The 1,064,088-nt window shown below is 45.1% G+C and overlaps 3 protein-coding genes, 5 long non-coding RNA genes, 1 other non-coding gene and 1 pseudogene across 12 annotated transcripts; 6 read left to right on the top strand and 4 right to left on the bottom strand.

The window, feature by feature from the left end:
- The first annotated feature begins 5,489 nt into the window (after positions 1-5,489).
- APOA5 (apolipoprotein A5) lies at positions 5,490-8,405 on the top strand. Its single transcript, XM_019035743.4, has 3 exons — positions 5,490-5,955; positions 6,070-6,181; positions 6,703-8,405. The coding sequence occupies exons 1-3, from the start codon at positions 5,907-5,909 to the stop codon at positions 7,640-7,642; spliced, it is 1,101 nt and encodes a 366-aa protein (XP_018891288.3). The 5' UTR covers positions 5,490-5,906; the 3' UTR covers positions 7,643-8,405.
- A 1,324-nt stretch (positions 8,406-9,729) lies between these two features.
- Positions 9,730-19,226, top strand: ZPR1 (ZPR1 zinc finger). 2 transcript variants are annotated; one of them, XM_004052176.5, is made up of 14 exons: positions 9,730-9,962; positions 10,138-10,299; positions 10,722-10,812; positions 11,200-11,270; positions 11,899-11,985; positions 12,145-12,267; positions 12,635-12,682; positions 12,860-12,926; positions 13,333-13,403; positions 14,157-14,246; positions 14,747-14,857; positions 15,531-15,617; positions 17,946-18,011; positions 18,724-19,226. In XM_004052176.5, exons 1-14 carry the CDS (start codon positions 9,792-9,794, stop codon positions 18,856-18,858), a joined length of 1,380 nt encoding a protein of 459 aa, XP_004052224.1. In that variant the 5' UTR covers positions 9,730-9,791; the 3' UTR covers positions 18,859-19,226. The 2 variants fall into 2 exon arrangements, with proteins under 2 accessions (XP_004052224.1, XP_055210944.1); XM_055354969.2 differs by lacking the exon at positions 10,138-10,299 and having other exon boundaries at positions 9,750-9,962.
- A 5,496-nt stretch (positions 19,227-24,722) lies between these two features.
- Positions 24,723-49,638, top strand: BUD13 (BUD13 homolog). Of its 2 annotated transcripts, XM_055354968.2 has the most exons (11): positions 24,726-24,964; positions 27,567-27,660; positions 32,325-32,409; positions 34,511-35,224; positions 36,831-37,048; positions 38,604-38,709; positions 39,374-39,512; positions 39,831-40,015; positions 40,551-40,632; positions 41,432-41,547; positions 49,233-49,638. In XM_055354968.2, the coding sequence occupies exons 1-11, from the start codon at positions 24,822-24,824 to the stop codon at positions 49,361-49,363; spliced, it is 2,013 nt and encodes a 670-aa protein (XP_055210943.2). In that variant the 5' UTR covers positions 24,726-24,821; the 3' UTR covers positions 49,364-49,638. The 2 variants fall into 2 exon arrangements, with proteins under 2 accessions (XP_030872309.3, XP_055210943.2); XM_031016449.3 differs by lacking the exon at positions 41,432-41,547 and having other exon boundaries at positions 24,723-24,964.
- A 90,545-nt stretch (positions 49,639-140,183) lies between these two features.
- LOC134759300 (uncharacterized) lies at positions 140,184-159,555 on the bottom strand. Its single transcript, XR_010135407.1, has 3 exons — positions 159,443-159,555; positions 145,401-145,556; positions 140,184-140,494 (listed from the first exon to the last, which is right to left on the bottom strand). It is a non-coding gene; the product is annotated as an uncharacterized lncRNA (long non-coding RNA).
- Positions 159,556-347,187: 187,632 nt separating this feature from the next.
- On the top strand, positions 347,188-912,260 carry LOC129525561 (uncharacterized). Of its 2 annotated transcripts, none has more exons than XR_010129200.1 (4): positions 347,188-347,652; positions 472,485-472,707; positions 726,486-726,571; positions 911,227-912,260. It is a non-coding gene; the product is annotated as an uncharacterized lncRNA (long non-coding RNA). The 2 variants fall into 2 exon arrangements; XR_008669950.2 differs by lacking the exon at positions 911,227-912,260 and adding an exon at positions 760,629-760,786.
- Positions 472,479-472,580, bottom strand: LOC115936404 (small nucleolar RNA U13). The gene has a single exon (XR_004071894.2). It is a non-coding gene; the product is annotated as a small nucleolar RNA U13 (small nucleolar RNA).
- On the bottom strand, positions 792,019-795,664 carry LOC129525562 (uncharacterized). Its single transcript, XR_008669951.2, has 2 exons — positions 795,288-795,664; positions 792,019-792,525 (listed from the first exon to the last, which is right to left on the bottom strand). It is a non-coding gene; the product is annotated as an uncharacterized lncRNA (long non-coding RNA).
- Positions 815,997-876,713, bottom strand: LOC109028797 (uncharacterized). The gene is made up of 9 exons (XR_002007769.3): positions 875,297-876,713; positions 871,278-871,335; positions 871,116-871,203; positions 865,545-865,615; positions 863,575-863,631; positions 861,903-862,083; positions 860,516-860,618; positions 853,146-853,315; positions 815,997-816,093 (listed from the first exon to the last, which is right to left on the bottom strand). It is a non-coding gene; the product is annotated as an uncharacterized lncRNA (long non-coding RNA).
- LOC101134878 (large ribosomal subunit protein eL15-like) lies at positions 844,095-844,706 on the top strand (annotated as a pseudogene).
- Positions 912,261-1,061,188: 148,928 nt separating the features above from the next.
- On the top strand, positions 1,061,189-1,063,983 carry LOC101133110 (uncharacterized). The gene is made up of 2 exons (XR_175861.4): positions 1,061,189-1,062,390; positions 1,062,750-1,063,983. It is a non-coding gene; the product is annotated as an uncharacterized lncRNA (long non-coding RNA).
- Positions 1,063,984-1,064,088: the final 105 nt, after the last annotated feature.

Below are 1,064,088 nucleotides of genomic sequence, written 5' to 3'. Positions count from 1 at the left end.
GGGGGGATGGCTCACACCTGTAATCCCAGCACTTTGGGAGGCCTAGGTGGGCGGATCACTTGGGGTCAGGAGTTTGAGATCAGCCTGGCCAACATGGTGAAACTCCATCTCTATTAAAAATACAAAAATTAGCTGGGTGTGGTGGTGTGCACTCCCAGCTACTTGGGAGGCTGAGGGATGAGAATCGCTTGAACCCGGGAGGTGGTAGTTGCAGTGAGCCGAGATCACACCACTGTATGGCCTGGTGACAGAGCAAGGCTCTGTCTCAAAAAAAAAAAAAAGAGTAGAGATAGAAAAGCATTGAAAACACAGCCTCAGCTCAGCTCAGTCTGCCATGCTGGGAAGCCATTAATTCTTCACTCTTGAAACCTTTTCGTCCTTGGTGTGGCAGAGGCTGCAAGTCTCCTCTGCAACTTTATTCTTCCCTTCTTTCTCAGTTATAAAATCCCTGATTTTAGAAATATCTTTATTGAGATATAATTCACATACCATAACATTCACTACAATTGAATGGTTTTTAGTATATTCACAGATTTGTACAACTATCACCACAAACTAAGTTTAGAACTTTTTTCATCATCCCACAAAGAAACCCCACACCCATTAGCAGTTATTCACTATTTCTCCCCAGTCAACCTCCCCTCCCCTCAATAGCCCTAGGCAGCCACCAGTCTACTTTCTGTCTCTACCTATTTGTCTTTTCTGGACATTTTATACAAATGAGATTTTACAACATGTAGTCTTTTGTGACTGGCTTTTTCCCCCAGCATAATGTTTTCCAGGTTCATCTGTGTTGTAGCAGGTATCGGTACTTCAATGCTTTTTATTGCCAAATAATATTCCATTATATGGATAGGTAACGTTTTGTTTATCCATTCATCAATTGATGGATATTTGGGTTGTTTCCATTTTCTTGACTATTATGAATAATGTTGCCATGAACGTTAATGCACAAGTTTTTGTGCAGATGTGTATTTTCATGTGTCTTGGTTTTATACCTAGGAGTAGAATTGCTAAGTCATAGGAGAACTCCTCCATGTTTAACCATTAATGAACTGCCAAACTGTTTTCCAAAGAAATTGCACCATTGTACAATCCCACCAGCAATGTATGAGGGTAGAATCCGTGATTTTTAACTGATCATTGAGCTCAGGCCCATTCAAAACAAAGATGACATTTCCTAACCTTCCTTACAAGTAGTTCTGACCAGTGGGATGGGAGAAGAAGTTAGGTTTTGTCCTTAAAAGAAAGGAGAGTGGCCGGGCGCAGTGGCTCACGCCTGAAATCCCAGCACTTTGGGAGGCCGAGGTGGGTGGATCACCTGAGGCCGGGAGTTCAAGACTAGCCTGACCAACATGGAGAAACCTCGTCTCTACTAAAAATACAAAATTAGCTGGGCATGGTGGCACATGCCTGTAATCCCAGCTACTCAGGAGGCTGAGGCAGGAGAATCGCTTGAACCTGGGAGGCGGAGGTTGTGATGAGCCGAGATTGTGCCATTGCACTCTAGCCTGGGCAAGAAGAGCGAAACTCCATCTCAAAAAAAAAAAGAAAGAAAGGAGAGTACATTCTACACTCTCCTCTCCTCCACCCTGCCCCCTTTGCAGTGGCTGGATGTGGACATGGTGGTAAGCTATCTTAGATCATGTGGACAAGGGAAACACATAGGGATATTAGAACCTCCAGACAGAAGGAACTTAGGACCCTGGACAGCTTTGTGGAGTAGTGCTCCCATACCAGCGTGAAGTTTTGTATGGGAGAAAATATACATTTCTAGCTTTTGTAAGCCACTGTTATTTTGGGTCTCTCTCAGAGCAGCCAAATATATAATTTAACTAATATATTTTCTTTCTGTGATTCTTCTTTATTTTGATTATACTTCTACTTCTCTGCCCCTCTTTTAGGTGGGAGGTGCTGCTCCAAGCACTAACTCAGAATATAGACCCTCTCCCTCTTGTAATAGTGCCAGCTTGGAGATCTTTGCTTCCACTGTAGGGGAAGGAAGGAAAAAATATGGAGAACTCACATCCACTCTTCATTGTCCTCAAACAGAAGTAACCCATTTTGTTCTGCTCACAGCCCATTGGCCAGAACTAACTGTATGGCCCCAATCTAATTGCAAAGGAGTCTGGGAAGTACAGCACAGCACATGGATCTTTGGAAAGCGTTAATTTTCTCTGCCAAAGGCTTCCTTTGTTGTTGTTGTTGTTTGAAATGGAGTCTCGCTCCGTCACCCGGGCTGGAGTGCAGTGGCCCTATCTCAGCTCACTGCAACCTCCACCTCCCAGGTTCAAGCACTCCTCCAGCCTTGGCCTCCCAAGTAGCTAAGATTACAGGCATGTGCCATCATACCTGGCTAATTTTTTTGTATTTTTAGTAGAGACAGGGTTTTACCATGTTGGCCAGGCTGGTCTCAAACTCTTGGCTTCACGTGATCCGCCTGCTTCGGTCTCCCAAAGTGTTGGGATTACAGGCGTGAGCCACTGTACCCGGCCAATACTGGTGTTTTCTGACCTCAGCGTTTTTCTTTTCTCCTGCCATGTACTCTCCCTAGAGATTTCATCTACTCCCAAGTCTTCCACTGCTCCTATCTGCTGATGACTCCCAAAACTCAGTCTCCAGCCGAGACTTCTCTCCTGGGCTTGAGACATATGTATCCAACTGCCGGAACATCTCCAGTGGACAGCCTTTGGGCACAAGGCAACATTAGCTTGTGGGTACAAGTAATCACCCAAAGTCAATTTCAGTGGCTCTCCACTCCCATATTTTTTCAACCCCTGGAAATGTTCCCCTCCCAAATACTCTGAGTCTCTCTTCTCCTTTGATGACTGTGGTTTTGTGACTGGACGGTAGCTCCTGTTGCTTTTTTTCCTTTCAAATGAATTTTCTCTTAGGAGGCTTCTTAGCCATTAAGCAAATAGACCTCAACTGGGCTTTCCCTATGCCTATCTGAAACCCAGCTTAGGTTTGAGTTAGGACTTCTGTTAATCTGAGCTCTCACTTCCTGCCCCAACCTGCTTATTTTTTTTTGGTGAAAGAAAATATCATCCCCCTAGTTGCTCAGAAACCTGGGAATCATTGGGATTTTTTCCTCTCCTTCACCTTCCTCATCCAATCAGTCACCAAGTGCTATCAACTCTGCTGCCTTAGTAGCCCTCAATATATACTTACCTATCAACCATCACTGCCATGCCATACTTCAGGCCTTCATTTCTCACTTGGATTACTAAAATATCCCTAAATAGTTCCTCTGCCTTCTCTCTGGCCACCCTCCTGAGTGATCTCTCCATCATGTACCTTTCAGTGACTGCTTGCACAAGCCCCTTTGTGACTTGGTCATAGTCTGCTCTCTTGAACCACCAGAGCCAAGCACCTGGGTTCTGATTCTGGTTGCAACTCTTACTGCGTGATGATGGACAGGCCACTTGATCTCCTCAAACCTGTTCCTAAATCAAATGAATGATTGAATTCAGTCACTTAACTTTGTATGGAGTAGGCACTGTGCAAAACATACTAGTGGATATAGAGATTAATTAGAAAAAGCCCCTGCACTCAAAGAGCTCTCGGATTCATCAACAAATTATTGTGCAGTTAGATAGTAAGTGCTATAATCCAGGAATATACAGTGTTGTGTGAATAATGTGGAATCAGTTTATCTCCAGAGCAGAAAAAGGTGAAGGCAGAAGAAGGCATTCAGAGTGATACTGGAGCTGTGTAGCAGGGGCTACTACTGTTCCCTCAAATCCTTTCTTCTCTTCTTCCTGAGTAATAGAGTCCTTTTTCAGCTAGGCATACAGCCATCCAAAATAAAAACTATATTTCCCAGCCTCCTTTTCAGCTAAGTGTAGCCATGTGACTAAGTTGTGGCCAATGGGATGTCAGTACAAGTGGTAATGGCAATATCTGGGATGTGTCTTTAAAAGGAAGGAACATGTCCTTCTCCTTTTCCTCCTTCCTGTTCCCTGGGAGGTGAACTTGGTAGCTGGAGGTGAAGCAGCTGGAACTTGGATATGAGCATCTTGTTGATGATAATAGTGCAACAAGATAGAAGCGGCCCAAGCTGGCCTACATTTACATGAGAAGGAAATAAGACTCCATTTTGTTTAAGCTATTCTCTTGCATATATATATATACACATATATATCAGCTAAGTGTAGCCGTGTGACTAACTTGTGGCCAATGGGATGTCAGTATGAGTGGTAAGAGCAGTATCTTGTATATATATATGTATATTTATACACACACACATATATATACATATATGTATGCAAGAATATAAAATATGTGTGTGTGTGTATATATATACACATATATATATGTCCCTTGCAGCCAAGTCTAATTCTAACTAATACAAACTAACTCTAAAAAATGAATATATATTCACCAGGGGATAGGCTATTTCAAGCAGAGGGAAGCCTGTATAAAGGCTCAGGGAATGCTGTGGTTTTATGTGGCAGCAGATGAGACTGGAAATGAGTCAGGATGAGCCACAATGGAGGATGAATTAAATGGGCAGGAGTGTGGTAGAAAGACCTGTTGAAGGCTATGAATGCAATCAAGGTGACAGACAACTGGTGCAATGATAGTAGTGGAAATGGAGGAGAGGGGATTGATTCAAGATGCATTTAGGACCAAGAATCGGGAGCTTGTGAACGTGTGTGTATGAGGACTGTAGACGGAGTGGGTGTGTCATCAGAGAAGATCTGAGCATTTGGGCTTGCTCTCCTCAGAGGCCATGCGAGTGGAGTTCAGCTTTTCCTCATGGGGCAAATCCTACTTTTGCTCCAGTTCCTGGGGCTCAGAGTCCCTGGCCCAGATGCCTCTTGCCATCTCATCTTCACCCTGCCTGGCTTCCCTTGCTTGTTCCAGGATTGTTTCATAAAGAGGGATGTGGTTGGGTCTTTAACCCTATGAATGCTGGCTGAGGATGCCTGCGGAGCCTGTAGTGAAGCTGTCAGGGGCTGCTCAGGTTCTGGCTGGTAGGTGAACACTGTCCATCTTGCCGGCTGGGACACAGTGACTCTCGGTAGTTGTGTAAGAGAGGGGCCCTTGGCAGACAAACAGGTTCTTCTCTGTTGGTGGGCCAGCCAGCAGGTCAGTGGGAAGGTTAAAGGTCATGGGGTTTGGGAGAAACTGGGTGAGGAGTTCAGCCCCATCTCCCGTAAAGCTCCTGGGGAGCACTTCTCTACTGGGGCAGCCGCTGATACCAGGGCACTCATTAACCCTCTGGATGCCAGGGAAAGGGCAGGAGGTGAGTGCTGGGAGGCAGCTGAGGTCAACTTCTTTTGAACTTCCACGTGGTATTTACTCAGAGCAATTGGTGCCAGAGGCTCAGGGCCCGGGAGTATAAAGCAGAATGTCTGCTCTCTGTGCCCAGACGTGAGCAGGTGAGCAGCTGGGGCAGAGGGATGGGGGTCACAGTCGTAAGGGAGGGCATTGCAGGTGGCCTCAGGGGAGAGCCTGGGGTGGCCCCTAAGACGTCCTCTTGGAACATTTTGGCAGAGTTGCCTCTTCGCCCTCGTTAAGGCTCAGTTTTTCCACCATGAAATGGGAGGGAGGGAGACAGGTGGGCAGGGGAGAGGTGGTAGAAGTGGCCCAGAGAACTGTTCCTGGGGTCTGGGACCTTTACGAAGGGGTTAGAGCACCACGCTCCCTGCTATGTGACTGAGGTAGCAAGAGCACGCCCTCTTCCCATGTCTGAGGAAGACACCCTAGCCTCCTTGACTCACCTAGGTCAGTCCTCTTGAGCCCCAACAGCTCTGTGCTCCCCAGCCCAAGGAAGGGGTAACAGGGTTTCGGGCAGTTGCCCCTGCAGAGGCCCCCTGGGGAAGTCCCCTGCGCCATGTCCCTTCCTCTCCTTCTTCCCCTAACCAGGCCTCCCTCCACCTGTCTTCTCAGAGCAGATAATGGCAAGCATGGCTGCCGTGCTCACCTGGGCTCTGGCTCTTCTTTCAGGTGGGTCTCCGACCCTGACTTCAACGTGGGGGTGTGGGTGGAGGCTGGCCAGAGGGCCCTGTCCACCCTGGGGGAGGAGAGCCCAGGCCCTGATTACCTAGTCCCTCTCCGCAGCGTTTTCGGCCACCCAGGCACGGAAAGGCTTCTGGGACTACTTCAGCCAGACCAGCGGAGACAAAGGCAGGGTGGAGCAGATCCATCAGCAGAAGATGGCTCGCGAGCCCGCGTGAGTGCCCAGGGGAAGGGGTGTAGGCGAAGGGAGGAGACAGCTGGGCCATGCCATGATGCCCTGCCTCTGCTGCCTCAACCTCTGTGGCCGCTGCTGGGACAGAGGAAAGGAGCGGTGCTAGCTCTGTCTGCAGATCTCGGCCATCCTGGGCTCTTTAGCGCCCTCTGTCTGCAGCCCCCGCCTTGACAACTCTGTAGCTGTTGTCCCCTTGCTCACTGAGGCGCGGGACCTGGGATCAATCGGGAGGACGCCCGCTGCAGTCCCCAGAATCAAAGGATGATGTGGCGCATCTATGTTTCTTTGGAGAGTGTTGTAGGTCTGGATTTGTATGGGCAATGTGTTTGTGCTTCGTGCGTGAGGAGTTGTTACTGGCCAGGGCTAGGACAAGAGCCCTCGACCCTGGGGCCAACGCCCTGCGTCCTTGGTTCCCCCAGAGGATCAGTGCGCGATGACTTGGGGACAAAGGAGATGATGGGGGCTAGCAGTCTGACGGCCTGGATATCTGTCCCCTTCTCCAGGACCCTGAAAGACAGCCTTGAGCAAGACCTCAACAATATGAACAAGTTCCTGGAAAAGCTGAGGCCTCTGAGTGGGAGCGAGGCTCCTCGGCTCCCACAGGACCCGGTGGGCATGCGGCAGCAGCTGCAGGAGGAGTTGGAGGAGGTGAAGGCTCGCCTCCAGCCCTACATGGCAGAGGCGCACGAGCTGGTGGGCTGGAATTTGGAGGGCTTGCGGCAGCAACTGAAGCCCTACACGATGGATCTGATGGAGCAGGTGGCCCTGCGCGTGCAGGAGCTGCAGGAGCAGTTGCGCGTGGTGGGAGAAGACACCAAGGCCCAGCTGCTGGGGGGCGTGGACGAGGCGCGGGCTTTGCTGCAGGGACTGCAGAGCCGCGTGGTGCACCACACCGGCCGCTTCAAAGAGCTCTTCCACCCATACGCCGAGACCCTGGTGAGCGGCATCGGGCGCCACGTGCAGGAGCTGCACCGCAGTGTGACTCCGCACGCCCCCGCCAGCCCCGCGCGCCTCAGTCGCTGCGTGCAGGTGCTCTCCCGGAAGCTCACGCTCAAGGCCAAGGCCCTGCACGCACGCATCCAGCAGAACCTGGACCAGCTGCGCGAAGAGCTCAGCAGAGCCTTTGCAGGCACTGGGACTGAGGAAGGGGCCGGCCTGGACCCCCAGGTGCTCTCCGAGGAGGTGCGCCAGCGACTTCAGGCTTTCCGCCAGGACACCTACCTGCAGATAGCTGCCTTCACTCGCGCCATCGACCAGGAGACTGAGGAGGTCCAGCAGCAGCTGGCGCCACCTCCACCAGGCCACAGTGCCTTCGCCCCAGAGTTTCAACAAACGGACAGTGGCAAGGTTCTGAGCAAGCTGCAGGCCCGTCTGGATGACCTGTGGGAAGACATCACTCACAGCCTTCATGACCAGGGCCACAGCCATCTGGGGGACCCCTGAGGGTCTACCTGCCCAGGCCCATTCCCAGCTCCTTGTCTGGGGAGCCTTGGCTCTGAGCCTCTAGCATGGTTCAGTCCTTGAAAGTGGCCTGTTGGGTGGAGGGCGGAAGGTCCTGTGCAGGACAGGGAGGCCACCAAAGGGGCTGCTGTCTCCTGCATATCCAGCCTCCTGCGACTCCCCAATCTGGATGCATTACATTCACCAGGCTTTGCAAACCCAGCCTCCCAGTGCTCATTTGGGAATGCTCATGAGTTACTCCATTCAAGGGTGAGGGAGTAGGGAGGGAGAGAGGCACCATGCATGTGGGTGATTATCTGCAAGCCTGTTTGCCGTGATGCTGGAAGCCTGTGCCACTACATCCTGGAGTTTGGCTCTGGTCACTTCTGGCTGCCTGGTGGCCACTGCTACAGCTGGTCCACAGAGAGGAGCACTTGTCTCCCCAGGGCTGCCATGGCAGCTATCAGGGGAATAGAAGGGAGAAAGAGAATATCGTGGGGAGAACATGTGATGGTGTGTGAATATCGCTGCTGGCTCTGATGCTGGTGGGTACGAAAGGTGTGGGCTGTGATAGGAGAGGGCAGAGCCCATGTTTCCTGACATAGCTCTACACCTAAATAAGGGACTGAACCCTCCCAACTGTGGGAGCTCCTTAAACCCTCTGGGGAGCATACTGTGTGCTCTCCCCATCTCCAGCCCCTCCCTCTGGGTTCCCAAGTTGAAGCCTAGACTTCTGGCTCAAATGAAATAGATGTTTATGATAGAAGTTTGCCTGGCGTGACTCTCATTTGGACCATGTCTGAAAGCAGTGGCCTCACCACTATCCCCAAAGCACACCCATCACCCACTCCATTCCCTTGCTGCTCTTTCTCATCCACCCCCTCCCAGTCCAGGTCTGTCAAAGGGGGTCTGGCTGGGCTCTGCTTCAGGGATCCTGGCTAGACAACGGCTGCCTGTCACACCTGGCAGGAGGGCCTGGGTTATGGGCCCTTCCTCTGCACCTGCACTGTTCACTAGCCTGCTCCCCACAGGACACTGTGCATGGAATGCAGGCTGTGTCTGGAAGAGCTGTGGCCCTGGTGGACCTAAGATTCCTGAGGTGGGCTGCCTCCTTTTTTCCTGCTGTTCTAGAGTTTGAATGGCCTCTTTTTATGCCGGACTCTCTTCTTGGGACTCCCCTCACTCAGGGGCACCAATGCTCCCTATAGATCCCCTGGGAACTGAAACTGGGGTGTGGTGAAGGACGTGGAAAGGGTAAACACAGCCCCTTGTCTTTGGACTGCCCTGTCCGGCCCCCTTTACTCCCAGCTCAGCCTACTGTTCCCGGGTTCTCAGCACCTGCCTGCTCCCCAACCCCATAGCACAGACCCCACACATATGTAGGCTCATCATGCCTGCAGGCTGGTCTTCCCTGACACCGTGGATTTTGACAATGTTGGCAACAGAACTGGGTTGTGGACCCAGCACCTGGAGAGAGGAAGTGCTAGAAAGGTAGAAATAATAAAAGGTGCGTTTGTTTTTGTTAGGAAACTGGAAAAGCATAGGTCAAGGGCTATGATGGGGATGAGGAGATAGGAGTGAAAATGAGGGCTGTGTACTTGAGGCTGGGATTGGGGAAGGTAGTGATGAGGACAGAATAGGGAGTGGGAAGAACAGAAAGGGACAGAGGGATTCAGGGATTGTGAGACAGGGGAAGAGGCTGAGCCACCCGGAGGGGCGACCTAGCACGCAAGCAGCATGTGGCCCAACACTGGAACCAAGCAGCCCGGCTCCGGGCGCACCTTCTCAGGGATTCCTCAGGGACAAGTCCAGCCCCTTGCCGTCAGGCTCTTGTAGATCGACGTAGGGACCAATAGAACCCCGTGCGGTGGAGCTATTGTGAAGGAGCAAAAAACTGCCCTGGTTCTAAGAGGACGTCTTAGGGGAAGTGACGGCTGAGTTGAGGTGGATCCGGCTGGCGATGGAAGGTTCGAGCCATATAAACCCGGGAACCGGGAGCCCTTGACGATATTGTTCCCCGAGTGCCCGGAGTCTGCGGCCTCTTTAAGAAGGGAGGCGGGGGTGGTGGCAGCTGGCGGAAGTGACGGGAGAGGGGTGGGGCCGCGAGAGCGGCGGAAGTAGGAAGCCGAGGTCTGAATTGCGCGTGGTGGCTATGGCGGCCAGCGGGGCTGTGGAACCAGGGCCCCCGGGGGCTGCCGTCGCCCCGTCGCCCGCCCCGGCCCCGCCGCCTGCCCCTGATCACCTGTTCCGGCCCATCAGCGCCGAGGACGAGGAGCAGCAGCCCACCGAGATCGAGTCGCTATGCATGAACTGTTACTGCAATGTGAGGCGGGGGCGCGGCCGCGAGCGGCGGGTGGGTAGGGCTTGTGCCGGGACGAGCCGGGGGTCAGACCCAGCCAGGTGGGCCAGGCCGGGGACCCCGAGGCGCGCCCGGAGATAGTAGGGCGGGGAAAAGGAGTTTCATTGATTTTTTCCTTAGCTACTTTCTACTTCACCAGGGCATGACGCGCCTCCTGCTCACCAAGATTCCCTTCTTCAGAGAAATAATAGTGAGCTCCTTTTCCTGCGAGCACTGTGGCTGGAACAACACGGAGATCCAGTCGGCAGGCAGGATCCAGGACCAGGGAGTGCGCTACACTTTGTCTGTCAGGGCTCTGGAGGTGAGAGGACCTCAGAGCAGGTGCCTCAGTATTCTAGAGAGAGATTCGGTACTGGGGTCAGAGCTCTGGTCCAGGCGGTCGGATCTTAAATAAATCCCCCTATGTCTCCTAGCCTTAGTTTCTTTTGTAAAATGGTACTGGTGTTGTCATCAGCTCAAGTGAGATAAGATTTGTGAAAATGCTTTGTAAATGTTGTCTGAGGGTATGAAATGAGCAGTAGTTGTTATGAATAGTATTCTCACCATTTGGACAGCCTGGCTCACACCACCTGTACTATTCGAAAGCAGCAGTCTGGACCCTGTGGAGTGGCGAGAGGGAGAGACAGCTGGGCTGCGGTCTGATGGAAGGGGACGGTCTGGTTATTACTTGAGGAGAAGCTGTTCTGCAGTCTCTTTGTACTGAACGTATTCCTTTCTTCCCAGGACATGAACAGAGAAGTCGTGAAGACTGACTCTGCTGCCACAAGGATTCCTGAGCTAGATTTTGAAATTCCTGCCTTTAGCCAGAAAGGAGGTAAGTTTAAGATCAGAGTATTTGGGCTGTTCGCATGTAGCTAGAATCTTACCCTCTTTCTTGCAAAACCCCCTGGTGCCAGGTCTAATGGTTTGTGTATGGGTTCTACCATGTAATCATTGTGATCTTCATTAGTTAATCATGAGTGGAAAGCTTAGGTAAAACAGCTCGAGATGGTAGAAAGTAATGGTAATACCATAGTGTGTTTATTGTAGAATTTTAGCATCACTATCATCAGACATGAATGGAACCTTGCACCTGGCCTTCTCATTTTACAGATGAGGAAATTAAGACCCAGAGAGTTCAAGTGAATTGCCCAGGGTCATACAGGGACTTGATGGCACAGCTAAGGCTAAGTCACACTTGTCTTTTGTTCTTGTTCACAAGCTCTGACCACTGTTGAAGGATTGATCACCCGTGCTATCTCTGGCCTGGAGCAGGACCAGCCTGCACGAAGGGTAAGCTGGGGTTTTCTGATTGTAGCAGCTCAAGGAATAATTGCTTATATAGAGTGTCCCATGTGTCTGAAGAGTCTCTGACTAAGTGTTGGAAACTTTCTGGGTAAGCATATGGTGGTGCTGGAGCTGCTAGGATGTTGCATATGTTATAATTATTGTCTTTTCCACTTCCCTCCCTCAGTATATATTCAGGCCTCATCAGACAATATAACATTACCTCTGAAGAGCCTTTCCTAATCCCCTTGGGTTATCTGTGTTTCCTGAGTATTCCACTGCATCTTATATTTATTATGACAGAAGTAATATATTATAACTGCATCTTTAGTTATTTGTCTCCTTAATTGGCTGGGGAGTCCCATGAGAGGACTGATATATTTACTATTATATCTCTAACGTGGCATGAGTGCCTGGGCTAAATGGTTGAATGAGTGAGAAAAATGAGGCTCACCTGTCACCACCCGTCAACTTCAGGCTTGTTTGCTACATCTCATTGTGAAGCCTGAGTCACTCTGTTTCCACTCACACTGAGATAGGTGGTGACTTCCTAATGGAAGTAACATGGGCATGACAAGGGGCAGGGCATAAGGTACACCACCAGGGCTGATGCTTTACTCTCTGTTCATGGCAGGCAAACAAAGATGCTACAGCTGAAAGAATTGATGAGTTCATTGTCAAACTGAAGGAGCTAAAGCAAGTAGCCTCTCCTTTCACTCTGGTGAGTATTGAGAGACTGGAGTTGCCCTTGATTAGGGGAGGAGGGACCATTAAGACTGCTGGGATTTTCCACTGTGATGCCTGCGTGGTCTGATAGTAAGTGATGTAGGATTGTTTATGATTTCCTTTTGCAATGACTCCCTCTTCTCCCATTTGTTAGATCATTGATGATCCCTCAGGGAACAGTTTTGTGGAAAACCCACATGCTCCTCAGAAAGATGATGCCCTGGTGATCACACACTACAACCGGACCCGACAGCAGGAAGAGATGCTGGGGCTCCAAGTAAGTGGACTGAAGGATCCAGAAGAATGCTCTGGAATTATCGCGCACTCTGGATTGCTTGGAGTCAGTGGAACTTATTTTGCTGCTGCTGCTCTGTGTGCCCTATCTCAGCATGTTTGTGCTTCTCATCTTGCTTATGTCCAGGACTTGGGTAAACTTCACAGAAAGGATGGCAGTGGCTGTGATCCTATCTTAAGTCCTGTTCTTCCTTTGGTTGGGGCTTTACTTTGTGGTTTCTCTAACTGATGAGGTGGCACCTGACATAACTGATGAGGTGGCACCTGAGCATTTCTCCCACTCCAGGGCAGGGTGTTGGGGACGCGGAGGTATACCTGCCAACTTGCGACATGCATCTTTGCTATTTTAGGAAGAAGCACCAGCAGAGAAGCCAGAAGAGGAAGATCTCAGAAATGAAGTGAGTCACATTGGCTACTGGTGAGGAAGGAGCAGAGTTGTGGGCTGAGACTGATGCTGTTCAGCATCTGTCTTCCTTGTCACCAACATAGATGACCACCAGCATACCAACTGAGTGTCTTTAGCCTGAACATCCCATCTGGGAGGGCTCACCCTTTGTCCCCATGTTGTGTTCCAGGTGCTCCAGTTCAACACAAACTGCCCAGAATGCAATGCCCCCGCTCAGACCAACATGAAGCTAGTACGTATCTTTTGCCAAGCAGTTGGGTTGCTCTTCATCTGACTCAGGCATGAAGATTATAATCAGGCTGGGAGCATCCCTTTCAAGGAAAGCACATGCTTTATACCCAGTGATAAGGAAGATATTATCTTTGATTAGACTGTGTACCTTGGGTTTTGTGTTCAAAGAGAAAATTAGGCCATGGTCACTAGACTGTGTGTGTGTGACCTCAGCCATGCCTTCAAATGTGTGAACAGGGATCGCCATGGGTTGGGAACTTGCCCTCTTCTGGAGGACTCTGTGGGCTGCCTCTTGTGAATATTTCCTGCGGTTCTGGGACCAGCATATGTTTGTGTGGGGTTTGGTTTTGTTTTTCCCCAGATGGTGGTCTTGTTCGCCTGGAAGTAGATTTCCTTAACTCCGTTTTCCAGAAATCCCTCACTTTAAGGAGGTTATCATCATGGCTACCAACTGCGAGAACTGTGGGCATCGGACCAATGAGGTGGGTGGGCGCCATTATTTGGGAAGAAGACTAGCTTAAGGGTAACCCCCTTTTAACTATCATTCTTCCTAAGTACTTCAGTACTCGGGGGCAGGGAGTGTAGAGTAGCTTGGGTCTTTTTCTTAGGTCTAGTGTAGGATGATGAGCCCTTGAAGGAATGGGAATTAGCCTAGAGAAGAAAAGTTAGAGATTCTATAACTTGTTTAAGACATATTAAAGGTTGATGATATGGAAGAGAGAAGTCTTTTGACCCACTCCTCAGAGGTATGGAAGTTCAGGGAGGCAGACTTTGACTTCACAATGAAGAACTCAATAGAGCTGTCTGAAAATAGAATGAGCTGCCTTGGAGAATTATAAATTCCCTTCCCCTGAGTGTATCTGAGTATAAGCTAATTAAATTCTTTAACCAGAATATTATAAAGGAGACCCACACATTGGATGCAGTGGATGAAAGGACTGCAATAAATGCTTAAAAGTCTCTTTCAACCCCAAGAGTCTTTTTTTTTTTTTTTTTTAAGGTAAATTCAGAGTTTATTGGCAATTTGGGATAAGTTTTGGCATGTTACCAGGGTTGGGCACTGTTCCTGGCCAGCTCTTGGTGTTTTTGGTTTGGGCGACTGCTGTTTAGAAGGCTCTTTCTTTGGTAGCTATTAATGGGCCTAACTGATTGGATGTCCAAGCCTACACTCCAGGTCTCCTGGGTACCAAGTGAGGCTCAGGTCTCTCTGTTGCTCCTGACTGTTATCGATGCAGGTGAAATCTGGAGGAGCAGTAGAACCCTTGGGCACCAGGATCACCCTCCACATCACAGATGCCTCAGATATGACCAGAGACCTCCTCAAGGTAACAGTCTGCTTGGGAAAGTCACTGTCGTCCTCATAAGTTAGATAAACTGTCTCTATCTAGGGGAAGTTGTCTTTTAGAAATAATGTTCAGGGACATGAGGTATCTCCTACTTCCCTGGCTTTGAGGACCCCTGAGCAGAGGGAGTTAATCTAAGATTGGAATCGCAGGTTTAGAAGGCGACCCTTTTAGCTCTTTCTGATGACCTGGTAGCTTTTTGGCCTCCAGTGTCTATCTGGGTCCTCTTCTCTGTCTGTCCCCTAGTGACAGGATACCTGACAGCTCAAAGCTATGACTGAGTTTCCCTTTATTAAGTTGGATCTATTCCCGTGGTTCAGATGGACAGGAGTGAGTCTCAAGCTTTAACAAGGGAGTCAGAGAAAACTGAGACAGCTGCCCTTGTCCACAGTCTATCACTGCTGGTATTAATTGGGCAGGAGGCCTCTGGTTGGCTTTCTTTGCTTCTGACTTAAAGCTTAAACTGACCTCTCATCTCACAGTCTGAGACTTGCAGTGTGGAAATCCCAGAGCTAGAATTTGAACTGGGAATGGCCGTCCTCGGGGGCAAGTTCACCACACTGGAAGGGCTGCTGAAAGACATCCGGGAACTGGTGAGTCACCTGAGTAGTGTGTAAACCACCTTTGAGCAATTTGGCTGTGTGAAGAGGGACTGGAAGACTTCAGACATCCTAATTTTCGGTGCTGGTAACTGTGGGTTTCTTTGCCTTAAAGCTGGTTTAAGAGACTTAAATATTACTTTGGATTGTGAAGACAAGTTTATGGGAAATGTTGAATGGAAATTCCAGGCCTAACTTTGGGACTTTATAGTTATTTTGTGGTCTTGGATAAGTCATTTATTTTACTGTAAAGTTAGGGGATGAGGGTCCTTCTAGCACCTAAAACTTCCAACATAAAAAACATACATGTATGGGTTGACTTAGCCCAAATATTTATCTCCTTGATGAATGATTTCACTTGATTCTCTGTTGGGCATTTTGTATTTGTAAATTGTACTTTTTCTTTGCATTTCTTCTCCAAATTAGTATCAGAGGTCATATTCTAAGAACATGTTTCGATTTTGTTTTACATTGCCAGTTTTGTTATCTTGGCACATTATCCCATAGACTCCTAGGAGTGACTGCCTTGGTCAGAAAGGTGGTGTGGGCTAAATGGAAACCAAGTTTCCCTGACACGGCACCCACTGTCACCCCCTGCCTAGTTTATGGTCAGGCCTAACAAATATAAAGCCAGTATTCACACAGTTTGGATTATCATTTATTGCAGGTGACCAAAAATCCTTTCACACTGGGCGACAGTTCCAATCCTGGACAGACGGAGAGACTACAGGAGTTTAGCCAGAAGATGGACCAGGTAAGAGGTCACTGGCCAGTCAGTACTTAGAATTCTGGGGCTCCAGTGAACAAGAGGCTGCATGCTCATGTCTTGCCACTTTTTGAACATCTAACCATCATGTTGGAGATTCTTCTTCTAGTTTTTTTTTTTGGAGACAGAGTCTCGTTCTGTTGCCCAGGCTGGAGTGCAGTGGCGTGATCTCGGCTCACTGCAACCTCTGCTTCCCGGGTTCATGCGATTCTGCTGCCTCAGCCTCCCGAGTAGCTGGGATTACAGGCGCACACCACTACGCCTGGCTAATTTTTTGTATTTTTAGTAGAGACAGGGTTTCACTACGTTGGCCAGACTGGTCTCGAACTCCTGACCTCGTGATCTGCCTGCCTGGGCCTCCCAAAGTGCTGGGATTACAGGCGTGAGCCACCGCGCCCGGCCCTCTTCTGGTTTTCTATATTCCATGTCTTCTTTCTTGTTTTTCTCCCTTATTTTGTTAGAGCATCTTCTCCAGTAGCTTCCTGGGAAAAAGTGCATGGGAAATAAAATTTCTGGGACCTTCCACATCTGAACATGTCTTTATTCTGTTATCACACTAGAGTGATTATTGGCTGGGAATACGATTCTAGGATAGAAATAATTTTTTATCAGAATTTCGAAGACTGCACTATGGTCTTCCAATTTGGCAAAGACATTGCACTACAGTCTTCCACTTTGGCTATTGAGAAGTCTGAAGCCATTTGATTCCTGGTCTTTTATATGTGACCTAGTCTTGTGATCTCTTCGTTTCCTTTGATGTGAAATTTCAGGGTGTGCCTTGGTGTGGGTAAACTTTCACCCACTGGGCTAAGCACTTGGTAGATGTACCTTTTCAGTCTGGAAAACTCATGTGGTTCAGTTCTAGGAAGCTTTCATGAATTATTCTATTGAAGATTATCTTTTTTCTGATTTTTTTTTTCTGTTCTTTCTGAAAACTCCTGGGTTTTAGATATTAGACTTACTTGTCTGGTCTTCTATAGTTTACTCTTTTTTTTGGTCCTATTTTTGGTTTCTTCGTTTTTTTGTTCTTCTTTGGGAGATTCTCTCAACTTTATTTTCCAACCCTTCAATTGAGGTTTTCATTTCCACTAAAACTTTTATTTTCCAAGGAGCTTTTTAAAAAATAGCATCCTGTCTTAAGGATGTAGTTTTTTTCTTCTTGAGGATTATTATTTTTAAAATTTTTTCAGCATGCAGTTTATATAGCACTTATTGATACTGATGTTGGATCTTTTTTGACATTTTATTCTCCTTGCATCCTTTTTTTCCCCATTTGATTTCCCATCTTTCAGTGTTAAGGGCTTTGCTCAGATGTCTGATAATCATTGATTGTCTTCTTACAAGTAGCGGGCTAAAGACATGAGTAGGGGGTGAGCCTTGTTGACATGGGGCTTATTACAGGGGAATTTAACTTAGCTGTTTTGCTGAGGTGGCCTCCAATGCCAGAATTGTTAGGTCTTTCCTCTTGGGCTAGTCAGACAAAGAGGCTGGGCTAGTCAGACAAAGAGGCTACGCCTGCCAGACAAGAACCAACCCAATTTATATTACAGAATCCTCCAAAGTTTTAAGAATTGGTGAAATTAGGTAGCTCTGAAAGTAGAGGGGAAAGGATCTAAAATAAGGACTGTTAGAAAAGCCAACATCAGCAAGCTATGGACCAGGGGGTGCTGGCCCAGTTGAAGGTAGAGGGAAAGGACTCAAGAACAAGGAGGTTAAATGACTGTGCCTGTTCCATTTCCTGGCCTGAGGGTAAAGGCTTGGCTGGCAGTGTTCTGAGAGCTGTGGGAAGGGGGCTGGGGTGTGTATGTATTCTGTTTCCCATAAGCTTAAATTCATTTAACCTACTTGTTCTTGATTCCTTTCCCTCTACCTTCAACTGGGCCAGCACCCCCTAGTCCACAGCTTGCTGATGTTGGCTTTTCTAACAGTCCTTATTTTAGAACCTTTCCCCTCTACTTTCAGAGCTACCTAATTTCACCAATTCTTAAAACTTTTGGGGATTCTGTAATATAAATTGGGTTGGTTCTTGTCTGGCAGGCATAGCCTCTTTTTTTAAAAAATTTTCTTTACTTTCATTTATTTCATTTCTTTTTTTATTTATATATATATTTATTATACTTAAGTTTAGGGTACATGTGCACAATGTGCAGGTTTGTTACATATGTATACATGTGCCATGTTGGTGTGCTGTACCCATTAACTAGTCATTTACATTAGGTATATCTTCTAATGCTATCCCTCCCCCCTCCCCCGACATAGCCTCTTTTTACCAGGGGTTATGTAAAATTTACTTGCTGTGTTCTCTCTCTCCTTTAGATCATCGAAGGTAACATGAAGGCCCACTTTATTATGGATGATCCAGCGGGAAACAGTTACTTGCAGGTATAGTAGACCTTCTCTGATGTTTCATAGAGATACATTTTCTGATCTTCCTTAAATATGTATCATTTCCCTAGAAACTGAAAGACTTGATTCTAAATGGACTGCTTTTTACCAAGGAGGCAGAAGTTAGAAGATACATAAGGAAGAAAAGAGGGGGGTGTGGGAGAGGATTTTTTTTTTTAAGTGTATGTAAAGAAGGAAAAAAAAAGGATACTCTGAGGCCCCTTTTTTTCTGTAGTCAAGCTCTTGTCCCAGTTCTGGAGTTTTCATTTTGCAAATCTGATGATGGATTGAGGAGAAATGGTACCTTGTCCGGAGGCCAAGATAGGAAACTGATAGGCTTTAAGTTGACTGAGGAGAGAGTCTGGTGATTGATGTACCTTTACCATTTATTGGATACTTACCATGGGTCAGGCAAAACTCTTCTAAGTTCTTTCCAAGATTAAGACCATTTGTCATACTTTTCATAAGAAGGTGCAGATATAACAAAATAGGTGGATTGTTCCCTGATTCTGGGGCTGGGGTCTTCTACCCCTGGCCCATGTGGGCTCTGTTGCTACACACTAGTTCAGTCTAGCCATGGGAAATTGGAGGCCAATAAAAAGAAAAAAACCCAAAACTCATTCTGTTCTTGGGAAAGTGGGAATTGGAAGCTGCCTGCAGAGAGGGGGAGTGGCACGGCGGCACTGATTGTCTCTCCTTGACCTTGCAGAATGTGTATGCGCCTGAAGATGATCCTGAGATGAAGGTGGAGCGTTACAAGCGCACCTTTGACCAAAATGAGGAGCTAGGGCTCAATGACATGAAGACAGAGGGCTATGAGGCAGGCCTGGCTCCGCAACGGTAGCAGTGGGTGGCTCAAGGGCCAGCCTCCAGCGCTGCTCTTTCTGTAGGTTATTTATTAGTATTGGAAGAAGGCGAAGGCTGGGAGTGTCTTTCCCACCAGCCCTTGCCCATGGTGGGGAGGACATCTGGTCTGAGCCAGAGATCTATGCACACTTTCTAAACAGCTTGTGATGCAAGTGTGAGCCTATTGTGTTACTTGACCTTATTTTGGAAGTTTTGAATTGGCCTAGGAGGAAACCCAGAAATGAACCAGGGGTATGTCATTATCACTTTTTTTATATCAAGTCCTTACCCTCCTTCCACATAATGCTCTGTCCTCTAAGGTTGGAACTCTGAAGTTGGAGAAGGTGGAATAAAGTTACACCTGGAGTTTGTTGTTGGTTTTGAGTATATAAAATACTGACTTTGAACAGGAAAGGAGTCTCCTGAGGGGAGACCGAGTCCAGCACAAGTGAAGGAGTTACCATTGAAATGATGACTTTCAAACAGCACTGGCCTCTGTATTGACCCTATCCTTGTTCGATATCATGCTGTTAGAATTCAGCCTCCTAAAGAAAATTTTCCCGTGTATCTACTGTAATTTGGGGATTGCAGCTGGCATTTAATTCATTCCTTCAGCAGATGCTTGCTTATCTACTTTATGCCAAGCACACCACAGAACAGAGGACAAAATAAATCTCTTTCATGGAACTTGAAGTCTAGTGGGGAAAAATGACAATAAACAGATGAGGAAAACAGTACATCAGATGGTGATTAGTGTCATGGAGGAATGTAAAGCAGGGAAGGGGGCTGGGTTGTGCAAGGAAACGGGGAGTAGGGAAGATCTTCTGAACAAGAAGGTGATAATTTGACATTTGGGCAAAGCTGAGGAGGAGGTCAGGGAGTGAGCTGTGTGGGTATCTGGGGGAAGAGATTTCCTGGCAGAGGGAACTGCAAATGCTAGAGCTGTGAGGTTACAGCCAGTGGGGGTACCTGATCAGTTAGCCCTACTCTCAGTTAGAAATGTTGAAACACATTCATCCAGAGAGACAGGAGGCTATCTGCAGTTCTTCTGAAAGTTAAGGACCAGTGAACACTCTGCTGCTTGGGCCCTGGACTTCCCAGCCAGTGTTCTTTGCACTGTAGTTTCCTGCATCTCATAAACAAAAGGTGATTCCTGTGGTGCAGACTGCAGGGTATTTGTTCAATAAAGACCAGTTCATTGATTAAGATGTTATCACAAACCTTATTGCTTTGTGTTGCAAACTTTTTTTTTTTTTTTTGTAGAGACAGAGTCTCGTGCTCTTGCCCAGGCTGGAGTGCAGTGGTGTGATCTTGGCTTATTGCAACCTTTGCCTCCCGGGTTTAAGCAATTCTGCCTCAGCCTCCCGAGTAGCGGGGACTACAGGCGCACGCCGCCACACCCAGCTAATTTCTTTTGTATTTTAGTAGAGACGGGGTTTCACTGTGTTGCCCAGGCTGGTCTCGAACTCCTGAGCTCAGGCAATCCGCCCGCCTTGGCCTCCCAAAGTGCTAGAATTACAGGCGTGAGCTACCGCGTCCGGCCTGTGTTGCAAACTTAACTCTGAAGAATGAGTTAGAGATGATTTAGCAATCAGACATCTACTCTCATTGCTCTGTTAAACTACTCTCAAAGGTCACAAGTGATTTTCCACTTGGAAAGTGTTATCTATTTCTGTCACATTTGATAGTGGACCATCTCTTCTTAACCCTTCTTTTGGCTCTCAAGATACTGTACCCTTGGTTTTCCCTTCACTTTGAATCTTTCTTATTTGGACACTTTGCCTCCTCCCCCTCTTATTAAATTTGTTTCTGAGAGTTCTGCTTTCAGACATCTCTCCATATCAGATTCTTTGGCATCTTACTATCATGTGGGACTAACTTCCATGCCTGTATCTCTAATTTCTGTAAGTGAGGGCGAGAGTAAGGTGTTTGGAGACTCAGGTTAGCAAATGACTCATTCAAACTATAAAGCTTCAGTACTTTGGGCAAACTTCTCACAGGCAACTATTCTACCCTAAGAGATTATCTCTAGGTATGTTTCCAGCTGACTTGGGAATCTAAGTTTACCAGACAACCCTCCGATCTATCATTTGGTCTCTTAAGTAGACTTCCCCATAGTGTAGGTGTGCTCTGTTAAGATAAACTGCAGTATCAGGTTCATTTTCCATTGTGAAGGGAAAAAAATGGCACTCTGGCTATTACTGAATCTCTTGTGAGTTTGGTTGGTGTGAGGCAATCTCCCAGAATCCACCCAGTTCCTAGGAAATGATGACCTGAGTTTCTGAACTTGAAGACTGAGGACCAGGTGCCAGGACTGGGATAACCCAGCTAAGGTACTTCCTGCCCTTTGATGACAAGGCATTCTTCAGTTTCATACCCTTCTCTTGAAGTATCTCTCAGCTCCTTTCTCATTTCATAAAGTGTGTCAGGATGGGAGCTTACATATAGTTAACTGAGTCTTGCTCCACAGCCCCTAGCATATGACACATGGTTAATAAAATCTGTTAAAATCCTCCATCCTAGATTAAACCCTATTAGGACACTAGGGATAACGTCTATAGGTAAAAAGATAGGGAAAGGGTATCGCTTTAAGGCCAGGGTAGGTGAGTCAAAGTGCCAGGAACATGTGGATTCAGTTTCACAGCCATGAGTAACATTTAAGTGGAAAAGGTTTGTGATTGTGTTAAAAAAAGAAAGTGGTTCATGCATGAGGGCACGCCTCCTGCTTTCATGGGTCAAGTATGTGAAATGCAGCCATGTTCAGTCATTAGACGTGTGGACGAACATACAGGTAGGTACTGAATGTACATCTGTGTCGTGATGAGTGAGTGGAGGAGGGGAGGTGAGTGTTGGCAGCAAGTATGAAGGGCAGTTGACTTGGCCAACTGAAAACTTTAATGATGGCAACACTTTCATTCTAACATCAGTATATTTCCTTCTTTGTACACCTGTGGTATGTGCCTGATGCACACTGCAGAAAATGGTGCCTCTGCTTACATTTAGGGCAGTGGTGGTTAAGACTACTTGGCTTTATTCCTATTAAAAAATGTTTTTTACACACTTCTTTTTAAGGCAAATGGCAGTGTTTCCAACTGTGAAGAGAAAAAGCTGCTTATTTTGTGTGTTTGCCTCAGTTTAGTATTGGCACTTCCAGTGCTTGTTTTCCTAGTCTGTAAAATGGGGATAATTAGGATAAACAAAATTATCCCCATTTTACAGGTGACAAAACAGCCTCAGAGAGGTTACTTCCAGAAGGAAGCAGAGCTTTTTTTTTTTTTTTTTTTTTTTGAGACGGAGTCTCACTCTATTGCCCAGACTGGAGTGCAATGGCGTGATCTTGGCTCACCACAACCTCTGCCTCCCAGGTTCAAGCGATTCTCTTGCCTCAGCCTTCTGAGTAGCTGGGACTACAGGTGCACGCCACCATGCCTGGCTAATTTTTTTTTTTTTTTTGGAGACAGTCTTGCTCTGTCACCCAGGATGGAGTGCAGTGGCACGATCTTGGCTCACTGCAGCCTCCACCTCCTGGGTTCAAGCAATTCTCCTGCCTCAGCCTCCTGAGTAGCTGGGATTACAGACGCCCACCACTGCACCCAGCAAATTTTTGTATTTTTAGTAGAGATGGGGTTTCACCATGTTGGTCAGGCTGGTCTTGAACCCCTGACCTCGTGATCCACCTGTCTCGGCCTCCCAAAGTGCAGGGATTACAGGTGTGAGCCACCGTGCCTGGCCAGAAGTAGAGCTTCTAAGAGGCAGGTGTCAAACCCAGGCCAGTCAGACTCTGAAACCTGAGGTCTGAATATTTTAAGCTCAACTCCACAATTACTGTATTTGTTCTATTAGATACAACTGCAGAGAGAGGCCAAAGCTCAGAGCAGGCCATTGGCAAGGCATCTGATCCTGCTTAAGTGCCCTGCAGCATAGGGTGGAGACACTTGGGTCTTGTGAGGCTAAGGGGTGGGGGTAGGATGGGTAGCAGTGGAATTGAAGACAAAGAAAACAAATGGGCAGAAGATGGGTGGGTGGAAGTTGAGAGGGCTATCCTGGCAGTGTTCACTGGAGCAGAAGTGTGAGGCTTTCTGAATGCCTGCTGACACCAGGGTGGAGCAGGGCTGTGTAGTGTGAGATGCACCAAATTGGACGAGAAGCCAAGGCAGGGTTGTGTATGGGGTACCCCTGGGGCCCTCCGCCTAGTGAAGCCCTATCTTCTCAGCCCAGTGTCCTCGTCTCACAAGCCCTCAGAGCCCCAGCCTGCTTTCCTTTCTGGGCCTGTGCTGCAACCCCCTCAACATGGCCCACTGGGTAAAAATTCATGCTTCAAGACTGATCCCCAAGCCTGTTGTGTATTATATGAGTAAATAATTTTTTAAACACTTATCCCCAGATAATGTGTATTTATTTATAAAGTATAGCCCTGTCTGCTTGACTAATATATTAAAACAGTGACCTTTTTGACTCCTGGTCCAAGAAACTATTGTCTGCACTTTTGTGTAGTTGTGTATAGCATCCTGCAAATTCTGTCAGAAGTCTGTGATTTCAGTAACACTAACACTTCTCTCTCAAATGGTACAAATTTTCAGTTTTAAGACAAGTTCTGGGGATCTAACGTACAACATGTTGACTATAGCTAATGATTCTGTATTGTTTACTTGAAGTTTGCTAAGACAAATTTGCTTAAGTGCCCCCCCACCGAACTACTACATAAATTAGTGAAGGATGTTTTAATTAATTTGATTTTGGTAATCATTACACAATGTATAATTATATCCAGTCATCACATTGTACACCTTGAATATATATAATTTTTTTGTCAAACAATAAAGCTGGGAAGAAAACGATAAAACTGACAATCTAACATATATGATGAGGTAAAAAGATCTGGTATTTCAAGAAATTTGGATGACCTCTTGCACCCCACTTCGCTAGCCTCTACTCCCTAGAGTCATGTTCTGGCTATGTGAAGTTGAGCAACTTCCTTAATCTTGCCACGCTTCAGTTCTTATCTGTAAAATATGACAGTGAAACTATTTGAGAATTGTGAGAGTTAAATGAGATAATTCAGGTAAAGCTCTAAACCCCCTGCAAAGAATAAAGTCTTTTCTTTCCCCCCAAAACTTGACTGTTAGAATTCATTCTCTCTGGTTTCTCTCTTTTACTATGCTAAAAAATGATCCAGGTCCGTCCTTCTCATTGGCAAGATTGTTTTACAGTTTCCTTCAAGAGATAACTGGGGGCTACTTGTAATAGAACACTAGAAGAGTTACACAGGTCTTAGAAACTACGTTTTTCATAGTAATTATGTTGGTTTGCACTTCCTGGCTTCCTTTCTTGGACGGTAGGTACCTGGAAGCCTAGTGGAGCAGATTCCCCCCACTTAAAGATACTTATAAAAATAACGAACATAGTTCCGATGACCATGTGCCCAACACCGCTCTGCGCACTTCACACATTAATATCATCTCAGCCCGTGACCATTCCGAGCTAGGGGTCGGGATTCTCCCTGTTTTGTGATAACTTGCCCGAGGTCGTACAGCTAGCCAGCTATGGAACCAGTATTCAAACTCGGCTACGCTGCAGCCCGTGGCCCTTCACTTTCTTGCTAGTGCTCTGGAGTTTAGGCGGCCGCTGGGAGCGGGGTCCTTTGGGTCAGGTTGTGGCCTAATAGAACAGCGCTTGCTGCGGTTGGATGGATGGATGGATGGATGGATGGATGGGTGGGTGGGTGAATGAAGAGAAGAAACCTGGTGGCGTCGTCCCAGGGCTGTGTAGCGCCCCGAAGGTGTGCACGTCCCTGGCTAGGCTGCGAGCGCGTCCCCGGTGGCCGCACCTGCCAGTCGCGCGGTTCTTAGCACTCTCCGCCACTTCCGGCCGTGGCCCCGCCCCGTCGGGTGGCTGGCGTCCGTTACGCGTTGAGGCATTTTGTCCCCAGCTTCGACCCGTCTCTCTGACCTCGCCGCTGCTATGGCGGCAGCTCCGCCGCTTTCCAAGGCCGAGTATCTGAAGCGTTACTTGTCCGGGGCAGATGCCGGCGTCGACCGGGGATCTGAGTCCGGTCGCAAGCGTCGCAAAAAGCGGCCGAAGCCTGGCGGGGCCGGCGGCAAGGGGTGAGTTGGTACCGGCCGGGGCGGGGCCTGCGACGACTCGCCACCCCTTCCGAACTCCGCCCTCGGCCGCCCGGCGGTTCCTTCCCTCTTGGCGGGTCTCCTGGCTTCTCCGCCGACCCCTGCTCATGCTCAGGGCCCCACTCACATCGCTTGAGGCCCTCCGCCTTGCCTCTGCCGCCCCGCTTACATCTCGAGCCTCTGAGCAGTAGCGTCAGTGCGTTAAAGCCGGGGTGTAACTTTGATTACTCTTTTCCCGCCTTGGTAGACTTCCGTCCTCTCCCATAGAGAATGAATATTGTGTCTCGAGAATAATGGAGCGGATTCAAAGCCTCTGTGCTTGGATCTTTAGGGCCCGGTACCTGCCTGTGGGGATTCCCAGATCCCAAGGACTTGGTTCTGAATCAGAGACCTTTGATCACCTCCTGTTACTCTTAGTAATAGTCCTAACGAGAGAAGCTAACATTTATATAGTTATACTTTTCTTGCCAGGCACCATTATAAGAAATTTAAACATATATAAGTTTATTTAAGCCTCACCACACTACCATGAAGTGGGTATTATTTTCATATGGGACAACTTTGTGGCCCAGTGTAGTGGGCCCTACCAAATCGTTTTCCACCCAGAACCACAGAATGTGACATTTAGAAATAGGGTCTTTGGAGATGTAATCAGTTAAGATGAGGTCATACTTGATTAAGGTGGGTGCCAAATCCAAGATGACTGTTTGCCTTTTAAAAAGAGGGAAGTATGGATACAGACACAGCAACAAAGGAAAAACGACCATGTCTAGATGAAGGCTGAGATTGGATTGGATTTATGTTGCCAAAAGCCAAGGTATGCCTGGGGCTACCAGAAGCTGGGAGAGGCAAGGAAAGATTCTCTGCTAGAGACTTTCCAGGGAGGATGGCCTTGCAGACACCTGGATTTCAGATTGCTAGCTTCCAGAACTGTGAGAGAGTTTCTGTTGTTTTATGCCATGCAATTTGTGGTACTTTGTTACAGTAACCCTAAGGCACTGAGATACCCAGTGAATTCACATTGTTCTAAAGAACTAGTCCAAGTTCTTTTCTGGTTTGGTGCTTGCCTTATTATTGTCTTCGTCTTTCTGCCTCGCTGACTTGTGTGGATCCTTTGGAGGCAGTGCCATGTGATGAAAGTAGCTTGAGTGTTGGAGCGGCACTGGTCAGAGTTCGAATCCTAGCTGTGCCACTTTATAGGCTGTGTACCCTTGGGCAAGGTGTTTCATCTCACTGAGCTGCAGTTTCCTTATCTTTAAAATGAGAATAATACTGAATAATAATGGTTTTATTAAGTGGTGGTTGTGATTAGAGGGATTGCATTAAGTGACCTTGGCTTTTTGAATAACTTCACATCATGGCAGTCATTGTTATTATTTGGGCTCAGCTATATAGTTTATCCATGTAACAAACATTTATTGAATATTTCGTATTCCAGTTACTGTAGGGTGTTGAGGATGCCTCTGTGAACAAAAAAAACATAGTCCCTGTTCTTGTGGAGCTTATAGATTAATGGGAATACAGGCTTTAAGCAACTAATTACACAACTAATCGATATATTTTCTTTACGATAAATGCAATGAAAGTATTCCAAGAGTTTTCTTAGTCTTGAGTGAGTGTGGGATGGTGAGGGAATTGGGTGAAGCAGTCAAGAAAAGTTTGCCAAAGGAAGTTAAATTTGTGTTAGGACCTGAAGAATGAGGAAGAGTTTCCTGGAATGAGAAAGAGTTTCCTAGCACTTTGGGAGGCCAAGGCGGGTGGATTGCTTGCATCTAGGAGTTTGAGACGAGTCTGGGCAACATGGTGAAACCCTGTTTCTACAAAAAATACAAAAAAGTAGTCAGGCACAGTGGCATATGCCTGTAGTCCCAGCTACTTGGGAGACTGAGTAGGGAGAATAACTTAACCCCGGGAAGCCGGGAAGTCAAGGCTGCAGGGAGCCATGATGGTGTCCCTGCACTCCAGCCTGGGCAACAGTGTGAGACCCTGTCTCAAAAAAGAAAAAGACTAGGGCCGGGCGCGGTGGCTCACGCCTATAATCCCAGCACTTTGGGAGGCCAAGGCGGGCGGATCACGAGGTCAGGAGATCGAGACCATCCTGGCTAACACGGTGAAACCCCGTCTCTACTAAAAATACAAAAAATTAGCCAGGCGTGGTAGTGGTCGCCTGTAGTCCCAGCTACTCAGGAGGCTGAGGCAGGAGAATGGTGTGAACCCGGGAGGCAGAGCTTGCAGTGAGCCGAGATTGTGCCACTGCACTCCAGCCTGGGCAACAGAGTGAGACTCCGTCTCAAAAAAAAAAAAAAGAAAAAGATTGAAAAGAATAGATCAGGCAGAGGGAAGGAACTGCATATGTGAAAACTGATGTGATAGGAACTTGGCTCCTTTCTAAGCACCAAAGGATGACCAGGGAGGTGTTCAACCAAGGAAGTAGCAGTAGGAGATGAAGTTGACCACCTTGTAGACAAAGACTGGACCATGCAGGATCCTGTAGGATTTTGAACTTTATTTTAAAACCAATATATAAGTGTTTTTATGCTGGTATCCTAGAATGACTCTTTTTGATCTTCTTATTCCCATTTAGAATGCGGATTGTGGATGATGATGTGAGCTGGACAGCTATCTCCACAACCAAACTAGAAAAGGAGGAAGAGGAAGATGATGGAGATTTGCCTGTGGTATGTATCTTTGGGGCTGTCAGGATTTTGAAATGAAGCAAGCTTCTCAATTTCTTTTTTTTGAGACGGAGTCTCGCTCTGTCACCCAAGCTGGAGTGCAATGGCATGATCTTGGCTCACTGCAACCTCCGCCTCCCGGGTTCAGGTGATTCTCCTGCCTCAGCCTCCTGAGTAGCTGGGATTACAGGCACCCGCCATCATGCCTGGCTAATTTTTTTTTTTTTAATTTTTGTAGAAATGGGGTTTCACCATGTTGGCCAGGCTGGTCTTGAACTCATGACCTCAGGTGATCCACCTGCCTTGGCCTCCCAAAGTGCTGGGATTACAGGCGTGAGCCATTGTGCCAGGCCAAGCTTCTCAAATTTATTTTTCCAGCTCAGGGTAGACTTGTAGGGGGGTTAGTTGAGAACAGAAAAGAGGTGACAGTTTCCAAAGAGCTGTTTAAAATAGTTTTCTTTGCTGATGCCTATACACCAACTTGTCTCTTTATGGAGGGTCCATCAGCCTAGAAATGAGATGGATCACGGAGAGAGGACTTCTCGACATCAGTGTTAGAGTAATGATGAGACTTAGCTGTGGTTCATTTTGTTGGAATCTTCCTTAAAAACAATGCTGAGGTTCAGTTATAGGGAACTTTTTATTTGCCCCTTTTTTCAGTGATTTAACTAAGCTTTCAAATTGTATATTCTTGCCTAAGTACTGGAGATATGTAGATTAATAGAACATAGCTGTATTTTAGAGTTTATACCCTAGAATGAAAAACTGAATTTCAGATAAATTTCAACAGTATGGTAAATGTTGGGGATGTTTCACATACGTACCAAGTACCATTAGAGTCCGGGGAGGTAGCATACTTTGTATTCTGTTGGGAGATATCCTGAAAGATGTAAATACCGAGTTTTGAAGGGTAAGTAAGAGCCAGGTGGACAAAATCATAGGCAAATGACCTCCCAGTGGTTCATGAAACCATTGCTGAGAATTTCTGAGAAACAAAGTGGAAAGGAGAGCTGTAGATAGGCTGAATTCCACTAAAGTTGGTAAAGATGGATTCCAGTGAGTATTTAATATTAATTCCCAGCAAAATTCTTTTTTTTTTTTTTTTTTATGAGACGGAGTCTCACTGTGTTGCCCAGGCTTGAGTGCAGTGGTGCGATCTCGGCTCACTGCAAGCTCTGCCTCCTGGGTTCACACCATTCTCAGGAGCCTCAGCCTCCTGAGTAGCTGGGACTACAGGGGCCCACCAACACGCCCGGCTAATTTTTTGGGTTTTTTTTGTATTTTTAGTAGAGACAGGGTTTCATCATGTTAGCCAGGTTGGTCTTGATCTCCTGACCTCGTGATCCACCCGCCTCGACCTCCTGAAGGGCTGGGATTACATGCGTGAGCCACTGCACCTGGCCAATTCCCAGCAAAATTCTAAAATAGATTATTTAAAAGAGGGCTTGCTAGTAATTAGAAGGGAAATAGTGATCTTAGGGAGCCAATTTAGTTTTGGTCAGAAGAAATAAATATTAACAATGTTTGTTGTTATTTTTAAATTTTATAAAAGCAATGCATATTTATTACAGAATATTTGGGAATTAAAAAAAGTTTAAAGTTTTTAAAAGAATAAACACTTGCATTGTTACCATCCAAAGATAACTGCTAATACTTTGATGCATATCTCTTCAGGTTTTTCTCTTTAGAGATTATACACGCTTGTACTTTATTTTTTTGAACATAATTGGGATCATACTGTACATAGGGTTTTGGAGTCTACTCTTCTGCTAAATAATATGTTGTGGATACTCTGGTAAGACCTTAAAATATTCTTTGAGTGTATGATTTTTAATGGTTATGTAGTAGTTCAATATATATATTTTATCTGTTCTATTACTGGATACATGGATTGCTTCCACTTATAAAATATCATACATCGTTGTACATAAATCATTTGTAGAAATCAGTTTATTTCTTTATTCCCATAAAATGAAATGAGTGGATCAAAGGGTATGGTTCGTTTTAGTTATATTCCCATGTCGCTTTCCAAAAGGTGCTACCAATTTACACTCCCACTAGAGGTGATGAGAATGCCAGTTTGCCTACGTCGTCAATATTAGAGCACTATTATTATTATTATTATTATTTTTGAGACAGGGTCTTGCTCTGTTGCCCAGGCTGAAATACAGTGGTGTGATCATGCCCCATTGTAGCCTCTACCTTCCAGGTGCAAGCAATCCTCCTACCTTAGTCCTGCAAGTAGCTGGTACCACAGGTGCGCACCTCCATGCCTGGCTAATTTTGTGTATTTTTTGTAGAGATGAGGTCTCTGTGTTGCCCAGTCTGGTCTTGACCTCCTGGGCTCAAGTGATCCTCATGCCTAGGCCTCCTAAAGTGTTGGGATTACAGGCGTTAGCCACATGCCCCACCAATATTGAAGGATTATTAACAAAACAAAACCAATAGCAAACCTATGCCGATTTAGCAAGTGAGTAATGGTATCCAGTTTCTTTTTTTTTTTTTTTTTTTTTGGTGGAGTCTCACTCTGTTGCCCAGGCTGGAGTGCAGTGGCGTGATCTCGGATCACTGCAAGCTCCGCCTCCCGGGTTCACGCCATTCTCCTGCCTCAGCCTCCCGAGTAGCTGGGACTACAGGCACCTGCCACCATGCCTGGCTAATTTTTTGTATTTTTAATAGAGATGAAGTTTCACTGTGTTAGCCAGGATGATCTTGATCTCCTAACTTCATGATCTGCCTGCCTCGGCCTCCCAAAGTGCTGGGATTACAGGCGTGAGCCACCGTGCCTGGCCCAGTTTCTTTGAACACTAGTGAAATGAATCATTTTTTATATGTTCATTAGGCTTATGTTGTGGGTGTATTTTATCATTTGCCTTTTCACTTAGTTCATAATTGTTTTTATTATTTTATTTTTTTTTTTTTGAGACATATTCTCACACTGTCACCAACGCTGGAGTGCAGTGGCTCAATCTTGGCTCACTGCAGCCTCTGCCTCCCAGGTTCAAGTGAACCTCCTGCCTCAGCCTCCCGAATAGCTGGGATTACAGGCGCCTGCCACCATGCCCAGCTAATTTTTGTGTTTTTGGTAGAGACGGGGTTTCACCGTGTTGCCCAGGCTGGTCATGAACTCCTGCGCTCAAGCAATCCACCCGCCTCAGCCTCCCAAAGTGCTAGGATTACAGGAATGAGCCACCGCACCTGGCCATTTTCTTTTATAATATTGTCTTGCTTTTATGATGGCCCAAAAACCTAAACAAAGGAGGCTTTAGTGCCACTGCTCTCTGCATTGGTTAAAACAGATCTTGATTACTGAATTCATTTTTGTAACTGCAAGATCACCACCACCACCACCACCAGTAATAATGGTAAAACGATTATGATGATTACGATAGCAGTGGCAGCACAGGAATAATTAATAGGTGTAATTTATTGAGCATTTATCATGTACCAAGCATGGCTAAGCTTACATGAATTATCTCATTCAATCCTTATAGCAATCCTTTCCACTTTTACAAATGAGGAAATTGAGGCTTAGAATAATTTACCAAAGGTTACACAAATGCTAAGTGGCAGAGCTGGGGTTTAGATCTTAATTCATCTTGCCCAAAACCTGTGCTTTTAACGCTCAGTGAGAGAGCTCAAAACTGGGTTATATGAAGAATGATGGTAGGATTTTGGGAGAAGTAGAGGGCTATTATGACCTGGATTTAAATTCCAGTTCTGCCACTTGTGACATTGAGAAAGTTACTGAACTTCTCTGAATCAGTTTGCTATTCAGTAGTGTGGAGCCTTTCTTTACAGGGTTATTGTGAGAATCGAGTTAGATTATATGAGTACACCACAAAACACAGTACCTTGCACATAGTTGCTACTCTGTAACTAGGATTTATTATGCCAGCAATCTTGAAAGTTTGTCATGTGGAAAGGGGATCACTTACATCACAGGTCAGAACTAGAATGAATTCAAAGAAGTTATAGGAAGGCAGATATGGTACTAGTAAAACTAAGAACTTTCTAACATTTTTGAAAAATGCAGTGGACTGTGTTGTAAGATAATGAGTTCCTTGTCAGGAAGGGATTGGGCGAGTGACCACTTATTAGGAATACTATAGAGAAGATTCTGATTTGTTCAGAAGTTTAGAAGATATGAAATGTGGTTTTAGCTCTTAAAGATTAATGATTCTGTGTACATCTCAGTGGCTCTTTTTGGTTATATTCAAGAAAACCTATCACTGTGACTACCTACAACAAGAAAGGTTTCATAGAAACCCAAAGTCCTTGATTAGTGCTAGGCATGATGGGGGGAGCCACCTATGTTTCCGCTGTTAATGTAGAAGTAAAAGTTTAAAAGGAATTTAGTTGTTAGTTTACAAGTGGCTGTTGTGTACCTAGCAGGTTAATAAAAAGGTTTGTAATGAAAAAAATTAACCTTTGCAGGGAAATTGATTAATTAGAGAAGGATCTACAATTAAACCAATACAGTGACAATCAGATGTTTATGGAGCAAACATAACTGAAGACCCCTACTTACTTCTTCATGACCATTTTGGATATATATACGCCCTTGTGTTAGGAATCGGAATGGTTGTAACTTCAGGTTCTTGAGACAGTGCTTCTTGGCTGGATCCTGTGGATTTCCTAAGCATAGGAAATCTTTACTCTCACAGGTGGCAGAGTTTGTGGATGAGCGGCCAGAAGAGGTAAAGCAGATGGAGGCCTTTCGTTCCAGTGCCAAATGGAAGCTTCTGGGAGGTGAGTTCCAACAATAGATAAATCTAAATTTCCATTAGTAGGGGAGATCTTTTTTCCTTTTCTATACTTTTCTTCAGAGGAATGCATAGTTTGTTTTAGCATGTCATTGATCCTGAAAAATAAAGCAGGAAAAAGGAAGTTGGACTTCTTCAGAGGTAGTAAGACATAGGAACTTATAGACCAGATATTCCTCTTTCTCTTATATTTTGGCATTAGGATTACTGAGGTCGGTGACTAATTTGGAGGCCTTTGAGCACCCATTCCTTTTTGACTCAGAATAGGAGAGCACTTGGTGTATAGGCAAGACTTTGGGAGGAGTTTACAAGAAACAGGAACAGAATTTGGGGACTTTAGCTACCACTATCCTCTTCCACAATGAAGCAACTCATTTCTGGGGGGTCAAGGACCAGTGTATTTTGTTCTGTTTGTGTTAGTAAATTTCTCTCTTCTTTCCTTAAGTATTGGTGTTTTATAGTGCATTACCCTCCACTTGCCCACTTTGGACTCTTCCTAAGCTAATAATCTTAATTTAACTCTCTTTAAAAAAATTTGAGTCCTTGAGAATTGGATAAAAAGCATTTGTTTGTCACATCTGTTTGAGCATAGACTAGTCTTATTTGCCATGATATTCCCCTATCTAGCACAAGGAGCTACCTTTAATAAATATTTGTAGAATTGTTTAATTGCTAGTAGGTATTTGATTTTTGTAGCCTAATAAGAATTCTTTTCCAAAGAGAATCTTTTGGTCTCCATGTCTGTTTGTCTAGGAAGACACACAGACACACACACACACACAGTACCTTTTCTTGTGTATCTGAATGTTTAGAAGGTCAGTCACACACACACACACACTCACACTCACACTCACACTCACTCACTCCTTTTCTTCTGCCTTGCTTTCACTGCCCCATCCCAATTTGTTATTGGAAGTACGCTTACCAATCTCTGACCCTTGCTTCCTTCAGATTTACTGTTAGGCCCCCCACAGACATCATACTTTTCTCTGTGGAGTGGATTCCAATCAGATAGGGCTGTTCCCCAAAGTAAAGGAGTTGACTTGGTTTAATTCATCCATTTAACAAGTATTCATCAGTTCCTACCCAGCTTTTATTTGTATTTGGGCTATGGAGCTCAATGACAAGAAATAGAGGTAGAGGAAGAACTGGATTTTGAAACTGTTCCAGTTGCTATAGATATTTCATTCTGTGGTGCCTTTGAATATGGAAGGTCTCAAACTATGTATTTTAACTTTAAAACTACATATTTTAAAGATTGCACATGGACTCTGGAGTCAAATAGAGCTGGATTTAAATATTCCTCTACCACTTATTAGCAATATGACTTTGGCAAGTTAATCTTTCTGAGTATCAACTTCCTCATGTATAAATGAAATGACAATATTTATGTCCTAGGCTTGTTGTGAGAATTGAATCAGGTAATCTCTATGAAACATTGGCACACAGTAGGTGATTGGTAATTACTTGCTCCTTTCTTTTTTATGATGATTTTTCCCCTCTCTAAGAAAGAGCACAGTGAAATGGATTAAATAGTTAACAGCATTTTATTTCGATATTCACCGTTTTAGTCAATTTACCTTTTGAAACAAGAGTGAGTACAAACTATAAAGTATCTAGGCAAAATATCGGTAGGAGCCACTAGCTGGGAACTCTGCACAAATGAGGTTTTAGAAAGAACATTGGACTGGGAGTTAGAAGACTTGGATTCTAGCCTGTGTCTTCATTTTAGGAGCTGTGACCTTAGGTAAGAAATCACTCAGCTCCTCAGCTGAAAACAGAGGCTGTGGCCTCTGTTTTCATGCTGTAATACAAGGGTACCTGCCCTGCTTACCTTAAAGGATATAATATGAAAAATGTGCTGAAAATGCTTTGCAAATTTATGACTTGGTAGGCGGAGGGGTTATTCTTAAGATATTCATGAGTGGTGGTTTGCTGCCTCTAAGCAAGAAAACTGTGCAGGCCTTTTGGGCTTTCTGAGCAGTTCTGAGGTATGTGCTGCTGGAGCATCTTTTGAAACTGGGTGTGGGGGTGGACAGAGGGACAGAGCATTTGTGGGAATCTGACTCTTTGTTATTTGTATTTAGGCCACAATGAAGACCTACCCTCAAACAGACATTTTCGTCACGATACCCCGGATTTGTCTCCTAGGAGGGTCCGTCATGGTACCCCAGATCCATCTCCTAGGAGGGACCGTCATGACACCCCGGACCCATCTCCTAGGAGGGCCCGTCATGACACCCCAGATCCTTCTCCCCTCAGAGGGGCTCGTCACGACTCAGACACATCTCCTCCCGGGAGGATCCGTCATGACTCCTCAGACACTTCACCCCCAAGGAGGGCCCATCATGATTCTCCAGATCCTTCTCCCCCAAGGAGGCCTCAGCATAATTCTTCAGGTGCATCTCCTAGGAGAGTCCGTCGTGATTCACCAGATCCCTCTCCTCCTAGGCGAGCCCATCATGGTTCCTCAGATATCTCTTCCCCCAGAAGGGTCCATAACAACTCCCCTGACACATCTAGGAGGACTCTTGGCTCTTCAGACACACAGCAACTCAGAAGGGCCCGTCATGACTCCCCTGATTTGGCTCCTAATGTCACTCATTCCCTACCCAGAACCAAAAGTGGTAAAGCCCCAGAAAGAGCCTCTAGCAAGACTTCTCCACATTGGAAGGAGTCAGGAGCCTCCCATTTGTCATTCCCAAAGAACAGCAAATATGAGTATGACCCTGACATCTCTCCTCCACGAAAAAAGCAAGCAAAATCCCATTTTGGAGACAAGAAGCAGCTTGATTCCAAAGGTGAGCATATGACTGTCCATGAGAGGGATGTATGTATCCCTGGGAGCTTTCTTTTGGCCGTTTACTTGATTTATTAGGTATAAGAATGGAATTTCTTTGGGAAAGTTTTGAAAAGTGAGAGGCTGGGTTTGGGAGAGTTTAACAATTATGGTGGCAGGGAGGAAGGTTTTCATATGTCTTTTTATGTACTCGCTCCACCCCATATAAAAGTACAATTTATTTGTTGCAGAAGCTTTGGAATGTACAGAAGTATATAAAGATAAAATGTGACACAAAATTCTGTCATTCAGAGGCAATTATTGTTAGTGTTGTAGCCAGGGTCATCTTAGTCTTTTTTGGTTTGCATTTTTTATATAGTTGAGCTCTGGCTGTGTAGAACATTTGTATTGCATGTGCAATCTTGCCTGCTCTCCTTTCTTAACGTAGTCTTCCTCAGGCCATAAAAACATCTTTATGTTAGTATAATTTTTAATAGTGTTTCATTACATAAATTTAACCATTTTCCTAATAATGAATGTTTTTGGTTATTTCTAAGTTTTTTCTTCTGTCATTCTATAATGAACATCCTTGTACATAAACTGTTGTCCCCATTTTGGATTATTTCCTTATCTACTTCTAGATAGATTTCCTGGAAATTCAACTACTTCTATATAAGTTTCCTAGAAAGCTGAGAAGTTGATGTACTGGGTCAGAAGATGTGGGCGTTTTAAAGACTGTTGATACATATTGCAGAATGCCCTTTGGGAGGTGACTTGTGATGCTTGTACAGTCGCTAGAACTTAGGCCTGTGCAGTGAAATTTTTTACTCCCTCTTTTGTTCCTAGGAACTATTTTAATTTTAAAATTAAAGTACTTTGTTATCCTTTAGTCCAAGGATATCAGAATATATTCCAGGTATTTCTGACTTTTGCCACACTATGGAGAGCTGACTACAAGTTATTTTGTCTTTCCATGGGTGGGGTTACTGACATAGAGGAGTGTGTGGAGATTTTACACACCAGTTACAGTCAGTGGTCACTTGGGAATAGAATGCCATATTCTACCTGTTGGTCTTAAAAGTTGTTTCTGACTTTGCTCTTCTCCTGTGCCATCCATACTTATGTTTAAGGTTAATGATAATTCTTCATAGGAAAACTAAATAAATATTGTACATTAGCTTGGTAAGTTATTTTTTTAGATTCTTCCAAGGGGATTAAAGAACTCTTTGGCCAGGCATGGTGGCTCAAGCTTATAATCCCAGCACTTTGGAGGCTGAGGCAGGCAGATCACCTCAGGTCAGGAGTTCAAGACCAGCCTGGCCAACATGGCAAAACCCCATCTCTACTAAAAACACAAAAATTAGCTGGGCGTGGTGGCGCACACCTGTAATTCCAGCTACTTGGGAGGCTGAGGCACAATAATTGCTTGAACCCAGGAGGCGGAGGTTGCAGTGAGCTGAGATCATGCCACTGCACTCCAGCCTGAGACTGTCTCAAAAAAAAAAAAAAATAATAATAATATAAGGAATTCTTTAATTTCTAGGTTCTTCTCCCAGCCATAGGAGATTTCATGTAAGTTCTTCACCTAGGGGACGTCAGAGTCACACAGATTCTTTGCTCCTATCCAGGTGACTGCCAGAAAGCAACTGATTCAGACCTTTCTTCTCCACGGCATAAACAAAGTCCAGGGCACCAGGATTCTGATTCAGATCTGTCACCTCCACGGAATAGACCTAGACACCGGAGCTCTGATTCTGACCTCTCTCCACCAAGGAGGAGACAGAGGACCAAATCTTCTGATTCTGACCTGTCCCCGCCTCGAAGGAGTCAGCCTCCTGGAAAGAAGGTCAGGATTTTCAGGAGCCATGGCCTTCTTTTCGTGTGACTCCTCTCTCTCAGCTTTATATATGTCCTAGAGAATCAAGCCAAGAAGAAGGATGTAGCTCTTAGAAGTGTAGTAAATCTTAGTTAAAAGGACCTTTGGAAGTCTTTCCTTCTGAAGGCAAACTGGCTATAACCCATCCCAGATGGACTTACAGATACCAGATTTCCCAAGTAGCTTCTGCGTTTATAGCCTCTTAATTCTACAATCTCATTTTAACAGGTCTAGAAAAACTTCCTATTTTTTTAGGAATAAACTGAGGACTGTAATTTGCAGAGTGAAGTTTGGAGCACAAGCATTGTGTCAAACGGATCACATACAGAAATTCTCCTTCTGCCACTTACTGTCTGTGAGATTTGGGCAAGATGCTTAATATCTCTAAACCTCAGTTTCTTTATCTGTAAATTGTGGATAATAGTAGTACCTATTGTGTAAGGTTGTTATGATAATTAAGCCAGTGTAAGTAAAACTGTTAGCACAGTGTTTGGGACAAAGTAAGCATCTAGTGTTAGTGATTTACTAGTATAAATTGGACTATAGGTCTCTGTATCCAGAGCTTAAGGAGAGGCACTTAAAATATGAAACCACTTTTAGAAATCATGTTGTCTGAGAAGTCAATGTTTTGTTTTAAATTCATGATAAAGCTTGATGAATTAGCCAAAAAACCCCAAAATCCATATGAACCTTGAGTAATTATATTGTAAAGAACATTGGTAGTAGTAAAGGAATCTTATTTGTAAGTGGTTAAGAAACAGGATGATAGAGCCTGTGATGTGCATTTTTCTCCCCAGTGCAGACTTATCAGGTAAATCTTGTCCGTAGAAGACTCTGAGAAGACTGGTCCTGGCAGGGTAGACCAGCCTGTTCTTTACCCAGGAAGTGAGATTCTTCTTTTTTAGGGAAAAAAGAGGTCTCTGTTTCAGCTGGACCCCTTGGCATTTTATATATCCATTTAGTTCATGGACAACTTAATATTATTCCAATTTCGTTGCTTAAGGATATCAAGATATACTGTGTGCTTCATTCGTGGGCTGATTTGCTATCTTGATACTAAGTGGAAATTAGCAAAAAGTTTTCATTTGTTAGATCTTCTGTTATTACCATGAAATATATCCACAATTTAAGGATCTTAGGTTTGCTTGAGTTTGTACTGTAAATGGAATATTTTATCAGTATGGGTCTCTAATGGAAGGCTTAGTGCTTTATACTGGTTTCTGATCAGATGACCTGAGATAATCCTCATGTGTGCAGTTTATATACTGAAAAGTCAGAAATACAAATGCGTAGCCCTCCATTTAATATATTGTTAGTGTTTCTGCTTACTCTTAAACTTGATGGTTTTGATGATGGTTTTCTTTTAGAGTTTTTGAATCCTGTGGTAATTATTGAGAATATAAAGCTAGAATTTTAGGTTTAATTATTGCTGGTCATTAGACACAAATGCAACTAACTGTGTACCGATGGAGCCTACTGTCACATCATCTCATTAATGTTGGATGCTCCCTTTTCCGTTGCATAGGCTGCACACATGTATTCTGGGGCTAAAACTGGGTTGGTGTTAACTGACATACAGCGAGAACAGCAGGAGCTCAAGGAACAGGATCAAGAAACCATGGCATTTGAAGGTAAAAATATGAAAGTGCAGAGACCAATTTAGGCTCATACTGGTTTTTTTTTTTAAATTTAGCTTATTGTACCTGATATTTTGAACTTTTAATTGCTATCAAATTTCAGCTCTGGTTTTATGCATTGTTGTAATTTCTCAGTGAATCCCAGTGCTTCTTTCCTTCTTGAAAAATGCCATTTCGCCCAGGCGCGGTGGCTCATGCTTGTAATCCCAGCACTTTGGTAGGCCGAGGTGGGTGGATCAGCTGAGGTCTGTAGTTCAAGACCAGCCTGGCTAACATGATGAAACCCTGTCTCTACTAAAAATACAAAAAAAAACTAGCCAGGCATGGTGTTGCATGCCTGTAATCCCAGCTACTCAGGAGGCTGAGACAGGAGAATCGCTTGAACCTGGGAGGTGGAGGTTGCAGTGAGCCAAGATCGTGCCACTGCACTCCAACCTGGGCAACAGAGCGAGACTCCATCTCAAAAAAAAAAAAAAAAAAAAGGAAAATGCCATTTCTTGGGCCCAGTGCCAATATGCACCAAGATGTTGGTAGGAACTACTTTGGTCTGGCTGCAGAAGTTCTTATCTAGCATTAGAATCCCAAGCGGTTGATTTGATCTCTTAGAATGTTATTTCTGATTTTGATCCTGATATTTGAGTATAATTTTCCTTTGCAGCTGAATTTCAATATGCTGAAACCGTATTTCGAGATAAGTCTGGTCGTAAGAGGAATTTGAAACTCGAACGTTTAGAGCAAAGGAGGAAAGCAGAAAAGGACTCAGAGAGAGATGAGCTGTATGCCCAGTGGGGAAAAGGGTAAGGGAACCACTGAAAGGGTAAACAAGATGGCAGTGACTGGAACAAGTCATTTCTCTGCTCTTCTGATCACTTACTTTCTTATTATGCCTTCAGAGCTGTTATCAGTAATGGGAAATTTGGTGCGCTGAATCTTCTTCCTAGGATATTGGTATATTCCACACTTCTAGTGGGTATTCTGGGAATTTTACCCTGCTCAGTATTTGCCCTAGGGTACTAGAAAGAGGAGATTCTCCAAACTTATCAGTATGGTCCATCTCGTGTAGAAGTGAAAATGTCATACAGGATAGCAAACACTCTTGGTTCTTTTTTGCCCAGGCTTGCCCAGAGCCGGCAACAGCAACAAAATGTGGAGGATGCAATGAAGGAGATGCAAAAGCCTCTGGCCCGCTATATTGATGACGAAGATCTGGATAGGATGCTAAGAGAACAGGAAAGAGAGGGGGACCCTATGGCCAACTTCATCAAGAAGAATAAGGCCAAGGAGAACAAGAATAAAAAAGGTGGGACTTCTGGGAATCATCAGTTGGAGGTGACTTGTGAAGAGAGAATCATTAGGATGCTGATACATAGCTATATGCAAGGAAGGATTTCCCAAATAATTTAAATTCATTGTATTTGTGAGTTTAGATTTAACTCAATTGGTCTTTCTATATAAAAATTTTTCCAGGCCAGGCGCAGTGGCTCATGTTTGTAATCCTAGCACTTTGGGAGGCCGAGGTGGGTGGATCACCTTAGAGTTCGAGACCAGCCTGGCCAACATGGTGAAACCCCATCTCTACTAAAAATACAAAAAAAAAAAAATAGCCGGGCATGGTGGTGCACGCCTGTAATCCCGGCTAGTTGGGAGGCTAAGGCACAAGAATTGCTTGAACCCAGGAGGCAGAGGTTGCAGTGAGCTGAGATCGTGCCACTGTACTCCAGCCTGGGCAACAGAGTGAGACTCTACTAAAAAAAAAGGAAAATTCCACATTGCCATCCAGCTCTGAATTAAACTATGTCATTAACTGAATACTTTTTTCTTACTCCTCTCATTAGTGAGACCTCGCTACAGTGGTCCAGCACCTCCTCCCAACAGATTTAATATCTGGCCTGGATATCGCTGGGACGGAGTGGACAGGTAAGCCTGGGTATTTCTTACATTTTCTACCTGACTGTAACCTTCCCTAACCACTCGTAAGTTGCTCCACACTTTATTTCATTCTCTGCTTTAATCACAAGGTGAAAAATATGCACTTTGCTTGCTTCTATTTCTGAGGTCCACAAATCCTATTTCTCATGCTTGGAACACTCCTCCTTCTGTTTCCTTTTCATAATACTTTTTAAAGCTCTGGACAAACACCTCAGGTGGTTCAGATAAGACACCCTTTGTTTTGGACATTGGTTACTTTTAATGATATTTTGTAAGGTTTAGAGGGGTTGAGTGATGAGTTGTAGTCTGGAGCCTTCTATGTGATATATCTTTAAAAGGTAGCCTCTGAATCTTTATTCACTTTATGGTTTTAGGAGGCAGTCACTTTTAATGTCTTCCAGTCCTCTACCACCTCATCTGTCTACCTACCAACATCTGTACCCACGTACTCTAACTTCCTGTTATGATGGATGAATATTTGCTTCCATCCAAAGTCAGTTTGTGTACTCATATATTAGATCCCATCTCCTCTTGCCTACTAAAGGACATTGTTTTAGTATCTAGCACAATAATTCTTAAACTTTTTAATCTCAGGACCCTTTTACAGTCTTTTTTTTTTGAGATGGAGCCTCGCCCTGTCGCCCAGGCTGGAGTGCAGTGGCGCAGTCTTGGCTCACTGCAACCTCTGCCTCCTGGGTTCAAGCGATTCTCCTGCCCTAGCCTCCCGAGTAGCTGGGATTACCGGCGCCCACTGCCACACCCAGCTAATTTTTTGTATCTTTAATAGAGACGGAGTTTCACCGTGTTGCCAGGCTGGTCTCGAACTCCTGACCTCAGGTGATCCACCCACCTCAGCCTCCCAAAGTGCTGGTATTACAGGCTTACAGGATTACAGGATTACAGGTGAGCCACCATGCCCAACCACTCTTATTTTTTTTTGAGGCAGAGTCTTGCTCTGTTGCTCAGGCTGGAGTGCAGTGGTGCGATCTCCACTTCCCGGGTTCAAGCAATTCTCATGCTTCAGTGGCCTGAGTAGCTGGGATTACAGGCATGTGTCACCATATCCAGCTAATTTTTGTATTTTTAGTAGAGACGAGGTTTTGCCACATTGGCCAGGCTGGTCTTGAATTCCTGGGTTCATATGATTGTCTGCCTCGATTTCCCAAAGTGCTGGGATTACAGGCTTGAGCCACCGTGCCTGGCCTACACTCTTAAAAATTACTGATGACCTCAAAAAGCTTTTGTTGATGTGGATTATATATATTGATATTTACCACATTATAAATTAAAACTCAGACATTTAAAAAGTGTTTATTCATTCAAAAAAAAATAAACTAATTATGTTAACATAATTACTGTATATTTAAATGAAAAATAATTACATTTTCCAAGTGAAAAAACAGAAGGATGGCATTGATTTACATTTTTGCAAATCTCATTAATGTCTGACTTAATAATAGGTAACTTGACTCTGTATTTGTCTGTTGTGATTTGTTCAGTTGGAGTATAGAAAGAAAATTTAGCCTCACACATAGGTAGTTAGAAAGAGAAGGCATATTATATTTCTTAATGTTACACAAAAACTCAACAAGTGCTGGTTTCTTAAAGGTGAGCTATGTGGAACCTGAAACCAGATCAAAGAACTTTCATTACTGTTATATTAATTTTTTTAATACTTTGAGTGGATCTTTTACCCATGCATGATTTTATAACATCATGCATTGGTCATTTGTAAAATATTGGTTTGCTGAGTTTTTCAGACCTTCCAAATGTTGACATATTTCCACTATACAATATCAGAAAATCACTTTTGTTAACATCACTTCCGGTCTTATCACAAAACTCTTTAAATAATGGAAAGTTAAAGAGTTCACAGTTTTTCAGAATTCTAATTTACACTTGAAAGTTTAAATGTTATCACTGGCATTTCCATTGCTTGAGCTATTTCCATTTAATAGCTTAATTTCTCTGCTGAGATTTCCCATCTGTTCATTATGAGATATTTTCCTCTTCTTGAAAATATTTATGATATGTGATTGGTGCTTTGAAGTCCTTCCTCTCTGTTAATTGCAACATTGGATTCACCACAGGATTGGTTTCTGTATTGGCAGCTTTTTCTTCAGTGTGTATTACATTTTCCTGTTTATTTACCTGTCTGGTCACTTTTTTAAATTGTTACTAGACATCATGAATGATACACTGTAGAGACTTTGAGTTCTGTTACACTGTATTGTCAGTTGTTTTCCTTCAGGTAAAGCTCACTTTGTACAATAGCTTTTTATAGATTCCATCAGATTTTGTACCTAGTGGGTCTTCCATCTTTGCATACAGTTTAATTTCTTACTTTACAATCTAGATGCTTTTTGTTTCTTTTCCTTGCCCTGTTGCATTAGCTAGCACTTCAGTGCAGATGTTGAATAGAAGTAGTGAGAGCAGACATCTTTGCTTTGTTCCTAATCTCAGGAAGAAAACATGTAGTTTTTACAACACATTTATTAAATGTGTTGTAAGCTGTATAGGTTTTTTGTAGATATCCTTTATGGAGTTAAAGTTCCCTTCTATTCCTGTTTTGCTGAGAGTTTTGTTTTCAGGAATGTATGTTGGATTTTGTTCAAAATATTTTCTAATTATCCTTTTGGTTTATTCTTTGCTCCATGGGTTATTTAGGAGTGCATTAATTCCAAATATTTGGACTTTTCTAGATATCTTACTGCTATTTACTTATAATTTCATTCCATTTTGGTCAGATAATATACTTTAATATTTTGATCTTTTGAAATTTATTGGCCAGGCATGGTGGCTCATGCCTGTAATCCCAACATTTTGGGAGCCCAAGGCAGACGGATTGCTTGAGCCTAGGAGTTTGAGACCAGCCTGGGCAACATGGCAAAACTCTGTCTCTACAAAAAAACACAAAAATTAGTCGGGCATGGTGGCACACGCCTATAGTCCCAGCTACTGTGGAGGCTGAGGTGGGAGGATCACTGAGCCCAGGGAGGTCGAGGCTGCAATGTGCTGTGATTGCACCACTGCACTCCAGCCTGGATGACAGAGTGAGACCCTGTATCAAAAAACAATAATAAAAATGAAATTTGTTAAGATGTGTTTTATGGCCCAGTGCATAGTCTATCTTCTGAATGTTTCATTTGCACTTGAAGAGAACGTATATTCTGTAGCTATATAAGGTAGTGTTTTATAAAAGTCAGTGAGGTCAAGGTGTTTAGATCTTAGATCGCCTGTATTCTGGGTTTTTTGTGTTTGTATTTTTCTATCAGTTACTATCAATTGTGGATTTTTTGTTTTAGCTGGTTTATTTTGTTTTTCAACTCTAAAATTTCCATTTAATAGCTTACATTTCTCTGCTGAGATTTCCCATCTGTTCATTATGAGACATTTTCCTCTTCTTGAAAATATTTATGATATGTAATTAGTGCTTTGAAGTCCTGTCTGCTAATTGCAACATTGGATTCACCACAGGATTGGTTTCTATTGACAGCTTTTTCTTCAGTGTGTATTACATTTTCCTGTTTATTTACCTGTCTGGTCACTTTTTAAAATTGTTACTACGCATCATGAATGATACACTGTAGAGACTTTGAGTTCTGTTATACTGTACTCCTCTTAAGTGTGTTAGTTTTTATTCTAGCAGGTAGTTAACATAGCTGAACTCCAAACTGTCTCCTTTGCAGTGGACCGCAGCTACAATCTTTGCTCAGTTCTTTTAGTTTCTAGCTGCCATTTTTTTAATTGGCCTGATGGTATTTTCTCTGCGCATGTGTCATGTAACAGTTAGCCAAGGATTTGACTAGGGTTTGTATGTAGATTTTGAGGTTTATCTCTTTTGTAGTTCCTTCTCTTCCAAGATTTCCCCCCTAATTTCCTAGCTGTTCTGCCCACTTTGCACTAATTCCTCAAGCCAGTAAGCCTGTGGCTTTCTGCCTTCATGAGCCATGCTGTTTGGGAAGTTGCCCTCCAGCAAATCTCTCTTCACATACAGACTTCATCCAGTTCATACTTACTTTTGGTCACTCTTCCACACCTTCAAATACCTATTTTTTTTGTTTTGTCTAGGTTTTATAGTTGCTAATTGAGGATAGGTTAGTCTGTTCGGGTTACTCTGCAATGTCTAGAATCTGTCTCCCCACCTTATATGGGCCTAAGGCGTTGTCTTCTGTCCCTCGGGGTGCCGTCAAAATCCAGCAGCCAGGTGTGGTGGCATGTGTCTGTAGTACCAGCTATTTGGGAGGCTGAGGCAGGAAGATCGCTTGAACCCAGGAGTTTAAGTCCAGGCTAGGCAACATAGTGAGACCCCAACTCCACAATAAAAAAATTTAAGGCTCTTCTTTCTGATATTGGCAGATATCTATAAGTTGACTGTAGTTCCTCATCTTGGCAGATATCTTTAGGGTAGCTGTGGTTACAGGCTAGCTTACTAGTTCCGTTTGCAGTTCACTGTATGTAGGCTTTTTGGTAGAAGGAGGATTTTTCAGAACACTCATTTGCCATACATACAGCCAGAAGTAGATCTTTTTATAGCACAACCCTACAGATGTTCCCTGCTACCGAGTTTTTGTTTTTTGTTTTTTAATTTTTGGACCCAAAACTTAGAATTCTCCCTGACCTAGTTTTTTTTACTAGTGTTTAATTTGTCTTCATCTTTCTCAGTTGCTTTTTTCCACTTCTTGTTCTGATTTTATCCTAGATTTCTTCCCTTATTTCCCTTTGTCACCCTTGCTTTCTTTTTGTTATTCATCTTTCATCATCTTTTCTAGTTTTGTCTCTTTTCGGCCTGCTGCAAGGGAATATTTCCGGAACAGATATATAGTTTGTTACAGTTGGAAAAACCCATAAGATAGTTACCCAGCCTCTCTTAATTGAAAGAGAAACGGGGCCGGGTGCGGTGGCTCATGCCTATAATCTCAGCACTTTGGGAGGCTGAGGCGGGTGGATCACGAGGTCAGGACATCGAGACCATCCTGGCTAACATGGTGAAACCCCGTCTCTACTAAAAAAAATACAAAAAATTAGCTGCGTGTGGTGGCGGGCGCCTGTAGTCCCAGCTACTCGAAAGGCTGAGGCAGGAGAGTGGCGTGAACCCGGGAAGCGGAGCTTGCAGTGAGCCGAGATCGTGCCACTGCACTCCAGCCTGGGCAACAGAGCGAGACTCCCGTCTCAAAAAAAAAAAAAAAAAAAAAGAGAAACTGAGGCCCAATAAATAAGCAGTTTGCCTAGAGTCATGCAATTTCCCTGAGAAAGCTGGAATTAGAACTCTGTGTTCCTGATTCTCTGGTCCAAAGCTCTTTCCACTGTGAGTTCTCCTGCAATTTGTTTTCTGATTCTGCTTAGGATTTGGTGTTTGTTATTCATATGTCCTTTGTATTATCATATTAGTGTAACTCTCTTAAGACCTTATTTCCAAGGTAAAAAACAGTGGTTTCCTTGGTGCTTTGGAATACCATCCATGCTTCTAAGGTTGGAGAGGATGCCATTTATAATAAGCTTCCCTTCTTTTTTTTTTTTTTTTTTGAGACGGAATTTCGCTCTTGTTGCTCAGGCTGGAGTGCAAAATGGCACAATCTTGGCTCACTGGAACCTCCGCCTCCTAGGTTCAAGCAATTCTCCTGCCTCAGCCTCCCGAGTAGCTGGGATTACAGGTGTGAGCACCACGCCCAGCTAATTTTTGTATTTTTAGTAGAGACAGGGTTTCACCATGTTGGCCAGGCTGGTCTCGAACTTCTCATCTCAGGTGATTCACCTGCCTCGGCCTCCCAAAGTGCTGGGATTACAGGCGTGAGCCACCATGTCCAGCCAAGCTTCCCTTCTTAAAGCCCTCTGTTACTCACTCCACTCATGCCTTAAGGGAAAGTCTTAGCGTACATGTTATAAGTGTAAGCAGCTAGGTAGTAGGTACTAGGGATTCCATGATTAATGAGAGATAGCCCCTGAGCCCAGGAGCTCACTTTCAATCTAGAATAGAAGACAGACAGTTTCAACGCTGTTTGGTTAGTGTTACTATAGAAGATTTTCAAGATGTTTTGGGAGCACAAAGGAAGAGTAAGTTGAGCCTTAGGAGGATGTGATCAGGAAGTGCTTCCTAACGGATGAAATGTGGGAGCTGAGTTTTAAGGGATGTGGGTAACCAGCCAAGATAAGAAGGAAAGGAAGGATATTAAAGGAAGAGGGTCCTATATGTGCAGAGTCATAAGGCTATGAGACACCATGGTGTTACCAGGTGGTGGGGGTCCCTAAGTAATTTGCTGTTGTTGGATAGCATAAAGCGTGAGATGGATGAGAGAGGTTGGCAGACCGTGATCACAGAAGGCCCTGGAAGCCTATCTGAGGAGCTTGGTCTTCACCCTAGAGGTAAAGGGGAGACGTGGAAGGATTAAAAACAGCTCTGCATTTTAGATAGACAAATCCATTATGGCAGTAATATGAAGGATTTGAAAGGTACAAGATTGGAAGTAGAACAGATACAAGGCTTTTGCAGTAGCTCAGGCTGAAAGTAATGAGTGTCTGAACTACGACTTCCAGGCAGTGGTAGTAAGGATGGTTAATAAGAGAATAGGAAGTGGGGATGTGGTCAGGGGTGAGCTGGTGGGACCTGTTTGCTGATTTGGGGAAGAGGAAGGAGGAGTCATTGGATTTGGCAACAAGGAATGTCAGTGATGACCTGAAAGGGCTAGTTCCTTTGCGTAGTGAAACAATGGCCAGGTTCTAATGTATTAAGGAGTGAATGAAAAGTGAGGAAACAAATAGTGAATACAGGCATTTTAAGAAGTTTAGATAAGAAGACCAAGAGAATGCATGGTAATTAAAGGGATTTGAGGTCCACTCACTACCTCCTTGAAATTCACTCCTGTATTGTTTTCCATGACACCCTACTCCTGGTTCTTTTCTCTGATCATTCTTGGCCACCTTTGCAAACTCCTCTTCCTCTGTGCACCTCTTAAGTCTTTCCCAGGGCTCCATCCGTAATTTTTAGCTGTTCTCACTCTATGTACTCCCTCTGGCTGATTCTTACCTAGTCATGTTTTCAACTATGACCTATATGTACATGATTTCCAAATCAGTATTTGCATCTTGGTCTGGTGTATTTAGCTGTTTGTTGGATTTCTCTATTGATTTAGACTTGAGAGATTTCAAATGCATTGTATTCAAAGCTGAACTCATCAGCTTCTACTGTAAGCCTGCTCCTACTCTTGTGCTCTCTAACTTGCCTCCTCCTTCTTTGTCCTTGTGTACCTAATCAGTTAGTGCTACTACTTAGTCTTACTAATTTTGCCTCCTGTGTCTTCTCTCTTCCGTCCCTCTTTATCATTGCCTTCATCATCTGTTGCCTGGACCATTGCAGTGATTTTCCTGCCCCAGATCCCCTCCAGAGTGATCTCTTTGAAATGCAGTTTAAGTTCTTGCTTTAAACCCATCGTTTCTGGATGAAATCTAAGCTTTTTACCATGGCCTACGCAGCTCATTATGCATTGGCCTCTGCCTACCTTTCCAACTTTGACTCATGGCTGTTCCCTTTGTCATACTTCAGGTTCCAGCCATACCAGTTTGCCTTTGGTTTGCTGCACATACCAGGCCACTTCTTATTTCCGTGCCTTTGTTCTTGTTGCTCATTCTGTTCTGAAATGACCTCCAGACCCTTCTGGCCCTTCCATCCCCAGTGCTGTAGTTAACACAGAGCCTTTACTGATCATTCTTGCCCAACCCTCATGTCACCTTTTTATCATACCTCCCCCAAGCTGATTAAGATACCCATTCTGTTTCCATGACACCCCATGCGTATTTCTACCAGAGTTTATGCTGTTCTTTTAATTTATTTGTTTAAATGTCTCTCTCTTCCACTAGTCTGGGAGTTCATCAGGACAGGTGCTGTGTCATACTCATTTTCATGTAGTGTCTACCATGGTACCTAGTATATAATGAAAATTCAATAAATGTTTGTGTAATGAATGGATAAAATATAAGATGTGGACATGAGCTGAGAGAGAACCAGGCTTTTAGAGAGTGGCAAACGTTTGAAATAGCTGTCAGAGTGGGGGAAGGGTGTGAACAAGGACTAAGAAAAGGATGAATGATATATTTTGTCCCTTTGATTCTATTGCATATGCCTTAAATATTTTCTTTTCTTTTTTGTTTCTTTCTTTCTTTTCTTTTCTTTTTTTTTTTTTTTGAGACAGAGTCTCACTCTGTCACCCAGGCTGGAGTGCAGTGGCACGATCTCCGCTCACTGCAACCTCTGCTGCCCAGGTTCAAGCGATTCTCCTGCGTCAGCCTCCCGAATAGCTGGATTACAGGCACCTGCCACTGCACCTGGCTAATTTTTGTATTGTTAGTAGAGACAGGGTTTCACCATATTGGGCAGGCTGGTCTTGAATGCCTGACCTCGTGATCCACCCGCCTTGGCCTCCCAAAGTGCTGGGATTACAGGCGTGAGCCACCGTGCCCGGCTATGCCTAAAATATTTTCATATGACTCCTTACTTTCCCCCCTTTTCATTATATTGTAAACTCTTCCCTTTCTTTTGAAACAAATGCCCCTTTCAGGGTTCTAGCTGAATAGTATGTCTCTTTTGATTGCAGATCCAATGGATTTGAACAGAAGCGCTTTGCCAGGCTTGCCAGCAAGAAGGCAGTGGAGGAACTTGCCTACAAATGGAGTGTTGAGGATATGTAACTTTCCTGAGGCTATGGGGGTGGCTGGGCTGTGGTAGTGGGCATAGGCAGCGAGATATCCAGTGGTAACAGTTGTCTGTGCTAATAATTGGAGCCCACACAGACCAGCAGCTTGTTGAATGCCAGTTTTGACCACAGAAGAATATTCGAGACCTGATGTTTGGACTGAGGTACCTGTACTTCTTGGGTGTGACAGCACCGGCTGTTGCTGGCTTTCAGAGGAAGCATTGATTTCTCATTGACCAGGGTTTGTTCTTGGTAGGGTTTTTCTTTTTCTTTTTTAAATAAACATGTATTTATTTTTTTAAAATTATCTTCTTAACTGGGTATTCTGTTTTGGGAAGAATACAGGCTAATATTGAACCCGTGGGGATTTGGGGGGTGGTGGTTGAATTTTTCACTAATCTAGAAAGCAGTGTGAGTAAAAACTTTCTTAGTGATAGATCCTTCCTCTGAGAAAACAGGAATTAGTACTAAACTAGACTCAGTAATAGACACACAGATATTTGGAGACATGGTGTATGATAAAGGTAGTGTCACAAGTTAGTAGGGAAGAGATGGATAATAGTGCTCAGAAAATTGGCTTATTATATGGACAAAAATAAAGTTGAACCCTCATACCATATAAAAGAAAAATCCCAAAGTGATTAAAGACCTAAATGAAAGATAACGTGATATACAGCTAGTAGGAACAAATGGCAAATGTTTTTGTGCCTCGGGGTAAAGATAAATTTCTTAAATAAGATCCCAAAGCACAATGCATAAGATTTGATAGCTTTGATTACGTTGTAATTAAAGGTTTCTATTTAGCAAAGCATCCGATAGTCAAAGCTAAAGATGGATATGGATTAGGAGAAAATATTTGCAGTGTCTAAAACTGACAAGGATTGCATATACAAGGGATAGAATATAGAAAGAGCTTCTGCAAATCATGAAGAAAAAGACAAATGAAATAAAAATATGCAAAAATATGAATAGGTAAAATCTAAAGAGAAAACCAGAGTGGCTCATAAGTATATTACCTCACTAGTAATTAGAGATATGCTAATTAAAACACTGAGTTTCTACCTTACATCTTAGTTTGGCAAAAATAAGCAAGAGACTGATCTGATGGGGAATCAGAACTCATGGAATATTTTCTCTTCTTTTCTTTCCTTTTCTCTTTTCCTTTCTTTTTTTTTTAAAGACAGAGTCTTACTCTGTCGTCCAGGCTGGAGTGCAGTGGTGCCTCTGCCTCCCAGGTTCAAGCAATCCTCCCACCTCAGCCTCCTGAGTAGCCGGGACTGTAGGCATGCGCTACCCAATTTTTGTTTTTTTAGTAGAGATGGGGTTTCACCATGTTGGCCAGGCTGATCTCGTACTCCTGACCTCAGGTGATCCGCCCACCTTGTCCTCCCAAAGTGCTGGGATTACAGGCATGAACCACTGTGCCCGGCTACGTGGAATATTTCAGCTGGTGTATTCATTTTGGAGAACAAATGAATGAAACTTACTGAAATCAAGTAATACCTAGGGAGTGATATTGCAGTTTTTAATAGTGTGGCTCTGGAGCTATACTGCCTGAATTTGAATCCCAGCTATGTCGTTTGCTAGCTGTGTAACCTTTGGTAAGCCAGTTAACTTCTCTATGCCTTAGTTTTTTCGTCTGTGAAATAGATATAATAGTACCTACCTCATAGGTTTATTGTAAGCTTAGAACAATGCCTGGCACACAGTAGTGTCACAGAATTATTAGCTGTTATTATTATTATCATTGTCATCATTATCATCAAGTAGGGCAGCCAGCTTCCACGATGGCCCCTAATGATCTCTGCCCTCTGGTATATAAACTCTTGTATAGTCCCCTCTCACAATAAATAAGGTTGACCTGTGTAACCAATAGGATGTACTAGAAATGTGTGACTTACGAAGGTAGGTCATAAAAGGTATTAAAACATCTGCCTTGTGCTATCTTGGATCCTTGCTCTGGAGGATGCCAGCTTCCATATCATGAGGACACTCAAGCAGCCCTCTGGAGAGGCCCAGGTAGAGAAGCTCTGAGGCCTCTCACCAACAGCCAGCACCAAATTGCCTTCTGTAGGAGTGAATCACCTTGGAAGTGCATCCGCCAGCTCTACTCAAGCCCTCCCTCAGGCTTGCAGCCCTGATCGACCTCGTGAGAGATCCTGACCCAGAACACCCAGCTCCAGATTCTTGAACCAAAGAAACTCTGAGATAATAAATGTTTAGTATTTATTTATTTATTTGAGGTGGAGTCTTACTCTGTTTCCCAGGCTGGAGTGCAGTGGTGTGATCTTGGCTCACCACAACCTCTGCCTCCCGGGTTCAAGCAATTCTCCTGCCTCAGCCTCCCGAGTAGCTGGGACTACAGGTGCCCATGCCCAGCTAATTTTTGTACTTTTAGTAGAGGTGGGGTTTCACTATGTTGGCCAGGCTGGTCTTGAACTCCTGACCTCGTGATCTGCCCACCTCGGCCTCCCAAAGTGCTGGGATTACAGGCATGAGCCACTGCGCCCGGCCATGTTTAGTATTTTTTAAGAACTGCTTTATTGAGATATAATTTACATACTACACAATTCACCCACTTAAGGTGTATGATTCAGTGGCTTGTAATATATCACAGAGTTATGCAACCATCACCACAATTAATTTTAAAACATTTTTATCATCTTGTGGGTACAAGAAACCTTGTACCCATTAGCAGTCACTCCCCACTTTCCCCTAACTTCTCCAGCCTTAGGCGAACACTAATCTACTTTCTGCCTGAATAGTTTGCCCGTTCTGGACTTTCATATATTAATAAGATATGAGTGAGACTGTCATATAATATTTGGCCTTTTGTGTCTGGCTTTTTGTGCTTAGCATAATGTTTTCAAGGTTCATCCATGTTGTAATATGTATCAGCCCTACATTCCTTTTTAAGGCTGAATAATATTCCCTTGTGCGGATATACCACATTTTATTTATGCATCATTTGATGGACATTCGAGTTTTTTCCACTTTTTGGGTATTATGAATAATGCTGCTGTGAACAATTCATGTATAAGTTTTTGTATGGATGTATATTTTCTTTTTTATATTCCTAGGGGTGGATATATTCCTAGGAGTGAAATTGCTGGGTCATATGTAACTCCATGTTTAACTTTTTGAGGAACTGCCAAACTTATTCCAAAGAAATGTATGCGCGTTCCAATTTCTCCACATGCTTGCCAACACTTATTATTTGTCTTTTTGATTATAGCCATCCTGATGGGTGGGAGGTGGTATATCATTATGGTTTTGATTTGCATTTTCCTGGTGGCTAGTGATGTTGAGCATCTTTATATATCTTTTGGAGAAATCTTTATTCAAATCCTTTGCCCATTTTTCATTTGGGTTATTGGTTATATATACACATACACAGGCACTCTCTTACGTAAAGGGTTCTTTATATATATCTTGGTTATAAGTTCTTTACTAGATATATGATTTGCAAATACTTTTCTCATTCTATGGGTTGTTATTGTTTTAAGCTGCTCAAGCATTTAGGGAAGGAAGTTTGCATTTAGGGTAGGTAAGCAACAGCAGTTAACAGTTATAACCATAACAATTGTTATACAGCAACAGATAACTAATACTTTAAATACGTACATACTTCAAAGTAGTTCCACTCCTGGCTATATGCTTCAGAGAAATTTGCATAAATCCTTGAGGAGTAGATACAAGGATGTTTTTCTATGTATAGTTTGGGTGGCAAGAATTTGGAAAAAACTTAGATGTCCATCACTAAGGAAATTGATAAGTAAAATGTGGTATATGCACATAATGGAGTTTTTTTTTTAAGTCAAATGCAAGCTGTTAGGAATTTAGTGAAATGGTAGACTTCAAGTGAAAAAATAAGGAACAATGAAATTTAAAGCAAAAATCAGCTATATAAATTAAACACATGAAGTGATAGTATTTTATAAGAAGGATATACACCTTAATCAGTAGAATAGGTTTGTGGGAGGGAACAGAATGAGACTAGAATGGAGAATGAAGTGGGGAAAGGGAAGCAAAGAGGGCTTTGCATGGATGAAAGTGATCGTGTATCATGAACTCAGGCCTGTGATAACTCAGTTCTGTGCACCTGAAGCCCTAAGTGCAGCTCCAGAAGCAAAGTCTGGTTTCATGGAATTGACATTTAGTACCCATATTAGTTAGGGTAGACTAAACTGCTAAAGCAGACTCCAAATAGACATGTGTTTCCCCCCTGCTCACTCATATAACATGCAGGTCGTTTCAGGTTGAGAAAGTAGGAGTGAGATACTCTATGAAGTTGTTTAGGGATCAGGCTGATGCCAGCTTCACTATGGCTTCCAAGGTTGTGTTGGGCATTACCATTTTAGTGAGTTGAGCAGAACGTGAAGGATTGCTTGGCAGATGTTACCGGCTAGCTCTAGAAGCGGCACACACTTCTACTCATATTCTGTTGGTAAGAACCTAGTCACAAGGCTCCCTTTTAATGCAAAGGAGCCCGAGGCATATAATATGCATCAGGAAGAAGGGATAAATGGATGTTGTTGGACACATAACATATTATCTTTGCCACATTATATACTTCTCAGACTCGTAAAGAAAGGCTGTCCATCCCCCAGCCATTTGAGACATACATAGATTTTTAAATAGTTTTGAGACCTGAAAATCCCGAAGGGAGTATCAGTTGGGGTCACTACCAAGTTAGGGATGTCTCTTCCCTAACTCTGGCCAGTGATTGTCAGAGAAGGGCTTAGGTAGGGAGATAAAAGGTAAACTGGAATTGTGTCAAGAATCAGCATTTATGAGATGGAAGTACTTTATTTATTTTTACAGCTCAGGTTTTGCTGTGTTGCCCAGGCTGGAGTGCTATGGCATGCTTATTGCAACCTGAAACTTGTGGGCTGTGATCCTACTGTCTCGCCTTCCCAAGGTGGCAGAGGAGGCATTCAACTCCTAGCTCATTGTCACACCCCTTCTGCACAGCTAGGTTTTGTTTCTGTATGGGTTCGGGTTTTAACTTCATTTTTGTGGGACCCTCACGCTGTTTCTTAGGAATACCTCACTCTAAGAGGCTCAGAGGCTTTAGAAATCTTAAATCACTTTTTTTCCCTTAACAAAGGAATGTATTATTTATTTATTTATTTATTCATTTTTTATTTTTTTGAGACGGAGTCTCGCTCTGTCGCTCAGGCTGGAGTGCAGTGGCACGATCTCGGCTCACTGCGACCTCCACCTCCTGGGTTCAAGCAATTCTGCCTCAGTCTTCCGAGTAGCTGAGATTACAGGCATGCGCAGGAATGTATTATTTATTTTTAAGCAGAGATTAAGGTGTAGGGAAAGCAGTTAGATTCTGTTTCAGGTGAGCTCTATGTTTATTTAGTAGGCATTAGTGAACATTTAAAAACTCCACCCCCTCCAATTTCTCTGCCTGTGTGAGAACACAGCACATCTTGTAGGGCAGAGATCCCAAGCCTGTCCAGCCCCTAGCTGACTGTCATTTCCTAGGCTGTCTACTAGAGGGCAGTGTGATATGCCTTTTCTAGACTGGCGAAAGCAGGGCCCTGGGTCTATACACACTTCATAATAGTAGGCCTTAGATCTAGAACATAATCCTGTTTCCAATATGGAAAAGATTTTCAAGAGAGAGACCTAGTATTTAGGTTTTGATCAGAATCTCCCTTACTTGGGCTTTGGAAACCTTTCTCTACGTGGAAGATTTTTTTTTTCCTTTTAATCAAATCAGACCCTTTTACTCTCCTTTCTTGCGCCTCCTCCACTTTCAAGTTTAGACTTAAGAAGCCATGAGCAATGTGAAAAACCTCTGAATTGTACACTTTAAAAGGGTGAACTTTATGGTACGATAATTATATATGAATTTAAAAATATTAAAACAGGCCGGGAATGGTAGTGCATTCCTGTAATTCCAGCTACTCAAGAGGTCAAGGTGGGAGGATCACTTAACCACAGGAGTTCAGGACCAGCCTGGACGATGAGACCCTATCTCAATGAAATAAATAAAATTTTAAAAATGTAAAAACAACAAAAAAGAAGAATCACTGAGCAGACACTCTGGCTCAGATAGAATATAATAGTAGTAATAGACTGGAATGACTCAGTCTCTCCTTTATCTCTCCTGAATGATTCAAACTTGATGGTGTTGATCTTGGCCTTATACAGCTTCACCCTTTCAGAAAACAAGGGCATGTGGGCGATCTTGGTGGTAGGTTGATACTCAGGTGGTACCTGTGAGCCCACCCCCTTGGGAGGGGACAGAGAGCAGTCAGCTGAAAAAGGAGTCAGTCTTTCCCTCTGCATATCACATCCAGCGCCCTCTGTCAGCTAAGGAATTACAAAGTGTGTGACTTTATCCTGTCACACGTAAAAATGCAATCTCTAGTGCTTAGTAAACAGGGCCTGTTTTCTTTATTTTCCTTTTAGTAGGAGAGGAAGCAATTGTGCAGAGAGGTTAACTTGCTCAAAATCGCTCTGAGTTGGGAAAGAGTCAGAATTTAAACAACAGATTCCTCTCCCTGCAGTTGTCACTCCCACCTATCTTCACTGCAGTAGCAAGGTAAGAGGTGAGGGGGCAGTCCAAGAGACTGTTTCCTGTCCAGAGCAGTTCTTACCAGGGGTTCTCATAGCCTCTGCAAGGAAGTCCATAGTGTACTTGAAGCTGAGTTCCCCAGTCCTGGAAGAACTGCTTGCTGGTAGTTTCAGTTTGGAACTCGGCTTTGAAGATCCTAACCAAGTGTGTTAGAGGGGCACTTGCCCTTGACTCGTGTGTGTGTGTGTGTGTGTGTGTGTTTTGAGACAGTTTCATTCTGTCACCCAGGCTGGAGTACAGTGGCGCGATCTCAGCTCACTGTAACCTCTGCCTCCTGGGTTCAGGCAATTCTTCTGCCTCAGCCTCCCCACTAGCTGGGATTACAGATGTGCGCCACCACATCCAGCTAATTTTTGTATTTTCAGTAGAGACCGGGTTTCACCATGTTGGTCAGGCTGGTCTCAAACTCCTGATCTCAGGTGATCCACCCACCTTGCCTCCCAAAGTGTTGGGATTATAGGCGTGAGCCACTGCGCCCGGCCCCTTGTCTCTTTTTGCCAGGGGCTTGGGAGGTGGTAGACAAGACCTCTGGGAAGAGAGGAATGCCTGTCTGGGAAAAAAATTATTGTTTTAATTGCTCTCTTTCATTAAGTACTTACTGTGTGTCAAACGTGTATGTTCAGTGCGTACTTACATTACCTCTGTTGTCAGGGAGAGATCAGTCTGTGAATGGTTGCAGATTAGGGAGAGCCACGTTTCTGGGTCTCCCAAGAAAAGGGGGGTTGGGATATCCCAGCAGGATAAACTCTTCCTTGTTTTCCCCCATACATCCTGAAGTAATAGGACCTTCATGCTGATTACTTGTTGACAGAGAGCTTGGGCACTTTACCCTGGTCACTGTGTCCCCATCAAATTTGACAGTGCTGTTGCCACCCAGGATGGCCGTCTCCTGCTTTGGCCAGCTCAGCTCTTCATGCAGATTAAGTAGTGGGCTGCCAGCTGGGGGCAGTTTCCTTCTGCACACGCTGGATATGTTTGTTGCCCGGGGTAAAAATAATGCTGCAGGATGGAGCCATGCCAAGGGGCTTCAGGTGGTATTTAACATCACCTGGGGCTATTTCCTCCTGGGCTTCCAACTGCTGAAAAGCAGCTCCCTTCTGCTGCTCCCCCTAGTGGGAAGTTCAGTTTGTGGGGGGGTCAAGGGGGGGCGAGGAGGGGTCCTTCTGACCTTCCCTTCATTAATTGGGCTTAGTAGGGGAAGTCAGTGGTGGTCAGTCTCCTAGAGTGAGAGGCCATCAAAAAGTAGTCCGTGTTACCTCCTATCAAGTGACTTAACTTCTCTGAGCCACAGTTTCCTTATTTATTTATTTATTTTTGGGTTTTTTTTGATACAAAGTCTCGCTCTTGTCCCTCAGGCTGGAGTGCAGGGGCGCAATCTCGGCTCACTGCAACCTCCGCCTCCCGGGTTCGAGTGATTCTCCTGCCTCAGCCTCCTGAGTAGCTGGGATTACAGGCTCCTGCCACCATGCCCGGCTAATTTTTGTATTTTTAATAGAGACGGGGTTTCACCATGTTGGCCAGGCTGGTCTCGAACTCCTGACCTCAGGTGATCCGCCCACCTTGGCCTCCCAAAGTGCTGGGATTACAGGCGTGAGCCACTGCACCTGGCCACACAATTTCCTAATTTGTAAAATCAGGGTGATACATCCCTTTCTGGTTATTGAGAGGATCTGAAATAAAGTTATCTAGCATGGTGTCTGGCATGTAGTAGGTGCTTAATAAATAGTTTCTTAAAATAGAGACTTAAAGAGCATGTCTGCTGCCTCAGTGGCACATGTCCCAGTCTCTGTTGATCCTTCTCTTGTCTCATTCCTGGCTTTACCTGAACACCAGGGTCACAGTTCTCTGGCTGTGTTTGGAGAGCCAGTGTCTCTTGCTGGGTGGGATTGAGGGATGTACTATTTGAAGAAGAGTAGTTAAACAGGTGGGGATCTTCTGTCCCCTGGAGAGGGGGTGTTTAGAGGCAGGGGAGAAGTGATTGGCTTGTTCCAGTGATTCTTGCCTGTCTCATGGTAGCCTTCTATTACCCATTGCCCCTTGTCAGGGGAGAGGTGGGTGCTGGTGGTGGTGTCCAGACAGGACCCAGTTTGAATTTATTTGAAGCTGGGGACATAAGAACTAGTGGTGGGGGTGGGGAGGGGTGAGGAGTTCTCTGCATTTAACGTTTAAGGGCATGTGGAATTTCAAAAGCAGTTTTCACCAGCATTTCATGTTTGTTTGGTTGTTTCTTTTGCCTTTGAGCATAGTGCTGGTTGGGGGCACGGTGGCTTACGATGAAGATAGTTAATGGTGGACTCCTGCATAGGTGGGTGGAACTCCATATAGGAAAACACATTACCGCTGGGATTAGTGCGGTTGCCACGGTGTCTGTGTCTCCTAAGGGGCAGGAAAAAGAACAGTCTCTAGGAGCAAAAGAGGAAGAGAATTGAGTCAGGGGTTTTGTTTTCTCTCTGCTTCCAAAGCTGCAAGGCTGTGTCCATGAGACCTTGAGGAAGCCCCTCCAGTTCCTCAGTGGGAGGGAAGAAGGTTGGCCTCTGCACTGGCTGTGTTTGACAGAAGTAAAACTCTTGACTCAGCCTTCAAAGTTCAAGGGTGGGATATTGGGAGAGGATGAGCAGCTTTTTGGCTTGTTAAGAAAGTCACGTTTTTGGCCAGTATGAAGTGGAGGAGGCAGAGTGGGGTGAGGTGTGTGGGAGTCCTGTGGGATGGAGAAAGCAGTCTGCCAAGGGCCATGTTACCTGTGGGTGATGCGGAGAGGCTGTGGTCGTAATGGGGAGCAGGTAGTGAGAACTCTGTGGGGAGGGCTGTGTTTGAACCACTGAGGTCTGAGCAGGGCCCAGGGCAGGAAGCATCCTGTGTTCTCTGCCTATCCACCCTGCATTAGAGGGAGGGAAGCAGAGAGCAGGAGCTCTGGGGACAGGGAGGGGAGTGAGAGGGGGATGCCAGGTAGTGGGTGACTAGAGGACTCTTATCCACAGTCTCAGAGCACACAGAGATGGCTGAAGGATGCCACTTTAAGTGATACCTTCTGGTCATGCTGGCAGTAGCGTCTGTGCTCAGCCCCATCTTCTGTCCCCCAGCTTTTGAGGGGGCACCTGTGCTTTGGCAAATGGACTGTGGTTCTGAGGTTTGGTGTCTTAGGTTGCCTCAAGCCTGCACTGGTTTTGGGAGAGGAGGTAGAGGCAGCTGTGTCCCCAACAATAGATGACTGTGGCCAGCAGCTAAGGGAAGGGTCCAACTCTGGATCTCCACTGTGTGTGTGTGTGTGTGTGTGTGTGTGTGTGTGCGCGCGTGCGCCCGCGCGCCCGCGCACGTGCCCAAGCTCTGGCCCTGCAGATGTCTATCTTTTCCTGCCCTCATCTCTGCTTCCCACACCCACCCCCCACCCACGTGCACACACCAGGTGTTGTCCTGAGACCTGAGACAGAGGGGTGAGCTGCATCTTGTCAGCTGTGTAGATCTGCCAGTAGCTCTACAGTGGCTCCCTTTCAGAATCTGGAATCACAAAATAAGAATCTCAGAGTTGGAAGATACCTTAAAGGGCTTCTAGTTATTCCACCTTCCCCATACCAATTAGTGTGAAAGTATTTCCATCAGTTCACTAGCTCAACTGCTATTCCCCTCTAGTACCATGGAAATGCAGTGTTAATTCGATTAATCCTAGAATCAAAGTTGGAAAGAGCCTTCGACAAGAGCTAATCCTCACACTCACCCCAGTGCCAGGATCCCCTGGCAAAACACATTTATGTGATGTGCCGTTCCACTCACATTTGAACATACGTATTCCATTCCTGAGCAACTCTAGCTTTTTTCCAGTTGTCTTTCCCCATGGCTTCACCATTTGTCTGAATTATCCAACTTGGGGCTTATAAAAAAAAAAAAAGACTAACTCCTTTCTATCTGACACAATTTTAGATGCGTTGGGATAAATTTTTCTCCCTGTGCCCTACCTGTTTCCCTTCCTGGGCCCACAGCATTAAGCTAATAGGAGGAGAGTCTTGCATTAAAACTTATACAGGAAAGGAAGCAGACAATCTTTTACATAATAAGGTAGTAGGAAATTAATCTTCATACACGGAGTTTTATTTTTGAAATTATTCTTATTTGTATAAATGTATGGAATAGAGGTGCAATTTTGTTCCATGCACAGCTTGTGTAGTGGTGAATTCAGGGCTTTTAGGATATCCATCACTTGAATAATGTACATAAGGCCCATGAAGTAATTTCTCATCATTCACCCCCCTTCCACCCTCTCACCCTTCCAAGTCTCCATTGTCTATCATTCCATGCTCTTATGTCCATGTGTACACATTATTATTTTTTTTTGAGACAGAGTCCCACTTAGTCACCCAGGCTGGAGTGCAGTAGTGTGATCTCAGTTCACTGCACCCTCCACCTCCTGGGTTCAAGCGATTCTCTTGCCTCAGCCTCCCGAGTAGCTGGGATTACAAGCAAACGCTACCATGCCTGGCTAATTTTTTTTTAAAAAATACTTTTATTAGAGACAGGGTTTTGTGTTGTTGGCCTGGCTGGTCTTGAACTCCTGACCTCAGGTGACCTACCTGCCTCAGCCTCCCAAAGTGTTGGGATTACAGGTATGAGCCACCGTGCCCAGGGTGTCTGCATTATTTAGCCCCCACTTACAAGAGAGGACATGCAATATATGTCTTTCTGTGTCTGATTTTGTTTCACTTAAGATAATGGCTTCCAGTTCCATCCATGTTGCTGCAAAAGACCATGATTTCATTCTTTTTTTATGGCCGAATAGTATTCCATTGTGTATATATACTACAGTTTCTTTATCCAATCATCCATTGATGGCCACTTAGATTGAGGTTGATTCTATATTTTTGCTATTGTGAACAGTGCCGTGATAGACATATGAGCACACACAGAAGGTTTAATGGTGTTCATGGACACCTCCCCTAGAGGGCCTCATCCTTCTCCTCTACCCTCAGTTCAACAGCAGAACCAAGCGTGACAGCCTGTGCCAGAGGCTGACACCAGAGGGAGAGGCAGGAGGAAAAGGATGCAGGACCCTAGGAGAGCCATAATGTTGCCATTAGAAGAAAGCTGCTGGGCCCATCTGACTTTTTTTTTTCCCCCAGTTTCTTCAACCATCCTTTTTAATGCATGATTTCGAGTCTCACACTGACTTCTCTGAACTCATTCCAGTTGGAGTGAGCTGGGCCATAATGTTCAAAGTGTGCTGATCAGAGTACAATAGATATCACTTCCCTCAGTGTAGACATTATGCGTGTGTGTATGTGTGTGTATATATGTATAGTGTAACCTCAAACTCCTGGGCTCAAGAGATGCTTCTTGCCTCAGCCTCCTGAATAGCTGAGACTATAGGTGTGCACCACCATGCCTGGCTAAATTTTAAATATTTTGTAGAGATGGGGGTCACGCTATGTTGCCCAGGCTGGTCTTGAACTCCTGGGCTCCCTCTCACCTCAGCCTCCCAAAATGTTGGGATTACAGGCATGAGCCACCACACTGAGCTAGATATTCTATTTAATTAATTAATTAATTAATTTTTTTAGTGGGTTAAGGAGTGGAACGTTTAATAGACAGAAGAAAGCAGAGAGGAGAGCAGTTCCTTGCGAAGGAGAGAGAGATGTCTGAAAAAAGCCTAGATAGATATTCTATTTTAATCAGTGTATTTAAGATTGGATTAGCTTTCTTTTTTTTTTTTTTTTTTTTTTTTTTGAGATGGAGTCTCACTCTTGTTGCCCAGGCTGGAGTGCAATGGCACAATCTCAGCTCACTGCAACCTCTGCCTCCCAGGTTCAAGCCATTATCTTGGCTCAGCCTCCTGTGTAGCTGGGATTACAGGCACCTACCACCACGCCTGGCTAATTTTTATATTTTTTAGTAGAGATGGGGTTTCACCATGTTGGCCAGGCTGGTTTCAAACTCCTGACCTCAGGTGATCCACCCACCTCGGCTTCCCAAAGTGCTGGGATTACAGGTGTGAGCTACCATGGCCGGCCTGGATTAGCTTTCATGGTGACCACATCACACCACGGATTCCCACTGCACTATTGTCAGAAGCTCCCGTGTCTCCTTTACACATATCGTGAGAAAGGAGATGGAGCCATGTTGCATCCATCTCTTTATTTGTGCAGTTGGTGTTTTGGACTCAGTATAGTTACCTTTAGCCTCTAGAAATCCTACTTTCTTGTTCTGTGCTTTCTCAGCATGAAAGTGGTAGGATGCTAAGCTTCGTTCTGGTTTTTCTTGGTGCAGGAGAGGAGGAGGCCGGAATGGGGGTTACAACTTAGGCCTGGTTATACTCCTGAGGCTCAGATGAGCCCGGCCAACATGGCCTCATGCTGAAGAGGACTTAGCTTCTGAGTCAATTTGAAAAGTCTTTTGATATGAATTAAAGAGAAAGTGTGGGCTGGGGGCAGTGGCTCATGCCTGTGATCCTAGTGCTTTGGGAGGCTGAGGTGGGTAGGGTGCTTGAGCCCAGGAGTTTGAGACCAGCCTGGGCAACATAGTGAGACCTTGTCTCTACAATAAGTTAAAAAATTAGCTGGGCATGGTGGCACCCACCTGTAGCCCCAGCTACTTGAGAGGCTGGGGTGGAAGGATCACTTGAGTCTGGGAGGTTGAGGCTGCAGTGAGCTGTGATTGAGCCACTGCACTCCAGCCAGGGTGACAGAGTAAGACTCTGTCTCAAAAAAAAAAGTTGTTGGCAAAGACAAAACTACTATTCAAGCACTCATCTGAGGTGCTAGGAGACCCCCAGGCTTTGTGGCAGGGGCTAGAAGGGCCCTGTCTGCCCAGTTATACTTAGGAACTCAGAATTTGAACTCTTGCTACTGCTCCCAGGACAGGATCTGCTTACCAATTCAGCCATTTTCTGAGTTTTCATGGCACTTTGAGGACAGCATTTATCATACTATTTTGTGCGTTGGGAGTTCCTACGGCCAGAAACTATTTCTTATTCATTTTCAAATCCCTAGCTCCTAAGCCAAGGTATTACACCCCAGAACTAATAGCTATCATTTATTAAGTACTAACTTAGGCACTAAAAATAGGTACTCTCCATATATTAATCTCACAACAACCCAACAAGGTTAATGCTAATATTTCCATTTTGTAGGTGAAGAAACTGAGGCTAAAGACCACAGCTCTACCAAAGCCTCTGCTCTTTCTTCAAATGAATGAGTGAGTCTGGGGTGGTTGCTCTGAGTGAGAGTGGGCCAGAGTGGGTTCAGGGCATTCAGGAGCCACCACAGCTCATTCGTGGAGGTGTCTAATCAGCTATGCTAATTGATTGTCGTGTCTGCAATATCAGATGCATGCTTAATTAGTACATGAACTCTCCTGTCAGATATTCCTGGAGGGGCTCTGCCAGCCAACCTAGGCCCAGCCACAGGAGCCTGCTGCTTTCATGGAAACAGGGTGGGGAAGCATGATGATCCCAGTATTGACACGGATCCTGAGAACAGGAAGGTCCACTGCTTTGTCGTGTGGGAAGCAGATTCAGGATGAAGCCCTGTCTACAAGATGTGTCCAGTCTCCTCTGCCTCAAGGCCCTTGGTTCATCGACCTCTTCCCTACAGCCTTTGGACTTTGCACCACTCTTTGAGGCCTCTGTGCTTTTTTCCAAGCTCCTGCTTCTGCCCTGGTCTTCCTCTCCCTGGCAAATCTTTATTCACCCTTAAGGGTCCAGCTCAAATGTCACTTCCTTTGTGGAGTTCCCCCTGGCCCCCTTGCTACCCGCAGAGTGGCAGAATCAAATGCTTCCTCTTCAGACTTGCTCCTATTGTACTTGTACCTACCTGACTCTAATGTGAGTCTCTTCAAATTACAGTGTTTTTGATGTGTTTTTCTCCCCCGGCCAGACTTAGGGCTTATTCAAGGCAGAGACCACAGTCTTCAGCATCCGGCACAAAGCCCGGCCTGTACAAGACACTCAGTACATTTAATTTGTTGAATTAAACTGAATGCTAGGTTGAGGTTCCACTGCAGGTAAGAACTGGGCAAGTGTAAACTTCCAGAACTCAGCAGCTATTTATTAGTGATATGCAGATGTAGGTAGGGCATCTTTGAAATCTTCCCAAGGATTCTGCGATCCTTATTTTTCCTTTTCACAATAATCCTCTCCTACTTGGGAAAAGGGGGGATAAAATCGCACTTTGGCCCCAGCCTGGGGAGAATCTTGGCATTAGGCTGGAGGGCCATGGTGGGAGGAGGCATGGGACTGAGGCCTAAAGGCCATCAACCAGACTGCAAGCTGCCTGAGTGCAGGATGTGACTTCCCCTGCCTCCCACACATATGGCCATTGCTTCACCTGGAGTGACTTGGGACTGGGGAATCAGGGGTGGGCAGCAGTGCAGGAAAACCCATCTGCACCAGCCTGGGGCTCCCTCTTCTCACTACCTCATGAGGCCCTGTGGAGTGTGGACTTTTGCTGCTGTCCTGATCCCCCAAATGCCACAACTGCTGAGTTCTGATGTAAATAGTGTACATTTGTTTTTTACTTTGCAGCTAATTCGCATTAATTTCTCTGAATGACAGACATATAGAAATTCCCTGATTTCTATGACCTCACTTCCACACCACAAAAAACCACAGTGGTCCCTATACCTCTGTACTCAGGGACTCCCAACCCAGGTGGGCAGATAAAAGGGGGTTTCTGAGGAGCCCTGCGTCAAGCAGGCACCAGCCCAGGAGGAGGCGATCCAGGAATCCCACTACCCCGGAGCCCACTGCTCTGGCGTCTCTTTCTTGTCTCTCGGGGTTGTGCGGGGTGAGGGCATGGGGGTTTGTGAAACGTCTTCGTGATTTTGTAATTCAGGCTAGGGAGTCATTCGGAGAAAAGCGAATGAAAAGTAGGGTAAAGGGGAAAGAGGGGCTTTGTGACTTAGGTGGGCTTTGCAGAAGGACAGGAAGCCACACCCCGAGCCTTACAAGGCAAGCTGGATGGGACTGCCCAGCTGCAATGGGGATGGACCGATACAGACCGCTCAGTGTAGCCACCTGCTGGACACATGGAGTCATAGCGTTCTGCTCCCTTCATGCTTCCTACCCTCCAGCTGCGCCTGCTCTTTTTTCTTCCTTCTTTCTCCTCCTTCCGCCTAGTTCCACCCCGGCCCGCATACCTGCTTTCCCTCTTCCCTCAGGTGTGACTACCCAGATGCATCTGTCTTGGCCCAGGGCTGGGGACTCTGAATTTCCTCCTTTGGTGATGACTGAAAGGGAGCAGCCATCCCTGGTTGAGGCCAGAGAGAAGGCTTTTCATCTCCATGTTCAGTCTCTCCACCTTCTCGCTTGGCTTGCTGGGATCCTGTGCTTGGCTGCAATTAGAGACCACTGAATTTATTGTCCAAACTGGGATGCTTCTGAGAGTGAAGGGTGTGTGTGCTTGCTATTAGTAATTATGCAGAGACAACAGCTGTAGACCAGAATTGTCCCGGGCCAGCTGGGACTCATGGTAAGCATAGTTCCGAGGGTCCGCCGGCCTTTTCGGCCGTGCGTCAGGTGTGGAAGGCTAAGGCGGCCAGCAGAGGCTGCTGCGGCACTTGTTATGTGCCTCACTATCTAAAAAGCTCCTTTTGCCATGCTGGGACTGTGGTGGGTGAAGTTGGTTGTCGTACAGGGCTAAGGTCCCCTGAGTAGTGATTGTACCAGATTTGCTCACCTGGGCCTGGTGCACAATGGGATAAGAAAGCTGCCTGCTTTCTCTAGTCTGGGTGGGAGACACAGCCCAAAGTCCCAGGGCCTACCTTCTCAGAAACTCCCCATCATCCTGGATTGGACTGTGCCTTTCCTGAATTCTGACACTTCTTGTTCCTGCCCCTTCAGGCAAAGACTGGGCAAGCAGTTTCCTAGCACTGCCAGCTCTGAGGCTGGTGCCTTTCTGGGTGGATTATTGGCCTTCCTGGATACATTGGCAGGAGGACTCATGGGTCGGCCCCAGGATGCCCTGGCCAGAGGGGACCCAAGGAATGCCTGACAGTTTCTCTGCCTGACTTGCAGGGGGGAATTCAGACCAGCCTTGGAGTCCTGTGAAGGGGAAGGGCTCCTGGAATCTTCTAGCCCTCCTTCCTCTCACCCAGTTCTAACTCTGGCAGAAGGACCTCATTTCCTCTTCCCCATGTGGGAGACTTTCCCTCCCTTGACCCCTCTTGCAGTTGGGAGACCTTGATCCTTGTGGGAGGAAGGGGTTGCTGTACCAGGATGGGGTCCCTCCGCTCCCCTGGCCAGGGGAAGCATGACCTGCTGAGCTGGAGTCTGGCCCTGCAAGCTGTCGTGGCCTGACCTGTAGTTGCTTGCCCAGTACCAGCCCCTCTCTCCCATCTTCTCTCCCTGCTCACCTGAAGGGAGAGGCCAGTATCAGGCTTTCCAGGCTACGTGCTGGTGATCATACCATGGCAAAGGGCGGTGTCTCACACAGGCTGCGGGAGAGCTGCCCTGCTTAAGCAGAGAATTCTGGAGCAGCAGTGGGTATCCCGGGCAGCCACAGGGATTGCCATGGCAACACGCGAGGCAGCAGCAGCGGGAGACGGGATGGAGCAGGGCCTTTTCTAGGCTGGAGCTGAATTCCTGGGGTGGTCAGGAGAGGGCTGGAGGGCAAGAAAGAGATCCATAAACCCACAGCTGCCCCGACAGAGGGCAGTCTGCCTTTGCTCCTGGCCCCTTGTCAATGGAAATCCCACACTCCCTGGTACATGTCTGTTAGGCGTCCAGCCTGGGCAGAGGGCCTTGTTGGTGTGTGGAGAGGGGGAAGGGGAATCAAACTTAACTGCAGAGATTTGTTTTCTCAGTACATCTGAAGAATAGAAATGGGTTTTAGGCTGTGCCAGCCTGCGTTTTTCTACCTGGGGGACTCTGAGCCATCAAAGTTAACCTAGACTAGTAACCGGGGATCAATTACAGACCTGTAATATGCTTTCCAACTTCCCATTGTAAAAAGCAGCCTATTTGGAAAAAAAATAAATGAAAGTGCTTTTCTTGGTCTCTGGTGCCACCGAGCCAGTGTGATTCCCTCCCTCCCCAGTTGCCTTTGCCCACTCCTCACTCATTACCTCTACTCAATTAGCCAAGGCTGGGTTAACCCCTCAAGAGCCAGGATTTGGGTGAGAGGGGATTGCTGTCACCTTCTACAGGCACGCCCTCCTCCTAGCACAGTTCTCGGGAGCGCAGAGCGGGCCAAGTCCAGAGCCTGCCAACCTCCTCCCCACCCTCTCTCTCGCTGCCAAATCTGACTTTGATTAGCGTGTGGAGGGGGAAGAAAGAAGGAAAATAGAATATTAAAATCTTAATTCAATTTAAAACACTGTCATTCACAGGCATGCCAAACAGTGAGATGACTAATTATTATGCAAATGAGGCAGATAGAAAAGTGATTAATAATTGCACAAATTAAAAATTATTGTAAACATCCTGTGACGAGTGATAAGTCCGATGGAGAGGCGAGAGCGGTGGGCCGGGGAGGCCATGGCGGAGCTGGCTCCTGCATCCTTATTTCCTCATTAGGGGGATTTAATTAGCGCCTGATGATGGGGCTCCGTGCTGCCAGGGGTGGAGGAGTTGGTGGCCAGGGCCTGGGCGGTCTGTGCTGGATCCTTGGTTTTTCTCCAGTTCCTCCTCATTGCTCTGTGGCTGGGGCTGGAGCTGGCTGCACAGGAGGAGGGGTGGGTTGGGGTTGGGGAAAGGCTGGCCACCATAGAGGAGCAGGTGCTGTGCAAAGCTTCTCTGCCGCCTTCCACTGGCCTTTTGCCCGCTGCTACCTCTGTCATTTAAGTCCTCAGGTGTGGGTCAGGGGTGTTGGTGAGGAGGCCCCTGGGTGAGGAACTGTGGGCACATCCTGATTCAGCCAGGCATATTCCTCAGGGTTTAGTGAAGCGACACACGGGGCACGTCCCCAGTGCTGAAAGGTCCCAGGGAGGATAGACAGGTACATGATGCTGCCTGGGGCCTCAGGGTTGCCTTGGGTCCAAGTTTCCCTGACTCTGCCGGGCACACAGAAACTAAGTCAGTGTCCTGAGCCAAGTGACTTGCCCTTAGCCATGTTCAACCTGCATCCAAGCGCCCCGCAGCAGGGAATGCTTAGGAGTCACTTTGGCTTGGGTGGGCATGGCTGCTGCAAGGCAGGGGACAGAGGAGGCCGAGCTCCTTGGGCCCAGCAGCACCAGGTGCTTTCCAGGACATGCAGCCCTCCTGGATTCCTCCTGCCCAAATAGGGCAGCAGCTGACATGTTCTTGACAAAACATACCAGCCAGCCACAGTACAGCTTCCCCCTGCCAGTCCCCGAGCCCTGAACTCTGAGCAGGAGGGGATGGGACTGGGTCTAGGCTCAGGGAAAGGTGGCTGATGATGGGAAATCCATCTCCCTGCTCCACCCCCAGTCACCATGGACCTTAGGGAGATGGTCTTCCTTGTCCAGAGAAGACCACAGAATAAGCCGGGAGGTCAAGAGCCTGGTGAAGAGCTTTTGCTCTTCAGAGGAGCAGTGGATGCTGGAAATTCTGGCAGTTGGGAAGGCTTCTGGACAGGGCTAAGGTGGGAATCTGGCCTTTGAAAGATGTAGAGGACTCAGAAAAGAGGGTTGGAGGTGAGAAATAGAGAGAATAGCGTTATCCAAGCCTTTACCTTCTCCCTAAGAGCCCAGATTTTCCTAATGGGGCTAAGAAGCTGAGGTTTTCACAGGCCAAAGGCCCAGCCTGTGTGTCCCTAAATTTCTCTTCCTGAGACTGTGGTGTATAATTAATTTTTTTTTCCTGGTGAGGGTTTGGAGGTGAGAAAGGTTTATTTCTGTTTCAGGACTCACGCAGTTATCCCAGGGTTAATAACCTGCACACAGCCTTGTCACCACGGCCACTAGTGCCCCTCTTCCCAACCCCTCTCCGCCAGCCTCATGGCTTCACTCTGGTTCCTGGGTTTCTCTAGTCCCTTGCTGATTCCTGGAGGAGGAAAGTTCTTTCCTTTTGGGGCTGCAAGTCCACCCCTCTGACTTCTGGCTGAAGCTTCCTGGACTCTGAAGGCTCTCCCTTCACTGTGAACTGTTTAGCCATAGCTGCGAACCTTTAACAAACTCCCTTCTCCATCTCTTCTCTTTGCCCACTCCTGACTCCTGCCCTATGCTACCCTGAGCCCCTCCTGGGTTCTTATTCTGTTTTTCTTTTGTTTTGGTTTCTCTGGGGCTCTGCTGAGGCAGCAAAGGGTGATGGGGTATGGTACTGATTCTATATTTACCTTGGACAAGTTATATCACCTCTCTGTTTCCTCATTGTTATAACTGGGAAAATGCTACAACCTCATGGAATCTTTCACTTTCCCATCTTCATCAGTTCATTTATTCCATCAAGACTTCACTTCTACGCGTCAAGTGCTGGGGATGCAAAGCTGCAGATGGTCTCAAGGAACACGAGCCCTGTTGGGAGGCAGATAAAGGAACAGCACGCGCAGAGGCCCGGAGGAGGGAGGAGAATAGAAGTGTGGAGACTGGCAAGGGATTTGGGATGGCAGGAGGACAGGTTGCACTGGGGAGTTGGTAGAGTTGGAGGCCTTTTGTTCCCTGGAATTTCAATACGATTTTGTGGGCTCTGAGCAGGTAAGAAAGGACTTTGTTGGAGTGGCAGGTAGGACTAACACTGTGTTTTAGAAAGACCGTTTTGGCAGCAGTGTGGAGATGGGCAAGGCTGGAGGCAGGGTCCCCACCCAGAGGCAGCTGCTGCTGTCTGTATGAAAGACGATGAACTGCAGCCATCAGGTGTGGCTCAAGAGTCACGGGAAGAGGAGAGAGCTTTGTCATGAGTCAGAAAAGGCAGGATGCAGCATCTCGTGACTGTGAGGGTGACCGAGGGGGCGTCTTGGGTGACACCTGGGTTTCTGGCATGGAGCAATGCTCTTCTTTGAGAAGAGGGATCTAGGGAAGAAGGAGAGATGATGATGGTGTTGCTTTGGGAATCCTGGGAATGACCACCCTGGGTTTAGTTGCCCGGGACGGAGTGGGAATTGAATATCTGCTATTGAATATTTGATATTGAACATGCTGAATTTGGCGCTTCATCTGCCCTGCCTGTTTTATTTCTCACTCTGACCATACCTAGATCTTGAAAGGGGGCTTAACCCTATCCTGAAGCTTGACCCTGACCTTCTACCTTTCAACATTTTGGTTAGCGGGCGCCTGCTTGCGGACTTTCTGAGATGCACTTCTCAGTTATTCAGCTGTGTCTACATTCATTCCCACAGGCTCTGGGTAGGTTGGAAGAACCCACATTTGACCCTATGGCATTGGACTTGGGTTGTTGCTACCTCTATTCTGTGCCATGGGGAAGAAGGCTCTTCTCTGCTGAGTCCTAACAGGCAGATACTGGCTGTAAATCCTTTCTAGATCCCTCCCTGGTGCCCACGCTCTGAGGCTACTCGGAGGGCGGTGTGTTGTTGCTGAGACCCCTGAGTCTCACTACTTCAGGCTGTCCCCTCACCTCGGGGGTGGAGATAAGGCCTGGGGTCTGAGTTTGAGGGGACTGATGCCAGGCAGCGCTCCCAGCAGTAAGGTGGAACTGCTTCCCTCCTCAGAGCGATTTTCTAAACCAGCTTCCCATTCCTCTGAGGCTGCCGCCACCCCTGGGAAGCACACATTTGTGGCTGCCGAACAGTTGAAGGGCAGTGGCTCTTTCTTCCAGGGCAGTGTGGGCCTGCCTCTGGCTTCCCCGGGAGGGCTGCACCCCCACCCACCTGTGCCCCTCATTAAGAGTAAGCAGCCCAGAGTGCAGCACTTGGTGGGACCCATGAAGACCCCACCAGGAGCCTCTAGTGGTCCCCAGTGTCTCCATTATGCCCTCTGCAGTTCTCACAGTGCCCTAGGAAAGTCCATGTGCTTTTGCTCTCCAGAGAGCTCCTGGTCACTTTCTAATATGTTTCCAGCAACTCAGCATTATCAGTATTGCCCCAATATCTCTTTGGTGGAATCCCTGTCAGGCTTCTGGCATTCATAGCTACTTCCCACAGAATCCCAGGAACACTCCAGTAATTCCCAGTGAGCTTCCAGTAGTGCCAGGTTGCTCCCATACCTCACAGTGGGCTTCTAGTGATATCACATTGTGTACCCAGGAGCACCTGGTGTTCCAAGAACGGTCCAGCATGTTCCCAAGAATGCGCCAACACATGGCATCAACATTCCACTATTCCTGCAAGATTTCCAGTAGATGCCATTACTTCTCAAGTTATCTCCACCAATGCCACCGATGTGCTTAGAGGAGAATCTGCTGTCCTGCCCACCAGGAATGAAGAGAGGTTCTCTGCCTACTCCTCCTGCAAGACACCTGGGCTTTCCTGCTTTGGGAGGCTGGTAGGGAAGGCAAAGGAGTGGAAATAACATTTGTTGAGTAATAGCCGTGGCTTAGGCATTTATTTGTGCAATAAACTGCAAGGTGGGTGGTATCCCTATTTTATAGACTCAGAAACTGTTACCCAGAGAGTGGAGTAATTTTTTTCCAAAGGCAGTAAGTGGCAGGGAGTGATCAGAAGGCAGCTCTGTCAGGTCTGACATCCCTGCTTGTCCGGAGCCTGCAGAGACCCAGAGAAGGCAAATCCCAGGGCCAGAGATGCACAGGGTAGGGGCGGGGGAGGGTGGGCAGCAGGCTCTAGGATCCTTCCTTCCCTCCCTACTTTGTTTTCTCCTTTGGATTGCAGGCGTATTCGTTCCTGAGAAAGAAAGTAAAGGGGTTAGGACTGGTTGAGCTGTCCTGGTTTCTTTGGAGAGAAGCTGTGGTTCCCGGAACGTCTTGGCTCTCTGGGGACTGCAGGGGTCAGATCCATCTCCTCCAGTTTCACATGCCTACTCAGCTTCCACATTCCACATCCAGTGGCTCACCAGACCCACCCACCGGCCCAGATGACCCAGTTCCAGGGCCGGCCTCAGGGTTCTGGGCTCCCTCCTGGGCCTGCCCTCAGCCCTGGGCACAACCTCAAACTCCAGGTCCTGGGTTGTACATCCACCTTTCTGCCCCTTTCCCACACTCACTGCTGCTCTCCCACTGGCTGCCTTCCCTGGCATGAGTGACCTTGCTAGTGCCAGGGGACTCTGAACAGCGCTGACTCAGCAGGTGGGGCGATGGAGCCACTTTGCAGGTGGGGAAACAGGGGAGCAAGGCTGGTTCTTTCCTTTCCCTGACCCAGCGGGGTCCCTTTGCCCTTGGGAGTGTGGACGGAAGGGCAGGGAGCTGGACAGGGAGGATGAGGTCCAGCGCCCTGGGTGAGGGCCCTGGTCGGGGAGACGGTGCCCGGTGGCTTGGCCTCCCCTGCAAGGACTCTGCCCCTTGTTCCTCAGCCTGGCAGGGAGAAGAGGAAGGGCTCTCTCTGGTGCTGTGTCGAGCAGCAGCCTCCCACACGGAGTGGGGAGGGGAAAGTTGAAAGGCGCCTTGACTCCTGACCATCTCCTCCCCACCCTCACCCCCACCCCCACCATGGCAGACATTGTTGGAAGGCATATTAATGGAGGGGTTAGGCAGTTTGGAGACAGACTGCCTAGGTTCATGTCCTTCTCTATCTCATTCTTGGACATATCACTTAGGGTCTCTGAACCCTGATTTCTCCATTTATAAAATGTGGCTAATAATGTTACTTACCTGTCACATGGTAAATGCTCAATTGAAAAGGCTAACATGAGAATGCCATTTTCTGTATGTACATGATGCTTCATACAATCACACTGGCGCACATATGCGATTATGTGTGGGCTTTCTGTGCGCTCTGCCCTTCCCCAGCTTTGCTCTCTGTCCTTGTTGCTTCCAGAAGGTTGAGAGGGAGGTGAGGGGTCTGCTCCTGACAATGCTGACTACTGAGGGCCTGAGTGCTGCCCAGGAAACTAGGTAGCAGAGGAGAGAGGACTTGGCCTAAGCGAGGGAGCCAGGGCCTTACAGATGAAAGGAAAAGGGGGCAGGGGGAAGGAGGACAGGGAGGGTGGCTGGGTATGGCAGGAGTCAGGGCATCTCAGAGGCATGAAGGAGCTGGGGGTGCTGCCTTCCTACTCGGGCTCACCCGTCCAGCCCCCACACTGCCCTCCACACCAGACACCCAGCAGTGCTGCTAAGGCCACTGGCCAGGGGGTGTGGGCCGCCTGCACCTACTGCTTGCCTTTGGGGGAGATTTTTTTTGGGGGGATTCTTGGCTCTCTTGGGTTATGCTCCTCCTTCTGGTGTACCCTAGGCAGGGAAGAGTTTGGGGAGAATGGGAGGCTGCTGTGAGGGTTATAGGTGGGTTACTTCACGGACTCCGTGAGTCTGGGGCTCCTTCTGTGAAGTCTCAGTGACAGGACACAAACCCAAGAACTGTTGGCATGTGGCATCCTTGCCTCAGGAGCTCTTCAGCAAGTGCTGGAGTTCACATGGCCAGCCTGATGGAGGGGCCTTCTGTGTTCTCTCTGCACCCCTTCCCCTCCCTGCAGCCCAGTGTCCTCAGGGCAGGGGTGGGTGGCAGTGGGGAGGAGGGAGGGGAGATGGTCCGTGATCTCTGGTTGCAGTGAATTTGGGACTAAACATCATTAATGCTGACAGATGCCAGCCATACTTACTTGTAGAATAACAGGACAATCTAGGGGAAAAAAAATCACTAAAAATATTGACTAAAGGCTTCAGATTTGTGCCTCCTCCCTGCACACCCCAATATGAGATAAATCTCTCTGCATTTATGGACTCCAAGTGTGTCTCAGCATCCCTGAAGTGCCTGCGGGGCGGGTGGCTTGCTCTCCTTGGGTCTCGTTCCCTCTCCTCAATATCCCTGTGAAGTAGGGGCAGGTGGAGGAACATGGAGAAAGAAAGGACAATGGTGTGTGCAGGGCCCTATTGTGGGGAGGGGGCCGGGGTCACCGCCACCACCCCAGGGATGGTGAAAAGAAAGGGTTGGGTTTATGAGCTTCTCTTCTCTTTTTCTTTTCAATTACAATGATACCTCAGGTAATTAACTGCTAATAACCTTGTTAATTTAAAATGGATGCTCTCCCTTCTGGCTCTCTCAAGGAAGGCTAAAGCCACCAGGGGTCAGCAGGTTTGGGGGAGCAGGAGAGGGTGGGCAGGAGAGGAGAGGATGCTGGGTGGGAGGCCCTTGTGGTGGGCAGGCAGGGCTGTGGCTGGCTGTGTGGCATGCTCTAAGGGGCCCGGCTGCTGTGGAAGTCCGGAGGTACTGGGATCCCTTCAGCCCCTCCATATTCCTGGACAACAACTGGATGGGTCACCTGGGCCCCCCACCTGGGGAAGAGAGCCTGTGGCTCTCTCCAGCACTGCAAGCCTTTGCCATGGAGCAGCAGCAGCTGCTCAGCCTGAGGCACCTCCTTGTTAGGAACTACCCGGGGCCTTTGGGCTCACGATCCTAGAAACTCACCCTGCTGAGCGTCACGTCTCCCATCCCCACCGCTTCCCAATTGCAGGGATTGGAGATACAGTCAGGAAGGGAATAAACGTCTCGTTCTGAACAGTTTAGACATTTGTCAAGAGTCAGGCATCTAGACGAGGTATCTGTGATCTTTTTAGTTCAAATATGTATTCGTTAGACAGACTTTTAAAGTCTAGCCCAGGTCTTAGTGATACAAAGCTGAAGAAAGATAACGGTTCCTGCCTTCAAGGAGCTCATTGTCTCAGTGAAGTAAACAAATAATTACAACACAAACTGTGCAGAGCGTAGGGGAAAAAAAATACCTAATCTTGTAGGGTGTGGGCAGTCAGGGCAGGTTTTCCAGAGGAGGGGTATTTAAACTGGGCACTGATGGAACAGGAGGAGCTCCCTAGGCTGCTAAGATGGAGTGTAAGAAGGCCCTTTCAGCAGGAGGGACGGCAGGAAGCATGAGAGGCCGTGGCTGCCGGGGAATGGGCAGTGCCTTGATAGGGATGAAACACAGGGAGAATGAGGAGGCAGCTGGAAAGAGAAGCGGAGCCAGGTCATGAAGGGTTGATAGGATTTCTTCCAAGAGGTGACCTCCCTTGCCCATGGGATCTTAGCCCAGGCAACTGGGGGGCCACTCCCTATGGCCTGGTGCCCAAGGAGGCTCCTTCCTTGTGGGATTAACTCCTAGAAGGCGTGGCAAGGAGATCCCTGTTCCCCTGCCCTTTTTCTTAGAGGACAGGGGATTTTAGAGTGAAAGAGTGGGTGTTGGGGTGGGAAGGGGAGGAGAACTGGAGATTTAGAGATAAATAGAGCCCTGCTTTGGTTTTTCCAAGTGGCTTCTTTCTGTCCCACAGTGCTTTGAGACCATTTTGGAGCCTGAGCGCATGAGTCTTGGAGTGTGTCTAGGGTGTCTGCACCCTCCCTGGGCAAAGCCACTGTTCAAAGCTAGGGATTTCTGTTCCCAGTGAGCTCCCACTCTGCTGCTGTGGGTCCCTGAGCTCCGCCTGGCAGTGCCCACCATCCTTCCCCAAACCTCAGCTCCTGGAGGAGGCCTGGATGGAGGTGCCAGGAGGGACAACAGGAGCTCCAGAAAGCCCACATGTAAGATTTGGGGGCTGAAGCCACCCTCGCCACCCTCAGTGGTTAGAATCGTTCGCTTCTGAGTTAGGTCCAGGTGGTTGGAACCTCCATTCTCTTGTCCCATTTCTGTTGTTTCTATTTTTTTTCAAGACAAACAGCCGCACAGCTCCATCTCTTAATGAAACTGTTTGATGTTAATTAATTATGCAGTAGCCTCATTTGCATTCACAGGCTGTGGCTTCCCAGCTTCTCGCCCACTCTCCTCTGCCAGGAGCCCTGTATGTGCCTCAGGCAAAACAGAGACTTGATAGTGCTAGTGTCTGCCCACTCGCAGGCAACCCTCCCAGTCATTCTGCCACATCTGGAGCAGGACACAGAGGCTGGCCCCAAGGCTGGCCGCTACACTGGGGGCATGTTTTGAACCCTTGAATCAACCAAAGAAGCCAGGGCACTTGAGTATTATCTAGTTCCTCCCCTTTACTTACCAGCTGCTGGTAAGTTAGACAGACATTAACCTTTACCAGGCTTCAGTTGCCTCTTCTGTACAACAGGAATAACACTAATTTCATCTCAGCGGACCATGCCTTGTCTATCTTTGTGTCTCCGGTGTTAGGTACATGGAAGGGACTAAGGAAGTGACTTTTTTGAATCAGATGACCTCTTTGGATCTCTTTCAGAGGTTAACACCAGGATTCTGCAGCATCCCCACTTTTACCAGGGTCCCCAGTTCCATCTGCTGTAACCATAGGCCCTCTGTGATGGTTAATACTGAGTGTCAACTTGATTGGCTTGAAGGATACAAAGTATTGATCCTGCGTGTGTTTGTAACTGTGTTGCCAAAGGAGATTAACATTTGAGTCAGTGGGCTGGGAAAGGCAGACCCACCCTTCATCTGGGTGGGCACCATCTAATCAGCTGCCAGTGCAACTAGAATATAAGCAGGCAGAAAAATGTGAAAAGAGAGACTGGCCTAGCCCCCTGGCCTACATCTTTCTGCCGTGCTGGATGCTTCCTGCCCTCGAACACTGGACTCCACATTCTTCAGTTTTGGAACTCGGACTGGCTCTCCTTGCTCCTCAGCCTTAAGACGGCCTATTGTGGGACCTTGTGATCGTGTGAGTTAATATGTTAATACTCAAACTCTCCTTTATATATATATCTATTCCATTAGGTCTGTCTCTCTAGAGAACCCTGACTAATACACCCTCTAACCTCTAAGTGGCCACAGTATTGATGCAGCATCCACTGTGTACAGAATCTAGTTCTCATCAAGGATACCCACTAGGACCTTGCAGGGCACACCGCGGAAGGCTCTGCTTTGGAGGAGACATGGTGGGAAGCATGGTGGCAGCTCATGGCTTGAATACTAAGCACGTGGTGGAGCAATAAGGCCATGTCCTGTGCTGAGGACCACAGTCGGGGGAAGGGACAGTGGTGTTGAGGTGATTTAAGTGGCAGAGACTTATGCCCTTGAAATCCACATAGGTGTCAGGCCAGGTGGGAGGAATCATGTTAACAGGGCACCTGAAAGGGCAAAATTCACACTGAGTTACAGTGGATGGAACCTGAGCTGTCCTTCATGGCAGAGTGGAAGGTGGGAGGGGGTCTCCAGGCAGTGAATCTCAAGCTTTCTAGGGAGGTGCCCTCTAGCTACAGATCCCTTTCCTGGAAAATGTGCAGGTGCACCTTCAAACCCCAATGCAATGAGGCCTGCTTTGGGCTCCTGGGCCTGAGGTAGAGGATTGTTGCCTGGTCCAGGCAAAGACATGTGGGCTTTAGAAAAACCAGACAGGAAGAGAGGGCAACAGGGACAGTGGGAGTCAGATGGCCTGCCCAGGGTCTATGTGGGAAATCCGAGGGGGCCTCCTAGGAAGACAGAACCCTCTGTGGGAGAGGTTTTGTCTGGAAACGGAGGACTGATCCTGGGACCGTGAAGGTAAGCAGGCTGCTGCCTCAGAACACAACAGGAGCCAAAGGGGAGAGGGCCCTGACGTGGCACTGGGGGCAGAGGTAGGAACAGAACCAGGCACGAAGAACTTCCAGCCCTTAGGGTGGTGGGCGGGGTCAGGAGGTGGGGCAGGGAGGCTGCTGTGAGAAAATCACCAGACTCGGTCGTGAAAGGACCCATCACCTCCTCGAATTCAACCTTCAGAGGAATGTGTGTGAGAGCCGTCATGACTCCATGCTATCAATAAGGAGACTGGGCTTGGAGAAGTTGGGAGGGAGGGGCATGGAGGTGGAGGAAAGAAGGGAAGACGTTGCAGAGGCAGGTGCTTGTGGAAGGGCAAGTGCTGGGGCTTTGAACTGGCATCTGTGTGATTCCTAGTGCTGTGCTGCTCACACAGGGCCGTCGGTGCCAGCTCTTCCATGGGCACTTGCACTCTGGCTGCCACTGTCTACCTTTACCTCACCAGTTGGCAGCCAGATTCTTCCAGACCAGTGATCAGAAAGGGCCTCTGTGTCTCTAGTCCCTGGTCACTAGGCTCTCGGGATCCTGCTCTTTTTATGGGAGCCGAGTTGGCAGGAGCTTGGCTTCTGACCAGCTGCTGGAAGAAGGATGGGAATCAGATCTTCAGAAGGGTGGACCTTTCTTGGTGGATTGTGTTCAAGAAATCAAAGAAGAGAGACAGTTTGAGTATTGCGAGCAGGCCCGATGGGGAGGCTGTGAACTGGGACTGGGTGCTGCTCTGTCACTCGCTGTCTGATTAGTCTTGGATAAGTCACTTTTTCTCTCTGGTCCTTAGTTTCTTAATTTGTAAAATGGGATAATTTATCCTTCATCCACCTGCCTTTCTGTCCATCCATTATTCCATCTATCCATCCTTCCATCCATCCACCCACCCACCCAGCAACTATTTATTGAACGTCACCTCTATGCTGGGCACGGTATGTGGCACTGAGGATACACAGCGTGACAAGGTTGACATGATCCCTGCCCTTTGTGGATCTTAGATTGACCAAGGAAGAAAGACATTAAGTAATAATAACAATAATAATGATAATATAATGATAATGCCTGTCTTCTATGGCTGTTTGGGGACTAAACTAATGAGACAGTGTAGGAGAGGGGTTTTACAAGCACTTTCTTGCTAGGAGTTCTTATTATCAGAAGTCCTGCCCAAGCAGGAGCTAGAGAAACCTTCAGCTCTTTAAGCCTATGACAATGTTTAGTCCAAACAAAGTCCATTCCCTCTCTATTATCCACTTCAGCCAACTCCTGGAGCTGCTTCTCCTTCCTCTTGCCCCCGGCCTCTAGCTTCCTGCTGTGTCTTCCCTGCAGGAGAGAAAGGAAACCTCAGTGATCAGTCACGTCCCTGCCCTGGCGGAGGGGCCGGATGGGGGAGCTGAGCTAACTGCTGCTAATTAGCACCACTGAACCTTGGCCAAGCTGGAGAGGCAGATAAAGGGAGGTGGCAGAACGGGGGCGGTACATGTATGGTCCTGTTGAGGGTGTCCTAGGCCCAAGCTTCTCTAGGACAGGCCCTGAGATAACCCCTCTTCCATGCCATCCCTTGGCTGTGCCCAGCTAACATCACCCATGAACACACAGTGGAGAGGGTAGAGCTATATGGTAGTGGAGGAGGAAGCGGATGGCCCAGAAGAGAGGACCCTTCCAACTGCTGCCTTCCTTCTCCAGATTCAGGGGAGGTAGTCTCCCCGCCTTCTTAGTATTCTCATCTCCAGATCTCAGTGTGGGCTGTTGCCTCTGTGGAATGCCCTACCTTCTTCATCACCACATTTCACCTGTCCTTCCAGACCAGAGAAGAAGCCTCCTCCACCAAATCTGCCCTATCCACTAGCTGGAAGCAATACCTTCTTTCCCTAAATGCCCACAGCACTTGGTTCATGCCTCGCTTATGCATGTATCCCGCTCTCTTTTGCATCATGCATGTTGGGCATGGGTCTTTTCTCCCCGCCATTCTTAGGGAGACCTCCACCTAAATCCTCACTTCACACACACTGCCTTACACAGTGCCTGATACTTAGTAAGTGCTCAGTGAAGTGAATCAGACAATGTAAGAGTGTCTCTGGGCCTCTTGGGTGTTCACGGGCCAGTTATGAAGGTGCATGGAGGTACATTCCCATTTTACAGATGAAGGAATTGAGGGTCAGGGAGGCCAACTAGTTTTTCTCAAAGCCAAATAGCCAGTAAGAAGTGGAGACAACAGCCTGGGCAACATGGCGAAAACTTGTCTCCACTAAAAATACAACAATTAGAGGCTGGGTACAGTGGCTCACGCCTATAATATCAGCACTTTGGGAGGCCGAGGCGGGCAGATCATGAGGTCAGGAGTTCGAGACTAGCCTGGCCAATATGGTGAAACCCCATCTGTACTAAAAAAATCCAAAAATTAGCCAGGCGTGGTGGCGTGCACATGTAGTCCTAGCTACTCGGGGTGCTGAGGCAGGAGAATCGCTTGAACTTGGGAGGCGGAGGTTGCAGTGAGCCGAGATAGCGTCACTGTACTCCAGCCTGGGTGACAGAGCAAGACTCTGTCTCAAAAAACAAACAAACGTACAAACAAACAAAACCCAAAAGTTAGCCGGGCATGGTGGTGTGCACCTGTAATCTTAGCTACTCGGGACTCCGGCCTGGGCGACAGAGCGAGACTCCGTCTCAAAAACAAACAAACAAAGAAACAAAAAAATAAAACCCAAAAATTAGCTGGGCATGGTGGTGCGCACCTATAGTCTTAGCTACTCGGGAGGCTGAGATGAAAGGACCACTTGAGCCTAGGAAGTCGAGGCTGCAGTGAGCTGTGATCAGGCCACTGCGCTCCGTCTTAAAAAAAAAAAATAGAGACAGACTTCAAAGTCAGGCCTATGGGGGCAGTTTATTAATTGGGGAGACTTATGCAGGTAACAGGTTCAAACTACTAAATAATAATAAATGATAGAAACAACCAAACCAGCACCCCTTAAGAGAAGGATGTTCTGAGCATACTTCTGATCTATTGATTGGATGAGCCATAGGCATGCTGACTCTGTGGGACCATGGGGAGGTCATTTTGCCCAAGGGCTCAGTATTCTGGAAATATTGTCTTGACTGGATTTCCATGAGGTCTTTGGGCCCCTGGAACATTTCCTCTCTAGAGAAATTGCTCTCCACCGCTCTGCTTACTCTCATCGCACTATGGCTATGAACGTCTTCTAGATCGACACTTTGGTTTTCTGTGCAGAATAATCTGGAATGGGTTGGAGGAATCACCAATATGTTCTGCTGTCACAGACAGGCCCTCTGATATTCAGCTCAACTAGTGAGTTTGCTGAGAACTTACCACTGGCACCTCATTGCTTTGGTTAGTGTAATGTAACTTTCTTCTATGTGAATCCTGGGAGATTTGCATGGGCAAAATAGTCTCTGACATTTCATGGTGGCTCAGTGTTTGATCCAGGAGCTCCCAAGACTTTCTTCTTCTTATTTTAATTTTCTGGGTATAGTGGATGTCTGTGGTCTTTGTCTGCCCGGGATCCCTTACCCCTGTTTTTCAATGACCATATTCCTGCTTCCTCTAGAGCACTGACTGTTGCCCTATTCTAGTGGGGCAGAAGGGCAGAGCTGTTACCTTGTCTCAGGAGTAATCCTATGACTCAGATCTGGCCAACATGCCAATCCCACAGTGATTGGCCTTAGAATGTATATATGGCCCAAGGTGAGACCGTCGGAGCCCTGCCCTGAACTTTTCCATGGGTGTGGAGGGAGAACAAAGCTCTCTCTTCTCTGAGATCTTAAGCAGTGAAATGTACCCCAGAGCAGCCTTTGGCCATGCTAGCCTGCCCGAGGGAGGAAGCTCAAATTTAGTAAGACAGAAGAAGGACAATGCAAAGAGAGCTGGAGAAGGGGAGAGAGGCCTGACAACACCATCTGACTTCTGCTTTTCCCATGTTCTTTCTAGTTATGTGAACCAATACATGTCCAATTTTACAATATAATTTTAAATCCATTCCCTGCAGCTGAATGAGTCCTGAGTAATAAGGTAAGGTTATATATACACCTTACACACACACACACACACACACACACACGTATATGTATGGATATAAAACCACAAACAAAATAGGAAGGACAGTTTCAGAATTAAGAACATCTATATACTATCACAATGCTCTCTAAGTACACAAAAGAACATCTAGGCCGGGTGCGTTGGCTCACCTGTAATCCCAGCATTTTGGGAGGCCGAGGTGGGCGGATCACTTGAGGTCAGGAGTCTAAGACCAGCCTGGCCAACATGGTGAAACCCCATCTCTACTAAAAATACAAAAATTAGCCTGGCATGGTGGTGCACGCCTGTAATCCCAGCTACTCAGGAGGCTGAGGCAGGAGAATCACTTGAACCCGTGAGGCGGAGGTTGCAGTGAGCCGAGACTGCGCCTTTGCACTCCAGCCTGGGCAACAGAGTGAAACGCCATCTTAAAAAAAAAGAAAAGAAAAAAGAAAAAGAACATCTATAAAATTGAGTACATTTAGCTTTGTGAAAAATGTACTACATTGCCCTTCTTTTTACTAGTGGAAACTTTATCAAGGGCAGCCCCTGGTTGTGTACCTGTGTTTGGGAACCACAGATTTAGTTAACCCTTTCCAGAGGGCAGGTTCACAAGGGGGAAGGGCTCAAGAGAAAATTGGGAAGGTTGGACCTCCCAGGCAAACCTGGCTTTATACTTTGTTTCATGGAGCTATCTCTGCCCTAGCGACTACACCGGTGTGTGTGTGTGTGTGTGTGTGTGTGTGTGTGTGTGTGTGTGTGTGTGTGTGTGTGTGTGTAGACAGAGAGAGAGAGAGAGAGAGAGGTCTAAGATCTTCCACCCCAGGCCCAGCCCCTGTCCCACCCACCCTCAGTGTTTGTCTCCTGCCTGCAGGCCTCCTGATTCCTGGGATGCTCAGAAGAGCGCCCCCTGGACAATGGGCGTGCGGCCCTGGGAGCAAGGAACCTGCAGGAAGTTGATTCGGCTCAGCCTGGAGGGAGCCATGGGGGCTTTATCTTGCCATTAATGGTTTTCTAAATTGGTGGCAGTGGAGCACAAAACCCAATTTGCGCCTGGAGCACGCATGATTACTATTGTAATAACCTCAGCTAATAAGAATATGATGTGGGGCTAGGCTGGGAGAGAAAACACATTTCTCATTAGCTTTTGATTAATTACTCTACATAATTTCTTAGTTGTGGTGGCCAGGGGGGTGGGGTGTTGCCATCTTCTCACCTCACCTTAACCCTGGTGGGCTAGGAGTCATCTAGGGATTGTGGTATTTCCACGGTGGCTGTCAAGGGAGAAATCCCCACCTCTCCTCTCCTCCCCACACCCTTTCTCTGTCTTCTCTCACCCTCCCGCTCCAGCCCTCCCTTTCCCTGCCTTCTTAATCTCTTCTCTCTTTGCTCCCCCACCCCCGCTTAGCCTTGCCCTCATCCTCATGGGTGTCTGTCGCTTTGTGTGAGAGCCCACATTGTCCCTCTCACTGCCAGATACGTAGGCTGATCCGCCCTGCTCCCTGAGCCCAGCTTGCCTATTTCCATCGGCTTCTGTCCGCTCCTGCTCTGAACTTCTTGTGTCTGACCTGGATGTGCTCTCGGCCCAGTGCTCCTGGCTCAGGTTGGTTTCTGGCCTGGTTCAGAGGCCCCTTATCCTTCTCAGGGAGCTGCTATGTGGTTTGAAATTGTTCCTGCCCCTTTCCCCCTCTCCACACTCAGTGGAGCCTCCTGGCCTGAGGCCTCTGCCTTCTCTCCTGGCCTCTGTCAGCCAGGCCCTGGCCGGATGGGGGCCCTCAGATTGTCACATCTAGGACCCAGTGCTGCACAGGGCACTGGCTGGAAGCAGGTTCATTTTATTTGTAGCTCAACCCCTTTCTGTTGCTCTCCTGCCCCTGCTCTGTATCCAGAACTGTGCTAGACATTGTGGAGGACATAAGAGAAGTGAAAGCTGTGGATCTTGCTATTAGGTTGTCTTGAGGAGAAGCAGAATCTAACACAAAGCTGTGTGCACCGAGAGCTAAGTGGGTGAGGCAGCGAGACCAGAGGGGAGAGAGGCCTCTGGAGGCTGGAGGGCTCAGGGGGGATTCTGGGAGGAGGGGGCTCACAGGAGGCTTTAACAGAGGGCAGATTTGGATTGATGGAGAGGTTGGGGGAGGGGGTGGGAAGGAGAAGGAATTCCAGATGAGAGCATAGCATGAGCACAGACCTGGAGGTGGGACGCTGGAGGCAATTCTGGAGGATGTGAAGGTGGCCAGTGCATTTTAAGTGGCGGTTTCTGGGGCAGATGAGCTAAAAAGAAAATCTGGAGGCTGACTCCCTTGAACGCCAGGCTGAGGGTTTGGGGCATACATGGTATGCAGCTGGGAGTTCTGACAGGTCCGGGGGTGCAAGGTGATCTTATAGCAGCAGTTTGCGGAATGGATGATGGTAAGGTGTATTAGTGTTATGGTCTGAGTATGGGTGTCCCCAAAGTTCATATGTTGGAACTTAACTCCCAAAGTGATGGTATGAAGAGGTGGGGCCTTTGGGAGATGATTAGCTCAGGAGGGCTCTGCCACCATAAATGGGATTAGTGCCCTTAGAAAAAGGCCTGATGTATCCTGTTTGCCCTTTGCCCCTTCTGCCACGTGAGGACACAGAGAAGGTGCCATCTATGAGGAACAGGCCTTCATCAGACACCAGATCTGTTGGTGCCTTGATCTTCAATTTCCTAGCCTCCAAGACTGTGAGCAATACATTTCTGTTGTTTATAAATGACCCAGTCTGTAATGGAGGAATTGGTAAAAAAAAAAAAAAAAAAAAAAAATTAGCCCAAGGCATTTTTGTTACAGTAGCAGGAATGAACAAAGACAATTCGTGTTCTATTGCTGCTGCAACAAATTACCACAAAATTAGCAGATGAGAATAACACAAATGTACTATCTTAACAGTTCTGCAGGTCAGAAGTCCAGGTTGGCTTGACTGGTTTCTCCACTCTAGGTTATACAGGACTGAAATCAGGATGTCAGCTGGCTGGGCTCTTATGAGAAGGCTTTGGGAAGAATCTGCTTCCAAATTCATTCAGATTCCTTGTGGTTGTAGGACTGAGATCCCATTTTCTTGCTGGCTGCAAGCTGGAGCCACCCTTATTGCCTAGAGGCGTCTTCTACTTCTTGCACATGGGCCCCTACATCTCAGAGCCAGCATCAGTGCATCAAATTCTTCTCGTGCTTGCAAGCTCTCTGGCTTTCCCTTCTGCCACATTTCTTTCTTTCTTTCCTTTTTTTTTTGAGATGGAGTTTTAGTCTTGTTGCCCAGGCCAGAGTGCAATGGCGCGATCTCAGCTCATCGCAACCTCCGCCTCCAGAGTTCAAATGATTCTCCTGCCTCAGCCTCCTGAGTAGCTGTGATTACAGGCATGCGCCACCATACCCAGCTAATTTTTGTATTTTTAGTAGAGATGGGGTTTCTCCATGTTGGTCAGGCTGATCTCGAACTTCTGACCTCAGGTGATCCACCCACCTCGGCCTCCTGAAGTGCTGGGATTACAGGTGTGAGCTACCGTGCCCGGCCTCTGCCACATTTCCTTTGGCACTTTGTCTTTTGCTTCATCTCTGACTTCAGCTGGAGAAAATTCTCTGCCTTTAAGGGCTCATGTGATTAGATGTTCCCACCTGGATAATCCAGGCTAAGCTCTGTATTTTAAGGTTGGTAACCTTAATTACATCTGCAAAACCCTCTTTGCTATGTCATGTAACGTATTCATAGGTTCCAGGATTAGGGCATGGACTTTTGTGGGAGAGGCAGTATTGCCTACCGTATGAGGCAGGGCAGATTAGGCAGCACCTGCCATAGTCCTGATGAATGGAAATAAGGGCTAGAACCTGGGGTGTAATGAGAATGGAATGGCTTGTGCAGGTGCTGAGTCATTTCAAAGACAACTAGAGGATGATGATTGGTTGCATGGGTGCGTTGGTGAGGGGCAGGAGAGCTGGGGGAAAGGAGGAGTAAACCTAGGATCCGGTGAGGAAACAAGAGAAAAAACCTCACTGGTCACTCTAGGAGGAGGAGCTGGTTATTTATTTATTTATTTATTTTTATTATTTTTTGAGATGGAGTCTCGCTCTGTCACCCAGGCTGGAGTGCAGTGGCGCGATCTCGGCTCACTGCAACCTCCACCTCCCGGGTTCAAACGATTCTCCTGTCTCAACCTCCCAAGTAGCTGGGATTACAGGTGCCCGCCACCATGTCCAGCTAATTATTTTATATTTTTAGTAGAGATGAGGTTTCACTACATTGGCCAGGCTGGTTTCGAACTCCTGACCTCAAGTGATCTGCCCGCCTTGGCCTCCCAAAGTGTTAGCATTATAGGCATGAGCCACTGCGCCCAGCCAAGGAGCTGGTTATTGAGGGTAGATGATGCATTTGTTGCAGACAGGATGACTTAGGGATAACAGGAGAGTTCCTGCCAACCTGGAACTATCTTAGGAGCAGTTGAGGACACCAGAAATGTCACACCTGGTGATACAAATGTGTGAGCCATTCACATGGCAGCAATGTTTTGAGGCTTGGGGAGAGAGGGTAGAAAGAAAATTGGGCAAGAGCCATAGGGGATGACCAAAGAAAAGGTAGAAAGAGGAAGAAGAGTAAAGAGAGAGAGAGCAGGCCCAGGAGGAGAGGAGCCAGGCGAGGTCCCATCTGTGAGGCCAGGGAGAGCTGAAGAGCAGAGGCCCGGCAGGAGGGTGTACAAAGGCCATGAGCTGATGATGGGATGGTTGGTGGTGATGGGAATGTGCATTTCTGAGTGCAGGGGCCAAGGAAGGAGGGAGAGAAGGACTAAGAACACATAAAAGGCTCAACAGGGCCCACAGGAACTGTGTGTCAGCATGTAGGGAGAGAAGGGGCGGGCGTGGGGCATTGGAAAGCAGGGTAGAGGAAGAGACTGGCACAGCTGGAAGGAGAGAGAGGTGATACAATTTCAGGGATGAGGCTCTCACAGGGGAAGGGGCTGATGAGGCTGAGAATGGAACTGGAAGGTTCAGGGGGAAGAGACCAAGGGTGGGTACATGATCATTGCTGGATAGTGCTGAGCCCATGGAGGACCTGCTGGTCTGGCTGGGAGGTGGAGGTTTGTACCCTGGCCCAATGCTACTTCCTGGCTGGAAGTCTGCCCCCAGGGCTTGGGTACTTGGGCAGAACTGGCTGGGTCTGGACCTCTGGGCATCTTGGAAACAGAACCCTCTGGAGGTGGAGGCCGGCCTGTGGGGAAGGGGCAGGGACAGAGCCGGGCAGGGACAAAGCCAGGCCGGGCAGCAGATGTAGTCACTGTGCGGTCATTCCTATCCTGGGACTATCTTCTCTTCCCTGATTATCTTGGGGGGCTGGGCCTCACAGCACAGAGCTTCCTGGAGTGAGGGGATTTTTTCAAGGGGACTTGGGAAAAGGAAGCATAAGGGTATCCAGCCTGCCAGAGGGCTCTTTGGGGAGCAGGAAAGCATCAGCTCCATGGCTTTTGGCTCCATCGGCACATGGTCATCCCTGTGCCCTTCCATGTGCTCCTCCATATGCCCAAGGCCTCAGTGAATTGCAGCCTTCCCGCCACTTCTGACATTTGCGGGCCATTGTCTGGGGCCTAATTGCCTGCCAGAGCGCCCTGCTTGGCACCCCCGCCAGCCATTTCTCCTCTGGCACAGCTCAGAGCTGGCTCCTACTGTTTGCAGCGGCTCCACAGGTAGGTCCAGGATGAACCTGGGGCAGTGGGCAGGCCCTGCCAATCTTTGTGGGCACATGGTGGGGACCCTCCAGTGTGCACGTTTGTGTGTGTCCACGCCCAACACTTGTCCACAGCTCAGCCCAGCCCTTGGCCTCCTCAGGGGACTTCAGGCTTGGGGGTCACAGAGATGGCTGGGGCCTTTGGGTGGGTGGCGGGGGGGGCGCAGAGGGGCCACTGCAGTGATAGAGGCTCAGGGATGCCGGTCCCATTGCTCAGCAGAAGGGCCGAGGGAGGATGCTGCAGGTGGAGGAAGCCCAGGACTGCACCAGCCCCTCCCTGACCCCCCCATGCCCCGTGTCCCCATGGCTACCACTGCTGCTAGCCCCTGGGCTCCCTCAAAGGCCTCCTACCCTGTGAGGGAAGAGGAAATCTCGCCAGAGATCCATGTAAAAATAGATGTATCTCTGGATAAGCAGCGAGCCTGAAAAACAGCTGAGCCGGAGTCTGCTCCGCTGACAGAAGATCTATGTACCAAATTCCTCTTCAAAATCTATTTCTCCAGAGATTTATTCTTGCAGGGCTCTGCCAAGCTGGGGGAAGTTTGCAGCATCGGGCAGCTGGGAAGCCCTGTGGGACTGCCCCCACCCTTTCCCTGGTGACGATCTCCCAGCGTGAGCCGTGGTCAAATTGGGCAGGGCTGAGGGGTGCTGGCCGGAGCAGAAGAGTCAGTGCTGAAATGCAAGAGGGATTTGAATGGCAAAAAGGACATTCTCATGCATTAGCCTGGCTGGGTGGGAAGCGGAGTGATGCAGCAGGACACCCATCCTGGCGGCCGGGAGAATAAGTGATGGCTATATTTATGTTTCCATCTAAATGCATGGATCAAAGCAGACACTTTAATCTATTCAACAACAGCCCGAGGATTAAAAAGTTGCAGGCAAATCACACTCTTAAATTGGTAATATATTTTTGCTTGTCACTTGACAAATCATTTTAGAGAGTGACTCCAGGCCAGGTGGGGGACCTGGAAGCTTGAACCTGGCTCCCTAACCTGGGAGGTGCCCCAGCCCCATAGGGTGCAGCATGAATCTCCTCATTTGCTCTAGCTCCTGTGAGCCAGTTGGGAGGGGAAGTGGGAGCTAATGTGGAGTACCAGTCCTGAGGTCACGCAGACATGCGTCCTAGCCTCCAAAACAGCCTGGAAGGTGACACTATAATAATCCCCATTTCACAGACCAGGAGACTGAGACATGTGGCTTGCCTGGGTCACACAATAGTAAATGCTACAGTGGGGGCCAGGCGTGCCTATAATAATAAATGGCACAGTGGGGGCCAGGCGCCTATAATCCCAGCACTTTGGGAGGCCGAGGTAGGCAGATTATTTGAGGTCAGGAGTTCGAGACTAGCCCGACCAACATGGTGAAACCCCATCTCTTCTAAAATACAAAAATTAGCCCAGCTTGGTGGTGGGAACCTGTAATCTCAGCTACTCGGGAAGCTGAGGCAGGCGAATCACTCGAATCCAAGAGATGGAGGTTGCAGTGAGCTGAGATTGTTCCACTGGACGCCAGCCTGGGTGACAGAGTGAGACGCTGTCTCAAAAAATAAATAAATAAATAATAATAAAATAAATAGAAATAAATTGCACAGTGGAGTGCAAAGCCAGATGTTTTGACTCCAAGCACAGTGGCCTTGTCCTTCAATGGAACTGCTGGGAGAGAGAACAGCTCTCCTTGGGGGTCACAAGGCACAGCGGGCAGAAGCAGCATCGGCTCTGCTGCTTGCTGTGTAACTCCTACTAAGTTCTTCCACTTCTCAGCCTCCTCATCTGTAAAATGGGGCTAACGGTAGTGTTCGCCTCTGGAGGTGGTTGTCAGGAGGCCGTGCACTGAGCACACTGCCTGACACATGGTCAAAACCCAGGTTTGTGCTGAGCTCTGAAGGACATGAGCAGACAGAGAAAGGAACTCGCAAGCATGGCTTCTGAGGAACGGGTGAAGGAAGGCCCTTGGTTGGGAAGAGACAGAGCTGCCTCCGAACACAGGCTGGATGGTGCAGAAAAAGGCAGAGTGGATTTGTTGTGTGGCTCCAATAGGGACGACTGGGTCCTTCAGGAGACTGATGGATTTCAGCGAAAGAGAAGCAAGGAGTTTCTAATTGCCAGCATAGGTGATTACAGGCTGCAAAGAGGACATAGCAGCTTGACTCAGGGGTGACATTTAGACAGCAGAAGTCCCTTCCCTTTCGAGCAGGAGAACCTAAAATTCCATGAGCAGTAGGGTCAGCTCCCCACGATTCTTGGGGAACAAGAAGAGTTGGGTAGTTCAATGGAACTGAAGAATCTACTTTTAAAAAAAGGTGTTCTTTTGCCGGGCGCGATGGCTCATGCCTGTAATCCCAGCACTTTGGGAGGCTGAGGGGGGCGGATCACGAGGTCAGGAGATGGGGACCATCCTGGCTAACACAGTGAAACGCCGTCTCTACTAAAAATACAAAAAATTAGCCGGGCGTGGTGGCAGGCGCCTGCAGTCCCAGCTGCTCGGGAGGCTGAGGCAGGAGAATGGCGTGAATCCGTGAGGCGTAGCTTGCAGTGAGCCGAGATCGCGCCACGGCACTCCAGCGTGGGCGACAGAGCGAGACTCCGTCTCAAAAAAAAAAAAAAACAAAAAAAAAAAACCAAAACTGTTCTTTGTGTGTATGTCGTGATTTAATCCTACAGGTTTATGCTTGGCTCAGATCCCCACTAACCTTAGGGTATGTGAGATGGGCGTGGTGTTTGGGAGGAGGCTGGGTGGCACAGGAGTGGCAAGGCCAGGGGGTGGAAGGAGGCAAAGCCAGCCCTGGGCAAAAGGAAGAATTCCACCCCTGCCCAAGACGAGTTAGCTGGTCTGTGCGGTGAGAGCAGTGCCAGCCCGGGGAGGAATGGTGGACCCGGAGTTAGAGACTTGGGCTTCCCTCCGCCCCATCACTTAATATGTGTGTGTCCATCCTCAGGCCACCTCCTCTCTCTGAGCCCCAGTCTCTCCAAGTGGAACGCAGGGAGCTAATACCTGCTCCCTGCTCTCCTTTCAGAGGGTTTTTAAGGATCCAGGAGAAGCTGGCCTTATTCCCTTGGACTTGAGAGGGGTGCCTTGGGCATCCCATGGCCTGGTCCCAGCGCCCCTTTCCCCTCGCGCGGGTTCCTGCCGGCTGCAGTCGCAGCGTCCCGGACCAGCCTGCACACCGACACCTGGCGCGAGCGCTGTCACGGCAAGGCTGCCGCGGGTGGGGTGCGGGAGGGTGCGGCGCGGCCAGATTGCACCATCTGCCCGTGCGGAAGTGGAGCGCAGGTGTTGTGTTCGGGGCGCAGGTAATTGCTGACGGCTGAGCCAGCTCTCCTGGCTTACGGTCTCCAGCGGGCGCGGGAGGTGGCAGCCCGAGTGGCTCCCTGCCTGGACAGCGCTCTGTGCCTTTCTCACGGCTTCAGCCTCTAGTGAGACTCACCCCTGCTAAGCAAGGGCGGTCAGGGCGGTATCAGATTCATTTTGCCAGAGAGGAAATCGAGAAGCCGAGAGGTTAAATCCCCGGCTCAAGGTCCTGGAGCCAGTCAATAGTGCGCCGGAACCAGCCCTCCGGGTCAGCGGACTCTTAATTCCATTTTCCTCGCGTGACCCAGCAACGCAGGGCAGTTCAGCAGACATTTATGGAGAACCTTCTACGGGTCAGGGCCTGAGCCAGGTGTAGGGGTTTGGACGGGGGCTCTGGCTTTGTTCCTGAGAGGGTGCAATCTTAAATCTCCCGTGTGGACCTGAGGCTCCCAGCTGTACCCCACATCACCATGCCCACCACCAGGGCGGAGAAGCAAGAAGTTTCTAATCACCAGCGTTGGGAAAAGAGGACACAGCAGCCTGACCCAGGAGTGACATTTAGACAGAAAAAGTCCCTTCCCTTTCTTTTTTTCTTTTCTTTTCTTTTCTTTCTTCTTCTTCTTCTTCTTTTTTTTTTTTTTGTTTGAGACGGAGTTTCGCTTTTGTTGCCCAGGCTGGAGTGCAGTGGCACAATCTCGGCTCACTGCAACCTCCGCCTCCCGGGTTCAAGCGATTCCCCTGCCTCAGCCTCCCGAGTAGCTGGGATTTCAGGTGCCTGCCACCATGCCCGACTAATTTTTTGTATTATTAGTAGAGATGGGGTTTCACTATGTTGGCCAGGCTGGTCTGGAACTCCTGACCTTAGGTGAACTACCTGCCTCGGCCTCCCAAAGTGCTGGGATTATAGTCATGAGCCACTGCGCCTGGCCGTCCCTACCCTTTCAAGCAGGGAAATCTAAAATTCCATGAGCAGTAGGGTCAGATACCCACAAGTCGTGGTAGGGACAAGAAGAGTTGGGTAGTTCTATGGGATCAAAGAATCTAGTTTTTAAAAAAAGATGTTCTCTGTGTGTATGTCATGATTTAATCCTACTGGTTTATGCTTGGGTTAAATCCCCACTAACCTTAGGGTATGTGAGGTGTTTCTCTGGAGCACAAGACTGGCTGGTTCAAACACTTGGTCCTTCGCTGGGGCCAGATGCTTTGGCTTCTGGTGTGAGGCCTTTCCGAATCCCGCCTCAGTCTACCTTCACAGCTTTATTTCCCCCTGCTCCTGCCCCAGCCCCTCAAGTCAGGCTACCTAGGCCCGCCAACTTCTGTTCTGCAGCTGTGCCTGGGACCGCAGTGCCCTTTTCCAGCCCATAACTTGGCTTGCCTCAATCTACTTATGCTTCTAGGCCTGGCTCCAGTGGGACTTCTTCCGTGAAGCTTTCTTTGATTATCCAACCCTTCCTGATTCTTCCCGAGCAACGAATGACTCCCTTTCGTGTGCTTCACTGCCTTTGGCAGGTCCTTTGTGACAACCTGAGGCCTCATGGTATGGTTTCAAAGCTGCTCCTGGAACCCTTCCTCACTAGCTTGTGAGCTCTCGAAGGCCTGGGTCTGGGACTTACTCATCTATGACCTGCTCCCTCCCCCAGCATCATTCCCTCACCCAGGAGCTGCTCCAGGATTGAAAGGAGATAGTGTACGTGAAATTGTTTTGTAAAATACAGCACAATGCAGTATTGCTACCGCTAAAACTGAAAAGAGTTTATTGAATCAAAACCCTAGGAAATAAAAGAAGCTCATCTTAACAACCCCCTACTTCTACATTATTTTCATTAACCATGTAAAATTACAATAATAACAATAGCTAACATGTATTGACCTTTTGTGCCCAATAAATATTGTCATTATTATAATAAGCATACAGACATGTGTACATGCTACATACACCTTTCAATTTCTGCACATTAAGAAGTGATCGGCTGGGCACAGTGGCTCATGCCTGTAATCCCAGCACTTTGGGAGGCCGAGGTGGGCAGACCACCTGAGGTCAGGAGTTCGAGACCAGCCTGGCTAGTGTGGTGAAACCCCTTCTCTACTAAAAATACAAAAATGAGCTGGGCATGGTGGTGGGTGCCTGCAATCCCAGCTACTCGGGAGGCTGAGGCAGGAGAATCACTTGAGCTGGAGAGATGGAGGTTGCAATGAGCCGAGATTGCACCACTGCACTCCAGCCTGGGTGACAAGAGCGAGACTCCATCTCAAAAAAAAAAAAAGTGATTATTAAGACAATATTGAAAATAATGTCACGAATCTTCAAATGTGCTTCAAGAGATTCTCAACCAAATGTCCTCCACAAGTGTCTCTGTGACCTCCTGTTCTCAAGGGCCTATGTGGATGGAGTCTGTGGCTGTGAGGTGTCCCGGCCAGGTTAGGAGCTGACCCCCGGCCTAGCAAGATACTCCGTGCTTCTTACAACATTTCCTGCCTTCCTAGAGCAGTACCCAGCAGGCCTCTTGTCCTTGTCTTGTGGGGTGGTGGGTGGTGCACCTCGTGGGGCATGCTCAGTGGTGGGCACCACACATGGGCGTCTTAAAGAGGAGCGTGTGTCTCTGTGAGGCTATCATCAGCATTTTTATTTCAAGTCTGAGTGACACATTTTTGTCCTTTTGGCATTTATGGAGGACAGAAAAAACTGCTCTGAGTAAATAAACAGAGAAGAAGAAAGGCCTCCCTCCATGATGGGCCTGGTTTACGAGGCAACAAGCCTGGGGGGTCTTTGTTAGGGTTTAGTGATTTGGTTCCAGCACTGAATGGAAGCACAATCTTGTTTTTGAGTCGTTTCAGAAAGCTTGGGCTCCTCAGCTTCCGAGTTGTAACATTTGGAGGTTGTGATCTGCATTTTGGGTATGAGTCTGGGGGTGTCCCTGTGAGTACACAGGTGGGCATAGGTGTGTCAGGGAGATATGGGTCTGTGCATGCATGCGGTGAATGGAGTACATGCCCCACCTGCGCAGTGTCTGTACAGTAGGGGGGTGCGTATAGATGAGGTGATTGGGGTGAATGTGGATCTTTCTGGGTGTCAATCTTATATACTATGTGCGAATAAGCATTTATATGCAGGAGTGTTTTTTTTTTTTTGAGACAGAGTCTGGCTCTGTCGCCCAGGCTGGAGTGCCATGGCGCAATCTCAGCTCACTGCAACCTCCACCTCTCAGGTTCAAGCAATTCTACTGCCTCAGCCTCTCGAGTAGCTGGGAGTACAGGCTCAAGCCATCACGCCCAGATAATTTTTGTAATTTTAGTAGAGACGGGGTTTCACTATGTTGGCCAGGCTGGTCTGGAACTCCTGACCTCAAGTGATCCCCCCACCTCAGCCTCCCAAATTGCTGGGATTACAGGCATGAGCCACCGCGCCCAGCCCCAGGGATCTGTATTTTTGTCATCGAATGTTGTTAGTGCCTTGGAAGCTCCCTGTGCCACCCCAACCCCCAACTATGACCCTTCCTTCATTGCCCCTGAGTTAACCACTCTCCTAACTTTTGTGTGAATCATTCCTCTCCTTTGTGTTATGGCTGTGCCACTTTCATGTGTCTCCTTGATGAAAATGGGTCCAGATGTGAAGCTGGGATGTATTTGGTGTGAACGCCGATCTGAGTTGTGTTCACAGTGGAGCCTGGATGTGCTCTGCTCAGCGCGTGCCTCTGTTTGGGTGGATGGGTGGCAGAGGGTTGGGGAAGAGCTGTTGGGCTCTTCAGACAGGTCCCCGTGAACTTTGCATACCCAGCTCCTGTGGCTCCTTCTGGCTCGGTTGCCACCTCTGGTCCCTGGTGGTTCTGCCTTGCTGGTCTGCAGAGAGATCAACACCCTTCAAACCAGCTGCCTTGTTGGCTGCGGCGCACTCCCGCGGTTACCATGGAAACCAAAGTAGGTCTGCTTCTGCCTGCCATCGGGTCCCTGGGCTAGGGCAGCTGTGGGCCAAAGCCACCGTGGTGCAAGCTGGCTGTGGGGGAAGGGAAGAGGGGCCTGGGGGACCCTCTGAGCCTGTTTCTCCTCACACGCTCCTGGGGGCTCTTTTCTGCCTCCAAACACAAGGGCAGGTCCCCGTTGTCAGACAACTGGGATCAAAACAAACCGTTTGGAAAGGGCCTGAGCAGGTGACTTTTCCACACACATACAAAATCTCTTCCTGAAAAAAAATCCAAGACATATGCTAATTCCACATTACTGTGCATGTCATTTGTATATCATTAATTCAGTGCCTAAAATAAAGTGGCTTTTAGGAGAGAGCGCGTGAGATCTGATGGGAGGACTCTGTACATGTGTTTGTGGCCTGGTTTTATAACAGGCATCTGCTCAGAGTTCACTGCGCTGGGAAGACTTAAACGTAACAGTGTTAAGCACTGCAGCGATCACAGATCCTGTGTGGTTTTGAAAAACAGAATAGCAAGCACAAACCTAGCTGTGTAAGCAAAAGGTGATACATTGTTAGGGAGACACATAAAAGTGGCACAGCCATAAAGCAAAGCAAGGGAATGATTCACACAAAAGTTAGGAGAGTGGTTAACTCCAGGGCAATGCAGGAGGGGCACAGCGGGGGAGCAAGGGCACACTGGGAGCTTCCCAGGCACCAGTAACACTGCATGTCTTAACCAGGTGGTGGAGACACAGATAGGTGGCTGATTGTTTTCCTTTTTGTTTGTTTGTTTGTTTTTTTGAGAGGGAGTCTCGTTCTGTGGCCTAGGCTGGAGTGCAATGACATGATCTCGGCTCACTGCAACCTCCACCTCATGGGTTTAAGGCATTCTCCTGGCTCAGCCTCCCAAGTAGCTGGGATTACAGGCACCTGCCACCATGCCTGGCTAATTTTTGTATTTTTAGTAGAGATGGGGGTCTCACCATGTTGGCCAGGCTAGTCTCGAACTCCTGACCTCAGGTGATCCGCCTGCCTCAGCCTCCCAGAGTGCTGGGATTACAGGCATGAGCCACCGCACCTGACCCTGATTGTTGTCCTTTTAACTGTACTTATATATGTATATCTTCTTCTGTATGTGTGATACATATGGCAATTAAAAAATCACTGATCCTGAGCTTGTGGCCTCTGGCTCGATGCAGGTAGTAAGAGGAGTTATGGGGTCAGGGAAAGAAGACAGGGTGGGATCACAATTGTTATGAGTTTTGGAGCTGCCTCTGGCACTGACTAGCTATGGGACCTCGGGGAAGCCACTCAGCTTCTTCCAGCTGCAGTTTCCTCATCTGTAACATAATGAGTATGTTGGAGTTATTTATTCAATTAAAAACTAATTTTGAGCTTTCTTTGTGGCAGGCACTGGGCTAGGAAAAAGACATTTACAAATGTCACAGCACACACTAGAAAGTGATGTGTGGGTCTGGAGGGGCCAGAGGCTCTGGGCTGGGAGAGAGACTGCCCACAGGGACAGTGGAGGAGGCCAGCTTTGAAATGGGTCTTAAAAGATGGGCCGCATTTCAACGGGCTGAGACAGGGCAGGAGGAAATGACAGAAGAGAAGGCACAATGTTGTCAAAAAGTAAGCTAATTGGGAACAGCAAAAATCTCATTATGGCTGGAGGACTTGAAGAACAAGTCTGGCTTAATCACTGAAGAGGCTCCTTTCAACTCTAACAGGAGAAACTTCCCCCAGCCTGGGCTAGGGAGGAGGACAACTGACTCTGCTGGGGGCAGGGTTGGGGAGAAGAAGAGGGGAGGTGTCAGGGTGTCATTGCACCCCCTTGTCCTGGGTGCAGGAGACAACTTGCTCCCCAGGGCTCTGATGCTGAAGCCTCTGGGCCCCTCCAGACAAGCTGGGCTGTTCCCACCCTCCTGGCTTCTACGCTGGCCTGGCTGTAGAAATGGGACCCTTCCTTCAGACAAAGACCCCGTGGGCCTGGGTGCATGAGGACCCCCCAAGCCCACAGCAGATCCAGACAAGCCCAAAGCCAGTCAGCTGCCAGAATGGGTGTGTAGGGAAGCAACATTCTGTTGCAATTTCCTTGAAGTTAAGACAACCCTGCCAGGGTGCCTTGGTGGCTGCTATGCTATTACTTGACATCAGGCCTGGCCCCACCCTGCTCTACCCCAGCACCCGCGCTGACCTGACCCTGTCACATTGAGCATGTCGTGATAGGAGAAGGAGCCCTTCACCTGGGAAGGGGCCCTTGACATGGGACCAGAAAAGCGGGTCCATGTCCCAGCTCCATCTCTTAGGAGGTGGGATGAGTCTCTAACCTTCTCTGACAGGTCTCAGGTGTCCTTGTTTGCAAAGTGAGAGGGTAGACCAGTAATCACTTAGGAACTTTCAGAAAGTAGAATCATTCGCCCCTTTCAGGTGGAATGATGTGTTCATCTCTGACCCATGCCTGCTGGACACTTCCGTTAGGACACCATGCTGCTTTGCTTGGAGGAGACGGTGTTTCTTGCTGTTGAAGTGTGTGAAGTGGTTTATGTTGCAAGAGTGTAGTGTTAGGGCCCCACAACACCTTCTTCAAGGGGAACTCTTGAGTGATGGCTTGTCAGAGAGCTCTCCAGGAAGCAAGGTAACTTGTGTTTGATTGTTCTTAGAGCAAAAGACTCGTTGGGCAGGTCAGCTCTGCAAGCAAGCTGAGAACTGCAGGCCACCTTAGCCCATGGCCAGGAAAACCAAAGGAGAGAGGGTTTCCCTAGACTGATGCACACACCGCAGCATTAGAGATGGAAGGACTGCTGTCAGCACCACAGACCCCAGGCAAAGGCGACGTCTACCACAAGGACCATGACTACTCCAAGACAAGGATCTGATGGCCACCATTTACACATCCACTGAACACATAGTTGGTGCTCAGGATTTATTGAATGAATGTCTTTGGGGCAAGTGCAAATTCAATGTCATGGAAATTCTTGAATGTGGTGCTTCGTGAAGACCTTAAAAGCTGTCCTGGTGGGAGTCAGAGGTCCACCATCACTCTTAGAGGTAGACGGCATGGGTTTTGGAAACAGTTAATGGTCTGAGTCTGGTATATACCGGTTGTGTAACCTTGAGCCTCTCTCATCCTAGTTTCTTTGTCTCTAAAATTGGTGCAATCTTCTTTCTTTCTTTATTTATTTGGAGACGGAGTTTCACTCTTGTTGCCCAGGCTGGAGTACAATGGTGCCATCTCAGCTCACTGCAACCTCCGCCTCCCAGATACAAGCGATTCTCCTGTCTCAGCCTCCCAAGTAGCTTGGATTACAGGCATGCGCCACCACACCTGGCTAATTTTTTTGTGTGTGTTTAGTAAAGACAGGGTTTCGCCATGTTAGTCAGGCTGGTTGCAAACTCCTGACCTCAGGTGATCCACCCGCCTCGGCTTCCCAAAGTGCTGGGATGACAGGCGTGCACCACCACACCCAGCCTATTTTTTATTTTTTATTTTTTTTGAGGTGGAATTTCACTCTTGTTGCCCAGCCTAGAGTGCAATGGTGCAATCTTGGCTCACTGCAGCCTCCGCCTCCTGAGTTCAAGCGATTTTCCTGCCTCAGCCTCCCAAGTAGCTGGGAATACAGGCACCCTCCATCACACCCGGCTAATTTTTTGTATTTAGTAGAGATGGGGTTTCACCATGTTGGTCAAGCTGGTCTTGAATTCCTGACCTAAGGTGATCCACCCACCTCTGCCTCCCAAATGCTGGGATTACAGGTGTGAGCCACAGCACCTGGCCAATGGGTGCAAGGTTAGTACCTGCGTACAGCACTGTGAAGATTGCATGAGGTGATTCCCATAGAGTGCTTAGCACCCTTTGTAGATTCCACAAAAAGAGTGTTTCCTCTGTGCCTGGTATCTAGCAGGGGCAGTTGTCATTGAGGATGGCAGCAAGTGCTGGTATGGTTGGTGTGGTCAGCAGGGTGAAGGGTGTATGATGCAGAGTGGAGGGGGTGAGAAAGGAATCTGCAAAGGAAGGAGGGTGGGTTTGAGGTGGGGCTTGTTTGTAAGTCATACTGAGGGCAGCAGGGAGTCCTGTGGCCTCATCAGGTTGGAGATGTATAGAGCTGAAAATGAGAGAAATGAGCTTTGGTGAAGGGGAGAGCCACGTTTAGCACCAAGCAGGGCAGGTATTCTTTCCATTCATCCCCCATTTTTTTATTTTTTATTTTTGAGATGGAGTCTGGCTCTGTTGCTCAGGCTGGAGTGTGGTGGCACCATCTCGGCTCACTGCAGCCTCCACCTCCTGGGTTCAAGTGATTCTCATGCCTCAGCCTCCCAAGTAGCTGGGACCACATGTGCACGCCACCATGCCCAGCTAATTTTTGTATTTTTAGTAGAGTTGGGGTTTCACCATGTTGGCCAGGCTGGTCTTGAACTCCTGACCTCAAGTGATCTGCCTGTCTCGGCTTCCCAAAGTGTTGGGATTACATGTGTGAGCCACTGGAACTGGCTGCATCCATTCCTTCTTTATCATTATTCATTCAGCAAAGATGTATTGAGCATCTACGATGTGGCAGGCACTTTTCTAGGCATCAGGGATACAGATGCATACAAAAAGTCAAAACTCCTGCCTCCAAGAACTTACTCTAGTGAAATCTCGTGGAATAATTGTATCATTCGACAAATGTGTTGGGATACCTGTCCATTGATTTTGCATTTATGTGCCCTTTGTTTTTTTTTTGTTTGTTTTTTTTTTGAGATGGAGTCTTGCTCTGTCGCCCAGGCTGGAGTGCAGTGGCACGATCTCAGCTCACTGCAAGCTCCACCTCCTGGGTTCACGCCATTCTCCTGCCTCAGCCTCCCGAGTAGCTGGGACTACAGGTGCCCGCCACCATGCCCGGCTAATTTTTTATATTTTTAGTAGAGACGGGGTTTCACGGTGTTAGCCAGGATGGTCTCGATCTCCCGTCCTCGTGATCCACCCGCCTCGATCTCCCAAAGTGCTAGGATTACAGGCATGAGCCACGACGCCTGGCTGGTTTGTTTTTTTTTTTTTTAAATAAAACTGATTTGCAGAATGTTTTAACCTCACCTGAGCAGGCTATGAAGAAAAGGGAAGATCTGTCCATATCTAGATGAGGAGATGGGAGTATAGGGACAGCCATATCATGAGACTGGAAAGAGGGGACTTCAGAGGTTGATGCTAATGAGAAATTCAGACCAGGAATTTAGCTGAGCAAGGGAATCCCTTCCTCCTCCAGACTCTACCCCACTGGGAGCCCGTGTCTTATGGCCAACACAGTTATGGTGTGGCTTACTCCAGAGATTTTGTCCAGTTCTTGACTGTCACTAAACTTCCCCCCAGCCTGTGGCCCCTGCCTTGAGCCTTCTGCCTAAACCATCCTTACTTAGAAAAGAGCAGTAACATCAGAACCAGAGAGAGCCACACACAGCCTCTTGGAGATGGTCCCTCTCTCAAGGCTCAATAATTAATCAAGGAAAGAGGGAAAGGAAGGGAAGACAGAAGGAAGGAGAAAAGAAAGGCAGGCAGGCCAGTAGAATTGGCAATCATGATGCCGTGGTTCAGTGTGATATTCTGGTGCATTCTTGGTTCTTGTCTGCAAGGATGCTTTACTGTGTGGCTCAGGAGATCCTCCCAAGTTGTGGTACATTGGTCATTGACCCCCTGAGTGTGAAGCCCTGTCCTGGGGCTGCTGGAGGCTGCTGGAGACATCTCAGCCTCACCTCTAGCCTGGCTGGTGGCCTGGTTGCTGGAACTCACTCAATTTATTCTCACATCTGGGCCTTGTCCCTCCACCCTGCCTTCTCTGGGGATCTTCCTTGTTCTCAGCCTTGCCAAATCCTACCTGCAGGAGCCCTACCTTGGAAAGAACACAGGCTGGCTGGGCATGGTGGCTTATGCCTGTAATCCCAGCACTTTGGGAGGCTGAGGCGGGCAGATCACGAGGTCAGGAGATCAAGACCATCCTGGCCAACATGGTGAAACCCTGTCTCTACTAAAAATACACAAATTAGCTGGGCATGGTGGCGGGCGTCTGTAGTCCCAGCTACTCAGGAGGCTGAGGCAGGAAAACTGCTTGAACCCGGGAGGCGGAGGCTGCAGTGAGCCGAGATCACACTACTGCACTCCAGCCTGGGCAACACAGTGAGACTCTGGGTGACAGAGTGATATTTTTGTCTCAAAACAAAACAAAACAAAACAAACAAAACAAAACAAAACAAACAAAACAAAACAAAACAAACAAAACAAAACAAAACATAGGCTTTGGAGTCAGATGGACCCAGGTGTAAATCCCAGCTCCGCCCTTTTCTAGCTATACGGGTTTGAGGGAGTCACTTACCTCCCTACCTCCCACTCAGCCTCTCTGTGCCTCTCACCTCCTCTACAAGTGAGAGAACCTTGCAGGTTGATGAGGTAAGGATCATAGGCCATGTGGGTCGTGCCTCCAGCACCTGGTAAGGTACTCAGCACATAGCAGGATTCAGCTGCTTTGTTTCCTTTTAGGAAAAAGGCAGGATATGCAACTTTATTTTAAATGTGGCTACTGAAAGACCACCTCCTCCATGAAGTCTCCTGGCCCTCATCTGCCTCCATCCTCTCTAGCCCTGTGCTCTTTCTTAGGCCCCAGGGCCTTGGCCCACATCTTCCTGGAAGGTCAAGTCCTGGAGGGGTTTACTCCAGTCCTGGAGCAGGTGCTTGGGAAATGTGTGCCGATTGGTGGGTGGGGGCAGAGGTTGTGTGGGGGCGTGGAGGGTGAGGGCGGATCTTGGGCAGTGGGCAGTCAGGATGGAATCCAGGCTGGCTGCAAGGCGGGGATGGTGCGGGTCCTGCTGCTGCCTTCCTGACTCGTCCTCCCCCAGCCCATCTCATCTGGGGCTCCCACCCCTTCTCTCTGACCTTGTTTCTCGTTGGCTCAGCCCTGTCCTGTTAATGAGCTGAGCCAGCTTGGCGCCCGCCTCTCTGATGTGCTGACTCAGTCCTGTGGCTCCCGCTTCCTCTGCCCTTGTTTGAAAATGCCAAGTTAATTGCTCTCCAGCTTTAGGCTACATTGGCACACCCCCTTTTTCCTCTCCCCTTCCTCATACCTTGGGAGGGGCTAGGCCAGCACCCTGCAGCCTCCTCCAGCCCTGGGGCCTGCCCTCCACGGACAGGGCAGCCAACCAAGAGGGTTGGGGAGAGGGACAGGGGAGGCAGAGAGGGGAATGGGCTATCAGTGTCCATTAGGGAGCAGTGGAGGGGACGGGGAGGTGGGGGATAAGCTGGCCCTCTTGGAGCCTGGTCTCCATATTTCCTGGCCCTCAGGATCCGGGAGATGGCTCTGTGTGGGAGGGAGGGAGACTGTGGGCACTGACAGGTGGTCTCTCAGATCTGTGCCCAGAGCTGAGGGTCTGGAGAGGGTAAGGTAGCTAAGAGGGAGACCCTGGGCCTCAAACAAGAAGGAAGGAGGGAAGGGAGGAAGGGAAACAAAGAAGGAGGGAGATAAGGAGGGAGGGGAGGAAGAGGATGGAAGGGAGGAAGGGAGGAAGGGAAGCAGGGAAAGGAGGGAAGGAGGGAGAGAAAGAAGGGAGGAAGGGAAGCAGGGAAAGGAGGGAAGGAGGGAGAGAAAGAAGGGAGGAAGGGAAGCAGGGAAAGGAGGGAAGGAGGGAGAGAAAGAAGGGAGGAAGGGAAGGAGAGAGAAAAGGAAGGGAGGAAGGGAAGGGAAGGAGGGAGAGAAAGAAGGAAGGGAGGAAGGGAAGAAGGGAGAGAAGGAGGAAGAGAAGGAGGGAAGGAGGGAGAGAAAGAAGGAAGGGAAGAAGGCAAGGAAAGAAGGAGAGAAGGAGGGAAGGGAGGAGGGGAAGGAGGGAAGGAGGAAGAGAAGGGGGAAAGAATGAAGGTAGAAGGGAAAGAGGGAGAGAGGGAAAGTAGAAAGAAAAGAGGGAAAGAAGGAAAGAAGGAGAGAAAGAGGTAAAGAAAGAGGGAGGGAAGGAAGCAAAGAAGAAAGGAATGGAAAAGACAAGGATGGAAGGAGAGAAGGAAGGAGGGGAAGAGGGAGTGAAGGAAGGAGAGAAAGGAGGAAAGGAAGGGAGGAGGGGAAGAGGGCAGGAAGGAGGAAAGGAAGGGAGGAAGCCAATGCTGACTGTTGCACAGAGAAGCTCTCATTTAATTCCTGCAGGATGGGCTACAGATATGCCATCCAGGGGTGAGAGTCAAAATCTTTAACAGCACTGTGGTGCCAGCACTGGCTCATCAGGATGGACACCAGGCATGGAGCTGGGCAGGGTCCTAGAAGCCCCCTGAGCTGTGACAGGGGTTCACCTTTAGGTGCTGGGCCGTGGGGAGGTAGGGGCGAGAAGTGCTGGGTGGGATAGGTGTTTAGCAATCGGCGTGGAAGTATTTCAGCATTCTAACAATATCAGCTCCACAGCGGCAGGGCTCCTCATCTGTTGTCTTCATAGGCATGTCCCCAGTGCCAAGAATGAGCCTGGTGCATACTAGGGGCTCCATCCTTTGTTGAATGAATGGGTACAGGAGGATGCTGAATGCCAACTTGGAGCCAATCCAGGTGAGGGAGTCACTGTCAGTGGTGTGTGGTGGAACACAGAGCTGAGTGATGGTTCTGTGAGTCAGATGCCACACCGAGGCCCTGGGGGTGAGGGTGCAGCTGGGAAGATGCCCATCCCGGCCTGCAGGATGGGAAGCATGAGGGCAGGGTCTGGAGGTGGCTCCTGAGGAGGCTTATTGGGGACCCTTCCTTCAAGACCATGATTTTGGGGTTCCCCTTCTGGGGACTGGTCCCTGGCTGTACCCAGGCTAGCTGGAGGCTTGGGGTGCAGGGGCTGAGGGACAGGCCGAACTCCTGCCGGGAGGGTGCACACGAACTCAAGGTTTCTTATTGCAAGGCAGAGAAGGGGTTAGAAAGGAAGCCCTCATCCCGTGGGTGATCACTAAGGCAGAGACAGATGAGGAGTCTTCTCTGGTGAGGGGGTGAGGGGGTGAGGGGTTGGGCGTGAGGGGGTGGGCCCCGCCCCTCTGCACATCTGTGGCAGGTGGAGACTCCTGCAGGCACTCTGTGTTTCCAGGAGGGTTTTCTGCCTTCAGCGTCTTTGAAATGACCTGGGCAAGGCGAATGGGCCCTCCTGCCTTCTTTCTTTCTCTCTCCCATTCTGCCTAGGAGATTGGGGTATGGGAGTGTGGGGGGAGGGAGATGGTGGGGGAGCATAGTGGGGCATAGATGAGGAGAAGATAGCCCAGGTAGGAGTTGCTCTCTTGGCTCTGCCCTCTTGGAGCTGCCCTCTTGGTGGGGCATAGATGAGGAGAAGATGGCCCAGGTAGGAGCTGCCCTCTTGGATCTGCCCTCTTGGAGCTGCGCTCTTGGCAGGGCATAGATGAGAAGAAGATGGCCCAGGTAGGAGCTGCCCTCTTGGCTCTGTTCTGCCTGAAGAGCAGCTTCTGTTGACCTCTCCAGAAGGGGTGGTGTTTTCTGATCACCTTTCGGCTTCTCAAACTGGGTGGCTTTGCACAGACGGTGCAGCAGGAAGGAAGGAAGAGTGGATGAGAGAAGGAGCACACAAGAGAACAGTGAAATTCCTAAACAGGTGAGAAGCCTCCTGTGAATTCCAGACCCAAAAGTTCCCTGGAGGAGCACTGGGAGGCGGGGAGCCCTGCTGGGCAGGGCCCATTTCAGTGCCTTCCAGGGCCCTGGTGTTCCCGCCTGTGGGTCCCTTGGAGGCCGGAGGGCCACAGCAACTGCCTGAGTGGCTGCCCCGTTGCGTGCACCTCCTCTCTCCTCCCTCCCTCCCTGGGTCTCCAGCCAGCCCGCTGGCTTGATGAATTAGCCCCATAGATATTCCGTTGGGAAAGCAAACACATATCATATATATCTTTGACAAGTTATTATTCTCCCTTATCAGGATTCGGGTGCATCCCTCGCCTGCCATTACTCACGCTGCACACCCGCCCTACCTGGGACTGGGCACTAAGCTCACCAAGGTAGCACCTGGCCAGGCTGGCTGCGTGCCCTGCCCTGCATCTGGGTTGGGCCGTGAGTGTCTGTGTGTGTGCATGTGTGTGCATGCGTGTGTGCATGTGGTTCCAGGCTGGAGCCAGAACAGGAACCACCCTGGCCCTGCTTTGGCCCACTAGACTGACCAAATATTTCTCCAGGCAGGGACTGGTGTGGCTCAAGATGAAACTGATAGTGTTCTGGGCCTTTCGCTCTCTCACTGGAGCCAGGAGTGGAAGTTTTGTTCCAGGGAATGCTCTGGTTTGGGCCTCACCCATATCCACTTACTGGGCTACCCCTTGCTGCTGGGCCCTCCCCCAGCCTCCTGGCAGGACAGATCCCCCTGCCACCACCCACCAATGCCTGCGCTTCTTGGAGCCCACAGTGGCTCCTCCAGGGCTGCCCCCTTGGCCCATGTGGTAGGAGGCTCAGGGGCTGATGAATGAGATGTAGGTGAGTATCAGCGCTCTCAGCCGGGCTGTTGGGCTGTGATTTGTCATCTCTCACCCAGCACATTCCCACTTCCCCAGAGGCAGGCTCCATATTAACAAGTCCTCTACTTAGGAATATAAATGGGGCACTTGGAATTGCTCCTGACAGCCGGAAGATGCGAATGCATTCAGGCCTTGGAGATGGGAGCCAGGAGGGGAGCAGGGGGAGGGCTTCATGCCGAGGTGCCCTCAGACCAGCTGGGAGGGCAGCATCCCATCAGCCTGATTCTGAGGTGGGGACCTCAGAGGAAGGGAGGTCCCTGCTGCCTGGTCTGGGGCTGGGCCGGGGGTGGCTGCTCCTCAGGGCTGATGGGCCTGTCCCCCTGTTCTTTCAGGTGGGACCTTCCACCAGAGAGACTTCGCTGTGCCCTGAGAGGCTGCTCCCGCAGCAGGAGTTTTCGTGCCGTCACAGCGACTGCTGATGGGTCACTTCTACCAGTCCTGTTAGCTCTCCCCTGTCTCCAGCTCAGGCTGTGCATTCCTGGGAACCTTCCCTTCCCTCCCTTGGGCCACCTGCCTGGACCCTCACGGTGCCTTGGATCAAACAGCAGTGCTGGGAGAAGAGAGGCAGCCTTGCTGGGCCGGCGTTGCTCTGGCCTCCAAGGCTGAGTCCTCAGGTGGACTTGCTGCAGCCAGTTGAGCAGGTTCCGGTGCCCTGGCCTGGGGGACACTCTGAGGGGGTGGGCACCAGAGATATTTATGGTGCAATCCCTGCCTTCAGAGGCTCCAGTTCACTGGGGGGACGGCTGGGGAGGGGAGAACCGATGGTCCTGAAAGGTGTGCTGGGCGCTGAGAGGTGACCTTGGTACTCCTGGCAGGAGATCAGGGAAGGGAGAGACTGGACTGAGCGCCGTGGTGTGGAGGGAGGGCTCAGCGAAGGCTTCCTGGAGAGGCAGAGTGCTGGGGTGTGCAGGATGGAGAGGAGTGGGGGAGAGCCTTGGAGGGAGGCCACAGGCCAAGTGTGGGGAAGTGTTCTGGACATTCATTCAGAGTTCTGGTTATTGTCCCAGGGCCAGAATCCTGCTTCTTGGGGTCAGCTTCCTCCTGACTTCTAATGCCCCCTTCAGCTGGGGGGATGGATGGGAGGCAGATGAGGTGAAAAGGATGAGATGGAGTCGGGTATGGTTTGGTCTTTTGGGGCCGCAGCTTTCAGTCCCCTCAATTCCAGTACCTGGATAAAGTCTCCAAGCCTAGGGGCCTGCTGCCGTCTCAGTGGGTGTGGGTGTGCCCATTGGGCGTAGGTTCCCACTTCACCTGGGGCTCAGACCCCGGGCACCCGGCTGGCCTGGGTGGGTGTGGAGGTGTCTGGTGCAGTTAGCTTCATGGCCACTAGAGGGGAGTCCAGGCCCGTGTTTCTCTCCTTCCAGCGACGGTGGGCCTAGGCAGGGAAGAGATCGGGGTGCGGGGTGCTGGTGCTGGTGTCCATGTTGGCGTTCTTTGTGCTGGGAATGAGGGTGCCTGTTCTGCTTCCTATTAATGCCTGAGCTCTTCAGTTCCAAGTTAGGGATGAAAAATCTCTGGAAATCTGGGAGCCCTGGAAAAAAGGCATTATTTAGACATTTAATGTCTATAATACTTTTCTTCTTCTTTTAGATACAAGGTCTTGCTCTGTCATTCAGGCTGGAGTGCAGCAGCGCGATTATAGCACACTGCAACCTGGAACTCCTGGGTTCAAGCCATCCTCCTGCCTCAGCCTCCCAAGTAGCTGGGACTACAGGCACGTGCAACCACACCCAGCTAATTTTGTTTATGTTTTTGCTGTTTTTTTTTTCCTTGTAGAGATGGGGTTTTGCTATGTTACCCAGGCTGGTCTTGAACTCCTGGGCTCAAGCAATCCTCCCACCTTAGCCTCCCCATAGCCCTGGGATTACAGGTGTGAGCCACTGTGCCTGGTGACAATTCTTATTTTAGTCCCTTTTACAAAAATGGGTTATGAATGTAGAGGACCCTGTAGTCGGTGGTCAAAGGCACAGCCTTTGGTGTAATGTAGACTGCCTGGGTGGGATTCCGGCTTCACTGCCTAGTGGCTGGGTAACCTTGGGCAGGTCAAATAACATCTCTAAGCCTTGGTTGCTCCCACTGTAAAATGTGGGTTATAATGCCTAGGCATAACCACATAGGCATAGGCATAAACCACAAGGGTCATTTAGCACATGCCTGCCATATAGTAAGGATTCCAGTGTAGCTTTTTAGTTTTCCTGATAAGCAATCACATTTGATTAAGATGTGATATGGTTTGGCTGAGTCCCCACCTAAATCTCATCTTGAATTGTAGTTCCCATAATCCCCATGTGTCGTGGGAGGGACCAGGTGGAGATAATTGAATCATGGGGCCTGTTTCCCTCCTCCTGTTCTCGTGATAGTGAGATAGTTCTCACGAGATCGGATGGTTTTATAAGGGGCTTTCCCCGCTTCTCTGGGCCCTCATTCTTCTCCTTCCTGCCACCGTGTGAGGGGAGATGTGTTTGCTTTCCCTTCTGCCATGACCGTAAGTTTTCTCCCAGCCCTGTGGAACTGTGAGTCGATTCAACCTCTTTTCTTTATAAATTACGCAGTCTTGGGCAGTTCCTTTTTTCTTTTTTTGAGATGGGGCCTTGTTCTGTTGTCCAGGCTGGAGTGCAGTGGTAAAATCTCAGCTCACTGCAACCTCTGCTTCCCGTGTTCAAGCGATTCTTATGCCTCAGCCTCCCAAGTAGCTGGGATTACAGGCATGCACCATCACGCCTAATTTTTAGTAGAGATGGGGTTTCACATGTGGCCAGGCCGGTCTGGAACTCCTGACCTCCAGTGATCCGCCAGCCTCAGCCTCCCAAAGTGCTGGGATTATAGGCGTGAGCCACCATGCTTGGGCAGTTCTTTATAGCAGCATGAGAACAAGCTAATACAAGATGAAAGAGTAAAGGCCCAAATTTAAAGAAAAACACTGTTTTCCCTGCCATTAGCATTTTAAAGATACCTCCCCCACCCACCAGCCCCGGCCATGAAGAAATTAGAAAAACTTCCTTCAACCCTGATATTTTCTAGGCCTTAATACAAAAATGAATGACTGCCAATTTGCACCTTCATTTACGTCTCACATTTCCTGAGGTGTGATTGCCTGCTGGGCACCCCAGGCCCCTCTGCAACTGAGTGGGGACACTCAGGCCGCTAGGATGCTGGCACCAGGGAGTCCTCTAGCTCCAGCTCTCCTCCCCAGCTACACATTAGTATCATCTGGGCGCTGTAGAAAAGACCAGTGCCTGAGCCCCACCCCCAGAGGTGCTTATTCACTTGGTCTGGGGTGGGGCCCAGGTGCTGGACTGATTCGAAGCTGCCTGGGTGATTCACGGAGCATCCAAGGTTCAGGACCTTTGCCTGGAAGTTTTCCTCTGGTGGAGGGAGATGTCCCAGCGTCTCCTCGCTGTGGGCTCACAGAATTCTGTACACATTCAGGAGGAGACATTTGGCTTGGTGTAGGCAAGCCCATTGGGTCGTTCGTAAGGGGGCCTTGGTTCTGGTCTTGGCTTAGTTGTTGACTCTGGAGAGCCTCTTGGTAAGCACCCTGCCCCCTGGGCCTCAGTGTCCTCATCTGTCAAAGGGGATGAATGGCACCTGTTGCGCCTAAGGGTCATGTGGCCTGGGGATCAGACGCAGCAATGTGTATGCCTCCGAAGGTTGTGAAGCTGAGATCCCCGCAGGCGGTTTCTCTCACCTGCCCTTTCAGAGAGTGGGGATGAGTTCGTTTGCAAGGCTGCTATAACAGACCCCTCCGCACGGGGTGGCTTAAACAACAGAAATGCACGGCCTCATCGTTCTGGAGCCTAGAATCCAAGATTTCGGAATCAAGGCAGAGTTAGTGTCTTCTCTGGGTAGTGAGGGGAGGATCGGGTCCAGGCGCCTCTGCTTGGCTGTGGATGGCTGTCTTCTTCCCCAGGCCTCTCTGCTTGGCTGTGGATGGCTGTCTTCTTCCCCAGGCCCCTCTGCTTGGCTGTGGATGCTCTTCCCTTGGGGCATATCTCTGTGTCCACATTTCCCCTTTCTATAAGGATGCCAGTCATGTTGGATTAGGGCTCACCCTAACGACCTTTTTAACTCATGACCTGAGTTTTAATAACCAGATTTTTGTTTTGTTTTGTTCTTAAGACAGCATCTCGCTGTCACCCTGGCTGGAATGCAGTGGCACAGTCACGGCTCACTACAGCCCCCACTTCCCACCTCGGCCTCCCAAGTAGCTGGGACTACAGACTACAGGCATGTGCCACCACACTTGGCTAATATATATATATATATATATTTTTTTTTTTTTTTTTTTTTTTGTAGAGATGGGGTTTTGCCTTCTTGCTCAGACTGATTTTGAACTCCTGGGCTTAAGTAATCCACTTACCTTGGCCTCCCAAAGTGCTGGGATTACACGCATGAGCCACTGCGCCCAGCCTTAATGACCTGATTTTGATTTGGTTACCTCTGTAATCAAGGATCTGTCTCCAGTAAGATCTGAGACCACATTCCTGAGGTGCTGGGGGTTGGGACTTCTGTGCAGCAATTTTAGAGAACACAATTCAACCCATTGCAGGGAGCAGGAGAGTGCCTGAGTGCCTAGTTCAGAAAAGAGCAATGCAAACAACCCGCAAAAGACACTGCTGGGGGTCAGCGTAGAAGGGTGGGCAGGGACTTGGCCCAGCTTCCCTCTCTCTCAGAGAAACCCTCCCTCACCACTCCATCTCCTCACTTGGGCCTCCCGGACTGATTTGCCTTCTAAGTATTGGGAGGGTGAAGGGTCAAAGTGTCACGTGACCCTGCTGCAGGGGCACTAGGCACCTCCTAGTCTAACTGGGTGGCACTGCCTGAGTATCACTCCTGCACCACGTGGCGGTCTGTGGAGGGGCAGTCCTGACGAGAGAGAGTGGGATCTGCATGGTGGTGCCCTCAGTTACAAAGCAGGTGGCCTGCTGGAGTCTGGGCAAGCTCCCGTCCTCCACCCTATGGTGGGTGGAGAAGAGGAGGGGCAGGAGCACCGGAGAGAAAAGACCTCATGGAATACCCAGGCCAGGTGGGTGGAGCCTTGTTCCTGTAATTGACAAGAGCAGGGGCTGCCTCCCTCCTGCCCCTGCCCATGCCCAGGGATCCACCAGGTAGAGTGGCTGTGTGTGTGTGTGAGAGAATGTGTCTGAGTGTGAGTGAATGTGTCTGAGTGTTAATGAATGTGTCTGAGTGTGTGGGTGTATGTGCATGTGAGTGTATGAGAGTGTGTGTGTTAGTGTATGAGAGTGTGAGTGTATGAGAGTGTGTGTGTGCACGCTTGTATGTGTGTGTGTGGGGGCAAGGGGTTCAGACCTGCTGCTGGCCAGGTGTGCATCCATCTTTATCAGGGGAGAGTCCCTGGAAAGCAGCCGGATGCTGAGCACGTGAGGCAATCTGCTTGGACCAGCTGCTCTGTTCCTGGCCAGCCACTGGGAGGAGGAGATTTGGGATGTCAGCCTAAACAGTGGTACCCTGGTCTGTAATGTTTGCTGATTTCTGAGGTGTAAATACCTCTACCATGGCTGAGTTCAAGCTACCAACATGAAGCTAACAGGAATTTCAGGAATTCCTGAAATTCCACACGGTGGCCCATCCCCCTTGGTGTAGGGAAGAAACTGGCCCAGAGGTGGAAGGGCCCGTGGTCACATAGCGGGTTGATGAGGGGCTCAGCTGGATGATGTTGCCAGACTGCACTGGAGTGTCTGTCTGTCTTCCTGGTGTCACCATTGATAATGGGTGCTCTATGACATGGGGCAGGATGATGAGGGGTCACTGTGGGTGCCATCCAGCCTGTGCCAATAATGACCCAAGGACACCACAGAGCACCGGGTAGTTTAGCAAGTGCTTTCTTACCTGCTCTTTCTAAATAAAATTTTCACAGCCACACAGCAGAGCATCTATTGTTACATTTTGTAGATGAGGAGACTGAGGTTCAGAGCGATGATATGATTTCCCCAGGGTCATATGACCAGTACATGGCTGTGCATTCACCCAAACCTAGGTCTTCTGAGGCCAGTCCTGGTTCTTACCACTGGCCCAGGATGCTGAGGTCACGATGCCTTCCCCTCAGTGTGGCCTCTCCAGGGGCCTGATGACCCTCCATCTATAAGACCTAGAGGTGGAGGTGGGGTGTGCATGCCCTGTGCCTTCCACTCTATCAGGCATGGGAGGGTCTCATAAGCACCTGCTATTGGGTAATCTGACCCTTGGGAAATGGGCAGGTGGCTCAGCTTTGGCTTCCGCTTCTCCCCGAGGACGGGGCCAATCCCGTCCACCTGTTTTCTTCTCAGCCAGAGACCCCCGCCCCCCAACCGGCTGTCCCCACCACTCAGCCTTAACCCTTCCACCCCCACAACCTCCCAAGCCTTTTTTCCAACTGCCCCTGGACCACACAGGTCCCTCACAGGCTGGCCTGTGACAGGTGAGGAAGATGTGTATGCATGTGGGGGTGGTGTAGTGTGTGCGTGTGTGTGTGTGGTTTTTTAAATTTTATTTTATTAAAAAAAATTTTTTTTTTAACTGTAGCTCCATTCCTGGAACAAGATCTCTTCTGGATCCAGGATGAGATACACATGGAGGTCTCAGAAGTGTCTGAGTCTCCCAGGCATGGCCCAGCGTGTGGAAGGGGACTGCAGCTGGTTTGGGAGACAGGCCAACAGACAGACCGACAGAGGGTAGAAAAGAAAGACAGTGAGGAAGAGAGACATCAAGATAGAATATGTTAGAGAAATAGAAAAAAGTAGATAACCAGAGCTCATATGTGCCAGATATTGTGCCGAGTCCTTACTCTATAACCCTCTGAGGTATGCACTACTTTACCTCCATTTTACAGTTGATCCAGAGAAGTTAAGTATCTTGCCCAAGGTCACACAGCTAGTGGGTGGTTAGAGTATAATTCAAACCCATTATGTCTGTTCTCACCCATTACACTACCAGGCCTCGCTGCTAAGGAGAGGGAAGCCAGGAGACAAGGAGATGGAGAGGCGGGAGGTTGAGAAGCCGGGTGTCCATTCCAGCACTCTTATATGCCTGGGGGGCAGTTTGGGGTGCCCTGCTTGAGAGGCAGTGCAATGTACCAAGGAGGAAAAGCACCTGGCAAGGAGTAGGATAGTTCTTGCCAGCTGTGTGACCTTGGGCAAATCACTGTACCTCTCTGGGTCTTGGATTCTTCAGCTGAAAAACAGAATAATAATTCTGCCCTGTCTTTCTCTCAGGCTGGTCCTAATGGTAATAAGAAGTGATGGATGTGATTATACAGTTGTTTATCTAATAAAATATACTGAGCATCCACCACTTGTCAGGCACGGGGAATAAGAATGAGAACAGGTCAAACACTGTCCCAGTTCTTTGTGGGGCTTCCAGTCTGGAGGGTGATACAGGTCCCTGCAATAGAGAGGGGTACGTGCAAAGTCCAGGAAGTGACAGGAGTTGAAAGAGGGGCACTTAACCCAGTTTAGGGGGTCAGGAAATGCTTCCTGGAGGAAGTGACACTGAAGCTGAGACAGGATGATAAGTAGGAGTTGGTTATGGCAAAGGTTTGGTTGGGGAACAAGGAGGGTGTTCCAGGAGAGAGCAGAGAGGATGGTAAAGGAATTGGATTCAGCTGTATAATGAAGCGCCTCCTTTTATTTGCCTAAAACACACCTTGGTCAAATTTTAAAGGTGGTCTTGAGCTCTAGTATTTGGATTTGTGTCCAAAGACTTCTTAGCCTAACTGAAGGTGGTCAAAGTTTTTTTCTTCTTCTAGAAGTTTAGAGTTTTAGCTCTTACATGTAGGTCTATGATTCATTTCAAGTTAACTTTTGTATAAGGTGTAAGATCTATGTTGAGGTTCTTTTTTCTTTCCTTTTCTTTTTGTATGTAAATGTCAAATTGTCCATCACAGTTTGTTAAAAAGACTTTCCTTTCCCATTGAATTACCTTGGTACCTTTGTCAAAAATCAGTTGACCATATACGTTGGGTATATTTCTGGACTCTTCTGTTTCATCGATCTATATGTCTATCCTCACCCCGATACCACACTGACATGATTACTGTGGCTTTATAGTAAGTCTTGAAATTAAGTAGTACAAGGCTTCCAACTGTCTTCTCCTTATTCTAAGTCTTTGTATTTCCTTTAGAATTAGATTGCCGATTTCTAAAAAACTAACAAAACCCAGTCTACTGGTCTTTTGATTATGTATGCATTGACTCTATAGACGATTTTGGGGAGAATTAGCATCTTAACAATATTGAATATTCTGATCCATGAATGTGTTACATCTCTCTATTTATTGAGGCTTTCTTTTTCTCAGCAATGTTTCCTAGTTGTCAGTGTACAGATTTTACAGAAATTTTCTTAAATTTATGCTTGATTTTTAAAGTAGTATTTAAAACATTTTATTTCCAATTTTTTGTTGCTAGTACATAGAAATACAGTTTTTAAAAAATTGACCTTATATCCTGTATCTTGATTAATCTCGTTTATTTATTCTAGTAGTTTTTTTTTTTTTTGTAGATTGTTTGGGCTATTTTTTACAGAGATCATCTCATTGTGTGGTAAAGACAGTTTTACCTACAACAAACCCCCAAGACACAAGTTTAGCTATGTAATAAACCTGAACATGTACCCCTGAACTTAAAAGTTAAAAAAAGAAAACTTGAAAAAAAGACAGTGTTACCATCTCTTTCAAATCTATTTCTTTTTCTTGCCTTATTTCACTGGCTAAGGTTACCTATACTATATTAAATAGAAGTGATGAGAGCAGATGTCCTTACTTAGTTCCCAATTTAAGTGAAAAGCATTCAGTCTTTCACCATTAAGTATGATGTTAGCTGCAGGGTTTTAAAAATGCTCTTTATGGATTTAAGAATGTTCTCTTCTATTCCTAGTTTGCTGAGAGTTTTTTTTATATCACACGTAGGTGTTAAATTTTTTCAAATGATTTTTCTGTATCTATTGAGATGATTATATGTTGTATTTGTTTTTAGTTTGTTAATGATATGGTTTGGCTATGTGCCCACCCAAATCTGGTCTTCAATTCACCCACATGTTGTGGGAGGGACCTGGTGGGAGGTAATTGAATCATGAGGGCAGGTCTTGCCCATGCTGTTCTTGTGATAGTCTCATGAGATCTGATGATTATAAGGTGGGGGTTGGGGTGGAGGGGAGCGGGGGCGGAGTTTTCCTGCACAAGCTTTTTTTTGCTTGCTGCCATCCATGTAAGATGTTGCTTCTCCTTGCCTTCTGCCATGATTGTGAGGCTTTCCCAGACACGTGGAACTGTAAGTCCAATTAAAACTCTTTCTTTTGTAAATTGCCCCATCGTGGGTATGTCTTTATCAGCAGCATGAAAACAAACCATCAGGAAACCACTTATTAGGTGCACACACATTTATGATTATGTTTCCTTGAGTAATTTCCTCTTTATGAAATGTCCCTCTTTATCCAGGTAATATTCCTTATCCTGCAAACTACACTTTGTCTGATATTAATATATCAGTGCTTTCTTTTGAACAATGCTTACTTGGTATGTTTTCCATCATTTTACTTATAATCTAGCTGTGCCTTTTTCTTCCAAGTGTTGAGTCTTGCTTTTTAATCCAGTTTAATCTGTCTTTTAATTTGGGTGTTTAGATCATTTATGTTTAGTGTAATTATGTACATAGCTGGGCTTAAATTTACCTCCTTGTTCTGTTTTTTTTGGCCATATCTGTTATTTGTTCTTAGTTTTCTGTTGTCTTTTAGATTGAATTTTTAAAAATTTCATTCATTTTATCTATCTGCACTACTAAAAGCTAGTACTTTTAATTTCTGTCCCTCTCTCTCTTATTAAGACCTTCTAACAGAGCTTTAGGGGATGAAGTGGGCTGCCTGGGGATATGGTAAAGAAAATAATACTTTAAAATATGTCTCAACTCTTGAGATAAATAGCTACCTTCTGGACTCAAATGCCTGGCACAATTTATATAGCTCCTTCCTCTGTCTTCCTCTTTTCTGAGGTGTATCGCCACCTCAGCTTCTGGGAATATTTAGAATGGCATAAGCCGTGTCACTAAAGCCAGAGAAAGAGACCTAAATGTAAGATTTCTAGAGCTCTTGGTCCCTCCCTTTCATTCTGAGCAACAAATATCTTTTACAGTGATTGCCAGGGAAGTGGGCTATAGCATAGCGAAAAGATTCACCCTCTTTTCTTTGAAACAGGGTGTAATTCTATCACCCAAGCTGGAGTGCAGTGGTGTGATCACAGCTCACTGCAGCTTCAGTCTCCTGGGCTCAAGTGATCCTCCCACCTCAGCCTCCTGAATAGCTAGGACTACAGGTGCACACCATCTCACTTGGCTAATTTTTGAATTTTTCGTAGAGACAGGGTCTCCCTATGTTGTCTAGATTGGACTTGAACTCCTGGGCTCATGCAATTCTCTGCCTTAGCCTCCCAGGGTTCTGGGATTACAGGCATGAGCCACTGCACCCAGCCAGGACTCACCCTGTTGATAGCCACCCACTACTGGAGAATTATGAGACATTCATTATTGCCCCCATTACTTTCATCCCTGGAAGTAGAATGGGCCAGTACAGTCTCACAGTATCTCTGTACTTTTACTATGCAATGTTTATAACTGATATAAGAATTAGGACTATGAAGAAATAGGAGATGAAATTTCATGTAGTGAATTCTCTATTGCGGCGATAGTCAAGTCATAGTTGGACAACTACTTATCAGTGAATGTTGCAGAGGAGTTTCTAATAATGGATGGGAATGTGAACTGGCCTAGGAGTTCCTAAATTTGAGCATCAGAATCACTTAGGAAATTTTTTTGTTTTGATTTTATTTTCTTGAAGGTATTATATGCATATGGTTTTAAAAAATCAAATAATGCCAAAAGGCTTATAACAAAATACAGGGGTTTTCTGTCTCAGCACTCCTCTCTCCCCAATCTTCCTCCTCAGAGGAAATATCTTTGACTCTTTATCCTAATATTTATACACATTTCTATTTTTTTTTTTTTTTTTTTTTGAGATGGAGTCTCACTCTGTCACCTAGGCTGGAGTGCAATGGTACAGTCTTGGCTCACTGCAACCTCCGCCTCCCGGGTTCAAGCGATTCTCCTGCCTCAGCCTTCTGAGTAGCTGGGACTACAGGTGCATGCCACCACACCCGACTAATTTTTATATTTTAGTAGAGACGGGGTTTTGCTATGTTGGCCAGGCTGATCTCGAACTCCTGACCTCGTGATTCACCCGTCTCAGCCTCCCAAAGTGCTGGGATTACAGGCGTGAGCCAGTGTGCCCAGCCACATTTTTCTAAATAAATATTGATCCCTTTTGATTCATAATTTCAAGATATCCATTGACTTCTGTTTATTATAGATAAATAAATTTAGTTATAAGCCCCAATATAGCTATATTACCATTTACAATATACCAATATTCAGTATTTACATTGTTATGCAAATATTAATAACTGAACATTGTAGTATACTTTATTTTTTTATTTCTCCTGAAGTTAATAATTGCCCTGATTGTTAATTTGCTTAGTTTTGTGTGTACCCATTTCCAATTCTTCCTATATCTCCTAGCAGGCTCTCAGTATGATTTACCACAAGGCCAGTCTCTCAGATAATCTGTTAGCTGCATTATGTAAAAAATTAGAGCCATCCCTCCTGAAGACCTCCATTTATTTTCAACCTGTGTTAATTACTCTGAAGGCTTGTTGCACCCCTATCATCTGGGTCTTTTCTTTGCTGTCAGTCTTGGGTTTCCCTCACCTCTCTCCTGGGTTGAATTTCTTGTTTCCAAATCTCATGTCTTTGTCTATCTTATCAGATTAATGGTATAAATGCAAAGGTATGGTGGTGATATTCGTATCTCTTGAGTCATAGTGCTCCAATATGAGTTGATTGTCTTTCCTGAGTTGTGAACAATTGTCACTCTGGAGTCTTTTTTCACCCTTGTCCAGGGGATTTCCTTTGCTTCTCTCTATGCCTTCCCCTTTCTTGGCTTACTCTTTTGTTTTGGTAAGAGACAAGCTCTGTAGCTTCATGACAATTACGGAAGAGAGAAATCTTTTGAGATCTTGCAAAATTGAAAAGTCTAATTATTCTACTTTATAGTAGGTGATAGTTTGTATAGGTATAGCATTTATGATAGCATTTAGTATTATTCACCAATATTTCTAGTTTTTCCTTTTCTGAACACATGACAGGATTGTATACCCTCAGTTTCTTGAAGTTAGGCATCGTGATGTGATTTTCTTTAGACAAAATGTGAGTAAAAGTGAAAGGTATTACTTGACTTCAAGAGATGATGTGTAATTCATCATGTTTCCTCTCCGCTACTAACATTTGAGATGCTGGAGGCTCTGTCAGCCTGGGTTCCTGAGTGAGAATAACTTGGGACATTTTTCTCCCCACCAAGTAGCTGAGCAAGAAACTTTCATTATTTTAAAGCATTAAGACAGGGGTTATTTGTTGTCACAGCATAATCTAATTCATTCTGACAGATATTAAGATATACTCCCAGGCTGGGCACAGTGGCTTACACCTGTAATCCCAGCACTTTGGGAGGCCAACGTGGATCCCTTGAGCCTGGGAGGAGGAGGTTGCAGTGAACTGAGATTGTGCCACTGCACTCCAGCCGGAAGGACAGATGGAGGCCCTGTCTTAAAAAAAGAGAAAAAGATAGACTCCTAGAAATGGAATACAGTACTGATGAAACAGAAAGCTTAAAATAGATGATCTGTCCTAGGGGCTGTGTAGTGAACTGCAAGAAAATTTTATTGGAGGTTAGAAGATGGAAATTTATATTATGCAGTGGGAAATATTTATTACAATTGTATGGATGTCAGATCACATTTTGAGAAAATTGTAACTGAAGATGAAGATACGGGAAAACAGTGTGTTACCAAATGTTTAGTTATTATTGACTGTGCTCGGCAAAGTATTACAGTAATAAAGAATGTGCTCAGAAAAGAATTGGCCAATATGGAAGCAGAAATGAAAGTGAATAGAAAGTTTCCGAAATCCGGAGGCCTTGAAATATTTGGGAGAGCCATAATTTTGGATTCCAAATAGTAGAAGATAAAATTGAGAAAAGTTTTGAATGAAAAATTTATTACTGTGGCAAGGATCAAAATAAGGGCATGGCCACTCTTAAAATCTTTGAATTTATTAATATGTTTCAGAGTATCTTTCAAGGATATGGCAGCTAGTTATTCCTTTAAATTGGACAGATGTCTCAACGAAAAGAGACTAAGGCTGTGGATATCTACATAATCCTGATAGGTTCAAGGTACACTGATCTTTAGATGGAGAGAGATTTGGAGATGAGAAATCAAAGGCATAACTCTGGAATCTGTGTCTCTAAAAGAAATACGGTTATGGCTACTGGATTCTATTGCTGTCAGAATCAAATAGGTAAGAAATTATTGAGATAGTTGCATGGCCAAAAGAACCACCAGTCCGGACTTAGAAAGACTATTCAAGACCTAAAATGACCCTATGTATCAGTAGCAGATGATCTGAGAAAGAGGCTCAGCCCTTAAGAAGAGCATATTCCCTTACATTCACTTCCAATATGGCCAAGGAGAATAATGGAAAATAATTCCCTAGAGGAAGGAGTCAGGAGAAATGGAGTATAATGAATGAAGGAGCTCCTCTTAGAGTCCATTTGCATTGCTATAAAGGAATACCTGAGGATGGGTAATTTATAAAGAAAAAAGGTTTATTTGGCTCATAGTTCTGCAGGTTGTATAAGAAGCATGGTGCCAGCATCTGCTTCTGTTGAAGACTTCAGGAAGCTCCCATTCATGGCAGAAGAGGAGCAGGAGCAGCCATCGCATGGCAAGAGAGGATGAAAGGGGAGGAAGGTGCCAGGTTCTTTTTCACAATCAGTTATCATGGGAACTAATAGACCAAGAACCACTCATTACTGTGAGAATGACACCAAACCATTCATGAGAGATCCGCCTCCATGACGCAAACACCTCCCACTAGGCCCCACCTCCAACACTGGGGATGAAACCTCAGCATGAGATTTGGAAAGGACAAGCATCCAAACTGTATCATTGCTATACCCAGGTAGTATAACGGTAGCCAAACCCAGAAATATCCCTGCTCCCAGGGGTTGTCCCTCAAGATGTCTGCCCAGCAAGATTTCAGAATTGCTATGAGTCAGTGTCTTCTGTGTCTTTCCATTCTTCCCTTACTGAATGGGACTGGCTATTGTGGTTATCCTATCCCTGTTCCAACATTGTATCTTGGGTGTGTGGAGCAGAAAATTTATTTTTAGCTTATAGGTCTCCAGATTAAGAGGAGAGTCACATCTGGATCTAGTGTATACACCATAACACATCAGTCAGGGGTCCTGAACTTTTGCGTTAGTTGCTATGACTAGATGGAACTTTTGGGTTGTTTTCCTAGGGGAGAGGGTGAGTGCGTGTTGCTTGGTGAGGTGAGTGAGCCAAATATTTGGTGGCCAGAGGATGAAATGGTCATTCATTCATTCATTCATTCTCTCTCTCTCTCATATCAATCATCTACCTATATCTAATTCTCTCTCTGGGTACATGGTGGAGCTACTCTTCTCTGATTCCTTGAAGTTACGTAAGTCTGTACAACTGACTATGGCCAGGGAAATGTGAGAAGAAATGATGTGTGCCACTTCCTGTCAGAATTTTTTAAAATGGGTACATAATGTACTTATTTTGGGGGTACATGTGATATTTTGATACATGAATACAATGTATAATGATCAAATCAGGGTAATTGGGATATTCATCACCTCAAATATTTATCTTTTATTTGGGAACATTCAAATTCTTCAGTTATTTTGAACTATACATTATTGTTAATGATAGTCACTTTATTGTACTATTGAATACTAGATCTTATTCCTTCAATCTAGCTGTATATTTTTTAAGCCAATAATCAACCTCTCTTCAATTCTCCCTCTCTCCTCCCCTTCCCAGCCGCTGGTAACCACCATCAACTCTCTACCTCCATAGATCCACTTTTGCTTACCCTTATGAGTGAGAACATGTATTTGTCTTTCTGTGGCTGGCTTATTTCACTTAACGTAATGACCTCCAGTTCTATTCATGTTGTTGCAAATGACAGGATTTCATTTTTTAAGTCTAATATTCCATTGTGTATATATACCACATCTTAATCCATTCATCTACTGATGGATGCTTAGGTTGATTCCATATCTTCACTATTGTGAGTAGTGCTGTGATAAACATGGGAGTGCAGATATTTCTTTGATATACTTATTTTCTTTTGGATGTATACCCAGCAGTGGGACTGCTAGATCATGTGGTAGTTCTATTTTTATTTTTTTGAGAAACCTCCATATTGTTTTCCATAATGGCTGTATTAAGTGACATTCCCACCAACAGTATATCTGTTCCCCTTTCTCCAGTCTTTGCCAGCATTCTTATTTCCTACCTCCTATTTGATAATAACCATCCTCTCTGGAATGAGATGATACCTCATTGTGGTTTCGATTTGCATTTCCCTGGTGATTAGTGATGTCGAGCACTTTTTTCATATTTTTTTGTCATTTGTATGTCGTCATTTGAGAAATGTCTGTTCAAATATTTTGCCCATTTTAAAATCATACTGTTTTTCGCCATTGAGTTGTTTGAGCTCCTTATATATTCTGGATATTTATCCATTGTCAGTTGGGTAGTTTACACACATTTTCTCCTATTCTTTGGGTTGTCTTTTCACTTTGTTGTTTCCTTTGCTGTGCGAAGTTTTTAGCTTGATATAATCCCATTTGTCTATTTTTGCTTTGGTTTTCTGTGCTTTTGAGTGTTTTTTTTTGTTGGGGTTTTTTTTTTTTTTTTTTTTTACACGGAGTCTCGCTCTGTCACCCAGGCTGGAGTGCAGTGGTGCGATCTCGGCTCACTGCAACCTCCACCTCCCAGGTTTAAGCGATTCTCCTGCCTCAGCCTCCTGAGTAGCTGGGATTACAGGCACCTGCCATCACACCCAGCTAAATTTTTTTGGTATTTTTGGTAGAGACAAGGTTTCACCATGTTGGCTGGGCTGGTCTTGAACTCCTGACCTCAAGTGATCTGCCTGCCTCGGCCTCCCAAAGTGCTGGGATTACAGGCGTGAGCCACCGCGCCCAGCCCATGCTTTTGAGGTTTTACACAAAAAAAATCTTTATCCAGACCAATGTCCTAGAGCATTTCCCCAACGTTTTCTTCTAGTAGTTTTATCGTTTCAGATCTTAGATTTAAGACTTTAATCTATTTTGATTTGATTTTTGTGTATGGTGCGCAGTAGACATCTAGTTTAATTCTTCTGCATATACTTACTTCCCAGTACCATTTATTGAAGAGACTGTCCTTTCCCTAATGTATGTTCCTGGTGCATTTGTTGAAGATGAGTTGGATGTAAATACATAGACTTATATCTGAGTTCTCTACTTTGTTCCATTGGTCTGTGTGTCTGTTTTTATGTCAGTACCGTGCTGATTTGGTTACTATAGCTTTGTAGTAAATTTTGAATTCAGGTAGTGTAATGTTTCCAGTTTTGTTCTTTTTGCTCAGGGTTGCTTTGGCTATTTGGGGTCTTTTGTGGTTCCATATAAATTTTATAATTTTTTTTCTATTTCTGTGAGGAATGTCATTGGTATTTTGATATGGATTGCATTGAATCTGTAAATTGCTTTGGGTAGTATCATCACTTTAGCATAGTAATTCTTCCAATCTATGACCATGGAATATCTTCCTATTTTTTTGTGTCATTTTCTATTTCTTTCATCAGAGTTTTATAGTTTTTTTGGTATAGATCTTTCATTTCTTTGGTTAGATTGATTCCTAGATATTTTATATGTTTTCGTAGCTATTGTAAATGGGGTTGTTTCCTTGATTTATCTTTCAGATTGTTTGCTGTTGGTATACATAAATACTACTGATTTTGTACGTTGATTTTTGTATGCTGCAACTTTACTAAATTTGTTTATCCATTCTAACAATTTTTTTTGGTGGAGTCTAGGTTTTTCTAAGTATAAGATCCTGTCAAACCATATACAAGTCTAATTTGATTTCTTCTTTCCCGATTTGGATGCCTTTATGTCTTTCTCTTGCTTAATTTCCCTAGCCTGGACTTGCAGTATTACACTGAATAATAGTGGTGAAAGTGGGCATCCTTGTCTTGTTATCTTAGCCAAAAGGCCTTCAGTTTTTCTCTTTTCAGTGTTAGCTGTGGGTTTGTCATATATGGCCTTTATTATTTTGAGATATGTTCCTTCTATACCCAGTTTGATGAGGGTGTAAAATTCTAAAGGGATGTTGAATTTTACCAAATGCTTTTTAGGCATCTGGTGAAATAATCGTATGGCTTTTGTTCTTGGTTCTGTTAATGTGATGTGTCACATTTATTGATTTGTGTAGGTTGAACCATCCTTGCATCTCTGGGGTGAATTCCACTTGATTATGTTGAATGATCTTCAAATGTTGTTGAATTCAGTTTGCTAGCATTTTGTTGAGAATTTTTGCATCTACATTCATCAGATACATTAGCCTGCAGTTTTTTTTTCATTGTTTCCTTGTCTGGTTTTTGTATCAGGGTTATACTGGCCTCCTAGAAAGAATTTGGAAGTATTCCCTCCTTCTCAATTTGTTTTGAAGAGTTTGAGTAGAATTGGTATTGGTTTTTTAAATGTTTCGTAGAATTGAGCAGTGAAATCAACAAGTCCTGGGCTTCACTTTGCTGGGAGACTTTCAGCTTCAATTTCATTACTTACTATTGGTTTATTGAGATTTTCAATTTCTTCATGGTTTAATCTTGGTAGGTTTTATGTGTCTAGGAGCTTAACAGTTTCTTCTAGGTTTTTGATTTTGTTTTATAGCTGTTCATAATGGTCTCTGATTCTTTGTATTTCTATGGTATTGGTTGTAATGTTTCATTTTTCATTTCTGATTTTATTTATTTGGGTCTTCTCTTTTATTCTTAGTCTAGCTAAAGCTTTGTTGATTTTGTTTCTCTTTTCAAAAAACTAATTTCATTTTTTGTATTTTTTTGTATTTAAGTATCAATTTCATTTAGTTCTCTGCTCTTTATTTTTTTTCTTCTGCTAGTTGTGAGTTTGGTTTGTTAATGCTTTTCTAGTTTCTTTAGGTACATCATTAGGTTATTTATTTGAAGACTTTCTACTTTTTTGATATAGGCATTTATTGCTATAAACTTTCCTCTTAGTACTGCCTTTGCTCTATCCCATAGATTTTGGCAAGTTTTGTATATACTTGTTTCAATAAAATTTTAAATTTCCTTCTTAATTGTCTTTTATTTGCAAGTTTTATTTTTAGTTCCGGGGATACAAGTGCAGGCTTGTTACACTGGTAAATTGCATGTCTCTGAGATTTGGCATATGAATGATTCTGTTACCCAGGTAGTGAACATAGTACTTGATAGGTAGTTTTTTCAGTGCTTACACACTCCCCACCTTCTCCTTCTTAATTTCTTAATTGACTTATTGACCTTTCAGGATCATGTCGTTTAATTTCTTTGTCTTTGTATAGTTTTCAAAATTCTTGTTATTGATACCTGGTTTTATTCCATTGTGGTCAGAAAAGATGCTTGATATGATTTTGACTTTTTTGAATTTGTTGATACTTGTTTTGTGGCCTAACATGTGGTCTATCCTTGAGAATTTTCTATGTGCTGATGAGAAGAATGTGTATTCTGCAGCTGTTGGATGAAATGTTCTGTAAATACCAGTTAGGTCCATTTGGTATAGAGTGTAGTTTAGCACTGATGTTTCTTTGTTGATTTTCTATCTGATGATCGTTTAATTACTGAGTGGGATGTTGAAGTCCCCAACTATTATATTGCAGTCTATTTTTCTTTTTATATATATATGTATATAAATATATAAAAAATATATAAAAATATATATAAATATATAAACATATATAAATATATGTGAATATATAAACATATAAACATATATAAATATATGTAAACATATAACAATATATAAAATATATAAATATATAAATACATATAAATATATATAAATATATAAATATATAAATATATATAAATATAGAAATATATATACATATATATAAATATATAAATATATATAAATATATATATAAATATATAAATATATATAAATATATATAAATATATGTATAAATATATAAATATATAAAAATATATATAAATATATAAATATATATAAATATATAAATATATATAAATATATATAAATATATATAAATATATATATAAATATATAAATATATATAAATATATATATAAATATATATATATAAATATATAAATATATATAAATATATATATAAATATATATATATAAATATATATAAATATATATAAATATATATAAATATATAAATATATATAAATATATATAAATATATAAATATATATAAATATATATATAAATATATAAATATATATAAATATATATAAATATATAAATATAAATATAAATATAAATATATATATAAATATATATATATAAATATATATAAATATATATATAAATATATAAATATATATAAATATATATATAAATATATAAATATATATAAATATATATATAAATATATAAATATATATAAATATATATATAAATATATAAATATATATAAATATATATAAATATATATAAATATATAAATATATAAAAATATAAAAATATATAAATAAATATATAAATATATAAATATATATATAAATATATAAAAATATATAAATATATAAATATATATAAATATGTATAAATATATATGAATATAAATATTTATAAATATATAAAGATATATAAATATATATAAATATATAAAGATATATATAAATATATATAAATATATGTCTATAAATATATATAAACATGTCTATAAATATATATAAACATATATCTACAAATTTATATAAATATATATCTATAAATATATATAAATATATATCTATAAATATATAAAATATAAAATATATATAAAATATAAATATATAAATATGTATAAATATATAAAATATATAAATATATACATATATATAGAAATATATATAAGCATATATAAATATGTATAAATATATATACATATATAAATATGTATAAATATATAAAAATATATATACACATATATAAATATATAGATATATACACATATATAAATATGTATAAATATATATATACACATATATAAATATATACATATATAAACATATGTAAATATATAAATATATATAAAAATATATAAATATATAAATATATAAAAATATGTAAATATATATAAATAAATATATATAAATACATAGAAATATATAAATATATATAAATACATATGTTAATGTTTACTTTATATATTTGGATGCCCTGGTGTTGGGTGCATTTGTATTTATAATTGTTATATTCTCTTGCTGAATTTACCCCTTTTTTATTATATAATGACCTTCTTTTACTTTTTAAATGTTTTTTGACTTGAAGTCTATTTTATCTGAAATAAGTATAGTTGCTCCTGCTCTTTTGTAGTTTCCATCGTATGGAATAACTTTTCCCATACCTTCACTTTCAGCCTATGGGTGTCTTTATAGATAAAGTGAGTTTAAGGTCTTACCTATTTTTTTTTAACCCATTCAGCCACTCTGTGTCTTTATTGGAGAATCTAGCCTATTTACATTAAATGTTATTGATAGGTAAGGACTTACTACTGCCATTTTGTTACTTGTTTTCTGGTAGTTTTAACTCCTCTTTTTCTTCTTCCTTACTGTCTTCTTTTGTAGTTAAGTGATTTTCTCTGGTAGTATGACTTATTTTTTTTTTATTATACTTTAAGTTCTAGGGTACATGTGCACAACGTGCAGGTTTGTTACATATGTATACATGTGCCATGTTGGTGTGCTGCACCCATTAACTTGTCATTTACATTAGGCATTTCTCCTAATGCTATTCCTCCCCACTTCCCTCACCCCACGACAGGCCCCAGTGTGTGATGTTCCCTGCCCTGTGTCCAAGTGTTCTCACTGTTCAGTTGCCACCTATGAGTAAGAACATGGGGTGTTTGATTTTCTGTCCTTGTGATAGTTTGCTCAGAATGATGGTTTCCAGCTTCATCCATGTCCCTACAAAGGACATGAAGTCATCCTTTTTTATGGCTGCATAGTATTCCATGGTGTATATGTGCCACAGTTTCTTAATCTAGTCTATCATTGATGGACATTTGGGTTAGTTCCAAGTCTTTGCTGTTGTGAATACTGCCACAATAAACATACACGTGCACGTGTCTTTACAGCAGCATGATTTACAATCCTTTGGGTATATACCCAGTAATGGGATGGCTGGGTCAAATGGTATTTCTAGTTCTAGATCCTTGAGGAATCACCACACTGTCTTCCACAATGGCTGAACTAGTTTATACTCCCACCAACAGTGTAAAACTGTTCCTATTTCTCCACATCCTCTCCAGCACCTGTTGTTTCCTGACTTTTTAATGATCGCCATTCTAACTGGCGTGAGATGGTATCTCATTGTGGTTTTGATTTGAATTTCTCTGATGACCAGTGACGATGAGCATTTTTTCATGTGTCTGTTGGCTGCATAAATGTCTTCTTTTGAGAAGTGTCTGTTATATCTTTTGCCCACTTTTTGATGGGGTTGTTTGATTTTTTTCTTGTATATTTGTTTAAGTTCTTTTTAGATTCTGGATATTAGCCCTTTGTCAGATGGGTGGATTGCAAAAATTTTCTCCTGTTCTGTAGGTGCCTCTTCACTGTGATGGTAGTTTCTTTTGCCATGTGGAAGCTCTTTAGTTTAATTATATCCCATTTGGCTATTCTGGCTTTTGTTGCCATTGCTTTTGGTGTTTTAGTCATGAAGTCCTTGCCCATGCCTATGTCCTGAATGGTATTGCCTAGGTTTTCTTCTAGGGTTTTTATAGTTTTACATCTAACATTTAAGTCTTTAATCCATCTTGAATTAATTTTTGTATAAGGTGTAAGGAAGGGATCCAGTTTCAGCTTTCTACATATGGCTAGCCAGTTTTCCTGGCACCATTTGTTAAATATGGAATCCTTTCTCCATTTCTTATTTTTGTCGGGTTTGTCAAAGATCAGATGGTTGTAGATGTGTGGTGTTATTTCTGAGGCCTCTGTTCTGTTCCAGTGATCTATATCTCTGTTTTGGTACCAGTACCATGCTGTTTTGGTTACTGTAGCTTTGTAGTATAGTTTGAAGTCAGGTAGTATGATGCCTCCAGCTTTGTTCTTTTTGCTTAGGACCGTCTTGGCAATGCAGGCTCTTTTTTGGTTCCATATGAACTTTAAAGTAGTTTTTTCCAATTCTGTGAAGAAAGTCATTGGTAGCTTGATGGGGATGGCATTGAATCTATAAATTACCTTAGGCAGTATGGCCATTTTCATGATACTGATTCTTCCTATGCATGAGCATGGAATGTTCTTCCATCTGTTTGTGTCCTCTTTTATTTCGTTGAGCAGTGGTTTGTAGTTCTTCTTGAAGAGGTCCTTCATATCCCTTGTAAGTTGGATTCCTAGGTACTTTATTCTCTTTGAAGCAGTTGTGAATGGGAGTTCACTCATGATTTGGCTCTCTGTTATTGTCTGTTATTTGTGTATAGGAATGCTTGTGATTTTTGCACATTGATTTTGTATCCTGAGACTGCTGAAGTTGCTTATCAGCTTAGGGAGATTTTGGGCTGAGACATGGAGTTTTCTAAATATACAATCTGTCATCTGCAAACAGGGACAATTTGACTTCCTCTTTTCCTAATTGAATACTCTTTGTTTCTTTCTCTTGCCTGATTGTCCTGGCCAGAACTTCCAACACTATGTTGAATAGGAGTGGTGAGAGAGGGCATCCCTCTCTTGTACCAGTTTTCAAAGGGAATGCTTCCAGTTTTTGCCCATTCAGTATGATACTGGTTGTGGGTTTGCCATAGATAGCTCTTATTACTTTGAGATACATTCCATCAGTATCTAGTTTGAGAGTTTTAGCATGCAGGGCTGTTGAATTTTGTCAAAGGCCTTTTCTGAATCTGTTGAGATAATGGTGGTTTTTGTCGTTGGTCCTGTTTATGTGATGGTTTATGTGTATTGATTTGCTTATGTTGAACCAGCCTTGCATCCCAGGGATGAAGCCAACTTGATCTTGGTGGATAAGCTTTTTGATGTGCTGCTGGGTTCGGTTTGCCAGTATTTTATTGAGGATTTTTGCATGGATGTTCATCAGGGATATTGGACTAAAATTCTCTTTTTTTGCTGTGTCTCTGCCAGGCTTTGGTATCAGGATGATGCTGGCCTCATAAAATGAGTTAGGGAGGATTCCCTATTTTTCTATTGATTGGAATAGTTTCAGAAGGAGTGGTACCAGCTCCTCTTTGTACCTCTGGTAGAATTTTGCTGTGAATCCGTCTGATCCTGGACTTTTTTTGGTTGGTAGGCTATTAATTATTGCCTCAATTTCAGAGCGTGTTATTGGTCTATTCAGGGATTCAACTTTTTCCTGGTTTAGTCTTGGGAGGTTGTATGTGTCCAGGAATTTATCCATTTCTTCTAGATTTTCTAGTTATTTGCGTAGAGTTGTTTATAGTATTCTCTGACGGTAGCTTGTATCTTTGTGGGATCGGTGGTGATATCCCCCTTAACATTTTTTATTATGTCCGTTTGATTCTTCTTTCTTTTCTTATTAGTTTTGCTAGCAGTCTATCAATTTTGTTGATCTTTTCAAAAAACCAGCTCCTGGAGTCATTGATTTTTTTTGAAGGGTTTTTTATGTCTCTATCCCCTTCAGTTCTGCTCTGATTTCTTGCCTTCTGCTAGCTTTTGAATGTGTTTGCTCTTGCTTCTCTAGTTCTTTTAATTGTGATGTTAGGGTGTCAATTTTAGATCTTTCCTGCTTTTTCTTGTGGGCATTATTTAGTGCTATAAATTTCCCTCTACACACTGCTTTAAATGTGTCCCAGAGATTCTGGTATGTTGTGTCTTTGTTCTCATTGGTTTTAAAGAACTTCTTTATTTCTGCCTTCATTTCGTTATTTACCCAGTAGTCATTCAGGAGCAGGTTGTTCGGTTTCCATGTAGTTGTGCGGTTTTGAGTGAGTTTGTTAATCCTGAGTTCTAATTTGATTGCACTGTGGTCTGAGAGACAGTTTGTTGTGATTTCTGTTCTTTTACATTTTCTGAGGAGTGCTTTACTTCCAACTATGTGGTCAATTTTGGAATAAGTGCAATGTGGTGCTGAGAAGAATGTATATTCTGTTGATTTGGGGTGGAGAGTTCTGTAGATGTCTATTAGGTCTGCTTGGTGCAGAGCTGAGTTGAAGTCCTGGATATCCTTGTTAACCTTCTGTCTTGTTGATCTGTCTTATATTGACAGTGGGGTGTTAAAGTCTCCCACTATTGTGTGGGAGTCTAAGTCTCTTTGTAGGTCTCTAAGAACTTGCTTTATGAATCTGGGTGCTCCTGTATTGGGTGCATATATATTTAGGGTAGTTAGCTCTTCTTGTTGAGTTGATCCCTTTACCATTATGTAATGGCCTTCTTTGTCCCTTTTGATCTTTATTGGTTTAAAGTCTGTTTTATCAGAGACTAGGATTGCAACAACGCCTGCTTTTTTTGTTTTCCATTTGCTTGGTAGGTCTTCCTCCATCCCTTTATTTTGAGCCTATGTGTGTGTCTGCACATGGGATGGGTCTCCTGAATACAGCACACTGATGGGTCTTGACTCTTCATCTAATTTGCCAGTCTGTGTCTTTTAATTGGGGCATTTAGCCCATTTACATTTAAGGTTAATATTGTTATGTGTGAATTTGATCCTGTCATTATGATGTTAGCTGGTTATTTTTCCCATTAGTTGATGCAGTTTCTTCCTAGCATCAATGGTCTTTACAATTTGGCATGTTTTTGCAGTGGCTGGTACCAGTTGTTCCTTTCCATGTTTAGTGCTTCCTTCAGGAGCTCTTGTAAGGCAGGGCTGGTGGTGACAAAATCTCTCAGCATTTGCTGGTCTATAAAGGATTTTATTTCTCCTTATGAAGCTTTGTTTGGCTGGATATGAAATTCTGGGTTGAAAATTCTTTAAGAATGTTGAATATTGGTGCCCACTCTCTTCTAACTTGTAGAGTTTCTGTTGAGAGATCCACTGTTAGTCTGATGGGCTTCCCTTTGTGGCTAACTCGACCTTTCTCTCTGGCTGCCATTAACATTTTTTCCTTCATTCAACCTTGGTGAATCTGACAATTATGTGTCTTGGGGTTGCTCCTCTCAAGGAGCATCTTGGTAGTGTTCTCTGTATTTCCTGAGTTTGAATGTTGGCCTGCCTTGCTAGGTTGAGGAAGTTCTCCTGGATAATATCCTGAAGAGTGTTTTCAAACTTGGTTCCATTCTCCCCGTCACTTTCAGGTACACCAATCAAACGTAGATTTGGTGTTTTCACATAGTCCCATATTTCTTGGAGGCTTTGTTCATTTCTTTTTACTCCTTTTTCTCTAAACTTCTCTTCTCACTTCATTTCATTAATTTGATCTTCAATCACTGATACCCTTTCTTTCAGTTGATTGCTTCAACTACTGAAGCTTGTGCATGTGTCATGTAGTTCTCATCCCATGGTTTTCAGCTTCAGCAGGTCATTTAAGGTCTTCTCTACACTGTTTATTCTAGTTAGCCTTTCATCTAATCTTTTTTCAAGGTTTTTAGCTTCCTTGTGATGGGTTCGAACATCTTCCCTTAGCTCAGAGAAGTTTGTTATTACCAACCTTCTGAAGCCTACTTCTGTCAGCTCATCAAAGTCATTCTCCGTCCAGCTTTATTCCGTTGCTGGCAAGGAGCTGCAATCCTTTGCAGGAGAAGGGGTGCTGTGGTTTTTAGAATTTTCAGCTTTTCTGCTCTGGTTTCTCCCCATCTTTGTGGTTTTATCTACCTTTGGTCTTTGATGATGGTAACCTACAGATGGGGTTTTGGTGTGGATGTCCTTTTTGTTGATGTTGATGCTATTCCTTTCTGTTTGTTAGTTTTCCTTCTGACTGTCAGGTCCCTCAGCTGCAGATCTGTTGGAGTTTGCTGGAGGTCCACTCCAGACTCTGTTTACCTGGGTATCAGCAGCAGAGGCTGCAGAATAGCAAATATTGCAGAATAGCAAATATTGCAGAATAGCAAATATTGCAGAATAGCAAATATTGCAGAACAGCAAATATTACTGCCTGATCCTTCCCCTGAAAGCTTCATCTCAGAGGGGCACCCAGCTCTGTGAGGTGTCATTCGGCCCCTACTGGGAGATGTCTCCCAGTTAGGCTACACAGGGGTCAGGGACACACTTGAGGAGGCAGTCTGTCCATTCTCAGAGCTCAAACTCCATGCTAGGAGAACCACTGCTCTCTTCAGAGCTGTCAGATAGGGACGTTTAAGTCTGCAGAAGTTTCTGCTGCCTTTTGTTCAGCTATGCCCTGCTCCCAGAGGTGGAGTCTACAGAGTCAGGCAGGCCTCCTTGAGCTGTGGTGGGCTCCACCCAGTTCGAGCTTCCTGGCCGCTTTGTTTACCTACTCAAGCTTCAGCAATGGCGGACGCCCCTCCCCCAGCCAGACTTCTGCCTTGCAGTTTGATCTTGGACTGCTGCACTAGTAGTGAGCAAGGCTCTGTGGGCGTGGGACCCGCTGAGCCAGGCACGGGGCATAATCTCCTGGTGTGCCATTTGCTAAGACCGTTGGAAAAGTGTAGTGTTAGGGCGGGAGTGTCCCAATTTTCCAGGTACAGTCTGTCATGGCTTCCCTTGGCTAGGAAAGGGAAATCCCCCGACCCCTTGTGCTTCCCAGGTGAGGTGATGCCCTGCACTGCTTTGGCTCATGCTCCACGGGCTGTACCTACTGTCCAACAAGTCCCAGTGAGTTGAACCAGGTACCTGAATTGGAAATGCAGAAATCACCTGTCTTCTGTGTTGATCACGCTGGGAGCTGCATACCGGAGCTGTTCCTATTCGGCCATCTTGGAATGGACTTCCTCTGGTAGTATGTTTTAATTGATTGCTTTTTATTTGTAGTGTATTTATAGATTTTTGCTTTGTGGTTACTATGAGGCTTACAAGTTATTCTAAACAGACAGCAACTTAAATTTGATCACAAAAATAAGAAACAAAGGAAAAACTAAACAAAACTCTACACTTTAACTCCACCCCTTGCTACATTTTGACTTTTGTTGTCTCAGTTTACATCTTTTTATTTTGCCTATCTCTTAACAGGTTACTGTAGTTATTATTTCTGATAGTTTTGTCTTTTAGTCTTCATACTAGAGATATGAGTGGATTACACACCACAGTTACAGTGTTAGAGTATTCTGAATTTGTTCACTTACTTTTACTAGTAAGTTTTATAACTTCAAATGCTTGCTTTTTGCATCCTTTCTTTCAGATTGAAGAACTCTCTTTAGCATTTCTTGTATGACGAGTCTAGTGATGAATTCCCTCAGCTTTTGTTAGTCTGGGAAAGACTTTCTCTTTCCTTCATGTTTGAAGGAAAGCTTTGCCAGGTACAATGTACTCAGCAGTTTTCTTTAAAAACACTTTAAACATGTTGTACTCCTCCCTCCTGGCCTCTGTTTCTGGTGAGAAGTACGTTGCTAGACAAATTGGAGCTCTTTTATGTACTATTTGCTGCTTTTCTCTTGCTGTTTTCAGGATCCTCTATCTTTGACCTTTGAGAGTCTGATTATTATATGCCTTGGGGTAGTCTTATTTGGGTTGAATCTGTTTGGTGGTCCCTGAACCTGGATATTTACATCTTTCTTTAGGTTTGGAAAATTTTCTTATTGTTTCTTTGAACAAACTTCTTACTCTTGCTGTTTCTCAACTCCCTCCTGAATGCCAATGACATACATTTGCTTTTTGGCAATTATTTTCTATATCTTGTAGGCATTTTAAATTCCTTTTCATTTTTTTCTGTGTATTTTCCAGTAAACTGTCTTTGAGCTCACTGATTCTTCTGCTTGATCTTCATTCTGCTGTTGAGACTCTCTAATGTATTTTTCAGTTCAGTAAATGCATTTCTCAGTTCCAGGACTTTTGTTTGATTTTTTAAAAAATTATTTCAATCTTTTTGTGAAATTTCTGTTAATTTTCTGAATTGATTTTCTATATTACCTTGGAATTCACTGCGTTTCCTTAGAATTGCTATTTTGAATTCTGTATCTGAGAGTTCACACATCATCATCTTGTTAGGGTTGATCACTGGCTCTTTGCTTTGTCCATCTGGGGAGGTCATGATTCCCTGTTTGCTGTTGTTTCTTGTGTATGTACATTTATGGATTTTCATTGAAAGATTAGTTACTTATTCTAGTCATCACTGTCTCACATGTTCTGGTCTTTCTAGGGTATATTTGCTTAAAGGTTCTTTGTAGCTGCCTGCAAGTCTCCTTAATCCTATATTATTGCCTCTCTTTTTTGGCACTAGGTAGTGCTTTAAGCTCAGGTTTGCCTCAGCTCTCACGAAAGTTCAGAGCACTGTCCATCCAAATGTTCAGAGCACTGCCCATCCAAATGTTCAGAGCACTGCTTGTCTTGAATGGGGGATATTCTGGCTATATGGGAAGGCTGGCAAGGAGTGTATGCCCAGTAGGCCCATGGAGCGTGCCTTCTATAGCATGCTGTTAAACAGCTACTCTGATTTGGCATCTCCTTTGGCTGAGATAAAAAGCAGAGTTTTGTGGGCTGGGGTTTCCAGTCCTGCCTCCCCTGTTTGTCTCTAGGTACCCTCAGGGTTTTCTCTCCCTGTAGGCACTTGTGGTGCTTCTGGTGGGCTGAGGCAGGAACAGTTTTTGTGCAAGGGAACCCAAGAAAGTGAGGAAGCTGGCTGTCTGCCTTGCTTTCACTTCTTCCAGTGTAGAAAATGTGAATCTGGAAGAAATGATCCATGAGTGGTGCCTGGCAGATTGAAGGAGGGGCACTGTGGATAGAGAAGCCTGTTTCTCTTACCATCTACTCAGAGTGTTTTACTTCTCTGTCATTCCGGGGATTGTCTCAGCCTCAGAATTGAGTTCTGGGATAGTGCTGGTGATAATCTTGGTACTGGATTTTATTTTATTTACTTATTTTTTGTGGGAGAGAATAAAGCCAGGTTGCTTTGACTGTACCAATTTGGTGATATCACCTTGACAGAATTTTTAAGAGAGCCATTTGTCATGTTTCCTTTTCTACTATGGAAATAGATGAAAACTCCAACAGCCTGGGTCCCTGCTGAACTGAGATGAATGTGTAACAGCTGAGATTTTGGAGTTGTCTGTTATTGTAGTATAACCAAGCCCATTCTGACTGATACAGAATTCTAATTTGTAAATTGTTTTTCTTCAGAATGTTAAACATATCACTCCTTTGCCTTCTTTAGTATGGCTGTTGAAAAGTTTAAAACCATTCTAATTCTTGATTCTTTAATTGTGACCTTCCCATTTTTTTTCTATTTGAATTTTATCTTTAACCTTAGTGTTCTGAAACTTCACAATGATGTGTCTTAGTGTTCACTTATTTTCATCAATTGTGCTTAACATATGGTGCCCTTTCAGCTTGGAAATTCATGTTCTTTTGTTTTTGGGAAATCTCATGAGTTATTTTATCGATTTATTTTTCTCTATTTTTTGTTTTTATTTTGTTATTGATGTTGAATTTCCTGAACTAGTGTTCTAAGTTTTTTACTTTTTTTTTTTTTAAGAGGTGGGGTCTCTCATGTTGTCCAGGCTAAAGTGCAGTGGCTATTCACAGGCGTGATCATAGTGCAACGCAGCCTTGAACTCCTGGGCTCAGGTGATCCTCCTGCCTCAGCCTACCAAGCAGCTCATACTACAGGCACATGCTACTGCACCTGTGGCACACTTTTGGCTGCCGTAAAAATATACTGGCTACATTTCCTCTTATTTTCCACCTTTTTGCTCTGTTTTCTAGGGTATTTCCCCAAATTTATCTTCTTTCCTATTGCATTTTTTGTTTTTGCTATCAGAAATTTCCAAGAGCTCTTTGCTGTTCTTTCAGTGTTCTTCTCTTATAGTATTCCATTCTTATTTTGTGGATGCAGTATCTTCTTTTATCTCTCTGAGGACATTAATTTTAACTTCTAAATTTTCTTTCCTCTGTCTAGTTTTCTCCTCCAAGTTATTTTTTTTTCTGTTTATTTGCTTTGGCTTCTATCTCTTGTATTAGAAGCTTTCTTCCCTCAAGTATCTGATAATCCATGGCTGTCAGCTCACAAGTCACTCAGCAGGCTGAAGAGCTGATTATAAGCTCTGAACTTGAGGGGTGCTTGCCAACTTCATTGGGCTGTTTGTTGGAGAACAATGTCGGTGTCTTGGGTCCCTCTTCTTGGACTGGCTGTATTTCCCAGATGGTGCTTTACCAAACTCCTGCCTGAAGGATAAAGGTCTGATTGCCAGCATTCTTGAACCAAGTAGACGATCAGGGCTGGAAGTCTCTGGCTCCCATGTTTAGTGTTACATGCTAACTGGTTTCCGTCGTTTACGGTCTGGTACTCACCCCCTCATTTGTGCTGTTTGGCCTGTAGAGACCCTTTCTAGAGAATAAACTTCCAGTGTTCTGCAGTGGGTTGGGTGGGGGGCAGTTGCCCAGCAGCATGGAATGGGGGAGGGAAGAATCAGCGAAGGAGACCAAGAAGGAGAGGCCAGTGAAGGAGAGGGACAGACAGGACAGAGTAGTGTCCCTGAAGCAAGTGATGCAGAGGTTTCGGGAAAGAGGGAGTGATCACCTGTGCCCAACAGCCTGATGAGTAAGATGGGGATGGAGAAGTAACCCTTGGGCCTGGCAGCACAGAGGTCATTGGTCACCTCAGTGAATGATGTCTCCTGGAGCTGTGGGAATGAAAGCCTGATCAGAATGAGTTCTAGAGAAAATGGTAGGAGAGGAAGCTATGGCAGATATTGGGGAGAACTTTTTCCATTTGACTTATTTCTGTTTCAAAATAACCCTGTGAAACGGGCAATCATCCCCATTTTATAGATTTATAGTTGAAGAAACAGTCTCAGAGAGGTTTAAGTGAATGGCCTCATTGCTAGCTGCTTCTCAAAAAGGCTTTCCTCTAGTCCTTTCTGTTTTCGCCACCTCCTCCCCAGCCTTTGTTCCAGAGGTGTCTGGAACTGTCAGTTCCTGAGGCTTTTGTGGATTTTTACAGTGTAAATTGGACTAATTCTCAGCTTTTCCTGTTGCTAGCTGTGGATTCAGCATTCTTAGGTCCACAAAGTCATTTATCACTTGTCTCGTCCCTTAGCTTTTCAGCTTCCATAATTTTGTGATTATTGTCTGAGCTGCCAAGAGTGATTTCAGGCCCCGGGAAGCTCTCCTGGACTTCAGACCCCCCTTCTTAACTCCTCTGCTGATTCTTGCTCATCTCTTCAAATTCTGAGGGCTCGGTCCTTGTACTTCTTCTCTTCTCTCTCTTCCTGGACAATTTCTTCCAGTCCCATGGCTTTAAATACCTCCAAGTCTGCAGGACCCCAAAGTCTCTGCTCCTCACCACGTGGCCCTGCTGCCGGCCTTGACAATGTTTGCCTAGTCCAGGCTACAAAATAGGCCACCTGTCCCCCTCCCATTTTCTATCAGCCTCCACTGACATTCCCCTGCCCTGCCCCAGACCCCCTCATCCTCTCCACTTCCTTTTCCTTGGGGCCAGGAAGGAAGAGTGTCTGCACAGAAAGCCTGTTGTCTGCTCATTCTCAGGCCTGCTCTGATCACCTCCCTGGGGAAGCCTTCCAGGATGGCAAAGGCGCATTCCTGTGTGCATGCTTGCTGGGGTTCCTCACACACCTGCCTCCCTGGCATCTGGTCAGGTTTGTGCCTGTGTGAGCTACCGCTTGGCCCTCCCCCTGGGGACAAACCCCATACAGTGTCATTGACAGTCCCCTCTTTTTCCCTCTAGTTCCTTGGACTCTTACCCCTATGGGTATTTGATAACAGGCATGGATTCTCTCCCCAGAAAAGTGTTTATAAACTCATTTTGCATCTAATTTCTGGGGGTTCAAGGACTCTCTGAAACCCCTGCATAAACCCCCTCATGATCTCTGGGTAAGAACCCCCAAGCTAAGTGAGACAAGCGTGGATCATGAGCACGTATGCTCCATTCCCAGTGCTTGCCAGGACTTGACTTGCAATAGGTGTTCAGTCGGTAAAGGCGTATCCTGCATCTACTATGTGGCAGGTGCTGCTCTACATACTGTGAGGACTCTACATAGCAGTGAGGACTGCAATGTTTTTGCCCAGGGAGCTGGCATTCTATGGGGAGACCAACATAAATGCACATGTATGTATGTTACAGTGTCAGGAGTGCTAAGATGTGGGCAGAAGCCAGATCACCTAGGAACTTCTAGCTCACAGTAAGGACTTCAGACTTTGTCCGCAGCGTGATAGGACACTATTGAGCAGGGAGTGATAAGATCAGATTTTGAAAGACCATTCTGGCTGCTGTGTGCAGAGTGGGCTGTGGGGAATGGTGGAACTGCTGCAGTGGTGAATATTCAGAAGTCAGGCTGACTCACCTGGCTCAAAGGCTGGGCACAGGCTGCCCTACACACCCTGGGCCTTTGAGCAGCAGGGCAGTCAGGGGGAGGGGGCCTCCTGGCTCTGCTATAGCTCCCAGAATCCCCTATCACCTTCTCTCCCCTTACCAGCCTCCTCCCTTCTCAGGCAAATGTTGCCAGGGTACCCAGACTGTTCTCCTGCTTCCTCTCCCCACAATTTTCTTCCTGCTTTGGGTCTTGCTGTCCTGCCTTGGGCCTGTACTGTGTGGATCTAGATCTATGCCAGGAATGCAGCAAGGGCCCAATCTGTAGTACTTCTTGATTGAATGGAGCGTGAGGAGGAAAGTGAACTGGAAGCAATGGCTTTGGCCCCAGGCAAGTGGCCAGATGGCATTTATTCCCATATACATATCTGCCTCAGTACATGCTGTCTATACCTATGGGGTTGTATCTGTACTGGATACGTGTGTGTGTGTAGGGACAATACTATGCACCTGCATGGCTCTGGTGAGTTCACCTTGGTGGATCCCTAAGCTTCCCTGCCCTCAGGTTAGGAAGGGGACACCCCCATCCCCCTGGCTGGGTGCAGGCTCTGGACTCCCTTGCAGTGGGAAGGCGGTCTGAGAATCCCACTGTAGGTGGTGGTGGGACTGACTTTGAGTCTAGGCTGCCACTGCACCCTGGGGAGACATTCCCAGAACCTGGTGGCACAGTGATCATTACAGATGCTGATAAGCAGTTCTGAGGGAAGGCGTGGATCAGCAGGCAAAGGGGAAGGATTTCTTGTTTGCCACTGGCCCCTTCTCATCATCTCCCAGGAGGAGGAGGATGCTGTATAGGCCATCTGCCTCTCCTGCCCCCTCGGCCCCCTCATCAGCATGCAGGGCCTGCTGCCTCAGAGAGGGTTCTTGCCGGCTTTGTGCCTTCAAGGCTATAGGCAAGTCAGCTTTGGCAGAGAAGCAGAGAGGGGTGTTGGCCACGTCCCTGCAGACTTTCTGGGGAGAGTGTCAGGGTGGAAACGTGGGCCTCCCAGCGCCTCCCAGTATGTGTGCCTCTCCGCAGTACCCTGGCCTGAGGAGGGGCGGGGAGGAGGACCTAGTGTTCTTCTATAGACCTCATGTGCCTTTACAAGTGCCAGCCCCCACGCTAGGCCCCCCAAAGCTCACCATCCAGTAGGAGAGTTAGACCAGAAATAAATGAGTGGGACAAGGGAGAGTGGCTTCGAGGAAGAAAAAGTACTGGGGGCCAAGAGGCAGGGGCACTTTGCCCTTGCTTCCTCAGGAGGCAGGGGAAGGGGAGAAGGATTGTTTCTGGGGAAGATGGATAGGATTTTTCCAGGTAAAAAGAGAATTTCACCTGCACTGACCCAGAGGTGTGAATGCAGGTATGGGGCTCAGGGCTAAGAAAGTCTTGGGCTTGGTGGTGCTGGGGCAGGCTATGGTGGAGGATGCAGTTAGAACGGGAGGAGCAGGTGGGGTGAGTTAGAGTGAAGGGCTTGTCCAGGTGGTGACATGCATTTCCTGACAAACTAGGTAGTTTGGCCTTTCTCTTGAGGACCCCACATCTCGCATGTTTGGAAGGAGTGATGTGGTGAAATTTGTGTTTTTAGGAAGAGCGTGTTGGCTTCTTTGGGGAGAGGAGACTATAGAGGGGTATAATTGGAGGAAAGGAGACCAGGAGAAATGTCTCTTGGGTGGTCTGGGTAAGAGATGGTGGGGGACAGGGTGGAGGTCGAGCTACTGAAGGAATAGCGCCCAAACAAACCAGGGAGCTGGATGTGGCATGGCTTGTCGCCACCGTGCTTTGGGCTAGACAGAGCTGGACTCTAGGGGCCTTCTGGGACTGTCCCTGGGTGACGAGGTGGAGGGTGGACTTATTCACTAAGAGGGAGGATGAGAGATTCCAGGAAGATGACGGTGAGCCCAGCTTTGGACAAGATAAATGGAAACATGCAGGTGCTGTGACCAGCAGGCAGTTGGCAATGTCCAGACCTAAGGGAGAGGTCTGCGGCTGTGGTGAAAGGGGCATCTGAGGTAGGGTGCAGATGAGAGTCCCAGGGAGGCAGAGGGTGGAGATGAGAAGAGAGAAGCAGAGGGTGGAAGTGGCCGCCTGGGAAACAGCATCATTAGGAGTAAGGAAAGGAGCCCTCACAGGGGGTGGAGGAGGTAAAGTCGGAAACAGGAGGGAAGCCTGGGGAGCGCCAGGTCATGCGGCCTGGAGAGCGACCTTGAGAAAGTGTCACTGCCGTCCAACACCTCAGAAAGACTAAATGAGAAAGACCCAAATGAAGTCATTGTTTCTGGCGACCTGTGGTCCTTGGCGACCTCTAGAATTTTGCAGTGTTTGGGCTGTGGGAGACTGATGGGGATATTGTATTTGGTTCTTTTCCGCAGGTGGTTTTAGAAGCCACTGTATTCCAGTGTGCTGTTGTGTCCTTGGCTGATAACACCCCTCACCCCCACGCCTACAACCGGGATGTGTCTCTGGGCTCCAGAGACACATAAAATAAATATAAAATAAAAATAAAAAGGGTGGTGAGAAAGAGCCACTTCATAAGAAACTCTGTATGGCATTGGGGTGTGAGGTTGCACAATTGAGAGGCCTCCAAGAGGTCACCCAGTAAGTGGGGAGAGAAGAGGGGATAGAACCTGATGTTGTTGCCCAGAGCAACATGGCCTCCTCTCTTCCCTGGCTGCACACACTGGAATACACTTCCCAGCCTTCCTTGCAGTTAGATGTGGCCATGTGACTGAGTCCTGGCCAGTGGGATGTGAGCAGATGCTGTGGACCCTTTCAAATACGGCCTTGTATAAGGAACCTCCCTTGTGCAATTCTAGCTCTTCCTCCATTTGCCAGCAGAACAGAGAGGATTCTGGGGTCTTGGAGAGGGGTGGAGCCACAAGATAGAAGGAGACTGGGTTTACGAATGACTGTGTGGAGCTGACTCCCCACTGGGCAGTGCTGTGAGCACCAGATAAACTTTTATTGTGTTCAGCCAAGTGAGATTTAGGTGTTTATCCATACAGCAACTAGTGTCACCTGAAGGGATACAGAGATTTTTCTCCCTTTTGCTGGCAGCTGCCATGCAGATGTGAGACTTCAAGGCTTAAGAGCAGTGCTGACCCTGTAGGGGTGGAGGAGACTGGAGGGGAGGTATCCCAGAGAAGTATTAGCACCACCAGCAGATGGGGTGGTAGCTGATGCCTATACTTGAGCATCTGTGGCATCTTTCCTGCGTATGGCCAGAAATACCACAATCTTCTAGGGATGATCCTGCAGTTACAGTGGGGCAGAAATGTGGGTTATTACTTTGTGCAATCCCTTTGCATTTAATGTGTAATGTAATAGTGCCTGGTGCATAGTGAATGCCTATTCAGTGATATTTACGGCTCTGAGGCTGGTTGAACGAGCGAACAGGTTACACTGGATGAAGTTCTGCTGAGTTTGTACCTTCTTTTTCCCTGTCTGCCTTTCTCTCTCAACTGTGGTTCAGGACACACTGTAGAACTATAAAATGGAAGCTGGATGCAACCTTACAGGTGACCTGATTTCTCTTACATGTTGTATGTAGATCGGGAAGTTGACACAAGTGATATTAATGACTCCAGATCTGGCTTTGGAGTTAGGACAGGAGATGGCATTGTATCAGTGTCACTGCTAGGGCACAACCCAGGTCTTCTGCCTCTCTAGCCAGAGTTTTCAAAATCAGAAAACTAACAAAATAATGATTTTTTAAAAAGAAAAGCCAGGCACGGTGGCTCACACCTGTAATCCCAGCACTTTAGAAGGCAGAGGTGGGCGGATCGTGAGGTCAGGAGTTTGAGACCAGCCTGGCCAACATAATGAAACCTGGTCTCTACTAAAAATAAAAATAAAAAAAATTGGCCCGGTGTGGTGGTGGGCATCTGTAATTCCCAGCTACTCAGGAGGCTGAGGCAGGAGAATTGCTTGAACCTGGGAGGCAGAGGTTGCAGTGAGCGGAGATCACACCACTGAACTCCAGCCAGGAGTTCCAGAGCGAGACTCCGTCTCCCAAAAAAAAAAAAAAAAAAAAAAAAAGAGATATCAGTTATATTCCCAATGCCTACAGAGACCGCCATTGTTAACATTTTAGTTTATATCCTTCCAGTCTTTTTTTCTTATGTGTGAACGCACATAACACATTACATATCTAGAGTAATGTATATGCAATATTTATACTACATGTAGACTATACAATATATTCTGCATATTCCATATGCATTATAAATATAGAATATACTACCTATAAAATGACAATATTCGGTAGATACATGTAGTATACTACATAAATATATATACTACATGTGTACATATTAATAGTATATAATATTAATAGTATACTACATAAATAATATATAATACTACATGTAGCATATGATATATTCTGTGTACACACATAAAATAGAAAAATAAACTCATGCTGTATATATTGCATTATAACCTGCTTTTTCCATTAAGATCATAAAATTATTTTCCACATTATTAAATACTATTGTATAGTGTTTTATATGGCTGTATCATTTAATCCTTGTTGTTGAACCATAAATGTTTCCCTGTTCTTGCTGTTATAAAGAGTGCAATAGTAAATGTTTGCTATTGCACATTGATTTTTTTTTTTTTTTTTTGCAGGGGGCTAAAGTCCTATGTGTGGAATTTTTGGATCCAAAAGTAAGAAAGATGCTAACACTGTTGATGTGCATAGACAAACCGATCTCTGCTAAGGCTGTGCTGATTTAAGCTCCCATCAGTGGTGAAGGAGGTGGCCCATTTCCTCATACCCTTGGCCAGGACTGGGTGGTGTCATTTTTCCAAGGGCGCATCTCATTCCTGAGTGGTACCAGGGGAAAGGAAGCAAGCTTTGTTCTGGGCCTTCATGTCTGTGCCTCCCTGGGGTGGGCAAGCATTGGTGGGAGGCCCAGGCTCAGCTGGAGGGCTGGCAGAGGAAGTGGAAAGTAAAGATGGGGAAGATGGTGCTCAGAAGAAGGTGGGCTGGGAAGTCTCCCTGGGCATCTGGCCACCCTACTGGAGTTCTGGCTGTGGAGCCCAGTGATGTGGCCACATGAGCCTTGCTCTGGGCAGATGGGTTGGGCCAACAGAGTGCCAGAGATGGGACTGGGAGAAAAGGTGGATGAGCATGGAGAAAGACGGACACCACCAGTCGTTGGCTCCAGGAGCTGTAACAAAAGCAAATATTTGGAGGCTAGGATTGCTTAGCTTTCTCCTTGGAATCAGCAGACTCTTGGAGGCTGGGATTAATTTGAAGAAATTTACTAGCAGAGTTTGTGGCAGATAAAACAGTTTGCTTATTTCACACTTGTATGGCCACCTGCTAGGAACTGTTTGTTCAGTTTCGAATTCTTTAATTAAAATCAACATAAAACAGATTGAAAACATCCCAAGAAGGGGATGCTTGATTTGCTGGAGGATATTGCAGAAAGATGGAGCAAAGTGGCTCAAAAAGTGCTTCATCACCAAGCAAGCAGGCGGCAGGGAAGTGCAGCCTGGCTAACTTTGGGATTCAAGTGTGTTAGTGTGTGTGCCAGAGGCTGGCAGGAAATGCAGAGAACTCACATGAGTTTTCGTCCCACTTTGGGCATTTTTCATGATAGTGGTGGGCTGAGGTGGAAAAGTGAGAGGTTTTTTTTGCTTCTACCCCTTAGAAAAGGCCACTTCCACATTCAATTCTTCACTAAATAGTCATTGAATTCCTCTATGTCAGAAATTGTGAATAACATGCAACCCTTGACCTCAAGAAGCTCAGGATGGGTGAGGGAGACAGGAAAGTGAGACAGGAAAGTGAAATAGCAATTTTAACCCAGTACATGCTATGTGCTGCAGTAAGAGTTAATTCTGGGTGCCATGGGAGCCCCCAGTGCTGACCTGTGGAAGAGGCGAGGAGCTCAGGTTAGATTTCTAAGAAGATATGACATCTACCTCAGCTGAGATCCAATGAGTGGATAGAATTTACTCAAGTTAAAATGATGTATCAGTTAGCTACTGCTACAATATGTTGTGTAACAAACACCTACCATCTCTCAGTGGCAAATAACAAAACCATTTATCTGGTTCATGTGTCTATGTGTTGGTTGGGGGTCTGCTGATCTTGGCTGGGCCTGATCAGGCAACTCTGCTCCATAAGGCTCTTATCCTCCTCTGGGACCACCAGCCTAGCCTGGCATGATTCTCTAATGGTGACAGAAAAAGGAGAAGAGAGAAAGCCCAATCACACTTCTTCTAACATTCCACTGGCCAAAGCAAGTCATATGTCTGCACCCAAGGTTAAGAGGCAGGGAAACATATTCCATATATTCCACCTCTTTAGTGGGATAACACACACATACCCAGCTCTTTGGAATGGTGGCCATTAATGCAACCCATCACACATAGGATGGATGTAGTGGTAGTGGTGGGATGTTATAGGATGAGGGACAGCATAAGCAGTATGAGGCTGGGCATGCTGGGCACTGTCTGTAGGAGCGTGCATATGAGGAGGGGCTTGCAAGACTCCCGGAAGGGCATGCAGGAGAAAAAGAGAAAGGTCTTATGTGTCAGCACAGTCTTTGGATTTTGTCCCCAGAGCAGTGAGGAAGCACTGGTGGGTTTTAAATGGGGAGTGACATGGTCAGATTTTGCCATAGAGTCATCTCTCTGGCTAGCTTTCAGAGTGGAGAACAGAGTGGGTAGGACAGAGGTTCAGGGTTAGAAGACCAGTTGGGAGCCTTTCAGTAACCCAGGCTTCCACGGGACCTGATTTCATGATCAGGAGACTCAGGTTGTGACATCTTGTTTTTATAAAGCATTTTTCCTGGATGCTTGTTAAACTTTAACTCATGGTATGCCAGCTCATAGCAAAAAGCCCTGCTGCTGTTATAGCAAATGGAATCAGTGGAGATGGTTAAGGAGTAGGAGGCTTGCTGGTCCTAACACATCCCATTCACTTTGGCCTTGACTCAGTAACTGGTCCCCTGAACCTCTCCATCACCTTTTCTCAGGCCCCACAGCTCTTGAGCAGGCAGAAGCTAGAGGCTGGTATCCTGGGTAGAAATTGCTCCACTCGGCCGGGCGTGGTGGCTGTTGCCTATAATCCCAGCACTTTGGGAGGCCGAGGCAGGTGGACCACTTGAGGTCAGGAGACCAGCCTGGCCAATATGACGAAACCCCATCTCTACTAAAAATACAAAAAACTAGCCAGACATGGTGGCACACATCTGTAATCCCAGCTACTTGGGAGGCTGAGGCAGGAGAATTTCTTGAACCCAGAAGGCAGAGGTTGTAGTGAGCCAAGATCGCACCACTGCACTCCAGCCTGGGCAATGGAGCGAGACTCCACAAAAAAAAAAAAAAAAAAAAAGAGAAAAAGAAATTTCTCCCTCCCTTCCCCAAGCCCCACTCCCTTTGGGTCCAAGTGTTGCAGACGGTCTGCATACACTGCTGGGCACAGGGACTGCCTGTTGGAGATCTTGGGCCCTGGTGCCTGTGGGGAAGGCCAGCGCTGCAGGCTCTACCCAGTGCCCATTTCCTGACACCTGCTTTTAACGCCTGATTTTGAGCTAGCCACTTTACATTTTGCATCCATCCCCTACTGGCTTGGCATAGTGGGAAAGACACTGTAGTCAAAGACCTGGGTTTGGATGCCACTTCAGCTCTCTGCAGATCCTGGGATCTTGAACAAGTCACCAGAGCTCTCTGGGCCTCGATTTCCTCGTTGTTGGTTGATCTCAGCTGGTAAAGTCGCCAAATGTGGCCATGGGTGTGAAAGATCCTGGAGACCCTCTCACTCCTCAATTCCCTGCCCAGACACCCCCACGCATCCTGGAAATGGCAGCTGAAACCTACCTTCTCTTCCTGGAGGGCCCAAGCAGACCTCTGCCAAAGCTCCCCTGGCTTTAGACAGCTCCCACAGAAATGAAAGCCTCTCATCCATGTGTTCTTGTATCTCTGAGCCCGCAAGCCCTGGCACAGAACTGGCAGCTCACAGGTAAATACATGTTGAATATGGAATGTAAACTCTTTCTAGCCTAATCTGGACTGGCAAATTCGCCCACTCCTTCTCCTTTCTCTTCTGAAGACACTTCCTTCCTATGCCTGGTGCTCAGGACTGGGATTCACTCTGCAGGTGCTGGGCAGGCCTGTGTTTAGATTTCCCCTTCCTCCTAACCTGCAAGGACCTTTGTAAAGCACTGGACAATGGGAACACAGAGGACTGGTTACGGCTTTGCAGCTGAGGCCCAGGATTCAAGACATCTTGACATTGCTGCTCACTGGCTGTGGCCGGGGTAGCTCACTGAAATCCTCTGAGCTCCAGTATATGCATCTAGAAAACAGGGATGCTAATGATTTTATGGCTATTGTTAACTGTCTGTTTTGAGCAGTTCTTGTGTGCTGGGTATGAAAACCATCACCACCACCACCATTATCACAGTGCTGGGGCTGCCAGTTCTTGAGAGTTTGTTATGGTCCTGGCAGAGTTGACTGTATGAAGAATAGCTCATTAACCCACACAAACTCCCCCAAGACCCCCTTTCTTGTTTTAGGGTGCCTACCTGTCTGCTTTGGTAGTTGCTGTGAGGAGCAAAGGAAATGACGTGTGTGTGTGTGTGTGTGTGTGTGTGTGTGTGTGTGTGTGTGTGTGTGTGAAGGTAAAGGGATGGGAAGTGGGGAGATAGGCATGAGGGGTCTGGATGGGCCCTCCTACCTTGTTTTAGGAGAAGCAGCTCAAGTAAGAGAAAACTGTTTGGATTCTGGAGTTGAAGAGAGCAGGGTTTGAATCCCAGCTCTGCCACTTTCTACTGTGAAGTTTTGAGCCAGACACTTAGGCACTTTGAGCCTCAGTTTCCCTATATGCAAAATGGGCTAAGATTCCCCACCTTGAAGATGAACTAAATGAGGACAATTACAAAGCAGTCAGCAGAAGGCAGGAAGCACATCAGATGCACTACACTAAGCCACTTGTAAAGTGGTTAGCAGGTAGCGTAGTTCATAGGACATACTCAGAAATGAAACTCACTTTCTGTGCTTTTGTTTTTATTTGATCATCATCAAATGGCTTTTGAGGATAGGTAAAGAGGATTACGGTCATCCAGAGGAGAAACTGAGGCTCAGCAATGTCAAGTGACTTGCCCAAGGCCACACAGTGAGCAAATTACCAGGTAGATCCTGACTCCAGGCTTGTCTGACACTGGGTCCTGCCCACCTCCAGTCTTGCTGGCTTTCCTGACCCAGCCACCTGCCTCCCTGACATCTTCGTGCCTGCCTCTGGGCCTGAGGCAGTGGCTGGGAGCCTGTGGTGTCCAGTGGCTAGCCTGGATCCTCTGTCCTTGCCCGGCCCTCTGCACCCCATGCCCCCCATCACCAGCTCCCCAGACTCTGCTCCTCGGCCGAGGGGCACACTGCAGTGAATCAGCCTCCTTTGTGGTGTTGATTAGAGGCCTCCTACAAACATCAAAGCTTCAATTAACATGGGCCGCTTGCAACCCTCTTGCAAAACTCTGATAAGAATAGAATTTTCTCTTGGAAAATGGATTTTTATTTAGTTGTGTGTACTGTTGGTTAAATGACCTACTCTATACACTGGCGCTGAGATTCTGGGGACAATTAGGGGGCTCGTCAGGAGCTGGTTATCTGAAGGAAACAGGCGCTGGGCTGTTTAGCTGTCTAATATCCTGACGGGCGGGGGGCAGAGGCAAATTAAAAAAAAAAAGGCTTCACTCCTCTAGACATGGGGAGTGGAGGGTGGTGTGCTGAGTAGGGGCTTTGTGGGGCAGGAAGGTGGCCCCTGCTCTCCTGGGAGTGTGGCTGGGTTGGTGGGCCCCAGCCTTGCTCTGCTGGGTGTGAGTGTGTGTGTGTGTGTGAGAGTGTGTGTGTGTATATGTAGGGTGTGCAGCAGTCTCAGATGCTGCTCAGAGCATATGCTGGCCTCAAAGAGGATCTGGGGAGCTGGCTGGCTGGGTGTAGAGGGGGCACGATTCAAGAACACAGCCAAGCTGGGCGCACCTGAGCAGGAGGCATGGGAGGCTAAGGCTGGTAGGCCCCTGACATTTTTCATAATCACTCCTCTTATTAAACTTGGCCTTCTTCTAGAGTGGGATGGATTAATGTTCAGAAAATGCTGTCTCCTCAATCTCATTGCTTCTAGTGGAGGGAAAGAAGCACTCTTCCCCTGTCCAGGATTCCTGAGAGGCCACTGACTTAGGCCCCCATCAGTCTGCAATCTTCTTGGTTCCAAAGACCCTTCCAAAAAGGGAAGCCCTCAATTCCTTCCAACTCCCCTTCAGCTTCCATTCACCGACAGAAAAATTCTTCCTATTGTCTAACCATATTTCCCCAGCTGCACTTTAAGTCTGTCCTGAATGCAGACACATTGGACAGAGTGAGAAACTTAGGGTTAGGGGAGTGGCCTGCTTGGGAGAGGGAGAGTTTGGGGTGGGCACAAGGGTGGACTGCTGGCTCGGGAAGGCAGAGTGCAGAAGAGCTGGTCGGCAAACTGCTCTTCTTCCTTGAGTTGGGGAAGTCTGGTGTAGCATGACTGTATTGATTCAATTATTCCCTACAATGTAATACTCTGCATCTGTGTGATAGCAACAAACAGAGTTGAAAGACATACAAAAATAAATGATCTGAAAGTTAATATGGCTGAATGGGCATCTATGAATTCGAGGAGAGAGGTTTTGTTTTACATTGTAAAATCAATAGCGTGCAGAACAATGTCCTAACTTCCCCTGGGGACCCCAGCGAAACCCGCCTGTATCGATTGCCATGCAAATTAATTGAATTCATGAAATCCACATTGCTGGGTAATTGATGCTTCTTATAATTACCTCCAAGTTATGAGCTTTTAGGGGATTGCATTGATTCCTGGGCCATGGGGAGGGTGAGGGGAAGAGGCAGCTTCCTGAAACTGCAGCCAGTGGCTGTCCAGGTGGGCAGTGGGCAGGTGGAGGTTGACCAAGGCTTGAATCAGGGTCATTTGCCTGATGGTGGTGAGAGGCAGGGGCGGGTGGGATCCTCATCTCACAGTTTGCTCACCCAGCCCAGGTGAAGCTGGGAGTTTGAGGAGACATGAGCAGGTACCCCTGGACATTTGAAAGGCCCCCTGGTAGGAAGGCTTCCCTGGCATCTGGGGCTCCTTGAGGGTGCCAAGACTGTCTTCAGGGAGTAATAATAGCAAACATTTATTCAGCATTTATTATGTGCCAAGCATTGTTCCAAATACGTTGCAAACTCATTAAATCCTACAAACAACCATGAGGCATGTACTATTGTTCCCTTTGGTTGTTGAAGAAATGAGGCACAGAGAGTTAGGTAAGTTGTCCTAGTGACAGAGCTGGAAACCTTGACCACAGGCTAATCCATGAATGGGCTTCAGGAGCCAACCCCCTCATATCACATGAGCAGTCTGCACTTTGACGCATGTGTGTTTCTCAGAGGGAGAGTCTGTAACTTTTATCAGATAATCACTGATTCAAATATCTGTTATATAAACATTGTTTCTATTAATTCCTTATATTTTATACAGTGATGAGTGTTTTAATTCATTCTTGCAGGACATACTGTGTGACCTTGGAAAAATCACCTAACTTATCTGAGCCTCTTCTACAACTGCAAAAGCCGGAGGTTGGGATGGTTGTTGTCCAGGTCTCTTTGCAGCTCTGGCATCTACGGGTGATGCAGGGCATTTGCTCATATGGACCTCCCAAGAAGCCCTGAGCCAAGGAGGATGCTGGGCAGATGAGGAACCATAGACACATTGGGGCTAGGTCTCTTAGGGGGAAGCTCATGCAACAGGTTAGTGGCAGGGACATGAGGGCAGGTGAAGCCGGTCTCCAAGCCAGGTGTACCTCAGGCCTCTGTTTCTTGTCTTCCTAGAGACCCTCCCATGGGAGTCAGCCAAACCCGAGGAGGAGTCTGGTGCTGGGTCCTGGAGCCTGCACTGCCATCCCTCTACCTTGGAGCCACAGGGCAGCACAGCTGGGAAGAGCTCTCTTCTCTCTATTGCTGCTGTTTGGGAAAGTTGTCTCCTCTTCCTGGGCTCATTGCTTTTACTTGCAGAATGAGTTGACTTTGGGAGCTGTGGCTGGAGCCAGGGGCCAGGGATGTTCTTGGCCACAGGGTGGGCAGGCTGGGTTGGAACCCAGAGGGAAGCAAAGGCTCCTAACAGGTACTGTCTCCAGGAAAGTACTTGTGTAATGCTGGCCCTCTTCTTCCCTGGGCTTGGCAGAAGGTGAGGGCTGGCCATTCATGTCACCCTTCCCTCTTCCCAGGCTCAGCTTTGGAGCAGTTGAGGCTGAGCTCCAGAGAGACATGTCTCCTGATTGATGGAGTCTGGCCTGGTGGAGCTGAAGCACCATGAATTACCATCCACACTAGGGACCTGGCCTGGTTCCATGTCCTTGCCAGCGCAGCCTGGGCTGGCCAGGTGGCACTCACAGCAAGGAGACTGTGGCTTAGAGTTCAAGGTGGAGGCTGGAGCACAGGGTAGGAAGCTTGGTTCTGCCTGTGGCTGGAGCTTCTACCTGGCTCTGGAGGACTTGGTGCAGGGTGGATGTGGCCATGAGCCCCTCACTGGGCACTAGGCAGTGGTTCTGGCTCTCCATCTCCTGGAAGATTTGGGACTAGAAATGTACTGACTCCCTACAGGGCAGGTACCTCTGCAGAGGGGAAGTTGTGTGGCATGCTCAGAGGTTTCTGGCACTGCTACAGCCTCCTTGCCAACCCCAGCCCATGGTGTGAAGGCTCCAGGCTCTGCTAGGGTGTCCTTCCTGGCAACAGTCACAGTCTTGAGAGGGAGGACCTGGGAGGCTTCCCTGACTCATCCAGGCCAACAGGTGGCCAGCTAATAGGCAGAATTCTCCTGCCTTGATCTCCGTGTCCAGATCAGGGATTCCTGAATGACCTTGATGCTGATCTTCTGGACCCAATGACTCTTTAGAGATGGTAGGGATCTTACAAGATTATCTAATCTAACCTCCTCACCAAAATGAGGTTCAAAGAGGTCATTTGGCTTGTCCAAGTTCTCATGGTCAGTAGGAATCAGAGCTGAATCTTCAGTCCAAGCCTTCTGACTTAAGTGCAGGACTCTTTCCATGACATCAAAATAATTGCCCAGCCACCTCTCTGGGCATCTCTGGTGTGGGGTGTTGGTGTGGGTGGAGGGAGGGTCCTCTCTATCCTCCTCCTAGAGAATCGTAAGACTTCACAGGGGTCAGGACATGGTAGAAGGCTCCTGCCTTGCTGGCTGTGTCTTTGCTCCTGGCTGCTGGACCCCCTGAACCCTGAAGAACACAGGCTTCTAGACCTAGCTAGGACACCTCTCTCCCTCTCTTCTGGGGAGAACAGCCCATTTTCCCTCTGCACACCCTAGGGCAGAGACGGTGCTACAGCAGCCTTAATAGGGGAAGTTGATGAATGCATCAGAAATGTGTATAATTAAGATTGAAAACTAATTGTGGGATGGTTGATGTTTCTCTCTCTCTCCTCTCTCCCTGCAGGAGAGGAATTCTCTCTGTATATACTGAGCCCCAAGGAAGGAATAGGGTGAGGTCTGGCATGGGGCCTGGAGTGAAGGAGAGCTGAAATCTTCCTTCCTTCCTTCCTTCTTCAACTCACTCACCCACCCATCCACTTACTCACCCATCTGTTCACCCATCCATCTATCCACATCCACTTATCTACTCACACATCCATCCACACACTCAGGCACCCACTTATCTACCCGTCTATCCATCTACTAACCCGTCCGTCCATCCATCCATCCCATAGGTTCTTCACCTACATGCAGCGGGCAGTGATGTGGGAGGTGTACTAGTGGGTACAGAGGTGAACACTGGACAGAATGATGCAGCAAGTGATCAGGGAGGAAGACAGACTCTTGCCTCATGTCAGAATTTCCTGGGGTTTCCAACAGTTAGTTATTCAAGGAGAAGTCCTCAAAAAGAGCATAGACTTCTTCTATAAAAGAAGTCAGGATCCCCATGTTGTTTACATTTTGTGCTACAAGAGTGTATTTAGTGTTGCAGGCCCTGGTGAAATTTTCATTGCCATAGTTATCCTAAGCATTTGAGGAGAGCCTACTAGGCCCATTCCCCTGAGACTTCATTTAACCCAACCCAACCCAACAACCAAATGGATCCAGGAGAGTTGCTAGCACCGTTTCACAGATGAGGAGACTGAGGCTTAGGTAAGCAAAGCAAACATGCCTCAGTGAGCTACCAGGGTTGTCATGAGAATGGAATGAGGTCAAGGCCAAGTTTTAGTCTGCAAACAAGTTGGAAGATTGATATGAATCAGAAATAACCAAGGTGCTTTTAGAAATATTTCCTCTTAAGCTTCGGTACAAATTGATTCTGCCCTTAGGGATATGGGCCACGTGGGAGTCAGAAGGCAAAGAAAAACAGACCCACAGCTAAACCTGTTCTCTTGGCTCCAAGGGCTGGGTGGTGCCAAAGCTTAAGGGGCTCCGACTTGGTGTGATGCTGCATATTTATTTCATCATCTGATTTTCGTGTAACGAGGCTCTACCACACCGTGAGAGTATTACCCCGCAAAGTAGGGTTTATTATCACCATTTCACAGATGAGAAACTGAGGCAAAGAGAGTCAAGGTCACTCCTGTAGGATAACCCAGATAATAAGTGGGAGATAGGAGTTTGAGACCAGGTGAGGTAAATGCCTCCTTGTGCTTACTTCTACCCTGACCTGCCTGCTGCCCTAGATGAGCCACATAGCTGTATCTATGGGGGTAGAGCCAGGAACAAGGATGACCAATTCCATCTCACTGCCTTTCCTGGAAATACTGAACAACCCAGAACCTGCCCATGCCCTACACAGCCAGGCCTGCTCTGAGTGTCATTCGGAGCTCCAGCTATGGCAGGACCTGTTGATGCCCTGCCTGGGTCCCTATGTCTCATCTCCTCACCCCACTCACTGCTGTGAGCACTGACTGGGCCACCGCTGTGGATTTGATGCCCTATTGGGGGTTGTGGCTCCAGATTTAGTCACAGGCCCCGGTATTAGCTATCCCCTGTAAAAAATGATCCCAGAACTCAGCAGTTTAACAGAACAATAAACATGGATGATCTGATCCAGTTTCTGCAGATCAGGAACTTGACAGTGGCTTAGCTAGATGTTTTTGGCATGAAGTCTTTTGTGAAGTTGCAGTCAAGATGTTGGCTGGGGCTCCCATCTCATCTGAAGGCTTGACTGTGGCTGTGGGATCCACTTCCAAGATGATTGACTTGCATGGCTCACAAGGCCTCCTGGCTACTGGCAGGAAGCCACTGTTCCTTGCCCTGTGGACCTCTCCATAGGACTGCTTGAGTGTCTCCAGGGCATGGCTTTCCCTAGAATGAGTGATCTGAGAGAGAGAGAGACAGAGCCCAAGAAGAAAAGGAGCACTGTCTTTTATGGCCTAGTTTCAGAAGTCACTCTGTAACTTCTAACACATTCTTTTTACTAGAAGTGAGTCACTAAGTCTGGCCACATTCAGGTGGAGGGGAATTAGGGTTTGCTTTTTGTTTGTTTTATTTTTTTTTGGAAGGAACACTAAAGAAAATTGTGGACACATTTTAAAACCAGTATACTCTCAACTGTTCTTTTTGGCTGGTAATGGTAAGCTACCCAGCTCTTAACCAGACACCAATCAGAGCTCCACCAAAGGTTCTTTGGGGATAGTTCCTCCTGACTGTGGCTCACAGCTGCTTCTGATCGTGGGAGGTGAGGGTGTCTTAAAACCCCCCTTCCAGTCCATTTCTAGCCACTTCCTTTTATTCTAGCTCACTGTTTTCTATTTATTCTTAATAACAATGATAGCTACCCTTAACTGAGTACCTGCCATGTGCCAGGCACTATACAGATATTATCCATAATCCTTAAATTCTGCAAGGTGGGGAAAGGCAGGTTCAGAAAAGTTAGGTGACTTGTCCCGGGCCACACACTAGTCCCTGGCAGACCCAGGGTCACCCTGGGCTTCCCTGGCCTGCCTGCTGCGGGCTCCTGCTGCCCCCTACCTGATGAGCCTTCCCCTTGTCTCAGCCCTGCCCTGTCTTCAGGACCTGGCTCAGGCATGGCCTGTCGGGGAGGCTCCCTCTGATGGGCTCCTGGCTGGCAGTGAGTGATCTGGGAGTCCCTCCATGTCACCATCTTCTCGTTGTTTGTGTACACACCTTGTTTCCCTCACTAACCCATGAGTGTCTTCAGGGTACATGTTTGTCAATGGTCCTTGTGTCCCCCAGAGTGCCCAGCAAAGCACCTGGCACATAGCAGTACTCAGGATTTGGGACACAAGTGATTGGAATGGTCCCCCCGGCCAGACAGCTGAGATTCATCACCTTTAGCAGGTCTCAGGGAAAGGGTCAGAAACCCAGGCTCCCTGCACCAGTCTGCCGTGACTTTTTCCTGCCTGTGCCCTGCTGTCCAGAGCCAATGGCCCGGCCCCCCTCACTTCAACACGGTCATGTGGGCTGGCTACTCCTGGCTGCATTGCTGCTGCCCGCCCCGCTTCACCCCGCTTTCTCTTATCATAGCTCCCAACTCCCTGTTCTTTCTTCCCTAAATTGATTCTCAGCAAAATCCCTCTTTATTCTGACTTCTCAGACCTCTTTAGGGTTGTTCCTGGAATCTTTTGTCCCTCTCCCTCTCCCAGCTCATCCGGGTCACTCTTCTTGGCCCCTGTCCCCACCCGCCCCTCCCTGGATGGTAGGACCTGTTGCTGCTCTCCTCCTCCTGTGTCCCCACCCCCTGCCATGCCCCTCCCTGTGCCCATCTCCCCACGCCCATCTCCTTGGCTCTCGTCTCCAAGGTTACGTAGCGAGTTTGCCTATCTCTGCTCCCTCTTCTCGCCTCCCATGTCTGAGTGGTTCCTCCAGGGAGGGTTGTGGGGGGTCCTGGGGGTGGGCAGTGGGGAAAGATAGTCTTCCGCCTTCCCCCTTTTCCCTGGCCCTGTAACTGCTGGTCCATCCTTTGTCCCTCTCTCCTCCCCTCCCTGCTTTGTAAGCTTCTCTCGGTTTTTCTGCTTGTCTCTTTTTCTCCTCTTGTCTCTTTTCCCCATCTTTCTTTTTTTCTCTCCTCTCTCTCTCAATTTCCACCTCTCTCTGTTTCTGAGTCTCTCTCTCTGACATGCTCGCCATCATTCTGTCTTTGCCCTCTTCCTCTCTGAATTCTTGTTTCACACTCACAATAAAGAATTATCCCAGCTCCAATTCCCTGGGTGGGCCCTCATCAACATCCCATCCCGGTCTCTTTAGGTGTTGGTGCCAAACGGTTTTGCAGGAGGACATTGAAAGTCTGAAGCCCAGTGCGGGGCTGAGTTCTATTTAGGGCCGGTCATGAAGTGCTTTGGGAAGGGGAGAGGTATGCAAGCATGTGCACCCCACTTTCCAAATATATGCCAGGCCAAAGGCAGACTGGAACCCCACCCACCTTCTGTGTGGCCACGCAAGCCTGCGCAGGCAGAGGCTGAGGCTGAGAGACACCCCCAGGTGTCAGGGAGAATGCCGTCAGCCCACCGGAGGCTCCTGCGGGCTGCCTGTGCTTGCAGTCTACAGGTGGACCTATTTCCGTCACACCAGACAATGCTCACAAAGAGCCCAGCCCGGAGCCTGGCATACAGCAGGTGCTCAGTAATTGCATGTCTCCTTTCTGATTGGGGTCAGAGGGAGGTGCACAGGGCTTCTGGCCTCCTTGTCAGACATGATGCACCATTCTGGGATAAATAAACCTTTTTTTCCAAGAACATTTTGAGGGACTTTTCCAGAAAAATTAAGAGAAGAATTTTTTTTCCTTTCAGAAATGTTCATTCCCCCCTGCTGAAATTTTCCATTTTTCTGACTTTCATATCTGTACCTAAACATAGTAAATGGCTTCCATATTTTAACATGATCATTACATCTTAATGCATCTTTATGTTCCTAAAGTAATAGTGATCTTATAAAAGACCCTAGAAACAAGACTGTGCATACATTTGGACCCCCTCACATTTTCCCCTTGGCCTCATGTTTCTGCCCCTCCCCCCACTCCCCCTGCTTTATGTCTCTAGAGCCCTGGGAGATCAGGCTGACATGACAGGTACTAGAGTCTCCTAAATATGGGAGTAAGAAGGGGGTTCTCAGCTCAGACCCAGCCCAGTCAGGCCCCATCTGTCCACCCAGGATGGTCAGGTCCAACCAGGCCCAGCCAGACCTTGTCAGATCCAGTTGGGCTGATGGAAGCTTCAGCTCTTAGTGTCTTTCCTGGCCCTGTAGAGGGATTCTTTTTGGCTTCTTCCCAAATTCTCAGGACAAGGTAAGGAATCAGGGTCAGGGATGGGTTCCTAGCTCAGGTTCCTACAGGAATAGAAGGACAGTCTGTACTACTCTGCCATTCTCCCCTCCCCTACAAATATTTGGGAACATATCTTTACTGTGTGCTAGGTCTAGGCCATCCTCCAGCCCCTAGGAATGCTTCTCATCTTCTCTGTTGATCTGTTACAAGTGCCTTTTCAAAAATGGATGTATAACTCACCTCTTCCTGGAAGCCTTCCCTGATTAACTCCATGCATCCATTCAACATGCATTTATGGAGTGTCTGCCACATACCCTGGACTATAATGGACACAGGGAATACCTTAGTGAACAAGATAGATAAAGTTCCTGCCCCAATGAAGCTTGCATGGGAGAGACAGGGAGTAAACAGAAAAACAGCTACCATGGGTGACAAATAGGGGATCTTACCCTAGCTAGAGGGTCAGGGAAAGGCCCAGCTCACTCTCAAAGGAAAAAGACCTTGTCTTGAGAGGGAAGTTCTAGTCCATCTTGGCCACAAACTAGTGGTGTGACCTTGGGCAAGTCACCTATCTCTGAGCTTATTTTCCTCAACTGTGAAAGAAAGGGTCCCTTTCTGCTCTAGAATTACGTGTTTACTTAAAAGCAAATTTACTTTCAGACAAGTTTATAAACAAATTATTTCTTGAGACTTTGGCATTGTAGAAAAATGTGAAATTCTAGTTAAGCATAAAGAAAAAATAATAATCACAACGAAACAGTCAACCTAACAAAATCATTCCCATCACCCACAATTCCACCTCTCAGAGACAACTGCTCCTGGCATCTTGGGAATCTCAGCTCATGCGGAAGCAGGTAGCAAACTGTCTGCTGAGGTCCCTGGAGGTGTGCCCTCTCCCACTCACCCGCCTCCTTTGTCTCTGCTCTGCCTCCTTGCACACACCGCGGGATGGAGTGGGGGACCCCAGCCTGCCCTGGGCCCCTTGGGGCCATGGCCCACGGTTTTTTCCCAAAGGCATAAGGCGTCTCTTTGGCTGCAGGGCTGCTCTGACATCTTGGGCCACATTTGATGGACAGTCCGCCCTGCCAGAGCTTGCTGGGTAGACCCTCTCCAGGCTCAGAGACACTGTAGCACCGGAGAATGGGCAGCTGGAGCACCTGGGGCCCTGTCCACCCAACCGGGCAGGTGGGGATGCAGTGCAGCGTGTGGACAAAAGATGGCAGCACTGCACTACCTCAGGCCCAAGCTACAGCGGGCAGCAGGAGGGTTCCGCCAGGCAGGTGTATGTGCCAGGGTGTATGCCTCATAAGCAACCCCAGACGGTCACGGGGTTGGCCCTTTGTCCTCCAAGGCTCTGAGTGGGAACGACCAATTTGGCTGGGCCTCCTGGAAGTCGGCGCTTGAGTGGCCTTACCCAGAGCAACAGGCAGATCGCTGCATTCCAGAGGCCTCAGGCCCTGGCCCCCACCTACCACTGAATTGTTCCCTAAGCCCCTAGTGTCATTTGCTGTTTCAGTGTGGAACGATCTGGGAGGGGGAGATGAAGACCCTGCCTCATCTTGGGCCAGCCCCTCCTGCTTCTTCCCCAGCAGATCTTCTTTTGTGATACTCGACTGGGCTGGAAGGGGAGGGGGGAGAGGGAGAAGGGGCAAGGATGGCCGAGATCTCATGCTGCAGTCTCACTTGCTGGGCTTCCAAGCCAAGTTCCACTACTTGCTTGCTGGGCTACCTCGAGCAAGTGACTTAACATCTCTGAGTTATCTCTAAAAGGGGGTACGATGAAAATAATATTAGGCTTTTTTATTATTAGCTATTTTATTGACAGTTCTAAAAGACCTAACTTCCCCTAGTATATTAGGTGGATCCAGAAGCATTTCTCAGTGGTCTTATTTTCTAATAGTCCCTGTGCTTGTCCTGTGTCCTCCTCTTAGGACCCCCACCCTCTGCCCACCTCCATTTCATAATAACTCAGTGATACCCACCATTTATCAGGCGTGGACACCATGCTTGGCACTATGCTTGCCTTCCAAGGAACCCTTTGAGGTACCACCTTTTACAGGTGGGGAGCTGGGGTTTGGAAAGATGGAGTATCTTACTCAAGGCCACACAGTAGAGCTAGGATCCAACCAGGTGTCCCAGTCCTGGATTCTCTTCCTTCAGACCCCTTGGTCCCTACTCTGACAAGCCAGGCTGTTTTCTCCTGTTCGGACACCAGTCAGGGCCCTGAGCCCCCTTCTCTGGGCTTCTGATCCTGCTGTAAACCTTGGGCGCTGTTGGTGTAGCCGCTAAGCTCCTGAGTGTGTGGGGGCAGAGGCGGGTCGGCGCCTCGGCTGCCCTTGGGTGTGTGTCCTCCATGTGGGGCAGGAGGGGGATGGAATAACTCACAGGAGGCTGGTGCCCAGCCCTGCCTGGTGCTCTCCCACCCCCCGGCTAGTGCTGACTTGTTAGGCCGAGGGAGCTGACACCCTAACAGTGCCTGTCAGACTCCAATGAGTTGATGATGTGGAAACTGGTTATTAAGTGTAATAACAGTGGTTTGGTTTTTCCACGGTTCTGCCTGTAAGTGCCTAAGTGACAGCTGGCTTGTGCCATGGTGCTGCATGCTAAGTGGCCTGAGGATGGGGTACAGGGGAGGCTGTGAGGGGCTCTTCTAAGGTTTTGTTTGGAGGGAGGCCAGGAGGTGCTGTTGCCGGTGCCTCTTCTGTGGGTGAGGCCTTTCAGCCCATATGGGACAATGGGCCCTGGCTTCTTGGCCCGGGTCTGGGCTGGATGGAATGTGTGGATTCGGGACAGCAAACTAGGTGGTGACGTGTCCCCAAACCTAACGGGTCCTCGTATACACAGTCCCCCTCACTGACCTTGTCCCTGGATCAACAAGAACTGGATTGGAAATCCAGAAACTTGGAGTTTAAGCTTTGTCCCTCGTTGCTTGTAACCTTAGGGACATGGCTTAACTCTTCCAGTTGCCCAGTCTTCACAATGAAGGGTTTGAACAGGGTTAATTTATTCATTTAACTACAAGTGTCAAACCAATGAACAATGGATAGAAACTTTCTGTTAGATGAATGGATAAAGAAAACATAGTAAATACATACAGTGGAATATTATTTAGCCTTGAAAAAGAGGGAAATCCTGTCATTTGCAACAACACAATGGAGGACATTATGCTAAGTGAAATATGCTAAGTGAAATAAGCCAGTCACATGTATATGACGTATCAGAAATTGTCAAACTAATAGCAGCAGAGAAAACAGTTGGCTGCACCAACAGCACCCAGGGCTTGGAGCAAATTGTCAGGGGCTAGGGGAAGAGGCAAATGGGGAATTGTTATTCCATGCATATAGAGTTTCGGTTCTGCGGGGTGAATAAGTTCTAGAGATCTGCTGTACAACATAGTGCTTATAATTAAGAATCTGGTATTGTGTACTTCAGAATTCCTTAAGATCTCATGTTAAGTGTTTTTACCACACACACACACACTCAAAGGAATATGAGAAACTTTGGGAAGTGTTGGATATGCCTATTACCTTGATTGTGGCGATGGTATCATGGGTGTTTGCATATGTCCAACTTCACCAAATTGTACATATTAAATATGTACAGTTATTTGTATATCAACTATACCTCAACAAAGCTGTTAAAGGAAACTTGCTCTTAGACATATTTTGTTTGGCCTATACAGTGCTTTAAATTTAAGCGCCCACATTTAATATTCTAGAATTTCTGATAGAGAGCCAAACTTCTGACCTTCTTTTAAAACTGTAAGAATTGGTAACACTGGACCTGCATGTCCACATGGCAACAATTGGCTGCAATCTTTCTCCCTTCACACGGGGTTTACACTCTCCTAACTTGCCACGGTCCCCACCACTCCCTATTGTATCCCCCACACAGGGGCTGAGTGCCAATGGCTATTGACTTATTGTACCTGATCCTCCTCACTCACCTGCATTCAGTGCCTGGCCCTGCATCGGATAGTCACTGAGGGCCAATTTTGTCCATGGCATCATGCTCTTTACATCAGAAATTATGATAAAGAGCTTAGAAGAGGGCACTGGGACCTGGGTATAATGAGATCATAGACATCTCCAACATCATTTTCAGCTGAGAATTCTAGAGTTCTGTAATGTAAGAAGTCTCTGCCCCTCTCTCCCTGAACTGTAAAAATGAACATTTTCACTCAGGGTGATCTCCATCTCCATCTCCATGCTCAGGTCGGGAAGGGAGATGGTTCCCTTCCCACTGTCTGCATGCCTCATCCTGACCCTACAAATAATTTAACCCCCTGGATGTGTGGGTGGGGAGCTCTCATAAGCTAGCCATATACTTTCTCTCTCTCTCTCTCTGTTAGTTTCCTCATCTGGAAAAAACACCACTAGGTTGTTGAAAAATTTGGAGTTTGGGGCTTGAGTTTTCCAGGCTACATACGCTGACTGACCTCGGACAAGTCATTTCACCTCTCTGAGTCTCCTCATCTGCAACATGGGAATAAATACTATCATTCCTGTATAAGAAAATGTGCTCGGGAAATGGGAAAGTACTGTACAAATGAACAATTGTTATTAATTTTATACATATAAATAGCAGAAGATATTTTCTCCTCCTTTGTATCAAGGGGATGGCAGAAGAATAAAGTGAAGTGATAGGCATGTCACTGCCTTGGAAGGGAAATTGTTCCAGTCCACAAGGGATTCTTGTATTGTGATTATTAATATAGTTCACCAAATGGTCTTGGCTGGGAGCCTGAAGGTGTAGCAGCTGCAGGGACTCGAAGCTCTCCACCGCTGTGGCTCCTGCCTGCCTGCCTTCTCAAGACAGGTTTTCCCCTTCTCTAGGCTGGCGTTCCTCTGTCTCCCAGAACCCAGCTCTGACCGTCCTTTTCCCACAAGTTCTCCTGGATGAACCCCGCTCTTCCTGCACCCTATGCCACCCTTACTTTCTGGGTGCAGATGTCAAGGACTATTGAGTGCCATCCTGGAGGAGTTTTAATGATCACCTCATGATTCTGCTGGTGGACATACTATTTTTTTTTGAGCCCCCATCATGTGCCACGTACTGAATTGGTGTGAAAGAGATGAATAAGACATATGAAGCTCTTGATCTTGTGGAGATGACAGTGGGGAGGAGACAGAGATAACACACAAGGGAACAAGTGAGTACAAATGCAGAGATAATTAAGACAGTGGTAAGTTCCATAAAGAAAATAAAAGAGAGACGATGTGCTCCAGAGTGCTTGGGTGGTGGGGAGTGGTGGTAACAGAGGGTGGTTATCTCTTCTTGGAGGAGCTGACGTGAGCTGAGATGTGAAAGATGGAAAGGAGCAGCCACGGAGAAACAGAAGGAGATGCATTCCAGGTAGAGGGAATGAGGTTGGCTTGTCCAGGCTTCTTAATTAACCGATGAAGACAGAGCAGGGAAGTGTCTTGCACGAGGCTGCACAGCTAGTCATCAGCAGCAGAGCAGGACTAAAATCCTGTTCTCTGGGCATCCAGGCCCGTGGTATGCTAATGCAACCCTTATTTCTTCTTTGCAAGCAGGGCCTCTATGGAGCTCCTCACCTGTCAGTCAGCTTTCCACACCCTAGCCAGGGTCCTCCCTGTGCCCCACCCTCTGTCCAGGGTAGCTTCAAGCCTGCTCTTCCCCTGCTCTCCAGAGGTAAATGGGACAAGACAGGAGCAGAGAGAAAGCAGAGTGGCTGAGTGGTTTCCGCCATTCACTGCTAAGCACAATAAACCCAGTGGAATCCCAGCCTTAGAATGGCCTTGTTTAATTAATGCTAAATGACTGTGGGACCCGTATGGATTTATACATTAGATCCACATTAACACCAAATCGTTTGATCTCGAATAACTGTTAAAATAATGAACACAGGCGCTTTACAACTAGATTAGAAAGATGGAACTCAGCCTCCTGCCCAGCCTAGGGGGTCAAAGCACCCTTCCCAGGATTCTGCCTCCTTTTCCTCCCTCTTGTTTGATAAGCTGTGATTTCCAAAGGGCATTTATTGAGCTGTCCCCATGCCCAGTGCTGTGTGATGGGGGTGGGATGGGGCACAAAACTTTCCCTCTGGAGCTTGCAGTGTCGGTGAGGAGGTGAGCTGTACACTTGAAAATGAAGCATATTACTAGAGAAGTATGTTCTGGGAATTTACAAATATCTCATTTAATCCCCTCCGTATTGGGAGGTAGGTACTATAATCAGGTCTCAATTGGCAGATGAAAGACCTATGTTTGTTACAGATGAGGACCTTGCCCCAGGCCACCCACTTAGAGGAGGCGTAACTGGAAATAAAATCTACACTTAGCCTCCCCACCCCTTGTTAATTCCACCTGCATAGCCTTGCTTCCTATGACAATGGACTAGAAAGTGTGGTCCTCGCCCTTGGGTAGACCTCTGGCTTTTTTGGCTGGGGCAGGTGGGGAGGGCGGGTGGAGGAGGAGGGCTTTGAAGGGTGCCTGTAGGCATGTGGTAGGAGTAGGGGGTGGTGGATGGAAAGAGGAAAGGGGGTTTCTTCCATCCCCCTGCCTCACGCAGCCCCCTCTGTCCCTCTTACTCTCTGTGCTCAAACTTTGTCCCCACAGAGTATCCAAGTCCTTCTGAGTGGCTTCTCTGACACTCCTTCCTGAGAATCAGGTTATTCAGTTTGGCTCATGGGAGAAGGATGCGCCCCAGCCCCAGTGAGCGTGGTGCGTGCACAGTCTCATGCCCCCACTGCCAGCCCCGCTGTTTACTCCATCACGCATGCATCCCAGGCTTCAGCAGGAGCAGGCAGCAGTGGGTGAAGGATGGCAAGTCTCGCAGGAAGGAGGCAGGATCAACCCCTCGCTGGGCATTTCCGCAGAGGGAGGAGTGGAGCCCAGCTGCCCCGCTCATTTCTCTGGCTTCTCCAATCTCTAGAAACCTCACTTCCTACTGTTTCACCTGCCGTGATTTTCCCCACAGGGCTCCTACCTGGACAAGGATGTTAGGAATGTCCCTGGGAAGGTTTGACAGCGGTCCATAGGGAGCTGTTGGAGCCAACTGGAAATGCTGCCCGGTTGGGGAAGGCAGAGCAAAGATTGCCACCCCTGTCCCGAAGTTTTGGAAATGAGGTCATGGCTTGGAGGACACACAGGCCGGGTCCTGGGGTTTTGAGCTCCAGGAGGTGCTTGATAATCTGTCATGTTTATTCCTGCCTCTATCCTTTGGCACAAGCTTTTCCATTTTTTTGCAGCTTGGTTAGGCTGTTATTTATCCCTTAAGGCCCACGTCAGTCACCTCCTCCAAGAAGCCTCCATACTTCACTCTAAAGAATCAGTCCCTTTTCTGCATCTTTCTGGCACTTTGTCCTAGCAGAGCACAAATCTTGTGTTGCCTTCATACACATCTGCCTTCATACACACCTGCTTTCATGCACACCTGCCTTCATGCACACCTGCCTTCATGCACACCCACCTTCATATACACCCGCCTTCATACACACCCACCTTCATGCACACCCGCCTTCATGCACACCCGCATTCATACACACCCGCATTCATACACACCCACATTCATACACACCTGCCTTCATACACACCTGTATTCATGCACACCTGCCTTCATGCACACCCGCCTTCCCCACCTGCCTTTTGGGTGGCTGTGTGTTGCTGCTTACCTAGATGGAGAGGAAGGACATCTCTTCTGGAGTCTCTCTGAACAGAGATCCCTGCCTGTGCCAGCTCTGGCAAAGCCCAGACATTACCATTTGGGTGAAAAGGTGCTGGGAAAGAAAGAAGAAAAACTAAGGACTAGGAAGATTTTTCCATTCGTAACTCATGAACTGTTAGGTACGTGTGTGTGTGTGTGTGTGTGTGTGTGTGTGTGTCTTGGACTCAGAAAGCCCTGGGGGCCTCCAAGGGGCATTGGGTTGGCATTTCCATGGGTTCACAGTCTGGGCTTTGTCCTCTTGGCTGGGCTGACCTGCCTGGCCACCTGCCAAATCCAGCTGCCTCCAGCAGGTGCCAGAGGAGCTGAGAGGACCAGGCCAGTTGGCAGGCGAGAGGTGACCCTGTTTAACCAACCACAGCTTGAACAAATGGGTACAATATTTTTGGTTCTTTTTCCCTTGGCCGGGGTATAAATCAGTTCTCTGGAGTGGGATCGGATCAGTGTTTTGTAATTGGATTCCAAAAAATGGAGATGAGCCCCGGGGAGCCTGAGGACTGACCACCTTCATAGGGGCTTGGCCCTGGTGGACCTGAGAGTGACGTGACCACCACAGGTGACCATGCTGTCTCCAGCACAGTGCGGCTTGTTTCAGTCTGCCTCTGCTTAGCTTATTTTAGAACCTAGGCTGAACATTTTAGAATTGATTCCCTAGGAAACAGGACCATTGTAGGATAAGACTAGATTATGGAGGGTCTGGGTACACAGTTTAGATTTACTTAAGGCAAATACCTGACATGCGTATCACTGTTGTCCTCTTTGCTGCTATAGGCTGCATGTTTATGTCCCCTCACTCTTCCTATGTTGAAATCCAAACCTTCAAGGTGATGGTAGTAGAGAGTGGGGACTTGGGGAGGAAATTAGGTCATGAGGGTGGAGCCCTTATGAATGGGATTAGTGCCCTTAGAAAAGAGGCCCTGGAGAACTTCCTTGCCCCTTCCACCATGTGAAGTCACGGCAAGAAAGCACTGTCTGTGAACCGGGAAGTGAGCCCTCACCTGACACCAAATCTACATGTGCTATGATCTAGGACTTCCCAGCTTCTGGAACTGTGGGAAATAACCATTGTTTAAGTCATCTAGTAGTCTGTGTTAGTTTGTTATAGCAGTTATATAGTTTGTTTTGAGACAGGGTCTCTGTTGCCCAGGCTGGAGTGCAGTGGTGCAGTCTCAGCTCACTGCACCCTCCACCTCCTGGGTTCAAGCAATTCTCCTGCCTCAACTTCCTGAGTAGCTGGGAGTATAGGCGTGTGCCACCACATCCGGCTAACTTTTGTATTTTTAGTAGAGACAGGGTTTCACCATGTTGGCCAGGCTGGTCTTGAACTCCTGACCTCAAGTGATCCACCTGCCTCAGCTTCCCAAAGTGCTGGAATCACAGGTGTGAGCCACCGTACATGGTCGATACCTTTGTACAGTGAATCTGTACTTATCCTTAGAGGCCTATGTCAACCCAGGGCTTGAGATAGCTGTTATAACTGCCTGGAGTTGGCACTTGAAGGAAACCTCTGGGTCCAGGTTTCTCACCATCCTTATAGAGAAACTGAGGTGAAGGGAGATGTGTGTCCACCCCAGGGCTATCCTTAATTTAATAGGCAGATGGGACACTAGTAAATCCTTGGGCAGGGGAGGGCCATGACAGAAGCAAGAAGAATAATTTGGCAACATGGAGCCACGTGTGCTGGAGGGAAAAGTGGGAAGCTGAGGGCAGGCTGGGACTAGGCTGAGGCAGGGAAAATTTAAAGAAGCATCACTGTCGGACTGATCCTGAATTTACAAGATCCTGAGGGTGATGATTCCTTACATTTTGCCCCCTAGGTGCCGTACTTTCCTCACCCTAGTCCTGGCCCTGGCTGAAAGACCAATTAGATGCTAACTTTTGCTGAATTCAGGCATCAAATGGAGCAGTGACAGCAGAAACACAGGAAACTGGTCAGAGCTGACAGGGGTTGTGCAGGAAGAGTCATCAGGACTTGGTGACATACTGGCCATCAAGGATAAGGGCAAGGGACAGCTTTGAGCCATGAGGTGACCATGAGGATGGTGACGCCCTGACAGGAACAAGGTTAGGGCTTATCACTTGGGTTATGATTTTGGCTTTTGGTTGAGAGTGCAATGTTGGCCTACTCTTACTTTTTCATTAAATATTTTTTTATTGGAGTCTAACGTATATATAGAAAAGTGTACAGATTGTACAATTGCACATTTCTGATTTCCAGAAGGTAAACTGAGTCACATAACTTCTACCCAGATGCGAAAACAGAACATCACTAGAATCTCCTATTATGTCCCTTCTAGTCACTACCCCACCTCCCAAGAGTAACTGCTGTCCTGAGTTTTAACATCGTAAATTAGTTCTGCACTTTGTATAAATAGAATCTTATAGTATATAAGGCCAGGCACAATGGCTCATGCTTGTAATCCCAGCACTTTGGGAGGCTGAGGCAGGAGGATGGCTCAAACCCAGGAGTTTGAGACCAACCTGAGCAACATGATGAAATTTGTCTCTACAAAATAATGATAATAAAAAAAATAGCTGGACATGTTGGGGCATCCCTGTAGTCCCAGCTACTTGGGAGGCTGAGGTGGGAGGATTGCTTGAGCCTGGGGAGGTAGAGGCTGCAGTGAGCCGAGATTGAGCCACTGCATTCCAGCTGGGTAACAGAGTGAGACCCTGCCTCAAAAAAAAAAAAAGAAGAAAGAATCTGACAGTATATATTCTTTTGCATCTGGTATATTTCACTCAGTGTTTGTGAGATTCATTCATATTCTTGTAATTGTAGATTGTTCATTGTCTTTGCTGTATAACATTCTATTGTGTGAAAAACTACCATGTAGCTACTCATTCAACCATTGATAGGCCTTTGAGTAATTTCCAGTTTGGGGCTATTATGAATAGTGGTGCTCTGTAAGTTATTGTCCTTTTGGGTTTTTTTTTTTTTTTTTTTTTTTTTGAGACAGGGTCTTGCTTTGTCACTCAAGTTGGAGTGCAGTGGCGTGATCTTGGCTCATTGCAACCTCCACCTCCCAGGTTCAAGCGATCCTCCCACCTCAGCCCCCTGAGTAGCTGGGACCATAGGCACTCCCCACCACGCCCGGATAATTTTTGTGTTTTTAGTAGAGATGGGGTTTCGTCATGTTGCCCAGGCTAGTCTTGAACTCTTAGGTCAAGCAATCCACCAGCCTTGGCATCCCAAAATGCTGGGATTACAGGTGTGAGCCACCGTGCCTGTCCTGTCCTTATCTTTTGTAACAACATGTGTGCATTTCTGTTGAATATATATATAGGAATGGAGTTGCTGGGTCCTGGGAATGTGTGTGCCCAGCTTTAGCATGAGCTGTGCTGGCTGACTCCTGAGTGTCATGAGGTATATTAGAGCGGGACATCCAAGAAGGAGAGGCCAAGCTGGGCTTAGAGGCACAAGAGCTTCACTGAGGGAAGGATATCTGAAAAGGACAAAGGGAACGGGGCAGGAGAAAGCAGGGATAGCCTCAGACCTCAACACCGGTCTGACCCTGAGAAAGGACAAAGGAAGAAAGGAGAATGGGATAGGAGGAATCTCAGGCCCAGTGCAGGTCTCAGGTGTTGGCCAGGCTGATGGGGAGTGTCAAGACAAAGTTGCCACTAGAAGAGGCCTGAACTAGTACCAGCCGTGCTTAGTCCTTGGCTGAGAGCAGCCTGAGGGAAGCGTGGCCCTAGCACTAACGTGGTGGTGGATCTAGAAGAATGATAACCACGCTCCCTGCAGCAGGAGATCTCAGCTGTGCACATGCATGCCTGCCATGTGAGAACTGTGAACTCTGTGGGAGATTGACAGAGTACAATGAAGTGTGAGGGTCTGGGATTTTGAATCAACCAGGCTGGGGTCAAGTCTCAGATCAATCATTTGTTAGCTGTGTGATCTCCATTGGTTGCCTAACTCTTCTGAGCCTCAGTCTCCAAGTCAGTATAATGGAATTAATAATGACTACCTCATATGGTTGTAAGAATCAAATGAAATAGTACAACTAAAGCACTCAATGTATAATAATCAATAAAGAGTAGGACTTCATTATTCATTCAGCACATTTATTGAGCACCTTATTTCATTGAGTTCTTTGCTCAAATGTCACTTTTATAAGGAACAGTTCTAGGCTTGGAGGATGCTGCAGTGAGCAAAACTGAGTGTACATTCTAGTAGAGGAAGATAGACAATAAACAGACAAGCAAAATCTAAAATGTTCCGGAGAATTATAACTGTGATGGAGAAAAACCAGGAAAAGAGGGAAGATTCTATCCTATGTTACTAGAGTGATTAATGAAGACTCCTTAAAAAGGTGGCATCTGAGCAGAGAACTCAATGAAATAAGAGACCAAGCCATTCAGATGAATGGAGTATGCATTCCAGGCAGAGGAAACTGCAAGTGCTGAAGCCCTAGGGTCAAAGTATGCTTGCCCTGTTAGAGGAACAGCGCAGAAGCTGGTGGGCTGCAACAGAGACAGGGAGGCAGAGGGTGGCTGGAGATGAGGTTGGAGCTGTAGTGGGACCAGGAATTGCAGACTCTTGTGGGTTAGAGTATAGACATTGGATTTACACTGAGCAAGAGGAGAAGTCAGTGTAGCTTATGTAGGGTTTCCATTTCTATACATTGTTCTAACACATGTGTTATCTGACTTAATTTTTCATGCTAATGTTATGGGCATAAAGTAGGATTTCCTTGTTTTAATTTGGATTTCTCTTATGAAGTGAGGCCAAATAACTCCTTATAAAAGTTTTATTCATTTGGGTTTCTGCTTCCACGGATTGCCTATTCATCTCCTTTGCCTACTTTTCTGTAGGATTTCCCGTCTTGTTGATTTGTGTTTCTTGCATGTTATATATTGTAATCCTTAATGATTTTAGACTTTGAAATATTTTCTATCAGTTGTCACTTGTTTGTTAATTTTGTCCATAGTATCTGTAGTAGGTTAAATAGTGTCTCCCAAGAATTCATGTCCACCTGGAACCTCAGAATGTGACCTAATTTGTAAATAAGGTCCTTGCAAATGTAACTAATTAAGGATCTCAAGATGATGTCCTCCTAGATGTAGGGTGAACCCTAAATCCCATGACTGGTGTCCATATAAGAGGAGGAGAAAACGCAGAGAGACAAACAAGAAGGCCATGTGAAGACGGTGGCAGAGATTGAAGTTATGATGCCATAAGCCAGGGAATGCCTTGGGCCCTCAGAAGCTGAAAGAGGCAAGGAAGGATTCCTTCTTGGATGCTTCAGGGGGAGCATGGACCTGCTGACACTTCGATTTCAGTCTTCTAGCCTCCAGAATTGTGAGAGGATACATTTCTGTTGTTCTAAGCCACCCAGTTTGTGGTACTTTGATGTGGCAGCCCTAGGAAATGAATACAAGCTTTGTTACTGGGAAGTGGGTGCTGCTGTAATACATACTTTTGAATTTCATGATAGAAACAGCCTGGTAGCGTTGAAGAAGAGACTGTTGCTAGAAATATGGATGTTAAAAGCAATTCTAGTGAGGGCTCAGATGGAAGTGATGAGAATGGTTGAGAAAGCTTCTATAATCTTAGAGAATATATATAATCATATATATAGAAAGAATGTTGCTAGAAATAGGAACATTAAAGGTACTTCTGGTGAGACCGTAGAAAGAAATGAGGAATATATTACTGGAAACTGAGCAAAGGTGATTCTTATAAGGCATCAGAGAACTTGGCTGCTGTTGGGCCAAAAGCAGAATTCAACTTGGATATTTAGCTGAGGAGATTTCTAAGCAAAATGTGGAGGGTGCAGCCTGGTTTCTCCTTACTGCTTACAGTGAAGTGCAAGAGGAAAGAGAGAAATTGAGGAAGGAATTGTTAAGCACAAAGGAACCAGTACTTTATGATTTGGGAGGTTCTTGGTTTCTCTGTTGAGAAAGCACACTGTGGAGAGAGCTCCAAAGCTGTGGCTGGACAACATTTTGCAAAGAGATTAGGTATGTGACTCATGATTCCAATCAGCCATCACAGTAGAAGCCAGGAATAGGGGTGGGGTTAATCAGGAAGTATCTATGGAGAATGCTTCTGTCTAATGACGTGTATCCCCTTGGCATACGCAGGAGACCCACAAAATTTTTGAGAATATTATACCAATAGGAACATGGCCAGCCTGGACTGACAGAGACTATGAAATGAAGAAAAGCTATCAGACTTCTGGGATTCTATAGACAGGAAACTAGTTGATAGAGCTGCTCAGCTGTAAACACGTGCTGCTGTTAAAGGAAAAGATGAATGACTGAGGACAGACCCACAGATGTGGAGTTAGAGGCCAGAGAGGCAGGCACAGAGGCAGGAGCTGTCACTGCAGGCCCAGATAACAACATAGAAGATTATCCTCAGACCTTGAACCTATTGACATTTTTGCTGCTGGGTTTTGGACTTGGCTGGGAATGGTGACCCCTTTATTTCTTTCAATTCCTCCCTTTTGGGATGGGAATATCCATGCCATGCCTGTCCACCATTGTATTTTGGAAGCAGATAACTTATTTTCTAGTTTCACAGGTCCACAGATGGAAGGGAATTTTTCCCCCGGGATGGATCATATTCAGAGTCTCACCCATACCTGATTTAGATAATTTGGTTTATGAGATTTGAGACTCATTCAGTTGATAATATTTAAATGCCATTTTAGACTTGGAATTGTTGCTTGATTGGGTTAAGAATTTTGTGAATGTTGGGATGAGGTGAATGTGTTTTGCACATGGAAAGGATGTAAACTCTGAGGGGCCAGAGGGCTGATTGTAGTGGGTTGAGTGCTGTCTCCCAATAACTTATGTTCACTTGGAACCACAGAATATGGCCTTATTTGGAAATATGGTTTACAGATGTGATTAGTAAAGGATCCTAATATAGTTTGGATGTTTGTCCCCTCGAAGTCTCATGTCAAAATGTGATCCCTAATTTTGGAGGTAGGGCCTGATGGGAGGTGTTTTGGTCATGGGGGAAGATCCCTCGCAAATGGCTTAGTGCCCTTCCTGAGGTAATGAGTGAGTTCTTGCTCTTAGTTCATGTGAAAGCTGGTTGTTTAAAAGAGCCTGGCATCTTCTTGCTCCTGCTCTGGCCATGTGGCACACCTGCTCCCCCTTCACCTTCTGCCATGATTGTAAGCTCCCTGAGGCCTCACTAGAAGCTGAGCAGATGCTGGTGCCATGCTTATACAGCCTGCAGAATGATGAGCCAGATAAACCCCTTTTCCTTATAAATTACCCACTCTTGGTATTGCTTAATAGCAATGCAAAACAGATCAAACCATATCCATAACATGGTGATATGGTTTGGCTGTGTCCCCACCCAAATCTCATCTTGAATTGTAGCTCCCATAATTCCCACATGTTATGGGAGGGACCCAGTGGGAGATAATTGAATCATGGGGGCAGTTTCCCCCATACTGTTCTTGTGGCAGTGAATAAGTCTTACAAGATCTGATGGTTTTATAATGGGAAACCCCTTTCACTTGGTTCTCATTTCTCTCTTGCCTGCCACCATGTAAGACATGCCTTTTGGCTTCTGCCGTGATTGTGAGGCCTCCCCAACCATGTGGAACTATGAGTCCATTAAACCTCTTTTTCTTTATAAATTACCCAGTCTCGGGCATATCTTTATCAGCAGCATGAAAACAGACTAATATACATGGATCCCAAGATGAAATCAGGTGGACCCTAAATCAAATCCTGGTATCCTTATAGGAAGAGAAGAGGACAGAAAGAGAACACAAAGAAAAGGAGGCCATGTAAAGATGAAGGCAGAAATTGAAGTTATGCTGCCTGTTAGGGGTTGAATATCCCTCCATAGGGTATTTTGAAGTCCTAACCCCTGGTACCTTTGAATGTGACTTTACTTGGGAATGTAGATGGTCTTTGTAGATGTAATCAAGTTAAAATGTTGTCTTTAAGGTGGGCCCTAATCCAATATGACTGATGTCCTTAAAGAAGGGCAGAGGCACAGGGAGAAGAGAGCCATGCAGTGATGGAGGCAGAGACAGGAGCAATGAACCTGGAAACCAAGCAAAGCCAAGGGTCAGGAGCAGACACCAGAGGCTGGAAGAGGTGAGGAAGGGTTCCTCCTTAGAGGTTTCTGAGACAGCCTGGTGGTCGGCGGCAAACACCAGAGGCTGGAAGAGGTGAGGAAGGGTTCCTCCTTACAGGTTTCTGAGACAACGTGGCCTTGCTGGCACCTGGATTTCAGACTTCTAGCCTCCGGAACTGTGAGACCATAAGTTTCTGCTCTTTTAAGCCACCAGTTTGTGGTACTTTGTTACAAAAGCCCTAGAAAACGAATACAGCATCCTTTCAATTAATAGGAATCTTTATTTTTGATATAGTCAAATTAGTCAATTTTTATCTGTGGTTTTGGCTATTTTTGTTTTGTTTTTGAAGTCCGTCCCTGCCCAAGAGCATGAGGAGAGCTTTATTCATTTTCATTCAATGAGGTCTAGCATTTTACCTTTCAGTTTTAGGTCTTTAATCTATCTGGAATTCACTTTTGTATATGGTATGAGGTGGAGATTTAATACTTTTTTTGGTGAACTCTCAACAAAATAAATTATCCTTCCTCCACTAATTTGTGACATCTTAATCATATGTCAAATTCCTACATATACACAGGTCTATTTATATATTTTAAGTTCTGTTCCATTGGATTTATATGTCTGTTCTTGAGTTAATACCAAACTTTATAAAATCATATAGTTCTGCAGTATGTTTTAATATCTGATATAGCAAATCATCCTAGTTTGTTCTTTTTAAAAAATTGCTTTAGCTATTTGTGAACTTTGAAACTTCATTTTTCCATATATTAATTTTAGAATCAATTTATCAACTTTCTAAAAAATGTCTGCTAGAATTTTGATGAACTTTCACTGAACTTAGAGATAAGTGAAATTTCGTTGAATTATGTGCAAATTTACAATTGGCTTGACCAAATTTGGTATCTAAACCTATACCTACCTGTCTATCTAGATTGATAGAAATATAGATATACAATTTTGACAAGACTATCTCATAAGTGGGTTATATTTATCCTTCAAGAGGAGTATAATGACAATGTCTGATTGGCTCTCCTTTAATGATTTTAGTAGCCATTGATGATCAATGTCTAGATTAATTAATTATTAGGAGTTGCAAAAGGTGATTTTAATTTAATGTGCTTTGATTATTGATTTTATTGATTTCTACCCCTTCTTCTTTTCTGTGATCTTTTTTCCAAATTCCTAAGTCAAATACTTAGCTCCCTTCCCCCATCTTTGTTGCCTTTTATATGTATATATATATATATATATATATATATATATATATATATATAACTATAGTTAAAGCCATTAATTTTCCTTAAGTCTTGCTTTAGCTGTATCCCACGTATTTTGACATGTGGTGTTTTTACTGTCATTCAGTACTAAGTATTTTGTAATTTTCCCTATTATTTCCTCTTTAACACAAGTGTTATTAAGTAGCTTGGTTTTTCAGTTTTTCTACCTCCGGTATTAAGAAAAACCTGTCTTTTTGTTATTGATTCCCATTTTTATTACAGCGTTCAGAAATGGTTGAATAATCATCCTTTGTAACCTTGTTCATGGAGGATTTTTTTGAATGTTTCAGGTGAGTTAAAAAATAACATACTCCTCATGTCTTAAGTCTAGTCCTTTATTACATTTCAGTTTAAGGTTATTAGTAGTATTGCTTAAATCTTCTATTTTAGCTCATTTTTGTCTCCTTGATCTATTAGTCTCTGAGAGGGGTATGCTAAATTCCATAACTATGGTTTTTTATGTATCTCTTTCCCCCCATAATACTGTCAGCTGTTGCTTTATAGTCTTTGAGGCCATATTATTAAACACATAAATATTCATGATCCTTATATCTGCCTGATCTATAGTTCTTTTACAGTTTATGACATCCTTCTTTGTCCCTTGTAGTTTTCTTCTTGGCCTGGAATTCTACCTGGCCTGATAACAAAATTGTAGTTTGATTTTTGCAAGGAATATCTTTTTCTTTTTGTACTAGTAAAGTTTGGATTCAATTTCAGTCAAAGAAAACCCAAATACCAATTTCCCAAATATGGTGGAAATTATTTCATAGAAGTCCAGAAGAAACCTAGCATTCATGCAGCTTTAACATGACTGATAAAAGTTTATTTCTTAATGAAATACAGGCAGGCAAGAGCTGTTATGGTGGCCCCATAAAGTCCTTAGGGATCCAGGGTCCTTCCACCTTATCCTTCCACAGTCTCAAGGTTATGTCTCTTGTCCTCATGATTTAGGGAGAAGGAAGGAAGAAGGGGACATAGAAGAGCATGCCCCCTTTAAGAACAGTATCTGGAAGTTTAATAAAGTCATTACTGGCTGGGCACGGTGGCTCACGCCTGTAATCCCAGCACTTTGGTAGGCCGAGGCAAGTGGAACACCTGAGGTCAGGAGTTCGAGACCAGCCTGGCCAACATGGTGAAACCCCATCTCTACTAAAAATACAAAAATTAGCCAGGCGTGGTGGCAGGTGCCTGTAATCTCAGCTACTTGGGAGGCTGAGGCAGGAGAATTGCTTGAACCTGGGAGGTGGAGGTTGCAGTGAGCCGAGATCGCGCCATTGCACTCCAGCCTGGGGGACAAGAGCGAGACTTCATCTCAAAAAACATAAAAATAAAAAGTAGAGTAATTATCACTTCCATTGCTTAGAGCTTAGTCATAGGCCACTCCTAGCTGCAAAGAAGGATGGGAAATGTAATGTTTAATCCAGGAAGCCATGTGCCCAGCTAAAAATTATGTTCTATGGGAGAAGGGAAGAATGAGTATGTTAATAATTGACAATTATCCATCTCTGCCATATCATCCCTTTATTTTTAAACTTTCCTGTAGATTTGTTTTTTTATTGAAATTTTTATTAATGTAACTGTACATTCACATACATTGTAAGAAATAATATGGGGAGATCCCATGTACACTTGAACCAGTTTCCCCAGTAGCAACATTTTTACAAAACTCTAATATAATGTCAAAATCAAAATATTGACATTGAGAGAACACATCAATCTTATTCCTTACCCAGATTTCCTCATAGTAATCTCTATGTGTGCGCATTTAGGTTTTTTTTTTTTTTTTTTTTTTTAAGACAGAGTCTCGCTCTGTTGCCCAGGCTGGAGTGCAGTGTTGCAATTTCGGATCACTGCAAGCTCTGCCTCCTGGGTTCAAGGGATTCTTGTGCCTCAGCCTCCCAAGTAGCTGAGATTACAAGCGCTCACCACCATTTTCATTTTTAGTAGAGACGGGTTTCGCCATGTTGGTCTCAAACTCCTGACCTCAAGTGATCTGCCCACCTTGGCCTCCCAACACATTTAGTTCTTTATGATTTTGTCACATGTATAAGTTTGTGTATCCCACAACAGTCAAGACTTTGAATATTTGCATTACCACAAGGATCCTGTTCCACTCCCGTGGCCACACTCCTCACTTTCTTTTTCCTTTTCTTTCTTTCTTTCTTTTTTTTTTTTTGAGACAGAGTCTTGCTCTGTCGCCAGGCTGGAGTGCAATGGTGCAATCTCGACTCACTGCAACCTCCGCCTACCGAGTTCAAGAGATTCTCCTGCCTCAGCCTCCTGAGTAGCTGGGACTACAGGTGTATGCCACCACGCCTGGCTAATTTCTGTATTTTTATCAGGGACAGGGTTTCACCATGTTGGCCAGGCTGGTCTCAAACTCCTGACCTCAAGTGATCCACCTGTCTCGGCCTCCCAAAGTGCTGGGATTACAGGCGTGAGCCACCATGCCCACCCTCGAGTTAATTTTTTATGGTCAAGTTTCAGTTTTTGGCTTGTAGATGTCCAATTGCTCCAGTAGCATTTGTTGAGATGACTATTCCTCCTCCATTGAATTGTTTTTCACCTTTGTCAAAAATCAGTTGAGCATATTTGTGTATGTCTATTTCTGGGATCTCATTGATCTATGTCTTTATTCTTATGCCAATACTACATTGTCTTGATTACTACAGCTGTACTTGTATACAAAGCCTTAATATCAGATAGTGATTTCTCCTACTTTATTCTTCTTTGTCATAATTGTTTTAGCTATTGAAGGGCCTGTACCTTTCTGTATAATTTTTATAATAGACTTGTCTATTGTGATGGTTAATTTCTACGTCTCAAATTGACTGGGCCATGGGGTGCCCACATATTTGGTTAAAAATAATTCTGGGTATGTCTGTGAGGGTTTTTCTGGATGAAATTGACTTTTGAGTCAGTAGGCTGATTGTCTTCACCAGTATGGGTGGACATCATCTGACCCACCGAGGGCCTGAATAGAACAAAAAAGCTTAGTGAGGGAGAATTTGCTCTCTCTGGCCAACTGTCTTCAAGCTGGGACATCAGTCTTCTCCTGCCTTCAGATTCAGACTCGGATTCAGATTGGAACTTACATTATCAGCTTTCCCGATTCTCAGGCCTTCAGATTCAAACTGGAATTTATAGCACTGGCTCTCATTCTCAGGCCTTTGGAGTAGGACTGGAACAATAGTTTTGGCGTTCCTGGGTCTCTAGCTTGCTGACTGCAGATCTTGGTACTTCTCAACCTCCATAATCATATCAGCCAATTCTTTATAATAAATATCTGGTTTATTATAACTAGAGATTATATTAGCTCTGTTGCTCTGGAGAATTCTAATTAATACGTCTATATTTAGAAAAACCTTGATGGGATTTTGATAGGAATTGCATTAAGCTTATAGATCAATTTTGGAAGAATTGACATCTTTACTATGTTGCATCCCCCAACCCACGAACACAGTATGTCTCTCCAGTTATTTAGGTCATCTTTGATTTACTTCATCAGCATTTTGTAATTCTCAGCATACAGATTCTATACATAAGCTTACACATAATTATTTCATTTTCTTTGGAGTGATTATAAATGGTATTGTGCTTTTAATTTGTTTCTGCATGTTTATTGTTAGTATATAGAAATATGATTGATTTTGTGAGTTTTATCTTTTTATTTTTTTGGAGACGGAATTTCTCCCTTGTCACCCAGGCTGGAGTGCAATGGCTTGATCTCGGCTCAGTGCAACCTCCACCTCCCGGGTTCAAGCAATTCTCCTGCCTCGGCTTCCCAAGTAGCTGGGATTACAGGCGCTTGTCACCATGCCCAGCTAATTTTTGTATTTTTGGTAGAGATGGGGTTTCACCATGTTGGCCAGGCTGGTCTCAAACTCCTGACCTCAGGTGATCTGCCTGCCTTGGCCTCCCAAAGTGCTGGGATTATAGGCATGAGCCACCATGCCTGACTGTGTGTTTTATCTTTTATCAGTTTTGCTGAACTCACTTATTAGTTGTAGAAATTTTTCTTCTGTAGATTCCTTGGGATTTTCTACATAAACAATCATGTCTTCTGTAAATAGAGATAAAGTTTTATTTCTTCCATTTAAATCTGTATGCCATTTTTTTTCTCTTGCCTAATTGCAATGGTTAGAATTTCCAGTATTATGTTGAGTAAGCATGATGATAGCGGACATCTTTGTCTTGTTTTGCTCTTAGGGGAAAAGCATTCAGTCATTCTCCATTAAGGATGGTGTCAGCTGTAGGTGTTTTGTAGATGCTTGTTATCAAGTTGAGTAATTGCCCTCTACTTCTAACTTGCTGAGCGTTTTTATGTTAAATGGGTGTTGGATTTTGTTGAATGCTTTTTCAGCATCAATTGATGTGATCAAATGTTTTTTCCTTTAGCTTATTAATATGGTGGGCTACACTGGTTGATTTTTGAATGTTGGACCATCCTTATATAGCTGGAATAAATCCCATTAAGTCATGACATATAATTCTTTATATACATTGCTGAATTCAGTTTGCTATTTTATTGGGCATTTTTTCAACTAATTTCATGAGAGATACTGGTCTGAAGTTTTCTTTTTTTGTACCATCTTTAGTTATGTTATAGGATAATACTAGCCTCATAAAAATGAGTTGGGAAATTTTTCCTTCTCTTCTGTTTTTAGAAGATATTGTGTAAAAGAAGTGTTAATTATTCCTTAAATGTTTGAATAAATTTTCCAAATTTTGGGTGTTTGAATATTAGATGATGTTATGATTTTTTGTTTCAATCATCAATTATGACATAAGGCTCATGAAGAAAAGAATAGTCTTTTTGTATGTACTAATATTTCTGTCCTTTTGATTGTTCTTCCTTCCTGATGCTCTAAGATTATTTTATCATTTCCTTTCCATTGAAAGACCTTCTTCAGTCAATATCTAAGTGTAGGTCTGGGGTCTGGTAGCAACAAATTATTTTAGTTTTCCTTTGTCTGAGAATGTCTTCATTTCACCTTCATTTCTGAAGCATATTTTCACTGGATATAGAATTTGCAGTTGATAGTTCATTTCTTTCAGCACTTCAAAAATGTCGTGCACATTCTTCCAGCCTCCACGATTTCACATGAAAAATCCACTGTAATCTGGAATTGGTTTTCTCTTATTGGTAATGCATTGTTTCCCTCTGGCTGCTTTCAAGATTTTTTCTTTGTCTTTGATTTTCATAAGTTTAATTATGATGTTTCTTGACATGGATTTCTTTGTGTTTGTCCTGTTTTGGGCTTGCTTGGATTCCTGAATCTGTAGGTTTGCGTCTTTGACCACATTTGAAGAGTTTTTAGTGTTATTTCTTTGAATGCCTTTTCAGCTTCACTCTCCTCCTCCTCCTATTCTGCAGTTCTGATGATGTGAATATTAGACCTTTTGTTATTGGCTCCCAGATTCCTGAGGTTCTGTTCATTTTTATTTTCAGTCTATTTTCTCTGTGTCATTTAGATTGGGTGGGTGAAATTTACTTATCTGTCCTCACATCTACTGATTTTATCTTCTGTTATCTCCACTCTATTTATTGTTGAGCTCATCTGGGGAGTTTTTTAAAAATCCTGTTCTTATATTTTTTAAATCCTCAATGTTATAGTCTGTATTATTATATTTTTAAGTTCTATAATGTCCACTGGTTCTTTTAATATATATATATATACATATCTATAAATATATTTATCGTAAAGCTTCAATCTTTGCTAAGAGTCTCTATTTTTTCATTTGTTTCAAGAAAATTTGAGGCTGGGCACAGTGGCTCACACCTGTAATCCCAGCACTTTGAGAGACAAAAGGGGGCAGATCACCTGAGGTCAGGAGTTTGAGACCAGCCTGACTTACATGGTGAAACCCCATCTCTACTAAAAATCCAAAAATTAGCCAGGAGTGGTGGTGCATGCCTGTAATCCCAGCTACTCAGGAGGCTGAGGCAGGAAAATCACTTGAACCCATGAGGCGGGGGTTGTAGTGAGCTGAGATTGCACCATTGTACTCCAGCCTGGGCGACAGAGGGAGACTCCATCTCAAAAAAAAAAAAAAAAAAAAATATGCGTAATGGATTGTTGAAGTATTTTACAAAAACTGTTTTGTCAGGAAATCAACTCAAGATGGATCAAAGACTTAAACATAAGAACTAGGACCATAAAAATCCTAGAAGAAAACCTGGGCAATACCATTCAGAACATAGGCATGGGCAAAGACTTCATGTCTAAAACACCAAAAGCAATGGCAACAAAAGCCAAAATTGACAAATGGAATCTAATTAAACTAAAGAACTTCTGCATAGCAAGAACAGGCAACCTGCAGAATGGGAGAAAATTTTTGCAATCTACCCATCTGACAAAGGGCTAATATCCAGAATCTACAAAGAACTTAAACAAATTTACAAGAAAAAAGTAAACAATCCCATCAAAAAATGGGCAAACGGTATGAACAGACACTTCTCAAAAGAAGACGTTTATGCAGCCAACAGACATATGAAAAAATGCTCATCATAACTGGCCATCAGAGAAATGTAAATCAAAACCACAATGAGATACCATCTCACGCCAGTTAGAATGGTGATCATTAAAAAGTCAGGAAACAACAGATGCTGGAGAGGTTGTGGAAAAATAGGAACGATTTTACACTGTTGGTGGCAGTGTAAATTAGTTCAACCATTGTGGAAGACAGTGTGGCGATTCCTCCAGGATCTAGAACTAGAAATACCATTTGACCCAGCAATCCCATTACTGGCCATATACCCAAAGGATTATAAATCACTCTATGATAAAGACACATGCACATGTATGTTTATTGCGGCACTATTCACAATAGCAAAGACTTGGAACCAACCCAAATGTCCATCAATGATAGACTGGATTAAGAAAATGTGGCACATATACACCATGGAATACTATGCAACCATAAAAAATGATGAGTTCATGTCCTTTGTAGGGACATGGATGAAGCTGGAAACCATCATTCTCAGCAAACTATCACAAGATCAGAAAACCAAACACCACATGTTCTCACTCGTAAGTGGGAGTTGAACAATAAGAACACATGGACACAGGGAGGGGAACATCACACACCAGGGCCTGTGGGGGTGGGGGACTAGGGGAGGGATAACATTATGCAGCAAACCACCATGGCACGTGTATACCTATGTAACAAAACTGCACATTCTGCACATGTAACCCAGAACGTAAAGTATAATAATAATAAAATGTTTTGTCAGATATTCCCAACATCTGATTCATCTCAGGGTTGGTATTGTGGATTGCCTTTTGTCATTTGAGTTATGATTTTTCTTGATATGAAGGGTAATTTTTAAATAATTGTAACCTGGAATTGTAGGAGACTCAGGGTCTTATTTAAACTTTTTCATTTTAGCAGGTGGTCACTCTGTTTAGGTTTCTCACACCGGTCTTGGCCTCTATCTGTGGGTGATCATTCCAATGACAGGTAGATTTTCAGCACTTTCCTTGTGTTGTTTTAGTCCATTTGGTTTATCTGGTGCTGCTGGGGATTCCGCTTGTCCCTGCTCATGCTGCCTGAGGGGTAGAAGGAATTTTGCAGGGCTGGGTCACAGGAGGGCTCTCCAGGGAGAAGGGGAGCCTCAGGCCTAGGAGGGAAGGAGAGCGCTTTCCCAGGGGTGTGTCTGTGGCACCCATCAATCACAAATTGGTGTCGAGCTTACCTGTTGTTGTCAGAGGAATTCTGTTTGATGTTGGGGAGGAATGAGCCTACTTCCCTTTTTTGCTAGGTTGGGGTTTGAGAAATGGTGGGTCTGGTAACCTTCTCTTAGATGGGGGAACATGAGATACCCTTCTACTTGTGATCTCCAGTCCTAGGTCACAGACCAATTTGCCTTCTCACCCCCTTTCAGAGTTCTCTTTTGGTTGCTTCTGGCATCATTTCCAAGGTTTATAGTTATATTTGGTGGGGACGAGCAAGGAAACAGTTCTACATCATGTTCTCCAGACTGAAGTCTAGATTTTGTTTTAAATATGACTCTTACAGAAAATATATTGCTGGGTTTTGCTTTTTAAGATAATTATATATACATATGATTTCCCATCTTTGCTATAATTTTGATTTATTTTAGTACTCATTTCTGTCATCTTATTTCATGTCTCATAATTTTTTACCCATTATCTTTTATGACTTTCATTAATTAGAGTCTGTTTTCTTTTTCTGGTTTCAAGAATGTTCCATCCTCCCCGCAGGAGGATGACACGATCCTGCCTATTTTCCTGTGACTTGCAGCACTTCCCTGTGGGTTGATGATACTTTCCTACCTCAGTAATGTCATGCATGGCTTAAGATTGGCTTGGCAGGCGGGGCGTGGTGGCTCACGCCTGTAATCCCAGCACTTTGGGAGGCCGAGGCAGGCGGATCACGAGGTCAGGAGATCAAGACCATCCTGGCTAACACGGTGAAACCCTGTCTCTACCAAAAATACAAAAAAATTAGCTGGGCATGGTGGCGGGCGCCTGTAGTCCCAGCTGCTTGGGAGGCTGAGGCAGGAGAATGGCGTGAGCCCGGGAGGCGAAGCTTGCAGTGAGCGGAGCGGAGATTGCACCGCTGCACTCCAGCTTGGGCCACAGAGCGAGACTTCAACTCAAAAAAAAAAAAAAAAAAAAAGAAAAGGAAAAGAAAAAAAAAAGATTGGCTTGGCAAGTGGAAGACGAATTAAAAAGATCCATCCATGACGCCTGAGTAGCCTTGAGTTCCATCATGTGGTTCCTGCATTGCGCTTGTCCCTCTGCCATCAGACTGAGACAAGGCCTGTTCCTTTAACTGGGTCCTAGAATGAGAAGAAACATGGGACACATGTATCCTGCAGCCAACATCTCAGTGAGAAATAGACCTTTGCCATTGCAAGCTACTGAGATGAGGCAGCTTGTTACTGTAGCATGACTTCACAAAAGCTGACTGGTCAAAAGTAATTCATTCTGTTTTTAATTTTTCTGGTGGCTGCCCTATAAAGACCTCTAATTATATTTATTTTTCTTGTTAAGTTCTGAAGTAACTTTCTCCCCCTGAATGAGGCAGGGACCTGTCACCTTCATGATGACTCTCACCTTGTCCCACCATGTTAGATTTGTTTAAAATCTTAGTTCTAGGTTGTTGTGGATTTACTTTTGTTTTTGATGCTTACATTTTTCTGGTTTGCCTATATATTTCCCAGCACAATCCTTAATTTATTTATCTTCTTGCCAGAGTACTTCCTTCAAGGCTTTTTCAAAGAGAATATTTTGAGATCTCATCTGCCTGATACTATCCATTATTTTCGGTCTTATTTTTAAAATGTAAGCTACTTGGATTAAAAAAATCCTAGGCTTAAAGTTTTTTGCCTTGCAACACTGAAAATGTTACTCTATTTCCTTTTATTTTTGTATTCAGGATCACTGTTGAAAAGTCTGATGTAGATTTGCCTCTCGTTCATATGTAGTTTATTTGCTTTTTTGGGGGCAGGACAGAGTCTCACTGTGTTGCCCAGGCTGATCTTGAACTCCTGGGCTCAAGTGATCCTCCTGCCTTAGCTTTCCAAAGTGCTGGGATTACAGGCATGAGCCACCGTGCCTGGTGAATCTGCCATTTCTTTTGGAAGTTTTAAAAATGTTACTTCTTGCTTTTGATCTTAAGTTATTTTATAATACAGTTTTAAAAAATTCATCCTGTTTGGTACATTTGAACATTTTCAATCTGAGGCCTTTCAACTTTCTTTCAAGGATGTACTGCCCATCACTGAGACATTGTCACTCATTATTCCTTAAAATATTTCCTTCCCTCTGTTTATTTTTCTCTCCTTCTAGGACTCTTACTAAACACATATTGATATTTTTACTTCTATGCATCATATCTCAACTTTTCTATTTTACAACTCTTTATCCTCTTAAAATACTGTTTAGCATCAACCTCATCTTCCACTTAACCTGTTTGTTCTTTAGCTGTGTCTATTCTGCTATTCAACCCATCTGCAGAATTCTTTATTCTAACAGCGATGTTTTCCATACTGGAATTTCCAATTGCTTCTGCTTTATAACTACGTGTTCCCACTGTAGGCCACCAATATCCTCCCTTACCTCTGATAATAAGTATTATAAAGTTATTTTAAATTCTTGTTCTGTTTAGTTTTTTACTTCCTCTTTTTTGCTATAGTTTCTTAGGATGGTTTTTTTTTTTTTTTTTTTTTTAAGAATTGCCCTTCTCAAATACTCAAATAGTTCATTAATTCCCCTGTGCATGCATGTTTCCCAGAGTTGTCTGCCACTTTGGCTGTTGCAGATACTAAAGGGCATTAAATGGACCCTGGGACCCTGCTTGTGCCTCTCCAGGTGACTTTAGGGTATATGGGTTGGGGTGGAGTGGTTAAATACACCTCAGTGTGCAGAACTGTGTAGTGTCCAGTCATTGACCATGAACCACTGTCATCCCCTTCCCCCTGCTAGGTGACCCTAGCCCCCAGGGGCACTGCCTTCAGTTTTAATCCTAGTCTTTATGGGTGTGTGTGTGTGTGTGTGTGTGTGTGTGTGTGTGTGTGTGTGTGTGTTTTGGGTTGGAGGGGGCACTCAAGTTCTGACTTATCTGCTGTACCCATTGTCAACTGCTTCCCCCTCTACCTGGGCTCCAGTACCACCTGCCTGTGACTCTACTGACTTGGCCTACCTGGGGCTTGAGCTGCTGTTTTCTGCCCTGTGGTGATGATAGCGTGAGTAGAGGTCTCCTTCCCAAGGTGATGTGGGTTTCTACTGCAGCCGTTTCTACCCGTTCTCGTGTCCTTGCTTTCACATTCTTGCCTGCACTTCTCTCTCTTGCTTCTGCAGTGACCACAAGGCTGGGCATGGGGAGGGAGCTGCTGGCCCCTGACATTCACTCCCTTTCTGCAGATGGGAAGTTGGCCTCTGACTTTGCACTCCATCCCTGCTCAGCTGTGATTTTCAAGGGCTCCTTTGCCTCAAGTGGGATCTCCTTTCACAGGTGTGAGCAAAATCTTGGTGTGGACACACTCTGAATCCAGAGTGCCCCAAGTGGAGGAGTGGGGCACTTCCCGCTGCAAGTGGAGCAGGAAGGGGGCTGTGTATTGTTGCCAGGCTAGGGCATCTCTGAGGACTAGAACAAACACTGCGAGCATGAGCCATCTTCCTGTTTAAATGTCCAGTCACTCAGCCCTGAGGGAGTGGGACTCTGGACACCCCGTGCTTTTCTACACTGGTGGGTGAGGCATGGGAGGAAGTGGTTCTGAGGAGGGCAGGGGGCTGAGAAGACAGGTACAGCTTCAAGGCTGGACCCACTTGACCCCCACCCCCACTCCTGCTTTACACTCAGTTTGGACAGGGTCATGGAGGCAGCCTTAGTGATGCCGAGGAGGTAAGAGGGCAGGAAGGAGCCTCCAAGACCCCAAAGGCAGGTGACACACACAACGAGGTGGTTCTGGACATTCAATTCATTTATCTACTCACTGATAGGCTTGTTTGATCAATATTTATTGAGTGCCCACTAGGCAATGTTTTTGATTCAGGGATACTGCTATGAAGAGGTCACTGCAAGACCCTGCCCAGTGGAACCGGCAGTCTGTGAGCGGGGGTGGGGTCCTGCAGTGTTGGGGGACTGAGGAGCAGGATCCTATTCCTCAGGGAGAGGCTGGCAAGAATCCTGATGGGGTGCTGAAGTCCTGGGAAGGGTGATGCCTTGAACTGTTTGATAAGGGCAGGGTGTGTGTCTGGCCGGTTTGTCTGCACCTCACCGTATGACAGCTGTTCGGACATGGAACCCTGACTGGCCGACCAAACCCTGAGGCAGAAGTACCTTAGTCTCGACTGAGAGAGCAGGAAGCCGTAGGCTTGGTGGGCACATGGAGGCGCCAGATCTCATCAGCACCTCCCCACCCTGGTCTGTCTCTGCTCAGGAACTGGACAGCACAGAGCCGTCAAAGAAGGGCATCACGGGTTCCGACCTGGAGAGGAGGGGGCCCCAAGAAGGCAGAGCCTGACCCCCAGCCCTACTCCTCATGAGACCAGAGGGTCTGCTTGGGTTCCAGCCCTACCCAGATACTTCTCTGGCAGAGAGCCTCTGTGTGTCCTTGGAAAGTCTTTTAACCTCTTTCACCCTCAGTTTTCTCCTTAAGTCTCAAACTGGATGATCCATGTATGATGCCCCATCCCTGAGATTCCCAAGTACAGTGAGGGACCCCCATCCTCATTCCCTCTCCCTCCTCTCCCCATGTTGGAGCCCCAGATGAAGCTGTATCACACTTTGTGGTGACAAATGATGGGCAGTGCAGTGTGAAGCCTCAGCTTTCCCATGCATCCTTCCTGCTGTTGATTTGCAGCTTGGAGTCGGTTGGCTGCCAAGTCAAGTAACCAGAAGGTAATAGCCTAGTATCAGATGAATCCCCAGAGCTGGCAGCCAGGGCTGGAAAACCCCATTCCCATGCCACCTGCACCATTCACAACCAGCAACATAATCGTGTAAAGCAGGCTCGGATCAAACCCAGCCTGACATGGTGCAGTGTAAGAATAGCCGGCACTCTAGTCTGACGTGGTTATTAGTGTCTTGCTTGGGGGCAAGGTTGCCCAGAGTGGCCGGCGTGCTGCGATTCACTTGCCTGTGCAGATCCAGCGCCGTTCTTGAACCTGCGGGGACATCTCTATCCCGCTTCCTTGCCCAGCACCCCCTGGTTTCCCTCTGGTTCTACCTCATCGCCTGCTCCACTGCCTCTTGCCTTCTCCCGCCTGTCCATCGTTGCTGAAATTCTCGCAAAGTGCTGATTTTATTGAGTGCGACAAGTGGCAGTTCATTAAAAAGTGGGAGCAGATGGGGAACGGATTGTGGAAGAAGATTAATGATGCACACAGACCACTAAATAGGGCCAGGTTTGGGAGTAAACACAATCACTCCGGCTCCCTCCGAGTGGGTAATCCTGCTCTGTCAGATCCGTTCTCGTTAGCTTGCTAACGTCGCAACGCCCAGGAGAGTTAAGGAGGAGTGTGCCAGCCTGCTCTGGTGGAGGGACTGTGCTCTGGGCCAGGACGGGGTAGGGAAGAGGTGCAGAGAAGCTCCGTGAAGTCGAGGAGCAGCGCCCTTTGGGCTGAGGGCCCTGGCTGCGTATCTGTTATGAGAGATGAGGGGGAAAACTGGCCATCTCTTTTAATGGCTCTGTCAGGCCTGTACCTGGGCATAGGTGTACCCCACAAGTCAGGATTTTCTTATGAACCCCCAAGATTTGCCTGACTCCATCTAGAGGTTCAGGGAACAGAGGCCTATCACTACCCTTGCTGTGAAAATCCCTCTTGTCCTCAGTTGTCCGCCAGCTTGGCATGGAAATCTGGCCCAAGAGATCAGAGCCTTGGTTGCAGGAAGGAAACCTCCCAGAGAGGCAAAGGTGAGCTGCCTACCAAGAATCCTGTACTTAGAGTTCAAAAATTCCTTCTGGAGATTATACTGTCTAGACACTTGCCTGTGTGGTTTGGGACAGAACAATATGTCACCATTCTATTCTAGGATGGGGAGAGATAGTTACAGAGAGAGGACAACACTTCCTTCGAATGGCCTCCTGGAGCTTGTGCGTTAATATAATAGACACTTTTTGAGTACATATTGTCTGCTAAACCAGGGATGGCAATTAGCTGATGTCTGTTTCACTGTCCTTCCACGCTTTCCCATGGCAGTCATCACAAATTGATTATAATGTTCTTTTCCATACAGGCAAGAGGAGTCCTCAGAATCCTTCTCAACTCAGCATTTAATAAGAATGAGAATTGAAGAAGGGTGACCTTCATGACACTCATTAGTACACAAGGTAAACACACTTGCTAGAAGATGTTCAACCCCTGGACCCCTCAACCTTTGCTGGAGGTGAGGGTGGGGAGAGGAGATTGGGAACAGCTACTCAGGCCTTGCCTTCCCTGTCTCTAGCTCTCCCCACAGGGATGGCACTTGTAGTATGGCTAAGGCCAGAAGCCGAGCTGGGAAGTCCTGCTTGATGTCCTGGGGCAGGAGAATTTGTCCCATCTGCTCTCTTTTCAGCCAGGGAAGCCCCTGCAGTGTCCTCCAGGGAAGGCTTCCTGGAGGTAGTGTGGAGATGTCTGACCTCAGCCTCGTATTCTCTGCACCCATCAGTGACTCTGGGCCCAGGGTCCCATTTGCCTGGTCTCTTCCTATTGCCGGGTGTCTCCTGATGTGCGGTGTCAGCCTGTGCCACCCTTCACTCCTCCACGTATGTGATAGGCAGAGCCTGTACTCTTCCCCTCTCAGCCCTGGCTAAGGGGTTCTGGTCTCCAAGTCCTCTTTCCCATTTCCTCATTCCACTCACCCTCCAGAGCTGGGGGTTATCTCCAAAGCTTGACTCCAATACAGCGGGAGGTGGGATTCCCTGGCTGTTGGAGGGGCAGGGTCCCCAGCAGCAGATGTCTTTCTGTAGTTTTAGAACCAGGCTTCATCTTTACCTCCAAACCTCCTCTTTCATTGGACTTCCTGAATTTTGCTCCTGGACTATTTATTGGCTCAGGCCCCTGCACTCAGTCTCAGAATTATCTCTGATTCCCTGTGCTAGAGACTACTAGCTCCTCTCCAATACCCATCCCTCCTTTCTCCTTAGTAACACATCCTGAATGTACTCAGGGCATGGCGGGTGTATCCAAAAGACTACGTTTCCTACCCTCCCTTGCAGCCAGTGCTGGCCATGTGCCTAAATTCTGGTCAGTGAGATGTAAGAGGGAATGTTCCAAGAGAAAGTGTGAGGGTTCCTTAAATGGAGCTGAGTCAGAGGGAGACTTTTGCCTCCTGCCCCCTTTCTTCTTCCTGCTGCCTAAGATGTAGAAATGATGGCAGGAGGTCCAGCAGCTTTTTTGGTCCATGAAGCGACCTTGGGAATGGAAGCCATACACTGGCGTGGTAGAACAGAAAGTAAAAGAACCAGGGTCCATGTTAAATCTGGACCCATCGTATCAGTCCTGGCCTGGCTTCCTCCAGACTTCTTTTAGGCATGAGACGCTATCTTGGGTTTCTGTTATGTTCAACCGTACCTAAGTCCAGCTGATATGCTCCTCTTTCTGCTTCGTGCACCCCTGTCTAGAGAGTAGTAAAGCCCAGTGGTCTCTTTCTCCAACACACCTCGTGCACTCTCCTGGCCATTCCCTCAGTTTTTATCATGTCATTACCCAAATCAAATACCTTTCCTAGAGCCCCATTATCTCCTAAATATCAAGTTACTTCCCCTGGCAACCAAGACCTTCCATCACTGGGTCTCAGCTTATCTTTCTAGTCGTATCTCCTACATCCTGTAGCTCAGCCAAGTGGATTTCTAACACCCCAGACACCCTCTGCTTTTCTACCTCTCCTCCTCTGCTCTGTTCCCCAGCTTGGGATGCCCACTTCCTCAGTCTTGCCTGTCAAAATTCTACCCATAGTTCAATGCTTATCTTAAAGTTTCTTTTTCCATGAAGCCTTCCCAGAGCCTCTGGGCCAGGAGTGATTATTCTCCCCTCTGAACTCCCATAGTAAATTATTTCTAGCCCTCAGGATCTACCTGACATTATTGTCTCTGTGGCTATTTTGACGTTTTACCAGACTGGATCCCCTGTAGGGCTGTGTTGAGTCTTGTTCATTTCCATATTACCCAGAGAGCCTGGCCCTGGGCCCACATGTGGTAGATCTTTGATAAATTTTGGTCAACCGAAGTGATACTTACTTCCTACCTCTGGCCTCCGTCATGGGCAACTGTGCAGAAGTCCCCTCCTGAGGTGGTGGGGCTGGCCCAACCCCAGCTGCCGCTCTCCTCTGCTCACCCTTCACTGTCACCAGGTGGCTGTTTGGCACTGGCTGCCAGGAAGGGGGTGGGGGGTAGGACCTGGGCCGGCAGACAGACAGGTACTGCTGCCAGGGAAAACAGAGATGTCAGGTTGATGTGGGGGAGCTGGGCTGCTTATGAGATCTGGTAAGCTTCTGTCACAGGCTTGTTCCCCTGCGGTGACAGGCCTCACCTCTCCCCACCTGGGCCCTATGTGCACATGCCGCCCCTGCCCCATCTCCTGACAGCACTGACTTATCTGGTTGCTTCTTTCACTCACTAACCCAAAGGCCACTGAGTATCAGGGCCATCTCCACGGATTACAAGGCCATTTGTCTTTTAGGAGGGACGGCTCCTCCCTGGTAGGACAGCTTGTGGCTTTTTGTCACTCTGTGGCTGCATTTGCGGTTGGAGGAGCCAGGAGAGAGATTACTGGCTTGTGCCAACCTTGGCCCTGGATTCCAGGGGTTTGGACCCCCTCGTGTTTGCAGCAATGAGTTATACCTAAGTGAAGTCTCAATTAAAACAATAAATCATTACCAGGATAAAGTGTAGTGGGGCCACAGAGGGTTGAATCCAAGTTTGAATATGATAGGCCTATAAATTACAGCGATGAACAAAGCTGCTCATCAGGGCTGTGGGGACTAATGAGCATGCACATGGACAGGGGTTTGTGTGGCCACATTTGGAGGCTGGAACTTTTCTACTCTAAGAGTACAGTAATATGGCAGTTAAAGCACAGCCTTTGAAGTCGAACTGTCAGGGTTCAAATACCTGCTGGGCTAAGCAATAACTGTACTTGGGCTTCCTTAACCTTTCTGGATCTCAGTTTTCTTTTCTTTTCTTTTTTTTTTTTTTTTTTGAGATGGAGTCTCGCTCTGTTGCCCAGGATGGAGTGCAGTAGTGCGATCTCAGCTTACTGCAGGCTCCACCTCCCAGGTTCACGCCATTCTCCTGCCTCCACCTCCCTAGTATCTGGGACTACAGGCACCCACCACCGCGCCCAGCTAATTTTTTGTATTTTTAGTAGAGATGGGGTTTCACCGTGTTAGCCAAGATGGTCTTGATCTCCTGATCTCGTGATCCACCCGCCTTGGCCTCCCAAAGTGCTGGGATTACAGGTGTGAGCCACTGTGCCCGGCTGGATCTCAGTTTTCTTATCTGTAAAATGAGCATTCACAGATTTCTTGTGCAGATTGTATAATACAGGTAAAGACCTTAGCAGAGTTTCCAGTGCATGGCAAATGCTTAATAAGCTGTGATTATCCACTGGAATGTAAGCTCCCAGAAGACAGGGATCTCATCCATACTGATCATCTCAACATCCCCAGTACAACAAGTGGGCCTACCACCTGGGAGAGTCAATTACTAGTTATGAGATGAGTAAATGTGCATCTGGAGTGTCAGCTTTGCAAGGAATGGACAATATTTTTTTCTTGTCTCCAATCTCCCTTAATATCTGCTATAGCACCTGCACACAATGGATGCTTCATAATTAGTGATAAATTTAAGTACAAGTATCCTTGCAATTTTGGAAGGTATCTTATCTATAATAAAGAGTAACAAAAGATATCAACCAAATGCTGCCCCATGAGGATTTCTCGATCTTCCCGAGTTTCTTCTAGGTCTACAGCTTTCTTCTAGGTCTACGGCTAAGTCACCAGATGGTATCATGGGAAGGGTCCAGGACTGGATATTGGGAGATCCGGATCCTGTTCCCAGATCTTTAATTGTTTTACCATTTGACCCTGGGCAAGCTGCTCCCAACTCTGAGCCTTGGTTTCCACATCTGTAATGGGAGGGGGTTTGTCTGGATACTTTTCCAGGTTTCTTTCAGTTTCAGCCTTATGGGATTCTCATTTTAAGCTGGCAGGCTCCCGTCAGACCTAACCCTGGGCCATGTTTGTTTCTGTTCATGCTTTCTCTGGAACTGTGACCCAGGAGTGTCCTTTTACTTTGTGTCTCTCAGGGATAAACCAACTGTGCCCGTTGGACAGGTACTATGGAGGCGGGGCCTGGCTCCTCCTGAGTGGGATCTGGGGGAGAGAGCTGCCATGGCGGGGCTGAAGGGGCACTGTTGGTGGTGATGGTGGATTGTAGTGAGGGTCTCATGTTTCTGAACCACTTAGACCTGATCCCTGGGGCACCAGGGTAGGAAATCCACAGCCAGACCTGTTGCCCCCTCCTTACTCCCAGTGCTAGGGCACAGAGGGTGCATGTGTGTAGTGGAGGGCAGGGGGAAGAAATCAAGAGCCAGCATTGTCATCATGTTCGCCCCAGCCATCAGGACTGTTTTCTGTGCAGAAGTCTCATTGGAAAGTATCTAGACTGGGCCCACTGAAAATCCCTCCTCTGTACCAACACGGCTCAACACACTATTCATGTTGCATGCTATCCTTTAGCCAGCTCTGACCTTACTCTGTCACTAGAGTCTGCAAACCCAAGGGCACTCTCTTTGTGGAGTCCAGGGTTTTGTGGCCTGTGAATTCTACAGAAAGGATGTCTTATTTTCTCAAGTCTCATGGAATCACCTGTCCAAACTCAGTTATGCATGCCAGAGGATGGGTGTGTGGCTGCCTCTCAACCCTCTCAGTTCCTGGAGATTTTGTGTGCCATGTGATGGAGCAGCTGTGAGCCTGGATGGGGCAGGGAGTGACAGAGAACACCCTGAATGTCCAGGATCAAGCTGTGGCTCTGCTGTGTGACTTTGGGCAAGTCACCTGCTCCCTAAGCTTCTGTTTTACAATTGATAAAATAGGCATAGTGATAGATGCTTTGTAGTATCCTCTTAAGAGCAGATGAGATAACGAGGATGAAAAGGATGTTGCAAGCTGTAAAGTGCTGGGCATGCATTAGAGGTGGCATGGGGCTGACATAAACTAGGGTCCTGCCTCCTGGGGATGGGCAGCCCCCTTTGGAGCGATCAGCTCATTCCCACAGAGCTTGCTGTCCCCCAGGCAGATCATTCCCCTCCCCTAGAGCTCTCTGTTACATTTTAATCCACCTAATTGAAAGAATGCTGGATCAGGCAAGGAACTTATCAAAGGGAAAGAGAGAAGAGCCTGGTGCCATTTGGCTCCTTGCACATTTGTCCTTTCAAATCCTTATAGATAATTCCATTTGTGTGTTAGGATCAAGACTAGAAATTTGGATGAGAGGGAGAGGGAGGGACAGGAGAAGGAAAAGGGGGAGGAAGGGATGGAGGCCAGAGACTAGCAGAGGCCATCAAGGCTTATGAGTGTGCTGGTTTGGGGCTGTTGGGTAGAGGGGCACTGGCAATGCAGGAAGTAGTGGGGGTGTAAGCAGGAAGCCTGCAGGGCATTGCTTAGCCCGCATGGGACCTTGCTGAGAAGGCAAGTGGCGGTGACACCAGGCAACTGAAGCTCCTCTGCCTCCCAGAGATGAGGAGGCTCACACTGCCCTGGAGCCAGCTTTCAGACATGCTACTTCCTGCACAGAAGTCAGTGTAACACTAGGCACCTGCCAGGTTCTATGTATGTGCCCCCCTCAAATTTATGTGTCATATGTTGACACTTAAGCTCCAGTGTGATGGTATTAATAGGCAAGGTCTTTGAGAGGTGATTAGGACATGAGGGTCCCACCTTCATGAATGGATTGGTGCATTTATAAAAGAAGCCTGACGGAGCTTGTTCACTGATTTTCCCTTGCCACTTCTGCCACATAAAGACACAACAAGAAGGCACCATTTATGAGGACTGCATCTACTGGTGTCTTGATCTTGGACTTCTCAGCCTCCAGAACTATCACCAATACATTTCTGTTGTGTATGAATGACCCAGCATAAGGCATTTTATTATAGCAGCAGGAAGGAACTAAGACTCTGCCACATTCGTGGGGGAAGAGAAGGGCATGGTGGCAGAGACCTAACAAGGAAATCCTCTAGAAGGACCCAGCCCAGCCTCACACAGTGAATGCAGAGTGTCTGCCTTCACTGGGAAAGGAGTGACGGGTATGGGCATTGGGAGAGGAACAGGATGGAGGGGAAATGGCAGGGAGGGAAAAGGTGGGGTCATACCAGAATATGGTGGAGGCTATTCATAAAATAGAAAATCCCATCCCCAAGCAACCCCAAGATAATGTTATTATTATATTTTGTGATGGAAGAAACTATGACGTGGAGAAATTTAGTACAAGCAAGTGGGGGTAGGCTGAGCCTTTGAGGGTGGGAGATGAGTGGGCCCAGCACAGACAGACTGGGGCAGCCAGGGGCAGGGTGGGTGGAGTAGGACAGAGAGACAGTGGGGCTGGATGGGAAATTCTTCCCCTAAATTCTGGGAGGCTGGACTCCTGTGTCTATGCATCCCTTATGCATCTGGAGGAACAGGCATGCAGGAAACAGGGCACAGCACTTTGCCTGGGGATCTTGCAGTCCAGGGAGAAAGGCAGATGTGCACTCTGATAAATAGAATGTAGTGTGTGAGTTAGTGCTGGAAGGGGACGCATGAGTACGCACTGGGTGAATCCCAGGGGAAGCTATTGATTAGTTTCCTGATGAGGGGTCAGGGCCAGGAAAGGTTTCACAGAGGAGGTGGCACTGCTTGTATTGAGAATGAAGAGATTGGTCCTTAGGGTGTTGATACAGGTCAGTGATTTTCTAGGAGGAAGGTGTGTCTGCCCTGTGATTCAATATTTTATCACATATGATTCTCACAACAGCCAAGTCTTTATCCTTACCTCCACTTCACAGGGAAATATTGAGATTGAAGTGATGTAATGTGGTTTATGTCTTTCCCACCTTAATCCACTGACTGGGAGGGCTCCGTGTGAATGGGCCCTCTTGTAGGGGCATTGGTGCCCTCTAGGGGACTGTGGCAAACAAGAAAAGCATCAGCACCTTGGACAGGGCCCAGGGGCTGGGGAAGGTCCAAGTCTCAGGTAAGACGTTGGAATCCAGGGCGATGATCAGTGAAGCTCCTTTCCAAAACCCAGGGCCCCTGGAGTGGACACCATTATTTGTAAGATGATATAATTTGGGGTGCAAATGAACGTGAGCTGACAGACCACTGGGCTGATCTGTGACTGCTGTATTTGGAGATAGGTCTGTAGCACAGGGGATTAGTTAATGTGCTACTGTGTATGTGTGTGGGGGGCGGGGGGGGGGGGGGGGGGGAAGGGTGGGGGGAGGTGCATTTTGTCCCCATGCTCCCAAAGTCGTATTACATTTGAGGGGCTGGGACAAGCTTAAAAGCCCCTGTAACATGCAAATATGTTAGCTGAGAGGAGATGTAGCACAGGTCAGTATGTTTTGATGGAGGGTTGATGAAAGGTCTGGATCAAGGGCCACTGTCCAGGGGGAGTGGGCTAGGGGGTGTACCAGAGTAAGCGGCCCCGTGGTATCCAAGGAACAGCAAGAAGGGGCCAAGAGTGGGTGAGGGTGGAGGATTCACTGAAGACAAACATGATAATGTTGCTTCCATGGTCTATGCTAGAGGTCAGGGTGGGATGGAAATCTTGGTCAATGAATTCTGCATTCCTGAAAAATTTATAAATGAGAGAGGTCACACAAATACACATACATCTGAGGAGACCCCAGGAGAGAGGAAGGAATGCACAGCTACATACATATCACTAACTACACAGGAATGAATGAGAGGCCTGCTTGCGCTGTTATCTGCACATGTGCTGTTGACCGGACATCACAGGGTGGCATCCGAAGCTTGAGAATGATGATGATGATGAGGATGATGAGGATGCTGGTTTTCAGCTTCCTAAGTCTTCTGTACTCTCATTTAATACCTCCAAAAATCATGTTAAGTAGAAAATATTCTTTCCATTTCTCAAGTGAGAAAACAGAAGCACAGTGTAGATTAAATAACTTGCCTCAGGTCATACTGTAAAGCAGGATCAGAGCTCCTGCTTGAAAACCCCAGGTCTTCCAATTTCAGGTCAAGAGCTACTTTTACTGGACCTCAGAAAGAGCCAAGAATCTCAACAACTCCTGTTTCTATGGCCCAGAACCACTTATCCAGGGCACATGGAGAGTCTGCAAATGCATTTGGGAGGGTTCCTCTAAGGACACAGACGTTGGAGAAGGCTAAACCTGGGTTTGAATTTTGGCCCCTCCTCTCATCGCTGTGTATCTTGAGTGAACTAGTCAGTTTCTCTGAGCCTATATTTCATTAGCTGCAAAATGGGGAGAGCAAAATTGATACTGCAAATTGTGTAGAATAAAAGAGGAGATGACATATGAATGACTGACAGTGCATAGAGTTACAGAGAATTCTATTTACTCTGAATGTCCAGAATCTGCCCCATTCCAGTGGGAAGCGGTTGACCTGGCAGTGGAGTGTCCTTCTTTGGAAGAATGCCACTGGAGGGGAGGTGGCAAGGGGAATCTGGCAGGGCTTTCCTGACCTCGGAGCCCGACCTCTTTCTGACCCAGGGGACCTCAACCCTGGAGATGCAAAGCAGGGCCTTATGGAGACATCCCATCCAGGCTGAGGCCAACTCCCATGGGCAGCAGCCAGGGCCTTCAGGAGGCAGTCTGATGAGGTTTTGTGCCTAGAACCCCAGGGTGGGGGAACAGCCCCTCCCCACCCTCCAGGTTCTGCGTGGGGCTCTGCCTGCAGTTCCCGGTTGTCAGCAGGCAAGACACGGGGCAGCCGTGTGGGCACCAGTGCATGCGAGGTGATTGCCCCTTTAATGTTTAATGTGCTGAAAAACGATTAGACCCCGAAATGGACAAGTTCTTGGTTGGTAACATTAATTATTGTTAAGACTCGGTCACGCCTGCTTATTAGCAATTATGCATGGCATCTCCCAGGGTGCTCTGGGCCTTCTTCCCCTTCTTCCTTCACCTGGGGACAGCAGGTTTATGGACCACTGCCTTCAGGAGGCTGGAAAGGCAGTGCCAAGCACACAGGTGGTTGCCATCACTCCCCTCTGTAGCTTGGGCTTACTTAGGGCCAAAGAGGACCATTAGCATCTTCTGAGAGGGGAGGAGAAAGACCTTCCCATGCAAATTGGGAGGGTCAGAGGGATCATTGGATAGCATGATGCCCTTCACAAAGTATTTTGCTTCCATTATGTCATTCCTTCTATCACCCCACTTTTTTTTTTAAAGACAGTCTTGCTCTGTTGCCCAGGCTGGAGTGCAGTGGTATGAACTCAGCTCACTGCAACCTCTGCCTCCCAGGTTCGAGCGATTTTCCTGCCTCAGTGTCCCAAGTAGCTGGGATTACAGGTGCCCGCCACCACGCCTAGCACATTTTTATATTTTTAGTAGAGATAGGTTTTCACTATGTTGGCCAGGCTGGTCTCAAACTCTTGACCTCAAGTGATCCACCCACCTTGGCCTCCCAAAATGCTGGGATTACAGGCATGATCCACTGCGCCCAGCCAATACCACCCCAATTTTATATATAAGGAAACCGAGCCTTAGACACTTAAGTCATAGCAGTGACCTCTTAGAGTACCTGCCTTGCCTACACCTTGTTCTTGGACAACTGGCCACTGAAGCCTTGGGTCTAACTACCATGAAAATTCTACTTGATTTCAAATCCTCGCCTCCCCTCACTCTATTTTCGTAGCTCCCTGGACCAGGAATGGAGCTGGCCAGAGCTGGCCACTTAGAGGCTCTTTCCTGGAAATAGGGAGTTGGGATGCTGTCTTTTGGATGGTAGACCTGGGAGAGGATGTAGAAAAAGGAACACATCTGAGATCAATGCACAGAGGAAGAAAAAGAGAGGCTAGGGAATGGGGAGGGGTGGAGAGAAAGAGACAGAGAGAATGTGAAAGCCCAGAAGGACACAGAAAGCAGCCTTGGATCCCAACTCTCCACTCCCTTGTAAGCGCTGGCTGTACTCCCTACTCTCGGGTTCCAAGAGATAATCCCTTATCCTCCTGATAACCCCCCCACTCCCTTGCTTGAGATACTTTCCTATCTCAAGTCCCGTAGTAGGGCTCAGACCTAACGATGCTGAGGCCAGCCCTGGTGGTCAGCTGGAGATTAGTGGGCTTTGGTGTCCCCTTAGACTTCAGGGACCAGCTGGGTCCCAGGAGAACAGTGGGCGCAGATCTAGGATTGCAGTCTGAAAAAGGGGCAAGATGGAGGCAGCCCCTCACCACAGACCACTGGCAATGTCTGCATTCTGCAGAATCTTCCCGAAGGACCACCTCTCTCCTACCACCCCTCGCTCAATCCCTGACACCCTAACACTGGGTTGTGTGCAGGTGAACTGCGGAGAAATGCCATGTGCTGGCAGCCTGTCTCTGGCCCTGATTTTTAAGGAGGGGAGGAGAAAGAAAAGCAGAAAGAAAAAAGTGAACATGAGTAATGGGCCTGGAATGAGGCATGCGAGATAACACTGAATAATAACGCGTCAAAAACTACAAGATGTATTTTTTTTATTTCCCAGTGGAGTTTCCATTGCGCTAATCCATCACTGTAGAGAAGGCAAGATTATGTGTCCCCAAAAAAACTCTGGGAGATAAATGTGAGTAAATTAGGGTTTATTATATTATTTGGGGTGATATAATTTCCAAGCGAGCCCTTATTAAATTACTTCCTCTGGTGCTGACACCTCCTGCCTCATGGTCTCTGCACCTCCGCTCTACTTTTCCTGTCTGAAGCTGCTTTGTATTTTAATGTCTCTCATCGTTTTTTGGTGGGGGTGAGTTGCCAGGGGAGAGAGCTGGGAGGAAGTGCTGAGTCACTGCTGTCAGGCTGAGTTTCTTCCTTGCCAGCTTCTCTATGGTCACAGAGCCACGGGCTCACACATCCATGCTGGTAAAACATGGAGCTACCCAGTCTACACCCTCATAGATGGGGAAACTGAGGCTAAAGGGAGAAATGTGGCTTAGGTCATGCAACCGGGTAGACTCAAAGAGTCGAGACTGGTACTCACGTGCTAACTTCCAGGCCTGTGCTCCATCTCTGTGTGGGATCTTGTTTTGTCTGTCAGCCTTGGCTTCAGAGCCACTTCAAGTCTAACAGCAGAGGCCCATGGAATTTTGGGGTCTTAGTCATCTATGAAATATGCCCAGTGACCCAAAGAGAGAGATGAGAGAAGACCTCATATAGTCTAGGTTTGGCTCGATCAGAAAAGGCTGTACAACTTTACGCAAAGGACTTGACCTCTCTGAGCCTTTATAGTAGGTACACCACATTACAGTAAAAGGGCTTGGAGCAGATGAGCGATTTGCAGACATGTTTTTAGCAGTGGAACCTCTTAAAAATGAAATTTTATGAAATGAACCCTAACATATAAAATATTTAAATAAGGAGTTACCCTGATTGAAGAAGGGGACTGTGGGGTGGGGAGGGGGCCCTGATCCATCCCAACCCTCAGGATTCCTGCTTGCTTCTTACCCAGTTTGAAGTTACAGGGCCCAGTTTCAGCATCTGACCCTGATTTCACTGTGCAATGCCCTCCTTGCATCCTCACCGAGACTGTGCAGTTTCTAGAGATGAGCCACCAGCATCTCTTCCAGCCCTGTCTCAGCAAATGCCATGTGAGGCAAATTCCACGTGACGCATCCACATAGCCCTGTTCTCTTGATTTCAGGAAGTGCAATCCAATTGAGCTGAACAGTGGTTAAGGACATAGTTTTGCCATTTATTAGCCGAGTGACCTTGGGCCAGTTGTTGTTGTTATTATTTTAGATGGAATCTCACCCTGTTGCCCAGGCTGGTGTGCAGTCCCACAATCTTGGCTCACTGCAGCCTCTGCTGGGTTCAAGGGATTCTCCTGCCTCAGCCTCCTAGAAGCTGGGATTACAGGTGCCCGTTATCATGCCCAGCTAATTTTTGTGTTTTTAGTAGAGATGGAGTTTCACCATGTTGGCCGGGCTAATCTTGAACTACTGACCTCAAGTGATCCACCTGCCTCAGTCTCTTAAAGTGCTGGGATTATAGGCATGAGCCACCATTCCTGGCCAAGTTATTATTAGTTTTAATCTCCCTGAGTGTCTTAGTTTTAAAATGGGATAATCACAACTTTGACTTCATAAAATAGGCTTAAATGAGAAAATACATATGAACAGGTAGCATGGTACCACACATACTGTAAGTTATAGTTATTATCTTCATGAATTCTACCACATAGGTATTTTTTCGTGAGGCTCGTATGAGATAAAGGCTTTTCAGTACCCAATAGATGCTTAACAAATTACTTTTCTATTGCTGCACAACTTACTATAAACCTACCAGTTTAAAACAATACATACAAATTCATAGACACAGAAAGTAGAATGGTGGTTGCCAGGGACTGAGGAGAGGGAGACATGAAGAGTCGTTTAATGGGTACAGGGTTTCCATTTGTAAGACAAAAAGTGCTCTGGGGACAGATGGTGAGGGTTGCACAGCAGTGTGAAGACACTGAACACTGTTGAACAGCGTATTTAAAAATGGTAAAGATGGTAAATTTTAGTTAGGTATATTTTACCACAGTTAAAAAATTTTAAGGAGGACAAAATGAAAACAGCAACAGCATCAACAAAAAGCTGCATGCCAATGTATGATGTCCCAGTTCTGTAACTTAGAGGTGTGGTATGGCTGAGAGTGTCCATGAGGCTGAACTCAAGGTGTGGGGCTGAGTTTCCATTTGCAGGCTCTGGAAAATAATCCACTTCTAAGCTCATTTATGGTGTTAGAAGTCGTAGGACTGAAGTCCCCATTTCCTTGCTGGCTGTTGGCTGGTTGTCACTTTGAACTCCCAGAGGCCACTCCAGGTCCTCTCCATGCAACTCCATCCACCTTCACGCCAGCAAGGTGTGTTGAATCCTTCTCATGCCTCCTGTCTCTCTGGCTTCCCTTCTGTGGCCAGCAGAATAAGCTCTGCATTCATTGATTCATTGATTCATTCATTTATTGAGACAAAATCTCACTCTGTCGCCCAGGGTGGAGTGCAGTGGTACAATCTTGGTTCACTGCAACCTCCACCTCCCAGCTCCAAGCAATTCTTGTGCCTCAGCCTCCTGAGTAGCTGAGATTACAGGCACGTGCCACCACACCTGGTGAATTTTTGTATTTTTAGTAGAGACAGGGTTTCACCATATTGGCTGGGCTGGTCTCGAACTCCTGACCTTAAGTGATCCACCCACCTCAGCCTCCCAAAGTGCTGAGATTACAGGCATGAGCCACCGTGCTGGCCAAGCTCTGCTTTTAAGGGTCTCAGTGATTGGTCAGTCCCCCCTGGACAATCCCTTTCTCTTAAGGTCAACTGATTTGGGAAGTTTTATCTGCAAAATTCCTTACTGCAGCTCTGAGGTTCATGTTTGATGATATACCCAGGGTTGAGGAATCTTGGGGGCTGGCCTGGGTGTTTGTGGGGTGGGTATGCTGTGTGAGCGGGAGCAGAGCTGATGGACGTGGAAGATGCTGGAGCTCCCCACTGAGGGAGGGGCTGCTGAAGGTGTATAGGGACAGGAGTGGCCTCTTGGGGTAGTTGAGGAAGAGAGGGAATAGGAGCACTTTGGACCAGAGTAGTCTGAGAAAAACAGAAATATACTTCTCCTTTTGCCTGGAAAAGAGGAGCATGGTTCCTTTCTCCCTTCACTCCGTTACTCTTCATAGTAGATATTGTGGAGTGCCTACAATGAGCCAGGGCTTCACTGGATTCCGAGGACAGAGTGGTGAACAACATGGATGGGACCCATCTCCTCTTCCTGCTGAGAGTTTTCCCGAGGGGAGAGATGAAGCAGAGGAGCTTCCTACACAGAGGGGAATGCAGTGATAGGGGAGGCATTGGGTGCTATGGGAGCCCTGGGGAGGGTCCCGACCCCAGGTCCTGGTTTCAAGTCGATGAAGCAGGAGCTCCTCATCCCCTCTCAGGTGGCTGGAAGGTGGAGGAGTGGCAGAAGTCCTGTGAAGGGCTTCCAGGGGGCTCTCACCCAGGCCCCTTCTCCCTTTCATGCAGGAGGAAGGCTGGGCTGGTGCTGGGAGGAACTCAAGATGGCCCAAAGATCACAATTCTGGGAGCATGGGAGCAGGGGCGGCAGAAGGAAGTACAAAACTGTGATCCTCAGAGTCTGGCCCCTGGTGAAGAGCTAAGTGTCTTTTTGCTGACAGCTGCAGCAAAAGGTACAATCATTAGAAGGTGGCATTTTGCATTAAAATTGTCCCCATCAGCCAGTGACATTTTCTTGTTCCTTCTGGTCAGGAGACCTTTCAGTGCCACAGATTCAAATGACTCAGACGTCAGAATTTCTTCCCTTCTGGGAGAGAAACCCAGTGTAGTCACCCTGGGGTGGATGTATGCATTAGCCAAGGTTAAAAAAGCAGGTGAACTGGTGAGCGCAGCAAGGACCACAGGCTGTATGTGAGAGCGTGGAAGGAAGCATCAGCGCACATCTGTGTTTTGTGAAGCTGAGCCATTTGTGCCTATAAGGATGACAAGCCTGGGGTATCAGGCCCGGCAGGCATGTGCCCTGCCAGTGCATTCATTCTGTGGAAAGAAGGACACACACACAGAGGCTCACATGTGAGTATGTGTGCCAAAGAGAGAAATGAGCAAGTGTGCACAAGAGCGTGCACACATGCGAGTACAAGTGGGCACCCACTAGTGTCTGGGCACATGTAAGCTGCCCAGCTCACAGCAGTGGTTAGGTGGTCCACCTGAAGGGCAGTGGCTGTCTACCCCTGTCCTTCCCTACTTCCATATCCTTCCCTGTCTCAGCAAGGGGCACCACACACACCCAGTTTTCAAGAGAAACCCAGGAATCCTCCTTCCTTTCTTTCATCTAAAGTTCAAATGTCTCCTCTCCAGATAGGCCTTCTCTGCCCATAGCAATGAAAATAGCTCCCCGTCCCGTCTGTATTTCCCATCACTGCACAAGCTTACTTTCCTGGACGCATTATCTCTATGGAGAATTATCTTGCTCTGTGGGTGTGTGTGTGTTCATATCCTCCTGCCCCCTCCAGAATGCAACTCCCTGAGAGCAGGGCTGTCTTTCCTGTTCACTTCTGTACACTCAGTACTAGCCTGACTCATTGCCTTGTGTTGCCCCAGGGCTGACTTAGGGGGGTGGGCTAAGTATCCTTTGGTGCTACGGATGCCATGACACAGAACAAATTGGCCTATGAGAGAGTGAGCTCCTTGTCACAGAAAGCATTCAAATAGAGACAGAATAAACACCGTTACTTCTCACACCTACAGTGCCATATTGTGGGATACAATGATTGTCAAGACTGGTCCCATTTGGCCTCTCCAGCCTCACTGTTTTCTGATTGTGTCCTGTTCATTCACGCCTCCCTGTCTGCTTGTGCTGTTATTATGCCTGGAAGGCCTTCCCTTTATCCCTTGCTTGGAAACTCATTCTCACCTGTATTTGAAAAGTCATGCTCTATGAGGTCGTCTTCTACCCATCAGACAGAACCAAGTCCTCCTTTGTCCTGCTCTTGGGTTTCTTTTGGTGTGCCTGGTTGTAGCTCTAACCACTGTGGATATGTTTCCTTGTGTGTTGCTGGCAATAGGCCCAAATCTTCTATGGCCAAGGCCATTAGCTCAGCATCCCCAGGCCTGGCACGGGGCTGCCATGGTACCCAAGGGATGCTTGGCAGTTGTTTGCAGCAGACGCATGAAGGGAGTTTTGGCAGGCAGGTAAGATATACAGCTCCCCTAGGAGACTCTTCTGCTCCTGGCGCATGCCTCTCAGCTCCTCTGATTTTGCAGTCACCTGTTGGTCCTTTCTGCTGACTCTGGGCTCAGCTTGAGAGCCTCTCAACCGTCTCCCCAGAAAAGATGTTGAACAGGTTACTGTCCAGATCCCAGATGAGGCCGGGTCCCAGCTCAGGCTATTGACTGAGAGCCAGCGCCTGGTGGGGAGCCCCAAGCCCGAGTGCCCCTTACAGGGCCCAGATGGATTGTTCTGCGGAGACCCCCACAAAGAGATAACATCTTTTGAGAGGCTAGGGCTGGCTGAGGATGAAAAAGGTGAGCCCTAAAGATCCTCACTCTCAGTCTACACCAGAGATACAGAGGACAGAAGCAGGAGCAAGTCGGGGAAGGTTAGGGAGGAGTGTTCTAGGGGTGAGTCAGCCTAGGCTCATCCATGCTGAGCGTTTAGGGGAGCTTGGGCCACCTGAGGCAGAGTGCCAGTGTTGGGGCAGGCTGGGTTCACAGGGTGCATGTCTGCAGTAGAGAACACTGGAGGAACACTATGAAACAGCACCCTGAACCTGCAGTCGGAGCCACGGGTTCCAGTCTGGCTCTGCCACTTCCTAAGCACATAGCCTTGGGCAAGAGTCTCAAATTCATCCCAGCCTCAGTTTTCTCATCTGCGAAAGAGGATCCTAGGAATTTAGCACTGTGTTGTGCACTAATGATTTAATCTTCATGACATCTCTGTGAGGTAAGTAGTATTATATTTCCCAGATGAGGAAACTGAGGCTTAGGCCACCTCATCTGCACCGAGCCACACAGTTGCCCAGTGCTGGGATTTGAACCTGAACCCTGTCTAACTGTGAAGCCCAGTTTTCAGCCACTGCTCCACATTGCCTTGCAATGCCTGTGGGGCCTTGCTCCCAGGGTTGCTGTGACCATCTGAAGAGATGATAGCTGATTACGGCTGAGGGGCCCAGCATAGTTCAGGTGCAGGACCCCTACAGTGTGGCCTCGGGCTCAGGACACCCACTTCTCCCTGACACTGCTCCCCTCCTCCTCCCAGCTCATGCTGGGCTGCCCCTGGGGGCAGGTGCAGGCTGGTGCCCTCTCTGCCTGCTTCTGCTGCTGCTAAACTTTACACTGGGCTCTGTCATTAGCCCGACAACAAGCTCCCTGTTTGACTAGCCCTGTCCAAATTTGCTCGGTGCGAGCAGGAGCCCATGGTAAGTAAACGGTTTTCTGTTGATATTTGAGCACTAATGAAGAGGCAGCGAGCGGGGCCCATTAATAACTGAGGAGATGATTGTGTTTGCAGAAGGCCCGTATACAGGGTGTCAGCCTGCCAGGCAGGGCCCGCCTCCTTATTGATTTCCCAATAAGCCCAAGTGGAGCTCTTGTTCTCATCCCAGGCGGGAGGTATCCTCTGTGCAGCCCCTGGGTTGGATCTTCTTTCCCTGGGTGCTGGAATCCTGGAGAGGCACTCAGCCTGGGTTTCAGGTAAGAGTAGGGTTTTCATTCATTCGTTCGTTCATTCATTCAACATGCATGGATTGAGTATCTTTTATGTTTGGCCACTTTACCAATAGACAAGTCCCTATCCTTACCTAGAAACACAGCCTGCCTTTGACCTCAGTGGGGGGCTTCGTCCTTGATACCTCTGGACAGACACGTAGGCAAAAACTGAGTCCTTGTCTGTTTGGACTTTGGATCACGCACCAGGTGGTACCTGTCATCATATGCTGCCCATCAGGGTCCCCTGCAATCATTTTGAACTGACCAACTCCCTTGTCTGTGACAGGAGATGGCCCTCTGAATGGCCCTACAGGATGGCATCTTCTCCATGTTGTCCTTTAACCTTGAGATCCAGCAGGCTCAGCTTGGGAATTTCTGGCTTTAGGTTGGGAGAAGGGCTGCTGGGCAGAGCGGAGGCCCGTTTGTCCTCCTCCCCATTGGGAAACTTCCAGGTCCTGAGCTCTCCAGGGAGATGCCACAGCAGGTCCAGGTCCAGGGTTCCAGGAGGGCTGCCAGGACCCCCAACCTGAGCCTGGTTGGGTGGGTAATTTCTGGTCTGTCTTGCAGAGGACACCAGGACGATCAAGGCCAATATCCTAGCTGATGAGCTCGTAGTCTGATAGAGGAGGCTGACCTGTAAGCAAACGATTGGAGAAAAAAATATGTTGAGAGGCATGAATCCAGGGATGTGGGAGCAGAGAGGGTGGAAGAAGGCAGGAAAGACTTCCCAGAGGAGGGACATTTGAGCAGGTCCTTTAAGGCTGGCTGGAGGCTTATAGAAGCCACAGTGACTGCTCCCATTGGTGGAGGAGGAACAGGATAGTCTGCCATTGGCTGCAGTCTTGCAGCAAAGAGACCTAGACTTGTGTCTCCTGGCCCGGGTAGGTTTGTTGGGTAGGTTTTTTAACCCTGAGATTCAACAGGCTCAGCTTGGGAATTTCTGGCTTTAGGTTGAGAGAAGGGCTGCTGGGCAGAGCAGAGGCCCACTTGTCCTCCCCATTGGGAAACTTCCAGGTCCTGAGCTCTCCAGGGAGATGCCACAGCAGGTCCAGGTCCAGGGCTCTTTCCTGTCTTCTACCACGCTCTCTGCTCCCACAGCCCTGGATTCATGCCTCTCAACATATGATTTTTTTTCTCCAATCATTTGCTTACAGGTCAGCCTCCTCTATCAGACTATGAGCTCATCAGGTAGGATATTGGCCTTGATCATCCTGGTGTCCTCTGCAAGGAGACTTGTGTCTTCCAGCCAGGGTAGGTTTTTTCCTAAGAAAGTCCTCTCAGAAGGTTCTTGAGTTGGGATTGGGGTCTCGGGGTTGAGGCTGGGGTGAGATACTGCTGGAAACAAATCCTCCTGGACTGGGTGTTAGTGTTTACATCTCTTCCCCCATTAGAGTACACATATGAAAAGATGAAGGAAGGTGTGGGGTAGAAGTCAGTAGACTCAGATGTGCATCCTAGTCCTGCCATTAGCTGGGAGAGTGACTCCCTTCTTGAAGACTCCGTTTCCTTGTCTGTAGAATGGAGCTGATAATACCTACCTCAAGGCATTCTGGGGAGAACCGACTGGAGTAATAAGTGATAAAGAAAAGCCGTGCTGCTCTAAGAGGCTGTCAGTGCACTGAGAAACGCAACCCGAGCATCTGTATTTAACTTTGGTCCCTAAATAGAGACACATACATTCCACACACACTGTACCAATCCCCCCTTGCTACAGCCTTGGGCTCAGGGTGCATCACTAGATAACAGAAGGGACTGTACTACTGGAGCCCAGGGCCAGAATATAATGCTGGGGTCCAAGGAAATGAGTGAGGAGGACTGAGGCAGATGCTGAGCTAGTCCTAAGGAAGCCCAGCTCGCATGGCATCCTCTCTCATGGGACACAGAGGCAAGGCTGCTGGCTGAAGTATCCTCTACCAGAGGGACCCTAGTGCTTGGGACCAAGGGGGCAATCCAGAGCCTCCTTGGGGACCTAAAAGAATTTTGAGAATAAGCGTCTATACTGGGCCAGCTCCCTCAGCCTTTTCTTCTAGCCCAGAAACTGCCTACTATTTTTCTTACCATTTTCAAGTTCCAGGAAGTCCAGCCAAGGGCTGCGGAGAGGCAGGCCTTCTGCTGGGCTGAAATCTCCAGATCAATGGGTGTCTCTTTGGCCTATTTATTCTGAGGTAGAAGATGGGGTCCTGGCAGTAGAGACCTCCTTTCTACCATCCTTACGGCCACACTGCTTTGCACGCACTACTTACTGTTTGTTACTGAGAGATGAAAAGCACCAACCCCAGTGTCCCCATCAATTCCTATCCCCCAGGCCCAGGAGAGTAAGGAAGTTTGAAATGGAAGGCTGCTCAATTATGCATCTGGGCCCCCTTCCCAGGGTGGGGACCTGTCTCTCTCCTGGGGATCTGGTCTATACCCAGCAGAAGGACATCTTTGGTAAGACAGAAAAAGTGACATTCAGTTATACCTGTGGTTCCCAACCCTGACTGTACTTTAGAATCACCTGGAGATTGCAGGTGATGCCGGGACCCCACTCCAGACCAATTGAATCAGTGTCTGTGGGGTGGAGTCCAGGCATCTTTATCCTAAAAAGTGACCTGCAGCTGGGAATGATGACTCATGCCTGTAATTCCAGCACTTTGGGAGGCCAAGGTGGGAGGATCACTTGAGCCTGGGAGTTCAAGACCAGCCTGGGCAACATAGTGGAACTCCATTTCTACAAAAAATCAAAAGTCAGTCAGGTGTGGTGGTGCGTGCCTGTAATCCCAGCTACTCAGCAGGCTGAGTTGGGAGGATTGCTTGAGTCCGGGAGGTAGAGACTTCAGTGAGTTATGATTGTGCCACTGCGCTTCAGCCTGGGTGACAGTGAGACTCTGTCTCAAAAAAAAAAAAAAAAAAAAAATTCTGCCTAAATGGTTTTGATGCATAGTGAGGGCAGAGAACTTCTGACTTGGAGAAGGTTTATCTTCTGGGTATTGTCTCTCCCGTCCTGCACGTAGGACTTACAGTATCTGAAGTCTCCTTTGATTTCCATCAAGGGGAAAAAGGGATGAAACTTACTGCCTGAGTGCCTGAGACAGAGGTCAGGAGGAAGAAGCACCTGGACCCTGGGAGGGAAGAAGAGAGGACCCAAGATCTAAGAGGGGATGAGGGAGCAGAAGGATGAACCCCCAGATATCAGTCGAGGAGACTTGGTAGGGAGGGAGGTAGAGAGCTGCTTTGTACTCTCTTCTGGTCTATGTGCATGCTTGACTGTCTGATGAGAAGATTTATTTCTGAGAATGGGCTGACCTTCTTGTGCTTCCAGCTGCTAAGAGCACAGTTAGGGGTACATTTGGGGAGTTACCCTTTGGAATTTTGGATCTAACATCCAGGGCCCTGCTGCACTGAAGATGAACACTATTTGTACTGAGATTCTGTTTTCACACTGTCTAATTGCTGGACTCGGGGTACAGAGATGGAGGGAGAGTCAGTATGAGCTGTGGAATGCCACCAGAAAGCCCTAGGGATATGGAGACAACCACACTGAGATGGGAATTGTAATTTGAGAAAGAATTTCCAGGTGAAGAGCCAGAGGACACTCAGAGCACTGGGAAAAAAAAGGACTAACAAATTCCTGTGTGAAATTTTCAGCTGGAAATTTTTTTTAAAAATGTAGCCTTAATGGACAAATGGACATCTAATTCCTGAAGACATTCTTTTGTTTGTTTGTTTGTTTGTTTTTTTTAAGGCTAGAGGAGGTCAGGGCAGAAATGCAGGAACTTATTTATTCCTGGCTTTTGTCCTGCACCATCATCTGAGGCCGGAACCCCTGGGGTTCTGGCTGCTGATGAGGAACTGGATATTGAGGGTCAAGTCAGCTCTGGAATCACTGGTACTAACTGCCAGTTGGTGAGAACCAATAGTTCTTCCAGAAACTGGAGGATGGTACTAGGAATATGCTGCTGAGAATGAAAGAAAAAAGGTTTGAGTCATAGTAGAATCTGCGTAGAAATGGCACAGGGTGGCCAAGCTTGTGTGTAGGGAGATGCCGCTGTTCAGGGCACACAGAGAGTAATTAATATGCCCCCTCACAGGAGCTGTTCGTGGACCCAGGGGCATGCAGACTCACGTGTCTGCGCAGTGCTGGCCCCCTGCCCTGGAATGAACACATGGCCATGTGGGAGGAATGGCTTTCTCCTCCCTCAGCATTTTACCTTGGCCCATATAGAGGAACTCCAGCCCTTTTGGAAACAGTGATCAGAGCTGCTTCTGCTTATCCCTCCGTGCTCTCAGTTGCTCTCTCTCTCTCTCTCCAAGTGGGTAATGTGATAAGAAATGGGGCCTGCACAGGGGTGGCACAGGCACCCTTCCTTGCTCTGCTGTCAGGGCCGCCCTGCCTTCAGGGAGCCTGCATTCCACCCGCCCTCACTGGAACAAGGTCTACCCCCGCACAGAAAAGACGTGCAGTTCTGAGTGCAGGTGAAAGTATCAAGAGCCCAGCTGTGGATGTAGACCCAAGCTATGCTTGCCAACCCAGCCTTCTGGGTAACAAAGCCGATGATGGCTCCTGTTCCCATGAAAGGGACAGATATTTCAGCCAAGCAGCAAAGAATTGCTCACTTGGGTTAGGGGAGAGAAAGCGTTGAAGGAAAGGAAGGTGGCATGAGTGAAGTGGTGGAGGTGCCCAGAGAAGGGAACTAGCAAACAAGGTGGAAGGAGAAGGCAGGAGGCTGGCCACCATGGGCCTTGAGTGCCACGCTGAGAAGTTCAAGCTTATTGGACAGACATATGAGAGCCACGGAAGTTTGTTTATGACAAAAATCAGAATCTAAGATTCTGATAACTTGGCCACTGACTAGAAGGAAGGAGTAAGAGAGGTCATGGGGGGGTGAGAGGTCATGGGGAAGTCTGGGGTTTCAAGTGTGGTGGTGTGAAAGCTGCAGATGGCATCTGAGAAGCTAGGGGGTGAGGAGGAGGAGGGTGGGGAAAAGACAATGACCTTGGTGGCAGACATTTTGGGACTGAGCTGGTGTAGGACAGCTAGAGAGGAATGTCCAGCAGAAGCCTTGGGAGGGAGGCTGGAGCCCTCTCAGGAGGTGCGAAGGCCTGGAGTTTAGATAGGAGAGCCATCATTATGTGAGAATGGAGCCGTGGAGGGAGAGAGGGCATGGTGGGAGGGGGCATCTGGAGATATGGCTATGAGAACACACACACATGGGGCTCAAAGACAGAAAGAGGTGGTGAAAGGGGCAGACAGGGATGGCCAGAGGGGCAGAAAGTGGTAAAGCAGCCATGGAGTACTGCCCAGATCAAGGCCTGGGAGGGCTCCAGACTCTGAGTTGAACTTAAGAAGAATGCTGTCCAAAGTGAGAAATGCCACTCAGAAGTCAGAGAGGATGGGGTCTCAGATGGCTCTTAGAGGTGGTCACTGGGGGGTCATTAGTGTCCTCACCTGTATCAATAGCCAGACTGCAGGGGCTTGAGGGACCAACAGGTGGGGAGGAAGTAGAGGGGCCAGGTCAGACCCCACTTGGAAGTTGGTAAGGGTAGGGGAGAGGGAACCAGAGCTTAGTAGTTCAAGGGAGAAGCAGGTGTATGTGTAGAAGAGTCTGGGAATGGAAGGATGTGTATGTCATGGTTTCCTCATTGGACTCCCTCTTGGGAACTGGATGTTTCCCTTCCTCCTGGCAGGGGATGAGACAACAGCCACCTTAACAGGGCTGGATGGCCAGGCTGCTGATTGCACAGTGAGTGTGGGGACGACGAGATTCACCAGGAAGCGGTTGGGCCTGCTCCAGGCCTGCTTCTCTTTATGCCCATGGCTGGTGGCTTCATTCTGAGCTCCTGGGAGGGGACCGGGTTCATTCCCTTCTATCTACGTACCTCTGTCCTTGCTACCTGGCCCACAGGGAGGCAGCAGTCCCAGCTCCTTACCTGTTGCTGCTGCTGCAGACACCACCTGTGGCTCTGAGAGTGCTCAGGAAACCTGGTGGGGCCATGAGTTAGTTTGAGAGGCACATAGCAGTGCTCCTAATTAGAAGTACTCCAAATGACTCCCACACTGTCCTCAAAATCATCCTTCAACAAACGAGACTCCCCTGTTTCTCACTGACTAAGGTTCAAGCTCCGTAGCACAGCCAATGAGGGCCGGCACCATGTTAGCCCTGCGATTTTTTCAGCCAGACTTGGATTTCTTAGGTGCCTTGTGTCCCCAACTCTCCAGTCCTGCCAAATGTCTCCTGGTCCTTTGAACATCTTGCTATGCTTTTTCAGATGCTGAGCCCAGTGCCTGGGATCACCTTCTCCCTCTTGTCTCACAGATAACTCCTGCCCATTTTTAAAGACTGATATGGTTTGACTGTGTCCTCGGCCAAATCTCATCTTGGATTGCTCCCATAATTCCCATATGTTGTGGGAGGGACCCAGTGGGAGATAATTGAATCACGGGGGCAGTTTCCCCCATACTGTTCTCGTGGTAGTGAGTAAGTCTCATGAGATCTGATGGTTTTAAAAGGGGAAACCCCTTTCACTTGGCTTGCTTTCTCTCTTGTTTGCCACCATGTAAGACATGTCTTTTGGCTTCCACCATGATTGTGAGGCCTCCCCAGCCACGTGGAACTGTGAGTCCATTAAACCTTTTTATCTTTATAAATTACCTAGTCTTGGGTATGTCTTTATCAGCAATGTGAGACCAGACTAATACAAAGACCCAGCTCATAGGCCACCTCCTCTGGAGAGCTTTCCTGTTGCCTCCCTTTCCTTTGGAGATCCTATCATGGATATTGTTGATAGTTTACCAAGTTCCAATTTCTTTTTTTTTTCTTTTTTTTTTTTCTGTAGAGATGGGGTCTCACTATGTTGCCTAAATTGGTCTTGAACTCCAGGCTCAAGCAATCCTCCCACCTTGGCCTCCCAAAGTATTGGGATTACAGACATGAGCCACTGTGCCCAGCCCCCATTTCTACTTCTAAAAATTCACAACAAACCCTGATTTTGTTTGGGTGCTCTCCACTCTCCCACATAGCCAGTGGCTTTAGGGGAACGTAGACTCCCTATGACTCCCGAGCTTCAGGGTTGAGTCTTATTAGTCCAAAATAAACCCAGTCCCCATGCCAGTGACTGGTTCAGGAATTGGGACTGTATCCCATATTTGGGCCAATAAGATGCACAAAATGTAGACTAGGGAGCTTTATGAAAAAAATCTTATTGCTTCTAGAAGAGAGCTATGGGAAGAGAAAAATTAACCTTCTTCTTTTATGCTGTACACCGTTAGGTCTGGAAGGCATGCCTCACCAAACTGGAGTTGAAGCCAAAACCTGGAGGAAGGATAGAGAAAAGACAGAGGCCGGGTACAGTGGCTCACACCTGTAATCCCAGCACTTTGGGAGGCCATGGTGGGTGGATCACGAGGTCAGGAGTTCAAGGCCAGCCTGGCCGACAGGGTGAAACCCCATCTCTACTAAAGATACAAAAAATTAGCCAGACATGGTGGCATGGGCCTGTAATCCCAGCTACGCGGGAGGCTGAGGCAGGAGAATTGCTTGAACCTGGGAGGCGGAGGTTGCAGTGAGCCGACATCACACTGTTGCACTTCAGCCTGGGCGACAGGGCGAGACTCCATCTCAAAAAAAAAAAAAAAAAAAAAAGAGAACTGGGGTTTCCAGTCTTACTGTCAAGCCCATGAATCAGCCACTCCTGCATCCTGTCTGACCCCTGGACTTCCTACTACATTAAATAACACATTGTCCTTATTATTTAAGTCAGTTTTGTTTTTTGTTACTTGCAACCAAATGCTTGCTAACTGATAGAGTTCCAGTAGTCGTTTTTTTTTTTTTTTTTTTGAGATGGAGTTTTGCTCTTGTTTCCCAGGCTGGAGTGCAATGGCGTGATCTCAGCTCACCACAACCTCCACCTCCCAGGTTCAAGCGATTCTCCTGCCTCAGCCTCCCGAGTAGCTGGGATTACAGGCACCTGCCACCGTACCTGGCTAATTTTTGTATTTTTAGTAGAGACGAGGTTTCTCCATGTTGGTCAGGCTGGTCTCGAACTCCTGACCTCAGGTGATCTGCCTGCCTGGGCCTCCCAAAGTGCTGGGATTACAGGTGTGAGCCACCATGCCCGGTCCCCAGTAGTAGTTTTTACATGCTCAGTGAGATCATGTCATATTCCAGACTGGGAGATTCTCACCTGGTCACATTCATGTCTCTGTCCCTGGATCTTGGAATGCAGGTAAAATGTGGATTGAATAAGTGAATGGATGGGCTCAGGCATTAGGTCGTTCTGCCCTGAGTCCGCGGTAGCACCAGTTCCCTCCCTCTTCGAGAAGTTTCAAAGCCTTCACCAGCATTCTGTCCTTGCTCCCTTCTTGGTATGGCTGGCCTGAGATAGAGAAAAACCAGGCTTCAGGGACTTTCTTGATGCCATGCTGTGGGCTGGCATCCGAGCTGGGGCCACAGTTCGGGGTTTTTGGGTCCTGGACTGACACTTAGAATGTGCCAGGAACTGTGCTAAGGAGGTAGAGATAAATGGCATACAGTCCCTGCTTCACATATTCAGTCTCCAGTCAAACAAGTCAGTAAGGAAACACAGAGGCATGATACAATTGCGACTGGTGTGAACCACTGCACAAACCTGCAGCAAAAGTGTTGCCTGCAAGCCCACCTTCCTGATGAGCAGCTAGCCTGGGATCTCCCTCTTGAGGCTCCCTCCCCCCGTCCTCTTGAACTCTTCATTGACCCTGGTAGCATACTTGGTCCAAATGGGGTTGCCTTCTTCCAAAGCCAAGTGCAGTGTTGCATCAGCCTAATGGCCCAGCATGACTGGGACTTGCTGCAGTGCTCTGCACAGCCCGCGGGCTCCAGTTCTCAGACCCTAAGGCCTCTGCCAGACCACAGTGGGGCGCCAGGGGCTTCAAACCTTCAGCACACATGGATCTCACTCATACCCTCAGCGGTTATTTCCAAAGTACAAACTCCATCTAGTGGTCTCTGGGCGTGGAGGATCTTCTGCACCACACACATGGTTTGCCCAAACCAGTATTCTCCCATGAACTTCTATGGCCCTCTTTCAGGCCCAGATCACTCACCTGGACATCCTTTTTCCTTAAGATAACTTAGAGTCCTGAATTTTACAGGACATTCGTTCAGCAGCAGGTCTCCCTGACCTGTTGAGTCTTAGAGAGCTCAGGAAGTTAGGCCATTCATTTCTTTCCTCCCAAAAGTCTCTGGGCTTTTTATGTAAATCGGGCTTCTGCCCCAGCCATAAAAAGGTAAGGTAAATTTTGTTAAACCACTTAAAAAAACAAAAAACAAAAACAACAATAGAATATTCAAAGCACAGATTTGGTTACATCTTGATCGTTTGAACAATGAACGCCTTCTAGCCTCATCTTTGTGTACGTAAGAGGGTTCCTCAGTTGACACTTGGCAGGACAAAGAAGATCAGCTTCACAAGGCAAGAGCCCATATAAGTGACCACTTATTATATGGAAGTGAGAGGTGAATTGTTTCCAAGATTGGCATGTAGAGTGAGGGGAAGGCAAAGGAGAAAGGCTTCAGAAAAGTGAGGCTGTAACAAGAACCCCCATTCCCCAACATTTTATTATGAAAATTCTCAAGCATACAGAGAAGTTGAAAGAATTTTTCCATGAACACTCAACCCACTGCTTAGGTTCTACTATTATCATTGTATGATACTTAATTCATCACATCTATCCCCATCTGTCAATTAGCTTTACTGATTAACGGCTTTACTGCTAATTTTATTCATACCATAAAATTCACCCATTGTAAGTATACAGTTCAATGATTTTTAGTAAGTTTATACCTTTATGCAACTATCACCACAATCGAGTTGTAGAATACTTATTAATACTTCCATCACTCCCAAAGACCTCCTTCATGCCTGTATGCTGTCAATTACTACTCCTACTCCAGGCTCAAGGCAACCACTGACCTGCCTCCAACCTCTATGTGTTTAACTTTTCTGGAAATGTCATGTAAATGGAATATGTAATACAGCGGTCCCCAACCTTTTTGGCACCAGGGACCGGTTTTGTGGAAGACACTTTTTCTACAGACCAGGGTGGGGATGGTTTCGGGATGATGCAAGCACATTACACTTACTGTGCGCTTTATTATTACATTGTAATATATAATAATTCTACAGCTCACCATAATGTAGAATCAGTGGGAGCTCTGAGCTTGTTTTCCTGTAACTAGGCAGTCTCATCTGGGGGTGATGGGAGACAGTGACAGTGTTAGATCAACAGGGCATTAGATTCTTATAAGGAACATGCAACCTAGATCCCTTGCATGCACAGTTCACAATAGGGTTCGCGCTCCTACGAGAATCTGATGCCCTACCGACCTAACAAGCAGGCAGAGCTCAGGTGGCAATGTGAGCCATGGGGAGTGGCTGTAAATACGGATGAAGCTTCACTCACCTGCCAGCCCCTCACCTCCTGCTGTGTAGCCAGTTTCCTAACAGGCCACGGACCAGTAGGGGACCCCCGATATAATACATAATCTTGTGTGTCTGTCTTCTTTGACTTAGCATAATGTGTTTGTGGTCCATTTTTGTTGTTGCATGTAACAGTAGTTCGTTTCTTCTGGTTGCTGAGTTCTATTCCATTGTATGGCTGTACCACAGTTTCTTTATCCATTCACCAGGTAAATGGGCATTTGGATTGTTTCCAGTTTGGGACTAGTATGAATCATGGTGCCGTGCACCTTCCTGTAAAAGTTTTTGTGTGGACATATGTTTTCTTTGCAAGGTTTTAAAGGCTAAGTAGGACCAGGTTTGTTAAAACCAGAGGGAAGCATTCCTGGTGGGATGCATGTGCAAAGACTCAGAAAATTAAATCCCTTTTTGTTTGCAGGGGATGGCAGGAGTTCAGTGTCACAGAGGAGTGGGATAAAGAGGTAGCAGGGGCTGGACCACAAAGCCTGGGGCACCGTGCTCAGGGGAGGCAGATGTGGATTATATCTTAAAGGCTCTAAGGAACCTTGAGGAGTTTTATAGGAACCAACATGGTCAGAAGTGCTCTGTAGAAAGATCATTGAGTTGTGGCTTAGAGAATGGGCCAGTTAGAAAAGTATTGTAACTGTTAGGTGAGAGACACAAGGTTCTAAACCTGGTCCTGGGTTGGGGGCATGGGGGTTGGTGGGTGGATTTGATAGATTGAGACTGTGTGTATGCATGGGTCATCAGGGAGGGGAAGACATGAAGTGTCGCGGGGGCAGCTGAGTGATCCAGCCTTGCTCAGTTCCACGAACACCCCTTCTCCAGCAAGGAGGCAGCCCCAGCTCTCTTCTCACCAACCTGTGTGTGGCTCTCAAGGTTAGCGCCATGGGGGTCAGTGCTGTTTAAATGTTGATTACAGAGACGGTGGGAGCTCCTCAGATTTCTAATTAAGATTAAAGAATGTACCCGGCTTATAAATGGTTCTAGAAATGTATAATTTGATTAGCCTGTTTTCTCCGGGCGCTTTAATTTCTGGATTAGTCAACGTGGCCTCTGACTGTGGTAGGGCTGCTTATCCACCACACGCAAAGTTTGGGGCCTTACAGGGCACTGGGAGTTGGGTGAAGATGGGGAGAGGGTAGGGTAAGATGAAAAGAGTGAGCTCTGGGGAAATAGGCCAGGCCAGAGTGGTACTTCTTTTTCTTCTCCTCTTTTTCCCCACTTATAGAGAAGAATGAAGGATGTGCAATTTCAGATCAAAAAGGACCCAAAATATTTACTATAAAATAAATGTGCTCACCTGGACCTCACTTACATTCATTTACTGCTTCCCAAAGGCACATAGGCCAGGTCCTCCCACTCCTGCATCCAGTCCTCTTTCTTCCCCCTTTCTCATTTTGAGCCCAGCCTGCCAACATTCCCTGCAGGACCCAGCCTGTAGGGCAGAGGTCATTTTAGGGATCATTGCTGGCATTCACAGGATGCTCCATTGTCAATCATAATTGCCATGACAACTCTAGGGCCCATTCAGCAGCTGCCCCTTTCCAATGGACCCTGGGCACTGCCAGTGAGGGGCCTGGTTGACACCAAGCTCTGGTTGCCATGGGAAGTCATATCTGCCCTGTGGGAAGCCTCCTAGGTGTCAGGGCAGTCACCTGCCACCCTCCTCACATCCCTTGTCCTCCTGCCCCAGGCCATTTTATGACTTTTGTGGCCCCTTAGGCACTTTGGCTTTCATGGGTTCCTTTCTCCATTAAAAAAAAACTCACTATGACTGTATTAGTAGACAGATGAATAAGTTAATATTGTATATTAAAATACTTCATTCTCTCTGAAAGCTCATTTATTTTCTTCTGATGTTAAAAGAAATCAAAACATTTCCATAGGCTCCTAAAAGTGTTGTGAGCCCTCGGCCCTGAGCCTCCTGCAACTAGTGGATAAGGGGGTCTTGTGTACCTCAAAGCTCCTGACAGGCAGCACACCTGTCTGCCCACTGACCCAGTGACAGGTGGCACAACCTCTGGGGCTGGCAAGCCACGTGCGGCCCCTCCCTGCAGAAGTCCTCAGAGGAAGGCTGTCCGAGCTCTGCCCTCGGGCTGTCCCAGCGGAAGAGCAGGGGGCTTGCAGCGCCACACAGAGTGGGCCATAGGCTCCCTAGCCTCTCTTCACCCACACTCTGAGACCAAGGCACTCCTGTAGAGAGGACCAAACATTCCCCACCCTCCACCAGGCCTGCCAGATGGCCCTGCCTCCCTGGGATCTGCCTGCACTTTTACCTGGCTGACTGCTGAGAGTTTCTGTGCAATGCTCAGCTCTTGGTGGGCAGGGGTTCTCAAGGAGGGTTTGGAGGAATGCCCGTAATCTAGACTGCCTGAGGAGTGTGTGTGTGTGTGTGTGTGTGTGTGTGTGTGTGTGTGAGTGAAGTGTTTAAAGCAGATTCCAGGGGCTCTAACCCAGACTGTTATATCAGAATCTCTGGCTGGGCCATAAATCTGCCCTTTAAGGGACTCCCCCAGTGATTTCTAGCCCTCTTGGGCTCAGGGAAGGTTGAGAAGCCTGGCGTCCCTGGCGTCGGCAAAGGGCATGAACTCAGCCTCCTGGCGTCTGCTTCCTTCTTGGAGGCCTCCACTACTTGCTTCTCCAGTTCACCTCGGCCTGGAGTTCAGCACACACTATTCAACAGCATGTTAGGAATTACAGGGGTGAAAGGGGTTGGTGGGGTCCAACCCCGTGCTTTGTAGAGCTTATGAACTCTTTTCCCAGGAGGTGGGGAGTAACCTCCCCCCAACTCCACTCTGCCTCATTCAAGAGGCTGGTCTTTGCATGCCCCTGAGGACGATGTCTGGGCACACAGCTCTGCCCACCAGCTTCTAAAGACAACAGGAAATGTCCCTGGGTATGCTTGTTGTTGGATAAATGCCCCATTTCAGGAAAGTGGTGGTGAGCAACAGAGTATGGGAGGATTACATGTGTGCAAAGAATTACAGCTGCAGCCTCTCTCAGAAAAGTGGGCTTGGAGACATCACAAGGAGTCTGGGGACAGCAAACCCAGGCTCTAGCCCTAGTCCTGCTAACATCTCTGAGCCTCAGTTGCTCATTAGGACCTAATCGGATGATGCATATAAATGCACTTTGTAGATTGTCAATTCCATATCATTCATGGTTGTTTTTCACTGGGATGTGTTCTAAGTGTTGCTGGAGTTATTCGAAGGGTATGTCCCCCCAGCACTGAAGGAGGAGCTGGATACCAATTGGGCTCTGCTTCCCACTGGCAGTGGTGTGGGGGCCCCTCGGGGTCTGGGCTGTGTATTCATCATCCCTAATAAAGGCGGGAGAAGGGAATACTATCTTGGTTTTACAACTTCTAGGGCAGTCTTACTCTGAGGGCAAGGCCAAGATCTGCCAGAAGTACAGCCTGGCACAGCCAGAACAAACTCTGAGCTCGGGTGTCTGTCTCCAAAGTCCTTCAGCCCTGGCCCGGGCCTTATAAGAGATCTGGATTGGGCAATAGTGTCTTTAGTCGATGGGGGCGAGCTTCTGGAGTCTGCCTGGGGAAAACCCTGAGAGATTTAGGAAGACACGGTGCTTAGGGAAGTCCACGCCCCGGAAGACTCGCCCCAGGTAGCTGCGTGGACTCCGACTCCTTCCCCAACACTGGGGGCCCTCCTGAGTGAGGCCTTCCCGGGCGTCCCCTCTCTCTTACCCGGAGGGGGACGGATACACCTGAAGTTAGCTGTGTCTCGTGCCCCGCTGCTCTCCCTACCCCTTTCTGCCCTGGTGTCCCAATTTTCGGAGGGCCTGGGAAAGGGATCTGAGCCAGCAGGGGTGGGGGGCGCGGTCTGGCTGCGGTCCCCGCGCTCCACCCGGCCGCCTGTTGGCTAGGGGACACTCCTGGCTCTCCGCACCGCTCGGGAAGCGTGTTGGGACGGGGCTAATGATGATTAACACTTGGGGCGCGTTTTGTCTTCCAAGTGCTTTACAAACACGACCTAATTAGCCTGCGGGGAGGAGCGGCGCCACTGAAACGCTGTCTTTATTATTCAATTCCGTGCCGTCTGGAGCGGGCGGCCGGGCGCGTGAGGGCTGGCGGGGAGGAGGCGCTTGAGGAAGGCTCCGCGGGATTGAGACTCGCCTTGCAGTTCGGCCCATTCTTACGCATCCCATTAAATCTTTGCCGCACTGGAGAATAGCTTGAATCCGGGAGGCGGAGGTTGCAGTGAGCCGAGATCGCGCCACTGCACTCCAGCCTGGGCGACAGAGCGAGACTCCCTCAAAAAAAAAAAAAAAAAAAAAATCTTTGCCGCAATCTAGACAGATGGCTAGGCCCTGGTGCTCAAAGAGATTAAGTGACAGGTCCAAGACCACACAGCTGATACGGGTGTGCGGCCACTCCAACCCGGGCCGCGAACCGCAAAGCTCCAGGCCGGGCGCCTCGCGGGCCCTGCGCAGGGAGGCTCGGGGCAAACGCCCGGCTCGTGGCCTCCGGGCGCAGGGACGAAGGCGGGCGGCGGAGCGCGCGCTCCCGGGCGGGCGGAAACTGTTGCGAGCGCAAAGCTCCCCTCTACACCTGAGCGGGGGACAGATGTGCATCAATATTTATTCGGAACTCCCAGGAAACCTGGATGAAGTGTAATTATCTCAGCTCAATCAGCTTGGATTAGCATAACATCAAGTCACCCATCAGACGGAGGGTTTGATTTCGGGGATCAAAGCGACGGCTGTAGCCGCTGATTAATCGGGGAGAAGGGAGCGGCGAGAAGAAAGCGGCGCCGGCTCTGCTAGCCACAGCTGAACCGCTTTGAAGCGCCGGTGGTGCCAAGTTAACTTTCCCGGCCGCCCCTGCCGCTCCTCGGACCCGCTGCGCCCGCCGGGTCCGCGGGTTTTAGCGCCGCTCCCTGGGCTGCGAGTCGCCGGCTCTAAAATAAACCGTGCCCCCTGCCCACCCGGGGCTGTGTTGGGGGACTGTTTTTCCTCGGTCTAGGATCTGCTCCGAGGTGGAGGGGCGCTGCGGGGCTTGCCCGGCCCGGGACCTGGGCTGGAAGCTCATGAGAAAGGACGCTCCTCGGAGGTGTGCACTGAAGGCTGCCTAAGGCTGGAGCGGAGGAGTGAAATGATGGAGCGCAAGGCCTTTCCCAAGCTGGTCTCAGCTGGCGTTTCCTGCCTCACCTGCCCCATCCCCTCACACCACACACAAATTACTTATTTTCTTAACTCATCAGGCTTTATTGGTTCTGTACCTTTGTACAATCCGTTTTCCCCAACTGGGGTGCACTTCTGTCTCCTTCTGTTCCCTAAACCACTCTGACATCCGTAATAATCAACCCTGGTAAATTTTACCATTTTACCCAGTGGCATTTTACCCAGGGTCCCCGCAACCCTGGTTGGGCCCTGGAGAAAAGCACTTTCTGGGGGTTGGGGGTGGTGAGGAAGGGCAGCTGGTTAAGTTTGCGTTGTAATCAGTGTGGCTGTCCCGCTGACTTCCAGCTCTCCCTCCTAATTTGTGCTGGCTGGGCCGAGGGCGGGAACCCCTCTTGCTTATGTTTGAGTCACCTTGGATACGGTCCTTGGCACGAGGTGCATGTGGATTCCAACTCTTGGCCTCTGCTAACTCTGTTCACCAGGCCAAGGCACTGGACCTCCCAGGAACTCAGGCTGATGCTTTGCAAAGGTCTTTGTGGCTGCTCAGTTAAGTTGCTCCCAGGGGAGAGTGCCCCATCGATGTCAGAGATTCCTAGAACCTTAGGGTAAAAGGGAAGCTCACGGACCCCTTCCGCATTCACCTGATAACCCATCTCCATCCTCTGCTTAAGGGGCTGCAGCTGGCCCACTTGAGAGCTTGCCCAGAATGGCAGGCACAGGAGGACTGTGAAGAGTGGCCACATGGCCACTCTCCAAGGCTTTCTCTGGCTGATGGGATGACGGCACCAGAGTCCCCTTGCCAGCCCTTCTCATCCTCCTGCCTCACTCGGGAAACCAGACAATTGAATGTCCACGCAGATGTGTAATTGACACAGTAACAGCAATTCACAGTGCTCCTGCCCAAGAACTTGACCTGGCCAAAATATAAACAAAAATAAATTTGAATTTCAAAGCTTCTGCTTTGCAGATGATTTTTTCAATTTCACATCTCAAGTTTTCTGTAAATTGCTATAAAAGTGTCTACCCCTATAACTTCAGTGATCTTTATCACTGCCCCTTGAGGTACTGTAAAATGACTACATACATGTGTACGGCGTGGGACTATTACAGAGCCTCTCCCAGCCATTGTCTTGTCTGATCCTCCCAGCAACCTTTGAGAGCTAGAGCAATGTGCCCAAGTCCACAGAGCCAGGTGAAGCCAGGAGAGAATGGGTCTTCTGGTGGCTCAGGCTGGGATTCTTTCCATGATGCTGTGGAGCTGAGTAGTTTTTGTTTTAGAGAAGATTGAACAAGGCCCCAAGAGGTGAAGCGACTCATCCAGGGTCTCAGACAAGTCACTGCCCATTTGGGTGTAGGATGGTGTTCTGCCAGTTCCTTCTCTCCTCCATGCCATGGCATTGCCTTGTGGGGCTGGGGGGCAGGACCTCAAAGCTGAGGCATGTGTATCCATTGCTATTTTTCTTTGGAATGTAATCTCCTTGAGGTCAGGGACCATTTCTATTTTGTTCCTTACCTGTCCCAGAGTCAAAGCTGAATGCCTGGGACACAATAGGTTCTCAATAAATAGATGTAGAATAAATGTAAGAAGGAGGTAATGAAAGATGAAGGAAAGAAGAAATGGAGGGAGGGAGGGAGGGAGGGAGACAGTGAGGGAGGAAAGGAAGGAAGGACGGAGGGAGGGAAGATTAAAGGATTGCCAGCCCTGGCAGGGTGCTGTGTCTTGAGAATGGGTGGGCATGTGCCCAGTATACTGGCAGAAAGATGATTTATCTCCATTCCAAATCTCAGCTCTGCAACATCGTGGGTTTTTCTCTCCCCTTTAATTAAGAACTAAATATAGATCTTAATTAAGACACTGATGAATTTAATTTAGAGTGGCATTAGGGCCCTAACTTGCAGAGCTCAATGCCGTGTTTGTATAATGTTGGATATAAGCTAAATGAGTGCTTGCTTGGTACCACCATAAATAATTCCCTGGCAAATCCCTTTTGAAGCATGGCTGACGTGAACCTGCTCCCGTCTAGAGGATGTTCTTGGATTCCCACTGCCTAGCCCCTTTTCATGTGTCCACATCACAAGTGGTCCTGTCTTACCCCATATGCTCTGACTAATCTAGAACCTCCTTCCCCCATCATAGCTGCTTTGCTCACCTCTGCGTCTTTGTTCACACAAGTTCCTCCCTTGGGAAGTCCTTTTTCTGCACTTCTCATTCCAAACCTGTCAGGAGAACTTTTCCCCTTCCTTTCAGTTTCAGCCCAAGTGCCTGGGTTTGGTGAGACCCTCTCTCCTCTTTCCCTGCCTCCTGATCTCTAAGCATGCAAGGCATGAGCTCTAAATTGCCCCACTTGTGTGGTTTCCGGCACTCCCTCTGCCACATGCTGATAGTATTTATACCTGTCTTTTCTCCTGGGCGCTAATTGGGGAGTGAGTGCCAAGCATAGGGCCTGAACAGAGTAGGTGATCAGGAAGAGGCTGTCATTTTGGCTTCTATCCATGGAGCTCAAGGAGCCAAACTTCTCATTTCAGTTCACTTCAAAAAATGTGTGTTGAGCACCTGCTGTATGCCAGACACTGTGGTAGAGCCTGAGAGACCCTTACAATTTATGCAGCAGGTCAGGGGATGAGTGAAAACACATGGCAAGGGCAGGCAGGCTGTCTAATCATGCTGTGTGGAGGGGCAGAGCATGGTGTGGGCCTCTCTCATCCATTTGCCCACTCTCCCATCTGATGCCAAGATAGCAAGCACACCATGGTGGTTAAGAGCTGGTGCTCTAGATTCTGGCAGTCTGGGGCTAGCCATGGTTACTTGGGAAAGAGGGTTGTTATGAGGCTAAATGAGATTTTGCCCTCAGTGCAGTACCTGACACATAGTAAGTGCTCAATAAACAGTAGTGATGTTGATGATGGCATCTTGTTGACATGCTGACCTATTGGAGGTTGGGCAACTTTCCATCAGATGGAGGAGCAGACTGTGTCATTCATGCTTTGTACAAAACCGGGGTCCAGAGAGTGGCCTCTCCAGGAGCTCCATGCTTTTGATCCACGTTGTCTCTGGCTCTGGGCCCTTCCTCCACCCTCTGTGCTTCTCACTTGTGAAAAGACAGTGATTTCACCCCTTCCCTTTGTCATCTCAGGTGACTCAGCCCCCTGGCACCTCCTCCTCTCTTTCCTAATCTTGCATTGGTGCAATTTCACCACAAATGTCTCCAGAGTGGGGACTGTTTTTCAAGCACCTCCCCCTGCCCTCTGCAGTGCTGGCACATAGCTCTTTCATGTGGCAAATGGTAACTATCTGTGATTTCTGTCTAGGAGGCTGTAGACCAGAGTTTTTCAACCTCAGCACTGTTAACTTCTGGGGCTGGATAATTCTTTGCTGGGAAGCATTCTGCACACTGTAGGATGCTTAGCAGCTTCCCTGGCCTCTATGCACTAGATCCCAGTAGCACCCACCCCCCATTTGTGAAATCTGGGCATTCGCCTCACCTTCTTAGCCTCAGTTTCTTGCCTTCAATATGTCGATGATCATAACTCTTAGGGTTATTGTCAAGTTCTTAACACAGTGCTTGACACTTGGTAAATATTCAATAAGTATTAGCAAATACTCTTTTGTACATGCACGTTCAAACTCAACAAACATTTTTGCCTGCTTGCTATGTACCGTTAATAATTATTGAGTACTTACTATGTGCCAGGCACCGTTTCAATGTATTGACTCATTTATTTGACCCTAATAGGAATCCATGTGGTAAATACTATTCTTGTTATCCAGATGAGGAACAGAAGCACAGAGGGTTAACACATTTGCTGGCAACTTGGATTCGAACCCCAGACCATGTGGCTCCAGAGCCCATGCTCATAGCTGCTGTCCAGTGCTGTGACACCAAGCTGTTAGAAGCTTTCATGTTCATTTCATTTACAAGTTGCCAGCCCCCTCTTCAGAGACGCCTTTTTGTAGAACTATGCTGTCCAGTTTGGTAGCTACCAGTTACATGTGGTTATTTAATTGGAAATTAACTAAAATTAAAAAATTCAGTTCCTTAGTCACACTAGCCACACTTCAGGTTTTCAACAGCCCTGTGTTCTTAGTGGCCAGGTATTGGACAGAGCAGATATAGGACATTCCCCTCATCACAGAGTTCTACTGGACAGCTCTGTTCTGCAGGTTGTGGGAAATGAATTTCCTTCTCCTAAGAGTGTTTTGATGTCCCTTTAGATAATTGGTGTCAGCCAGTCAACGTTGTGCCCAGAGTTGTATAGCCAGCCACCAGAGTGTTCTGTTCATTTAACATTTATTAAGTCCCAACTATGTGTCTGGAACAGTATTTGGGACTGAAGAAATAAAGATAGATAAATGCGGTCCCTGCTCATAAATGTAGTTTATAATAGCATTAGGGCATTAACTCGCAGAGCTCAAGCCGCGTTTGTGTCATGTGGCCTAGGGACTAAGTGAATGTGATAGGTGCTAAATTTGTGCGAGAGCACAGATGTCATGGTAGCCAAGGCAGGGGGCAATTAATTCAGAGTTGGGCCAGGGCTTTGCTGAAGGAGGGACCCGGGAGCGCTGCCTTGAAGGATGTGTGGCAATCCTTGGGCCGTCAGAGATTGGGCAACATCTTCGTGGTCCTAGAGATACTCAAACTCTCATTGCCTGGAATTTCTGCTGTAGCAATTGCAGGAAAGAGAGTTGAGATATTAGAGCAGGTCAGCATTATTTAAAGGAGAGCAATTGGTAAAGAAGTTACATCCCAGCTGAACCCAGCGTTGAGCCCAATGAGTGGGGCAGGAAGCCCAGAGACAGGAAATATCAGGGTATCACCTCTGCTGACAACTCTGGAGACTCCAGTATCCTTCTTTCCTAATCCCAAGCTAAGCCCTTCCTCCCTCGCTCCCTGAAGCTCTCCAGACCCACTTGTATCAGCTGACCCTGCCCGATTGCCCATCTTCCTGCTCCAATTCCACACTCCCCTAGCTCAGAAATTGCTTGGCAATATTGGGAACAATGAGGCCTGACTCTGTTAGTTCAGAGCAAAATGGCTTTTTTTAAAAAAAGGGTATTGCATTCCTTGTGATGTATGGACAACTCAGGAGAGCAGAGAAGGGCAAGGGCAGGAGGGGAAGGTGAGGAGTTGGACTCCAGGGTAGCTGGATCCTTGTCAGGCAGGGAAGGTGGCTCATTCTGCTGACTCTTGGACTCTTGGTCCCGCAGAGCCGGGCCCAGGCTGAACTGGGCTAGAGAAAAAGCCCTGGGTGCTTGTCGGCTGGGAGGGGTAAGTCACCAGCACTGCCAGTGAACCAGGGGCTGTGGAGAGCTTATTCTTTCTAGGGAGGCAAGAAAGGTGTGGAATTTAGCTTCTGTCTTGTCCTATTGGACAAGAGTGAGGCAGTGAGATGGGCTGGAGTGAGAAGGTTTCCCTGGGAGCCACATTCAGGCCCAGAAACTGCAAGTGATTTGCCTAGGATCATACAGCACATCAGTGAGTGGCTCTGTTACTAGAACCCAGGAGTGTGTGTGTTTGTGTGAATGGTGTGAATGGTTCACTCATTTTTATTGCTGAGTAGTAGTCCACGCTATACCTGTAACACAATTTAGTTTAAACATTCACTGGTTGGAGGGCATTTGGGTTGTTTCTAAGTTTTGGCTATAAATATTTGTTTGTTTTAATTAACAGATTTTATTATTATTATTTGAAATGGAGTCTCACTCTCTCACCCAGACTGGAGTGCAGTGGTGTGATCTTGGCTCACTGCAGCTTCCGCCTCCTGGGTTCAAGCAATTCTCACGCCTCAGCCTCCTGAGTAGCTGGGATTACAGGCATGCACCACCACACCTGGCAAATTTTTGTATTTTTAGTAGAGACAGGGTTTCACCATGTTGGCCAGGCTGGCCTTGAACGCTTGACCTTAAGTGATCTAGCTGCCTCGGCCTCCCAAAGTGCTGGGATTACAGGTGTGAGTCACTGCGCCCCATCGACAGACTTTTTTTTTTTTTTTTTAGAGCAGTTTTAGGTTTACAGTACAGCTGAGTGAAAAGGACAGAGTTCCCATATGAATATGACTCCCTCCTGTCCTGCTCACAGGGCACAATCATTTTACTGCGCTGAACGTCCCCTGTGCTCCATCCCTCCCTCCCTCCCTCCAGAACCCCTGACAACCACAGATCTTTTTACTGTCTCTACAGTTTTGCCAGAGCTTTTTTTGTTCGTGTCTCTTTAGAATTTTCTGAGGGTTCCCTCTTGGATCTCTAGGCCTAACCATGCCTTACTACAGAGCCTCCTTGGAACGCAGGCCCCATGGGGAGTTAGTTGCAGGGGTGTGTGAGCAGCTTGCAGATGAACTCGAATTGCTTTCTTTCTAGGACCGACTATTGCTGGAATAGGCTGACTCAGCCCCATTCCACTGGTTGAGCTGTGGCCTCAAGAGGGCTCGGTGCTCCAGGCCCTTTTTGGGGGTGAAGGAGAGCAGAGGAGAGGAAGAGTGGCCCTGTCAACTGAGAGCTCAGCTCTGGGGGCCTTTTCCAACCCCGAGGCCCTGGGAGACCCCAAGCACTCAGCTCCTTTACAACCCAGCTCCGAAGCCAGCTGCCTGGTCTTCTCCCTCCCGGTGCCTCTGGCTCAGCCTGGGGCTGCCTCCTGGCCTGCAGGCTCCCCTCTGAGTCCCACTTTCATTTCTAAGCAGACATGAAAATAAGCAATTGGTTTTTGGATATTACATAAGCCGGCGAGAGAAACTTTAATAAGGAAAAAAGCAGAGGGAGGGGTCTGAAGCTCTTAAATGGAAAACTACAAAAAGCCCACCATTTCCAACTCAAACGGAGACAGCTGCAAATCTGCTATGATCAGCAAGATAGTGCAGGTGGCCCCAGGCCTTTGGGAGAAGACTGGCGCAGCCAGCCAGGACTCTGCCATGTCCCACTGCAGGGCTGAGACCAGGCAGGGTTCTTCTCCTTCCCTCCCACCCTGGCTTCTGCGGACATCCTCTTTGTTCACAGACTTTTCTGCACCTCCACATTCACACTCATGTGATTCTCAAACAACCTTGGAGGCAGGGCAGGCTGGGACTTCAGACTATCAGGGGGCACACAGGATGTAGGGTGGGAGGGACTGCAGAGGGGAAAGTCAACTACCTCCTTTTACAGATAAAGGAACTTGGGGTGAAACTTGCTGTTTATGCAGAACAGGGGCCGCAGCTCAGTTTCGCAGTGCCCAGGGCAGTGCCCCCTCTTCTGGTCCTCAGGGAGATGATTATACATAGTGTTTTGCAGGGTGTCCGGGTGAGGAAACTGGGATTTGGAGAAGGGGCTCTCCCTTGTCCAGGCCTTTGGACTCCCGGTTTGGCGTTTTTGACTGTTCCGTGTTTTCTTTATGGTTCTAGCCTATTTCAGGTTGAGTAGACTGTCCAGATGAGGCCATTGGTGTTGAGTAGACTGTCCAGATGAGGCCATTGGTGTGTGTGTGTGTGTGTGCGTGTGTGTGTGTGTGTGCGCGGGCGCCTGGTGTTTTTAGGGTGGGGAAAGACAGGGGTTGTGGGGATGGATGGCAGGAAGGAATAACTGTGACTTGGCAGGAGGAGGTGGAAGGTTAGGGAGGGCCTCATGGATCCTGCCATATGCTTGATCATGTACCAGCTGCCCAGGCTTAGAAGATTCTCATTCAGAACATATGGCCCTGAGCAGCCACGTGGGTGCTGGTGTAACCTCTGTCCTGCCTTTTCTTAGCCCCCTTCAGCTCTAGAATCCAAGGAATGCTGGCAGACAGGCCCATGAATCCCCCATCTCCCCACAAACCTGGTATCCTATGAACAGGAACCCCAGAGGGCTGAGAAAGGAAGATGGGTGACCCTATCTCTATGACCAATTGCTGACCTGCTTTGAGGTCCGTGGTGGGGTTGGGACTTGAAGCCAGCAACTGAGAGGTACTCCCCCTCCCACCGACCACAGTGAGGGGACATCTGTCCTACATCTGATGGCACTGTACTTTTCCCAGTGACTAACTCCTGACCCAGTCTCTTGGATTATCTTTAAGAAAATATTGGGAAATGTGAGAAAGCAGGAAAGGCTTGAGGTTATGGACAGAATGTTTGTGTCCCCCAAAATTCATGTGTTGAAGCCCTACCCCTCCACCCCCACACCCCCAGTGTAAAGGTATTTGGAGATGGGGCCTTTCTTTGGGGGGTAATTAGGTTTAGATGGGGTCATGAGGGTGGGGCCCCCATGATGGGATTAGTGTCCTTATAAGAAGAGGAGAGACCAGAGCTCTCTCTTTCTCCACTATTTGAAGATATAGTGAGAAAGCTGCCATCTGTAAGCCAAGAAGAGGGCTTTTACCAAGAACTGAATCTTTTGACACCTGGAGTGTGCAGTTCCCAGTCTCTAGAAATATGAGGAATAAATGTTGGTTGTTGACACCATCCAGTCTGTGGTATTTTGTCATAGCATCCCAAGCTGACTAAGACACTTGGTGACCTCCTTTTGCTGGATTGTGGAGATACAGGACAGTCCTTGTCCCAGTTGTTTACACTCATAGAGGGGCATATGCAAGTGCATAGGAAGGCCGTGTGAAAAGAAGCAGGTCATGGTTCAACACCCTAAGGGAGGTACCAAGAGGAGCATGGGTTCAGGGGTGAGAGCAACCTTCTCTTGGCGTGGACCTGAGTGGGGGCAGTTTGTGTCTGAGCCCAATCTCAAACTATGGGCAAGAAATTGATAAATGGCAGTGGCAGGAAAGACTGTTCCAGGTGGCAAGAATGGCATGAGGAAGGCCACCAGACAAGAAATGGTGTTGTATCTGGGAACTGGGTGAGGTATCAGTGTATTTGATGCATGGAGTGTAGGTGGAAGAGGGATGATAGAGAAACCTTGGGCAGAGCTTGCGCCATGTCATGGAGGACCTGGAAGTCCAAGTCTGGGCTTTGCTGAATTATCAGTGAGGCGCTGCGGATGGATTTTGAGCTGGAGATGGCATGATGAGAGTGCTGCTTGAGGACAATTATTGAGCAGAGTTGCACAGGATGGACTGGAGCAGCATAGCGTGATGGTGGTAGTCTGGGCAGAGGTGGGTGGCCTTGTGAAGAGGTGCGGGCTGTGTGCTGGGGAATCTTAGGGAAGAGAAAGGCTCCCTACCATCAGCCTGGCCAGAGACATGTGACCAACAACGTATATGAAAAATGGGGAAAAGGTATAAGAAAAGTATGTAATGAACTGCCAGATGGGATACGGTCAAGTGCCAAAATACATGTTTTGGGCTGATAGAAAAGGATGAATCAACAGTGGCTGGAGAGAAGAAACGGGCCTCTTGGACCAGGTGGGACTTGAGCTGATTCTTGAACATGGGAGGATTTGAGAGTAAAATGAGTATTGGTAAAGGAGAGAGGGAGAGGCTCTGGCAGGGAACAGTGTGGCGGGGGTAAGCGTACGTGATTAGACCCTGAAGGCCAGACTAGGCTGAGCTAATCATATTATTCCTGGATACAGTGTATTATTAAACTCGGGACTCTTGGGGCTTGAAGGTTGGGGTCGTTAGGAAGGCCCAGGTGAGGGTCTCCAGCTCCTGCCCTCTGCAAAGCTCCAGATCTCTATGCCCACCCAGCCAGGACCTCCACAAAGTCTTGAATAGGCTAGCATCATCTCTTCTGGCCTGTCAGAAGCCAGAATTCTCACCTCAACCTCTGTGCTAAGAGCGGGCCTTTCTGTGGGAAGCACAGAAGAGAGCCAGGGAAGGAACGCGGCCCGGGAGGCAGGTCCTGAGAAAGCAGCCTGGGCTGTAGGAGTCAACAAAAAAGTCACACTTTTGAGATCTTGTCTGATGCCCTCACCTGGTCCTAGGTCTCCTGGGTGCCCTCAGGGGCCCCTAGATTCCTATGAGGAAATCTATATTTTGAGATCCAAAGGTGCAGTTATCCCTGGCACCCTGTCTTCCCTCCACTCTGCCCTTGGTGGCTTCACCAGGAGACTTTTTTTTTTTTTTGGAGACGGAGTCTTGCTCTGTCGCCCAGGCTGGAGTGCAGTGGCGTGAGAGACTTCTTTAACGTTCCCTTTGGTTGTTTCTGAAATGGGTCTTTGTAGAGGGGAGACAAAAACTCAGGTCATGGCTGCAGTCCTGGCCTGATTCTGAAGTGCTGGGTGCAGGGGCAGGAGAGATGATGGGGAGCCATCCCCGCTGGGGGCACATCTATCCTGCACCCTGCCCTGTCTGAGGCAGCGGGGAGCCCATGGTAATTATCATTCCACCTGCCTGGGGGGCAGCCCAGGCTGGCCCCATCTCCTCATCCTGGCCCATCTAACTCTAGACTGCTGGAGATGTATCCAACTCTAGACTGCTGGAGATGTGTATGGATGGCTCCAGTTTTGATCTTGTGGGAGGGTCAAAGCTGTGGGGAAATGATCCAAGACAGGCAAAGGGATAAGGAGTATTTGGGGGTCTGGTAATTTGACCCTGTATCTGTCCTCTCCCTCAACCCTGGCATTTGTTCAGGTGACTGAAGGCTAAGTTTCTGGTTGGTACCTCTTGGCAGGGGCACTTGAGTGACTAAAGAGGAACTTGCAGCCTGGGAGGGAAGAAGTGCAATGTCACGGCTCCATACGCATGTCCCATGATATGTGGCACCATTAGAAGGACCTGTGCCTCCCGACCCCCTGCCACGCAGCCCACAGAATCAGGGCTGCACAAACACTGAGCGGGTTCCCGTGTTGGCTTTAGAGTGGGCACGTATCTTGACATCATTTCAGGAGGATCCTTTCTCCCTCTGCCTTTGCAAAGGCTTTGCTGCTGCCTTCAGTCCAAAGCTCATTCTTGGGTGACTCACATGCTATTTACAGAATAGTCAGGTCTGGCCACTCACTGCTTGTAAAGAGCTGGCACTTGGGCTTCGACATGCTGGGATGAAATCACAGCTCCACTGTCACTTAGAAGCAGGGATGGGGCATCGGTGGGTGGAGTGGTGGCTCCCCAGGGTGGGGGTCAGAGCCCCCACCCTGCTCTGGCAGTGGTGTACAGGGGGACATGCTCTGGAAGTGGGGTAATTCCAGTGGGCACAGTCTTGTGAGGGTTGGGCCCTGGAGCATACAGCATGAGGGCTCCCACAGACCCAGGACTGAGAGCCTGCTGTTGGCATCTTGGACACCAGCCCAGCGTTTCTGCATTCTTCACACAACCTGGGAGATGAAAGAGCGAACAAACAGCCAACCCTCTGGCCCTAGGGCCTCTGAACTGAGGAAATGGCTGAATAATGAATGAGACCAGAGAACTTCAGAGAGGTGGCCCTGGGGACTGCGTGGGCAGCAGGAGAGGCATGGACAGGTTGGGGGAGTGGCTGACATGTGCAGAGACGCTGGGAGCCCGAAGAGGTCGTGGCTGTGGCTTCCGCTGCAGGTTAGGGCTATTGACTTGCATGGAGGAACATGGCCCACGGATTGTGTTGCAAACCCTCAGTCTATTGCACATCTGACCCCCTGGTACTGTTCCTATTGTACTTCATACCTTGAGAATTTGTGGAGCTGGATTTATGCTGGATGCAGGGAGCCCCTCCTAGGATGAGGGCTGCAGAACTGGAAACTACTCCAGGGCATCTGGGTGGTGGTATGTACATGTGACTTCCATCAGGTGTTGGACAAGGGCAGCTTGCATGGCAGTACCCAGAGGGAATTGAGGGTCCTTGGGGCATCCCTGCCAGATACTTGCTTGCTTTTGGTGATGAGACACTCTCTCCTCCTGAGGCTGCCCTTTTCATTAAGCAGTTCAATATGAGGGTATTCAAACCTGTGACCTGGGAGTCCCTGTGCCTCTTGTTTTGTCTGTTGTTTTTATGCTTTTGGCATGGCCTAAAAGGGGTAGCATCTCCTACAACTCAGCCAGCAGAAATAAGGGAACACACCTGTGTTGTGTGCTTGCTATGTGTCCGGTAGTTTTCTTGTTGAATTTGTATGATAGTTTGCATAAGTCCTGGTATCACCCCTTTTGAAGAGGAGTAGACTGAAGTATAGAGAGGCTGTGTAACTTGACCTGAATCACACAGCTAACAGTGGGTGAGCTGGATCCAGATTTATGTGGTTGAGCTAAGATTTGAATCCTGGTCCCTTTTCCTGCCAATCTGCAGCTTGGGGAGGTTCTCAGCCTTCTTTTTTTTTTTTTTTCCTGAGACGGAGTCTTGCTCTGTCACCCAGGCTGGAGTGCAGTGGTGCAATCTGGGCTCACTGCAAGCTCTGCCTCCTGGGTTCACGCCATTCTCCTGCCTCAGCCTCCCGAGTAGCTGGGACTACAGGCACCCACCACCACGCCCGGCTAATTTTTTTTTTTTGTATTTTTAGTAGAGACGGGGTTTCACCGTGTTAGCCAGGATGATCTCGATCTTCTGACCTTGTGATCCACCTGCCTCGGCCTCCCAAAGTGCTGGGATTACAGGCATGAGCCACTGCGCCCGGCCAGTTCTCAGCCTTCTATTGGGCATTTTGAGGGCCTTTAAGTCAGGTTCACTGTTGGGGCAGCTTCTCAGGGCTTACCACTCCAGTCCCCCAGCTCTCTCAAGCCCTTCAGGGCATAAAGCAGGTACTACAGCATGTGCTGGACCAGGGAGACAGCCTGGTCCTGGATCCCCTTCACAGGAATTCCTTCTCCCCTTTCTTTGCAAAGGCTGGTTGGTGCATGGGGAGGTTCTGTATTTGCCAACTTGTTCCCAACCACCTTATAGCCCTTGTGTCTGGTCCTACGCAGGGGCACTTTCCTGGGCTTTCTCGCTCTGCCAACATCAAGCATGCCACCGTAGCAAGCAGGAGATCCTTTCCACCTCCTCTCAGCTCAAAGCATTGAAGACAATGTCCCTAGGCTCTGATTGGCCCAGGGCTCTCCTGTACACGTTCTTCTAGGTGGCAATCAACCCTGCCACATAAACAGAGTTCTCCCAGGCCTGCCTTGGCTGGTTGTAATAAATACTGGCCAGATCAAAGCCCAGCCAAAGCCCCTTTGCATAGGGTCCCTTGCCCCACCTGCTCTGCCAGGCACCTGCATCCCTAACTTGAAGAGCTGGAGTCAGGAGTGCCAACTCTGGCCCTGGAAAGATGGTTTGGAGAAAAGGTTTGCAGCTTTAGTGTGAGCTAGCCTGGATCAACAGGGGGCTGGGAAAGTCCTGGGAAATACTTCCGTGCACACACTGCATAGGAACCTGGAGGTAGAGGGAGGATGGGGCAGGCAGGGGGTAGACCCCTCCTCGAGGGAGCTTTGCTGAAAGTTTGAGGCCACCCTGGCCCCGCTCAGGGGCCTTTCCAGAAATGTAGTTCTCCCCTGTTGCCCAGCCAGGCCCCTCTTCAGAGCTCCTTCTCCAGGCTGGTCCCTTGGGCTCCTTGCCTCCATCAGTTCTGACATCCTGCCTCCCTCAGGCCGGGCTGGGCTCCAAGCTGGACGGCACAGAGCAGAGACACCTCTGGGCAAGGCCACGTTAGAACAACTCTCTAAGCCTGGAGATTCCCTTAAACCCAAATGCGCATGTCATTGCATCTCACAACAAATTTCACTGTCGTTCATGTTTTATTAGCATAAGTGCCTTAAAAGCAGATCAGAGATTCAACTAATTTGCTCATTAGTAAAAGGAAATTAGCCATTTGAGATCTGTTCTAATAAAATTAGCTTGGTGACAAATGCTTTGTTGCTGTGTTTATTAGATTACCATACTCCCTGCATTTTAAAGGCCAGAGCAGTCGTCAGCAACTCTTTAGGGTATTCTCCTAGTTTCTCTCTTCCTCTTTTTGTTCTTCCTTTCAGGCCTGCGGAGATTGTTTTTCCCTTTCAAGGCTAATTGGGAAGGCCTGACCCAAATCTGTGCCCTATTCACACAATCCCAGGAGCCCCAGGAGTGCCTGCTCCCTCCCCTCCCCCTCTGCACCCCCTTCCCAGCCTCTCCCTGCCTCAGCCCCAGCCCCATCCTTTTAGGCTTTCCATGTTGCTGGCCCTTTAAATGAAGCCAGCACCTCTTGCCATCCGTCATCTCCCAGGCCAGTGACAGACCCTCAGCAGCAGCCCTCCCCACTCCTCTGGGTCTCCTTTCCCCATGGAACCTTCTGGATTATCTTCCAGGTGAAGAGCACCCTCTGAATTCATGCTTTGGCTTCACCCATTTGCTTGTTTCCATCCCCTGGAAGTGGCCCGCTGTCAGTGCGGTCAGATTCCGCATTTGCCTCCACCTTGCACATGTGTGCTGGCGTCTGGACCTTGACTGGCATGGCCAGGAAGCTCCATGAGGCATCCATCATGCAGCGAGCTGCCTGGGGTCCCGCCTGTGTCTGAGGCTGGGCAAGGAATGTGTGATCACGGGAAGCTCCTAGTGAACCCAGGAGTATAAGATTAGCAGCATGTGCTGTCTATATCACTATGGAGATGATGGCTGGCACCTCTTTGTGGAAGCATTTCATCCCACCTGATGTATCCTCTTCACACCTACCATGGGTATTTACTTTGTGCCAGGCACTGAGGGTGGCCACACTTTATTTGCCCTCCTTCGTGGAATCTTCTGGATGATAATAGAAACATGTTGTTCTCTTTTTTTTTTTTTTGAGACGGAGTCTTGCTCTCGCCCAGGCTGGAGTGCAGTGGCATGATCTCGGCTCACTGCAAGCTCCGTCTCCCAGGTTCACACCATTTTCCTGCCTCAGCCTCCCAAGTAGCTGGGACTACAGTCTCCCGCTACAATGGCCATCTAATTTTTTTGTATTTTTTAGTAGAGACGGGGTTTCACCATGTTAGCCAGGATGGTCTCGATCTCCTGACCTCGTGATCCGCCCACCTCGGCCTCCCAAAGTGCTGGGATTACAGGTGTGAGCCACCGTGCCTGGCGTTCTCATTTTAAAGAGACAGGACTGACATTTGCAAAGTTCCCCAAGGTTACCCTGCTTGTAAGCTGCAGAGTAAGTTTTTTTTGGGGGGGGGGGGTGGGGAGGGACGTAGTCTTGCTCTCGCACAGGCTGGAGTGCAGTGGCATGATCTCCACTCACTGCAGCCTCTGCCTCCCGGGTTCAAGGGATTCTCCCACTTCAGCCTCCTGAGTAGCTGGGATTATGGGTGCACGCCACCATGCCCAGCTAATTTTGTATTTTTATTTTTATAGAGACAGGGGCTTTGCCATACTGGCCAGGCTGGCCTTGAGCTCCTGACCTCAGGTGATCCACCCTCCTCGGCCTCCCAAAGTGCTGGGATTAAAGGCATGAGCCACTGCACCCAGCCTGCAGAGTAAGAATTTGAACCCAGGCTGTGTGTCTTCAAAGTCCCTGACTTTCACCACTAGGCTACATGCTGTGCCTGGATGAATGTCTGCTGCCTGCCCTCACTGGCATGTGACATGGGAGCTTCCTGAACGTGGGTCTCTGCCTCATCATCTCTGTATTCCTCACAGTGCCTAGCACCAATGTGGCATGTGGTGAGTGCTCAGAAACATCTACTGAGTGAAGGTAGCTTGGGGAGAGATGATCAGACAGCCCAAACTAATCCGGGGTTGGAGGCTTGTTGCAGGGCATCCAGGATGATCCAGTAGAACCTGGGTGCTCTTCCTTCTCTCCCTTAGCTGTCAGCAGCCCCCCGCCTTAGCCCCAGTCCCTCTTTGCCCCTTCTAGATTCCTTCTAGCCTGATACAAATCGCTGGCTCAGACAACAGCGATGTGTTTATCCCACAGGATGTGACTCTCAATATTAGGATGTCAGAAGTGGCTGCCTTCACAATAAGTTGCTGTCAGAGAGGAAATAAAGGGGGAGTTGCAGTTATTTAATTTGGAGCATGCTGGTGACAGGCTGGGCCTGAGGATGCACTGCTATTTCCCCGGCAGCTGGGGCACCTGCCCTGACTCTCATCCTCCCTCGGGCCTGGGTGGGGACTGGTCACACCTCCCTCCAGCCCCTGGGTCCTAAGTAGGTTCCTGGCAAGATCGCCCCTCCCTTCAGGGCTCTGCCCCTCCTCCGCCTCTGTAACCCTAATTTGCCTTGGTGGCTTCAAGTCTTTCTCAGCCCTTCCAGTCCTCAGTGTGCCCTGTGCTGTCACTCCTGCTCTTTGTCCTCCACCCCCCTGCCCAACCTCCTATCTCCTGGCTCCCTTACGATATTTCCTCACTCATTTATCCCTACCACTCCTGTGAGGTTCTTAAAGAACAAGGAAGCGAGGGCTCAGAAAGGCTGGGCATCCGGGTCTTCTGATTCCATAGGACGAGACGCTAAAGGAGGCCAGGAAGAAGGGTTCAACTGTCCCTGAGTGCCTCCTGTGGGCTAAACTTTGGGCTAGCAAGATGAGTGAGATGTATGGTTCATGCCCTGAGTTGGGGTGGGGTGGGGAGTGTGCTCTTGCTCACAGGGGTGGGGTGGGATTGGGGCGGCCAAAGAAGGGATGGGCACTGGCCAGAGGAGGCTGTAGATGGGGTCTTTCTGAGTGGTAAATACTTGGGATCTGAATCTCCTTTCCTCTAATGGCAGGTGAGTCTCCTTTCTTTGGTTTCGGCCTCAGGGTGCTCTGGGGCGCGGCATAGGCAGAGGGCACTGGAGTGAGAAAGGATAGTCAGGCTGAGACTCGGAAGCTGCTTTTCTTGATGGAGACAGCATCCCTCTTTACAGTGCTGGACCTTGGGGTATGAACCATGTGTGCTGCTGGTCCCAGCCTTCCCAGGAGAGGAGTCTGGGTGACTATTCAGACCAAGTTGCCCCAGAGAGATAGAGAGAAATAGACTTTGGAGTCCATCACATTAGGACACAAATCCAGGCTCCTCAGGTGCATGGCCTCAGGCTGGTTGCACAGCCTGCCCAGGCCTCAGATTCCTCATCTGGTGTCCACGTGTCAGGAGAGTTGTGAGGGTGAATGGAAACCGGGAGTGATGTATCCGAGGAGTGGCCCTGTAGCTGGGAGGCAAGGCCCAGATGGACTTTCAGCCAGGTATAGGCAGGAGGTTGCTGGAGCTGGAGCCTGCAGGGTCCATTTAGCTGAAGCTCTTGGGCATCCTGAGTCGGCCCAGAATCAGCTTCTGTTCAACCCCAGCCCCTGCCTGGTGAATCAGCCCTCTGGAGAAAGGGCATGTCTCCTTTTCTCTCTCCCTGGGAGTGGGGCAGCCCATGCTGGTGAGAGGCCTTAGCTCTCTGTGGAAAGAGGAGAGGCACTTGCAGGCTGCTAGCTCTGTGTTCACCCTGTTTCCTGCTCTACTCCTTCCTGAGCCCCAGACTCCCACTCAGCACTGCTCTCTGCCCAGAGTTACACCTCCAGGTGTCCTTACCTGATCCAGGGCTCCGAGGAGAACTCCACTGCTGGGTCTCCCATGGCATAAGAGTGTGAGCTGCTGAGAGGCATCAGAGTGTTGGGGGAAAGGCATGAAGAAGAGGGACCTTGGTTCTAGTCCCAGATGGGCCGCTTGCCAGCTTTGTGAGCTGGGCAGTTGCTTTACCTCTTAGAGCCTGCATCTTGGGAAGGTGGCTATAGAACAGCTCACAGACTACTGTGGGGGCCAATAGGCTGATTTAAGTATTGGCATGGTGCCCAGCACACAGTAGGTGTAGTTTCTCCTCCTTGAGCACAGAGTTGAAGCTTGCAGGGGCTCTCACCACAAATGCAGCAGCCCCTGACCTTCCTCACCCCACTCTCCCAAATCCATAGTGTAGAGGTGAAGGGGACTTCAAGTAGGAAGGTGTCTTGATTCTTCTAACATTTTTTTCTGCCCCTTTCTCTTCCTTCTCTCCTCTGGGTCTCCCATTGTAGGTATATTGGCACGATTGACATCATCCCACCAGTCTCTCAGACTGTTCATTTTCCTTCAGTAATTTTTTCTTTTTGTTCACCAAATTGGATAATTTCTACTGAGTTATCTTGTTATCATGCATTCCTTTAGCTCTTTAAGTGTGGCTTTCTTTAATCTTTAAATGCATTTCTAGCAGTTGCTTTTGAAGATTTTGTCTGCTAACTCTAATATATGGGTCTGCTTAGAGTTGGTTTATATTAATTTGTTTTTTTCTGAATATGGGTTATCTTCCTGTTTTTTTTACATGTTGTAACATTTTTGTTGAAAACTGGATATTTTAGATAATATGTTGTACAAACTTTGGATTCTGATATTTCCCCCCTTGAGAGTTGTTGTTGGTTTTTTGTTTTGTTTTGTTTTATAGCAACATATTTGAACTTAATCTGGGGAATCTCTCTCCCTAGTGTTGCATAGCTGCTAATGTCTCTACTCAGTTTTTTAAAAATCTTTTTATTTTTATCCTGACTTAAAATTTGTCTCTATGTCTGATTAACTTGGTGGTCATCCAGCAATTGGTCAGAGATGTGTGCAAATATATTGAGCCATAAATGTCCCATCCTCTGACTGGGGGAGCACCTTAAAAATTCGGGCAGTTTTCGAGTCTTCCTTCCTTTTACTTCCCACCAGGCCATTTCAGGTCTTCCCTGTGTGTCAACCTTCCAGCTTGTCAGGAAGAGATACTTCTTCAGCTGCTCTGTGGCTCTCTCTTCCAGGAGCTACCTGCTAAATTTCTGGCTGTTGTTGTTGTTTTTTTCTCTGCTGTTTGTCCCAGTTAGGACTGTAACCTCAGTCCAGCAGAGCTATGGGCCCTGCCCATTTGCTTTCCTGCTGAGCCAGAAGATTTTACTGTCTACCCCTGGACACCTACAAGCTTGAGGCCTTCTGCTCCAAATCAAGTCAGCCTTCCTGCTGTCAAGATGCCCCCTGCCCTTTTTTTTTTCTTTTTTTTCCCCCAGTGGTTAGCCCCACCCAAGAAGAGCCACAAAAAGACGGGGGTGGGGATGGGAAGAGCAACAGGCTAGAACTTTGTGGACTCCTACTTTTCTTATCCAAAGTTCAATTTTTTATGAACAAAATGAACAAATGCTTCTTGACGTGTTGCTTTGCCTTTGGTTGATTTCTGGATCCTCAAATTTTTTATGTTTTTTATTCTTTTCTATTCTGTCCAGTTTTGTTTTGTTTTAAACGGAGTCTTGCTCTGTCACCTAGGCTAGAGTGCAGTGGCATGATCTCGGCTCACTGCAACCCCCGCCTCCTGGATTCAAGTGATTCTTCTGCCTCAGCCTGCCGAGTAGCTGAGATCACAGGTGTGTACCACCACGTCCAGCTAATTTTTGTATTTTTAGTAGAGACAGGGTTTCACCATGTTGGCCAGGCTGGTCTTGAATGCATGACCTCAGGTAATCCACCTGCCTCGGCCTCCTAAAGGGCTGGGATTACAGGGGTGAGCCACCGCACCTGGCCTATTCTGTCCAGTTTTATAGTTGATTTTGAGAAGAAGATTTGCTGACCTTTTCATTCCACCATTGCTGGAAATCCTGCTTTGATTCTTGAGACCTGGGTTTATAAACATGTAACTTGAGTTTTATTTGCAAGTGATGAAGAACCCTCTCTACCTGTTCAGGGCCTCACAGGCTTCTTGAAGCTTTTGATGACCTGACCTTTCCTCAAGGCAAAACTAATGGAGAGTTGCCTGTTGTCTTGAGTCCTGAGTGCTTCACCTGAGGACCTCTCCACCTCTGCCCCTTCCAGAGGGGGAACCAGGCCCTGCACCCCATTCTAAGACCTAGAAACCCTCCCCACTAAGTCTGTCTATTTACCCATCAGCCCTACTTGGTCCATGCCACTGATTGAAATGGAGGGGAGTGGTTTCTATCCAGGACCCCTGAAAATGTGACCTTATGCAGCTTATCTCATGAGCTTTTCCTTTGGAAGAAGGATGCCAGTCCAACCCCTCCCTAGTGGAGGGGATGCTGCTTTCTGAGGAATCTCTTGTCCTCACTGCCGCCAGGACTCTGTAGTCTTTGGCGCAGCAGGCTTAGTTCTCCCTATCCTTCTTTCTAACATGGATTTAACTTCTCACTTTCTTGCTTATCATCCCTCTTTGCTCAGCTCTTGCTATTGGATAGCATCTAAACCTTCTAGCTTGGCATTCAAAAGCCTCATCATGTGGCCCAGTTTACTTTCTAGCTGCAGCTCCCTTCACTACTCACATTGCTTCAGCCCAGCAGAATTGCTTGCTGTTCTTTGGACTCACCATGCTTTCATACCTCTGCACTTTTGCATATGCTGTTCCCTCTTCCTGGAATGCCTTTGTCTCCTCCCCATCTGGTAAACTCCTCCCTTCATGGACCACCCTAGTTTTCGCCTCATCTGCTAAGCTCCCTTTGATTCCCCGGAACAGAGATGCTATTCCCTCCTTCGTCCTTCTATTGTACTTTGCTTTGGTCTGGGCGATCGCATTGCACAGCCATCACCTGTTTACATGTCTGCTTCTCCCTCTTGTCTGCGAGGAATTTGGGGATGTGGCTGCCAATGTCTGACCTAGTGCTTGACACATAGTAGGCTCCTCCTAAATGTGTGCTGAATGCCAGAATGACTGTCTATAACCTTTCCTGCCAGAAGTAAGTTCTCTCGATGGCTCTCTGTAGGCTTTGAAGTCTTTGGAGTATGATTTATAATCTGATTATATTCAAATGTAGGATCTACATGACAACATTCAATTAAATTCAACTTTTAAAAACCATTTTGAGTGGCTTTTGACTTATGTATTATTCATTGTCAGTAGCATTGGAAGTCCCCCGCAGGCCCCCCTACCTGACTGTATATTCAGGCTCTAGAATTGCTTAATTTAGTTTTGTCCTCCTGTTGTGAATATCTGTCTTTGGCACCTAAAGAAACAACTTCTCCACCTTGACTCCCACCTGTGCCCTTTGAGGCAGGGGTCCTGGTGCTCATTGCTGCCACCATGAGTTTTCTGGGGCAGCTGACAGGCGTGTGCATGTGCATGCACATGTGTGTAAGAATGTTTGTGTTTGGGAGGGGAGAACCTCATCAAATGGTATGGGATCGGTTTGTTATTTTATTATTTCTTCTTTTTAATAAGCAAATTACTGATGCTGGCAAGTATTAAAGATTAATCCTGTAAATTCCTCCCTGAGCCGTAGAGATCCCTCAAACAGGCCCATTCCTTGATGGAATACATTCCAGGAAAGAGGCTCCAGAATGGATTCTGCCCTGGCTAGGGACACCTGTGACTTTGAACTCTTAAGCTGACACCTGCCCTGTCTGGTAGCTGAAGGGTGACACCCTGGGAGGGAGTGGTGGGATATTGGTTGGGACCCTGTTCCCCTCCCCCTCCTCAAAGCCACTGACCCCCAAGAGAAATGATGAAGCTGCTGCTGACCAAAGCTATGACCTGAAGGTAAGAAAGCCAAGGGGATGCTCACTGACTTGGGTGGGGGACTCCTGGGATTATAGCTCCATGAGAGCTCAGATACGTCATCCAGGCCACCCCCAACTTCCAGACAGGTCTAAATCCAGAGTTCCTAACTGAGAAAATTTATCTCTAGGTGTATGAATGGCTTAAATAGAAGACATCTTACCTGGTTCCCAGTTCTCAGAGAGAGCTGGACGGTACCACGGTGCCCAGCGATAACCCATGCCATGACACCTCCAGTGCTATATCTGGTTCCTACTTGATTGTGAGCTCCTTAGGGCCAGAACTGCGTCTTATTTATTTTTATATTTTAGAACCTAGCACTGTGCCTGGAATGTAGAGTAGGTTCACTGGAGATTTACTGAATGGAAGAAAGAATGTGTGGGTTGGGGGAGACAGTTCTGGTTGGAGGTAGGGACCAGACAAGAAGACTTTGACTCTATAACACAAGTGGGTTATGTGCATGGTGACCATTTCGCTTATGAGGGCACCAGGTATGCACCCTAAAGCCCCTCAAACACTGCTCCTCAGCAGGGTCCCATCATCTTCACAGCAGGTTAGAGCTGAAAACAGGGTCCCTGACTGGTCTAGAACAAGAAGCAGGCCCAGTCAGGGTCCCAGCAGGAAGCAGATGGCCCACTCCAAAGACTAATTAAAGGGTTCTGATGGCGATTATTCACAGAGGTGTAGGCAGGGCTAAGGAAAACCAGAGAGGATGGTAAAGCACCCCAGGGCATAGCAGTGGGGTACAGGCAGTAGGGAATATTATCCCCCAGGCCTGAAAGGCACAGGGAGAGAGCAGTGACCTCCAGGTGATGGCTGCAGCTATAGGGGTTATGGCCTTAGGGGAAGGTCTGGGGGAGAGAAGGGGAAGGATAGCCCTGCCTCTCTCTCTTTCCTCCCTCCAGTCTCTTACTGTGTCTCCCCTGGTGAACTCACATGAATGCCTGGGAGCAAGGGATCTAGGGTGCTGCCATCCATTGAGGTGGGCACCTGGGACACACAGCAGGGTGAAGAGGGTGCAGGTGGGATGGGAAGGGAACTGATAATATCTAGCCCACAAAACATGGTACCAGTTGAGAGCATCCAGCTCAGAGAGTGTGTGTGAATCCACAGGCCTCATCTCACCTAGTGGCTGAGCTAGGGTGAAGGTGGGCAGGTGTGACCCTTGAATCTGTCTCAGAAATGCAGAACAACAAATGCAACTCATCCACCACCCAGCTCACCCCTCACCAGCCTTCCTGGTCTCTGATCCCACAACCCACTAGACATTTGCCCTTCCTTTTCTGTCTTATTAAAGACCATCTACCCCAGGCAAGAGAGCCAGCTGGCTGCCGGTGAAACACCAATAGCCTCCTACTCTCCTAATCAATATTGGAGTGGAGAGGAAAACAATTAGTGGCTTTTTATCTTCTAAGAAGTGGGCTGTCTTTAGTGCAGGGCAGAGGTAGAGAGCATCCGGCGAGGGACACCAAAGTGCTTCATAAATCAAAAGCTAGTGATTTCTGGGTCTTGTGGGATTCCAGGCCAGGGGTATTGATGGACATTTGCATGGCTATCTGGGTTTGATTGGAGTTAAGGAGTGGGACAGGAGATGATCTGAGGTCCTTGTTCTAAGGGAGTGAATTAAGAGAGGGAGAGAGGTGTTGGGTTCCCGGGACTGGCCTCACAGTTCCTGAGGGTGGCTTTTCTTGGCCCACCCTAGGCTTGGCCACAAGCTCCCAAATCTTAGAGTGTAGGCTCTTGGGCTTGAAGAATCTTAGAGATCTTACGGCCAAACTACCTCATTTTACAGTGGGAAACACTGGGGCTTCATGAATGCAATGACTTTCCCAAGGTCACATAGGGTGTCCGTCACAACATCACACACTCTCTAATGAAATCCTTTTCATAAGCCTGTGAGGTGGGCTCTATCCATCCTTTTCTGTGGCTGAAGAGGTAGAGACTCAGAGAAGCCAAGTAACCGGCTCAGGGCCACACAGCCAATTCATGGAGAAGCCCAGGTCTGCCTGGCTCTACAGTCCATGCCCTTCTACCAGACATGCTGAGATAGTCCTGTAGGGCCAACCTGGGGCCATCCTCTCATCTCACACCCTCTGAGCAGAGCATGGATGCTTTGTTTTGACAACATCCAAATCCCATGGCACTAATTGCTGTTGTCTGCCTGCCTGAAGTGGCATAGCTATCTGTTTGGGTTGATGCATGAGGGTCAGCCTAGTGGGATCCATTCTCCTTTCTGCTGCTCAGTTGAACTCAATTTGGGTAATTTGCATTAGTCCAGCTGGAGGCCTTATCCCATGGAGGGGTGGGAGGCTAATAGGGTAGTTGTATGGCGGGGTCACCTGGATCTCCCACAGCAGGGCAAGTGGGCTCATGTAGGTCATCCTTATGAGGGGCTGGCTAAGGCCGACGTCTCCTGCTCTCCAAGGAGCAGAAGGAGCACCCTGATGACTCCTGCTCTGTGCACACACATGAGTGTGCAGCAGCTGTGCCTATCCCCTCTGGTCCTCTCTGGAGGCCTAGAATCTTGGAAGTTCTGAGATGAAAGAGATCAACTTGCTTTCTATTATTGAACCTTTTCTGCAGCTGTCTTTCTCCCCCAAACCCTAACCCAGTCTTTACTTGCACACCTCCAGGGACAGGACACTCACAACTCCTACCCCAGAGCGTCTCTGGTATGCTCCCAGGTGCATTTCATGAATTCTTCCCAGCCTTAGAACTGCCATGTCAGGGGGTCAATGTCCCATTGCTGGTAACCTATGGCTGTGGGCAGCTTCCTCTGTTCCCTTTCCCCAGTGGGCTGCACGGACTGGATCAACTTCTGTGTGAGCCATGATGTGAAAATTATCAGGGAGCACTGCTGTATATCTTTCAGCCCCATCTTCTACGTCCTCACACAAGGCCCAAATCATTTTTTTTTCTACAGTTTCCAACAATCTGAATGGCAGCCTTTAAGGGCAAAATGGTAAAGTCCATCCCACAGCAGCTCTTTAAATATTGAATTGTTGGTTCTTGTAAGTTTTCTACAGGCTAGATAAGCCCAATTCTTTCTTTCTTTCTTTCTTTTTTTTTTTTTTTTTGAGATGAAGTCTTGCTCTGTCGCCCAGGCTAGAGTGCAGTGGCGCGATCTCGGCTCACTGCAAGCTCCGCCTCCTGGGTTCATGCCATTCTCCTGTCTCAGCCTTCCGAGTAGCTGGGACTACAGGTACCCACAACCAGACCAACTAATTTTTTGTATTTTTAGTACAGACGGGGTTTCACCGTATTAGCCAGGATGGTCTCGATCTCCTGACCTCATGATCCGCCCATCTCGGCCTCCCAAAGTGCTGGGATTACAGGCATGAGCCACCGCGCCCGGCCGATAAGCCCAATTCTTTAACACTTCTCCTAAGACATGATTTGAAGTCCATCCCAACCTGCTCACTCGCCTCTGTCAAAATTTCTCTAAAGCCAACACTCAACACTAAACCCCATTCCTGGGAGGGAGGGAGGAAGGAAAAAAGAGAAAAAAATAAACTCCATTCCCACAGAGTCAGACAGGACTGTCACCATCTTCATTTTGGACCTTCTATCTCCATGAAAGCAGCCCACGCTCTGTTAGCTTGGCTGGCAACCTCTTCACAATGGTAACTTAATGCTGTCTGGAGCCCCTAAGTCCTTTTCTCAAGGACCAGATGAGACCTTAGCCCAGGACCATAACCCGTGGCCTTGGAGATACCTGTCAGGGGCTGTTACCACCCTCCATTCTGTGCTCTTAGTTCAGAAAAGCCAACTGGCAAAACTTTTCTGAGTGGTCCTCAGCCTTTTGCATCTGCTCCCAAGAAGAGAGAGGTGACACAAGGGCACTGTGGTCATGTCATATCCTGCAAGAACAGAGCTGTCTCCCCTGGCTCCTGGTCTCTTGGTCTGTCCTTCCTTCCCCTTGCTCTTGCTGGGGTCCTGTCCTCTGCCTCTGCAGGTTCATGCTCACTCTCCTTCCTGCTTCACTCCTGCTGGATGGATTCGTGCTTAGCCTTGGTGATGCAGGGTTGAAGAGTTGGGGTGGGGGTGGGGAGGATGCTAAGGTCTATCTACCCAGTGCTTGTCCTCTATCCTCGAGGCAGGTCAAGTTGTCCAGCCTCCCACCTCCAGTTGGGGTGAATTGGTTCCTCCCAAGCTGGTAGTCAGATGCTAGGGAGATCGAGCCATCCTTACCAGCCTTCAGTGGATGCTCATGGCCCTGGTCAGGTGCTCTGCTGGAGCTGATGGCTCTATGCCAGGTGCTCCCCATCAGCTCATTATAATTGTAATACCAGGGGCTGGAGTCAGACAGACCTGGGGTGTAACCCAGGCTCCATGCTTGTTAGCTGTGTGTCCTTGGCAAAGCTACTTAACATGCCCGAGCCTCAGTGTTAAAATCTGTAATTTGGGATGTAATTTTCATCCGCCAGAGTTGATGTTAAACTTTAAAGAACTTGTCATGTGGTCCAGTGCTCACACAGGGCCATGCATGCTGTAAAGACTCAATTGTTTTTGTATTGAAATTTTTCTACTAATAGTGAAATTAGCACTTTCCAGAGTAAAGAGTTTGAGCAAAGGGGGGACGACTTGGGAGGTGGGATGGTTGAAGCATGGTGTCCCCAGGGCTGTCTCTCTCTGAGAGCCAGCTCCCTTCCAGGGCCAGGCTTCCAGGGCTGCTGCTGCTACTGCTGCCAGAGCTTCAGGTCCTGCAGGAGCTGTCGACTCTGCCCCTGGCTCTAGTGACACTGCAAGTAAACAGCAGTTGTCAGAGTCGATTTAACGTTGATATTTTTATCACATATCAGGGCCTGGCGCCATGGCAAGGAATGACAGAAGCAGAATGCTAAATAATTTTGCTAAATAATGTACACGCCCCGGGCTGCCTGAATGGAGCAGCTGACGGAGAGTGGAGACTCTGGTTTGGTGTGCAGAATTTGTGCAAGGGACACATTTAGTCTCTCATCCCTGGTGTCCTGTGCTGACAGCCTCCTGTGTGCTGGGTCCTGGGTGAGTGGAGCTTACCACAAAGCAGCAGATGAGACATAGCCAGGGGTGTGCAGAGAAGGAGAGAGACAGAAATAGAGAGATAGATAGAGAGGCTCAGGCTCAATAAGTACTTGTTGATTTGATTTGAAAGGAGGGAGGAGGGAAGCAAGGGAAGACAAAGAAGCAGAGGAAGCAGCTGAATTAAAGACAGAGGCAGGAGGGAGAAAAGAGGGAGGCACAGGTGGAGGGAGGTGAAAGGAGCAGGGAAACCAGGGGAAAGAGAACGAGAGAGGGGAAATGGAGAAGACAGAGACCGACAGGGGGACCCATGGGACAGTAGTGAAAGGGGCTTGGCCAGGGACCCAGGGAGAGAGGGAGGGGGTGGGCAGAGATGAAGCAGAAGGGCAGGTTGGGGACCCCAGAGGGCTACAGCAGCAGTGTCAGGCCAGGCCAGGCCAGGTCCCACAGGGTGAAAACCTTGTTATTTTCAAACCTCCACTTTGCTCCCTATCTCTGCTGATCTGTAGCCTCCTTCTGGGTACAGAGTTATTCCTCTGGGCTTTGGGAGAGAGGGAGGTCAAGGCTGTGCAGCTTCAAAGCCCTCCCAGCTAGAGTGGTCTCAGTCCACCTGGGAGCCAGGGAACAGAAGTCCCACCTCTTCTCACCCTTACCCTGCCTGGGAGGGACCAGAGAAGGGGAGAGTGCCCCAAGGTAGGGCCCCACTGACTGCTGAGAACTCCAGGCCAACACAGGCCCGAGCCTGAGAGCACTAGCAGCATGACTTCCAAAGACATTGCATGTCACCAAGATACTTTCAGTCCTCAGTCTTCCTCTGGAGAGTTGCATCAGTCTCTGGACAGGGAGAGTGTCTTAGTCGTCTCTGATTTCAGCACCTAGTGAGGTCCCTGGATTGCAGTAGGCGGTCAATGCGTGTTCATGGAATGAGTGGAGGTGTAAATGAACCGTCTTTGGGTGAAAGAAAGGAGACATCAGAGACATAGAGAGGTTGAATGACCTAGTCCCACAGCACATTGGTGACAGGCACAGGACTCATAATCCCTCAGACTGGGGAGAAGGTCTTCCAGCGTCTCCATAACTACCTCTGGAGGCTGGAGGAGACTTGGACCCCATCCCCTGTTATAAATGAGGTATATGAAGTTGGGGCCCTGATCAATCCAAGGTGTGGCTGAGCCCTTCTAGAAAGGTCTGAGTCTTTCTACCTTCCCACTTTTTCTTTCTTCTCTCAACCATTTTCCCACATCTTCCTCTGCCAACCCAATCTACCAAGGAAATATTGTGACTGATTCTCACGGAAATCTTCGGCCAGGTCATTGCCATCACAGTGCTCCTTCATGCCATCCTTGGCCACCACACAGGCCAGGCTATGCTGCAGTGACAAGCAATCCTCAAATCCCAGTGGCTTAGCACAGCCAAGGGGGATTTCTTGTTGCATCACATTCTGCTGCAGGTTGGGGTGGCTCTTCTTGGATAAACTTCTTCAAAGGATGAATGATGCAGGGATCCTCGTCCCTTCTGTTTTCTGATGCTGCCATATTAACATGTGCTCTCTAAAGGAGCCTTTGAAGGGGAAGAGAGAGTAAAAACAAGCATACGTGGGGACTTATGCCAAGCTAGGAAGTGGCCTACCACTTCTGTTCACATGCCATTTGCCAGGACTCTGTCAGATATCCCTTGTGTAGGTACAAGGAAGGCTCGGAAATGTAGCTTTCCTGAGTGCCCAGAAACAAGCAGATGACGTGGAATCTGGTGAACACATTGTACAGCTGACCCTTGAATAATGCAGGGGTTGGAAGCCTCAATCACCCCTGCATAGTCGAAAGTCTGTGTATAACTTTTGACTCCCCCAAAACTTAACTACCAATAGCCTACTGTTGATTGAAAGCTTTACTGATAACACAGTTAACAGATATTTTGTATGCATATGTATTATATACTGTATTCTTTCAAGAAAGTAAGCTAAAGGAAATAAAATATTATTAAAGCCTGTAATCCCAGCACTTTCGGAGGACGAGGAGGGCGGATTGCTTGAGACCAGCCTGGGCAACATAGTGAAACCCCGTCTCTACAAAAAATAACAAACAAACAAACAAAATTAGCTGGGTGTGGTGGCATGCACCTGTAGTCCCACCTACTTGGGAGGCTAGGGTGGGAGGATTGATCGAGCCCAGGGGGTCAAGGCTGCAGTGAGCTGTTATAGCGCCACTGCGCTCCAGCCTGGGTGAAAGAGCAAGACCCTGTCTCAAAAATTCAGCTCAATCAATTCAATTTAATTTAAAAAATGTATTAAGAAAAATCACAAGGAAGAGAAAACATATCTCCTATTCATTAAGTGGAAGTGGATCCTCATAAGGGTCTTCTCCTTGTCGTCTTCACATAGAGTAGGCTGAGGAAGAGGTGGATTGGGTATTGCTGCCTCAGGGATGGTGGCTCATCTGCAAGTTTTTTTCAAATGGTCACAAATCTCCAAAGTTTTTTTTTTTTTGAGATGGCATCTTGGTTTGTTGCCCAGGCTGGAGTGCAGTGGCACGATCAACCTCCACCTCCCGGGTTCAAGCGATTTTCCTGCCTCAGCCTCCCGAGTAGCTGGGACTACAGGCGCGTGCCACCGTGACCTGCTAATTTTTGTATTTTTAGTAGAGATGGGGTTTCAGTATGTTGGCCAGGCTGGTCTCCAACTTCTGACCTTGTGATCCTCCTGCCTTGGCCTCCCAAAGTGCTGGGATTACAGGTGTGAACCACTGCACCCAGCCCAGAGTTTTTAAATATAGTTATTGAAAAAAATCTGTACAAGTGGACCCACACAGTTCAAATCCATGTCTTTCAAAGATCAATGGTATTGTCTCTGCCATCCTACCTGAGACATCATCTCTGCCGCCATCTTTCCTCTCCCCTACCTGACCTATACGTCTCTGTGGGACCTCTCCCTGAACTCCTCCCTCTTCTCCCCTGCCTCCCTAACCATTCCCTCTGTCCTCTGGTATCCCACTCCATGGTCCATAAATCCTCCTGTCTCCTTGACATTTCCTCTGAAAGTTCCCTCCACCTCCTGGTCCTAACTGGAAACTGGCTCTTCCGAGGACACTGTGTTTCATATTCATATGCCTCGGGGTTGAGAAGTGGGGTTGGTGTCCCCCTCACATGCCAAAGCCAGATCTGGGCCTTTACTCTCTCATAAGAAACTCGGCTCCAGAAGGCTGGTGTCATCTCTTCTGGCTTTCTCTTTCCCTCTTACTGTGGTTGCCCACTGGCCTCTCGGTCACTCCCTCGCTCACAGAACACGTGGCATCTGCTCAGTCTTCTCCATGTGCCAAGGCCTTCCTAGGTCCCAGGATTTCAATGCCCACATAGAGGATTCACCCAAATCCTGGCGAATTTGTCCTCATCTCTTCACAGATACATTGGTCTCTCCCTTTTCTCTACTTCAGGCAGCCACTTCCACAGTGACATCTGGATTGCATGGTCCAGAACTGCTTCCCCCTCTGAGATCCTACATTGGAACATCCTGCGCTTTGGCCACAATTTCCTATCAACCAAGTTCTCTTGCTCAGTTTCTTCACCTAAGTGTGTTTCTCACTATCATGGAACGTGCCTTGATTTCTTTACCTTCCCTGTCTTTACTACTTTTCCCATCCAGTTTAAGTTCTCTGGCCCATCATTTAGCCACTGTATTAGAGTTCTCCAGAACAAAACTAATATATATTAATGTGTGTGAGTGTGTGTGTGTGTGTGTGTGTGTAATATACATATTCCTTATATATATCGTAAGGAATGGGCTCACACAATTATAGAGGCTGAGAAGTCCCCAGATCTGTAGCTGGCAAGCTGGAGACCCAAGGGAGCTGATGAGGTAGTTCCAGACTGAAAGCTGGCAGCCTCAGCTCCCCGAAAGAGTCAGTGTTTCAATTTGAGTCCAAAAGCGAGAAAGAACCGATGTCTCAGTTTGAAGGCCATCCATCAGGCAAGAATTTTCCTCTACTCATGGGAAGATTGCTTTTTTTGTTCTTTTCAGACTTTCAATTGATTGAATGGGGTCTGCCGGCATTAGAGAGGACAATGTGCCTTACTCAGCCTACCCACTCAAATGTTAATCTCATTCAGAAATGCCCTCACAGACATACCCAGGATAGTGTTTGACCAAGTATCTTGGCACCCAATAGCCCACTCAAGTTGAGACATAAAATTAACCATCACTGCCACCTTCTTGCAATATCCTCAGACACTTTGCTCCGTTGCTTCTCTCTTATGACCTGGAAAAACTCTAAACTCTGGATCAATTTAACGGTCTACTTTTTCTGCTTCTCAGTTTGGACTGTTGAGTGCTGCTAGAGATACACATGTGCACATGGGTGTGTGTGTGTGCACACACACACACACCCCACACTGTTGAGTAGACTGGCTTCCTCAAATTCATGGCCTCTGGCTTCTCCTGAGCCTTTGATGCTCTAGTAGTTTTTCTTTGATTCCCTAGGTAGCCATTTCTGCAAGAAGTGATCTTAAACTTTCTTTATTCTCCTTGAACTTTCTCAACACTCCATCCCCTTCCCCATCTCACCCCATCACTGGGATCTTTGAGACAATAGCAGCCTTAGACAAAAATGCCTTAAACATACTTCCCCCTACACCAGTTTCCCTGCATCTGTACCAGGACTTCTCCTGCTTCTTTCCTGTCCCAGTGGTCTCCTGCCTGAGACTGAGTTTTCTGATCCTTGCTCAGGGACTTTACCTCACACGTCAATGAACTCATTCCTCTGCTGAAACTTCAAGCACTCCCTCCTCTTTCTGAATCCATCCACACATTGTTTAAACATGATGTATATGCCTGTACATCTCCCATGCCATAGCCAAATGCACACCGTTCTCTGACTTTACACCCCGCCCCCGGTTATTGCCTCATCTCTCTTTGCTCCTTTACAGCCAGACCTGTTGAAACGTTGTCATAATTTTCTACTTTTCTTTGCATTGAAATAATCTTCTTTCACACACTACTCTGTTGAGGTCACTGTGACCTGCACATGTCACCTGCCTATTGCATTTAGTGATGGGTACAGGTCACAGGTGACCTCAACAGAGTGGTGTGTGAAAGATGATTCCAATGCTCTTGTCCTGCTTGACTTCTCTAGATCTGGTCAACCACCCCTTCTGGAAATGTTCTCTTTTCCTTGGTTTTCATGATGCAGTTTTCTTCATTTTTTTCTTCCTACCTCTCCCGGACTGCTTCTTCATGGTGTCTATTGTAGGCCCCTTCTCCTCTCCCTTTCCTTACCTTTTTGATATTTCTTAGTGTTTAGTTCTCTGCCTCCTTCACATTTACTCTGTGTTTGAATCTAATCCTGTGGATTTGACGATGATCTGTCAGCTGATGGCGCTGGCATCTTTCCTCTCCCCAGACCTCCTGCGTGTCCTACTCTTTGCTGCATATCTCCAAAACTTATCGTTCCCCTACCTCTCAATAAAGCTGTCCCTCCTGTGTTCCTTCCCTTGGTGAATTCATTCATTCGACACATACATACTGCATGCCTGCTGCATGCCAGGTGGTGAGCTAGGCTGTGGAACCCTCTACCTGGCTGCCAAGCCAGAAACTCTGAAGTCAGCTTGGACTCCTCTTTCTTTTTTCTTTTCTTTTTTTGAGAAGGAGTCTTGCTCTATCACCCAGGCTGGAGTGCAATGGCACGATCTTGGCTCACTGCAACCTCCACTCCTGTGCTCAAGCAATTCTCCTACCTCAGCCTGCTGAGTAGCTGGGACTACAGGTGTGCACCACCATGCCTGGCTAATTTTTTGTACATTTATTAGAGACAAGGTTTCGTCATGTTGGCCAGGCTGGTCTCAAACTCCTGACCTCAAGTGATCTGCTCACCTCAGTCTCCCAAAGTGCTGGGATTACAGGCATGAGCCACTGTGCCCAGCTGGACTCTTCTTTCACTCTCCATCTTCTAAAAACACCAAATCCTGCCAGAGTTACCTCTGCAGCATCTTTTAAGTTCTTCCCTGTCTCTCTACTTTTACTGCCTTCTGGACTACTATCTTAATTCCCCAATTTGTCTCCCTGTTTCCAGTTTCATCCCCTCCTGTCTCTTATCTCTGCTAAGTCCAGATGATCTCATCGTTTTCCTGTCTATAATCTTTAGTAAATCTCCATTGCTCTGGGCTCCCAGGTACCTACACACTCACCTGCCTTTGTAGGACTTCACCTCTGCTGTTTCTCCAGCCTCATTTCTCATGGTTTGTCCCTATCATGGTCTATTCAACATCCGGGATGAGATATTTGGAGTCTTAGGCATGCCATGCTGTCCCCTCTGCCTGGAATTCCCTACCTTCCTCTCTTTGCCTGGCAAAACTTTTATAGCTCAGATAACATCTTAGAGGTCTCTTTCCTCAAGAAGCCTTTCATCTTTTAAGACCAGCCCAGGTATTCTGACCTAAGTCCTCTGAAGCAACCTATGCTTGCTTTGTCATGGAAACCACCACAATGTAATTTCACATCTGCTTTACTCACAGTTTCCCACCCCCACCATGAAGTTCCTTCTAGAAAGGCACTGTGTGTTGTTCACCATTTGCATTCCCAGCACTTCACATAGTGCCTGGTACCTAGCAGGTGTTCAGTATATGTATGTTAAGTGAAAGAGTGAGCGAGACCATAAGAGAGGCAATGCACTAATTGACCCAGAGCCCAGGCGGGACCATAATAGACAAGGGCATCTATGGATAAAGAAGGACTCTGAGGGCATGGCATGCAAATAAGACCATCACCACAATAGATGACCGCCTGGTGCTTGTTGAGCATTACTGATGGTAGTGGAAGTCGTGCTGAGCTCCAGGTTGGAGAACCTGGAGTTATGTTTCTGCCATTTCTTAGCTACTAATGACTCATGGCAATTCCATTAATGTTTCCAAGCCCTTGATTTTCTCATTCATTAAATGGAGACATTAATGCCAACTTAATAATATTATTGTCAGAATTAAATGGGGTGAGAGTTGGGGGGAGGTTCTATATATTCTGCAAGTGTGATGAAGGTGTCTTGGGCATCTGTTAGAGACTTGAGCAAGCAGTAACCTTACACTTGGCTTGGTCAGACACAGAAAGGAAGCAGCTACCTCAGGGCAGCTGCTCTCTGGGGCCTGGGGATTGAGTCTCAGCAGGACAGAGAGTGTCAGCTGCTCTGAAGCTCCTGGGAGCACCATAGCAGGAAAAGGGGCACCCTGGACTCAACCCCAGCCCAGACCCAGGCCTCCTGCCTGGGAATGTGCCCCAGGGTGTATCCCTGGGGAACAGGACAGCCAGGTCCAGGTCCAGATGGGAGGTCCTACCCCTCTGGGCCTGGCAGGCTCCCAAACCCCTCCCCTGTGCTGCTCCTTCCTTCTTCCTGGGACCACATCTGTCTTTCCTTGATAATGTGCCCAGGACCCCAATGAGACCACCTCTGGGCCTAGAGAAGTACCCGAGCCTGGGCTGAGAGGTAGCTGGACGTGGCAGGAAGGCTGTGAAGAAGTGAAAAGACTTGGGTACCTGTCCCAGCTCTGCTACATGTCAGCTTTGTGGCCTGGGAAGTTGCTTCTGGGCCTTTTCTCCATCTCAAGAATGAGGGTTATAAGCCTACCACACAGGCAGTTGTGAGGGCCAGTGGGGTACCAGGTCTGTAACGACTCCATGGATCATAAATGCTATGCAAAGAGTAAGGATGATCAGACAGATCAGGCTTTGTAAAGGCCTTCATGGAATTAGTGCTCTCATCCAAAGATGAGTCCTGCTCATCATGTTTCATCCTCAGCCTTGTACTGGGATGTGTGTGATGGGGGTTTCATGAGAAAGGATTTAGAAAAAGGGAACTTTCCTATGTGTCCTCCAGTGTTGGGAATTCCTGAGCTGTGCCTGTAGAGGAAGAGGGGTTGCTGCCTGGCCTCAGGATGGGGGTGAGGAAGGGTGAAGCCAGAGGAGAGGGTAGCTATGATCAAGGGGAGCCCAGGAGGGTGAGAGGATTGGGGACCCTGTGAAACTGGCCAGGCTGATGCCAGGGCTCAGCTGTGCCAGAGCTTTAAACTGGTTGCTTATAGTTGAGTGTTTAAAGCAGTTTACTCATAGTGCCAACTGTTCTTGGATGATTTTCCCTAAATGTTTTATGTTTTGTACTTGTGCCCAGAGGCAATTTTATCTGGTGGGGGCACTTCTGTCAATCTGTCACCATGAATGATTAGAAGAAAGGAGGAAAGAGTGGGCAGAGAACAAGGGGAGGAGGAGCCCATGTCCTCCTGGGGGCCTGGGGGACGTCTGTGCACACAGTCATGCAGATTGGCCATTGGTCAGTCCACCTGCTGGACTAAGAGTCCTTAAACTCCTTGATTGTGGCTGGATGAGAGTGCCCCAGAAACTGGGGCTAGAGTATTTGCCCTCAGGGCACTTGGGATTAAGTGATGCATATATACACACACACAAACACACACACCCACACACACACACACCAAGAAGCTTGGGTACAAGCTAGCCTTACCAGTGATTTCCTAAAGGGCATGATTTAGAGCAGTCTGGAAGATGCTCCATCAAGAAATCACTCTTCCATTCTATTACCTGGAATTCCTTTTTCTGCAAGGAGCCACTTTGACTTTGCTTGTATCTTAGTCAGGGAATGTACTGACAGAGCAAGCTGCCTAGTTTGGGAGGTGGACTGCCTACCAGCCTGGCTTCTTTCTCTTTGGTTCCTGACATAGCTGCTTAGATGCCAAGTGGTGGCCACTCGGGGCTCAGAGCCAGGCCCAGCACAGCCTCTGGGCCAACTGGAGGACCTGCCATTAAAGGCTGGAACACAAGCTCCCGGAGGCACAGGTTCATGTCGAGTTTGTTTAGTGCCTAGAACCATGTCCAGCACATCATTGACACTTTGTGAATATTTGTTGGATGAATAAATGAATGAATGAAGATCTTTCAGAACTCCTGAGTCAAGGTTTTACTTTATGAATGGGCTCTTTTAAAATGCAGATGCCTGGGTGAGAGGCAGGGCACTAAGTTGTCCAAAGTCATGAGAAGTGGCCAGGCTTTGGGTCAGACAGATCCGGGTTAGAATCTTAACTTAGTTAACCACAAAGTGTGTGACCTCAATTTCTTCATCTGCAAAATGGGATAATGACGTGTACCTCTTAGAATTGTGGCATAGATTAAATGTGTAGGAACGTGTAAGCTGAGAGTGAGAGGAGAAGGCACACAAGAAGCTCAAGCAGAAGGGAGACTAAAGAGAAGAAGCTTAATTTTGGGAAACTCTTGCTGCAAGCTGGTTTGGCAGGGAATCCCTGAAGTGAAGTGAAAGGACACTCACATTCTTGGCTGGCTTGGGGAGCCAAATCCAGCTCCTGTGTTCCAATCCTGAAGTAGTGGGAAGAGGTGGGGGGATCTGGTCCTCACCAGGCAGCGAGGGCAGAATGGACCAGCAACTCCTTAATCGGGACTGTTTATTCCTCCCCGTTATGAGTCAGTTCCACCTTACTGTGGATGAGTTTGCGAGAGCCTGCTTTTTCTTTCTGACTAAAGGAATACAAGTTTTGATAAAGTAATGAGGACAACAGAGGATTATTTTGGGGCTGGGAGGTGAAGCCTAAGAAGGCTTAACCAGGGTGCCTCAAACCTGGGGAAAAGCATAGAAAGCAGATCATTGAGGATCTATTTTTCGCTAGACACACTTGCTTGGGAACTAGAAAATCAAAACTTAATAACTCTGCAAAAAGCCCTTTGTAAACCTACACTATTTAATCTAATTACTACAAAACTCAGAGAGATTTTCATGGAAGACATCATTTTCCCAATTTGAAGATGACAAGACTGCAGACCAGAGAATGGAGGTAGATAGGGATACAAGCTTGCTTTGAGGACTCTCCAATCCTTGGAAAGCTTGCTTTCAGGGCTCTCCAGTCCTTGGAAAATACATTTCTTGGCTGATGTGACTGTTAAAGCTAGAAGAACCAAATGGTCATTTCGGAGCTTTGGTCACTGAGATCCTTTCAAGATTGGTAAGGTTAAAAAGCTTGTAAACAGTGGGGACAGGTTCACCTCCAACTCTGCCAGCCACAGTGGAGGCAGCAAGAGATTGCGGTGGGGCAGAAGCTGGATCCTGGAAGACACGGACAGGGGCTGGAGCCAGATACTCCAGTGCTGTTACCAGGTCCGACTGTCCCCATGCTTGGGATGGCCTTGTGACTGTGTTACCTGCGATGGCAGGGTTGTCATTCAGACTCTGGGGTTCACGACCCGGGATAAAGTCTGCGTGCTACTACCTGTTGCTGCACAGCCTTAGGGCACAGGCATCTGGGTCCTCACAGCAAGATGATGAACTCTCTGGGTGAGTTTGTGTCAGGAAGTGAAGCTGGACAGGCAGAAAGGGCCAGACCAGAAAGGGCCTCTTCTGATCACAAAGATGTGTGGATGTTAGCTTGTAAGTGAACAGCCCGGGGTGTGCACCATGTCATACAGGTGCATGTGGAATTGAAGTGTGTAATACCCTGGACAGGAACAGCTGCATAATTTGTCCATTCCTCTAGTGCAAAATGAAAATGCAGGACCTCTTGTTCAGGAAGTGTTAAGAATTTCAATACAGTGATAGTGGACCATTAAACAAAATGCAGCACTCTCTGAGTGTGTGCCCAGAGTGACTATCCAGGTTAGACACCCATGAAGCCAGACCTGATCCTAGGGACGAGGGCTACTGGGGCTAGGGAGGCTTCTGTCATGGCAGGCTTGGATTTGCCTGCAAGCCTTTAGTTTGTTCTGGGGCTACAGAAGGCTAGAAAACATCTTCTTGCAGACTTCCTTCCCTGAAAGGTCTGGGGTCTGGAGTGCGGGCAGAGGAACGTGGGTGTTGGGGCACGAGGGCTGCCTCTGACAGAGCAGGCACAGAGGGAAGTCTCCCCACCTCCCACCCAGCACCGTTTCCTCCCCACCCCAAAGCCAGAGCAAGGTAATAGTTTTCGACACATTTCATTGAAATATAATAAAATATTTGCATGACGTTATTAGATAAATAAGGGTTGACTTGAGGCAGCGCTTATTGGGAAGTGCGATATGAAAATTCATTTAATATGAAAGAACGTGGAAGCTTAAGGTTATGGTAATGGATTGATTGCAGATAGTATCTAATAACTCCATACGAATATGTTTCAATCACAATATCTGTCGGGTTGGTCCTTGGCTCCAGAGGCATAAGGGGGTGATTGTATCCTCGACCTCTCTTCCAGGCCAGATTAGAATTAATTAATTGCTAATATTGTGACATTACTTTTGTAATTAAGAAGCCCCACCATTTCCAGTGGCAGTGAGAATGAAAAGTGTTTATTATTGTCTCAGATGAGGCAGTGGGGAGGAAGACAAGCAGAAAAGTCATAGAGAGAGGGGAATCCAGGAAGGGAGAAGGTATTATTTCACTCTCTGGGTCTTGAGGTTTTCTGTTTTGCCTGCAGAGTGGAGCCCTGGATAAGAGGCAGGGTCTCAGGGCTGGGCCACAGGCAGAGCTTCAGGCACCCGCACAGAAGGTCAAAGGCGACGCCTCTTGCAGATGTGCTGATCCCAGGAGGCCTGGCCCAGGAGCCAGCTGAGTGAGGGGGCTTGGGCAGGTGGGAAACTGTGGCTATGACCAGGGTGGGGAAAGCAGAGACCATAGGTGGGTCACGGCTGATGAGCCAGTGACATGCCCCTTCCTCCCTTGATAAACTGTGACATCCATTTGTCCTTGGGTGAGATGAGCTGGGTGAGGTGGTTGCTGTCACTTCTGGGTATCTGCAGAGGGGCTGGAGGAGGAGGAGGACAGTTGCCTGTCCAAGGCCCCCATATGCTGGCCGGTCTCCCAATGCATGACCCTGGGAGTTTGCTTGTCTTTCTGCCTTTTCCCTTCCTGGGGAGAAAATGGAAATAATTTCCTTTGAAACGTGACATTTCCTAATCCAGTGCCCAGCTTGGCTGACAGCAGGATTAGCGCGCACAGGCTGCCAAGCCTGGCTGGCCATATGCAGGCGCCTCCCATGGGGCTGCGGTGGCCAGCGCCAGCCCCTCCCCTAGCTCTTCTCCCATCCCAGTCTGGTCTCAGGAGCCCCCTCTGTCTGTGCATTGGGAACTGGTGGGCTGCAAGCCACTCAGGCCCTTTCCTGAGACTTGGATAGGGTACAGGTTGTGGTGGGCTCTTTTACCCACCAGAAGCTGTCAGTGTTGTTAGCTCAAGGGAAAGGGAGGAAGGCAGGAACCTGGAGAGCGTGTTCAAGACTTGTTTCTGTGTAGACCATCTGTGTGACCTGAGGCTATTCACACCCTCTCTGGGTGTTAGTCTTCTTATCTTCCAAATGAGAGTTTTGCGGTAGATCGTTGCTACCCCATTGGTTCCCAGCAGTCTCTGATTCTAGAGTCTTCCTCAAAGCACTTTTAGGAATAAGGGCCAACCCAAATAATAAGAAACCAGTAGCTATTCGTGGGGGAGGCATTCTTCTGGCTCTGCTCTCCTTCTCTGTTCCTGTCTCCTCAGGTGCCCGGGACTGGGGGCTTTTCCCATGTGGTCTCTCCATCCATGTACCCGACAGACAGCACTTCAAACCCTCTTGCCATCAGGTTCCTAGCTGATTAGAGTGCATGATGTTGAAACCCCACAACAGTGTGACAGGTAGATGGTCTTTTCCTGCTTTTTACAGAGGAAGAAACTGAGCATCGGAGAAGTTAGGTGACTTTCTCCAGTGATTAGCTCAAGCGAATTTGAACCCAGAGTGGCCCAGCTCCAAATCCCCTGCGCTTGCAGGCTGCATCTCATGTGTATGAACCATCCTCCCACAATCCCCACCCAAGGCCAAGTCCATGAAATCTGGGAGTTGGGCTATCAGCCCTAGGCTATCCTGGCTGTGTGTGTAATTTTTATTTTTATTTTTGTAGTGGGGATTGGGGTACTTCCTGTGGGGCATGCTAGCGTGCCCCTCAGCACCATAGCTGGTATCCGGCACTGTGATCTCCAAGACTGGGACCTTCGGAGGTGTCCCCAGATGCAGAATGCCTGAGCCCCAGGCTGTGTCCACAGATGGAAATGAGGGCTGAAAATTCAGATTGGACAGCTCGTCAGGGAGAACGCTACAAGATCTGAATAGTTTTGCTGTGGTGGAATTTTCTGGAGCAGATGCTCATCTCTTTTCTGACCTTGGGGACCAAGAGAAGGACCCGAGGGAGCCCAGGCTTTCGGTGATGAATAAGTGAGAGGAGGAGAATCTGTGAGCTCTGGCCAGGACAGCAGGACCCTGGGAGGTCCTGGCCACCAGGGACATGGAATTTCTTCCTTCCTCTGGCCTCAGTTTCTAATCTGTCCATCAGAGACTTGGCTTGGCTCTGAGAGTCTAGGGTCTTTCTGAAGCACTTCAAGGCCAGTGGAGGCCAGGGAGGTGAGGAGATTCTGCTCCCGCCCCTTCCCATTCCTCCTTACCCTGCCTTCTTTGCTGTGTGCCAATGTTGTAACGTGACTTAAAAGTTGAAGAACGTTTTCTTTAGGGGGCTGGAGTGTTTGTGGTGGAAATGAGGGAGGGGAGTTGAAGGGTAATTGTTGCTTTAATGGCAGGAGGAAAGAAGTGTACACAGCAAAGGGAAGCTCAGCCCGCCCTTCCCGATCTCTAACGCAAACAGCCCACAATTAAGCTCCTTCACTGCATTCAGAGTTACAGATGGGAGAGAATGCTTCTCGCGCACGGCCCCGTGGTGGAAGGAAGACAGTTTGGTCATAGAATGCTTGTCTTGGGAAAAAAAAAAAAAAAAAAAAAAAAGGTCCAAACCCTGTGGGCTGCGAGAACTGGGCCCACCTGTGTGAGGTAGGTGTGGTCCACTAGGAACACCCATCCTTTCTCCTGAGGTGGATGTTTACCTGGCCTGCCTCTTTTGGAGGCCAGGGGCCTTTGTCCCACTCCACAATCCTGTCTCTTTCACATTTGTCTGTCTCTCACCTTGTCCTTTCCTCTGTGTTGGTATCTCTTTCTTGGTGTCCCTACCCCTCCCGTTTTCCTCTCTCATTCTCTCCCTCCCCATCATCGATCTACCGATCTCCCGACCTCTACATTAGCATTCACAACCTCCGACACCAGCCACTTAGGCCAGAAAGACAGCTCCTTGGAAACACAATTGAAATATTTTTATAAATGACCAGAGGAGTTTGAGTGACATGCCCTTCTCAGGCTAAATAAAATTAAAGTTAAACCTTCTAAAAAATACATGAGCCAAACATCCTCTGCACATTTCATTATGCAAATGCAGCTGTCCAGCCCTGCACAAATTAGCCCTCCTTTTGAAATTCGCTGCTGCTCCTTCCCTTCCCTTTGCTTTCCTCTTTTTTTTCCCCTCTCTCTCTGGGTTTTGAGCGAAAAGGCTTTGTGATTTTAGGCCGGCAGCTGAAGTCTGGGGGAGAAGCAGGAGGCTGGAGGGTGGGAGGACCAATGAACTCCTTCTGATTTTCTCTTTGTCCCCTTTCTTCCCTCTCTTTGAAAGGAAGGCGATAGAAAAACAATGAGCACAGAATGATGCCAGCCTCACCCTTTCTCTTTCCAAACTGCTTTGCGGGGTCTGGCCGGGAGAGGTCAGTCTGGGGTTGGGAATAGGGGCTCCCAGGAGTGGGGGCTCTGCCCTCCCTCAGTCTGGGGGCCCTGGTTGCCGGCAGCCCTGAGGGAATGGAAGGATGAACAGACCACAGACCCACCTCCACCCCAGGTCCAGGCGCTCGGGCCCCAGGGTCTGCATAATAAAGCAAGTCTTTTCTCTATGGCCTGAATCCCAATGGCAATTGGAAAATTGAGCCATGTTTCACTTGTGTCCTTTCCTCTGTGCCCAGGCTGCAGTGTCAGGGAGAATTTGGCTTTCTTGCAGAATTTGGCTTTCATGAGAGAGTCACAGCCCTTGTCAGGGAACTGTGGAAAGGGAGGTATGATTGGGATAAACTGGAGACAGCTACCCTCCCCAGGCCAGCGGACCACATCATTGAGGGAGGACTGTGGTCCTTGTAACCTTTCCTGCACATGAGCTGCCACAGAGTGAATTATCTCCATGAGAATAACTTACTGGCTCCCAACCCCTTAACGAGGAAAATACATCAGGGAAAGGAACCAAAACAAGTTACATGAAAGTATAAATTACCTCCTAGAATCTCAGCATTTAGATGTGTTTTAGAGGGTTTTTGGTTTCACATTATTGGTATAGGGGCCAAGATCAAAGTTGATATGGTAACTTGGCCAAGGTCACAGGCCCGATGAGAACAGGCTCCTGGTTTAATGCTGTCTGAGTTCCTTCAGGCTGGTATCACAGGACACCATAGACGAGATGATGTCTAAACAACAGAATTGTATTTCTCACAATTCTGGAGGCTAGAAAGTACAAGGTCAAGATGCTGACAGATTCAGTGTCTGACAAGGGCCCCTTTCTGGTTCTGCTTTCTGTGTCTTCAGATGGTGAAAGGGGCTAGCTAGCTCTCTGGGGTCTCTATTATAAAGAAACAAATCCCATTCGTAAGGATGGAGCCCTCATGACCTCATCGCCTCCCACAGACCCCATTCCTAATACCATCCCCCTGGGAATTCCGACATATGAAACTTGGGGTGGGGAAACACAAACATTCCATCTGTTGCACATTCTCTTCTTTAAGCAGAAGCACCAAGGGCCAGGCACAGAGAGAAGAAGGTTGCGGGGGCAGAATGAGCTTCTGGGACAAATGTCAACTGACCTTCCCCCATCCCCAGATATAGTCCTGCCCTTCCTCCCATATGTGTGGCCTTGCTTGCATCCAACTTGTTCTTCACCCATTCCTGGTTATCCACTCTGAACCTCCAGGACTGAGTGTTGATTTCAGATGATTCCTCCCCCATCACATCTCCCAACGATTCCAGGTGAGTCTATGGAGTCTCGGTTGGTCTTGCTGTTGCTGTCCTACTGCTTGCCTCCTCTTCCTGAGCTCTGTCCACCTAGAGGATCGGGCGTGGGGAAGGGACGGGGGCAGAGAGAGTGGTAGATGGAAGTAACTCAGTTTACTAAGTGTGTCACAACGTGGGGAGACTGACAGCAGCCTTCCTTCCCGTTCCAGCCTTCCTAGTCCAGACCCTCCTTTTACATAAGCTTCCTTTACTCCCCTTCTGAGCCACTCTATCCTGTTGCTGGGGAGATTCCTCTTCTGGCTCTCTGATTCTTATCAGCACCTTCTTACTCAAGAGTCTTAAATGTTCAGCCTGGCATCAACACATATTTACTGAGTCTCTACTATATGCTAGGCATTAGGCCAGGCAGAGGGAGCACAACTGATTCCTGTCCTTGTGTAGTTTATAATCTAGTAGGGAAGAGGGATACACGGTCATGTGGAAGGAGACAGTGTCAGGGATGGAAGCCTCTTGGGAAGTGGGGATGTGACAGTGTGGCCGACATTGGCTAGTTGTGTCAAAACCTTTCTTCTTCCTGGGACAGATCAGACTACATGTCCCAGTCTCCCTTGCAGTGAGGTATGATTTTGTGACTGAGGTCTAATTCTGTGCTGGTTAAGGTATTGTTCTGAGGACAGCAGCATCAGTATTGCCGGGAGCTTGCTAGGAGCGCAAAGTCTCAGGCTCCATGTCAGACCCACTGAATCGGAATCTCTGGGAGTAGGGCCCAGGAATCTGTAGGCAAAAGTACGAGAAGCTGTTTTAGCCAATGGAATAGGAGTAGAATTGGGACTCAGGTGGCCCAGTGGTTCTGAGGGGTTGTATTCTTTTTCCTTCTGCTTATTGGACAGCAGGTGCATAGAATTGAGCTAATCATTCCTGGTAGTACTTGGAAACTGTCATCATTCCTCTATGAAAGTCCCTATTTGTTTTATTTTGTTTCATTATTTCTCTCCATTTCACTCCCACCCCTATCTCCAACTCCATCTCCATCTCCGTCTCTTGTAAGAAACAGACATCTACATGTATATATATTTTGGTCTGTTTCTTACCTTTTTCACTCCACCCTATTTTAAGTACTAATTCATGCTGCAGTACAGACATCTATTTCACTGCTTCTGGCTTGCTACATAGTATTTCAGCCTATGCACCCACTAAATACTGCTTTCGATTCCTCTCAGTTCTGACAGACACCCAGGTTGCCTCAAATTCCTGGCAGTGATGAACAATTTTAAGCATGTTCTTTTATGAATCTCGTGGAAGTTTATTTGAGGTTTGTCTCCAGGAGAGGGCTTGCTGGGCTGTGCTCAGTTTCCCTTAGAACTGCCAACAGCCCTTTCAGTGGACTCTCCCAGCCCCCAACTGCCTGTGCCTGTTTCCCCACATTTTTTTCCAACACTTAGTGTGATCTGGCTTTCTAACTGTTGCCAGGCTGATGGGTTTAAAGGGGTACTTCACTGTTTTTTAAAATTTATTTGATTACTATGTGGTTGTATATCTCTTCACATACCTGTTGTAGGGAAGGACTTTTTCAGATTTTACCATATGTGAATTGTCTGGTCATACTTTTGCCATTCGTCAGTTGTCTATTTCTTGTAGATTTGAAGGAGTTCCTAACATATGCTAGCTATGCACATATTCTTTGTCTTAGTTGTTGCAATAATTTTTCCTAGTTGGTCACCTGCCTCTCTATAGTACTGTTAACTCTATAGTACCCTTCAGTGAACAGAAATCCTCAGTTTTATTCTTGTCAAATGCATTATTTCTTTTTTGCCTTATGGTTTGTACCTCTTGGGGTCTTATTACAGAAATCTTCCCACACCAAGGTCACAAAGATATTCTTTTTACTTTTTCCTCCATTAGCTTTAGAGTTTTACATATCACATTTAGGGTCTTCATCTTCTGGGGTTAGTTTAGGTTTTTATATAACAGAAAGAGAGATGTAAAGTTTTTTTATTTTATTTATATGTTAAGCCAGTCTTCTCAACACTACACACTAAGCAAAGCCTTTTCCTCCAGGGCTTTGTGATTTCACCTATGTCATATACTTGATCTAAACACACACACACACACACACACACACACACACACACACACACACACCACCTATATGTTTTAGTCCTAGGTTCTCTCTTCTGTTCTATTGGTTTGTCAGTTCACAGTTTCTGTGATCATTCTGTAGTTTTCTTTTAAAAAAATTACTGTGGTAGTTATTAGAACGGTTCACAAACAGTTTAATTCTTCTGTCTTTCGGGAAAATGGTAGGTTTGCACTTTCCTGTTCACTTGGAGTTAGATGTAACTATGTGACTTGATTTGGACAATGAAATGTGAGCCTGTGACACATATCGCTTCTGGGAGGAAGCTTTTAGAGCCAGTGTGTAATTCTCCATGTCCCCTTCCCCTGCTGTGACAAACTCCATGCTCCAGGTCGGGCAGGTGCCGTTGGCCTGGATTGTGGAGTGAGGAGAAGCAGAGCAGATCCTTCAGGCAACCCACTGTGGACGTGCAACAAGAGCAAGGAACAAATCTTTGCTTTTTGAAATGATTGTGCTTGGAGGTTTTTGTTTCTGCACCATCTAGCCTGTCCTGACTGAAACAATTGCCATGGTTTGTACTATTAGCTGAGAGGGAACATCACTCTTCCTTGTTCTTCTTTTAAAAATTACTTCTTTGTGACTTTTTTTCTTCCATTTTGTCAATCTTCTAAGAAATTCCAGCTGAAAAAAATCCACCCATCCAAGCAGTTTTGAGCAAGAGTGTGACAGAGGTGGGAGGGGTTTATATTGCTGAAATACAGACAGATTTCGTCTTCACAACAAGCATTACCTTTTAAAGTACATATGAGGTGCCACATCCCCAATGTCTTCACTGCCGTTGATTTATTCCAGCCTCCTACTGCTTTTCTGGCTCATGTTCCCCGTCTTCCCTTCTTGATTATGATTCCCTCTCACACTTCCTTTCATGTGAATGATAAATTCCTCCTAGGTCTCTTGCAGGGAGCCCTTCCCCTTCATCCAAAGTTTGGTGCTTTTGGTGGGGTGGAGATGGGGTGGGTGAGTGGGTGGGCTTCACCTTTTATCCCACATTTATCAAGAGAACCTTCCAAACAGTGACAGTTCTTCCCTAAGAGGAATTCTGATGCCAGCTGTTAAAATAATACAAAATTATCCACTTTGTTACAAATAAAAGATGCAGGGAAAAATTACATAGCTATTAGGGGTGGGGAGAGGGGAAGGAAGACATACATTCAGATAACATATAAAAGAATACACTTCATATGGATAAAGAAGTTAACTTTAAAAGGAATGACGCGTGCAAACTATGTATTTTAGTTACACAATTTTATGTACCTAAAAATGAAGTCATAGAAAAAATAGAAGAAATATCTAACCCATTTCTTTTTTTTTTTCTTTTCTTTTTTAAATTTTTTTTTTTGAGATGGAATATCACTCTGTAACCCAGGCTGGAGTGCAGTGGTGTGACCTTGGCTCACTGCAACTTCCGCCTCCCGGGTTCAAGAAGTTCTCCTGCTTCAACCTCCTGAGTAGCAGGGCCTACAGGCATGTGCCAGCATGCCCAGCTAATTTTTGTATTTTTAGTTGAGATGGGGTTTCGCCATGTTGGTCAGGCCTGTCTTGAACACCTGGCCTCAGGTGATCTACCTGCCTCTGCCTCCCAAAGTGCCGGGAGTACAGGTGTGAGTCACTGCGCCCAACCCTAGCCCATTTCTAATCTTAAAAATAACGGTAGAAATCATATACAAGAGAATGGACAGGCTTTTTTTTTTTTTTTTTTTTTTTGAGACAGAGTCTTGCTCTGCCACCCAGGCTGGAGTGCAGTTGTTATAGGATCTCTGGGGTGTCGATTTTTCTGGCCAGGTACCTCTGTGGCTGTGGTGCCAGTTGCCTAAGTTCTTGTCCTGTGTCCAGGAAGAATGAGTTATGTAGACAAGTGAAGGGTGAAGAAGAAGAATTTTATTTAGTGTTAGAACAGCTCAGAGGAGTGAGTAGCTCCTCTCTATAGTGAGGTCATCCAGTGCAGTGTTCGGGTGTCTGCAGAGAGGAGGCCCTAGAGACGATAGCTCCTCTCTGCAGACAGGTCCTTCAGACATTTCTACAGATCTCTGAAGCTCTCAGTGGAGAGGGTAGCTCCTCTCTGCAGGCAAGTCGTCTCTGCAGCTGGTCTTCCCATTCTCTCTCTGCCCTCTTCATCCTCTGGTTGTCCTCTGCTCTGCTCTGGCTGAGCCCATGGCTTTTATGGACCTCAGAGGGGAGGGAGTGATTGCTGATTGGTCCATGGGCGGCCAGGGACTGCCTGGAAAAGGCATCACAAGTCCCCTACACTGGTGGCAGGACTGGCAGCCTGGCCCCCAGCCTTCAGGCCCTTACTGGCCTGAAGGTGGGGCCTTACTGGGGACTCATTCTCTTCCATCCAGGAATCAATCTGCCACCTGCTGTCATTCATGGCCCCGGGGGTGCCCCCACTCCCAGATTGGAGCAGGTCCCAGGAGCAGAAAGAGGCCAGGCAGTGGGAGCAAACATCCCTGAACCTATAGGGACGGGGCATTGTGGGGGGTGTAGAGGTCCTTCCTGGGGCCCCTGAGGGTGCGGGCTGCAGAGACACCTGGCTCCTGTGCCTGGGAGCGTGGGAAGGCAAATCTTGCCTGCTTGTGGCTCTCCCCAAAGAGCACAGGGAGGCTCCGATCCACAGCTGCAGTTTGGGTGTCTGTAGCCCTGCTCAGAAGGGTGGGGCTCCTGCCTACTCCGTAGAGCAGGAGGCCTGGGTCTGCAGGTGTGGTTTTGGAGGCTGCAGTGGTGTAGGGAGCTCCTGTTCCAACTCAGAAGGGGCAGGGCTCCCACTGGCTCTATGGAGTGTGCAGCCCCAGCCGCGCTTCCCACTGTGTCCTGAGATCACACTGGTGTGATCATGGCTCACAGCAGTCTCAACCTCCCAGGCTTAAGTGGTCCTCCCACTTTGGCCTCCCGAGTAGCTGGGACTACAGGCATGCACCACCATGCCCAGCTAATTTTTAATTTTTTTGTAGAGATGAGGTCCTCCTATGTTGCCCAGGCTGGTCTTGAACTCCCGGGCTCAAGTGATCCTCCCACTTTGGCCTCCCAAAGTGTTGGGATTATAGATGTGAGCCAGTACACCCAGCCTGGACAGGCTTAACTAAAAAGGTAAAACTTCTAAATGTCCAAACAGTATAAGCAGGATTTAAGGGCAATCAATAAACTTGGAGACTTTTTTTTTTAATAAACATGACATGAAAAATTCTGTATCTTTAATAAATAAAGCATTCATCAAATCAAGAAAACCCAGTAACGCTCTTCAGAAAAAAGCAGTCAGATGAATAGGTAATTCCCCAAGGAGGAAATGGAATAATTAAATAACTAACATACAGGAAAAATATTCAGATTCATTCGTAATAAACAAAAAACTCATTTTAGAAGTCCTGCTGGAATTTTGTTTGAAATTGTATTGAGTGTATAGATTAATTTGGGGATAATTTTCTCTATTAATTTGGGTCTTCTGTTTTACCGTTTGATAGTGTGTAATTTTTCTTCATAAAGGTTCTTTGCATGTTTAAGTAGGTTAATTTAAGATACTTTATATTTTCTGTTGGTCTGCACTGTGACTAACACCTCATTTCTAGTTGAATATTGAAGTAGGGGGGTCCAGCTGTTGGCCTTGGGGGGGAAGATGAGCTTGGTGTCTTTTTGTTTTCTAGTTCACCACCTCCTGGCTACCACAGGCTCTCGCTGACCACTTTGGTGCTGGAGTACCAGGAGGGGAGAGAAGAAGAGAGAAAGTTCTTATCTGAACAATGCTGTCAAAGGATGGCCTTGGTGATTTTGTGCTGTATCAGCTTAGCTAGAATTAAGTTGCCCAGAATTTCTTTCCCTGGCTGATTCCCTGCAATCCCCCACCTGGGCACCTGGGAGGGCACCAGTGAGTTCAGCCAGCCCCTGTTTCATGGGGCTGGGGTGGGGCTGGGGCTGGGGCTGGAGCTAAGCAGTTGGGCATCTGGGCCAGGGAGGGGGCGTCAGCTCCTCACCCTGCAGCAGGTGGGCTGCTTTGCTCCTGGTTTGCAGGTGTGCCCACTGCATGTAGCTATGAGGTTCAAGCCCCTGCACTCTCCTCTTCACCCCACCAGTGGGCCAGACTGGGCTGAGGCTTGCTGGGAAGGCTAAGCCTGGTCTTGCCTGGATGTCAGGGTGCTGGGTTTCTGTCCCTCTCAGGCATAGGTGGGTCTCTGAGATATAGCAGTTTCCTTCTCCAGCTTGCAGAGGAAGAAAGGTCTCTTCCCAGAGAGCAGAGCCTCTGAACAACCTTGGCTGTGGATAGAACATTCTGTTGGAGTCAACAGGGGTTGTGGTGCTTGACCACACTGTGAGGAGCATCAGTTTCTCCTGTGCTAGTTTACATAGCTCATTCTTTCTAATTCTGTGAACAATCCTAAGAGATAGTGCTATTGAGACTCAGGGTAAGAAACTTGTCCAGGGTCTAATATCCAGCTAGTAAGTAATAAACCCATGGAAGTCATATCAAATCACATGCCCACCAGCAAAAAGAAATCCTGGGTCTCCATACTTTTGCCTACAGAGGAGTATTGAACTTACTGACTCTTGATCGTCTGTTAGGTGTAAAGTGGTGTCATAATGTTCACATTTGTCTTATTACAGGAGATGTCCAGCATCTCTTCTGGTGTTGAAGAGCAATCTCCTTTTAGGTGAAGGTCTGTTTGTACCCTTTGTCCAATCTCTCATTGATTTATAGATGTTGTTTCTTCTTTCAGAAAAATTAACTCTTTGTGATACAGTTTTCAAAAGATATTCTTCTATTTTGTCATTTCTTTTTTGGTTTTATTTATGCTTTTGACCACCTCATTCATCAGCCCCCAACTAGGCAAATTCGATTTTCATGTGGGCAAACTAATACACTTTTTTTTTTTCCTGGCTCTGGGTTTTGGATCAGAATCAGAAAGGTCTACCTCATTCCAACATTATATTTGTAAAGTGATCTCATTTTTCTAGAATTTTATGGTTTTATTTTTATAAAAATGTATATCTTTGATTCTTAAGTTGATTTTGGTATAAATTGTGTGGCAGGGATCCAACTTTACGTTTGTGCCTTCCCCTCAGATGGCTACCCACTTGTCTGAATGCTATTTATGAAAAAATTCTGTCTTCTACTCTTTTGAAACTATGTGTCTTCAGGTCTCTTCTGTTTTATCAGTTTGTTCCTCCAATCATGTCATGTAGTGTTTTAAATATAGCTCTGTCACTTTATAATATGCTTTACTATCTGGTAAGACTAGTCTTGATTCTACCAACTGTTAATTTTCTTCAAAAATATTTTTCTAGTAATTCTTGCTTATTTATTTCTAGAGGTTATCATTTATTTCAGAATCATCTTTTTAGTTCTCTTCCCAAAACATCCAAGCAAACAAAAACAAATAAATTCTTTTAAAAATCATACTCTTGTTGGTATTGGGGAGGCAGTACTACATAAAATCTATATACTAACATAAGGGGAGTTTGATATATTTTTGATGTTGAATCTTCATAGGCAAGTGTTCTATTGGTGCTTAGTTGTGTTTTCAGTTTTTTTCCCTCGTAGGTTTTCTGTGTTTCTTGGCTTGATCTTATGTTATCTTTCCTGTTTCTGTCGCTATTCTAAATGTATCTTTTTCTTCCTTTGTATCTCCTAACTGCTTGTTGTTTATATATATATTTCAGTATGTTAATTTTATAACCAGCCAACTTAATAAACGTTCTTATTGTTTGTAACTTTTTTAGTTGATTATCTTGACTTCTCCAAGTAAGCAATGATGTCACCTTAAAATGATGAAAATTTTTACCTTCTCCTTTCCGATTTTCAAACCACTGGAACAATGTTAAATAATAGTGGCAGTTTTGTACATCCTGATCTTGTTTCTGGCTTTAATGAGAATGTTCACAGTGTTTCCCCATTAAACATTATTGTGATTATTGCACAAACTTATCTTTTATCATATTTTAATTTTACTATATTTTTATTGTTTTTTTTTATTTTTGTAGAGACAGGGTCTCACTATGTTGCTCAGGCTGAACTTGAACTCTGGGGCTCAAGTGATCCTCCTGGCTTGGCTTCCCAAAATCTTTTATCATATTAAGGAAGTATCCCTTCTTTACTGTTTTATGAGGCCTAACAAAATCAAGCATGGGTGTGAATTTTTCAAGTGTTTTTCCAGCATCTATGAGGATAATCTATGTGGTCTTTCTTTCTTGATCTATTAATAAACTGAATTTACAAAATATTTTTTCAGTATGCAATCATTCTTTAATTCCTAGAATAGTCTATTTGGCCATTATTTTTTTAATGTGCCACTGATTTCTGTTTTCTAATATCTTAGTTTTTTGTTGTTGTGATATTATATCACACTTATGAAGTGTGTGCTTTTTGTGCTTTGTTACTTTTTGATGTCACTGTTATGCTGTTTCATAAAAAATAATTGTAAGTTTTTCTTTCTTTCTTTCTTTCTTTCTTTTCTTTTCTTTCTTTTCTTTTCTTTTCTTTTCTTTCTTTTTTTTGAGATGGACATTCGCTCCTGTTGTCCAGGCTGGAGTGCAGCGGCACAATCTTGGCTCATGCAACCTCTGCCTCCCAGGTTCAAGCAATTCTCCTGCCCCAGCCTCCTGAGTAGCTGGGATTACAAGTGCCTGCCACCACGCCTGGCTAATTTTTGTATTTTTAGTAGAGATGGGGTTTCACCATGTTGGCCAGGCTGGTCTCGAACTCCTGACCTCAGGTGATCCGCTCACCTTGGCCTCCCAAAGTGCTGGAATTACAGGCGTAAGCCACCACCCTCAGCCATAAGTTTTTTTATCTTTGTGTACTCTGAAGGAGCTTACACAGCATCAGGATGATTGTCCTTAGTTTTCCATAGAAATTAATCTGTTAGATTGTTTAACTTTGCTATAGTTTTGGCAATTTACATTTTTCTGTAAATATTTCCTTTTATCCAGGTTCTCAAATTATTTTGCATATAAGTAAGCAAAGTAATGTCACATTATGTTTTAAATGTTATCAGTTTCTATGGTTACTTTTTCATTAAAATTCTTTATTTCGGTTGTTTCTGTTTTCTGTATTTAGCTTGATAAGGTTACCTAATGATTTATCTATTTTATTAGTTTTAAAAAATAGAATCAGCTTTGGGATTCATATATTCTTCAGTTCTTTAATTCATTTTATTTTGCTTTCAAATAATGCCTTCTTTCTGCTTTCCTTAGCTTGACTTCGTTGTCTGTTTCTCTAACCTCTCGAGTTGGATGCTTAATTATTTTCATTTACTTCATGCTTATTTTTATTTTTACTCTTCTGACATAAATATTTTCATTAGGATTATTTTAAAGGTATTTTTCAACTTTAGTTTTGACCTCCTCTTTGTTCCAAGTACTATTTGAGAGACAAAATAAAAATTTCTGAGTAAAAATGATTTTACTTTAAAATTCTAATTTTATTACATTATAATCCCAGAGTATTATTTGTATAGTTTCTACTTTCCAGAGTTTATTGAGGTAGTCTTTTCAGCTAAAGATTTTCAGGGTTTTAATTTTCCGTTTTCAGGGTATTGAGCTGAATATATGTCAGAATGACCTAATGAATTAGATTATTTGCTCCTCTGTATCTTTAATTATTTTGTGTTTACTTCTTCTGTCATGGAATGGGTGGTCAACAGTAACCTCTGACTACTTATGTGCTTCTAATTCTTTTATTTCCTATGGTTTTACTTTAAGGAAGTTGATGTGATGGTATTTGAATACATATTCTTGACTGTTAGATGCTCATTGGAGATGGCACTCATCATTATCAAGTTTTCATTTTTCTAATTTAATGCTCCTCTGCATCCTCACTTCCTCCCCCAAGTTCCATCTTGTCAGCTACTAAAATTGGCTCCTTGCTTTCTTTTTGTGTTTGCATGTTGTATCTTTGCCCAGTCTTCTGTTGTCAACTTAAGTAATTGTGTTGCAAAATATAGAAATGTGGGCTTTATTTTCTGATCTAGTCTGAGAGCAAATATTTTTAGTAGGTAAAATGATTCCATTCACATAAATTAATATGACAGAGATGCCTGGTCTTAGCTATTTTTTATTTTAAATCAAGTTTTATGTTATACTTTCTGGTTTTACTGCTGCTTTGTTTTTTTTTTTTTTTTTTTGGTAATCTTTTACCTCATATTCTGTTTTTATTTGGTAGATTTTTATGTATGTATTTCTTCCAATAATTTGGAAGGCTTGCATTCCCCCTCCCCAGTGGTTATGATATCTATCTCTATATTTATATCCACATCTATCTATATGAAGATATAAATATATCTTTTTCCTCAATATCTGTTGACTACTTTCTATGAGAATGAATTACTGTATTTCTACTTACTCTAATCTCCCCACCACCACTTTTAGCTTATATTATTGCCATTTTTCTTAAAGTTTCCCTTTTATATCTCTAAATACACATGTATGTCTATCAATTTATTAGCTTTAAGTGAGCTCTTTAACAGCTATAAACAGAAAAGTTATCAGCACATTGATACTACTTTCTACCTCCTCTTTTCTTCTCCCATTCAAATTTTGTGAGTTACAGAATTTTTACATTATTGAGGTTTCTTATTTATTTATTTATTTATTTATTTATTTATTTATTTATTTTTTCTGAGATGGAGGCTCACTCTGTCGCCCAGGCTGGAGTGCAGTGGCACGATCTCAGCTCACTGCAACCTCCGCCTCTTGGGTTCAAGCGATTCTCCTGCCTCAGCCTCCCAAGTAGCTGGGACTACAGGCATGTACCACCAGGCCTGGCTAATTTTTTGTATTTTTAGTAGAGATGGGGTTTCACCGTGTTAGCTAGGATGGTCTCAATCTCCTGACCTCGTGATCTGCCCGCTTTGGCCTCCCAAAGTGCTGGGATTACAGGCGTAAGCCCCCGGTGCTCGGCCTATTGAGGTTTCTAACCTTTACATTTGGTTCTGTAAGTATAATCTCCGCACGGCTTTAGTCTTGGTCTTACTCTCAGTTAAATGGATTCAATGTCATCCTCATTTCTTTTGTTGTAGTTTCTTCCATTCATCTTTTTTTTTTTTTATTCAGAGTTTCATTCCTGTTGTCCAGGCTGGAGTGCAATGGCTCAATCTTGGCTCACTGCAACCTCCGCCTCCTGGGTTCAAGCGATTCTCCTGCCCCAGCCTCCCAAGTAGCTGGGATTACAGGCATGTGCCATCATGCCTGGCTAATTTTTTTTGTATTTAGTAGAGAGGGGTTCACCGTGTTGGTGAGGCTGGTCTTGAACTCCTGACCTCAGGCAATTCACCCACCTCGGCCTCCCAAAGTGCTGGGATTACAGGTGTGAGCCACCACGCCTGGCCTTCCATTCATCTTTTGATGACCTTGAAATTATTCTCTTCTTTCTTCAAGCTCATGAGATGAGTGTTTTATGTTTTTGCACGTTCATTAATGCTGCCTTTATACTTAATTGATAGTTTGCCTAGATACAGCATTCTTAGATTACACTTTTTATTTCTTTGCATTAAATAATATGGAGACATCTGAGGTTACCTTGGTTTTTTCTTTCACTTAAAGGCAACTTGATCTTTTGGGCTGGATGCTCCAAAGGCTTCTTTGTCTTTGAAGTCCAGTATCTTTTACTAGATTTGATTATTCTATCCCATGATTTTCCTGTAATACAATAGGCCCTTTCAATCTGTAGATTCAGTTCTTTTTTATTTTTGGAGAGTTCTTACAAGTCATATTTTTAAATATCTGTTCTCTTCACAGGGACGTGAATTGTATATATGTTTGTTTGTCTTTCATGCCTATCATTTTATCTTTCATGCTTTTTTTAACTTGTTCATTTCTACTAATTTCTCTTGCTTTTTTCAGTTTTGTCCTCTATATTCCTTCCTATGCTGTCAGCGGTGTCTCAGTTGGTTTTACATTTTTCTTCTACTTATTTTTCTGAACAATAGCATTTCATGATTTATATCACTTGCTTGTTTTGCCATATTTTTTTTCTTTTTGTAAATGAGATGTGATCTTGCTATATTGCCCAGACTGGCCTTGAACTCCTGGGCTCAAGTGATCCTCCCACCTCGCCTTCCCAAAGTGCTGGGATTATAGGCATGAGCCACCATGCCTGGCCATGAATACTTGTACCACTTGTACCTCTTTTTTGCCCTTGTGGTTTATGGAGATAATTGCTTCATTGGGTTTTAAAATGTTCCTTGGTGATGTTTGTTCATCTTCTCCATGACACCATTTTTCTGGTGGGTATTCATCTATGATTTATTTTCATCTGTCTCTCTTTTTTTTTGTAATATCTTTATTGTATAGATCCTATAGTTCGTTTTGATCATGAATTCATCTTTGACTGAAATGCCTCCTTCCTGGGCCAGCTGTTTGCATGAAGTTCTGGAGGAAGGGGGCTGGGACATGTCCTTATTCTAGGCTACCAGGAATTCTCCTATAGGGACATTGGTGTGAGTAAGGTCTTTTAAGCCTTGCTTCTCCTTGGCCAACTGGCAATGACAGTTACAGACGAGCTCATGATGCAGAGCCTCTCTCCTCTATCCCACTTCATGGGTTGGCTGCTTCCTGCATATGTGACTTTCTGTATGACTCAACATTCCGCCTCACCTTCTCTGTTTCTACTTTATATGAAAACAAGTTCAAGAAGGCTCCCACTGCCAGCCCACATGCCTTTTCTCATTATTCCTAACAAGCGAATGTTACTTTTTTGACCCTGGGGAATGGCACTTACCTTGGAGGTCCGTGTGTGGCCAGCTTTACCTGAACTCTGTGCCACAGCTGTCTTCTCCTAGCATCTTTCTGTGCCCCAGCTGAACTTCACTGAACTTCCCCATGTATTGTAGCCTGGGTTTATAGATCTTTGCTAGCTTCGTCTAAGATAGAATTTGTTTCTTGGTCTCCTTGTTGCTTTTAGGTGATTTACAAGAGAAGTATTTTTCTTTTGGTAGAAACACCAATTTCTCAAAATTCTTCTTACCCAAACTACGATAAAAGCACTGTTACCTCAATGCCTAGCTCTATGTGTCTTTTTAGTCTTTACTTTTGCAAACAACTGACTGGTGCTCTTCCCGTATTTACTATTCAAACTTCTGAGACAATTTGGTTTATCTAACTAATAATAATCTTCTTTACGTGTATAGAACCTTTTGCCCTTGTAGACCCTGGGCAGTGCTTGGACCAGATTTCTTCCACTGGTCAAATAGCTGTAGATGAGGGGTCTTCCATAACACTAGAGAATATAGCAGTTTTAGAGTGTCTTCTTAGCAGGGGACTACGGGTAATGGGGTTTGTTTAGGCAAAAAGAGTCCAGGCAATGACTTGGAGTCAAAACTGAGTTTGGGGAGTTTGGGTTGGTTTGGGGGCTCCCATGAATTCAAGGTCTTCCATGGGCTGACCTCCCATACAATTCAAGGTCAGCCCATGGAAGACCTTGAATTCAGTGCTGAGGAGTTTGGACTTAAGGTCATAGGCTGTTGAGCGTATGGGAAACTGGAGAGAAGTGACATAACAAAATGAGGGTTTTAGAAAGAGCTGCATTGTTACCTGTAGTCCCTCCGCTACAAGCTAAACTGTGTCTCTCCCACCCAAATTCATGTTTGCTTGTTTTGCCGTATTTTAAATGAACATTTGCACCTCAGAATGCAACTGTATTTGGGGATAGGGTCTTTATAGAGGTGATTAAGTTAAAGGAGGCCCGATGGATGGCACCTAGTCCAATATGACTGGTGTCCTTATAAGTAGAGGGAATTAAGTCACAGACATGTACAGAGGGAAGACCACATGAAGGCAAAGTGAGAAGATGGCCATCTCCAAGCCAAGGAGAGAGGCCTCAGAAGAAACCAACCAAGACTGGGTGCCGTGGCTCTTGCCTGCAATCCCAGCTGTTTGGGAGGCTGAGGCGGGTGGATCACTTGAAATCAGGAGTTCGAACCGGCCAACATGGCGAAACCCCGTCTCTACTAAAAAAGTACAAAAATATTAGCTGGGCATGGTGGCAGACGCCTGTAATCCCAGCTACTCAGGAGGTTGAGGCAAGAGAATTGCTTGAATCTGGGAGGCGGAGGTTGCAGTGAGCCGAGATCACACCACTGCACTCCAGCCTGGGTGACAGAGTGAGACTCTGTGTTTCAAAAAAACAAACAAACAAAAAAGGATGACACCAACCACGTTGATGCCTTGATATCAGACTTCTGGCCTTCAGAACTGTGAGAAAGTAAATTTTTGTTCTTTAAGCCGCCCAGTCTGTAGTCCTTTGTTATAGCAGCCCAGCCCAACCAAGCTAATATGCCCTCTTTCCCCCTTCAGCCAGAGTGAGCTTTCCAAAGTGCAAAGCTGACCCCTGCTCTTCCCCACTATGAGATAAAGCCCAGTGTGGTCTGCAGGCCTTTCATCTGGGCCCTGCCACCCCTCTGGCCACATTTCTCACTGACACCCCAAACCCAACCTCATGCATTAAGCTCCAGAGATATCCAGCAAATCACATTTCCCTGGACTGACCGTGCCCCTTCGCACCACTTCTCTTCTGCGAGGATGGCCCTGTGGCTGACTCCTGGCCAGCTGTAAAGCCCACTCAGACTTCACCCCTCTGTACAGCCTTTTCTCACTCCTCCCTCCCCCTTGCATGCTGTGCCTGGGTCATCTGTTCTGCGAGGCTCACTGATAGAATCAACCCTGTTTATATCCCTCTGTTAGAGAGTGAGTCTCTCTGAGCTTAGGCTGGACAAGAAGGTACCCAATAAACTTTGGTTGAATTGAGTTGTATTTTGGATCTATAGGGCCATGACCTGTACCCTAAGGAGAAAACAAAAGAGAGGGACCTGGTTGCAATCTGGCTCCTGCTAAGCCTGGCATGAGCAAGTATGTCTTCTGAGAGTGATTTGCTGCTCCCCTGACGTGCAGCTGGGTGTGTTTGTTGGCTGTGTACACAGCACAGCTGGTTGGTCAGCGTCTCGTTTCTACAGGACAAGGACATCTCTGATCCCTAGTCATGACTGCCCCAGGCCCAGCATAGTTCAGTGAAAGGCACTAAGGAGGCTTAAAGCATGCTTCGGGGCAGAGAACAGAGACTAAGTGTATTGTCTCTTACCTCTAAGAGGTATGGGTTTGAATCATGACTCTGCCACTTAGTAGGTATGTGACTTTGGGGTAAGCTGCTTAACCTTGCTGAGTCCTATTTTCCTCATATGTCAAATGAGGATAATAACATCTACCCTGTAGTCATGTTGAGAGGATTAAATGCAATTCTCCTTCTGTCTTCCCACCCATCTGCCTTTCTCTCTCTTTCTATCATCTCTACCTATCTATGTATCTTTCTATCTCTCCATCTATCATTCATTCATCTATTACCTATCTGTAATCTATGTTTATCTATCATCTATCCTTCAATCATTCTATCTATTTATCTATTATCTCCCTACCTACCTATTTTTTTTTTTTTTTTTTTTGAGACAGAATCTCACTCTGTCACCCAGGCTGGAGTGCAGTGACGTGATCTTGGCTCACTGCAGCCTCCGCTTCCTGGGTTCAACTGGATCTTGTGCTTCAGCCTCCTGAGTAGCTGGGACTATAGGTGCATGCCCCCATGCCTGGCTAATTTTTGTATTTATTTATTTTGATTTTTATTTTTAGTAGAGACAGGATTTTGCTATGTTGGACAGGCTGGGCGTGAACTCCCGGCCACAAGTGATCCACCTGCCTCTGCCTCCCAAAGTGCTGGGATTACAGATGTGAGCCACCATACCTGGCCCCTATCTTCTATCTATCACCAATGTATCTGTCTATCTATGCATCTATCAGTGTCTTGCCCTGTTCCTGGCACATACCAGTGCTTGGTAGATGTTAGTTTTACAAGCTGCAAATGGAATATTGTCTTCATTTCCCTAAGCTTAAATGACAGGGTTCACAGAGAGAAGGAATTTTTCCAAGGCTATTTAGATTTTTGACCTGTGCCCCTACATCACCCACGGGCCCAGGGTAACAGCAACAATCATAATAGCAATTGCACACTCCATGGAGCACTTGGTAGCTCATAAAATGCTTCTCAGCCTACCATTCCATGATATGCACTCAGAAAGTCACTGAACCTCATGGCAGGAAGAGATGATGAGAGCAGTGGCAGCAGCCGCCATGCCATCTCGGGGCCCAGCTGCTGCCCTTCTTGTCCATCACATTCAACTCTCTCTTGCCAGGAAGCCTAAATAGAGAAAACTCTTCCAGAGGCCAATTGAGCTTTCAAAGGTGTTTGACCTTGAGGGTCCTTTTCCAGGGCTTGCAGAAAACGTGGAGGTGGCCGGGACGTGGGCGTCTTGTCTCCACCTGCCTGAGACAGCACCTGCCTGCTTTGCAGAGGTCGGCTCTCCCTGGCAGCCATCCCAGGCAGCTGGCCCCTCCCACGTGCCATCCCAGAGGCCCATGTCCTTGTTCACGGACCATTGGGTGCAGGCTGCTGCTCTCTCCTGCCTAATTGCCAGTGTCCTTGTTAACACCCTCCCTCTGCCTTTGTGCCTCACACCCACCCAGCACTCCTGGCGCCCCCCATGAGTGACTCCCACTTGATGAACAAGATGTAAGTATACCAGTTATTAATCTTTCTACCAAGGCAATTACAGCCTCGCAACATTCCTCCTCGGCCACGTTGGCTCTTCTATGACAACCTTATCAGGTTAGCAATTTCAGATCTGCATTAAGTGTTCAGAAATCAATTTTCAGCTTATTTTGTGTTGCAAAGTTTGCCATGCCTGAAACCGCACTGCTAATTGAACAAGAGCAATTGATGTTTTAGCAGTAATTAAAGATGGTAATGATGACCAAATCTCCCCCATGGCCCTGCCGTGTTTGCTTTTGGACCTGTCAGAAGAGAGGGCGGGCCAAATCAATCTTAATAAAGTTGGCGCTTCAGAAGTCCCCCCAGAAATGGTGTTGCACTCAGGGTGGGACAAGGAAGCCATAAGGGAAAAAGGGAATGGCATGTTTGGGGCTGTGAGTGCCTGGTCATTTGGATAGTCAGGTAGTCATCAGGGGTGGCCGGTGTGGTCCTCAAATGCCTGGCCAGCACTGAGCTGGAAGTGGGGGTGGGTGGAAGGAGCATTCCAAAGACATAGGCAAGAAAATTCTTGCCATTGAGATGCTTACAACACATCTGAGGAGAAAGGAAGCACGTGCATGCATGAAATAACTTCCAGATATTTGTTTTCATTCACAAACATTGCAGAGGGCCTGCTATGTGCTTGGTGCTAGGGGAACAAAAATAAAATGGTGTCATCTCAAATGCAACCACAAACAAGCACAAATGGCTATGATGTTTATATCTTTTATCCAGGAATTGTTGCCCATCTATGCTGTGTCCTTTGAGATTCTTCAGCCTCAGAGAGGCAGCTAGAAATATAGGCAGATCTCTGGACAGTGGTCCGAGGGCTCCAGGCCTGATGCTACTGCTCCAAGCTGTGACCTTCCCAGTGGGGACATCCATGGCTCCATTCAACTTTGAGAGTAGAGTCTGCAGTAAAATGAGGGGGCTCATCCATCCCATACAGAACATCATAATCAGATCTGTACTGACCCCTTAAGTTCCTGTACCACAAGGTTGTTCCTAGGTTATTATTTACTTCATATGTCATGAGCAGACCTTCATGCTTGGGGATGTAAAGATGGCTTTTGAGCAAAAGGCTTGGGTAAATACCAGCCAGGGCTGTACTTGTAGGCAGAAGGTTAATGTATTGAGGACTCACATGATCCTCAGTCTACCAGTGTACCACAGAGAAGTATGCTTTGGGCTGGGTGTGGTGATTCACACCTGTAATGCCACAGTTTGGGAGGCTGAGGTGGGTGGATCCCTTGAGGCTAGGAGTTCAAGGCCAGCCTGGGCAACATGGCGAAACCCCATCTCTACTAAAAATACAAAAATTCACCGGGCATGGTGGTCCCAGCTATTCGGGAGGCTGAGGCACGAGAATTGCTTGAACCCAGGAGGCAGAGGTTGCAGTGAGCCGAGGTTGCACCATTGCACTTCAGCCGGGATGACAGAGTGAGACCCTGTCTCTAAATAAATAAATAAATAAATAAATAAAAGACATGCTTAATGCATGCTTGGGATGCACCATGGGTTGTATTCCAGGAGAGGACTGCCGCCCCCTGCTGTCGTTCAGCTGTTTTACAGGGAGAACTGGAGAGCTACTTTGCAAAACAATCTGAAGGCGGGTGCCAGCTGTTCAGGGGAACATTATACCAGAGCTGGCAGTGCCAGCTCCCCAGTGTTATAGCACTGGAAACCACAGGGAGCCACCAACCCCAGCCGGATCATTGCCAGGCCATCTAGAGGGAGCCACCAGGTCATCCAGTGGATGTTCCTGTCTGCACTTTCACAATGGCTAGGATGCGGTGCCTGACCACAGAAACTTTACAGTCTAGCAGGGGAGAAAGCCCAGTATAATGTCATGACAGAGCTACGTGGTTTAAAGGAGCAGTGGAGGAGGGCCCGGGTGGGTGAGAGGATTCTTGGAAGCTGTGTCTTTAAGGCTAAGTAGAAGTTGAGTCGGTTGAGGCTGGGGGGAATCCCACTCCCTCAGAAGGGCACAGCATGAGCATGGGCGTGGAGGGCTAAGGCATCGTATCATGTTGTGGGAGCCACTCAAGTGCAGAGGCTGAGGCAGGAGGTGTGAGAAAAGAGGCTGGAGAGGGAGACAGGGCATGTTTGGGGCTGTGAGTACCTAGTCATTTGGATAGTCAGGTAGTCATCAGAGGTGGCCAGTGTGGTCCTCTGAGTGAGTGGCCAGCACTGAGCTGGAAGTTGGGGTGGGTGGAAGGAGCATTCCAAAGACCTAGACAAGACACATCAGGGTGTGTGAGACATGCCAAGCCATCTGGAGATGGGGAATGGGGAGTCACTCTGGGGGTCACATGGAAGGGGTCAGGTGTGCTTTTGAGATAGTTCATCCTGACAGCTGTGTGGTTGGCAGGGCAGGGACAGATGTAGCAGTGAGTGCTCAGGGACACACTGCCTGGCAGCTGCTCATAGCATGATTCTTGCCCCTTTATAGAAAGGCTAGAAAGATTCCCTGGACAAACACCCTCCCAGCCTTTGTACCTGGTCATATGCAGAGGATTGAGGCAATTGAGCAGAGAGTCTGGCCCATGGCTCAGTGATCCCCATTGCTCCCATACTCAAAACTGCTGTGTTCAAGCCTCTGTTTGTGAGTTAGGAAGAGTCAGATACGGGGTGACAGCCGCCTGCATAGCAGCAATGTTGGGCAATGTTGTGAAATAGAGTTTCTCAGAGATGAGAGAAAGATGAACAAGATTTCTGAACACAGAAATACCTACCAGCCCCTGCCTGGAATGTGGCCTGTGTTGGCCACAGGTGTGTTTCAAAGCATGGCTATCATGCACCATTCACATACTCACATAGACCCACCAAAACGTGCATGCATGTAGATGGACCTGCCTGAGTCTTCACACTCTGAGCAACAGAGGGCCATATATTTATACACACAACAATGTGCTCAGAGAAGCCTAAAGTTATGCATTCCTGCGTGCTCATGAAACACGACCCATGTATATGCCATTTGCACCCACACCTAGGCACACAGGGTGGATATGTGTGCATGCTCTCAGCCCTGACAGGAATGTTTGCCCTCTGGTGCAGGTGGCATCAGTTTAAAAAATGAGGTTATTTGGGGGCCAGACAGGTCTTCAATTAGAGGGCATACCTCTTCCAGGGGAGGAGGTTGGGATGGGAGTTGGGAGTGAGTGCAGAGGACGAGGGTGGGAGAGAAGCTGGGGTTGGAGCCTTTGGCTTCCTCTGTGGATCTGCACCATTCTTCCCATAGCCTGGGTTGTGGAGGTGTTTATACCCCTCAGATGGGTCTCTCTGGTCTTCAGGGTCAGACCAACCTATGCTGACAGCCAAGAAAGGGCTGGCAGCTGTAATGGGAAGACATTGATTCTATGTCTACAGTGATGGGGAAAGTGAGTCAGAGAGTTTTCAAGTTTAGAATTCATTTTGCCCAGTCCCTGCTTGCACTGTCTAGTGACTAGACAGAGGCCTAGAGGCAAAAATGACTTGCCCAAGGTCCCACTGAAAGCCATGTGAGGATGCACCTTACTATAGCCCTGAGGCACCCTCATTAGCAAACCATACGTCATGGGCTGCAGGAGGCTTTGCCGGGTCTATGCAGCCCAGGCTTGGAGGTTTTATCTGCCAGCCTGAGCTCAGATTCTATTGGCCAGAATCATGCCACTTATAGCACACCTTGGTGCAAGCTGAGAATCTGTGACCATGTGGCCCAGCCCCCTTACCATCAGACACCCCAGTCTTGCTCATCTGATACAGTGTATGTTTGGGCTTCTGCTTTATTGATCGATTGATTGATTGACTGAGATAGAGTCTCACTCTGTCGCCCAGGCTGGAGGACAGTGGCATGATCTCAGCTCACTGTAAACTCCGCCTCCCATGTTCAAGCGATTCTTGTGCCTCAGCCTCCCGAGCAGCTGGAATTACAGGCATGTGCCACTACGCCCAGCTAATTTTTGTATTTTTAGTAGAGATGGAGTTTTGCCATGTTGGCCAGGCTGGTCTTGAACTCCTGACCTCAGGCGATCTACCCACCTTGGCCTCCCAAAGTGCTGGGATTACAAGGCATGAGTTACTGCTCTCGGCTGGGCTCCTGCTTTAAAAGCTCCTGACTGGTAGCCCCCTTCTGTCTCCCCTCCATCCTGTCCCCAGAGTCATATTTACTTTCCTAGTCAGGACCCTTTCCAAGAGCGACCTGCCCCCACACCCCCACCCCGATGCCCCGCCCAGCTGCCTGTGACAGCTTAAGCCTCTTTCCTTTGGTACCCTTTCAGGAATAGAGAGAACAGCTGGTCATTTCTTCCTGATGTTTTCTGATGCTAATCCTCCAGGCTGGTCCAACTTACAGACATAAACCTTGCAAGCAGTTTCTAATCTCTGACTTCTCTAGAAAACAGCATCAGTGGAGAAGAAATCGGGGGTAGTGGGGGTTCCAACCAGAGGGCTGGTTTCCTCAATCTTAGCCCTAAAGCTCATTTTATCTGTACTTCACTGGGACCCTGTTGCCCTTTCCTGACCAGGGCTGCTGTGGCAAGACCATGTGGAGCCCAGTTAGGCAGAGACAGGACGGTGGGAGGCCAGGCGAGGCCAGATGCCCCAGACTGTAGGTGGGGCTGGCTGCCCACGACGTGCCCAGAACCCCTAGGTTCAGTGCCTGCGGAGCCTCTTCTGCCACCTCAGACCCCACATTCTCCCCACCTTCTCCCTCTCAGCCAGCCTGTCTGTGTTCCTGAAGCTCCTTCCCTGGATGGGTGATTGATTAATTGATTTACATATTTATTAAAATGTATTTTAGTAGCGTCTTTGCCTTTGATGCCAAATCTCATTTCCTATTGTGGGGCTGCTGACAGCCGGCATTGTAAATGCAAAGACACTTTACAAAACAATTTAAATAGCAATTGCCACCAGCTTAAAAATGAGCAAAACAGACAAATAAAATACTGATGAGGAAATTGGCAGCTTCAGGACAAGGAGGGCCAGGGGTTTCTAAGCAGCCAGCAGCTCCGGGTGCGGGGACGGTAAAGGCCTTGTAATTGTCTCTTTGGCCCAGATTTTAGGTGTAGATGAAGTGAGGTTAAGAGTTGCTGCTCTTAGAGCAAAAGGGGCCTTGCCCTTAAAGGAGACTTGTCTTTGGGGAACTTTTCTGGGCAGAGGTTTATGGATGAGGGGAGCGGTCAGGGTGTGGGCCCTAGATCTTTGCCCTGCAGTCTAGACTTGCGAGCTTGCATCTGCCTGGTCTGAGGAGCACTGTGGGCACTGAGGCTGGCCTGAGGAGCTGGGACACCAGCAGGCAGTAGGGGAAGAGTGTGGTCTGGAAATCTGGTCTTTGGATTCTGGCCCCAGCCTGGCCCAGCTGTGAATCTTGGGCAGGTCATATTTTCCCTCTGGGTCTCCGCTTCCTCTGTCGAATGCACTGGGTAGAAACCTAGAAGCACTAGCCTGGGCCACTGGAGACCTGACATCTAGTTCTGCTTGCCACTTCCTAGTTGTGCGACTTCCAGCAGGTTAAGCTCCCTCTCTGGGCCTTATCTGTAGCATGAGAGTGAGGGATGTGATGCTTCATGAGTCTTTTTTTTTTTTCTTAAAATCTATGACATATTAGGGGCCCGTGATACTGTGTGGTCCTACTGGTGGCCTGATTGTAGGGAGGGAGAGCAGGGAAGATAAGTGGGTATGCAGTGGCGGAGGAACCTGCAGGACAGGAGTACAGAGCTAAGCCAGGTTTTAAAGCAGGATCTGATCACACCGTTCCCGAGAAAGAGCAGAGCTGAAAGCTGTCAGAAGATGGGAAAAATCCCACAAGCAAGCAGGAGTTGGCTCATTCTCCTTGACTTCATGTGCACACTGTCCTCCGGTTGCCTTCCACCTCCCTGGCCGTGCCTTCCTAGTCTCTTTGGCTGCACTTCTGCCCCCACCCTGGGTCTGTGCCTCAAGATCCCTGCTGGTGCTGCCTTCCTGCTGCTAGATTCACTTCCTGCAGGAGTTCATTTGTAGCTCTTCTCTTTTTTTTTGCCAAGACACTCAAATTTTCATTCCAGTCTTGACCTCTTACCAGAATTGTAGTCTCATAAATCCAGCACCCTGCAGGACATCTCTTCTTAAATGTCTTGCTGTCACCATAAAATGTCTAGAACCAAATTCAGCATCTTCTCCCACAAACCACTGCTCCCCGCTCCACCCCCAGCATTCTGTTTTTCAGGCATTCTTCTCTCTTTAGTTTCCTGTATCCAGACGGTTATCACAAGAAACCTTTATACGCTGTTTACAGTTGTCGAGGTGGCTTTCTGCGCATGACCACATTTCTTTTTGCAAGTACGTTCTGAGCACCTGTTAGATGCCAGGCACAGGACAGAGGAGTGGACAAGGCAGGCACAGACCCCTGCCCTCATGGGGCTTGGGCTCCGGAGGTCGCTCTCTTTGCCTCAGGCCTCCAACGGGGCTGCATCATCCCTACTTGCAGAAACATGGCTTTGCTTCTTTTGGGAAGCTTCTTGAGACTTCAGGTATAAGACTTAGTTCAAACCACATGATCCAGATTTTTTGGTCAAAAAGGTGGGGGAACACCTGTGTAACCACAGCACTGTGCTAAATGCTGAGGGTATGAGGATAGGCACCTGCCCTTAGGGAACTTGCAAACTGAAGGAACAATGTTTCCACGGGGGTTACACAGCAAACCAAAACCACAATGCGAGATATTCACAAGGTAGTATTTCATTTGTTTGTCCATTCATTTAACAAACATTTGTTGAAGACCCAAACTGTGTTAGACACTGTGCTGGGTGCACTGAATGTAGGGATCAGGGAAATAGTCCATGCCTATGAGGAGCCCATGCTCTGGTGGAGGAGAAAGAGGCATGAGCAGGGATGTTCATGCGGTGTGGATGTTGGAAGCATGGGATGATGTAGGGCCAGAGATGACAGGCCTAGGATAAGGAAGGCTTCCTGGAGCTCACCCCTGAGGATGGGCAGGCAGAAGTCAGCAAGCAGGAGATGGGTGGGAGAGGGAGGGAGGAGCCATGGTCAAATGCTGGGGAGAGAAGGAGCTTGCTGTCCTGGTGACAGTGGTTCTGCCAGGCTGGCACCTGGAAGGACTTAAATTCTTCAAGTCCAGTGAGTGGTGTTGAGTGTAAGTGCAGAGGAGCTTAGCAGAGAACAGAGCCCTCCTGGAGAGATCAGGAAAGGCTTCCTGGAGGAAGTGGGCTTTCAACTGCACATTGGAGGGCAAGGAGGATTAGACAGGCAAAGATGAAGGAGAAAGGCACTTGGCTCCCAGGGGCTCCCTTTGCACTGTGACATCCAAGCCCTCTGTGTCCTGGCCCAGCCCACCATTGGTGTTCTTTCCTACTGTCCCCCTTGCCACACCCTGCCCGGAGCAAACTGAGTGGCTTGTCACTCCTGTTTTTTTCAGCATCCAAGCTTTGGCTCAGGTGGTCCCTTTGCTTGGAAAATCCTTCTTTATGTTTCTGAATACGGGGACTTATTGACAGGCTTCTTCCACGAAGCCTTTCCCCTTACCTCCACCAGAACAAAAGTCTCTTGCCCTGCTGAGTGTCCACAGCACTTTTCTCTACGGTTGTGGCTCTCCTCTGCAGTTGCCACCTGCTACCTGTGTCATAGTTATCTGGGGCATAATTCACCTCTTCCGTTGGTCTGCAGACCAGGGCTTTTGCTGGCCAGCCCAAGGCTCCCTGGGTCTCACACAAGGTCCACGTGCAACCAGTGGTGGTTGAAAGAGAGCCCCAGTTGCTGGGGGCCAGAGTGAACCAAGATGTGGGGGTGGGAGCCTGAAGGGACTTGGTGGGTCTGGACGTCCTGACTTAGATCCAGAGAGGACAATAACTAGGGATGAATGGTTAGGAATCTGTGTGAATTCTTCTTATGCACATGGGATGGCTTCTGCAGGGGTAAGTGTTATACTGGGTGGCTTTCATGAGGAACGCCACCCCTGAGTGTGGGAGAGGGGTCTCACCTGACAGGTGAGGGCTTTTCTGGTGTACAAATCAAACACCTGCCATTCTATCTGTTAGACTGGGGCAGTTGGCCTCTTACACTGGAATCTAGCCCTGAGTGGACAGCCCCAGTTGTGTAGAAAAGCTTAGCAGTGCCTTTTTTGCTTTAGCTAGTAAGCAAGTAAGCTCTTCATTCATTCACGCATGCATTCATTCACTCATTCCTCAATAATTACTGATAATGCATAGGTGCACTGATGCAGTGGGAAATAAGCTGGTGCCTGATGTTTGTATTTCCTATCTTTCTTTATGTTTTGTTTTCCTTAAACATTAAAAAAAATCTTTCTTAAATGCCAGCTTGCCTCAGCTGCATCAAGTGGAAAGGATGGAGTTTTAAGGGCAGGCGTACACCCTGGGGGCCAACAGAGGAGAGTCAGGGGAATCCCAGCAAGTGGGGAAACCTGGGGCAGGGTGGCCCTTGGAAGGACAGAGTGGAACTGCTTCATCAGCCAGTCTTCTCACCTGAGATGCCTTCCTGAGCTCTTCTCTATAGAGCCTCTGGGCACTCTGACTTTGTCCTGCACAAGGGTCCCCTCTTTCCACGAGGCAGGGTGGTGCAGTGGTTAAAACCCAGGCTCTGGAGCTGGTACTCCTGGGCTTGCCTCTTCCCATGAACCAATTCGCTAACTTCTCTGAGATGGTCTCCCCAGGAGTGGGAGTAAGAATCATAGAGATAGTGTGTGTTTTGCCCTGACCTGGTGCACACCTCATAGTGGGTCTTTGATGAGTGATGGCAGTCATTGTCATTACACAGAGATGACAAAGACAGGAGGTCCTCTGTTGTCCAGAAAGAGAGAAAAGCAAAAATGCAAAGCTAAGCGGTGTGGCCTCTCACTCATAGGGGGTGGTGGGTTTGCAAGTCTTCTTTTGCCTCCTGGACCATCCCCTGTGCGCTTAGTCACACACAACTCAGCCAGGGTGGGGCCCTGAACACAAGGAGGGCATTGTGTGGCCCATGGGAGGTTTGAACCCACAGCCTTCACTTTGTTAAAACCATAGCACGTGGAGCTTGAGGGCAGCACCAGATGCCATCCACCCCCACCCTCTCCCTGACTGTGAGGTGCCCATGGGGATATCTGGGACAGCGGATGCCCCACTGGCCTCCCGCTACCCCGCTCCAGCTTCCCTGGGTGGGAGCTCCCTTCTGTTCCCTCCCTAGGAGCATCATCCATGGCCATCCCCATGGAAACTGCCAGGGACCCTGTGGGGGAAGAAGAGAAAGATGATGAGGGAGAATAATCAAGAATTATTTGTTTAGGGAAAGAGAAAAAGGGATGGCAAGGGAGAGTGGGAGGGAGGAAAGAGAGGAAGGCAAGGAGAAACGGGAGAGAGAAAGGAGAGAGAGAGAAAGAGGGAGAGAGAGGAGAGTCTTTTCTTTGGGGAAAAATGGAAATTTAATCAGATCAGTTTTTATAGTGCAAATAGAAAATCAGTTTTAATAAAGCCAAAAGGAAATGCAAAACAGCCGCTTGAGATGGAGATTGTGTTAAACAGACAGCTCTTTAGGAGTAGCCGAGTCTGGGATGTTTATTGTGCACAGACAGAGCAAGGAGGGGGATTTCTGGCTGAATTTCAAATAGGCATCTGATTTGGCTTTGGGGGTGGGGAAGAGCCTCTCCTTGCCCCTCCTCTCCACCCATAGGCCCATCTGTCCAGGGAAGGAAGGCTCCCAAAGTGAGAGGAGGAGAGAAGGGGGCAGTGGTACCACAGGGGACATCTCCCTGACCTGGAGCAAAAGCAGCCGCCTTCCTCATCCTATGGGGTGTTGCCCCCAGCACCCCCTTGTCATGATCCCAGGACTTCCGGCCGGTCTTGCCCACTCCCTCCTACCCAAAGACAGGACTCTGCCCTCCATGGACACACCACTGTTTTTAGCTTCTGATTCTTAATTATAGTTCTGGCCCAGCTCTTGGCTTTATTGCTTTCATTTATTATAAAAAGACCAGTGTCTGTTTTTTGAAACGGCTATCTGGTCAAATCACAGTTGATAAGCAACACTGAGCTGTCTTTTTAAGACAGGCCAAATTTATCACACTTTAAAAAAAAAAAAAAAGCAAGCCTTCGATGGCCTATTAGAAAACATCCCCCCCTTTTCCCAGAGTGACATTTTAGCAAAAGGCTTTATTTTCCTCCTCAGCTTTCACAAAGCCATCGCCTTGAAAGAGAGAGAGAGAGAGGGAGGGAGAGCGAGAGAGAGCAAGACACAGAGTACTTTTGAGGTTGTTCCATAAAATATATGGAGAGGGCATGGAAGATAACAGGATCTGCCCTAATGGGGCTGTTAGCTTAGGAGGAAGAGAGGGGGCCGCTGGCGTGTGTTTGTCAGCTGTTATTTTTGTAATTAGAAGAGAAACTGCACTTTACATTTCAGAAACACAGCTATTTGAGGCTGCAAAGAATATACGGGGGCCTGGGCCAGAAAGATAGGTTGGGAGGAGCAGGGCATGGGGAAGAACAGGCAGGACCGGGCTGGTGGCTCCTGAGGTTAATGAGCTCATCTGTCACCTTTGAGGCTGGCTCAAAACTAGACAGGAACCCTGCAGGTCCCCTTCAAGAGGCTCCCCAGTCCTGGCTGGGCAGCTGATGCCACCCTGTATTCCAGGAAGGGGGTGGAGTCAAGCTGTGGGCCCGCCAAGCTGCTGGGGGCCGGGTAGCAGGGTCTTCTTGTGGCTGTGGAAGCCTCTGACCATCTGCTGGGAATGGGACAGGAACTGGGGCAAGGCCATTTCATGGGCTCAGCTAGAAGCAAATGTTCAGCCCTTGCTCTTGTAGGTTTGACTTTAGAAAGAGGGGGGCGTCTAAGAAACGAGGGTAGTGCTGCCCCTCCTAGAGTGGGTGGCGGTGTCCGCAGAGCAGAGCCTGTGTCTAATTCATCTGCAGACACACAGCGCCCAGGGTAGTAGAGTGTTGCGAGGACATTGGCTGGTGGAAACTGGAGGTGGCGGGAGGCTCCTCCCCCTGGCCACCCACGACCCGCACTTCTGCCCCGACTCCTTTCATCGGCTGCAAATACTATTCATTCCTCCTTTGCGTCTTCCTTTCATGCTTTCCATCCCCAGCAATATTTCCCTTCACTTCTTTCTGAACAAGATAGGTTTAATTGTTAAACAGCTCCTTCCTTTTTCTCCCCGCTGAGATCTGGGTTTCAGAGGAGTATTGTGGACAGTGGCCTCCTGCCTGCTCTGCCCACGCCCTTCTCTGTCCTAGGGTGGACACCCACAACCTGGTGCCACTTGAGATCTCCTTCCTCTCCCTGATGCTGAGCGTCTGATTCAGCAACAATGGGGCACCTGACATCTGGCCACTTTGGGACCCAAAGAAAGCTGGATTTGCAGGAACTTGAACCACAGTAATCGAGGGCCTGGTGGTGTAGTGGAAAGGGCTGGGGCTGATTTAGAAACCCAGCACTACCATCAGCTGGTTGAGCTTAGAAAAATCATTTGACTTCTCTGAGCCTTGGTTTTCTCATCTGTAAAACAGCACAGTGTTGTGGAGAGGATTCAATAAAATAATGAGTGGAGAGCTTGTGCCACAGAGCGGAGGATTCATTCATTAACTGCTAGTTCCCCTCGCCCTGCCTGGATGGAGGCAGGTGGGCCACATCTGCCCAGTGTGTTCTTTTTCTCAGGGGTGAAGGCAGCTTGTGTCATGGTGGAGCTGGGCCTATAAGTCCTGGGACTCTCAGTTTAGGATCCTTTCTGTCACTCTGCTGTGTCTTTCCGTCTTCCAGTGCCATCGTGGGTGGGCCATTTTCCATTTTTCCAGGCCTCAGTTTCCTATCCCAGATGGCTTCCAAAGTGTTCCATTTCTGAAGAAGTCTGAGTCACGTGAATCCATTCTGGAACTCTCTGGATGCTCAGGCCTGTATGGTGGAAACTATGCCTAGAGGTGCTTCACCCTGCCCCGAAGTCATCATGGACTTGGATAACACAGCCTTGCAGACAGGTCTCACATTACTTGAGGACTCCAACTCTCAGCTCCAAGTGAAGGGCACAGAGGAGGGGCACCAACCATCCTAGTTTGCCAGAGACTGAGGGGTTTCTCAGTATGTAGGACTTTCATTGCTAAAAGTGAGGGAGTCCTGGGCAAACCAGGCTGAGCTGGTCACCCCAGGGCAGGGCTTCAGGTCTGTGAATGTTAGTTGAGGCCCTATTGTGGGTGAGGTGCTGTAGCAGGTATTAGAGATGCAATAATTACAGAAACAGGCCTTGCCTTGAAGGCAGTGACAGCACAGAGGAGAAGCAGATGTGTAGACAGATTACTTGCCCTGCAATTCATGGTAGGGAGACTAACTGAATGAAGCTTGTGCAAGACACCCAGGACACACAGAGGAGGCAGAAATGAACTCTGGTTTGGTAATGATGGTGGCGTAGTTAGGAGGGCTTCTCAGAGAAGGTGATAGCTGAAGTGGGTTTTGAAGGCAGAGCTGGAGATGGAGCATAAGAGGCAGGGCTTGGAGAGGTATAAAAGGACAAAGTTAAACATGAGTGCAAAATGATGTGAAAGGAGGGCAGGAGGTCTGGAGGCGGCAGAAGCTGAAGGGTAAGCTTCCCCTGTCCTTGTGGGACCAGGCACGGGGCAGGGACAGGTGGTGGTGTGGGATGTGGTTTGGAAGGAAGGCCGCAGGGCTAGGAAATGGTTGGTAGGCCTTCCCTACCTAAGGATGGAGACATATTTTCGACAGAGTGTCCTGGTTCCATCTCAGCCTTCCAAGACCTACGAGAATGTTACAGGGTTGTCAATGCCAGGGCTGCTTGGCTCCCTGGCATGGCTGGGTGCCTGGCCCATGGCTGAAGGCCAGTGGCCTAGAGCCCAGGGAAGCCAGCTGGTGACAGGATAGAGTTGTCCTGGCTTTGGCCAGGCAGACCGGTGGGCTCTGACCCAGGCTGTGATCCCTGCAGGACCTCCTCTTGGAGATATTTAGCTCTGCAGAAAGAGGTGAAGACGATGATCTGGCTCTGCTGAGTGTCCCCTAGCTCTGTGCTTCCTTGCCTGGGTCACTAGCTCAGGGACTCTGAGGACCCAGCCTCTTTGCAGTGGGGCTGAGCTAAGTGACCTGGCCAAGGTTAATTCTACCCCCATTAGACCCTGCGGGCAGAGGGTCTGAGGTGATTAAGAAGCCATGGACCAGAGTCAGACTGCAAACACTGGGCCTCCATTCATAAACTAAACGTGGGGATGGGTCTGGTAAGTGAATAGAGCAGTGATTGACAGGTGGGCAGACCGCGTTTATCCTTCTGACTCCTCTAGGAGAGAATGCATACTCTTGGTCCACCTGGAATCCTTTTTGGAATAAAACAGAGTATTACAAACAACAAATCAGTCAACCAACCAATCACTCAACCATGAAAACTTGACCAGAATTTTCAAAGCAAAATCCCAGGAAGGAACCTCAGGTGCCAGGTGTGCAAGGAGGACCCAGGCATCTGGTGCTCGCGCACCCCTCATCTCCCTTTACATAGTGGAAATGCACTTGGCCTTGAGAGATTTGTTGGTGTCAGAGGCTCCCAAACTTTTCTCTCCTGTCCTACAACTGTTTACCCATGAGTATGTATTTTTGGCTAGAAATGAATTTATGTGGGTACTTTAAAAAAAAAAAAGATGAGATGAAGACAATGGTGACAACATAATAACGTAGATGGAAAGCGCATACTTAGAGCCATATGCAGCAAATGTGGGGGCCGATCTGGCCCTGTCACTCACAACTGTGGTCAGCTTGCTGGGCCCCTCCCAGCCTCCTGTCCCTCCCCTGTGAAGTGGAACCGTTTGTCCCTAGGCCTCACTTAGTAGGCTCTCGCTAACAGATTGCAAATCCTTGAGGAAGGAGCCCTCCTTTTTTCTTGTCTTTATATCCCCAGGGCCTGGCATAAAGTAGAAACTCAATAAATGTTAGTCAAATGAATGAATAAACGTTTGAATAACAAGAATACCTACTCTACCGACCTCTCTCAGGATTATTGGGAGGATCAAATGAGATAATGCACATGAAAGCACTTTGTAAATTGCGGAGCACTATACAAATGCAAATCATTCACAGCTTTGGTGGAAATTATTATTCAAATTATTATTATTATTTTCACAGTAAAGGAGGACAGGAAGGAGAGGGCAACGGAATCAGTCCCTGATGGTGGAAGCTGGGGTTCCAGCCCTGTGTGCGGGGTGGCACTCAGGCTTGCTTGGGCCCCTCTGAAGCATCCTCCTTCCAATGCCCTGCAGCGAGGTGGGCTGGGCTGCAGCTGCTTGGGTGGGGGCAGTAGTTGCTACTGGAATCCTGCCCAGTATGGGGACTGAAGCCACCAGCCCATCTTACCCTGAACAAAATGAATTAAACGCCAAGCTCTAAATGAAAAAGGGTTTTCTTTTCTCTGCTGCTGTTTATTATTTTCTTTTTGTTAAATGAAGTGGCAAAGATGGCATATTAGGAAGGAGGTGGTGACAGAGAGAGAGAGAGAGAAACCGGGCATCTCGAAACCTGGGGTTCGCTCCCCTCTCCCCCGCTGAGCTTCTGTTTCCCAGGCTATTATCCCGCCTCTTCAACCCCTGGCCTGCGAGAGGGAGGGTGAGCCGGCTGGGCAGCCAAGAGACGCAGAGCAAAGGCGTGATTGATAATTGGCGACTGTAATTCTATAATTCATCTCCCCGCACCGCAGTGAAATTAAAAGAGTTTAGGTTCCCAAGCATAATGATCATCAATTAAACGCCGGGGAGATTTAGTGTCCTCATTTGAATTTTGTTTTATTTATTTAAATGTGTCTCTTTTACAGGGAGGGGCCCGTGGGGAGTGGGAGCGGGTGCACGCGGGGGCCGGGGCCTTCGGGAGGCTGATGCGGGCCCGGGCGCCTCCAGGAGCTGGGTCGTGCAGGCTGCCTGGGGGCGGCCGAGGGTGGGGCGCGGCCCGTGGGGCGGCGGGCTTTGCGAGACAGCGGATCCATCATCTCGGGCTTAATCAGTTAATACTGATAAACTGCCAGCAATAACTGCCAATTGCGCCGCGGTTTTGGAGCCGCCAGTTCATTCATTTAGGGAGTGCGGCGGCTCGTGGGGGGAGCGCTCCTGGCCCCGCGTGTTTCTGTCTCTGCTCGGGAGGGAGGTGATGCATGGGCCACCGTCGACTTCTGCGGGTGAGGGAGTGAGCACTGGGCAACTCGAAGGTGGCCGGGAGGCTGTGGGGGTGACTGTGGCCTGCGCCGGGCCGGGCTGGGCTGCCAGAGAGGCCCGTCTGGGTCTTGGCGTTCAGGATGGTATGGAGGTGACACCCGCTTTGAGGAGGAGTCAGGGGGACATGCTCCCGGCCAAGCTGTGGGACCTCCTTGTGCAGAACCACAGAAAGATGCCTCAGGAATCAGGGGACCTCTTGCGGCCCCGCCACTCACTGCCCAGCTGCATGACTCAGTTTCCTCCTCTGGAAAGGAGCAGGCTGGGCTAGGAGGCCTCTAGAGGGCCTTCCAGCTCTGTGGCCTTCCTCCAGACCCCTTTCCCTGCTGGCCTGGAGAAGGACGGAGAACACGCCCGGGTCCTTCCTGTGCACCCGTGAGTTTGGGGCTGGAGGCTCTCGGGGTGCCATGGCTCCCCCTCCCATGGGCCCCCCTGCTCCCTCCCCATGCTGCTGTCCATTTCCCAGGGTTGGTTCCTGCTGCATTTTCCCGACATTCTCTGATTCCGACTTCTCACTTGCAATCAAGAAACTAAAAATAGAGCATAAAGGAGCTCTCCAAGGGGGGTGGGTGGGGGTGGTAGAGAAGGAGGAAAGTGCTCTGGTTCCCCGTGGGAATGAGACCTCATCAGCTCTACATAGGGAGTTGGAAATCCAATCCAGACCATTGGCAAGGGGCGGGGTGTGAGGTGAGGAGCCTTCCTGATCAACCAGGTGGAAAGCTTGAAAGAAAATAGTGTGTGCGCACAGGGAGGGAGGATGGGGAGACAGCCCTGGGGTGGCTTTCTGGGCGTTTCTGGTGCTTGGGGGTGAAGCCCCTTGTATGCCCTGCACAGGGCCCGCCCCTGGGTTGGGAGAGAGCTGAAGTCCCTGGACCTGAGGGCGCACAGCCAGCCTGAGGGCCTTGCCTTCTAATTCATCCGCCAGGAGGGGGCGCCCTATTCTAATGTTCGCAAAGGCGTCTTTTGTTCAAGCTGAGGCGCCCAGAAGGCTCGTGCAGGCCGGTTATGCAGGTATCCTCTTGGGCTTGTAGGCAGACAGGAACCCCGTCAGGGATTTCTTCTTGAGGACCTCATAACCGTGTCTTTTGTTTTATTTTTATTTTTTTGAGACAGGGTCTCGGTCTGTCTCCCAGGCTGGAGTGCAGTAGTGCCATCTCGGCTCACTGCAACCTCTACCTCCTGGGCTCAAGGATCCTCCTACCTCAGCTTCCTGAGTAGCTGGGGCCATAGGCACAAGCTACCATGCCCGGCTTAATTTTGTATTTTTTGTAGACACAGGGTCCGCTATGTTGCCTAATCTGGTTGTGAGCTCCTGGGCTCATGCAATCCACCTATCTCAGCCTCCCAGAGCGCTGGGATTACAGGTGTGAGTCACCTTGCCTGGCCAACCACGTCTTTCAGATTGTAAGGAGTGGATTTGTTCAAACTTGATGACATAAGATGGGCAAGTTGGAGGTATTGGGGCTAGGAGTGAAATCAGAGAGAATCTGGGCTTTCAGACAACATCTCCAGAACACAGGCACCCCGTTCCCTGGGCAGGGTCCCCTGGAGCTCAGAAACATGAATGGACGTGTGTAAATTACTCAGCTGGTCTTGGGAAAGAAGCCTGATTCGGGAGTCTGGAGCCCCAGGCTGCAGTCCTGGCTGTACTACTCTATGCCCTTGGGCATGCTGCTTTTTTTTTTTCCTCTGAACCTCAGTTTCCCCCCTGTCTAATAAGATGAGGTACATAAAAGCTCTTAGAGAGCAGGGAAGGTGCTCTATAAATGCCCAGGATTATGGTTATAACATGCAGCTTTTATGCGTAAACCAGCAGCAGCACACCTTATCTTCTAAGGGGCAGTGCAGAGGGAGGACTTTATCTCTATCCTTGCCTCATGCTGCCTCGAAGGCCCCTTTTCTCCCACGGGGCTATCTTTAGGACCCATGATGCTTCCCCTCCTGGGGTAGGAAGGGAAATGGCTGATGTTAGAATCCCAGACTTGCCGGTTTTTATACCACCGATTCAAATCAAGATACTGTCTTTCAGCCTCCTCTCTGCCTTGCTAAACTCATTCCGGTTCCCTTACCAAGCCGATTTATTTCGAGAGAGTCAGTCCTTGAAAACATGGGGATTTCTCCAGCAAGGAATGGCCATGAGGAGCCAGGCCATGCTGGGGTGGCCATCTGCACACTCTGATGAGCCCATGCTGGGCTCCTCTCAGCCTCATCTGCAAGGCTAGCCCCTTCTAGTTTCTAATTGCTGTCTCATCCAAAAGGCTGAGGGCTTTCTGGATTGACTAAAGAAGAGATGAAGGTGACCCTGGGTCCCCAGGAATGCCCACCTCCCTTTCTGGCTCCATCCTTTTTCACCCTATGCCTGGTGCCTCCACTCCAGGCTGTTTTGTTTGCCTTGAGGGGTTAGGTGTGAAGGGCTGTTCTGTGGCTCCCCAGGACTGTCTCTGGACCCTTCAGGCAGAGCAGCAGGTGTATTTGGGATGAGAAGCTCTAAGGGTCAAGGACCCTACAATTTTCTGTGTGGAATCCACAAGGGCACCAAGTCCAAGTGAGCATAAAGCCCAACAAAGGCTTTTTAAAAATTACCATGTGCTGTCCTTTTCTCTGATTACAAAAGTAATACACATTCATGTTCAAAAATTTGGAAAATACAGAAAAGCACAAAGAACAAAAATTCATCCATATTCCACTACCTAGAAGCAGCTACTATATCTGAGGTGTATCACCTCCCTGTCCTTCCCCTTCTCACTGTCTCTTTATCTCTGTCTTTTAATAGGAGTCTCATGCAGTAGTACTGTTTTGTGGCTTAGCTGGTGACAGTGTATCAGGAGCATTTCCCCACCCAACAAAACTCATTTGATGAGTGTTTCGCCAGGTGGGAAACATGGAACAGCAGGCACTCAGAAGAGATCTCAGCATTGACAGACCCGGACTCTCTCCTGCTTCCAGTGGAGACAGAGGCCCATAAAATCCAGTGGCTGGAGGGGTAGCCCTCGAGTCAGGGCAGTGTGCAACCCAGCGTCTCAAGGATGTGGCAGGATGTGTGCCAGGCTGATCTTGCCCCATCACCTGAGCCTCTGTCACTGCATCAGCCCTATTACCCTCTGGGCTCTTGCCCTGGCCGTAGCAGGCCAGTAGGAGGTAGGGAGAGGGCCAAGGTGCCAATCACTTGGAGGCTATAAAAAAATAACACCAGAAGGTAAACTAGAAATGACACTAGAAATGTAAAGGACTGCCCCATCAGTCACTTGGGGTGACAGTGGAGGCCAAGACCCCTCTCCCTCTAAGGGATCGGCTTGAGTAGTGACCGTAACAAGGAAACCACGTCTGCTTTAACTGCAAAAGTTTAGTTTAGCTAAGCTGGGTATGCAAGTCTGAGGCCCTTGGCCTCTCCAAATCCTCAACAAGGAGCCAGAGAATCTTGGTTTGAAGACCTTGCCTGCACTCATTGCCCATCTTATCCACACAGCACACCAGATTCACCTTCCTTAATGCCTTCTGATTGGGTCATTTGACTCCTGGCTCAACAACAGCCTGTCTCTACCTATCCAGACCTTTTTCTGTCTTCAAATTCAGCTCAAGGTATATTTTCCTTCTTCAACAACAAAAAATCAAATAACTGGATTTAAAAATTGGCAAAGGACTTGAATAGACATTTCTCCAAAGAGGATACACAATTGGTCACCAGGCATATGAAAAGATGTTCAACATCACAAATCATTAGAGAAATGCAACTCATATCCACAGTGAGATTCCACCTTACGCCCACTAGGATGGCTACTGTCAAAAAGTAAATAAATAAATAAATAAAAACAAGTGTTGGTGACGATGTGAAGAAATCAGAACCCTTATGCACTTTGGTGGGAATGGAAAATGGTACAGCCACTTTAGGAAACAGTGGCGATCCCTTGAAAAGTTAAAAATAGAATTACCATATGATCCATTAAGTGTACTTCTGGTTATACATCCAAAAGCATTGAGAGCAAGGTATTAAAGAGATACTTGCACGCCCACTTAGCAGCAGCGTTCACGACAGCCAAGAAGTGGAAGCAATTCACATATCCATCGATGGATGAATGGGTAAACAAAATGTGGTCTATACACACAATGGAATATTATCAGCCTGAAAAAGGAGGGAAATCCTGCTACATGGTGCAACAGGGATAAACCTTGAGGACATTATCCTAAGTGAAACAAACCAGTCAGGAAAAGACAAATGTCATATGGTTCCACTTATATGAGATACTTAGAGGAGTCAAATTCATAGGAACAGAAAGTAGAATTGTGGTTGCCAGGGGTTTGAGGGAAGGGTTATGGGGAGGAGTACAGAGTTCCAGATTTGCAAGATGAAAAATTTCTGGAGATACATGGCACAACAATGAGAAGATACTTAACACTGCTGGATTGTATGCTCAAAAATGGTTAAGACAGTACATTCTGTGTGTGTGTGTGTGCGTGTTTAACCACAGTTGGGAGAAAAAAAGATACTCTTTTTACCTTCTCTGGCCAGCCCAGCAAGCAAAGAGCTCTCCCTTTCCAGAGCCTCTGAAGTGCTTACACTCTTTACTGCTGGGCCCCTAAACTAACCCACTACCTCTTCATGTATTCACATGTGGTCTTCCTTTGGGGCAAGTTGTTTGAAATCAGGAATAAAATTTTTGCCTTTTATTTTCCCCATGGCACCTAACACGGTGATTTACATAAATTCAGCCAATTCAGTCTATCAGCTCAATTAATATTTGCTGATTGACTGAATTCATGCTTCCCTTGATAAACTTTGGATGGTGGGCTGGAGGGTAATGGATGATGAAGCAGCAAATACAGAGAAAGGTAGGAGGTGTCAGTCCAAACTGTACCATTTTATAAGCTCCCTGCTATTTTGCAGACCTTGGTCAAAGTGAAACATTTCACAGGGGTTTGGACCGGGAGAAACATCCTGCCTGACCACTTGACCACAAGGCAGACAAAGGCCCAACTAAAGAAACATCCCTATCATATCTGGCTGGGTAAAGGTCCAAGGAACACCACGATGACATCTCCCCAGAACAAGGGCTAGAACTGCCTCATCATGGGAACATCTTACCAATATCCTACAGGGTAGCAAGCCATGCTGCCCAGACCCCTCCCGCCCAAGTGGTGGGCTCTGGTGTTAGCCTGCATTTGCTGTTGAGTCACACTCTTTCCGTGTGTGTGTGTGTGTGTGTGTGCGTGTGCATGTGTGTGTGTCTTTAACCCTTGCCTTCCCTTCAAAACCTAACAGGAGGCAGTGGGCCTGGGTATGAATATTTTTCCACACATTGCCCCTGAATTGTTTAAGCAGCTGCAGTCTACTTATGGTTGAATACACACACACACACACACACACACACACACACACACACTCACACACACACCTTTTGCCTGCACACAAAGACCATCAGATTGGGGAGTTGAAGAGACTTTGGATTCCTAATCTTGAGTTAGAGTTAGACCTCAGAAAATGATGTTGTGGACTCTTGAAGGTTTTAGACGGAAAAACGTTGGAAGGCATTAACCCAGACCACCCGGGACATGTACCTAATTTTACTTTTCTTTAGAATTCCTAGAGAAACCCATCCACAACTCTCTTCAGGAACACAGATCAGTGTCTTACAATTCTTCTGCTGGCAAAGTTTTTTCTGACCTCTCACCTCCATCCCTCCCGCTGCCATGTAAACTTCTCTGCTGAAATGGAGAACATTCTCTTGCCACCTTATCCCTTGTAGGCTCTTTTAAAAATTGGACTTTAACAGAATAAAGATCCCTCACATTAGGTATCTGTAATGTGCTCTTTGTAGGGCGGATCCTCTGCCAAACTAATTGTCTGGTTCTCTTGAAAAGCAATCTTTTCCCCCAGTTCATGTTCCATTTTTGACCTAACATGGCCATTCTTGGCCTTTTGAATAGGACTTGCTTCTAGTCGGGAATTAAATTTCCATAGCAACGCTAGCAGCCATCTTAAAAGTCCTCTCCCCTGGCCCTATTTTAGTACTATGCCATCTTTCTCATACAGGCAGGTGGTTTGCTTGGTTATAAGCCGTGTGTATATTTATTCTCATTTTAGTCAGGGCGAACGACAGCAGTGGCAACTCAAACTACTAACAGGATGAGCAAAAAATACACAATGGAGTCTGCCTGCTTTTAGTTCCTGAGGGGCCTTGGCTCCTGAGGAAACATGGGTGTTTACTTTTTAGCTTCAGAGCATTTTTTTCCATAAAACTGGGGATTGGAGGTTTTCATCTTATTTCTAAATCACCTGGGCCTTTTTCTCTAAGCGAGACACCCTGCTAAGCCTGACACAGGAAAAAGTCCTGAATCTTAGCTTTTGGGATTTGTCTGTTTGTTTAAAATTTATTATTTATGGCTGTTTTTAAGTAAACCGTAAGACCTGTGAGGTTTTTTTTTCCCCCAGAACTTACCACTCAGCTCCCTATCCGTAAGTCTAGAAGGATCTTTGTTGACCATGGAATCAAATCCAAACTCTAGAATATGACACTCAGGGCCCTCAATTTGCTGGCCTCAACCTACTTACTCAGTCTTAACTTTCTTACTTTCTTAGGTCCCCCTGCCCCCACCGCCAAACAGGATAGCATGTTTTCAGAATACCCCTGACACTGTCACCTCTTCGCCTTGTGCACCTGAACCTACAATACCCTTTCTCCCAACACACCTGTGGAATTTCTTCCCCCTCTAAGGCAGGGCTTCCCAACTGGTGTGTTGTGAAGTAGGTTACAGCAGGATTCATTCCCCTTTTCTCTGAGGGCAGCCAGATGGTGGGAGCCACCACGGAACCCCTCCTGGCCAGTGCTCCCGTCCATGGCAGCATTGTCCATGTGTCCCAGTAAGCCACCCAGCTGTTGCCATTTTCTGTGAGTGCCATGTGATGAAAAGGGTGGGATGCCCTGCTTTTTCTGCTTTTTTTTTGAGACGGAGTCTCGCTCTGTCACCAGGCTGGAGTGCAGTGGTGTGATCTTGGCTCACTGCAACCTCCGCCTCCCTGTTCAAGCGATTCTCCTGCCTCAGCCTCCTGAGTAGCTAGGATTACAGGCGCCCGCCACCACACCTAGCTAACTTTTGTATTTTTAGTGGAGATGGGGTTTCACCACATTGGCCAGGTTGGTCTTGAACTCCTGACCTTGTGATCCACCTACCTCAGCCTCCCAAAGTGCTGGGATTACAGGTGTGAGCAACTGCGCCCAGCCTGAAGCCCTGCTTTAAGGCTCAGCTCAATGCGGTCTCCTCCACAAAGTCTCTCCTAGACCCTCCAGCCAGGAGATTCTATCCCTGTCTTGGACACCTCCCCCAGTCCTTCTGGAGTGTCTATGTTCTGCTTTGTATCAAGGGTATTCATTGCTTTTCTAGGCATCTTGCCTCCTTCCTCCCCCACTAGGGATTGGCAGCGTTGAGAATTCTTTTCTCGTTTAGCTACACGAAACGGTGTCTAGAACTGTGTCTTGCATGGAATTGGGACTCCTTACATGTCTGTTGATTTGACATCTAGAGCTCGTGTAACTGTAGGTTGTCTTCCAGCAGCAACCCCCTTAGATATACTGCTCTTATTCCAATGACCCCACCACTGTTCAAAATATCTCTGGAATTTCTTTTCTGGAATTATTTTCAGAGAAGGCTTATGAGGCAAAGAATAAAACTAGTCTCTTTTCTTTAGAATCAAACAACGTGTATTTCATTTTCATTTTTTTGTCATTATGAGTCAACAATTTATTTATTTATTTATTTTTATTTATTTATTTATTGAGATTGAGTCTTACTCTGTCGCCCAGGCTGGAGTTCAGTGGTACATTCTCTGCTCACTGCAACCTCCGCCCAGGCTGGAGTTCAGTGGTACAATCTCTGCTCACTGCAACCACCGCTCCGATTCTCATGCCTCAGCCTCCTGAGTAGCTGGGATTACAGGTGCACACCACCACGCCCTGCTAATTTTTGTCTTTTTAATAGAGACAGAGTTTCACCATGCTGGCCAGGCTGGTCTTGAACTCCTGGCCTCAAGTGATCTACCCACCTCCAAATATTTGTTGCACCTGGCCAACAAGTATTATTGAGCCCCAGGTACATGGTTTTTTTTTGTTTTTAATTAATGTAAACTACTTGTCTACCTTACTGGCAAGATTTGGTTCCAAATAAGTTGGGTCTTTTTCCAGAAATTGAATCTATCCTCAAAACAGTAGAGGTTTAGCATCTTTGAGCAGGTTTGCAAGGGATAAAAAACTGCAACAAAACAAAACAGAACAAAACAAAACAAAACAGCAACAACAACAACAATGGCCATGGCAGCATCACTGGAATGTGAGGCGCCTTCCCAGGTGCCACCTTAAAAAGACAACATTAACTTGGATACGTAAACTCTGGAGTGCTTATTAAAAAGACTGTCTCCCTGGCTTATGTCACTCTTTGTACAGATATGTATCATTCAGAGACCTAAGGGACATTGAGTGTGGTTTGTTTTTTTAAGGAGTTTATACTCTGAAAGAGGATACATAATTCAAAGACTGTTGTGAGAAATCTCACTAGAATTGTGTTGACACCTGAGAGAACCTCCAAACTCATGAGTCAATATGGTATGTTGTTAACATTATGTTATTTGAAGCCAACAGATGCAATTTATGTTGTGGCTCTGTTGCCCAGCTGGGATACCTTGGGTAGTTACTTAAAATCTCTGGAGCTCAGTATGCTTGCCTGTATAATGGGAGGATGATGTCTACTTTATAGGGCTGTTGTAAAGATGAATATTGACTGTAGCACACAGCTATTCTGATTTCAAAGAAAACATCTACAAACATTTGGATTATTATTATTTTTTTTCCCAGCCAATAGAGGGCTAAGGAATAAATTGTTGTCTTCAAGCTTTTGGAGATTTACATTACATACTGAGTTTTAAGATGTTATCTGGTTCCTGTGAAGAGAATACTAAAGATTTGGCATTTGTTTGCTATAGAAATGATGGGAGCTGGAACTTCCTCTGAAGATGGTTAGGTGGAGGAATAGACAAATGGAGAAGACTGGGGAATTATTTATGGAGAAGTGGGAGCCTAGTTTGCAGAGTGTATTAAAACTATTCCTAATTTCTTCGGTTGGGACCTTCTTCTAAGCTGCGGGTTCTGCTTTTGAATGCAGCTGCCACTCCTTCCCCAGGCTTGGGCGCTAGAGCCTGCTAGTCCAAGTTCAACTTCTCCAGAAAGCTTTCCCAGAGAAATGTGATTATGCTAATAGATATGGGCACTTTCTAAGTGCCAGGCACTGTTGTGCGCACTTCACATAAATACATTTATTTAGCCCCAGGAGGTAGGTTCCTTAATGGTCTCTGTTTTGTGAATGAGGAAACAAAGGCCCAGAGAGGTGAGCAAAGTGACAAAGGTCCCATCGCTAGTTAGTGATCAAGCCTGGATTTGAGCCCAGGCAGTTGGGCTGCAGAGCACACTGCCTAGTACCACCCAACATCCCAGCAGCCTCCACACTGCTTGACCCCACCCACTTTACGAATTCACAGGTGGGGTGTGGTGGCTTATGCCTATAGTCTCAGCACTTTGGGAGGCGGAGGTGGAGGTGGGTGGATCACTTGAGCCTAAGAGTTCGAGACCAGCCCTGGCAACATGCTGAAACACCATCTCTACTAAAAAAAAAAAAAAAAAAAAAAAAAAAGAAAAAAAAAATCAGCTGGGCATGGTGGTGTGCACCTATAGTCCCAGCTGCTAGGAAGGCTGAGGTGGGAGGATCACCTGAACCCAGGAGGCAGAGGTTGCAGTGAGCCAAGACTGCATCACCACATTCCAGCCTGGGTGACAGAGCGAGACACTGTCTCAAAAAAAAAAAAAAAAAATTTACAGATTAGTCCAAATGAATTAATTACTTATTTATCATGTTTATTGTTTGTCCTCCTTTCGCCAGTATCTAGGCTCCATGAAGTCAAGAATTTTTGTCTTTTAAAATTAACTGTTGAATCTCAAGTACCAAGAACAGTGGAAGCATATGAGATGCTTAATAAATATTTGTGGAATAAATAAAGTTGTTAATACATTGCTTTTTAAAAAACCTTTTTTTTTTAAGCACATTGCTTTTTAGGAGTTCAGATCTATGTGTCTCTGGGCCTTCAGATGGTCCTGTTTTGTACAGGTGAATTTCAACCAGTGTTACTAATCAAAATGCCAACTCTTTTCCAGGGAAAAGCATATTCCCAGTCTGAAGCCTGTTTTCTGTGGGCACTTTTCTCAGTTAGAGACAATCACAAGCCTTGGAAATCAACTGGTCTTGGGGTTGTCATGGTAAATAGGGCCCGCAGATGTGATTTTTCTGGTGTGTGTTTAATGTTTTTGTAGTCGAGTGTCTATGGGTGGGATGTATGCTTCTCTCAGCCACAGTCCCCTATTCTCCCTGGTGAGAAGAGACAGCTGTCCACTCATCCATTTCCCCTCCTAGCACCTAAATGGGGCTGGATGATTCTAGTCCAACTCCATTAGTTTTAGTTGAGGAAACTGATGCCCAGACGTGGGGGTGACTTGCCTGTGGTCATGTAGCTGTCAGAGTCTGGCATGCAACTCCCATCTGCCTCCCGGTCCAGTGTGCTTTCCCCTACACCATGTGCCGGGGCAGGAATGCTCTGTCTGATTAGGAATGAAAGCGGATGTCATTGTTCCAGAGGATAGGGAGTTTGGGGTGAAGGGACAAAGAAGAGGAGTTGAATGGTGACTAGCACCTCTCCTTGCTCTCTGCCACCACACTGCCACTGTGCACGTTGGCAACCCCTTCCAATGATGGCATTTTCAGCAAATGGGAGGGGAATAGTAGGTCTCTCATTTTCCCCCCACCTCCATTGTAATTAGTTGTCAAAAAATTTTAGATGGAAAGGGGAATGCTCAGGTCCTGATGAGATGATACAGCAAAGATTTCATTTCATCTTGAATTTGACATTAAACTCTAATAGTCTCAAGGACAAGAAGCCAAGAGATATCAGATGTAATGAGATAAAGCAAAGTTTCTCTGACAGCAAATTTGATCACAAATGGGCTCCGAGATTGCTTCTTTGATATAAATGAAACATAATTCATCTTCCAGTGCCCCGAATGGGCTTTCAGGCTGGGGACAAAGCTGGCATCTCTCTTGCCTGGCGCTGACAAGTGGCAGCACGGGGAGGAGGTGGAGGCTCGGCTGGACGCTGTCGGGCAGTTCGGCAGCTGGGTCTAGAAGAGATGAGACAAGTAGCGACAGAAGCTGGAGAGTGTCTGGAGGCTCAGCCAGGGGCAGGGAAGGGAGACACCGATGTTTTGGCTCAGGAGGCTGTCCTCAAACTCAGAATGGCCACGAGGGTGTCAAACAGTGGGAGTCCCCTCACAGGGACAGACTCTGTGGGAAACTGCTCTCCTGACAATTTCCTGGTTCGGGCATGACAGGGGCACAGACATTTATTCTTGAATGCACTGTTCACTCTTTTCTGACATGTCTTCTTGAAACAGCACCTTCCTCTCCAAGAGCCCTGTGCCCAGTGCCCACATTCACACCAGCACGGTGCTGAGGTGGGGACGGTGTTAGGAGGTCCAGGCTCCCAGCCTCCAGCAGCTCCCCTCTGTCTTCTCACTCATGCAGAAATGACCGTGCGAATGCCTTCAAAGCCTGCTCACCCCCTTTCTACGAGATTGCTGCCCTCAAGTCACCCTTTTGCAGAAGTTCAGCTGGCACTGCTTGTTAGGTTCCTCAGGTTCTGAGATCCCTAATTCTTCCTCCTCGGGTCACTATGATCCCTCCTCCTCAGGTCACAAACCTGTAGAGACTTTAGGACAGATGCCTTAACCTGATGCCCCAAGCCCTCTACCACCTGGTGCCTTCCAGCCCCGCCTTCCGTTCCCCCTCCTGGGCATCATTATCATGGCCACAGCAGCAGGAGAGCGGCCCCAGGGCCAACCACACCCTACTCTGTGCTTTTGCTCTTGCGGTCCCGGCAGGAAGCCCTTCATCCGGTCACATTTTACTCGCCCTTCTTCAACCTCTAAAGTTACATCTTCTGAGAAGCCATCCCTCCCCAGCTCTGCCAGCAGACAGCTCGTCTCCCTGGGGTTCCCAGACCCGTTTATGGCTCCGAGTCTGTCATTGCTGTCTCACTGCTATTCCTGCATATATGTGTCTCCTCCAGAGCATGAGCTCTTTTGGCCATGCCTTACTGATTTTTTGTACCTCCCTGGGTATGTCATGGTGCCTGGCGTGGAACATGTATCTACTGAGGATGCATTCAATGAAATTGAATCCTGGCCCATGGCACTACCTTCTGTGCCAGGCTCAGCTTAGCAGATAGCCGTCCCCTGGGGTTGAGAGGATCAGAACACATGTGCAAATACTGTAGTTTAAAATTAATAACTTTGTCCAAGTTTTTCTTCTTGTTCTCGTTCTTTTGTTTTGTTTTGTTTTGAGACAGGGTCTTGCTCTGTCACTCAGGCTGAAGTAAAGTGGCACAATCATAGCTCACTGCGGCCTTGGACTCCTGGGCTCAAGAGATTCTCCTGCATCAGCTTCCTGAGTAATTGGGACTACAGGCATGTGCCACCACACCTGGCTAATATTTTATTTATTTATTTATTTTTGTAGAGACGGGGTCTCTCTATGTTGCTCAGGCTAGTCTTAAAGTCCTGGCCTCAAGTGATCCTCCCACCTCAGCCTCCCAAAGTGCTGGGATTACAGGCATGAGCCACCACACCTGGCCCCAAATTCTTCTGGATTGAGTTTGGGATTGCGAACTCGAGACCAAATTTGAAACAGAAGATCTGCTGACATCATCTCCTCCTTCCTGAGGGTGAGAATGAGAACTCTGGTTAAAGCATCTTTACCTTTCTCACCTGAAGACAGCTTGAACACCCTGGTGGGGAGGGAGCTCTCCTTGGAGAGGGGGTATTGAATTTGGCATTACTTAGGCTGAACAAAGATGTGGCTGGGGAAGCTGGGCTAGAGTAGGGTATGCATGAGAGATAGGCTATGTCCAACCTGGGAGGCAGAATCAGAGCTGGGAAGCAAGACCTGGTATATTAATTCACGGGGAAGCTGAATGTGAGAGCTTTGGGTCCATTCAGAGCATAGATTCAACCCAAATGCCCGTCAAGAGAGACATGGATAAACAAATTGTGGTCTATACATACAATGAAATATTTACTCAGCCATAAAAAGGAACAGGAAATGAGAGCATGCTACAATGTGAATGAACCTTGGAAATATTATGTTAAGTGAAAGAAGCCAAACACAGAGTTTGCATATTGTATGATTCCATTTAGATTAAATGTCCAGAATTGAGAAATCCACAGAGACAGTGGATTGGTGTTTTTCAAGGGCTGGGAGGTGGGAGAAATGGGGCAACTGCTTAATGGGTATGGGGTTTTCCTTTTGGGGTGATAAAAGTGCTTTGAAAGTAGACAGAGGTGGTCATTGTACAACATTATGAGTATACTAAATGTCACTGAATTTTTAAGTTGAAATGATTAATTTTATATTATGTGAATTTCACCATAATAAAACAACAAATTTAAAAATAACAAACAGAAAGGAAATGCAGGTGTAGTCCTGGGGCATCTGGGTAAATTCCACTGGATGTCTTTCTTGTCATCCTATGCCATCCTATGAAGCCACCCACACATGTGTGGGTATCTACCAGGGCCGCCACTCTGCACATCTCCAGGGCACACCACTGGCATGATGGTCCATGTGGATAGAGCTTGGGGGCCCTATGTTCACCCTGGGGTGCCACTGGGCCTCTGGCTGGGAGAGGGGCATGGTAGAAGCTCTCTGGGCCTGCCTCCTCTATCCATGTCTCCTCCCATAATCATGATGTGATTCATTTTCCTCCCTGCAGCTGCCAACCAAGGGGGCTGACCACTGATAATTAAGATCTGGTGGGTGGAAAGATGGCCTCCCCCTCTGTGGTGTCAGTCTCTATCCCTGCTATCCTTCCTGTCTCCCAACACAGTGGTCATTGCCAGCACTCTGGAGATATAGTGGGCAAGGGAGGGGGAGAAGACCTTAGGTGATGACAGAAGGGACCCAAAGTCATTATTTTAATGGAGTCATTGGCTGTGCTTCCACATCTGCTTATCAATGCCATTAGAATTAATTTGATTGCATCCTCTCCCTCTTCTCCCTCTCTCCTTTCTCATCACAAATGACTTTCCTATGCATATGTTACTCAAGGGGATGACAAGGTTCCACATGGTGGGCCCTTCGAGGCAGTAATGGCAACTCATGGGAGCTCCTGCTCACGTATGGCTGCTTACAGAGGCCTCCTCCTTCTGGACATCAGCCCCTCTTGCTCCCAGGGTGCTGGTGTTGAAGAGGATCCTAAGGGACCTCTAGCCTTTGCCAGCTGGTATCTCCCTAGAGAACTAAGAAATCCTGCATCTGCCTCCCATCAGCCACAACAAAATCTAGGGACAAGAGCTCTAAAGAATGTTGCTTTGCTGTTTTATGCAGAATTCCTCAGCCACATGGAATTCTCCATCCTGGTAGTAGACTTTTCTTCCCACCCAATCCAGGCCTTATGGATTAGAAGCTTGTGAAGCAATTTACAATGACTGTGGCGTAACCCGCCTCCTGTGTAAGGGTGGAGGTAAATACCGTGGGTTTCAGAGGCTTTGGACTTTGCCAGAGGCTGGCCTCAGAGGGAAGGAACTGTGAGTGGGGATGAGGATGGTTTGCACTAATAGGTTGCTGTCTAGTGGGTGGGGTCTCTAGTGGTTCTTGTCATTGTCTCCTTGGAGCTGGCTTCACTGATGCTACAAGGTGAAAGGGAAGCTTTCTGGATTCTGGAATAACTCCCACTTTCCCCCACAAATGCAGTCTTCCTTGGGCAGCCTGAGAAGCCTGCCTCATGTTGCTTTTCTGAAGCAGCCTCATAAGAGGTCCCTGGTGTGTTTGTTGACTGCCAGTTTGGACTTCAACAGGGTTAGAAGCACAGAGTACATGGCAGCTGCAAACAGCACCCACATTTAGCCCTTTGGCTGCTGCACTGTCGTTGTTTGCCTGGCCTGATGGTCTTTGCAGTCTGATAGATTCTGGAGTCTGTGGGTTGGACACTGCAGGACTGTACCACTCTAGCAGGCACCCTCTTGTTTGTGCACGTGGAGGAATGCTTTGGAGATGGCCATGTCCTCTGCCTTTCTAAAGGGATTGGTGTCATTCCTTGTAGAGATGGAAGGGGAGACTTAGACCGTAAAACAGTGTGGCTGATTGAATGGAACCCCAAGAGAGTCAGGAACTTGTCTAAGCACCCTGCCTTGGCCTCTGTCTAGCTATATGGCCTTGACCAAGCCATGTTTCCTTTATGGCTGTATTAGTTGGCTAGGGCTGCAGTAAAAAAGTACCACAAATTGGGTGGCTTAGAACAACAGAGATATATTGTTTCACGGTTCTGGAGGCTAGATGTCTGCAATCAAGGTGTTTGGGAGGGCCATGTTCTCTGAAACCTGTAGGGGAGGGTTCTTCCTTGCTTCTTCTGGTAGTCCCCACATTCCTTGGCTTGTGACAGCATCACTCCAATCTGCCCATGGCATTCGCCATGTGTCTCTTCACATTGTCTTCCCTCTGTGCGTGTCTGTCTTTGTGTCCAAATTTTCCCTTTTTTAAGGACACCTATCGTATTGGATGAAGGCCCATCCTAATAATCTCATTTTAATTTGATGACCCTGTAATCAAATAGGGTCCCATTCTGAGGTGCTGGAGGTTTGCACTTTAACATATCTTTAAGAGGGGGAGGAAATTAACCTGAAATATGGGCCTTGTCTCCTTACCTGAACAATGGGGGTTGACCTAGGGTCCTTTCCATCATAGACCTTCTATGACCCAGTGCCATTTGCCAGGCACTGCCCCTGATCTTTTTATTTTTTTATTTTTTGCCAATGTAAAAAAAAAAAAAAAAAAACAGAGAAAAGAAAAGAAAGTCTAAATTCCCAAGCAGAGGAAAAGACAGGTTTTTCATCAGTGATTGTCAAACTGTAAGAATCTCCCAGGGAGCAGGTTACAATTGCAACATTCTGGTCCCACTCCCAGAGATCCAGATCCAAGGGGATTGTGTAGGGCGTGAGGATCTGCATGTTCACAAGCTTCCGGTGATTCTGAGCAGATGGTTCTCAGACCTCTGTGTAAGAAATACCACTGTAACTCTTGGTCCTTAGACTCAGGTTCTGTCCTCCCCTGAGAGGTGGAGGGCTGGAGGAATGTAGCCCTTAGCGCTTTGGACCAACTGCTTCAGTCTTGGTCACTGCCTCATACAGAGATAGCTGTGGCAGGTGAGGCCCCAGCATGGCTGCTGTCTGGGGCCTTCTCTCAGGTCCTAGGGAGAGAATTAAGGCTCTGTGAACAGGGCAGGGGCTGGAAGAGAGGTGGGCAGCCCCCATCACCTTAAGGCCTGTGACAAATACCTTTCATTATCACCGAGAGGAATAAGTCACGTTTTGCAGTCCCAGGTATCTTTTCTTAATTGGTGAGACGGGGCTGATTTATTTGTTAATTAACAGATAGAGTCACATGCAGTAACATGGTTTGTTTTATTTATACTTGACAGGGGTAGGGCTTCTAGAGAAGCTCCTGAGGAGGCAGGATCTGCCCGAAGGAGGGGCTGGGATGGTGTTTGTGATGGAAAGGTGCCGTCCTCCTGGTGGAGGCCCTTATGACTATATCCATCCCCCAGGCATACCTCATATTCCTTTCCTGACCAGAAAAATCAGTGCCACTTCCCATAGGGTTGGCAAATTTGTTTGGTCAGGTGAAAAACCAAAGGTATTATTTATTAAAAAGCTCAACATGTTCATCCTTCCTTCCATTCCTTCTTTTTTTTTTTTTAGAAAAAGAGGGGGAGAGAGAGACAGAGAGATTGAGAGAATAAGAGGGAGCCCTTCCATCCTTTCTTTATTCCTTTCTTCCACAGAGATTGCATGTCTGCTCTGTGTCAGGCACTGTGCTATGTGCCGGGGAACCAGTGGGGAACACCGCAGACACAGCCCTTGCTCTCAGAGATCAGTTGCTCTCCTCTAGATGGTGGGGTGACCCCAAGAGGCTGCTTTGTTTACCTTATTCCTCCATGCTCAGAGTGAGGGAAACGAGAGCTCATGACCAGAAGATGCTTTGTAGCCACCTGGCACCAAGGCAGACCCGGCCACACTGGATGAACATTGGCTAGACAGGCTAGCTGCGGACAGTGAGGCAGCTCCAGGAAGTTGCAGTATAACTGGGAGCCTTTCCTTTGCCTCGGGGAGCTTCTGTGGGGCAGAAGCCTGAGCCTACCTCTAACAGGTGTTTGCAGGAACCTTCCCTGATGTGGGCACTCCTGAGACATGCCCCTAGTCTCATGACTCTTAATTCCAAAGGTTAGTACCAGGCTTCCAAGGTGTCTCTTCTGTTTGATCTGTAGCTCAAATTCCCTTTAAAAGTCTGGCCAGTCCATGGCCATGTCTGGTGAGTATCAGATACTGGTTTTACTTGTTTTATAATTTATAATTTGTTTGTTGGTTTTCCAATTACATTGTGCCTGAGCATATTTAATTCTCTTAACAAGCCTTTGAGGTAGGTACTGTAATTACTTTCATTTTATAGATGAGAAAATGGAAGCACAAAGAGATGAAGGTCTCCAGGGTCCCCCAGTTGGTGAAGGGCAGAGCTAGGATCTGCTCCTGGAGCTGGTGCCCTAAACCACAAACACTGTCCTCCTCCCAGCATCATGTAAGCCTTGTCTACTGCCAGATCCATATTGACACCCACACCCAAATCTACCTTTTAAAAATGCATCTATCTGCACATGCTCACACCTGCATGAATATCTGGACCCAGTTTTGCCTTGTAGTCAAGCACGCTGGAGTGAGATGCCAGGTCTGCCTTTTACTCGGCTGTTTGTCCTTTCCACCCTGCCTTACTATTCCTCCTGTTCTGTGTCCTGAGGGGCTTACTGGCAACCTTTTCAGGTAGGCCGAGTGAAAAAGAACAACAGGCTCCAGTTGTAGGCAGGTAGCATAACAGCCATGGACCCAGATGGCCTGTGTTCAGAGTCCTGCTCTGCCACATACCAGCTGTGAGACCCTGGGCAAGCTAACTCACCTTTTCAGGCCTCAGTTTCTTCCTGGATGAAGCGGGGCTGATAGTACTGGTCTCACACAGCTATTGTGGAGCGCAAGTTAGTGAATGCATGTGAAGTGCTTGCCACAGCGATGAATACATAGTGATGATAGTGGTGATAATATTGACAAAGATAACCACATAGACGTGATAAACATGATGTTGATGAAGAAGGAAAAGGAGGAGGAGATGTCAGGGTGGTGTAAAGGCCCTTGTGAATGCTGTCACCAACAACCTTGGGAGGATGTGCTCATCCCTCTGGCTCAGGAGAGGCTGCCTAACAGCTATGGCGGAAGCATCCCTTAGGAGCAATTTCAAAGTCTCTCCCTTGTGTGGCACAACCCCTGTTCACAGCATGCCCATCCTCCTACGCTCCAGGGAGCAGCTTGACAGTGACCCATCTATGAAGAGTTGCAGTGCCAACTTCTACTTGGAAGTGCCAACTTCCTCCTTCTATTCAACTCTGCAGAGCCCTTTGCTAAGTCTATGAAAGCAGATGGCATAAGGAATTAGAAAGCCAAGCAGCTTTGCTAAGACCCCCAAGAAGGTAACGGTTTCTGTTAAACATTCATAACAGCTGCCATTGTGTTCCAATTAGGTGTCTGGCCCTTTGTACAATAGCCACAAATAACCTTGTTAAAGGGTGAGTCAGACCATCTCCCTCTGATGCTCAGCACTCTACGAAGGGATTCTCATTTCATTCAGAAAAAAAAAAAAAAAGGCCAGAGCTTTCCAGTTGCCTCAGTGCCCTATGGGACCTGACCTCCTATCCCTGCTCAGAACTCACCTTCTGCTGCTCTTTCCCACTGCTCCAGCCACACCAGCCTTGTCTGCACTGCAAATATAGCAGCCCCCTCTGCCTCAGAGCTTTTGCACTAGCTGTTTCCACTGCCTGGAATGCTCTCCCTCCAGAAAGCCCCATGGCTCCCTTCCTCACTCCTTAGAGTTGTTTTTCAAATGTCCTAGTCTCTGTGAGGATCACCCTACTTTGATTTAAATTGTAAACCCTTTCCCCACCCCCTTACTCTGTTTCATTTTCCCCTTAAAACACTCACCTTCTACTTAGAATGTAAGTATAATTGTCTAATTTATTGTGTTTAAACTGTTTTCCCTATTAAAATGTAAACTCTATGAAGGCAGTGATTTTTGCCTATTTTAACATTGTAATCCCAGTGCTTAGATCAGTGTCTGGAACATAGTAGAAGTTTGATAAACATTTGCTGATGGATAAGTGCATGTGTATTGTGTGCTTTACATGTATTCACCTAATTAAAAAAAACTTGCAACAAATTTACAAGGTAGGAACTATGATCATCCTCATATTACAGATAAGGAAACTAAGGCCCGCAGAGATTAAGCAACTTTTTCAAGGCCACACAGCTGAATAATGGCAGAGCTGGTTTTGGAACCTAATATCACTTTAGAGCCTATGCTAATGTTAATTATACTACATTATTTTATCCATCCATCCATCCATCCATCCATCCATCCATCCATCTTCCCACTGTTCATCCATCCACCCATCTTCTATTCATGTTACCTTCATCCACCCATCTATACATCTTTCCACTGTCCATCCGTCATCTTTTCTGTCTCTGCCTCTGTCCCCCTCTCTCTGTAGCACAATCTATATTGTACCATACACTATGATGAGGTCTATGGATCCAGAGAAGAAATGATACATAACTGAGTGATCATCGCCTTCAAGAAACTCACAGTACAGGATGATAGGTCTCTAAGGGCCTATGCTCAGGTTTTTAGGAAAGAAGGTTGGTTCTAAGCGTGACTAAGCTGGAAATTAGAGATGATTTTCTCCAAGTTCTGGCTTCTAGTAATATTAATCTATTTCCATCTTGTCCATGTACCACAATATCCACAAACTGCACAAAAATCTCTACACAGGAAGGCAAAAGTCTCATCTGAATATGCATTTTTTTAGTGCCTGGCAAAGTGTCTGTCTTCTGAAAGCTCCTGGTAGAAATTAGAGGAGGTGGTAGGCATGAAACTGGAATTATCAGTATATTGCTCCGTTAGCAAAAGATGACCCTGGTAGAAAATCACAAGGAAGAAACATGATGAAATTATTTTTCTATTTATGTGCAATCCCTAAAGCTGAAGCTTAGTTTTTTAGTCTTGATCAGTGAAGTGTCCATATGAAGGGAAAATTGAACCTGGTTTCCTAGTATGAGATGCAGATTTTGTGCAATAGTTTCCTACTAGTGAAATGTAAACACAACTTTATTTGTTAATAATAATATGATGATGATTACTTCTAGCAATAATAGTTAACATTTGTTGAGCATTAACACCGTGCTAGACTTGTGCTAAGTGCTTTACATACATGATTTGACTTAATGATCACTAAACCCCCAATGGGTAGGTAATATTAGATCTATTTTATATAGATGGAAACAGACTTGGAGAGAGTAATAATGTGTTCCATCTAGCCCAATGCCTGGAACATAGTGGATGCTCAAACAATGTTAGTCCCCTTCTTGGCTACTCTCCTTAATAGTACATTATGGTTGTAGAAGCCTTGAACTTTCCTAGACACACCTGGAGTCCATTAGTATTTGCTGCCTATACCACCTCTTGGGTTAATGAGTTTTATAAGCTGACAACCAGCTGTGCAAAGCAGTAGTTCTTCCTTTCATTTGTTTTAAACTACCTATTTCAGGCTTCAAGTGGTGCCTTTGTAGATCCAGTGATTCAGGAGTTGATGAGCACATTCATGTTCAGCTTTGATAGCCTTTAATCTTGCAGCCATTTATTGTACACCTGCTATGTGCCAGGCGTTGTGCTACTCTCTGTGGATACAAAGAAGAAATCTTCCCTGACCTTAGGGAGCACTTACTTAAAAGACTTTGATTACTGGATTTGGTAATATGGTTGTGAGGAAAATGGACTTTGGAATCAAGCAGGCAGAGATGATCTATTTAAGCACACAGGTTGTGCACGGCACAACTCCAGGTGGTGCCATTCACATTGAGTACGGTTATGCACTGTGGAGTTGTGCAGTGCACGGCTTGCACATAGGCACATGGTGACCTTGCAGCTAGGGGTGGGGGGATGGGGGTCACAAGCAAGTTACTAATATTTTCTTTAAGCTTCTGTCTCCTTAAATGTAATATGGTAATCCTACTACCTTCCTCACAGGGTTGCCTTGAGGATTAAATGAGATCATGCATGCCGAGAGAAGATTACAGTGGCTGGCACATGGGAGCTGCTGAGTAAATAGGAGCCTTTATCATCTTGTCTTTCCAGATTCAAGAGTGTGCTTTGCTGTGCAGTGAGCTCTAAACAAGTCTGATCTTATCTGGGAAGGCTCAGGCCCATCTGAGAACATGCACGTGGCTTATTGAGACCTTGGCGCTGATCAATAGAAATAGTGTTCTCAACTGCTGCTGGAAGGTTAGTAACCTCCTCCGAGATTCTGCTGCTGAAGTGGCTACACAGAGGTCTCCCCATCTCTTTCTTGCAAAGATCAGACATAATAACAATAAAAATTCTTTATTATTATCATGCAATAAATATTTGACATTTGTGCTTTGCCAATATCTTTGAACATCCTTCTTAGGCTTGGGTAATTCATACAGATTTTGATAATCTTCCTAAGGTAGAGGCCAGAAGACTTGCATTTCAACTCCCTTGCAGCTGCGGCTGGCTTGTGACTGACGTTTGGCCAATTAGGCTCATCTGTAGAGACTTGTTTAGAGGGTGGACAGTATGCGGAGCTTCAGGCAGAGGGGGATCATTTTTCTGGGCAGCGCAGTGGTAGAGGAGTTTGGTTCTTTGAAGACAGTTGTGGCTTCTGACATCAAGTCCTGAGCATCATAGCAGGCAAATGGAGGGGGGCGAATTCCCGGAAGAGCACCCCCAGTGAGATTGGGCATGAGTCCTGACTGTGTGGCTTTGGACGTAGCCTCTGAGTTGCTGGGAGCTACCTATATCCTTTAATAAATAGGGTGTTTTCACAAGAACTAGTAGATTGGGTTATTTATAGTTAAGGAGGTTGGCTGATACTGTAGTAGTAGTAATAATAATAATATTTATAATATAACTACAAACCCCTCCACATCAGCTTTGGCAAAAGTGATCGGGGATCCCAGAACTCCTGGTGCTCCTGGAAAGAATGCCACTGCCCCACCCACCCTGCTATGCTCCCCCAGCAGTGGAACTTATGTCATCAGGTGATGTAGTTACCTAATGACCCCTGGTGACTTCTGATTCTTTCAAGATTTTAGCCCCTGGCTTACTGTCTCTTTGCTCTGACCTCTCTCATATTTCTTGGTGATTTCAGTATCGATGATGCTGCCAGGACCCTGACGTCTCAGTTCTTTGACCTTCTTCTCCAATGTGCCTGTTCTCCATCCTGCCCCAGCCACTCACCTCATGGTCATACCCTGGACCTTGTCATTGTCAGTAACTTCCCTCTTCCAAGAGATGCATATTAAGGGGCCCACTCTCTGACCCCTACTTTTATCCTTCTGGCTCACAAGCTCTGGTACCCTGACTCTAACAATCCTTCCCCCATCGACACGTACAATCCTTCCGTCCAAATACCCTTTGGTGCTTTCCGCCCTTCTCCAGTCCCACCTTTTATCCTTATCCAGCTTAAAGTCCATCGTTGTAACCACTCTTTTGCATACCCCTCAGTTCCTTTGCTCCTCACGTCTTTATATTCAAGGAACAAAACCCCAATCCTGATAAAGCCCGACTGTCTGTTGACTCGGAGCTTACACTTGTGCAGCTGAATGGCTGGGGAAAAGTACATCCTAATCTGTCTGATTTCACTTCAGCTCAGGCAGGCTCTGTGTGCTACACCCACCCTCCCATACTTTCCCACTCCTTTCACTCTCCCTTTTTTCTCCATGGCTGTTTCATTCCTTTTGCCCTCCCCAAAGCTTCAGTGCCTCCTCCCTCTCCTCACTCTCAGTGACTTCACCTCATGTGTCACCACCACAACATCTACCCCCTCCCTCCCATGCATCGGTGCCTGTTTTCTGGCCTCTCTCTTGTGACCAAGGGTAAACTACTCATGCTTCTGGGCAAGGTTGGCCCCTCCATGAGTGTACCTGATCCCACCCCTGCCAGATTTCCAAGGGCATCACTCTGCCATTCTCCCTGCTCTCTCCTGTATCATCAGTTTCCCCCTCTCTGCTGCATCATTTCTCTCAGCATCAAACATACTGTTATTTCCCCTACCTTTAAAAAAGTTCTCTCGACCCCACATCTCCCTTTAGCAAAACTCGTCAAAAGAGTCGTCCACATTTGTGCCTCCAATTCCTCTCCTCCCATTCTGTCTTCAACCCATTCTAATTACACTTCCCTCCCACCTCTGAAACTGCCATTGCCAAGAGCTCCAAATTGCTTAATCTAGTGGTGAATTTTTTGTCTTCATCCAACTTGACTCATGGTTGACATTGGACAGAGCTGATGACTGTTTACTTCTCAAAACATTTTCCTCACTCACCTTGCAGAACTTGACCTCTCCTAGTTTCCTTCTTTCCTCACCAACTGCTTTTAACTCCCTGTTCTCTTAATGGTGGAATGCCCCTGAGCCTAATCCTTGGACTTCTTTTCTAAGTGATCTCATCCAATTCCATGGTCATAAGTTCATAGCAGATAAGATGACTCTCAAATGTGTGTCTCCAGCCCTGAACTCCAGACTCATACTCAGTTGTTATTTGACATTTCTACTTGGATGCCTAAAAATGAAGTGCCGATCTGTCCTCCAAACCTGCTAGTTTACTAGGGCTGCTGCAACAGTGTTACAAATTGAGCAGCTTGAAAAAACAGAAACTTATTGTCTTACAGTTCTGGAAGCTAAAAGATCAAGGTGTCAGCAGGGCTGTGCTCCCTCTGAAGGTGCTAGGGAAGCACCCATTCCAGGCTTCTCCCAGCTCCTGATAGTTCTTGGGCTGGTGGCAGCATCACAGCAGTCCCTACCTGGTGCTGTCCCTGTCTGTGGGTCTCTGTGTCCAAACTTCTCATTTTTAAAAGGATACCAGTCATATTGGATTAGGGTCTACCCTAATGACCTAATTTTAACTTGTCTACATCTGCAAAGACCCAATTTCCAAATAAGATCACATTCTGAAGTACTGGGGGGTAAGCCTTCAATGTATCTTTTTGGGGGGCCAAAATTCAAAGCATAACACTGCTCCTCCCACTTGACCTCATTTTGGTAAATGGCAACTCCAATCTTCCATCTGCTCAGGTCAAAAACTTTGGAGTCATCAGTGACTCCTCCTTTTCTTATACCTAAATATCCAATCCATCAGCAATCCTCTTGGTTCTGCCTTCAAAATGTATTCAGAATCCAAACAGATCTCATCACCTCCACAGCTACCTCCCCGGTCCAAACTGCTATCTTTCATCATCTGGATGAATGGCAACAGCCTCCTATCTGGTCTCCCTGCTTCTGCTCTTACCCCTTATAGCAGCCAGAGTGACCCTTTATAAATGTTAGACAGTGTCTCTGCTCTGCTCAAAATCCTTCCATGCCCCGCCCGCTCCCCTCCCCCGCCCCCTGCTGTGGTGTGTAGATTACAGACCAGTGGCCTGCAATGTGTTACATGGTTCACGCACATCTTTACTTCTCTGGACTCATCTCTCCCACTTCCTATTCCCTCCCTTTGTTCCATCCACTCTGCCTCCTTGCTGGTTCAGCCTCAGGGCCTTTGCACTTGCTTAAAATGCCCTTTCCCTGGTTAAGTATTTGGTTTGCTTCCTCATTTCCTTAGACTTTTGTCCAAGTATTATCTTCTCTGTGAGGTCTTCCTTGACCAACAAATGTAAAACTGCAACCCTTCCATCATCGGTTCTCTCACTTTATTTCCTTTCTAGCACTAAGCTTCATCTGACACGCTATATATTTTCCCTATTTCTTGTCTGTGTCCCCAACTTGAACGTCTGCTCCTTGGGGACAGGGGTATTTATCTATTTTGACCACGTTTGTATCCCCAGGCCTAGATCAAAGCCTAGATCACATAGTAGGTGATAGGAAATATTTGAATAAGTAATTGATTAATTGAATTAATAATAATAATTATAATAATGATGAACTGACAGCAATTAGCAGCATTTGAAGTATCATCTCCATTTAGTTTATCCTCCCAGGAGCCTGGTGAGGGAGATCTTATCCTCATTTTGTAGATGAGAACACTAAGGTTTGATATGATGATTCCTAGCGGGTGACATTGCTATTAGGTTGGTGCAAAAGCAATTACGGTTTTGCATTAAAAGTAATGGCAAAAAACCACAATTACTTTTGCACCAACCTAATTGTAACAAAGCAAGACCTGGCTTTGGAATCAGACCATCCAGGTTCAGCTGTTCACCCTGCCTCTATGTGAGTCCTTAAGCATTTCCATAATTTCCTGAAGCCTTAGTTTCTTCTTCCATAAAATAGGGATAATTCTTATGTCATAAAAGTGTCAGGAAAATTAAGTAAGTTAATCCTTGAGTGGTGACTGGTAAGCACTTGATAAATGTTAGTTTTTATTATTATTCTCCTTATTTATTATTATTATAATATCCCACTGATGAAGCAAGAAATAAAATTGAGGGGAAGAGATTCTCTTTTGGAATCTTTATTTTATTTTGACATCAACTCAGGATCCAACTACAGCCTTCTTCTGAGATTTAAGAGTTTAGGATTTTTGTTTTTAAAAGGCTCAATCTGGTCCAAGTCTCAACAACTAGATGTTTAGTGTTAGTGTGTATGTGTGTGTGTGTGTGTATGTGTATGTTGCGTGTGCCTGTGTATCTTTATTTTCCATTTACCTCGAAATTGATAGATTTCCAATTTAGAGCAAGGGGGGATCAGGAGGGAGAAGGAAAATGGAGCTGCCCATCAAAATTAGTAGGGAAGTGGGTAAAGGTCATTTGATCACAGCTTGGCTGTGCTCTGAATTAACCTGCATAACAGAGACTTGTTGAGTTTGCAGCTCTTTAAGGTGCATATTAACACCAGGAGGAATGCAAGGAGACACCCTGAGAGAAGGTCAATTTGTGGCTGCTCAAATCAGCAGGGCTCCTGGAGAAACTTGGCTGGAGAAGCCAGCTCTGGGCCCTTTGGGTGAGAAGCAAGAGAGGAAAGTCCAGTCTATGGAGGAGGGGAGGCCCCGGTGCTTCTTGGGGGCAGCTTCTGCAGTCTGGCTAACCTGTGAGAACCCTGAAAGAGCAGCTGGGAGGGACTTCCTCCCGAGCTGGAGCTGCAACAGAAAGAGAATTAAGGAGAGGTGAGCACCGCATCCAGCGGCAATTGCAGATTCATTAATTGTCTGTGGGGAAAAGAATGGGAGGCATTTATATGATAAAGATGCTGGGAAATTAGAGGGAACAGCAGTGCTGTTTACTGTTTTTATTTTATTTTTATTATCATTAAATTGCTTCAAGTCACCTGTAATTTTCTTAGGCTGTCACAGTTACAAATCTTTGAGGATTATATAAGACACACACAGTCAGAAAGGTATAATTTAAACTTGCAGAGGTCTGAGGGCCTCAGCTCTTTTTCATTACCTCCCTGGCAGTTGGCACTAATGGGCTGAATTAACTGACCCCCCCAAGGCAGGTTCCAGTTTCCAAGCCGTGTGGTTTTCCCATGAACGTGGGCCATGGTGGACAGCTGTGCCCTGGAGGGAGGAGCCATTACCTGGCTGCATAATCCTGCTTTGCCCCAGAATGGCTCTCTGTCTGTGGGTGAGTCGTTTGTCCTCCCTGTCTCTCAGTCTCCCCAGCTGTCATGTGGGGATATTAGTCCATAACTTCCAAGAGAGTGGTTTGGCTTATATAAGACTATGAATTCTGTGTTCTGGCAATAATTCTCTGACAACAGCTGGGTGTCCTGCAATTCTATTGGAGTCTGACACTAACTACTGGGAGTCAGCATCAGATCCCACAAGTTAAAGGGCCAGGTCACCAACGAAACCATCCTTACTTCAGATATCACTTGCAAATGGGGTCCCCAGTGCAGGGGAGAAAAAAGGAATATCTTTTCCTCACTCATTGCAAGGTTCATGGCTGAGATCCTGTAACAAAAGACAGATTAATGAGAAAGAAGAGCATGCAAATAATTCAATACAAGTTTTTGCATGGCCTTCAATAATGAAGGTCCAAAGACACAGGGAAAATTGTATTTTTACGGACAGTCATGCGGAAGTGTGATTGGAGAACAAAAGAGTGTGCTCTCATGGTAATAAACTAGGGGAAGCTTAGTGAGGCCTGTTTGTTCAGATTCTTCTTCACATCCCTGTGTGATCATTCTTTCCTCTGAGTGTAGCCAGGACGCCTGTCATGTGAGGGTTTTCAGGGGAGGAGGGAGGGAGAAGGTCAGAGAGCGACCTTCTCAGGTTTTATGGCCTGCTTCAGGGAAGAACAAGTGAGGAGCATTTCATTTTCTATGGTCTGTTTCAGGACAGAGGGGGCGGAGAAGGATAGGGAAAACTTCCTGCTTCTGCAGTTTTCTCAGTTTCTTTTAGCTTAAAATACTCAGTATGCCAAGATGCCATATTTTGGAGTAGTGTCTCCTGCACTCCGTCACTAGCCTACCTGCACTTCTGTCTGACTTGGCTACAAATTCAGGTGACTGCATGAGTCTCCTTCAGGTTCAATAAGTTTCTAGAACAACTCTCGGGAATCACTAAAAGTACTGTACTCACCATTACAGTTTTACCTTAAAGGATACAGGTCAGGAACAACAAAATGCTCAAGGTAGGGTGATGGTGCACAGAACTTCCATGCCCTTTCCTTGTGAAATCGCCTTTCTAGCACATTAATATATTCACCAACCAGGAAGATCCACTAAGCTTTGGTGTCCAGAGTCTTTATATGAGTTTCATTATGTGGGCATGATTGATTGAATCAACGGCCTTGTGATTGAACTCAATCTCCAGTCTTTCTCCCCTCCCTAGAGCTGGGGGCTGGGGCTGAAAGTTCCAACTCTAATCCCACACTTGGTCTTTCTAGCATGGCCAGCCTCTCCCTTGAAACTTTCTAAGGGCTCACCATTAGCATTTATACACTTTACTATGGTCAAAAGGGGCTTGTTATAAATAACAAAATACATTCCTATCAGGAAATTCCAAGAGTTTTTGAAGCTGTGTGCCAGGAACTGGGGACAAAGATATCACAGCTTCCAAGTTGTAGTTTTCTTCAGAATCACTACAGAGCATGTTAAAAGTTCAGCTTCCAGGGTCCTGGTCCTCCAGGTGGTTTTGATACAGTAGGGCTGGGCTGGGACTCCCAATTCTCCATTTCTACCATTCCCCCAGGTGATGTTGGTATGGGTGGGCTATGCGTCACTCACTGAGGAATGCTGACATGATGTAATGTACAGTAACATGCATGGAATTGCTCTGAAAGCTGTACTGTTCTCCACAAACATTAAGCATTATCACTAGGACTGTTTCCTCCTTTGAACAGGTTTGATTGTTGGATATGTGTTAAGTGTAATCGTAATTAAATACTAGAGCTGAAGGATACTTAGAAGCCTTAGGTAATCTAGTTCCCTGGGATTCTTTGAAATATTTTTAGGGGTTGGGCAAGGTTGGAAGATGAAGTCAGAAATGGGGATGTGCAAAGCCTAATGGAGACTAGAGTTGGGCCATTCACAATGCTCCCTTAGCCATTCCTGCAATACTCCCCCTCATTTTCCCTCATTGCCTCCTTGTTCATCCCAATGGATGTGGGTTGTGTTTGTAATGGATGTGGGTGAGCCCCACTTACTGCCTCCTCCCCATCTCCTAGGCTGACTATAAAGTATGAAGCCTGGGTCCTCTACAAATCTGGGACCTCAGCCGTGACCTCAAAACTCTTGCAAGTTTCTAAATTGATTTCTTGAACTGTGGTTTTAAGACACTTCCCAAAGAACCACCTGGAGAGTGATAGTGAATTGGTATCTTTGCAGGATGAACAAAGAAGTTGGCATTTTATTTTGTTTTAATTTTTTTGAGATAGAGTCTCTCTCTGTCACCCAGGCTAGAGTGCAGTGGTGCAATCTCAGCTCACTGCAACCTCCGCCTCCCAGGTTCAAGCGATTTTCCTGCCTCAACCTCCTGAGTAGCTGGGATTACAGATGTGTGCCATCATGTCTGGAGAATTTTCATATTTTTAATAGAGATGAAGTTTCACCATGTTGACCAGGCTGGTCTTGAACTCCTGACCTCAAGTGATCCACCCGCCTTGGCTGGGATTACAGGCGTGAGCCCCTGTGCCCAGCCGGAATTGGCATTTTAAACAAATTCTTAAGAACCCCCAACCCCTTTCCCTTAGCAGGCAGCCTTGTCTCTAACTTGTAGACAGTCCATTGCAAGCTGGCAAGGGTTAGTGTACTGTCTGGCAGGTGGTGGGCCGTCGTAGAAGTTGATGGAATGAATGAGAGTATCAATAAATTCAAGCTTCCTTCTCTCCAACGTAAAGTTCTTTTGCGTCTTTGTGTTTCTACTCCCCATTTCATGTCCTGACCAAGGCCCCAGTGGGGCTTCTGGCCTTGTCCAAGATCCTGCTCTCAGTTAGCCTCTCTCTCCTGTGTCTTCAGTGTCTTTCTTTCCACCCATCTCTCCGCATGGACAGGTATCCCCAGGCCTCCTTTCAAGATACCCTTCTGTTTTCTCTTTCTCTGTGTCTCTAATCAACACTGGTTACTTTCCCTCTTCGAGCAGTGGCATCACCATTCTCTCAACTTCCTGCACTCCTCACCTCTCTGTCCCTCTTTGCTACATCAGTCTGTGGCTGAGTCCTCCTATTTTACCTCTGCTTTTTGTGTTGTATCCAGTTTCTTCTTTCCCTCCCCAGGTTCCTCCCTACACTGGGCCTTCCTTTGCTCACTTGAAGTCTTAGCTGTTTTCATATCATTACTTTGTTCAAGATGCTTCTATGACTCCCCACTCCCAGCAGAATTAGATCCCCAATCTTTCATTGCCACGATTTGGCTCCTGCTTATATTTATTTATTTATTTATTTATTTATTTATTTTTTGAGATGGAGTCTTGCTCTATCACCCAGGCTGGAGTGCAGTGGTGCGATCTCAGCTCACTGCAACCTCTGCCTCCCGGATTCTAGTGATTCTCCTGCCTCAGCCACCCAAGTAGCTGGGATTACAGGCACACACCACCAGGCCTGGCTAATTTTTGTATTTTTAGTAGAGATGGGGTTGCACTATGTTGGTCAGGCTGATCTCGAACTCCTGACCTCGTGATCCGCCTGCCTCGGCCTCCCAAAGTGCTGGGATTATAGGCATGAGCCACCGCCTCTGGCCTCCTGCTTATCTTTCAGAATGTATCTTCCACCACTCCCTTGAACTTTCAGTTTTCCAAAAATCCTAGATTCCTTTCCTCCTGGACCTGAGCACTTGCTGCACCTCTTGCCTCCTCACCTGTAGCCTTGCTGTTTGCATCCCTGCTCCCTTCCACATCAATCAGTTCAACTCCATGGCCCCTGTTCCAGGAAGCCTTCCATCATCCCCAGGCATAAGATTATCCCTGGAACCTCCCTAGCTCACCCCTGGTCTTTCCTGTGATTTGTACCACAGTCTGCTTTGCTTTGTGATTGTTCAGGTATGTGTCAGCTTCTGAGATTGTCAGCTCCTTGAAGACGGTAACAATATCAATAACAGCAGGTCCAATGACACCTACTATGAGTACCAGGTTCTTTGCATACAGTAACTTTGAAACTTATAACTGTACTCCAACTTAGTTGTAGTCTCCATTTTAGAGATATGGAAACTGGGGCTTAGAAAGGTAAAGGCCAAAAAGCTGACAAGGATGAGATTCAAACCCAGACTGACTCCAAAACCCACTCTCTTTCAACTCCACAACATGGCTCCCAAGGCAAAGGAGACAAAATCCACATTTATTGAGCACCTACTGTGTGGCACTGCTGGTAGGGATCCAAAGCTGGACAAGATCATCCCATGAAACAATATATATATGAGTTACCAGAACAGCATCTGGCACGCAGTAGGTGCTCAATAAATGCTAATTGAGAAATGGATAAACTCAGAGTCCACTCCATGCCAGTGCTTGCTTCCAGAGTAGAGGCTGAGACCTCCCAGAGAATTATGGAAGAAACCCTGGGGCCTGAAATCTCATTCTGGCTCAGCCAAATGCAGTTCCGATGACCCTGAACAAGTCTCACAGCCTCTTCAAACCTCATTTCCTTGCAGTGAAATGAAGAAGCCAGATGACTTTTTTCTAAGGTCCTTCCAACTCTAATAGGTGAGGTGATGTAGGGGTCAGTGAGTTGTAAACAGGCAAGGCAAATACAAGCAGAAGTCATGATTTTAATACTTGAAATCCTTTCAGCAGCAAAGGCATTCCTCTGGTTTTTAGGAAGGCAGGATAATTTCCTTTTAGGGGCCAAAGTTCCCAGCTTGCCTGGGCCATCAGGGACACAGGAGCAGTGGACAAATGGCCACTGCTTTCTGTTGCATATGTTAGGGGTGTGATGCTCTGAGAGCCCTCCTGTCTCATGGGGTACTGACTTCCGTGGTATCTGGCCATGCTTGGCAGAGAGTTAATTAATGTCCGCAGGGCGAGTTAGCAGAAATAACAATTGCTTTGATTAAGGGAGAGAGATGGCTATGAGCTTTGCTTTAAGTAAAATGGACAAAGACAGGATAAGAGATCATCTGCTTCACCTTGAGTGCTGGGGCTCACTGGCCTGGACTTCTGTCCTGGCTCTGACCCATCCGGCTTCCCCCAGGAAATGAGGACCCCTTCCAGTTGTACCTTAAAAGGACCCTTATTTTTGTTGTTATCCTAGATGCAAGGATCAACACTGCTGTGGACTTGGTGAATATAAATTTGGAGAGGAGCCCAAGATGATCAGGAGGCAGTGACTGAGGGCAGAGCGGAAGTACCTGGGTGCAGAGTCGGGGAAAGACACACAGCACACCATGGATAGTTAGTGTGGCTTACCATCCCGAGGGCTGCTGTGTGCAGACTCTGCCCTCAGCTCTTCCCTGCATTTTCTCATTTGATTTGCACACACATCCAAGGAGGAAGTGTGAACCCTCTGGTTCAGGTCACTTGGCTTGTGAGTAATGGAGCCACAATTCTAAGGCAGGTCCGTTTGTCATGGGTGATGAAATGATTACCCATTACAATATTACCCAGATGATTACCCAAGACAACCTCCTCCGGGGCCAGTAGAATGCAAGGAGGCTGGAAAATATTGAGAACAAAAGAACAAAGAGGAGCCAAGAACAATGAGCTTAAGAGGGGGAAAGGAGTGAGGCCCAGGGGTGCTCACACTTGCCAGGTTGGCTGCTGGAAGCTTCTAAGGCTAATATTTGTCAAGCTCCTACTGTGTGAGAGGCATGTGCCGAGAAGGATTGCGGGTGCCAGCTCATTTAATCATCACGGTAACTGCACGTGGTAGTTGTTCACGATGGTTGACTTTGTCAGTTTGACTGGGCTAAGGGAAGCTCAGATAGCTGGTAAACATGATTTCTGGGTGTGTCTGTGAGGGCTTTTCTGAAAGAGGTTAGCATTCAAATCAGTAGACTGAGTAAAGAAGATCACCTTCACTCAAGTGGATGGGCATCGTCTAATCCCTTGAGAGACTGAACAGAACAGAAGGCGGAAGAAGGGGGAGTTCTCTCGGTCTCTGCTTGAGCTGGGGCATCCATCTTCTCCTGCCCTTGGACATTGGTGCTCCTGGGTCTCAGGTCTTCAGACTCGGACTAAATTACACTACCATTTTTCATGGTTTTCCACTTTGCACACAGCATATAGTGGGTCTTCTCAGCTTCCACAATCGTGAGCCAATTCTCATAATAAATCTCCTCTTATATTTCTCTCTGTATATATGTAGATATCCTATTGGCTCTGTTTCTCTGGAGAACCAAACTAATACAGTGTTATCTTGCACAGAAGGAGATTAAAGCTTGGAGAGGATAAATGCTTTGTACAAAGTCATGTCACCAGTGAGAGCTGCAAGAATTTGAACCCAAGTCTGTCCTACTCTGAAGTACATGCTGCTTCCACCATCCAGCACTGCCTCCCTCTTTGCAGAACATCACAAAATGCTGCTAAGTCAAGCGTTGGCATAAAGCACGTTCCTCACGTCCAAGGGGAGGGAGAAGGGAAAAGAGTGGGAGTGGAAACAGGAAGAGAGAATACTTGTTGAGTACTTCAAACCGGCTGCCACTTGGCTAGGTACTACACATGTGTTTAATCTCATTTAATTCTCACAACACCCGGTGGGAGGGGCATAATTGCCCACATTTTGCAGATGAGTGTATTGAGGCTCAGAAATGGCAATTGATTTGCCTAAGGTCACAGAGCTAGTAAATGGTGGACCAAGGATTTCTATCCAGATGGGCCCAACTTCAAAGCCCAGGTTAATTAAAAATATAATTTTGTGCTAAATCAAATAGCAGCTCATACTAGATTCTATTAGAGCCAAGCCACAGCAGAGGCCAATAGTTAAAAGTAAGTTTATAGTTGAAAAATTTACAATTAAAGCAATCATCAATTAACTTAATTTTCTGGGAACAGAGAAAGGTTTGCTATTATTGAATTTTTGCTGCGGCAGAATCAGTAGCCTTGTTTCCAAACCATGGAGTGTGTTCAATAAAGCAAGAGTTAGAGAGAGCAGCTCAGGGAAGCTGACCCAGGCTGCATGCCCAGAAAGGGGACTGTTCGAGAGCCTTCTGGGCATGAAGAGCAGGCGGGAAGCACAGCCAGGTTAGGGGCTGCCTGGGAGAGTAGTTTTGGCTTCAGTCTTGGCTATGCGCAGTATTTGCCAGAAAAGATCATATGCTCTCAAAAACCAGAGACAAGGAACAAACTAATGTGATCATTTCTCTTCCTTGCTCAGTAACCTTCAATGGCTCCCCGTTGTATCCTGAATAAACCCCATAAGCCTTACCGTGACATTCAAAGCTCAGCACAACCTGGTCCCAATTTACTTTTCTAATCTTATCTCCCACTAATCTCCCCACATAAACTTCATGCTTAAGTTTAACTGGTCCAGTTTTTATTCCATGAACCCAATTCTCAGTCTTGGGTCTTGGGCTGTATCTTTTCTCTTTCCTTCCTTTCCCCTCCAAATCTACCTAGTAGATTCCTGCTCATTCTTCAAGTTCCTTTCCAAGGTAACCTCCTCCATGAAGTCTTCTCTGATTGCCCATGTAGAAGCAAACTCTCCCTCAGGTCATTACTCTGTACATGTGGCACTTATCACATGACGCCTTGAATTGAGATTATTTGTGTCTATGTCTCATTTTTCCTAGTAGGCTTGTTCTCCTTTAGTCAGACCCTAAAGCTCACACCTGTAGGTGTAAGAATTAAACAATAACTAATGAACTAAAAGGTTAAGTAAATAATGGTCAATATTTAAATTCAACAATTTAAAAAGTACCTTGAACTTGCTTAAAAGTTAGAGACTTGAAACATTTCGAGAACTAGGCTGCTTGGAGCTCATAAATGATATTCACTCATTCATTCATTTACTCATTCAAGATCTTCAGTGTGGATTGATATACTTTTTTCTGAAACTCTTGTTTGAGAGCCTGAGGATACAAGTCCTCCACGAGGTCGGGTCTATTAGGAACTGCAAATGCCATGGGTCCTCGTTCAACCTATGGCTACAGAAAGTGGCCTTCAGAGCAAGATTCATGGCTCCTGGGGTTGGGTTAAGCCACAGGAGAGAAATTGAAGGATGCTGCTATTAAAAATTCTTGGTAACAAGCCAGGTAATTTCTCCTGTGTTCAGCTCCCACATTGCACTTTGTTCATGCCTGGAAGAAATAGAAACTCCCAACCACAGAAAATCTCTTGCCAGTTTGCCTAACAGCACTGACACCTACCTTGTCTCTAGTATACTTGTACATTTGCAAAATTAAGTCAGCATTGGGGCAACTTGGATCAGTCACAGACAGTTAGAAAGACGAGCGTACCAACTCTGGCCAAAAGCCAAATGCTGCTCAGCTTCATCATTCTCTGACAAATGTGGACTAAATCATCATTCTTTATTGGCCCTCACCTTTTGTGAAAGTTGGAGAACAATCTCATTTTGAGTAGCAAGCAAGAAGACGTTTGTGCTACGTGCTACATCTCTAGGCAATATACACAGCGATTAAGAATGTGGGGCTTTGGGGTTCATTTGAATCAGCCCACTGTTAGCTGTGGGTTTTGTGGGATGTTTTTTGGCATGGTGGGGGTGGTGGGGGTTCAAGATTCTTGATCTTGCTGTGCCTTTGTTTTCTCATCTGTAAAGCAGGATTAATAATAGTCCTGTGTTATACTTCATAGTTGGCCTGAGAATTAGATGAGGTAAACAGTGCCAGACAAGGGGGAAGCACTCAATGAGTATTATCTGTTATTAGACTTACAACTGCCAACGGAGATGTAGCAGGCTCAGTACATCTGCTGTAGCTGCCTTACACCACCCCATATTAGTCAGGGTTCTCTGAAGAAACAGAATCAATAGGATATATAGAGAAGAGATTTATTATAAGGGATTATAGAGGCCAAGAAGTCCCATGATCTGCCATCTGCAAGCTGGAGAACCAAGAAAGCCAGTGGAGTAGTTCTAGTCCAAGCCTGAAGGCCAGAGGACCAGGGGAACCAATGGTATTTAAGGCCCTGACTGAGTCCAAAGGCCAGAGAACCAGGAGCACTGATGTTCCAGGGCAGGAGAAGATGAATGTCCCAGCTAAAGCAGAAAGCAAACTCACCCTTCCTCCACCTTTTGTTCTATTCAGGCCCTCAATGGATTGCATGAGGCCCACCCACATTGGTGAGGGTGATCTGTATTCAGTCTCCTGAGTTAAAGGCTAATTTCTTCTGGAAACATCTTCACAGACACACCTAGAAGGAATGTTTGACTAGCTCTCTGGGCATCCCTTAGCCCAGTTAAGTTGACATAAAATTAACCATCACACCCGCAAAGATATAAGCCTTGTTTCTTTGCTTCTTTTCCCTGAATGATTGCTCAACCAAAGCTCAACCCTGAACATGAAGATTTTGGCACTTTTGGTTGAATGCAATCCTAATTCAAGCTTCCTTTATTATTCAGGTGTATGCAATAAACACTCATTTACTGTTTTCTTTCAGCAAGGTGCTGTGCTTGTCTGTGGGAATTGTTAAGAATAGCAAGACAGTGGAGATAAGTCTTTGTCCCCAGGGAGCTTGTACTGTGGTTGGACTGAAAGAAAGGTGCCTGGTTTCTGTAAAACACCACCAAATGTGAGCACTATTGAAAATGAGATGCAAACCCAATGGCTGGATTATTGGCACAAAACCAGTATCACTGTCCTGCCTTATTTAATTATGGTTTCCTTTTTTGCTAACATCAAATTAAAAAATCCTTGCCATGGTAGTCTAGCAACATTGTTATATTGTCATTCTGCAAATTATGTGGAAAGAATGAATTGTTTTGAGGGTAAGCTTCAAGTAAATTTATGTGCTTATGAACAAATTGCCCATTATTGCTTTCAAAAAAAATTTAAATACTCAGTCAATTGACTAATTTCCAACCTTCAAAAAAGCATACCATCTCATGCATTTCTGGAGCTTTAAGGTTTATAAATCTTGCTGCCATGAGCATTCCCTCTGAGTGCTTATAACCATGATGCTGTGAAGGTGGGAAGGTAGGAATGTGCTCAGCCTCAGAGTAGAGATGTGGACAGAAGCTTGCAAGATTCAATGTCTTGCCCATGTTCATTTACTAGGGGAACTAGTAAGGTTTTGGAATCCAGGACCCTTGACTTCAAATCCACTGTTCTTTTTTGTACATTACTCTATAGTCGTCAACTAGTTATGCACCATTTAACTAACATTTAATTTGCCGAAAGTGGAAACAGATAACCTTGAAATTAATTCAAGTTAATGTTAAATGTTGGTAACTTTTTATGAGTTGAATGTTTCCATTAACTTTTCCAATGGCTGCTTTTTTGTACCCCTTCACAGCAGTGAACAAAATTGAGTAAGTGCTCAATAAGTATTTATCGAATAAACAAATAGCTTAGCTGGCCCGGTTTGGCTGCAGGGTGGGGTTAGAAGGTTGAATCACTGAAGACAAAGTTGAGCATTTAATTCACTGTTTCATTTGTCAAGTATTTATTAAGTCTCTATGTACTGCACTCCATAGAGTAGACTATTGCACACATGTGGCCCTTGGCAAATTTTTTTAACCTCTCTGAGCCTCAGTTGACTCGGCTTTTAAAATAAGGAATAATAATAGCACCTAACTCACAGGATTGCTATCAGGATCAACTAAGATGATGTATTTAAAGAACTTGGTATAGAGCACGTGGGGTGGATGCTCTGTAAATGGTAAAGATACTAATTATCCATCTCTGTGCTATATACTTATGTGTGGTTCATACCCCAAGGTTCCAGAGCCTGCAGTGAAGTAGTTTCTTGCACTCTGAATAGCAGGGAGGGAAAGCCAGAGTTGATTTGTTTTAGAGATGAGGAGGGGAACAGAGAAAAACTGTGGAGGCAGAGCTGAGTTCCCGACGTCCCGGCTGGAAAGGGCTCTCCTTCTTAGTTTTAGGGGCAATGGGGGAAGGAACCCAGGTAGCTTGGTTGTTGGTCACATGCTACACTCCACGTGGGCCCCCCCACTCAGCATCCTTGGGGGATTCTGGGTGCTTGGGCCCTAGATCAGATGTGTGTGCAGGGATGCAGGCACCGGAGCTGTGATACAGGGACATGCAAGGTTGGTGTCACTGAAAGAGAAAGCTGACAAGGAAAGGGTGCAGAGAGATTCCGTCTTCTTCTGCGGGTCCTCTGTCCCCTCTCTACAGTGGCAAGAAAGAGACCTGCCTGGGGCCCAGGAGGGCTCCTGCCTCTACCCTCTTCGACAGGACACTCCTGAAGCTGAGCACTGGGAGGGCAGGAGAAAGGCCAGAATGCTTTCCTCATCTCCTGACAGTTGGAGAAGGGGCAAGTGTAGGCACACAGAGACCTTCCATTGTGAGTCAGCCTAGCACAGGCTGCAGCCTGGGTGGGAAGCACTAGATGGAGGCACTCTAATGAATGAAGCTGCTGGTGAGCTCATTTACAGTCTGACAATCATGCTGGCCCCACAGCAGCAGCTGCCACCCACCCCTGCGGGGGGGAAGCCACTTAGGAAGACAGCAAAGCAACCTGCCACCAATCTATCAGCATTGGCTTCCATTAGGGATAGGATGGCTATGGAAGTAGGAGAAGGCCAGGGTGGAGGGGTAAAAGAGACACAGCTCTGGTGACAGTTTCATTTTAACAGGTTTCCAAATCCCAGAGGGATTCTTGGGGCAGCCTTAATGGACTGAGAAAATGGCCGATCATCTTCTGGCGAGTGGCAGCAGTCTTCAGCCCTCTCTCCCATGGAGAGAAAGAGCAAAATGCTAGTATTCTGGTTGAATCTTATAGGAGTGTGTGACATGTATCGTAAATTGTCCTGGCTAGTCCCGAGGTTTATTTTCTTTTCCCCATTTCTGTGTGTCGGATGTGTCCTGTCTGTGTGTTCCTAGTCTCTGTGTCTCCTGATCTTTCATGTCTATATGCAGGTTTTTTTTCCCTAGATGATTGAGCAATGGCTCCCCACTAGGAAGGTGGCGTTACACACTGGAACAATGGTACTTGGAAGTCTGTGAGATTTTGATGGTCTCAGTGACGAAGGGCAGTTACTGGCTATCAAAAATCAATGTATAGGGACCAGGGGTGTTAACATTCTATAATGAATAAGACAGGCCATACGACAAACACTCATCCCACCCCAAATGATAACAGTGGCCCTGTTAAAATATAGGGAGGGAGAGATGAGGGTACTCAGGTGATTGGGCTCAAGGGGAGCGACTCATGCTAATCAGACTCACAAAAGACTGATGAAAAATTGCAGAGGAGGCTGGATGTGGTGCCTCACACCTGTAATCCCAGCACTTTGGGAGGCCAAGGCAGGTGGATCACCTGAGGTCAGGAGCTCAAGACCAGCCTGGCCAACATGGTGAAACCCCCTTTCTACTAAAAATAAAAAAATTAGCTGGGCATGGTGGTGCATGCCTCTAATCCCAGCTTCTCAGGAGGCTGAGGCAGGAGAATTGCTTGAACCCAGGAGGTGGAGGCTACAGTGAGCAGAGATCGCACCATTGCACTCCAGCCTGGGCGACAATAGCGAAACTCTGCATCCCCCCCGCCCCCTGAAAAAGGAGAGAAAAATTGCAGAGGAGTAATTTACAAAGAAGCTGTTCTTTTTCAGTGGACAGAAGTCTTCTATCTGCTATCTGGAGTACTTCCTTAAAACAATAAGGAAAGTGAATGAACAGTCCAAAGGTGAGCATAGATTAGGGGCTGCTTTTTTGAGGTGCAAGGTGAGGTGCCCATGAACTGATGACTCCCTTCTCACCGCTGCAAATGCAGAATACCTCTGTCAGTCTATGTCTCTCCCTATTTGCCAGTGCTGGATGAACACCAGTAAACACCTGCTCTTTAGGCTGCTACCACTTGAAGACCTAGGTAACAGGGTCCTTGCTCTGGGGTTGTGCTTTAGAGGTCCCGCTCTGGCCTACCTCCTACCTGGCACTTGGAATTCCCTGCTGGAACAGCCCCAAGGCCACTCCCAAGGCCTCTTTCCCAGATCTATCACTGGTGTGCATATCCCAAGGCCCCAAGATGGCTAAAGAAGGGCTGTTTTGCAGGGAGTTGGAAGACAGAACATAAACATGTGGCCTGAGCTCTGGGATAAAGCCAGATCATCACAGCCTTTTCCCCAGGGAATCCCAGAATCTTAATCTTGGTCACATCCAGTCTTCCTGGGAAAATGCCTGTGTTTCCTTGATTAAATTTGGGGGCCATTCTCTCACCAGACCTTGAGTTTCTCTCCAGCGACTTCTCAGAAGGTTAATCACATACATTTTGTTGACTTTTACAAATATGCGTATCCCTTCTAAGGGTTCCCTGTGGCAGATGAGGGGTGGGGTGGGACTGAGTTCATGACAACTTCCCACAGTTACTACTGCAAACCCCTGTGGTGTCAGTCACCCTCTCTGTTACAGCGCTGTTCTTATTATGTCTATTCTTATGTCTATTTGCCCCGGTGTTTTGTTTCTTTTGTTTTCTTAAAATGTCTACCTTTTGGAGACCAGGGCACACAACCATAAACTTATCCCATCAAGCTGTAAATTTACAGGGTTGGTATAGCTTCCATATAAACATTAGAAGTGTTGATGTTTCAGGCTGCAGTTCTAGCAGTTTCTTTGATCTTTTACTGACCAGTAAATTATTTATTGGGTCTGTCATAAAGATAAACCAAAGCCTATAAACTATATTTATAGTATCACAAAAGTCTTCCCTCCTACCTGGCATCTTCAGATGTAGATCATGGTACTGATGAGAATGCAGCAGCCAGGGTATTTTTATACCCTTTCTTCTTTCCTTTCCTTTCAGCTCTTTGCCTACTTTCCATGATTTTGTTTCATTTTTTTTCCTTTCCCTCTGTTTTTTTGAGGTCCAAGGTAAGGTTTTTGTGAGGCTTGTTGTGAACGCCTCAACACTCTTCTCTGGCCTCTGGGTGGCCACATCTCACCCGGGCCTGCATCCCAGGCGGTTCTCAGCTACTCCTTCCAGAAACCTGACATTCCCCAGTCCCCAGCCCATAGCTCCAGGCCCAGCGGCAGATCCATTCCCCTGCAATCCATCTGCCTCGAAGGCCTGCAACACCTGTCAACCCCTGGGAAAATGAACTGTGCCTAGTCAATGGTCAGTTCCAACTGACACTTTGGGTTGTCAGGAAGGGAGTTTACTGCAGAGTGTGTACGGGCGTGTGTGCCTGATTGCATGTGCTCGGCAGCAGGCGAGTGCCAGCCATTAAGCACCTCCTTTCATTTTATTTTTCCTTTAGCTGTTAACTAGCACCTTCTTCAATTAAAGTGGCAAGGCAGAGCAGACAAGGAAATCAGTGGATCTCTTCCCAAACATCAATAAAACAAATTTCTCTCCGGGATACCTATTTGTTATTTGGATATCAGACTGACTGTAATCTGTTTCCATTTTCCTTTTACGTGTTACCTGCCAGAAGCTAGAAGCTTGGCTGTGGAGATCCCGCTGTTTCCATTTGACTGAATGAGGGGGTAGATTAGATGCCTATTTGCTATGTGGACGCTCCCATCTGATATCCATTAGATGTGTCAGGAGAGCCCTGAAAATGTGTCTCCCCTATTTATTTTGGGTGTACTGGGGTGGGATAGTGGTTGCAGGCGAGTCTTGGAAGATGCCACCAGTTGCCTCGAAGATACCAACATAGTTTTCTTTCTTCCTCTGCTTGGTAATAAATCATGGCCCAAGTCATTTATATTCCAGGAGATAAGGATGTCAGGAACTGCTCCCTGCTGCTACAAGAGGAGAAGAGGCTAAACCCTGGTCAAAGGTGAGCAGAGTGCCTTTGAGGCGGCACCCTAGAAAGTCTAGAGTGTAAGGTTCTCCATTGTACAGATGAGGAAACTGAGGTCCTGAGAAATAAGGTAGATTGTTTCCATTCTTTCTTCTGTCTTCTTTCCTGCTGCAAATTCTCTTGAGGATTCTTCCAGCCTAGCCACTTCCTGCCCACCCACTCCCCACAAAAGCCAGGCATGGTTATGTCATTCCCACATGGATTTGCAGCCAATCGGGAAGGCTGGGGCCACGTCTACTATTTTGCTGTGTCCTACAAGTTGCGTAGCATAGTGCTGGGCATAAGGGGAGCTCACAATATGTCCTGGGTGACTGAACTCTCAGAGTCACCACTTGTTTTCTTTTAAAGATTTTGTTTATTAAGTCCTTACCACATACAGGCTTATTCAAACCTTGCCCAAGTCTTGTGGACCTCCTTCCTGTCCACCTGGAGGGCCCATTCCTTCTGTCTCGGCCAGCAGGCCTGCCTCTCCTCTTCCTTCCCACTTGTCCCTTTCCCAGCCCACCTCCATCAGTGATGTGTAACGGGGACAGCCTTGCGCCATTTGCACGATCCTCCCCCGCCCCTGGCCCCCCACCAGCTTCTCTGTTTCAGGTGTCCCCCACTTCAGGGGGATGACTCCTTTTTAAAGAGACTGTTGTTTCCAGTGACACTGACAATCCTTCAGAATTGACAAGACCTGTCTCTGCATCTCCCTGCCTGCCGCCGGGCTCTCAACCTGGGGCCTAAGTGACTTGTCATCTTCTCTTGTCAGTCGCCGGCTCAGCTGGTGCTCCTGCTCCTCCCTCCCCACTGGAGCCATAATCCTCTCCCTCTGATAACACAATTGTCTCCATGGCACTGAGCAGCCCTCATGGCACTGCAGGGGCTCTCGGCCCATGGAGGAAGGTAGAAAATAACAGCAACAAAGACCTTCTTTAGAAAAGAATAACGTCCATCTCCAGGTCTGCACCCACTCCCCTGCCTCTTCCCCTTCCTCAGGAAAAAAACTGCTAGCGGAGAAGATACACAGAAACTAGGGGAAGGGCAGAAGGCAAACAGCAGACAGAGGGCTCTGTTTGCTGCTGCTGTTCCTTCTGAGTGAGGTTACTTTTTTTTGCTATCTAAGCAGCGTGCCAGAGAGAGCTGGCTCCTGCCCTGTCTCCTCAGCAGGACAGGCCCAGCTTCCAGAAGCTGGTGAGGAGCTGCTGGGCCTTGGGCTGGCCTCATCATTACTCCTCCTTAGGAGGCCATGGGACTCGGCTCTAGGAGGCAGGAAGCCAGGCAGGGATGGGAAGACAGTGCAGGGTTTGGAATTCCCAGTGATCTCTCTGCAGGGCTTACAGCTCGGCCTGGAATACGTGCTCAGCTCACTCAAGTCAGTCCTCAAAGTTTTGTATGTTTTGAGGGTTCTATTCGATCCCCCAAGCCTCTGTGCAGGGCTGCTTCTGAGTGTCTCTCTCTCCAGCTGTGTGGCCTGCCATGCTGAGTGCTGGGCCAGCTCTCAGGGCCTCAGGGCTGGCTCCTCTTCCTGTGCAGGGAGCAAAGTGGGGTGGAAATCCACCTGGATCTGTGTGGTCACTCACTGGCAGGACAGTGCTCTGTAAACTTCCTAACCTTAGGTTTCCTCACCTGTAATACACACTAACAGTCTTACTTAATCTATATGATGATCACATTTGTTCCAGGACCACTCTACCCCCACCATGGATAATTCATGGATGCTCAAGTCTTGCAACAGGTCTTGCAGAACCCACAGATAAGAGAAGTTGGCCCTTGGTATCCATGGGTTTTGCATCCTGAGAATACCATATTTTCAATCCACAGTTGGTTGGATCTGACGATGGAACTCGCAGATACAGAGAACTGACTGCATAAGGAAACTGGAAAGCTCTCTGTGCAACCGTGTTTACAATGCTGTTGCTAATGAGTCTTTTGCCTCCTTCGGTCTCAGTTTCCTCATCTGTAAGTGGAGGGTAACTTTGCTGACCTCTGCATTATGATAGTATCACTTGAGGAGGTGGACATGAAAACCCTTTTGAAGTGTGAAGTTTATGAGAGATGGTTATCTCAAACCTTCCTTTTTATTTTTATTTTTATTTTATTTTATTTTATTTTATTTTTTTTGAGACATAGTCTCACTCTGTCACCCAGGCTGGAGTGCAATGGTGCGATCTTGGCTCACTGCAACCTCCATCTCCCAGGTTCAAGCGATTCTCCTGCCTCAGCCTCCCAAATAGCTGGGATTACAGGTGTGTGCCACCATACCCGGCTAATTTTTTGTATTTTTGGTAGAGTTGGGGTTTCACCGTGTTAGCCAGGATGGTCTCGATCTCCTGACCTCATGATCTGCCTGTCTCGGCCTCCCAAAGTGCTGGATTACAGGCATAAGCCACCGCACCAGACCTGTAACCTTTTATACCTGTGTGCCTATCCCTTAGGGGAGACCAAATAAGATAGTATTTGTTTTAAATGCTCAGAAATGGTTTCCAGGATGCCCAAATCCATATTATCCTTTGCTAATTCCCAACCCCTACTTGGTTTGGCCTCACATATTCCCCAAACTCTGTTGTTGCATCCCTGCTTAACCCTCTGTCCCCAGGACAAAGTGTGAAAGTCATGCATAGCTGACAACATGGCTCTTGGAGACGAGCCTCCCTCCATCCTCCTCTCTTGCCATTCTCCCATTCACAGCTCTAGTGAACCTGAATTTTGACTTGTTAGAAAGCACCAGGCTTTCTCTGGCCTCTGGGCTTTTGCACATGTTGGTTCTCCTGCCTGCTAACTCCTACTCATCCTTCAAGTATCAGTTTAATGGCCACTTCCTCCAGGAATCCTTTTGCATTAGTCTGGGTGTCCCTGATCCAAGTCCTAGCAGTGCATTTTTTCCCCTGTACTGCAATTGACTCCTTGCTCATTTATGTCTCCCACTTGACTGAACTCCACGAAGGTAGGGCCTTGCCTTTTTTGTTCTTTGGTATATTCCCAGCACCCAGCACAGTGCCTGATGTGTAGTGGGTGCTCAAAAAGCATTTGCTGCAGCAAGGAATAGTAGGTGGGTTTACGACAAATAAAAATGAGTGGGATTCTGCCTTAGTCATGTTGCTGAGAGCTCTTTTATTCATTGAGTACTTATTAAGTCCCCTTGTGAGCCAGACTGTCCACTAAGCCCAGCAGCTCCTGGGCTGCAGACCTGCCTGCAGAGGTGTAGACATTGTGAGGCAGACGTCGTATCAAGCAGAGCAGGTAAGAGTGGGATGAGGTAGCTCTGGGTGCCTCAGCTCTGCTCCTGAGGCCTGACCTTAAACCCCTGCCACCCCCCAGCCTTTTTTCCTAAGCCCAGACTCTTTCACGGCCAGGCTGACCTTGGTCATTCCCAGCAGAGGTGTCTCTGTCATAGCCCAGGCCTTTGCCTGGTTTCTGTCTTATCTGTGGATTTCCTGAGCTGAGCAGCATTGGTGTAGGAGGAGACAGATGGGACCACACCCAGCTAATCCTGCAAGGAGCTCCAGCCTGGCTCTGGGAAGTCCTATTGGAATATTAATATTCTGAGGAGGAAGCCAGTGATTACATTTTAGACTTGCAAATGGGCTTAGTAAATAGGCTTTGCTGAGAGGTGGGACAGACAGCTGGACCAGCAAGCAGTAACGGTGAGCAGCAGCAAGTGGTGATTAAGGAAGAGATTTGCTCCTCAGAAAGGGAACTCTCCAGGGGCTGCTTCCTGGTGGGAGATCTTTTCAGTGAATTCATTTAGGCAGTTCTTGCCTTCCTGCAGAGGTAGAAGTCCCTGGGTGTTGCTTTTTACTGTTTTTTTTTCTCTCTCTCTCTGAAGACCAGAGAAGAAGAATATATCCAATGACAGGAGAGCACATACTCATAGGTGGGTGTCTGTTGAATAATTCATCCATCCATCCATCCATCCATCCATCCATCCGTTCCCTCAGTAATATATATCGTGCACCCTTTCTGTTGGGTTCTGAGGACACAGCATCGAGGAAGACATTCATTTGTCTCTCCACTCTTTCCTCCACACCAGGATGTAGTCTGGGTCCAGAATATAAGTCAAAACACGTGCAGCTGCTCAGTTTGCCTCTATCAGACCCAGGTCACTTTCTATGCCAAAGCCTGGCTAGCACAGTGGATATGTCACATGGACACAGGTTGGGATGGCCTGGCATTCTGACCGTCTTTGTGTTCCCAGCACCATATCGCTAAAGGAAAGAACCCAAGGTGACATAGGGGCACCAGGCCCTCTGGATATTGCAGCACTCTTCCCAGCTCATGTGGTGCCTGGTGCAAATGAGAAACCAAAACTCCTTCCTGGAGACACATCAGTGCCACCTGCTGGAAAATGCTCGCAGCAAATATTCGACTCTGCACGGCCACAGTGCAAATGGTGCCCCTTAGATTTGCCTATTGGGTCTACTGCATATCTGTGTGGCCTTGGTCCACTGCTTAGAGTGATCAACTCTGCAGTCCCACAGGGCAGTGGCTGCTGCCAAATATCTTGAGAGAAAGGTGCAGTGTTATGCCAAGCCCCAAATACCTGACAAGCCAATATCTATCTGTTTGCTATTAGCACATATTTAAAAAGTTCTATTAGATGAAAGATAACTGAGGGTAGAAATTTATATGATTCCAAACTACATGTGAAAATCTGACAAATGCAAAGGTGGAAAGTGCTCTAAAAAGATCTCATTTTCCTTCTTTCTTTTTTTAAAAATTTTGAGATAGAATCCGCTCTGTCGCCCAGGCTGGAGTGCAGTGGTGCGATCTCAGCTCACTGCAACCGCTGCCTCCTGGGTTCAAGCAATTCTCCTGCCTCAGCTTCCCAAGTAGCTGTGATTACAGGCACATGCCACCACACCCAGCTAATTTTTGTATTTTTAGTAGAGACGTGGTTTTGCTATGTTGGCCAGGCTGGTCTTGAACTCCTGACCTCAAATGATCTACCTGCCTCAGCCTCCCAAAGTGCTGGGATTACAGGCATGAGCCACCAGGCCTGGCCCTTTCCTTCTTTCTTATCTATATCTCTCCTCTACTCCAAGCTGGGGACAGATAGCATCACCACTCAGACAAATGCATAACACTTGGCCAAAAACAATGCCCTACTCCTTGGCCCCCAATACTCACACATTCTTTGGAGAAACTTTTCAAATATTTTTATTTGAGATTCATTGCCTTATAGTTTAAAGGATTAAATCCATTGCTTTGCTGACCACCTCCTCTGTGGACAAAGGCCTGAAACCCCTTTGTCCCCAGAGGAGGTGGTCACCAAAGCAATGGATTTAATCAATAGGAAATGGAAACCTAGGTTTGCCTTAACGAATGCTGAGGGCCTCTGTTTTCAACCCTACATGTGCTACAGTGTGCACAAAGGTGTAACACATTCATATGTGCATGCACACACTTGTTTGCACTTGTGTGTGCAGGTGTTGGGAGGAGGTGAGCCAGAGTCTAGCCTGGTGCCTCTTTCCCACTGCATCAATAAATGTGGGTTGATGAAAATGGTGACTGGGACCTTCCCCTCCCTGAGTTTTGCAGGTAAAATAAAGGTGTCAGTGCTGCATGATTTTACTGGCTACCCTGAACCCAGTGGTTTTGTAAAGTGATCGGCGAGTGTCCAGGAGCATGTCTTCGGGGGTGGGTGGCTCCAGCTGCAAAGGCACACACCAGGCCCCCACATGGCAGGAAAGGGCTGGCCCAGGAGCCTGAAACAGTCAGAAACAACACATTCCCAGGCTGAGCATCCTTGCTCTGCTCTCCTTGGCCATGGGAATGCGGGGACTGGATCCCTTCAGCTGTGAAAGCTCTCGCCTGCTTTCTGCCTTCCCTTACATACATCATCTGTTCAATGCAGCTCAAGCTCCAAGACAAAGCAGCTCTCAGCAAACATGCTGAGCCTGGTGGTGGGCATCAGATAGAGTCAAAACTGCTTGGGGGCAGTGCTGGCCACCTTGGCAGTGAGACATGCCAGGCCACATGCACAGAGGGCTCTGGGGAGGACCAGTGTGTTGTGATACTAAGAGGCAGAGGATGCTTCATCTGGTCCTGGCTTGTATCCATCTATTGATCCATTCAGGTGCTGAATAAATGCTCATTAAGTCCCCTGTGTGTAGGCTTTGTGTTGTGGGCTGTGGGGGATACATAGATGAATGACACATGATTCCAGCCTGAAGAGCTTACACAAGCCACCCCAGCACAAAGCCAAATGTGCTACTCAAATGCCACGGGGGTCTCAGGAAGCAGAGAGCACTCCCAGCTAGAGATTAGGAAAGGCTTCATAGGGAGCTGGCATTTAAGCTTGGAGAATGGCTGGGATTTCAGCAGGTCTTGAGGATCTGCTGAGGACAAGAAGGAGGCGTTTCAGCAGAGGGCAATCACGGGGAGGGAGGAAGACAGGGGAAAGCACATGGCATATGACAGGTCTTGAGGTCTGGCCACAGTGTAAAACTGGGGAGGGGATTGAGAGAAGATGGGACAGGGAGGGTGACTGAGGACTGATTAGCAACCGAAGGAGTCATGTCAGCCAGGGTTGGTGTGGTAGGTAGAATAATGACCCCAAAGACGTCTGTGTCCTAATCTCCAGAACCTGTGACTATGTTACTCTCCATGGTCAAATAGACTTTGCAGATGTGATTAAATTGAGCATTTGAGGTTAGGGTTGGGGGTGGGTATGTAACCCTGAATTATCAAGGTGAACCCTATATAATCACAGGGGTCCTCATGAAAGGGAGACAGTAGAGTTAAAGGAAGGAGAAGACCATATGATGACAGAAGCAGAAATTGGAGTGATGTAGCCACAAGCCAAGGAATGCTGGCTGTCCATAGAAACTTGAAGAGGTAAGGAGTGGATGTTCCCCTGGAGGCTTCGGAAGGGACAGAGTGCTGCCCACACCTTGATTTTGACCCTATAAGAGTCATTTTGGATTTCTGACCTCTAGAAGTGGGACAGGATAAATTTGTGTTGTTTTAAGCCACTAAATTAGTGGCAATTAGATACAGCAACAATAGGAAACATACGGTTTGAAACACTCTTCCAGCCGTTGTAGTTTCTAACGTAAGGTATTTCAGTTTTCTATCAGACCTTAGTCTTCTATATTTTAAGGGGTTTAAGAGTAGTACTTACTTCTTAGGGTTTTAAGGATGAATCAAGATCACATATGTAAAGCACTGCATATGCAATTTATTGTAGCCACTAGGACTATTATTATATTATTTCTGCAGGCCATGTGGGGCCCACCACCTCATTCTCACCTTCCCCACTTTCCCCAGCCTGGCCTCCTTCCAGTACAGTTTTCCCTTTTCTTATTCCTCCTGCAGCTTTCAGTGACTTCAGTAACTCAGGCTGCTGGAGCCTCCCTGGGCTGTATATTACAGGTGAAGGGTATCACCGAGACTACCTACCCACCCATCATTTAAAACACAATGTGCAGGATTAGATGCCTATTGATGGACCCGCCACAGGTTCACAGATCTTAATACTGATTGAATATTAACATTTTAAAAAACTAAGGCTGGGCACAGTGGCTCATGCCTGTAATCCCAACACTTTGGGAGGCTGAGGCGGGCAGATCACTTGAACCCAGGAGTTTGAGACCAGCCTGACCAATGTGGTGAAAGTCCGTCTTTACTAAAAATACAAAAATTAGCCAGGGGTGGTGGTGCACAACTGTAATCCCAGCTACTCGGGAGGTTGAGACATGAGAATCACTTGAGCCCGGGAGGCAGAGGTTGCAGTGAGCTGAGATTGTGCCAGTGAGCTGAGATTGTGCCACTGCACTCTAGTTTGGGCGACAGGGATACTCTGTTTCAAAAAAATAAAAAATTAGTTGTATATTTTGTGGTAATCACAGATAATAAAACAGATTCACTTTAGGTACTTTCATGTGCGTCCGTGTGAAGAGATCACCAAACAGGCTTTGTGTGTGCAACAAGGCTGTTTATTTCACCTGGGTGCAGGCGGGCTGAGTCCGAAAGGAGAGTCGGCGAAGGGAGATAGGGGTGGGGCCGTTTTATAAGATTTGGATAGGTAAAGGAAAATTACAGTCAAAGGGGGTTGTTCTCTGGCGGGCAGGAGTGGGGGTCACAAGGTACTCAGTGGGGGAGCTTTTGAGCCAGGATGAGCCAGGAGAAGGAATTTCACAAGACAATATCATCAGTAAAAGCCAGGATGAGCCAGGAGAAGGAATTTCACAAGACAATGTCATCAGTTAAGGCAGGAACAGGCCAGTTTCACTTCTTTTGTGGTGGATTGTCATCAGTTAAGGCAGGAACCGGCCATCTGGATGTGTACGTGCAGGTCACAGGGGATATGATGGCTTAGCTTGGGCTCAGAGGCCTGACAGGTACAACATTTAATGAGTATAACAACCAAATCCTTGAGAGGTCTACACGTAGTTGGTGTGCCTAAGTTCAGGTTTGGAAAGGTAGGCAGACTGTGTTGGAAGTTTGTCTCTGTAGCCAACCCAGAAACACGTGTAGTTTTTATACACACGTTTTTAACAGCTTTATTGCAGTATAATTGATGTTCAATAAATGATATGTATTTAAAATATACAATTTGGTGGGTTTTGACATATCTATATACCTAGGAAATTATCATCATAATTAAGTAATAAACATATTCATCACCCCCACAAAATTCCCCGTGTCTCTGTAATCCATCCCTTCTCCCTGTTCTTTACCCCTTTTTGCCCATTCTCCCCATAGGCAATCACTGATCTGCTTTCTGTCACTATAGGTTAGTTTATACTTTCTAGAATTTTATATAAATGCAATTATACAGTATGTATTCTTTTTCATCTGGCACCTTTCACTTAGCGTAAGTGATTTATCCTATGTTATGTTGGATCAATAGTCTGTTCCTTTTAATTACTGAGTAGTATTCCATTATATGGATATACCACAGTTTGTTTATCTATTCTCCAGTTGATGAACATTTGGATTGTTTCCAGTTTCGAGCTATTACAAATAAAGCTGCTATGAGCATTCATGGAAAAGTCTTTGTATGGATATGTGTTTTTATTTTTGTTAGGGAAATACCTAAGAAAGAAATGGCTGAACCACATGGTAGGTGTATGATACGGTTTGGCTCTGTGTCCCCACCCAAATCTCACCTTGAATTATAATCCTTATAATCCCCATGTGTGAAGGGTGAGGCCATGTGGAGGTAACTGGATCATGGGGGCAGTTTTTCTCATGCTGTTCTCATGATAGTGAGTGAGTCTCACAAGATCTGATGGTTTTATAAGCTTCTAGCAGTTCCCCTGCTTGGACTCACTCCATTCTGCTGCCCTGTGAAGAAGATCCTGGCTTCTCCACCACAGTTGTAAGTTTCCTGAGACTTCCCCAGCAATGCGGAACTCTGAGTCAATTGAACCTCTTTCCTTTATAAAGTACCCAGTCTCAGGCATTTCTTCATAGCAGTGTGAGAACCAACTAACATAGTGTATGTTTAACTTTATAAGAAACTGTCAAACTGTTTTCCAAAGTGGTTTTTTACAGCCCCACCAACAGTTTATGAGAGTTTCTTACCAACACTTCACATGGTCAGCTTTTCTCATGTTAGTCATTCTAATAGATATGAAGTGGTATCTCACTGTGGTTTTGATTTACGTTTTTGTAATGATTAATTATGTTGATCATTAATTTTTATTGCTTGTTTTCCATCCATATATCTCCTTTGGTAAATGTCTTCAAATCTTTTACTCATTAAAAAAATTGTGTTATTTGTTTTATTATTGAGTTTTTAAAGCTCTGTGTTATCCTGGATAAGTCTTTTACACATATATCCTAAGATTTTCTCCCCATCCAGGGCATGTCTTTTCCTTCAATCGTGTCTTTCAAAGAGCAGGAGTTTTTAATTTTGACGAAGGCCAATTAATTAACTTGTTCTTTTATGGGTTGTGTTTTTTGATGTCATATCTGAGAAGTCTTTGCCTAACCCCAGGTCACAAAGATCTTCTTTTATGTTTTCTTTTAGAAGTTTTATTGTTTTAGATTTTACATTTAGGACTGTGACTCATTCTGAATTAATTTTTGTATATGGTGGGATGTGTGGATTGAAGTTACATTTTTGGCTATGGATATCCAATTGTTCCAGTAGCATTTGTTGAAGACTACTCCACTGAATTTCTTTTGCACATTTGTCAGTGTGTGGGGGGGGGGGGGGTGGGAAATAATCTTTTCTTCACCCATTAGAATGTTCACAGCTGAGGTACCTATAGTAGCAGATTAACAGGAGAAAAGCATAACAAAGTTTCTTTTATGATTTAATATGCTTTATGTGACATGGGAACCTTCAGAAATAAAGAGCCAAAGAAATGGGAAACCTGTGTACTTTTATGCTTAGGCTTGGTGAAGAGTGGACAGTTATGCATCGGACAAAGTGGGTATGATCTAATGATAATAAATTGGGGAGAATTTATCAAGACCTGATTGTTCAGATTCTCCTCTGTGTCCCTGTGTGTTCAGAGATAAGGACATTGAGGTTCCTATGACCTAATTCAGAGAAAGGTCAGCTAACTTTTATGGCCTGCTTCAGGGGAGAAGGGGCAAGAGGAAGGTAAGAGTGACCTTCCTGCTTCTGCTGTTTTCTCAAATGCCAAGGTGCCATATTTTGGGGAAGCATGTTCTGCATGCCCATCATCAAAATTGTTGCCCTCTGAGAAAGACTGTTAGTATGGCCAGACTTAGGCTTCTGAAGCTTCTCCTAGGACCTTGTGTGCCCTTCCTTGTAAAATTCAGTTTTAGCAAATAAAGCTGCCAAGGCAATTTAGCAAGAATCTCCCCCCCTCTATACCTGATCACCCTTCATACCTGATCACAATTCTTCACTCCCCACCCTTGTTATCTGATCACACTGTCCTGCCTTCAGCAGAAATCCTGTTAGGTTGGTTCAGCCAAAAATTCTCCTGAACTTTGTGTCTCTTCTTAGCAATTTACTATCCACTGGCCCCCTTCCTCACTGGCTGTAAATCCATATGTATCCCTGGTGTATTCAGAATAGACCCCAGTATGATACCAGGGTCTCTCTTCCCCTATTGCAATAGTGCTAAATAAAACTCGTCTTCACTACTTTCACTTCTGTCCTGCTCTGGTTTTATTTTTTGACACCATTGTTGGGGTACAGAGAATGATATCCCAAAGTGTGATACTTTGGCTTGCTGAGCACTTTTGAATTAAAGGAAACTGGAAGGCCTTAGAAGTTGCCTCAGAACCAAGGACTTTCTCACCATCTCTTGTTTCTCTCCTCCCACTTTACTAAATGCAGGGAGGGGCTATTTCTGGGAGTTCCCTTATCTGACTAAGGAAGACTTTTCCCAAAATAAATGCAATAGGCTGGCCATGGTGGATTACAACTGTAATCCCAACACTTTGGAGGCTGAGGCAGGTGGATCACTTGAGCTCAGGGGTTTGAGACCAGCCTGGGCAACATGGCAAAACCTCATCTCTACAAAAAATACAAAAATTAGCTGGGTGTGGTGGCTCATGCCTGTAGTCCCAGCTACTTGGGAGGCTGAGGTGGGAGGATCACTTGCGATTGGGAGGTTGAGGCTGAGGCTGCAGAGAGCTGTGATCATGCCACTGCACGCCAGCCTGGGTGACAGAACAAGACTCTGTTAATAAATAAATAAAGAAAAAGAAATGCAGTTGTCTTAAGATCCCCTCCCTGGGAATCTCATCAAATAACCAGGAAAGACTAACTGCTGGAGAAGAGAAAAGACTAAAAGTTGTCACCACACCCAGACAGACTTATCATCAATTCTTCTGAGAGATTACCTGGGAGACTCTATTAGCATAATAAGACAACCTTTGTTCATAGCGAAGTTCTGCCCCTCAACCTCTCACCACCTGCTCCAGAGCTCAGAACTTTGTCCCAAGCCGTTGTCTGTTCTTTGTGCTCATTCAATTTCCCTGAAAATTCATTTACTACTCCTCAAAATTTCCTCCATCCCCTCCTCCATCTCTCCTATGAAGAGGGTATTTAAGCCTCAACCACCTGGACCTTCTTTGAATCTCATATTATGTATGGCTTCTGTTCTCATGCACATTAACACATTTGTTTGTCTTTTCACTTGATAATCTGTCTATTAGTTCATTTCAGCAGGCTTGAACTTTCAGAGGGGGAGGGAAAAATTACCTTTGCCCTTGTACCATATATGTGTGGATGTTAGAAATACTTTTATGTACTCTTTCAATTATAAAACAAGTAATGTATTTAAAACTGCACATTGCAGAAATTCTTAGATAATTTTTAAAAAGTTATGCTCATAAATAAACATAATAAACTTACCTGTCAACTATTTGTGTCAATATTTATAAAGGCACGATTGCTTTGCTTTTATTAATACTTTGGCTGGAACGAGTCATGAAAACCACACCTAGTTGAGCCTTGGCGAAACATACCTCAGCATTTTATAAATGCTGCACAGTAAAATTTTGATATTAGGCTCAGCACCTTTCCAATTCCTTTAACCCTCTCACTTCTCCACCTCACTATTTGAATTATAGCTAGGGCTTTCTCTATGCATTGCCCTTAGGGTAGGGGACCCTGCAGAGAGAACAAAGAGTCCCTTTCCTGGCTTTTGAGCTCTTAAGTAGCCTTTTGTAAATCTATTGTAGAGGCAATGATATTGAGAGCCACGGATTTCAATTCTAAGGGCAAGGTTCTTGAGAGAAAAAAGGGTATTTTTGAATTTCAAAAGCTTGGCTTTAAATATCAAAAGCAAAAGCCAGAGGGCTCAGAGCATAGGTTTTATGTCATAAACCAGACTGTGAAGAACAGTCTCTTTCCCTGCCCAAAAAGAGATAAGATTTCAACTAAGGGGTGGGGTGGGGGTAGAGAAGGGAGAAATGAGCTTGGTTCAAGTTTAAATTGCTGGGTCCCTGGGAAGAGGCTTAGGGCTCCATCCCATTGGGCCGTGGCCTGGAGCGTAGACAACAGCCCAGACAGGCTGGAGGGGAAGGGGGTTCTCAAGGAGAAGAGCTATTGTCTAACCACCCAGAGCACAGCCTTGTGTACATAAGGACCACACTTAAGCAGTGTGGAAACAGGTTGGAGGCATCTAGGCCTGATGAGTCCTTGGCAGCCTCTTAGAATCCTTATACCCTAGTATGGGGTTCGGAAAGAGCCAAGAATTCTTGTACTCCCCAAAAAGAGTCTGGCGGTGTTCATGAGGGCTGGTGACCTGGAAAAGGCATTCTGATTGGGATGACAAGGATGCAGAGTCTAGAGCTGACAGCAGGGTGTGATTGCTGAAACACAAGAAAGAGAGAAGAACTTTGCCCCCTTCTCCCAGTGCCAGCAGCCCAGAGGTAGCAGGATCCTGATGAAGGTAGGAAAAGTTTCAATACTAAAGAAAATGAAGAATTGTGATTATTGCTGAATGTTCCACAGTTCTGATGGAAGACTGTGTTTACAACTTAAAATGCCAGTAGGCCAGGCAGGGTGATTCACGCCTGTAATCCCAGCACTTTGGGAGGCTGAGGCGGGCGGATCATGAGGTCAGGAGATCGAGACCAGCCTGGCTAACACGGTGAAACCCCGTCACTACTAAAAATACAAAAATTAGCCTGGCGTGGTGGTGGGCACCTGTGGTCCCAGCTACTTGGGAGGCTGTGAGGCAGGAGAATTGCTTGAACCTGGGAGGCAGAGGTTGCATTGAGCCGAGATCGCTCCACTATACTCCAGTCTGGGTGACAGAGTGAGACACCATCACAAAAAAACAAAACAAAACAAACAAACAAAAAAGTGCCGGTAGGATTTTCTATATATTTATTTATTTTTTGAGGTGAGTCTCCCTCTGTCGCCCAGGCTGGAGTGCAGTGGTGCTATTTCAGCTCACTGCAACCTGTCTCCAGGGTTCAAGCGATTTTCATGCCTCAGCCTTCCCAGTAGCTGGGATTACAGGTGTGAGCCACCACGCCTAGCTAAGTCTTGTATTTTTAGTAGAGATGGGGTTTCACCATGTTGGTCAGGCTGGTCTTGAGCTCCTGACCTCAGGTGATCTGCCTGCCTTGGCCTCCCAACATGCTGGAATTACAGGTGTGAGCCACCGTGCCCAGCCTCTATTTAGAGAGCTTCTTGACGGGTGGGACTAGAGATTGATCCCCTCAGTCCTTGGGGTGGTAGAGGGGGTCTGGGGGACATTGGAGCCCCCATAGCAGTGCCCCCAGCCTTGGGTAGCTTTGCCCGTTTATCTCAGTGTAGTATATAAATATTGTTTTCTGTTTGTGTTTTGATAGAAGGAATGTGGGGAAGTGACTTGATTACAGTAGTCCTTCCTTCTCTGCAGAGGATCAGGTCCAAGCCCCCGAGTTGCAAGCCTGAAACCACAGATAGTACCAAACCTGATTGTGTCAATTGGAACATGTTTTTGTTCATGTCTTCCACCTACAAACTTAATGCCTTTTCCATCTTAACTAAGAACTTATGCTCCATGGCCGTAACTTTTGCAATTTGAGGTGTGATATCAAAACTAGCATGAATTTCTTTTTCATTCTTCACAATTTCATGGACAGCAGATTCACTCTTGCCATAGATCTTGGCGACCTCAGCATACATTTTTTTTCTTTACTTATTAGATTGAGAACTCACAGGTTTTCACTTTAAGGAAGCACTTTATGGCTGCTCTTTGGCATATCCAAATGGCCAGCATCACTACTCTTATGCTGTGGGGCCGCTATTAAGTAAAATGAGGGTGACTTGGACACAAGCTCTGTGATACCATGACAGTTGATCTGACAACTGAGATGGCTGCTGAGTGACTAACAGGCAGGTAGTGTAGACAATGTGGATACACTACTGTATCCACAATATGTATCCAGACTGGACAAAGGAATGATTCACATCCTAGGCAGGATGGTGCAAGATTTCATTGTGCTCCTCAAGTCTGAATGGTGTATGCCGTTTAAAACTTATGAATTTTTTATTTCTGGAATTTTCCATTTAATATTTTCAGATCTCAGTTGATGGTGAGTAATTGAAACCATGGAAAGTGAAACCATGGATAAGGGTGGACTACTGTAGTTTTCTACTGCTGTGTAACAAATTACCACAAACTTAGGGACTTAGAACAGTACCTCTTTTTTTTCCCTCACACCTTCTGTAGAATAGGAGTTGGCATGAACATTTGACCTTTGACTGGGTTGTCTGCTCAGGGTCTCACAAGGCTGAGGTTAAGGTGTCTGCCACAGGGTGTTCTCATCTGGAGCTTGGCATCTCCTTCCAAGATGTTAACAGCATTTAGTTCCTTGTGGTTGTAGGACTGACATCCCCATTTTCTTGCTGATAGCTGGCCCAGGGTCTTTCTTAGCTCCTAGAGGCCACTCTCAAGTCTTAATTATGTGGCCCTTTCACCACACAATAATTTCCTAGCTAAACAAGCACCAGAACCCATATTCAGTCTGCTTGCCATGAAAGAGTCTTATGTAATGTATCATACTCAAGGGAGTGACTACCCCATCATATTTACGGGTCTTGCCCATTATATAAGGTGTGCTGCAGGAGGCAGAATCTTGGGGGCTGTCTTAGAACTCTACCTATCACAACCACCAAGCTATGGGACATGCTTAGGGCCAAGATTATATCCATGGGCAAAGGGAAAACTGCCCCTGTGAAATAAATTATAAACAGACAATGAGAAACAAAAATAAGTTATGTTATGATTATATCCTATGAATTATTCTTGTTCAGTGATCCAGTTACTTGCAAACTAAATGTTTTCACTTGGGGGTTGATTTTCATGAGATTGCTGGAGCCAGTGAATTGTAAGTATCCAGTGATTCAATGAAAACAGGGAGGGCTGCAGAATTTCTCTACTGGATGGACTGCAGGGAAGCAATTTTGTTGGAGAGAAAGGACAGGGAACTTTTCTTAAATCATAGTCTGTTTTCACTTGCAAGGTATGAGATCAGCAGGACTTGTTTTTCAAGCAGCAGTCATGACCCTGCTAATCAAAACAAGATGTAGCAAAGATACCAGCTAGGACTAGGAATTTTAATGCATTTGCATAAGAAACTCCTATCAGCACCATGACAGTTTACAAATGCCATGGCAACAACCCATAAGTTACCTTATATGGTTCTGGGAACTCCCCACCCATTTTCCAGAAAGTTTGTGAATAACTCATGCCTTCATTAACATATAATTAAGAGTGGGTATAAATATAGCTAGCCAGCAATCCACCAGTGCTACGCTGGTCCACTCTGCCAATGGGATAGCCCTTCTCTGTCTATGGAGTAGACATTTTGCTGTACACTGTTGTTCAAATAAACTTGCTTTGTTTCACTGTCAGCTTGCTCTTGAATTCTTTCCTGAGCAAAGCCAAGAACCCTCCTGGGCTAAGCCCCAATTTTTGGGTTTGCCTGCATCACTTGGAGTTCATGCTTATTTGGCATGCCTTTGAAAGTCATTGTAGGGGCAGGTTTTAAAGCCATCCCTAAGTCACCTTTTGGATTACCTATCAGTGCATGTGTCAGCTGAACTTTGGGGAAATAAGCCTAACTCTTCTAGATGCATAGATTAAGTTCTGGCCATTCTGGTATAGGATACTACTAAGGTTTACACACAGCATAGTGAAAAATACGTCAGAATCACAAGCCTTAAGCCCTGGCTTCTAGTTCTAGATCTATCTGCCTGTGGCTGGCTGTGTGACTTTGAATAAATTACTGTCCCTCTCTGAAGCTCTGTAAAATAAGAAGTGAAGACATAATGTTCTCCAAGGGCTCTGCCATGTCCTTGGTACCAAGGGCATCCTGGATTTTCCAAAGATCTGAAATAAGTGATCCCCTGGACTGTCAGAACATTCTGAAGAGCACCTGTCTCTAGACAAGTAAATACTCATCCTAACACAGGCAGATTTGGCTCTTCTGTTTATGAGTTCTCCAAAAAAAGATGCCATAGTCTTTTCCTCCTATCTACTCTTGTGCTCCACTGTCACGCACCTCACTCCCATCTCAAAGATGATTTCCCATTATCCCACCAATGCCACCTGGCCATCTTATGACACTGTGATAGGATGCAGTTGTACTGCCATCTAAATTGGTACCTGGCAATGCAGTCAAATTGGTAGCTGCCTAAGTTGGTTGGGCAAGTTAGAATAAGGGAGGTTACTTATTTGACAAAGACAATTTTTTTTCCAACCAACATTCCCTGAGTATCTCCTATATAAGGAACAGTAGCTTAGGTTCTGATAGATACAAATAGAAATATAAAATCCTGGTCTTTATTCTTAAGGAGCTTCTAATCTCAGAGAACAGTGAAGCAGAACATCAGAATGAGCTTTTATGGCTCCCCAGACACATTTAACTCCACAGAGAGGACCATTCTCAGGAATTGCCATCCATTCTGAGGTTTATGGGAGCTCATGGTTAGCAAGATGGGCAGAGAAACTGGTCTTTAGTGAGTCGCCTTTATTACTGTGATGGCCTCTTTGGTATGTCAGCTTGACTAGGCTACAGTTCTCAGTTATTCAAACACTAATCTAGGTGTTGCTGTGAAGGTATTTTGTAGGTATGAGTAAAATCCATAATTAGGTAACTTTAAATTAAGGAAATTATTTTAGATAATCTGAGTAGGCCTGGCTCAATTAGTTGAAAGGCCTTAAAGGCTGGGCTGAAGCTTCTCTGAGAGAAGAAAAAATTCTGCCTGTGGACTGCAGCCTCAGCCCATACCCAGGAGTTCTGGGCTGCCCTTCCTGATAGTCTGTCCTACAGATTTCAGACTTGCCTAGCCAGACATCACTTATATATTATTATAGGACAATTCCTTGCAACATATCTTTTAATATATATCTCCTACTGGCCCTGCTGCTTTAGTTGAACTGTGACAAATGTAGATTTTGGTACCAAGAGTGGGGTGAATGCATTTTCATTTTGCTTGTAGCATAGAATGTGTCTTTGGGGATCAGAGAGAAGACTGGTAGGCAGAGTGATGCTCCTTTCAAGGATGTCCACATCCTAATCACTGAGGCCTGTGAATATGTCACCTTATATAGCAAAGGGGAATCAAGCTTGCACATTGAATTAAGGCTGCTATTCAGCTGGCCTTAAAACAGGGAGATTATCCTGGGTTATTCAGATGGACCCAATATAATCACAAGGACCCTTAGAGGTAAAAGAAAGAGGTAAGAAGAGAGGGAACCAGAGAGATGGTAGTGGGAGCAGGACTCGGTCCAATGTTGCTGCTGGCTTTGAAGATAAAGGAGCTGAGGAAAGTGGACAGCTTTTGGGAGCTTCAAAAATCCAGGGGACACATTCTCCCCTAGAACTTGCAGAAGGGAACATAGCCCACATTTTAGTCCAGTAAAATGCATTTTGAACTGTAAGATAATAAATTTGCATTGTTTTAAGCCACCAAATTTGTGGTAATTTGCAGAGCAGCCACAGAAAGCTAATACAACCCCTAGTCTCCATCTCTTCCAGGAGTGGGTCACCAACTGCTGAGCCACTGATATGGTTTTGCTGTGTCCCCACCCAAATCTCATGTTGAATTGTAGCTCCCACAATTCCCGTGTTGTGGGAGGGACCTGGTGGGAGGTAATTGAATCATGGGGGTGAATCTTTCCTGTGCTATTCTTGTGATAGTAAGTCTCTTCTCTTGTTTGCCACCATGTGAGATGTGCCTTTTACCTTCTGCCATGATTGTGAGGCCTCCCCAGCCATGTGGAACTGCGAGTCCGTTAAACCTCTTTCTTTTGTAAATTGCCCAGACTTGGGTAGGTCGTTAGCAGCAGCGTGAAAACAGACTAATACAGCCACCAACATGCAGACAGGGGATTTGTTCTTTCCTTGCTGCCTCACAGGTCAGCAAGCCTGCCATCCACCTTGGCCTCACCCACCCCAGCATCTTTGGTCCCAGGGCGCTCAGTGCAGCCCTCAGCAATTGATGCAGCCCCACCCTACCCCCAGAGTCTGGACAAATCTGGAAAGAACCAGAGTCTGCAGCCTGTCTGTGAGTGGCACCCTGTTCTTTACCCTCCCCGACAAGACAGTTTCCACACCAGATGCTCTGTCTATTTATAGTTTATTGATGCCCACAAGACAGTTAGAGAAATTATACAATGCTGCTTTTATAATTTTTTTAAAAGTGCTTCATTCTCTCTCCAAGTTTATGAGTCCATAGGGATAGCCTAGCTTTATAACCTCATATTATTATTTTGTCAATTGGTTATCTGAAGAAAATGTTTCCTCAGCTTTATCCACTTCCTCTTTTAGAAGAATGCATCAAATACAAGTTTACAATATTCTTTGGAAGAAATATCTTCTTATACCCAGGGCCTAAAGAAAACCTGGCAACTGTCTAGAAGGAGATCAAGCAGTGGCAAAAGGCAATTTCATTTTCTTCCTTTTCGTCTTTCCTTCTTCAACCCTCCCTTCCTCCTTCCTACCCTCCCTCCCTCCCCCTCCCCCTTCTCTCCCCCCTCCCTCCCCCTCCCTCTCTCCTTTTTTTTCTTCCTTTTTTCCTTTGTCCCCTCCTTTAAAAAATATTGGTAAAGTTCCAACTTGGTTCCGATACTGTTGTAGGAATTGGTACTTGTATTAGTTTCCTAAGACTGCCATAACAAAGTACCAGAAACCAGGTGGCTTAAAACAGCAAAAATATATTCTCTCACAACTTTGGAGAGCAGAAGTCCAAAATCAAGGCGCTGGCAAGGCCATGCTGCCTCTGAGATCTGGGTAGAATCTTTCCTTGCATCTTCTTAGCTCCTGGTGGTGGCTGGCAATCCTCAGCTGGCAGCTCTGTCACTGCAATCTCTGCCTCCACCATCACATGTCCTTCTCCCGGGTGTGTGTGTGCGCTTGAGTGAGTGTCCGTCTTTGCATTGTATTTTCTCTGTGCAAGTCTGTGCCCAAATTTCTGTCTTCTAATAAGCATACCAATCATATTGGATTAGGGATCCACTCTACTCCAGTAAGACAACATCTTAACTTCCTATATCTGCAAAGGTATAGAAATGTTGGTGGCTTGGATTAAGGGATAAGAGGGAGGCAGTAGGGAGAAATGGAAGAGGATAGGTTTGAAACCACGAAGGAGGTAGCGTACCCAGAATTTGGTGGTTAATTAGATGAGGTAAGAGAGGAGAAAAGTCAAGGGTGCCCAGGTTTCTAGCTTTAGACAACTGGGCAGAAGCCAAAGCAGGAGGAGGCAGCTCCTCTCTTTCCTCTTCATTCACCTACTGTACTTCAAGCATGATACTGAACATGTACAGAGGGTATCTCATTTAATCCTCATTTCTTTCTTAGTGGCGAATAAAAAAGATGGTGGATATTACAATCAATGGTATCTTAGATTTAATAAAATATAAAATTATCCCTTTTTGCAGATAATGAAGCTGCAGTTCAGAGAGATTTATTACATAGGTTGTCTCATTTAATCCTCGTTATAGATTGTCTCATTTAGTCCTTGCAACAACCCTATGAGGTGGTTTTATTAGCCCTTCTTCACAGATAAGGAACCATCCTGGCAGAATAACAATAGTGACAGTTACGATCCATTGAGCTTCTAGGTAGGCACTGGGCAACATGCTTTATGTATGAACCTCATAACCACCCAGCTAGGTATGTGCCCCCTCCATTAGAGAGGTTAAGAAATGCTTCCCAGGGCACATGGCTACAATCCCCCTTGGATCTCTTTGCTTCCATCACTTACAGGACAAAGCCCAGTCTCCTGGGCCTGGCACACAGGCCTCTCCAGGGCTGCCTCCAACTCTACTCATCGCTCAGTCATCTTTGCTTTGTATCTTTTGGTCCAGCAACACTGAGCCACTGATTCCTCAGAAACACTGTGGGCAGGATTAGGACTGGGAAGAGACAGATGAGGTCCCCAGAGTACAAAATTTAAGGAGGCACTCACTCATCAAGATTGGCCCCTGAGGAAGAGAGCATCTCCTTGCCTCCCTCGGTTTCCAGCCCTGCCACATGGCTTCTCCACACTTTGGCTCTTATTTCTCCTCTCAAGAGAATCTTCTCCTTTCCCCCTTTTCAACCTCAATTTAGCTCATGCTCACCCTTCATAGTCAGCTAAGAGATGACCTCTTCGAGGAAGCCTTCCTTCCCTAACCACCTCCCACCTCTTGGGCTGGGATGAGTGTCCTTGCTTAGCACTCCTATAATATCAGGTTTATGTATCTGTCATTGCACATCCACAAAAGAGGACAGTTATCTGTTGCTGTGTCTGTTTCCCCTACCAGATTATGATCCTTAAGGGCAGTCTTATTTATCTATGTGTTCCCATCAGTTAGCAAGTGCTTGCTATACAGTAGATGATTATTACATTTTTTTGTAGAATTAACTGTTACAGGCTGAACTGTATATCTACCAAACTCATGTTGAAGTCCCAACCGCCAGTACCTTGGAATGTGACTGTGTTTGGAGACAGGGCCTTGAAAGAAGTGACTGAGGTAAAATGAGGGCTTTAGGGTGGCCCTAATCCAGTTCGACTGGTGTCCTCATAACAAGCAGAGGCAGGGTGCATTGGCTCACGCCTGTAATCCCAGTACTTTGGGAGTCCAAAGTGGGGCAGAAAAGGAGTTTGAGACCAGTCTGGCCAACATGGTGAAACCTCGTCTCTACTAAAAATACAAAAATTAGCCAGGCATGGTGGTGCACTAGTCCCAGTTACTCAGGAGACTGAGGCAGGGAGGCAGAGGTTGCAGTGAGCCCGAGATCGCACCATTGCACTCCAGCCTGGATAACAGGGTGAGACTCAGTCTCAAAAAAAAAAAAAAAAAAAAAAAAAGGCAGAGATTTGCACACAGACACACACAAAGGAAAGACCATATAAAGCTGTAGGGAAACAATGGCCACTTAGAAGCGAAGGAGAGAGGCCTCCAAAGAGATCAACCCTGCTGACACCTGGAATTTTAGACTCCAGAACTGTGAGAAAATAACTTTCTGTTGTTTCAACTACTCAGCTGGTGGTATTTTGTTGTGGCAACCCTAGCAAACAAACTGACTAACCAACTAACCAACTAATAGGTCTCCAATGTCATGCACAAACCTCATGTTGCTTAGATTGTTTCTATTTATTTCTTACCAGTATCTCTCTCCCTAATTGGTCGTCAACTCTAGAGGAAAGAAATGCATATTTGTATCTCTCCCACGCAGGACTCAGCCTCTGGTTGTTCATACAGTTGTTGCTCAATATATGCTTCCAATTTCTGCATTGTTCAGAAGTGGGGATGGTTCCCGTCTGGCCACTGGGGTAGTGTTCCAGCCTTATTGCATGAAAATCTAGCCAAGCTGTGGGAGATGGTACCTGCGAGTCTCAGGAAGCCCTGACCTTGCGTCTGCCCAGGTTCTCACATTGTACTCATACAAGGGGTCAGGAAGAGGGGCAGCAGAGGCCTCAGACCCTGGACTCAACACCATCCTATCGCCTGGCAGCATGGAATGTACCTGTTACAGGGGTGAGACTGTTATACCTGGGAACTTCACAGCTCACTCATTATTCACTTATTCAGAAATACTCATTGCAAACCTATTACGTGCTGCACTCTTCCAGGCACCTGGGATGTGGCAGAGAAGGAGACAGACCAGCTGTCTTTGGGCTTCCTCCTGATGCTCATGTTCCAGTGCAGTCAAGATCTTTACCACCATCGACATTCTAATAATAAACACAACTCCTGCGTTCACAGAGCTTCAGAGTTTACAGAGTATGTTGATGCTCATTAGCCTACTTGATCCTCTCCAAAACCGTGGGCAGTAAGAATTATTATTATCATCTTTCATAAATGCTCACAATGACATTTTTTTTTCTCATTTTAACATCTCTGTCATCAGGTGGGTCTTGCAGGGGATGGCATGCTGTAATGAAATTGGTGGCCCTTATTTTCTTTCTTAGTGTTAAATAAAAGAATGGTAGGTCTTACAATCCATGCCTTAGATTTAATAAAATACAAAACTATCCCTGTTTTGCAGATGATGAAGCTTTAGTTCAGAGCGATTTGGTGGCTTTTTAAAGTCATATGGCTATGTTGTCTTCTGTGCAGGCGGAGGAGCAGGGCTATGCACAAAGCTGCAGTATCCCTGGCAGTGAGGCTCTCAGGGGATTCCTTTCCCAAGCACACCACAGCTGGCTGTTCTCATTTTCCTACAGGGAAAGGAAGCTCTACCCTGTCCCAGGATGAACTTCAAAGGGAGCTGTCCTTCCCTCACTCCATCCCACTCCAGGGGAGCAGCAGGAGTGTGGCTAAGACTAGAGTGGAGCATGTCTGGGATCAAAAGAGCCCCCTTCTCTCCAGAGCACCCAGGGGGCTTGCGTGAGCTCCATTTCTGGTCTGGTTTGAGTGATCAGTTGACAAAATACATCTGGGGTAGGAGGAGGCCTCTGTGATCAGCTGTCATCTCCTCTAAACACCTCTGATGCATTTTCTCTCTTCACAACCCACGAGGTGTCAACCCTTTGCCTGCATGATCTATAAGCAGGGAAGGCATCCTATCTGGAGACAGAGACATCAAGAGGAGGCAAAAGAGAAGGAGGCTGCTGGAGGGAAAGTGGGAACTAGAAGTTGGCATTGACTTATCTTTATCCCATGTCTGATTTTCAGAGCTGAACCCCTGACCCCAAAGCTAGTTACAGGGTGACCCCAGCAAGCACAATGAAAGCATTGCTCAGTCTCCAGCATTTTGTCCTACACACACACACACACACACACACACACACACACACACACACACAGACAGACACGGGTGTTTGGGTGAATCTCTTTCCTTCCTAGCTGGAACTCTAGCAGCAACTATAATGAGATTTGCAACTCTCTCCTCGGATTTCCCATAGATGATATGACACCTCAAGAGGTTACCTTATCCATATCCATTCCTTCACCTCCATTTTATTTCTAGCCCATCATTGGCTCTAGAGTTCCTCCAGAAGAATTCACAAATTCCATAGTCTGGTATTCAACTCCCCTTAAAATCTAGCCCTGATCCATATCCCCAAATGTAATAAGTGGTATTCTTTAATCTGAATATCATACTCCAGCAGAATATATTTTCTGACCAGACCAGAGACATGCCATAGAACATTCTGCCTCTGTATCTTTTCTCACTTCATGCCCCTGCCAACAATGCTCCCCTCCCACTGCAGCCTTTAGAGTTCAGCTCAAGTTCCACCTGCTCCCTGATGCCCCTTCCTGGGCTCAGCCTCCCGCTGGCCCTGCTCATGGCCACTGCTTGCCCCTTGTGGGATGGGGAGCCACATCCTGCATGCAGAGCCAGAGCGAATCAATGAGTGAGGTGTGCTCCTTCAAGGGACCCCGAGGAGAGCCACTGTGTCCTCTTTGCTGATTCCCCCTTGATGGCATGTGCCTGTGCTGATGACTTTGGTTATGTGCTTCAATTCCTGTTCTGGAAGGGGGCTTAGAGCCTTGGCCCTTGCTTCCACCAATCCCCATTCTAGGGATGCATCCCAGTCCTTCAACAGGAGGCTCCCAAGGACCACTTCCTCTCCATCTTCTTGGAACTGTCACCTGGACTAAGACTGGAGACAGCTATATACCACTGGTACCCACTGGTACCTGCTTGTTCACCAGACTAAGCCTCCGCTGTCATTGCCTTCAGCTAGGTCAGCTTCCATAGCACCTAGCCCACTGCTGGAGCAGCAAATGCCAGCTCTCAGCCCCTTCCTACCATCCCCACCCAGCTCTCAGAGACTTGCTGTGCTCTGCCAAACCCTGAGAGCCCATGAGGCACTCTGACTGCTGCAGTTGACAGGGCTTCCTCTGCACCATTCTCTTGCATCTTAAGTGATGATTTTAGGAAGACCCTCTCATTTATCTGTGAATTACCTGGCTTATACATGTTGGGAACAATGAATACTTATTGACAGTGCAAATATTAAAATCCTGAAGAAGTCCTTGCTGCTATTTCACCTGAAGTCCTCCTGTTACAATGGCTCACTCCACTCTCTACTTTAGCTGCCACTTGTCCTTTTCTGTCTTGAGATTTTTCTTCCTTTCCCTCCAGTTATCCAAAATGAAATGTTAGTGGGTCAGGTGGGTTATTTCTCTAGGGCAGGAACTGAGATTTGTTTGTGTTTATGTCCCTAGAATCTAGCATGGTGCCTGCTATGGTGCCTTCTAGTAGATAATAGAAAATAGCTGACTAAAATTGTGAAAATGAACTCAATAAACATTTCTTGAGCTCCTAAGGTGTGCGAAGCACTGTGCTAAGTATCTTAAGTTCCAGAAAAAAAAATAGCAAACAAAGTATCTTTCAGGAAACTGGGCCAGGAGAAGGCAATAATGGGTATTCCCAATTAATTGCAAATGGGTGCCACATGGGTAGAAGTTCCATTCTAGATGAAGGCTTATCAGCTAGTGAGATAGAGATGGTAGTCTCAGAAGAACATGGGGTTTCTTAATGATCATTAAGACATGAACATTATATGCCCATTCTCTATGAGCATATAATTCTATTTTTGGAAACAACAAACCCTTTGCTTCCATCTTGGAGAAGCTCAAAGTCTTCAATATTGGGACTGGTAGGACTGGGTTAGGAAAAGGCCAAGAGCTCTGAGCCTTGGAGGACTCCAGCTCCTGCCGGCCCCCAGAGGGACTGAGCTCCCAGCTCATCGTCTTCCCTCACATGAGGAATGAGGGCTCTGATGCGGGAAGACAGCCTGCCAGAGGCTGCCTGAGTGGCAGCAGGCAGTCTTGTCAGCCATTATCTTGCTGGAGTAATCCTCCAACCCTCGCGGCCTCTCCATTTGATCTGCCTGAGACCGCAAGAGATAGTCAAATGCTTTTGGCTAATATCATATGCATGCATAATTAGATGGCAGCAATTACCATCTGGGTTCCTAGCACTTGTTCCAACATCCAGGCCCTAGGCGAGGAGCTGGTGGGAGCGAGGCAGGGAGGCCTCCCCCAGCCCACCCGTCCTCTGTCAGCCTCCTGGAGAGCAGATTGGAAGCCTGGAGCCTGGGAGCACAGCCCTGTGGAGGGCCAATGATGCTCAATGAAGAGCGACAACAGGCAGGTGGTAGAGGGAGTTGAGCCGTGACAGTGTCGCTGCCAGCTCATGGGTTGGCATGCCGTTGCGGGCCGGGTGGGTTGCCATGGGCATGGGGGATGAAGACTCATGGGCAGCCCTTGTCTCAGAGAGGAAGCCAAGAGAAGGTTTGAGAGTTCTCAGAGCAGTGATGGGGCTGATGAGACGCCATCTGCCCCGCCCCTGGCACTGGGTTCTTCCACCTCCTCACTGTTGGCACTCCCTGTGGGTGCCAATGACACAGGCATATGCTTGGCCAGGTCTGGCTGACATTTTCCTGAGGCTGGTGCTCAGACTTCTTGGCTGGGAAGTGGAGATCGAGGGAATCGATGTGGCCTGGGAGGTGGGTCTTCGGGTGCAGAGGAGGCTGAAGAGAGTGGACAAGCATGGACCCCAAACCTTCAGATATTTCATTCTCTCACATCCTTTGGCTTGGGGAGGGTCCTGGCAGCAGCAGGGTTGGCACTGTCCCTTCAGCATGCACTACCTGCTGTGCCTGCAGTTCAATCAGTTATTCATGTGCACGTCCAGCAGGTTCTGGCTGGCAGAGGGGAGGCAGCATGGGGGCAAAGATCATCCTCTCAAGGGATTTGGAGTGGGTGGGGCTGGATCTAAAACCCAGCTCTGCATTTCCCAGCAGAATGACTGAGGTCAAGCTCCCTAACCAATCTGTTACTCCTTCAGCAAAATGGAGTTGTGAAGGGGTGCCTGGCACAGAGGAGATACTTAGAATATGTCAGTTGGATTTTTCTTTCCCTCTAGGTAAGGCTGAACGTGTCAGGGAGTCTGCACTCTCTACAGTTTCTGTTCTTTCCTGATTGGCAAAGGGGTAAAGTGAGCCTGGAGAAGGTGGGTAGGGTGGGATGGGGGCAGTGCTCTAGGACCAGCTGTTTGGCAACAGGAGCTGTGTGTGGTCCATCTTGGTTGAAAAATCTCCCTGCACATCCAATGCCCTATTCTCTGCTACCTGTTCCAAGGCAGAACCTGGGCTCCTTCTTGTGCATATATGTTTGTCTGTCCTGGCACCCAGGACTTGGTCTTGTTTGTATCACACTTGCATTGCAATACGATCTCTTGCACAATTCCTGGCAAATATAATTTTAAGAAATGTTTGTTGAGTGACTAATTGTGGCCTAATTCAGGTCATCTCAGTATAGACCCACCTTGGGCTGTCAGGAGCAGATTAAGGGAAAATGGGAAGAAATCAAGAAGAGGATATCTGAAACCCAGAGATATCTGAAGCCCAACGTCTCACAGTAGAAAGAGCATGAATTTTGGATTCACCTGGCCAGGGCTTCGAACCTAGCTCTGCCATGTAACAGCTGTGTGTTGTGTGATCTTGGAGGCAGTTACTTAATCACTCTGAACCTCAGTGACTGCATTACTAAGATTGATAATGATCACAGGGTTATTATGAGCATTAAATAAACAAACAATACAGTTTGCCACACAGGAGATGCTCCATAAGACGGTGGCCGTAGTGATTGTAATTGAAGATATGAACTGAGACCTTTACCTTCAAAGATCTATCAAACCTCAATTCTTTGATGTTTGGAGACATGGACCTCCGCTGTGATTTTTTTGAGCTCCTTCACTTATCTTTCATGCTTCTGATGCCCCACTCCCAGGCCTGTCTCTATCTTCTCTTTCACTGGTCTCCATGCCATCTGATCATGTCTGGCCTTTGCAGGTTTTGTAGACTTACTGAAGATTTAGGCGTGGCAGGAATCAAAGGGATGGTTCCATTCAGTTATTGAAACCCAACCTCTGGCCATCTGGCCAGCTCTTTCTCTCTCTCTTTTCTCTCTTTTCTTCCCTCTTCAGAGTACCAAGCAGTTGCTAACCCTTGCCTTATATAGAATAGTTCTATTCACTTCTAGAATTCTTGTGGGACTAATCTTTCATAACAACTCTTAGGATGTTTGTCTTCAGGATAATTCTGGAGAATGAAGAGCTCCTCATCTGACTATTTCATGATTACCTGACTCAGCCACGTGGCTGGCTCCTGGTGAGGGCTGTGAGATACCTCATTTATAGGTTTCAAAAAGACTTGGGATGATGTCGGCTTTATTCACGTTGGTGTCAGTAGCTACAGTGAGCTGGGCATGGCACAGCAGTGGCGGGGGCGGGGGGTCAGGAATTAGCGCAGGAAGTCAGGTAGGTATTCACATTGTGGGTAAAGCTGGTCCATCTAGGGATGCTACCAGGAGATAGGAGTTCCAGGGAAGAGCACCGAAACTATTGGACACTATCAGCAGGGGTTGGCAAGGGCTAGGCAGGGGTACACTAGGGCTCCAGACAAGCAGGGCAGGGCACTATTACCAAAGGGAACTGGAGGGGTAGGCAAGAAACCTAGGCTGGGGACCAAGTCTTCAACTGAGCTTGGCCCATTTGAACCAGAAAAATAGTTCGTTGCATTTGAACGTGTGTATTTCTTGCACATGTGTGAGTCTGTGGGGTTGCATTCCGATATTCTCATGATTTGAAGCTCTGCATGGTCATATGATTCCTTCTGAAGGATATCTGGTAGATACTCCCTACCTGAATTTTTTTTATTTTTATTTTTTGAGATGAAGTCTCACTGTTGTCCCCCAGGCTGGAGTGCGATGTTGCGATCTCGGCTCACTGCAACCTCCGCCTCCTGGGTTCAAGTGATTCTCCTGCCTTGGCCCCCTGTGTAGCTGGGATTACAGGTGCCTGCCACCACGTCTGGCTAATTTTTGTATTTTTAGTTGAATGGGGTTTCACCATGTTGGCCAGGCTGGTCTCGAACTCCTGACCTCAGGTGATCCACCCGCCTTGGCCTCCCAAAGTGCTGGGATTACAGGCGTGAGCCACCGTGCCAGACCAGTTTTTTGTTTGTTTGTTTGTTTGAGACAGATTCTTGCTCTATCACCTAGGCTGGAGAGCAGTGGTGCAATCTCGGCTCATTGCAACCTCCGCCTCCCGGGTTGAAGAGATTCTCCTGCCTCAGCCTTCCAAGTAGCTGGGATTACAGGTACACACCACCACGCCTGGCTAATTTTTGTATTTTTAGTAAAGATGGGGTTTCACCATGTTGGCCAGGCTGGTCTCGAACTCCCGACCTCAAGTGATCTGCCTGCCTCAGCCTTCCAAAGTGCTGGATTGCAGATGTGAGCCACTGCGCCCGGCCTCCCTACCTTAATTATACAGCCTAGAGGTAGGTTCTAGACAGAACTCAGGAGTTAGAAGGCAGGTCTTAGGTAGGTTGGAGGGTAACTCCATCTCTCTTGCTTGGATGTGAACTTCCAGCAGCCTGGATGAGCTGGGGAAAGCTTGCCTTTGGCAAGGGAGGCAAGCTGGGGATCCATCCTGGTGGGGAGGCAACTTATGAGGGCTCCAAGTTGAATGTGAGCCAACTGTAGGTCTTAAACCTGATGATGATCTGATTTTGTATTACTCTGTTTTCTCTTTTGTTTCTTCTGGGCATTTAGTAAGGTTTTATTGAAACATTCCAGTTTGATCTCAGTTACACTGTGAGGAAGAAAGAAAATGGTCCCACACTTGGGACAGCAGGGTAAAGTGGGGGAGCATCCTGAACTCTGGGCCTCAGTCATTTCCAAAGGTAAGGGCAATCCAGCGTGCCATGGGATCCAGCTTCTCTTTCACCTAGAGTTCTCTCCATTGGAAGCTGTGGAGGATGCATTTTCCTTTGCTGAGGATGATGGCCATTTCTTAACCTTTGGTGGACTCAGTCCATAACTCAGGGTCTGGGGGATTCTGGGCACAATATTTATGAGTCTATGGCAGTTCGACCTAACGAATTCAGACCCGTCCCTTTGTGGACTGAGGCCTTAAAGCTCTCTGTGCTCACCGAGCTCCATCTTCAGAAACTGGAGTGGGGGCTGGGGGTGGCAGAGGCCACAGGAGCGGCCCCCATCTTCTCCCTGGCCACTCACCTTCAGTTCCCCGCATGGACTGGCAGCCTGCCCTTCTCTGGGTTCTGGGTCTGTGCTCTCCGCCTGCACTGAGGGGCCTCAGAAAGGTCCTTCTCTTATCTCCCTGCCAGCAACATGCCCCAGAGGCCCACACCAGCCCAGCCTGAGCTGGCCTTGAGTGTCAGGGGGCCAAAGCAATGACCTCTGCAGTGTGGAGCCCTTTTCCAAATAATTCATCACCACTCTGCATCCAATTAGGGAAAGCAGGCTGGATGAGACAATGGCCCAAACCCCTTGTTAAGTAACATCCCTAATTGATGACAGGGATGGTGAGCAGGGGTTTGGAAGCCAGCTCAGATTGTGTTTTTAAAATCCTCCTTTCTCCTGGGCTGCCTGCCAGAACTCAATGGCATGGCCCTCCGGGAGAACAAAGGGAGCCTTGAAAATCTTTCTCCCCCTCCTTCAAATGCTTATCTGAAAGGACATCTTTTTCCCCTTAGTCGCTACAATCATAAAAGCACAGGTGATAAACCGCTTCTTCGTAATCATCAGTTGTGAAAGCTCCCCCCACCCCTCAAAATAAAAAGCAGGAATTGCAGCAGCGGCAGCAGCAGTAGAAAGCAAGAGAGACCATCTCAGTGCCCACTCTGATGCCTATCGAGGCTCCAGGAAGGGAGAGGGAGAGGGGGATGAACTTTGTTCAGTGACAACTTTTATCTCTGGGTCTCGGGCTGTTGAAATGTCAAGCCAGGGCTGGATAGGATCTCTTAACAGCAGCTGCTGCCTAGCTCTGGGGGATAGTGGGCTGGTGGTGGGTGGGAGGAGAACCTGGAAGTGAATTGAACACGTCTTGAATTCTTGCAGCTAGAGTTCAGGTCTTGGTGGGACTTTGCTCCTAGAGAGGAAAGCCGAGGCTGTAGGGAGGGGCCTTGAGAGCCTGGTTTTGCAATGACCTTGAGAAGCTCTCTCTGAAAGGACAGGGGCTAGGCCATTTCAGAGGAGACGACTCTGTCCAGCTTTTAGGCTCCCAAGCTATGACATTGTAGAAGTGAGGGATAGTTAGGCCTGGGGTTTAGATAGGATTCTAGATCCCTGGGCCCTCACATTAGCTCAAGGAGAGAACTTTCTCCTTCAGAGGCCATGCCCTGATCCCTCCACTTAGTTCATATCACTCTGCTGTCATTCTTCCTTGTAATGCCAACACCACCAAAGACCATTTACAGCACCGTAAGCTCAGCTTAATTCAGGAACATTTCAGATTTTTACAGCTGGAGGAGATGATTTCTGAGCTGGCCATTTTATTTTTATTTTTTATTTATTTTATTTTTTTGAGACAGAGTCTCACTCTGTCACCCAGACTGGAGTACAGTGGCGTGATCTTGGCTCACTGCAACCTCCGCCTCCCAGGCTCAATTGATTCTCCCACCTCAGCCTCCCGAGTAGCTGGGACTACAGGTGTGTACCACAATGCCTGGCTACTTTTTGTATTTTTTATAGAGACAGGGTTTCATCATGTTGCCCAGGCTGGTCTCAAACTCCTGAGCTCAAGCGATCTGCCTGCCTCAGCCTCCCAAAGTGCTGAGATTACAGGTATGTGAGCCACCATGCCTGGCCTTATTTTTTCAAAAATTCACATAGCACCCACTGTGAAGTAGCTACTGGTCCAAATGCATGCTTATTAACTCATTTTATCCTCATGACAATTGAATGAAACGAGAGGAAATTGAGGTACAGAGAGGTTAAGTCATTTACCTAAGATCACACAGCAATTGGCAGAATCAGAATTCAGACCCAGGAACACTGGACCAAAAGCTTGTATTCTTAACTGCTACTCTGTGCTGGGCTTTTGCTATGCTATGCTGGGCATTCAAGGATGAATAGGAGTTGCCTGGGTAGGCAATGAAAAGGAGAGAGTATCTTGCTGGCAGAAGAGCAGGAGTAAAGGCAAAAAGATATAAAAACCAGTTTGGAAATAGAAGAAAAGAGAACTGATTTCTGTTGAGTACCTACCTTGATTCAGGCACTGTGCAAAGCAGTTTACAGGTTTATTGTTTCATTTTCAGATTAGGCCTATGAAGTAAATAATATCATTTTCCTTTTTTACGAGTAAGGGAGTTGAGGCTCAGAGAGGTTGAATAAATTGCTCAAAGTCACATAACGACCAGGCGTGGTAGCTCACACCTGTAATCCCAGCACTTTGGGAGGCTGAGGTGGGAGGATCACTTGAGCCCAGGAGTTTGAAATCAGCTTGGGCAACATAGCAAGACCCCCCTCTCTAGAAAAATAAAAAATTAGCCTGGCGTGGTGGCATGTGCCTGTGGTCCCAGCTACTTGGGAAGCTGAGGTGGGAGGATCACTTGAGCCCAGGAGGCCAAGGCTGCAGTGAGCTATGATCACACCACTGTACTTTAGCCTGAGCAACTAGGTGATCATCTTCCATATAGAATTGATTTGATTTGAAGATGGAACCAATAAAGATTTCCTTTGACAAGGCCCAACCCCTGTGTTTTCTGAGTGTTCCATCACTTGTGTTTCCTTGTTGAGAACATGATTTGATTTTTAAGTGGTGTTCAATTTTTCTAGTGGTCTATGAACTCCATGAGGACAGGGTCGGTGTCTATGTCATTTGCCAATATTTCTTCAATACCCAGCATTATGCTAGGCACACTGTAGACTTGAAAATATTTATGAAATCAATGAACAGAAAATGCAAATTGAGGCTGGGCGCTGTGGCTCATGTCTGTAATCCCAGCAGTTTGGGAGGCCGAGGTGGGCGGATCACGAGGTTAGGAGATCGAGATCATCCTGGCTAACACGGAGAAACCCCGTCTCCGTGTTACAAAAAAATACAAAATACAAAATACAAAAAAATTAGCTGGGAGTGGTGGCGGGCACCTGTAGTCCCAGCTACTTGGGAGGCTGAGGCAGGAGAATGGCATGAACCCGGGAAACAGAGCTTGCAGTGAGCCGAGATTGCGCCACTGCACTCCAGCCTGGGTGACAGAGTGAGACTCCGTCTCAAAAAAAAAGAAAAAAAAGAAAATGCAAATTGTGTTGTGAACAGCTATTTAACACTTCATTTTCCCCCTATCCAATGTATATGTTATATTTTGCTAAGCCCAGGTCTCACCTAAGTGGCTGATCTCCACATCAGTACACATGACATCTCCGGGGTCACCATTAGATGATTAAGGGGGACTCTTACCGAAAGAGGGGAGGGCCGCGTGGAATAGCTATAGCCAGGCTGACCAATGTCTCTGTTTGCCTGGGACAGTCCAAAGTGTGCACCGTTACCCTGTTGAATAATTAACAGTGCCTCCTTCACTCTTGAAAGAGCCCCAGTTTGGAGGATAAATTGTATGAAGACCCTAGGCCAGTGACTGCCCACATAGAGGTTGCTGTGTTGCCAGCACTGTGAAAGTCGGCTGGGGGAAGAGCAGATCCCAAACGAAGCCTGGTGGGTAGGAACACAAAGAAAATTCCAGCGGTAGTCTCTATTTCCCCAAACCCTCCACCTTCTCCCCTCAGGCTGGCCCTCCTTGGGATGGGATGAGCACTTCCTGCTGATGGAAGGCAGGTGGCTTATTCAGAAGACCTGGCTACTGGGCAGCCCTGTGACCTTGGGCAATTCACTTCTGTACTCTGGGGTCCGGAATCTCTCTCTGAATGTGAAGATGAGAGGACTGGAGTTTGGTGGTTTTCTACATGTACTCTGTGCAACCTCCTGTGTACCCATGGGGAGGAACAAAAATAATATGTGAAACACCATGCTAGGGAATCAGATGTCTGGATGATCAAGAAGGTGGCATTTGCTGCCCAAGTTCTCAGAGCCTGCAGGGAGCAGAGGCCAGGATTGGGGCTCCTGGATAGGCAGGCTCTGCAGAGCTGGGAAAATGTGCCCATCAGGGGAGCCCCTGCACCCTCTCTATCCAGGTGGCTTCTGGACCACCTGAGTGGCTCTGTGGGGAGATGATTACAGGCCTGGGGAGGGGGACGAATTCACTGGCTGTGAGGTCTCCAACAATAATGAAGGAATTAATGAGCCAATCAATTCATGTATTCATTTATCATGATTTTATTAAGTAAATTGGGGGGCCCAGCTTTGAACTCAAGGGGTCCCTGTCAGAGAGTGTGTCCGAGTATGTGAGCATCAGGACTCCATGCCTAATGTATCCCCTGCCCCGTCTCCCTGCTGTGCCCAGCTGGGGGACCTCGGTCTTGGGGTTGGGGCTGACAGCAGGGAAGGGCAGAGCCAGGAGTGCTGAGAGCAGGAAGGGGAAAAGTGGGCTCCAGTGCCTGCCAGGGGCTGGGAGACACGGGTGGAAGCTAACTCTTCCTCTGAGAGCCTAGTGCTTTGTGGTTGGTACCTCTCGAGGAGTAGCTACAGAAGGTAGTCCATGTTTCCACCTAACTGTGCCTTGCCCTCCCTACCTGCCTCTCCTCCTCCCCAGCTGCCAGCTTTTAAGGAGGCTCAGCCGACTCCCCTTTGCCCTCTGGAAGTCCTTTCTGGCATCTCAAGCCTGTGGAAGCTCTGGGAAGGGCCAATTCCCTTTGATGAGTGACACTCTTCCCTCCCATTTTGTCGCTTCCTCCCTTCTGATATTCCCAGACCCCAGCTAGGGACTCCCGGGGTCCCAGCGGGTGAAGATCGTGATCTAGGAATGTCTGAGGAACAGGTGGGGGAAAGGGGACCTTATTGGTGGGATACCACACAGACCTGAGGAATTTCGGGGACTGTGAGGAGTCTGCAGGTTGAGCCGCCCCGTGAGGACCCACCTCCTGGGTGGCCTCAGAGGGAAATTCTGCCTTCACTAAAGGACAGCAAGAGAGATCAGGGGCAGACATTGAGCTGGAGAGGTCAGTGGGTGAGTCTCAGATCCCTGAGGTCTAGGCCTGGTTCTGGCACAAAACTGCTGTGTGTCCTTGGCCAGATCCTCTACGGTGAAATGGGAAAGACGATGATACAAGGGTCACCCCTTCACTAGACTTCTGTGGTGCTGTGAATTACCAGTCTCGGTGCACCTTTGCCCCTTACCCAACTGGCTTGTGTAGAACAATGAAAGAGGAGTCTCTGGGGGCCGGTGGTGCCAGGTGCCCATGTGGCCCTAGTGGGTCAGGGACCTGGTTTTGAGTAGCTTGGGCAGCTCCTCAATGCAGCGGAGTGTCTCTGAGGAGAGGTCACTCTGATGTCCCTGGCAGCTGAGATTAACTGCTATTCTCTTAGTCAAAACGCTGGGTGCCTCTTTTCAAAAGTCCAAGAGGCTCATTTGCATGCCATTTGCATCTCATTTGAACACTAACTCATTTAATGTTCAGCAACCACTGAGATTTCTTCCAAGCCCCTGCTTCTTGTTTTCCCCAGGTTGTCTCTCCCCATCTCCCTCCCTGCCTGCATCCTGCAGCTGGTCTAGCTGGGCAGGCCTGGTCCTCATGGACTGGGCCTCACTGGGTCCAGCCTTGTCCAAGGAGCCCACCCATTGGCTGTGGGAGGGAGAAGAGCCAACGGGGACCTCAGGGTGGCAGATGTCCAGCTGTTGCCAGGAGGGGTCAGCCTTCCCCTGTGCCTCCAGGACCCTTCCCAGGCCTTGGGCTCTCTAGAGCTTTCCCTCAGACGCCTGAGACTGTAGCTGCTTGCAGCAACAGAGAGAGAGGGAGAGACAGAGAGGAGGAGAGCAGGCAGTATGTGTTAACTGAGAATGGGTTCATTATGTCCCAGGGAGAAAAAAGCAAACAATTAAAGAATTGATAGTTTTGTTTTATTTTGCAAACTGTGGGGCTCCTATGGAGGTCTGCTGGGGAAATCCTTGTGTGGGAGCTGGGGAGAGATCTTCTCTTCCAGGGAACTCCAAAGCACTGTAGGAGCTGCTGGGAGAATCAACATTGTATTAATGTGAGAGGGAAGCTCCCTCCACCCCCATTCCTCATCCCTGGCTGGGCTAGAAGCCAGCGCCATGGAAGACAAGACTGCAGACAGGCCTGAACTGCACTGTTTCAACTGCTGTCTCCTGAGTTCAAAGAGAAGCCTTATGCCCAGAGCCATACAGAATGGCTCTGGCTGAAACCCCTCTGTGTACCAGGAGCTGCTGCAGATGAGGTTAAGGGGCTTGCTCAAGGCCACACAGCTGGGACTGGAACCCACAGCTCCTGACTCTACCCCAAAGCTTGTAGAAAGTCTCCAAGAATTTAGAAACCTTGTTCCCCATCTGACTGCTCCTCTTGTCTTGCCTCTTCTAAATGGAGCAGAAGTCAGTTAAAAGAGATGATGTGGTTGACTCCGGCTGGCCCTCCTGACAACTGGAGCAGGTACCAACTGTTCAGATGCTCTTCTGCACCTCCTGATATCACCTAACACCTGCTGGCCAAGTCCTGTCTCTCCTCCAAAGTCCAGTGTAACTCCTCTCCTCCCTGAAGCCTCCACTGAGGTCTTAGTCCTTCCTGACAATTTGGCACTTTAAGGCACACTTCCTAAAATACAGTGTGTTGTTCATCAGGCATCGTATGATTAGCAGGCTTTTATCTGACCACAAGCTCATGGAGATCAAAGTTCTATAGACGCTCTCTCTCGTGTGCACACGTATATGTGCACACACACACGTGGCTCACACACAGGAGCCAATCCTGTACAGCTCCTGGCTGACGGACCAGGGTGCCTCAGTTTCTGCATGTGTGAGACCAGCAGGCGTGAGACACAAGGCTCTGTGGCTCTGTCCATTTCCACAGCGAGGTTGGCCTCCTACCTTGTGGGTGGTTTTGTTTCCTGCCTGTTCATCAAGCTGGTGATTGGGGGAGGGGACACCGGTGCAGCCTCAGACTTGCAGTGGGTAGAGGATTGAAACCCCAAGCAGCCTCCTCTGGGCTCCCTGCAACAGTCTGAGCCCTGAGAGCAGCTGTCGGGCAGAGCTCATTATGGGGGATAATGCAAGCGGAGTGACAGGGAATATCTGTTCTCTCCCCACTATTACACTTGTCGCTCACTCTCTTCCTCTCGCAGGTGAGCTAAGGGGTTTGATTGCCTGTGTGTCGAATCTCTCCATAACAACCAGGCAAACGAGACAATCTGAGTGCTCAGAGCGATTTGGCTGGAAGCGACTTCCTAGCAAACCCCAGGGATGGAAATGGGCCAGGTCCCGGTGGGTGGCTCTGTAGTATGGCCCCCTTCCCCTTCCCAACAAGAGTGCCTGACAGTAAGACCACTTTCCTTTATCCCAGAGAACAAGGAGGATGCCATTACACTCAGGCAATCTTGTTGCTGAGACAGAACAGACATTGGAAATGACTTAAAATGCTCCAGAGAGCCTGGTGGCAGAATGCCCTCTGCCTCTCCCTCAAGAGGTGTTTGTATCCAGCTGGGCCTCATTGATAAAGGGCTGGGAGTAGTCAGGCTCACCTGTGGCTCAGGGGTTTTTAGAAAGATCGAAGTTAGATCTGGAAGGGCCAGGGCTCCTGAGCTGGCCACACACAGAATGCCCTATGGGCTTGCTAATAACACAGAACCTGAGATCAGAGCTTCAATCTCTTCTCTGTGGGTGAGACCCAAAAGCCTGCATCTGAACAAATCCATAGGTCAGGGCTCCCCAACTCCTGGGCCACAGACCAACCAGTAGTGGCCTGTAAGAAACCCGGGCTGCACCGCAGGAGCTGAGCACACCAGGAGGGGAGCGGCGGGTGAGCAAGAGAATAAGAGAAAGCTTCATCTGTATTGACAGCCACTCCTTATTAGTCATATTACTGCCTGAGCCCCGCCTTCTGTCAGATCAGCTGTGGCATTAGAGGCATTAGATCATTGTAGGAGCACAAACCCTATTGTGAACTGCGCATGCCAGGGATCTAGGTTGCGAGCTCCTTATGAGAATCTAATGCCTGATGATCTGTCACTGTCTCCCATCACCCTGAGATGGGACCGTCTAGTTGCAGGAAAACAAGCTCAGGACTCCCACTGATTCTACTTCATGGTGAGTTGTGTAATTATTTCATTATAGATGGCAACAACCGTCCCCCAACAACACTCACCCTGGTAAAATCCTTTTGCCTTTGAGTAGGGATGGAACCCATGAATGTGATTTCACATATGAATATGTTATGGCACAGATGACCTTAAGACAGAAAAATCATTGGGATGGGCCTCATCTAATTACATGAGCTGAATCAGAGTGGAGCTTTCTCCCGCTGGTGGCTGGAGGGGACATGAGAGAGAGGCATGAGCAGAACTGATGAGCCCTTGCTGGCCTGCAGATGGAGGGAACCCCTTGACACGGGGTGAGGGCAGCCCCCACTGACAGCAGCAAGGGAATCGAGATCTCAGCCCTACAAGCACAGGAGCTGAGTTCTGAATGACCCTGGAGGGGGACTCTTCCCCAGGGCCTCCAGGGAAGGGCTCAGCCTGGCTGACACCTGGATTTCACCCTCTGAGACCCTAAGCAGAGAATTCACTGGAACATGCCCCAGCTCTGACTCATGAACTGTGAGATTAAAAATGGGTGTTGTTTTAAGCCTCTAAATGTGTGGCAATTTGTTATGCAGCAATAAAAAATGAACACACTAAATCTCACATCCAGTCACCTGGCTTGGAATTCATCCTTAATTTCTGGCTTCACTTGGCAGACACAATCTCCTTTCTTATCACTGGGGAGCAAGTCAGCTAAGTGCCCATCCTCTTTTCTTTTCAAATCTTTCAGGCTCTCAGAGACTTCCTACACCCCGAGTGAGATCCCACCTGTGGGCTGAGGGTCCGCTACCTCTAGTTCTCATGTAACTGCAAGAGCAGTGATGACAGGTCAGGCGCTGTGGCTCGCACCCATAATCCCAGGACTTTGGGAGACCGAGGTGGGAGGATCACTTGAACTCAGGTGTTTGAGACCAGCCTGGGCAACATAGACCCCATCTCTACTAAAAATAGAAAAAAACAGTCATCTATGATGGTGTGCACCTGTAGTTCCAGGTACTTGGGAGGCGGAGACAGGAGGATTGCTTGAGCCCAGGAGATCGAGGCTGCAGTGAGCTATGATCACGCCTCTGCACTCCAGCCTGGGCTATGGAGCAAAATCCTGTCTCAAAAAAAAAAAAAAAAAAAAAAGTCAAGGTGGACGGATCACTTGAGGTCAGGAATTTGAGACCAGCCTGGCTAAAATGATGAAACGCCGTCTCTACTAAAAATACAAAAATTAGCCAGGCATGGTGGTGCATGCCTGTAATCCCAGCTACTTGGAAGGCTGAGGCAGGAGAATTGCTTGAACCCCAGAGGCAGAGGTTGCAGTGAGTTGAGATTGCGCCACTGCACTCAAGTGTGGGTGACGAAGCAAGACTCTGTCTTAAAAAAATAAAAACGCAGTGATGACTTGAACTTCCAGAATGATCTAGTGTAGTGGTTCTCAACTTTTTCACCCCCAACTAATGATAAGAGTGGTGATAGTGATTAGGATGGTAAGAGCAGATATGTAATGCACGCATCCTATGTACCAGACAATGAGCTAGGTGGTTTCTCTATCTTATGTCATTTAATCTCACAGTGACCCCATGAGATGGATATTATTATGACTCCATTTTGTAGATGAAGAAACTGAGGCTTAGAGAGTTAAAAGACTTGTGTCACTTATTGTGAGTAGGTGGTTGAGCCAGGATTTGAGATTTGGTGCCAGAGCCTGTGGTCTTAGCAGACACGTAATCTCTCTCTGTACCATGTGCCCTATATTTTTAAAGATTTTGTCTGCCAAACAAACTGCATTTATCAAGAAATAATTTGTTTTCCCATTTTTTATTAATCAAAGCCATGTATGACTGCCAATCAGGGGTTCAGATCAGAGTGAGATTAGTAGTGTTATCACACTGAGTTGATATAATTCCAGCCAAAAGCAGGGAAATGATGTCTCAGTTAGTAGTCTGTGCAGCCTTATCTTTGGTAAATGTGTCATTTCTGCTAGGCATACAGAAATATTAAAATAGCTCACAAGGCCACATTACTACCTGTGGGAACCTGTAGGGGTCTGAGGACTGAAGATTGGGACCACTGGTCTAGATCAACTGGACCCTCGTTATCTGCTCTGCTCAGGCCTCTGCATCCCTGTGACCTGCCCAGCTACTATTCCTTCTCAAAGAGATGGCTGCTTAATACCCCTTCCCCTAAACCACCACCACTGCCAGAAACAGAGTAGATAGTGCGATACTACCCCCCAGCCCTCCTCCCATGCACACAGGCACATACACACACACATGCACGCATGCCCTTATGCAAACACAGACACACACACACACACACACACACACACACAGCCATGGACATTATTCTGTCTTCTAATAGTGTAGTTCAGTCTTAGTCTAGAATATCGAGCTTTCTAATCTCACCTCATCCTAGATGTACAGAGACATGAACATAAGTAAGAGAGGAGGGTTGTTCCTTACATCCTGACTAGATATAGTCTGAGTTGTTTCTCATACCATGAGTCTAGTACAGTGAGCCATTAAGTGTCATTCATTCACTCAAAATATATTTGTTTAACACCTAGGATGTGCCAGGCATTGTTAGGTACTGGGATTTAGTGCAAACAAGGGAGACAAGGCCTCTGTTCTCATGGAGCTCACAGTCTAGGAGGAAGCTGCATTAAGCAGTTATAGTTAAGTGCAATGAAGCTTTCTAGAGAGGTGCAGATTCTGGGGGCATGCAGGCTGGAGGACTATAGCCTGTAGGTGGTCTAGGGAAGATTGCCTGGAGCTGAGACCTTAGTGTAGGAGAAGTCAGGTGGGGAGAATGGATGGCGGAGTGTGCAAGGCAGGGGACCCCAAGGTGGGAAGGAGCCGAGGCTGGAGGCATTGAGGCTTTGTGGGAGGAAGAGTGTTACTAGCTGAGACCCTGCAGTAGCATTGTGTCTGAAAGATGAGCCCTGCTTGAGGACCAGGGTTCCAGGCAGCACCAACATGGGCACTGCTTAGGGCTGGCAGGGAGGGGTCCCTTGTTAGGGGTCAATCTTGTGGCTTGCCAATGCACATGATCACCCTTCTTCCATTCTTTCCCATCCCCCACAGGGAGCTAGTATCATATTCTGAGCCAGAAGTGGTTGTGGAAAATGACAGGAGTCTCTCTGTGGGTGGGGTGTGCCTTCTGGTGGCTCCACAACAGAACGTGCCCCTGGTGGGAAAGAGTCCTCCTGCACCTTGGAGAGAACCATATGAGCTTGAAGAAGCCGGGAGGATGGTCCGGGCAGGACAGTGGCTAGGAGAGTGGACAGGCCAGCTCAGGCAGTGAAGACAGGCGGCCTCCCAGATGCACAGAAGTCAAGCTGAGCCACAGGAAGCAACAGCTGAGGGGAGGAGAGCCTCATGCCATGCAGGAAGGAAGGAGGCACCCTGGGCCTCCAGGTGAGCATCAGCATCATTGAGGCAGGAGAGCAGAAATACCTTGGTGGCTGGGCCGAGGTCTCCATGGGCTTCATGCAGACCTTTCAGGCTATGGCCCTGGGTTCTTCCCCTTTTCATCCTCTGAGCCTCCCCAGTTAGCCAGAATTCCAGGGGTTTCATTAGATGGTTCTCACCTGGTGTTCCCAGGTAAATGACCACCACAAGCATCTATGCACTGGGCAACAGTTGCCTAGGGGTGTGGGTGGAAGGGCCCTATGAGGGATGCCAACAGGACAGGGGAGGCCAGAGGCTGTGAGCCAGGGGCCCAGTTTGGGTGGGAGAAGTCCTCCACCTGCTCTTAACTGTGGGTGGGGGTCCAGATCTCCAGGCACAAGGGAAATGATGAGCAGAAGTCCTTTTTCTGTGTCATCATAATGAAAATAAGCACCATTGGCTACATGTGTAGTCTGCTGTAAAGATGATAAGGTATTTCATAGACAGGATGAAATGCAAATTTCTCTGCAAGTCTGCAAGTCCATGAAGCAGACTGAACAGGCATCAATGTTCCCATTTGACAGATGTGGCTCAAAGAAGGTAAGCAACTCACTAAAGGGCACACAGCCAGCGAGTTCAGCGAGGAAGCTGGGACCTGGTCATGCCAGTTGATGTGAGGCAGAGGCTGTTTCTGAGACCTGAGGAGACACACATTACCAACAATCAATGTCTGAGGGCTCGTGTTCGTTTCATGGGGCTGCTGTAACAAATTACCATAAACTGGGAGGCTTAAAACAGAAATCTATTCATTCACCATTCTGGAGAGCAGAAAACGGAGATCTGGGCTTCGGTGGGGATGGTTCCCTTTGGGGGTATGCCTGTCCCGGCTTCTGGTGATTGCTGCCATCTTGTTGCCTTGGCTGTGGCAGGATCACTCCATCTCTGCCTCCATTGTCATGTAGCATTCTCCTAGTGTGTGTCTGTGTCCAAATTTCCCTCTTGTTACAAGGATACCAGTCTTTGGATTGGAGTGGGTCTACATAACCCAGTGTGACCTCATTTTAGCTTGATGTGTATCTGTAAACGTCCTATTTCCGAGCAAGGTCATATTCACAAGGTAGATATAAATTTTAGTAGACTTTCAACCCAGTACATGGCTAATCAGGGCAGACTTTGTGGGGATGGAGATCTGGCCATTTAGGTGCAGGGTGGTGGCACGCCAGAGAAGAGTGGGACTGCAGGGACCCAGGGTTAACTTCGCCACAGAGGCTCATGCTGTTCTCAGGAGCACAGGACAAGAGAAGGAAACTGGAAATCTACCCCCTCACTCCTGCACACACCTTGCCCAGCCCCGGTTCTGTTTTCCTGCCCCTCCCTCAACAATCCTGACTTGCATCCACAAACAAGGATGTGTTAGGATGGTTGATAATGTAATTATTATGGAACAACTCTGATTAATTGAGCGCTTACTATGTGCCAGGTGCTGTACAAAGAGCTTTACATGCATATTTCATTTAATGCTCGTAATCAGTCTGTGAAATAAGACCTGTTCTTATCCTCATTTGGCACTTGAAGAAACAAAGCCTTTGGAAGGCCAAGTCATGTGCCTGAGGTCATCGATGCAGCATGTGGTGTGAATGGGATTTTAGACCAGCTCAGCAGAGAACTGGGGGCCCAAGTCCTTAGATAGCCCTGACCCCTCCACCCACCCAACACTGACCTATGCCCTAGAGAATAGAGGGTGACCTGTGGGGACCCAGAATAGGAGGGGTAGGGAACAGGGAAACTCTAAGGGCCACAAAAGGGGAATGATGAGGTGAGAGTCTCCGTGCTAAAAGGCTTTGAACTATTTCTACCCAACCAAACTGGCAGCTCCCTTCTCCCCTTCCTCTGGGGCTGCCTGGAAACAGTGAGCGAAGGAAATGAGGCTTCTACCTCCCTGCTGTTTCCATGGGGCCTGGAGTGGTTCCCCACCCTATTTGCAAGGCCATAAATAATCGAGATGTATTACTCAGGGATTGCCATGGTAACATCTTCAGGTTACCAGGGATGCAAGATCCAAACAAAAGTATTCGATTAAATATTTCTGGCCACTAGAGGAATCCAGCCATGTAACGCTGGGATGTGGGGAGAGGAGGCGCAGCATGAAGGGCTTATTCCTTCTTTCTCCTTTCTTTTCTCAGCTTCCTCCTCAGATAATTATGGCTCTGTTGGGCGGGCCCTGTCTCCCTCCTCTCTTATTCTGGGGGCCTTTCCCTGCTCTTGTGATGGAGGGTTCCCCCTACATCCCGTATCTCTAACAGAAACAAGGATCCTGAAGCCAGCTCTAAAAGAGATGCCCTTGGCTCTCATAAACACTCCCTCTTGTAATTGGCTTAGGATTGAGTTGAATATCCAACTAAAGAGCATTCCCACATACATCATCCTTCCAAGTGGAATTAGCAGACCTGAAAGTTGGTTTCCCCCCTGACACCAGGAGCATGATATAGGCCTGGAATTATGGTAGTTGCAGAGAGGAGAAACAGCAGCGTGATTGATTTGGGTGCGGGGGCTCCTGTCCTGGTCCTGGGGGCTGGGAAGAGTGCACAGCAGGCATGATCCTCCCTGGAGCCCCGCCTGGGAATGGCTCTGCCTCCTTCCAGAGCTGCGCAACCACTATAAATATGTTTCTAATAACCAAGTGTGTTTGTTTAACATAAGCTTGCTCTACCCTCTAAGGTAGCCCGAGAAAGTGCCAAGTGAGGCAGAGTTTAGGAGGTGTAAAAAGTCGTGTTGGCAGGCCTCGGTGTACAGCCAGGGAGAGGATAAATCTCTCTGAGTAGCCAAGTCACCCTTTCTGTGGCTTCACTTCTAAGAGGTTGTAGCTGGAAGGGATCGCAAGAGTCACCTAGTTCAAGACCTTCCTTTGCAAGAAAGGGAGCTGAGTGGGAGGTAGGAGGACTTCCTGAAAAGGTCACCCAGCCAGTAAGTAAGCTCCTTTCTGTCTACAACTCAATTTCCTAAACCAATGATTATTCCCCTATTCCTCTGTATAGGGCCCCAGCCCTGGAGGAGACTATTGGGTATGTGTACAGCTTGAGAATCTGGAGGAAGGTGGAGGGCTGGGGAGCAAAGATACTCAGGGAGACTCCAGGCCTGTTGGGTACACACTTCAGCCCACCCAGCCTGACTGGTGCCTTGAGCCCTACTAGCCATGTAAACAAAGCCCTTCCTGTCTCTGTTATCTCCAGTGGATCCATAGGTTCTCCTTGGGTAGGCTGGGCCTTGTAGACTGCTGATTAGCTTTCCCTTTCACAGAGCAAGATTTCCCTTCTGGGGGCCATTGTTCCACCCAAGCACAAGCTGGCTTTGCAACCAGACTCTTTCCCAGGCAGGATGAGGGAGGGGAACCTGGCCTGGGGCCAGATGATGGCCACCTCCCCAACCACCTGCAGGTTCCTACCCAACCAGGGGTTAGCATCTCATACATTGTTTATGAAGCTTTTGTCTTGGGCTCAAGGTGAGCCAGGGAATCAGAGAGATAAATAAATAAATAATTTTAAGCAGAGCTGAGTGTAGGGGCAGAAGGGAGGGCTGCAGGGGTTGTTTATCTTGGGGGCTTGCGTATTTTATCACCCTGCAGTCTCATGACCCCTCTTCCCTCCCCTCCCATCTCTCCTGATGTTGCTGTGATGAGAGTTTATATTATCCAGCACACACTGGTTTGTAAGTCTATTTACAACCCAGGCGTTGTTGGTTTGCGTGAGAGAGAGAGATGCCCCATCCCCAGATTAGTTAAACTGGAAATAAATTGGTTGTTAAATAAAAGCCCTCTGTGGGGTGTGACAGTGATGAATGAGGGATGGATGTGCCTGGGGAAGGGAGTGGTGGCTTTCTGGATTGAGACTCTTTGAAGCTGAAGTGGCCCAGGAGGCTTGGGTGGGAGCCTGGGATGGCCTGTGGGCGTGGGAGGGTTTGGGGCCTGAGGACAGAGAATGGTCAGGCAATGGAGGGCCCTGAAATACATTTATAGAGGGAAATTGAAGGCTGAAGACTTCAGCACCCTCTAGAACTATATTTTATTTTCTTGTGGCTCAAAGAGCACTTTCGTGTCTTTGATTTTAGAATTTTGCAACATATTTTTCTTACTTTACAGATGGAGGAAACTGTAGTGAAATCACTTGCCTGTGGTCATTGTCAAATAAAAAGCAAATCTGGACTTAGTAAGGAAAGATTTTATTTAAAAGGATTATTGCAGAGTGGGGAAAGCGATTATTGCAGCAGGAAGCTTCTCTGACCCCAAGATCTGCAGGCATCCCCAAGAGTTAGGCAAACAGGGGGTTTCTTTCATAGAGAGGAGTAAACAGGCAAGAATGAATGAGAAGGGGGATGAATGGGTGGCATGATCCTACAGGAAACTGAAGACTGTTTCTCTGAGGCCAGACTATTTTGCGGCTCAGGCTGAGGGCAAGCCAGAGTTCAGAACCTGGAGGAAGGAGAGAAGTTTAACCAGAGTTTGGTTAACAAGCATTTTGTTCTTATTAGTCAGTGGGGACGAGCATTCAATTAATCATTTATGCGGCAAAGAAAGAGACTGGGGAGGGTCTGTGTCTGGCCTTGACATAAGTAAACAAGACAGTGGTGGGAGGTGGGGCACGCATCTGTGAGTCCTATCTAAGTCATATGGAAAGTGTTTTTGTTTTTATAGGTACGCTGTTTTCCAGAATAAAAAGTTGAGTGGATTTCTTAACCTTCACTGTTTTCTAGGATTACAGGGCTCAGATAAAAGTCAACATTGTCATCATGCAGTTACACATGGCAGTGTTAGGGTAGCTGAGTCCAAAGCTCACCTCATGGCGGTCAGTAAGTCACGAGACAAGGTGCTGGGGCAGGAAAGTGACTTTATCTCAGAGAACCAGCAAGCCAAGAAGATGGTGGAATAATGCCCTGAAGAACCATCTTGAAAGGCATAGATATTGAGCTTTTTTTCATATTGGGAAGGGGGAGCAAGGAGGGTTAGAGGTCAGGAGGTGACAGGTGACCACAGACATCTGGGCATCAACAGGAGTCCAAGGGGCTTGCATCACTTCTTTGTCCTTGGTCAGGTCACAGTGCTCCTATAAATCTTTTTATTTATTTATTTATTTATTTTTGAGACAGGGTCTCACTCTGTCACCCAGGCTCACTGCAACTTCCACCTTCTGGTCTCAAGCAATTCTCCCATCTCAGCCTCCTGAGTAGCTGGCACTACAGGTGTGCGCCACCATGCCTGGTTAATTTTTTGTATTTTTATGTAGAGATGGGATCTTACCATGTTGTCCAGGCTGGCCTTAACTCCTGGATTCAAGCAATCCTCCTACTTCAGCCTCCCAAAGTGCTAGGATTACAGGCGTGAGCCACTGCACCTGCCCGGCCTCGCCTGTAAATCTTTAGCATAACATTATTACTTGCGTGTATGCACTTCTTACCTCTTTGGGGTTTAGTTTTAGGAAAGAACTATTATCATCCTTGCTTTAAAGTTAAACTATAAAGTAAATTCCTCTCATTTCTGACTACCAGCAGAAATGAGTGAAGACAACCCATGAGGTTAGAAGCAAGATGGAGTCAACTATGTTAGAATTCTCTCACTGTTACATTCGGCCTGGAATTCAGACTCTGGGCTCCCAGAGCACTTATATAGTTCTTCATCCTCTTACCTCTTTCATATCTAAACAGTCTTAACATCTTTCTCTCCATTCTTCTCCTCCTATTAAAATCTGCTGTCAAGAATAAAGAACCTGTCAACAGCCTAAACTGTCACCCTGCCCAGGGATATTTGTGTTTGACTAGGGACCAGAGCTTTAACTTTTAGAATTGAGAAGGAGAGTCCTTTCCAGAATTAACCTGTCCTGACTTTCCTTTTCTTTCATCACCATCACAGGGTCACTTCTGCCTGAACTTGGGAGGGATAATAGATGATAAGGAGTTGGTTGATAACGGGTCATTGAAGCAAAGAATCTCAGGGCTGAACGGGAGGGACCTTAGAATATCTAGCACAATCTCCTATTATGCAGATGGGAAAAGTGAGGAACAAATAGGAGAAGGGACGGTAGCCAGGCTTGATGCTAAACAAGGATCTTCCTAACTGTTCATGTTATAGAGGGAACAAAAGGGGCACACGACTCTTCTCCTCTCCCATGAGCACCAAGTCCTCCCTTTCCTGACACCCCGCCTACCCCCACAGAGTTCGTGGGTGAACCAGTGGTTATCAAGCTTTAGCAGGAGTAACAATCGCTCGGTGTGCCGGATGTGGATGCCTGCATATCCACTGTCCTCCTGGATTATGTAGGAATGGATCCCAGTTGTCTGCATTTTACCTAGATTCTGATGAGGCTGTTTGAGAACCACACATTTTGGAAACACTGGCAGAGGCCAATGTGAGTCCAAGAAAGGTGGACGGGCCAGGTGTGGTGGCTCACGTCTGTGATCCCAGCACTTTGGGAGGCCGAGGCGGGAGGATCACCTGAGGTCAGCAGTTCAAGACCAGCCTGGCCAAAGCGGTGAAACCCCATCTCTACTAAAAATGCAAAAATTAGCCAGGGTGTGGTGGCATGTGCCTGTAGTCCCAGCTACACAGGAGGCCGAGGCAGGAGAATTGCTTGAACTCAGGAGGTGGAGGTTGCAGTGAGCCAAGAGCACACCACTACACTCCAGCCTGTGGGGTGGCGACCTGTAATTCCCACCTCTAGGAACTGTTGATGGGTAGGGCAGCCCTCCTTTCTCCCCTTATTTCCTCCTCGTACCATCGCAGAGATGGAGCCTGGGGGAGGAGAGCTGTTCTTCAGAGGAATTAAAGACTCTTCCTTGAAAGGTAACAAATTCCTCTCTAATTATGCCATTATTTTATTATGCAGCCTTAATGAAAAAAAATACACAAACCACTCAAAGCCTAAAAAGAAGGCTGTATCCAGGACTTATCCAATTTAATAAATCCTCTCCATTCAGTAATTATTTCCTGGATTCTTTTTAATACAAGTGTGCAGTCATGGGGAACGGTCTCTCTCTGGCTGTGGCAGGGAAGGAGGACAGGCCCTCTCTCACCCACCCCACCCATCTGCCTTCTCCAAGTGGGTGCCAAACATGTATACCACAGTCTTTCTAAACCACACCTTTCACCTTCCTCCTCCAGACTGTCATGTTCCTGACAGAAATGGTGTGAGGGAGGAGGAGGACACGTTAAATTCTGACCCCCTTCGTTGAAATTTGGGGCTCATCCCTAAAAATTCCCGAGACTCTCCCTGTGGCCTGGCCCCGCCCCAGGTTTTATTCCATGTCCTCAGCCTTTCTCTCAACTAGCAGTTATGAGCCCCAATCCCCAAAGGTTTTCACGATAAAATGTGGATGTGTTACCCCTTCAAAGTCACATATTTTGAATCAGACAGGTCTGTGCTCAAATTTTGACTTGACTAAGCACTGGTGCGTGCTTCATTTCTCTGAGTCTCTGCTGTCTTTGTCCATATAATGCGGATGCTGATATATTCCTCATGAAGGATATCGTGTGGATCAAAGGAGGTGGACCTGAAGGATGTAATGCAATGCTTGACACACAGCTGGTGACCATCAAGGAACCTTTCCCTCCATGCCCCTTCCCTCTCCCAGCTCCTTGAAGCCTTAGGTTGAATATCTCCAGGTGGCATTCATAATGGTGGGGGAGACATTTGGGGCCATGGAGGCTTTCTCGGCTCTCCTGAAATTCCCTCAGTTACTTTGTCCTTCTGCCATGCCCCCCACCCCAGTCTTGTGATGGAGCAGCTATAAGGAGGGCTTAGACTTTAGAGGTTACTGGTCAGGAAGCACCTGGGAGAGCTTGTTTTTCTGTCCCTAGCAGAAGGGCTGGGCCAGGAAGAGCTCGCTGCATCCCCTCTCCATTACTATTGCCATGGAGACCGCCTGCAGCTGAATTCCTCAGCATCCTGACTAAGGCACAATCAACTGTGCTCCCTCATGCAGGATGCTGGCCACAGCTTGGTCCTGCTAGCTGTGTACCCTTGTTGCACCAGGGTGGTGGTCAGTGTGAGAAGGCTTCTCCCACCCACAGCCCCTGCATCTCTGTGCTCATCTATTGATTATAACCCCGTTAGGTGAATTTTGGGGCTTGCCCCTAGCAAGTGTTCCTGTTATTCTACCTAAGACTTAAGACAGCATCTTCACAGGCATCACTTCTGGGCACTGCTTTGATGCCACATGGTCCTGGCCAGGCAGCCTGAGCTTTGAAGTTATATGGACTCCATTAGAAGGCTGCTTCTGGGTTGGGCAAGGTGGTCCATGCTCGTAATCCCAGCACTTTGGGATGCCAAGATGGGAGGATCACTTGAGGCCAGAAGTTCAAGACCAGCCTGGGCAACATAATGAGATCTCATCCCTACAAAAAACAAACAAACAAACAAACAAACAAACAAAACCCCAAAGAAACTTAGCCAGGTGTGGTGGTGCATGTCTGTTGTCCCAGCTACTCAGGAGAGTCATTTGAGTTCAGGAGTTCAAGGCTGCAGTGAGCCATAATTGTGCCACTGAACTCCAGCCTGGGTGACAGAGTGAAACCCTGGATCTCCCTGTTGGGCGGGGGAGGTGGGGGGAAGAAGGCTGTTTCTGGGATTCACTAATGGGGTCGTTTTGGGCTAGAGTTACATGAACTCCCAGACCTCAGTTTCTTCACCTGTAAAACAGGCATACTAATAGAATATACCCCAGCGGGTTGTCGCAAGGCTCATCTAAGATGACATACAGGGAAGAGTTTTGTCAAACGGAAAGCACTGAATCAACTTGGTGGGTAGGATGAGGCTGGCACTGCCTGAGCACCTGTTCTGTGCCCATGGTCATGTGAAACCTTTAACATACATTATTTCATTGGGTTTAAAACACCATGAGGTAGGGCTCAATTTCTGCACTGTACCTGTGAGAAAAGAGGCATAGAAAAACTAAATAAATTGCCTGAGCTCACAAAGAAGAAAAGAGCCAGAACTTGAACTGTTATCAGCTCTTTCTCGATAAAAGCCTGTAAGAGATCACTGTTCTTATTGATACTGATTCACAAAGAAGTTTTTATTGAGCATTGTGTTAGTCAGGGCTCTCCAGAGAAACAAAACCAATAGGATATATTTGTATATCTATGAAGAGATTTATTATGGGAATTGGCTCACATGATTATAGAGGCTGAGAAATCCTGAAGTCTGCCTTCTGCAAGCTGGTGACCTGGAAAAGCTGGTGTCATTTAGTCTGAGTCTGAGGGCTCAAAAACCAGGACCTCTCATATTTAAGGGCAGGGGAAGATGATTATCATAGGTTCAAGAAGAAAGTACAAATTAGGCCAGGTGGGGTGGCTCATGCCTGTAATCCTAGCACTATGGGAGGCCGAGGAGGGAGGATCATCTGAGGTCAGGAGTTCGAGACCAGCCTGGCCAAGATGGTGAAACCCCATCTCTACTAAAAATACAAAAAATTAGCCAGGTGTGGTGGCGGGTGCCTGTAATCCCACCTACTTGTGAGGCTGAGGCAGGAGAATCACTTGAACCTGGGAGGCGGAGGTTGCAGTGAGCCGAGATCGCACCACTACACTCCAGCCTGGGCAACAAGAGTGAAACTCTGTCTCAGAAAAAAAAAAAAAAAAAAAGAAAAAAGAGAAAGAAAAAAGAAAGTACAAATTAGCCTTTCCAGGGCCTTTTTGTTCTATTCAAGCCCGCAATGGATTGGGTGGTGCCTGCCTATGTTGGAGAGGGTAGGCCTTCTTTACTCAGTCTACCCATTCAATGTTCATCTCTTCCAGAAACACCCACACAGACACACCCAGAAATAATGTTTTGCCAGCTATCTGGGCATCCCCTAACCCAGTCAAGTTGACATATAAAACTACTATAAGCAGTTGCTTACAGGAGGCTGTAAAGGACACTAGAACAGCATATGACAGGGTCTTCCTTGACTGTAAAGAGCTTACACTCTATTTGTGATACAGGAAAAGTGAACCAGCTTTAGACAGGGGGGCCCATGACAAAGCCATGGATGGAGACAGGCAACATGAGTCTTACAGGTCAGGAGGGGCTGCTCCTCCTGGGCTGGGGTCTTTAGAGAAGGCTTCATGGTAGGTGGGGACTTGGGCTAGGCTTTCAAGAGTGGAAAGAATTTGAAGAGGCAGAGAAGTTGGGTCGGCAATCCTGGTGGGGACTTGGATCATCTGGAGAGAGCCCTAGAAATGTGCTGAATGGTGGGGAAAGGGAGGTGCTCTTAGAAACTGGCCATAGATTATTTTCCACATGGAGTTGCAGAGACTTGGCGATCGCTTGCATGAATCAATCTGTAGCAGATGCAAGTGTGTACCCAGACCTGTCCCCCATAGCACCTGCCTGCCTCCCAGGCGGCCTCACCTTTTTTTCATTGGAAGCCTGCAGCAGAGTGGGCACCAAATCATTTCTGTCTATCACTCAGCTCCTGTTGTGTCTGCTTCTTTTCTCTGACGTTGCCAATCCAGTGGCTTCCAGCCTGGCCCTCTTGCTCTTCAAATGTCAGTCGCTGCTTGATCAAACTGGATATCCTCCAATGCAGGGGTCACAGGAGATGGTGTGTGCACCTCTGGGTCCTGGCCCAGCTCAGCCGGGCTCCTGAGGGTCCTTGAAGCAGGCTCTGGGACTGGACTATTCCCTGACATCTGAAGCCCCATGGTGGGGATGAGCAGAGTCAGGCTTGGGTGTTGTTGGTAAAATGAGAGTAGATTTGGATAATTTGAGGACTGGGATGGGGGTGAGGGTGCAGATAATGTGGACAAACTGAGGGTAGCCAGGAGTGGGGAGGGGTCGGGAGCATGCATTGCACATGGGCCTGCTTGGGAAAACAGATCTCCAGGCCTTCAGCTTCTTCCTTTGCACTCATTTCTGTGCCACTTCAGGTGATGAAACAGGCTAAGGATCCCCATGGGGGAAACTTCTGCCCACTTTCATGAGTACTTAGTCTCATCTCCTAGGAAGGCATCCATGCTTCCTGAGCCAGATCCATCAGTTGTCATGTGAGGAAGTTCTGAGTGTAGAATATGTACCTGTTGGCAAGCTCCATAATCACAGCCTGGTCACTTAATTTGATGTGACTCAGACGAGTACATTAGTCAGGCTGGCTGACTTATTCCTTATGCCCTGAAGTTTGGGCTACTTAGTCCTCATGCCTTTCTGGTCTCCTGGGCAAATTCCTTTTCAAAGCACTCTCTTCCTTGTGGTTCTTTTCTTTGGGCATCTCCCTGAAGCTTTGGCTTTTGATGCTTCCCTGGTTTCCATTCCAGGCTCTCCAGTTAAGCATCAAGGCCCATCGTGGCCCCTGCAACCAAATATACTCCAGCAGGTCCTGCCTCTACTTGCTCTCCCACTCCTGTGTTTAGGGACTTTGTCTTTGGTGAAATAAGATTCCTTCTTTCTCCTCCCTCCACCGCGTTCTTGAACTTATCCCTCTTTCTTTCCTCCCACTGGTCTTTCGTCCAGCCTTTCTCCTCTCTCATTATGGGGGTCCAGCCAGACCTACTTCTCTCCTGTTCTCTGAAACTTCTAGGTTATGTCACCCTCCAAACCCCTATCAAATTTTCTTTATCTGGAGTCTTCTTCCATGAGAGTGCTTCTCTCGGAGAAAGATTTATAAACTAACCGCTACCAGAATGGGACTATGTCATACTAACCATAACATACTTGGAATTTGGCATGGCCCTTCTGGAGTTGTGTCTTAACTTAAGGAAATGGTGACCATTCTGGGCCAAAGTTTAGAGCCACAGATTGAGATCCCTGGAGAGGACATCTTCTGAGACTCATATTTCAGGTGGTCTTAATTTCAGAGAGGGTTCAAGATTAGGACTATCTTTTTGGTTAGTGTCTGTTTCTCCTTTTGTCTACCTTTGCCCTCCAATTTGGCCCTAAACCCTGGACTAGAAACCAGAGTGTGGCACACATTGATCATACCCTCTTCCCATAAGAGGGCCAGCCAGAACTCCTGGTATATCCAGCTCTTCCTCAACTTCTCTTCTCTTTACCACAGTCCTTCTTGGGTGCTCTTGGCATGGAGAAGGGGTGCCTCTTCACTCTTTGAATCACCAAACATCTAAGGTTGGATTCATGTGGCCCAGACTCCTCTTGACTTCCAAGGGGTTCTCGGCCCCTTCTTTCTAAGCTCTTATCAATCTGTGAGCCCCCCCATGATAGAAACCAAAGCCTCTCTTTTTCCAGGAAGGCCATTTGCATGTTTACAGGCATTCTGTTATTACAGTTTCCAGTAAATTTGAAAGACATAAAAAAACTGCAAGAGTATTGTTTGGAGGCTATTTTATTGCCATGGCTTAAAAAAAAAAAACAAAGATAGTGATTCCATTAGTAGTTGAAAATCATAGTAGTACTGTATTATTGAGTATACATTTTACTGCAATGGTAACTGTGTGCCACAGAGACAATAAACACACAATTGAAGAGCATTTATTGGCAAGCTAGGTGGACAGGAGACAACACGTCACACCTCAGGGCCATGTGGGAATTGAAGTAGAGGATTTTTTAGTGTTCTGAGAACTACGCTTTCTTGTACACAGGAAGGTATTCGGGGCATAGAACGAGCTTGAAACCAGACAGATCTGGGTAGAAAGCCTTGCCTTGCCTGTTTCTAGCTGTAGGAAGCTGAGTGGTTCACTTAGCCTCATCAGCAGAATGGGGCTAATCCTACCAGGTTGTGAGGATTAAATGTGACACTAGATGTAAAGGTTCTTGTAAATCGCTGAACTGTAAATTCCATGGAGGCAGGGCCCCTGTCCATCTGGTTCTCCTCTTTCTTCCTAGCGCCACCTCAGTGCCTAGCATGTAATAGGTTTATTAATGTAGCTATTAGTGTACTATTTTTGTTGTTGTTATGCTTTCTTTTTTTTTACATCACTGGAAGATAATCAAAGGCTTCTGATCTAGTTAATCCCCTGCCTCTTCTGCTAGCTGAACCAGCAACCCATCCTCCCCAATCCAGTGCCCTCGAGCCTGAGAGCACTACAGGGTAGCCAGATGGGAAACTGAAAGAAGGCTTGAATAATAAAGAGAAAACCAAAAGAGCTTTCCCACCAACCCATGAGATTGACGAGCTATGAGTCTGTGTATTTCAACCTTTTGGCAGAACATTTCTGAAGCAAATTACAATACTTGATTTAATAGTGAGGCTCCCAGATACAGAGCATGTCTCAGATAGGCCGGGGAGTTTTTACTTGATTTATGGAAAAATACTTTTGATGTAAATGTTTATTAGAGGCAAGTTCTTTTTAAAGGTGATATATGGCATTGTTACACATTAGCTTGAAAAGTGGTGTCTCTGGAGGGCCCAGATTGCACAGGGTCAGAGCTTCACATCTTCCATGGCTGGGATCATTGCTTCCTATTGCTCTCATCTGGCAGCTCTTAGGGTTCTTTATCAACTTTATGTCTCAATTGTCACACCTGCAGGCCTCCTGTCAAGCATTAAAGGTTCTTGGTCTACAAGTGAGAAGGCGCCGTTTGGCGTTGTAGGTGACCTTCTGCTTTTTAGGTTGTTTGTTCTATTTCTTGGAGAGAGATGAGCAAGGGTAGCCAACCAGGGAACCTCAATTTCCCGATCTGTAAAATGAGGGATGAAGATGGCATGCTCCATGCAACCACCTGGACTCTTAAAAACCAGGCACCCTGTTTGATTTTCCTTTCTGTCTCCAGTGCTATGCAGAATGCCTGGTACCTGGTAATACTCATGCCATAGCCTTGGATGAAATGAACGAGTGAATGATACCATCTATGGGAGATTTTGGATAATGAAGACCTGTATAATTTCCTTTCTAGATGTTCATAAAAGAGGATTCTATGAAATCTCAATGAAACTACCTTCTCTCTTTCTTTCCTTTACTTGGCCCTTTTATCTTTGGATATGCCCAATGGATTTAGCTTCTAAACCCCGAAGCTGCTGTGAGTTTTGAGCTCCTGCCCCACACCTCCCTAGTCTGCCCCTCACTGTCTGTTTTTGAACCCCATCCCTTGTGGATGGAGTTGGCAAACACTATATAATTATATTGGAAATCACAGGTTCCCAGAGACTGGGGAGTAATTATGCTTAATAGGAATAAAATGAATTCCCAGTTGCCCTCTTCGGGGTGGATGACAGTCCGACCCTATATTTACCCTCTAATGATATGGCAATTACCATGTAATAATTACCCTGATACTGGCTGGCACATGCCCAGTTATTAATTGGTTAATGGCCATTGTGCCATGCAGGGAATTGAGGAATGTGCCTGCTCCTTAATTTCCATAACTTAAACATAGTCAGCTTTTAGGGAGGATCTTAGGAGACAGTCACGTGGGGAGCTGGAAGGCACCGTGCCACCTGCGAAAGAATTAGGGTTCCCAGCTGAAGGTCTTTTCTCTAGGAATGCAAACCCAGCCCTCTGGGGAGTGGTGGCAGGAGGGGGCTATGCAGGGGAGAAGCCCACTGGGGTCAGAATGAGCCTTCACTCCCTTCCTATGACAATGGAAGGACTAGAGGTGTTGGGGCAAGTCATAATTAAAGCCCAAATGAAATCCCATCTCATCCCTAGGTGTTAATTAAATCATTTATTCATCCAGTCTGTTTATTGAGCACACTCATAAAACAGTGCATGCACCTCCAGCCTCCTTGGTGCACATTGATTTTTTTCCTTCTATGAACCTCTCCCTTGAGATCTTATTTGTCAACTCTGTTTTGTATGATCTCTTCATTGGCCCCAGGATCTCAGTCTTGCCTCAGAAAGCGGACTGGCAGCTTTTTGAGGGCAACATTTGTCTAAACAACCTTTTCCTCTTTGTGATAAGCCCGGAGAAAGCACTTAACATACACGTTAAATGAATGATAGTTAGCAAGATAGTAGAGGAAAAGTGCATGAGCTTTGGGGTTAGTTAGACCTGGGTTCAAATTCCAGCTTTGTCATTAATAAGTGGTGTGACATTGGACAAATGAATCACTTACCTTCTCTAAGACTGTTTCCTCACCCGAAAAATGGGAATAATAATAGCTAGTACATAGTGCTTGTCACACAATATGCAGGAGACACCAAAATAGTTTCTAATATTATAGTAGGTACTATGTATTATATTTACATATTAATGCATATCATATGGATATATATGCATAGAGAGATATATATGGATACATATGTAATAAAAATAGGGTAGGCATTTTCCTCTCCTCTTTTTCTTTTTTTTTCCTTTTTTTTTTTTTTTTTGAGATGGAGTTTCCTTCTTGTTGTCCAGGCTGGAGTGCAGTGGCATGATCTCGGCTCACTGCAACCTCTACCTCCCAGGTTCCAGCAATTCTTGTGCCTCAGCCTCCTGAGTAGCTGGAACTACAGGCACCTGCCACCACACCCAGCTAATTTTTGTATTTTCAGTAGAGATGGAGTTTCACTATGTTGGCCAGGCTGGTCTCGAACTCCTGACCTCAAGTGATCCACGCGCCTCGGCCTCCCAAAGTGCTGGGATTATAGGCGTGAGCCACTGTACCTGGCCCCTCTCCTCTTTTTCATGGGAGCAGAGGTAATGGGGGTTTGGAATCCTGAGTAACCTTGATTATGTTTTGTGGTTAATTTTTCTGTGACCTGTGAGTGGACCAATATTCTGCCTCAATCTAGAGAATCATTGGAGATCATTCAAATCCCATCGAGGGAAAATTACACTGAAGGTGCTGTGCAATACAATTTTCACACATGTTATTTCACTTAATCCTCACATTAAGTCTGCAAGGGTAAAAAATATTGTGAAAAACGGAATGCACCAGTTAATTAAGAAGATGATTTTATTAAGGCTATTTGCAATGGGGAGAGTGCTCATTAATGAGGAGTGTCTAAAAGAGAAGGAAGGGGGCCCAGGATTTTATAGGGGCAGGTAAGCAAGGGACCCATCAGTGAGTCTTATGGGAGTCATGAGAAAGGTAGCGGAGGGTCCTATCTGAGTCGCTGAGGACTGGTGAGGTGGGTGTTATCTGGGAATACAGGAGCGCAGCTTAGCCATTTTGGGGAGCACAAGAGGGTTGGAGGGGTTTGTCAACCTTCGGGAATGCAGGGCCTAGATCAAGTTCAATGTCGTTGATATCATTCTGAGGTTTGTAACTGAACGGACTAAAGATAAGAAGAGAGGTTAAGTAACTTGTCCAACATCCCATGGCCAGTTTGACGGGGAGCTATCTCAGAACCCCAGCCTGTGTGGCCCAGAGCTTCCATCTTGTTGCAGATGCAATGGCATTTTTTTTTTTTTGCATTCATTGATTCATTCAACATTGCATTCATTCGTTCATTTGCATTCATTGATTCATTCATCGTTCATTGAGATGCGACTACATGCTGAGAACTGTTCTTGGTGCTGGGGAAACTTCACTGAAAAGATAGCAAGGGCCCTGACTGCATGGAAGTCACATCTGAGTGCAAGAGAGAGAGAGACACTGAACAACTTAACATGTAAATAAAACAGATCACTTGAGATAGGGATTACATGCTATGAAGGAAATACAACAGAGTGATGTGTTGCAGAGTGACTGGAGTGGGGAGTATTCTCTGAGGAGGTGACAGATGAGCGGAGACCTGAATGGTGAGAAGGAACCAGCCAAGCACACAGCTCAGGGTGTGGATGCTGGGGGACTATTCTAGGAGAAGGGAACATCAAGTAGGAAGGCCCTGTGCCAAGGAATGAGCGTGGCTTGTCCAAGGAGCAAGCAGAAGTCCCTGCAACCGTGTGGATGGTGGGGAGAGGACAGGGCTGAGGTCAGAAAGCTTGTAAGTACCTGATCAGGGAGAACCTTGTGGGTCCTGATGAGGTGTTTAGATTTTATTCCAAGTACAGTGGAGGAAGCCATCAGCAAAACAACAGAAACTGTTGGACGGTGTGAGGAGAACGTTATGATTGTGAGCATTTGTGAACAGCCAGAAAAGATATCCCTGGCCTATCAGCAGTTGGGCTAGCCTGTCAGCCACATGCTGTCCCTGCCCTCTGCAGTGCCCTGCTGACTGTGGGGGTGCCCTGCTGACTGTGAGATTGCAAAACACAGTTATCCCCTCTGCCTACGAACCAGGGCCAATAGTCAGCCTCCTGCAGCTGGGCTTTCGCCAGCTTTGCTGGCCTTTTGACTCTTGCATCAACCTGTGAAATGTCAAAGAGTGTTTACGCTATTGTAGATCCTCATTTTGCCTTCTGGCGTGGGTAGAGCTGGGATTATGATCCATCCCCTTCCTTAGCAATGAGGCATCCTAGGGTTTCATGGTGGACCTGAGATCCTACACCTAGTTAAAGAAGGACATTAAACTGGAAACAAAGTCTTCTGACTACTGGGTTGAGTGTCCCCCACCCCAGCCACTTTGGGTTCCAGAAACTTCAGGACAGGCTCACACAAGATTGTCCAAGTGTGTCTTTCAGCCATTTAGAATAATAGATGGAACTAGGAGACTCTCTATTTAGTGGTCTTTTAGGCCACTACCTATGAGCTATCAGCTATGATCTACAGCCAGCACTATTACCTGCTATAGCACTGCCCTCTATTAGCAACTATTATCACTACCAACTATTAGTCACCATTAGCTACTATTATCACCTAGCTCCTATTATCCATTATTAGCCACTCTTATCAACGATCTACTATTATCTACTATCAGCTTCTATTATCCTTAACCGTTATCCGGTATCTTCCATTTGTTATCTGTGATCTACTATCGGCTACTATCTATTACCTGCCATGTGCAACAATCGGTCAGCTACTTTTTATTCTCTACTGTCTATAGTTACCTACTATCTACCAGCTACTATCTATTATTTAACATCCATCAACTGCCATCTAGCCATCATTCTCCATCTTTCCTCTCTACCTAAGCTCATGCACAATAATTAATAGATATTAGAAATCTCAAGCCAGGACTTTGCTTACAGATGTCCCTCTAGGACAACAGCCTCATTTCTGCCACCAAAAGTTTTGAGTGGCACTACCCGTGGTGGCTTCCTGCATTCACAGCTAGAACCCTCGCTACCCTGCCCAGTGTCCCTGGCTCATGCGTTCATAAGACTCCTGGCTACCACATCACAGATCTAGAGGGAGCTTTGACAGAAAGAATTAAAGTTCCACACTTGGGACTGGAAGAGAAACACAGCGTTAATGACACATAGTTGGTTTGTCCAGTTAAAAGTTGCATGAGGTAGAATGTCTGCTCCCACGGGAAGAAGAATTCAGGAAGATGCCCATGGATCTTGATCTTGTCCCATGGACAAGACAGCTCAAAATAGAACTGATGAACCTGTTTCTCATTCCCAAATACACATGACCCAGGTGTACCCAAGGGACATCAGGGACAGGCTTGGGAAGGTGTGGTTGTGCTGAAGGCCAGCACAAAGGTGAGGGGTGCTGGATGCAGAAGACAAGAGGAAGAGCTCTGCTCCTGCAGGGAGCCTAATGGCCTGCAGGCCAGTGGGGTGGAGGGCATTCTCCCTGGGAGGCCTGGGTGCTGCCTGAGCACTGTCTGAGGAGGCAGATGGTGGTGTGGAAAACTCTGGACTTGCAGCCAGGTTGTGCAGGCTGAAGTCCTTGCTCCAGCAGCCAGTTGTGTGACTTTGAGCAAGTCATTTAACCTCAGGGCTTTCATGAAGGTAAGTGTGCACACCTGTGAAACAGGCTGCCAGGAGATGCATTCTGGGGATGCGGAGGGAACAGAGCAGTGGCAGGCACGCAGGAGCTCACCAGCTCTGAGGGAACCTTCTGCAGGAGGAGAAGGCTGGGGAAAGATCCACCATGTGTCATAGCTGGAATGGTCATTAAAGAACATCTATGATGGGGCCTTTCAGGGTCAAGTGCAGTGGCTCATGCCTGTAATCCTAGCTCTTTCAGAGGTGGAGGTGAGAGGTTTGCTTGAGTCCAGTAGTTTGAGACCAGCCTAGGCAAAAAAGCAAGACCCAATCTCTAAGAAAAAATTAATTAATTTAAAAGTAAAAAATAAAGTAAAAAAAAAAAAAGATTGGCCCTGCGCAGTGGCTCACACTCCTTGCCTCAAGTGATCTGCTCGCCTCGGCCTTCCAAAGTTCGAATCCTGCCCTGCCACTTACAGCTGGGTCAGATGTGCCATGTAACTCCTGAGCCTCAGTTTCTCTCTCTGTTAGTGGAAATGCCTACCTTATGATTTTAAAAATAGAATGTAATGAAATAATCTAAAGGAAAGTGCTTAGCCTTTAAATGTTTTCAATAAATACTTTTCCTGGCCACTTCTCCTGCATCTCCCCACCCTGTGCTCCCCGATTCTCAAAGGCTTCCATATTCGTGATCTCATTGACTGTCTCAGCCAGCAAAGCTAGTTCTTACACAAATAGATCAGTAAAGCAAATACATTTAGTGTTTACATTTATGCAGGCAACAAGGCCAAAGGCCCTCACTGAGACAGTGATGACATATAGTGATCCCAGCAGACTTAGAAGCAGAAGCTTCTTCCAGAAATTTCCAGTATCCCTGAGGCCATGAGCAGTGTATGCTCTTGGGCTGTCCTCCAAGAAGCTCTGAGGTTGGGCAGAAATGAAGGCCAAGTTTGGGGGGTGCTGATGTCTTTCTCCCTCCCTCCCTCCTCAACTTGGCTTGTTTTAAAACCACTGACCAGGCAGATCCACTTCTCTCCTTGTCTCATGGACCTAAGATGAATCTGGCTAGGAAACCCATTAATGAGAAACATGATCTAAACCTGGAAAGGCTTTAACACTCTGGGGGAAAATATTGTTTTTTCCACATTTTAAAGAAGTGCTTCTATTATCTCCCTCAAGATAAATTCCAGCTATTTACTCACCGTTTCCTCTATGAAAAAAGCATCTGCATTCCCTCGGGGCATCTTTCTTGCTTGATAACCTCATAACCAGATTGTAAATGCATGTATATCAAGATGCTTGTTACAGCACCTTCTCTCTCTCAGGTGTGAAGATAGATGGATGAGGATGAGTTTCGTGTATTCAGAACACAGGCAACCTGGGGCCTTGCTTTAACAACAGACTGATTCCCACATGAGTTTCCTGCCTGCTTGTATGTTGCCATTTATTATAAAGGGACTGCACCCCCACATCCTGGCCTGGGAGCCAAGCTCTTTTAGAACCAGGTCAGCCGCAAGACCTAGATTTTCTTCTTTGAACCCTCTGGGAACAGAGTGCAGACAGAGGTTAATATGGCTATACCCATTTGGCCAGACCTGGTTTCAAGTAATTTGTCCCTTTCTTCTCCGAATATGTTTGCATGTGCCCTATTTTCTGGTTGGCAATCATGGATACTGTAGCCGTATCCTTTCCTCTTGCCAAATTCATTCCTTAATCTCATCGGTCTTAGTGAGCTCTCCCCCAAAAAGACTTCCTTTTCTCTCTGGGAAGCTCTGACTAATCTTGCCCAATGTTATAGGCTACTGGAATCAAATCAAATTCTATATTTAATCAGTACAACTAGGAACCCAGCTAGGTCTGTGCAAATGGGAGTTTTCAATCCCTGGGCTCCTGAGGCTGAAGGTTCACCTCCTGCCTCCAGGAAGGCTGCACTTGAAGGGTTTGATAATTCCACAATGCAGAGTTCTGCTCGTTCTTCTCTTCTTCCTTAGCTTTATTGAGGTATAATTTACATACCAGAAAGTTCACTCATCTTGAGTGTACAATGCAATGATTTTTAGTATATTTACAGAGTTTTGCCACTATCACCACGATTTAACTTAGAACATTTTATTGCACCATAAAGAAACTCTGTATTCTTAGCCATCAGTCACCCCCCAGCACTTCCCCCACTCCAGCTCTAGGAAACCACCAGTCTGCTCTCTGTCTCCATAGACTTCCTGATTCAGGACATTTTATTTGAATGGAATCATACAATATGTGGTCCTTATGACTGGCTTCTTTCACTTAGAGTAATGTTTTTGAGGTTCATTGGTGTTGTAGCATGTATTGGTACTTTATTTCTTATTATTTATATATTATTATTTACTATTTTGTTTATCCATTCACCGATTGATGAACTAATGAGTTATTTCCACTTTGGACTATTATGAATAATGATGCTATAAATTTTTTATTATTATTATTTTTAGACAGGGTCTCTATCACCCAGACAGGAGTGCAGTGGTGTGATCAAGGCTTACAGCAGCCTGAATCCCCTGGGTTCAACTGATACCCCCACATTAACCTTCACAGTGTTTGGGACTACAGGCGTGTGCCACCACACTTGGTTAAATTTTTTTTTTTTTTTTTTTTCGAGACGGAGTCTCGCTCTGTCACCCAGGCTGGAGTGCAGTGGCATGATCTTGGCTCACTGTAACCTCTGCCTCCCAGGTTCAAGTGATTCTCCTGCCGCAGCCTCCCGAGTAGCTGGGATTACAGAAACCCACAACCATGCCCGGCTAATTTTTGTATTCTTAGTGGAGACGGCATTTCACCATGTTGGCCAGGGGGGTCTCAAACTCTTGACCTTGTGATCTGCCTACCTTGGCCTCCCAAAGTTCTGGGATTACAGGCATGAGCCACCACGCCCGGCCCTCAGCTAAATTTTTTAAAAAAATTTTTATAGAGATGGGATCTCCCTATGTTGCCCAAGCTGGGTGCTGCTATAAATATTCCCATACAGGCTGGGCATGGGGCTCATTCCTGTGATCCCAGCACTTTGGGAGTGGGCAGATCACTTGAGCCCAGGAGTTTGTGACCAGCCTGGGCAACATAGTGAGACTGTGTGTCTACAAAAACTCATAAAAAATTAGCTGGGTGTAGTGGCTCACACCTGTGGTCCCAGCTACTTGGGAGGCCGAGGCAGCGGGATCACATGAGTGCAGGAGGTCAAGGCTGCAGTGACCCATGATCACGCCACTGCACTCCAGCCTGGGTAACAGAGCAAGACCCTGTGTCAAAAAAAAAAAAAAAAAAGAAATTCCCATTCAGGTCTTCATGTCCATATAGACGTATGCTTTTGTTTCTTATGGGCAGATCCTAGGAGTGGAACTAATAGGTCACATGTCTACATACTCTATGTTTATTATAGGCTCTATATTTAACCTTTTAAGAAGGTGCCAAGCTATTTTCCAAAATGGCTGCACTATTTTAAGTCTCACTAGAAATGTATGAGTTTTTCCAGTTTCTTCACATCCTCACCAACACTTGTTACTGTATGTCTTTCCTTTTTGAGGCAGGGTATTGCTCTGTCACCCAGGCTGGAGTACTGTGGTGCCATCATGGCTCACTGCAGCCTCAACCTCCTGGGCTCAAGTGCTTCCCATCTCAGCCTACCAAGTAGCTGGGATTACAGGTGTGCATGCCACCACACCCCATCTTTTTTTTTTTTTCTTTTGTAGAAATGGGGGTCTCTCTTTGTTGCCCAGGCTGCCCTGGAACTGCTGGGCTCAAGTGATCCTGCCTCCTTGGTCTCTCAAAGTACTGGGATTACTGGTGTGGGCTACCACACCCAGCCTGTATATCTTTTTGATGATAGTCAAAAAGCTGGAGGAAGAGGCCAGAAGCGAAGCAATGCAGATGGCTTCTAGAAACTGGAAAAGGCAAGGAAACAGCTCCTCCCCTAGAGGCTGCCAACACTTTGGTATTAGCTCAGTGAGACCTGTGTTGAACTTGAAATATTTAGAAATAAACACCTTTCTTCATGTGTATAGTTGTTTTTAGGTGTGTCTTTCCTAGAGTCTGTATGTGTGAAACACTCCACAGTGACAGGCCATGGTGCATTGTTTCTGCTGAGCAAGGATCCTAAAAGAATGAGACCCTACAGAGAGTTTTGTCCCTGTGGTCTACTGTGAGGTCTCAGAAGTACCTGGGACTTCGGGTGTCGCAGCCATTTCTTTTCATGGTATTTATCTTTGATGTCCAGCTCCAGCTCTAGGAAAATGCAGAGAGGGGTCACGGGGTGTTGCGGGATGAATGGAGTCAGTAAAAGCCTAACTAAACCCAGGACCATCACGTGGTTTTTCATTCAAATCCTATCTGATAGCAACCTCTCTGAGCTTGGTAGCAGAGGTGAAAAGGGGATCTTTTTCCTTGCTCTATTACCCACGTTTTGTCCTGAACTGGACATCTAATGGCTGGATCTAAAGATCAAAGTGTCTGGCCTGTGATCATATGGCTGGCTTATGGCCTGGGGGCTCCTGTTAGATTGCCTGGGTGTACGTGCAGGCAAGCCAGACACGCTTCTCATCTCAAGGTCTTTAACTTTAATCACATCTGCAAGGTTCCTGTTGCCATGTAAGGTAACATAGACACAGGTTCCAGGGATTAGGGCACAGGTATAAAGTGGTATCTCATTGTGGTTTTGATTTGCATTTCCCTAGTGCCCAATGATGTTGAACATCTTTTCCTGGGCTTTTTGGCTATTCATGTGTCTTGTGAAATGGCTATTTAAATCTTTTTCCCATTTTTATATTGGGTTATTTGTCTTTTTATTGAATAATAAGAATTCTTTATTCGGGGTATTAGTTTTTATTGCTGCTGTGACAAATTGCTACAAATTTCTTGGCTTAAAAAAACATAAATTTATTATCTGACAGTTCCATAGGTTAGAAGTTCGACATGGGTCTCACTGAGCTAAAAAGTAAAGTGTTGTCAGGCTGTAAGGGAGAATCTGTCTCTTTGCCTGCTCTAGCTTCTAGACATCATCTGCATTCCTTGGCTTGTGGCCCCTTCCTCCAGCTTCAAAGCTAGCAATGTAGCATCTCCCTGATGCTGCTTCTGGGGTCATATCTTTTTCTGGCCATAACCTGGAAAGGTTCTCTAACTGTAAGGACTCAGTTGATTAGAATGAGCCCACCTGGATAAACCAGGATAATCTCCATATCTCAAGGTCATTTAATCACATCTGCAAAGTTTCTTTTTTCTTTTGCTTTTTTTGAGACAGAGTCTCGCTCTGTTGCCCAGGCTGGAGTGCAGTGGCATGCGATCTCAGCTCACTGCAACCTCTGCCTCCCAGGTTCAAGTGATTCTCCTGCATCGGCCTCCTAAGTAGCTGGGATTACAGGTGCGTGTCACCACATCCTGGCTAATTTTTGTATTTTTAGTAGGGACGGGGTTTCACCATATTGGCCAGGCTGGTCTTGAACTCCTGACTTCAAGTGATCCACCTGCCTCGGCCTCCTAAAGTGCTAGGATTACAGGTGTGAGCCACCATGTCTGGCCACATCTGCAAAGTTTCTTTTGCCATGTAAAGTAATATTGGCCAGGTTCTAGGACTTACAACATGGGCATCTTTGGGGGCTCATATTCTGTCTAACACATATGATTAAAAGTCCCTTGTCAGATGTATGATTTGTAAATATATTTACATATTTTCTCCCCATCTGTGGCTTGTCTTTTCATTTCCTTGGTGTCTTTTGAAGAGGGAAAGGTTTCAACTTCGATGAAGTCTAATTTATCGATTTTTTTCTTTTATCATTTGCACTTTTGGCATTGTAATTAGGAAATCATTGCTTAATTCTAGGCCACAAAGACTTATTTCTATGTTTTCTTGTTAGAATTTTGTAGTTTTAGTTCTTACATTTAGACCTGTGATTGCTTTTGAGTTAATTTTTGTGTATGGTGTGAGTTAAGGATAGAGAGCCATCCTTTTATACGTGAATGTCCAACTATCCCAGCATTTGCTGAAAAGACTATTCTCTCCCTCATTAAATTGTCTCAGCACCTTTGCCAAAATCAATTGGCCATAAATGTAGGGTTTATTTCTGGACTCTCGATTCTATTCCATAGATCTATATGTCTGTCTTTATGCGTCTACCACACTAGTATTTTTTGGTTGTTTTGACACAGGGTCTGGAATTGTTGCCCAGGCTGGAGTGCAAGGACGCAATCTCAGCTTACTGCAACTTCTGCCTCTCTGGCTCAAACCATCCTCCTATCTCAGCCTCCTGAGTAGCTGGGATTATAGGCGCATGCCACCATGCTGGCTAATTTTTGTATTTTTGGTAGAGATGAGGTTTTGCCATGTTTTCCAGGTTGATCTTGAACTCCTGGGCTCAAGCAATCCTCCTGCCCCCCAAAGTGCTGGGATTACAGGCGTGAGCCGCTGCACCTGGCCCCACACTGTTTTGATTACTGTAGTATACGGTAAGTTCTGAAATTGGTAGTACAAATCCTCCAACTTTGTTCTTATTTTTCAAGAATGGCATAGCTATTCTGGATTCTTTACATTTCCAAATGAATTAGATACACTGTGTCCCTGGTTCCCTTGTCTATTACATCTTTATCATAGAGAACAATTTTGGATGTATCCATCTTGTCCATTACCCAACACATTAAAGGTTCCCAGGGAATAGTAGTCTAGTAGACAGAAGAGTCTATAAACCTCCAGGGAGGACACTGAGGACCCTCAATACTATGTTTGTTGCTGGGCAAAGTGGAGATCTATCTAAGATATGAAGAAGAGGCAGCTCAGGTCTAGGCTTAAGGCTCAGATCTCTCACCATAGATCCCTCTTTCCCAGCCCAAACTGAGAAATTGTGCTCTCACTGTTTATCCCTTTGCTTTACTTTGAGCTATATCATTGATCATGATTGGGGCTGGCTTCATTCACTCATTTGTCCATCATGTGCCAGACGTTTCCTCAATGCCTAAGATACATCTTTTATTTTGGGAGTGGGAGGAAAAGGAAACACATATTATGGAGAAGCCACTATACTTAGGTTCCTGTAGAGGCAACCAAACTCAATTCTAACAGGTCCAGTAGCCTATGGGTCTAGTTGCTTTAGGCCTTTGGCTTTTGGACAAAGCTAGAGAATTCATTTTTTAAGCTAAAACAGGGTCTGGATAATTCTATCTCCAGGCAACGAGTCAGACCTCAATGTACTACTTTTCCTCTGGCTCTCAATGGACTATACTTTGGGGCAATTGGAAACCTCAGACTCGGTGAGGATGTGTATTAGTCCATTCTCACACTGCTAATAAAGATATACCCAAGACTGGGCAATTTATAAAGAAAAAGAGGTTTAATGTACTCACAATCATGGCAGAAGATGAAGCAGGAGCGAAGTCATGTCTTACGTGGCAGCAGGCAAGAGAGCATGTGCAGGGAAACTTCCCTTTATAAAATCATCAGATCTCGCGAAACTTATTCACTATCATGAGAACAGCACAGGGAAGACCTGCCCCCATGATTCAATTACCTCCCACCAGGTCCCTCCCACAACACATGGGAATTATGGGACTACAGTTTAAGATGAGATTTGGGTGGGAACACAGCCAAACCATATCAGGATGCATCTCTAAATCTTCTTGCTCACAGCTACATTTTTGTCAGAGGACACATCCTTGTCTTAGGCAGATGATAATTAACAGATGTACTTGAGAAATACCTGGAGGATTAGGCTTTTCCTGGGTCCTGATCTGTCCTCTGCTGAGTTTCTTACTTCTTGCCTCCACTTGCAGAAAATTGAGCTGGAGGTGGAGAATGTGGCTTTTCCAACTCTGCAAGCCTAATTATGTGTAGCCAGACCCCTGGCAATTATATTGCAGACAACAAGCTAAAAGGGTCACCTCTTAGCAAATTCTCATTTTCTTCTCCAGCTGTGTTCAGGTGAGGCAGTTTTAAACCTTACTAAAAGCTTCAAAAAGTAGCCTTCACCCTCAGACACCTTGAATTTTTGCTAACAAATTCTGGGATGCTGAAGTCTTGGCAAATACGCAATATGGCTCTTGAGATAAAAAAGTCTATAGTAGGAGCCAGGTGCAGTGGTGTGCACCTATAGTCCCAGCTACTTAAGAGGCTGAGGTGGGAGGATTGCTTGAGCCCAGGAGTTTGAGACCATGTTGAGACCCTGCCACTAAACAAACAAACAAACAAAAAGGCTATATAGTTTAATCAGCTGTTTTGCTACCTCAGAACAAGAGTGACCAACCTCCTGGCCCAGGATAGTTGATATGGTTTGGCTATGTGTCCCCACCCAAATCTCATTTTGAATTGTAATCCCCATGTGTTGAGGGAGAAAACTTTAGTCCCCACATGTCAAGGAAGGAAAGTGATCGGATTATGGGGGCAGTTTATCCCATGCTGTTCTCGTGATAGTGAGTGAATTCTCACAAGATCTGATGGCTTTATAAATGGTAGTTTCTCCTGCACACTCCCTCCTGCCACCTTGTGAAGAAGGTGTCCACTTCCCCTTCTACCATGATTGTAAGTTTCCTGAGGCCTTCCCTGTCATGTGTAACCGTGAGTCAATTGAACCTTCTTTGTTAATAAATTACCCAGTCTCGGGTAGCATCATTATAGCAGTGTGAGAACGGATTAATACAGTAAATTGGTACTGCAGTGAGTGGGGTGCTGCTATAAGGATACCTGAAAATGTGGAAGCACCTTTGGAACTGGGTAACGGGCAGAGGTTGGAACTGTTTGGAGGGCTCAAAAGAATACAGGAAGATGCGGGAAACTTTGGAACTTCCTAGAGACTTGTTGAATGTTTTTGACCAAAATGCTGACAGTGATATGAACAATGAAGTCCAGGCTGAGGTGGTCTCAGATGGAGATGAGGAACTTACTGGGAATTGGAGCAAAGGTCACTCTTGCTATGCTTTAGCAAAGAGACTGGCATTTTAGTGAAATCTTCATTGCCTTCCCCTTTACCTCCTTAGCTCCATCAATTGATGAGATTACATTCTATGTGGGTTTTGGGTAACAGAAAACTCAAGCTGAACCAGCTCAATCAGTAAAGAAGATGTATTGCTTATGAAACTAAAGTCCAGATATAATGGAGGATATCACATATGGCTCGATCCAGAAAATCCTCTTCATTTCTCTGAACCACTGGCCATTGTGTTGGCTTTCCCAGAAGCCTGGATTCCTGGGATACAAGACAGCTATAGTTATCTTAAGTGGTTTCAGACCTGTGCCTGGAGAGCTTGAAAAACTACTGATGGCTGAATCCTATCCCCAGAGATTCTGGGGTGTGCAGCCAACGTTGAAAATCAATACTAACCTTGATTAGTGAAAATACTAATTAATAGAAATACTAATCTTGAGAAGTGAAAAAGTATAAGAAGCATTATTCTAAAGCAACTGGTACTGAAAGGTAAAATTAAAAGAGTTTAGGATCTACCGTATTTTATCAAGTCTAAGATGCCATTGATTGAAAGATGCACCATTACTTTATGTACCACTAAAAAAGAAAAAATGTTTATTAAACTACAATCCTCTACCAGTTGTTACCTGCATCCTGATTTCAGAGATAAAAATATGAAAAAAAGTGTGGTCGCTGAATCCATGAAATAAGGTATATATCGGGCCGGGTGTGGTGGCTCATGGCTGTAATCCCAGCACTTTGGGAGGCCAAGGCGGGCGGATCACCTGAGGTCAGGAGTTCGAGACCAGCCTCAACATGTAGAAACCCCGTCTCTACTAAAAATACAAAATTAGCCGGGCCTGGTGGTACATGCCTCTAATCCCAGCTACCCGGTAGGCTGAGGCAGGAGAATTGCTTGAACCTGGGAGGCGGAGGTTGCGGTGAGCCGAGATTGTGCCATTGCACTCCAGCCTGGGCAACAAGAGTGAAACTCCATCTCAAAAAAATAAAAAATAAATAAATAAATAAATAAATAAATAAATAAATAAATAAAATAAGGTATATATCTGAAGGAGGATTACCCTTTAAAGTAGTCATCCCAGAAGGAGTAATTGTACAAAGATTCCCTTGAAGTTACTTCATTGGAAACACCTGTAGATTGTTTTGCCTTTGCCTTCAGAATCCATCTTCTATTTATACAAGAAAATCGTAGCATGTTGGAGCTGGAGGACACATTATAGACCATCCAGACCAACCCCCGGATCAATTTAATTATAGTTACACCTTGTTTTAGACTAAAAGTGGTATTTCCCAGCCTTAATCTCTTACTCTATTCACCATTCTTGGCTCTGGATAGCTTTGAGTTGTTTCCAACAATCAAAACCACCCTCCAAGGTTGAAGATTTGCCACCAATGAGGCTATTTAAAGTCATGTGCAACAGTTCTGCTGGCAGTTACCAGAGTGGGAGCTGAGGAGGGGGTAAGTAATGAAGCCGCTTTTGGAATCAGCCCATATTCTCACTTTGATGTTTGTGTTATGTTACATCATGATCAGTCACATGGCTGAGCTTTATTCCCCAGAGGAAAGCTGCTAGGGCACCAGGGGGGCACACTGTAAATGAGATACGTATGATGCCCGCCCCTCCTTACGGGTTCTTCTTCAAATATAGGAAACCCAGTAAAGACTGGAGGGGAAAAACCTCAAATAAAGGACAATCTAATGTATATGAGATAGTTTGCAAGCCCATCTGAGGAAAGCCAGAGAGCCTTCCTTTTTTTGTTTTGCAGAGAGAGAAATTAAGATCCAGACAGAGTAGGTGGCTGGGCCAGGGTCATAGTAAGTTGGATTTGAGCCCAAGGCAGCACTGAGGCTCTTGCTTCCCAGCTGGCCTGTGCTATCTCCTCTCTTCTTAATGCCTCATAGCATTTATGCAGCTCAGGGTTTGAGGGGATGCTGTGGCCATAAATTAGGCAGGAGGCCAAGGAAGGGGTCAGTCTTCCAAGCCTAGAGCACTTGAGGCCAGGGCTTACACAGCACGCTCAGCCTGCCAGCCTGTCCATGTGATTAAGCCTGTCTACAGCTCCAGTATGGAGCACAGATCCAGGATCAAAGGTGAATCAACCCTTGTCCTGAGGTCTCCAGGAAGTTACTCAAATTATATATTCTTTTTCAGTTATAATTCAGGTAGGTGATGAACTTGGCAATGATGGATTATGGTTGGGGGATTAGAGGCTGAGCCAGTAATTTATGCCAAAATGTGCTGGAGGAGCGCTCATGAAAACTTTTCACGATAGTCTGGAAAGGCAAGGGGAGAGAACAGATCTCTGAGAGGCGCAACTGTGATTGGGCTTGAGAGCCTCTCCCGCTCCCATCTCAATCACACACCAGTGCAGTGGTAACTGGCTGGCTTCTCTCTTCTCTCACTTGAGCTTCCTCTCCTTTATCTCCCTGCAGCTCCTTTCCTTGTCCTCATCATCCTTTTCTCCATCATATAAGGACATATCTTAAAGTCTGTAATAAGGCACCTTAATTTGCATTTCCAACAAGCTTCCAGGTGATCTGTTGCTGCCACATTGAGGATCATGCTTGAAGTGGCCTTGGTCTGGGGTAGTGTGGTCCAAGTTCTCCAAGCACGGTCCTTAGACCAGTAGCATAAGCATCATTGGAGAACTTGTTAAAAATGCAAATTCTCAGGCTGGGCGCAGTGGCTCATGCCTGTAATTCCAGCACTTTGGGAGGCCTAGGTGGGCAGATCACTTGAGGTCAGGGGTTTGAGACCAGCCTGGCCAACATGGTGAAATCTCATCTCCACTAAAAATACAAAAATTAGCCAGCCATAGTGGCACACGCCTGTAATCCCAGCTACTTGGGAGGCTGAGGCAGGAGAAGCACTTGAACCTGGAAGGCAGAGGTTGCAATGAGCCAAGATTGCACCACTGCACTCCAGCCTGGGCAACAGAGTGAGACTTTGTCTCAAAAAAAATAAAAACAAAAAAATTCAAATTCTCAGATTCCCCAGACCTACTGAGTCAGAATCCTAAAGGCAGAGTCAGAAATCTGCTTTTCCAAGCCCTCCAGGTTGTTCTCATATAAGCTAAGTGATTGTCAACCCATTCAGCTAGTAGTAGCGTTCTTCAGACATGGCTAAACTTCAGAATCTCTGTTCTGAAAAATACTGGTGGCCTCACCTACCACCAGTTAACTAAGTATCTCTGGGCTTGTTTGGGCAAGTATACTTTTAAACAGCTTTCCAAGTGATTCTGATGCACAATGAATATTCAAACGCAGGCATCTAGCCTAACAGCTTGCAGGTTCCAAACAGGTTCCGAGGAGGAAAGTGGCTTGCCAGGGCCGCAGAGCTGCTGCAGCCTACTGGAGCTCCTGGTTCCCTTGCCCTGAAGTTGCTATGTTTCTGGGCATGTGTGGGCTCTGTGGCTCCTGCGCAGGCCTTTGTTCTACCTTGAATTATGCCTCAGAGCACTGGGCCCCCACCTGCGTGCTCCGTCAGGTGGGGCCTAACCTTGCCGACAACACAGGACCTGCTTTTCTGGACTCTGCGCTCTTCAGCTCTGCCCACCTATCTGTAGAGCACACCCTCCAGAAGGGGATTATCTCTTCTGGGACATCATTTCTTTTCCCGGCTTCCCTGCGCCCACAGGTGAGATCCTGGGAAGTGGGAACTTTCAGGGGAGACACATTGGTGATCATTCCTAAGTTCTTTAAAGCCAGTGCGTCCTCTTAGGATTAGGCTGGGACATCCTCCCCATTTCTCTGATGAAAGCTGTGAGGCGGGGAGAGGCTCACTATGCTCAGCCGTCTCTGCCTCACCTGCCTTCAGGATGCTCTGAGATGGGCCCCGTTGTGGCTTGACTTGTGTCCAACAGTCCCTGTCTCAGCAGGCCTTCCACAGGGCTGAAGCTGGACAGCGGAGGGCCGGGGGCAGGAGTGGGAGTGGGGATGCATGGGTCCCTGGAGAAGCAACTCTTGATTGTCTGAGATTCATCCCCAAAGCCAAAAGTGCCCCCAAATTGATTCTGTTCAGATTTAAAGTGAGTTATGGTGTTGTTAGGTATTTTTTTCCCCCAAACCATAAGCCAGTTAGGGTTATTTTTTTATTTTTATTTTTTTTGAGATGGAGTCTCGCTCTGTCGCCCAGGCTGGAGTGCAATGGCGCGATCTTGGCTCACTGCAAGCTCCACCTCCTGGGTTCAAGCGATTCTCCTGCTTCAGCCTCCAGAGTAGCTGGGGCTACAGGCGCCCGCCACCACCGCTGGCTGATTTTTTAAAATATTTTTAGTAGAGACGGGGTTTCACCGTGTTAGCCAGGATGATCTCGATCTCCTGACCTCGTGATCCACCCGCCTCGGCCTCCCAAAGTGCTGGGATTACAGGCGTGAGCCACCACGCCCGGCCCAGTTAGGCTTCTTAATTGCCTTGAATTTAGTCTAAAATTCAAATAGTTTTCCTGAACTTACCCGGGGGCAGGGATGGTGTTTGTGGATGTGAAGCCAACACGGGGACTCACATTTGCCATGGGTCGTGGCAGTGAGGGAGTTACACACAGCCTGCCTGGTCAATCCTGGTCCTAAGGTGTGTGCCTGCATGTGCATGGGTGTGTCGCAGGCCGGGACATTGGGGTGATTTCTTGGTCTGTCCACCTGCCCCTCACTAATGTTTGGTGCTCGTGCCATGAAGGCAGCTGGTTTCCTGGCACCTGCTGCCTGGCAGATGGGCCTTGACCTTTGTAGCAACTAGCATGGTGTTAGGTAAACAAGACCCCCTGCCCCTTATACTCTCCTGCTCCTGCTGCCAAGGAGTTCTATTTTCGACAGGTTTGGGCCAGGGAGACTGGGAGAGTTGATGGCGGGGGCAGAAGAGTGGGCACCTGCTGAATTGGTGGGGAGAGGCAGATGGCGGCTAGAAACATAGCCTCTCACCCCAGCCAGATTTGGTCTGTCTGCAGGAACCAGGGAGACCCCTCACCACCCTTAACCAAGCCGCTCTGAGGATGCAATGGGGACGGCTGAGGCTGGCAGGAGAAAGGGGTAAGACCAGGGAGGCCAATTCCACAGGCCCATCCTCCGTCCTGTGATTGTGAGAAGTGAGAGCCAGGCATCTCCTGACCATAGGGCCCAGCTGCTCACAGCAGGGCTGGGCTGTCCCAGGCCCCCTATTAGTCTGATGGATGGCCCTTGTGCTGCTAATGTGGTTAGGGCAGGCAACAGCCTGGGGGGCTGGGAGCTCAGAGACCGGCCAGTGCAGGCCCTGTTGTAATCACATTTGCCTGTACACAGAAGGGGCGCAGATTACCCACCCAGAAGCCCAGAGGACATTAGTGAAAGTCATTTAGAAATATTTTTTTGCATCAAGCTTTTCTTACCTTATTATTATTATTTTAAACAATCAGTTTCCTGCCCAGGGCACACATGGAAAGGAGCAGCTCTAAGAATGGATTATGGAAGAATGGCCAGGGCGGGTTAACTCCCTGAAGCCCTGAGTCTCCTGGAGTTGGGGGGCTTGGCTTTGCAGTGGAGGGAGCACCCCATGCTTCCTGGCTGGTAAAACACTGAGCTCGTTTCTTCCACTTCCCAGGCCTGAATCACCCCTCTGTTTTTTTGGTTAAGAAACTTTTTAATTTTAAAATAGCTTTAGTTTTACAAAAAATTGTGAGGATAGTACAGAGAGTCCCCACATATCCCCATCTCCAGGTTCCTCTGTGGTTAACCTCCTACCAGAGTAGGGTAGGTTTGTCATAATTAATGAAATAATGTTGACACATGATTATTAACTAAAGTCCGTACTTTACTCAGATTTCCTTAGTTTTTACCCAACCTCCATTTTCTGTCCAGGATAGCACATGACATTTAGTTATCTTGTCTCCTTTTGTGTTTTGAGACAGTGTCTTGCTCCGGTGCCCAGGCTGGATGCAGTGGGGCGATCTTGGCTCACTGCAACCTCTGCCTCCCAGGTTCAAGTGATTCTCCTGCCTCAGCCTCCTGAGTAACTGGGATTACAGGCGCCCACCACCACACCTGGCTAACTTTTGTATTTTTAGTGGAGATGGGGTTTCACTATGTTGGCCAGGCTGGTCTCGAACTCCTGACCTCAAGTGATTTGCCTGCCTCAGCCTCGCAAAGTGCTGGGATTACAGGCATCAGCCACCATGCCCTGGCCTGTCTTTCTTCTTAGGTTCCTCTTGGCTGTGAGAGTTTGTCACTTATGATTTTTTTTTAAATTAAGATATAGTTTACATATTATAAAATTCACCCTTTTACAGTGTGCAGTTCAGTGGTTTTTAGCAGTCACAAAGTTGTGCAACTGTCCCCACTGTCTGATTCCAGAACGTTGTCAACACCCCAAAAAGAAACTTTGTGCCCATTAGCAGTCATGTCTCATTCCTCTCTCCCCCTAGCCCCTGGCAACCACTAATCTACTTTCTGTCTCTATGGATTTACCTTTCCTGGACATTTCATATAAATGGAATCATACAAGATGTGGTCTCTTGCGTCCGGCTGAGCCAGCCACTCTTACACATGCTTTAATAACTTTCATTCTTGTCCTTAGAGTGAAGACAGGCTTCTACAGAAAACACATTCCAGGGACATAGGCGCTACTTAACCGTGGAATACTGAGACCAAATCCAGTTGTTTTGACCCTAAGACCGAAGCATTTTTCTGTTATCCATCTATCCAAGCATTCTTTCATTCGGCATTCGCCCAGTGTCCTCCAGGTGATAGATTCTGGGGACACAGAGATATCCCTAATATATAATATAATAAACTCCAATCCTAGGCCAAACTATCACCTTCTCTCAGATTATTTTTTAAAATTATTATTATTATTGACATTTTTAAGAGACAAGGTCTTGGTCTGTTGCCCAGGCTGAAGTGCAGTGGTGTGATCCTCGCTTATTGTAGCCTCAAACTCCCAGGCTCAAGCGATCCTCCTGCCTCAGCCTTCTTAGTAGCAGAGACCACAGGCACATGCCACCACGCCTGGCTCTCATCTCTCAGATTATCGCCATGTCTTTCTTGCTGAACTGCTCTGCCCTGCCCTTGCCCTTCTGCCATCTAGACTCACCCTGCCAGCCAGGTGATTGGTCCTCATCTCTACACTGCTCAAAAACATTTAGGTGTGTGTTTGTGTGTGTGTGTGTGTGTGTGTGTGCTCTAAATTTTATTCAGAGTAAAACCAAGGTCCTTCCAATGACTACAAGGCTCCCCTGACTATCTGACTCTCTCTTTACTGCTGTCTCTTGCTCTCCCTGACTTAGGCATGCTGGCCTCCACACTTCTCAATATTCTGCCGGTCATGCTTCCTAATCAGGACTTTTCCATTTGCTACGTTTTCTGCGTGGATCATTCTTCCCCTGCAAATACCTGCATGGCTCACTGTCTCACCCTCTTCAGGTCTATGTGAAAATGTCATTTCAAAAAGTCCTGCCCTGACCACCCTATTTAAAATAGCAACCTTTCTTTCAGGTTCCTCCTTCTCTCTTCCTGCTTTATTTTTCTCCAACGCACTTATTCCTCTCTGATGCACTATATATTTTTCTTGTTATCTCTATTCTCCTGTGACGGCATAAACTCCGTAAATAAAGGGATTTTTTTGGGTGTCTCTTATACCTACGGCTGTATTCTCAATATCTACAAATGTGTTTGGTATATAACATGTGCTCAATAAATAATAGTTGTATAAATTATAAATTCTTCACTCTCCATCCTTTATCTCTCCATCCTTTAACTCCTTCAATCAGAAATCTCCCAGGAGTTAGTTCTACTAACAAATATGAGGAGATGGTCCAGGGAGGAGACTTGTTCATTGGGACCCTCCCCAAGAGACAGAATCAGTATCATTTGGGAGAGCGAAAGTTCAGAAAGACAAATACTGTCCTCTGTTCTTTTATTTATTGTTAAGGGAGATAATCTTTGTTAAGTGCTATATAAGACTGTTAAAAATAATTTGTTCATCGATCCAGTCAATACATATTTATTGAATACTTATTCATTTACTAGTATACTATGTGCTGAAGATACAATAGTGAACAAAAAGGGTGAAGGGTGCAACCTCTGCTCTTATGATGTTCACAGTGTGGTGTAGGGGACTGACATTGAACAACTTATTCCACAAATAGCTTCTAAATTGTAATCTATAATACATCCTCTGAAGGAAAAGGATAGAGTGCTATGAGAAGCTGACAACTAGGGAAACCGACCTAGTCTGGGGGTTAGGGAAGACAAGCGAGAGCTTTCTCAGAGTCAGAGCTGTCCAAAATGGAAAACAGGCTGCTTTACAGCTGAGTTTCCTTTGACTAGAGGGTTTAAGTGGAGTCTGGGAGACTCTTGATGGAGATGTTGTAAAGTGCATTAAGCAAGCATTGGGAGGAGTAGAGGGGGAGCTTTGTATTAAGAAAATAAAGGAATTCAGTTGAATTTCCTGGTCAAATATGAAAAAGTCAGTTTTATATTCTCTCTTGGAAGTGAATTAATTCTACCAGTATTTTTGTGGACCAAAATAAGCATCCTTTGCTATCTGGTGTCTCATTTCAATTGAGTATACATGGTCCGTGGCAAGGGACTGTGGGTGTACCAGAATGTTGGAGAGACTTATGAATACCAGCCCCTAATAATAATACCCTGTTATCTCTGTGCTGCTGGTTAGTTCACTGCTGTGCTTTCCTATCATTATTTCAGTTGAGACTAATAATGACCTTTTTGAACGAGGTGGCCCAGAAATTTTTATCTGAACTTTAATATGTGGGAGAAATTAAGGCACAGAGAGAGATGCTGACTTTCATAAACCATGTCTTCTGATTAAAAAAAAAAAATCCCTGTGTGTTTTTATCTATGTATATGGTTAGCATTGTGAAAATAATGCTGTGTAGCAAATCAACTCTCAGATTCAGTGGCTTAAAACAATAATTGTTTATTATCACTCAAGGTTCTGAAGTTCAGCTGAGACACAGCCCACCTAGATTGGGTTCAGCTGGTTAGTTTTGCTTCTCACTTCAGATCTGCAAGTAGCTGGGATGGCTCTGCTCACGTGACTCTCATCCTCCTTTTAGGATCATGGTCAGTCCAGGGTGTATTCTTTACATAATGAAGCCAGAGGCTCAATGCCTCTTAGGCTTAGAGCTGGGACGCTGTCACTTCTGCTTCATTATATGCCCAAAGAAACTCACATAGTAAACCCAAAGTCAAGGGGAGGAAGAATATACTCCACTCCTTCAGTGGGAAGAATTGCAGATACACATGGAAAAGGGTATGTGGATACAGAGAGGGGGTGAAAGATTGAGGTAAAAATTGCAACCCACCCAATTTAATTTGTTCTTTTGTTCACTAATTTATTTTTCCACTCAGGTCCAAACAATGTGCCTGGCATTCTGTTAGTTGTTGAGGACACAAAGGTAAGTATAAAATGTTTATTAGCAGACAGTTTCGGCAGAGCGTGAGATGTACTATGAGAGAGGCAATCACAGAAAATCTTGACAGCAGATACTTTCAAGGCCCATAAATTTTTTAAAAATAGGGAGCCAAGAGATGAATCAATGAAGGAACAAAATCAAAGCTGAAAAAATTTTCGGGTTAATTTCACTTATATTTTAACCAGTGAATCCAGTTATGGCATTGTTTCTAGGTTGCAACATCCCCCTGCTAGTTGTTTTGTTAACTCCTGTTTCCCTTTCAATATTATAGAAAAAACAAAACAAAACAAAAAAACAAAAGACAAAAAAACAGACAAACAACAACAAAAAAACCCTCCTGGAACACTTGATTAATTTTAAAGCAAAATGTGGGGAGGAAGATGCGTGGCATCATTTATTCAAGTACATTTAGCAATGAATTTGAGAGGAAAGAATGTGTCTGGGAAGCGGCAGTGAATAAAAAGGAGATGTGGGACAGGTCCTGGGACCTGTAGAATAATAGCATATTAATAAATACTACCACATATTGAGCTCTTTGTGCCAGGTATGATGCTAAGTGCTTTGCATGAGGTAAGTAGTATTAATAATCCTATTTTAAAGATGAGTGGAGTGGGGTCTCAGAGTAGAGCAAAGTGATCCAATTTCCTGGCTGAATGGGGAGTAGAAAAACGATGAAGCCATAGCTTCCCAGGTCAGCACCATGGACAGCAGACTCCCTGCGGGAGAACCCGGGGGTAAGATTTCTGCAGGGTGAATTTCCATAAGCAGAATAATAGAAATGTTTTAGAGCAGATTATTTATAACATACCCACCCTTTACCCTAGAATGAGCTTTGATAACTAGGAACCACTTTTTTGCTAAGGACTTGATAGTGTTTGTTGTGTGGGGACCGGGGAGGGGGCAGTTTGGGATGTGAAAATTTGAAGACAGGATCTGGGAAAGAGCCATGTTCTTCTGCATAATAAAGCAGCAGTGAGAGATTTGGAAGCAAAATTGGATAAGGGAGTGAGAAACTCCCAGTGAATATGTGGATAGTTAGGAAGGAGTAGTCCCAAGAGGGGACAAGGAATAGAGGGGACTTGGGCTAAGAGAGAGAACTAGGGAAATGTTAAAAGAGGAGTCCGATGGGGCATGTAAAGCAAATCTTCATCTTCTTTACCAAATGTTCAGTAAACCCCATACCATTGACTTACATGCAACTGGATTTATTTGGGAGCTTGAAGCAGATCCTGAAAAGGACAGTAAGATCTGTGTCCCACTTGTGAATGCATGCAAATTAAGATTGACTGGCTGGAGAGTTTTTTCACTGGGTGTGGTAGTGAAGACCTTCTAGAGTTTCAGTTCCTGTGTTTCAGCTTGGTCTCCCTAGTCACCTTATCTTCTGGAGGGCAGGAATGCTGCCTCTTCTACCTTCCTCCCTTCCATGGACTGGAACATTGATGGGCACACATTACTACCCAGGACATACTGAAGAGTTTATTTCCTCTGGCTGAGTCCCATTCAGAAAAGAACCATGGGTTTTCCTTTGCTTATAGCAGTCAGAGTTCCCAGAGCTTCCAAGTCATCGGCATTTTTTTTTTTTTTTGAGATGACGTCTCGCTCTGTCACCCAGGCTGGAGTGCAGTGGCAAGATCTTGGCTCACTGCAACCTCTGCCTCTTGGGTTCAAGCGATTCTTCTGCCTCAGCTTCCTGAGTAGCTGGGACTACAGGTGCATGCCACCACACCAGGCTAATTTTTGTATTTTGAGTTGAGATGGCATTTCACCATGTTGGCCAGGATGGTCTCAATCTCCTGACCTTGTGATCCACCTGCCTTGGCCTCCCAAAGTGTTGGGATTACAGGCGTGAGCCACCGCACCTGGCCGTCATTGGCAATTTTAAGTAATCTTTCCCATTGTTATCATAAGTGCACCTCAACTGGTCAGACCATGGATTTGAATTTCAGGCTCAGACACAGTGGTTACAATGCTTATAGGATCAATATGGATACACACTAATACCCAGAACTGTCCTGCTTGTGCTAGGTCACAAGCAAACTCTCAACGTACAAACAATTTGACCTAGCAAGGGAAACATGGGATGCACAGGGATGTCTGAGTGTGGAGTTCCCCATTCCCATGGAGAAAACTGCTTTTTTATCCCAATTCAGAGTCCTTAGGGAGCAACTGACCAAGAAGCCTCCACATCTACAGAAGCATCTTCTTTTACTTGGGTCTGGAAATGTGGTGCAAAACCGCTGGGGGTGAGGCAGTGGTAGTGAGATGTTCTCAAAGTCAGATGTGGAATCTCAATCATTGTCCTATAGAAACCACTATGAGCAATGGCTAAGGGTAGTTGAAAAATGCGTGGGGTATTTTATTGATCAAATAGATTTTTGTCACTGGCTTAGAAAGCTAGCCACCAATTTTGGTAGGCAGCATGGAAAAATTACTGGCTTTGGAGTCAGACATACCTGAGTTTGAATCTTGGCTCTACCTCTTACTTGCTATGTAACCTTGGGCATGTCCTGCTACCTCTCTGAGCCTCAGTTTCCTCACTTGTAAAATGGGGCAGTTGATATGTACTGATACTTAATACATTTGTTAAAATAGGGGAACTTCAGTAACAAAACCCAGCAAATCTCAGTGGCTTAACACAATAAAATTTTATTTCTTAGTCATGTCACAGTCCAACGCAGGTCAGTAGAGGGGCCTGACCTGGCTCTATGCAGGCACTCAGGGACCCTGTATCCTTCTATTTAGTGGATGTAATTCCCTGGAGCTTGGGAGCCTTCAACTAGAGCCTCTGCATCGGGCAGGCAGATGGAGGAGAGAGGGCATGAAGGATTGAGCAGTAGGCATTTTTATGGGCTACATTAGGAGGTGGTACATATGATTTCCATCTATCTTCCATGCTCACATGGATGCACCTAATATTAGGAAGGCTGAGAAATGACTGTGTACCTAAGAGGAAAAGGTTACTGACTTGGTGAACAGCAAACCAGTGTCTGCCACTTCTACATGGTGAGGTTGTAATCAGGTGAGGTTGTAATAATAATAATAATAAATACAGATAGTGTGTCTTGATTCCATCAAGCATATTGCAGGACTCAATAAATGTTAGTCCTAGCAGCATTGTTTACACAGGAATGTGAGTATTGCATTTCAAACAAGCAGCTTTAGAAAGGACTTTCAAATCTCAAGTCATTTGTTTGGCGTGTGCTGCCTTTTCTGTCCTTGGCTCCCCAGGAATTCTGATTACTAGGCCATGAGGGGTTAAACTACCCTGCTCTCCACAGATACTCAACAGCTGGATATCTTTCCAAGGGCCTTCAGCACTCTCCTTCACTGCAGTAAATACATCTGGCATTCCCTATTCTGGAAATACAAGCAACTAGTCAATTGGAAAAGGCGTCTGCTGATGGTAGCATGACAAGCAATATCTAGAACTGCTTGTAATCTCCTTCAGACATCCGCTTGCTCCCACCCAGCCCCACTGAGCACAAAGGGGCTTCTATTATCTCCATAGCCTTCTGTAGCCAAAAATGCAGATGAACCCTGACCTCATATTCCACTCAACATGCCCTCTGAGCAAAGAGCCTTCCTCACATGTTTACATTGCCAGAATAGCAGATAAGTGGGGCACAGGGAGCAGGCTTCCAGGAGGTGGGCAGCTGCAGCACAGTGGAAGACATCACAGATTTTGCCTTTGGGAACTGGAAGACTCAGATCTGCAACTCACTAGCTATGTGGCCTTAGAAAAGTCACTTTACCTCTCTTGCCACAATTCCTCCTTGGTGTAATGAGCATGAGCCCATCCCTTCTTTATCTATGTCACAGGAGGTATTGGAGCTTGAAATATGTACCTGAAATATATCCACACTGCTGATATAAACTACCTAACAAGGGGAGGGAGTATCATGTTTCCAGACAAGTGGGTTGGGATACAGAAGTGAGAAGACAATCATCACATCTTAGGCTAAAAGGATCTGGTCTCTCTCCCATTTATGGGCAAGAGGTGACAGGAAGGACCTTATCTCTAAGTTCTTTAGTCTTATCCAGGTTAATCCAGGGATACCCTGGATTGACCTTTGTAGGAGAAGGCAGGAATGCGCAGGGCCATAACCTGGTAGGGACTAGTGATTCCTCCTTTTCCAGAACAGGATTCATGAGGGAGAAATGGGAGGATCACCCATTGAGGCCAAGAGACCTCAATCCCATATCATCGGGATCACTAGGATAATGACAGTTCTTGACATTTGTACCACATTTTATCATTTACAAAGCCTTCTTCCAGGCAATATGATATCACATTCACTGCACACAATAATCTTCATAAAAATGAGGTTCAGAGATGTTGAGTAATTTGCCCAAGATTTCAGAACAAGATCTGTGTGATTCTAGGCCAGGCGTGGTAGCTTATGTCTGTAATTCCAGCTCTTTGGGAGGCTGAGGTGGGCGGATCACTTGAGGTCAGGAGTTCTAGGCCAGCCTGGCCAACATGGTGAAATCCTGTCTCTACAAAAATACAAAAATTAGCCGGGCATTGTGGTATGTGCCTATAGTCTCAGCTACTCTGGAGGCTGAGGCAGGAGAATCACTTGAACCCAGGAGGCAGAGGTTGCAGTAAGCCGAAATCATTCCACTGCCCTCCAGCCTGGGCGATAGAGCAACTCTGTCTCAAAAAAAAAAAAAAATAATAAAGAAAAAATATAAATGTCATTCTAAAGTTGTAGTTCTTCCCACCCATTCTTGTGCTGTTTTGCCTCTTTATTCCCAGGCACACCTAAGCGTAAAGTTTTTCTTCTACAGACTGGACATGGATAGATGCAAACTCTCAGATCCTTTTTGGTTGAGAAAATAGGAATACCTCTCTGATTCTCTGTATTCCTAACTGTGCCTGGTACATGGTAAAGTGCCCTCTAATGGTTATAAGATGGAAGGTTGAGAGAGCAAATGGGCAGGAAGCAGAGAAAGCCTTGGGTGTTGACAAAAGTTCAGAAATGGATGACCACTGGTATGGTGCTGTGTGAGCTGAAGGAGGAGGAATTATGAAAGTGGGAGACAAAGGCCAGGTATGGTGGCTTATGTCTGTAAACCCAGTACTTTGGGAGGCTGAGGTGGGTGGGTCGCTTGAGCCCAGGAGTTCGTGACAAGCCTAGGCAACATGGTGAAACCCCATCCCTCCAAAAACAAACAAGCAAGCAAGCAAACAAACAAACAAAAACCAACCAACCAAACAAAGACCATACCAAAAAATCACAAAAATTAGCTAGGTGCGATGGCGTGCACCTGTATTCCCAGCTATTTAGGAGGTGGGAGCATTGCTTGAGCCAGGGAGGTAAAGACTGCAGTGAGTTGAGGTCATGTCACGCCACTGCATTCTAGCTGGGGTGACAGAGTGAGACTGTCTCAAAAAAAAAAAAAAAAAAAAAAAGGGAGACAGAGCCCAAATGGACAAGGCTCTCTCACATTCTGTTTAACATTCAGAAAAGTGAAATGTTAAACATGGGCCTTCCTTTTCCGAAGGGCAGAGTACCCAAATGGGCCATAGAGGAATTTAGAGGAGCTCCTAGTAAAGCAAACTCTCTGGGCCACAGGGTAGGATTAAAGCTTCACTCAAATGGGTCTGGGACAGCTGGGTTCCTACTCTGTACAGAAAAGCTGATTAGACTCTGGCTTCAGCCAGGGCAGGATGGGAGCCCAGGGGTCTTCTGTTGCAGCAAGTGGGACACAGGTTAGAAGTTCCATGTGGGGCATGTGGAGCATCAGCAGGGTAGTGATTCGGGAGAGAAAGCTCAGACCCACTTCTCCTGGGATGGGGAGGAAGTCTGGCTCTGAGAATACAATGTAGGGGCAGAGCTGGGGGTCTGAGGTCATTGCAAATGTAGGCAGCAACTACAGGGCCAACATCCCCCCTGGTGATAGAAGGATGGTAGAGTCACAGCACAAAGACCCAGCCCATGCAGGCAGCGGCACTGAGGTGAAGGGAGGAGGGAGCTGTGATGGTTAATTTCATGTGTTAACTTGACTGAGCTAAGGGATGCCCAGGTGGCTGGTAAAACATTATTTCTGAGTGTGTCTGTAAGAGTGTTTCTGGAAGAGATTAGCATTTGAATTGGCAGGTTGAGTAAAGAAGATTGGTCTACTGATGTGGGTGGGTACCACCTAATCCACTGGGAGCCTGAAAAGCAAAAAAGTGGAGAAAGGGTGAATATACCAAAAGCCCCCCAGTTCTCAGACCTTCAGGTTTGGACCAGAATGACACCACTGGCTTTCCTGAGTTTGCCAATGGCAGATCGTGGGACTTCTCAGCGTCCATAACCACATGAACCAAGCCCTAATAATAAATCTCATTCTGTATATCTATGTAGATCCTATTGGTTCTGTTTGTCTGGAGAACCCTGATGAATACAGAAGCCTTTGAATAATGAAGAGAGCAGAGAGTTTTCTGAGTTGGCTGAATGGGAAGATAAATTTTCTGGCAGGTATTCTGTGTGTGAGAGATGGAGAGACTTCCTTCCTGAGTCTACTGCAGAAATGAAGCATTGAGGGTGCCTCAGCTAAGTGCGGAGTGACTCACCTGCCGAGGACATGGTGTACCAGCCCCATGATTCCGCCAAGGAGGAGACACAGGGCAAAGCTCCATGCAGGGCTCTTCCTGCCTTGCTGCTTCCCTTGGAGGCCCTCCTGGAGGTGGGGTGTTGCAGGCAGCAGCCACTGCACAGCCACCTTGCCCTTCGGGATTCACAGCCCAGCCCATCCTCCCTGATGAATGTGACCCACCACCGAAACCCCATCAGCCGCCAAGACAGAGGAGGTCAGGCCCAGTGGCTGCAGACAATGGCCTTATCGGCTGCTGCTAGTGAGGGTATAAGCAGGGGATTGGATGGTATCATTCTAATTTACACGGGATTTTGTTTCTTTCCAGGTACTTAGCATGTGGATCTAGGTGATATCAAAGGCAGAGCATTATACAATAAGTAGGCTTAACCTCCATCTCACCCCCTCTCATCCTTCTGTCTCTTCATTGAGGCCACGAGGAGCTGCAGCTGGGGTTGCCATGGTGACCAATTAGGATTACTGAGATGTTCTAGCAGAGAAAAAAGGGAGTATCGATTTAGCTTTGACAGTGGGGCATCTGGGGACCAGGGGAGGCCAGGGTTTTCAGCATTAATAGGGGGCAGAGTGTGTCACCCTCAAGGCTGTCCTGGGGTTGTGTTGCTTGTGGGTTGGACAACATATGTAGTGGAGGCCTCTGCCTGATTGGAGCTTATGCAACAGTGCTAAGAGGTGGGTGGGGGTATCTGGAGTGGGGTGGGAGTGGTCCCATTCCCAGAAGTAGGAGTGACTGATCCTTAAGGGAAATGGAATTCCTTGGCTCAGTTAGTGGGAAGCTTAGGTGCCCAGACAGGTTCACCCCAGCTGTGAGTTTCCTGTCAATTAAATATTTCCAGGTGGTCTGATGCACTGCCCTGCACTGGGGGTGTAAAAACTAGAGAGGAGTGCACAACATGGACCTTGACTGTCAGGAGCTTTGAATGGGGCAAAACACATGGTACCATCACATGCAAAATCAGGATCCTCAGATGATTATGAAGCCTGAAGCTAAAAGGACACACAGGGGCCAGGAAGCCTTAGAAGGGGAGATGGGGCTTGAGGCTGAACTAATGCAGCTGTGTGGCTGTGGACAAGTCAGGGAACATCACTGAGCCTGTTTACCCCTCTGTAAACAAAGGCTAATGATACACTGAATAGGAGGGTGTATTAGTCTGTTCTCACACTGCTATAAAGAACTGCCCAAGACTGGGTAATTTAGAAAGGAAAGAGGCTTAATTGACTCACAGCTCAGCATGGCTAGGGAGGCCTCAAGAAACTTAGAATCAGGATGGAAGGGGAAGCAAACATGTCTGTCTTCACATGATGGCAGGAAGGAGAAGTGCTGAGTGAAAGAGGGAAAGCTCCCCTTATAAAGCCATCAGATCTCATGAGACTCACTATCATGAGAACAGCATGGCAGAAACTGCCCCCCATGATTCAATTATCTCTATCTGGTTTCACCCTTGACATGTGGGGATTATGGGAGCTACAATTCAAGGTGATATTTGGGTGGGGACACAGCTAAACCATATCAGAAGGTTATAAAGGTTGGAGCATACACTGGTGAAGTGCTTGGTACATTCTAAGTGTAGGGAGCTGAGTTGAGAAGACCTGGGGAGAGAGAATGGGCAATTGGACAAGTATGGGGAAGAGGATTTGGAGACACAAGGGGGAAGTGAGGCAGCTTCTGGATAGAGGAGGTCTCTAGTTGGGGACTAGAGAGCACATGTCACAGTGAGAGGCAGAGAAGACTGTTGGCGGACATGAGGGGGATAGAGGAGGAGGGAGCAGAGAGGCAGAAGGACAGTTTGAAGCATGGAGAGGCAGACAGATCCCCAATATCACGAGGGGAGACTTTTTTCCTTTTACTTTTAGTAGATTTATCTAAAGTTCCTTGGAAGTAAAAAGGGAGTGAGAGGAATTCACCAGCAGGTTCCTCATCTCTAGGGAGAAAGGTGGTCCTGTCCCAGGGCTGGGCAGGGCCATGCTGAGTCTGAATCAGCTAGTCCTCTCGTCTGGCCTACGGGGCATCTTCCAGGATGGGCCTCCCTTTCACTCTGTCAGGAACCAGAGCTAAACTAACCGAGTCCATGCCTCTCAGGGGCTATTCCAGTCAGACCACACTCAGAGCAATCCCTGCTTCTGCTCACCTCCTGCACCCCACAGGTGCCCCAGGGCTCTTAATTAGAGCAGAGCAATGAAGAGGACCCAGGTAAAACAGCTTCTTCCTCCTCCGTGCCCCCATCCCCTGCCTCTGTGGGATTTAATAACTGCCCTCCTTAAAGATCAGGAGACATGATTAATTCTGACTCGAGGATTATTAAAATGCTTCCAGCAAGCATCTGGCATTAAAAGTTTTAAATCAATTAATCTGTTGTTTGGGAAAGAGCATTCTGGTTAGCACAGCTGCAAGAGGTCATTCAAGTTGCTGTTGGGTTGGGAGAGGCTGTGCTGAGGGAGGGCTTTGCCTCCCCTGGGAGCCAACGACACCCACTGGGCTCCAGGCACTTCCCCTGGCTCCCGAGCCAGGCTTCTCCCACCCAAATCATGTGTGTCCAATTTTTAAATGGTTTTCTCTCCCATGCCCAGATAAAATACACAATACCCAGTTAAATTTGAATTTCAGACAATAGTGTTTTTTGTTGTTGTTGTTTTGGTTTTTTTAGTGTAAGTATGTCTGAGGTTCACATTTAACTGAGTATTCTGTATTTTTATTTGCAAAATCTGGCAACCATACACCCCCACCCTGTTTTAAGTGCTTGGTACATTCTAAGTGTAAGAGGCTGAATCGAGAGGCATGACCTCCTAATTGGGGCAGGACCCTTGGACCTGCTATCCATATATCAGATGTCCCAGGAAGGGTTGCTCCTCTTTTTCAGGTCAAGTGAGAAATTAGCAACCTTGAATTCTGGGGCAATTAAGCATTTGTGGAACTCTCACACAGTGGTTTGCAAAATCTCCATTTGATGGATAAATCATATGGGAAAATTATATTCTCAACCTATAATCCCAAGAGCATATACCTGGCATTGTTTTTATCAGGTAGTCGCTTTGCCTTGCAGTCAGGGTGCCCATAGCACCTTCCATTTATCCTTGTTGTGGTTATCTACCCGTGAGCTCCTTGATGGCAAGGTTGTGTCTGGGCCAAATTTGTGTCTTCAGCACCCAGCCCAGAGCTGGCACATGGCAGACACCTCAATATGAGTTGATAAAATAAATTCATGAATAAATGAACTTTCCTTGTATTCTGACCAAGGCCCCTGAGTAACCAGAGTTGTCATTTATAAACCACAAAGTGTTAAATGTACAGAAAATGGCCAGGGTTAGAATCAATCTTGAACCCACTGGACCAGGCATTGGATCATGGGCCAGGATCTGGAGGCTCAAATCTGGATGTAAATTCAGGTTTTTTTTTGCTAGAATTAGGTACTGTCAGCTAAGTCCCTACACCTCTCTGGGCTTTGGTTTCCTTGTCTATAAATTGAGGGACTCATGCTTGGAGGTCTACAGCCTAGACATTCTGAGACAATTCCATCTGTGCCAAGCTCTGCAGTCCAGCTTTGAGTGGATCAAGTTGAATGCTGCATCTTGGATCTAATCTGAGTCCCATTGCCTGGTAAGGCTATGCATGGTAATGTCCCATCTTAGAAGTCCAGGAGAAGGCTCAATTGATTGCATGATGTCTGCTGGTCCACTCTTGCCATTGTCTGTTTTTGGTTTCAGTTGCCACTCTGTAAACAAGGACCAGGCTTGGCTCTCTAGTTCCCTAAGCAGGAAGGCAGAGGAGGGAAGCCCCACCCTTCCGGACTTTGCTTGCCATCCAAGCTTTCTTTGACCCCTGGCCGCACCTCAGATATTTCTTTTCCGACGCTGCAGTCAGCCCAGATTTATCCCGCCTCGTGTCTCTCATGTAAAATGCATCTCCCGACACTTTGCCAGGTTAAATGATTTAACAGCCGAGGCAGAGAGAATTAGGGGTCCGGGAGCAGGAGGCAATGCCTGCTTTTCAGATGAGATTGGAAAGGAGATGGAGATTGGTGGTGATGATAATCTCTTATTTTAATAATATAAAATAACTGTCCCACTGAATCAGAGTGAGCAATGAATTCTGTGGCCTGGGGTTAGAGACAGCCCAGCCTGGAGAAGAGAGCTGGGGGGATGTGGAGATGCCTTTCTGTGGCTCCCTCTCTCTTGTCTTTCTCTTTTGAAGATTTGTGCCGGCATCATCCTGTGACTGCCCCTGAACTGCCATCAATAAAAATGCGGGTAGCCAGGAAGACTGAAGGGGAGAGTGACAGATTTGGGGAGTGTGTGTGTGTGTGTGTGTGTGTGAGACAGACAATGAATGAATGAATGAATGAATGAATACAAATCTGGGGAAGCTGATAACCACTGTGGTCATCATTTTCCTTTATGATCCATTGCTAGGAGGTACTCCAATCTGTGACCCTGGAAAGGGGTCCGAAGGTGAGGGTCTAGACCAAATGACCCCTAGGAGATGTGGAGACTGCTAGCTGGGCAGTCACTCACAGGAGGCTTGCTCTCATCCCATCAAACTGCAGGGGGAGTGACCTACTCCTCAATTCATGCCTCAATGGGCAAACACATGTTGAATCCCTATCATGCGCTAATCTTCCTGAGGTTGACTGGGCCAGACCAGGGAGGTTCCACAAGGAGCCGGGTGGTGGGGAACAAACTCTGTGACACATGTCAGCTCAGCAGGGCTCCCCTGCACAGTGGGCTGCTAATAGCTGAGGAGCTGTAGACCTGTCTTCTTCCCTGGGATTAATTCATTACTCCAGCCCTACTCGGATTCCGTCAGGTTCAAACGTCAGAATTTAATATGAAGCTAATGAGTCAAATGCTCTCTCTATCTCTCCCTGTCTGGGGCTCACTCTCTTTCCCTTTTCTCTCCCTGCAAATCATTGCAGATGCCAGGGGTCATGTGGGTTGGAGCAGAGCTATGGCTGCCTGGGCCGCAGAGGGGCCTTCCTCCCCTTCTTTAGTGAACAGGAAGCCTGCTCTCTTTACTGCACTTGTTTATCGTGAAGATCAAAGTGCTAAGATGATGGAAGCCCACTCCCGCTGGGGTTCCCTGAGTCAAAATCATGGGAACACACGGAGAAGTGAGGAGAACTGATAGCAGGGAGAGCCTGATTCCTTGCACTTGGAATTGCTGCTCCTCATTAACCAACAACCGTTTCTGAGAACTCATTATGTGCTGGGTCCATGCTAGGCACTAAGGATACAAAGTTGAACGGGTTGATTGGTTCATGATTTATAATAAATGTTTAGTGAATATGTAAAGAGGCAGTGGGGTATGGTTGTTAGAGTAGAAGGCTCTGGAACAAGACTTCTTAGGTTTGGATCTGCTGCTCACTGGTTGCATTAACTTAGGCAAGCTTTTTAGCCTCTTTGCCTCTATTTTCTCATCTGCAAAATACAGATAACAAAACAACATTTTCATGCAGTTGTTATGAACATTAAATGGGTTGATACAAGTAAAGGTAGCAAATACTAAATAAATTTAGTTATTGTTCCTATGTGGTAAGAACTTAGGGTTCCAGTTTCTTTTCTGGTTTTTTTTTTTTTTTTTTTTTTGAGATGAAGTTTCACTCTGGTTGTGCAGGCTGGAGTGCAATGGTGTGATCTTGGCTCACTGCAACCTCTGCCTCCTGGGTCCAAGTGATTCTCCTGCCTCAGCCTCCTGAGTAGCTGGGATTACAGGTGTGTACCACCAGGCCAGGCTAATTTTTGTATTTTTAGTAGAGACAGGGTTTCACCATGTTGGTCAGGCTGGTCTCAAACTCCTGACCTCAGATGATCCACATGCCTTGGCCTCCCAAAGTGCCGGGATTATAGGCATGAGCCACTGCGCCCGGCTGGGTTCCAGTTTCTAAAACAGAATGAGCCAACATTGAATAGCAGCTTACCTTATATCAGGCAATGTGATTTATATGCATTAACTTATTTAATCCTCACAACAACCTTATAAGGTAGGTCTCATTATCTTTATTACCGTTTTACACAGGAGAAAGCTGAGACTAAGGTCTGCTCTTGCTGAAGGGCACCCAGCTAGAAAACGATGGAGCTGGAATTTGATCTTTGCTCTGTTGGACTCTGAGTCTGGGCTTTTGGCCACAGTTTGATGTCTTGGGGAGACAGAACATCCATAATTACAGAAATAATATTATCTTGTAACACAGGTCCAAATACAGCACTGTGGGATCCACAGAGAATGATGTGGCTGTCTCTGTTGAGGGAGGTCAAAGAGCGTTTCCTGGTGGAGGCTGAGTAAACATTCCTTCAGTGTATGGAGTAGGGCAGGCAGGAAGCAGAAGGGCCGGTGAAAAGCAGGGTGCATTTGGGACCCTCTAACTAGAATGGCTGGAGGGAAGGTGAATGATGGGGAGTGCCCAGGATTGAGACTGGGAAGGCAGGTGGGGAATGCCTCACACAGGGTGCTGTTGGCTGTGAATCAGACATAGGTATTCTGTGAGAACAATGGGAGGCCAGGAATGTGAGGCTGGGGAAGTTGCACAAGACGTGCACTATGGAAAGCTCTTTCCCCGCTGAACTGTGGAATACAGATGAGGGCCTGGGAGGCCTGAGGCACGGAGGATGCTTAGGGCATTGCTGCAATTGCCAACTTGTTGCTATAAACAGGATGACTCCACTCTCCATCCAGGAGACCAGAGGGTGAGTGTAAAAGGAAGAATGGGATTTACAGGTAAAAATGAAGGTCGTGTCTATTTCTGATCCTGGGAAGGGAACAGTGTGACCCAGCCAGGGAAGGAGGGTGTCAGCTCTCAAGACTGCCTGGAAGTAGATGAGTGAGATGTGGATGCACAAGGGGTGCAGAGCAAGTTTTTCTGAGAAGAGAATAAGTTTTAACTGACATTTAGTGGTCGGCAAACCAAGCATGCATAGCCAGGGAGGCAGGCAGGTGAGAGGACTATTCCAGGTTCAAGTCAGGAGGGTCTTGAGTTGGAAGAAGGAAAGCCTCTGCTGGGTTAACACAGGAGGCACAGGCAGGGGCACAAGCAGAGGGCAGCGTCCCAGGCAAAATGTGCCCTGTTGGACAGAGCTGGCAGTGTCAGAGCAGCAGCTTCAGTCTAATGGAGGTAACTAGGGACCCAAATGGGAGACCAGACAGATTCAAGAAGGCACTGAGGATCCCATGGCACCTGGGAGAGGGCCAGCCTTTATCTGCTTGGAGAGAAATTCAAATATCTCTTAAGTATTCAGCAAAGAAAATCTTGAAATGGCAAGAGACCACCGCCTGGGGCCCTCACAGGCTGTGCCCAGCAAGTCAATATTTTGCTAAGTGCTCAGTTTGCAACCAGAAACAATCACTCGGCAAACATATTTCTTTTTATAATTCTTGGTATTTTTCTCTTGTTTTCCTTGCAAAGTTTGTTTTTTTCACCCCTCTTCAATCCCATTTTGGGCATATTTGCAGATCTAAGAGGGAGAGCTATGCCTCCATGGCTGGCTGGGGTAGCAGCCACAGTCTCAGTCAAGAAGAGCTAAAAGCAGGTATCTGGAGCGTGCAGAGAGGTGAGAGCAGGGCCTGTCGGGCCAAGTGAGGAGGGATTTTGGCCATTTTCCACTGCGGCCGTGCCTTTGTGATAGGTGGCATGTAGCTCTGATGGAAATAGTCAGATGGCCCAAATAAATGGAGACCCATGAAGGCTTCCCTGATCCATTCTTTTTAGAACAACCATAGCTAGAGCTGTTTAGCTAGAGCTATTCTAAAAAGCTCTGTGACTCATGCTTGGCCTTATGTTATAGTCATTCTTGCACATGGCTTGCTCTCTGTACTGGGCTGCAAGCTCCCTGAAGGCTGTGCTGCTGTCATACTGCTATTTTCAACATGGTGTGTTGGATCAGGGGTGGGTGGGTCCCAAGTTCAGGCTCCAGTCCCCAGAAAGGCAACACTTAAGAATGATCTCAACCAGAGATTCAAACTGTGTTACAAGCCAGCCCATCAAAATGGGAATCTTGGAATAGGGTTCACCACAGAGACCCAGGGATTCTACCTGGGGCACTCAGGGTGAGGATGGGAGAGGGACCTGGAGATTGGGCAGAAGGCAGAGGCACCTTGCTAGAGCCAAGAAAGAGGTAAGAGGTAAGAGATTACTTTCCATCTCTATCACCCAGGTCACTGCAATAACCTCCAAAGTTGTATCTACTCTTCAGTCCAGTGGTCCCCAACTTTTTGGCACCAGGGACTGGCCTCGTGGAAGACAGTTTTTCTACAGACCATGGCCAGTGGAAGACAGTTTTTCCAGTGCACCAGAGTGCATTACATTTATTGTGCACTTTATTTCTCTTATTATTATATTGCAATACATAATGAAATAATTATACAACTCACCATAGTGTAGAATCAGTGGGAGCCCTGAGCTTGTTTTCCAGCAACTAGATGGTCCCATCTGGGGGTGATAGGAGACAGTGACAGATCATCAGGCATTAGATTCTCATAAGGAGCTCGCAACCTAGATCCCTCGCATGTACAGTTCACAATAGCGTCTGCACTCCTGTGAGAATCTAATGCTGCCACTGATCTCACAGGAGGAGGAGCTCAGGTGGTAATGCAAGCAATGGGGAGTGGCTGTAAATACAGATGAAGCTTTGTTTGCTCACCCGCCGCTCACCTCCTGTTGTGTGGCTTGGTTCCTAACAGGCCATAGACTGATACTGGTCCCCCAGGGGTTGGGGTCCCCTGCTTTAGCCTGTCCCTGCTTCCAGTTATCAGCCAGTTGACTATCACTCTGTATCCCTCTCCATTTCAAAATCCTTCAATGACTTCCCATGGCCTCAGAGAAAAGCCCAGACTCCAAAGCCCTAGTTGACTCAATTTCCCACTCTCTGCTCCCTCCACCCACGCAACATTTACTGTTCAAGACTGTAGCTTATTTATAACTTTCCCCCAACTTAATGTACTTTACAATTTCCTGCCTGGACACCTTTTCAGAGGCCTCATCCTGTTTTTTGCATATGCACACCTACAGCCACTCCCTGAGCCCAATTTAGGAAGACTTTTTTTTTTTTTTTTGTGGCTTCCCTGGCCCACATTCCTTTTTGGGCTAACATCTGGTGAGCGTGTATCATGTGCCGAGCACTTTATGTGTGTTATCTCATTTAGCTGTCTCTGTAGCTCGAGGACTTCAGCTCTGCTATTAATTCCAAAGGTGAAGTACCTTGTTCAAAGTTACATAGCTGGCAAGTAGCGGAGCCAGTAGTGAACCCTGGTGCTTTGAAATCCCAAGTATTGTTCTTAATCCTGTCATATACAAAATAATCTGTTGATCCTTTCACTTGCTATGTAAAGAATACATACCCTCTTCTCCCTCCTGTCACCCTCTGGCCACCAAGGACCATGGGTACTATGTGAAAATGTAGAATTTGCGATTTCTAGTTTGGAGGCAGTGTGATACTGTAGAAGAATACTGAACTAGAACACAGGAAGCCTGTCTTTTGGCTCTAGTACTGGGCAAGTCACCTAACCTTTCTGAGGCTGTTTTTTTCTTTGTTAAAAGCAAAGGATAGGCTGGGCATGGTGGCTCACACCTGTAATCCCAGCACTTTGGGAGGCCGAAGCAGGCAGATCACCTGAGGTCAGGAGTTCGAGACCAGCCTGGCTAACATGGTGAAACCTCATTTCTACTAAAAGTACAAAAAATTAGCCAGGCGTGGTGATGTGCGCCTGTAATCCCAGCCACTCAGGAGACTGAGGCAGGAGAATTGCTTGAATCCGGGAAGTGGAGGTTGCAGTGAGTGAGCTGAGATCGTGCTGTTGCACTCCAGCTTGGGGAACAAGAGTGAAACTCTCCCCGCCACCCCACCCCCGCAAAAAAAAGCAAAGGATAACTTCTATGACTCGGGCCCAGTGAGGGTCAAATTAAGTAAAGTTCATGACAGCACTCTGTAAACTGCAAAAGTAAGGTGGAATTATTATTATTATCATTTTTATTATTACTTTTCAAAGGTGAATTATATCTTGAATAGAATACTAGGCAGTTTGCAGACAGGGTGTCCTGAATAGCAAAGGACACAAGAGGAAGGTCTGCAAGCAGATAGTTGGAAAACTCTTGAAAGTCTATTGGAGTTGGTCAGCTTTAGTCAATGCCAGCAATCAGGTCAAGATACCTCCACTAGGATGTCACACAGGCAAGAATGAAATAAACTTCAAGGTGTTTGTGAAGCTTCTAATATTAGACAATTCTGGGGAGACCCATCAATTTCATTAGAAAACTCAGTGGCATCTGTGGTCCCAAGAAAGGTTAGAAGACAGTGGCCTAAGGAAAGGGGTTTGGCCATGGAATGTGGCAATAGCTAATAGCTGGGAAGAGGGTTGCTTTGATTCAGAAACGTAGGCATAGATGGGGAAGTCCTAGGGGTGACCGAGAATGGGGTCCCATGGCCAGCCTATTTGGAGCCCACCTGGCAAGGTCCTGGACAAGCTGTACTCCAGGCTAGTGGGGGGTTTTCTAAAGAGGCAGCCTTATATCTACATATGGGGTCAGAACTGTCTAGAGACAAGAGGGATATCCAGGGAGCAGCAAGTTCCCTGTCATAAGTGTTCAGGCACTGGATGAGCCCATCACGGGCTTTGTGGAAAGATTTTAGCATTATGTAGACTGTTGGGCTAAAAGGTGCCTGCATTTCCTTACATCTTTGAACTGGTTGTTTCTCTGATGAATGTGTTGAGCAGTGTTAAGCAGGCAGCATCACTTAGGTGAGTACCCATACTGTATCTACCCTGGGCCCCCCAATTCCTCAACCTGTTGTGAATCCAATTTTGTATTTCTTAGATGGCTGTGCATGTGATTGTTCCACAGCTCACACTGAAGAGATCAACATGGAAGAGAACAGGTTTGAGCTCGGTCTTTGAGGCCATGTCTAGGGAGGAGAAAGTTGTCTTTGTGGAGCTGTCAGAGCCGAGAGCAGACTGTGTTCCAGAGAGCAGTGGACAGACCCAGACATAAGGTGTTTTGAGAAAAAGGGCTTTGCTCTCAAATATGTTTGGAAAATTCTGGGTGAGACAAAGTTAAACAGTTTTTGTTTTTGTTGTTGTTGTTGTTTATTTGCTTGTTTGTTTTACTTCTTTGAATCTGTGACTTTCCAGGATGGGAGCATGATATGCAGTATCTCCTGGTTTTGTTTTTTTGTGGGCATGGAACCTTTTCTTCCTCCAAGGGGCAATTCTCAGGGCTAATGCTCCAAAGAATATGCTAACATTGTCCAAGACAACTTGTCAGATGCTTTCTGTCTTTTCCACTCCCAGTCTGTCTCTCCTTTCATTTCCCCAATCCTTCTCTGCAGCCAGGATTCTGTAGGGAGACATCTGGAGCCTCAGGAAGACCCTTCCTCAGCCCAGTAGGATTTCTGCAAGTGGTATAGGTTTAGGCGTGTAATGAATTTAGATTTAATTTGCAAGTGAAAAAGCTTGCTTTCTTTTGTAGCTTACACCAAAGCTCAAACGTCTAAGCTTCCAGGGTTTAAGTCTAATTAACTGTATTTCACAGCTTATTTAAAGAAAAGAATGGAGGCATTAAAATTGTAAAATCTAATTTTTGAGTAAATCTTTCAGTGCAAAATTAATGTCGCAGTATTAGAGCCGCCTTGGCAATATATCTCTTGTCTTCAAATTTCAAAATGAGCTTTTGCAAACATGAAATTATTCATTAGACTGTCTGGTAAAGAGATAAATAAGTGTCTCTTCAAATCCTCGATCTCCTCTTCTCTATTTAGCCAAAGACGGAGTTATTTGGTTTGAGGGGCCAAGAGGGTTGATCAGATTTCTGAATTTCGACAGGTAAGGAGAGAAGCAAAAAAGCAGAAGCTTTTGTCTGTCAAGGGAGTTGGGACACAGACAATCCCTTCTTTGTTTCTTAGTCTACTCCTGAGGGATCGATTGGCTTTGGGGATCAATGAAATATCTCAGCAGTCACACTGGAGCCAGGGGTGGGGTCTGCTTGGGCAGCCAATTGGCTGAAATATCCAGATTCTCTAGTACCTCCAGGTGAGCATTTTTCCGTTCATTCTCATAACTAAGTGATCAGCGTCCTGTCAGGCCCATCACTGAGGCATCTTTAACTTCTGAACTCTTTCTTTGTCCCCATTGTTATGGTCCCAAGTCAGGTTCTCACCCACCCGCCTTTCCATTCTCATCTGCCACCTCTTTCTCTCCTGGGCCCCATGTCGTGGCCTCACTAGATGTGCCCAGTGTGTCCACAGTTCTGAGCTTTGCACAAGCTCTTACAGAACCCAGACCACTTCCTCAACCACTCCTCCTGCCCACTAAACTATGAGTTCCTCCAGGACAGGGAAGGTATCCAGTTCTTTGTACCCTTATTATCTAGCACAGCACTTGGTATACAGAAGGTGCTCACTAAATGTTTGTTGATGATGATGAAGATACTAATGAAATATATCCAAAATGGATATTCAGGAACTTCAGGTTAGTGCTTTCCAACCTTTCATTTCACTTGGTAGCTGTTTCCTTTTAGCTGCAGTATGAGGCTGGTGGGGACCGGAATGGAGGAGCTGGGTGTGGGGGTGCCTCAACCTGGAAGAGGTCATTCTGAGGGCTCACGAGGTATGGAAAGAACACCGCTGGGTGAGAATTTAGCACCGCTCCCTACTCCCAGCTGAATGTGAGCAAGCTGCTTCACTTTTCTGTTTCCTGACCTGCAAAATAGGAATAGAAACGCCTGGGCCACAAGAGTTCTGCAGAGGCGACGTGGAAATCATCCACATGAAGTACCTCATACTCTTGCCTGGTCCAAGCAGGCCTCCAGAAACGGGTAGCCGCTGTTTATGAACATTGTACAATGAAGGGATGAGGTTTAAGCATGCTAACGTTTACATACCAGTACCAGCTTATTTGTGTGTTTATTAGGTCTTCTGTTCATTTATTGAGTCATTCAATAAATATGCGTTATCCTTTTGTACTGAGTATCAGGAAGGAAGCTAGATGCTAGAGACATGGTACTGAATTAGGCGCTCTCTCTGTCCTCCATTTCCTGCATGTCATTAGAATCAAGCACCATTTCTCATTTCCCTTGGCAGTGACCAGCCCAAGCTGCCAGGGTCTCTTGTCCGATCTATCTCAATAGCCTCCTAATCTGCACACCTCTGTTTTTCCTCCTCCAATCCATTCCCCACAGAACAGACAGATGAACATTTTAAAATACAAACTGACCACATGACTGTTCTGCTAACACCCTCGGTGGCTCCTGGTGGCCTGCTGGACATGGTCCACGGGCTGTCACATAGCTCATGAGGCCTGGCAGTGTCCCTGCCGGCCCTTCAGCTCCATTTCTTTGCGCATCCCTACCGCATGCATACAGACGGTCCCACCAGCCTAAACTGCTTCCAGATCCTGGAGTCTGCTTTCCCACAAGTTATTCCCCCTGCCTGGAATACACTTTGCTCCCTTCTCTCACCACCTTTTGCCTTGTGTTCGCCTAACATCTACTCATCCACGTTTTGGTTTGATCAGTTCCTCCCTGGGGGCCTTTCGTGACTCTGGATCAGGAGGTGCTCTTTTCAGGAGCCACCCCTGCACCCTGCACCTTGCACCTCCCCATCATGGCACTGCCTATGTTTTGTTTATCTTCTCTCCCCACACCCATCCCACACTGTTATATTCAAAATAAGCAGAAGGCAGACATCCAAAAAGTATTGAGAAATGATTTAAATCTTTTATGAAGCTGCTTGGAAAATGCCAAAGGGGCATTCGTTCCTAACATACAGCAAAACTTTTAAAAACCTCTTTTCTCCCTTCCCCTGCTTTCTGTCAATACCCCACACAGTATGGCAGCATCACTACATTCTCTTTCCCCCACTAAACTCTCCCAAAGTCATCCCGAGCACAGTCTTTTCCTGCTTTGATTTCTCTCACTCCCTTCCTGGTTCTAGATTTTCACTCATAGATAGCTCTTTACTTTCATTCTCGTTTTTAAATTTAAAAGTGAAAAATTCGGCCAGGTGTGGTTGCTCACACCTCTAATCCCAGCACTTTGGGAGGCTGGGGCAGGCAGATCACCTGAGGTCGGGAGTTTGAGACCAGCCTGGCCAACATGGAGAAACCCTGTCTTTACTAAAAATACAAAATTAGCCGGGCATGGTGGCACATGCCTGTAATCCCAGCTACTTGGGAGGCTGAGGCAGGAGAATCACTTGAACCTGGGAGGTGGAGGTTGTGGTGAGGTGAGATCACGCCATTGCACTCCAGCCTGGGCAACAAGAGCAAAACTCCATCTCAAAAAAAATAAATAAATAAATAAAAGAAAAATACAAATTCAAATATTCATATGAAAACAGAACATAGTAAGAACATAGTAAGACAAACACTCATGCACCTGCCACAGATTAAAGAGAGGTGAGTATTTTGTTTACTGGCTTAGCTCTCTGCCCTTTCTCAGCAGCAGGTCTGGTGGAGGTGGTTCTAAACGGTGGTCATGCAAAGATCACAAACAAGGGAAGTGGTCTACGTGATAATAGGGAATGGTGGAGACTGTGGCAAACTAGAGTGAATATGCCCTGCACAGAGGCTCCTTGAAGAGATGCCTCTCAAAAACAGGGGACTCGATTGTCCTGTTCACCTTGGTATTCCAGCACTTGGGATGGGACCAGCCCCATGCTTAAACGAAAGTATGAATGAATGAAAGAATAGGGGGCCTGGTGTGACCAGATTTCCTAGTTTACCATGAGAGGCCAGGAATCTGAATCTGAATGAGAAATCTGAGCTTTAACTGTTGGACATTATCTCAAACATCTTTTAAAAACTCACTATGGGGCAGGTGCCCGTGTTGGCAGGTGTGATTTCTGACCCAAGCTTGCTGGGCTTCTTGAATTCCCTCTTTAGCCTCCACCTGATTTCCACACTTCAGAAAGGGCAGGCCCAGAGGTTGCCCAAAAGTCCATGGCTCCTTCCTCTTCCAAGGCAGGGGAGGTGGGGAGGAAGGCCGGGAATGCTCATAAGCAGATATGCTTTGTCACTGCCACACTATAAGTGTCAGGGGCGCCGGGGGCAGTCTCCTGTTTACTCGGAACCCCCAGGCCCAGAGGGACCTAGAACGTTTTAGGTGTTGAGCACACGTGTGCACAGGGAGGGTGGGGTGAGCCGCCGTGAGCTCTCCAGCAAGTTCCCTCGGCAGGGGCCCTGCTTGCTACCTGAAGAGCACCCTCCACCCACGCCTTACCCGTGGGCATGGGTCCGGTGCTGCCAGGGACAAGAGCTAGCTGAGTACAGAGCCACCTAGGGCAGGGTGGGGCGGAGCATTGAGTCTTGTGGGTTCTAGTCCCAGCTTTGCTAACCACTGGCTGTGTGACTCTAAAGAGGATACATCCACTCTCTGGCCTTGCTTGCCTGTGGGGTTTGTGCCTTCCAGCTCAAACGCCTTTGATTCCAGGCGGGGCGACAGCAGAGGGAACGCAGCAGGCGGGGCGGGGTCCTGCAGCGCCGCGTGTCTCGGCAGCGCCGCCTACAGGCAGGCAGAAAACCCATCTCTGGGGCGGGTGGCTCCCCAGGCAGGGTGCACGCTGTTTGTTTTTTTCCGAGAAATCTTGGTCCGATGGGAACTTCTTTGAAGTAATCACTTCTCAGAGCCAATTAGTGTCTGACTGCACTCTGAAATGAGCCAGAGGGGAGGCGGAGTGGGCTGATTGTCTTGCTGCGGCAAAGGCGGTGGGCGGGGAGTGGGTCTGCAGTCCTGGGAAGGGGTGTACACTGGGCCGGGTAAATAGGTGGCCTCTTCGTCTCGCTCAGTCCTTGACGTTTCTTCAGCAGAGTGTGAGCCTAGGAGCGGCTTTCAGGAGCGTGGGCCTAGAAGGCCGCCAGGCGGAGGAGAGCAGGAGAAGGCCTTGGAAGGCAGGGCCACTTGGGGGAGTGGGACCCTGCCCCATCCCAGCTCTGCTCCTTGTGAGCTGTGACCTTGGCAAGTTGCTTCGCCTTTCTCAGCTCCATTTCCTTTATGCTAAAATGGGAATATCTAACTGTCCACTTGGCAGGCTTGTCGTGAGGATGACATGGGTGCCAAGGCCCTTTGCGAAGGCAACAGGAGGGCAAGTTACTGCATCTTTTCAAGCTTCAGGGTTCTCTCCTCTGTAGAAAGGGCTGCTGAGCACGAGAGTGCGTATGAAGACCTGACGTGCGGCATGGACTGGAGGACGATTAGCCCGTCTTGGCATTACTGTTAACTATGCACAAGGCGCACAGGTACATAGACTGTGGCCCCGAGGGCAGGTTTCACGTCTCTATAATGCGGGAAAACATCTCAGGGTACTACAGTGAAGTTTTCAGAGGGAAGACTGAGTCGTGGGTAGGGGTGCTCTGATGGCTGAGAGGGAGCAGGGCCCTTGCAGAGTGGGGTCCAGATGGGCTGGGCTTGGGGCAGGATAGGGAGGACAGGGTCAGGAAGAAGCCGGGGGACCCATGGCAGAACCACCTGCTTAAAGAGTGGTGGAGTCAACATAGGGCTCAGAGGAACCTCAGAGAGGACCTTTTATGAAGATGCAAAGTGGGGTGGAGACTTGGCATGGGACAATTTAGCAGCAGATCCAGGCTTGGCCTTGTACTCCGGACTTGTGGTCCAGGACTCTGTTCTCAGTCCCCACAAAGGGCACCTTCACTCCTTGGCCCCACTGAGGCTTCCCAGTCAGCTTCTCACAGTCACTTGTACCTTGTGGTTCTCCCTTTACGTGGAGCTGCCTCGCCTCCTCTGCACACTCCCAAGGGTGGGCTCCAGCTCAGTGAGCTCCCACCTGTGCCTGCTTCTCGGCCCCGGCAGGAATCCTCCAGGGAGCTGATGTGGCTGCGCCTTTTCTGGGGCCAGGCAAACAGGAGCCTTCAGGCCCACTGTAGCCTGGTCTGGGATTCCAGAAACATTTAGAGGCCTTTGAAACCATCAACCTTGTAAGCTCGGATTCCTGAGAAGCAGGATAAACAAACCTGAGCCCAAGAGGAAACTCATTCTTCTTTCTTTCCTCTGCCTTTCAAACTCATCAAAGTCAAGTTCTCAAAGCTCTACTGTCTCACAAGTGCCTTCAAATGGGTCTCATTGTTTTATTTATTGTGCTTATCACAAGTGCAGGCAGCCTGGAGATTTCCGGGCCAGTGGAGACCTCTTTCAAGCAGTGTTGACATTTCTGGGGATCTGAATGGTCTTCAGTGTCTTTCTTTCCCTGGGCAGACCTGATTGAGAGAGGCGGTCGGTCGCTAATGGGGGTTCCCAGGTGGGTCGTTCCTGTAGGGCTTTCAGAGCCTGGCAGGCCTGGAACACTTCATCTGTATTCCTCTGCCCCAGAGCAGCCAGATCTGCAAGCAGCCCAGATTGACATCCTGGTTCTACCCTCAGACCATCCTGGTGGGACCCTGTCCTGCAATGTAAGGCTCAGCAGCTATACTGATGAGAGTTACTGTGACCTTTTACATGAAACAACATTAAATAAATAGGAACCAAGTAACTACTGTGTGTGTATTGGGGGTGGGAAAGGGAGTGAGGAGGCCTGCCCCATGGTTTTCTATGGCCCACAGTCCACTATGGGAGGAGGAAGAATTTACCCATTGCTCTGCAACCTGGCAGGCTGGGAGAGGTGCAGTACTGAGGCAGAGAGAAAGTGCTGGTGGAAGAGAGATGGATGCTGATGTGGATGGGAGAGGGAGACCTCATGAAGGAGATAAAGTCTGAAGGTCAGCACAAAGGCAAGCGAAGGATGTGTAAGGTGGAGGGGACTGAAAAGCAAAGGCAGAGAGGCGAGGAGTGCAGGTGAGTTTGGGGGATGAATGGTGAGCATCCTGCTATTGTGGAAGAAATAGAGGGACAAGGAGGGGTAGGGGGAGATCAGGTTGGGCCAGGTTGTGGAAGGCTCACTTGCTCTGTAGGCAACTGGGATCCCCTTATCAGTTTTGGTGGAGCATCCCTGAGATGGCTGGGTCCATGCTGGGTGCACAGCATGATGCTGTGAAGGGATAGAATTAGATACGGGAATCTGGGCTCGGCCCTTTGGCTGTGGCTTTGCTGGACATATGACCTCTCTCATCCTTCTGGATGTTTAGTAGAAGGGCGCACTGTGGTGAGATTAATCCTCAGAGCGCACACCTGTGCCCTCTAGAATGGGCTCAAAATGGGCCCACATGTGCCCTCCCAGTCACAGTGGTGGAGCAGCAGATGGAGCCGAGGCCAGCAGTGTGATCTTGGCTAACCCCCACCTCTCTGAGTCTGGCTATCATCTTTGCAATGTGGTCGATATTACCTTTCTTGCAAACATGAGATAATGTATATAAAAGTGCTTTGAAAGCTATAAAGCATTATACAGATGCAAAGTATTATCTTTTTTTCCCTTTCCTTTTATTATCTTCTCATCTATTCTCAGCCTGCCCTGTAATTGAGCCAGGACCAAAGACCTATCTCCTACTGTATCACAGTGGATCTGCTGTGGAGGGCAGACTGGACATGTCAATGTTTCAGAAATTCCAGGAAGCAGAAGCCAGAGAGGTCAGGGAGCCTGGACTCGGTCAGGCAGCAGGGAGCAGTGTGGCTGAGTTTGCCCCAGGAAAAGATGCTAGAGGGGGATGACAACATTTTTTCATTGTCATCCTTGATGTTTATCATTGCTATTGTCATCATCATCATCATCATCTTGATGGCATCTTCATAATCATCTTGATGGCATCTTCATAATTCCCTGGACCTAAAATGCCCTGTACCCATCTTCTCCTTTTATATCCTTTATTTCTCAAATTTTTTTAAAGATAGAATCTCACTCTGTCACCCAGGCTGGAGTGTAGTGGTGCAATCTCAGCTCACTGCGACCTCTGCCTCCTAGGTTCAAGCTATTCTTGTGCCTCAGCCTCCCAAGTAGCTGGGACTACAGGCATGTGCCACCATGCCCGGCTAATTTTTGTATTTTGAGTAGAGATGGGGTTTTGCCATGTTGACCAGGCTGGTCTTGAACTCTTGGCCTCAAGTAATCCACCCGTCTCAGTCTCCCAAAGTGCTGGGATTACAGGCGTGAGCCACCACGCGGGCTCTATTTCTTAATTTTTAATGGCCTCTTCTGGGAAGTGTTTCTCAGTTTCCCTAGGTGGCAGTGGTCTCATCTCCCATAGCACTTGTTGGCCATTTTTTTTTTATGGTGCTTTTTCTTTGTGCTCTGTATTTCAGTCATCTGTGGACATTTCCTCTCTTTCCTGTTGGATTTAAGCCCCTCAAGGGAAAGGACCAGGCCTTCTGGACTTTTGTGTACTCCTGAATGTCCCCGCAAATGCTGAAGGGATTAAGAACTTATCTGTCTTCAGAAGCATCAGTGAGACCAGAGTGCTAGGCTGGGTGCTGAGGCATGTCCTGTAGGAGATATCTTCTAAGGCAGCCTCATGCTCACTCTGTTCTGCAAAATGTATGTCCTGCTGAGTTCAAGTCCACGGGCAGAGGACTGGCAAGTCCAGGTCTTCCCTGTCAGCTGTTCCTGTGCTTCTGCCCTGAGCCTTGGGTTGTGTCTGGGTTCCTTGGTGCCCGATCCAGTTCATTCCCTCTGCAGGACTGGGAAGTAAGGGCTGTCTGGACATTTGGGCAAGGGAGAAAAAGGAGGCAGGAGAGGATGGAAGGATGGGGATGGGGAGGAGACTGAGGCCCTGACAGAGCGAAGGCCCCTGCTTTGCTCTGAGGAGTCCCCAGATTCCACCAAACCCGGAGATGTAAAGGAGTCATTCTTCCAGCCTTCTTGTTCCTGGCCCTTGGAGCCCCCGAGCTCCTTCTTTGTTCTAGTGAAATAATGGCTTGTCAGGGAGACACGATTATTACTAATTACTAGATTGCTTTGTGCCTGTTGTTCTCAGACGGGCGAGGCGGGGCCTGTCTCTGGAGGCACCTCTGGGTGACCTCTCCTGGAGAGGGAGAAGCCAGCACAAGGAGAGTGAAGGAGCAAGGAAGAGAGGCCGTGGTGCTCTTGTAACTCCTTGTTTATAGCCGGTGGCCTTTCGGGATGATGGCTAGGGAGTCCAGGTTGGGGGCGATGACTCACATTCACACACAAAGACAGCACACGCTGACAAGTACAGGCACCCAGGAAATCATTCACACTCCCATTAAAACACCTGTGTGTGTAGCTGTTACATGCTCAGCAATGCACACACACAAGTGCAGCTTCTCAGCAAGCAGTGTACACAAACAGTAACCCACAGATGGACAGACATCTCAGGCCTGGCTAAAATGGTCGGATATGCACAGATACCCCCTGTGTACAGGTATGTGCAAATGTATAGCGATTTGGGGGTGATCACTGTATTTCTCTTCCCACCAATTTCTGAACCAAGTGAAAAATAGACACAACAGGCAGACAGGGATCAAGATATTCCTCTATCTCATCACTTTTTTATGACATATATATTTTCACATTTCTGAAATTGGGGTTTGTTTTACAATCAGCAGCTTGTGGCTTATAAAATGCACCCCAATTAGATTTGTCAGCATGCTAGCTTTATCATTAACGAAGTTGATTTAAAGACATAAAGCTCCCATGGACTTCCTACCCTTGCCTTCTGCTTAGAGGTTGCCCAGAGTTGCAAGCCAAGAATACAGACACCTGCAGGCCTCCTTGCTCTCAGGCAGAGCCTGCCGTGGCCAGCTTACCTGTGGCTGAGGAGGAGAGAACATGAGCACTGTACCACTGATGCCAGCCGTGCAGGTGCCATGACCCCGTCTTTCCCCAGTCTTACCAGTTAGGTAAGGAGAGAGCCAGGGAAAGGAGGCAGATGGAGAAGAGGCAGAGGATTTCTCCCTACCTTATACAAGCCAGGGCAGGGACACAGGAAATGGTTTATATCTGGGTACTGGCGAATGGACAAAAAATATGTACAAAGACATTTACACACAATTTGCATATTTATGTGTATATTACCCAAAAGGACCAGGTGAGCAAGGATTAAACAGTTAGACCTATGTAGTGTAGACAGTCAGGCATGTGCCTAGAGACACAGGAAATGGACCCACGCAGCCTCACACATATACACACATATACAGATCATCATGTGTGGATACACTTGTATCCAGGTGCCCATACTATGTATACACTCACCTCCTGGATGCTGGCCAGCATTATCCTGCAGGGAGCGATGAGCCACTTGACAGCAGAAGAAAGAGTGCACAGATCTATCCTGGGGCCACTTTATGGAGTTTCCTAAGCCGGAGGATTGCGGTGGGCTTCATGTTGGCAGAGTGATCAGCATCTAGCCTGTCACTAAGGCTGTTTCTTACAGCTCACAGCATGTTGCCAGTCTGCGCCTTCTAGCATGGTGCTGGCCTTCTGGGGGACCCCCGGACAGATTTGCCTATCCCCTATGGTCCCAAGGCTTGAAAGATAGCCCCACCTCATCCCTTCCTTCCTAAATCCCCCTTAAAACCTGGCCTCCGCAGTCTGCCCTGGCAGGAAGGGATGGCAAGCCATCTGGCTCACATCATCATCCAGTTGAGGAACCAAGTCGGCTTTAAGGGAAGCTCTGGTGCCATCTTTATTCTAACTCCTCAGACCCTGCCTATCTGCATAGATGGCACCATTAAGTCACTCACACATTTATTGCTGTCTATGTGCTTCCCTGTCATTTCTGGACTGCGTTTGCCCACTTCTCCTTAGACTGGAAGCACCCCAGGGACAGGGGCCACATCTCCTAATTTAATTGTCCACATTTATCAGTCAGTTCAGAATTGGCATTTAGAGGCCTCCTAGTCCCGCCCCCATATTTTACTGATGAGGATAATGAAGCCCAAAGAGAGGAAATGATTTGCCTAGGGTTGACATAACTGACCAGGGATGAGGACTAGCTTCCCACTTCCCATTTGTGTGCATCCTGGGATTATGTGGTTAACTGTGAGGCGTTCACCTGTGTGTGCTCTACGTATATGTGTGGATAGTCCCATGATCTTAGTCATGTATGGGTGGCTGCGCCCGTGTGTTCCCGTGTATGTATTCCTGGGTGGGTTTCTATCTGTGTATAACCATGAGAATGCTGTGAATTCTGTGTAAATGAGCTGATGTATCCATTTACATATACCTAATTGTGTATCCACCATGGGTCCTGGTGCAGTATCCAAATGCCCCCGTGTGTATGTAAGTGTGTATACCCATTCACAAACAACTGTATCTACAAGTCCACCCTTGTCTGCCCCAAGCATGTATGTACTGACTGTGTACCCATCTATGTGCACTTATGTATGTATGTACCTCCCTGTGTGTGCATTTACAATGTGTACCTGACTGTGGGTATGTAAATGCCATGTAAATTCTCTGTGTGTTTGTGGTAATGGATGGGTTGTGTGTCTATTTCCGTATAGCTCTAGCATTTCCTGCCTGCACGCAGTGTGCTCAGCTTTGTGACTCTGGCAGAATGAGCCCTCCTACTCCATCCTTGTGGTCCCTGGGGGCAGTCCAGCTCCTGGTGCTGTCTGCCTTATTGGTCACTGGACCGGCAACCTGTGTCTTTCCACTCAAGGAAAGGTCACTTGGACCCCCATGTGGGCTCGAATCATGTAACCTTTCATGTTTCCTCTCCTGTGGGGACTGTTCAATTTCCAGCCTCTCTGGGGCCCCATTTATATGATGTCAAGTTGGGAGTGAGACTGTGGCCTGGTGCAGTCTTCCTGAAGCAGTGTGACTCTGTGCCCAGAAGGTGGGTCGCTGGGTGGAACTTTGGTAACTCTTTCTTTCCCACAGTGCAGCCTGAACCTCAGCATTATGGTCAAAGGTTTCCAGAGACTATTAAATCCACCCCCCACCATTATAGGGGTGAAGGCACCGAGGCCCAGGAGGAAAGGGACTTAGAGATTATACATTTTGATGGTGAGAGAGCTTAGAGTGGACGTGGCACTCTTGGACTCTCAACCCAGTTCTCTTTCCCTCATTTACGTTGGGCTTCCTGGGGCAGATGGCTTACTGTCTAGCAAGACTGAGGTTTCGCTTCTACAGTATGAAGCCCCAGGATAGGCGCTTCCATCATTCCCTGCACCTACGTGGGCCATGTGACTGAGCTCTGAACATAGAATGTTGAGGATGTGGGAGGAGGTGGTTGATCTATACCAGTTCCAGGCCTCGTTCATGATGCCCTTCTGGGCATGGATTCCCTGCCTTCCCCTACTTGCTGGCTGGAAGTTAGTGCCCAGGGTGGTCATGGGGTAACCACATGTTGATGGTAGCAAAGTTTTATCAGTCTGGGTTCTTAATTGACTCCTTGAAGCATAGCACTTTCCTATGAGAGGAAGAAATAAAACTTCCATTGGGTAGAACCACTGAGATTTTGTGTTTATTTGTGTCAGCAGCTAGCATTATCTTAATTAATACACTGCCTCTTTCTTTGTCAGGAAATGACTCTCATGAAAAAACTCCCAAGTCCCTTCTCACTGACCTTGTCTTCAAATCACAGGATGCCCAAGATTGGGGTCCCTCTTGATCCCCAGGAGCATCTCAACCCTGGCGGGAAAGCCTGAGTCGTCATGGCGACTATTCCTGCAGTGTAGAATAAAATTAATGGATGTGCTCATTACAGCAATTCTGGCTGTCCTTTTAGCAAATTTCAGTCTTCAGAAGGATCACTGGCTTTTACTCACAATGCCTGAGAATCATCATTTAAGATTGTGGATAGAGACAGGTTTCCCTGCACATATCATCTCTTCAGGCCAATGGCTTTGTCCCTTGGAGGATTGATCTATGTGACATTTGCTGACCAGGAGCTCATATTTGACTTTCTCTCATCAAACTCCCTCCCAGCTTGGAACCCTTTCCTCTTCCCAAATGGTCCTGATAAGAGGTCTTCCAGACCCCAGCCCCATGAGCTGCAGCAGGGAGTAGGTTCTGTTGCTGCAGCCTGGGTTAGGGCTAATGATCTGATTAATTGCTTCCGAGGATTTCCCCCAAGCTAAGCCCTCTAATGTATCTATGACATTCTTGGAATTTCAGCTCTTCCAGAAGCAGAGGTGGGGTAGAGCCTATGAAACAACATGGTAATATGAGGAGGCCATGGGTCAGAAGGTCACCAAGATCTATTCAGTTAACAGAAGTCCTAAGCCACCAAGTAAGCTACATGCATGCATAGAAGGCATGCTACGCTTCTGCTCAAACACCTTTCATGACTCCCTGTTGTGAGGGCCAGAGTCTTAACTCTGTAGCTTATCATTCAGGATGTTCACAACCAGGCTCCATTGTATCCCTTGCCATTCTCCCAATACGACCCCTCATGACGCATCTGGGACCACTGTAGCTCCTCAATATGCTTGACTTTTTATACCTGGGTTTCTTTGTTTATGCTTTTCCCTTTGCCTGGAATACCCCCTCTTCTTGGCTTGTTAGTTTTCTCTTTATATTTTTAGACGTGGCTTGTTGTCACTTCTGTGACATCTTTCCTGACTTTCACCCCAGCCTCAACCAGAGTTAGCAACTCCCTCATTTAGATCATGCCCCATCATAGAGAACTTACACATGTTTAGAGTTGGCAGCTGTCTAGACTTAGATGGATGCCTGAGGTCAGGGAGCAAGTCTTAGCTACCATTGTGCCCCCAGCATTCAGCTCAGTGTTTGGCATTTAGTATGCATGTTCCCGTGAATACTGCCTGAGTGGTGGTGGCTCCTGCCAGTGCATTATGGTGGGGACAAAGGCTGCTCCAATGGGGCTTTGTCTGGGACAAAAGGACCTTTCCCTTTGCAAATATTCCCCCACACCCATTGACTCCTTAGCCCCTTGGACCCAGCCTTCCCTGGTTTCAAGGTTTTCACCAGACCAGCTCTTTAGGATGGAGAAGGCTGAGAGGATTGAGAACAGGAATACTTTTCTTCTTCTCTTTTTAGCCAACAGCTAGAGGGAGTCAGGAATTTCAGAGTGAGGGGAAACTAGAGGTCTGAGGTGACTCAGTCCCAGAGAAGCAGCTGATGAACATCAAATACATGACGGGGGACAAGAGGTGGGGGGACAAGAGGTGGAATCAGTGAGTGGAATTTGTGTTTCATCAATTCTACATTGGTTCACATTTTAGCATCCCTGAAGTCGAAATGCATCTTACTATCAATGCCATCTCACAGTTTATTTGACAACACGCATTTCTTTCTTAGTGATACATAGCATGATGGTGCATTTTACAAATGATGGCACCTTATATTTCATGAAAGAGGTTGCCACCTGTTAGCAAAGGTTGGGTCTCACACATGGATGACTGAATAAAGTCAACACTAGAGTCAGATTTGAATGTTAGGAAGAGGAAGAGGCAGGGCCAGGACAAGGGTGAGGCAGGCAAGATGTCTAAAAGAGGAAACAGGAAGCAGGGGCTTAGTTGTTGCCTCCCTGCAGCTGTGTTGCTGTTAGAAGGAGGAGGAGAGCTTCCCTCTTCCTCTGTGGGTGCCCCCTAGGAAGTGAAACTTCAGAGGGGGGTGGATTATCTTCCCAAGGTCCGTCTTCAGTCTCTCAAATTCTAGGACTCATCTCCTTTACACATCTCTTCCCAAAGACCCACTGTGGGTGAAAAAAATGAGGAAGGAAAGTAGGTGAAGGGGAGTTTATTCCTGGACCAAGGGGATAGATAGCTGATGGCTCCATAATAACATGAAAGTCAAGTACAAATCATTGATTCTCAACCCTGGCTGAAAATTTGCATTACCTGGGGACTTTCTTTTTTTTTTTTTTTTTTTTCTTTTTAAGTGCATCCTTCCTGTAACTTCTTTTTTTTTTTTTTTTTAATTGATCATTCTTGGGTGTTTCTCGCAGAGGGGGATTTGGCAGGGTCATAGGACAATAGTGGAGGGAAGGTCAGCAGATAAACAAGTGAACAAAGGTCTCTGGTTTTCCTAGGCAGAGGACCCTGGGGCCTTCCTCAGTGTTTGTGTCCCGGGGTACTTGAGATTAGGGAGTGGTGATGACTCTTAACCAGCATGCTGCCTTCAAGCATCTGTTTAACAAAGCACATCTTGCACCGCCCTTAATCCATTTAACCCTGAGTGGACACAGCACATGTTTCAGAGAGCACCGGATTGGGGGTAAGGTCATAGATCAACAGCATCCCAAGGCAGAAGAATTTTTCTTAGTACAGAACAAAATGGAGTCTCCTATGTCTACTTCTTTCTACACAGACAGAGCAGCAATCTGATTTCTCTATCATTTCCCCACATTTCCCCCTTTTCTATTCGACAAAACCGCCATCGTCATCATGGCTCTTGGGTACACCTCCCAGACGGGGTGGCGGCCGGGCGGAGGGGCTCCTCACTTCCCAGAAGGGGCGGCCGGGCAGAGGCGCCCCCCACCTCCCGGACGGGGCGGCGGTTGGGCGGAGGCTGATCCCCCCACCTCCCTCCCGGACGGGGTGGCTGGACCGGCGGGGGCTGCTCCCCCACCTCCCGGACGGGGCGGCTGGCGGGCGGAGACGCTCCTCACTTCCCAGAGGGGGCGGCTGCCAGGCGGAGGGGCTCCTCACTTCCCAGACGGGGCGGCCGGGCAGAGACACTCCTCACCTCCCAGACGGGGTCGTGGCCGGGCAGAGGCGCTCCTCACATCCCAGACGGGGCGGCGGGGCAGAGGCGCTCCCCACATCTCAGACGATGGGCGGCCGGGCAGAGATGCTCCTCACTTCCTAGATGGGATGGCGGCCGTGCAGAGGCGCTCCTCACTTCCCAGACTGGGCAGCCGGGCAGAGGGGCTCCTCACATCCCAGACGATGGGCGGCCAGGCAGAGACGCTCCTCACTTCCCAGACGGGGTGGTGGCCGGGCAGAGGCTGCAATCTCGGCACTTTGGGAGGCCAAGGCAGGCGGCTGGGAGGTGGAGGTTGTAGCGAGCCGAGATCACGCCACTGCACTCCAGCCTGGGCAACATTGAGCACTGAGTGAACGAGACTCCATCTGCAATCCCCGCACCTTGGGAGGCCGAGGGTGGCAGATCACTCCCGGTTAGGAGCTGGAGACCAGCCCTGCCAACACAGCGAAACCCTGTCTCCACCAAAAAAATACGAAAACCAGTCAGGCATGGCGGCGCGCGCCTGCAATCGCAGGCACTCGGCAGGTTGAGGCAGGAGAATCAGGCAGGGAGGTTGCAGTGAGCAGAGATGGCGGCAGTACAGTCCAGCTTCGGCTCAGCATCAGAGGGAGACTGTGGAAAGAGAGGGAGAGGGAGACCGTGGGGAGAGGGAGAGGGAGAGGGAGAGAGAGAGGGGGAGGGGGAGGGGGAGGGGGAGGGACCTGGGGACTTTCAAAGATCCTTTACTCAAGTCTCAACCCAGAACAATGGAATCACTATTTTTCATCTAGGGTTGAGAATCACTGGCCAAAAGTATTTCTTAAATATTTAATAACTAAGGATTGCTTTCAAAATGCAAATTATATTGTGAATCCCTCAATTGGAGAGATAACACAGCTTACATTTGAGTAGCCCTTTCGGTTTGCAAAGCACTCACTTGGTATGATTATATCTGATCCTCTGTGGTGGATAGGCAAGTTGTTATCATGACTTCATTTTACAGAGGAGGATCTAGGATAAGAGGTCAGGAAACCTTGAAAAGGGAGATGATGTTCAAGCCCTGAGTGGTGGAGAAGATCCTACACTCAGCCAGTTGTCCAGGGGATTAAAGGAGCAGGGCTGGGAAAAGCTAGTGGTTGGTGTTTGGTAAAAGAGAGGCGAGAGGAAACAGTACCAGGCAAGAAAAGGGACAGGAGGCAGGAGGGTGGATGATGGCAGAACTCATATGCAAGGAAGGGGACAGAGCCTGCTAGAATAAATTGCTCAATAATAAGCTAGAAAACATCCAAGTGATTTCAGCAGATAGGAAGCCATTTTCAGAGTCAGCTAAGGGGCCTGGCTTTTGTCAAGGGCTGCAAAGATGGGACAGAGAAATGTGAAGTTTTTTTCTAGCAAATCCATGTTGGTGAGAAAGGTGAAGTCAAGACTGGAAGCCAGAAGGAATACACTGGGATTCCAAACTGGAAGGACCTGGCTTTTCCAGGGACCTAGAGGAGTGAGAAGTAGCAGTAGGATGAGAGAGAAGAGAGGAGAAGCCCCAGGACCACAGGCAGGGTGTGCAGTGAGAGGGAGCAAAGCTCAGCAAAGCCCTCTGAGGAACGGGCTGCTGGGCCAGGGCAGCATTTAGCTGGGCATCCTTGGTCATCAGAAGCCCCTGTTCTTTATCTGGCCCCAGACTCAGCTGCACAGTTGCTCTTCAGGGGAAGAGGGAGGAACAGTAGAGGGGTACCTAGGCTGGAGTGTGGTCTCTCCAACTGGGAGGTGGAAGCAACAGGGAAACTGTCCCAACCAGCCCATATGATGGGGTCAAGTCCCAGGGGTCTGTGCCTCTTTACAGAGTACACAGACTGATATGTCCTGTGGCAGCAACAAGCAGATCACTAGTTCCTTGGTGCAATAATAGGGTTGTCTTGCAAGGCAGCTCCCAGGCCAGGTGTGGGTCCCCGACAGCAGGTATTCGCCGCAGCACGTCCTTGCTCCACTGCCTTCCTGTCTTTGCTTCTTTTTAACAAATTCTGAATTATAATGAAAAATTTCCTTGGATGTAGTGTATGCCTGACAATCAAATCACTACAAAATCAATTCTTTGCAATCAATGTTTGTCTAATGAATTTTGCATTTCTAATGGCAGGACCTGACACTATCTGTTTATTTTCTCTTTTGCCCTTGGCTCCCTCCCCTGCCTCCTTGTTTTAAGCAAACTTTACCTGGGGCTGCAGGAGCCGAATGGCAGGTCTGTGGCAGTTTTTCTCGTTCAGCCTCTCCTTAATTTCTCCTCGCCCTTTTCCTCGGCATGCCTCACTGGGAAACTTAATGGGGTGTTTCTGGAGTAATTAGAATGATTTAAATAGCCCTGCTAACAAAGTTTGTCAGGAAAATCCCCACAACCTACCAGGGCTCACCCCATACATCTGTTATATCCTGGCCAGGGAAGGAGTGGAGAAGATGCTGGGAAAATGGAGGGGACCAGTCCTGTCTCCACCCCATCCCGCTCCCCACACCCTCCCGCACCTCCCACACCTCCTGGAGCACACAGTGGTTTAGACACAAAATCCTTTTTCATTTCAGACATTCTGCAGGCTTTCTGGGCAAAATAACACATCCATTAAATAAAATAAACATAGTAGGGGAGGCGGGAAAACGACTCCCAGACCAAGGCTGGTTCCTAAAGCCCAGACTCCCGCATGAATGAATGAAGACAATAAGGACTTGCAAACTAGTGTACTGGAAGTGTGACTTGTGCAGGCTATGAGTTACACGTTTAGACTCATTTTGGCAGGCAGAATAATATCAACCCTTTTGTCTCTCTTCTGAACCTGTGAGCACAATGAAGGGATTATCTGGTTGGGCTCAATGTAATTATAAGGGTCCTTAAAAAAGGAAGAAGAAGGTAGAAGAAGTCAGAGAGGTTCTATGCAAAAGGGACTCAGCCAGCGTTGCTTACTCTGAAGATGGAGGAAGGAGCCATGAGCCAAGAGATGCAGGCAGCCTCTGGAAGCAGGAAAAGGTAAGGAAATAGGTTCTTCCCTGGAGCCTCTGGAAGGGAACAAAGCCCTACCAACACCTTGATTTTAGCCAGTAAGACCTGCGTCAGACTTCTGACCTCCGTAACTGTAAGATAATACATTTGTGGCTGGGGGCAGTGGCTCATGCCTGTAATCCCAGCAGTTTGGGAGGCCGAGGCAGGTGGATCACCTGAGGTCAGGAGTTCCAGATCAGCCTGACCAACATGGTGAAACCCCGTCTCTACTAAAAATTACAAAATTAGCCATGGCAGCGGGTGCCTGTAATTCCAGCTACTCTGGAGGCTAAGGCAGGAGGATTGCTTGAACCTGGGAGGTGGAGGTTGCGGTGAACCGAGATAGCGCCACTGTACTCCAGCCTGGGCAACAAGAGTGAAACTCCATCTCAAGAAAAAAAAAAAAAAAGATAATACATTTGTGTTGTTCCAAGCTACTAAGTTTGTGGTGATTTGTTTTAGCAACGACGGGAAATGAATGCAGAAATAGCCATGTTTCTCAGATATCCTGCATCTGGCTGACGTGGTTGAGGGAAGGCTGAGGCACATGATAATGGAGTCTAATAGACCATGAGAAGCACTGTATTTAATTAAGATATGTGTAAAACATGGTGAGAGCCCCCAAAAGGGACCTGGCAGGTGTGGGGAACATCTGAGCAACTCACTGACTAAGTCATTCATTCACAGGTCTTTGAGGCAGCCAAGCCAGTCCCCTCCTTCTGGCCCATCACCGCCTTGGGGCAGGGCAAGTTTCTTCTCTCCATGCACCTCCTTTGCTTCTGCCCTCCACTCCCACCCCAGCTATGAGCACAGGATTTGCAGCGTGTCAGGCTGCTGTTTGAATCCTGGCTCTAGCCTTATCAGCCAGGTGATCAAGGGCAATTTGCTTAATCATTTGGAGCCTCATTTCTCCATCTTTAAAGGGTATATAGTGACTAAAATCTGGAGATTGTTGTGAAGATGCTGCATGTCAAGAGCTCAGTATGTGGCCGGGAGCAAAAGCTTGATAAATATGTGTGTGAACACCCTGTCAGTGATGGCAGCAAGCCCTAAGGTTTCTCATAGGACACCTCTCCTACTTCCTACTTCATTGAGAAAATGGAGACAGTCAAAGGAGGACTTCCACAAACTTCTACCACTGCATCTACCAATAACCAGCATCTGCCCATTCATGCTCCGCCTTTCCCGCATGATACTGTGGATGAACTGTCTGTGCTGCTCTCTAAAGCCAACTCCTCCACCAGGGTGTGCATTCCTCCCCCTCTCACCTCCTGCAGTTCTTTCCTCTCGTACATATCATCAACTTTTAGCACTATATTGGACCATTTCAGTCTGCATGTAAACGTATTGCTGTTATGCTCCAATGGGAAGAAAATCCTTCTCTTGATCCCATTTCTCTTTTAATCTCCTGCCATATCTTTGCTTCTTACTACAGAAAAGTCCTCAAAAGAGTTGGCACCAGCCAATAAGGCCTTCTCCCCACCACCATGCTGAAACCGTTCTTGTCAAGGTAACCAGTGACTCCCTCATGGCTAGATCTCATGGACAGTGTTCAGCCTGCATCTTGCTTGACCTATCAGCAATGTTTTGATTCAGGTAGTGCCACTCGCTCTCCCAGATGATCTGCCCAGATGATTCTCCCTCACCTCCTTTGCTTTCTCATCTCTTTTGCTAGGCCTCCTAATGGAGGCTTTGTTCATCTTCTCTACATGATCTCACTTAGTCTTGCGACTTGAAATATCAGCTGTATACTGATGACCTCAATGTTTACCTCTCTCCTGAACTTCAGACTCGCATATCCAATAGCTTCAGTAAGCCTTCTCTGACCTATTTAGAAGTGCACAACCTTCTTGCATTTGCCTGAATTCTGGTAGACTTCTCAGGCTCAACCTGCCCCAAACAGAACCGCTGACCCCCTCGGGCCTCAACCCATTCCAAATCTGCTCTACCTATGGCCTTTTCTATCTCTGCTGATGACAACTCCAACCTTCTAGTTGCTCCTTAGGCCAAAAAATGTAGTCATCTTTGTCTCCTTTCTCTCACACACTTCAGTTTACCAGGAAATACTCTACTTTTGGCTCTACGTTAAAATATATATATATATGGAATCTGGCCGGGCGCGGTGGCTCACGCCTGTAATCCCAGCACTTTGGGAGGCCGAGGTGGGCGGATCACGAGGTCAGGAGATCGAGACCACGGTGAAACCCCATCTCTACTAAAAATACAAAAAATTAGCCGGGTGCAGTGGCGGGCGCCTGTAGTCCCAGCTACTCGGGAGGCTGAGGCAGGAGAATGGCGTGAACCCGGGAGGCGGAGCTTGCAGTGAGCCGAGATTGCACCACTGCACTCCAGCCTGGGCGACAGAGCGAGACTCCGTCTCAAAAAAAAAAAAAAAAAAAAAATATATATATATATATGGAATCTGACCATTTCTCATGCTTCCACTGCTCCCACTGTGGTTGGAGCCACCTTCATCTCACACCTGAGTCACTGTAGTACCCTCTTAATAGGTCTCTCTGATTCTACTCTTCTTCTCATTCCCATTTGTATTAGTCTGTTCTCACGCTGCTAATAAAGACATACCTGAGACTGGGTAATTTATAAGGAAAGAGGTTTAATTGACTCACAGTTCCACATGGCTGCGGAGGCCTCACAATCATGACGGAAGGCAAGGAGGGACAAAGTCACATCTTACATGATGGCAGGCAAGAGAAAGTTTGTGCAGGGGAACCCACATTTATAAAGCCATCAGATCTCATGAGACTTATTCACTACCACAAGAACAGTATGAGGGAATCTGCCCCCATGATTCAACTATCTCTGTCTGGTTCTGCCCTTGACATGTGGGGATTATTACAACTCAAGGTAAGATTTGGGTGGGGACTCAGCCAAACCATATCACCGTTATAACAACCACAAGGATCTTTTTAAAGCCTAAGAAAGATTACATCACTCCCCTGCTCAAAACTCTGCAGTGGCTCCCTATTCCCCTTGGAGTGAAAGCTGAAGCCCTCCCTCCTCCCTGCTTTTACCTTATATGCTACTATCCTCACTGTGGCTCACTCTGCTTTAGCATCAATGACCTTCTTGCTGCTCCCAGATGAAGTTCTGCCCTGGGGCCTTTGTTCTAGCTATTTCCTTGGCTGAAAAACTCTTTTTCAAGGTATCTTATTGGCATACTCACATTTCCTTAAAGTCTTTGTTCAGGTCTCACTTTTTTTTCTTTTTTTCTTTTCTTTTTTTTTTTTTTTTGAGACAGTCTCACACTCTGTCGCCCAGGCTGGAGTGCAATGGTGCGATCTTGACTCACTGCAACCTCCACCTCCCAAGTTTAAGCGATTCTCCTGCCTCAGCCTCCTGAGTAGCTGAGATTACAGGCACCCACCATCATGCCCAGCTAATTTTTGTATTTTTGTAGAGATGGGGTTTCACTATGTTGGCCAAGTTGGTCTTGAACTCCTGACCTCAGGTGGTCTGCCTGCCTCAGCCTCCCAAAGTGCTGGCATTACAGGTGTGAGCCACTGCGCCCGGCCAAGTCTCACTTTCTTGATGAGACCACTTATCAAGATACTTAGTAATCCCTTGGGTACTTAGTCCCAAGTACTAAGGTACTTAGTAATCCCTTGGGTACTTAGTCCCAAGTACTAAGGTACTTAGTAATCCCTTGGACTTTTGAATAAATTTGCAGAATGTCCCTCTCTGAGACTTCCACACCAGTTTTTTCCTCTTTATTTTTTGCCAGGGGTAGGAGATGGTGAGTGCTCTCACATAGTGCGGCTCTCAGTATTTTCTTCCTGCTGACTTTCTCCTCCTTGGATCCACAGGTACACCTGATTCAGGTACTCTGTCTTCATTCAGGGTGTGTTCTTCCCGTAACTGGGTGGTTGCTTCCTTAGAATTAGCAGGCAGTCTTGATAATGAACTGCTTGAAAATCTTATAACTGGGCATCCGATGTCTGCCCCAAAGAAATAGTCATTGTCTCTCCTTTGATATGCACAGCTACATAGGTCTGCAGGATTCCAGTGCAAGGCTGGGTCCCTGATGGAAATTTTATCATTGTCATTATCTGTTTGCACCCATAACACACTGGGAGCTTCTTGTGTCCTGGGCTGCTGTCTTATTCTCAACGCCTAGCACAGGCTCAACATGTGGTTGGCCCACAATAAATGCTTGCAATGGAATAAAATCATGATGAACTGTCAACGAGGCTTTGACCTTCTGGTGGGTAGAATTTGGAAACTTGGTAAGACCTTCTTACTTCCAGGAGTTTAAATTTGTTAATCTACTCTTGAGAAGTTTCTTTTTTTCACAAGGTGGATATCCCCATCTGCACACCTTAATCCTAAGGCACACCCAGGGACAGTCCTAAAAGAGTGAGAAAAAGATGTACAAAAGAATAGAAGTGATCAGGCTCCTGGAAGGCATCTGGCAGTGTCAGGTAGCAATCAAGTGTGCTGTGAGAGGGAGCTCAAGGTCCTCCTGGGCAGGAGGAAGGCTGTGGCTGGAAAGGAACATATGATCTTATATAACTTTGCTGTCACCTCTCATGGCCTGTCCTATGCTTCAATCATAGTTGTCATCTTTGTGGGCATGAATGTTTTTGAGCATTTTACATGCCTTTTTGCCTTTTCATCCTCACAATAATCTCAAATAGTAGATATTGTTACTATCTTTGTTTTAAAATGATGATTGAACATCTAATATGTGCTGGGCTCTGTGCTGAGCCCGTAACAGACACCACACCGTTGGATCCTCACAAGCACTTACGAGGAAGGTATTATTCCCACCTTACAGAATAGAATGTTTGTTTTCTCTTGCCGCATAACACATTGTGAAACTTAGCTGGCTTTAAACAATGCTTGTTTATTATCTCACAGCTTCTATGGGTCAGAAGTCCAGGCATGATGTAGTTGGGTTCTTTGCTCAGAGTCTCACCAGCATGAAAGCAAGGTGTTAGCCAGAGCTGTGATCTCACTGAGGCTGAGGGTCCCTTCCTAAGCTCATCTGGGTCGTATGCAGAATTCACTTTGCTGCAGTCGTCCCTATTTTTTGCTGACTGTTGGCTTGAGGTTGCTCTCAGAACTGAAGGCCACCCTCAGCTCCCAGCCCAGTGATTCCATCCATAGGCAACTCAGTGTGGCTATTTGCTCCCCCTTACTAAGGCACACGAGGTGGGGGTTGGGAGCATTCTCTGACCACCTTTTTTTTTTTTTTTTCTTTTTTGAGATAATGAAACTTTTATTTCTTCATTTCTGATCATTATCAGAAATGATCAGATAGTAGCTAGGATTGCCAGTACAGCTTCTTAACCTCAATAGGAAAACTTTCAACATGTTACCACTAAGTATAATATTTGCTGTAGACTTTAAAAATTATTTTATTTTAACTTCCGGGGCACATGTGCAGGATGTGCAGGTTTGTTACATATGTAAATGTGTGCCATGGTGGTTTGCTGCACCTATCAACCCATCACCTAAGTATTATTAAGCCCATCACGCATTAGCTATTTTTCCTGATGCTCTCCCTCCCCCTTTCCTCAACCCACAGGCCCCAGTGTGTGTTGTTCCCCTCCCTGTGTCCATGTGTTCTCATTGTTCAGCTCCCGCTTATAAGTTAGAACATGTGGTGTTTGTTTTTCTGTTCCTGTGTTAGTTTGCGGAGGATAATGGCTTCCAGCTCCATCCATGTCCCTGCAAAGGACATAATCTTGTTCCTTTTCATTGCTTCATAGTATTCCATGGTGTATATGCACCACATTTTCTTCATCCAGCCTATCACTGATGGGCATTTGGGTTGATTCTGTGTCTTTGCTATTGTGAATACTGCTCAAATGAACATGTGCTTGCATGTATCTTTATAATAGAATGATTGATATTCCTTTCGATATATACCCAGTAATAGGATTGCTGGGCTCTGACCACCTTTTAATTTTTTTAAGTAAAAAAAAATTTAAAATCATCCAGGTTTGCATAAATGGATGTGCAAATATAGTAATTGGGCAGTTTAGAAATTTTAAGTTTTATTTTATTTTAGATTCAGGGGTGCACATGCAGGTTTGTTACATGAATATATTGTGTGATACTGAGGTTTAGGCTTCAACTGAACTCGTCACCCAAATAGTGAACATAGTACCCAATAGACAGTTTTGCAATCCATGGCCCCCTTCCTACCTTCCCCCAAAGTGGAGTTCCCAGTATCTGTTGGAGTCCCCAGTATCTATCGTTCCCATCCTTATGTCCATGTGTACCCAATGTTTAGCTCCTGCTAACAAGTGGGAATATGTGGTATTTAGTTTTTGACTTCTGCAAAAATTCACTTAGGATAATGACCTCCAGCTACATCCATCTTGCTGCAAAGAACATGATTTTGTTCTTTTTATGGCTATATAGTGCTCCACAGTGTATATGTACCATATTTCCTTTATTCAATCCACCCTTATTGGGCATCTAGGTTGGTTCCATGTCTTTTCTATTGTGACTAGTGCTGTGATAAACATGTAAGTGCAGGTGTCTTTTTGGTAGTTTGATCTATTTTCCTTTGGGTAGATACCAAGTTATGGGATTGCTGAGTCTGACTACCTTTTTAGAAAGAGCTCGCCTGATTAGGTCAGACCCACCCAAGACCACCTCCCTTTTGATTAACACAAAGTCAACTAATTGGTAATCTAATCATGTGAGTGATACTCCACACTCCAGGGGAGGGTATTGTGTAGGGAGGTACACCTGGAATGGAGAGCTTGGGAACCATCTTAGAACTATGCATACCACCCTAAGGCTCAGAGGACTTCAATGAGTTGCCTGAGAGAGACCCCATGGCCTGTAAGTGGCAGAGATAGAACTGAAATCCATCTCATAAGAGCCCATTGTAGTTGTGCTGCTGTAGGAGCAGTGGGTAGAAAGATTAATGGTAGAATTGAGATTCGGGGATGTAGACCTTGAAACCTTTCCCCTTTTGGTAGGTAACAGCAATGAAGAGATCTTCAATGGCCCCACAGGCAGGGCTTGATTGACCATAGAGGCAGGACTTAGGGGCCCAGAGAGGCTGTGTGCTTATCTTCGGCTATGTTCAATAGTGTTGTAGAGGTTTAGCTTATAGGATCATAAGCTGTCAGGGTTTGCAAGGCACTCAGAGAATCAGCTAGTCCAGAGTGTCCGAATTATTCCATGGAAACTTTGTTCCAAAATGGCAATCATTATAAAAAGAAAAGAATTCATGGTGAAATAAGCTTGGAGAACCTTGGGTTAAACACAGTAGAAGATGTTGCTTCCCTGTAGGACTTTGGGTGCCTTTCAGGTATTAATATGCTTCACGAATCCATAAGAGGAGGAAAGTATGTTGGACCTCAGAACACTTCCTTGTTGTGTGTAAATGAAGAGCCAAGGTTTGGGAGAGGATGCAGATACACTAGTCTAGGTAGTTATTGGTGACAGCTGGACTGTGTGATCTCTCAGGTCTGCTCTCACTCTCTGAGCCCCCAAGGGAGATTAGTGGTTTGGGATGAGAGTGGGGTGGGATTCTGCTGGTGATGATGGCACACTGTTTCTTACCAAGGAACAGCAGATGGCCAGATGCTGGGGGCCTCAGGTTGAGGTGTGAATAATAGGCAGCGCTTTTCAAATACAGCCTGGAGTGGGGCTTGCAGCCTTAGGTGAGACCTGGGGCTGGCAGAGGGGAAGAGGAAGCTTGTCGCTGCTCTGTTACTGAATAAAGGGAAGGGATCTGGCACCTGTTGGTTTGATGGGAAGACACCTGTTCAGAGATTACCAGGAGATAAATGGCTCCGTGGAGGATTGGAATAGCAGACACCCCAGATGACCCAGCCAACATGAAATAGCCCAGGGACTGGATTTTCTTTTGTTTGTTTGGTTTGGTTTTATTTGTGTGGTCTTGTTTTTCCTGATCACAGGCTTCTAAGTTTCAGGGGAGTAATTGGATGAGGATTGGGAGGCATCTGATGCTCTGGGGCTCTACCTGGGCATTCCTGGGGAACTGTGGAGGAGCTTGTGGTGGGGAGGGACCTGAGCCATTGTCTGTCTCAGAGGTGCAGGGAGCAGTTTCCCACCCCCAGGGGGAGGGGAGCTGCTGTGTTTCTGTTCCTTCCCAGAAGAGCCCTGGGAAAGAAAAAAGATGATCAATCTGTAAATTCAGCTCCATAAACAATGCCATAAAAATCACATCCATTTGCCAAGAAAGGCTCATGGCTAAAGTGCCAAAACAAGGCTGTGCGCTCACAGCATCAAACCCCAATTGATCTTCTTAAGGGGGCCAGGAGGCTGCCTCCCAGGGAGGATATATTCCAACTGCTGTCTGAAGAACTAGAGGGGCTGGCTCTGACCCTCACCAGTCTCTGTCCCCTTCCTTGCCCCTGCCTAGCTAACCATGAGTGGGATAACACTTTGATCAGAGAGGAGACTGCATAGGACTTGAGGCAGGGACATGAGGGCAGGGTGCCCTATGTGAGGTGAGGAAGGGGCAAGTAGTTGCAAAAAAATGCCCCATTTTCGGGGTCCAACAGACTTGGGCTCTAGTCTCACTTCTTTGGCTTCCTAGATCTGGGAATTTAGTCAAGTGGCTTACCCCTGTTAAAGTTTCCCCTTCTGTAAGCTCTACAATTTGGCCTGTCTGCCTCATTGGGCTGGGGGAGAGTTAACCCAAGGATGTGAGTTTTCTTGGTAAACTGTGTTTGAACAGGAAGAGGCATTTGAGAGTGACCAGCACAGGCCTTCATTTATGGATATGGAAGCTGAGTCTCAAACAGATGAAACAACTTAGTTCAAGGTCAGCCTGGGAGAGAGTGGTAAAATAATTATTATTAATTCCAAGCCAAGGCCCATGGAGAGTGGGATCCGAGGTAGTGTTTCCTTAGCACAAAACTTCACTGCAGCCACCAGGACATCTGACCACTCCCACCTAGTCCCCCTTTTCTGGGTCAGTAATTCAATCCATGACCCCCCACCCTTCCTGCCCCCATCCCACTGGTAGAGTCTTAATGGGGCCTCTGCCATGCCAAAGCAGCCTATCTGCTGAAATAACACTGGCAGCTGTCTGCTCTGGGAGGCAGAGGCATGAAGAGAAAGCAAACCCTTTTCCCTGGACCTACTGAAATGTCACCCTTGGACATGGCTGTAAAGCCTCTGTTCCCAGGGGAGCAAGCCTGGTGGCTCTTGTAATTAAATCTCATTTCTGTCCCCCCTTGCTGCCCCCCAGGTACCTGGCCTTTTCTGGTTCTCACTTATTGCTGGGGGGCCAAGACCAACCTGTGGGGTTCAGGTGCTCACCAGCAGGGTGCTTCTTCCCTCCTAGGGGAGCACTTGGAGCATCAGACTGACTCGACTCTTACTGTAGGCTCTGCTGGGGCGAGGCATCATCTGTTCCAACGGATGGATGTGGGGGCTCAAAGGCCCCTCTGCAGACTATGAAATCCCATCGATGCTCTATTCTTATATTTCCCATATAAAAGAAATACATTGACTAGGTCCCCAAAGGGGTAAGGAAGGCAAGGGGATTTTCTGAAGATCTCAAGAAACTTAGAGTTGAAAGAGACCTTATGTGAAATCTTGTCCAGGCTTTCACCCAGTACAGAGGCCCCATCCGCAGCGACCAGCCTGTTTGACAGGTCCAGTGACCAGCAGCTGTCTACCTCACAGGGTCCCCATCCCATGCAGGGAGCAGTTCTGATTGTTAGGAAGTTTGCTTCATTGAAACAAGCCTTCTGGGAACTTCTACACTTCCATTCTGGTCAGCCTTGCGGAGTCACAACCTAGTCATAGCCATCATTCAGTGGGTGTTTACTTTGTGCCTCTCTTTGTTTGGAGAGCTTTGCATATGTTAACTCATTTAACCTAGGAGATAAGGAGCATTATATCTATTTTATAGATGAGGAAAATGGGGTACAGAGAAGTCAAGAAACTTGTCATAGGTCACCCCCCTAGTAAATGGCAGAGCTTAGATTTGAACGCAGGCACCCTGGCTCCTAAGCACATCTTTTAAACCTCTAAACTGCCAGGTAGGTCTCAGCTTCCCTCTCCTTCAAGTGGCAGCCTATCTCATATTTGAAACTGTCAATTGTTCTCAGTGGAACACTTTGCATCTTTGCCACTGTTTCTAAACCCTAGGTATCCTGGTCACTTTCCTCTGTTTGTTTTAAAACGAGATAGAGCATAACCCAGTGGTCCAGATGGGCCCAACCAAGGTAGACTATAGAGAGGCTGTTTTTTTCTTCCTTCTAATTGTACCCATTTAAGATTTCTTTCTCTTCTTAGTAGCTGTACCACCATATTGAGCTTGTGGTCAACTCAGACCCCAAGATCTTTTTCTCATAGATCTCTGCCAAGCTAGAACTCCTTTATCTTGAACTTGTCCAGTTGATTCTTTGAACCTAAATGTAGGACTTCATACTTCACACTACTAGATTTCATCTGTGTGATTTTGGCTCATATTCTAGCCTGCTGAAATAGCGAGAGTGTTAGTCTGCCATGCAATTAATTTCTCCAGTTTGTCATATGCAGATTAGGTAATCATCCTGTCTCAAACTTCATCCATGCCATTGGTAAAAATGTTGAATGAGACAGAAGATGAGCCTTGTGCCTCTTCTCTAGAGAAAGATTTCCCACTGGGTGGCAGGAAATCATTCTTTTGAAATACAAATGTTAGTGATTTTTGTCTTCATAATTCTATATTAATCCTACATTGAATGCCTAACTATATTTCAGGCAGAGTGCTAGGCACTGAGGAAGCACAGATGTTCAAGTCAAAATCCTTGCTTTCACAAAACTCCCCCCGGAGTTGGGGAGATGCACAAAGACAAATAATGATGACATCTGAAGTCAGGAGTGCTAGGAGCGGGTGGGGAATGGGCCCTGAGGGGCATTTTTGATTTCATCATCTAGCTATTTGGGTACCATCATCATTTTAACTCAGTCATCCTCTCTACTTTGTGACTCATTCTCTGGCTTTATTTCCTCTGCGTTTAGAATGATAACCCCAAATTCAACAGTGCCCTGGGGAGCCTGTGTGTAGGTGTGGAGGGCAATGGAGATTAGAGATAGAAGGGAAGGAATGTTAAGTTTCCTCTTTTGAATCGAGAGAAGGGGTGAGTCAGACACAGAATATGTTAGAGAGAGGCTTTGGCTTTGAAGGGGTTTCCTGGGTGATCCTGACACTGGTCATCCCCTAGAAGAGGAGAAATGAGGAAACTGATCTGTGAAGGGTGTGAGGCCTTTGCTTTGGAGGGGTTTCCTGGGTTACACGGATGCTGCTCATCCCCTAGAAAAAGAGAAATGGGGAAACTGAGCTGTCAAGTGGTTGGGGGTCAGGGGTGAAATATGGGGGAAGATGGATATTTTCTTGCTCAGCCCAAGTGAGGTTTTGCCCATGGCTTCATGACTTGACAGTTGGGAAGTTCCTGGTCATCGAACACGTTCATCTTACCAAATATACAAGTCACTCCAAAGACAACCCAAAGTGATTTTTGCATTGTTTGGGCCACAGCCCACTTTGACCTCTGTTGGCCCTTGTGCCCCTATTTCATGCTGGGTGACTGCTAACCCCAGGCCACCACAGACCACATCTGGTCCAAGAAGAAACATTGATGGGAATGCTTTACAGTAATGTTTGCCCCCCAGCTCGGAAAGCTCAGCTGGGTGTTAGAGCACTGTAATTCATGCCAAAGGTTGCTCCTTGCAATTTCTCTTTTTCTCCCTCTCCCCCTGCTTTCCTCCCCCAGTGGGAGAGGAAAAGCAGCTATGCTTATAGAAAGATTGATTAGTTAAGCAAGTCAATTATATCTCTTGCCGAGAGCAACTGTATATTAAGTAATGCAGCAAAAATGATTGTCTGCACAGATCCATTTTGTGGAACAGCTGTTCCAGAGGCCCGGAAAGAGAAGACGAAGGTTAAAATCCCGTAATAGTCTTCGCTCCCCATCTCACCCCACCCCATCATGCCTGGCCCTCTGGGGCTCCATTTATTATGAGATGGAATAAGGTTGGGTAATGAACATGCTGGCTGCCTGCTCCATTTTGCGGGGAAACTCCCCCGCCATGCCACGTGCTCCAGGGCCTCCAACAGCGCTGGCCCTGCTGCCCTCCTGCCTGGTGGAGTTGACTGAGGCCTGCTCACAAGTGGGCACTCTCCACCTTGCTCCCAGTCCAGCTCAGCAGCTCTGATGCAGTGGAAGAGCTCTGGATGTAAAGTCTGGATGAGACCTGGGTTTAAATCCAATTGTTGCTTGTCTGATCTCACCTAAGTCTTTTAATCTTTCTGAGCCCTAATTTTCTTGTTAGTAAAATGCAAAAATATTTAAATGAGATAAGGCATATGGACAAAATTTGGGGTCTCTGACATATAGGTTAAGATAATGACTTAATGCTGGATGTTATTACATGAGACAAGGAGGAGATGGAGAGAGGGAAGTCCATGTATGATTAACTAGGTGCTGGGCAGGGCCACTAGGTGGTTTAGCCAGAAGTATTGGAAATGACCAGATATTCATATGCCACATGTAATCAACCCAAGCTCCTTTTTCCTAATCACTGAAGCAAATGGGTAGGTTTTCCTTCCCCCTAGTTGTGCCAGCCCCTTCCTCTGGATTACAGGTACTGTTTTTAACTTCCATCCTGTAAGTCTGCCCTTGGTGTTTATTTTAATCCAGTGTCTCTTGTATACAGGGTGATTTGTAGGAAATCCCGCCCCCACAGCCGTGGCATTGGCAGGGAGTAGCCAGCCCCTTTGTCCGCAGTGGACAGTCCAGCAGCAGGGTTGATGCTCAGTGGGCAGTGGGGGCATCTGGGGACCTGCCTCTTCCTGAACTTGCCCACAGGAGTGTTGGGGCCAAGGCTGATGACTGCCTCCCTCTTCCTGCCTATTTTGGGAAGGGACTCAGCCAAATCGTGAGGTTGCAGTTTCTACTGTAGGTCAAACCTTTCACCCTTATCAGAAGACATCTCTCACTTCTTTTCTCTGTCTCAAGAGGGTACACCAGCTGGATCGAGCTTCCACCTGAAGTTTGTCGTTGTCCCTTAATGCTTCTGGCAGTTTCTTCTCCCTGTTAGAAGAGAGCTGAGTTTGGAGAGGAAATACTTCAGCTTTATCGCTGAGGGGTACCTCACTGTAAATGAGCCTATCAGATCGCCTGCTAGGAGGACATCCTGTGGAAAGAGCTTTGGGGTTGTATAGGTTAACCCCCTTATGGGGCAACTGAGGCCCAGAGAGGGGCATAATCCAGGTGATATGGTGGCACAGTTGGAAGAGCCCCATCTCCGGAGACCTGGGTTTACTTCTTCCATTGGGCATGGCTTTCTCCTCTAGGAGAGTCAGTTTTGACAAGGAGAAGGCAAGGGCAGGCTGGCTGTGTGCCGCCGTGACTGTGCTAAGGGGGTCAAGTGCTTTTCCAATCTTGGGAACAGCAGTGTTCCAAGTGCAGTCACAGTGGCCGCTGGCTTCCAGGGCTGGCAGTCCTTCCCCCAGCTGGAAGGGCCCCTCAGCGTCCGGGGCCAGGGCTCAAATTCAGGTCAGACCCAGGTGGCCCAGGCTCCTTCAGGGCTGAGGAACTCCAGCTCTCCTGATTTCTGAGCAGTTTCACTGATTCATTTTTCAACCCTCAGGCCACATGTGGGCAGTTAGCATAGAAATGGCTGTTTCCCGATCTGCTTGCCTCTCCCAGGTCCATAAATAGGAATCTGCCAGTGTGTGCACAGAGGGGTGGGTGGTAGAGGGTGGTGGTGATGCTGACAGTGACCCACATGGCCATCCAGCCTTGGAAACTGGGCCCTTGGCTGGCAGAGGTCTCCAAGCCAGGACAGATAAGGCGGGCATTGCAGCTACTTCAAGAAAATGGCCTGGGGAAAGGACCACCTGGGCCCCACTTCTCATAGGATGCCAGGACTGAAAGGGGCCCTAGTGGTGAGTGAGTCCAGCCCCTTGTATGAAGCTTGAACCCCTTTGCCAACCCTCTTGGGAAATGATGGTGCACCCTAGCCTGGCAAGAAAGGAGGCGTGACCCTGGCCTCTCTCTGTCTATGTATCTTGTGCTGGAGTGAACTCAGGACTGGATGTTTGTTCAAATTAGGATCTAATTGGGTTAGGGCATCAAGTTCAACCTCTGGGACTTCCTTTCCCCGCTCCTCATCCTATGCCAGGAGGAAAATACCAAATTGATCTATTAGTGATATTAAAGAGATTTTCTTCCTACTTCCCAGTTCTTGTTCCACCAGTGTCTCCCAAGTGCCTGCAAAGAAAGGGCCTGAAAAAAAGCCGAGCCTTTAAGCACATGTTTTGTGAATCTTCTTTTCTGTTGAGGGTGGGAATGTAGGTCACCAGGGAGAGACGGTGTGGGGGAAGATGAGGACAACGTTTCCTCCCAATAAGGGAGTGTCAGCTGTGGCATAGAGACCCAGGCAACCGGAAGGGCAGAGAGGAAATGGCTTTAGGAACCATCTAGTTCAAGCCCCTTATTTTACTGAGGAGAAAACCAAGCCAAGGAGGGGGAGAGACCTTCTCTTGGTCACATGGTGAGCCCATGGTTTGGCTGGGGTGGGATCTAGCCAGGGATATCTATGGTTGCGTGTGGATACTGGCCCACAAGTCGCACTGTGAATAGGGAAAAGGGATCTCAGTGGGTGCCTGCTGTTCTTTGACGAGATTCCCAGCCCCAGAAGAGAGCCTCATGGGGACCAGGGGAGGCCCTACCGGCAGTGGGACTGTAGAATCTTGGAAGCATCTCCTCCCACTTCCTGAACCGGAAATACTTTCCCTACCCATGTCTTTTTTTTTCTTTGAGTCAGAGTCTTGCTGTGTTGCCCAGGCTGGAGTACAGTTGCATGATCTCAGCTCACTGCAGGCTCCGCCTCCTGGGTTCCAGTGATTCTCCTGCCTCAGCCTCCCTGGCAGCTGGGATTACAGGCACACACCACCGCTCCTGGCTAAGTTTTGTATTTTTAGTAGAGATAGGGTTTTGTCATGTTGGCCAGGCTGGTCTCGAATTCCTGACCTCAGATGATCCACGTGCCTTGGCCTCCCAGATTGCTGGGAGTACAGGCGTGAGCCACCACACCCGGCCACCCTACCCATGTCTTGATGTGTAAGATTCCAAGGTTTGAATGTTTATTCCCTTAGTTTAATGCATCTGTGTTTTAAAAGGCAACGTGTAGCTGTGAATGAGCTTTGCCAGGTCCCTTTGTGAGTGCTTTTAGATGGGGGATAAGCAGGAGGATAGAGTGAGAGGGGAGCCTGGGAGTGCAGAAGGGAAGCTGCAGAAAGGGAGACTAAGGCTCAGGAAGAGGGCTGGTCCTCCTTTTACAGTGTTCCCCGGCCTCTAGGCCTGGAGCTGGGGTGGGCTGGCTGGGCCAGAGGTGTGGAGAAGGTGGGTGCATGGACCTGAGGGTACCATCCGGTGGGTGTTTGCTGTTACAGCCCTATCCAGGCCAGCATCAGAGGAATTGCTGGAACGGATGTATTGGCTTCAGAGATCCACCAGACCGCCCACTTGTATATTCCTGGGAGAGTTCACTTTCTCTACAAGATTCCTCCTCTAGCCTTTCCTGTGTGGTTAACTCCCTGGATGGCCTATACCCCATCTCTGCTGCCTGTTGTATGACTGAACTCTCCACCACCAGGGTGTGATGTGTCCCCTAATTGACTGTAAGGCCTTGGGGACAGGTCTTAGACGGCATATAAAATTTGTGAGGCAGGCAGCGGTCCCAGGGCCCTCCTGCCCAGGAGCTGCCCCTGGCGTCCCCTGCATGTATCCTCAGAACTGGTGTGATGTCACAGCCAGGCTGCAGGAGGAGTGCAGTTTGCTCTTCCGGAGCTTCCAGCCCCCTGGGCAGTCAGGCAGGCTGATTGTGTAACTGTGGGGAGCAGGAGCGAGCCACATGTGTGGGTTCAGGCTGAACTTCAAGATATGCCCTTCAGATCTGAGGGGTTTCCCACAATGTTTGGGTGATGAAGTTTCCTGCCACTCCTAATCTCTGGGCAAAGGATAGTTTCTACAGCTGTCATCAGATAGCTTTGCCATGAGTCTCAGCATCCCAGCATGTAGTCTAGGATATTGTCCCATCCTCTAGGCCAAGTCTTTGCAGCTTCTCTTATGGCCCTCCAAAACACAGAAGAGCTCCTATGGCGGGAAGTAGAGAAATATCCTCGAAAATAAAGTGTACAGTTCCAGCTCTACAGGCGGTTGGCATGGAAGTTGTTATTTGCCCTGGACTGCCCGTAGTATGTGGATGAAGGTAGTACTGTGGAATTAAAGGGGCAGATTGTCCCACAGTAATACTCAGAGTTCTGAAGTTTCTGAGCCCATGCCAAGTCCTGGCAATGTAACCTGTTCTGCTTGTATGTGCCCATCTCCTCTAGCAATGGCTGGTAGCAAAAGTCTCTGAAAGGTGGTGGTGGGGGCCTGGCTGCACCCCTGATAGAGATACTAACAAGTTGGCTGCCAGAGCCCATGGGAGTACCTGGGAATGAGGCTACAGCACCTGGTCTAACTTTTTCTTTGTGATGAACCTGGGAGAAAGAGAAGGAGACAGAGAGAGAGAGAGAGAGAGAGAGAGAGAGAGACAGCGGAGGGGAGGGGAGGGGATGGGAGAGGAGAGGAGAGGAGAGAGAAGAAAGAGAGGAGAGAGAGGAAAGAGGAGAAAACTGTAGCAAATAATGACCCTCTTGTATAGTACACTGAACAACTTGTCAGTGGCAGCACATTGCGTGGACAGTGATCAAGATGGGGTGGGAGGTAAATGCTATGTCTTGTTGAAGATGGTTGAAGAAAATGTAGATGTCTGGTCTGGAGGCCAAAAGACTGGTGGGAGTGTTATAACCATCTTCTGAGGGCCTGTGTGTGCATGAGAGGACATGCTTGTTCTCCATATTTCTAATGGGCAGAAATAGGACGTGTGTAGAAGCCAAAAGGGACGTAGATAGCCTTGGGCTCCATGCAAGAAAGAGCTTTCTCCAGCTAAAGCTGACCAAGGGTGGCCTGGGCAAGTTCCTGATCACCGGATGTAGGCCATTGAGCAGAGGCTGGGAAACTTCTTAAGAGGAGAAGGAGAGTGAGAGGCAGCTGGAGTCCCTATGGAGATGACTCCAACTGAGATGTGGAGTTGGATGAGATGACCTTGAAGGCTCCTTCCAGCTGTAAGGTTTTCAGGTTTGAGAAGACTTGGGTCACTGATGATTTAGCTTCCAGGCTGGGCTGGGGCTCATTGTAGCTGCTCTGGGCCTGCTCCACAGTGTGCAGGAAGTGGCAGATCCCAAAGGTGACTGGGCAGATGCAGGGTGAGTCTCATGGGATGAATGTTCTTTGCGTGTGAGCCAGAGAGTCAGGCACAGAATCACAGTGGCTGAGGGATTTAACTGAGTGAGGCTTCCCATGAGGAAAAGGAAAATTCCACCAAAACTGCCCCTTCCATACACATTCTACTGAATTTCTTGGGTAGGTTCACTTGCTGGGGTCTAAGAGGCTGGTAGATGTTCACATAAAGTGTAGTGACTTGGTAGTGAAAGCATTACTAAAGTCAGAGGGACTTGGATTCCAGTATCGGCTCTGACGAATCCTGTAAAGAGGACCTTGGACAAGTTATTTTCACTCTATGAGTCGCTTTAATTTTCTCATCTGTGAAATGGGGTAACAGTTTCTATTTCACGGAGCTGTGCTGAAGGCTAAATTAGGCAATGCCTGAAAGGTGCAATGTTTCATGGTAGGATTCAAAGGTAGTCAGTTCCACCTCTTCTATGATTTGGGCTTTCTTATCTCCCTCACTGTCTCTTAGCTGTCCCCTCCTAGGTCTCATTTACAGTGATATTCCTGATGTCCAGCATGGGGCCTCATATGTACTAAATCCCTGTTGGTGATCTGACTGGAAGGCACCTACCTTGGGTAAGATGCACGGCCCCAGGAGCTATTGCTTACCTCTGGCTTGTTGGGAGATCAGCAGGCCAGGAGAAACCCAAGGTCATGGCCTGCCCTCTGCAGATGTGCCACGGAAGGGTGCAGGGTGACTGCTGGAGTGAGAATCCAGATGCTGGGAAAGGGAAGTGGGTGGGAGCAGGTAGAGGTTCTCATTGCAAAGCCAAGTGGCTGAACAAGAACAAAAGCATAAAACCCTGCACATTAACAACCCCTTTACTAGCTGGTGCTTAAATCTTGTATCTCTAGGCGTGTACCTGTAGACTGTCAATATGCTCCCCTGTTCTACACCTGTGCTTCTGTTGAGATCTGATGCAGCAGGTGAGACACTGTTTAGCTGCAGCTCTCCAGAAATTACTGGTTCATCATGGTACTGTGGTCCCCTGCTCGGCACTGGGCAGCTTGGAAAACAATGGGCACTCCAGAGCAGTGTGGAGCAAGGCAAGAGAAAGAGGTGATCCAGAAAGTCACAGAGGATTTTTGGTAGTTGTCTCTGTCTTGACATCCTTTCATTCCTGTAGTATTGGGCTTTCCTGGATTCTGCACCTTTGAGTTATGTGGACACATCCTCATCGGCCCTCTGCATACTCTAGAAATTTTCCCAACATCTCCTTGAATGCAATGTCTGTCAAAAGCCAGAATAATGTTCAAGGGATTGGACAAAGCTAAACTCTTGAGGCTAATGTGTTGTTGCTCTAGAGACCCCTAAGTGAGTGGTACACAAGCAACAAATCCTGTCTTGGGTCACAGAGCTGAGTAGAAGCTTTTCTTAGATAGGACAAGCCCTGTGAGTTGTACTCACCACCCTACATCCACTAATACCTCTTTATATGCTGTGATTTTTTTCAGTGTCTATTACATAGTGGCTATTGAACAAATATTGATTGATAACAAAAAGAAAATAATCCATTTTTTGCATCTACCCTGGGTAAGGCACTTGCTATGCATTGTGTTTTACCTCATTTAATCCTTATAGCCACTGAGAAGCAGACACCATTATTCCATTTTATAAGGAAGAGAATAGAGACTCGAGACATCTCAAGGTCAAACAGTATTGCTCCAAAGCCCACACTGCTTCATCACGTCATCCTGCCCATTGCCCCTTACTCTCAAACTGCAATTGATTGCATCATGTTATATTTTTTCCCAGATTTATCTTTCTGGTATTTCATTGAGATCTTTTCATTTTCTGGGATTACCTCCACAAGTTTTGCATGTGGAAGTGTGATTATATTTTCCTTTGAGTACTTTGCTCCTCACTGAGAGAGGGTCATGTGGTTGGAACCACCAGGTTTCCGATGACTTTTAAGAGATATTAGCACACCTTTACATGTCAATTATACTTTAAATATATAAATTATTCAACTTTATTGAAATGGCCAAGTATCATCATTCAGCATGAATAAAATAGATTCTGGGAACAGCTTGATAACATTTTTACCCATTCCATAACTATTGTCAGTTATTGCTTCATGTAGATCCAATATTATCTCAGGACTTGAATAGAACAAGCTCACCAGTGATTTCTCCAGGGCTTGTGCATGGCTGGCATGTGGAGGATGTTAGGACAGTTTACGATGGAATGTCCAGTTCCTCAGCTATAATAGTCTTTGATAGTCAGAACAGGATAGTTCCCTCCTTGGCTTCTAGTGCTGTCCTTGTCCAAGAAGATGTTACTAGCCACATGTGCTATTGGGTTATTGAATTATGGCTATTCTGAATTGAAATGTACCCCAAGTATAAAATATACACTGGGTTTCAAAGATATAGTACAAAAGAGATGTAAAATATTCCATTAACATTTTTATTACATATTGAAATAATAATATTTCGGATATATTAGACTAAAGAACTGACTACCGTATTAATTTCACCTGCTTCTTTTTTACTTTTAAAATTGCTTATGAGGCTGGGTGTGGTGTTTCACACCTGTGATCCCAGCACTTTGGGAGGCCGAGGTGGGTGGATCACCTGAGGTCAGGAGTTCAAGACCAACCTGGCCAACATGGTGAAACCCCATCTCCACAAAAATACAAAAATTAGCCGGGCATGGTGGCGGGTGCCTGCAATCCGAGCTACTCGGGAGGCTGAGGTGGGAGAATCACTTGAACCTGAGAGGCAGAGGTTGCAGTGAGCCGAGATCGCGCCATTGCACTCCAGCCTGGGCAACAAAGCGAGACTCTGTCTTAATAAATAAATAAATAAATAAATAAAATTGCTTATGAGAAAATGTAAAATTACATATGTGGTTCACATTTGTAGTTGGCATTGTATTTCAATTGGACAGTGTTGTTCTAGAGAATGCCTTAGTTTGCTGTCCTTGATCAATCCTCAAGTTCCAGGTTGTTCCCAGATTAAAAGCCAAAGTGAAACATAAATTTTAGGCAGCAGTTTAATTCTTGATTTTGTGAATCATGGCGGGCTTTTCCCTAGTTACAAGGTTTCTCAGCTGCCTTACTGACTCCTCCTACTTAACATCCCTCTCCAAAAGGAATTAAGGTCTTTGACCTGTACTTGAAATTTGTTGCAAATTCAGCTAGTGGTACTTTTATCCATTAGCCAAAAGAGGTTATAGAAAAGACTATAGCATCTGAGAATGTCAACACAAGGTTGGTCAAAAAGACAATTTGAGGTATGGTTGTACTCAGATCAAGGCTGGATCAGGCTTAAGTGACCGAAGAGTAGACCAACGTTAGGATGAGAGCCAATCAAATTATCTGAGCGGGGATCCCAGGGCCACTGTAGACAGCACCCAAGGGCCTGTAGTCTGGCCAGAACTCACAGCAGCCTTTTCATCTAAGGCAATAAGACTCTCTTCTCCCCATCTCTTCACCAATTCCTGTCCTGATACCTTACTCCCAGAGTTAAAAAGGCAAGAAACTTCTAAGGTAGGTTCTGATTCTCTGTGAAAGAAGTTGCCCTTTGTCTTCTTTCAGAAAAGCTCTAGAGAAGGCTCAGGTATTGGTGGTCCATCTTCTGCACGACTGCACTCTCTATTAGGGCTTAGATCCTTTCTAGGTTGGTGGGAGTCTATGGTCCCATGAGTAATTTCCTCCCTTTGGGCAGTTTTTCTATAAGGCTGGACTCTTGAACAAGGCTTGGATCCCAGAGGACCTTTAACAAGGCATGAACACAGTCTCCATGACAACATTTTTTGGTGGAATCCAGCTGCCCTCCACCCAATTATTGAGAAAATGTTCTCTAATAATCCATCTTCTCTCGGCTGTATACAGATTATGCATAGCTTTTGCTATGGGTAATGTCTGCCATGCATAAGTTCTATGTTTATGAAAGACTGTTTGTTTTTCAAGTCTTTATTATTCAAACACACATAGGTAGAGGAAAAAGTATAATGAATCCCCACGGACTGTTACTCAGTCTCAGCAATTACCAACATACGGCCATTAAAAAAAAAAATCTATGTTTCCAACTTCTCCCTACCCCCTGCTAGACATCATATTATTTCATCTGTAAATGCTTCAATTATGTGTTTCTTGGAGATAAGAACTCTTATTCTTTAAACATAACCACAATACCATTGTACCATCTAAAAATGTGAACTTTATTTTAGCTTTTATGAAAGCAATACATTTTCATTGAAAGTATTCAGACAATACAAAAAGGTATAAAGAAGAAAGTGAAAATGACTCATAAACCAACACCTAGGTACAATTACTGTTAGCATTTTGTTAGATATAGTTTTATATATTATGCTTAGTATATATTATTTATACAAACTTACATATATAGAATCATGCTATGGATGATGTTTATAACCTTTTTTATTATTTTTGGCAAGCATTTACAAAATTGAAGTATAAAATGCATACAAAGAAGTGCGCAAATTACAAGTGTACAAGTTCGCAAATTTTCACTGTCATTTAACCAACTGTCATCCAGATCAGGAAACATTATTACCTGTAGCCCCAAACTTCTGTCATGCCTCTCTTAGTCATTAACCCCATTAAACATAGCCACTATTCTGACTTCCATTGCTACAGATTAGTTTTGCCTACTTTTGAATTTTATACAAATAGAATCATGCAGTATGTGCTTTTCTCTGTGTGACTTCTTTTGTTCCATTTTATATTTATAAGGTAAATCTGCGCTGTTGTATGTGGTAGCACTAATTCTTTTTTTGTTGTTGTGTACTACTCCACTGTGTGAGTATATCACACTTTATTTATCCATTCTACTATTGATGGACTCCTCCTGCCCTGACCCAGTGTGTTGCTATTAGGAATATTATTTTGTACACATATGCGTGCATTTCCACATATATTTTCTACATGACATTTCCTAAGATATATACTTAGGAGCGGACTTGTGGTTTTACCAACGTATGCTTATACCAGCAATCTATAAGAGTTTCATTTGCTCCACATCTTTGCCATTACTTGGTTATTATCAGTGTTTTAAATTTTTTTATTCTGGTGAGTGTGTAGTAGTAATTCATTGTGGTTTCTTAATTTACATTTCCCTAATGACTAGTGAAATTGAGTGCCTTTTCATAGGCTTTTTGCATACACGCATATCATCCTTTGTGCAGTACCTATTCATATTTTTCACGTTTTTCTGTTGGAAAATATGAAATATGTATACTTCTTCCTACTGATTGTAGAATTCCTTTATATATGTTGGACATGAATTTATTCATAGTGTATAGGGTGAATACCTTCTCCTACTATGTGAATTGCTTTTTCACTCTTTTTTTTTTTTTTTTTGAGATGGAGTCTCACACTTTCGCCCAGGCTGGAGTGCAGTGGCACAATCTCAGCTCACTGCAAGCTCCGCCTCCTGGGTTCACACCATTCTTTTGCCTCAGCCTCCCGAGTAGCTGGGACTACAGGTGCCTGCCACCACGCCTGGCTAATTTTTTGTATTTTTGGTAAAGACAGGGTTTCACCATGTTAGCCAGGATGGTCTCGATCTCCTGACCTCGTGATCCACCTGCCTTGGCCTCCCAAAGTGCTGAGATTACAGGCGTGAGCCACCGCACCCAGCCTGCTTTTTCACTCTTAAGGTATCATTTGATAAACAGAAGTTTTAAATTTTGATAACAGCTCATTACCAATATTTTTCTTCATGATTAATGTGTTTTGTGCCCTGTTTAAGAAATATTTGCTTACTCCAAAGCCATTAACATGTTCTCCCATGTTCTAAAAGCTTCATTGTTTTACTTTTCACTTTTTCATTTACAACACATCCAAAATTGATTCTGTGTATGGTGTGAGGTAGGGATCAAAATTTGCTTTTTTTTATATGAATATTCAATTGATTAAGCTTCATTTCTTTAAAAGTCTATTTCCCATTGTTCTGTCATCTTGCCTTTGTGATAAGGCAAATGACAGCACACATTAGTCTGTTTTAGGGTTCTCTATTCTGTTCTGTTGTGCATTGGCTAACTTTGTGCCCTTTCTACAAGCATCTTAATTACAAGAGCTTTATAATCTATCTTAATATCTGGTAGTTTAAGACCTCCAAATTTGTTACTATTTTTCAAAATTCTCCTAGTTATTTTAATACTTTGCACTTTTACATAAATTTTGGATTCAGTTTGTCAATGTCTTCAAAATTTTTTAAAAAGTTGAAAATTTTGATTGTAATGACAATGAATTTTTTATCAGTTTGGGGAGAATTAACACATTTACCATATTGATTTTTTCAATAAATAACTATGTTATCTTAACCCACCAGTTTTGGTCTCCTTTAATTTATCTTAATCAGTCATATTGGTTTTTTGTCTTCAGGTTTTGCACATATTTTGTTGTATTTATTTTAGGGTACTCATGTTTTGATGCTACAGAAAAGGATATTTTATAATTTTTTAAAAAAATGTTGGTTGTATACAGAAATATAATTAATTTTTGCATGTTGAGCTGTGACCTCGTTTGACTTGTTGATAGAATTGAAATTAATTTAACTCTATCATTTTATTCATACATTATTTTCAGTTTTCAAATACACAAAGTGACAGCTTTATTTATTTTTTTCCTTATTTTTCTTTTTCACGTCAGATGGGTAATGTGCCAACATCATAACAAGGTTCAAGGGAGGCACATCTCATACGAGTGTGAAAAGGCAAACATCATGCTTGTGAACTACAAGATTATCCTATGTATTTATTTTCAATTATTTTATCCTCCTCTGCCTCTTGCCCTGGACTATATAAGACCTGCAATATAATGTTGAATAAGGAAGGTGAAACCAAACATCATTGCATCACTCCTGATATCAAAGGTAAGTCTTTCAATATTTATCATTAAGAATGGTGTTTGCTGCAATTTTTTTGTAGTTGTCCTTTATGAAATTAAGGAAGTTTCCTTTTGTCATTAATTTGCTAAGCTTTTTATTCCTTTCTAATTTTAAACAAGAACAGACATTGAATTTTATCAAATGACTTTCCTATATCTATTGAGATAATTATGTAATTTTTTTCTTCTTCATCCTTTTAATTGGTGAATTACAATCAATTACACTGATCAATTTTTAAGTAGTAAACAAACTTTGCTTTCTTAGAATAAGCCCAAGTTAATTGTAATGTATTGTTCTTTTTATAAATTGCTGGATTCAATTTACTAATAATTTGTTTTGAATTTTTGCATGTATGTTTGTATATGATCGGCATTATTTTTTTCTTCAATGCATGGTAGAATCCACTGGTAAAGCCATTTGTACTTAACTTTTGCTTCAAGTGTGATATTAGGTATAGGTTATTACAGATGGACTTTATCAGGGTGAGGTAGTTCTCTTTGATTCCCAGTTTTCTGAGAACTTTAAAAATAAGAAATGATCATTAAATTTTGTCAAATGCTTTTTCTGTATCTATTGAAAGGATTATATTATTTGTTTTTTTTTCTGTTAGCATGGTGAATTATATTAATTTTTGGATATTAAACCAACCTAAAGTTCCTAGTCATGAAGTATTATCCTTTTTATATATTATTGTATTTGATTTGCCTAAGATGTCTATTATTTGTGAGTATTTTTGTTATTCCATTTTATTACTTTTGTTGACCTATTTGTTATAATTTTTTGTTTTGTCATTTTAGTGTTTTCTTAAGGATTTATAGTATACATTTCTAACTTATTGCAGTCTAACTGAAGGAGAGGAGAGAGTCATATGAAAGATCGAAAGAACTTCAAAAATCTGCAGAGGGTTTTCTTTAAATATTCATCTGGATACTACTAAGAGTATACATTTGAGGAAACTACCTGAGGCCAGGGAAAGAAATACCTGAAAAGATGAGATGGGGCAATCTATGGCTCTCATACTTGACTGATGTGGTGACTATTCCCACTATACAAAGTGGAAACCATAATTCATGGAGCATCAGGGACAGAATCCAGAAGTATTTTGCCTTGGTAGTGGAGGACATTCAGCCTAGAATAAATGCTACTCTAGTCTTATCTAACAAAGCTGAAAAGCAAGCTTCAAAAAGGTCAACCTGTTTTCAAATATTTTAACTGCATCTCAGAAAAAATCTAAGGAATACTTATAGGAATACAAAAATATCCAGCACCTAACAGGATAAAATTTATAATGCTTGGCATCCCATAAAAAAAAACTGTGTAAAGTAGCATTAAAATTATACCCATAATGGGGAGAAAAATCGATAAAGATTGATCCAGATGGTAGAATTAGTACAAAAGGGCATAATAACACTTATTATAACTATATTCCATATGTTCAAAAAGCTAAAAGAAATATTATGCTATGTAAAGTAGAGGCATAAAAGATATAACAATAGACTCAATTTGAACTTCAAGAGATGAAAACTGCAATGTTTGAGATAAAAAATACACTGAATAAAATTATGGTAGCTTAGACATTGTACAAGAAAATATTAGGAAACCTGAATACATAGCAGGAGTTTCTGCCATTGCTATGAAATTATTTATTATTCCTTGCTGCAAATTTTGCATTTCACATTTTGAGGCCATGTTATGAGGTGGATACACAGGTAAATAAAATACACAAATACAATAAGACTAAAAAAATAAAAAGAGAGAATTAGTGAGCTGTGGTATGAGTGAACCCTAACTCCCCTGGTCTCCTCTGACTCTTGATCTATCCCCTCAATTCAGAGATCACTGGACTCCTCCTGGGTTCCCCTCCTTGCACCACAGCATGGAAACTCTCTTTAGGCAATGAACCAAGGGCAGCTGTAGAGTTCACTTACCTCCTTTATTTCCCATTTCTCAGAAATCACTGTTATTTTTTGCTTAATGTCCAAAGTTTTAAGAAACATTGTTTCACAAACAAGAAAGTAAAATTTTCTTAAAATTCTTAGTTATTTTCGGTAGGAGGGTATATCTGGTACTGGTTACTCTACCTTGGCTCCAAGAGGGTGTGAGGTATGGTATTTTTATATATTTTAATTAGTTTAGGTTTATTAAGTATATTTTTCAAATCTTCTATATCCTTTGTGTTATTTCTATGTGCTTATTCTGTTACTGGGAAAAATATATGAAATTATTTTTCCTTGCTCTAAATTTTGCATTTTACATTTTGAGGCCATGTTATGAGGTGGATACACAGATAAAATTTTATATCTTCCCAGTGGATTGATCGTTTTCTTATTATAAAATGTATGATATATGTTTTTATATTGTTTTTGTTATTGTAAAACATATTTCATTTTCTCTGTCAACTCTTCTTGCCTCAAAGTCTACTCTATCTAAAGACAGTATAGCCATACTATCTTTTTTTGGTTAGTGTTTGCATAGTATATTTTTTTCCATTCTTTTCCTTTCATCCTTTTTGTGGTCTTATATTTAAGGTACATCACTTGTAAGTAGCCTATAGTTGTTTATTTTCATCATAGTTATTGAAAAGCAATATGATTATTTCCATGTTCCTGCATGGTTAGAGCTTTTGGAACAAAGAAAATTGACATGCTCTAACAATGGAGCATTTCTCTTTTCCCCAGACACATTTGCTTCTCACAGTCTAAGGATGATAGACCTGGAACCACTTTTTTCCTTTGTAATGGAGCCATCTGCTCCTATTCAAGGGATAGGTAAACTCATCTTACCAAGAGCCAAATACTTGCACTTTAGAGTAGAGACTTTTTCTTTTCTCTTCCCTGAGAAAATTTGTTTGCATTAGAAAAACAAGGCTCCTCTCCCTCTCTTAGAAGACAACAGGGAAGGCAGTTGTATCTGTTTCTATGTAAATGCCCATACTTATAATTTTGGAACTTCTCTCCTGTAAAGCCAGAAACCAGAAACCATACCACCGCCCCACCACCCCACTCCCTGCCTTGCATGCACAAGCCTAACCATCTGGGTCTCATTGCCCCACACCTCAGTGGGCGATTGGGCATGGGAAACTGCTGTAGTTATTGCTGTGAGTAATAATAGTCTTCTCCAATTCAGAAACTTTATGTTTGTCTTCAGGATAATATAAATATATATAGATATTAAGATCTTATCAATAGTCTTACAATTTTTGTTTCCAATATAAGGATTTAATGTATTTATCCTTTTATGTGATTACTAACATTTTGGGGCTTAAGTGCACTACATGTTTTCTATTTGTATCTTCCAGATGCCCCTTTATCCTCCTTTCTTTTCTTCTTTTGAGTTAATCGAGTTTTTTTTTTTTTATTTTTTTTGAGATAGAGTCTCGCTCTATTGCCCAGGCTGGAGTGCAGTGGCGCGATCTCAACTCACTGCAACCTCTGCCTCCTGGGTTCAAGCGATTCTCCTGCCTCAGCCTTCGAAGTAGCTGGGATTACAGGCGCCCATCACCATGCTCAGCTCGAGTTAATCAAGTATGTTTTCTTCTTTTTTTCTTTTTCTTTCCTTCTCTCCCTCCTTCCTTCTCTCCTTCCCTCCCTCCCTCGCTCTCCCTCTCTCTCTCTGTCTCTCTTTCTTTCTTCCTTCCTTCTTTTTTTTTTTTTCAGAGTCTTGCTTTGTTGCCCAGGTTGGAGTGCAGTGGTACTCACTCTTCACTCCTCCCACTTCAACCTCATGAGTAGCTGGCACCATGGATGTGTACCACCACATCTGGCAAATTTTTGTATTTTTTGTAGAGAGGAGGTTTTGCCATGTTATTCAGGCTGGTCTTGAACTCCTAAGCTCAAGCAATTCACTCACATTGGCCAGCCAAAGCACTGGGATTACAGGTGTGAGCCAGCATGCCTAGCTTTGTTTTCTTGTTTCCATTATTGTGTTAGTTATATAGTTTTTTGCTATCCTTTTAGTGGTTATTCCTGAGATTACACATGCATGTTTGATAAATGATAATAAATGGACAATTATTACTTTGATCACTTTTATAATTTCTACTGATAAGTTATCTATGTATTATTGTTACTCATTTGAAAACAATGTGGGTTTTTCTCTGGCTGCCTTAACTATTTCTCTTGGTTTTGGATTTTTGGCAGTTTGGGTATGGTATGCTTGAGTATACATTTATCCTGCTTAGGGCTGTCTAAAAATCTGTAGCTTGATGTCACATGTCAGTCTTAGAAAATTCTCAGCCAGTAATTTTCAAATATTGTTTATGCCACATTTTTTTCTCTCCTTTTCCTCTGGGACTCCAAATATATTATTAGAACTTTTCATCGTCCCATATGTTTCTTACACTCTTTTCTATATTTCCACCTCTTAAAAATATTCTCTCTTGTTACAATCTGGGTATTGTCTTCTAATCTATCATTCCAACCTCTTCCTTCTTTCAGTGGTGTTTAATCTCTTGTTAAATACAACTTACTAATTTTAGTTATATATTTTTAGTTTTAGAATTGTAATTTGGTTCTTTTTATAGATCTCAAGGTGTTTTTTTTGCTGAAATTTCCCATTTTTGATCTATTTCCTTATAGATATTTATCACAGTTATTTTAAAATCTGTGTCTGAAAACATCAGTATTTTGGTTCAGCTGTGAATCTGTTTCTATAATCTGTTTTTTATTTTGGTTCTTAGTTATTTCATTTTATGTCCTAGAATGTCTAGTTAATTCTAATTAAATGTCACCCATTATTATGAAAAATTGTAGTCTCTGGATGATGTTATCTTTTTCCAGTTAAGGTTTACTTAGTCAGTTAGGGTGGGGGCAGGTCACCTGTATCTGAAGCTCGGTTCTATTCTCTGTGAAGGTTCATAAATTCTCTACTTCCTTTTATTCTTTGGCTTTAGTACTTCGTGTGTCCCAAATTAAAGCCTGAAGTGTTTACCAGGTCTCTTCCTTGGTGGTCTTCAAGTCTCCCTAGCACTGTAAGAGTGCTAAAACGCTCTTTTTAAATTTTCTAGCCTCGCACTTTTTGGTTAGGTTTCTCAGCCCCTCAGTTGCTGATTACAGATCACAAATGGCTTGAGAGAAATTGGCATTGAATATTGGGTTCACTTATTTGATCTCTTCTCTCCAGGATCTCATCTCCTCATGTCCTTGATTACTTGGTAGCTTTGAACTTCTACTTGTCTCCTCAGCCACATGAGACTGTGCTTGGCCTTACAGTATCTTAGCTACTGTCTGATGCTTATCTTTTCAGTCTGAGTTGTTATATATGATTCAGTGAATACACGAAAGGAAGAGCAATCATGAACGGAGGGTGCTTCTCAATTCATTTTTCTTCTTTTCAGAAATTTGGATCATATGTCCTGCCTGCTTTGGTAGATCTTCAATAATTGTAAAAACTTTTTTTTTTTTTGGCCAGGCACGGTGGCTCATGCCTGTAATCCCAGCACTTTGGGAGACCAACGTGGGTGGATCATGAGGTCAGGAGATTGAGACCATCCTGGCCAACACGGTGAAACCCTGTCTCTATTAAAAATACAAAAATTAGCCGGGCATGGTGGCACACGCCTGTAGTCTCAGCCACTTGGGAGGCTGAGGCAGGAGAATCGCTTGAACCCAGGAAGTGGAGGACGCAGTGAGCCAAGATCACCTCTGCACTCCAGCCAGGTGGCAGAGCGAGCATGAGAATCTGTCTGATACAAGCCAGTCTATCACAGACAAGAAATGAAATCTTGTAACCTGCTTTTATGAAGGAGTTTGTGACTTTGTGTTAGACCTGGAGATTAAGGAGAAAAAGAATAAAAAAAAACATGAGGGAGAAGCGTTAGAAAAAGATTAAGTTGCTTGACATCCAAGAGGCTTGGCATTGCTGCAGTCCACCTTGTTCCTCAGATTAGTAATTACATTTTGGTCTTGCCACTGGGTTGGAAGGAACCTGGAAGCTGTTTTCAGATATCAGAAGGACTCTACTGTGGCTTTGGCAATAATGGAGGAAGGGTAAAAGGGAACAAGGGCCGATGGTATAAATAGAAACTGAAACAAATTTTGGCTTGATCAAAAGGAAGTATTTTTAACAAAGATGGGTTAGAATGAAGATCAATGTGAAATAATGCATTTCTTATTCATAAGGCATTCAAAGACTGGCTACCTGGGGTGAAGCCAATTGGCCAATAGCTCTATGGCTATTCAGAATTCAGACAGCAATTGTAAGGGTCCCATAACTGAGAGAACATGAGGGGTCTTAAGGCCAGACTCTCAAATGCCAAGTGCAAGGCAAAACAGCACTAAGCTTTGAATCAGAGAGACTTAGAGTTTGATTTTGGCTCTTCCGTGGGCAAGTAGCCTAACTTTTCTGAGCCTTAAATAGAAGACATTAGAATATTGAATGTGAGATGGATTAGATGGCTTAGTATATACTTGATCATAGTAGGTTAGGAGCTCAATAAATATTTTCTTTTCTTTTCCTTTTTAAGAGACAGGGTCTTTCTTTGTCACCCAGTCTGGAGTGCAGTGGCACGATCATAGCTTACTGCAGCCTGGAACTCCTGGTCTCAAGTGATCCTCCCATCTCAGTCTTCCAAAGTGCTGGGATTATGGGCATCAGCCACCATGCCTGGCAGGAGCTCAATAAATGTTGAGCAAATATGTGATCTACAGAGTCCCATCTAATGCCAGGATTCCATTATTTTATAAGTGAGGAAGCCAGTGTAGCGTGGTGGTGTGGTATAAAGCACACAGGGCTGGGATGCTATGTTTCCAGAGTAGATTAGGAGGAGGAACGGAGAATACCATCTTTTCCATTTCCTCCTCTCACAATCCCATGCTTCAGCCAACTCTACGCGTCCTTGTTAAACTTACATGTTAAGCTAAGCTCCAACACAGAGCATAAGAGCCTAGAAGAAGTGGGGATGAATGAAGACAACAGGAGCTTTTTCCATAGTTGTGGGTATCCCTGTTTCATGTCCTCTAAGGGGCTGCAGATGTGGTTTTGCAGAGCCTGGCAACTTGCCCTCCTGAGGCAGTCCCAGCCTGCCCTGGGAAAGGTGCCAGCTAGGAGGTCATGTCCTGGCCAGTCCCCGCCTCCCTCCTCTCTGCGGCATTTCCTCAGCCCGGGCTGGTGCTGCCTCTCCCGCCATCACTGCAGACTGAAACAGACTAATCAGTGCCCCTCGCCTGGGGAGCTCAAGGCGGGCACCCTTCCCCCATTTTTATCCCCAAGCAGTGCTAAGAGTACTGCTCCCACCAGCTGAATCCTGCAAATGGTGCTACTAAATATTTCATTCGGGCTTAACAACTCAATCTGCCTGCCATTATCCTGAGGGCCCCCACAGCCCCCAGCCCCTTTCTGATTAACAAAGTAGCGGGCCGGGAAGATCTGCCGAAGCCATCACTGAAGGCTGTGTTAGCTGCTGCTCAGGGCGGGCTTGGGCAGAGGCGCAGCATTAAGCAGGAAGCATCGATTGCAGCATTAGCTGGCTTTTTACATTCCCAGGCAGACAATGCAAGTACCTTCAATTATCTTCAAAGCAACTGAAGGGAAGGAAATTGGTCTTAGATGTGGTAAATAGACTCCACAAAGTTCGCTGAAGCATGCAAAGATGTGCACACCGGAGACAGAGAGGCCTATCTGCCAATCCTGCTCCATGGCTGTTCAGAATTCAGACAGCCATTGCAGGGGTCCCATGCCTAATAGAACATGAGGGGTCTCAAGGCCAGGCTCTCAAATGCCAAGGACAGTGCAAAACAGCACTAAGCTTGGAATCAGAGAGACTTAGATTTTGATTTTGGCTCTACTGATGTGTGACCTTGGGCAAGCAGCCTAACCTCTCTGAACCTCATTTTCCTTATTAGTGATATGGGACTAGTAATATCTGCCTTAGAAAGGAGCAATCCTGATTTCAGGGCTCTGTCCTCTTAGACTGGGCCTTCCTTTATGTCCTCAAGCATCTTCTGCTGATCTCTGTCCCAGGTCATAGCACACTGTTGTGGTTGTTGGTTTTCATATCTGTTCTTCCTATTGGACTAGCAGTTGTTCATTCCTTTTTTAGGGAGATGCCACGGCCCCATGAAGGAGCTGGTAAAAGCCATGGACCTTCTCCCTGTAAACAAGCACATAAAGATATAATTTGCCTATAGTTTCCAGGAACTCATAGGAGCTAGGCTAGAATCCTTGTGTCAGTGTTCACGCAGTGCATGGCACATACGTCACAATCAGAATATGCCTGTTGGCTGCTTGCATAACTTCAAAGATGCTTTCTTGCTCTATAATTTTGGAATTCAATTCTATTCCAAAAAGAATTTGGTGAGCACTTACTGTGTTGAGGGCCCTCGACTGGGTCCTGTGGAGAATATGAGAACATGGGTCCTGCCCACGTGATGGAAAATGAAACACAGACACATATAGGACATGTTTGTCAATGACTCAAGGGGCTAAGATTCAGCCATTTGAAAGCTCCCTTACATGAAACAACTCCTGAGAAAGGGTTTCATCACTTTCCCTTCCAGCCGTGATCTTGAATATCCTAGAGGGTAGGCTATTGGGACTGATTGTGGGAGACGAGGCAAGAGTATGTTTGGGATAGAGGTGTGTGGTAGGTATGGTAGGTGGGAAAGAGAGTATAGTGTGATGAAAAGGCCATTAGCACGTGTGGTCCAGAAGCACTGGCACCACACTTGGTGCTAGGGCAGAGAGTTGAGGGCCCAGCAGCCAGCACCTGCTTGCCTTTGTCCGGTACCCCCTGCTGAGTTAATCTATTCAGCAAGGCCATCATTATGCACAGGCAATTTATATAACTCTGCCAAGCCTCTGATTGCAGGGTGCACAAGTGCCTGTTGGGGAAAGCTGCCAAGAGAGCATCCCTTTGTCCTTTTCAGACCATGGAGGGGGTGTGGCCTGGGGGGCTGGACCCGGAATCCAGGATCTAGCAGAGCTGGCCAGGCCCCTTAGAGCCAGCTCTCCCAGGTGAAATCTATGAGAGTGAATTGGGACTCCCCACAGGCTTGTTTCAGGGGAGTTAGCCTATTCCCACCCCATAGCCTGTTGCATCTTCTCTGCACTTAATGACTTAATTTTAAAAAGATAAAACCCCTTGTTGATATTTTTAAGGAGTTAAATAAGTACCAGCAATGGCCCCTGTTGGGGCTGTTTGGATTTGAAAAGAAAATACTGAGATGTAAAGATATCAATATTTAATTGTCTCTTGAAGCTTGCATTTTCAAGCAAGCAGCAGGGAGCCAAGAGTCCCTTTTAAATGTGTGTGTGTGTGTGTGTGCGTGCACGTGTGTGTGCACATGCATGCACTCACATACACATGTGCATATGCATGCATGCATGTGTGTGTGTTTGAGGAGAAAGCTTCAGGAGCTTTGTACATGTTCACTGCTCTTTTCCTATTTAATTTTGCTCCCCACTGCCTCCAGAGTTAATAACAGAGGATGAATTCTGCTTTTGATTAATTCATCAAACAGGTACAGAACACCTGTGTGGATCCTCCTCACCCTTAAGGCATTTGCAGTCCAGTAGGGGGTTATGTTCTTTACAAAAATTGCCATGCTACCCATTAGACAGACTGGAATAAATTCTACAAAGGTAAAAGAAGTTTGTGGAACTGCATCATAGAGTGGCTAATATGCCCTCAGGAGCTGGGTTGCTGGAGGGGCTCGCCCAGCCAGAGCCCATCTCTCCCATGTGCCTCACGTAGTTCCTGGAACATGACAGATGCTCAATAAATCTGTGTTGAATGGTTGTTGGATTTCTTAAGCATTCCCTCTAGCTTTGTGGTCATTTCTGCCCATACCGTCTCCCCCAAGTGCTTGGCAGTTTCCCAGGAAAAGACACATACATTCCAGAGGAAGAAAACAGACCCAAGTAGTTAATGGGGCCCTGAGAAAGGCTGAAAGGGCTACAAGGGACTGAGCCCAGAGAGGAGTCATTTTCCCTGCTTCATGCAGCACTATTAATGGGATTTCGGTTAACCCTGGGAGGAGGCTCTTGGTCTCTTGGTGAGGGGAGTTTGTGAAATGCCCATCCTGGGAGCCTTTCAGGGAAAGAGATACATGAGATTCACAGGGGCAAGGACAAGAGGACCTCCTCATTTCCTTCCAATATGGGGCCATCCTCTAAGCCCCTGTCTTAGTTTGTTTGCGCTGCTGTAACAAAATACCACTGACTGGGTAATTTATACATAATAGAAATTTATTTCTCACAGTTCCAGAGGCTGGAAAATTCAAGATCAAAGCACTGGTAGGTTCGGTGTCTAGAGAGGGCCCCACCTCTCTGCTTCCAAGATGATGGCTTGTGTCTGCATCCTCCAGAGGAGACAAACACTGTGTCCTCACATGGCTAAAGGGATGGAAAAGGGGTGAACCCACTCCCTCCAGCCCTTTAATAAGTAACGGCTCTCATGCTACCCTTGAGTGCTCTGCCCTGATGACTTAATTTCCTCCTAAAGGCCCCACCTCTTGATACTGTCACATTGGTGAGTAAGTTTCAACACATAAACTTCAGGGGACATTCAGATGATAGCAGCCCTCAGCTTATAGGCACTGGAAAAGGCCTTGGAGACAGGCCTTCCAATTGGATAGAATTTGCATGTGGTATCAGTGGGGAATAAAGTGGTGTGAGTAATAAAAACAGAAAAACTCAACAATTGGCCAACCATGACTTTACTGAGTTGGGTTGCTGATCAGTTTTTTTTCCCTTGGAGGATTCCAGAGACCCCAGGGAGACACCAGGCAGCCCTCAGTCAGTACCACCCTGTACCTGAGTGTGGATTGCATATATGAGATAATATAAAGTAAAATATCAAGTAAAAATCAATCTGGATGCACCCTCCCCTCACCCTCTGGGCAGAAATCTCCTCTCATGCCCAGAAGAAGGAAGCAACTAGAGTTTTGGAGAAAGCAAGAGGCTCTCAGAGAATCTCTGACCCCTTTAGCTGTGAGGATGGAGAATCGCCCATCTCCAGGGAGCACCACATGTAATATGAGGAGAGCAAGTCCTGCAGCTGGGCTCCAAAAGGCTCTAATCACATAGGGCTGAACAGGGCTCCCTGGAGTTGGGCGGCATGGAGGCCCTAGGTGTAGGGTTGAAGGACTGGCCAAGAAGCCATTAAAACCATTCCACGTGCTTTACGGCAAATCAGCACCCAGACCATTCCTGTCTCTAACCATCAAGATTTTACAGCTTTCCTCAATGGCTTTGATGCTTCATCTTGCAGTGACTCCTGCTTAAATAAAGCCTATTGCTTTAATAAATGAAAGACTCTAGTTCAATCTGCACATGGATGGGGAGTTGCCACTCAGTATCTTTATGTCGGGGTTCTCAATTCTCAATCTCTAGTGGGTCACAAACTTCCTAGAGAATTTGTTAAAAGCTATGGACCCTCTTCTACTTCAAAGTGTACATGTATACATATATGTACAATTTGGCATATAGCTTCAGGGCATTTATGGACCTCATGGAACCCACCAATAGATCCCATTAATAATATACCTCCTTCAGAATAACATTTTTGAGATTTTAGGGCAATATAGTGATGTTAAATAGCATTTTGCAGTTTGCAAATCTCTTTCATAGTGCCTTCTGTTAGTTAATCTTCATAATAACCCTGTTAAGGTAGGAATTATTATATTATTGTCTTTATTTACAGATAAAGAAAACAAGCCTCAAAGGAATTATATCAGTTTCCCACAACTAGTAACAGAAGAAGTAAAAATTGGAATCAGGCCCTCTGCTTGCATTCCCATGAACTTTCATCTGGCCACGCTTGTGCCTTCTCTTTGAGTTTTTTCTTTTTTTGAGACAGAGTCTCACTCTGTTGCCCAGGCTGGAGTGCAGTGATGGGATCTTGACTGACTGCAACCTCCACTTCCCAGGTTCAAGTGACTCTGCTGCCTCAGCCTCCCGAGTAGCTTGGATTAAAGGCATGCACCACCAAGCCCAGCTAATTTTTTGTATTTTTAGTAGAGACGAGGTTTCACCATGTTGGCCAGGCTGGTCTGGAATTCCTGACCTCAGGTGATCCACCTGTCTCGGCCTTTCAAAATGTGGGGATTGCAGGAGTGAGCCACCGCACCTGGCCCCTTTGATTTCTTTCTAACAGTGGTTCCTGTGACATCTCTTCTTAGTTTGTGAGTGCATGATGGTTTGGGATGTGGGGTTCAGGAGACAGACTGGTCTTCAGGAGTCCAGGCTGTTTTCTGAGTTAGTGATTGTGGTTGATATCCCTCAAACACATCTGTGACTCCTCATGATGTTAGGGAGAAGCATGGCAGTCCTAGGATTCTAGGACTGGAGGTGACTCATAAGTGGGTTAGTCAATTCTACTTCCTAGACCTCCAAATCCACAGGGAGGAAAGCATCTGTTCCATCTCCACACCTGCTGCATCTTAGTGGCAAACGTAGCTATACCCCTAAAGGACTTTTCAAGCTTTCTTTGAAAATAAACAGTTCTCTTTGTCTGAATTTCTTAAATCTGTGGCTTGGCAGATAGTAGTGACATTAGAACAATTTTCCCTTTAATTCTTTTCCGTATACTTCCAAAGGAGTTTTTATATTAATAATATCATTTGCTCAATTCAATTCTAATGAATATGGATTAATTTTCTGCATTATAGCTATTGATCTTAGGCCATTGATCTCAGGAAGGGAGAGTTGCGGCTCATAAATCCCTCTGTTCTGACTGAGGGTTCCCTGGGGGCACGGATGGGGAGGTGTAAGTAGCAAGAGATGGGAAAGCTAGAGTGGGTTGGCTCTAGAGGGATGAGGCTGGGGAAATTATTGTGAGGGGTGGAGAGAGAGAAGAAGACCCTCTTGGTCACATTAGGCTCTGTCCAGATAATCCTACTTACTATTCTCCATCCATGCCCCAGGATTTCCCATCCCTTTGCTTAGTCCGTGCTTCCCTTCCTATGCCTATAGCCCTTCCTCTTCCTCTCTGACTTGGACTTGTTCAAACTCTACCTGCATTTCCAGACCCAGATCAAATGCCATGCTTTCATGAAGCTTTTTTTGGTTCTCTCCCCCATCTATTGCTAATCGGAATTTCTTATTTTTTTTTACATGCCTATAGTGCTTTATCTCTTAGGACGCTTAACACTTTCTGCTATGTCCACATCTTTTTTTCTTTTCTTTACTTTTTTGAGATGGAGTCTTGCTCTGTTGCCCAGGCTGGAGTTCAATGATGTGATCTTGGCTCACTGCAACCTCTGCCTCCTGGGTTCAAGTGATTCTCTTGCCTCAGCCTCCCAAGTACCTGGGATTACAGGTGTGTGCAACCGCACCCAGCTAATTTTTGTATTTTTACTAGACACAGGGTTTCACCATGTTTGCCAGGCTGGTCTTGAACTCCTGACCTCAAGTGATCTGCATGCCTCAGCCTCCCAAATTGCTGGGATGGCAGGCATGAGCCACTGTGCCTAGCCTATGTCCACACCTTAATTTCTGACTATAAACCTCATGAGGGCAAGCATACTGCCTATCTCTTTTAATACTCTGAGCCCAACATCTAGCACAGACACACTCATTGAAATACTTGTTTAATGGATGAAGAGTTTGGGATCATAGGGATCAGGAAGTAAACTCTCCCTTCTGTTCCATAATTAGCTTTTCTTAAGTTTCACCGTTCCCTGTTAAGTAATGAAGTGGTGTAGATTAATGGAAAGATTGTCCTATGAGACACTCTCATTCCCATTAGATTTGCAGTATCAAGTTGCCAGTCAAGTTGCTCTCAAATGAAGACAGCATAGCCTTCTGCTAAAAAGAGAAGGATCTGAACAGTGTTTGCCCTCTGTCCATTTTGCTCTGTCGTTATTGAATTGATGCATTCACTTATTAATGAGAGCACACTATTCTCACTAAGGCCCATCTCCCATTTCTCCTCTTATAAACTTCTTTCTTTCCTACCAGTCTCTCTCTTCTAGCCTCCTCTTACATCAGCCTCCACTCTTCCCTTTCTCAATCTTCCACCTCCTTGGCCAGGTTTCTTCCATCCACTACTGGTAACTTACAAAATGCAATGGTGGTAGTGGTGATCATGATGATGGGGATGGAGGCTCTCTCCTCTGGTGGCAAAAAGGTACAAGCTTTGCCCTCAGAGTAGCACTGACAGGGTAAGGAGAGGAAGAAAGAGTTGCATAGCTTTGGGGACATATTTTCCTTAATAGGAATGTTAGAATGGTGAGGGGAAATTTTGGGCTGGAAGAACTTTCCAATATGGCTTCCAGATGTAGCTCCTGAAGTACTGCTGTTTTCATATGAGTCTCCAGCTTAAAATCTTTCTGGAAGTCTATCCTCTCAGCAGCAGAAAGTCAAACTCTTGGTCATCCATTCAAGGCCTGGCCCAACCTATGTCTCCAGCTCCATCCCTCATTACTCAACTTTGATCTAAAGAGATGGTCCTGTCATGATTCCTAGAAGAGGTAGGTCACATAGACGCAGACACCACATGGTGTATGCGGAGCTGCAGTCTGTTCCAATGTTGCTAGAGCATAACATATGAGATGGGGAGTGCTGTACTCAGAGTTGGATAAGATCTTGTGGAGAAGGAAGTGTGAAGGCCAGATTCAAAGGTAAGGCTTCCGCTTTTGTCTCACTCCCTCATTGTACAGTTTCCTTTTAAGAGACATATTAGCCAGGGTCTAATCAGGGGACAGAAACTATGCCAGGTATCATGAGCATTTTAAACATAGGGAATTCACACAAAAGACTTTTAAATAGCCAAGAATAATTGCTTACTAACTGAAAAGGCAAAAGAGAACACAAGGGTATCAGGGACTTAGCAACTTCAGGAAGCAGCTACCATCCCTAGAACCCGGGGCCACACAGAGCTGAGAGTTAAACCTCTGAGAAGGGGGAACTGCTTGGTTGGAGCTAATGTCTCTGAGCTTGCAGAAGGGGCCCCATAGAGCTGAGACTCAAACCTTCTAAGGAAGTGGTCTACAACTGATGGCTCTGAGGAGGCACAGAGAGTCCGTGTAGAGTCCGTGTTGGAAAAACTTCAAACTGTATTCAACTGCTGCTATGAAACAAATTGCCATCGCTGGGCAAATAAGTCTGACAGAAACAAGACTCCAAGAGGAAGGACCAAATTTCCTACTCGTCTTCCAGCTCTTCAGTCTTCCTCCAGCAGCCTTGATTGACAGAGCCTCAATTGATACGGGTCAGTAGCCAAGTAGAAGCCCCAGCATCATAAAGCAGAATTTAGGAGGATGAGTTCAAATTGAAAAGACAACTGTGTGACAGGTTACCCCTTTGGATACTCAATATTTATACAATCCTTTCTTTGAACTTCTTACAACCATTAAAACCATCTTATTCTTTTATCTGACAAGATGCAAACTTCTATTGTACAAAGAAAGACATTCTCATTCTTTCCTTCAAAATGAGGAGTTGCAATCGTTCAACAGCCATTGGATTCATTTTTGGGAGACAGTCACACTATCCACTGCTAGGTTATGTTAATTCTCTCCTCAAAGGTAGTCACAGTTCCATCACTTGAATATTGTTTTTCCTTCAAGAGTAAATTGCAAAGTTAATCTCCAACAATGTGTATGGTGTAACATAATAAGGGAAGAAAGACAGAAAATAAAATAATACATACACACAGAAAGAAGAAAATATGTATAATGGCTACAGTCTTTGTTGATATAGCTGGTCATAAAGTGTGTGTGTGTGTGTGTGTGTGTGTGTGTGTTTGTGTTTGTGTGTCTGCCTGTCTATGCATGTGCAATCTTCCTTTTTCCACTACCTATTTTGTGTTTTCATCATCCTCAGCCAGGACATCAGTTGGTCTGTATTTCAGTATTTCTCACTTGTTGGGATGACTCAAACCAATATATTCCTAAAGAGTCTGAATCCTTAGAGATCCCGTGTATTTTTGTTTGCTATGATTTCTATTAACTTTTAACTTCCATTAGCATGGAAGTAGTGTGGGATGCCCCAGAGAATTCCCTGAGCTCTAGGTATAGACATTCCTGCAACCAGCTCTTGAATCAATTACCCCAACTAGTAGAGTAATCCCCTTTTCTTATCTGTTGATTCAGTGGCACTGGAACCCAAAGTGTCCAGAGAGGAGTCTCAACTTCCAATTCAATGGAATCATGGTTACTTCTCCTAGTGGGAGCTTTTCTCCTCGGGATCCAAGATTTCCAAACTGGCAGAGCTCAAAGTTGCAGTGACAGGAAGCAAAAATTCTGTGAGTTATTAAGTGTAATGGTGAGAGGAGCCACTTCCACTCTACCCTTTGATTCTAAGATCTATGTATTCTAGCCATGAAAAAAATAGCACCATATATTGGTCCCTGATTCAAAATGTATACTCTATGCTGTATGGCAGAACACCATTATTTCAGAGGGCTATCTCCTAATTGGAAGAACCACAGCTGAGACTTAAGTAGCTCATTTCACCATTATTTTAGGCCAGTTGTTTCTGGGTGATAAGGTATATAATAAGAGTGAATTCTATGGACCTGAGCCCATTGCAACACTTCTTTTGCTGAGAAATGAATTCCTTGATTAGAATCAATGTTGTGAGGAACACCATGATGGTGAATAAGGCATTTTGTAATCCCACGGATAGTGGTGCTAGCAGAGGCATTACAAGCAATGACGGCAAATCTATAACCCAGAGTACCTGTCTATCCCATGTCTAACTCTCTGCTCACTTCATGATGGAGGGAGTCCAATGCAGTCAACCTGCTACCAGGTGGCTGGCTGATCCCTCTGGTAAATGGTGCCATATAGGAGGCTAGGTGCTGATCTCTGCTTTTGGGAGGTTAGGTATGGCAATAGGGATAGGCAAGTTAGCCTTGGAGAGAGAAAGTTCATGTTATTGATCCCGTGAATAGCCTCTATCTATGCCATCATGGCACTTTGTACCTAGGCCCACCGATCAAGTACTGGAGTGCCTAGGGAAAGAGTCTGACTGACATCCAAAGAATATGTTACATGTTCTCCCTGCTTAAGAGCCTCATCTGCACTGGATGCCCTTTGGTAAGGATTTATATGGCACACAAATATCCTCCTAGCTTCATAGCTGGCACAAGAGTTATGCCCAAATGAAAGGTCACTGCATCTACAAGAACAGCTCTCCCTCAACTTTTGCTTCTAAATGCTTCTAAGACAGTGGTAGTTGGTAAAGCCAAGCACAGGCTGAAGCTCAGCAGGTGGCACCTACCCATCTGGCCCTCCTTGGGGAACTATTTCTTCTTCAGGAGCTCTACTAGCACTGCCTGACTGTATAATTAATTTTCTTGGCACTTAGCTCTGGCTGCCTTGTGTTAGTCTTCTTTACTTGCAAATACATGCTTAAGGACAAGTTTAAATTAATCCTTGAGGATGGCGCAGTATATACATCTTTACATCAACAGAGGCTTGCTATGTGGCTCTTACTCAGTAAATACCAAGATGCAGGGGAAAGAGTTTGGTATTTAGGATAAGAAGCCCTAAATTGGAGGTATCTTATGTTCCTTCTCCACGTGCCCTTAGACAAGATTTCACATTCATCCCATCACCCCTAAATACAGTTTGTCCAGCAATGTGCTACTGCTTGATGTTTTTTGCCTCCACGCTTTTGCTTATGTTGAACACTCTCTTATTTTTATGAAAGAAGATGCCTTCTTTTTTTCCTTATAGAAGCTACAAGTCCCACAATGCACAGAATTCCCTTCAAGGAAGAGGCTAGTCACAATCTCTGAAAAGACTCAAAATGAGAGGTTTGTAAAGCAAATTGCTATGTCTGTTACTTCAGCTGGTCCCAAAGTTGTAGTTGATATTCCTCACCTTCCTCTAGATTTCTTTGCCCTCAGTGAGCATTCTGACTCATCTTGGTAGGGCCACCCTGCCTTTCATCCCTGAGGAGTCTGAGCCTTTAGTAGCCTTTTTTGGGCTGTGGTTGCTATAATGCATATTTAGTGTTATCTCTGGGCATGAAAGCACCGAGTGACATACCTGCAAACCCCTAGATACCAGACATATTTCTCCCTATTCTTATTGTGTAGCAATAACCCCAAACCCTCATCGAAATCAGGGTGTGTTTCCCAGCCTGATTGGTAGTTTTCCTTGGCCATTATATATATGGCCATATTTTTGTGGCCTATTGGTCCATTGTTATGAGTATCCCAAAGTAGTTAGATGATAGTCACAGCTTTCAGTTCAGCAAAATCTTTACTGTGTTCCCTGACACATGTATTCTGCCCCTGGGAACCCGGGCCTTTAACCTGGTTTAGTGTAGTGTCATGGAGTTAAGAAGGACAGATTCCTTATGTGGGTTACAGGAAGTGATGGTAAGAGTGACCATTCCTACTTCTACCCCTTGATTCCCATTTCTGTAAATTCTAGCTATTGGGGCTAGAGCAGCATACATCAGCTGTTATTTCAGCACATCTAATCCACCTTGGAGGATGTCATTCCATAGAGTAATGACCTTTGCTGGCATCTTAGTTGGAGCTTTAGCAGGTCAGTCCACTCTTCAACTGGACTGGCTATTTTGGGGTGATAGAGTACCATGTTAGATCAGTGTATCCCATGGTCATGGTCTTGGTCATGAGCCTATCAGTTCACCTTTTTTTGGGTCATAAAATGGGAGCTTTGATCCAAAGCAACATTGTATGTGATACCATGTTTATAGGTCAGACATCTGGTAAGCCCTTGGGTGGTAGCGTCAGTGGAGGTATTGTAGGTATTATAGGCAAGGAAGGCAAAATCATCCATAGTGACAATTCTGGCAAGGAAAAATTGGTGTAAGGGTCTGATGTAACAGAGCGTCTCCAAGTGGCTGGCTGGTTTCTGGAAAAGTTGTGCCATATCAAAGTTCAGGGCAGGTCTCTAATGTTGCATGTCAGGCAGTCATCAGTGGAAATAGCTCAATCAATCATGATGAGAGAGAACCCAGGCTTTGGGGTCCATGTGTAGCTTCCATCCCTTTGATCATTGCTGCTACTCTGTTTATGGGATCATTGCATCCACACTGGTTGGCTGAGGAGATGGGCTGGCTGATTCCATAGGACAAATCTATGGTTATTGAGCACTTCTTCAGTAGTAGATGATCTCTGGTGTGTATCAGGAGGTACAAAGGTCTTTGTGCTTTATGCCTACTCCTATAGGCCTATTTGCTTATCTCTTCACCAGACCTCCTTGTTCCTAACCTTCCAAGTGTGTTCCTTCCAGGTTCCTTCCAGCCAAACCACTTGCCACTCAGGAGTCCATGTATATACATAGCACAGGTTTCTTTTCCTTCACCTGTGGTCAATGACAAAGCATAATGTTCCCTGTCTGCCCACTGGGAATATTTACCACTGGGAAAATTTTCTTTAGTCATTCTTGAATAGGGCTTTAATACAACTACAATTTTTGGCTAATATTAACTTATTGTACTTTTTACAAACCAGACTGAGGTCTTTCTTTTTCCTTAGTTGGTCATTTGAGGTATTAAATATGAATTAGGGGAGAGGCATCTTTGAATAGAGGTAGGAAACATGGAAGTCTAGCCCAGCTATGAACATACTGCGACATAGTTAGAAATATATATTTGGTCTCTGTCCTCAAAGAGCTGTCACAGAGCTTCCTGGCACAGAGCTTCTAAGACCCTTGGAATCTCAGAACTGATAAGACTGTCTTTGTATATGTTAATGAAATGATGGTGGCTAAAAGCCACTAGATAGCTTCAGGGTGGGGACTGGTTGCTAGAGGAATCAACCATGTGATTAAAGGGTTAGAACTTTCAGCCCCATCCCGAAACCTCTAGGGAGGGGAGAGAGGCTGGATATTGAGTTCAATCACCAAAGGCCAATGATGTAATCATCCATGTCTGCATAATGGAACCTCCATAAAAACCCTAAACAACAGGGCTTGGAGAGTTTCCAAGTGCATCTGGAGAGGACATGAAAGCTCTGTACCCCTTCCCAGTAACCCTGCCCTATGTAATTCTTCATCTGTACCCTTTATAGTATTTTTTAGAATAAACCAGTCACAGTGAGTAAGGTGTTTCCCTGAGTTCTGTGAGGTGTTATAGCAAATTATTGAACCTTAGGAGCAGGTTGTGGGAACCCCTGATTTGTAGCCAAGTGGGTCAGAAGTACTGAAGGTCCAGGACTAGTGATTGGCATTCTGAAGTGTGGACAGTCTTGTGGAACTGAGCCCTCAACCTGTGGGGTCTGATGTCAATTCTAAGTAGATAGCATCAGAACTGAATTGAATTCTAGGACACGCAGTTAGTGTCCAGAGAATTGAAGAATTGTTTTTTGGTGTGAAAAACAAAAAACAAAAAACAAACAAACAAAAAAAACCCCACACATTTGGTGACATAAGTGTTGTGAGTAGAGAAAAAATAACTGTTTATGTTTTTTTTTTTTTTCCTCTAGTAATTCACTTGTGTCTTCTGGACCTGCTCTGGCTCAATCCAAAATGTGCTATGTCCATTATATGATGAATTTCTGTTGTGCCCTCTCAACCTTATAGCTTGGTAGATCTGATAATGCCCAGATCCTAATGGACACCTCTGGTTACATAGTTTCTTGATTTCACACATGTCTCTAGGGCCCAGTAGCATGTCCGGGGTCTCTCCAGTTGGTGCTTACAAAAGACTCCACAAAATAATCTTATATACTATGGACAACTCTCTCTGCCTCTGGTTTACATGGCCTGAGTGGCATGACAGCTTGTACCCTTAGCCTAGATATGCTGCAAAGCCTGTTCTTGTTGAAAGCCTTCCAAGGCACCTGATAATAGGTCAAAGCAGTATTCCCAAGTACAGTTTATATCCCAAATGCATGCCTTTTTCTTAGTGGTAGGAGATGTTAGATCTAAGAACTTGTCATTTATCTTAGAGACAATGTCTCAGCCTGTCCCAGATCACTAGAGTACTGAAAGCTTCACCTATCTGACAGAATTCTCAATCTTCATGGAATTTTTCTCTTATTTGCTGCACTCATTTTCCTTAGTAGGTTATCTAGAGCAGTAATATTCAAAGTATGGTTTGTGAGTGAAGCTGACTTATGAACTATCTGTCCCCATTCTGCAGTGAGATAAATGCAGAAATTGAAAGGTAAGCTTTTAGAAAATTTTATAGCAACTTGACATTGTGGTGACATCTAAGTTCTTGATAAGTAGATTTGTCTTACTTAACCAGGTTAGATGCATTTTGGCTGTTATTGAACTCACACAAGGAGTTCTGTGTAGTATAAGCTGTGTATTAGTCACATTATAATGTGATATTTTAAGGATAGTTTGTCAACTGTAATCTCTGTAAGTAAAACCATGAATCAACCTCTTTTATTAGAAGATAATCTATGTTTAAGTATAATTTTATAAGATAAAGTATTGGGGATAAATAATGAAGAACTGAAGAATGATTTTGAAAATATAGCATCACTCATATGCTCATTGCCATACTACTTACAATAGCAAAGACATGGAATCAACCTAGGTGCCAATGAATGCTGGATTGGATAAAGAAAATGTGGTGCATATACACTATGGACTACTATGCAGCCATAAAAAAGAATGAAATCACGTCCTTTGCAGCAACATGGATTAAGCTGGAGGCCATAATCCTAACTGAATTAATGCAGGAACAGAAAACCAAATATGGCATTTTCTCGCTTATAAGTGGGAGCTAAACATTGAGCACCCATGGACATAAGCATGGAAACAGCAGACACTGTGGACTACTAGAGTATGGAGGGGAGAGAGGGGGTCATGGGTCAAAGAAACTACTTGTTAGGTACTATGCTTGCTACCTGAGTGGAATATACCCATGTAACAAGCCTGCATATGTACACCCATATCTAAAATAAAAGTTGAAAAAAAAATATAGCATCACTTGTTTCCTTTTGGATAAAAGTTGAAAATGAATACCCTGAGATTGCTCAAAATGATTTTAAAATCTTTTCTTCCATTCCTGGCTACATGCCTTTTTAAGATTAGTTTCTCTACTATGAGGGTTATGTCACTGAAATAAATCATAGAAATGATTTAGATATACATTATTCCTTGTGAGTAGGATTATCATCAATTTAATCTAGTTTAGATAATTTTATAAGCAAGAAGCAAGCATGCTTAAAGGTATTTAATATGGGGAAAATCAATATTTTGCTCATAACTTTTTGTTTATTTATAAATAAAGAATGACAAAAAAAGTTTGAGCCAAGCATGGTGGCTCATGCCTGTAATCCCAACAATTTGGAAGGCACAGACTAGAGGATTTCTTGAGCACAGGAGATCAAGACCAATCTTGACAACATTGTGAGACTTTATCTCTACAAAAAATAAAAAATTAGCTGGCATAGTGGTGCATGCCTGTAGTCCCAGCTATGTAGGAGCCTGAACTGGGAGGATTGCTTGGGTCCAGGAAGCTGAGGCTGCAGTGAGCGATGATCATGCCACTGCAATTCAGCCTAGGCAACAGAGTGAGACCCTGTCTCAAAAAAGAAACCCAAAAAACCTTGAGTGTAATAGTGATTTTTAAATCAATCATCTAATGTATACTTTCAGTGAACAAAGAGTACAGTTTTAAAATTCTTTTTTCTATATTTTTCTTGATTATAATTATTGAAATGTAACATTATATGTGTTGAATCTAGTAATTTAAAATCATTTTGTATGTCTTTATTTCATTTTTCTAGTAATTCATTTTTGTTCAAGTTTATAAAAGTGTCAGTCCATCATGAATTGAAGAAAAAAACTTAGCTTTTCTAAGAATGTTTGAAAAACACTCATTTAGGGTACTTTCTACTTTAATTCACCAAGCACAATCACCAATATAGTGGGCCCCTTGATGGTCTGCAGAATGTCAAGATGAACAAGGTCCTTATGGATGAACAAGGTCAACACTATGGCAAAGAGTTGACGACGCAGATTTTGGGAAAGATTGTGCCTGTATACTGCTGTCCTTACCATGTAAGTGCACACTTTCAAAATCTTTTCTATTGATGGGAACCAAGAACACATTTGCCAGATATTAGCTATATTCCCAGCTGGGTTGATCTAACCCTATATAGATACAACACCTGACACATCAGCTACATTTGGGACTACTATTTGGTTAAGTTTAGGTAATATATGATTATCTGTCATAATCAATCAGATTTTCTCAGGGCCAAGATAGATCAGTTGAAAATAGGCATGATGTGAATTACTCCTACACCATATAAATTTTTGATGTTGGTGGTGACACTTATGCAATTCCCTCAGTTGCAACATTGTTTCTGATATACTATTTTGGCCAGAGCTGAGGGTAAGGAGTGTCAGGGGCTTCTACATGATTCTTTTTGCCTACCTTAAAAGTCTTACTTGACAGGCCAGGGAATCAACATATGGGTTCTGCCAGATGCCAAAAATGACCACAGGATGGCTTGATACACTCAGAGGGACTTACTGTGGATGGGCTTGGCCCAAGCTCCATTTACTGTCTGGCTTTTTACCGTCTGGCTTTCATAAACCTCTAACCAGAGGATCATGATCGCATTTTGAGTTCCCTGGTATCAGAGTCACCCCAAATCCTATACCTAATGGTTCTTGAAAAGTCAAGGTATTTTCTTTTTCTCAGGGCACAGTTATCCTGGCAAATATTCTCATGTCACTGGTACCAGTGGAGGGTGTCCAGTTTCCAGGTTCTTGGCATCCTGAACAAAGAATTGGACAAAATGTATAAACAAAGCAAGGAAAGAATGAAGCAACAAAAGCAGAGATTTAGAGTCCCTATTTTCTGGGGTTTAAATACTCTCTAGAGTTTCCCATGGGTTACTTGTTGTACGCCCTACATAAATGAAGTAGTGGCCCACAATTAGAGGCTGAAGTGAAGTTACAAAGATTACACCCTATGCAAAGCATCTGATTGGTTGTGGAAAGCAACCAATCAGAGGCTAAATTGAAGTTACAAAGTTACACTTCTATGCAAATGAAGACTTGGCCCACAGTCAGTCTGATTGGTTGTGGGGGATTTGCAAAGGGAGTAGCCTCCAGTCCTTTTTTTTTTTTTTTTTTTTTTTTGGTGAGACAGAGTCTTGCCATTTGTTACTTAGGTGTGGAAAGTTGGGGTTTTCCTTTTGATTTAGCTATAGAAAGCGTGAATTGGCCTTAGGTTCCCTGCCTCCAGACCCTATTCTCCTGTCTCATCACTTTGGGGAAGGGTTGGGGTAGTAAAATTGTGTATATTTGTAGTGACATTGTAGAATCTTTCCACAAGGTGACCCAGACTCCACTTCATCTAAGGGCTCTGGACCTGCTCTAAATATTGAAACTGGGTGAGGGACTGTAAATTTCCATTGTGGCAACTGATGTTGGCCTTCTCCTAAGCTCTTGTTTTTTTTTTTTTTTTTGTTTTGTTTTTTTGTATGCAATCAGCATGATACTGTAGGTAGCTTTCTATTTCTCCCTGATCAATTACCTTTACTACACATACTTGCAGCTCAAGCCCCTCCCACAATGCCTCAGGTCTTGCAAACTGTTTTGATAATTATACCCATTTTGCTTCTAATGGTTAAGCGCTACCACCTGTCCTTTGCTATGTAAAATTCTATGACCTCCCCCCCTCAAAGTGTATCACTTAGGATTCAATCAGGGAAGCTGAACAAGTGGGAGATGTGTAGAAATTTATCACAGGGAGTTAGCACGCATGATGGTGGGGACTGAGTAGGCAGGTCTGAAATCTGCCGGACAGGCTGTCAGGAACGCAGGCTGGAACTCTCAGGCATGGCTGAAGCTGCTGTCCACAGACAGAATTTTTTCTTCTTTCAGTGAAGCCTTAACCCTGCTTTAATGGGCTTTCAACCAATTAAATTAGGCTTGTCTAGGTTATCTATTGCCACTACTTCAGGTCACCCGATTATGAACTTTAAGCACATCTACAAAATACCTTTACGCCAACACGTAGATTAGTGTTAGATCAAATAACTGGGGACTTTAGCCTAGCCAAGTTGACACATCAAAAAGACCATCACAGACCACCCCTTGTTAACTCAGCACTCATATACATCTCCTTAAACCGTGCTTAATCTCCAAATAAAGATAATAACAAGGTTGTACTTCTGCCTAACATGATACAACAGTCCTGAGTACAACTGAAACTTTCCCTAGAAAAGAATACAAAGCCCTTGGATGATGTTCACTGCTTTTGCCTTGTATCTTAAGTACTGAGATATAAAGTTAACTATTAGTAATATAGCTTATGTTAGATGATAAAGAAATAAGTGAAAAATATTTGGTGTATCTATATCTATGTCTATATATATTCATAAAAATAAGGGAGAAATGCTCATAACTAAGACAAGCCTTGTTTATTCAATGGTCACATGGTCATAGCTGGTATGTAATCTGCCTTCTTCTACCCAGTCCACATTCCTTTTGTCCTCCACAAGCACCTTTGCTGGTCTTGTTCTTTGCCTGCTGAGGTGACTCAGACCTTCATTCCTGAAGAGTCTCTGCTGTTAACAGTCCTGTCTGAATTGAGTTGTAGTTTTCCACTGACTTTAATCACAGGACATGGGAGTACTAAGAGAGGCCCTAAAGGATCTCTTGTATTCTGGATATACTTTTCCTTATCTTCCTTGTGTAGCAATAATCAACATTCCCCTTGGCAATCAAGATTAATCACCCCAACTCATACAGTAATTTCCTTCTACTGATTCAGAGACATGAGAAGCCCAAAGTGGCTGGGTGGCAGTTATCTAGTTCAGTGGGATCACTGTTGTGTCTATTGGTGGAAGAATTGTTCTCTTTGGAGGTAAGACCTCTAGACCAGCAGAGTCTAAAGTTTCAGGGATGGGAAGCAAATGTTTTGCTGTGAATCACTAGGAGTAATAGTTAATGAAGCCACTCCCATTTCCACTCTGATTTATAGATACATGAATCCTGGCTATAGGAGAAACAACACCATATATTAAATGCTGATTTAGAACATATACAGCCTTCTGGGGGACCTTGTCCTAGCCCTGCAAGATATTGCCACCTAGCTGGCGCTGTAAACCAAGTTTATGACAATCCTTCGTCATTCTCCAAAATCCATCTATCTTCTGCCTAGGTAAATTAAATGGGGGACGTGGTGGGAATCACTATTCCTGCATCTTTCAAGTCTTTAATGGTGGCATTGTTGGGGCTTAGAACAAGATACTCCAAAATATGGCACCTTGGCAATGAAAGAATTACAGAAGCAAAAAGGTTACTCTGACTTTCTTTCAGCTGACTCCCCTGAAGCATGGTCATAAAGAAATTCTCTGAACTTTCTCACCTGAAAGTAGGTCATAAGACTCTTATTCTAGAGGGGTCTTACCCTATACCCAGAGGCCAAGAAGAATATGAAAAAACAGGCCTTATTCAGTTTCTCCCAGTTATTACCATTAGGTTATACCCCTTTTTTGTCCAATTATGTCCACAACCATCTACTTCTTTCATCAGACAGCATAAAAATGTGCAGTTTTCCCTGGGTCTTTGTGTCTTCATTTCTGAAGACTCCCGTGTTATGTACAACTTTGGTTAAATAAATTTGCTATGCTTTTCCCTTGTTAATCTGTCTTTTGTTAGAGGGGTGTTAGCCATGACCCTTGAGATAGGTGAGGAAAAGGTATTGCTTTCTCTCCCCTACAGCATTAATCTCTGAACTTCCTCAAGGAATGTTGTATGACTTTTGGCTTACTATTTCTATAGGTAGATGCAGTTCTAGCATCTCCCACTTGACCTTTCCCACCAAAATAGCCCTCTGTCCACAAGACAGGCACCCAATACAGGCATCCTGCCAGTTGCTGAGAATGTCTGTTCCAATTATGCATTCCAGAGCTGGGGAAATAACTACAGAATGGGTTCAAAGCTCCACTGTGCTCCCTGTAAGACAGGGATGAGCTAATAATTCTATTGATTATCTGGCTTTTATAAGCTCCTACTCCGATTAGTGGACCACAGTGACATTTTAGATCCTCGGGAATTAATGTCAACATAGAACCTATGTTTAGTAATCCCTGAAAGTTGTGACTATCTCTTTCCCTGATGCAGCTACCTTGTTAAATGACTGTAGATCCCTTTGGAGAAGGTCGGGGGCTGGGGGTGAGGGGGTGGGGAAGATTAACAGTATAAATTTTTGGCAACATAGTAACATCTTTCCTTAAGGGGACCTGGGCTCCCTTTCATTCAGTGAGTTCTGAGTCTATAAACTGCGTCAAATCAGAGAATTGACTGAGGGGCCATGACTATTTGTTTTTGTAATTCAAATTAGACTTCTGTCTACTAGACTTAGAATTCTTCTGTTTATATAGGTCAGATAATAATTAGTGGACTGCACATCAATTTTTTTCCCTAGGGACACCATGATCAACTACCAAATGCCATAGATCTCTGAGAGCCAGACTATTCTGATAACTGTTTTGACTCTATTGTCCATTACAGTAACCATGCTTATCTGGCCTTTGGACAGACCAAGTGCCACCCTGTTTGGGCCCTGCCACTCAGGATCCCATTGAGCCATTAAATTTAGGGATCCCAGTTCAACGGTAGCAGTTCCCACTTTAATTTCTGATCTACTGGAGAGAACAATCAGTGAACTCTTTAAGGGTGCTGTGGCTCCCCTCATGAGTTTATTTCTCACAGTCATGGGGGAAAGTGTTTCCTCTGGACCCCTCCTTGATATGGTTTGGCTGTGTCCCCACCCAAATCTCATCTTGAATTGTAACTCCCACAGTTCCTATGTATCATGGGAGGAATCTGGTGGGAGGTAATTGAATCATGGGGGTGGGTCTTTCCGGTTCTGTTCTCGTTATAAGGAATAAGTCTCACAAGATCTGACGGTTTTAAAAACAGGAGTTTTCCTGCACTCCTGTTTCTCTCTTTTCTTGTCTACTGCCATGTGAGACATGCCTTTGACTTTCTGCCATGATTGTGAGGCCTCCTCAGCCACATGGAACTGTAAGTCCAATAAACCTCTTTCTTCTGTAGATTGCCCAGTCTCAGGTATGTCTTTACAGCAGTGTGAAAACAGACGAATACACCCCTGGTGTAGGTGAACAGGTTTCACATGGTAAATTCACTCTAGTATTCCAGTCTTCCTAAGTCTTTGGATACCTTCTTCTATAGTGTACCAAAGTATTTTGGGCATTTCAGTTTCATCTAGTGGAGGCCATATTTGGGTCCTTGTTTCAGCTAACCAACCAACCAACCAACTAACGAAATTGTTAAAGGTCTTCTCAGCCCTTCAAGCTGAGCTTGCCTCCAGAATCTCTGCTTAGTGGGCCCTGTTAAATCAAGTTTCGCCTAAAGTTTCCTCCTTACATACTTTAAGTTCAACCTAAAGGTTTCTCTGTACATCATGAACTGCAAGTTTTGGCCAATCAAAGGTGGTCAACTGTTGAAACTGTTCAAATAATGGAAACACTGAGCTGTAACTAATTCAGCTTTTTCTGTACCTCACTTCCATTTTCTGTCCATCATTTTCCTTTTTCTTTCCGTAAATCTTCTTCTACCACATGGCTGTGCTGGAGTCTCTGAGCCTGCTCTGGTTTGGGAGGCTGACCTATTTGTGAATTTTTCTTTGCTCAATTAAATTTTTTAAAATTTAATTGGGCTAACTTTTTTTTAAACAGCCCATATCAATAAATTCAGCCTGACCCAATTTTATGTTCCTTTCACCTTGATCCCATACTCTTAGTATTCATTCCCACACATATTCTCCAGATTTCTATCTGTGTAAATTAACAAAAAAGTCACTTTTTTTTTTTTTTTTTCAAGACAGGGTCTTGCTTTGTCACCCAGGCTAGAGTATAGTGGTGAAATCATAGTTCACTGCAACCTCAAATTCCCGGGCTCAAGTGATCCTCCTGCCTTTGCCTCTTGGGTAGTTGGTACTACAGGCATGTGCCACCATGCCTGACTAATTTTTAAACATTTTATAGAAACAGAGTCTTGCTATGTTGCCCAGGCTGGTCTCGAGCTCCTGGGCTCAAGGGATCCTTCTGCCTCAGCCTCCTGAGTAGCTGAGACCATAAGCATATGCCATGAAACCCAGCTATAGTGTAGCTGTTTTGATGTGTACTGAACCTTCTTGTAGCTCATACTTTGTACCTTACCCTTTGAGGCCAGTTGAGAGTTGAGTCTATTACAGGTCTAGAAGCAAAGAGGATTGCCAGGGGTGGGTCCTGAGAAGAATCAGCAATGCCTTGTAAGGCAACTACTTTAGCGAAGATCATTAGCATTTCTTCAGGCAAAGGAGGGCAAACTCCTCAGTCAGGGGTAGAAGAGCTGCTTCTACAAAGAAGACTCAGCAGAGTTTAGGGGTACAAGGTCCTAAGATTCATTGGGATCTGCCCATATCTCTCCATTCTAATTTTCAGGACCTTACTTCTTCGCAATCCATGCCATAACTTTACTGGAAGATGCCATGCATGGTTGGAAACACAATCTGTATTGTAATTCAGTCACTTGCAGGATAAAATTCTGGGTTTGGATTTTTAGAACTCCCATCCCTGAGGCTACAGAAGATAAAGGTCTCTTTGAGGGAAGAGAGAGAAGCTTTCAGAATTCTATTCTAAGCTCAAAGGGAACTTTGCAAAGTTTTAGGCAGGGTAGTGACATGTATTGATTTACAAGTAAAAAAAGATTCTTTAGCCTCTGTGTTAATGATGACTCATAGGGGCAAATGAAGAGATTATTGCTGTAGTCCTCCCATCAGATGATAATGGCTTGGACCAGACTGGTAGCAGTAGAGATGAAAAGCAGTGGATCAATGTGAAATATGCTTTGAAGGTATAGTCATAAGGAATTGCTGGCAGACGTGCTAGGGGGGTAACAGAAAGAAAAAAACAAAGGATATCTTCCAAGCGTTTGGCTTGAGCAACTGGGTAGATGGTGGGACATTGATCCACATGAGAAATATGACAGTTACAGGTTTGGGGATGGGAGGAATCAAGAGTTAGTATGAGAAATCTTTTTGTAGACATTAATATGTAGATGTCAAGTAGGCAGTTGAATTTTGCCACCCACATATCTACTCCAAACAGGCTTCTATTTTTATATAGTCCATATTTAAATTTTGCCCAATTTACCAACGAAATGTCTGTTAGAGAAATTCTTTATTTGATGTAGGACCCAATCCTGTGTCATATAGTGCTTTCAGTTGTGATACCTTTTCAGTCTCTTTAACTGGGAATGATGCTTTAGCATTTTCTTGTCTTGTGACATTGACAGTTTTGAAGATTTCTGGCAAGTTGTTATGTTGCATGTCCCTCAATTTGGATATATGTGATGATTTCCCCATGGTTAATTTCAGATTCAGCATTTTTGGTATGAGAAATATATAAATTATGTTGTGTCCTCCTCAGTGCATCATATCAGGAGGTACATGGTATCACTTTGTCCTGCTGTTGGTCTTATTTACTTTGATCCCCTGGTTAAGTATTATCCTCCAAGTTTCTCAACTGTAAGATTATCATTTCCTCCTTTGTAATTAATTAATCATCTATGGGGATATACTTTGAGGCTTTAAATATCCTAGTCCTCGTACAACTTGCACCCAATGTTTTCAGCATCAATTGATGATTCTTGCTTGAATAAATCATCATTTTGATATTTGCAAAATCGTGACTTTTTAAATGAAATAATTCCTCCTATATATATTAGTTGCCAGTCTACTGAAAGGAAGAGTTGCCATACACCATTGAAATGATATATGTCTCTCTCACTAGGCTACCAACTTCCTGACAGCAGGAGTTGTATTTTTATTAAACTCTAACACCAATGCTGTGTGAAAAGTTGATGCTCAATAAATATGTACTGAAATAAACAGTACTAAATTCACCCTCCAAATGGGTAACAAATTAAAAATATCTGCCCTCAAAAGTTTTAGCAAGGCTGAAATCAAATCTTGCACAGGAGAAAGCTTTGCAACCTATAACAAGCTTCGTAGCTGTGTGATGGGATCCTTGTTAGGGGCTCAAGCCCTGCCCATCTCAAGGCCACTGTGGCAGACCCATGACTCCCTAGCCCAGCAGGAGAATGGAAGTCAGTGGGAATGAATATGAAAATCAATGTCTAAGAAAATGGAGACAGCAGCAGGATCTCTCTGGAGGCTTTACCCTCCTTTTCTCCTCTTTGACTTCTTCAAGGAAGGGCTGGGTGGGTGCTCAGCTTTGTTGATTCCATTTCCCCCAACTCTCCCTCCCCTCTCTGCCACACCACTCTGCCTGTCTCTCCCACTCACTCTCCTCTGGAAAAGCAGAAACTTTCCTGCAGCTGTCAGGCTTCTTTCCCTGAAGAATATCTCTAATCGCCCCGCCTGATTGGGTCTCGTTAGCGGGCTGGTGGCATTGATTGTACTCAATCAGCATCCTCCTGCCCAGCTGGGAAAATGTCCCATTTGTTCCCCCATTTTATCTACTCTTCCTTCTACAACTATTTTACAGTTTTTTTGGGATTTAAAAAAACCCGAGCCCCCAAATCAGAATTTTATGCTATCCCTGGTTGTGAGACTCTTTATGACTTTGCCCAAAGGTTTTCTGCTTTCTCTATCCCAGGGAATTTCTAGAAGTTTCCTATGGGAACTCTGGGGACACTCACAGTCTTCTCCGTAACCCTCACTTGTCAAGAACAGCATTTTCTTACCCTCACACTTAACAAAATGTATTTGCGTAAATTAAATGAACTCATTTGATTCTCACAACAATCCCGTAGCATAGATATTAGTATCATCACCACCCCATTTGGTGAACAAAAAAACTGAGGGCCAGGAAAGTAAAGGGACTTGCCTAGATCATACACCTAGGAGGGAGAAGAGATGAAATTCAAACCCAGCTACTTGGTTCCAAAGTATGGCATTATTCTTATACTCTAAGCCCCAGACTTGGCCCCAGTGATGGCAGCCTCATCCCATGGCAGAAGGTAGTTCTGATTCTGGGAAGGCCAAGGTGGTATCAGGCCTCCCTTGCAAAGCCAACAAGGGTCCCTGTGCCTATAGGTGGAGTAGGCAGTCTCTTGGGAGTCCTAAAGGACCCTTCCCCCAACTCCAAATCTCTCCTTTGCTGATCCAACACAATGGGGAAGCATATGTTCACCTCATTCCTCTAAGTGAAGAGATCTGAAGAAATGCACTCCAAGATTGGTTAGTTTAGCCCAGGTGGAGGGAGAGAAGAAAGAGGAAAAAGTTCAGGTCATGACAGGAGACTCCTCTAGGCAGGGAATACCCAGGTGGGGCACAGAGGAACTTGAGTCCTTCTCTGCCTCTGGCATCTGGTACAGAGTGCAGCGTCACGTGACTAATGGGCAAGAGCATGTTATCTCAAGACCTGGCTTCAATGTCTAGTTTTCCTGCCCACTGGGTGTGTCACCTTGGGCAAATCACTTATAGTATTTGCCTTGACTAAATGTAGTCTGGGGATTGAGGGAGTGGGAGCCAAAACTATCCTACTATCCCCCCAAAAGATAATATGTAAATGTGAGAAGTATAATAGAAATGAGATTCAGCATGTATACTGTGTACCACATCAGAATTCTAAGTGTTCTATGGTAATGTGAAAAACTGTAAAGTCTCCATCAAGGCTGAAAAGGAAAACTATGAGCATTTTGATATGATTCAACTGCTCATGCTTTAATCTAGACAATTCTATACAGATGGCAAACTGCTTTTTTACCCATGTTCATGCTTGCAGGGTTTTGTCTTATCTGGTTTGCTCCTTTCCTACTTCTCTTTAGTTGTCTGATGTTTGGGTTGCAGCTTGTTTATTGGTCACTATGTTTATTTGAACATAATATCAAAACAAATATTTTTCCCCCTCAGTACTTTTTTTTTTTGAGATGGAGTCTTGCTCTGTTGCCCAGGCTGGAGTGCAGTGGTATGATCTCAGCTCACTGCAACCTCCACCTCCCGGGTTCAAGCAATTCTCCTGCCTCAGACTCCTGAGTAGCTGGGATTACAGGAATCTGCCACCACGCCCGGCTAATTTTTTGAATTTTTAGTAGAGACAGGGTTTCACCATGTTGGCCAGGCTGGTCTAGAATTCCTGACCTCAGGTGATCCACCTGCCTTGGCCCCCCAAAGTGCTGCTATTACAGGCATGAGCCACCACGCCCAGCCAGTAAATTCTTAATGCTCCCTAAAACTTTAGCATCAGAGAAAGTGGAACTTGCTCCTGCCTCTCACTGACACTGAACATTTTAGCCATGGCTGCTGATACATTGTCTCAGTTTCTTCATAAGTGAGATAGGAGTGAGAATATCTCTCATGAGGTTGTTATGAGAATTTAGTGAGATACTGGGTGTGAAAGTGTTCTTTAAGAATAAAAAGCACTATACAGATTTAAGGGATTTTTTATACTTCTATGTACTTCCCTACATGTTGTGTTTCATAATTGCTTACCTTCTCACTTTTACACAACTGTAATTAACTGGAGGGTAGGGAGGTCTATTGTATTAATATCTATATTTCTGATATATTGCATATTGTCTGAGACAGAGCAGGTGCTTAATAAAAATTAGATGGATGGATGATTGGATGAGTGGTTGGGTAGATGGACAGATGAATGAATAAAATGATGCTTGAGAATTAGAAGACAGTGGAGCTGAAAAGGGGTACAAAGTTCATTAACAGCAATTACTGTTGTAATTTAATTTACCTTCTTTAGCCTCACTAACACCTGTGAGGCAGGTATTATTATTCCCATTTTACGAATGAGGAATTGTCAGCTCATAAAGACTCATAGCTTGTAAGTATCAGAGCTGGGATTCAAGCCAGATCCATTTCCAAAGCCCAAGCTCTTTCTACCATACCAGCACAATCTCAGCAGTCTCAAACATTCTATCCTGAAGATTTCTGCTCCCATTGGGCCTCAATGCTCTATCATTAGGTGGTTTCATGGTTTGATGATGTCCAGAGTTGAACTTCTCCTGGGGTCCAAGTTGTTTGTGCTCAGAGCTACGTGGAAGAAAGGCAGGCATAGGGCCTTGGAGTTCATCATCTTGCCAGGCATCAATGGCTGCAATCCAGTGGGCAGTGGTTTCCCTTAGCTCTTCCTGAATGAGTTGAGTAATCTGAACACCTGTGCAGTTAGATGGCCTCCTTGAAGGGTCAGACCCATTATCTGCTCCCCATCACAGCATCCGCTGCTGGCTAGCTGGGCCCTAGGGCTGCCAAAAGGAGTAAATATAGCCAGAGGTAACTGGTGCTGGTTGGGGACCAAAATTAAGACCTCTTTCATGAAAGCAGAGAAAGACGAAGGACTGCAGAAGAGCAGAATTTCCCGCCAACAACCTTTTGAGTCTCTGGATACACCTATGTCCTTCCAAATTATGTAAACCAATGTATTTGCTGTTTTGGTCATGTTCACTTGAGTTGGGATTCTGTCACTTGCAACCAAAGAACCTTGATTAATAAACTGCTCCTTACTCATTTTCCCACAGCATGCTGTCTATGCTTTGTTCTATTATTTATGTATATCTTTCTCTCTACTAGACTCGAAGTCCCCGGAAAATATGGGCCATGTCTTATTCATTTCTGTGTTCCTCATACCCCAGTACAGAGGGAGCCTGCCACATAGATGGTGATCAATAAATGTGTTTTAGTAGTTACAATGTATAAGTCTTTTATGTTTGGAGAATTGTCTTGATTTCCTGTGACACTTATTAAGCACCTACTATGGGCCTATGCCTGTACTAGAGGGTTCTATAGGGACATCACATTATTTCAACTTTATCTCTCATAGGTCTTTCAGAACAGGCACCATTTCATGATCTGCCACCATCATTCCTTCTGTCTTCCTTTGCAAAATACAGAGAGTCCCCCTCAAGCCACTCAGCAAACACATAGTCAGAATATGATAAAAATACTTTGAACCTTTGTTTTAAAATCTTGTTAAATTTTCTGTTTAAAAATGTTTTGTTCACATAGTGATAGGAGGTCTTTTAGAAATCAGTTCTGAGGAGCAGTCTTCCTAAGGCAGTATGTCTGTATTCAAAGCAGTTTGGAGAAAGAGCTGGTTGCTAGGGGCAACACTAACTTCTAAGGAGGGATCTTTGCCTGTGGATATAAAACCAATGCCCTGGGACCCTGTAGGAAGGGGGTCTTCTCACAGAGGAGTGAATAAATGGAAAGTGGCTGGGAAACCCAGGACCATGCTGGTGCCCTCTTGGAGACTGGCAGGCTGTTCGAGCCACTTGCATATGGCATGAGGCCATAACCCAAGCACACAGGTGGCAGCTGTGCTCCCTCCAACAAGATTGCTTGGGAGGCCCATTCCGTGCAGTGGGGCAGTCCAGACTTGAGCTGGGATGTTGCATCTCTGGTTACTCATTGTTATGGTATTTTACTTATTTATTTTATTTCTTAAATCACCATAGAATAAGATTAACTGCTTTCTCTTGATGTACAGTTTTATGAATTTTAACACATGCATAGATTTGTGTTACTACCACTATAATCATGAGACAGAACAGTTTTGTTATCCCCTGAATTTTCTTGCCCTTTCCCTTTATTACAACAACACCTTCCCTCCACCTCCATCCCCTGACTGCCACTGATTTGTTCTCCATCACTCTACTTCTGTCTTTTCAAGAATGTAGGAATAAATGGACTCATACAGTGTATCACCGTTTGTGACTGGCTTCTTGGCACAGTGCCTTTGAGATTTATCAGAGTTCTTGTGTGTATCCATTGTTTGTTCCTTTTTACTGTTGAATAGTACTCCATAGCATTCATGCATAGTTGATCTTCATTGTTCCTGGATTCTACATTTGCAAATTTGCCTACTTGCTAAAATTTGTAACCTAAAAATCAATACACCTGGCACTTCACAGTCAATTGCAGACATGGACAGAGTGGTGAAGAATTTCACATGCCTGATGCACACATTCCCAGCTGAGGGTGAATAAGGCAATACCCTATTTTCTTGTTTCAGCTCTTATACTATAATAGTGTCCTTTTTGTGGTCTATTTAGTGAAACAATTTTTTTTTTTGCATTGTTGTGCTTTTTGTTGGTGACTTCACCTTTAAAATGGGCCCAACCTGGGAGACTGAGGCAGGAGGATTCTCTTGAGCCTAGGAGTTCGAGGCTGTGGTGTGCTACAATCACACCTGTGACTTGTCACTGTGCTCCAGCCTGGGCATCATAGAGAAACCCCATCTCTAAAAAGAAAAAAAGGGGTCCTGTGAATAGTGCTGAAATGCTGTCTAGTGTTCTTGCCTTGTGGAGAAAATAGGTGTTTTTCGATGTTTTGTTCATGCATGAGTTATGGTGCTGCTGGCCTTGAGTTCAATGTTAATGGATCAACAATCCATATTAAATAAGGTGTCTTTAAACTGAAACACACATTTTAAAAAGTTATATATTGATCAGTTGATGAAAATTTTGTAACCAGAGGCTTGCAGAACCTAACACTTTATTTCCCCTAGGAACAAAGGTTCAGTATTTGCTAATTCGGTGTGTGCAATGACTTTATAGAACATAACTACCACCAGTAATGAGAACTGACTATAATTGTGGTATTTATTTAGCAGAGCTCTGGGCTAGTTACAGTGGGGCTCCAGTAGTATTTAAGACCCCGTCCCTGACCTCAGGGTGCTTATAATCAGGTTGAGTTGATAGCTCTTTCCTAGCTATGTCACTTTTATTCTCTTAGTGTTTGGAAGGAGTGAAGCTGAGATTCCAAGTGCCCCAAGTACTGGATAAATTGTTCTCTGCAGAACAAGGGGGAAGAATGAGCTTGTTTCTCAGAAGAAAGACAGAGAAGTTAAGGGCAAGAGCGAGGAAGTGAGGTCATGAGAGACTGTGTGTCTGCCATGGCCTCTGTCCCAGATGCCACACATTTCCAGGAATGTTTCTAAATGCAGGAAATGATTGGGGTGCATGTGTCTTTTGCAGAACTTCCAGGAGAGCCCAAGCTTCATGCCCTGGGCAGTGCCAAGCAGCATGGAGAGAGCGTGGATGGGTGCAGGAGCAAAGACCACGGGAACATACAGCAACCAGTGGTAGAAACTTGTGCAAACTGGGGGAGACTCTGGACTCCTGCAGGCTGAGCACTGGCAACTTGGGTCAAGCTTACCAACATTTGGGGTGGTGGGGTGGGAGAGAGAGGCCTCAGCTGATACCTGGGCTATAGATAAAACAGCAGCCAACAGCCAGGGGACCAGAATCACGGACTACTACATTGTGTAGAACACAATCAGGGATTATCTGAGTCGGATGCGGATGGCAGAGGTCTGGGAGGGCTTCATCTTCATCCATGTTCCAGACTGAAAGTAAAGGTCCTTTCTTTCCCAGGACGGTAATAATAATAATAAGAGTAATAACAACTGGCACATAAAAATCACTCTTTAGTTTACCAGGATATTTTGCATACATTATTTCTGTGGTCCTTCACTTTTCTTCCAGGACAGATGGCTTTTAAGTTTACGTAGATTATATGCATAGATAAGACTGCCTGTGGGTTGTGCATTACCCCGTGGCACCAACCATAATACCACTTCTTTTGCAGCTGAGGGTACACTGAAGTAAAAGTAATATAAGTGATATTTTAAAAAGGATAATCTTGAATGCACTCCAGTTTCTGTGTCTAGTTTATTGCTAATGGTAACGAGGGTACTTGCCACAAACTGGTGACTGGCGTATGGTGTTGTAATCCCAAAGTTAAGAACTCTGCCCTGTCTCTTATGATCACTACCACTAGTTTACGTAGGTCCTTAGCAATCATCATTGAAGCATTGACAAGTGCAACAGATCAGCATGGGCCTAATGTGCTTTAGAAAATACTCTTCTACCCCACATACTAGGTTCTCTAGGTCTTCTTTGACCTCCTTGAAGGTCATGAGCTTGAATTTGCCGGTTAGAAAAGAAAGTTTCCTGAATTCCCATTGCAGAAAATGAATAAAGCCATCTCCCCAGTGCCTGTACCTTCCGAATCCAGGGACAGTGCATGGGGAGTTGACAGTGGCCTGAGGAGGCATGGAGAGAGGAAGGCTCATTCTTATCTCTGGGCAACAGTGGCCCTGTCCTCTGATTCTTTGAGAACTCCGGGCACAGTGGCTCATGCCTGTAATCCCAGCACTTTTGGAGGCCGAGGTGGGTGGATTACCTGAGGTCTGGAGTTCAAGACCAGCCTGACCAACATGGAGAAACCCCGTCTGTCTTCTAAAAATACAAAATTAGCCAGGTGTGGTGGCAGGCACCTATAATTCCAGCTACTCCGGAGGTTGAGGCAGGAGAATCGCTTGAACCCGGGAGGCGGAGGTTGCAGTGAGCCGAGATCGTGCCATTGAACTCCAGCGTGGGTGACAGAGTGAGACTCCCTCTCAAAAAAAAAAAAAAAAAAAATAGAACTCTGAGGGTGAACCGGACTCGAGGTGAGGGGGCACAGGAAGTGCTCCCTCTGTTGGAGGACACATTTCTTTCTCAGCCACTCCTGATGTTTCCTTCTACGTGGAGGGAGCTCACTTGTTGGATCTCTTGGCTTCTGTCTTTCCATTACTCTCTCTGCTCCAGGGAAGAAGAGTTGACTTTTCTGATTGGGGGTTTGGGGAGAATACACAGGGCATGTTCAGCATGTTCAACTCGGCTCCTGCTGGTTTCTTTCCTCTGATAAAGTTGAGACTGATTGCAGAGAGTCCAGGTTGCCTTTCACCCGTCCATGACATCAGTGGTAGCTGGGCAGACCCTCGCCATCACCAGCACCAAGTGCAGAGGCTGGCCGTCTATGCTGTCTGTGATGGTGAGGGTGAGACCTCTGACTGTGGGGCCCAGGAGGCCCATTTGCTCTCTCACTCAGCCATAACCTCCAACTTAGCTTCTATTAGCAACAAAGGTGGTCTTTCTCTGTCCCACATGTCACTGTTTGTCTTTTTTCTTGCTTTCTTAGAACATGGAGGGAAAAAGAGGTGCATTGGGCAGTCCCTTGATAGAGAAAACACAGGACTCTTTCCCACTATTCCACCAACCAGCTCTGTTTCTTTTTCCACACCTGGTTCTAAACACACCTACTCCAGGCAGTCTCCCTGGATTAGCTGCAGGATTCTGAGCCTTGGCTTCACAGGATGGTAGGATATCAAATTCGAGCTTACCTGACCTGACTCCTCACCAGAAAGCCTTGCCTTTCTCAGCTGAGGGTATACTGAAGTACAAGTAATGTAAGTGAAATTTTAAAAGGGTAATCTTGAATGCACTCTAGTTTCTATGTCTAGTTTATTGCTAATGGCAACAAGGCATTCCTACAAACTGGTGACTGGCATATGGTATTGTAATCCCAAAGTTAAGAACTCTGCCTTGTCTCCTAAGATCACTACCTCTAGTTCAAAGGTCTTAGCAATCATCACTGAAGCACTGACAGGTGTGACAGAGATCTATTACTGAGATAGACAACTGTCTTCCCCTTAAAAAACCTGGGGTGATTTGGGGGAAGTGTCTTGACATCTCTGAGCATCAGTTTCCTCATGGGCAAAATGGAGCTAAGTCATTTCTTCCTCTCAGTGTTGTGGTGAGGTTTAAATGAGATGGTGCAGGACAGTGTCTTGTCAATCTTAAAGCCCATGCAAATAGGATGGACTGTTGGCAGTGGCAGAGTAGGGCATGTAACCTAGGTTTTCCTGGGGTGGGGGAATCCCAGGGCCCCCAGCTTAGGGAGGCTGGGCATCTTTCCGGGACCCAGAGAAGTGGGATTAGAGAGCAGAAAATTATGTAGTGTACTTGGGATCCTGGATCTCTGACCTGCCCAAGCTATGGTGTCTCGGGTGAGGTCTGGGCAGGGCTATTCACATAGGGACAGCTCCCAGCCACTTCTAGAGGCTTCTAGAGGTGTCTGGAGGGAACAGGTAAGAAGGATGGTGCCCAAACAGTGCAGTGTTGGGAAGGCCTGGAGAAGGAGATTGGGGGAGGCTGCATCCCCTAAGGCAGAGGCGAATGCCTGCTGCTGGACCCCAGCACCCTATCTACAGGGGCTCAGAGAAGCCCCCACCTTGAAACCTCCCCATCAGGCAGAAGTCAGGGTAGACTTAAATGATAGCATCCCACCTACTCCCTCTTCACACACACTTACTCTGGACCCACCCCTGAGCCTGAAGGAACTGATGTGACATCCAACACTCTCCCAAGTCAACCCCCATGCTCCAGCCAATCATCCCTCCATTTCCCCCACTTCCCTGCCATCTCCTGTGACCAAGGAGTGCCTAAAGTTCTTATAAAATTCTTGAAATGATCTTCTCTATGGGGATGAAGGACACTAGCAAAACCATTGCTCCTTTCTGGGCTTCAGTTTCCTTTTTTCTGAAATGGAAACAACACTCGTATAGAATCCTTGGTGCTTCGGTTCAGCAGTGTTGCTCTCAGAAACTTTTATTAAGGCTGATTTGTGCCTGGCACTATATGGAACACTGCAGCTTTCGCTCGTCAGGAATGTGTGTGTGTGTGCGTGCACGCACACACATAGGCGGGTTTTGCTCACATCAAAACTGGTTATATAAAAACCTGGGCTTACACTAATGATAAATTAGGGGATAATTATTCACTTTATGAAAGGATTCATGTTAGGATTCCCCTAGTGTGTTTATAATGTGATTCAATTTACACCATATTCAGCAACCATCTATTGTGTGAAGGGAGGCCCTCTGCATAAACAAGAGCATGTGTAGGCAGTATTTTGAGCATTATGGAAGGAAAGAATTAGAGATACCGAAGAGGTCTTTATTGCCGATAACAATGAATAATACTAGCTCCTGGGAACAAAGGTGACTGTGGATCACAGTTTCCTTAGTCTCAGGAGCACTGCAGTGCCACACAGGGCTGGGGAAGAAGTCCAGCTCCCTGCTCACAAGTCTGACTTTGGTTTCAGCAGCGTATGTGGGGGCTAGGAGTGGTCAGGGGCCTGGGCGCCAGGAGCTCTGGCTTTGGTGTCAGGACAAAAGCTATTGGGTTGTCTTCCTTGAGACCATTAGACTTGGGGCACTGGTGTGAGGCCAGCGGCTGAGGTTCTTAGGGGGGATGGGGTTCCTGGGGAGCTCAGGGAACTGCTCAACTCCTACCATTTTCCAGACATCCTTTCTCTATGCTTTTCTTTGCCCCCCCGCCAAGGCTGTTTTTCTAGTATCACAGGCTAGGACTGAATTCTGAGTTTGTCTTGTCCATTTCTTCATCTCACTCGGGAATCTGCTGAGCCATCCAAGCAGATGAGAATCTTCTCTTTTGAGGCTCCCCAGGAGGCGAGCTACACCTTTTCCTTCAAATATCTTTTCCAGTTCCCTATTTTCATTACCACTAGAGGAAGACGATGAAGTCCAGGTTCTGGCACCATATTTTATTAGGCAGGCAACAGCAGAACATCAGGAATTTGTAGTCAGAAAAGCAATATGGTTAGATGTGAGTTTTATAGACAGTTCTGATGGGGGAGGGTGGGGACTATGCAGGTGTGAGTGAGGCGCGACTGGGTGAGGCACGACTGTTGTCAGGCCAGGGCCAAAGGCACTGGGGTGAGAGGATGGTATGTAGACAACATGACGCCCTGTGAAGACACACCTGGAAGGTCATAGGACTGAGGGACAGGGATCAGCCTTCAGATGCTTAAAGACTATCGTGATCCTTTGTGTCTCCATGAAAAAGCATCTCCGTTCCCTTTGCTTGGCTCCAAAAGTAACCAGCATCTTTCTTCATTCTTGGGCACACATCTGACTCCTCGTCTTCCAAGCTGTGCTCATGCCAGGATCAGATTTGCCATTAGATTATGACTTGATTGATATGTTGAGATGTGGAGTAGAAAATGCTGGAGTCCACCCTGTGGTTTTCTGGGGTCCCTGCCTCTCCAGCCCTGGCACAACTTCTGCCTGGCTTCAAGGGTCCTGAGGAGGGCTGGCTAGCTGACTCAGACCTGGGGACCCCCACTTCAGAACCCCCCACCCCTCCAGTTGGGTATCTTCAAAGGAATCTTTGGTGTCACAGACCAAGTCAGCAGGGGCTGGGAGGGAGCCTGGAGCTTTATTAACTAATCTCTGGTACTTGAGTAATTTATTATGTTTAAGCTGGTGCCATCAAGTCTCTCAGCAGTGCCCGCGTGTGCTGGGAAATAAATTAAAGGCTGTCCAGAGATACTTGGATCATCTGTGTGATTGCTGGGCTGGTGAGATGGAGGTTTAAGGCTCTCTCTTCTTGCAAATTGGAAATTAGGAATTAATAAGACAGCAGGCCAAAGAGCTTCGGTGGTGGTGGTGACTTGGCTGCAGGGCCAGGGCTGGGGGAGGGAAGGCTGCCACCAGGGAGGGCGGAATAGCAGATCCCAGCCAGAGTTTCCAGGGCATGGGTGGGCTAGATGAGGGGGCTCTTCCTGGGCCTGCGCAGCAGGTGGCAGGGATTTTTCCACCTCTTGAAAAAGGTTAAATGGGTAATGGAAAGAGCCCTAGCCTGGAAGCCTGAAGACTTGTTCTGGCCCCAGCCCTGCCACAGCCCCTGTGTGACATTGAACAGCCTCTTCCTGTCTCTGGGCTTCAGTTTCCTCATCTGCAACAGGAGGAGGTGGGATTCAGGGCCCACTTATCCATGAGCACAGCACGCATGCAAAAATGTTTTAATTTCTTTTAAAGTCAGAAGAGAAAGAATACGCTTTTTGGTTGAGGAAAATATTTTTAATATATAACATTAATACATTCATCTTGATACCAAAGCAGTCATTATATATATATTATATATATATATTTATATAAATACATATATATAAATACATATATATATAAAAATACATATATATATATAGAGAGAGAGAGAGAGAGAGACACACACAGACAGACAGACAGATAAGAGTTCTGCTCTGTTTTCCAGGCTGGAGTGCAGTGGCATGATCTCGGCTCACTGCAACCTCTGCCTCCCAGGCTCAAGCCATCCTCCCACCTCTGCCTCCCAACGTGCTGGGGTGCTGGGATTGCAGGCGTGAGCCACCTTGCTTGGCCATAAAATAGGATTTTAATATGAATTTGTGTGTGTGGAGGAAGAGGCCCATGAAGACGAAGGTGCTAAGGGTCCCACGGAACTCATGATGCAGCCTCTGTTAAATGAGAAGATCCCAAAGGCCCTTCCTGCCCCAGTACACTTGCCTGTCCCATCCATTTGCCGACTTCGGCTTATCCGGGCTCTGGTGAGCTCCGGGCGCAGGGACTCATCTTCCTGTCAGTCCGCCCTACTCCCGCGGTAGGAGCGGTGTGCACAGCCCCACTGTGGGCGGTGGTGGGGCCAGGAGTGGAATGCAGGCTTTGGGCCTCTCCATGGCCCCAAGCTGCTGCTTCCTGATAGATGCCCAGGGAAGGGGCGTGTGAGCCCCTTGGGAGACCGAATCCCTTCTTTCCCAAACCCCTCGGATCAGGCCCTCCCCGGGGGTCTTCTGCCTCAGCCCTTGAACTCGACCCACCCTACCTTCTGCTTTTCTGCCCTCACAAACTCAGCAGTGCCTAGAAGGGCCCTGGGCAGGGCTCCGCGCCTTCAGGGTCTGCTCTGCGGGAGCCAGCGGGCACCCGGGTGTGGGGCCCTCGGCGCGGGACAGCATGGCCCTCAAGAGCCCCAGCCTGTAGTTGGGTGGCCTCACCACCAGGTGGCAGGCTTGCTCTACACTGATGCATTGGCAGGAGCACTTACCTGGCTGTGGCCGCAGGGGTCGGAGGATGCCAAATCGGCCCGCGGCTGGGGGATTATTGAGGCCAGCGCCTGCGGCTTCAGAAGCAGGGCGGAGGTCTCTCCACTCGGCGTGGGGCTCCTGCTGGGATTCTGTCTCCAAGGGCACCTTGATTTCCTAGAAGTGCCTCCAGGCCGCTGTCGGTGTGGGCCAGAGTGCGCCCCCTGGAGGACGGAGGGCTGAGTTGCCTCCTCGGGGTTTGGTGTGTGCGCGGTTGGCTGGACTGGGTGGAGGGCTGGGGACACCGAGAGGGGCCTGATGATATCTTTGGAGGCATCCCACGGACCCTGGTTCTGCACAGAAAGGTGACCCCCACCCAGCTGGCCCTGGTTTTAGGCATGGTGAACGCTTGATTGTGGTGTCGGCTCCACACGCACCACCTAGACTATCCCTGCTGTGGGCAGGGCCCCTTGGGAGGCCCACTGGCGGCAGGGCAGCCTGAGCGTCATCCTCTCGCACCCCTCTGACCAGCACGGCTGCGGCAGTGTCCCTCCAGCACCCTGGGCTGTCCCCGAGGGGCCCCAGAAGCCAGGGCTCAGGCCACAATCGAGCCCAGGGCCCTGTCTTCCCCAGGAGCAGAACAGGAAAAGACCCAGGCCCTGGTCAGTAGAGTGCCAAGGAGAAGAGATGAGAGTGAGGGGTGAAAGACAGACATGGTGGCAAGCGAAAGTGAGGCTGGCCACGTCCCGCGGGGCTCCCTGGGAGCAAGTGTGAAGGCCTCAGGTCCTGGGGAAGAAAGTGGGAGGTCCCTGCCTCTGCTGGGCTCTTCTTTGTCTCAGGCGGCAGGAGCTCTCCCCAGGCCCGGTGTCCTCTTGGGGTTCCTGAGTGACATCTGGAATGCCCTGTCCTGTCACTAGCCAGCCAGGGCCTGAGTCAGAGCTGGTGACTCACATGCTTGTTTCTGTGATGTCTTCGTGCCCTTCGTGAAAGTCAAAAGCCCCAGAAGTCAGCCCTGGGCCCTTCTCCCTGTCTCCCTCACCTGCCTGTGTGCCCTCCTTGGTGCACTGGTTCCCAGCCTGCCCCCTGTCCTCCCCCACTCTGTCTTGGTTGAGAGATCTGCTCTTGTTCCAGAAATACTGATGACTTTTTTGTGCAGTGCGCTGTGTCCCACCCATTCCAATGGCATCCGATTTCGAGAGCTCATCTTTGAGGTTCCATGTCAGCACTCACTCAGACCCTTCCTCCGAGGCTTCCGTGTGTTCTTGGGTCAGGAGGATCAAGCCAGGCCTGGATGCGGAGTCAGGTTATGGTACAAAGGCTCACATGGTCCCCAGGGTCTCTCACCCTTGCAGATCCACCAGGACAGGTCTGGACCAGAGACTGGGAGAGACAGAGAAGAGGGAAAACAGAGAGCGCCATGCTGGGGAGGGGAGTGGTCTGGGAACAAACAGAGAAAAAGATAGTAGACGGATGCAGAGGAAGAGAGGAAGACAGAAGAAGAGTGTGTGTGTGGGAGACAGAGAGAGGGAGGGAGGGAGAGAGAGAGAGAAAAGAGACAGAAAGAGAAAGGAAGAAGACACAGAATAGAATAACCAAAAAAAAAAAGAGTGGGGGAAGGATGGAAATTAAATACATTACAAACTGAGGAAGGAGGAAAACGAAAGGAAAAGAATAGAAAATACCCAAAAGACAGAAAGGATGAATGTAGAGGCAGGCACACACAAACATGGGTGTGAACAGCTGTGTGCATGCGAACACACACACACACACACACACACACAGCCCTGCTCTGGTCACCGCCCTGGTCCCGTGCTGATCTTGCCTTAGCGTCTCTCTCCCTCTGACCTGCCTTAGGTTCCTAAGAAGGGTGTGGCCTCCTGGTGTTGCCTGTTCCCTGGCCCACCCCCTGCCCACCCCCAGAGATTTCACTTAGGCTGGGATGCACCGAGGAGGCCAAAATCTTTATGCCTCACACTTGTCACCCAAAATTGGATCTAACCGCCTCTCTCCCTTCCTTTCTCCCTCCTAGTTTCCTTAGTAACTGACAGTTCCCCAGTGAATGCCAGGCCCCGGGTGACAGACCGCTGTCACCATCACAGAAGCACTTTCTCTCTCTCTCTCTCTCTTTCTCTCTCTCAACTGTCCCCCTCAAAACCACATAGACTCACAGACTTGGGCGGGGGTGTGGGGATGCCTGGGTAGGCTCAGGGGTAATTAAAACATGTACCATTTATTCCATAACAGGCAGCAGAACTTTAATTACTCACTTTGAAGGTGAGGGCGTGAGCAAGGAGGTGGCTACTGGGGGGTTGGGGAGGGGGCTCAGAACGTGTCTGCTTTTCTTCTTTCCTTTTCCATTTGCCCAACTTGGATTGGAGAGGTGGGAGGTGGGTCTGGGAAAGTGAGGGGGTGCTGAGTGCGTGTGGGGGAGAAGCAGAGGGTGAAGCCTGATTGTGTTCATTAAGGCAACACAAAACTGGGAGCGGTAATAATAATTAAATTAATTATAAAAGCAATTTGCTTTTGAAAATTTGATTTGACAGCTTACTAGTGGCTGCACTGATCTAGCGGCTCTGGCTTAAAAATAGTCAGAACAAAAACCAAGTAGAAGAACCATCAGCTAATTTTAATTAGACGCCAGGATTGGTAAACAAAATTCCGCACCACCCTTTCATTGTGGCTGACTTCGATTTAAGGAGATGTCGGGATTGATTTGGGGAAAGGCAGGGGAAAGGAAGGTGCCTTTTGGAGAGGGCATGGAGACTAGGGGGGTCTGAGGAAAGGCAGTGACCCTGAGGGCTGGTCCCCCTCCTCGCCACCCATTTTGGGGATGTCGGCTCTAAGGGGTTTCCATGGCTCCTCCCTGTGTGACCTTGGTAGAAATGGCTCTGCCTCTCTGGCTTGCTGCAGTGGTGCTTTCTGTGTGTGTGTGTGTGTGTGTGAGTGTGTTCATGCACACAGATGTGTTGGAGAGGGGACATCACATTGACAGCATCCACTGATCCAGGAGAAATTCAACCAAGAAGGGCAAAGAAAGCCCGTGTAGAGGGTTGGCCACAGGCTCTGCCCTGCCAGGGCTCTAGAATGCTTAAAGGTCTTAGGAAGCTGACACATCTCTGGAAGTTTCAATGAAGACTGAAGGAGGGCTGGCTTCTGGCAGGGAGAGGCTGCTGTCTCTTGTGGCCCCAAGGTGTCTGGGCACCATGCTGACCGCTGCCTCCAAGCCCCATCTTGACATCTTCAGTGCCCTTCCTTGTCTCCCCAGCAGCGCATGCATCCTGCATCCACAGCTCATGCCTCCATCAAAGCACTGCCCTCCCGGTGCTGTCACTGTCAGGGTCAGTTACTCCTCTTCCCTGTGGCTTGGAGAGCCCTCTCTACTTCCTACCTTGGGCGGGGATTTGATTCATTCCAGGGTTCCACTGCCCAGCACAGTGCCCAGCGTATAACAGGTGTCCAGTAAATGTTGGTCAAATGGAACAAATCACCAATCATGACCTTCCTAACTACCTCTTCCAGCTAACATTTCATTACTCTCCCTTCCTCTCTCTCCCCTAAACCCACATTGCCCTGCCATCCATTCTCTTCCAGTCCACTGCATGCTGAGGACTCTCTCCTGGGCCACCCATCCCTGGGGCTCCTCTCCTTCCTCCTTCCCTTTGCTCCCTGTGCCCCTGGCTGGCACCGTTGTCCACCCCTCAATGCAGCTGCCTGCAGGGTCTATCCCACCACCTGCTTTGTCCTTAGTGCTCACATCGGTGCCCCTGGCTGCCCTAGGGGTGCAGTGCCATCTTTATATGCATCACTCTTAGGATGCATCACTTGCTTCATTCAACAGGGTTTCATGGGGGCATCTGAGTTAGGCTCCTGGCTGGGTTGATACAGCTGGGGAGAGGGGGCATGGCAAGCATATCTGGACCCTGCCTCATGCCGCTTAAAGTGCAGTGCGTGGTAAGGTCCCTCAGAGTCCCCGCCCTGCATGCTCCTGCTGCTCTGGCTCTAGCTTTCTAACCACCCAGCACTGGAAAATTCTTCTGTTATTTCAAAACCAGTGTTGGAAACAGGATTTTTTGCCCTCTCATCTCTCTCTCTCTCTCTATACACACACACACACACATACACGCACACACGTGCACTCACACACATGCACACACACTCACCACACACACTCGCACACACACACATTCACTCATACACACAAACACACACACACACACACACTCTTCTTCTCTCCCATCAGCTCTTTGTCTCTGAGGCTCACCACGCTTTTCCCACCCTCCAGGTTTCCCCAAAGCCTTGGGTCATCTTCCCCTGCTCCCTCTCCTGGTCTTCCAGGTGATAATCACTCAGCAAGTCTTGTGGCTTTTTTCTTCAGAATCCCCCTCCTCTCTGTTACTGGGGTGCCCCCTGCCTGTCTCCCTTTTAATCTGGGCACATCTGCCCCCAGGCCCAGCTGGGTCCTCAGCCTCTAGGCCTTTCCTCACCACACTGCCAACATTTTAAGCTCGCTGTAGTTGAGCCCATCCACGCCCTCGTGTTTTCCTGATTATTTCACAGGGAGTCAGTTGTGTGAGCTTCCACATGTCCTCAATCAGCCCCTCACTAAGTTCCCTGCGCCGAGCCTGATGTGGGGCCGTATTTGAGAAGATTCAGAGAAAGGAGGTGAACATACCCACACACTGATCAGCCGAGAGCCTAAGAAGCAGAGGGCTGTGGTTGAGAAATGAGCAGGAACCTGGAGGAGGTGAGGACAAGATTTGGGGTAAAGAACAGAAGAGAATGAATGAGATTTTAGGGAATGGAGCCATTTCCTCTGGAGCAAAAATTGGACTTGTGGTCTGACAAGAGTCTTTGAAATTGGGAAGGTGTTGGAAAGTTAGGGCTGCACTGGTATCAGAGAGGGGGCAGGGAGGCCAGATCATCCTAGCAGCTGGCTGTGGGAGGCAGTTCCCATTGCATCTCTGTGGCCCCCACCTGGGAAGTTCTGGCGCCAGGGAGACTATAGTGCATGTGTGTGTGTGTGTGTGTGTGTGTGTGAGAGTGTGCGTCCGCACACGCACGCATGTAGCGGGTGGTTTGGGAAGGTGAGGGAGGGAAGCTAGACAGTTCTAACTTGACTGATTACAAGCTGCAAGACCTCGGACAATTACTTAACATTGTGGAGACTCAGTTGCATCATTTATAAAATGAAGATAATTATAGTATCTCAAAGATTGTTGTGAGGATCAAAAGAAAGGATACGTGTGATGCCCCTAGCTGGGTTCCTAGAATGCAATTGGTGTTTAAGAAATGTTACGTGCTGTGGCTGTTATTCAACCCAGTGTCTTCCTGACATCCACACATTTTACTCCTCTGATTCCCTTCTTCCCACAATGGCAGAGTGTGGTGTGGCAGAGCTGGAGGGACTTGGAGAGATGATCTAGTCCAACAGCCTCACTTCGTGGAAGGGGCACAGACACCTAGGGCATATAGGGGGCTTACCCAACCCTGCCTAGGAATTGGTTTGGGGCTGAGGCTGGAACCCAGGCCTCCTGGACTCCCATTCCGGTGCTCCACCCAGGATGTCTTGGAGCTTTGGGTTCAGGTTAATATAGAGTAGGATGAAGTAGAAACTGCAGTGGGGACTCTAAATTCCAGCCCTGCCTATGAGGTGCCCCACACGTGGGGCAGAGGTGGGGGCATCTCTTCTTCCTCTGGGTCCTCATTCCCCAGCACTGTCTGAGCAGACCTGCCTGGAAAGAGTGAGGTTCGTCACAGAGCACTGTCAGGCACTGACAATGTTCCTGATGAAAATCCTTCACATGTCTCTGCCAATGCACGATGCATGTGAGAACAAGAGAGAGAATAGTGCAAAGTTACCTCTCCCCCCAAAATCCCACCATATGTTTCAATACGACTGTCAAGAAAACACCATCCACCCGGGCCCTGCCCAGCTCTGCCAGGAGGGAGGGGCAGGAGCTGGGCTCGCCCTGATGTGAGGAAGCTCACAGCCCAGTACCTGGGCTCACTAGGGGCAAATCCTAGCTCCACCTTGCTGTGTGACCTTCCGCCAGTTACTTCACATCTCTGGATCCCATGCCCCTTATATGTAAAAAAGAGGATTGGAAAATCTCTAATAACTATGATTCCAAGACTTTGGAAAATGCTTATTTCTTTTTCTAAAGGACGTCTTTTGATTTGACCCCTTTGGTGCTTTTAGACGATAGTGTGGATAATCCTGGCAGTGTGGTCTATCTAGCTACTGGCGTCAGGAAAGAAAACTCATCTAAGGCTAGACCCTGCCTGGTGGAAAGAAGTCAGGAGCCAGGAGAGTTGGTCATTTTGGCTCTAGGGCCTGCCCTTGACCCTTGTGTGAGTGACCATGGACCTCTATTTCCCACCTATGAATAGGAACATCTCATCTACCTGACCTAACTCAGTGTGAGAGCCAGAGAAGATAATAGAAAGTCTTTTGGAGAGGTTGAAAATTCATTGTGTTTTATTCATAATGAGTAAGAGCCAACTGTTCCTCTGACTACATTGTAGAATGGGAAGGACGGGGCAGGCAAAGAGTGGGGATGGCCCAGAGTCCTGAGTTCCCCATTTGGGATCTTCACAGTAAAAGCAGATCATGTCATGTGCCCGGGCTGGGAGCTCTGGCTTTTCTCTGGAGCAAGGCTGCAGGTGGTCAGGGGCCAAATCTGCTGGGACCTGTCTGACAGGATGCCTCCCAGAACCTCCTCCTCACTGCCCTCCAGGCACATCCCATAGTGCAACTGGGAGCCCTGTTTTATCCATTTCTGGACCCTTTGAGGGTAGGGCTGTTGGTGACTGCTAGATGGTTGAATATCAACACCCTGGCCTCCTGCTTCTCTCCCAGAAGCAGGGAACATTCCCAGTGGGAAGGAGACTGGGGCAGGACTGATTTCTTGGAACTGTATCATCTTCTGGTCCTCTTACACCCATCCCACCTCTCAGGTGAGGTTGGAGAGGCAGAGGGGAGGAGGGACTGGGGCTATCGTCATTCATGGCCAAGAGCTACAGCCCAGCTAGTCCCCATCTCTCATGGTAGCTCAACCCTCTTCACCGTCCTTGGCAGAGAGAGACCCAAGCCAGAGGGGCAGCTGTCAAATAGCTCTGCATCATTCTTGTGCAGAGAGCTGTGTATATGTCAGGAAGAAACAGAGGGCCAGAGTTTAAAGGAAGGGCAAGGAAGAGAGAAAATAAGAGTCAAGATAGGGACAGAAACATAAGAGACAAAGTCAGGACCCCTTTGCCAAATGGATGGCAGGACGGCAGGACGGTCATGGACAAGAGAAGAGCACTCTCCCTCGTGGCCCCGCGTGGCCCAGCATTGGGGATGATACTGAGTGTCCCAGCCACGGAAGGCCCCGCCTCGCTGAAGCTGTGAGGCACAGTGAGGGGTTCTTATTTCCTTTGTGAAGGAGCCTAGAAGCCCAGGCGTGGGCTGAAATGGCACCAGAGGCACTCACGGAGCACACCACAAAACTTTAGAAAACAAAAGGACCTAGGATCAAGAGAAGCTTCTCCTCTGACAGTATTGGGGAAGCTGAGGCTTGACATCCTCCTTTTCCCTTTGAAAGCTGCAAAATGATATCAAACACCCAAACAACAGACCCAGTATAGTGAATTGTGAGTGCTTATCTCCAAAACCACCCCACCCAGCTCCTGCCCTCAGGGATAACCATGGCTAGCCCCTTCCTTGTGCCATCTTTAAAACATGTTATTTAGAAATAATAGCTAAATGTCCCTGGAATTTACCATATGCCAGACACTATGTGAAAGCTTTGTATACATTATCTTTTTTTGAAATTACATGTACCTCCCCTATGCACACATACATACTGGTTTTCCTTGTTGTTTGTTTTTAATATAAGACTATACCAAGCATATTGTTTTGTGGCTTATGTTTTTTTACTGAATGTGTCTTGGAGACCTTTCTTGTCAGTGTCCATTGCGCTTTGCCACCCTTTTAAATGGGCATCTAGTATTTCACAGTGTGACTGTACCATGGTGTGACTTCATAATTCCCTCATCTAGAGGTATTTGTGAACTTCCACTTTTTATGATACAAACAATGCTGAGTTACACATCCTTGGGCATATGTCTTAGTGCAGAATGTGTAAGGGTTTTATGTGGTAATTCCTTGAATGAAACTCTGGATCAAAAAAGCATGTGAATTTCTTAGCTTGCAAGATCCGTGCACGTTTACCCTGAGCTTAGATGTTGGAGTGTTTTTTTTTTTTTAATGATTTGGAGGTTTAGCCTTGCCTGAATTGTGAGGGATAGAGATTAGCCAAGCTCTGGCCCTTCAGTTCTGCCCTTGGATTTGATGACCCATAGATGAAAAGCAAAGGGCTGAGGGCAAAGGGTGCCCATTCCCACCTACCAGGGCAGTCAAGGGTGCCCCCTCAAGGGCCTGGAGGAGGCGCTGGGCACTCTAATCCTCAGAAATGTTGCTGAACAGGACCCCGGGAGCCAGTGGTAGCTCCTTTGCCAGAGGATCTCTTGATAACTGCATTTGGAGGGCAGTGTAACCTAAAGCCAAAAGATAATCTACAATTAATTTCATCTCTGTTTGGAATTCATGAAATGATTAGATTTTTAAAGGAGATTGACATACCCTTAGATGGTTGAATTTGACTGAGATTAAAAGAGTTTATTTGCGTCTCCAAGTACATCCCTGACGTAGTCCCATGCCATGCTGGGGGAGTGGGCAGGGGTGTGGTGTGGGTGAAACCCATAATGCTTACCCACATAGGTGCCCTGAGGACAGAGCCTTATTCATCTGCTTGTGTTTATTACGGCATCTCCAGTGCCTGAAACAGCCTGGCACCCACAGTAGGTGCTCATTCCATCTTTGGTGAATGAATGCAAAGGCTTTGGAGGCAATATACAGTAAATGAGAGCCCAGACTCTTAATTCAGACACAGACCCCGGGGACAAGCTATGTGCTTCTGAACAATGGATTCTCTCTGAACCTCAGTTGCCTCATCTGTCAAATGGGAATAGTAAGAATCTCTGATAGTACTAACCTCATAGGACTGTTGTGAGGATTATAAAATAAAAATATTAATACTATTAATTATTTTAATAACAATAAACTCTTATCCCAACTTCTCAAGGGGTTCTTCTCATTCCTTCTCTGTCCCAACCCACCTCATTTCTCTTGAGTATGCTAACAGTCCTAGAAGGTCCCCCACAGTGGATTTTTTTTCTGCCTGTTAGAAGCCAAGTTCAGAGGGTTGAGCTCTTTAGACCAGTGGGGGTATAAAGCTATGGGGCAGGAGTGGTGTGAGAGCAGTGTTGCCATCTGCTCTCTGCAGAATGTCCCAAGCTCCCCACCCACACTTCCTGGTGCCCCTTGCCCCAGATTCCCCAGGGCTCTCTTCAAGCTGGCTTTCCAGCTGTTGAGCTGGCCCCTTACTTGACTCTACTTATGTTCTTTTTTTTTTTTTTTTTTTCGAGACAGAGTCTTACTCCGTCACCCAGACTGGAGTGCGGTGGCACAATCTTGGCTCACTGAAATGTCCGCCTCCCAGGCTCAAGCAATTCTCCTGCCTCAGGCTCCCTGGTAGCTGGGATTACAGGCGCGTGCCACTACTGCCTGGCTAATTTTTTTTTTTTTTTTTTTTTTTTTTTTTAGTAGAGATGGCCACCATGTTGGCCAGGCTGGTCTTGAACTCCTGACCTCAAATGATACATCTGCCTTGGCCTCCCAAAGTGCTGGGATTACAGGCGTGGGCCGCCACACCTGGCCCACTGCTTATGTTCTAATCACTGGTCACTGGGGACCCCAGTTGACATTAATTGGTCCAAGGAATCTGTGAACAGGATGGGATGACTCCTCCCAATTCATTCTAGAAAACTGGGAGGAAAGAGTCACCATTATTGAGCCCTTAGTGTTTATCTCCTCTGAGGTATGCACATGAGGAGAAAAGTGAGTCCCTGAAAGTCTAGGTCAGGAACCCAAGGTTCCACAGCTGGGAGGTGTCAGAGTCTGCACCTGGGTGAGGTGTGACTCCTGCCAGAGTGCAGAGATTGCTCCCTGAGGCATGGTTTGCAGGGCACCAGCTCTTTCATCCCTGGCTATCTTGCTCTGGCAGCCCATCTACCGGGGCTATGCATGGTCCTAGAAGAAGAGAGGCTGAAATCTTACATAATTACCCAAATCATGGCTCCTAAATGGCCTCTGATTACAGCACTAAAGCCCCTTTCTGCCGTGCAGCCCTGGCTCTCCTGAATAGAGCTGTGACCACTTTGTATGGGATTTTTTTTCTTTTAAAGAGAAGGAGATAGCTTATCCACATGCAAAGTAGGTCAGAACCTTAGCAAAGATCTTTTCAAACACTTGGCTTTTTTGAAGTCCTGCTACGAAACTTCTTTTGTTTCTCCTGCCTTTGCCTCTTCCCTCCCACCTCTCTCCTTTTTCCAAAGGCTCAACGACATCAAATGGTTCTGACAGCAACAGTGAGGGTTGCGCACGATAAGCTCAATTATAAATAATGCCCAACTGGCCCAGCTGGGCCGAGAGTGCCAACTGCAGCCAGGCTGCCATGGCCCAGAGCCTCCCAGCCCCAAGCACCTTTAGGATATCATGGGCACCTTCCCAGCCTGCCAGGAGTGTGAGTGCCCTTGCCCTGGGTCCCACCAGCCCAGAGAGGGGAAGGGAAGGCTGGACTGGGATTGCACCCATGCCTGGGAGCCAGCGGTCTGAGTTTGCCTTGCCCATTATTCATCCAACCTTGCAAAACGCATTTGCTTCCACAGGAAATCACCCCAGCAAGCTGATTAGTGCTTTGCCTCGTGGTTTGTTATCTTGAGGGCTATTTTTCTCCCCTTTGCTCTTGCTTCTGCATCTCCCTCTCCCTAACCCCACCATCACCAATGATAGGCAGAAATCAGCAAGAATGATGTATAGGTATTAAGAATGTTTTCCAGTGGGATGATGTTGCTGAAGGTGGTCACACTCGATCCCAACCCAGACCCTCATGCCAATCTTGATGAGCAGGCAGAGTGAGCAGGCACTTCTGGGCCTCCAGAGATGAGCAAGGTGACTCTTTAGTTTCAGCAGGCACCAAAGGCTGCAGGGCCTGGGGGTGATGGCTCAGGGACCAGAAACTGAATCTGCTCACTCTGGAGCTCTTTTCTTCCTCAATGAGTTGGGGTGGAAATTGAAATGGATGTGCATACCCGTGTGCATGCATGTGTGTGAGCATGTGTGTGTGTGTGTGCATGCGTGTGTGTGAGCATGAGCGTGTGTGTGCCCTCACTGAAGGACAGACTTGTGATCAAAACGAATTTGCTCTTTGCACATGGTGATGGTGCCATCCAGGCATTCAGAGTGATTCCTACTCAGAAGTGTCTCCCCTTACCCACATTCCACCCTCTCGGGACCTAGCAGGAGAAAAGCCTCCATCTGGTTAGCCCTGCCATCTTTCTCGTGTCCAGTCTCAGCTTGGGTCCAAGGAACCAGTAATTTTCCAGGGAGGCTGGTGTCTTCTGAGGCATTTAGAGGGTATGTTTTTCTAGGTACTTCAAGGGATGAGTGAGGAGCAAGCTTAGGATGTTTCTTTCATTCATTGAATAGTTATTGAGTACCAACCATCTGCCAAAATGCTTCTAGGTGCTGAGGGTACAGCAGTGAACAAAAAAGTCAAACATTCACGTCTTCATGGAATGTGGACTCCAGTGAGGGATAGAGATGGTAAACTTGATACACAAGTACATAAAGGTGGTGATTAAAGCTATGAAAAGACAAAACAGGGAAGAGGGACAGAGACTTTGGAGGTGGCTGCAGTTTTATGTAGAGTGACCAAGAAAGTCATGTGGAAATACAGGCCTCAGGGAGTGAGGCATGAAGACATCTGGAGAATGTGTTCCAGGAAGAGGAAAAGCAAGTGCAAAGGCCCTGAGGTCCCAGGGTATTTGGCGAATCAGAAGGAGGCACTTCAACTAGATCAGAGCAGGTGAGAGGCAGGGTACCAGGTGAGTTCAGAAAGGCAGTGGGTTGGAGGGGTGTGTATGTGTGTGCGTGCAGATTTTATGGGGCCTTGATGTAACAACTTTGGCTTTTACCCTGAGTGAGATGGAAGCCCTTGCAAGGGTCTGCGTAGAAGACTGTCAGGGTCTGACTCACACTGTTAGCAGCAAGTGCTCCTCCTCCCAAGACTATTCCCTATTCCTAGGTTTCCCCCCTCCCCGAGCCTTCCTTGCAGTTTGCAGCCCTTTGCTCCTGAGCTTGAAGAGGCTGAGCCAGACTGGAGGGGATGTTGAGTCCCTTTTTGCCCCAGAAGAAGGCAGAGAAAAAGGAACAGAGCGCACATCAGACATGGGGACTTTGCTTGCTGGGTTTCCCTGCGACTTTGGAAGTGACCACAATCCTGGTCCACTTGCCACTCCAAGGATTCTGGAACTTTGAAGGCTGGGACAGCGCCAAGCTGGGGCCCATCTCTCCCAAGAGGCTTAGACACACGTCTGTCTGTCTGCATCTGTTCTCTTCATTTTCCCACTCTTTGGGGTGTCCGGCTTCCATCCTTCCTGTGGGTTCTCTCTAATGACTGTGAGATGAGGTATTGCACGCAGCAGAGAAGCCAGCAGTGTGGGCAGGTCTGAAGATGCTGGATTTCTCACCTCTCCCGCTTGCTCCCTCTCTTGGCGCCACCTCTCCCCCTCCCCTCTTCTCACTCCTTTGCAGAAGAGAATGACAATGAATGTGTGAAGATTGCTTGCTGGCTGGAGCTGCTCTGAGCTCCTCCCTTCCCAACCCAGAAGCGAGTCTTTCTTTCCACAGCCTGTCCCGCCCTGTCTGTTGCTGGAGGTCCTGGCACCTCCCCTCCATCCCTTCTGTTGCTTTCCCCTCTCCACCATTCGGAGGCCATTCCTGGTCCTTTTGCATGCAGTCATCAGGATTCCCTGGGCTGTTATATGGGGACTGGCTGCATTGGAATGCTTAATCCATAATGGAACTATTGAGTGGTGGTGGAGTGAAAACCTCCTGGTATACCCAATTGGTGTTATTTATCCCCATTGAAATGGCCCAGGCTTTGTAGTCAATTACAGAGGATGTTTGCTTTTCAGACCTCCAAAATGGGTGACTGGAGATATCAACTTACATTCACATTAAGTTCACATGGCCCTGAGTTTGCCCTCTCCGTAAGGGCAAGAGAAAAGGGGAACAGTCCTGCTACATTTCCTGTTGGTTTCCCCATCCCTTCTTCTCTCCTAGGAACTTCTGTGGAACCCAGACACAGGGTCTGCCTTCTCTCAGAAGGGGGCCAGCCTTCACGGAAGGGCAGGCTTACAGCTGCCTTCCAGGGTCGGGGAGGGGTTTGTTTGCCTTTGTAAATTGCCTCTTGTTTTTGAGAGAGAGCAAAAAGAAGAGAGAAAATGAAACACTTGTGCCACCTCCTCGTTAGCTGGAGTCCCAAGTGAGCTCGGGAGCTTGCAGCTCCTTTTGTGTGGCTGGCGTAGCATCTCCATGGTGATACTCTGAGGCTTCTCAGAGCAGGGGACCAGCCTCCCTCAGCAGCATTCACCAGGCTGCTAGTACCAGGGGGAAGTGGGGAAGGGGGACCCTGCTGGATCAAGGGAGGTCCGGGTTCAGTTGGCTTTGGTGCTGGTAGTGTATTCTTGCCTCTCTGCTTCTGCAAGCCCTACAGCAGCTTTGGGACCTGGGATCCAATCAAAGAACACATCCATAGTGGGACATTTAAGGTCTTCTAGAACCTGGTTCATGCTTCTTTTTCAGATTTGTCTCCTATGACCTCCTTACCCAAAGCCACTACTTCAGCCTGGCCTGATTTCCTCACTCCTTGCCTCTGAAACAGAATCTATTCTTACTTCTGTGCTCTGGCCCCAGCTGTGCCCCTTGTCTGGGACCTTTCCCTTCCTTGGTATTTCTCTGACTTAGTTCCAGAGCCACCTTCCCTGGGAAGCCTTCCCTGATGCAGACCTGAGCACCCAGGCTCTTTCCTTTTCTAAATCCAGACAGAACCATCTACTTCTCCGTGTCTGACTTGCTCTGGGATCACAGGTTGGCTAGTGTTGTTAATTCGTTTTGCATGTGAGGGATAGGTGGCAGAGCAGAGGGAAGGTGCGGGTCCCAGTGTTGAGCTACTAGGCAACCTGTGAGTTTCAGTTTCTTCACCTGCAAAATGGGGATACTAGCAACTTCTTCTAGCCTTGTCAGGATTATACAAAGTATTGTAAGTGAAGGGAAAAGTGCTGGTATAAGCTCTGGTGCATGGTAGGTACAGCCCCTGCCCCACTTCCCACTGCACCACTCACTAAGATGCTATTATTTGCCCTCTAGCTCTCTCATTTTCCTCCTTCAGCCCTTGGCACACACATATAATGAATAATTGGTTTCGTGTGCTGATTTTCTTAATGTTTCTCTTGGGGCAGGGGTGGGTTGGGTTGTAGGGAATGGACTTTGCTGGAAATGTTCATCACTGTCTGTGCCTAGCACAGAATAGGAACAACTGGGCTGTCAAGAAATATTTGTTGACCGACCATCTGAGCATGGGTGAGGGCCTCTCCACCACCAGATAATATGTTCCTAAAAGGCGGGGACTGCTTTTCAATTCTTTGAATCTCTACAGAGCCTTGTGTGTAGTAGGTGCTCTACAAGTGGCTAGTTAGAGAACAGTCCTTGGTTGAACACCATGTCATGCAGGAATGAATGACCACAGATGGACTCTCCTAGGTGATTTCCGGGAACAGAAGACAGGGACCCTCTTTTGTGGAATGGCTTAGAGGGAATCTAGAGTTTTGGAAGCAGAGGGGTAGACCAAATAAGTCCCTCTGAGGCCCTTCTAATCCTCCAGTTTATGGTCCAGAGAAGCAGGAAGCATTTTGTTCCACACCCCCCCGGCACCAGATGGAGGGGATCAAGCCTGTCCTCCCAGAGAGCTGGGCTAGAGTTAATTCCCATGAGCATTGCTGAAGTCCGGACAAACTCGATTTTAACTTAAGTGGAAATATTTTGATTTGAGTTAATGTACATTGGATCTGGTAAACACACAGACTATATTACTACGCACTCTGGAAATGTACAGTCCGATCAGCAAACAGATTAGTTTTAAGTGAAAAGACACTGGCAGACGCTTAAATTCATTGACTTGTTGAGAACGTCTAGATTTGGATACAAATGCACTGGAACGCTAAATCAGTTTGGTGTCTCAGCCCATCCGCACGGAGAAGCTATTGATTTTAGTTGATATGCATTGATTCCCAGAAAACAGGACGGCTTTTGAAAATGAACTTCCAGTAATTTCAGGGAGAAGCTGGAGCGTTTGTCTCCACGCGAGGCTGACTTGTTTTGTTAAACGTGTCTCTGCGCCTCGAAGGAATGGAGCAGCAGACAAATATCTTCATATGAATTAAAATGCATTGATTCTTGGAGGGAAGTGATGGTCTCTGTTAAAAGCTTTTTGGAGATGTTAGCCTGCAAGAGTTTGAATAAAGCCTTTGTTCAGCACCTTCCTCTCTGCCTTCTGTTCTCCCCCAAATGGTGGCAGTTTTCAGAGTCCATCTGAAGTTGGAGTGGCAGTGGGAAGATGGGGTAGGGAGAGGAGGAGGGTACCAGTTGCACTACCAATCCCTCCCCAGTCCCCCAATTGCAATGAGTGTGAGCATGAAACTGCTGTGCTCCAGGAAAAGACCATCGAAAGTGCTCAATGTTGATCTTATAACAAGGCAGGGACAGATAAGATCAAGTGCCCAGGTAGAAGAGGGAAACAAAGCTTCCATTGATAAAGAAAACAGGAATGGAAAGGAAGAGCCTGGGGGTCAGAGTGGGATGCAGACATGAGGAGGGAAGGATGCAGTTTTGGTCCCTTGGTCAATGGCTTCTCTGTGCTGAAGGGGAAATGACTCGATGATAATAATCGAAATGATGCAGGAGTGAGTTATCTCACTTTCTTACCACCTGAATGAGCTGGACATGAACCAGAGGTGTAATTTAGGCATTTCTCATCCTCATTAATGAATAGCTCCCATGGGGTGTGCAGACAGCAGAGCTGGAAAAATGATTCCAGGAGTGAGGAAGGAAGCGATTGGCCCTGAACTTATTTTTCATGTGTTGAGAATCCCTGGATCTTTCTGGATTAAAGCCACTTAAGACAACTTTGAGGATGTTCATGGAGTTGACTTCTCTGTAGCCACTTCTAGCTCCTCCACAGCCCCCAGGACACCCTAGGTAGGTGATTAAATCCATGTGGGGTGTGTTTCTTGGCTGGGGTGGGGTAGAAAAGTGCTGACTAGTAACACTGTTCATGGAGGTTAAGCATCCTACCTGGGCAACAGGAGGGAACACTGTTGAGAAAGATCTAGAGATAGGGCCAACTGTAAAGCTGCCTCTTTTCATCTCTGGCTGCACCTGTTCTAAATCAAGAGTCACAGGTCCACATCTACTTAGCTCAGACAGTAGACTTCTCTCCCCCTCTACTCCCCTGATGCCTTTCCACTTGCCTGTACTCTGTTTTAGAAAGGGGGCTGCCTAGGTTTGGAAGCATAGAATCAAAGCACTGGAAAGGATTTTATGAATCTTTCAGTCCAACCCCCATCTGATGCTTCCACCTCTGCTCCACAATATCCTGTACCAAATGTAGTCTCAGCATGAAGTCTCTGGTGATAGACTGCACATCACCATCTGGGTGTCTTTCTCAAATAATTGTAGTCAACGCAAAGTGCTCCATAACCCCACCAAGACCAACCCCAATGTGAATGAATCTCAACCCAGTGGCTCTGGTTATGTCCTCTGGGGCATCCAGAAGGAGCCTCATTTTTCTCCCACATGGCTGTCCTTAGGCATTTGAAGACAGTTAGGACATCATACCTGCTCCAGGTAAAACATGGTAGTTTCTTCAGCCATTTCTCATATGAGATCGTTTCACCATATACTGCACCAGCTACATAGTTTATGGAGCTTCCTGGTGCAAAATAAAAATTCAAGGCCCTTTATTCAAAAATTATGAGGAATTTCAAGATGGTGGCAACAGACCGCATTAAACCACAGATGCCTTCTAAGCAGCAGCCACACAGGTTGCAAGCCCATGCAGGTGCCCCTGTCCAAATGAGGCCTCTGTTTCCAGATTTCAGTCAGCAGTGATGACTTCTAAGTGATGACTTCTAAGTGATGACCTTCTAAGCTTTGTCCCAGGGTTAGTCTGTCTGGGGCAGAAGCTGAGTGACTGTCACTTTTTCTGGATAGACTTTTTATTTGTTTGAGACAGAGTCTCGCTTTGTCACCCAGGCTGGAGTGCAGTGGCACAATCTTGGCCCATTGCAACTTCTGCCTCCTGGGTTTAAGCGATTCTCCTGCCTCAGCCTCTCAAGTAGCTGGGATTACAGGTGCCTGCCACCATGCCCAGCTAATTTTTTTTTTTTTTTTTTTTTTGTATTTTTAGTAGAGACGGGGTTTCACCATGGTGGCCAGGCTGGTCTTGAACTCCTGATCTCAAGTGATCTGCCCACCTTGGCCTCCCAAAGTCTTGGGCTTACAGGCGTGAGCCATCGCGCCTGGCCCTGGATAGACTCTTTAGTGTTATGGAAGCAATTGGTGATCACATTAGCTTTGCTGGCAGCCAGTGCATACAGGTGAGTCACACTCAGCATAATGTCCACTCTAACCTCTAGGTCTGATTTATACCTGTCGCAGTTGGGCCATTTCTCTCCCACTCTTGTGCAGATAGAATCTATGGTGATAAATTTTGCTTTGCTTATAAAATCTATCCCAGTGCCTAACCACATGAATTGCCCTTTAGGCAATTTATTCACTCATCCAAATCCACTGACAAACATTTATGGAGTGCCTGCTGTGTGCTAAGCATAGTGATAGAAGCCAGGATACAAAACTGAAATTGACCGTGGCCTTAAGGAGCTTATAGTTCAGAAAAGGTACTCAAACAATAATAACACGAATTAGTAACTTAGTAATTCCTATAAGAGAGATGTACTACAAGAATGGAAAAAATGGGAAATTACTCTGGCTGGGAAGTCACGGAAGGCTTCATAAAAGAGGTAGCAGCTGAAGGGATCTTGAAGGATGAGTAGAAGTTTGACACATGGGGAGGGGAGGAGGCATAGCTCAGTTTCTGATAGCCTGGTTTCCTCCAGATAAACTCCCAGATCATTTCTTTTGTCCACTCTTGGCCCAGCAATTTGGCCCTTGTGGCTCCCCCATGGATTTCCACAGCCTTATCCATCTCTGGGGCCTTTCAGGCAGACCCCACTGCCTTGATGTGAAGACACTGCTAAAGTTTTTGCTGCAGTTTTAATTTCTTGACATCATCTGGGTGCGTTGGGAAAAATGAGATCTAATAATGAATGATTACAACTCTCAAGTTAAGTCGAGTTGGTTGACTAATCAATTTGGTTAAGTGAAAATCCATAGCAAATGAGTCGACCGCAGTATGACATTTCTCCATCCAATTTAAATTAAAATCACCAACCATAATAATTTCACAATTACTCAGGGAGGGCACACTGGAGACTTGACCCCCGGAGCAGAGAAATTGCAAATGCCGCAAAGAATGGGCTGAGAGCAGGGTGATGAGGGAGTCACTTAAGATGAACTCTGCCTGAACTGCTCAGCCTCATCAGCTCCCAGGGGTGGTGGGGCTGTGAAGGATGCTGAGCTGCAGTTTCCTATTCTTGGGTGCAGCTCTGCTTCTCTTCCCTAGGGAGGCAGGAATTCATCCCTTCTGGCAAGAAAGCCCAGGGAGGGCTCTTCCAGCAGGAGAGCAGGATCTCGCTTCTCTAGATAAGAGGGTTGGGAAAGAGGTGAATGTTATTCTTTCTATTTCAGGTTCTCTCAGATTTAGACTATAAGTTCCTGGACAGTGGGTGCTACATCTATTTATCTTGAAATATGAATGCTAATGCATGTTAACAGCTGATTAATAGGTTTTTGATAATGACGGTGATAATGACAGAGCAAAGGGAAAGGATTGTATTTTATCTAATACGACAGATGTTTATCTGCTGAACATCTCTGTCATACTGGGCATGATATTAGGCACCAGGTAGAGATGAATTACATATATAGCCCTTCCTTTCAGGAGCCATAGTCTCTTGTGGCAGCCAGATAGGTAAACACTTAATATTAATGCAAGGTAAAATGTCATTGATTTTCATTAAGTAACTTGAAGGATAAAAATGATTTTGATCAGGGAGTTTCATGTGAAAGTTTCGTGTGCTGGTTACCTCACCTGTAAAAGGCATTTAATAGCAGTACTACCTCAAAAAGTTGTTGTGAGATGAATGATGAGACTGAGCTGCAAGTTGTCCATCAGTCACTTTCTGTCCTTCTACAATGATAGAACTCCCAAATGCTGCCTGGAGCAATGATTATACAGCTGCCTGGAATCAGGACTGCATTTCCCAGCCTCCCTTGCTAGTGCAGCCACGTGGCTAAGTTCAGGCTAATCAAATGCAAATAGAAGTATGTGCACTTTCTAGGACATGCCCTTAAAGAGAGGGTGCATGCTTTTCTCCTCTTACTTCCTTTCTGCTAGCAGGAGTTCAGACATTGGCTGGAGCTGGAGTAGTCACCACGGAGCATAAAGTAACTTTGGAAGTGGAAGGCAGGCAGGTAGAGCAATAAGATAGAAGGGACCTCGGTTTAAACACTGTGATATGCATACTAGCCCTAGAGAGCTTACCTCTGGATCTAAAATAAACACCTAGCTTACCTAAATCGCCGTTGTCTTGGGTTTACTGCCACTCCCAGCCAAGCTGAATTCGAACTGGTTCAAATGAGTTGTTGCACATTAAACACTTAGAACAGTACTTAGCACAAAATAAAGGCTTAAAAATTGGTGGCTAATAGTATTTTTATGCTCTTACTCTAAAGGAGGTAGAAGACAACATCTCTGCCTATTGAGCAGCAAGGTGCTTTCCTTATTCCTCCATGGGAACTCTTGGTTGAGGATCCCAGCGTCTTGCATTAAGGTCAAGCCCCGGCTCTTTGGCCCCTCCTCCTCCCGCTGTCAACTCTTCTCACACTCTGTGCTTACCATCCTCCATCCCCCCACCCCTATACCAGACCTAAATTCTACTGTCACCATCTTAGCCATTACTTATAGAGAGAAGCAGCAACGGCAGCCCAGGAGAAGTATGTGAGCAGGGAGTCAGGTCCTGTGGATCAATTTGTAATTTTTCTCGTGGCAGCAAGAGGAGCATGAGCGATGTGTGCACTAAATCCTGGCAATGGCAGCAGCACGGCAGCATGCCTTGTCTCGAATTATTTATCTTTGGGTTCCTTGGCTGAGTGGGATTGGGGCCCTGGGAGGAGGGGAAACAGTGGGTGCGTGTAAGTGCTCTCCAGCGTAAGCCGTCCTGGGGGTTGGGAGCAGTGGTGAGGCGGATGAGTTTCTTTTTCCTGTTGGTCCTCTCAACCATGGAATACCTTGCTATAGGAAAGGGCAGAGGAGCTCTGTCTCTAGGCAGGTGGAGGCACTTCCAGTTACTGGGCAGATGAAAGTTGGAATTACTCCTTTTCATCGCTGGATCACATATTAGAAAAATGTCGAAATTACTGCCTTAGAAATAAGGAGTGGCTCCTTGCCCATTTTGGGGTGTGTATGTTGAGAATGTTTAAGTGAATATTTTGTCTCCAGCAGGGAATGTGGAGGCTCTCCTGGCTGGGGAGGGTTCATAGTTATTAGATGAAAGTGTGAGTTTGATAGACATTATTAGTGCTCATCAATATTTCCAAATATCTTCCCTTTTCTGTTCACATGAAAGAATTAGTCAGAATTAAGTGGCTAGTTCAGGCTGTGGAGTGTAACCAGGAATGACATGTAAGCACTTAAGAGTAGGTGTGTATTTCTCCATGTCCCTCCTGCCCCCCTCCCCCCACCCCGCCAACCTGCCCCTCTGCTGAATCCGGAGATGGTGATGTCATGATCTGGTGGAACTTACATCAGCCTGGATCCCTGAGTGACGTGTGGAGCACAGCCCGATGCCCAACAGCATTAGGCATATAGATTAGTTAAACAAATTTGTTGTCTTAAGTGACTGGGATTTTGGAATTGCTAGTAACTGTAACACAAACTAATATACCCCAATGAGTCATGGCAAATCAAAGATACGTGCATTTCTTCGCTTAACAGAAGGCTGGGGTTAGGAAACCAGACATTAGAGTCTGAATGGGCCACTAGACCCTTGTGCAAGTGGTTTAGGCAGAGAAAAAGCCAATAACAAGTGCTGATATATAGAACTGGGGATGGATGAGCCTGGGAGTGATGCCAAGAGTGACACGGTCAGTTGGAGATCTGAGGATGTATGTGGGACAGATGACACTGTCATGCTGACATTCTGCTGTGGCATAAATCATGAGAGGGGAGGCTATGTTTGTGGTCTCAGGACCGAAGGGCAATTCTGGTATCCTCCTTAGATCTTGTTAGGGGTTGAACTGTGTCCCTCAAAATTCATATGTTGAAGTCCTAGCCCCTGTACTTCAGAATGTGACCTTATTTGGAGACAGGATTTTTTTTACAGAGATAATCAAGTTAAAGTGGTCATTAAGATGGGCCCTAACCTAATATGACTGGTGCTATGGACTGAATTGGGTCCCTCCAAAATTCTGACATTAAAGCCCTCACCCCTAATGTAACTGTACTTGGAAATAAGGCCTTTAGAGATGCAATAAGGGTTAAATGAGGTTCTAAGGATGGAGCCCTAATCCAATGGGACTGGTGGCCTTATAGAAGAGGGAAAGACACCACAGACCTCTCACTCTGTCCATGCACACACAGAGGAAAGTCTGTGTGAGGACACAATGAGAAGGAGGCCACTTACAAGCCAGGAGAGGCCTCACCAGAAACCAACCCTGAAAGCATCTTGATCTTGGACTTCTAGTCTCTAGAACTGTGAGAAAATTGATGTGTTGTTTAAGCCTTAAGCCCAGTCTGTGGTGTTTTTGTTGTGGCAGCCCCAGCTAACCAAGACAGACTTTGATCTAGGACTTGTTTCTTAAGATTCTCTCATTTTTGGCCAGGCGCGATGGCTCACACCTGTAATCCCAGCACTTTGGGAGGCCGAGGTGGGTGGATCGCGAGGTCAGGAGATCGAGACCATCCTGGTTAACGTGGTGAAACCCCATCTCTACTAAAAATACAAAAAATTAGCCAGGCGTGGTGGCAGGCACCTGTAGTCCCAGCTACTCGGGAGGCTGAGGCAGGAGAATGGCGTGAACCTGGAAGGTGGAGCTTGCAGTGAGCCGAGATCACGCCACTGCACTCCAGCCTGGGTGACAGAGCAAGACTCTGTCTCAAAAAAAAAAAAAAAAAAAAAAAGATTCTCCCATTTTCTCAGAAATCCCCAAGTGTTCTGAGCCAGGCTAGGTGAGTTCTGTATAGAGCTTTTTGTACAAAGTCAGGTTTTTTTGAGGTGGATGAGAAAGAGAAGAGAGGAAAATAATGAAAATATTAACACCTCCTTGCACTTTTAACAAAATGCTTTTTTCTACATTATCACACTGGATTCCAATTACAACCCTCTAAGAGAGGGATAATTATCATAGGCTTATAGCATTTATTCATTTGCTCAGCAATATTATTTGAGCATCTACTATGTTTCAGGGTTTTATGCTAAGAGCAGAGGAGGCTACAGTGCCTGCTCTCGAGTGGCTGAGGGAATTGAGGCTCTAGGAGGATAAGCTGCTAGCTCAATCTGACATCGCTAGTCAGGATTTCATCCTGGCTGCTTAGCTCTGTGCCCGAGTTCTTGGCAAAAAGGAGCAAAGTGGGGACTTAGGCTGCAACAAATGCTGACAGGCCCTTGCATTCCAGCAAAAGCTGTCTCCTTTTTGTCCTAGGGAAGCTGGGACCCAGTGTCACACCTGGGCAGCATGTCCAGCTGTCCATTGCCTGCATTCCAGTCAGTCTATACTTTCTTCTTTTGCTGGCAGAACCTTCACTTTGTCCAGCTGTCCTGGACCCAGGTGCCTCAGGGAAAGCTGGCTTTGCCCATGCCCAAAGGATGCATCCCGTAAGGAGCCAGCCAATCACACTAAGCCTATTCTACCTGTAATTGTAACCAGCGAGACACAGCCTGCAGGGGATTCTTAGAAGATTTCTCACCCTAAAATGGGCACATCCTTTATTTTTTATATTTTTTTCATTTTTTGAGACAGAGTCTCACTCTGTCATCCCAGCTGGAGTGCAGTGGCACAGTCTTAGCTCACTGCAGCCTCTGCTTCCCAGGTTCAAGTAATTCTTGTGCCTCAGCCTCCCAAGTAGCTGGGATTATAGCTGCACGCCACCACCCCTGGCTAATTTTTGTGTTTTTAGTAGAGACAGGGTTTCTCCATGTTGGCCAGGCTGGTCTCAAACTCCTGGCCTCAAGCCATCCGCCTGCCTTGGCCTCCCAAAGTGCCAGGATTACAGGTGTGAGCCACTGCCCCTGGTCTTTTTTTTTTTTTCTGAGACAGAATCTCCCTCTGTTGCCCAGGTTGGAGTGCAGTGATGTGATCTCAGCTCACTACAGCCTCAACCTCCCTTGGTTCAGGTGATCCTCTCTCTGCAGCCTCCTGAATAGCTAGGACTACAGGTGCCTGCTACCACACCAAGCTAGTTTTTGTATTTTTTGTACAGATGGGGTTTTGCCATGTTGCCCAGGCTGGTCCTGAACTCCTTGACTCAAATAATTTACCTCCTCGGCTTCCCAAAGTGCTGCAATTACAGGTGCGAGGCACCACGCCCGGCTGCATCCTATTTTTTGAGGAGTATTATTGTGTGAGGACATGATGCTTAGAGCTCCTGCAGCCACTCTACCACCACAAGGAGAAAAGCTTAAGGACAATTGCCCAACACCCTTAGGACGGCAGAGCAGGGAGGGAAAGAACCTAGGCTCTTGATATTGATTGACTGATTCGATGGGGCTTCTTACTGTATCAGATGATAAGTGTTCTCATTGCCTAAGCCCTTTTGGGTTGGGCACTTTGTTACTCACAGCTAGATGCTTCCTGACTAACATAGGCAGAAACAATCAACCAGCTTGTGCCTACTAAGCGCCCACTGCCTCCACCACTAACTCAGTGTCAAACCCTGCAGGTCTCATGATCTTTCTGAGTCTCATCTTCTCATCTGTACGATTAGGGTAGAGATAAGGGTTTATTTCAGGTCTAACCCTTCAAATTTTACTGTGGGTTCAGCACTGGGAGAGGTAGTCTGGGGGATGCAAAGAGACAATAATATGGCTGGTGGAGGAGAAGAGGAAGAGAGATTCCCCTTCCTCACTGTCTGAAGGAGGGAAAGTGTGTGTGAGGAAGAGCCAGCTGAGAAAGGAAGTGTGGGCTGCCTGCTAGGAAAAGTGCCTGGGTTACACGCACCCTGGGAGCCATTTTGGGATCCCTCATCTCACTGTCCTCTGACTGGTGTCGGCTGGCACTTGGTTTGCTCACAGCACTTCGTGCCTGCTACCTTTCCTTTGGCTGGACTGGCTCTTCCTGGAGGGATAGGAGTGGGGTGGCAGATCATGCTGGTGTTTTCTAAAACCAGAAAGGGGAGGGGAGATGAGAGTCTGTCCATGACCCTCACATGGTTTTCTACCCAGTCTCAGAGATACCTTAGATGCTTAATTTCATGTGTCAACTTGACTGAGCTAAGGGATGCCCAGATAGCTGATAAAACATTATTTCTGGGTGTGTCTATGAGTGCCTTTCTAGTAGGTGTAAGCATTGGAATCCATGGACTGAGTAAGAAGATCTCTCTCCAAGTGTGGATGGGGGTCATCCAATCTGTTGAGGGACCAATTAGAGCAAAAAGGCAGAGGAAGGACAGATTCTCTCTCTCTGCTTGAGCTGGGACATCCATTTTCTCCTGCCCTCAGGCATTGCCACTCCTGGTTCTTGGATCTTCAGACTCAGACAAAGACTTGTACCATTGGCTCCTCTGGGTTCAGGCCTTTGGGCTTGGACTGGAACTCTGTCACTGGATTTCCTGGGACTTTTGCTTACAGATGGTAGATTGTGGGACATCTCAGCCTCCATAATTGCATAAGCCAATCCCTCATACTAAATCCCTTTTTGTATATTTATATATATCCTACTGGTTCTGCTTCTCTGGAGAATGCAGACTAATATATACCTGCATCAGAATTTTCAGAATCCCTGTTCAAGGCAGGCTCCGACTTCCACCTGAGGCCCAGGGAATCAGCTAAGCTGGGCGCTGTGCCTTGTGGTTCTGTGCATGGCCATTGCTTATTACCCTCACAACGAGGCTGGAAGGTGGGCACTTATGTTACAGAGAAGGAAACCGTGGCTCAGCAAGGTTAGCTCTCTCCACCAAAGTCACATGACTGATCAGTGATGGGGCTGGGACTCATGCCTGGGATTTGTCTGACCGCTTCCCTGTTCCTGGCCTGGTATATGAGTGAGATCTTGGATCACTGGGGCTGACCTCTTTTTCTAGCTTGCTCTGCTACCACTAAACCTAGGCTCAGGCGGCCTCAGGGATCCCAAACTCTCAATGCTCTTCTGGCCTTGGCAGGGGCTCATTCCTCTGGTGGGAAGTTTCTTCTTTCAACCTCTGCCTCTTTCTGTGAAATTTTACTTCTGTATTTTTCCAGTGTCAGTTCAACAGCTATCCTCGCTTTTAGGGTTCCTGTGACATGTACCTCCCCACTGCTTCCCTCCCTACCAAACTAAACCAACCCAACCCAAACCAAATGAACCCAACCCAACCCAAACCAAACCAAACCAAACAAATCTCTTTTCATTATATTTATAGGTCTTGGTATTCCTTTATTTTTTCACTTAATATTCATCAAATATGATTGAGCACTTATTATGTGTCTAGTGCTAGAGAGAACAAGAGTAAACCTAAATAGACATGGCGACAACCCTCACAGAGTCATGGTCAAGTACACTTCTCATATTGAATCCCAACTCTCTGTCTGTATGTATATCTCATCTCACCAGTGCTGTGCTATTGATGATAACAAACCAGGTCTTACGGCATCCAGGACAACGTATACTGCATAGTAGGTGGAATAAATAATGAAATGGGGGAAAAGGGCTGTGAAGGGTAAGGTAGGTACAAGAGGAACATTTCAAGGAGGTCAGGCAGTTTGCCTTCTGTTGCTGCCCTCCAGAGAGACTAAATTGTCTAATAAATGGTTTTCCAGCCTGAGGCCCTGGAGAAGGCTGACATGCCTGAGGCCCGAGGCCAGTGCCCAGCCCAAGCCCATGTTGGGAGGATGCATTATGAATGCAAGGTGTAGGAAATAGAAATTATTAAACTCACAGATAGGGACAGAAATGGCTTTGTGTGGCTGCAGAGTTGGGAAATTATGCTGAAGCAATGCATTGCAAATCAGCCTGTGCTCTGCAGAGAGGGGCTTTTATTCTCCAGGTCCCGAAGTTCCTTCGGCAGCTTTTGTGTGCAGCCGCGGAGGCCCTTCTGGGAGGAAAGAGAAGCTGGTAATTTTGTGGCTGATTGGCAGACTGTCCAGAGCCAATAAAGATATTTGTTTCCTTGCTGAAGTGCTCACAAACCCCAATCTCAGCTCCTCAATTTTGTCTTTCTTTCTCTTGTGATTCCCTCCTTCTTTTTCATTATGGAGAGGAATGAAACGTGGGCTGGCTTTCTCCATTAACATGGTTTAGCGTGAGCCCAATGGGGACAGTGGGCCCCATCCTGGGGACCCATGAGGACACAGGACATTTGCCCAGTGTACCTGGCCTTTTCCTGGGACATCTAATTTGCTTTGGCACAATCCATGTAGATGAACTATGCACCTTTGGTGCCTGGGAGAGCTTGATGTTTGCATTTTCATGAATCCACCCAACATCCCTATGATGTTTGGCATTGTCTGCTCCATTTTAAGGATGAGAATTGGTGACTTGTCTGAGGTCCCAGAGTTAGTAAATTGTGGCATTGGGATTTGAAGTCAGGTTTATCTGGTTCTGAAGTCTGTGGTCTTGGATTTTGAACGCCCCTAGTGGTATCTCTTTCTAGTAGCATTGATGGCATTTATGCTGATGAAAAGTGCCCTCATTGGTGACTCTAAGACTGGGTTCTCCAACTGGTCAATCCTAAGTCACAGGAACATCTTGAAATTTTAACAAAAGTATCTAAGTTTTGAAATTGAAGGGATCTTGCAGACTGGAATTCATTCCCTTTCCTGCCTGGGCTCGCTTTTTAGATAATGAAACTCAGGCCAGACAATTTAGGAAATGGCCCAGGGTCACAGCTGACCCAGGAGTCTGCCAGGAAGAATCCTCACTCCCAGTTCAGTATCCTGTCCATTTTATCTGCAGTATCAATTAGGACTAGGTTTAGCTATGAGTAACAGACACCCGAAAAAACAGTGACTTAACAAAGACTACTGTCTGATGAAAAATAAATCAGAAACAAGCAACTCAGATGTAAAATAAATCAAAAGCAATAAAGAAGACCACTCTGATGTAAAGTAAATCAGAAGAAGGAATGGCAGCTCTGCAGTGTTAAGGACCAAGACTCTTTCTATCATGTCACTTTGCCATGTGTAACTTCCTTCCCAAGTTCTCTTATGGTCCAAGGTGGCTCCTGGAGCCCCAACCATTACATCCAACGACTGGAAGGAGGAGGCCTTTTCCTTAAGGAAACTTTCTGGAGGTTTCATGCAACACTTCCATCTCACTAGACAGAATTTAGACTATGATCACGCTAGTTAAATAGGAGGCTGGAAAATGTCGTCTTTTAGCTAGGAGCCTGGTTAAACGTCAGGATTTTGTTCTATTATTAAGAAAGCAGGAGACAGAAGCTACTGGGGAGCAACTAGCAGCCTTTACCGTAGCTCATTAGTCTCTAAACTGATTGCCAACACCATACCTCCTGGTCTGCAGCTCTAGGAATCCCCAGCTGAGAGGAAAGCTTAAACCAGCAGGTCTTTACTACCAGAAAAATAAGTTTCTGTGTTTTTTTGTTTTTCCCCTCTAGATAAAGGCAGGACACTTTAGTTCTGGAAGAGTGGGCATCATGAGACTTTTTAATAGAATTCCACCTAGTATAATTTTTTTGGATTTTGGTCCACTTCAAAGACATCGTTGGTATAGCTTTAATGACTTCCTGGATTTTTTTTTTTTTTTTAGACAAAGTCTCACGCTGTCGCCCAGGCTGGAGTTCATTGGCACGATCTTGGCTCACTGCAACCTCCGTCTCCTGGGTTCAAGTGATTCTCATGCCTCAGCCTCCTGAGTAGCTAGGATTACAGGCGCCTGCCACCACGCCAGGCTAATTTTTGTATTTTTAGTAGAGATGAGGTTTCACCATGTTGGCCAGGCAGGTCTCAAACTCCTGACCTCAGGTGATCTACCTGCCTCGGCCTCCCAAAATGTTGGGATTACAGGCATGAGCCACTGCACCTGGCCGACTTCCTGGATTTTATAAACCATGAGGGTAGACGTTTATGATAGACAAAGGAAGTCGTGATGCATGTGAGTGTGCCAATGTATGCGCACATATTTTTAGAAGGGAAGGGAAACCTCCACTCCACTTTTCCAGTCATGTCCCAGAATGAAAAAGCAGAAAGCCCTGATTTTGTTCATGTGCTGATTCTTCAAGTAAGGTGGACCCAGGGCTGCTTCTCTGAATGCCTAGAGGCAATTAGGGGCTTGGAATGAGAGAAACAGAATGTGGAAGCTGGGGAAGCAGCCTAGAGACAGTGAGTCCAACCACCTGCTTCTATAGATACAGAAATTGAGGCCCAGCGATGTTGCGGGTTTCCCAGAATCTACGGAGCTGGGATCAGGATCCCACCTTTCTGATTCCTAGGCTAGGGCTGTTTTGCCTATACCTAAGGCTATTTTGCTTTCTCCAAAATAGATTTGTGTATGGTTCTCTACCTGTTTCATGTGTGCCACTATTGTTTCCCCAACGAAAGATCTGAACCCCTATTATGTTTAAAGGACTATGCAAGACTTTGGTGTAAGGAGGAGAAAAAGATGAATAAGACACAACTCCCCTCTTAAAGAATTTACAGCCTAAAGAGGAATGCAGATGCATTAACAGCTAACTATAGGGCAAGACAGAAAGCACTAAGGGCTACATAGACATATACTTGATGACTGCTGTGGAAAGGCTGATTTGGCAGGATGGGGGGATTGAGGAAGACCTCATGGAGGAGGTCTTTGAAGAAGAGAGAGATTGTGGGAAGAGGTAATCTAGATTAGAAGAAAGCATGAATTGAGGCCTGAGAATCACAATACTACTTAATATCCCCCTGCCCTTGGTGCTATTATGGAATTTGGGAGGGCTTAATAGTAGGACCCACAGAGGGAAAGCCTACCAGGGCCTCTTCTGTCTCCAGGGAGGAGCTCTAGTCCTGCTAACTTGGGCAGTGTTCTTGGTGCTGTTTGGCCATTAAAGTGGCTGAAATAAACAAAGCTGGTGCCGGAGTCCTCACCCAGATCAGCTGAACCAGAGTCTCGACGGGTGGGCACTCAGGTGTCTGTCTTTATTTACAGCCCCCTAGGTGATTCTGATGCCCACTGGGGCATTTTAGAGCTAAGAAGAGGTGACTGAGCCCTGACATAGATGACAAGAGGGGGGTACGGGGATTATCAGCTGAACTCCACAGTAGCAGCTTTAAGGGGAGGAGGCCAGGAGGGAGAACTGAGTCTCCAGATCCCAGGTGGCACCAAACTAACTCCCCACTATGCACATGAGCAGACAAGACCCATGGAAGAGGGAAGCATTGTCCAGGCCCGGCAGCTTGTTACAGCAGCACCGTCATTCAGACTTTTGTCCTTCTCAGTCCCATCCAGAGCCACCTTCACCTCAGTATGTAGCCTCTCTCTGCCTGTTGCTCAGTCTACGCTGAAGCCTTTGCATGACTGATGTGGCTTGACTGTGTCCCCAGCAAAATCTCATCTTGAATTGTAGTTCCTGTAATCCCCATGTGTCATGGGAGGGACTAGGAGGAGATAAGTGAATCATGGGGGTAGTTTCCGCCATCCTGTTCTCTTGACAGTGAGTTCTCATGAGATCTGATGGTTTTACAAAGGGCTTCCCCCTTGGCTGGGCACGCTTTCTCTCCCAACCGCCCTGTGAAGAGGTGCCTTCTGCCATGATTGTAAGTTTCCTGAGGCTTCTCCAGCCATGTGGAACTGTGAGTCAATTAAACTTCTTTCCTTTATAAATTACCCAGTCTCAGTTATGTCTTTATTAGCAGTGTGAGAACAGACTAATATAGTGATGAACAATGATAAAAAGGCTTGGGTGACTGTTGGTGCCTCTCTTCATTTGTGTGCAGGGGAGGTCTGGCTGTTCCCAAGAATGTGAATTCAAAGGTTGCCTGATTCTTGTTTCTGCTTAACATTCTTCTTGCTTTTGGGGCAGGCATACGGAGCTGGTTCTTCAGAGAAGAAATGGCTAGTTGTGGTGGTGACGGTGGGTGAAGCTTGTTCCTCTTCCATGCATGTTTGAGAGTGGAGAGGGGACAAGAAAGGCAGTGCTCAACAGCTAAGGGAGCAAGGGCTGGTGGGAGGAGTGAGGATGGTCACCCACTAGGAGCTAGCTGAATATGGCTGAGATGCCCCATGGTAAAGGGACAGCCGGCAGCAGGCATGGCCCTGATCTGCAGTTGGTTTTTTGCTGTGGTAAAGACATTGCTTGTTCAGTTGCTTTACCTTGGAGTCAGTGGAGTCCAGACGTGTTACATTTTTCTTCTTATACACTCCCATGAACCTCCATACCTCTACTTAAAAATCCTTTTATCAGCATTTAGTAATCTGCGATTGTATCTTCAGGGCCTGTTTCCTCTGAGAGGTAGGGACCTCCTTGAGGGTCCAGTCTGTCTCCCCCTGTATTCTCAGTGCCTCACACAGAGCCCAGAAAGAGGCAGGTACTTGACAGATGTTTGTAGATAGTGCGATGGGGTGACTGATGGGAGAAACATTCAACTGGACCTTTGGGAGGCAGATTCTTGCCTGATTCTGCCCCTGGCACTCTGTGGGATCGTGAGCAAATCATCTCTCTCTGTGCCTTGTGTCTTCCCAGTGAAAATAAGCAAAACTAAATCTGCAGTGAGCATCCCAATCTGTTTCTTAACACCTGAACCTTATCGGATGGGACAGTTACCTGAGTTTCCAGGCCCTGGTTCTAATTCCAGCCCTGCCCCTTACTAGTACTCCCACCACTGAGCCTCAGTCCTATAGGGAGTTATGGAGATTAATCCACAGAGCAGGTGGAAGGTGCTTGGAGAAGCTTTGACGTGCTGGACACATGGATGGTTTTCTTCATACAAGGCCCCATTTGTTCTAACCAGGGACAGAACAAAATGTCTATGTATGAGAGATTTCAGACATTAGAACTTACCAAGAGATAGCCCAGATGGATGTCAGAACTAGAGGTAAAAAAAGGAAATAGTACAACTGTAAGGAAGTGGGGGTGTCTAACTTATTGAAGGGCTGGATCAGAGCTGGTCTTGTCTGGATGAAGGGACTAGACTAGAAGTCTCAGGAGGACTTTGTCAATCATTAGGGTCAATAGCTGAATCAGTTTGGAGACAGAGACTTCTGCTCCTTTGCTGATTTCCCCGAAGCTCTGGGTAATGGTGTTTGCATGGCTGTAGATTTCCAGTGAACACCTGCCGAAGCCTTTGCCTTGGGAGAGGCTCCAGCAAAATCCGGGAGCTTTGGGGAAAAGCCTGCCAGGCTGGCAGCTTGGTTTGCTCCTTCCTGCAGGGTCCCCCAGTCCTTACTAACAGAGAGACCAAGAACCCAGGTGTCCCAGGCTCTCCTGGCCTGCGAGGCCCCCTCTCAGTACCAACTTGGGGCTTATCCCTCTTGGCTCTTGTGTGGCTCGGGAGGGACCCAGCCCCAATCATCTCAGCTCCAAGAGAGAAAAGGAAGAACATCTGTTAACACAAATGCTTTTCTAATTTCTTTTTAAATCTCACTCAGCATCTGCGTTAAACAAGGCTGATCGGCTTGTACAATATTTAATTTTGGAACCATTTCAAAAGGCGCTGGTAAGAGGGGAGCAATGGGGAGAACAGCAGCCTCCTAAATCTTTAATAGCATGCTGGTTAGGAGCTTCCACCGGGCTCCGTCCTAATCACACAGAGGAGAATAAGCAGAGACAGAATTTCTTAATAACAAATACCTTTGCAGCACCTCATTAAATCACTGCATTTCAGAGACACAGCAGGACACTTGGGTGAATAAATAGTGCAATCTCCTACTCTGAAGGATTTTCACATCTGAGTTATTTCTCCTGCATATGATCAGTTCCTTTCTCTCTCTGTCTCTCTCTTTTTTTATTTTCACAAATGATTTTAGCTGATGAGTTCAATTAATGAAGACATTAGAGGCAAAGTTGGAAAAGCACTTCTTTCCTCTCCCCCTTTTTCATCTCTTCCTCTCCTCCACCTTATAACCATAGAGCCTTATTTTGTGTGTTTTTGCAGTTTAACAAACGTCACTGCCAAATGAGAGATGAGAGAAGGAGAGGGGGTGGAGAGGGCCACGCTGGTTGATGTGAAAACAAAGCCTTCCCTGGCTGGGTGTTTATGAAGATGGTGATAAATGGGGCCGGGGAGAGAGAGACAGGCTGGGATGGAGCAGAGGTGCTGCAGGGCCTCTGGCCACCTGTGGATACACATCCCTTGCTATCAGCAGCTACACTTGATCTTCAGTGGGGCCTGCAACAGTACAAGGAACTGAAGAAAACCATGTGTCTTCAGTTGCACTTCAGTGTTTATTGAGCACCTAATGTGTGCCAGGCCCTGTACTAGCTGCTTAGAATTAATGCTATCATCAAAAATCTAAGCCAGAGAGCCTCTTCTCACATTGTCCCTTACAGTTGACTCAATTAATCTACTAATCAATATTTCAAGATTTTAATGAAGAGGCCATAAACTGGCAATCCACAGACTGTGTCCAGCTTGAAGACATTTTTTGTTTGTCCCAAATACTGTTGGCTAACTCTCTTTATTTTTTGCTTGTTGACTCTTGTTTTAAATAGACTCAGTTGGCTGAGTGTAGCGTTTTTAAAACTGTGGTTTATAACCCCTGGGTGGGTCTTACAAATCAGTCTAGAAGGAAACCCAAGTTGCCTATGCTTAAGTTTTGCTTTTGGGAGAAATCTATCTCTAAGCTCATTCTTCAGTATATTTTCTGAGTCTTTCAATATATGGGGGATTATTTGCTCTTACTTTCATAAATAAGCTCCACTTCGAGAACAAAAATGGAATAGGACAAGTAGGATAGGATAAGATGGGATGGAATGGAATAGAATAGAATAGCAAAGAGAAGAAATAAAAGAAGAGAAAACGGTCAGTATGGGTTGCACATGGTAAGGTAGGTGTTATTCCATTTTTGCATGTGGTATATTTACGTGCTGGTCTGTGATCTAAAATGCATTTCTTTTTTTTTTTTTTTTTTTTTTTTTTTTTGAGACGGAGTCTTGCTTTGTCGCCCAGGCTGGAGTGCAGTGGCGCGATCTCGGCTCACTGCAAGCTCCACCTCCCGGGTTCACGCCATTCTCCTGCCTCAGCCTCCCGAGTAGCTGGGACTACAGGCGCCCACTACCACGCCCGGCTAATTTTTTGTATTTTTAGTAGAGACGGGGTTTCACCGTGTTAGCCAGGATGGTCTCGATCTCCTGACCTCGTGATCCGCCCGCCTCGGCCTCCCAAAGTGCTGGGATTACAGGCGTGAGCCACCGTGCCCGGCCTAAAATGCATTTCTTGCTGTGGGCCCCAGAAAACAAACTGGAAAGCCTCTGTACTCATTTGAAATGCCCAGCACCAAACATTTGCCTTATTACAGAGCATCCCTAGACACATTTATCCTGATCCTGACTGCCTGAGCTTGAAGCCCACTTGGTCACATATTTCCCACGTGACCTCGCTGTTGGTGTCCAGTGGTAGCCAGTGATGTGGTCGTAAGTGGCCGGTGATGTCAGTGTCCTAAGCAGATGTCCCTGAGGTTTGGAAATGGCAGGCTGTGTTTCCCTTGGATCCTGCCTGTTTTCCAAGTTCTGCTCTTCAGCGTTCTCTTCAATTCTGTGAGCTCACCATTGTCCCTCTAATAAAGTATTTACCACCAACCAGAGTTGGCTTCTGTGCTTGCAATCGAAAACCCAGACTGCCACATTTAGAAATCAGGAGATTTCACATAAAAGTTTGAATCTCCAGTTTCCTTTGAAGGAAAAAAAGTCTTGTGTTAGGCCTGTGTTTCCCCACAGAAAACCTATAGATAGTGCATTGCTTTTGTGTGGCTGTGGTAACAAAGTGCCAGGAATTGGGTGGCTTAAGGCAGCAGAAATTGATTCCCTCACAGTTCTGGAAGCCAAAGGTCCACAATTTGCCAGGGCTGTCCTCCTTTTGGAGGATGGATGGAGAATTTATTCCTTGCCTCCTCCAGCTTTTGGTGGCTCCCAGCATTTTCAGGCTGGTGGCCATGTCATTCCAGTACCTGCCTCTGTCTTCACGTGGACTTTTCCTCTGTGTGTCCATGTCCTCTCCCTCTGCCTGTCTTAGAAGGACACTGTGCTGGCATTTAGGGCCCACACTGATAATCCAGGATGACTCCTCATCTTGGGATCCTTCACGTTATTACCTTTGCAAAGATGCTTTTCCCAAATAAGGTCACATTCACAGTTCTGGGGATTATGGCATGGCCATATCTTTCTGGGGGCCACCTTTCAGCTCACTGCAGATAGATGTCTATAGCCTCATCCAGCCTGCTTTATTCACCCACATGGCCTCCTGGGCCTGCTGCTATGTAAGTTTTTGGCCTCTTTATCTAGCGAATGCCTGCTCTACACCCAGGCCCAGTGAGAAGCTGCAGAAATGCAAGGAATGGTTTCCATCCTCAGTAGCCTTGTCTCTCTGAACGCAGATACTCAGGGAAGGCTGGAGCAAGGATGATGGCTGCATGGAGCTGGTGGGCCTTGTCTGGGTCTTGAAGGATTGAGAAAGTAGAAGAGGGTGGAGAGGAATAGCCTTCCCATGTGAATTGTGTGCTGGGCAATGCTCCAGGTGCTAGGGAGATAGCAGTGAACAAAATAGACCAAGTCTGTGCTATTATGAAGCTTCCATTCTAGAGGAGTGAAAAAGACAATAAACATAATCATAAAATGTCAGAAAATCTAAGTGTGATACAGAAAAGTAAAGCAGGGGGCAAGGGCATGGGTCCTGGGGGAACGTGGGTTATGCTATTTTCATAGTGTGATCAGGGAAGACTTCTGTGATTAGGTGACATCTGAGCCTGGTCCTAAAAGAAGGGAGGGAGGGATCCACATATGTATTTCTGGAAACAGTAATCAAAGCAGAGGGATCAGCATGTGCAAAGGTCCTGAAGCAGTTGCGTGCTTGGTGGATTCTGGGAATGGCTTTGGGGCCACTAGAGCTGGAAAGGAGTGGTCTAGTGGGAAGGCTGTAGACGGGGAGCACTGGGGCCATGGTAAGTGTTTTTAGGAGTTCAGGATCAAGTACACACTCCTTAGCAAGTCTTTAAAGCAGGGGATCATAAACATGGATGAGGAAGAAAAGGCTTCATTTTCACTGCTCTCCAACTGAAGCGTAGCATTCCCTTAATTATAAATGTAGGCACTGTCCCTAGCATGTAATTCACAGCAATTTGGGTAGTACCTGTGACTCTGTCATCCGGAGAAATCACAGATTTTTTGTTTGTTTGTTTGTTTGTTTTTGTTTTTTGAGACATAGCTTCACTCTTGTTCCCCAGGCTGGAGTGCAGTGGCATGATCTCGGCTCACCGCAACCTCCACCTCCCGGATTCAAGCATTTCTCCTGTCTCAGCCTCCTGAGTAGCTGGGATTACAGGTGCGTGCCACCATGCCTGGCTAATTTTGAAATCAAAGATATTTTTATATCATATTACAGTTATTACACTTATCTTGAAATATTGTTTTCTCTCAGCACTACTTCAAAATTATATAATTAGACCTGCCACCAGAATGTATTATTTAATGCATTAATAAAAAGCTCATATATCACTATATCACAAATTAGCTTTGAAAAAATATTTCCATAACTGCATTTCAATATAATTTATTTCCTATGTAATCTTATGTATTTTATTTTATGCATTTAAAGACATAATTCTGGGAAGAAGTCCAAAGGCTTCACCACAATCCCCAAGGGGTTCCTGGTGCATGACAAGGTTAAAGGGCCTTTGCCTTAAGGCCTTTGGAATGTGGCTCCTGCACACACTTGGCCTCATATCTGGCTGCTTGGGTCCCCCCACCCACAGTGATGCTATCCTCTCCTGCATCGGTACTGATCTACAGGCAGTTTCTCCAAATGTGATGCCCTTTATTCCCCTCCAGCCTTGGAAAATGCTGCTCCTTGTGCCTTGAACATTCTTGACTGCCTGCCTGCCTGTCTGCCTGCCTGCCTGCCTGCCTGCCTTCCTTCCTTCCTTCCTTCCTTCCTTCCTTCCTTCCTTCCTTCCTTCCTTCCTTCCTTCCTTCCTTCCGTTCTTCCTTCCTTCCTCTCTTTCTCTCTCTTTCTCTCCTTCCTTCCTTCCTACCTCCCTCCTTTCTTTCTTTCTCTTTCTTTCTTTCTTTCTTTCTTCCTTCCTTCCTTCCTCTCTTTCTCTCCTTCCTTCCTCCCACCCTCCTTCCTTCCTTCCTCTCTTTCTCTCCTTCCTTCCTCCCTCCCTCCTTCCTTCCTTCCTTTCTTTCTTTTCTTTCTTTTTCTTCCTTCCTTCCTTCCTTCCTTCCTTCCTTCCTTCCTTCCTTCCTCCTTCCCTCCCTCCCTCCCTCTCTCTCTCTTTCTTTCTTTCCTTCTTCCTTCTCTCTCCCTCTCTCTCTCTCCTTCCTTCCTTCCTTCCTCCCTCCCTCCCTCTCTCTTTCTTTCTTTCTTTCCTTCTTCTTTCTCTCTCCCTCTCTCCTTCCTTCCTTCCTTCCTTCCTTCCTTCCTTCCTCCCTCCCTCCCTCCCTCCCTCTCTCTCTCTCTCTTTCTTTCTTTCTTTCTTTCTCCCTCTTTCTCTCTCCTTCCTTCCTTCCTTCCTTCCTTCCTTCCTTCCTTCCTTCCTTCCTTCCTTCCTTCCTTCCTTCCTTTTTGGTCGAGGTTTTGCTGTGTTGCCCAGGTTGAAGTGCAGTGGGGCAATCACAGCTCATATCCTGTCCTCAAGCGATCCTCCTTCCTCAGCCTCCCGAGTAGCTGGGATTACAGGTGCACACCACCACACCTGGCTAATTTTTAAATTTTTTTGTAGAGACAGGGTCTGCTTATGTTGCCCAGCATGGATTTGAACTCCTGGCCTCAAGTGATGCTCTTGTCTAGGCCTCCCAGAACATTAGGATTACAGGCAGGAGCCATTGTGTCCAGCCATTGTTGCCTTTTTAAAAATTCTGCTTATCCTTCAAGTTTCAGCCTTGCTGTCACTTTCTCCAGGAAGCCTTCCCTGATCCCCCCATGCTCAAGTAGACCAAGGCCTTTTCTGCCTTTCGATCAGTCTGTGAGCTTCCTGAGGGTGAAGGCTCAGTGTTGATCTCCTCTGGTGTCAAGTCCAGTGCCTGGCACGAAGCAGGTGCTCAATATGCTCAAGAAATATTTTTGGACTGTGAGAATGAGTCATCTCATTGAATCCCGAAACAATCCATGATGTAGTTGGGATTCCTTGCATTTTGTAAGTGAAGAAGAAGGAGGTGGGGCTAGCCAGCAAAGGAGAGTGGCTGGAGGAATGGCTTGGAGCTGTGTGAGGCAGTGGGAGCCCTGTTTGAAGCAAGGGCACTGTGGGCAACATTGGGAGACTGGGCTGTGGAGAGAGGGTGAAGCCGGGTGGGCGTGGAGACTGAATCCGGGGCTAAGGACTTACACTTGATGCAGTGGTCATGAGGGGAAGGCGAGGTCTGGAAAATGTCAACCATCTCCCCCTTCCTGTCCTCTGGGGAGGATGGAAGAGAACATTTGGTCATCAGGCTTTGTAACAACACTTACTGTCTCATGCCCCAGTCTCTTCTCTGAGCTTTGCATTCCTAGTTCTTTTTTGCCTTTTTCATCGAATAATCTTTTGTTTCTTCAAGTGGTGTAGGGCTCGCATCTTGGTTTAGTAAAAAGGTCAGGAGGTAGATGTTGACTTCTCTCCCTTACATTTATTATCTGTGTGAGTTACCCAAGTTCGTTAGACTGCAAGCATGCTTAACACTGGTAAGCTCTCTACCTAGACACAAGCTCCTGGCCAGGCCCATCCTCAGTGACACCTGGCTCATCTTCATCCTCCTGGTCTTCACTCATCCTATGCTCTCTGCCCATGCTGTGGCCCTGCCCAGAGGCTGGGGATCCTTCCAGGCCAGTTTCCTGTCTGTAGAAACCCTACCCATCTCTCAAGGCCCAATTCAAGCATTACCTTTTTTGAAGTCTGTGATACTGTATGACACCAGGCAAGTTATTTAACCTCTCTGGCCTCAGTTTCCTCATCTGCCAACATAGAATTGCTATGAGGGTCAAATGTGCCAATGCAGGAGTGGGCCTTGCTCACAGCAGGTGTCTGCCACCAGTTTGCTTCCTCCCTGTCTTGGGTGTCTCAAGAGGCTGGCCAGCCAACGTGCATGGAGCCCTGCTCACATCTTCGTTGACATGGACAGGTCTGTAATCCCTTCTTCTCTCAGATGCTCCGTCCCCAGGCACATGCACTTCTTGCTCTCCTGTTTGCCTTCCTCTTGCTATGTCCCACATGGATCTCCTCCATAAATCTTTCAGCACCTTCTTCGTAAGCAATGAGGCTGCAGGCCAGGGTCGCATCCACATCAAAGGGTTTCTCTGGGAGTTGGAGTGGGAGCTATGGTCTTCTGAGGTGGCCAGGGGGCCTCTCCATTTGTCTGTGCCTTTGGGGGCCAGGCCTGCGGCTACCTGTCTTTATCTGGGCTGGTGCTCTGCGCAAACAGTAAATGCCATTGAGCAGGTTCTCTAAACACTGGGCTGGGAAGAGGCCTTAAAAAGAGGGCTAGCATGTACAGGGCACCCTTTGGGATAGGCTTGTATCAACTTTGTTTAGGTTCTTGCACTTCTTCTTTCTGCATGGTAGATATTATTAGCCCCCACTCTACAGACTAGACAGCTGAGGCCTAGAGAGATGGATGGGTTTTCTCTTCCTCCACCCTGAACCTGGTCCTGTGAGTCCCATAGCATGTGATAAGTCACACAACTTGCGAGTGGCACAGCCATGAATAAAATCTACATTGGTCTGCCTCCAAAGCCTAAGTTCTTCCATCGTGCCCCTCTGTCTGCATACTCCCTTGCCTAAGTAAGTAAGGTCAGGGAGCTGCATGCTCTAGGGAGGAAGAATCTGCCTTACTCTACGGGAAGGCACACAGAGATGCTGTAGGGTGACACATATTACAGGCTGCACAGCAAAGACAGACCAGGATTTCTGTGAAGGCTCCAGTCTTAAGGGACAAGAGTGAGGGATCATCTAGATCCAACTGCAGTGGCCAAGAACTAGGGGAACCTCCGGGAGGCTGGGGCACTCACCATGCCATCAATGTAATAATAGTATTTGTTCCCCTGACCCCCGACCAAGCTGCTCCCACAAAGCCTGGGATGCTGCCAGCATGTACTGGGAGAGGCTTTTTACATGAAGGCTAGGAAAGGGCCTTGGAAACATTTAGCCGGACTTGTGATTATTGGTTCTTATCCATAGGCTCACTCACCTGAATTCCCAAACTCCTCCAACTCCCCAACTTCTCCTTCTTCGTCTTCTCATTCCATAAAGTGCCAAGAGCTCTGCAGGCCTCTCTTTTCTCATCTTCTTCCTGTAGCCATGGTCTGAGATTGGGCCCTATGTAGTCAAGAGTGTGGACTCTGGAGCCAGATCCCTGGCCAGCTGCCACACTGCTTACTTGCTTTGTGACTTCTGCAACTGCTGCATACCTCAGTTTCTTCATCTGTCAAATGGAGATAACAACTGTGCTAGCTTCACAGCCTCTCCAGTTTAAGGTGGCTGCGCTCCAGCCACCTGGAACTCTGCCCAGTCCTGGTTTCTCTGCCTCTGTTTTGCTCAATCTGTATTCTTCCCAGAACACTCTCCTGCACTGTGCTGCCCATCAACATCCTGCCCATCCTCTTCTTGAAAGTTTGGTGCAGACGCCTCTGGAAGAAATACTGCCTCCACCCTGAACCTGGTCGTGTGAGTCCCATAGCATGCGATAAGCCATTGCATGCCTTTTCATGATCTCCTTTCTGAATCTGAATATACGTCTTCACTACAGCAGGCACTCAGTCCTCATGTTCATGTGTTAAATTAAACTGAGGTCCTCTCACAACTTAATATATGTCTTCTAAGCAAGTGCCCTTTAATAAATAACAATTCCTCACAACTGAATATCGCTTTATAGTGGAGCAGCTCACTTTCACAGGCAGCATCTCAGTTCATCCTCAGAGCAGCTCTGAGAAGGCAATTGTGGTGTTAGCCCATTTTACAGGTGGGGAAAGTGAGTTCTGGAGATGTTCCTTATCTTGCTCAAGGTTACATGGCTAATAGGTAGGGATACAGGACTTTAGACTCTGAATCCCACTTACTTTCCACCTCCAGACTTCCCACTGTCTTCTCCTTTGTTCAGGTGTAGACAATGTGAGCATCCAGGTTGACTAAAAACATTTCAGAGTAACAGCTCTTGCCCTAGATATCGGTTGCATTGGTCTCCTTTTCCTCACTCCCAAGCGCCCTCTCTCATGGGCTGATGAGAGAACTTGGGTGAAGAAATGCTTCCATAGGAAGAGATGAGGGGCCCCGAGTCCCAGACCTAGTGGGCAGTACAGTTATTTATGTATTTATTTAAATTAGAGACTGAGGTCTCACTACATTGCCCAGGCAGGTCTTGAACTTCTGGCTTCAAGCAATTCTTCCCCATGTGCCTCCTAAAGTGCTGAGATTACAAGTGTGAGCCACCCCACCCAGCCACTAGTTTAATGGCTTGAAGTCACACTGGCCTGGCTTTATATCCCACTCACTGTGCTTTCCTCCCTACCTGTGTGAAATGGGATGACACTATATACCTCGTCTGGATGTGGTAAGCACTGAATGGCATAATGTCTGTAAATCCTATGGCACAGTGCCTGGTACACCAGGGATGCTCACGAAATAGGAACTAATAGTAATAGTTAACATTTATTGAGGATTGATTTTGTACTAGAAACCCTATTATTTCCATGTTTATCTCATTTGCTCCCCCCAACCCACAATCCCTTGCAATATAATTACTACCTCTTTTTTTCACAGATGAGGAAACTGAAGCTCAACCTGTTACATAGTTGCCAAATGCCCAGAGTTTTTCAATAACGCCACAGGGGCGAGCTTGTGTCTGTTCATGGATGCACCTCCCCACCTTTGTACATCTGGTACACTGCCCCACCTGGTAGAGTCAATACATACAAACTGTTATTATTATTGTGGCGCCAACAACCAAATTAGGATGGCAGTTTTGATATGCTTAGCCTGCCAATGTAGGCTTGGAAGTTTGAGCTTGGCAATGTGTTGCCAGGGGTGTGATAGGGATGGGGAGAGAGGCTGGCATTGGGCTGTGGCCGTTGCAAGGCTGTGGAACAGGGGAAGAGAAGAAGCCGCCTTTCCTCTCTTAGCACATGGGCTGGAGGCAGAGCCCTGGGCCTCTTGTGCCTGCAGTGCCTATCCTGATGGATGGGATCTGACAGAATGTCCTCCTTCCCTCCCAGCACAGGGAATACAACCCCCAGCCAGCAGGGGACTGAGTCCAGGTGAGCCGCAGGCCTCAGGCAATGACAGATACTTTGTGCAAACAATGCCTCCTCCCTGGGGGCTCTACTTCCCTGGGCAGTCCTCTGAAAGAAACGACAGCATGGAGCACTGAGCCAGCAAGACCACAGAGGCTGTCTGCCCAAGGCAGCCCTAACGGTGGCATCCACAGCCAGCTTGCTCCGACACCATGTTCACATCCCAGACCCCATCCAATCTGTCCCCTCCATTGAGTTCAGGAGGGGCGAGGGAGCTATTGGAGCTGCAGACTGCTTGGTGGTCCAGATAGAACACTGAAGAGATGGAAGGCTATTCTGGCTTTGGGTCTATTTCCTCAGCTCCCCCACTATGATACAATTGCTTGCTTCTTTCAAGGGCTTAGAGGTGGCAAGAGCTGGAGGAGCCTCAGAGATTGTCTAGTCTCACATACTCATCAGGTGCCAAAGGCACCTCGGTGGGAACTTGAAATAATGCTGTCACTGGATGGTCACAGTGCTATGGGCTTGGCCAGCAGATGTTGCCTTTGTGAAATGTGAAAAGGTGCCCTCTCTTGGGGGATGAAGCCCTGTGCCAGGATGTGCTGCTTGGTGAGTGCCAAGTAGGTGGAACTTAACGCCCCCCCGCATCCCCTGGGCCCAGCACCCTTGCAGTGGGCAACCTGCACAAGTACACACAGCCATCCTGAAACATCTGAGCCCAGAGAGAAGTCCAAATCCTCAATGTGACCTACAGGTGATGTGCTAGCTGCCAAGTTTCAGCAAACATCAGTCTCCCCTCTCACTCACCTGGCACCCATGCTGGATTCCTTTGGCAGCTTCTTGCTGCTGCTGGGCCTTTTTGCACTGGTAGCTCGCTCTCCTTGGAACAGTCTTCCTGTTCTGACTGGGTAAACTGCTACTCATCCTACTGGTCTCAGTGCACATGTTACTTCCTCATGGTAGCTTTCTCTGACCTCTCAGACTTGGGTAGGACCCTATTGTACATTCTCGTGGCAAATGGTTAATTATCATTAATTAATGATTAATTATCATTAATTACTGTGTATCCAGCCTCCCGGTATTCACTTCTGGACTGGAAGCTCCATGAAGGCTGGTACTATTTTGTTCATCACCGGATCTTTATCATCTGGAGCAGTGCCTGACACATGGTAGACACTCAATTAATAAGCTGCGCATGGTGGTAGGTGCCTATAGGGAGGCTGAGACAGGAGGATCACTTGAGCCCAGGAGTTCAGAGCTGCAGTGCACTATGTTTGCACCTGTGAATAGCCACTGCACTCCAGACTGGGCACCATAGTGAGACCCTGTCTCTAAATAAATAAATAAATAAATATGTATTGCATAACTGAAAGGCCCTGCTCTGATTTCCTCCCTTGTCCTGTAGGAAGCTTGGGACAGGCTTTGGTAACAGGAATTTCAAAAGGATGATTTTCCCCAGCGTGAAAATCCTCATCTGGCATCTTGCATCTGATGCAGCTCTTCTATCCACTCCTCCCTGCCCCAAAGGGGCCACTGATTCAAATCCCACGCATAGACTTGTAAGCTGTCTAATTTTTCCCATGATCTCTTGCCCTTTGCTCACTCAACAGTGTCCTGGGAAAGAAGTTTCTGGCTGCCTATGCACTGGGCTCAGGAAAACACAGAATCAGCACTGCCTCAACTTTTATTTTTAACCATTGATTGATCTTGGTTCCAGCAGATTTATTTTCAGCATAGGGCCTGTGGGCCAGTGCTAATTTGCATGCCTAACTGCTCTCCAGGAGCTAAACCTCTCAAGCGATGTTCTGACACACCGGGCTTTGTCGCCCTGACCCCTTCTCATCTCCTCTGGGGAAGGGATGGGAACTGCCCCTGCCAAATGCAGGGGGATCAGGCCTGGAATTCCATTACCTTCCCTGGGACTGAGACTTGGTTAAGGAGCTACATCCAGCCCTTACTCCTTCTGAATTCATCACAGATCCAGATTATACTAGATTTAGATTCTGTTTCTTTGTATTTTATTCCTCCAACTCATATTTATTGAGAACTTACTTTATAAGTACACAGAGCTAGACGCTAGACATGGAGGTGGGATGGGGAATGGAATTCCATGATGAGTTAATCTTTGCCCTGCCTCAAAGTCGAAATCCAGAGGAAAAAGATTGTGAGACAAGTGTTTAGAATCAATGTGATAAGTGCTAAGTAGAAATTTTGCACAAAGTTTTGCAGGGAGAGGGAAGCTAGTTAATCTTCTTAGAGACTTGTCAGGAAGGTGTCATTTTATTTACATTGCTTAGTGCAAATGTAATTTGCACTATGTCTCTGCAAGTCAAGATCTTGTAGGGATAGGAACATTCCAGGCAGAGGGAACAGCATGTGCAAAGGTATGGAGGCTAGAAGGCAGATGAGGAACTTGAGAAAGAGCCTGTTCAATGTGGCTAGAGCACAGAGTGCATGACAGCAAGTGGTGAAAGATGAAGTGGGAAAGAAAGGCCTCTCTGCTAGTCTGAGAACCTTATGATCACCTCTGATTCTTTATGCACTGCCTACCTCTCTAAACAGACCGCACGGGCCTTGAGGGGCGGGACTGTGTTGCTGCTGCTGCCTTGTTGCTGTCTCATAGCTCCAGGCTCAGCGCTGTAGGGGCAGTAGCCAAAGGAAGAGCCCAGGCCTGGCTGGGCTAGCAGGCAGGTCCTCCTGGAGCCAAAACAGATCCTCCCACGTGAAATTTGAAAGGAAGCATCTTGCAGCTCCGTCTAATTACAGGGTAAGTGAGCGGGCCTCCCTCATGGTTAATTTGCTATGTGCCTTTATTGCCAGCAGAAGACAGATGACTCACGGAGGGTATTCCATATAGGCCTGCCAGTAATTGTCGTTATGACTTCATGAGCCTTTTATGGGCTCCACTGGGAAAGGTGCTTTATTTTTCTTCTTTTCACTCTCCATTTTCAGTTGGTAAATAACCGACTTTCTGAGAGCAGGAGGAATGTCAAGTTCAGGATGTAGGTGAAGCAATCCCAAGATAGGCCATGGCCATCAGAATGGAGGCTGGGGTCAAAGCAGAGGACAGAGAGAATGAGGACAAGTTGGCACGCTAAAGGGTACATGAAGGGGGTAATGCCCATCAGTGATTAATATACACATCATCAAAATTTAAACATGAATAAATGTTCCTTTGCAGCAGATTTACTTTCTCAATGATGCTTGGCTTAGATTAATGATAATGTGAGTTTATGTTTCCAAAGTACACACAGACTGTTCTGCTTGAAGGGCTGGGGGAAGGAGGTGGGAGTGGGTAGATGGGGAAGAAATTTGTGGTGTCCCAAAAGAGTGTTATGTGGGAGGATAGTCACAAGTACTTTATATTTAATTAGCATCTAGTCTCTCTATATGTGCAAGAGGTGCAACAGTGAGACATTTGTTTAAATAGAATGAGAATGGAGAATGGAAGGGTGTTGCATGTCAGTGGCACTCTGGAGCTGGCTACCCCTGGCTTTCAAAAACCAATTGTTACATTTTCAGGAATTTCATGAGCTGTTTTACTTCATGTTGGCAGTTTCAAACAAGCCATAGTGGGATTATTTACACCATGGTAATCGGCAAACACTACAAAGCAGAGACCCACCCTCACTCGACCGGTTGGCAAACATTTATCCACATACCATTGTTGTCGCCTTCTATACCACTGAAGTGTTTAAGAGGGGGTGAAGGACCGCCTGGCAGGATAAAAACTATGGGCTAATATTTATTGACCACTTACTATGTGGCACGTACCATTCTAAGCACTTCACATATATTTATTCATTAACCCTTTCAACTCCATGGGGTTGATGCTATTCTAGAGGCTAAAACCATACCCAGAAGGCTGAGACTTAAGAGACGGAGCCAGAAAGGATTATTAGATTATATCCTCATTTCCTGGTTTTACAGATGAGAAAACTAAGAGCCAGAGAGGAGAAATGGCTTGGCCAAGGTCAGTGGCCTGGAGGTCTGTCTCCTGACTCCCCAAGCAGAGTCTGTTTCTCCTGCTCTTATTCTTCCAGCTTTCCATACTATAGTCCTGTTTAGATCCAGGCAAGAGCTGCACCTAAAGGCCTAAAAGAGGCAGCCCCCAGGCCAGAGGCCATGGAATGAGTCCAGTGGGCTCTGTTTGTGTTGTTCCTATTGCCTCTGTTGCCATCGCTGGGGTCTGACTGCTCTCTGCTGCCCAAGCGCCATCCAGGGTTGCCTCTCCTTCCAGCTGCCATTGTCTGAGGGTCCCACTGGAAGCAACCGAGACTTCAATCTCTCAGCAACCATCTGGAATAACAAGAAAAAATAAATAAAAATAAAAACCCAAGTCAGAGCTCTGCCTCTTAGCCCAGAGTCCTTAGCTGAGGGTGGAGGGGGTGAGCACAGGTGGGCTGAAACTCTCACAGCCCAGTGATAAGCCTGGAGAATTCACCGCTAACTGCATAGGAGCTCAAGGGGAGTCCAATATGGAGCAGGGTTGGGAAAACGACTCTCCTTGGGAGCTGAGGCTCTGCCGCTTGCTTTGCTGATTGCTTTTGGTGTGAAAAATGTGGCCCGAGTCAAGGAAAAGAGACTCAAGATGAAAATCCCTTCAATTCTTAAATATATAGGTATATTCTAATGTAGACGGCATTCTAATATGGTAAACATTCCAATGTAGACTATAGGATCAGGTAGTCCCAGAGCTGAAGGGGCGTTCAAGAATGCTTTGCCTACCTCCAGGCATCGGTGGGTGTTGCTGGCAGGCAGGGTGCTACAAAAGGGCTGTGCTGCCAGGGTGTCAGTGGCACCTTGCCAGATAAATTCAACTCTTTTTGAGGCTCAGTTTCTTAATCAGTTGAAGCAGGGGGTTTCAGACTATAGGGACCCTTCCAGGTCTGACATTCTAGATCCTAAACAAAAGGGAACAACATTTCAAAGATGGAATTACGCGCGCGCGCACATGCACGCACACACACACACACACACACACACACACACACACAAATTGACAAATAGGAAAAGCTTTCAAAAATCTCATTCAAATTGCTGGATTTGTCTATTAGTGAGATTTGTTTCTTTGCATGTGCTAATTGGTCTTGGCATTAATTAATCTGATTTCATTATATTCTCTTTAATTTGTCAAGATATCATTTTGTTATTGGGTGATGGAACACTTTGGAGGATTGTTAGAATTGGAATATATTTACCCCCTTTTAAAGCTCCTGGAGAAAAGTCGTTATCAATTAAGTTAATTTGCATACACATTAGGTTAATCGTTTTAGTTTAGCCAAATTTGTGGAAATTTACATAGCAAATTGACCCTCCACATTTCACTTAAACATATGTAGCACACCGAGTAGTGTATTTTGAGTTGCTAATGAAACTGAGGTTATTTTACACGCTTCTTTTAGTAAAAGGGGTCTAATTAGACCAAGTAATTTTTTATTTCATCCGTAATTGCAAAACAAATAAGCTTCTTGGCATTTTTTTTTTCTAGCGGCAGCATCACACGGACAGGGACGTTAATAGGGAAGTCATGTTTTCCTAATTAAGCCCGGTTTGATTCCTGCTCACTGTTCCGGTGTCAGCCCTCTCCAGCTTTCTCCTAGGTACTCTTCTGCCTGAGTTGCTAAGCCTCCTGGTATACCTATTAATAGAAGACTCCCCCACATGGAACCAACTGAATTAAAAAATGTAACTAGGAAGGCAGGGTGGGAATTTTGACAGATTTGTTTTTAAATTTTTTTTTTTATGCCAGAGAAGAGAAAGTTGAATTCAAAAGGGGGTCTTGCTTCTCTCCATCAGGGGAAGAAAAGAGAGAAAAATAGCTTTTGTTCTCCCCCAGAAAAGAAGTTGGCATAACACATTGGTGGTGTTTCAAAAGTGACTCCAGGGGCTATCTTATTCAGTGCTGGAAAATTGGCTGTTGTCTCCTCTTCCAGGACTGTGGAGCAGTGGAGAGCTTGTAATAATGTGGGATAGATGAAAAAAAAAAAAAGGGGGATCTGGGATCTGAGCCTTTGCGGAGGGGAGGCGGAGGGGAACTTCTCTTGGCCTCTGTCCTAGAGGAAGTGGGAATTGTGGGTGAGGGGAGCCGCAGGGAGGGATGTTGGTATAGCTGCATGGAAGTTGTGCTCCTCCTGTTTCTCTGGATTACATAAAAGACACACAAGAGCTTGACCCACTGCCTATGCTGGATTTGTTTTTTTCTCTTCTGGCAAACATAATTTTGCTGAGTTGTAGGGGAGGGGCCTGGAATGGGCAATAGGTAAGGTTGGGCAGATAGAATCAGAAGTGGGTGCTGCACCCTCAGAATAAGGTCAGGAGACTTGGGCTCCAGTCCTAGCTCAAGATAGCAAAAAGTGGCCACAATATCACTTCTCTTCATGTCCCTACTCTTTACAATGTGAGTTTACAGCTCTTTTCATCAACAGGTAAAGTCTATTTCCAGCCTCTGAATCTGGGCTGTCCTGTGACTTGCTTTGGCCAATAGCATGCATAAGAAGTGACGATATGCCAGCTCCAAGCCTGGAAAGTCTTGCTTGAGACTTTCCGAGTTCACTCTCTGAGAACCCTGCTACTACCCAGACCAGCCTGCTGGATGAGTTGGTGCCAGACGTGTGGCCCAGTTGCCCCCATTGCCCAGTTGATGCTAGCCGATCCCCAGAAGCAGAGCCACCTAGCTGACCTTCAGGGAGCCACAGATTAAATGATAGATCCCAGCTGAACCCAGCTTAAATTTCGAACCCACAAACTGCTAGCTAAGTAAATGTTTGTTACTTTTTGGCACGAAGTTCTGAGGGTGATTTGTTAAGCAGCAATAGCTAACTGATACAACCATTAATCAGTCTTTGGGAAAATTTCTCTTCATCCTTGAGCTTCAGCCTTCTAATCTATAAAACCAGGTGGGAGTAGAGAATCCTAATCTAAGTTTCCTCCCAAATACCATCTTCCTATAGCTAAAAGAGCCTGAGATTTGACGAGAAGGGACTCCAGATGGGGCACACTAGGCTGTTATTGGGCACTAGCACACTAGGGGAAATGAGTTTATCAGCTCCTCTCTAGATGAGAAAGGGGTATAATACATGCAAGGAGGAAAGAGAGCATTGTCTGTCTTGAGACAAAGAACAGGAAAAGGAGATAGTGTTGGGGCCTTGAAATGTCATGTGGTGAAGAGGTAGTGTGAGTGTGTGTGCATATGAGACATCTGAAGATGAAGTTACTGAAACTCCAGAGGACGGTGAAAGGAGCGTGCTTTGAATAACCATGAGTCCGATAACACTGCATGAGTCTATGCAGCAGATTCTGAGCCTGACACATCAAGGTAGGGTACACAGCCTGCGGGCTGCAGGCCCAGCCATAGGCCCCAGAGGCCGATGGCCACGTGACGGTGTGGGTTGGTGTAGAAAGTGCCCAGCCAGCCTTTGGAATGGGGTTTCTCAACTTGTTTCACCATCATACATAGATATACCAGGCACACATGGGACACTTTGCTGGCATACCTGCGTTATGAGTGATCCCTGCAGCGGTCTCTTAACACTTTTATTTACCATTGAAGAATATATTTAGACCATCAACTGGAAAATAAGTAAACAAAATGTAGTCTATCCATACGATGGGATATCATTTGGTCTTAAAAAGGAATGAAGTACTGATACATGCTACAACATGGAGAATCTTGAAAACATCATGCTAAGTGAAAGAAGCCAGGTCACAAAAGACCACATGCTATATGATTCCATTCATAGAAAAGTCCAGAGCAGGGAAATCTATATAGAGAGGAAGTGGAGTAGTTGTTGCTTAGGTCTGCGGTAGGATAGGGGATGATAGCTAAAGGATGTGGGGATGCTTTTTGGAATAAAAATGTTCTAAAATTTTCTGTGGTAATGGTTGCATAACTCTGGGAATACATTAAAAAATCATTGAAACGTACGCCTTAAATGGGTGAATTGTGTAGCATTTGAATTATATCTCAATAAAGCTGTTAAAAAAGAGTACACTTAGGAATACAATGATTAAGAATGAGAGGTACAGTGCTTAGCTTACATAATCAGGGGTTAGTATTTGTGAAATGAATGAACGGCCAAAGAATAAATGAAAAAAATATTTTTCCATGGTTACATTTGAATTTACGCCGATTTAATCAAACAAGTTATTTGTAAACTTTAATTTTTTATTATTTGGGATGCATTACTTCTGAAATACCTGTCAGTTCATAGAGACCTGTGGGTTAAGAAATACTGTTCTGGAAACATGCCTATTATATAACATTCCTGTTGTGGGGCTCACCTACTGGATTGGACCCCTGGATATCATGCAGGCTCTAGACAGGTCTGAACTTTCCCTGTGCTCTTGGGTTTCTGAGAAGCCAACTGACCCCATGAGTTTTCCTCATCCTGGCCGCACCTCCACTCCTGCCCCTCCTCCTTTCCCACTGGCCCTGGCTGCTCAGGTTCCAGCATTCCTTGTGTTCAGGCAGGAGTCTGGCAGCTTCTTGCAGTTTCCCTGATGCTAAGCCAGAGAGGGCAGACCCTCAACTGAACTCAGCCACCATGATCAAGTCCTTGAGCTGGCAAGGCTGAGGCACTAAATCTTGATATCAGAACCCTGGGCATATGCAGGTGTGGAGAGACATGTACAGGGTCTTGGACCAGGCAGGAGTCCTGGATGGCTGAGTGCAGGGATACCTGGCCACTCAGGTCTTTGAGGCAAGCAGGAGATAAAGTTAGCTTTATTTATGTTTTTTAGCATCCTCTCACTTTCTCTTTCAGCATCCTTCACCCACCGTCTCATCCTGTTCCCCTTTCTTTCCCGGTACCCTAGGCTGTCCTGGTTCTATGGTATTTTCGTAGCCACACCATTGGCTTAGATATAATTATTGTGTGTGTTTTCCATGTCCGACTACATTGCTGGAGGGAAAGGCCACACTTATTCATCTTTGTATCTACTCAGTGCCGAACAGACTGACTGCCTTGCACACAGGATTAATATGTGTTAAAAGTGAGTCATTTTTGAGCAAAGGGGGCTGGCCAGCATCATGGAGATCACACTCCACTGGTGCCCCCCTTCTTTGTATGAATAGAGAACTGGCCTTAGGTGACAGAAACCTTGTGTGAAGTTCAAATTCTAGATCCAGGCGGGAAATGGACACATGTGAACTGGAATTGGTCCTATAACACAGCAGGGGGTGGGGACCATGTGAGCAGCTGGAGAAATTGTGCTCTGCCTAAAACATCCAGAAACACATCGGAAAAAAAAAAAAGAAAAAAAAAAAGAAAAAGAAAAAAAAGAAAAACAACTCCTGGCCAAAAATCTGTGTTTGAAGTCTCCTTTGCATGAATCTTGTGACAAGGTCAAACTTGAACTCTCAAACTTCAGGGAAAAGGTGACATTTTTGGAAGTTTTCCAGCAGCGGCAAGGTCAGGAGACGTAGCATGAACTTGGACCCAGAAGATAAAAATATTAGCTTTGACTCTGTCATTATTAGCTGTGTCATATCCAGGCAAGGCATTTCAGATCTTTGTACTTCACTTTTCACTTATATGAAATGGATGTACAAATGACAAAATAAGGTAGGTAAGTGCATGTTGTAAAATGTAAACATTGCTATACAAAGGCAAAGTTCTAGGGTTCTCAGTAGAAACTCACACAGCTTCTCCTAGGGACCGCAGGGGCCTCAATCTTGTCATCAGTCAAGGGCCAGTCAGTGTTGGGTGTGCCACTTCCCACCCCCGTGCCCCCCCACCCGCCACTTGTCCTCTCGCTGATCCAGGAGCAAAGTAGAAAATGGCATTTCTGAATGAGGCTGACAGTTCACCAGGCACGAAAACCCACCCAGTTGTGACTCAGAGTTTTGGAGGCGCAGATAGAATTAAGGAAATGTTAATGTATTCGCATCGCTTTGCCTCCTGCCTACACAGGCATAAGCAGTAAAGAGGGAGGATGGGGTGGGAGAGGGGACAGGGAGATGGGGAGTTGTGTTGATGAGCTCTGGGGGTGGGGGATGGGTGGGGACTGTAGGGTCCCAAGGCTGCCTGGCTACTACAGCTGGGCCTGAGATCCCCAGGGGACAGGGAGGGATGTGCTGGCATCTGGTCTCTGCCAAGAGAGTCTGCCGCCCGGAATGCAGTATCAGCTTGGGCACAAGGCTAGAGCAAGTGGGGCCCTAGGGTGCATGTGTGTGCCCACACAGGGGATGGAGGGGTGGCAGGAATACAAGCTGGATAACCCAGAGCTGTCTGCGTTAGCCTTGGTGATGTGTCTTGTCAATGGCAAACAGCCATTTAGAATCAGTGTCTTTTCCAAATGAAGCCCCTGAATGTTGTATGCTTAATACGATCTATCTGTCTATCTGTGCACTTATGCAGGGAGCTGGCTCCCCAGGGCACAGCAGCCAGTATGCTACCTCAGCACAGAATAATCCCCCGGGAGGCTGCCTCCTTTTCTCCCCCTCCTGTGGGGGGCCCCAGGACAAAACCCCGAGGGGTTGGGATGAGTGGTTGCTAGTTTGATGGGTGTACGTGGAGGTATCTTGTATCACTGTTTCTGTTACTCACTTTTCATTGCTGAATGCAAGTATCTGTTACAGCGTTTGCCAGCACTGACTCGATGCCATCGTGGGCACCAGAAAGGCAAAGACACACGGTACTGCCCCGCAGGCTCACAGGCTACCTGTAATCAAGGCCTGTGACCCCTCGCAAGAGTCCTAGCACGTGACTGTGGGAGGTGCCCAATAAATGTTATTGACAGAGAAAGACGCTCTTTGTAACATCCAGCCAAGACTCAGGGATAGTCTCTGTTCACTTCAATTATGGGACCACTAGGGGGACCCCCGGGGACCACTGGGAATGTAAGGTGCTGAATCTTCTGGGTTCTAAAAATGAAGGGTACTCTGGAATCGGTGCAGCGGTGGCTTCCCCATAAGGAGGGTTGGGGGTGGGGGTGGGGTGTCAGGAAATGCCATAGTGTGTTTGCCTGGGGAGATTCCAGCTTAGTCTTCCTTCTGTCTGATGCCCTCAGCATCATGCAACTAAATGTCCACAGGAGGGCCCAGTGTAGGGTCAGTGACCCCAAGAATGGAAAGACCTTGTGAGGAGCTCTGGGCAAGGAGGCCCAGCCAGGGGCATGGAGCGGGCACTGGCTTTGAGAATCCCAGGTGGGGCTCCTCCCTGCTTAGCCAGGCTGGGAAACCCTTCACCATTACTTGCCAGGAAAAGCAATGGTCTCTCTTGCCCTCTCCTCCCCTTCTCGGGTCTTAAATGTTTTAAACGCCAGTCTTCATGGTTTGATGGAGAATTTTACACCAATGCAGAGTATTACGTAGTTAATTTGGCTAGCATAGACTGTGATTTTACACGGTGAGGCTGTTGCCTCCTGAGCTAACAGTTCCATATCCATGGGCTTGGCAGCCTGCTCTCCTGGAATCTAAGGAGCTGAGGGCCATCTGCAAATGGGCTTCCTGAGAGCTTCATGGGAGGTTGGAAGACAAGAGGGTGACCCAGTCAGATTCTGGGCTTGCTCATTCATTCCTTCAGTCATTCATTTATTTATTTCCTTCTTTATTCAATAGTTGACTTATTCATATTTCTTAATTAAGTTTGTTTATTTTATTTATTCATCCAACAAATTTTTGTTGTGGGCCTGAGAGGTGCCAGATCTGGTGCAAGGTCCTGGGAATACAGAGATGCATAAGCCCCTGTCCCTGCCCTTTAGGCACTCACATGCCAAAGAAAGAGGTTGCAAACAGCAAAGGAGGCCAGATATTAAGACTGGCTGCTTGGGGGGCTATGGCACACTCTGGAGCGGTGGAACTTGACTGCCCTTGAAGGACCTACACTAGGCAAATGTATTAGGATGTTGACTTGGCGATGGGATTGAAAGCTGGGTACAATAAGTGGTAAGAACCACATTCTAAAGAGGGACATCAACCACATGGACTTCTTCAGGGGTTATGAAGAGGCAGATCTGGTTGTGTCACCACCTCCTCACCACTTCCTGGTACCCAACATCCCAGGCTACGGAAGAAGAGAGAGGCGCAAACCATTCTTTTAGAATGGTCTTTTAGAGACTGTTGAGACATTCTCACTCCCTCCCAGAGCCAGGTGAGGGGGAGGGGGCTCTACAGGAATTATTGATGGAGATTGGGGGTACCTAAAAGAAGAGAGATTTACATCTCACTCCCAGGCAAAATGAAACATTGCAGTGCTTCGACTGGATTTGAGGATGGCGAGCAGGCTCTTGGGAACGCTTGCTCTGTGTCTTCTGCTTGCTTTTTTCCTGGAGATTTCTGAAGTGGGAGTAGGGGTGATAGGAAGTAAGAAGCAGAGTGGCTTGTTGAAACAGCTTGGACCAAGGCCACAAAGAACTGTAGAATAGTGAGCCTGGGGAGAAGATAGGGCAGTCTCCCTTGAATCTTAATCCTCCTCTGCTCTCAAAGGGCCCCATAGAAGACCCAGAAGGTCATGGATAAGAAAAAGCAAGGAACAGAGGAGGAGGAGTTTCTGTGGGGCTGTCTAGGTGGCCACTAAACGAAGGGAGAGCCTTCATTTAGGGGTTGGGGGATAGACTTAGGCAGGGGGCCAAGGTAGCCATGCTGTCGCTTCCCGACATCAGTGCCAAGAGGGGCAGGTGACATAGAACACCTATGTAAGAAAATGTGTATCTTGTGCACAGAAATCATCACATGGGCAGAGCCACCAGCAGGAGATGAAAGCAGGCTGAGCCAATTAGAGATTTCCCTATGGGATCAGGCCACCAGTTATTACAATCACTCCAGCTGTTTCTCCTAATTTCCCTTCCTGTTCTCAGCACTAATGGCTCCAGACCCAGGAAAGTGACTAGGAGTATAAGGTGTCTGTCTATGAGTTTGTTAATGAGAGATTCCAAAGAGCACGATGGAAGGTGTAGCTAGAAAAACAAATGTCGGTGATATGGTTTGGCTGTGTCCCCACCCAAATCCCATCTTGAATTGCAGGTCCCATAATCCCCACGTATTGTGAGACGGACCCAGTGGGAGGTAATTGAATCATGGGGTTGGTTACCTTCATGCCGTTCACGTGATAGTGAGTGAATTCTCACAAGATCTGATGGCTTTATAAGGGGCATTTCACCCTTTAGCTCAGCACTTCTCCTTGCTTCTGCCATGTGAAAAAGGACATGTTTGCTTCCCCTTCTGCCATGCTTGTAAGTTTGCTGAGGCTTCCCCAGCCATGCTGAACTGTGAGTCAATTAAACCTCTTTCCTTTGTAAATTACTCAGTCTCAGCTATGTCTTTATGAGCAGCGTGAGAACAATCAGATTTATGCCCTACTGAGTACAAACTGTATAAGACCCGAATAGACAAAGAAAAAGGGGAAACACATTTCAGGCAGAGGTGAGCACATGAACAGAATCACAGAGGGGCAACAGTGCATCACAGAGAAGTCTGAGTAGTCTGGTGAGACTGGGTGGGCAAGTGCATGGGGCAGGAGAGGATGAAGTGGTTGCTGTCACATGCTCCCCAAAAGAACTTGGAAATGACTTCTAATATAACATCCTTATCTGAGCAAAGGGAGAACTTCACCTGGCCTCTGCACTTTGAAAGGCCCATTTAGACCCTCTCCCCTAATAGGTTTATTAAAGAACACATGGGTTCCTCTGTTATTGGATTCCCGTGTTCACCCCTGGCTTGGAATGATCCCTAACCCTAAACATCCACACCCAAGACTAACCCTGCTTAGGCCCCAGAGAAGTGCTTCTACATGTCTTTTGCCCTATGTCCTTGAAACAAAAGGCAGCTGAGTCACAATGCCATGAAAGTTTGTGGATTGTGCTGTTGCCCACAAAGGAGAGACAATGCTTTGGAGTGGGTGATGGGGGGAACCAGGGATTGAAGCAGTGGGAATGCTTAGATATAAGACCAATTAATTACCTGTCAAATCCTTCCTCTCAGATAGCATGGGTGCAATAGTCTTTCATAATGAAGTATCCACAGTGCTGAGCATCTATTTTCTTGTTTTCTTTGTGTTTAAATTCGTGGTTCTGGAGGTATTCACTAATTAGCATGGTATTTGCAATAGTTGCTTGTAAAAACTGAGAATCATTTTGCAACATTAAACAACTTATATTTTTCTTAAATGTCTAGATATAACATGTATAAAGTGTGATACAGACTGACACAGATTCTCTACATTATGAATTTAGATATAGCTATAAGAAACAGTGATGAAAATAAACTATTTTATAGTATTTTCTGAAATGATAATTTATCATATGTGACCACAGTATACTGTTTGGAAACAAGTAAAATTCAATGGTTATTTCTGAATATATAGAAGTGTGGCTTTAAATTGTCTTTTCAAATTTCTACTGCCTCAGCAGAGAAGTTTTTCCCAATTGAAGTTAATGAAAAAACGATTTAAGAACTACAACGATTCAAGAAATGTTGTCTAAGTTGGCATTGATCTCAATAGAATACAAATTATGTAAACATCTTAATTATAACAACATAATTAGGGATTCTGTTTAAATAAAGGCAAGAAAAATAATTTCGGAGTAAATATATAATGGTTTCTGAATTATTTTATCTTTGTTTTATTACTCATCCAAACATTGTCAGCACCCAAACATGTGCAATAATTAAATTCATCTATCTTTGATATTTTCCAACTTTCAGTCATAATAAAAGAAATCCATGACTTTATACTTATATTTTGACAAATGCATGAAAGTGTATTTGTCAAGGTAGGAGGATGTCTTAGTATGTCCTGGCTGTGATAACAAAATATCATAAACTAGGTAACCTATGAGCAACAGAAGTTTATTTCTTATGGTTCTGGAGGCTGGGAACTCCAAGATCAAGGTGCTGGCAAATTCAGTGTCTGGGGAGGGTCTGCTTTCTGGCTCCCAGTTGGTGGCTTCTCATTGTGTCCTTACATGGTGGAACAGGAAAGAGATTTCTTGGGCCACATTTATAAGGGCACTCATCTCATTTATAACGGCTCCACTCTTATGACCTAAACATTTCCCAAAATGTCCCGCCTCCTAACACCATCACCTTAGGGGCTGGGATTTCAACATATGAATTTTAGGGGAACACAAGCACTCAATTTATAGCAGAAGATAAACATATTTATCAAAGTTTGTTATCTTGATTCATACCTTTTAAATATTTAGACCTATGGTTTGTGGGCCTCTGTTTGCATCCTTGTCCTGGGCCCCACCGATGCTAGGAAAAGACCTGTGCATCCTCTGGGACAATCTTGGTTGACTTCTCCCAATTTCAGCCTTTGAACTTATATTGTGGCCCTTGAAGGCACAGGAAGGGGTTTGGCAAAGGTCTAACTCCTCAATAGGTCAAGCATTGGGACTTAGAGATTTTCTTGTTCTTCTTCCTCATTTTATAGGTGAAGGAATTGGGTTAACAGAGAGGCTAAGTGTCTTGCCAGGGTCACCCAGCTACCAAAGCACTCAGAGGCCCTGGAATAGGGCTGGAGTAGGGATTGAGGTAGTGGTAAAGGGGGAAAATGGAGAGGAGCTGGCATAGAGGCACCTGCACCTCAGCAGCTCTGAAATGCTTCAGTTAGCAGAGCTCAGCAGTGCCGATGCAGGAGAAGAGAGCCATGCGGGCCCTTTGTGTGCCCACTACCTTTGTGTGATCTGGGAGATGTTCCCAGCCCTTTCACTACCTTACTCTCTCTAAGCCTCGGTTTTCCCCATTGTGGAATGAGCAGCAAGGACAGGATGATCTCTAAGAGGCCTCTGAGCTTCCACGTCCTATGTCTGCGTAATTCCCCAGAGGCTGCAGGTTTGTGGAACCCCGAGGACTGAATTTGGCCTCAATCCATGTTTCTCCTTCATTTCTAAAACCACATGCACTTGCTGGAACACTAACTCCATCTGGTCTTGATTCGCTTCTTCCTGATTTCACTCTCTGCTGGAAAGTGCTGCATCCTGCCTGAGGCAACTTAGGGAGCTGCTCTCACAAACTCCCTGGTTTTTCTCCCCTGAGGCTTAGCAAGTCAAGCATTGCCAAGAGCTCCCTTCCTTCTGCCCCAGCAGAGAGGAGCAACCACTGTCTGGGTGAGCAGGCTTTTGCCTTCTCCCCTGGGGGCGGCTGGCAAGCTGGAATCACCAGCTTACCTCCCACAGGCACCTGGAGGCTGCCTGTGCCCTTCTTGGCAGGCTGCCCTCTCTCCAGGAAGTCCAGCTTTTCAAAACTTTGATCCCTTGTTACAGTTGCATCTCCAGTGTGCCCACTCTTGTCCCAAGCTCTTACCCAATACTGTCCTCTTACCCTTCTCTACTCATTCTCTCATTTAGGCAGGAGGCAGTATAGTGATTAAGAACCTGAATTTGAATTCAGCTCTCCTGTTTATGGTCTGTGCAGTTGTCTCTGGGGTGATTTTCTTATCTGTCAATTGGGCATAATAATTCTTACCTAAGAGGCTGTTGTGAAGTACAGTCCTTGGAAGGGCCAGTCACGGTGGCTCATGCCTGTAATCCCAGCTCTTTGGGAGGCCGAGGTGGGAGGATCACTTGAGGCCAGGAGTCCTAGATAAGCCTGGTCAGCATAGCAAGACCCCATCTGTTAAGGTTTTTTCTTTCTTTTTTTTTTTTTTTGAAGTACAGTACTTGGTACACAACAATAAATAATGTGTCTTAGTCTTTGATCTAATGAACATTTGTGAAACATATTGTGTTAGAGTCTTCATTAACGTCCCTAGGTTTCCTCCAGATTTTATTAATAGCCCTTCACTTTCTTCTTAATACCTAAATAAAATAATCTGAGCTTCCATCCCACACACCTCTGGGGAGTCCCTCTCCCCCATAGTTTTGAGGGTTCTCTGGGTGGCCCTGTGTTCTGCTGATGCCTTGTGGTTCTGAATTCCTGTCCCTGCCTCAGTTCTGGAGCCCTCTCCTGAGGTCTTGTTTTCTGCTTGATTTGCTGCCTGCCGAGATTTGCCCAGTACGTGATCAAAAACCTTCTGACTTCCCAAGGCACCATTAGTGTAAGTTGTGTATGAGTGACAATTTTTATAGGGCTTTTGAGAACAGAAGGGTATTAAATGTCTGAGAAGAGAAAGAAATTAAAATTGAGTATTTGAAATGGTTTGGCTGTGTCCCCACCCAAACTCATATTGAATTCCCATGTGTTGTGGGAGGGACTTGGTGGGACATAATTGAATCATTGGGGCAGGTCTTTCCCGTGCTGTTCTCCTGATAGTGAGTAAGTCTCATGAGATCTGATGGTTTTATAAAGAGGAGTGCCCCTGCACAAGCTTTCTCTCTTTGCCTGCTGCCATCCATGTAAGATGTGACTTGCTCCTCCTTGCCTTCTGCCATGATTGTGAGGCTTCCCCAGCCATGTGGAACTGTAAGTCCATTAAACCTCTTTCTTTTGTAAATTGCCCAGTCTTGAATATGTCTTTATCAGCCCATGAGAAGAGACTAATACAGTATTATATACCATTGTTTATAAAGGCATGGAGTTTGCTGGGTAAAAAGAAGGGAATTTGGGCAAGGTGAGGAATTCCAAGAAGAGGGAATGTGTTGTGCAAGGATCCTCTGTAGCCCACAGGGACAGTTGGCTAACAGTTCATCAAATCCATGGCCTCCTCTTCCTCCTGGGTTCTCAGCTGTCCCTATGGAGTTAGCTGTGGCAACTGGCTGAGGTCTAGTCATTTGCATGTGAGTGGAAGGGATGTGTGCCCCTCCTAGGCCTGGCCCATGAAAACCTTTGGGCACACTCTTTCTTGCAAAAGATTAAGACTGGGATGGTGACCTTTGGCTGACTAGGATGGTGACCTTTGGCTGACTAGGATGGTGGTCCCCAGGGAGCCCTTGTGGGATGTATGTTGGAGACAGCAGAGCTGTTGTTAGCCTAACTCTGGAAGAAATGAAGAGGACAGCTGCTCTTATCAATCAGGAGCATTCATTGTGTTCTGTTCCATGAGTGAGGGATAAAGTTCTTAAATTTGAGCCATAATACATTTTGGGGTCTTTTTGTTTTTGCAGTTAGCATTACCCTAACATATACATCCAAACCTTTTTCTCCTTTAAACTCATCACTCTTGCAATTCCTTGTGTAGTATCAACCTTTCTTGGTAGGCTGTAAGCTACACAAGGGCAGGGACCATGGCTTTCTGTCGTCCATCTCCCAAAGCCTGGTGCACTGTTAAGTGCTCCATGATTTCCCTGGTTGAATGAAACCGAATAGACGCTTCTGGGAACACTGCACAGCGCCATCTGGTGAGCGTGGAGAGCAGTGTTGCCTTGTTTCAAAGCTTTGTTCTTTGCAGAGTGCTTCTGTTCTAAACTTGCCTGATTCTGACTTCTGAATGTAACATATGCCCTTAGTCCAGGCTGCTTACATGCCTGGAGCCTAAAGCTTTGCCTTGGCCACTGATTTCCTATGATGTTGGGCAGTGCATGAGCTTGCTGCCTCCTGTTCTTTCCTGAGCTCCCCGGTTCCAGGCAACTGTCTTATAACAGTAACACTGTGAGATGCTGGCGTTTGAACCCTGGCTTCACCACGTATTAGTCATGCAACCTTCAGGAATTTAGGTAACCTCTCTTGTGCCTCAGTTTCCTCATTTGAATAATCGGGATACTAATAGTGTCTATATCATAGGATTATTGTGAGGACAGAATGAGATAATACATGTAAAACACCTCGCATGTTGCTTGGCATATAGCAAGTGCTCAATAAGTGCTGTTATTGCTAGGATTATTCTTGCATTTTTCAGTTTATAAAGCAGTTTCATGAATTTCAATGAATAGCCCTCCTATGACCCTTGGAGAAATACATTATACGTAAAATGACCATTCAACACTCAGATGCAAATATTGTTATTGATAAGTTTGAGGCATCATGCTAATCTTTCACATGCTAAAACAGGAGGAGAAACTGAGGCCCAGAGAGGTTATGAGAGCTGCTAGTGAGTGGTCGAGTGGGATGCAAACCCAGGTCCTGGGTACGAAATCCCAGGGACTTGTTAGGGTAGGGTAACTTCCATGCCTGCTTGGAATTCTCCTGCTCCAGATGTCAGTGCCAAAGGCATTGTGGAGAAGGATCTTTAGGCCCTAGGCAGAGACTGCTCAATGCATGTGTGCATGCCACACACACACACACACACACACACACACAATCACACTTACACACGCACATCAGCACCTCTGACCTCTCTGAGTTTGGTGGACAGGTAGTCTCAGTGATATTTCTGTCCCTGGCCAGTGTCCAGCTTTGTGTCATTGCTCTGCCCATCTGCAGGTCTTCAGCATAGTCCCCAAATTGTTACTTCAAAATGGGTTTCTGCCCTTATACCCACATCCTTAGAGCACCTTCTATTGATTTTTCATGGGCCTGCCTTCCCCACTTGTAGCCCAAGTTCTGAATTTTCCTGACTGTTCTTCCCCCATGGGTCCCAGTCCCTCTCATCTACTCCACTAAGTCACAGTTAGCTACGCTGACACATGGGTTCCTGCAATTTGCTAGGAGGTGCTAAGGGGGCAGTAGGGAGTCATCCTACTAGACAACATCTTGGCTGGTAGGCCAGGTGAGTCTTTCAGGCATGGCTCTGGGAGGGAGACTAGGAGAGATGGGCCTTAGCAGAGAAACCTTTCAAAGAGCTTGCCTCAGCCCATGCAGCTGCAAGACTGGCCTGGCCTCCACTAGCACACACCCGTTAATCACATCCTACCTCTCCTTCTGGGGTGCCAGGAAACAGACATCTCCTGGCTGAGGACTCCTATTCTGTAACAGCCTCTACCTTTGCTCTTTCCAGACTCCTGCCAGCTCCCTGGCCCAGCCTGTGGGGCTGGCTCATGGTCTCCTTGCAAAGATTTCTGGGGAGGGTGCTGCTCTAGCAGCAAACAGCTGCCGTGGCTAATCCATTTGCTCTGTGCACTTGCAAGATACATAATTAAGAGTTCTGCTGAGGGGGGAAATAAAGCACACCATTAGATTTGTTTAGCATATTACGCCAGGTCTAGTGCCCGCCTGGGCTCCCATGCCACACAAGACATTAAGGTAAGACTGCAGAAACAGCCCCAAGGTTGCCTGATGGAATCTGCTCTGTGTTAATTCCGAGTAAATATTTGCTATTCAGGTTTTTATATGCTTTACCACCAGTGGGGATTTTGAAAGGTGGGCTCCCCCACCAAACACTATTCATTTAATTATCAGACCACTTAAACATAGAGTTCCTAAGGCTCTCCCCATTTGCCCCTCTGTCTGCCTTGCATTTTGTTTCCTTCTTTTTTTTTTTCTCTGGATCTTGCCTTATTCTTTCTGCCAGCTTCTCCTTTCTCTTGCCCTCTTCCATATCCCCAGTGTCCAGAGCTGGGAGCTCAGCCTCTCTCTGGTGGCATGGAATGAGCAAGGAAAGGGTACTCACAATCCTGCATTAAGGAAGGGCCAGAGCTTTGATGTCTTCCTCTGAATTCTTTGCAAGGTGGGATCAGGCATGGTGCTGTGGCTGAGGTTCCAGAGAGGAGAGGGTCTGGAAGGCTCAACACAGGGCTGGAAGAGTTTGGAACTAAAGAGGAAAGAGCAAGTAGAAGAAAGTTGGGGTCCAATGGGAAAGGGCAAGAGAAGTTTCTGAGGGTCTTTCTAGAAGCCAGCTGGTATGGAAACTCACTTTCAGGGACAGTAAGGTTTAATGCATAATGACCAGAGGAGTGGTGGACACCCTTATAGCACCCTGTGAAAGGTGCTATTCATGGCTGCCCAAGAGTCAGAACAAGAGAGCTTGCCCTGCACACCCGCACCAGAATTAGAAAAGAAAATATAAGGAAAAAAACCAAAAGAGAGGTTGCTCTTATATCTGCCACAGCATGGCAAGGAATCCTGAGAAGGAGGGAGAGAATATGGCAGAGCTTAACCTGGCACCATCTTGGGAGGCATTGGTGACGCTCACACTTGGTCTCTGAGCCTCTCAAAAGCAGAATGACCTCAGAGGTCATGTTGGCCAATCTTGAGCATCAGTCCTCTCTATCCATAATAATGATGTTTCTTCCCTAATAATATGGGGCACACAACCCCATGTGGTTTAGAATCCATTGTAGGGCAGTGCTGAAGGTTAGAAAGCTCTTCTTCACATTGAGACAGCATCTGCCTGAAACTCCTGTGCTCTACGGGCCCCAGGTCTCACCTTGGAGTATCCAGAGAGTTTGTCCAATCCCTCCACCTGTGATTTCTCACACATTTGAGCTCAATCATCAAAGGACTTCTAAGTTTTTTTTCCTGGCCTCAACAAACCCCACTTTTCCCCTTCTTGATATTTATAATAATTCTCACTATATTGTCAGTCACTTGTGTAAGATGTAATTCAGTGTTTCCCAATAGACTGAGGACTTCAGGAGAGCAGGAGCTCTGTTTTATTAACTGCTATAACCCTGTGCCCAGCCAAGTGTCTGGCATATTGGAGGCACTCAATAGATATTCGTTGGATGAGTTAAAGACAGTATTTGAATTCCTTTATTTTCCTTGCCTTCTGCCTACACTTTATGTTTTCCTCTTAAGGTGTATGATCAGAGAAGACCAGAGTGGGGCTATTGCCTCCCACTTTACACTGGGTTGGCAAACTTTTTCTGTAAAGGACCAGCTAATGAAGTTTTACAGTCTTACTTCTAACCACTGAGCTCTGTCATTACAGTGCTAAGGCAGCCACAGACAATATGTCAACAAATAGGCATGAATGCCCAATAAAACTTCATTTACAATGGTGGGCCAGATTTGTCCTGTAGGCCATAGTTTTTTTTGACCCTTCCTTAGTTCTAGGAATTTTTTTTTTTTTTTTTTTTTGAGACAAAGTCTCACTCTGTTGCCCAGGCTGGAGTGCAGTGGCACGATTTCGGCTCACTGCAACCTCCACCTCCCGGGTTCAAACGATTCTCCTGCCAAGTAGCTGGGACTACAGGCACATGCCATCATGCCTGGGTAATTTTTTGTGTTTTTGGTAGTGACGGGGTTTCACCATGTTAGCCAGGATGGTCTCGATCTCCTGACCTCATGATCTGCCCGCTTCGGCCTCCCAAAGTGCTGAGATTACAGGTGTGAGCCACCATACCCGGCCGAAGTTCTAGGAATCTAGACTAGAATTGGATTTGCTTTTGAAAATAACCATATCAGAGAGCTCTTAGTGCCAACAACCCAACCAAGGAAGAGTGAGCAGGAGAGAACCCTTGGCCTCTTTGTGGCAACAGCAACCTCCGTAGCAAGCAAAAAGGTTAACTGCAAGGCCTGTGACTTGTACGAGGTCAGGCTGATAATAAAGCTGGGTGACTATTGGGGAGATCACTCCCTGTACCTGAGGGCCTGTCCCTGCTGGACTAGGTACTCAGTGTGCAGCCCAAGAGTGGAAATTCCATCCAAGCAGCAACCATGGCTGGAGGTGAACATCCTGGCCCTAGTGGCAGCTCTAGCATTACCTGGGGAAGATCCTGACAGGGGACACTGTAAGCCACCGTGCCTTAACTAAAGCAACTGATCATGGTTAAAACTGTGGGATGTGGACACAGAGTGGGGATGTGTGTGCCTGTGAATTCGGCTGTGCCCATTTGCATGTCTAAGATGCGCATATAGAATGTTCCTGTAAATTTGGAGCTATGGAAGGTGTGTGCTTGGATGTGTACATACTTCCGTCACTGAGCGCATCACACTCTGATGTAATTGTCTGAATTTCTCTTCCTGACTGGGGAGCTCCTTGAGGGTAAGAGCTGCTCTTCTTCATTTGCAACTTTCCAGCACTTATCACAAGGTCTGATCCTTAGTAAGGGTTCATAGTCTACTTTAGATTTAATTAAAGTATTTAGTTTAATTAAATTGAATTGAGAGTGGGCATTCAATAGAGCCATGGTCTAGTAGAGGGAATCATATTAATACATGGCTACATTTGCATGTGGAAACAGCAGGTTTAGGTGCAAGTCCCTGAGTTAGGGTGTATGTAAGCAGACATGGTGTTAGTTCAGGGCATATATGCATGCACATGTAGGTATGGTATTTGGGGATGTCCATTTGAAACGTGCATGCAGATAAGACGATGTTAAAATATGATCATGGGCCCAGAATTGGGGTCTTATGTAGATACATATGATGTTAACATGCAGATAATAAAATATTGTGGGATGTTTACATGAGACATACAAATGGGGGTTGAGGGTTTATGTTTATGGGATATAAATATGTAGAATGGGATATAGCAGGCATGTGTACATGAGGTGTATACAAATATACACGAAGTATACATGAAAGACCTAATTGCAGATGGGCTGGTGGGAGTGATGGTTTATGTAAATATTCAACAGATATAGGGATTTGGGGAGAACATACACAGGGAATATGTATGTTGGGGGTATGCATGCAGACATAGGCTGCCTACGGTGGATGTGTATGCCAGAGTGTGCATTGCAGACATGGCTTGTTGAGGCTGAGTGTATCCGGGAGGTGTGCATGGCCTGTGAGGGTGCATGTGCACTGAAAGTGTGCAAGGAGGCTTTGGTTATTGGGGTATGTAAGTGGTGGAGAGTATGCATGTGGAAATGGACAGTCGTGAGCATATGTGTAGGATTGTGATTGTTGAGGGTGGGTGCACACTACCAGTGTGCCTGCCAATGTGGACAGTTGAGGATGGTGTGCAAACAAAGGTGTGTCCATGCAGACAGTGGTATCAGCATCTGGAAAATGCTCCCAAGCTATGTGTCCCTCTTTTGTTGGGCTGAAGCTCATTCTGCACTGCTGCTGTCCTTGGACGTTGGCCTCCTGGTCAGGGTCAGAAGACAAAGCATTAACTTAGCAGAAGCGGCAGAGCTTCCAAGGCTGAGACATCTCTGGAACTAGATGCCCAGGAAAATCATTAAAAATAAATAAATAAAAATGTTCCCAGGAACTCTTCAGCTGTTCAGGGAGGGAGGTGCATGTTGGGAGGAGAGAAAGAGACGCTAAGCAAAATGAGAGAGAGAAAAAAAACACAAGGCGAGGAGAGGGAGGAAGAGAGCAAGTGAATGAGCAATTTAGTTGAGCCTGAGGCAGGAGTGGCAATGGCAGCAGCTAACGGGCTGACAAGTTGTGTATGTTTTACATGCCCATTAACTCGCTTCCTCAATAAAAATGCAGAGTTACCACCATCCAGATATACCACTGCTAGAGGAAGCCTGTCCGAGCCGCCTGCCTCTAGTCTGCGGTCCCAGGGACAGCTCAGGCTGAGGCAGTCACTGTTAGGCAGTGGGAGATAAGTCCCCAGCCTCTGAATGGCAGAAATTAGGCAAGGCCCAGAGGAAATCAGGCACCGGCATCACCAAAAATCCAATCAGCTCTTCCTCTCTGGGATTTTTTTTTTGTACTATATTAGCCTCTCAGGGGACACCTTCTTGGGTTGGGAATGTGCAGTGTTTTTCAGGGGAGGAAAGGGAAGGAGAAAAGGAGAAGAAAGAGCAGGTGGACTTGGTGAAGGTGGAGAGAGAACAGGGGCCATGGAATGGAGACTCAGCTTTCCAGAATTATGGCATTAGGCTGGGCTCAGGCTGGCAACGAGCTTGGTTCCACCCATGACAGGTGGCAGCTTGGATCTACAACTCAATGTGTGCTTCTAGCTCTCCTGCAGAGGGTGAACCTCAATTTGCTATCCGGGACTGAGTGTGCACCTACTGTGAGCCCCAGGCTGGTCTGAATACTGCGTGGCAAATACCAGAGAAGTGTGCGACATGGTCTCTGGCTTCTGCCCTCTGGAAGAGGACAGAGGAGGAGCAGGAAGTCCTAGAAAGAGCATAAGATTGGGGAGACTTGGGTTCTGTTTCTAGCTCTGTGTGGCCAGGGAAAGTGACTTGCCCTCTCTGGGTTTCCGTTTCTTCTCCTTCTCATTTGTCTTTTCTTATGTTTCAGATAAAAGATATACCCAGCTTACATGATCAAAATAAACACTTTGTTTTTCGGCATTCAGGTTAACAATGGCATCATTCCCCTAGACAAATAGCGGTAGAAAACTAAAAGGTCCTCAGCAATGTTTTCCAGAACAAAGGACAACCTCTCCATAGTGAAATTCAAGTCGCCTCCATAACAGATGTAGCAGGGCATCAATCCTGGGCAGATGACTCAATCACTCTGAGCCATGGTTTCATCTGTGAAGTGGAGATCATGACAGTTCCTCACTTCATAGTCTTGTTGTGAGGATTAAATGAGATAATATATGGAAAGAAGTTAGCAAAGGGCTTGACACATAGTAAGTGCTGATTCAGTATGAGCTGTGATTATCATTAGATCCCGAGGCTCTCCGAGGCTCCTTCCAGGGATGTTCTGATCATCTGACGCCTGAAGTCAGAAAGTTTAAACGGCAAGTAGGTGTCCTTCATAGGCCAGCCCTGGCTATTGCAGGAACCTACTGGACCACAGTGATAGAGCCAATTTGCAGCCTGGGCTGGCTACAGGGGAAAAGAGGGAGGTGTTGGATTCCCGATCTGTACAGGGACAAGATAGACAGAGGAGCAGCTGCTTGTCACAGAGGCACCGGCACAGAGCTAGATGGGCATAAGAGCTTTCCTGGGGGTGGGTAGTCCTGCCTCTTCTCTTTTCACCCCAGCAAAGTCAGAGTCCTGGATTGGTGTTGTTTAGCCTTCAGTCCTCCCAGAGTAACATCCTCTCTTGAGCACTGTCCTGCCTGCTTGTTACACAGCTAGGTGCTTGGGCTACCACCTGGGAAGCCACAGCTGCTACAGGGAGGGTGAATGGTCCCTACCCCCATTCCTCATGGGGAAGATAGTACCAATAATTGTAATCATATTATCAGTAATAGCACCACCACATTTATTTCACGTATACTATATGTGGGGCACTGTTCTAAGTACTTTTTATATAGGAAGCCCATTTAATTCTTATGATCACCCTATAAGATCAATACTGTTATTATCTCCTTCTTGTAGTTGAGAAAAAGGAGGCACAGGAGTTAAGGAAGGCTTGAATCAGGACTTTGCCTTTGGACTTGTACCAGAGACCTGTACATGGTCTTTTGCAAGAGATCCCCTTCATAGGGGAAGGAGGAAGTTCTCCGGTACAAGTCCAAAGGCAAAGTCGTGAGTCAAGCCTTTTAAGAAAAAACAATTGGAAAGAGATGCATTTAAATATTAACAGTGGTTGATATTAACAGTGGTTGATATTAACAGTGGTTGATATTAACAGTGGTTGATATTAACAGTGGTTGATGTAGGTTATGACCTCCCCTTCTACTTTTTACATTGTCTTTTTTTTTTTTGAGACTGGGTCTCACTCTGTCACCCAGGCTGTCATGAGTGCAGTGGCACGATCTTGGCTCACTTGCAGCCTCGACTTCCCAGACTCAAATGATCCTCCGCTTCAGCTCCCCAAGAGGCTGGGACTAAAGGCATGAGCCGTGACATCAGGCTAATTTTTGTATTTTTGTCCATGTTCGTAAGCAAAATATGTTCATTTGTAATGTGAAAAAAATTAAGTTTTATTGAAAGAGTGAAATCACTTCCGTCTTCTCCAGGCATTTTGCAGCCCTCTGGGGCCCTCAGGGGTGCAGGAAAAGCTGGACACTACCAGGGAGGCCTCTCTGCCCTTCTGTGGTCCAGAGCAGTGAGTGTGCTGTATTAAATATCTCAGGCTGGGCTGGGCACAGCGGCTCATGCCTGTAATTCCAGCACTTTGGGAGGCTGAGGTGGGCGGATCACGAGGTCAAGAGGTAGAGACTATCCTGGCCAACATGGTGAAACCCCGTCTCTACTAAAAATACAAAAAATTAGCCAGGTATGGTGGCAGGTGCCTGTAATCCCAGCTACTCGGGAGGCTGAGGCAGGAGAATTGCTTGAACCTGGGAGGTGGAGGTTGCAGTGAGCCGAGATGGCGCCATTGCACTCCAGCCCGGGTGACAGTGTGAGACTTCGTCTAAAAAAAAAAAAAAAAAAAAAAAAACTCAGGCTGGTTTGGGTTGTTTTCTGAAGTCAGAGGCCAAACTCAAGGCTCTGAGCTTGCTGTCACCCAGGAAGTTTGCTGGAAGGTTCAGACCAGACAGCTTGTACAGTGGCCTCCTAAATAGGTTCATGTGTGAGCCAGAAGCCCTGGGAGCCTTCCCAAAGCCAGTGTAGGGAAGATGCAGAGATGGATTTGGAGGTGGAAGTCACCCTCCCGTGTATTTCCTCACTCCAGGGTCCCAAGCTTGGGCCCTACCACCACCTGTCTGCCCATTCCCACCACTGCCTGCCACTCTGTTTGATCCCAGATCTAGCCCTCTCTGGGGCCCCTATCTGGCATGGAGTGTCTAAGGACGGGGGCGGAGGGGGAGCAGAGAGAGGGTGCAAGCTCCTGGCGTGCTGGTTTGGGGTGCCAAGAGGGACAAGCACAGAAGCTAAACCCGGGCACCCCTGCTTCTTCCCCTGGCTGCTAGGATCCTCCATTCAGATCCACTTTCCCTCTAGAGAAAAAGGAGCTGTCAGAAGCACAGAGGAGATGCTCAAGATAAAGGAGTAAGAGGCAGAGTTGCAGAAGCAGGGCTGCCCGGAACAATCAGCATCCAGGGAGTCTGTCCAGATCCGCAGCCTCTGGGATCCTGCGGAGGAGACCTGGCTTCCGCAACTCGTGCAAGGGGGCGGAGGGCCTGTCGCTCACCCTCCACCCAGCCAGCCTGTCTTCCTTGGGGACTGCCTTCCATAGCCCATCCTGCAGAGAGAGAGGACGGTGGCTCAAGGGGGCCAACAGTGTCTCCTTTGTCCCCTTTGAGCCTCCAAACGGAGGTTGTGAGGAGCGGGGGCTCCCCGGGCTCGGGCATTCTCTGCTTGAATGTGTAGTGTTTATTATGCCTGGTTAAAGATCATTAAAGCATTTGTTGGGGGAGCTGACTGACAAGGAGAGTGGATTAATATTAGAACACGCTGTCACAACTGGTGGAAAGGCGGGATTGATTTTATAGGGAGTTTAGTCAGAGCTGCGTGTGAAGCCCCTGGGGTTGTTCTGGAGTGTATCCATCTCCTCCATTAGGAGGTCCCCGCGGGAATATTCAGCTGCAGTGTTTATGACAACCAAAGCTGCATATCATAGATATAGTATTAGCTGCCTTTATTCAGCTGCCTTGCTCTCAATTGCCCAGGCTCCCAATGGCTCAGTCCCATGTGCCCAGGCAGCTGCTGTGGTCAAAGGAGCAGTCCTGAGCTAGACTAGAAGAGCACACATGTGTGTGCATGTGTGTACACATGCATGTCTGTGTCTGTATGTGTGTGTGCATGAATGTGCATGTGCATGTCTGTATGTGTTTGTGCACACATCCATGCTCATTCTGCAGTGGAGGAAGGGGAAGCTCTAGAGTCCCCACTCCTGGAGGATGGTGGTGAGCACCCTCTACTGTCTTCCCTACACATCATCCAGCAGGATTCACAGATGGCCTCTCACCCCAGCCCAGAGGCTGAGGATAGAGCCAAGGAAATGAGGTCTTTCTTTCTTTCTTTGACAAAAGTTAGAAACTGGGACTTGGAAAATTTATATCTCCAAGAGATTGTTTGCCTAAGGATTCACTGAGTACTACTTTGAGAAGACACACAAGAGTGGTGGCTTGAGACTGAGTGCTGAGCCAGGAGTCAGGTCTGCTACTCCTTAGCTGTGTGACCTTGGGCAACTCTGTTAACTCTCTGGGCTTGATTTCTTCATTGTTTATACGGGGATAATAAAAATGGTACCTGCCTTACAGAATTAAGTGAATATTACAAGCAAAGTGCCTGGTATATAGTAAGCACTCAGTACTACTGTATCATTACCTGACTATTCCAATATATTCTGAATAGGATTCAATTTACAAACCTTTAGTTTGAACCAAGCATTTCTGAAACACCTTTATTGCAGAAAACGTGTCCTGCCCATGGAAGCAGAAGGACCATGGGGGACTGTTCATGAGTCCTTTCCTCAATTGAAGGCCCATGGAGCACTGGGAGGAAGTCCTGACCCAAGTGGAAAGCTCTAGGTCCAACACTGTGCACTGGGATGGGGACCAGGCACTTGGCCTGCTGGGTCTGAAATGACATAGAGTCAGGGCCTTCCAGTTCAGCCCAGGTGGACACAGGACTGGAGGCCAGCCTGACAGGCATTGGCCACCGAGAATAGATGCTGGGTCTAAGTCCCACCAGAACACAGATAGAAGAAAAATGTTGGGTTGGTGAGCAGTAAGGAGGAAACTGGCTATGTGTCTGCGTCTCATGCAAGAAGCCAAGAGTCTGAAAGCCAGGAGAAGGCGTAACTCATCTTGCTGAACTGTCACAGCTCTTTGGATAAATGTCTATCACAGTGCTCAGCAGGTGGTTTCACTTTTTCATAGAACATGAACATGATGCCTCTGGAGCCAGAGTACCTGGGTTCCAATCCCCAGTCTGCCACTTAGTTCACTGTGACCTTGGAGAAGTTATTCTCTATGCCTCAATTTCCTTGTCTTTAAAATGCATATAAAAATAGTACTTACTTCATAGGGTTATTGTGAGGGTTAAATGAGATAATACATGCAAAGCATTTGAAACAGTGTCTGGCAATAAGAAACTCTCAGTGTCAGCTGCTAGCATAGTAGCCATCTCTCAGTCTCCTCTGACAGACTGAGCTCCCCAGGAAGGTAGAGACCTAGAGTCACAGTTTCTATGTCCACAAGACCCAGTCCAGGGGCCATGCACATAATGAGCACTCGATAGATGTTTTTTGAACTGTTGGATCAAGTAGGATAAAGCATAGTCACACCTAGGGCAGTGGGGGGTGACCTGAAACTGCTAGGGTGCAGCAAAGCCAAAGATGAAAGACAAAACAAGGCCAGATGCCAGGTTGGGTATTGTCAGGATTAACAGAGTTGAGGTCGGGAGCAGAATTGATCGCAGGGACTTCGGTGTCTGATGAGAGCTCAGTGGTAGAATCAGAATCCAAGGGGAAAATCTGAAAGAAGGTGGCAGAGGGAGGTGAGGGAGCAAGAACCAAAGCCGAGGAAGTGCCCTTGGTCAGCCCAGAGAGAAGAGTTTTGCACACCATCCTTCTAACAGTGGTGGTGGCAGGCAAGTTTGGGGATTGTGATGTTTATAGGCTCTGAATCTGGAGCTTCCTGTAGGTTTGCAATGACCCAGATACCCCAAACCCAGAAGGAGAGAACTGAAGTTCTGGGAGGAAGGGGAACAGCAAGGTGAGAAAAGTTAATCAGATTGCAGAGGTTGACAGGCAAGATGCGGAAATATAGGCCATCAGGATATTGTAAAACAAAAACCAGCAACAACAAAACAACAAACAAACCAGCACTGTGAGCCTTTCCTAACAACAAATATTACAAAATATTTGTGTAAAATAGTTAAATAACTGAAAGTTCAAAGAGGAAATTAAAACATCCCAAATTCTACCTCTAAGAGATAATCACTATTAACATTTTGGTTAACATCTGTTGGCAGATGGAGGTATTCATAATCTCCATCAGTGTCCCTCCACACCATCCTAAATGAACATGCATTCTAAGGAAAAAAAAACTTGATTGGTTTGTTAGCAAATGCAGCTTCAAACTGAGACCCCCAAATCCTCTCCCCACCCCCACTCCCCTGTTCTAACCAGATTGCAGCCTTTAAGCCCCTCCTATCTGGAGCCAGCAATGCTTCAGGCATTTCTTTCTGAAGACACCTATAGATTTGTGCATATAACTTTACATAAGTGGGTTCAGACTTTGCATGTTATTCTGTTATCTGATTTTTTTTTTACTCCATAAGATGTCAAAGACATCTTTCCAAGTCGATAAGTACAAAGCTACATTATCATTTTTAATGATTGCATACTATTTTGCTGTTTGTATGTGTCTGAAGCATTTTCCTATTGATTGACATTTAGGTTGTCACTAAAATTTTGCTACTATAAATAATGCTTCAACAAACATTCTCGTAGTTATATTTTTTCATACTTAAGCAATTATTCCCATCAGGTAAATTCTTAGAAATAGAACTGCTAAGTAAACAATCATGCATATTTTATATTTTGATACATAAAACTATCTTCCAGATAGATAGGTTCTTACCCTTCAGCCCTGCAAAAGAGTGTCCATTTCTTGATCTAGGTAACAAACTAGATTTTTGTCAGCTCTTTAAAAGAATCTCTGCTAATCTGATACGTAAAAACAATATCTCTTTTCTTGTCTTTGATTATTGTTGATGCTTAATGGTTTTTAGGTTTATTGACCATTAGCATTTCTTCTTATTTGTGATTTGCCTGAATATTAAAAATCATGAGAAAAAGTGTAAATATAAGAAAATGCCATATTATAGAAGGATTTTGGTGTGAGAAAAATAGTTACCATGCAATTCAAAGTGATTAAGGTACAGACTGCAGAGTATTACTATAGTATAATATTTTTCTTTAAAAATATATTGTTATACAAAGACTAAAGGCTAAAATAACACTTTCCAGAAGGTTAATGGAGATTATCTCTGGGTTGCACTTGGGAAATAGGTGGTTTTTTTTTTTTTAAGTGTCTACTCTTGGTTTCCAAGTTTTCTGCAATTAGAATGATTACTTTTATAATTAAAAGCTCCCAAGACACATTAATAAAGCCACAAAATATTCTTTATGTAATCTGTGTTACTCTACTGCTCCTTACCTGTAAACAGCCATAAAATAATAGGTTTCTTGAGCTAAAAGCAACCTTAAATATTTTTCCCTTCTTTTCCATTTAAAAAATGAGAGAACCGCAGCCCTGAGAAGTTAAATGACTGAGCCAGCAGAGATGGGAGAAATGAAGTGATGTCCTACAAGACAGCAACAGACGAGATGAAAGACATACCCTCACACCTCCACACCACTCCCCTCTTCTGCCAGGGTCCCACTTCTCTAGAGGACCGGTACTATGTTTAAATTGCAGAAGGATGAATTTGCTTGGACTTTAGATGTGAGCCCAGAATTGCTGGTAGAATGGGCTACAGAAATCTGAAACCTGGAGTCCTTAAAGGCTAGGAGAGTGGGTTTCTGGTCCAAGCTGAGAACAGATCCTGCCTGAGATAAGAGGAAGACCAAGGTGCTTTCTGAAAGTGCAGGGATCTGAGGTATTAGATGGCAAAGAAGGCGAGTGCACACCAGCTCCTCCACCTCAGACTGCCCATGCCTTTCTAATGGAGCCCTGGAGGGAGATCCAGGGGCCCCAGCCCAGCATACTCCCTGGAGACTCCAGATCCTCCCCATCTTCTTCCCTCCCTTCCCCTCAAGACCTTGGAACCAAGGTTTTGTTTTGCAATTTGTTGCTGGGTTTTTTCTTCCCTTTCTTTCAGAAGCCTGTCTGGGATTCTGCTCCATTTGGAGGTTGGGAGAGCAGCACGCTGCCTCTGGAAATCTTGTTTCCCCTGCCACATGACATCAGTGGGTTATATTGCAACTTTCCACATGGCTGCCCAGACACAGACAGTTGTGTTTATGAAAATCCTCTTGATACCAGCTTGGAGCCTCCCTGACACTTGAGGCTCCTTCTTGGTCTGTGGTGTGTTCTGCTGAGAGGGGCAGCTGACAGAGGGTGTGTGGAGGGCCAGCTCTGGCCAGGAGCTCAGGGTAGGGGCTCTCCCTCCACCCCAGCAGGAGCATCTTGGCCTGCACAGTGCTCAGCTCCCTCTGGGAAGAAGGCTCCAGATGGACAGATCATAGGTTCGGGGTCTTTCTGACAGTAGGGGCCAGCTGGGGTTGGACAGGGAGGGGAGCAGGTGATCTTTTGGGGAGAGGCCTGCCTAGGGGTCAGAACCCCCAGTTTGATTAGTTCTGTTGCTGGTCTGTAGTGTGACTGGATGAGGCATTTCACCACTCTTGGTGTCAATTCTTTATTTCAATCCCCTAAAACTGGGAAAATTATCCCTGTTTCTCCCCACCAACAATGGGGCTAAGGATACAATGACAAACTATCAAGGAAACATTTGGGAGAGAAGCTCAGAAGACTTAGGAAGGCCATTTATCTCTCTGAGCTTTAGTTTTCCTTTCTATAAAATGAAGGAGTTATGTTAGTTGGTTTCTAAAGCTCCTCTAGTTCTAAAGAAAAAAAATTAAACCATGGCTTTATGATTTTTTTCGAATCCTAGCCACTAACACTAAATGATCCATTGATTAATACCCAGGGATCAAAGTGACCTAGGAAATCTGAACTCTAAGTAGAACCTTAGAAGGGTTAATTTAGAGTAAACGGAGTGATTTGTAGTGCCCTGCTCTTTTGCATGGTGGCCCTTTGAGCCTCAGTGTCCCTAAGTGCTCCCTAAAGAGCTGTGATGTTGGTGGGGGGAGGGTGTCTGCGCCCTCCCAAACCTCAGACATCTGGTCACTCCCCCCTCAGAACCCCTGGTCCTAGTGGTCATCTGTGATCCGGGCCACCAAACATTCTCTCTGTGATGGGTGTCCTGTCTCCCCAGAGTGTAAGTGCTGTGGGGGGACAAACCGTGCCTTGGGGTCTTTGCATCCCTCATACTGTCATGCGCAGTGATATTCATTCATTCATTCATTCACTCATTCATTCATTCATTCATTCACTTATTCCTAGGTCTTGGAAAAATTAAAAAGACATGGCCTAATGGAAAGTGATCATTCTGCAGACTTTCTGAGCCCCTCCCCACTGCTCCACCCTGCTAGGTAATAAATGCTAAAGAAGAGCACAGCAGCTTACATCTATCAAGTTCTTACAATATACTTCTCACCATGATCCTAAGAGGTGTGAACTCTCATTATTTGCACTTTATAGTTAAGGAAACTGAGGCACAGGGAGGTTAGGGAACTTGTCTAAGGTCACACAGTAAGTGGTGGAATCCAGATTCAAACCTAAACAGTCTGACTTCAGAGCTCAGGCCCTCAGCCTCTGCATTAAACAGTCTTTTGACCCAAAGTCTAAAAGAAGAGAGAGAAGGGAGGGCTCACTTTTTCCAAGGAGGTTTGGGAAGGGTTTCTACACGAGGAGCTGTTATGCTAGAGCTCTAATACATGAACTGTTATTCAAAACTTCGAATTTGAAGTTTTCTTCTGCTTCTGACCTTGTCTCTGCTTTTTCCAAGTTCCTTTTCTCCTCCTATTAGGTTGTACGGTCTTATTGGCAGAGCCTTTCTGGAAATGTCTGGTGATCCTTAGTTATCCATAGCTCTGGAGTAGGAAGACATTCTGCACTCTGCACATAGACGTGACTAGGGACCTTACCTCTGGCCAGCAGCTGGTGTGGCCTGCTCTACTGGGAGAGGAAGCAGCAGCAATCCTGCTTCTCCATTTTTCTTTGCCTACCCCTTCCTCAGAGAAAAAGAGGTGGGGTCACAGAGGAACACCTGAGTGACTCTCATCCTCTCTCAGGAGGACTATAACCTTGGTGCTTTTTGCCCTTATCGCCGTGGGGGTCCCACCCCCTGTAATACGGTAGCTGCTGGGCACCACTTCTCAGGGTCTTGCAAAGGAAGGAAAGAACTGCTGGGCAGGGATGAAGGAATGTCCAGGTCATAGCAGTTACTGAGAGGCCTGTGCAGAGTGAGGGGTGCCTGAGCCTCCATGTTTCTGCTCTCCCGGCATGCCCTCCGGATTCAGGGGAGTCTCCTCAGGTGTGATTTAGAAGGGGTTGGTGCTGAGCGGTTGTCTTTTCCTAATGGGCCTGGGTCATAATTCTCAGCAACCCTCTCTCCCTCCCTCACTCCCGCCCCCTCCCAGTGGCTACTGCTCTGAGACATTTAGGGCAGATTTAAGATCAAAATCAAATCAGATTCACCAAACAAGGTGTCACGCCAGGCAGGAGGGCTGGGGCCTGGGAGTTATAGCCTGGAAGGCCTCGCAGTTCCCTGGAGACTATTAAGTGAGTATATTTTATGGCCAGACACAACACCAAGCGAACCATCCATAAACCAATTACAGGAAACTTGCCCACACATTGCAGGGAGTGCCGGTGGGCGGCTGGGTGGGTAATGAGCAAGCGTACCCTTGCGGCCATCAGGCATTCTTGAGGGTCGCACCTGCTGGTGGCACCCTGGCTGGCTCCCTCCTTAGGACACGGCACCTCCCAGCAGGACGATTCCCCAGAAAGAGTCAGCAGTGAGCTTGGCCCTTTAGAAGCAGCGAGTTCCCAAGATGGATGGGATCCGTCTTACCAAGACAGAAACCAAAACTCTGACACAGGCAGAGTCCTTACTCTTACTTTGACTCTGCCTCTGTCTCCGGGCTCCTGAGGAACAGAGCTGGGAACTAATGATGTGTCTCCCAACCTAAGTGCAGCACTTTCACAGGCCACCAATGCTCAGGCCGGAAAGCAGATTTCACCACAGATCCTGCCTGCCACACCGCTCTCAAAGTCATTCTTAGGAATCCTGCAGATCCCACGCCCAGGTGGGGCCACCGCCGCTGACTGGGGCAGTTACTATCGCCTCCATGCTGGGCTCGCATCCTGTGAGGCATACCCTTACCTGGGACCTCCTAGATAGCTCGAACCCAAGTCCTGGACCATTAGATCTGAAGAATGTCCCCCTCTCCTTACCAGAATGCGATCCGTCTGAAATCAGGAACGGTGTCAGTTCATCTCTACATCATTTAACAGGCTTCCTGGCACATGAGAATTACTCAGTGAATAGATGCTTAATAAATGAATACATCTCAATCACGACCATCCACAGTTGCTTTCCAGAGAAGGAAGCTGAAGTCTGCAGAGGCAAAGTTACTTGTCCAAGGTCACACAGTAAGAGTGACAGAACCAGAACTAGGACCCAGATCTCTATCTCCCCTGCCCTGGGCTCTCCTCTCTGCAATGTGTGGCCTCCCCTCAGATACCCCAGGCAGGGCCCCTGGGGCTCAATTGAATGATCTAGAATGAATTCTCTGTTCCTCTCCTACAGGGAAAATGCAGTTGTACCATCCATTCTGGCTGCTGAGGTCTCACTTTTAGAATGGGTGGAATCTTCGAGGAGGATGGAACTTCCTCTAGTGAAGCCCTGGGGAGGCCAAATGGTCCCCTCTCCCCTTTGCAGCCCCCACGGCTGCCCCCAGTGTCTCCCCTCCTCTCCCTCCAGCTCTTCTGGAGAGTCTGCTCTGAGCTCCTGCTGGCCATCTCTGAGGACCTGGGAGAGGCTCAGGAGAGGCAAAACCCAGGGGACCCAGCTGCTTCCCTGCCAGGTCCAGCTGTCCTGAGTGTTGACGGCTTGACAAGTGGCATTAGCATAAAAACCTCTGCAGCGGCAGCTGCCGGCTCTGTGCCAGAGCCCTGGGCGTCCCTGCTCAGTGCCATTCACTGTCACCGGGGGCGGGCATCTGCCAGCCAGAGGTGCATGGCTGTCTCTCATATTCGGCTCCCCAGACTCCTGGCATCTCCAGTGGGAAGCTCTCTGAGCACCCCCGCAGCCTGCGCTGGTACCTCCAAACTTTTTCCCCAGAGGCAAATGGCCCCCCTACCCTTGGTCCCCAGCACTTTCCCATCCCCAGGAAGGCCTCAGATGCCCCAGTCCCGTCTACTTTTCTGACTGGAAGACTCTGGCCTTGCAGCATGACTGGGCTCAGTTTCTCCCTGTCCTCCCATGCCTCTCTTTTCTAATTCCCCTTTCCCTCTGAGCTAGGATGCCCTATCTGCCCCTCCAACTTCTTTCTACCCAGGGCAAGACAGGGACCCTGCAAAATACTGCTGGAGATGAGCACCTCGGTGTTGTTCAAGGGCAAGGAGATAGATGTTCCTGGACTCTATGCCCAACTCCCCCTCAGGCGATGAACCTGCATGATGGGTGGAAATGTGAGAGGCAACAGTGGCCCTTGTTAAAACAAATGGCAGGACCTCCAAGGTTAGCAGAAGAGGAGACCTGAGAGAGGGATGCAGGTGATAGTGGGGCAGAGAGAGGGAGCCCCCTGCAGGAGCCCCCCTGCTTCCGGTGCCAAGGCCAGGTCCTGCTGCCATTTCTCCAACCTTTGTAATTTGAACACACAGATGAGGGCCTGAAACCCCTTTTCTGGGTTTCCATAGCACAGATTTTATAAAAACAGAGCAAAACTTGTGGAAGACTAAAGAGCAGCAATTACACTAAGCAAATGGCCGATGAGCCCTCCTCTGCCCTGAATCCTGCTGGTCACCTTGGTGTAGAGGCCCATTCTTACTCATCTCCTCCTCCTCCTCCTCCTCCTCCTCCTCTGACTCCAGTACACAGGGGCCTTCTCTTAATTCCCACCTTGGGCCTCTGTGATTGCTCTTCCTTTTGCTTGGAACTGCACTGCCTCTGCTCCACAGAGCTCTGAGCTGCCTTCCAGAACTCTCAGTCCTGGGGAGCCCCTGGCATTCCTCTCACTGCTGTGATGCCTGGATCTTGTTTTTCATAGCACCTCCCAAATTATGAAACTGTATACTTTTGTGTAAATAGGTTTCATGTTTTGATATACATATCAATAAATAAGTTCACTTTTCTTTTTTGAATTAGATTTTTACAAAATCAATATATACACAGAACTTAAAAATCAAATAACGTCATGAGGTTTTGCTTGGGGAAATCCATCAGGCCCTGATCATATCTCTTTCTGCCCTCCAGAGATAGCCACCTTTAACTCTGGGATGTTTCTCTTGTATTTAGATCCCTTAATTGAAACAACTTACTTCGACTTTTTCCCCCTAATACTTTATTACAAAAATTTCAAATATATAAAGAAGTTTAAAGAATTTGCAGTGAATACCCTTAAACCCACCACCTAATTTTTTTGTTTTTGTTTTTGTTTTGAGATGGAGTTTCATTCTGTCGCCCAGGCTGGAGTGCAATGGTGCGATCTCGGCTCACTGCAACCTCCACCTCCCAGGTTCAAGTGATTCTCCCGCCTCAGCCTCCTGAGTATCTGGGATTACAGGCACCTGCCATCATTCCTGGCTAATTATTTTTGTAGAGATAGGGTTTCACCATGTTGGCCAGGCTGGTCTCGAACTTCTGATCTTGGGTGATCTGCCTGCCTCGGCCTCCCAAAGTACTAAGATTACAGGTGTGAGCCACCACACCTGGCCTCCACCACCTAACTTTTACACTTAACACTTTGCTATATTTGTTCTAGCACATATCTTTCTAATTTACCATCCTTCCATCCATTAATCAATGCATCTTATTATCTGGTGCATTGCAAAGTAAGTTGCAGATATGAGTCCACTTCATTCCTAAATTCTTCGCTTTGCATATCATTAGAGTTCCATATTTGCTTGCAGTTCATTTTAAATTATTTTAGGTAAATTCTGCATGCAGTGGAGTGTGCAGATCTAAAGTGTACCAGTCCATGAATTCAGACAAATGCATCTAACTGTCGAGCCAAACCGCCACCAAAAATCAGACCTTTACCATTACCCCACAGAGTTCCCTCACATACCTTCTCAATAAATGCCAGCTGCTACCCACATAAGGCAAGCAGCCACCATTCTCTTGTTCTCTCTCTCTCTCGACTCTATGTTTTGACAAAACAATTTTTGACCTTATCTATTGACTTCCTATTATGGCATGAGCCTTAGCTCATAGCTCTGCTTTTCTTCCCATAATGTACTGATGTCACACTTTTAAAAATTAAGTCAATATTCTCTTATACAACAATAAGGAAAGCTGTTCACTCCTGAGACAGTGTCATACAATGATCATGCTTCCTTTCCTGTACTGCTTGATACTCTTCCCTCGTTTTTGACTTGCTTTCTTTTTGATGCATGTCTCATTCTTTTTTCTTTGTGATTCAACAGAACTGGAAAACTGGAAAACCTCTAACAATATTATTTGCCACATGAGCAAGTGCATCAAATAATCTATAACTTACTTTTTTTTTTTTTTTTTGCGCAGGGAAACTGCCCTCCAATCTATTGAGAGTGGCTCTGCCCCTGCCTCTTTCTGGGGTTTTAGGTGCCTCTCATCTCTGGTGTCTGAGACACCATGATCACGTGTTAGACCTTTAGTGACCTTTTCAATCTGCAGACCAACATCTTTCAGTGCAGGGAAATTTTCTTCTATTATTTCTTCAATAATTATCCCTTCCATTTTCTCTGAATCTTTCTAGAATTCTTAATGGTCAAATGCTGGACCTCTTGAACTGATGCTTTAATGTTCTCATTTTCTCTCGTATTGTCTGTCTTTCTCTGTCTCTCATTCTCTTTCTTTCTGTTCCACTTTTGGGGAAATTTCCTCTACTTTATCTTTCAAAGCTTTTATTAAATTTTGAATTTTGGCAATCATTTTTAATAGCCAAGAGTTCTTTCTTGTGCTTTGATTTTATATGTGGTAGTGTAAACCTATTTTTATCTTTCTATCATCTATCTGTCTATTTTCTTTCTCCTGCTCTTCCTTCAGGTGAAATGTCTGCATTTATCTTTCTGAAGGTACTTATGATATATGTTTTTGAAGTTTTCTTCTACTTCTGACCTTGTTTCTGTTTCTTCCAAGTTCCTTTTCTCCCCCTATTTGTTTGTGTGGTCTTGTGGGCAGAGGCTTTCTGAAAACGTCTGGTGATCCTTAGTTGTCCATATTTCAGAGTGTGGGCCATTTAAAAAAACAAAAAAACCTGATTGGCAGCTCTACGGGCATGAATGCATCCCATGACTGGTGAGCTGCATTGTCAGGTAAATGGACAGGGAGCTGACTTTTTCTTTGGAGGACTCCCCCAAATCAGTACTGTTGTCTACTTCCATAGGTCATTCCATTTTTTCAGAGAAGAATTCTCTTGCCTTAGCCTGGGGTAAAGGATGGGAGTTGTGTGATATCCTGGCTGCTCCCCTTTACGAAAGTACAGCTGGGGAAGGGGGCTGAGGGTCTCTCTGCCCAGGATGTGGAACTCAGCTTCATCTTCCTATGTTATGTCCGGTACTGTACTCCCACCTGCCGATGGGCATGGCATCCTCCAGTCCTCTTTTGTTCATTTCCTTCAGAGGCTAAGTCACCCACCCTGCCCCTCGACCCACCCAGGTTAGGAGGAGGGTTCTCGCCTGACTGCATAGGCTGAATAAGGGAACCTGGAGGTCTAACCAATGCCTCATGCTACCTTCTGCCATGGCCAGTGTCCCTGACTCCCTCTGGTTTCCTGGGGATTCACAGGGGCCATATCATCTTTCTTAGACCCCTCCCTCCGCAGGCCTGACAATTTAAACATCCTTCATTCTGTTAAGTCTGTTGTCAATCTTTTTTTTTTTTTTTTTTTGACGGAGTCTTGCACTGTTGCCCAGGCTGGAGTGAAGTGGCACGATCTTGGCTCACTGCAACCTCCACTCACAAGGTTCAAGCGATTCTCCTGCCTCAGCCTCCTGAGGAGCTGGGATTACAGGCACACACCACCATAACTGGCTAATTTTTGTATCTTTAGTAGAGACAGGGTCTCACCATGTTGCCCAGACTGGTCTTGAACTCCTGACCTCAGGTAATCCACACGCCTTGGCCTCCCAAAGTGCTGGGATTACAGGCGTGAACCACCGTGCCTGGCCAAGTTGTCACTCTTGCATTTGCTTTTCATCTTCCCCAAATTGGAAGACATTTTTCCTCTGTTGTTGTCATTTCTTCCATTCCTTTTTTCTGATGGGGTTTTAGTGGCTTGAATCTCATGTTAGTGTAATTTCAGGAGGGAACTGTGATAAATGATTGGGATCCATTCCCATTGTTTCACCTCAAGTCTTTATTTATTATCTGCTTCCCCCAGTAGCCTGCAAGAGTCCCACAGATGGAGACCCTGCCTGTTTTGTTCAGCATGGTTGTTCCAGCACCTAGCAGAGTGCCCAGCACATATGATGTCTTAGGAAATAGATATCAGCTAAATTAAAAGTATGGCAGGTGGGAGGTTTTATATGCTCTCTTATTTAACGATGTTATTGCACTGGAGGCGGGGCCCTCAGTCTCCTCCTCTGTAAAATAAGTAGGCTGGGTGGGATCTGGGGGTTGCAGTTGTGGTTTGGAGGGGGATTATGCCTGTGATTGCAGAAAAAGAATCACAGGTGGATAACCTCACAGGTGGATAACCTCTTGGTTGCACCAACTCAAATACTCTAGGATTATAAAGATTGTCTGGACAGCTCCCAGAGGGGATGCTCTGAAGGTCCTGGGGTGCCTGGCAGCAAAGAGGAAGGGCCTGGTGTCAGCCCCAGTGCCTGTCCCCTCGACCTTGCCACACTCCCCACCCAGAGGAAGGAAGAGAGAGTATGGCAGAACTGGACACCTCCTCCAGAGAAGGCAAGGAAGGGAGGAGGAGAGAGGAAGGCGGGGCAGCCTCAAGCCTCACTCAGCACTGAGCCCAGTGCTGGTTGATGAGCTAAAAATATAACGACAGGTATCCCCCCCTTCCACTGTCTTAACGTGGTTTTTTAAATAAGTCAGCCTCTTTCTAGTTTTCCCTTTCCACTGTCATTTATTTCAGTTTTTATCTCCACAACAAAAATTCTTTCCAACTTTTTTTCCCTCTCTCCCTCTAATGCTCTTCACTTTCAAATGCTAATAATCTCCAGCTGTAAAAGGCTTAGAAGTGGCTCTAGATTGTTTGATCTTTGGCCTGTGATCTGCTTTCATCTCTCTGCTTTCAAATGTTACTTTAGATTTACTTTAACCTATTAACATGCTTGGTATTCATGGACACGCACTCGCCAAACCGGCTTCCCGGCACCCGGGCCGCACCCCCTCCCCATCAAACCCAGACCAGGAAAAGTGAAACTCCAAGCTCCGACCGGAACTTTGCAGGAGCTGGAGGAGGAGGCCTGGGAGGCCGAGGAGGGAGGAGGGAGTGCAGGCAGGGGGAAAGCTGCGGGGAGAGGACCGAGGAAGGGGGCAGGAGGGGAGGAAATAGGGTAGTAGGGGGAGAGAAGAGAGGCAGGGGAAGCAGCAGAAGAAGGCGGGAGAGTAAAGGAAGGAGAAAGGAGACAAAGGCAGAGAAAGGGAGAGCAGGGACAAAGAAGGATGGACAAGGCTCCGTGGTGAACGCGCTGCCTCCCGGCTGGTTAGACACTATCTAAATCTGCTCTCCCCGGAGCCGGAGCCGGGAATGGGGAATGGAGAGACGCTGAATTAGTGCTTAAGATTTCTTGCTCCCGCGTTGTGCTGGAATGTCTGGCGTATTCGTTTCCACAGGAAACGCGGGGCATGAATATGGATGAAATTCCTCACTGAGACCACAAGGGTACGGTTCAATTATTTGCCATATAAAGTAGCACATGAGGATTCTTTGCGCTTGATCATTTCCTCTGTGTACATCTCTGTGTGCGGTGTGTGTGTGTGTGTGTGCGCGTGCCCGTATGTGTGTTGGGGGTGCGTGGGGGCGGCTGAGGAAGGACACCCCCAACCCACCCCCCCAGGAGACGCCTTTGAAGGCGCTGTGTCATCCAGACCCTCACCGAGGGCTCCAGTTGCAGCTGAGCGCCTGGGGGTGATTTGGAAAGAGGAGCCCCCACTTTTCCACCTTCCCCACCCCAACACACACCTGTGTACGCCGGCAGTGTCAGCTCTGACCCTCCAGCCTCTGATCCGCCAAAGGACAGAGATCCAGAGGACGAGTATTGATATGAGGGTATTGGAAAGCCCTGGCTGGCGCAGGAGTCATTCCAAGCCAGCCTGGTGGCCCCTTTCATCTGCGGCTGCTGCCTTGTTGGGGAGAAAGCAGATGTCCCTGTCTCCCTGAGGGGAAGCCTGACCCAGGCATCCATCTGGATGGTGGTGGCTTGAGCAGGAGGTGGCAGCGGGAGGATGTCTTGGCAGGGCTGTGAGGAACGCTGAGGGAGGCAGAGTCCTCCTGGACAGTCTCCCGTAGAGGAAAGGCCACTGAAGCCACTGGAGGAGGGAGGGTGAAGAAGCCTCACCTGGCACCAGAAAGTCTAGAGTGCAAGTCCTGGGCAAGGGACTGAGCCCTCTAACCTCAGTTTCCTCATCTGTGAAATGGAATAGCAATACTCTTTATTTCAAAGGGTAGTTGTGATGGCAACAACAATTCTAGTAAGTATTATGATTATAATTAGTTGAGCACTCACCATGTGGCAGGTATTCGTCTAAGTGCCTTATAAATATTAACTCATGTAATCCTCTGTTAATCCTCATTTAATACTCATTTAACCCTATGAGGTGGATACTATTATTAGCCTCATTTTACAGATAAGGGAATGGAGACACAGAGGGTTTAAGTAATTTGCACAAGGTCACACAGCTAGTGCTATCATGTTCATTTTAGACTAATTAGGCTGCTGGGTCACATGAATTCATCTATTACCTAATTTAATTCTTTCAACATCCCTCTGGGTTGGGAATCACTGCAGTCAGTTTACATAGCAGGGAACAGGCCAACACCACCCAATTAACCCAAGTTCTTTGCAGCCCAAACCCATATCCTGAATATCTTCAGATGCTGCAAAGATGCTTTTCAATGATAATGAGCTTGGAAATGTCAGTTATGATTAGGGGATTTCTGCCAAATGGAAGAGTCACATTTGGTGCGTAGAGGTCCAGGGTGCTAAGGGAAAGGCAGGCTTCCTAGGCCATCCTCTCTCTGAGACCTTCTGGAGGGCAAACTGGAACCTTTGTGATGTAGCCGTCGGTTGCTTCTGGTCCTGAACAGAGAGAATAGGGAGAGAGGTTTCCTGGCTGGTAACACAATAGAATCAGCAAAGCGAGTGCAAGGACCAGGAACTGCCCACCGCAGGGCATTGCCTTGACTGAGTTGACCTCCATGGCTCCCACCCCCTCCCCACCAGCTTCTGATGGTGATGATGTTGGTGAGTGGTTTGCAGGGGCTGAGCAGAGAGGGGATCACTAGTGAAGCTCACCCATGGGCTACCCTGGCCCACTGAAGCAGAAGAGAAATATACCCAGTCTGCCATGTGCCTGGAAACTCATAAGGTATTTCCACACCTATCAGCAAATTCCAACTTCACCCCAACCCTGTGAATGAGGCTACCATCTGCATCATCATTTTGCAGATGCTGAGAGTTTAAGTGACTTGAACATGGTCACACAGAATCTTTTCATTACACCCCACTGCCTCCCTCAGCACTCAGCGGATATAGATTGATGACAGCAACTGAGTATTAGACTGGAAAGCAGCTTGGTGGGCCTCCTGCGGCTGAGACGCCCGTGACTTCAGTCCTGCTGAAGGTCCTGTTTCACCAGCCACTGGGCTTCCCTGGGGCTGGGCCCAGGTCTGCTTGTGACCTGGTAAAATCCAAGCTTAAAGCATTTCTCCTTTTTACTCTCCCTGAGCCCTGTCTCCCCCCAGCTTGCCTGGTCTAGGAGAGAGCCCTGCATATCGGTTGCCTCTGATGAGACAGACTCAGGCAGAGTTTGCACTCGGCTCTTCTGCTTACTGGCTGTGTGCCCCCAGGTAAGTAACTTAGCTTCTCTGAGCCAAAGTTTCCCCATCTGCTTAAATGGTGGGGTGGTCCTAATGAATCCTAGTCCCTGGGGTGATGGGGCCCTGGAGGCGCAGTTCCCTTGCAAGGAGCCCTTTGTAAGTGCTGTCCTCTTGCATAGCATTGGGCGCCCCCAGGAGGGGATGGGCATCACATAGAGCCCCTAAGTCTGGGGCTTGGAGAAGGCTCATGCTGGCAATGAAGAAGGGAAGGCACTTGTATCCTCTCCTCTGCTGGCTCCAGCAAAGCTCAGACGTTCTGCCACCTGCCCCATAAAACACTCAGTCTTGAACCCCAGGAGCACTTTCCATATGTGTCTGCCCTGGGACTGTGACTAACCTGGAGCACCCAGATTCTGTTGTGAGGCCTCCCACCTGAAACCCAATAGCCGGCTCTTCAGGCTACTAGAAGAATCCTTCTGGGTTGCCTTGGGGTGTGCGGATGTGGGGATTCATTAGGGCTCTTGTTCTTGCTACTCCATGGCATCCTTTGGTGCCAACTCACCAGGGCCTCAGGAAGCTGGGAGGGTCAGGGGGCAATTAGGAAAAGTTCTCCCCTTCTTCACACCACCCACCAGCCCTTAGTTACTGGAAAGAGCAAATGCAAATGGATCCAAAGTACAATACCCAGAATACACTGCCACGCTTCCTAGGGGCTCACTCTTAGTTAAAGCTGGGCTCCTCCTGGGGGCTGACATTTTCCTTGGTTCAAACAACATCTGCGCCTCGCCAAGCTTGGCAAAAGGTGAGGGAGCCAGTTACTGCCACTGTAGACTCAAGTGAAACAGAATACCTAGCTACACTGGGTCCCTCCCACCTGGTGGGGGGGCTGGGTCCACACACGCACTCATGCACATGCACACATGCATGCTCCCCCCACCACATACACTCTCATGGTTACCTCACACACACACATGCACACATGTGTGTTCACAAGTCCTCCTTACACACACATATGCCTACTTAAGAGTACCTCACTCACACACACTTGCACACTTACAGATCCCTTCACACTCGCAAATCCAGTGGGCACATTCACACTTATGTGCAGACACACGTGCAGGCCTTATCAGGAACCTCAGGCCCACTCAAACATGCCCACATTCATGCATACCTATGTCCACCATGAACAACACACAGACTCTTGTGAATGAGAGAAGGGGGTTGGCCCTCTCCCCTCCACCCCCAGCTCCTGAGATTCAGCAGATCCAGCAAAGGTTGCTGAGAATTTGAAATAAAGGGCCATCTTCCCCTCCAGGCTCCAGGCCAAATCTCCAAATAAAATCAGGCCAGGGAGAAATGAACAGCTGAGATGCACAAAACAATGTGAAGAAGCAGCTCTGAAAAAAAAAGAATAATAATATAAAAAAAGGTGAGAGTTATTTTTCAGCTCACTGGCTTTCTGAAAAGTAATATAAAGTTGGGCAGCCTCTTCTTGGAATCGACCTTTCTGAGCCGAGACCCAGGCCACACGCACATCTCTTTCCTCTCTTTCTATTACCTGAAATTTGTATGGTTTCATCTCCTCCGATTTTCTTTCATTTGTGCGCCTGTGCAAACCCCTTGTGTCAGGGGCTTGTTACTAACCCGGCAGCCCCGCCATGCTGGGAGCTGCTTCTCCTTTGGCCTCCTGCGGGGCTGAGAATTGAGAGCTTGCTCAGCTCTGTTCCCCTCGCTGCCCAGGAGGGGCTGTAGACCTCCTCCCTACCCCACTCTTCCACTAACCTGGCCTCCCAGCCTTCTTTGTTTCTAAGAAAATTCTCTCGCACACTTTTCACTCAACCAGGGCTGGAAAGGAGAGGCTGGATGGGCTGAGGGGCCCAGGGTGCTGGAGCCCAGAGCCTAGCTCAGGGTCTGGTGCAGGTAGGAGCAGAACAAATGTTTAGTGAATGCATGAAAGAGCAGATGAATAAGCAAACGGTTCTGCCTTTTTCAGGGGGTGGAGGGAAGAAGTTCCTATTCTAAAATTTCCAGGAAAAAGATTTAGGAAGGGGGACCAGAATATTCCTAACAGTGATGATATTCCCTGAGGTTCTAGTTACTCCTCCTCTAGGAGTGAGACTTGAAGGACTTACAGAAAGGTGGCCCTTAACCTTTTCTCCCCTGTCACCTCCTGTCCAAGACACAACACTCATATGCACAAACACACAGTGAGAGAACCTCAAACACACCCACAGAGTACACACACACGCACCCCTCAGACACATTAACAGAGTACACACACATACCCCTCAGACACATCCACAGAGTACACACACACACACACACACCCCTCAGACACATCCACATAGGTACACACACACATGCACCCCTCAGACACATCCACAGAGTGCACACACACCCCTCAGACACATCCACGGAGTTCACACACACACACACCTCTCAGACACATCCACAGAGTACACACACACACATCCCTCAGACACAGCCATATAGGTACACACAAGCACCCCTGAAACACACACAAATGCATGCACCTGTAACATATCCACATATATACATGAACATGCACCCCTCAAACACACATGTGTATGCTTGTACCACAAACACATCTGCATAAGTATATGTGCATGCATTCCTCAGGCATATGAGTGCATACACTTTACACGCATCCACATAGGTACATGCACATGCACCCCTCAGACACACATAAGTATATGCACGCATCTCAAACACACTCATGCAGTTATACACACATGCACCTCTCAGATGCACACAAGTGTGTGATCATCTCAGACACATCTACATAGACACAAACACACAGTCCTCAAGCACACACAAACACATGTGCATACCTCATAAACATGCGCACTCAAACCCATGTGTTTGGACATCTCAAATAGATTTTCACAAATATCTACACGTACCTTTCAAATACAGACATACTGACACATCTGAAACATGTACACATATACATATGCACACAGGTGCATATGCACATTCCTTTGCATGGGTGCCTTTGTGAGCAGTGCTAGTCTCTTTTCAGTCACCTGTGTCCACTCTCAACTTCTACTTCCTGCCATGAGGACATGTGTACTTGATGATTTGCCTCCCTCTTGACTTTTGCAATGAAAGAATCAAACATGGGGTGGCAGCTCCCCGTGGCTCCTTTACTGTAAAGATGATTGAGGGGTGCCTGCTTTATCCCAGACTAGGGTACAATGGCTTCAACAGGACCAATCTGGCACCTGCCTTGGGTTCATTCAGGGGAGTTAGGAAATCTCTGTACGGATGTGCATTGTGTATGGATGGGGAAATGGGAGCATGAGGATGTAGGTAAAGTACTTGAATCTTTTCTCCAGAAGAAAGTAGTAGGAGATAGCTAACTCTGATGCCCATCCCTGCTGTACCCTCTGTCCTGACTCACACTCAGGGCTCAAAGCACAAGGGATCTGGATGAGGGGCTCATGGCATGACATTAGTGGTGGACTGCTCAATGCCAACAGTACAAATAATGGACATTTGCGAATCCTGGGCTGTTTGGAGAAATGCTTCCTCCTTCATTATGCCGTTTCTATCATCACAATCATCTTGTAATAAAAATGGGACAGGTATTAGGTAAAGGGCCTATTTTATAGATGAGGAATCTGAGGCTTAGGTAAGGTGAGCATCTTGCCAAGTGTATTAGTCAGTGTTGGCTAATTGCTGTAACAAACGTTCCCAGATCTCAGTGGGTTAGCTCAGTAAGAGTTTCTCAAATATGCCCTCTTCAGTGAGAGTCAGCAGGGTTGCTCTTCTTGATGCAGTAGGGTCCAGGACCCAGGCTGCTTCTCCCTGTGACTCTGCTGTCCTCAAGGTATTTGGAGTTTCTTGATTTGGCTGATCAATGGAGAAGAGCAGGGGAGGGTTGTTTGTGGAATGCTTTTTCTGGGCCAGGCCTGGAGGCAGCACACATCACCTCTTTCCGTATTCCATAGGTTAGAATAGAAACACACAGCTATAGCTAACAACAAAGGAGGCTGGGAAATGTAGTCCAGGAAGAAAAGGTGAATGCAGATATCGGTGAGCCCTGACAGTTTCCACCATACCCAGAATTACACAGCTAATGGAAGTGGAATCAGCTCTCAGAGCTGGGTTTTCCATTCCAGTGGCTGTGCCTTCCCCTTCTAGCATGTTACTTTGAAGTATAAAGCTTTACCGACAGAACACTGCTCCTGATCTATGTTCTAGGTCTGGAAGCCCTTACATTTATAAGAATGTAATGATAATGACAGTAGTATCTAATGTTTTATTTGTTTCCTATCTGTTCTATTGTGTACACTCTCTCATTTCATTGTCTCTGCCACCCCATAAGGTATGTAGATAACACTACCTTCTCTAATCTACCTTAGAGAGATTAAGTAGCTTGTCTGAGGTTGTGGGAGAGAGAGATTGTGAGTCCAGGACTTCCTGGCCCCCATTTCCCATCTATCTCCTATGTTGCTATGGCTCCCACTGGGCATAGGGTTGGAAGTAGGGTGGGTGGAGAGTCAGCCTTCTCTGTCCTGCAAGGCAGACATTCCTGGTGAAACTTAAGTAGGATGCTAGTGATGTCAGGAGTGGGCAGAGTCCTTGCAGCCTGCTGTTCTGGAGAGCATCTGAAACCATGTGTGAGCCTAGGCCATTGTAGCTTAGTTTAGTTGATAACCATATGCCTGGGTGATGCTGGGAATTGATTTCTTTTCTTTTTTTTTTTTTTTTTTGAGGTGAAGTCTTGCTCTTGTCTCCCAGGCTGGAGTGCAGTGGCGCGATCTTGGCTCACTGCAACCTCTGCCTCCCGGGTTCAAGTGATTCTTCTGCCTCAGCCTCCCGAGTAGCTGGGACTACAGGCACACACCACCACACCCAGCTAATTTTTAAATTTTTTTAATAGGGACGGGGTTTCACCATATTGGCTAGGCTGGTCTTGAACTCTTGACCTCGTGATCCACTCGCCTCAGCCTCCCACCTCGGCCTCCCAAAATGCTGGGATTACAGGCATGAGCCACCGCACCTTTTTTTTTTTTTTCTTCAGTTTTGCCCAGGTTGGCCTTGAACGCATAGCCTCTCCTCCTTGTGCGCCAGGACAACCGGTTGGAGCCACTGCAGCTACCTTGATTTCTCATTATATGACCTTGAACAAAACATCCTGGGTTAGGAGTCATGCCGAGACCAAACCATAATTAACTGTGTAACTTTGGGCACCTCACTGAAAGTCTGTGGGGTTCAGTACCACCACCCTTTTCCCCCTGTGAATTGGAGATTGTCACCACTATCATCATTCTAGACCTTTCAGGCTGCAATGGCCTCCTGATTGGTCTCCCCAGAACCACATAACTCCTCTTCAAATCCTTCCTGCACATCCCTGACAGATTAATCTTCTCCATTGCACACATAGATTTTCACCATGTCTTTCTTCTGCTTGACAATTTCATGACCCTCTGCTACCATAAAGCCCAAACTCCTTAGTGGAGCCCTTTCTTTCTACTCTGCCCCCAGGTTACCTGTCCAGATGGCTCACGCTTGACTCCCCTGAGTACAGCAAATGCTACTGCCAGGCTGTCCTTTTCCTTTCCCGGGGATCCTTATTGCAGAGTGGCTCTCCTTCCTGCCTACCTGTTTACACCTCTAAGATCCCTCTCTTAACACCACGATCATCTTCATTCTCACATCACTGCACTTGTACTCCATGCAGCACTTCCCTTGGACACTCATTTGGTGCTGGGGGCTTCTACAAATGTGTCTTATCTTCTTCACTAGATTGTGAGCTTCATAAGGGTGAGAGCCGAGTCTTGCAGTTCATACCCTTGGATAGAACAGCCCTCGGACAAAAGTTAATGCATGAAAAACATGATCAGAAGATGAGAGACTTTTTGTGATATGCAAATGAAAGGTTTGGCTTAGAGGCCAGCATTAAAGTTGTTTTGATTGTTTTTTGTCAGCCAGCAATCAGGAGGCAGCTCCCACATCTTGGCTGGCTGGTAACCCTCAATGTCTACCTGCAAAACTATGTAGATTAGATCTCAAATCAGAGCCTGGTACTTCTGGTGGTACTTTCTTTGCCTCCTGGGGGAATAAGCTCAGGCCTCCAGCAGGCTAACCTATCAGGTAGAAGCAAGCTGGGCGTGTACATTTGGTGAGCTCCTCAAATTGAGCTCTCTTGGCTTTTTCCCCACACCCAGCCCCTCCACACCAGGCCAAACTGTAGGCTGAAGCCAGTGGAGAAAGTAATAGATTGGAACTAGGATGCTCAGGTTAAGTGGGCCGCTTTGTGGAGCTCATCCATAATCCTGCAGGAGCCCAGAGAACAATATGTTAATTAGAGCCGACAGCACCTCTCCCACCAGCCATCCATCCTGCCTGTGTCTGCTGGGCCTTCCCCATGGACATGCCAGCCTACTCTATACTCTGAAAGAGATTTATTCATTATCAATGTTGTCTGAAAGAAAGGGACCTGGTGGGGAGGGAGTGAGATTCCAAGAGAAACAGGATATGAAAGAGGCGGAGCCGAACCTGCTGGCAGCTGACAAATGGGTATGTTTGGGGGCTGGAGAGATGGGGTGTTCCCAATTAGGAGGATAAGGCAAGTCCACCTGGTTGGGGAGGGAGATAAGTCAGTCAGATGAAATTAGAAGATGTTCAGCAAATATGTCCAGCAAGAAGTGGCCCTGGCTAGGGTTTTAGGTTTGGACCTAGCTCACTTGGAGACCCAAATGATGGGGGAAAAGAAGGTAGGGAAGAGGAAGTTCACTCACCTGGTGTCTATCCCAGTGCTTGCACTCAGAGAGCACTGAAAAAGTGCTTGTCGAGTGAATAATTAAATGACAGGGTGTTTAAAGCTAGAGGGATTTAGGTCAGCTATCATGAGGAACTCATTACCAATGAGCAAAGAGAAATATGAACCAGAGAGAACAAGAACGGGTCCTGGGATTTTTACCCAGGAGTTCCTTGAAAGAAAGGGAGACACGTTTCATTTTTGCCAGCGCCTATTATCTATGTGTCATGTAGATTTTGGAGAAAATGGGAGATGACCAGCCCTCCTGAAGTTAACGTGGCAGCCTGGAGAGGAGAGAGATGACGAAAGACTGGTTGGGCAGTGGCCCACTGACCAAAGCTCCAGAGAGAATGATCCGGAGCCGAGCAGTAGACACAAAGTCACTGCTGCATAGACTCATCTTGCAAAAGGCACATAAAAGGCAGTAGCTCCTTCTCTGTCCAAATGGAGAAAGTGAGGCTGAAGCAGGGAAGTGAGTTGCCTAAAGTCCCACAACTGATTAATCCCAGAACCTCTCTGTCCAGCTGTGACACCAGGGCCATAGTTTGGATGGACCTACATGGACCTCTAAGCCTGTCACCTAGAGGCCTTGTTAGACATGCAGAGCCCAGAACTTCTGAATCCGAGTCTGCATTTTATCAAGACCTCTACGTGGTTTCCACACGCCCCAGTGTTGGAGAAGCACATCAACTAGATCATGTGCGTAGTGCCTAGGTGTGCATAGTGCAACACGGTGTTTTGGGGAGAGAACTAATGTGAATTGTAAGTTCTAGCCCTGCCTTTCCATTAACTGGCTGGGAGACTTGGGGCACATCACTTAGTCCCTCTGGGCTTTAGTTTACTTATTTTTAACACAACATGATTGAGCAAGATCAGTGATTTTTAAGTTTAGCAATCCTCAGAATCACCTGGGAGAAAGGCAGACTCCTGGAGGCTGCCCCCAGGGTTCTGTGTAGGGCCCGAGAATTTGCATTTCCAGTAGTTTCCAGTTGATGATGGTCCTGCCAGTCTGGGGACCACACTAACTGCATGACCAGGTGACTTCTTCTAAGATTCCTTCTGATTCAGATATTTAATGGGATATCCCCCCACTACCAAGTGTCTTGGTAAGAAGAATCTCTTGACTCCCCAGTGCAGGCCTCTTCTGAGTGGCTCCGGCCTGTCCCTGTCATTTCTGCCTTCCCCTCCTGCTCCAGGCAGTTAATGCCATTTCTCCCACATACCCAGGATTGATGATCTAAGTCTTATAAAATGCACGGAAGGCAATACAGGCAAAGTATTATCAACAAGATTTAAGAAGAGTCCTGAGAAACACAGCAATAAAACCTGGAAATAACTATCCATTTCCTACCAACAAAACATCTCATTTCCGAGTCCATAAACGCTACCCCCCTCCAGATCCCCAGACCCATCTGTTTTGTAAGCATGTATAATTATTAGCAACATAAAGTCAGTTTCTATACCTAATGTAATTATTGGGAGCCAAAATAGTATCAGGTGAAGGAGGGGGAGAGAGGAGGAAGCTTGCTCACTGCAAACTCAGATTATTTCTTTAAAGAGCGAGAAGTAGTCACATGAGAAGATAGGGATTCTTTATGGGGACATTATACTTCCTATGGAGAGTTTGGGGACAGCTTTGCAAATAAGACTGAGCTGGCTCATCTCAAAGCAAAGAGCGGTTTCCTGCCATGTAAGGTGAGTTTAGGCCCTGTTGGGAACAAGAAATTAGGATCACCATGCTTCCTCTGCAGCCAACCTTCAGATTCTCTGGAGACGTGGAGGGCATGGCCTTCCTTCCGGAGGCACTGCTAAAGTTAGTTCATGCCTTTCCTTCTCTTTGTAGTGCCTCTGGAGGGAAAAAAAGAGTTTGCAAAGGCACTCTGAGATTTTAGCCAGCTGGGGATTCCTGGTTCACAATGAATTCAGGACCATTATCTTTGTGCCCTGCCACAGTGTCCTGGGGGAGCTAGCTGGTCACCTGTTGAATAGGTGAGTAAGTGAATAGATGGAGTGAGGCATGATTGCAGAAGGTACACATGGTAACACGAATTGTTATTAAAGGTGAAGGAGAGCATACTCCTTCTCTTCGTATGGCTTATTTGTGACAGTGTGTCAGGGGCGGGGCAGAATAAAGACCAATGAGGCATTATAAAGAGGCTGATTTTGATTTATTTTATAATAAGCAAAATAACATTTTGACCAGGAGAGCTTTCCAAATGCAGTGGTCCCCTTTGCATGGTGGTGAGTTCTCTGCCACTAGAGATTTTCAAACAGAGCCATGGCAACCCTTTCCCATGAGTCTTATCTAGGAGCTGGGTGTATTAGATAGGAAGGAAGTGCATGTGGGTGGGGGTAACAAGAATATTTATCGAGCATCTACCTACTGTGTGCCTGACTCTGTACTAATCTCATTTAATCCACTCACCAAACCCATAGTGTAGATGCTCAAACCCCTATTTTAAAAATCAAGCAAGCTCAGAGATATTTGTGTCACTAGTCTGTGTCACTCAGCTAGTAAGAAGTGCAGCTAGGATCCAAACCTAGGTCTGCCTACTCCAAGTTTATCTGTCTTCCACAGTGCCTTGAAAATACTGTCGTAGGCTTCAGATTCTTCAGTGCACTTATTGGAACTGAACTTGATGTGCCTGGCTCCTGCAAACACAGGCTGGTGCCACCACTGGCTGAGATGATGTTGCTCTGTCTTCTGGATCCATCGCTGAGAATTCAAAGCTCTCGTAAGAGGGCCTGCGGTGGGGAGGACTGCTATCAATGCCATTGTCTTTTGCTTTGAATTTGTTTCTTAAGCCGCCCTAGCATCTTCCCCTCTGCAGATTTGCTTGTCTGCCAGAATCCCAAATCAACCTGATGGCTTAGGGATTTCACTCTATGATCTGGAAATCCATGTTCCTTCTTCCCCTTCCCCACTCCTGGGAGTGGGCTCCTTTTTTCAGCCATCACACGGACCACATTCAGGGCTGATGGGGGAAGCGTTTCAGCTGGGCAGGGGCAGATGGCCGCATTGTCGTTAATGTGTAGTGATGGGAGAATCCCAAAGGTGCTGGTGGCGTAATCTGGAGACGGCTGGAAAGCCGGACTGACGTGTTTTCTGAAGCGTCTCGGCAGCCTTTGGAGGCAGCTTCGTGTGAGTGCGTTTAACTACCATCTTTGTCCCTTGTTCTCATGCCAGCCTCCTCTGGATGCCTACCAGATTCCTTCCTGCCTGTGTGACTCCATGCCCTGTCTCTGTCACTCCTTGGAACTGCATGGCAGGGACTCCTTCCTTGTGTGATGGGGGAGCAGGCACTGAGGAGGGAAGAAGGGGCGGGGCAGAGCTAGGCAGCTGGTGCCGGCCACCACCTTTCCCTTCTGAGCCCACCCCCTTCCCTTTGCCTCTGCTTGCTTTTGCCTCCAGTTCCTTCCAATCCAGCTTGCCATCGTGCCAGGGCAGGCCCAGCAAGAGGAGGGCACCAGCCAGGCCTCTGGGAGGGCATCTGCTTCGGCTGATAAGTACCCCTGTCTTTCTCCTCCCCTTCAGCAGGGCGGAGATGCCCTCCCCCATGAGCCATGGAATTAAAACAGGGAACTGGGCTCTGGCAACTGGCCTTCTCCCTGGCACCAGGCCTGCTCTGTCTCCATGGATTTTTCTCTCTGAGAGTCACTGTTTGCTGATTAAAAATGATTTCTTCTTGCATAGCAAACTACGGCCTTGTCTGGTGTCCACCCCCAAATGAGATGGAAAGTTGGAACTCCAGGGGCCCAGGACACACCAATAGGAAAGAAAGACCCTGATGTCTAAGAATCCATTCCCCTCCAGGCCAGGGGGAGGTTTGAGAGCAGAGGGCTGCATGGAGGGCGAACCTGATCCTGCCTGCCTCCGACCTGTGGTTTACCCGTCTAGCCCAGCATGAGAGTTGGCTAGGGCTGCCTAATAAAGCACCCCAGACTGGTGGCTTACACAATAGGACTGTGTTATCTCACAGGTCTGGAGGCCAGAAGTCTGAAATCAAGGTGTCAGCAGGGTTAGTTCCTCCTGAGGGCTGTGAGGGGAAGGATTTGTTCCAGGATCTCCCCTTGGCTGCCGATGGCCATCTTCTCCCTGTGTCTCTTCATGTAATCTTCCCTCTGTGTGTGTCTCTGTGTTCACATTTCTCCCTTTTTATAAGGACACCAGTTCTATTAGTCTGCTTGGACTGCTGTAACAAAATACCACAAACTATGTGGTTTAAACAGCAGAAATTTATTTCCCACAGTTCTGGAGACTGGAAATCCAAGCTCAAGGTGTTGTCAGGGTCAATTTCTGGCAAGGACTCTTCCTGCCTTGCAGATGGCTGCCTTCTGACTGTATCCTCACATGGAGTGGAGAGAGCTCTTGTGTCTCTTCCTCTACTTGTAGGGCCATGAGCCCTATCAGATTAGGGTTGCATCCTTATGACTTCATTTAACCTTTACCACCTCCTTACGGGCCCTGTCTCCTCATACAGTGACACTGGGAGTTAGGCATTTAACATATGAATTTTGGAGGAATGACACATCCCAAGTCCATAGCACCAATCATATGGGATTAGAGGCCACCCTAATGATCTTGCTTTAACTTAATGATCTCTATAAATACCCTATCTCCAAGTAAGGCCATATTTGGAGACCTTGGGAACTAGGACTTTGACATATGAATTTTGGGGAGACAATTCAACTTCTAACACTCTGGGTCTTCCTGGCTCACTGTAGCACCCTAGAATCCATTACAAAAGAGATTGGTGGCTCGAGTGTGTCCCCCTTCACTGACACCATCTGCTGAGTTTTTTCAGGGAAGGGGTGGGCAGAGTCCCCTCAGGAGCTCCCTGTGCTGAGGCTGAACCCCAGGGCACCCCAGGCTCTGCTCAGCAGCCCCACCTTATGTCTTGCCAGCTCCACTACCTGCTGCCATTCCTGCACCTATGCTCTCAGCTTTCCCACTAGGGCCACCACCGCCCCGGCTGACTCATTTCTGAACCATAGCCTTCAGCTGGTCATTTCAGGTCTCCTTGAAGATATCTGGGCAGAGCCAGCTGGAGAGCAAGAAGGGGCACATTTTTGATGTTGCTGGGCATGGGGCATGTGGGGAGGGCATAGAAGTGGGAAAGAGGTGGAGGAGAGGAGTGAGAAGAGAGACCAATGGCAATTAGATTCTCTTTCGTCCCAAACTTGCTGTCACAGCCAGGAAGCAAACCCTTATCCCACATTTTCTTCATAATAGGTTTATTCCAAAAACATTTCAAGCAAGAGAAATGCTGTTTTCTTTTAAATCTTTATTTAAAGTACACAAAGAAAAGAATTTTTCTTTTCTAGGTCGAGTAACCCTCATGTCTTTATCGTTCTCCCATCATTTCCTGCTGGAGATGAGGAATGCAGGCCGCTGCGATCAGGAGGCCCTCAGGTCACACGGTGGACCTGAATTGTGGAGCTGGGCAAGGCTCCTGGGAATCCTTCTCTTTGTTCCTTTGGGTGACCCACACACTGTTCTCTCAGCTCCTGCTTTGGTTGAATCCCAGGTCTCTCCAGTGTGCCTTCTGTGTCTTGTCTTCCTCCCTCCTCATTCACACACCTCTTGGCATTATGGTATGAAGAGAGCACAGGGTTAGGAAATAGAGAACTCACCTCACCTGCCATTGATGTAAGTGGGTAAGGGGAGAAAGGGCTTATGGCAATGACGAATGTCCCACAGCTCCTTTCCCTCTGGGGACACTGCGCTGGATGACATCTATGGAGAATGACCACATCACACCCTCCCTGTCTCTGTCTTAAAATCACAGTCTCTGAGAGTTGGAAGGGTCTTTGGAAAATATAGAACTCACTTTCTGACTGTGCCCCTGATGGATGCTGGATAGCGCCCCGGAGTGAGGAAGATGGGGAAGGCACACTGGAGAGGCCTGGGATTCATCCAAGTCAGGAACCCACATGCATGCTGGATAGGGCCTGTTTTTTCTGCATTCGAGGCTGGGGCTGCTCCCTCCCTCTCCCAACTATGGCTCATCCCATGGTTGGGCAACTTGGGGTGTTCAAATATCTTTTCTAGTGTTGAGTAGGATCATTCCTGTATTAGTGAGGGTTAGAAACAGAGCCAATAGGGTGTGTGTGTGTGTGTGTGTGTGTGTGTGTGATATAAAAACATTTATTCTAACAAATTGGCTCATATGATTATGAAGGTTGACAAGTCCCACGTCTGTCGGGTGAGTCGGCAAGCTGGAGACGCAGAAGAGCTGAGGTTGTAAGTTCCAACCTGGGTCTGAAGGCCTGAGAACTAGGAGGGCTGATGGTGTAGGTTCCAGTTGGAAGGCCACAAACTTGAGACCCAGGGACAGCCAATGTTTCGCTTTGAGTCTGAAGGTAGGAAAAAGCTGATGTCCTAGAAGGCAATCAGGCAGAAAGAATACTCTCTTACTAGGGGGAGGGTCAGCATTTTGCTCTATTCAGGCCTCTAACTGATTGGGTGAGGCCACCCATGTTGGGGAGGGAATCTGCTTTGGCCGTCTGCTGATTCAAATGTTAATCTCATCCCCAAACACCCTCAACAGAAACACCCAGAATCATGTTTAACCAAATATTTGAGCACCCTGTGACTCAGCCAAGTTGACACATAAAATTAACCACTACCCTTCCTTTCTATTTTTCCCTAGTTATCCTGGTCTACCTTATCTGGTCTTCCAGGGAGGGCCAGCCCTTCAAAGGGGCCCACTGTCCAGCCCAGCCCACTGTTTCTGGGAGGAGGACTGGGTGCCCCAGCTGGAAGATGCCTCAGTTCCCGTTAGGTTGCCTCTCCCCATAGGGCAGTGGCTGGCTCCCCTTACCTCAGCTGGGCCAGAGGGGCCATCTGTCCTGCCCTCCCACCCCCCAGCACATCCAGGTGCTTGGCTGGCACATATCAGGATGCTCTGGCCAGAGAGGGTGAGGCTGGTTGGCCTCTGCTTGGATCTATCTTAGAGAAAACAAATAGCTCTCAGGATAAGAGCCCTCCTCCCTTCCTTCTCAATTCTTGGTAAATCACAGAAATCACAGTGATTAAGGCCAATGAAAATCCTGGGACTGACCTCTGGAGAAGGAAGTAAGAAAGCTCATTTCCACCTCTGTTCCCCATCCCTAGTAGTCCCTAGTAGGGACCTCAGAGATGGAGGGAAGGGGGCTACTTACTAGATGCCAGAGACTCTACACACATCATATCCTGTAAGCTGCACAAACACCTAGCATGGGCCAGTCAGTCTCATCTCTATTTTTACCACAAGGACACTAATGCATGGAGAGTTGATGTCACAAGCACAGAGTCAAATAGCTGCCAGCTGCAGGAGCCAGGATTTGAATCCAGCACTGATGTATTCCAAACCCTCCTCTTTCTGCTACATCTTGGGATGTTATGTGCCTATGCAGGCTCTGTGAACTGTACTCTGTAAAGGCAGAGGGGCAATAATCAGTTTTAACATAATTCTAACAGTAACAATGTAGCTCTACCCAGCTGGTAGGCAGCATAGGGGGTCGCTGCAGGTTTGACACTGCTATATCATCTTCAGTAGCTCGTGAATGAAGAGGCTGGAGGACATGGCTACTGAGGGCCACCTTTTCCAGCTCTGGGACCCTAGGCATGAAAACCTTTCAGCTGACATAGGAGGATCTCCAGAGTAGGTAGCCTGAGACGCCTTCATTTTTGCAGCACCAAGGAAAGGGAGAGGTGGAGGAATGAGAGGCCTACCTCCCCAGCATCTCATGGTCTGCAGCCCCTCCCCCCACCATTCTGAGAGGGCAAGACCTTGCTGGCAGAGGAGGTGTAGACAGGAGCCTTTGCAAAGGGCACAGCGGAAGTGGAGCCCAGCTTCCTGTTTGTTTGGGACATAGCCAGCCTGTGTTCTGCAGAGACTCTGAAGAGGAGAGCAAACAAGGGGATTTTCGGATGGTCTTTGCCTGCTTTCTCCTTTGTTTTCCCTTAGAGGAAGAGGCAGTGGCTACAGGTCCTCTAAATGTTGGCCTGGAGGAGTCAGGCACAGGAAGTTGGAGGGGGGAATGGCTTATGTGAGATGAGGAGACTGAAGTTCTATTAAGCCGAGCTGAGGAGTGATTGACTTGCGCCCTCCTCAGAGAAGCTCTGGGTTCTCTGGAGGGAGTGTGAGCTGACCTTTCTGGATCTCCTTGCTTCTCTTATAGTGGACTCTTTAACAGGCATTGTTATCAATTTGGAGAGTCTTGGGGCTGGAGGAGTCTGAAGTTAATCACTCAGACACTCCTTGAATACCTGCAGAGATGGGAAACTCACTCTCTTCCCAGGCAGCCCATTTCATCTTTACACAGCTCCTTCCTAGGCAAGCTGTCTCCTAGGATCTTCTATTCATCATTCCAGGGTCTTCAGAGCCCTGAAGTGTTTCTCCTCCTTGCTTTGTGGCACTGCAGACCATTCCTTTTTTCCTCTGACCCCACACGTGCATTTTACGTGAAGTGCCATGATAGTCCTCTGGGAATGTGACCCAGTGCTCTGAAATTACGTGTAATTGTTGTTTCATTTCCTCAGCTGGACTGTGAGCTGCCTTCAGCGGCGACCAGACCGTCTCTATCCCACATATTCACTACTAGCAGCTGAGCAGATGGCAAGCGCTTAATCACTGCATGGTGGAAAGAAGGAAGGAGGAAAAGGAAGGGAGGGATGAGGGGAGGCAGGACAGAGTTGCCCTCATCATCTTTGTCTACCAGACAATAGGTCCCCACCCAGGATAGGGTTCCCTGTAACAGTCAGTTGTTCCTGTCTGACGGGTACTCTGGTATAGAAAACAGCTCTGGGCTCTGGCCTCACTACCTGGGTTCCAGTTCCAGCCTTCATATTTCCTGGCCCAGCAAGCTTGGGAAGTTATTTCTGTGAGCCCCAGTTTCCACTCTGTAAGAGGGAATAATCATCACTCACCTCACATAGGGTTGTTATGAGGATAAAATCAGATCAAGGGACCTCATGTCCTCCATAAACTGGGTTTCCTTAGGGATAGAGGCCATACTCAAACTGAGTTTCCTTAGGGATGAACGTTTAGCATATGGGGAACCAGGATTCCCTCAATAATGACGCCATTATTATTGGATTACTCTCTGCTGTGTGTTAACCACTGAGAAGTTTCTCTGTGGACATTGTCTCAGTGTATGGCTTATAAGGTGGGCAGTTTGGTGATGAGGAAACAGAGGTTCAGAAAGGTTAAGTGACTTGAAAAACTAGGATTTGAACCTAGATTCCTAATGACCTCCGACTCCAAATACTCTTTCCTCCACTTCAAGCTACTTCCCCTTAAGGCCAATATGGGCTGCGGGAGAGTAGGAGGGTCGATTTGGTGGTGGTGGTGGGTGTTGAACTCAAAGACTCTAGAAAATACTCTTAAATCCTGTGACTTTATCATTTTCCCACTGAACAGGGTGAAGAAATTACTGAAGCCTCATTCTTTTCCTGGTTTCACAAATCTTTCCCTTGCCCTAAGTGACTCATTTGCAGTTGGATTCTGGTCTGCCACCAGGTGCTGTTTCATTTTCAAGGAACCAGGGGTGGCTGTGTAAAGATGAGGGTTCCCAGGAGTGCTCAGTGTTGAGGGGGGTGTGCGTGGTGGGGGGAATCTGGAAACCAGGTGGGACAAGGCAAGGAAGATGCAGCTTTGAGGCAGCAACCAATTGATCATTTGACAAACTTTATTGAGCACTTACATGTGCTGGGAGCTGTGCTGGGAGCTGTGCTGAACCCCACAGGGCTGAAGACACCATGGGCTCTGGTCTCCAGAGGTTTGCAGATTGGTGAGGACGACAGGATTCAAGGCAGATGGAAGCTCCTTACGCTTATGGATGGTCAGGGGAGGGGAGGGGAGGAGGATGGTGGGAGGGGCATGCTGCTGGGAAGAGAGGACCAAGTCTTTACCCAGGGGATGGTGGGCAGGGGGGCAGAACACCCGTGTCCCTCTCCAGAATTCTCTACCTCAGTGGCCCCCTCAGGCCTAGTTCTCAGTTTAAGTCAAATAATTTTGGACCCTAGTTGCCTCCTGCCTGCCACGTTCCAACTCAATCATTCTTTGAAATTTGGAGCTGTAGCTAAAACGCCTTTGCCCTGTAACAGGATTTTCACAGTCTCCACAGCAGCGGCTAACGTCGCTCATCACCTGCTGTTGTAATCTGCACCGCTAAGCCCTGGGCTAGAGGCAGAAAGCTTAACTCGCCTTGCTGCTTCGAGCTTGCTCTTCCTGGCATCTGAGCCATATTTCAGTCAGGGGAGCTAATCCGCCCCCCGACCCAACGGCACACACAGAGACATTTCAAAGGAAACACAAATGGCAGAGGGAACTGTGGCTCCTTCTGGGAGGGGCTCTGAGAGCCAAGTTCCCCAGACCTAATGGGCAACAGGAAGTGTGTCCTGGGGTCTGTGAGGAAAACCACTCTTCGTGCCTTCTCCTGAAGGGTTTGGGGGAGAGCTGAAGGGCTGATTTTTCTGAAGATTGTGTTTCAAGGGCTGGCCAGGCCTCAGTGTCCACATTGGGAGAGTCAGCTCTGTAAAAGGGAATACGTGAGTGAGCTATGAGCAGGAGCATGTACATGTGTGCCTTGACTCATTGTGCCTGATGAACTCAACACCTAGCATCTTTCCTAAAATCATAATCCCTGGTGGGTTTTTTTTTTTTTTTTTTTGCCTTCTACCTCTGTCCTAATACTTTATGCCTCAGAGAGCCAGAGCCCAGAGCACTTGGGAAGAGTGTTTGACACATGACAGGAGTTCACCAACTGCTTGTTGAATGGGTGAGTACTAGCACTGGAGCTCAGCTTTGTTCCAGCTTCGGTGCTGTGTGCTTAAATACATGGGTATAAGCAGAAAAGCAAACTAGAAACAGGAAAAAGTTGTAAACTCCTAAGAGGCAGGGGCCAAGCATACAGGCATTCATTCATTCAAAACGTGTTGACGAAACCTAACACGTGCCAGGTGTTGGGTTTTTTTTTTTTTGATATAGATGCTGGGGAGACAGCAGTGAAACATATAGACAAAAATTCCTACCCTGGTTCTAATGGAAGGCACTGGACCAAGACCGGGCAGTGAGCAGATTTTTGCTAAACCTAAGAAATGACTTTCTGAGAACTAGAACTGTCCAGCAATGCAATGTGTGGTCATGTGAGGTAGTAAGCTCCCTGTTTCTGGAAGAGTTTGATCAGAGGCAACGTGAGCATACCTGGGGATGCAGAGGAGAGGGCAGCAGATCCTGTGGATGCCCATATCTCCTTCCCTTATTTCTGCAGTGCAAACTGGCCAGCTTTCAGCAGCCAGCACCTGCATTTCTCTGCCCTAGAGCCTTCTCTGTCCCCAGAGTCTATTTTGGTCCCCATTCATCAACTGCAAACACCAGGGAATTAATGCCCCACCGGGGAGGTGCCCTCAAGTGATGACTGACTGGAGCTGGTACACAAATGTCCCAGTTCCCATGTCCCTTGGACGGGATCACACTGAGGCAAATGTTTTCCACTGTTTCTCAGAGTTCTCGGCAGGATTAAGTGTGGGTTCCCCGCAGTGGAAACTTGCTGGATAATGAATCCTTCACTGGCTGCCTTCCCGCCCCAGTACCACTTCCCCACTTCCTTTCTGATGTTTCCTGTTCTCACCTCCAAAATGGATGATTTGCATTTGAATCCTGGTCTCCATATCTGCTTCTGGGAGACCCCGAAGGAAGACAAGGGGATCCCTGCCCCGTATGGGTTTTGGGACCTCTGAGGATTCCCTCCTTCCATTTCTAACACTTAATAACTGCTGGACTCCTACTGGGCTTTGGAAATGGCACCAGATTTAACCCGGAAATGCCTGTCCCAGCCTGGAGATTGGGCAGAGGACATTTCCTACCCATATGAGACATCAGAGGCTTCCAAACCTGCCTCCCTACCAGGTCAGGAGGTGCTTTGACAGCAGTCTGCTAAGTCCCTTTTGGGATAAGCCCCATGACTTCTGTGCTCCATCAGAGCAGAGCTGTAGCTTCTGAACCCAGAACCCTCCATTAAGGTTTGTTCACGTGGCTCTGCCTGATCTTTGCATCCCCTCAGCCTGTGCCAGCTCTAGCTAGGGCTGGGCCCCCAACCCCTTCACTCCCAAGGTCCTTCTGCTTCCCACAGATGTTGAGCCAGGGGCCAATGAGGCCTGGTCTACAGGCTTTATTATGACATCTGTCCAGAGAAAGTTCAGGGCATAGAACTGAGTGAATGGCAAGCTGGGCTCAATGTCTGCCAACCCCCAAGGCCTGGCACCATAGGACACAGGTACAGACGATAAAACTACATGTTTGGGTGGAGGGGAGAGGGACACACATTGTTTAGCAGGTGTGGCAGACACTGTAATATGCAGCTCAGCCCAGATCTCCTGTCAATGAAAAACATGTTGACCAGCTGCTGGGAAAGTCAGCAGACAGGCTTCCGCGATCCGTCTCTGCAGAGATCACTTCAGCTGCAGACAACCTCATGCCTGGGGTTGTGCCCTTCTGGGGTGGCCCACATCCACTGACAGATTGATGTGGGAATAGGAAGGCCTGGCCATCTTGGCTGGATTCAGCATGGTTTCCAAAGGCCCTTCTCGGCTCCAGAACTCCTTGTGGGGTGCCAAGGCTGCCTTTGGGCTGCATAAAAGCTGGATTCCTCCATCTGCCCAGGCTCACTTCTTATCCTGCTTGACCATTGCTGTGGGCCCCATGCCACTTCTTATTAAACACCCTGCTGGCAAAACTCCATCCATCTCAGTGGCTGCTCCCAGGCACCCTGACCTGTGATAGTGGAACATCATCCCCACCTACTCAGCTAAGCCTCTGCATCAGCCTGCCAAACCCTATTCCTTTCCAAATTGTTATCCCTACAGCAAGCTCTGCCTACCTTAAAGAGCAAGTCTTGAGCCCAGCCCAGCTCCTCCATTGGTCTTGGCAGGCGGATGTATGTGGTGGGGCGGGTGGGAGTAGGGTAGCTGCTTTCTGCAGGCCACACCCTCCCCCCAACACACACATGCCACCACAACTAAGTCATGTGCTGATGCCCCAGCCCCACACTCAGACGTCTAGAAGGTAAAGCCATCACAGGCCCCAAGCAGCGTCTCTGGATCTGAGGTGCATTCCTGCGGCTGGGACTGCAACGGGAGCTTGCTTTATTAGATCCCATTATAAATGGATGATTTGCCATCTCTGAAGATAAATGGGAAACTTAATGCAGAGATATCCTGTCTGGGGAAACTGGAGAGTTATGGATGTTAGCTTTGTAGCTTTATGAAAGCACTCTCTTATAGAAACTGAAATGACCAAGATTAGATTGAATTAGTATGTACTGGTATGAGTTTTTCTCCCCCTATCCATCTTGACTTTTTTTTTTTTTTTTTTTTAAGGCAAAATATTTGCCTCCTGTGCTAGCATTTCATAAAAATGCAAATCCCGAGTTTGGGTTTGGTAATTAGCAGGGTTGCCTCCTGGTGCCAACGAGGTTGCTGCCCAGCTGGGACTGTCTATGTAGGTGGAGGAAGCAGTGCCCTCTGCTGGCTTCCCTAGTGGGTGGTGTCTGCTCCCTTCCATCTGGGATCCCCCTCGGTGCCAGGTGCTCCCTTCACCTGTCCTTGTAGAATACAGATGGATTAGTGAGGCCTTCTATTCCAGCAGCCAGGCTCCTGGCCACCCCATCCGAGGATGGGGATGATCCATCCCATGCAGACTCCACTCTCCAGCACAGTGTTCCCTAGCCTGAACTTGAGACCCAGCCCCCAGCTGGGTGGCAAGGCTTTCTGCCAGCAAACAGCTGCATCTGATACATATGTTCTAGCACTTTTGATACCAAGCACAGGGCTAGGCACTGGAGGTATTAAGATGTGGCGGCTGAGATTCTTGCCCTTAAGGAGACCAATCTAACTGAGGGGAGAAAAGCAGATATAGATGATTTCCAAACTGACACTGTTTGATTGTACTTTCTGTCTTGATGGAAATGTCCTACATCTTTGCTGTCCAGTGTAGTAGCCATGAGCTTCCTGTGGTCCCATGGAGATAATAACAGGGATCTAGAGAGGAATTCTAGGGTTGGTTCTTAAGCCAACCATCCTGCGATCTCAGGCAAATCACATCTGCGATTTGAGCCCCAGTTTCATCTTCTCTTATTAAAACTTGCTCTGCTTCTCTACCATATTAGAACCAAGAGACCTAATCTTCACTTGGCCCAACCTTTTCACCTGTTGGAGGGAGGAGCAGAGGCTGTGATCTGCCTGATCTTATGGCTGGGGAAGGGCAGAATCAGGCCCTTAACTCCTCATCCTGGCTTTTCGACCACAGCAGGCTGCTGCTAGGGGTACCATGGGGATCAAGTATGAGAAGAGAAATGAAGATCTTTGGAAAGTCAAAGCTACCCAAGCCCCAGAGCTTTTTGACACCATGGTGGCTGGTGCAACCACCCATAGAGCCATTGCAGGCTCAGGACCATGTGGTGAGGTTGGGCACACACTTGAAGCTTAGAGAGCCAATGTAGAAGAGACTTATTTGTGAGATTATGCAATACCCTAGGCCCAACGCACAACTCTACAGCTGATGTCTGCCCCAAACTTCAACATGATAAAAGAATTCTAAGAGTTGGGCTGTAGGAGGAGGAGATAAAACAGTGTATGTGCCATGGGATACTAAATTTCAGGAGCCCTGAGAACCTCAGAGCCTCTCAGATACCTTACTGGGGTTGGGGTTCACCTGTTGGATGCCCAGAATCCCCATTAGATAGTGAGTGGGGTATCCCAGCATGGCTTCTGAAGCTGTCTTTGGGTCAAGGAGCTTTGCAGAGATGGAGAGGGGGAGACCTACATGGAAATAAAAGTGGGGGACTCCTTGCAATGAACTCAACTTCAGGAGGGGTGTCAGCACAGTAATAGAATTTGAATCAAGTATTGAGAGCTGGGTTGGAAGATAAGAGGGGCCAGGCGCAGTTAGTCTCAGGTGGAGTCATTTAAAATTTAAAACACAGATTAAACATCTTCCTTTTTCTGATGACAAGTACTGTGTCTATCCCAGGTCCCAGGGTGCTCCCTCACAGAGGTACAGAGCTCTGTTGAATGCAAGAACCCAGGCTAAGAGGCTTCCTCTGTTCACCAACCAGCTCTGGACAAGGCCTGGGGCTGCTTTTCCTGCAGGCCCCCATCTTTTTCCACACTGTGGGCCAGGGGGCCTTGGGGCCTCTGCCAAGGCCTACCAGCCCCAGGGCTGCCTCCATTTCAGGCTGTTCATGCTGGTGTGAGCTACTTCTCCTATAATGGAAGTATTCTTTGTACCTCTTGCCTTTTGGTTCCTTACTTTGAGCGTGGGGAAGTGAGATCTTTCCTTGGATGAGATGTGCTTTGTGCTCTTAATGCTGGTTTCTAGGTTACCTCCTGGCTGCAGCAGGAGCAGAGCTGGAAGAACTTTGGGATGACTTCAGCCATCTCCCTCCCCATTGACAGAGGAGACATTGAGGTCCCAAAGAAGGAAGTGACTTGCCAAGTTCACACAGCTAGTCAGCAGCCAGGTTGGAATTGAAATTTAGGATATATAACTCATTCAATCCTTCATTACATAGATTTTTAATAAATGCCTAGTGTATACCAACAACTTTGTCAGCCAAGGGTAAAATGGAGAGTGAGAAGACATGGTCTACATTCAAAGAATTTGCCTTGGAATGTGGGAAGATGAACATGTAATCCTAGATTTTTACAAGTGGTACAAAGGAAAATATCTGCGTGATGATACAAGAGACAAAAGCAGAGTGGGGGGTTACTCTCTAGAGAGAGTGGTAAGAAAAGGATCACCTGAATAAGCAATTATATTGAGCTTAGATAAGCAGGATCAGCAGGGGTCAGGTGAAGAGTGTTCCAGGCAGAGGAAGCAGCCTGCACAAAGCCCTGCATGGGGAAAGGTTGGTGTAATTGAAGAAACAACCACCACCAAGATCAGTGTGATTGAGCAGGGTGCGAGAGAAGGTGCCAGGAGATAAGGGTGGAGAATGAGACAAGGGCAAGGTCGTGCAGCAGGCCTCCTTGAGTCAAGTGGAAGAATGCCGATTTTATTCCCATTTCTGCCATGCAGTCTGAAAGTTGTAGCTGTGTTTGTTTAGGTGGCTCAGTCTAGCGGAAGGCCAGGGGCAGAACACAGCCTGAAAATGCAGGGACTTAGCATGAGAAGGAGAGGGCTTCTGAAGACAATGGTAGGACATAGGGTGTATAGAGCTGCATTCAGCCAAGGGAGGGGACCCTAAGGGGGTACAAGCAAAGAGGCCCTGGAGGAAGAGCCCTGAGACTGGCACACAAAGCTTTCAGGTGGCAACTGAGAAGTCAGCTTCACCAGAAAGGACTCAGTACATCCAAGGATTGGGGCCAAGAGGCATCATCTAACCAGCCAGGGCCTTAACAGATCCAGATGGAAGAAGCCAGACTTGGGCCTCAGCATGAGCCAAGCATATCCTTGATTAAGCTGAGTGTCTGTGAGTTACTTCCCTGCATGCTGCTGGTGCCCCCAGGAGTCCTGGCCAGGCGTTCTAAATAGCAGGTGGAGTGCGTGCCATGCTGCCACTCTCCTCACCTGGGAGATGGGCTGCAGAAGATGCATACGGCAAGGTGGCAGGGCCAAGCATGCTGCTCCCGTGGATGCAGCAGGTAAGGAAGGTAGAGGAGAAGAACGAGCGGGTGGGATTGGAAGCTTCCTTCGGCTCAGATGGAGCAGGGTCTGCCTTTCATGTCTGGGCTGTCTTCTCTGGCCCTGGCTGTGGAGGTCTGAGGCCAAAGGATCAGCCTGCTTCTAGCTCCAGGTGAGTGTGACAGGCATGGCCCTGGAGACGGCTGCCCACCCTGGTTTTGCACCTCTGGCGACCATCAAAGCTGGCATCACAACTTGATTAACACTGTGACCTCTCATAGGGCCGTTACCTCCAATGAACGAGATAAGGCATGTCAAGCACTTAGCACAGTGCCAGAGACCCTGGACTCTCAGTTTAGCTACCGTTAGATTTACTATTTACTGGGTCAGGTCTCTTCCATTAATGCTATTTAGCCCCACTCCTTTGCCCTGGGCTGAGCTCCTTGACCTTCTCACATGACCTGATGTCCTCCTATCTTTTGAGAGCAGACAATATAGCACGGGGCCTTTGGTTCTCTGCTTGGTGCTGCCCCAGGGTGACCTCAGCCAAGTCACTTCTGCTCCCCAAATCTGTTTTGTCATCTGTCAATTGATGTGCTTGCTCTAAATCAGAGCTCCCCACTAGGTTGCTGTGCCACATTGCCGAGCCACAACTAGGTTACCTGTGTGTTGAGATGGTGAGTGTCTTGGCCCTTGAGATGCCTGGGTGGGTCAGGACAGGGTCTCCTCTAACTGCAAGTAGCCTGTGCTATTGACTTCAGCATGCAAATATTACCATTTTCCCTGTGTGACACAATGTAAAAAAGGAAAAGTTGAGAAGCCCTAGAAATCATTCCTGTTATGCTAATATTCTGAGTCATCTCCTAGCTTCAAAACTGGCCTCTTCCAAGAAGTCTGCCTGCCCCCACAACATCGTTCAATGATATTTCTTCATCACAGTCTTCTCAGCAGTTATGAGCTGCATTCACTTGGAATGAATGAATGAATTTGTACTTCTTAATATGTGACCTGTGGGTTATTTCCTGTAACAACAATGACAATAACAACAACTCCTCTCACTTACTGAGCATGTGGGTGCCAGACAGCTCATGAAGTACTTTGCTATTCACTCTCACAATAGTGCTGTGAGGGACGCGTGCACCGTTGTGTATGCACACATGGGAAACCTGAGACTTCAATGGTTGAACACAATTGCCCAAATAGGAAGCAGCTGAGTGATGACTTGGATGTGAGTCTGTCTGGGCTGATGTAGCCCATGCTCTTAAGTAGTTAAGTAGTATGCCTTGTGCGTGTGTCCTCTCCCAGTTAGACTATAGATCTCCCAAAAGAGATAGTGTTTTCTGCATTCCTTCCATCTTCCCAAAGCTCAAAACTATACTCAACAGTAAGAGCTCAGTGATTACTGTTGGACATGTTAGACACTTTGTTGTAAATTAAAAGTGAGAGGTGGAATAGCCTTCCCTGGGTCACAGGCAGAAGGCACAACTGACTGCTAGTGTTGCCTGGGTGTAGGTGGGTTTGTAAAATCTTACTGGTACTGTGGCACAGAAGAGCAATCCCCAGGTAGCTTGACTGCCATTTCAGGGTAAAACCGTCCCCAAGGGAAGTCCAGAACTGGAGAATTCATATAGCATGTCCCTCAAGCCAGGTACCCAGCCCATGAGAATTGGTCCTGAGGCTTCCCACAGCTCCTCCCACAGTCCTGTCTTCTCTTTCTGTGAGAGGGGAAAGTAAGAGCCAGTGATTGTCATCTAGGATTAGTGGGTCTTGGTAGCCTGGAGTGGGGATCACATAGCCAAGCAGTGCTCACTTGTGGCCCTGGCCCCCAATCTACAGCCCTTCTCACCTCTCCATCTGTGCCTCAGGACTGCATGCTCAACCCTTCTTCCTTGCCTCTTTCCTCAGGTTCATTGTCCTCACCTGGCCTTCCCACTGCTTGGATTCTAGTTGGGTCCTGTAAAGGACCTTAGCCTCTTGATGAGTTGTCTTTGAGTGGCCCTGGGTAGCCCCCATCCCACTCTTCTTTCTCCTGAACACCCAAACTGCACACATATACATGATGTGGTTAAGGATCAGACAGTCCTGCATTTGACTGTCTGCTCTAACTCTGATTAGCATGTAACCTTGGATAAGTTCATCAACATTCACTTAAGAAATATTTACTGAGCACCTACTATGTGCCACATACTATTCTAGGTACCGGACATGTGGTGATGTAGTGTGTAGTATAGAACAGGCAGGTGCATGCTTGTGAAGGTGGTCAAGTAAGGCCTCTTTGAGTTGAAGACTGAATGATGAAAAAGAGGAAATATGGAGGAAGAACATTCTATTGAGACAGAGGAAACAACCAATGCAAAGGCCCTGGGGCACAAAAAAGGCTGACACATTCAATAGATTTATAGGGTGTTGCTGTATGGAGAATGAATTGCAGGTCATCAAGAGTGGCAGTAGTGACACCAGGGAGAAGGCAACTGCAAAGGTCCAGGTGAGCAATGATGAAGGCTGGGATAGATTATATCTGCTCTCTGAAACTTACTTTCCTTATTCACAAAATGAATATAACAAGAGTACCTACCTTACAGGGTGGCCATGGAGATTAAATAAGTCAGTATTTGGCATGCAATAAATGGTAACTATTAGCATTAATAAAAAGAGTAATAATCATAAGCGTGGGCTCAGCTCTGTGAGCCCTTACAGGAGAACTGAGCCTCCAATTAAGCTGAGACTTTTCCATTCAGCAGGTCAGGGATGCTTCCGGTGAGTCAAAGACCAGATACCAGCTGCCCCTTCTGACTCACCCATCCCAGATGCTTAGTAAAGGGCATCACTGGATGCTCAGTGGGGACGGGGGCAGGCACTGCACAGGGAGGAGGAACAGGTGGCCTTGAGAGAGAGGGCAGCATTTTCTCTGTGTTATGGAAGCAAGCAGGCTGAGGAGGGGAAAGGCCCAGGCCTCCCATGCTCCCTGGGTTCCTGAGCCAGACCTAGGAGAAATTCTCACCTCATCCAGGAAGACTTAGAGTTGAAAAGAAAGAATTGAGCTAGTGGGGAAAGCAAGCCAGAGTATAGAAGGCAAGGAGGCAGGCTCCCCCTCTTTCTGACTTTCCATAACCCAGGGAAGGGATGTGGGGTAAATAGAGCAAGAGAGGGGGAAGGAGTGAGGGGAATCACTTCCCATCTTTGCGATGAGTGGATGAGCTGAAAGAAGCTGAAGGCCCCAAGAAGGATTTGGTTAGACGTCCACAACTGTACAAAGACAGCAGCTGGACCCTACGGCACATTTCTGCTCGAATAAACAGGATCTTCTCTCTTGCAGAAATCCTTCTCTTCCAAGTGGTATTGGGGGCAAGCCTGCTGAGAGGTCGAGAGGGCTCTGATGACCTCCAGCTCCTGCCCCCACCTGACTGTCCTAGTTGTCTGCAATGGTGGCAAAGGGAAATTTTATGAGCTCTTCAGTCCTCAGGTCCCATGGGCTTTTGCCTTGCTCCAGACCATCTCTGATACACACATATATCTTGAAAAGGAAAAGAAAGAGAGAGAAAAGCTATTTTATTTCATTGCCAAACCATCCACTTTAAATACCCTTTTTATTACAGTATCTGCATAGTAATACTAATAATAGATCTTGTTGGCAGCTCTAATGAGGCTGGAGAATATAAGGTTTCCAATAAAGTTAATTGTTGCCTTTAATATTCTCATACATTTATACATGGTAAATCTTTAAAGGAGAAAAAACATTTCATTTCATCCCTGTTAAGCAGCCGGTCCTAGACTGGATGGAGACCAACTACAGTAGAGATGTGGGCTGGGAGCTTGACTGTCGGAAAACTTGGATTATGATCTCCAAACTTCCTCCTACCAGGAAGAGCATGAGTTTTGAGTCCGAGAACTCTGGGTTTCCAGGTTGGTTTTGTCACTTCCTGACTTTGAAGCTAGGGCCAATCACTTAACCTCTCTGTCTCAGTTTTTCAGTCTCTAAGATGGGATTTATGATAAATGTATATAAAGCTCAGTATAGTGCTGGCATATATGTGGTGTTCCATACATGTGAACTATTATCATTATTTTAAGCTATTAAATACAGTTATTATTTTATCCACTTGCTATGTGTATCATTAATTGTGAAGTAAATCAGGGTAGTGCAGTCATTGTATTTGAACTTCACAGCTAACTAAAAGATCTTTCTGTTAATCTATTTCTTAAGGTTGTTTAGCAGTAAGCGATAGATCAGGGTTAGAAGCCGGGATTCTTGATCTCCAGCAACTTTCAATAATCAGAAGTTACCAGGCAGCCCTGATCTCCATACCCCACCTCCCCCCAAGTCTAGAGCATACTTGACTAACTTTACCTTCTGCCTACCTTTAATCAGACCCATGTCTACTGCCTGGGCCCTGGACTAATCGTGATTAAAACGCTGGGGTGAAGGAGGGCTACTTGCCCCTATCTTGCTGCAGACACTCGTGATTCCTGTCCAACCTCTCTCAGTAGTCATAAATTTTCTTTGTTTTGACTTTTACTTGGAGACAATTTTGTAATTTTTACAGTCACAAAGCAAAAAAGAATATATGTTTCACCATTTATTGTATTACCGATGTCATGTATTTTTGACAGTTCCATCACATTTCTGACATTTACAATGTTTTTTTTCCCCTGGGGGGTGAGTAGAAGGAGCCGTTTTCCCATGCCCCACCCACACGATCCTGGAAAAGGAGAGCAACCCGAGATGCCCCAGGTTAGGGACAGGCCTTGTGTGACCTTGTGTTTCAACAAATGGATCACAAACAATGCAACCTGCACCTCTCCGGCCTTCCCCACCCAGTCGGAGTTCTCCGCTCCACATCATCGCCTCTCCCGCTGACAAGTGGTAAGAAATACTATGTGACAGGATGGTTGCCATGGCAACCCTCATTTCCAGTTAAACAACCGGGCATTGATGAAAGGAGTCTCGTTTGCTTTGGTTACAGGGTTTGCTGGGAAGGGTGTGGAGTGCGTTTCTTCCTCTCTTGTTTTTCCGTTTCTTACTCCTCACTTTCCTGTCTCCTTTTCAAGGATGAGATAGAGGCACTGAAGGGCCAGGTCCTAGAGAATGGGGAGTGTCGTTTCAGGCTGGACCAGAGGCAGCCAGGCTGGGGGCTGGGGGCTGGGGTCTGAGCGGAGGTCGCGCCTCCTGTCCTTGCAGCCACGGCTTTTCTCCCAGCCCCACCTGCCTCAGGTCCCGGGTTCCCCTGCCCTTCCAAAGAAAGGACCTGTTGGGGGAAGAAATGGGCTGGCGGAGGACCCTGTGTCCCAACAGGTGGTTGGGTAATTAAGTGAGCTTTATGCATACAACACTGTTTTGCCCGATGTAATTGCAGTTTCCATATAAATAATTCACGGGAAATTATTAGAGTGAGGACATCGCCCGCCTCCTCATAATTTGCTTAACCGAAATAGGCTCTTTCATCATCTGCGTTGATTTGCCTTAAGACCATGCACTCAGCATCCTTCATAGGCCTGCTCCTCCGAAAACGAGAATGCAGAATTTAATTAAGTTATGCAAATTGGGCATCCCCTGCCTGGGGAGAGGCAGGGTGTTTGCCCACATGGCTGTAGGGTGGTGCAGGGAAGAAGGGGGGACATGGTGTGCCCCAGGTGCCCAAGCAGTGGGCAGCTGTTTGGGAAGGAAACCCCCCCACACCCAGCCACAGAAAAATCGCAGCACCGCAATGGAGAGTTTAAGAGCTGTACTCCTTGAATGGGGTAGAGCAGTCAGAGCTTGAACTCTGGGGTCTGCTTCCTGGCTTATTCGCTGTGTAACTTTGGGCAAATAACCTCACTGAACCTCAGCTTCCTTCTCTGTAAAATGAGGCTCATAAAGGCACCCGTCTCCTGGGGTTGAGGTAAGGGTTACACGAGAGGGTCTCATTAATATGGTTCTGGCCATAGGGCTTCATAAGCACCTGCTATTACTGTTACTATTATTACTGTTACTATTATTATGATTGTTGTCGTTTCCATTGTGATTGTTCTCATTAAATACAGAAGGATCTCAGCTGTAGCTTCCATTGCTCTTGATGGGAGTATCTGCCTGAGTCTATCCTGGCCTTCTGCCACAGGGAGGGTTAAATTTATGACATTCTCCCTACAGTATCTCATGATTTTTGGAGGAAATTGTCAAGTTAGAGGGAAAAACCATGCATTTTGGAGCCAGACAGATCAAGATTGAATCCCAGTTCCCCTGCTTTTATATGTGTGGTCTTGGGCAAGTTATTTTACCTTCATGAGCCTTGAGGGCCTCATGGACAAGATGGCGGTGGTGTTCTTCCTTCTCTTGGAGTTTGTGAGGATTAGAAAGAATGTCTGCAAGGCACCAGGCATATGCCTGCCACACAGTTTATGCTCAACAAATGGTCAAATGAATCTGAATCTAGGCAGGGCCTGCCTTAGCCTCCTCACTCTCTACCCATCCTTTTTCTTGGTGGTAGTTCTTCCTCCACATCCTTCCTGGCATCCTTTCGCTTGTACTTTTCTTTTAAAGGATCAAAGGATTCAATAAACATCCACCCTGAGGTATAAGTGACTGATGAGCTTAAAATCTCTGCTCCTCCTGAGGGTATTGTCATTTTCTCAAGGGGATAAAATACCTGATTTTTCTTAAACCAAAGGTTTGGTGCTCTAATGGGGGCATTCTACAAGCCTGTCATAAAGCAGAGGGGTGCTCCCAAAATCTCTACTGGAAAGTGATAGGTTACTTATAAGGGAAGCTCTGAGTCTGGGAACCCACCCTGATGGCTAGTGCCTCTCATGGATTCTCTCTTTTGCTGAAATTTAAGATTTGTTAAGCAGTTAGTTTCTTAATTCATTTAACAAATATTTACTGAGCACCTGCTATATGCCAGGCACTGTGCAAATCATTGGGTTTACAGCAGTAAGCAAAACAGACATAGTCCCTGCCCTAATTGAACTTAAAAGCCAGTGGGAGTGACAGTTACGAAACAAATGTTAGCATTGCTAAATATAAATATAATTATACATTCTATAAGAGTATGAAGAAAATGAACAGGGGGCAATAAGAGTGAATAGAAGGGTGGCTGAATTCAAATGGCAGGTGGATGGGTAATGGAGGTATCTCTGCAAGAGAAGGAAGAGGAGGACTGACCTAGGAGAACAGTGAGAGGGAGAGCATTACTGGCAGAGGGAAGTGTGTGTTTAAAGGCTCAGAGGCAGGAGAAAGGCTGCTGCATTTGAGGAACTGGAAGAAGACAGCAGCTGGAGTGACTAAAGGGAAAAGAGGTGTTTGGTGAGGCCAGGCGCAGTGGCTCATGCCTGTACTCCCAGCACTTTGGGAAGCCAAGGAGGGGTGGATCACCTGAGGTTAGGAGTTGAGACCAGTCTGGCCAACATGGTGAAACCCTGTCTCTTCTAAAAATACAAAAATTAGCTGGGCATAGGGGCATGTCCCTGTAATCCCAGCTACTAGGGAGGCTGAGGCAGGAGAATCACTTGAACCTAGGAGGCGAAGGTTGTAGTGAGCTGAGATTGCAGCATTGCACTCCAGCCTGGGTGACAAGAGCAAAACTCTGTCTCAAAAAAAAAAAGAGAAAAAAGAGGTGTTTGGTGAAATAGGCAGAGGTCAGGAGTGGGAGGTCTTAGGGCAATAGGGAAATGCAGATCCCAGGGTCCCAATTAAAACTGCAGATCAAGCTGGAGGCCCTTCAATAGCTAGGCCTTGAGTCCCAAATAGGCCCCTTGATTCATTTTAGAGGAAGAAAAAAGTAGACTGCCAGCAGGAGGGATTGGGGAGAATTTTGGACTCAGTGTCAGAAAAGCCAGTTTGGTTCTGGCTCTGCTAATTGTTCCTTAGGAAATTAACTGCCTCCGAGCCTTAATGGCCTCATCTGTAATGGAGCGCACTGTGTATTTCCCATTGGCCCCTCCTGAGCCACTTTTGAGCCTTCTGTGCCCTGCTCTGGGCCCCAGGAGGCTGATTTGTATGGACTGCCTCAGTGGGCTCCTTTTCCCTCTGGCTTGGCTAATGGGAAGTACCAGTACAGAAACGGGGGCAGGAGAAGAGTGAGGTTAAGATACGGACTTCCCTTGCTCTCACCCTACTGGGCAGTGGGTTGTCTGCATCTCTCTGTAAGAGGCCACTACCCCAGTTTCACATTCACCTCCTGTAGCCACTGAGTCCAGGTGCTGGTAGTTGCTATCCACCAGGTCCTAGCCTAGGAGTGGCAGTGTCTCCTTCATATTGCTAGTCCCACAGTGCTGCACTATCCCTTGTCACTTCCTCTTAGCCCTGCCCACATCTTTGACAAGAGTCACCACAGTGAACATGATGGGTAATTTTCGATGCCAACTTGCCTGGACCACAGACATTTGGTCAAATATTATTCTAATGTATCTCTGAGAGTGTTTCTGGGTGAGATTAACATCTGAATCAGTGGACTAGAAAAGAAGGCTGCCCTTCTTAATGTGGGTGGGCTTCATCCAATCAGTTGAAGACCTGAATAAAACAGAAAAGCTGAATAAGAGGTCACTTCGCCTGCCTGACTGCGTCAAGCTGGAACAAGCCCTTTGCCCTTTGACTGCAACTTAACACCGTCAACTCTCCTGGGTCTCTAGCTTGCCAGCTGCAGATACTGGGACTTGTCGTCCTCCATAATTGCATGTACCAATCCTTTAATAAACACCTCTCTCTGTCTCTGTCTCTCTCTCTCTCTATATATATATATGTGTGTGTGTGTGTGTGTGTGTGTGTGTGTCTATAGTCATGTGTCACCTAACAACGGAGTTACCTTCTAAGAAATGCATTGTTAGGTAATTTTGTCATTGTGCACATATCATAGAGTGTACTTACACAAACCTTGATTGTTTACCCTGTTATATACCTAGGCTATATGGTATTCTCTATTGCTCCTAGTCTACAAACTTGTACAACATGTTACTGTACTGAGTACTGCAGGTAGTTGTAACACAATGCTAATTATTTGTGTATCTAAACATAGAAAAAGTACAGTAAAAGTACAGTATAAAATATCCATTATAATCTTACGGAATCACTGTCATATATGTAGTCAATTGTTGACTGAAACATTGTTATGCAACATATGACTATATATATGTAGTCATATAGAGAAAGTTATATATATATAGTCATATATATAGAGTTATATCTATATCTATATATGCAATTGGTTCTGTTTCTTTGACCAATACAGTGTTTGACAAACATTTGCTGACTATTGCATATGACTTTATCATCTCTCAGGTCTCTGCCAGTTCTCACACATCAATTTAAGAAACAGACTGTAGAGGGGAGCAGGGGAGCAGGTAGGAGGTACAGGGAAACTGTGGCTGTCCTGTGACTGGCCCAAGCCCCAGTGTCCCTTCGTCTTCACTCTTTCCCTTCCTTCACCACCCCCAGGCTGTAACTGGGAAGGTAGAATAAGAGAAGGGAAGAGACAAAACAATCTTCCCTACTGCTCCTATATCTCTTCTTGGATCCCTTTACCTTTTATTTTTAAGTTTTATTAAAATATAATTGACATACAATATACTGAACATATTTAAACTATACCATTTGATGAGTTTTGACATATGTATATTTGAGATAATGAACATATCTGTCATTTCCAAAAGTTTCTTTGTGCCCCTTTAAATCCCTCTCTCCTGCACCCCCAACCCCTAGTCCCTAGGCAACCACTGATCTGCTTTCTGTCACTATAGATTCATTTGCATTTCCTACAATTATATAAATGGAAGCTACAATATGCACACATTTTGTCTGCCTTCTTTCACTCAGCATAATTATTTTGAGATCCATCTGTGTTGTAGTGTATATCAATAGTTCATTTCTTTTCATTTCTGATAGTATTTCATTATATGAATATACCACAGTTTGTCTATTCTCCAATTGATGGACATTTGGGATGCTTTCACTTTTTGGCTGTTATAAATAATGCTTCTGTGAGCATTTGTGTAGAAGTTTTGGCATGGGTATACACTTATACTTGTCTTGGGTGAGTACCTAAGAGAAGAATGACTGGATCATATAGTAGGTGGTTAAATTTTTGAGAAACTGCCATGCTGCTTTCAAAATTAGTTGCACCACTTTACATTCTCCCAGCAGTGTATGAGAATTCCAATTGCTTCACATTTTTGGCAACACTTGGTATGTTCAGGCTTCCTAATTTGAGCCGTTTTAATAGGAGTACGGGGGTATCTCACTGTGGTTTTAATTTGAATTTCCCTAACAAGTAATAATGTTGAGTTTCTTTTCATATGTTTCTTGGCTTTCTGTATATTTTCTTTGGTGAAGGCAAATCTTTTTTCTATTTCTAAATAACATTGTTTATGTTCTTATTATTTATTTTTGAAGATTTATATATTATAGATATGAATCTTTCACCAAATATATGGTTTGGAAATATTTTCTCTCAGTCTGTGGCTTATCTTTTTATTCTCTTAACAGTGTCTTTGAAGAGCAATTTTAAATTTTGATAAAGTTCAATTTACAAGTTTATTCTTTTATGCAGTTATATCTAAGAAGCCTTACCTAACCCAAGGTTATAAAGATTTTCTCTTATGCTTTCTTCTAGAAGTGTAAAAGTTTGAGGTTTTATACTTAGGTCTATTACCCTTTTGAGTTGATTTTTGTATGTGGTACACAGAATGGATCAAAATATGTAGTTTTGCATGTGAATATACAATTGTTCTAATACCATTAATTGAAAAGATTTAAACTTCTTCCCCTGGATTGCTTTTATAAGCTTGTCAAAACTTAGCTATCTCTATATATGTTTGTGTCTATTTCTGGCCTCTAATCAGTTACATTGATCTTTACACAAATACCTCACTATTCTGATTACTACAACTTTACAACTCTTGAAAACAGATAATGCTAATCCTCTAACTTTGCTCTTCTTTTTCAAAGTTTTGTTGTCTATTTCAGGTTCTTTGCATTTCTAGAAATATTTTAGAATTAGTTTAAAACTTTCTACTAAAAAGCATGCTGAGATGTTAAATGGGATGGCATTGAATCTATTGATGAATTTGTAAGGAATTGACATTTTACTTTTAACAATTTTGAGTCTTCCAATTCATGAACATAGTATGTATATTTCCATTTATTTGGGTGTTTAAAAATGTCTTTAAGCAATATTTTAGGGTCTTTGGTGTACATGTCTTTCACAACTTTTGCAGATCTTGCCTTAAATATTTTATATTTTCTGATGTTCTCATAAATAATACTGTTTTCTCAATTTTTGTTTTTGATTTATTGTTAGTATAGTGTTAGTATATTAAAATTTAATTTTTGTATATTTATCTTGTGTCTTTCAACCTTGATAAACTCATTTGTTAGTTCTAGTGGCTTTTCATAGATTTCATTGGAATTTCTACATAAACAATCATGCTGGCTGTACATGAAGAAAGTTTTTCTCCTTTTTCAATCTTGATTCCTTTTATTTTATTTTATTTTTTCCTATTCTTATTACAAGGGCTAGAACCTTCAGCACAATGTTGAATGGAAGAGAACATCCTTTTGCTATTCTTGGTCTTGGTGATGGGTATGTGTGAAGCATTAATCTTTTTTACAGATGTCCTTTATCAGGTTGAGGAAGCTGCTTCTATTCTTATTTTGCTGTGAATTTTTGTCCTGAATGAATGTTGGATTTTGTTACATTCTTTATTTGCATCTATTTAGATGATACAGCTTTTCTTCAAAATGTGTTTCTATGGTGAATTACATTAAAAAACATATTACATTTTAGATGTTAAACCAACTTTGAATTCCTGGATTAAATTCCACTTGGTTGTAATTATTATCTTTTAAATACATTGTTGAATTCAGCTTTCCAAAAATTTGTTTAAAATTTGTTTAATCTGTGATATTGATCTGAAGCTTTCTTTTCTTGTAATATCTTTGTCTGATTTTGGTAACTGGGTAACATTGACCTTATAGAATGAGTTGAGAAGTATATTCTCCTCTTCAATTATCTAGAAGAAGGTATAAAATTTGTATTATTTTTCTTTAAATATTTGGTAGAAGTCACCAATGAACCTATCTGGTGCTGAATTTTTATTTGTCAGAAGATTCTAACTATAAGTTCAATTTCTTGAATAGATTGAAATTCAGGTTATCTATTTCTTCTTCTTCTTCTTCCTCTTCCTCTTCTTCTTCCTCCTCCTCTTCTTCTTCCTCCTCTTCTTCTTCCTCCTCTCCTTCCTCTTCTTCTTCTTCTTCCTCCTCTCCTTCCTCCTCTTCTTCCTCCTCTCCTTCTTCTTCTTCTTGCTCCTCTCCTTCTTCTTCCTCCTCTCCTTCCTCTCCTTCCTCTCCTTCCCCTCCTTCCCCTCCTTCCCTTCCTTTCCCTCCTTCCCCTCCTCCTCCTCTTCTTCCTCTTCCTCCTCCTCCTCCTTCTTTTAGATGGAGTCTTGCTCTGTTGCGCAGGCTGGAGTGCAGTGGCGCGATCTTGGCTCACTGCAACCTCCACCTCCAGGGTTTGAGCAATTCTCTGCCTCAGCCTCCCAAGTAGCTGGGATTACAGGCCCCTGCCAGCATACCCGGATAATTTTTCTATTTTTTAGTAGAGACAGGATTTCACCATCTTGGCCAGGCTGATCTTGAACTCCTAACCTCATGATCCACCCACCTTGGCCTCCCAAAGTGCTCAGATTACAGGTGTGAGCCACCGTGCCCAGCCTATCTATTTCTTCTTTAGTGAGAGTTGGTAATTTGAATTTTTTAGTTTATCAATTTTATCTAAATTCCTAATTTTACTTGCATGTATTGGCATATTATTGTTTATAATATGCCTTCATTACTCTGTAACAAGTGTGGAATTTGCACAGTTGCAATGTCTCTCATTATTTATATTGTTAATCTGTGGAATCTCTATTTTTATTAATCAGCCTGGTTAAATATTTACGAATTTTATTGATATTCTTAAATAAGCAAATCTTGTTTTTATTGATTCTCTCTACCATTTTTCTGTTTTCTATTTCATTGATTTCTAATTTTTACTAATAGTTTTTTTCTACTGCTTACTTTGGGTTGAATTTACTCTTTGTTTTTAAGTTTCTTAAGGTGAAAGCGAAGTTCTCTGATTTGATGATGCCCCTCCACCACCACCAAGTATTGCTTTAATAGCTTCCCACAGTTTTGGTTAGATTGCGTTTTATTTTTATTCAGTTCAAAATATTTTCTAATTTCCTTCTTGAGTTACCTGTAACTCACAGGTTATTTAGAAATATGTTATGTAGTTTTTAAATATTTGGGGGACATTCTGGAGATATTTCTGTTATTAATTTTAATTTAATCCAATTAAATTGAGAAAACATATTTTGTATGACTTGAGCTCCTTTATATTTATTGATATTTGTTTGTGGTACAGAATATGTTCCATCTTACGAAACTACCTTGCACTTGAAAAAACTTGCATTCTGCTATTGTTGGGTAGAGTGTTCTATAGTGTTAATTGGGTCAATTTGTTTGATAATGCTTCTCAAATATTCTATACCTTTTGTGATTTTCTGTCTACTTTTTCTTTTTCTTTCTTTCTTTTTTTTTGAGGTAGAGTCTCGCTCTGTCGCCCAGGCTGGAGTGCAGTGGTGCGATTTCAGCTCACTGCAACCTCCGCCTCCTGGGTTCAAGTGATTCTCCTGCCTCAGCCTCTGGGGTAGCTGGGATTACAGGTGTGTGCCACCATGCCCGGCGAATTTTTTGTATCTTTAGTAGAGATGGGGTTTCACCATGTTAGCCAGGATGGTCTCGATCTCCTGACCTCGTAATCCGCCCGCCTCAGCCTCCCAAAGTGCTGGGATTATGGGTGTGAGCCACCGCGCCCGGCCCTTCTGTCTACTTTTTCCATCAAATACTGAGAAAGAAATATTTGAATCTTTGACTGTAATTATGGATATGCCCAGTACTCCTTGTAGTTTTATCAGTTTTTGCTTTATGTCACCTGAAACTTTGTTATTTGGTACATAAATATTTAGGATTATTAGGTTATCTTAATTAATTGACCCCCTTTCCATTATGAAATAAACCTAAAGGAAAATAGCCCTGGTAATATTTTTGCACTGAAATCTACTTTGTCTGATATAATATAATCACCCCAGCTTTTGTTCTTTTTCACAGCTTTATAGAGACATGTTATACAGCATAACTTCACACACTTCAAGTGTACAATTCAATATTTAATATATTTACAGAGTTGTGTAGCCATCACAATTATCTAATATTAGGACATTTTCATTATCCCCCGAAGACACCTAGTACTCATTTAGCAGCCACCCCTATTCACTTCTCTTCCCACCCTCAGCCTTAGGCAACCATTTCCAATTTATATAATTTGCCTATTCAGGACATTTCATATAAATAGAATCATACAATATATGGTCTTTGTATTTGGGGTTTTAAACATTGTTTTTTAATTAAAATTTTTATTTTTATATAATTGTAGATTCACATGTATTTGTAAGAAATAGTACAGACAGATCACAGGTACCCTTTAACCAGTTTCCCCCAATGATAATATCTTGCAAAACATTAGTACACTATCACAATCAGGCTGTGTACGTTGATATAATCAACATACAGAAATTTTTATCACCGAAAGGATCCTTTGTGTTGCCCTTTTGCGGCCATGTCCAACCCCATCCCCACCTCTCCTTAACCTTTGGCAACCACAAATCTCTTCTCCATTTCAATAATTCTGTCATTTCCATAATATTATATGAATGAAATTATGCAGTGTGTAACCTTTTATGATTAGAATTTTTTCACTCACCATAATTCTTTGGAGATACATGCAGGTTGTTGCATGTAGGAATAGTCTTTTTTTTTTTTTTAATTCCAGAGTAATATTCTGTGATATGGATGTACCACAGTTTAACTATGTAACCATTGGAAGACATCTTGGTTCATTCTGATTTGGGGCTATTATGAATAAGGTTGCTATACACATTCATGTATAGGTTTTTGTGTGAGCATAAGTCTTCATTTCTCTGCGATAAATACTCAGAAGGTCCAGTTGCTGGGTTGCATGGTAATTGCCAGCTTGTTTTTCAAAAAACTGCTAAACAGCTTTCCTGAGTGTCAGTACCTTTTTACATACCCACCAGTAATGTGCAAGTGGTCTGGTATTTCTATATTCTCATCAGCATTTGATGTTGTATTAGTCCATTTGCATTAATGTAAAGGAATACCAAAGATTGGGTAATTTATAAAGAAAAGAGGTTTAATTGGCAGAAGTTTAATTGGCTCTCCATTCTGCAGAGTGTACAGGAAGTGTGATGTCAGCATCTGCATCTGGTGAGGGCCTCAGGAAGCTTACAATCATGGTGGAAGGGGAAGGCAGGAAGTCCCAGGCTTTTAAACGACCAGATCTCTCATGAACTAATAGAGTGAGAACTCACTTATACTCAAGGAGATGGTGTTAAATCATTCATGAGGGGTCCACCCCTATGATCTGATCACATCCCGCCAGATTCCACCTCCAACATTGGGAATCACATTTCAACATGAGATCTGGAGGGTCAGACATTCAAATCATATGAAATATCATTATTTTTAAAATTTTATCCATTTTGATGGATATGTAGTGAAATTTCACTGTAGTTTTAATTTGCATTTCCCTAAAGGTTAGTGATGATTATCTTTACATGTGTTTAATTTCTGCCTGTATATCATCATTGGTGAAATGTCTCTCTAGGTCTTCTGCCCATTTTCTAATTGGATTTTTTTTTTACTATTGAGTTTTTTGAGTTCTTTATATATTCTAAATGTAGTCCTTTATTGCATATGTGGTTTGCAAATATTTTCTCTCACTTTGTAGCTTGTCTTAACCTTTTCACAAGATCTTTTACAAAGCGAAAGTTTTTGATTTTCATGGAAGTTTGCCATTTTTTTTCTTTTTAAATCTTGCTCTGATATCAGGTCTAAGAACTCTTTTCCTAGCTCTAGGTTTTCTCCTATTTTTTCTAAATGTCTTATGGTTTTACATTTTCAGTTAATTCTGTGATCCATTTAAGTTGCTTTTTGTATAGGTGTGAGATTTAGGTTGAGTTTCTTTTCTTTTGTCTATGGATGTCCAATTCCTCCAGCACAATTTTTTGAAAAGGCAAATTTTCTTCCACTGAATTGCTTTTGCACCTTTGTCATAAATCAATTTGGCATATTTGTGTGGGTCTATTTCTGGATTCTCTATTCTGTTCCATTTATCTTTGTGTCTCTCTTCCAATACTACACAGTCTTGATTATTATAGCTATATAAATCTTAAAATCAAGTAGGCTTATTCCTTCCACTTTATTTTTTTTCAAAATCGTTTTAGCTATTCTAGTTTCTTTACATTTCCACATAAATTTTAGAATAATCTTATCGATATCTACAAAAATATGGCTAGGATTTTGATAGCAATTTATACCATTAAAACTGTAAATTAATTTGGGGAGAATTAACATCTTTACTCATCTTTGTTGAGTCTTCCAATCCATGAACACTGATGTCTCCCCATGTATTTAAATCTTATTGAGTTCTTTCATCAACATTGTGTAGCTTTTGGTATACAAGCACCATACATGTTTTGTTAGATTTATATCTAAGAATTTTTTCATGAGTGATTGTAAATGATATTTTAAATTTTGATTTCCATGTGTTCATTTCTAGTATATAGAAATATACTTGATTTGTTTATGTTTATCTTGTGTACTACTACCTTGCTGAACTTATCAGTTCTAGAAGTTTTTTGTAAATTCCTTGAGATTTATACATAGGCAATCATGTCATCTACAAATATGGTCAGTTTTCTTTCTTTCTTTTCCAATTGTGTGAATTTTATTTCCTTTTCTTGCCTTATTACACTGGCTGGAACATCTGGCACTTTGTTAAATAAGAGTAGTGAGAGTAGATAGTCCTCCCTTGTATAGGGAGAAAGTGTTCAGTATCACATCATTTAGTATAGTGGTAGCTGGTTAGCTGTAGGTTTTTTTGTATTCTTTATCTAGTTGAAGAAGTTCTCTATTCCTATTTCTCTGAGAGTTTTTATTATGAAAGGACATTGAATTTTGTCAAATGCTTTTTCTGCATTGATTAATATGATTATATGACTTCTTCTTTAGCCTGTTAATATGGTAGATTATACTGATTAATTTCTGATTATTCTGATTATTGAACCATTCTGATTATTGAACCATTTCCACTTGATCATGGTGCATAATTATTTTAATATGTGGTTGAATTTTATCTGCTAATATTTTTAAAAGAATTTTGTGTTTATATTCTTAGGAAATATTGGTCTATAATTTTCTTTTTTGTACCATCTTGATCTGCTTTTGTATCAGAGTAATTGCATAAAATGTATTAAAAAGTGTTGTCTCCTTTTCTGTTTTCTGAATGAGACTGTGTAAATTGATGTTAATTCTATTTGACAAAATTCTCCAGTGAAACCATTTAGGCCTGAAGATTTTTTTAGAGAACTTTTTATTACAAGTTCAATTTTATTAATAATTATGGGGCTATTCAAAAGATCTATTTTGTATTAGATGAGTGTGGTACTCTGCAATTTCCTAGAAATTGGTTCATTTTATTTAAGTTATAACATGTATGTGTGGAGAGTTGTTTACAGCATTTCCTTATTATATTTTTAATGTTTTCAAAGTCTGCAGTGGTATCCTCTGTTTCATTCCTATTATAGGTAATTTGTGTCTTTTATACCTTGTTAGTCTTGGTAGAAATTTGTTGCTTATATTGATCTTTCCAAATAACCAGTTACTCATTTTGTTATTCTGCTTTTAATTTCCTTTATTTCTCCTCTTATCTTTACTATTTTTTTCCCTCTGCTTTCTTTAAGTTTAATTTGTGCTTCCTTTTTTAGGTTCTTGAGGTGGAAACTTAGATTATTAATTTGAGACTTTTCTTCTTTTCTAATGTATGTATTTAGTGCTGTAAGTTTCCCTACCAACACTGCTTTAGCTGCATCTCACAAATTTTATCTTATATTTTTATTTTTACCCAGTTTAATAGACTTTTTAAAGATTTCACTTGAGACTTCTTTGACTCACAGATTATTTAGAGATGTCTTATTTGTTTCCAAGTGTATAGTGCTTTTTATATTTCTGGTGTGTATACACACACACAAACACACACACACAACCAGATTACCTGTATCTATATCTACATGTATGTCTATATCTATCAATCGTCTATCTACAGAAAATATCAGATAAAGTATACTTCAGAGCAGAGTATATATATATGTGTGTGTGTCTGTGTATGTACATATGTATATTTATATTTCTGATATATACCTGTTTAAAAATTTCTCTATTTCTGTTATTGATTTCTAGTTTGATTTCATTGTGGTCAGAGATCAGTTTGTGCAACATTAATTATTTTAAATTTGTTGAAGTTGTTTTTTGTGACCCAGGACATGATCTATTTTCATGTATGTTCTATGGACACATGGAAAGAATATATATTCTGCTGTTGTTGGGTGGAGTGTTCTATAAATGCCAATTAGATCTTGTTGTTTGATGTTGTTGTTCAGTTCTCCTGTATCCTTGCTGGTTTTCTAGCTATTGTTCTACCAATTGCTGACAGTGGAACGTTGAAGTCCTCATATATAATTGTGTTTTTTCCCATTTCTCCTTCCAGCACTACCAGTTTGGCTTCATGTATTTTTTTTTTTTTTTTTTTTTTTTTTAGCTGTTTTGTTTGGGTCATACCCTTTTAGGATTGCTATATGTCTAATCAGTAAACTAACTCTGCTATCACTACATAATGCCCCTTTATGTCTCTGGTAATATTCTTTGCTCTGAAATATACTTGGTCTAATATTAATATAGCTCCTTTCTTAGCCAGGTGTGGTGGGACACACCTATAGTCTCAGCTACTTGGGAAGGTAAGGCGGGAGGATCCTTGAACCCAAGAGTATGAGGCTGCAGGTGGCACAGTCAGGTGGCACAATTAACAGTCTGAGTGACAGAGTAAAACCCCATCTCTAAAAATACCAAAAACAAAATATAGCTACTTCTGCTTTCAATGGCTTGTTTGTTTACATATCATTTTTCATTCCTTTACTTTCAATTGCCATATAAATATGTTTAAAATGAGTTTCTTGAAGATAGCATAGAGTTAGGTCATGTTTTTTAATCCATTCTTTTGTATGCTTATATACTATTTATATTTAATGTGATTATTAATATGTCAAGGTTTAAGTGGGCTACTTTATTTTTATTTTCTGTTTGGTCTCTTTGTTTTTCCTTGCCCTGTTTTCCTTTTCCTGCTTTCATTACTTGAACTTTTTTTGAGAATTCTACTTTTATTTATTAATAGTGTTTTTTAGTGTATCTGTTTGTATAGCTTTTCAAGTGATTGTTCTAGGTATTATATCATCTATACATAACATACTGCTTACTGATATTGAAATGGGAAAAGTTCCCGTGTCCTCCTCACAAGGCGTGAGACGGGGGTGTGGCTCCCTTCTTCAGGGCCCTGCTGCTCAGACCTTTAGGGGAGCGTACAGATGGGCAGGTTGTGGAAATCCGATCCTACAGCAGTGTCTGGGGGAGGATGTTTACAGCTCCTGAAGCCCCAGGGGGCGTGTGCTACTGTGTGCTTTTTTAGTTTTGCCATCTATAGGCAGCTTGTGTTAACCAGCTCAATTAGACCCTCTACCTTGTCGCAAGGACATAGGGCTTTCTGTATCCCGGGTTCTTGCCTTGGTGTACTGGAAGAATCGGATCACACCTGGGCTTGGAGAATGAATGCAAGGTTTTATTGAGTGGAGGCAGCTCTTAGCAGATGGGGGAAGCCAGAAGGGGATGGAGTGGGAAGGTTTTCCCCTGGGGTCAGGCCACTGAGTGGCCTGGGCTCTCCTCCAACTGCCCCTTGATATCCTCTCAACGTCCAGCCGCTTGTGTCTTCTTCTGCCGGTGTGTTCCTCTTGATGTCCAGCCACTTGTGCGTTCCTGCACTGATGTGCTCCTCTTCACATCCAGCCACCTGTGTGTCTGCCTGCTAGGGTGTTGGGGATTTTTATAGGCACAGGATGGGGGTGTGGCAGGCCAGGGTGGTCTTGGGAAATGCACCATTTGGACAGGAAAACAAAAATGCCTGTTCTCACCTAGGTCCATGGGCACAAGCCCAGGGATGGAGCCCTAGCCAGGGACCACGCCCTTCCCTTCCCCACTTCCGTATCATTTAAATGGATCATGCCCTTCCCTTTCCAGCACTTGTGTATCATTTCCCCCCTCTGAAGAGGTACATCTAACTACCGCTAGAATATGGTTTAGCTGCTTCCTGCTGACAGGGGATGTTGTTTTGGGGAAAACGGCAGTCAGATTCCTCTCAGAAGTCTATCTAAGGGTTCCTAGCAAAAAGGAGCCATTGTCTGAGCCTCTGGTTGCCTGGCCATTTGGAGTTTGATGGCTTCTAGGTGCGAAAGAATAAAACAAGTTTTATAAGCTTAAGTATGCATGGGTTAAACATGTATTATACAAGGAAAGAATTTAGTGCCAAAGATGACAGAGATAAGAAGTGAAATATAGTAACAACAACATTGTACCCTGAGCTGTTTCACCCTGGTGAAAGGAATTAAACCTTGTATGGGAGCAGATAAATGTTAGAAGAGAGATAACTCTTCTTGCCATATCTTTAGCAGTTAACAGGTGTACCCTGGGAATTCTGGGGTTTGTGGGCTTGCTCAGTGACCATTAAAACTTTTGCCTCTTTCCTGTATTTCCTTTCTCTTTCCTGGGCCTCTTGTCTCTGTTATAAAACACCAAGGTGGCCACTTTCAGGAGGTCCTCCAATGTACTATCTGGTCCCAGGGTCAATTTCTGCAACTTCCTCCTGATGTCAGGAGCTGCCTGAGTAATAAGTTTATCCTATAGGATTCGTTGTCCCTCAACTGAATCAGGAGATGGAGAGGTGTGCTTTACCAAGGCTTCTCTTAGCCTTTCCAGGAAAGCAGTGGAATTTTTATCCAATCCCTGTTCGATCATGGACAACTTAGTATAATTGAGAGGCTTGGTCTTAGTCCTATGTAAGCCCTCCATTATGCACACCTGAAAGTGTCTCCTTTTACAGGCTTCTATCTCATCATTGGGATCCCACTTAGGGTCATTTACTGGTACTGCTTCTCTTCCAGTTGGATAATATTTGTCCCTTTCCCTGATGCTATATGTGATGCAAAGCTCATCCCCAAATCTCTCTGCTGCTTGCCGAGCAGCCTGTTTCTCTGTGTCTGTCAGGGTCTGATTCAAAAGTAACATAACACCTCTAGGAGAGTTCAAATATTTGAGTGAAATTCTGGAAAGCCTCTATATATTAGGGTCATCTGAAAACTTGCCAAGATCCCCCTTAATTTGCTTTAAGTCCTATAGGGAGAAGGGGACCTGGACCTTACTGGGCCCAAATTCACTGAGCATCTGTTGGAGGGGCAAGAGTGAGGCTGGGGCTTGTTTAGGGTGAGGATTTCTAGGATGGAGCAAGTGAGAGGCTGAAGCTGGATAGGGAGGTCGGGGTGGACCTGGAGGAGCAGGGCTGGAAGGAGCTGGCTCCTTTGCTGGGGGTGCCTTTGGGACTTGCATCTTTAATTCCCTGGGCTTGCCCTTCGCAGCCTTCCCTGAGATGGCAAACAGGAGGGCTAAATCAATCCTGCATTGTCAGCAAAGGTCTGGATTGCCTTGCAAGGTATAGAAAGCCTGCACATATGGGGCCTCAGACCATCTATCCTCACATCTACAGAAAAGTTCCAACTGCCAGATGGTATCAAAATGAATGCTTCCTTCCTGTGAATCAGAAAGCCCTTCATGTAAATCATGATTTGGCCAAACCTTTGTGCAGAGGGCTATGAGGTGCTTTTCCTCCAGATTCTGAGGGTCAAAGCAGTCCCAATGGTTCCAGATACACTCCAGAGGAGTATAGCTGGGAATGGTGAATGAAGAGAACTGGTTATCCATTCTGAAAGACAGGGAAAAGAGGCATCCCTCATTTCCTTCCTTCTTTCAGCAAAAATTCCGGTGTGATGGAGAGAGTGAGCATCCTCCCTTCACTCTCCACCTCTTGTCCCTGAGTCCCGGAGACCTTGCCAGGTGCCAGACCTGGGTACCGATGTGGTATGTACCCATGAAGCAGGGAAATCCCGGAGAATAGGAGTTAACCGCCCTCAGGTCCCCCGGGCCTGTTTATGCCATGAAGCACGCTCCTTCCGTGAGGTGGGGTTCAGTCGGCAGGAATCGGTCCTGCCCATTTACATTGTGCCTGTTGCATGGCTTTGGATCCCTCAGACCCGATTTTTCTTTCTAGGGCCTCAGCCTGAAGCTTAGAATCGAGTTTGGGGCTGAAAAGATATTTTAGAGGCGGTTTGTATCTGTTTAGAGTGTCTCAAATGTGCCCTGCTGAATTTGCAGTTCTCAGCCAGCAGGGGTTGTTCCTCTCTTAACTTCTCTATCAGAAACAGAGCTGGGAGGGGGAGCCCTCTCACTTAGAAAATGAAAAAAGAAAAAGAAAAAAGAAGATAAAAACAGTTAAAGGGGCAAAAAGGCTCCTGGACTAGCCCAGAATTGAAACGGGAAAAATTCCCTTGTCGCCTCACAGGGTGTGCCATGGGAGAGTGGCTCACCCCTTCAGTGCCCCGCTGCTCAAACCTCTAGGGGAGGATATAGATGGGCAGGCTGTGGGGCTCCAACCCCGCGGCAGTGTCTAGGGGTGAATGTTGACAGCTGAAGCCCTAGTGGGTGTGTGTTACAGGGTGCTCTTTTAGCTTTGTTGTCTGTAGGCAGCTTGTGTTAGTCAGCTCATTTAGACTCCTGCCTTATTGAAAGGACAGAGGGCTTTCTGTATCCCAGGGTTATTGCCTTGGTCTACCAGAAGAATTAGACCACACGTGGGCTTGGAGAATGAGTGCAAGGTTTTATTGAGTGGAAGTAGCTCTCAGCAGATGGAGGAAGCCAGAAGGGAGCTGGTTTTCCCCTGGAGTCAGGCTGCTCAGCAGCCCGGGCTCTCCTCCTACTGCCCCAGCCAAACTCCGCTTCGTTCTGCAGGTTGGAGGCCTGCTGGAGTGCCAGTGCCTGTCGGTGTGTTCCTCTAGATGTCCAGCCGTCGGTGTGTTCCTCTCGATGTCCAGCCGCCTGTGTGTTCCTGCGCTGATTTGCTTCTCTCAACGTCCAGCCACCTGTGTGTCTGCCTGCTAGGGTCTTGGGGTTTTTATAGGCACCGGATGGGGGCGTGGCAGGCCAGGGTGGAAATGCACCATTTGGGCAGGAAAACAAAAATGCCTGTCCTCACTTAGGTCCATGGGCACAGGCCAGGAGGTGGAGCCCTAGCCAGGGACCACGCCTTCCTCTACCCAGCGCTTCCCTTCCCCGCTTCTATATCATTGAAGAGGATCATGCCCTTCCCTTCCCAGCACTTCCCTTCCCCTGTTCTGTATCATTATGCTACCAGTTTCAGTGAAGTATAGAAAACTTAACTCCCTTTACACTTCTTCATCTTTCCCTATTTGTAAAATAATTACCTCATATAGTTCTCCTACATTTATTCAGAACATCAAGCAATATAATAATTTTTGCTTCAACTGTTAAATGTAGTTTAGAACACAAGAGAAGGAAAGCCCATTGAATTAATCTATATTTTTGCTTACTGAGTTCCTTTTTTATTTCCTGATATTCCAAGGTTCCTTCGTTTTATCATTTCTTTTCTGTTTAGAGGGCTTCCTTAGTCGCTGTTTTAGGTTAGGTCTGCTGGCTGGGCACAGTGACTTACACCTGTAATCCCGGCAATTTGGAAGGCTGAGACAGGCAGATCACCTGAGGTCGGGAGTTCAAGACCAGCCTGACCATCATGGAGAAACCCTGTCACTACTAAAAATACAAAATTATCTGGGTTTGATGGCATATGCCTGTAGTCCCAGCTACTCCAGAGGCTGAAGCAGGAGAATCGCTTGAACCTGGGAGGTGGAGGTTGCAGTGTGCTGAGATCGAGCCATTGCACTCCAGCCTGGGCAATAACAGCGAAACTCTGTCTCAAAAAACAAACAAACAAACAAAAAAACCCGAAATTTTCTTAGTTTTATTTTTTCTTAAAATACCTTTATTTCCTTTTCAAGCCTGAAAGATGGTTTTGCCAGATACAGGGTATATATTGCTGGGCAATAGGATTTGGAGGATGGTGAAAACATATTTCACTCAGCACTTGAAATATATTGTGCCGTTTCCATCTGGCCTGCATGGTTTCTGATAAAAAACAAAACAAAACAAACAAACACAAAAACCTTGCTATAATTTGAATTGTTTCTCCACCATAGGTAAGGTGACATTTCCTTTGACCGCTTTCAATAATTTTCCTCTGCCTTTACTTTTCAGAAGTTTAATTATGGTATGTCTTAGCATGAATTTCTTTGTTTTTTTTTTTTTGGATTTTTTCAGCTTCTTGAGTCTATAGGTTTATGTCTGCTGACAAATTTGAAAAGTTTTCAGTCATTATTTCTCAGAGTGTTTTTTCACCCTTCCCTCCTCTACTTCTGAGACTCTGATAATACAAATATCAGATCTGTTGTTATAGTTCCAGAAGTCTCTAAGGCTCTGTTTATTTTTTCCAGTCTATTTTATTGAGTATATTTTTGTAATTCAATTTTATCATCTTATCTTATCAGAGAAACCTTTATTTATTTATTTATTTTTGAGACAGAGTCTCACTCTCTCACCCAGGCTGGAGTGCAGTGGTGCAATCTCAGCTCACTGCAACCTCTGCCACCCGGGTTCAAGCAATTCTCCTGCCTCAGCCTCCCGAGTAGCTGGGACTACTTGGTGCACGCTGACACGCCCGGCTAATTTTTTGGATTTTAGTAGAGATGGGGTTTAACCGTGTTGCCCAGGCTGGTCTTGAGCTCCTGAGCTCAGGCAATCCACCCGCCTTGGCCTCCCAAAGTGCTAGGATTATAGGCATGAGCCACTGCTCCAGGCTATTTTATTTTTTATTGGTTACTTTAGGATTTCTAATACGCTTACCTCACCACAGGTTACTTTTAAAGGCCATTACGCCATTTAAAATACAGTATAAGAACCTAACAACTGTATACTTCCACTTTGTCCATCTACTTTTTTACCATGATTGTTACACATTTTACCTATGTTATAAATCCTATGCTTGATCACTATTATTTTTGTTTAGTCAATTATTGTATAAAGATATTTAAACAATAAGAAAAATACATATCTATCTACATAGTCATTGTTTCTGATGGTTTTCATTTCTTTGTGCAGATCCATATTTTCTTCTGACATCAGTTTTCTTCCACCTAAAGACTGTCCTTGCATATTTCTTGTAGTGTGGATCTGTTACTCACAAATTATTTTAGCTTCTTTATGTCTAATAAGTCTTTATATTGACTTTGCTTTTGAAAGATATTTTTGCTAGGTACAGAATCTGGGTTGAACATTTTTTCTTTCAGTACTTTAATGATGTTGCTTCAGTCTTCTCACTTGCCTTGTTTCTAGAGAGAAATCTACTGTCATCCTTATCTTTGCTCCTTTGTACGTAAAATAACTTTTTTTTTTTCTGGCTGCTATTCATTTTTCTCTTTGTCACTGATTTTGAGCAGTTTGATTTTGATGTGACTTACTGTCACAAAAAATGTTTCTTACGCTTGGGGTTCATTGAGATTCTTGGATTTGTCAATGTATAGTTTTCATCAAATTTGGAAAATTGTTATCCATTATTCAAATATGTTTTTCTGTCTCTTTTCCCAGAGACACCAATTACACATATATTAGGGTATTTGAAGTTGTCCCACAGCTTACTGATGTTCTATACGTTAAAACAGTTATCTTTTCTTTCTGTGTTTCATTTTGGTTTGTTTTTATTGCTATGGCTTCAACTTCACCAATCTTCTCTTCTGCAGTGTCTAATCTACCCTCAGTCATATTTTGTGTATTTTTCATTGTACATACGGAAATTTTTATCTCTACTAGTTCAATTTAAATCTTTTTTTGGGGTAACTTCTACATCTCTGTTTAGTTTTTCAAGATATAAAATACAGTAATAATAACTGGCTTAATATTATTGTGTGCTAATTCTAATATCCGTGTTAGTTCTGAGTTGATTCTAATGGATTGCTTTTGCTTCTCCTTATGGGTTGTATTTTCCTGATCTTTTGCATTCAAAGTTTTATTAGATTCCAGGTTAAGAATTTTTCCTGTTGACTATTGGATATTTTTATATCTATTCATTGTTACTTCATCTTGGCTAGAAGAGGAGGTCCTACTTTATCCTTTGAGATGCCACCAGCAGTTGGGCCTTCAGGAGGGGCAGAGCTGGGCATTAGGCATCTTCTCAGGTTACAGTAGGGGAGTGTGTTGGGTTGGTCCTCTGAGGATGCTCAGGGTTTATTCTGCAGTGCTGCAAGGTGGCTTGCTCCCTCCCAGAATTCTCTTTCTCTGTCACACTCCATTGCCAGGACCATATTTTCTATGGCATAATGGCATCTTGTTTGGGGGATAAGGAGAGCAAAGAAACTTAAACTGATCTGCTCTGTTTGCCTTAGTTAATGACAGAGGCAAGAACCATTATTTTCTTCTTTACCAAATGTATTTTGCTCTCTTCTTTCTTCATTCTTTTGTTCTTTTATAGTGTTTATGCACTGAGAATTCCATAATACATAAGATAGATAAATTTTTATAATCTCCTGCAGCTTATTTTGTAGTGAAGTCTGAATAGACGTCCACGTCCTAATTCCCAGAAACTATTAATTTACTACCTCACATGGCAAAAGGAACTTTATAGATGCAATTGAGGATCGTGAGATGGTGACATTTCTGGATTGTCCAGGTGGACCCAGTGTAATCACAAGGGTACTTATAAGAGGGAGGCAGGAAGCAGAGGTAGAGGTGACGCAACAATGGAAGCAAAGGGCAGAGTCAGAGAGGGGGGAGGTTTAAAGATGCTATACTGTTGGCTTGAAGATAGAGGATGGGACCATGAGCCAAGGAATGCAGACAGCCTCTAAAACGTGGAAAAGGCAAGGAAACAAATCTTCCCTAGCACTCCCAGAATGATTACAGGCCTTGATTTTAGCACAACAAAATTGGTTTCATACTTCTGATCTTCAAGACCCTAAGGTAATAAATTTATGTTGTTTTAAACTACTAAGTTTAGGTAATTTGTTATAGCAACAATAGAAAACCAATATGAAATCAAATATTAAGCAAATAAATAACTAATAAATTACAGGTAGTGCTTACTGCTACAGATGAAATAAATAGAGTATGAATGATGCAGTCATAGAGAATAATGGGTGTATCTGGCGGTGCTGAGGAGACCCAGTTTGGATTGAATGGTCAGGAAAGGTCTTTCTGCAGAGGTGATGTTTAGTCTGTGTCCTAAAGGATGAAAGAAGCCAGGTATGTTAAGCTCCTTTCTCTTTCTTTTCTGGTCCAGTTCAAGCTCCCTATTTTCATTCTTGCCAAAAACACTAGAATAAGAGATAAATACAATTACAGTTTGCTTTTAACCTAGAGATTAACAGAAAAAAAGTGAATTTAATTTTTAGGAGGAAGTGTTCTGGTTCAGAAGGACTTTCTGGCTGAAGCTGATCAAACAAATGCCCTGATATTCCTAGTACACCAGCACCACTCACCCTTGAACTTGGAAGACAGCTCAGAGGGCAGTCAGTACAGCCTTGCAGCTTGCAGAGAAGAAGGAATCTTGGTAAGAAAATTAACTTGTCCACAGTTGCTCAGCTACTTATCAGCAGAACAAGGCCTGGAGCTTAGAGCTGGCATCCCAGTTCTCTGCTTTCCTCTTTGCAAAACCAATATTAATTTCAGATTGTTGGGCTGGGCTCCTGACACCAGTCATCTGACCAAGTCCTCCAAATGGCTTTGGGTACAAACAGCTTCATGGAGGAGGGAGGGAGGCAGGCCTGAGCTCAGAACTTTTGTAGACCCCAGGAGAAGGAGCTCAGGGCTGATAGTAAGGCCATCTGACATGTGAGATGTTTGGTGAGAGCCTGAGCACCAATGCCACAACCCCACAGAAGGGGAAGAGCTGCTCCTACTGGCTCCAGGCCAGAAAGGCTGACAGTGACAGCAAGGGTCCAGCCAAGATGGCCCATCACTGCCTTTCTGCAGCCACCTCCTGTCCTGTGACTACACATCAGTCAGTGAGTGGAAATGACCATTGAGAAGGAGAACTGGGTCAGGACTTCCAGTGCCTCTTCTGCCGCCACCAATGTTAACATGGAATGAGTGCCCTGAGCTGTTCTGAGAATGCAAACTCACTTCCATGAAGGTGAAAGATGTTCATTGAACCTTGTTCTGTACACAAGTGTGCTAGGTCCAGCAGGTGGAAAAGGGAATGGGATGGCAAAGGGATGAAAAGGAGGGTGGGATGTGGTAAGTACCAGGGCTTATAAGTTTTCTGCTGCCCTTTAGACCATAGGGGCTGTGTGGATTCTCAGAGAATGTTGGTTAGGGAAATTCACTAATTTAGTCACTGGATGCTTATCAATTGGCTTTGGTACCTGGGACTGTACACACATTCATAAACCTTAGCTTACTTAATATCTGTAACATTTCCTGCCAGATTTGTCCCTCTTGTCTATATCCTACACATAAGGCAACTGCAGTCTGGTGTGACTTGCTCAAGATAGTGAGATGCAGGTCTAGGTCCTCTGTAATCATTGCTACCCCCAGAGAATAAGTGAGTGAATGAGTGAAGGAATGAATGGGAAACAGATATCCATGACAGCTAGCTTAGTGTCCAAATGAGCAGTGAGGGCTGAGGAAGATGCCCATGGACAGGGTTGTCAGGAGAGGGTTGGCAGGGAAGAGAGTGATCGGTCCCTGCTCGTGCCAGGCTGATAATCTACTTGGCGAGAGAAGACATCCATGAAAAATGATGGAATGATTTATACCAATAATTATGTCGGGAAATGTGATAGAACCACACACAAATTCTAGTGGGGGAACAGAGAAAGTTCCAACTTTAGGAGGTGGTGATACCCAGGGTTTCAAGAGGAGATCCTTAGGGAAGGGAGGATGTCTGTTGGGAGGGGAATGGGTGACATGTTTTCTGCAGGGGCAGGCAGGGGAGCACATTCTGTGAAGGAATGCTGTGTCTAAAGCCAGGCCCTGGCATGGGGTGGGGATGTCGGGACACAGTGCTGAGCATTACACACCTGAATGGAGGGGTTGGAGGAGGAGGTGGCAGCTGGAGGGGGCACCGTCAGGCAAAGGAGACTAAAGCTTGCAGGGGTTTGAGAAAAAACAGATTTGGTTGAAGCTGCCCAGAGGAGCTAGTCCCTTTCCTGAAGCTCAGAGCTAGCGCCAACCCTGGTTAGGTTGCCTAGACCCCAAGTGAATAAGATCCCCGTCTTGCAAGGAATCATATTTCTGAAGCACCATATTTTTCTCCTGAGCATCTTTTATGGCTGCCAGCTCCCAGAAGCTGTGGTCCTCAGTTCTTAACCCAGCAATTCTGTTCCCTAGACTCAGGTCACAGCACACATCGGAGCTTTGCTTTCTGCTCTCACTCATTCACAACCTCTGATGCAGGTGCTCCAGCCTTTACTGGCTTCCAGGGTATGCAGAGCCTTCCTCCTGGGGAAACACTGCTTGACCCACTCTTTGCCCCCAACCCTCATCCCATGTCTATTTCCCTCCATCTGTCTTTCTGAATTCTACTCATTCTTTGAGCTCTAACTCAAGGCCCGTCTCCTCTAGAAAGCCTACCCTGGCTTCCCTAGTTCAGAGTGACCTCTACCTCCCTTGAATTTCCATAGAATTTATTGTCCATGTAGCACCCTACTCCTGGGTTGTTCATTGTGCTTCTGTGGGGAAAAGGTTACTGGGCTGGTAAGACCTGGCTTCAGAGCCTATGTGACTTTCAGTATGTCAGTAAACCTTTTTGTGCTATGATTTCCTTTTTTGTAAAATAAATGTCAAGGGTTATTGTGTCATAAATCTATTGTGAGAGTAAGACAACCTAGTGCATGAGGTGTGGCTGTTAAATACTTGGTGACCAATAAACGTTTATAGAATAAATGTGTGCTTTTCTCCTCCCATCAGTGCCTTCCCAGTAAGGGGTTTCGGAGAGTAGAAGGCGTCAGGCACTGCTTTCCATGCCATGGGGACCCGAAAGCCCAAACTGGGCCCAAAGGAGACAGGGGAGAGATCACTAGCTGACTTCCTTTAGTGTGCAGGCCTGCAGAGCCCCAGAATTTCCAGCCCACTGTCCCTGCTTTCCCTGACTCCAGCACAGACACAGGCACAGGCACAGGTTCTAGGCTCACTGCAGAGTGCTGAAAATCTGTAGCTCACAGCCGGGGATGATTACTAAGCTCCTTGGTGCTTTTGGTCCCTAAGAATCTATCTGCTGTCTTTCTCAGAGTTTCAAACAGTTTCTCAAGGACGCCCCCACCCCCAGGGATGTGTTCCCCTCTTTTGTTGGTCACAAAGAGCCCTACTTTCCTAATGAGCTGCTAAGGAGCTGTCAATTATGGATGCAAATAAAGAGGCCGGAAATTATTACTAGCCCAGAAATGAACGGAAGGAGGCAGCTTCCCTTAAACCTCCTGGGCTGGCCCCTGCCCTTTCCTGAGAAAGCTGGGCCAGGGGCAGGCCAGGAAGGCTGGCCTGCCTGTCCCCACAGCTAACAGCAATCAGGCTTTCTTCTTCCCATGCAGCCCTGTCTATTCTGAAGGCTGCCCCTCAGAAGCAGGTCAAAACTGCAGGGGATTGTCCGTATATAATACATACTTTATTTTTTCTATGAGATATTTCACAGTTTCACACACACACAAACACACACGCACACACATGAAAAATGAATTAGCAGCTATTGAACATATGTGGTAGGCATAGTTTCTTTTTCCAAAAAATAATTCTTCTTATTAACCTTTCTTTTACTTTATATGACTATATATTTGTGTCTCTCCAAAAATTCAGGGCAGTTTTTGCTCAATAAACCTTCACTTAATTCAATTGGGAAAAGAAAGAATATAAGAGCCCACTGGGCTGGGCCAAGCAGAGCCAGGAGGTAAGCCTGGGATAGCTCATCTTCCTGTCCCACACCTCCGAGCACCTTCTCTCCCCAACCAAGCACCCTTTCCTGCTTCCCAGGGACCACCTGTTTTTCATATTCTAAAATATGCAAAGTGTTTCAGTAAAATATTTGACCAGGACACCCTATGAAGTAAAGATTAGGAGTGTGGGTTTTCAGTATCAGACTGCTTGGGTTCAAATACTGTCTCCCGCTCCTATTTGTTAAAGTAGCTCTACCTCTCCATGTTGCAGTTTCCATGTTTGTAATAGGCAGATGTAGGGGAAAGGAAGAAATTTTCTTTCTATTTCAGGTTCATGGTTAAGGTTCCTATAACAAAAGACAGATTAATACACGAAAGGCATACCAATTTGTTTAATGTAAGTTTTACATGACATAGGAGCCTTCAGAAATGAAGACTAAAGGAAGTAAAGAAACCTGTGTATTTTTATGCTAAGTTTGATGAAGAAGTAGATTGTTGTGGAGAAGTAGGACTAGACAAAGGTGGTATGAGCTGAGGGTAATAAATTGGAACTTAGCAAGGCCTGTGTGTTCAAATTCTTCTCTGTGTTCTTTGCATTTTAATGGTCTCTGTGTCATCAGAGTTAAGGATCTTCCTTTTCTTTGGGTACAGAGAGGGCACCTCTCACATGAGGGTTTTATGGCCTACTTCAAGGGAAGGTCAGAAAATTATTTCTAGGTTTTATGGCCTGCTTCAAGGAAGAAAGGCAGTGGCAGGGGAAGGGGGTGTTTGAGAGTGATATTCCTGCTTCTGCTGTTTTCTCAAATGCCAAGGTGTTATATTTTGAGGTAGTGTGTCTTGAATCCCATCACAGACAATTATAGCCCTACTTGGAGCTAATGGTACCTAGCACATAGTAAGCTCTCAATCAATGCCACAATGATTCAGTCACCTCCGATGGCAATCACAGCAACAGAACCTCACAATGCGCAAAGGTGCTATCTTAACCTCACAAAGACCCTGTGAGGGGAGATCTGTTGTTCCCATTTTTCCAGTGAAGAAACTGAGGCTCAAAGAAATTAGCCTGAGGCCACTAGGTAAAAGTCAAACTTTCATTATTTGAGTCTAGAAATCCTGTTCTTTGCATTAGAGGTGCTGATTACTAAACATTATTGTGTTGGCTCTGCCAAGGGATTTGCATTTTAATGGTGGCCAGAGGTCCTATGTTAATGCACAAAACTATGGATACCTAATCACAGAATCTTAAAATGTCACCTATGGGGATAGGTGAAAATGGGCAATGGCAGGTACTAAGTTGGGAAAGAGGAAATAATTTTGTTTTCTTTCGTGAATAGCAGGGAGGAAAAGAGACAATTTTTCCTGCTTTTGAAATCATGATACACAGGCTTAAATTCTTTTTGTTCTAAACTGCTCTAAATAGGAAGAAATCTCAATTAGGAAAAAGGAGGGCTGAGGAGGTGGGACTTCAGGCCTGCAGAGTTCTAATAAAAGAACCATTGCTCTTGGGTCTTTGGAATTTGGAGAAGCTTTAGGTGGTCTGCAGGTCTAGGGAGGGGCCTGAGAGATGATTCTAAGCTGGAACCAACATCTACAGAAGAAGCCTTAAGGACCTGCCAGAAAGCAGAAGGCTGAAGGATGATTCAGTCAGAGTCTTCAGCTGTAGATATCCATGGCCAAATGCAAGAGAAAATGGGCTGAAGCAATTGCAAAGGGAATCCAGTTAGGATCAGGAGCTGAGAAGCCCCAGGCTGGCACTGGCTTTAAGCCAAGCTAGATTCAGGAGCTCAAATGGTGTCAAGTCTCAGTCCTTTTCCATCCCTCAGCTCTGCCTTCCAGAGCTCATTCTCAGACTCCTCAGGATGCCTCTCAGCAGGACCACCATAAGGTTTTCCCTAATGCTAGCAGTCCTGGTGATAGCAGAAGATAACTCCTAAACATATCATCAAGGTTGGGTGAGGAGACCAAAAGCCACTTTAGGTATCCGGAAGATGAATGAATTCAATACAAGAAGTTAAACTTACACAACCATTGGAAGGGCTGGAGGAGCAAAGACCAAAAAGGCAGCTGCTAACCTCCAGGAATCTGGATGCAGGAATCTCAGTGAGGCTGTCACTAGTGATCTCAGGTGCCTGTAGTGCCTGAGTGAGTGATTCAGAGGAGAATGCCTGGAAGCCTGCAAATCTTCATGTGGCTGGAGAAAAAAATGGCTTATTCTTCTCTTCCATCTTTTACATCTTGAACAAGTGCATCTCCTTGGTGGACCCTTACAGGGACCAGGCTGTCAAGGGCATCTGGGAAAGATAATTTACTGGCTGTCTGCCCTGTATACCAGGAAAGAGCTGACAATGGTGGGGACAGTACTGAGTATCAACAAATAGTCCCTCTCTCACTAGTTCTCTTGCAAAGGGTTGATTGTGTTTTCTTGGCTTTGCCTGGACTAGGTGACTATCCCTGAACAAAGCTCTGGGCTTGGACTTCACATGTTTTAGAGGTTTACCAAGTCGCAAGACCCCCCTGAAGCTGGGAACCAAGTCAATGGCATTTGAAGCACTAGAACTGAGAGCAGGGAAAGGTGTCTCCGCAAAGGAAATTTGGGGTATTGTTACTAAAAGAAGCAGGAACTAATACTCAGGAGCCAGGAAAACATTCACATTATAATTCCTGTCTTGAACAGACAATTCAAAAACGGACTTCAGGGCCAAATGGATACTGGTTCAAATACCCGTATGATGTGGGCAAATGTCTTAAACTTCTTGGAGCTTAATTTCTTCCTGAGAGTAACAAGATGATGCTATCTACTTAACAGAATTAGTGTAAGACTCATGAGTAATAACTTCCTATGCTACTATCTGGTACAGAATATATGAAAAAAAAGTTCATCTATTTTCTTTATCTTTCCTTTCTGTTTATTTACTAATTGATTCAATAAATATTAACTAGGAGCCTACCATATCTATTGGCTCTATGCTAGATGCTGAGAATCAAAGATAAATATGATACAGTTTTTGATCTTTACTAGGCCAGAGTCTAGGGGGTCACATAGTTATAACGAATACAAGAAAAGTGTGTTAAGTGGAGTAATGCATTATAACACAAAGTCTCTCTATTCCGATGCAAGGAGATGCGCATTAAATGACATTTCACTAATATTTAATATCACCATTACATGCAACCAAGGCTATCTTGGGAAAAGTGGAGTTGCTGTCATTGCTCTGGCTTCCTCCTTGTCCCTACCATGGCCCAGAGCTGCCTACCGGCAGCCATATGGATGGCTCAATTCATTGTGATCCCTTCTTCTTTCTCCATAGCACACAGCATGGTGCTCTTTTCCACAAATAAGAAATGCGGGGCTGAGGATTCCTGAAAATCAGATAACTACCCACAAGATAAACCAAGCTGGTTGTTCTTTTACCTCTCTGGTTCTCTCCTCTGCTTGGTTCCCTCTCCCTTGGTTTGGACTGTGCCTGGCTCCCAGGGATCTGGTAGGGCATGAGGTCAGGGAAGTTGCTGGGCTTAGTTCTTCCCTTGCAAGATAATTCTTAAGGCCTACGAGGAATAAATTTCAGGCTTTTAAGCAACTTGGTGAATTAGGGGTTAAGCTCCCAAGGAAAAGGTTCCTGGAGGCCCTGGCTGGCCTGTCTCTTCACTTAACAATGCCAAAGCTTCTTCTCTGCAGTAACCTTTGCTCTAATTGCGCACTCGCCATCATTCAACTGGACTCACAATTCTTTGCCGGGTAGGGAAATGACAAGAGACTGAAGGGCTGTGAAAGTTCAGCTCTTGGCTTCGTGGCTTTTTGCTGCAAATGCCACTCAGGCCCCTGCAGTAGCAACATGCCACCATGGCTCCAAAGTCTAAATGCCCTGCTAGCAGGAGCGCTGGGGGGTCAGAGCTGTGGCAATGATGGGGAAGGGTGGAAGAGAGCGGCAGGGGGGACCCTCTGAGGTCGTGGTTCCAATGCTCAGCTGTCACAGAGATGGCACTGAGAAGGGCATCAGAACCCAAACAGCACCCAGGCTGTTTCCAGATGCGGGGCTGCATTCACCCGAAGGTCTGACTGTGGGTAGATCAGAGAGGGTGAAGGACCTGAAGCAGGTCCAGATAAGAGGAAGCAAAGTGAGGAGTGGATGGAAGGTGCCGGGCTGTCTCTTGAGTCTTAGGTGAAAATACCAAGGCTGGCAGATGGCAGCGTCTCCATTAGATCATCCTGGGGTACAGGCTGAGCTAGAAACATCACAGGGAGAATGGAACAGCCAGTCCCAACCTCCACTGGAGCTCCAATGTAGGGCCTGCTCCTGCCTTCGCTCAGGCCCTCAGGACCTCCCGCTGAGGTGACTGGGCCCGCGCACGGGCTTGCAGTCTGGACTCTCTGCTTCTGCCCTCACTGCTGTCAGGGTAAGCTTCAAAAAATACAAGCGGAGCCATTCACCTTCCCCTAAATCTTTCAACAACTCTCAAAGGCCTAAAGGATAAGTTTAAACTCTTTGGCATGGCCTTCTCGGGTCATCTCAGAATTGGCCTCAACCTACCTTTAAAGTCTCAGATTCTGTAACATCCCTCCGCATGCCTTGGGCTCTGTGCAAGAGAAGATAATCAGATACAGACGAGGCCTTGCCAGCAAAGGACAGTGCCTGGCACGTTCAGGTAAGGGAGAATTCATTGCAATCCCTTCTTCTTTCTCCATAGCACACAGCATGGTGCTCTTTTCCACAAATAAGAATGCCTTATTAAATTCTCCCTTACTTGAGCATGCCAGGCACTGTCCTTTGCTGGCATGGCCTTGTCTGTATCTGATTATCTTCTCTTTTTTGCCCATGGGCATTTAACCTATGTTTCAAGTGCCTCTGAAAAGCCATCACTGATCTCAGGTGAGAATTTTTGGCTTCTTGCACCTCCTGATTTGACTCTAACTGGAGATAGGCCCACCTCTTTGAAGTTGTTGTAAGTGGATCGAGGTCAATGACTGTGTAAAAATCATTTGGTGCTGTCTACTGTGCCCAGCTCAGTGCCAGGCTTATAGCGAGTGCCCTATGGATGGTGAATAAATGAACCAGAAGCCCTTGCTCGAGGTGAGTGATAATGAACCACAGAGGTACTTCCAGGAAAGGCAAGGTAGTAAAGAAGCTGTGAAGAGTTGCGTGTCCCTTTTCTTTAACTATCATTATTCATTTGCCAGGCTGAGCTCAGCAGCCCTGCCACAGAGGGATATAGGCTTGGAGGCCTGGAGGCCTGTTCCATATGGGCCCAGCTATTCTTGGGAGCTTTTTGTGTGATAAAGAGAGCCCCCCGACTGGCCCGCTGACCTTTCCCCAGGCCTCCTGAAGGCTGAGTTATTGCCTTGTGGTGTATAGCAGAAGAGCCGCTTCCCTCCCCAGAGAAAGAAGTAAAAACAAGCAGGAGGGAGGGTAATAATAGCTTCCACTTATGGAGCATTTACAATGTGCCAGGCACTCTGCTAAGCATTTTTTGATATATTTTCCTGTTTCATTCTTAGGACGCCTTGGTGAGTTAGGAATGATAAGAATGTGAGGCTCAGAATGCTTAGGTCACTTGCCTAAGATCACACAGCGAGGAACTGGTGGAGCTGGGCTCTGGACCCAGGTCTTTCTGACTCCAGAAGTCCACATTCTTATCAACTGCATTTTACAGTCTCGGGATGGGACGGGGCATCTGCGGCTCCCCTGCTCTTTGGGAGGACCTCTGTCACCCAGAGGTTGGTTTCAGGGCTCTGGATGGGCAGTTGGTTTGTGAGGGCCACTCTCTTCCCTGGGGGATGAGAGAAAGAGAGAGAGAGAGAGACAGAGAGAGAGAGAGACAGAGAGAGAGAGAGAGAGAGAGAGACAGAGAGAGAGAGGTGGAGGAGGGAAAGAGCCAGAGGGAGAGGAGAGAATTTATTCCGCTGATTATGCTGCTTATTCTGTTGGGGGCAGCCTGGGTGACAGAAACATAGCATGCCAATAAAGAGTGTCTTTATGGCCCCACCGACCACAAGGGCTAGAAAGTCTCTAGCTGGAGATAAAGTCAGGAGAGATGGATTAGACCCTGTCAGGATCTCGGGCAGTAGAGAAAGGAGGAGGCAGGAAGCTCAGATGGAGCCTGTGGAGCTTGGGGGCTGTGGGGGTCTTGGCCCATCAAGGCGGCTGCTACTCATCCTATGGGAGGCGGCCGCTCTTCCTGTGCGCTAATTTCTGTCCGCTAAGCCTCTGCTTGCCTCTTTCTAAGAAAGCTCTAATATGGTACGAAGCACAATCTAATCACCACATCTAATTACAAAAAAGAGAGTAAATCACCAAACAAAATTAGTTTTCAGAGTCCTAATTATCACCAGAAAGAGTAATTAATAAGCAAAACAGGAAATGACCCAGCCAAGTCCTATAGCCTGCAAAGATGTGCTTCTCTCCTTGGTACACATTTGAGTGAGGAGTGGGCGGGATCTGCATCACCAAAACTTCAGAGCCCCGGAGGGCATTAAACATTACCTAGGGCTGCACACATTCTCAGAAGTTTGCATGCCTTTCAAACTTGGTTTGCAAAGTTTCTAGGTCATTCCTTCCAGGCCCCTTTCTTTCCCAGGACTTGAGGCCAGAGTAAGGCAGCAGAATTAGAATAAATAGACAGACCGTCCTCTCCTTTTCTCTCCCCGAGTGTAACAGGCTCTGGGCCAGAAACTCTCAAACCAATTGATAATAACAAGCTCAAGTTCAATGCCATTGGCTGTCTGGTGAGACCTCCCTGGCTTTTCTTGTCTCTGCTCTTCGGTGTGTATTTCTTTCTTTATTTATTCATTTTAATAGTAGCATCATATAAATAAAACACCATTACAAAAATGTCGCAGAAAGTTCAAAACTATTCATTATCCATTTCATACAGATTAAAATTGCCATCAAGGCTGTTTGGATTTGACTTGCGTTCTTTTCCTTCTAATGAGCCGGATAGAGAAGGCAAAAGATGCTAATTCATCCTTACATCTCTATCATATCTTGGCTTTTACTATATAAAGCATCAAGGTCGCATTCTGGGGAAATGTCTTTTTACCAAAGGTGCTATAATAATAATGAAGAAGCAATTTGTTTCAGCAAACTGCCTGCAGTAATGAGGCTTAATTATAACCATGTTATTAATACCGCTGCTTAAGGTAATTCACTTCTGAGCAGGGTGCAGAACAGTAAACTATAATTTAAACAAGAATCGAGACCTAATTTAAATCATCGGATCTACTGCGGAAAAAGGCAAACAGAACGACTATATTCTGCACGTGATTTAGAGCTTCGCCTTGGTGCCATTTCCGGGAGACCTAGGTGACTATCAGAGGGGCAGGGAACTGGGATCTGGGTCTGGGTCCTTCCACTCTTTCAGGAGGCTTGGTATGTGATGCATTTGCTGGACCTGTATCCAGGTGCCTGTTGCCTCTTGAACTTCATCCCCATATAGGTAGAGGAGGCTAAGGGGCCAGGAGGAAGGTCCTCTTCATCTCAAGGACATCTCCAATGTGCTCTTGCACCCATTTAAATTCCCCCACTAAAACCCAGGCCAGACAGGGTGAATGCCTCACCTAAGAACACACAGTTGGCTGCCAGGTGTGAACCAACATCTTCTGCTCCCTACACCAGTGCTTTTGCAGCAATATCAGCATCACCTAGTGGTCTAAATGTCACTAGGCTACTCTAACATGGCACCCAGGACATCTAACCCAACAATTCCCAGACCTGGTTGTTCCTCAGAATTTCCTGAGATGCTTGGTAGAAAATATAAGTCTGTGGATCCTACCCCACCACCTAGATACTGATTTTTCTTTTAGTCTGGCTTTGGACTTGGGGATCCATGTGTTTATCAAGAACCCTGGTTTTCCAGATGCAGCTGGTCTAAGGGACCAGGCATATATTTCATTCATCTGCCCAGCAGCACCAGTACATTTAAAATATACACAAAAGTGTGTGTGTGTGTGTTGTGTTTTCTTGATTACCTCCTCTGAATTACATTTATTCATTCATCTATTCAACATTTGTAGGGTACCAATTATGTGCAAAACACAGTTTATGCACATCAGCTCTTCCTATTCTACTATGCTTTAATCCCTGCTGCTGGAGTTTCAGTGAATTTTCTTCTTCTTAATGCAGAACTATATTCCACGTTTCTCTAAATGAAAAGAAACAGGAAATTGAGAACAGTCTTAAGTAGTGGTAGACTTTATTAAAGACCATGTCTAGCTCCATGTTTTATACCAATGCTCCATGCATGTTCATTATTACCAAGGTAAAGAGCTGTCCTTTCTAAGAGTCTTCATCAATGCTAGCTAAGGCCTGAGAATTCCTTGGGCAGTCAAGGCTAAGTTAATGAGGCAGTTATGAATACTCTGTCACTGAGAATTTACAAAGGAAGGAGAAATTTCTGGAGTGGGGGCAATGAAGACACTATTTCCAGCTTTAACTCCTTGATAAATCATAGGGGCCTCTGCACGCAGGCAATCGTCTTTGACTGATTATCTAATTCCTGCTTATCCATCCTCCATCCAACCAGCCAATCAGCCAATCTCTTCCATTGTTCTAACTCAAGCCACTGTCCTTGGAGCTAGGAGGATGGAAGGCGTGGTGAGCTGTGAAGTGAAGACAGAAGCCAGTAGCCTGAAACCCAGAGCTCACCAAGAAGTCACATACTTTTAAAGACTATGGTCTGCCTTCAGAACATGGAACTCCTCATACTTCTCACTCTCAGCTCTTTCAAGCCCCATGCACAGAGGCAGGTACAAAGCAAAGCTAAATGTGGAACCAATTGCATTCACATTGGACCTATTCTCTGAGGCAATGCTCCCCAGCAACCTTTCTCCTAAGTTCTGGAGAACTTTTTAAAAAGGTTCGCTGTTTTGTGAAATGTTACGTGCGAAGGTATGATTTCAAATGGGTCAAAGACAATAGAAATTCTCCTTTATTTTAAAGGAGGTAAAGGCCTTACTTTGTCCTAAGGTCAGCCTCCTCCCCAAACCAACCCCCTCAGGCCTGCCTCAGTTTACCTGCAGTATCACCCACACACATTTCTTTGTCTCTGCTTGGGAAACCTGCCATCCCTCCCCTCCCTCTGCTCCCTCTGTTTTTTGTTTCTCTCTCACTTTTGTTCTTTTTTAAGACAACTCTACCCTCCTGGGTTTCCTCACTGGCACAGGAGCTCTGCGGAGCCAAATGACACCAAATGATGTCTCCAGCTGATGGTAATGATTGGGCTCTGGCTGAACCGCAAAAATAAGGCATAGAGCTGCAAGGCAGAGCCCAGACAGCACTGTACTGGAAGCCATGCTCTCTCTCTCTCTCTCTCTCTCTCTCTCTCTCTCTCTCTCTCTCTCTCTCTCTCCACACACACACACACACACACACACACACACACACACACACACACACAGACACAGACACACTGCATGCCACACATTTACATGCATGCACATACACATGCACACATACAAATTCACAAACAGACATTGATGCTGGTTTGTGTGTACAAAGACATATACCCATGTGTTAATATATACAGACTCAGACATAACTTCATGCAGCAACGACCCTTCCTTTCCCCTTAATTAACCCCTCCTTCCTTCCCAAAGTGCTGGATTCACCCCACCAGTTATGTGGGCAGATGTCTGGGGATGTAGTCCATTTCAATCCTGGAGACACAGTGAACCCATCCAGATAAAAATGTCTGAAGAGTAGCTGATGGCAGTGGAGTGGGGGAGGAGCAGGAAGGCATGGTGTCTGCAGCATTTCCCTTAGTCGGGGGAGATAAAACCCCCCTCTGCCAGTGTTCCATTTCCTTGCAACCTCCCGCAGGCTGTTTCATCTCATATTGTGTGAGCTCTGAGGGGGTGTCCAATTTGAGGAACAATAACTATAAAGTCATTTTCAGTGCCCTGCTGTGGCACAGTGTCTGACTGACCTGGCTAAACACTACGCTAGCTCTGCAGAGCTGCCGCTCACTGTGGGCCTTGCATACAGCCATCCCCCCAGTCCCCCAAGTCCCCACAGTCCCCAATCCCATGTCACTGGGGCCCAGACTCAAGTCCCTCAGAACCTTTAGTTGTGACTTGAGAATTTCATAGGAAGACCAGGGTGGGCTCACCCTGCACAAGTTACTATGAAGGCCAGGCAGTGGGTGGTGGGACACCCTGGGGTGGATGGGAGAAGGTACTTAGAGAAGCCCCTTCTCATAGCTTGAGTCTGGAGGCTGACTGTCCTACAGAAACCCATGACTTTTTGCTAGGAACTTCAGGGTGGCATTTAAAAACTCTGGAAATTGGAATCCCTTTTTAAAAAGTCATGCTGAATAGAGTCACCTTCACAGATCAATTGGCCCATCAGCTGGTCTTAAGATAAAATCGCCCCTCCCCGGGACAGAGTTCCTAGGAGGGTCTCTGCTCTTTGAAAGGACCACTCAGCCTTCCTGGGTCACTATTCTCATAAAAAAATATATCTGTTTCATCTTATACTTTTCAAAGCACTCTCACATCCATTAGCCCATTAATTGATTAATTCATTGTACACGTTTATTGAACACACAAGGCACTTCAAATCTTTTTAGAACAATGCAGGATCTAGATAAATATATGCATACATATTGAATATCCACAAAGTGAAAGTTGCTCTGATGGGCACTGTGGGGAGTGAGGAGGGTTTTATAGAGATAAAGGAAGCATAGCCTGGCAAGAGAGTCCCCTCCTCAGATCTGTAAGTCAGAGGCACATCTACTATGCCGATTTCCCAGCCATGTAAACCAAGGGCCAGAGGGGTTAAAGGACTGCTTATGGTCTCAAAATGAGAGATAGATCTAGAATGCACCTCCTGATTCAAATTGGATATGCTCTCTGTGTATGCTCTCTCTCTTTTTTGCTTTCCAGAAAGTTCCAAGTTCTGATCTCCCCTTCCCTACCTCTTTTCTTGACTTCTCTGGAACAAGCTATCTGAAAGGAGAAATAGTCACATCACAATTTTTTTTTCTGGGCTCATGTGAATATTGTTTCAGGGACAAGGAGAAAAAAAAATTTGTCTTCTCTATTTCCTTAAGAAGGTCAGCAAGATGGAACAGTTGCATTTCATATGCAGCCTCTCGAAGGACATTCATTTTCTCCAGCAGAGCCCCAGGGTGGGCAAGGAGGGCCAGCTCTGTGCAATGTCTGTTGTGTACAGCATTCAGGACAATGTCCTCTTGGATCCCGGGCTCTCCTCACAGACAGAGCAGATAAAGGAAGGTCCCTCTCCTGGTCTTCCTGCCAGGGAGGCTGTTGCTGAGAGAGGTTAAGGGACCTCCCAGAGTCCTCCTCAGGTGGGAGCGGAAGGTTGGCATTGCTGACCTCCCATAAGCTTTTACCTGAACTTGGGCTCTGCCTGTCTTTGTTCTGAGGTAAGATGGTGTGTGTGTGCGCGTGTGTGCATGTGTGTGTTTGGAGGATGTATGAGGCAAGTTCAAGGTTAAAGGCAGGAAGCACTATAGCTATTTTATCTCTGTACATGTCATCTTGTCAAAAAATTCTGAGACTCTTCAAGTCCCAGGACCCTCACAAGTGAGGGCGCAATGTCAACCCACCAGCAGCTTGACTAGCTACGGGAATGGGAATGGAGTTGCCTGGGCAGTTGAGTGAGGTGCTGGCCTCCAGTGCCCATGCCTGCTTGCCTGTGCCCAGGGGTGGAGCCTGGCTGTCAGGAGGGCTGCTGTGGGGCAGGCCTGGCACCTCAGGGGCATCCTCTGTCAGCTGCTTGCTCAGGTCCTAGGGACAGAATGTCTTGGCCTCCTGTTCCTTGGAGTAGAGGGCAAGTTCTTGGTTGCAAACAAGAGGAACTGGTTCTGGGTGGAATAAATGGAAAGAAAATTTGTAGAGGGCTATCAGGGCCAAGGGATGTTCAGATGGTCTGCGAGAGTAAAAGACAGGGAGGACAATTATTGATTTTTAGCAGATGTCTGGCCAGGACATCACCCCTCTGTTACATGGGGATGTCCTGCTTCTCCCAGCTATTCCCTATGGCCCCTGCTACTGGACACCATTTCCCTGTGTTCTCATCTCCAGGACCAAGGCTCCTTGAGTGCCACTGTCTCTGTCTTTTACCCACCCAGAACCAGAGGCCCACGTGGGAGCAGGGGATGGATTAGTCCCAGCCCACATACCAGGGCTGGGGCGTGGTAGGGTCTGTTTTTTTTTTAGGGGAGTTTGGACGGGGAAACAGGCATATGTTCATCAGAGGAATGCTGAAGAATCTGGCACATCTTTTGTGGGGGGAATTAATCAGAGTAACAAGGCTTAATAATGTTGTTCAAATAACAGGTTTTTCCCCCTTTTTTCCTTCCGGAATATGATTGACAGATGGCAGATGGAGAATGAATGGGCTTAAATTATTGCTGGAGGGTGGAGAGAAGATGTGTGAAGGAGTTTCCTGATGGTGGTGGGTGGGCTCTGGGCCCCAGGGCGGGGTGACTCTGCAGCTGGTAGGCCTCCCTGTGAAGAGCAAAGGGGATCTCCCCAGTGACTCCTTTTCCTATTGCTTCTCCTTGGAGGCCTGGAGACCCCTTAACTCTAGGAGGATTGGGGCAGCATCCTCTCCTGAGATATATGGAGGGGCATAATGATGGGAGCAGGTAGTAGAGGCTGAGCCTGGAGCTCTTGATCTGGGATTGTGCAAGAAGACACTAATGAGGCCTTTCACTATTACCCCTAAGGAATGAGACTGCAAGGAAGCTCCCAATCTGAAAAGGTGGCATTTACTAAGTTAGAAAATGGAAGTACCACCCAGTCTGGGGGATCCCATAGGCACCCAAGAGTGCACCAAGCCACTAGGACCAAGCTCACCTGAGATTCCCACCCTGCTCGGAATATGCAGACTTGGTGTCCTGTCCCTTTAAAGCACTCCATGCCTGGAAGTGCCACGGCCCACATGGAATGGGCACAGCCAACAACTCTCCAAGGAGCCCCAGCAATGAATGATGAGCATCTCCCCTGAACCCATCTCCCCATGTCCGGTGTTTAAAGTGAATTGAAATGAATATCTGATAAATGAATAAACCTGTAAATGGAATCAAAAACCTTATGAACTTGAAGGAGAAATAGGAGTCCCAGGTCTGTTAAGTCTAAATTGAATAAATCTGATCAAATGCCTGACAATTTCTGCCAACAGCTTTTGAAGAGGAAGAAAAGGGGTGAGCAGAGAAATTGGGTAGAGGAGGGGGAAGAGTGAGTGGGGTAGGGGAGGCAGGCATGACTCAGTAATGAAGCTATCACCAGGAGTCCCCAGTGTTCCTTACCTGGACTAATAAATGGATGACAATAGGAGTTCCTTGCAAGTCTGCTCCTGTGTGTCTGCCCGGAGGACACCTCTAGAGAATGAGAGATTTGCATAAAGTGGGGCCAAAGTCTCCTTTTGGGCCTTGCTGGACAAGGAGCTGAGGAAGAACTTTGGAGTCCTGGAATCAGCTACTGGGCCTAGATGAGCTCACCTACTAGGATGGAGTCTGTATGTTTGGGTAGCTTGAGCTGGAGGCAGGGAGGTCACATTGAGGATGCGCTCAACGGCTCTCGATTTGGCCTCTGCCACTCTTTGTTCTGTTGGGTGACTTACTTCCTGCAGTGGTTTTAAACATGGCCACAGACTTCTTTAACACTCATCTTAGTGAGAGGTGGTGGTGGAGGATCTGTGTCTTCTTCTCTTGAATCTAGGTGGCTTTGTGACTCCACTAATACAGAACAGTGGCATTGATGCTGTCTGACTTTTCCAGGCTGGGCTGGAAAAGGTTGTGCAACTTCTGCCTGAGTTTCTTCGGACACTGTCATTGGGGGAAAACAGCCCCTATGTAGGAAATCCAATTGCCCTGAGAGTGCCATGCTGGAGAGGTGTTCCTGTTCAAGGCCATGCCCCACTGAGCTCCCGGCCAGGGGCCAGGCCGGCCGTGGGAATGAACCCCGTGAGCCACTCAGTCTCGCCCAGCCTTCAGATGACTGCAGTTCCAGCCCATGTGCAACTGCAGCAGCTAAGTCACAGCTGCCTCATCAAACTCTCCCCAAATTTTTGACCTGCAAAATTACAAACGCTATAAAATTGTTGTTTTAAGCTGCTAATTCAGGAGTAATTTGTTAATAGCAACCAAAACACACCCCTTCTTGGGTTTCAATTTTTTTTCTGAACCATGAAGGGTTAGACTAGATAATTTTTAAAACCATACTTTGAAAGTTTTAAATAGTAGATGAACTTTTTTCAATTGTTTTTATTGTAGTAAAATATACATAAAATTTACCATCTTAAACATTTTTAAGTGTACGGTTCAGTGGTATTAAATATATTCACAATGTTGTGTAACCATCATCACCATCCATCTCCGTAACTCATTTCATCCTGCAAAACTGAAACTCTGTACACATTAAACAATAACTCCCCCTTCCCCTTTCTCCTCCAGCCCCTGACATCCACCATTCTACTTTCTGCCTCTATGATTTAGACTACTCTAGGTATCTCCCATAAGTGGAATCATACAATGTTTGCCTTTTGGACCTGGTTTATTTCACTCAGCATAATGTTTTCATGGTTCATCCAGGTTGTAGTATGTACCAGGATTTCTTTCCTTTTTAAGACTGGATAATATTTCATTGTATGTATATACAACATTTTGCTTATCCATTCATTTGTTGATAGACACTTTTGTTTTTGCTGTGTTTTAGCTATTGTGCATTAATGCTGGTGTGAATAGGAGTGTACAAATGGAAAGAACCTGCTTCCAATTATGTCAAATAGATACCCAGAAGTGGAATTGCTGGTTTACATGGTAATTTTATTTTTAATTTTTTGAGAAACCACCACACCGTTTTTCACAGTGGCTGTCCCATTTTTACATTCCTGCCACCAGTGTACAAGGATTCCGGTTCCCCACACCCTCATCAACACTTGTTATATATATATTTTTACAATAGCCATGATAATGGATATGAAGAGGTGGCCCATTGTTGCTTTGATTCACATTTCTCTAATGATTAGTGATGTTGGACATCTTTTCGAAGCATGTTTTTTTAAAAAAGGAGTTCAAACATCATAAAAGGATAACAGAAATTAAACGGTTTTCTTCCCTACTCCTGAGTTCTTCTCACCACTGAGAGGTAACTAACTTTAACATATGACTGATTCTTCCAGAAATGTTTGTTGTGATTACAACATAATTATATCTTTATAAAATTACACATAGAATTATATCATAGTTAATTTTTGTAATTTCCTTTTTTTCCACTTACTAATACAGATTGGAGATATTTCCATACCAGTGTACATAGGTCTACTTCATTCTTAATATCTGCATAATTCCATGGCATGGCTGGGTCAACGTTTACTTCTCTAGTCACTGTTGATGGGTATTTCAGTTGCTTCTAGGTTGTTTGGTTGGTATTTTTTGCTACTGTAATACTGCATTGACTATTATTGTATACTTGTTTATGCTTTCGTAGGTCAAATTCCTAGAAGTACAGTTTCTGGGTCAAAGGATATATGCATTGACAATTTTGATAATTATTGCCAAATTTGTCTTTTAAAGAGGTGGCACACATTTATACCACCACAATGAGGGAGCTAGTATCCTGCTACCTTTATTATCTTTCAAGTTTTGTCATCTGCTGGAAGAAAATAGTGTTCTGTTTTCAAGTTTTCATTTCTTTAATTGTGAAGTTGAGCATTTTTATATGCACTTTGATGATTTTTTATACAAAATTTCAATCATATGCAAAAGTAGAGAGACTATATCATGAACTCCCATAAGTAGATCACCCCAAGTCAACAGTCATTATGGGTTTACCACTTGTTTCAAGATTGATGATTTTTAATTTCTATTTTTCATTGGGTAGCTAATTTATATCCTTTGCCAATTCTATAGGGCTGTTCATATTTGTTTTTTTTTAAATGGTTTGTTGGAGCTTTTCTTATCATAACAAATTAACTTTTTGCCATTATATGTTACAAATATTTTTCCTGTTAAACTTGTGTTTTGATATTATTAAAGGTCTTTTTGTATACAAACAATTTTACTTTTTATATCCAAACAATTTTACTTTTTATATCAAATTTATCAATCTTTTAAAAAGATTTGTAGTTTTGTGTTTTCAATGATCTTCTCTACTCCAGGAATATAAAATAAAATAATAAAATAAATCATCTGTATTTTCTTTCATGACGTCATTTTTACATTAAAATCGTTGATGTATTTGGATTTTATTTTTGGTATAAGGAGTGAGATAGGGATCTAATTTTACTTTTTACATATGGTTACACTACTGCTATCCAATAGAAATACAATGTGAGCCACGTATATAATTTTATATTTTCTATTGGCCGCATTAAAAAAGTAAAAAGCAGGCAGAAGTAATTATAAGATATATTATTTAACCCACTATATGCAAAATATCATGTCAACACGTTATCTAGATACAAATTATTAATGAGCTATTTTACATTTTTTCATACCAACTCTTCAAAATAGGGTGTATATTTTGGACTGGTGGCATTTCAAGTGCACAGGAGCCACTTATGGCTAGTGGTTACTGTACTAGACAGCACAGAATTAGACAATTCCCCCAAATAATGCTGATCAAGTCCTTCTTTTTCTCCATTGATTTGAAAAGACACCTCTATCATAGGCTGAATTATGTTTTATATTTAGGCCTATTTCTGGTTTCTATTTTTTCCATTGAGCTGTCTCTCCCTTCCCATGCCAATAATGGACTATTTTAACTATGATGGTTTTAAACTATTTTTAATACCCTGTAGAGCAGTTTCTTTCTCTTATTTTTGTTTAGGGTTTCTGTGGCTCTTCCAGTTTAGTCCTTTCTCTAGATAGACATTAATATCTAATATTACATATTATCTAATACTATAATCTAGATACTACACTATACTATAGATACTATCTATACTATAGTCTATATTCTAAACTATAGTATGACATATGATACTATAATATAGATATTAATATTTATTAGTATCTATATGCTCTACTATACTAATTAGTATATACTATTAGTATTTACTATACTAATAAGTGTAACTATTAGTATTTACTATGCTAATATTTATTAGTATCTATATTATAGTATCATATATCATACTATAGTATAGTATGTACACGATAGTATAGATAGTAAAACAACCAACCAACCAACATAGAAGCAACTGAAATAATATTAGGCATTAACATTCAAAAATATATAAGTTTGAACAGCAAACAAGCTATATTATGAGTATTGATATGGGGATTGCAATGAATTTGGGGCCCAGGTGATTAGTAAGGGTCCGTCCACTCTAAATCTCAGTAGCTCCACTTTGCTGCCAGCAGATGGAATGTGGGGGCTGGAAACAGTCCCATCCTGTGTGACTAGTGTGGTGGGCTCGTCTGTGCTGTGTGTGGCACGTGTGTCACCGCCAGCCACAAGACCTTCTGGCAGGTCCTGGATCCCATGTGCATGGTGTGAGATGTGTGTTTAGGAGCTATCCAGTGGTGATAGTTTAGAAAGTCCGACACTAGAATTGTTTTGGCGCTGGCTGGGAAGAGGAATTTCGTCTGTTCTCTGGAGATAGTTGTCTTGGAAGACGAAAAACCGAGGAGATGTGGGGTAGGGAAGAAAAAAGGAGTGACCGCCTAAGATGGGAGGAGAAGGAGTGGATAGGTGAGAAAAATCAGGGAGAAGGGAAGGAAAGGGGGAAGATAAAGGAAGAAAGATTGGAAGGAGAGGGAGGAAAGGGGGTGGGAAGAGAGGTAGGGGGTGCAGGGGAGGTTTTCAGTAGAACAGTAGGCTGGAAGAGATGAGGGTCGGGGGGACCCTAGGAAGGAAGAGAGAGCACTCACTGGAGAGAAAAATGCTAAGGCTCAGGAGAACCCTGACAGGCAGGCTAGTGAGGTCTTGAGTTCTCAGCACCGGCACGTCTTTTCAAGGCAGCCTCATGGCCATGATGGATCAGTCAACAATAGGAAGGAGAACTCTGATCTACAGGAGGCTGCAGTGTCCCTAAGAGACAGAGTTAATGGTATGGGGCAGCGTGAGCACAGGAATGATTGTCAGAATCCATTGTGCCTGGGGAGCTGGGCTAGGAGCCCAGAGCAAAGACTGGCAATTCCCAGCTTTCAACAATGTCCGTGGCTGGGGTATAGAGATTCTTCTTTACCCTGGAGACTTGACTGTCCTGGGTGTGAGGGAAATAAGGATGAGGGATGGTGAAGTTGCATGAACACTGAGGAATAAGAGAGGAAGGACTCATCCAAGACGCTGGGTCCCTAGATGCCACTTGAGGCAAGTGTCTTAGTGGTTGAAGGCACTGGGCTTCTTTCAGGAGGAGGGGAATGGCTTCACCCTCAAATAACCCTCTTGACTTTCAGGGTTACCTCTCTTGTTGTGACCCTCACACCAAAGCGGGGAGTAAGGAAGGACAGGCAGATTATCTGCCTATGGCACCCAGGGAAGCTGAGGCCCAGAGGCACAATCCCACTTGTTCACGGCCACCCAGGGGGCTGGTGGCAGGCCCTCTCCCATCCTGGCTGAATGCCCTTGCCAGGTATTTTCTTGTCCCCGCTCTGTCTGGAGAAGTAGAAAAAGGAATGTCAGGTGTTGACTCAAGAGCCACTGGATTTTCAAGGAGTCAGAGGGTCACAGTGAGTCGGAAAGAAAAGGGGAAAAAAAACCCCACCTTCACAGCTGCCAGGATGTGCAGCCTGTCTCCCTAGACTGCTTGCTTCTCATCACAACGGCGACAAAATGCTATTTTCCTTTCAGTGGTGTGCACAGGTGCCAATCCAAATGAATATTATTCACACACTTCTGTCCAAACACTGTGAAGTCTTCAAAGGTTGATTAAACCTCTGACATTGTTGCTTTACTTCCCCTGCACTCCCTGCCAGGTGAAGACCTCCCTCCTGTGACCTCACCCCTCCTCCTTCCCTGTGCTTCTCCACACAGCCTGCCTTCCCACACGGGAATCCAGGTATCCTAGGAGAGGGTATGTCCAGTCTCCTTGGGAGGGGAAAGGGGAATGGTGGGGAGCCCGGCTTGGACTTTGGTTTGCTGAGGACTCAGGGAACAGGGCACAGTGAAGTCACCTTGCGTGTGATGGGGGCCAGTGGCAGGGGCACTTAGGGGTGGGAAAAGTGAGGGATTTGACTTTGATTACCCAGCAAAAATCCATTTCCTGCTAGTAATGACTGGTTGGTGCATATTGGAAATCACAGCCTCCCTGCTCTACTCTCCCTGCATCATTAGTCCCCAGTGGAGCGATGTCTCATTGGAAATCACACCTGGTGAAATGAGGCATGATGTGAAACTCTACGGACCTGCCTTCCCTGGGTAGCCTAATGGTGGCAACTCGGAGGTGCCCAACGCTGGCCAGGGTCCCTTGATAAGCCAGGAGATTCAGTCATGCTGGGGAATTTTTCAGCTTTCCTTCATCTTATCTGTCATCGAGGCAGGCTGTGTACAAAATCTTAAAGCAGTCTGTAGCACCTGCAGTGCTTCACATAGTGTCTGGTGTCCAGAAGCACCCTGCAGTTAAGCTAGCACAGGAGAATGACAGATTCAAAGATTGAGGAGCCCAATGGTCATGGAGTCTAAGTAATATTTGTTTTGTTTGCCCCAGCATCCATTTCCCTTTCTTTTGGTAATAGCATCCATTTCCCTTTCTTTTGGTAACAGCATCCCAAGTTTCCTTGAAGAACCACCCCTTTTCCATTCCAGTCCAGAGGTTTGGGTGGGATTCTCTGCATCCTCTGCCCCACCCTCAGGGATGGGCATGTGACCAAACCCTGGCCATTCAGCATTTGACCATAGGGACTGATGGAAGACTGCTATGGAAAGCCAAGTGCAATGCTGGGACTACTGATGGGAAAGAGGTGTGCTTTTCACCTGGAACTGCTAAGGTGATTAGATGTAAGCCTAGGGTTACAGGGGATGATCTTGCCACCACACAAAGTGACCACATCAGTGGCTAATAAAGAGGAAAGAAAGTGGAGACACATATACAATCACATGATTTACAACAAATGCTCCACCATCGTTCAGGAGAGGAAGAGTTGCACTTTTTAATTGATGGTGTGGGTTAATTGGATATTCATGCAGAAAAAAAAATGAACTTTGACCTCTATCTGACATCATTTCCAAAAATTAATGCATGAAGGATCATAGATCTAAATGTGAAAGCTAAAACAATTAAATTTCTAGAAGAAAACAAGAGAGAACATATTCATGACTTTGGAGTCATCTGAGTTTTCTTCAATAGGATATACATGAATATGTACATGCACAACAGTAAACACAAAATAAATGTTAAGTTGGACTTTAGTCAATTAAGGGCTTCTTTTCATAAAACTACACCATTAAGAGAGAGAAGAAGCAAGCTACAGATTAGGACAAGATATTTTTAACTCACGTATCAGACAAAGGACTGTAATATTCAGAATATATGAAGAACTCCTAGAAATCAGTAAGCAAAAGACATAAAGTCCAATTTAAAAATGCTAATGGGAGTATAAATAGTGATCACTGCTTCAGAAAACTATTTGAAAGTTCCACAAAGACTAAACATACATAGGCTCTGTTTTTCAGCAACTCTGCTTCTAGGTACCCAATAGAAATGAGTGCTTTTTTTGACCCAAAGACATGCACATAGCAACTTTGCTCACAAGAGCCAAAATTGAAAACAGTCTATGTGTTTATGAACAATAATTTGTGGTATATGCATATAATGGAATAGTACACAGCAATGAAAAGAACGAACTTCTGAGGCATACATTGCACAATCATGATTTTGACTGTGCAAAGTCAGTCATACAAGAATACCTCCTTATGATCCCATTTATATGAAACCAGCGATAGGGAAGACTAAACAATGGTGACAGGAATTAGCACAGTGCCTACCCTTAAGGAGATGTTGTCTATGGTAAGGCAAAGAGAAACCTTATGGGATGTTGGAAATTCTGTAGCTTGATCTGGGTAGTAATTTTTTTGTGTAGAAATTCGTTGAAATGTACACTTAAGGTCTGTACATTTTACTGTATGTAAGTTATGCTCCAATTTTAAAAAAGGATAGTGGAGAGAGGGAAGGTGATTGATCTTGGGAATATATCATCTGAGCACCTGCATCCAGCCATACCTGAAGACAAACACTCCTGGACCCTTTAAGAGATTCCTTAAGAGCCAATTAGTTCTTCTCTCTGTTTTTTGTATGAGTCAGCTTGTGCTGAGTTTTCTCTCACTTGCTGGTAAAGTTGTCCTCAGAACTACCATCTCCCTGCTTCTAGGACAGAGTTTTCCTCCTTTAGCCTGAGCAGGTGGAGGAAGTCCTATACTTAACGGGATGCAAGGGAACCAAGTTCCTCAGTCAGTTTCTGGTCCTACTAGCACAGGCCATCAGGCAGGAATCCAACATCTTTGTTTCTCAGTTTCCTCATTTGTAAAATGAAGCTGACAGTAGCAACTTCTTCATTCAATTGGTCAGTTCCCTTGTGGAGTCTCAGATACCTTTGATCATAGCCTCTGGTCCTCATTTGATTGATGTTTGTGTTATGACTGCCATGGGGACAGGGATTGTTTCTGTTTTTCTCACCACCATATCTCTAGTGTCAAGGCCACCAGGAGGGTATGTAGGGTCCTGGGCACATTTTTCCCCTGCCGTGGGGCCTCTGTCTATATAAGCAATTTGAGTGAGGAAGCCAGCACCATCCTAGTGGTAATATTTCATGGGAACACATGGAAGAAATACTGTCAGTCAGAGGGAGCAATGTGCTCACCAGTCCAGTCTCCTAGAATTGCTTCAGAGCATCTGGTCAGCCGTGTGTGTTGGGGGATGGGGAGGGGAGGGGGGGAGGGGTGGGAAGAAACAGGAACAGGGCTCACATAGGGCTCAGGAGTCCCTACCTGGTCAGCACTGGCAGCATCAATAGGTACCAGGCACCAGAGAAGGGCCTGGAAAATTATCAGGAATGTGCTTCAAAGCATGAAGCCCTGAGGTGAGGGTCCCTTTCGCCCAAGTCTAAGGCTCAGACTGCCTGGCCTGTGTAGTATCTGGCACCTCAGAAGTACTCAATTCATGTCTGTTTGGAGGAATGAGTAAATGAAAGGTTTCACCAGGGTTATATAACACACAGTAAGTGGTCAATGATGTAGGGTAGTTGTGTTACTATTCCTGAGAGGCAGGAACCCTCCTTGCTCCCATGACCCCCAGAGCAAAGGAGTTGGGTGGCAGGGTCTTGTGACTGTGGCTTGAGTGCGTCAGCATCTCACAGGGTCAGGTTTGGGAATAGTCCCCATTGTGGTCTTGTCATAGAGGACAGATTCCCAAGGAGGAACAAAGGGGCCTGAAAATCAGGCCAGGGAGAAAAAGACCATTTTGGGGTTATTTAGCGCTTATTAATTGGTCACCTCGTTAGCAGCCCATCTGCAGTCTGACTCCAGCAAGTGAGTGGGTGAAAGGGAGGGGCTGCCCTGACCAAAACTGGCTTCACAGATTCAATAATAAGGACAGAGCAATTACCGGAACTTCTAGAGCCAATTCCCGTTAGGAGCATGCCAGGCCGGGCTTTGTCCTACAGAGAAGAGGAAAAGGTCAGTGTGCTCTGTAGGAGGAGAAAAAAAGAGCCCTTCACAGGGAAAGAGCCTGCCTGAGGGAGGGAGACAAAGAAAAGGAGGGCTCTGTGGAGGTGAAAAACTAAAGAAAGAATGACATTTGGAAGTTCCTCAAAATGAGGAGAGGAGAATAATGAAATAAAAATTACAAGGGAGAAGGCGCCAGTGGACAAACCAGGAGAGGCCAAGGGAAAGAGCGCTGGAGGATCACTACTGCCCTGGAAAGCAGCTGGTGGAGGTGGCCTGGCAGGGGCTCGTAACCAAGCCAATCACGACCTGCTTGGCCTCAGTTTCTCCATCTGTAAATTGAGGGGCCGTCTAGACTGGTACCCACTGGACCTCTGGTCCTATCCTGTGCAGGTGTGTGGAGGAGAGGAAGGTGAGGCTCAAAGGCACTACTAGGAAAGCTAATTTGCTCCAGCTCCTTGGACATGGTCTGGGGCATAAATAGTGCTGCTTCCCAAATGTTCCCCAATGTGTCCCAGCCCCCTCACACTAAGGTGGAGCCATGGGACTAGGTCTGGTCCATGGGCAGCTCATGTCATTTCTAGGCTGAAGCATAGAAGAGCCAACAAATGGCCCTCTAGCTGTCTCCTCTTGGCCATAGCAAATTCCAAAGCCTGGATCCCTGAGTGACCAAGTGGAGCAGAAGCCTCCGCTGACCTATATGGGACATGTATCATTAATGGAAACACACCTTTGCTGTTTGTAAGACACTGAGATTTGGGCTTGTTCTGAAGAGAAACAGGTGAGGGTCATGAGCCACCCTATTTGCAGAGGACCAGTAGCTGAAGTGGGGACTTGAGGAGTGGAGGTCAAAGGCTGGACCATGTGTCTGAAACAAGCATGGTCTCCCCAGAGCCTGGCTGTCTGTGCAGTTACTGGGAGTCCCTCTGCCTCCCTGACATCTACCTAGAATTGTTGGACAAACCCCATTCACTGAGATGAAAGGATGTCTCTCTCTTTCATTGACTGGAAACTGAGGAACTGAAAGAGACACAGCCATCTTTGTGAGATCTGCTTGTGGATCAGCCTTCTGGGCCTGAGCCCATGGGATGGGGGAAGAGCGGAGTCTTTCCAAATCCAGGCATAAGTCACATCTAAGGACCTTTCTTTCATAGTGTGTGGTCTGCTCGACCAGAGCTAGACCTGAAGGGTATATATGGAAACCATAAAACCAGCATTCTCCTTTCCTCAGTGCTTCAGAATGTCATGGGCTGGGGGTCCTTGATTGGGTGCAATGATTTTCTCTGCACATCTTGGCCACCCCAGGAAGCCCAAGTGCAAGATTAGGCTTCCATGTACTCACTCTCCACTCCCCTGGGAAGAAGCAAGACATCAACAACAGTAAACTCAGGGCCTGTTCAGACAGGCACTGGCTTTATTCTTTGTGGGGAGGAAGTTTCTCCTACCTCCCCTCTGACTTTGTTTCACAAGCCATTTGTCATTGCTTCCCAGGGGACTATGAATGGAAGTGAGTGCATGTGGGGGATGGGAGGGCATTTCTGCAGGACAACAGGAGCAGTGAGTGCAGTGTGGAGCCCAGCACACTCTCTTCTTCACCCTAGCCTTCCTGCTGGCATTGCCATATCCCTCCCTCTGCTTCTTTCCCAACAAACCAAGTCTGTTCCCGGGCTCTGAGCATGGATCCAGGATCCTTTGCTTCTTTTTTGCCTCACTCCCCTCCACCCTCATCACCCACAGCAGTGGGTATTCATTATTTAAACAACCCATGCCTCTGAAGTCTTATTTATCCAACATCTTTCCACAGCATATGTCAAAATTTACGGTAAGAGCATTCATCCCATAATAAACATTTGGCTTTGCTGGTCTACCAGCGGCAGGGCTAATTAGGGAGAGGGTTTCCCTTGTTATCCGAAGGGAGGTCAGATACAGCAATTAGCATCGTTGCACAGCTTTAATTGTGACTTGGAGGCTAGGCCCTTTGGTGCCAGGTAGGGTGGAGAAATTGGCAGGGAGGAAAGGGGAGCCTTCCCCGGCAAGTTCTGGGAAGCCACAGCTATGCTATGAAAGGCAACTCAACCAGTTGGTTTCCTGGACTCCTAAGCCTCTGTATGCAGTCTGAGCTCCCTGCAGGCTTTTCATCTTCCAAGCAGGGCCCGATCATGAGAATATTCTCCCACCGACCTCTATCTCCCCAGCCATCTCTGTGAGCATTCAAGAGGACGCTTTCACTTGAAAATCCTGTCATTGCCTCAAACTCAAAATATCCAAACTAAATGGACACGTCCAAGAATCAGCACCATAGGATTTGAGAAGAAGCTTAAAGATCATCGGGTTCATCATTCACCCCTTCTTCTGGATGTCTCTAGGTCAGGCAGATGTTCAGCTTTGGTGGGTCACTCTCTGGACCCCTTTCCCTGGGGAGGGAAGAGATAAGTGCTCTGGTTTGGGTTCGGATTCTCTAGGAGCAAGGGCTGGCCATGGGCCTGGCTAGGCTGATTGCTGGATACTGGGTGTGCCATCCCACAATGCAATGCAAACCTGAAGGCAGAGAGGTCCAAGAGGCAGGTGCAAGGAAATAGGCAGAGAGCCAGGGTCAGCTCCGAAGCAGAAGGGGATAAGATGGAACAGAAAGGAACAATGGGGGTCAAGAAGACTGCCATTCAGGGGTCCCCAAAACCACTCTTAGCTTTAGTAATTCACTAGAAGTACTCATGGAATTCAGCAAAACTGTTAGACTCACAGCTACAGTTTATTAGCAAAAGGTTACAGGTGAAAATCAGCAATGGAAAAAGGTGCAGAGGCATAGTCCAGTAGAGCTCCAGGTGTGGGCTTCCATTGTCCTCTCCCAGTGGAGTCAGCAGACAGCTCCTAATTCCCTCAGAAATGATGTTGACAACACACACAAAGCATTGCCAACCAGGGAAGCTCACCTGAGCCTTGGTGTCTAGTTTTTATCAGGGGTTGCTCATGTAGGCATGGAGCTCCTGCATGGCTTACCTCAGTCTCCTGCCCCTCCAGAGATCAATCTGAGACTGAGACCAGGGACCTCAGGTAAAAACAAAGGTGCTCTTACTGGGCAGATATTCCAAGGGCTGAGAGGCTAACTCTCAGGAGCTGGGCAAGGACCGAACTTCTCTGTGCAAGGTGAATCCCTACACTTCCTGGGAAGCTATCAGAAGGAGGAGGCAAGGCCATGTTGGAATAGCAGGCTCCAAGAGGCACAGAGGTCTAGGCCTGCCCCTGAAGCAACCCCCTGCCTCTCCACCCCCATTGCCTTGAGGATGGGTCAAAGACACACCAGCATCAAGTCCAGAGGAGTGTTTCTCCACCTGGGAATGGGCTGGTCTCTGAAGAGGAAGTCTGAGGGAGGAGGCTGTTTACAATGTGAGAGCAACACAACACCAGGGTGAGGAGTGAGAGGATGAGGGCATGAAGCCATCAGATATGCACTCCCAGGGTCTGAACTTTGTTATTGAGGGGCAGCAATTACAGTGAGGTCCTGGAATCAGTTGGGGTTTAAAGCTTCTGTTCTGCACTTACCAGCTTTGTTGCTTGGGGCATGTTACAAAGCCTCCTGGAGACTCATTTTTTCCACCTGTAGAATGGGGATAGTAATAGTTCCTGTGTAACCAGGCTGCAGTGAGGGTTGCATAAGGTGAACATGAGATAAATGGCAGCTATCTTTATCCTCACTGTTAATACCTTTCCATGAAGCCAAGTGCTTCTTGAGATATTCTTGGCCTCTGTAGAGTTCTTTCTCATGTTGAGATGAAACCTGCTTTTATATTGCTTTCTGTTACAGTGTTCTGGCTCTCCTTCCTGATCTTCCATTTCTGTCAGTGGTATCACCATTTTTGTTCTCCAGGACCACCAGTTATTTATTCATTCCTTTATTCCTTCACTTATTCATTCAATACATGTTTATTGATATTTTTTGTCTATCGATATTGGTATCGTGCTAAATGCTGGGTATAGAAGAGAAAATAAGATATTCCTAACTAACTCTCAAAGGACTCATGGTTCGGATAGCAAACAACTGCATAAAATAAGCAGTTAAAATGTTTTGGTTGGTAAATGCATTGAGTACTTGGGGCATAAACGAGGCAGTGATCTGTTTTATCTCTTCCTTCCCCTCCCTAAGGCACCTTCACACTTGCCTTTATTCCCCCCATGAGATAACTTCAAAATTCTCTTTCTTTTTTATTCTTGTTGCTATGGGTTCAAGAATTGTAAATAAATTGATTCTCAGGTTGGAACTCACAATAACTGCTAGTGATATCTTAGAGGATTCCAAGGCTGCGTTTTGGCCAGTGAGACCAGATAAGACGGTCTATCAGAAAAGAATTAGAAAGCTGTGATCATGGAGGAATACATTCTGGTGTCCTATAGCATTGTAGAATGACTATAGTTAACAATAATACATAGTTCCAAATAGCTAGGAGGAGGATATTAAATGATCCCAACACAGATAAATGCTAAATGTCTGAGATGATGATATGCTAAGTACCCTGATCTGATCACTATACATCATGTGTATTGAAACATTGTTGTGTATCCCATGAATATGTACAATTATTGTCAATTAAAAAAATAAAATTAAAGAAAAAAAGCTGTAATCATGATATAATTTAGCCTTCTGCCATTTGTGCACACCCAAGGCTCAGATTAGGCAGACATCCTGGCTACATGCAAGCCCCCTAAAGTGCTACCCACTTGCATGCCCCTACTCCCTGTCAAGCACCACCCCTACCTTATGACTCACCACCTCAGCTCAAGCACACCCCATGACTCACAGTGCTCTCTCCCTTCCTGGAATAATGCCCATTGCAGGACTCACTGCCTTATGTCGGCTGTGATGTCTTCATTTTGGATAATATTGTCCTTGGGTGGGACTTACCTGTTTTATATCATTGGTGTCTCTTTTGCCCATTCCCACCCCCAGCCTAGTATAGGTCTGGGCTCCTGGCAGGTGCTGACCGATTGACAGACAGCTGTTCCATGTGATTGTGAAGGACCTCTGGCTCCACAACACCTTCCATGTTGGAGATGCCTTGGCTACATTGCCTCCAGATAAGCCACTTGCCTTAGTATCTCTGAAGGGACAATATGATGTTAAGAAGCAAATGCCTACTCTCCACCTCTCCATTGCTTGCACTCAGCCCTTTGTTGCTGCAACGTCTCTCTGCTACTTCCCTCCACACAACCCAAGACAAAATGTCCAAGTGGATCTGGGAGCACTCCTAGCCTGCGTGGTGCTTACTCTGTAAAGGCTGCCTTCACAGAGATGACAGCTCGGAAAAGAGTGGGGAGGGAAGTCTGGGGGCTCCTGCAGGGAGATGGGAACTCTGTGGAGAAGCCAATGTTCCACATATGTGACTTTCCATAATGCAAACATAGGAGGATGGGAAGGTTTCCTGGGACAGGGTGGTGCAGCCCATGGGGAGCTGATCCTGGTGAGAGGGGCTGTGGCTCTCCACTCCTTATGAAAGTGGGAAGGGATGAAGATGACCGGGAGGGCCTAGCTATTAAAATCTGGAACTAAGGTGCTCAGAACAGTGACAAAGTGAGTCCAAAAGTTTTGGAAGCTATCCTTCAGCAAATGTTTACTAAGCAGGCTTCAGGGAGGCATAAGAGAACTGCTGTTAAAAATCATCCATGCACTCATCCATCATTCATTTCTTCAATAACATGTTCTGCACAGCTACCATGAGCCAAGAATGGCGTTAGGCACCAGTGCCACAAAGAGAAATACCATACAGTCCTCGTTGTGGAGGCTGGAGGGTCCATCAGGGATTCTGAAGCACAGGAGACAGGCAGGGGAGGGAGGAATGAACTTGGAGAGATTAACTGGAAGCAGGCAACCAAGTGCTTGGAATAGCAAGCTGGAGAATGTGGTCTTAGTCACAGCTGGGGAGTATCAGGGCATTTAAGTGAGGGAAGGAAGGGTGTGTTTAGAAAGGCTGTGGTGGTAACAGCATGGTGGATCGCTTGCAAGGGAGCAAGCTGAAGTCAGGAAGGTCAACAAGAAGAGAGGAGGAATCCAAAAGACTTTTGCAGTGAGAATTTATTTGAGGAATATATACAAAGCTATCAACAAGAAACTGAGCACTGAAGGAAACCACTTGGTTTCAGCATGGTATGGTAGCAAGACAAACTAGCAAAGAAGAATTGTGACCCGAAATGCCAGATGGGAGGAGGAGGAAATGCACTCACCTACTGTGAAAATTCACTTACATTGAGACGCAGGAGAGAAAAGTGCTACTAACACCAGCTCTGAGGTCAGATAGAAAATAATTTGACACTAGTTGTGCAGATTTGACACACCAGTTGACCTCTCTGAGACTCAGTTTCTTTGTCTTTAAAATGGGCTCAAACTGTTTTGAGGATGAAATGAAGTCATGTGTGTAACACTTAGCATAATGCCTAGACTGAAGCAAGTTCTCAATAAAAGTCAGTTGTATTTATTGTTAGGAATTAGCTGAAAACAACAACATTTATTGTTACGGAGTGTCCTTTTTCTCAGAAGGCTGGAGAAGGAAAAGGGGAATAGAGGGCACTGTAAACAGCCTGGCTAATTGTGGGTTACCCTGACTAGCAGTCATAAGATAGTATTCATATTTTGGAGCTGAGCGCTGCTAAATATGGAAGCAACTCCTGAATAATTAAGATACAACTGCGGAATCTGACCTAGGTGCCTTTGTTTTGTGTTGCAGATTTTTCTCTCTTGACTTCTCTGAGAGAAGATTGCAGTGTCTCCTGACACACCAGGGGGAATGCCGCAGAACAGAAGGAGTGAACTTCAGTACTGTAACCAGGCTGGTACTCTAACACCAGCTTTGCACCTTAGTGGCAGCATGAAGCACTTTGTTAGAGTCCCAAATTAGACTCTAGTTAGATGTCTCAGCCCTCCCCCATCTCTCACATGGTGGCTGTCTTTATTGAGGGGCGAAGGGAAATTCTCCTAAGAAATATAAAGCCCTTCTGGGGTTACCTTCTAAAAAGCATCCAGAAGTGGGTGAGCCCACCCTTGGGATTCTTTCTTCACTCAGTTGGCTCCTCCTCCTTCAAGAATTTTTGGGGACAGGATGAAAGAACTCAAGGCTCTGGGTTTACCCACCACAACTTTGCAACCTCACTTTTGCCATAATGGTCTCCTTATGCCTCCACTCTGAAATGACCAGGACTCTATGTTTTTTTCTCCTCTCACTCCTCCTCTTTTCTCTTCAATATAATCTCTCTTTATTAAGAACTTACTGTATGCTAGGAACTACGCTATATACCCATACTATATCTCATTTAATTCTTACATATCTCTGTGAAGGAGGCAGTCTTATGAATCCCATTTTATATATGAGAAAACCAAGGCATAGTTAAGCAAATTGTCCAGGGTCATCTAGTTAAAAACTGGCAGAGTCAAGATTCAGGCTCAGGTCTTTTTGATGCCCAAACATATATGCTTTACCTTTAAAAGTGTGGCTCATGGATGCCTGGGGTTTCCTAGGTCCTTTACAGGGTTCTGTGAGATCAAAACCATTTTCATGATGCTATTTACCTTTTTCACTGTGTTGACATTTACACTGATGGCACACCATCAACAATGGGTAAAACTGTAAACTGCTTAGCCCAAATCAAGGCTGTGGCACCAAACTTTAATACTGAACATTATATTTTTTACTAGAATGCAATTTTTTATTGTAGAATAAAAAAATCACTTTTACTCAAGAATGCCCTGATGTGGCAGTAAAAATATTAATTTTCTTAAATCTTGACCTTTGAGTACATGCCTATTTAATATTCTGTGTAATAAAATGGGAAGTATGCAAAAACACTTTGTGCTAAATATGTTCATCTTGAGGAAAAGCACATGTGCACTTGAGTTGCAAGCTGAACTAGCCACTTTCTTAATTAAACACCCGTTTACTTGAAATGATGAGTGATAGACAATTTATGACTAACCAGACTTGAGTATTTGGAAAATATTTTCTTACAGATAAACAAAGTGAGACTGTCACTTCAGGGAAAATGACTGACAGTATTTGTTGCCATAGATAAGACTGAAGTTTTTAAGCATATTAGAATTTGTGAAAATTTGTATTCCTATTGTATCAGTCACGATCTAGTCAGGAGAGAAAAACCACCTCGCATATAAATAGGGAATGTTTAACATAAAGAATGAACTATTTGCAAGAATAAAAGAGAATTCTAAAGAATACCCTAAGACTAAGGGAGAGTTCCAATAAAGGAAGAAACTTGAGTGGGGGCTGGGAGTCAGAATTCATTGGAGTTGGTATCATGGTAGCCCCCTGCATGACAGGAAGCTACTCTGGGCCACAGCCCATCCACAGTCACTAGGCCAGGCCTGGCAGACAGGAAACTGCTTGTGATGGTCAATGGAATTTCCTGGAAGCTGTCATGGAGGCTGGTGAACATGCTGGGAAGCCCAGCTGTGGCACACACAGGGTTCACCAAGAAGCCCCTCTCTGTGGTCCTAAGAGGCTGCCTCCAGGGAGGAGCTGCACTGATGGGTGAACTTTCCATAAAGCCACTCTCCATGGTGCCAAGGGAAGCTGGTAATGGGGGAGATGCCAGCTCCAATGAACATGACATCACTTAGTATCCCATGCACTGCTGGCAACCATGCACCAAGGAGCAACCTGAGAAGATCACTGGAACCAGGAAGAAAAGCCCTTTTCTCCTCCAGTGTTCTTCCAGTGCTATCTACTGACAAAAAGTTCCAATTGGCCAGTAAGACACATTCCAGTATCACAAGCAGGAATGAAGGTAGCCTTGGAGCTGAGCAGCAATAATTTGATGACTGGCATAGTCCACCCTTTTGTTTACACAACCTCTGCACACACTTGAACTTCTGTTTGACACTGAAACAACTGTCTTTCTGCGTAATGAGTTATAGCTATCCTTTGAACTAGTGAAATTCTCATCCTTTTCCTAAACAGATGTATAGTCTCAAGAGTTATTATATCCGTTGCTGGGTATATTAACATCTCCTTAAATTTAGCCATGGTACTACTAAATAACACCTAAACAGAACATTATAAAGTTAATCTCCAACAATTGCTGTGTAAAATGATGATGAGGGCTCATCCTCAGCAGCTCGGCACCTCTTCCTAGGTGGTTTCCCTTGGTATCCCAGAGGAAGGCTTCCCAGGGAGCTCTCCCGCATGGTGTAGCATTTCCCTGTGGGCAGCCTTACAGGAGGCACCTTCCTGGGGAGTTCCATAGGTTCCCTAGCTGGCTTACCAGTTAGCTCAACGACATTCCTGAAGAAGGCTTCCCTGTATGTTTCATTAGGTGCCTTGGCAGGGGTTTCCTGTTTTCCAGTTCCTGTTTCCCAGCCTCAGCTCATTGACTATGGTCCAGCTTGGGTCCAGGCAACCCAGAGAACTTCTCTGCCTTCCAGCAGGCTGTAATTGCACCTTCTCCAATAAGGTCAGAATCCTAGTGGCCCTTGCACTGGGAACTTCCAAATAGTTAAAAGACTTTTCTGACGCAATCTGAGGCGATATGGACAAATGTGGATTTCCAATATTGCATCATGAAATGTATCAATATTTGCAAGATCTGTATAACTCAGTGAACCAATATTTCCAGGTGATCAATCCATGATGCAAAAATTCCATTTCAAGTGCAAGATAGATCAATGGATTTTAATGTAACATTATATGAAAAGGTTTCTCATTCCAAGCTGTAACCTTTAAGAAAGCACCATTTTTTGAGTTTTAATGTAATTTCCATAAATACCCACAATTATCAGAAAAGATTATTAAGCTATTCCTCCCCTTTCCAAATACATATCTGTGTGAGGCTGTATTTTTTTTTATGAACTTCAACAAAACAGCCTATCACAACAGGGTGTGTCCAGAAGCAGATACGTGAATCTAGCTGGTTTCTATTAAGGCTGCCATTAAAGAGATTTGTGAATATAAAACAAGGCCACTGTTCTCACTAATTTTGTTTTGGAAAATTAAAAAACTATTGTATATATTCACGTATGATAGATGTTATTTTTAAATGAATTAACAAGTAGTTTGTAATTTTCTCTGTCTCTCAGGCTGGAGTGCAGTGGTGTGATCTTGGCTCACTGCAACCTTCATCTCCAGGGTTCAAGTGATTCTCCTGCCTCAACCTCCTGAGTAGCTGGGATTACAGGTGTCTGCCACCACACCCGGCTAATTTTTGTATTTTTAGTAGAGACAGGGTTTCACCATGTTGCCCAGGCTGGTCTTGAACTCCTGGCCTCAAGTGATCTGCTCATCTTAGCCTCCTAAAGAGCTGGGATTACAGGGGTAAGCACCACACCCAGCCACTTTTCTCAGTTTTAATATCTAGTACAGTAAATATCAATAGACAAAACCTACACAAACATGAGCTCTTGGGGCCTCAATATGAAGAAGTTATGAGACTAAGACTCCTGGGAGCTGCTGTTCTGGACTAGAGTAACTTTCCTTCCAAAAGTGAGGCCTGTGAGCTTGAATATGGATAACAGCTGAGGGCTGCGGCACATCAGCCACAGGGGTACCTCTGCATATGGGGCTTGAAAATTCATAGGTATTTGCATCCAGATGCCTAGAGAAGCTTCAACTCCCATCTCATTTTTACAGCACTGCACTTGCTCCCTGGCCTTTTGCCTTCTTTGATGTCATTACCTGCCTGAGCCTTTGCTGAACCTGAGCACTGGCGAGGGAGAAGTGCCTTTTGTTTTGAAGAAGCCCGGCCTGAGAGAGAGATGTCGATGACTTTGTAAGAAGAGGCTTTGGTTGGATTTGGGGAGCCATTCGAAGGACACCCTGTGTGAGCACCAGGACAAGCTGCTGCTCTGGGGCACATTTCTCCCCCTCACCACCCTGGGCTGCCCATCTGTTGAACAGAGCCTGCTGCTGCTTCTCTGTTCTCCCATCTCTCTTAAACTGTGTGGTTTTCACTTTCCCCCGGTGGAGCAGAGGATCTCTGTATCTTGTCCGATTTCTTCACGCTAGACTTTGGGGAGGAGGCACACGTGAAATGAATAAAGACTGGTCACCCAGAGCTTTCGGGGAGGTGCTCACTACCCTGAGATGCCAGGAGCTCCCGAGAAGAGTGGATAGATCTAAGAAAGAACTCTCTGAATTAGAAATAAAGTACAGCAGCAGGCTGGCTTGTGTTTGCTAGTTATAACCAGGGGCAGGAGTGGCCCTAGGGAGGGTGTTTTGTGACTTAGGTGCAACTGTTTGAAACATGTCTTGTAGAGCAATGTTGGAGATGCTCACAGTCTGGCTCTCAGGACTGGGAAGACATAATGGAATCACTGAAATCTCCCAAGATTGTGCAGACCAGGTAGGTCAGGGTCTTTTCTACTCATCTCAGGCTCTTTAAGGGAGAGAGTTACCTGGGAAAGGAGGTATAGGGAAGTGCACCCAAGAATCTGCAAGAGGGTGTCCTACTCAAACAATAAGGAGGAAGCAGATTCCTGTGCCCATACATTACTCAAACAACAGATGCCCTTCAATGTCTTGTGGGAAATGTCACTAAGAGGAGCCCTACTACTCTGCACTTTCTGTCCCAGGTCCCAAGTTCCTTGTGAGCTCTGCCTCTGCCCCCCAGGGGAGGCTTCAGGCTGACCAGCTCAGCAGAGAGGTGAAAAGAAGAGGGAAGCCTCTTCTGTCACCTTTGAGATAAAAAGAAAAAAAAAAAAATAAAAGAGAAGGGGAGAAAGAGAGAGAAACAGAAAAAAATCAAAGACTAATCCTAAAAATTCTCCTTTAATCTTAGAGCTTCCAGACCTAGTTTCTCTTTCATCTAGGACTTCGAAGTTATCTAGTTATTTTATGGGTAGTGAAACCACAAGGCGAAGAGAGGGTGGTGGGGGGGAGATTAAATTAATGAGCAGGTAAGCAGGTTTATTATTTCGTCTGATCCTTCCTTCCTTCCTGCTAATTTCTCTGAGCCAATTTGGGAGGCAGAGCCTATCATGTTAACTCAGAGACAGAGTATTGTATCCATGTTCTTTCTGAAGCCATTTATCTGAAGGATATTAAAGATCCAATTTACATAGACATTATGGCATTGTGAGGAGGGTGTGTGCATGTGTGCAAATGAGAGAGAGAAAGAGAGAGAGAGAGCGCTAGGGTATCCATCCAATTGGGCCTGTGTTTGTGTACATGCTCAATCTCCAATGAGTGCCATCCCTCATGAGGCTCTCAAAGAAGTTTGCAGTTACTCAGCAAGTTAGTTCAAGAAGTCATTGGGCCTTGACAGAAATCAGGCTCCAGGCAATGGCGGAAATGTTTATTAAATTTGTGCTTCAACCCTCAGGCTCCTGCATTTCCTTATCGTTGCTCCTAGGTTCACAGTAGAGGAAATAGGGCCCTCTTGAGCTTCATATCTGCTTAATTAAATGCCTGATCGTATTGCCCCAGCCCATGCGTGTGCCTATGTAATGAGGTACAGGGTAGGATAGATGCAGAAAAGAGATCAGATTACCAGGTTAACCCTCAGCTCCTAGGTTAAACCAATCCAGTAAACAGAGAGCCCTCGATTCCCCACAAGGAAACTGCGTGACCTGGGACATTCTACATAATCTGGCAGCCGGGACTGTCATTTTAGTCACTCATGAAACGTAGATAAAAAACACCTATTCTTCCTATGATTCTGCTTTGTTAAAAGCATTGAATGAAGAGATATACATAATAGCACGCTACAGAGAACTTAGCAGGAATGAGGGGATATGAAGCAACTATAGTGGTTTGTTGTGAAGATTCTTTCAGGAATAGCCAATGTCCCTTTGCTGATGTTGGGCTAAACAGGGAGCCTTCTGATGGATAATCTGGCCTCCTAAGCAGATTTTCTCACCAGCCCATGCCAATGGCTAGTGCCAGCGGTCCTATTAGGGATGCTGCCATTGTGAATGAGTGTGCTGTCATTCACCTCCAATGCTTCCATTCATTCATTGTGTATTAGTCTGTTTTCACGCTGCTAGTAAAGACCTACCTGCCTGAGCCTTTGCTGAACCTGAACACCGGCGAGGGAGAAGTGCCTTTTGTTTTGAAGAAGCCCGGCCTGAGAGAGAGATGTCGATGACTTTGTAAGAAGAGGCTTTGGTTGGATTTGGGGAGCCATTCGAAGGACACCCTGTGTGAGCACCAGGACAAGCTGCTGCTCTGGGGCACATTTCTCCCCCTCACCACCCTGGGCTGCCCATCTGTTGAACAGAGCCTGCTGCTGCTTCTCTGTTCTCCCATCTCTCTTAAACTGTGTGGTTTTCACTTTCCCCCGGTGGAGTGGAGGATCTCTGTATCTTCTCTGATTTCTTCGTGCTAGACTTTGGGGAGGAGGCCACGTGAAATGGATAAAGACTGGTCACCCAGAGCTTTCAGGGAGGTGCTCACTACCCTGAGCTGCCAGGAGCTCCCGAGAGGACTGGATAGATCTGAGAATGAACTCTCCGAATTACAAATAAAGTATAGCGGTAGGCTGGCTGAGTCTGGGTCATTTATTAAGGAAAGAGGTTTAATTGACTCACAGTTACATATGGCTGGGGAGGCTTCACAATCATGGTGGAAGACAAATGAGGAGAAAAATCATGTCTTACATGGCAGCAGGCAAGAGAGCATGTGCAGGGGAATTCCCATTTATAAAACCATCAGATCTCGTGAGACTTGTTCACTACCATGAAAACCGTATGGGGGGAGCTGCCCCATAATTCAATTATCTCCACCTGGCCCTGCCCTTGACATGTGGGGACTATTACAATTCAAGGTGAAATTTGGGTGGGGACTCAGCGAAACCATACCACATTAGTTCTTCCATTGTTCAGCTGCCATTCATTGATGATCCGGTACAATTGTTCATAGCCTTGACTTTACTTTAGATCACCTGTGAAGTTATAACACTCATGCCTGGGCCTATTCCCAGACCAATTAATTCAGAGGCTCTGAGAGTGGCTCCTAGCCACTGGTATTTTAGTAAAGCACCCTAGGCTGTTCTAATGAGTAGACAGGGTTAAAATCATTGACCTGGTATATGCCATACATTGTGCTTGTCCCAGAAGATACACAGATGAATAAGATGCTTTTAGCTCAATGCAAACCATCCCCCTAGTACTGATCACCCCTGGGAACATGAGGTGATTATATTAATATTTCTCAACTGAAAAGTTGAGACCTAAACTTTCTGATGACCCCTCTAGATGATCTTCTCCACCTGCCTTTACTCATGAGCCCAGCTTGCTGGCCTGACCCCTGCTCTTCAGAATGATAGGCACTGCCTAAGTCCCAGGTATCACTAAGATCACCTTGGCTTCCCAGTGTGGCCTCTCTCCTGGTCCGGGCATCTCTCAGGTCACTGCCTGCAGCACTGTTGGTGAAGCTGGTTTGGTGATGGTTGGTCTGTTTTCCACCCAGGTTCTGGGCCAGGTCCTCATGGAATCCGTGAGAAGACAATACTCTCAACAGCTATTTGCCTCATATTTCTTTCCTTCAGCTGCTCCGAGAAGAGTGGCTCTTTTCTTCCCTCTTGAAGCCTGGACTCTCGTTGGACCTGCAGTGAAGTTTATGGTTTGTTTCTGAAACAACTAAGCTCATTTGAAAAGGTGAAATGATGGCTATTCTTCTGTCGATGGATCCAGGTCAAGTGATGAGCCGTATCCTCCTCAGGATTTTATTATTTGATCAGGTGACACCTCCTTCAGGCAGTAATCTTTCAAAGGAGGCCATTTTCCCACACGATGCCTTTGTCCTGAAGTTTTCCAAGCCGCGGTTATGTTTGCCTCCCCAGCAGTCCTGCCCTGAGCAGCTTGCACCCTGCGTTTTTAGTTCTGTGCCTGTCACAAGTCAGGGAAGTGGTAGTAGCTTAGGTCAAGGAACAGGCTTATGGCTGAGATTAAAGTCAGGCTTCCCAATCAATTGTTTCTTCCGTGACTCCCTCTTCAGAGCTGGCTGCTACGATCGGATGAGATTGTGATGTTTTATCATTCAAGTCTGTTAAGGGTCTGTTTCTTTCTGCAATCAAAACTTTGTTCCTCTCTTCTCAGGGACTTAAAATACTGTCCTTGAACCGAGACGGGGCCCTTGCGCATTAAACACACTCGCAACTTCAAAGCTACGCATGTGTTGCCACAGAGGGTCCCAGGGGAACGTCAATAAGAGACGTGTGTTTGCTGTAGTACAAAGAGAAGCCTCGCTTCTTGATGGAGTTGATCTGAGGGGTGGGGGTGCCAGAGGGGTTTGTTGTTTGTCTCCAAATGAAGAGAGGATTAGGGGAGGAGAGGCCTAAACTTCAGAAGGAGCTGCTGGCTACCACAGCCTCCTTCCCAAGGAGGCTCATGGTCTCCTACTGGGGTTGGGGGGAGGATGATGCCAAGACCCCTGAGGCGCTACCATGCCAGCTGTTTCTGTCCTTTGAGTAATCCTAAAAACACTACCATTTGTATAGCATTTTTCCATGTGCTACCTCACTTGATGCTCACACTAGCTCTGTGAGTAGGCAATGCTATTTTTTCAGTTGTCAAATGAAGAAACGGAGGCTTGAGAGGTCAAATTGCATGCCTGTGTTTGCCCAGCTAATATTAGACCTATGTTCTTTCTTCTTTCAAAAAGGTGGCAAGTTGATTTCAATACCTGATTGATTGATAGCTGTTGCCTAGAAAGAAGGCTGCGTAGAAAAGGATTTTGAGGTTGCACCTGGGCTCAGTGGGAAAGAAGGCTGTGGTTGATTGGTAAGGTCAACTTCCATTTTATCATTCAAACTGGGCCAGTTTTGAGAGTGAAAGGAACTGGATTAATCATATTGCCTGAATATCAAGTACAATCTTGAACTGTCCTGGACAAACTAGGATGTTTGACACCTCATTAAGTAATCATGTGTGGTCAAGGTATTGGGCTGGGGTGGTGGGCAGGGACCACAGTGAACATGTCAGCTCTGTCTTATTTCTGTGACTTCTATGAGGACTTCTTTTCTCATCCCATTCTCAAGGGGACTGGTTCCAGCCTTTTATTTCCTGAAAAAGTTGAGGGGAGAGGCCACAGAGCAGAGGTCATTTGATACGACCACAATCCAGACCATAACATGTCTTTCCCACTTGTGCTCCCAAATCCCCACTTTCCTCATCTCCTGTGTGCATAAGGTGAATAGCTCATTTCATCAGCATTACTACAATCCTCTTTAACCACTCCCTCCCCATCAGCTTGAAGATGGTTCAAAACCCCCTTTTGTGCTTATTTGACAACCATTTATTCACTGGTGGAATTCACTGCCAGACCCACATCGATTCTTGCTCTGACTAGTTCAACAGCCTCCTCGCTCCTAACTGCCTCCTCTCTTGCCTTCTCCATTTCATTATGGTATTTCCAAAAATCTAAATCTAACTGTACTAATTCCTAAAAATTGTCTTTGATTTTTCACATCTAAAACCATTAGGCTCACGTTTCCAGCCTTCCAGGATCACCTTCCATTATTTCCCCACACAGACCATATTCTGACTTTCCCAGATTCTGATTCCCCATTTTCTGAATGCATACATGAAACAATTTTCAAGCCTCTATATCAGTGTACTGTTCCTGCTGTAGTCTCTTCTCTCACCTCTTTTTCTGCCTCATTAATGTCTATCTACTTAACCCTTAAAAGCCCACAACTCCTATTAAACCCTCCTCTTTCCCCAACCCCAAGCAGGACTATTTTCTGCATTCGCATAGCATGTTTGCACTTACAGTAGAGATACTGGCTTGCAGCTTTATTTCTCCTACTCAAAGGAGTTGTATGTTGTGTATTTCTAACATGGTGCCTGGCACAGTAGCCACCTAAATACTGTTTGAGAATTGAAGAGATAATGATGCTAGACCCCTGTACAGAACTTCTTTCTTCTAAAATGTTGAGGCCATCATGGAATTGTTCTTATGGCTTGGCTTCTAGGGACTGCTCTCACTAAAGGGACCAAGGAAGATGAGGAGGATGGTGCAATGAGTGGAGTAGACCAGCTTTGCCTGCTGTCCTCTGTGGATTTAAGGTAGAGGCCAGAGGACAACAGCAGGGGCAATGTGGTTGGGGAATGGTGGAGAAGGGGTGTGCATGGCACACCTAACTTGCCAAGAATGCTCTGCTCTCTGCAGAGAAGTAGAAATTAGGGACCAGAGGGAGGAGAATGAGCTGGAAAAACAAGCTCCTTTCTTTACCTTCATGTACCTTGTACTTTACCTTAAGCTTTCTCTTCTGCCCAAAAGCTGTGAGTGACCTTGTTTGCCTGACCCTAGTAGCATTCACTCCTGCCTCTCCCCTTCTTCTGTGGCACTGGCCTTGCCATCTGGATGGCTTGCTCTCCCTGACCTTCCCTTCTCAGCTCCTTCCTGGAACACCAAGCTTAGTAATGTACCTCCCTTGTTTCCACCAGCAATTTCCCCCACAGTAATGTTGCAGAGGAGTGGGGTGGGGATGGGATTGGGGGAGGAGGGTCGCCTGGACCTCAGCCTGAAATAGCGAGTTCAAGGGCTCACAGCCCCTGTGAGCTGCCCCAGCCGCATTCTGAAACCCACTTAATCCCAGCTTCTTGCTGGGTGGAGGGGCTCTGCTGCAGCTTTGCCTGGCCTCACCATTGACCCCTTGCTACGAAACTGTTTATCCGCCTTTCTCCTCTTTGCCTCGGCACAATTTGGCAGCCCAATTAGCGCCTTGCAGATAGTTTCTTGAGTCTGAGCAATCCTCCTACCCAACCTTTCCCCTACCGACTTCCCTTTCCTGCCCTTGTAGGGAGATGTTTGACAAGCTCTTTTCCATTTCATCTTCAAGCAGGCTGACATGCTCAGAAGCTCTGCTGCTGGCTTCCAAATGAAAAGCGGGTTAACGAAGGCATATTTTCCAGCTTGTTTTTAAAAGGGAAAACAAAAGAGAGAGAACAGGTATCCTAGTTAATGGTGCCTAATTGCTTCTTTTCCAAAAAGTCTTCAGCGTAAAACAGCCTAATTGAGAACTTTCTAATCTTGTGCTGAAGAGGAAGCAGGGTGGCGCCTTGCACCTCGTAACTCCCACTCATCCTTCAGACCCCGCTGGCTGCCAGCTCTTCACAGGAGCCTTCCCTGCCCCTTAGACGAAGTCAGGTGATTATACTGGACACTGTGCTGTGCAACCTAGAACATTCTGAAGTGTTTATTTTGCCAGCTGCTGGAAGGGTTGTCTGTAGACAGCCCTCACCTGTCAGCCCTCTTCAGGAGTTGTCTTCATTGAAGGGCCATCTTGTCCGAGGTCATCCCTTTTTCTGGGGCAGGTTGCATCCAGTGATTGGCCTATGCAAAGACATGAAAGCCTGGACCACTCATTTCGGCTTGGCAGAACTTTGAAATGCCATTCTGACTTGTGGTGGCATCAGCTGAGGCTGTTAATGAGACTACATCTCAGCCCAACTTCTCCCTCTGCCCATTCTAGCTTCCTTCCTTCACACTAATCTCCAACTCAGGGTCTGCTCCCTGAGGAACCTGACCTGTAGCAGTAATCCTCCTTGGCATTGTCGTATATTCTTCCTAATCCTCCTCATCAGTGTGCAGTCATGTTAGGTGCCCAAAAAGGTATTTTAGGAGGTGCGTAATGTAATGAGGCCATTTATGTATTTCAATTTAGTGGAGATAGATGGATTTGATGTTTGCAGACTTCTCATGCCCTATTAATTCCTACAAAATGTGATCTACCTATCTATGCACCTATCTATTGTCATCTATCTACCTATCATCTGTCTGTTTACCCATACATCCATCTATCCATCAATCCATCCCTTCCTCCCTCCATCCATCATACACCTATCTGTAGTAGAAGCTGTAGGTGCTCCACCAAAACTCCCTTTACTGGCTGATGACCCCATGTCCCAGCTGCTGTAACTGTTGGTGCATAACAATTCACAGGTGCACCCTTTTCTGGAGTGCCGTCCTTGGCCAAATGTAAGCTGCTTCCCCATGGAGACTGTGCTCTCACCTCTCCTTCCCCAGTGGCAGACCTCAGCTGATGACTGACTGGCATGGGGTAAAAGGACAGTTCTCTTGCTTCAAGGTGAGACAAGCTCTGAGGAATTCACACTGCAGCGCTACTTGCCCATGAGATCAGATTGAAGCTAGTTGTCACCCAAGGGCACATTCCTCATTAGCTTTTCTTTTAGTGCTGTTTTGCTTCTAATATGGTTTGGCTGTGTCCTCACCCAAATCTCATCTTGAACTGTAGGTCCCATAATTCCCATGTGTTGTGGAAGGGACCCTGTGGGAGATAACTGAATCATCGGGGTGGTTTTCCCCCATACTGTTCTCGTAGTAGTGAATAAGTCTCACGAGATCTGATGGTTTTATAAAGGGAAACTCCTTTCACTTGGCTCTCATTCTCTCCTTGCCTGCTGCTGTGTGAGACGTGGCTTTGCTTCTCCTCACCTTCTGCCAAGATTGTGAGACCTCCCCAGCCATGAAAACTGTGAGTCCATTAAACCTCTTTTTCTTTATAAATTACCCAGTATCAGGTATGTCTTTATTAGCAACGTGAGAACAGACTCATACAATTTCCCTCAATCCCCTTCTTCTGAATTTACCACCCTAATAAAAAGCTTTAACAAGTGTCCTCATATCAGGCTCTGTTTTTTGAGGAGCCTGACCTGAGACATTTGGTATTCAGCATGGTCCTAAAAAACAAACAAACAAAAAAAAAGAAAAAGAAAAAGAAAAAAAGAGTGACACAAAGTATGGGTTTCTAGAACTGGGTTGCAATGAAGCAGGCGAAGTGCTGATAGTCCCTGGCAGGCTGTAGCAGTGGGATTGCTAACATCTTTACCTAGGGGAACTGGAAAGGGGCTGTACCAGCTGGCCCAGTGTCTTGGGAATTGGGAAGATGTCTGCTAGGGCTGCCATAATATCACAGACTAGGTGGCTTAAACAACAGAAATGTGTTTTCCCATAGTTCTGGAGGATGGAAGTTTGAAAACAAGGTATCGGCAGGTTTGGTTTCTCTTGAGGCTTTCTCTTTGACTTGCAGATGGCCATCTTTTCACCGTGTCTCCAGATGACCTTTCCTCTGTGCATATATCCCTGGTGTCTCTTCCTCTTCTTGTAAGCACACCAGTCATATTGGATTAGCGCCCAACCCTTATGACTTCATTTAAACTTAGGGCCTTTAGAGAGGTGATTATCTCTAAATACAGTCACATTGGAGGTTAGGGTTTCAACATATGGATTAGGGTAGTAGGGTACAATTCAGTCCATAATAGGAGCTTAGGGAAACATCACTATACAGACTGTGGAACTGGGTGGGTTTTGCTAAACACCACTGATTTGTTGAAGAGAGAAAATGGCAGGCTCGAATCTACTAATTAACAATTTAAAGCAAAGTGCTAGGCATTTAAAAAAACCTTCCATTCCTACAGCCAGGGGCAGGCAGAGCTAGAAACCAGGCTCAGGGTGTAACTGTAGAAGTGGCAGACCTTCAAAGAAGACTAGGTGAGTCACTTATGCTGACAGTGGGGCTGTGACAGTGGGACAATGACACTTGGGATGGGAATATCTGGATAGCTGTGCCTGAGAACTAAATCCTCAGAGTCTCCTGGACTGCTTGGGCCTGCATAAATGGCCCACTGCCCCTGTTAAAATAGAAGCTCCTGCTTGCTTGAAAATGATGCAGAGACCTTACATGAGGCCTTCTAACAAGCCAGTACTTGCTACCCTCTGGATTTGCCTCCATCTCCCCTTCTGGCCACCAGATCACAAATTGGGGTTAAATCTCAGCATAGCCAGGCTGGGAAAGGGCTGGGCCTGCTGAGGGATCAGAGGATTCTCTCCAAAGCTGCAGGAACTGGCTACAATACAGTGGGGCCAGGAACAAGGGGTGGATCCAAAGGGCCTAGATTGGGGAGGGGCCAGAATATAAAGCTGGATAGGGAGAGTTTTCAGTGCAGGGTACTCTCCCATGACACAGGATAGAATATCCTGGCGAGGGCCCCAAGTTATGCTTCTAATGCACTGCTGAGATGGCGCTTGGAAGCTTGGAGAAAACAGTGGCCCACATTAAACAAAACAGAGTTGCCGGAACTGCCATGGCCAACTGGGCAGAAAGAGACCAAAAGGCTCAGAGAAGTGGGCATGCTAGAGTGGGCCTGTTATCTAATACTAGGAAATCCACTCTCAAACTGTTTCTCAGGAAAGCCTGGAGATCACTCGGTTTACTAGGGTGATTACGAATGTGTCAGTGAGGGACACCAGCATCAGCAGAGAGGTTTGGGTAGGACTGAAGAGATTGTATTTCAGAACTGGGCTCCCTAGTAGAAATGGTAAAAATCCCAGCACAGCAGAGGCCAGGTGGTAGCACCTAAGTGTCAGAAGCATGGTGGGTGTAATTACTGTAAGGGCAGCAAGGTTGCAACGGCGGCTAGAAGAGCCCAGACTACAGAGATTTCTGGAAATAGTATGTAAATCATGGTGTTCCTAGAGGTAAAATAGATGGGCAGCTAGCAAAGATATTTGTGTGTGTGTGTGTGTGTGTGTGTGTAAATTCATAAGAGATCAAGAATGAATGAACATAAGACCACCTTCAACCTTTCTAAAGAAAGTCAAGATGTCTTGCTGGTTTCCAGAGCTGAGCCAGTTCTCAAACCCAGAGCTCATTGGCCATTGACTAAAGGGGAGGCCAAATTCCCACAAAGAGAGACCCTGCAGTGCCACAGTAAGTGGGCGCAGTAGTGATTCCCCCAGTTCTATAGGTCCCCAAAGGACCTATAGTTGTTTACTGGCATAACCAGGCACTGGAAAGAGGAAATACCCAGAGCCTTTTGGGGTCTGTTGGAAACAAGTTCTGAGTTGATGCTGATACTGGGGGACACAAGCACAATTATGACACTCCTGTTAGAGAGGCCAGAGAGGGCCTGGCGATAGATGGAGTTCTGGCCCTGGCATGTCTCAAAATGGTCCACCTGGTGGTCATTTCTCTGGTTCCTGAAATATAATTGGATTGGACATGTTTAGCAAGAGATACAACTTTCCATTAGTTCTTTGACCTATAGAATAAGAACTGTTGAATAGGAAAGGCCAGTAGAATGTCCTGAAAGTTTCCTCTCTTTGCCAGGATAGTAAATCAAAAACAATATCACATTCCAGGGAGGATGGCAAAGATTAGTGCCACCCTAACTGGTTTAAAAGATACTGAGGAGGTGGTTCCTGTCATTGTATGGGACAGGCTCTTCCTATCCCATATAATTCACCAGTCTGGCCCCTGCAAAACCCAGATAGATTATGGCAGATGACAGTGGATGATTGCAAAGTTGACCGAATAGTAGTCCCAATTGTAGCTGTCATGCCAGTCATATATTTACTAGAGCAGGTTAACATGGCCTTGGGTAAGTGGTATGTAGCTATTGATCTGGTGAATGTGTTCTTTTTTTTTAATCCATCAGCAAGAAAGATCAAATACAGTTAGTATTCATATGGAAAAGATAACAATATAAATTCATCATCTTGTCTCAGGGAGAATGATAATTCTCTGTTCATAACATAGTCCCAAGTATCCTGGACTCTCTGGACACCATGCAAAATATCAGAATGGTCCACTTTATTGATGCTATCATTTTAATTGGACCAATGAGAAGAAGTGATAAATACACTGGATGCAATGGTAAGATAGATACATGCTATCTAGAGGGTTGGTGATAAACCCCAGGGACTTAGGGTACTGCCACATCATTGAAGTTTTTAAGGAGCTAATAGCCTAGGGATAGCCCCTCCCCAGGACAAGTTATTACTCCATGTACCTCCTATCATTAAGAAATAAGCATAACACTTATTTGGCTTCTTTGTGTTTTGGAGGCAGCATATTCCACTCTTAGAAATTCTGCCTCAATCCCTTTATCAGCTGACACTGGAAGGCTCCTTACATGGACAGTGCAAGCTAGGTCAACCCGCTAGGCAAGTCCCTTAGACCAGCAGAAGCGCTAGCTAAATGTGAGGGGAATCTAGAATGGGTGGAAGTAGAAGATCATGAACAGCAGTCATGGCCTTGGGCACATGCAGCAGGGCTGTGGTTCAATCTATTAACCTTTCTTTTGCACCAACCTAATATGTCTCCAAGGAAATTGTGATCTATCAGAATTCTGAGGATGCTGTATCTGGGTGGAGTGAACTTAGTGAAAGAAGAAAGTGGATTGGAGCTGTGCAAAGGGTGAACTGCAGTAGACACTATTGGTGCCCAACCCAGATGCTCTTTAGCCCCTGCAGATATTGGCCAGCTGGCTTGGGCGACCACAGTCCCTGGGAGTTTATCTCAGACAATGATTGACTGTCACATGTGGGTCAAAGGTCCCCAAGGTGGGGCTAACTCTGGGGTAGGGGGATTTAGAGCTCTTGGTTAGAGCTTGCCCATGGGATCAGAAGCAAGTCTAAAGCTACGTTTAGCTGAGACACATTTTCACTGAGCTCCCCATCTCTCCTGCCTTCTCCTTCCCCCTCACTCCTAGGAGTACATCCTCCAGTCAATCTTCCTCAATAAATCACTTGGGCAAGAATCCCTACTCAGGATTCACTTCTAGACAATATGCACATGTGTGTGTATTTGTTATTTTTTAAACATAATACCTCTTTCTTCAATGCCACCATCCAGTGTACACCTCACAAACCCAGTTGTCACATTTGCACTCCCTGAATCGTGTTCATTGATTACACAACCCACAGATATCTAAGCCCAATTTACTGTATGGTTTCTCATACTTAAGTTAACTAATTCCAATCTACATTTTTTGAAGGATGGAAAATTTTGCACTAGGAAGATTTTACTAGTTCAAACTGAGTCAGTGGAGTCACATCACATAAATGAACTTCAACTTCCTGAATTTCATCATAGAAAGTCAGAGAGAGAAAGAGGGAGAGAGCCTTTTATTTACCTATTGTCCTCTCTTCCACAGCTCAGAATCAAAGAGAAATAAAAGGAATTAATTTTTTGGCTTTTGAGCTTCTGAGAGCCCAGCTGTTGTAGATTTTCAAGGAGAATTTTGGCAATACCTATTTTTACCTTGCATGTTTGATTTTAAAGCAGGCTTTCCTGCTTAAGATAAAACTCAACTGTGATAAGCTATTGAATTATTCTATAACCTAGACTCTTCATTTCAGAGTAGGCTTCCCCATTTTGGCCTGGATTAGTGAAGTTTGACTACATGTGGACAGCAAATGAATTGCAAATTATATGTAAATGCGTATAAATTAGCACCAGTTATTAGAATAATTTGCATTTACAGCTCTGTAATTAGGTAGCAGCTTGGGAGAGAAGGGCAGTGGGCAGGGGACCCAGGAAGCTGGGAAGGCATCCCGGAAGTCCTGGGGTCCCCACCTCTATGTTAATGAGGCTCAGTTTTCCCTTCCCTAGGCCCCTTAGCACAAGACCTTGAGGATCTAAAACCTGTACACTGGCTTTTGGATTTCTGGTTCTTGCTAAGATTCTTCATGGCTGCTGCTCAGGGGCTTTGGCCTCTCTGGCTCAGTGTAGCACAGTGAGAGGTCATGGGATTTTGAGCATAGAGGTCTTAGATCTATTGCTTTCAGGGTAACTTTGGCCAAATTACTCTCTTATCCTTAGTTTGCTCATCTAAAAATGGGGTTTATAACAAACACTTAGCCCCATACTATCAACCAGTACTATGGGGTTCACATGAGATTCTGTATGTGACCCTTACTAACCTTTACATGCATTTGATATAACAGCTGAGTTCATCTAACTAACCCATGGCGAATCCAGGATTTAAAAGTAGGTTTGTCTGGCTTTACATCACCTTTGTATCACCACGTCCCATGGCCTCAGCAGAAAGCATGCATGAAGAACAATTTATTCCCACACCATTCACTCTCCTGGCCCTGCCTGGCCTCCTGCATCACTTGGGTGCAGGTATCTGTTGGCCAGGGATTGGCCCTTAATGCCTTTGCACCCTGTCCTTAAAATACTTCCTGGTAGAATGTGCTTTGGTGTGTGCCCAGCTCTTGGAGCCCATGTCTGTCTATAAGCTTATCTTAAGCATTTCTCTCTCTTTCCCTTTAGCCTGGAACAAGAGAAACAGCATAAAGCCCTCACCCACTTCTCTGTAGCCACCCTTAGATAACCCCCACCTTAGTTGAATGAGGGTAGCTGCAGAGGCACAGGGAGTTGGAAAGAATGTATGATGAAAACATGATCACCTATTTGCCTGTGGAATGAATCAGATAATATTTTTAAAGAAAATTTGCCACTTATTGTTATGAAAACACATGTCTGTGCTCTGAACCCAGCCTGGAGGATGCTCAGAGGAGGAAAGGTACTGAGGGCTGGGGGTCATCCCCAAGCAGATACTAGAGAAAGATCACAGGATCTAGGTTAATAATCAAGTACTGGTTCCTGCTCTGGGAACTTGTAAGCCTTCTGAGCCTTCTTGTACCCTTCACAGAGTGACTGTGAGGATGAAATGGGATTTTAGATGTAAAACGAATTTGCTGTCATTTCATTATTATCAAGAACACGCAGCACAGACCAGTCAGATCAGTTCCTGACCATCCCTCCATCCCTCAACACATATGCCATGTGCCAGTGGTGGAGAACTGCTGCTCATTCCAATCATCTTTAATCATGCTGCCATCTTCCTTCAATGGCTTTTCCTGCTTCATTTGCTTGGCCAGTGTCTACTGATTAATTAATTCATTGAATGGATGAATGTTTATTGAGCACCTACTATATGCGAACCACTGTGATGGACACAGGTGACACAATGGTGAACCAAATAAAGATGGTTCCTGTCCTCATGAAGCCTATATTTTCTGAACCATTTAATACTCAGCTTAAATATGAAAGCCCTTTCTTGACATCTATTCTCCCTTAATAGTTTGAAGCACCCCTCCTTTTTGCCCTGCCAGTGTCTAAGATTGTCTATGCTAGTGCCTTTAACATTGCACTAACTCTTGCACATTCTACTCCCTCTCTCCTCTCTTGCCCTCTCCCTCTTCACTTTGCCTTATCTCTTTCCTTTCTTCTGCTGTCTCCCTCCTGCTGGTAGCCATCTTCTTTGTCCTTCCTTGGAATTTATGAGGCCAATCCTTGAAATGAGAAGGTGACCACTTTCAAACAGATAAAAGAAAGCCCTTCTTTTCCAAGCAGATAATTAATTTGTGTCACTTGCTGGTCATGGAACATAATTGAGGCCAAGGGCTTAAGAAGGCCCTGAGAAGGAATTAGACACGTAGTCACACCAGGGGGAATGTATCACTCACTCTGCTTCCCCATCCCTGGAGGGTGAGGTTAGCAAGCCCTGCTCGAGCTGGGTGGCAAAGAGCTTCTCAGCCTATTAAGGGGCCTGGCCAGGCACAGTGTTCACTTACCACATAGTGAGCAGAGATAGAGCTTTCTGGCACCAGAGATATGTAGTCAAAGGAACTACCACATAGTGAGCAGAGATAGAGCTTTCTGGCACCAGAGACGTGTAGTCAAAGATGCAGAATAAGACTGAAGCCCTGGATTCAAGTCCCAGGTCTGTCATTTTGCTAGCTAAATGATTCAGACACATTTCTTCTCCTCTCAAAGCCTCCAGTTCCTTGAAATCCAGGACTCCTGTGTGCTGCTCCTCCCTGGGCTGTGAGAGGCTCAGGAACTGTAGTAAGCTTGGGAGGATGAGAGAAGAAAAAAGGAAAGAGATAAGGCAAAGAAGGGAAGAAGAGGGCAAGAAAGGAGAGAGGGAGAAGAGTGCTAGAATTAGTGCAATGTTGACAACTCAGCAAGCTGTAGACCTCAGGAAGGACCGAGTGCTCTGTGGATACTCATGGTGTCTCATCTTTGGGCGTAGTGAAAGGCTGGACACTGGAGAAGAGAGAATGTGTCCCAGAAGCTTAAAGTCTGACACTGGTCTTGGCTAAATGAAGCACGTTGCAGGCGTAGGGTAACCTCAGGTGAGATCCTGGGAGCAGAAGTGATCTCAGCATCCCCTGGTTCCGTGCCTACATCCAGCACTAACCAGCTATGAGGTCTTGGCAAGTGCTTTTTCCTTTCTTGACTCTCAGTTTCTTCATCTGCAAAATAGGCATTGGGAGTTGGAGCAAGGAAAATTGTACCCAATCATGATTTTGTAAAGCATATTCCTTGGAACATCAGTGAAAAAATGTAAGGAAAAACAAATTCCAGGGGAAAAAAGAATTCAAGGAAAAGTTTGAGAAATGCTGCATAATATATATAGATAATCAGAGTGCAGATTAGCATATTGCATCTCTTGAAAATCCTATAATAGGGAGAACTGTTTTTGTTTAACCTGGTTTGGTCCAAATTTTGCAGAATCCTTTATTAACATCCTGTGGATATTGACACTACCAGGAACATGCCTTAGGAAACAATCTTTTGGGTTGTTATCCATCAAACATTTTGTGCCTCCACATAGCTCACAGGGCAATTCCATACAGACTGGGGAGGAAAGAGAGAGTTCAACCTCACACCAAGAATTGTCCAGTGGTTAGTGCTGTGCTGTTGTAGAATGTCATACTGAATCTGTCTGTGAGCTCCATTCTCCTGATTATGTTTGACTATGTTAAGTGACATCCAGCCAGCTTTCCCTGAACAGGCAACACCAGACAGAGCGAGGGGTGGTGGCAGGGGACCCAGCAGATAGGGATCCCCGAGTGGGTAATTGGGAGCGCATTGCAGCTGCAGGCATGTTGCTCATATTGCAAACTAGACCCCCAAGGCATTACGTGAGCTGAGTCTTGGGGAACTGGTAGCAGGTGTGTTAACCTGATATTCTACCTGTAGAATGCCAGCAAGGAGAGTGAAACTGTGCAATGCTACTCAGCAATTTCAAGAAAAATGCATTGAGCACTTAAACTGTGCCCAGTACCGCATTGATTATCGGTGGCAAAGAGGTGATTCAGACACAATCCCTGCCCATGAGGTACTCTCCAGCTGGGGGAGGGAGGAAACAGGAAGCAGCATGTAAATAGGTAATAGCACCTATTCTCAAGCACTGGTGTGCAGTAATAGCCTGGGAAGTTTGTTAGAAATTCAGGCACGTGGCCTCTGCCCCAGATCTTGAGGATCAGAATCTGTAGGGTGGAACCCAGGCATCTGTATATTATGATATGTGACTAGGTTGGGGAATTACTGAATTACCTTGACAGGGTTAATGGGGAAAGCATGCACTTTGGAGTCAGAATGTCAGTGAGGTGACCCTGGACAAGTCCCCCTACCTCTCCAAGCCTGAGTTTCTTTATTGAAGATGCTTATGCATATGGAGGAGGATGACATTGGGACACCTTGTGTGAGGGACCTAGCACAGTGTCTGGCACCCCACAGTCAGGAAGTGGTGGCTATTCTTGGTACATTTATTGAAGTACAGTAGAAACAGAGAAAACAGAAAAATCACCCACTCAAGTCCACTTCCACAGGCCCTATCCCAAAAGGCGGGGAGGAGCCAGGCTGGGTTCTAGACGTTTCTGGTACCAGCTGGAGCAGGGCACGCTGAGTGCCGCGCATTGCTATAAAGAGATACCATTTAATTGCAGAAGGTGACATTGGGCCCAACACTTCAGCGCTTTTTACGATGGGGAGTTTGAGAGACTTCTGGAGTTCGGCAGAGCTGCATGGCTCTATTTAGCCAAGATCCAAATTCCCGTTACAGCAGCTCTTTTGGTCTGATTCACACATTTAGTAGCAAAGCATTCACTTCCTTACAGCAATATTAATTTCCTGTGGGCATGCCTTATTGCCTTTGCTAGGTCCTTACGGCCAAGGTCTGAACATTTGACACCTCTTCTATCCCTCACCTAGTGCTGTGCAAACAATAGATACTCAATAAAAATTTGTGCCTAATTGATAATTGATCTGTTGCACTGGGGAGGGCAGATGTCAGCTGTGGCTGTTTTGTCTTCAATTTGGGTTCATTTCCACCTTTAAAGAGCTTGTGCATTATTATATTATCATATTATGCAAACCAAATATCCTAAAAAGACTGATAGTTAACAAACAGACTAGTAGATTAGGGATTGCCTGTGGGATTCATCCTAATCAACCAGCCAACTTATCTGCCTGTGATCAGGGCCCCGAATCTTTATCATTCAGCTGAGTGAAGCAACATACCAGGTTCCCAGAGGAGTAGAACGGGATTTCAATTACATATCCATTTTTTTTTATCACTTCACTGAAATAACATGGACTCCCTGGCTCTAAATTGCTAAAAACCAGTTTAAGTTAAGGAGACAAATAGACACTAATTACAGAGCAAAGAGGAGTCCAACGCATCAAGGCGCTTGGCTGAGATGCCTTCCGTCACTTCCTCCAATGTGAAGCTGGAAGAAATTGAAGTCTCCTCCTCTCCTGCTTTCCCACTCTCAGGAACCCCTCCCCTCAAGGGGTAGGAGTTTGGGGGGCGGGGTACAAAAGAGCCATCTGTGGAGAGAAGTTTGGATGTTCCTCTTTTAGCCCTGGCAAGCTATTAACTTGAAGACCATGGCATCTGTTTCTTTTGTATAATAATCTGTGTCGTTGTCTACATACTTATCTATTTAGAGGCACCCTCAAATCCTAATCAGTACTGCAGCTTCCCAGTGAAAAGAGTAATAATGCATAGGCATTAGGTGACCTGAATCCTGCCTGTTCCATGATCAAATGGTTACGTAACCTTCACCTTGGACAAGTCACTTCACCGCTTGTGCTTCAGTTTCCTCTTTTGTACATGACGAGCCGCTCAATATTTAAACAGCTCTCCAGGGGGAAAAAGCCCTTATTTGTAGCTTTTGCCAATTTCCCTGGTGTAAATACTCCTACCATGGCTGATTTCAACCTGCCACCCTGAAGTTACTGAACCTGGAGTCGAGAAGAAAGGCACACAATCCACTCTCCGGGGGCTGGTGTGAGACAGCTTCTGCAACCACTGGCTGAGATCTCTTCCAGCTCTTACATCAAAAGATAATGTGATGGCCATACAGAGCTCATTTAATCTCTCTGCCTGTCTGGGTTAGATACATATCTCCACTTCTTAAAGGGGAAATTAATTGGTGGGTAACAAGAAAATAACCTCATTTCTGTCCCTTTCAGACATTGGGGAAGAGTAAAGAAAGCAATATTTTCAACATGAGATAAAAAAATACAGGATTTCATTCATTATTTATATCAGTATTTAATGAATATGTAATAACATTTATTAAAGTAATAATCACATTCAAACCTTCGTTGAATAAAAGAAATTCTGCTTTTTTGCCTTTGTGAAGAGAAGGTGGAACATTTATTGCATACAAAGGGAGTTTGACAAAACACTTTCCCCCCATCTGTCACACCCAAGTCCACGTCAGCAAATGCTTGGTGGCTGAGCACTGACAAAACTCCTTGGCCATGGAGGTTTTCCCTTTTCACAAAAGGCAGAGTTCTGGCAGTCAGGCACTGAGTACTAACCCGGCCATTCAAGATTCTCCCACAACACACCCCATGTTGCGTGTCCCTCCAAGCATTTGCCCATTTCAAATGCCTCGTCCTCCAGCTTTACTGCAGGTCCTTCCCTACCTTCTAGAGCATCTTCCTCTGACCCACAATGGCACTTTGACCTTTCTTATGGCACGTGTCTTATCCTGCCTTGACTGCAGTCATTAGTGCATTTGTCCTATTGCTAACCAGATTGTGAGCAACTTGAAGGAAGAGGTTAGGTCTTATTAATCATTTTTTTAATTTCCTGCAGTGTGCTTAATAAATGCTTTTGGAATTGTAATTGAATTTGTATGACTAGACGGTGATGTCGTTCCATAATCTAAAGAGTTCTTTAAAAAATGACTTCTGAAGTTACATTCTATTGAAGAATATGCAGGATAACAGTAGCCAGAAATATTGGTGTGCAGAAGAATAGCAGACAACAAAACTCCTAGGATGCTTTGTGGGATGCCAAAAAATACTCCCCACCTCACATACAGTGGTTTGTTTGACATCTGACATTACTTATTTCAAATAAGTATCCATCCATATACACATTTGTTAATCTTATAATTGAAATCAATTGAACTAGATGTTTTCAACATCATCTTCTCTAAGCACATATAACATTCTAGGTGGCATGGGACATATGGAAGTGGTACAGTATAGTCTCTGCCCTCAGGGAGCTTGGAGCTGGGGAGGTGAGCAAGATCAATATCCCTGACATACAAGTAAGTGGTCCAGGGGTGGTTAGATAATACTGGACTTAAACCTTGAAAGATGAAGTTGAATTTTAAGTAAGAAGAGGAAAGAGAGAAGGAGATAGAAACAGAGAAGCATAGGAGAAGAAATAAAGGAAGGAAAATAAAGGAAGAAAAACAAAGGTATTTTAGGATGCGAAGGGGAAGATGTGGAAGTGGTGGGGGTACAGCATCATGGGGAGGGGTATTGACTGGCTGGTGTGAGGCTTTCATGTTGGGAGATAGTATCATAGGTTTGCCTGAGAACTAAAAGATGTAAGGCCTTGAACCCCTGTTGACCTTGGATTTTAAGAAGCACTGGGAAGCCACCACAAGCTTCAGGATGAGGAAGTAGCACCATAAGGACAGACGTTGGAAGACAAGCACTGGAGCCAGACAGCATTGGCCAGCTGGGGTCAGAAGCCTCCAGTGGGACTAGTTGGGAGAACTAGAGATTCCCGGCTTCATGATGGCAGTGAGGATGGAATGGAAGAGATGGGGGGAAGGAGGGAGAAGGAAGCATCAACACAATTTGGGCACTAGTCAAGCTATCTGACAGCACGTCACAGAGTAGAGTAAAAGGTGATGGGTGGGTAGCTGTTTAAAAGATGCGTGGGGTGGGAATTAGAAACAAACCTCAAAGTCATTGAGAAACCCAGGAAGATCTGTGGGGCCAGCTCCTCTTTCTCTGTCTTTTTCCTCTCTTGGACTGCAAGGTTGATCTCTCTCTCTCTCTCTCTCTCTCCAGTTCCTAGAATCAATCCTTCTCCCTCCATAGCTATTCCACTCTCTTCTCTCTTCCATTGCCTTTCGATGATCACTTACTTTTTTCTCTCTCTCAGTAATTCCAGCTTTTCCAGATCAACCATGACCCCACAGCCCGCCCACTGCTAAGTGACTCAGCTGCTCAATATGCGCCTCTTCATACTTCCACCAGAGGGGATCTGATTGACTCAGTGTTCACACCTGTTACATTATGGGAACAGCCACCAGGTCTTGGCTCAGGTGCCATCTCCTAGTCCCATCTGCTATGGTCTGATGGTGGTGGTGATGATGCGGTGGGGCCAGAATCTGGGTCACATTATGGAAAAAGCCAGGTACTGTTAGGCAGGGCCTCAGAAAAGGCTGTAGGTGGGGAGCATCATGACTATTATCTCTACATAGTTTTTCATTTAGGGTATAAAGATAATGATGGAGTCAAAATGACTAAAAATTCATGAAACTGGCTAGCTGGAAGAATAGAGTGGCAGTGACAAGAAAATAGAAAAATGTAGCAGGAAAGCATGGTGGGAACAAGCAAGTGATATGTTCATTTAGGGCTAAGTTGAATTTTACTTATTCATTTAGCAAATGTTTATCACCTGTCTACCATGTGCCAAGGTGTGTGCTAGGTGGGGACTGAGGAATTAATAGACTTAAATATTGAATACGTCAACAGAATAAATTAAATTATAGTGATACCTACCATTTGTGAAGCTCCTATAGTGTATAATGCGCTTTTTTTTTTTTTTTTTTTTTTGAGATGGAGTCTTGCTCTGTCACCCAGGCTAGAGTGCAATGGCACGATTTCGGCCCACTGCAACTTCCACCTCCCGGGTTCAAGTGATTCTCCTGCCTCAGCCTCCCGAGTAGCTCGGATTACAGGCATGTGCCACCACACCTGGCTGATTTTTGTATTTTTAGTAGAGACAGGGTTTCACCATGTTGGTCAGGCTCGTCTCAAACTCCTGACCTCAGGTAATCTACCTGCCTTGGCCTCCCAAAGTGCTGGGATTACAGGTGTGAGCTACCGTGCCTGGCCACTATGTGCTTTTGATATACTATCTCTTTTAGCCCTCACAACCATCTGATGAAGAAGATATTAATTTCATTTTATAGTTGAGGACACTGAGGTTGGTGAGATTTGAACTTGAGTCTGCCTGATGACAATGCCCAGGTGCTGTACACTGGATTTTATGAGGACAGTGGATCTGGAGCTCCAGAGAAAGGTCAGGGCTGTGGATGGATATTTGGAATTCATCTTCATAAAAGTGTTAAACACATTCAGGAGAATGAATTTATTCTCTAAAAGAAGAAACTCAGATTTTCCTTTGAGGGGAAACCTATGTTTAAGGGATAGAAAGAAGAAGAGGAGCCTCCAGTCGATACATAAGAGCAGCAAGAGACTTAGCAGGGGAATGAGGATAGTGCAGAACCACCTGGGAGGGGAGTTCCAGAAGGAAGGGCAGCTGCTGGTGTCAGTGCCATAGATTCAGGAGACTGAAGACAGAGGAGACAGGCTCCAGATCAGGTTGTTGTGAGGATTCAGGTGACCTCATGGATTGGATGAGTCACTGAGGAACCATCTGGGCTGGCCAATGGCTACAGTTTTGGGGTCGATGAGATATCAGTGGACACCATTACAGATATGGTAGAAGGAAGAGTCTCACAGTGGTTTCCAAGTGTGGTCCCTGGACCTGCAGCATCAACATCACCTGGAAACCCATTAGAAAAGCAAACCCAGCTGTGGGCCCAGCAAGTTATAGTTTAACAAGCCCTTCAGGTGATTCTGATGCACTCTCAGGATTGAAAAGCACTGGTCTGGGAAAGACACAGTCTCCTCAGACCTGAATGTCACATCATTCCAGGCGTATACTTTGGGAGGTACACAGACCCACTGTAGCACCTTCAGATGGTGACAAGGAAGGCCAGTTAAAAGAATGTCCAAAGAAAGGAGTACTCATCATGAGATAAAACACCAGCAGAGGAACGAAAGCTGCTTCAAACAGGTATGGACTTTGAATATGAACCAGGCACGGTACTTGGCACAGGGGATGGTGTGAGCAAGGCAAAGTTCCTGCTTTTACAGAGCTGACACTCCATTTGGGGAGGCATAGAAACATACAAGAAGACCTCAGGTAGTCAGGGTGTGTAATAACAATAAAACATCATGATGTAGTAGGAAAGGCTGGAAGTCTGCTCCAGTCAGAGAAGGACCTGCAGAGTAAGTGACATTTGAGTGAACTCTGAATGCATCAAAGAGCAAGCCACAGGAAGGAACAGCAGAGGGAAGAGCAGTCTTGGTGGCAGGAGCTGCAAGTACAAAGACCCTGAGTCAGGAACAGGCTTGACTTGTTCAAGGAATAGACAGAAATTCAGTGTGGCTGGAGGCTGGTCAGGGTGGTTCTTACGTGGGCAGCGCCATCTAAGATAGGGTCATATAGTCCAGAGTAAGGGTTTTAGACTTATGGTAAGTTCAAGATAGGAAGTCTATGGAGGATTTTAATAAGGAGAGGGACACGATGAAATTTCTATTTTCTATTCCAAAATGCAGGAACAACCCAAATGCCCATCAACGGGTGAATGAGTAAGCAGAATTGGTATATCCATACAATGGAATATTATTCAGCTATAAAAAGGAATGTAACTCTGATAAGGTTGACATGAATGAACCTTGAAAACATGATGCTAAGCGAAATAGACACAAAAAGAATACTGTATGATTCCACTTACATGAGGTGCATAGTGTAGTCACATTCAGAGACACAAAAAGTATATCAGAGGTTAAAAGGGGCTGAGGAGAGAGAAATGGAGTAGGGGAGTTACTACTTAATGATTATAAAGCTTTAGTGTGGAGTAATGCAAAAGTTCTGGAAATTGCCTGTAGTGGTTGTGTAACAATGGGGAGGTACTTACTGAATTGTACACTTAAAAATAGGTTAAGAAGTAAATTTTATGTTATATCTAGCATACCACAATAAAAATGTATTACACATAAGTTACTCTGGCTGCTGTGTGGAGAACTGGTTGTGGGGTGTCATGGGTGAGGAAGCAGGAAGACCAATGGGGCTGTTGCGTGATCTTGTTCAGATGCTGATGCCTGGGCAGAGGAGTGCCAGCTGAGGTGGAGAGAGGGGGTGGATTGGAAGCCGAGAGCTGATTGGATGAGTTATGCATGAATGAGGTGAGGAAGGGAGGGTCTCGTGTGATCCCCAAGGTCTTTTCTTTTTTTTTTTTTCTTCCTTTTTGTGGAGAACGAGGTCTCGCTATATTGCCCAGGCAGGTCTCGAATTCCTGTGCTCAAGCTATCCTCCCGCCTTTGCCTCCCTGGGAGCTGGGATTACAGGCGTGAGCCACCGCGCCTGGCCCCAAGGTCTTTTCTTGAGACACAAAGTGCATGGTGGTGTCCTGATATTTTAGGGGAAACAGCTGAAGTGCTGTCAGCTGATATTTTAGGGGAAACAGCTGAAGAAATATTATGCTTGCTTAGTGCCACACAAGGGGCAGATGGGACTGTAAGGAGACAGGTTTGGGCTCAATATTAAAAAATAAACAAAAAATTCTTTCAAATTGAGCCATTCTGAGCATGGTTGAGGGCCTGTAAGAGCAGGGGATGAGACCCTCCTTAGAGAGGCCACCATGGAGAGGAGACTAGGACTAGGTGATCTTCCTAGTGGGTTCTCAACAACCCTCAGATTCCTTTATCCCAAGTCTTTGGAAGCCTTCGGAAATGGGATTTCTGTTGCAGGTTGAGGCAGAAGTCAGATTACAGAGGTGGGTGGTGAGGAAATGAGATAGTGGCTGGAGGCCGCTAATTTGAGATAATTGTCAAGAACATTGGAGCCAGGAAAGCCAACAGGGTTAAAGAGGGTTTTTCTGTTTTCTTTTTCATTCTCCTTCCCTCCCTCCCTCCCTTCTTTTTTCCCCCTTCCCTCCCTCCCTCCCTTCTTTTTTCCCCCTTCCCTCTATTCTGAGATAGAGGAAAATGAGCTCTCACTGTTTCCTAAGAGGTCCCTGGGAGCGAGATAACATAAGGATGGCTGGTCATTTTCGGTTAGAATTGGGACCCATGGAACAATTCTTTCCTTCTAAAGCTGGGTCCCAGTTCCGTGTTCCTGCAGCCACCGCAGCTATTCTGACATACCATCACAGACAGCCTCCGTGGCTCAAATCACTTCCCGCTGTGCACCCATAACACACAGATTGGAGGTAACTTTACTCTAGAGAACCAATTAGCACAGACCCAGGCTGGGTAATTACAGTTTGATAAGATCCTTGCAGCCGATATCCAGGGCAGATAAAGCGCTAGGAAGCCATTTCTCAGCAGGACTTGGGGGGAAACACAATGCAACTCACCTTCCTCCTTCCCTTCCCTGCCCTTGGACCCCACCCCTGTCTCTCTCAAACTTTAAACTGGCCCCAGAGAGGAAGGGGATGAAGGGGATTAGAAAAAAGTCGCTCAGAGGCTCTGGAGTGGGCAGCTTTTCCTCTCCTTGGCTAGGCCCACTGCCGGGGCGGTGCCTGCTTTCCTTTCAGCCCTAAGAGGTCGCTGTTACTCAAAGCTGGGGAGATGGTACCAACTAACTATAAGGAGAACTAAGGGCTTCCACCCTGAATGGCAGATAAGGAAAGGGATGCCCCATATATGCCATCTGGATAGACAGGCAGATGCCACAGTGCTGCTCAGGGAGGCCAGGGCCACCCTCCACAGCCCCTCAGGCCCTCCAGGGTCTCTTGTCTCCTTCTCTGCCGTTCCCTTTGGACTTGCGCAGGGGTGGCTGCTGTGTGCAAAGCCATTTCTCTTCTGCCTCCTATTCTAAGCCATCTTTTTGTCTACCTGAACCTCACCAACCACCCCTCACTGGCTTCCCCAGAACCACTGGGGCTCTCTTTAATCCACGGTCTACACTGCAGCCAGAGGGATTGTTTCCAATGCAAATCTGATTCTGTCGTTCTCATACTTAAAAACCCTTCCATGGCTCCACTACCATTGAGATCATATGCAAACATGGCCTTGGCATGGCTGAATTTTTTTCCTTCAAAATTTTCAGTAACAAAGCATTGCAGATCCTGTTGAAATTCACTGCCTGCCATTCTCCACTCTCATTTTCTTTTTTGAGCTCTTTAGTGGTGAACTTTTCTTTTGTGACTTTACATTTCACTTTTCAAATTAGCCAGTGGTGAAGTTGACTTAATTTTTGCCCTAAAGTTCTATGAGTCTTAACACGCATAGGATGTATATACTGCCATCACAATCAGAACATGAAACAATTCCATCACCCCCCAGACTCCCTGGTGCTGTCCCTTTGTAGTGACACTGTGCCCCCTTCCCTAGCCCCTAACATGCACTGATCTGCTCTCCACCACTATAGCTTTCTTTTAAAAATGTGATAGAAATGGAATCATACAGTATGTAACCTCTGAGAGTCCTCCAGCTGTTGCATACGTCAGCAGTTTCTCTTTTTTATGGCTGAGTAGTATTCCACCACATGAATGAAACATGCAATGAAATACTATTTTGTTTATCCACTGTCTTGTTGGCATGGCCCCTTTGTCTCCTGACATTTGTACATGTTGTTCCTTCTTCCAGGGATATTCCCTATCTCCTCCTCTTTGCCTACCAAATGTATTGTCTCTGTTCAGAGATCAGTTTGTATGCCTCTTCCCCAGGAACATCCCTCAGACTCTAGACAGAATTAAGTCCTCCATACTAGGTGCTCCTACTCACTCAGTTTCTTTCTTGAACCAGATCCTCACACCTCAGGGTAGGTTTTGGTTAAATTGCCTGTCTTCTCCACCATTCTGTGAGTACCATGAGGGCAAATGTGCTGTTCCCTGCTATGTTTCCATCACCTGGCAAGTCCCAACATATACTTGTTGAATTAATGAACATTATTTGCTTTCATATCCTAGGACCTAGTATTGTAGTAAACATTCAGCAAATCATAATGCATGTCTGACGAATTAATAAAGAAATGTCTTTGGTGTCCATCTCTTAATTGATGCATACATTCATTTGTTTTGTTTACACTGATCAGAGCACTTTGTCAATCTTTCTGTATATTCTGAGCCACCGCTTTTTTTTTTTACAGAGTTGCAAAAACAAATTGAGATAGCTTGTAATAATGACATACTACAATAAGATACAAATAGAGATTGATGATTGGGATGAAGCAAAATAAAGGAGGAATAAGAATAGGAGACCTGAGCTAGAACACAGAAATTCATGTCATAAAGTCTGAGCTTCCTAGCAACCAAAGACAAGGGGGAAGCCATCAGTAGCAAATTTGGCATTGTCTATTAGTGAAAATTACACCAGTTTCTCTGGAGAAGCTGAAGCTAAGGGAAGTTGCCCATGTGGAACTTCAAAAAGGGACATCTAGATCTAATAGGCAATTTTTAAAGTGCCATTTTGACATTAAATGTAATAGCTAGACTTGTGGCTTTCCTTGAAGGATTTCTTCAGTGCAAACTTAAAACAGTATGCCTAAACACAAGTTAGGAAATCTGCTTCCACAAGGAGCGAAAACCATTTGGTCCAAATATACAGCACTGATCGTCGGGCTTGATCCAGAGATAAAATCGAGTGTACCTATACGAGTAGATGGGCTACATGTCCTTCAGATAATCCTCCATGAATAATATTTCTTGCACCTGGGCTTTTCAGACAGCCAGCAGCTGAAAATTGGAGTTTGTTTCCCAGTGAGGGTATAGAGGATCCTCTTGTGATATCAAGCCCCTTAACCCAGGCTGTTGCCTGAGCTGATTGCCATTTCCCTGGGTCTGCTGAGTCACCAACATAATCATTTAAGGTCATAGAAGAGAAAATGAGGTCTCCCCTGTCCACTTCCACACCCCAGGTATATGCATTATCAAGAATTTGGTAATGTGTGTAATGTATATACCTGGGGCGTGGAAGAATTTGGTTAGGTGTTAGGAGAATTTGGACAACAGAACTTTAGGAGAATCCCAGATCCTGAGATTAAACATGTTGAAGACAATGTATCAGCTAATATTTGGATACAGAATGTTCCCATTTACACAGTTTTTTCATTGGTGTTCACAAATGCAGGGCAGGAGGTAGGCTGCGCAAGGCTTACCATCCCTCCCATTGTACAGGTGACAAACAGATACTTAGGAGGGTAAATGAGTCTCTCAGCATAATGTGTCAGAACTGAGACACTAGTTTCCCTGGACTCAAATCCTGTGTTCTTTGCACTTCCCATTTAAAATATTAACATACTAGAATACTACATGCTAATGTAGTATAATGATTTCCTAGAACAATAACAGGGAGAGGTGACTTTTATCTTTAGATCAAGAATAAGGAGTTTCCAACTATAATAAAAGGGATTTGGATTAGGCATTAGAAAGATATCTTCCTGGCCACTCTCCATTTACATCTCCATCCTACCTTAAATCTCTATCAGGGAGAGATGTGAGTCATAAGAACAGGCCACTGAGGGAGATTAAAATTTTCCCACTTATAACCTTTAAAAATGTGGGTACTGCTCTTGATCAGGAAACAATTTTGGGGTTGTCCTATTTAGAGACACCCATATCTCCCTTGAGCTTTCTTTTGGCTTCCTTCCTATCCTCCATAGCCAAGCCTGGGCATCAATCTGAGGCACCTGCCAGTCATTTATCTATCCACTCAGCAATATGTGTTGTGCTGGACCATAACTATATCAAAGTCTCAGTAGGAGATATGTTTCCCCTCAGACAGTCCAGATAAAGAGACTCCAAGGAAGGAACTAGTTACAAAGGTATGAGCAGGCTAAGGGACCAAAAAGGCATGGCAAAGGATCAGAAACCTGCAATATCAAGACAGCCAGGGGAAATGGAGCTACTGGAGCCCATGAGCACTGGAATCATGGAAGAGAGGCTGTTTGGCAAGAGCTGTAGCAGCTGTAGCTGTAGAAGGACCCTCCTGCCAGATCCACGGTGTCAAAGCAGGGAAGGAGTGGCCTCTGATGCTCACACTGGACACACCCAACAAGGAACCAGTCATCAAGAGAGCGTGGGAGGTGCAATTGGCAGAGGTCAGCCTCCTGGGGCCACAGCAGGTTGCAGAAGAGTGGAGCATGGACTGGAGGGGGCAGAGGGCAAATGGAGAATAGACAGCTCAGTAGGAACCAAAGCCACACAGTCCCCACCCTCCTCTAGCTTTCATTCTAATGAGGCAGCCAGATAATAGATATTTACACACAAAGGATATGTTGCAATAACAGCAGTGATGCGTGCTACGAAGAAAAACAGAGCAGCGAGGGCAGGAAGTCGGAAGGGGAGCTATTTTAGATGCAACGGTCAGGGAGGCCTCTGAGGAGGTGATATTGTGCAGAGAACTGAATGATGTGAGGGACTGGCAGTCAGATTCTAGCGAGGGGAGATAACCTCATTAGGGAAAAGTGAGGGGGATAAAGTGAAGGCTGGCTCTGCAGAGTGTCCCCCACCCCCACAGCTGAGGGCAGAGCCTGGATCCACTCATATCCCCCAGCCCCAATGCGCGATGCAGAAACTCTAGAAGAGGACGAAGGGAGAAATGCCACCAAAGGTGTGCCCGACATCACTGGTGACGAGCGTGAGAGAGCCCAGAGCTCCCATCTCAGTTGGCTCGGCTCACACGCTGCACGCACAGCTCCCCACACCATAGCAACAGATTCATTCTGAATGAGGCGGAAGCGTGTCAGTGCTGTGCGGGGGTTTCAGAGCTTACTCAGCGAGAGACAAGTGTGGGAAAGGAAGGCCGCTGTTACCAATTGCTAGGCAGTGACCCAGAAAATGCTTCAGACTCCCGTGGCTGCTCCCCAAGAGTTGGAAGAGAGTGGCAGCTGGTGGACAGGTGGTGGAGCACCCACACTCAGCGATGGTTGTTCTCCACAGTGGTCTGTGGCTCGGGAGTGGGCTATAGATGGCATTGTGAGGGACTCACACCCACCTCCCCCTAACTCAGAGACAGTTTCTCTCTTTCTGTCTCTCTCCCTCACACACACACACACACACACACACACACACACACACACACACACACACCCCTAGAAGTGCAGGGTTCCATAAGAGCATGTAGCAGAAACACAAAACAAGTACATAGTGGTTCCAGGAAGGCTTCCTGGAAGAAGTGGCATGTAAGCTGAGACCAGAAAGCAGATGAGTTAGCTGAGCAAAGAGAAGGTGCAGAAACATTCCAGGCAGATGGAACAATGTGCAGAGGCTCAGAAATGAGAGAGAGAGCAAGCTGGCCCAGGATTGGGAACCAACAGAAGTTCAGAATGGCTAGAACAGAAAGTGGGAGAGATTCTGGAACAGATGCGGCTGGTGGGGGGTCATCCACATTCTCCTTCTGGTCCCTCCTGTGAGCCCTCGACTGCGAAGGTGACACTCTTATTTCCAGAGCAGTGTACAGTTTGCAAAGCGCTTCTGTGTCTATTTTTCATCAGTTTCTTTGTCACACTCATGATGGACAGCAGGGCTGGGACTGTGAACATGGGTGAGAACAGGGGCTTTGTGACATATGGCAACTTGTTCAAAGGCACCCAGCTAAGGGTCAGCAGCAACACATTGCACTCCTGACTCCTGCTCTGATACTTGCCTCACTGGAACCGTCATCCCCTCTCATGTGGCAAATGCAGCTGGGTATGTGGTCAGTGCAATCTGTACTTCTACAGCCACCAGCCTGCAGGCTGGACCCCATTAGAGTGAAGAACGGAACCCCTGCTAGCCAGCCTCAGGTACATGCTCTGGGCATGGGCATGTGTGAGTGTGAGCATACTCAGCGTCCAGGGGGCCCCGCCTGGCACTAGATTCTGTTGTTGAAGCTTTGGTTTCTGAGTCCCATCCTGCTCCCCAACTTGGGCCAAGGGGTCCCTGGACAGAACCTCCAGCACTGTTTCCAAGGCACTTTTTCTCCTCCTAAGACGAGGTTGCAAGTCCTCTAGTCTTAGCGTTTTGTTTCGTTGTGGCTTTGCTCTTTGGCATTTTCCACGTCACCCAACTGCCTTTCATGCCTCACTTCCGCGTGGTTGTTTCACGCCTGCATCTTTTCTATCATGTTCCTTCTCCCTTTGTTCTGGGGCTTCTGTGATCTGCCCTGAGTGCTCCATCCTTTTGCAGGCTCTGCCTCCTTTCCCTCCCTCCTGTGCTAGACTGCCCGGCCTCTCTCTTCCTCCTACTCCTTCCTCTCCATCTCCATCCCCTCTGGGCCAGCCATCCTCCTATTCCTACAGCAATACCTCCCTAGAGAGAGATGCCCCAGACCCTAGAAGAGCTGGCCTGGGGGGCTTGAACTTGCTTCCCAGAACTGTGCTTCGGAGAGTCCAGTGGATGAGGAGGCATCACGACTCCACTGCCTTTGAACGGGAGGGGAGGAGAAGGGAGGCGCACACAGACTGAAGGAAAGAGCAGCTATTAGTCACCAGGAGGAGAGAAAGAAAAGGAATTGGTCCAGCAGCAGGGGGTCCAACAAAGCTCACACAGCCCAAATCAGCCCTGAATTGAATAAGGGGACGGGAATTAGAAGCAGGCAGGGAAAGGCATTGCTGCTGGCCCAGCTTCTCCCCTCCTGCAGCCCAAGGGGAGGAAAAAAGGTGAGCCTGCAGGCACCTGGGGTAGATACCTCTTTGTGTCTTTGAAAGCTGAGGGGAAGAATAATGGGAGGCAGAGAGAACAGATAGAGGCAGGAGAGAAAGGGACAAATAGCTGCTCGCATTCCTTCTGTGCTTTATAGGGGCTTCAAACATCCCATATGCATCCCCGTGAAACAGCACAGAATGCAGCGTCCTTTGTAGCTGAGTGCTTTTCCTTCTGCCCAATTATTTCCCTTTAACATAGTTCGGTGACAGGAACAAATATTTGAATAAATTCAATAATAGTGGTTGCCACCTCTAGGTATCAGGCCCTAGGTAGGTGCCAGGGATCAGCGATGAATAATGCATGGTTCATGCCCTGAAGATGGGCACAGTCTAGAAAGAGACAAAGACAGTTACAGTAAAAATTCAGTCCAGTTGACCATACATGCAAAGTCCTGTGGTGACCCAGCTCTGCCTAGAGGGTTAGGAACACTTCACAGAACGTGGACTCTAAGCCAAGACTCAGAAAACAAGGGAGAGTTAGGCAACCAGGTAGAGAAAGGGTAATCCCAGCAGTCGGAAGAAAATTGCTCAAAACCTTGGAGCCATCATGGGTCTGGTGTGTTTGGGGAATGTAGGGGCACGTCGGAGCAAGAAAGAACAAGCCAGGGGAAGCTAGCAGCTGATTGCCCTTGGGGGCTCTGGTGGACAAGTGGCAGTGGGATGGGAAGTTCAAGAGGCTCCTGGAATTCAGGGATAAAGGGTAAAGGAGTCACCACCCATCTTCCTATATGACCCCCAATGTGACTAAGCCATGCTTCTCAGCGAACGTTCCAAAAAGGGCGTGGGGACCAGGACCTTTGTTTAAGACGTCTTAAAGGAGTCTGGGTTTTTGTTGGCCCGGCTTTTGGGGGAGGTGGCAGGTGTTATGCATCTCCATGTAATAGTACCCTCCTCTCTGCTTTTGCTTCTAGTCATGAAGATCTTCATTAACTCTCCCCCTCCAACTCCCCCGCCCCAACACACACACGCTCCTTGGAATATGTTCATTTCCACTCATCTATAATGGCCTCAGGCCAGAGTTTATTTGTTCTCTTCCACCCGCCCCACCCTCATTCTGTGGCAGAAATGAGAATAGAGCCCTGAGGAAGCCCAAGGAAAAATAGTACAAAAAACCTTCAGAAGGGGTTTTCTTATAATGAGCATAATTTGGAAAGCAAATTGGAAAACTGTATCAAGAGTGTGCTTAAAATCCCTATCGGCTCCCTACTACCTTAAAGGTAGAATGCAAACTCATGGCAGGGTCCGCAGGTGGGCCACCTCCTGCTCAGCCTGGTCTCCATCAGCCTTATCTCCTGTCATCAGCCTCTCCAGACCCTCTCTGCAGGCACGTCTTTGCCCTGATATGATCAAGCCACCAGCAATTCCTGGAATACCCCATGTTTTCTACTGCTGTCATGACTTAGATCTTGCTATTTTCTCTGTCTGGAATTTCCTTCTCCACCATGCCCTCCAGATTGACATTTCCTGCATTTGCAGGGCAAGTAGATCCTGTTCTGGAATGGCTTGCTCAACCATGTGCCTCTTGCTTGGCTCAGTGAGAATCATTTCCCTGGGACCCCAGTAGCCCCCCTTACCACAACTGGAATATTTATGAACCGTGTAGTTTATGTGTCTGTGTTGCCGCCAGACTGTGAACCTTCTGACGGCAGAAACTAACTCTTCCATCTTTGTACTCCCCGTGCTTAGCCCAGTCTCTGGCCTGGAGTAGGTTTTCAAAAAATGTTTGGTGAAAGCATGGATGAGTCATAAACATTATTCTATCCCTCCACCTAGTAATTTCAGTTTGAGATATTTATTATTAGGAAATATTACAGAAGAAGGAAAAAGAAGCACGTGCATAGCTATTCATTGCAGGATTATCTTCATTAGTGGAAAACTAGAAGCATGTAAATGCCAACACTAAGGGAACGGTTAAGTGAGTTACAGACTATTGCATTGCCATTACAAAGAATAACTGTTGAGACTAGTAACAATGTAGAAAATGTTTCCCACACAGTCTTCGGTTTTAAAAAATGGAATATAAATGGTATGTTCACTCTGATTATAATTATGTAAAAGTAAGAGCAAGGACTAAAAGATAATATACAAAAAAATGAGTTGTTGGTCTGGGCTTAACCCACTATTTTTTTCATTCTTAAACATTCTTAAAAATTCATTTTGATGCTGTTATAATAATATTTGTATGGAAAAATAATAATATTGATACGTGGGGAAACACCCACGTATTTATATGCATATTTATATGCATGAGCCATGCAATCCAGTCTCTGTCTTTAAGAGATTTTGACAAATATATTGTCCTTTTGTACAACAGCCTTAAAAACCCATAGATTGCCCTCAAATGCTCTGGCTTCTCCCATTATGACCCTGTGAACCATAATATATTCAAAATTCTTCAAGCTGTTTGTGTTTTCAGCTCACAATGACATAGATTTGGATTATATCCTTTTAGCTTATTCCTTCTAGGCCAATAAAGGTTTATCTTTAATAAGTCTGCATACGGTGCTTCCTACTGCCATCCTTATCACATTGATCATTCTGTAATTCTTTCCTGGACCTGCTCCTTATCTATTGCAGTGTTTGCATATCAACTATTTTATCAAGTGCTTACCTTATGCCAGGTAGGGTGACCAACTAGCTCCATTTGCCTGGTATTATCCTAATTTTAGAACTGAAAGTCAGGCATCCTGGAAAACAAGTCAGTCACAGGAAAATCCGGATAGTTGTTCACCCTAGTACCAGGCTCCACATTATACAATGAAGTTAAAGTTATGAACCAGATGGACACACTCCTACCCTCAAGGAGCTTACACGGTAACTAGTGGGAAATGACCAAAAATGTAATAGACAATTTGAATGTGCTGCTACAAAGATTGGCATCAACAACTATGAATGCGTAGAATATAAAGCAATGATTTTTGCAAATGCCTGTGAGGGGTGTGTGTGTGTCTGGGGCTAGGGATGACCTACAGAAGAGATGGTATTTGAGCTGGACATTGAAAGGAATGTAGGTGCTTTTTCAAAGAGATGAGGGACGTTGCAAATAGGTATCTGCTGGAGTCTCAGGTCTGGTCCTGCACAGCACTATTGCACTGCTACTTTCTTCAAAGGAAGAACAGTGCTCCTGTTTGGTTTCCAACACCCTTCTTTATGTGACCCAGCAGTTGGCCTTTTCTGACATCTGCCCGCTGGGTTCTAGTCTTCTTAGACTGTTCTTGGTCATGTTTGCAGCTATGTGTGCATAACCCAAGAATGAAGTGCGAATGCTCTCTCCTTGCTGCAAAGTGGCCTAGTGTCCTCTAGGCTTTCCCATACTAAACACTTACCCCAGGCAGCGCTCTCCTGGCCTGGTCTGCTTTGACTGATATCCACCTTCAGTGAGGGGTGGCGTGAGGGCTAGGGATTATTATGGGCCGAATTGTGTCTCCTCCCAAAATCTTTTTTTTTTTTTTTTTTTTTTGAGACAGAGTCGCCCAGGCTGGAGTGCAGTGGTGCGATCTCAGCTCACTGCAAGCTCCGCCTCCTGGGTTCATGCCATTCTCCTGCCTCAGCCTCCCGAGTAGCTGGGACTACAGACTCCCGCCACCACGCCAGGCTAATTTTTTATATTCTTAGTAGAAATGGGGTTTCACCGTGTTAGCCATGATGGTCTCAATCTCCTGACCTCGTGATCTACCCGCCTCGGCCTCCCAAAGTGCTGAGATTACAGGCATGAGCCACCACGCCCAGCCTCCTCCTAAATTCCTATGCCAAAGCCCTAACACCAATGTGATTGTAGTTGGAGACAGGGCCTATAGAAAGGTAATGAAGGTTCAGTGAGGTTATAAGGGTGACTTCTGAATCAGGTAGAACCAACCAGTGGCCTTATACAAAGAGGAGGAACACTGGAGACCTCTCTGTCTCTCAGGAAAGGCCATGGGAGGGCACAGGGAGAAAGCATCAGTCTGCAAGCCAGAAAGAGAACCTGAGCCAGCCACAGAATCTGCCAGCATTTTGTTTATGGATTTCTAACCTCCAGAAAATAAATTTTTGTGAAGCCACCCAGCCTGTGGTATTCTGTGATGGAAGCCTGAGCAGACTAAGACAGGGATGCTTTACTATTTCCCAGGCGAAAGTCTGTTCTCCTTAAGTGAAGTTCAGCGCTTAGGAGCAGGCAGGAGCCCAAACATAGGCCATGGGTCCCTCATTGAGCTTTGGTATGTGGCCAAGCATGGAGTAGGTGAGCAATAAAAACCTATTCATGGCTGGGTGTGGTGGCTCACACCTGTAATCCCAGCACTTTGGGAGGCCGATGCGGGTGGATTGCCTGAGCTCAGGAGTTTGAGACCAGCCTGGGCAACACAGTGAAACCCTGTCTCTACTAAAATACAAAAAATTAGCCAGGCGTGGTGGCATGTGCCTGTAATTCCAGCCACTCGGGAGGCTGAGGCAAGAGAATTGCTAGAACCTGTGAGGCAGAGATTGCAGTGAGCCAAGATCATGCCACTGCACTCCAGCCTGGGTGACAGAGCGAGCGTTCATCTCTAAAAAAAAAAAAAAAAAAAAAAAAAAGCCTATTCATTTATTGAGAGGAGAGACCTTCAATATCAGGAGAAAGGACCTGGGTCTTCGTTAGAAAAAGACCATCAACCCTCAGGCACACGGACAAAGGAGCCAGTAATGCCCACACTCCCTTTCTCTTAGATGCCTTTCCTCCCTCGAGAGTGGGGGCACAGATCATTCCTTGGTCATGTTCTGAACGTTTGTTGTAACCAAAGATCAGAGTCTACAGACCCCCCATGTTCTAGAATCCAGAGATCTTTCCTTGGCCATTTGCTAGACATGTATTTGAGTTGTGAAATAATTTTATGGCATCTCATTTGATCCTCATAACCAGACTTGGAAGTAAGGACCTTGCATTGATCTTTGCTCTACAGGTGACAAAACTGAGGCTCAGAGGCCAATGGCCTTGTTCAAGGTCACACGCCCACTAAATGAGAGACCCGGAGACCTGGCATCACACGTAAGTCTGTTTCCCTCCAAAGTCTGAGATTTTTCCTGCCCCATTCCCCAGGAACAAGTATCTCATTGCTTGGGCCAGCCTAATGCAGGCTGCCCCTCTGACCAACTCCTGCTAGAGCCCCTTCTCATTCCTGTTCTGCGGTCAGGGAGCATATTTCCTAGGGTGAGAAGACAGCCTGGAGCTACCCATTCGACAATTGCTCCTTTCAGTCCAGATTTGGTTTTTGATTTGTTTTCTGTTTGTCTTTTCTTCTGGGAAGGAGAAGTGGGGGAACCTCAGCCTTTTCTGAGAGCTCTGTTTATTTCTTCTTCTGTTGTGTGGGGATTTTAAATGATGAAGCTTTGATTTTTCTGCCTTCTTGGGAGACTTGTGCAATTTTTTAAAAACATACTGGCTCTGGTATTGCATTTCTGCTTGATTTTGCCTGCTGAGGAAGCCAAGGGCCTCAAAGCTGAGTCTAGGGCTGTCTGTGACTGTCTGTGTTTCTTCTCCCCACCTTTTGTGGGGCATACGAAAGGCATTGACTCGGTGTGCTTTGCTGAAGTTTAAAGTGACAGCAAGAGAGTGGAGAGAGAGTGAGGGGAAAGTGCCAAGTAGGAAGAAGGATAACTCTAGACCACATGGCTTTGCCAGGCTGCATTGGAGTCCTTGTGCTTGAACATACGAGTGTGCCCTCCTGGCTATGAGAAACCATTATGTGGTCAGAACAGGGGAAGGCAAGCATGCATTTGCTTTTGCTCAAGTGCATACATTTGAGGGAGCTGACTTGGAACACAATTGCACGTATAGTCAAGCAGGTTGGGTAAGGAGAGATACGTCAATCATATGTACTTGGACATACAAGTGTGTTCCCACATCTATGCCAGACCTTGGGTGTGAAGACATCCATACAGCACATAACCACAGACTTCCTGTGGGCAAGTATGCAAATGTGTAGAAAAGATGTCAGATTAAACTGTGAGTGCCCACACGTACAAAAATGATTTTGGAGGCTGGATAGAGCATCAGGAGGCTTTGATTCAAGTCTCCAGCCTCCACCTGGCTACCGTAGTATGCGTTTTTCAGCATACGTAGGAATGTGAGAAGATACACGGGCACACATCTATGTTTCTGTAGGTGTGAGCATATGAGCACAGCAGGGCGTGTCTTTGTGTTAGCATGGGTGCACACGCCTGAGTGTACACAGGGCTCTGTGAACACATGTGTAGAGGGACCCTGGGAGGAGAGGGGCCTGGATGTGCATATGAGAATGTAGGGGTGCTCTCCTGGGTTTGGGTTCCTCATCCTGGAGAATTTAAAACAACAGCAACAGCAACAATGACAAAGGGGATTGGAAGATGGCGTAACACTGCATACATTTCTGAAGCTTCAGGAACAGGCCCCGCGCCGGCTATGACTCCAGCAGTGTCCGTTACCATGGCTATCGCTAAAAAGACTCTGCTGGCTCTTCTGTTTATTTTTAAATCCTCATCCCTTTGACACCCCCTTCTGAAACTCAAATCCCATTCCCTTGGTGCTTCCTTTCCTCTCAGATCAGAAGATGAGCCCAATTCCCTCCCAATCCCAGGGGTAGGAGGCCGAGGAGGCAGCCAGCCAGCCCATCATTCTAACCCCCTTTCCCTTCCCAGACCTGGGGTGTCTCTAGGGATGACTTAGGACCCTGGGGCTCCTGGAAAACCAGAGAGCTCAGTGAAGATGGATGGCTTCCAGCCTGCCTTCAGGGGCTCTCCTGGCCTCACCTAGGAATAAGTGGCTGCCAGGGTCTGGGAGAGGGAGGGGAAGGCTGACACAGAGTGGAAACTGTGGATTTCATAAGCGCTGAGTCCACTGGCCCAGGCAAGGGGGAATGGGGAGACTGAGGAAACTACAGACAGCTGAGCTTGGCCTTAGCTGCCATGGGTGGGCCTTCACACCTTCTCAAACACTCCCTTTTGGCCTCTTCTCTGTTTGTGACTGGGTTTGGAGGAAGCTGGAGGGACTGGGGATTGCCATGAGAGAGCAGGAAGGCTGGGCTACACTAGGATGCCATCTCCTGCTCACAGGGCTTCTGCTTGTGAGCTCAGTGCTTTAAAGGCCCAAGTCTGGATTTCCTTTTGCACATCAGCTAATCAGCTTCAGCTATGCCGGGCTGGAGAGACAGCGCCAGCCCCTAGGAACACAGAGGGGAGGCAGGGGCACGCACCAAGCACTCCCCACTGCCAGTGATCAGCAGCAATGGGCCCTGCTCCTCCTACCAGACAGTTAGCTCCCTGAGGGCAGGAGCTGTGTTCTTTTAGGCCACACCCAACCCTGCCTCCAGCCAGGCAGTGTCTTGTCCTGGGCCCTGGTTGGGAGCCTGCAAACCTAAGTGCTTCCACTCAGGAGCCTGATTGTGTGTGGGGGAAACTCTTTACCTTTCTTCAGCATTGCTTTCTTCATCTACGAAATGAGCTCGGATTGAATTAGCCCTGTACTCCCGCACTGACATTTTGTGATTCTATTAACTAATTGAATTGGATGGACATTATGGAGAATGTTCAACAACAGGCTAATTTCTCTTTGAACATTCACCAGATCCTCGGCTGTGTCATAGCCAGGTCAGTGGAAAACAAAATACAAAATCATTTCACCTTCTTTCCTTTCATAGGTGAGCAGATTTGCCAAGTCTTTCCTGAAACCTGCAATGGAGAGTTTAGAGTGTCCCCAGTCCCGTTTGTGAGTTTTCTGGTGGTTAGAATGCTTGGGTCACTAGCTGTCCTTTAGGCTAAGGTGGCCATGGGCTCCCCTCCAAGGGAACATCTAGAACTGTCGGCTCCAGCTGTTCTGTTCTTCTGTTTTGGGAGAGTAAAGAGGGAGCTATGGGAAAGATCTCAGTTTGAGAAACAGGTCCTGGCTGCTCCAACAGAAACAAATAACAAGAACGTATCTTTGTTGAACAAAGGATGTAGGTGCTGGAATTCTCTCTCCAACTCCTGGCTTTCTAGGTCACCCTCTGGATGCCCTTTTATTTCTTTCTGATTGATAAGTATTATGTGTTTGTTGTGTCACCTTGACATTTATATGTTGATGTCCTAAGCCCCAGTCCTTCAGAATGTGATCTTATCTAGAAATAGGGTCTGTACAGATGTAATTTGTTAAGAGGAGGTCACCCTGGAGTAGGGTGGACCCTTAGCCTAACGTGACTATGTCCTTACACAAAGGGGAAATTTAAACATGGAGACCCACACAGAGGGAGAATGCCATGCGGAGATGAGAGCAGAGTCAGAGTGATGCTTCCACAAGCCAAGGAACTCCAAAGATGGCTGGCAAACCATCAGAAGCCAGGGGAGAGGTGTGGAGCAGGTTCCCCTCAGCCCTCAGAAGGAACTGGCCCTGCCAGCACCTTGATCTTAGACTTTCAGCCTCCAGAACTGTGAGACAATAGCTTCTGTCATTTAAGCCACCCAGTCTGTGGTACTGTATGGCCACAGCTGTAGCAAACCCATACAATAAGAGATACAATGTGATAGAAAAAGCTCTGAATCTCAATCACTGTCTTCTGCCACCCCCACCCCCTCTGGCTTCAACCCACACCCCAGGCCTCCACCCAAGTGCATTAGGCAGAGGCAATGTAATAGCAGGTAAACATCCTCAAGGAAAGTGATTTCTCCAGCCCAGTTTTGTTTCACAGCTACTACTATGGATCAGGAGGTCCGTCCTTCTATCCCACCTCAATCCTACCTGCTGCAGCTCCATTGCATTCTGTCTTGTTTGTCCTCAAAAGAGACAGTGATCAACCAGAACCCTCACTAACAGAAAACAATCCTTTGTTGTCTAGAAGTTACAGGTGGAATCTCCTTTCCACAATAGCAGACAGCTCCCACCCTCTGGTTCAAGGTAAACCTTCCACTCTCTGCTCCCACCCCAGGCCCAGGCTCTCAGTCCTCCAAATGATGACCTTTTCTCTGACATCCCAGAGCAGGCCTGCAGGATCCGGCCACCTCCTCCTACCCCCATCCCTCGCCCCATCCCTCCCCTGTCTCCTGGATCCCTCAACGCAGGCCATCCTTCCAACAGACAGTGCTTGTTTGTGTTGCTCTCACATGCCTTGTCTGCAAACATAGCGTGGAAAGAAGTCGTAAGGACTGAGATGCAGTGGCTGGGAAACCGCAGTGACCGATGAGAGGGCCTGATTGCTTGTGCATAGCTGCTGAAAGGGGTCTTGACATTTTAAGTGCTCGTCAGAGTGAGGAATGACAGCAGCAGACAATGAGACACTTCCTCTTTGCCTTTTGCTGGCTATTAATAAGTGTTTCTGATTCTGCAGACGTGGGAGAGATTCTGGGCCATTGGGCTGGGTGTGCTGTGTGGGTTTTTTTTCTCACTTTGTCTTTGTCCCAGTCCCGTTTCCTCCTCTCTCCCCTGCCTCCCCCTGCGTGAGCTGCCACTCTCCTTCTCTCCCAGGTGCTGCTGGCTGTTTGTCTTGGAGTCAGATTTGTTAGTGCTCAGGAAATGGCATTAGGCAGCTGGACTCAGACCTGCTCTTGGCACTTTGCCAATCTCTTAGTCTCCTGGCTTGGACCCACTGCCAAACCCACTCACTTCCCCCAGGGTAGGAGAGGCAAGGAAGGGACACAGTGGGCTGGTGGAGAAGATAGAGAGGGGTTGTGAGTCTACAGTTGGGGAAGGGACCACCAGGAAAGGAAGCAAGAGGGACCATTTAGACAGTCAGTGCAAGCTGGGACAAAGGAGCCAGCCTTGGGGACAGATGACTCAGAGAGAGCTGGGAGATGGACTTTTCCCTCCCTCCTTCCTGGAGCTGCCTCCTTCCCTCCGCTTCTTGTGTTATCCCACGGGCCCTTACCTCAGAGAAGCCAGCAGCGGCCATGTGCTCCTGCATTGCCCACACTTGGCAGGTGTGCTACCTTCTGGCCTTGGGAGAATATTGTCTGCCGAAGCCAAGAGAGAACCACCTGGTTCCTTAGGTTCTGAAATCTACCCTTTCCCTAAATTAGGGTGGCCAACCATCCCCAGTGATCTCAGAATTGAGAGATTCCCCTGAGTGTTAAAACTGGGGCAGTCCCAGACAAACCAGGGTGCTTCACCATCCTCCTCCAAATCTCACTCATGACCCCCAACCTGGCCTGATGCCCCTTCTCCAGAGGCCCCTTCCTCGGCTTTAATTTCACTTCGATTGAACAGGAGGTGGGCAGTCATGCTGATGCAAGAGGATGGGGTGAGGTAAGACAGGAGAGACTCTTCACACTGCAGGACATGGCCTCCTTGTTCCAGCAAAAGAGAACAGAGATGTCCAGCCAAGGATAAGTGATCCCTAGAGATGCTCTCCAACCCTCTCCAGAGGGAGCCTCTGGATCTATGGGGGAAAACAAGGCTCGAGAGAACCAAGCAAAACCAGGAGCAGTCCCCTGTCTGCTCTCAGGGCCCACCTGGCACTCTGCTCCCTGTGCCCTTGTCCCCTCCCTCTTTCCCTCCCCTAGCCAGCCCCCTCCAGCTAACACCCCTCCAGCCTGGCTTCACTGGAGTCCAGCTCCAAAGCCTTATCCCAAGCCCGCAGCCTCTGGATCTCTTTATTCTGATTCAATTACATACACAATATGAGCTTTGCAAACAGAAAATTACACGCTGCAATAATTGAATTCTTTCCTGAACTTGAAGCTTGCTGGGCTGTGGTGTGGAGCTTCCAGATACCCAGCCTTGCCCCCGGGCCCCACCTTCACTTAGCAAAATCATAACTAACATTTAAACATCATTCGATAGTTAATGGCATTGCCACCCCCACCATCTCCTTCGAATTTTACAACTATGTGAAGATATATATGTGTATCCCATCATTATTATTTATAATTCCCTCTCTACAAATGAGGAAACTGAGACAAGGAGTACTTATAAGCCATGCTCAAGGTTACAGAACAAATAATGGTGAGACAGCCAAGATCTAAATCCAGGTTTTCTCAAACAAATTTCATGTTTTTCCCAATCTAGCCCGTCCCATTTCCTGCCAGTTCTGACTAGCACATGGACCTGGTTCTCCTGGTCTCCATGGTTCAAGGATAAAGGGGATGATGACTTTTCTCGCTTCCCCCAAGCCTAGGTCCGTGTGTTATCTCCAGTGCTGGGGACACAACTGATCTGTCCCCAACCACAAGCCAAAGCTTATTGTTTCAAAACCTGTGAAATGCTCACAAACCAAGATAATTGTTAAGCACTTTGAAGAGAACGTTTTTCCCCCATTGGTCTACCAAACATTTTCCCTGTAGGACCAACGAGGCAAGTATTCTCATTTTATTTCCCCTGCCCTTCCTTTACAATAAAGCTAAACACACGGATTCCTCAGACATCTGCAGTAAATAAGCCTGTGACTTCTGTCACCTTCGACAGCACTTCCACAAATGTTTATTGAGCATCTGCTATGTGCCAGCCATTTGTTACCTCATTCAATCCTCATAATAAATTAGTGAAATAGGTGCCATTATTTCTCTTTTAGAGATGAGGACCTGGAGCTTAGAGCAGCAAAGATGCTCAGCCAAGTTCCTGCTTCCAGTAGAGACTGAACCCAGGTCTCCCAACTGCAGGGCCTGTGCTTTTAGCTAGTGTAGCACATGGTGGGTTAGGGACCCAGCTCCTTCCTCCCTCCCTAGTTCAGACCAGCCTTCTCTTTGAACTGGACTGTTGAATTTCTTCTTAATGGTCTCCATGACTTTGGTCTTATGTGCATTAAATTTATACTCTATACTGAGCCAGTATGTTGTTAAACAACTCCAACAAAGTCATTTCCAGGCTCCAGAAAAAAAAACCATCAACACTACAGGAAAAAAAAGACAAAAAACTGGAAGTTCAAGCTCTGTGGAGTACTGGACAAGGTACTCTATGATTCCTGCTTATCTCTGAAGCCTTGTCTTCTGCCTCTTTCTTCCTTGCATTGCACTCTATAGTGATGCTAAACTGCTTATAATTCCTTTACTGCAAGCAGCGGGAGGTTTCATATTTCACTGTTTTTATGAAGACCTCCTCTTCTCCCCAGAGCGCCCTTCCTACTTTGCTGGGCTTAGCTTACTGCTTCATCAAGGCTCAGCATAGGCATCATCCCTCCAGAAAATCTTTGCTGTGTCTCAGGTCAGCTAAGTCTTCCATGCTGTGATTCCATAGCACCCTGTTCACTGCTCTTAGAGGACAATTATCTGGTCAGCTGTCTGTGACTCCTAGCCCTGCTCCTCAATCCTGAACTGGAAATTCATGACACTGAGACTGTAGATCATTCTCTCTGTGCCCCAGAAGCTAACACAATTCCTGGCTCATGGTACTCACTCACTAAATATTTGTTGAAAGTCTTTAAATCACCACGTTTAGCTGGATGATACTACATGCACAATCATATCCTCCTAAATACCTAACCTCAGAAGATTGTCTTTGGATCCTGATGCTGCATGTAAAAGAAAGTATTTGCTCACATGGCCTGGAGTCGTATGCACCCAAGGAAACTCTGTTTCTTAGAGCTGTAGTATAATTTTAGAATAAGAAAGTCTCCTCTTCCATATCAACCAATTTCTCACTGATTTCCTAGAGAATCCTAGAAAACGAGAAGGAAAGTTTGAGATGAGGGCCAAGTTCACCTGTTAGTCTGAGGCTACCCTGACACATAGGTAACAGACAGGACAAAGAAGACAATACAGTTCACAGACATTATGGTCATAAAAGGAAACCTGGGCAAAGGAAGACATTTACTATATGCCTGATAAAGAAGATTCAATATTGCAAAGATGTCAATTCCTGCAAATGAATCTATAAATATTTAATATACTCCCAATCAAAATCCCAACAAGATTTTTCATAGAACTTGACAAGTTAATTTTGAAATCTATATTGAAAAATAAATATCAAGAAAATCAAGATAATTAAATGAAAAAAAGGAAGGGGGACTTGCCCTCTTAGATATCAAAACATACTATAAATGTATCATATTTAAACAGTAAAATTCTACAATATTGACTTGCAAATAGACAAACTGGTGGGTAGTCTAGAATGCCAAGCCCAGAAGCATATTTGTTGGGCACATAATAGGCATAAGATATTTGTTGAATAAATAAACAAGGGTGGCATTTCACATCAGTTGCACAATAAATTGGAGTGGAGCAATTGACTATTCATTGAGGAAAAAAAAATAGAGGTAGATTCTCTACCTAGTATCAGTTACTAAAAATCAATTCCAAATAGCTGAAAAACCTAAATATAAAAATATCCAAAATGTTTAGAAAAGACAACAGAATAATGTGTTTATGACCTCAGGATAGGAAGGGCCTCCTTATGTAGATGAAAATAAGCAAAATATATAGAACAGAGGTTGGCAAACTGCTGTTCCATGGGCCAAATCTGGCCCACCAAATTTTCTTAAAAAACCCGATGTATTGGGACATAGCCACATCCGTTTGTTTATATATTGTCTGTGGTTGCTTTAGAGCTACAGTAGCAGAGTTGAGTAGTTGGTGACACAGACTGCATAACTCAGAAAGCCAAAAATATTCATTTGGACATTTACTGAAAATGTGCTGACCCTTGACAGAGTAAAAAGGATTGATAAATATAACTACTACATCAAAAATTAAAACTCGCCAGTCACAAAGATGCCATGAACAAAGTTCAAATGGCAACACGCAAACTTAAATATTTGCAAGGTGTCTAACGGGATGATGATTGAGGTTATGCATATGAGGACTGCCTACAAATCAAGGAGTCATTCTAACGTGAAAGACTGGGCAGAGGATATGAACAGGAAATTCATAGAGAACATTAATATGGCAAATAGAAACATGAAGAGATGCTCAGCCTCACTGATTTTATTACTCAAAGCCCCAGCAAGAAACAGAGGGCAAAACTAGATACTTTGAGGAAAGTATAATAAAGGAGTTGTTTATAAAGGTATGGACTGGATTTAAGCAAGGAGTGATACAATATCCTGTGGCCAGTAATTTTGTGATACATGTAATTTTGTTATATATATTTTAACATAATAGCATGGACTCTACCTGCCCCCTAAAAAAGCCATTAAAAACCCAACTATATGGCATTTAAAAATATTTAAATCTCAAAATAAAGACAGGTTGAAAAATAAAGACAGGTTGAAAATAAAAGATGTAAACTGCAAAGTATAAGCATTAAAAAGCTCATGTGGCTATATTTCTTTCAAAAAATAGATTTCAAGACTAAAAAATTACCAGAAATAAAGTCATTATGTAATGGGACAATCCTTTAAAATGACATAATAATCTTAAATGTCTATGAACCTAATAAAAGATTTTCAAATACAGGAAGTAAAAATGGACAAATCTAAAGGGAAAAACAGAAATGCACACACACATAGGGTTTAACATATTCCTCTCAGTAATTGAGAGAACAAGCAGCAAAATATCAGCAAGGATATAGATGGTTTGATAAAGAGGGAACTGTAACCACCCCAAGGCTGAAGATGCACATGAGAGTCAAAACCTGGAAGGGCTCTGCAGGGGCTTTTCTGACAGAGCTGTGGCTTTGGGCACAAGGATGCACCACCCTTGCAAGGCAGAAGAGAAGGAGAGGGAATAAATCCCCCAACCTCATTCTCCTCCTACCCTCTGGGTCTTCTATTGGCTAAATCCAACCAAGAGCAAGGATCCTGTCGATACCATCCTGACAGGTCAGCTTCCTAGAAAATGGAGTGGAAAAATGTGGAGAGTGAGTCTGGGGGGCAAACTGAAGGTATGCAGCACACTGGTAATTAGGGAAATGGAAATCAAAGCAACAGTGAGAAACCTCTTTTTACCCACAAGAATGGTAAACGTTTGTAAAGTGTAAGTGTTGTGAAGCACTCTCATACGCTGATGATGGAGAATAAATTAGGACAGCTGCTTTGGAGTACAGGTCATCAGTTGCTATGAAATTTTAAATGTACATGTACCATGACCCAGCAATTTCACTTCTCTGTATCCAGAGAAACAGTTGTACTACTGCACAAAGTGGTACGTACAAAGATGTCCCAGATTCCTATCAATTGATGAACAGATACATTGTATTACACTCAAATAAATTGTAGTCATATGACAAGATAATATGCATCAGTTAAAAAGAATAGGGTAGGTCTAATACATACTATTATGGGTAGCTCTTCAAAAATATTGAATGAAAAATAGAAGTTGTAAAATTACATAAGTATTTTATTTATGCAAAACAATCATTTTTTAATACAAGTATATCTACTTCAATGTAAATTTATGGACAGAGTCTAAAAGAATATGTGTCATGATTAGCAATGAGGAGATAGTCAATTATTTTTTATAATATGTACTTATTATTCATGAAATTAAAAATTCACTGTCACTAATACCGACAACAGCAAAAAAAAAAAAAAAACCATTGGACCACAAAATACCAACAACAGCAAAAAAAAAAAAAAAAAAAAAAATCATTGGACCACAACGCTATCTCTTTCCCATGAAGCCTTCTAGTTCTCTCTGTCAGAATTCCTCAACCTCTGCTCTCCAGGTTCCATCTGGGCCAGGCATGTCTGTTCTAGCATGTTCCACAGTCAGTCTTATACTAGAGTTCATTGTTTCTGTGTCTGCTTCTCCTCTGGATTGTAATCTCCTTGAGACCTGGAGCTATGTCTGTGTCATGAACATTGTTTTCCAGTCTTTACCCCTTTCTGGCAATTTCCCTGACTTAAGTCCAATCACAGGTTACAGTGGTGCCCCCTAGGAACTCTGCTTATCAGATGGTCAACTAACCCAAGTTGGACCAATTAGGGTCCCTTCCTGGAAAATGAAGAATTGGGGTGGAGAGGAAGTTAGGTCTGCAATATGTCAACTGCCATGTTTCCAATTAGAAGAAGCAGAGAAAGCTGTTATGGAGAGGAGAGAGAGAAGAATGAAAAGATATAAGACAGGAGCAAAGAAATGAAGCCTGCTGTTGTTTGAGACTCTGATTCTGGTTTGCTTCAGCAACATCCTTGTACCTTTAGATGAAGGATATCCCTACATCTTTATAATAAATAGCCATGTTTTTGACTAACACCTCCAATTGGTTTCTGTTGCTTGTAGCCAGAAGAATTCTAATTAATAGTGAATAACAGTTTGCTTTTCAATCTCCCGCGGCACCTACCTCATAACAACCTGTTTCCTAGTAGATGCTCAATACATATTTGCTAAATTGGACAGAAGATGTCATTCATTCCTCCTTGCAGGTGCTCGCCCAGCCTCTGTTTGGAACTTGCAGTGCTTCTAACTCATCACCTCCCGAGACACCCCATTCCACTAATGAGCAGCTCTGACACCTCCACAGTGGTCCCGTGGCCTCTCTTTATCATGGTAACTCTGCAAACATAGGAAGTCTTCTCTTTCCTGAAACATCCCCAGCTTCACCAACTGTTCCCCATAAGGCACTATTTCCAGATCTTTCTTTCTCTGATAACAGTCCTCAGGACAAACTCCTGTTGGTCAGTGTCTCTCTTAGATTAAAGTGCCCCAAATTGGCTTTTCAGACCTCAAGCTCCTGTGGCCTATGAGTGATAGGCAGAGCTGCAGGAGCTCACAGACAGACTCCACAGAGCTGAGAACTGGTAAGGGGCTGTATTATTTTGCCGAGTATTTAAAAGAGAATTATTATCCATAGGGAACCAATTGGAAATTGTCCTAATGTAGAAACTCTGCTATTAAAAGTGTGTGAGTATGAAATTTGTTAATACCCATAATTTGGTTTGCTGATGTGAAACCCCAAGCACGAAGTGTTACTACAGCACAAAGCACACATCTCCCCAGTCAATCCCACAGTCCCTTTGTGACTATGAATCACTCACACTCAAGGGGCAGCTGGCATTCCTCTAACTTGGAATTGAACTGCAGACTTTGCAACATCAAGTGGCAAGTAAGACTGCCAGAGCATCCTGGAGCGGGGAGGATACCTTAGAAGGGATCAGCTTGTTTAATCCCCTCATTTTAGACATAAGCCACCTTAAATCCATCCTGGAACAAGTAGGGCATTAATAAATAAATAAAATAAAGTAAATTTTACCCATGAGGAAGCAAAGACGCAAAGCGGTCAAGTGGCCAACCCAAGAGCATGCCGTAGGTTGGGAGTGGAGCTAACACCCGCCCATGTAGGTCCACAGTTCTTTGCTCTGCACCTACCCCCTTGGGAAAGGAAGTCGGCATACTGTAGGGGCAGCCTCTAGGTGCTAAGAGGCTTCTCATCTTCCCCTTGAGGACAGCAGGTGTAGACCAAGGGCCATTTGTTAAAAGCCAGAAATCTAGGAGCAGCTGAACAAAACAAAGCTTGCAATTAGGGAGCATACGTCAACCACACTGCCCACCCAGAACTGGTTTCCCAGCTGACCCTCCTCCCCAAGGGCACCCAGGAAGTCAGATCAATATTAGAGTTAAATTCTTCCCTCTTCTTAAAGGCTGAATTTCTGGAACTGTAAGGAACAGCAATCGATTAGAACACAGTCTGAGCTTTATACGCATTTACAAATCTCTTGGCTTCTCCATAGACTCCTGAATCTCACTTTATCCTGTGGTAAGACTTTAGGAGGCTGGAAGAGTTGTGTCTCAATGCAATGGTCAGACAGAACACGCCACCCCCTTCTGTGATGACTTTCCCAAGCTCTAGCATCTCTGGTCCGTGGAAGATAAATTCATGTATTTCATACTGGGAACAATCAAACCCTCGCCCGTAGTCATCACACAGTGACCTGGGCATAGTGAGAAGGCTTCAGGCTGTTTGCAATGTGCAGATGAGGCTGAGGAAGAGTCCTGGTCAGCCTGAGCTCCCCAGAGTGGCTCAAGGGTGACAGAGACAATCCAGGTCCCTGGAGCTGAGTTTAGGTCCCTCGGGAATTGCAAAGGTCGGAAACTTCATTTTCTCCCTGAAAAGTGAAAGACACCAGAGGGACACTGTAGGGCTTGAGGAACACTTAACACCACACAATGGAAGTGACCAAGAAGAGAAGAGATGACTGCAAGAGCTGGACGAATCTAGAAGGACTGGACAACACTTCAAGCCAGAGAGTTCCATCTACAGGAAAAGCCATGACTCTGGCCCCACACCAGCCTCATACCTCCTTATTGCCCACTGGAACTTTCAACAAATAGAAAACCTCTTTAGTTGGTGGCTTTGCTTGGATGCCCAGTTTCCGATGCCTTTCAGAAATAACGTTTATCTGGCTTTGAAGGTCTTATTCTGGGGACATTTCTTATTTTCCTTCTTTCTTCTTTCAAAAAGAGAAAGAAAAAACAGCAGCTTTGACTAGTCTGAGGGTGACACGAACGCCTGATTTTTATGCAATGTTGCAAGTGCCTTTCAGCAACACAATGGCAGGTTCCTTGACAATGTCATGCGTCTATTCAAAACAACCGGCATGCCAGTCAGAGGCCTGGGTGTTTGCACAGTGCTTGTTCTCTGTAGTGATAAGGCATGTTAGATTTTCCCATTCTATTTGAGAAATAATTCTGGTCTTTTTTTAAGTCCCCTGCCTTTTTGATTATTTTTTTCTTGCCTCTTTGCTGAACAATAGGACCTGTCCCTATTTGATTCCTTACGTGATGCTTGTGTGGTAACAACTTGAGAAAGAGAGAAAAAGAGAGTGGGGATGGGTTGGGGGTGCAGGGCAGTGGGGAGAACGTGATGGCTTAACAGTCCCTGCCAGGTGCTGGCCACAAAAGGGCCGGCATTAAGGAGGGGCTGGGAGATTAGTGCTGATAATTTTGCTCGGCTGATTGGTCCAGCTCCTTTTGTTGGAACCCAGGGTTTGTCAGAGGATGGGCTAATTATCAGGCCTTCCATTCCCCTGTCTGGTCTACCACAGCAAACACTCTCTCTCCCTTTAGCAGGTGCGTAATGCCAAGAACGGAACGTCTGCTTCCTGCCCCTGCTGGAAGCATGATGGATAAAAAGGGAAAAGGAGAGCAGGGACCGGGATAAGTGTTGGGAGGGTATGAAGCCATCTTGTTTTGCAAATGGAGATAAAAAGCCCCAACTGCGTTCTTACCCCACAGGATCTCCAGCTGGGATGTGCTGGTTCTAATTTTCATGTCTCTAAACACATTGCCTTCCCAACCAGGGTTATCAGTCAGTGTTGGCTGTGTAGTAAGCTACCCCAAAACTTACTGGCTTAAAACAACCCCCAGTTATTTAGATCATGATTCTTCTGGGTAATTCCATCTGGGCTGGGCTAGGCTGATCTCTGGGCTCACTGACATACAGGAGGGTTGTCTGTGGGGCTGACTGGCCTGCCCAGGTGGCTCCACTCACACGTCTGGTGCAGGCTGAAGCTAATGGGGTGGCTGGGTCATGTGACTCATAATTTAGCAAGCTAGCCGGGTGGCCAAGTTCCAAAATGAGCAAGAGGGCAACACCAAAAGCACACGAGCTTTTCAAGCCCCTGCTCTGTCTTTTGCGTTAATGATGGCCAACTCAAGTCAAGGAGTGGAGAAATTGACTTCTGAACTCCACCACTGCATCAGAAGCTAGAGAAAAAGAATTTGTGGCTATTTTTCCTTTTGTCTGCTACAACTTGAATAGCCTCTTCCCCCTGTCCCCTTATCACCCAGGAAGATGCACACACTAAGAATAGATTGAAAAAGCTTCAAAAGAGCTTTCTCCTTGAACCCAACATCCAATTACTCTCATGTTGTTCATTTTCTTTGTATTTCTACTAATGTGTGCCTGCTGTTGTTTTGCTTTATACCCTTTTCACTTGGTAGAATTTCAGAGCTGGCCTAGCCTCCTCATTTTGTGGATGAGGAAACTGAGGCCCAGGGAGGCAAGATAATGTGTCTGATGCCACCCATCCAGCCATTGGAATACCTGAGGTCCCAGTCCCCCAACTCTAAGCCCAGGCACCTTGCTCCCATGGCCAAATACCTTATGACGTTATCGTGTGCCTTTCTTCCACCACACGAAACTAAATGAATGCCTCAAAGTTATGTTTGAGGGTTTTGTGCCCTGCCTATTACCTGAAAAGGATTCAGAGTGGTTTTCACATGAAAACACAGCGCAAAAGGGAACAGAGGCTGTTGGAGGGATGCAGAAGCAGTATGTGTTCTCAGACCTCTGAAATGGATAGATTACACCACCTGGACTGCTTTACTGAGAGTTTTCCAGCAGCTGAGGCAAAAGAGAGAGATTCACTGAGTTACACAGGGTTTATCTTCTAACAAAAGAAAGAATACAAACTCACTTATTAGGACAATTCAGTTTTGCTGGCACAAAACTTGAGTAGATATTTACCAGATGTAACTTTGTCTATGGAACATCGAGCGGCATTATGGACAGCGTCCTCCATCATAATTTCCACATCACATTCATTTGCTGTGCCCCTCGCCTCCTGCCCCGCAGTACCTGGTGTGGTGTGGTGACCACAGTGGGTGCCCAATCAATGCTGTGGGCTGATTGGTGTGTGGCATCAGCCGTTTTGACTCCTCACCAGGAGTGGAGTCTGTGGCCCTGGTTGAGTGAGTGGGGCTATTTGGAAGGCTAAATTAATTGATTTACTATCGATTGTACTACAAACCTCTCTCCAATATCTCTAGAATCCACAGCTTCCTCCATTGAAGAAGCACTTCAAATTCCGTCTGGGTTTTATCTAAGCAGAACAGATTTGTAAATCGCTACATAGACCAGACCAGAGTTCCAGCCACCACCTTATTATCTACTCATGAGTGGCGCTGAGCAGATTCTTTTACTTCTCTGTATGACTACCTGTTCTTCTCCCATCCAGGTACTTTCAGGATCAATGGACGTGATATAAGCGCAACTCTAAGTGCAGTGCAGATGGAAGGAATCTTAGTGATACTCTCAGACTCTCAGTTCAGAGCTCAGCTAAATTTTCCCTCTTTAGTCTCAGGACTTGAATATCTGATTTTACTCAAATCAAGTGGTTTTTGGTAACATGTATTAGAGAAAAAGGGAAGAGAGGCTAAAGAGTCCCTATGGGACCAAACTACCACTACCATAGCTGGTATTTGTCTGACAGTGCTTCGCAGGGTTAGAGGCCCCATCCTCCAGCAGTGGGATATGGTGTATGGCAGGTTCCTCCTCTGCTACAGCCTGTGTCCTGCTCTGTCACTTGGTCTGGGGCTGTGCACCTCAAACTCTGATGTGCATGTGAATTCCTGGGGTCTTGTTAATATGGGGTGAGAATCTGAATCTATATTAAGCTCCCAGGGGATGCCAATGCTCCTGGTCCAGGAACCAGGTCTGCGCACAACTAGAGATGGAAGAATCAGCACCACACTGATGCAAGGGACTCATTATGCAGCCTCAGTGTGTCCGGCTCGAAAGGCACTGTCTGAACAGGGAATGCAGCTGTGGTGGGTCCTACATACTCCTGCACTTCAGGGTAGATGAGTTAAAGAGGGGCCTAGAATGTGGAGAAAGTGCTTTTTATCCTCGTATATCTACCATAACCCCAGGGTCTTTCTAGGATTCAGGATGTGATGAGGTAGGCATGAGGGTTACAATTTTCTATTCTACCCTGGCTGTTCCACATTTAAGGTGGGAGAGGCACAGACTGTTGAGCAATCTGGCTTCCCACCATGTTTAACCAACAAATGAAATCGCACAGGATGTACTCTTTACTAAGCACCTTCACATACATTATCTCACTGAGTATCTACTGTAGTGTAGATGTTTTTGCTAACCCCTGTTTAGAGATGAAACAGGCACAGAGAGGTCAAGCAAACATGCTAAGGTGACTCAGCCACGAAAGGCAGGTCAAGCTTAAAGTCTGATCCTGCTTTCCAAAGTCTACTTCTTTCTAAGACACTGCATGAGCTCAAAAGTCAATAAGCCAGAGAGCGGCCCATGAGGAGCTCCTGCCCAAGGGCCTAGCAGGCGGCAGCAGCCAGGGGAAAATCTATCTCTCCATTTAGAAAAGAAAGGACAGACAGTACACCAGCCCTGTGTTTCTTTCCCACTCCACGACAAGCTACCTCAAGCACAGCAAGCGCAGTTGCACACTGAATGTCACCAGGGACAGAGAGGGGAGTGTACCGAGATACTAATCAATTACTGAGGAAACTGACAGTCTGGGGGTTTTCACTTAAAAAGAAGTTAAAATATGTCACTTGCTTTTTATTATTTTTTAAGAGTGCAGTTAGACATGGGGAGTTTAGCATGAATAACCTCAGATTTATGTGCCGATCAGATGGATCCTTAAACTTCCTAAGTGCTTAAAGTGTACACATTTTAACTTGAAAAATTACCAGGTTTGTCTAAAGAAAAATTTTCAAACATAAAACACAAAGTTCATTTGAAGAGAGAAATTCTCCAATGGAGTGAACCCAGCCTGTCATAAAAAAGTTAAGCCAGGCATAAAGGAAAATGTCATATGTGTGGGAAAACCAGCTGTCTCTCCTCTCTCCTCTTTTTTTTTAATTTTTATAACCTAGATCAGATTATGGGAGAATATATGAATGTCTGAGGCAGGGCGTCAGGAGGGCCACAGGAGAGTGAACCTTACTCCCCTGGGTAATGCTGAGCTCTCTCTTGGAGAATGCATTTTTTTTAAACTTCTAAATAAAGTACTCTAGAGTGGCACATTTATAACCAGCAAAGAATTACTCAAATAAGAAACGCTGTCAGCTATTTATTTGAAAAGCTTTTTTCCTGAAGGAGAAGGGGAAAAAAATCTCTCCACTCTTCTCCATATGTCTTCAAAAGGTTTGTGGGTGAATTCCTTCCTGGCTTTATTCTTCTCCTTAGGAGAGGAGCCTGTCTCCAGGCCACAGGATTATTTCTGTCCCTCTTTCTCTCTCTCCTCTACTCCCAGCAAAACAGTCTATCTACCTTCCAGGAAAAAGGGAAACTCACGAGAGTGTGCTGGAGATGGGAAATGTGTAAGTGTATGTTTGTAGGGTGCACAAAGGGTTCTTTGTCAAATTCCTGCAATGACACCCAACCAGAAAGAAGGGAGAGAGGGATGCAAGGAGGGAGGAAATGATACAAACTAGAAAGGAAGAAGCAGGTGCACCATGAGGACTTATTTTTTAAAATAAAGAAGAGGGGAGGCAGAAAACAAGAAGAGAATAAGTTTTTTGTTTGTTTGTTTGTTTTTTGAGATGGTGTCTCACTCCATTGCCCAGGCTGGAGTGCAGTGGCACGATATCGGCTCACTGCAACCTCCGCCTCCCGGGTTCAAGTGATTCTCATGCCTCAGCCTCCTGAGTAGCTGGGATTACAGGTGCCCACCACCACACCAGGCTAATTTTTGTCTTTTTAGTAGAGACGGGGTTTCACCATGTTGGCCAGGATGGTCTCGAACTCCTGGCCTCAGGTGATCTACCTGCCTCAGCCTCCGAAAGTGCTGGGATTACAGGCGTGAGCCACCGCATCCAGCCTAAGAAGAGTTTGAGAGGAAAGGGAAGATTAAGGAAACGAAGAGGAGCTCCTAGTCTATGGGAGCAACATGGGATTGAGGGCTGGGTCTCAATCTTCCAGATCGTGCTGCCTTTGGAGAAACTTTTCCCTTTTGGTCCCATTTCTAATCATGCCTGAAGTGTGGACTCAAAGCCAAGAGTGGATGCCATTCGGTGTAAAGCTGCTGCAACTCAGACTTGGTTGAGCACTTCCCTTTGCCGAAAGTCCTGTATGCAATGGGGCAAGCTGGGTCTGCACGGTGGCCCCAAATGAAAGGAAACAGGGATGGACTTGTGGTCATGAAAATGCCAGAAAAGACATTCACTGGGAATAGAATAGAGAGTTACACTCTGTTGAAACAGCAATGGTAATTGAACCGAGTTCTTTTTCTTCTTAGCAGGTGTCACCTAGGCTGAAGTAGACACCCAATTAGCTGATGCCTGGCCAGTGTGGTGAGACCACTATGCTTGCCCACTGCCTTCTTGTCCCCTATGTCCTGTTAGATTCCTGCCAATTTCTCAAATTTTCTCCATCATATACCCCTTCTGGCCAGGACTGACCTCCTTCTCTAAAAGCTTTACTTGTGTTTCAGAACTGGCACCTTATCCCATTCTGGGCTGTGTTAGTTATTTGAGTGCACACCCCAGGCCAAGGCTAGGCAGGTTCATTTTTGTATTTCCCACAGTGTTTGGTGCAGAATAGGTGATCGATAAAAAGACTCAGGAAATTACTAACACTATAGCCAACACATTAAGAGCTACCAGAGGGCAGCCATCGCTTCAAGCACATTCTGTGTGTTCCCTCGAATTCTCACAGCAACCCTGTGAGGCGATGCTATAGTTTCCCTCACCTTAGAAATGAGGCTTCTGAAGTGCAGGAGTTAAAGAATGTGCCCAAAGTCATTCAGCTTATAGGTAACGGGGCTGGGATTTGAACCCAGGTGTTTGGTGCTGGAGCGGTGTTTTTCAACAGCTGTACTACCTCCCTTGAAAGCCTCACTTGCTACACATGGTCCAGTTGAACAATTTAGTAAACATTTTTATCATGTTTAATAGTCCAACTATAAGGCCATTCATTAGCCTTAAAAATTATTATTATTTTTTGGTCATGTTTATGTTGTGCACTCCCACTCAACCCCTGCCTCGAAATGCACAACAAACCAACCCTGCTTGATTCGAATGTGAGTCTGCTAGGCCCAACACTCTTTACTCCTTTTTACTTTGTAACATTGGACATGGAGTCGGAACAGCACAGGAAAGATCAGTGTTCCAAATTTGTCACTTATTCACCTTGCAGAGTTATTATTGAGAATTCAATAAAATGATATTGTCACATGCCTACAAGAGAGCCTAGAACAAAACTACTCATGATGATGGCAATGGGAAGTGCATCATAAGGCCATTGCGATTAGCATCCCTCTGAGATCTGGTATCTCAAACTCCAAACCCATGGAGTCAGCCCATATTGCTGTGTGCAGCGTGGGGCCTGGGCGTGTGTGGAGCTCTCTGATTCCCAGGGATTCTGAATCAGACAGACCAGCATTCACATCCAGGCCACTGGTTTGTGATTTTTTTTTCTTTTTTTGAGATGGAGTCTCACTTTGGCATCCAGGCTGGAGTGCAGTGGCTCAATCTCAGCTCACTGCAAACTCCGCCTCCCGGGTTCCAGCAACTCTCCTGCCTCAGCCTCCTGAGTAGCTGGGACTACAGGTGCCTGCCACCATGCCCAGCTAATTTTTGTATTTTTAGTAGAGATGGGGTTTCACCATGTTGGCCAGGCTGGTCTCAAACTCCTGACCTCAGGTGATCTGCCCATCTCAGCCTCCCAAAGTGCTGGGATTACAGGCATGAGCCACCATGCCCAGCCTGGTTTGTGATCTTAAACAAAGGATTTACCTCTCTAATCCACAGTTTCCTCGCCTAAAAGATGGGGGCATGGCTGCAGCTCTCACATGATTCCTACAAGGGTGAAGGGAAATGACACGCTTTAGTGGCTGAGGACAGACCATGCGGTAGCCAGCGTTCAATAATGTCAATCATTACTTTTTGAGCCTGAACAGAGGGGAGGACACAGAGGAGGCGCTCTACAGATGCTTGTTGATCAACAGGTTGGTTCCTTATAAAGCCTGGACTTGCAGCTCTTCCTTCAAATAAGTCTGCTTGAAGGAGCCAACTTTACTAAAGCGGGGGGTGGGATGCAGCAGCTGTCAGTGCAGGCTAAGGGAGGCAAGGAGAAGGGAAAAGGAGATAGTAGAGAAGAGAAGGGACTCATCAAGGACACTCTGTGCATTGTCCTCGGCCTAGCCTGAGAGTAAGCACTTTCTGTGGGCAGGGGCTGCCCTGGCTGTTTCTGTTTCTGTGTCCTGCCAGTGACATGCAGAAGACACACACGCAGGTGGCTGTTGTTGATGCTGCTTCTCATTCACCCACCACGTCTCCCCAAGGCGAGCTGCTCGGGGATCTGCATTCCTAGCCTGGCTCTTCAATGTACATCCACCTCCCCAACTAAGAGAAAAACATGAACCATTTGCTGTCGCAGAAATAGTCCTGGTCAGGGAGTTGAACAACTTGAGTCTTCCGGACACTCACAGTTTCTGCCATCCATGGGTCACTTGTCTCTACACAAGAATAGCCAGCAAATTCTCTGTCCACCTTACGAGGTTGCTAGAAAACTCAAAGAGGATAACATGGGAAAGAACTTTAGAAGGTAGAAGAAGCCATTCAAAAGCTAATGCAAAGGACTGTAAATAAAATCATTATTAGGGTATTACAATACTCAGCGAAACCTGTGGACCTTATACTGCTCCATGAGCTGTTCAGCTGCCTCTCTGATAAGAGTATATGTAAGCTGACATAGGCAGGCTTAAAGTGGTCATCTTTGTGAAAAACTAAGAAAAGCACTGCAGGGAGAGGGAAGAGTATGTGCAAAGGCCCTGTGGTAGGGAGGAGCTTTGGATGTTCCAGACACTTGCAGAAGACCAGTATAGTGAATATTCACCATTTGTATAGTAAACAGGGCATAGTTGGAGAGAAGTGATGTATAGCTTAATAACATTGGATGAGTGAACAAATGGATTGGTGAGTGAGTAGGGTTGCTGGAGGGGTCTTGGGAACCCCATTTGTCTGACCCTTTTCTAGGGGTTCACATCTCTGTAGCACCAGTGAACACTTCCGGTGGCCTCATCCTGAAGGATCTGGGGTGTTGCCTGCTCTACTGGCAGAGACCCCCTTCCAAGCTCCAGCAGCCCACTTGGCGATCAGACATCAGCTGGAAGTTCTGGCCTTTTCACTCAGCTGCCCTTGTCCACACTGCCCACTCCAAGAGCCTCTCCTTTCCTCCTGCTCTGCCTCCCTCAGGGGACCACTGCCGTGTTTATGAAAACTGAACATGTCATTCAAACCAGCACCTCTGGCCTCGTGAAGCCAAAGATCAGGAGCCACTATTTTTACCTCTCCTTTCTGTCACTGGACTTTACAAGCAAACGCTGGTCTCCCCCTTGGCAGTTCCCGGAACCTCGCAGACAGTAATGAGTCTGGGGTTGGTGTTAAGCTCAGATGTCAAACAGAGTGGCCAGGGCCTCCTGAAACGCCGAGAGAGCCGCGAGCTTCTCCCTCTACAAGGTCAGCTTGTGTGTAACACTTCATTAAATTGCTCAAACACTGAGCCGTGTCTTTAACCAATACCTTTAATGTCATTTTCTGCAGACTTAATAGAGGAGCATTAGCATACCTGTCAAGTCTTCCCATTTAAACTTCGAAGCAAGTGAAGTTTAAAGTGCGTCCTTCAGCCCACAGTGGATTTAGCTTCAAACTTTAGTTTAAGAAAAGAAAAGAAAAGAAAAAAAAACCAAGAAGGAGAAGGAGGGGGAATCCTCTGTGGGGCTATGTGATGAATTAGAGGATGTTATCTTATTGCAACCTTCCGAGTCCCTCTTCCTGCCTCCAGGAAGTATACCTAGGTTAAGAACAGTTGGGGGCATGCCTCAGTGTTTACTATGACATGACCTTTCCTTGTGTCAGATTTACAGACTGGAACAGAGTCCCGGGAGGTCAATTAGTCCATTCCCCTGCCCCCTTAAATTCATGCTGCTCGGAGTAGGACATAAAGCACTCTGGTTAGGCATAAAAACCAAGCTAAGGAAGGTGATATGGCCTAAATATTTGTGTCCCCTGCAAAATCCATATGTTGAAGTCTAATCCCCAGTGTGATGGAATTAAGAGGTGGGGCCCCTGGGATGTGACTAGATCGTAAAGACTCCATTCTCATGAAGAGAATTCACACCCTCATAAAAGAGACCCCAGAAGGCTGGCTAGCCCCTTCTACTGTATGAGGACGCAGCAAGAGGTTGTAATCTATCAGGCAGAGAGAGATGCCTCACCAGACACGGATCTTGGACTTCCTAACCTCTAGTACAGTAAGAAGTAAATTGTGGTGTTCGTAAGTCACCAAGCTTATGAAATTTTTGTTACAGCAGCTCTAACAGACTAAGGCAGAGGGGTATGGGAAGGATGCATTCTTGGGTGCAAAGCTAATTTGGATCATTTGTGATGAAACTGAGGCTCCTTCTTTCTGAGTGGCCTGGATTGCATGTGTGCACAGCTCAGTGCGTGTGGATAACTACATAGCTCTGTTCTTTGCCCTGGTTGGGGGAGGAAAAGGAACTACAGCAGAAGAGGAAGCCAACAGGCAAGGGCTGGCGAGAGGGTCAGCAGGCCTTCCTAGTTTTTTAATGAAGTTGCTGTTTCTTGGGTCAGCCCTGAGCTCTTGAGAGACAGGCCCAAGGAGTTAACTCATAATAGAGCCTGCCCTCTGGTCTGGGACCCTCACATAAGGAAGGTGTCTTAGTCCATTCAGGCTGCTTAACAAAATACCATAAACTGGGTGGCTTATCAACAACAGGAATGTATTTTTCATGGTTCTGGAGGTTGGGAAGACCAAGGTCAAGGCTCTGGCAGTTTTGGCATCTGGTAAGGGCACTGCTTCCTGGTTTATACAAGACTTTCTTGCTGTGAACTCATCACATGGCAGGTGGGGCAAGGCAGATTTCTGATTCTCTTTCTTTCTTTCTTTCTTTTTTTCTTTTTTTTTAATTTGAGATGGAGTCTTGCTGTTTCCCAGGTAGGAGTGTAGTGGCGTGGTCTCGGCTCACACTGCAACCTCCACCTTCCGGGTTCAAGTGATTCTCCTACCTCAGCCTCCCGAGTAGCTGGAATTACAGGTGTGTGCCACCATGTCTGGGTAATTTTTTTTGTACTTTTAGTAGAGATGGGGTTTCGCCATGTTGGCCAGGCTGATCTTGAACTCCTGGCCTCAAGTGATCCGCCCTCCTCAGCCTCTCAAAGTGCTGGGATTACAGGCTTGAGCCTGATGGCTCAATCTTCCCAGCCTAATGGCATTAATCTTCCATGAGGGCTCCACCCTCATGACCTAATCTCCCCGCAAGGGCGCTTGGGAGTTAGGATTATAAATTTGGTGTGAGGGGAGTGCACAAACATTCAACCCACAGCAGAAGCGTTCATGAAGAACATAGTGATTAGAATGTTCCTTTAATCTGTTGGTAGTGGGGAATGTCCCTTTCAATACTCCTGTTGCCATGGAAGGGCAAGACCAGGACTGTGTGCTCTGTGATCTTGGTTGGACCAAAGAACAGGCATTCGGCCTTAGAAAATCTCATCTGTGAAATGGGTTCATCTATCGGGAGAAGATCAGCTCTCACAGAGCTGAGGGTAGAGTGGGCCTTGAGTACTCAGCATTAAAGGCTTGGCAGGAGTTAGGAAACAGGATAATGAATGTGCCTCTGTCATTAAGCCACTAATCGTTAATTATCCCCCTAGACATCACATAATGTGCTACCCAGGCAAAAATAAAATTGCTTGAACTTTTCTACCGAGCTCTAGTTTTAAATAAATTACTCGCGTCAAAACTATTTACCAAAGTGAGTAATTTTAGATATTTGTCAGACTTCATAACATGCTTTAATTAGTGCCAGCTAATAAAGTTCTCGTGTAATTAAGCATACATACATCCCTGTTGTTTTTTATTTTGAATTTTTGCTTACGATAATTCTTTGAAATGATTTGATGCCTGGCTTCTGGAATACATATATGTGCATGGAGGTGTGTGCCTTTGTGTGCATATGTTTCCAATGTTACTCCGTAATGAGATCCATGCAATTAAAGCACCCACTTAATTATTAATGCTGCAATTAAGGCAAGAAGGAGGAGTTTCTCTTTCAAAAGTGGAAAGTTGATCTCTGGCTCCCAGTGCAATGGGAACTGGTGCAGACTGGCACTCTCACCCACTTGGTCCCAGAAGGCAGATCAGACAGCGTGACTTGTGCCTGGATGCCCTTAGGGAGCAAGCAGGTCTATAAGGAGCCTGCTGGTTTCCCTGACATGCTCCGCCTGAGAGGCTCCAGAGCGAGGATGGCAGTGGTGACAGTTCACTCCCAGCTCAGAAACCTGTCACTTGGAGATCAGCGTTTTAACTACCCCCTGCCCCTCAAGAAAAAAAAAAAAAGGACACCTTAATTTACCCTTCTGATTGGCTTGATAGCTGTCAGAGTGACAACCTGTCTCTGGCTGAAAGGGACCTGGTGTTAGTTCTCAGGCTGGCTTTGTGTGCATTATATGGTCTGCTTGCTCCTGGAAACGGCAACACTGAGAGCGCTGAACTGCACCCTGGTATCTGCTCTTCCCCAGCTCCTGCCTCCCTACTCATTGGCCATGGTGTTCAGGGCCAGACAGGCCAGAACTCCAGATTTTAGCAGGGAACCATGACTTCTCTTTCCCCCATGCTTGGTGTACCCAGTGAAAGCTTCAGGACATAGATGGACCCATCCAAAAATATTCGACAAGATTGCCCATTGCCTATGTGTTTGAGATAGGGCCACCCATGACTCCAGCACGTGGATGCCTCCAAGAGTTAACTGGGTGTCCTACGTAAAGCCTAAGACTTAGTTTCACCTTCACATAAGACTATGCAGTCCTTGCACTTTCTTCTTCTCTCAGGAAATGAGTTTGATAACTTAGGATGACAACAACATCATCTGAGAAGCTGCTCTTCCCCAAAGGGCTAGTATGTTCCTTAGTCTTTGTAAATCCATGCTTTTTTATGTTTTGGTAAACATTAAAAAATCCCAGACCCTTTAAAAGCCCTAGAAATTCTAATACAACTTTCATACCTCACTGAGAAGCCCTCATATGTGATTGACAGTTCTTCTTCAGAGTCTCTTCATTAAGATTTTGTCAAAGTTTGCTGTCTGTAGTTTGTGTTTATAAACTAGATTTTTTGTGTGTGTTCTAAGTATATTTTAGGATTTCTTTGCTTTTTCAAACTACGCAATGCTTCCTTAGGGCATATGTATACCTTTCCCTGCCCTGCACGTCTCAGTTGAGGCACACTTACAATACATAGCTAGTAGCTACATGGGGCTATTGAGCACTTGAAATGTGGCTCGTCCTAATTGAGCTGTGCTGTAAGTGCAAAATACACCCACAGACAGTATGAAACAAAGAATATAAAGCATCTCAATAATTTTATATTGATTACATATTGAAAGAATATAATTTCATCCATGTTAGGTTAAATAAAATATATTGTTAAAGTTAACCTAACCTGCTTGATTTTACTTTTTAAATATGGCTGTAAGAACATTTAAAAAACGTGGGGATCTCTGTATTTTTATATTGGCCAGCACTGATCTAGAGGATCATGACAGCTTCAGACACCTGTTGTAGCTGAGGACAGATGGGGTCGCCCTGCCTTGGCCTTGGTTTGGTCCATCTGCTACTCATCTGCTGGCCTTGGACATATCTCTACTTCTCTGGGCCTCAATTCCCTGAGAAAGTTGACTATGTAAGATGGCCAATGAGGTCTGGTCTTGTTGTATAGAATAGGATTGTCATCTCGGGGTACCTTACAGGAGGGGATGGATTCTCTCCACTAACTTTAGAGATGGAGCCGTCATTGCAGCAGAGAAGGGTCATAGTGACCTCTGGCACTTCTGATTGGCTCTCGGTTGCCTTGTACCTTTTCTTTCTAGTCACCTGGGGAATTAGACTCAAGCTCCCAAAGGTATGGCCATATGAACTTCAACCTCTCTACCCTAGTTCTCTCATTCCATTTTGCCAGGGCAAACAGCACCTGCGGAGGGACACACCTGTCCTGTCCTTTAACCCATGGTGATATGTCACTGATCAGCACAATTGGCTCTAATAGTTCCCCAGGTGGATTCCAGAGAGCAATGAGCAGAACATAAAAATCCCTTTATTATTGCCATTTCACTTTTATATACCCATCAAGCTTTCATATTTAATCTCCTACATCACAATAGCTGATCATTTTTAACATTTGACATTGATAGAGTGCCCACTGCTATTATTCTGACATACTATAAAACATTACACCCATTTGCAATAGAAAAGGCCAAGAATCAATACCCAGCCCCATTTTCCACTGTGGCTGTAAATCACGAAGTACCTAACAAATTGGTTTAAGTAGAAGAAACTTCAGAACCAATGAATGGCCTGACCAATCCCCACTCCCTGTTAGAACTGACAGGGACTTGGAGGCTGAGGGTAGGAGAAGGGAGGAGGGGAGAGAGGGCTGGAGGGAAGCCAAGCTGCTTCATAAGGCAATCAAGATTCTTCAGGGACAAGAATTGTCCCTCTGTCTGAGCCTTAGAGACACCTACAGAGAATAAGGACACCTGTCCTCTGCTCATGTCTGCTTCGGTCTTGACTCATAGCAAGCAGCTCCATGTCAGGAAGCTGGTGACTTCCTAGTTCCTACCCCATCTTTCTACAGACTCAAAGTCCCACTATGAAGATTATCAGTCTATTTTGTCAGTTGTCTCATTCCTTGGAACAACAAGACATTAAAATAAAGTATCTTTTATTTGGCTATTTAATCAAATTGACTTCAGGATGAATTGATCAGACAGGAGTTAAGAAAAGTCATAAATTTAGGCATTGCTTAAAATATGTAGGGTAAAAGGTTGGGCTAAATATTCAGTCATTATCTTTGTATTTGAAGTGAACGACATTTTAAAAGTGTAAAAGTTTAAAATATTCAGAACATTGCCTTTACTTTTTATTCTTGGGCATCATCTAGATCCAGTCTAAGGCTGTGATGATTTTGTCGGGCTCCATTGAAAGCTTCTTTCAGTCCAAGTTGCCTGGTTGAAAATACATGAACCTGTGGTCTGACTGAGGGCAGTTGCTGGGATGCTGGAATGTTCTAATAGCATGAGGACCTGGCTCCAGGAGAACAGAAGGGAAAAGCAGCTTATTTATCAATTTATTTTCAATTCAGGACTGGATTTCTTATAGAAGCCTGGTATATGAGTGCACACATTTACCTGACTTTTCTGCAATAGGTACACTCTTAAAGTCACACATAGGCCAGATTTTTGCAGAACAAATTCCTTTCTTTTCTATTAACTTACATTATAATTTCAGAAATGATTTCCCTGCATTTCAATTAGCAGTGAGTGATTCTTTACATTGTCTGTCTTACTCAACCTCTTAATGATCCCACATAAGATGAAGAACTTTTGTAAAAAGGGATTCTTTGGAAAAGGAACACACCCCAGTGATTTGTGGATGATTTCGGTCCTATTTTGCGCATTGGAATGACATAGGTGGGAGCTCACTGGAAGCAGATTTGTAGCCGTTCTTTTGCAAGCTTGGTCTAGTGCTAAGAACATCAGATTGTGAGTGAGGAGGTTTGAGTCTCATCCTGCTATTTCCCAATCGTGTGAATCACAGGGTAGATATGATATATGACCTTTCTACACATTTTGTTTTCCGTTTGTAAAGTGGGGATAATAATTCTTTATCTCTTTCATAAGATCCACAATGAGGAAATGAGATAATGAAAGTAAAATAATTTATTATTACTGTTATTACTGATAAGGCAATAATAATAATAATTATAATATGTGATGAGAAAAGAAACAAGATAAACCATTTTTATATTGGTTCTATTTTGTTCCAGTGGAAGCAAAACACAAGAAACTCAAATCTAGGTTTCTCAGTTTTGTACCCTGAGAATTGGAAGTCAGGAAGACAGTCAGATCCGAGTGAATTTTAGAGGACCTCTAAGCCTTAGAAAATTTTTGACTTGTGCCACGTATTGCTTTTTCTTTGAGTGTATTTGGGTATATGTTAATATACTCAGTCGAGAAACATGTATTGAGTGCCTACTCTGCGCCAGGCCTTGTACTTTTTCCAAAACATATAACAAAAGCAGGCAAGATAGTGGCCCATGCCGATTGTCTATAGATGAGGTTCTCAAGCTCTCTGTGCATCAGAATCACTTCCCAGGCTCAACCCCAACCCTTCAAAATCAGAATTTCTCATGGTGGAAGTTGAATGCCTATATGTTGACAGATTTCCCAGGTAATTCCAACATTTGGGCCACCGGTTTATATGGAAACACCCTATCTATCAGCCATGACCAGGAACCATGCTTCTCCCACCAACTGTGGTTTTCAGAGTGGGAAACTATGTTGAGATTCCCTATTTCTGTTTTTCCTAAAATGGGAACATGACTAAAGGCCGATGTGTTCAGCTGGTACGTGACCCCTGCAGGGATATGGACATGGGCCAAGTCCTTTGTTCTCAGCCTACAGTTCTGCTGCTGGCTTGCTCCAAAATAACCTGGTTTGTCTGGCATCCTGGACTGCAGCCCTCCTGTCTGTGGGCCCAGAGGATGACCCAGAAATCCCATTGTTCCTTTTATCATCAAGCATGGGTTGGTTCTCTTTGGACTAAGTCTCTGTTTAGCGCTTGAGAAAGAGGAGGGGAAAATCAAAGGAAGAAAGGGAAGGAGGTCTAAGTCAGCTCCCTGGTGACTTAGCCACATTGTTCTCAGAGCTAAAGCAATACTCCAAATACTGCACACTTCTATTCGCCTGCAAAAGAGCTTTTCCAGAGCACTTTTCCCTCAGTCATCACGTGTGAACCACCTCTCAACAACACTATGAAGAACCTGGGGTAGATGTCACAACTTCCGTTTGATGGATGATAAAGTTGAACTTCAGAGCAATGCAGTGACTGACTTTGCAAATTGAACAGGCACATGATCCCTAGGGTGAAGACAGTATCAGTTTTTATCACCTTTGTACCCCTTAGCATATTTCTATAGGAGAACCTTGAAAATACTGTATTTGTTAAATTAGTGAATGAACAAATGCAAAAGAAAAGCAATCAGTTAGAGCTGGACCAGCATCAGACTCTCTCCTCGGTCTAGGGCCTGATGACCTGGAGCTCTCTAGCTTCACCAAAGAAAACTGAACTGAGGACCTTCCCCTGTCCCCTGCTAACCCGCCCCAGTGAAGTCTTATCATTTTCAATAATCGTGTTGCTTCAAAGGTCACTGGAGCCTTTTGCAGTCTTCTCGTGGTGGGCCCTGAGTGGCCTTTTTGATGGCTGTTTTTACTTTTTACCTGAGCCTCAGTGAGGTTTGGCAAGCAAATTTTTACCTTGCCTTGTGGTCCGGACTTTCTGGATGGGGAGCTATTCTTGTCTCGCACTTGCTACTGATGATTTTGCAATATCATGATTTCGGTGAAATGAAAATACATCTTATTCCCACAGAACTGTACAGAGCCCTTTGATGGGAGCCAGTTTTGGTAGTGTTGTAGTTTGGTAGAGTAGTGTTGAGGTGAGATGGTGGCAGAGCTTCTCAAATGAAAAGGTCTTAGAGGAAAGAAAGGGCAGAGAGCCTATCAGAAGTCACCCTGAACTGCCCCCTGCCAGGGGCATTCTCAGCCCAGCCAACCCCATACATCCTCCCGTGGCCAGGAGCTTTTACTTAGCACTGAAGTCCATTTCTTGAGCTGAAATGTAAGTTGCATTTCTTCTTGCTCAATCCTCAGTAAATTTGGAGAAACTGCCCTATATTTAAGCTCAGAATGCTGGAATACACAACCAAGCAAAACTGTAGAATATCATTCCTGAGAGTGCTGGAAGGAAAGATGAGAAATTTTTGCCTCTTAGAGTTCAGTGAGACGCAGGCTTGCCTAGAGGCAGGGGCGGGAGCAGGTGACCTCCTGCATACCCTCGGCTGTATCCAATTTTCTGTGACACAAATCCATCTCTAGCAGCAAGTTTCAGATGGCGGGAGGACAAGAGGCAGGAGCCCAGATCCTGTCCTGGCAATGAGGAGGACAAATAAGTTGCAGCCATGGAGTCGTGCAGACCTTACTATGAAGGAGCCAAGGGGCCAGACAGTACTAAATAATTCTGTTTTTCAGACACATTTGAGCACCCCAATCTGCCCTCAGTCCCTCCTTCCACTTGGCCCAGGTGGCCAGGACCCAGGCTGCCTCCTGTCCTGTCAGAAGTGACCCTTTGATATCTGATCTCCCATCTGCTGGGCTAGGCATGTGGAAGAGACAGCTGGCACAGCCCCTCCCGGGGGACTGCAATTAGGGGATATTTAATCCTGTCACCTGGTTCATTTACAGTGATGGATTTGGGCTGGAGCGCTCAGTGGCGCCGAGAGGATATTGGATTACCAGGGCCCATCCCCTTCAGCCCTCAAAGAGAGCTGGTCCTCCCTGCCCCTGCACCTATCTTCCCTGGCCCAAGGGTGAGCCACCTGGCTCCTGTGAATTAAGAGCAAGCACTTGCTTTCGGTCCCCTCCCCAACTGCTGATATTTCACCTGAAACCACCTGCAGATGTAAAAACATCCATGGGATTTTCACCCCCATCAGTGCCCCCTCTAGCCCCTGCTTATTGTGGAGGTTCTGACTTTCAGATTCTAGAGCTCAAGATTTCCAGTGACTCCCGTCTTTTCATTTTCCAGACTCTCGATGCTGGGAACTTTGCATTGACTGTTGTTTATTTGGGGTTTTTTTTCTGAACCACAATACCAGTCTAAATTTACCTAATTTGTCCATCTTCAGGCTAGCTAAGAATACTGGAAGGAGATAAGATTGGGACTGAAAGACCTGGATTGAATGATTTTTATCAAGTCACTTCCCTTCCTTGGATCTCCATTTACTCATCAATAAACCAAGCAGATTGGATTAAATGTTCTGTAAGGTGCCTTCTAGGTGAGGAAGAAGTTGGGATAAGTCATAAGGTGAGGAGTTTGGACTAGACAATAGGAAAATCCCAGAGGGGAAACCAATGGGGTACATCAACCAAAGAAGATGCTTGTTAGAAACAAATTCAATGTGGAAGCAGAACTAGCTGTCTGTAATAATTTTGAGGTGGCCTCAGTGATTTTAAGTGACCCCCATGAGATAGTTTTAATCAGTCTTCTATCCCCTCATCGGCCTGAGTTTTTAAGGAGCCCACACAAAAGAGGTAGCCTCAACTTTCTGGACTTTCCAGTTCGATATATGTTAAAGCACTCGTTCAGGATGGTGGCCAACTTCTCTATGGGCAAATTCCATGTTTCAGGAGAGGGGAGGAGTCTGCGCTCACATGGGAAGTTCCACTGCTCTTAAGATGTTGCACAATAGCTGCCACCTCCCATGAGACAGGCCAGATATCAAGCCTTTCTGGGGGTCAGCGGGTCATCACATCATTTCTCTGATTCAAATGGTTCAATGGCTTCTCGTTACACTTGGAATAAGATCCCAGTGCATTACCATAGTTACTAAGCCTGTGTGATCTGGCCTTGCGATCTTCTGTCTTAATTCTCCTCCTTAATGCCCTTTCACTCCCTGCGTTAGGCCAGTGTGTGTGTGTGTGTGTGTGTGTGCGCGCGCACGCGCGCCTATGTGTGCCAGCACGTGCACACATCTTAGAGTTTCCAGTCTTGTCCCTGCCTCAGCAGCTTTGAGCTTGCAGTTCTCTCTCCCTGGAATACCCTTTCCTTAGTTCTTGATATGGCCGGTCCCTTACTGCCCTTCAAGTATTGGCTCAACTATTTCCACTTCAGGGAGATCTTCCGGGACCTCTCTCTCTGTATCACTGTTTATTCTCTTAGTAGCCATATGTTGTCTTGTATAAAGTAAAGTTGCCGATTTTCTTTATTTTTCCTACTTGAATATAATCTTCATGACACCAGTTAACTTTTTTCTTTTGTTTAAAGTCATATTCCTAGAATATAATTTTAGCACCTAGAATAATAGCTAGCATATCGTAGTAGTATAATAAACATTTGTTGAATCAATGAACATGGAGTTCCTATTGTAGGGTGAGGACTGAGGCCACATTTCTGGATGTCGTTTGATGAAGGCAGATTGTGAGCTAGGCTCAAAGCCTCCTCACCGCCCACCAGCACCACCAGCCCCAGTAGCAGGTGTCTGTGCTTCCCACCTCCAACCTTGAGGTAGAAAACAATTGTCCCCCTTGCTCTGCCCTCTGCTGACCTACTCAAATGACCTGTTCCTAAGATGATCAAAGGGATTGGAACAAAGACTCATAATCGAATGAGTTCTGTGTCACATCCTGGAAATGGGGGCACTTTCAGAGTGAGTACAGCCCCGGGAGAGAGCTCTTGAGATCAGCAAAGCTGCTGCCTTCAAAGGGTTGACGTGAAAGCAAACGGAGAAGCACTTGAGGAGAGAGGATTTCTCTCCAAAGAGGGGAAGCACTTCAAGCCCATCACCCCACCCCTCTAGCCACAGAGATGAGTGTATGCCTGTGTGTGTGTGTGTGTGCACAAGCCTGTGTGTTGGGTGTATGTCTCCAACAGAGGAACAGACCATCTCTTGCAAGCACTATGGGCTCTCAGATATCTTTGCAAATAGTCAGTGGCCCACTCCCCTTCTCCACCCATAGTGTGGGGAATTCTGTGAATTTTGTTTATCTTGCCAAGGCCTCCCATTAATTTCTTGTTTCTCCAGGAAGCACCCCAATTAACGTCTCCTGCCTCTATGGTTTTTCTGACATCCATCAACATCTGTCAGAATTTGAAAATGTGACTGCTTTTAGGTAATTGGATACATCATCTTAAGACATGTTCAAAGGCATGTGCTCTGTTTTCCGTTCCATTTATAAGCTCCTTCAAGGCAAAATCTATATTTTGTTTTCTATTTGTTACCCTCTCCACAAGAGTCCTAGGACAGAATTTTCCTCAGTGTGCTTGTTGTCTGAGTACATTTTTGTAGTGTGAGAACCATTGGATGCTGATTTTATTTTACTCATTAATTTATTTAAAATATTTACTGAGGCCCATTATGTGGCAGGCACTGTGCTTAGTGCTGGAGATTCCGTGTTGAAGCTCACAGTCTGGGGCAGAGATGGAAACAGACACAAATAACTATAATACAATGTGGTAAGTGCTATAATATAGGTACTGTATACTCAGAGTGCTACAGGAACTCAGGAGGGAGCTTATGAAATAATTTAGTTAATGTTCCAATGTCTAAATGTGAATGTTTAAATAACGTCTTTCTTTCCTAAGTGCTTCTTGCTTTTCATGGCATTTTTTACTGTTTGTTTTCTTATTTGCTGATTCTAGCGATCCCGTTAATAAGCTTTCACTCCACAAACTCACCCTTATACAGAGTAGGTGCTCAAGAAACATCTCCCAAAAGACAGAATAAGTGAATTGGATAGTCGATGTTATTAGCTCTTGTTGACAATTAGATAAACTAAATGTCACAGAGTGATTTGCCAAAGCTCATAAACACACATTAAATACCTGCTATATGAGGGCCACTATCTACTATGCTACCGCAGATAAAAGAAAGTACAAGTTGTGTTTCCACCTCCTTGATCTTTCAGTCCTTTTGGTAAAACATGAGGTGAACCACGGATTGTTCAGTAATAACAGAGGAGAACAAGAGCAGCTCAGGAGAACAGCACGAGGCAGTGCATGGTTCACCACCGAGTGAATGGAGCAGACGAGGAGGACCACAGGAGGCAGGTGAGGTTGCTGGAGACTGGGGTGGTCAGGAAAGGCCTCACAAGAGAAGTGGAATATGAACTGGATCTTAAAGATGGGTTGCTATAAACTGAAAGAAAAGAGTAGAAAAAAAGAGGTAGAGAATAAAAGATATGTTCAAAGGAAATAAAATCCAATAACCCCTGAGCACCTTGGCCAGCTCCAGATTCAACAGGGAGGCAGCCCTCAGCAGTTGTGTCCATCTCTGTCTCACCACATCTCAGCTCACGTGTACCTGCAAATTCTTCCCAAACAGCTCTTCACCCCAGCCCTCACCTGGCAGCTGCCCTGTGGGTGTTAACTTATTTCCAATCCAGACCTAATTAATTGTTTAAAAAAAAAAAACTCCTGTCTGGGCGTGGTGGCTCATGCCTGTAATTCCAGCACTTTGGGAGGCCGAAACGGGTGCCTTCACCTGAGGTCAGGAGTTTGAGACCAGCCTGACCAATATGGTGAAACCCTGTCTCTACTAAAAATACAAAAATTAGCTGGGTGTAGTGGCATGCACCTGTAATCCCAGCTACTTGGGAAGCTGAAATAGGAGAATTGCTTAAACCCAGGAAGTGTAGGTTGCAGTGAGCCGAGATCACGCCACTGCACTCCAGCCTGGGTGAGAGAGTGAGACTCCATCTCAATAAATAAATAAATAAATTCCTGTATACTCAACTTTGTTGCCAGTGCCCTAGACCTCTTGCTCTAATGAAACACTCAGCTTCCCCCTGGTGGTCAGGGCTTCCTCTGTGTTCTCTCCATGAGACACTCTTTTATTCTCCCACTCACCTAGTGTCATCTACATAAGGGAGGGGCTGGGGCTCAAAGTCCTACTTCTCCACTTGTTTCTGGATCATTATTCTTTCTTTTATGTGGAAATGCCACATCATAATTTGAGGCTAATGGCATCTGCTAAGACCCTTCTCTACCTCTATTCATTGATGCCCTCTGTCAACCTCTGGTTCACTCTGAAAAATGATGTGGAGGATGACACTTCTGCTTAGGAATGTAATAACTATCTTTGGTGTGCCTTCCCAATCCTTGGTCACCCTGCTTTTCAACTACTGCCTGATACAGGAGTGTGGTCCAGAAACTGTTTATATTATATATCCCGGATCCCTCATCCCTAGGTCATAGGACCCAGTTAGACTCATGACCCAGGAGGACCAATCCAATCCTTTCCCTAGGAGTTGGGAAAGGAGACCAAGAGGTTAGTTTCAATCTGAGATGGTCCCTTGAACAGAGGAACAGCAAACAGGTGAGCTGTATGGTAGCCATGTTTGGCCATGTGCACATGAAGTGGGGAGACCAATCTGAAGGAAGGTGGAGAAGAAAAAGGCAGATGTGCAGAGAGAGGCACCTGACAGCTTTCTAGTCCATTCTGAGACTCAACTGCTCCTCCTCCATGTCCTTAAAATATTCCTGTGTCTTTGGAATAATTCCCACCTTCACCCAAGCTTAAGTAGCTTTGTTTCAAATTTTGCTTGTTTGTTTTTGATACTTACAACTAAAAGAACTTTGCTAAAAAATAAAATCAAAGGTGGATGGAGACAATTGTGATCAAGTGTTGAAGTTTACAAAGGTAGAAATGACCCAGTTAAAACAAAAGGGCACTTTTGCTGCCATTTGATTACCTATCTAATGGGAAGCACGGTCATTATGGAAGAAGAAGTGTGCCTTGTGGTTTTAGAAAAATGGTAAATCATAATCTGAAAATCTTCCACTAGAGTCATCTAGAAATGTTTAATATTTAAACAAAAGCAATCTTGTTTTCTTTCTCAAGAAAAATGTTTTTACATGAATGAGAAAACTAGGACCCAGGGACTAGTTTGACTGATGTTGCAAATGCCCTGGAGGGGGTGGAATGGGAGAGATTTTTGTCTTGGTAACCTTGTGTTCACACAAGGCAGAGAAGTGAAATTGAGATCCATGCATAAAACCAAGATCAACTCAAAATGCACACACCCAATGAATATGTGAAATGAGAAAAAGAAGTAACGTATGATCACAGGGCAACCATAAAGAGGTTTATTTTCTGCTACCTGTGCTCTGGATGATAAAAGCAAATGTTCTCGGTAAACTAGAAAACCTGAGTCTACATACTACCTGAGTTTGAGGTCCAAATTTATTAATAACCCTGTTGTCTAGATAGTCCAAGCGAGTAACTTAACATAAAAATAGGTTCCTGCTCAACAAATCCGTGGGAACTGCTGATTGAAGAAAATGTTATCTGCTTTGGAACTTTGCTCCCACAGTATGATCTGCAATGAATTTTCACAGGGAAAAAAATTTTACTAAATATGAGCTCACAATAAAAATGGACAAAATACACATGGAAGTGGTCTACCATGACTGAGAATCAGCATATGCAACTAACAGAAAGATTTGAACATCAAAAATTTCACATAATAGAATGGCAGTTTGAAAGATTATATAGAATAATTATACTTGAAATGAATAACGACCTTTAAAAAGTAATGTAGACTCTATGACATGAAAAATGCCCTATGAAACAGAATTGGCAAATTTGAAAAGGAACCAAATAGTAATAAAAATGCAAACTTTGAAACTAAACATTCAATGGAAACATGTTGGAAATAGAAGAGAATAAATGAATTAGAAGGTGACAAGAGGTTTTAATCAAAGTAGGGTATGATGAGAGAAATAGATGTTGTCTTAGAACACTTTGCGCTGCTATAACAATACCATAGACTGGTTAATTTTTAATGGACAGAAATTTATTTGGCTTGTGGTTATGGAGTTTGAGAAGTGTGAGACTGAGGGGCTGCGTCTGGTGAAGGTCCTCTTGCTATGCAATTCCATGGCAGAAGGTGGAAGGACAAAACAGTATTTGTGAGAAACAGAAAAGAGGCTAAACTCATCCTTTTATCAGAAACCCATTCCCAAAATAACTAGACTACTCCCACAATAATAGCATTAATTCATTCATAAAGGCTGAACCCTTATGATGTAATCACTTCTTTTTTTAGGTATATTACATGCATTTTATTTTATTTTTAAATTTTTTTTCATAACTTATTGGGGTACAGGTGGTGTTTAGTTACATGAGTAAGTTCTTTGGTGGTGATTTGTGAGATTTTCATGCACCCTTGACCCGAGCAGTATACACTGCACCATATTTGTAGTCTTTTATGCCTCAGCCCCTCCCACTCTTTCTCCCAAGTCCCCAAAGCCCATTGTATCATTCTTATGCCCTGCATCCTCATAGCTTAGCTCCCACGTATCAGTGAGAACATACGATGTTTGGTTTTCTATTACTGAGTTACTTCACTTAGAATAACAGTCTCCAGTCTCATCCAGGTCACTGCAAATGCTGTTAATTTATTCCTTTTTATGACTGTGTAGTATTCCTTCCTATATATATATACCATGGTTTCTTTATCCACTTGTTGATTGATGGGCATTTGGGTTGGTTCCACGATTTTGCTATTGTGAATTTTGCCACTATAAATGTGTGTGCAAGTATCTTTTTCAAATAATGATGACTTCATTTCCTTTGGGTAGATACCCAGTAGTAGGATTGCTGGATCAAATGGTAGTTCTACTTTTAGCTCTTTAAGGAATCTCCACACTGTTTTCCATAGTGGCTGTACTAGTTGACATTCCCACCAGCAGTGTAGAATTGTTCCCTGTTCACTGCATCCATGCCAACATCTACTGTTTTTTTTTTTTTTTTTATTATGGCCATTCTTGCATGAGTAAGGTGGTATTGCATTGTGGTTTTGATTTGTGTTTCCCTGATCTTCAGTGTGATGTTGAGCATTTTTTTCATGTTTGTCGGCCATTCGTATATCTTCTTTTGAGAATTGTCTATTCATGTTCTTAGCATGCTTTTTGATGGGATTTTTTTTTTCTTACTGATTTGTTTGAGTTTGTTGTAGATGCTGGATGTTAGTCCTTTGTCAGATGTATAGATTGTGAACATTTTCTCCCACTCTGTGGGTTGTCTTGTTTATTCTACTGACTGTTCCTTTTGACACACAAAAGCTCTTTAATTAGGTCCCAGATGTTTATCTTTGTTTTTATTGCATTTGCTTTTGGGTTCTTGGACATGAAATCCTTGCCTAAGCCAATGTCCAGGAGGGTTTTTCCAATGTTTTCTTCTAGAATTTTTATAGTTTCAGGTCTTAGGTTCAAGTCGTTAATCCATCTTGAGTTGATTTCTATATACAGTGAGAGATGAGGGTCCAGTTTCATTCTCCTATATGTGTCTAGCCAATTATCCCAGAACCATTTGGTTGAAAAGGGTGTCCTTTCTCCACTTTATGTTTTTGTTTGCTTTTTGTTTGTTTGCTTTGTTGAAGATCAGTTGGCTGTAAGTATTGTAAGTATTCTGGGTTATCTATTTTGTTCCACTGGTCTGTATGCCTATTTTTATACCAGTACCATGCTGTTTTGGTGACTATGGCCTTATAGTAGAATTTGAAATCAGGTAGTGTGATGCCTCCAGATTTGTTCTTTTTGCTTTTTGATATCACCGTCATTTTTTATGATGGGGACTGCATTGAATTTGTAGATTGCTTTTTGCAGTATGGTCATTTTCACAATATTGATTCTAGCCATCCATGAGCATGGGATTTGTTTCCATTTGTTCGTGTCATCTATGATTATTTTTCAGCAGTGTTTTGTAGTTTTCCTTTTAGAGGTCTTTTGACTCCTTGGTTAGGTATATTCCTAAGTATTTTATTTATTTATTTATTTTGCAGCTATTGTAAAAGGGGTTGAGTTCTTGATTTGATTCTCTGCTTAGTTGCTGTTGGTATATAGAGGAGATACTGATTTGTGTACATTAATCTTGTATCTGAAAACTTTGCTGAATACTTTTATCAGTTCCAGGAGCTTTCTGTAGGAGTCCTTAGGATTTTCAAGGTAAATGATCATATCATCAGCAAACAGCGAGAGTTTGACTTCCTTTTTACCAATCTGGATGACCTTTATTTCATTCTCTTGTCTGATTGCCCTGGCTAGGACTTCCAGTACTATGTTGAAGAGGAGTGGTTAGAGTGGGCATCCTTGTCTTGTTGCAGTTCTCAGAGGGAATGCTTTCAACTTTTCACCATTCAGTATTATGCTGACTGTCACAGATGGCTTTTATTACACTAAGATATATCTCATGTATGCCAGTTTTGCTGAGAGTTTTAATCATAAAGGATGCTGGATTTTGTCAAATGCTTTTTCTGCATCTATTGAGATGATCATGTGATTTTTATTTTTAATTCTGTTTATGTGGCGTATCACATTTATTGATGTATGTATGTTAAACCACCCCTGCATCCCTGGTATGAAACCCGCTTGATCATGGTGAATTATCTTTTTGACATGTTGTTGGATTTGGTCAACTGGTATTTTGTTAAGGATTTTAGCATCAATGTTCATCAAGGATATCGGTCTGTAGTTTTCTTTTTTGGTTATGTCCTTTCCTGGTTTTGGTATTAGGGTGATGCTGGCTTCATAAAATGAATTAGGGAAGGTACCTTCTTTCTCTATTTTGTGTAATAGTGTCAAAAGGATTGGTACCAATTCTTTGAATGTCTGGTAGAATTCTGCTGTGAATCCATTTGGTTCTGGACTTTTTTTGGTTGGTAATTTTAAAATTACCATTTCAATCTCACATCTTGTTATTGGTCTCTTCAGGATATCTAATTCTTCCTGATTTAAGCTAGGAGGGTTGTGTTTTTCCAGGAATTTATCCATCTCTTCTAGATTTTCTAGTTCATGTGCATAAAGATGTTCATAGTAGCAGTGAATGATCTTTTGTATTTTAGTGGTGTCAGTTGTAATACCACCTGTTTCATTTCTTAGTGAGGTTATTTGGATTTTCTCTCTTCTTTTCTTGGTTAATCTTGCTAATAGTCTATCAAATTTATTTATCTTTTCAAAGAACCAGCTTTTTGTTTCATTTATCTTTTGTATTTTTTTCTTTCAATTTCATTTAACTCTGCTCTGATCTTGGTAATTTCCTTTCTTCTGCTGGGGTTGGGTTTGGTTTGTTCTTGTTTCTCTAGTTCCTTGAGTTGTGACCCTACAATGTCATTTTGTGCTCTTTCAGTCTTTTTGGTGTAGGTGCTTAGGGCTATGAACTTTCCTCTTAGCACTGCCTTTGCTGTATCCCAGAGGCTTTGATAGATTGTGTCGTTATTGTCATTCAGTTTGAAGAATATTTTAATTTCCATCTTGATTTCACTTTTGAACCAGTGCTCATTCAGGAGCATGTTATTTAATTTCCATATGTTTGCATGGTTCTGAAGGTTCCTTTTGGAGTTGATTTCCAGTTTTATTCCACTGTGGTCTGAGATAGTGCTTAATATAATTTCAATTTTCTTAAATTTATTGAAGCTCATTTTATGGCCTATTATATAGTCTATCTTGGAGAAAATTCTATGCGCTGTTGAATAAAATGTGTATTCTGTGGTGGCTGGATAAGATGATCTGTATATATCCATTAAGTGTATTTGTTCCAAGGCATAATTTAAATCCACAGTTTGTTTGTTGACTTTCTGTCTTGATGACCTGTGTAGTGCTGTCAGTGGAATATTGAAGTCCCCACTATTATTGTGTTGCTGTGTATCTCATTTCTTAGGTCTATTAGTAATTGTTTTATAAATTCAGGAGCTCCAGTGTTAGGCACATCTATGTTTAAGATTGTGATATTTTCCTGTTGGACAAGGCCTTTTACCATTACATAATGTCCCTCTTTGTCTCTTTTAACTGCTGTTGCTTTAAAATGTGTTTTGTCTGATATAAGAATAGCTACCGCTGTTGGCTTTTGGTGTCCATTTGCATGAAATGCCTTTTTCCACACCTTTACTTTAAGTTTATGTGAGTCCTTATGTGTTAGGTGAGTCTCCTGAAGGCAGCAGGTAGTTGGTTGGTGAGTTCTTATCCATTCTGCAGTTCTGTATCTTTAAAGTGGAGCATTTAGGCCATTTACATTCAATGTTAGTATTGAAAATGAGGTACCTTTGCATTCATTGTGCTTTTTGTGGTCTGTGTGCTTTGGTTTTTTTGCTTTGTGTTTTAGATTTTTAAATTGTATTTTTGTTTTATAGGTCCTGTGTGATATATGCTTTAAAGAGGTTCTGTTTTGATGTGTTTCTGGGATTTGTTTCAAGATTTAGAGCTCCTTTTAGCAGTTCTTCTAATGGTTGCTTGGTAATGGCAAATTCTGTCAGCATTTGTTTGTCTGAAAATGACTGTATCGTTCCTTCATATATGATGCTTAGTTTCTCTGGATTCAGAATTCTTGGCTGATAATTGTTTTGTTTGAAGAGGCTGAAGATATGGCCCCAATTCCTTCTAGCCTGTAGGGTTTTGCTTAGAAATCTGCTGTTAATCTGATAGATTTTCCTTTGTAGGTTACCTGGTACTTCTGTCTCACAGCTGTTAAGATTCTTTCCTTTGTCTTAACTTTAGGTAACCTGATGACAATGTGCCTAGGTGAAGATCTTTTTGTGATGAATTTCCCAGGTGTTCTTTGTGCTTCTTGCTTCTTGTATTTGGATGTCTAGGTCTCTAGCAAGGCTGAGGAAGTTTTCTTCAATTATTTCCCCTAATATGTTTTCCAAGCTTTTAGAATTCTCTTCTTTCTGAGGAACAACACTGATTATTCTTAAGTTTGGGCATTTAACATAATCCTAGGCTTCTTGGAGGCTTTGTTCATATTTTCTTATTCTTTTTTCTTTGTCTTGGTTGGATTGGGTTAGTTAGAAGACTTTGTCTTAGAGCCCTGAATTTCTTTGTTCTACTTATTCAATTATATTGCTGAGATTGTGTAGAGCATTTTGCAGTTCTACAGGTGTGTCCAAAGTTTCCTGAATTTTTTATTGTTTTTTCTTTAAGCTATCTATTTCCTTGAATATTTCTCCCTTCACTTTTTGTGCCATTTTTTGGATTTCGTTGCATTGGGCTTTGCCTTTCTTTGGTCCTGATTACCTTAATAACTAACCTCCTGAATTATTTTTCAGGTAAATCAGGGATTTCTTTTTGGTTTGGATCCATTGCTGATGAACTAGTATGATTTTTGGGGGTGTTGAAGAGCCTTGTTTTGTCATATTACCAGGGTTGATTTTCTGGTTCCTTCTCCTTTGGCTAGGCTCTATCAGAGGGAAGGTCTGGGGTTGAAGGCTGTTGTTCAGATTCTTTTGTCCCATGGGATGTTCCCTTGATGTAGTACTCTCCCCCTTTTCCTATGGATGTGGCTTCCTGTGAGCCAAACTGCAGTGATTGTTGTCTTTCTTCTGGGTCTAGCCACCCAGTAAGTCTACCCAGCCGTGGGCTGGTACTGGGGGTTGTCTGCACAGAGTTCTGTGATGTGAGCCGTCTATGAGTCTCTCAGCCATGGATACCTGGGCCTGTACTGGTGGAGGTGGCAGTGGGGGGTGCAATAGACTCCATGAGGGTTCTTAGCTTTGGTGGTTTAATGCTCTATTTTTGTGATGGTTCTAGAAAGCATCAGCTGTAGTAATATAGAGAGGAACCAGTGGTGGGCAGGGCCAATATAATCCCAAGATTATATGCCTTTTGTCTTCTGCTACCAGGGAGGATAGGGAAGGACCATCAGGTGGGGGTGGGGCTAGGTGTGTGTGAGCTCAGAGTCTCCTTGGGCAGGTCTTGCTGCGGCTGCTGTGGGGAATGGGAGTGAGATCCTCAGGTCATTAGAGTTGTGTACCTAGCAGGATAATGGCTGCCTTTGCTGAGTCATACAGGTCATCAGGAAAGTGGGGGAAAGCTGGCAGTCACAGGCCTTACCCAGCTCCTATGTAAACTGAAGGGCCAGTCTCATTCCCACCATGTCCTTCACCCCAACAGCCCCGAGTCTATTTCCAGGCAGAGGGCATGATGGGCTTGAAAACTTGCCCTGGGCTACCAGCCTTCTAGCTGTGAAAGAAAAGGGATTGGTTCCTCCCCTGCCTATGGAGTCTGCACACTGGATTTGCACCCTCCCCCAAGTTCTGGCCAGAAGGCTCCTCACCCCTTTCAAATTGTTGCAAAGTTCAGCTAGAGATGTCATTTTCCCTGTGGAGTTTCACCCCCTACTCCTCTGGTCACCCTCCCGATGGATCCCTGTGGTGCCAGGTAAGAATGGCCTACTAGGGGATGCAGTGAGCTCCAAGGGCCTTTCTGCTGCTTCCTCTACCCCTGTATTTCACTTGGTTCTCTAAATTGACTCAGCTCCAGCTAAAGTCAGAAACTTCTCCTACAAACAGACCTTCAGCTTCTACAGTGGGGGTGTATGTTCAGGAGAGGAGGGTCTTCCTTTCTCATTTCCACACTCACAGTATTTGGGGTGTCTCCTGGGTCATGCAGGAGCAGTCTGCTTCCTTTAGAGGGTCTGTGGGTCCTCTCGGGATTGCTGGTTTGTTCTTGCAGTCAATTTGGAGCTAAAATTCACAATGCGAGCTTCTGCAAGCTGCTCTGTCTGGAGCTGCAATCTAGTCCTGCCTCCTGTCCACCATGATCCGTATCATCTCTTAAAGGTTTCACCTCTCAACACTGGTATTATGTTTCCAAAACATGAACTTTGGGGAACAAAATCAAACCATAGCAGATGAAAAATAGAAAAATAGAGAATTGAATAATAAATCCTCAATAAATGCCCAATAGGAGTTCCAGAAGTAAAGAACTAAAATAATGCATAAAAGGCAAAGTTGCCCAGAATTGATAACAAACTTAATCATGTTTTAAAAGTGCAATGATCTTGCAGAATAAATAAAAATAAACCCATAACTAGTCACATCATAATGAAACTGCCAAATGCCAAAGACAAAAAGAAATTTATAAAAGGAAACTGAGAGTTTACTATAGAAAATAATGTAATATCTTCAAAATGCCAAAGAAAAATAATTGCCAACCAAAAATTTTGTACCTATCTAAACTATCATTCAAAAAGTGAAGGAGAAATAAAGATATATTCAGAAAAATAAGGGTTAAGTGAATCTATAACTCCTAGAATCCTGCTGAGAGAAAAATTAAAGAAAGGAATTGAACCCAGAAGGAAAGAGCAAGGTGCAAAAATAATGCTGAGTAAATAAACTGGTGAACACAGGGGCAACATTAGCAACAAGGGTTATATAAAATAATAATTATAAAAATAAATAACTTGACTACAAAAAGAAGGTGGAAAATAAAATAGTGAGCGATAACATCAAGTAAAATATTTTGAGCATAATAGTTGGAAGTTAAAATGTTCAAACTTTCTTGTTTTGTTTAGAGTAGAAATATTGATTAACTTTAGATTTTTCAAGTCAGCAGTTATGTTAAAAATGTAAAGCTAACCACAAACACACAGAAAATAGGAATATAATGCATAAAAGAAGGGAATTAAAAAGAAATGCAATCAATCAAATTAAAAGCAAGAGAAAGCAGAAAAGTCTGGGGAAGAACAAAACAATGAAAAGTATAATTAAATCCAAATATCAGTAAAAATAATAAATAATATGACATCAAATGCTATTTATCTACCCTAAAATATACCCTGGGACTTCCTCAGTAAACAAAGATATATGTTCACCATTACTAAGACATATAACCTGGGGAAATTTATATCCAAAAACATATAAAAAGAAAGGTGCTTATCCTCACTAGCAATAAGGAAATACAAACTTAAAAAATCGGCTGTCACTTGACATCTATTGGATTTACAAAAGTAAGTTGTGGTGAGAAATTAAGAAACAAAAAAAAAAAGAGAGAAATTAAGAAACTCTTAAACATTGTTAAAGGAGTATAGCTGAAAGCAACTGGGCAATACACCTAATAAAGTGGAAGATAAAAATCTAATATAGCAAATTCCACTCTGGCTATAAAGAACTGACAACATCAACAACTAGAAAACTGGACAACATATGTAAAACAACATTTTTCAGATCTTGAACTAGAGATAGGCAGGACTGTAATCCCTGAGAGAAAGGAAACAAACCAAAGGAGCCATACAATCACCATGGCTTTCTTCACTGAAGCAATTCCTGACCTGTGAGCCAAAACAGCCTCATGGTCTTGCTGAGTTGAGAAGTTAGAGATCAGAGTTCAGTGAGACTGGGGTGGCAAAAATTTACAAGACCGAATACTGAAGAGGGGAAGCTATGCAGATAAAGAGCTCCAGAAAACAGCATGGGAATTCCCTTGAGTCTTTGGCTGAAAACTATACTCTTGATGAATGTATTAAGAAGACTAATAATTCTAAATGTTTATGCACCTAATAATGTATTTCAAAATACACAAAGCAAAAGCTGATAGAACTTACAGAAGAGAGAAATCTACAATTATAGTCAAAGGCTTCATAATTCTCTCATTAATTAATAGAACAAGTAGACAGAAAATAGTAAGATTAAATTGCCATGAGCAGTATTATTAACCAACATAACCTAATTAAAATTTATATAACATTCTATCCAACAATAACAGAATATACATATTTTTCAAGTCTATATGGAATGTTTGTTAAAATAGATCACGTTTTGGGACATGAAAACAATAAAAACAAAAAATTTAAAATAATTAAAATTTTAAGAAGCATATTCTCTGACCATGATGCAATTAAAATAGAAGTCAATAGTAGAATGGTATCTAGAAAATCCCCAGGTATTTGGAAATTAAACACTGTACTTGCAAATAACCAATGTATCAAAGAGGAAATCACAGGGAAAATTAGTAACCATTTTGGATTTAATGGAAATTGAAGCATAACTTTTGATATGCAGGTAAAATAAGTGCTTATAAATAAATTTATAGCATTAAATATTTATATTAGACAATAAAAAAGGTTTCAAATAAATTACCTAAGTTTTTACCTTAAGAAACCAAAAGTAGAAGAAAAGATTAAACAAAAAACAGAAGGGAAGAAATAATAATTGTGAGTAAAAATAAATAAAATTAAAAATAGTAAAACAATGGAGAAAAAAAACAAAATCAAAAGACAGTTCTTTGAAAAGATCAATAAAATTGACAAACCTCTAGCCGAACCTGATCAAGAACAAAAGAAAGATAGAAATAAACAAAAACACAAATGAAAGAGAAAACATCATACAGATCATACTGATATTAAAAAGATAATAAAGACATGTTTTGAACAACACTGTGTCAATACATTTGAAAACAAAAAAAAAAGTCAATACATTTCATGAAAGACATAAACTTAGCACAAGCTCACTCAGAAAACAGATAACCTGAATATCTCCCGACAAAAAGAAACTACAGTCTCAGGTGATTTCACTGGTGAATTCTACTAAACATTTAAGGAAAAAAATACCAGTTCTGCACAAATTTTTGCAGGAAATAAAAGAAGAGGAAACACTTTATGAGGTCAGCATTATCCTTACACAAAAACCAAACGTTACAAGAAAACAACAGACAAATATCCCTCATGAACTTGGATGCGAAACTTCTTGATAAAATATTAATAAATTGATCTAGTAATATACAAAAAGGATAATACATTATGACCAAGTGGAGTTTATCTCAGGATGCAAGGTCAGTACAGCATTTACAAATTAATCAATGTAATCTACAACTCAATGGGCTAAAGGAAAACATTTGACCATGATAATATGTATAGGAAAATGATCTGACAAAATCCAACACATATTCCTGATAACAACTCTCAGCAAAAGGGAACAAAAGGGAACATTCTCTAATTGATAAATGGCAGCTTTGAAGACCTATAACTCAGGTCAGGAAAAAGGCAAGGATGTCTACTCTTACCGCTCTTAAATATTGTGCTGGAGGACCCCAACAGTGCAATAAAGAAAGAAAACGAAACAAAAGCATACAATTAGAAGAGAAGTAAAATTCTTGAAATTTTCAGAAAACATAAACTTCTATATAGAATATCCTAAAGAATCTGAAAAGCTATTAAAATTAATAAGTGAGTTTAGCAAGTTTGCAGAATACAGATTTTTGAATATTAGTTGTTTTCTATATGCTAGCAATGCACAATTGGAAAGTTAAATTTATAAAAAGAGTACCATATATAATGCCAACACAAAACATGAATCATAAAGGATAAATCTAACAACATATATGTAATATTTTTATGCTGAAGATTATAAAACATTAATGACAGTAATCAAGGAAGACCTAAGTAAGTGAAACACGATAATATTGTGTTCATAGATTGGAAGACTCAATATTGTTACACATCAGTTTACCTAAATTAATCTATAGATTCAATGGAGTCTTATGAAAACCATAACAAGTTCTTTTCTTAGCAGGTAGAGTAAGAATTAATAAGTTCATTCTGAAGTTTATATAGATGGGCAATGAATCTTTTGTGGTAATCAGTCCCCAAGATAACCCCTAATGATCCTGGTATTCAGGTTAGTCTCTGTGTGACCAATAGAATATGGTAGAACTAATAGAATATGGCAGAACTAATAGAATATGGCAGAATTAACCATATTTGGAGGTGACATACTATTAGGTTCTACCATGTTCTGTTGGTCAAAAGACACCCTTTTACATTTTCTCCTTCTCTCTTTCTCTCTCTCTAACTCTCTCTCTCTAACACACACACACACACACACACACACACACACACACACACACCCCATTCATTTTGGGGGAAGCTAGCTGTCATATTGTGAGAAGCCTTATGGAGATGTCTAAGTGGTGAGACACTGATGCCCCTCGCCAACATCTAAGTGAAATTGAAAATAAATCTTCTAGCCCAATCAAGCCTTCAGATGACTGTAGTTTTGGCTGATATCTCTGTTTCAACTTTACGAGAGAATCTTATCTAGAAAAACCCAACTAAGCTGCTCTAAATTCCTGACTGACAAAAATTGTGAGGTAATAAATGTTTATTGTTTTAAGCCTCTAAATGTTAGGCAGATTGCTATGCAGCCATAGATAACTAATACACTTAGAGCACAAAAAAACCACAATTTTGTAAAAAAAAAAAAAAAACAAAAAAAAAAAACAAAGTTAAAAGACTTAGAGTAAGACTATGAGACTTAGTATAAAGAACCACGGTAATTGACACCATGTGGTACTGGCAAAAAAAAAAAAAATCTAAACATAGATCCACAGATATATAATCAATTGATTTTTACAAACTGTGAGTGAGTTCTCACAAGACCTGGTCATTTAAAAGTGTGTGGCACCTCCCACCTCACTCTCTTGCTCCTGCTTTTGCCATGTAATGTGCCTGTTACCCCTTTGCCTTCCACCTTCCACCATGATTGTAAGTTTTCTGAGGCCTCTCCAGAAGCTGAGCAGAAGCCAGCATTATGCTTCCTGTACAGCCTGAATAACCATGAGCCAATCAAACCTCTTTTAAAAATAAATTGTCCAGTCTCAGGTATTTCTTTATAGCAATGTGAGAATGGCCTAATACAACTACCTTGTAAAAATATCTGTATTCCCATGTTCATGGTAGCATTATTTACAATAGCCAAGATATGCAAACAACCTAAGTGTACATCAATGAATGAATGAATTTAAAAATGTGAAAAATATGCATATTTAAATAATATTCAACATGTTACTCAATCTTAAAAAAGGAGACTCTACCATTTGCTAAATCATGGATAGACCTGAATGACAGTGTGCTAAGTAAAATAAGCCAGACACAGAAAGACAAATATTGCATCTCACTTTAATGTGGAATCTAAAAACAAAAAAGGTCAAATATACAGACATAGAGAATGAAACAGTGGTTATCAGAAATGGGGTGGAGGGGAGGAAATGGGGAGATATAAGTCAAAAGATACCAAGTGGCAGATATGTAGAATAAACAAGACTAGAGGTCTAATGAACAATTTGAGGACTGTAGTTAGTAAAATTGTATTGAATTAGGGATTTTTGTTAAATAAGTAGATTTTAGCTGTTCTTATCACAGAGAGTAACTATGTGAAATGATAGACATTGTTAATTTGCTTCACTATAGTAATCATTTTACTATCTACATGTATGTTGTAAATCTCAAGTATAAATGATAAAATGTATTTAAAAAATGGCTAAGGAAGCTTATTACCACGAAACCTGCCTTATAAGAAATGCTAAAAGGAGTTTTTGAGTAGAAATAAAAGGATACTGAAGTAACAACATGAAAACATGAAATTATAACTCTTATTAGTAAAAATAAATACATAGTCAAATTCAGAATACTGTAATACTGTCATGGTAGTCTATAAATCACTTTTAACTCTAGTTTAAAAGTTAAAAGACAAAAGTATTAAAAATATACTATACTATAATAATGCATAAATGGTTACACAATAAAAAAGGTGCAAATTGTGACATCGATAGCATAAAATGTGTGTGGAGGGCGGAGAAACAAAAGTGTAGAGTTTTTGTATGCAATTGAAGATTAGTTGTTATTGGCTTAAATTTGAATATTATAACTATGTTTTATGCAAGCCCCATGGTAACCACAAAGAAAAATACCTATACCTACAAGATAAAAGGAAAGACATCAAGACATACCACTACAAAAAATTTAACAAATTACACAAAAGATAGCAAGATTAGAAGAGAAAAATAAAGGAATTACAATGTAGTCAGTAAACAATTGGCAAAATGGCAATAGTAAGTTCTGACCTGTTAATAATTAAGTGTAAATGAATTAATTCCTCAATTAAAAGATAGAGTGACTAAATGGATTTAAAACAACAACAACAACAACAAAAGACTGAACAATATGGTACCTACAGGAGACTCACTTTAGCCTAAGGACATATATAGATTGAAAGTGAGAGTTGGAAAAAGTTATTCCATGTAAATGTTAACCAAAAGACAGCAAGAGCAGCTATTCTTACACTAGACAAAATAGATTTTCAGTCAAAAATCTGTCACAAGAGGCAAAAAAAAAATCACTTTTTGATGATACAGTTGTCAATTCATCAAAAGGACATAACAATTGTAAATATACATGCACCTAACACTGGGGCACCTGTGTATATTAGAAAATATTAATGAACTGAAGGGAGAAACACACAGCAATATGCTTATGGAAGGGGACTTCAATATCCCACTTTCAACAATGAACGGATCATCGAGACAAAAAATCAATAAGGAAACACCATAATTGAATAATGCTATAGACCAAATGGACCTAACGGACATATAAAGAATATTTCATCCAACACTAGTGGAATACATATGCTTCTTAAGAGCACATGAAGTATTCTGCAGGATGAATCATATGTTGCCATACAAAACAAATTTTAAAAAGTTTAAGAAGATTGAAATCAACTCAAGTATCTTTTCTGACCACAGTGTTATAAAACTAGAAATTAGTAACAGGAGGAATTTTGGAAAATTGACACACATGTGGAAATTAAACAAGACACTCCTGAACAAATAATAAGTCAAAGAAAAAATTAAAAAGAAAATTTTAAAATATCTTGACACAAAGGAAAATGGAAACCTAACATACAGAAACTTATGGGATACAGCTAAAGCTGTGCTAAGAGAAAAGTTTATAGCAACACCTGCCTACTTTAATAAAGAAGAAAGATCTCAAATAAGCAATGTAATTTTATATCTCAAACAATTAGAAAAAGAAGAAAAACTCACCCTAAAGTAAGCAGAAGGAAAGAATATTAGAGAAAAAAATAGACACTAGAAAGATAATAGAAAAGTTTTAAAAAGTGAGAGTTGATTTTTTGAAAATATAAACAAAATTGACAAACCTCTAACTCGACTAATCACAAAAAATAAAAAGGGCTCAAATAAAATCATAAGTTAAAAAGGTGGCATTATGATTGACATCACAGAAATAGAAAGGATCATAAGAGAATACTATGAAAAATTATACACCAACAAATTAGATAACAGAAGAAATGGATAAATTCCTAGAAACCTACAACTTACCAAGAGCGAATGATAAAGAAATAGAAAATCTGAACAGACCAATAAATAAGGAGATTGAATCAGTAATCAAAAACCTCCCAACAAAGGAAAGCTCAGAGCCAAATGGCTTCGTGGGTGAATTCTTTTTTGAAAAAGATCCAAGGCCAATTCATTTCAAACTCTTTAAAAAAAATTGAAGAGGGCCGGGCGTGGTGGCTCACGCCTGTAATCCCAGCACTTTGGGAGGCCGAGGCGGGTGGATCACGAGGTCAGGAGATCAAGACCATCCTGGCTAACACGGTGAAACCCCGTCTCTACTAAAAACACAAAAAATTAGCCGGGCGTGGTGGCGGGCGCCTGTAATCCCAGCTACTGGGAGGCTGAGGCAGGAGAATGGCGTGAACCCAGGAGGCGGAGCTTGCAGTGAGCCGAGATCGCGCCACTGCACTCCAGCCTGGGCGACAGAGCGAGACTCCGTCTCAAAAAAAAAAAAAAAAAAAAATTGAAGAGAAGGTAACACTTTCAAACTCACTTTATGAGGCTAGCATTAGTGTCATACCAAAGCCAGATAAGGACACTACAAGAAAAGAAAATTATAGGCCAATACCTTGACTAATATGATGTAAAAATCCTCAACAACATACTACTAAACTCAAACAGCACATTAAATGGCTAAAACACTATAATCAAACATAATTTATCCTTGAGATGCATGGATGGTTTGACATATGCAATTGACATATGCAAATTAAAAATGTGATACACCATATTAACAAAATAAAGAATCATATGGTCATCTCAATGGATGCAGAAAAAGTATTTGACAAAATTTAACATCTTTTTATGATAAAGTCTTTCAACAAATTAGATGTGAAAGGAATGTACTTCAACATAATAAAGACTAAATATGGCAAGCCCACAGGTAACTCCATACTCAATGGTGAGAAGATGGAAACTTTTCTCTAAGATCAGGAAAAAGACAAGGGTGCTTACTCTCACCACTTACATTAAACATAATACTTGAAGTCCCAGCCAGAGCAATTAAGTTAGAAAAAGAAATAAAAGGCATCCAAGATAGAAAAGAAAAAGTTAAATTGTCTCTGTTTTCAGATGACATTATCTTATATGTAGAAAATCCTAATGACTACAAAATATCTGTAATAAACAAATTCAGTGAAGTTGCAGAATACAAAATCAGTATACAAAAGTCACTTTTGTTTTTATACACTGACAACAAACTGTTCAAAAAGGAAAGAAATTGTTTCTATACACTTTTGTTTCTATACACTAACAAACTGCCCAAAAATGAAATTCTAAAAAATAATTCCACTTAACAATGGCATCAAAAAGAACAAATTATTTAGAAGGAGATGAAATACCTGTACACTAAAAACTATGACATTGATAAAAGAAATTGAAGAAGGCACAAGTAAATTGAAAGAACTCAAACAAATGTACAAGAAAAAAACAAACAACCCCATCAAAAAGTGGGCGAAGGACATGAACAGACACTTCTCAAAAGAAGACATTTATGCAGCCAAAAAAACACATGAAAAAGTGCTGATCATCACTGGCCATCAGAGAAATGCAAATCAAAACCACAATGAGATACCATCTCACACCAGTTAGAATGGCAATCATTAAAAAGTCAGGAAACAACAGGTGCTGGAGAGGATGTGGAGAAATAGGAACACTTTTAAACTGTTGGTGGGACTGTAAACTGGTTCAACCATTGTGGAAGTCAGTGTGGCGATTCCTCAGGGATCTAGAACTAGAAATACCGTTTGACCCAGCCATCCCATTACTGGGTATATACCCAAAGGACTATAAATCATGCTGCTATAAAGACACATGCACACGTATGTTTATTGCAGCATTATTCACAATAGCAAAGACTTGGAACCAACCCAAATGTCCAACAATGATAGACTGGATTAAGAAAATGTGGCACATATACACCATGGAATACTATGCAGCCATAAAAAATGATGAGTTCATGTCCTTTGTAGGGACATGGATGAAATTGGAAACCATCATTCTCAGTAAACTATCGCAAGAACAAAAAACCAAACACCACATATTCTCACTCATAGGTGGGAATTGAACAATGAGATCACATGGACACAGGAAGGGGAATATCACACTCTGGGGACTGTTGTGAGGTGGGGGGAGGGGGGAGGGATAGCATCGGGAGATATACCTAATGCTAGATGATGAGTTAGTGGGTGCAGCGCACCAGCATGGCACATGTATACATATGTAACTAACCTGCACAATGTGCACATGTACCCTAAAACTTAAAGTATAATAAAAAAAAAAAGGAAACTGCTTAACTTCTGTGCTCTGCTTTTTCATCTCTAAAATGGCAATAATAATAGTACTTCCTGTTTTCGGCACTTATGGGGATTAAATGAAAAAATGAAAGATAGGTTCATAGACTGGAAGAATAAATATTGTTAAAATTTCCATGTTATCCAAGGTGATACACAGATTTAATTCAATTTCTATCAAAACTCCAAAGCATTTTTCTCAAAAATAGAAAAAAAATACTTAAATGTGTAGGGAACAATAAGAAACCTTGAAAAGCCAAAGCAATTAACCAAAAAGATGGAGGCCTCACACTCCCTAATTTCCCTATGTTACAAAGTTATGGTAATCAAAACAGTGTGATATTGGCATAAAAAAGAGATTCATAGACCAATGAAACAGAATAGAGAGCCCAGAAGTAAACTCATCCATATGTGGTCAACTAATCTTTGACAAGAGCTCACAATGAAGATACACAATGGGAGAAAAAAAAGTTTCTTTGATAAATGGCTATGGGAAAAATGGATAGCCACATACAAAAGAATGAAACTGGACTCTTGTATATTGCTATATATAAATATTAACCCCAAATGGATTAAAGACTTAAATGTAATATCTGAAACTATAAAACTTTAGAAGAAAACAGGAAAAAAGGTTTTTGATACTGGCTATGAAAATGAGTTTTTGAATATGATATCAAACACACAGGCCACAAAAGTAAAAATACACAAGAGGGAGTACATCAAACTAAAAATCTTCCACACAGCAATGGAAACAATCAACAAAATGAAAAGGCAACCTAGAGAACTGGTAAAATATTTTCAAAGCATGTATCTGATAAGTGGTTAATATCCAAAATACATAAAGAATGCACACAGCTGAACAGCAAAACAAAAAAATAGCTGATTTTTAATAAATGGGCAAAGGCTCTGAACAGACAATTTTCCAAAGAAGATATACAAATGCCGAACAGGTATATGGAAAGTTACTTAACATCACTATCTTTAGAGGAATGCAAATCAAAATCACACTGAGCTATCGTCTCACACTTGTTAGAGTGGCTATTCAAAAAGACAAGAGGTAAGTGTTGGTGAGGCTGTGAAAAAATTAAAACCCTTGAATACTGTTGGCGGGATTGTAAATTGATATAGCCATTATGGAAAAGTGTGGAAATTCCTCAAACATTTTAAAATAGAACTACCAGAAAACCCAACAACTTTACTTCTGGGTATATGTCCAAAGGAAATGAAATCAGTATCTCAAAGAGATATCTGCACTCTCATATTCACTGCAGCATTATTTATAATAGCCAAGATATGGAAACAATCTAAGTGCCATTGACAGATGAATGAGTTAAGAATTAATATATATATATTCATTATATCTAATTTATATTATATTTCTACATATACTATACCTATATTTTATATGTAATAATATATGTATATAATATACTTCTATAGTATATATATATTATATATCTATAATATATATGCACACACATACATACATAATAGAATATTATCCAGCTACGATAAAGAAGGAAATCCTGCCAATTGCAGCAATATGGATGAACCTGGAGGACATTATGCTAAGTGGGAAAAGCCAGACACAGAAAGAAAGTCACTCTATGATCTTACTTATATATGGAATCTAAAAAGGTCCAATTCATAGTAACACGTTGAATGATGGTTGTCAGTGGCTAGGGGGTAAAGGGGGTTGTGGGAAATTAATCACAAAGTACACATTTTTAGTTATAAGATTCACTAGTTCTGGGAATCTAATGTACAGCATGGGTGGTGATGGGTGTGTTGATTTGATTGTGCCAATCATTACACAAAGTATACATATATCAAATTATCACATTATACATCTTGAATATATACAATCTTTATTTATCAATTAAATATTTTAAAATAAATTTTAAAAACACCAGAGAAAATCCTTGTGGTATACAATAGAATATTACTCATAAATAAAATGATCTATTTAAAACATGAATGAATCTCAAAATAACTATGTTGAGTGGAAGAAGCTAGACACCAAAATAATTTGCACTATATCCTGTTTATTAAAACTCCAGATATTGCAAACTAGTGTGTAATTACAGATAGCATGTCAGTAGTTGCCTGTAAGGATGAGGATGGCAGGCATACAAGGGGGCATGAGAAAACTTTTGGTTATGTTAAATATGTTCATTATCCTGATTGTGGCAATGGCTTTATGATTATATACATGTGTCAAACTTATCAAATTGTACACTTTAAATAAGTGTGGTCTATTTTATATCAGTTCTACTTCAATAAAACTGATTTTTAAAGGCATATAGATGGCTAAGAGGTACATGAGAAGGTATTCAAAGTCACTAATCATCTGGGAAACACAAATGAAAACCACAATGAGATATTACCTCACATCTGTTAAAATGGCTATTCAAAAAGACCAGAGATAACAAGTGTTGGCAAGGATGTGGAATAAAGGCAATCCTTATATCCTCTTGGTGGGAATGTAAATTGGTACAGCCATTATGAAAAACAGCATGGAGGGTCCTCAAAACGTTAAAAATAGAACTACCATATGATCTAGCAACCTCATGCCTGGGTACGTATCCAAAGGAAACAAAATCAGTGTCTTGAAAAGTTATCAACACTCCTATGTTTATTTTAGCATTATTGACAGTAGCTAAGATATAAAAATGACCTAAGCAGCAATCCATGAATAATCGAATAAAGAAAATGTGACGTATGCATACGACAGAATATTATTTGTCATTAGAAAGCAGGGAATTCTACTATTTGTGATAATGCGGATGAAACTGCAGGCCCTTACGCTAAGCGAAATAAGCCAGACAGAGAAAGACAAATGCTGTATGGTATCACTTATATGTGGAATCGTAAGAAAAAAAGTTGAACTCATAGAAGCAGAGAGTGGAATGGTGGTTGCCAAGGGGCTGGGGCAGGGGTAGGAAAAATGAGGAGATGTTGGTCAAAGGGTACAAACTGTTAGTTATAGGTAAATAAGTTCTGAGGATATAATATCCTGCATGGTGACTACCGTTAATAATACCGTATTGTATTCTTCAACTTTTTTTTTTAAAAAAGCTAACAATGTGAGGTGGTGGATGTGTTAACTAGATTGTGGTAATCACTCCACAGTGCAAACACATATCAAATCATCACATCATACATCATATGTTAACATATATAATTTTATTTGTTGATCATACTTCAATAAAGCTGAATAATTTTTATCTAAAAATACATAACAAAAAGGGAAAGAAAAGTTGCTCAGTGTCATTAGTTACAAGGAAAATGTAAATCAAAACCACAATGAGGTAATACTTCATACCCATCAGGACAGCGATAATAAAAAAGATAAAAATTTACAAGTACTGGTAAGGATGTGGAGAAATTGGAACTCTTGTGCATTGCTGGTGGGAATGTAAGATTATGCTGCTACTGTGGAAAACAGTTTGGTGGTTAAAGATAAAGTTACCATATGACCCACCAATTCTATGCTCCTAGGTATATATCTCATATAACTGAAAACAGGAACTCAAACAAACACATGTACACAGTTGCTGATAGCCATATTATTCGCAGTAGTCAAAATGTGGAAACAACACAAACATCTATCAACAGAAGAATGGATAAACAAATTATGGTATATACATACAATAAAATATAATTTAGTTATAAAAAGGAATAAAGTACTAATATGTGCTGCAATGTGGATGAACCTCAAAAATGTTATGTTAAGAAGTCAGAAAAGATTACATATTATATAATTCCACTTATATAAAATACCCATAATTTGTAAATTTGTAAAGATAGGAAGCAGATTAGTGGTTCCTAGGGGTTAGAAAGGAGGAGGGGTAGGGTTGGGGAAAGTGGAGAGTAATTGCTTAATTGGTAGAGGGTTACATATTTTTTTGTTGTTGTTTTGTTTTTTTTTAATATACTTTAAGTTTTAGGGTACATGAGCACAACGTGCAGGTTTGTTACATATGTATACGTGTGCGATGTTGGTGTGCTGCACCCATTAACTCGTCATTTAACATTAGGTATATCTCATAATGCTATCCCTCCCGCCTCCCCCCACCCCACAACAGGCCCCAATGTGTGATGTTCCCCTTCCTGTGTCCATGTGTTCTCATTGTTCAATTCCCACCTATGAGTGAGAACATGCGGTGTTTGGTTTTTTGTCCTTGCAATAGTTTGCTGAGAATGATGGTTTCCAGCTTCATCCATGTCCCTACAAAGGACATGAACTCATCATTTTTTATGGCTGCATAGTATTCCATGGTGTACATGTGCCACATTTTCTTGATCCGTCTATCATTGTTGGACATTTGGGTTGGTTCCAAGTCTTTGCTATTGTGAATAGTGCCGTGATAAACATACGTGTACATGTGTCTTCATAGCAGCATGTTTTGTAATCCTTTGGGTATATACCCAGTAATGGGATGGCTGGGTCAAATGGTATTTCTAGTTCTAGATCCCTGAGGAATCGCCACACTGATTTCCACAATGGTTGAACTAGTTTACAGTCCCACCAACAGTGTAAAATTGTTCCTATTTCTCCACATCCTCTCCAGCACCTGTTGTTTCCTGACTTCTTAATGATCACTGTTCTAACTGGTGTGAGATGATACCTCATTGTGGTTTTGATTTGCATTTCTCTGATGGCCAGTGATGATGAGCATTTTTTCATGTGTCTTTTGGCTGCATAAATGTCTTCTTTTGAGAAGTGTCTGTTCATATCCTTTGCCTACTTTTTGATGGGGTTGTTTGTTTTTTTCTTGTAAATTTGTTTGAGTTCATTGTAGATTCTGGATATTAGCCCTTTGTCAGATGAGTAGGTTGCAAAAATGTTCTCCCATTCTTCAGGTTGCCTGTTCACTCTGATGGTAGTTTCTTTTGCTGTGCAGAAGCTCTTGAGTTTAATTAGATCCCATTTGTCAATTTTGGCTTTTGTTTCCATTGCTTTTGGTGTTTTAGACATGAAGCCCTTGCCCAAGCCAATGTCCTGAATGGTATTGCCTAGGTTTTCTTCTAGGGTTTTTATGGCTTTAGGTCTAACATGTAGGTCTTTAATCCATCTTGAATTAATTTTTGTATAAGGTGTAAGGAAGGGATCCAGTTTCAGCTTTCTACATATGGCTAGCCAGTTTTCCCAGCACCATTTATTAAATAGGGAATCCTTTCCCCATTGCTTGTTTTTGTCAGGTTTGTCAAAGATAAGATAGTTGTAGACATGTGGCATTATTTCTGAGGGTTGTGTTCTGTTCCATTGATTTATATCTCTGTTTTGGTACCAGTACCATGCTGTTTTGGTTACTGTAGCCTTGTAGTATAGTTTGAAGTCAGGTAGCGTGATGCCTCCAGCTTTGTTCTTTTGGCTTAGGATTGACTTGGCGATGCAGGCTCTTTTTTGGTTCCATATGAACTTTAAAATAGTTTTTTTCCAATTCTGTGAAGAAAGTCATTGGTAGCTTGATGGAGATGACATTGAATCTATAAATTACCTTGGGCAGTATGGCCATTTTCACAATATTGATTCTTGCTACCCATGAGCATAGAATGTTCTTCCATTCGTTTGTATCCTCTTTTATTTCATTGAGCAGTGATTTGTAGTTCTCCTTGAGGAGGTCCTTCACATCCCTTGTAAGTTGGATTCCTAGATATTTTATTATCTTTGAAGCAATTGTGAATGGGAGTTCATTCATGATTTGGCTCTCTGTTTTTCTGTTACTGGTGTATAAGAATGCTTGTGATTTTTGCACATTGATTTTGTATCCTGAGACTTTGCTGAAGTTGCCTATCAGCTTAAGGAGATTTTGGGCTGAGACAATGGGGTTTTCTAGATATACAAGCATGTCATCTGCAAACAGGGACAATTTGACTTCCTCTTTTCCTAATTGAATACCCTTTATTTACTTCTCCTGCCTGATTGCCCTGGCCAGAACTTCCAACACTATGTTGAATAGGAGTGGTGAGAGAGGGCATTCCTGTCTTGTGCCAGTTTTCAAAGGAAATGCTTCCAGTTTTTGCCCATTCAGTATGATATTGGCTGTGGGTTTGTCATAGATAGCTCTTATTATTTTGAGATATGTCCCATCAGTACCTAATTTATTGATAGTTTTTAGCATGAAGGGTTGTTGAATTTTGTCAAAGGCCTTTTCTGCATCTATTGAGATAATCATGTGGTTTTTGTCTTTGGTTGTGTTTATATGCTGGATTACATTTATTGATTTGCGTATGTTGAACCAGCCTTGCATCCCAGGGATGAAGCCCACTTGATCATGGTGGATAAGCTTTTTGATGTGCTGCTGGATTTGGTTTCCCAGTATTTTATTGAGGATTTTTGCATTGATGTTCAGCAGGGTATTGGTCTAAAATTCCCTTTTTTTGTTGTATCTCTGCCAGGCTTTGGTATCAGGATGATGCTGGCCTCATAAAATGAGTTAGGGAGGATTCCCTCTTTTTCTATTGATTGGAATAGTTTCGGAAGGAATGGTACCAGTTCCTCCTTGTACCTCTGGTAGAATTTGGCTGTGAATCCATCTGGTCCTGGACTTTTTTTGGTTGGTAAGCTATTAATTATTGCCTCAATTTCAGAGTCTGTTATTGGTCTATTCAGAGACTCAACTTCTTCCTGGTTTAGTCTTGGGAGGGTGTATGTGTCGAGGAATTTATCCATTTCTTCTAGATTTTCTAGTTTATTTGCGTAGAGGTGTTTATAGTATTATCTGATGGTAGTTTGTACTTCTGTGGGATTGGTGGTGATATCCCCTTTATCATTTTTTATTGCGTCTATTTGATTCTTCTCTCTTTTCTTCTTTATTAGTCTAGCTAGCGGTCTATCAGTTTTGTTGACCTTTTCAAAAAACCAGCTCCTGAATTCATTGATTTTTTTGAAGGATTTTTTGTGTCTCTATCTCCTTCAGTTCTGCTCTGATCTTAGTTATTTCTTGCCTTCTGCTAGCTTTTGAATGTGTGTGCTCTTGCTTCTCTAGTTCTTTTAATTGTGATGTTAGGATGTCAATTTTAGATCTTTCCTGCTTTCTCTTGTGGGCATTTAGTGCTATAAATTTCCCTCTACACACTGCTTTAAATGTGTCCCAGAGATTCTGGTATGTTGTGTCTTTGTTCTCATTGGTTTCAAAGAACATCTTTATTTCTGCCTTCATTTCATTATTTACCCAGTAGTCATTCAGGAGCAGGTTGTTCAGTTTCCATGTAGTTGAGTGGTTTTGAGTGAGTTCCTTAATCCTGAGTTCTAGTTTGATTGCACTGTGGTCTGAGAGGCAGTTTGTTATAATTTCTGTTCTTTTACATTTGCTGAGGAGTGCTTTACTTCCAACTATGTGGTCAATTTTGGAATAGGTGTGGTGTGGTGCTGAAAAGAATGTATATTCTGTTGATTTGGGGTGGAGAGTTCGTAGATGTCTATTAGGTCCGCTTGGTGCACAGCTGAATTCAATTCCTGGATATCCTTATTAACTTTCTGTCTCGTTGATCTGTCTAATGTTGAGTGGGGTGTTAAAGTCTCCCATTATTATTGTGTGGGAGTCTAAGTCTCTTTCTAGGTCTCTAAGCACTTCCTTTATGAATCTGGGTGCTCCTGTTTTGGGTGCATATATATTTAGGATGGTTAGCTCTTCTTGTTGAATTGATCCCTTTACCATTTTGTAGTGGCCTTCTTTGTCTCTTTTGATCTTTGTTGGTTTAAAGTCTGTTTTATCAGAGACTAGGATTGCAACCCCTGCCTTTTTTTGTTTTCCATTTGCTTGGTAGATCTTCCTTTATCCCTTTATTTTGAGCCTATGTGTGTCTCTGCACGTGAGATGGGTTTCCTGAATACAGCACACTGATGGGTCTTGAATCTCTATCCAATTTGCCAGCCTGTGTCTTTTAATTGGAGCGTTTAGCCCATTTACATTTAAAGTTAATATTGTTATGTGTGAATTTGATTCTATCATTATGATGTTAGCTGGTTATTTTGCTCGTTAGTTGATGCAGTTTCTTCCTAGGCTTGAAGGTCTTTACAATTTGGCATGTTTTTGCAGTGGCTGGTACCGGTTGTTCCTTTCTATGCTTAGTGCTTCCTTCAGGAGCTCTTTTAGGGCAGGCCTGGTGGTGATAAAATCTCTCAGCATTTGCTTGGCTGTAAAGTATTTTATTTCTCCTTCACTTATGAAGCTTAGTGTGGCTGGATATGAAATTCTGGGTTGAAAATTCTTTTCTTTAAGAATGTTGAATATTGGCCCCCACTCTCTTCTGGCTTGTAGAGTTTCTGCTGAGAGATCAGCTGTTAGTCTGATGGGCTTCCTTTTGTGGGTAACCGGACCTTTCTCTCTGGCTGCCCTTAGCATTTTTTCCTTCATTTCAACTTTGGTGAATCTGACAATTATGTGTCTTGGAGTTGCTCTTCTTGAGGAATATCTTTGTGGTGTTCTCTGTATTTCCTGAATTTGAATGTTGGCCTGCCTTGCTTGATTGGGAAGTTCTCCTGGAAAATATCCTGCAGAGTGTTTTCCAACTTGGTTCCATTCTCCCCGTCACTTTCAGGTACACCAATCAGATATAGATTTGGTCTTTTCACATAGTCCCATATTTCTTGGAGGCTTTGTTCGTTTATTTTTATTCTTTTTTCTCTAAACTGCTCTTCTCACTTCATTTCATTCATTTGATCTTCCATCACTGATGCCCTTTCTTCCAGTTATCAAATCAGCTACTGAGGCTTGTGCATTTGTCATGTAGTTCTCGTGCCTTGGTTTTCAGCTCCCTCAGGTCCTTTAAAGACTTCTCTGCATTAGTTATTCTAGTTAGCCATTTGTCTAATTTTTTTTTCAAGGTTTTTAACTTCTTTGCCATGGGTTCGAACTTCCTCCTTTAGCTTGGAGTAGTTTGATCGTCTGAAGCCTTCTTCTCTCAACTCATCAAAGTCATTATCCATCCAGCTTTATTCTGTTGCTGGTGAGGAGCTGCATTCCTTTGGAGGGGAGAGGCACTCTGATTTTTAGAGTTTCCAGTTTTTCTGCTCTGTTTTTTCTTCATCTTCGTGGTTTTATCTACCTTTGGTCTTTGACGATGGTGACATACAGATGGAGTTTTTGTGTGGATGTCCTTTCTGTTTGTTAGTTTTCCTTCTAACAGTCAGGACCCTCAGCTGCAGGTCTGTTGGAGTTTGCTGGAGGTCCACTCCAGACCCTGTTTGCCTGGGTATCAGCAGCGGAGGCTGCAGAACAGTGGATATTAGTGAACAGGAAATGTTGCTGCCTGATCGTTCCTCTGGAAGTTTTGTCTCAGAGGGGTACCCGGCCGTGTGAGGTGTCAGTCTGTCCCTACTGGGGGGTGCCTCCCAGTTAGGCTACTTGGGGGTCAGGGACCCACTTGAAGATGCAGTCTGTCGGTTCTCAGATCTCCAGCTGCGTGCTGGGAGAACCACTACTGTCTTCAAAGCTGTCAGACAGGGTCATATATGTCTGCAGAGATTTCTGCTGCCTTTTGTTTGGTTATGCCCTGCCCCTAGAGGTGGAGTCTACAGAGGCAGGCAGGCCTCCTTGAGCTGCGGTGGGCTCCACCCAGTTTGAGCTTCCCAGCTGCTTTGTTTACCTACTCAAGCCTTGGCAATGGGGGGCGCCCCTCCCCCAGCCTCACTGCTGCCTTGCAGTTTGATCTCAGACTGCTGTGCTAGCAGTGAGCAAGGCTCCGTGGGCGTAGGACCCTCTGAGTCATGCACGGGATATAATCTCCTGGTGTGCCATTTGCTAAGACCATTGGAAAAGTGCAGTATTAGGGTGGGAGTGACCCGATTTTCCAGGTGCCATCTGTCGCCACTTTCTTTGATTAGGAAAGGGAATTCCCTGACCCCTTGCACTTCCCGGGTGAGGTGATGCCTTGCCCTGCTTCGGCTCACACTTGGTGCACTGCACCCACTGTCCTGCACCCTCTGTCCGACACTCCCCAGTGAGATGAACCCGGTACCTCAGTTGGAAATGCAGAAATCACCCATTTTCTGCGTCGCTCACGCTGGGAGCTGTAGACTGGAGCTGTTCCTATTCGGCCATCTTGAAATGCCGGACCAAGGGTTATATTTTGGATTTATTAAAATGTTTTAGAACTACCTAGAGGTAGTGGTTGCACAACATTGTGAAAGTACCAAATGCTACTGAGTTGTACACTTTAAAATGTTTAATTATATGTTATGTAAATTTTACCTCAATTTAAAAACAACTAAAAATAATAAATAATTTTAAAAATAAAGGTATACAGAGTGAAATAAAGGAAGTAATACTATCTTTATTTGCACACGACATTATAGTTTTACAGAAAATTATAAGGAATTTACAATAAAATCTATAGAACAAATATGTGACTTTATCATGTTTATAAGATGCAAGGGCAATATACCAATATTAACTATATTTTTATATGTTATCAATAAACAATTTAAAAATGAAATAATAAATTATATTATTAATACTAGTATAAAAATGAAAATATGTAGGGATAAATTTAATGAAATATGTGCAAGATCAGTATCTTGAAAACTACAAAATACTGTTGAGAGGGATTTTTAAAGATGTAAATAAATGGCATGACATACCATGTTCATGGATCAAAAGACTCAATAGTGTTAAGATGTCAGTTGTCCCTAATTTACTCTACAGTTTCAAACTATTCCTATTAAAGTCCTAGAAGCCTTCTCTTTTAGAAAATAGCAAGTTGATTCTAAAATTTATATGGAAATGCAATGAATTTAGACTTGTGAAAATATTTTTTTGAAAAATAACAGCTATGAAAGATTTATATTATATGATTTCCAGACTTACTATAAAGCTATAGTAATACACAGGTACTCACATAAAGATAGGTTTTTTGGATCAATGGAGAGGAATCAAAGGTCCAGAAATAGACCTTCACATATATGGTAAATTGATTTTCAACAAAGGTCACAAGATAAATCACTGAAGAAAGAAAAGTATTTTCAACAAATGGTGCTGAGATAACTGGATATCTACATGAAAAAAAGTAAAACTCAGCCTTCACCTAATAACATACACAAAAATGAACTGAAAATGGATCATAGACCTAAACACAAAAGCTAAAATAACAATATTTCCAGACAAAAAAATCACAGCATAAAATTGTCATGACTTTGAGGTAGGCAAATATTTCTTGAATAAAACACAAAAAGCAAAAGCCCTAAAGAAAATAATTACTAATTTAAAAATTTTAAACTAGCAAAATGAAAAGGTAAACCACAAACTAGAATAAAATGTTCTGAATACATGTATTTTACAAGGAATTTTAATCCAGATTATGTAAATAACTTATTCCAGCTTAATAAGAAGAAAATAATCCAATGAAACGTTGGTAAACATTTAAGATAGTTCACAAAGAATATATACCATGAAAAGATGCTGAACATCATTAGTCATAAGGGAAAAGTAAATTAAAGCCATACCATGAGATACCTTTATTATACCTACTAGAATGATTAAAATTAAAAAGACACATTACCAAGTGTTGGTAAGGAATTGAAGCTACAGGAACTCTCATACACTGTTAGTAGAAATAAAAAAAATGACACAAACACCTTGAAAAACAGCCTGACAGTTTCTTAAGAAGTTAAATATACCCTTACCATACATAAACTATGGCAATATCCTTTCTAGCCTCTCTCTTGTGGACACATTAGACATTACCATGTCTAGTAAATGTGCACAAGAAAACAAATTCAAGGATTCTCTTGATAGCATTGCTTCTAATAGTGAATAAATGGAAATAAACTGTGCCTTATCAGGCAACTAACAAACTGTGGTGTATTCATACAGTGAAATACTATATAATAATTACAGTGAATAGACTACAGCCACATATATCAACATGAAGAAAGCTCATAAGAAAAAGTTGAGTGAAAAAATTAATTGTAATAGGGTATGTATTATTTGCAGACACACATAAATAGTAAAAGCACGAAACACAAATGGACATTACACAAACTTCAAGTTAGTATATATCTATGGGGTGAAGAAATGGGAGAAGAATGTAGGTGGGACCTTATCTGTAACTGAAATTATTTCTTTTAAAAAATAGAGATCTGAAGCAGATATGACAACATATTAATTTCTGTTTAATTTCAGTTGTAGAAACACAAATGTTTATTATATTTTGAAAATGTCTCTGTTTTTTGTGTTTTGTAACATAAAACAGGAAGAAAGTGGCCCATCCTCAAAGAGAGGGGAAGGTCAGTCCAAAGAGTTTGGTTTGCTGAGCCCCCTCAGGAATTCATGCAGAAATCAAGTTCCATGTGGCTTCCATTGCACCTTCCAGAAAAGAGTCAGAAAATACACCCAGGAGACCATGCCAGAGAGGAAGGTGTAAGATTCTGGAAACTGCAGCCTCCTACATTTGGTACCCGCCACTTTCACTTCAGTTTCTGACAGCAATCAGCAGGTTCTCAGAACCAAAAGGGCCTGCAGGATTGTCCTCAGAAGCATCAGGGATGTGAGGGCTGGGAAGGCTGAGTTTCACTCTGCAGCCAGGTTTGAAGAGATAGAGTCTAAGCAAAAAAATGGGGATGGTCTCAGTTAATGCGGTGAGAGGAAACAGTATAACCCTGGTGTGGAGAAGAAGGAGAATAAGTGAACTTAATGAGGACCTCATTCTACACAGATTCCTGAAATGCCCTAACATACAATCACATTGCCATAAGCACTTAGAGTCTTCTTCTGCATACTACTCCATGGGAATATTTCAGAATTCTCGGAGAGCTGATCCAACACAATAGATCCTAAGTTCCTTGACCTTTCTTAATCCCACTGAACATTGTTTCCACTCCTATATGGCTGTGTCTTACCTATATATCATCATTTGGCTCTTCCTTCAGTGTGAAAACTTCAAATCTAGTGGCCCTTCTCTGCCAAAATAAGTGTATCAGGTCTTTTACTTTCTAATTCCCATTGTACTTGCTCTTCAATCCCACTGATGTCTCCGGCCTGTGAATCCCTCATTTTCCTTTTATCTATCAACTATCTTTTAATTTCATTCTTTTACCAACCATAAAACCCACATGGATATCTTGAGTTATTCACTTGTAACTTCAACTCTTTTCTCCCATTTTCTTACTTGGCATTCTTTCCAAATTCATTCTGCAATCTATATTCTCTGTCCCTAAACATGTATGGCTGAGAAGAGCCAGAGAAAATTTTATATCCATACAAGCTGACATTATTGGAAATTTATAATTTCCAATATGAACTGGTTTTCAATTCTGTTTAACAAACCTTTCCTTTGGCTTAGACAATTCATTGTCAATATTCCTTTAGAAGATATTCCAAACCCATCTTTTCCTTAATCATTCTCTGAACCTCTGGCTTTCTACTTCACAAAGAATAAGAAGGCTATCAGGTGTGAGTTAACTATACCTGTGTCTAAACCCACAGTGGGATATTTTGTAATCTATACAATCATATGACCCTCTGTTCAAGGTTTATCATTCCCATGTACTTTGGGCCGTTTTTCCTTCTCTTATTCCTTCAGGATCAAATGCATTCTCTTTTCTGCCTTTATCCTTTTGATATATAAATATCTGCAAGGCTTTCCCATCTTAAAATCAAACAAGCAAAAACATTTACAAAAAATCATCCACACTTCCCCATCCATTTAAAAAATTATAAAGTTTCCTAATATATATTTTTCTAATATAGAGATGTATTCTAATATATGTAATTCGTATACATACATACATGACTGTGTTTGTGTGTCCTTCACTTTCCGTATACCCCATGAGTCACAGCTCATGGCTCTCACTCTTTTACTACACCACTAAAAGTACTCTGGCAAGTCACCAGTGACCTTCTATGTTCATATCCAGTGACCACTTTTCTGTCTTATTTACCTGTGCTTCCTACAATATTTGATACTACTGATCAACCTCTCCCACTTTCAAGGAATAATTCACTTACTAGTGCCATGACATTGTGATATAATAAGAAATACATACTTGGTCTCTGCCCCCAGTTTCTGTCAAAGAGCTCCTAAAATCTTTGGAATTTCCTAGGCAATAAGGACTTCTTGTGTTTTAATGAGGTGACTCTTCGTAGGCTCCTGGATGGAGGTTGGTTACCAGAAAGACCAAGCCGGGATTAAAAGCTTGGGACTTTCAGCCCCACTGCCCGACTTCCAGGAAGAGAAGAAAGGCTGGAGATTGAGTTAAATAATAGATCATGTCTACATCATGAAGCCTCCATAAAAATCCCTGAACTACAGGGTTCAGAGCAATTCCAGGTTGTTGAACACATGAAGGTACTGTGAGGGTGGTGTACGCAGAGAGGCTTGGAAACTCTGTGCCTCTTCCCATACACTTTGCCCCGGGTAACTTTTCATTTCACTGTTCATCTGTGTCCTTTGTAATACAGTTTACAAGAAACCAGTAAACATATGTTTCTCTGAGTCATCCTAGGAAGTTATGGAACCCAAGGAGGGGATTGTGGGAACCCTGATTTAAAGCTGGAGGGTCAGAAGCAAAGGTCACAACCTGGGAGTTGCAACTGAAATATGAAGTGGGAGGCAGTCTTGTGGGTCTGAGTCCTTGACTTGTAGAGTCTGTGCTATCTCCAAGTAGACACTGTTGGAATCCAGTTAAGTTGCAGGATATCCAGCTACATCTGGGTGTCAGAGAATTGGTTGGGAATGCATGTGAGGGGGAAAAAACCACACATTTCGGTGGCCAGGAGTAAAGTCTTGGTTGTTGAGTGAGAGTAGTAGAGTGGAGAAAAATGGAGTTAGTTTGTTTTTCCATGTTCACTTGGTTTCCTCCATATCATGCTCCCCTGAAGCTTCTGCTGTCTCTCTACCTTTGCACTCAGTGTCCTTTACTCAGGTCTCATTCACTGTTTGTCTCCTTAATACTTGACTTTGACCCTCTGTCTTCTCAATCTACAAACTCTACGTGGGTGAATGCAGTGACTGCCCCTGTTCCCATGGCTTCCACACCACCTCAACCCTGACAACCGTAAAAACCTATACTGTATTTCCAATTCATATTTCCTTTCCTGAGCCCCAGGTCCTCATACTTAGCCATTTGCTGGTCATCTACTATAGCATACAAATTCAACATGTCTAAATCCATACCCTGTAGAATGTCTTTTCCTCCTAAATTCTCTGTTTTGCTTGGTGAAACTCCTGTCCTCTCAAATTCCAATACCAGCAACCTAGAATTTAACTTCTCCTTTTCCCTCCATGTACATCCAGTGAATAATCAAGACTTCTCTCAAGTATACCAAAGTATTTCTTGAAAGAGGCAGAAGAATTTGGTGGTTAGAAAGAGGATTACTTGAGCCAAACTGCATGGGTTTGTAGGCTGGTTTTGCCACTTACCAGCTGTTGACCTTGGTGAAGTTACTTATTTTCTCTGTGCTTCAATGTCCTCATATATGAAAAAGGAATGATAATAATAGTACCTACTTCATAGAGTTGTTGAAGATTTAAACAAATACATAAAAAGCATCTAGAAAGTAGCCCACAATAATCATTTGGTAACTCATTATCATTATAATATTATTAATTTCTTGTAATTTTCACAGCCACATATCCATGCAGATATCCATCATCTCTTTCCTCAGTCTTCTGTCCCTTCTCTCCTTCCGAGAAGGCTTAGGGGTTTTGGTACTGAGGTCTAGGAGTGGGAGTGGTCAGGGCTGTCTCATAGCAAGCAGCAAGGCAGGAATCCAAAGGCACTCATTATTTGGCTCCTGAGTAAGCGCAGACTGGGAAGCAAAAGAAGGTACAAAAAGACATCAGGGGAGGGAAACAAGAAGAACTGAGTCTGAAGGGAAGGGCTGGTCACCCAAATTGGACCGAGACAAATGAAGAATGTTCAGAGGTGGAGCTGGAGATGTTCCCAAGGCAAAATATGAAATTGAATATCGAGAAAATATATTTCAGAGAAATAGTCTCGTAACTCAGTGTTCTGCAATCCATGCTGTATATTAATATCACCTGAGGAGCATTTATGACCTACTGAAGCCGAGGTGCAGCCCAGGCAGATTTAATCAGAATCTCAGGATTGAGGTCACAATACCATGATTATTTTTTAATTCCCCGGGTTATTATAATGTGTGGCATGTGGCTAGGGTTGGGAATTAGTGTCCTAATTTTGATAACTTACTTCTCCAACACCATCCCTACCTGTCATATATACACACAGACAGTATGCACTTGCTTTTGTTAAGGCAAAGCTGGTCATGACATTATCTAGTCTAAAGCCCTTCAAGGGCTCTCCATAATCCTATAAGACAAAAAAAATCCCAATTCCATAGCATATAAAAAGCCTTTCCTGATTATAGCCTTCTCTACTTCCTGCTGGTTTTTGAGAGCCAATTGAGCATATTTTTTTCCCAGCTTTGAGTTTAACAATGTCTTGGAAGTTTGAAATCAGCCATGTTGGGTATGTTTACACTATAGAAATTGGCATGCTAAAAATCAGGGTTCCCGTAACCCCACCCCAAAATGCTGGTTGTTCAAATTTTACCAGCTCATCACTGCTTTCTCTCACATTTTCCACATTGAAATGTTAGATATACTCTACTGAAATGTTAGACAACTTGAACTTTCTAGAACATGGCCTTTCAGAAGCTGTTCCTTCTACTTATAATATTTTTGTCTTTTCTTAGTAACCATGCACATTTCTATTACCCTTCAAGTCTCAATGGAAACATCACCCTCCCTATGAATGCTCTCCCATCCACTCCAAGAAGAGTGGGTCTCTTCCTTCCCTGTTACCGCTACACATCATTGGTGTGATATTTAATGATTGTGTTTTGCTGCATGTAATAACCTGAATTGCTTGTGTACTTACATGGTGTTTTTCCCCATCATACTGTGAACCCCTTCTTGTCAAGGACCATCTCTCTGTCATCTTTGGATCTCTATTAGCCTATCATAGTGCCTGGCATATAGTAGACACTCAATAATTGTTTCTTCAATGAATAAGTGGGAGGATGAATGAATAAACCCATTGGAGGGGAATATTCAGAACAAAGAGCCTGGAGCAATACTGAAATGCCTCATTTTGGAGGACATTTAATGCCAGATTTGGACTTATCTTATAGTAAATGGAGAACCACTGAAGTTTTTCTGACAAGGGAAGTGACCTGTAACAAACCTTGTTTAGGATGGTTAGTCTGACAGTAGTGTTCAGAGGGGAATGAGAGAAGAGGAATCAGAGGAAAGAACTCTGGTCAAGGGGATCAGAAATTGAATAGGTGAAAAGGTAGAGTCAGAAAGTGGGCTCAGAAGAGACACACCTACCAGTCACTGGCATCCTGGGATGAGCATGGGGGAGAATTAATGTGATAGTGAGAAGCCCAGAAATAATAAGGAGAATTTGGTTTGCTTGCCTTGAAGAATAGAAAATGTAAGGATACGTGATGGCTCTCTTCAAATCTTTGACAACTACTCCCAGGGGAACAGAAATTAGCCAATTTATTTTGTATTCTGAGTTGCCCAGAGGTCAGATCTAAGACAAATATAAGGAAGACTTTTTTTATCCATTAGACATGTCTAAAAATGGAGCAAGCTGCCTAAAGAAGTAGTGAGTACCTTGTCACAGGAAATGATCAAGCAGGGCAATTGGTAGGGTATGTTACAGAGGGAATCCAAGAATTAGACCAGGTAGTTTTTCTGGCACTTAAGATTCTGTTATTTTCTGCTGGATTCTGTCCCAGTGAATTTGAGATAACAGTGCAATTTTCAGATGCAGTGTCCAGGAGCTGGAGTTCCTGGACATAAAGCCAAGGAGACCTCTCAGGGACAAAACTGTACTCTGAGTGTTGGATGCCTAAGCCCAGTACTGTTTACATTATACCATAGTTATCCCAAAGAAAACAGCCAGTGACAAAAAGTGGCAGTGCTGTGTTGAGTCATCTCTGTGACTTCTCGAACCCCAGGAGGGTGTCAGGAGGCCATGAAGAAAATGCCCCACAGCAGCTTTCCTTCCCCTTCTTGGCTTCAGAAGATGACCTCACTGTGTTTTCATCCAACAATAAGGTGTTCCCCAAGTTCTCTTTTCTCCAGCACAACGTTTCTTCTGCCTTTACACCTTCAAAGGCCCTCTGTCTTGCTGTGACATAGTCCTCCACATGTGTTCTTGGTCCCATTTCCCTTCTCCCCCTTCTAGGATCTTCCTCCATCTCTCTTGGTAACCAATCTTTGCTTTTTATTGGTTCTAAACATTTATAAGTATTTTTATCCTAGAACAAAAAAGTCCCTAAAATTACTAGTCAGCCTCTATTCACTCAAATTTGTCAAGTGGATGCTCTAGTCTTGTTGCCCTTGACCTTGGCCACATCCTTGCATCTCACTTCTTTCTTACAGTCCAACTTCGACCCCAAAGTGCTTTTCTGAAAGACAACCATGTAACACAGCAGAAACAGAATATGATTTGAGATCAGAAGGCTTGGATCAGTTACTATCCGAACCTCGCTTTCTTCATCACATTTGTTATGAGCATCAGATGAGCTAATAGATGAGGAAGACGTTTTCTCCCCATGAACTGAAAAACACTGTACAGATGTTAGTGTTAGTGAAACTGCTGTCACAGAGATGATCAGTGATGTCTTTCACCACCTGCTTCAAGGGCCTTTGCTCGGTTCTCCATCTCATAGTGTCTTTGCCACATTTGAACTTGCTGTGCCCTCCTTTGTGAAACTCTTTACTTCCATGGTTTCCTTTTCATTTGTTTCTAAGAAATTAACATCTCATTTCCAGTTTCCTCTCTGCATCCTCTTTCTCCCCCAACATCCAGATTCCTATAAGTTGTCTTCCCTTTTCTGCTGTTCCTCCTTTACTTCCAAGTGAGGGAATAATCACCCTTCCATGGATTCAACTATCTCTTCTGGATGCATAACCAATTCACATTTCTCTCCCAAGTTTTGGTCCCGGATTTAAAACCCTGCTGGATTTCTCCTCTGGTTTTCCTGCCAGGATCTCAAATTCTTTATTGTTGTCACAAGATAAATCAATGCATCTTTGTAGAGCCTCTGACAAAGTGGTTTGAAAAGGCCAGAGACTGAAATATTATTGGCCAGCCCTGCAAAGGAGTGCACTTATCATCATGGCCCATCTCCCAAATGCCAATCAGAGAGAACAATTCCTTTTATGTAAACTTCATGTTGTAAATTATAGTATCTGCGTGCCAAGTAGAGGATGGTAATATTCACTCCCATGAGTCTCTGGGTATTGCTAAAGCATTTTATGAATTGACAACTCTCCCATATTATCCATCTCTCTGGGTTCTATATTCTTGGTTTTGGAAACTGTCAATGGCCAAAGTCTATAAGCTGAGTTCCTGGGTCCTTCCCAAACCCTCCTTGATGGGTAAACAAGGTGATCATCAAAAGAGTAATAAGACCAATTCTTATCAGATTTCTTTTTCCTGGTCTGAGCCAAGAGAAACCACCCGTCTAGTCCAACTGGCCCAGAAATTCTATCCTTTTAATATTTTGAGTTGTATTAAACTATAAAAAATCTCTTCTTTATATCATAGCAAATATATGTGATCTATCTGTGTTTCCCTCTACTGGTCTCTTTAATTTATGTTAGTGGTAGATGTTTAATAAATGTTAGTTTTCTTTCCCTATTTCCCCTTTCTCTATCAGACTGCCAGAGCCATGAGGGGAGGGACTTAGTATTTCTCATTTTTGTACCCCTAATGCCATGCCTTATTCATCCACCCATACACATACACACACACACACACACACACACACACACACACACACACACACACACACACAGTTAAATTGAACTTATTAAAGTAAGTATAAAATATCTATGTGGGTGGTGTGGGAATATCCAGTTTTTAAATAGTATCAAGAAGGATAAGGTATGATGCCTTTTGCATTGACTGATGGGGCATATTATCCATATAATATATCATGGTTGTGTCTGAATGTAGCATTTCTGATCCCCAACCTGTAGCTCCAGAGAACCTTCTCTAGTGTCATCATCTTGTGTCTAACCCCTTAGCATTGACCAGGACCCATTCCCTACTTGCCCCTCAGTATGGCCAGGTAACTGGCAAACGGCAGTGTGCTGGAGGCAGCTCTCACAGGCTAGTGACGATCCATTATACACATCTCTTCCCAAGTCTGCATTAAGGGATATCACATTGGCAACTTTAAACTGGCAATGTGGGAGTATTTACACCATGGTAACTGGCAACCACTGCAAATCAGGGCTTTCTTTTCCCCCAGAGAGCTGGCTGTAAAACATTTACCACCACACCGTTGTTGTCAACATTATTCCTCGTTTATCTCTTTGCATGACTGGCTTCTTCTAATCCATAAATTTCAGCTCAAATATCACCTCTTCTGAGAGACATTTTTATCCCAAGTTACCCCCACTCCCTTCACTTTCTATTATATCATCCACTCTTTCCTTCAGAGGGTATATTTCAATCTGTAACTATCTTGTGCATGTATTTTGTGTACTGGTTTATTGTTCATCTTCCTCCCTAGAAACCTTATCTTGTCTCATTCACTGCTGTATTCTCAGTATCTAGTACAGGCTCAGGCACATAGTTGGTGTTTCAAAAATATCTACCTGAAGAATAAATAAGAACAATAAATGATTCTAACATCTCAGGCATCAAAGATGCAAAATACAATAGTTTATATACTTGTGTGTGTCTCCTACTACATTCTGAGTGTTTTGAGATTGATTTTCAATATATTCCCAGGACCTAGCACAGTGCCTGGAACATAGCAGAGGATCATTAAATTTTTAAGATGAATAAATGTAACATTAGAGACCAGCCAACTCATGTAAGTTTCCCTGTAACACCCCAGAGAACTCTATTCCTTCACCTTCGTCGACAGCATAAAAACACTACTGTTTTCTTCTGAGAAAGCAAAACCTCAAGGCAGGAGTTTGTCCCCACCAGCACTGCTGGAAAGACTGGGGTGGCATCAATTTATCTCATCCAACCTGTATTTTTCTTCTCTGACTGGGTCAGAGCAATTCATTATGTCACCCTTAGGCAAGTCCCCAAATGGGAATGAGAAAGGCCATGGCCCCGTCTCTTCCAGTGGGCTGCAGCAGAGATAGCTTTCCTTGCATGGATGAATAGCTGTAAGCCACCTTTGCCCCAGCCTCCTGGAGAAGGCAAAAGAAGTTTTCTAAATGTGTTCCTGCCATGCGGATCACTGAATTATGCATGAGGCCAAACCTAGGGAACAGCAAATCGTTGTGGGATGGAGGGGCAGGGTTCATCCAGAAAGGGAAATCGAAACCTTACTTGCCTCCTCCTCAGGATGGCTTCCCTCAATTGATAAGTAGTGTTATATTATTCCACATCTTTAATATATTATCGATGCATTTGGCAATGATATAATCCTGGCATCAGGAGTAATTCTTTCTTTTTAGTATGCTGCACTTACTACACTCAGGTGAGGCAGCTTGGACACAGGGCCTGGCTGATCCAACTCAAATCAATTAGATCCAGGACTTCTCTGGGCATTGATGGGCAGGATGAAAAAAGATGCATATTCATGATTTGCCTCAAAAGCAAGAGAGACCATGAGACAGTGAGTCTACAGGAGTCTTCTGGTGATACAGGCGAGAAGGCCTCTTTCTTTCATCTTTGCATGGAAGATGCCAAGTACCTTGCCACCATGGCCATAGTACTCAATATAGGGCTGCGCCATCCACCAGTGGCAAGCAGTGCTGCTCTCAGCTGAAAAAATGGAAAGGATCATCTTCATCTCAGTTGGTACTGCATTCCCAGCAGTGTTTTCTCCCCTGTCTCAGTTCTTTTCCAATGGGTAGTCATGCTTGTGGCCCAGAGGGCTCCAGTCATTTCGTAAGGCAGAAGTACCTCTAAATACCCCAAATTACACACTCAGGAGTGGAGTAGGGATGGATGTGGAATCTTTGGATATGGATCTTGGGCAGACAACAAAATCCTTAAACTGAGCAGGGAGGGCCATTGAGGTCAGCTGCTTGCATCTCAGGAAATTCCAGCAAACCTTGAAGAGCAGAGGAGCAGCAGCCTAGTTAGAGATCTACCAGCCAGGCTTTATATTATTCAGAAAAGCATGATCTTGCAATAAAAAATTCTTTTTCTGGAAAGTCACAACCTTCCCACTCACCTCCTGTATAGTGGAATGAGTGTTGGAATTGAAGTAAAAGAAAAAAAAAGATATGAGTTGAGTACTGGATTGGCCATTTTTCAAAGCTATGTGACCTTGGTTGCTTAGTCTCTCTTAACATTATTTATTCCACCAGTCAAATGGGAACAATTATAGATACCCTACATTACTCACAGTTTTGTGAGGGACAAATACAATAAATAAAATGAGATGATACAAATAGAAGCCATTTGTAGCCAAGGGCTATATGAACTTCAGGGACATTTGATCTGCCAGCACCCTTCCCTTCTTCTAGGAAGTGTCCTCTTCTTCTTGGAAATGTTTCCCTCCTAAAAGGAACCATGTGGTTCAAATAAAGGCTGCCATGTTGTTACTCCATGTGTGGGTATCTTTCCAAAGCCAGGTCAGTCATGGCCACCCCTGTCATAGCTGTCATCATTGAATGGGATGGCTCTGAGGTGGGCATCTAAACTCCAGTGAGGCATTCAGAGCCCTTCCCCAAGGGTTTTCATCTTGCTATGAGAAGAGTGTGAAGCAGTTCTCTCTAGGGGTGGAAGCTGCGAGATGGGAGGCATGCAGGTTGTTGGTCATTCTGTTCCCTAATGCATGGAGGAAGCCTGCTGCTGAGGGAGAAAATGAAGCTGCACAGAGAGAAAATGAAGAACAAACAGAGATGAAACACAGAGTTACCATGATATGTTTGGTTCAGATTTTCCTGTGGGTCCAAATGAATCCTTTCTTGTCCTATGGCTTGGAAGGATATTATTTCAGCATCCTTCAAATACTTTCCTCTTTTTGCCTAAGCCAGTTTCAATTTTATGTCTGTCACTTACAACCAAAAGAAGCTCCACAGAGAGGCAGCCATTCATTATTTTGGTTCCTAGTTCCAGGTGGGTCGTGGATCTCACATCCTGATCTCTCTGCCTTACTATTCACAGAACTCATTCTCCAAGGCCATTGCACTTGCCTTGTCTTTATTCACACTATGTGCACTTTTCCCATGTTCCAGGGACCCTCCCAAGCTTCTGGGTCTGCCTATAATCTAAGGAAGACATTTGGATATTATCCTGAGGAAACTCACTCAAGCACCATGTCTATAAAAGCACTCGATTAGAAGGCCAAGTCCACTTATTTATTCTGATGCATCTAATTATTTTATTTTCTATAGCATGCATTTATGTAGAAATTGTCAAATATTTTGCGGAATGGGGTAGGTTAGGTTACAACTAACTAAAAATTGCTAAGCTTTTACCATCAGCTGAGAACTACTGGGATAAAACAAAAATAAGACATGCCCTGCCCTTGAAATGCATATAGTCTTGCTGAACAAACAACGAAAAGCTAGAGAACAAGTCAGAAGAATAAAACCTGGCAAATTATGAGACACATATAAGTGTTTCAAACAATGACAGAAGGTAAGTCTTTGATAGACTAGGGTGTTTAGGGTAGAATTCCTACAAGGTGTAATCTATTGGAATTGTTTTGTTAGACCAACTGAGTATTTAATAGTTTAAAAATTGGTGCTTATTACTTAAAACCAGATGTCATACATTTTAAAAACATGTGTTTCTGGGCCGGGCGCGCTGGCTCACGCTTGTAATCCCAGCACTTTGGGAGGCCAAGGCAGGTAGATCACGAGGTCGGGAGTTCAAGACTAGCCTGGCCAAGATGGTGAAACTGTCTCTACTAAAAATACAAAAATTATCTGGGCGTGGTGGTAGGTGCCTGTAATCCCAGCTACTTGAGAGGCTGAGCCAGAGAGTTGCTTGAACCCGTGAGGCGGAGGTTGCAGTGAGCCAAGATGGCGCCACTGCACTCCAGCCTGGGCGACAGAGCAAGACTCCATCTCAAAACAAACAAACAAACGAAACGTGTTTCTGGTTTCTTTTGATAAATGGGGGGACTTGATAACAATTCTCACTTGACAATAACCAGCTGGGATGGAGTAGCTGCTCCCTTCTTCGGCCTGAGCGGGAACGCTCCGGTTACCTGACTGGCTTCATACTTTCGAGTTCCCCGGGTTGGTTCCCAAAAGCATTTGAGTTTGCTAACTGAGGCCCAAGTTGGAGATCAAAAGGTCCCAGCTCCCCAGCATCTGGAAGGAGGAACTTTAGGACCGACACCTATCTAAGGTTGATGCCTACCTTGACAAGCATCCAATTCATTATTTTAAAAGTGTCATTGAAAAGCATACCCCACGCCGGCAGGTCTAGGCTGCATTCACCCACCACGCGACAGGTGAACTGAAGTCAGGGACAGGCTTCTCTGTAGGAACACAGAGGTAGAGGAAGCCTTCCTCAAGTCATCAGCTACCCAACACCCACCACTCCGAGCCTCAGATTTTCTTCAGAGCCTCTTCCTTCTTCTTCTCCTTCTTTTTAATGTCCACATTTTTTTTTCACTTTGTTGCATTTGAATGCAGATGATACAGAATGAAATTCCTTTGGCGGCTGTATGTGCGGGAGTGCGCAAAAGTATTTATGAATCCTAAATGAAGCTGGCTGCAGAGCCAAGGAGCTCCAGCAGAGCGCCGGCGTGTGTGCCCGCCGGAGTCTGATCTCTTACATGGGAAGCTGCGTTTGATATCTCATTTGTTGGCTATGTTCCTCGCAAATCCGCGCGCTGTTTAACCCACTTTGCCACAGCAGAAAGAGGTGCAGAAGAGGCTCGCTGGGCATGGGGAAGGCGGTCCCACAGCAGTGCCCTGGAATGGTCAGAAAACAAAGAAGGCCATGGGGCGTGTGGGAGGTGCTGCCACCCTCTGGCTGGGTGTAGCACCGCATCCTGCTGGACCAAGGAAGTTCCCCCATCCCTTGGAGCGGGGGCCTCCCTGTCTCTATACCTCTCTGAGGTCCCAGAATTGCAGATGAATCTGGACCGCGTTGGCTTTTATTGGGGCTGTTACAAAAATCTGTGCTTTCCTTCTTTCTGGTTTCATAAGAAACTTCTCTTAGGCAAACCAAGACCCCCCTCCAACCTTGGCCTAGGAGAGACACAGCATGTAGCTGCGGCTGAATCCGCCTCTTTCTGCTAGATATTCAGCCCACGCATGACAAAGACTTTGGCAAAATGCTAGCAATCAGAAACCTGCTCTTCATAGACATAAAAGAGTCGGGACATAGGTCTCCCCAATAATGATAGTCTACATGCATTAGCATATATTTTCTTGAGAAGTGAACTACCAGAGTTAAGTCCCTAAAAGCAATTCATTCTATTTACAGCTTTTCTAAAGCCCCCGAGAGGGAATCATCTTGGAGCACTGCAGATACCACACTGAAAATAGTGAAAAACATTCAATTTAGAAACAATTTTATCTTGATTTATCTTTTTTTTTTTTTTCTTTGTGAGTCAGCCCACTGCTTCTGCTCCTTCTCTTACCTAAAGGTGGTTCCCTGCATACCTCCTCCCCGGGTCATGAGGACAGGGATGGTGGTGTATCCCCACAGTGTGGCCAGGGTGGCCAAGAAGGATACCCGATCTTGCCTCCTGGTGGGAACGCCTCATTCTCAGAACTGCAGAAGGATGAAGAGGAAGCCGGAAAACAGAAGCTGCACCAGGTGCAGCAGCAGCACTATTGCTTGCTACAATACACAGATTATTCTCCAGGAGGTAACTACAGCTCTTTAAAACACTGACAATGTGAATGTCATGTCCTATTACCCCATCCTCTGGGCTAATAATAAGATTTTGTAACCATGTCAACAGCAAGAGAAAGAGAGCGGCAAAGTATCCCTTTGATTACATAAAATGCCCAGGTACCTAGTACAGCCTTGTAAATCACTCAGCTCACAGGTATGTGCTGCCTGAAAAAGGCATGAGGTGAGGTCAGGCCTTGTATCTCCAGCAAAGCCAAGGGTGCACCTGCAATCAGGGCTAGGTAAGTAGTAAGCACCTACTGTGTGCCCACAACCATGTTCGGAATCAGAAGCAAACAGAGAAGGGCCAGGTGCAGTGGCTCATGCCTGTAATTCCAGCACTTTGGGAGGCCGAGGTGGGTGGATCACTTGAGACCAGGAGTTCAAGACAAGCCTAGGCAACCTGGCGAAACCCCATCTCTACAAAAAATACAAAAATCAGCCGGGCATTGTGGTGCATGCCTATAGTCCCCGCTACTTGGGAGGCTGAGGCAGGAAGATTGCTTGAACCCCAGAGGCAGAGGTTGCAATGAGCTGAGATCGTACCATTTGTACCACTCCAGACTGGGTGACAGAGCAAGACTCCGTAAAAAGAAAAAAAAGAAAGAAAAGCAAGCAAGCAAGCAAGAAAACCAGATAAATAAGTAATAAAAATTCAGTTTCTGCTTCTGAGAGAAGTTAACAATTAGGTTAGAGATAAGCCCAAGTGTGGGTTGTAAATACACTGGATTTAGACTCAAAAGACAGAAATCGAGATTCTCCTTCTTCCCTTAGCTGTGTGCTCGTGATGAGACAGTTTGTCTCCCTGAGCTTCGGGCTCCTCAGCTGCAAAATGTGGGTGATAATACCTAGTCCTACAAGCCTCACAAACTTCTCATGAGGATGAAATAAAAAATGTAGTTTCTAAATCAATAGTGCAATCCCTTTTAAAACAGAAAAAATTGCGTGTGAAACTCTAAAATGAAACACAGATCAAGAGCTGAGCTGCTGTAGTTAGAGGGGGCAGGGACAGAAGCATGAGGCTTATGTCCTGAGGGTGAGCCACCTCCTGGCCCTGGGGGCACCCAGGAGTACCCTATAGCTCTCAGCAGCATAATATGAGGACCAGAGAGGAAATGCTTTGAAATAATGTATTATTATAATTATCAAGAATAATACAAACTGGCCATTCATGGAGGTAATTGTAGAAATGGAGAGAAGGGAGAGATCAATGTGAGCTTCAGTGCTTAAATAGTAGTAGGACCCATGCTGCTCCTTAAAGAATAGCAAGCATCTGGGTAGACAGAGAGGAGTAGGGAGAGGATTCCAGTCGGGGCATGGACATGAGCAATGGCATGGACACAAGATGAGAACTCATGTGTGCTCTTCAGGCACAAAGAAAGAGCCAACCTTGTGAGAGCAGAGCCTGTGTGTACTGTGGTAGTGAGGTGTGGATGTGCTTAAGGCTGACATCTTTAGGGTCAACGTGATTCACATTGGGACCCCACAGGCAGGTACTATGGGAAGACTGAACCAGGTAGGAGCAGGCTGGTGGGTGTCTGATTTTATTGTAGCTAGGCTAATTCATTGGCTTGAACTCCACCTGTTTATTGGAGTCAAATTTCCTTCATCAAGGGCCATTTACTCTACTGATGATCCTTTGCTTTGGATTCTGTGATTCCTAATTGCCGTCTCACAGCTCTCCATGTGTTCTGCTCCCCTCTGTCACTAACTGATGTAGATGGAGGTGTTCACCCCCAGCCTCTATGGAAGCATCCCCCTGAGAGTCCGTTTACTCAAAATTTCAAGTCTTCCTATACCCCCCATGGGGCACACCCACTGAGGTGCCTCTTTAGGTCCTTGTGTCCCTGGGAAGGGCTGTCCAGCCCCGCCTTCTCTGCTGAATCTCCTCAGTCCCCAAGGATGACTGACCTTCTCTGCTTGTCTCAGAACACCTTGTTGTCTTGTCCTCTTTGAAATGCCTGACGGCAGCGAATGCTTGGGTCTAAAAGCAAAATAATGAAATCAAATGAAAGCTCCCCAATTTCTCAACCGCTTGTCCTTGGTCCGGTGTGGTGCACGGCATGCATTATTCAGAGAGAAGCAGCTGTATTACCTGAAGCAGAAATTCTATTTTTCAGGCACCAGTCTGGAGGGATGGCTGGAGTGGAGTTGATGGCCCTGCCCAGGAGCCTGGGAGTGCTTGGGGGCAGAGGAGAGTCCAGCTTTTGCATTGCATTTGAGGAGGTCATCAAAGTAGCTGCCTAGTCAAGAGAAAGGTCACTTTAGTAAGTGAGCCCAGTTTGAGAGAAGGGAAGCCCAGACAGGCCAGGCATCTATGAAGGGAGCCAGCAGGAAAGATTACAGGAGAAAGCATGCAGACTGTCTGGATGAAGGGGCTCCTAGTTGTTCAGAAGACTTCCAGATATACAGCCTGTGCTGCAAATCATCCCCCACAAATGCATCAAATACATGCAGATAATATTAATAGGACATAGAATATCTTCTAAATAAGAATGCTATGAAAATCCATGTGGGTGTGTATGCAGTGAGAAGGACAGGGTCAGATTCACGGTCGTGGATTGTACTGTTGTTCTAGGATATTCACTTTTTCCCCTTGAGAGCGTTGTGCATCCATGCGGCTTCCCTGTGGCTTGCGGTGGCCTTTAGAAAATGGAGTATATAGCCGGGCACAGTGCCTCATGGCTGTAACCCCAGCACTTTGGGAAGCCAAGGTGGGTGGATTATGAGGTCAGGAGATCGAGACCATCCTGGCCAACATGATGAAACCCCATCTCTACTAAAATACAAAAATTAGCCAGGCGTGGTGGTGGGTTCCTGTAATCCCAGCTACTCGGGAGGCTGAGGCAGGGGAATCGCTTGAACCTGGGGGGCGGATGTTGCAGTGAGCCGAGATCGCGCCACTGCACTCCAGCCTGGCGACAGCGCAAGACTCCATCTGAAACAAACAAACAAGAAAATGGATTATATTCCATGCCCTCACCTCCTGCCCCTGTGTGCCAGCTCCCCACACCCCCATCAAGCTTGGCCATGTGACTTACTTGGATTCATGGAATATGAGTCAGTTCAGAAGATACAAGGAGTACAGCATGTTTGGTCAGTTCTCTTGCTCAGTTCTTTCTATTGTCAGATCGGCAGGTCCCAAATTAGGGGCTGCCCTTTCAGCCTAAGTCCCTGAATGAGAAGACTCATGAAGCACATCTGCAGCTGCCAACACGCTCTGTGAACAAGAAATAAATGCTTGTAAGATATAAGCCGCTAAGATTTTAGGGGTTGTTTGTTACCATAGCAAAACTGGCTAATATAGTTAATGTCAATCAATGATGAGGAAATTAATCACATCTGCCTTCAGCTAAGCTTTTTTAAACTTGATTTGTTTATTTAATTGATTGTTGTCATCTTCACTTGGGGTGAATAACATTGATAAATAAGAGGGTCTGTTTGCTTTAATGAATCCATGGGAGAGTGTTGTTGATTTTTACAGACTCCATATATTAGAATTTGACAAGTCCTATGGCTGGGCCTCTAGCTGGGTTTCCCTTCATTAGTGGTTGACGAGGTCTAAATGTAGAATAGACTTGGCCATTTTCTGCCCTCAACCTGTGGAGAACACATTCCCACAAGCCCTTCCCTGGAATCCTACCTACTTTGTGTGGATAGTCTTCTTCACCTCCAATTCAGTGACTATTTAATTAAGCCCTCAGTATGCCCTGGGTCTTGGGAGTGTATCTCTATTATCTTATTTGGTCCTCCCAACAATAATAATAGGTGTTATTGTTGCCGTAGTTCATTTAGGTTGCTATAACACAATGCCATTGATTGGGTAGCTTATAAACAACAAAATATATTTATCAAAGTTCTGTAGTCTGGAAGTCTAACATCAGGGCAGATTTGGGGTGTGGGGAAGGCTTGTTTCCTGCTTCATAGATGGTGCCTTCTTGTTGTGAACTCATGTGGCAGAATGGGCTATCCAACTTATTGGGGATTCTTTTGCAAGGGCACTAATGGCAATCATAAGGGCTCTACTCCCATAACTTCATCACCCCCCAAGGACCCCATCTCCTAATACCATCCCCTTGGGAGCTCACATTTCAACATGTGAATTTTGGAGGGACATGAATATTCAGGCCATAGCAATTGGTACATAGCTTTTGAAGAAATCAAGGGTCCCAAGGGTCACCCAAGGACACAAAGCTGGTAAAGGGAGATCAAGACTTTGACCTAGGTTTCTTTATTCTTAGCCTAGCACTGTCATCACCACACCAAGCTACATGGATTGAAGGTGTTCTGTGTGTCAGATTAGCATCTAGGATCAAATTTGCCAAAGGCTCGGGGACATGGGTTCATGGGCTTGTGGTAGGAAGGTGGAGTGGAAGACAAGACCCTTTGTACTTTATACATTTATATTACAATATATATTTTATTGCCCAACATAAATTCATTTAAATTCTATTCCTAGGACAGGCAGTCCAACAAGCTATGAGACTGAACTCTAGGTAGGTCCTACCTTTTTGGGTGGGACTTCTGTGTCCTCTTGGAAGAAAAGCATTAGTGAAATTAAAAATAGATACCTCTGGAAGACAGCCAGTCTCCAGGGGGACTGTAATCTTTGAAGAACATTCCCACTCTCAATTCTCTGAGAGTGGCAAGGGTGTTGTATTAACAACAACAACAACAACAATAACAGAACAATAGCTTCAGTGTCAACAAATATTTTACAACATGCTTTCATGTAAATTGCCCGTCTGCTGCTTGAGAAGGCCACCAAGAGCCGCTTAAATGTATGCTGTCACCAGGCTGTTGACTGCCATCTGTCTGGGGCTCAAGGATTCCAGGAGCAATGATATTGGAGTCCCCCTACTGCTGGGGTACAGATAGGCAGAGGCAAAGAGGCAGGAAATAAAGAGGTGAGCTTGTCCTTGCATTCTTGTTTGGAAGCATTGAAAGATCCTCTCCATGAGCCTAAAAGAAGAGTGTTGGGTGGAAGACTCTATCAGTACAAATATCACTAAGGCCTGGGTATTAGAGGCTTGCTCTCGACATACTGGTGACGATGTGCTGGTTCTATTGCATGAAGTCAGAGACACCTTATGCTGACCCCAGGACTCCTCCAGCCCCTCTCAGATAGAAATCAGTGAGGGGCAGGCCTAGCAGGACTTCATGGAGTCATCTCATGTCTCTCTTGCCTCCAGAAAAATAAAATGTCTCCTCGATAGGCTGGGAAGCCCGGCAGCAACTGAAGAGGCCTTTCCCTGTCCCTTGTACCATCAATTGACTGAACTATAGATTTGCCCTGGCTTCTTATAGGGACTTAGGGAGAAAAAGCAGTAGTTCTCAGTTTACCTGTATATGACTCTCATACAGTTTCAGCTCTTGGGAAGGTTTTGTGGGATCCACTATTTTCTCCCCAGCCAGCTGAATTACAAACCCATCTCCTTTAGGACAAAGGGGTCCCAGCAAGAGAGTGTGGATGACCCAGCACATGCTCAAGTTCATCACTAAGAAAAGTAACTCCAACACACAGCCATGGGATGGAAGTAACATCTATCTGGGAAGGGTCAGCATGTTCCCTGGAGTCTGGCCTCAGGTCCTGCAAAGGGAAGGGGTTGGGAATGGACTTTGGAACAGCCAGATCTCCCCACTCAATGCAAACGAGAGAAAAAGGGGTGGAACATCTCGCTGTTCCTGGGAGCTTTCTGAATTGAAGCACACAGCCTGGAATGTTCCCCTAGAGTGGTGCTGAGGTCCTAAAGAAATGCATGGGTCCTACTGACTGTGTGCTAGCCCCTCTCCTTAGTTTTTCTGGACTGGGGGCCCACCCTGTCACCTTGTGCTAGGTTCTGAGTACATCTCCTTCTAAGCTTTGTTTCCCTGACATCTGCATTCTGGCTCACCACTGCAGACTAACATGGTCAACAGAAATGAGGCACACTCTTGAAGAGTTATGATTCTTTCTTTGTGTAAGCTGCTTTGAGATCAAGCAGAGAATCACACATAGACCTGGTTTGTGAGTGACTCACACTCTGAAAGCCTCAGGCTCTGAATCCTAATCCCTTTCCTTTCCACCCTCTTGTTTCCCTGGAATCCTGGGGAGTAAACAGGTAGCTGCCTGTTATACTGTCCCCTCGGGCCTGCTCACCCTGGGGAACCCCAGCTCTGCCATACCCCAAGCCTCAAGCTCTCTTCTGAGGGTTTCTTATGCATGGGTCTCTGTGCCAAACCCACGCCAGGCCTAACCTATCCTCTCACGATAGCTACGGAACCAGGAGCAGGCCTCAGACCCCAGGGTAGCCAATTTCCAGCCTGCCAGTGGTCTGTGTGGTGGTCAGGCTTTTAAACCTTCCCAGTGAGTGGTGGCCAGTCCCAGATGGTGACTAGCCACATCTGTTGTGCTCTCCCTCAGAAGTCTGAATGTAAGAGGTACAGAGATTTGGCTGCTGAGTTCCTTGGTGATGGTAGAGGCCAGAGAAGCAAATGCTGAGAGTCGCCAGGCTCTTCTGTGGAGGGATTCTAGGTCAGGGACAAGGCCTGCTGCTGGGGGCATGATCTGCTGACCTTGTCTCAAAAGCTGGTTGGCCCCTGAGTGGCTCCCAGGCCTGTCTTTTCATCAGGCTGCATTCCTGTGTTCTTGCAACAATCTCAGCAGCCTGAGTATATTTCTTTTTTCTTGAACCTAAAACTCACACAGAAAGCATCGTTGAGAAACCTGGATTTAGAAGGAAGAGCAAAAACAACTCATCAGAGCTTTCTTGGGCTCTCGCCAGTCTACTTCTTTTTTGTGCCCCCTATGACATAATCTGGAGCCTGTCTGAGCAACCCATCTGGGTCAGGTTGAGGGGTGCCTCTGGCCCTGCCTTGAAAGCAATGATCTGTGGGAGGTTTGGAGGACAGCAGGGGAAGAGGCCTTGCCCCTGCTGTTGTGTAGCAGCTCCAGGAGAGGTCAGAGAAGGCCAGTAGGGTGGGAAGGGCTCCAATCCAAGAAGATGTCCCTTTTCCCTTCTCCAGCCACTCCAAGCAGAGGAAGGGGAGAGGTGGGAGAGCAAAGTGAGGATGGTGAGAGTTGTGGTGTGGGCTGGGGGCGAGTGTGGTGGATGGGAGAAGGGAATAGGATTGCAACCTCCCCAGGTCTCTGGCTCTTGGCTTGGGCCCAGTCAGACAGTGGGGAGATGCATTGAGTGGGTGCCCAGTGTCTGGGCTGTTCTTCTTGCCTCTAATTTTGGCTTCTAGTCTGATGTCCTCACTTCACCCTCTCTGCAGCCAGAGCTGAGTCTCCCACTCCCCTGGGAAGAAAGGAGCTTTGTCTGCCCAGAAGTCTAGCATGCACAGCAAATGGAGAGGCAGGAGTTTTGCAGCCCACCTCTTTCAGGAAGCTTTCTCTGCTTAATTGCAACAGGACACTCTTTATTCTAAGTTGTACCACCAGGGAATGTGAGTTGGACTGCCCGACCAGGAGGACAGGAGCCCTGCCAGACTTGCTTAGTGACTATCCTGAATGCTTAACACAATGTTTAGTCCAGGGAAGGGACTCACTAAATACTCAAGGAAGGAAGAAAGGAAGAAATAGTTTCTTTTTTAAAGCCAAAGTGTTTTTATTTTAAATAAAATAATACACAACTTCCAGTACGTACAGGTAGATAGCAACGAACTGTGATGAAGGGATGGGAGAGGGTCCGTGACTCTGCATCTGGGCTCCCTTTGTTTCCCTGCAACTGTCTCTAAGGAATCTCTGCATCCTTTGAAATTCAGAGCCAACCCCACCCATTTTCCAAATAAAGAAACTGAGGTCCCCAAAGGAAAAGTGGCCTGTCTAAGCCAGAACAGGCACCCAGGCTATTGTATATGTGCTCTGTGGAGACAATGAGTTCACACATGGTAGGTGCACGGAAGCGTTGGATGAATGAAGCATTGGAGGGAGGCGGCAGGAGAGGGGGAGTTGTTGATTCCCAGGCTGTGTGGGCCTGGAAAGAGTCATGAGCAACACCCGTGAGGAAGGATGCCGCACCAGAATCAAATGTATTGTATTTAAATATTCCCCAAATCATTTTGTGTATTTAAGTCTTAATTCATCTCCTCTAAATCTCTCCAGCTACATTAATGTGATGACTTTGACAGAAAGATGAATAACATTATTAAAGAAGCTTGTGAGGAAATTTCAGTCATAAAAATCTCTCATCCACTCACGTGCTCTGCAATGCCTACTCCATGTTTGTTTCTGTTGACTTCCCAAGTGTCTGCTGCGCTGGGCCTCAGGTTGCGGGAGGAAGTACATGGGAGGGTCAGAGGAGGGAGGAGGATGCATTTCACACCCACTCTTAAATCTTTCCCTTTCGTTAAGAAAATTAATACATCATTTGAACCAAGAGTCTCCAGGAGTGCCAAGATTCAGGCTGGAGAGAAGGAGAAGGCAATGCAGAGCCTGCTTCAAGAAAAACCTCCAGTGGGTGCCCAGAATGGGAAGCACAAACAGCAAGTGACTAGGGAGGGTGTCCTCCTCGGTGACCCACGACTCAGGACAGGAGGGACCCTAGCTACAAAGTCATCTTCTGGGGATTCCTCCCAACTGACGCTTTTCAAAATGCTGGCACAGGCCCAGCTGGAGACAGCTCTGGAAGCTGCCATCACATCCTGTTCCTCCTCCCAGAGCCCTGCTTGGCCTCGCTGGCTAGGGATTTATGCCCCTCTTTGCCAAGCCGCCCTGATGAATCGCTTCCAGGATGGCAGCGAAGTCAATGGTATTCATCTCACCGACGTCTTAACCTTCTCCTTTAAATCATTGCTCATGTTGGCAGCTGTTTGTTCACTCCTGACAGCCTGGCCCGGGCCTGGCTGCTCCATTAATGAGACTCCCAGCCAGAGAAGAGCCTGCAGGGCTTGGCAGGGGCTAGAGGAGCCTCTGCAACCTTCTCCTCAAATGCCATCCCTTCTTTACCTGGCCAAGCTTCCATTTGGTCACCTGGAGTCGGGGAATCTAACCTTAGAGCCCCAAAGGATCCTCCTGTCAGGCACACCTCTCGCCTATCACTTACCATATTATATAAAAAGTATCTGTTGATATTACCAGGCTATTAGCGCTTCTAGGCCATGGACGTGCATGCTTCCTCTCAGTATTCCCAATGCCTAGTGGAGTGGCTGGCTCATAATAGGTACTCAGTGGCTATTTGATTAAAAAACTGTTTAAATTGTGGAGTGGATACAACTTCTTTGGAAAACTACTTGGCAGTCTCTGCTGAAGCTAACGATACCTATGCTGTATGACTCACTGGAGTTTATATCCAACAAAAAGTGCTTGTGTCTACCAAAGACATGTACAAGAATGTTCATGACAACCTTATTCCTATAGGCCTAAACTAAAAATTGCCCAAATGTCTATCAACAGTAAAATAGGCAAATAAATTACAGGCATGTTTATTCAATGATTCGATTGCATTTGTGTTAATGCAGCAATGAAAAAGGACAAAGTACTATTCATACAATATGGATGAATTTAACATTTAAAATGTCAAACAAAAGATGGCAGATACAAAAGGGTATGTAGTGTATGATTACATTTATATGAAATTCCAAGACATGCAAAAGTTATCTATGATAATTAGAGGTCAGAATGGTTATCTTGGAGGGGATGGTGGTGGTGGTTATTGACTGGGAGGAGATATGAGGAAGCCCTCTAGGGTATTGGAAATGTTCTAAATTTTGATCTGGGTGGTAGTTATACAGGTGTATACATATGTACTAAATTCACTGGGCTATACACTTATTACCTGTACACTTTACTGCATGTAAGTTAAACCTTATTAAAAATGGTAAAGAAAATCTGAAATGGTTCTCAATCATTTTGTAATCTGTGCCTCAATGTAATCTCACACTACTGCATATCTAAAACCAGACAAAACTGTTACATTGAGTTGTTTCTATGTTTTAGATTATGAAAACAATTGATATATTGCATGTGCATTTTTTTACTCAAGAGAATGCCCTCTAGAAATTTTAAACATATTGCTCCCCACTTCCCAACATCCTGAGTACAAATCATCACATTCGAGAATATTTACTTCTTAGCACAAAAGAGATTCATTGCTTCCCAAGACCATGTCTCATTACAGTGAGATTGTAGGTACTAAGAAGAATTAGTAGCTCATAAAGATATGGGAGTTGGGAGGGGTAGGAAGCTGTCATAGCGGAGAAGCAAAGAGGGTTTGTGTCCAAGAACCTCAGCATCCTTAAGAGGTCTGAATTCAAGGTCTTTCCCAAGAAGAGCAAAGGGTATAGAACATTCCTTACCTTATCTCAGCTTAGTTCCCTGAAAACTAAGCCGTGTGTGCCTTGTAAATTCAGATGCTCCTGGATATACATGGGGCTGACAGCTTGAACCACTGCAATCAGTTTGGGTGAAGACAGGAGCTATGAGGGAACAAAGGGAAAAAAGGTATCAAAGCCGGGTCCAAAGACAAGGGCTGGCACTCAGGAATGGTAATAAATGGAGCAACAGAGCTGCCAACAGCTCCTTGGCCTTAAAGCTTCAGCCTGGGTGCAAAATTCAAACATCTCAAGAAAGAGATCTGATTGGCCCAGATTGAGTCAGTTGACTGTCTCTAGACCTATCTAGGCTGAGACCAGAGAGGAAGACCCAGTATTTTAAATGACTGCTCCTGCATTAAACATGGGGACGGTGGATGCTAGGTGCTAGTGAATGAGCAGTGTCCTTAAGGCAGGGCTGGTCAGAGACAATACAATAAATACCCTTTATAAGAAACCTAGAAAGCAAGTGGTTCTTTCTTCAATCTACAGTTGTGGGCAGAATTGGATAAACATTATTTTCTCCTAACACTGTGACCATAAGTTACCTATACTTGGTTGATGTAACCTATATATTAACTTCTGTTACGGTGAGAGTTTGTTCATAGTTTGACCTTGTTTTGTTTCCTAGTTCTTCAGTCTGTTTGCCATTTGGCACCCTGGTACCGCAATCTTGTTATTTTGACAATTTCTTGCCTGGATCCAGCATTCATTTACTTCAATCAACTCCTAGTTGTTGGGTCTACAGTCCAAACTGAAGGGTATGATGGTGGAAACTTGACTGCATATTGTTGAGTTGCTGATACCATCTTGGTAGGTGAGGAGTTTCTTCTTGGGTAACCCATTTAACCTCTTTGAGTCTTATTTATCTTCGGGTAAAAATCAAATAATATTAACATAAAATTCTATCTGCCTTCTTCATTACATCCCTTCATTTGATCCTCACAACAAATCTATGAGATGGGCAGATATTTGTTATTACAACTCTTTTCTTACATTTGAAGAAAATGAGACCGAGAAAGGTCAAACAAGTTGCTCAAAGTTCTAGATACCAGTGTTAAGTGGTAGATCTCGGATTCAAATTCAGGTCTTCTGATTACAAATCCTCTATTTGCCTAAAGATGGAAGGTTGAGCCAACCAAGTGACTTGTCAGATTCCTTCCAGATTTAAAATCTACAATTCTGTAGAAAATAACAATATTAAGGTAATATTAGCTAACATTTATTCAGTGTTTGCTATGTTACAGGCACAATTCTAAGCATTCTATACATGTAGCTCATTTTATTCACATAATAACCTCATGCTGTACATACTATAATTATGACCGTTTTATGGATGAGAAAACCAAGTCATAAAGAACCAATTACCTTGCCCAAGGTCAAATAGTGAATAAGTGATAGATCTAGAATTCTAATGCAGACTTTCTGGCTTCAGAGCCTGGGTTCTTAACCCCTACTGCCTCCTAGGGTGACAAGAGAAACTTCCTTTAGAACTCTCAAAACAATAGGGACTGTCTGCTCTGTGTCCCTGGGATTACATAGCAGAGCCTCATTGAAGGTTTGACAAATCCTACCAAGGGGATCCAGGGCTCCATGGGAGGGTGATATAGCACTAAACACCTCCAATAATTAGGATGAGAGGTGGTGCAAGATGAAAGGAAAGGAGAAAATGCACTTAAACAGCATACACTGTGAAGAAGAAGGCAAGAAGTGAAGCATGGATTTGGGGGTTCCAATAGGGTTTGAATACTCACTATGTGTTTGGTGTGGATAAGTGGCCTAACATTGTTGAACCTCAAGTTCCTCATCTGTAAAATGGGAATAACAATAATCCCTACCTCCTGGGTCTAAGGTGAGGATGCACATGAAGTACTTAGCACAGTGTGTAATATAATAAGTGCTCAATTAATATGTGGTAGCTAGAAATGTTAGATTGGATGAAAGATTAAAGCAAATGAAAACCCTTTGGCTGCGCAGCTTTGTTTCTAAGGAGCTTGCATTGCAAGAGGGGAAGTAAGCCAGAAGAAGAGCATTTGTTGGGCATTCCTATGTGCTCTTCAGAGCAAAGAAGTGCAGCTTGGAATGAGTACTGTTTCAGTCCAGCCAGGAGGGGTAGCGATGGGACCTGGAGGAAACCAAGACACCAGGTAGTGTGCTCTTAACCCAAGGAGAGAGTTTCCCTCTCCAAACCCCTGGAGAAGATAAAGCCACATCGCTTAAGGAAGGAGCCTCAGTTAACATCCTGGCCCAGCCCTTTATTAGTTGGTTACCTTGAGCAGGTGAGTTACATTCTCTGGTGCACAGCAAGAGGACAGGAAAACGGGTACCTAGGGCTCTAGTCCAGTGCCTGGCACATAAGAGGCACGGTGTCCCTCTTTAGGTGGCCATTAGTATCATCAGCAGTGGAGACATTACAGTGATGCCATGAAACGTCTGGGCCATCCCTTTCCCTAAACCAGGAGGGACAGTATACCTGCTGCCCTTCCCCATCCACCACAAACAGCAACCCTGCTGAATCTTCCTTCCCCACTGCCTGGATCTGAAACCTTAAGAAATTCTCTTTCTGCTTTACCCTACAACCCACTAGGACACACCAAATATAGCAGAAATCGTACTGTAATTAAAGCCGGTTGAACTAAGCTTTGGGTAATTCACTCAAATATCTCTTGAGCCTCCGTTTCTTCATCTATAAAATGAGAAAGACAGTTTTTGAAAGGGTAGTTGTGAGAACGAAACTAGATATCATTTGCACAGATTGATGGTCAAGGTTACTTGAAGCCATGAATCTGGGGGGTTGGGCTTTCTTTACCTCCTTATCTCAACCCCCTGTGCATCTTTCCTTCATGCCCTAAAGGGAACATAGCACTGGCTGCATGCAGCATATACTTGTTCTACACAATGGGCACACTCAGAGCTTGGCCTCTGCATGTACACATGCATATATGTACACACACACACACACGAGTGCGTGGCACACGGGCATCTCCAGTTCATGCCCCCCCGACACATACGTGCACTGCACACAGACATCTCCAGTTCATGCACACACACACACACACGCGCACACACACACACACACACACACACACACACACACACACACGGTATGGCTGTCGTGTGGCGAAATAGCAGGAGGAAATTCCCCCGTCCTCTCTCCCTATGTCGCTTTGTTCTGCCTGCACAGGCAACAAATTAAAACAAGAACCCCCCACCGCCCAGAGCTGCCTGGGCTTCTGCCATATCGGCTCTAATAATAGCTGAGCAGAAAGGCCCCCTGTCCGTCAGGCCCGGGAGCCAGGAGGCAGCGCTTTTCATTCGCAGCCAGAGAAGCGGCTGGGAGCTTTTGCTGTGTTTATTTGGTGTGACTTTGGGGCGATTATATATTGTTTCTTGTCCTCTCTCTAAGTGCTGCATCAGAGGTGGGGGGAGAACAAGGGGTGAAGGGGCAGTAGTGGGAAGGAAAGCAAAAAAGAAATTCAACTTCCTGAGAATACACACACACACACGGGGCGCTCCGTCAATGCAAGCACCAGCACACGGCAAAATTGAACTTTCCCTGCCTCACAGTGGTCTTTGAAAGCATTCAATTATCTGTCTGCACCTATAGAAAATGTTAGGGATTGCTTCCAGAAGCCTTTAAAAAGGTCTATACATAACAGAGGCGCACGCACACTCTCAGCGGCAGGCTGAAAAACAACAACAATCTATTCATTTACCTTTGAAAAAGCCAAAAAGGTATAAATTCTGCCCAGAAATCAATCTTCCTTTCTTTTTCTTTCTTTGTCTTTTGCCACATCCCTTCCCTACCTCTCACCCTGTCGCATGCTTATTTATTTATTTTTCAGCTAAGGCCACAGAAGGAGCCAAAGAAGGCAATGTTAATGCAGAGGAAAGAAGCTGAGTTTATTTTGCTGGAAATGCTGGGTCCACTCAGGCAAAGCAAAGGCTCCTCAAACTGGTTCCCTGCAGGTCTCCCATTCAAATGGAATGCATTTTCATGGCACACCCACTGTGGCACAGCACCAAGCACTGCAGTGGATGACACTTTACTGGGTTCTCTAAATGAATCTTTGAAGTGAATCGTGTTCCTCCCACTTTGCAGATAAGGAAAGTGAGGCCCTATTCAGATCTTCTGTCTCTCAATCTAGATTTCTTCCTAGCTATACCATTTTTGTCTCCTTCCTGGGCTCTGACTCACTAGAAAAGACACTACGGTAGGCTCAATGGATCATGTCCAAAGTTACCAACAGCAACAAAAGGAAGCTGGTTTAGTGGACAATGTTTATTAAAGGCTAAGGAACACTGTGATGAAAATAAAGATGAAGATGATGATGATAAGGATGAAGTATAGGGGAAAATACTGACTTAGAAGGTGAGTGCCTTAGCTATTAATCTCAGCACTACTACCTACAGCTGTGTGACACAGCAAACGTCACTTCACCTTTCTGTGTCTTCAAGAGGTTGGACGAGATCAATGGTTTATCCTTAGCTAGGTCTCTAAGGATACCCCTGCTCCCTGCATGGGCTGTGGGGTAAGTGGATGGAACTTAGGAATCTGTTTCTACCAGAGAAGCCCCCACCTTTTAAAATACCTAGTTCATGTCTTGTAGTTCTGCATGATGGTTTGTTAGAAGAAAGGCTCCTACTATTAACAGGATGAGATCCAAAGGCTCTTCCTACCAGAAGATTCCATGATGTGATGGTATCACAGCATTCAGAATCCAAGGAGCTCACGCCTCTCTCAGGACCTTAACACCACAGAAAGCAATGGCAGAAATAACTTGGGCCTAGATAAACAGCTTTGTGGTGGGCAAGGAGAGGCCGTACCCCTCATATTGCCACCGAGGCAGGCTGGGGAGACACAGCTGGTGGGATGAATCCAAGACCGGGATCTTGAAGGAGAGCTGAGGGCCTGAGGCTGACGTAGCCATCAAGAAACAAGGGATACGTCAGTGAAGGGGTAACTGGAGTCACAGAAACTGGATGGGAACTGGAGAACTGGGTCAAAGTGGAGCTGGCTGAGAAGGAGCGGGGAAGATGAGGGAGCAGCGCTGTGCATATCATGAGCATTTGTCCACCTTCATGGGCAGGCGGAGCTCAGTGGGTCTGGCTTAGGGAGGTAGGGTCATGATGAACAAAGGGCTGGTTGTAAAAACCTGGTAGTGCATGCACTTCTTACCTGAGTCCCACTATCCCCTGTGGACACGAATCCTGGACAAAGCAGAGCATTCTCTGTTCCCAAGTGTGTTTTGTAAGGTGTTTAATGAGCCAGTCAATTCCAAGTCTCTCAGAGCAGATGCAGTTCATTACATCTGTATGATCAAGGGTCTAATATTGAACCACAAAATCACAGGTTTGCAGCATTTTGGCACCAAGAAATCTTACAGGTCAGTTAGCCCAACTTCACTACCATCCAAAATCAGGGCTAGATTTTGGGGTCAACTTGCATTTGGAACACACATCTCAGACAAGATGGGATGGGCAAGATGGACTGTTTCCCAAAACTGGGCCAGTACCTGGGAATGATCACCTGAAAGCAACACTCATAGTTTTCAGCTTTGTCTGAATTGTTTTTACTCACACTAATTTGGTGAGATTGCTGGGAGGACTGATTAAAACCCAAGTTTGTCCAACCTACAGCCTGGGGGCCACATGTGGCTTAGGGCAGCTTTGAATGTGGCCCAACACAAATTAATAAACTTTCTTAAAACATTATGAGATATATTTGCTTAGCTTATCAGCTTTTTAAATTTTTTTTATTTTTTTTTTGTGGGTTTCTTTTGCTATTATACATCCCCGTTGTTTTATTTTTTATTTTTTTATTTTATTTTATTATTATACTTTAGGTTTTAGGGTACATGTGCACAACGTGCAGGTTTGTTACATATGTATACACGTGCTATGTTGGTGTGTTGCACCCATTAACTCGTCATTTAGCATTAGGTATATCTCCTAATGCTATCCCTCCCCACTCACCCCACCCCACAGCAGTCCCCGCTGTGTGATGTTCCCCTTCCTGTGTCCATGTGTTCTCACTGTTCAATTCCCACCTATGAGCGAGAACATGCGGTGTTTGGTTTTTTGTCCTTGTGATAGTTTGCTGAGAATGATGGTTTCCAGTTTCATCCATGTCCCTACAAAGGACATGAACTCATCATTTTTTATGGCTGCATAGTATTCCATGGTGTATATGTGCCACATTTTCTTAATCCAGTCTATCGTTGTTGGACATTTAGGTTGGTTCCAAGTCTTTGCTATTGTGAATAGTGCCACAATAAACATACATGTGCATGTGTCTTTATAGCAGCATGATTTATAATCCTTTGGGTATATACCCAGTAATGGGATGGCTGGGTCAAATGGTATTTCTACTTCTAGATCCCTGAGGAATTGCCACACTGACTTCCACAATGGTTGAACTAGTTTACAGTCCCACCAACAGTGTAAAAGTGTTCCTATTTCTCTACAACCTCTCAAGCACCTGTTGTTTCCTGACTTTTTAATGACCGCCATTCTAACTGGTGTGAGATGGTATCTGGTTGTGGTTTTGATTTGCATGTCTCTGATGACCAGTGATGATAAGCATTTTTTCATGTGTTTTTTGGCTGCATAAATGTCTTCTTTTGAGAAGTGTCTGTTCATATCCTTCGCCTACTTTTTGATGGGGTTGTTTGTTTTTTTCCTGTAAATATGTTTGAGTTCATTGTAGATTCTGGATATTAGCCCTTTGTCAGATGAGTAGGTTGCAAAAATTTTCTCCCATTCTGTAGGTTGCCTGTTCACTCTGATGGTAGTTTCTTTTGCTGTGCAGAAGCTCTTGAGTTTAATTAGATCCCATTTGTTAATTTTGGCTTTTGTTGCCATTGCTTTTGGTGTTTTAGACATGAAGTCCTTGCCCATGCCTATGTCCTGAATGGTATTGCCTAGGTTTTCTTCTAGGGTTTTTATGGTTTTAGGTCTAACATGTAAGTCTTTAATCCATTTTGAATTAATTTTTGTATAAGGTGTAAGGAAGGGATCCAGTTTCAGCTTGGAAGGGATCCAGTTTCAGCTTGCTACATATGTCTAGCCAGTTTTCCCAGCACCATTTATTAAATAGGGAATCTTTTCCCCATTGCTTGTTTTTGTCAGGTTTGTCAAAGATCAGATAGTTGTAGGTATGCGGCATTATTTCTGAGGGCTGTGTTCTGTTCCATTGGTCTATATCTCTGTTTTGGTACCAGTACCATGCTGTTTTGGTTACTGTAGCCTTGTAGTATCGTTTGAAGTCAGGTAGCGTGATGCCTCCAGCTTTGTTCTTTTGGCTTAGGATTGACTTGGCGACGCGGGCTCTTTTTTGGTTCCATATGAACTTTAAAGTAGTTTTTTCCAATTCTGTGAAGAAAGTCATTGGTAGCTTGATGGAGATGGCATTGAATCTATAAATTACCTTGGGCAGTATGGCCATTTTCACGATATTGATTCTTCCTACCCATGAGCATGGAATGTTCTTCCATTCGTTTGTATCCTCTTTTATTTCATTGAGCAGTGGTTTGTAGTTCTCCTTGAAGAGGTCCTTCACATCCCTTGTAGGTTGGATTTTTAGGTATTTTATTATCTTTGAAGCAATTGTGAATGGGAGTTCACTCATGATTTGGCTCTCTGTTTGTCTGTTATTGGTGTATAAGAATGCTTGTGATTTTTGTACATTGATTTTGTATCCTGAGACTTTGCTGAAGTTGCTTATCAGCTTGAGGAGATTTTGGGCTGAGATGATGGGGTTTTCTAGATATACAATCATGTCATCTGCAAACAGGGACAATTTGACTTCCTCTTTTCCTAATTGAATACCCTTTATTTCCTTCTCCTGCCTGATTGCCCTGGCCAGAACTTCCAACACTATGTTGAATAGGAGTGGTGAGAGAGGGCATCCCTGTCTTGTGCCAGTTTTCAAAGGGAATGCTTCCAGTTTTGGCCCATTCAATATGATATTGGCTGTGGGTTTGTCATAGATAGCTCTTATTATTTTGAGATATGTCCCATCAATACCGAATTTATTGAGAGATTTTAGCATGAAGGGTTATTGAATTTTGTCAAAGGCCTTTTCTGCATCTATTGAGATAATCATGTGGTTTTTGTCTTTGGTTCTGTTTATATGCTGGATTACATTTATTGATTTGCGTATGTTGAACCAGCCTTGGAACCCAGGGATGAAGCCCACTTGATCATGTTGGATAAGCTTTTTGATGTGCTGCTGGATTCGGTTTGCCAGTATTTTATTGAGGATTTTTGCATCGATGTTCATCAAGGATGTTGGTCTAAAATTCTCTTTTTTTGTTGTGTCTCTGCCAGGCTTTGGTATCAGGATGATGCTGGCCTCATAAAATGAGTTAGGGAGGATTCCCTCTTTTTCTATTGATTGGAATAATTTCAGAAGGAATGGTACCAGCTCCTCTTTGTACCTCTGGTAGAATTCGGCTGTGAATCCATCTGGTCCTGGACTTTTTTTGGTTGGTAAGCTATTGATTATTGCCTCAATTTCAGAGTCTGTTATTGGTCTATTCAGAGATTCAACTTCTTCCTGGTTTAGTCTTGGGAGAGTGTATGTGTCAAGGAATTTATCCATTTCTTCTAGATTTTCTAGTTTATTTGCATAGAGGTGTTCATAGTATTATCTGATGGTAGTTTGTATTTCTGTGGGATCGGTGGTGATATCCCCTTTATCATTTTGTATTGCGTCTATTTGATTCTTCTCTCTTTTTTTATTAGTCTTGCTAGTGGTCTATCAATTTTGTTGTTCTTTTCACAAAAACCAGCTCCTGGATTCATTAATTTTTTGAAGGGTGTTTTGTGTCTCTATTTCCTTCAGTTCTGCTCTGATCTTAGTTATTTCTTGCCTTCTGCTAGCTTTTGAATGTGTGTGCTCTTGCTTCTCTAGTTCTTTTAATTGTGATGTTAGGGTGTCAATTTTAGATCTTTCCTGCTTTCTCTTGTGGGCATTTAGTGCTATAAATTTCCCTCTACACATTGCTTTGAATGTGTCTCATAGATTCTCGTATGTGGTGTCTTTGTTCTCGTTGGTTTCAAAGAACATCTTTATTTCTGCCTTCATTTCATTATTTACCCAGTAGTCATTCAGGAGCAGGTTGTTCAGTTTCCATGTAGTTGAGAGGTTTTGAGTGAGTTTCTTAATCCTGAGTTCTAGTTTGATTGCACTGCGGTCTGAGAGAAAGTTTGTTATAATTTCTGTTCTTTTACATTTGCTGAGGAGTGCTTTACTTCCAACTATGTGGTGAATTTTGGAATAGTTATGGTGTGGTGCTGAAAAGAATGTATATTCTGTTGATTTGGGGTGGAGAGTTCTGTAGATTTCTATTAGGTCCGCTTGGTGCAGAGCTGAGTTTAATTCCTGGGTATCCTTGTTAACTTTCTGCCTCGTTGATCTGTCTAATGTTGACAGTGGGGTGTTAAAGTCTCCCATTATTATTGTGTGGGAGTCTAAGTCTCTTTGTAGGTCACTATGGACTTGCTTTATGAATCTGGGTGCTCCTGTATTGGGTGCATATATATTTAGGATAGTTAGCTCTTCTTGTTGAATTGATCCCTTTACCATTATGTAATGGCCTTCTTTGTCTCTTTTGATCTTTGTTGGTTTAAAGTCTGTTTTATCAGAGACTAGGATTGCAACCCCTGCATTTTTTTGTTTTCCATTTGCTTGGTAGATCTTCCTTTATCCCTTTATTTTGAGCCTATGTGTGTCTCCGCACGTGAGATGGGTTTCCTGAATACAGCACACTGATGGGTCTTGAGTCTTTATCCAATTTGCCAGTCTGTGTCTTTTAATTGGAGCATTTAGCCCATTTACATTTAAAGTTAATATTGTTATGTGTGAATTTGATCCTGTCATTATGATGTTAGTTGGTTATTTTGCTTGTTAGTTGATGCAGTTTCTTCCTAGCCTTGATGGTCTTTACAATTTGGTATGTTTTTGCAGTGGCTGGTACCAGTTGTTCCTTTCCATGTTTAGTGCTTCCTTCAGGAGCTCTTTTAGGGCAGGCTTGGTTGTGATAAAATCTCAGCATTTGCTTGGCTGTAAAGTATTTTATTTCTCCTTCACTTATGAAGCTTAGTGTGGCTGGATATGAAATTCTGGGTTGAAAATTCTTTTCTTTAAGAATGTTGAATATTGGCCCCCACTCTCTTCTGGCTTGTAGAGTTTCTGCCAAGAGATCAGCTGTTAGTCTGATGGGCTTCCTTTTGTGGGTAACCGGACCTTTCTCTCTGGCTGCCCTTAACATTTTTTCCTTCATTTCAACTTTGGTGAATCCGACAATTATGTGTCTTGGAGTTGCTCTTCTCAAGGAGTATCTTTGTGGAGTTCTCTGTATTGCCTGAATTTGAATGTTGGTCTGCCTTGCTAGATTGGGAAGTTCTCCTGGATAATATCCTGCAGAGTGTTTTCCAACTTGGTTCCATTCACCCCGTCACTTTCAGGTACACCAATCAGATGTAGATTTGGTCTTTTCACATAGTCCCATATTTCTTGGAGGCTTCGTTCATTTCTTTTTATTCTTTTTTCTCTAAACTTCTCTTCTCGCTTCATTTCATTCCTTTCATCTTCCATCACTAATACCCTTTCTTCCAGTTGATTGCATCAGCTACTGAGGCTTCTGCATTCGTCATGTAGCTCTCATGCCTTGGTTTTCAGCTCCATCAGGTCCTTTAAGGACTTCTCTGCATTGGTTTTTCTAGTTAGCCATTCGTCTAATTTTTTTTCAAAGCTTTTAACTTCTTTGTCATTGGTTTGAATTTCCTCCTGTAGCTCGGAGTAGTTTGATTGTCTGAATCCTTCTTCTCTCAACTCATCAAAGTCATTCTCTGTCCAGCTTTGTTCTGTTGCTGGTGAGGAGCTGCGTTCCTTTGGAGGAGGAGAGGCACTCTGATTTTTAGAGTTTCGTTTTTCTGCTCTTTTCTTTTTCCCATCTTTGTGGTTTTATCTACCTTTGGTCTTTGATGATGGTGATGTACAGATGGGTTTTTGGTGTGGATGTCCTTTCTGTTTGTTAGTTTTCCTCCTAACAGTCAGGACCCTCAGTTGCAGCTCTGTTGGAGTTTGCTAGAGGTCCACTCCAGACCCTGTTTGCCTGGGTACCAGCAGCGGTGGCTGCAGAACAGCAGATATTGGTGAACCGCAAATGCTGCTGCCTGATCGTTCCTCTGGAAATTTTGTCTCAGAGGAGTACCTGGCCGTGTGAGGTGTCAGTCTGTCCCTACTGGGGGGTGCCTCCCAGTTAGGCTACTCGGGGGTCAGGGACCGACTTGAGGAGGCAGTCTGCCCGTTCTCAGATCTCAAGCTGCGTGCTGGGAGAACCACTGCTCTCTTCAAAGCTGTCAGAGAGGGACATTTAAGTCTGCAGAGGTTACTGCTGTCTTTTTGTTTGTCTGTGCCCTGCCCCCAGAGGTGGAGCCTACAGAGGCAGGCAGGCCTCCTTGAGCTGAGGTGGGCTCCATCCAGTTAGAGCTTCCCAGCAGCTTTGTTTACCTAATCAAACAACTAACTGGACAATGGCAGGCGCCCCTCCCCCAGCCTCACTGCCGCCTTGCAGTTTGATCTCAGACTGCTGTGCTGGCAATAAGTGAGACTCCGTGGGCGTAGGACCCTCCAGCCAGGTGCAGGATACAATCTCCCGGTGTGCCATTTTTTAAGCCGGTTGGAAAAACGCAGTATTAGGGTGGGAGTGACCTGATTTTCCAGGTGCCGTCTGTCACCCCTTTCTTTGACTAGGAAAGGGAATTCCCTGACCCCTTGCACTTCCCTGGTGAGGTGATGCCTCGCCCTGCTTCGGCTCATGCATGGTGCACTGCACCCACTGTCCTGCACCTACTGTCTGGCACTCCCCAGTGAGATGAACCCGGTACCTCAGTTGGAAATGCAGAAATAACCCATCTTCTGCGTGGCTCATGCTGGGAGCTGTAGACCGGAGCTGTTCCTATTTGGTCATCTTGGCTCCTCACCCTTGCTCATCAGCTTTAACACAGCTCATTAGTGTATTTTTTGTGTGTGGCCCAAGATAATTCTTCTTCTTCCAATGTGGCCTAGAGAAGCCAAAATATTGGACACCCCTATTAATATAACTTATTGTGTTTTACCCATACACATCTAAAGGAGTGATAAAGAAGGGCTTTTGTTTCCTGAAATTACATTCAGAAGACAATATCACTTTTAAGTTTTCAGACTTTTTATATCTGTTTTGTGTAATGTAGTAAAGGTGTCTATCAGTATTATTAGTCCCACTTTATAGATGAGTAAACTGAGACCTAGGACACCCAGTGACCTATTCAGTTATTCAGTGAGTTCAGGGCCAAACTGGAGCTGAAGTTCAGTATCTCTCTTTCACCCAGCTTCCCTCACACAGCCCACCCTTCAGCAGCACCCCCATCTGCTGAGCTCCCTATTCGGACCTCCAGAAATCTTCCGACCCCAGGGCCCAGCTTTAAGCATTGGGGAACTGAGGGTAAACGAGAGAGTGACTTTCCCGTGGCGTGTAACTTGTCGACCAATTTGAAGAGCATTTTCTTGGCCAGTGCTCTAATCCCAATGCTTGAGTAATGCCCTGAGACCACATCGACCAGGATCTGGGAAATTCCGACCTGACCGCAGCTCATTGTAATGGCCTCTGCCTAGGTGACCTTCTCCCTGTCAGAAAATACATCTTTTCTGCAAGTCCCCAGCCTGCAAACATCACTGACAGCCAGCTTAGCCCAGACAAAGGGCTTTGAAATGGTCCAGATAATGCATCGGGGGAAAACTGTTTTCCAAGTGTGTAATTCGTCCACTATTAACCTGCAGCTGTGGAGATGGCCCTGCCTTTGATTCCCTTCTTAAACCAGGGACACTCCTGTCATGTCATGTGATGCATGCTGCATGGCGGTAGACAGGGAGCAGAGGTTTGTCATATTTCCTGAATGCTAATGACCCCCTGGCCAGCTGGCTGACACTCTGCTGGCTGCCTGGCTGCACTTCAGGCCTGACCCACCGTGGAACTTGTCTGCTACTTGGTTCTACCACGGAAGTTGTCCTGGTATTTGGCTGAGTGGCATGAGAGGGAGCTGGCAGCCTCTGCCATCTGGAGGAGTGTGTTAAGGATAGGGCTTGACACAAAGACAAGGTCCTAACTCAGATACTCTGGGCTCCAGTTCTACCTACTGACACTGGGAGGCTGTGTGCCTTTGGGAAAAGCACTTTCCCTTTCTGGCTTCACTTGTATTGGCTACAAAATAAAAGCAATGAACAAAGTCATTGGACTTATATTTCCTAGATTCTGTTTTTATTTCCAGATGATTTTGTTTTGGATTAAGTGATGGGTACAATTTAAAAAGGAAAAAGAGGAGGAAGAGAAGGGGGAGATGAATGCAGAAGGCCTGGGATAAATGATCCTAAGCACCAAAATATGTGTGCATGGGGTGAAAAAAGAGAACATTTTCACCATTATCCTTTCTTTCTTTTTCTTTTTCTTTTTCTTTTCATTATTATCCTGGTCTCAGAAAGTTTTCTGACCTCCCCCTGAGCTAAGCTTGGCCTTGGGTTTGAGGAATCAGGCCTGAATAAAGAGGGCCTATGGTACTGGTGAGTGTTCACCAGGTGAGAGTGGCCTGAGAGGCACGACAATGAGGCAAGGGGACAGAGAACAGGTGCAGAGTTGTGGCAAAGGTGTGGCACCACCGAATGAACAAGGCTGCTAGGGGAGGCTAGGAGGCAGCATCAGTGACATTTTCTAAAGTAGTGGGAGGTGAAGGATGAAGTCCTTTATAGCAGGGTCCCCAGTCTGTGGCCTGTTAGGAACCATGCCGCACAGCAGGAGATGAGTGGTGAGCAAACATTACTGCCTGAGCTCTGCCTCCTGTCAGATTCTCATAGGAGCACAAATTCCATTGTGAACTGTGCATGTGAGGGATCTAGGTTACACACTCCTTATGAGAACCTAACTAATGCCTGATGATCTGAGGTGGAAGAGTTCCACCCCAAAACCACCCTCTGCCACCTGGATCCATGGAAAAATTGTCTTCCACTGGTTTGTCTCAGACTGACAAACCAGCCCCCGATGCCTAAAAGGTCGGGGATCACTGCTTTAGAGGGTGTCTTCAGAAGGGAAAACGGGGTAGGGAAGGAGCTATGATGAATATTCAGCCAATTAAATAATGGTAGTTTCATAGGAGTGATTCTCAACCGCTGACAAATGTGCAACATTAGCCCGCTAATGTCTAGTGTAGGACTGAGGGTCTGCTTAATATAATAATCCAAGAAATAATGAAACATGGGGGAAAGTCTGCTTTATTAATTTTCCAGGCCCCAAATAAAAGATGAAAATCAGGAAAGCAAAATTACACTTACATCCCCAAAGGAATGTGCCTCCCCAAAGCTTGGGTTTGTGAAACCCCAAAGCTTGGGTTTTCAGCTGGTAATGACTGCATCTGTAGAGCTTCTAAAAAATACAATGTCTAAGGCTCATGACCTAATGAATCAGAGACAAGGCCTTCCTGGGCATGGACCATAGTTAGCATTGCCTGTTGAGTAAGGGGAACGGGATGCCACCCACTCACTTCTAAAACAATAGCGAGGACAACTATGGGACATGAAACAGCTGCTTAAGAACTGTGCTCAATCAGGCCAGCTGTTTGTTCTACTAAATGTTAAATATTTGTTGAATAAATATTGCAAGACTAGACTGTGAGTTCCACTAGAGTCTGCAATCTTTTAGTGCAGGGACCATGCCTAAGTCATCCTTGTGTCCCTAGTGCCTGGCACACAGTAAATGCCCAATGCATGTTTGTTGAGCATGTAAATAAAGGAGTAAATGAATACATGAATGTAGAATGAGAACTCCTGTTGGAATAGAAAGAGCCCAAGCTTTGACACTGGAAGCCTTTGTTCCAATCCTGGTTTTGTAGCATTTTAGCACAGCATCTTTGGGCAAGTTGCTTCGCCCATTTGAGCCTCAGTTTCCATATCAGAAAAAAACATGGGGACAATACAGTGTGCTTCATGTGGCTAAATGAGTTAATTTATATGAACAGGCATATGTAAGAGTTCAAAGTACTGGATTCAATTAATGTGAATGGGACAGAGTTCCATCTGGGGCTCTGGTGCTAGACAACGGCTCTACTTCCCTGAAGCAGGAGGCCTCTACTTCCCCATCAGCTCCTAGTCTCTTCAGACCCCAGAGCCCAGAGAGACGCAGGAGAGATCAGGGACAGTAGCTGTGAAATAACCTCCCTCCAGTACATCAAAATCCTCACGTAGGACCAGACTGACACTGTTTTAATTTTAAGTGACCTTGATAAAAATGGCTCATTTTCCTTTAAATTCATCATCAGACAAAATCGCCTTCTCCCAGAAGCTGTACACCACAAGTTTGGGTTGACACGACATATCATTGTAGCAAGACAACATAATTTAAAGGAGCCCTGTGGCTTTTACATTTGAGGCTGACTGTTTTCCAGCATTTGAGCCAATGCTCGGAGAACAGCTGGGGGATTAGGTACTAACGAAAAGGAAATGATTTGAAATATCCATGCTACGCTCCCTGCAAATCAGAGTGCCTGTGACTTGGCAAGCTTCATCTTTCCTCCCCACCCCTGCCACCCCCATTGAAATGTGTCTCCATACGGGGCTGTCTGCAGAGCTGCTCTGAGATGTTTACAGCTCTCTCGCTCTTGGCTTCCTTGTACGTTTGTGTGATGAAGGTTTGGCTTTGTTGTATCAAGCGAAATCACAGAGCTGGATGTTTCCCTTGTCTGTCTGAGAAATACTGCAAATATTATATTAGGTTGTGTCTTTGCGCCCGATCGTTTATCTCGCCTATAGTTGTACATTTTGGGGACTATCCTGGGTAGTGGAGACAGAGCGAGGGAAGCAGAGGAGGCTGCAGCGTGTCACCTGGACAAGCCCCCACCTCTGGGGAGATGCCTCTGAATTGTTTTAAGTAGAGTCGTCTGGCCTCTGGGGACTTTCTCCAGTGATCAGCTAGATCTACTTGTCCAATCCAGATTAAATCCCCTGAATCAGCCAAAAGGCTTCCTCTCAGCCAAATCGATTCTCCCCATTTTTGTTTTCTAAAGTCCCTGGACTTCTCTTCTTTGGTGTACTCAATCCCAATATCAGTTTTCTTCTTAACTGGCCTTCCCCTTGAGACAATTAGAATGAAAAAAACAAAACAAAACAAAACTGTTGTTTTCTCCCAAATTTCTCAGGGTCATATCGGCTAAGAACAACCTATCTCAGAAGGAAGGTACCTTTCATTCTCCGAGGCTGGTACAAATGATATACAGATAAATAATAAAGACGTCCATGCTGTTAACCTTCATAACCTGCTGGAGTAGGGTTAGGAACTGAGACAAAGACTGCCTGATTAGGATTTGATTCTCAATGATGAGACTGAGCTAAAGCAGGAAGGAAAAATATTCATTCAACAGGCATTTTGAAGCTTCCAGACATTGTGGATCAGTATTGGCTCTGCATCTTCCTCAGTTCTTCATCTCTCCCCATTCTTCTAGTGTCCAGAACAACAGACATGACAACTAAGCAGATAGACTTAGATCTTTTCCAGAAGACTGGGGAGGGGAAGTCGTGAAGACTTACACTTTTTTGGTTGTCGCCCTTATTGCAACTGCTTCTCTAACTAGAGTACTTGTACCCCTGGGGGCATGCAGTGGCAAACTAGGCAGTTTAAAGGTATAGAATAAACAAGTTATATCTTCCTGGGGCATTGATTTTATGTGAAGATTTGGGGTTAAAACACTTTTATATTAAAACAAACATATGTATTATGGAATAGAATGCAGAATTCACGTGAATTCCTGAGATAAAACATAAGACTTCAAAGAGATGTTCTGTGGTGGGGCTGCTTCAGGCGCTGCCCCCAGCCTCCCTGGAGGACACTCTCAGGCTCCTCTGCCAGAGGGAACTTTGCTGGGTGGAGATGTTTGAAAAGCTCTGGTATATCCCACCTCCAAGAATGACCCAGCTTGCAGGCAGAGCAGTGCAGGGTGTCTCCTGAGCTCTGAAACTCATATAGATCATTGTGGGGAGCCCAGAAACCAGGGAATAAACTAGGATAGGGTGTTCTTAATAGCAGAAAGGCCTGGCAGGCTGCTGCAGGACAGCTCCAAGAACTTGCTCCATGTTCGAAGAGGACTAAAATAGCCGATTTCTCCCAGTCATGGGGATGCATCATCTGGGGGCCTGTCATTTCCTTGGAAGAAGTGGAATGGATTATGGTTATCAGGAAAGAAGCAACTAACTCACTTTTATTGCAGGGAAACTTAGTCTCCAGCTGCTCCCAGGGGACAAACGAATTCATACGCACACCTACACAGAGAGGCTCCACACACCTACCTGCTGTCCTCAGAGCCAGCCGGAGAGGGGAAAGAGAGCAAATGTGATTAATGGGGCCACCCCAGGGGACTTGCTGGATGGCAAGCAAACCTGCAGGTACCACGGAGCCAATTTCAGTAACAGGTTTAAGGGAGCCCTGAGACAGAAGGAAATGCAGCTGACTCAGCCATTCCGGCCTCCTCTAAGTCCAGAGGGAGCCTCGGGAGGAAAGGAGCTGGAGATTGCTGCAGAGATCGGTGCCAGGGGAAGCTTAACACTCACACCTCTATTGCAGCGGCAGGGCTGATGGAGGAGATGCAGGCATTGCTAAGGGATGAGGGAACTTATTCCATGCATAGAGGTAACTCTGGTCTCTGTCTTGGCCAGTGTCAAAACGAAACATGATACTAAATATTCCTAGAGTGCTTTATAATTTTCAGAGTATTTTCATGAATATTATCTTCTTCATTTTTATAGTAATTTTGTGAAGAGGATAAAAGAGGTTTGGAAAGCTTATTAAGTTTTTTTTTTCTTTTTCTGTTTGTTTGTTTTGGCAGGAGGTCATAGAGTCAGGGCTGGAAACATGGACTTGGCCTTGAGGCCAGTGTCCTGTCTCCACTCTTCCATGTCATTACCAGATGCGATGGATTTCTTGGCAGTCAGTGTTGCCAAACATTAAAACCAGGGACCAAGGAGAAGGTGCAGGAGAGAAGGTTCTCTGAAGCTATGAAGAGAATGGCCAGGACCTGCTTCTGTGCTTCTCTCCTTGCTACCTGTGTGGTCTTAGACAGGTTCCTTAACCTCTCTGAGCTTTTGCAAAATAAGGATGACATACACATATCACAAGGATTACTAAAATAGCTTATGTTACATGTTTGGCATGATGTCAAGCACACACTAAGTTATCAATGAAGATGAGTTGTTATTATCACCATTTTTCTTTTTGAAAATAGAAAAGAAATTTTCATTAGCTTAGAGAGGAACCAGAAAATCTCTCCAGCCCCTGGTATGTCAGAGATTTTTCAAAAGACACTATTAATCCAAAGAAGGCAGCAGGAAAAATCTAAACCCCAGAATAATTTGTGAATAAAATCATATTTGAACTAGCATCTGTTTACCAAAAAAACTTTATATTTACACACATACACACACACACGCACACACACACATACAGAGTTGACCCTTGAACAATAAGGGCTTGAGCTGTGAGCTGTGTGGGCCCACTTATACATGGATTTTCTTCTGTCTTAGCTACCCTGAGACAGCAAGACAAACGCCTCCTCTTCCTCCTCCTCCTCAGCCTACTCAACATGAAGACATTGAAGATGAAGACATTTATGATGATCCACTTCCACTTAATGAATAGTAAATACATTTTCTCTTCATTATGATTTTCTTAATAGCATTCTTTCTTTAGCTTACTTTATTGTAAGAATACAGTATATGATACACACACAAAATATGTGCTAACTGACTACGTTATTGGGAAGGCATTCAATCAAGAATAGGCTTTTCGTAGTTAAGTTCCGTGAGAGTTAAAAGTTATATGTGGATTTTTGATGGCATTTGGAGTTGATGCCCCAACCTCCGTATTGTTCAATGGTCAACTCTATATATACAAAATATATACATACATATTAAAAACGTGTTGGAGCTATCTTCTCTGCAGTGCACATTGCGGGCTCCCAGTCACTACAGCTGAACGACGGTGGGGAAGGGAGAGCTTCAGAGAATCTTCTTATGTCTCTTGCACAAAATAAGTGGGCAGACTCCAGGCAACTGTGGGGAGGACAGCACCAGCTGGAGGAGGGGGGTCGGGCCTTCAGCCCACCCCTGTCTGGTTGTGGCCTCTTCCGGAGCTCACTTGACAAAGGTCTATATTGTTTAACTGCAGGACTGCAGCAGGAGTGAACAAGATCCTGTTTGTGACCTTGTACCCCTACTCACGGGGAGGGCCCCCATCTCTGGATGCCCTTTGAAACCTTTGAGAATCATAGTATGTAGGAGACTCACACTGGAACTGGGAACCGACTTCTTTTACAAAGAAAGAAGCAGAGGCTCAGAGAGGCAAGGCAATTTGCCCCGGAGCCACACAGCAATTTCTCATCTTTACCCGACTGTCTGGCATCCATGTGGGCTTCCTGAGGCACTGTCCACAGCTACGGAAAATCACTGCAAGCTGCAGGCGCGGAGCAGGGGGTCGAGCCACATCTGCTGCGCGGTGTCTCCCCGGCTCCAGGCTGAACGCCAGCCGCGGGAAAAGCGTGTCTTCCGAGGCTCCCCCAGTCCTTGACCAGGACTCAGGCACAATACAAACAGGAGAACAATAGGGAGTGTGTGAGGGAGCCCAGCCGGACAGGGTATTGATCATGTTTAAAAAAAGAAACACACACCGAGGAGCACAGAAAAACCTTACCAACGCACCAGCTGGCTTAGCTAATTAGCGCGGGTGAGCCGTGTCAGCCGCCAGCTCGGAGCCAGGAAGAAAATAATTCGCTCAACAAACAGAACATCTAAGGGGGAACAAAAATAAAACAGCCACTGTCCCCACACCTCTGGAGAATCCGTGCCGTCCAGGGAAGGGGGATGTGATGGGGTGGAGGTGGTGCTGAGAGTGGGATGGAAGTGGGAAGTCAGGAAGAAGGTGGGGAAAATCTAAGCTCGGGGCCAGGGGAAGGGCCAAGGCGGCACCCAGCACTGAGCAAGGTATCATGGTGCCAGGCCTGAGCTGCCCGGCCCCGCCACCGAAGGAACTGTGTCGACCCTCGAAGCACGGGCTCCAAGCCCGCCTCTGTTTTGGGGGTTCTTTAGCACCAGGCACTAAGATTCCTCTTCTGGGGAGTTTACTTACCGTGGAGGAAGCAAGGGGGCAGTGCTTGGGCAGAGCCTGCAGGCCTGAGCCCAGGAAGGAGGCCTCACCCACAGCAGGCGAGGCACCGGGAGGTTGTTTGGTCTGTTGCAGATGAGAGGATGTCCAGGAAGTCCCTCAGTTTGAATTCGTGTAGCCAGTGCTGAATGCCCATACATGGGCCTGGCCTACAGGCTTCTGCCTGTGAGAGCTGTGGCCCCATGGACTACACCTGCCAGAGGACAAGACTGGTGCATGCTGCCCAGGGAGGGGAGGGACATCGGACAATTTCGGCTCCTCAAATGAGGTGATTCAGGTTATTTGGGTTCCAAGCTACCAAATAGTGCAAAGAGAACAGAGGAAAGGCATGATAGAAGGAAAAGAGGGAAGAAAGGAGGGAAGGAGGAAAGGAAAGAAGGAGGGAGGGAGGGAAGGAGAGACAGAAGGAAGGAGGGAAAGAAGTAGGGAAAGAAGGAAGGAAGCAAGGAAAGAGGAAAGGAAGGAAGGAAGTAGGGAGAGAGGAAGGAGGAAGGGAAGGGGGAAAGAAAGGAGGGAAAGAAGGGATGGAAGCAAGGAGGGAATGAAAGAAGGAAAGAGGGAGGGAGGGAGAGAGAGGGAGGGAGGGAGAGAGAGGAAGGGAGGGAGGAAGTGACTTCTTTGCATCATCTATTATACCTCAGTGATCTTCACAGTACCCAGTGGGATTAATATAATCATTCCATTTCCAAAGACAAAGAAATGGGGCACAAATAGGTCACACAGGGAGTAAATAAATGGTGCAGGTGGATTTGACGTAGCGGAATGCCCAAACTCAGGGACTCCTGACTATTCTGTTGGACTCTGCAGACAGGGTGGGTGTAAATGAAGTGAGCGACATTTGTACCCCTACAAAGGGCTGTGCACCCCCCTCTCTGTCAGTGCCCCCTCTTCCCTGCTGCTTGGGCTCCATTGCTTTTTTTTTTTCCCCCCCACACAGACCAGGAGCCGTCTGATCAGAAAGAAGCCTCACTGGTGAGGTTAATTATCTCTCTATTTCAGGATACTCCCAGGAGGCAATGTGATAGAGTGGAAAGAGTGTTGGGACCAGATTCAAGAGACTGTGCTTGAGCCCAGCTGTCTTACTCCCTACTTATGTGATGTTTAATAAGTCACCCCATCCCTGTGGACCTCAGTTTCATCATCTATACAATGGGAGTTCACTCACAAATTTGCTGTGAAGATCATCTGTGACATTATATATACCAAAATATCAAGTCCTTTTAAAACCATAAAGTACAAGTGTTATTAGGAAGTATCACATTAAAAGAGAATCCCAGAGAGTTCAACATGTTTTTCTCTTCGTATGTTTAAAATTACACAGTGGATAGATCTCTAGTAATGCCATATCCAACATCAGAGCACAAGGATCAGGGGGAAATATTAGGGGTCTAAGGCCTCCCCTGGCTTATCAAATCACATTGCCTGGTAATACCCCCCTTTTCTTTCTCCCATGAAGAAGAGGTCCTGAGCATGGGCTGTGAATTAGGAGGTCACTTTGTGGAATCTTTTTCTTTAAGTATGGACTTGATCATGTTTGTAAATGTACATGTGAACGTGCCCACATTCATTTCCATCCATTTTTTGCTTTTATGTCTCAGTCAATAGTTTTTGGCAATGCCTTTGCAACACCATGAACTGCAGACAGGAAATAAGACCCATCCATTTGTGCTGGTGCAAGCTAAAGATTTTCTATAAAGTGCCCACATTTCCAGGCTGGGGGAATGGATTTCACTGCAGGAAAAAAAATATTGTGAGGTGAGAGAAGTGCAGCAAAGGAAAATATTGGCCACTTTAATGATTTACAGAAGCATAAAAAACCTCCTTGCCTGCTGATATTTCATATTTCCCCTTCTGCCAGTAAGTGGGCTGGGGTATGGGGTCTGATTTGAGCTGTTCTATGAGGAAGCACGAGAAAGCCCGGGCTGGCGCCTTCCAGAAGACTCTGTCACCTCCAATGAGGCACTGTCTGACCCAAGGAAAAAGAACTGGCAGTGGGGTTGGGGATGGGGGAAGGGGTGGAAGCAGGAATAAAGGTGGACACACCTCTCAGGTGGGACTACCCGTTCTGGAGCCCTGGAAGGCTCTAAGAAAGGCTGCTTCCCCATTTACAGATGAGACAGCTAAGAGAAGACCAGAGATTTGAAGCGACTTTCCAAAGATCATCTTTCTAGTATGTAGACAAACTGGAACCAGAACGCAGGCCTTCCACCTGCCAGCCTCAAATCCTTTCTACTATATCCGCTGTTAATATTGTTAGCATTATTGTTGGTATAATTACCATAACAAAAGGACCCTTGAGCACTTTCTGTGTGCCAGGAACTGTACTAACAACTTTACATACATCATCATATTTAATTTTCATACTGCTCTACAACATATGTGTTATGATTCCCACTGTAGATGAGAAAACTGGGGCTCAGAGAGATTAAATGACTTACTAAGATCATTGATTTGAACCCAAATCTGTCTGACTTCAGAATCCATGCCAAAGCCACTTTCCAGTGAGTATTTCTAAAGAGCAGAAAATGTAGGGACATAGAGTAAGAAATGCTACTTCTCAGAGAAGCTGCTCAAACTCACCAACAAAGAAACCCAGTCAAAAACAACTGGCTTGAGCAGTTCAGAGGATGGGGCTTTAGAGCAAAGCCCAGGATGGTTGGATGTAGATGGTAAACAAATGCGAAGCAGCCCCTTTCTTGTACAGTTGCGGTAATTTGAATGGCTTGCAGCAGTGAGTAGTGGGAATTGAGCTATTAATAAAAGGAGCCGGCAGAATGATTTACAATCAGACATTAATATGGAGATTTTCATAAACACAATAATTCACACCCAAGCAGAGTCATAAATGTAAAGTTGCATTAACTATTCTAGTTGGCATGGAATGTCACCCGCAGTGTGAAATTGAACATTCCATTGTACCGTAATAATGGACTAATGGAAAAACTTTTCTTAGGGAGAAGGAGGAGGGGAAGGGTGGGGAACTGGGAGACCAGATATTTTCTGTTTCCACCTTGCTTATTCCTAGAAGTCACTATCACAAAGCTCTGCCCTTGCCTTATACTTTTTAAAAAATACACTTTCCGTCTTGCAATCATTTTAGATTTCCATAAAAGTTACAAAGATAGTAAGTAGAGAGTATATCTTTCATCCAGTTTGCTCTTTGTTAACATCTTACATACCCATGAAATATTTGTCAAAACTAAAAATTAACATTGGCACAATACTGTCAACTCCAGATTTTATTTGAGTTGCATCAGTTTTTCCATTATTGATCATTTTTTTTTCTGTTTAAGGATCCCATCTAGGGTGCCCCGTGGCACCTAGTCATCATGTCTCCTTAGTCGCTGGTCTGTGACAGGTTCTCTGTCTTTCCTTGTTTTTCATGACCTTGGCAGTTTTGAAGGATACTGGTCAGTTATGTTGTGGAATGTCCTTCAATTTGAGTATGTCTGATGTTTTTCTCCTGTTTAAACTGGGGTTATGGGCTTGGAGAAAGCCTACCACCGGGCTGAATTGCCCTTCTCATCACATCATATCAGGGGGTGCATTATATCCATGTGACTTATTACTGCTGCTGTTGACCTTCATCACTTGGTTGAAGTAGATAGTGTTTGTCAAGTTTCTAAACTGTAAAGTCACTATTTTTTTTGCCCTTTCTGTGTTCTTTCCTGTGGAAGCCAGTCACTAACTCCAACTCATATTGGGTGGGGAGTAGAAAGGAAGGCAGGATTGAGCTCTACTGCATGAGGGGAAGATAGACCCATATATTATTTGCCCTCTACTTTTAAAAAATTAATTTTAGATTGATCTGTAAATTTTACTATAAAATGTCCTGTCTTTTAAAGCAGATTATTTTGAACATAATTTGACTTGTTCTAGATCACCTCCTGCCATAAGTAAACTCAAATTCCCCAAACTCTGTGACCCTTTTTCAGTTCTGATCCTCTGTGATCTCTCTGCAGAATTTGACATTGTTGGCCAATCTTGCTCATGGAAAAGAACTCCCCCTACTGCCCCTGCCATTCATTAGTCTCCTCTGCTTTCTTGTCTTCTTTCGTAACTTACTGCCTTTCCATATCTATCTCTATTTCCATCTCGATCTCTGTTCCTTTTCTTCCTCCCTCCACCTACCATATGCACTGTCAGGGTTCTCTGTGGTCCTCTCGCACCAATGTTTCCCTTAGCAATCCTTCTCTTCTCTCACCAGTGTTTCCCTTAGCAATCTCATTCATTAGATGGTTTAAATCATCATTATCATCCAGATGACTCTTAGATGGACATCTCCACCTCAGCCTATCTCTATGGCTATAGTGCCTCTATCCAAACTCTCTCCTGGCCACCTCCGCATTCTGCTATGCCATAAACGCATCATCTCTCTATTAGTTAGCGTACTGTTTCAGCTGCTTTAACGTAAGCCAAAATAACATGGTCTAAACAATACACAAGGTTTATTTCTCTCTTGTGTGAAAATCTGAGCTGGTAGAGGTCTGAGGGCTATGGGAGTGGGAATAGCTCTGCTAGGGTCCATGCTATCCCAATACCACTGCCTTGGATGTTGCCTTTGCCTATGTGGTGGAATCTGAATCCTGAATGCCACTTTCCTGTACAGACCTTCAGGAACTCGAAAGAAGAATGAAAAACAAGTAGCCTCCCCCCTCCTTTTTTTTTTTTTTTTTTAAGGAAACAACCTAGAAGTGGTACACATCACTCTGTTCACATCTCATTGATGAAAACTTAATCACATAGCAGTACCCAGTTACAAGGGAGCCTGAAAAATAAAGTCTTTAGCTGGGTGGCCAACTATACAACATAGAAGGGAATGAATATTGGGACAATTGACAGTCTCTGAAACCACCATTTTGCTCTATTTCCTGACTCCTGTAACTCCTTTCTTGACCCACTTCTCCTCTAGTCTTCTTAATATGTGCTACTATATTGTTAATATTTATGAATTCTCATTCTAGAAATCCTAATTGCAAACGTAGGTATCTTTGATAGCTCCCCTTATTTCACTGTAACAACTTCCCACATGTTTAAGATTTCCGCTCCCTTCTTACTAACCCTACACCAATTCAGACCTTCATTGCCTCTCATCTGAGGTCTTATGATAATTTTTTCTTTATTTTTCTTCATCAGCCAATGGGCAAAGGAAGAAGTCTTATGATAATTTTATAAATAGTCTTCATGCTTTTAGTCCCTCATTACTCTAAAGCATCTTTAATATGGCTGCTGATTAATCTTAGTCAACACAGCTCAACTCCTCAATCCCATGCATAAGTCCTCAGCGGCTTCCTATCACCAACTCCGTAAAGTTCAAGTTTCTTACCCTAGCCCTAAGCCTTAAGAGACTCTCTGGTCCACCTTCACTCTCTCTATTTGGTTCTGCATTACATGCATTCTCCCTTCCATGACAATTCCTGACCTAATCTCCCCTCCCTGTTACTTCATCATCATAATTGAATAACAGCTAACATGTATTGATTGCTTACTTTGAGCCAAACACAGTTATATACATTACTTCATTAAATACTTGCAACAGGAGTGACATCAGCAAGATGGTGGAATAGGACTTTCTGGTGCTCATCCTCTCACAGAAACAGTCTTTAGAAACCGGTCTAGTTTGAATAGCTATACATGCATGATACCTTCACAGAGCGAAGGAAAGCAGGTGAGAGATTGCAGCACCTGAGTGCAGCACAGAGATTTTTAAAAGACACACTTGAGAGGGCAGGAAGGATAGTTTCACATTACCTGCATCAACTCCATCTCCAACTTCAGGCAGCACAGAGAGATGCTCTCTGCTTGGGGAAGGAGAGTGAAGCAAGCACAGGACTTTGGCTCAGATCCCAATACTGGGCCCACCCCAGTCAAACCAAGCATCAGACAGGTTTCCATGGCTCTAGATTACAGGCCAGCACCACAGACCAAGCCTCTAGGCCTACTTTTATGCCAGGCCAGCCCCAGCAGCCCCAGGCTGTGGACCAGCTCTCATAGACTCAGCCTTCAGGTTTACCCCAGTGCTGGGCCAGCCCCCAAAGACTCAGGCTCCAGACCTGCCTCAAACTTCAGGTCTGCCCCACTGTCAGGCTGACCCTAGTGGCTCAAGGTTTACATCCCCAGCACCCAGGTCAGCCCCCACAGACCAATACTCCAGGTCAGGGCCCACAGGCCTGGCTTCCAGGACCTCCTCAGGTCCAGGCTGGCCCCTATTGACTCAAGCCCACTGTGTCCCAGGATCAGGTTGGCACTCACAGATTCGGGCTTCAGACTTATCCCCACGGGCTCAGGGTTCAGGTCCATCCCAGCTCCTGGTCAGCCCTGGCAGACTCAGGTTCAAAGCCTGCTCCAGCATCACATCAGCTCCTGTGGACCTAAGCTTCAAATTGGCTCCTGTGGATACAGGTGTTAGGCCCACCCTCATGGACCCAGGCTCCAGGCCCACCCCCAAGCAGACCCAAACTCTAGGACTGCCCTGGTGGATCAAAGTTCCAGGCTCATCGCCATGGATTCAGGCACCAGACCTGCCCATCTGCTCACTCAGGCATCAGACCAGCCTGCCTAAGCCTCTAGCAGCAAGCTCACCCACAAATCGTGTCAGATGGCTTGCCTAGAATCTCTGGATGAGCTGACTTGTGAAGGTCTTTTCCTGATGACATCAGTTTCTAAAGACTGGAATAAGTGCCTACATTCTCAAATGTGCAAACACCACTGCGTAGCCACAAATATCATGAACAATCGGGTAAACATGACACCACCAAAGAAACAAAATAAAGCACCAGTAACTGACTCTAAAGAATGGAGATTTATAGACTTCCTGACAAAGAATTCAAAATAACAGTCTTAAAGAAGCCCCATGAGCTATAAGAGAATTCAGAAACAAAAATCAGGAAAACAATATACAAACTAAATGAGAGGTTCAACGAAGGGTACAAACCATGAAAAAGGATCAAAGACAAATTCTGGAGCTGTAGAATCCAATGACCGATCTGAAAAATTTTATAGAGAGCTTCAACCACAGATTTGATCAAACAGAAGAAAGAATCAGTGAGCTCAAAGACAAGTCATTTGAAATTGCCCAGAGGAACCAAATGGAAAAGAAAAAGAAAAAGAGTAAAGAAAGCCTACAGAAATTTTAGGACACCAACATGTGAACAAATATATGCATGATGAGTATTCATGTGAGGCTTGTCTATCCCTCACAGTACCAAATGATTCCCTGGTTATGATTCTGAAAGCAAGGAATTTAATGCTGACATACATCAGAAGCATATCACTGGTTAGAATGCTGCAGATTACATGTGTTACCTAATGAAAGATGACAAAGCTGCTTATAAGAAACAGTTCTCTCAATACATAAAGAACAACATAACCCCAGACCTGATGGAGGAGTTGTATAAGAAAGCTCTTGCTGCTATATGAAAGAACCCAGTTTATGAGAAGAAGCCCAATAAACAGGCTAAAAAGAAGAGGTGGAACCATCCCAAAATGTCTCTTGCCCAGAAGAAAAATCAGGGACCTCAAAACAAGGCAGGCTTCCTCAGAGCCCAGGAGTGGCCTGCTGAGAGCTAAGTCAAGTAATTTTCTGTGAGGATTTTTCAGATAAATACAATAAACTTACTGACCAGGCAGCAAATAAATAAATATGTAAATAGGTTTTCACCAAGTCACATAACCAAACTCCCAAAAGTCAAAAACAAAAGAGAATTTTGAAAGGAGCAAGAGGAAAACAAAAATTACATACAAGGGAACGCTCATGAGACTACCCGTGAATTTCTGAGCAGGAACCTTGCAGACCAGGAGAAAGTGAGATGATATATTCAAAGTACTAAAGGAGACTTTCTGTCTGGTGCTGTCAGGTAAACCAAGATGGGTGCATACAGATACATCCAGGAGCTATGGAAGAGGCAGTCTGATGCCTTGCACTTTCTTCTGAAGGTCGGCTGCTGGCAGTACTGCCGGCTCTCTGCTCTGCACAGGGATCCCCACCCCATCTGGCCTGATAAAGCGTGCCAACTGGGCTACAAGGCCAAGCAAAGTTACATTATATATAGGATTTGTATGCGCCATGGTGGCCAAAAATGCCCAGTTCCTAAGGGTGCAACTTATGGCAAGCCTGTCGATCATGATGTTAACCAGCTAGGGTTTGCTTGAAGCCTTCAGTCCACTGCGGAGGAGTAAGCTGGACACCACTGTGGAGCTTTAAGAGTCTTGAATTCTAACTGGGTTGGTGAAGATTCCACGTACAAATTTTTGGAGGTTATCCTAATTGATCCATCCCATAAAGCTATCAGGAGAAATCCTGACACCCAGTGAATCACCAAACCAGTTCACAAGCACAGGGAGATGCATGGGCTGACATCTGCAGGCTGAAAGAGCCACGGCCTTGGAAAGGGCCATAAATTCCACCACGCTCTTGGTGGTTCTCGCTGGGCAACTTGGAGAAGGCACAATACTTTCCAGCTCTACCGTTACCACTAATATAAGTAAAGTTCATAAAATTCCTATGTAATAAACAACTTAGGACAGTCATGTCTGTCTACAGGTATTATTTGTCTTTTAAAACTAGTCTGCAGATTGTTTCATGAATGCTTTGTCAAATTATGAAAGTTAAGGTGCAGTAATGGTTGACAATGACTATAAGTGATGCTGTATCTTGTTTCCAATAAGATAAACTTTTTTTGTCTTTGCTCTATCTTATTAGGAAGTTATATGTCAGTGTTTAAAACATATTGTGTGGTATAATAGGTTTAAAATAAATTCCCTAAAAGAGGAGAAGGAAAAAAAAGTACTAAAGGTAAACAACAACAACAACAACAGCCAACAAAGAATACTATATCTGGCAAGGTAGTCATTCAGAAATGAAGGAGAGATAAGGACTTTTTCAGACAAACAAAAGCTGTGGGAGTTCATCACCATTAGACCTGTCTTACAAGAAATGCTAAAGAGAATGCTCCAAGCTGCATAAAAAAGGATGCTAATTAGTGATACAAAAACACATGAAAGTATAAAACTCGGAGGTAAGTCAATTTCATTGTAATCAATAAATCAAGTTTAATAGGAAAAAATCCTCACAATAATCCCATAATATAAATGGTAGTTATAACTGTCATACAAATGAGGAGCAGAGGCTCTGAAGTGTCAATTAAATTATCCCCAATTTTGTGATTAGAATGTGACAGAGCCAAAGTTTGGTCCCAACTTTGTGTGACTCCAGAGCCTGTGTTTTTAGCTCTAAATGACACCATCTTTCATCCTATGTCTTCTCAGATTATTCCTTTATCAGAAATGCACTTTCTTCTTATCAACTCATGGCAAAATCTTAAGCATCTTTCAAGATCTGCCTTGCATGCCTCTTCTTCCAGGAAGACTTCCCTAAAACTCTCAGTTGGAATTTATGCCTCTTTCCTCTAACTCCCATAGCCACATGTCTGTGCCTTTCTTTCAACACTTAGCATCTCCTACCTCATACTATAATGCCTTGTAGAGATGTATTAATTTCTCTAGACTCAATCATGAACTCAAGAAAGTGAATACTATTGGGGAGTCTAGGTCATGTTTTTGTCCCTGAAGTGGAGCATTTATTACCTGGCCTCAGCCTTCACATCTAAATATAGTATCAAAAATATTTTTCAAATATAACCCCTCTTCTTCATCCGTATTACTGCTTCCCTCATTCATGCCCTCAATATGTCTCTCCTGAACCACTGCAGTTGTTCCCTAACTTATGTGCCTAATCCATTTTTAAATTCCTCCTCCATAAGGCTTCCAGAGTAATCAATCCCTATTAGTGGCTTCCACTGGTCAATGTGATGTCCTCTACACATCTTAACCTGGTATAGAAGACTCTCAGTATTGAGGACCATACCTACCTCTTAAGTATACCCTGTACTTGTCTTTTTTATGATCTAGAAATATTATCTACACTATGCAAGGTTTCATACTTTCATGCCTTTCTCAGGCTATTCCATCATTCTGAATTGTTTCCCCATCTTTCTTTGTTTATCTTCATCAAGAATCATCTTGGGCAAATGACCTTCAAGAAGCATTACCTGAATTCCACTTCCACTTTGGGCTAGCTGCTCTTCTTCTTTTCTCTCATGACATATTAATATCGTATCATGCTCAGATGCATATTTTTCTTCACTGTACCATGTTAGTGGTAATTATCTGTGTATGTGTCTGTCTCACTCATCCGTGTGCTCACTTTTTAGGGTTAGGAAACATACCCAGTTTATCTGTGTCTTCCTTGCACCTAGGTTAGTACATATATTGAGAACTCAAACACAGTAGTTTGTTGAATGAACCATAAAAATCAGTTATTGTATTATACCTTAGTACAGTGATATCACCAGGGCCTGCTGAAGTTTACATATTGCCTATATTAAATGATTTCATCTTGCTGTTTCCCTGCAGTCTGTTTGCTGTCATGTCACACTGTAGCAAAAATACTTGCCTCTATCAGCTCCTCTTCCAATAGGATTTTATTGAATGTCCTTCTGATACAGGTCCATAGATATAGATCAGAAAATCAACATGGCTACAATAGTATTAGAACAAGACTACAATGATTCTGATGGGATTTCACACGGGCTTCTGTGTCAGTAAATTTTGTGAATTTTATAAATATAGCAGTAACACCTGTTTTGATTGGTTAAATTATTTTGATCCCATTTCTGGTTCTCAGTATGTTCTGGAGAGATGTGGCTCTAGGATTCAGATGACAGACCCAGAGCCAACTGGGATACACCATGCACCATTCTGCTCTTTCTTTGATTATGGTAATTTTAGCTTGACCAGGACTATTTTAGGCATATGCTTTTTGCATTCATGCATTTTATCGCATTTGATCCCCAGAAGATCCCTTTGCAGCTGATTTATTATCTGAATTTTACAGGTAATAGAAGAGACACACAAAGGTTAATGGGCACATCTAAGGTCACACAGTCAGTAAGTAAATGAGTCATGCTGAAACTCAGGTGTCTTCACTCAAAATCCAATGTTCTTTCTTCTATCCCACACTTTGCTCCATATAATTTTTGTGTGAGAAAACTGTATTTGTCTAAACTACTGTTTTTTCAAACTGCAGGTTGAAACTCGCTAGTTGGTCATAAAATCAGTTTAGTGAGGGCCAAGCAGCATTTGAATAGAATGGGATGGAATGGAACAGAATGGAACAGAATTCTCAGGTCACAATGTAAAATATTTTTTTCTTTCTTTCCTTCCTTCCTTCCTTCCTTCCTTCCTTCCTTCCTTCCTTCCTTCCTTCCTTCCTTCTTTCCCCTCCCTCTTTCCCTCCCTCCTTTCTTTCTTTTCTTTTCTCTCTCTCTCTTTCTTTCTTTCATGGAGTCTCACTCTATTGCCTAGGCTGGAGTGCAGTGGTGCAATCTCAGTTCACTGCAGCCTCTGCCTCCCAGGTTCAAGCGATTCTCCTCCCTCAGGCTCCCGGGTAGCTGGGACTACAGGCACATGCCACCATGCCTGGCTAAATTTTGTATTATTAGTAGAAACGGGGTTTCACCACGTTGGCCAGGCTGGTCTCAAACTCCTGACCTCAGGTGATCCACCCGCCTAGGCCTCCCAAAGTGTTGGGATTACAAGTGTGAGCCATCATGTCTGGCCTAAAATATTTTTCTTATATTGGGTCATAGGAAAAAAAAAGCCTTTTTTTTAACCACTTTGTCTAAAACTGAAGTTGCCAAAGTGATCTTATCATTGCCCAAATGCCAGGCATATCTCAGTTCTCATCTTCTTTGATTCTTTGGTGGAATTTGATACTTTCCTCTACTTTCATCATCAAAAAACGCTTGCCTTCCCTGGCCTCCGAGCTCTCCCTTTCTCCTGGTAGTTCCATCTCTCCAACAATCCTCATTCTAGCACCTAAACATTGATATTCCCTAGAGTTCTCCAGGACCCACTTTTCTTCTTGCTCTATCCTCTTGGCATAAGAAAACAGCTTCAACCATTGTCTAAAAACCATTGATCCCTAGATCAATGCATCTAATTGTGAGTCCTCTCCCAAACTCCAGACTCATATTTTTAGCTGTCTACTGAACACCTCCTTCTTGATATCCATGAGTCTCTCAGAGTCAACATGTCCACATGAATTTATTATCATCTCTTCAAATGTCCTCTCCTTCTACATCAGTGGGGGACACCTTCGTTCACCCAGCCACCAAAGCTCATAGCCTGGGAGTCCTCCTAGAGTTCTCTCTGTCTCTCCTGCCTTGACATCCAATTAATGACCACATCCTGTCAAATCTGCCTCTGTTATACCGCTTGAAATTGTCTGCTCTGCCGCTTTCTTAGTGCATAGCCTAATTATCTCTCATTGAACTACTGCCTCCATTATCCCCTCCTCTAGTCAATCTTTCACATTGCTGCCACAATTTCAAAAATGCAAATCTGACCAGGTTGGCTCTCTCTGTAAATCATCACAGAGTTTGTGCCAGTGTGGACTGACGAAGATGCATGCTTCTCAGCATTACCTGCAAGCCCCTTCATTCTTCTCACTCCTGCTTCCTTGCCTCCTCCTCTCCCTTCTTTCTCCTGTCTGCTCAGGTTCTCTTCTGTGCTGCAGTGGACATGCCAGGCTCCTTTGACCCTCCTGATGAATGCACACACTGTTGTCTTCGCGTGAATGCTCCTCTCCTTGCTCACCCTTATCCACCTGCCAACATTTTATTTCAGGTGTAACTCTACTGCTGCCTCCTGGAAGGTTCCTCTTCCTCAGACTTATCTCTTGTGTATATACTCTAGGGTGCACCCATGGCTTTAGGACATTCCCTAAGTACTTTTTGCCTCTCAGATTATGCTCGATTATAATTGATTATTTGCATTTCAGATTCCACCGCTCTACCGTGAACATCTCAAAAACTAGAATTATGACTCATCCACTTACCTATGCCCAAGGCACCAGCATATAGTAGGTGTTCAATAATATTTGTAAAATAAATGAAGTCTCAGTTCTGCCATTTACTAGCTATTACTTTGAGCAACTCCCTTAACCTCTTAAGCTTCATTTTCTTCCTCTGTAAGTGGACAGAAACTAATGGTTATCGAGTACTTCTATGCAATGGGCCCTATATTGTATGTCTTTACATATGTTATTTAATTTTCACCACAAACCTTGGAAATAGAAATGATTCCTCATCCTATAGGTAAGAAAAGGGAGAGAAATGAAGCAAATTGTCCATGGTTTGGTAGTCAGAGCCAGAATCTGAACTTAAGTCTGTCTGATTCCACAGCTCTTTCCACTACACCAAGCTGCCAATAAAATGGAGAAGAAGACTATCGACCTCACTGGGATTAAATGTGATAATGTATGTGAAAGCACTTTGTAAACTGTTAAACGCCATCAAAATGTGAGACGATATTATTGTCATTAAGATCTGCCATGGTCTGCATATCATGGTCAGAATTTTCAGTAACTGATATCGGAAATCATTCAGTTGTAGCTGGCTGCAAGGGCCTATGGGAATCAGACACCTCTCTGGGGCTATTTCCGCAGCATACTTGCTCCCCTGCTTGTAGACGCAAATAAATAGCAATGCAACAGGAGGCCCAGTGGAGCGCAAGGATGCAGCATGCCCAAGGAGAAATGATGATGAGTATGCTTGTCAGTTACAGGTTACAGCACCCTATGAATGTCCTGGTGACACCATTGTGTTTTAGAATCTTCAGGCTGCTTTGTTGTCGCAACATCCCATTTAGAATCTTGGCGTGTGCTGAGGGTCGCGAACCGCACTGCTTTTAGCTGCTGCCACCAGTTTGTGAATCATCCTGTTTACAATCTTTCAGATGCTATCTGGGTGGCGCGCCTGCAGAAAAGCAGTGATATATGGCATTGCCTGCGTCAGGGAGGTGACAGGGAACTGCCATGAGAGGCAAGATTCACAGTCAAAACATATTGCATTTAGCTGGCCATTTAAGTCACCCAAGGCCATCAGGTAGGTCCTGACAGGACAGCTGACCAAGGGCATATGATGGTCATGGGCCACCAGAGTTACTTCTCCTATTGAAGGCACGGATGGTGGAAATGAAGCCTTGCATTTTTACTGACCGTGCAAACTGCCTGGGCAGTGGAAGGTTAGCTCCTTAATTTTCTCTTTCATCGTTTGAATGCTACTTAATTCCATGTAACATAATTGGCTTGTTAATGTCTCTTGTTTTTTATTGCTGCAAAGAAACATGCTGTAACCGATCTGGACAAATCATGCACATGTCTGTAATTTAATGTCTGCTGACCCCAGTTGGAGACATTTTTCTTCAAGCATATTTTCCCTGGGTCTAGAAAACCTTTCTTGTGACTTGTGTCCCTCCAACATCCTTTTCCAAACTCAGTTTTCCTCTCAAGTTAATAAACAAACAAAAGCAAGAGAAGACTTTACAATGATTCAATGAAAAAGCTGTGGAGAGAGATTCTCCTGGATATGGAATCAAATTTTGAAAAAGTTTGCCTTATTTCTTAGAAGCTATGAAGTGTGATTTCCTCTAATGAGTAACAACTAATTAAAGCCTGTGAATTAAAGCAAATGCATCCCAATTTTGTCCCTTCAGAGGCAGCCTCCTCTGAACGCTCTCAGCTTTGTTCCAGACATGGTAGCCCGTGTTCAATTTTGGAGTGCAATATGTGGGACTGAATCTGATTTAAACATTGCCAGCTCACTCTAGAAATTTCCTAATATACTATGAAGTGCTAAGACGTTTGCAATAGTCTGACTTCTCTACCACAAGTAGATAATTAGTCGCCCTTGTTCATCAACAATGTGTTTAGATATCAACTTATTTTAAATTTCTTTGGGGGCAGACACACACATTATATATAATGCATATATATACACACATTATATGTACATAGAGACATTATATATGGTATAATGCATATATATGATGTATACATACACACACACACACATATATATATATATATAAAATCCACCATCTTCTGGTGGAAAAAGAGGAAAGGGGGTTAATGTGTGTGTATATATATAATATATATAAATTATATATAGATGTATATGTATATGTTAGGTATATACATTATATACATAAAATGTATATATACTTTTATATGTATATGTATATGTTAGGTATATACATTATATACATAAAATGTATATATACTTTTATATGTATATGTATATGTTAGGTATATACATTATATACATAAAATGTATATATACATTTTATATATTAACACTGATGTGTATATAAAATGTATATACATTATATACACATTAATGTTAATGTGTATATATACAATTTGTGTGTGTGTGTGTGTGTATATATATGTACACACACACATTAACCCCCTTTCCTCTCTTTTCACCATAAGATGGTGGATTATGGATCATCTGCAGGCCATGTTATTACCCCCTGCAGACTTGTCAGAGAGAATCAGATCAAGTGATAGAATAGACTTAATCGTCATCATTTTCATCCTAAGTACTTAACATCCTGGCTTGCAGGACCTCTGTATTTACTGTGGAGGGGTGTGTACATGTGTTGCCATTTTAAAGATGGCAAGAGTGAGGCCTGAAACATAAAGTAATTTCCATAGGCTGAGCAGTTTGTAAGGGTGGGAATCGAACCTGATGCTCTTGACTCTCTGTTCCAGCACTCTACACTGGTCCAAGCTGTTTCCAAACACACTGGAGACAGTAAACATTTAGGGTTCTCTGGTCTTCTTGCCTCCATCTTTGATCATTTCTGTTGTTTTGGAGAGCTGAAGGCATCTGTAAGGAACCAAATCTTATAGACTCAGTGCCTAAGTTGTGCCCCTGAGATGCTGTAACTTACAGGTAACAGCATTGAATTGAAACTAATAGCCCAGCATGGCTCACTGCAGTGTTCTGAACTTACCTACAGATTCGCTGTGGTGTTACTTATGGAGATGACAGATTTAGTGTAGCTCAGCTTAATAAAATAGCATTTATGGCAATATCTGCACAATTAGAGCACACTTCAGCCAACGTGACATCATACACATTCCCCTCTACTTGGGACACTGTTCTTTGGAGACTGACGTGAGCTCTGGGCAGTTGAAGAGCATTTGGGATACAGGGAAGGTACCCTAAAAAGGATTAGGAGAAACTTCCCAGCTTTTAGGAGATAATTCACCTTCATGCCCTATTCCACTTTTGATGGAATATCTCCATCACAAGTGCCTGTGTTGTATCAGGGTGTTCTAGTTCCTGAGCAGTCTCTGGAGACAAGTAGGTACAGTTGAACTTAGCCAAGCCAACACTCATTTTTCACCTCTGTGGTCCTGCACATGTTTCTCCACCTCCCTGGGCCTCCCTTTTCTCATCTCTAAAATCTGGGAGTTGGGTTAATAATCTCCAAAAGGCTAGAATTAGAAGTCTATTTCTTCGGGGTTGTTCACTCCACAATCTAGGATGAAAGCAAAGCGTTCAGTCAGCATGACTTGGGGGAATCATCTCTGCATTTCACAGCTCTGAACTCCACCTAACCCCTGTCTGCCTCCCACTCCCACTAGCAGATATTACCTAGAACTGCCTGAAGTCACTGAGTTCCCAGACACAGAATGTAATAGGAGTGGGATTGTGCCCTCCAAGTCTTGTCTTTCTTGAAAATGTCTATGGTAGTTTTCTACTGGGTCTCCATAAAATGGTCATGAGCCTAAAATTACTATTGAGGCAAATAGTTGATGGATTATTTGACTCCACTGAGTAACTTGCCAGATGGTTTTAGAGCTGTGTAGACATAGTCTCGGTCAAAACTGTTGAAAGCATTTGTGTAGGCAAGCCCAGCCTCAGTTAGTGTCACAGTGACCAGCTGGGAAGTGAAAAATGTAACCAAACAATGGACTGCTTTCTTTTCATCAAGCCAAATAACCAGTTTTACTGATTTTCTTTTCCCACTGACTTAATTGTTTTTGCAACTGATGTGACTCACTTCGCAGATTGTTTCCAATCATGCGGGCGCAGCCCGAGTTGCGGAGCCTTGTGGTTACTGTTCCTTCCACCCTAGTGAGGTGGGAGTCGAGAAGTCCGGTGACTCACCACAGGCTACCAGCCATGTGATGGCGCTTCATCACATTGTCCTTCTGTGTGCCCAGCACTTTGCTGCGGACATGGAAATAAACAGATACTATGAGATAGCAACACACACACACACACACACACACACGCATGCACACACACTATATCAAGAAAGTATGGTCAAGACACCGTAAAACTCAAAGGGCTAGGCATCTTGAAACTTTGTAAATAGCCATTAACCCAGGACAAATTGGGCCCATTAATAAAGAAAAATGCCAATTTCATTGATTTGCCTGTCTTACAGTTCACTTGCTTCTCTTCTCGGTGTGACAAGCTCCACCTCCGATCATACTGCACTCTCTAACAGAGAGACTAGAAACTAGCACTGGCCTGAATCAGCTCTGTGGAGCCCAAACCGGAATGCATCTGATCCAACTTTGTGGAATGGGGTAGGAGTGTAGTTGCGAGCTTAACTGAGCAGATAAACTGGTCAGTAAGTCACAGAAGCCATAGCTAAAGGGGTCATCAATGCAAGGAGCACCTGAAATGGTTATAGGGTGTGAGAGTCTGTAAGCGCCAAGACTTAGGAGAGGATGAATATAAGGAACCAAATGCTGAAATGGGTGAGCAAAAGTCCTACAGTGGGTCCTACAGAATGCCCGAGACAGGCAGCTGTTGATGGTGGCTAGTTTCCTACCAGTTCCTGGGCCTCTGGCTGAGGGCAAGCTAGTCCTGAGCTATCAGAGTAGAGACATGGCACTATCATTTTGCAAAATGCTTTCTATCAAATTGTTTCTACTAAAGCTAAATATACCCATGCCCTATGATTCTGGCAATTTCACTGTTAACTATATAGAAATACATGTGTATAACCACTAAACAACCCGTTAAAGTGATTAGAACAGCATTATTCATATAACCCCAATCCAGAAACAGCCCAAATGTTTCTCAACACTGGAACTGATAATTGCGATTTACTTAGAAGTAGGATAATATGCAGCAATGAAAAAGAACAAATGGTTGCTTACAAACATATTATTAAGCAAAAAAGAGGTAGATACAACATAATGTACTGTGTATGCGTCCATTTATATAAAGTTCCAAAACAGTCAAAATGAATCTATGGTGACTGAAGTCAAGTGATCACTTTTGGAGACAAAGGTAGAAGTTAGTGGCTGGAATGGGGTCCAACGGAGTGCTGGGAATTTTCTATTTCTTGATGTGGGTGGGAGTTATGCTGGCGTATTTACTTTTTGTATATATTGTGATCACATACAAATATTAATATTAATAAAAAATTTTAGGCAGGTTATAAAAAGGGGGACAGGCAAAATAGACACTGGGGTATAAAAGTCCTCTGTCACCAGGTGCATTTCTCATGGGAATAAGCATGACTGCACTGACCTATTATGTAGATTTCGTCTTTCCTGGTGTCTGAGGGTGTTCAGTCTGTGTCGTCATGTCAGAACTTAGCTGAAAAACTGAAGACTGAGGGGAGAACAATCTGATGTCCATGCCCTTCACCTAGAGAGGAATGCCCAGGAAGGGGTGGTTGTGGCAGGGAAGGTGAAAGTGCAAGTGCATGCTTGGGAGAGTAGGGAGAGTATAAAGGGGTATGGAAGCAGGGGAAGGCAGGGACCACTGGCTTCTCACATCTGGACTCTGAAACCGCCATCTGATGCAACGCTTCTCAGAAGCACCCATGCTAATCACCACCAGCTGACACCCCCAGTCACATCTGCACCACCCCAGCTAATCACTGCCCACAATTGCCTACACCTGTCTTCCCCTCCTGCCTGCCCCTGCCACCTGCCTGCCTGCCACTTTCAGTCCTCATGCTAAATCAATAACAAAGTCCTCTGAGGGCTGCCTAGCTTCTCTGTTGATGCCCCCTCCCCTTAAACCCACTTCCCCTCCTCCCCTCTCCAAGCCTGATCCATCTGCCCAAGCTCAGATCTGCTTCAACAGGACTGGCAGGGTGGCTCTGGTTGCAGACAGCATGGCTCTCCCTGTCCTTAGCAGCTGCCGATGCTGCAGTTTAAGAATCACCATGTCTGGAGAAAGTCCATTAAAAGACAGTAGCAATGTATATTGTGCAGTGACCCTCTGGGCACCCAATTCCACCTTGTTAATGATCTCTTTGAAATAGCCAAGGCTGTGGAGGGAGATGTGGTTCAGAGGTCCCCAGGACTGTGTTGTTAGGACACAGCTGCATTTGCTATGTTTGGGCAACACTCAGGAATCACTCTCCTGCTAATGGGGGCAGGTCCTCAGAGACCCACTCAGCCAATTAAAATACTCTTCAGGAATGTGCTGAATGTCCAGCCACTGGGCAGATCTGTGAATGTTTATCCTGGCAAGGAGAAAGCTAAAGATGTAGCCATCTATTCCATGTGGAGGAACGAGCGTTCCAACGGTGAGTCTCATAGCTGTTTCTCTCCTTAGGACACTCGGGTGAAAGTGACATATTCCAAACACACCCACTGCCTTAACAGAGGTGATACACAATCCCCTGTTATCCAGCTGTGACTCTACCACCGCCCTCCCACTCAAGAAAGCAAACTGAAATGCAAGTAAAGCAAGAGAGATGTTACAATAAGCACTCTTTCGAATTTTCTCTATTTACAAAATCACCTTCTCAGATGTGATGTTTTATTATTGGTAACAAATTACTTGCAGTGTACCTCAAAACAGATGAGGCAAACCAGTGTGTTTTGACAAGTAAGCTAAGAACTGTTGCTAGAGAATATGGAAACCATCAGCTAACCACACTATAAGAAATACATTGGTGGCAGGATATAAGGAAGAACTTCCAGGTAGTAAGACTTGAGCATTTAATAATAGCTCAGCAAACATTTAATGAGTGCCTGCATGGTGCCAGGCTCTTTCCTAGGCTTGGGGCATGATTGCTTATTGCAAGAGTAACTGGAATCAATATCTTTAACAAAAATGTAGAAAATCATTTAAAGCAGAGATTTGACAGAAAATGGCCTGGGTTGAAGACATTCCCAAGATATTTAATTCCCATTTCTTTCCATTCCTCTCCAAGCTCTTAGGGATGATTTCAGGGCTATAATCAGGTCTGGGCTATAGAGTATGAGAGTCTAAGAAGCAGCTCTATCATGTGGTTCATAGTCTCACCTGCCTGTACCTGGTCACGAGTTCTGTGAATTCATGGGTTTTGGAGAGGGTGTGAGAAAATGGCTCTTAAACGTGATCTCTCTGTGGAGGAAGGATGCCAGTGCCCTGACCACCATGGCCTTACTAATGGGAACAGTGTTGTCAAGGGTCCTAAATTGGAAGTTAAGAGACATAGATTCTAGCCCCACTAGAGCATAATAATTTTAGGAAGACATTAAGGGTCCAAGGCCTCACATATCCACCCAACAACAAGGGGCTTCAAGCCACGATGTTGAAGTACATTGCTGTTAAAACACAGATGCCTGGAAGCTGGAGAATACCATTACCGTAACTCTCTATGGGGAAATCTGACACTGTACCATTCTATTCCGTCCTCACATGTTATGACAAAGTTCTGTCCATTATTTTTAAACCATGAGCATACCTCCAAGCCCACTACCCTTCTGTGATACAGTCTCTGTCCTTTCCAAACTCCCACTCCCTCACATTTAATCATCCAGTTATTTTCCCATTCCAGAACTCTCCTTAATCTCTCAGATTAAGGAGAGGAGCATGTCCTTTCTGGCCTCATTTGTCTCCCTGAGCCTGTGCCCCTGGCCAGTCATTTCACCTGCCCTCAGCCAATCTGGAAGTTCCCACTCTCCTGACCAATGAGTCCCTTGGTGCCAGAACCCAAACACAGCGCAGGTTCAACCTGCTGCCCTAGCAAACACTGCAGGAGAAAAAAAGTCATGTGCCCACCCACAATCCATAAGGTGAGCTGGGCTACCATCTCTTCGGGAACCATTTCCTTAGCTTTAACTGACCTCCCCATCAGAGTTCTTCCAAACCATCCTCATTTTCCTCAATCTCTCCAATCTGCTGCTATCCCACACCCTTACTGTGTGAGTTGGCTAGGGCTGCTGTAACAAATACTACAGACTGAGTGCCTTAAGCAACAGAAATTTACTTCCTCACAGTTCTAGAGGCTAGAAGTCCAAGATCAAGGTGTTGGCAGAGCTCGTTTCTTTCAAGGGCTCTCTTTGTCTAACAGATGGCTGCCTTCTCCTAATGTATGTCTGTGTCCTAATGTCCTCTTCTTATAGGGAGTCCTATTAGATTAAAGCTCACTCACTCATATGCCCTATTTTACCTCAATTTCCTTGTTAAAGGCTCTGTCTCCAAATACAGTCACATTCTGAAGTACTGGGGGTTAGGACTTCAACATATAAATTTGGCAGGGGAGGGATGCAATGTAGCCCATACTACGTACCCTTAAATGACAACCTTGCTTTCTGTTTATTGGAAGACAAGAGCCATCTGATTTACCTTCCCCAGTTGCCCTGCTCTTTGCTCTAATGATTCCCAAATTTTCAGATGGCCTCTCTTTTCCCCTCTCAGCTCCAAGTTAGTTTGAGTAATAGCTTTTCTGGAAAGCTTTACTTAGCCCTTGGAGCAGAGTAAAACATTTCTTCCTCTGCAGTGTCATTGTATTTTGCTTCCAAAATAAAGAAAACTAAGCTCTCTGGAAGGACTACTATGTGCTCATCACTGTGCTGGGCACATTAGCACAATGTTCTTGTGTGATTATTGTAGCAACCCAGGAGAGTGGCGGTTAAAGCTAAGAAAACTGAAGCCCTGGGAATTTACCTTCTCCTGAGTCTCTCAGTCAGTATGTGGGCAGAGGCACTATTCAAAATACCACAAATGTTTCTATTCTAGAATCTAACAATTTTCTAGTGATTCTTTCTACCTCCTTCTCTCCTAGAGGGGAGTGGCCATAACTTGCCCTTTCTTTATGCAAAGTGCCCTGCCACAGAGGAACCTAGCCCATGCCCGTTGAATGGGTGAATGAATGAATCTTCTTTATTAAAACTAAATTTAGGAAAGTCATGTTCTTGATCCCTTCTCCTCTGAGTCCTTCTCCAGACATTTTCCCCATCATCTTGCATCTTTAACATCTTCCTTCCCACTGACTAATTCTCTCCACCTTGGATACATCTTCTCTATTTCTCTTTTACTCTTAATACTTCTCCATGCCTTGATACCTCAAGCTATCAGACTATCACTTTACCTCTCTTTCCCCTCAATCTAATTGAGAGAGAAGCCCTTCTCTCTGGAGATGCTACTTCAGATGGTCTATTGTGAGATGTTGATATTTTTTAAAGCCACCCAAAGAGCCAGGTTTAGGGACCTCCAATCCATGCTCTGGGCCTCCACTTCCTTACCTCATTGACACTTGCAACTGGCTTTCACTGTCACCAACAAAATCACTCTTGCAAGGTTTTCAAAGGCTTTCTAAATGCCACATCTTCCTTGGGACTCTGCAGCATTCATCTCAGATGGTCACTCTCAGGATCCCTTCACTTTTACCACAACCATCTCTCTGCCCTTCTTATTCTCCATCTACTGCATTAGTTGCTTGTTCTCTTCCCACCTACCAGATGGAAAATTCTCCAAGGTCTGATTTTCTTCCCTTCTCTCTTTTTGCTCCATATTCTCTCCCCTAGACAATTGTATTTACTTCCCTAATTTCAATTACCTTGTCCGTGTAGATGATTTAGAAATAAATATCTCAAACCCCAGCCTCTCTCTAGAGTTCTGGACTCAATTACCTTTGTTTTTGGAACAGCTCCACCTGTATGTCTGTCCTGGGTTCTCCGAAAAGCAAAACTTGAGGCAAGAAATTAGTGCAGGTAGTTCATATGGGAGGTGATCCCAGCATGTAACAGTGATTGAGCAGGGAGAATTAGTCAGGAGCAGGAAGCACTGATGTGAGAAACATCATCAGGATCAGTGCTGTGGGCAATGGAGCCTCCATTCCACTGGGACCTCCTGAGAAGTTGACAGATGCTTTCAGTTGTTCTTCTGAAGGACTGAAGGTGCAGCATTGATCCCATTCTCCATTAGCTGGGAGTCTCCCAGGGCATTATTTCCCCTACACTCAAGCTATTCTGTGAGCAGTCCAAGCAATCTCCTAGGTTTTGAAGAGAGTCCTAGGGCACAATGTGGAAAGAAGCACAGAAAGCCCTCAAGGTGGGATGCAGGTCAAGAGCTGGGTGAGTCTGAGGCCTTGTGGGACTCTCCACTACAGCTGTGCTGCAGACAGAGGTGGATCAAAGGGAGATTGACACCATCAGCATCCTTTCTCCCAAGTCAGCTCAACCAAATATTAAAGCACAAAGCTGCAGTGACTTCTGACTCTTCACCCCTCATCTTAGTGTGTAGTTATTAGAACCATGTCCTATTTATTCCAATCAGACTTGCTCTCCAGCATTGTCCCCTCATGGATTTCTCATGATTGCCTCAGCACGAGCTTTTAATTGCCATCTTCTGGACTCGTATCTATTAACTTTTATCTCTACTGTCTATCTTGCCCCCTTCCAAACTACCTTACACATAGATGCAAGATTATTCTTCCCAAAGATGTTTAAGCATCATAAACTGCTAAGAAATCTTCCATGGTTCCCAGTGGATGGCCAAAATGTGTCTAACATTCTTAACCTGGCATCTGATACCCTCTTTGTTCTGCCACTGTTTCATCAGGGCAAAAGTGTTATTCTTATTACCCACCTACCTGTGTTTTCTCTCCAGGACTTTTGACTTCTTTAACTACACTACTCTAATTTATTTTTGCATTTACATCTTTATTCTCTCCTTTCCCCCTGCAAATAATTTTCTAGATGGCCCCATGCACTGAAACCATTCTAATCTCACCTGTCCTTTTAGGCCTATGTGTGTACAATATTTATCTCCTCTATGAAACCCAAATACACCTCTACTTCCTTTTTCCTAAACTCCAAATGCTTAATCTCTTCTTATCTTTTCTTCATTTATTATTATTATTAGCAACATGGTTGCGTTTGATTTGCCTTTTTCCTAGGTAGAGTGTGGCTGGGTCCTTGAGGGTAGGGGTGATAGCTGCATCATCTTTGACTCTTCTGTGGTATCAAGCACAGTGTCATGCACAGTAAATGAAGGGAAAAAAGAAGGCAGGAAAGGAGGAAGAGAAGGAAGAGTAAATCTGATATCACACTGAGAAACAAGCTTCACAGAAGAACAAATGCTAGGAGCCAAGTAAGGGCCAGCATATGCTAACCAACTCACCCCTCCAACAGACTCCCACCTCCTTGAAAAGGACTTTATTGTTGCTCATTATCTCACCTGCCCTTGCTGCTGAGTGCCCACCTGGAGTCAAGCGCCTTCTGCCTGAGACAGCTGTTTCTGATGTCTGGGTAAAGATTGTGTAGACTTCAGCTGGGGAGAACTGGCAGGAGGAAGGATACCCTTTCTCAGTTACAGATGGCAGAGGTGAAAAATACATAAAGAAAACATGCCAACTGTTTCCAAACCACCCTTAGGTGTGTCAGCACAATGTCCACAACAACTAGGTGAAATGAAAAAAGATATAAGTCAAACATGGTTTTCACTACATAATGTCGAATACTTGGTATCACTAAAGTTGTAGCTACCCCAGACTGTCAGATTGCCTGAATTAGCCAGTATGTTCTTTACTATATATATATATAGAGAGAGAGAGAGATGGGTTTTAACCAAATCACCAGTGTCTTCCAGCACCATAGCAGGATCAATTACTATCCGTAAGTCTTCAGATATCCCAAATGACTGGTTGATTTGGTCAAACATGAGGCTGGACTCACCCATCAATGACATAACCAACTCACCTGTGACTTTGGCTTGGTGCCGAGTCAGACTCTGTCACAGACTAGCCACACTTAATTAAATCAGCAGTCAGAAAGATTCCATTGCTTCTCAGTTCCCTGGCCCCACGAATGGCAGAAGGCCAGAAATAGGGCCTGTGGGATTATGCATGAGCGACAGCAAATCACAACCACCTTTTTCCTCCTTGCCTCATGTTCCCATTAGAATAGAGACAGGCTTTGATTTTTATTCCCTCAACATGCTTTGCTTAAAAACCAACTGGCCACAGGAAACACTAGAAAGGAGATGGGTATTATCTTCAGGATTTCCTATTTTCCCTCTTATATCACCTTTCTTCATTTTGGATCACCCATTCCAGTCTCCTGTCCCTGAAAGCAGTGTCACCTACTCTAATGTTAATTTTACAATCATACCTCTCACTCCTTTCCTGCTCCTCTTTTCCTTCCATCCAAACTACCTACTGTGTATTATCATGCATCCATCCTTTCGTTTATCCATTTAGAAGATAGATACTGAGCACCTATTACGTGCTCAGATAATGCCCCATTGTGTTGGAGCTGATATGCACATGGTAATATGCTCCTTTTGAATATAATACCTTAATATAAAAGAGTGACCCAAGGGGTTGGGATTACAGGCACTATGGCAGACCCAGAGATTGAGAGTCACTATATGAGGACAGACGGGACTTTAATGACTTTCTGAAATCAAAAAAGCAATTGATCTGTCCTCTGCTCCTTCTTTCTTCGGTTAGAAGCCTGCCATTTCTTTCCCTTGCCATTCAAACAGGACTTTGTGTAACATGATAAGGATGAAGGTTCCCATTCTCAAGGACATTATGATTGACGGAATTCCTTGACTTACTCACCATTATAAACTCGAATGAAGGACAGGACCATACAGAAAGTGGATTGGTCTCTTCTTCCCCTTCCAGGAAAAGCAAAAAGTACAGTGCTGCCCAGGCCAGCAGTCTCAGCCATAGCATCTGTTCATGGTGTCCTATCTGTCTTGGAACCCAGCGAGTCCACCATGTGATTGATGGTGTTCCACTTGATAGGGAACGGAACAAGCAATGATTTGTCATTCACCATAAAGTACTGCTATTTCATCTGCTCCCATTCCCCAGGACGCAGCTCTGGCTGTTTGCTCTATGCATCAATTTATAGTTTATCCTAAGACTAATGATGTTGTGTTTACGAGGCAAGGTGGGGCTTTGTTTTTGTGTTCTACCAGCAGAGGATTACATTACTGATTGATCGCACATGGTTGTCTGAGGCAAAAACATTTTGAATTGATACCTGGATTTGAACTACAATCAACTTCCTTGACAATTGCCTCTTGGTGCTGAATAGATCAAGGAGCTGCAGCTTTCTAATAGGGCCTCAAGGAGATTTTGACAAGCCCTGTTAGAAGTGAACAGTTTGTTGAGGTGTATGTGAGGCAAATAGATCATCCAAAGGGCTGGCCTGTGGCTTTCAGGAGCCTGAGGACATGCTCTAAGACCTCACTATTCCGAACAGCTGAAACAGGCAGGAGCAGCCATTTGCTGGTATATGTTGAACAATCAGTTCTCCTAAGGGGGGTGGAGGTGAGAATAAACCTAATTTATAGCATTACCAATTTCTCTGGTGTAAATATTCCTACCATGGCCAATTTCAAGCTACCAACGTGATGTCACTGAACACAAATTTGGGAAGGGAGGCATACCATTGGCTCTCATGAGCTGGTACTAGGTAGCTCCAACACACTACTCAACAAGGACTAGTATTTATTTATTATATACTGTCCTGTTCTAGGAAATTTTTTTTCTGATGAGAAAATTAGGGTCCAGAGAAGGTATGCAAGTTACCCAAGATCACACAGCGATAAAGTTGAGTCTTCTCATGCCGTGGCTACACTCTTTTTGTTATCTCCTATAGTCCAGAGTGTAGAACTAGCAGGTGGTAGGGCCAGCTGGTTAACCCCGGGGTCTGATTTCAAGGCCTATGCTCCTTCTGTACACCATGTTGCTGCTACAAAGAATGGTAGGATTCAGGCTGTCCACTTTTGTCTACACTTCTGCCATTTAAGCCTGGTCAATTCTGCTCTTGCCCAACTTGCTTTGGTGGGGAAATTCAAGTCTGCCTCTGTACTCATCTGCTAATTTCTCTCAGCCCCAGTGACTCTAAGGAAAAGGATATAAGTTTTCATGGTGACTCCTGCCTAGAATCTGGAAAGAGACAAGATGACCCCTAGGAGATCCCAATCATAAGAGTCCAAGAAGCCAATTCAACAACCAATTTACCTGGAAATCTAAATGACTTCCCCCTTGGATTTGTTTTCACCCCTTTTAATTTTCTACCCACTGTCTTTGCAAGTTCATTTCCTTCCTGAAATTCTGAAGCAAATGAGGCAGTGCTGGTGGGGGGGTGAGCACGGGGCTGGGGCAGTGACCTGCCCTGTGCTCTGTCTGGCAGACTCTGGTGCAGTGCAAAACAGCAGGGCATTAATGGCTATTAATATCCACAGAGGAAGTGCCGAAAGGCCAACCACATAATTACCATTTATTCATCATATCAACTGGTCTTCAGCTCCTTCCGGCGGCATGTCATATTGTCCTGGAGTGGGGAGTTTGGGGGGAAGCGGGGAATAAAGAGGAGGATCAGCAGCCCCTTCCCCACCACCCTCCCTCCCCTGCTGTAATGGGAATGGGGGTCAGAACGCAGGGCACTGTGGCTCTCTGAGCACAGAGGTAAACAGGAAGCTCTGGGCACGATCTGGGTTGTAGAGAGCAGTGGTCAAGGAGGGCAGCTGCCAACCAAGGGCAGCAATGCCAGGCTGTTCTACTATCTCCTTTCTTAAGAATTGAGCTCCACAGCTGCAGAAGAAGGCTGTGTGGAGCAAGCAGAGAGGGGATGAAACCAGAGACTCTGTCTGCAATTCTCAGCTCCTGAGAAGTGAGTGGATTTTGGACCGCTCATGAGTCCAGGTAATTTCCTGAGGATGCGTAAAAAGGAGGTTATCCAGCCACCCTTTCTGGCACTTGCATTTCGGGTTCCTGGGGCACCCTGCTCCTTAATCCCATCCCCTGAGAATGGAGTACTTTGGTTTCTGGGGACTCCAAATCTGGACAGGGATGGTGGGGAAGAGATTAGTGTTGTGTTTTTTCTTTCCCCCTGGTACCAGCTTGACTGGCAGGCTGGGCAAAGAAGAGCCCATTCTAAATGCTCCCCGGGGTCCAGAATGGAACTCATTACATCAAACCTGCTGGTAGCCAGCAGCTCTGCTTTGTGAGCTGTGAAACAAATGTTTATCCACCACTCAGTGCGGTTCAAAGCTATTTAAGGAGCTCAGGGTGTTGAGCTGCAGGCAAGAGCTGTGTGTGCAAGGCCAGCCCTGGCACCGAGTGCAGCGGGCAGATCTGGGGACTGCAGCCTCCAGGCTCTCCGGCTGCAGGACTCAGCTGAGGGCAGAGCAGTCAGAATGAAATGGCCACTTTCTCCTCATTGCATTTTGTCTTTCATCTCCAGCCCCTTTCTGTCCTTTCTCCCATTTCCCTTTCATTTGCCTTCCACGTTTTTATCTTTTCTCTCTCTCTCTCTCTCCTCACCTTCTGATTTTTTCTTCCTCTTTATGCCTTTCTTTCTTTTTTTTAGCCTTTCTTCATTCCCCTTTATTCTTTCATTTTCCACTTCTCTTCCCTCAGATAGGCCTGTGGCTCCCTCATTATACTGTAATATGCATTATTCTCTGTCTCAGTGATGTAATCCACAAAATGCATGGAAGAATAAAATAAAGCTAAAGTCTTTACCTGCACAAAACCACATCTAAGGAAAAGTTGGCACGGTGTGAACCTAATGTGTACTTAGGGAAGGGAGAGAGGTCAGCAACAGAGCATGCCCAGTGTAAGTTCCAGGAGCTTTTCTGGAATGACATAAGGTGCTGATAATTCCCTGTCTCTACATGCCAGTGCCTCCACGCGGTAGCATCATGTGCAGTGTTTTTGTTTTTTAAAGAGCTGTGAAGATCACCAGTTATAAGTGAGAAAGCTGTGATCCGCGACACTGGTTTCCAGAGTTTGGTGGAGGTGGCTATTGAACTTGTGTATGAGTCACTTCTGTTTTAAGACAAGAGGTATTTGTGAGGATACCCAGAGTGTGCAGATGAATGAGGGAAAGTGAGGTGGCAGTCACTATCAAGGGCTCGACATCTACATTTTCAGTGATTCCTCATTGAAATGATTCCTCATTCCTTACTTTACAACTATTGTAAAGTAAGTGTTATGTTCTGACTATCTACTACTGCATAACAAACCACCCAAACAGTAACTTAAAGCAATAACTATCTTTTATTTTGCTCTTAAATCTTGGAGTTGCCTGAGCTTGGCTAGGCAGTTCTGACTTGGGAGGGTCTGTCTCATAGTTGTAGCCAGGGAGTAGTTGGGACTGAATTCATCCTTAAAGCTTCTTCAGTACATGTCTGGAGCTTGGGCTGCAAAGACAAAGACAGCTAGGGCTCTTGGGCATCTCACCTGTTGTCTGACGTCTCTCCAGGGTAGCCAGGGATCTCACGCAGCAGCAGAAGGCTCCCAAAGCAGGTATCCTGAGAGAAACCAGCAGAAGCCAAAGGCCTTTCCTAAGCCACCCTTGGAAATTTCATAGCATTCTGTTCACTGCATCCTAATTCTTGAAGTCTGTCACACAGTTTATCTAGGACTTTCAAGGGGAGGAGACCTAGATTTTGCCTTTTGATGGAGGAGTATCAAAGAGTTTGCAGACAGGTTTTAAAACCACCACATGTTGTTAAGCTGTTTTTTTACCACCCAAGGTTCAGGTAGTTATCCAGCCCTGCTGTGAAGTATTGCAGTGGTTAAACACAGATGTTGTAGCCAGACTGCTGGGCTCAAGTACCATATTCGTTGTGTATGAGCACTGTGATGTTGGGCAAGTCACTTAATATTTTGAGAATCAGTTTTCTTATGTGTTCAATGGTGATAATATTCCTGACTCACAAGATTGTTGTAAAGATTAAATTAATATCTATTAAGTACTTAAAATAGAGTCTTACATCTTGTTGGCATTCTACAAGTATTTGCTATTATTATTTTTATTAGATTCCCGTTTTATAGATGAGAAAGCTGAGATGCAGAGAGAGAGAATACTGATTGGCCTCTGTCACATAACTGGGATTCGAAAACAGTCCCAACAGATTCGAAAAATCCTCTCTGCGTTCCTGATAGCAGCACCTCTTCCCTCCTATACAGAACTGCTCCCAACTTTAAAATCCCTGTAGGTCTAGAATTTGGAATTTATAGGCCCCCAGGCCTTGGAAGAAGGTCCCCCAGGAGCTAAACTCTGGACTTATGACCCACCTTCACCCTAACCATTTAAGTCCAGCCACAAAGAACATGGATGGGGAAAGCAAGGTCCCTACTCTGGCCTTTTATGCACATTTTTGACCCTTAGGGGTTAAAAGGGTAGAGATGTAAGAGGAGATGGCCCAAAAATAAAGAAACAGTACCTAATGACATTTGCAGGCAAAGGACCAATACTGGAGCTGACTTCGAAAGGCAGTTTTTTGAGACGTTAAGTTTTGGTTCCTGTCTCTGTAAAGAGAACTGTACTGTGTACCACATGGTTTTTACCAGGACCATGTGAGAGCCTAAGGGTGAAAGCACCTGGTAAACCACTGGGTCCTGGCCACCTGTCAGTCATGAATTGAGCCCAGCAGAGAGCAAGGTGATAGCCTTGGGCAACTGCCATGCTTAAGCTGGGACATGGTCAGAGCAGCCCTGATGTGGGGAGAGGGCTGTCCTTTGGGCTGTCGCAGCCTGGGCTGGTATCCAGTCATGGTTTCAGATTGCCCATGGGCCTCTTTGACAGGCATGCACGCCTGCACTTTCGAAAACACACAGACGTGAATGCACGCAGTCTGCACACTGAAACGTGTCTCCCACGTGCATCTACACATGCATAAACACACACACTGTCTTTGTCTGATGTCCACCGCATGCAGAGGCGCTTCAGATAAACACCTGTTGCCTCCTAGGCCAAAATGAGGGCATGGATGCCCCCACCCTACCCTCTGAGAGCCCAGCATTGCCTGAGGTCCCTGAGGCCCCTGTGGGAGGACAGACCATCTTCTTTCAGCTTCTCGAATGCACAGCTTCTTCTCAGTGTCCACTGCCATGCAGCCTCCAGCCCACACAACCGCAGGAGCCCAGCTCCTGGGTACCCTGCCATGTACTTAAACAGCCTCTTCTTGATCCCTTGTAATCTCCTGGCTTTTCCTCCTCTCTTCCTTTTTCTGCTTCTTCAGCCCCTCTTTTTCATCCTCTGCCACTGACTCTCCATGGAAGCCTCCATAAGGCATTCGAGCCCCTCCCCAAGGCCTGAGGCGGGAGCCCCTCTTGGTCCCCATGGAAGGGGGCAAGGGAGGAAAGGAGGTGGGGAGAGGGTCTCTGGAGTCTGGGGCACAAGCAAACATCTGAGCTGAAGGAGTGTCCTGCTTCCCAATTCCAAATCCTGAGATGATAAACTGAAACACCAGAAAGCACAAAGCACAGTAGTTTAAAGGCAGCAACATGGAGGGGATGGCCTGACCTGGCTCCCTATCCTCACATAGGAGGACGGCCAGAGTGGGTGGGGCTCCCAGGCACACACCCAGAGTGCTGCCTGTTCTCCACCAGGAGGAAGATTTGTTTCTCCCTAAGTGAGACTCTGGTCCCTCTAGAAGGCACAAAGCTTAGGCTTTGCCATGGGGTGGGAATGTGGGGAGTGGGCTGGATAGAGAGCTGATGATGTCCCTGTCCACAGAGGCATATGCATAGCCCACAGCTGCAAGATCCTGCCTGGGGGAGCCTGAAGCCCACCACTGAGTAACATTTCAGGGTTTTCAAATCCAGTCAATCCTATGGGTTAGCTAGGGCAAGGACCACCAGGCCATTTGTTAGATAAGGAAAATGAGACATAGGACTCAGAAGATTCACTACAAAGTCTTGCACCGTGAGGTGGGGGGTGAATGACCATTGACTCATCACCAAACTACTCTCTACACTAACTCTTCATGGCAATTCCTTGAGCTCTTCTCCTTTCCATCCTGGGAAGTCTGCTGGTCAAGGGGCTCAGCCCATAGCTCCTAGGGGTAGAAGAGGGGATCACACTTGGTTCTTGGCTCTTCCTGAGGCCATGCCTGCAAGCCATTTTCAAGGCTCTGTTGACTTTAGCATTAATGAAATGAGCTCTTCCATCCAGGGCATATGTGTTAGTTTGTTCTCACACTGCTATAAAGACATACCAAGACTGGGTAATTTATAAACGAAAGAGGTTTAATTGACTCACAGTTCGGTATGGCTGAGGAGGCCTCAGGAAACTTACAATCATGGCAGAAGGGGAAGGGGAAGTAAGCACTTTTTTTCACCAGGTGACAGGACAGAGAAGAGCAAAGGAGGAACTCCCAAACACTTATAAAACCATCAGATCTCATGAGAACTCACTGACTCTCATGAGAACAGTGTGCAGGGAAACTGTCCCCATGATCCAATCACCTCCCTCCCTCAACACTTGGGGATTACAATTCGAGACGAGATTTGGGTGGGGACACAGAGCCAAACCATATCAGCATGTGTTTTCTTTCCACCAAGTGCTTTGCATTCACTATCCACTTGGTTCTACCACATTTTTGTGGAATTGGTTCTATTATTATTGCTTTACTTACTATTACTACTATTTCTACAATGCTTCAATAAAAGAAGGCTCATTGAGTTTTGGGAAACTCCTCAGAGTCCTAAGAGAAGTATGTGGCTGAGTTGGGCATTGAATGATGGCCCAAACAGGAGGAACCCCTGCACACCCAACCCAACACACACACACATACACACACGTTGTTGTTCATGTACTTTGGTCACTCCTTGGCTTACAAGCCAATAGAACCCTCTTTGGATTTCCAGAATTTTAGAAGCTGAATTTTGTCCACAGTTGAGTCACGGCCAGCTCCCATGAAGCCACATCATCCAGGTCATGGGGTTTGAAAGGCCAGGAAAAGCCACCAGTAGCCACCATCCTGCCCCTACAGCACACTTCTGCACATGCACACACACACGCATCCAACACATATTTGCTCTGGGCAGGTAGAAAGGCTCTTAGCTCTCTGCTGTCTTTTTCTGTTCTGGGGAATTTGGGCCTAATGAAATGGATACATAAGGAAGGCCAGAGTGTGGGGTAAGAGTAGAAACCTGTGGGAAAACGATACGCCATTTCAGCTTGGGCTTTCCTAGGAATAGCTGGTAGGGGCTTTGGATGTTAATGTGAATCATGTTTCTACTGCTCAGAACCCACTGTGGTCCCTGCAGCAGTCTCCAGAAGTTGGCTTTAAGTCTCCTGAGCTCCCCTCTCATGTGCTTAAACTGTGGAAACTCTTTTAACCTCAGAGAATAGAGGGAATTCCCCCTTATAAGGTCCCTGGCAGATGGTTATCCAGTCCCTGTTTAAACCCTTCTAGTAACGGGGCTTTCCCTGCCTCATTTCTGAACTATGTATGAGTAGGCATATGCTACTCTCATAACCCTGGCCAATGGTTATACAGTCCCTGTTTAAACCCTTCTAGTAATGGGGCTTTCCCTGCCTCATTTCTGAACTATGTATGAGTAGGCATATGCTACTCTCATAACCCTGGCCAATGGTTATACAGTCCCTGTTTAAACCCTTCTAGTAATGGGGCTTTCCCTGCCTCATATCTGACCTGTGTATGAGTAGGCATGCATGATGAATGGCTACCAGCTGTTTCTCTGAACTTCTCATCCTGAGACACAAAGGGAATCCCCTCCAAAGTTCCCCCTGTCCAAAATTCTCTCCCAGCAGACTCAGTTGTAAGACATCCCAGCAAGACACAATTATAGCTCCACAAGGCTACCTCAATGTGCAAGGGAAGGACCGGAGAGCGAGGAGAAAGAAGAGAGGGGAGGGGAAGGAAGAGGAAGCAAATCTGCCTCCCTGCCCCTCAATGTCTTTTGCAGCTGGAAAATGTTGGGGGTGTGGAGGGTGGGAGGTTCTGCCACAGAAGGAGGTTTTGCAGCCTCACGTGATAATAAGAAAAGATGGATCATCTCCAAGTAGATCACCCCTGCCCACAGGTTCTTCTGGGAAGTGGTACAGTGCAGTGGCTGAGTGTGGGCTTGGGAATCACATGATGCTGGCTTGGAGATCCACCCTTGCAGCTTACTTAGTTCTATAAATTCTCTGAACCTCAACTGACTTCTTTGAAACATAGAAATACTACTACTACATTATACAGTCATTGAGGATTAAATAAGATAATTAATGTAAAGTGCCAGGCACAGGCTTGGAACACAGAAGGTGCTCCATACATAGTAACTATTATTATTAAGCCCAGAAAGCTCTGTCATTCAGGAATAAAAGACTAAAAATAATGATAATAGCTACGTGCCGTGGCTTACACCTGTAATCCCAGCACTTTGGGAGGCTGAGGCACGAGGATCACTTGAGGCTGGGAGTTCAGGATCAGTTTGGAAAACATGGTGAGAGCCTGTCTCTATAAAAAATAAAAAAATTAGCTGGGGGTAGTGGCATATGCCTGTGGTCCCAGCTATTCAAGAGGCTGATGTGGGAAGATCACTTGACTGGGGAAGGTCAAGGCTGCAGTTAGGTATGATTGTGCCACTGCACTCCAGCCTTGGCAAGAGAGCAAGACTGTGTCTCAAGTAATAATAATTAATACTACTAATAATAGCAGCTAACATTTATAAGATGTTTATGATGTACCAAGTATTCTTCTAAGAATTGTATCTGTTAACTAATTCTAATTCTAACAACAACCTTGTGAGGCTACTATTATTTCTCTCATTTTACATATGGAAAAGCTGAGGTGTAGAGAGCTTTAAAAAACCTGCTCAACTCTATACAATGGGTAGAAGGGTACGGTGGGCACTACATACAGCTGGGCAATGTTGGAAAATCCCTTCCTCTCTCTGGGTCTTAGTGACTACTTCTGTAAAGTGGGGAGATTGATCTATTAATATTTCCTGGGTTATCATGAGTATTAACTAAAATTGTGGATAAAAATGGTCAAGCATAATGTCTGGTACCTGGTAGGTGCACAAATAAATGTGGATGTCCCTTTCAGGGGGTCATCTCTTCTTTTTCACCTCCTGGCCACTCTTTATCCATTTCCTGCTGGAATAGAATGCTGTAAGCAGAGAGACACTGCCTTGCAAGGACTTGGAAAGACATGAGACAAGAATCCTCACCCGATCATGAACATAATGAGGGGCAGTGTGCAGGTCCGAGGCCCGGCATGCTTCGTTCCTAATTGAGAGAAAGGGAAGGCTTTTATAGTTCAGAAGGCTAGGGAGGCAGGGCGGATGGACTAAATGACCCCACAAAACCCATTCCCTCCTTACTCTATTCAAAGTAGCACTTTTTCTTCTCCCCACCCCCGCCCCAATCTGCACCGTGCAGGCAGCTCTATTTTATCCATGCTGGACCGGCCCTGACTGCATTCTCACCTTTACTGGAAATAAGGAATAAATAAATACAAGGTTCCTGAAACTGTCTCTCTGAAGTTTAAAACAATACAGTGCAGGCCCCCTTCACCTGCCCAGAAACCCAAGTTCTTGTCTCTCCTTGCCCCCTCCTACTCCTGCTGCTGTCTTCAGCACACATTAAGATTCCTCTCCAAGGGCTGCTGTAAAGGCAGGATGGCAGGGGCGGTGATATAATAACGGACAGCAGGACCCCTGGGCAGGAGATTCTGATAGCCGGTTCACTAAGAAAAGCTCACAGAGAAAGCAGGGGAAGCCAATGCTTTTCCACCAGCCAGAGCCCGGCTAATTGCCACTGGGGAGAAGGGCAGAGTTCGCGCAGGTAACAGGTGTGCCTTGTCTTAATGAAGACTGACTTGTTTGCCTAGAGCTGCCTGCGGAGGTAAGAGGAGCAGGAGGAGGGACATGTGCTGCTTGGCTCCACGCTGGACTCCACCAAATTAGAGGAGCTGGTTTTGTCCCCTTTATGACCCACTCTGGGGGTGGACATATGGGAAGAAGGGGAGATAAATAGTATCCCCAAAATAGTGCTCGCCTAAGAGAATGGTGGCAACTTGATTATTTGTGGGTGGTGTATTCACTTTGCAAGATATCTCTGGCCTTGTTACTGTCCAGAAAAATTCAATTAGGAGATAGCAAGGACAGCGATGGGACAAGGGAGGGGAGAAATGAGGAGAGGGCAGGGCAAGAGGGAGAGACCATGAGTGTGCTGTGGGAAGGGAGAGGTGGAAGAAGAGAGCTGGGGCATACACAGCTCCGAATGCAATTCAACAACAAGCATTTATTAATTGTCTATTATTTGCCTGGCACTTTACTGGGCACTGGGGACATGGGGAAGAATAAGCACAGTCCCTGCCCTAAATCTGACAGGGGATGCTGCCATGTAAACAGACATTGCAGCACAATGTGAGGTGCTGTAGTAGAGGCTGTCGCTGCATGTACAGGGAGAAGAGGCAGAAAAATGGAGAGGAAGTCAGGAGGAGTTAAAAAAAAAAAAGCCACATAGAGATCAGAGGACACTTTAGAGGAAACCATGAGGATGAATTTGAGTTCACCTGGTGGGGCAGTACAGGGGCAAAGGAGGTTGAAGGGAGGACATTCCAAGAATGAAAAATCAAAGGAGCAAATGGGCACAGTATATTCAAGGCAGAGTGGGTAGTCCCTGGGGAGAGAGAGGGGAGCAGAGAGATGCCTCTGCAGAAGTCTCCTGCAACCAGAACATGAAGAACATGAACGATACCCCAAGAAGTAGGGCTTTTGTCTAGGAGACACCCAGGGTTATCAAGCAGCAGTTTTGGGTGCTCCTCTCTTATAGAATTACGCTCTCTCTCCTCTACGGCCACAGACAATCAAGGGTGGGCAGCAGTAAGTGGGGCTTACAAGGGGCTATTCATCTTTCTTCAGCAGACTTTTGAGCACCTCTCCTTCTTCTTTCCATCTCAGCCTCACATCCTTCCAGTAAGAGACAAAATGATTTCAGATCAGGGCACAAGAGATGGAGGCACAAAAACACAGAAAGACTGGGGGCTTGCCCAGGGGTGCTCAGTGTCTGCTCTGGGTCCAGCTGCCCTGTCCCACTCCTGACTCAATTACTCCATCATCCAGATTTAACTGATGAAAACCATTAATCACTGAACTGGTCAAGGTCGAAAGGATGAAATCCTGGAATGACCAACCAGCAACCAAAACCATGCACATCCTGGATACCTTGCCTAAAGCTCAGCACAACAATGCAAAGCGGGTATCAGTTTCCCATGAGAAAACTAAAGCTCACAGAGATTATGTAACTTACTCATGATCACAGAGCTAGTGAGAGACTGAGTTGGGATTGGAAGCCAGGTATAGTTGACACAATGGTCTGTATTCTGTTTACCATCACTTCTCAGAACAGCAAGAGTTAGGGGAAAGACGGGATGGAGACTGGGTGGAGATGGCATCCAGAATTGATCCAGTGCCAAGGACTAGAATCTTGTTAATTCCACTCTATGATGTGTTAGAAACAAGGGGGTGGGAGAGGACAACATAGTTGTGTTAGTTTTGTGTTGCCATTTTTTTTTTAAATCTCTGAGATGTCCCAAAATGTTGACTTTGTAAATTTGTTCAGTGAGGAGGTGGGTAAACACAAGCATTTGGAATGTGAACAGCATCATCCAGCCAGAACGCCCAGCAGGTTTGCAGAGGTAGATGTAAAACACTACAAACAGCATGCGGGAGCAACCAGCTCTCCCTGAGAGGGAAGTATAGCCTCAGCATGGAACTGGAAGCCCCCTAGAAGGCCATGGCATGCTGAGAGGGAGGAGAGGCACTCTGCCAGGCCTTCCAGCTATCCCTCGGGGCCCTCCCTTCAGGAGGGCAAGGCCGTACAGTTCACAGCACACCCATTTCAAGCCTCAGTGAGTTCAGTGAAATGCCATTTCCCCAGGTCAGCATTTTACATTGCACCAGCCCAGTATCCCTGCTCGACTGCAAAGCATTAACTAGGGCCCTGCCTCAATCAAACATGCCACCATGGTGTGACAGGATGCATTCTGTCACAGGCAGAATGTCAAAGACCTGGGGAGGGAGGCTTGCATTCTGTCCAACAGTGCAACGGGAAGCTCAGGAGCTACTGAGCACCTCGTCACTGGAAGCATCCAAGAAGACATTGGATAGGCATCTACATTGCATAGTGTACTGGAGTCACATTTGGTCTGAACTGGAATTCTGGCTCTACCATTTATTGGCTCAATTTCCTGCAGCCTCAGTTTACCCATTGGAAATGGGGGGAAATAAGGGTATCTATCTCACAGGGTTGTTGTGAGGAGAAGATCATGCATAAAAATGGCTTAGCACAGTGCTCCATAAATGAGAGACAATGATGAAGGTGAAGGTGCTGGCGATGGCGGTGGTGAGTATATAAAGAGGAAGAGGAGAGTGAACACATTCTTGACTCTGAAGGGAGTTTAATGAGGAGCAGTTGCAATGGGGCACTCTGTAGAACTTGCCATTTTGACAGCCCTGCTTCCATGTGGAGAGCTAAGTAGAGGAGGCTCTGGGAAAGTTATCCCACAATAAAACCCACCCAGCCCTTCCTACCTTCGTTGTGAGTCAGACACACTCTCCCATGCCTAACCCTGCCTATGTTCTCTCCCAGAACGCTGGACAGAGAGATACAATTCAGCCAATTAGAGCACTACTTAATTGCTAGCATTTTGCAAACCACTGCCTTATTGGCTAGAAGGGCAATAATATCAAAAAGACCTCCTGGTGACTTCACAGTTGGGAAAAATAGATGCTCCTAAGTCATCCCTTCTACCCTCCTCTAAGTAACAAACACCTTTCTCCCCTGGGGAAATTTCTTCTTTCATTTGCTGTAAAGTGACTTCTGCTGAAGTGTGTGTTTTTGAAGTGGAAAATTGAAAGCACATGATTCATTCCAAAAGAAAACTGTTAGTTCACAGCTGAGAAATCACTTTGCTATTGGTCCAAAGGGTTGCTTCTAAGGTTTGAGGGGGGCAAATTTGTAACTCCACTTTCACCCTCTCCGACTACAGAACCACTCCATTGACAAACCAAGAGCCAGAGAAATGAAGATCGAAATAGCACCTTTATTCCTGATAATGTTAAATTAGAGGGTGTGGCTTGTGTCTGACCAGAATGACCTGCTACTCTACCCCTGAGCTGATCTGATCCCCCAAAACTTCAGGCTTCCCCAGTGGGGGCAGAGCCAGCCCCACGAATCTTACCACATGGCTGACAGCAGAGCTTGTGTGTTCTCCCAGGGCAGGCATATACCAAAAGAGAGGGAGAGGGAGGGGAAGAGAGTGAGTCATACATAAACTCAAGTGACAAATCACTCCTAGCTGGGTCAAAAAGGGAGCAGAGAGGGGCCAAGTGTGTGGGGTCAGGGAAGTCCCTCTATGAAAACTAGAGAAGGAAGGGGATAAAAATTCCCCCGATTTTTGTTATCTTAACCAGCTGGGCTTAATGTTTAACCCCTGGACAACCAGGTGTGTGGTCATCTGGCTCCAGGAGGGGATGAGCTAACTATCTGAGCAGGAGGTCGCTCCCCCAGCATCAACCTCTGTTCCTTCCTGTGCCTTCCTGGGACCATCCTAAGACACTGTTGATTTGACTTCCATAAGCCTCTGAGATGAGCCAGAACAGTGTGTTAATAAAATCCAGTCCAAGGCTATGTTGTGTCTAAGACTGCAAGTTCAGAGCCTGTTCTATTTCCAATCCAAATTGATGTCCAGCCACATGGCCCACTAACCTCATCAGAGGTTCTGTAATGAGGTTTAATAGCAGAGTGAAGATACTTCAATAATAAAATGCATAAAGAGCTAATAAAAAATGCATAAAGATTTCTTCAATAATAAATGGGAAAATAAGATGCCCCAAATTTGGATATAAACCCTTCCCATTATCAAATTCCTAGGGAAAAATTTAGAGATTAAAATCCCAAAGAGATTAAAGTCCAAAATCAAAGTATTTAGCCCTTGCGAATTAAAGCCCAAAGAAAGTCCAAATTGCCCAAGTTACATTTAAGTTCAAAGCAGTGGAGATCCTCCCCAGTTCCCTACTCTGCTCAGTCTCAGGCAGCAACGCTCTTGGTGTCTGAGCAGAGGGAGGAACTCTGTGAGCAGCTGGATCCTGAGTTGGCTTCCACTGGGGTGTATGTGTGTACCTCCTCAGAACCTCAGAAATGAGATCATTCAACCCCAAGCCTCTCGTGCACTCCCTTTTTTAACAGCCCAAATAATTAATAGCACATCAAAGCTTATCAAAGCTCTCTCCTGACACCAATAAAATTTAGAAAACCAGGCATTCTGAAGCCCCTACAGCAGTTGTCCCAGGCAAAATTATGTGCCCAGCCCCAGTGCTCAGTTTTGCCAGAGACCATAGCAGAGCATCCTGGTACCTGAGGGAAGCAGGAAGCCAGAGATGGTCCCGGTCCAGCCCTAACAGGTTCCCATCAGTGCGTGCCAGTATCCCAGAGTCCATGACCTTTACCCATCAATCACAGGGTTATTCCTGTCACTGTTTTATTAATGCCCTGTTTCTCCCTCCATGGAGAACACCACCATATCCCCACATGCCTGGACTCTCCTCTGCTGGAATTGGCCTCTCCCTGCTGGCACCTCCCAGGCCAGGGCTCAGCACCTGAAATGGCAGAATATTGGCTGCTCCAGCAAGGAGCCAGACTGGGATGGAAATTTCAAAGGAAATATCCAGAAACTGGTTTCACAGCTCAAAACCCTCACTCTTGTCAAGGGTATTAAAAAAATAAGTATGTGGGAGGTTGACAGGAAGGTATTTGTGAAGAGGGCTTCTTTAGAGACAGCTGAGCTGTGAGTTCCACCTCCCTAAGGGGAGAGGCAGGTGTAACTGTACCTTATCTCCAGTCTGCTAGGGGGTCTTCAATGGGACCACTCAGACAGCAGTGTATGTCCCCCGTAGTGTGGGAGAATGAGTGCCTGACATGTGACCTTCACCTGTAAAATCTGGGTGACAGAAGGGAGGAAAGCAGAGGAGGTGGCACATGGGTGAGTTGCTCTCCCGGTATCTGCTCAGGCAAAGATGCGTAAGTGTTTCCTAGGGTTTGCATATGGTCTTTGCAAGCAAGAGAGCTGGGATGGTACAAAGTTAGGCCCTGCCCACTGGGCCACATGCAGGAACAATGGGACCTCTGCCGATACAAGCTGACTATTCAACCCCTGCCCTGTTGCAGGCACTGGCTGGGGAGAGAAACCAGCTATAACTTTGTATGAAGTTGGAAGCTTTGACCATTACATGGGATCAGGCATTCTAAATATGAGTTCAATCTAGATATGATTTCAGGTATCATTGAACATTTTATTTCCCCCAAAATATTCCTAAAGGTCATGGATCTTTCCATGTACATATTCGGGGTTAGTAGAACTTTCCTCCTTAAGTAAATGTAAATAGTGGGAAATCAAGAAAGTTGCTTTGTGATTTCATTTCACAAACCAAACTTTTTCAAAGAACACGTCACAGTGGCATGGCACTCTTACAGATTCTTCTTTACTTAACTTGCAGTGTGGTTATCTGTGGACACATCTCATCTCTGGCCAGTAGACTGTAAGCTTCTTGTAGACAGGTGTCTTCTTTATCGATTACAACTCCTTTCTGAATGTTTGGAACATGGCATGTATTCAGTAAATATCTGAGGATAAAACGAAAACAGAAAGGAAGGGAGGATGGGAGAGACAGAGAGAGTGAAAGAGAGAGAGAGAGAGAGGGAAATGAGAGAGTCAGAGCATCCGTGAGACTCTTGTGTAGCAAAGATCAGTTCGTCAATAGAACCAGAGTACCATGGGGCTAGAAATTGATGCGCATCTTCCCCACATGCTGCCATGTATTTTTTGTCTTTGAAGCCTTTGCCACAGATTACCCTCTGGTCCAGAACTGCACATAGCCACTCACTGCTGGCCATTAGTCACAGGTCAGATAAGCAGAAATGCTGCTGGGCTAGTCTAGAGATTGCTGGCTAGGAGTCCAGAGTTCCTGGTACTGGGTCTGGGCATTCATGCCCGGAACTCTTCATTGCCTCATCTAGTAAGTTGGGATGGCAATGTCTCCTCTGCTAAGCTCTCAGGGTTATTATGTAGAGTATTTGGAAAGAGCAGGTTTCAAAAGTGATTGCCAGGTGCTGGCACCTGCCCCAGATTTCAGCTGCCCTTTGAAAGGCTGTCATAACCCACATAGGCTGGGCCCTGGGGGCTTCCCTCTCAGGCTGGGATCAGAACACTACAATGTAGACAGCTTAGGAGATCCTGGGCCGGGCCCTTCCTCTCTTCATGACTGCACCCCTCCCCATTTCGCCTGCTCTCCTGAGGACTAAAGGGTTAATGAGTAGGAAAATAAGAGAGATTTTATTGCCTGCTCTGTCTTTGCAATGCTGCCTTTTCCCTCTTTGACACTTTGCCTTCACAGTCCATTCTATAAAACGGGCTCTGAATGTGCACTGATGTTGTCCTGCTGCAGTTAGTGATGAAGCCACATCAGAGCCTCTCTTGATGCTGCTTCTCTAAACTGTGGTGTGCATATGAGACAGAGACAAAGAAAGAAAAAGAAAAGGGAGGAAGAGGAGGAGGAGGAGCGAGGGGGTAACAGGGAGGGAGGAAAATAAAGAGAGGGAGGGAGAGGAAAAAGAGGGAGACTTACCAACTCTCTGTATTTTTAATTACATAAATAATACATGTTCATTGTAAGAAGTCCCATAATAAAGGGATGTGTTTTAAAGTGAATGGTCTCACCTTACCTCTCTCCTTCTATCTTGAAGTAAGTCTGGGGATCTCCCTGAAATCTTATTAACTCCAACGTACTTATTTGACCCCACAAATCCTCTGCTTCTCACCTAACCTCACCCCTCCTGTGTTCTCCTACACACACACACACACACCCACACACACACACCCCCCACATCCTCGTCTCTCTGCTGCCTCACAAATCTCTCCCAGGCTAATTTGTTCCATACCCTTCTATAGGCAAAGCCTAGTACATCATAATTGCCAGCCTGGTCTAGAATCCACTGAACTATTCTATGTGTCCTTCACTTTGGAGAATCCTGAAATAGCCACCATAAAATTCCCTTGGCAGTCCCTTCCTAAAGAGGAGGGCCATCCTGCAGACACCATTAGGAAGATTGTAGAACTGAGTGGGGAGGTACCACTGTGAGACTAACATCAATGAAATGCGTCTGAACATTTCCAGAGCTGAGCAAACCATATGTCTTCATAATTTGATTGTGTCCTGGTCCCAGAGGCACCTCCAGCTCTATTGAACACCGATGGAGTTATTTAGGATCATAAATAATATTATCAGAGAGGGTCCACTGGGTAAACAGAGTCAGTGTGTAAATTGTCGGAGTGCGATATTGATTGTTCTTCACTGACTAATGAATTACTCTGTTTAAGAGCCCATAGAAATAGTGCATATCATTTCAAGGCAATAGGGCCTTTGAAGGATTTTCTTGACAAGCAGCTTCTATCTAGTAGTGTTGGCTGCCATAGCTGAGGAACAGCACTTCATCAGCCACTGTGCCACCACAGGAAAATAACAGGCAACCCCATGGTGCAGGGGCCCCAGAAGGAGTTATGAGGTCCAATGAGGGTGAGGAATGGAGACAACTGCCAGATCCAGCCAAATCCAGCCCCCGGCCGCTGCAGGTTTCAGATCAGGTCTCCACGAAGTTCACAGGCTTCAGATCTATTGCAGAAGTGCCCAAGATGAGGGTTCCAGAGTAGGGACTTATTGACATACGACTTTGTGTATTGTCTATGAGCTATTCATTCCACGCTCTGACCTTCCTCAGTGACCTGCCAGTGGCCGACTGAGCCCATGCTTTTAATGCAAGGCTATTGGTGAGAGTTTCAAAAGGTGGAGGTTGCTGCTAATTTCTGTACCTGCCCCTGCTTTTAAGAGTATAGTGACTCTCCTGCCTACAAGTCTACATCTTGGCCCCTTTCCTTACTCTATGACCCTTTAACCTTCCCAGTTTCTACCCAGCTCTTGGCCCCTTGTCAGTCTTTATTCTCTTTACTATAGAAGGTCTTTTCATATCTCCCCCCACTCCACTTAACTGTTGGACTACTTGTCTTTTTCTTAATGGCTTTTCTGAATTCTTTATATTTTACTGAATCTATTTGTACTAATCCTTTACTGAATCTATTTGTTACAAATATATTTCTTCCCATCTGTGCTTTGTCTCTTCGCTTTCTTCATGCCATTGTTTTGGTGAACATACATTCTTAATTTTAATGTATTTACATTTATCAGCTTTTGAATTCATTATTAATACTTTTTGTGTTACGTTGAAGAAATCTTCCACCCCTCATAGTTACAAAGAGAGCCTCCTTTATTTACTTCTAAATGTTTAACAGTGTGGCCTTTTACATTTAAGTCTAGTTTTTCAAGAAATTATTTTTAGGATTTGTGCATTAGGATCCAATTTCAGTTATTCTGTATAAGTACAGGCAATTGTCCCAGCCCCAGTGTTAAGTTGTCCCTTATCTCCCCAGTGACCTGCAAGGCCACCAGTCATATAAGTTTCTGTGGATATGTCGCTAGCACTGTATTCTGATATATTGGTCAATTAGTCTATCCCTGTGCTAATACCACAATATCTTTTTTTTTTTTTTTTAAATAGAGACGGGGTCTTGCTATGTTAGCCAGGCTAGCCTCCAACTCGTGGCCTCAAGCTTTTCTCCCACCTCAGCCGCCCAAGGTGCTGAGATTACAGCTGTGAGCCACTGCGTTCAGCTATAGTACCACGGTATCTTAAACATCTACAGCAGTGGTCCCCAACATTTTTGGCATCAGGGACTGGATCAACGGAAGACAATTTTTCCATGGACGTGCAGGGCAGGTGATGATTTCGGGATGAAACTGTTCCACCTTAGATCACCAGGCACTAGTTAGATTCTCCTAAGGAGCGTGCAACCTGGATCCCTTGTATGTGCAGTTCACAATAGGGTTCGCGCGCTTATGAGAATCCAGTGCCACCGCTGATCTGACAGGAGGCAGAGCTCAGGCAGTAATGCTTGCTGGCCACTCACCTCCTGCTGTGCAGCCCAGTTCCTAACAGGCCACAGACTGGTACTGGTCCACAGCCCAAGGGTTGGGGACTCCTGGTCTTTAGGAAAATCTCCTCTTTCTGTTTACTGACTTCTCCCCAATGACTCTCTAGTCCAATCCAGTCCTCAAGACCTAACCCCTCCAGGAATTCTTCCATAATCCTCTATCAGCCAGTCCTCTCTCTCTTCCCCTTCTTTGATCTTTACCGCTACCATTTATTTACAATTTATTACATAGTGTCATGTGCATATATCTCTGTCTCACACACTAACTCCTGTGAACAGGGATTATTTCTTTCACTTCTTTTTTTTCTCTGTTCAGCTCCAAACCCATCCCTAAAGCCTCACATAGTACCAGACTTCCTACAGATTCAATGAATACCTGTTAAAAAGATTCAAAGGTCAATCTCAGCTTAGATCTTTACATCTCAGTGGACTTCCCCATCCTGGCAAAAAACAATTTGGGCACTTCTGGACACATTACACCTTAACCATAACTTTTTTTTCTGGCCTATCAGAGCAAACTCAGTGGAGTTAACGAGGCTGAATAAACATGGTAGAGGAGTGAAAACCACCTTCTTGTCTTTTCCACGGAAAACTAAGGCAATCAGGTGCATTGGGCCATATGCTACAGGAGCAAACATCCACAGGGTTGGAGGTAGTACCAGGTCCAGTTTGAAGCCCAGGGCAGCCTCTCCACTTCGTCAGCCCAGCAGACTGAAATCGTCTGCCAACCACCAGAGGGGATGCTTGGAGTCTTGTACTTGCTGCCCCCACACCAATTTACAAAACTGCCTTAGTCTTCCTAGTCAGGTCTGCATCATGAGCCAGCAAAGGAGGCTACCAGAAAAGGGACTTCCTGCAGCTAGGAATAGAACTGACACAGTGAAGTCTTGCAAAGCTCCTGAAGAGAGGAAACCTTCCTGGCACTAGCTGATGCCGGTGATGCTGCAATATAGATTCCAGCCAGGTGAGGGAAGTGGAGGTTTATACTGGTGTAAAATGTACAAGAAAAGGAAGGGGGAAGCAGAAGGAACAGAGAATGTACTCGGTGGTTGAGAAAGGACTTACCATACCTCTTCTTTCACTCAACAAATATTTGTAAAGATCCGCTACATATCAGGGACTCTGCTAAGTGCTGAAGACTCAGGAATGAAGCAGACCCTAGTTCCTGTTTCTTTTAGAATCTCACATCTTGGGTACAGGCTAGCCTTCTCATTTCCCTTCATGTCCAGAAAGCTGGAGCACAGCTAGATCTTCTGCTGTCAATTAGGAGAAGTGAAAACTGCCACCAACATTTCTACATAGTGCCCCCACCAGAGCGGCAGCCGGGCACAATGGCCGTGGAGTAAGTTGCTTAGCCCCAAGTCATTTGCCTTTGTTTTCTGAGTTCAACCTTCAAGTTAATTCAGAGCAAAAGACAGTTACTTAAATCCAGATATTTTATCTTAATGTGGGTAATTCCCATAATATCATACATTAAGATGTCTGATTTCAGCTGCCACCCAACAGGTGGCAGGGATGTTGTTTCAGATCTGTTTTATCGCTGCATGTGCATATGTTTCTATTTCGTTTATGGCACATGAGAGGCTGTCAACAAATTGGTCTCGCATTCAAAGTGTGGAAATAGAAGCAGTTAGATCCTGACCTTTATGTAAGTTAGGAGCTTTGTGCATTGAGTGCATGTGTGTGTACATTTATGCCTGAAAGAAGGGAAGAGGCAGGAAAGAGGATATAATTGCCAGCCCCCACCAAGGACCCATGTAGTTCATCGGTACCAACGACAACTGGAAAACCAGATCTTAAGGAACCAATGGCCCGTTGCATCTCAAAAGCCCCAACGAGGCAAACCCGGTGGCTTTTTGCAGAGCCCAGTTTGTCAATAGTAAGAAGGTAAATTGCAAGGAGAGCACTTTTCTGCTCTCAGCCCTCCTCACCCCAACCAGTCATCTCAGCCAAATTAGCAACGCTTCACGGGGCTGTTTGTTTGGGACTGATTCTGCTGCCTCTGCTCTGTTGTTCACCAACATAGGCTGGGAAGCTGCCAAGCGATTAAGCGATCATGGTTAGCCTGTTACTTGAACTGCTTTCTTCTGGAATATTAAAAGTTTTACAGCCTCAAGCAGTGCACTTTGGCTCCTAGTAATTAATACCAATTTTACCATAATATCTTATTTTTATGGGCATTATCTTGTTTTTCATGAGCTGAAAAAAGATTGCTGCAGCTTATGAAATACGTTATAATGTCTCGCTTTGCACAATCATATTTGTGTCATTATCTGGCCCCTCAAGCAGCTAATTTAGCCCATATGATAAAGAGCAATATTTATTTTTTCTACTGATTATTTGAGGGGCACTCTTTCTACCATGTTGCACATATGGGCAAATCAAGCCTTGATCACAAACACATCCTTCAAGTCTTAGCTCCCTGGCCATCTCTATTGACTTTACCTGACACCTCCTAGCAAACCTGGACCCTCCATCTTCCTGACTTTTTTTTTTAACATATATTCCCATTATAGATCTCAATACATTGCTTTTTTGTATTTGTCTCCCCATAAGACCATGAGTTTCTGAGGACAGAAATTATATCTTCTCTTCTGTATAGATTTTGTCCCTATTTCAGAGCCTCACACATTGTATGTGCTCAGTAAATATTTATTGCCTGGGTGCAGTGACTCATGCCTCTAATCCCAGAACTTTGGGACGCCGAGGCAGTGGATTGCTTGAGCTCTGGAGTTTAAGATCGGCCTGGGCAACAAAGTGAGACACCATCTCTACAAAAAATAAAAAAACTAGCCAGATGTGGTGGTGCACACCTGTTGTCTCAGCTACTCGAGAGGCTGAGGTAGGAGGTCTCTTGAACCTGGGAGGCAGAGGTTGCAGTGAGCTGAGATTGTGCCACGGCATTCTTACCTGGGTGAAAGAGCCAGACCCTGTCTCAAATGAATGAATGAATGAATATGTATAAATGATTGATCATAATTTTGTTTAATATATTAAATAAGTTCATATAAGCAAAGAACTTAGCAGAGGACTTGACACAGAGCAAACATTCAGTATAGGTTAGTTGTTATTATTATAGCAATTTATGTGAAGCCAAACTTTGTTTTTCTGCAATTTGCACATCTTGGTCCTTGTTCTTCCCTGTGGGTTGTAAGCCAGTGTTGGTAAGCCTAAAAATGCTGCTGTCAGCAGGAACTAGCTGAGCTACTGTTACTGGCTAGGGTAGGAGCACCAGGCCCTGGAGGGTAGGGGTTGCTGGAGGATGACTCATCATACTCCCCTGCACCGGGAAATGTACTTATGTTTGTACAGAATATGAATATTTCCAAGGAATTTCCATAAATGCTGTTTTATTTGATCATCCTAAAAAGCTGGTGGTATAGATGGTATGGTATCATTTTATCTCCATTTTATGGATACTTTCTGGTGTTCTGCCCAAGACTGTATATACTATGAAGGATAGAAGTGAAACTTGAATCCAGGATTTTTGACTCCACTGCAAAAACCTCTAGGCCTATGACCCCCAATATCCTTGGAAATGGCCCTTCATAGTGATGGCTTCAAAAGATACATGGCATCATTAGACCTAGGTACTCCAGAGTAGCTCACCCAGAAAGACTGCCCTTGCTACCCCTTCCAGACAACTGAGGCAGGGAGCTTATCTTCCAACTCCCTCTGCCGCTTCACTTTATGCTTTTGGTCCTGGCTGTGGCCCAAAGTCTCCCTGGTGCTGTCTTCTCTTGATACCTTAATACATTCATGGAGTTGACAAGCATAAAAGATGGAGTACCTCTCCTCCAGCTGTCAGCTGATTGGCCTGCTGGGAGCCAGTGGGTCATACTACGCTAGTGAATCAGGAGAAATGTTGTCTGGTGCTGGCATCACAGAGGGTCTTGGGGCATAGGGACTGCATTATTTTACAACCTCACCTTTGGGCAGAGAGAGCCTCTCCCTGTGCAAAGAAAGGATAGTTGGTCCTCCCACAGAATCGTAGTATCCAATGTGGGAGGCTTCATGGTGTGGAGGAAAAAGCATATTCTAGTTCTACCACTGATTAATCATGTTGGCTTGAGCAAACGACATTCCCACTTAGAGACTGAGTGCCCTCTTCAATAAAATGAGTGGAGAAAGTTAAAAAAAAACAAAACAGGTATTGTAAAAGACCCAATGAGACAACGTATAAGAAAAACATTTCAGAAACTAAAGTCTATATAATGGAAGGGATTATTCTGCTTGAGGCTGATTTCTATGACTTTCAAGTTATATCTGTCATCCTCTTCAAATTTAATGTGGCTGTGACTTTTACACACTCCTTCCATGTTTTAGCAGCAGATCCACGGTGACTCCGTGGAGGTATGGTACATAAGAGGGTGACTTGTTCTGTAGGAGGGCTACTGGCTGGGGCCAAGGCCATTCTGAATTCGGGCTGCCGGTAATACACTCCATGGAAGGCCTGGAAGGCATGGATAGTACACTATCCGACCCAGTGATGTGGAGGCTGCTCAGAACCCAGGGCAATCTAGTGATCCTCTAGCTCTCAAATACCAATTCACTCAAAATACACATTCTTCATAAAGCCCTTGCCATTAAAAGAGTTTAATTTTTTAATCTCAATAACATCAGGTTGCATGTATCATAGATATCTGAAATTAGCACTTCAATCACAGTATCACAGAATCTCAGAATTAAGGAAACTTGAGAGGTTATCTTTCCAATTCAACCCTAATCCAATTGTTCTATTTGGTTACACTTCTCTCCATGATACAAACATGATTATAACTTTTCTAGTGGTGGAAAATATTTCTTGTCTATCTTCATGCCTCCCATAATGTGACTTTGTGTCTTCCATCACAGTCACTTGAACATACTCAATGCTAAATAGCTTCTTTTCGAATGAATGAATAAATAAGTAAATAAATGGAGAATAAATGAATAAACAAATGAACTTTTGTTGCATAGCTAATATGATTTCAGTTCAACTAGTACAGAAGGTCCCTTACTTGTTAACAGGGACTTGAAACCAATGTATTCAATCAACAAGTTTGCCTACTGGATCATTCACTGAAGAAATGTTTATTGGGCACCTACTATATGCCAAACACTGTTCTAGGCACTGAGAGTTTATCAGTGAATACAAAAGACAAGATCTGCTCTTATGGGGCTAACTTTCTAAAAGGGGGAAAACAAATGGGCCAATCTGATTGATGGGCATTTAACAGAATAAGATGACTGACTATTTCACTACTGATTTAGCTATTCTAGCAACACTTAAGTACAACTTTTAAAAAATTAATTTGTTGACATCTACTATTTCCAGATGCTCTTCTAGGCATTTTGGGGAGAACAAGATAGATTATATACACAAAGACATCAAAATTTACCTGATGGGAGTGAGTAGCACAGTTGTCACAAACTTTAGTACATTTGTTTTAAAACACTACTTACAGATTCTTTTTTTTTTACCACACCTATGACCTGGGTTATTAAATTTTTATGTTACACAAAGACTTTATGAAGATAGTACATCTATGTGTGAGCTTCCCAGATTTGTATTTATCTGTCGTTTATTTTAGGGAATGGTGATACTGACAATAACTGTTATCTGTGTGTGCGGCCGTAGATGAAAAGACCATCCTGGGACCAACTGTCCTTTCCACATTGTGCACATAAGAAGATTACTCTTTGGTTTAGGAAAGAACGCTCTGTTTGCAAAATCAATGATTGTTTACTGCTTAACTTGGACTGTCAGCTCAGAGAACTCTTTGCTCCAGAACAGCCCCAGATGGTGCTTCCCACTTTCCCAAGTCCCTTCCTTAGCACTGACTCTTCCACGGCCATGTGTCTGGTGGTTTATCTGCTGCAGAGGCTGCTCAGCCTCCACTGGCTTTGTTTCAGGGCTGGCACTGGGGCTGAGGGTATTATCTGAGCTGCCCACTGACCTGTACACTTGGCTGTGTGTCTTCTAAAACCATTCTTTTCCCACCTAGATACTAACTTAAAAAAGGTTTTGCTGTTTCTTTCCATAACCACTGCTTATTTTTATAAAGAAACCTCTACAAATCAAGTGGACTTGTGTTTTACAACGTCCAGGAATGGATTTTTTTGTGGTTCATCTGACATTTTTAGAATCATATAGGTACATGTTTGCAGAATTAATACAACTTGAGTAATATGCATAATCATAGGGAATATACAACAATATGTAATAATCATCTCTTACATAAGGAAACATTTGTTTTATCTATTAGTTGTTTGCCAATCTTATCTCTCTCACTGAGTAAGATGGTAGGAAAGGAGACATGGCTTAGATGCATCCTTTTATTCCTAACAGGTAGCACAATATTCTGCATACAGTGAGTACTCATTGCATATTTATTGAACAATGGATACATTTTAAAAATATAAAGAATGAAAAATGTTATTTAAAAAACTGACACCCAGAGAGGTGTCTAAAACTCTAGCCTAAATCCCATGTGCTTATAAACAAAACTTATAATTTTGACCAAAAACCAAGCATATTAATTTACTGCTTTAACCTTTACAACTATGCTATGAAATAGACAAGGCTGGCTTTTCTACCCTTCATGATAGGTAAAAAACGGAGGCTACAAGAGTGAGTTTATTTGTCCAAAGCCACACAGCCAGCTGGAGGCAGAGGCAGGAGGCAGGAGGAGGCAGCAGGTTCCTACTTAGTGGGCCATGTCCTACAAAACGAACATGCTCACTGGATACTTGACTGATGATGAGCAGAGTATTTTATGGGCACCTATTATGTACTCAGCAGCCTATAGGAAGCTTTGGGAACGCTACAATTATAAGACACAGTTCCTGCTTTCACAGACCTTATCACCTGGCTGGAAGGTTCTGGAACCCACAGCAAATGTTTAAATAGCCATGTAAGGCAGAGAATGAGAAGGGCAAAAACAAACACGAGAGACCCTGAGCAGTGTGGAGCTCAGAAAGAGAGTAGACCGGCACTGGTGGCAGTAAATGAGGGATGGTTCTAGTTGCATCTCAAAGGAGTCGGGAGCATTGATTCCAACACTGACCGTGGTTCAGTCTGCAGGACTGCTGAGACTTACCTGATGCCTGGGAAAGACGGGATCTTTGGCCTTGCAACTCTTCACTCCCTTCTCATCCCTGTTCCACAGAAAGACAGGCAGAGAAGCCACCTGAGCAGCAGGAGAAGTCATCCTCTCCCGAGTGACCCCCGTTTTAGGCACGAAGTCTGCCTCCTCGGGCAGCAGTGGAAGGCCCCTCTATTAACGGGGCCCCATGCACTCAGGGTGTTACTCCCTGATGTGCATGAGGAGCAGAGACTGAAGGGGCAGACTCCTTCATCCCCAGAAAGTTGCCCAGACCCTTTAATTAGCGTCCCCAGCTTGTTACATCTGCCACTGTTTTCCCCCAAGGGATACAGCCAGGCCCCACTTGCGCTGACTGTTATCTTTCAAGAGCTCAGAGCAGAGTGCTTTTTCAGTAACCTCATCAAAGGATAAGCTAGGATTCAGATAAGCTTTTCAAGGAGGAAGTCGGGGTTATAATTTTCAGAGACTTCTGAATGTCACCTCCAATTTTCAACTCTTCAGTTCAAATGCCAGTTTGGGGGAGCTGGGCAGCCTCAGATATTGAAATGGCAACCTCTGACCTCGGTCCTTCCACATTCCTGGTCATCTTTGAGCCCGGCAGATCCAAGAGTTGAAAGTGCTGGAGATGTCTGACTTTATAATAATTCTGCTTCTCAGAAGTGCAAATTACGCAGGAATTGGTGCTAAACTCTCCATTAACTACGGAGTCCAAGGAACCTTTAGTTTCCCAAATTACCTGTCAGTTTCTCCGTGACGCCATATAATTCTGTCGTTTAGAGGGAAAAATGGTTGTAATTTGAAATTTCAGTGAAATTTCTAATTGAATCTGCATTTAACTTTGAAGACTTAATGTTCCTCCATTTCAGCAATGGGTTGAGTTGCATTTGAAATTTCAGTTTCATCTTCCCCTAAAATCCACAGCTCCTTTCTCCTATCTCAGGCAGGAACACACATTATGGCAGCACTGGCTGCTCATGTTTCATCATACAATCTTCGTCCTGAAACAAGACCTTCAGAGGTCATCTAATCCATCCCCCACCTCAGTACTGGGAGGGAGGATGTAAGAGCTAAGCTCAAATAAGGTTTAAAAAATAATTGTTTCCCCTTTAAAAAAAATCTCATAAATGATGATATACCACAATGATTCTTAGTAATGAATTCTGGTAACTCCTAGTCATCATACTGATCAAGTCAAGTCATAGAATATTTAGGTTTTGTGGTTTTCAAACATTCTCCCTGAGGAAACTTTGGAGCAGACATGATGACTGGGGGAGTGGGGGGCAGTTCTTGATTTATTTTCTACCCTCATGTAAACCAGAAGAGCTCGCTTAATATAATTAATTAAAAGTGGAGCTTTTCTGGTTGAAATGGTTTATTTGCTTTCTGCTTATATATTCACTTAAAGGAAGAATTCCTTAGCATTGGGAGAAAAAATGGATTGAAATCTGTTGAACGAATATCACATTACATCTGAAGCAACTGAGACCAGATAACACCATGTTGAACTCAATGCCATCGGCTCATTTATTCCACACATATTTATTGCAATCTTTTTATGTGTCAGGCTCATTCTAAGCACTGGAGTATAGTAGTGAACAAAACAAAGCCCTTGCCCTTATGGAGTTTATATTCTAGTGGAAAGAGAGAGACAATAAGCCAGAAATCAGTGAATATTGTGCCCAGGTAGTGCTAAAGGCTATGGAGAAAAATAAAATGGAATAAAAAGACGGAAAAAAACACTTGGGGTGGGAGAGGTGTGCTATTTTATATAGGATGGTTAGAGAAGGCCTTATGAAAAGGTAACATAACCTTGCTATGCATATAACCAGGAAAGGAGCATTTCAGCAGGAAACAATGTTGGCTAGAAAGGGCACAGCCAAAGCTGTGGCTGAAGTGCAGTGAACAAGCGGGAGGACTAAAGGGGAGGTCAGAGGGGTCAGAGGGATCAGAAGGGCCTGATCATCTAGGATGCTTTAGACTGGCATAGCTTACTTAGACTTTGTTCTGAGTGAGCCATCAGAGAGCTTTAAGCAGAAGAGTGGCATAATCTGACTTAGTTTTTCTTTTTTTTTTTGTTATTATACTTTAAGTTTTAGGGTACATGTGCACATTGTGCAGGTTAGTTACATATGTATACACGTGCCATGCTGGTGCGCTGCACCCTCCAACTCGTCATCTAGCGTTAGGTATATCTCCCAATGCCATCCCTCACCCCTCCCCCCACCCCACAACAGTCCCCAGAGTGTGATATTCCCCTTCCTGTGTCCATGTGATCTCATTGTTCAATTGCCACCTATGAGTGAGAATATGCGGTGTTTGGTTTTTTGTTCTTGCGATAGTTTACTGAGAATGATGGTTTCCAATTTCATCCATGTCCCTACAAAGGACATGAACTCATCATTTTTTATGGCTGCATAGTATTCCATGGTGTATATGTGCCACATTTTCTTAATCCAGTCTATCATTGTTGGAAATTTGGGTTGGTTCCAAGTCTTTGCTATTGTGAATAATGCCGCAATAAACATACGTGTGCATGTGTCTTTATAGCAGCATGATTTATAGTCCTTTGGGTATATACCCAGTAATGGGATGGCTGGGTCAAACGGTATTTCTAGTTCTAGATCCCTGAGGAATCGCCACACTGACTTCCACAATGGTTGAACTAGTTTACAGTCCCACCAACAGTGTAAAAGTGTTCCTATTTCTCCACATCCTCTCCAGCACCTGTTGTTTCCTGACTTTTTAATGATTGCCATTCTAACTGGTGTGAGATGATATCTCATAGTGGTTTTGATTTGCATTTCTCTGACTTAGTTTTTCTAAAGGATGGCTTTGGCTGCTAAGGGGACTATGGTTGGACAACAATGGAAATCAGGAGACAGGTTCACCTCTTCGGAGGCTGTGGCTATAATCCAGGCAAGAGAAGATGTCAGGGTGAACAAGGGTGGTGGCAGTTGGGGTGATGAAAACATGATGAAATCTTGGATATTTTCTGAAGGTTGAGCTGAAAAAATTTGCTAATAATTTGCATTTGGAGTGGGAAAAAAAAAGAAGAGTGCAAATGACACCATGGTTTTATGGACTGAGCAACTGGAAGAATGAAAGTGTCATTTTCTGAGATGAGGCAGGTTAGGGGAGAAGCTGATTGGGAGGGAAAATAAAAGTTTTGCTTTGGATATGTGCAGGTTCCAATGATACCTGTTAGACATCTATTAGCCCTCAAACAAGAACAAACAATTTCTCCAGCACCAAGAAAGAATTTTTCTGCTATCCCCTTTCACCTTTCGGGAGCAATACAAAAAGTGAAATAGAGCCAATTCAAAGTTTTAACATGTCACCTTGTCTGCAGGTGGTAGCTCAACCATTGGTTCACTGGCCTACTAATTTCCTTTCATTGAATAATATATGCAAAGGGATACAAGCTCATTTTAACAATAGCCTATGCAAAACAGTAGTCTGCTGAAACTTGACCATCACAAATGTCTGCCTAAATCATGGAGAAAGCTTGCTATCAAAGTTGCAGATGGCACCCAGCTGGGAGGAATAGTTAATAATGCTGTGTGACAAAATCTAGATTCAGAAGGCAGGCTAGAAGGAGGGGATAGAATACACAAGATGAATTTTATCAGAGATACATTTTGGGTCCCACCCTTAGTTCCAAAATGAACTGTGCAAATATAGAATGGGAGAAGTCTTAGTTTTCTAGAAATCCGTGTAAAACAAAGCCATAGGGGATTAGTTGACTGTAAGCTCATTATGGAATAGCATGGTACATGACTTTCAACAAAACTAATGTAACATTAATAGAAATGTAGTGTCCTGAATAAGAGAGTTAATCATCTCAACCTATTGTGCACTGAACTGTCCACACATATCAGGATAATTATGCTCATTTCCAGTGCTGTATTTGAAATTGCAGTGAGCATCAATGGGAAGGTGCTTGAAACTCTCATGACTTTCAGGATGTATCTCTAGCTATTGCTTTGGGGAGATAAGCAATGAGAGAACTAGCTGAATATCTCTCATGCAGGGTTGTCATCTCCTGGTGGTTATTCCTCACTTTTGATTATTCCAAATTGAGGGTGTGGGCTAATGCTTATCATAAGACCAAAGAATGACTCATTTTGATCCATTCTGAATACCATCTAGCCCGCTTTTCTTATGCAAAAGACACTAATCCCATTGGCATTTAAATAGTTCTTTTGTAAAATGTTCAGGTGATCAGCCCCAAAACCATAAAATAGAAAGGGAAGGAGTAGAGAGAAAAAGGGAAATAGAGCATAGGTTCATCTAAGCTTGCCTGTTTGCCAGCACCACACAGAAGGATGTGGCCCCACACATCCCATGTAGGTGCTCTCAGTTTCCTGCTTTCACCTCTTCACTCATCTGCTTTCTCACAGTCCTTGCCATTTAACTCCTCCCTGACCTGTTGTTTCTGTCCCCACATGCCTATCCTAGAAAAAAGAGTCAGTCCCCACTTTATTCTTGGCTCTCAAATCTGCTGCCTCAGAAATTCTTCTCTGCTCAGTTTCTGCTGTCTCCACAATGTGGGGAGAAAGATGAATTCTATGCAGCAAATTTGGTGGAAGAAGGCTGGGAAGAGGTCTTGAAAATGAAATAGAAAGTACCACAGTGGCAATTTCCTTCCAAAGACTACCTGTGTCGCTCGCAAATGCCTGTTACTCTTACTATTATAAAATTGGCCCTTTTCATGGCAGGGATAGCTAGCTTCTATATTGGAGACTTGATGATGGCAACTAGCCACCCAATTAGGGACTATAATTTCTTGGTCTCTCTTGAAGCCAGGAAGGGCCATAGGACTAGAATTCTTGTCAATGGAGTGTGAGCAGGAGTGGTGTACATCACCTTCAAATAATGGAGCTTAAGAAATAGGTGTATCTTCCACAGTCTCTTCCCATCTACTAGCTAAACGCAGAAGATTTTGCAGCCCTAGGCGAGAATAAAGAGGCAATATTGAAGGGTTCTGGAGCCTAATTACCATCTGGAGGGCTTCTAGCATAAAACCATTAGGTAAATGAGAAATCACATATCTGTTGTGCTAAAGCCAGACTGAGGGGCTTATTTGTTTCAGCAGCTAGTGTTATCCTATTACATTATTTCTTTGGAAGAAATAACTCTGGAACCACATGCAAATTGTTTGCTTCTCTAGTCTCTAGGTGAGGGGTAAAAGTGAAGGAGGACACTTTGCTCATACTGGGTCATATATCTAATGAGGAACCATTGAAGAAAGCTGGAATTAAGAACCCTGCTGTGTATATGTGTGTGTGTTTGGGGAGACGTTGACGGTCATTGACATAGGGGGCAGCACTACTCAATAGGTAGAAGCTACAGGAAATCCAACTCACTTCAATGCACGGAAAACCTTTCTAAATCTGCACCCTATGTATGCTCCATGCATTGTCTAGTTGCCTGCTATGTCCCAGGAAAAAACTTGGTGATTGGCAAGCAAATTGGTACTACAAAATGTTTCTTTCTTTTTAAAAATTAATAACAGATACATTTATTATTACATATCCATCAGTGTGGCTTTTAATACTACTTGAAACATGTATATCATCCTAGAGACATAATATCTCTTAAATTTTAAAAATAATTTTTAAAAGTCCTTTTTGTGTCTGCCAACAATGAAACCTTGCTGCGAGGGAGTGATTTTTCCATTAGTGAAAGTTCCATGCAGAGTCTCAATGAGCACCCGGTGGAAGGTTGGGCTAGATAACCTCCCAGCAGATCTCTTCCCATTTTTATTGTCCTACATCTCAAAGCCTTTCACAAACTTTTCCCATCCATTTTCTCTTTCCATCCTTATAACAAATCTGTGAAATTATCATCCTACTTTTAGAGGTTGAAAAATGGAGAGATTTGATAAAATGAGGCATCCAAGGTCACCTTGCTATTTAGTGATGATGCTGGAACTGTAACTTTAATCACTTGATTCCTGGAACAGAGTTATCTGGTGATTCTCAATTCTGGAAACAGAAAAGGATGATGGGAGGCTGACAGAGAGAAATAGTAGTCTTTATTGAATGCTTGCAATGCTAAGTACTTTATATACATCTTCTCAATAATCACAGCAACTCTGTGAAGTAGGCACTATGATTAATCCATTTTATAGCAAGAATCAGATACTTTAAAGGGTAAGTTTACACAGCTCAAAGGTTGTAGATTTTGGGTTGGAGCCCATTTGTCTCACCCAAACCTTATACTCTTCTGCTGTATAACTACTAGCTTCCTGCCAGGTGCAGAAGAAAGCAATGGGGGTTAGGGTAGTTCATGAAAGACTTCACTGGGGAGATGGGACTCAAGCTGGCTGCTGGAATTATAGGATCCACTGGTGTGTCCTATCAGGAAACTGGCCACAACATATTTCTAAGGAGCAAGAGTTCACATATATTTTCTTGTGCCTTTGCCATTGCTGATAATCTCCAAGGAATCTAGAAAGGGAGCAAGGCTGGGGGAGAATGGAAAATTTATCCACCTGTATCTTTCTGGGATTCATAGGTCATCCTCATGGGCATAAGAACTCTGTAAGGGAAAATAAATCATTGTTGGGCTGAGAACTTGATGCTTATGCTTACACACACACACACACACACCAGAGACAGCCAGGGCTGTCTTTGATGGTTTGGGGAAGAATCATCTGAACTTTGAGGACTGCAGAGTAGACCCTTAAAGTGGCAGAATTAGACTAGCTCCTAGACATTAGGCCTTAGAAAAAATTCCAAACAGTTACAATTTCCACTGCTCCATCCCTATGGTCATGGTTACCACTGTCCCTAAGCCCTGCTATTCTTTCTCCCATATAATTTGTATTTTCTCTTTCTGCAGCCATGTCCACTTTTCCCCAATGATCTAACCTCACATCAGATCCTTCAGTGGGAGCTTTAATCTTGAACATTTTATTAATAAGGAAAAACAATTGTATTGAGTAGAGAGGACCTGTCTTCAGTGGAAACCCCTGTTTCTGCCCCCTCTTTCCCTAGACCAGCCCGCTGCTGCTCTAACTTATTTTCCTCTCGGTCAGATTCAGGGCTCTTCTCTCAAACATTGTGTCCCATCCATTCTGGTTAAACGACACTAACTACATTGTAAGTAATAGCTCGCCCACAGCAATGTCGCTAACGGGTCTGTCTGTGCCTGGGTTATGAATGGGCTCGTCCTCAGCTGCAGTCACATGGCTCTGGGCTGGGAGCTCATCCCATCTTGCAAGGTCAGACCTCATCGGTTTTTGGACGATGGGGAAATCTCCTAGGAAAACCTAGGATGCGGCCGAATGGGCTGCTCCATAGATAATCTCTCTCCTGGAAGTTGGTGCCTTTTCCTTCTCTCAGCCCAGAGTCACCAGTGCATTCAAAAGGCCAAGTCTTTAGACACCTGGATCGAACACTCAGGATAAACCCCAATTGCTACCTGCTGCCCTTAGATAGCATATGCAAGGGAAATACTTAAAGGGTATCTTTACTCAGGAACATCTGTGAAAACAGCCTTATTCTTCATAGTCATCTATCCTAGCAAAGCATCAGACACAGAGTCGGCAGTCAGGAAGTATTTGTTGACTATTAACACTAGCAATAGTTTTATTTTATTGCATGCCAGAGACTATGCTAAGTACTTCACACATAATAGATAATTTTATTTTACTTAATGCTCCTAGTAAGCCTATGCATTAGGTATTGTTATTTTACCATTAGAGTTCGGGAAACTAAGGCCCCTGCAGTTTCCTCATCCTGAAGTCACACCACTTCTGAGAGGTGGAGCCAGCATTACAGACTGCCTGACTCCAAAACCCAGTCGTCTTAGGCACCCTATTATACTATTTCCTTAAAGGAAAAAAAAATTGTTCTTACCATCAGCCGTGTTTTAAAGTCACTGGCATTTTCACATCTGCTCTTAAAAGTCTGATCCAAATGCTCCATACATAAATACCTGTGATTGTGTGTGTGCCTGCGTGCAAATACATACACACCCAAGTTCATACTAAGGGAAAGGGAAATGATTCTGAAATGGGTTGGGGGACAAAACACCCATGTTCCCTCCTCAGCTCTGCTTTATGAAACCCTGCCCAGCCACATACCATGTGGCACATGGTGACACATGACCCCCTAAACCCCCAGTCCCTGGTCCTCAGCCCTACTACTCCCCACTTCATTCTCAGTCATTCGGTGTAGGATCCTTTAGATTGCCTTGTTTCAAACTGAACTTTCACTTTCTAGATTTAACAATGGAACTGGACTTCCCCCGTTTTTTGACCCTTGTCATTCTCCAAGGACTCCTTCATTGAGGTTTTTTCCTCCTGGCAGGTTCAGGCAAAGCCCTTGCACAGCTTCATACTGGCACATAGGATCCCTGTATTCTTTCATTGATGAATCATTTGTCTAGCAGATATTAATTGAGCAACTACTATGTGTCTCTGCTCAACCCTAGAACACACTGGTGAACATAACCAATATAGAACTAGCACTCAAATTGCTCACTATCTACTATGGGGTATGGGGAGCTGATAAGTAAATAGGCAAAAATTACAGGGAGCAGGGGAAAAATAACTTACATTAAAGCTTAGGCAGAACTTCTGAAATTCGAGAGCTCTCTTCTCTTTAGCAATATACCTTGATAGGCATATGATGAAAAGATAAGGCTCAGGGCCTGGTCTGCCAGGAGGAGAGGGAGTCAAGGTATTGCTTTTCATTGTAAAGAGGAAATGTTAATTCACTTGAGTAGACTTACTGGGAAGAGTCAAGAGGCAGTAATGGATATAAATAGAGAACACCATGAGAATTGGGGAAAATGAAAGAACCCATTACCCAGAAGAGGCAAAAGTTAGAGAAGTTGATGGTGATGGGAATATCCAAAGGACTTTTAAGACCAAGCTAGTATTTGTTTTAAGTTCTTTGCTGTGTGCTACCCCTCTGCCTTTCCTTATATCACTTAAGTAAAACATATCATACAAAATAGCAGTCGTTAGTGGTTTTGTGGAAATTGTTGAATAGGGCAACATAGAGAAATTTCAGCCTGTTTACACCCCTTTTTGATTGAGAACAGAGTGACAGGAGAATATGACACTGAGGGAGGGAGCGACCCTGGAGTTCCAGGCAGTGGTCAATAACAAACGGAGCAGTAGCATTGAGCAGAGCTGAGGGGAATAGAGAAGTAGCTGCAGATGTTCATGTCAGGACACCCCCCCAAACACACACACACACACACACATCCATTTCTGCCCAGATAGACTTGACCTGAAGTGGTTCACTCCTGACTGCACAGAAGAATCACCTGTGTGCCTTAAGACCTGTGGACATCCAACCCCAGGATTTCATTGTCCAGTTAAGACCCAGCCATCAATATTTTTTGAGCCAGAGAACATGACCCTTGGAGGGATATTCGACCACAATATAATGTGGTAAGTGTCAAGAGGCATAAATAAACAGAACTAAAGAACAGAGATGAGGTAACGGTAGATGGGAGTGACAGCTAAACTGAACGCCTGGGGATTGAGTAGAAGTTAGCCAAGCAATGGGAAAGGAGATATGGGACAATGTCCTCAGAAGAGGAAAAGCAGAAGTCAAAGCAAGAGTTCAAACTGTACAAGGAGCTCAGTAAGGTTAGAACTTGGTAGTTTTGGGGGAAGGGGTAGGGTGGGTGGGGATGTTTGTACCCATGGCAATATGTGAAACCAAAGAGATAAGAGAAGTCCAGATCATGTAGAGTCCTGTGTGCAATAAATGATGAACTGGATTCATCCCAACACCCTCGAGCTCTGGCAGGCAACATGACTTCCCTCCACCATTTCAGTCTCTGCATTAGTTAACAATTACTGCATAGCAAGCTATCCTAAAACTCAACAGCTTAAAGCAATGGACACGTATTATTGTTCACAAGCCTGTAAGCCTTTTGGGTGGTTCCACTGACTTGGGCCAGGCATAGCTGATCTTGACTGGGCTCAAGGGTATGATTGTTGTCTGCTGGTTGATTGGCTGGGGGCTGGCTGCTCTAAAACACATCATTCCTGTACCTGATCATTAGCTACTGGCTGTGGCAACAGAGTGACTGGGCCATTCATCTCTTATCACCCAGTAGGCTAGCTCAGGCTTTCACATGGCAATGCCTTCTCCAAGACACAGAAGTACACAGGAGCTCTTGGATTCTTGGTTTCTTGGTTCTTAGCTGACACACTATCACTTCTGCTGCATTTTATTAGCCAAAGCAAGTTAAAAACACATCATTCCAGATTTAAGGGATAGAAAAGCAAACTCTTCCTCATGCTAGGAGGGTCAGCAAAGTCACAGTGCAAGGTATATGGATACAGGAAGGCAAAAAATAATTGCAGCACATATTTGCAGTTGATCTGCCATACCTCCATAACCCTCACTGTCTCCATAGATTTCCCATGGTTTGGAAGTGGGAGGGGGCTCAGGGACATGCTATTTTTCAGGAGAACACTAATTCAGGCCACAACTCATACTGACCAACAAGCCACAGGCAAGAGCCAGGCTGCCAGTCCTAATTGCTCTGTCCAGTCTTCACTTGCCATCGATTTCCTATTTCCCATCCTCTGCATCTCCAATGTTGTTTTCCTTAACACCACAAACTGTTGGTTGCTTTGTGCATCCCTCAGGCCTCTGCGGGCATTTTCTTTTACATCAGTGCACAAAGAAGCTGCAGCACTCCCCCAGGCAGCCAAGGTGTCAGGGCAAGGCCAGTGATCACAGGCCCTGCTGGTGACAGGAGGTAGGGATTTCCAAAGAAAAGCTGGGCCCTTGCTCACCATTCCTTCTGAAAGATAGAATGCTGCCTCCTAGACCTCCCAGGCCTCTTCCTGCGGATGCAGGACTGTGTGATACAGCTTGTCAGAACCTGGCCAATGGGCCTCCCAGGCTTGCAGCGGCCACCACGCTCTCAAGGCAGACATGGATGTCAAGTATGGCCAGACTCCCTTTAGACACCGTGTCCAGTCTGCACTCTGCATTTGAAGAATAATGGAAAGAAAAGAAAGGGATAATAGAAAAGAGAAATGGTGCCTTGCAGGATAGACCAAAGGGAAGATCCTCATTGGGAAGAGAGAGGAGAGGGAGATAGAGAGAGAGAGACAGAGAGAGAAAAGGCTGGGAGTGATTTTAGTCATTGGTTTCATGTTTTAGAGAACTAGTCTAGTACTGGTAGGAACATGACTTCCTGTCTATCTTTTCTGAGAAAAGAGTGTGAAATACACGCTTTAAAATTCAGCATGAGGGAATCAGGTTAGATGGAGTGGAGAACTTTCTGTTTGTAGAGATGTAGTAAACACAACATGAGGCAAGAGTTAGACACTGTCTCTGCCCTCAAGAAGTTTCCAATGTTGTTAGAGCTTCCAGAGTAATGCACATAAGCTAATAAAGACAATAGACTCACACAACGTCACTGTACACACAGTAGTGATCTGGCAGTGACTCTAATTGCAATAAAATTTTAAAGAAGGAAAAATATCTAGGTAAATCTTTGTAGAAGCAGTAGGACTTGAACTAAGCGGGAGTTACACAGACAGAAGCAAGAAAATTACAATCCAGGTAGAAGGAGCTGTGCAAACAAAGGCAGTAAGATGACCAACTCATCCCAATTTGCTGGGGCATCTCCTCAGTCCTGGGGAAATTTGCATGATTAGTCATCCAAAAGAGAGCCATAAATCAATCAGCATCATTTGTGGGAACAAATTTTGACAAGATAGTAGGATCTAGTTCAAGGACTACCTTGAGAGTGGAGGTGGGGACAAGATGGCCTCTAAAGGCTTCTCCCAATCTGCTAATGCTATCACCTCTGTCCGCAGAAAGTTAAGGAAACTTCCTTAATTTTTATCATAAATGCCTCACTGAGCACACATTGGTCAGAAAAGTTTATATTTTGATTCTGTCAGGTGACTCAGAAGACAGTACTTTTCCTCAAGAGCTTGTGGGAAGACTGTCTTAATGCAACACAGTCATTTCACTTGCGAACACTTACCTTACTGCACCTTACACCTGGTAGGACCTCAATGAGTGCTTCCTGGATAGGTGAATTATGGATGGATGCATGGATAAGTGAATGGGTGGATGGATGGATAAATGAATGGTGGATGAATGGATGGATGGAAGAATGGATGGACAGATGGATGAATAGATGGATGAATAGATGAACAGATGGATAGATGAAGAGTTGTATGAATAGGAGGAAGGAAAGAAAGATGAAATGATAAATAGAGAAGTGGAACAGTGGCCTGGTGAGTGAAATGATGGATAGATGAATGGATAAATTGAGGAATTATAGATGAATCATGGTGGTTAAAGTAATAAAGCTATAAAGGGGAAATCATATAAGTAGAAAAAAATTACAAATAAAACACAGTTGCATTTTCAATAATTTTGTGAGTCTGACATTCTAACATTGTCTTCCTACAGACAGATTATATAATCACTCCACATGTCCCCACTATACACTCCATGGTTACCAACACTTCCTTACCCAAAACTCCTCTACTCTCTTCCCTCCTCTTTCTCTTCCAATTTTTTTAGATTAAACTTTAGTTTTAATTCAATCAGACCCACTAACGCTATGTGACTGTAAGCATGTCACATCAGCCCCTAGAGCCTTAGTAACTGTCCGGATAAATGAGAGAGTTGATTCAGATAATACCTGGAGAACCTAGTGCTTGGATCATCATCCTTATTTTTAAAACATGAAGAAATATGGCAGATAGCACAAGAATGATATTTTGAGAATATTCAAAATTTCCGGATTGGGAGCCAATAAAATAATCTGCTACTTTCTATATACATGATGAAATGTCTCCGTTTCTTCTCATGTGAGAGAGAGATAGGGGGTTAGAAAGAAGTATGGGGAGAGGCTTCCTCATGGTGCTGGCTACAAGACCTCTGCCCCCAGCCTCCCTGAGCTGGAAAGAGGATGTGTTTCAGTCATTGCTTCCAACCTGGCTCCATGTGGCTGGTGTAAAGTTGTACATTTTGCAGCTGAAGGCAGTGGGCTCCCCAGGATAATAGCAGCTGTTCAAGTGCATATTAGCACTCGAGATGCTTGATAAGAGGAATTAGAGTACCACCCGGTTTCTTTATTTTTTATTTTTTGCCTGGCTGAATCAATAATTAAGTGTATTCTAATAGTGCAGTTTTGCTCGAGATTCTCATTTGGCTCAGGCATTAGGTCTAAATGAAATATTTAGTTGACAGGATACAGTTATGAAGCAAAACCACATTTCTGTCTGTATACTTTAATTTTTCTAATGATGAGAAACCACAGTCTGTCTTCCAACCCTGGCTGCTGCAGCTTTCTTGTCATTCCCTCTTCTAGAGAGAAGATAACAATCTTTCTTCCTCCTGCAAGAAAAATGAGAATGTCACATCCTGGTGACCACCATCAGATGGGGCCTGGAGCAATGAGAAAAATCCTACTTTCACCAATTTTACCCTAATGCAAACAGACTCATCAGAAAGGCATGCCGAGACCTTTGCCTTAGGCAGTGGGAAAAGAAAAGAAGCTGAGACTGTGTAAGACCAATATTGGGGGCACTGAGTGACAATATGGAAGGAGCTAGCATCTCAGCCCATGGAGAGATGTGTAATGTATGCAATGTGTAATGCATACAGTGACATCACGCCGTGAGGTAGGGCATCAGTCAGGGGGTCAGGGCCACAGTGATGCTCCAAGTGAGAGAATGAGTAGTTCATGACCCAGGAGACCAGTCTGTTCAGCACATGGCCAGCCTGTGCCAGGGACTCAGAGACAGCTAAGCACAAAAGAAGGCATAGGAGATGAAGTCCCAGCTAGGCAGGCTACGGCTTAGGGTAAGCCTGCAATCTCATCTTCGCCACTGCCTTACTGTATGACATCGGGAAAGCCCCTCCACCCTGTCAGACCTCATTCCCTCAACTACTGATAAAGCGCCATGACTTCAGAGCTACCATCCAGCATTGGCTCCTTAGGATTCTGGTTCCAGCAGGCAGGAACATTGAAAGGTCACCTCAAGCATGTTTCTGCCTCAAGACAATCTTCCTTTCATTCACAGGCATCACCTGACCTACAACCCTTCCACTCTGCATGTTCCTGTTGCACCTCAGGCAGCAATTCCACAGCCTTCTTTATTCCCTTTATTTCACATTCAAACAGGACCCACTCTAACATGTTTTCTCAAATCTAACCTAAGCCCACTTACAGATGCCTAGCTCTTTCTTGAGAGAATATGTGTCTCTATGCCTCTAGGGGTCCTCTCAATGCACAGCACCATGCCATTGCCCCTCCAACCCATCACTCACTGGAGGAGGAGAAGAGCTCCAGAGAACATCAGCTTTGAGCCAAGTGAGGCTTCCCCAAGTATTCCTGGGTTGCAAGGCAAGGTGGGGTCAACATGAGTGCCTGGCCGCCGAATAATAGAGACTGGAGTCACCCATGTTAGGCACACAATGGCTGCAGATCGCTGATTATTTGCACAGCTTGCTTTCCTGAGTGCCTCTATTTTAGATAAATATTTTGTATACATTTACTCTAGAAATTAGAAAAGGAGGGAGGGGTACAAAGGAAAAAAAGGCAAGTGATGTTGATCTTGAATCCAGGCTGGCTGGTTCGCTCTTGTAGTGTTTGAAAAGTCAATCCATTCATCTCCAGCAAAGTGGGCAATGCAGAAAAGTGATATTTGTCTAATATTTGCTCGGCTTATTGTGTCTCGCTGTGTATTCCCAGGTGCACTGGCTTTCGGAGAAAGTTAATCACTATGTCTTAAGACCTCCCTGGCTGTGCCATTTCTGAGCAAAAGGTGTAGAGATTTTTTAAATATCTATCTTCTTTTCTTTCTTTCTTTTTGGTTGTAGCTGGGCACGGGTACTAACAGATAGGGGTAAGGGCAGAAACACAGAAGAGGGCAGAATTCTGGCCATGGAAGTTCTCTCCTGAGCATCTCTGTGGGTCAGAGGCAAGGAGGTGCCCTATGGGGAGAGGGATCAGGAGGACAGCCCTTGGAAGGAAAGGGCCTTAGGGTTGAATAGTTGCCATACTGGGAGTCATGGGAACAATCCTCTGTGATATTTAGCACTTGTGATTTCTTTTTAACCTACCATGTTGCATTTTGATCCCTGCAGCAACCCTGTAAGGTCAATAAGGCTGTTGGTATTATGCCCAGCTCACAGACAGACCAACTGAAACCCAAGAAGATTAAGTGCATTGCTGGGGGTGGCATAGTGATATCTCCAGACCACAAAATTCCCAACTAGTAAGAAAAACTAGAAATGAATCACTTCGAAGTAGCCAAATGCTTATCAAAACATACTATACAAAGAGGACAAAAAGAAAACGAACATGCCATTCTCTCTCACACCCACTCTGCAAAGGGATTATCTCCCTGGTACTCCACAAGTGCCATCCCTACCCCACAAAACCTACTGTATGCCAGCAATTGCTTGTGATCTAAAGAGAGCATAGACCCCACTCCTCATGATTCCTCCCAGTGGAGGAGTGTTACTTAGCAGAACACACCTGGCCCCTCTCCATTCTCACCCACTCTTCCCCAGAGAGGATTAGCTGCTTATCCACTTGGTGATTTTAGGGGAGGAACTAGCTCTGTGGAGCTCAGCTCCTCTTACTTCCTTCCTATTTTCAATGAGTTTGCCAGCTCAGGAAAGCTGGGTGCAACGGTCCTATGGCCAGCACCAAGAGGTTAGCCTTCCCCCATACTTCTTTCTAACCTTCTATCTCTCTCTCACATGAGAAGAAAAGGAGCCATTTCCTCAGATGTATAAAAAATACAGGTTATTTCATTGGTTCCCAAACTGGAAATGTTAGATAGTCCCAAAATATCATTCTTGTGCTATATAACCATCTGATATTTCTTCACATTTTAAAAATAATAAGGACAATGATCCAAGCATAACAGGGTCTCCAAGCATTACCTGAATCAACCCTCTCATTTATCCAGGCAAAGTTACTAGGGCTATAGGGGCTGATGTGACATGCCCAGTGTCACATAGCATTAGTGGGTCTGATTGAATGAAAACTCAAGTTTCATCTAAAAAAATTGAAGGAGGGAGAGGGAAGAGAGTAGAGGAGTTTGGGGTAAGGAAGTGTTGGTAACCATGGAGTGTGTCATGGGGAGACATGGTGTGATTATATAATCTGTCTGTAGGAAGACGATGTTACAATGTCAGACTCAAAAAATCATCGAAAATGAAACTACATTTTATATGTAATTTTTCCATTCATCTTATGATTTCCTCTTTATAGCTTTATTATTTTAATCACTATGATTCTTCTATAATTCCTCAATTTGTCCATTCACATATCCATCATTCGACTCACCAAGTCACTGCTTAACTTGTCTATTTATCATTTCATCTTTCTTTCCTTCTTCCCATCCATCCATCTATTCACATCTATTCATCCATCCATCTATTCATCCACTTATCCATCCATCCATCCATCCATCTACCCATCTATTCATCCATCCATCCATCCATCCATCCATCCATCTAAAAAGCACTCATTGAAGTTCTACCATGTGCAAAATGCTAATCTGGGTGCCACAGAACTTTAGAAGGTAAGTGTTCTCAGGTGTTAAGAACAGTCTCCCCACAACTCCCGAGAAAAGGCACTATCTTCCGAATCATCTGGCAGAACACAAATATGAATTGTTCTGACCAATGCGTTCTCTGTTCTGCTTTCAACCCTCATAAAAGCATAGTGGGGAAAGTCTCTGCCTTGGGAGCTGACAGGGAAGAGTTGATGCCTGACACCTAAGATCAAACCTCTCTGATTCAAGCAATATCTGGAGGCCCATTGTTATCACGTATTTATTGAAGTCATATCCTCAAAGTAACCCTTACCAATAATCAAGGTGATAGCTTTGACCTTTGTCTTCTGTCTCCTGGAAGGAAGAGAGTGAGGTTGGAAGAGAGGGAAATATTTTGTGGGCTGTAGAACCTCACCTCTATTCCGATAGGCCTAATTTGATCAACAGGAAGTCACTGTCCCCTAATCTTTCTCTTCTTTTCTCCTCTTTCCCAGGGAACAAGAGCCAGTCTTCTGGGGTTCCTGTCTCTTTCCTTCCACTGTCCATGACCAGCAGCTGAGAATAGGCCCATTCATCAGCAGTTCTGACAGTCCCAGTTGTTATTGCTTATGTTTCCTCTGACACTACATTTTCCCCGACTTGAAATATATGTCATGATTTAATCCACCGGGATGAATGGTCTGATGTACAACCGTCTCCTCAATCCCACTGACACTTTATGAAAATGCTCCACTAAGTCCGATAAAAGGACAGCTTTATGTTTTGAATGCTTATGACTTTATCAGATAAAATCCCAGTATAAAGAATTACTGGGATTTCAGGCCAGTTCCAGATTAGGAGAGAAAAGAACCCTATATTGAAGCCATGTGAGTTCTCTTTTGTATATAATCACAGAAAGCTTTAGAAGATGGAAAGCATGTGCGTTATACTCACTCATGTGCAGTGAAGGTGAAAATATGATGCTCTCAAATGAACCTGCGTTCTCAGCTCCCTCCCACTCTGCATCTTCCAGCAAAGCTAGGCTGAGCCTGCTTTTCTTGGGGCACAACTGAGCAGAAACAACATGGCTTTGGAGTCATCCGGACGTGGGTTCAAACTCTGGCTTTGCTATTACACTATGCATGATGTTGGGAAGATTACTTAAGCTCCCTGGAGCCTGTTTTCTTCACATTAAAATAGAAAAATACTTGCAGCTATCACGTACTATTATTTCACTGATTGAATAAAACACAGTAACTTACTTACTTCATATGTTTGTCCTTTCCCTTCCATTTCCCATCAGATAATTTTTCATTGTTTTGTTTTCAGTTTTTGGGAGATTTACTTCCCTTTGTCTTACAAATCTTCCATTGATTTTTTAAAAAATGTTAGCCACTATAGCTTTAATTTTCAAGAGCTCTTATTTTCTCATTGTTCCTTAAAAATGATTGATTGATAATAATGATAACATCCTGTTCTTGTTTCTTTCCACATATTTTATGGGGATTTATTTCTTCTCACGTTTTTCTTCTGCTTCCTGGGTTGCTTTCTTTTCCTCTGAATTTTTTTCCCTGATAGTTTGGGCATTGCTTTTAGGGTTTCTCTAAGTGTCTGGTGATCTTGGGTGGCCCTTCAGCATGAGGTGTAAAAGCCTTACGGGAAATTCCCTGTAAGGGCTTATCAACTGTTGGGACCCAATAGCCTATAGAGCACGGCCCAGCCATGTCCTTGGGGATCCCCCAATGTCCACACCTTGAAGTCTTTTTTCTGTGATCTTCTTCTCCATAGAACAACCTCAGCCTCCTGTCTGTGGGAATATGAGCAGGCTGGCAGAGTTGCAAGAATGCAGAAGAGCAGTAGCAAGGGAGGAGTTCAGAATATAGCAGTTGCCTGATACCTTATTTCCCTGTGCATCTCCATAATCTGCCCTGCCAGCCTCTCTGATCACTTTGCCCTAGTTCAAGTCCCCCAGCCTTCCTTCTCTACCTCACATTATCGGCTGCCTGCCAAGGGATGCTGTACTTGCCATTCCTTCTGATTAGAACGCTCTTCAGGAGCCTGGCACATCATCCTGCAGTGCTTGCCTCGGGCCACCTCCTAGAAAGCCTTGTTTGTCATTCTCTGTGCCTTTGGCATGTTTTGGGATATCATGACCATGGAGAACTCATCATCTTCTCTGATGATATTATGTATTAACCTATCGGTCCATTTTCTGATTTCTTCCGCTAGAGTTAAAGCCCCTGGAAGGCAGGGAGCTTGTCTGTCTTGTTGACTGCAGATGCAGTAACATCTGAAACAATGTCTGGCACATATTTATCATCTGAGTGAAGGACTAAAAGAATGATTAGAATCCAATATTGGAAAGACAAGTTGGGGCCCAGACTGAGTGGCCTTGGGTGCCAAAATGGGGACTCTGAATTGTATGCCATAAGCAATGGGGAACCGTTGAAGGGTTTTGAGGGGAGGGGTGAGGTCATCAGAGCTGGCCCTCAGGAAGGGTAATCTGGCAAGTCTGTGAGTTTGGAGTGGGGTTGGAAAAGGGAATGGAGGCCAAGAGTCCAGTGAGGTCCAGCAGTGCTCAGGTGAGAGATGTAGAGGGCCTTCAGGCAGGGAACAACCAAGGGAATGACAGCATTGAGAGGTGGGCAGAAAGCAGTCGCAATCTGCCTTGCAATCGGTGCATTTGCTGGCTGCTCCCAGTGACGGCCCAGGCCTCCTTTGCCTCTTTCCTGCTCCTAACACCTTGTGCATGGCTTCACTCCCTAAGAACCAGGTATGGGGCCATGGCTGGCAACTTTGGTTCATGTTTTCTTCCCTGGCTGCTGCCTCCACCCAATTTCTGGTCAAGGAGGACCCACAGCTGTCCGTTTAGTGGCTGCTTCTTTCTTCCCTGGTTGATTTTAAGCTTGGGGTTTGCAAGCCCTGGCCGCGACAGTTGTTTTCAATTTCCCAAGGCGAATTTAGAACCAATCGCTGAGTTCAGGCAGAAAGAGGGAGGGGAGCCACTGTGCAGGTTTTGCCTTCATTAGTAAGTTTCCCTGACAGCAGAAGGAAGTCTTTCCAGTCAATTCTTTGTAGTCAATTCCTGATCATCGTCCTCTCGTTGTTAATATTGTTGTTAAACTCCCGAAGCCTCGCTGAGTGAAAGCTAATTATAATAATTAACAGAGAACTCCTGAACTTGTCAAACTGGTAATTATAAACCACGGGGACTTTTATCATTAATAGATGCCATGGAAAGTGGAGGCACAGGGGCGCTGGCAGGGAGAGGCATGCAGGAGATGTTCCGGTCCTGAGCCAAATCTGCGTGCCACCAGGATGCGAGGACATGGCTTCCCTTGGCTCTGCGCTGTCTCTGCTTTCCTGCAAACCAGCCCCGAATCTCTCCACACAGCCACCTTCTCACCACTACCTCAGCAAGGCCCACCTTCCCCCGGCACACACACACTCTCTCTTACACACTCAAGTACTTAAATAGGATCAGTTTCACCATAGGAAGACTTAAATTTGTTTGTTCATGCATGCAATTGCAAATAAAGCTTAATACCTGTCTTCAAAGAGTTTATAATCTGATGAATGAGGGGGAAATAATTTTAAGAGTCCTTTACAATACAATAGAGTTTTATAATTGCTCCAATGAAGGTCTCTATTAGGTGTAATATGAGAACAGGAATAAGGTATCCAGACCTGCTGGAGTGAAGAATAACCCTGATATCAAAACAATCTAGAAAATTAAATTCTACTTTTAAAGTAGTTTTTTTTAAAAAAACGTTCGTAGTTTCTAAACGCCTTTAAGGACTGGATGAAAGTCAGAGCCTTTCACTTCAGGAACGAGCTCCTTCATGCCTACATGCAAAATTGTTCCTGGAATTTCAAAAGTCCACAGAGACCCCAAATTTTCATTCTACCTCTGTGGGAGATCTGTAGACCTCTATGCAAAAAGCTCCCTGTTGTGTAAAGCACTGAGCACTTTGCCTGGCACATAGAAGGCACTCAACAAAATTTAGTTTCTATTAATATTATGAATACTTTATATTCTTGTTTGGAGGACTATATAAGAGAAGGTATATGGAAGCATTTGGTTAGCTCCAGAACAAGATACAGGTCGGTTATTGTTATTAACAAACACTGATTAAGCCTGGTCACTGTCTTGTTTGCACAGGAAGGACACACACATGAGCTGCCGTCCCCATTGTGGCTTCCTCTCCCACATCAGCACTGCAGAGGAATCCTCGGATAGCTCCTCTAAGGAATGATTCCACCTCCCCTCTCCAAGGCTGGCCTAGGGTGTCTTATGCTGCAGGTACTTGAGCGCTTTCCTGTGGAAGCCTTAAGAATAGCCTGGCTCCCCCTGCCCCCGAGACTGTGGGTAGAGTTAATTCTGCTCTGATCCTGGGTATTATCCCTCTCTCATGCCACTGAAGTGCTCATTAACAGAAACCACTGCGTAAGGGTTGCTTGAAGAGGCTCTAGTACCTCCACCCCCACCACCCTCCTACAGACCACTGCAATTAAACCTGCAATCTGAACAAAAACCACTCCCCTGCTATGCAAACACATGCTCAAGACAAGGTTCCCCCAGGACCCTTTTCCACCAAATTACCCCTCCCAAGTCCCTCCTAAACACAAATCTGGGAGCTGCCAAGAAAAACAAGTCTCTGTTGTCAGCTTCAATTGCATCCCTAGCTCAGGCCCCAGAGAATGAAGGGGACCTCGGGGCCATCTGAGGGACCCATGGTGATCTGGCAGGAGGGGCAGCTGCTGACTGGCAGCCCGCTCCCTGTCCAGCTGTGCGTGCTTTGAAATTTGTGGGCTTTTGCTGGCAGGGTGAGAAGGGCCAAATTAGTTCAAGAGTAAGGGCAAAGCTTGGGCCTGCTTCAAAGTCCCAGGCCAGTTTTTATTTTTAGCCCAAGTTTAAAAATTGTCAGAAAAACTTCAGAGGCCTCTAGTCCAACAGCAGCTTTGGGTTTTGGCTGGAACAAGAAAGGGACAGACCACAGGCCACAGAGCAACTCTGAAAGAGGACTCAGAGGCTGGTCACCAGGACGCCCTGGAGCCTCCCTGGGAGAAGAGCAGTGGCCTCTGTGGAGTGTTCAGGGGAACTGGAAGATCAGTACCCCCAAACTTCCGCTACTTCCCGACTAGTCCTGTGTCTCCTTTGCATAAGTGGAGGGGGTCAGGCCAGGCTTTATCTGGGTTGCTTCTTGCCAGAACCACAAAAGACCAATTTCCTCAGTGAGAGCTTTTGTTTTCAGAAGGGGCCGCAGCTCATCCCAGGAGAAGCCATTGTTTCTGCAGAGGATTTTTAGATCAGCTGCTGGCTTCTGGTGCCCTTCTCCTGTGAGTTCTCCCATTCTTTTTGTGCTGCCCTGCTTTCCTGGACATAAACAACAAATGGTCCTATTCACCCTGGAGATAAGATTGTGCTTCTCCCAAAGTCACCGCTGTCTTCTCACTGCCTCTGGAACTGTTTGAATAATGAGGCTCCTAGAGAATTTGTGTTGTTTTATCGTTTTCTTCACTGAGACTGGAGATTCCCTAGGCAGCCCTGGTGGGCAGTGCCTACAGGGGGTTACCTGGGGGTGGCTAACACAGGGCAGCCGCCCAAGAGAGCTTTTTGTTTCTTATGTTAATCTGGGTGCTGTGGAACTTTATATATGCTGGTTTCTCTTCCTTTTATTTTTTAATTTTTTTTTCCTGACAAGACAAACAATAGCTCTTAGGCAAAGAATTCCCCACCCTACAGAAATAGTGGAAACCTTCAGCCTGTGATTTCCTTCCACCTCCTAGAAGCTGCTATGGCTCCAGTAAGACTTGCAAAGGGAATGGAGAGGATGTCAGGCAGAGTTGGCAGCCAGCTTATTATGTCAAAGCACTTCTTCCTTTGGGATCTTGTCCACCCTCCATTCCTTGCTGGACTTATTGCTAGAAGACCTGGATTTAAGTTACAGCTCTGCTGCTTACTAAGCCTGTGACCTTAGGCAAAGCACTTTAATCCTCAAACTTCATTTTCTTAGTCAGTTAGAGGTGGTGGATAATTCTGCCAACTTCATGCTTGTGATGAGACTCAAGCAACAATAATGGATGAAAAAATGCTTTGTGAACTGACAAGTAATACACAAATGTCAAGTACTGTGATCATTTTATTATTACTATCCTAATGGTTGTTATCATATCATTATTATGATAATCTGTAGTAGTTGGCTTCATGGTAAACAACTAAGTTTGTTTCCAGACTTAGATTTAAATCTTGGCCCTGCCATTTATTAGCTGTATGGCCACAAGCAAACTACTAAATTTCTCTGTGCCTTAATTTTCTCATTCACAAAAAATGAGAGTAATAAGGATACCACTTAATTCATAGGATTGTTAGGAAGTTTAAAAGATAACATAAAAGTAAAGCGCCCAGTGCATAGCAAGTTCTTAACTAACGTTAGTTTCCTTTGCTTTTTACCTTTTGTTAACCCTTTTAGGCATCCCTTGAATGTTTATGAAACACCTATCATATGCCAGACCTTGTGCCAAGTGCTCAGGATGCAAGAGATAAAGATTTGAGAAATGCATTGTGTGACTAAGGTGACAAAGAAACAACAGCAATTCACTGGGCTAAGTGGTTTGTACAACAACCAGGAGAGAGCAGATTAATTCTGTCTAGGAGCTCAGGATGGCACTTGAACCAGACCTTGAAAAATGTGCACAGGATTTCGCCATCAGAGAAACAAGGTGAGGACATGTTAAGCAGAGAGGACTTTGAACCAAAGCTCTGAAGCACAGAGGTCTATGATCTATCAGTGGCAGTAGGTGAGGCTAGAGAAAGCTGGGACCAGATTGGAAGAGGCCAGGCAGACTACCTGAAGGGGCTGGATCTTACATGAGAACATTGGGAAGCCCCTAAAATTCTGTAAGCAGGGAGGTGACATGGCTAGATGTGCTTTTCAGAAAGGCTTCCTGGGGCATGAAGAATGGACTGGACTGGAGGGGGAGGAAGGAGTGGGGTAACAATAGAGGGGAATAATTCAGAAGACAGAAGAGGCCCAAATTAGGCAACTGGCTCAGGGAAGAAAAGGTTTGGACTTGGTGAAATGGAGCTGTGTGAAAAAAAGGAGTAGGAGCTGACTTGGGTGTCTGGTTCAGGAAAGAAGGAGGGTGGTGATGTCATTAACCTGGAGAAGGAACAAACTCAGCACAAATGATTCCCAGCTGTGCCTACTCTCAAACACAGAAAAGCCAGAAATAGGCTTGGCCCTGTGACCAGCAAGAGGGTCCCCTATGATCAGATGAGATTAAGGGACTAATATCCTCAACTGACTTTAAGGTTGAAAGAAAAAAGGACCTCCCTTAAGTCCCTATGTGTTTTGGAGGACCCTAAGAAAAATGGGGGTGAATAATTGTTTAGGAAAATATAAACATAAAGACTGTATTATTTTATAACTACCTTACAACTATAACTACATTGCATAATATAAAGTGGTAAAATTATAAATGTTCTAGTGTTTAAAAATTAATGGAACCATGGGTGAATTTTATTTGTATATACTTTTCTATGTTTTTCAAATCTTCTATCATGAACATACATAATTTTTATAATGAAAAAAGTTAACTCTAAAAAAATGCACAAAAGACTTGAGTAAACACAGAAGATAACCAAGTATCCAATAAATAAAAAGATCCCTACCTTTATTAGACATCAAGAAAATGCTATGTTAAAGTCACTATACAATGCTACTACACATGTAGCCAACTGATAAAATGAAAAAGATGGAAAATATCAAGTGTTGGCATGAATGTAGAAAAAATGGAACTCTCATACATTGCTTGTAAGGAGTGTAAATTTATAGAACTATTTTGTAAAACTTCTTGTTAGTATATTTTATGTACACTATAGCTGAACATATGCAAACACTACAACCAAGCAATTCCACTCCTAAGTATATATCCAAAAGAAATGCATACATATGTTGACCAAGAAATAAGTAGAGTGTTCACAGTATAACTATTTGTAGTCATACCAATCTGGAAACTATTCTAATGCCCATCAATAGTACACTAGATAAATAAATTATGATATATTAATACAGTGCAATATGATGCAGCAATGAAAATTAGCATTCTACAGCTATATGCAATAGTAGGAATGCTTCTCAAAGACATAATTTTGAGTGAAAGAAGAGAGACATTTATAGGAAGACAAAGCCAATCTATGCCATTTGAAGTCTGGATGATGCTTACTCTTGTGGAATGTATAACTAGAAGGGAGCACGGTGAAGGCTTCTGGAGTCCTAGTAATGTTTTGTTTCTTATGGGTGCTGATTATACAGGTACATTTCTGGGAATCCATTGAGCTGTATGATATAGTGTATGTATGTTATACTTCAATAAAAACTTAAAATATATAAATATTATTAGTCTAAAAATCAACTAAAATAGAGCAGTAGAAATAAGAGACTGGTGATTATACCAGTAATATTTAGGGGAACTCCCTGGTTCCCTAGCCTGGTTTTAGTGTCTACAGGTGATGGTAGGAGGAGAGAGCTAGGTGCTAGGAATTGTAACACAGAGGTAAAAGACATCTACACCAGCACTTCTAGATCCATAAAGCCCCAGGATCTGAAAAAAAAATACATTTCTTCTTATTGAGTATAGGAACAAATACCTAATATTAGGAATGAAAAAGGTGATACTACTACAGATCCCACAGAACTAAGAAGAACATGAAGCTATTATAAACAACTCCATACCAATACATTTGCAACTGTAGGTTTAATGGACATATTTCTCAAAAAAAAAAAAATCCCACAACTTACCAAAACTGATACAGAAAGAAAGAGAAACTGAATAGTCCTACATATAATGGAGAAACAAATCTATAGTTTCAAATGCTCACACACACATACACATATACTTCAGGTCTAGATGGCATCTGTAGTGAAATCTACTACGTTTAAGGAAGAGATAGCAAAACTTTTACAAAAATTTTTCCAAAGACTTGAAAGAGAGGGAATTCTCCCCAGTTCATCTAAAGCATTAGGAAACCTTGATATCAAAACCTGACAAGAATATTACAAGAAAGAAAAAGTGTAAGTCAAAGTTACTCACAAACCTAGACAGAAAATTCATAAGCATGATATCATCAAATAAAATTCAAGAATATATAAAAAAGATACCATAAGTTCATCACAAAAATGCAAGGTTGATTTAATATTTAAAAAGAGTATAATTCAGGCCGGGCGCAGTGGCTCACGCCTGTAATCCGAGCACTTTGGGAGGCCAAGGTGGGCAGATCATGAGGTCGGGAGATCAAGACCATCCCGGCTACCACAGTGAAACCTTGTCTCTACTAAAAATACAAAAAATTAGCCAGGCGTGGTGGCAGGCACCTGTAATCCCAGCTACTCGGGAGGCTGAGGCAGAAGAAAGGGGTGAACCCAGGAGGCGGAGCTTGCAGTGAGCTGAGATCATGCCACTGCACTCCAGCCTGGGTGACAGATCAATACTCTGTCTCAAAAAAACAAACAAACAAACAAACAAAAAAGAGTGTAATTCGAAAAACCGGGAGCCAAGATGGCCAAATAGGAACAGCTCCAGTCTACAGCTCCCAGCTTGAGCGACGCAGAAGATGGGTGATTTCTGCATTTCCAACCGAGGTACAGGGTTCATCTCACTGGGGAGTGCAGGACAGTGGGTGCAGTGCACCGTGCATGAGCCGAAGCAGGGCAAGGCATCGCCTCACCCAGGAAGTGCAAGGGGTCAGGGAATTCCCTTTCCTAGTCAAAGAAAGGGGTGATAGATGGCACCTGGAAAATCAGGTCACTCCCACCCTAATAAATACTGTGCTTTCCAACGGGCTTAACAAAAGGCATACCAGGAGATTATATCCCGCACCTGGCTCAGAGGGTCCTACGCCCACGGAGCCTCGCTTATTGCTAGCACTGCAGTCTGAGATCAAACTGCAAGGCGGCAGTGAGGCTGGGGGCGGGGCACCCGCCATTGCCCAGGCTTGAGTAGGTAAACAGAGTGGCTGGGAAGCTTGAACTGGGTGGAGCTTAGCCCGCCCTGAAAGAGCTCCTGAAGGAAGCACTAAACATGGAAAGGAACAACTGGTACCAGCCACTGCAAAAACATGCCAAGTTGTAAAGACCATTGAGGCTAGGAAGAAACTGCATCAACTAACGAGCAAAATAACCAGCTAACATCATAATGACAGGATCAAATTCATACATAATAATACTAACCTTAAATGTAAATGGGCTAAATGCTCCAATTAAAAGGCACAGACTGGTAAATTGGATAAAGAGTCAAGACCCATCTGTGTGCTGTATTCAGGAAACCCATCTTATGTGCAGAGACACACATAGGCTCAAAATAAAGGGATGAAGGAAAGATCTACCAAGCAAATGGAAAACAAAAAAAGGCAGGGGTTGCAATCCTAGTCTCTGATAAAACAGACTTTAAACCAACAAAGATCAAAAGAGACAAAGAAGGCCATTACATAATGGTAAAGGGATCAATTCAACAAGAAGAACTAACTATCCTAAATATATATGCACCCAATACAGGAGCACCCAGATTCATAAAGGAAGTCCTTAGTGACCTACAAAGAGACTTAGACTCCCACACAATAATAATGGGAGACTTTAACACCCCGCTGTCAACATTAGACAGATCAATAAGACAGAAAGTTAACAAGGATATCCAGGAAATGAACTCAGCTCTGCACCAAGCGGACCTAATAGACATCTACAGAACTCTCCACCCCAAATCAACAGAATATACATTCTTTTCAGCACCACACCATAACTATTCCAAAATTGACCACATACTTGGAAGTAAAACACTCCTCAGCAAATGTAAAAGAACAGAAATCATAACAAACTGTCTCTCAGACCGCAGTGCAATCAAACTAGAACTCAGGACTAAGAAACTCACTCAAAACCTCTCAACTACATGGAAACTGAACAACCTGCTCCTGAATGACTACTGGGTACATAATGAAATGAAGGCAGAAATAAAGATGTTCTTTGAAACCAACGAGAACAAAGACACAACATACCAGAATCTCTGGGACACATTTAAAGCAGTGTGTAGAGGGAAATTTATAGCACTAAATGCCCACAAGAGAAAGCAGGAAAGATCTAAAATTGACACCCTAACATCACAATTAAAAGAACTAGAGAAGCAAGAGCACACACATTCAAAAGCTAGCAGAAGGCAAGAAATAACTAAGATCAGAGCAGAACTCAAGGAAATAGACACACAAAAAACCCTTCAAAAAATCAATGAATCCAGGAGCTGGTTTTTTGAAAAGATCAACAAAATTGATAGACCACTAGCAAGGCTAATAAAGAATAAAATAGAGAAGAATCAAATAGATGCAATAAAAAATGATAAAGGGGATATCACCACTGATCCCACAGAAATACAAACTACCATCAGAGAATACTATAAACACCTCTATGCAAATAAACTAGAAAATCTAGAAGAAATGGATAAATTCCTCAACACATACACCCTCCCAAGACTAAACCAGGAAGAAGTTGAATCTCTGAATAGACCAATAACAGGATCTGAAATTGAGGCAATAATCAATAGCTTACCAACCAAAAAAAGTCCAGGACCAGATGGATTCACAGCCGAATTCTACCAGGGGTACAAGGAGGAGCTGGTACCATTCCTTCTGAAACTATTCCAATCAATAGAAAAAGAGGGAATCCTCCCTAACTCATTTTATGAGGCCAGCATCATCCTGATACCAAAGCCTGGCAGAGACACAACAAAAAAAAAGAGAATTTTAGACCAATATCCTTGATGAACATTGATGCAAAAATCCTCAATAAAATACTGGCAAACCAAATCCAGCAACACATCAAAAAGCTTATCCGCCATGATCAAGTGGGCTTCATCCCCGGGATGTAAGGCTGGTTCAACATACGCAAATCAATAAACATAATCCAGCATATAAACAGAACCAAAGACAAAAACCACATGATTATCTCAATAGATGCAGAAAAGGCCTTTGACAAAATTCAACAACTCTTCATGCTAAAAACTCTCAATAAATTCGGTATTGATGGGACATATCTCAAAATAATAAGAGCTATCTATGACAAACCCACAGCCAATATCATACTGAATGGACAAAAACTGGAAGCATTCCCTTTGAAAACTGGCACAAGACAGGGATGCCCTCTCTCATCACTCCTATTCAACATAGTGTTGGAAGTTCTGGCCAGGGCAATCAGGCAGGAGAAGTAAATAAAGGGTATTCAATTAGGAAAAGAAGAAGTCAAATTGTCCCTGTTTGCAGATGACATGATTGTATATCTAGAAAACCCCATCGTCTCAGCCCAAAATCTCCTTAAGCTGATAAGCAACTTCAGCAAAGTCTCAGGATACAAAATCAATGTGCAAAAGTCACAGGCATTCTTATACACAAATACCAGACAAACAGAGAGCCAAATCATGAATGAACTCCCATTCACAATTGCTTCAAAGAGAATAAAATACCTAGGAATCCAACTTACATGGGATGTGAAGGCCCTGTTCAAGAACTACAAACCACTGCTCAATGAAATAAAAGAGGATACAAACAAATGGAAGAACATTCCATGCTCATGGGTAGGAAGAATCAATATCATGAAAATGGCCATACTGCCCAAGGTAATTTATAGATTCAATGCCATCCCCATCAAGCTACCAATGACTTTCTTCACAGAATTGGAAAAAACCACTTTAAAGTTCATATGGAACCAAAAAAGAGCCCGCATTGCCAAGTCAATCCTAAGCCAAAAGAACAAAGCTGGAGGCATCACGCTACCCGACTTCAAACTACACTACAAGGCTACAGTAACCAAAACAGCATGGTACTGGTACCAAAACAGAGATATAGACCAATGGAACAGAACAGAGCCCTCAGAAATAATGCTGCCTATCTATAACTATCTGATCTTTGACAAACCTGACAAAAACAAGAAACGGGGAAAGGATTCCCTATTTAATAAATGGTGCTGGGAAAACTGGGTAGCCATATGTAGAAAGCTGAAACTGGATCCCTTCCTTACACCTTATACAAAAATTAATTCAAGATGGATTAAAGACTTAAATGTTAGACCTAAAACCATAAAAACCCTAGAAGAAAACCTAGGCAATACCATTCAGGACATAGGCATGGGCAAGGACTTCATGTCTGAAACACCAAAAGCAATGGCAACAAAAGCCAAAATTGACAAATGGGGTCTAATTAAACTAAAGAGCTTCTGCACAGCAAAAGAAACCACCATCAGAGTGAACAGGCAACCTGCAGAATGGGAGAAAATTTTTGCAACCTACTCATCTGACAAAGGGCTAATATCCAGAATCTACAATGAACTCAAACAAATTTACAGGAAAAAAACAAACAACCCCATCAAAAAGTGGGCAAAGGACATGAACAGACACTTCTCAAAAGAAGACATTTATGCAGCCAAAAAACACATGAAAAAATGCTCATCATCACTGGCCATCAGAGAAATGCAAATCAAAACCACAATGCCATACCATCTCATACCAGTTAGAATGGCAATCATTAAAAAGTCAGGAAACAACAGGTGCTTGAGAGGTTGTAGAGAAATAGGAACACTTTTACACTGTTGGTGGGACTGTAAACTAGTTCAACCATTGTGGAAGTCAGTGTGGCGATTCCTCAGGGATCTAGAACTAGAAATACCATTTGACCCAGCCATCCCATTACTGGGTATATACCCAAAGGATTGTAAATCATGCTCCTATAAAGACACATGCACACGTATGTTTATTGCGGCACTATTCACAACAGCAAAGACTTGGAACCAACCTAAATGTCCAACAGTGATAGACTGAATTAAGAAAATGTGGCACATATACACCATGGAATACTATGCAGCCATAAAAAATGATGAGTTCATGTCCTTTGTAGGGACATGGATGAAGCTGGAAACCATCATTCTCAGCAAACTATCACAAGGACAAAAAACCAAACACCGCATGTTCTCACTCATAGGTGGGAATTGAACAATGAGAACACATGGACACCGGAAGGGGAACATAACATACCGGGGACTGTTGTGGGGTGGGGTGGGGTGAGGGGGGAGGGATAGCACTGGGAGATATACTTAATGCTAAATGATGAGTTGATGGGTGCAGCACACCAACATGGCACATGTATACATATGCAACAAATCTGCACCTTGTGCACGTGTACCCTAAAACTTAAAGTATAATAATAATAAAGAGTGTAATTCAAAATATTAAGAGAATAAAGAAAACTAATATGATACTCTTGATCGAAGCATGGAAAGCAATTAATAAAACCCAACACCTACTCATGGTAAAAGCTCTAAGTGATATAGAAATGAAAATTATTTTGTGAGAAAAAGTAAAAAAAAAACAGCCAACAACAGTCTTAATGAGAAATATTAAAGCTTTTCCTTTGAAGATGAAAACAAGACAAGGATGGACTTCTGTTAGAAAAATATGTACTGGAGCTTCTAGCCAGCACATTAGAGAACAAATAAAAATAAAAATTTCAAAGCGATAGTGAACGCTGTCAATATTTATAGATAAGAAAATCCAAAAGAATATATGATAAATAATCATAATTTAAAAAATTATTTAGAAAGGTTGTTGAAAACAAGGTCAATATATAAAAACCAAATATAAGTGTATAATACTAGCAAAGAGCTGGAAAATAGATTATTCTTTAGATATTATAACCAAGTCATAATAGCATCAGAAAATATAAAATAGTAATAAATATGATAAAAGGTATGAAAGACTTCTACACATACATACACCCCCAAAAAAACCCTATAAAACATTATTGGAAAAATAAAAAGATCTAAATTCATAAGCATTAAAAACTAAATACTGTGAAAACATCAATTATATCCAAACTGAGCTATATATTCACTTTAATATCAATCAAAATGTCAATAGTTTTTCTTTATTCCTTTTTTCTTTGTGAAATTGAAAATATATTATTTTAAAATGTATATAAAAGCACAAATGGCCAAGAAGCTAAGACATTCCGTAAAGAAGAACAAAAAGGTAGAAGGATATACCACTAAACTATAATAATTAAGATAGTGTGACATTAGTACAATGATAGTTAAATAGACCAAATGAGGTGGAAGAGAGTTTAGAAAATACCACACATGTATGGACATTGGCTTCTGAGACTGTGGAACTGTGGGAATAGGACAATCTTTTCTATAAATAATATTGGAACCCTCGGATACCCATATACAAAAAATAAACCTGACCTTTATACCAGAGCATATACAAAAATTAATTTCAGTTGGTATTCATACCTGAAAGTGAAAGACAGCACTATAAAGATTCTATGTGATAATACAGGACATTATTTCTATGGACTTACGAGAAAAACAGAAATTATTTAGAAGCACATAAAAGCACTAATCATGAAAGAAAAGGCTGTTAGACTACACTAAAACTAAGAACTTCAATTTATCAAAAGATACCATGAGTAGGAAAAAAAAACATGTGCTCAGACAGAGAAGTTATTTGCATCCATATAAAGTAAGCAAAGACTCAATCTAAAATATACGAAGAGCTCTTACAAATCAATAAAACACAGACAATTAATTAAAAAGTGGGTGAAAAGGGGACTTCATAAGAAAAGATATTTCAGTGGCCGGTAAACATATGAACATGATCAACCTTATTAGTAATCAAGGAAATGAAAACTAAAACCACAATGAAACACCACTACACATCTACCAGAGGAACTGAAACTCACAAGATTGGTAATAGCAAGTGTTGGCAAGGTTGCGCAGCCACTGGAGCACTCAGACATTGTTGATGGGACTGTACGTTGGTACAATTACTTGGAAAACAGCTTGGTATTACCTGCTAAACTTAAACTTACATATATTCTATGACCCAGCAGTTTCAATCCCAAGTAAATATCCAGCAGAAATATACACATGTGCATCAAAAGACACGTACAGGCTGGGCAGGGTGGCGCATGCCTGTAATCCCAGTAACTTGGGAGGCTGAGGCAGGAGAATTGCTTGAACCCAGGAGGTAGAGGTTGCACTGAGCTGAGATCACACCACTGCACTCCAGCCTAGGCGCGAGACAAAGTGAGACTCTGTCTAAAAACAAAACAAAACAAAACAAAAAAAACATTGTGCAGGGATGTTGTTCATAGTAACATTATTTATAATAACCCCAAAGTGAAAACAATCCAAATTCTAACAGTGGAATAGACAGATGAATGGGGTATATTTGTACAGTGGTAAAGTATACAGCAATGAAAATAAACTACTGCTGCATGCAACGATGGGTGACTCTCATGTATATAATAGTGATCAAAATAAGTCAAACACAAAATAATATATAGTATAAGTCTATTTATATAAAGTCCCCAAATAGGCAATATTAATCTATAATCTTAGAAGCCAGAAGAAGAGTAACCTCTGGATAAAAATAAGCCTCCAGAAGTAGAAAGAGAGTAGTGAGGGGGAGGAGGGGACAAGAAGAGAGCATCTTGGATGCTAGAGGTGTTTTATTTCCCAATCCAGGTGATGGCTTCCTAGGTGTCTATTGCATGATAATTTGTGGAACTATGTAGTTTCGTGTTTTGTGTGTATTTCTGTATGAGTGTTATATTTCTATTGAAAAAACGTTTTAAAGAAAAATAAGCATAATGTCCATGCTAAACTAGAAATAGTTTAAGCCCTCGGCTGCATAAGTGGATTGAAAAGGAAAGGTCAAAGGAACTTTGTGAAGGGAGGATAAATTAATGAAAACAGGGGTGTACTTCAAATAGCAAATTCACAGTAAATGGAAGTTATTTTTACAAAGTCAACTCTCAACTTCCTTTTTTTCGTTGTCTTCATAAATCATGCAAAGCGGGCTGCCTGCCTTGGCAGTTCCATACTAAAATTGCTCCACATACACATTCATGTGTCCTCCCCTATTTGAAGGTAAACAAGTCTCAGCCAAGACAAAATTGAAAAAGTTTGTAGGGTATTTCTTTTGTCTCCAGTTTCTTTCTGTAGCTTTGGTGTATTTTCAAGTTCACTGGGCTTGCAGTCAGAACCTCAGGTACAAGTTCAAACTAAATATCTCTTGTTTCATAGTCACTGGTCCTGGGAATAGTTACTTGACAGCTCTGAGCCTCAGTTTCCTTTTTTGCACAACAGGAAGAATACAAATGCCTGCCTCCCAGAATTGTGAACACTAAGTGACACAAAGCATACACACACACACACACACACACACACTTCAAACCTCAAGGTGTACACCTGAAAGGGACTGCTCTCCCTCCCCGCCCATCTCCTTGGCAATGCCCATTTCAGGTGTCAACTCTTTTAACCCTCCCCCCTGTATCATAGCAGGGAAGAATCTGATATCAGTAATTTATATTCCAAGGATTGATTGATTATTCTCCAACTGGAGCTCAGCCAGGCGTTTGCATTTTATGCCTTTTATTCCTAATTGTGGCATGAAAGTCTTTTTCCCTTGTTAAAAGAATCTGAGACATCAGCAAGAAGGTGGAGAGCTCCAGGGGCAGTGAGGGGAAGCTTGAAATCACATTAGCCAGATTCTGCTGTTCTGAAGGTGAATCTGATTGAGCCCTTTTCAAGTGCCTTTTATTTTGCTGGAGATGGAGTGTAGTCAGAGGGACTGCCCCCGTTAAATGGCCCCTGCTCTGGTAGACTGGGTCAGGGAGAAGGTATGCAGTCATCTGAGGATATTGAAGTCCCAAGCCATGCAGATGATAAAAGAAAGTGAATCCCTCAGCCACTATTTTTAGGACCCAAAGCCTGCCTCACTCCAAGGGAGAGCAGTTACAGTCCTGCCCTCCTACCACCCCTTACACCTCTTCTGGTTTGAATTCAGCTCTATCTTCTCCTCCAATTCTCCTAAACTTCACCTAATCACTGCCACCCCTTCCCTCTGTCCCATGCAACCCCGAGGACTTTCAGCATCATTTTATTTCAATTTTAAAGACTGTTCCTACCTTAATCTCTCTCACCCGGTAGCCTAACGTTTATTCCTAGGCCTCATTTATAAAGTCTACATTTGGTTATAATATTTCATAAATATGTTTTTGTAATTTTTCTCCTTGGTTAACAAAGATGTTGCTGTCCTGAATATGTTTAAAAGAAAAAGGAAGTTGAAACAATACAGGAAATTCAAGAGGAACTGGCAGGATGAATTGGTGCAAATTGCTAAGTACACAAGGATGGCGTAAAGGAGCATATTGTCTGACCAGAGAAACCCGACTAGGTAGAGAGAGGGGAACTCTCAGGATCTTGTGTAGTCCACCAAAAAGTGTCTGAAGCTTTGACTTGGATAAATAGGTGCTGGGCTGAAACCAAGGAAAGCAGACTTTCTAAGATGGGATTCAGGTGGCTGCAAAGGGAGTTGTTTGAGTCAGCATTGAGAGGCAGAATTTGGGCAGCCAGTAAGAAATGATGGAGTTAACCAGACATCCAACTAAAGGAATACTAGGTGTGAAATAAAACAGATGAGCTTGTTGAGCCCCTGGTTTCAGAAATGAGGAGATGCACCTGTAATGGATCCAGCTAACTATAGCTTGGCCTGAAGAGGAGCTCACACCAGAGAGGTCATCTTGCTCTTGAAGTGGCTGGATGAGCATGGCAGAGCAGTAAGGAGGCAGGGAGGTCCAGAGCCCGCTTCCTCCAAGACTCAAGAGAAAAGACAGGAGAAGCCCAATCCTCTGTGGGGTGTGAAATGTACAGGGCACTGTCAACTTTGTTTTTGGAGGAGGTGGCTGTTTATTGCTTTAATGGGAAAGTGTAGCAGATCTAGTCATCTCAGAACTGTTCCTACAAATTCACATTTTTCTCTACAACCCACAGAATCTCTCTCCTTTCTCTTTTCTGCCCTTTATAATACACACCTGACCTCTCAGGTCCCACCTTCTGGTTCAGGCCTCCTCCCCTTCAGAATATAAGAAGTAGAGGCATCTTTTCCAAGTCATCATGTTGGATGAAAATGGCTTCTTGCTACATTCACATTAAAACTTGAAAATGGAAAAGAAAAAGAGAGGGGGAAGAAGTAGCTAAATAGCAATGTTCGCTCAGCATGATTTTGCTTTAATCCAGGCCTGTGAGCTTACCAGGGCTCAGAATAAACGAAAGCAGATGCGTCCATCACACCAGCAGATATATTACTACTAATCCGAGACAAGATGACAAAAACACATCACGCCCGGACCCCACACTGTTTCCATCTTAATCCGCCTCTAATTGCACTGGGCATGCTGCCTGCACACCTCTGTCCTCTGATGCTCCTCTGGTTCCACTTGCATCCTGGAGTTGGCCAGCGCCAAAGGGGCCCTTTTTGCTGGAGCAGAGTTGGTATCTGGGGTTTGTGTGTGTCTTGGAGAACAGAATGATGCAGCTAGTATGGCAAGAAGAGGACTCAGCCAAGGGCCAAGAGGTGTGGTTCAGCAGCAGGAGAGGGTTAGACAAGACAGGTTATGTGAAAGTACCTAAAGCAACTCTTGACACATAGCAAAACTCAGTAAATGCTACCTTCTCCAAATAGGAGCTACCATTATTCACTGCCTACTCTGTGTCATGCACATTTTCTAATTAAAAAAATGTAAGTAATGCTTGCTAACTGTAAAAAAAAAAAAAAGTCTAACACTAGAGAAGTTTATAATCAAAGAGTAAAAATTTCCTGGTTTTGCACACCTTCCCCCCAGTGCCACTCCTCAGGGATAATCATTGTGAAAAAAAAATATATATATATAAATATATACACACACAGAGATATACACATACATACACATGAACACACTTTGACATATATAGATGTATAAAAATATACAAATATATTTTAACAATCTAGCTGTATTATATAGTAAATAATATTAATGTGTAATATATATTCTATATAAGTTTATAACTGTGCTTGTGCATATGTATATACACACATGTATATGTGTATACATGCATGTGTGTTTTTATATATTGCTTTCACATTATATGTACTACGCTGCAACTTTTTCAAAATTTAATGTTGAGGGGCTTCAAGGTGGCTGACTAGAGGCATCTGGTAAACGCCTTTTCCACAAAGAAGAACCAAATAGTGAGTAGATAATCACACTTCAAATAGATCATCAAAGAGAGAGCACTGGAATTCAATATAGAAGTAACAGAAAACACTTAAAGCACGGAAAAGAGAGGGAAGCAAGGCAGACTGCTCAGTAGGATTGGCTGAGAGCCTGGAGAGGCTCTCTAATGCAGGGAAAGAGTAAGCAAGTGACCTCCAGTGATGTACATTCCAACCATGGACTCCTGCATCTTAGCTACAGGAAAACTCCTAGACCCTCACAATCCCTGTGACTAACATAGGAAGCTGCCTAAAGACCATGTGGAGGTGTTGCTCCAGAGAGGGAGCTCATACTAGGGCTCACCCTTTCCCTCATGAAGCCATAAGCAGCTACAGCAAGGTGCCATATTAAAAGCCCAGCCCCCGCAACACTGCCTCCCGTCCAGGGGCCCAGTAGCCCCTGCATTTCCACATCTCTGGAGCCCAACTTATATTCCTTACCTGCAGCCACTGCTGCAGCTGGCTGCTGCCTCCAGAGCTAAAGCACCAGCCATTGGCAAAGATCCTGCTGCCACCAGCAGCAAAGTTGCCATGCATTTTCACATGCCTCACAGACAAACTCCCCTACTTGCAGCAGCTGCTGCTGCAGGCTATAGCAGCTGGAGCCAAAGCATAAATAAAGTGCATATTTCCCAGCTGCCGGCATATGATTGCTGCCGCTGAAAGCAACACTGCCCTCACCAGTAGCAGGGCTGCAGTGCAGCTGCTGCCACACCCACCTAAACATTTTGCCTTGGGCCTGGGGATGACCTCACCCTGGCCTACCACAGACAGCACCTGCATGCACCACCAGTGGTCCTGATGACAGATTTACCTGGCCTGGTTCCATTTTTTCAGTGCCCAAATATGCCATCCAGGGGCCTGGGGACTACCCAGCCTGATCCACCATCCTTGGCACCTGAGCAGTCTTTCTAGGGGTCTGAAGTTGGGATCACCTAGCCTTCTGCTACCACCAGAGTGGCATCCCCCCCTCCCCACATGTGCCACCTCCAGGCCTGGGGACTAGGCCACCTAGCCCATCACAGCCACTGTCAACGCCAGTGCAGACTGCTTAGGACCCAGAGGTTAGCGCTACCACTGCTACCTCCATCACCCATGCCACACCCACCTGCGAGGCCCACCACTGCCACTAACAGCACCTGAGTAGGCTGCCTGGAAGCCCAAGAATAAGCTGACCTGAACCTGCTAACATCCGTGCCAGAATATGCCACCCTGGAGCCCAAGGACAGGCATGCTCAGCTTGCCACTGCCACTACTGGGGCCCAAGGAGAGGCCCACCTGGTATCCCCATCCCCAGAAAAACATCACTACATCCTTCGTCAACAACCACACCCTAAGCCACTGAAGAAATCACAGAAACCACTGGTGCTGTGTACAGCCAAATAAATCATATGAAGACTACACTACTGCACATACTCAGAATCAAAGCCAAAGTGCCTTACCCAACTGAAATCATAGATATATCTTTAGGAAAAATTGTCCCCTACAAAAGCAAAATTTTAAAAAATTCAAGAAGTGACTGTTACACCAGATGCACAGATATCAACATAAGGACACAAGAAACATAAAAAAGCAAGTAAAATATGACACTTCAAAATATGACACTTCCAAAGGAATGTAATAATTCTCCAGCAACCAGGTTCCAATCAAAAAGAAATTTATGAAATCCTGGATAAGTAAGTTAAAGTAATGATATTAAAGAAGCTCAGTAAGATAAAACAGAACACGTAAAAACAATACCTCAGAAAAACAATTCAGGACATGAATGAGCAGCTCAGCAAAGAAATAAATAACATTAAAAAGAACCAAACAGAAATTCTGGAACTGAAGAATTCATTAAAAAATAAATAAATAAATAAATTTGAAAGCTTCAACAATGGAATAAGTCAAGTGGAGTAAAGAATTTCAAAACTTGAAAACATGTCTTTTGAAATAACTCAGTCAGCCAAAAATAAAAAAAGAATAAAAAACAATGAACAAATCCTATGTGACACTTGGGACACCATAAAGCAATTAAATATATAAATATTTCGTGTCCCGGAAGGTGAAGGAAAAGGGGTAGAAAATTTATTCAATGAAATAATAGCAGAAAACTTCCCAAGCCTAGCAAGAGATTTAGACATCCAGGAAACACAGAGTTCTCCAAACAGAAACAATGCAAAAAGCCTCTGTGGGACATTATAATCAAGCTGTTAGAAGTCAGAGACAAAGAGAGAATTCTAAAAACAGCAAGAGAAAAGCAGCTAGGTCACTTATAAGGGACTCCCCATCAGACTAACAGATTTCTCAGCAAAAACATTAGAGGCCAAGAGACAATGGAATAATATATTGAAAATGCTTTAAGAAAAAAGGATATACAAAACAACCAGAAATCAATTAATAAAATGACAGGAAGAAGCCCTTACACATCAAAAATAACCTTGATTTTAAAAAGATCTAATATTATGCTGCCTACAAGAAATTAATCTTAACTATAAAGACACATACAGACTGAAAGTAAAGAAATAGAAAAAGATATTCCATGCAAACAGAAAACAAAAGCAAGCAGGAGTAACTATACTTGTATCAGATAAAAGAGAATTTAAGTCAAAAACAGTAAAGAGACAAAGAAGGTCATTATAACAACAGGACATAACAATTCTAAACATATGCAGCCAACAATGGAGCATCCAGATATATAAAACATATATTATTAGATCTAAAGAGAGAGATAGGCTCTAATAACATAGTAGTTAGGGACTTCAACACCCCAGTCTAAGCATTAGACAGATTCTCTATACAGAAAATTAACTTAGAAACATTGGAATTAAACTGCACATTAGACCATGTAAGCTTAACATGCATTTATAGAACATTTCATGCAATAACTACAGAATACACATTTTTCTCAACACATGGAACGTTCTTCAAAATAAACCATATATTAGGACACAAAAAAGTCTCAACAACAAGTTTTTAAAAATCAGTCATATCAAGCAACTTATCAGATAACAATGGATTAAAACTAGAAATTAATAACAAGAGGAACTTGGAAAACTGTAAAAATACATGGAAATTAAACAACATTATCCTGAATAGCCACTGGGTCAATGAAGACATTAAAGAGGAAATTAAATAATTTATTGAAACTACTAAAGATTGAAACACAATACGCCAAAACCTGTGGGCTACAGTAAAAGCAGTGCTAAGAGTAAAGTTTACAGCAATATACCCTTATATCAAAAAAGTTAAAAAGTTATAAATAATCTAATGAGGCATCTCAAGGAACTGGAAAAGCAAGAATAAAACTCAAAATTCATAGAAGAAAAAAATAAAGATCAGAACAGAAGTAAATGAAATAGAGACTAAAAAATACAAAGAGTCAACAAAACTAAAAGTTGTTTTTGAAAAGGTAAACAAAATCAGTAAACTGTTAGCTAGGCTAACCAAGAAAAAAGAGAGAATACCCAAATAAACAAAATCAGAAATGAAAAAGAAGACATTACAACTGATACCACAGAAATACAAAAGATTTTCAGAGACTATTATGAACAACTACACACCACTAAACTGAAAAACCTAAGGAAAATGAATACATTCCTGAAAACAAACAACCTACCAAAGTTGAATCAGAAAGAAATGGAAAACTAGAGCAGACCAGTAAGTAATGAAATCAAAGTAGTAATAAAAAGTCTCCCAACAAAAGGATTCCCTGTTTAATAAATGGTGCTGGGAAAACTGGCTAGCTATATGCAGAAAACAGAAACTGGACCCCTTCCTTACACTTTCTACAAAAATTAACTCAAGATGGATTAAAGACTTACATGTAAAACCCAAAACCATAAAAACGCTAGAAGAAAACCTAGGCAATACCATTCAGGACATAGGCATGGACAAATATTTTATGATAAAATTACCAAAAGCAATTGCAACAAAAGCTAAAATTGACAAATGGGGTCTAATTAAACTAAAGAGCTTCTTCACAGCAAAAGAAAACTATCATCAGAGGAAACAGGCAACCTGCAGAATGGGAGAACATTTTTGCAATCTACCCATCTAACAAAGGTCTAATATCCAGAATTTACAAGGAACTTAAACAAATTTACAAGAAAAATACAAACAACCCCATCAAAAATTGGGCAAAGGACATGAACAGACCCTTCTCAAAAGAAGACATTTATGCAGCCAACAAACATGGAGAAAAGCTCAACATCTCTGATAATTAGAGAAATGCAAATCAAAACCACAAGGAGATACCATCTCACCCCAGTCAGATGGCGATTATTAAAAAGTCAAGAAACAACAGATGCTGGCGAGGCTGTGGAGAAATAAAAATGCTTTTACATTGTTTGTGGGAATGTAAATTAGTTCAACCATTGTGGAAGTTAGTGTGGTGATTCCTCAAGGATCTAGAACCAGAGATACCATTTGACCCAGCAATCTCATTACTGGGTATATACCCAAAGAAATAGAAATTATTCTGTTATAAAGATACATGCACACATGTTTATTGCAGCACTATTCACAACAGCAAAGACATGGAACCAACTCAAGTGGCCATCAATGATGGACTGGATAAAGAAAATGTGGTAAATAGACACTATGGAATACTATGCAGCCACAAAAAGGAATGAGATCATGTCCTTGCAGGGACATGGATGAAGCTGGATGCCATCATCTTCAGCAAACTAACACAGGAACAGAAAACCAAACACTGCATATTCTCACTTATAAGTGGGAGTTGAACAATGAGAACACATGGACACAGGAGGGGAACAACACACACTAGGGCCTGTTGGGGGTTGGGGGTAAGGGAAAGAAGAGCCTCAGGACAAATAGCTAATGCATGCGGGGCTTAAAACCTGGGTGACAGGATAGGTTCAACAAACTACCATGGCTCACATATACCTATATAAAAAAAAATGTGCACATTCTGCACATGTATCCTGGAACTTAAAGTAAAATTAAAAATAAATAAATAATTTTTAAAAAAGAGAAAATTACCATTAAAAAACAATCTCCCAACAAAGAAAAGTCCAGGACCTGATGGCTTCATTGCCAAATTCTACCAAACTTTCTAAGAAGAACTAGCACCAATTCTTCTGAAATTATTCCAAAAAATTGAAGAGGAGTGAGTTCTCTCCAACTCATTCTATGAAGACAGCATTACCTTGGTACCAAAAGCAGACAATGACACAATAAAAAAGAAAACTGCAGGCCAATATCACTGATGAACATACGTGCAAAAATCCTCAACAAAATATTAACAAACTGAATACAACATCACCTCAAAAAGAAAATACACAATAATCAAGTAGAATTTATTTCAAAGATGCAAGAATGGTTCAAAGTTTGCAAATCATGCAAATCAATAAATGTCATACATCATGTCAGCAGAATGAAGGACAAAAAATATATGCCATCTCAAAAGGCATAGAAAAAGTATTGGATAAAATTTAGCATTGCTTCCTGATTAAAAAAAAACTCTCAACAAATTAGCCATTGAAGAAACATACCTCAACATAATAAAGATCATATATGACAAATCCATAACTAACCTTATACCAAATGGGGAAAAGCTGAAAGCCTTTCTTCTAAGAACTGGACCAAGATAAAGATACTCACTTTCACTACTCCTATTCAACACAGTACCTGAAGTCCTAGCCAGAATAATCAGGCAAGAGAAAAAAATAAAAGGAATCCAAACTGAAGAAAAAAAAAAAAGTCAAATTGTCCCTCTTTGCAGATGACATGATCGCATGTCTAGAAAACATGAAGACTCTACCAAAAAACTTTTATATGTGATAAATTCAGCAAAGTTGTAGCATAAAAAATCAACATATGAAAATCAGTACCATTTCTATACATCAATAATGGACTAGCTGAGAAAGAAATTAAGAAGGCAATCCCATTTACAATTTCTACATAAAATAAAATACCTAGAAACACACTTAACCAAGGCAATGAAAGACCTCTACAGGGAAAACTACAAAACACTGATGAAAGAAATTTTAGAGGACACAAACAAATGGAAAGACATTCCATACTCATGGATTGGAAGGATTAATACCATTAAAATGACCATAACTGCCCAAAGCAATCTATAGATTCAATGCAATCCCTATCAAAATACCAATGTCACTTTTCACAGAAATAGAAAAAATAATTCTAACATTTATATGGAACCAAAAAATAGTCTGAATAGCCAAAGCAATCGTGAGCAAAAAGGACAAAGCTGGAGGTATCACACTACCTCACTTCAAAATACACTGCAAGGCTAAAGTAACCCAAAAGCATGGCATTGGCATAAAAACAGATACAGACCAATGGAACAAAATAGAGAACACAGAAATATATCCATGAATTTACAGTCAACTGATTTTTGACAAAGGTACCAAGAACATACATTGGAAAATGGACACCCCCTTCAATAAGTGGTGCTGGGAAAATTGGATACTCATATGCAGAAGAATGACACTAGACCTCTATCTCTCACCATACACAAAACCCAAGTGAAGATAAATTAAAGATTTCAAACATGAAATCCAAAACTATAAAGTAGTACATAAAAACCAAGGAAGAAACACTTTGTGCATTGGTCTAGCCAAAGATTTTATAGCTAAGACCTTGAGAGCATAGGCAACAAAAATAAAAATAAAGAAATGCAACAATATGAAACTAAAAATCTTCTACACAGCAAAGGACGCAATCAACGAAGTGAAGAAACAATTTTGTTGAATGAGAGAAAATATTTGCAAACTATTCATTCTACGAGGCACTAATATCCAGAAAATACAAGAAACTCAAACATCTCAACAACAACAAAACACAAATAATCCCATTTAAAAAAATGGATAAAGAACATTAAGAGACACTTTTCAAAAAAAAAAAACCATACAAATCGTCAACAGGTATATAAAAAATGCTCAACCTCACTAATCGTCAGAAAAATGCAAACAAAAATCACAATGAGGTATCATCTTACCTCAGTTTGAATGGCTATCATTAAAAAGACAAAAAATAACAGATGCTGGGGAGGATGCAGAGAAAAGGTAACTCTTATATACTGTTGGTGAGAATGTAAATTAGTACAGTCACTATGAAAAACAGTATGAAGATTTCTCAAAAAACTAAAAATGGAAGTGTCATATCATCCATCAATTCCACTACTGGACATGTACCCAAAGGAAAATAAGTCAGTATATCAAAAGGATACCTGCACTATCGTGTTTATTGCAGCACTATTCACAATAGCAAAGATAGGGAATCAACCTAGATGTCCATCAATAGACAAATGGAATAAAAACATATTTATACACAATGTAATTCTATTTGGCCTTACAAAAGAACGAAATTTGCAGCAACACGGATGGAACTGGAACTCATTATGTTATGTGAAATAAACCAGGAACAGAAAGACAAATACTACATGCTTTTACTCATACGTGGGAGCTGAGGAAGTTGGTACCATGAAGGGAGGAATAGAATGAGAGATACCAGAGTCTGTGAAGGGTGTGTGTTGGATGCGCCATGGTGGGAAATAGAGGTTGGTTAATTGGTACAAAAATACAGTTAGATAGAAGGAATAAGTTCTAATATTTGATAGCAGAGTAGAGTGACTATCGTTAACAAAAATGTATTGTGTATTTCAAAATAGCTAGAAGAGAGGACTTTAAGTGTTGCCAACACATAGTAATGATAAATACTCAAGATGATGGACAACTTAAATATCCTGAATTGATCATTACATTTTGTGTGCATGTAACAAAATACAGCATGCACCTGATAACTATGTACAAATATTTGTATCAATAAAAAAGTAATGTCAACAATTTTGTATAACAGTGCCCATAGATATATTTCACTCTTTTAACTACTGTATAGTATTCCATTGAGTCAATGAATCACAGCTTATTATTTTTAATTATGGGGCATGAATTTCACAGTCATGTACAGGATTATGCAAAAAATATTGACCCTCTTTTTCCATAATTCAAATTAATCTGTATTTCAGTTCACCATTCTGTCTGGAGACAGAAAACATAATTGTGTCAGTTCCTAAAAAACTCACTCACCTCAGGGTATGCTCAGTCCCTTTAGACTGAAACTCAGTCAACTGGAATTTCTTCCTTTGGAACCCTTCTCTCCAGAGTGGCATATACATTCTGGGGCTCCTGTGGCATCATGGTGGGCACAGAGCCTCTGGTCTGTGGCCCACCTTGATTCTACACCCTTCGAAATGATCCTTATGTCTCTGCATGTTCATCAACATCTCACCCACTGACAGCTGTCCAGATGTCCTCACTCTGTCGTGGTTCCCCTTCATCGACATTCAGACTCCTGTGCTCTTCCATGCTGGGTGCTGCCTCGGGCCCTCTGTCAGGCAGGAGTCAGCCTGCTGCCATTTCTACCCTGCTGCTGCCTAACCCATCATGCTGGCTCAGGAAAATTTCCTCTGCCACCTCGAAGGCTGCCCTGGGCAGACAGCACCTGTTCTCTCTTCTCACAGATCCTCCAGTCCTATCTGAGGTGTTTGCCATAACATCCTGTGTTCTGTGTATGAAGCCCCTGTTCTGAAACTTCCACCACTAGCTCTCGCCTGCTCTCCTCTCTGCCATTCTCTGGGGCTGCCATAGGCTCTCTTAGAACTTTTCAGGAAATACTGTCTTAACAATTATTTCTTCCCTGGTTACTACTGTATCAGTAAATAATATAGTCTTGTATTGCATAACAGTGTTTCTGCCAATGATTGTATATACAACCGTGGTCCCATAAAATTATAATACCGTGTTTTCACTGTAGTCTTTATTTTTGTTTTGTTTTTTTTTTTTAATAGAGATGGGTTTTTGCCATGTTGCCCAGGCTGGTCTCGAACTTAAGCTATCCTCCCACATTGGCCTCCCAAAGTGCTGGGATTAACAAGTGTGAGCCATAATGCTTGGCCTACTGTACTTTCTCTGTGTGCAGATATGTTTCAATCATAAATATTATCATTGTGTTATAATTGCCTACAGCATTCAGTACAGTAACATGCTGTATGGGTTTGTAGCCTAGAAGCAATAGGCTATCCCATACAGCCTAGGAGTGTAGCAGGCTATACTATCTAGAGGTTTGTGTTAGTACACTTCTAGGATGTTCACAAAATGACAAAATTACCTACTAATGCATTTGTTAAGGGATGCATAAATGTGCATATACTTTTTATTTTGAATTATCACACTTACCAGGATCTACTAACCACCCTCCAATATGAATGATTAGGATTTTGTCACTCTTAAACTACCCACCTCCTTTCCCCCACTTCACCCCTCAACTTTTATTGTTACATATTTTTATGCTTTCTACTGGCTGCTTTTCTGACTAGATAATGTTTTTAGACATCTCATTCTTGATTTATTAGACACCATTTATTGACTCCATGTTGTGAAAGATGGGAAAAATACTCCTCACTCCTTACTCCTTCTACTTTTTCTTCTCCCTACACTTCCCAAGTTTTATTAATTATATTATCATTTTAATGTTATCAAAGTAAGCAACAGTTACATTCCACTCTGTAAGCATACTTCAGTTGTTTTTGCTTTTTCATGTGTTCTTTTATTAAATAGGTTGGTTCTAAAATTGAAATCAGTAGGTCATATTTACAATATTATGGTTATGGAAATAATATTTTAGTGGAACCAAGTTGGGTGATCAGGACCATAGAACAGGTAATATAACCAAGTATGAAAGTCTAAGACATCCTGTGCTACTTTCTTTCCACTTCACTTCTTTGAGTCATAATTATTCCACTTCTAAGAATAATCCCATCATTTTCTTCACCATGTGATGAAAGACTTCAAGAGGATGTCCTCTTTCCTGGTTATTTTTTATTTTGCTGATTGGCCTGTCGAGTATTATTTTTATTAAGCATGCATGATCTTGCCTGTCTAAAAGGCTGTATTCTGTCCTAACAATTGAATGAGTTTGCCTGGTTATAGAATTCTAGGTTCAAAATGTTTCCCCTTAGAATTTCAGATATTCTGAAACATTCAGATAGTTCCTCCTCAGAGATGCCTCCAATGCATTTTAACATCCAGAGCTGCTAATAAGACGTCTGATACCAATCTCTTTCTAATTCTTTTTAAGGTACTCTTATCTTTTCTCTGTATAGTTCTGGAATTTTTGTTTTTTCACTTAGCCACAACTAAAATGTCATCAGATGTTGAGGTATGCTTCTTCCCTTCCTCCATCCCTTTTAAAACAAGAAGTATGCCTTACATGTGGTAAAATGTTCAAATCTTAAGGGTGCCTTAAGATTCTTTTGCCTTACACAACAATCCAACCCATTTAATCACAACCCAGATCAGAATGTAGAAAATGTCTAGTACTGTAGAAGGCTTCCTTAACTTTCCTTCTGTCATTTTACCACTAGGCAAGATCACTCTTTTGACCTGTACCAACATATATTATTTTTGACTATTTGTAACTGTAATCAAAAGTACATAGTCCTTTGTGCTTTACTGCTTTAACTTAACATTATGTCAGTAAGATTTTTCTGTGTTGTGTGTGTAAGCTTTTTCTCCATTGCTACGTAATATTCCATTGCACAGATGTACCACCGTTTATTTACCCAGTCACCTATTGTTGGGTGTTTAGGTTGCTTCCAGTTTGGGAATAGGAGTAAAACTGCAGTGAACATCTTTATACATACGTGTTGGTGAACATAAGCACTCACTTTTGTTGGATGTAGATCTAGAGATGCAATTGCTAGATCACAGGGTAAACAAAGGATAAGTATTGCCAAATATTTCCGTAGTGCTTATTCACCCACCAACAATATAAGATAATTTCACACGCTCTACATCCTTGCTAATGCTTGGTAATGTTATATTCTTTTTAATTTTAGCCATTCTGATGGATATATAGTGATAACTTTTGTGGTTTGATTTGCAGTTTTTGATAACTAATGATGCTCAATCCTTTGTCATGTGCTTATTCACCATTTGTGTATCTTTTTGTGAAATGCTTGAGGTTTATGTCTTCTGCCCACTTATGAAATTTAGATTGTCTATTTCTAATTGATTTGTTGGGGTTCCTAATATATTCAGAATATTAGTTTTTTGCTGGGTGTTGTATTCCAAACTTTTTCTTACAGCTTGTGGCTTGCCTCTTGCCTTTCCTTTTTTTTTTTTTTTTTTTTTTTTTTTTTTTTTTTTTTTTTTTTTTTTTTTGACAGAGTCTTGCTCTGTCTCCCAGGCTGGAGTGCAATGGGATGATCTCGGCTCACTGCAGCCTCTGCCTCCTGGGTTCAAGTGATTCTCCTGTTTCAGTCTCCCAAGTAGCTGGGATTATAGGCATGTACCACCATGCCTGGCTAATTTTTGTATTTTTAGTAGAGATGGGGTTTCACTATGTTGGTCAGTCTGGTCTCAAACTCCTGACCTCAGATGATCTACCCACCTCGGCCTACCAAATCACTTCACTTTTTTGATGTCGTCTTTTGGCAAAGAAAAGTTCTTAATTGTAATGAACCCTAACATACTAATCTTCTCTTTTTACATTTAATATTTTTGTGTCCTATTCAAGAACTCTTTGACCCAGAGACCTGTTTAAGAAGTCATGACCTAGGACATGAATATCTTCAGTTTCTTCCCCCATATTATGATTGTTTTATTTTTACATTTATGTCCATAATTCATCACAAATTAATTTTTATGTACATTGCGAATTAGAGATCAAGGTTTATTTTTTTCCATGTAGATATGCAATTGACTCAGCACCATTTATGGAAAACACCATCCTCTTTTCTTTGTGAATTGCAACAGTCTTTGTTAAAAAACAAATGACCATATATATGGCTTATACAGGACTGTTTCTAGACTCTGGCTTCTATACCATTAGTCTATTATTTACCCATATTCAAATATGACATTGATTACTGTAGGTCTATAATAAGCATGAATATCTAGTGGTGTAAGTTCTTTAACTTGCTCTTTTTTTAATATTGCATTGGATATGTTAGGTCATTTGCATAACCACATAAATTTTAAATAGGTTTGCTGATTTCTACCAAAAACAAAAATTAAAGTGAGGATTTGTAGTGCATCTATACCTCAGTTTAGACAGATCTGATGTCAATAATACTGAGTCTTCCAGTCCATGAACATGGTGTGTACTTTCATTTATGTAGACCCACTTAAATTTCTCTTTGTAATTTTAAGTTTAGAGATCTTGTGTAGCTTTCACTGGATTAATTTCAAGGTATTTGCTATTTTTCTGGTATTACTGTAAATTGTTTTTCTTTTAATTTTCTGCTATTTTTGCAAATGTATGAAAATTTAATTGAGTTTTGTATATGTAACTTGTATCTAGCAAACTTGCTTAATTCAAGTATTATACCTAATACATTTAATATATTTTTAAAAATAGATTCTTGGGAATTTTCTACCAATCATGTCATTACTGAATAATGAAAATTGTATTTCTTATTTTCCAATATTACTTGCTTTCACACCTTATTGAAATAAAAAGGATCTCCACTACACTGTTAAATAAAAGTGGTAACTTAAATATACTTGTCTTATTTCCTATCTCAGGGAAAAGCATTCAATATTTTATCATTTAAGTATGATGATAACTGTAGAGTTCTTGTAAACACTCTTTAATAGTTTAAGGAAGCACCCTTCTATTTCTAGTTTATTGAGAGGTTTTTTAGAAATTATTATAATGAATGGATATTGAATTCTGTCAAATAGCCTCAGAAATAACGCCACATATCTACAACTATCTGATCTTTGACAAACCTGAGAAAAACAACCAATGGGGAAAAGATTCCCTATTTAATAAATGGTGCTGGGAAAACTGGCTAGCCATATGTAGAAAGCTGAAATTGGATCCCTTCCTTACACCTTATACAAAAATTAATTCAAGATGGATTAAAGACTTAAACGTTAGTCCTAAAACCATAAAAACCCTAGAAGAAAACCTAGGCATTACCATTCAGGACATAGGCATGGGCAAGGACTTCATATCTAAAACACCAAAAGCAATGGCAACAAAAACCAAAATTGACAAATGGGATCGAATTAAACTAAAGAGCTTTTGCACAGCAAAAGAAACTACCATCAGAGTGAACAGGCAACCTACAAAATGGGAGAAAATTTTCGCAACCTACTCATCTGACAAACGGCTAATATCCAGAATCTACAATGAACTCAAACAAATTTACAAGAAAAAAACAAACAACCCCATCAAAAAGTGGGCGAAGGACATGAACAGACACTTCTCAAAAAGAAGACATTTATGCAGCCAAAAAACACAACGAAAAAATGCTCACCATCACTGGCCATCAGAGAAATGCAAATCAAAACCACAATGAGATACCATCTCACACCAGTTAGAATGCCAATCATTAAAAAGTCAGGAAACAACAGGTGCTGGAGAGGATGTGGAGAAATAGGAACACTTTTACACTGTTGGTAGGACTGTAAACTAGTTCAACCATTGTGGAAGTCAGTGTGGCAATTCCTCAGGGATCTAGAAGTAGAAATACCATTTAACCCAGCCATCCCATTACCGGGTATATACCCAAAGGACTATAAATCATGCTGCTATAAAGACACATGCACACGTATGTTTATTGCAGCACTATTCACAATAGCAGACTTGGAACCAACCCAAATTTCCAACAATGATAGACTGGATTAAGAAAATGTGGCACATATACACTATGGAATACTATGCAGCCATAAAAAATGATGAGTTCATATCCTTTGTAGGGACATGGATGAAGTTGGAAATCATCATTCTCAGCAAACTATCACAAGGCCAAAAAACCAAACACCGCATGTTCTCACTCATAGGTGGGAATTGAACAATGAGAACACATGGATACAGGAAGGGGAACATCACACTCTGGGGACTGTTGTGGGGTGGGGGGAAAGGGGAGGGGTAGCATTAGGAGATATACCTAATGCTAAATGACGAGTTAATGGGTGCAACACAAGAGCATGGCACATGTATACATATGTAACTAACCTGCACAATGTGCACATGTACCCTAAAACTTAAAGTATAATAATAAAAAAAATATATTTTTCTGCAATTATCAAGATGATCATAATTTTTTTTCTAAAATAAGGTAATTTAGACTGATTAATTTCAAATGTTAAATCACCTTTATATTCCTGGAATAAATTATACTTAATCAGGATATATTATCATTTTACATATTAATGGGTTTATTTGCAGTTTCTTGGATGTTGTTTCTGTATACATTAGAAATAAATTTTTCTTTCTTGCAATTTTTTGTCAGGTTTTTGGACAAAAGTAAATGACTTGGGAAGTGGTCTCTCTTTTTGTATTCTCTGGAAAGCTTGTGTGAGATTGGTATTTCTTTCTTAAATATTATAAAATTCACTAGTGAAGTCATGTGGGCCTGAAAGTTTCTTTGTGTAAATGCTCACAGTTACTAATTTCATTACTTTAATAAGTATGGAAATATAAAGAGTTTCATTTCTTAGTTGTATTTTGATAAGTTGTAGTTTTCAAGAAATTTATCCATTTTATTTAAATTGAAAATGATATTGTCATAATAATATCTTCAATATCCCCTCATTACCTTCTTTAACATTTCTAGGAATGTAATATCATTCCCTTTTTCATTTCTGATAATAGTAATTTGTGTTTTCTTTCTTTTTTGTCATGTTAATATTTACTGTTGGTTTATTAACTTCATTAATTTTTTAACAGCCAACTTTTTAGCTTTATTGATTTTCTCTTTTTATATCTGTATTCCTTCATTGATTCTTATTCTTAAATAAATTTTCTTTCTTTTATTTTCCTGAGGTTTAATTTTATGTTCTTTTTCTGATTATTGAATTGAAAACTTACATAATTGCTTTTTAACCCATTTATGCCTGAGGTTGCAATTTTTTGAATTTTTCCAATCAGACCTTGGCAATGACCTTGAGCAGTAGGATATAAATAACTCTCACATGCTTCGTGTTCTAATAATGGAACACTAGGCATAAATAAGATTTAAGTATTCTGCTTTTCTAATAAATGCATTCAAAGCTATGACTGTTCCTTGAAGCACTGCTTTAGCTGCATTCCACAAATTTGATGTGTCATATATTATTACCATTCAGCTCAAATTATTATCTAATTTCCCTCGTGATTCTTCTTTGAGCCAAGAGAGTTTCTTAAGAGTGTGTGTTTTACTCCTAAACATTTTCGAGCATTTGGAATTTTTATAGTTATCTTTTTGTTATTGATTTCTACTGTGGTTAGAGGATATACATTGTATGATATCAACCTTTTGGAATTTTTTGAGATTTGCATTTGACTCAGAATGTAACTTATGTTATTAAATTTTCCATGTCTATATTTTTTTAAAATATATTCTCCAGTTGCAAAAAATAGTGTCAATATTGTCAATTAGGCCATGTTGGCAAATCATGTTAACAAAATCTTCTATATCCTTACTAATTTTGTTTACTTTTTAAATGGGTTACTGAGAAAGATGTGTTAAAATCTCCAACCCTGGCTGTCTATTCATCTACTTCTCCTTTCAATTTTGTCTTTATATTTTTTGAAACTATATTCTTGAGTGCACATAAAGTAAGCAATATTTTATTACATTAACCTTTTGTCATTATAAAATGTACCTCTTTATATCTTACAATTCCTCTTATCTTAAAGTCTACTTTGCCATATTAATATAGTTATACTAGCTTTCTTTGAGTATTTACTTTGAATATTCTTTTCTTTTTATTTTCAATATTTAGCGGCCTTTAATGAAAAATATCATTTATAAACAGCATACATATGCGGTTTATTTATCTATGATGACAACTTTGTCTTTTAATTACACTATTTAATGATTTGCATTTATAGTATAACTATTTAAAGGTTTTATATTTAGTATAATTACTGACCTAGTCGACTTTAAGTTTGCTCCCTTTTAAATTAATCAAGTTTATATTTCAATTATTCTCCTTTTTTGCCTTTCTTAGTTGTATCTTCTTTTATTTTTCATTTATATGGAGATTTAAAAAAATATTTCATATAATTTTAAATACGAAAGATTGCAATATTCATCTTTCATTTATTATGGTATATTTAAATTAATACTTATACCACTTTTCAAATATTGCAATAAACCTACAACCATTTAACTCCATGGATTCCATCTCACTCCCTTTATGCTATTAATATCCTGTAGTTTACCTTTATATATATATACACACATATTTTTTTGAAATGGAGTCTTGCTCTGTCACCCAGACTGGAGTGCAATGGCGCAATCTTGGCTCACAGCAACCTCCACCTCCTGGGTTCAAGCGATTCTCCTGCCTCAGCCTCCTGAGTAGCTGAGATTACAGGCACCTGCCACCATGCCGGGCTAATTTTTGTAGTTTTACTAGAGATGGGGTTTCACCATATTGGTCAGGCTGGTCTTGAACTACTGACCTCGTGATCACCCCATCTCGGCCTCCCAAAGTGCTGGGATTACAGGCATGAGCCACTGCACCTGGCCTATATATGTTTTAAATTTGACATCCTTATTACTGTTGTTCCTAAAAGTCGATCTTTTTATTTATTCATTATTTTCTTTATATTGTTTTTTATTGCTTTCTAATGTTTTGGGCTTCCACCTGATCACTTTCTTCAGCCTTTTATTTTCATTCAGTATTTATTACAGTATAGGTCTGCTGACAATGAATTCTTTCAATATTTTAAATTGAAACATCTTTATTTTGTTCACATTTTTAAAGAATATTTGGGATGAAGTATATGATTCTAAGTTAGCTGTTCTATTTATCAGTTTTAGCATTTCAAATAAGTCATTTCGATATCTTCTGACTTTTATAGTAAATGTTTAAAAAATCAGCAGTCTTATTGTTGCTCCTTTGTAGGTAATATGTCTTTTGTCTCTAAATGTTTTAAAATATTCTGCTTGCCTTTGACTTTTAGCATTTTTACTATTATGCACCTAGATGTAGGTATTTTTAATATTTTTCTTCTGCTTGATTTGTTGAATTTATAGAGGTTGATGTCTCTCATCAGATTTGGAAAATTATCACTTGTTATTTCTTTAAATATTGCTTCTATTCCATTATGTCCTCACTTCTGGCATATCAAATACATATGTATTACACATCTTTAGATTATATTCCACACGTCTCTTACACCCTTTTAAAACCACTCTTGTGCCCGGAGATGACTTCCAGACTTTTGCAAAAGAAACAAACAAACAAAAAACAAACAAACTAAAAAACACGCAAGTAAATAAAGGTGGCTTTACTGATTCAAGAAGACATAGATAGGATTTTTGGGAAGCCAACATGGCAGGAATGTCCAGGGCACAGTACTGGAGAGGAGAGAGCTATGAAGAAGGAGAGCTTCAAAAATCTGCAGAGGGGTATTCTTTCTTAGCTGAACACTAACTCTATGTACATTAAACGAAATTCTGTGAGGCTGGGGAATTATGAGTTCTAGGTTTCTGAAAGCTAAAAAACTTCCAGAAAGCCTACAGGGATTGAAGACATTCAAATTATCACCAGTAAGAGTGGGGAGACCTTTTTAAACATCCAGAATATTAAGTAGAGTCCCCCAAAGAGTCATGTTTTGCTAATAGGTAGACTAAAGATAACCACAGATTAAAGCTTGTACATATAAATCTCTTTAAAAAACCTCAAAAGGATCAAGCTGGTCAACAACTAATTTAGCTGCCCCCGCCCCCGAGAAACATTGATTGATACTCGTTAAGACAATAACAAAGTCCAGATATTCAACAGCATAACAATCACAATGTCTAACATCCAATCAAAATTAAATACCAAGAAGGAAAAATGCATCCCATAATTAAGAGAAATTTAATACCAAGAAGCAGTATAATGAAACCCACAGTCAACAGAGAAATCAGTTGACAGAATCAAAAATAATAAAAATGATGGAATTAGCAAATAATTTAAAAAATAAACCTTAGGAATTTAAAGAAAACAATCATAGTTAGGAAATTAATTGAAACTATAAAATAGAACCAAATTGAACTTTAACATATAAAAAATAAAATATCTGAAAAGACTCACTGAAATATATATATTGAATTGATTTCCAACATGATAATACAATGAGGAAATTAAAATTTTTCAACAAATGATGCTGGAACAACTGGATATCTGTTTGGATAAAAATAAATCTCAGCTCTTATCTCACGACATAAATATTTACTTAAAATAGATTATAAAAGCACAAATTATAAAAGAAAAATATATATAAATATGACTCCATCAAAATTTAAAACTGTTCTACAGAAGACTCTATTAAGAAAAAGATAAGCCACAGATTGGGAGATATTTGCAATACTGCAATTCACAGTAAATATCTGTGAAGAGGCTTGTATCCAGAGTATATTAAAAAACTCGTAACATGATAATAAGAACAAAATGGCTCAATTTTAAAACATGTGCAAAATGTTCAAACAGACCTTCATAAAGGAAGAAATACAACGGTCAGTAACGCTTGAAAATATATTCAATATAATTAGTCATCAGAAAAATGCAAATTAAAAAGTTAATAAGATAATATTATACATCCATTAGAGCATCTCAAATGTAAAAGTATGACAATACTAAGAGTTGCAAGGATGTGGAACAATTCGAATTCTCACTATTTCTAGTGGGAGTGTAAAATGGTACAACCACTTCAATAGTCTGGTAGTTTCTTGTTTAGTTAAATATATGCCTACCCCATCACCAAGAAATTCCACTGCTAAGCATTTATCTAAAAGAAATGAAAACATACCCACAAAAGGCTTGTTCCTGAGTGTCTATACGTGCTTTATTCATAATAGCAAAAACTTAAAGCAACCTATGGTGAATTATTGTAGCATATTTATACAATGAAATACTAGTCAGCAATAAAAAGGAACAAGCTTCTGATATACCCCAAAACAGAGGATCTCAAAAACATTATGCTGAGCAAAAGAAGCCACACAAAAAGATACAACGTAACAGGCAAAACTTATCTACTGAGGAAAAGCAGATTAGTGGTTTCCTAGGGCCAGAGAAACAGTAGGGGACATTATCTACAAAAGAGTCCTACAAAAATGGAAATTTGGGAACAGTAGAAATTATCTACTTCTCTCTTAGAGTGGTGATCATATGGATGTAAACATTCGTTAAAACTCATAAATCTGTACAATTAAAAATAAGTTGCTAACATTTCTTTTTGCAAGTAAATTGTACCTCAACAAAATTGATATGAAAGTTAAAAAAAAAAATCCTGATTACCAGGACATAGTCTTTTTTAGGCCTTGACTGAAAGTCTATGGGGTTAGCTAAGATACCTCCATTCTTACTATGTCAGAATTTCAGTGTCCACCATCTAACCTGCCAGCAGCTTTTCTTTCAGAGTCTCTCCCCATGCATGAATAATTTAGAGGTTGCCCAAGAAACAAAGTGAATTTTTAAAAGATTATTGGGACACCTCTGCAGCTCTCTCCTTACCTGTGACCCAATACTTTAATTGCCAGCTCTCCTGGCAGTCCTAAACTCTGATCCACATCTTTTCTTCCTGAATAACCTACCTTCTAAAAGAGGAAATTTAGGAATGATAGACCACCTTCTAATAGGTAGCCTATTCAGGTAGCTTCTACCTAATAAACTACCTTCTTCCTAATAGACTACTGCTTGGGCTTCTGTACCTCAGTTTGGAAAACATCTTCAGGGAGAAAGTGAGTATAAATACAGGGTTCTCCTCACATGCATTTCCTCTTCCCTGGATTGTATCTCTGCTCTGCTTTTTTCTCCAATACTACAAACAAAAAGTTTTATATATTTTTGTCCATTTTTATAGTTGTTTATGAAAGGAGTGCAAACCAAATACCAGCTACTTCATCAAGACTGGAACTATAAATCCAGGTGTGGAGCTTTTAAAATCTCTTCTGTTCACATTTAGGGAGTAAACAGAACTGACCTCAGAAGAAACAGAGATAATTAAGGGAACAGAAAATAAGAATAAGTGTATCAGGAAACACAATGAAAAGGCAAAAAAGAAGAAAACTTGGAAATATAAACATTGTTGTAATGTATGACTTTTTTTCTTTTATTTATTTATTATTATTATTTTTTTGAGACAGAGTCTCACTCTGTTGCCCAGGCTGGAGTTCAGTGGCACCATCTTGGCTCACTGCAACCTCTGCCTCCCAGGTTCAAGCAGTTCTCCAGCCTTAACCTCCCAAATAGCTGGGATCACAGGCATGTGCCACCATGCCTGGCTAATTTTTTATTCTTTTGTAGAGACAGGGTTCCACCATGTTGCCTAGCCTGGTCTTGAACTCCTGATCTGCCCACCTTGACTTCCCAAAGTGCTGGGATTACAGGTGTGAGCCACTGTGTCCGGCTGCAGTGTATGTCTTTCTTCAGCTCTGGAAACTATTCTTCCATTATTCTTTGATTATGCTTTCTCCCCCATTTGCTCTATGCCTTCTGGAAATTCTCTTATTCAGACCTTAGATCCCTATTCACCACATCTCTTAGACTTTTCGATCAGATTTTTCATGCTTCACTTTTTGCTCTTCTACATTATAATTGGTTTTCTTGATTTTCACTTTTCAGGTACCCAATTTTGTCTTCAACTATGTTCATTTTATTATTAGTTGGTTAGTTGATTTTTTAAAGTTAATAAAAATATAATTTTTTAGTCTCCTCTCTGTTTTTTGATTGCATCTTTTTATGTTTGCAGTGGCCTCTCAAATGTGTATAAAGTTCTATTCTGCTTCCTTTATCATCTCCATTTCATCTATGGTCAGTTCTGCTTGTTCACCTTGCACCTTCATTTCCTATCAAAAGTTTTACTCATGTATCTAGTGATTGTCTATTAATATTTATAAATGAGGAACTGTGTCCATTGGTTTAGTAAGCTGGTGTAGGTTTCATCAGCCTCATCCTCATATCTGCAGTTGGGCACTACAAAGACTGTAGATGTTGATTGGCAGAGTTCCTTGTGGGGCATTTTGGTAAAGGGTAGGCAAGCAGGTGTGCTGGAAATGGGGGTCTTTCTGGATAAGGAGGGCCCTGCTCTGGAGATGGCGGGGATGTTCTCTTAAGTGAAGCTGCCTTTTCTTTCTCCCTACTCATGATTTACTCTGTTTTATATTCAAGTTGAAATACTCTCACCAGGAGGTCTTCAGACCCTACGGGTATTTCAGTTGCTCTGTCAGTCTGTATTTCATGGGAAGGTCAGACCCCAGTCTGTGATAATCCCATTGAATTCATGAGATAGAGTGGTGGATGGACCCTCCGGATAAAGAGCCTGGGCATTAGAAAACACAGTTGATAACTTCTCACTGCACAAAGAGCTGATCAGTGCAGGGCTTTGCCTATTGCTCACAGACATAGGCAACATTCGGAAGATACAAGAATAAAAAGGATGAGAAAGCAAATGCCCAAAGTTCTATCATTTCTGTAGTGTAGCAGTTATCACACTCGCCTCACACACTTGTTTATATCACTTCCTCACAGGCACAGTTTCTGTGCTCCCCTGATTTTACTTCTAAGGACAAATGGACCAGAGCTGTGAGTGGCCACAGATGTTTGACAAGAGTTGTTCAAGGCAATCATGGGAAAAAAATATGAGCAGAACCTTCTCAGTTAATTTTCTATTTTATCTGCCTTCAGCCTAATTTGATTCTATGGCTTGATGTTTCCTTATATAGTACTTCCAGGTTGATTGGGATGAGGGGAAGAGAGTGCAAGAAATCTGGGCAGTTGGCCTGTTTTGACATGTTGGACAGCCCAGAGCTTCTTAAGAGGCAGTTGCTAGTGCTAAAGCATCAGATTTTATCTGAAAGCCAGATGGGCTGAGTTCAGTGGTTTTGGGACTGGGTTAGGACTGCTCAGACTGTGGGTAACCAATACCACAAAGAGTTCTGAGAAATAGCTCTAAGCTTAAAATAGTCTAGGGTGTGTCCTGGATTTGCAAAGTTATTGGAAAAACAGCCTCAACAAATGGATAGAACCTAGAATTTACATCAAGTCTGCAGTAAGTCAGGGATGAGGTGGGGGTAACTGGTTTACCTCTCTTTACTAAAGTAAATCCAGCTATGCAGTGGAGCTGGGAGAGATGTGGAGGGTGGAAAGACTGAGCAATATATATTATTTGCTTCTTGCATATTTGGGCACAAATGAGATTGTAGGGTCACAATTCTTTTAGATCCTTACAAGTTGTAGTGGATAGTTATCATTTTGATGTCTGTCAAGCAACTTGTTATTTTGTGAGATTCCCTCATGTATTTCATCTCATTGTGAAGCTGGCTTCACCTCCCTGCCACTAAGGAAGCCCCAAACGCCCAACCTTCTTTTTCTCTGTGTCTTGGCAGCCACAGCACAGGCAGGTAAATAGGCTCAGCAAATCAGAGGCTCCTACCCTGGACTTTGACATTTGATGAAGTGGTCAGAATTCCATCATGAAGTTAGCAGTGATGGCAGCAGTTGTGATGAGAGCAATGTCCTGGCCAAACTGTCTCCCTGCAAAATGTTGAATGTGTTTCTTTCTCCTTGGCCCACTGTAGGGACTTTAGTTCCTGTTTGCTAGCCAAGACTGGTCTTGTAGCCTGCTTCTGTCAATTCTGACAGCCTTGTAATAAAGCATCATTTTGTTTAGGTAACAAAAAAAAATAGTTTCTGTTACTTACAGACAAAAACATTCCAACTGACTGAAATTTACTTTCAAATTCAGAGGCAGCATAGCACACTGGTTATAAACATGGGCTCAGGAGACAGGCTGCCTGGATTTGAATCTCCAGCTTTGCCACTTACAGCTGTGTGAACTAGCTTCTGTATGTATCAATTCCTCAATTGTAAGTGTAGATAAAATAGTGCCATTCTCATTGGATTGTTTTAATGCTTAAAGAGTATATGTATTAAAATTGCTCAGAACAGTGCCTGGCATTTAATAAGCACATTGTGTTTAACAGAGCTCCAATAAAATATGAGAAATCTGAGATGGTTGTCTAGCTTAGGGAAGGCAACACGCAATGAATGTTCTGTTATTATTCCAAGATAGAATTCTAGTTCGTGGCACATAGTGGCACATGTTTGGTAGCACACAGTTAATCAGATTATTACTTTCGGTCATTTGGAATAAAGTACCCATTAAGGGCAAAGCTTGGGAGATTGTTTTTCTGCCGATTCAAGGTCTACAGGGTAAGGAAGCTATTTAGCATTGAATAACATTTTTAAGAAATGATTCACTAAAATTTTTAAATTCTCAGATTTTCTATGGACAGTATGAAAGAATCTTTTCAGTCATGTCTTTAGGATTGAGATAACTGAAAACCAAATTTACCAGAGGTTTTTTTTTTTTCCCTGCAGATTGTCAAATTACAACATCTGTTGAATAAATCAACTTGTGATGTCTTTTCAGTTGGGGCCCTGTTCAGGAAAGAACACTGAAACATTGGATTAGATATAAATGGCAACATCTGGAGGTATCTTGGTATCTAGAACCCTTACATTTCACTGACCTTCCCTTGCCCATGTCTGAAGGAGTTACCCTACAACATCAAGCCAGTTTCCCTTTTGATCTACACTCTCTACACTATTTCAATCCCTTCTTTTCTCCAAACCTGTAATTAGATTAGATTCCATCATACTCCAAGGAAAAAGTAATAAATCAAATCAAGAAATAGAGGACGTTAATCCCAGAAGAATTGCAGAACTTATTAATTTATATCTGCAGAAGTCTTTGGAATGTGTGTGTGAATGAATTTAGAGGGTCCTCACAAAATTGGAAGAAAAGTAACTTTAGATTGGACTGAATTTATCAATATGGATGAACTTGCCACAGATCCTCATTTTTGTGTGCCTGTTGGTATGAGATATGATAGTTTGTGTAACTAATCAATGGACAACTGTGTTCAGTGCTGACCTCTAAACAAAACTGAGATACCAAGAAAAGTTTTGGCATAACGTAGATGAAGGATTTTTAATTTGAGGAGAATCACATGCATTCCCATACTCCCTAGGTCACCAGGGACTGCCCAGAAAAATCTCTTTTAATTTAAACTTTAAGACAGATACTGGTAAGTGAAGTAGGAGCATCTTTGAGAAACACTTTGGTGGCTGTTCTATGTAGTACAGAGGAGTTGATAGAAGTTGCTGCAGCTAAAATGAGCTCCCTGATTTCAATGTTATGCATATATCCCAGGATGGAAAAAAACACAAGCAGAGAAACTTGACTGGCAAAGACAGAATGAGCTTGATTGCTATAAGAGAAAAAAGTATAAACATAGCAAATAGAATGGTCTAAGCCACTAGATCATTGGTGGTGCTTGATTGCTCACAGGGTCCTTTGACTGTAAGGATGGGTTCCCCGCTGAATTAGTCTGGATAGATTGGTTTATATTGTGTTAATATAATGCCCCAAAAGTCTCAGTGACTTAACACTTAAAAGTTTATTTCTCATTTACACAAAGTCGGCCACTGGTCTGAGTGACTCTCTAGGGCTTTTGATCATGCAGTGACTTAGTCTGCTTTAGTCTTGTGATCTAATTCACAGGTTCCATGGAAAGGAAAGAGACCACATGGGGAATTCATACTTGCTCTTCCAGGCTTCAGTCCAGAAGCAACACATGTTACTTCTGCTCACAGCCAATTGAGCAGAACTGGTCACATGGCACTACTTAACTCTAAGGGGGCAGGGAAATGGATGGACCAGGAGGACCACTTGTGAATATTACTTTTTCTACCATCCCTAAGGCCCTACTGAATGTATGTAAGTGCGTAAGCAGAGAACTGACTTCAACTGCCACCACGTTATAGTGACTGCGGCCCCTCACTCAATGTCCAGACTCAAGTTCAAAGACACAGAAACCCCTGAATGAAGGGAAGATCAGGTACATTTGAGGAAAGATCCTGCACAAATATCCAAGTACATACTCAGAATCTTCCTCCTGTTCTTCTCCAAAGGTCCCTGTGGATATTTACCCTCTGAGAAAGGTAATTATCTAAACCTTGTATGTATGTTGAACATCAGGTCTAAACTGATGCTACTGCCTAGGTACCCAGAACACCACAGTGATCTAACAATCAGAATGAATTTGTTAGATTTGTTAGAATTTGTTTTAGACAGGTGACAAATGGAGTTTTCACCTATGTCATTTAACGATGGTAGAACAATGGGACTCAAAATCCATGTCTTAATTAATGGAATAAATATACCTGGGAAAAATTGTCTCCCAGTCTCCTTTACCAATGGAGGGAGGAAAAAGATGCAAGGGAGGGAGGTGAAAAGAGACAAGAGGGAGTCTCCACACTTTCTGTTTCCTACCAAAATAAATCAAAATAAAAACCATAACCTTATGAAAATCATGGAAATCAGTGTTGTCATCAAATACTTAGAAAAAAAACAGGAGTCATGATTCCAATTCACTGGCCCATTTTTTCTGTGTTTTAGCCACTGCCATGGATAGATACACCTTGAAAAATGGCAGTGGATTGTTGTGAGTTTAATAATGTATGACTCTAACTGCAGGTGCTTTTCCTTTCTAGTCTCCTTATTAGAACAAATCAGTACAGCCCTTAATATTGAGCATAGAGTTGTTAATCTGACAAATGCTTTTCCCCGCCTCAATTTCCAACAAATAGAGGACACCAGAAGCAATTTTCTTTTACTTGATGGGACAAATGTACACTTTTATGGCTTAGAGATATCTTAACTGTCCTTTGACCAGCATCTCTCTTTTTCCACTTTGCCTGGAAAGAATGATGCACAGAGTCAAAGATTTAGGTGATTGCTAACGGTTTAGTCAAATGGTTAGGGAGTTGGAAGGAGGAAAATTTCAGGATTGCTATGATAATATTGTGTCCCATGTGAAAAATCATCACAATTTTCCTGTTGTAAAGAATCAGGTGAACATTAGTCAGACTTCATCTCCAGTCACTGCAGTCTTGCTTGTGGTAAATAGAAGAGCCCTCCATAGCTGTCCATGCCTGAATCCCTGCATCCTGGAAATACACTGTTACTTGACAAAAGGAACTTTGCAAACATGATTAAACTTATGAATCTTGAGATGGGAAGGTTATCCTTTATTATTGTGGAAACCCAGTCTAATCAAATGAGTCCTTAAAAATGGAGAATGTTTGCTGGCAGAAGAGTCAGAGTGATGCCACACAAGAATAAGCAGGAGAGATTTAAAGTGAAAAAAAAAAAGCCTCAGCCTATAAGCACTAGCTTTGAAGAGACAGAAAGAGGGCTATGAGCTCAGGAATGCAGGGGCCTCTGGATGCTGAGAATAGCCCTCAGGTGACAACCAGCAGGTGAAGCAGGGAGCTCAGTCCCACACCCTTCAAGGAGCTGAATTCTATCAATACCTTGAAAGAGCAAGGAAACAGATTATCTCCAAAGCCTCTGAGAAGAAACACTGCCCTGCCAACACTTTGATTTTGTTCAGATGAGACCCATATCAGACTTCTGACCTACAAAACTGTGAGATAATAAATTTGTGTTGTTTAAGACACCAAATTTGTCGTGATTTTCTTATGGCAGTAATATAAAACTAAAACAATGCTGAATATTTTCATAAACAAAGCTAAGTTGGTGTTGATTCTATTCTTCAGAATATAGTGTATGTTCAGAATAAGTAGATAATACGTAGTGCTGTTTTGCAGATGGAACAGCAGGACCATGTGACCAAGAGGTGATAGGAATGGGGACTAAGAATAAGGACTTTTTCTCATCAACGGTAGAAACCACAGCCAACAACCTAGCCTCTGATATGGTGCATAGTTCAAGGTAATCTGCTAGCTTCCTGGTAACAGGTTGAACACATTGAACCCTTCCATTCTGAAGGGACAATGATTTACTTCTTGGAAAAGAAAGATATTCTGGATTAAGATTTTCTTTTCTTCTTAACATAATTTTGTCACCTATCACCTGTGGTCTAAATAAATGCCTTATACATCATTTTGACAGTCCATACAATGTGTTTCTTATCAAATATTTCACTTTACAGAAAAGAATTAAAACAATGAGCCCATATCCGTGGAGTCATTGGTCATATCATGTGACTATCATCCAGAAATAGATGGCCTTATAGAACATAAATGTGAACTCTTTGTAAACATCAGAGCCAGTTGTAGGACAATCTTGTGAGATTAGAGTACATCGTGTAAGGCAAATTGTATGCTTTGAATAAGCAACAAATATATGGTGCTATTTCTTCCACTAATATACTCCCCAGGTTGAAAATAAAGATGTGAAGTGGAGTGGCAAGGGGTTGTACAAGGCTCACAGCCGTATCTAGTGAAGCTCTTGACTGTGTTTGTTTACAGTTCTTATAACTGGGCTTTGCTCGTTTAGCACTTGGTGATAATGGTTAATATTTAGCAAACACTAGGTGCTAGGCTCTGTTCTATATGATTTACACGTAATAATCTATTTAGTCATGCTAACAACTCTATGAGTAAAATACTATATTGTCCATGTTTTTCAGATCAGGAAACTGAGTTCAGAGAATGGGATAGCCAGAATTTGAACACAGTTTAAGATCAGTGTCCCTGGTCTTAACCACTATCCTATGTTACCTCTCAGTGGAGGTATGTTTCCATGAGGAAACACAAAGTTTATTCCACTGAATTGGAAGTTGTAATGGCCTCCTGGATGTTTTGGGTTTCTCATACTCTTGGGAGAACAAGCAAAAAATTATTTTGTAGTGATAGATGGAATAGAGGGCTGCTGCTGCAAAAGAAGAGCCAGGAAGAGAAAGGAATAAATTCAGGGACGCTACTGGGACACTTCCTAGTGGCATCATTTGCAGTGGTAAAAGTTCATGGATGTCTCTAGGCAGGATCAACAGCTCAGTTCTCTCAGAAATGAAGGCTTGGGTCATATGCACCACCTCATCCAAGAAAGAATCCCAAGGAGTTGAGGCATTACCTAAGGTCAAAGGAAACATGAAATGGGTAATAGAGAAGGGAAGTCATAAAAATTAACTACAGTGTCATAACCAACTATAGAAAAAATGGGTATGGTCTCCATCTGTATTTATTTCCTTGTGGTATAATAAATTCCTCTTCCTTTCTCTCTCTTTTTTGTCATGATTTAATGTAATGTGCATTGGTGATGTTGAACTTCTACAATATGGCTTGCCTAACACTAAAACAGCATAATCAAAAATCCTGCACCTGAAACTGGAGCAAGAACTGCAAGATCTTAGGCTTCTCCCTTCGGTGAAAGAGTGGGTGTATTTGCAATTGTATGAAAGATAGTTGTATTTTATTAAGAGATTTCCTTCCCTTCCTCTCTCCCTCTCTCTGTCCCTCCTTTCCTTCTTTCCTTCCTTTTTTCTTTTGACAAGTTTTAAGATTTAAGGAAGAGTATATGAATTTTGGCCAGCTAAAGAGATAGACTACGGTAGAAACTTGTTTTTTCCCTTCCTCTTTCCAATATCTAACTCCTCTTTCTATTGTGGAAGAATCATCTGTTATATAGTATTCCTCCTGCATTACTGACACTGAAATACTAGTTTTTCCCTCTATTTCCTTAGCAAGCAAATAACAGGAACAACCCTAGACTTAGCCAATAAGTTACCTTACCCTCTCCTACCCCAGACCCTAAGTCTTGAAAAAATGATGCAAAGATGAAGGATGTTAGAATTTATTTACATGATTGATGACAGCATACAGGCACTGTCTTTAATAACGACAGTGAAAGCACCTAATTTTTTTTTAAGAGAATGATAGTGGCATCTGTTTCCCCTAGGAAAAGGGCAGTGGATGGACAGGGGCTGTGTTTGGTCCAACTTAGGAACGTTTGAGTGGAACCAGACAAGTGAAAAATGCCAACTTAGTGACAGTGCTGACTAGTTGTTGAAGGAATCCCTGCAAACTCATCCTTCCTCATGACAGCAAAACTTGACCAAGATTTTTTTTTCAAACAAAAGCTGGGGCAAATTCAGAGTCATAAGTGATTTTCTATTTATTCAGTAGTTTTGAAATAAAGTGGTGACAAAAATTGAACAATTTTTATTCCTCTCTTAATTCTCCCATTTTAAAAAAATGACCCTGCAACTAGGATATCAAAACCAAAGAACCATGGAAAACATCTACATTAGAAGTAGAAATCCTGGTGCCCTAAGGAACATTCAAATATGTAGGCCCAAACCACCAACGGGTGTAAGACCCATGCACCTGTGCTGGAGGAAGGGAGGGAAAGCAACTTGGCTCTGATAGCCCCGAGAACATGAGACCCTCCAAATGCCAATAGGCATGTGCTGGAACTATGGAGGCCCAATCTGAGAACAGCCAAACAATGAATGGGAAGGGATTCTGCAGGATCCAATTTGTGGGTGAGTGCAAGAGGACAGTGGTACGCTAATGACAGATGGTACTGACCCATTCGGGACCCTAACCTTTTTAGAACTAACCAATTAAAACTTACTTGTGGCCAGGCATGGTGGTCACATATGTAATCTCAGCACTTTGGCAGGCCAAGGTAGGAGGATCACTGGAGTTCAGGAGTTCAAGACCAGCCTCGGCAACATAGCAAAACTCAGTGTCTACAAAAAAAATACAAAAATTGGCCAGGCGTAGTGGCTTACACCTGCAATTGCAGCTGCTTGGGAGGGCTGAGGCAGAGAGATCCATGGAGTCCAGGAGGTGGAAGCTGCAGTGAGCTATGATGGTGCCACTGCACTCCAGCCTGAGTGACAGAACAAGACCCTGTCTCAAAAACAAAACAAAACAAAAAACCTTACTTCTCCAACAAAACATCACACAAAGGAGAAGCTTATGGGTGTTTCCTATCCATAATGGGAAGGAGAGGGATAATAGGAGCATAGGAAGGAGAACCTTCAGATAAAAGTGAGGGAGGGATCAGAAGACTCAGATCTCAGAAAGTACACTATCAGGAAGCCATATTTTTAATTGCTTTGTAAAACAACAGAAGAGGAAACTCTAGTGCCCTGAAGCTAGACAAACTATCCTGGCTACCCCTGCCTAATAAACCCTATTTTACATTTACGCTGTAAGATGCTGGTGCCACACATGTCTGTGTCCCATTTGCAGAGCAGAGATCCTTATATGCCATGCTACGGAGTTAGGGCTTCACACTGTAGGTGACTGAGTGGTTTTAAACAGGAACATGGCAGGAGTGGATTTGCAACCTTCAAATATAGCAAGTTGTGATAGATAGGACAAAAATGGTAGAAAGGAACCCACACCCACTGCCTGTACTTTCTGGTGTGCCTTTCTGTATTGCAGTTGTTAGAAAGACTAAAAAATTACATCTCTCAGGCTCCTTCATCAGGGTTTTGAAATTTAGGTTCAGCTAAGCAGAACCACTCCTGTAAGATCTGAAAGGCAGAGGTAGGGGCTTCTTTCAGGCATTGACTGTTTTCTGCTGGCAGGCATGACCAAGAGCCCTGGGGTCTAGGCAGAATGTTCCTGAGTCCATTCATTAGCTTCTTGAATGCCAACATACTCAGCATAGGTCATCCAGTTTTTTCTTCAGGTGTGATCTTGCAAGAGTGACATGGCTCTTAATACAAGTTATAGTGGTAGTAATACCCTGATCCCTGAACGTTACCTAAAATGGCATGTCCCTAAAACTAAGTATTCTAGGGTATTTCCCGATTCCTTACCTTTCTGATTGGGCAGACGGAGCAGTTTCCAAGGATAAGTTCTGCGGTATTTTGCAAGTCTTTCTAGAAGCCTAGCCTAGAACATCCTCCTTGAAATTTTCCAACATTACCAAATTATCCATATTTTGTCAATTTTTTTGCTTTAAGAAAGATAACATTGTTTCTGTCTTCTTTTTACATATATATATATATTTTATTATACTTTAAGTTCTAGGGTACATGTGCACAACGTGCAGGTTTGTTACATATGTATGCATGTGCCATGTTAGTGTGCTGCACCCATCAACTCGTCATTTACATTAGGTAGATCTCCTAATGCTATCCCTCCCCCCACCCCCCACCCCACAACAGGCCCCGGTGTGTGATGTTCCCCTTCCTGTGTCCAAGTGTTCTCATTGTTCAATTCCCACCTGTGAGTGAGAACACGCAGTGTTTGTTTTTTTGTCCTTGAGATAGTTTGCTGAGAATGATGGTTTCCAGCTTCATCCATGTCCCTACAAAGGACATGAACTCAACCTTTTTTGTGGCTGCATAGTATTCCATGGTGTATATGTGCCACATTTTCTTAATCCAGTCTATCACTGTTGGACATTTGGGTTGGTTCCAAGTCTTTGCTATTGTGAGTAGTGCCACAATAAACATATGTGTGCATGTGTCTTTATAGCAGCATAATTTACATTCCTTTGGGTATATACCCAGTAATGGGATGGCTGGGTCAAATGGTATTTCTACTTCTATATCCCTGAGGAATCGCCACACTGTCTTCCACAATGGTTGAACTAGTTTACAGTCCCACCAACAGTGTAAAAGTGTTCCTATTTCCCCACATCCTCTCCAGCACCTGTTGTTTCCTGACTTTTTAATGATCGCCATTCTAACTGGTGTGAGATGATATCTCATTGTAGTTTTGATTTGCATTTCTCTGATGGCCCATGATGATGAGCATTTTTTCATGTGTCTGTTGGCTGCATAAATGTCTTCTTTTGAGAAGTGTCTGTTCATATCCTTCACCCACTTTTTGATCAAGTGTAGTATCTGTTCTTATCTGTTTCTGTCTTCTGAAGCTAAGCCAAGGTCTCTAGGAAATAAAAATTTGGAAATTCAGGGAAGACTCCATAGTTTATAAAGGATATGTACCACCTCTTAAAAGTTAGATCGAAATGGAATTGACAGAGAGGAAGGGGGTGGACATTTCAGACTGAAATGGTAGCTTTAAACAAATGCTAACAGACAAAGTTATCAATATTTCCTCATGGGACTCCAAGGAAACCAGGCTAACCTGAATGAAGGCTAGGCACACAGGAGCTATGGGCTATAATATGCATAGGAGGGGTGTGGAGAGATCATAAGGATACTAAGAGCCAAACATAGAATTTTATGCCAGATGGAATGGCATCTAGAAGGGCAATGGGGTCATGAGAGAAATGCAAAGTAGAGAAAAATGAGAATGTTCAGAGCGGAGAGCCAAGAGAAACAACTGGTTTTGGAAATTTTGAATGATTGCTGGATATCCCGATAAAGCTGATTCTCTTTTGCTTCTGTGGAAAAGTTAGACAATATGAGTCTCTGGAGCCATCACCTCTTTCACCTGTACTAGTGGTGGATGGTTCCTACCAAACACGATGCTGTTTCTTGCTGAAACCAGACTCGGTCTCAGAATTCTTCTCACAGAGCTCCAAGCAGTCATTAACAATCAATAAAACTTGACATGAGAAATAGAATCTACTAGTTGTACCCAGTGGAATGAATGCTGTTCTAGCAAATCCTAACAATTATAAAAAATATTAACCTCTCTTATTTATTCACATATTTTAGTGTAAACACAATTAACAACCTCATTCTTCTCAGACGCAACAATAATGATTTCAGCGATTGAACTCATAAAAGAGCAACACAGAGTTTTCCGTGACTAAATACAGGTTTCAGAAGGCATAAACAGATTGTGTCAATAGTCTATCCCTGTGACAGACTCTGAAGTGCCTCTAATTCGTATAAACATTTCCATGCACTGTGTTAAGTTCAGAATAAGTGACATGTGTTTAGCATTATATGTTGTAAAAACTCTAAGATTAATTTCAAAAAGAGCAAATAAACAGAGATGCATGTAATTCTTCTAAACAGTCATTTCATTCTCATCACCTGTCACTGTCAGTATTTATAAGTGAATCAGCTAGAGGCTTGCAGTCATTGGTTGTAGTGATTCCATGAAACCAGGCCCACATAAACTTAGGAAGGCACACCTTACCCTTTCTAAATGACAGACTTGTCATCCTAAACTGAAGTTTGGCATTGGGTTCTTGGGAAAACAGATGATAAAATAAGTTTTTTAAAAATGGGTTTTGGGGTCAGACTGACCTGATCCTAAGTGTGAGGGAATTCATGAGTCATGTCAGGGATAACAGAATAGAGAAATGGAAATTTAATTTTTTAAAGGAATATATCAGTATAAGAGTATATACTGTGGATTCTGAAGTAGGCAGAGTATTCTCACTAAGTGAAAGTGTGGTGATATTTCTCTACAAAATATCCTGGAGGCAGCTGAATACAGGAGACAGAGCTCTGCAGAGTGCTAATACATGGATCTGAGCATTTTTTCTGAAAGTTGCATGTGAAACCATATAGGCAGGCTCTCTAAAGAAAATTATGGCCTGGCATGGTGGCTCATGCCTGTAATCCCAGCACTTTGGGAGTCCGAGGTGGGCGGATCATGAGGTCAGGAGATGAGACCATCCTGGCTAACACGGTGAAACCCTGTCTGTACTGAGAGAAAAAAAAAAAAAATACGGCCGGGCGCGGTGGCTAACGCCTGTAATCCCAGCACTTTGGGAGGCCGAGACGGGCGGATCACGAGATCAGGAGATCGAGACCATCCTGGCTAATATGGTGAAACCCCGTCTCTACTACAAATACAAAAAAATTAGCCAGGTGTGGTGGCGGGCGCCTGTAGTCCCAGCTACTCGGGAGGCTGAGGCAGGAGAATGGTGAGAACCTGGGAGGCAGAGCTTGCAGTGAGCCGAGATCACGCCACTGCACTCCAATCTGGGCGACAGAGCAAGACCCCGTCCCAAAAACAAAACAAAACAAAAAAAGATTATACAGAGAGAGAAGCCTTTGGAGACCACTGATTATAACCCCCTCTCCATCTCCACCACTATGGGCCTTGGCCAAGTCACCATCATCTCCCCCATGGACAACTGCAGTAGCCTCCTACCTGGTCTTCCTTGCATCTTGCCCCCCTCTACAAAGTATTTTAAACACAGAAGCCAGAAGGTAGTTCACGCCTCTGCTCAGGGCTCTCAGGTGGCCTTCACAACATTTAGAGTGGCGTTTGCAAACTTTAGTGTGGATCAGAATCACCTAAAGGTCTTGTTAAAACAGATCTCTGGCGCCACTTCTAGAGTTTCTAATTCAGTAGGTATGGGGCAGGGCCTAGGAACCTGCATTTCTCACACATTCCCTGGAGGGTGCTGATATTGCTAATTGGGAACCACGTATTTCCACCACTGATGTAGAGTAAAATGAAGGTCCTTGCTATGGTCTACAAGGCTCTCACAGGGATCTGGCCTCATGACCACTCTGACCTCACTCCTATTACTCTTTCTTTCACTCCATTCATGTCACATCTACCTCTTCTTCCACCCTCTTCTCTGAGCATCGCCCCCAGAGAGCATCATGGCATACTCTTCACCTCCTTCAATTCTTTGCTCAACAGACTCCTGGTCCATGAGGACTTCCCTAGCATCCTCTTTAAAACTGTGTACAGTACCTGATCCCTTCCTAGCATCCTTCCTTCCATCCCACGATCGGTTTTTTCCATAGCACTATCACAAACTGACATGCTACTCTATTTGACTTATTTGCTTATCCATTTTTTATCGACTCACCCACCGGCTGGTACAACACCAGAGCCCTGACAGGACAGGAAGCTCCTCTGTTGTGAGTAGTCTGTTCACTACTATATATCCCACACCTAAAAGAGTTCCTGGCACATAATAGGTGCTCAGTAAGTTTGTTTAATGAAGGAATAAATAAATCAGAGAGATAGAAGGAAAATTTAGATGTGTTTACATACTGCCATTGAAGCCAAGCTAGAAAATAATTTCAAAATGAGATTTCAAGATAAATAATAATAACTGGGGTAGGGAGTTGAGTAGGGTTTAAAACTGAGGACATGTCCTTTATATCTACTACTTTTTCTATCTTGTTTAAGAAATTCTTCAATACCTAGAGGTCATGAGGGTATTCTATGTTATCATCATCAATATAATTTATCAATATAATTTTAAAAATCATTTTACTTCAAATATAGTCACAGGAAGTTGCTAAAAACCGTTCAGTGACATTCTTACCTTCTTCACCCAGTGTCTCCCCATGAAAACATCCTTTCATAACTGCAGTACAATATCACAATTAGGAAACTGACATTGGCACAATCCCGAGAGCATGTTCAGATGTCATCATTTATACGTGCGCTCATATGTATGCATTTATACATACGTGGTGGTGTCTTTGTATAGCCCTATGCAATTTTATCACATGTGCAGCTTCATGGAACCACCAGCACAAATGCATACTCAGCCGTACCATCCTCACAAACCTCCCTCTTGCTACTCCTTTTTAGCTACTCTCTCTCCCCTCTATCCTTATCCCTGGGCAACCACTAATCTGTTCTCCATCTCTATAGTTATGATATTTTATAAATGCTATATAAATGGAATCATGCAGCATGTATCCTTCCGATGATGACTTTTTAATCTCAACATAATTTCCTTGAGATTTACTCAAGTTGTTGCATTATCAATAGTTCATTTTTTTATCGCTGAGTAGTAACCCATGATATGAGTGTACCACCACTTATTTAATATTCCACCATTGAAAGTCATTTGTGTAGTTTCTAGTTAAGAGCTATTGCAAATAATGCTGCTATAAATATTCTCATACAAGCTTCTGTGTGAAAATCATATTTTATCTGTGATCAATGCCTAAGTGTGCAATAGTTGGGTCACACATTAAGTTCATTTTTCATTTTAAAGGAAATGCAAAGTTATTTTCCAGAATGACTCTACCTTTTACATTCCCATCAGCAGTGTATACATGATCCAGTTTCTCTACATCTTTGTCAGTATGTGATGCTGTCACTCTTTTTTATCTTAGCCATTTTGATAGGTAATGTTATGTCATTGTAGTTTTAATTTGCATTTCTCTAACGGCTAATGATGTTGAACATCACATATTTATTTGTCATCTGTGTAGGCTCTCTGATGAAATATCTGTGCATATCTTTTGCCCCTTTTCTAATTTGATTGTTGGGCTTTTTTTTTTTTTTTTTTTTTTTTTTAGACGGAGTCTCACACTGTCGCCCAGACTGGAGTGCAATGATATGACCTCAGCTCACCGCAACCTCTGCCTCCTGAGTTCAAGCGATTCTCCTGCCTCAGTCTCCTGAGTAGCTGGGATTACAGGTGCCCGCCACCATGGCCAGCTAATTTTTGTATTTTTAGTACAGACAGTGGTTCACCATGTTGATCAGGGTGGTCTCGAACTCCTGACCTCAGGTGGTCCACCCGCCTCAGCATCCCAAAGTGCTGGGATTACTGGCATCAGTCATCGCCCCAGACCTGATTGTTTGGCTTTTTAATGTTGAGTTTTGATAGTTCTTTGTATATTCTAGAATACAAGTTCTTTGTAGGCATGTAGTTTGCAAATATTTTCTTCCAGTCTATATTTGTCTTTTTGTATACTTAATACGGTCTTTAGCAATACAAAAGTTTCTAACTTTGATAAAATCCCATTTATTATTTTTTCCTTTTATTCATCATGCTTTTGGTGTCAAGTCTAAGAACTATTTGCTTGGCCTTGGAACCCAAAGGTGTTCTCTTATGGTTTTTTCCTAGAATTTGGTCCATGAGTCATTTTGAGTTAATATTTGTATGTAAAACACGTAGTTTAGGAAGAGGTGTGTTTTATACCTATGGATAGCTTTAGAACTCTTTATTAAAAGACTATCCCTTCTCCATTGATTGGTTTTGCTCCTTTTTCAGAAATTTGTTGTGGATCCATATTTGTGTGGATCTATTTCTGGGTTCCCTATTCCATTGCATTGATTTGTGTGTCTATCACTTCACACTTTCTAGAATACACTAGCCATAGAACATTGGATATCTATGTTAAGTGGATAACCACTTAACATTGGGAAAAGGGATTTCTCCCTCTTCATTCATTTTTTCAAAATTGTTTTGGCTATTCTACAGACTTTCTATTTCCATAAATATTTGAATATGAGCTTGTGTATGTCCACGAAAAAATTGCTGAGAGTTTGATAGGAATTTCATTAAATCTATAGATCAATTTAGGGAGAGGTGCCACCTTTACTATGTTGAGTCATGTAACTCATGAGCACAATATGTCCCTCCAAGTACTCACGTCTTTAATTTTTTCATCAACATTTTGTAATTTTTATCACACATAGTCTGTACGTGTTTTGTTAGACCTACAACTAAGTATTTTGTTTTATTTGGAGTAATTATAGATAGTACTGCATTTTTAATTTTGGTTTCTACTTGTTCATTGTCAGTATGAAGAAATGCAATGATTTTTGCATGTTAATCTTATAACCCGTGACCTTACTAAATGCACTTATTAGTTCTAAGATTTTTGTGGGTTTTCTTTTGTGTGTGTGTGGGTGTGTGTATGCATGGTTTTGTTTTTTTGTAGATGCCTTGTACTTTTCCACATAGACTATTATGTCATTTGCAAATAGAGACAGTTTTCTTTACTTTTTCCAATCTGTATCCCTTTTATCTCTTTTCCTTTTCTTATTGCCATGGCTAGAACTTCCAGTTCTTTGTTGAATAAGAGTGATGAAAGTGGAAATAAGAGAGGAAAAATATTCAGCTTTCTACCATGACTAAGATGTTAGCTGTAGACTTTTTGTGGATGTTCTTTATGAGGTTGAGGAAGTTCCCTCCATTCCTAGTATACTAAAAGTTTTTATTGTAAATGGATGTTGAATTTTGTCAATTGCTTTTTTTACATCAAATGATATAATCATATGATTTTTCTTCTCTAGATTGTTGATAGGGTGGATTACACTGATTTTCAAGTATTGAAACAGGATTGCATACCTTGAATAAATTTCATTTGGTTGTAGTGTATTATTCTTTTTATACATTGCAGGATTTGATTTGCTAGAATTCTGTTGAGAATTTTTGCATTTATGTTCAAGGGATATTAGTGTATAGATTTATTTTTTGTGTGCCATCTTTGGTTTTGATATCAAGGTAATAATGGCTTCATAAAATAAGGTTAAAAGTGTGCACTTCTCTTTTGCTTTCTGGAAGAGTGTACGTAAAGTTTGTGTTAATTATTTTAATGTTTGGTAAAATTCTCCAATGGAACTAGCTGTGCCTAGAGATGTGTTTATTTAGAGCTTTTAAATTACATATTCAATTTTCTTAACAGCGAAAGGGCTACTCAGGTTATCTATTTTATCTTGGCTGAGTTTTGGTAATTTGCGTTTTTTGAGAAACTGGTTAGTTTCTTCTAAATTGTCAAATTTCTACGTGTAAGGTCATTTATGCTATTCCTTTATCACTTTTTTAATGATTATAGAATCTTGTGATAGTCCTGTTTAATTCTTAATATTGGTAATTTGTGTCTTTTTATCTTTGTCAATCTTACTAGAGTTTTATCAATTTTATTGATTATTTTGAAGAATTGGCTTTTTGTTTCTGTCTACTCTATTTCCATTCTATTTCTGTTGTTTTCTTGTTTAAAATTTTATTTTTGCTCTTGTCTTTTATTTTGGTAAAATATACATAACATAAAATGTCCCATTTTAAGCACTTTTAAGTGTGCAGTTGATTTTTAAGTGTACAGTGACGGTCCAGTAAGTGTTCAGTGAATGTACAGAGTATACAGTGAGTGTACAGTGAGTGTACAGTGAGTGTCCAGAGAGTGTCCAGTGAGTGTCCAATGACTGTCCAGTGAGTGTACAGAGTGTCCAGTGAGTGTCCAGTGAGTGTACAGAGACTGTCCAGTGAGTGTCCAGTGAGTGTCCAGTGAATGTACAGAGACTGTCCAGTGAGTGTCCAGGGAGTGTCCAGTGAGTGTGCAGTGTCCAGTGAGTGTCTAGTGACTGTCCAGTGAGTGTACAGTGTCCAGTGAGTGTACAGAGTATACAGTGTGTCTAGTGAGTGTACAGTGTACAGTGAGTGTCCAGTGAGTGTACAGAGTATACAGTGTGTCTAGTGAGTGTACAGTGTACAGTGAGTGTCCAGTGTACAGAGAGTGTCCAGTGAGTGTCCAGGGAGTGTCCAGTGAGTGTCCAGTGTCCAGTGAGTGTACAGAGAGTGTCCAGTGAGTGTCCAGGGAGTGTCCAGGGAGTGTACAGAGTGTCCAGGGAGTGTCCAGTGACTGTCCAGTGAGTACAGTGTCCAGTGAGTGTCCAGTGAGTGTACAGTGTCCAGTGAGTGTCCAGTGAGTGTACAGAGTATACAGTGAGTGTCCAGTGCGTGTACAGAGTGTCCAGTGAGTGTACAGTGAGTGTACAGTGTCCAGTGAGTGTCCAGTGACTGTCCAGTGAGTGTCCAGTGAGTGTACAGAGTATACAGTGAGTATCCAGTGAGTGTACAGAGTGTAAAATGAGTGCCCAGTGAGTGTACAGAGAATGTCCAGTGAGTGTACAGAGTGTACAGTGTCCAGTGAGTGTTCAGAATGTCCAGTGAGTGTACAGTGAGTGTACAGTGTAGAGAGTGTACAGTGTACAGAGAGTGTACAGTGTACAGAGTGTACAGAGAATGTACAATGAGTGTCCAGAGTGCCCAGTGAGTGTCCAGTGAGCATACAGAGAGTATACATTGAGTGTCCAGTGAGTGTACAGAGTGTAAAGTGTCCAGTGAGTGTCCACAGAATGTCCAGAGAGTGTCCAGAGAGTATACAGTAGGTGTCCAGTGAGTGTCCAGTGAGTGTACAGAGAGTGTACAATGAGTGTCCAGTGAGTGTCCAGTGTCCAGTGAGTGTATAGTGAGTGTTCAGTGTCCAGTGAGTGTACAGAGAGTATACAGTGAATGTCCAGTGAGTGTATAGTGAGTTTCCAGTGAGTGTACAGTGTCCAGTGAGTGTACAGAGAGCATACAGTGAGTGCCCAGTGAGTGTACAGTGAGTGTCCAGTGAGTGTACAGAGAGTATACAGTGAGTTTCCAGTGAGTTTCCAGTGAGTTTCCAGTGAGTGTACAGTGTCCAGTGAGTGTCCAGTGAGTGTACAGAGAGCATACAGTGAGTGCCCAGTGAGTGTACAGAGGGTACAGTGAGTGTACAGTGAGTGTACAGAGAGTGTCCAGGGAGTGTCCGGTGAGTATCCAGTGAGTGTACAGTGTCCAGTGAGTGTCCAGGGAGTGTCCAGTGAGTGTCCAGTGAGTGTACAGAGTGTCCAGTGAGTGTCCAGTGAGTGTACAGTGTCCAGTGAGTGTCCAGTGAGTGTCCAGGGAGTGTCCAGTGAGTGTACAGTGTCCAGTGAGTGTCCAGTGAGTGTACAGAGAGTATACAGTGAGTGTCCAGTGAGTGTACAGTGTCCAGTGAGTGTCCAGTGAGTGTACAGTGGCATCACATGCACATTGGTCTGCAACCATGACCCCATTCAGCTCTGGAACTTTTTCATCTTCCCACACTGAAACTCTGAACCCATTAAATGCTAACTCCTCATTCCCCAGTCACCCTATCCCCTAGAAACCCTCACTTTACTTTCTGTCTTTATAAATTTCACTGCTCTGGGTACCTCATATAAGCAGAATCATACAATATTTGTCTGTGTGTGACTGGCTTACTTTGCTTAGCCTAATGTCTCCAAGTTTTATCCATGTTGTAGCATGTGTGCAAACAATGTAATATATATACAACCAAATAATATTACTCTATGCACACTATGTGTTTCAGTTTTTTAAAATTTGTTCAGATTTGTTTTATGACCCAGGTTATGATCTATCTTGGTGAATGTTTCATGGCAATTCAAAAGAATATGTATTCTGCTGTTGAAAAGTGAAGTGTTCTATACATGCCAGTTACATGTTGTTGTTTGATAGTGTCATTCAGTCCTGTATCCTTGCTGACTTTCTGTATGGTAGTGCTGTCAATTGCTGGAGTGAAGTGTCGAACTTCCCGACTTTCACAAATTCCAAGTTTTGTGGATTTTTCTATCAATACTTCAATTCTGTCAGTTTTGTTTCATGTATTTTGAGGATCTGTTGTGCTGTGTATATGCTTTTAGAAGGGCTATATCTTCTTGGCAGGTTGATCTTTTAATTATTATGTAATATACTTCTTTGCTCCCCATAATATTCTTTGCTCTGAAGTCAACTTTGTCTAATATTAACATAGCTATGCCTTCTTTTTTGATTAATGTTTGTATTATAAATCTTTTTCCTTCCTGTAACTTTCATCCTACCTATGTCAATATGTTTGAAGTGATTTTTGAGAGATCATTTAGCTGGGCTGGGATATTTTGATCTACTCTGCCTATCTCTAACTTTTAATTTCTTTTTTTTTTTTTTTTTTTTTTTTGAGACGGAGTCTCGCTGTCACCCAGGTTGGAGTGCAGTGGCCTGATCTCGGCTCACTGCAGGCTCTGCCCCCCAGGGTTCACGTCATTCTGCTGCCTCAGCCTCCCGAGTAGCTGGGACTACAGGCGCCCGCCACCTGGCCCAGCTAATTTTTTGTATTTTTAGTAGAGACAGGGTTTCACCGTGTTAGCCAGGATGGTCTCGATCTCCTGACCTCGTGATCTGCCCACCTCAGCCTCCCAAAGTGCTGGGATTACAGGTGTGAGCCACTGCGCCCAGCCTCTAACTTTTAATTTCTATACTTATTTATAAAGTAATTATTGATATGCAGAGAATTGTTTGACATTTTGTTTTTCATTTATTCCTCCTGTTTCTACCTCCTCTGTTTCTTTCGCCTTCCTGTGAGTTACTTTAACATTTTTAGTACTACAATTTAATTTACTTATAAAAATACTTAGTATATCTTTTTTTTTTTTTTTTTTTTTTGAGATGGAGTCTCATTCTGTCACCAGGCTGGAGTGCAGTGGCACGATCTCGGCTCACTGCAACCTCCACCTCCCAAGTTCAAGCGATTCTCTCCTGCCTCAGTCTCCCAAGTAGCTGGGATTACAGGCGTGTTCCACCACACCCAACTAATTTTTTTTGTATTTTTAGTAGAGACAGGGTTTCACCATGTTGGCCAGAATGGTCTCCATCTCCTCACCTCATGATCCACCCAGCTTGGCCTCCCAAAGTGCTGGGATTACTGGCGCCAACCACCACACCCAGCCTGTATATATATATATATATTTTAGTGGTTGCTCTAGGTATTACCTTTTACATATGTAACATGACAGTCTACTAGTGTCAACATTTTGCCACTTCAAGTAAAGTTTAGAAATCGTATTTCCATTTAAGTCCCTTTACTCCCCCCAATATTAAAAATATAATTTTTTTGGTGGGGACAGGGTCTCACTCTGTGATGCCCAGGCTGGAGTGCAGTGGCATATTCTCAGTTTGGTGCAACCTCCACCTCCTGGGTTCAAGCAATTCTCCCACCTCAGCCTCCCAAGAAGCTGGAATCACAGGTGGGCACCACCATACCTGGCTAATTTTTGTATTTTTTTGTAGAGACAAGGTTTCACCATGTTGGCCAGGCTGGTCTCAAGCTCCTGACCTCAAGTGATCTGCCAACCTTGGCCTCCCAAATTAAGAATATAATTGTTTCAAGAGTTTCATCTATATATATTGAGTGCCATATCAGATGATAATGTAACTTTTATGATTGCTTCAATCATAAAGTATGACTAAAGAAATCATGGGGTGAAGGACAGTCTATTACATTTATTTCCATTTTTGCTCACTCTGTTGTTTTTGTTTTCTTTCTGAAGGTCCTAGCCTTCTATTGTCCTTTTCTTTGTGTTTGGAGAGCTTTCCTTAGCCAGTCCTTAAAGATAGGTCTGCTAACAACATATCCTGTTGGTTTTCCTTTCTCTGGGATATCTCTATTTTTTATTAATTTCTGAGGGGAAAAATTAATTTCACTGTCTGTTTCATCAAGATGCAAGGTTGACACTTTCTTTCAGAACTGAAAAATATGCCATTTCTTCCTGGCTGTGTTGTTTCAGATGAAAAATCATCTGTCATTCAAATTGGTGGGTTTTTATAGACAATGTGTCATTTCTCTCTGGCTGTTTTTAAGATTTTTTTCTTTGCCATTAGATTTCAGAAGTTTAATTATGATGTTTCTTGATATGGATTTCTTTTGGTTTATTCTATTTGGAGTTCACCTAGCCTTTGGATCTATAAATTTTTGTCTTTCGCCAATTTGGAAAGTTTTCAACCATTAGTTATTCTGAGACTCCAATGATATGAATGTTAGGTATTTGTTACATAAATCCTTAAGACCATGCCTTTCTTCAGTCTATTTTCTCTCTATTGTTCAGATTGAATACATTCTATTGATTTGTCAAGTTCATAGATTCTATGCTCTGTCATCTCCACTCTGTTGATTCTATCTGGCATGTGTTTTTCATTTAAGTTATTGTATTTTTGGGGTCTACGATTTCTGTTTGGCTCTTTTTTTAAATAACTTCTGTTGCTTTGCTAAGATTTTTCTATCTTTTCATTGTTTCAAAAAAATCGTTATTGAATATTGGATCATTTTTATGAGAGGCGCTTTAAAATTCTTGTCAAATAATTCCGCCATCTAATTCATCTCAGCATCAGCATCTGTTGATTGTCTTTTCTCTTTCAAATTGTGGTTCTCCTGATTTGTAGTAAGAAGGAGGATTTTTTATTGTATCCTGGACATTTTGGTTATTATGTGAAGTGACCCTTGATCCTGACTAAATGTATGTTAGCAGGAAGTTACCCTTTTTAAATTTAGTATATGGGTTCTGCCCTACTTTTGTGGCTTTAATTCTAATAAAATTTTAGTTTTCTAAGCCCCCTGGTATGTTATTCTGACCAGCTTTGTTCTCTCAGTGCTGTTATGACACTTGCTCAATGCCTGCCAGCACTGTCTGCAGTACAGAAGGTACTTCCTTTGGCTACCTGCTGTCGTTGGGGGACCTTTGGTGGAGGAGAAGGAGAGGAACACTTGGCCTGGGTCTCACTATGCCACTGGTGGAAGACAGAGAAATGCAGGGCTTCAGGGCTGTTGCCACTGAAGGTGAATGGGATGACCTACCAGTACTTTCATTGTATAATAGAGGCTTGGAAAGCCCAGGGCATCACTGCTGCCAAGGTATGAGATCACTCACTGAGCCTGGTTTGTGGAGCAGGGGCTGGATGGCCTAGGACTTCCCTTGTTGCTGGTGCTACCATTGCTGTGGCTACAGGGGCAAATAGATAAGACCATCCACTAGGAGGGCTCTGGTCATGGAGCAGAGATTGAGATGGCTGGGTCTTCACCACTGCCACTGCTGCCAATGGATGAGTCCAAAAGCAGGGTCCCCAGGTCCCCAGTTATGGAGCAGGGAATGAGTTTCCCCACTAGACCTCTGTTGTCTCTGTTGAACTTTCCCTTTCTTGGTCCTTTGGCTAGAGAAAGAACACTTTTTTTTCCCTCTGCTTATTGGTTCTGGACTGTAGGCCTCTCCACTGCCCAGTTCAGTGGTATTTGGAAGATTAAAAAAATTAAAACCTAGGGAAATCACCAAGTTGCCATTTTTCAAGTCCTGAGGTCTCTACCCAGTCTACCTGTTTCTTTCCAGCTTTCAGAGTCCTTTCATCATTATCTGTTTAATGAATTTCTGTGTATTAAGTTATATTTAGAAAGGAGGAGCAGGGAAAAGTGAATCTATAGCACCTTGCTCTGGAACTAAAATTCCAGAAAGCAATATAATTTTGACTGCACGATCAGGTCTTTAATCCATCTGAAATTGATTTTAGTCTATGATGTGAGATAGAAATCTAATTTCATTTTTTTCTCCATATATATTCAATTGTCTTGGCACCATTTTTGAGAAGTCTGTCTTTTATCAAATACTCTGCGGGGCTCACCTCTGTACTGTATAAGAGTCTATTGCTTGGCTTGCTATTCTAGGTAATTGCTCTATTTGACTATCCCCGCACCAATACATACTGACTTAATTATCATATCTTTATAGTAAGTCTTGATATACGGTGGTGCAAATATTCACACAAATGTTTTTTATACTTGTTTTGTATGTGGAAAACTTGTTAAAACTCTCTAAATTTAAAAATGTATCTATGGAATCTTTTTGAATTTTCTGTAATCCACACTGATTATATCATAATGTGCACAGTTACATGATTTTTTTAAATCATGACTTCCCCCCACCTTTTCAATCATTTTTAGGGAATAGAGAATGGAAGATTTTTTTCTGTGGTGGCCAAAACCTCTACTACAGTGTTGATCTGGTGAAAGTCGGGGTAGTGCAATTATTTGTCTTGTTCCTACTTTCTAAAGGAAAAGCTGGCTGGGCATGGTGGCTCACGCTTTGTACTCCCAGCATTTTGGGAGGCAGAAGTGGGAGGATTGCTTAAGCCCAGCAGTTCAAGACCAATTTGGGTAACACGGAGAGACCCCGTCTCTACAAAAAATAAAAAAAGTTAGCTGGGTGAGGTGGTGCACACTTGGAGTCCCAGGTACTGCGGGGCTAAGGTGGGAGGATCTCCTGAGTCCAGGAGGTCAAGGCTGCAGTTAGCCATGATCGTGCCATTGTACTCCAGACTGGGTAACAGAGTGAGAACTTTTTTCCAAAAAAAAAAAAAAAAAAAAGGAAAAGCCTCTAGAGCTTCACCATTAAGTATGATGTTTGTTGTAGGTTTTAGCAAATATATTGTATAAAACTAAACAGGCTTCCAACTATTCCTAATTTGCCATTTTTTTAGCATAAATAGTAAATTTTATTTAAAAAAAAATAAAAGCTTAGAAAACACATGCTAGGCCGGGTGTGGTGGCTCATGCCTGTAATCCCAACACTTTGGGAAGCCGAGGCGGGTGGATCACCTGAGATCAGGAGTTCGAGACCAGCCTGCCCAACATGGCGAAACCCCATGCCTACTAAAAACACAAAAAATTAGCTGGGCATGGTGGTGGGCGCCTGTAATCCCAGCTACTCAGGAGGCTGAGGCAGGCGAATCACTTGAACTCGGGAAGCGGAAGTTGCAGTGAGCCGAGATCGCGCCACTGCACTCCAGCCTGGGTGACAGGAGAGAAACTCCCTCTCAAAAAAAAAATAAATAAATAAATAAAAAGAAAACATATGCTATGCTAATCCTAGTCAACAGGAAGCTGGAGTGCTTATATTAGTATTAAACAAAGTAGGTCTAATAGCAAAGAATAATACTATGGATAAAGACCATTATGTCTTTATCCATATCAATCAATCAATAATCAATAAATTGATTAAGGAGTCAATTTATTAATAGGATGTAACAATCCTAAACATGTATGCACCTAATGATAGAGCTTCAAAATACATGAAGCAAAGATAGATAGAATTGAGATGAGAAATAAGCAAATCCACAAGAATAGTTGGAGATTTCAATGCCCTTCTCTTAATAATTGAAAAAAACAAATATTAATAACAAAATTAGCAATGATACAGAAGACCTAAACAACATTATTAAAGAATTTGACTTAACTGATATCTATAGAATATCCTACCAAACAACAGCAGAATATGGCTTATTTCCAGAGACATATAGAAAATTTATCAAAATAGATCATATTCTGGGCTGTAAAATGAGTCCAACAAAGTTAAAGGAATTCAAGTCATGAAGTATGTTTTCTAACCAAAATGGAAGTAAATTAAAAATCAATAACAGAAAAATATCTGGAAAATTCTCAATTAGGAAAGTAACGTACTTCTAAATATCTTATGAGTCAAAGAACAAACCAAAAGAGAAAGCCAACAGCATTTTGAACTAAATGAAAGTTAAAACACAACATATAAAAACCTGTGGGACAGAACTAAAGCAGTACTTAGCGGCAAATTTATGTCACTAAGTGCCTATTTTAGAAAAGAAGAAAGATCTCAAATCCATGACCTCATCTTCTACCTTAAGAAACTGGAAGAAAAAAGTAGAAAAAAAGGAAATAAAATCAAATGATAATAGTGGAAATAAATGTAATACAAAATAATTTTAAAAATCAAAATTAACAGCTTCTTTAATATGTGTGTATATATATGAATAATCTGTAATATTATTTAATAATATTAAAATTAATAAGGCCAACCTGATCAGATAAAAACAAAACAAAGCAAAACAGAAAACACAAGCTACCAATATTAGTCATTAAAAAGTGACATCACTACAGAGTTTGCAGATTTAGAAAGATAATAGAGGACAATTATAACTATATGATAATAAATTTGATAACTCAGATAAAATGCAACAGTTCTTAACAGTCACAAACTACCAAAGTTTATTCAAGAAAAAATAAAATTAAGTTTATAAATAAAAGCCTTCCAACAAAGAAAACCCCAGGCCCAAATGGCTTCTTCTGTGGGTCCTGCTTAACACTAAAGAAGACATAAGACAAATTCTATTCAAACTTTTCCCGAAAATTGAAAAAGAAGGAATACTTCCCAACTCATTCTATGAATCCAACAGTACCATGATACCAAATCCAGACAAAAACATTACAAGAAAAGGAAACTACAGAATACCTGTCATAAACATAGATGCCATAATTTTAAGCAACATTTTAACACATACAATAAACAATAATACATCCTGACCGAATAGAATTTGTTCCATAAAGGCAAGGTTGATCTAACATTTTTAAACGCATCAATACAATTTATCATATCAACAAGCCAAAACAGAAGAACTATAGAATTATCCCAATAGGTGCATAAAAATCATTTGACAAAAATTCAACATCTCTTTCTGATTTGTTTACAAAAACCTCTCAGCAAATTGATAATTAGAAGATACTTTCCTCAGATAAAGAGCATCAACAAAAACCAGCAGAATAATGAAAAGGCTGAATTTTTCCCTCTAAAATCAGGAAAGAGACAAGAATGTTCATTCTACCACTTCTGTTCAATAGCATATTGAAATTTCCAGCCAGTGAAATAAGGCAAGAAAAGCAAATAAAAGGCATCCGGTTTGCTAAGGAAGAAGTAGAATTGTCTTTGTTCACATACAATATGATTATTTATGCAGAAAATTGGGTATAGCGTGTAAAACAAATTGTACAGGAACTAACAAGTGACTTTAGCAAGGCTGCAAGTTGCAAGTCTAATGTACAAAATTTGTGTTTCTATATACTAACCATGAACAACCAGAAACTTATATACACACACAGACTCTAAATGGCAAGAAATATGAAACACATAGGAATAAAACTGACAAAAGATATGCAAAACCTGCCACTGAAAAGTACAATGCATTGTCAAAATAAATTAAAGAAGACTTTTTTTTTTTTTTTTTTTTTTGAGACGGAGTCTTGCTTTGTCGCCCAGGCTGGAGTGCAGTGGCGCGATCTTGGCTCACTGCAAACTCCACCTCCCGGGTTCACGCCATTCTCCTGCCTCAGCCTCCCTAGTAGCTGGGACTACAGGCGCCCACTACCACGCCCGGCTAATTTTTTGTATTTTTAGTAGAGACGGGGTTTCACCGTGTTAGCCAGGATGGTCTCGATCTCCTGACCTCGTGATCCGCCCGCCTCGGCCTCCCAAAGTGCTGGGATTACAGGCGTGAGCCACCGCGCCCGGCCAGAAGACTTTAAATAAGTGAAAAGATGTACCTTGTGCATCGGTTTAAGGGATCTATGCTGTTAAACTGTCAATTATTATCAGACAGATTCAACACAATCCCTATTTAAAATCTCAAAAGGTTTTTTTTGTAGATATAGATGAGCTGATTGTAAATATCACATGGAAATGTAAAGAATGTAGAATAATCAAAATAAATTTTTAAAAGAGGAGCAAAGTTGGAAAGCTAATGATACCTGTTTCAAAACTCAATATAAAGCTACAGTAAACAAGATAGTGTGGTATTGGCATCAGGATAGATGAATAGATCAAATAGGTCAGTGGAACATAATAGAGTCTAAAAATGTCACACACAAAACTGATTTTTTTGACAAAGGTGCAAAGACGATTTGGTGGAGGAAGCATAGCCTTGTCAACAAATGATGCTGGAACAATTGGATATTCACACGCAAAAAAAATGAATTTCAATCCATACGCAAAAAATAACTCAAAATGAAATTTAGAAGTAAATGTAAAACCTAAAATTCTACCAAAAAAAAGTAGAAAATTTACGTTTTGGGTGATATTGTTTTTATTCTTTTGGACTGGATCATGTTTATTAGCAATCATCTTTAATTTCCACCATCCTCCGTGTTCTTCCCTGTATCTCAAGAGCTGAAATTTCACTACACTTCTTAGGCTCCTTGACACCAGTTTTGAAATGCAATTTATGTTCTGCTGATGAAATATACTCATGTATGATTGGAAAGCAGGGAGGAGGAAACGACCCTTTCTTCTTTGACAGTGATGACAGCTGATGTGCGGGTTGTGGAAGACATGAATATTTGCAGTAGTTGAACATAGGATTCCATTGCCAGTCACCAGCTTCAAGATGTGGCAAAGCTGTAATATCACCATGTATTTTTTGCAATTTACTCCCCTCTGGGTAGCAATGGCAGCCTTTTGACTTCCGGATTGTGTTGTAGTGATGCAGCTAAAAGCCTGGAAGCAGCCCTCTAACTTTTGTACCTCCAGTTTCCCAGGGATTTTACAAGCTTCTAATTCCCAACATTAGATTATTTTCTTCTTGAAGTACTTTGCCTCCAATTTTCTGCACTAATTTGTGACCAATACCATCTTAAAAATACAAAATGTATGCTTAAATTATCTAGCCAGATGCGAATACCTTTACCTTATCAGATAATATAAGGACCCTGGCTCCATTAATTATAGTTTTAAATGTAAGCCACGGGGTCTTATTGTTATTTTTTGTATATTCGATGTTCATTTGGATTTACCCACTTATTTATAGCTGAAAGGTTGTCTTTCTCTTGATTACTTTTTGTATTTCAACCCTTCCATCTACGATCATTTTCTTTCTTCCTGAAATAGGTCATTAAGAATTTCTTTTACTGAGGGTCTCTTGATGACAAACTCTGTTTTACTTACATTAAAAAGTCTTGGCCAGGCGCGGTGGCTCACATCTGTAATCCCAGCACTTTGGGAGACAGAGGTGGGTGGATCACGAGGTCAGGAGATCGAGACAATCCTGGCTAACATGGTGAAACCCTATCTCTACTAAAAATACAAAAAATTAACTGGGTACGGTGGCGGGCGCCTGTAGACCCAGCTACTAGGGAGGCTGAGGCAGGAGAATGGCATGAACCCAGGAGGTGGAGCTTGCAGTGAGCCGAGATTGAGCCACTGCACTCCAGTCTGGGGGACAGAGCAAGTATCTGTCTCAATAAATAAATAAATAAATAATCTTTATTTTGTTCTCATTATTAAAAGATATATTTCCTGGGTATAGAATATTCATCAGCTATTAACTTTTGTCAATATCTTGAAGATCTTATTCCCTTGCCTTCTGACTTCCATTATTATTGTTGAGAAGTCAGCAATTAGTCTAACTCATTCATTTGAAGACAATCTGTTTGTCTCTTATAACTGCTATTAAAATTTCTTCTGGCTGGGCGTGGTGGCTCATGTCTGTAATCCCAGCACTTTGAGAGGCTGAGGTGGGTGGATCACACGAGGTCAGGAGTTTGAGAGCAGCCTGGCCAACATGGTGGAAATCTGCTTCTACTAAAAATACAAAAATTAGCTGAGCGTGTTGGCAGATGTTTGTAATTCCAGCTACTTGGGAGGCTGAGGTAGGAGAATCACTTGAACTCGGGAGGCAGAGGTTGCAGTGAGCCAAGATTGTGCCATTACACTTCAGCCTGGGCAACAAGAGTGAAATTCCATATTAAAAAAAATATATATTTCTTTGTTTGGGGTATTCTCTGTTCTCACTATTATGTGTCAATGTTTTCTCTATCCTGATTGAGATTTTTAAGGCTTCTTGAATCTACAGTTTCATATCATTCATTGTTCCTGAAAAATTCTTACCCAAGATTTCTTCAAATATTGCTTTTGCCCTATCTCTCTCTCCTTTCCTGGGAATCTGATTAAATATATGCTAGCTCTTCTCACTATATCCAGCATACCACTTAACTCCTCATCTGCATTTTTCCACCTTTCTATCTCTTTATGGCACATGTAGACTAATTTTTTCTGGCATATCTTCCAGTTTACTAATTCTTTTCTTAGCTGAGTTTAATCTGCAGGTTAAATTAATCCTTTAGGTTTTTTTTTTAATTTAGTAATTGGAGTTTTATTTTCAGAAGTTCTATTTTAAAAAACTCCACTGTGTCAATTTTTATAGTTTCCTGCTCATATGAGTATATTTACACTTTTAAAAATTTCAAACATGGTGTAATGAATGCTGTGCTGCACTGGACATTCCCCTTTCAGGAATAAGGGATTTATTTACTCAGCTGATGGAAATATTATAGTCTGACATTGTCCTTGGAACTAAAATCATTGGCCAATTTTGATTTCTGTTACCATATGTCCATGATGACCTCAAAACAAAAGTTCAAAATTCCCTAAATTGGCCAATGCTGTTAGGGCAAAAAAAAAAAATGTCTTCTGGGTTGCCTTTACCTCTCATTTGTTTCCTTAAACAACTTTCCTCCTAATTCCATACTATCTTATTATCCATTTGATACTTTTAAAAGGATTTGTAGTTTTTCCTCAGTGAGTAATTAGGTCCAAAGAACCCACATTTCATTGCATGAAATATACAAGAGTAGCAGAAAAAGACTCTGATGGCTAGAATCTAGCAGTGGCTACTGGTTTGCTTTGTTCAAAAAGACTGCAAGATTCCTTCTGGCTTAGAAGAAAAGAGTGCCCGAATGAATTAATGATGTCTGTCATGGTCACAAGAGGTGGTATGCCACAGGAGGGGCAATCCTGTGACCAAATCATTTGAAAATCTTTTCTCATTCTTTGGGCCCCTAAATTTATTAATATAAAGAGCCATTTATCCCCAAAACTTTAACCAGTCCACTCACTTTACAAACTGCTCACCCCGAGTTTAAGGCTGTCTATGCTCTTGTGTCAACCTCTGTTTCCAGACTGTTTCACCACTGCTCTATATGTACTAAAATCCACAGCCAAGCAGACTCCGCCTTCCCCTAAACATCCTCCAACATTTCCATCTCCAGCAACTTGACTCAGGGTTTCCCTGTTTGGAATACTTACTCTTCGTTTATACATTCAGAAATTCTAGACATTCTTCCAACCTAGCTCCAATGCCACCTACTCATAAGGCTTTCTTTGTCTCCCTGTTGGATTGCTCCTTCCCTTGATCTCTCAGAGCATAATAAGGCTTTCCAGCAAACTTTGCCTTTCTCTGTTTTTTTTTTCCCATGGTATTCAGGCCTTAGTTTAATCTCTGGTCCTATCCCATTAGGTGGAAGAGGCTCAGGCAGGGACTGCCTGATCTTTGTAGTTAACATAGTTTGATACTCAATACATGTTCCCTTAGAAAGGAGAAATCTCTGACGAATGGAAAAAGCCATATTCCTCAGTGTTATTTGTCCTTCAGACTTTGGCTGTAGGGGCTGCTCAGATTCCAATGGCTAACTGTGCATCCTCTGAGCTGCAACCACCCTCTCCCTCCCCAGGGTCCTGGAACAGCTGTTCGAAGGGCACCATACTGAAGCACAGAAGGTAGGACCAGGAGCTACACACCTGTTTTTTGGACGTTACGACATGTAGGCAGGAGCAGGGCATGCCTGGGTTGCTGTTGCCCACCAGTAGCAGAGCTGGCCAGGCCAAGCATAGTTGAGCGTTTAAAATACATTAAAGGCCTGCTCCTTTTGAAGTTGGAAACTATATCTATTTAATCAGAGAGAAACAACTTTTCAAAAGATTTTTTCCCCTCTTTTTTACCTTCAGCTTGCTGGCTTCTCCTGTGGTTAGTAGCATGAATAAAACATGCATATCCCAATTAAATCTTGATTTAATTTCACTTCTTTGCAAAGCTGATGAACTCGAGTGCTTTCATAAAGACACTGAGCATTAGCATTCTTTTGTTATGCACAATCCATTCGGAGGAACAAGGGGCTAAAAATATTCAGCTGCTTCTCCCCTGGCCTTGCCAAGCTCTCCGTGAGTTAGGGAGAAAGGAAAACACACAGGCACACACACATTTCCAGCCAGGCTAATCCTCCCCGTGGACACCCCCTGGTAATTGTAGGGAATGAGAGCTCGTTTGACCATGAGTAACATCTTAGAGTTGGAAGGCAAACAGCATCTGTAAAAAGGACACTTTCTCAGGTGCTTCTTTGGTACTGTACCTGGAATAGTCAGTACCCATAGCTATTTAAGAGCCCTTCCCTTCCCCTGCTCCAGAGGAGGCACCAGCAGGAGGAAGAAGCTCTGGACCCAGCTGTGCATCCCAGAGGGCTGACTGAGCTTCTTGCCATTTGTTTCTAAATCTGAAAAATACAAACTTCCCCTGAAGTTCGCGCTCATCACTTCAAAAAATAAATACTGTATTCATTGAAGACTGAAAAGAAGTACATGAATGTGTTTATCTGTGGTTATTCCTGGATGATGGGATTATGGATGATCTTTATGTCATGTCTGACATTTTGTGGCACTTTATGAACTCTCTTTAATAAGCATAAAGAAATTCTATATCAGAAAAAGTTGTTTTAGAAAGATACATTTATTGACACACCCTACTATAGACAGGGGGAAAATTATCTAAGATATTTTCTTAATAACTTAAAAACTCCCTAACTTCAGAGAGTTTTTTTTTTTTCTTTTTTTGATACAGATTCTCACTTTGTCTCCTAGGCTGGAGTGCAGTGGCGCCATCTCGGCTCACTGTAGCCTCCACCTCCCGGGTTCAAGGGATTCTTCCCCTGCTCCAGAGGAGGCACCAGCAGCAGGAAGAAGCTCTGGACCCAGCTGTGCATCCCAGAGGGCTGACTGAGCTTCTTGCCATTTGTTTCTAAATCTGAAAAATACAAACTTGCCTCAGCCCCCCAAGTAGCTGGGACTACAGGTGTGCACCACCATGCCCAACTAATTTTTGTATTTTTTTTTTTTTTCATTAGAGACGGGGTTTCACTATGTTGGCGAGGCTGGTCTCAAACTCCTGACCTCAGGTGATCTGCCCACCTCAGCCTTCTAAAGTGCTGGGATTGCAGGGGTGAGCCACCATGCCTGGCCCTTCAGAGAGTTTTTAGTCTACACAGGATAACTAATAATAGATAGGGTAACTAATAATAAGGACTAAATATAGAGGTTCCAGTTCTAAGGTGCCCAGAGAAATAAATTTTCTGAAGGTAGTGGTGGATGAAGAAGACTTTCCTGAGGTGGTGAGACTAGAAAAGCTTGGATATCAGAGTTTGAGGGACCTTAGGAGCCATTTAGACCAACTCCACATTTGGAGCCGGTATCTCATCTTCATCAGCCTCACAGCATGACACCCTGGTTGAACATAGCCAGTTTCTGACCAGAAACTTGATAATGTTGAAGGTAGTCTCTTCTATATTCGAGTTTTTCTCATACTTGGAGGTTCCTTCTATTTTTATTTTATTTATTTATTTTTAGAGACAGGGGCTGGCTCTGTCTGCCAGGCTGGAGTACAGTGGGCGATCATAGCTCACTGCAGCCTCAACCTCCAGAGCTCAAGATATCCTCCTGCCTCAGCCTCCCAAGGAGCTGGAACTACAAGCCCACACCACCATGCCTGGGTAACTTTTTAAACATTTTTTGTAGAGATGCGGTCTCACAATGTTGCCCAGGCCTACTCAGAGGTTCTTTCTCACATTGATCTGAGCTCTGTTTCCCTGGTGGCTCTGGTTGGCCTCCTGGGGCCACATACACCAGGTCTGCTGCCTCTCCCACCGTGATGATCCTTCATATTTAAAGTCAGCTTTAACACCCTTTTTCTCTTTTGTCTTTCTTTTTACTGTGGTTTTTAAAGCATACCTCAAATGTCATAACTTCCAACTGACAAAGGCTCTGAGGATGGATAAAACTTACACAAAACGGAAGAAATGGAATGGGTATTCTCAATAGGGAAAATGGTATAAGCAAGACACAGAGTTTGAGAGAGGCCATCTGTGTGGACTGGCCCATGAAGAAACCAGTCCAGCTGGGGCTGCACTGACCTGGGGACTGGTGGGAGATGCAGGTGGACAGGTAAGAGGGAGGCCACCTGGGGAAAGCCTTGATCTGCCAGGCGAGTCTGACTGTCCTCCACACCCCACATCCTCAAGAGTCTCTTTCACTCCAAGAGGAGCCTTATCTGCAGTTCAAGAGGCCTCCTGGTAGCCAGATGCTACTGCTTCATGAGAGCCCAGGTCCTTGTGGACCCTGTGGGGGACAGCCAGGAGCACAATGAGAAGGGGCTTGGTGTTTAGTTACTGCAGGTCTTTCCCTCAGTTGCCACATTTGCCTATGATCTGACCAGTAGGTAATACACAGCCAGCCCATGAAGGAAGGCTGTAGAGGTATGGTGGTAGGAGCAAGGTTCAGAGAGCTTGGCCCTGAGATACAAGTCGATTGCATGGTGTGTGCAGGGAGGATGCTGGGGAAGAGGAGGGGCTGTATGGAGCACTAAGCATCAGGGCAAGCAAGGGACGGAGAGCACAAGACAGGCCTGTAGGTGGTTATCCCTGTGAATTCTCCCCTCCTTCTCCCATGCCTCCAGTCTCCTGGCATTGTTGTCAATATCAACAGAACAGATTCAACAGCACCTGGACAGAGGCTGTATATACTCAGAATATGAAGATGAAATGGGAAGGATGGCATTTGTAGGCCCTACAGCTAGAGTACAAGGGAGACAACCAGACTGTGGCCCAGCCACCTTCTCTTCCCATACCTGGTTCTAACCTTCCTGACAAGAGGCCCTGCGTGCATGTGTGTGAATACCCCAGACCACATAGCTTAGTTCCGTTCACTTTCTCTACCATCTAAATGTCACCCTTTGGGCCTAGGGATGGACACCAATAGACCCTTGAAACAGGACTATGCAGGCCTTCTGAGTGGGCTCAGAGCCATTTAAGGAGGAAACCTGGGGCAGGGCAAGGACCTAGAAATTGTTCTTATGAGAAGGGATATGAGATCCAAATGGTCATGTCCCATGGGCAGCCAAGATGTGGGGAGGGGTTGGACAGGAAACAGGCCTGTTCTAGTTCCCCGTAAGCAAGGAGACCAGAGCAAGGGCCCTGGTGGCACAGGGCTAAGGACAGGACTGATGACAAGTCTGGTGATCCTAAAATGGCCAAGTGGAAGGAGCAAAGACTTCGGAACCACACAGGCCTGGGCTCAAATCCTAGCTTTAATGCTGACTGTCTCAGCCATTAACCTCCTTGAGCCTCCAGTTCCCCCTGAACAAATCTGAGACCAGCACACCTGCCTTGCAGGGCGGTTAATGAGATGGTATTGAAAAATGTATGCCATAGAGCCAGCTTCCAATAAACAACGGTTATTGTTGCTTTTAACATAAGGTCACTCGTCAAGCAAAAGCCAACTTGAGGCAGTGATAGGACAGGGTAACCCTGGGGAGAAAGAGAGACCATGTGGAGGGAGGAGGGGGGATCTAAGTTTCCCTTGGGGTGAAAAAGCCTCTTGGATGGCTTTGGTAAGTCTGAATCTGTCCAGCGCTGACCCTTGGGCCACAACTCATAGGCCTTTGAAATGGTTTTGTTTTATTTCATTTGAGCAGACTCCTGCCCACTATTCAGAGAAAATGTCTAATGCTGTTTTCTCAAATCTCCCAGACTGTCCACCACCTTCCACTTGGCACAAGTCTAGACCACACTGGAGCTTTCTCCCACACAGGCTTGTCAATTCGAGCCTCAGAATGGCTCACACCAATAAACAGGTCCCCAAGACCCAGGAGGCACACACTGCGGAGAAATTTACACACTCATAAAGAGAACACGCCTGCTAATATGTTTACAGGTTGGGGGTCTTTCTCCTGAATGCAGACAAGATATTGCTGCTGTAAAAGAGGAAATTGTTCAGGCTGATCTTCCAAGCACAGACCAAGGAGGAATCCCCAAGTCTTGGCTGACACAGCTCATAAATCTCCTGCGTTTCTGTTTGTCCCAACTTCCATCATTTCAAGCAACATGTGGGACTGTCACATTTTAAGAAAATAAATCAAATGAAATTATAGACTCGCCTTTGTGATCCTGATGTGCAGATTACATGTTATTACATTATAGATCTCACACCCCTTAATGCATTTGCACTATGGTATGATTATTGGATTTTGATGTATTGCCAACATCAAACCCAAATAAATATTTTTCTTCACTAAGTGCTGCTGGGAAGGAAGGCAATTCTCAAACATAAAGCCTATTTAGGTGGTTTAGTAAGAAATGAAAGGAGACCAATGTGAAAAAGAATAAACATGTTGACACTGGTCTTCCATGGCAGTTCTTATACAGCTAGGTCCCCAACCCTGAGAAAATAGAAACAGAAATGGCAATGAAGCCTGGAGCCTGCTCTCATTCTCAATATGATTCGTGTGTTAATTCAACAGATGTTTATTCAACAACGACTAATATGGCTTGGCTCTGTGATCCCACCCAAATCTCACCTTGAATTGCAATAATCCCCACGTGTCAAGGGTGGGACCAGGTGGAGGCAACTGGATCATGGGGGCACTTTCCCCCATGCTGTTCTCATGATAGTGAGTGAGTTCTCAAGAGATCTGATGGTTTTATAAGCATCTGGCATTTCTCCCACTGGCATTCATTCTCTCTCCTGCTGCCCTGTGAAGAGGAGCCTTCAGCCATGATTTTAAGTTTCCTGAGGTCTCCCCAGCTATGCAGAACTGTAAGTTAATTCAACCTCTTTTCTTTCTAAATTATCCAGTCATGGGTATTTCTTCATAGCAGCGTCAGAATGGACTAATACACATACTATGTGCCAGGCACTGTTCTGGGCATCGGGGTGAGACGATGAAGACAACATACGAAAACCTGTGCCCTAAGAGAGCTTGCAGTCTAGTAGAGGGAAAAAGAAAATCAATAAACAAGTAAAATAAATAGCATATCAGTGCATGGTAAGTGCTTCAGAGAGAAATTAATTAAGTCAGCCGGGTAGGGGGGATGTTTGGTACCAATTTTAAATGAGTGGTCAGAAATGGTCTTATGGTGAGAGTGACAGTTGACAAAGGCCCAGTAGGAAGGGAGGCAGCAAAATCCAGAGCTGTCTGGGGGAAGTCCATTAAAGCAAATGGAAAAGCACGTGCAATGGCCCTGAGGCAGTGGTGGTCCTGGGATTTCAGGAAGCAGCAAAAGGTTGGAGCTGAGTGAGGACGAGGAAGCAAGGGACAGTAGAGTGGAGTGTGGCGGTCAAATTGGAAGGGCCTTGCAGGCCACTGCAGTGACTTTGGATTACTCTAGGTCTGCTGTACAGTAATGGGCAAAACAAATATTGTCCCTGCTTTTTCAGTTTATGTTATGATTGAGAATATAGCGACATAAGTAAGCAATTATGTACAGAGGAACAAGAGTTCACTCTGTGGTGGGTATCTAAGAGGAGTCATGTGAGTCAACTAGAAGCTTCCCCCAGCCCACTTCTGCCATCTTCACTCTAGAGTGCTTACACCCGAGGGGCTTTGGTCATCTGAGAACAGTGCTCAAAAAAGGGTCTGCAGGGGACAGCATGGAAGGAATGCGCCCCTTCAAAGATGGGCAAAATGAAAAGAAAAGAGAGGGAAAACTTCTCTAGAAGAGAACCTGCTGACTGTATTTCACCCCTAGTTTCTACTGGAAATGCCAACTAGAAAGGCAAGAAAATGGAATGGGGGAAGGGGTCATAGTGGAAGAAGGCAAACACTACAGTAGCATGTGCTGGGGTGAAGTGAGGCCTTTCTTGGAGAAACATACACATCAACACTAGCAAAAGAAGATCCATGGTACCTGTGGGTCAAAGCACTGTGGGTCAGACCGTGGAGTTACGCTCCAGGACTCTACTCACAGGGGAAGCAGAATGGCCCAGAGCAGGATAGACACAGGCAAGACTGAGGTGCCAGGCAGCCTGTGTGTAAATGCCAGCTGTGTAGGGTGTTATCTGAGAGTGCCAACTGTTAGCATCTGCACACCTTGTGAAAAGGTAGATTCAGGCTGCTGAGAGAGGGAATTTCATTCCCGTGGGAAGCTGAGTTAATGCCTAGGTCTTCCTGTTAGAAAAAGGGAGCTCTTGCTCCTAGTCCATCCATTGCCAGGCAATCTGAGCTTTAGGAGACCATCATCACTAATATCCTTGGACAATTTGCCTTTTTTCTCCTGTTGGGGTAAAGACAGCTCCTGATCAAGATTACTAGGTCAGCCATAGTAGAAAGAAGACTAGCGATCCCAGAGTCATAGAAAGGTATAGACAACCTCATGGTAGAAGACACTTTGGGAAACTCTCTTGGTTATTTTTGTTTTCTGTTTTGTTTTGTTTTGAGACAGGGTGTCACTCTGTCACCCAGGCTGGAGTACAGTGGCATGATCACAGCTCACTGCAGCCTTGACCTTCCAAGCCCAATCCATCCTTCCACCTCAGCCTCCTGAGTAGCTGATACTGCAGGTGCATGCCACCACGTCTAATTTTTTAAGTTTTGTAGAGACTGGGTCTCCATATGTTGCCCAGACTGGTCTTGAATTCCTGACCTCAAGCAATCCTCCTGCCTTGGCCTCCCAAAGTTCTGGGATTAAAGGCGTGAGCCACCATGCCTGTCTGAAACCTCTTGTGTAGTAGAGAAAAATGCAGTGGCCTGAGAGTCACTGGTTTTAGCTCAGAACAAGTTTTGGGACCTTGAGAAAAATCATTTCACTGTCTGGCCATCAATCTCCTTGCCTTGAAAACAAGGCTTTTCAAGCTCTGCTCCTAGAAATCCAAAGGATCCGTTAGAGGTGTCCAAGGACCACTGTGATGGAAGTGGGGGCTTCCAGGGTGCCATCTGAAGAAACACTGGAGACAACACATTCTTTCTTCCACAGCAGCTTTATATTTTGGGCTTCTGTGGAAGTTTTCATTTGAAGGGAGAGTTATACTAGGTCTTTAAGAAATTAGCATGAAAACTACTGAGCTAAATATCTCTGCTCTGACCTTTTTCTACCTAATCAGTCCTACTGTATCAATGCCTAATCTACTCCATCCCTTTGCTGAGTGTCCTAAAGAAAGCAATTTCTTCATTCTACTATGTCATTAATTTCCTTGTTTTTCTGTCTAGTCTATAGTCTCACTTAAGCCTCTCAGGCTATAAAAGATGCTAGAATTTGCTGCAAAACAGCCATCCCTTCTGTCTACTCCCTCCCTTCCATCATCACTCGCTAGCTTTGACTCATCCTCCAACCCTCAGGAGAAAAGTCTTTTCTTTCAAGGAAGCCTTCCAGGTGCTCCCTCCACTCTCTCATTGACCCCTAGCCAGGGACTCGTAATATGCACTAAAATCATCTTTTTCCTTGCATCTCCCTTACTAGACTATGACAATTTGGAGAGAAAAAAGTAAATTTGTCTTATTATCACTGTCTGCCAAGGCCTAGCCCAGTAATCACCCTGGCCATTTGCTATGATGGCTGCTGTTTGCTAAATACTGACCACTGCTGGGCACTGGGTGTGACTGGGTGTGGCATGTCACACACATTGCTTCACTTTATTTTCACATCAATCTTTGAGGGCAGGTGTCATTTTATACATAAAGAAGCTGGCTTCAGGATGCTTTAGTGGACTACTCAAGGGCACAGGAGGTGAATAATTACTATCATCTCCATGTTGGCTTTTAAAAGGTCTTCAAGAGTGTGATTTCATTATCTCTGCATCCTCCCATTCTCCAAGGTGAGAAAATCAGGCCCACAGTGGTCCGTGCTTAGGTGAGAGCAGAGGGTAAAGGCTGATCTCCTTATGCTGATGTATGGCTGTGGATGGGATTTTAGTCTGTCAGTTCATGGTTCTCTGGAGTATAAAAGGGTAGAATAGAGAAATCCTTACGGAATTCAAAATGCACATGTGAAACACATGAAATAGCCATGAAGACACTTCTGGAACAATATATCAACAATCGCCCATGAGCTCCCAGCAGAATGCACAAGCACCTGATACAATACATATACCTCAGGCGGGGTAAGCCAACTAAATATTTTTAAATCCCTTTTAATAAAAGAGTCACTGAGGAATGGTTCAATTAAGTAAACACTCCCTGAGGCTCCATGATGTGCACGGCGCTTTGCTCTACATTACAGGGTACAAAAGAGACCAGGGCTACAGTCACCCCCAACTCCACATGAAGACCTCCAGCTCTGCATCAATTTGCTAAATTGAAATTATGCCTTTTTGTGCCTCTTTTCCCCACGGAGTGCTTCTTTCTTAGGGCGGGGCTCATGTCTTACATACCTCAGTATTCCCTGGACCTACAGCACGTGCCCTGTAGAAAGCATGTGGCTGAATCAGATCTCAGCCCCCAAGTAGCTAGTAAAAATAAACAAAATATAGATCAAGTTTATGCAGGAAAGAAAGTGACGGATTTTCCAGAGAGCTAGAGAGTTCTCTGGAAGCCCAGGTGAAGAGTAAATTGGTCCTGGCAGGGACAATGTCAGTAATAGAGAGAGGAGACAATAGGCTGTCACTGTCTAACAGAGCAAATGGTAGAAGCAGGGGTGAGGCAGAGAGAAAGCTGGAGACTCAGCGAGAGGAGGAGGCTGAGGACAGGCTGGAGGGCCCAGAGGCCTGGCTGCATCAGCAGCTTTCTGCTGCGTCCTGCGCTGCCAGGCTCTCAGCTGCCTCAGGGTCATTACACGTGCTATTCCATCTGTTTAAATACCCTTCCCCCAGATAGCTCCAGGTTTTGCAGCCTCCCCTCCTACTGGGCTTTTATCAGATGTCACTGTCATCCTAAGACTGTTTCTGATCACCCATTTAAAATTGAGTCAGGAGGGAGCACGGCATGTGGAGCCTGGTGCTTTAGGGAGGTCACACTGACAAACAGCGGGGAGACGGGGCACAAGGCAAAGAGACTGAGTAGGGACACTGGTTGGTAACAGCGTACCGGAGGAACAAAGTTGGGGAGAAATGTAGAAGTGACCGGAGGAGTGGAATCATGGTCAAATCAACAGGACTTGACAATTGACTGAGTCGGCAAAGAAGGAAGAAAAGGAGTGCGGAGAGAAAACAATGCTCAAAGGTTTAGTTCTGCCCACTAATTGGGAAAGTTGTGATGCTGGCTGCAAAAGTAAAAAGAAAAAAAAGGCAGTCTAAGCAGACTAATGAAATCATCTTTGCAAAAATTATAACAGTGAGGAAGTAATGACAGTGAAAAGGATCTGACCTAACTGACTCCATCTTGTTTCTAACCTCCAAGCTGCCCTTGTTTATTCCTGGGGACAGCTCGAACTAACTTTGGGAGGAACTTAGTTTATAGTTTAACTTTGAAACAAAGATGATAACAGCCCTTTCCCAAAACAAATTCCCTTCTTGCCTGGGGACCAGACTGCCTTTGTAGGACTAACACATTAGTCATAAGATTTGCAACTTCCCCATCTACTCCTGCAGATAACATCACTATTGTAGGATCTAAGATTGACCTTTTGAGATGTCTTTCCAGATTTTTGCATTTCTGACTACTGATGGCTCCACCTGAACTCATGAACTGGTCCTGTGGCTCCCACCCAGGAACCAACTCAGTGCAAGAGGATGGCTTCGACTCTATGATTTCATCTATCACCCAACCAATCAGAACTCCCCACTCCTTGGCCTCCTACCCACCAAACTATCCTTGAAAAGCCCTAGTCTCTGAACTTTTGAGGGGACCAATTTGAGTAATAATAAAGCTCCAGGCTCCCATTGAGCTGGCTTGGCATGAATTAAACTCTTTCTCTATTGCAATCCCCCTGTCTTGATGAATTGGCTGTATCTGGGCAGTGGGCAAAATGAATCCACTGGGTGGTTACACTAAGGTGGACAAATGACAAATTTGGTTTTAGGTAAATTTTGGTTGAACTGCTGGTAGGCCATCCTGACTTTGTAACTTACTAGCTGTGTTACTTTATGTCTCTATAACACAATTTCTTAATCCATTAAATGGGGATAATATAGAACCTATATCATAGGGTTGTGGTGAGAAAGTTATACATTCAAATGTATATATATATTTCTATATACATACACACACCCACACCCAAATACATGCCTGGCACACAGTTAGCAGCCAATCAGTCAGTATGTTAGCATTATTATTATCTAGGTTGAAATGTCCAGCAGGAAGGCAGAGCTGCAAATGTGTTGCTCGGGACCAGAGCAATTCTTTGCAAAAGAATTTATCATAAGATTGCTTTAAATAGAAACTCTCTCAGTGCTTTTAAGAGAGGGTTTCTCTCTCTCTCTCTTTTTTCATTTTACTTGCAACCTTTCAGAAATCTATTTGGTTTATTAAGTGAGGCACCCCTGTAGTTAAAATGAAACCTCTTTACTTCCTCAATGAAGACATTCTTTGGGACAAATCTCCTTTTGAAAAAGTCAGCCTGGGCGTGGAGGGCTCTGGAGAAAGGTGTGTCCATCCGAGGGCAGGTGGCTGAGTCGAGGAGGTAGTGCAGAAAGAAGGCAGGCTGTGGAGAAGTAGATAGAAGCCCTTTTTGGCAAGTAGGAGGAACTGCCTATACCTGTGGGCAGCCACATGGGAGCCCATCCCAAGAGAAATTTCACTACTCCTGCCTCCATCTCACTCCATTAACAGTGACCTAGAAGTCTGGGTCTACCTACAGGCATAAAGCCACTCCTAAAAACACAAGCATCTGCTTTATTATTTCATCGTCTGATAAAGTTTCCCCTTCTTGCTGCTGTCATTTGCTAATGTAAATGCTAATGTGTTCACCAATAAGTGCATTTAGGTAGAGAAGACTTCTTGGAGGAGGTGGCTTCCTAAAGAAACAGAGGCACAAGGGAGGGAACGAGTGGAGACCGCTAAATCAGCAGGGATGTTTTTGGCCTTTTCAGGAGCCTGCAGAAGCCTGAGCACAAAGTAGAGGCAGGAGCCCAGGACCTGGGGAGGGTGTGAGGCTCCTGTGCCTCGGGAGGTCTGCTCGAGGCACCCCAAGGGTTAATGCCAGGAGGAGAGCCCTGCCCCAGGCAGTAGGGTGTGGGGTGTGCTCCCCCAGGGAGCCATACAGGAAATTGCCTAATAAACCAGCTCCAGATTCCATCTCTAGTTGCATATTTTATTGACTTGAAACTTTTTTTTAATCAGTGGACTCCCAAAACCAGATAGGCTATAAAATAAATAAATATAAAAGAGTCTAAGACTAAATGAGGAACAAATTACTCCTGCACTCCCCATCCCCCCCACTCCACCTCTTCCATTATCTCCAGCGACTCCCAACTCACCCAATCACAACCTGCCTAATAAACCAGCTCCAGAATCCATCTCTAGTTGCATATTTTATTGACTTGAAACTTTTTTTTTAATCAGTGGGCTCCCAAAACCAGATAGGCTGTAAAATAAATAAATATAAAAGAGCCTAAGACTAAATGAGGAACAAATTACTCCTGCACTCCCCATACCCCCGACTCCACCTCTCCCATTATCTCCAGTGACTCCCAACTCACCCAATCACAACCTGCCCTTTTACTACCAGCTCTCCCGCCCCACATGTGTAAGGTCTGATTGGCCAGGAAGGATTCTAAATGGGAGATGTGTAGGAAGAGGGGGGCAATTTATACCACAAAGTTTGTATCTGAGATGTGTATTATGTATAAGCTTTTTTAAAAAAGAAAAAACAAACAAACATGACGACTCTTGTAAATAACAGATTTGTATATTAACTTTCTGGTGCAGCATCCTTACCTATGAATGAGTGAACAACATTAAGTTCCCATTTAGGAAACAAGAGCCTAAACCCACTGGACTGAGGTACCTGATTTATCAAATTCAGCCTGCTCTATAAATCAGAATCCAGCTCCAGGACTCTATGGCAGTGTGACTCTCCATGCCGCTCTGAGGTTTCTTCTTTGTGTGGTATCTCCCGCCTTCATCTTTATTTATTTCCAAAAGAAAAAAATGTTGCAACTGATTGAACTGACTGATTGATATGTCAGTGCTGAGATTTAAGAGGCTGGGCACAGCTTCCAGGGCTGCCTCTTTATCCCGTCTCCATTCTGATGTAAGCTTGGCCCCTTACCAAAGATTTGCATAGGCCATGTGCAGTCCTGTTCACCCTCTAAGCTGCTAGATCCCTAGTCAAATCCTCTCCTCCCCTGAATCTTTACTCAGACACTCCCAGACTATCCCTCCAAAGATTTTACCCCATCCTACAAATGACGGCTATGACAGGTGCAGCACCCAGAGAATAGGGTCTGTAAAAGGGCTTAAGGAGCCTCATTTCACCAATGAGAACTGCGGCCCAGACCAGAGAGGTGGAGAAGCTTAAAGTCACACAGGCTGTCAGGAGCAAAGTGGAAACGGAAAAATGCATTATTACTTTTGCATCCAATACTGTTTCTACCACCCCGTGCTTTGTCAGGAAGCACTTGTTTCAGGGCCTTTGAAAGAATCTGGGCTCGGTGGAGGTTTCTGCAGATGAATAGAAGACGGAGAGGCAGGAGCAGTGGCCTGGGCTACCAAGAATTGATGTTGAACAAGCTGGCACCTCCTTCCATCCTCCAACCTGATGCCTGGTGAAGATGGGTGGGGAGGGATGCCCAGGAACTTCACAGCAGCAGGCTGTCTCCTTGTCCATGCTGCGCTAAGGGGAGTTCACCAGTCTTTGCACTGGTGCTAGGTCCTAAGCTAGCACTTTTTCAGCAAGTATTGTTTAGTTCCTTTTCCTTCCTTATCTGCCCCTTCTCTATTCTCCCACAGCACTTGTCTATACCCCTCAGTAGGCCACTTAATCATAAACTGTGGCACATAGTACCTGTCCTGCTGTTAAGCACTTAATCATATGCTACCTTGTGATGTCTTCCATACTGTTAGTGTGCAAGATAGTGTGCTCATCACGTGGCCTTCTGCCTGTCTATATTGCCAGTGTCCCCAGGGCATGGGCAATACAACTCATTCTGAGAAATGGATTGGCCAAAGCAGTTAAGAGCTGGCACACCTCCTCCATCTCTCTCTGCCCCCATTGTGGTGGGCTTAGAGACATGGGGGCTGGATGATGTAGCTGCAGAATGGAGTAGGGTCTCCTGATCTGCATCTGACTTTGCATAAACAGTAAACAGCATCCATTGTGTCAAGGCACTGAGACTGGAAATTTGGGGATATATTTGTCACTGAAGCATATACCCTCACCTATACTGATAAATGAAGTTAGTTACTGCTGCTAATCCCAGGCCTGCCACTAATTAGTAAATAGTCATTTCCCCACTTTTGGACCTCAGTTTCTTTATTTGTAAAAACAGGGCATTAGATTATGTGATAAAAATAATAACTACTATATATTTATATTTTACACGTGCTCTATTCCAGGCAATGTGCCAAGTGATTTGTAATCATTAATACATTGAATCTGACACCTACTCTATGAGATAGATCTCATTGTCCCCTTAGAATGAGGAATCTGAATTGGGGTGGGACAGGGTAGGGGGTGTCAAGCAACTCTTCCAAAGTCAAATAGCTGCTAAGTAGCGGTCTGGAGTTTGAATGCAGGCAATGTGAACCTGGTGCCGCATATTACAACCACTGTATTTTCTGATCACTCAAAATCCCTGAAGCATAACTCTTCTAGAACATCCAAATTGATCTGTAATTCTGTTTGTATACATATATTCCAAATAAAATTGTAAGGTATTTAAGAATGGGAGTGACGGGCTGCTGCTACTCATTAATATTCCCTCTTTCTGGCAGCAGAGTCTAAAACAGGGTCAACATTAAGTAGATGTTTCATAATTTCTTCCTGAATTGAATTTTACAACCCTGAAGTCAACTCAGATAAATATGTCTCTTATTTGGCAAATCTGACTCAAACAATAGGATGGCACTAGGACTAAGATGATGAAAACCTACAGTCATTCAGCCTGATGATTTGATATGTGTCCTTCATTCCTTTGGCATGCAATCAACATGCGACTGCTGTATAAAAGGCCCAATGTGGTGGGGGAATACTAGTCATAGCCTCTGCTCTCTGGGAAATTACAGTTCGGCCTACCAGTGAGTTTTACCTAAAGGCACCAAAGTGACAACTTAAGTCTCTAAAGTGAAGTGTACAAAGAAAAATTGTCACCCACATTATGTGAAGATTTATTGCTACACACAAGCAGTCATGTGCTGGTAAATGTTGAACAACTGCCTCTCTATGGGGAAAAACAAAAGCCCTGAGGTATAGTGTTTGCCAATTTCTATGGTATATTCATACTATGGCTGATTATAAGTTACCAATGTGATGTCACTGACCCCAGAGTTGGAAGAGATATGTACAACTGGCTCTGGAGAAACCCATACCAGCGGGCTCCAGCACGCCATTGAGTACAACACATGATGGGTTCTTCCTGCCATCTTCATGGAAGTACAAATCAGAGAACCTCTGGGAACAAGAGGAATATAGATGAGCTCTAAGGGAGAACTGTCTCAGGGTTGAGGAATAGTAGACACTAAGGGTATATATGAAATGTCCTTCTGTGAACAAAAGTTTTTGAAGGCAGAGAAAGAGAAGATTCTTACCTGTCTAGGCTGGTTTATGTCCAGGCCTGCCTGCAGGCAAATGGATGGGCCAGGTGACCTCTAAATGTCACACTAGCCTAAGGATTCTGTGATGCAGCAGAATTTGCTCCTAGCTTTTTTCTGCCACTGGGGACACATCAGGCTTTCTATAGACCAAAGTCAGTAGTACTAGTGCACCCAGTAGAATGCTATCCGCAAACATCCTCTACAAAATTGCTGACCTATTATTGAATAGGTTAATTGCAGCCAGTGGGGTGCTCGGGTGCCAGTGGGATTTCTAAGACTCTTGAGTCTACAACCCTGGAGAATGCAGACAAACAAATGACAGCTCCTAACTCCTAAGGATGGCAAATGGCCCTGCACGGGCTGAGCCCTCTCAAAGGGTGCTCAGGCCCCAGCTCACCTTGCCCTGCATGGCTGGCCAGCTCAATCACACTAACTCTGCAGCTCCCCTGTCTGGCACACTACCCCTTCCTGCATATTCATCATTCTCAAGTCTTGCAACTGTGGTCCAGGGCCTCTCCTGGGCGTTAGCAGATAACGTCACAGACTCCTGGAATCTCACAGAGAGGGCAGGGCTCAGCCTGCCAAGGAGAAGGAAGGATGTGGATGGAAGCTGTTCATTTCCCATACACAGGAAGCTTTGAGAGAATGCAGACAAACCGTCCCTGAGACTGGCTCCCACTCTGAGGAATCACTTCCCCAACCAGGAGGGCAGGCTATCAAGGAAGGGCTCTGGTGAGGCCTGCATCCAACAGACTAAATGAATTCCAGAAACAATCTTAAAGGGCCCAGGGTCTACTTCTATTTCTAAGGGGTACAACTCCTACATGCAGGACTAATCATTCAGAGTTAACTGAGGAGCAAAGAATGGACTAATTTTCCACAGGTTGAAACTCAGGCACAGGGTAACAAACAGAGCCCTGCCAAACGGCCTGGCAAGCATTATCATTGCAAGGGGCAGATGGAGAATTAGACACTCAAGTTCACCAGCAAGTTGCCTGTGAAGGCAGAATTAGGAACCAGATACCTGATCCTTGGTTTACTGCTTATACAGGCCCCAGTAAATAATACAAATGATGATCCATGGGAAGCACAGCTTTTCATGAAGAGCCTGTGGGCTGCTCGGCAGTAAAAGGAAAGCTGGACTCAGCACATGTCTGGCTTTCACTCGGATTCTCTCCCCTACGCAATCAAAGGTTAGCACCTCATAGAGTCAAGTTTGCTTTTCTAAGTGCTGTTCATTCTCTTCCCCTGACCCTCTGTCCCCTCTAAACTCTCAACTTCTCCAACACCTGAGTTCCATCATTTATCCAACCATCCACCACTTGTGCATCCAACCATCCATCCCTCACCCACAAATCCAGTAATTTAATTCCTGTTAATCAAAAGCCTGCTGTGGCCCAGACACTCTGCTGGGAACTGGGGATGCTTTAGATTTAGTAGGAGTTAAGAGCAGAGCTTTGGAGTCATACAGACTGAGGTTCAAATACAATCTCTACCACTTTCTAGCTATGTGGCCTTGAACCCATTACTTACCTCTCTAACCCGCAGCTTCCCTACTTATAAACTGGGTATAGTAATAATACTCCCCATTTGAGATTATGCTGAATAGTATGTAAGATGCACATGCACATAAAATAGTACAGTGCTTGGAGACTAGCAGGTGCTTAATAGTTTGTTCTTAAATGCTTTGGAGAGAATTAGGTAACTACAGTACAGACCCTGACCTCAGTTTGCTTATAGTCAAACTCGAGTCTGCTTGTCTAGTGGACGGGGGCCTGTGGGCTAGGGAAGTCAGATTGCTCACCATTTATCTCCTATCCTGCTCCTCTACTCTCTTCCTCCGTTGCTTCACTCCTTTCACCCTCATTGGCTGTGCTGGCTTTATCAGTGTAGAATGAACTACGTTTCCCAGAACTCCCTCCATGTAGGTTTCTGGTTAGGCAGCACCATAAAAGATGTTTTCCTGCAAGAATCGGAGGGCAGAAATGAAGCAGCAGTCATTGTTTTCACACTTAGTAGTTTTGAGTGGGAGCTGTGTTCGCTTACACATGTCGCTGTTCTGCTATCGTCTCTCTTTGGTGCTAGGCACCTGCTGGACATGTAACTGCTCCACCTTCCCTTGAGCTCTTCTTCAGCTTCTCTGACTCTTGGGCCAGGTGCGTCTTTAGATCTACGATGAAAGGCACTACCTACTTTCCCCTGCAGTCTATCTATTTTTTCAAGGTTGGAAGCAGTGAGAACTGGCACAGACTCATCAGCACTCATGGGTTCCAGCTTTTCTTGGGGTTCAGCTCATCCTTGCTATCCCAAGGCAGGAGACAGATCATCTGTTCTTGACTGCCTGCCCCATGGACTGTTGGCTCCAGCATCAGATGAAAGATAGTAGCCCCTCACAGACTGTTTAAGCAGCTCCCACAATTGTGTAAGGTCCGATTCCTATGACAAATCACTTAGGCAGTCAGGTGGGTAGGTAGATAGGTAAGTAGATAGATACGCAGATAGATAAATAGAGACATGGCTAGATATAAATATATATGGATGTATGTATAATGTGTGTGTCTGCGTGTATATATACGTATGCATATGTTTATGTATCATCTTCAAAAATCTTTGTTCACACATGTGTCAACTATTACACGTCTCTCCTCCCCTGGGGGTGGGGAATATCTTTAGACTGTCTCCTAAGATCGCATGGAGGGACTTAGGGAAAAATGCTGCTTACTACCTTCCCCTCTCCACTGCTCCCCACCACCACCCCCAATACATCTTGGTACTCCTACTCTGGAACTGCCTTGATGACCTCTGCAGACTCTGGCTCTTATGTCTTCCTTGTCCTGCATAGAAAGGACAATGACAGAATCAGATCTTGAAATGACTAGCAATTCCCAGTGCTGGTCAAGAGATCACCATTCACAGGAGAAGGCAGGGGACCTCTCAAATGCTGGCCTTTCTGGCCCTTGGCCCTCTTCTCATTTTGCTCTCTCTCTCTCCCCCTTGTTGATCTCATCTTCCCTAGCTTGCACATATCTATCTCCTGACCCAGGCTCTTGCTAGAGTTTACAACTTTTATCAGTGGAACTTTTTACTTATCTCCCAATCTCACATCCAAGTCAGATTATCTTTGGGACAACCTTCCTTCTGTTCTGTTCAAGGCTCTGCCCATGGCACCAGTCGCCAGAGCTAACAACATTGGTGCCATTTTTGACAACCCCTCTTCATGAGTGTACCCCCAATACACATGCATCGGATCCAGTCAGCTGCCTGTGGTCCTTCATGTCCATCTTCCTTCCCAATGTATCTCTCACAGTGTTATGCCAGACCCCTCTTGACTCCAATAGGGATGGCACCATGTTTGAGAGGCCAAAAAAAGAGACCTATAGCCAGTGAATGAGACATGGGGTTTATTGAGGACAATTACATGCAGTCCAGTGGTGGCAGGCTGGACAGGAGAAGTGCTACCATTTGTAGAAAGCATGCAGTTTATATAGTATTTTCACTTAGCACCTTCCCCCTAGAAACTTACACCTGACAACCTTTGTTTAACCCAGAACAAATGGCCTCAATCCTCTGTACAGTCTGCATTCCATGAGATGGGCTGGGGGGTTCAGATGCTCCTCATAGATAAGGAATGAATCTCCAGGTTGGTCACTCCCAGATTCTTCAGCACAGAACTCCAAACACACATTCTTCTTAGACCACAGTGTCATTCTCAGGGTTTGCTTAAGTTAGCTATTGCTGTCAGATGCATCTGCCATTCACAGAGGCACTTCTTCCTCTGCCATCCACTGCTCAACCCCAAGTTCAGCTCTTCCTTCCAGCTCTTGTGTTTTATTTTAATAGCTAACTGGTCTCCTTGATTCCTGTATCTCTCCATTCTTGTCCTTTGTAGATCCTGCTGCCAATTTAGTCCTCCCAAAAGGTAACTCTGATCTTGTTCCCCTGCTCCAAACTTTTTATTATCTCCCCAATTCTTATTGAATCATTTTAAAACTCCTCATGTTAGCATTCAAGGCCTCATGCAATTTGGCCCCTACCTGCCCTCCAGCCTCATTTTACATTGCTCCTCAATGTGAGCCCAGTACTTTCACCCAGCTGGACTGCTGGACTGTCTGCAGAACCTTGAAATGATCTATGTTTTCACACCTCCCAGCCTTTGCTCAGACCCTGGCCCCCACCACTTTCAAGTTTCCTTTCTTTGCCTATAAAATCTGACCCATTTTTCAAAGTGCATCTCAATTGCCACCTCCTCCAAGAAATCTTTTCTGACCTCCCATGTTGGCCCCCATAACATTTTGTCCTTCTCCAATGGTACTCACCTCAACCTCTCTGCTTATTATCCGTGTCCTTGTCTCATCACTCTGTACATGTTCATAAACTCTTTGACAGCCAGAACCATTTTGTATCCCCACAATGCCCAGGACAGTCACTTGCACATAAATACTTGTTAATTCAACCAAGCTGCTTCCCCCACCAACCCTATTCCCATTCAATCTCGCTTCATGTGTCAAGGTTGTTGATTTTATTACCAGGAAATCATTTGCATATTCCTGTCTGCTTTGCTCACCATGCTTGATATCTCAGATTTAGAGGTAAGTTAGACTTTAGACTGGCTTTTAAATATCCCCAGCTGATTCTACTACTGCAGCTGACGCCTGTAACATTTATTTATAACTTTGCAAAATTGGCTAGTGGTTAAAATATATAAACCCAAAGGGGGCTCGTGCATTTCCAATACATTAAGGTATATTTAAAACATGCTGTGTCTTATCGAGGCTTTAAAATACACATTACCACAGTAGCAGGGAGGATGGGAGCAGGGTAATTGGCTAATGAGAATTCTGAACAGTGACTGGAAATATGGCAGAACTGCCCTTTGAGAACTGTGCTCGCACCTATTAATGAACTTTATCCACGGCTCTAAAACACAGCCCTGTGTTTCAAACACAAACCCAGGAGGCTCTGCGGCATGGATGCTGTTGCATTAATTCACACCTAGTTATGGCGACTGGCACCAGCCTTCAACACTGGTAAAAAGAAAGCTGCTGCAAAGCCCAAGAATAATTACTAAGGCTGGATGTATTTGATACCAGGTGCCAGGTGTTAATATGGAAAGACTTGTTTTTCTAACTTGAAGCTTGTGCACATACCAGGAAGAGGAGGAAGACGGAGGTGCATGTAATTGTTGGGATGTTCACAGTCATACTGTATAACGCATACTGCATACTGCATACATGTTCATGTTCTCCATTTAGGAAGGGCCATGACATGGGAGAAAAGGGAATTATATAGGAAACCCAGTGACCTTCAGGCCTGGACAGGAATCCAGATTCCAGACAGGGTCTCCCATAATTCGGGGCCCTGCAGTGAATATTCACATTGAGAGTAGTCCAAGTCTAAGCCCATGAAGACTGTAAAGTCTTCACTGTTGATCTCATGTCCCCAAAAGCAGCCATTCTCTTTATCATGGGAAGGGAGAGGCAGCTTCCAACGGAGCCTCTACATGCTGTTTATCCAAAGAAGGAATATCAAGCTAGATTGACTAGCTGCACTTGCCTTATTTGGAGCTGTTTGTTCTGCTTGCAATGACTTCTTTAAGTGCCCTCCCACATCTATATGGGTAGGCTGCTGAACGCCATGTTTGTACATCTGCCTCGCACTTTGGCGACAGATAGTTAAATTGGGGCAGGCACCTGGGCCAATTTGCTTAACTGATTTTCACTGTTGCAACTCCCACCTCTCTGCGGATGATTTCCAACTCTTTCTCAGCCCATTTCTCTCCCTAAAGGTTCAGGCTTGTATATACCATCGTCCACTGGATGGACCCATCTACCTGAATGTCCCACAGATACCTCATGCAACATTTCCAAACATAACTTATCCCCCTCCCATACCTCCCAAATCTAGACACCTAGTTCTGCTGACTTTACCTCCAAAATATTTTTAAATTCATTCCCTCCTTCTCCAACTCCCATTTTAGGCTCGTGGCCCAGACTCCTGCAACAGCCTCCCAGCTGACCTCCCTGCCTCCAACTTTGTCTCCACATGGATTTAGCACACTTGAATCTGAAACACAAGGTGGCTCTCCCTGAGCTTTTGTAACCTGGATGCTCAAACTCCTTCTCCTCTCTCAACGTACCCCTAGCATTTACAAGCCCCGCTTCAGGCTTCAGCCTGTTTCTCCATCTCCATCTCCCACCACTCCTTGCTTGGTGCTTCAGGCTCCAATAACACTGGATTACTTGCATTTCTCAGCAGATGCAGCTCCCTATTTCCATGTTAGTCCTTCTCATCTTCTCTACTTTACTAATTCCATCTCAGCCTTTAAGATTCCACTCAGTGGTCACCTCCTAGGAGCCTTACCTGATTCCCTGCCTCCAGAAATTGGCTGGGGCCTCTTTTCCGTGCACCTGAGGTAGCCTGGGCACACCTCTATCACTGCACTGAGCACATTGTAATAGAATGATATTTTTAGGCTTGTTTGACTGTTGGTAACTTGGCAATAAAAGACTGTACATATTTCTTTCCTCTTTGTACCTCCAACCCTTGATAAAATATTTTAGAGTGATTATATGAACAAGTGAATGAATGCTACATTGTGCCATAGGTCTAAGAGAGGAAAAGGAGAATATGTCAATGAATAGGAATTTTAGAGGCCACTGGGCTCCCTGAGTTTTGAAATTGTATGCTAGAGAGGAGAAAATGTTCTTGAAACTTGCTTTCTGTGGTGATCCTGGAACCTGCCACTTCTGACCATCTAAAAATTAGCCAGTTCATCTTAAAGCCCGTAAGGAGTACTTGTTCAGTACCAGCTGCTAGTCAGGTTGAGCAGGGTCTCCCGTCTCTATAACGATGCAGGGAGGTGGAGACAGGAGCGGTATTGGGGCAAGACAACACAGGCTCCATCACTAATTCTGCCACATGTCCTTTGGAAAGCTATGTAACCTCTCTGAGTCTCGGTTGGAGTAATATTCCTGCCACCCAGGCCTGTTGTGGGAATTGAGCTGATGGGTGAGGCACTTAGAACAGTGCTTGGCACCCAGTAAATATTTAACAAATGGCAGCTGCTATGATAGTAGACAACAACTCTAAAACTTAGCAGCTCTTCCTCTTGTTAGTTGTATGTCCTTAAATCAGGATTTCTCAAGCTCTGCCTTATGGTCATTTTAGGCTGGATAATTCTTTGCTATTGGAGACTGTCCTGTACATTGCAGGATATATAGCAGCACACCTGGTCTCTACTAACCAGAGGCCAGTAGCACTCACTCCCCTACCCCAGTTGTGATGACAATAGAGTCTCCAGACACTGCCCAGTGTCCCCCATGGAGAAAAACTGCCTCCAGTTGAACTTTCCTTAGAGAACGGGGTAACCTCTTCTCTAAATGGAGAAAATAGTAGTTTCCTGACTGACACTTAAAAGTGTTATTTGAATGAGGTGTTGATAATGGATATGGTATTGTTTTGAAAACTTCAAAGTGCTTTTCAAACATAAAGGAACTGTTTTGACAGACTTCGCCAACTTCAATTTTTAACAGAAAAGCCAATATCGCACCTTCGAGCCACCATCCCTCCCCAAATTCTCCCATGGGGCCAATTCTGCTTTTGAAGGCGGAGGACCGGAATGTGAGATTGCTCCACCAGCATCACTGCGGTGGTGGCTGCCACAGGGGATCACAGATGAACACCAGTCTTGCACAGTCATGGACATGAGACCACAGTGGTACCTGCACTGGGCTGCAAAGTAGCATTCTAGAATTCTCCCTGGAATGCAGGCAGCTGTCGACCCTGGCAGATTTGGAGACCTGGACACCTCCTACCGCTCCTGCAATCATGGTTTCCTCATCCCACACTGCTGTTGCTAAAGTTTGCACTGGCAATAAAAACAAGTGAAGTCATTATTTTCACCTCAATTTAATTAAGATCACAGTACAAGGACCACAAGCAACCAAAACTTCAAAGTGTCTACCAAGGATTTGCAAATTTCAATGCTCAAGTCCCATTGCCCCAGTGGCATTAGTGAGATCTTTATCCAGCCAGAAGTTCCTGAACTTGGTATGAGGTGGTGAGAAGAGAATGCACCAAATATTTTACACAACTGATGCAACCAAATTCACATGATTCTCCTTTTATCTCCCCTTTTCGGGAAGCTTATCAACAAGAAGATATTACAGGACAGACACATTTAGACAAGTACCCCAAAGAGATAAGTGTCACATCATAACTCATCTTTAGAGGGGCTCCTGCCCTTATAGTGATCTCTGTTAGGTTATTCTTAAATGATCAACCATCATTCCCAGTATATATCACCGGACAAGTATACTACCAGCCTGTGCTGGGAAGCCAGAAGCTTTGGGTCAAGCCCAGATCACTAGTTCGGGCTGCTTTTGTCCGGGTATGCTTCATTTTTATGCTTTCAGCATCCCTTCCCTCAGCTTGACTTTTTGCACGGGACCATTCCACACACTTTCAAACTCTCCTCAACTTTGAATCTTAGAGAGCCTGGGGTCTCTATTTTTCTTTCTTTCTTTCCTTCTTTCTTTCTTTCTTTCTTTCTTTCTTTCTTTCTTTCTTTCTTTCTTTCTCTCTTTCTTTCTCTCTCTCTCTCTTTCTCTCTCTCTCTCTCCCTCCCTCCCTCTCTCTCTCTCTCTCTCTTTCTTTCTTTCTCTCTTTCTTTCTCGGAGTATCGCTCTGTCACCCAGGCTGGAGTGCAGTGGTGCGATATTGGCTCACTGCAAGCTCCACCTCCCGGGTTCATGACATTCTCCTGCCTCAGCCTCCCAAGTAGCTGGGACTACAGGCACCCGCCACCATGCCCAGCTAATTTTTTGTATTTTTAGTAGATACGGGGTTTCACCGTGTTAGCCAGGATGGTCTCGATCTCCTGACCTTGTGATCCGCCCGCCTCGGCCTCCCAAAGTGCTGGGATTACAGGCGTGAGCCACCGTGCCTGGCCTATTTCTTTCTTTTCAGGAGACCCTGGGCTCTTATAAAAACTGGCCCAGCTGAGTGCAGTGTCTCACACCTATTATCCCAGTATTTGGAGAGGCTGAGGCAAAAGGATTACTTGAGCTCCGGGGTTCAACACCAGCCTGGGCAAAATGGCAAAACCTCATCTCCACAAAAAGTACAAAAATTAGCCATGCATGGTGGCACATGCCTGCAGTCCCAGCTACTTGGGAGGCTGAGGTGGGAGGATCACTTGAGCCCAAGAGGCAGAGGTTGCACTGAGCCGAGATCACACCACTGCACTCTAGTCTAGGTGATAGAGTTAGACTCTTCTAAAAAAAAAAAAAAAATGGTCCCAGTTTCTCTCTAGAGATCTGCATACAGAGTCAGCTTTTATCAAGCCTACAACACCAAAAATGTGCTATGCACGTCAAGAACAATTTTTTGTGTTATATTTGCAAAATGGAGTAGAATCATGCAAATAATTCCACCCAAGTTTTCTTTATTGATTAATAGACTGGGAAGTGGCCCACATAATTTCTAAACTCCCCCCTCACCCCACATTCCTCCTGTAAGATAGTTCCACAATTAGCTTGAGAATGCCACTCTTCATATCTAGAGATGGCACCATCAGAACTGGAAAAAGGGCTTTTGGCTAGGCAGGTAATCACTTTGGGCCTCAGTTTTCCTGTCTGTAAAAGAAGAAGAACAACCCCAAGGCTGCTTGTTAGCATGAGAAACAGAGGAAGATGGCTCACTTAAATAGAACCAGGAAAATATTTGCAGAAAGCAAGGCCAGACGGGCTGCAAAAACCTCTTGGGGGGCCTCTAGATGCAGATGCTAAGACCGAAAAGTGCAAGATAGGGAACTGGTAACAACTCTAGGTAACTTAGCTTTTTAATGAGGTAAACCTTCAGCCAGCAGCAGAAACGCTTTCACCCACAAACGAGAGGCCAGAAATGCAGTGATGCAGCCTCCAATGTTCTCACTTGGTAGTAACAGAGGGGTACAGTAAGGCCTTCCTGCTCTGTGCAGCATCATCCATTAGAAAACAAAAAAGGTACGGTAAGTGCCACTGAGCTTCTCCATTAATTGCTAAGTAAGGGGAAAAAAAGAGAAGAATAAAGTGCTTTTACCTGCTCGGCTGGCTAATTAAAAGCTGCCTGAAGCCCTGCTAACCTTTTTCATTATGGCAGTGTTCATTATAAAGCCAGAAAGAATTAACTACACTGCATTATCAGATATTGAAAAATATTAATAGCAAAAGTGAGAAAGGGAAAGAAGGAATTTTGGGCGAGTTAATTAAACCACACGTCCTCAATGACTTATTAAGTGACTGGTCGAGCTTCCTGGAGCTTGGTGAGTCCCAGAGAGCAAGGCGATGTGCTCCTCCTCCTCAGGAAATGAGTTTCCAGCCCGTGGAACTATTTTTTTTCTTCATCTGTGGCAAATTTTTCTTTCTTTCTTTCTGTCTTTCCAAATATTGCCAAGTGAGTTAAGTCCTGAATTGGGACCATCTTGGAGCCAACAGAAACAGGAGCTCACTGAGAGCTCTTAAAGGTCACTACTGAGGGATGGCTTTGGCGGTGAGTTTTCTCTATTGTTCAGCAAAACCCTTTTAGTTCTGCAACTGAACAAGTGAGAACATTTTATAATGAGGTCTCTTTGCTACTTTTGTAACCAAAGCCCATGAATGAGTTCATGACAGGCCCGCCACCCTTATCACATTCCCTTCAACAAGGCCTGGTACAACAGTCTGGCACAGGGCATTACGCTGGGATTTGCACTGAGGGCCTTGAGAGCTGTTTGGAGTAAGCACACTATCGACTCTCCACCTACAAAGAAGCCGTACACACAACTCTGTTCTACATAAACCTCTTTGTGTGAGTTCAACTGTGACCACAGGATGGATAAGGTAAGGTGGGGAGAAATAACATCTTCGATGGTGGAGGGAACAAGAGAAGGAATGTAAGCATTTTCATTTAGCAAAAAGCAAAATTGATGATGAAGAAAATGTAGTATTGATTTCTTTTTTCTTCCTGCTGGCACTGGAACTTTAAATGAAGTCATAGAGCAATTGAGACTCCAACTTTGATTGGTTGTGTTTCAGCGTAATTTCATTTTAAGAGTCTAGTTTGCATGATTGGTGGTGACATGCGGAGGTTTCTCCTTAGGCAGAGTAAAGTTATCAATTTTCCAACATGCCATCATGACGATCAGACATTGCTCTAGAGAGCTCCCACTCTGTACTTGTCATTGAGTTTCTTCTCTGGGCCATACTGTGACCCCAATAACAGCTCTGCTCAGAAACTCAATGAGCAGTGCCACTTGCCCAAAGAGGAGTTTTCCAGTAAATGGGTGTGAGTGATGGTGTATCAAGCCGCAGCCTACATGGATTTAGTGGGGACAGGAAAGCTTTGGCTGGCATGCGGAAGAATGCCAAAATGGTTGCGGGGCAGGGAAGGGAGGTTAGGCAGAATGGATAAAGTCATAAAAATGGATCCAATGGTCATGTCTCTTCCCAACATTATCAAAAGCTATGTTTGCACACATAGCTTCTTGCATTTTGCCAGTCCACTATCTCCATTCTCAGTCCGTGGGAGCACAACAGTCAGTGCCATAGGGCTTTCCCCTTGTGAGTTATGCATGTAAAGCAAAGCATTTAGAATAGTACCTGGCATTTAGTAAGCACTCAATAAATGTTATTGATTCTTCAGCATCTTGCATCTTTATCTGGAACTTCTTGTGGGCTTTTAATTCTTGAGATTTCCTGAAAGGAGAAATCTAGAGATAACACTGAGGAGGATGTGAACATCAAATGTTGAATAATTCTTTAGAGATTGATTGCCACATTGAATGCCAAAAGCATTTTTCCATATTTGGCAAAATTCTTAAACTTCTGTTTTTTAATCTATCCTTCTGGGGGTGGGGAGAGAGGTAAGAATAAGTGTTTTGTCCTTTTTCCAGACTTGAGACCAGGGTTAAAGTGGGACACCAGTTGCTTCCGGGAGTCAAACCTCTCTGCAGGGGTTCTGACTACTCTCTCTTTTTCTTAGGGATAAACACAAAGGGTGGGCTCCTTTGCCCAAAGGCCAAGAGGAATGCCTTGAGTCTGGACCATATAACAAAAACCTTTGGAATTCAGTGACTGGGAACCTGAAGAGAAGTAGAAAAGAAGTTGGCCCCAGGCCCTCTGTGTAGAAGGCCAGGTTTCCAAATATATTGTGCATGTTCCCACTTCCTTATCTTGGCTTAATCTCCTCAACCCTTTATTCCTTTTTGTATTCTTCTTCCAAATACCATCTTCCAAGCAAGTCCGAGTTCAAGGTCCATGACCCCAAAAAGTCTTCTTTGAGTAGGCCCAGTCCTTGTTGACTTTTTCTCCTCTTAACTTCCTTAGTGTTATCTGAACTTCCCACACTTACCATCTTGGATTATTCAGTCTATCACTCTCTTTATCTTAGAAAGTTTGACAGCCTCATGATATAAATCTCTTCTCTGGTTCTGTTGGGCTCTGGAATGGTCATTAAAAAGTGTCCCTCTGGTTGGGTCCACTGAGCTTCTATTGCCTTTTGTTCCTGTCCATATTACAGCAGGGATTTTATAGCATTTTAGTGAGTCACCCATGTTGTTGTCCATTCTATTTGTGAGCATCTGGAAGGAAAGCATCATGTATTTATCTTCATATATTTATCATGCCAGGAGCAAGCACACTCAATGCATGTTTGTTGGGTCAATTTGAATTGAATTGAATTGCACTTACTTTGTATCTACATAGGACCTAACTTGGTACTGGGCAGTCTGGACACTCACTGAATATTTGCAGCGGAGTCTGAATTAACTCCCCCATAAACTCCTCCCAGTTCCCTCGCATTATGCTGATGTTTCATGATTGCATAGTGAAGACGTACGTGGTTTGCTGGGCTCCAATATGCTCTCCTCAACCATTCTGGCCACAAAATAGACAACCCTAAGAGCCCAATGCTCTCCATTTCCCCTTTTATCTCTGTAACTCAGTTTACCTCTATATTCTAAGGAACCATGTAACTATTTAGAAAGACACTAAAGATATGTTTTGAAGGTCATGCTTAGGTTTCCAGGCATTCTATATGTAAGATAATTTTCCTCAAACGTCTCACAATCCACATAAAACATAAAAATAATCTATATATGCCCCATTCTAAGTACAGTAGGTACTATCCACTTAATTTGTGACTTTGGACAAGCTATTAACCCTTCTGAGCCTCATGTCTCTTCTTATGGGATTAAATCAGATCCTGGGTCCCTTCCACTCTAACAGTCATTCCTAACTCCCTTCTCTCGTGCCTTCTCCCAACTTATGATGATGAATGAATACATATCAATATATTTTTTTAATTTGCTTTCTCAGGTCTCCATACAATATGACTAGTTCAGAATTTGCCCCCTGTGTGACCAATTCTGGACAAAGGAGTAATTCAGCTCAGGGGCTTCTGGGGCAAAAAAGGAAACAAAACCAAAAAACTGCTTTCCAAGATAAAATGGACAGAACCCAACTTGAATGAGGACCTGTTAGGCATCTAATGATAATGAGATGGTGAACACGAGGACCAAAACAACTCAACCCACCAAGGATGGTGGCGTGCCTGACTCGTCTGTGACAGCATAGAGCCATGGGGCCATCACATTTAAGGAATCATTAATGCCGTCATGGGTTTAAACTACTATTAGGCAGGAATTATGTTAATTGCCTCTGAAAGTACCTCTGAAATGCCCTTTCCAATTTCTAGTCAAGTGGGTTCATCAGATCATTTGTTTTATTCTCTTGGATCCACTCCATGAGTCTAACCCCAACTTGACCAAACTCACAGGAACACACACACACACGCACACACACACACACACACAATTTGTAAAGTGCTTTCTATTATACAAGTTTCCATGTACATTATCACATTTGATCCTTCTATCAACCCTGTGAGGTATGTACTATAATTTCCCCTGTTTCATACCTGAGAAAACTCAAAGCAAGTTCCAATCACTTTACTGACTCCAAATACAATACACTCACACAACTCAATGACAAGTCAGGTCAGCATTCTACACCCTTCATCTTCAACAAAGCACCCCTGTCCCTTCCCCATCCTGGGGTCCAGGCAGAGAGTGAGTCTTCATAATCTCAGAGAAAGCTCAGAAGCCCATAAAGCTCCTTTAGGAGAAGCATGTCAGAGATGATGCTTCTCCTGCCCCTTGGTGCTCAGCAACCCTCAGTGGAGAGGGGTCAAAGACTGTCTCCCAGCCTGGGTCCAGAGCACGGGTAATTAATAGATGATCATGGAGACGGACAAATGCAGACTGACAGCAGGCTTACCTTCCTTATAACCTATTCCTTGGCTAACATTAGTTCTACAGCAAAACCCGAGCTTTGTTGACATGTCGTTTCTTTTCATTAATAAGTAACTGCCTGAAACGATTACACTTTAGGAAACTAATCTTATTTTTCTCTTTCCCTCTAAAAGGTACCAAAAATTAAAAGCAAAGATGCTTAAATCAACCGCAGTCCTTCTGGGCAGATGTTCCTAAATGCAATCCATCTAAGAGGAAAGAGTTTTTGGGGGAAGGGTGATCACTGGGCCTCTACATGCCACACCCGGAAGGCCCAGCAGTGGGGCAAGGATAGAACACACAGTTTGGCGATGTGACCCTGCCTGTCTGCACACCTCAGGATCCCACCACCCAACAGGCATACATCTCCTGGAGCTACAGGTACAAGTCATTTTTTAAAATTAATATAGTATAATGAAAAGATTGTGATGCTTTGAAATCAAGCAGTCCTGATTTTGAGTCTGGATTCCACCATTTATTAACTGTCTGTTTTGCAAAAATTATTTAACCATTCTGAATTATTCATCTATTGTTGAATAACAAAGTACTCCAAAACTTAGTGGCTTAAAACAATATGCATGTATTACCTTACAGTTTCTGTGGGTCAGGAATCTAGATGCAGCTTAGCTGGGTACTCTGCTCACAATCCGGAAGTGAGCTGGGGCTGCAATCTCGTCTCAAGACTTGACTGAGCTCACTCATATCGTTACTGGGTGGGATTCTGTCCCCCTCAGTTCCTCGCCATACAGGCCTTTCCATCAGGCAGCTCACACCATGGCGGCAAGCTTTCAGCAGAAGAAGCTAACTAGAGAACAAGATGGAAGTTACAGTCTTTTTATAACCTAATCTCAGAAGTGCCATCCCACCACTCTTGTTGTATTCTGTTTATTAGTAGTAAGTCACTAGGTCTTGACCACACTCCAGGAGAGGGGATTACCCAAAGACATGAAAGTCACAAGGCTGGATCATTGGGAGCCATGTTCCAGCTGCTTGACTACCATGACTGCTGAACCTCATGTTCTTCAACTATAGTGAGCATTATAACAACTACCTCAAAGGGTAGAGAAGGAACCAAATAAGACAGTGTGAAGGCGAGTGCCTGGAAGAGTATGTGGCACACAGGAGATGGTTGATAGAAGATAACTGCCCTCCCCTCCTCCTCCTGCCATGGAACCCTGATAAGTTCAGTGGTTCACTTTCAACAATGAAGGAAAGGGATGTGAGCAAGTAAGTCAGAGGGTCTCAGAGACCAAAAATGTTGGCAAGGGGAGCATTTGGGTTCTCTGGACAGGGTCAAAGGTCAACCTTGTGCCCTGAGGCACAAGATTGGAGGAAGTCCTAGCAAGGAGGCAAGAACCTAAAGCCAGTCTGGATTATCATGAGGGTATGAACGAGGACTGAGCTAAGGGCAAGGAGCCTCCTCTGCTTGGTGTGACCCAGGATCCCTGACTCTCCAGCACAGGCCAGTCCTCCAGCCTCCCCAGTGGCTTCTGACAGCCCCGTGCACATTTCAGAAGGGCTCCATAATCATTTACGGATGTCCCTTCTTCCCCCAAGGTCAGCAGGCTGTGGAACTGGCTCTGAGCATTGATCACTCTCACTTTCCTTTTCTAATTCTCACCAGTTCATTAAAGATTGACCTTCTGGGCTTCTACAGCTACTGTGGATGTCCAGCCAGAGAGACCATTATATTTTAAAGGCTGTTAAACTGTCCAATGATATTTTAGCTTCTTTTTTTATATTTGATAGCAAATCACCAATCACTTTTGTAAACTTCCAAGTAAAAACGAGGAAGAAAAAGATGGAGAATTATATGAAATTATAGTGGAATGAAGCAGTTAAATTTCTCTCTATCAGTTGAGGCGAGGCGAGGTGAGGTGAGATGATGGTCAATTATCTTTTTCCACTCACTGATGGATCGCCAGCACCACTGAGGCTGTCAGCGCCTGAGTCATGACAAGCAGAGAGGGGCGTCAACATGACAAGAGAACTGGGAACACAGACCAGCTTTGCAGATGGAGCTGGGGCTTCTCCAACCCAAACCTGAATGCACTGGCCAGGAATATTAGCATGGGTCCTGACCATGTCCTAGGATACCCCCTTTCTCTTCTGACCACTGCCCCTATGACATCAGCCCCCTCCCCCATTTTGCTCCAAGAACAGCAGCGTCAGTCCTCAGCACCATGCTGGTCTCCACCGATCTGTCCAAGACTGACCTCATTATTCTCTCACATGCCTTATCTGAGTTAATGGCACCATCATTCACCCAAGCTATTTAACTAGAAACTGCATCGTTGTTGTCCCAAACACCTCCTCTTTCCTTGCCTCCTCCACCCATTAATTTGTCTCTGAGTCTGCTCTATTGCCTAATGTAATTATTTGTCACCTCTGCCACCTCCTCACCACCCCCATCTGCTGTGCCTCAGTCCAGGCATGTACCACTACTTCTCTAATCAATTGAAACAGCCTCTTAACTGGTTTCCATAGGTTTAGTGTCCACACACACATACGCAGTCACGCATGCACATTCACACACTTATACACACATTCAAACTCAATCATACTGATTCACCCTCAACCATACACACTCACACACATACACTCATACGTACACTTGCATACTCACACACACTCACCCACTCACACTCACTCACACATACACACTTGCTCCCATTCACACAGGTACACACATACGCTTACACATATACTCACATACTCTCACACTCTCGTGCATGTCTCCATGCACCCTTCCAAGCTCATTTTGCTTCTTAAGCCATAGGGCCTGTTCGTGATTGCATCTCTTCCCTGCTCAGAGTGCAGCACCTCCCTCTTGCTCAGAGATGAAGCTAAGACCCCCTGACCTGATACACCTGCTGCACGACTTCTCACAGTGTCCCCAACACACCTTCACCATCACGCACAGAGGAGCCTACCTGTCTCTCACATGCTCTTTCTTATTTCTATGGCTTTTTTTTTCTGTTTGTTCTGCTACCAGAATTTCCTTTCCCTTCTAGTCCTGCTGGCCAACTTCTACCTATTCGTCAAGACTCAGATCAAGCATCGCCTCTTCCATGGATTTCCTCCTGACTCCCCTGTAGCAATTAGCCAGTCTCTACCCTGGATTCTCAAGGAACCAGGCAATTCCTCCACTGCATTCTGATTTTGGAAAATATATTCCCCCCTCACTAAATTACAGGATCCTTGAGCAAATACCAAGGCTATTCTCTAGCAACTCATCATCCTAGGGGCAAGGGCAGTCTGAATGTTTATTGAGTTAATGAATTGCCACGGACCATGGAGAAAGCCAAACTTTTAGGTTAAAACATTGCTCTCCTACCTACTAGTTCTGTGACCTCAGCAAGAGTTCTGTGTCTCTGAGCTTTATTTCTTATCTATTAAATAAAAATTATTACTACACCCCTACAAGAACAGAATAAAACAATAAATCAGATTTGGAAAATATTCAACTATTGGAAGGATGAGGAAAGGAAAGGTGTTTGAGATGAAGCTGAGATTTCTGGGAATAACATGAGTGAATGAAGTTTCCATGAACTAAGAGAGAGAATGTTAGGTAAGGAACAGTGCAGTAAAGAACCCAATACATAATAGGCATTCAAGTTCTACCTTCCTTATGGAAGTCTCGCAGTTAAAGAATAAGAGGAAATATTAAGCAGGTCCCTTAAATCTTATTTCTTTCAGTTACTACTTGTTTTCTGTTAATGACTTGGATAGATGCCAAGGCATATGGTTGGGGACAAACACACACACACTATATATACACATACATATATATGTGTGTATATATATGTATGTATATATGTATACATATATATGTGTATATACATACATATATGTGTGTATATACACATATATATATTTGATACATATTTGATTTCAATGTCTCTTACAGACTCGAAGACAAACACACCGAGGGATCTGATCATCCCTCAAAGTGGCTGCTAACTTGCTTGCCTGGCACCACATCATGTATACACACAAATACAGCTGGGTAGGCAGGTAGAGAGTGTGGGCTGCTTCAAGCCAGCCTGTGCCAACTTGGCCCATGACATCAGGGGCCCTGCTCTTGCAGGAGGGCTGGGTTTAATGCTCTCCTTCCCTGGGAAGCAGGCTCAAAGGGACAGTGGCTCATCTGGAGCCCCCACTTCCTGGCCCTGACACAGTTGGCCCTGCTCCCAGGTTGGTAGTTGCTGCCTGGGGAACAATGGGTGGGATACAGAGCAGGAAGTACCAGCTAGGATACCATGGCCTGCAGGTAGAAGGGTTGGATCAGCTGGGAATGGTTCTGTAAGCCAGGAAAAGATGTTCAGAGAGTTCTGGAAAGTAAAGAAAGGAGAAAGAGGACACAGCCCAGCTACCAGGACTCGGGGACAGGAAGGAGACAGGAAGACCAGACAATTCTAAGAGCAGAGAGAACCCAGATATAACAGAACATTTGGCAAAGAAACAATCCAAATGCAGAGTTGGTTGGACTGGGCTGGAACAGGGTGGAGGATGCTTATCTGGGGTCAATGTTAGCACAAAAATGCCAAGCCTTCCATAACACTCTTTTTCTGTGAATCAGACAAGCCCTGCCTGAATAGTGATGATCTGGAGGCACTGAACTGAACAGGAGAAAGGGCAGCACCTCTGCCCATGAGGGCAGGTCCCATTCTTCACAAGCATTATAATGAGTTGTTCATGTCAGTCCCCATTCATATCTATCACCCACAGGTATCAGCAGAACAACCGGCACCAGAGGCGTTTGATTCCTACTACATTACAGCTTGGAATAAAGCAGCTAGGTTTTCTTGCCTGGTGTCACTATCCTAGTCACATCCTGTCTACTAACTCCTAGGCTAGCATAGAAGTTAAGGGATAGAAGATACTATCTAACACATCTAGTCCCACCTGCTTTTTTCAGACAAAACAAAGTTTCTAGAAAGGTTAAGTGACTATTCAAGCTAATATGACTAGTTTGTGCTAGAGACAGAACTGGAATTCATTCTTTTAACATTCAATAGAAGATTCTCCTCATTCTACCAAATAACAAGCCTCGTACTGTAGGTAGTCTGGAATTTAACTTTTTGGGGAAACTACTCTTTTGTTAGGGAAAAAAAATCACTGTAAGAAACATTTTACCAATGCAAACCTAAGGCAATGGCATACCAAGATTCTTGAGGAAGATCTACCTGGGAGCTATGAGTAACCCAAATACTGACATTTCCAATTGAACCTTCAAGTGTCCTGTTTAGTATTACACACTTAGAGCAATTTATCCTATTTCCCTACATATTTTGTTGGAAAATATTTCTTCTCATAAATCTAAATTTCAGGAGAGATATGACTGAAAATTACTGTGTATTTCTGAGACATATCCATATGGTTCTTGTATTAGCCAATAATTCGCTCCCCCAAAATCAGGTATGGAGACTGCAGGAAGAGACATGTGTACCTTTACTTTGAAGCAAAGAGTAGAACTGGACTAGATCTGGCATAGCACAACCTAGACTAGACTGTTCATGTCAGCATAGGACATTATCTCATGCTTTATAAGACAGACTTTGTTTAATGCCTTGTGAAACCATTGTATTGATATTTGAGGTTATGCAGACAGACATAACATTGAGGGTGAGTTGAGATTTTCCCTGAATGTAATAAAAATAGATATTCTCACCTTTAGTCATTCTAGGGCAAGGTTAATCTTGGGACAAAAAAAATGAAGTACAACAAATAATGCCTACCTTACCATTTAGAGAATCAGAATCAGTTGATCTGGAATCAGGAGAGTTGGGGTAGACATGACACCTGCTACATAGAAGCAAATCAGCAGGTAGGCAGTGGTCCAGCCCAGTAAAAGACTCTGGGGTTGGTTCATGCCCATAGATTCTAAGGATAGTCAATCCTACAAATAATGAACTTCTCTCATAGTCAAGGGTTTGGTGAAAGTTTATTCAAAGTCATAGTTTGACCTCATTTGAGCTGAAAGGAATTAGAAAACACTAAACCCCATGTTTAAAAAGGAGAAGCCAAGAGAAGAATGACTGTACCTCTCCCTGAAGACAACATTAGGGTTATCAATGACAGCTTCCAGCCAAAAAGTTAGACCCAGACAGGCAATGATAGCTGTGGCATTATCAGAAATAGGAACAGTAATAGTGCAGCAAAATTAAGAGGATCAAAGAGACCAGAGAAGAGCCTGAAGTTCTTATTTCAGAAAAGAAAGAGTGGGGATGGGCAATTCAATTGGTTACTAATTTGAGGGGCAATTAGGCTAATGGGAAAATATACTGGGCATTAAGTTTATTTTGGCTGTAAGCAAGAGCAATCAACTCTGGCTAGCATATTACATTCTTCTTTAAAAAGTAGGGATGAAGGTTTTATTAGAAGGATCACTGGACATCTCACAGAACAGAAGTAAGAATAGGAAAATCAAAACCCAGGAAGGAAAAGCCAAAGGAATTGATGGAACCTCTGTATGAGGTGCAGGCACTTCTATGGCTAGTTTCTAATTTCCAATCAACTCTGTTTCTCTCCTTTGCAAAATAAAAATCCAAAAAGCAAACAATTGAAATGGCTTGAGTGATCATTAGGGCAAGAACTATAGAGATCTACCCCTGTGGGTAATGGGAGGGAGAAGATTTTCTCCCTTTCTACTTTGCACAGGTTATAATGTAAGAACTGCTTCCTTCACAGAAACATTACCTGCGTTTTTACTCCATTTACTCCTGCCCCTTCTCACCTGTCTCCAGGAGGACAGTATTAGTTTTCTATCATTGCATAACAAATTATCAGAAACTTAGCTACCTAAAACCACATGCCTTTGTTATCTTGCAAGTTTCTGTGGTCAGGAGTCCAGATACATCTTAACTGAATCCTCTGCTCTGGGTCTTACAAGGCTGTAGTCACAGTGTTGTCTGGGCTGTGTTCTCATCTGGAGGCTCAACTGAGGAAGAATCAATTTCCAAGCTTATTTCAGTTGCTGGTAAAGTTTATTTTCCTGTGGCTATATCCTGAGGACCCTGACTTTTCAATGGTGTCACCTAAAGGTGGCCCACATTTCATAGAGGCTGAACCAATTCCTTGCCATGTGGGCTTCCTCAACATGGTGGCTTTCAAGCCAGTGAGGGGAATCTTTCTCTCAGTGGATGACCCAATCCCTCTTCTAAGAGAGTTTACTTGATGAAGTCAGGCCCATCAAGTATAATCTCCCTTTTGATTAACTCTAAACCGACTGATTTTTAACCTTAATTAGGTCTGCAAAATCTCTTTAGCTTTTTCTTATTCTGTTGACAAGAAGCAAGTCACAGGCCTGCTCACACTTACATAGGGTGTGAATCCAGGAGTGGGAACCACTCTGACTCTCCCCACTTATCCCTCATGGGACAAGGTGTTGAACTGATATTTGTGTCCCCAGAAAAGGCTTGAGGGAGTCAGAATAATGACAAAGACCCACATGTGAAAAAGCAGGTAGGCTGGTATGTGGCAGAGCATGTCCATGGCCACACATACCCCAGCCTTCCCCCTTTGTAAGAAGATTTTGGGGAGTTTCCAGTTGCACACAGTATGCAAAAAGGCCCTCTTACATCAATGCATACTCTAGATATTTGCCATAGAAGCTCTACCCTTTCCAAAATCAAGGTGAAGGCAAGACAGCCTCTTCCAGCTCCCAAGGTAAGTGACGTGCTATGTACTTTTTTCCTCCCTTATACTAACCTGTTTGTGTCAGGCCCTAGCAGCCTGCAACTACCAAACAGTTTTCAGTTCTGTTCTACACCCAGTTGTTAAGCATGGAGGAAACACCTTAGGGTGGCTGCCCAGATAAGAATTCTTCTCACTTCTTTGGCACCTGACCTCCAAACACATGTTTGAGGCTCTAATTCATCACAACTCTCTCCCCTGAGGTCTGAAGAAATCAGAAAATAGAGGAATCAGATACAGATCAAAATACCAGTTTTGTGAGTGGTAAACCTGTATAGAAAAACAAGGTTTGGAACTGGGGCCAACGTACGTTTTCTTTCCTTCTCTCCTGAACTGAAATTCCCTACTTAGGCATAGACAGAGAAATTAAATGACTGCTGGGCTGCCCTGGTGAATTTACTAGGAGGAGGAGATAAGAGTATTTGTGGTCTGAGTGCAGGCAGATGAGAAAGAGTGACAAACGATGAGAGAGAATGAGAGTGCACATGACCAGATGGAGACCAAAGGCTAACTGGCTCTACATCTCATTGGTTGTGAGTCCTTTTGGTAGGGACATGACCAGGGGAGAGGCTACTTCACAAGAGCCATTATTTCTAACCAGAAGAGAATCTGAGGCACAGAGTGGGTGAGGGACCAGCTCGAGAACACACAGGAGTCAGAAGCCAAAGGGAGAGTTAGACTCTCCTCCGTGGCCCCTGACGACACTGCCCCCTTAATATACAGCAGAGGTGAATTAACTCTTCACATCTCTAGGACCTCCCAAGAAACAAGCTGGTGATGTAAATAAGCCAGAAAACCAGGGGCACGCGGGGGTCAGTTCCTGGGGCACCTCAGTTAAGATGGTTAATAACCACAGCAACATGATTTATTACTTAGCACTCTCAGGGAGCCTGCTGTCACTGCAGGCACCTCCCTCCCCAGCCCAGTTCCCTTCATTTGCATAGATAATGGTTGTGTTATTAACATCTCATTAGTGTCAGGCCCAGGTGACCAGAAAGAAAAGCGCCTCTTGCCACTTGTATTTCAGAGAAAACCCCACCAGGACTGTTAACTCCAGGGCCTGGTGAGCCAGAAATGGGGGATTCCTAAAACGGGAGTCACAACTCTTTTTTAACGACAAAGGACAACTCTAAAATCACATCAATACATATAATAAAATCTCTTAAATGATGTACCCTGAATATCATGTCACAAAGCTTGCATTTTACTTAGGTAGTCTTCCTCCCAAAACCCATAATCCCATCTAATCATGAGAAATACAGACAAAAATACTACCTTTGAGGGTCATTCTACAAGATGCCTGACCAGTAACCCTCGAACTGAAAAAGTCATCAAACACAGGGAAGGTGTGAGAAACAGTCACAGCCAAGAGAGGCCTCAGGGGATATCACCTCCCCATGCAATGTGGGTGGGGTTTGGAATAGAAGAGGTACATTAGGAAAAACTAAGGAAATCTAAATAAACTACAGCCATAATAGTAATTTCTGAATATTGGCCTATTAATTGTGGCAAATGTGCCATGTTCATGTAAGATATTATTAATAGAAGTAAATAGGCACTAGACACATGAGAACTCTGAACTATCTTCACAGTCTTTTTGTAAATCTAAAATAATTTTCCAGCCTGGGCAACATAGGGGACTCCATCTCTGGACACAAATAATAATAATAATAATAATAATAATAATAATAATAATAATAATAATAATAATTTGCCAGGCACAGTGGCTCATGCCTGTAATCCTAGTGCTTTGGGAGGCTGAGGTGGGCAGGATCATTTGAGCACAGGAGTTTGACACCAGCCTGGGCAACACAGTGAGACCCTGTCTCTACAAAAATTAGCCAGGCATGGCTGTGTGCACCTGTAGTCCCAGCTACTCAGGAGGCAAGAGATGGGAGGATCACTTGAGCCCAGGAGTTCAAGGCTGCAGTGAGCCACAATTGTACCATTGCACTCCAGCCTGGGTGATAGAGTAAGACCCTGTCTCAAAAAATAATAATAATAAAATAATAAAATAGTTTGATTTTGCTTTTAAAAGAAGTCTCTTTCATGAATGTGGCACATTCCGATATATGTTATGTTATTATTCAGACCATCAGTGGTGATCCTCAGAGGGATGTGGTGTGGTAGGTAAAAGTATCATTACATCTGTTTTACAAATAAAATAACTGATACTTCAAGAAATTAAGAGACTTGCCCAAGGACACATAGCTACCAAGCCCAAGAGCTTAGTTTCTAATTCAAGGCTTATGACTCAAAGGCTCGTGTCTTTCATCAAAGCAAATGTTATCATCTCAGGGAAGATAAAGAAGACAGTGTGAGTCTCTGGCTGATGGCCCAAGTGGCTGGCAGTAGGGGAGATGAAGGAAGCATATAAGAGGTCAAAGTCAAGGTCAGCCAGTGGATCACAGTCATCTTTGTGGGTCTCCTTGGTGTCATGTTACCTCAAGCCTATGCATGAGAAAAAGCTCCCCTCTCTCTCTTTTAACCATTCCCAAATCTCCCCCATATCCTAGATGTGGAAATACAATCCAGAATTCATTTGAAGTATTTTTGCCCAGCCAGAAAAGCACAATGACATAAAGATCCTTCTTTCTCTTTTCACCTGACCTCAAAACCTCACCCCACAGAATGTCAGCACCAGTCCTGGCCTAGAAGATTGTGGTCTAGGCCTACATAAAATGAGTCAATGGGTGACAAGGAAACTAATTCTAGCTCCATTTCTGTCTCTTGTGCTTTCTTCAAGCCCCTGCAGCTTTCAGATCCAGCTAGAATTAAATAGGAGCAAAGAGGAAGAACTTTCTGTAATTCAGCTTGGCAAGTGTTGGGAGAGGGCTGATAGTATCTATGGGAGACATAGGTGATCAGGTCCTGCTGTTGTCCATGGGAGAAAATGAAGCAAGAGGAAGGAAAATATTTTGCATGGGGAAAGGGCACTGAAGTGCTCCTAGTTTTAACCCAAACCAATTGTTGACCTTCACAAGTCATTTTTGATCTTGCTGGGACTCAGTTTCCTCTTCTGGAAAATAAAAGGTTTGGGCTAGGCAATCTTTGTTTCCTCTGAACTTGGGCATTCTGTGATCTAAAACAGAGTCCAGGGGTTCTCATCGACTGGAATAGAAATGAATAGACGTGTAGTCATTGAATCAGATCCTTACAGTGCACCTGTTTTGATGACTAGAGACATCTCTGGTCACTTCTCCATAAGGAGAGACATGCTCAGATAATCATTTAACTCTCCAAGAGTTATTGAGCAAATGCCCACTGTTTTCATGATGCCACACTACACAGCGAATTAAAGATAAAGGGGATATTTGGGGCATCAAAACATGATCAATTTTTTAAAGAGCTTACAAGTTACTAGCTCATCCCATGGAATCTAATCCCACAATTAATAACACATCAAGTTACCTGCTGTGTCCTAAGTATAAACATTCTGTAATGAAGATATACCATGTGGGCACACAGTCTATATATATGTATGTACGTGTGCACATTCCACCCATCATAACCCAGCCGGAATCTCCACTTGCCTTGTCAGGAAATATCTCCTGGAAGAAGTGGGATCTGAAGGATAAGAATATGTCCTCAGGGATGTACCGATACCCAGTGGGGCTACAAAGCAATGGGAAATCTGACTCTCTGAAGAAGTCTTCATCAGACTTCGGCCCTAGGGAGAGTGGGGCTTAAATCAGGGTCAGGCTGTGTGGAGGGGTCCTCACCAGCTCCCCCGGCTTTGCTTCATGTCCTCCCTTGAGTCATGCCTTCCTCCTCCCTCCTGTCCACCTCTCTCCCCCTGTTCTGCTCTCTGCATACATTCCCCCCGCCCCCCCCCCCCCCCCCAGCCACATACTGCCTTGTCCCAGACTCTCCTAAGGACAGCAAATTACTCCTCTCATTTTAAAAAATGTAATCAACCGCATTTGATCCAGCAGGTGCTTTTGTCAGGATGGGTTTAAAAAAAATAGGTCGAAAAAAGTGGATAAAATATAAATTAAAAAAGAAGTATGGGTCTGGTTACAATCAATAACCCCAGAATTATTGACTCCTCTCCCCATTACACTGTGATGCCGCTGTAATCTTGCTGGCAGATTCTATAAAGGACGCATCTGTGCAAGATGAGATGTCCATTGTCAAAAGTTATAATTCTCTCCAACAGAACTCCCATAACAACAGCAAGGCAGTTTCTGCAGAGCGTTCTGGTGTCTGAGAACCACATGACATCACTCTCTAAAACCCATTTTGTGTCTCTGCCCTGGGGCCATCTCTGTCCTTAGCAAGTTGGCAGGAGAAAAGGAAGTAGAACCAGAAGCCGAACTTGGTCCCAGCCTGGCGACCTGTGTTCAGGCATTTCAGGCTTTCCTTTACCCTACCAAAACCCCTCCTGGACAGTTGTACCCCAGAGCTAAAGTCCTCCTAGAAACAAATGGATTACTCATCCCAAGGAAAAGCTGGAGCTAATCTCTGTTTTCTTGTATAAATTCTCCAGCTGGGATTGCTGCTCCTATGAATGTTTTGGCTGGGGGCAGAGTTCAGAGTTGGTTTCCAGAGATTTCCCCAGGAAAGCCCAGGGCAGGCAGTAGGCTTACATCAGCAGGAAAAAGCAACCTACCTGGACAAGGCCCCAGGAAGCCAGGCCTGTTGGCAGCAGGGCTCCAGACCCATCAGAAGTCAAGGAAAATCTCCAACCTGGAGCCGCTGACTCTTGTGGCCAGCAGCCAGCTCACTGGGACTCCTTCTGAGCTCACTGTTCAGTCCCTAGAAGACAGCACGGCCAGAGGCGAAGGCCACTGGCTTGGGAGCTGCATGACTTTGACAAAACCCTCCTTCTCTGAGCCTTGCCTTCCTCATTTGCAGAGTGAGAGGGCTGGATGGGACAACCTCAAGTGGCCCCTTCTAAATGTATGATGAGTGATCCGTGACCGGCTCTCTCTCAGTCCTGGGTTGGGTTGGGGCTGTGACTTCTGTCACTTCTCAGCCTTCCCAATCCTTGCTGGCTGATACCCTATCCCTGATCCCAGAAAGAGCCCCTGCCTGGACAGAGGGTATCTGGGAGTCTCCCACCAATGCAGGAGAACCAGAAGGTCTCGGTGGGCCCTGCCCTCTGGGGCCCTCTGTCCAAACTGAAAGCAAAGCTCTGCTGGTTCTGATTATGAAGATTTACAGCCGGAGTGAGTTTCCTTGGCAATATTGTCTGCTGCCTTTATGAGCAGCAATTACATAGCATTTGGTACCTGGGAAGGCAACAGGCGAGAGCTGAAATGGTGAAATGCTCTATCACTCCGAGAAGCACAACGCCTTTGGTAATAAATATTGACGTTCATTAAGACAAAGCCAGAATTCAATCTGTGCTGGGGAATTCTCTGCTTCCGGCCTCAAGAATGGCCCTTATTTACAAGATGTCCCTAAGGGAATGAGACAGGCCGGCTCACCTTGCTCCCCAAGATACATTTTATTCAACCGACTTGGTCCTGGGCAAATGTGTGTCTGACAAGCCAATTTGAAAATGAATTTGGTACATTTTTTGAGTTGATTATTTCTTCTGAAAATGAATGCCCATTCTGGTGAGCTGACAGCTCTAGGGATGAGAGCTCTGTGCTCCTTGCTCATCTCCTCCCCCAATGAAGCAGAAAGTGTGTGGAGTTTTCCCAGGCATTGGGCTGGAAGGGCACCTCCATCCACACTCCCCAGTGCCCAGTGCAGCATATGTTCATCCTGCTGACCAAGCCAGAGTGTGAGGCCTGTGGCAGGGAGGAGTGGGGTGGGGTGAAAGCACAGTGGGGCTTCATCTGCTCTGCCCTCTTGTATGCTGCAGCTGGGCCAGCATTTGGCTCTCACAGCCCAGAGTCATCATGAGGACCTAAGACACAGAGATGGAGCCCTGGGGCAGGTTGTGGGGTAGGAAGAAGGTTTCCTACCTCCATTTGATTTCTCAACTTCCTGTACCTTGCTTTCACTATTCTTTTTTTTTTTTTTTTTTTTAGACAGGGTCTCACTCTGTTGCCCAGGCTGGAGTGCAGTGGTGTGATCTCGGCTTAACTGCAACCTTCGATCTTGGCTCACTGCAACCTTCGATCTTGGCTCACTGCAACCTCTGCTTTCTGGGCTCAAGTGATTCTTCAGCCTCAGCCTCCCAAGGAGCTGGAACTATAGGCGTGAGCCACCAATGCCTGGCTAATTTTTGTATTTTTTGTAGAGAGAGGGTTTCACCATGGTGCCCAGGCTTGTCTTGAACTCTCGAGCTCAAAGCAATTCACCCACCTTGGCCTCCTAAAGCACTGGGATTACAGGCGTGAGCCACCATGCCCGGCCTCCTTGCTTTCCCTATTGCCTCTGATGTGTTTGATCATATTCAGAACCTCTATCCTGTCAAGATGATTCATTTTCCCATTTCATGAAAAGGTAACATGGAGGAATGTGCTCAGGGAGCGCACCCTCGCCACCTCCCCTGGCTCTGTGCTTCCTCCTCAGCCCTCCTTCCAGGGTGCTCAGGGGCCCTCAATTTCTGATATAGTCCTGGAAGGCTTCATGCAAAAGGAAGACCCCATCAGGGTGTTGAAGGATAGGGAAGTTTGGAAGGGCAGAAAGAGAAAAGAATTGTATTCCCCATGGGAGTAACTGCATGAACAGAGATGAGGATGCAGAAAGTATGTTCCAGAGATACTGAGTTGCCTGTGGTTAAAATGACATTGAAAGGAATCGGATCATGGAAAGCCTTGAATGCAAAGCTAAGAAGCTCAGACTCTAAATTTACCAAGGTGACTTGATTGCTTTCGTTCAGCAGTTTCGAGTTACTTTTAGACCATGAGCCTATTCTAATGTCCTCTTGCCTAGAACCTCAGTGTACAAAGCAGATAAAGGTTAAACTGTTCTGATCAAACACAGGTGAAGGGCCCTGAGTCTTACCCCTTACCTCACACAGAGTCACATGAGCTGCTGGTTGAAAATGCAGGCTCATGGAATCCCTCACCAGACCTACTGATGTCTATTCTCTAGAGGTGGTGTCCTGGAATACGCATTTGTTTCTACCGTTCTTGGTGATTGGTAAACACACTGAAGTTTGAGAACCATGGCTGTAGGGCTTGATAGGGCATAGTGTAAAGACTGACAGCATGTCTTAATTTGCAAGTAAATCTTCCACCTGGCTTGACTGTATTCCCACCTATTTTACCTATCTCTCTGATGTGTGATCTGATTGTTCTGTGTCATATAAATACTCTCCCAAAACATCATATGATTGTTCCTAGTACTGAAGCTGGAGAGGAGGGGGCTTGGAGGAACAGGGGTTATTAAAAACTCACCAACCCCAAAACTCCTGTACCTCATGTAGGGCCTCTGTGGCACTAGAAACCCCAGTTCTGAAAGCAAATGTTTGTGAGCACCTTGGAAACTACATACCCACTCTCAACAATTAGTGTGAAAGGGGTCATTCATTTCCTGGCTCAGTGGCAAGAGCAATATGGTTCAGGAAGCTGAAATCAGAAAATCTTAAGTCCAAGATCTTCAGAGACCTGCTTTCTGCCAAGAGGGTTGGGGCCCAGGCACAGGAGCTTCAAGGAGTATAGCGTGGACCGAGAGCCATTTTCCACCGCACCAAGTTTCAAATCAACACCTCGCCTCGAAAGGTACAGTTTCTGCCAGTTCAGTCATGTCATTATTTCTGTTTGCCAGATAGGAAAGTGAGGGGAAGCAGCCCTGAGCAATTAAATGTCTAGCCTAAGGTCACAGAGCAAGTCAACGCAGGCCCTCCGAAAGCACCAGGTCCTCCTGCCGGATTCAGGCAGCAAGTGGGCAATCTGCCCTCAGGCTCCTGCCTCAGTGCACCTTCATCTTGCCTGGCTCAGCAGCCTGGGCTGGCTCTTCCTCGACTCCCACACACCTCAGCCAACTCATCCCTGCCCTGATGTAAGCCTCCCCTGCCACCCCAGCCTGAGGCCTCTGGAAATCAGGAGACACCTGCATGGGTAGATGATGGCTGTCACAAAGTGAACTCAGAGAGAAGGAGGGGGAAGCCTTGGCATTCAGCTTCCACTTCAGCTCTCAGCCCACTAATTTGGGGCAGTGAAGGGAATACAAGTGAGAGCTATGTCACCCTCTAGCTACGCTACAGTCATAGGGTGACAGAGAAACTGTTTGCCAAGCAGACGTAGTATAATTGGACATCTATGGCTTTGAACTGACCCCCAGCATCGTCACCTGCACCCATGCCTCCTTCCTTGGGGGAACTACTGCTCTGCCATGTCAGTCACATGATTCTAATGAGATGCCAGTCACCCCTAGTAGCAGCAGTCCAGGTCTAGCCAATATTGCTCCTCATCCACTTGGCTACAGCAATTCACCCAAGCGTGGGCATGGGACCATGTCTGCCCAATCAGAGTCCTTCCCTGGGATTTTTTTTCAGTCTGAGTGTGGTAGATGGGGCTATAGATATAAACCTTCCCTGACACTTGGAGAAGGCCTCTCTTTGGAAGAAACAATGAAGCCAAGCAGAGACATACAGAGTGTGCACATAGGGAGAAGATATCCTAATGGCATCATGTGAATCCCATAATCCAGTAGTAGCTGAATTAAGCTACTACTCAATTACATGTGTTGGTAAATTCTCAGTTACATGTGCTAGATAGTAAATCCTCTTCAAAAAAAAGATAATTTAAATTGCATTCCTGTTACTTGCAACCCAAGAGTCTTGATAAATATAATGGTATAGCCATAGAGCCTACTCTCACTACTCTCAGACACAGAACAAGTTTTTGTTTTTGTTTTCTTGAGATGGAATCTCGCTCTGTCACCCAGGGTGGAGTGCGTGGTGCTATCTCGGCTCACTGTAACCTCCGTCTTCCGGGCTCAAGCGATTTTTGTGCCTCAGCCACCCAAGTAGCTGGGATTACAGGTGTGTGCCAGTGTGCCAACACACCTGGCTAATTTCTGTTTTGTTTTTGTTTTTGTTTTTGAGACGGAGTCTCACTATGTCGCCTGGGCTGGAGTACAGTGGTGCGATCTTGGCTCACTGCAACCTCCGCCTCCCGGGTTCAAGCGATTCTCCTGCCTCAGCCTCCTGAGTAGCTGGGATTACAGGCGCCCGCCACTACGTCCAGGTAATTTTTTGTATTTTTAGTAGAGGCAGGGTTTCACTATGTTAGCCAGGCTGGTCTTGAACTCCTGACCTTGTGATTCGCCCGTCTTGGCCTCCCAAAGTACTAGGATTACAGGCGTGAGCCACTGCACCCGGCCTAATTTCTGTATTTTTAGTAGAAACAGGGTTTCGCCATGTTGGCCAGGCTGGTTTCAAACTCCTGGCCTCAAGCAATCCACCTGCCTCGGCCTCCCAAAGTGCTGGAATTACAGGTGTGAGCCACTGCACCCGGCCACAACAAGCTTTTTAAATGGGCATTAAAGGTCTTTTCTTGCCAAATGGAACAAGACAAGGGAGCAGGTAGGTCTAGCCAGGAGCCAGCAATAGAAGGAACCAGTGGAGTTGGGGCCAAAAAAAAATTCCAAAAATAAGCATATGGATTGAGGGCTCCAGGTCTAATTGGGGACCCAATAAATGGAACTGAAACAACATCCCTATTGCTCATTTTACCTACTGTCACCAAGGTCAGCAGTGAGGACGTAAGCACTGAATCCCACAGTGCTCTCTCAGCTCCCACCTTTCTGCAGCCCACAGCCCTGATCCCACAGCCTTCCTTCGTTCAAAGCTCCACTTCTTTGAATGGCAGACCCTGTCCTAAATGAGTCCCCATACTGCTGTGACCATTCTTGTGTCTCCTCAGATGGCTCCTGTTTATTCTCCCAACACTGAAGTGTGGGCACTGCTTGAGGTCATGTGCCAGGTATGCCACAACACCTTCTAGACTGAAGTTTTACAGAAGCCCCCTCTTCCCAGACTAGAATTGTGAGCCCAAGTGCCTCTTGTGAGCTCCAATGCACATTCCTAATTTAAAGACTCATCAGCTTTCACCACATCCAGGGCCTCCTCTGATCTTCTTGGTACAGGCGTGGACCCACAACTCCCCTGCTAGCTCAGGCTCCAAATTTCAGAGCAAACAATGACTCTTTTCTTTCCTTCATCCTGCACAGCAGGTTATCGTGGTCTGTAATTTCTTCTTTATTAGTGTCACTAGGATTCTTCCCTTGTTCTTTATTTTTAATTCTTATTTCCTTAAGGCCTTTATCACCTTGTACCTAGATTTCAGCAACAGCCTCTTCTTTGCTCTTTTCAAACATTTTATTCAACAAACATGTATAAGGTGCCTTTTAGGTATCTATCCCTATATAGTCTTCCTACTCTCGAATCCATTCTGTACACAACACCAAGGTAATCTTTCTCAAGTGCTACCTTGATCACATTATTATGGGTCTCTAAAGTCTTCAATGATTCCTCACTGCCTACTGGGTAAAGCTAACACTCATCAGTCTAGTATTCAAAGCCCTCCATAATTTGTCCCCAACCTACCTGTCTGGCCTGATCTCCTACTATTGCCTCTATACAGACTTTATACTCCAGACAACCTGATCTATTTGCTTTCCCTTGAACACGCACTGCATTTTTACACCTTTTTGCCTAGTCTGTTTCCTCTGCATGAAAGTGTTCCCAGCTTATTCTGTGTCTGCTGTTACTCATGTCTCAGAGCTCAGCTCAAACATGACCACCATCTTCTCTATTACTTTAGACTCCTGCCATCCTTCGCTTTTAACATTTGTGCGATATCTAGCATGTGATACCTTGCACTGTGGATCGATGACCCATGCCAGGATTCCCATCATGGGATTTCTTACCTGAAACATCTGCATCAGAATCATGAAAGTGTTTGTTTAAAATGCAGGTTATCAGGCTCTGCACAAGGAATCTACACTTCCAGCCTGTAACCTCGTTGATTCTCTTGTGTACTCAGACCTGAGAGCAGCTAGCTATCTTATGAGAGTGTAAATTCCCTGAGGGCAGGAACCACATCTTACATGGCTTCATAAACATCAATACACTTAGACACTCAGGTTGAAAGGAAGTCCCAAGATCACTGAGTTCAAACTTGAATATCCTTTCAACATCACCACTACGTTAAAACTTGCTAAACTTTACAGATTAGAAGGATGTGTGTACAGAAAACATTCATGAGGTTTGGACTGAGAATGCTGTAAGAACTTATTATAACATGAGAACCTAGCCCAAGACTCAGAGTAGAAATTTTTCTCTAGTCTTGGTACCATAAACAGTTGCAGTTTTTATAAGCAATTTAGATTCATTTTTGTCTCCTGGATACTGAATTTTGTAAATGATCTCATTTCTCTCTTGTGTTGACCACGGGACTGCCTATAATAAACTCCATGGCCACCACCAGCAGGTAACTAGGACTCCATGACGTCCACAGAGCATTCTAACCTCACCGGTGACTCCACTGCCTCCTCCTAGCCTTGCTTTCCATTTGCCTGTTTTTTGTTTTTAAACTTATTTTTAGTTTATTTTCTCTTGCCATATTGTTTGCATCTTCACAGAAGGTCTTCTGAAAGAAGGCCATTTATAAGTAAATAAAATAAATGCATGAACCTGTGGGTGTGCAAATGTTTTCTGATTTTTTTTTTACTCTGAAGAGAGAAATTAATGTGGAAAATGAGTCTTCAGATCAGCAATTCTGAGGGAAAGCTGGGCCAGAAAGAACAGATGGAGTAAGTGGTGCTCCGAGGTCAGAGTTGTAAAAAAATTAGGACTTGTAGAGAAAACATGTATTCGGAAAGGATGATGGAGTTTTAGAACAGGAAGAGACGAGAGTGGTTTTAGAGTGTGATCATAAGAGGCAGAAAGCAAGAAAAAGCTTTTAGAGCAGGAAGAAGTAGTTAAAACAGGGCTGGTTTCAGGGAACTAACCTTGGAGTTTTTATGCCCAGACAAGGTAGGGTCTAACTGCAGTTCCAAGGCCTCGGTGCAGAGGGATCCCACTTGGGTTTAGATGGCTGTGTGGGGGAATGAATTTAGGGCCTAGGGAGGAAGAATCTTACCTTCCCAATGGTCAAGGAACCTCAAGAAAAAACTCTGGTCCAGAATTGGAAGTTGAAAGCAAGAGTCAATGAGAAGAGACACATCTGACAAAGGACTAATATCTAGAATCTACAAGAAACTCAAACAAATCAGGAAGAAAAAACAAATAATCTCAGTTAAAAAAAAAAGTGAAAAAAGGACATGAATAGACATTTCTCAAAAGAAGATATACAAATGGCCAACAAACATATGAAAAAATGCTCAATATCACTATCATCAGAGAAATGCAAATTAAAACCACAATGAGATACCACTTTAACCCATTATTAAAAAATCAAAAACTACAGATGTTGGCAAGGATGCTGTGAAAATGGATCATTTATACACTGCTAGTGGGAATGTAAGTTAGTACAACCTTTATGGAAAACAGTATGGAGATTTCTTAAAGAACTAAAGGTAGATCTACCATTTGATCCAGCAATTCCACTCCTGGGTATCTACGCAGAGGAAAAGAAGTCACCATATCAAAGAGATATACCTTCACACATGTTTACAACAGCACAACTGATCACTGCAAAGATTCAACCTAAGTGTCTATCAGCTGATGAGTGGATAAAGAAAGGTGGTATATAATATACCATGGAATACTACTCAGCCATAAAAATGAACAAAATAATGTCTTTTGTAGCAACTTTTGTAGAACTTGAGGCCATTATTCTAAATGAAGTAACTTAGGAATCAAAAACCAAAGGCCACATGTTCTCATTTATAACTGAGAGCTAAGCTATGGGTATGCGAAGGCATAAAGAGTGACATAATGGACATTAGAGACTCAGAACGGGGAGGATGGGAAGAGAGTGAGGGATGAAAAACTACCTATTGGGTAAACGTATACTACTCAGGTGACAGGGGCACTAAAATTCTAGACCTCACCAGTACACAATTCATCCTGTAACCAAAAACCACTTGTACCCCTAAAGCCATTGAAATAAAAAATTTAAACAAAAACAAACAAATATAAAAAATAGTAGATGAAGAGAGGAGTAGAAACTAGAAACAACAGAAGTTTGCCCTATATAGGATGTCATGCTAAAATGAATCAAATAATATGTGTCCTCATATTGGTAACTTACCTAAAGTGCATGTCTTTGGTACATCAAGATCCTTCCCAGTGTAGTAATACATTATGGGAAATTTAAGTACTATAGAAGAGATGGAGATACAGGGGGCAAAACACTTTTAGAATAAACTCTTGACTTCAGGGAGCAGGCAGTGACAGGCTATCATCTAAGCAGCATGGTAAATGGCTAGGCTAAGGGGCTACCTTCCTCTTCACATTAGTAAATGCTGAACACCTTTGGGCTGACACAGCCCAAGAGCACAATGTTTCAAGTGGGCAGGAGCTAGCCTTTAGAACAGTCCCTGATGCCAGCTTAGGATCCAGGGGCCCAAAATATCATCACACATAGAAAATAGAAAGATGTTTATTGGGTGGTTGTTTATTTATTCATTCCACACATTGAATATTTAATGACTACTGAGCACCGCGCTAGGGATTGGAAATATGAAGGATACTAACACAAACTTCTTGCCCTTAATAAGCGCAACACATACTTCTTGCCCTTAATAAGCTCAAAGCCCATGGAGAAAATCAATATGTAAATCAAGCATGACTGTGTGTGGTATGAGTAATGCTATAGTCAAGGCATGTGCAAAGTGCTACGGTATAGGTGGGATCACAGAGGATGGAACAATTAACTCTGCCCTGGGGAGGTGGAGAAAGGGGGCATATTTGACCAGGATCTTGAAGGACGAATAGGAGTTCTGCAGACAGAATAGAGAAGAGAATATCCAAAAGTGCAATGGTCTTAAATAGCAGAGTATGTTTTTGGAACCCTAATAAGTTTGGGGTGATTAGAATAGAGTGTGGAATGGGAGCAGCAAGAGATGTGGCCAAATATTTGGGGCTAGACTGTGAGGGTCCCTAATATGTCACCCTAAAGAGTTTGAACTTTGTATTTTAAGCAGAACAATAATTTCAGACACATTAAAGAAAAATAGCTCTTGCAGTAGTCAACACCGACTGCTGGGAAATTTCTAGGATCCTGATGTCTCCTGGGAGTCCACCCTTCAACGATCAGCAGAGTGGCAGGTTTCTGATGCTTTGGGTCCCAGGGGAGGTGGAGAGGCTTAGAGAGGGCATGCTAACTGAAAGGTCAATGCTGTGGGTGTAGGAAAAGCACTGAGGTGGGCCCCAGAATCCCTGTTTTGCCTGGCTGGGGACCAGCTTGAGCTGAAATGCTCCCCATTTCTGAAGGCCCAATGTGGGCCTTCAATCTTAGGGCCCAGTCACTTCGCACAACAGCAAGAGTGAATTTGCGAGCCAGGAAAAAAATGAAAGGCTGTAGTTCTTCCTTCGAATCAAGTTGTTATTGTTCAAATGCATTATTAATGATCAGGGCTGCAATCATTTATAACACGGTCATCACAAAAGCAGCTGTTACCATTTACACATAGCTCTCCGTGAGTATGTTATTAAGGTAATATTTTACCATGCATGCGACTTGCTCAGGGGCGGCATGCCTAATGCTTGCCTTGAACAGTTCCCCCACTCCCTTCTTAGAAGTAATCACTCCTTTCCTTTCTTTACAGAGATGCCAAATGCCAGAGAAGGGAAGCAGGAAGGGAGATGAAGACAAGGAACTCTGAAAAATGGAAGCAGAAACACAGGCTGTATTTTCCCCTATCCTTCTTTTCTTTGTTCCCTTTTTTCTCTTTTGAATGAAAAATAAAAATGCAGAAAACCTCAGGAGCCTCGTAACTTTCCAATTTTTATTTAAAAATAAACCTACTGCCGTGGCTGTCACTAGTCCTATGCATGTAATGCAAACTCGAATCTCACTGCCCAATATTTATATACGAGAAGGTAAATGCTCTAAAGAGAAAAAATAAATCAGGTTAAATCTTACAAAAGGAGTAGGGAATTTGTCCAAAGAGAGAACTGGGAAGCTTGCATAGTCCTCTGAGGACCCCCTGAGTCAGCAGATGGAGGGTGGGGTTACAGAGGAACGCCAGGAGTATGTGTGGCCTATTCTGTGGCTTCTGAGCTTCACATTTGCCTGATGGGCAGGCTGATGGGCTAGTGGTGCAAGAGGAAGAGAAACAGAGGTATCCCCTGCATCTGGGACTCTTTATGCCTACTCTGGGCATAAAGGTAATGAAAAAATGATGCCCCAGCAGCAGATGTCAGATCTGCCCCTTCCTTTTCTAAGCTGCACCAGCCTCCTGAGCTTTCCTCCTTCACCAATAAGATGGTCCTGGAAATCTGCATTAAGGGTGTCAGAAGCACTTGCAGGGACCAGGTGTGGACAGACCACAAGACTGAAGAAGGGACCCAAGCATCAGGGAACATCCTAGAGGGATCCATGACCCTTGGGGCAAAATAGCAGATAGAAATGCTGGATTCCCCTGGAGCTTTCACAGCTGAGAGGGGGATCCTCTTCCTTTTCTCTACCCAGGAAAATAGGGGCTTTGCAGCAGGTTCTGAGGTCTGACCCTCGAGGTTGGTGATTGGGTATATAACGAAGGAGGAGGGACATGGGACAAACAGTTGTACAGTGGCATTTAGGGAGCAGCCTGTTCTAAGCACTGGCAGGAAGCCGATTGCATGTCATAGAAACCTCATCTGATCTGAAAGATCACGGAAAGCTGATGCAAGAAGCTATGCAAGTTACGAGCTGAAGAGTGAGTCAAAGATTAAATTGGCAAAGGGGAAAGAAAGAATAATGCATCAGGAGTAGAAGCACGCACAAAAATCCTGAGGCATGCAGGAGTGTAGATTAAGGAACCAAGGGAAGGCCATGCAATGGAGCTCAGAAAGTGAGGAGAGAAGAACATAAGAAGAGGCCAAGGAAATAGCAGGGACAGGTCACGTGGGGCCTTGCTAAGGATTTTGGTCTACACCCTAGGAGCAATGGGAAACCATTGCAGAGTTCAGGATTTGAGTTGAAAAGAGCCCTCTGCGGTGTGGAGAATAACTAGAGGGGTCGGCACGTGTGGGGTGAGTGAGGAAGCTGGAACCAGCAGAAGACTGTAACACTTTAGCCTGTGGTGGTGGCAGAGAATGAAGGCTAAGGAAGAGAGCCAAGTAATCATTTGGAAGTAAAGTCAGCAGAGACCTTGTGGTCGACTGGATAAGAGGGCAGAGAGAGGGGGGACCCCAGGTTCCTAGTTTGTGCAAATGAAAACACAGCATTTCTATACATGGAGGAAAGGAATAATGGAAGAGAGCCAAGACTGAGAATGAAGGCAGTGAATTCAGTTTCAAAAATATTGAGTTGGAGGCAGCTTCAAGACGGTTAAGTGGAGATTTCAGGTTTGCTGTTGGAAATACAGCTCTAAAGTGTAGAGGAGAGGTCTGATTTGGAGGCAAATGAGGGAGTCTTTGGGATATGGATGATGATTAAAGCCAATTCCATGGGAAAGATCACCTTTGGGGGAGAATATAGAGTAAGAGGAAGTGAGGGCCAAAACTTGAAGATCCCCATTGTGCAGATGTCAGATAGCAGAAGAGGACAAGCCTGCAACAGAGACTGGGGAAAAGCCCTCCAGACAGAAGAAAGGAATCCAGGAGCATAGGACTATGCTCTGGGAGAAAGGAGCATTGTCTCCCAGTGAACAGGGAGAAGGGCATTTCAACGAAAGAGAGTGGTCAGGAAGGTGGACTATCACTGCAAGGTCAAGGGAAACGAGGAGTAAAAAATGTCCATTAGATAGAGACATCAACCCAAGGTCACTGGGAACCCAAGCCATAGCTGTGTCTGTGCACATATTAAAGGAGCCAATGCACACGAGGCACCCTGTGCAGCAACTGGCACGTAGTCAGCTCTCAGTAAATGTCAGCTTTTGTTAAATTCACTCTTTCACATGTATACATCTAATATTCTCCTATTCTATTGAAGGAGGAAAAGAAGGAGACACAGGTTAACATCTTAACAGGAGAGCTTGAGATTAAACCCAGAGAACTTCCAGACAGGAAGGGCTGTAAAATGCCTGTAAAGGCTATTAAAGAATATGACAGGACTCTGGATAAACTTAGGCTCAGGACAGATTCCTGTGTGGCGTCTGAGACAGGACTAATGCAGCTCTTCCTTGAGGCAGGGGACCCACCCCAGTCATCAGGGTGGGTCATTTCTGCGCTGGGTGGCCCTAGCCCTTCCTCCCCTGGAAAGCTGTCCTGTGAAGGAAAAGCCTCCTCATTTCAATGGCTGGGCAGCCCAGGTTAACATTAACAGAGTCCTCCAGCAGAAAGCACCCAGAGGACAAGCACTGAAAAATATGCTTGAAGGGCCAGCCGAGTGGCCAGGATTACAATGTGACGCCCGGCCTTGGGTCAGTAATGGGGAGGTATTAGTCATCTCTTCAGACCTCAGCTCCATTATTTTTGCCGGAAATGTGAGAACAGCTCTCACTAATAACGTGTGGAATCACTTCCAACTATTTGCCTTTCAAGTCAGCCTCCTCAGGTCGGGTGACATATCTCGTTTAACAGGGGGTGCCATTAGAGGGAAGATTTAACGTGTGGCTAAAAGCATTTGTAGCGAGAGCTGTGGGTGGGTTCCTTTTTAAGCTTCTGTGGCTGGTAACTTGCGTCTCTTCCCTCCGTGCTGTTGGGTTTTGTTGTTGAAGCCTTTTTCTTTCCTGAAGGAGGTTGGTCATTAACTCTACCCTTCCCGGAGGATCCCCTGGCATGAGCAGGGCAGGTCGAGAGTTGAATTAGAAATCTTTCCTGTGCCAATCAGAGACTGCATGAGGTTCAGCAGGCTGGCATAATTATTTGAAGCTTCTCACTGTCCTCATACAATTCCCCCCACCCCCCCGATCAGGTGACCTGGTGTCCCTTGATATCGATGTCTTACAGCAATAACCTTAGCCTTGAAAACAGAACCACAAATTTACCAGCCCACAGAATCTGTATATCTACCAACAATATGAGTCCTGCCTCTTCTCATGCCTTGAGAGGGCCAACAGTCATGCCAGGAACAGTGGAAAGAAGAGGGCTGAGAATCTGGAAAAAGAACTTGTTATTTTACTGAAATCTCCTTTCTTGACATTTTCCCCTGAAGGCTGGGACCATTTAAGGACCTGATGAGCTTCCGAAATCTCTGTCCCAGGGTAATCTTCCTATCTCCCAAAGTTTCAACCTCTCCGAGCCTCTGATTCTTTGTCTGAACACAGAGAGAGTAATAGCTACCTATCAAATGAAAGGCTATAGTTAGAAGCACTGAGCACAGGGCTTTGCACATGGGAGGGGCTCAATAAACATATATCACTTACATCATTTTTGGTTATAAGTTACAAGTCATAGAAAATCCAACCAAAGTGCCTAAATAGAGGGAATTTATTGGATTGTATAATTAAGAAATCCAGGGCTAGGCCTGGCTTTGGGAATCTAGCTGGTGGCTCATGAAACTCTCTCCAGGGTCAAGTTTCTCTCTGGCCATCCCTTGACTGGGCTTCCTATGTCCTGGATCCAGGTCATTCAAGGCTTGGTGGCAGCAAGATGACAGCAGCTGTATTAGTCCCAAGTCCAACAGAGAAAAGGCTGCTCTTCCTCTACCTCATCCCCCAACAATTCACCTAAGTCCTAAGCCAGACACTCACTGGGCAAGTTGGGTTATGGACTCATCCCTGAGCCAATCGCCAAACCTTAGGCCTTGGAGTGTGATGACTGGGTTTACCCCTGAGTCTCAAATTCCACCTGAAGGGGAAGAATGACGGAGGGAGCCCCATCAAACTCAAGGTGCTGAGAGTTGCATGGAAAATATATCTCAAAAAAAAAAAAAAAGGTATACTATCACTACCAAAAAAGTGGCCAGGGAGGATATCAGGGTGCCCAAACATAGAAATATCAACTGCAAATAATAATTTACCATCCTACTCCATGTGTGAGATACAGGTTATTTGAGAGTAATGTTTAATAACGATATATCATCAAGGAAATCTCCACGAAGTCGCCCTCAAAACTTTTCAGCAAAGTGCCCACTTCCCCATATATTAGTAATATATTGATTACACCCATTATAGCACTTTTATCATCTGCTTTCTATTAGAGTTACTTACTTTAAGACTCTGTTACCTCTATCGCAATTAAGCTCTGGGTAGTCAAATACAGGGTTATTTTTCTCCTCAACCCACACAGCACAAAGCACACAGTGGGAAATCTGGGTGCTTCCCGACCCACACTGGCTCCCTGTATCCAGTTCAGCTCTGTTCTTGTTCTTCCCTTTCCTTCCCCTGACCACTTTGTCTACTTGGGGTTAGACTGGGAGGGACTAATGGATTCGATGAAGTCTAAGGTCAGAGGTTCCCCGACTCACCCTCTCTCTTTCTAGCATCTGCCTCTGTTATATCTTCTCTCATGTTGTACCTTGGGTTGTTTTGCTGGTTTCTCACCACTGTTACCTTGTGCCTAGAACAGTAGCTGTCTCCAAGAAAGCACCCAATTAAGTGGTATAACCACTACGAGTGATTCTCACTCATAATCGCCCCTCAGATTCTCAAAGAGCCTCATCTATCAGGGCTACTGAAAGGTAAGGTACTCAGCCCAGGTGAGGGGTTCGAAATCTAGAGGGCTATAATGCAGAATACATAAATAGAGAAGGAACTGTAAAGCTCACTGTTGTTCCTTGTTCTCCATCAAGCCAGAGAAGATGCAGAGACAGTACAGGGAGGCTGACAGGCTACAGGGGGCAGACTGAGTTAGTAGAGCAGGGGATCTTCAGCTTGACTCAGCATGCAGTTGGTACCCATGGGGAAAGGGGAGGCCAACAATTAGTGGGGGGCTGGCAGCAAAGACCCTCAAAGGCAGAAAAGCAACACAGCTGTGGCTGTGAATGAGCAGCCTGGCAAACCATGATCTCAGTAGTGTCCTGAAGCCGAGAGGAACAGACTCCACTCCCTGGGATGTGGGTGGGAAAGGGCCCAAGAGGAGGCCAGTATCTCAGTCAGATGGGACTGGAGCTCAGGGGGCTGTAGTGCTAATTAGGAAACTGAGGCAGAGTCCCAGCACTAGGAATGGAACCACTTTAGTGGTGATCAAGGGAAGGGTGTTTGCCACAAACATACCGGATCCTGAATCTGTGGGCAGACATCTGAGTACAGCACTTCCCCTACCAGTAAAAGGGAGGTGCTAGTGCCCTCCTAGCCCAATTAGGGCAGGCTCTGTAGCTGGGTGGGGCTGAGCGTGTAGGAAAAGGCCTACTAGGCAGTGCCCTGCAGGGCTGGGCAAGCCAGGACTGATGGCTGGGCCAGGTGAGAAAGATTTCCTGCTGTATTTGCAGACTGAATATGTGTCTGGGGTTAGGGGCTGAGCTGCTGCCAGCACCATCTGACCTCAAGGATCCCCCTAGTCAACAAGCAGCAAGAACAGGAGACTCCAGAGGCTCCCTCAGCTTTGGAGATAGCTCTGCAAAGAAAACTCAGTTTTTAGGGGTTAATCCTCGGCCCCAGGAGGAGGCAGCGGGCCTCCTCTGAAGGGCAGAGTCAGCAAGTGGGCTGAGACTAAAGGAAAGGCCCAAGACTGCAGGCCTGAGATTAGTTTGGCAGCAGCTCCAAAGAGCAGCCCTTGAATCGCAGGGATTGTCTGAGCCCTCAAAAGCACTGGCTGCCTCCCACCAGCCTAGCTAATGGAGCTGAGCTGCTGGGGCCATGACCTCTGTCTACCCGGCTGATGGTCTGCTGCTCTGAATCTCACTCCCCCAGCACCCAGCAGGACCAAAGGCTCTGTCTAGCTTATGTGCATCGTGCCCTTGCATGTTTTCAGCACCTACTATGCGCGCAGCATCACACCTCCCCATCCACCTGCCTCCTGTTACTCTCACCAGCACGCTCAGTCAACCCTTGGGCTAATTAGTGATTAGGTCTACAGTATGTATGCATGGTGGGGTGCAGAGAGTGGGGTGGCCAGCGGGTGATGAGTGAGGGGAGAAGAGAACAGGAGATAGGAGGCCATGGTCTGACCTTCCTCCAAAGCCCGGAATCCCTGAGTCTGTCTCTGGCAGCTGTGAAACAGAGGGAGCATGGGATCTGAACCGTGCCGCCATCTGGGAGGTCACACACACTCACAGCCAAACCCCCGGAAGGAAACTCGGGCTGAAATACACCGTTTGCTGAAGAGCAGGGCTGGGCACTGGTTTCTCTGCGTTCTGAATTTCTAGAAAGGGTAGGGTCTCCGTTGCCAGGCGGAGTCTGCCACCTCTTCCCACCGCGGCCCCTCCAGCCCTCCACCCCTTCCCCTGGGAGACCCCCTGTGAGGACCCTCAGCAAACTTCTGCAAAACCTGACGGGCCCTGGGTGCAGGGTGGTGTGGACGCAGATCTTTCAGGCCGAGGGGGGGCGGCGGGAGTGTGGGCGTGGAGGTGCGAGAAGCGCGCAGCCTCCGCCTGCCCAGCTGTCTCTGCGGACCCCGCCGAGGGAGGGAGAGAAGCGCTAGGAAAAGGAAGAGGAGAAGGAGCTCCAGCGGGAGGCAAGCGAGAGGCTCTTTTGCTCCTCCCAAAGCAGGTGGCGGCTCCACTGTGCTTCTGATGACCCGGCCGCCGCCGCCGCCCTGCAACCGCTCCCCGGGACCCGTCAGCGCTGACACTGATGACCCGCGGCGCGGGCGCTGGGCGCGGGGTGCGCAGGCCACCAGCCGCGGGCTCTCGGGCCCGCTCCTGCCGCCGGCTTCCGCTGCTTCCGCGGTAATGACACTCGGCGGAGCGGCCGCCATCTCTGCTGGTACCTTCATTGGAGGAGGGAGGGGTGGTGAGAGCCCTCTGTCCACCCCTGCCCTGCCCTGGCGCTGGTCCGCCACTGCCCGCTGCTCTCGCGCTGGTCCGCAGCTCAGCGGAGCAGCTCCCTTCATCTGGCCTCCCAGACCCTCACTCAGCCGCGAGAGGAGGAGCTCCGGCCACCTCGGGCCTTCCCTCAGGGTCTGCGCGGCCCCTGCCCCAAACCCGCCCAGGGTAGAGGCTTGAAGGGGCCGGCGGCGATGCAGAGGCGGGAAGCGCAGCGGGGAGGCGAGGCTGGAGAAGGGGACGCAGGGAGGCGGGGGGTGGACCCCCAGCATACTCCAGGAGCCGGCAGGAGCCAAACCCCAGCCCGCCACACAGGTATTCCTGCGGACCACCAGGTGCCACCCGTCCCTGGTCGCAGAAAAGACGAAGGGAAGGCCCAGCTTCCCTACCTCTACCTCCCATGCCAGGCGCCCAGCCTGCTCAACTGAACCCCAAGCCGCAGGTTAACCCTGCTCCAGCTTCTACCCTTGGCTATGGGCAAGCTCCTTTTCTCTTTCCCATTGAGAACCACCGCTCAAATTCGGAGGGCTTTCCTCCTTGGTGCTCAGAGCTCGCAAGATGGGTGATTCTCTGCCAGGGGTCCTTAGCTACCCACTTTGGACAAGGATGGACAGATGTTTTCTCAAGCTTGCCTAGAGCACAGCTTCTAAACAGATGAGCCCTCCCCACGTTCCCCGCAGATTGTCTGGCCTTCGAGGAAATAAAGATGACCATAGCCAAGCTGCCCTGCTCTGCACAAAGGACCCTGGGCGCCCCATCCTTAACTCCCCTGCCTTATGCTTGAGATTAGCATATCCACCCAGCAACTCCTCTGCCCCAGACTGAACTTGACCACTGCAGTCCACACCGACTCTCCTATCCACCAGAACTGTGCACTTAAAATCTGCTGCACACAATCCCATACTTGCTTGAGTCTGGCTTTGTTCTCCAATAGTTTCAAATGCCTGTTTGACTCCCCCCGCCACCCCCACAGAGATAAGGTCATCACAAGCAGTAACTACTGCTTTGCTTGTTTTGATTCCCACAGAGCCGAGCATAGATTGATGTGGCATAAGTGCTCAATAAATGCCCATGGACTTGGCTAATGGATGGACTTGCAGGGGACACTGCCCCATCAGGAGAGAAAGGTATGCTTACTCTCATCTGCCCCACCAAGAGGAACCTAAGGTCCTATTTCCTGGGGGTGTCTCAAAAATCGGCAGAGTCGTTCTCCCCCCACCATCCCTCCTTGACTCCACTCCCCTCGGCCTTCTGGATCCCCGTGGGTTTGGAGAGGCCGATGCTTGTGGCTCTTACCAACATCAATTTGCAGTCACCAGGATGCAACTTCACCCTATGCTGCATTCATAAATTAATCTCCTGGGATTAGATTCTGTGTTTTAGTAACACTCCTGAGGCATTGTATTTACACATTAATAATAAAAGAAAAAAAGTGAGACAAGTTCTGACAACTTTCAATAACATTCAGAAATAAAGTGCGAGGCACGGAAGTGTCCAAAGTTAATTAAAACCATTTGGTGCTGACGGGGGCTGGGGGTGTTGCCTGCCGAGCTCCGACAGGTGCTGTTTCTGAAATGCAATTTTCCTGTCTATAATGTACCTGATGCCTGCAGAAAAGGAGAAACCGAAATAAACTGAACTGGCAGCATGAGCTTGAATTTTCTCTTGTTTTGTTTTACAGTGCCGTGGACACTGCCAGAATTTGTCAAAGGTCCTAGGAAGAAAAGGCTCTTTCACCCCTCCCCTCAGTGAACAGATGGTGTGTTTGGACTGTTCGCATTCGCTCCTCATAGGTGGGATCCTGGAGGAAGTTAAGGGGTGCTCCGTTCCCTGGGGATGGGACAGCAGCTTGCCTTTTTACTAATAGCTATAAGGGACTGTCAGACATTTACCTGACTAGACCTTCACCTCAGAGCTCAGAAGGGGAACAGCTCCAGAACTAAAAGAGAGAGCCTCTGGCAGACCCCAAAAGACAGCATGTGGAGTGAAGCTGGGCTTCCCTGCCCAATCACTAGGATCATTTATTGCACAAATAGCTGTATTTTAAGCTGCAGATTATTGTGAATTTTTGTATTTTCTTCATTTCCATTTAGCTTTTTTTCAATTTTAGAATAGCCTTTCTCTAGATAACTCGAGGAAGTGGGAGACAGAATTTCCTTTGTTTCTGTCTTGAGCCCAAAGGGACAACTGAGTGTCAGGTATGACAGGGATAAAGGGAGAAACTCAGAAAGAATGCTTTTGTTTTGTTTTGAGATGGAGTCTCGCTCTTGTCGCCCAGGCTGGAGTGCAATGGCATGATCTTGGCTCACTGCAAACTCCACCTCCTGGGTTCAAGCGATTCTCCTCCTCAGCCTCCCAAGTAGATGGGCTTACAGGCAAGCGCCATCACGCCCGGCTAATTTTGTATTTTTAGTAGAGATGGGGTTTCACCATATTGGTCAGTCCGGTCTTGAACTCCTGACCTTGTGATCCACCCACGTTGGCCTCTCAAAGTGCTGGGATTACAGGCATGAGCCACCGCACCCAGCCAGAGGAATGTTTTGGGTGCTACACGTGCAGCCCCTCATGACTGTATCTCCTCAGAGCTCTTTTCTTCACATTCCTGAGTGCTTTGTGTTTTGTTTATTTAAGGGACAAATGAATCTCTTCCCACTCCATGGGATTTCCCTTGATTTTTATATTGGGAGTGAAAAGATGAAGCATGAGACTCTTCAGCTGCATCTCGAACTGCAGCTAATCCCAGCACATCTCTCTCAATCTTTGATTAAGTCTGTTCATCTAAAAGAGAGACACAGGGGAAAAATGGAAATGGGACTTTGGAAGAATGACCATCCACATTCCCATCACAGCCTGAGATTTCCTACCTGATTGAGATTTTCAGTAGATGGCCCTAGGTCTAGTTTCCCACTTTGGACCTGTTGCCCTTGGCTCCAATAGAGGACTTCCAAGTAACTAGGAAGATTTCACCTCTCTTTTGAAACATAATGGACAAATGTGTTTCTTTAGGATGAGAGGTGCACCTGGCTAGTCAATCTTTATTTTCCTAAAATAAACAGGATGAAAACTCAAAATAAAAAGAAATACCTCATGGGCAAAAGCTCTCCCAATACAACTAATATAGACACTCAACATGGCTTCGTAGAAACTGACCCCTCTCCCAAGTCTTATGTTTGTCAGAATTGCATGCCTATTTCAATCGAAGAAAAGTGATCTGATCTCTTCAGATGAAGGTGGGACTTGGAGATGCTGCTGCCTAGAGTTAACTTGCCAGAGAAAGGATAAGCATTCGGGAAGTGCCGGGATGGGGTATCAGCTGAACAATGGCAGGATCCCTTCTGCCAGTGGGCTGGCTCAGGGAGAAAACCTCCCCGGAAGGAATTTTGTTTCTCTCTAGAATCAAAGTGGGCAAAATGATCACCTTGTTTGCCTGGAGTGAACCAGGTTGAAACTGAGAAGGCAGACATGGGTGTTAAGCCAGATGAAGTCATATGTTATAACTAAGCTATGTACCTGTAACTTGCCTGGTAGTTTATTCATTCTCTCTAAACAGGTCATAATAAGTGTTAGTCTGTGATCCACTATGGAAAGAGATTTGTGGAAAGAATAGAGGCAGTGGTAGAGGGTCCAAGGTTGTTATTTAAGGAGATGAATGTGGGTCAGGTGCCGTGGCTCACACCTGTAATCCCAGCATTTTGGGAGGCAGAGGCAGGAGGATTGCTTAAGGCCAGAGTTCAAGACCAAACTGGCCAATATAGTGAGACCCCCCCCCATCTCTACAAAAGATAGAAAAACTTAGCCAGGCATGGTGGCAGGTGCTATAGTCCTTGCCACCATGGGACTACAGCTCCTGCAGTCCCAGCCACTCAGGAGTTGAGGCGGAAGGATTGCTTGAGCCCAGAAGTTCGAAGTTGCAGTGAGCCATGATCATGCCACTGCACTCCTCCATGGGTGACAGAGTGAGACCTGACTCAATAATAATAATATTAATAATAATAATAATGCAACACAAACTATCTTTTACCTCTTGAACAATGAATGCAGATGCCATGACTACATCTGTTTGTTGGGGACCAGGGAGGCTGCCAGTGAGGATTCAGGGTGGAAGTAGTGTGTACCCAATACCTATTGTGAGATGTGGCCTGGGTAACCCTGAGACTTCCTGGCCAGGCTCACTCACTACCCAGACACCCTCTTCCTGCATGGTGAGTCCCTCAGCCCCTCCAAGGCTCAATTCTCAGACATCGGAGTAATCCACATCCTCCTTCTTGAGTTATTCCTCACAAGGCCTGCAAGTTTTCCTAGGAGGAAGGGAAGACAGGGTTGAACCCACACAATTCTAGAATCTAGAATTTGGAGGATTTCTAAACCATTTCTGTAAGTCAGCCCTTGAGAACTTGTAGATTTTCTCATCATTTGCAGCATGAGAGTCTGGAGTAGACTGTTTGGATTTGACTCTTAGTTCCTTGGGCAAGTTACTTAACCTCTCAGCTGTGTGTCAGTTTCCTTATCTAAAAATTGTGGTTAATAATAACTGACCTCTCAGAGGTATTGCGAGGTTACTGTGATGATTAAATTAGTTGATTCATATAAAATGTTTAAAAGAGTGCCTGGCATTATTATTAATAGTAATAAGTTTAGCATAAGTCTTGCCTGCTGATAAGGAGCTGGATTGAATGACTACTTTGATTCTATTTCTTGGCCTTCTCTTCTCTGGACTAGGTGACCCCAACTTTCTCCTTACTCCTGAAAAATTTATCCCAGTCTGCTAAGGAAGAGAAAGCCCATGTGTGCACATACACACATGCACCTACACAAACATTTACAAACAGTTTTGCTCTTCTATACAGAATTAATACAGCTACTAGAGTGTCTAGGAACCAATCTGAAAGAGAAAGGAAACACTGCTTTTTGTTTGTTTGTTTTTTGAGACGGAGTCTCACTCTGTCGCCAGGCTGGAGTGCCGTGGCGCAATTGCGGCTCACTGCAACCTCCACTTCCCTGGTTCAAGTGATTCTCCTGCCTCAGCCTCCTGAATAGCTGGTACTACAGGCGTGCATCACCACACCCAGCTAATTTTTGTATTTTTAGTAGAGATGGGGTTTCACCATGTTGGCTAGGATGGTCTTGATCTCTTGACCTCGTGATCTGCCTGCCTCAGCCTCTCAAAGTGCTGGGATTACAGGCATGAGTCACCACGCCTGGCCGAAACACTGCTTATTACAATTTATAGGTTTATGTTCAAAAAGTTGCTAATCTTATTGCTGTGAACCCCTGCCATCTCTAGTCCTGCCCACCTATAGGTACTGCAGACCAAATTACAGATTCAGATTTGCCCAGTTCCTGTTCCTGTCTTGACCAATCCTAGTAACTTATTTGGGGCCCAGCCCCATCTGCAGTGGAAGGTCTATAATTGGCCTTGCTTCCTTAAGCTGGGTACCCAGTGGGCCCAGGACAAAGCCTCATGAAGCTTTTAGAGGCCCACTGAGATAAACCTTTCTCACCACTGCTCACCTTGTCTTCCTAGTGACCATGGCTGCCTTCTGTCTAGTTCTAGAGTTGCACTCTAATTCTTTTCCAGGGCTGTTGCCCTGACCTACATATCTATCTCTTTTAGCACTTTCCAGCTTATGTGTCCAATGTCAGTCTTTCTTCCAAATAAATTGAACTTTATCTTGATGAATATTTAATGTTCAACCCACCCCTGGTCCCTGGCTAGAATCATGTCTGAAATGTCTAAAGCTCTGCCACTACCTGCACCAGGAGAAGCAATGTGTCACCACCAACCTAATAGCAACCATCAACTTTGCTGGAGTTATCCATTCACCGAACTGAATCTATCAGCTTTCCTGAGTTCACTGGGACACTGATTTGGACCGGACACCATCACTTGAGAGACAGCGTTAGCACCAGGGTGAACACCACCAGTACCTGACATGCCTGTAGTTAGCTTCCTCCTCTTTCCCTATTGACCCACAGATTAAGTTGCTGCATGCCCTGGGGCAACACCTGGGGGTATGACAACTGAAAACTAAGAAACTAAGTACTATACCTCCAATTTGTCTGTGTTCACTGCCCACTTGACGTTTCTACTAGGATGCTTGCAAGATGCATCAAATCCGTAGTCCAAGATCAAACTCATGATCTTTTGCCCAAAACCATACCCCCCTTCCATTCTGATACTCCTCTAATCAGTTTTCCACACTGCAACCCAAGTGATCTTTTCAAAATGCAAATGTGTTCATCACACACATACACACTTAAAACCCTTCATTGGCTCCTCTTCGTCCTCAGGAGAAAGGCTCATATCCTTAACACAGGCTCCCCGTCCTGCGTGTTTGGCCCTGGATGCCTTTCCAGCCTTCCCTGGCCTCACTCTCCCTCTCCCCTGATACACTGCAGCCACCAGGGTCATGTTAGCACTTGGGTCACTCTGCAGAGAATTAGATAAAGGTGCCCCTTCTGGACAGCCCAGTTGGAAAAATGATGCCCTTTCCTCTAAGCTGATGCAGTGTCTCATGGGCGATCTTACTTGGCAAGAAAAGCAGGGCTGGATTTCAGCTCCTACTCTGCTTCCTCAGCCCAGCTGTGCCCTCCTGGTCCACAGCACAGCCTGTGCTGGCCAAACCAGTTGCCTGCCTTCTTTTGGGTACCCCAAAATACACCTCCCTCCTCCCACTGGCTTTTGCTCTTACTATTTGCTCAACCTGGGATACTCTTCCTCTCTCTTTCTATCCAGCAATCCCCTACTTAACCCTCAGATCCCACCCAACCCTTACATCCTCAGGAAAGCCTTCCTGATCTCTCCTTCCTTCCAACCAGTTTAAGTTCCTTTGTGATACCCTCTCATCAGACAGGGCTTCCATTTCTCCTAATACTGATCTCATTTTGGAAGCCTACACTCATTTGTAGAACTAATGTCTGACACCCTCATTGTATTACAAGCTCCATTAGTGCAGAGACCATGTCCTTTTTATCTCTCTCCATTGTAGTCCCAGAACTTAACACAGGGTCAGGCACATAATAGTTGATCATTAAATATTCATTAAGCACCTACTGAGTGCAGGCTGCTCTTTAGTAGATGGTAGTGTCTGGACTTTATAATCAGAACAACTTAAGCTTCCCAGAGGCATGATTAAGCATGTCAAAGAGGAAAATATTCTGTTCCACTTAATTATGCATTTTTATTTAAAAATAGAAGTCTTTATTAAAACAACAAAGCATAAATATTAAAGAATGTATTTAAATAACTTGTGTAATTTAGTGCAAGCTTTAAAGGTGCATAAACACTGAAATGCAATTCAATGCCTTTTTAAATCGTTTTCTATCATTATCTCTACTTTATCTAATCTTGTCTCTTAACCCAGCTTGGAGGAGAAGTAATTCATTCTGACTCTTCTCATTTTGTCTCAAAACCTGCTAAGGCTTGTCCACAACTCCGGCATGTTTCTGGCCTCCCGGGCTTTAGATCAGATTGTAGCAAAAGCCTCTGCAGGTAGTTTGCATCTTACTCCACTGTGGGAGAGCTCCCACAGTTTTAATGGAGAAAGGTCCTTCTCATGAGAGTAAACATTTTGGATATCTATCACTCTTTCTCTTTGCTTCTTATCCTGGTACAGCAGAAAGAAGTCAGATCATTCAGTAACGCAAGAGCATGGCTTCCATGCCACAACCCAGTGATGGTCATTCATTACCATTTCCCAGGAGCTGGCTTCCGAACTTGCCTTTTAGAGAAACTCTTCATGTGAAAACCTGTTTCTCCATTGTCAGGGTTGCTGATCAATAGCTTGATCTAGTTACCAGTCAGACACCTATATAACTGCAGTTCCTCAGAACTTAATGTAGCAAACAATTAAGCTGATCCTAGCCAGGTCTATGAAAGAACAAATAGTGTGGTCCTACACTAGGTGTGGCCACCTGCCCATTGGGGATAAATGGCCCCTGCCACCCAGGTGGATCTGCTTCTGAGCTTAAACTTCCCTTCAATCTTTTTCCCATGGCTGTGTGTTTACAGGTGCACAGAGAGAAGCCTGTGTGGTGGCGAAAGCTAGAAAATAAGAAGTCCATCCATTCACAGAGTTGCAAAGAGGCCATTAATGCTATGCTTCAGCAGTGGAACACAGAAAACGGCATTAAAGGATTTACTTTTCATGACCATAATTCACAGTTAATGTACATCTGATGTTTAATGTATGAACCAGAGGTGACTTCAAACTTGCGGGCCTTTTCTAAATAGCGTTTTAATCTAAGTTAAAAAAAAAAAAAAAGGTTCATACGCTCAGTCTGTCAGACAAGAGGGAGGGGAAAAAGGCAAAGCTAGGTGTGAGAATCCGAAGTGGGGGCAGGCTTTTGTTCAGTCCTTTATTGAGGTTTTACCTCTAATCTCTCCCTTTTTGATGCAATTTAAGATTAAGGAAATGAAAGGCATGGCTGACTGTGAACGGTTTTACAAACAGGACAGCCAAGGGGCCCTCAGAAGACAGTTTTGTAAGAGGCTTTGGGCTTCAGTCCCTAGGAAGGATGAGGTGGGAGGTGCTACAGGGCCCGAGTGCAAGGGAGAGTGGCCCTGAAAGGGCTGGTCTGTCTGCAGAGAAACTGACCTTTTGCATCCAAATAGGAGGCAGTGGTGGCCACCACACAGCTCAGTGGGAATCAGAGTCAGGTGAGGGAAGCCAAAAAGCATGATGGTCAGAGCAAGGGGTGCCATGCTCTGCTGGGAGGAGCCCCCAGATTAAACATGCTGGGTCCAGGATCTATCATGTGATGTCACCTCTCAGGACAGCAGTTCCCTCATCCAGATAATAAGGTTCGCAGGCTAAATCAGTGATTTCCAATGGGCTCTGCTGAGGCCCTAAGGCACAAACACACCCTCAGGTGCTATGGCAGATACAGTAGGGGACTCACATGGAGAGACCCTGGCCCTTGGCCCTCAGCATTTTTCAACAAGAGCAACTCCACTGTTTTATAATGAAGAGTTCCACATAAGATTTTTTATACAGGGAAATTTCCCAGTTAAAGATACAAACACTGAAAGGTAGGAGATCAGCTGATCCCTAAGATCCTTTCCAGATCAAGTCTAGAAGGGTAGATAGGTAGAAAAGACACCTAAATGGGCCTCCTCAAGGAAACAGTCCTCCAAAATGGGCAACAGAAATAAGAGTAGCAGCCGACGGGTTGCAAAGGTTGCATTGCTGGAGACCAATGCGGTGGAGGGGTCGAGAGTGTCTCCTTGGAGCCCAGTTTATCAATTTCAAGAAGATGATTTTCTCCAGTAATGCTAAGCTGCTTCAGGCCAGGAACAAAGTAAGCAGATAGTCAGGGCTTTTTCCCAGGTAAGTTCAGTGGAGAGAAATAGGAAAAAAGGAGTTGAGGGTATCTGCAAGGGAATTGCTTTGTAGAGCTGGGATGTGAAAAGAAAGAAAGAAAGTGAGAGAATTTAGTGGAGTGTGGATGAGGGAAAAAAGTCTTTTTATCAATAAACTGTGCATAACTTCTAAAGTTCTCTTTAGCCCTAACCCCTTTATGTTTTCATGATTCTATTCTATCTCTTAACATGGCTGGACAGTGGAGAATTCACTGCAGGAGGAGAGAGCCAATTGGAACTAGGCAAGTTAACAGGAGCTTCCAAATGGACTGATGGATAGAACCCATCAACAGAAACCTTGGAGCAAGCACTCCTGGAGATTCGTTGATTTGCTCTTTGTTCATTTATCCAGCACATTTTTGTTGAGTGCCTACATTGTATTTGACACTGTGGATTAAGGATCATTAAACAGATAAGTAGGGACTGTGCCCTCACAACCTAGTGAGAAAGTTCGAAGCTGAACATTTGTTACACATGTGATGCATGTTATCAAAGTGGAAGTGCAGACCATTCAGGGGGTGTAACACAGGGCACTCACTCATTCTAGGAGCACAGGGCCTTCTCCCCTGAGAAATTGCCTGGTTCTGGGGTCAGTGTGAGAAATGCAAGGACTCTCAAATCATTGTTGCCCTGTGTCTTCTAACTCCAAGCTGCTCTCTGCTTTTCTCCTCCTGCCCAATCCCAGCTCTGGTTTCCCTGTTTATCCAAGAAGAAGAAAGGGCTCCAAAAGGCTGTGGGAATGGGGAGAGGGCAGGACTACCTGCAGCCCGCTCCCTCCCTGTGAAAGTCTCACCAGCCTTGTGGAATGTTGTCTTTCCGTAGGGCTTCTTCCACCTAATTCTTCAGAAGGGATTTGAAGGTCTTCTACCAACTGTGCTTCCCCCCTTCCCTTTTCAAAAAATTCCCTTACTTAGATTGCATTAATAAAACCATATCGTCTGGATGAAAGGAGAAGATGAACCTGTTCTAGTATGTGAGGGACAAACCAGACTTGAGTATTGTTTGCAATTCTCATATTCAGAGAACCACAAAACACGACTGATTTTAAGGAGGGTGGCCAGGGGGGTGAAAGAACTTGGAAGCATGGCTCATGGAAAACATAGAGAACTGGAATGTTTCACCAGAAGACATAGGGTGGCATGACAACCCTGCTCCAAAGCCTGAAGGACTGCCCTAAGGAAGAAGACAAATGCCAATTAATGCCCCAACACAAGAGCAAAGGTCAATGGGCTAAAGTTAAAATAACAGATTTTTAAAATCTCAATATTTTAGAAAAAGGAATTTTATGAGAATTGCTGGAAATGGAGTGGAGACCACAGGGGATTGAGAAGTGGTGAGTTCTCCATAGGAGAAATGCAAGCAGTGGCTCAACGGCCATTTAGCAGGGATATTTTTAAAAGGAAGACAAAGTTAGGTAAAGTAATAGGCTCAGGCTCTGTAAGACACCACTCACACTTGGCAGCACATGATTCTCTGTGCAAGTCAAATTAATCTGGTTTTCATCCTAAGCCTTCAGTCGCTGTCATCGTCTTTCCCAGGTTGTCTCTACCAAGCCCTCCAGAAGCCCTTCAAGACCTGGTATGGGAGGAACGTCTCTTTGGGGGAGCTCAGAGAGCCTCTCTGAGCTCTGGCTCTGTTTTGTCCACCACAGTGTCTGCCCAATTATGGCATCCGCGTTCTCTCCAGCTGAGAGCCACTGAGCACACTGGGCCATCTATCCATCTCACTGTTAAGTGGAGAAAAGAGAAAAAGCCTAATCTCTTCCTACCTCCTCTCAATAGTTTGAGGCTTATTTCCTCTCAAACTTCAAATCTCGAGTCTGGCCTCCAGAAACCACTGAGAAGCCACTGACTTGCCTCAGCAGCACACAAGTCTGTCAGCTCTAGAAGTTGATTGTGCACCCCAGATTAAGAAGAACTTGTGTTTCCAGCCTGTCTAAGATGGTTTCCACTCATATCACTTCAGGTGCAGCTCCCTCATATGCTACAGCATGTGGTACCTTTAAATGGCAAACTTTTCTAAAAAGGCAGAAAGCAAAATGGATTCAATCCAGGAGAACTAATCCTGGAAAATCAAAATCTTCCACATGGGGGTGATGATAAACAGATGCCTCTCATCTCGACAAATGAAAGGTCACAGACAGACAGTGCAGAGTAATTATTAAATAACTTCTCCCATTTGTTCGGGATCAGTAGCGACCTCATTACCTAGATCCAAAGACAATATCTCTAAATCCTGGGCATGGATCCAAAAAGGTCATTAATAACAGGAGAGTCCCCAAATTTGCAGGAAAAGGAAACCAGTTCTAATTACAGAAGCAAAGTATTCCACCCCAACCCTTTACATCAACAGTTTGCAAGTTAATAACAGCAATATGGATTCCTCAGGCACCACTTACAGCCACTTGACCAACAGCAGCCTGGTTAACCCAGCCTTTTCTCTGCAAACTGGTGGGCTTTTGTATGTCATGGGCAGGGAATCAAGCCAACTTGAGGGTGGTTTTCTTATTGTCGTTTCTCATGGCTTCAGGCCAGAGGCGAAGGACTGGAGCAGAGGCTCAGATTCCTGGCCCTTTGCCCAGATAACTGGACCTTAAGAAGAGCAAGGAAGGGCCGGGCATGATGGCTCACACCTGTAATCCCAGCACCTGGGGGGCCAAGGCAGGCGGATCACGAGGTCAGGAGATCAAGACCATCCTGGCTAACACAGTGAAACCCCATCTCTACTAAAAATACAAAAAATTAGCCGGGCATGGTGGCGGTCGCCTGTAGTCCCAGCTACTCGGGCGGCTGAGGCAGGAGAATGGCTTGAACCCAGGAGGTGGAGCTTGCAGTGAGCCGAGATTGCGCCACTGCACTCCAGGCTGGGCGACTGAGTGAGATTCCGTCTCGAAAAAAAAAAAAAAGAAAAAAAGCGAGGAAGGTGAGGGATAAAAGACTACACATTGGGTACAATGTGCACTTCCTGGGTGATGGAAGCATCACAGAAGTCACCACTAAAGAACTTATCCATGTAACCAAACACCACCTGTTTCCCAAAACCCTATTGAAATTTAAAAAAAAAAAAAAAAAAAAAAAGAAGAAGAAGAAGAGGGAGGTGAAGATTTAGGTCACCTTGTGGCAAAGAGCTGCCTTTAGTCCTAGCCTTGGCTCTCCAGGCCCCCTGGAATGAGAACAAGCCTACCCTGGGGGTTTGGATTAGGAGGGTAGCTGTTCTTCTTACACCATCTTGTTAACCTGTCAGTCAACAGGCACCTTCTGCTTCCTCAAACTGGCTGCCCCTGACTTTTGAACTAGGAATCTCACAGTCCTTAAAGAGAGATTAGATTTTGCTGCCTATCAGAGGAAAGACGAAAACCACAGCAATCTCATGTCCCTGCCTCCTCTGTTCTCCACCTCTAAAGCAGCACAGCCATAGTAGTAAAACATGTAAGAATTCAGGCTCCGGAGCCAGACAGAGCCAGTGTAAAGCCTGTCACTTACCGCTAGAGGGCTTAGGCAAATCTCCAAGCCTCAGTTTCTCACCCGCAAAATGGGCATAACAATTTATGGTCTAAACAGGGACTCTGAGAGTGAGAGGAAGGTGCCCTCAATAATTACTCTGAAGCAACAGGCACAAATCAGAAGCAACAAACCATGATGCATAGTTACTCTCTTGAGGAGGGTCCTATGAAGATCAAATAAAAGAATATATGTAAAATGCTTATCACAATGCCTGGTACATGGCACATAGAAATCATGCTGCATCGAATGGATGCAGTGGCTCACGCCTGTAAACCCAACACTTTGGGAGGCCAAGATGGGTGGATCACCTGAGGTCAGGAGTTCAAGACCAGCTTGGCCAACATGGCGAAACCCCGTCTCTATTAAAAATACAAAAATTAGCTGGGCATGGTGGTGCACATCTGTAGTCCCAGCTACTCGGGAGGCTAAGGCAGAAGAATCCCTTGAACCTGGGAGGCGGAGATTGCAGTGAGCCAAGATCATGCCACTGCACTCCAGCCTCGGCAACAGAGCGAGATTCCATCTCAAAAAGAAAAAAGAGAAAAAGAAAAAAAATTAAAAAGAAAAGAAAAAGAAAAAGAAATAGTGCCGCATTGACATCACTATCCTGCCTTTCCAAACTCCCAGACTGCCAAAAGCGAAATAGGAGCCCGGATGGATTATCCAGGGGCTGCTTCGATTTCCTAGACCCCATCTCACTTCCTTTTAGGCCCTTCGCCATCCTCACTTCACACCCGGTGGTGCTGGCAGGATGTGTGTCACTGGGGGCACGTGGGGTGGCTACCCATCAACATGCAATGTCGTAAAAGCAGAACCATTTTGGGTCATGGGGTGTCCTTGGGAAACAGGCTGACATTCCCCATGTTAAGTCTGAAGGATCATCACACAGCCCGTTTCAGGGTTAGTTCAGTGAATGGATCTGATGAATCTGATTAAGCCCTGAACATCCCATTTCCACGTCACTCGGCTCCGTGCTCGAGGGGCACCAGGCTCTACGCAGGGGCGGCCCCAAATGTACCTGATAATTAAAGTCATCTCTGCCCTGGCTGATTGCTCCCCCCATTACTCTCGCCCATTACTGGAGATGCAAACAATAAATAATTTAATAACCCAGGTTGAGTACACTCTGGTTCCAAAACAAAGTGTTTTAATTCTCCAGTGTGCCTGCTTTCAGCATTACTGTAATTCCATTTCCCTTCACTTGACTGGGCCTTTTGCTGCTTTTTAGACTTCTCATATTTCTCCCCAAGTTTTCCCCACGGGGCCCTGACAATTGCATTATAGCAGGGCTGGGCAGCCAGCATGACATCACTCACTACTCAAGTCAGCAGCAGCAGCAGGGCAGTGACATGTACTCATTAGCCGAGCAATCTGCCCTGAGTCTCGATGGCGATGAAAATCTGTCCATGTGGCCGAAGGCAGGACTGCTGCCCCAGGGAACCTGGGTCCTCCTTTTTCCCCTCCATCTTTCTCTTTCTCCTGCCTGCTTTCCTGTAATCTTCCCAGCCCTGGTGATGGGGAAACGCCTGAAAAGGGAGAAAGGCACTGGAGAGGGTGGCGGGAAATGGCCCCTATCCCTCGCCCTGCAGAGTTGGGTCTGACTTGTCATCAAACTCTCATCCTGGTGCTGAAGGAAAGATCTCCCTGACTCCCAGCTTTGGCTGAGGCCTAAGAGAACCCAAGCCCCATAGAGAGATCAGATTCTGCTACCTTTCAAAGGAGCGCCAGAACCACGCATACTCTCACTCTGGCCAAGAGTAACCTCCCTGCGTGGCCCTCCCACTGCCTGCCCCCACCTGCAATCCTTCCACCTTTTGGAACAGCAGCAGAATATGCTGATGTGAGAGTCTGGTGCCCTTGCCTGAAGCTGAGGGGGGCCAGGGAGCAGCAGCTGCAGGGGAGGAGCAGGGGTAAAAGGAAACGCACCAATGGAGCTTTCGTTTAAATAAAGAGCGGGGAAGCATTGTGCTCCATTGATTACAATTTTTTTTTCTGAATGTTGTGACATTTGCAGGAAGGCTAATTTATTCAAGCATGGAAATCTTTAAAAACTTAATTAAGTTATTTCTGTGATTTTCCATGCCTTATTGTTTCGAGTTCACATTTACTTTCATCCTTGTTAATAAAAAATAAAAAAGTGGGGAGGGGCTGGAGAGGGAAGAAAGAGAGAGAAATGATCTCACAGAACCTCCCAAGACTAGATGCTTTCTAGATGCTCCATTTTCCTGCACGAGGCTTCAGGGGGTCAGGGCAAAAGGGAGGCAGGGATGTGTCCTCTCATGTCAGGATCCAAGTCAGGCTCTGTCTCCACTAAGATTGGTTGGGGATTAATGCAGACCCCTTGCCTAATCCTCCGGGCACTGTGGCACCTGTAGCAAGCTTGGGTGACTGTAAACCCTGGCATGATTTCATATAAAATAGTACTGATGGCATAACTGTGATGCGTCTCCCCCAAGGCAGACTTGGCTCTGCACTCTATAGGGTGTCATGGGGTAGCATGATGGGAGAGTTCTGGAGTCAAGCTTGAAATGCAGATAGCCAGGCCCAGTTCTCTATGAGGTCAGTTGCCAGAGCCAGATGTCTTTCCCGGGCAGCTGTGGTGCTTAGAAATAAAACCTTGAACCTCATCAAAGATAGGATTTTCTCCAGCCTGGGCCCCAAATCCCTAGAAGTTGTGCTCATTCCTTTCTTCTAAAGGGAGTCCTAAGAATGCTCATGTACCCTCACTCAATTACAGATTGGGTAATGCCCCTGCCTGAGCCACTAGAGACTGTGGATGACTAAGATGCCGGGGCAGGAGTGGGATAGAGCCAAGAGCAGACCAAATCAAGAAACACAGATGCAAGAATTTCCATTAGAAAATAAAGGCCATGCTGGCAGGAAGAATATGCAGAAGCTATTCTGCAATAAACATTCATTTATACAAATACACAAATAATAGGTTTCTGTGGTTAATTTGGTTCCCACCCTGGGGGTAAGTAAATCGTAGGTTGACTGGAGAGTGAGTGGGAAGGAGAGAGCACTGGGATTTCATGTGAGGACAGGGTATGGTTGGGGTAAAAGGAAGCAACACCTCTCAAGTGCTGATCCGGAAAGACGGAGAAGGTGGGACTTAAAGCAATGCGGAAGGCTGGAACCCATCTGGCGTCCAGGCTGCGCTCACTGCCTTCCTCCTGGGGTGTGCCCGGCTGAAGCCTTTCTGCAAGTGATCCCAACTCAGAGCACAGGAGAACCAGAACTCTCTGCTGAGGGTATCCTTGGGTTTCCTAAATCAGTGCTTTCGTCTTCATCTCAAAACTGCCTTATTGAGGAAATACAGTCCCTACAGATGTCACTGGAGTACCTCCCTTTGAGTGAAAAGAAAATATTCCTATTGAACATATGGTGCCATGTAGCCCACCCCAAACATTTAATGGACTCTGCTTTGTCCAGGACATCAGACTCGCATCCCCTGCTGGGGCCAGAACCGAGGTCATCTGTATTCTGATGACATTTGCACATATTATTTTTAAGTCATTTGTCTCGCCTGATATTGTGAGTTAAGAACTTGAATCGGAGAAATTTATGACTTGTCTCTTCCAATCAACATAAGAGTTCACGGCGGTGTTCAGTGCACTATACTAATGGATATTGCTTTCAACTGGGTTTTGGGTTTAAAAAAACAAATCCCTCTCAAATTCATTAGCCTGTTCCTTCTGATCTATTAACAGGAGTGGCAGCCATTGCCCTCCACCCAGGCTGTCTGCTAACCCAGTGGGTCTCTAGGTGTGGTTCTTAAGAGGCCTCCAGGTGGTCTGCCAGCTAATTCAAATGGAAAATTACACAAAAGTGCCTTTTCTTAAAGTGCAATCTCCAGAGCAGATTTGAACCTACATTAAAAAGGCCCAAAATGAACATTTTCAAAATTATAAGGTTAGTAATGGTTATTTACCCAGGCAAAAGTTTCCCTGGGCCATTACAAGGTTTTTGTAGTAATAAGTGAGTACTAGTGAGGTGCCCGGAGCCTGGGCCCTTCTGCTGCTGAGGACTGGCGGTTGGGATGTCTGGGGAGCCCTGTCTGTGCAGGCTGTCTGGGCATCAGCCTTAAGCAAGGCAACCAAAATGTCAAGGTTCAGAGAGAAGCGGCTTCAGCTGTCAGTCCACCCATTTCTTTCCAATAACAGGAACACACAAAGAAAGAAAGTAACAATAAGAAAAATAGATTGATGAAGATGGAAGAGACATTCATCAACTGGTTTTGTAGAAACAGAGAGCTGGAAGGCTGAGGTCGTCTGGCCCACCCACCTCCCCTGAGCAGGCTTCTTCTCCCGCTCTTGTCAACACAACATGAACTCTGAACTCGGTGCCTAATGGCACATCGCCCTGTGCATGGGGCACACTCTGTACATTGGTGACCCAGACCCTGCCTTGTAAGTGCTTGTCGCCTAGGGGAGGGAGCTCAGAGCTTCTGTGAGGGAAGGGGAAAAAGGCAACATTCAAACAAAAGGCTCTCTGGGCATCTTAGCCCTTGGTTGAATTTCTGCCAGGACGACAAGGAATTGGGAGCAGAGGCTACTCCTCCAAGTCCATGGGAACCTCAATTCTCTGCAGCACCCCTCTTTTAATGTCTCTTGAACACACCAGTGCTCTTCTACAGGTTGATGGAAACCTGAGGTGCACTGTAGGGGGAGGCCTGTTAGCACTCCGACACCATCACAGTCATGGGCCCTTCACTAGGCTGTGTTGTCCCCAGGTTGGCTCACGAACCTTCTGCTGGTCTGTTCTTTCTTCCTGCACATCCCACCTTGTCTCAGCAATGATTAAGCGTAGCTCCTCACATTATCTAGCCCTCCTCTGGGGGCCCTCCGCATTTCCCATGTATTGCCCACTTTTTCTACTAGAATGAAATGGCTTTTTGCCTTTTTTCCGTCAGACACATACCCTAAACTCTAGACTTCTACACCTCCTTGATCTCGCCCTCTTCATTCTCCCCATTCCTCCATACGGGATGCTCTCAAACTTTAGCACGCATCAAAGTCAACTGAAGGGCTTGTTAAAACGCAGAATGTTGGACCGGGCCCCAGAGTTTCTGATTCACCAGATCTGGGGCGGGGCCTGAAAATGTGCATTTCTAATGAGTTACCAGGTTGTGCTGATCCTGCCGGTCTAGAAGCCACACTGTGAGAATTGCCACTCTATGTCTAGCATGAGTCCCACCTACTCCTCTCTGGGAAGCCTTGGGCATGCTCGCAAGCTTCTGTCTGTGTTGGGTGCATCTCGCCCAAGGGGCCACACTCCCTTTATCCCTGCCACAGAATCTTGTCGGCCTTGCCTCTCCCTTCCCTTTGCGTTCGCTGAGCCCAGCCCCTGCGGCTTTACAGGCTCCGGCCACTCCTGAGCTGCCATCTCCACCCATGCATGTGGCTTCTTGCCTTTTGCTTTCCTCTCACTCCCTGTGTTTCCTCACATCCATCTCTTTCTGCCAGATTCTCACATCCAGGCTTCCTCTGGCATCTATCCATCATCCTCATCCATCTCACTGTGTAGATATTTACATTTCTAAAGCCCAGTGTGTTTTTATGATTCCTCCTACTTCAGCCAAGCAAGGATTTTCCTCTGAAACATACTCACAGTTAGGCCATGGGGTTAGGGAGGGAGGACACCGTACCCATTTGGAGTAACCCCTTCTGAGGCTGTTTATTCATCAAGAACAAAGAGTGGTTTCAGCAGGGACAGAGAGCAGACACAGCAGTGCCATGCTTTTGACTACCTGTCCCACTCAAGGACACACTAGAAATCCAACGGATGGGTTGGGTCCTATTGATCCTTTTTAATTGTATCGAATTGACTTGGAAACTTCTCCCAAAGGCCTTATCATGGGTATTTATTTGCAATACTCAAGGACCAAGGAAAAAATATATAATATTTTTAAATTAACCCTTGGTCCCTGGAAAGCAGAATCATAGAGGATCGTGTTGTGAGCACGGACTCTGGTTGTGGGTTTCCAGGTTTGAATCCCATCTCTGCCCCGACCACATATGTGATCGTGAGCAAATACCACACCTCTCTAAACATCGATGTCCCCTCCTGCAAAATGGGCATGATGCCCCAGGGCAATGTCCAGAGAATTAAATAGGATGACATACCTAGCACTTAACACCTGTGCCTCACACACAGGACTCAGTAAATGGTACTAACATTAGTATCCTCTAGGTGTGCCACATCCTGGAGCCTCAGAATCTGGGTACAGAGACTGTATCTGGATTTGAGCAAAACCATGGATGGGTCACCTTCTACCCACAGACTGATCCCACCCCAGACTAGAGGACCCTGGGTTTTCTCAGTTAGACAATAGCCATTCCCCATTTTGCTCGGAGCCATCAAATCCCCAGCACTTAACTTAAAAGCTTTGTGCTTTGGTTTTTGTCTTTTTTTTTTTTCTTTTAATAGAAAAAAAAAGTCCTATTCTTGTCCGTCCAGTGCTTTTCCAGCAAAACAGCAAGTCAGCACTAAGATTCTCCTTGGTCAGCACAACGTGTGTTGCAGTGGGAAAATTTGGGGGAGTTTGAGGAGGCCCTAATGAGAAGGGAAGTTAGGGGTTGTCTGGGCACTAGCCAATTTCCTAGGTGTCCTGGAGATTCCTTAGGAGTCATACTTCCTCTTTCCTTCTACATCCCTTCTACTTCCTGACACCCATGAAATTCTCCCATGAAATTCTCTTGCAAGACAAGACAGAGGTCTCAAGAGAAGTCAGAGATAGGAAAAGCATTTCTTCCAGCCATGGCCTAGAGTCTGATGACCAAAAAGTTGCAACCCTCTGCATGGACACTGGAGCCATTTCTTTGAGGGCCTATCTTCCAGGAATTCTGTGCCTGCCACTTCCATAGCAGGGAAAACATAGGTTAGATCACCACTCCCCCGACCATGACCAGGGCACTCTCAGAATGTCTTGCCCTCAAGGACTTGGCTCACCAGCCACAAAGAAGTACATGCCAAGACCTGTTGGCCACTTTCCACCCTAAGGATGCCTCATTCTTATCTCTGCTATGTCTCCACTAGCACAGCAGAATGTGAAGGACAGAATAAGAAGCCTGTTGCCTTGTATCAGCCAGCGCGGGCAGACTCAGAAGGGCTGGGGAGCACTTGTAATACAGCAGCTCAAAATCAGGCCCTACAAAGGCATGGTGGTGGAAAGAACACAGAGAGTGAGGCCAGACAGGTCTGATTTGAGATCCAGTCTCCATCATTTTGATGAATTGTGCAAGTTACTTAATTTCACTGTGCATCAATTTTCTCATCTGAGAAATGGGGATAATGACTACCACTTCGCCGAATTGTTCTGGGGTGTATATATGTTGCATAAAAGCACTAGCATGGGTGCTGGGTGCAGAGTAGGCACCCAAAACTCTACAGGGCTTGTCCAATAAATTGGGGCTTTTGTGATTATTTAAAATGGGCTGCAATACTGATAAGTTTCTCTGATGCCAGAGTCAGAAAAAAAGGTCAAATTCAGCGCCCCAAGTACCTTTAGCTACAACTGGCCTAAGCAAGCTGGAAAGCAATTCCCAAGTTATCCGGGCTGCTCTTGCTCCTGCCGGCTAATCCCTAACTGCATTTGTATTCCTTTGCAGCCGGCCGGCCTGTGCATATGGAATACATTTTCTTTGGGTGTCTCACCATTAGCGTTTTCATTTCTGCTTAGCGTCAGGGGCTTTGCACATCGCTGGCCTTCCAGAGTACTAAGCCCGTCTTTGTGTAGGCTTGCTTTGTTCTCTCATTTCCTGATCAGCCAGGAAGCATTTCTGGGCAAGAGCTTTTGGAGGAGGGGTTTTGCCTGGCAGCTTCATACACTTTGAGTTTTGGAGAAGGATGAATCAAGTACCACCTCATACACAGGTCTCCTCTCTCCCTCTCTGTACACATGGCTGCCTGTGGATTAGATACAGCCTTCTTTCCTCCCCAAGTTTTCTAGCACTCCCACATGTAGATCTGCTAAGCTCTGCTAATAAACACAAAGAAATTCGCTGCTACGTTCAAAGCTTATGCTGTCAGTCAGCTGAGCATGACTCTGAAAAGGCAACCTTCCACGTAAAAGAATATAATAATTCACAGTGCTGGCAAAGGTGCAGTGAGATGGCACTGTCATAGCCACTGATTAATGAGATTGTAAACTGATGTAACACTTCAGGTGGGGGGAGTTGAGGGGGACAATTAACCAGCATATAACAAGAGCCTTCGAAACAGTGATTCCACTTCTAGGAAAGTGTCTCCTAAGGAAACAATCAGAAATTGTGGTCAAAGATTATTGTAATACAAAGATGTTCATTGCAGTAATGTTTACAATGGTGCAAATTTGCAGGAAATCTAAATATCCAGTTACAAAGATTAACTAAATGTACATAAATCCACAAAATTGAATACTATGAAACTATTAAAAAAGATATTGTAGAATAATACGAAAGGGACAGGAATAGGCTCATCATATAATATTAAATGAAAAAAGAAACTATAAAAATGCAAATATAATATGACTTGAATTTTATTTTAAGATAAAAAAGAAAAAAAAAGATTGGAAGGAAATTCCCTAAAATATTAACAGTGATTACCTTTGGTGGTATGATTGTGGATAATATCCTCCTTTCTCCTGTAGGTTTTCTATATTTTCTTTAACAAATATGTACTACAAATCAGAAAAGAATGACAACCATGTAAACAAAAGTGTTGCTTTCCTCTCCAGGGTCTGTGACCACAATAGAAAAGCTGGCTTGCTCCAAAGAACCATCTTCAACCCTGACCTCTTAAGGCACTGCAGGGAAGATACTATCTGGTCCCAGTTGGCCTGGTCTGCTCCCTGACAACCCTATGATCAAACCTGACCAAGCCTGGCTGTCTAAGGGGACAGAGCTGGCCTGGCCATGGTCTCCTGCAGCCAGGCACATCCAGGAGCCTTTTCTAAGCCTCCTGTTAGCAGGCTTTCCTTCTGTCTCTTAGGTCACTGCAGATTGATTCATCTCACTTCACTGTGGTTTACAATTTGCAGTTCTTGACCCTTACATTCTCCCCTGGTGCTGGAGCCATGTTTCTGCAATACCAACAAACCAATGGCAGCAAGCAGAGAATCAGCTGCAAGCCGTGTATCCTCATGGCCTCCCCAGCAGGCTCCTTGCCCTCTCACTTCCTTTCTGTCCCTATCCAGCATCCACACACAAGGCTGCTTCTTTAAGGAGCCCTATGGGGTCCTACTCAAGATATGTGGGGAAAGGGAAGGCAGGCCTGAGATCTGGCCAATGGGAATTCAATTCGGCACAGCAAAGGTCCTTATCACTGGTCAGACTAAGAAACAAGAGGCTTGACTGGAAGAGTCCACAAGGTCTGGGATTTTATATATTATATTTCAGTGTAGAGCAACGAAGTCAAAATTTCTGGCCCAGATTACCACACTGGGTGAATTCAACAAGCCAAAAGTCTGGGCATCTGATTTAAAATGGGCTATTTGCAGAATAACCGTTTTTATTATGCAAACAATGTCAGCAGAAGATGCCCCTGGGAGTTAGTATGGCTGTCTCTCTATCCCTCTGTCCCTTATTGCCAATCAGGAAAAACACAAAAATTTTATCGACTCAACCTTCAAGGCCTCTGGCCACCTGGTTCCCACACCCTTATTTACCCAATTTCTTGCCTCTCCTCCACATGGGCTCCTGTCTATAAAATCCACTCTCTCCACTCCCTTCCTCTGACATCTTTTTCAATTTGTTCTTTTCCCCATCCCCTTCCAAAGTAATTATGAGCAACTAGACAGAGAGCGAGGAAACCTGAATTCTCATCCTCTCTTTCCCATTCACTAGCTTAAAACCTTAGACCAGGCCTGGGCACAGTGGCTCAAGCCTATAATCCCAGCACTTTGGGAGGCCAATGGGGGCAGATTGCTTGAGCCCGGGAGTTTGAAACCAGCCTGGGCAACATAGGAAGCTCCCGTGTCTACAGAATAAAAAAAAAATAGCAGGCCGGCCACAGTGCCTCACGCCTGTAATCCCAGCACTTTGGGAGGCCAAGGCAGGCAGATCACCTGAGGTTGGGAGTTTGATACCAGCCTGACCAACATGGAGAAACCCTGTCTCTACTAAAAATACACACACACACACACACAAATCTGGGCATAGTGTCCAGTGCCTGTAATCCCAACTACTTGGGAGGCTGAGGCAAGAGAATCACTTGAACCCGGGAGGCAGAGGTTGTGGCGAGCCAAGATCATGCTACTGCACTCCAGCCTGGGCAACAAGAATGAAACTCCATCTCAAAAAAAAAAAAAAAAAAAATTAGCCAGGCATCATGGTGCATACCTGTGGTCCCGGCTACTTAGGGGGCTGAGGTGAGGGGATCACTTGAGCCCAGGAGGTGGAAATTGCAGTAAGCCTAGATTGAAGCACTGCACTGTAACCTGGGTGACAGAGTGAAACCCTGTCTCAAAAGAAAAAGAAAAAAGAAAAACCCATAGGCCAGTCACTAACTTCCCTGAGCCTCAGTTTTCTGATCTGAAAGAAAATACAGGGGTTGAACTAAAAATCGAAACACCTTTCCAATTCTTACATTCTATAGCACTTTTCATGGCCGAATCAGAAGCCTTTTCTGAGTGAGCCCGCCCCTAACTGATGATGCCCACAGGTGCCCTCTGCAGTTCACTTCACAGGGTGGAGGAATCTACCCTAACTTGTTCTACATTTCCTGTGTGTATTTGGTTCTTTGATTGTTTTATTTTGTCCAGGTATAAAATATCTTTGGAACAATGACTGTGTTTCTTCACAACCCCCATATACCATGTTCAGAACACAGGAAACAGTCAGGGAAGGTTGTTAGCTCTCTGACTAATGTCTACCCCTCAGGCAGACATGAAAAGAGACTCATTTAAATTTGGTTTCCCTGCCAGAATTGTCAGGCCTCAGTGGCCTTGGGAAATCACCAAGAAGGAAAATCACCACTTATCCTAAAAATTCTGCAGTCTGCACAGGCTGCCATCATCTCCAAACCTCTGCCCAGCCCTCACACGGCAGCAGCATGAATTGCCCTGTCCTAGCCCTTCCCAAGGTCATAGTCATTCCTAGAGAAGAATGGGCTTCTGCCTCCTGCCAGACAGACTAGCCGGGATTGCCGGACACATTAACACCCAGAAATTGTATTCCCTACCACAGCCAAGCTGTGAAGAGAGGTTGACCTAGAGGTCAGATGCAGATGCGAGATGCATTGCATTCTGAGAGCAGCAACTGTCTCTGCTGTGTAAGCCTGAAATGTCTCTTGACATCTCTGAGTCTCACTCTCCATTTCTCTAGAATGAAGATCATAATGCTTATCCTTGCATTATGGTATCCTTGCATTATGGTATCCTTAAGGATCTCATGGTATTCTTATTACCAGGAGACCTAAATATAATCAACTATATGGTCCCACTTTTAAAAATGTGAATATTTTGGCCAGGCACGGTGGCTCAGGCCTGTAATCCCAGCACTTTGGGAGGCGGAGGCGGGTGGATCACAAGGTCAGGAGATCGATACCATGCTGGCTAACACAGTGAAATCCAGTCTCTACTAAAAATACAAAAAAAATTAGCCGGGCTGGTAGCAGGTGCCTGTAGTCCCAGCTACTCAGGAAGCTGAGGCAGGAGAATGGCATGAACCCGGGAGGCGGAGCTTGCAGTGAGCCGAGATCATGCCACCGCACTCCAGCCTGGAAGACAGAGCAAGACTCCATCTCAAAAAAAAACAAAAAACAAAAAACAAAAAAAAACCAACAACAACAAAAAAAGTGAATATTTTACACCCTTTACATATTGTTTTACTGGTGTCCACAAGTATCTGGCCCAATATCATCCTTCTTTCCCTCCCAGAAACACCTTCTTTCCATGAAGCTACTGTCAGGTGAGCTACACTGATGAGCGAGAAGCACTAGTCCTGATACATACAGTTGGAACTCACAATATATTTTCCCTCTGGAACAATGGCATATATGAAATTTGGGTGTTGGGGACAGAAATGATCATATTTCGTATTTTAATTATGTGTGAGTTAGGTAGATTTTTGAGGAGTTCCCTGAAAACCTCCCCCTGCATTTAACGCTTTTTCTATGAGAGGAAAACACTCCTGATTCATAATAACTAAGCTACAAGCAAATCTTTGGAAACCTGCCCATCTGTAAGTAGGGTTCTACCTGTGTTAAATCACCTTCAGATGCAGCCGTTCTGTGCCAACCTGGTGGGCTAATGACACATTTGTGGATCTCAGCGTGTCTGTGATATCACAAACACAGGTGTGGTCTCCTGCCTTTCCCTGCAGAGGAAGGAAGGGGTGAATGGAAAAAGAGTGGCAACTTCCTTGGCTCTCCTATCCTGCAGTAGGTGAGCCCTCTGCACGAGATCTTTCGGGGCTGAGAGCTCTTTTCTGTTAAAGGAATGTCTGCAAAAGACAAGACAAATACATTTGAACAGTCCCAAGGAGAGGTAATTTCAGAGTAGACACCTATTTCTCCACCAGAAACAAAGCAGATCCCAGATCTGAAAAGCAGGCTTGAGGAGGCAAGAGGAGCATCCAGGAACCCCAGAGCAGGCAGTGGATTACCCACTGGCTCTGGGTAAAGCCAAGAGGGTTTAGAGAGGGATTTGCGCTGTTTCAGCCTCCTGATTCAACTCCTCTCCAAGGAAAGAGGCTCAGTAGGCCAACCAAGCCACTTTTCCTCACTTGAGGGAAGAAGACCAGAGATGCAACTTGCCCAGCTGTCTGTTATGAACTAAATTGCATCCCCGCAAAATTCATATGTTGAAGTCCTAACACCTCGTACCTCAGTATTTGACTGTATTTGGAGACAGGGTCTTTACAGAGGTAATAAAGGTGACACGAGGTCATTAGAGTGGGCCCTAATCCATTATGATGGGCATTTATAAGAGGAGGAGATTAGGACACAGAGAAGAATGCATGGAGAAAAGGCCATGTGAAGACTCAGGGAGGGTGTGGTCATCTACAAGCCAAGGAGAGAGGCATCAGAAGAAACAATCCTCACAACACCTTGATCTTGGAGTTCTAGCCTCCAGAGCAGTGAGAAAACAAACTGCCATCCAGGATGTGGCCCTTTGTTATGGCAGCCCTCGAAAACCAACACACAGCAGAACAACACCGGAGGCAAATCAGAAAGAAAATGAGATGCAGACTCCAGCAGCCTGGTCTCCCAGTCAGGACACAAGCCAGACCTGGACGGAAGTGGTCACAGCACTTCTAGCTCCAAAATAACCACTGGGCGGAGGCTCCTGGTTCCTCCTCCCACCAACCCCACGCAGCCCTCTCTGTCCCCGTCTTCTCAGGCTCACTGAGTGCAGTGTCTGCCTGCATCCCTCTATCAGGGGCTTTCCTCTGCCCACAGAGGGAGTTATATACAAGCCCGAGGAATGAGGAAGAGAAGACAAAAGCAAGATGGAGCCTCACTGTCTGATTTTCCCAGACGTTCCCAGGAGGTCCTGGTTGTGCAGGGCGGTCTGGATTTTGGTGCGTACACCATTAGATGCCTCTTTCTTACTCTGCTTAGCGCACCAGGTCTGTAGGTTCTGGTTCTTAAGGGCCATGTAGAGTCCAATTAAAAAGGGCAGGTGTTTGTTTTCCAACCCAATTTCCTTCTAGTGGTGGAAACACTTGCAGCCCTTTCCCTTCCCTTCCTTGCCCACTGACCTCCACTCTCTCCCCTGTTGTAGGCAGTGGTGTGTCTTCTGTCAAATGCATTTCTCCACCAGTCATAGCACTCATTCTGAGACAATCACAAGCTCAGAAAACGTAACAAAAGTAGGTGTTGTTGAATGCCTACCACGTGGCCAGCACTGTACTAGTCACTTTACTCATCATATTTCCAGCCCTCACAGCCACCCCTGCAGGTGGGAATGATCACTGCCTTCCTAAAGATGAGAAAACCTGAACTGGGAGTGGTGGCTCGCACCTGTAATCCCAGGGACTCAGGATGCTGAAGCAGGAGGATCGCTTGAGCCCAAGAGTTCGACGCTGCAGTGAGCTATGATCCCACCGCTGCACTTTAGCCTGGGTGACAAAGTGAGACCCTATCTCTAAAAAATAAATAAAAATAAAAATAAAAGATGAGAAAACCAAGGCTCAGGAGAAGTAACTTGTCCAGGGTCAGTCAGCCGGCTCTAGGCAGAGCTAGAACAGAAAGTGAGCTTTGGCTGACATATTTGCTTTGAACTTTTCACTCTGCAACTCTGATGAGAAAAAGTATATCTACACTGTGAAAGGCTATACAAGGAAAATTGGATTTTTTCCAATTCTCATTGATAGTAACTAGGAGACATTAAAAAGAAAGAGAGAGGGGCCAGGCACAGTGGCTCATGCCCGTAATCCCAGCACTTTGGGAGGCCAAGGTGGGCAAATCACTTGAGCCCAGAAATTTGAGACTAGCCTGGGCAACATGCAAAACCCCATCTCTATAAAAAAAAAAAATCCAAAAATTAGCTGGGCATGGTGGCAGGAACCTGTAGTCCCAGCTACTCGGGAGGCTGAGATGGGAGGATTATTTGAGCCCAGGAGGTGGTGGCTGCAGTGAGACAAGATCACGCCACTGCACTCCAGCCTAGGTGACAGACAGAGACTCTGAAAAAAAAAAAAAGAGAGAGAGAGAGGGAGAGGAGAGAGAGAGAAATCTTCAACAAGCACAAAAATGCCATGACTTCTAAAACTAAGATCTGATCTCCAACTTAAAAACCTTCTGTCTCTATTTTGCCTGCAGAGAAATATAAATTCCTTTGGAGAATGAAGCTGCTTTCCAATGCTTGCTGTAATAGCCCTCTGCATCTTTCTTTCATAACATCCAGTACAATTTGAAGTTATATATTGGGTGATTGTTTGATTAATGTTTGTCTTTCTGAAATTTTGAGTTAGCATGATCATATAACTTATAGGGTAAATGGGAACACTTTTGAAAGTAAAAACCAGGACAAAAAGGAGACTGGAACATGTGGTCATCCTACAGGTGAAGCAGAGACCAACTCTGGTTTACTTGTCATTGTAGTCCCAGTGCCAGATTCCATACTTGGCACAGAGTAGATGCTCAATAAATAAACATGATGACTGATTTAACAATGTCTTTGAAATATTTTTCACTATCTTATCCCACCATATCTTTCAGGTTCCACCTACTGCAGCTTCTCACATATCCCAACCCTAGACATGCAGGGGTCCCCG

This window comes from Gorilla gorilla, chromosome 9 (genome assembly GCF_029281585.2).
Source record: "Gorilla gorilla gorilla isolate KB3781 chromosome 9, NHGRI_mGorGor1-v2.1_pri, whole genome shotgun sequence".
Classification (NCBI taxonomy): Eukaryota; Metazoa; Chordata; class Mammalia; order Primates; family Hominidae; genus Gorilla; species Gorilla gorilla.
The sequence above is the reverse complement of the archived record's forward strand: the minus strand, read 5'-3'. Positions and strand labels throughout refer to the sequence as shown.

Coding starts and splice junctions, on each gene's coding strand:
- APOA5 (XM_019035743.4), top strand. CDS start 5,907: ATGGCAAGCATGGCTGCCGTGCTCACCTGGGCTCTGGCTCTTCTTTCA. Junction 5,956..6,069: donor GGCTCTGGCTCTTCTTTCAG/GTGGGTCTCCGA, acceptor CCCTCTCCGCAG/CGTTTTCGGCCACCCAGGCA. Junction 6,182..6,702: donor AAGATGGCTCGCGAGCCCGC/GTGAGTGCCCAG, acceptor CCCCTTCTCCAG/GACCCTGAAAGACAGCCTTG.
- ZPR1 (XM_004052176.5), top strand. CDS start 9,792: ATGGCGGCCAGCGGGGCTGTGGAACCAGGGCCCCCGGGGGCTGCCGTC. Junction 10,300..10,721: donor TGTCTGTCAGGGCTCTGGAG/GTGAGAGGACCT, acceptor CTTTCTTCCCAG/GACATGAACAGAGAAGTCGT. Junction 11,271..11,898: donor AGGACCAGCCTGCACGAAGG/GTAAGCTGGGGT, acceptor TGTTCATGGCAG/GCAAACAAAGATGCTACAGC.
- BUD13 (XM_055354968.2), top strand. CDS start 24,822: ATGGCGGCAGCTCCGCCGCTTTCCAAGGCCGAGTATCTGAAGCGTTAC. Junction 32,410..34,510: donor CAAATGGAAGCTTCTGGGAG/GTGAGTTCCAAC, acceptor ATTTGTATTTAG/GCCACAATGAAGACCTACCC. Junction 35,225..36,830: donor GAAGCAGCTTGATTCCAAAG/GTGAGCATATGA, acceptor GCTCCTATCCAG/GTGACTGCCAGAAAGCAACT.